We start from the raw sequence: 1,122,141 nt of genomic DNA, 5'->3' as shown, positions 1-1,122,141 counted from the left end.
ACCGCATAGCTTAGATTGACGCAAACGATGTCAGCACTTTGATGCAAAACTTCAACAAAAATTACTGTCACCCAGTACAGATGTTCACAAGGTTGGGGGGGGGGGTGAATCAGTGGGATTCTTTTTTTAAAAAATTAAAGTTGGAAAATAACATACTGTATTTTTCGGAGTATAAATTACATCTTTTTCCCTTGCTGAAAATCTGGGTGTGTCTTATACACTGAATACAGCAGTTTTTGCCTCCTTCACCAAAATGGTCGTGCATAGCCTTTAGGAGCTTTGCAGAGTGCTCCTGGGGGCTGGGGACAGCAGAAATGAGTGAAAATGGGCCATTTTTGGTTCAATTTTGACAACCAGCCCCCAGGAGCACTCTATAAGCCTCCATAAGGTATCCATGCCCCCTTTTTTTGATGACAAACGGGCCTGTTCTCGCAAAGAAGGGGCCGTTTTGGGGAGGTTTGCAGAATGCAAAAACTTTTTTTTAAAAAATTTGCCTCTTCAAAACCTTGGTGCATCTTATACTTCAAAAATACTGTACAAGCTCTGGTGTTCTCCAGAATGCATCATTAGAGAAAACCAACACACCTTTACTTCTTTAAATATTTCTGTTGGCATTTTCAAGTTAAATCCCTCTTTTGACAATGGGACGTTATCATCCCAGCAATGCTTGCTTTGCTAAACTTAAAGCAGCCTTCAGTCAACATCAAGTGTTGTTAAAAACAACTTATGTCGCAATGTTCAATTCTGTGAAAGGCTTTGCATCTGTTTGTAATCTGTTTGTAATGAAGTACTCTCAATAAGTAATATTTAATAGACAGGTGTTCATAATAGACCGCACCCAACTGCTAATGGACTAAACTTAAGCAAGAAAAATGGGGTGTGGATGACCTAGTTGTTAGGGCATAGCAGTTAAAACCTGGGCTTGTCAACCGGAAGGTTGGCAGTTCAAGAGCCAATAGCAATAACACTTAGACTTATATACCGCTTCACAGCCCTCCCTAAGCGGTCATGATAGGGTGAGCTCCAATTACTTGCCTCAGCTTCTGCCAACCTAGCAGTTCAAAAATGTGCAATTGTGAGTACAGGAAGTCCTCACTGGCACAATTGAACCCAAATATATATTCTGTTAAGTGACAAATTTGTTAAGTGAGTTTTGCTCCATTTACCACTTTTCTTGCCCCATTCGTAAATCAGATCACCGCAGTTCTTAAACGAGTAAGACGGTTTTTAAGTGAATCTAGTTTCCCCATTGACTTTGCCTGTCAGAAGGTCGCAAAAGAAGAACACATGACTCCGGGACACTGCAGTCGTCATAAATTGTGAGTCAGGCAAGAAAGTTTAAAATGGATAAAGACAGGACTTGTGTTTGCAACTATGAAGATGTTGGGTGTGATGCTGACTTGTAACTCTGAATTGCCACATGATGGATTCAGAGGCCAGACATCGCAGGGTTCATCCAAAAATGCCTTCCTGCCTTCGCAGGGTTTATTCTTTTTATATAGTTTTTACAAGCATAGCAATGAGCCTATAGCAGGGGTGTCCAAACTTGGCAACTTTAAGACTTGTGGACTTCAACTCCCAGAATTCCCCAGCCAGTCCACAAGTCTTAAAGTTGCCAAGTTTGGACACCCCTGGCCTATAGCAACAGCATTATAATTGGCATATTCTCCTTGTCAATCTTTAAGAACATCTCACCCAGGGTAGAGTCTCACATATCCAGATGGTTCCCCGATACTGCCTGGTCCTGTTAATTAGGTGAGCTCATAGGGTATTCGAGGTAAACAGCTACTGAGATCATGGCAGTTTGCTGCGCATGTCTTTACGTAACCTTTCCTCTATCCCTACAGCCACAGTGTTAAGGGCACAGGAAGACAAAACAGGAAAGAAAAGGGGAAGGCGGCCTTTTACTTTTTCCTGTTTTAATTGAGACCCTTCCACTTTTGGATTACAATATTTCAATGGTAACAGAGGTGGATTGCCAATTTTTTAATTACCAGTTCGGGCGCGCCCCCCTGCATGGGCGGAGCTTCTGCACATGCGCAGAAGCATCTGAGAAGGTGGGCGGAGCCTCCCGCTGCCGCTACTGCTGGTTCAGCTGAACTGGGCCGAACCAGGAGCAACCCACCACTGAATGGTAACCACCAGAAAACTGCTAGAAATGACAGAGGGGAGGGAAGGATTCCAAGAGCAACCTTGATATTAAATTGACTAAATGACTGGAGACATGGGAAGATAATCCCATGGTATTTTGCTGTAATTCAAACCACTGTCTGTAGTCTGTGCTTTGTTTTGCCATAACCAGGAGAAGCACATCCTGGTGCTAATATCTGTATTTCATTGAGGGCCGCATTGAGGGTTGTATTTGACCGGGGGGGGGGGGCAGGTGTGTGGGTGGCCAGGGTGGGCGTGCCCAGCTCAACATCATTCATGTCAGGGCACCTGTGTGGGGCCCAGGTGGGGTTCGGGGGATCCATTGTCTCCAGTAAAGGAATTTCTCGATGACTCCTTGCCTTGTGATCAAATGCCACTTTTGCTAATAGTTTGTTTTGCTAGCCCTCTGCCAGCGAAAATGGAGTGCACGCTCCCTCCCGAGCTCCGTTATTGCTGGCAGTGGCACCGTGGGCCATTTGCTGTTTCCAGGGTGGCCCCATGGGCCAGATCTAAGCACCCTGAGAGTCAGATCTAGCCTTCTAGCCCCCTTAACAGTATATTCAGTACTATCTACAATTCAGCCTTATTCTCAGCCTTAAGAGCACAAGTATTTTCCCTCATCACTAACACTTTTCTAATTAGCTTTTGAATTGAAGTGCTTACACAGGCCATAGCACCTCAGTGTATGTGCATCGCGCAGAGATATCTGGAATTGAAAAATTGTGAGCCTAAACCTTATTTTGAGTTCTAGAACAGCATAATGATCAATTATGCCTTTCAAACTTTAATTCAAAACAATTTTATAAAATCCATGTTAGCTGATTAACAACATACAAATCAACTCCAAAATCTGATGTGAAATACGGTTTCTGCCAAGATTTCTTGATACAATCTACAAGTACAATTTAATGGAAGAAAAATTTGCATTAGGAATTCATCACAGGTACAATCAGTTCTGTTTTTGTTTTGGGTAATTCCATTCCTAGCATGGCATACACTGCTGCATCTTCTTTCAACTTTTTGAGATGAAAAGGTCTTTACTTTTGAGGACAGTCACTAAGAGCCAACATAGTATTCACTGATTTATCCCACTCCATCTTTACTTCCTAGGGAGATCAGGAAGGTAAGCAATCCTATAGAGGGAAAACACAAAATTATTTGCAAAAAGAAAAGAAACAAAATTGTTATCTGACTACGTTTGGCTGTAGTAACTCAAGTTCCATGTTGGAAAGCTTGCACAGATTTTTTTACTAGACTTGCTTATACTTTTTAGGAAGTTGCCAAGATATTAGACTGAAGCACCAGCAGTACTTCTATGAGTTTTAGTATTTGTATTAATTATTTTAATTTTCTCTTTAGAATCTTAGAAGGTTTTTTTTTTTCAGGAATGGTATTACTTTTTTAAAAAATCTGACTCCTGTTATTTATAATTAAGTATTGTAGTAAATAGCAGTAGTCTTATATAAATACTGAGTAAAACACTGTAGAATATACTAATCCATGCCAACAATTGGTTTACATATTGATTATTCTATTTTCCAATACAAAATCCATCCTGATTAGGAAACCATTTGAAAAAAATATTGTACAAAACAACAACACAAGAGTGTACCAGATCTAATTATCTCTCTGCGGTGCAAGCTTCAAAGTACTATTACAATTGGATTTAGATTTAGATACGGGGAAATACTTGTGTTGCATTTTAGTTAAGCATGTACACTTCACAAAGGCACAAAATATGTAATTCATAGTCTGACCTGGTTTATAGGTTTTCAGAGGCTTTTGGGTCAGGCTGTTGATAATATTGGTCACCACAACATTTGCATGGAGCTGAGCATGATATGCCATCTTTGGTTCTTTCACATCTGAGCAGTCACCAATGGCATAGATGTTGTCATATCCCACAACCTGAAGGTAGTCATTCACTTTCAAAGCACCATCATTTGCCAGCTGGTCTCCTAAGCATGGACACAAGGAATCATCCATGAATGTCAAAGGCTAGCAAAAAGCTCCACGCTTGTGCGTATTTGCACCTAAAAATGTTCACAATGTTAGAAAAGGGGAAAAATATATTCTTGCAATGAAGATTGTTTTGCGTATGCGCAGAACTAAAAATCAAGATGGCGTTGCGAGCGATAGTACCGGTCCGGGGGCATGGGAGGCCGAGTTACTATCTACTCAGCCGAACCGGGCTGAACTGGTAGGAACCCACCTCTGGTTCAGCTGGTGAAAGTTATTAGCAAAGATACATTGCAAGATCATTGTAGATCACGGGGTTTTGGCAACTTTAAGACTTGTGGGCTTCAATTCCCAGAATTCACGTCTGGCTGATGAATTTCAGGAGTTGAAGTCCACAAATCTTAAAGTTGCCAAAGTTAGATGTCTATGGAGATTCTCAATCATCCAGACCATGGCTGTCCCAAAAGGTGATTTTTCAAAAAGCAGCCAGAGTTTGTTTTTCCTTGAAGATGTTTCACTTCTCATCCAAGAAGCTTCTTCAGTTCTGAACTGAACTGAATTGAAGAAGCTTCTTGGATGAGAAGCAAAACATCTTCAAGGAAAAAAAATAAATTTCAGTTAGGGACTCTGTTATGGATACTTTTTTAAAAAAAAAAATTGAAAGCCATGCAATTTTCCAGAAGTCATGCTGTGATTTCACTGTGAAAAGAATAGAGTGGTTTTCTGAAGGCTAAATGCAAATGTCCACCAAATTCATCAGTGTTTTGGTGAAATTCTACAGGCCAGAAATTCCAATAGTCAAAAAGACAAAGGATTGGACTTTTCTACCTTACATGAGAGCCATGCTCAGGTCCCTTTAGAACTCAATTACTCACGGGAATTACACCAATAATTGCAAAGGGGATAGCAGGAAAAATGGATATGAGCATTTATTCACATAAGTATCTCAAAAATAGATCCAAGCTATTCTCTCTCTCTTTTTTTGTCAATTCAAGAGTTTGTAGCTGTTCATTTAGTCTCTGTTGACTCTAGATAATAAGGCATTTTAACTTTCAAAACAATAACATAGTGACTGAGTGACCGAATGTTACTTCGTACCTCTTTGTCAGGATAGGTCGTCTTAACTTCCGCAGCCATTTCAACCCCAGCAGAACAGCCACCTACTATTACCACTTGCTCAGCTTTTTCCACCTTTTAGTACCCAAAAGAAAAAAAACAAGAAGACAGAGTTATATTGTTCAGGATTCCATTACTTCAGATATGACTTTGGAGAAGGGATCTTGGAATCCTAGTGGACAGCCATTTAAGTATGAGCCAGCAGTGTGCAGCAGCTTCCGAAAAAGCCAACACAGTTCTTGGCTGCATAAACAGAGGGATATAATCAAGATTGCGTGAAGTGTTAATACTGCTTTATAATGCCGTGGAAAGGCCACACTTGGAATACTGCATCCAGTTTTGGTCGCCATTATGTAGAAAAGATGTGGAGACTCTAGAAAGAGTGCAGAGAAGAGCAACAAAGATGATTAGGGGACTGGAGACTAAAACATGAAGAATGGTTGTAGGAACTGGGTATGTCTAATTTAATAAAAAGAAGGACTAGGGGAGACATGATAGCAGTGTTCCAATATCTCAGGGGCTGCCACAAAGAAGAGGGAGTCAAACTATTCTCCAAGGCACCTGAGGGTAGAACAAGAAGCAATGGGTGGAAACTAATCAAGGAGAGAAGCAACTTAGAACTGAGGAGAAATTTCCTGACAGTTAGAACAATTAATCAAGGGAACAACTTGCCTTCAGAAGTTGTAAATGCTCCAACATTGGACGTTTTAAAGATGTTGGATAATCATTTGTCTGATGTGATGTAGGGTTTCCTGCCTAAGCAGGGGATTGGACAAGAAGACCTTCAAGGTCCCTTCCAACTCTGTTATTCAATTCTATTCTAATTATTTCAATGGGACTCCTTTCTCTAATTAGAAAGAAAACTGATACTTAGAAATCCCCGGTAACCTTGGCCATTTTTTTTATATTCAGGATATATTGTCTAATCTGTGTCCTATCAGCCTCTGTTTCGCTATTCACTTTTGGCTGCCATTGAAACAGGGAGGGGGGGCATGGTATTTGGGAGGGGACTATTTGGTACAGAAGAGATTATTAAGAGGGAGTTTTTTTCATAATGGGTTTGGCCCCCTATGACCATGGGACCCGGGGGCTCCCCGGGTAATGGTCTCAGAGTGGATCCAATCACAGGTTTTAAGAGGCTACTATGAAACGCTGGGTGTATCTTCCCCAACAATCGAGGCAGTTTCAATTGCACTGTGACTGGGTTGATGATCTTTACTATGGGGAATGGTCCCATAAACTTCGGACCCAGTTTCTTGCTGGGCAGTTTTAATCTCAAATATTTTGTGGAGAGGTAAACCTTCTCTCCCACCCGGAATGGCCGTTGCGGAGCCCAGTGTTTATCTGCTTGTTTCTTATAGGTTTGTGCCGCTTTAGCCAGCGCCTTTTTGACATTTTCCCAGGTTGCTTTCAGCATCGACATCCAGTCAGCCAAGCTGACTGAGGAGGGGGGGATCCCTTGGATACTCAGGCATTGGGATGAAGTCCATACCACTCACTATTTTGAATGGCGTGAGTCCTGTGCTACTGTGGACAGCATTATTGTACCTCAGCGAAAGATAAAGGGTCTGCCCAATTGGACTGCTGATAGTTCACGTAACACCTCAGGTACTGCTCTATCATGGCATTCAGTTTCTCTGCTGCCCCATTTGTGCTCCGATGAAAAGCTGAACTAAGACCCTGAGATGATCCAATGGACCGCAAGAACTCCCTCCAGAACGTAGCCGTGAACTGGACCCCTCTGTCTGAGATAATTCTTCGAGGTACTCCATGCAGTCGGTAGATAAGCTTCACGAACAGTTTAGCCAGCTTGTGAGCTGAGGGAAGTCCTCTACAGGGTATGAAGTATGCCTGTTTGGAGAACAGGTCTATTACAGTCCAAATCACTGTGTTTCCCCCACTTTTTGGCAACTCTACTATAAAGTCCATTGTGATCTCCTCCCATGGCCTCGTTGGCTCTGCTACTGTTTGAAGCAGTCCAGGGGTTTTTCACGGTCATCTCTTAATTGTGGTGCAGATGGTGCAACTTTTCACGTAACTATCCACATCTTTCTTTATACCAGGCCACCAGAATTGCCTCCGGGCTAAGTGTAAAGTCTTTAGGAACCCAAAGTGGCCTGCCAGTTTGGCGTTGTGACTCCTCTGGAGAACTAGGGTACGTAGGGATTCTGGGACGTAGAGTTTCGTCCCCTTCCATGCAAGGTCATCTCTTTTCGTCAAGATGTGTTGGTTGTTTTGGAACCAGGGGTCTGCTAACAGTTCAGTTTTGAGTCTCATGGTTAGCTCGCTTGCGGGTTGGTCTTGCCGGTCACGTTGTTGCCGCCTGGTGATTACTTGGGCAGCTGTTTGAGTAGAGGGAATGATGGCATGCGGGAGAGGGTGTCAGCTAGAAAGTTCCTCCCACCTGGAATGTGCTTTAGGACAAAATCAAAATGGTTGAAGTATTGAGCCCATCAGACTTGTTTGGGTGATAGTTTCCGTGGGGTCCTATGCACCTCCAGATTTTTGTCGTCGGTCCAGACTTCAAAAAGTTTCTGGCTCCCTTCCAACATGTGTCTCCAGGTTAGCAGTGCTCATCTCACTGCGAAAGCCTCCTTTTCCCATGCGGCCCATCGTCTCTCTGTGTCTGTGAGCTTGCGGGAGGTATAGGCGCAGGGTTGTACATTTACTTGGTTGTTTTTTTGAAGTAGCACCGCTCCCACTGCCACATCGCTGGCGTCTGCCTGGATCGTGAAAGGTTGCTCGGGGTCAGGATGCTTCAGCACTGGCTTCTTTGCAAACATTCCTTTTAGTGTCTCGAACGCCTCTTGGCAGGTTAGGTCACATGGTAGGGGTTGTCCCGGACAAGGTTTAGTTCCTGGGCTCCCTGTCTTCAGGAGGTCTGTCAGGAGTTTGGCAATCTTCGCAAAGGAGGGGATGAATTGCCTGTAAAAGTTCACGAACCCTAGGAAGCTTTGTAGCTGTCTGCGGGTGCGAGGGGGATGCCAGCTTAGGATGGCTTGCACTTTTGCTGGGTCCATCTCTATTCCCTCATTTGACACTCGGTAATCCAGGTAGTCTAACCGTGCATGGTGGAATTCACATTTTGATACCTTGACGTACAGGTTGGCTGCCAGAGGTTTCTCCAGTACTTGGCGGACCAGGGGTACGTGGTCGTCTATGGTCTCCGTATAGATAAGGATGTCATCTAGATAGACGAGGACCCCCTTGTAGAGGTGCTCGTGCAGCACCTCGTTTATTAACTGCATGAATATGCTGGGGGCCCCTGCAGCCCGAAAAGCATCACTTTGAATTGAAAGCTCCCTAGGGGGCAGTTGAACGCTGTTTTCCATTCATCTCCCTCTCTGATACGTACTCGGTAGTATGCTTCTCTGAGGTCTAGTTTGGTGAAGACTTTTCCCTTGGCCAGATGAGACAGCATGTCCTTCATGAGGGGGAGGGGGTATAGGTTATGTACGCATGCCCCATTTATCCCTCAAAAGTCCACACACAATCTCATGGTTCCATCTTTTTTTTCTTTAAAGAGGACTGGTGCCGCCACCCGTGGCTTGGCTGGCTCAATGAACCCCTTTGCTAGGTTTTTGTCTATGTATTTGCGCATCTCTTGCATTTCCCAGGGTGTCATGGCATGCAGTTTGGGCTTGGGTAGTTTTGCCCTGGGGATGATTTCGATGGCACAGTCTGTCTCCCGGTGGGGAGGCAGAACATCACACTCAGCCTTGCTGAATACTTCTGCGAGGTCCTCATATTCTATCGGAATTAGTTCAGCCTCTGAGGTTTTGTCAGATGTGGTTGCCAGTTGTTCTTGTGGGCTCTCTTGGGGGGTTTCCAGCGTGGGTGGTGCTTCTGCTTGCTGGTGTGGGAGGGTTGGGGGCCCCTTGATATCCTAAGTCTGCGAGTACCCCCTTGCCACCAAATAGTTGGTCCCCACTTGTCTAGTCAGGAAAGTCCCAGTATGACTGCGTCTGTCATTTTGGGGGCTATTATGAATCGAATTACTTCCCAGTGATCCGCTAGCTCTAGCCTCACTGGTTCAGTCAGGTGGGTGGCATAGGCTCCTCCCATTAGGGACCCATCGACCTGCTCGAACCGGATTGGGTGGGCCAGTCTTTTTGCTCTGATTCCCAGTTTCAGGACTGTGGTTAGGTTGATCAAGTACCTTATGCAGCCTGAGTCTATTAGGGCTTGAAAACCCCCCTGATTTCCTGTTTTTGGGGCTGTGAGGCATATTGGAAAAAGGAGAGGGTGAATTGATTCACTCACCATTGGGTCATTTTCTCCCTCGTCCTCGCTGTCATATGATTCAGGTGACTGGTTGTCGTTGCCTGGGATTCAAACACTTTCGCCTGAGGTGGAAGGGGCCTTTGCAGCTGGAGGGCTTTCCTGGATGTGTTGGTGGTCCGTTTGGGCTCTCGTTCTGGTCGTGCCCTGGGCGGTTTTGGGGCTGGGGTTGGACATGCAGCTGCATTCGTTTTCGGCTGCCATTGAAACAGGGAGGGTGGGCATGGTATTTGGGAGGGGACTATTTGGTACAGAAGAGATTATTAAGAGGGAGTTTTTTTCTCACCATCTACTGCACATGCTGATGGCTGGTGTTTAGAGTTGGTCAAGGCCAACCGTCCTGCATACCAATCTGATGAGTTGCTCGGTGGAGCGTCACACAGGCACTATACGATGGTGCGCGTGCGCGGAAAACCCGATTGGCTCAAATACAGGTAAGGAGGGTGGGTGGGCCCTCCAGAGCACCATACCGGAACGGTACCTGGGCTCCCAGCAGGCACTGGTACACCCGTACCGGGGGGTACCGATCATATTCCACTACTGATGTGATCCCCCTTTTCTCAAGCTCAAGCCATGTGATCCTGTCCACCATTAAACCATCTTTCCAAGCATCCTCCATGTTTCCAGTGTTTTCCCCCTCTTGGGACTGAACCCAGAAGGACATTTCTTCCAACAATAGGAAGTAGGAATGGTTCATGCATTTGGAACCACAAAGGAGGATACTAGTTGTTGCTAAATGTATGCTAACTTCTTTTCCTTTCTCTGGAAGGAAGGTAAACAAATCCAGTTTGGTCTTGTGCTTAAGGCCCCAAGCTAGAATGTAAAAGAATGTGGGTTCAAGTCCTACCTTAGGCAGCTGGATGACTTTGGGTAAGTCATTCTCTCTGGGCTCTAGGAAAAGGCACGTTTTTTGGTTTCCCAGCTGCTGTTGCCTAATCAGCTCTCCTCCCTCCAAGACAAATTTGCATTTCAGCCTCTCTCAGCAATCCTGTCATCTGCCTTGCACCAAAACATTTCAATAAAGGGGGGGGGGGGAAACCCCTAAAGGTGTGTGACTTTTTACCTTTTACCTGTGTGTTTTACTTTTAAAAATTCTAAATGGGTCATGAGAGCCTGTTTACTGGGTTTCATCTTTGTCCCTTAAAATGGCATCTGATAAGGTGCCAACTCTTGGCTCTGGAGGCATACAAGAAGTAAATACATTCTCATGTACACACACACGCCCAGCTTTTTCAAGATCTCAATCACAATATGGATGGCAACAGAGCTGAGGCCCAAGCCAGGAGACTTACTAGATTCTGAGACTGAAAATAGTCCAAATCCATTAATAGCACTCATCGTTTTTAAAGTTTTTTTAATAGCTAATCTGTATCCTATTGAGTGGTGGGACGCGGTGGCTCAGTGGCTAAGATGCTGAGCTTGTCAATCAGAAAAGTCGGTAGTTCGGCAGTTTGAATCTCTAGCGCCACTTAACGGAGTGAGCTCCCGTTACTTGTCCCACCTTCTGTCAACCTAGCAGTTCAAAAGCATGTAAAAATGCAAGTAGAAAAATAGGAATCACCTTTGGTGGGAAGGTAACAGCATTCTGTGCCCCTTCGGCGTTTAGTCATGCCAGCCACATGACCATGGAGACGTCTTCAGACAGTGCTGGCTCTCCGGCTTTGAAATGGAGATGAGCACCCCCCCTAGAGTTGGGAATGACTAGCACATATGTGTGAGGGGAACCTTTATCTTTACCTTAGGCTTCCATGATTGGGTTTTTAATCAATTGGTTAAGTAAGAAAGTGCTTGAGAAACTGAAATGCTCAGACTTATCTTCACATTATCTTTAATCATTGTGGGAAAGACCTTGGGAGTCTGTACAAAGAGATGTTGCCACGGGAATGGTAAGATAAGAGACAGAAGAGCCTTCAACTGAAGAGTGGGTGGGGGAAGAAGCTCAGCAGAGAGTTTCTTGGGCTGTAAAGGAAATGGGGTGTGTGGAGAGGATTGTACTTTCAGATCTTTAAGAAGAATTAGCTTTACAATGGAATAGAATTGGCTCATCTGGCTGTGATTCCCATCTGGCTTACTCTCAGGGGTGGGCTGCTACGGGTTCGCCCAGGTTCAGGAGAACCCATAGCTAACATTATGGCTGGTTTGGAGAACCTCTAAATCCCTGGCTTCGCCTCCCCCATCCTGCCCCTCTCACCCCACCCCACCTCTCCACTCCCAGGAGTCTCCACGCGGCCCGTTTTGGATGCGAGGTAAGTACAGGGCCCGTGCGGAGGCTCAGTGAGGTGGAAAAACAGGCCTCCTGGAAGTTCCGGAAGGCCGGAAATGGACCCATTTCTATCCTCCAGAGAACTTCTGGAGCCTCGGGAAGCAGTTTTTGCCCCCCGGAGACTTGAGAAAAGGCTCCGGAGCCTGGGGAAGGCGAAAACACCCCCTCCCCCACCGTGGTGCAGGAGGCCGACTAGGCCACACCTACCATGGCCATGCCCACCTAGCAACCAGGCAGAGAGGCCGTTACTGAAATTTTTGTAGCCCACCCCTATTTACTCTGCAAGGTCAACATTAATCTTGCATGTCTGACGGTCCAATTCTTTCTATGCCAGCTCCTTCTCAATTCAGTAAAGTAGGGAAAGTCTCTTTTGAACCTTTGGCCCTGATTACTAACCAGTTGCCAACTATGTTGTCTTTTATGTGACTGTTTTCTTGGCAGCATCTCTTCCCATGTTTTTTTTCCTTTTTTAAAAAAAAGGTTTTATTGAACATTTTTAAATTTAAAAAACCACAAGTAAAGAAAAAGGAAAAAGCAAGAAAAAATTCAAAAACATACAAAACAGATAAAAACACAAACACAACAATATGATATAATTTTACAGCTTCCTGTATTAGCATATATATTCTGCTTTTGTAGTTTACTATTCGATTATTGCCTTCTTGTAGGTTTTAACAATTCTAATACTAAACTAGTAATTATATTGTAATAGAATAGTATAATACATATAATCAGATTTTACATGAATACATTTTTCTTCATATTTTAATCAATAATTTTTCAAACTTTTATTTCTTGTTTTGGCTTCTATTCTTCAGCCACTTATACAGTCTACTCCAAATTTTATAATAGTCAGACTCTTCTCTTTCTTTTAACTCCATAGTCATTCTATCCATTTTAACGCCTTTGAGTATCTTCCTAATTACCATTTCATCTGGGGAGGGGGTGTCGTCTTTTGTTCCCAATTTTGTGCAAAGGCGATCCTTTCCCATGATCTTTTCCATGTACCATTGCATGAGTCTATACTCTGATCTCTTCTTTTCTTGGCTGATGAAGAATTCACTTCTTCTATTATCATGCCTGTGCCCCCAAACTCTGTACATCTAGAGGCACAAGCACCCCTCTCTCATGGCTTCACTCTATGGCTACTTGAACCATGGGCACCGTTCTGCTTAAGAGGAGCAACTTGACTTTGGGGCCAACACATTTATTCAACGTTGAAACTCTCTGCTATGACCATGCAGAGAAACCGTCTAATGCCAGTTGCTGGACGCTCAGAAGGAATGTCCTGGCATCTGGCTTAACAGCAAAACGGATGCATTAAACTCCCCTTCCCTAAGAATTTTGTCTTCTTAAGAGTAATGACTTCAGGACAAGGAAATGCTCCCAGCTCACCTGCAGTTTAAAAAGATGATGATCCTCATGTCTCGCTCTCCATTTCTGCAACTACCTGTCCATGTCCTAATATTCCCTTGTATTCGTATTTATTTCATAATTTCATAATATTCATAATCATGTCTATATTTACCGTATTTTTCAGAGTATAAGACGCACCTTTCTCTCCTCAAAAAGAGGGTAAAAATTTGGCTGCGTTTTATACACTGAATGTAGCCCCACCCACCCCCATCAGAGGCCAAAGACGCAAAGCATGGAGGCAGCGATGGGTTGTGGCAATCCCTGCAGCCTGGAACAGCTGATTGGGAGTATTCCAGCAGTCCGATCACCTGGCAATCAGCTGTGCTGAATCAGGCTGCAATAAGTGCCGAAGCTGACCTAGCTGGTCAGAGTTTGCACTTTGCAGCAGCAATCACATTCAGAAAGCACAGTAACTGATAATAGTAATATACAATACAATACCAAAAGCAGGTTTTCCAAGGTAGCAGTAAATACAAGCAAAACACAAGCAGTTTCACTTTCAGTTCTCAGTTAAGGCAGGCTCCTTCCTGTCTCCTTGTTGCTCACATGGCAAATACTATTTCAGAGTCCAAATAGCCCTCATTGGCTGACTTAGTTACTATGCCTATTCATTGGCTGACCTTGTTACCACGTGTCAGCTGAATCCCATGGATGCTGGTAGGCAGAGGCAGAATTTTTTCTTATTATTATTTTCCTCCCCAAAAACTAAGGTGCATCTTATACTCCGGAGCATTTTATATTCCAAAAAAATACAGTATATCTGTAATCTAATTCATATTTGACGAAGTAAATGAAATAAATAAATAAAATTAACTGGAAGTTCCTCCATCATTCGTTTTGGATCACAGGACTCAGGTAGCCTGCTGTCATGGCAGAGGGAGAACTGTTGGATTCCAGGTGAAAATCTGCAGCAGATCAGATCTCCCCAAAGGAGTTGGGGACAAGATTGCAGCAGAGATTGGTGACCAATTCTTGTGGCACTGTCTTTCCAGTTAAAGGAGAGGTTGTGAGATTGCTCACTTGCATTTCAGGCAGTCCTTTTCATGAGTAGATGGCAGGAAGTAAGTTTTTTGTGGTCAGCTTGTTTTGTAAGCAGCTGGCACTTGGCCCACAGTTATGATGCAGCTTATATGGACACCAAAGGGATGCGGTGGCTCAGAGGCTAAGATGCTGAGCTTGTCGATCAGAAAGATCAGCAGTTTGGCAGTTTGAATCTCTAGCACTGCAAGTGCTTTTGTTATAAATTGGATTAAAATGGATAAATGAACTGGATCTCTGTGAGAATGTTTTTTTCTTTATATTGAAGACCACAGACATTTGGTGGATTTTATAAAACAAAAGATAAAGGTGACATGAATCAGATTGTGATGCTGGTTGTAACTGTGGAGATATTGATTGTGATGCTGACTAACTCTGAAGTTACAGAGCCAGCAGTGTGCAGCAGCTGCCAAAAAAGCCAACACAGTTCTAGGATGCATCAACAGAGGGATAGAATCAAGATCACGTGAAGTGTTAATACCACTTTATAATGCCTTGGTAAGGCCACACCTGGAATACTGCATTCAGTTTTGGTCACCACGATGTAGAAAAGATGTGGAGACTCTAGAAAGAGTGCAGAGAAGAGCAACAAAGATGATTAGGGGACTGGAGACTAAAACATATGAAGAACGGTTGCAGGAACTGCGTATGTCTTGTTTAATAGAAAGAAGGACTAGGGGAGACATGATAGCAGTGTTCCAATATCTCAGAGGTTGCCACAAAGAAGAGGGAGTCAAATTATTTTCCAACTAGGCACCTGAGGGTAGAACAAGAAGCAATGGGTGGAAACTAATCAAGGAGAGAAGCAACTTAGAACTGAGGAGAAATTTCCTGACAGTTAGAACAATTAACCAGTGGAACAGCTTGCCTCCATCAGTGGAACAGCTTGCCTCCAGAAGTTGTGAAGTCTTTAAGAAGATGTTGGATAGCCATTTGTCTGAAATGGTATAGGGTTTCCTGCCTAGGCAGGGGGTTGGACTAGAAGACCTCCACGGTCCCTTCCAACTCTGCTATTGTATTATTGTAGTCTGCACTTTGGAGACTAGATTGTTAAGGGCACAGGAAGACAAAACAGGAAAGAAAGGGGGAAGACTGCCTTTTACTCTTTCCTTTTTTAATTGAGACACTTCCACTTTTGGATTACAATGGTAACCACCAGAAAAAGGGTAGAAATAGCAGAGGAGAGGAGAAGATGGCAAGAGCAACCTGAATAGAGAGAGGAAATAAACAGATTTACTTTAGAAAATGTTTGGGGAATGTTTGATACAGTAAGTTAGCTGCATCACCTGTTTCTAAATTAATTAAATCGCTGGAGAAAAAAATGACAGCTTTTATAAAAAGCATGAATCTAGTAAAGATGAAATAAGAGATAAAAAGAAAAGTCAAGAAGATGGAAAGCTCTGTAAAGCAAATGTCTGGCAATGTAAAGCAAATTAAGAACAAATTGGAAATTCTGGAGAGTAAGACAGACATTATGGACAGAGAGCAGAAAAGGGAATTAGAGAATTTGGCACGATAGGAACTGAGGAGGAATTCTGTTTGAGACTTAGAAGAGTTACAGAAAATACTAGAGAAAAGGGTTATTAAAGCTTTAGCAGGTTTTTAAAATTGGGATTAGGAGGATACAGAAGCCGAAATCAATGAAGTATATAAAATAAACTGAAACTTTTCAGGAATAAGAAATGTTTGAAGGGATGTCTTGGTGCATTTTGTCAAGAAGAAGACAAGCGATTAAGTTTTGCAGTAGCATTTTAATACAAAACTGAAGATTGATAATAGAGGTATAATTGTAAACATTCCATTAGAAACTTCTGCAAGAAGAGAAAATATTCGTTTTTGACTGATGGATTAAAACAGAAAAATATTTCATTTCAATGAGATAAATTAGAAGTTGTGATTTATTTATTTATTTACTTTTAAACAGCAGAGATTTCAACTGAGTTCTGTCCAGAAAGTAAGAGAATGATGAGACTACACAAAAACTTCAGCAAATGCAATAAGAAGCTCAAAAGGATGGTACTTAACTAAGCAGCACAGGTATCAACTTTTCTAATTTTTCTATTTGAGTATGGGTATATCTAAATTTGTATGTCGGGGGAGCTCAATATAAGATGTTACAGGACACAAAGGAAAGAGAAGGATTGTGTTTACTTCTTTTGAAATTGTATTTCACAGTTTGTTGTTTGTTTGAAAGACTTGGTATTATGAAGAAATAGAAGGTTTTTGGAGTTAGAAGAACATGACCTGAGATTTGGGTGGCATGGGTATTTGTTGGATGAGAAAATTAATGTGGATTTTAAAAAAATCATTATATTAGAAGTGCCATATTGAGAATGTGGAATAGAGACAAGCTTAGGTTGTGCCTGAAACACCTCCATAGTTCTCAGCGCAAGAAGCACTTTATAGACAAGAAATAATAGGCAACAACAAGTGGCTAACTTATTGTGAGATGCTAGAATTCTGTCAAAAGGTGTGCAAAATAAAATCAAGACAACAACTGATGGCAGAGGGAGATGGTTGCCAATGGTTTTCTTACAGTTATTAAAAAGATTTCAAGTACACAAGAGTTTATGGTTTTGAATATTATTAAGACTTAATTTGAAATAGAATTGTATGCTAATGATGACTCTGTTTGCTAAAATGAATGTTGATGAATGAATATATTGTAATTTGAAACAAGAGGAAAACTGAATGGATGTAGGATAATATGGGCTAAAATGTTGCTTATAATATAGATATTGAACAATGGTAAAATATGTGGTTGAAAAGACTGAAATTCATCTTACTTTTTAAAATGAAAAAAAAACTAATTGGTGGTTTTTGTCTATTAGACAGGATAGATTATAAAATGACCATTGGCTTACCTGAAGGGTCCTTTTCTGTGCACCGCGGGAGAGTCCAAGCAATGGGTTAATTCACTCTGGTTGCCCTGGATACTGAGGAACTTTTTTTCTCCCTTTAACCACACCTCCTCGTGTGATCACAGCCAGAATAATTTCCGAAAGGTCAATCTGTCGAGAGGATGGAGCGAAGGCGTCCAAGGAGTTTCCAGTTGAAGAAAAGATGAAAGAATCCCCGGGCCGAAGACCAGGGTGGGTTGGACTCTCCCGCGGTGCACAGAAAAGGACCCTTCAGGTAAGCCAATGGTCATTTTCCTGTGCACCGCTTGGAGAGTCCAAGCAATGGGACATACCCAAGTTATTGTCCGATTGGGTGGGCAGAGTCAGAGTCCCGGGATTCGGTCGAAGACACGACCCCTTGAAGTACCCTCCTGCCAAAGGACGCCTCAGCCGAGGCGTAAACGTCCAGTTTGTAATGACGGATGAAGGGCGACGGGGAGGACCACGTAGCCGCCTTACAAATGTCTAGTATTGATGCCTGGGTGGCCCAGGCCGCCGTGGTAGCCGCGCTGCGAGTGGAATGCGCAGTGATGCCTCGGGGCACCGATCTGGACTGACTTTCGTAGGCCAGGGCGATGCAGGCGCGCAGCCACCTGCCAACAGTGGAAGAGGAGATTTTCTTGCCCAGGGAACCTGGATGAAATGACACGAATAAGGACTCCGACTTCCGGAATTCGGAGGTGCGGGCGATGTACGTTTTCAGCGCCCTTCTCACGTCCAACATGTGCCACTGTCGTTCCCTGGGATGTGACGGTCTCGGACAGAAATCAGGAATCACAATTTCTTGCGTTCTATGAAACCAAGTATTAACCTTTGGAATAAAGGTAGGGTCCAGTCTCAACACCACCCTATCTGGGTGGACGGTACATAGGTCCTGGCGAACTGACAGGGCTGCCAGTTCTGAAATACGACGAGCTGACGTCACGGCGATGAGGAATGCCGTTTTTAGTGTAAGAAAACGCAGCGACGTAGTGCTGAGAGGCTCGAAGGGTGGAGCGGTGAGCGCCTGCAGAACCACGGACAGCTGCCAGGTGGGGTAGCGGTGGACCGTGGGAGGTCGTAAGTTACAAGCTCCCTTGAGGAAGGAACGGACCCTGGGCACCTTGCTAAGGGGCAAGACCGGGTCACCGGCCCAAACGGTGGAGAGGGCCGCCACCTGTCGTCGAAGGGTATTTGGAGCGAGGCCCTTGGCAAGGCCCCCTTGTAGGAAGTCCAGGACGCGGGAGACCGGAGCCGTCACCGGGTCCAAACGTAAGGCGTCGCACCATTTGGCGAAGGAGGCCCACGAGGCATCGTAGATTCGAGTGGTCGATGGTCGCCTAGCTGCCTGAATGGTGTGTATTACCTCCCCTGAGAAGCCCTCGCGCCTCAGCTGGTCCCCCTCAAGTGCCAGACGGCCAATTGTAGCCATTGGGGCTCTGGATGAGTTACGGCCCCCTGGCTGAGGGAGACTTGGTCTGGAGGAATCTTCCACGGAGGTGACAGGGAGAGGCTGACCAGGTCGGCGAACCACGAACGACGGGGCCAGTGCGGGGCCACGAGGAGTACCTCCGCCTCCTCCGCGATGATCCTGTGGATGACTTGTGGAATCAGGGGCAGCGGAGGAAAAGCATAAAGTAGGCCCCGGGGCCAAGGAGAGCGAAGGGCATCCGTTCCTTCCGCCCCCGGGGACTGGAAGCGGGAGAAATAGCGGCGAAGTTGAGCATTTTTCCTGGATGCGAATAGGTCGACCACGGGAGTGCCGAACCTGCGGGACAGCTGGTGAAACAGAGCCGGATCCAGTTTCCACTCTGCCGGGTCTATGGTGGTCCTGCTCAGCCAGTCCGCCTGGGTGTTGTCGACCCCCGAAATGTGGTCGGAGCGAAGAGATGCCAAATGCCTCTCCGCCCAGCGCCCCAGGGATTCCGCTTCCTTCATCAACGTCTTGGATCTGGTGCCCCCCTGGCGGTTTATGTGGGCCTTGGTAGCCACATTGTCCGTCATCAATAGGACATGTTGATGGAGAATGTCTTGGCGAAAATGCCGGAGTGCCAGGCGGGCCGCACGCAGCTCCAGAAGATTGATGCTGCAGGAGCTCTCTGCGGGTGACCATTTGCCTTGCACCACTAGATGACCCATGTGTGCCCCCCAGCCGGCGAGGCTTGCGTCTGTGGTGACCACTAACCGGTTGGGCTCCTTGAACAGGTGGCCCTTGAGGAGTGCAGGGGACGTCCACCATCGGAGCGATCTCTTCACTGCTGGGGGAACGCTCACCAGTCGATTCGAGTTGCTCCTTGAGGCCCTCTGGTGAGGAAGGAGGAGCCATTGGAGAGCTCTGGAGTGAAGGCGAGCCCATGGGACGATCGAGATGGCAGAGATCATTTTTCCCAACAGCTGTGACAGGAGGACGATCGGTACCTGTCTCGCGAGCATCACCTTGCGGGTCACGGCCACTAAGCTGTCTAGCCTGTCCTGGGATAGGAAGACCCTGCATAGGGAAGTGTCTATGACCGCCCCCAGGTGGATAAGTCTGGTGGTGGGAACCAGATGGCTTTTCTTCAGATTTAGGGAAAAACCGTGGCTCCTCAGGGTTCTCATTGTGATGCGGAGGTCCCGCAAGGCCTGCTGCCTGGACGACGACTGGATCAGGATGTCGTCCAGGTAGCACTGGAGCCTTATAGGTCTGCGCCTCAGTTGGGCTGCTACAACTGCCAGGACCTTGGTGAAGGTCCTGGGGGCCGACGACAGGCCGAAGGGAAGGGCCCGGTATTGAAAATGCCTGCCGGCATAAAAAAAGCGCAGGAACCTCCTGTGCTGGGGACGGATGGGGATGTGTAGGTAAGCCTCCTTGAGGTCGATAGAGGTAAGGAGGTCTCCCTGACGGATCCCCGACAGGATGGACTGGAGGGACTGCATCTTGAACCTCCGGTAGGCAATGTGCCTGTTGAGGTTCTTTAGGTCCAAGATGGCCCTCCAGCCCCCCGAGTTCTTTGGTACCAGGAAGAGGATGGAGTAGAACCCCCTCCTTTCCTGGTCGGGGGGGACCTGCTCTATCGCGTCTATCTCCAGGAGATGGTGAATCTCCTGGTTCATAAGCTCCCTCTTCAGAGGGCAGGAAGGAGTGGGACACCGGATGAAGTTCCGGGGAGGGGGGGATAGGAATTCTAGGGATAGGCCCTCCCTCACGATCTGGAGGACCCAGGCGTCCTCCGTGGTCTGGACCCAATGGTGGGCGAATAGCTGGAGGCGCCCCCCTATGGGTGACGGGCCCGGGCAGTCACTTAGATTTGCGGAAGGGCCTGTTAGAGGCACCTCCGCGGTTGGATTTACGGAAACCGAATTGTTGTCTACCTCTGTCCCTAAAGGAGGACCTGTCCTGGAACCTGTCCCCTGACTGACCGGCCGGTCGGTAGGGCGGGGAGAAGGAAGTAGAGGTAGAGGGTTCAGGGGCACGAAAAGGCTGCCTCCTGGGGTATGGAGCGGACTTGCGGTCCTGCTTTTTCGTGGTGGAGGGCAAGATCTTCCTTTTATCTTTGGATTCAATGAGGAGAGGCTCAAGCGCCTCCCCAAATAATTTGGCGCCCTTAAAGGGGGCTGAGGCCAGCTTCCACTTGTGCTTCTGGTCCGCCTGCCAGTGGCGGAGCCAGATCAGGCGGCGTGAGGTGACGTTGGCCGCCAAGGCTCTAGAAGCAAATTTAGAGGCGTTAAGGGATGCATCGGCCGCATATTGGGAGGCCGCAATAATTTTTGAAATATCCTGGCGGAGGCGCAAGTCTCCTGCCGGGAGTTTGGTCAACAGTTCCCTTAGCCATATAACGGAGGCCCTGTTAAAAAAGGAGGCGGAAGAGGAGGCTTTGATGGCCCAGGCAGCCGCCAGGTGGGCCTTATGGCACACCCTCTCCGCCTTCTTATCCTCCGCCTTGAGTCCATCCAGCAGTTCTGCTGGGAGGGAAGAGTTGGAGGTTAGGGCAGTGATAGGTGGTTCCACAGCCGGGAGAACCAAAAGGTCTTCCAAGGTGGGGTCCATAGAGTAAAGTTTCTTGTCTGCCCCGCTGGGGGAAGACAAGGTGGCTGGTTGGGCCCACTGGCGTTGGATCACGTCCAGGAACAAGCCCGGAACCGGGACCAGTTCCTGTTGGGGGGCCGGGACGTCGAACATGGCCGCATTGGGATTCTCGGGAACAGCATCGGCCGAAGGTTGGGCCGGCTTAGGTTTAATCCCTACCCTGGTAGCTAGTTTGGCCTTACGGAGAATGGACTTAAAAAGAGTGGGTTTGAAAAGTCCGGAAAAGGCAGGGGCTTCCGGGGGGAGGCCCTCGTCGTCAGATAGCTCCAGGCCGTCCTGGTCAGCGTCCTCGATGGCGGAGGTTTCGCTGACCACGGATGACTCAAGGGACGGATGGCGGGCATGCTTGGCTGGAGGGAGGGCCGCCGGGCCCCGGGAAGAGGTCCCTGGCCCCGAAGGGGGAGGGGAGCGCTTTTGGAGGCCCTCAGCAATGCCTCTGGCGATAGCACGATCGACCAAAGCCTGCACGCGCGGTGACAGCTCGGGCTCCTGATCAGAATCTGATCCCGGGTCCCTGGGGTCTTGGAGATGGTAGGGAGAACCCCCAGCCGGGGGGGCCCTGGTGTGACCCTCTGGGACTGGGTCCTGCTCATATGACCAGGACGGGGCAGGAGAAGTTGGCTCCGCCAGTGATCTGTCCGGGGACAGATCCTGAGACTCTACCTCCTCATTCAGCAATGCCAAGATATCACTTCTGGATGGGGGAACGGGGGCCACCTCTGGGGGGGACCCTGTCCCAGCCTGGCGCCGGGCCTTCTCAAATTGTTTATCAAGGGCCCGCTGGCGTCTCTCAGCGTCCTTGGTTTCGGCTGCAGTCGGGGCCTTGACAGGGTGCCTATGGGTGTCCCCTGAGATGCCCTTGCCCACACTCCCACCCCTACTGGAAGGGGGATCCTTGCTAGGGGCCTGAGAGGGGCCGGATCTAGCCTCAACGGAACCTGATGGAGGGAGCTCCATGCCAATGACCGCACAAGGATGATGCAGAAAACACAGGCAAACGGGTGGGCTGCAGCGGAATTCGACTGGCTACACTGGAAGGCCTAAAGAAAAAAGACAATTATGATTAATAATACAGGTATAGGAAAAATTAATAAATCCATTTCAGCCTAACACCAGTAGCCAAATGGGAGGAGGACACCCAGGAGGCTGAGCTATGAGGTGGGCCTGCAGCCCAGGCTGCAGTAACCCTTGCAGGAGAGGCAGGGAAGTCAGTAGGCCAGGAGACTAGAGCTCAAAAAAAGGCGAAAGGCCTGGCCAGATCTTAAGGATATAGAAAATCCTTCCCTGTGCCGGTGCAAAGGACACGTGGTGGCCAAATTACCAGCGCCGCTGATGTCCAGTGGGTGGTGGCCGAGGGTCCGTTGGGCGGGCCCGGCGAGGCCCTGTAGCCACCAAGCGGCCTCCTGCAGGAGCGTGGCTGAGCGGCAGAGGCCTAAAATTAAAGGCGCGAACTTTTCGCGCCTAAAAATGGCCGCCGCAACAGCGAGGAGCTGGGCGGAGAGGAGAGCGGCAGCCAGGATCAATCCGGGCCGCTCGTAGCTCCGCGGGGGCTGAGGGGTGTAAAAAACGCAGGGAAGTCAAAAAAACGAAAAAACTAGGCCGGAAAATAACAACCGGGGAGGGAACCGACCAAAAAACAAAGAAAAAAACCCCTTCGCCGCTGTTGCCGCGCTCTGGGAGCAAGCGGCAAGTTTCCAAGCCTGCAAAAGTGCAAGGCTGTGGAGAAACAACCTCCCCCACACACGCTTACCTCCTGGCCTCCTAGATAGCTGTGTTGATTGAAGAAGAATAAAAGACAGGGAGAAAAGTTGGTTTTGAAGAGGAAAAGGTTTTCCAAATTTTTAGGAGAGTCCAAGCCAAGGATTAATAGCCTGAACTCAAAAATACATCCGATCTGGGCAGTGAGGAAAATTATTCTGGCTGTGATCACACGAGGAGGTGTGGTTAAAGGGAGAAAAAAAGTTCCTCAGTATCCAGGGCAACCAGAGTGAATTAACCCATTGCTTGGACTCTCCAAGCGGTGCACAGGAAAAAGAAGACATGTAACGTTAGAGATGAAACTTTATTTTATTTTTATTTATTTTACTTTATATTTGCATTCAATCAATCAATCACTCAATCAGAACAGAGCTGAAAGGGACCTTGGAGGTCTTCTTGTCCAACCCCCTGCTCAAGCAGAAAACCTTACACCAATGAAAGCAAACCCTTTTGGCACCGAGTGCCAAAAAAGGAGCACACATGCGCGTGCACTCAACTGGGACGCAACCTGGAAGAGGAGCTGCCCAGGGGACATGCGCATGCCAGAGAATGAACTTCTGGTTTCCAGTGCACACATCTGCAGTGACTAGCTAGTCTTCCAATTACTGGCATGCATGCGCATGTAACGATCAGTTGGCTGGGCACACATGTTCATGCCAGAAAACAGAAGTCCGGCTCATCCAGTTTCCAGCACTGCTGCATGCACAAAGGCCAGCTGATTGTCGTGTGCACATGCACACAAGAAACCCAGAAGAGGAACGGGTGACACCACACATGCCAGGCAACATGGCTCCGTCTGGCACTTCAGGCATGCATGCCATAGGTTCACCATCATGGCCCATTTCAGATAGGTAGTTGTTCAGTCTTTTCTTTAAAAAAAAACCTCCAGTCATGAATTCTTGCTAAAATGCAAGAACAAATTTCTATATCGCCCGTCTCACCTAAGTGACTCTGGGTGATTTGCAATAGCATTATAAAACCATATTAAGTGCATGAATAAAAGCATGGCTTAAAGACAGAGTTAAAAAAAGTTCAAACGTACAAGTAAAAATAAATCAGGTTAACATTTAAAGGCTAGGAGGTTAACAAGGCAGCGGGAACCAGCCATCCCTGGGGCTGCAACAGACTTTTAAATATTGTCTGTTACTGTAACAGCATGACTTTGCTTGTTCTATAAACAGGAAATGCCTGAATCAGGTTATTGTCTTTATGCCTGAGTATCAATTTCATACCTGGCGAAGTGCTATTTACCCAGCCGTTTGACCTGGCTTATGTATGAGCCGGGGGTGGGTTTCTGCCAGTTCTAACCTCTTCTATAGAATAGGTTCCACAAATCTACAGTGCCGTTTAGAACCAGTTCCAACTCCCTCCCCGCACCCGTCCACACATCATCAAGATGAAGAGCGAGAGGAGGAATTCTGGGAGTTGAAGTCCACAAGTCTTAAAGCTGTCAAGTTTGAACACCCCTGGGGTTTTTTTCCTAAAGGGTTAGGGGTGCAAGGGTCTTGTAACTTGACAGCTTTTAGACTTGCCTGCTTCAAATGCCAGTTTCTGAGCCAACGTTTTGGTTGCTAAGCAAGAGCGTTGTTAAGCGAGTTTCACCACATTTTACAAGTTGGCCACGCCCACCCGGTCACATGGCTGGCAAGCCACTCCCACTCGGTCACATGGCTGGCAAGCCACTCCCACTCGGTCACATGGCTGGTAAGCCACTCCCACCCAGTCACATGGCCAGCAAGCCACTCCCACAAAGCAGGCCACACCTACAGAAGAAGTTCCAAAAAAAATTTGAAACCCACCACTGGTATGAGCCAAGAAAAATGCTATGCTCCAGGTGGCCATATAGATTTGCCACCTATCCCAGCTTTCTGAGCAGTTCACAAAGTTATACCATATAACACTACTACTTTGCTAATCTTCTTTGTATCATTCCAATTGTAGTATATGTGCTGCCCAAACGAGCACATAATACTACTACTTTGGAGAGGGTTCTAACAGCAAGATGGGAAGCGTTTCTGGCTGATTAAAAACTTGCCTCTCTTGCATTGCATAGCCTTGTTGCTTTTTTAACCCTGAGTATATAGATTTTGGAGAAAGTAGCTCCACCCACAAGATCAGATCAATAAATAGAATTCTTTATAGAATAGAATTCTTTATTGGCCAAGTGTGATTGGACACACAAGGAATTTGTCTTTGGTGCGTATGCTCTCAGGGTACATAAAGAAAAATAAAATAGAATACATTCATAAAGAATCATAAGATACAACACTTAGTGATAGTCATGGGTTACTAATAAGCAATCAAATCATACTAGGAAACAAATAAAACAATATAAATTTTAAAGATACAAGCAACATGGTTATAGTCATAAGTGGGAAGAGATGGGTACTAGGAAGGACGAGAAGAAGAATAGTAATACAGTAAGTAGTTCAACAGTGTTGTGGGGATTAGTTGTTTAGCAGAGTAATCAGAGGTGGATTTCTCCCAGTTTGGCCTGGATCAGCCAAACCGGTAGTGGCGGTAGTGGGAGGCTCTGCCCACCCACCTGGACACTTCTGCGCATGCGCAGAAGCAACATGTGGGCACGAGAGCACAAGCAAAACGGTATGCCGGGATTTGAAACCCACCTCTGAGAGTGATGGCATTTGGGAAAAGCTGTCTTTATGTCTAGTTGTTCTGGTGTGCAGTGCCCTATACCATCGTTTTGAGGGTAGAAGTTGAAACAATTTATGTCCAAGATGTGGGGGGCCTGTAGTTATTTTCACAGCCCTCTTTTTGACTAGTTCAGTATACAGGCCCTCAATGGAAGGCAGGTTGGTAGCAATTGTTTTTTTTCTGCAGTTCTTTTTTTTTAAAGTAGATTTTTTTCTTGTTTTTTCCCTCTATAACAGAGGTGTCCAAACTTGGGAACTTTAAGACTTGTGGACTTCAACTCCCAGAATTCCCCAGCCAGCCGTGGCCTATATTAAATGGTACGGCCTATATTAAATGATAATGTAAATACTAAAATTATATTAAATATGGTAAGCATGTAAAATGAAAAGTATCTAAAAGTGTTACTATTGACAAAGTAAAATATCTAAAATGTAAGTCAGGGGTGTCCAAACTTGAGAACTTTAAGACTTGTGGACTTCAATTCCCAGAATTCCCCAGCCAGCATGGCTGGCTGGGGAATTCTGGGAGTTGAAGTCCACAAGTCTTAAAGTTCCCAAGTTTGGACACCCCTGCTCTATAACATCTTACAATCATCACATTAACGTTATGTCATCATACCTATATATATCAATCTTATATCGCTTCTATATTTATATACATTCACCTACAGTTCTATACATTCCTCTATTGTTTCTCGGCTGAATTAACTTTATTCCTCTTATGCAGTTCTAATTATCCGTTGAAGACTCAACAATTCCTCTGTAGAACAGATTAATTAAAGATTAAGAGCATGAAATATAAGAATGTATTGACCACCAAAAGAAAAAAATTGTAATCCTTGTAGAGCAGGGGTGTCCAAACTTGGGAACTTTAAGACTTGTAGACTTCAACTCCCAGAATTCCCCAGCCAGCCATGCTGGCTGGGGAATTCTGGGAGTTGAAGTCCACAAGTCTTAAAGTTCCCAAGTTTGGACACCCCTGTTGTAGAGAATTAGAAAGGAATGTTCCATCTCAAAGGAGTTACAATAGGCCACTGTTTACAGTTAGCCCTTGACTAATGACATAGGGGTGACATTGTAATATAATTTTAAGCATATTTAATTTGTAATTTAAATTATTGCACTCTATTCTGATTATATTTTAAATTGTATTTTATTCCATTTACATTTTAAATTGTGGTTTATTTCAATCTCATTTTAAACGGTAGCTTTTGTCTCTGGAACTTAGTACTTTGATATGGCCCAAGGGCTAATCAATAAAGATTGATTGATTGATTGATTGATTGACTAATGACTGGTCACTTAATGACTGTTTGAAATTATCAAAAAAAGTTACTTACGACATGTCCTCAAAGTTACAACAACTGCACCGCTTCTCCAATCACATGATGACATTTTGGGTGCTTGGCCACTGGCTCAGATTTATGACCTGTTGCAGCATCCTGCAGTTAAGCGATTGCATTTTGCAACTTTTTTTTTCCTGTTTTCCAGCAAAACATGGCAAAAATGTCCATTGGATAAGCCGGATCCAGATTTACGGCCATGTGGTTCATTTAACAATTGTAATGACTCACTTAACGACCATCATAAAATGGCTGCAAAATCAAACCTAGTTTGCCATGAGATGGCTGCAATGACTGCAATTTACTATCAAAATTCTGGGCTCTGCTGTGGTCGTAAATTGAGGACTACCTATCATCATCATTTTCTTTGAACGACTCCATAATCCCTTGCAGGGTGGAGTCTGGGCAATTGAATAGAACTAGCAGTTTTTAATGGCCAGATGCCCTTCCTGTTGCCAATGCGGAGTTTTGTTCAGCAGATATATTCTCAGTGGGCCCAGAGAGAGAAATATCTGCCTCTACCTACAATCGAACTCACAGCCTCCTGATTGTAAGATGAGAGCTTCACCTCTAGGCCACCGCATCACTCCTGAGAACTTGGAGATGGAAGTCTGTCTGGTTTCACAGCAAGTGAAAGGGCAAGTCTTCTTTAATTTCAGTAAAAAGACAGAATAATATTGATTTGGCTTTTATCCAGTTTGAAGCCTCTAAACCAGGGGTGAAATCCACTTATCTTTGCTACTGGTTCAGTAGCAATTCATTCGCACACGCCACCTCTGTGCATGCCCAGGACCTTCCATGCATGCACAGAGTGTCAAAATGACATCTGTACGGGTAGGCGGAACCTGCTACCGAGCGCCCCTGGCAAGCAAGTCAGCAAACAGCGAGGTAAGCCAACAGCGGGGGGGGGGGGAATCTGTTGTGCCACATTATTTAGATTAGCTAGAAAGCAGGAAATCCTGCTTTCTAGCTAACATAAATCATGTGGCACACACAGCTGATTGTCAGAAAAGCCGGTTCACCCTGAACGGTAGCATTTTTTTTTACTACCGGTTTGGGCGAACAGCTGGCACATTTGCTACAGGTTCAGGTGAACCGGTCCGAACCAGTAGCATTTCACCTCTGCTCGAAACCTGCATTCTTTAAAACGATGAGTGCTATTAATTGATTTGGACTATTTTCAGCCTCAGAATCCAGTAAGTGTCAGGCGTGCCTCCTTCAATAACCAAGAAAGAAAAGTCTCAACTCCATTGTTTGTGGGATTAAAGATACTTTTAACTGGTTATGAAAAGATAGCCGCGAAAGAAAAGCAAGATCTGAGCCAAAAAGGCGCTAACATGTACATATCAAATGTTTGCCCAGCACCCTTTCCCCAATCACCCCAACCCAATGACCAATCTGCAACTCCCAAAGGTGTCGTGTGGGGTGCATCTTCATAAACCTCATTCAGTTGGTATGCAGAGACGGTTGACCTTGACCATGTCCAAACACAGGCCATCAGCATGCGCAGAAGATGGTGAGAACCAAACTCCCTCCTGATATCTCCTCCAGTTTCTATGTCAGCCGATAGCAAGCAAGCGAAGTAGAGGCTGACAGTAAGTCTCCTGGCTTGGACCTCGGCTCTGTTGCTATCCATATTGTGATTGAGATCTTGAAAAAGCAGTGAGGGTACGCAAGAATGTATTTACTTCTTGTCTTGCTTCTAGAGCCAAGAGTTGGAAGCCTTTTTTTAAAAAACAGACTAGACGTGTCCATAGAGGTTCTGTGAAATATTGCCAAACTTTACTTCCCCTCCCCTTTTTCACCCTTATCAGATGCCATTTTACGGGACAAAGATGAAATCCATGCTCTCATGACCCATTTAGGATTGATCAGGGAAATAGAAAGAGGTCTAGTCCATTGTTGGTCTTGGCTGGGACACTAGGTCGACCCTAGGAATTAGTACTTCTGATTTTTTTTCTGGGTCTCAAATGAGCTTCAGCAAGCCTTAATGTCTATGGAGATTTTCAATCATTCAGTCATGGTTGTCTGAACATTTTCAAAGAAAAAAAAACCCCAAGAAAGTCCAGTTGCTTCTTGGAGAAGCATTGTTGGGCTCAACAAGGCTCATGCTTGATTTGAGCCTGATGAAAAAGTACATAAAGTCATTTAAATTAATCAAGCCTGGCAACCTGAAGTCCACCTATCTTCAAGTTTTCAAGGCTGAGAAATTTAAATAACACCACTCTAACTAAAAGTAGAACTACATTCATCCCCTTCCATAACTATGGATTCAGTTAGGGTAGAAAGGCAGTGTTATCCCCTGGAAAGAAATCTATGGTTGGCTTTGGAATCCAGATCAAAAGCTGAGAGTTTTGATAAGAAGGTGGAGATTGAATGTGGTTTCTTAAATAATAATAATAATAATAATAATAATAATAATAATAATAATAATAATAATAATAATAATAATAATAATAATAATAATAATAAATATTTATTTCTTAGCCGCACCCTCTCCCGAAGGACTCGGGGCGGCGTACAATGAAACATATGAAATAAATATGGACAAAACAAACATATAACAGAGACATATACCGAGACATACACAAGGAGGAGGTCGGCTGATAAATAAAACAATTAAAATACAGTCTTTAAAAACCCCTAGATAATTAAATATAATTAAAATACCCAGTAAAAGCCCGTCAGGAGCGATATGGTTAGATCAAAGTTGAGCCAGGCCAGCTGCTTGGAATAGGTGGGTCTTAAGCTTAATACGAAAGGAGCGGAGGTCAGCGGTATTCCTAATATCCGGAGGGAGGTCATTCCACAGGGCTGGGCCCGCCACAGAGAAGGCTCTACTCCTAGGCGCCGCCCCCCGACACTGTCTTGTGGACGGCACCTGGAGGAGGCCCTCTCTGTGCGAGCGGATTGGTCGCAGGGATGTATGGGGCAGAATACGATCCCGCAAGTAACTAGGTCCTGAGCCATGGAGCGCTTTAAAGATTATTATCAAAACCTTGAAATGCACCCGATAGACCACAGGAAGCCAGTGCAGCTCGCGCAGGAACGGTGTCACATGGGAGTACCTAGTACTCCCCATAATTACCCGTGCGGCTGCATTCTGGACCAACTGTAGCCTCCAGGTGCATTTCAAGGGAAGCCCCATGTAGAGAGTGTTACAGCAGTCCAAGCGAGACGTCACCAGCGCATGAGTGACTGTGCGTAAGGCATCCCGGTCCAGTAGGGGGCGCAATTGACGCACCAGGCGAACCTGGTGGAACGCCCCCCTTGCCACGGCTGTCACATGGTCATCCATGGACAGCCGGGCATCCAGGAGGACGCCCAAATTGCGCGCCCGCTCCACGGGGGCAAGTTGAATGCCCCCAATGGCCAATGATGGAATTAATTGGCTGAACCGGGGAGCTGGTACCCACAGCCACTCCGTCTTGGAGGGGTTGAGCTTGAGTCGGTTGTCATCCATCCAGATCCGTACGGCTTCCACACACCGGGACATCACTTCGATGGCCTCATTGGGGTGGTTCGGGGTGGAAAAGTACAGCTGAGTATCATCAGCGTACAGATGGTATCCCACCCCGAAACCACGGATGATCTCACCCAGCGGCTTCATATATGTGTTGAAGAGGAGTGGCGAGAGGACCGACCCCTGTGGCACCCCACAAGTAAGGGGGCGTAGGGTCGACCTCTCTTCTCCTGCCAACACACGCTGCGTCCGGTCAGAAAGGTAGGAGCCGAACCACCACAAAACGGTGCCCCGGACCCCCAGCCCCTCCAGCCAGCGCAGCAGGATACCATGGTCGATGGTATCAAAAGCCGCCGAGAGGTCTAATAGGACCAGGATAGAGGAACAACCTCTGTCTCTGGCCCTCCAGAGATCATCCACCAACGCGACCAAGGCCGTCTCTGTGCTGTGACCGGGGCGGAAGCCGGACTGGCGCGGGTCTAGATAATCATTTTCCTCCAGATGTCGTGGAAACTGGTAGGCCACCACACTCTCTACAACCTTCGCCAAAAAGGGAAGGTTGGAGACAGGACGATAATTGGCCAGCTCCAAAGGGTCCAGGGAAGGCTTCTTGAGCAAGGGTCTCACCACCGCCTCTTTCAAGGCGGCCAGGAGAGACCCCTCGCTCAGCGAAGCATTCACTAGGCCCAGGAGCCAGTCTCGTGTAACCTCCCAGGATGCCAGTACAAGCCAGGAGGGGCACGGGTCCAATAAACATGTGGTGGGTCGCAGTCGTCCACGCAATCTGTCCAAATCCTCGATGGCAACCAAGTCAAACTCCTCCCAGATCGATACCTCAAGACTCGCCATGGACATCTCCATTGGATCACTGACAGGAACCCAATCTCCGGATTTGAGCGATTTTATCCTGCAGATATTTACCAAATTCATCTGCCCTGCCCTGTAGGGGGGCCTCCCGCGGCCTCTGAAACAAGAGGGAGCGGGACACCCGAAACAGGGCGGCAGGGCGGTTCTCCGCGGATGCAATGAGAGTGGCACAATATTGGCGTTTGGCCACTCTCAATGCCACAAGGTACGTCCTTAAATGGGCTCGTGCCTGTGTTCGATCAAATTCGGAGCGAGAGGATCTCCAACGACTCTCTAGACGTCTCTTGCGGCACTTCATCACCCTCAGCTCCTCGGTAAACCAAGGGGCTAGGGTGGATCGTTGCCGCCGGAGAGGTCGCAAAGGCGCCACCCGGTTCAAGGCCCCGGTAGTTGCATTATTCCACGCAACTACCAGGTCCTCTACCCGGGGGCGGGTCAAGGTTACAGGAGGTGGCCCAAGCTCCGTCTGGAACCTATCAGGTTCCATCAGGCGCCTGGGGCGGAACCATCTGGAACTTTCCGGTTCCGCCTCCCCGCAGTGGGAGGTAGCACCAGGGAAGTCAAGACGGAGGAGTGAGTGATCTGACCATGACAGGGGAGTGATGGTTAAGTCCCCTCCTCCCAGATCACTCAGCCACTGGCCAGAGACAAAAACAAGGTCCAGAGTGTGTCCTCCCTCGTGTGTCGGGCCCTGAATCATTTGAGTCAGGTCCATGGCTGTCATGGAAGCCATGAACTCCCGAACCCCCTCTGATGCTTCTCCCATCGATGGCAGGTTAAAATCCCCCATCACTAAAAGTTTGGGGGTCTCAACCGCCACCGATGCGATCAGCTCGAGGAGTTCGGGCAGGGCCGCTGATGTATAGCGAGGAGCCAGGTATACTATCAGCAGGCCCAACTGTCTCCTAGGCCCCCATTTCACAACAAGGGATTCACATCCGGACGTCTGTGGCACAGTAGACTTCCTCGGCTCTAAGTCCTCCCGAATAATTGCTGCCACCCCACCGCCCCTTCCCTGGGCCCGGGGCTGGTGAAATGCTCGGTAGCCTGGTGGGCACATTTCGACGAGGGGAAGACCTCCCTCGTGGCCCAACCAGGTCTCCGTTATTCCCGCGAGGTCCGGCTCCCCCTCTAAAATTAGATCGTGAATGAGGGGGGCCTTGTTAACAACGGACCTCGCATTGCATAACAGCAGCCTCAGGCCTTGGGTCTGTAACTCTTGACCACCTAGAACGCGGGGGTTGGTACAAGCGACCGGGTGTAACCAGCAACCACGGTCTCCCAACCGACTGTAGGTTCTTAAGCTGTCCTCGTATCTGCCCCTCCCTGCGACCGTTGGAATTAAAGAGCCCTGTATAGGAATGGTGTCCTCCCCCTCCTCCTCCCTTCCGCCCCTTCTGCTCGCGACCACACCTGGAGGCCCGGCTCTCACATCGCTCCTGGTCTGACCCACCCACCCCCCCTCCCTGGAACCCCCTAAAAACAATGTAAAACATTTAACTAAAAATCCCCTCAGCTTCCGTTTCTTCCACCTCTCGGGGTTCACAAACCCGTCATCAAGGCAGGCCCTTGTAAGAGCCAAGGGCCATACCTGCGAGAGAGGGGCCTCCCGCAGGCGGAGCAGGTCTAACCTTGAATAAATTGATAGAATATTAAAGCCCAATTGGGTAAGGGTGCAGGTAGTAAAAGTCAATAGCCGGAGGGCTAAATTCTGTTGGGCATATAACTATACTGTTCCTGAAGCTTCACTTCTGGCTGGTACTGCAATCAAGCAATCGATCAGTGTCAGGGGAAATTTCACCCTGAGCTAATGAGGTGTGAATTGATGGCTTTCCAAACAGCATATCTTCAGAAAAGCGAAAATAAAAATCCGATAACATGTTCTAATTAAAAACAAACTTTAATATGAAAATAAGAATAAACAAATCTATCTAATTGTTACATTTTTGCAAGAGCAATTGTCGCCCACCTTCTTGGCAGAGGAACAGAAGAACAAAAGTAAAGAAGTCTCTGGAATGTGTGATGTATATAGAAACGTGTTAAGAAGCATGCACAGTAAATCATTGCTGATAAGGCCTATGACCTGCGCAGTAACTTTTCAGTTCAGCTAGCAAACAATTAATGCAGTGACAATCAGAATAGAGGTGGAAAGGACCTTGGAGGCCTTCTAGTCCAATCCCTTGCTCAAGCAGGGAAACCCTACCATATCAGCAAGTGACTGTCCAGTCTTTTCCAGTGATGAGGCACTTACAACTTCAGAAGGCAAGCTCTTCCATTGGTTAATTGTCCTCACTGTTAGGAAGTTTCTTCTTAATTCCAGGTTGCTTCTCTCCTTGATTATTTTCCATCCATTGTTTCTTGTCTTCCCTTCTGGTACTTTGGAAAATAAGTTGATCCCCTCTTCTTTCTGTCAGCCTCTCAAAATACTGGAATACTGCTATCATTTCACCCCTGGTCCTTTTTTTCTCTAGATTGGCCATACCCAATTCCTGCAACCGTTCTTCATACGTTTTTGTCTCCAGGCCCTTAATCATCTTAGCTGCTCCTCTTTGCACTTTTTCCAAATTGTCAACTCTTCTTTATAATGTGGTGACCAAAACTGGATGTACTATTCCAGGTGTTGTCTTACTAAGGATTTATAATCCTTCACGTGCAGATAGCTTGAGCTGTATTTTCAAAAGAGGGATGTTGTATGTCCTTGGCAAATGTTTTTATTCATGTGGAGTTGGCCTCTCCCAGTTTCTCTACAAAGGACAAATTAAATTGATTTACTTGCTTTGCTGCATTATAAATCAGCCAGCAGACTGAAGGACAGAAAATCTTTTTTTTCTCATCTTTATTTCCTCACAAATCCTCTACAGCTCATAATTTGCAGGGGCATCTGAAGAATCAACTAATCTTAAAAAGACAAATCTTAGATGCTATCAACTCATATATTTTTCCCTGGAAATTAAAGACTATTTTTTAGAAGTATCCTCCCCCCCCCCCCCCCAAGACATTTTTGTACCTGAATTTTGCTGGAGGGAAATACTATGTATCTAGTCATTTGGCATGCTTATTAGGATATAAAGATCAAGTGTTTGTATCGCTTCTTATTTGCATTTGTTACCCTTTTAAAAATTCTACTAGGTTGTACAGTGGATAGAAATTCAATAAATGGAATTGTATTGCATGCAAGAAAGGTATATATTAAAATGCATGCAGTATAAATTTGTAACTTTTTCTTCTTCTTAATGTTTTCCCACAAGTACAGGTGGGAAAACTATTGTGGTTGTGGTGAGCAATCAACCGAGTGTTGATCACCAAGTGTTGACAGCAACAGACCAACCATCTGGTTGCCCAAGCCTAACGTCATGGGTTGAGAGAGCGAGAGTGATTGGCCCAAAGTCACCCAACCAGGGGTGGGATTCAGACGGTTCGGACCGGTTCCAGTGAACCGGATGTTAATTTTAATCTGGTTTGCCGAACCGGTACTTACAAGGACCGGCTGACCCTGCCCACCCTGCCCCTCCCCTCCCAAGAACCTCCACACAGCCCATTCATCACGCCAGGTTCGTACAGGACCCTCACAGAGACTCTGGGAAGGTGAAAAACTGGTCTACCAGAAGTACCAGAAGTCTGAAAACAAGCCCGTTTCCAGCCTCTGGAGGGCCTCCGGAGCCCAGGGAGGCCATTTTCACCCTCCCGGAGGCTCAACAAATACTTCCAGAGCCTGGGGAGGATGCAAATGCCCCCTCCACTGTCGCCATGTTGCATGAAGCTGAATAGGCCCCGCCCCTATGGACAAGCCCACCCAGCAACCGGGCAGAGAACCAGTTGCTAAAAAATTTCAATCCCACCCCTGCACCCAACCAGTTTGTCATGCCTACAGTGGGATTAGAATTCATAGTCTCCTAGTTCCTAGACTGGTGCTTGAACCACTAAACCAAACTCTCTCTATATACAGATACTTATTTGTATGATGTACAGTATATACTGTATTTTTCGGAATATAAGATGCACCTTTTCCCCCAAAAAATCTGGGTACGTCTTATACACTGAATGCAGCATTTTTGGCCTCCCGAAAACTTGTCCCTTTTTGCAAAAATGGATGCGCAGATGGTTTGGGAGGCCTGCAAAGTGCTCGTGGGGGGAGGGTTGCCCCTCACCCCCAGGAGCACTCTACAAGCCTCCCAAAGCCTATGCATGCCCTGGGTTGTTTTTTTTGCAAAAAACAGGCCCGTTTTCACGAAAAACAAGCCGGTTTTTGCTTGTTTTTGCCCCCAGCCCCCCAGGAACACTTTGCAGGCCTCTCAAACTCTCTGCATGCCCTGTACAGAGAGTTTGAGAGGCCTGCAGAGTGCAAAAACGTTTTTTTTTTTTTTAAAAAAAAATTACCTCTTCAAAATCTTGGTGCATCTTACATTCTGGTGCATTTTATAGTCTGAAAAATATGGTAATCTGAGATACAGAGGAGTCACAGTGAAACGCCACGGGGATGTATCAACGATCTTTGACTTGAAGTGTTTTTGGATGAGAATGTTTGAGCCTTCTCCATCCATGTACCTTCTTTAATATTTCATCGTTCCCTGCTCAAATGAATCCAAGTTGAAACCAGCCAAATCTGAAACAAGCTAAACTGAGGGAAATTAAGTCTGAATCATTCAGCCGTACGACTTATTTATCACTGACCAGATGATCCCCAAGATGGACAGCTGTTCGTCAGATTTAGGCTCATCAGCTATTCCTTTATGCAATATTATAATGATTTTTTTTTTAAATTTCACATGGACTTTATTATTATTGAGCAAAGGCTATTCCGCAATTTAGATAAATCTGCTTCATTAAGGGATATAACCACCCTCATTTTGCTTCCTCCTTTTTCCATAGCTGGACAGCAGAGGGCACTGCTGTGCAACTATTCCAGGTCAGCGTGGTACTCAACCTTTCTTAATCTGAGTTGGTATCAGTGAACTAGAGCCAGTTAATGCGGCGATTAAGCCTCAAGGTAGAATAGAGACTGTGAGTTCTAGTCCTGCCTTAGGTGCAAAGCCAGCTGGGTGCCCTGGGACCAGTCCCTTTCTCTCAGCCCTAGGAATACGACTTCAGCAACAGAGTGGTCAATGCCTGGAATGCACTACATGACTCTGTGGTTTCTTCCCAAACCCCCAAAACTTTAACCTTAGGCTGTCTACTGTGGACCTCACCCCATTCCTAAGAGGTCCATAAATGGGGCATGCATAAGCGCACCAGGTGCCTACCGTCCCTGTCCTAATGTCCCCATTTATTCATATCCATTTCATGCATTCATAACCATGTTTATACTTAACATCTGTTGTCTTAGACATGCTTGACAAAATGAAATAAAAAATAAAAAAATGACACACTAACTTCTGAAATCTTTCCAAGAAAACTGCAGGGACTTGGCCAGGCAAATTGCCAGGAATCACCATTGACTCGAGGGCACAAATAATCAAAAATCATCACTGAACCATCATCTGTTTCCCTTGACATTTGGGGAGAGGGAAAGTGGGCTCTTCACCCCATTGATCCTAGAACCGTGATGGCGAACCTGTGGCACTTGGAGACATATTTGCCGGCACGGCAGCCCTCAGCTCCGACGCACATGCCAGCTGATTTTTGGGCTTCCGGAGGGCCGGGGGACGCCATTAAGGAAAGCCTCCGGAGCCTAGAGAGGGCGAAAAACAGGTCCAACTGGCCAACCGGAAGTTCATTCCTGGGAACAAACTTCCAGTTGGCCCGTTGGCCCATTTTTTGCCCTCCCCAGGCTTCCGGAAAGCTTCCGGAGCCTAAAGAGAGCAAAAACTCCCCCTCCCACACAGGGTGGTGGTGTCATGCATGCATGTACAGGGGTTCTGTTCTAGCATGCGTGTGGGTCGCATGCGTATATGCAGATGGGTGGGGCACGCATGCGTGCGAGATAGTGCATGCGCACACAATTTTGGCATGCCTTTAGAAAAAGATCACTGTCCTAGAAGCTTTCAAATAATCTCTGATAAGCATTTGAAGTTTTCAGTCTTTTATATCCATTTTCAGGGAACATGCATGCCAATATCACATACTGACAGAGATCATGTGAAGATGCCAATCATGTTGAACCCAAAAGACCTTTTTCATCAACTTATTCACTAGACTATGGGCTGCATTATCAATCCCCTCAAGATTCAGCATATAATGACTCTGTTGTGCATAAGAAGAGGTGGGTGGCTTCGGCTAGCTGCTTAATGAATTCCAAAGGGGGGGGGTGAAATTTGATTGTGGTTGGAAGCCCAGGAAAAGCGTTGATATGGGATTTCTGCCTATTTAACATTGGGCTAATTCCAGTTTTGTTTGCTAGCTGGAACAGACTGAATAGATAATCCCATCAAAGCCATTCAGGAAGCTAAACACTTTGCTAGAGATTCAAACTATCTCATGATATCATTTTACCCTTCCTGTTTCACAGATGGGAGATACTGGCAAAAATTCACTGCAGGGATGCAGCCTAGCCTGTAATGCATTGGATGGTGGGCATTATTCTACATCTTATGACTATTGACATTTGTTCCCATCCTTCAGAATGCCATCTGTTTATTGCTTTTGCCATGGCATTAGCGCTCTCTCTCTCTCTCTCCCCCCCCCCTCTCCATGTTTGCCAATATCCCCTAATGAATGTCCAGGGGTTGACAACCTTAAACACTCAAAGAGCCAGAAAGGTCCTAACTGGAAGCCTCACATTCAATTCTGGAGCCGACCAGAAGTCCACTTCCTCCACTACAGAGTCTCCTCCAAGCACAGTGTCCTTTTTTTCTCTCTGCCGATCAGAAGTCCGGTTCCCCCACCATAGAGTGTCTGGAGCCAACTGGTGACAGGGAGCCACAGCAGAGGGGTGAAAGAGCCACATGTGGCTCCAGAGCCGCAGGTTGCTGACCCCTGCCCATGTCCTATAAATCAGGGGTCTCCAACCTTGGCAACTTTAAGACTTGTGAATTTCAACTCCCAGAGATCCTCAGCCAGCAAAACTTGAAGTCCACAAGTCTTAAAGTTGCCAAGGTTGGAGACCGCTGCTATAGATTTACATCTAGACAATTGGTTGGTCATGAGTTATGGCAGTGACGTGCAGTCAGGGGAGGCAGGGGAGGCACAGCCTCACCACAGTCATCATGGAAAGAAAAAAAATGTAAAATGAAAAAGACGAGAGCTGAGGTCAGGCTGAGCTAGTTGCTGCCTCACCGTGGATGACTCTGCTTAACTGTTTAAAAAAGCCTCTAAAAAAGCGCCGTCTACTATGAGGCAGGAGAACTGCATGCCTCATCTAGTCTGACTTTAGGCGTTTTATGATCATTCGAGCGGAGTTAAGCAAGGGCTAAAAGCCTAAAAATTCCTGACGTAGGCGAGGCACGCAGTTCTCCTGCCTCATAGTAGAGGGCGCTCGTTTGGGCGGGGCTTCTTCAGAGGACCCGAGGCAAGAGCAGAGTTGAAATCCTCTCTGAAACAGCTGGAAAAGGTACGTGTGGGTCGGAGGGAGGGGGAGGAATTCAAACTTCATCCTCCTGGTGCGGGGCTTTGGGCAAAGGCTGGAGGGAAGGGTTAGGGTTTGATTGCAGGCAGAGCCACATTGTCTTTTCAAACCTGTAATCAGTGAAGCTGGGCTGGATCCTTCCGGGGCTGGGGGAAAGTGTGTGTAGTCCAATCCAACTTCTGTGTGTGTGTGTGTGTGTTTGAGAGAGGGGGGAGGGAGGGAGAGAGGGAGGAAGGAAGGGAAGGGAGAAGGAAAAGAAAAAGAAAGAAGGAAACTTCTTTAGCAAAGGAGAAAAACAAATGCTGTCGCTTCAAATCAGAACTGAGCATGCCAGGCTATGGAATTCTGGGAATTGAAGTCCACAAGTCTAAAAAAATTTGAAACCCACCACTGGGTCAGTGCCTCACCAGCCATAAACCTCACCGCAAGTCACTGAGTTATGGTGACATCAGATTAAGAGTTTTCCTTCTCACCAAAGCCCCTTAGATATATCCAATTGGTATGGAGTAGAGTTATCACTATGCTAGCATCTCCTAACCTTGCAGATATTTTGTTCCTAAGGACCATATTTTTCGGAGTATAAGACGCACTGAAGCATAAGACGCACCAAAGTTTTAAAGAGGCAAATTAAAAAAAAAGTTTTTGCACTCTGCAAACCTCCCAAAAATGGCCCGTTTTTCACAAATTGGGCCCATTTTTTTTCAAAAAGGCATGAATAGCCTTTAGGAGGCTTGTAGAGTGCTCCTGGAGGCTGTGGGGGCAAAACTGAGCAACAAATGGGCCATTTTATGCTCATTTCTGCCCTCCCCAGCCCCCAAGAGCTCTTTGAAAGCCTCCTACAAGATATACACGGCCATTTTGGTGAAGGGGGCAGGGTTTTGGGAGGCAAAAAATGCTGTATTCAGTGTATGAGGCGCACCCAGATTTTCAGCCTATTTTTTGAGTCTTATACTCAGAAAAATATAATAGTTAAAACAGAATTTTGGAAAAATCAGCTCTCTCCCCAATTCCAAAACATCCTATGAAAGGAAAGGAGCATAAATTGCTTGAGGGGCAGAAATCATCAGAATGCTGTGCTATTAATAGGAACTCTTTTCTTGGCACCTTTATCTGCAACCCTCTGCATGTTCTACCTATGAGTAGGTGGGATATGAAATCATAATTTCAGAATTTGCAACAAGTGTTTTGTCTCTGTTTTCTCTTCTGATGTAAAACTGAGACCACAAAAGCCATACTGGTGAAGCAGGCCATGGTGACGTGTAAGGATTTTGGACATTATATTTAGGATAATAGAAATATTTGGATTTATGTTGTTGTTAGTTGTGAAGTCGTGTCTGACCCATCGCGACCCCATGGACAACATTCCTCCAGGCCTTCCTGCCCTCTATCATCCCCCAGAGTCCACTTAAGCTCACGCCTAATGCTTCAGTGACTCCATCCAGCCACCTCATTCTCTGTCGTTCCCTTCTTCTTTTGCCCTCAGTCTTTCCCAGCATGAGGCTCTTCTCCAGTGAGTCCTTCCTTCTCATTAGGTGGCCAAAGTATTTGAGTCTCATCTTCAGGATCTGGCCTTCTAAAGAGCAGTCAGGGTTGATCTCCTCTAGGACTGACCGGTTTGATCACCTTGCCATCCAAGAGACTCGCAGGAGTCTTCTCCAGCACCACAGTTCAAAGGCCTCCATTCTTTGCCTCCCAGCCTTCCTTATCGTCCAACCGTCACAGCCATCCATTGCAACTGGGAAAACCATAAACTTGACTATACGCACTTTTGTTGGCAGGGTGATGTCTCTGCTTTTTAGTATGCTGTCTAGATTTGCCATAGTTTTCCTCCCCAGGAGCAAGCGTCTTTGAATTTCTTGGCTGCAGTCCCCATCGGCTGTGATCTTGGAGCCCAGGAAAATAAAATCTGTCACTACTTCCATTTCTTCCCCATCTATTCGCCAGGAATTGGGAGGGCCGGATGCCATGATCTTAGTTTTCTTCATGTTGTGTTTCAAGCCAACTTATAAACCCTGGCAAACCCTCCATGATCTTACAGGTACAATTTTCTAAAGCAAAATAGTATTCAACTGAAAAGTCAATAGTGTCTTGACATTTGTTGTATATATATTTTTCTACACAGGTTATTCTAGGTGAAGTTCTGAAGCTTTTTCGCAGAATTTGCTTTTGCTGAGACTCACATTCATCCTTTGGAAGAAAGCTTCCCACAAGGCCACAAAGTCAAGAGGGCAGAGATGTATGAAGGTAAGAGAAATGCAACAGCGTGTCAATATATTCAACAACCTTCTAACCAAAACCACAGTCTGTTTTATTTGATCATGGTTCAGTATGCTATTTGAACCTAGACACTGTAATTTCTTTTAATCGTGGTTCGTTTATTTTGCTGATGCTACCCCAACCATAAGTCACTGAGCTTTAATGTTATGCAAACCCAACAAATTGAGGTTAATCAGTAAACCAGGTTTCAACAACCTGACATAACAGCAGTGGATATAATCAGTATCTGGCAAGGATTACAGAGATCTGAAAGGAATAGCAGCTGCAGCATGAAAAATAAGGGGGGCGTTTGTTACTGCTTACGTTCCCTTTTGCAAGTCAGAGTGGCAGGAGAGATAACAGCCTTCAGGCAATTTTACCATTCTGCTTACTCTTCTCGCTTTGCCCTGACAAAACAATTGGTCCCTAATTTCAGCTGAAGAAACCAGCTAATATAAATTCCAATGCAAGGGAGGCATCATCTTCCCCCCCCCCCCAAGATACTCCAGTTTCCAAGTTTCATTTAAAAGTCTACAGCTGCTGGATCAATACATATCAGCCATCAACATCGTACATTCTTCAGAAGTATGAGAAGCCTAATCTGTTGTTGTCATTTTGGGATGGATTCGCATTCCAGTTCTGGTCACCATGATACAAAAAAGAGGCTGAGACTCTAGAACCGTGATGGTGAACCACAGGTGGTATGCAGAGCCTTATCAGCCGGCATGCCAGCTGTCAGCGCCGGCCAGCTGATTTTCAGCTTTCTGGAGGGCCGGGGGAGGCCATTTTTGCCCTCCACAGGCTTCGGAGGCTTTCCTGAAGCCCGGGGAGGGCAAAAACACCCTTCCCCAGGCTCCCTGAAGTCCCTCCAGAATCCAGAAACGGATCATTTCTGAACTTCTGATAGGCCCATTGGGCCTGTTTTTTGCCCTCCCCAGGCTCCAGAAGCTTTCCTCGAACCTGGGGAGGGTGAAAGCGGCTTCCCCTGGCCCTCTGGAGGAAATACCAAGCTCAGCTTGGAGGCGAGCAGTGTGGCATGCATGGGGGAGGAGCGTGGGGGGTTATGTGTGCATATGCATGGGGGGGGGCTCTTTGCATTATGGATGCTGGCTATCGCACATGCACGCTCACATTTTTGGCACCCAACAACAAAAAGGTTAGCCATCACTGCCCTAGAAAGAGTGCAGAGAAGATCTACCAAGACAATAAGGGATCTGGAGACTAAACCATATGATGAATGGTTAAAGGAAATAGGTATGTTTAGCTTAACAGAGGATGAACTGATCAGGGGGGCTATCCCAGAGAAGGGGGTGTTGATGGCTGTTAGGTAAGCTCCCCTTTGGAGAGTGAGTGTGCAGAGAAGCGTAATGAGAGTGGTATGGAATAACACACAAACCAGCATACAGAGACACTGCACTTGAAATAGGTTTTTACTTTCATGGAAAATAGAGGTATTCAGAGTTCAATTTGCACACGGTTCAGTTAGTCAGTTATCCATCGAACACAGTCCAGTATCATATAATCAGTTCAGCACACAAAGTCGCTAACAGTAGCAAAACTCACAGTAACTCACGATACTTCTAACAAGCAGTATTCACCAATCAGCATCTAACAAACAAAGAGAGCTAACAGTCATTCTGGCTCCCTCTTATGGCTGCTTGAAGTAACAGCAACCAATCCCACTACAGCAGTACTTAAAGCTACAGTACTGCCATCATGGTTTATATATTGCTGACCCAACTGTTAGCTTACATTCCTAATACGTATTATCACATGTATTATCCAAAGCAGGGATCACCAACCTTTTGGACCTCAGGAACCACAAAATCCATAATTTTAAATCCCGCGGATCACTAATGTGGATTTTTAAAAAAGATAAATAGTATTGTACAATATAAAAAATGCAAATAATTTTCCTGCCGACCACCAAAATCTGCAACAATTGGTGACCACTTATCCAAAGCATCTGAGGGCAGAACAAGAAGCAATGGGCGGTAACTCCTTAAAGAGAGATGCAATCTGAAACTAAGGAGGAATTTCTTGACAGAACAATTAATCAGTGGAACAATTTGCCTCCCAGAATCCTGGGTGCTCCATCACTGAAGGTCTTCAAGAAAGGATTGGATAGTCATTTATCTGATATGCAATAAGATCTTCCTGCCTGAGGCAGGTAGTTGGATTAGAAGATCTCCAAGGTCCCTTCCACCCCTATGATTCTATGAGTCTGTGATCTATGATTCTTGGATATGTTTTTCTGTTTTGGAATCCGGTGGAATTAAACTCATGGTCTCCTCCTGCTTTCTAATCCGATGCCTTAACCACTAGACCAAACTGGTTCTAGTCCCCCTTTCCTCTTCATAAAAGTATTTGTATTCAGTTTATGCTTTCCTACTCTATTTGAAGAAGAGCTGCGATTGTCCAGTTGAGTACAGTAGTGGACAAAATTGTGGAAAACGTTTGGGAAAAGTGTACTGTATTTTTGAGGTTTGATGGCTAATAGAACACGGCCTTTTTTTTGGCAGTAGTACCATAACATTATATATCAATGGAAAGATAATTTAATCACGAATGTAACGCTATAATGTTTATGAAGGATTTGCTATTAGAATAGCAGTTATAAAGAAGAAAAATGAAACACGTAGAAAAAATGAGATATACAAACATTATATCTGCCAAATGTCCTCCTCTCAGCTTCAATACATGACATCAATAACTGTGATCTGATTGGCTTATTGCTAAAACAAGATAACACCTGATTCGCTCTCTAAACACTCATTCTCATTGGCTACTACAATCAGATGACGGAAAGCTACCTGATATATATGTAGTTTTATTAGAGATCAAGCCTATTGCATAGCCAAAACTGAGAATTGCGCACCGAAATCACTAAGTTCTACTACCCACACTTGACTACCACCACCACCCCGCTGCCCATCTCACTGTAACTGATCAAGTCCATGCAAGATGTCAGCCTGAGTGCAGTTCGAATTGTGGCCTCCTCCTCCTTCCAGTTGGATGACATTGGCGCAGCGTCTTGAGGTGGCACAGTTTCTACTTTCGTCTCCCCTCCATTCCTGCTCTGCACAGTTCATGGTAGTCTGCCACCACATAACATTGAAGCTCAGCAAGCATAAGGTGGCAGCTGGCAGCCTCCGGTTGTTACATCCTCAAACCCCCATAACTTTAACCTTAAACTGTCTACTGTTGACATCACCCCATTCCTAAGAGGTCTGTAAGGGGCGTGCATAAGCGCACCAGTGTGCCTAACATCCCTGTCCTACTGTCTCCACTTATTTGTACCCATTTCCTGTGTTCTTATTCATGTTTATTTGTATCCCTGTTATCTTGTGCGTGAGTGACGAACTAACTAACTAAATAAAATAAAATAATAAAATGCCTCCCCAAACAATGGAAAGTTAAAAGGAAGGACTTCTTGCACTATTGACACCTGTAATGATGTTACCATCTTCTTTCCTATATCTCAGGGGCTTCTAACCTAGGCAACTTTAAGACTTGTGGACTTCAACTCCCAGAATTCCTCAGCCTGCGGGCTGAGGAATTCTGGGAGTTGAAGTCCACAAGTCTTAAAGTTGCCAAGGTTGGAGACCCCTGTTATATCTGATGCCTTCCAAGCTAGATTACATGCATTTCTTAGACAGTCTGCAGGCTGTATACACAGGGAATCTTGGGAACTGAAGCCCAGCATTTCAATGTATTCTCTCCTAACTGTCAGCTTATTATTCTTGGAAACTGTTATGTGCAGTCTCCAGAGTGAAACACTTTTTGGTCAGTGGCAGAGAAAGACTCCCATTCCACAGTCGCCTGAGAAAAGCAAGATATACTATCATCTCCTCCACCCTAATACCCACAAGAACAAGCTGATTTGAAATTCCGAGTTACAATCAGAATGCCAAAGTGGGAAGTGTCTACCATCCAAACACTTTTGTTCCTCTTTTCTCCCAGGCAACCATGAGTAAGAGGAACCACCTGTGTTTTTACTTTCCCACATTTGGCTATTTTTGTCTTATGGCACTTGACTTGTTTATTCCCTCAGCAAATTGTAGGGTAGTCATTTAGAATCCCCAAACAGAATAGCAAAGTAGGGGAAAGGAAGTTAAGAAGACCAGGGGCGAAGTTGGTGCCACCTCCTGCCGGTGTCTGGTTAATTTTGAACCACACGTCAGCAGCCTGTCTGGTGGAAAGGCATTACTAGAACTGCACAAACGAATGACTTGATTGCGGTTGGAGTGTTGGGAATTATCACAATTGGGAAGGACTGCATTGGCTTTGCGGATATGATGCTCCAGAGGTGTTGGCTGGATAGGGAGAGGGAGTTGTCGAAAGAAGTCAAGATGGCAGCCACAACTAAGTATTCAAAGCCACCCCTCTTTTTTTAAACAGAATAATAGAGTTGGAAGGGACCTTGGAGGTCTTCTAATCCAACCGCCTGCTCAAGCAGGAGACCCAGAGGTGGCATTTAGCAGGTACTGACCAGTTCTGGAGAACCGGTAGTGGAAATTTTGAGTAGTTCGGAGAACCAGTAAATACCACCTCTGACTTGCCCTGCCCCCATCTATTCTCTGCCTCTTGAGTCCCCGCTGATTGGGAGGGAATGGGGATTTTGCAGTAACCTTCCCCTGGAGTGGGGAGGGAATGGAGATTTTACAGGATCCTTCCCCTGCCATGCCCGCCAAGCCACACCCACAGAACCGGTAGTAAAAAAAAATGAATCCCACCACTGAGGAGACCCTATACCATTCCAACCAAGTGGCTGTCTTCTTAAAAGCCACCAGTGATGAAGCTCCCACAAGTTCTGGAGGCAAGTTGTTCCACTGATTAACTGTTCTAACCATCAGGAAATTTCTCCTTAGTTCTAGGTTGCTTCTCTCCTTGTTTAGTTTCCATCCATTGCTTCTTGTTCTGCCTTCTGGTGCTTTGGAGCATAGGTTGACTGACTTGACTCCCTCTTTTTTATGGCAAACTTTTGGAACACTGCTACCGTGTCACTCTGCTTTTTCTTTTCTTCTTTTTCATTGGACTAGCCATACCCAATTCCTGAAAATGTTCTTCATATATTTTAGCCTCCAGCCCTCTAATCATCTTTGTTGCTCTTTTCTGCACTCTTTAAAGAGTTTCTGTGTATGTATATAAGTATGTGTGTGTGTGTGTGTGTATTTGTGCTGATAGTCTCCCTTTATTTATTTATCAGCACAAATACAAAACACACACACACACACACACACACACACACACACACACACACACATATTAATAACATGGTAACCAAAACTGGATGCAATATTCCAAGTGTGGCCTTACTAGGGCTTTATAAAGCGATACTTATACTTATCTGGATATTTTTTATCTGGACCTCAAGCTAAAGTAGTTGCCAGGCCTGAAAGCCATCTTTTACATTGGGCCTTCAGGCCTGCCACATTTTTCTGCTGTGGGAAAACGGGGGGGGGGGGGGGGGATTGTATGGAGATATATAGTCTAAATAACATTCCTTTCTCAGAGAGTCAAGGACACTTTGCCCTGCGCCTAGAGTGGCATGACTGGGAGGCATCTCCAGTTGGGAGGAGGCCTGATTGGACCATGTGACTTGAACTTTCATTTAGGTGGGGAAAAACTGGAAACTTTCAGATTTGGGTTTTCCCAGATGGGCCAATATGACATTTCTCATAAAATGAAACTTTGAGGAATTTCAAGCCTCGGAGTCTTCTTTTGTTGGGGGTGTTGCTTGGAACGCTGACAGTAGTATAATTTTGGATGGTCTTTTCTTTTGAACATCATGACTGTTGAAAGATTGATAGAAAGAGTTAAATAATGTGGGCAGAAGAGTTTCACTGTGTTCTGTGGTCGATAATTGCCTTTTCTTTCTAGTGCATCCAAGGCTAGCCACATATCCCGATTGGTTTGATTTACATCCCATTTTTTGTACTGAAGCTCAAGGCTGCCTCCTATCTTTCTCATGGTAACAACCTTGTGAAGAAGGACGCACTAACAGGTTGGATAAGAACCTGGGTCTCCTTCCTCCCAGTTCACCTGTACCTCTATTTATAGTGTACTTTATTTAAACCTGAAACAGCAGACCAAATGAGCACATTGTCTACTTCATCAAGGCAGATCCAATCTATTTTAAAATCTTAATTATAGCAATGCGGTTTAACGTTCATGAATACACGCATATGTATCCATGCACATTAAAAGTATTATTACTACTTCGCCCATATTTTTATGCTTGCATTGCATGAATGGTTATCCCGAACCTCAGCTTGTTCTCTATCATCATTCCAAGACACTAAAAATGCACAATGGGATGTTAATGATGTAGGCATTGCACAAGAATAGATTAATAGAGCCATTAGTTCAATTGCGGATTATTGATTAGGAAATAACCAATCATTCTTCTGAAAAGTTACTTACCATTATCTTCCCTCTCTTGTCACTCTATTCCCTTGAGAATAATGGATGGACAGAGAGGCAGAGACGGACTGCTGATTTTGATGCGACGGGTTAACAGAATTGATTCCCCAGACTACTTTTCCCAAACACATGCCTAATTCTCCCCCTTCCTTGCATACCTAACGATTATGTAATCAGATGCCAGCAATGTTCCTTAGAGCATTTCTCAGGCCACTGCACATCTTGGGTATAAACCTTTGTGTAGTAGTTGACTGGGTGAAAATTGAGTATGTGCCATCAAGTCATTTGCAACTTCTAGTGCCCACATTGATAGATATTTTCCAAGATAATCTATCCATCACTGTCTTTCAGGTCTCCAGTTACATTAGATTAGATTAGATTAACAGAGTTGGAAGGGACCTTGTAGGTCATCTAGTCCAACCCCTTGCCCAAGCAGAAGACCCTACACCATTTCTGACAAATGGCAGTCCAATCTCTTCTTGAAAGCCTCCAGTGATGAATATAACTTCCGAAAGCAACTTCTGTTCCACAGGTTGATTGCTCTCACTGTCAGAAAGTTTCTCCTTATTTTTAGGTGGAAACTTTCCTTGGTCAGTTTCCATCCATTATTCCTTGTCTGGCCCTCAGGGGCTTTGGAAAATAGCTTGACCCCCTCCTCTCTGTGGCAGCCCCTCAAATATTGTGATGCACTCATTGCCACTGTAACCAGAGTCCATCCCTCTTGCTGTTGGCCATCCTCTTCTTCTCGTCCCTTCCCCCTTTCCCAGCATTAGACCCTTTTCCAGAGACCTGGGTCTTCACACAAAGTGTCTGATGTAGGATTGTTTGAGCCCAGTCCTGTGTGCCTCAAATGAACTCTGGGTTGAACTAGTCTGCCCCTTCAATGTTCTAACAATGGGAGCTTTGAGAGAGCAAACTGAGACATCAGAACATGAATTTTCTGGTTTGCTGAGCACAGCAGTGGAGCAAACCAGAGTCTTTCCAAAGATGATGCTTATTATTGCCTCCTATTAAAGTGTGATGCTATTGCTCAAAAAAATAGAAAGAGGAATTGAAAATAGGCTCTACCCAACAATGTCTCTGCAAGAGCCCCTTTCTCTCTTCAACCAATCTTTTTGCAGTGAACAACTTCGTGTATGTTTTGAAAACAGGACTGATACAATGCAACTACTTAGACTGATCTTAATTTAGAATTTCCTCTTACTCTTCTTGATTTTCCCATTTCCCAAATAATCTTTTCTCTTGGTAGATACTAGGCTGCAAATAGGGACGGGGTGGCTCAGTGGCTAAGATGCTGAGCTTGTTGATACAGAAAGGTTAGCAGCTCGGCTGTTCGAATCCCTAGTGCTGCGTAACGGAGTGAGCTCCCATTACTTGTCCCCGCTTCTGCCAACCTAGCAGTTCGAAAGCACGTAAAAATACGATTAGAGAAACAGGAACCACCTTTGAAGGGAAGGTAACAGCATTCCGTGAGCCTTCAGCTTTTAGTCATGCCAGCCACATGACCACGGAGACGTCTTCGGACAGCACTGGCTCTTCGGCTTTGAAACGGAGATGAGCACCACCCCCTAGAGTCAGGAATGATTAGCAAATATGTGCGAGGGGAACCTTTGCGTTTACCTTTTAGGCTGCAATGTTTCAAGACAATATACCGTAACGACTTTACCTATGTACAGGACTGCACGGTGGTACATGTTACCACACCCTGGGGTGTGTCAGGTAATTTAGCCTCAACTGAATTATAATACATAATTATTCCTTTTTCTGGGGTATCTTCCAAAGAAAGGATTTACTAGTAGAATGGAAATCATTCTTCCCCCATTTGCAAGGATTGCACCTAACAAAACCACCAATTTGATCTAGGGTAGTGACGGCTAACCTTTTTGTTGTTGCATGCCAAAAGTGTGTGTGTGTGTGTGTGTGTGTACCCATAATGCAATGCACATGACATCCCTTGTGTCCCTAACATGCACTCCACCCTTGCATGCATGGCTCCCGTGCATGCACACACATCTCCCACATGCGCCCTACCCCTGCACTTTGCGGCAAAGCCCCGAAGACCAGCTGGATAGTGGGAGGCGCATGCATGCACAGTCGAGTTGAGCTGGGGCGTATGGCTTGCATTCCCACAGAGAGAGCTCTGCATGCCACCTGTGGCACACATTCCATAGGTTCTCCATCACGGGTCTAGGGGGTTAAGGTCCCAAGCAAGAAACTAGGAGACTGCAAGTTCAAATTCTGCCTTAGCCACTTAAGCCAGCTGCTTGTTCTTGGGCTAGTCATTCTCTCTCAGCCCAATCACTCCCCATTCCCCCAGCTTGATGTCGCCTGCACATTTGATAAGCTCTTCTTCAATCTTTATTTACCTAGAGAGAAGGACATCTTTCAGTATACATTGCTTGTTAGTTTTATTTCTTGCTGCCAAAGACCAGCTGCGCACAATCTCCAGCCACAGACCCTAGCTGCTTCTGCTTTCTTCTTTTATTATTCTTTCTTCAATGCAAGTAACCCCTGCAGCTTTAAAATGTGTGACATGTCATATATCCTCTCTGCAGACATTCCGACTTTAAAGCAGTTGAAACGGCTGTTTCCGCCAGGGGATTGTCCCATTTAACGATCAGGCTTAAAGAGGAGAGCTTTTATCGCTTTGGGCTTTAGAAAGAAACTGGGACAAAGGAGTTAATGAAATGACAGATTAAAATAGGAGAAATCAATTTTTATTGCCTGGAAAAATCGACAACTAGACAGCCTCACTATATCTCCCGGAGCCCAGATCTTCTATTGCAGTTTGGAGGGACAAGATGTTAATAAAGGATGAAGAAGGAAACTGTTAAGCCAACAGTACTGAATTCAATTGCTTTCGGTTAGTTTGCTTACATGGGGCTATTATTCCTATATGGGACTATAGTCTTCTGGTGCCTCTTTGTGGTCAGTGTAACTGAAAAATACAACATAGGACAGGAGTCGCCAGCCTTGGCAAGTTTAAGACTTGTGGACGTCAACTCCCAAAGTTGAAGTCAACTCTGGGAGTTGATATCCACAAGTCTTAAGGTTGCCAAGGTTGGAGAGCCCTGTCTTGTGGCCTGCCAGCGGCGAGTAGATCTGGCAGCAGATTCGGACAATGGGGAGATTGGGGAGGAACATGGGCCAGTCCTGGAGTCTGGGGAAGGCTCTGATGAGGGCTCTGCATTAGGTAGAAATGAATGCTTTGCATCAGGCAGAGAGAGGCAGAGATGGAGCCAGAGCCATCTGACAGTTATCAGCTGCCTTCAGAGTCGGACATCAGTGTGGCAAAACAGCTGGAGCCTGTTCCAGTGTGCACCTGCGCATAGCTGCCAGGAGAAGGGAACTGCTAACAAACAATGGTCGACACAGGAGTAAAGCGACAGGTGGATGGTAAATGACCCCTCCCATAGGGAATGAGGGGTGAAAGGGGAGGGGAGTTTGCAGGAGGCAATTCGTTCAATTCATTAGGGTGAAGATCTGTTCCTGACTTCTTGCCAACTATTGCCTGCTACAGAGTGGCGTTTGGAAGGTATCGGCCTGGCAGCTCTCCAAGCCTGATCAAGGTCTGCAGTTGTGAAATCTCTCGAAAGACGGTTGGCCGGGACTTTGCTGGAGAGGAATTCACTTTAAAACTAAATAAAAGGGGTTTTATCGGGACGAGGAGTCGGCTTCGTGCTTTTGGGAAGCCTAGGTCAGAACACCCTGACATTGGATACAGGTGCCCCCATTCGTTTAGCAAGTGTTCAAAGTTAGAACAGCACTGAAAAAAGTGACTTAGGCCTGGCCCTTGGACTGTCTCGGCATCCCCATGCTCAAGTGATCAAAAGTCAAGTGCTTGGTAACTGGTATGGACTTAGGACAGTTGCCGGTTTCTGGGATCACGTGACTGCCGTTTGCAAGCTTCCCAGCTGGCTTCCGACAAGTCAACGACGGAAGTAGCCTTCGGTTAGTAACAGCCGACTCACTTAACACCCGCATCAAAAAAAGGTTGTAAAATTGGGCACCACTCACTTCATAACCATTTTGCTTAGCAATGGAAATTCTGGTCCCAATTATGGTGGTAAGTCAAGGACTATCTGTATAACAGGACACACACTAGGTAAAAAAGAAAAAAAGGAACAAAATGGTACCCCTATCTCTCAACTCTTAAAGGAAAGTGGGCTGTATACTACAGTAGTTCTCATACTTGCCCCATTCTAAAATGTGTGGACTTTATCTCTCGGAATTCAGTGGCTTGAGTCCATACTTCATCGGTATTCTGAAAGCTTATGGAGATTGTGTAGGACAGAGGTGTTAAACTCAAGGCCTGGGCTACCCTGGAAACAGTGAAGGACCGGCCCACGGTGCTCTGCCAGTGAGAACAGAGCATGGAAGGGCCACATGCAGCTCAGCCAGGTTCCGTTTTGGGCTGCAACATCCTCCCGCAGCCCTCTGCCAACGGAAATGGAGCCCGGAGGGGCTGTGCGCACCCGAGCTTCATATTTGCGGGCAGAGGGGTGCAGGAGGCTGTTGCTGCTGAAAATGGAGATCGGGAGCCCATTTTTGCTGGCTGAGCGCTTGGGCCACCACAGGCACCCCCGACACAAGTGACCTCAAGCTGACCACACCCACTGTGGCCACACCCATCCCGCCCTCAAAGTCAAATACAATCCTGATGTGGCCCTCTATGAAATCGAGTTTGACAACTCTGATGTAGGACATGAATAGCAGATAGAGAAACATTTCTTTGCTGCCATCTACTGCCCGGGATGCAGTGGCTCAGTGGCTAAGATGCTTGTCAATCAGAAAGGTCGGCAGTTGGCAGTTCGAATCCCTTGTGCCGCGCAATGGAGTGAGCCCCCGTTACTTGTCCCAGCTTCTACTAACCTAGCAGTTCAAAAGCATGTAAAAATGCAAGTAGAAAAATAGGAAGCACCTTTGGTGGAAGGTAACAGCATTCCGTGCCCCTTCGGCGTTGTCATGCCAGCCACATGACCACAGAGACATCTATGGACAGCGCTGGCTCTTTGGCTTTGAAACAGAGATCAGCACTGCCCCCTAGAGTTGGTAACGACTAGCACATATGTGTGAGGGGAACCTTTACTTTTACCTTACCAATTTGTATGAAGCAGCTCTGATAACACCTAATGTGTCTGTAGTGGATGGGGACTCATGCAGACTGGGGGATTCTGGGAGTTGAATTCCACACAACTTCAAGTTGCAGAGGTTGAGATGTTGAGGCGTTAGGGCACCAACTGTCCAAAAACGAAGTGGTTAGAAGATGTTGGAAAACTTGCTTTCGTGATAATTTAGCTGAAAGCTATTCCCTTTTATTTTAAAAGGTCAGGGTCTCCTTCCCTCTTTCTCAGACTGGAGATATGTTCACTAAAGTTCTTTAAGAGTCTTCTTTGAATAAATACGCACCCCTTTGAATGATATCCTTGTTCTAGGAAGGTCAAAGGCCTCTAGTCTCCCTTAATGGGTCTGCTGCTCCTACCCTGAGACCGGATTCCATGCTTGGCCTGTTTTCCATCCTTTTTGGAATTAGGAATGCTGCCAGGGATTATGGCATTGAAGCCCACATACATACTTCATACAGTATGACTGCATAGTATCCATATAAACTTAAATAAATCTCTCTATAAATGTACCCTCAGTCTGGCAGAACTAAAAACTTCCGTGTCTGCCAAAATGCAAAAGGGGGGAATTAGAATTAATTGGTTTCAGGATTGGCCAGAGATAGAAGATGCAGCCTAGATTCTGGCTGCCAGCTGATCTTGCCAATTGCATGTGAAACTTTATACAAAACATAGATCATTTCATTTCATATCAACCAATCCCTCATAGGGGGAAGGCTAAATAGACTCTCTGACCACAAACCTCACAAATGCAGGGATACGTAAGGCCAGTTGGCTTCCATACAGAAATGTGTGTTGAGTTTTGGTGCTGGTGGAATGAAACTTCACACAACAGTATTCCTTTCTTCCAAACTTCATTCAATTTAAGGGTGTTTTTTAAAAAAGAATAAAAGGATATTCTACACACGATGTTGGGCATACTTTCTTTAAAACGGTGTGATTGCAACTGCGCATTTCTCTTTTTTATGGGAAATAATAAATCATTTGTTTCTGTCCAGCAAAAAAAGTTTGTGTTGAAGAGAGGATCCAGAAAATAGAGTTAGGGCATCACATTGCTTCTTTAATCAGTTTTCAAGGCAGTTCTCTAAGATTTACTGCTCCAAGGTTATACAGGGAAAATGGAATGAAATTATCTGCTATCCTGTTCCTTCCATTAAATAAAACCCTTCTTCAAAATTAAGAGTCGCATTTTTTTAAAAAAGAAAAGAAAAACATAAGTGTAAATTATTTAACTACAATCACCTTATTATTTTTTTCAGTTCAGGGACTTTGGAAGAGATCTTGGAAGTTTTCTAGTCCAGGGGTCTCCAATCTTGGCAACTTTAAAACTTGTGGACTTCAACTCCTAGAATTCTTGCTGGCTGAGGAATTCTGGGAGTTGAAGTCTACAAGTCATAAAGTTGCCAAGGTTGGAGACCCTGTTCTGGTCAAATCCCCTGCTCAAGTAGGAGATCCGATACCTTTTCTGACAAATGGCTGTCCTTCTTAAAAATCTCCAGTGATAAAGCACCCACAACTTCCGGAGGCCAGCTATTCCACTGCTTAACTGTCCTCACTGTTAGGAAGTTTCTCCTTAATTCCAGACTTTATCTCCTTGATTAGTATCCATCCATTGCTTTTTGTTCTGCCCTCTGGTGCTTTGGAAAATAAGTTGACCCCTTCTTTTGAAAATCAAGTCGACCCCTGATTCTTGGGGGGGAAATTGTTTTTATTTATTTTTGTGCCGCTTTGATTCCTTCTACCAAAGCAACAGTTACCTTCTCCGTACAATAAATAAATAAATGAACCCCAGAGCTTGCAGCTTTCAAAAAGAAAAGAACAGAAAGTTCAAAATACGGCAGGAAGTTGTGGCTTTTTTTTTTAATCCAGCCCCAGCTCTTTCACATAAATAATTGGAACAAAATGAAGATAAATTTCCCAGCTCTACCACCAACACCACCAAGCAATGTAAGAGTAGTCCACCACAAAGGGAAAACACTATTGCACAGCAAATACAGTGCTGGTTGAAACATTTAATTCAGAATGTTTCTGTAGGATAGTTAGGAATATTTCAACACACTTGGATGTAGTTCTGAAACAGAGCTTATCCAAGGTTATAGAGGGATATCAAAAGGCTTGTCGGAGACATAAAGGTTTGTGCAAGAGCACACCTGTGCTGCAAGGGGCTGCTGCAGCCTTGTAGTGGGGTAACAGAGATGGGACAACTAACTAACTAACTCAAAGACTGCTATGACTTATATTTGAGGGTCAGTTGACACAGTGTATGTAGGCATGGCACCACTTTACTTATGTAAATATGAAAATCAAAACATAACCGTAGATGGAATCAACTGTGGGAATGTTAGCCGATGCTCCATCATTTTCTTTCTTGATCACTTTTTTCATAGACAATCCAGTTTTGTCTGCAATTCAGACATGCAGTGGAGCTACACAGCTTTAAGGTTCTGATTTTAGCCACATCCTTGGAGGAACTTAATGGTATCTCAGATCTGGAATGGAATGGAATAGAATAAAATAGAGTAACAGAGTTGGAAGGGACCTTGGAGGTCTTCTAGTCCAACCCTCTGCTTAGGCAGGAAACCCTATACTATTTCAGACAAATGGTTATCCAACGTCTTCTTTAAAACTTCCAGTGTTGGAGCATTCACAACTTCTGGAGGCAAGCTGTTCCACTGATTAATTGCTCTAACTGTCAGGAAATTTCTCCTCAGTTCTAAGTTGCTTCTCTCCTTGATTAGTTTCCACCCATTGCTTCTTCTCCTACCCTCAGGTGCTTTGGAGAATAGGTTAACTCCCTCTTCTTTGTGGCAACCCCTGAGATATTGGAACAATGCTATCATGTCCCCCCTAGTCCTTCTTTCTCTTAAGCTAAACATATCCAGTTCCTGCAACCGTTCTTCATATGTTTTAGTCTCCAGTCCCCTAATCATCTTTGTTGCTCTTCTCTGCACTCTTTCTAGAGTCTCCACATCTTTTTTACATCGTGGTGACCAGAACTGAATGCAGTATTCCAAGTGTGGCCTTACCAAGGCATTATAAAGTGATGTTAACACTTCACATGATCTTGATTCTATCCCTCTGTTGATGCAGCCTAGGACTGCGTTGGCTTTTTTGGCAGCTGCTGCACGCTGCTGGCTCATATTTAAATGGTTGTCCATTAGGATTCCAAGATCCCTCTCACAGCTACTACTATTGAGCAAAGTACCACATATACTGTACCTGTGCATTTTGTTTTTCTTGCCTAAATGTAGAACCTTACTTTTTTATTCATAAATAAATCTGAATTATCATATGCTGTTTGGAAGCCGGTATTCTTTCTTGCAGGCACATAAGAGGGGAAAGGCATCCTCGTGATTACACATTCTTGCCACATCTACGCAAAGCCCATCCCTGCTCACTCAGTCAATGCCATGAAACCAAATGATGGTCATATAGATCTTTGTTACCTGGAGTGTATCAAAGCAAACGCGGTCACCTATTCACTGCAGTGCTCCATGGAAAAGAAGAAAAGAAATAGTTGTTTAAATGGTCGTCTTTTTTTGTTTTTGTTAAGGAAAAGGAACGAAAACTGCTGGAGCATTAAATGTTCTTCTCACCACAGATAAGAAAAGGTAGAGCTTAGGTGTTAAATTAGCACTGCCAGACAATCACAGGTGACTCTGATTGTTAATGAAACTGCACAGAGAGGCGACAAACATACTTTATTGTGTGTGTGTGTGTGTGTGTGTGTGACTCTCTCTGTGTGTGTGTGTGTGTTCAGTCCCTGATATTAATCTATCCATTGATTAACTGAAAATGGGACCCGACAATCCATGTCAATCTTTCCCAAGATTCAATATGTTGAAAATCTTACCACTCAAATAATATTCCTGGGAATTTGGAGGAGGTGGGAGGAATTGGATTCCAACTAGGTTCAGAGAAAACCAGGTTGAATTGCCTGCAAGTGAGTACTTTTTTTGTTTGGCAATCAAGATCTTGATATGGCTTCCACTGGGGGAATGAAATACCAAATTCCCAATTGGGTTATATACCTTCTACCATGTTAATAAGTGCTTCTGATGAACAGCTAAGTGAAATTCATTAGATGTTTCCTGCTGGATCCATCCCTGATAATTAGTCAGGGGAATTGTAGAGTGGCAACCAGACTTTTTATATGTCTGTTATTTTTGCTGCCTTCCTCTTGATCAAGTCCACCAGCTCTCCCCCCCTTCTAAGCAGAGGTGGTATTCAGCCAGTTCTGACAGGTTCTGGAGAACTGGTGGCGGAAAATTTGAGTAGTTCGGAGAACCGGCAAATAGGCCGGCCCTGCCCCCGCTGCCCCCCAGCTTTCTTTTATTGCCCTGCACAGGAGAATGGAGCTGGGAAGGAAGTTAGTGGGGTGGGGAGGGAATGGGGATTTTGCAGTATCCTTCCCCTGCCACTGCCACAAAGCCACGCTCACCGAACCGGCAGTAAAAAATCTGCATCCCACCACTGCTTCCAAGATTTCCCTCTTTCTGCTTCAGCAAATGTGGCTTGGAAAAAACCATCTCCCCAGAAATTACAGAAGGGAAGTACTATCAATTTCCAACATCACTTTGAAGGACAAAAACAATTATAGGAGGAAAAATACAATTAAAAGCCACCGCTTCCTTTCATGGGATGAGAAAGCGGCATTCTTCACTTTAGTGTCCCAGACACCAGATGTAAGGGTGGTGCAACTGATTCAGAGATAAGTAAGAAAAGTAGACGAAAGACTTAAAAAAAGACAGGCTAATGGACAGCACAACCACTAATGGCGTAAGAAAAGTTCATGTCCACAGAGATACGGTGACTATTGTTCCAGTCTCTTTCTCTTAGAATATTACATTGCTTGTTTGCTTTAAATCTCTCAAAGCACTGAGTGAGTTAGGATAAAAACAGTACTAAGTGCATAAAACTGTGTGTGGCCCAAAGTCTTCTCACAGGTAAGAGCCACCTCTGTTCTATGCCATGTATCTCTCTTCTCCAGTCACACCATTTAAAACAAGGCCTCAATTTATATGAGGGTTTTAGAGAAAAACATGTACAAAACACACTCTGTCTACACATGGAGCAGCTTTCTCGCTGTCAGTGGTGCTAAATAGATTTTCTTTCCTTCCCTTCCCAAATATCTGGTTGACAGATTCTTTAAGGCTGCCTTAGACGAGATCAGTGCAACTTTCGGCTTCTCTCGCAGGTTTTCTGCAAGTCAAAAAGCCCATGGTTTTTCTTCCAAGTGATAAATTTATTTTTAAATATAAAACATTCACTCTCTTTGGACGCTTGGTGAAGGTGAGAGACAACATCTCCGACAGAAAGCATGTGGACATGAGGTAGGGAAACTGGGACACAGGGTGTAATCCTCCACTCTGTGTTAGCTTCAGAATACATCCTTGTGTCAAGTGTTGGTGGTCCCATTATAATCCACCTGGAAGTGTCAAATGTGCTAGCAAGTGATGCTTGCTTCCAGATAAAGCCAAAAGCTCTTTGCTTGAATGCTCAAGACCAGTGGAAGCAACCTCTCCCCCAACATTTCCTGCCCATGTGTTCCTTCCTCAATATATATATTCTTGCATTCACTCTCTTCTCAATTCAAAGAATGCTATGACTGGAGAGAAAAAAAACATCCACCAATGAAGGCAAACCTTTACGTGACCCAGAAGTTCCTCCTCTCTTCCAGCAAGTTGATGGATCTGTTGGTAAGAGTCTCGGCACTGTTGGCCAACTTGTAGCCAAAGAGTTTCATGGCTGGCGTGCAGACGTTCTGGACCACCTGTGCCAGTTTGAAGGGGATGCTGAATCGCCACTTCTCAAACTGTTCGGAGGAGTTTTTCTGGGTGGAGTAGATGCCGTTGCTATCTTGAGGGGCCTGTGTGTTTTTCCGGATCCAGTCCTCCACCTGCGTGGTGAGAGCGATGCCGGTGAATTTGTACATCTCCTGGGCTTTCTGGAGAGGAGACCTGGCAATGTCCTCATAGCGGACTAGCATGTAGCGACCCTGGAGCCATGGTGGCTGCTTCAAACCAAGTTCAGCCGAGAGTCGGATGTTTTCACAATTGCCTCGCAATCTCTGGACTTCATCCTCGTTAAGGGTGGCCACCCCTTCGTTAGCCCACTTCTTCCAGGTTTCATACTTACCCGAAAAAGCCACCATGCGGGAGGCCAGCACCGCCCGAGGATCCCGCACCAACTGAATTATCCTCAGGTCCAGGCGGGGGTCTTCGACTAATGGGCGCAAGAATTCTAGCTGTCGGATTCGGACCGCCTTGAGGGCCATGTGTTCCTTCTGCAGGCAGGCCTCCATGGCCAGAGTCACATTTAGGGGGCCGCAGCGACGGCTCTTGCAGTGGTACTTCTCAAAGACCTTCTTGACAAAGGGGGTGCAAACGGGCTCCTCGCACAGCGAGCGGCTTGAACCCCGCCGAAAGAGAAACTGAGTCAGGTGATCCTCGGGGAATGGGACGATGAAGTTTTCCAAAGTGTAAAGGTCGCAGAGGAAGAGCTGCTTCAGAACATCTCTGTAGACAAGGGCCGAGCCCACCGCATTCGCGCCGCCCGATTCGAAAGACACGGTCCTTTCTATATGCCACAGGGGTTCGAAGAGATAGAAAATGTTCCCCTGCTGGTTGAAGAATTCCCCTACGAAGGAAGAGCCGGTACGGGTGGTGGCCATGAGGAGAACATGTTTCCGTGTCCTTTGAGTGGGGGCCGGCAGAGTCCCACCGAGCTGCAAAGTGATGTTCTGCAACCGGTCCTTAAGCTGGGAGAAGGCAAGGTCCAGTGTGCTGAGTGACAAGAGGGAGCCATTCTCTGGCGGCATCAACCCGGAATCGGTGCTGTTGGCTTCCAGCAGGGACTGTGGTGACTGCTTCAGTTTGTCTGAAACCCTGTGAAGAGAAAGAATAAAATCATCAAGGCCAAGAACAGCAGTGATATTTAAAAGAGACAGCAGGCATGTTATTCTGAGATGAATAGAACGGATTTCTTAATCCAAGCCAGGTTCTTCTCTTCTATCTTCAGAATCATCATCTTCCCCTCTCAATCATCTGCTGAGGAATGACTGAGGAAGATACTCAATCTTCCACAGGATCTCTCTGGCCTGCAAGGAACTTAGCACATCCTAGAGTTAGATCGGTGTTTCTCAACCTTGGCTATTTTAAGATGTGTGCACTTCAATTCCGAGAAATCTCCAACCAGCATGCTGGCTGGGGAATTCTGGGAGTTGAAGTCTACACATCTTAAGGTTACCAAGGTTGAGAAACGGTGATTTAAGGATCACATTCATCCCTTCTATATGCAGGAATTCAGTTAGGGTGGATAGCAGGGCTGGTATTCATTTACCGTATTTTCCGGAGTATAAGACGCACTTTTTTTCCTCAAAAAAGAGGCTGAAAATTTGGGTGTGTCTTATACACCAAATATTTTGGCTCCCAAAGCCCCGCCCCTTCACAAAAATGGCCATGCATACCCTTATGGAGGCTTTCAGAGAGCTCCTGGGGGCTGGGGAGGGCAGAAATGGGCATAAAATGGGCCGTTTTTTGTCCCCCCGCAGTCCCCAGCAGCACTCTATAAGCCTCCATATGGCTATGCATGCAATTTGTTTTGACAAAAATGGCCCCCTTTTCATGACAAACGGGGTGTTTTTTGCTAATTCCCCCCCCCACTCCCCAGGAGCACTCTGCAAGCCCCTCCCAAGGCTGTTCATGCCTTTAAAAAAAACGGGCCCGTTTTTGCGAAAAACAGGCCCGTTTTTGCGAAAAACAAGCCCTTTTTTGCAAAAAATGGGCCAGTTTTGAGAGGTTTGCAGAGTGTAAAAATTTTTTTTTCCATTTGGAAAGCTCTAACTGTTTGATGAGAATTACATTGATCAAGTGCTGTGCCAGCAGAAAGAGGTGCTGCAGATTGTCAGCGATTTCCTTCTCCAGCACATGGATAAATGCACCTGGAAACATCTACCTACCTACCTACTCTCTCTCTCTCCTTCCCTCCCTAGCTACTGTATTTCTCTCTCTCTTTCTCTCTCTCTCCCCCTCTACCTACCAACCTACCTACACAAACACACTCTCTCTCCCTCCCTCCCTACACACACACACATACACACACTCCCTTTATCTCCCTCCCTACCTACCTAACTACTCTCCCTCTCCCTCCCTCCCTCCCTCCCTATTGTATTTCTCTCTCTTTCTCTCCCTCTCTATCCCTCTATCTACCTACCTACTTTTTAAAAAATTTACCTCTTCAAAACCTTGGTGTGTCTTATACTCCGGTGTGTCTTATACTCTGAAAAATATGGTACCTTCCCTACCAGTTTGCAAATGTGAGAGCGCCTTCCTTGCATGCACTTTGCCTAAAAAGAGGGCCTAAATGGGATACCGTAGAGCCGGGGTGGGTGGGCGAAGCTACCAGTTTTGGGCAAACCGGTCAGAACCAGCAGAATACCACCTCTGGTGGATAGGTAGCACTATCCCCTGGAAAATAATCTATGGTTGGCTTTGGAATCCAGATCAAAAGCTAAGACTTTGGCAAGAAAATGCAGACTGAGTGTGGTTTCTCTATTTTTTTGGCTTTGTAACTGTACTATTCCTTAGTACAGTTGATGATTAGTGAGCATGTGCTTGTGTACATATAAAATACATTGGAAACACACAGCTTGGGCCTCACCAATATTCTGTATTGTGTATGCCATGAATTTGAAGCTGGGAGTCCATCAAGGTCCACAGCGAGTGAAGGGGCAAACATTCTTTAATTTCAATAAAAGGCTATACAATATTGATATTGTCCTTATCCTGTTTGAATTCCCTGAACCTGGATTCTGTTTATTGCAAAATTGTGGTTCAAAGGTATCAGAGCTTGTTGCAAAAATCAAATCCAGAAAGCACACGCAGATTACTGATTCAACAGGATTCATTAACTTCTTTATATACATAGTAACACATGAGTAAATGTACAATACCAAGAGTAGTTCTTCAGTTTCAGGAACATAGTAGCAGGTCTAGACTAGTTTCATTTCCAGCACAGAGCTTAATACAGACAAACTAGTTTCAGTTTCAATTTTCAGCACAGCACTCAGAGCTGTAGGGCTAAACCACGCCCAGGCTCCAAGCTGTTTCAGTTCCCATTGACTGACCTTGCTACTATGCCCTATTCATTGGCTGACCTTGTTACCATGTCTCTGCTAGTTCATGAATTCTCTGACAAAAGGATTATCAAGGAAATAGATCTTGTCCACAGTAGGTCTTAGCTGGGACACAAAATTGGCCATAAGACTCAATGGTTGTGCTGATTTTTCTCAGGATCTCAAATGAACTTCAGCAAAGCTCATCATACTTGTCCTGAGCCTGGTGGAAAAGTTAAGTAAAAGTGTCATCTAACTCAAGTGTTTTTCATTCTTGGCAACCTTCCTGGTTGGGGAATTCTGGGAATTGAAGTCCATACATCTTAAAATTGCCAAGGTTGAGAAACACTGGCTTAAGAAGGTACTTTATTTACAGTATAATGGCTATAGATATGTGGGCTTTTATCACAATGAATGTGGCTCAGCCAGACCACACATTAAATTCAATATATTTAAAGCACTAGTAAACAAAAGAGATAGCAACAAATTGTTGCTTTTAATGGGATGTTATAGTACCTAATTCTTCAGTTGACATCTGGTAACTTCTCAAAGGTTCCTGGCAAAATTTTAAGGCATTCTGAAGCTATCCAATCCTGTTTGTATTCAATGATGATTGCCATTCTAGATCAGGGGTCTCCAACCTTGTCAACTTTAAGCATGGCGGACTTCAACTCCCAGAGTTCCCCAGCCAACCCCAGCCAAGGTTGAAGACCCCTGTTCTAGATGATTGCCCTGCACGGACCAGCTTGTAGCCTTATACATTTCAATGTTATTTAATGTATGTCAGTAGAAGCAAGAAAGTATGAAAATACTTCTCCTATACTTACGTGTAATTAGAATATATTAATTATTATTGCTTCTGATCGTATAAATAGCCTAAACATTCAGTCCTGGTACGGTAAATGATTTACCACAATGCCTCCGAGTTTTAGTAATTTGGATGCTCGATATTAAGTTTGAGGGGCCTGTCTACATGTAGCACTAGATCCGTGATGGCGAACCTATGACATGCAGAGCCCTCTCTGTTAGAACGTGCGCCATCGGCCCAGGTCGGATCTCCATGGTGTTTCTTTCGTGAGCTTCTGTTTCCCTGCAGACAAGGAAGTAGAAGCTCACAAAAGAAAAAGATCTGACCTCTTGTCGCGCTGCCGGTGTTGGGATGCCCTGCCTCCCACCAGTCTCTGCTGCGCATGTGTGCATGTCCGCACATGTCCGCACATGTCCATGCATGTGTGCAATTGCACCTTTCAATATGGGCATGCGCATGCAGTTTGGGCAGTCGGTGTCTAAAAGGTTCACCATCACTGGCATTAATATTGCAGATAGATTCCTGCCAAATAGGACAGTAAATGTATGTAGAACCTGAACAAAAAAGTCAAGATATATAGTATACAGAAAAATAATATAAATACTTACAAGTTTTATTCTTTTAAAAAAAGCAATTACTTCTTCAGGTAGAGACCTCCAATGTCTAACCTAGGTAGCTTAATGTTGATTAATTTCTAACTGTGGGAGGACTTGTCGTTTTAACCCACAGCTTTGTTAGAAAATCCTATCAAATGTGGCTTATTCAACCATTCATGCTTGTGATACGTGATCTCAGCCAGAAGGAGTCAGTTGTGTACAAGTGATTTATTTATTTATTCAGCTTCTACATTATATTCAATTTATATTTTATTCATTGGTTAGTGATTATGTGTGTATTCATATTCATTCCCTTTGGCTTGAGGAATAAAACCTTATTGGCAGGGGTGGGATTCAAAAATTTTAGAAACTGGTTCTCTGCCTGGTTGCTGGTTGGGTGTGGTCATGGTGGGCGTGGCCTGCTCAGCCGCCTGCACCACGGCGGGGTGGGGGGGATTTTCACCTCCCTTGGCTCTGGAGGCTTTCCTCAAGCCTCCGGGAGGGCAAAAACAGCCTCCCCTGGGCTCCAGAGGCAGGATATGGGCCCATTTCCGGACGTCCAGAACTTCCAGGAGGCCCATTTTTCTCCCTCCCCAGGCTGTGGAGGCTTTCCTCGAGCCTCCAGGATGGTAAAAACGGCCTCCCCTGACCCCCGGATGCTCTCTGGAGGCCAGAAACAGGCCCGTTTCCGGACCTCCAGAACTTCCGCGAGGTCCGTTTTTCACCAGAGCCTCTGCACAGGTCCTGCACTTACCTGGCATCCAAAACAGGCCACATGGAGACTCCTGAGAGGGGAGGGGTGGGCGGGGCCAATCAGTCCTTGCAAATGCCGGTTCCGCGAACCAGTTGTAAAATTAGAATCTGGTTCAATCGAACCGGTCCAAACCGGCTGAATCCCACTTCTGATTATTGACTGATAATAGATCTCAGTCCATGCTTAAGAGAGTCATCTGGCTGTATTTGTGAATAAGGATGCAGCTTAATTCAGACTGGGTAATATTAATATTTACCTGGTTCCAAAAGACTGGTGAACTGGTGGTAGTAAGTTGGGAGTGGCAAGTTCGGTAAGATACCTTGTGTGGCCTGAAGGCCAGAGAACAAGGCCAAGAAAGCCTCTTTTTCAGTACAGCCTCTTTTCCTCCCCCTCCCTACCTTGAGATGATGTTGTTCTCCTTCTCAATTATGACAAGAGCTACCACAAAGACCAGAAGAATGGCGTACTTGCTCTTCATCCTCAGGCGGTGAAGTAGCTCCCAGATATCTTGAGATAATGTGAGAATTTTATCCATGGGAAAAGAAAGTCTTTTTCAAGAGCCTGCCAGCGAATAATTCCCTCACGGAGGGAAAATGAAACTTTCTTTGTTCTATGGTTCTTGGGCAATATGGAAAGCCGTGTCTGGGATTATCTTATCTTCTTCTTCAGGTGAAGCTGTCCTGCAGAAAGGAAGAGAAGATAGAATGGATTGAACGTCTTCCCTTTAGGCCGAGGGGCAAATAAATAAATCCATAGATAGATTCAAGCCTTTTCTTGGATAATTGCTGGCCTCACACCTTAGAGTAAGCTGGGATTTGCATTCACACTGTTACAGAACACAGAATAACAGGATTGAGATGGACCTTATAGATCTTCTAGTGCAACCCCTTGCTCATGCATTTTGGACAAAATGGCTGCCCATTCTCTTCTTGAAAACCTCCAGTGATGGGGCACTCATAACTTCTAGAGGCAAGCTATTCAACTGAATAATTATTCTCACTTGTCAGTAAATTTCTTTTTAGATCTAGGTTGGATCTCTCTATTTATTTTTTTAATGTTTTTATTAAACAGTTTTTTTCCATTTGGATGGATGGATGGATGGATAGATAGATAGATGATAGATAGATAGATGATAGATAGATAGATAGATAGATAGATGATAGATAGATGATAGATAGATCATCTTTGTTGCTCTTCTCTGCACTCTTTTTAGGGTATCAATATCTTTTTTGTATCGTGGTGACCAGAACTGAATATAGAATTCCAAATGTGGTCTCACCAGTGCAGTATCTAGTGCAGAGGTGGTATTCTACTGGTTCGGATTGGTTCACCCGAACCAGTAGCGGAAATCGTGGGTGGCCCCACCCACTTGTCCTGGCTCTACAGCATCCCATGTAGGCCCCTTTTTCACCAAAAGCGCATCCGCGTGCTCACATTTGTGAACCGGTAGGGAAGGTAAGTCAATATCACCCCTGATCTAGTGGTACTATGACTATGAAACTATACCTGTGGTCATATGTTCACTGATTTACAGGGGCGGAGTTCACACCGTCAAGCCACAAACCATGCCTTGTGTATTAGAAGGGTGGGTGTGACACAGTGTGCTAAGCCACAAACCAACCACATTTTGACTTAATGTAATGCATATATCTTAACTTCTGGGTGCAGAAAACAGTGGCCTTGTCTAGCTCTTTTGATGGTTAGGATTTCATTTTGAAGTTTTCTGTGGGGCATGTCCTTGATTTAGGCACCCCAAAAATATAATTGTATTTCTTCGCAATTCAGAGTTAATCAGCATAAAACAACAAAACCAAAGTATAGGTAGTCCTTGAGTTCTGACCATAATGGAACCTGCCCATCCTGGTCATAATTCAGATCACCTCAAAAACCTGATTTTGCAACTTTTTTCACATTATCCTTAAGCAAATGCTGCAGTTAAGCAAACAACGTGGTCATTAAGTGAACCCAGGGTTTGTTACCTCATGTTTTTGCAAAAAAACAAAACAAAACAAAAAAACCCAGAAATAAATGTTGGTTTTTGCAAAAACATCATAAAATGTGGTCATTGTAAAAGGCAGGCTGCTGCAAACAGCTGTAAATGCAGGTCAGTTGCTGAGTCCCCTCAAGCTCAACAGGACAAGGCAGGATTGCCAGAAGTTTGAATCTGGGTTATAAATATGCCCAGAGAGATCAGTCACAGTTTCAAACATTTATTAAGTGAATGGTCATAAGTCAAGGACCACTTGTATGCCAATCTTGCTGGCTAAGCAGGTTGTCAAATTGTTCTCCTTACATTAAAAAAATCCCTCTTGCAAAGAGAAAAATAGCTTATCAAAAACATTTAGGCCACACTTTCCCCTCACTTGTTTATTATTTTATAGTTATAGACCTGTCTGAACATTACAGCAACGCAATAACACAATGCTGCAACCTGATCCCCTTTGCTCTCCTCCCTCTTCTGTCTTTTGGGTGACTGTTTTTCCCATTAATTTTCTGAGAATCAAAGCTCTGGTGCTGCCATCATGGCTGATCAAAATTCATTAGGCGTGATAAAACCACCGTTAATTAAGACAACGGTGCATACTTTAGCAATTACATATTTCAGATCTTCCACATGCTGCTCTCAACCATTCATGAAGGGTGCTCATTTTTTCCCCCTCAGGCTTTCAGGCAACCTGGAAAAAAAAAGATGTCCTAAGGTATAACCATAGAAATAATGGATACTATTATGACGTACAATATTATGCATGTTAAAAAAATCATATTAAGTCTGCTTTCTTTAAATGCAATTCCAAGAAAATATATGGTTATACCCTGTTTCCCTGAAAATAAGACCTCCCCAGATAGTAAGCCCAATCGGGCTTTTGAGCACATGCGCTAAAATAAGCCCTCCCCCCAAAGATAAGCCCTCCCAAAAAATATTGCAAGGCAGCAGCAGCCATGAGGTGACCATGCTCACCACCTCCTGCACCTCAAAAACAATAAGACCTCCCCGAAAATGAGGCCAAGTGCTTATTTCGAGGGTCTGTCTTATTTTCGGAGAAAGGCGGTATTTGAAAGAGACAATACTTGGAAAATACATTGTACTGTGCAGGGAGATGTAAATTTATATATAATAAGGAGAAAGATAAAAGGGAAGAGAAGGGAGAGATGAAGGGAGAGACGGAAGTGGAATAGATCGGAGTGGGGCGAAGGAGAGGAGGGGAGAAAATTCGAGGGAAGAGAAGGAAGGAGAAAGAAGAAGAGGGAAGTAGAGAGGGGAAAGGAGAGAAGGAAATGGATGAGGGGAGAGGGAAAGAGAGAGAAGAGGAGAGAGAAGAGGGGAGAGAAGAGGAAAAGGGAGGAGAAGGCAGTAGAAAAGGGAAAGGAGAGAGATAAATATATAGAATGTTATGGTACAATTATGAAAATAATGCTTATAACTACATTATGTATTTAAAAGATACTATAAATGTACGATTAAGAGAATATTGGTTATAATCAGAGTGTATAAAACTATGTATACTGAAAAAGAACTGAATAAAGCTAGTAAACCGTCGTTGCAATACTGGAAATGTGATGTATTATGAAGAAAAATGTACAATAAAAATATGTATTTTTTTAAAAAAAAGAGGATGCTGCTGCTAAAAGAATCGAATTGCCTTCATCTTTCATTAAAGCAACTCCCCGAATGGAGAAACAGGCAATATCATATGGCAGAACCAATGCTGGTCCAGCATATTTTGACACCTAAGACCAACTTTTAAAAAGAAGCAAAAGAAAACAAACTGATTCTTGTTAGCTATATTAATTAGCACATTTAAAGAAAAAAAAAGGAGCAGCCCTAAGAATATTAAACTTGCTATCTTGCCAAAGAGACACAATGAGCTAGTATTGAATTACCTTGGGGGGGGGGCATTTTGCTCCAACAAACTCAAGAGTGCAGTGAAAGCTTTTGTGTCTATATAGCCAAATCGCTCCTCCCAGGATTTAACCCTTGCTTGATGGAAGGCTTAAAGAGACAGCCTTCTAATGTGGACAATATATAAATTGAAAAGTTGGCATATTGAAATGAAGATACATGCCCTTGAAAAGGCCAAATGGGGTTTCCCCCCCCCCCCCGACAAGAATTCTGACTCCAAAATAACCAAGATTTTCTGCTGGAGCAGGGGGTTGGACTAGATAACCTCTGAGGTCCCTTCCAGCCTGGATTGCTGTGCTGTTTCAAACCATCCTCTGAAGCTCCGTCTAGTGCCAGGTTTGTGGTCCTTCTTTCCTCTCTCTCTCTCTCTCTCTCTCTCTCTCTCTCTCTCTCTCTCTCTCTCTCTCTCTCTCTCTCTCCCCCTCTCCCTCTCCCTCTCCATCCATCCACCTCATTCACTTTCCCTTCCATCTTTCTCCCTTCCCTCCCTCCCCCCTCCTCCTCTTCCTTCCTTCCTTTCTCCCTTCCTGTGAAGAACCCCAGAAGGTCTTTGGTAGGAGGAAGAAAAGCCAGACATTTTGAAACTGAGAACATGCCCATTGATCATCTGGCATTCTTAGAGCTCCATTATTAATTAGCTTTGTCTGAGACTGAGGATAGCAGCTAGCAGAGGGCTTCAAATTTAGGAACTTTAAGGCTTGAGGACTTTGTTTTAAAGTTGCCAAGTTTGAAGCCCTCAGTCTTAGTGTATGGGTGGGCAACTATGGCCCCTTTACGACCTGTGGACTTCAACTCCCAGAATTCCTGACCCAGCTAGCCTGCTTGTACATGGCTGGCTCAGGAATTCTGGGAGTTGAAGTCCACAGAATGTAAAGGGGCTATAGTTGCCTATAGTCTTAGTCCTTTGGTTTGTTAAACTGTGGCACTGGCTTAACCTAGTTTAGTGTCCCACAGTGCATTCCTTGAAATTATAATCTACTTACATCAGGGGTGTCCAAACTTGAGAACTTTAAGACTTGTGGACTTCAACTCCCAGAATTCCCCAGCCAGGAATGCTGGCTGGGGGATTCTGGGAATTGAAGTCCACAAGTCTTAAAGTTCTCAAGTTTGGACACCCCTGACTTACATTTTAGATATTTTACTTTGTCAATAGTAACACTTTTAGATACTTTTCATTTTACATGCTTACCATATTTAATATAATTTTAGTATTTACGTTATCATTTAATATAGGCCGTACCCTGGATCTCACTTATAAATGTTAGTTAGCTTGCTTTAAAAATGCATTTTAACTCTGACTTAAATCTGTTTATTATTCATGCTGGTCTCCGACCACACAATAAATTGAATTGAAATTGCACAATGCTAGTGCCTGCAATTAAATCAGACTTGTTTTCTTGAATTCACTGAAGGCTCAGATGATGGAATGTATGTACAGTTGAGGCCCTGGGATCAGAGGAAGGGTCATATGTAGAGATAGGACCCAGGTGTGGATGGAATGGACATGATAGTGAGGAATATGAATTCTGGGGGGGAAAAAACATTTTCTCTTGTCTTCATTTCTTTGCCTTAAAACAAACAAGCAGTGTTGGTCTTTTCTCTCTCTCTAGAAGAAGGAGGGTTGAGGGGGCGTGGGGGTCAGAGTTGGTATTCAGCAGGTTTTGGAGAACCCATAGCAGAAATTTTGAGTAGTTTGGAGAACCGGTAAATACCACCTCTGACTGGCCCCGCCCCCATCTATTCTCTGCCTCCCGAGTCCCAGCTGATCGGAAGGAAATGGGGACTTTGCAGTAACCTTGCCCTGGAGTGGGGAGGGAATGGAGATTTTACAGTATCCTTTCCCTTCCACGCCCACCAAGCCATGCCCACCATGCCAACCCACGCCCTCCAAGCCACGCCCAAAGAACCGGTAGTAAACATTTTTGAATCCCACAACTGGTGAGGGTCTGCCTTAGACAAAGAATTAAAAACTGCTTTTATTCTTCTCTAAAAGGTACAAAGGGGGCGAGGCCGCACAGTCGCAGCTAGCAACTTACCTGTTAGAAAACCACTAGCCAGGATATTAGAATCAAGAATAGCTTGCTTACAAGAAAAAAACAAACCCAAAGCCACATAGCTAGCACATGAACCTAGGACACTTTGCAAGATACCCGTGACCTGGGGTGAAAAACAGGTGACGTGACATTTAGCTATTTAGCATAACAAGTGTAAATGCTTTGGGGGCTGTAATCCAAATAACCAATCAATATTATCTGTTATGCATGCATTATTAGGGGAAGGGCAAAGGGTTCAATTGGACCACCCTTTGACTATAAGAATTGCTGTAAGTTTGTAATCAGGGCCTTGGTACCTTTCCAAGATCCTTATATCTTGGTACCAAAATAAAAGTATAATTATCACACCTTGTGTTTGGTGATTTATTGGCTTCGATACCAATCCAGAGCCCAGTTTTGAGGACATGAACATGGAGCTCGGTTTGTGTATCAATTATGTTCCATTGTTATTTCACCCGTATCTATATTTCCTCAACATGCTAATCCATAAATAATTAAAACTATGGAGGGTTACGTTCAGAAAATGTACTGAACTGGATACTTACATGCGCAGAGCTACAAACTGTTCATCACATTTTGGCCTAGTCTGTTGTGTGAAACAACTAGTACTCTAAAATGTTATTGCTGGAGTTTGTACGAAATCCCATCCTATTTTAATACTTTAGTTTTAACCAGCAGTTTTTAGCCCCAAACATAGATTTAATGGGAATTACAGAGTGATATATTGTAAGTCACTCAGAGTTACCCTGTGGTAAGATGGGCGGCCAATAAATGTAATCAATAAATACAATAAATAAATAAATATAGTATTAGTACTAACAATAAGAGTTATTTTTTTCTTAATTAAGAGATATAGTATTAGTATGGCACACGCTGGCTCAGTGGCTAAGACGCTGAGTTTGTCAATCAGAAATGTTGGCGGTTCGAATCCCTAGTGCCATGTAACCAAGTGAGCTCCCGTTTCTTGTTCCCAGCTTTTGCCAACCTAGCCGTTCGAAAGCACGTAAAAAATGCAAGTAGAAAAATAGGAACCACCTTTGGCGGGAAGGTAACAGCATTCTGTGCGCCTTCAGCGTTTAGTCATGCTGGCCACATGACCACGGAGACGCTTTTGGACAGCACTGCCTCTTCGGCTTTGAAACGGAGATGAGCACCGCCCCCTAGAGTCAGGAATGACTAGCACATATGTGCGAGGAGAATCTTTACCTTTATAGTATTAGTAGAAATGATTGTACTGTATTATTTTGTTATTTGGCTACATTCATATTCAAGCATAGTGTTTCTATGACTGTTCTACAGTGAGTATTTTGTTCTAATGAAATAATGGAATTTAGTGTGCTAGTCAGTGAGTAAAATAAAGATTTGATTTGATGAAACAGGGAGGCAGAGCGCCTTGGAGTGCAAACAGAAGAGATCCATTTTCTTTATTGTGTGTGTCATTTCTTGCCTCAAGATACTTTATTTTTTACAGACAGAATTGCTCAGATTCACCTCCAGTATTAAGCAAGTCACAGAAAGATTGCCTTGACAGGCACTTGCCCCTGCATGCTCAAAATGGCAACTATTTATTGAAAAAAAATACTCCATTAAACCGGAAGACTCAAGATGATTGAGAAAGAAGACACCTCACAATTCTAGGGGCATTTGGATGAAAGAGATTTCCTGGGTTCATTTCAGTCAGTTGTAGAACTAGGAAATATTTAAGGAAATCTTGCATAAATAAGCAAGTCTCTATTACTTCACTCTGAATTAGATAAGTTACTGTATTATTTTATTATTTCTTTTAAACATGAAACTTAGTCAACTGAACATTTAAAGATGTGTCACAAATACCATTGACTGGTGCTAAAAGTTGATATGGGTTGCTGCCAGCGTCTTGGGTATCAATCAAGTATCTTCTTAAAATATATGATGTTCCTAGTAGCTCAGTTTTTTGCAGTTCCGCTGATGTTTATTGCAGGAAGCTGCAATTTCTTTGTGTTTTGTAAAATTCATGGACATGGTACCAAGTGCCCCAATGAGAATGGGTATCACTGTTGCATGTTTCATCTATAGCCGTATAGTTTGGGTAGCCAGGTCGTGATATTTCGTGATTTTTTCTAGGTCTTTTTCTTCAACTCTGGCATCTCCTGATATAGCAATATCAATAAACTGTATACTTCGGCCCTCTACAACCGTGATAGCTGGCGTGTTGTGTTCCAAATGATGATCAGTCTGTATTCGAAAGTCCCACTAGATCTTCACCTTCTCATTTTCTGTAACTTTTTCCACTTTGTGCTCCCATGACTTTTTGGATACAGGTAAGTCATATTTTTTACATAATGACCAATGGATTAATTTAGCAACTCAGTCGTGTCTAGCTTTGTAATCAGTTTGTGCAGTTTTGTTGCATTCACATATTAAATGTGAAACAGTTTCGATTTTATTGTTGCAAAGTCAGCAGTTTGAATTGTCAGTGGATTTTTTTATTTTATTCTTATTTTTTATGTTGTTGTTGTTCTTTTCAGGCCAGGAAGCCATCTTTTACATGGGTGTTCAGCCCTGCCACATTTCCTACTGTGGGAAAACGGGAGGGGGGATTATATGGAGATATATAGTCAAAATAACATTCCTTTCTCAGAGTCAAGGACATCTTGCCCTGCACCTGGAGTGGTGTGACTGGGAGGCATGTCCAGTTGGGATGGTGCTTGATTGGACCATGTGATGGACATGTGGGTGCTGGGCAGGGACTTGAGCTTGCTTTTAGGTGGGGAAGCTTTCAGACTGCAACAGCAGCAATTAATAAAAATAAATGTAGACCTGGAAGCCAACTTTTACATCTGGGCCTTCAGGCCTGCCACATTTTCTACTGTGGGAAAATGGGAGGGGGGATTATATGGAGTATGGAAGATATATAGACAAAATAACATCCCTTTCTCAGAGAGTCAAGGTCACCTTGCCCTGCAGCTGTGATGAGGTGACTGGGAGGGATGGAGAATCGAACTTTCTTTTCAGTGGGTAAAACCTAGAAACTTTCAGATTCAGGTTTTCCCAGATGTGCTAATATGACTATATCTCTAATAAAATGGAACTTTGAGAAAACTCAAGGCTCGGAGTTTTCTTTCGTTGGGAGCGTTACTTGGAACCCTGACAATAAAACTGTTTAAACTACAACTCTTGCTTAAGTAATGAAAAGCAGTATATCTTTATCTGAAGTAGTGATAGCTGTTGTTACAGCTATCTACAACATGTCAGGTAGCATTAACTATGTAGGCCATTTGCATTGAGCCATGTAGAGGTGACAAACACAGCAAAACATTGGTGGGGAGGGGGCATTCAACTCCTGTCCCTTGTAATGGCCCCAGAACAATTCTGTCTCAATTGAGCTAATTTCAAAGTCTGTCAAAAGGGAAAATTGTGTCATTGCATTGGTGTTAGGAACCACACAGATGCCGTGTTGCCCGAAAATAAGACAGGATCTTATTTTCTTTTTACCCCCGAAATAAGCATTTGGCCTTTTTTTCGGGGAGGTTTATTATTTTTGAGGTGCAGGAGGCGGCGAGCGTGGTCACCTCATGGCTGCTGCTGTGTTGCAATGTTTTCAGGGAGGGCTTATTTTCGGGGAGGGCTTATTTTAGGGCATTCGCTCAAAAGCTCGATTGGGCTTATTATCCGGGAGGTCTTATTTTCAGGGAAACAGAGTAGATATTTCCATGACGATGGAAAGCTGGCTGGGGAATTCTGGGAATTGAAGCCCGCCAGGCTTAAAGTTGCCAAGGTTGGAGACCCCTGTTCTAAAGTGCATCCATTACCACGGTTATTGCCGTCTACCTTGCTGCTGGTTGTCTTCTCTTCTATCCTTCTACCTTTCCCAGCATCAGAGCCTTCTCTAAAAAGTTTCTTGCGTTATGATGTCTGGATAATTTGAGCCTGGTCACTTGTGTTTCTAGTGAGAAATCTGGGTTGATTTGTTCAATGATTGATACTGTTGTTTTCTTCGCTGTGCATGGTATTTTCAGGAATCTTCTCCAACCTCAATGTTCAAAAACGTCGATACTTTTTCTGTCCTTCTTCAAAGTCCAACTTTTGCTTCCATAGAGTGTTAGAGGGTATATCAGTTTGCATGGTGCTGATCTTTGCACAGCATAGACACACATGTTTTTTCCTTCACAGATATTCTATCAAGTGTTAATACGCAGCACAGATTTTTTTAAAACGTGGATAAAAGAAAGGATTGGTAACCCATACCATTTTACCTGTTCACCTACTTTTTAATTTTTTTATTTATCTCCAAAATTAAAATAAAAAAAAATAGAAAAACAAACAAACAAAAACAATAATAAGAACCAGTGTAGAACAGGGGTGTCTAATTTGATTTCTACAAGGTCTGGATCAGCACTGTAGTTCTCTGCAGGCTGGCTGGAGCGGGGTTGGTGGTGGAGGGAGAGATGGGACGGACGCCTCCTGCAGCAGCCTGCCAACTAAAATGGGACGCAAAGGGGCTGACACGCCCCCCTGCACCGTTTTTGGCCTGGATTACCTCCTGCAGCACCCTGCTGGCCAAAATAGGGTATGGGGGAAGCTGCGCACGGACACTGCCCCCCGTGGCCCGTTTTGGTTGCCAGAGGCATAATGGGATGGTCCTTTGTTATTTCCAAGCCGGCTGTCCAACCCAGATTTAAGCAGCCCGAGGGCTGAATGTGCCCTATGGGCCTTGTATTTGACACCACCAGTGTAGAAGAAATAACGAAATATATCATTAACATTCATGTTCAGCATAAAAGTTCACCCACTTTTTAGCAGCAAAAAAAGGTACGCATTTCCCATGTGTTCACTAGGTTTTACCACCCCCGCCCCCCAGATAAACTTCAGTTAACCTGCATCGGAAATGTCAGATTGCACTGCAGTGAAAAATTTAGAATCCCATGATTTTCTCTTTTCAGTCTGCTACTTAAATAAGAGTGGAAGTATCTGGAATGCGCAGCATATGGAGAACTGGTGTTTACATCAAGCCTTGAAGGCCATTCTCTTCTGCTGTTGGAACAAGGGTCCAACTCAGTGAGAACCATTAAAAAACAGGGGGGAGGGCTCCTTCTCTTGGCAACCTCCATCCTGTCTGGGAGAAACAGCTGCTGAGAGCATCCATCAACCTCTGCTCTTTACATTTCTCTGTTTCCAAAATAAATCTCTTCCAACGACTCCATGCTGCACTTCCCCTCTAATTTACAGAACTCTTCGCCCCCAGCTCTGAAACGCAACTCTCTTTCTACCAGCCCACCTTGCTCCTCCAACCAGCTATTTATTTGCAGAAGCCAAAGACTCGACTCTGATCTGCAAATGAAGAGAAGCGGCCTAGAGCTAAGGCACATCTTGAAAATGGAGCGGGGAGGGGGAGAAGGAAGGAGGGGAGACAGAACCACCAGTTCTTTGAAAGGAATTATTTAATTACGCTTCACGGAACAGCTGCCCGCTCTTTCCATTCAAAAAATAAATAAAATGAAATCCTCATCTGTCTATTCTTCATCCGCAGACACACTGCTAATACTGAGCCTGCTGTGGAAAGTGGGGAAAGGGAGATGTTCCATATTCCATGTCCACCTTTTGCAATTCCCCCCCCCCCCCGAAGTATTCAATTAAAATCATCTTTCATCCGCAGTTGTCACCATGCCTATTGCTTATAATTCCAATCAAAATTGTACTTATGGGTGGTTTTTTTTTTTGTCTACAGTTCAATTTTTGGGCTTCCCCTAATAATCAGTGAAATGGCTGGCCTCCAAAAGTTGTGGTTACTCAGATTTTAAAGAAGAGATTGGACGGCCATTTGTTCCAAATGGTACTGTGTTTCCCCGAAAATAAGACTGGGTCCTATATTAATTTTTGCTCCAAAAGATGCATTAGGGCTTATTTTCCAGTTAGGTCTTATTTTCAGGGAAATGCTGTACTAAATGTGTCCTTCTGGCTGACGATCTTATCTGGGGCTTATTTTTGGGGTAGGGATTATATTATAAGCATCCTAAAAAATCATGCTAGGCCTTATTTTCTGGCTGGGTCTTATTTTCGGGGAAACAGGGTATTAAGATCTCCTGCTTGAGTAGGAGGTTGGACTAGATGACCTTCAAGAACCCTTCCAACTCTGTTATTCTGTAATTTGTATGCCACCAATTCTCACATTTCTAAGCAGATTGCTGCAAAGGCAATAAATCCTCTATAAAATAATAATAAAGCCAAGCCCATTAAAAACAATAAACAATACTACTAATAAAAGCTTTTAGCAAGCACTGCTGCTTCTGAAAACCTTTAGGACAACATTTTTCTCCTAATGTTTTCCTGCAAGTGCAGGGTCAATTAAACATTGATTCATTGATTGTGACCAACCAACTTGTCCCCCAAGCCTGACATTATGGGTTGAGAGAGAGATGAACTGGCACCCTTTCATACCTAAGGTGAGACTAGAGCTCACAGTCTTCTGGTTTTCTAGCCTGGTGCTTTAACTATTACCCCAAACTGTCTCTCTATTCTAAAGAGGACTGCTTTCACCATTTTGCAAAATGCCATCAGGGCAGGAACACATCTGAACTTGGGAACAAGTTGTTCCAAAGTTAGCGGAGGTTGATGTCCCAAATCCTGTTTGGCCCGCCAGGAGTTGGCAGCAGATTCAGACAGTAAGGAGATTGGGGAAGAACATGGAGTCTGGGGAAGGCTCTGACGAGTGGTCTGTGTCGGAGGCAGAGAGGGGGCCAGGGCTGTCTGACAGTTATCAGCTGCCTGTGGAGTCAGACATCAGTGAGGCAGACGAACACTGGAGCTTGTTCCCAGTGTGTGCATATGTAGAGTTGCCAGACGAAGGGAACAGCTCAAGAACAAGGGTTGATTTGGGAGTAAGGCCACAGGTGAACGGTGAATGGCCCCTCCCATAGGGAAAGGGGCGGGGTGTTTGCAGGAGACAATTAGAGCTGGTGGCAGATTTGGACGATGAGGAAGTTGGGGAGGAACATAGACCAGTTATGGTGTCTGTAAGTTGCCTCCTTGCAGCAAACAGACCGTTTCATTTTCAGCACAACCTGATTAGCACAAGCAGCTGATTGTCGGGCCTCCTGACCATCAGTTGTTTTAGGCTAAAGGAATTGCCATAGCTATTGCCGCCTCCCCACCCCCATTTTCTGTCCATTCCAGGGGGCAAGGATCAGAATGGGCGGAAAATGGGGCACACAGAGGCCGAAAACGAGGGACGCAGAATTACAAAATGGGATGCGGAGGCCGAAAATGGGGTAAACAGAGGTTGCAATAGGCAATGGCAATTCCTGCAGCGTGAAACAGCTGATGGTCGGGAGGCCGATCCAACCCACGATCAGCTGCTTGTGATAATCAGGCTTTTCTGAAACTGAAATAGGCTGTTCGCTGTTTGCTTCAAGGAGGCAAGTTGCTGGGAGACAGAGGTCAAAGGCTGGGGGCCGGTGGGTGGGCAGGGCTACATTCAGCATATAAGACGCACCCAAATTTTCACCCTCTTTTAGGGGAGGGGAAGTGCGTCATACTCTGAAAAATACAGTAAATGTAGGGATAACAATATCTTGGAAACAAAACGTTTCTGTATGTTTTATAAAGCAGTACAGGAAGAGTACCATACTAATTTTCTAATAAAAGCTATTTATTTATAAAATGTATATCCTGCTTCTCTTGCTATAGTTACATTTAGTTGTAGAAAATGTGGCAAATATCACTATCTCGCTTAAAATAATTCTTAGAAAGCTGGGGCCTCACCCTAGTTCCATGAGGGCGAACCTATGGCACAGGTGCCACAGGTGGCACGTGGAGCCATATCTGCTGGCACGTGAGTCGTCAGTTCCAGTGTACATGCGCACACCAGCCAGCTGATTTTCGGCCTTCTGGAGGGCCGGGGGAGGCCGTTTTTGTCCTTCCTAGGCGTCAGGAAAGCCTCTGGAACCTGGGGAGGGTGAAAAACGGGCCCAACAGGCCAATGGAACTTCTGGTTGGCCCATTGGACCTGTTCTTCGCCCTCCCCAGCCTCTGGAGGCTTTCCTGAAACCTGGGAAGGGCAAAAACGGCCTCCCCCAGCCCCCCCGGAGGAAATACCTAGCTCAACTTGGAGGCGAGTAGTGTGGTGTGTGGGGGGTCAGGTTGCATTATGCTATTTTTGGTACCCAGCAACAAAAAGGTTAGCCATCACTGCCCTAGTTCAATCCATAAAACTTTTTTAGGATTATAGTTAACCATGCTCAGAATTAAAAGCCTTATTATTTGGGTTACCACCAATGCATCTTAAAATAAATTGGATACTGTATGCAAAGGTTTTTTAAAAATAAGGGGAAAATCTTGCTGGGATGGCTTACAATTAAAATGTGAAAAAATGGATACAGGAGAGGAGAACTAATAGCATTTCTTAAATATACACAATTTATTTTGAAGTAGAAGGCTGATCAGCCACTGAAAATAACGGTCAGCCTCTGCTTTGCTGCTTGCTTTCGGCTGCCATTGAAAGGGGGAGGGGGAGAGATAACATGGTATTTGGGAGGGGAAGCTTAAGCACAGGAGTGAATGAAGAAGGGAGTGGTTTTCTCACCATCTACTGCACATGCAGCAGATAGTGAAATTGCCGCCAAGGCCAACCATCAGGCATACCAACCTGATGATGGGTTTTGAAACTGCAGCCCACATGACACCTGTGGGGTGTGCGTATTGGACTGGGGGATGGGGGTTACTAGGGGGAGGGAGTTGGGTCACATATTGATATCCATGATTACGCGCGCTTTTGCCTCAGATCTTGCTTTGCTAGCTGCTTTCTACTCATAACCAGTAAAAGTACTCTTAATTCTGAAAAATGGAGTTAAGTGGTTTCTTTCTTGGTTACTGATGGAGGCTGCCCTGACAATAACCTTATGACAGTGAAACTCTTTGGGTGAAAACCAGTGGAAGAGGACAGGAATAGCTCTTCAGGCCCTGGAGACCTATTTAGGAATGTGCTGCTTGTATGAGTTTCTAAGGTTTCCAGTTCATATCAGGTCTTGCATCTTTATCTCCATGTTTTTGTTCCACAGCACTGCAAGAATCTCTCTCTCCATATATATACTATATTGTGTGCGCGCGCGCGTACACGCGTACATTTTCCAGCATAACTCTGGAACGCCTTGAGCAATTTCAACCAAACATGGTACACAGATTACTCTCTGGAAACAAATATTGTGGGGGTAAAACCCCTTGGGGGGGTGTTCTGTTAAGATACAGCCTGTTGTGCCTTAAGATGGTGTCTGCTGTACTGCCATAAAATGGCTTCTACTGTACAGCACAGTGGAGTTGCTATGGTAATGGCTTCACAGTACTCCACAAGGTTGCTGCCTCTGATAAGGGGGAAAATCCAACACCAGAAATTATGTTTGGTTCGGACATTTCCCCCCTATAAATAAATACTCAGACAACATCGGGTTATCAACTAGTTTTTAAATAATTTGCAAAGGAGCCAATTATAAATATGTAGTATTTTTAAAGCGTTTTCTGAACCATACTTATTGATGCATTTATAAATGAATCACATTCTAAAATATGTATTCTGAAACACTTGAGTCATCTTGGAATTTGGAGACATGTAAAAAACAAAGGGAAACAATGTGTTGGTTGTGGAATGCATTTTAAACCATTCACACTGGAATTCACAAGGGTCAGATTGCTCAAGAATTCTCAGTCTTGTGTAAATTCCATATATTCCCTCTGGACTGCTTCATGCTCTACATGAGCTGCTGTATTTAAACAGATCCCATAAAATGTGGCAGGCAGGTGCATGTTTTTAAATAGCTGTGGATATGAGCTGAGCATCCATATTGAGCCAGATTTCTACACAAACAAATTCAAGCGTCGCATTTAATGTATGAAATGTTTTTGGCCAAATATGCACAGCTATGTCCAGTAGAACTGCCAGGTAAATATAACTAGGCTAAAGATAAGAGGATTTAAAAATAATGTAACATATTCAAAATTAAAAACAAACAAACGCCCATATCCTCCAATGCTCCAGAGGGCAGGACAAAGAAGTAATGGATGGAAGCTTATCAAAGAGAGATTCAACTCAGAATTAAGGAGATTTTTTTTTTAGTAAAGTTTTTTATTAGATAAACATTAAAAACATTGGACATAGTGTGACATTTCTGGCATAAATATTTCCATATAGTGATTACACTTTATAACAATTAAATTTTATGTCCATTACATAGGTGTATGTAGTCAGTCAGATTACCTGTCTGTTGATCCTTTCTTTTATATAATTACTAATCGTGCAAATACATATCCAATTTCTACATATCACACATTCTTAATACCGTATTTTCCAGTTCTTAACTTGTCTGTGTTTTTCTGTCCTGACTTTTCCCCCTCATTTCTAACTATCGGTACCATTTGTCCCAGACTTCATGGTATTCTGTCTCACCCTTGTCTTTGAGCTCTAGAGTCAGTCTGTCCATCTGCGCACACCAGTATCTTATTTGTTATTTCTTTTTCCGAAGGAGTCTCCTTATTTTTCCATTTCTGTGCAAAAAACAGTCTTGCCGCTGTTAAACTATGCAGCATTAAATATAGTCCACCTTTGCCATGTTTTTCTTTTTTGGTCCTTAGTAGAAATAATTCTGGCCTCAACTCCATCAATTAAGGAGAAATTTCCTATCAGTACAATTAATCAGTGGAATGGCTTGCTTCCAGAAGTTGTGGGTACTCCATCATTGCTGGCTTTTAAGAAGAGACTGGAAAGCCATTTGTCTGCAATAGTATAGGGCTGTGATGGCGAACCTATGGCACACATGCCCGAAATGGCACCCAGAGCCATGTCTCCTGGCACGCTCAGCATCACCCGTTCCTCTTCCAGGTTTCTGGCACGCATGTGCACGTGACTATCAGCTGGACTTTGTGCGTGCAGCAGTGCCAGAAACCAGAACAGCTAGTCTTCCATTTTCCGGCGTGAACATGCACACTGGCCAGCTGATCGGCGCATGCGCGGTAGTAACCAGAAGACTGTGCCAGAAACTGGAAGTTCATTTTCTGTCACGGGCATGCCCGCTGGGCAGCTCCTCTTCCAGTTCACGGCCCAGACAAGTGCAAAGTGCTCCCTTTTCGGCACTCGGTGTCAAACAGGTTCACCATCACCGGTCTAGGGTCTCCTACTTGAGCAGGTGGTAGAACGAGAAGACCTCCAAGATCCCTTTCAATTTTATTTTATGCAAGATCCAATCTGGGTCGGTCACTGGGAATGAGTTTTTGACTCGTGCTGGAGCCCATCTTCAGGGAACCTCTGTCTACCTCTGTTCACAGTGACTGACCCACATTGGATCCTGCAACATTATTCTGGGACATATTTATTGGCCTTCATCCGTGTGTTTTATATATAGCTAAATAATTTCCCTATAACTAGATGCTCTCCCAAAAAATTGCAAGTCCTAGCTCACATTTTCCTTTTCCTAGGAAGTTATTCAGGCCACTCCTTTAGTTAGCATTATTGATATTGATTGTTTCCTGATTGCTTATTTGTACCCTATGACTATCATTAAGTGTTGTACCTTATGATTGTTGACAAATGTATCTTGTCTTTTTATGTACACTGAGAGCAAATGCACCAAAAACAAATTCATTGTGTGTTCAATCACATTTGGCCAATAAAGAATTCTATTCTATTCTATTCTATTCTATTCTATTCTATTCTATTCTACTCTACTCTACTCTACTCTACTCTACTCTACTCTATTGCTCACTCAGAATTCCTGTTTCATTAATAAACAACAGTGGCTCGATAAAAACAGCAAGAATAGAACAAAGGCTTAAAAACATAACCCAAAACAGACATGTACAAATACATAAAATGCCAGGAAAACTCAATGGGCATGCAATACATAAATACATTCCATCCAATGGGCCAGACGGCTCTCAGATCCAATGCCTGAGGAACAGAAGAGCTCTTGAATGCTTTCCCAAGGCAGACAAGAGTAAAATCTCAAGGCTGTGATGTTCCAAAGAATAGAACAGCAAGAGAGAAGGGATATATCTCTTGGATCCTACTAGATGCACTGCCTAATCCAGTGTTTCTCAGCCTTGGTAACTTTTAAGATGAGTAAACTTCAACTCCCAGAATTCCCCACCCAGACTGTTGAGGTCCCACATATTAAAGTTGCCAAGGTTAAAAAACACTCACCTTGGAATTATTGTAATATGATCTAAATAGGAGTATCCTTAGATATGAGTCTTAAAGGAGTGTTCTTGCAGTCTTGGAGAACTATCAGGTTTAATTCATTGACTTTAGCTCCTAAATCCCTAAAGGACGTAAGACCCAAAACAGCTTCTTCTACTGTCTCTCAACTGACAGCAGGGACTTCTTGGTGGAATTATTTATAGGGGACCTATGGATGGTTTCTGCATGTAAATACAGTTTAATATCTGCTTCTTCATCCTGACACTTTCAGGAAAACCATCAGGTGAATTTTAATTGTTGTATAGCAGAATTTGGCTTTGTTCTTTTTATCGTTTGGGCTATAATGTTTCATTATATGATTTTATTGAAGAGAGTCCCATGGTTTTTGCTCCTATAAATTTCCCTGGGCTTCCTTGGGATACTTTGGAAAGAAGTTACTTGTAAACATTACTAATAAGAATAAGCTGGACAAAAGACAAATGATCTGAACAAAAGACAATTTACTGCCCTTTTGAACATCTTGGAGAATTTTTTCCTACTAAATCCTGTCTCCGCAATGAATTAATTTTCTTTTAACCCCCAAAATAAGCTCTTGGCCTTATTTTGGGGGAGGTCTTATTATTTTTGAGGTGCAGGAAGCCCCTTAACGTCAGCCCACAGCCCGAAGATCAGCTAGCATTGCTGGGCCAGCTGCTCTTTTTGCGTCCGCCACTAAGAGAAGGGGCGCAGTAGCTAGGGTTTACGGGAGCGGCCTCCACAAGGCCGTTCTGCGTGGATGGCAGGTGCATGTGGGGCGCGTGGGGCATGTTCCCCCCTCCCCACCCCGGAAATGGCAGGGACCGGCTATGCATGCATTTAAATATTTTAGGGGAGGGCTTATTTTAGCACATGTGCTCCAAAGCCCAATTGGGCTTATCCAGGGAGGTCTTATTTTCAAGGAAACAGGGTATTCAGAATTTGGAGGGCAGGCAACAGCACAAAATTGATTTGAACTTATCGTGTTGCCTACAAGTGTATTGAATCAGCTCACCTAGCCAGATGCCATGAGGAATCGCAAGTGGAAAAATGAATGATTCATACTTCTTTTCCCCCTTGCTTATCCAAAATTCTGAAATGTCTCCATCGTTCCTTGGAATGTTAATAACTTCAAATTGTGACAGTCCTGTACAAATTCACACATTATTTTGTTCTAATTTCTCAGTCTATAACACAGCCTTGCACACATTAATACATTTTCAATGCAATTTACAGGATATTCCAAACTATTTCCTTGAAACTACTCTAGTGGTATTCCCTCTCCCTCTCTCCCCTCCCTCCCTTACTACTACTACTCTCTCTACTACTACACTACTACTACTACTACTACTACTACTACTACTACTACTACTAGAGTAGTAGTTCTCTTTTACATGTAAGGGTAAAGGTTCCCCTTGCACATATGTGCTAGTTGTTCCCGACTCTTGGGGCGGTGCTCATCTCTGTTTCAAAGCCGAAGAGCCAGCGCTGTCTGAAGACATCTTCGTGGTCATGTTGCCGGCATGACTAAACACCATGGAATGCTGTTACCTTCCCACCAAAGGTGGTTCCTATTTTACTACTTGCATTTTTATGTGCTTTTGAACTGCTAGGTTGGCAGAAGCTGGGACAAGTAACAGGAGCTCACTGTTACGCGGCACTAGGGATTCGAACCGCCAAACTGCTGTACTTTCTGATCTATATCTCTTATATAGTTTTTGTTTAAACACAACAGTGTCTTTAGTTCACACAATTTCCACGAATACATGGATCCATGGATTCATGAATCCATGAATGTTGCACCTTTTCTTCAACCCAAAGCTGCACTGCATTAATCATTCTATCTGAAAATGATGGATTACAGCAGACTCCATTAATCTCTTTCAACCATGGCAAGGCAAAGGTGTTTCTCTTTAATCTTTGCTAGGAAAATTCCACTTCTTCTCACATTGTAGGGAGGATGCAAAATCAGTCAGATTGCAGAAAGTCCTGCAATCACTTTTCATTAGGCAATACCTTGTTTTGGAATAGATTTATCAAAGACTCGTTTTTTGCCTGAATTCCCACATGTATTCTGTACCTCCCTAGGATTTCTAGCGTTTCTGATGGGGGCAGTTGGCTTTTCTGATGTAACAAGCAATTACCAGGAAAGAACAAGACTTTTTTCCCCAATATTACTTCTACTGAATTAACTGTCTACATTTTAGATGTGCTTTGGGATTCCCCCCCCCCCCTACCAACTTGCACATTTATTTATTACATCTAGCGTATCGTTTGATTATCTGCACGCTATGAAATGGCTGCTTTGTGGTGGAGCAATAGTTACATGGATTATGATCTCTCATGCTTGATTATAACCCATCATACCATGAAACCTTGAGTGGAAGCCAGAAAAAGCCTTGCCAGAAATTGCATCAGGCAAGAAAACTCTTCAGCTCACAACTGAAAGCACAAAACTGTCTCAACCTCTTTTCTTGAGCTGTTCATCTTTCCTACCAGAGTTTGTTGCAAAAATCAAATCCAGAAAGCACACACAGAGAACTGATTCAGCTGGATTCATTAACTTCTTTATATACATAATAACACATGAATAAGTATACAATACCAACAGGCAGAGGAGAGAACAGTTTCAGTTCAGAGTTCAGACCAGTTTCAGTTTCAATTCTCAGCAGACTAGATTAGTTCTCTTGCACAGACTCAGAGCTATAAAGGTAAGCCATGCCCAGGCTCCAAGCCATCTGGCATGGCTCTCAGTCACCAAATATTTCCCATTGGCTGACCCAGTTGCCATGTCCCATTCATTGGCTGACCTTGATACCTTGTCTCTGCCAGTTCATGAATATTCTGACATTTCCTGCTTTGACGGGCGGGGTGGGGTGGGGAGACCTTTGAAGCATATAAAGAATGAAAAGTAATTAACATTGTGAGAAAACAGGAGCAAGGTGAGGAATACATCTACTGGGGGACACCTCCAATAGTTATTGAAAGGAGAGGCCATGACTAGGTTCCCTGGCCAAAGCCCCTTCTTTAAGATCAGCTTCCTTCATCCTTCACATATTGGGGGGGGGTGTCAAAGGAGTTGAACAGGTTGAAAATATTATCATTGCGCGCGCACATACACACACAAATTCTGGAGGAAGCTGGAAATGTGAAACTTGAAATGCAGTTGGCTATCATATTTCAAGCCAAAGATACATTCTAAAGGGGCTGTGTCTTCTCCCATCCGTTTTCCTGTTCTCCTTCTGGCCAAAACTTCCTGGATCTGCGGTAATTAATTAGAACCAAAGGATGTTGCAAAGCAAGGACTGTAGAGAGAAGGGTGGAAAGGAAGAAGCCAGCAGCTCCAGTCCCTTTCCTCTCAATTCAGAAGATGTCAAGATTAAATCCCCCCCTCTCTCTCCCCCTCCTCCCCCTCTGTATTATGGCTCCCACCATTGTTCCATTAATCATACTTGGCAGGTTAATGCATAATTTCAAAAATCAGTTCTACCTGCTAACTAAGGCAAAAGAAAATGTGGGGCAAATATATAGCTAGATCACAGAAAACCCAGCCTTTTTCAAACTTCTCTCTTTCAGCTCTTGTAAAATCGGCTGCTTGTCTTCAGCCTCATTTATCTCAGTCAGCAACAGCTGCCATTTGCCTCTGGCCGTTGCCATTTTTCACAACTGTGATAGAGAAGATGCAGATTTTTTACATGAAGTGTGGATTTAGTATGTTTATGAGCTTTTCTCTGCTATCTTCCTTACTGAAGTGAAAGGGAGATTGTCTCTTGAATTAATTTAGCTGCTCAATCACTACCAAATGTCACACAGGAGGGAAAGCCATAATATCGAACAAAAGAAAAGTAAGAAGTTTTCTTATTCTGAAAAAGCCTTAGCAGGTGAATAGAAAAGGGAGGATGATGTAAGTAAATTCAGAATATCCAGATCATATTTTGCCCTTCCAAAGATCAAATAAACTACGTTTGACCCCCCCCCCCCAAAAAAAGAAATTTATTTATGGTCCAGACTAAACACAAGAAGACCAACAATATCTATCTGTATAAAAATGGCTGTATGTGTATGTTCCAGCATAACTCTGAAACGCCTTGAGCAATTTTCAACCAAACTTGGTACACAGATGACTTACTCTCTGGAGACAAATACTGCGAGGATAAGACACCCCTAACACCCCTCGGGGTGTGTGTGTGTTCTGTTAAGATACAGCCTGTTGTGCTGTACTGCTGTACTGGCTTCTACTATACAGCGCAGTGGAGTTGCCATGGTAACAGCTTCACAGTACTCCACAAGGGGGATCCCTCTGGTAAGGGGGAAAATCCAACATTAGAAATTATCTTTGGTCTGGACACCGGGTTATCAGCTAGTAAGTAAATATAATAAACGCTGCGAGAACTCCAAACACAAAACCAACAATTCAGTAAATATAATAAACACTATGAGAAAACTCTGAAACAATTAATACCTAACAATAACATGAGGGAGGACTCAGCTGGTTTCTAGGAGAAATTTTGTCACCTTTGTAGAGGTCTTTGAAGAATAGCCATCTAAAAGAGGGAAATGACCTTCTGGTTGCAAAGGCAATTAGAATTGTTAATTATTGGAAATACTAAATTTTACATACATGGGGTATAGTAAAAACATTTTCATAGCACATTGGGAACAGATTCAACCTCACAGCTGTCACAGGACAGGCTTGTATATTTACTTAAATAAGTTAAAATTTAATATTATTAAGGAACAATCTAAGCATTTAAGTACTTAAAATATAGCATTGTGGATGTTAATATGAACAAACATTGAGACCCTCCCCTGTCCTCCCTCCTTGCCTATATAACTCCTTCTGCCAACACCTCTAGATATTATTGGTTAACTTATATATATTATTATTATTATACTGTATTATAGTATATAATACAGTATAATAATAATAATATATATAAGTTAACCAATAACTTATATAGGCCTAGGAGTAGAGCCTTCTCTGTGGCGGGCCCAGCCCTGTGGAATGACTCCCCCCGGATATTAGGAATACCTCTGACCTCCGCTCCTTTCGTGTAAAGCTCAAGACCCACCTTTTTCAAGTTGCTGGCCTGGCTCAACTTTGATCCAACTATATCGCTCCTGACGGGTTTTTTATTTGGGGTATTTTAATTGCATTTAATTTATTTAGGGGTTTTTAAACATTGTGTTTTTACTTGTTTTTATCTATCAGTTCACCTCCTCCTTGTATATGTCGTATATATGTCTTGGTATATGTTTTGTTATATGTATGTCGATATATTTATTTCCTATGTTTTGTTGTACGCCGCCCCGAGTCCTTCGGGAGAGGGTGCGGCTAAGAAATAAATATTTATTATTATTTATTATTATTATATTAAGATTACTGTGGATATACTAATACAAGACCAAAAAAAAGGGGAGGGAAAGATTGAATGCCAATTTGGGACAATATATACAAGATACTTTCAGAACAAGATAAAACTATAAGAGAAATGGCAAATATAACATCAACAGCACTAAGAACTGGAAAAAAGACGAACACCAAGTCTGCAATAAATCCAACAACAAGGGGATCGCCACACCCCTCCCCCCAACGCCCAAAGGATCAATAGAAGGAAGGTTGTCCTAATAGGGGTCATCACAGTTCAGACCAGAGTCTTTTATGAGGGACATACGAAATTTGGAAGAAATACCAAGGGACAGTCCAGGGAGAGGAGAAAATTCCGCTATAAATGGAGTGGCTAAAATTGTCTCTATCATTTTGGGTATCTGAATCCCAAATCCTCTGCTTCAGTTCAGCCAAAGTTTTAACAAGCCCTGAAGCAGACAATGCTGGCAAGGAAAGACTACAGTATGCCAAATCAGAATTAGTCTTTTTAGAGTAAATAACAACTTGTGTAGCACGATGAGACGGATCAAGAAAGTATTCAGCCAAAATCTAAGAAAACAAAGTTTTAATCCCTTTACAAGGGAACTGCAACCTAGTTCCAGTCATAGCAGAGCTTTCGATATTGAATAAGGTACTTGAAATAAGACTTTTAAACATAGGGATTGAACTGCTACTACACTAGAAGAAGACTCCACATAGAGACACAACTGAGCACCCTAGACTTTTGGCTTTAATAGCTCTGAGACATGATTATTGATTATTCTCAGATTGACATGCAAATGGAAGAATTGTAAGGGATGCTTTTTGGGCTCTTAGTAACAGCACCCTTGCTTGAATAAACCAGCAGGTAGAAGATTGAAAATATATTCCTGGCTAGATTCAACCCATTTGATAACTTTGCCATTAATTGGGGCTTAAAAATGAGTCCTAGACAATACCAATACTTTTGCATTGGGATAGATATTAGGGCAATCTTTGCAGCAGTAAAGCAATACAGTATTAAGAGCCGAGGTGACACAGTGGTTACTTCAGGCTACTTCAGTTGACTGCTAGCTGCAGTTCGGCGGTTCAAATCTCACCGACTCAAAGTTGACTCAGCCTTCCATCCTTCCGAGGTAAAATGAGGACCCAGATTGTTGCGAGCAATAGGCTGACTCTGTAAACCACTTAGAGAGGGCTGTAAAAGCACTATGAAGCGGTATATAAATCTAAGTGCTAATGCTAGTGATAGTTTGGGGGCAACTTTATAGGGTCACAGACAGAATATTTGCATCATCAGCATGAAAAAAAGTAATCTTCAATTCATGGTTGCAATTGAATCCAGAATTATCGTCCTAAGTCATGCCAGTCGTTATCACATGAGCAACCTGATTTTATATTTTTTGTGACAGTTAAGCAAATCACCATGGTCATTAAGTAAATCTATGGTCACTAAGCAAACCCATTGTCTGCAATGAGTATTTTTTGCTAGAAACTGGAAGGAAATGTAAATAGCAGTCCCATGACTCTGAGACACCGCGAACAGCTGTTAAGTCTGAGTTAGTTGCTGAACACCCAAAATACAATCACATGATGGGGGGAGGGTATTGACTGTTGGAATTTAGAATTTGGGTTGTAAGTACCCTTTTTGGGGGTCCAAGAGGCCAGCCATTACCTGTAGATATGGGCTGGTGAGCAATGAAGAGAGGATTGAATTCTGGCTCAGCAAATGTTTCAACAATATTGTTAATATTAAAAAAAAAATTTGAAGAGGGGCAAAGATTTAGCCTTATTTAACACCTTTGCAAGCTGAGAGAGGCTCAGCTCTGTCAACAAAGATATTTCCTTTAACTTGAGTAATAGTGCTTAAGAAAAGTGTCTAGTGGGTAATTTTTTCCCAGAGGCATTCTTGGGGCAAGGAATCATAGGTTACCATCGAAACGATAAGGGCTACTGTATTAAGTTCTTTTTTAAACTTTTAGATTGGCCCAGACTCAAAAGAGCTACAAAAGCAATGGACCTTGGACAAGCCTATAAGAGTTGGGAAGATATTTTGAAAAACGTGAAATATAGAAGTGAAATGTGAAATTTACAAATTTCTAAGCAAGTGCTTTCTATTGCTTCTATATCAGGGGTGTCAAACTCGATTTTATTGAGGGCCACATCAGAGTTGTGTTTGACCTGGGGGGGGCTGGCCAGCTGAACATCACTTGTGTCAGGGGCGCCTGTGATGGCCCGAACACTCTGCCAGTGAAAACGGTCTCCCTAGCTCCGTTTTTGGCTGTGATGGCCTCCTGCAACCCTCTGCCAGTGAAAACGGAGCTCCGGAGGGCAGCATGCGGCCTTCTCGAGCTCCGTTTTCACTGGCAGGGGCACCGCGGGCTGGTCCTTCACTGTTTCCAGGGCGGCCGTGCAGGCCAGCTCTAAGCATCCCACGGGCCGGATCCTGCCCCTAGGCCTTGGGTTTTACACCCCTGCTCTATACTATATTCTACTTGATTGCTATTATTTCTCTGTTACTATGCTATTACAATACTTCCTCTATATTAGCTGCTGGCAATTTTCTCTTTAAGTCCCAATTACGTTTTAGATCACCTAAGCTTTATTAAAACTTTGCTTAAATTAAACTGTTTTTTTTAAATCCTATCATTGTTTAGAGCTTCCGGGCAACCAGCTATGTGAACATGTATGGTTGGTTTTTGATTAAAAAGAAGTGACTAGTTTAAGCATGTTTTAAAAGCAGCATGGTTACTATAATACATTTCTCTCATACTGTGCTAGAACTTTCGTAATGAAGAAATATCTTTATCAAAATCAAACGTAGATGCAATCAAGACATAATCAGGTATCGTTATCACACTATCCTTAAAAAATTCTGATCCACTTGGTTCATTACCTGGACTTCTTAGCTCTGACACTAGAAAATAAAATGATTTAAAATTCTTTATATATATATAGCCGGCAGGCAGCAGTAGTAGCCTGCAGTACTGCACTCTAACCTCTGCGCCACCAATAAGAAATAGCTGCTCAGATAAAGAAATAGCTAGCTCTATTCATAAACAAATACCCTCACCCAAGATCCAACAAAGGTAGGATTAGCCCTCAGCCACAATAGTGATTGCCCCAAGCCTCTTCATTGTATCATCTCAGTTGCACCACCCCTAGGAGTTCAAACTTCAACCAAACTTAGCTCAGACAAACTTCTAGGGTTTGTACATGGCTAAGGTGACCAGACGTCCAGCTTTTGGCGGGACAGTCCTGATTTTTATCAATTTGTCCCGCGGCGTTTTAAAAAAGTCCCAATTTTTGGAAAGAATGCGCCAAAAGCGGGACGTCTGGTCACCTTACTTTTGCAAAACCACCTTTGGGATGGCTGAGAATCTCCATAGACTCGCACCGTTAGAATCTCCCGGAACCAAAATTTCCGCAGCCCCGATTCCCGCCTGGAGTGCCATCCCGAGGCCCCGCCCAGGAACTGGAAGTTGCTCGGAGAGAGCTGGTCCAACTTGATTTACCTTCCCCCGCGAAGAGGGCCGGCAGCAAGAGATCGAAGAAGGAGCTGGATGAGCCTCGGGAGCCGTTTCCAATGGTGAGCTTCCATCTTGGGCTTCCACCCCACCCCACTTTGGTGGGGTGGTTGTCCTGGAAAGGCGTCCCTTCCTTTGGCAATGACCCCCATCTGCTCCCTTGGGGTCCTCCCTGCTCCAGAGCGCTTGGCAGTCAGACTAACAAGAGTTGGACGGGACCTTGGAGGTCTTCTAGTCGAACCCCCTGCTCAGGCAGGAAACCCCACACCACTTAAGACAAATGGTTGTCCAATCTCTTCTTAAAAACATCCAGTCTTGGAGCATTTACAACTTCTGGTGGCAAGTCGTTCCATTGATTAATTGTTTTAAAAAATATATTACAATACTATTTTTGCGTTCTATGAAAATTTTTGTTGCTCCATATAGACCAAATTTTTAATCAAGAACACCCCCCCCCCCTGGTCAATGGTGTCCCCGCTTTACCAATGTTAAAATCTGGTCACCTTATACATGGCCCCATGGGAGTCTGACAACAGCCGATAGAATACATGTTCTTGCACAGGAACAGGAAGTTATATATTTGGCTCATTTAAAAGACAGGCCAGCTACATTTGACGCTAGAGAAACAAAACAGTTTGAAACAAGAGATGACTACTTAGTACTAGCAAACCACATGCAACCAATCTGTGTATTTGTATATTTATATTATTTGTGTCGTTGCCCATCTCACATGAAAGTTACTCTGGGCTGCATACAGCACTTAATTAAAAGCAATGAATAAAAAAAATAATCGCAAATTGCTGGAGGGAGGGTTTTCCTTAAGTTAAAAGGGGCCAAGAGCTTTGTGATTTTCCTTAGAAGATAAGATAGCTGCTTCAACATCTTGATCACCAAGGTTTCTATTCTCTGCATATTTTTCAGCTTCTTGGAAGGAATATCCATCTGGTTCAGTTGCAAGCTGGGAGAAAGACACAGGAAATATGGAAGTTAATTGGAAACTAAACTCATTGGTTTAATGATGAAGCAGAGTCACTTGAGTTCTCAGCAGCTGACCACATGGAATTGAGAGTGGGCAACTTTTATACCCTCTCTGGGCTTTGCACTTGAACTTCCTGTTCCTGTGCAAGAACATGTATTTTATCGGCTGTTGTCAGACTCCCATGGGGCCATGTACAAATCCTAGAAGTTTGTTTGAGCTAAGTTTGGTTGAAGTTTGAACTCCTAGGGGTGGTGCAACTGAAATGATACAATGAAGAGGCTTGGGGCAATCCCTATTACCCCTGAGGGCTAATACTACCTTTGTTGGATCTTGGGTGAGGGTATTTGTTTATGAATAGAGCTAGCTATTTCTTTATCTGAGCAGCTATTTCTTAGTGGTGGCGCAGAGGTTAGAGTGCAGTACTGCAGGCTACTGCTGCTGCCTGCAATTTGACCATTCAAATCTCACCTTCCATCTTTCCGAGGTGGGTAAAATGAGGACCCAAAATTGTTGGGGTCAATATGCTGACTCTGTAAACCGCTTAGAGAGGACTGTAAAGCGATATATAAGTCTAAGTGTCAGGCCTGCTGCTGTCTTTTCTTTTGGATCTTTGGCCTGCCCCGCTTTATTATTCTACTATGCATTTTCTATTGTGGGAAAATGGGAGGGGGGATTGTAGGAGTGAGATGCGATGTAACCATAACAGCATTCTTTCTAGAAAGCCAAGGTCATCCTTTGTCTCTGCACCTCTGCACCTGACTGGAACAAGATGGGTGGAACTGCCAGCATGGCACTGGGAGATTGGGCCATGTGATGGACTTGTGGGTGTGGCGGCAAGAACTTGAACTCTCAATTGGGTGGGGAAAACAGAGAAGTTTTCAGATTCGGCTTTTCCCAGATGTGCCAACATGGCTCTCTTAATAAATTGGAACTTTGAGCAATACTTTGCCTTGGACTCTGATTTACTTTTGGATGCTATTTGGAACTCTGACATTAAGTGCTATTGCTATCTCTTAAGTGCTGACATCTGCTGTGGGCTCTTAAGGAAGGTAGGGGCTGCTTTCCAAGAGCATGTTTCTCCATTTCTCATCCAGGGAAATATAATATTCTGCCTTTTTAATATATCTCAAAATATTTCATTCAGAGGGGTGGGTGCTAACTTTCTACAAGCACTACCATGTTCTTTTATGGTGCAATAGTCCAAAACTGCTACAGTAATCTAAGAGTGATCATACCGTCAATTGTGACTCTACTGTATCTATGATCCCCAGCATGGAATATGTCTTTTGTGCAGAAGCCACGAGATCTGATGATATTCCAAAGCATTAGATGAAGAAGTAAATTTAAAAAGGCAAGTTACAGTATCTGCTGTCCATCTGGGAAAGGAAGATGACTCTTTCTACGCAGCCTTGTTGCCATGGAGCTGTGGCAGAGTGCCTACAAATATTGTTCTGGAGAACTAAAAGATGTTAGAAACTTTATGCAAATCGGGAATGCTTCCACTGAAGCCATGTTAATGAGTATGGAAATGGGCAACCAGGCAATCAGTTCAATTGGACTTTCTCTTCATGTTGCTAAATGATTTTTTTTTAAAAAAAACCTCTCCGAGTTCTAAAACAAGAACTGCCAATTCGCCGGAATTTTCCCACTGAAAATCCAGGCTAACTTTTTGGATGAGCTTTCCATCTGAAGGGAATCTAGGGGGGAGAAAAGTGACAGTCCATCCACTGTGCAAAGCAATCAGTGAATGGAGGGCTGGAATACGAAACCAGCAACTGCTTATGTGCTAAATGGCTTTGCAAACACATTATGGTAATCTCATCAGGAATACTGTGAATAATGCTAATCAAGCCGCTGCCTCTTACATCTGTATTAGCTTGTTCAGAGTTTACATTGAAACCCAGATGGATGACTATCTAGTGACCCTTAGCAATTTCATCTCTTTTCCTTTTATGACCCAAATGCAAAGGAAGTGAATTGTTTTCCTGTAAATGTAGGGAGTCTATCTGTCCTTGCAGTTTCTACAAACTTCAGTGAATAAAATCAAGCCGGAATCTTCACTATTTCCATTCTTAACACATTTAACCATCTGGAGGTTTTGGGGTTTTTTTGTATTAATGTAGAAATATTTTGGAGTCTTTCTCAAATAAAAACTTTGGACATTTGGAATGCAAGCTCTCCCGTAATGGAAAAAATGACAGGAAGGGAGAGAAAATCTGAGCAGATCATCAAGCGACAATGTTTTATGCAGTTGTGCATTATTTATCTATTCCTGTTTGATTAAAGTGTTGTGTGTCACTTGTCTTTTGAACACACACACATCTCCCAATACAATTAATGTTAAAAACTAAAATATTCAAATTGCACTTAACTCCTGGTGCCTTACTTTTCTTGGAAACAGCACAGACCTGCTTTTGGGATATTTTTCAGCTTCCCAATCTGGCCTATACTAGAATAGCTTTTTTAGAAATCTAGTTACAGCTTATCTGAGAAAACAAGATTTGGAAGGTTTACAATAGCGTCCTTTGTTTCAGCTAATAATGGACCATTTATGACCTTTAATTACCCCAAAGATTAGATCAAAGCCATTTAAAAAAATAGAAAGTGAGCCTTTCATTTTTCTACACCAGTTCTAATGGGAAATTAATACTTTTTAATAAATATAATAGTAGTAGTAGCATTTTAGTCAATGATCAGCAATTTAAAATATATTTCTTTTAATATATACACTGTTCTTATCTTGTTGCCAGTCCCACTGTATAAAATTAAGCTCAAATATGCTTTTAAAATTGGAAATATTTTTCTGTTGTATTTTACAATTTATATGCTAATAATTTGGAGAGGGGAAAAACTAACTCCATTTACGAGCAGTTACTTCTTTTAAGTCATTGCTTCTTCCAAAGACTATGTTTTTAGTGTCGTCGTCGTCCCCCCATAAGTAGTGTCAGAACGCCACATCTGATAAAATGCAAGGAGGCAGTTAGGCCCAGTGGTTAAGGTAGCTAGAAAATGGAGGACCATGAGTTCAAGTCCAGCTTTAAAGGCCAACTGGATGACCAGCTGGGGTGGTCATTCTCTCTCAGCCCAACCTACCTCACAGAGTTGTTGTTGGAAAAAACAGAGGGAAAGGTTATGTTGGATACAGGGATGGGTTCCAGCTACCGCTGGTTTGCTCTGGAATGCACCGTGCGCACGCAGTGCAACAAAAATTGCTCTGTGCCTGCACAGAAAGCAAAAACAACCGGTTTGGGGGCATGGCAGGCCTGGGTCACTGCCAGTTCCAGCGGCCCAGGCTGCCAAGTTACTACTGGTTCGGCTGAACTGGGACGAACTGGCAGGAACCCATCTCTGGTTGGATATGTTCTTAACCTTGACTTGTTTGTAAAAATAATAAAGGCAGTATACAAACAAACAAAAAAATAAAATGTAGCAGCACTAACACATGTTCACATTAACTTGCTTCAATATTCAATTAATCTCTTCGTAAATCCTCAATCTTCAAGCAGTAGGCTTCCAAGTTTGATCTATAGATCAAAATCTGCCTTAAATGTGTCACTTAATAAAAGCAACCAGATAGCAGCCGATTTTCCTTTATCTCTTGCTATCATCTAGGGCAGGGGTGTCAAACTCACAGCCTGCAGGCCAGATACGGCACATGCTGGCCACACCCATGCCTAGTTTAGTGAAGGTGGGGAATTTGTGATATGTCACATAGATGACTCCGTGGCGTTGCGAGTTTGACACCCCTGATCTAGGGGCTGTACAGATTTATGCAGCCCTATCCTATAATGCAGATTTGGGGGGTGGGTGTTAAATCTTTTCATACGCACACGGAAGTTTTGGGGGTTCCGAGCAATGATGGGATGCTGCCAGTTTAATCACCGGTTTGGTGAGCGTGTGTGTGCATTGCACGCGCAAGCACTGAAAATGGAGCATTCAGAAGCTCAGCTGCTTACTTTCCAAGTCAGCAACGATGAGTAAAATAGCTGGGGGGAGGAATTAGCTGTGCTGTGCGATTGATGAGCTAGAAAGCAGGAAATAAAGGACAGGATAGAGCAGGGGTGGGTGGATGGGGCCAACTGATCATTGGAGTGAAACAGTTCACTCCCAGCTGATTATTGGAGCTACCAGTTCACTCAAACCAGTCGAAAGCGGTAGAATCCCACCCCTGGTTCCGAGCACAGTGTGCAATAAATAACCCAACCCAATCTGATTTCATGATCAACAGATACAACAGGTAGAATTTAATTTGGCTATGAGGGAACGGGACTTAAAGCACATTTACTTCGATCACTTCTTCTCTGAGGAAGGCCAGAGGCCTCACTGGCTTTGAATAGTCTTCTTGAATATCTTTTGCTTTATCCTTTCTACCATGATTACTAATGTTCCATTCTTATTCTTGATTAAAAAAAAAGGTTCCAAGTGCGATGTTCAATTTATTTGATTTCTTCCCCTGGGATTCTTTTCTTCTTAACAAAACGGGCAGGTGAGGGCTAGAGCTAAATAAACCGATTCTTGCCCACATCATTCCAGGTCTGCCTTTGTGAAATCTGCCTCTGCTTCTCTGGCCTGGTTTCTTGAGTTTTCTCTCTGAATCAGAGGTGGTATTCAGCCGGTTGTGACAGGTTCTGGAGAACCGGTAGCAGAAATTTTGAGTAGTTCAGAGAACCGGCAAATAGGCTGGCCCCGCCCCTGCTGCCTCCCAGCCGATCTTCTTTTGTTGCCCTGAACAGGAGAACAGAGCTGGAAAGCAGGTTAGTGGGATGGAGAGGGAATGGGGAATTTGAAGTATCCTTCCCCTGCCACGCCCATAAAGCCACACCCACAAAGCCACACCATGTCCATAATGCCACGCCCACAGAACCAGTAGTAAAAAAAAATGAATCCCACCACTGCTCTGAATGGTATGTCAGGCGCTTCCTCCCCTTCTCTCTCCCTTTGCTAGGGAGGCTAGCCACACAGTTGCTCCAACCACAACACATCCAGTGTGAGAGAATGACAAAATGCATTGTTATAAAACCTGCAGAAGTTTATAGAAAGGAATAGCGAAGAAAAGAGTTGGGAAATTGTTAGGATTGAGTGCTGGGTTTTTGTTGTTCATATTACCATGGTTTACACAACTGCAACAGGACATGGACTGTTGGTGTGTGTGGGGTGTCAGTTTTGGGGTTCAGGGCTCTCCTTTTTTCCAGCTATTTATTGCTGTGTGCACAGGAAGCTCACAACACACAGATGTCTTTCGCCCCATTAGGCCTCCAGCTTCAAGCGTGATGTGTTCTTTGCCATTTGTTCTGTGTGCTGCAGCTCTTAGTGCTACATCACATTCTCGTGGATAATATCAATGGCCTTTGTGATTTCAGGGTTCACTGCCTGTGGTTTCGGCTAAAAACCAACCCAACTTTGATAGAAACTCAGCTTCTGTTTGTTATTTTAAGCATGAACATATTGGGGGAGCATCCTTTTTCACATGCATAAGGGTATTTTTCTAGTCTCATTTAATACGCCAGAACAGAAACCCTACATAGGGCACCCAACTAGGTTTTTTTTTTTTAATATCTATGAAAATATCTTTCAGATATTCCGAATCTACCCCCAGCATGATTTATCTAATGTTTACTTAAAGTTATCTAGTTCTCTCTGCTCGAATTTCTCCCAAGCAATGTTTATTGAATAATGAAAATGTTTTTGGAATATCTATAGTCCTGATTTTCACGATGTCAGCAGTTCCTGAGTGGAAGTTGATCATTATTTTATAATGGACAATAATTCATGATTTCCCCCCCCTTGCTACTTCTCAAAAAGTTGGGAATCTTCCAAGAGGTCTTTACGAGGTTTGTTCTCTTTGGAGCAGGGGTGTCAAACTCAAGGTCCAGGGGCCGAATCAGGCCCATGGGTGCTTTAGATCTGGCCCACGAGACCACCCTCGAAACAGCGAAGAACCGGTCAGCAGTGCCTCTGCCAGTGAAAACGTTTGCACTGGCAGAGGGTTGCAGGAAGCTGTCGCAGCCGAAAACGGACTTCGGGAGCCCGTTTTCGCTGGCAGAGCACTTAGGCCACCACAGGGGCCCCTGCCAGGTGTGACATTGAGCTGGCCATGCCCACCCTGGCCATACCCATCCTGGTCCCCCACGGTCACACACAACCCTGATACGGCCCTCAATGAAATGGAGTTTGACATCCCTGCTTTAAACGTACACTAATCGGCATACATTAAAATGAAATTTTGTTGCATTCAGCTCTCCTCCATTAAAAGTAAGGCATCATACAACAGTCTTCAATAACAATCTGATAATTTTTTGCAGAATACAATTTTCCACGCATCACAGAGAATGGGGGAACAACTGTATTTCTTACCGTATCAAGTTTTGTCCTTATAATGAAGGATGAGGACCAAGAACATTCAGTCCTTACAACTATTCGGACTTATAACAGCACTGAAAAAAGTTATTGATGACTGTTGCAACATCCTTGTGGTCATGTGATCAACATTTGGGTACTTGGCAACTGGCATGTATTTACAATGGTTGCAGCATCCTGTTCTGACCAAGGTTTCCCAAGAGCATGTAGCAAACTCCTGGTCCCAACAAAAAACCCTTTTATTAATTGACTGTGAATTCTGCTCATTCACATCCAGCAAAGTCTTTCAAGGGAGGGTTTACAGTCACAGACCTTCTCTGGCTTGATGAGCTGCCAGGTCGATATCTGCAAAACTTGCCAAGGAGTCTAGGAGAGTCACTAACCCATTAAGCCAGTGGTTCTCAACCTTCCTAAGGCTGCGACCCTTTAATACAGTTCCTCATGTTGCGGTGACCCCCAACCATAAAAAAAAAATTTGTTGCTACTTTATAACTGTACTTTTGCTACTGTTATGAATCGTAATGTAGATATTGATATTGGAAGACTGCTAATATCACCCTTAAGTCCTTCTTTTCATTCAACCAGACATACCCAGTTCCTGCAACTGTTCTTGATATGTTTGAGCTTCCAGTCCCCTAATTCTCTTGGTTGCTCTTCTTTGCATTTTTTCTAGACTAGAGTCTCCACATCTTGTCTGCTCCTAAATTTGGGGTCTGAAAAGAATCAGATCCTGGAGGCTGGACAACCTGGGCTGCTATACAATCATACACACACATACACAGTGGCTTTATTCCCACAGCCTCCTTAACTAAGTTGCCTGCAGCTGCATTCACAAACTTGCTGGATGGATCTTCAACCTGGTTTGAGGTTGTTTGCAGGAGTGCTCTTAACCTTGGTGGTGGTGGTGGTAAGCTAAACCTTAATTTATTGGGCAAACATCGTGCATTGTTTATTTTTATTTTTTATTTTTTAAAAAAAGTGTTTTATTTTCTCTTTCAAGTTCATTCACAAACATGCACTCTTATAATTACCATTAATTATATCATTATCATTAATCATTTATCGTTATTTTCTTACAAATATATAGAATAAAGTTTGGGTCACTTTCTTGCCACCCCATTTTATTTTGCAACAACCTTGCTCCTTCTATCTTCTCTACCTCCCTTCTTTGCTTTCTTCTTTCCTCCTCTCCTTCCTCCCTTCTTCTTCCCCTCTCTTTCCTCCCCTCCTCCTCTCTTCTCCGCCTTCTTACCCTCTCTCCTACTCTTGATTCCCCTCCTTTACTCCCTCTGCTTTACCCTTCCTTCCTTTCCCTCCTCATCTTTCCTCCTTTCCGTTGTTGCCCTTGCTTATTTACTTTCTCTGATGGGTTCTCGGGGTGGCATTTCAGGAAACCCAACTTTATATTTTCATACATATCATTTTATCTGTTACATTTTATTTCTAATAATAATTCCACTTGTATCATTTTTTAAATTGTTATCTTGCATTGTGGGGTTTTTTTTTTTTTTTTGCTCTTTTCCTTTGTGCATGGTTTATGCTATTTTTAGCAAGCAGGTTTTCATTGTGTGAATGGGGCCAATTCGGGCTCCTGAGCTTGGCTCTTGATGACAGGTCTGCTTGTGGATTTAGATATAGTTAAAAGTACCTGGCAGCGGCGTGGAAAACATAGCCGCACACACGCCCTGCACAATTACAGCCCAGAGCAGGACCTAAGCCCCTTCCTCCCTCGCAGGAACACTTTCCTTCCATTACGAAGTCTCCAAGGCTAATTGTACGAGGTGTGTGTGCGCACCTATGTTTTTTACGGCGTGGAGCCATGGAGACGCTCCGCGCGGTCATTCCGGAACCCATCCGCGGGGATTTCAAGGAACGTGAGGTGGAGTCTAAACTTTAGAGTTGCACTGGTCTCAACGACCCCTGTGAAACGGTCGTTCAACCCCAAAAGGGGTTGCGACCCACAGGTTGAGAACCACTGAATTAAGCGAACTAATTGTCTCCTGCAAACTCCACTCCCCTTTAGCTCCTCTTTTGTTTCCTCTGGAAGGGGGCCCTTCATCGTCCACCTGTGGCCTTACTCCCAAGTTGACCCTGTTTTTAGCTGTTCCCTTCGTCTGGCAACTCTGCTCATACGCACACTGGGAACAGGCTCCAGCTGTTCGTCTGCCCCACTAATGTCTGACTCTGAAGGCAACTGATAACTGGCATATGGCCCAGGCCCCCTCTCTGCCTCTGACACAGAGCCCCCATCAGAGCCTTCCCCAGACTCCAGGACTGGCCCATGTTCCTCCCCAACCTCCTCACTGTCTAAATCTGCTGCCAGCTCTGCTGGCGGTCCACAACACAACCCAGGGTCATCTGACCCCCCCCCTTTGCCCCAGTCCCAGCCAGCTTCCAACAACCAAAATTAATGGAGGAAGCCCAATTCACTTAATGATCACATGACCATCACAAAAAAACCCCATCATAAAATCAGGCGCAACTCACTTAACCATCTTGCTTAGCAATGGAAATTCTGGTCCCAACTGTAGTCATAATTCGACAACTACCTGCAATATGTGAATACAAAGTATAGGTAGTGTCTCGGCATACAACTTCATTTAGTGACCATTCAAAGTTACAATGGCATTGAAAAAAGTGACTTACAACCATTTTCCCACACTTATGACCATTGCGGCAAACCCATGATCAGGTAGTTAAAATTTAGATACTTGACAACTGACTCATAATTATGACGGTTGCCATGTCCCGGGGTCACGTGATCACGTTTCGCAACCTTCTGACAAGCAACGTCGATGGGAGAGACAGATTCACTTAACAACCGTGTTGCTAATTTAACAACTGCAGTGATTCACTGTAGCAAGAAAGGTCATAAAATGGGGCAAAACTCACTTAAAAGAATGTCTTACTTAGCAACAGAAACATTGGGCTCCAACTGTGGTCGTAAGTCGAGGACTACCTATAAATGGATTCTTGTTGGTTTGTAAGTGGACCCTCCTCCTGACGCTCAAAATTGTTTCTCTGGCAATGCAATTACAGGTCCCAACAACAGAGTCCTTCTCTCTTGCAGCTGTGTGCTCTCACAATCTTGCCTAATAATTATAAATTAGCATTTCTTGCCTTCCCAGGCAGAAAGTGTGGGCTAGTGAGGCGGCTGTTCTTTTGCCAGCCTGGGAAAGTGGAAAGGATCAAGTCAGTTCAAAAAATAACCAAGTGAGGAAAAAGAGAGGCTGTCTGCAGCCTTGTGTGTCTGTATATATATAGAGAGAGGGGGTCATGCAACAAGACAGGAAGTGTCTTTCATTGACAGGATGAGTAAGAAAACTGGGTGGGAGGGGGAAATATCCAGTGTTTGAAGCTCTCCTTTCCCAAGGCGATTCTTGAACCAAAAAAAGATCCGAGTTATGGATTATTTATTCACACACTTTTACCCACCATCTATTTTTTAAATGACTGAGAACAGTAACATGCTAAAAAGCAAGTTCGAGTTGATCTTTAGCTAGGATTCCTCCCTACTCTGATATTTCTCAACCTGGGCAACTTGAAGAAGTGCACATTTCATCCAGAGCTGGTCTGCTGCCGGTTTGGAGCCATTCGGGCAAACCAGTAGTTCTGAGCAGCGGCTGGCCCCACCCATCTGCCCCGGCATTATCACGTTCTATATTAATTGCTGTGTTTTGGAAGCCGCGCACATGAAAACGCTCACATTTTCGGTTCTGGGTGAACCAGTTGTTACTGTATCTAACATCTATGGTGGGATTCAAATTTTTTTTACTACTGGTTATGTGGGCGTGGCTTAGTGGGTGTGGTGTGACTTGATGGGTGTGGCAGGAGAAGGATACTGTAAAATCTCCATTCCCTCCCCACTCCAGGGGAAGGATACTGTAAAATCTCCATTCCCACCCCACTCCAGGGGAAGGATACTGTAAAATCTCCATTCCCACCCCACTCCAGGGGAAGGATACTGTAAAATCTCCATTCCCATACCACTCCAGGGAAAGGATACTGTAAAATCTCCATTCCCACTCCACTCTAGGGGAAGGACACTGTAAAATCTCCCACCCCACTCCAGGGGAAGGATACTGCAATATCCCCATTTCCTCCCGATCAACTGGGACTAGGGAAGCAGAGAATAGATGGGGGCGTGGCCAGTCAGAGGTGGTATTTATCGGTTCTCCAAGCTACTCAAAATTTCCACTATCGGTTCTACAGAACTGGTCAGAACCTGCTGAATACCACCTGTCTAATGCCCACCTCTGACTTCATCTCCCAGAATTCCCCAGCCTGCTCTAGTCTGTTGCATTTTTCTTGCCTGAATCTGGTGCTGTTGATAAGCTCTGAACAAATTCTGATCTGGTATCTAACAAGGAGGGAGAATTCCCTGCTGAAACTGACAGGTGTTTAAACAGTTGGGAATTGATTTAGCCTTTGAATACAGAATTGGGATCTCTTGGGAAACAAGAAAACATTTAAGAAAAGTTTGCGAATTCACATTTTTTTGGGTGCAGTAAACAACTGCTGCTTTTCTAAAAATGTTTCATATCTACATATGTTTATTTCTTCTTTCCAACTGTATTATTGACACTTCTTTAGTTACATTCGCTGGCTTTGTATTGTTTTTACCAAATCTTCTAATGGTTCATCAATCACTACTGTAACTTAGTTCATTCTACCTTACTAGTTCCCTTTTTTCCTTCCCCCTTTCCCAAATTTCTCAAGAGAGCTTTTACAGACTTCACGTAATCTGTCCAAAAATTTGACAATTTGAGCCTGGTTATTTGTGGCTTGAATGAGAACTGTAGATTGATTTGATTGATGGTCATTTTGTTTGTTTTCTTGGCTATTTTGTGGTATTCTCACATCTTCTTCAATGCCAAAATTCAAAAGCATTGATGTTTTGCTCTTTCAAAGTCCAACTTTCTGTTCCGTAGAGTATCATAGGGGAAACAATTGCCTACACATTTCTGAATTTTGTAGCTATAGACACAAGCAGATAATGTGACAATCCAAAGTTTATGCTTCCCATTATCATAGAGCCGTGATGGCAAACCTATGACATGCGTGTCACAGGAAGCTGTCGCCCCAGATCAGCTCTACCACAAATTGTGTGCGCATCTCCCACCGTCCGTCTGGTTTTCAGGTCTCTGCCACGCATGCGCAGGGGGATGGGGCGTATATGCAGAGGTCTTATGTGCATGCACAGAGGGTGGTTGTGCATGCATGTGCAGAGGTCGTGCACACATATGTAGGTATGGGACACACGGGGGGTCACACATGCATGCACGGGAGTGAGGCACATGGGGGTTGAACATGCATTGCATTATAGGTGCGTGCGCGCTTTCAACACACAGCAACAAAAATGTTACCCATCGCTGTCATAGAGTATCAGCAAATGGATAATCTTCTTTATGCTTGACAGAATTTGAATAAAAGTAAACCCTTTGTAGTAATTTGGCTTGTTTTCAAACATGTATGTGACAAAGACTGTTTGGCAGTTTTACTTTTCATGCTTTTATACCTGGGGAGGACAACTTACAGTTCCCATACTCTTTTGTGCTGTCTCAAAACAATCTCCTTTGATGGGGCCAACAGGTTTGAGATAGAAAAGCCATTCAAGTAGACTACTCCTAAGGCTAAGAATCGTCCCTCCCCAAATCCCTAAGGGGAAAAAAAAAGATATCTCAACCGCAAAGATTTGTCCTGCCTACTTCCTGCCTCCCTTCCAAAATATTCTATTTTTGCCCTGGCTGCCCCCGCCCCTCTTCCTCTCTGGCAATGTTGCCCATCCCGAGATGAATGGATGATGAATTCTTCAGAAGGATGACTGGTACTTTTTTTATATTTCTTGGCTGGACTGGGTGAAATCTGCAGACATGCTTGTCTGTCTGAGTAGACCGAGCCTGCCAACTTTCAGATAAATGGCTCCAAGCCATTGTGAGCATGAGTCGCCTGGAAAGTTCGTGAATTTTCAAAAAACTTAATTCATTTCCCTCCCCAAATGCTTTTTTTGTAATACTGTTAGAAAATTGTCATTCAAACCTGAAATTACCTAAGAAGTTAGTAAAATTACAGAGCAGATGCAACATTTGGCTGGAGGGAAAGCATTTACATTTGCATTTTAGAAGGGGATGATTTACCACATTTTTTGGAGTATAAGACACACCTTTCCCCCCCCCAAAAGAGGGTGAAAATCTGGGTGCGTCTTATACACTGAATAAAGGATTTTTGGCCTCCAGAAACCCCACCCCCTTCACCAAAATGGACGTGCAGAGGGTTTGGAAGGCCTGCAAAGTGCTCTTGGGCGCTGGGGAGGGCAAAAACAAGGGAAAAACGGGCTGTTTTTTGCTCGTTTTTGCCCCCCCCCAGACCTCAGGAGCACTTTGCAGGCCTCTCAAACTCTCCGCGTGCCCCGTTTTTCACAAAAAATGAGGCGTGCAGAGGGTTTGGGAGGCCTGCCAAGTGCAAAAACTTTAAAAAAATTACCTCTTCAAAATCTTGGTGCATCTTATACTCTGAAAAATACGGTATTTCAATTTTTTTGGCTACTTGAATGATACATGTGTACACATCAGACCTAAAAGCTTCACAAAAAAACACATATCTTGTTCTGAAAAATACGTCATTACATGACTGAGAGGAGTAGGGTTCAGCGCTATGCTTGTTAAATAAATAATATAACATCTGGGTTTTTTAAAAGTCAAAGCCCAAAACCCCCCGAGGCAGTGACTGAATTAGAATGAACCAATAATCTGATTTGATCTACTTCACGCTTTGTGAGTCCTATATTCAAATATGATCTCTAATGGTCTAATCTTCTATAGCGCTTTATATGCTTCATAATATAGATAGTCCTCGATTTATGACCACAATTGAGCCCAACATTTCCACTGCTAACCAAGGCAGTTTTTAAGTGAGTTTTGTCCCATTTTACAATCTTTTTTTGCCAGTTATTAAGTGAATCACTGCAGTTGTTAAATGGATCGTGTGGTCATTAAGCGAATCTGGCTTCCCCCATTGACTTTGTTTGTTGGAAGCCAACTGGGAAGGTTATAACTGGTGATCATACGATTCCAGGACAGTGCAACTGTCATAGGTACATGCCAGTTGCCAAGTGCCTGAATTTTGATCACATGACCGTGGGGATGCTGCAACAGTCGTAAGTGTGAAAACTGATCGTAAGTGAGTTTTTTTCTGTGCCACTGTAACTTTAAATGGTCACTAAATGAATAATTGTGAGGACTAACCATATATAGCAGTGATGCTAATGTTTTTGTCGAGGAGTGCCAAAAGCAGGGGGAACATGAGGGGGGTCACATGCGTGCGTGCCCACATCTATAATGCAATACCCTCCCTCCACACATACGCACACAAGCACCACCACCCCGCACATGTGCTCAGGCCTCCGGAGGGAAAAAACAGCCCAACGCGCAAACCGGAAGTCCATTCCCGAACTTCCGGTTTGCGCGTTGGACAGTTTTTCGCCCTCCCCAGGTTTCAAGAGGCTTCCCTGAAGCCTGATAGGGCGAAAACAGCCCAATGGGGCCCACTGGAAGTTTGAGAACGAACTGGAACTGACAGGGCAATGCCTTGTGTGCCCTCAGAAACGGCTCTGCGTGCCACCTGTTGCACGCATGCCATAGGTTCGTCATCACGGATATATAGCAATATTTTTTTCTAGGAGTCCTCAACCTCTCCATATAGATCAGGAGTCTCAAACTGGTGGCCCATGGGCTGGATGGATCATGCGCAGGCCACACCCAACCCAGCTCCGTGAATGGGGAAAACCGTTGCATAACATCACATGATGGTAATATGACATGGCGAGTTTGACACCCGTGATTTAGATGGAAAGGAATCAGAAATTCACTGGATTCTACTTGTGAAAGCTAGTAATTGAATTGAGTCTATTCTTGGTTTTCAGATTGTGAATCAATGATATAAACCAGTGGTAGTCAACCTGGTCCCTACCGCCCACTAGTGGGCGTTCCAGCTTTCATGATGAGCGGTAGGGGTTTGCTGTAACTCTGCTTTATAAATTTTATAAAGTAAAGTTACTTCCCTACTTTATAAATCACCATTACTGTGGAACCAGTGGGTGGTTAGAAAAGTTTAATAGTTCCAGAAATACAAAAGTCGGCAGTAGGTATAAAAAGGTTGACTAACCCTGATATAAACAGTAGTACCAAGGATTAATATACTTGCATGGCCCAGCGATTGGAATCACAATCTACTAAACCGTGGTTTATCAAATTAGCTGGGTTCTCATAATATGCTAAGCCAGGAGTGTCAAACTCAAAGCCCACTGGCCAGATCCGGCCCGTGGGATACTTAGATCTGGCCCACGGTGCCACCTTGAAAACAGTGAGGAACTGGTCCACGGTGCCTCTTTGTGGCCCTCCCTAGCTCCGTTTTTGCTGGAAGAGTGCTTGGGCCACCACAGGTGCCCCAGACTCAAGTGATGTCGTGCTGACCATGCCCACCCAGGCCATACCCACCCCGTCCCCCAAAGGTCAACCCTGATGCAGACCTCAAAGAAATCAAGTTTGACATCCATGTGCTAAGCCAAAAATGAACAGGCTGCATTACACATCCAACCAATGCATGCTGCTATACTGGGGATCTCCTTAGTCCAATTATCTCTTCCTAACTTCATACCCTTTTAATCTGGAAATACCCACTGATTTGAGTATCCATGGTGATCAAGTCCATTGGCCCTCTTCCTAAAAGCAATCTTTAAGGATCGAGATAAAGCTGTGCCTTCTCTGTTCCATGAGTATGCAATTGCATCATATAAAAACGGGGCCCAGTTTCAGACTGAGCACCCGAAGAATATTTTTATACTGCATGTTAAAAAGCAAGTTTTAAGCAGGAGATTTTGAAACGACAAGGTAAATGTTCAATTCTGCAGCAGGAAACCAGGGGAATGGAACATTCAGAGCCCAAAGACAGGACCTCTGAATTTCTTTCCCTTACAATATACTACAGAATAAATAAATCGTGCTAAATAAGGTAATATTGTATATACAAGATTACATGTTTAATTTGTGCAGTTCAAATTTCAGAGAAAGCTGAGTTGGTTATTCCTCAGAGGCCTGAATAGAGGGTTAAGCAATAGGAAATGCAAGATTTAAAAAACAATAGCAATAAAGACATTTTATGCTTTAGAAATCTGAATTAATTAACACTAGCTAATAACCCGGTGCTGCCCAGGTATTTATTTATCCTGTTAGGAATGTAAGCTAACAGTTGGGTCAGCAATATATAAACCAGGATGGTAGTACTGTAGCTTTAAGTACTACTGTAATGTGATTGGTTGCTGTTACCTCAAGCAGCCATAAGAGGGAGCCAGAATGATTGTTAGCTCTCTGTCTGTTAGATGCTGATGCTGATCTGCTCTGAGTGTTTTGGAAGCTGGCTGTTAGAAGTTACCTTTACCTTTACCTTTATTTCGATTTTTATACCGCCCCCTCTCCCCAAAGGGACTCGGGGCAGTGTACAGACAAATGAAATAGATAAAATAGACTACAAACATGCAAACATAAAAACATAGAAGAGGAGGCAATACAACACTGTACAGGTAAAGCAGATAAAAACAGTATATCAACAATCCTAAAAAATACCCAATTAAAATTACCCAATTAAAATATATCTGCCAAGAGGTATAATAAGGTTATGAATGGTCCAGGCCGGCTAAACGGAACAGGTGAGTCTTCAGTTTTCGTCGAAAGGAGAGAAAGTCGGTGGTGGTTCTGATATCGGGGGGGAGGTCATTCCAGAGGGTTGGGCCCATCACAGAGAAGGCTCTACTCCTAGGTGTCACCCGTTGGCACTGCCTAGTGGACGGCACCCGGAGGAGCCCCTCCCTGTGGGAGCGAATCGGTCGCAGGGAAGTGTGTGGTAGGATGCGATCCCACAAGTACCTAGGTCCTGAGCCATGGAGCGCTTTAAAGATGGTGATTAACACCTTGAAACGCACCCGAACGACCACAGGCAGCCAGTGCAGCTCGCGCAGGAGCGGTGTTACATGGGAGTACCTAGTACTCCCAAAAATAGCCCGCGCGGCTGCATTCTGGACTAGCTGCAGTCTTCGAGCGCGTCCCAAGGGAAGCCACATGTAGAGGGCATTGCAGTAGTCCAGCCGAGACGTCACCAGTGCATGAGTGACCGTGCGTAGGGCATCCCGGTCCAGTAGGGGGCGTAGTTGGCGCACCAGGCAAACCTGGTGGAACGCCCCCCTTGCCACGGCTGCCACATGGTCATCCATTGACAGCCGGGCATCTAGGAGGACGCCCAAATTGCGCGCCCATTCCACAGGGGGCAATTGCTCGCCCCCTATGGTCAGCGATGGAATCAACTGACTGAACCGGGGTGCCGGTAGCCACAGCCACTCAGTCTTGGAGGGGTTGAGCTTGAGTCTGTTGTCCCCCATCCAGACCCTGACGGCTTCCAAACACCGGGTCATCACCTCGACAGCCTCGTTGGGGTGGTCTGGGGTGGAAATGTACAGCTGCATATCGTCAGCGTACAGATGATACTCCACCCCAAAACCACGGATGATCTCCCCCAGCGGCTTCACATATGCGTTGAACAGAAGGGGCGAGAGGACCGACCCCTGAGGCACCCCACAAGTGAGTGGCCTCAGAGTCGACCTCTGCCCCCCTGCCAACACACATTGTGTCCGGTCGGAGAGGTAGGAGCCGAACCACAGTAAAACGGTGCCTCCAACTCCCAAGTTGCCTCCAACTCAAGTTCCATGATCTATTGTAAGTTTTGCAACTGCTAGCAAACTTTGTGTACTGGACTGTTTGTATAATTATGGACTATGTTATTTGGATTATCCCTTAACTGAAAGACATTGATGACTGACTGTCTTATCCGTGTATGACTTGGACTGTTTGATGGACTCTGATACCTCTATTTCCATGAAAGTAAAAGCCTTTAAACTGCAGTGTCTCTGTATGCTGGTTTGTGTGTTCTCCAACACAACTCTCACAATGCTTCTCTGAACGCACTCTTACTTACCATATCCCAACCCTCCTTCCATGAATGTCGCTGCAATTTCTAATGTTGGATTTTCCCTCTTACTAGAGGGAGCCCTCTCGTGGAGTACTGTGAAGCCATTATCATGGCAACTCCATAGCGCTGTACAGTATAAGCCATTTTAAGGCAGTGCGGTAGAAGCCGTTTTAAGGCACAACAGGCTCTTAACAGAACACACACCCTGTTAGGGGTGTCTTACCCCCCCCTCCCCAAAATCTGTTTCCAGAGAGTAAGTAATCTGTGCACCAACTTTGGTTGAAATTGCTCGAGGTGTTCCAGAGTTATGCTGGAACATACACAGACACACACAGCCAGATAGATTACATTCTTTGTTATAGAGAAGGGGTGATTGACTTACTCTCCAAAGCACCAGAGGGCAGGACAAGACGTAATGGGTAGAAGCTTGTTAAAGAGAGATCCAACCTAGAAGTAAGGAGTTTTTTGACAGTAAGTATAATCAAAGAAATAGTTTGTCTTCTTGGGGTTGTGGTGCTCCCTTCGCTGCAGGTTTGCAAAAATAAAATGGACAACCATTTGACTGGGATGGTATAAGACTCATGCCTTGAATAGGGGTTAGCCTACAAGACCTCCAAGGTCCCTTCCAGCCCTAGAATCCTGCTCTATGTTCTAAGATCAGCAGATGTCCTCTATAATAGTGAAAGCTGTGGGTAAACTCTTGACATTTTCTTTTTATTTGGATCACAGGAAGTCAAACTCTGGGCCATGTTTGTTTACTGTCTACCAGCTGGATTGCGCATTCATACAATGTGTTTATTCAGCTCAGCTGAACGCCTAGTAGGTCAGCTGTTTAAGGTGCTAAGCCTGGTTACTGTTAACCTTGGTGAGGTTACCTGAAGTTTGGCATGCTGGGCGAACTAACGGATTTGATTAGTTTATGATCTATTCTAGGGTGAAATTGGAAAGATGGGCTACTTCAATAATGAAGTTTAGTGCGCTGTGCAAACCCAGTTTTAAGTTTTCCTAAAACCCTTACGCCCTCTTTGATAAGTCTCTGGGTGGCCTAAATATATTGACAAAGTGCTAATGAAGCAGCTGCAAGCTTCAAAGTTATACAGATGATAACTCAGAGGTGTCAAACTCGCGATGACAGGTTGTCATCATGTGACGTATCGCAACTTCCCCCCCTCGCTAAGCCGGGGGTGGGAGTGGCCAATGCGTGATGCATCCGGGCGGCGGGCCACGGGTTTGACACCCCTGTAATAACTAAACCGAAGTATGAAATATGATCAGACTTTGGAAATTTCTAGATTTCTATTGACTGGAGAAAAAAATTGACTAATTCAGGTAAACATGACTGATATCCATTAGTTAAACAAAAGTTGTATTTGCTACAATCATAGGCTCTGTTTATTAAGTTAAAACTGATATTGCACTCTGCTTTCCTATGTAACACGAGTAGCTAGTGTAACAAAACATGTTTTATAGTATCCCAAAACAAAATGTGGCACACTTGTTTCTTGGATATAATAATTTTAGCAAAGGGGGGGGGGGGGAACTTGTGTAAATTTTGTTATCAATATTCAGCTTAGGAGTTGAGATGCTGTGGACACATGGACTCGATCTTAGCAAAGGCCCTACTTTTAATCTGTTTTATTAGCCAGCACTCTACTATCACTTTACCACAACATTTTTTAATGATGTTGTGAAGACTTGCGAAGATTGTTTGAGGGGTTTTCAAACCTTTTCAGGCCTTTTTATTAAAAAGAGGGAAACCTGGAACACCTGAGCAAGAGGGGTTTCTGAATGTCTCCCCCCCCCCAAAAAAAAATTCTTATGAACTTAAAAAACTTAGAACACAGAACAAGGAGTAATAGGGCGGGAAGGGACCTTGGAGGTATTCTAGTCCAAATCTCTGCTCAAGGCAGGAGACCCTATACCAGTGATGGCTAACCTTTTCCAGAAGGAGTGCCCAAAGAGAGAGAGAATGCGTGCACACACACACGAACCCCCAAAATGCAATGACTTGTCTTCAGGTTGCTCCATCATTGGAGGCTTCTAAGACAGACATTTGTCTGAAATGGTATAGACCAGGGGTGTCAAACGTGATTTCATTGAGGGCCATATCAGGGTTGTGTTTGACCTCAGGGGCTGGGGTGGGCATGGCCAGCTTGACGTCACTTGTGTCAGGGGCGTCTGTGGTGGCCCGAGCACTCTGCCAGCAAAAATGTACTCCTGAGCTTTATTTTAATCCGCAACTGCCTCCTGTCACCCTCTGCCAGTGAAAACAGAGCTCGGCCGTCGTGGATCATAACGGAGCCTGGGAAGGCTGCACACGGCCCTCCTGAGCTCCGTTTTTGCAGAGGCGCTGTGGGCCGGTCCTTTGCTGTTTCTAGGGCAGCCCCATGGGCCAATCTAAGCACCCTAGGGGCCAGATCCGGCCCCCTGGGCCTTGAGTTTGACACTGTTATTCTGGTTGTCCTATGATGAGATTGGTTTTATCTTTCCCAACTTTCAGTTTCATTACTAGGCCTACATTTTGATTTCCATCTCTCTAGGGAATCCAACCAATCAAATTATGAATGCAGTGAGAGAATTAAGCGATCCCTCTGATAAAAAGGCAGGGGTTTGGTGGTTCCTTTTTTTGCTCCTGATTCAACAGCATTTCTAAACATCCCTATGCCTCATGCTAGCCAAGCAGCATTCAACACAGTTGGGGGTTGCAGGTAAGGATAAAACAATTTTGAAAGAATTCCTGGGTTAACAAAAAAGGATAGGTAGATATAAATTCCCAGGGGACCCATCAACTCAGACTATATATATTTAAAATCAACTTTAGAAATTGGGTTACGGTCAGTCCCAGAGCTGGGGATATCAATGGGAAACATGATTTCTCTCTGCTTTCTTTCTGATCATCAGACATGATTGGGGAATATATTGCTCAGCTGTGAAGAAGCCTGATCACAGACTTTTATCATCAAAGACTCCATAGCTACACCTGACTTTTGTTCCTTTGCTTTCCTTTCCCTTACATAAAATAAAAGAAACTTTTAAAACATCTTCCCCACTGCGCCTTCTTCTCATGCTTTAACAAAAACAGTATTCCCAGGATATTCTGGTTTCAAATACTGATTTTTTTTAAAAAATCTATATATATATATATATAAAAGTAAAATACCACTCATGCATCGTCATGAAATCTCCAGAACTGTAAAGCCTACAAACTTGATATTTGGCATGTATGTTCCTCTTGGCTTCTAGGTGCTTGCTAAGAAAGGATTTTTTGAAATGACCATCAGATCATCAGTATTTCTTATATTATTATTCACACACTCTGATGCTAAGGAGTTAGACATTCTACTACCCCTCCCCACCTGAAAAGAATTCTGTTTCAACTGCCACTTGGGCGTGGGTATGGCCAGCGCATGAATCATGCGGCTTGCGGGCTGGGAGTTTAGACATTCTACTCCCCCTCTCCACCTGAAAAATACTCTGATGCGAAGGAGTTAGACTGAAGGAGACAAGGGGATAAGATGGGAGAGGCTTCTGTGAGGCAAGCCTGAGGGAGAGAAGGGGGAGAGGAGAGGATCAGTGGGACCAGCCTGAGGGAGAGAAGGGGAGAGGAGAGGCTGATTGTAACTACTCATTAATTTTCAAGCTGTAAATGTCGATTAATCAAGCCCAATCACATAGTTTCATAGTGGAGCACGAGTATCCAGGTAGTAATTTTAATAAAATAAATTCCTTCTCTTCTGTCCAGTAAAAAAAAAGTTTATTTGCAGATTGCTCTTTTGGATGAAGCAGTGAAGGGGGGAGAGTGAAGGTGCCAGTCTTTTCCCACCCCTCTGCTAAAAGCCCAGAGAAATCGCTGAATGGGGTGCCTGTTCATTCAAACTATTTGCAATCTGCATTTGCTACTCTTTTAACCCCTTAAAGGCATGTGCTCTTTCCCCCCCCCCCCCTGCCGTTCCACCAGCCCTCCAGAGGCAAAGATCAGAATTAAGAAAAACATATTTCATGTAAATCAATTCTTTTGTCATGATGAATATCCCAGAAAGCATCTGGCTGAACATCTATTTCCCGGAGTCCTTTTGCCCATTTGCAATCTACATATCTACTCAGGTTTGTAAATCTTACCAGGAAAAATTATCCTGTTTTCAAGATCCAAAATAAATCTTCCTAATTTGTAATTGGTAGCGGCAACTAGTCTTAATACTGTGTCAGAATAATGGCTTACAGAGTTTTTCCCTTGATGCTAAAAGTAGGATAAGGTAAAAGTAAGGTAAACGTTCCTCTGCACATGCCTGCTAGTTGTTCCCAACTCTAGGGGCAGTGCTCATCCCCGTTTCAAAGCCAAAGAGCCAGCGCTGTCTGTAGACGTTTCCGTGGTCATGTGGCTGCATGACTAAACGCCAAAGGCGCACGGAACGCTGTTACCTTCCCACCAAAGTGGTCCTTATTTTTCTACGGTACTTGCATTTTTTTACATGCTTTCGAACTGCTAGGTTGGCAGAAGCTGGGGTAAGTGACGGGAGCTCACTCCGTTATGCAAAGCTAGGGATTCAAACTGCTGAATTGCTGACCTTCTGATCGACAAGCTCAGCGTCTTAGCCATGAGCCATCGTGTCCCTTTGACAAAGTAGGATAAAATACCACAATTTAGACATGTACAACACCCCATTCTGCTGAGGGATGAATGAGGGATTTATGTTGGGTAATGCTTCAGAATACTAACAGGAATATTCGCAGAAGTCCTCACATGCTCTTACAGAAAGAGGTCCCGTGTGTCTTTTTTCTCCAGCCCAGTCAGGTTGCAGCAATCAACAATGTCAACAGAAGTCAAAGCTTCCAATCATAGTGGCAAAAGTCCAAACTGCAAAACTAGGGATGAAACGTATTCAAACTTCAGTCAGCCCCGTAGAGGAAGCCTGTCAAGGAGCTTAGCTGGAACATTCATCCTTTTTCGCCCATTGCAGGATTCCAATGAAGACAGAATTGCACAACACTCATTATGGGGAAAAGTTGGGGAATGAAGAATGATGCAATCCATGGATGATTTTGAGTGTGTCCTCTGTTCCATGGCCAGCCCCGCAGTCTGGATCATAACACTTTGTCTCCTATTCAAAAACAAAGCTGCAAGTTGCCAATAGGTTTTACTTGCTAACAGGGTGAATTTGATTTAAATCAAGTCGATTTAAATCATGATTTAAATCATGAATTAAATGACTAGAAAAAAGGCTTGATTTAAATAAACTCAGTTTAAATCATAATTTTTAAAGAAAACGACCATGTTTCCCTGAAAATAAGACAGGGTGTTGTAATATTTTCGGGGAGGCCTTATTTTAGCGCATGCGCTCAAAAGCCTAATTGGGCTTATTATCCGGGGAGGTCTTATTTTCAGGGAAACAGGGTATCTTTAGGTAGATGAAGCGCCAGAGGAGACGTCTAGAGAGCAGGTGGAGGTCCTCACGCTCCGAGTCTGACCGAACACAGGTAAGAGCCTGTTTACGGACTTACCTTGTGGCATTGAGAGCGGCCAAACGTAGACATTGTGCCGCTCTTATTGCGTCTGCGGATAACCGCCCTGCCGCCCTGTTTAGGGTCACCCGCTCCCTCTTGGTGCAAGAGACGCGGGGGGCACCCTTACAGGGTAGAGCAGAGGAGTTTGGAGAATATCTGCAGAAGAAAGTCGCTCAGATCCGGAGTGGATGGGCCCCCTCCAGTGGTCTGGATGGGCCGTCAACAGTGAGTCTTGTGAGTCCACTCTGGGAGGAGTTTGAGTCTGTTGCCTCCGAGGATTTAGACAGGTTGCGTGGAAGGCTGCGACCCACCACATGTTCATTGGACCCGTGTCCCTCCTGGCTGGTACTGGCATCCTGGGAGGTGACACGAGGCTGGCTTCTGGGCCTGGTGAACGCCTCGTTGGGTGAGGGATCCTTACCTACCGTCTTGAAAGAGGCGGTGGTGAGGCCCTTACTCAAGAGGCCTTCACTCGACCCAATGGAGCTAGCTAATTATCGTCCAGTCTCCAACCTCCCTTTTTTGGCGAAGGTTGTTGAGAATGTGGTGGCGCAGCAGTTTCCGCGTCACCCCGATGAATCCGATTATCTAGACCCACGCCAGTCCGGCTTCTGACCCGGGCACAGCACTGAGACAGCCTTGGTCGCGTTGGTTGATGATCTCTGGAGGGCCAGAGATAGAGGTTGTTCCTCTATCCTGGTCCTATTAGATCTCTCAGCGGCTTTTGATACCATCGACCATGGTATCCTTCTGCGCCGGCTGGAGGGGATGGGAGTCGGAGGCACCGTGTTACGGTGGTTTGACTCTTACCTCTCCGGCCGGATGCAATATGTGTTGACAGGGGGGCAGAGATCGACCCCGAGGCCACTCTCTTGTGGGGTGCCACAGGGGTCGGTTCTCTCGCCCCTTCTGTTCAATGCATACGTGAAGCCGCTGGGCGAGATCATCCGTGGTTTTGGGGTTGAATACCATCTGTACGCTGATGATACGCAGCTGTACATTTCAACCCCAAACCACCCCAACGAGGCTGTCGCAGTGATGTCCCGGTGTCTGGAAGCCGTCGGGGTCTGGATGGGGGACAACAGACTCAAACACAACCCCTCCAAGACTGAGTGGCTGTGGCTTCCGGCACCTCGGTTCAGCCAGCTGACTCCATCGCTGGCCATAGGGGACGAGCTACTGCCCCCTGTGGAATGGGCGCGCAATTTGGGCGTCCTCCTAGATGCCCGGCTGTCAATGGATGACCATGTGGCAGCCGTGGCAAGGGGGGCGTTCCACCAGGTTCGCCTGGTGCGCCAATTGCGCCCCCTACTGGACCGGGATGCCCTACGCACAGTCACTCATGCGCTGGTGACGTCTCGCCTAGATTACTGTAATGCTCTCTACATGGGGCTTCCCTTGGGACGCGCCCGGAGACTGCAGCTAGTCCAGAACGCGGCCGCGCGGGTTATCATGAGGAGGTCTAGATACTCCCACGTAACACCGCTCCTGTGCGAGCTGCACTGGCTACCTGTGGTTTTTCGGGTGCGTTTCAAGGTCCTGATTACTATCTTTAAAGCGCTCCATGGCTCAGGACCTAGTTACTTGCGGGATCGCATCCTCCCACATACATCCCTGCAGCCAATCCGCTCTCACAGGGAGGGCCTTCTCCAAGTGCCGTCCACTAGGCAATGCCAGCGGGCGGCGCCAAGGAGTAGAGCCTTCTCTGTGATGGGCCCAACCCTCTGGAATGACCTCCCCCCCGACATTAGAACCACCTCGGACTTCCGCTCCTTCCGACAAAAATTGAAGACTCACCTGTTCCGACTAGCTGGCCTGGCATGATTATAAATGTTACATCTATGAACTCCTGGTAGTATATTCTCATCTGGTTATTTTAAGGGTAATGTTTTAGTTTTAATTGTTTTTAGGGCTTTTAGCCTCATATTTATTCTTCTGTACAGTACTCTTAATTTTAACCTCCTCCACATACATACATATATTTATAGTTCTATTTATATTTGTATTTTATCTGTGATTTATTGTGGACTGTACACCGCCCCGAGTCCCTTTTTGGGAGAGGGGGCGGTTTAGAAATGTGAATAAATAATAAATAATAATAATAATAATAATAAGATCTTTACTCCAAAAGCATTTTATTAAAATAAATTTAATAAAAAAATTTAAAAATCTGATTTAAATTTTAAAAGTCCAATTTAAATTTTGAAAATCTGATTTTTTAAAAAAGAAATTTAAAAAAATTATCTATTTTTATCCATCCTGCTTGCTAACCAAACATTTTTTTAAAAAAACCTTACAGGCAGGTCCAGCTTACTGCTTCTCTTTTATCATTTATTTCTATGCCATCTTTTATATATAATCCAAGGTGATGAATATCCCTAACACTCTTTCCTCCTTTTGACCTATACTTCCAGACTCATTCAATGAGATGGGAAGGTATATTTCCACAGCTTGCCTCAGCGTTCCTCAATGTCTGCCAGATCTGGGCTGCAAAATTCCAGAGGACAAGAGTTGCAGAGAATTCTAACCCAGAAACATTTAATGTTCTCATCTAGTGGTCATCTGCAATTCTACAGACCACATCAAGCTGTTTACCACATATTGCATCACGGCGATTCTCCTTAATTTCTGCATGGGACGACAGACCATTATAAAAAGTCTTATGCATTTAAACTCATCGACATGGTCAAAGGAACACTGAAACCCAGCCTATCAAGTTGGAATGAATATGGTGGAGAATAGATGAACAGATCTGCAGTTGAATAGACAGGAACAATTTGAAAAGAAAAGTAGAAAAGATCTAAGCCTGAAATTAGAAGGTTATTTGTTAAGATCCTAAAAACCAGTTATAACTATCATAGCCATCCTGCCTCAATAAATTGGTCATAAATAATCAGTACATACTAAGATTTTCTTGGTAGGATCAACTCCTCTTTCTCCTAAAAGTAGGGGGATTACAACCTCATATATGCATGATTTCTCTTATGCAAACTTTGCTGTTCTCAATACATTACTTCTACAAAATAAAGTTTACCCAAAAAATTGTTATTAGTTTTGTTAGGTTTTACACAAAGGTTTTGTTGTATTGATAATACCAGGGGTGGATTCAGCCAGTTCGGGCTGGTTTGGATGAACCAGATGTTAATTTTACATCTGGTTCGCTGAACCAGTAGTTGCAAGGACTGGATGGCCCCAACCACCCCGCTCCGCCCTTCCCAGGAGTCTCCAGGCAGCCTGTTTTGGATACCAGGTAAGTGCAGGGCTTGTGTGGAGGCTCTGGGAGGGCAAAAAACGAGCCTCCGGAGGGCCTCTGGCCATTTTCACCCTCTGGAGGCTCAAGGAAGCCTCCAGAGCTAGGGTAGGGTGAAAACGCCCTCCCACCACCGTGGTGCAGAAGGCAAGTAGGCCATGCCCACCATGACCATGCCCACCCAGCACCCGGGAAGAGAACTAGTTGGTAACTTTTTTCAATCCCACCCCTGGATAAATACCTCATGCAAAAATTAAATATAACTGTATTATGTTGTTGAATTGAATTCCCAGGGTTGATACTTTTTGGCTCTAGTCTAAACTCTAAAATGATGTTAGAAATTCTAGAGACATAGGAATATATAAAATAACTTAACAGCTATATCAGTATCACAATTGCACATTAAAACAAATTTGTGCAGCAGAATTCTTGTTCTCCATTCCCAGAGGAATTTTGCTAGATACATGCTAGAAGGAATTCATAATTACTCTAGGAGTCTGGGTCTACAATTACTCATTTTGGGGACATACCATGAATGCACATGATAGAATGCACAGCATTCTAACTCATCTCCAATTGTGTGTGGGTCTTATTTACAGATAATAGGCAGGGATTCAAGGACCCATGTTATTTAATAAGTAATTTTCCTGAATTAACTAATGAAGGTGTTAGGAAAAATTCCAGTGACAGTTATCAGAAGTGGTATTCAGCAGGTTCTGACCAGTTTTGGAGAACCGGTAGCGGAAATTTTGAGTAGTTCGGGAAAACCGGTAAATACCACCTCTGACTGGCCACGCCCCCAACTATTCTCTGCCTTCCGAGTCCCAGCTGATCGGGAGGGAATGGAGATTTTACAGTATCCTTCCCCTACCACACCACACCCACCAAGCCACACTCAGAGAACCGGTAGTAAAAAAAATTGAATCCCACCACTGACCGTTATATATATATATATAAATCACATGCTACCATATACTTAAGGAAATCAAGGATCAGATTCTTACACCTTTGCAACAGGCTTTGAGATTTCTCTCTTTTGGGTTGGAAAATTTCTACATTATCAGATTCGCTCAGTTTCAAGTAATTGACCTTGTCAGAATCAGCTCTCACCCGTGTTATTGCTGACTACATCCATGTATGTGGAAACATGACTGTTTCAAAGTTAGCATAACCACTGGGCACAAATCTTTTCAACTATTCTGTCACCCCCATCTATTTCTTCCCCATCTTTAAAGAGATGTACATTTTTATTGCATTATGCAATTTTGGGGAAAACCTAGGGGTTTTTTTATGGTCATGAAACAATTCCACAGAAACAATTTAAGACTTTCCCCCTTTCTCTTTCGTTTGCATATCAATGTGTATATTGTGGAGAACTCAATTTTGAGGTTTACAGGAAGAAAAATGAGCATATAAAGCACCTAGCTCCAAAACAAGTAGGGGGAATCTGAAAGGAAATAATGCAAGAGATACTATTAGAGGCACATTCTCACCATCCTTTGTTTCCACCAGTCACCAAATTATGGTCTTATTTTTCGTTCTAGTGAATTCGTTTCAATTAAAAATCACTGTTAAAGGAAAATGCTTCCTAATGCCAAAGGTATATGCTGTTGTCTTTCCCTCCAATAAAGACTAATTTTTACACAATCCCAGGATATACATACACACACACACACACATTAGAGTTGCTTTAAATGAAATCTGCTAGCAATTTGAATTAGTATGCGGTTTTTAGCTTTAATGAAGAATTTCTTTTTCAGAAGAGCATCATAAAAGCTTGTTGTAGAAATGAAATTGCACATGATGTAGTCCAAAGTTGAAAAATAAAGAACTTCTGTCTCTTAATTTTTAGGCCTACATATCCTTGGTGATTTCCAATCTTTCCATCAAATGTTTGGCTTTCATAAAGTTCCATTATAGCATTTATTTTTATTTTGTTTCTTTATGTCTCACTAGTTGTCTCCCACTTCTCTCTGGAATGTGGGTGTTATTTGTTTATAGACAACTGCACAACAGTCATCTCTTTTTTATACTCCATATATACTTTGATAAGTTAATAGTGAAGGTACTAATTTAATGAAACTCTTTTTTGTATATCATTCTACATTCATCTGCAAAAGACCGATCTATACTTTGGATTTTTTTGCATATTTTTTAAAAAAATCTCAGTAAAAAGCAATTATGAATGAACGTAGATAAGAATTGGAAACTTTTGAAGGACTGTAGAACAAAACGAACATTTACACATTTCAATACAGAGCTTACTGTTTTGTAACTCTTATAGTTCCCTACTATTAGCAGAACTAGGAACTACCGTATGCACTTAGGAAAAGTAGCAAAATCATATAAAATAAAATAGAACATACCTTTTTTTAACATATGTGCATATTGTAAGTTTATTGTAATCTTCATTTCTGATAAAGAATTGTGCCATAAGATTGATGCTATCTTCTATGATACGCATTTTCTTTTCATTGTGCTTACGTATGATCCTATAGAAGCTTCTAATGAGCACGAGATCTCAAATCATCACTGAATCCACACAGCAGACCAGCCACGTTAAGGTAAGGAACAGACTCTGAAGACATAGTTCAGAGAAATCAGCAAAAACCTTCCACAAAATTAGGCATCAGGAGCTTGGAAAAGAGATGCCCTAATTCACTAACTTGATATGCAAATTAAATGAGTCTTTTTAACACTAGACAAAATCTTACCATGCAATTTTCTTTTAATTGTTCTCTGCATCTACAGTTTTCTGCACACCAAAAGCTAGCACGTCAGGTAGAATAGTATTAAGAAACACTTGATTAATTTTTAGTGTTTAATATATTTTGATGCCTGGCAATAAAATTCCACGATTACGGGTATGCGATACACATGAATCCCGGGTCAGTTTCTAATGCATATATAAAACAAGAATCACGTGATTTTTGTACAAAGCTTGCTGACAAAATTGATTTTTAAAAAAACTATGCTATTTCATGACCATTCCATTTCACAACAATTCCATTCCACAATTTTAGGTGATCTTTGAAGATGGTATATTGACTATAGCTTTTTCCATGAAGCAGTTGGATGAACTTTGAGTAGTCAAGTTTACAGCCCGTGCTGTCCAAGGATATGCGTTTGTGACACAGTTGGGAACTAACAAATGCACTTGTGAATGGATGGAAATTAACCAAGGAGAGAAGCAACCTAGAACTAAGACATGTCCTGACAATGAGAACAATTAATCAGTGTAATGGCTTGCCTTCAGAAGTTGTAGGTGCTCTATTACTTGAACCTTTAAAAAAAGAGAGACTGGACAGTCATTTATCTGAAATAGTATAGAGACTTCTGCTTGAGCAGGCGGCTGGACTAAAACACCTCCAAGGTTCCTTCAAATGCTGTTATTCTGTTCTGTTCTGATAAGCTTCATATAGATGCATTCCATTTCTAGGTGGAAATGTGTATTGTTTAGGGGGAAAAGAAGGTCATCCCATGGAAAGGCATTCTGCATATAGAAACCCACTAATTTCAATGAAGACTACATATGAGCAGCTCTGGGTAGTTTATATATCAATTGCGTTAAGTGCAAAGCAAAATAATTGGCTCAGAGGTTTTCTCCTTGTCACCCTGCTCTGTGTAGTCTTGAGAAACAAACTTCTGCTTTACCCAACCAGTTTTTTACAATCATCACCCCAATTTCCCAGACGCTTCCTAATTTAAAAGATTTCATCTAATTTCAGAGCATCCTGGATTGGGAATACTTTGCATGGCACGTAACCTCACCCCCTGCCCCAAACAAATCAACCTAAGTGTCCATCACTTCCATCATGTTTCAAGATTTGAACAATGGGCCCTATCCAACAAAATGAATTTCAATGTGGAGAAAAGCAAAGCTTTACATTTCGGCAGGAAAAATCAAAGGTATAAAGTACAGATTAGGCGAGACCTGGCTCAAAAACAGTGAGAGAGACCTTGGAGTCTTAGTGGATGATCATTTGAATATGAGCCAGCAGTACGCAGCAGCAGCCGCCAAAAAAGCTAATACAATCCTGGGTTGTATAAACAGAGGCACAGAATCAAGATCACATGAAGTATTAGTACCGCTTTACAAAATCCTAGTAAGAGCACACTTGGAACACTGCAACCGATGTTGGTCACCATACTACAAAAAAGATGCTGAGGCTTTGGAAAAAGTTCAGAGAAGAGCAACTAAGATGATCAAAAGCCTGGAGGTTAAACCATATGAAGAAGGTTTTGGGTCTGGCTAGTCTAAAGAAAAGAAGAATCAGGGATATGATAGCAGTATTCCAGTATTTGAGGAGCTGCCACAAAGAAGAGGGAGTCAAGCTATTCTCCAAAGCACCAGAAGGCAGGACAAGAAGCAATGGGTGGAAACTAACCAAAGAGAGAAGAAACCTGGAATTGAGAAACTTCCTAACAGTGAACGCTCCATCACTGGAGGTTTTTAAGAAAAAACTGGACAGTCCCTTGTCTGGAATGGTATAGGTTCTCCTGCTTGACCAGGGGGCTGGACTAGAAGACCTCCAAGGTCCCTTCCAGCTCTACTCTATTCTCAGATGAAGAGCTGGGTCAAAAATAACCCTGGTTTATTTCTCTCTTTAAGAAAACTAGAACAGAGATTGGTTGTCCATGATGATGTTGGACCTCATCCAGTATTATTATTAGTATTATTATAACGCATCTGCTTAAAAGGGAAAGATTTCGACTCGGGCGTTCATCTTCCTGCAAAACTTGGCGAGGGCTGCTTCTCTTATCCTTTTTCCCCTTTCCAAGGAAGGGAAGAGGGGGGGGGGTATCAATGCCAGGATGCACTGGTGCGCGCGCCCCTCCCTCTCTTCCTCCCGACTCCAGAGAGCAAGCTAGAAACCCACCCCTGAAGCACAAAGCGACCCCCACCCTCGCCATCAAGAAACAAAAGAGCGTGAAAGGGGCGGAAGGACCAGGGCGCACCCGGTTGCCAAAGCCCGCCCGGCGCTCCAAGAGGCGCTTCTCCAAGCCTTACCCCGCTTGCCACGCCGCCTCCTTCCCGGGAAGGTCCCGCGTCGCTCCCTGGACGCCTTTCCTCCCCTCACGGGGACGAGCGGGACCATCCGCTCCGGGCACTTTCTATCCACCGCCCTCCTCCTGCTTTCACCGACGGGCAGGCTCCCTTCCTTCCTCGCCCTTGCAGCCCGCTGGCAAGGCTGCCGCAAGTCCCCGGGGTACGGGAGGTCAGGCGTGAGGCTGTTCCCCCGGCGGGGAGAGAGAGCGAGAGAGCGCCGAGCCCTCCTCCTCCTCTTCTTGGCTGCCCCTAAAACGACGCCCCCGGTCCTTCCCCGAAGCCTTTCCCGCGGCGCCTCGACGGAGCCCCGCAGCGGGACAAAGCGCTTGCCAGGCCGGCTTAGCGCGCAGGGAAAAAAGAGGCTGCCTCGGGCTGGGAGAGTTGGCAAAGTGCTGGCAAAGTGAGTTGCCGCCGCCGCCGCCGCCTTCTCCTCCTCCTTTCCCGGCTCTCGCCGTTCCCTCTTTCCCTTTCTCTCTCTCTCTCTCTCTCTCTCTCTCTCTCTCCCTGGCTGATGTAGACGGAGGCGGGGGGAGAGCGCGAGCCGAGCCCCACCCCGCCACTTCGCTCGCTCTCGCTTCTTCTCCTCCTCCTCCATCTCCAGGGAGCAGCTAACAAGGGCCCTTCTGTTGCCTTTTGTCCGAGGCGCTCGCGGGCCCAAGCGCGCCCCTTGCCTCCCGAGCGCTTGCGCGCCGGGGGTTGCTTGGGGGGGGCTTCTCGGCTGCCTTGGAGGGCTTCTTTCGGCGGGGCGAGGGAGGAAAAGGCCGCCTCTTGCTTGCACGCCGCCCTTGGGAATTCCGCGGGAAGTGCGGCGGCCGAAGCCGTGTGGGGTGTGGAAGAGTTTTGGGATAGGGGCTCGGCTAAGACTCGGGGACTCCGCCTGGTGCTCTCGCTTGTACGGTGTTCCTCTTGGTGGCCCATCTTTTCAATCAATCAATCAATCAATGAGAATATAGTTGGAAGCTACCTTGGAGGTCTTCTAGTCCAACCCCCTGCTCAAGCAGAAGACCCTATGCCATTTCAGATAGGTAGTTGTCCTGTCTTTTCTTTAAAAAAAAACCCTCCAGTGATGAATTCATTTCAGCAAGAACAAATTTCTACATTATATAGGGGATAGGTATAGAGGACCTTATAGGGACGCGGTGGCTCAGTGGCTAAGATGCTGAGCTTTTTGATCAGAAAGTGTAACGGTTACTTGTCCCAGCTTCTGCCAACCTAGCAGTTCAAAAGCAGGTAAAAATGTTAGTAGAAAAATAGGAACCACCTTTGGTGGGAAGGTAACTGTGTATACCATCCTATACCATTTCAGACTTGGTATCTTGTGAATTTCCCAACTCTTGACACTCTCAGTAAATAGAAGCTTTGTCTGGCTTGCGCACCACACAATGTGCCTGTTCATCTGAACACCTACGCCCACCCAGCCGACGTCCTGGAGCATTAGGAGAAGGTGAACATGGGCTACTTGCAGATGCTTCTTTGTCCCTCGGTTTTTCAAATGTGTGATCCACTTTTCTCCCCAGATCCCAAGAGAGCCATGCTCTCCTCTAGGCAGACTATCCAAAGGTAACAGGGGCAGCCTAAATTTTAAAGACATCTAGGGCCAGTTCAGAAGTAGAGGTAGGCTAGACTGGAAAGCTACACAAATCTTAGAAGAAACCAATAGGAAGCTCCTTCCAACATTGTTGCCAAGAAAATGACATGAGTGTGTTGTACAAACCCACCAGGGGTCAAGACTTGAATTTTTTGTATGTTGACTGTTAGATTGGGTAAAGGAAAGGCACACTCAGGCTTAGGCAACAACAGCTCTTTATTGTAACAGAACAAGTATGTACAATCCAGCGAAGGTTCAGTCTGACAGCAGCCCTTTTATAGGAAGCTGTCAGACCCTTTGACCAATGAGATTAAACCTCTGTTCCCGCTGGAACAGAGGACCTTGGTGGAAACCATTATAACAGTTGTTAGTATCTACACCCCTCCCCTCTTAGATGGAATCATCCGACTGGTAACGTAGTCACGCAGGTAGGCGGGCTTTTTGGTAGCTCTGCCAGACCTGCGCAGTTCAATTGGAGGATGTTCTTCAGACAAGTCGGACAGACCTGTTGGCTCTGCAACTTCTTTTGGTGAAAGTTCCTGGAATCTTTCACAGGCCACGGCTGGAGCTTCTAGAGCTGGTTCGCTCGGAGCTCGCTGCGGGCCTGCAACACAAGTACCTAAGTATCCTGGTGTCTTTGGGTTTGAGTTGGCTGTGGAAGGAGTGACTTTGTGCTCCTTTTGGGTAGGGCTTTGGCTAACTCATGCAGGAGTTACCTCTGGTTGCCTAAGAGTGGAGTTGGAGAGGCCGCCATGGAGTTGGTCAATGTGCCTTCTCCAATTCCGACCGTCCTCGAGCTCTATGAGATAAGAGCGAGGCCCGGTGATGCCTATCACTGTGGCAGGAATCCACAGAGTTCCCCCGGCATAGTTGTAGGTGTAAACTGAATCCCCTACGCTAAAATTCTGAATTTTGCTTGTGGAGTCTGGGGGCAATGCGTCAGAATAGTTTGGGTGTAGCCAGCCTAAGTGGGACCTTAGTCGGCGACCCATGAGAAGCTTGGAGGGGCTTCTCCCCATAGTAGCGCTTGGCGTGATGTGTTGAATTAGAAGATAATGGTCAACCTGTGTTTGCCAATCTCCCGGGCCCATCGTGGATAGGGCTTCTTTTGCAGATCTCACCATTCTCTCCGCCTGACCATTAGAGGCCAGATGGAATGGCGCAACCAGGGCATGTCTGATTCCCTGTGCTGCTAAGTAGGTCTCGAATTGCATGGGGCCCGTTGTCAGAAACCAGGACATCGGGCAGGCTGTGTGTGGAGAAAAGTCTCCATAGTACCTTGATCACGGCTTCTGCCGTAGTGGAGATCATGAGGACTACCTCTAGCCATTTTGAGTAGGCGTCCACAACTACTAAGAATGTCTGGCCATGAACTGAGCCAGCAAAATCTATGTGCACAGTAGACCATGGTGCTTGAGGTCACTCCCACTCCTTAGTGGGCGCCTCTGGGGGAGCTGGTCTGGACTCCTGGCATGGTGTGCAGGTAGCCACCCATTCTTTAATCTCCCTGTCCCAGTTCTTAACTTGTTTGATGGTGGAGTCTTTTGCAGAGTGGCGGGCAACGTCACTAGACGAGACAGGACCAGTCTCTAAGCAGTCAATAAGAAGGACTGGTGTCTCGGGGGTAGGGTCTGCAAGAGGTTCTGGCAGCGGGCAGCGATTCAAAGCGTCGGCATGCCCCAAAGTGGAGCCTGGATGATGAACAAGACGATAGATGTAGGCCACTAGGACAATAGTCCATCTGGTCATACATGGTGATAATAACACAGGAGTAGTCAGTCCCCAGCCAGCAAGCCCAGTAGCGGTTTGTGGTCTGTAATAAGTTCAAAATCAGGGGCCGTAGAGGTACTCGTGGAATCGTTTTACACCTGCCACTGCAGCCAAAGCCTCATGGTCCAGCTGGCTGTAGTTCCCCTCAGCAGTGGACAAGGTCCTTGAGTAATAGGCTATGGGAGCCTCGGTTCCATTGGGCATACGGTGGCTGAGAACAGCTCCGATGCCAAACAGGGAAGCATCGCAAGTTAACACCAGTGGCAGGGTCTGGGTGTACTGAACCAGGAACGTGTCTGCCGACAGAAGTCTTTTTACCGCAGCAAATGCAGCTGCTTCGGCTCTGCCCCAGGACCACTTCACGTTTTTTGCCAGGAGACAATGTAAGGGCTCAGCAAAGGTTGCTTTCTGTTTTAAAAAGATGCTGTAGAAATTAAGGAGCCCGAGGAACACCTGCAGCTCAGTTTGATTGCGAGGTGTAGGGGCGTCCTGGATTGCTTTAATTTTTTTAGTGGTTGGGTGAATCCCAGAGCCGTCGATTAGGTACCCTAAGAATTCAACCCTTGGCATGTTAATTTGGCATTTTTCTTTTTTGAAACGGAAGCCTTTGTCTTGAATTCTGGTCCAAACAGTTTGTAAACATTTGAAAAGTTGCGCCTCATTTGAAGCCGATACCAAGATGTCGTCAAAATAGGAACAACTCCTGGAATCCCCTGAAAAGGCCGTTCCATGATGCTTTGTAACAGTCCAGGGGCGATACTAACTCCAAATTGCAGGCGGTTACATTTGAATGCACCCCTGTGCGTCACAATGGCTTGGGCCTCTGCCATAGCGCCATCTACAGGCAATTGTTGATATGCCTGCGCCATGTCCAATTTAGTGAATACTTTGCCAGGGCCTAAAGAATGTAATAAATGCTGTACAATGGGTACAGGGTAGGTGCTTTGTTGTAACACTTTATTGATTGTGCATTTGCAGTCCACGCAGATGCGGACAGACCTGTCAGATTTGACAGGTGTCACTATAGGGGTCTCCCAGTGTCCATAATCAACCGGCTCTAGGATTCCCTGGCCTATGAGCTTGTCAATTTCCAGATCAATTTTAGGGTGGAGAGCAAAGGGTACTCTCCTGAGTTTTAGCTGATGGGGGCTATTTTGGGGTCCAAATTAAAAGAGATCACATACTTACCTAGCCTGGTGCTGAAGACATCCTTGAACTCCTTAAAAAATTCTTCGGCGCTCTCGTCTTTCAAGGTGTTGATACCGGTCACTTCTAGGCCCAGGGCTTCGAACCAGTCAAGCCCCAGGAGGCTCTGCAGGTCACCGCTGACCAGCATCACTGGGAGCTGGCTGCTGAAGTTTTTGAATTGCACCCAGAAGGTGCCCTGACCCACAACAGGGACTCGGTTCCCCTGGTAATTGCGAAGGCAGATGTCAGGGGCGTGTAGATGCTGCTTCTTCAGGCTAGGGATAGCCTGCTTGAGTGTAGACCACGGCATGATGGTCAGTGATGATCTCGTGTCGATCTCCATTTTGCATGGAGAGCCCTCGATGAGGACTGTGACCTTCAGCTTTTTGGGCCACCTTGTGCAGACTTGGCCGATTGAGGTGTGTTAGGTGACTCTGGTCTCGTCCTCTGAGCGCGTGGTGGCAGCTGCCATGCCCCTTGGTTGGGCCTCTGCTGGCGGTTAGGTTGGCTTCTGGGCTTCCAGGTCATTGTGGGGTGCTCGCTTCTGCAAACTTTGGTGATGTGCCCCTTTCGCTCACAGCGCTGGCAGATAGCGTCATGGAAATGGCAAGACGATCTGGCATGGTGTCCTCCGCAGCTTGCACAAGGTGAAAAACACGGTTTGAATTTGCGCGCCGGATGGGTGTGGCTACTGTGCATGCTGCAGCTGTCATCTTCGTCTTTTGAGCTCTCGGCCTCTGCAGCCTTGCAATGTATGCTTGCGCTCTTTCGCACGTCTTGTGGAGTGCTTTGGCACTGCAGGGTTTCTGTAGACTTAACGGCAGATTCAGATGCCCTGGCTTCGTCCAAGGCAATTTGTAGAGTGAGATTAGATTTGTGTCCCCCACAACACACATGATGTGATCTAGTATAAGTTTGTCTAGGTCTTGGAACTTGCAGTACGCTGCGGCCTTCCTTAGTGCCGCAACGTACTCGTTGATTGATTCTCCCTCCTTCTGATTGCGAATATTAAATTTGTGCTGGCGGACGTGCTTAGATGACTTGGGAGCGTAGTGTGTCCTCAGCATCTGTTGGAGCACTGACCAAGCGACCTACTGTAGCGGCGTGGCTCTGATAGGTCTTTGGCTGTTTTGAACACTTCCCGTCCACAGTAACCCAGAAAAATGTTCCTCTCGCGGCCTTCAGAAAGGCCCATGAGATTGTTGGCTTTGAGGAAGCAGTCGAACCTCAGCATATACGATTTCCAGTGCTCGGTGACTGGGTCGTATGCAGTCAATGGGGCATGCATGGCTCTGTTGTGTTCTGAGGGCGTTTGCTGCTGAAAAATGGCTGCTCGAAGATGTGCTGAACTCCGGGCTGTATTTACTTGCTGGATTGCTATGCTTTTTTTTGGTTCACCTAGTTGCCTTCCAATCCCATCCTCGTCGCCAGTGTTAGATTGGGTAATGGAAAGGAACACTCAGGCTAAAGGCAACAACAGCTCTTTATTGTAACAGAACAAGTATGTACAATCCAGCGAAAGTTCAGTCTGACAGCAGCCCTTTTATAGGGAGCTGTCAGACCCTTCGACCAATGAGATTAAACCTCTGTTCCCGCCGGAACCGAAGACCTTGGTAGAAACCATTATAACAGTTACAGTTGCTAGTATCTAACATTGACTTTCACTATAATTATGTCCTTTACACCTACTTTTTAAAGTAATTATTACTGTAGGTATCTCATCTATTTCATTTTAATCTCACCAGTTCTTTTCTTCATACACCCACATTATATCTGTCTGTGTTAACCCACAATGATCTTTTCTGCATCTGATGGAAGTTGTTTCTGATAATCAAAATTTAGCTTCCAAAATAGTTTCACATTTAAGCTAAACTTCAGTCCCCAAATTGAGGAGAGCTTTACTCCAGCTCTTATTAATGCCCTCCTCATCTGCTTTGGAAGGGAAATATATACAATTCAACACAATATTGTTGCTGTTGCACGGATATTGGGTGCAATCAAAGCATCAAATCAAACCATATTCCTGTTTACTGTCAGGTTTGTAGTATCATTTGCCGCCAACTGTTGATTCCTCTTTTAACTAAAGTTCTATGATATTCTGATAAATTCTATTGATAATGTCTATAGTCCTCTATAAAAGATGTGGTGGCTCAGTGGCTAAGACGCTCAGCTTGTCAATCAGAAAGGTCGGCAGTTTGGTGGTTTGAATCCCTAGTGCCGCATAATGGAGTGAGCTCCCATTACCTGTCACAGCTTCTGCCAACCTAGCAGTTCGGAAGCATGTAAAAATGCAAGTAGAAAAATAGGAACCACCTTTGGTGGGAAGGTAACAGCGTTTCATGTGCCTTTGGTGTTTAGTCATGCCGGCCACATGACCACGGAGACATCTTCAGAAAGCGCTGGCTCTTTGGCTTTGAAACAGAGATGAGCACCGCCCCCTAGAGTTGGGAACGACTAGCACATATGTGCAAGGGGAACCTTTACCTTTATAGGTAGTCCTCAATTCATAACAATTCATTTAGTGGCCATTCAAACTTACAATGCACTGAAAAAAGTGATATGATTGCTTTTCACACTTATGACGATTGTGGCATCCCAATGGTGACATGATCAAAATTGCGATGCTTGGCAACTGACTCATATTTATGACGGTTGCAGTGTTGTGGAGTCATGCAGTTACCTTTTGCGAACTTCTGACAAGCAAAGTCAATGGGGAAGCCAAATTCACTAAACATCTGTGTCACTAACATAACTGCATTAACTGGCAAGAGAGGTGGTACAATTGGGCAACATTCAGTTAACAATTATCTCACTTAGAAACAGAAATTTTGGGCTAAATTGTGGCCCATCTAACACAGGTTGAGGACTTCCGGTATTAGATGAGCCGTGGTGGCGCAGTGGTTAGAATGCAGAATTGCAGGCAAACTCTGCCCACTGCCAGGAGTTTGATCCTCACTGGCTCAAGGTTGTTTCATCCTTCCATCCTTCCAAGCTCAGTAAAATGAGGACCCAGATTGTTGCGGGCAAGAGGCTGACTCTGTAAACTGCTTAGAGAGGGCTATAAAGCCCTTGTGAAGTGGTATATAAGTCTTAAGTGCTATTGCTAGACGGCTAAAATAACTATCTCCTTAAAAGTAGCGAAATGTATATGTAAACTCTGCCCATAAATGGCCAATGACAGTTATTGGCACAGTTATGTGCTAATTTTATTTTTTAAATGTATTTTAGATGAAATAACTGATAGTTACAATTTATGATCTTAGACATTAAACAGAATGATTAAGACAATGCATTTAAATCCCCTCTGTCATCCCTTTTATCCCCAATCTACATCCCTGCAACATAATATTACAGTCTGTTAGCCCTGTGAGGCAGTGGTGGGTTTCAATTTATTTTACTACCAGTTCGCTCAGGGCAAAAGTGTCTGAGCGGATGAGCAGAGCTTCCCCCCGCCGCCACTACTGGTTCGCCCAATCCGGGGCGAACCGGCAGGAACCCACCTCTGCTGTGAGGTAATCCAGACAAGAAGCACAGCCAGGGCCACTACCACCTCGCACTTCATTGTAAGGTTACCTCAACAGAATCTTGCAAGTCTGAAAGTATTTCTTCCCTCTTTCCTTTTCACACTCCTAAGGTGGGACCCCACTTCAATGTTTCTCAACCTCTCCCTGATTATGTGGGTTGAAATACCTTTTACATGCCAGTTGTCCAGTCTGCGGCTCTCCCTCTAATCGCTGTACCCGTGTGCTAGTCACACTATTATTTTTATTTCGTGTATGACCATGTTATATTAGACAGGAGTAAAGGTAAAGGTTCCCCTTGCACATATGTGCTTGTTGTTCCTGACTCTAGGGGGTGGTGTACATCTCCGTTTCAAACCCGAAGATCCAGTGCTGTCTGAAGACGTCTCCATGGTCATGTGGCCGGCATGACTAAATGGCAAAGGCGCATGGAACGCTGTCACCTTCCCACCAAAGGTGGTCCCTATTTTTCTACTTGCATTTTTTACATGCTTTCGAACTGCTAGGTTGGCAGAAGCTGGGAGAAGTAACGGGAACTCACTGTGTTACCTGGTGCAAGGGATTCAAACCGCCAAACTGCCGACCGTTCTGATCAACAAGCTAAGCGTCTTAGCCACTGAGCCACCGTGTCCCTCTATTAGCCTGGAGACTACAGTGTTAATACAAAGTAGTTGTTTGGTTGCCCATGATTATTATTCTATTCAGTTCATGCTTGCATGCTATCCAGATTGCACCACAGGGCGTGAATTAGCTCCACACGCAGTAGGCTTGACTCCTTTCTGTTGCATCATCCGGGGCATCACCAACATCACCGTGCATTCGGGCATCCCATTCAGGCAGGTCCAATACCATTTAAATGTGTGCTTTTGCTCAAAACACCATGTTTTCCCACCCGAGTGGTATCTTTTTATCTACTTGCATTTATATGCTTTCAAAAGGCTTAGATTGGCAGAAGCTGAAGTAAGTGATGGGAACTAACTCCATCACACGGTGGTGGAACTCTAACTGGTGGAGTACAGACTGGTGGAGCACAGACCTTCTCCAGCATCATTAAGCCACTCAGCCACTGCACCCCTCAGTCACTCCATTAATATGAATTTGAAATACCTGTAGATTTTGGTATAAAGTATTGTCTAGCCCAGGGGTTGGCAACCTGCTACTCTGGAGCCACATGTGGCTTTTTCATCCCTCTCCTGCAGGTCCTTGTTGCCGATCGACCCCACAATCGATAGGACTCTTTGTTAGGACAGGTAGAGGAAAAAGGACGTTACGCTAGGTGGAGGCTCTGGTGTGAGAACCAGACTTCGGGTTGGCTCCAGAATTGAACGGGGTGGGGGCGCTTCCGGTTAGGATCTCTGTGGCTCTTTGAGTGTTTAAGGTTACCGACCCCTGTTCTAGCCATTTGTAATTATTATGCATATATTCTTATACAACAGTACACCTGTTACATAGATTTATGCAAGTGGTGTTTATTATTATTCATTTCATGGTCCTCCTGGCATTGCACTGCAGTATGTTTCCAAATGCTCATGTTAATAGTCCCTACGCTTTAGTGCTCACCTAGAGATTTTTGAATTCACCTCCCAATTGTCCTAGTTGTGCTGTTCATAATAATAAACAATACAGGTAGACCTCAATTTACGAACATTTGCTTAGTTGGCCATTCAAAGTTAGGATGGTGCTGAAAAATGTCTTATGACCGGTCCTCACATTTCCCACTGTCATGGCATCCTCATGATCATGCAATCATGATTCAGGTGCTTGGAACGAGCATTGCATCCCCCCAGGGTCACATGATGTCACCGTTACCGACTTTCCCAGGGGCTTTCCAATAAGCACAGTCACTTGGAGAAGCCAGACTTGCTTAATGACTATGGCAAAAGCTGATCATGTGATGATACACTTAATGACTGTATCTCTCTGCAATGGATGTTCCAGTCCTGATCGCAGTCATAAGTTGGAGACTACCTATAGAGGTATCTTTGCAATGTTAATTTATCAAATTATTCTTGCTTTGTCATTTGTGCTCTTGAAGGGCTATGTCCGTGATGGCGAACCTATGGCACACGTGCCACAGGTGGTACGCAGAGCCCTCTCTGTGGGCATGCCAGCCGTTGCCCCAGCCCAGCTCCACTGCACATGCGCATGTGCCTCCCATAGCTGGACTTCAGGTCTCTGCTGCACATGTGCGGGGGGTGGGGTGCATGCAGGAGATGTGCGCATGTATGCATGGGGGTAGGACACATGCGTGGGGGTGCTTGCATTGCATTTTGGGCCTTGCACGCACCCACACACTTTGTTTTGGCTTCCAGGTTGGTGCAGGAGGGATTCCAGGCTCAAAATGGGCACGGTGGGGACGAATGTTCCCCCCCCCCGCAGGCCGTTTTGGGCCTGGAAAGCCTCCCACACCAACCTGGAAGCCAAAAATGGGGGGGCGGGTGCATGCGGGGGGGTTGCACATGCAGGCGGGGTGGGCAGGGGGCTCATGCATGCAGGCGGGGAGTGCTGAGGGTCACATGTGCCTGCATGGATGGTGGGGTGCAGGACGGGGGGAGAGTTACACGCGCATTGCATTATGGGTGTGGATGCATGCACGCACTTTTGGCACGCAACGACAAAAGGTTAGCCATCACTGGGCTATGTGAAATTCCAAAAGCAATTAGACTTAGTAGATGAGCTACCTTTTCAGGCCGCTAATCTTCATTTAATGCATATTGTCCCGTTCCTTTCTTCTTTGATAGCTTTTTGCCACTAATCCCGCAAGCTTGAAATAGCATGTTCTACATGCACTACAGATAAAAGTGTTTTATCTGCTTTAATAGTTGATCTCACTGCTTTAGCAACCAATTAGCAAATGGAACTTTTTTCACTAGAGCCGGTTTCCTTCGGTTTCTGACTTCAGATACAGGAGCCAATCCAATTCCAAACACAGCTATATTGCTCGGGGGGTGACTTTTAAATGATTGCCCCAGTTACTCTCTCTCTCTCTCTCTGATTTATTTTTCTTTTATATCTAGGCACTTGGTTAAAGACAACATGTAACAGCATGCCTCTGTGGATTGCATGCAACAGGCATGAACATGGGTGGAAGTGAGGCACTCTTGTCAGGACACACAAAGAAAAATTTGGGGAATTGAATGATTTGTGACTAGCTCTGGCTTTTTCTACTGCAGAGACTGCTAGTAAATGTTGCATCACCTTTTGTGCGGTTTAACTATTTTCTGAACCGGACAGAGGCAGACACAGAGTACTTGAAGTCTGAGGTCAAAGACAAAATGGCACCTCTTATTGTATATGCAGAAGTAGACCAGGCTAATTAAATACTAATTCCAGACAGTGGTGAAATTCAATTTTTTTTACTAATGGTTCTGTGGGTGTGGCTTGGTGGACATGGCAGGGGAAGGATACTGCAAAATCTCCATTCCCTCCCCACTCCTGGGGGAAGGGTATGCAAAATCCCCAATCCCGGGGGAAGGATACTGCAAAATCTCCATTCCCTCCCCACTCCTGGGGGAAGGGTATGCAAAATCCCCAATCCCGGGGGAAGGATATTGCAAAATCTCCATTCCCACCCCACTCCTGGGGGAAGGGTATGCAAAATCCCCAATCCCGGGGGAAGGATACTGCAAAATCTCCATTCCCTCCCCACTCCTGGGGGAAGGGTATGCAAAATCCCCAATCCCGGGGGAAGGATACTGCAAAATCTCCATTCCCTCCCCACTCCTGGGGGAAGGGTATGCAAAATCCCCAATCCCGGGGGAAGGATACTGCAAAATCTCCATTCCCTCCCCACTCCTGGGGGAAGGGTATGCAAAATCCCCAATCCCGGGGGAAGGATACTGCAAAATCTCCATTCCCTCCCCACTCCTGGGGGAAGGGTATGCAAAATCCCCAATCCCGGGGGAAGGATACTGCAAAATCTCCATTCCCTCCCCACTCCTGGGGGAAGGGTATGCAAAATCCCCAATCCCGGGGGAAGGATATTGCAAAATCTCCATTCCCACCCCACTCCTGGGGGAAGGGTATGCAAAATCCCCAATCCCGGGGGAAGGATACTGCAAAATCTCCATTCCCACCCCACTCCTGGGGGAAGGGTATGCAAAATCCCCAATCCCGGGGGAAGGATACTGCAAAATCTCCATTCCCACCCCACTCCTGGGGGAAGGGTATGCAAAATCCCCAATCCCGGGGGAAGGATACTGCAAAATCTCCATTCCCTCCCCACTCCTGGGGGAAGGGTATGCAAAATCCCCAATCCCGGGGGAAGGATACTGCAAAATCTCCATTCCCACCCCACTGGGGCCAGCCAGAGGTGGTATTTTCCAGTTCTCCAAACTACTCAAAATGTCCACTACCGATTCTCCACTGTCACTGCGTTAAATTGTTTGCTAGCCTGAACTGACGAATTGAAACTAAATAGTTAAACTGAAAGAGTTACTGCGCAGGTCATAAGGTCTTATCTGACAATGATGTACTGCGCATGCTTATCTTTTTTTATTACTTCACACATTCGAGAGACTTCTCTTCCCTTTTGATCTTTGTCCGTCTTCCAGGAAATCTGGGAGACAGAATTGCTTTTTCCAAAATGTAACAATTAGATAGTTTTGTTTTATTATCCATTTCTTATTTTTGTATTAAAGTTTGTTTTTAATTAGAATATGTTTTTTCCGGAATTTATTTCTTTTCTTCGCACCTTAAAGATAATGCTGTTTGGAAACGCCGCGGTCTAAGCCTCATCTAGTTCAGGGTGAAATATCTTCCCCTGACATCCACAACCTGTCAAAACCTGCTGAATTTCACCCCTTGGTTCCAGATCAGCAAAGAAACAGATCTCCTACCATATTGAAAAGAGAGTCCAGTTTAGAAATCCTGGGAAAATCAGATGGCACAAAATCAATTCTCTATTCTTAGTATCCGCCATTCGAAGCTAACACCCAAATATAAGAAAAATAGTGTTCCCAATGTGTTATAGGCTCATCAGTTGAACATATGCAAGCACAAGTGAGAAAATGAGTGGACATCAAGATTTTTGCATATTATATACTAGCTGGATACCTGTGCTTCATGACGAAACTATATGAACGGCTATGCAGGAGAAATTCAGTTCACAATCCGTTGGCTCAGTGGTGGTCGGTGATTGAAACACATAAGGGAAATATCGCTCCTGCCACCTTGAATCCGGAAGCAGTTCCATAGGTGGAATGCGTTGACATTTTGGTGAGGTACCGATGTTTAGTACTGTAAGAAGCCCAGACCGCTCCTGAATGAAGGAGTGGAATGTCTGCCAATTTGAACTGAGGTAACGGAATGTGAGGCAACTGGCGGTTGGACAAGAGTTCTTTTCAGGTGGGGAGGGAGAGTAGAATTCCTTCGCATCAGAGCATGTTAATTACTGTATAAGAAATACTAATGATCTGATGGTCATTTCTTAGTGAGCACCTAAAAGCCAAGAGAAACACACTTGCCAAATTTCAAGTTTACAGGCTTTACGGTTCTAGAGATTTCGTGATGAGTGAGTAGTACTTGCCTTTTATGTATATAAAATGATGTACATCCATGTATAAACCAATATAAATACACATTTATGGCTATACAATCACAAACCTGAAGATGGAGATTTAATTTTGAAAGGTTTTATGTCATCAAATGAGGTATGAAGGTATGAGGTATAAAGGAAAATGAGAATATTTCTCCTCTCAGGCCTGCTTCAGGGTTGACACTTACAGTATTTTTCGGAGTATGACCAGCGTATAAGACGCACCAAGATTTTGAAGAGGTAAATTTTAATAAAAGGTTTTGCACTCTGCACAACTCATTTTTTGTGAAAAACGGGACATTCAGAGTTTGAGAGGCCTGCAAAGTGCTCCTGGGGGGGTGGAAGCAAAAAATGGCCCATTTTCTGTCAAGAAAGGGAGGAGTGAATTTAACCATCACTCCTCTGTCATGGTCAGATCACTCACTCCTCCGTCTTGACTTCCCTGGTGCTACTCCTCGCTGCGGGGAGGCGGAACCGGAGAACACTAGATGGTTCCGCCCCAGGCGCTTGATGGAACCAGACAGGTTCCAGACGGAGCTTGGGCCACCTCCTGCAGCCCTGACCCGCCCTCGGGTAGAGGACCTGGTGGCCGCGTGGAATAATGCGACTACCGGGGCCTTGAACCGGGTGGCGCCTTTGCGGCCTCTCCGGCGGCAACGATCCACCCTGGCCCCTTGGTTTACCGAGGAGCTAAGGGTGATGAAGCGCCGCAAGAGATGCCTAGAGAGTCGTTGGAGATCCTCCCGAACCGAACTTGACCGAGCACAGGTACGAGCCCATTTAAGGACGTACCTAGTGGCATTGAGAACGGCCAAACGTCAATATTGTGCCGCTCTCATTGCATCCGCAGAGAACCGCCCTGCCGCCCTGTTTCGGGTGTCCCGCTCTCTTCTGTTTCAGAGGCCACGGGAGGCCCCTTTACAGGGCAGGGCAGAGGAGTTTGGGAAATACCTGCAGGATAAAGTCGCTCAAATCCGGAAGGATTGGGTCCCCTTCAGTGGCCCAGTCGAGACGCCAGTGGCGAGTCTTGAGAAACCTTTTGGGGAGGAGTTTGACTTGGTTGTCATCGAGGATTTGGACAGATTGCGTGGGCGACTGCGACCTACCACATGTTTGTTGGACCCGTGTCCCTCCTGGCTTGTACTGGCATCCTGGGAGGTTACACGCGACTGGCTCCTGGACCTAGTGAACGCTTCGTTGGGTGAGGGGTCTCTCCCGGCCGCCTTGAAAGAGGCGGTGGTGAGACCCTTGCTCAAGAAGCCTTCCCTGGACCCTATGGAGCTGGTCAATTATCGTCCTGTCTCCAACCTTCCCTTTTTGGCGAAGGTTGTGGAGAGTGTGGTGGCTTCTCAGTTTCCACGACATCTGGAGGAGAATGATTATCTAGACCCGCGCCAGTCCGGCTTTCGCCCTGGGCACAGCACTGAGACGGCCTTGGTCGCGTTGGTAGATGATCTCTGGAGGGCCAGAGATAGGGGCTGTTCCTCTATCCTAGTCCTATTAGACCTCTCGGCGGCTTTTGATACCATCGACCATGGTATCCTGTTGCACCGACTGGAGGGGTTGGGGATCCGGGGCACCGTCTTGCGGTGGTTCGGCTCCTACCTCTCCGGCAGGACGCAACGTGTGTTGGCAGGAGAGCAGAGGTCGACCCTAAGCCCCCTCATCTGTGGGGTGCCACAGGGGTCGGTCCTCTCGCCACTCCTGTTCAACACATACATGAAGCCGCTGGGTGAGATCATCCGTGGTTTTGGGGTGGGATACCACCTGTACGCTGATGATACTCAGCTGTACATTTCCACCCCGAACCACCCCAACGAGGCCGTCAAAGTGATGTCCCGGTGTGTGGAAGCCGTACGGGTCTGGATGGATGACAACCGACTCAGGCTCAACCCTTCCAAGACGGAGTGGCTGTGGGTTCCGGCTCCCCGGTTCAACCAGATAATTCCATCTCTGGCCATTGGGGGCATTCAACTCGCCCCCGTGGAGCGGGTGCGCAATTTGGGCGTCCTCCTGGATGCCAAGCTGTCCATGGATGAACATGTGACAGCCGTGGCCAGGGGGGCGTTCCATCAGGTTCGCCTGGTGCGCCAATTGCGCCCCCTATTGGACCGGGATGCTCTACGCACAGTCACCCATGCGCTGGTGACGTCTCGCCTGGACTACTGTAACGCTCTCTACATGGGGCTTCCCTTGAAATGCACTCGGAGACTACAGTTGGTCCAGAATGCGGCCGCGCGGGTGATTATGGGGAGCACCAGGTACTCCCATGTGACACCACACCTGCGCGAGCTGCACTGGCTTCCTGTGGTCTATCGAGTGCGTTTCAAGGTTTTGATTACGATCTTTAAAGCGCTCCATGGCTCAGGACCTAGTTACCTGCGGGACCGTATTCTGCCCCATACATCCCTACGACCTATTCGCTCGCACAGAGAGGGACTTCTCCAGGTGCCGTCCACTAGACAATGCCATGGGGCGGCGCCTAGGAGCAGAGCCTTCTCTGTGGCGGGCCCAGCCCTGTGGAATGACCTCCCCCCGGATATTAGGACCACTACAGACCTCCGCTCCTTCCGTGTTAAGCTCAAGACCCACCTTTTTCAAATATCTGGCCTGGCCCAACCATAACTTCGTTACGCTCCTGAGGGGTTTTTAATTTAGCAATTTTATTTAGGGGATTTTAAACTGTGTTTTAACTGTGTTTTTAGCTGTGTTTATTGTCTTTCACTTACAAGTCTACTCTCCTCCATGCACAAATGTAATTGTCCTTGTTTTTTCGTATGTATGTGTGTCCTATGTGTATTTTATCCTTTTGATTGTACGCCGCCCCGAGTCCTTCGGGAGAGGGTTGCGGCTAATCAAATAAAATTTGATTTGATTTGATGTATATCCTTTAGGAGGCTTGTAGAGTGCTCCTGGGGACTTGGGGGGGGGGATGAGCAAAAAACGGCCCATTGTTTGCTTGTCTTTGCCCTCCCCAGCCTCCAGGAGCACTTTGCAGGCCTCCCAAACCCTCTGCCCATCCATTTTTGTGAAGGGGGTGGGGTTTCAGGAGGCCAAAAATGCTGTATTCAGTGTATAAGACGCACCCAGATTTTCACCCTTTTTTGGGGGGGGGGAAGGTGCGTCTTATACTCCGAAAAATACGGTAGATTTAGCCCATGGGGTCAACCTGGAAACATTGAAGGACCGGCCCATTTTCAGTGGCAGAGCGCTCGGGCCATCACAGGTGCCCCAACACGAGCAATGTCGAGTTGTCCACGCCCACCCCAGTCACACCCATCTGGCCCACCTGCCCTCCCCCAATGTCAAACACAACCCTGATGTGGCCCTAGATAGTAGAGTGCTCAGTCTCGCAAGATTTCATCTATATGTGCAAAACAATAAAGTACAATAACGAAAGGGCTTGGAAGAATCACCCCATGTCATTCTTGGTTTTGGGCCTGATACTTGCTACATTGATATATTTTTTTAAATCATAGTTTCTGAAAAATGACCCCACCCATTTGACATTTTTGCTCTGGTTATATAACCCCCATTACTCACTCATTCTGTGTCACAGATGACACTAAAGATATGTGTCCTGCAGGTGATGGTGGTGGTGGAAGAAACACAGGGGGAGGTCTCAAAGATGTTTTTTCAAAAAGGCAACTGGACTGGGTTTTTTTCCCTTGAGGAAGAAGAAGATGTTTCACTTCTCATCCAAGATGCTTCATCAATTCACGACTGATGAAGCTTCCGGGATGAGAAGTGAAACGTCTTCTTCTTCCTGGAGGAAAAAACTGTCCCGCTGCCTCTTGAACAATACCTTGGAGACAACTATGACCTGGATGACTGGGAATCTCCACAAACACAGGAGATGTCATGACATCATCATGCATGCAAATGACAAGACCTTTGTACATGTGTCAGAAGTGATCATTGTGGTCGTCATTGTGAGGCTGCACATTTGCACAGTGACTTCATTTTGCACAGGTCATGTTGACATTAGTATGGCTTGTTATGGACCCACTAGACTCTCATTTTGCAAACGTTGGCTTGAAACTCAACATTAAGAAAAACTAAGATCATGGCATCTCCATTCCTGGCAAATAGATGGGGAAGAAATGGAGATAGTGACAGATTTTATTTTCCTGGGGTCCAAGATCACTGCAGATGGGGACTATAGCCAAGGAATTAAAAGACGCTTGCTCCTGGGGAGGAAAGCTATGGCATATCTAGACAGCATGCTAAAAAGCAGAGACATCACCCTGCCAACGAAAGTGCATATAGTCAAGGCTATGGTTTTCCCAGTTGCAATGGATGGCTGTGAAAGTTGGACTATAAGAAAGGCTGAGCACCAAAGAATGGAGAACTATGGAGAAGACTCCTGTGAGTCCCTTGGACTGCAAGGTGATCAAACCGATCAGTCTTAGAGGAGATCAACCCTGACTGCTCTTTAGAAGGCCAGATCCTGAAGAGGAAACTCAAATACTTTGGCCTAATACTGGGAACGATTGAGGGCAAAACTTTACTTTATTTTACTTTTATTTAGATTTTTATACCGCCCCCTCTCCCCAAAGGGACTCGGGGCGGTGTACAGTCAAATAAAAACACATCAATAAATAGAAAATACAAACACAAAGAGGAGGCAATAAGAAACTGTACATATCTGAAGTAAAGTAGTTAAAAGCAATATTTAAATATCCTAAAAATACCCAATTAAAATATCTGCCAGGAGGTAGAATAAAACTATAAATGGGCCAGGCCGGCTAAACGGAACAGGTGAGTCTTCAGTTTTTGTCGAAAGGAGCGGAAGTCGGTGGTGGTTCTGATATCGGGGGGAAGGTCATTCCAGAGGGTTGGGCCCATCACAGAGAAGGCTCTACTCCTAGGCGCCGCCCGTTGGCATTGCTTAGTGGACGGCACCCGGAGGAGTCCTTCCCTGTGAGAGCGAATCGGTCGCAGGGAAGTGTGTGGTAGGATGCGATCCCGCAAGAAGAAGGGGACGGCAGAGAATGAGGTGGCTGGATGGAGTCACTGAAGCAGTAGGTGTGAGCTTAAATGGACTCCAGAAGATGGTAGAGGACAGGAAGTCTTGGAGGAACATTGTCCAGAGGGTCACGATGGGTTGGACATGACTTCGCAACTAACAACAACAAAGACTCTCATTTAACTTCATGACAGTTCTACGTTCAGACTCTTAAAAAGTAAATTGTGAACCAGCTGCTGCATTTTTTGTGCACTTAAAAGATTTAAAACATATAGGAACTAAAAACATTTTAAACCCAAGAAAGATGAAATATTCATCTTCCAGATGTTGATAGATGTCTCACATCCAGCTCTGGGAAGACCTGGGCAATTTTTTTTCTTTTAAGGCAGTGGCACTTTATGTATATATAATTCTATTCCACATCATAGTCAGAGATTTTATGGCTCCCTCTGAGCTTTGTATTGTGCAATTCAAGGCCAAATTATATTTAGCAGAGTCATCTGGATCTCTAGTGGAAAAGGTTTTCTGGTTTTTAAATCATCCCAGTAAAAATGATTAAGTCCTTTCTAAAATACTTTTTAATGTACTTATAGATTTTCTGGCAAGCTCATAATGTCACGATGTGAAGTAATCATGTGGGAGATATAACCATAGCATTAGCAGTCCTTATTTACAACAGGGCTTCCCAATGTGATGCGTGAGGATTATAGCTTCTGGGCTCTTTGAAGTATTTTCTACTCATCCTTGGAAATTGAGCTGGCATGAAATTTACTATCAATATTGTTGATCTGTGTTGCCTTTGTTCCTAATCACCACCATCATCTGACTTCTTTTTATAGGGACAGAGCCTAACAGATTTTACAGACCTTGAAGTTATCCTTGGATGGTGCTGGAATAACAGGGAAAATACTATTTTTTTTTTAGAATAGAATAGCATTTTTTATTGGCTAAGTGGACACACACGGTAATTTGTCTTTGGTGCATATGCTCTCATGGTACATAAGGATAATGAAATACATTCATCAAGAATAAAAAGATACACTTGGTGATAGTCAAGGTTACTAATAAACTATCAAATCGTACTAGGAAACAAATAAGAACAATATAAATTGAAAGATACAAGCAACATGGCTATAGTCATAAGTGGGAAGAGATAGATACTAGAAAGGAAGAGAAGAATAACAGTAATACAGTCTTAGTAGATAATTTGACAGTGTTGTGGGGATTAGTTGTTAAGCAGAGTGATGGCATTTGGGAAAAACCTGTCCTTGTGTTTAGCTGTTCTGGTGTGCAATGCCCTATAGCAGGGGTGTCCAAACTTGAGAACTTTAAGACTTGTGGACTTCAACTCCCAGAATTCCCCAGCCAGCATGGCTGGCTGGGGAATTCTGGAAGTTGAAGTCCACAAGTCTTAAAGTTCCCAAGTTTGGACACCCCTGCCCTATAGCGTCGTTTTGAAGGTAGAAGTTGAAACAATTTATGTCCAGGATTATATCCAGGATGTGAGGGGTCTGTAGATATTTCCACAGCCCTCTTTTTTGACTCATGCAGTGTACAGGTCCTCAATGGAAGGCAGATTGGTAGCAATTGTTTTTTCTGCAGTTCTGATTATCCTCTGAAGTCTGTCTCTGTCTTGTTTGGTTGCATAGCCAAACCAGACAGTTATGGAGGTGCAGATGACAGACTCAATATTTCCTCTGTAGAACTGAATCAGCAGCTCTTTGGGCAGTTTGAGCTTCCTGAGTTGGTGCAGAAAGAACATTCTTTCTTGCGCTTTTTTTAATGACATTTTTGATGTTAGGTCTCCATTTTAAGTCTTGAGATATGAAACTTGAAGGTCTTTACTGTTGATACTGTGTTGTCTAGTATCATACAACTAAAAATTGCTTAACCCGGTCTTGGGCTGAGGATGATATGAAGGCATTGTTATGGGGACGCTACAGAGGCCAGATTCGGAGCAGTTAGGAGATCAACCCCGACTGCTCTTTAGAAGGCCAGATCCTGAAGATGAAACTCAAATGCTTTGGCCACCTAATGAGAAGGAAGGACTCATTGGAGAAGAGCCTAATGCTGGGAAAGATGGAGGGCAAAAGAAGAAGGGGACGACAGAGAATGAAGTGGCTGAATGGAGTCACCAAAGCAGTTGGCCTGAGCTTAAATAGACTCCAGAGGATGGTAGAGGACAGGAAGGCCTGGAGGAAGCTTGTCCATGGGGTCGTGGTAGATCAGACATGACTTCGCAACTAACAACAACAACAACCAATGCTGAACATCAAAAGGTTTCCCATCTTAATAATAATAATGTCCTTGCACATCCTGCCTGGGTATAGAGGGCAGCATCCATGGGACACCTAGCATGACCTCCGCACGGACACGTAGCTTGCAGCACTGAATATGTGTTGATCGGAAGCTTAGGTGTTGTGGCTAGATCACATTTCACAGAGACACAATTACAACTTATTTCCAGCATTGCAGGAAAATGTATTCCTTCCACGTTGCGGTTAAGCGAGGACCATAAAAAATGCAATTAAAATTCAGGGTGATGTTGGCACTCAAAGAGTAAGGCGTTTTGTAATTGGACCTATGTGTTATTTGAGAATTACTGTATTTTTCGGAGTATAAGATGCACCTTTCCCCCCTAAAATAGAGGCTGAAAATCTGGGTGCGTCTTATACACTGAATACAGCATTTTTGGCCTCCTGAAACCCTGTCCCCTTCTCAAAAATGGACATGCAGAGGGTTTGGGAGGCCTGCAAAGTGCTCCTGGGGGCTGGGGAGGGCAAAAACACATTCCCCCCTCTGCCCCCAGGAGCACTCTACAAGCCTCCCAAAGCCTATGTATGCCCTGTTATTTTTAAAAAATGGGCCCATTTTCACAAAAAATGGATCATTTTTTGCTGATTTTTGCCTCTCCCCCCCCCAGCCCCAAGGAGCACTTTGCAGGCCTCTCAAACTCTTGCATGCCCCATTTTTCACAAAAAACGAGGCCTGGAGAGGGTTTGGGAGACCTGCAGAGTGCAAAAGCTTTTTTAAAAAAATTACCTCTTCAAAATCTTGGTGCTTCTTATATTCCAGTGCGTCTTATAGTCCGAAAAATACAGTACTTACCATTGGGGAATATCCTGTTCCACATGGAAAGCAATAAAAAATATTAGGGCTGGACTTAGAGAAGGACTCAGTTATTCTTGCATTTTTTAAAACCTGCCTGCTGTTTGTGGCTTTCTCTTCGTGCAAAAAAAAGTAATTGGGAGGCTTGTTTTTTTAATTCATGCAAGAAGTATTAAACATGCATCGGCTTCTCACTTTTCTATTAGCTTCACATCACTTTTGAGTCACAGTGGGGCTTACACACACACACACACACACACACACACACACACACACACACCACCGTTTGCTTCTTTTGATTGGGCACAAACAACATTACTTGCATGAATGCCCTTTAAAGGCAATTAAATGAGTGCTACAATGAGCTCACACAGGAGACAGCCATGAGAGAAAATGGGTTGACTTGAACTAGGCAAAGTTCAGGATTCAGTCAAGCAGTAATATTCCTGGCCCTGTGTTTGGCTTGGAATTCTTCCCATGCTTACCACACATCATCCCTATCCAATGCAGCATGTTGGTAGCCAGCAAGTGTCAAGGTCTGTAAGAAGTGAGCTGGGCCCGTAGCTAAGAAATTGCATGCCTTAAATCAAGTTTTTTTACCAGCTGGCCCGGCTGGTAGCACCTCGTAAGGGCCCCTTTTCAGGGTTGCAGGAGAAGACGGACAACGGTTTTGAAGGGGAAAGAGGGCTCTACGGCAGATAAAGTGGCCGAGCCATCTTCTAGGAGAAGGGAAACTCTGATTACAAACCTCCCCTGCCTTGTGGCTATATCCACTACTGGAAAAGGCTTCAGGAGTCAACCTCAAGGCAAAATCTGGAGCCGGAGTCCCGGAAGTAGTTCGTGACTGTATACAACCCCATTCTGGTAATTCCTGTGATGCAGGTGGACCCAATCGTATTGGCTCTGCCGTTCCACTGGACTATTTCAGGGATGTGGAGAGGGGGGATCTGCTGCTTGGGTAACAGTCTATCATCCATATTAATCTACCCAGGCCTCGTGCTCTGGAGAGTGTCAGGCCTGCAGCCATATTCCTCTTGGATCTTTGGCCTGCCACATTTTCTATTATTCTACTATGCCTTTTTCTATTGTGGGAAAATGGGAGGGGGGATTGTATGGAGTTACTCAATGTGTAGCCAAAACAAAATTCTTTCTAGAAACCCAAGGTCATCCTTTGTCTTTGCACCTCTGCACCTGACCGGAACTGGATGGGTGGAACTGTCAGCATGGTGGTGGGAGAGTGGACCATGTGATGGATTTGTGGGTGTGGGGCAAGGTCCTAAACATTTAACTAAGTGGGGAAAACCGGGAAGCTTTCAGATTTGGGTTTTCCCAGATGTGCCAATATGGCTCTCTTAATAAATTGGAACTTGAGTAATACTTTGCCTTGGACTCTGATTTACTTTGGATGCTATTTGGAACCCTGACAGAGAGGACACTCCAGCTTTGCATACAGCACACCAAATGCTGTTTTAGGACCTCTTTCCAGAGCATGATACCAGTGTCTTTTGAGACAGAAGAATTTCAATGAAATCAAGTCTAGTCAAGATGCCTTCATAGCAAGCTATGTTTAAGCTGTAGAAAGAGGGCATTGGAATCATTTGGAAGAGTTATTCTGTAGACTAGTGTTTTTCCAACTTGGCCAAATGTCTGGAGAGATTCTCAATCACCCAGGTCATCATTGTCCCAAAGGTGCTGTTCCAAAAAGGCAACTGGACTTTCTTGGGTTTTTTTTTTCTTTGAAAACATTTTGCTTCTCATCCAAGAAGTGAACTGAAGAAGTTTCTTGGATTAGAAGCAAAACATTTTCCCAGAAAACAACAACAGCAAAAAAAAAACAACCACCAAGAAATTCCAGTTGCCTTTTGGAAAAGCACCTTTGGCCCAATTTGGCCACTTAAGTGGCTGGGGACTTCTGGGAACTGAAGTCCACATCTGTTAAAGTGGCCAAGTTGAAAAACACATGCATCTTGCAAAGGAAATAGGTGCACCTTTTCAGGTGGCTCTGATCTTAACCATCACCAGAGAGGCCTCAGCTGAACAAGCACTGACAGATTAGACAGATTAACAAGATTGGAAAAGACCTTGTAGGCACTGTTCCCTCTAAGATGCGCGGCTGCGCGGCTGCGCACGTGGCAAGAAAACACCGCGCAGCAGTTTCCAACTGCCGCGCAGTGATTTCTACTGTCACAGATGCTGGAGGCTGGGGAGGTCCTTTGCAGACAGCTAGAACTGGCCGCCCGCAAAGGACCTCCCCGGACTTGTTTTGGTGAGCGCGGGGCGACTGACGCTACTTCAGCAAAGCAAGCCCGGGGAGGTCCTTTGTGGGCGGCCAATCCTAGGTGCTTGTGGCTAAAATAAACCCCCAAAGCCCCTGCCGCTACTGGAATATCTGCTGCCGCCTCCTCCTCTAACAGCACCACCACATTTGCTGCCCGACGCTGCGGCAGAGGTGAAGCCGCCAAAGCTCCCGCCGGCGCCCCCACCCATGGCAGCGGCGCCTCCCCCTCTGTTCGAAGCACCTGAGCTGAGCCCCGCGTTACCCCTGCCCCCCTCCTCTGCTGTGCTTTTGAGGAGCCATGAGGCCGCGGGAGCCAGTAGGAAGGCGGCGGAGGGAGCGGGAGCAGGGGAAAAAGGCCTCATGGCTTCTCAAAAGCACGGCGGCAGAGGAGAAGGCAGCAGGGGTAACGCGGTGCCCAGCTCAGGTGCTCCGAGTGGAGGGGGACGCGCCGCCGCCGCTGCCACAGGCGGGGGCACCAGCGGGAGCTTTGGCAGCTTCACTCCAAATGTGGTGGTGCTGTTGGAGGAGGAGGAGGAGGAGGTGGCAGCTGTTATTCTGGTGGCGGCAAGGGCTCATCGGCATCTTCAGCGGCAGCCCTGCCCCCTGTGAAAAAAACCAAAGATGGAGCAGATCCACGCAGATGACGTCACCGCAACATGACTGGAGGAGAAATTCTGGGAGTTGAAGTCCACAAGTCTTCAAGCTGTCAGGTTTGAAGACCCTGGGGTTTTTTTTCTAAAGGGTTAGGGGTGCAAGGGTCTTGCAACTTGACAGCTTTAAGACTTGCATGCTTCAATGCCAGAGTTCCTGAGCCAACATGACTGGAGGAGAAATTCTGGGAGTTGAAGTCCACAAGTCTTCAAGCTGTCAGGTTTGAAGACCCTGGGTTTTTTTTTCTAAAGGGTTAGGGGTGCAAGGGTCTTGCAACTTGACAGCTTGCATGCTTCAATGCCAGAGTTCCTGAGCCAACATGACTGGAGGAGGAATTCTGGGAGTTGAAGTCCACAAGTCTTAAAGCTGTCAAGTTTGAAGACCCCTTGGGGTTTTTTTTCCTAAAGGGTTAGGGATGTAAGGATCTTGTAACTTGACAGCTTTAAGACTTGCGTGCTTCAAATGCCAGAGTTTCTGACCCAACATTTTGGTTGCTAAGCAGGAGCATTGTTAAGTGATACTATATAACACTTTTAATTAAGCGGGTACCTTGAATAAACATAACTTTGAGTTTCAAATAATACTGATTTTGTTGTTGTCTTAGGTGACACCTGTGAAAAAAATTCAGGTGCTGCTCAGGCATAAAAATGTGCCGCTCAAACACTATACTTTTCTGCTCACACTGAAAAAAAATTAGAGGGAACATTGCTTGTAGGTCATCTAGTCCAACCCCCAGCCCCCCCACCCCACCCAAACAGGAGACCCTACACCATTTTGTTGCAGAAAATGACAGGCTTAGACTTCTCAGGATACAGGAGTAGTTTATTTCGCAGCCAGGTTCAGAAAGCTAATACGTAGCTAGCATTGCAAGTTCTGAACAACCTTCATTATCGAAGCACGCATTCTTATACATTCTCAAAGGCAGCGTAACACGGAAACACTTAACTCATTTCTTATTAGTTACCTTGAGGAAAAAGCCTTATAGGGAGATGGGGTCTTACTTCTCCTTTTGTCTTGGGCCATAGGTACTGACTACGTGTCTTTATGCGAGCTTTAATTGAACCTTGTGGTTTGGACTTTTGACATAGGGACATTGGCTGGAACATCTTGTGGTTAGAGGCTGATGACATTTCCCTGTCCCTTTAAGCAAACTTCTAACTGTTCCTTTTGCCGCGTCTCTGTTTTTATATTTTTAATCCATATTTTATTCTACTTTAATTTCTGACAGATGGCCGTCCCATCTTTTCTTGAAAGCTTCCAGGGATGAATCTCCCACAACCTCTGAAGGCAACTTCTCTTCCGTTGGTTGATTGATCTCACTGTCAGGAAATTTCTCCCCATTTCCAGGTTGAATCTCTCCTTGATCGGTTTCCATCCTTTATTCCTTGTCTGGCCTTCGGGTGCCTTGGAAAATAGCTTGACCCCTTCCTCTCTGTGGAAGCCCCTCAAATATTGGAACATTACTATCATGTCTTCCCTGGTCCTTCTCTTCACTAGACTACACATGCCCAGTTCCTGCAACCGTTCTTCATATGTTTTAACCTCCAGTCCCCTAAATCATCTTGGTTGCTCTTCTCTGCACTCTTTCTAGAGTCTCAACATCTTTTTTATAGTGTGGTGACCAAAACTGGATGCAGCATTCTAGCTGTGGTCCTACTAAAGTTCTATAGAGTGATATTAGTATCTCACTTGATCTTGATTCTATCCCTCTGTTAATGCAATTTAGGATTGCATTGGCTTTTTGGGCTGCTGCCACACACAGTTGGCTCATATTTGATTGGTTGTCCACTAAGACTCCAAGATGCCTCTCAACAGTTACTGCTATTAAGCCTGGTTTCACCCAGCCTGAGGCTGCTTGTGCAGTTGGAAAGCAAAATGTTTTTGGGGAGGAAACATAGCAATGCATACAATTACTTCTTGTGCTTTGTTCTTACATATGAGCATGCATAACTCATCTTGCTCTTCCTTTGGGGCAAGCAACATTTTGAAAAGCGCAGTAAATAAATAAAGAGGTGAAGGCAGTTGGTAGGCCAAAAAAAAAGGAAAATAAAATTAGATATCATTTAAGTCAACATCATAGGGACGCAGTGGCTCAGTGGCTAAGATGCTCAGCTTGTTGATCAGAAAGGTCGGCAGTTCGAAGGTTTGAATCCCTAGCGCCACATAACAGAGTGAGCTCCTGTTACTTCTCCCAGTTTCTGCCAACCTAGCAGTTCGAAAGCATGTAAAAATTGTGTGTGTATGCACGGGGCGGGGGGGAGGACGCACACAGGAGGCGCACATGCATGCGTGGGAGTCGCAGGGGTCATGTGCGCATTGCATTATGAGTGTGCGCATGTGCTGTCAGCATGTGGCGACAAAAAGGTTGGCAATCACTGCTATAGACTTTTCCCACTTTTCCCATATTCTCATCCCACCAAGTGGAAGGAATATACAGTGTACTGGTACAAAGTTGGGGTGCTAAAATGACATTGAAGCAATAGGGCAAAATCCAGCCAAAATATCGCCTTCAACTCAGGGTTGAAGACTATGGCACCTATGACAAACTCACTGGATTATGCCATTATTTTCCTATTTGCGCATTTAAGCTTTTTTCCCCAGGCATCCTACATTTCCTTATTCTGGCAGCTCCTGCCACTACGGTCGTATGTTGCAAAGCAATGCTGTCCAAAAAAAATGACATCAGAAGAGAAGCAGAGGGAATAAGTTGCTAAAGCAACCAAAATGCCTTAGGCTTGAAATGGGGAAAAATACATCTGATTCCAATTATCTTGCAAGCAGCTCTGAATATCTACATTTGGGTCCAAGCTAAAGATAGACCAGCAATGTTGCAGATATGCACCTGGATGCACATTAAAAATATGTGATCATTGATTCAACGGGGACAATTAAACAGATGGTTATGTTATGTCAAGACAGAAGTTAACTTTTTCTAAGGCATTGCCGGGCTGAAAGATGTTTCTCGAAATACCTGGCATGGATTTATTGTCTGGGTAGGGGGAAGAGAATGTTTAGATGTTAGCTTAACTTGACAGCAATGTTTGTGAATATGTTTAATCCACATAAAAATGTCCAGAATGCCTTGTTTTGATTGCAAAGCCAAGAGAAGAAATCCCATCATAAAACCCAGGCACTGACTATTCTGATCTAGGCTTCCCAAGAGCATGAAGCAAACTCCTTCTCCCAACAAACCACCCTTTTATTAATTTATTGTGAATTCTGCTCATTCACATCCAGCAAAGTCTTTCAAGGGAGGATTTACAGTCACAGACCTTATCTGGCTTAGAGAGCTGCCAGGCCGATATCTGCAAAACTTGCCAAGGAGTCTCTGAGGGTCATGAACCAGGTAAGCGAACTAATTGCCTCCTGAAAACTCCACTCCCCTTTCGCTCCTCTTTTATTTCCTCTGGGAGGGGCCATTCACCGTCCACCTGTGGCCTTACTCCCAAGTCAACCCCAGCTCTTTAGTTGTTTCCTTTGTCTGGCAACTCTGCGCATGCACACACTGGGAACTGGCTCCAGCTGTTTGTCTGCCTCACTGATGTCTGATTCTGAAGGCAGCTGATAACTGGTATACGGCTCTGGCCCCCTCTCTGCTTCCGACACAGAGCCCTCATCAGAGCCTTCCCCAGACTCCAGGACTGGCCCATGTTCCTCCTCACTGTCTGAATCTGCTGCCAGCTGCAGTGGCCGCTGGCAGGCCACAACACTGATGCTCCTGTCCATGGCAGGAATAAAAAAAATTCAGGTTGGTGATGATGACCATGGTATAATGCAGCAGGATTATTTTCCTCTGTCTGCATTTTTCTCTCATGCTGGGCACTCAAAAAATGCAAGGAAAAGGGGAAAGGCTTCCATCAAATCCGCATATGCTAATTTATACAAAAATCGACACAAATTTAAAATATCAACTTTTAAAGTTCCCCAAAAGAGAGCCTCCTAAATGTGTTGCAGCAAATCCAAGGCAGCCTTATGACATCTTAAAGACTAACTAAATATGGAGGTGTGCTTTGCACAAATAGACCGTTTTCCAGAGAGAGAATTAGGATTCCAAGTAGCACCTTTTCTTACTAACAATTCATATTAACATGCATAACCTTTAACGAGCTGTAGCTCATGAAAGTGTGTGCTTTTTAATTAAAAAAAAAACAATTGTTTGTCAGAAGAACTATTAGCAGACTTCTGTTTTTTTAAGTTTTGCAATTATGGCTCTCGTCCTTCTCTGCCTGAAACAGACTCATAGATGAGGGGTGTGTGGAAAATGTAAAGAATGTGTGTTTGGAAAACTGTACAGGCGCTGATGACTGCACTGGGTGTTCTTGAACAGCTCTTGAACACGACATCCACATTGTTGCCTTGTTGAGTGATGAACGTGACATGTCAAAGATGACACCTGAAGAACTGAAAAGTAACATACATAAACATGCCTAAACCATAATGTCTGAGTGACTCTAGTCTCAGTTTTAATGACATCTACCTCCTTAATAAACTCAAGGAGAAGGAGTCTACCCTTGGAAAGAGTCGGTCTACTAAAAAGGCTAGAGCTGTGATGGCGAATTTATGGCATGCATACCACAAGTGGCATGCAGAGCCCTCTCTGCGGGCACACGAGCCGTCGCCCCAGCTCAGCTCCACCATACATGTGCACGTGCCTCCTGCCAGCCAGCTGGTTTTGCGGTCTCTGCCCAGGCAGGCACAGCGGCCATGGCGCATATGTGGGCGGTGGGGGTGCGCATGCGTTGTGCCCCACATGCGACCCATTTTTTGGTTCCAGGGGACTGCAGGGAGGCCTACTAGGCCCAAAATGGGGTGCAGGGGAGGGGGTCATGCACGCATGCTCAAGGGGGTAGGGGAGCACGGGGGGCATGTCATATGCACAAGGGGTTGGGGTGCACGAGGATGTCGCGCACGCATTGCATTATGGTTGTGGGCAGACATGTGCACTGTCACACGCACGTGGGTAAGCTTTTGGCACGCGACAACAAAACGTTTAGCCATCCCTGAGGAAGAGTATTACAATAATCCAAATATTATATGAATGTTGCACTTTCTCTTGCACTCTCCTCCCAAAGGAGACCACTCTCCATTCAGAAAAGGGAGGAGCATCAACAGCATAGTAATATTTCAATTTAACAGAGCACTCAGAAGGTTTGGGTTACAACGGAGAACATTATCCTGTCATCTTCGAGATGTGTGAGCTGCATTGAAAATAGTCAATAGAGGCACTTAAATTTATTGATAACTTTGCCTTATTCACCATGATGTATGCATATGCATTATGACGGTATTATGAAAATGACACCAGTTACAACATTCATGTCGCTTTACCTCATTGATGGGTTGCACATTTCATTACCACCGGTTCACTGGGCGTGCATGCACCTTCCGCGCATGCACCCGGCCTTTAGCACATGCGCTTGGCATGCAGGACTAACTTCCGCACATGCGCCCGTCCTCAAAAAAAAGTGCCTAAATAGGATGGCATAGAGCCAGGGCGGATGGGCCCACTTGCAATTTCAGGCGAACCAGTCCAAATCGACTGAATATCATCTCTGCCTCATTAGCTTAAGAAGGTAAATTGCTACAAATTGTGTAAATGGACATGAATGATATAGCTTTGTATGTCATGGGGCTTCGGGAGGAATGACTGCTCCATTCAATCCATTGAATGGTCCATTCCATTGAAATTTCACTTTTTATTGAAAGACCTTTTCCTATGTGGCATAATAAGTGGAATTGAAAGAGGACAATTTTTAAGGGGAGGTAGCCATAGAAACTGAAGAATGTGCAAACCCACTGGTTAAAATGATGCTGTGGAGAAATGGCTTTTGAGTGTTTATAAGTGCTGGACATGATGCAGCTTAAAAAAGAGGCTGGAGGCAAAAGTCAATGTTTCAAGCTTCTATTTATGCTTATTTGACATTTCTGAGTGAATAGAACTGCTGAAAACTTCAGAGGGAATGCCTGTTAGGCTTTTGAACTATCATTAATCACTGAGCTATTAATACTTTGCCGGAATCAACAGATCAGCATTGCTTACAAAAATGGCTTCAGAAAGAAATGGAATTTCATGAGCATCAAAGGCCAATATTCTCTGTATGTCTATCTGCCTATACTTGGGATGGCGAACCTATGGCACACGTGCCACAGGTGGCACACGGAGCCATTTGTCAGCGCACGCGTGGCGTTGCCCTGTCAGCTGGCCAGCATGCATGCGCGCGCTGGCAAGCTGAGTTCAGCCTTTTTTAAAGGCATTTTTCACCCTCCCTAGGCTCCAGAGGCTTTATAGGAGCCTGGGGAGGGCAAAACTGCCTCCCCAAGCCCCCCGGAGGCCCTCTGGAGCACAAAGAACGGCCCTATGGGCAAACCGGATGTTCGGGAACGGACTTCCGGTTTGCTCGTAGGGCCACTTTAAGCCCTCTGGAGCCTTCAGGACCCTTCCGGAGGCTTTCCTGAAGGCTCCGGAAGACTAAAAACGGTCTTACGAGCAAACTGGTAGGGCCATTTTTAGTCCTTCGGAGCCTTCAGGGAAGCCTCCAGAAGGTCCCTGAAGGCTTCGGAGGGCTAAAATCGGCCCCAAAAGCAACCCAGAAGTGACTTCCGGTTTGCTTGTAGGGTTGTTTTTTGCCCTCCGGAGGCTTCAGGGAAGCTCCAGAGTGCCTCCGGTGGGGTAGGGGAGGCTGTTTTTGCTCTCCCCAGGCTCCTATAAAGCCTCTGAAACTTGGGGAGGGCGAAAAAAGCATGCAAAAAATGGGGGGAGCACCTGTCATGCACGCATGTACGCTGGTGGGAGGTAGTGCATTGCATTATGGGTGCAGCATGCCTGCGCATGACCCCCTTGCGCTCCCCCTGCTTATGGCACACAAGCCAAAAAAATAAATAAATAAATAAAAGCGGATTTAATTTCTTTGTAGTCATTTTTCTCTTCAGTTTTTAGGACTCTAACCTCCACTTTTTCCACTTGATAAACATCTCCAACTTCTTCATCATATTTTACTGTTATGTGCTCTAGATTTTCCAACTTCTTCTCCGTCCTCTCAAATGTGTTTGATAATTTCTGAATTTCTAACAATATCTTTTGCAAACTTAAAGTTTCTTTCTGCTGTTGAGATTGTGCCATTATCTCAAGCTGACAAACACTGCTGCTGTGGCTTGGAAGGTTTTTACAAGATTAAGCATAAATTCACAATAAGGTCTTATTTTCACTTTTCTCTGGTTAAAGATATACTTCAAAGGAACATCTGTATGCTTTTCTTCTTATCACTCTCTATAAACAAACAGTGAGACCTTGAAGTGCCAAGTCAGAATAATCAGTGAGGAAAGTAAAAGTGTTTTGTTTCCAATACACAAACTTCCAGCCTTCGAGTAGCAGTGTTTTTCTTTCCCTCTGTTGTTACAACTTTCTTTGTTGCTTTTTGTATCTTTTTTTATTCCAAGTTAAAACAAAGTCAAATTCTTGAATGAAATAGAGAAGAAAAACACTAATGAAGAAGGAGAATTGTAGTCCATAGATTGCAAAAAATAATAATAAAAAAGAAGAAGAAAACTTAATTCCTTCGGTTTAAATGGCTTGCAGAAATTCCATCCATGAAAATAACATTTAAAAAGTAAGATAACCCACTGACCAAAACCATTCAAAGCTTAATTCCGCCGCTTATTTCTTCTGTTCTCAAATTTAAATTAATTTTAAGTTTTTTATAGGCAGTCTCTTTTAAAACGGTAAAAATTCCTCACCAGCTGGAAATACTTTCTCTTTCCGTATCCTTCCATTTTGGAACCGCCCCAACTTCATCAGCCATGGCTGGATTTTTTGTTGCCGGCTTGAAGAACTTCTCTTGGATCGATCAGGGACTTTGCGATGTCCCTGAGATCAGCAAGATGTATTCTTCCTGTTCACCATCTCTACGGGACAGTTTAGGTCCAATTGGACCACTCAGTGGCAAAAGTATCGGCTGCGGTCTAGGAGCATCGAGACCGCACATCCGTATCATCGCGATGTTGGCTCCTCCTCACTTTTAATCGGAGTTTCTTGTGCTATAGCACAGTCTTTGTAAAACTCCATTTCAGAACAAATAAGGTTTGCTCGGTAACAATAATCTTCTGTCAGTGTGGGACCCTGCTGGTTTAAGAACAGGTTTGGTTATTGTGCACAGTTTTAACAAAACTTACCTTCCACGTTACTTCTCGGAAATAACACAACTGAGGCACGGCAATCCGCTCTGCCGTGCGAATCAGCTGAGAGGGTATAGGTAAGTAAAGCTCAGGGGTGGGCGGGCATGCCCAACTGATCATTGAGGTGAACCAGTTCACTCCCCAGCTGATCATCAGATCTACCAGTTTGCCTGAACCGGTCCGAACTGGCTGAATCCCACCCCTGGACTTCTGTTCAAGAAACAAACACTGAGATTTCTCTTGGAAATATCAAAATGGATGTTCAGTTTGGGAGGATATTTTTCAGTAGATCACAGCAAAGAAGAGATGTTCAATATATAGTCAATCCTTGCCCCTTTATGTGGAGACAGATGAAAGCAGTTTTCAAAATAGCCATGTCAATCTGGCTACTTTAGCACTTAGCACTTAGACTTATATACCGCTTCACAGTGCTACACAGCCCTCTCTAAGCGGTTTACAGAGTCAGCCTTTTGCCCCCAACAATCTGGGTCCTCATTTTACCCACCTCAGAGGGATGGAAGGCTGAGTCAACCTTGACCAGGTGAGATTTGAACTGCCGAACTGCAGCTAGCAGTCAGCTGAAGTAGCCTGCAGTACTGCACTCTAATCACTGTGCCACCTCAGCTTCAAGAGGTGTTTTCAGATGTGTTTGTGAACATTGTGAAGCCCTTTTCTGAAGGCTTAACCTGTGATGGAAAAAGTTCTATATGCAGACATTTGAAAATACTATGGTATAAATAGAAATGCACTATATCTAATTGGGAATAGGATCATCAGTTGGCCCATGAATTTTTCAGATAATCACAATAACTAGACAGCTTCAGAATCCTACTTTGTTCTCTTGTCCTCACTTAGCAACTGTTCAAAGAGTTCCACAGAGCTACTTATGACCCGTTATCAAAGTTCTGATGGTTGTACACACGCATGCACACACACACACACACCAGAAGTGATATTCAGCAGGTTCTGACCAGTTCTGGAGAACCGGTAGCGGAAATTTTGAGTAGTTCAGAGAATTGGTAAATGCCACTTTTGGCTGGCCCTGCCCCCATCTATTCTCTGCCTCCCGAGTCCCAGCTGATTGGGAGGAAATGGGGATTTTGCAGTAATCATCCCCTGGAGTGGGCAGGGAATAGATATTTTACAGTATCCTTCCCCTTCCCCACACCCACCAAGCCACGCCCACCAGGCCATGCCCACAGAAGCGGTAGTAAAACAAATTGAATCCCACCACTGGCACACACATACACCCCAATCACATGATTGCATTTTGGACATTTGGCCACTGGCTCGCATTTACTTGCATTTGTTTGCAGTAATCACGTGGCCACAATTGGATGGGTGGGTGTTTCTTTGCTGGTTTCCAGCAAAAAAAAGACCAACTGGGAAAACCAGGTTTACTCAATGAATGCCATATTACTTAACAACTGATGCAAAAATTTTGTAAAATTGGGTGCCGTCACTGCTTAACGACTGCCATGAGAACCATAATTTTGGGTTCAGTTGTGGTTATAAGTTGAGAACTACCTGTAGAACCGGAAAAGCCAATAATTCTTATAACTGGCATCAATGAGAAGGAAAATAAACAAAGATTTACTTGGACTTCAGTAAGGCATTTGATAAGGTAGACCATAGCTTGCTACTAGATAAAGTAGAAAAATGTGGGTTGGACAACATCACCACCAGATGGATTCGTACCTGGCTGACCAACCCCACTCAACGTGTAGTCCTCAATGGAACTGCATCTACATGGAGGGAAGTATGCAGTGGAGTACCCAAAGGCTCTGTTTGAGGCCCAGTACTCTTCAACATCTTCATCAATGATTTGGATGAGGGAATAAATGGGGAACTCATCAAATATGCAGATGACACCAAGATGGCAGGAATACCCAACACTCCAGAAGACATTCTTAAGATACAGAAGGATCTTGACAAACTTGAACATTGGATGCTATCTAATAAAATGAAATTCAATGGTGAAAAGAGTAAGGTTCTACATTTGGGCAAGAAAAACGAAATGCACAGGTACAGTATAGGTCAGTGATGGCGAACCTATGGCATGTGTGCCACAGAAGGCACGCGGAGCCATTTGTCAGGGCACACGAGGTGCTGCCCTGTCAGCTGGCAACGCACATGTGTGCGGTGGCCAGCTGAGTTCACCCTTTTTAAAAGCCATTTTTCACCCTCCCCAGGCTCCAGAGGCTTTATAGGAGCCTGGGGAGGGAAAAATGAGCCTCTTCCACCACCACCCGGAGACCCTCCGGAGGCTTCATGAGCTTCCTTGAAGCCTCCAGAGCGCAAGAAACTGGCCCTACGGGCAAACCGGAAGTTTGGGAAGGGTCTCCCCTAGTATTTCTTTTCATTAAACTAGACATACCCTGTTCCAGCAATTGTTCTTCATATGTTTTAGTCTCCAGTCCCCTAATCATCTTTGTTGCTTTTCTCTGCACTCTTTCTCTCTCTGTGCATGCGCGGGGGAGGCTGTTTTCGCCCACCCCATGCTCCTATAAAGCCCCTGGAGCCTGGGGAGGGCGAAAAAAGCATGCAAAAATGGGGGGACGCGCCTGTAGTGCACGCATGCGCAATGTGAGGGTCGCACATTGTTTTATGGGTGCGGCACACCTGCACATGACCCCCCTGTGCTTCCCCCACTTATGGCACATGAGCTAAAAAAGGTTCTCCATCGTTGGTATAGGTGGTACCTTGCTCAATAGTAGTAACTGTGAGAGGGATTTTGGAGTCCTAGTGGACAACCATTTAAATATGAGCCAGCAGTGTGCAGCAGCTGCCAAAAAAGCCAACACAGTTCTAGGCTACATAAACAGAGGGATAGAATCAAGTTCATGTGAAGTGTTAATACCACTTTATAATGCCTTGGTAAGGCCACACTTGGAATATTGCATCCAATTTTGGTCAGCACAATGTAAAAAAGATGTGGAGACTCTAGAAAGAGTGCAGAGAAGAGCAACAAAGATAATTAGGAGACTGGAGACTAAAACATATGAAGAACGGTTGCAGGAACTGGGTATGTCTAGTTTAATGAAAAGAAGGACTAGGGGAGACATGATAGCAGTGTTCCAATATCTCAGGGGTTGCCACAAAGAAGAGGGAGTCAAACTATTCTCCAAGGCACCTGAGGGTAAAACAAGAAGCAATGGGTGGAAACTGACCAAGGAGAGAAGCCTCTTAGAACTGAGGAGAAATTTCCTGACAGTTAGAACAATTAATCAGTGGAACAGCTTGCCTCCAGAAGTTGTGAATGCCCCAACACTGGAAGTCTTTAAGAAGATGTTGGATAGCGATTTGTCTGAAACGGTATAGGGTTTCCTGCCTAGGCAGGGGGTTGGACTAGAAGACCTCCAAGGTCCCTCCCAACTCTGCTATTGTATTTGATATAAAAGGAGCCAGTCCCCACCTTCCCTGTTTGGAAAAAGAGGGGATCAAAAGTAGAATTTATCTCCTTCCTTTTAACTAATATAATCGTTTCTTTTTTCTCCCTTGTTTCTTCGGAAGATGCTGCAAGGCATAATGAGGTTTCCTAAGGATTGAAGTGGGAGGAATCATACTTTGCAACAGACAGAAAACTATTACTCTGTCTCCCTCTGCTGATCAAGAAATATCTTGGTTGGAAGCTGGCTAACCTGGTGAATAATTCACACAAACTCTTGGTGTGCCAGGAAGAGGGAGAACTGATTGGAATCGATTTGTGAAGTTCATCACAAAAGCGTCCACTCTAAATTCCAGCAGAAACAAAAAGGAAGATTGTGCTAATCCTCAAAGGAAGAATTGCAGTCTTGCCTTTCATGTCCACCAGGAATTCCACACAAGGAAACAGAATATCTTTAGAAACGTGAGTGCTCTCTTTGCTCTCAGAGATAACCTTTGTTTGTGAAACTGACGAAGTGAGAAGGTTAATTTTCCTTTCTCTCTTTATCCTGGGATAACGAGGTTGTTTTGCTTTTAGAAAACTCAGAATATATGGTGGTGGTGGTGGTGGTGGTGGTGTTAATTGCAAAGTCATGTCTGACCCATCACAACCCTATGGACAACGTTCCTCCAGGCCTTCCTGTCCTCTACCATCTTCTGGAGTCCATTTAAGCTCACGCCAACTATTTGATGGTTTGCAGTCCAAGGGACTCGCAGGAGTCTTCTCCAGCACCACAGTTCAAAGGCCTCAATTCTTTGGCGCTCAGCCTTCCTTATGGTCCCACTTTCAAAGCCATACATTGCAACTGGGAAAACCGTAGCCTTGACTATACAGATTTTTGTTGACAGGGTGATGTCTCTGCTTTTTGGCATGCTGTCTAGATTTGCCATAGCCTTCCTCCCCAGGAACAAGCGTCTTTTAATTTCTTGGCTGCAGTCCCCATCTGCGGTGATCTTGGAGCCCAGAAAAATAAAATCTGCCACTACCTCCACTTCTTCCCCATCTATTTGCCAGGAATTGAGAGGGCCGGATGCCATGATCTTAATTTTCTTAATGTTGAGTTTCCAGCCAACTTTTGCACTCTCCTTTTTCACCCTCATAAAGAGGTATCACACAGAATATGTGTAGGTATAATAAAATATGTGGTGCAACTTCACTGGAATGTGGATTTCCAGATTGACTTCTAGACATTATTTTTCAGTAGAGATGTCCAGTTCTAGCATAGCCCAGCCTTATTGTTGCAAAACAGAGATCCATCAATGTCAGAGATGTCCAACCTTGGCAACTTTACAACTTGTGGACTTCAACTCTCAGAATTCCCTAGCCAGCCATGCTGGTTAGGGAATTCTGGGAGTTAAAGTCCACAAGTTGTAAAGTTGCCAAGGTTGGACACTCCTGATCTATCCCAAGACTGTTCATGTTCACTCTTGGCCACCAAGATGCCATCACACGTATTCAGCTTCCCCCCCTCCCCCCCCCAAAAAGATAGAACCAGGAGGCAAAAGTTATAGTACAGAAAAATGTCATTCAATTTACTTTTATTTAAATTAAATCTAATTATAGTTTTACTCGCTAGTAAAAGAATTTAACAATTCTCCAAAATTTAATTTGATATCAGTTTGGAATTCCAGAGTGCCTCAGATCTAACAGTAACTCCAGTGCTTTGGAAAATAAGTTGACCCACACTTTTTTGGGGGGGCAGTCCCTCAAATACTGGAATACTGCTATCATGTCACCCCTGTGCTTCTGTCTAGACCAGCAGTTACCAACTGGGGGTCTGTGGACCACTGATGGTCCATGAGAAACTGTGATCCACAGAAAAATTATTTGCATTTTTTTATATTGCACTAAATCAGGGGTCCTGAAAATACGGCTCCTGAGCCACATACGTGCAATGAACGTTTGTGTCACTGCAGAGAGTCTCCCCCTTCGGGGTCTTTTTGTGTAGGTCTGAGGAGGGCCGAAATTCTGACTTGGGGTCTGCTTCAGACTCCTAGTGTGGAGCTTTGGGCGAAGGCTGGAGGAAGCGCTTCTGGTGGCAAAGAGCCGGCAGGCCTTGTTCCAGTGGGACTGCATCATAGCCTGGAACTGGCTGAACATCTCAGCCCACTGAGCCTCCAGGGGCCGGTACCTAGCCTTGCACTCCTGCAAGTCTTCCCTCTGCTTGGAAAGCCTATGGTCGTTGTCTTCAGTGAGGTGCTTCTGCTGAGCCTCCTTCTCAGTCGGATCCAATTTGAACTCAGATGACTATTTTGCCTACTCTTTCTCGTGGTGGCTGCTTAGCTCCAACAACTGCTTCCTGCTGGGGCCCTAAGGAGCCCAGATGGGGAAGCGAGGAGTGGCTGGCAGGGGAGGGGTGAGTAGAGGCTGGCGAGGCACCCCTCGACATGAGTGACATTGTGTTGGCCACGCCGACCCAGTCACATGACCACATAGCCACATCCACCCAATCAATCGGCAGTTCATTTTAGTGGTCTCTGGGATTTAAAATTATAAATTTAGTGGTACCTGGGGTCTGAAAGGTTGGTGACCCCTACTCTAGACTAGCCATAGCCAATTTCTGCAACTGTTTTTCATGTTTTTGTCTCCATGCCCTTAATCACCTTAGTTGCTCTTCTTTGTACTTTTTCCAAAGCCTCAACATCTTTAACGTAAGCAGTTTTGTAAGCAAAACTGGATGCGGTATTCGAGGTGCAGTCTTAGTGAGGATCTTTTAAGCAGAACTAATAATAATAATTTAGTATTCGTAATTTCAAAAGGCTGTGTAGCCAAGAATGCTGTGGAGAAGCTTGGAGAGAGTTTCAGAAGCGGAAATTGCCTTAAGCCCCTTCAAAGCATAAGACGTGGGTTTTGCCTTTGAACTTCCACCTTAAAAAAAGAAGCAGAAAATGTCCTAAGCCCACTTATCCTTTTGTGAAGGAGACCACAAAAGAAATGTTAACCAGCCACAGGAAGCTCACTTTTGCGCACTTCCCCAAATACAGCATGTAGCAATTCTGCACTGAAATGAATTGGGGAAAAAAATAATCGAAATGCATCCATTAAAGCTTCTGACAGCAAAATAAACTAAACTAAGATATACTAATCTAATGCAGCTAAGTACTACTCTTATTGTAATGGCTAAAACAATGGAATATTTGCAAGTCACCTTCCTTCTCTTAACTCTACGTGAGCTAGGGAAGGATTTATCTGGGACATTTTCTCCTTTCTTTCTTGAGGCAGACTCAGGACTCTCTTATCTGACCATTGCCTTGGTCATGGCCTTTCCTCTTGACCAGCGGTCACCAACTGGTGGTCGTTGGACCAGTAGTTGTCTGCGAGAAAATTTTGGTGGTCCGTAGAAAAATTATTTGCATTTTGTATATTACACTATATCAGGAGTCCTCAAACTATGGCCCCTGGGCTGGATATGTGCAATGAACATTTGTGTTGCTACAGAGAGTCTTCCCCTTCGGGGGTCCATATATGTTAGCATTCTGATAAAATGTGAGTAGGCCTTCCATAGCTGGGCTTCAAATATCCAGATCAATAATTTCAGTGAATAACAAAACAACCTAGGGTGAAGTGAGAAGGAAGTTCTCTTGCAGAAGCTGAAAGAAATAATGTGCTCCCGGATTTTCAGGGTGTTAAACAGCCCTATTCCTCTGCCCAATGTCCTTGCTGATTAAGGATCATGTAGTCATCACATTGGAAGCATTAGATAATGGAAGATTGCATTCATATGTTTGGGCTTTGCGTGGAGGTCATAGATGAGATCGGGCAGGAGTCCCTGATGAGTTTGATTCTGTTTCATAACGCTCCGAACTGGAGCTTTGTTTTTAGTTACCCCTGCGGGTTTTACTAGTTTCAACTTCTTTAAACATTTTAAGTTATTCAGCAAATTATTCTTGGTTCCTCTTTCACTTCAGCTTCTCCAAAGCTTTCTAAAACTCAGAAATTAAGAGGATTAGGAGCTGTGCTGGGTCAGGGTAGGTGATCATCCTTGAGGTCCAAGAGTAGACTGTCAGAAGAGTCTTCCTAAGAACATCTCTGTTGGATGTAGCCAAGGTCTCTCTTAGTCCAACATCTGATTTCTCACAAGTACTAAACAGATGCCTCTGAGAAACCCACAAGTAGGTGCTAGGGACAACCCCATCTTCCCCTGTGTTTCCCTTGCAACTGGCATTTGGGGTTATGCAACATGCAAATTAGAAGTAACGTTGACTTCTCAATACTAAGAGCCATCGATAGTCCTGCCTGCAATGGATTTAGAATACAACAGAGTTGGAAAGTACCTTGGAGGTCTTCTAGTCCAACCCCCCTGCTTAGGCAGGAAACCCTACACCACTTCAGACAAATGGTTACCCAGCATCTTCTTTAAAACAGCATTCACAACTTCTGGAGGCAAGTTGTTCCTCTGATTAATTGCTCTAACTGTCAGGAAATTTCTCCTCAGTTCTAAGTTGCTTCTCTTCTTAATTAGTTTCCACCCATTGCTTCTTGTCCTGCCCTCAGGTGCTTTGGAGAATAGTTTGACTCCTTCTTCTTTGTGGCAACCCCTGAGATACTGGAGCACTGCTATCATGTCACTCCTGGTCCTTCTTTTGATTAAACTAGACATACCCAGTTCCTACAACCGTTCTTCGTATCTTTTAGTCTCCAGTCCCCTAATCCTCTTTGTTGCTCTTCTCTGCACTCTCTCCAGAGTCTCCACATCTTTTCTACATCGTGGCGACCAAAACTGAGTATTCCAAGTGTGGCCTTACCAAGGCATTATAAAGTGGTGTTGACACTTCACCTGATCTTGATTCTATCCCTCTGTTAATGCAGCCCAGAATTTGGCAAACTCCTTTTAAATGCATTCAAGCCAGTAGCCATTATCATGTTTTGTGGCAATGAATTCCATAACTATTATAGATGCTTTGCTACTGTGTTTCCCCGAAAATACGACATGTCCTGATAATAAGGCCATGCCACATTTTTCTGGTGGGCAAACATATAAGCCCTCCCCCGCAACCCCCCACCTCCGGCCAGGCAGAACGCCACTCACCAACCTAGTGGTATCCTGATGGTGCCAAGCCGTGGGAACCAGGGGGGAAGGCAAAGGTGATCACGTTGCTTGGCGCCTTCGGGATACCAAAGGTTGGTGAGCAGCGCTGTGCCCAGCTGAAGAGGGGGGTTGCCGGGCACAGCCTCAGGGGCGAATGGCTGTGTTGCGCTGTCACAGCAGCGCAACCCAACACCATGAAGCAACCACGCTCATGAGCAGCCACCCGGCAAACCACCTTTCCAGCCAGGCACAGCGCCATTCGCTGACCTAGGAGTATCGCCAAGCCGTGTGAGAGCGTGAGAGCGTGAGAGCCTGTTCGCCGCTGCCTGGCTCCCACGGCTTGGCGGCTTCGAAATGCCAGTGAAAGGCGCTCTGCACGGCTGGAGAGAGGGGTCTATTATTCTGCTATGCATTTTCTATTGTGGAAAAATGGGAGGGGGGATTGTACGGTGTTAGATGCTATGTAGCCATAACAAAAAAAATTCCAGAAAGCCAAGGTCATCCTTTGTCTCTGCACCTCTGCACCTCTGCACCTGACCAGAATTGGATGACAGTGGGAGATTGGAGCATGTGATGGACTTGTGGGGGTGGGGGCAAGATCTTGAACTTTCAACTGGGTGGGGAAACCCGGGAAGCTTTCAGATTCAGGTTTCCCCAGATGTGCCAACATGGCTCTCTTAATAAATTGGAACTTTGAACAATACTTTGCCTTGGATTCTGATTTACTTTTGGATGCTATTTGGAACCCTGACAGCTTGTGTCCGATAGAAGCCCTTTATGATGTGAAAAGCTAGCATAAAAGTAAACTTATAAAAAAGGCATTAAATACATTAGAAATCCATATTATTAATGTTTCAGTATAAGCAGCAGTCATTTCTTTCATTGTAAATAGAAGCTCAGAGAGAACTGAAAATGAATCAGGGAAATCTCAACCGTAAACACCCCTTAACTCAGATTATTTCTGTATATATTTACATTATATTGCAGAAGTGAAAATAGAAACAGCGGGTCGTTTGTTAACAGCATTCCCATTTATCAGCATTAACTGCTGAGAATGTTTTGCTCTGAGCTCATTCAGTGGTTCAACTGCAGCTAATTTCCATTTTCCAAAAGAAGAAGGCAGGGGAGGAGGGACTTGGCTGGAGCCAACAAGTTGAACAATTGACTTGCAGATAGCAAGGCTGCCCATGTTCTGAGGGATATGCATACTTAAGGAAACATTCTTTTTTTCCCTGTTCCGCATTTGATTCTTAAGACAAAAAGTCCCTTGGCAGCTTAAAAAGATGAATAGCATTAAAGAAATTCCTGCCTTCGGGCTACCAATCAAAGAGACATGACAAACCAAGGAAAAAAGGCAGGGAGGAAAGCAAAAAATAATAATAATAATGAACAAGTTGAAGCCAAAGCTGTTAAGGTTACATCTGTCACAACTAACGGGGATGAAAGCACTTTTATGCATGGGAGTGGGACGCCTGCAGACTCTGGCACAACCCAAAGCATTCCTGAATAGAATAGAATAACAGAGTTGGAAGGGACCTTGGAGGTCTTCTAGTCCACCCCCTGCCTAGACAGGAAACCCTGCAACAAGTCAGACAAATGGTTATCCAACATCATCTTTAAAACTTCCAGTGTTGGAGCATTCACAACTTCTGGAGGCAAGTTGTTCCACTGATTAATTGTTCTGTCGGGAAATCTCTCCTTAGTTCTGAGTTGCTTCTCTCCTTGATTAGTTTCCACCCATTGCTTCTTGTCCCGCCCTCGGGTGCCTTGGATAATAGTTTGACTCTCTCTTCTTTCCTCTCTCATTACAGGCCCCCTTTGGAATCCTTTTCTTTGCCTTGTTGACAATTGAAAGTGGCAAGTAGGTGGCAATTGAGAGGCTAAAGGCAGCCAGTGCTTTTCATTGTTGTGTGGAGTTGTCCCTGATTGAGTTTACAATGACCAACTCATAGAGTAATCCTATGGTGTGCATTAGATTTACCGTGTATCTCTGTTGCCCACCTTTCTTCTTTGATGGGCGAGTTTTCCAAATGATCTTTCAGATAGAGAAGAGTTGAAGATACCCCAAATTGTTTTGGGATCCAGTATGCCAAAGGATTTCACGCATTGCTTCTTGTCCTGCCCTCGGGTGCTTTGGAGAATAGTTTGACTCCCTCTTCTTTGTGGAAACCCCTGAGATATTGGAACACTGCTACGAGGGATCAAATATGCTAGAAACATCTATTCAAGCATATCTCCATCACAAAACTAGAGCTCTTTTTCCTTCAGGACTGGATTATGAAAAGAGAAGAATTAACTGCTCATACTAGATCACATTTGCATAATCCAGATGATAATGGGGATGATCACTCAGTCTTTTGACATTTTAATAGGCAGATTCATTCAAGTTCTATAACGCCAGCTAGACATTTTAATAGGCAGATTCATTCAAGTTCTATAACGCCAGCTAGACATACCCACTTCCTGCAACCGTTCTTCATATGTTTTAGCCTCCAGTCCCCTAATGCTCTTTCTAGAGTCTCCACATCTTTTTCACATCATAGACATTTTAATAGGGCAGATTCATTCAAGTCCTATAACTGGGCTAAAATGCCAAGTTTATGGTTTAAAATGCCCCAAATGCTTTGGAAGAATTCCAGTTTACTATAAAATTGCTGTTTGATTTACTTTTATTCAGTTAAATCAACCACTCAGGCTTGTAGCCATGTGATTTGCTTAACAACTCTGGTCAGTCACTTAATGATTGTCCTCAAATAGTATTAAAATCCAGTCTGGTCATGTGATGATTTGATTTACGACTGCGATGACTTACAAGCAAAATTCCAAACTTCACTGTGGTCCTTAATTGAGGATTACATATAATGAATTGAAAAGAGTTAGTACAATGGAAAATTTAACAATATGAATTACAAACTCAGCATCTGGAATGGATATACAGTATCTAAATGCAGTCATCATATGGAAGACTAGTATGTCTATTGATAGCATCCCATTGAGTGATGAATCAATTCAAGACAACATAAATAATCAATGATGTTATAAAAAAATATCCAGTGGAGGGCAGCAATTTCTCTACAATGAAAGTAACTTCAGTCCAATCAGTTTGAAGCACTAAATTCTATATCCTCTAAGTTTGGTCAAGAACATGAGGTTGACAGGATCAGTTGAGATCTCTAAACAACAGGAAACTGACCTGGTCCTAATCTCCAGAATTTCCAATTGCAAACATTTGGGGAAACAGAGCCAGAAGAAAGCCAGGTGAGCTGCTTAGCTGGAAGAGGAAATCAGGGGTACAGCATGGTTGTGAAAAGGTTGCCAAAGCCCCTATGGAAGCTCCTATATACTGCTTTGCAGCTATGGTTCCCTGTAGTTGTTTTAAATAGCTTACTAATAAAAAAAAGAGTGACAATGGGGAACTCTTCCTGAATACACAGTCCAATTTCCCTCGTGAGCAAAAAGTAGCTTCAAAATGAGGATTTGTTCGAGACGCCACCCTTCCTGTTGCTGTTTCAATCATTATCAGTTGCCCAGACTAAACTGGCAGATGTTTTTATTTTAATGGAAATATTAAATGGGGAAAAAACCCTCTATTTGATGTTATTGTCTAGTCCAGTGATAAGGAACCTTTTCGGCACTGAGTGCCCAAACCAGAATGTGTGTGCAGGCATTGTGCGAGTGCGCACACCAGTGCACCAGAGTGCCGGGAACCCAAACACCAGCTGGTCGGTGCACATCTGTGTGTCGCCCAGCTGGTCTTTGGGTTTCCAGCACTCGCATGAAGACTAGCTGGCCAGGGTGCATGTGCACGCCGGAAACCAGAAAAGCAGCTGGCGACAGTGCGTGCGCCCACAGAGAGGGCTTTGCGTGCCACCTCTGGCACGTGTGCCATAAGTTCGCCATCATGGGACTAGTCTGATTCTTACACATAGTTGTGCTGAAGAGTTTAGGAAATCCTGCTGTCAGGTAGCTTTCCAAACTTTATGTGCAATAAATATTCTCATAAATAAAAATTATTAATTCTAAAAGATTTGACTTATGCACATTCTCCTAGAAAAGCTTTGCTCAGTCTGTTGCCTTGCAAAGACACTGAAATCCTTTGTGCATTAAAATCCCAACTGAGGAAAAAGCAGTTCAATTACACTCCGTATTTTGGACAATGAGACGGGTCCTCGGTGTTGCTGACATAATGGGATCATGTTCTCTAACGATAAACCTGGTTTGTGGTTTGTTTGTTCTTTTGCAATTTGCTGAAGGGGGCCTGCCAACTTTTAAATTAGCTTCTGTAGCGATTTCTTTTTAGCAATTTGATCTGTAGCAAAATGTCATGGGAAGCCGCACCTGTAACTTCTTCCCCCTGATCAAATCTTTGTTGCATCTAAGACATTTCTAAGAGGTACAGGAGTGAAAAGAAATAAGAGTTCTTTTCAGTTCTCTATTGTACTGATAGAATTACCAGATTGAAATCCAGTAAATATACATTTCCTCTTAACTGTAGGAATAAGACAAGACAAGAGGCACATATAATTCTTCATGAAAACATTGGCTTGTCTCCTATATTCCTCTCAAATTAAGCAGGAACCTACTTAGTGGAGGAATTAAATGCATTTCTGAACAGATGTTGGTTTCTCATAAGTCCTATTTTGTCAACGATTATCAGATTTATCAGAGATTAAGGCTCTACAAACTTTTCCTTTTAAAAAAATGTTCTCTGAAACACACCATAGCCCATAGAAAGGTCCCCAACCTTTCGGACCTCAGGGGCCACTAAATTCATAATTTTAAATCCCACGGACCACTAATATGATCTGCCTAATGACTGACTGGGTGGGTGTGGCTAGGTGGTCATGTGACTCGGTGGGTGTGACCAACTCGATGTCACTCACGTCAAGGGACACTTCACCAGCGTCTACTTGCCCCTCCCCTCCCAGTCACTTCTTGCCGGCCCGCCCGGACTCCTTAGGAAGCAGTTGTTGGAGCTAAGCAGCCACCTTGAGAAAGAGTTGGCAAAACAGCTGGCTCAGTTCAAATTGGATCTGACTGAAAAGGAGGCTCAGCAGAAGCACCTCACTGAAGACTACAAGCACAGACTTTCCAAGCAGAGGGAAGACCTGCGGGAGTGCAAGGCCAGGCACTGGGGCCTGGAGACTCAGGGGGCTGAGATGGTCAGCCAGTTCCAGGCCATGAAGCAGTCCTACTGGAACAAGGCCCTCCAGCTCTTTGCCACCAGCGGCACTTCCCTCCAGCCTTCGCCCAAAGCCCTGTACCAGGAGGCTGAAGCAGAGCCGAAGTTGGAATTTCTCCCTCCCCTCCAATCTGCACAAAAAGACCCCAAAAGGGGAGACTCTCTGCAGCAACACAAACATTCATTGCATGTATCTGGCTCAGGGGCCGTAGTTTGAGGGCCCCTGATTTAGTGCAATATAAAAAATGCAAATAATTTTCTGCGGATCATCAACATTTTGTCACGGACCACCATCAGTTGGTGACCGCTGCCATAGTCAAATAACACAACCTTTGCCCTTTCATTTCTGTGTTGTGACATTGGATCATGGACCATGTTTTTTTCATTTGCCTTCCCTTAGCCTCACTGCAGTAACCAATGTCCGGAATCATTAAAGCAGACATGTCCCCGTCCCCCCCCAAGTTGATGCAGCAACTTTGGAAGTTACTTCCTGAGAGGTGGCTCTGTGGCACACTTGAAGAGAGAGCTAGGAGCAACTTCTGAAGCTGCCATGAGAGCAGGGGTGGGATTCAGCTGCTTCAGACCGGTTTGGGTGAACTGGATGTTAATTTTAATCTGGTTTGTCAAACCGGTAGTTACAAGGACTGGCTGACCCCTCCCACCCCTCCCCTCCCAGGAGTCTCCACGTGGCCCGTTTTGGATGCCAGGTAAGTGCAGGGCCGGCGCAGAGGCTCTGGGAGGGCAAAAAACAGGCCTACCAGAAGTTCTGGAAGTCCAGAAACAGGCCCATTTCCGGCCTCCGTAAAACCTGCGTAGACCCGGGGGAGGCTGTTCTCACCCTGCTGGAGGCTCTAGAAAAGCCTCCGAAGCCTGGGGAGAGCAAAAAATGGGCCTACTGGAAGTTCCAGAACTCCAGAAACAGGTCTGTTTCCAGCCTCTGTAGGGCCTCCGGAGTGAATGAAGCAGTGGATGCATAAATAAATGCATACACATAGCTTTCCTGCCTTTGATGATAATTTATAATTTGACAATTCTGTGTAATAAAGACCAGCACCTGGACTTATTAGCCATTTCCACTGATTAATCATGTTTACCCACGGGATGTTAAATTTAGGAGTATTACCTCTTAGCCGAACCGTGTTGTTATAAAAATAACTATTTTTTTTTACATAAAGCGGGATGTAAAACCGCTTTAAAAATCCTATTTAATAATTTATGTTCATCCATGCTTACTCATTAAGTAACTTAAGCATGATTTATTCAGTCCCGTTCTCTAAGTTTGCACAACATACTAAACCAGATCAACAGAGCTGGTTTCACCCAATTTGGGCGGAATTCACCCAAATAAATCTCATAATCTAGTGAATAATCCACAAAGCAAGTCAGCCTTGCCCTCGTAATCCAAATGAAAGACATGCTTTCAGGGAAGAGCTGTGGAATTATCAAACTCGTGTCATTTTTGGGGGGAAAAGTGATTTCTTGGTTTATTGAAACTATATTTCTATATAAAATGAAAGGTCAACTATTATTTCCTTCTCCACTCCCTCTTCTTATCTTATAAAAATTTCAATATTATGTTCCTGGAGCTTGTTTCTTTTCATATACATTGTTTTTAGAGCAACTATGTAGCCAGAGTCATGAGTCCTGAGGAAAATGCTTAGTTGCCAAGCTATCAACATACAGTTATTTTAATTTCATAACTCAGAGGGGATTTTAAATATAACTGTGGATGATGGGCAAGCATTCTTGCTAATGAAGTTTGCTATATATATATTTTTACAATCAAGTTTCTATCAAAGCTTCACTTCAGAGCCAACTGTCAGGTTTATATATATTATTATTGTTAGTGTTGTTGTTATCATCTCTTTTGTCCTTAAACATGAAACTCAGTCAACTGAACATTTAAAGATGTATCATAAATACCATTGACTGGTGCTAATGGTTGATACGAGTTGCTGCCAGCGTCCTAGTATCAACCAAGTACTTTCTTAAAGTGTACGATGTTCTGAGCAGCGCAGTTTGTTGCAGTTTCGGTGGTGTTATTGCAGGAAGCTGCAATTTCTTGATGTGTTTTGTAAAATTCTTGGGCATGGTACCAAGTGCCCCAATGGCAATGGGTATCACTGTTACATGTTTCATCCATAGCAGTGTAGTTTCAATGGCCAGGTCGCAATATTTTGTGATTTTTCCTAGTTGTTTTTCTTTGACTCTGGCACCTCCTGAAACAGCAATATCAATAAACTGTACACTTCGGCCCTCTACAACGGTGATATCTGGCGTGTTATGCTCCAAATGACGATCCGTTTGTATTCAAAAGTCCCACAAGATCTTCACCTTCTCATTTTCGATAGCTTTTTCCACTTTATGTTCCCACGACTTTTCAGATACAGATAGGGCGGATTTTTTACATAATCACCAGTGGATTAATTTAGCAACTCGATCATGTCTATTGTTTGCTGTTGCTGTTGCAAAGCATCAGACAAATACATACAAATACATTAAAATGCCTGATCCAGTCTATTCTACATAACAATGATCTCCCCCTTCCAGCTCCAGGGCTTTGGGATTAAGGCATGATTGTTTAGCCCTTTACCCATATCACCATAGGGCACCTGGGAAGAAGCAATGCTCAACCAAACTTGGATTCAAAGCACAGCCTAAAGATTTGCCCCTGCATGGCCCCATGGGAGTCTGACAACCAATCAGAATACAAGATCAAAGGCCAGAAAGGGCATAAAGTCAGGAACTTTCAGCATCTCGCTCTCTTTTCTTCTTCACCCAACATCTGGAAGCATGTGGTCCAGAGGTGGGTTCCTACCGGTCCGGTCAGGTACGCCAGAAGAGGTAGTGAAAATCTGGCAGACTAGACCGGACCAGTAGCAATGGCGGCCTGGCCATGCTCCCGTACCATAAGCTGCCTTCCGCAAAGTCTGAGCCTCGAAGCAGGCACGGCAACTTGTGTGCCCCGCCCACCAGTTGCTAGAGCCTCTCCGCGTTGCCAATCTGTCAAAATCAATTTAAAAAATGGCCGCGCCTGCTCGCACGCTGTCAGAGGTAAGTCCGGTGAAATCGGACTGAAGAGCCTCACTCACTGGCCGCAATACCGGGAACAGCCGAGCCTGCTCGTGTGTGCCTTCCATGGTGGGCCTAACACCTTAGGACACCCACCAGCTCATCCGCTGAGTGGCAGAGAAATCGGGCTTTGGCAAAAGGAAAAAAGGCTGTTTGAAATTAGTGCTTTGCCGCTCTGCTAAAAAAACGGGAACCACGGCCAGGAGATAACAGGATGACCAACCATATTCAGTTAAACTCCAGAGCGGAAAGAGGCTGAATTGGGGGCTCTGTGAAGTAGAAAGAGAATACATCATTGTGAGAAGTACAGTGTGATGACATCATAGCCGTACAGACAGTTCCCAAGTGTAATAGTTGTGGTATAATTGCTATGGCATTAAAAAATAGATACATTTTCAATGGAAACTTTGCTAAAAGTTGTGCCAGTGGAAAAAACACAAAAATGCATTGGATAAGGACGAATGTGGCCCAGAATTTAAAACAGAAACTATCTACTTACATTATCTCTGTTTAAATAATCTATTACATTATCTCTGTTTGCATTGGATACAAAGTAAGTGATACTTGGTAAAGATACCATGATGGAGAACCTGATTCTCCAGAATTGCACCACTCCAGTGGGCACCAGAATTGCACACATAAAAATGTCTTAAAAGACGGCAACTACACTGCTTATACTCAGTTTCATGTTCTACCACTAGTCTTTAAGTTTGCTACCAATAAAAAGGTAACTATTCTTGAGCGTGCTGTCTTCACAATTATTTTCTAACTTGGGGGAAGAATTATCAAGTATTAATCAAAATAAGTGCATTGAATTGAACATTAAATCCAGCTTTTCGTCTAGGAAGTAGCCAGCTTGGTCTAGTGCAGGGTTGTCAAACTAGCAGCCAGTGAGCCAAATGTGCCATGCGCAAGCCACACCTACCCCAGCTCCGCAAAGGGGGAAAATGTCATGATAAGTCACGTGACAGCAACGTGACATGACACGTTTGACACCCGTGGTCTAGTGGTTAAGGCAACAGGCTAGAAAGGAACTCTCACTGTAGCCATGAAGGTCAGCTGGATAACTTTGGGCCACTTTCTCTCAGCCCAACTGAAGATTGTTCAGGAGGAGCACATGTTGGATATGTTCACTGCCTTGAATTATTTGTGAACGTAATAAAGAGGGGCTACAAATTAATAATTAAATGAAAGTGACTTACACCAGGTTTCTAGTCTGGAAATGTTGTGTACGGCTTCATACTCAAAATGGAACTGCATCCTGTGCCTTCAAGTTATTCCTAATACTAATCCTTTCCTTTTACCAGAAGCCTGGCTATAAAGCAGGGGTGGGTTTCAAAAATGTTTACTACTGGTTCGGTGGGAGTGGCTAGGTGGTGGTGGGGGCATGTGACTGAGTGGGCATTGCCAACTTGACGTCACTCATGCACACTCAGTCACATGACACACACACTTCAAGCCATGCCCTCTCCTCCCGCTGCCCTCTCCTCCCGTCACTCTCTCCAGCATGTGAAGCTTGCCGGAATGCAACGGTGGGAGCTTTGGAAAACGCTGGCTGGTGGGCAGGGGGTCTAGGCTAGCACAAATACTGCTTACCTGTGTGTAGGCACGAGGAGGCAGTTGTGTGGATGTATGTGGCGAAGACAAGGCAGGATGAGCGTGCAAGCGTCAGCCAGCCATCACTACTGGTTTGGCGACCCACGCCCAATTACCACTACCGGTTCTGTTAGATATTAACATATATCGTAGTAAGTCTCCTCTCTGGTCCGCTGCTACAGCGGGAAACAGGTATCGCTCTGATTGGTCGAGAGGCGTACCCGATTCCTATAAAAGGGGAACCCTCTGGCCACAGAGCAAGCTGGATCACTACTACTACTAATAAAGAGCTGTTAAGTCACTTCGTTGTCCGCAGTCTGTTCTCTCGTTGCCCAGATCTAACATTGGCGACGAAGGTGGGATTGAGAGACAGATAGGACGAAGAACGCTACTTCAGAATCTCCGGATTTGATTCAGCCCAGGAATTCGGCAGAAATTCCGGCAGCCATCTCAGGACACCGCAGCGCGGCAAATTCAAACAAGAGAAGATGGCGATGCACACTCCCCCCGCTCCATTCGACCCAGCGAACGACGAATGGGAGGCATTCATGATCCGTTTCGAATGTTTTCTCGAAGCGAACGAATACACGGGGATAAGCGACGCCCGAAAGAAAAACATCTTCCTCGGCTACTGTGGAAAAGAGGTCTTCAACACGGCCAGAGACCTCACCACACCTACTCCGATACAAGCGGTATCATGGACGGCGTTGCAACAGGCTCTACAGACTCATTACGCGCCAAAACCTTCCCGCCACGTTTGCCGCCAGGAATTCAACACGCGGAACCAGAAGGCGGGAGAATCAATCAACCAATATGTTGCAGCCCTTCGTAAAGCAGCAACTCACTGTGAGTTCAGGGATCTGGACGAGCATATCCTGGCACAATTTGTTTGTGGGTTAAGAGACATTTCACTACAAAAGAAGCTGTTGGCAAACCCAAATTTAACCCTACAGATAGCACTCAACGAAGCAAGGGCATCAGAGTCAGTGGAAAAATCATTGGTGACCATACAACGCGGGTTCAGCGTAAGCCAGCCAGCACCCAGGCACACCAGAGTTCACTACGAGGACACCAACCCCGACTACGAGGATCCCGAGTTCGAGGACAGTCACCTGATGCAGAGCAGTCACATGAGGCCTGGGGGGAGACCCGGACTCCGTTTGCCGCCCTGCGCAAGCTGCGGAGGGAATCACCCCCGGTCTACCTGTAGGTTCAGGAACGTTGTTTGTTCGCACTGCAACAAACTTGGGCACATCGCACGAGTGTGCCGGAGCGAAGTCCCTGCCTCACGGCAGCCACCAATGTACCGCCAACAGAAGCCCAACCCAGGGGCTTGGCGAAGTCAAAAAGGGCGCCCAGAGAGAAATCCACAAGTGTTTACCCAGAGAGAAAATCCCCAAAGAGCTGAGCGAGCGTATTCCCAGAGAGATTACACACAAAGAGCTGAGAGAGCGTTCTATCAAGACGCTCAACGAGAGTATTTTCAGGATACAGATGCTGAGATAGAGTTGACCCAGAGAGAGGAATTGCGAACGTATCTCACCATAATAAGTCAGGTCCGCACCAAGCGGCCTAAAAAGCTGAAAGTCACAGTCCTCTTGGAGGGCTCACCTTGCGAGCTGGAAGTTGACACAGGATCGTCCCTGACGATCATTTCATGGGCATCCATGAAACAGGCTATCCCTAGCCTCAAAAAGAGCCAACTACGCGTTCCAGACATCCTGCTTCGAGACTACCAGGGCAACCGAGTCCCCATCGTGGGCCAAGGCACATTCCAGATCCGTTTCAAGAACATCGTAGCCCAGCTGCCCGTGACCATCGCCAGCGCACCGTTACAGAACCTTCTAGGACTAGATTGGTTTGAAGCCTTGGGGCTAGAAGTCACCGGAATCAACACCGTGGAGAACAGCAGCGCTGAGCAGATCTTTAAGGAGTTCGAGGATGTGTTCAGCCCCGATCTTGGTAAGTATGTGGGTAAACCAATCTCATTCAATTTAGACCCCAAAGTGGCGCCAATCCGACTTAAACTGAGACGAGTGCCTTTTGCACTCCGCCCAAAAATAGACAAAGAGATAGATAAGTTAGTGGAGCAAGGAATCCTTGAGCCGGTGGATCACGCGCGCTGGGAAACTCCCATCGTGACCCCAGTCAAGCCAGACGGGTCAGTCCGCATCTGCGCGGACTATAAATGCACAATTAATGTCGCGCTACAACAAAGCGCATATCCTGTGCCAGTAGTACAGCACTTATTGCACTCGTTGGGGCCAGGAAAGATATTTGCTAAATTAGACATGGCACAAGCTTACCAGCAGTTGCCCGTGGATAGCGCCACAGCAGAGGCCCAAACTATAGTGACGCATAGAGGGGCATTCAAATGCAACCGGCTACAATTCGGTGTGAGCATTGCTCCAGGTTTGTTCCAGAGCGTCATGGAACGACTTTTGCAAGGGATACCGGGAGTCGTCCCCTATTTCGACGACATCTTGGTGTCCGCTGCAAACGAGGAGCAATTAAATAAAAGAGTCAGAACTGTTTTGGCCAGAATCAGAGAGAAGGGTCTCCGCCTTAAAAAGGAAAAATGCCAAATTAACGTGCCTAGCGTAGAATTCCTGGGATATAGAATCGATGGTCAGGGAATACACCCCACTTCAAAGAAAATTAAGGCGATCCAGGACGCCCCCACACCACGTAATCAGACCGAGCTGCAGGCCTTCCTCGGACTACTTAATTTCTACAGCGTTTTTCTGAGACAGAAGGCGACCGTTGCTGAGCCATTACATTGACTACTCCAGAGGAACGCAACATGGAGATGGGGACGATCCGAAGCAGCAGCCTTCGCCGCAGTAAAGCGCCTGCTCACCACTGACTCACTGCTAGTCCAATACAGCCAGACGCTCCCGCTGGTATTGACCTGCGACGCATCACCATTTGGAGTTGGCGCAGTCCTCAGCCACAGGATGCCAAACGGAAACGAAGCACCCATCGCATTCTACTCCAGGACTCTTTCATCGGCCGAGAGGAATTACAGCCAGATGGACAGGGAAGAGTTAGCTGCTGTAGCTGGAGTAAAACGTTTCCACGAATACCTCTACGGCCGCGATTTTGAACTGATTACAGATCACAAGCCGCTGTTGGGACTTTTGGCGGGAAACCGCCCCACTCCAGTCTCCCTTTCTCCACGCATGACCAGGTGGACTGTTTTCCTGGCCGCGTACTCATACAAGCTGATACATCGACCGGGCTCCACTCTAGGACACGCAGACGCACTCAGCCGTTGCCCACTACCGGACCTTTTGCCAGACCCCACTCCCGAAGTACCGGTGTTACTCATTGACTGTTTGGACTCAGGACCGGTTTCTTCCTGTGACGTTGCAAGGTTCTCCTCTAAAGACAATATAATAAAGCAAGTTCAAACTTGGGTTTGGAGGGGGTGGCCGAAAGGAAACGTGGGCCCGGAATTCAAAGTGTTTTGGTCGAAACGGGACGAACTCTCAGTGTTACAGGGTTGTTTATTGTGGGGGGATCGAGTTGTTATTCCTTATGCTTTACGTAGAAATGTGTTAGATGCGTTACATGTTGGGCATCCGGGGATCGTTAGGATGAAGGCTTTAGCGAGAAGTTACGTTTGGTGGCCAAACATGGACAAAGAGATAGAGGAGTGGGTGGCCACTTGCGATCCATGCCAAGAATCGAGACCAGCACCCCCGGAAGCGCCCGCCACAGAATGGGAAAAGCCGAAAGCACCCTGGTCGAGAATACACATCGACTTCGCAGGGCCAGTTCAAGGTCAGACTTTCCTTATAGTTGTGGATGCATACTCCAAATGGCTAGAAGTAGTCCTAATGACTTCGACCACGGCAGAGGCAGTCATTAAGGTTCTACGGCGACTTTTCGCCACTCATGGCCTGCCCGACCTCCTGATATCCGATAATGGGCCCCAATTCACGGCCATGCAATTCGAAACGTACTTAGCAGGTCAGGGAATTCGGCATGCCCTCGTCGCGCCATTCCATCCGGCATCAAATGGACAGGCGGAGAGAATGGTGCGATCCGCAAAAGAGGCCCTCGCTAGGATGGGTCCAGGTGATTGGCAAACACGCATTGACCATTACCTCCTCATTCAGCACATTACCCCCAGCGCAACGACGGGTAGGAGCCCCGCTGAAATGCTCATGGGCAGCCGTCTACGGTCTCACCTGGACCGTCTTCACCCCAATTACTCTGCCACAGCACCCCCAGACTCCACAAGCAAAATTCGGAGTTTTAGCATAGGGGATTCGGTATACGCCCACAACTATGCAGGGTGAACATTGTGGATGCCGGCAAAGGTCATTGGCATCACGGGTCCACGATCGTATCTGTTAGAACTGGAAGATGGGCGGAACTGGAAAAGGCACATCGATCAACTTCGGGGTCGCCTGGCGCACTCAGACCTACGAGCCGAGAACAAGAGCTACCTACCAATGCAAAGTCAGCCAGAGAACTACGACACCTGCGAGCCCAGGACAGAACAAGAGGTCGAGCGCGAAACGGAACAACCCCCAAGCAACGTAAGCGAGCAGACCCCCGAACGCCCAAGCAACGAAAGCCTGCAAACCCCAGAACTCGAAGCAAAGAAAGCAACTGATCCTGCAACTACTTCTGACCAACCCGAACTGCGACGCTCCTCCAGAGTAAGGCAAACGCCAACATACCTTAAGGACTGCATAACTAACCGCAATGTTCCGTCTAAGAGGGGAGGGGTGTTAGATATTAACATATATCGTAGTAAGTCTCCTCTCTGGTCCGCTGCTACAGCGGGAAACAGGTAGCGCTCTGATTGGTCAAGAGGCGTACCCGATTCCTATAAAAGGGGAACCCTCTGGCCACAGAGCAAGCTGGATCACTACTACTACTAATAAAGAGCTGCTAAGTCACTTCGTTGTCCGCAGTCTGTTCCCTCGTTGCCCAGATCTAACAGGTTCTCCCAAACCGGTCTGAACTGGGAGCAACCTACCTCTGCTATAAAGGTCTTCTCGCAGCCGGTGAAAGAGGGTGGTGGCTTGCAAAATATGGTAGGACCAAAACACCTGCTCATTCCTCTCACGTCAGGAAACGTTATTAACAGCTTCCCCGTTGCTTCAGGAGGCAGTCAGAAAGAAGATCAAGAATGCTTACCTGAACAAACTTACTGATAAAAGTGCTAAAATATACATGTCCAATTCCCTAGATAATGAGCTCTGGTGGATCAGTCGTTAAAGTGCAGTATTGCAGGCAAAAACTCTGCCCACGGCCTGGAGTTCGATCACGATGGGGTTCAACATTGACTCAGCCTTCCATCCTTTGGTAAAATGTGGACCCAGATTGTTGGGGGCAATATGCAAATAATGCTTCTATATTGTAAATTGGCCAGAGAGTGCTGTAAAACACTCAGGGGGAGTATATAGTTCTGAATGCTTTTGCTACCCTATTGTTATTATAAATCTATTCCTTTTATCCTTTCAATAAAGCTGGTCAAAAAGACTGTTAAGAACTCAGCCTCCTTTGTCAATATCTGACTTTATAACATTAACCAAGCTCCCGTCCCTCTATGAAACCTTCAAGGCAACCATAATCATATTGTATTATCAATATCATGTTTGTTAAACAAAAATGACTACAAAAACAGGAATGGTAATTGCACCAAAAAGACAGAGAAGAAGGGAAAAAATCATAGGATTTTGTTGCTGGGAAACTGGCTCAGAACTTAGCAAATGTAATACACTAGAGCAGGAGTGTCCAAACTTGGGAACTTTAAGACTTGTGGACTTCAACTCCCAGAATTTGGACACCCCTGCACTAGAGCAGTGATGGCTAACCTTTTTTGGCTCCCGTGCCAAAAATGGGAGGAGTGCAGGGGGTTTGTGCGCGGGCGTGCCACCCCCATAATGATATGCACACACACCCCGGTTTTTGGCATGGTTTTTTCGCCCTCCACAGGCTCCACAGGTTTTCAGGAAGCTTCCCTAAAGTCTCCAGAGGGTGAAAAACTGGGCCTATGAGCAAACCGGAAGTCCGTTTCCAACCAGCGGATGGTGTGCATGCATGCGCCGGAAACTGGAAGATCTTCTTCCCAGTTTGCCCGTAGGGCCGGTTTTTCGCACTGTGGAGGCTTCAAGGAAGGCGAAAAATGGCCTCAAAAGAAGGCCAAAGGCAGCTGGCCAGCGCGCACATGCGCGCTGGGCTTGACAGGCCAACACCTCACGTGCCCTAACAAATGGCTTCGCGTGCCACCTGGGGCGCACGTGCCATAGGTTCGCCATCACGGCACTAGAGCAATGTTGGTGAACCTTTTAGGCACTGAGTGCGGAAACGGGGCCGCGCGCCCACCCCCACGCATATACCAGAAACCAGAAGAGCAGCTGCCCGGTACTCATGTACGTACCAAGAAGATGATCTTCCAGTTTCTGGCGCATGCATGTGCAGTGGCCACTGGTCTGCCAGTTTCTGGCGTGCATGCACGAGTGAAAATCCGCTGGTTGGTGTGCATGCATGCGCCGGAAACTGGAAGATCTTCTTCCCGGCATGCACATGCACACCGGGCAGCTGCTCTTCCGGTCATAACCTGAGGAATACCTGTAGATATTGTGGATGTTTTGTTGTTACAAAGTTTGCTGTGGATGCTTTAGTGCCAGGACGGCGAACCTATGGCATGCATGCCGGAAGTGCACACAGAGCCATCTCTCTGGACATACGAGCCATCGCCTGTTGCTCTTCTGGGTTCCGGTGCACTGGCCAGCTGGTCTTCATGTGTGCAGGACTGACAGAAATTGGAAGAGCAGCTGCCCGGTGCGCATGCGTGTGCCAGGAAGATGATCTTCCGTTTTCCAGTGTGCGTATGTGCACCAGACACCTGGTCTTCCAGTTTCTGCTGTGCAAAGACCAGCTGTCCTGCCCACATGCCGGAAACTGGAAGAGCAGCCACCCAGTGCGCGCATGCGCACCGGACAACCTCCCTTCCAGTTTTTGGTGCTCCTGCGTGTGTATAGACTGGCTGCGCCTGAACCCAGAAGAGCAACGGGCGATGGCTCATGTACCCAGAGAGATGGCTCTGCGTGCCACTTTCGGCAGGCGTGCCATAGGTTCACCATCATGGCAATAGAGGTAAAACTCTGAATTTAGGCAATAACAACAAAAATGCAACACAATGCCTGGAGCAATGCATGGAAATTTCAGGTGGGTAATTTGAAAACTGAAAAAGGATGCAGCAGTATGATTGATTCAGTTGCAAAAAAACAAATAATGCGCCCTTTGAGCTGGAATGTAGTAGAATTATTATACAAACACAAACAGGAAACCATTGTTCTTCCCTGTTCCAGATTTCTTTATGTCCAAACCTAGGAGCTATAATTCAAGGATGCCATTCTAGAAAAACTGGAATAGATTAAAGAAAGGCAACAAAGATAATAGATAAAATGAAGAATGAGCCTTATACAGAAGGGCCAAAGGAACACTCATCAAGATCAGCACATTCCTGTGATTTGTATTCATTTTATGCAGAAGTTATGTAAAAGTCTTGGAAGAGACCAAGAATTCCCATCCACAAAGCCAGTCTTCAGAAGCAGCCAGAGAGCCCAGCAAGGAATCCAGCTATGCCAATTGCAGCTACTATGATCATAAGGAAGGCTGAGCGCCAAAGAATGGAGGCCTTTGAACTATGGTGCTGGAGAAGACTCCTGTGAGCCCCTTGGACTGCAAGACCATCAAACTGATCAGTCCTAGAGGAGATCAACCCTGACTGCTCTTTAGAAGACCAGATCCTGAAGATGAAACCCAAATATTTTGGCCACCTAATGAGAAGGAAGGACTCCCTGGAGAAGAGCCTCATGCTGGAAACGATTGAGGGCAAAAGAAGAAGGGGACGACAGAGAATGAGGTGGCTGGATGGAGTCACCGAAGCAGTTGGCATGAGCTTAAATGGACTCTGGGGGATGGTAGAGGACAGGAAGGCCTGGAAGAACTTTGTCCATGGGGTCGCGATGGGTCGGACACGACTTCGCAACTAACAACAATGGCACTTCTGACCTGGCTTGCTTCCTTCCATAATATAACTGGACTAGATGCCAGAATAGAGTCACCTGAATTTTTTTTTAGCTTCCAACAGCAAGAAAGTGTGGTTGCAGTCCCAGTTCTGCAGTTTGCTAACTGTAAGATCTTTCCCTTTGGGGTGTGTACGTTTCTGATATTGTCTAACTTTGTTAACTAGTTATTCTGGGCCATTACTCTGCAATTTGTTTGAGCCACAATATGGCTGGACAGGAGAGATGGCTTTACAAACGAAGGCATTAGAATTCCATTAGAGATGCAGAGGGCATAGGATCTATATATATATATAAATGGCTCTGTGTGTGTGCGTGCGTGTGTCCGTGTGTGTGTGTGTTCCAGCATAACTCTGGAACGCCTCAAGCAATTTCAACTAAACTTGATGCACAGATGACTTACTCTCTGGAAACAAATACTGTGGGGGTAAGACACCCCTAACACTCCTTGGGGGGGGGGTGTTTTGTTAAGATACAGCCTGTTGTGCCTTAAAATGGATTCTACTGATACTGCCATAAAATGGCTTTTACTGTACAGCATAGTAGAGTTGCCACGGTAACGGCTTCATGGTATTCCAAAAGGGGACTCCCTCAGGCAAGGGGAAAAATCCAACATTAGAAATTAATTTGGTCTGGACATTTTCCCCCGTAAATAAATACCGGGTTAACAACTACTTATTTAAAAAAAAAGAGTGCTCTGGAGCAGCTCTTAATCCATTAAACAGGATTTCATCCTGTTTGCTGGTCAAAACCTTTCCAGTAGCTACTTTTCAGTCCAAGGGAGAGCCAGTGGTGTGTAGTACAAGTAATCCTCGACTTATGACCACAATTGAGCCCAAAATTTATGTTGCTAAGTGAGACATTTGTTAAGTGAGTTTTGCTCCATTGTACGACTTTTCTTGCCATAGTTTTAAAGTGAATCGCTACGGGTGTTAAGTTAGTAACACAGTTGTTAAGTGAATCTGGCTTCCTCAATGACAGAAGGTGCAAAAGTGGACACAACTGTCACACATAAATATCAGTCAACATCCAAATGTCTGAATTTTGATCAAATTAACCATGGGGATACTGCAATGTTTGCAAGTGTGGGAAACGGTCATAAATCAGTTTTTTCAATGCCATTGTCACTTCAATCACTAAATGAACTGTTGTAACTACCTGTAGTGAAGGTCTTGGCATAGAAACCAAGAGATTCTGGGTTCTACTACTGATTTAGGACTTTGGGCCAGTCCTTCACTCTCAGTCCAAACCACCTCACAGGGTTGTTATTGTGGGGAAAATAGGAGGAAGAAGAAATATTATGTATGTTCACTGCCTTGAGTTACTTATAAAGTAATAAAGGCAGGTGTTGGAAGAAATGTCCTTCTGGGTTCAGTTCCAAGTGGGGAAAAAGATATTGGAAACATGGAGGCTGCTTGGGAAGATGGTTTAATGGTGGATAGGATCACATGGCTTGAGTTCCTGAACAGAAAAGGGAGATCACACACTTTCAGATGTTGGGTAAAGACAACAAGAGAGCAAGATGCTGAAAGTCCCTGGTTTTATGCCCTCTCTGGGCTTTGATCTTGAGCTTGTATTCTGATTGGTTATCAGACTCCCATGGGGCCATGCAGGGGCAATTCTGTAGGCTGTGCTTTGGGTCCAAGTTTGGTTGAGCATTGCTTCTTCTTAGGTGTCCTGTGGTGAGATGGGTAAAGAGCTAATACTACCATGCCTTAATCCCATCTCACCCTGGAGCTGAAGGGGGAAGAACTTTGTTATGTAGAATAGACTGGCTCGAGTCTTTTAATGGCCCATTGACAAAGGTGGGGGCTATTAAGCTTGAGTCTGTTTCCTACCTAAAAACATGTTTCTCCATTTCTTATCTAGGGAAATATAATATTCTGCCGTTTTCAATATTTCCTAGGATATTTCATTTTTCTAGGAGAGGAGTGGGTTTTAACTTCCTACACAGGATACAAAAACCCTAATAAATAAAAGAAGAATCAGAGGTCTCGCTTAAATGGAATAATGTAAATTCAGATATTTTTTCTAACCATGCTAGTGGGTGATGGGTGAGAAATGAGCAGGAGAAGGCTGACTAATTGTGGAGCTTATCTGTAATGTTTGCAAATGAGGAACAGAGACTGCATCTTCCAGTAGTCTGCTGTAGACATTCAATAGTTGTTACATTTGATCTGTTACATACCAAGATTTGGCTTATCTCTATCTAGAGCGATAATACACAAAAGGCACATTGATTAAATCTTTCATATTTAGAAAGAGAGCCAAGGACAGCAGCATAGCTGTTAAAAACCTGGAACATTTTTAAAAATCCCCTTCACTCACCAGATACTAAAAGTAAGAAATCACATTTAACACACACTTTAAACTGGTTTCTCATGTGATCAGTCATTCACCACATGACTAAAGAAATAGCAGCAGTATGGAGATAGTGAGACCAATGTACCCCGTCTTAGTTCAGCATTCTTGACTCTGAGGTCATTCCATAGTTGTTGCAGTTTTTATCACTTAGGGTCATAACTATTTTCCAAATCACTACAAAACCATACTTTAAAAGTTAGGAAAGCTGTTACTTATTCTAAGAAGGAAGATCAAGGTTCAAAGCAAATATAAAAGCACAATGTTCTTTTCATACATGCCACTAAATTCTACTAAGTTTGCTGAATTAAAAATACAAACACAATAGAAGAAACAGTTGTTTCCCCTGACATTGACATTTCCAGATCTAGATATTGGAATTATGGTGGAACATTGGGTAATATTTAAAATATTAAAACATTAGTGATTCAGCAGGGGCGAATAAACACATTGTATGAAGAAATGTTATGGATGTTTAAATATATTTATGGAAAGTGATAAAGAATCGTAAAGAGAGAATGGTAATGGAACAACAAATGGGGAAAATGAATACAAATTGGGAAAATAGTATATATACACTGATATATAAAAGAATCTATTATAATTACAATGTGTATATTAAGGTTAGAAGTTGGAAGACAAAGATTATGTATATTTAATTGTATTATTGTTAGCATTGTGTAAAAAGTATATTCCAGTCCAATTCACTGTCCACAAAATATGTATGGTTGTTAAAGGAAAATTCTCTTCCAACCTAACTCACGGTATTATTAAGATTAAAATTAGGGGACATCCTCAAGGATAAAGAAACTTCCACCAGTCACACAGTATACACAAGAGTCAAAAATATCTGAGGTATATAATATATAATACACAACTGGAGGCACTAAGTAATTATGAGGGAGGTTGCAAACAAAGGGAAGTTGTGGTTTGCAATTTGCTTCTAGAAGATAAATAACAGCATCCAGGTACTGAAGAAGCAATTATGCCTAACCTTTTCCTCTGGTGAGTACTAAGATGTCTTAAGGGAGTAATACATTATGCAGCAACATTTAGTCTCTAATCGTTCCCAAGTTTATTTTCACTGCATATTCCATTCTTAGGCATGCACATTGTGTTTAAACTGTTTACATTTATTTTAGAGTAATTTTTTTTAAATATAATCATTCCACTTCAGTTGAACAGTGTTACAAATATCTTTGTTAAACAATAATCAAAATTACAACATCCTTCGTTAAATTAATATTGATTCTTCAGCCCTTTAACATAATATTCCATATATTAATTCTACAAAAAATTCATTTATTTTAAAGGACGATGGGGGTTACAAATCCCCAGACTGAGGGATAGAGGACATGGATTCTGTAATTTGATTTGGCTGACTGACAAACGGGAGGTTTAGAAGCCTGCGGGCCAGGACAAGCAAGCAGCACCCATAAAATCGAGCAACTAACAAATAAGCGAGATTGTTTAAAAGGATGTATAATAATTGTCTTTCAGGCTGGCTGGCTTTGGATGAACCTGCCGGTTGGCAGTCTCGTGACTTCGTGTCAAATCTTCTCCCCCCCCCCCCACTTCCCGGCTCCGAAGGTTTAGATGAGTCAGCGTCAGCAGATGGGATCGGGATGGAGGGGGGTTTCGCAAACCGAAAGGAGACAGAAACGCGCAAGCGCACACCGCGAAGGTTTCCGAGGAAGGAAAGAAGGGACAGCTCTTCCCTCCCCCTTTCCTCGCCACTGGGCTTGCGCAAAAGCAATCACAAGGCTTAAGTTTGGAGGGCCGGCTTCTGCCGCGAGCGTCAGTCCACCGCGGCGCACGCGCAGAAGCTGCGTGTCGTCGTTCTCCCACGGAGCGCCGGGGTATAAAAGCGGCTCTCAGCTGATGCTCCCGCATTGCAGGCGGCGGAACCTCTGACAAGGGACACTTACAATGAAGCGCTTCGCTCTCCTCGTCTTCCTCTGCTCGCTGGCTGCGGGTAAGCCGCGCCCTTTTTCTTTTTTATTTCGGTTCCCGTTGGCAGCCCCAGACGGGGACCTCAGAAGGCGAGCGAGTGGAGGGCTGGGCCTCGCACCCCAGTCGGGGCTGGCCTGAGAGCGGGTGAAAGGCCCGTAGTGTCCGACACTCTTATTTCCACGCCCTGGGCCTTCGCAGGATTAGGCGCCTCAAACCTCGGCCGGTCGCCGCCCGGCTTTCAGGGTCTTGGGAGCCACCCGCTGACCCTCAACCGAAGTTGGGCTTGGGAGTTACGAGGATTGCCGGCTGTGGAGGGCACCGGGCTGCTGTCTCGCGTTCTTCCTGGGCCACTCGCAGAAAGTGGGCTGCTGGTCCTTTGGGCCTGCCTTGGTTACAGTCCCCGGCCTTGCGCAGGGCTGACTGGGCGGTGTTCTTGTTTACCCGAGAGCGAAAGAGAAGGAGGGCGTCGCCTGGCTGCCGACCCTTTCCTTAGTACGAGCAGCTGCCCTTCTTCCGCATCGCGACTGGAAAAATCCTAGTTTGCCTCCCCTTAACTTGCCCTCTTTTTGGCGCCATTGAATTACTTTCTTCCCTCCTTTTATTTATTTTTTATTTAAACCCCCTTTTCTAAATTAGAAGGGAGTCAAACATTCACCTCTGGAGTAATGGTTATCCCAATATCCATGGAGAGTGTATATGTGTGAGTGAGTGAAAGAGAAAATAAATACATTTATTTTAAAGGACGATGGGGGTTGTAAATCCCCAGACTGAGGGACGGTGGACCTGGGTTCTGTAATTTGACAGAGAAAGAGATAGAAAGAGAAAACAAAAGAAAAAGAGAGAGAAAAAAGAAAATGCTGCCTGTCAATGGCTTTTGTCAGTTTCTTTGTCCCACTTATGGTTTTTTAACACCCTTTCTTTGACATTTGTGCTGCCTTTGAATAAGGACACTGGTTCTCTGCTGTGATTATATCAGGAGTACCTGACTTTTTTTTTAAAGGCAAAAGTATGGCGTTTCTTGGTTGTTTACTCTTCCTCCAGGATATCTTCTCCCCTGGATAAAGGAGCCTAAATGAGATTAGGGATACTGAGTTTACCCAACAGGCTTTGTGTCGGCCAAATAACAGAGCTGAGGAATTGAATGACTCAAAAGAATCCTTTACAAAGTGTTCCTTGGCGTCAGTGCAATGTTTCCCATGAAAACTTAATGTAAAAATGTTCTGGATAAAATAGGTGGAAGAGCAGCAGAATATAGACTACTGTATAGCTTGGGAATTGTTAGCATTTGAATGTTGGCTACATGGGGTGGTTTTACTCAGTTTTGGCATATTGAGAACCAAAATGTGTGTTTGTAGGGGGGGGGAGGAATAAGTGTATTCACACAACTACTTTGATGTGTATGTGTACATCATTAATTCAATCCCTCAGGTGATTATTACTGTGATTCAGTCATCCTTGATTTAAAGGTGATGAAAGCTAATTGATTGCACTCCTATCCCTTAATTTTTATCACACACAACAATTTTATGAAATAGGTTGAGAGAGTAACAAATCTAAAGTCATTCAGTAACCTCCATGGTTGGATGAATCCGGTTAATCCTGGAGTACAACTCCAAGGAAAAGCTGAACTGCTTAATCATGCTTTAAAAAAAATAAACTAGGCTTATAGAATTTAGTGAAATGTAATGAAAGAAGCACTTGAGAGTCAATTTGCTGTAGTGGTTAAGGGATCAGACTAGAACCTGAGGAATAGTGAGTCTTGGGCACAAAGCCAGCTGGATGACCTTGAGCTGACCACTTTCAGCCCTAGGAAAAAGGCAGTGGCAAACCACTTCTGAAGGACCTTTGCAAGAAAACTGCAGAGGCTTGCCCAGGCAGTTTCTAAGAATTAGTCTTGATAGAATGGAAGGAAAAGAAAAAGAACAAAAACCGTTTTAATGCAGTCTTTATTTTCTTACTTAGAAAACACAACATACACTATTCCTCAGGTTATCCACCTACACATTTTAGTAATTTTAAATAGCTTAGCCTTGGGTAATGAATTGCAGCAATTATGCAATAAGTTTAAAAATTGCATTCTACATTTATGCAACTTGACACTGTTTAAAAAAACAAGGAATAGAGACAAAGATTCAAGTATAGTGTGTGTAAAATTATGATTCTTGAGCAAGATTAACATTCCTAATGAATACGAGTGAATAAATTTTCTCTGTCCATAGAAATACAAGATATCTTTATTGGCAGTATGTCTTTTTTTTCTTTAAACTTAGATTTGTTGATTGTAAATACTGGAGGTTGGGGCGGGGAACCTGGAATTCAACTTTGTGTATAGATTAGTTTTTCGTTATTGCTAAGAGATTCTTGCATATTATGCTAAATCATTCCCCACTGGCTGTTGATCAGTTATGGTTGGCAACAGTTGCAGCCAAGTGTGCTGGTACTCATCTTTTTCCCAAAGAATTACAATTTGCTAGGCAATAGGTTGACACCGACCCAAGTAAACAGCATCCATCATTCTTCTTTACAGGGCAGATACCAATCTTTTGATGTATGATTTAACATACTCTTGTAAATAATGAACATAGCAAGGGCATAATTATTGGTATTCTTAACATATTTTTGCAGCACAATCTTTTGAGGCAATCGAATACTTTATAGCTCTGAATATATATTTCTCAACTGGCAATTTTTCCCATTCATCTTGAGCAAACTACTCCAGTTGTCTTAAGCTTGTTCCTTCTCCCAACTGTGGGTTTCAGCCTTTTCTATAGTTGTTCTGTTGGATTCAGATTAGGATTTGTAGCAGATGAATTTAGATCAGTCCAATGTTTGCTTTCCATCTCTATGTTTTGAGTCATTATCCTGTTGGAAGGCCCATACCCATGACGGAGCATTATGTTTTGCTCCAAAATGCCTAGCTATTCTGATTTCATTGTGTTTTACGTAGATTTAAAGCACTCAGTGCTGGAAGCAGCAAGGCAACCAACCTCATTAACATTATGGTGTCGGCGCCTTGTTTATGTCACACAGTAGGAATGGTGTCATTTTCTTTAAAATAATTGTTTTTTCTTCTATGAACAGAGCTGATGTGACTTACCCAAAAGGTTTTATTTGTCCAGAGGACATTGTCCCAAAAGTACTGTGGTTTGTCAATATATATTTTAGTAAACTCCAGACTGGCTTTTTTATGTCTGTCTTTCAGAAGTAGGGTCTTCTACCATGGACGCCACTTTCAATCAAATGGCAACAGATAATATGAATTAATAATATCTCTATTATTTGTATGACTATGACTACTAATATGTCTACTATGAGTATTCTGTTCAACCTGGGATCAATTTTCCTCTTGCAGCCACATCTAGGGAGGTTACCTATGGTTCCATGGACCTTAAACTGCTTGATAATATTAGTAGCCATGGTTGTAGGAATATGACGTTCATTGATAATCATTTTGCCATTCTTGGCTATCACTTTCTCCTTCCCCCCACCCAGACATCTTTTTCTTTCTCTTGCCCATGTTCAAGGTGCTGCATACAATGACACAAAATGGCTGATTGAATACTTTTCTCCAAATAGGCTGAATGATTGACTGATTTGAAGTCAACTGTGACACTAATTATATAGTCTTGAAAGATCACTACAATAATGCCTTTTTAACTTCTAAGATGTGCCCAAAAGTGTCATTTTCATTTATCTTATTATTTACAAGAAAAAGTTACATCATACTTCAAAAGCAAAGTGTCTGTTCTGGACTATACAGTACCCTGTTTCCCCAAAAATAAGACCTCCCTGGATAATAAGCCCTCCCCAAAAATATTGCAACACAGCAGCCATGAGGTGACCACGCTCACTGCCTCCTGCACCTCAAAAAATAGTAAGACTTCCCCAAAAGTAAGGGCAAGTACTTGTTTTGGGGGTCAGAAGAAAATAAGATCCTGTCTTATTTTCAGGGAAACACGGTAGAGAATGGCAAATTGGGATTCTTTGGGGTACCAATACTTTTGGCTGCACCTATTTAAGCCTAGAAAAAAAATAGCATGAAACTGGAATGAAACGTAATGCAGGCATGTCCAACCTGCAGCCCTGGATAGCTTCTAATGCAACCCCACAAGATCATGATTAAAAATATAAATAACATGCCTCCTTTATTTTTTTGATATACATCAACTGCATTATATATTTTATATGCGGCCCAAGATTCCTTCAGTGTGGCACAGGCAGACCAAAATGTTGGAAAACATGATCTAATGCATTCTAATGCATTTATCCTTTATTTTCAGTTGCTTTGACAACTCCCCTGCTTTTGAAGAAAGACTGTACAAAAGGTCCAGAGGTGTGGTGCCAGAATTTGCGAACTGCATCTGATTGCAAAGCAGTTAAACATTGTCAGCAAAATGTGTGGAACAAGCCTACCGTGGTAAGTTATTTTATTGCTTTGCTGATTATTTTAGCTCTGTTTTTGCAGCCTGCCAAAGAAGTTTCCTTCTTCATGTAGACAGGAGCTGAACGTTGGCGGGATGGAGAAATGGAGCTCAAATCCACTAAGACTTGAGCTCTGTTTCTGCACCCCACCAAAAGCATTGCCCTCTGCACCCAGAGGAGAGATCTCCTAGAGATCAAAATGAGCTGAAATTAAAGTAGTGAGTTGGTAGCGGATAAGTTAAACAGTGTGGGGTGCCTCAAGCTGGTGGAATAAGCACAGGAGTATCTTCAGCGGCTGAAAATCCTGCTTGAATTTTTCTACCTCTCCTCCCCCCCCCCCCCCAGTACACCACACTCCTCCCTGGAACTATGCTTAACAATCGTCATCATATAACAACCGCAACCAGGAGTGCCAGGATTGCAGTTGAATCAGTCACATGGGCAATCACACGACATCTTGCTTAACTACTGCTTTACTCAGTGATTGAGACTTGGGCAGACAAGAATTATATTGTGATCAGTGAACATTTGTGGTCAATTCATGGAAATGGCCTAAATGGCTAAGGTACCAAATTTTGCAACATTTTATGTAGTAAAAAAAATATTGTTTTTTTACCAGCAGACCAATACAGAATTTCTCTGGTCATATTGATGCAGCAGGAGTTGTTTGATGCACTTGTGGTAGTTTTTGTAAAAGAAACAGTAGATAGTGTTTGGTAGTTTTGCAGCCCATAAGGGCAGATGCTTGTATTCCTTATAAAGGATGTTTTGGGATCTGCCTCAATCAGTTTAAAGGCATTTATCAAATATTTGAGTGAATGCTTTTCTGTGTTTAGGAAAATCAAGGAAAAAGAGCTGGCTCCTTCTGTATCAACCTCCCTCTTAAGTTCTCTGTTTGGGACCCTAGTTTTGGTTGGTTAGCTACATTCTCAATTCTTACTGTTACTTTTGCTTGCTCATGGCCCAAGGAAAATAAGAATAAATGAAAAGGAGCGAAACTATAGAGATGTGGCGTGCTTTCAGTTAGATTGAAAGTTACCAAAAATAAATTCTTTTTCAACTAATAGTTGCTAATTATTAGCCAAGCTAGTTTGATTCTTTGAAGAGTGACCTTCAATTATAAAATAGCACAAAATACATCTAGGCAGCTGTAAACTTGTTCTAAAGCAGCGGTCTCCAGTCTTTCTGGCTTGGTGGACCGGCGGGGAGGGGATGGTTTTGTGCATGCACACTGCTTTCACAAATGCAGCTGCATGCACACGTGCACTCGCCCACCACTTTCGTGGCCCAGTTCCGTCTGGCACTGGATCACATCCCTGCGGTTGGGGACTCCTGTTCTAAAGAACTTACAAATTTCGGCCAGGTTGTGAACCATAGAGAACTTGGCCAGGGCTGGTACACTTACATTAATATGTACCAGCTCTTGTATGTAGAAAATAAAAATCAACATAATTGATAAGTTCCTTTAAGTGCCAATACAAGAAATACTATTTTTTATTTTTTTTTGTTAAATTTCTACACCACTGATTTCACATAAGTGATTTTTACAACTTACAATATAATAAAACCATACAAATACATGCATAAAAGCATTTGTTAAGAACAGAATTAAAAAGAGGTTAAACTTCCAAATAAAGATAAAGATCATGGTATAAAATTCAAAAAATCAGGAAGTTAAGGCAACAGAAGATTAGAAAGTATACTCCAGTATACTTAGAATAATTAATTTATTCCATCTTTTGTACATTCTTGAGACAATTATTCAGCTTAGACTCCATTTAATTAGATTATTAATCAGAATGTGGGATATTTTGTCAGAAACTTTATTGAAATTAATACATATTATATCCCTCAATCTTCAGTCCCACAAAATTCAAAGTTAGCTACCTGGTGAAAAAATGAGACAAGATTTATCTTACAAGACAATGAAAAAAACATAACTTCTGGTGATTACTGTTGTGTTTTAGATTGCTTTATTAAAGGTGTGCAAAATATTTGATTTGGAAACATTCCAAATGCAACGTGACATTAATAAGTTCTTAAATTTGTTTAGTCCTCAGTTAGTTTGTTTCTCTATTTCTACTTATCCTTCAAGTATGAATTTTTATTTTCTAGTAATCATTTTCTGAACAGGCAATCTTTTGGTAGTGTCTCATAACATTTTTTGTGTCTTGGCACTACCCATAATGGAGGAACGGTTGCTAAAGATGACATAAATTGTTGAGATGGCTAAATTGACTTCTTTGATCAGAAAAAAGTCAAATATCGATGTTTATTGCTGTTTGTAAATCCCTTGTGGACTGTGTAAGTTAGGAAAAAGGAACTTATGATTTATGGTTTTGATTATTAGATAGGATAAATTAAGAAACCAGAGAGTAAGAGGTAAATTTATCATTGTACTGTAAAGAACATTGGGAACTACTTGTTTACCTCTCCCCCCCCCCCTTTGCTCTTTTAGCTTTCTCTTTGATTTCTTTTTCTTACTTTTTAGTTTGCACCTACAATAGCAGAGTTGGAAGGGACCTTGGAGGTCTTCTAGTCCAAACCCCTGTCTAGGCAGGACACCCTAAACCATTTCAGACAAATGGCTATCCAACATCTTAAAAACTTCCAGTGTTGCAGCATTCACAATTTCTGGAGGAAAGCTGTTCCACTGATTAATTGTTCTAACTGTCAGGAAATTTCTACTCAGTTCTAAGTTGCTCCTCTCCTTGATTCTTATATTCCATTTCAAAATCATTAATAAAATTATATTAAAGAAGATTTTCAATATCCTCTGGAGCATTGGCCTGGAAAGGTTAGGAACCCTTCATAGTGTATTTGTGCTAGCACGTGAAGTTGAATAACGCTGTAAAGCTAAGTAGCATCTGCAGCAGGGCTCTCTTAACTGGATTTTCATTAGATTATACTTGATAGGTCTAAAAATTAAGTGTCATTTTATTTAACAAAAGGTATTTTTCTCCTCAGGAGAGTATTCCCTGTGATTTGTGTAAAGAAATTGTACGAGTGGTTGGAAAACTCTTAAAGAGCAATGATACAACGGTAAGAATTCTTTTCTTTTAAAAAAATATCCTAGTACTTTTATTCAAGAAGCAAAATGCAGGACCTAAAAATGGGATCCCCCACTATGTTGACACATGCCTTTCAACCAAGGTTTACCATGAATGCATTTCCTAAAATTGAAGGGGTATTTTGTGATTAAAATGCCAGTGTTGGATTGCATTCATTCTTAGTGGAGCTCCTAGGCCTATCTTTTTTCATAATAGTACAAAATTGAGCTTGTGCCTTCTTTAGAAAGATAGTCAAATATACAGTATAAAAAATTCCTTTAAATCCTTCCATTGCATAATAAAAGAGTGATAATCAGCTATGCAAACATATCTCTACTTTTGCTGTTGATGACAAAAGCTTAATCATCTGAATATTTATCTTTGTAAAGATTTGCCTATGCTTACTTTCACAGTATATTTAATATTACTTTTTGTAGAAAGTACTAATGCCCCCAGCAAAGAATCCATAGCAGAGATAGGTAATGTATAGCTAAAACCATGTAACCAAAATTTAATGGCAAAATAACCAGTTTGGGTGTAACATTTTCTGTTTGAAAGATGAGAATAGGAATAGGAATGCAAAGCAACTTTTGGGTGAAATGTTCCCATTGCTGCCTTTGAATTTTTTTCAAAATTATATTAAAAAGGTTGAAAATTTTCAGACTTGCCTCTTCTTTTAATATACCACATTGCTAGAAGACCTATTGTGGCCTATTGACCAATAAGCAGACATTGTGATATCCAACCCAAAAATGTTGCCCATCTTTCTCTCTAATGTGATGTAAGAATTATCTAAGTATTTTTTCCTGAATGTTCTTTTATTTTATACCAACCTGTCTATTTTCTGTCATAGGAAGAAATAGATCAATATTTCAACAAAATTTGTGAATTTCTTCCTGAATCAGACATGGTAGAGCAGTGCAAGGACATAGTGGAGGCTTATTTGCCAAATATTCTGGATATGGTCAAATCAGAACTTGTAAGTATTCACTAATGCTACAGAAGCAACTGATTTTATATAGTGGATTTTACATTTTTCTTACGTAACTCAATATTCCAAAATTCACTGCAACAGGGATATTGAAAAAAATGTGCAATAATAATAAGTCTAATGATTTCTTGAAGATTTGATAATTTGGTTTTCAGGGGTACTTAGCTGCACAGTTTCTGCTGCATTTAACAACATAGGTGAAAACAAGTAAATTTGTGTTATTTTCTACTCTTTAGGAGAATCCTGAAGTTGTATGCAGTGCACTCACACTATGTCAGTCTCTTCAGAAGCACCTGGCAGAAGTAAAATTACAAAATCAGCTTCAGTCCAACAAAATTCCAGCACTGGATTTCTCTGAACTGGCATCTCCTTTCATGGCTAATGTGCCACTTCTTCTTTATCCTCAGGATAAACCTAAGAAAGAAACTAAGGTGGGAATTTAAAATTGCAAATGGGCTATTAGTGCTGCTAATAACATATATATATGTTTTATCTAAAGGTTGCTATTAACTTTTAATCTTGGTGACAATTGAATAAAGAAATTCATGTTTCCCTAAACCCATTACCTTAATCAAAAGCAATAAGGAACTCTCAATATGCAAACATGTGGGTTAATCATGTATGCTTCTCCCAGCCTTCAAGTGGTGTTAATGCAAAAACTATGATTGTTTAATCCTTAACTTGTATCATGCATTTTATCTAACTGAACCAATTAAAGGATAAGGGGGATAACATTTGGGAAACACAAGAAAGTAAAAATATTTGTGGTTAATTCAGAGTATTTTGTGAGGTAAATGGAAAACAAGTAAACATAATGCATCTATAAAATCCATTATTAAATATGATCCAGTGCAACAACTATGTTTTTCCTCTAAATTCTTGTTTTAGAAATCTTAATAGTGCTGATTTTGAATAAAACATATCAATATTCCAAGTATAACTTTACTAAATTTTGTTAGAAGTACCTAATGCAGTGATACAGAAAAGGAAATGTCACAGGTCAGAATGTTGCAAGGTAAAATTGTCTGAACTACTCAATATAACTAGATTCATCCAAAATCTCACCAGCAATGAATTTGTCAGCAGATTTCACAGAAGGTGTTTTCTAGTGCCTGAAGGCAGAGAATGTGTAACACAATATTAATTTTTTAAAAATTTATATAGCCATCTGATGTTGTGGCGTTATATTGAGTTACGATTTGCTTCATGCTTACCTGCAGGGCAATGGAAATGTGTGCAATGACTGTGTTCAGCTGGTAACAGATCTTCAAGATGCCGTGAGGAACAATTCAACTTTTGTTAGTTCTTTAATTGAACATGCCAAGGAACAGTGTGAACATTTGGGTCCTGCCTTGTCTGAAATGGTAATTTTTCTTAATCTTATTAATATCAGTGGGAAATACAGTATATGGCTTGGCATTTTCATTTCCACAGCTTTGTCAATTTAGAAATTAAGGTGCCATCTTTAAAAGAGCCATGGTCATGTGGCTGGCATGACTAAACACCAAGGGTGCACGGAAAGGTGTTACCTTCCCACCAAAGGTGGTCCCTATTTTTCTACTTGGATTTTTACATGCTTTAGAACTGCTAGCTTGGCAGAAGGTGGGACAAGTAACGAGAGCTCACTCCGTTAAGTGGCGCTAGAGATTCAAACTGCTGAACTTTCTGATCGACAAACTCAGCGTCTTAGCCACTGAGCCACCGTGTTCCTTTTAAAAGTAATATAAATGTAAAATATGATTCTGACTATATGAAATGAATTTTACAGCCTGTACAGAATGTGTAAGAACAAGTTTAAGGGGATACTGGAAATTCAAATCCTGGCTTGTATTACAGAATAACTTTGGATGAGCTGTCACCATTTAATATCCTAATTGTCACGAGAGAAATGTAAGATGCAATTATGTATGCCTTCCTCCATATTGTACAGATAAAAATGTGTGTGTGTGTGTGTGTGTGTGTGTGTATGTATGTATGTATGTATGTATGTATGTATGTATGTACATATATATCCCAAATTCTCCTGTTGAAGAAGTCAGTACATTTCTTTAATAAGAAATACAGTGATTATATGTGGCTGGCATATTTTGCAGTTTGTGTAATAACAACCATCTCCAATGTCTCTCTTCCTCTTTAATAGTGCAAAGGCTACATTACTGAGTATTCTTCCCTGGCTATTCAGATGATCATGCACATGGTAAGATTAATATTTCCTATATTTTATTATCTTGCTCCAAAAATATATTAAAAATCTGCCATTGGAGTTATAGCAAATGTCTTAACTAGGTCTGATAGCATCAAAAGTCATTTTGGATTAATTAATTACTTAAGGACTAACTAACATGTTGTGCCATCAGGCTACATTTTCTTTTAGTTCTTGAGATTATTTATATCGAAGATCTCTGTAGGAATGCGGCAGTAGGGACAAAATAATATTTACACCAGAAATCGTACTGGGTTGACTGCAACACAACATTTTTCATAGGGCATTCAGTTGTCTATGCCTGTTCAGAAAGTATATATATTGAAGAAAATTTATTTTGCAAAAATAATCATTCTATTGTTAATTGGCCCTTCCCTCTTCTTGCATGAAAAGTTGTGGTGTGAACCATTTAGAGGCTTGATTGTTTTTCCAGTTGTTTAACTCTCTTGTGTTTCTTTTTCACCATCCTGTCAACAGCAGGAGCAGGTATGTGAGAAACTTCCTCCCTCCACTTAGAGAGTGTGGCTTGATCTCTTGCTAATATAGTTGATAAGTGTGATATTTTTGACAGATTCAAGGGACAGAGCGGCTGTGGAAAGAATCCTTTTTGAGCTTAAAAATGAAATCTTGGCCATTGTGAAACAGACTATGAGCCTATTTGACTACCTGGCTTTGAAACTAAAAATTAATGCGTAGAAAATTCCACAAGGCCTGAAGCCATAATGATCCAGATAGTTTTAGGATATGATTTGGCCATAGATGCTGAGCTTCCTAAATAAACCTCTTTGGACCTTGCACCTGTCATGGTTTGGTTTGGCAAATGCATGTTGCATGTATTTATAACTCGGATTGTGGTGTTTTGTTTGCCAACTTATATATGTCTTAATGAGGAAAACGGTGAAATGAGGACATTTCTCGGCTTATATAGAGATGGCATCATACTTTAGTATATTTGCTTTTGTGTGTAAATGGTATGGAAACATCTCTTTGGTTATGGGAGAATAGAATGATTGAACTACTTCAAAGATGGTCTGGAAACATATATAATTATGATATGCTTTCATAAGAAAATGTTTGGGAAAAGTGGATGCCTTGATACTCATTCTCTAAACCACCGTTACCTTCTGTTTATAAGAGCTAAATGCTTTATCTTTTCCTTCTTGAAGGAAACATTTATTCCAAATCACTTTCAAATGGCAACCTACTTGTGTAGTTTTCAGATATAACACCAGTAATTAAAATAAACTGAACAGTTATGCAGTTTATTTAGTTAAAGAACCTACTCCCATGATGGCGAACCTATGGCATGCGTGCCAGAGGTGGCTGCTCTTCTGGTTTCTGGCGTGCGCATGCATGCTGTCCAGGTGGTCTTCACGGGCACCAGAAAACGGCTTGGAAATGGTCTGAAAACAACCTGAAATACAACTTAAAAAAGGCATGCTTGTGCCAGCCAGCTGGTCTTTGGGTTTCTGGTGCTGGTTTGGGCACTCAGTGCTGAAAAGGTTCGCCATCAATGACCTACTCCCTTCTAGTTAAATTTTGTTTTGACTTGCTATGGTAGGAGAAGGTAGGAGGAGTTAAAATTATTCCTTAAGCTGTTAAGCTAACTGCAGAGGAGGGAATTCTTGGGACAGCCAACTCCTTTATGAATGATTAGCAGGTATAAAGTTATGTAAACCAATGAGACTTTTCTGAAAGGTGAAGCTGCAGCAGCTACAGGTATTTAGCAATTACGTGAACTCTTGAAATTGTATACATTCTGTCTTACATTTTTTTAGGATGTGGGCCATATTTGCGTTCAGAAGTGATCAGGAAATTTTGAAATATATATGTTTGAATACAGTTAGTCCTCGATCTGCAGCAGCTTTCTTTAGTGACCATTTGAAGTTGCAATGGCACTGAAAAAAGTGACGTATGATGCGGCTGTTGCAGCATCTCTATGGTCACGTGGTAAAATTCAGGTGCTTGACAACAGACTCATATTTATGATGGTTGTAGTGTCCTGGGACTTTTGGAACCCTTCTGGCAAGCAAAGTCAATGGGCAAACCAGATTCACTGAATTGCTGTGTTACTAAACAACTGCAGTGATTCACTTAACAACTGTGGCAAGAGGTCGTAAAATGGGGCAAAATTCATTTAACAGCTGTCTCGCCAACAGAGATTTTGAGCGCTCAATTGTGGCTGTAAGTTGAGGACTACTTGCAACTGGTTTAGTTTGGCTATAGAGGGTAGCAGGGGACTTGTGATATTGATGAATTGTTATTTTCAGCAGCCCAGCCAGCTTTTAGTGAGGAATGTTGCAGAAATTGTAGTTCGGCACTTAAAGATCCATTGTTTTCTCATCGATAATCTAGACTATCCTCTTCCTGTACAGTTATAAATTAGAGACTGTTTTTAAACTATTTAATGTGAAATACTAACCGAAAGGAAATTGGAGTTTTTCTTTTGTATAGCACTGAATGACTGCTAGAAATTGTCTTCTTTTCTAACCAGAATAGTGCTTGAATTTAGTAAAATGACTGCATGTATCTTGTAGAAAACTCATGTTACATTGAAGTACCAATTTTTTTAAAAAATACTCCACCAAGGGACGGTTATGAAACATCAGGAAGAGCGCATAATCTACACTTCTATTTGTTCTAAAAGTATTTAGCTTTGTAAATCAATTGTGGACACAAGGAAGTTGCTGAAATAGATTGTTTGATTCAACTTTGTTCTGCTGTGGCGTAGAAATGCCAAAAATGAATGAAATTCAATCTGAAAGCACACATAATGTCCAAGGATATACAAAACAACCTATATGTGAACCACTTTTTTCAGGTTAACAGTTAGTTTCCAGATGGACCATATCCAGACAGAGGCATTTTTCTTTTGGACATATAGCGAGGCATCATGTTGAAAAGAAAAATGTTTCAGAGAGGTAGAAAGCAAGAACAATCGCAGTCGTGAGTGGCAGGAAAGACACTAAGTAGAGTGGGGTGGTCAGTTTTTTGACTGCACATAGAAAGCGGAGAGAAAAGCAAAATTACCATGTTTTCCCAAAAATAAGACAGGGTCTTATTTTCTTTTGACCCCCAAAATAAGCACTTGACCTTATTTTTGGGGAGGTCTTATTATTTTTGAGGTGCAGGAGGTGGCAAGCGTGATCACCTCATGGTTGCTGCTGTGTTGCAATATTTTCGGGGAAGGCTTATTTTCGGGGGAATGCTAATTTTAACACATGCGCTCAAAAGCCCGATTGGGCTTATTATCTGGGGAGGTCTTATTTTCAGGGAAACAGGGTAGTCAATTATGTACAGATCAGTATGGATTTGGGTTGATTGAAACCTGAAAAAATCAAAACCCTATATATTTTGGTTCTGCTGAACCACTGCCTGTCTGGAGCAGTTTGGCAGAACTTCAGAGACACACCATGTTTTGGGCTTGAAACAAAATGCATTTTTTTTCTTTCCTGTACAAATAACATCTATACTGTTCCATGGCATCTGGGGCTGCTTTTACATTTATGAAATTAGAGTGATATTAAAACGAATTTGCTACCTTGTAGACTATAGAAGTAACTTACATTGGTGTTTTATGTCTTCAGCAACCACAGGATATTTGTAACATGATAGGATTTTGTTCTTCCCTGAAATTTGTACCCCTCCAAACTCTGGTGCCTGCTAAAGTTATCTCTCCAGCAAAGATAGAGCCAGTTGAGGTAAGACTTGGTGCTTAGTTATCTGCATGTCACTTTACCAAAGCAAGGAGATGAACGTCTCAAAGAATGAATAGCTCTAACTTATGTGATTACTGTTATGGATCTGAGTGAGAGATCAGAAGCCTGGAGATGGTAAAGGAGAGAAAATCTAAGAAACAATCCCAGAGGGAACCTCCTGATGGACTTTAGTAAGTTAGAATAACATGAAATAGAAGAAAAAGATCCAGAAACATAAAATTTTCATCACAAATGCCTGGACAGCCTGTCCCAAGGTTCAACAATGCACTGAGCCTTGTGGTAGCCTGAAAATTGAACAAAGCAATTTCTGAATAGCTCTTAATGGGTTATTAAGAGTCTAATCTTGGCTAGTCTTTCACTGAGACCATCTTGGCCCCAAAACAATTAACATCAAAATCTCTCAGTTGATTTGACCCCACTGGTGGTCCCAAAACTGAAGCTGGTGGCACCAGTATTAAGGGTCCCTGACCTTTAAGACTTCCTAAGGGATGGAGAGGGGGCTGGAAATAAACTACTATATGAACAAGAAGACTATCGGTGGTGGCTTGGTGTTCCGGGACTCTCTTCTGACTTAACAGTGGTTTAGTTTCTTTCCCTGGGCCTTGACCATCGGTATTCTTAACAAAAAAAGATTTTTTTCTTGGTTAGCCATTTTGCTAGCCTTAACCTTGACTTGAAAAGTTAGGATCCAGGGGTGTCTTCCGATGGGATCTGTTTGTGGTCCGGCTGGATGAAGTGATTTTAAGGCCAGATTCCTGCTTTAAACTCGGGCCAGATCCATATTTCATCTAGCACAAAAGAGTGTGCTTCCAAACTTCTGCCCAAGCCAAAGCTTTGCCAATGAATACATCTGCCTCAAGCTGGGGCTGCATAAGACTCTGAGAATACACCCTTAAAGTACCTCAAAGGGATAATGGGTCGATTATTTGTCTCTTACAACATAAAATGATTTTTTCCCATTTCACATTTAGCAGAATGTTGAAGAATACATTACCTGGTATGTGTAGCCAGGAAAAGCAGCCTTTCCTTCATATTGACAGCAGACCCTATAAATGTAGAGCCTTTGTCAACAGCCATAATACCAACAATGGTTACCATTAATAGATACTTCTAATGAAAGTCCTTATAAAGTACTATCAAATAGATAAAAGTTGACTCTCTTTGGCCATGGACTTACCTTCACTGACAGGTACAGGGAGCGCCGTGATGTATTGGCCCATTGTGCGAAAATTGCTGCTATAATATTCTTTTCATGTTGAAATGAGAGAGAATGGAATCTTGACTTAATGTGAATTATGTTTCTGGACACTGGCTCTGCTGTAATTTAAAAAGAAATGAAGTAGCCCAAGGGTTGACACCTAAGCTATTTTACAACATTGTGCTAATTATTGTACAGATACTATAAGGTAAAGGTTCCCCTCACATATATGTGCTAGTCATTTCCGACTCTAGGGGGCATTGCTCATCTCCATTTCAAAGCGAAAGAGCCAGCGCTCTCTGAAGACATCTCTGTGGTCATGTGGCCGGCATGACTAAACGCTGAAGGCGCACAGAGTGCTGTTACCTTCCCACCAAAGGTGGTTCCTATTTTTCTACTTGCATTTTTACATGCTTTCAAACTGCTAGGTTGGCAGAAGCTGGGACAAATAACGGGAGCTCACTCCGTTATGCAGTACTAGGGATTCAAACTGCCAACCTTTCCGATTGACAAGCTCAACGCCTTAGCCAATAAGCCACTGTGTCCCTTTTACAGATACTATAGTAGTTGCTAATTTTATGGTTAACAATTGAATAGCCAATACTGAAGTCAGAATATGTAAGAGTGGTTCCTTCAGGTCACAAGGAAGAAGTTTTAAGTTTTGCCTTCTTAACTAGTGAGGTAACCCTTTCTTGTCAGGTTCAATTTCCAGGGACCCAATATATACTTCAGAGTACGCCCCAACTGCTGCTTCATGTTTCTGTGGCTGTTGATGTCTTGTTACTGGTAGCACCTGTAATAACTACTGCAAATAATGTTTTTTTTTTAAATTGTAGACCAGCCCGAGTCAAAAGGAAGCATTCTCTCTCTGTGAAGTATGTACTATCATGGTAGAAGAGGTGGCCAACCTTCTGGAAAGCAATAAGACGGAGGTATGCATGTACCATGAAATAAATTAGACTGCTAATATCACCTTTTATAATACAGTTTGCTCTCCAAGAGCTGTGCTCCATCTAGTATGATCAAATGAGGACAGGTGGCTTCTGACAAAATGACTTTATTTGTGGTGGCATTCTATATATGAGGAGTCACCAACCTTTCAGACCTCAGGGACCACTAAATTCATAATTTTAAATTCCGTGGACAACTAATATCTGCCTAATTACTGGCTGGGTGGATGTGGTTATATGGTCATGTCACTGGGAGGGCGTGGCCAACTTGATGTTACTCACGTCGAGGGGCGCCTCGCTAGCCTCTACTCGCCCCTCCCCTCCCGCTCCTTGCCCGCCTGGGCTCCTTGGGTCCCCAACAGGAAACAGTTGTTGGAGCTAAGCAGCCTCCAAAGAGAAAGAGGTGGCAAAACAGCTGGCTCAGTTCAAATTGGATCTGACCGAGAAGGAGGCTTAGCAGAAGCACCTCACTGGGGATTACGATCATAGGCTTTCCAAGCAGAGGGAAGACCTGCAGGAGTGTAAGGTCAGGTACTGGCCTGGAGGCTCAGTGGGCTGAGATGGTCAACTATTCTAGGCCATTATGCAGTCCCACTGGAACAAGGCCCTCTGGCTCTTTGCCACCAGTGGTGCTTCCCTCCAACCTTCACCCAAAGCCCCGCACCAGGAGGCTGAAGCAGACCGCAAGTTGGAATTTCTGGGCTCCCCCTGACCCACACAAAACGTCCCTGAAAGGGGAGACTCTCTGCAGCAACATAAGCATTCATTGCATGTTATCCATCCCAGGGGCCATAGTTTGAGGACTCTTGATTTAGTGCAATATAAAAAATGCAAATATTTTTTCTGCGGACCACCAAAATTTTCTCGCGGACCACCAGTCGTCCACGGACCATCAGTTGGTGACCACTGCTATATATGGATGAGGATTGCCAGAGGAGTTCATCTTGATTTTTTAATGCTGCATTTCAATGTACCGTTGAACCATACCATACCTATTTTGTGTATTGCTAGTTTTAGCAGATGCCGAGAGAACTTATGATGCCTGAACTTCTCTCAAAATAGTTACCTTTGTCTGTACTAGGAGGAGATGATACAAGCAATGGAGAAAGTCTGTTTAGTGCTACCTGAAAAAACCAGAGAGGAGTGTAAGGACTTTGTGGAAGTTTATGGGAAGTCTATTCTTGATATGTTGCTGGAAGCTACTAGTCCTAAAATGGTGTGTGTGATGCTGAGATGCTGCACAAACAACATTTTACCAGCTGGTGAGAACTCGAATAATCCTTTGCTACATAATCAATGCTTCTGTGTTTGGTTTGAATTTTACTTTTCTGGTATTGCAATTTTTTTGTTCATTAATGTAAATATAGACATTAACTTGACATAAAACACCTTTGCTTTGTGTACCCTCAGAAGAAATTGTTCCAGTGCAATCAGAATTGGGAAATATATGTGATGTGTGCAAGATGGTCGTTGCTTATGCAGACAAGGAACTAGCTAAGAATGCTACCACTGCTGAGATTGAAGTATTTCTGGAACGAGTCTGCCACTATTTACCGCAGTCTGTTAGTGACCAGGTAATTAACGTGCTATTGTGTGTTAAAAACTGCAGTGCTGTGAATGACTTCTTCTAAAAAGCTAATCTATGAAAGCAGAAAGAGTGATGATTTCTGCTTTGTAATGACCTCCACAACCTGTGTCAAACTGGACACTTAAAATTCCTGCGTGGTAGAGGTAGGCTCTTTCAAATCATTGCAGAGTGTTGTGAAAACAGTTAATCTGTTTAATTGGTTTGTTAGATTGCTGAGCTGGTGATACTTTCAAAATGTAATAATATAAGTAAACAGTTGCCTTGAGCTGTAACAAGGTGGTTGCTTCTTTGAGTAGCAGATCACTTCTATGCTTTAAAAGAAGTTGTAGTGTGGTGCTGTTTGTATTTCATAACATAAGTTCTCAAGTTGCAAGTTACAAGCATGATGCTTAGTTTGAAATATTCCTTTGCTTTTCACCTATCTATATGATGATCATGGATTTGTTTCAAAAATCAATGGATGCATTATCATTTATATACTTCTATACCCATTCTTTAAGCAGTCATTCCTTGCTTAGTGATTGTTTGCAAATATGACGGTAATAACAATAAAACTCAGAATCAATGCAGGATGTACCATCAAATGTCACACGGCCTATTATCAAAAGCCTTCAGTTTGATACCAACTGAGGTCTGGTCAGTTTCAAGCAGGAGCCAAAGTTCTAATCACCCACAGGCAGTCCAGCTTACAAACAATAATTGGACTTGGAATTTTATTGCTAAGCAACACAGTTCTAAAGGCCAACGTCACACCTCACGCAGTGGCAGTTCTGGCAGTTCTAATTGCCATTGATAGTAATCCTGCATGGTCACTTTGACCTCCTACTGGCTTTCCCATTGACTTTGCCTATCAGAAGCTGGCAGTGGAGGTTGCAAATGGCAATGATGTAACTGTAAAAATGCTGGCAACAGCTGCAATTACAAGGACTAGTCATAAGTCCCCCTGATTCAGTGCCATCATAAGTTCTAGCAGTCACTGAACAAGTCATTACACAAAGTCTACCTGTAATTGCAGTCACAGAGCTGAGCTTGTTAGTAAACTTACAGTTATTACTTTTTAGGGAAATGATATGCAATGGAAAAAAGCAGCCCAGAAAAAAATTAGCTTGTTTAAGCAATCTCTTTGTCTGGCAAAAAAGAGGGAGGGAATGGCACAGGACACTGTATGGAAGAACTTTTATCTAAATGAGGTGGCAACAACTAGCAATCTTCATTGTGTCTCTTTCTCTCACACACACACACATATGTTCCCTTACAACCATTTCACTTCCTATTGTAGGACCAGATTCTGGTTCATAAATAAGAGAATGCATTTAACTTTGTGACCAATAAGTTATTTGGTTAGATTAGGTCTGCAATTTAACTGTGATAATCTAACACATATCAAATAACTCATTGAAATCAACAGTAGCTTTGGCTAGATAGCACTCGATATAACAAAAGGCCCTTAAATTAAAATTTTCCATCTGAGTTACTTAATCAATTGGTAGAGGATCCTATTCCATTTCTCACCGATGCTTAATTTTTTATAAACAGTGTGTCCAGTTTGTGCAGCAGTATGAGGCAACAGTTGTGCAGCTTCTCGCAGAAATGATGGATCCTACTTTTGTGTGCAATGTAAGTACCGTGAGTTAGAATATTTACTTATGAACTACACTTCAGTGTATGTACCATTAAATAAATAATTGATTGGGCATTTAAATGCTTAGGTATCTACTATCACAACTCAAAGCTATTTATGGACTAGCAGGTGCCAAAGAAAACTGTAAAGTGATTTTTAAATTCTGGATTGATCTAATCCAAATCGCAAATGCAAAATAAAGGCAAAATAAGAACAAGAGGTGTTAGCGATACTGCTAAAATGCCCTTTGAAAAATGGGTTTGTTCCTATCTTATTTTCTGACCCTTACTTCAACCAAGGCATAACTTGTCTTTTGTAATGATAGGGTTTTCTTTCGTTCCTTTAGAATTCTTTGTAGAAATCCTAATAAATGAACGGACTGATCACACTTTTATTATAGTGAAACAGTAAACTGCAATTACTACCTTTCACTTCATAGAAACTTGGAGTTTGCGCAGAATCCACTAAACGTCTTTTGGGATCAGAATTGTGTGTCCGAGGACCAGGGTATTGGTGTAAGAACATGGACACTGCAACTGAGTGTCATGTAAGTATTTTATGTACTTCTGAGCAGGCATGTAGGTAGAGACAGAAACCCAACAAGCAGCATTATGCCAGCTAATATGGGAAGAGGCTTTCTACAAGACAGGCACACTACTGGAAGGCATGAGCAAGATCCTAATGCTAAGTGATAAAGCAGGGGTGCAGTTTATGCACCTAAAATTAATTGTTGGGATTGGTGAATGCCACAAAAACCCAATCGTTTCTGCCTTTTTGAAGGAGGCTATAATATCAAAACAAGTAAATAGAGAATCCTGAGTAATTAAAAATGTTTCTAAACAACAAATGTGTTTGAAATAAACATGTTTGTGCATTAAAAATGCCTTTAATAATAAAAACTCATTTAACTACATAAAAAATGTGGCACCTGATATATTGTACTGGAGAATTCATTCCAAAGCTACAGTATTGTCATTGAAAAGGCTTGTCCATCACATCCTCCAACATGAGAGACTACCAGAGCAGGATGCAATAGTGAAAGCATGAAATGTTTCTGCTTCTCTTCCATTGTCTGTACTGAATAAGATCAGTAATGAGCTCTTAGATATTGTTCCCTCAAATGTGAGTTTTCTTCTAACTGCATTCTAATCTGGCTTTGTTGTTGTCAGCTGAGGGATATACTAAGAAACTGAATGGGTTGTGCATAGCAAAAGAGAATGCCAAATGTCCAGAATCAGCCCTGTCCTATGGCCAGATCATCTCCATTGTCTTCATGGATCTTAATCTAGGCTTATTTATTTATTTATTTCTTGGATTTCTAGACTGCCCCCTCTCCCAAAAAGGGACTCGGGGCGGTGTACAGTCAATGCAGATAAAAATACAATCATAAAACAATTAAATACATTTGGATGGAGGAGATAGGCTGTACAAGAAATAAATATATTCTAAAACCCTAAAAACATCCCCAATTAAAAACCCAAACCCAATTAAAATAAATCCCCGGGAGGTAAAACTAAGAAAGTGCCAGGCCAGCTGATTGAAATAGGTGAGTCTTTAACTTTTGACGGAAGGAACGGAGGTCGGTGGTGGTTCGAATGTCGGGGGGGGGAGGTCATTCCAGAGGGTTGGGCCCATCACAGAGAAGGACCTACTCCTAGGTGTCGCCCGCTGACACTGCCTAGCGGACGGCACCAGGAGGAGTCCCTCCCTGTGTGAGCGAATAGGTCGCAGGGACGTGTGTGGTAGGATGCGATCCTGCAGATATCTAAGTCCTATGCCATGGAGCGCTTTAAAGATAGTGATCAATACCTTGAAACGCACCCGAAAGGCCACAGGTAGCCAGTGCAGCTCGCACAGGAGCGGTGTTACGTGGGAGTAACGTGTACTCCCCATGATAACCCGCGCGGCTGCGTTCTGAACTAGCTGCAGTCTCCGGATGCGTCCCAAGGGAAGCCCCATGTAGAGGGCATTGCAGTAGTCCAGGCGAGACGTCACCAGCGCATGAGTGACCGTGCGCAGGGCACTCCGGTCCAGTAGGGGGCGCAATTGGCGCACCAGGCGAACCTGGTGGAACGCCCCCCTTGCCACGGCTGCCACATGGTCCTCCAGTGACAGCTGGGCATCAAGGAGGATGCCCAAATTGCGCGCCCGCTCCACAGGGGACAGTTGTTCGCCCCCTATGGCCAGCGATGGTGTCAGCTGGCTGAACCGAGGTGCCGGTACCCATAGCCACTCGGTCTTGGAGGGGTTGAGTTTGAGTCTGTTGTCCCCCATCCAGACCCCGACGGCTTCCAAACACCGGGACATCACTTCGACAGCCTCGTTGGGGTGGTTTGGGGTTGAAATGTACAGCTGAGTGTCATCAGCGTACAGGTGGTACTCAACCCCAAAGCCACGGATGATCTCACCCAGTGGCTTCACATATGCGTTGAACAGGAGAGGCGAGAGGACCGACCCCTGCGGCACCCCACAAGTGAGTGGCTTCAGGGACAACCTCTGCCCCCCTGTCAACACACATTGCTTCCGGTCGGAGAGGTAGGAGCCGAACCACCGCAGAACGGTGCCTCAGACTCCCATCCCCTCCAACCGGCGCAATAGGATACCATGGTCGATGGTATCAAAAGCCGCCGAGAGGTCTAATAGGACCAGGATAGAGGAACAACCCCTATCTCTGGCCCTCCAGAGATCATCAACCAACGCGACCAAGGCTGTCTCAGTGCTGTGCCTGGGTCGGAAGCCGGACTGGCGTGGGTCTAGATAGTCGGATTCGTCCAGGTGTCGTGGAAACTGCTGCGCCACCACATTCTCAACAACCTTCGCCAAGAAGGGGAGGTTGGAGACTGGACGGTAATTAGCTAGCTCCATTGGGTCGAGCGAAGGTCTCTTGAGCAAGGGTCTCACCACCGCCTCTTTCAAGGCGGTTGGTAAGTAACCCTCACCCAATGAGGCGTTCACCAGGCCCAGAAGCCAGCCTCGTGTCACCTCCCAGGCTGCCAGTACCAGCCAGGAGGGGCACGGGTCCATTGAACATGTGGTGGGTCGTAGCCGTCCACGCAACCTGTCCAAATCCTCGGGGGCAACAGAGTCAAACTCCTCCCAGAATGGTCTCTCAAGACTCGCTGTTGACTGCTCGTCTGGTCCACTGACGGAGGTCCATCCGCTCCGGATCTGATCGATTTTGTCCTGAAGATATTCCCCAAACTCCTCTGCTCTTCCCTGTAAGGGTGTCTCTCGCGTCCCCTGCGATAAAAGGGAGCGGGTCACCCGAAACAGGGCGGCAGGGCGGTTATCCGCGGACGCAATAAGGGCAGCACAATGTCTGCGCTTGGCCGCTCTTATTGCCACAAGGTAAGTCCGCAAATAGGCTCTTACCTGTGTTCGGTCAGATTCGGATCGTGAGGACCTCCACCTGCTCTCTAGACGTCTTCTGTGGCGCTTCATCACCCTTAGCTCCTCAGTGAACCAAGGAGCCCGGGTGGGTCGATGCCGCAGGAGAGGTCGCAAAGGCGCAACCCGGTCCAAGGCCCCAGTCGTCGCCCTATTCCAGGCAGTCACTAGGTCCTCGGAGCGGGAGCGGGACAAGGCTACAGGTATTGGCCCAAGCTCCGTCTGGAATCTATCCGATTCCATCAGGTGCCTGGGGCGGTACCAGCTTGTAGAGTCTGGTTCCGCCTCCTCGCGGTGGGGGATAGCGCCAGGGAAGTCCAGCCGGAGGGATGAGTGGTCTGACCATGACAGGGGCGTGATGACTAAGTCCCCTATTCCCAGATCACTCGTCCACTGTTCAGATACAAAAATGAGGTCCAGTGTGTGGCCCCCTTCGTGAGTGGGGCCCTGCACTAATTGGGTCAGGTCCATGGCCGTCATGGAAGCCATGAACTCCCGAGCCACCTCAGAAGCCGCTCCCGTTGACGGCAAGTTGAAGTCCCCCATGACCAAAAGTCTGGGAGTCTCAACTGCCGTCGCTGAGATTAGCTCGAGGAGCTCGGGCAGGGCTGCTGATGCATAGCGAGGAGCCAAGTATACAATCAGCGAGCCCCACTGCCTCCCTGGGCCCCAGTTCACACCAAGGGACTCACACCCGGGTATCTGAGGGACAGTGAACTCCCTCGGCTCTAAACATTCCCGCATAACCACCGCCACCCCACCACCCTTACCCAGGGCCCGGGGCCGATGGAATGCCCGGAAGCCTGGTGGGCACATTTCCACGAGGGGTAAACCACCCTCGTGGCCCAACCAGGTCTCCGTTATCCCTGCAAGGTCTAGCTCCCCCTCTGAGATCAACTCATTAATGAGGGGGGCCTTGTTGGTAACAGACCTTGCGTTGCAAAGCATCAGCCGCAGGCCCTGGCTCTGTAGCACCTGTCCACCTAGACTGCAGGGGTTGGTACAAGCGACCGGGCGTAACCAGCAGCCACGGTCTCCCAACCGACCTTGGGATCTTATCCTGTCCTCGCATCCCCTCCTCCCCACGACCGTTGTGATAGGACAACCTTCTGCTCTAGTGACCTTTATATTCCCCCCCTCCACCGCATCCCCGTCCTTCCTGGACTCAAGAGAAGCACCTGCATCTAAGCTGGAAAGTTGTCCAGCATCTCTGGAATCAACTAGCTTCTGGGAGTAGACCATGAAGTCGTAAATTGGTGTGATCATGGCAATCCTGCCTTGAGTAGTCTGGAGAAGATTAAATCTGGTGTCATTTCTATCAATTGGGTGGTCGAGCAGGATGAGTAGTGTATACCGTCAGAACCCCAAATACCTGATAACTAGATAGAAACATTCTAGAGTGATACTGAAATGGAGAGAAAGCCTGGTGAGAGTAAAATAATTTCTATAGGTAATGCCAGCCCCCCTTTGCAATTCCTTGATTTGCTTTAGTATTGTACTAGCAAACTAATCTTACCCATAGTCAAGCTGTGGATGAATCAGGAAAATGTTATTACCTGTTTATTTGATCACCGTATGGCAGGCCAAAATGCTGACCATAATGTCATCTAAGGAGGGGCCTGGGGGCCAGAGGTGTCAGGTGCTGGCCATGCCCACTCCCGGTTTAGCAAAGGGGGAAAAAGTGATACGTCACGTGATCCCGCCAGTTTGAGACTCCTGATCTAGGGACTCGGTGCCACATGTATCTACCCTAGGAAGGCATTCCTTATGCCTGTTTTGTTATCTGTGTGATGGCAAGTGGACATTTTTGTTCCAGAAAAAGTTAATTTATTTCACTTTGAAATGTATTAACTACTGTGCCACATTTGGCTGGGATATGAAATAAAATTAAAAATGAAATAAAGTGGCCCTTGTTCCACCTCTGGAACAGCTCCCTCCCTCTTTGGTGTGAATCTCATGGTTTAAGCGAACACAAGTAGGGTTGTTCATAAGGGGTCAACCTCATTAATTTGTGATTATTAATAGCATAAACTGTAATTCATGGTTCAGTGTACAGCAGGAAAGGTAAGTTGCAAGCTAGATGGGACCCAAGTTGTGGTTAGGCTATCAGAGCTGAGCTGTGGGGAATTCACACCACTAGATGGCATCAAAGCATTATGGTTTCTGTCTCTCTTTCCTGCCATCTACTGATTATCTAGATTTTTTTTCCCAAGGTAGATTTGAGACTCAAGTTTTGAGCCAGCTAAAACTCTGACCTTGGTTGAAAAAGTTGTAAATATTTGATAAGCAACAACTTGATAGAATCCCAGAAATCCTTTGGAATGACTTCCAGGCACTCTGTGCATAATCTTGATATAAATTATGTCTCTCTGATTATGCCTTGCATCTCTCTTTTCTCCCCCTCTTTCCTTCCCTCTTTCTCTCCCAGGCTATTGACCACTGCAAGCGCCATGTTTGGAACTAGAAGATACATCATCTTTGGCCAGCTCTTTTTTCATTCTTGGAAGAAAATGGAAGCCAAGGGTTAGGCTAGTAAAAGCTAAATCTTAGTGTCTTGATCTTCTCCCTCTCCATTTCAAGTACCCCTTTTTATGAATCGCTTAGTAGCCGTGCTACTATTGTGGAAGGATCCATTGTTTTGACTTACTGATATTTCTAACTCCAGTTGTAGACCTTTGCGGTACATGAAAACGTACCGCCAGTCATTGGTCAATTGGCTTCACTGTTTCTGAGAAGGAGTAATAATAAGTGTGTGTATATGTAAGTAAACTAAGGACAGTGCTGGTGTGTCTGGATTTTAATTACTTGTTTTTTAAAAAAAAAACATTCTTGCTTAAAGTTAAACCTAAAACATGGGACTGTAGTGCTCTGTATTGAAATATAGCTGTTGATACCTTTTTGTGAACAGTTATTGTGTAGACAAATCTTCGAAATAAATTCTTAACTGCTGGCTTAAAACTGCCTAGACAGAGGCAGTCCCATTCCTTCCAAAGGGATGACTTCGGAATGCCCACAATTACGTCATAATTAAGCTCTTAAGTCCCAACGCCTGTGTAGCCAATACTGAATGTATGTTCATTCACAGCCTAAGGTGCAGGCAGTACTCGTTGATAGTGCAAGTTTAAAATGCTTACGAAAGATCAGTCCATTGCTTTTGAAACAAGTTTAGTAGCTTCTTGTTCAACAAACAACAGTAAATTATTGCCTAGAAAATCCAGGGGTGCACTTAATTTGGTCCAGCTAGTGCACAGAGCTCTTTGCCTCCCATTTCGGTAAGGTATATTTCCCGAAACTAAAATAAAAAAGAAGCTTGGTAGAAAAAAAATAAGTACCATTTTCCTGTTGGATTGTACAATTGTCTATTAAGATTGTCTCTTCTTAACAACTGGTCCCGCTACAGAAGAGGTTCCCCCACCCCAGGCTGTGGCCCACCACTAGGCCGCTCAAACAGTGGGCGCCCACACATGTGCACGAAGCTCCACGGGTCCACCACTTTCCAAGCCAGAAAGATTTGGGGCCGTTGCTCTAGAGAATTAACATCTACTTGCATGAGTAGGCATTTTTTTGGATTTATACTAGGGATAAATCAGAATGTCTAGAGCAAAATGTTCACTGGCAGTCATGACTTTTGCGTGAAGACAGCTGTGATTCACGGGTGGGGAGCAAGCACACCAACACAAAAACATTACCGCTTGTTGAACATCTATAAATAAACTATAAAGCCCTTAAACCCCAGGACTTCTGACTTTGTTTAAAATACAGATTTGTAGAATGAAGTTATTAAAATAATCAACCTCTGCATTATTGTTAAAGTTAGGAATATTTTTTTTTTAATTTTATATATCTTGGGTGTACTTTTGAGGGCATTGACTTGAATTCTTCAGATTGATATGTCATTTTTTTTTGTCTGCTGCTGGCTCCAAATTCTTGCTGCTTTGAAATAAGCATATAATGAAAAGCAACAGCAAATTAATATGGATGTTGTTGTGTAGCATTGTGTTTAACGTCTCCTTTATAAGAGATTGTTGTTGGAAAATATAATACACTCCCTTAAAAGAAAAATGGCATTCTGTGAGGTAAAACACATTTATGTATAGAATCTTGTTTCTTGCTGAAAGGAAACGATTTCATATTTTTTGGACAAATTCTTACAACTTAATGTAAATATGATTTGCACAATAATACCTTACATTCAGAAATGAACTGGGAAAATAAGCAGCTGCTTTAACAAACTGCTCTATTCTATTTTTTTTTCTTTTTGCACTGAAGCTTCTGTAATTCAATAAAGATGTAACTACATTTTGTCAGTGTTTTTAAAAATTATTTTAATTATTAACTTGGAAGCTAATGCATTGAGAGAGAGACAAGTTGAAATGTTGATAATTTGTTAGCAGTAGAGTCATATCCTAGAAATTTTAGAGTAGGTCTAAATGAAGTGATGTCTAGAGCTCCTGTCCAATATTATAACTTTTTTTTTTTTAAAAAAATGGTCCCTACTTCCTGTTATCCAAGCACATACGCAGGGTGGGTTTAATATACCATGCTCCCTCTTTGTAAAGCTGAAACATTAAATTTGAAGGGCATCAGTTCCTGTGGATGGTCAAATCATTTCATACAGCTATAAATGTCCTTTTCTAAATTCTCAGTTCTGCTATTGTTTTTCTACAATTAGAATTTTGAAAGACAATTACTGAATTGTACATAGCAATGTAGCTATGTACCACTGGACAAGAATATTGCCCTCAGCTCCTATGGCAAACATTTATGTGGGTCATGATTTACTATTTTTCACTGTTACTGGCATTTCTTGATTTCACTCCCTCCCCCCCCCCCCATTCCTATTTGAACTAATGAATTTATTTTGTAACAATGGTTTATTTTTAAGTGCTTAAGTTTCTTGGAGTTGCAAGCTTAATATGTGAATATGCTACAAATTGAGCAAACTGGTTCTACAACAAATATTGGAGTAAATGTAAATACTACTCTAGCAAGAACAAAAAGTATTAGGCACCGTCTTGTATTTCAGCCTTTTGTTTCCTTCTAGGATTCCTTCAGGCTTAACGCTGCTTAAATTTAATGACATATTTTGAATGCCATTTCATTCTTTTCTGAATGAAAATAAATGGATATGGTCTATTTAGCCTTTTATTTCAACCCAATACACTTACTTCACCTCCTTAGTACAGGGAGTTTGCAGATTGGGGGTTAGGGATGCCCAGAGGAGGGGGGGCGGTCCTGAGCAGCCTAGAGGTGGGTCATTTTTTAAAAAACCAATCAGTCTTCCTTGGGCAGCAGAGGGACAAATCAGTCAGAACCAACTCTTGGTTTTACAAGCTTATTAATAAAACTTGATTTACTATTGTAAGAAGCTGTTTGAGAATAACCACAATGGTTTTATTCTTATACAAAACAAGACCCTGCCTAAAGGTATGATATGTACCAGTGATGGCGAACCTTTTTCAACTTAGGTGCCAAAAGCATGCGTGCATGCGCTATTGCGCTTGTTCGTGTGTCCACCCCATAATTTAATGCCCCCCTGCGCATGCGTGTGTGGACCCCCGGCTGCCCCACGCATGCACACACAGCTTTCTTGGAGCCTGGGGAGGGCAAAAAGCTCTCCCCCCCCCGAGGCCCTCCAGAGGACAGGACTGGCCCGTTTTCCTCCTACCAGTGGGCCCGGTATGTCCATTTTCCGTCCTCCCCAGGCTCCAGAGGCTTTCTTTCGCGCAAACCGGAAGTTTGAGAACAGACTTCCGGGTTGCCTGTTGGGCCGTTTTTCTCCCTCCGGAGACTTCATGAGGCTTCCCTGAAGCCTCTGGAGGGTGAAAAATGGCCAAAAATCAAGGCCGAAAATCATCTGGCCAGCGTGCATGTAGCTGACATGGCAATGCCCTGCGTGCCCTCAGAAATGACGCCACAGATTCACCATCACAGATATATACCATTGTTAAAACACTAGAATCTTCACGTAAAAATGCATTTATATTTCATATTTCCCAACTTTTCCCTCAGAGGTGATATGCATAATAAGGACTTGAACTCTTTACAATCAGAATTGTCTTTAAAAAATTTGGAGCCTAGCACACGTCTCTCCATTTGCCTGGGCTGGAGAAATAAAAGCAGGGAAGAAGTCACCATATTTCCTATTTCTGAATAATTCATCACTGGAGAGAGAGATGCTTTGGGGAAAGTGGTGGAGCCTGTTTTAATAGGCTCTCCTGTAGCATGTGGGAGGATACATGAGGGATTATGGGAGAAAGGCTGAGTCAAGAGATCCAGAGGAACCGGCCTGTCACATCTTAGAGGTTACATATTCACTTCTTCATAATAGGCTTCAGGTCAGGTTGACAGACTCAACAAAATATGGGGCAGTAATTAGGTTACACATATCTGGTTTGATCAAGAAAGCCCTCTCTTTTTCATAAAGAAGAAACATGCAAACATTCCTGTCAGGGGAATAAGGTGCGGACATCCATTTGTCCATGGAATAAATTATCTTGGGTTGTTTTTTGTTTTGGTATCCGCATTCCACATAATTCTGAATGTGAATCAGGCTTGCATTGATTCTTGCTATGTAATTGCCCAGCACCTAGCTGACCTTGGCTTGAGCTACAAAAAAGTGGTTGGTTTGGATAGCTAATTTTGGTCTTATTATTAATTACATTAATGTATCTATAAAGTTACTGGCAATTAAACGAACGTCTCTGCATAGGTATATAGCAATTAGATTCACAAAAGGAAGAATTTTCTCCAGCTGTCAAGAACTGGTATTGACTTCAAAGAAATTGCACATGTGATTTGAAAGACCTACCAAGGACGCCTCATGTTTATCACCTGCTGGGATTCTGCCATACGCTGTGTGTGTCTCCCTTTGAAGGCTGCAAAAACCAATTAGTACGAAACTGGCTGGTATGTTAGTAAATCATAGTCGCCATAATCATACTGTAGGAAGTTAGCACCCAACCCTATCCTAGAAGAATGAAATATTCTAGGAAATATTAAAAAGGCAAAATATTATATTTCCCTGGATGAGAAATGGAGAAATGTGTTTTTTTTAGGCAGGAAGACTCACTCCTAGTAGCCCCCACCCTCCTCAATGGCCCATAGAGGATGTCAGCATTTAAGAGATAAAGGTCTATTCATAAGCAAATTTCCTCATCCAAGATCCAACAAAGGTAGGATTAGCCCACAGCCATAATAGTAATTGCCCAAAACCCTATTCATTACATCATCCAGCAAGATTCAACCAAGCTTGGGACAAATTTCATCATTCTTACAAGAAGGGGCTGGAGAGAGTTCAAAGGACTTATCAGTTACCCAAATGTTCCAGGCTATTATGAAGGGACAAGAAGAACTGAAAAAAGAGCTGACAGATTTTAAAGAACAACTCAGAGAGTACAGCAGCAAAGAATAGAAAATAAACAGGGTTGGTGTACTGGAGGAGGGCGTGGTTGGGTTGAGGGAGGAGGTGAAGGCAACTCAGAAGGGGAATAGAGAATTGGAAAACTTCATGGTAAAGATGGAACTTGAAAGAATATCCCTTTTTCTCAGATTCTAGAACCTACCCGAGACAGAAGATGAAGATCTTAAGGATACTATGTGTACAATCTTAGCAGAATACATTAAAAGAGATAAAGAACAGTTGTGGGATATGGACCTGGTTTATAGAATCAATTCAGAATATACCAGAACACATAATGTTCCAAGGGAAGTCCATGTTAAATTTCTTAGGAAGACCACGAGGGATGAGGTTTTGGGAGCCCAAAGGGGGGGACCACTAAAATATAAAGATAAAGAAATTGCCATTCTTAAACAAATTCCGAAAAAAATAAGAGATAAGAGGAGGAAGTATTCCTCCTTATCAAAGAAATTATATAATAAAGGAGTTTGGTTTAGATGATTATTGCCAGAAGGAATGTTGATCTGGGAGGGAAACAGAATTAGAATCAATTCAGTTGTGGAGGCAGAGGCCTTCATGAAAAAAAACAGTCCCCTCCTAGAGAAAGAAACCATAAGAGGTAGTGAAAAAGGTGATAATACACAAGATATGAGGGAGGGAGGGGCTGCGGCTCCGCCAGAGGACAGGGGTGAGGGAGCAATATTGAAAAGGCTCAGGTCACAAAAATAAATGCATTTGAAATATTATTGTAATTGTTGATATATTAGAAAGTGGTAAAAGAGATGATTGAACATATGATTGATACAATGTATAATAAGATGCTGTTTTTGCTTATCTTTTATTTTTTGTTTTCCTTTCTGTAAAAGTTGGGAGATTTGGAGAGATTTCTACTTTCAGCACGATGTAGCTGCCAAAAATTTTTGTATATCCACCAATCCTTCCCTATAAATGTTTAAAAACCAATAAAATTCTTTTAAAAAAAGAGAGAGATAAAGGTCTATTCATAAGCAAATTTCCTCATCCAAGATCCAACAAAGGTAGGATTAGCCCTCAGCCATAATAGTAATTGCCCCAAACCCTATTCATTACATCATCCAGCAAGATTCAACCAAGCTTGGGACTCAAGACACTACAAAGTTACCCCTGCATGGTCCCATGGGTGTCTGACAACCAATCAGAATACACTTTTAACACAGGAACGTGAAACTCCAAGGCTTCCTGCAGAGGGTAGAAATCTCCCTCTCACCCATGTGCTCTTTTTGCCCAGAATCTCAAACCATGTGCCCACCATTAAATCATCTCTCCAAGCAGTCTCCATGTTTCCTATGTCTTTCTTCCCATTTGGAACTGATCCCAGGTAGACATTTCTTCCAACAATGCATGCATGCATGCATGCATGCATGCATACATACATACATACATACATACATACATACATACATACATACAAAATAAAAAATAAGAAAAAAGCTGAAAGTACAAGAAAGGGAAAAAGGAAATTAGAAAAAAAAAGATTGCTTGCAATCTTTTACCGTAGTTAACAAGCAAAATTATACACTTACCCTTTATAGTTGTAACTTTTCTATTTTATCCCATTGGGAAAAAAAACATCTATAAAAGGTCTCTCTTTAAAGTCCTCTGAATCGGTGTATATACAATACAATAGTAGAGTTGGAAGGGACCTTGGAGGTCTTCTAGTCCAACCCCCTGCCTAGGCAGGAAACCCTATACCGTTTCAGACAGATGGCTATCCAACATCTTCTTAAAGACTTCCAGTGTTGGGGCATTCACAACTTCTGGAGGCAAGCTGTTCCACTGATTAATTGTTCTCAATGTCAGGAAATTTCTCCTCAGTTCTAAGTTGCTTCTCTCCTTGATTAGTTTCCACCCATTGCTTCTTGTTCTGCCCTCAGGTGCCTTGGAGAATAGTTTGACTCCCTCTTCTTTGTGGCAACCTCTGAGATATTGGAACACTGCTATCATGTCTCCCCTAGTCCTTCTTTCTCTTAAGCTAAACATACCCAGTTCCTGCAACCGTTCTTCATATGTTTTAGTCTCCAGTCCCCTAATCATCTTTGTTGCTCTTCTCTGCACTCTTTCTAGAGTCTCCACATCTTTTTTACATCGTGGCGACCAGAACTGAATGCAGTATTCCAAGTGTGGCCTTACCAAGGCATTATAAAGTGGTATTAACACTTCACGTGATCTTGATTCTATCCCTCTGTTGATGCAGCCTAGAACTGTGTTGGCTTTTTTGGCAGCTGCTGCACACTGCTGCCTCATATTTAAATGGTTGTCCACTAGGACTCCAAGATCCCTTTCACAGTTACTACTACTGAGCAAGGTATCACCTATACTGTATCTGTGCATTCCGTTTTTGTTGCCTAAATGTAGAACCTTACTCTTTTCACCATTGAATTTCATTTTATTAGATAGTGCCCAATGTTCAAGTTTGTCAAGATCCTTCTGTATCTTAAGCCTATCTTCTGGAGTGTTGGCTATTCCTGCCAGCTTGGTATCATCTGCAAATTTGATGAGTTCCCCATTTATTCCCTCATCCAAATCATTGATGAAGATGTTGAAGAGTACTGGGCCTAAAACAGAGCCTTGGGGTACTCCACTGCATACTTCCCTCCATGTAGATGCAGTTCCATTGAGAACTACACGTTGAGTGCGGTTGGTCAGCCAGTTACGAATCCATCTGGTGGTGATGCTGTCTAACCCACATTCTTCTACTTTATCTAGTAGTAGGTTATGGTCTACCTTATCAAAAGCCTTACTGAAGTCCAAGTAAACTATATCAACGGCATTCCTCTGGTCCACTAATTTTGTCACATTATCAAAGAATGCAATAAGATTAGTCTGGCATGATCTGTTTTTGACAGATATATTTGAGTCCAGGGTTTTCTAACATTTTTTTACTTGCTAGAAGAAAATGTGCACCCAACATATAAAATGTCCACTCAAATTTTCACAAATTTGAACATAAATACATAATTTGAAGTGCCTTTATATATTTTAGACACTTTCTCTGGTGACCTATGCCAACACGTTTTAAACATTTTCTTTAACATAATGCAAATCTAATGTTCCATCTTTATATTATAACCCAAAATTTTAGCCCACTATATGACTTTTCAAATTTCAGTAAATGTTTATACATTTTAGCAATTGCATATTCATAAATTGTCCACGATTCTACTTTAAACTAAAGTCTTAGAACGTTCAAAGCCATATTTTTGTTTACTTATTCTTATGGTTGAGTATGACAAGTATATCCCTCTGCCACCAGTTCTCTTGATTTTATTTCACTTTCTTAACATTCTAGTACCACGATGGCGAACCTGTGGCACACAGAGCCATATCTGAGGTTACACGAGGCGTTGCCCTGTGTGAGCTCCAGTGTGCATGTGTTCGCTGGTCAGCTGATTTTGGGGCTTCCATAGGACGGGGGAGACCCCGTTTTCACCCTCCCTGGGCTTCAGGAAAGCCTCCAGAGCCTGTGGATGGCAAAAAATGGGTCCAATGGGCCCACCGGAAGTTTGGAAACGAACTTCTGGTCAGCCTATTGGGCTGTTTTTCACCCTCCCCAGGCTTCAGGAAAGGCTCTGGATCCTGGGGGGGGCAAAAAATACACCTACTGGGCCCACCAGAAGTCAGGAAATGGGCCGTTTCCAACCTCCGGAAGGCCTCGTGGGAATCGGGGGGCTTTTTCGCTCTCCCCAAGCTCCAAGAAAGCCATGTGCGCATGCACGGGGGGCAGTGGGGTGTGTGTCACGGGTGCATACGTAGGTGGGCACAACGGGAGGGCATTTAATTATGGGTGTGGGCACCCGCGTGAGCGTGATAGCGTGAGCTTTTGGCACCCGAGGGGGAAAAGGTTTGTCATCACTGTTCTTCTATATCATAAAGCCATTTGTAGTTCCTTATTTCTCATCTTTAAAATGTTGCTTGTGCTCTTAAAGCCACAAAAGTTTTCAGGCACAACTAGGTTTTCTATTTAGTTCACATTCTCAATATGGCACATCTAACAAATTAATTTTTAAAATCCACATTAACCTTGACTTTCTCGTAGCACAAATATCCAAATCTCAGATCGTGCCCTTTTAACTCCAAAAGCCTATTTCTCATTATTGCCACTCTCATCCAAACCAAACAGCAAGCTGCAAAATAGTTGCAGATCAGGGTTAAACCCCTGTGGTACATACAGATGTTTTATGGCTATTGCATGGCCACACAAGGGGGTTACCATGTGCAATTCAGAGTACTGTTTAATTTCTAAGCCAGTGTTTTTTTAACTTAGCAATTTTGCATGGATTTCAACTCACATGTCAACATATCTTAAAAGTTCTCTGCATATCTTTTGACATTTTGTTATAGGACCACGAAGAAACACATTCACAATGTTTTTCCAACCTTACTTAACATTGACAAGCAACCTCATTGTAGACTTTCCAGAAGCTGCTCCAAAAGGCACCTCGAGGGTAAATGGTTGCCCAGCACTACTTGCTCCATTAAATGTATTTTTTAATTGACTTCTGTATGCTGAGTCCCTTTTTATCATGTCTAATGCTTTTTAATGATGTAAATCAGAGGTGGGTTTCACAAAAGTTCTACCATCGGTTCACCGCACACCAAAACTGTGAGCGTATGTGCACCTTCCACACATGGACTTTGCTTGCATGTGCGGCTTGTTTTCTTTGCGACTTAGAAAACATGGCTAAATAGGACGACATAGAGCCTCGGTGGGTGGGTGGGTTGCCACTACCGGTTCGCCCAAACCAGTCCAAACCTGCTGAATACCATCATTGATGTAAATTGAGAATTGTCTTAGGGGATCTGACAACACATAACAAATTGGAATCCCAACCTGTCTATAACCACATAGCTTCTCGAATCATTTTCCTTCCCTCAATCCTCAGTTGTAGCAGGGAGAAAGGGAAGAAGGCAAATCCTTGTGGGCTGCCAAGCAAACAGGCTATTATGCAGGAACTGGAGTTGCTTCTTTCAGCTGGGAATACTCATGCACTTACAAATGATGCAAATTAATTACATGGGTGTGGTAAATGGTACTTGTGAAACCTTTAGTGGGTGTTAAGTACTCCCCATCTTGTAGCTTTCTTTTGGGGTTGCTTATTCCAGAGAAGAGGCAGGCTCCATCACTGAAGAGTTGGTTGGCACCAGGACCATGGAAGGCTCGTGGAAGAGTTGGGTACTGCTGGCGGTGTTCTCCCTGGTTTTCTATCAAGGTAAAGAACAAGAGTTTTGTTTTATTCTTGAAAGGAAGTAGAGGTTTTTATGTTACTAGAAGAAGAAAAGTAAAAAACACTAGGGTAGTTTTGATCCCTCTTCAGGGAGAGGAGCACACTTGGCTTGGCTAGAAATGGGGAAGACTATGAAACTGGAACTCTGGTTAAGTCCACTTAAAGGCTAGCTAATCCTTTCTTTCTTGTATGCAGAATAGTTGTCCTGTCCTAATCCTAGAACTTTCATAGTCTCATGACAAAAGAGGTGATTTTTGTGGCCTAGGCAGAGTTGGTAATATGGACGGCTGAATATCAGGAATAAGTTGGGCTACCTTTCCTGTGTAGATTTTGTTGCTTGGGGCGGGTGATCAATAAGCGCGCTGGTGGCATTTTTAAAGATTGAACCTTGTGCAAACTGTGAGCAATCACGATACTACTATCTATTGAAATGGGAATAGCATTGAACTCTTGAAGCATGGAGCCACTCCAACATCCGTTATGCTCTTCCTCTGTAGTCCAATTGTTCTGCAAGATTAAACTTACTCCAAAAATATTCTCAAAGCTGCTGTTTGACCCACAGCTGATGCGTAGCCATTAGGAACAATGCTTAAGAATCAGAGTAAATTCTAAACAGCCTTGCATTTCACAATCTTATTTTCACTTAATAAATAGATGAGGGAACATCCCTTTTTATTCCTTGTGGAATAGATGCCATTTATCTTGCCTTTGAATCTACACCGGCAGATACTTTGAATATGAGAAATTTCTTGGCTAAGGACTATTCTCGCAGAACCTGTTTTCAGAGTTACAAGGCATTTTCATTTCAGAGCAAGATGCGTACATCAGCCAATTTCAGGTGTATCATCTAATAAAACATGTGTTGTATGATACCCATTCAGTGTCTTTATTACTATCAGTACAAGCAAATAGTAAATGAATGATCATTTGACTTTATTGTAAGGACATGCAAAGATGAGGGTTTCTTTTTTCAACAATTTCATTGAAGATTATGTGTATTAGATTAGGAGATAATACAAACTAATACAAACTATAAAAATAAAGATAAAAGGCAAAAGAAAAGGGCAAGAAAAAATAATAATTTGTCCCAGCAAGTATAAGCAACTTTAACAACTTATCATTATTTGTTAAAATAAAACAATCTCTTAATCCCTCCATCATTCTCTATAAACTTTTAAAATCTTATGCCCATTCTAATAAAAAAGTCCATTAAGGTTTACCAGAACTAATTTATAAACAGATCTAATAAACTTACATGAAATCATTCCTTTTACCTTTTTGTCTCATTTTCTATTAAGCTAATCTTTCAAAATGTATTATTCAAATCTAACAGACATAACTATTTTAAACTTAAATCAGTTAATTTAAAACACAGCAAATGAATTCTTGCCCTTAGAACTCCTTATAAACACAGAAGCATCAGTATCCACTCTTGGCCAAAGAAAATGCATTAAATATTTCCAGAAGTAACCCATTTGTTTTAATCTTGGTCAAATAAACCATTTTTATATTCTTTCCCCTTGCTCCTGGCAATTTTAATCTTCAGTCTCTCCAAATAGTGTCCAACACTTGGTTTCTTTTCATTTTCTCTTTGTCTCTTCTCACACAATCATTGGCAGTCATCAAAAATCACTTTGGTAAATACAAAATATGCAATTTATTTTTATGATCTATTAAATTGTACATCCTTTTAAGTTATTAGATCAACCAGTTTCATTTCTATATTTAATATTTTATTTTTCTATATAATTCTTATAGCTTGTCATTTTTAAGTCCACATTTGAGTCATTTTCAGTCTTGCCCAGTAAAACTTGTTCTTCCATAGCATGATCTATCAATAATGGCAGAAATCCTTAAAACTAATTTGTGAGTCCATTGTTCACAAATACTTCAATACGTCCATTGTTTCATTTCCTTTTGGTGACCTCTAGTGTCCAATATTCAAAGTCTAACGTGATAATTTGTCTCCAAATGAAAAACATCAATAGTTTCCCATGGGAAACATTCTTGTAATCAATTTCCAAACTTTATTAAATTCATCTAGATCCTTAGTCCATTTATAACTTTCTAAAATCAACAGACTAAACACACTTTTGCTGCTAATTAAAAAAGTATATAAATCCTTAAGCACATACTTAAAACTGCTTGATTGAAGGAAACTAACTCAATGAAGTCCATAAATACTTGCCATTTCAGATGTTCTCAATACAAAACAGCAATAAAAAGTTTCAAAGTGATTAAGAAAAGAGGAAAGGCCAAATGTTTGAGTCTTTAAAGGCTAATTACCATTATAGCTGGGGTGTCAAACTGGCGGCCCATTCACCAGATGCATCACGCGCAGGCTACACCTACCCCAGCTCCGTAAAGGGGGAAACATCATGTGACAGCATCGTGATGTGGCGAGTTTGACTCTCATGAGCTACTATGTACTCCCTTGACTCTCAGCCACTCTATTTGTGAGATGATTACAAACACATTTTTCCTGCAGTTTGCTCATGAGGAGCAACTGTCGAAAGTACAGGTGGAATATCCCATGGCCTCTCCTTTCTCTGGAGAGATTTTGCTGATCTGAATCTTGCCTCTGCAGATTTTATCTGTAATGTAGTCCCTGTGTTTTTTCAGGGAGATATTCAATTTGCCATGTACTCACTGGAAGTCCCCCAAAAGGTGAATATTTCTATTCTTTCCACGTGGAAGTGCTGATGGCAATAGTTTCTTTAATAGGTTACAGTGTTGAACTCAGAGGTGGCCAAAGTTTTATATTATTCCATGAATTTACATGATTGATTTATGCTTTGAATGCCTTTTTCCTGGCCCCTCTTCTGATGCGTGTCCCACAGACATACAGTAACTGTAAAGCTAACAGCTATGAAGATTAATATCCTGAGGATTTGCTTCAATATATACCGTATATATCATTGTGAAACTACTCTAAACTTATTGGATGGATGGAAAATAGAGATTCAGAACACAGCATCTGAAGATGATGAGTACTATTACATTCTCACCTCATAATGATGCAGAAACCTGTAACCAGTGCTGTAACTTCTATAGGGTTCCTGGATCAGGCAAAGAACTGGAACTTGAAAGGAGTCGATATTTTCCTGCATGGCCAGTGACCATAAGATCTGCTCAGTATAGGATTTAGGACAGCCTGTGCTTTTATTGATCATTAGTCACTTGCAAAAAAAATAAACTTTCCAAGATATTAGCTATGGTTCAAGTACTGATAAGTCAAGAGAAAGCAGGAATCATTAATTTTCATTCCTTAGTAATCCTAGGCTCAGTAAGATCATTAGAAAGAATAGAGAAGGATGGAAGGATGTATAATTATATAAAGATAATGATGAGAATAGCTGGGAATTGTAACCAGGTCTACATCTCGGCCAAAATTAGGCTGGGGGTGGGTGGGTTTAAAAGCACAACGACTATATATGTATACTTTTTTGTTCTATGTTTTTTAAAGGAGGAGAATACATGTTAAAATTAAATATGTATATTGAAAAGGAATTATAAATATCAGCAGCATAAAATGGAGCTTGCTCAGAAGCTGAAATACACCAAGTAAATGAGATGAAGAGTGGGAAGTGGAGGAGAGAGGTAAGGGAAGAAGAGAGGAATAGGAGAGAGGGCAAAGAGGGGGAAGAGGAGGAGAGAAATGAGGAGTGGAAAGGGGGGAGAGGAGAAGGAGAGAGGAAGGGGAAGTAGAGCAGGGAAGGATGACAGAGGGAAGAAAGGAGGTAGGGAGGTGGAGGAGAGAGGGAGAAGAAAGTGATGGGTAAGGTACTGTACAAATATGGTGTATGGAGAGCAGAAGAGCCAATAATTGTTTTTGGGAGTTGATGGTAAGATGAACTGATGTAAACATTTAATAATACAATATGATGTATACATGTGATTATATGTTATGAAAATGAAAAAAAAATGAAAAAACTTTATAAAAAGAAAGAGTAGAGAAGACTTGCAAGTAAGCATGGACATATACAGCTTCTTCGCCATCATCACTGCACACAGCCCTCAGGCTTGGAAATGTTTCCAATCATTTCAGCTGGACCTTACATTGCTTGTTCATTTCTGTTCTCCCTTGGCTTCTCAAAATTCACACATCACAACAGACCCTTCCCTTTTATGCTTGGTAGGGGAACAACAGGCCTTTCCTTGTGTCTTTCTGAAAGAAGCCCAAGGGATTGGTTAAACAGCCTGCCAAGGTGTTAGCCTGAATGAAGCCAAGCTGGATCTGAAGTCGTCTTTAATGATTTAGCTTTCTACCAACAGACTTAAAAGTAGAGCAACATGTGACCTGTGATTCTTAACGCCTTTCATGTTGGCCTCATATTTCAGCTGTAGTCTTGATTTCCCAAATCTACTTTCAAGATCTGATGAATCACACTAAGGCTTCGGTAATACTGCCACCCTCTTCTCTGGAGCATAGGCAGGGCATTGTACCAAGTCGTTTTTCATGCCTAACTTGCCTTGAGGAAGACCTGTTGTAGGAAGTGTATATAATAGTCACTCCTAGGATCCTGGGAGTTAGAGGCGGCACACCCCAACCCCCATATTATTGCACCACAGCCAGATACGATTGCTTAGAAACCCTACGAGACTTCTCCTTGCCCCTAGGAGCTGTACATATTCACATACAAAACATGACAAAATGAAACAATGGAAGCTAGAAGTTGTATAATTAAATTATGCTCTGAAAACAGCAGGAGCAACAAGAATATTTTTTGGGGGAAGGTGTCAGGATATTGAATGCTCATACCACCTTCTTACAAAATGTCAAAGCATTTATTGATAAGTTGGCTTTCTGATCATATGGGATAAATTTACGTTCATCATCTTAAGCTCATTCCTTTGCTACTACATTTTGAATCTAAATTCTTAGTACATATGATTTTGAGGGTCCACTCCATGTAATCTGAAAGCAGAAAAGGACTAACTTGAGAGAGTGGAAAGAGAGAGAGAAAATCTTGTGATGCAATTAAAGAATATAGGAGCAATGAATTTGTATAATTCATATCTGTAGGCTTGGAAGAGGGCAGGGTTTTTTCCTCCTGACCTAATACATATTTAACATTCCTAGCACTCATTTCAAGCGTATGCATATAAACACACGCATGCATATGTATGTTGAATTCTGCATAGTTCGGACTAAACCCATCTGCCCAAGGCCTAAGAAGGTAGCATCCAAATACTAATTCTGAAAGCAATTACATTGATGAAAAGGAATGAGCTGGTCTTCCTATTCAGCAAGTGGTTCTATGAACTTGCCTAGGAAATCTCCAGTATGTCTTTCACTGAGATTCATCCTCTCTGTGTCAAGTTTTAAAAAAAGCATATTGGATGAATATGAGGACCCAGATTGTTGGGGGCAATAGGCTGACTCTGCCAGCTGCTTAGAGAGGGCTGTAAAAGCACTATGGAGCTGTATATAAGTCTAAGTGCTATTGCTATATTGATATTTTACCCCATTCTAACTCTATGCTCCAAATATTGCTAAAAATAAAGGAATAACATATACCTGCCACAAGAGATGGGGATGGCTTTAAAGTGAGCAAAACCATGGAAGGCACCTGTGGATAATCTCTAGCACATGGATTCCCTCTGAACTCCAAATGATCACTAATGGAGCCCTACCCATTCTGGTCACAAGTTGTGAGGGTCATTAAACGGGGCTACCACATGGTCATTTCGCTTAATGGTCCCACCCCAATGCAGTTGTTAAGCAAAGCATGGAGTGCCTTGGATCCGGGAGGGCTAGCACAGGCCCAGGCCTGCCTACCCCAGGCCCCCCAAATCCTCCCCACAGTCCCTCAAGCACCCCTTGCTCTGCTTTCCACCCCTTGGGAACTCCACAGGACTCGGGCCTGCTTCCCCACCCGCTCACCGGGTCCCTACAGGCCCGAGGCCTGCTTTCATTCACCCCACTGAAGCCCCACATCCCCTTGTCACAGATCAGTCTCTCGCTTTTCAAAAATCTCTGAAGCTCCAGAGAATGCATTGGTTCCTCATGAATGTAGCCACCATGTTTGGAGCAGCTACAATTCCTTCTAGCTACTCTGAAAATGGCGGCCACCTCTGGGCCGCAGCCACATGGCTTAGGGAAACCAAGGGATAGAGAATGGGCTGCCTCCTCCCTTAACACGAGCTCCAGAGATCTTCGTGGTTGATCTGTGATGGGACGTAGGGAACTGGGTTTGGGGCCAGATGAGGTGAGATTGAGAACCAGGCCCAAGGCCTATGGGGGGCCGCTGGTGGGGGGAGGGAAAGCAGGCTGCAGGCCTGTAGGGCCTAGTGAGAGGCATCATGAGGGGAGATGGGTAGAGGGCTGTTGCAGTGTCCCTGTGGTTGGTCATAAGGACAAATGACAATGGGGGCACTGCAGCGGCTATAACTTGGAAACGGGGTTGTAAGCAGCTTTTGAAGGGTCAAACAGTCTCATGTGAAGGACTATCTGTACTGAAAAAGTTCTCCCCACCCCACCCCACCCCCAGGATAATTTTTCCATTTTATTTCACATTGTCTTTCTTCAATTTGTCATCTTTCATATGCACACCTAGCAATGTGGCTATGATACATTTCAATTCTGCCATTAGAATCAACTAGTTTAGATGTTTAATAAATGGGGCCCATAGTCCATATTGTCTAGAAAAATCAAGCCCCCGCTCTCCCAAACCAATGCAGTCCCAGATATCACATTTCATGGATGCCAGTCGTTTTGGTGCAAGTTAGTTTCACTTCCGGCGAAACAGAAATAGCTAGTATTTAAAAAAAGGTTCCGGAATAAAGGAAAATATGAAATACATGCAGTTTTTTTTTTAAAAAAATCTTGATTTAAGTTTATAGGCCACAGCAAGAAAATCACCCTCTGTGTAGCTGAACTACCAAAATACTCTTAAGTGTAACTGTGGAAAAACTATCTGAAGTGTAAAACATGCCTCTCAGAGAAGAAGCAACATTTTCTAAGTTTGAACCATACTGTTATTTGCCTGTTTTCCATAACAAAAGAAAATGTTTTAATAGAAGGACTGAAGATTCCATACAGCTTTCGAAATGGCAGGCTCCCAAGTACAGTCCAACCTATATTCCAGATTGTACTGAAAAAGTTCTACTGTCTGGCAATGTGTAACATGTTCTCACGCTGGTGCAATGGGACTGGGTGTTTGTTAATATGATTTATTGGGTTATGGATTTTTTTTTCTTTTTGTGAGTTGTGTTGTGTCGGGGGGGGGGGTTGCACTGAGGGAGCTCAACCAATCACATTGTACATATGTTGTGCACTGATCATAAACTGATTTGTTTATCTATAATTTTTATAGGATTAATTTCAGAAGAAGACACGTTTCCCCCGAGTTTTAAGGTGTACTTATTCAAGGGATCCCGAATACTCACGCCCCCACACTAAAGATCTGCAATTCAGATGATGTTTTCTGGTTAGGTTAGAGATGCAAATGGTTGAATAGATGCACATAAAGCTGGGAAACCACTTTGGAGGCGGTATATCATTTTACTCACAGTCTGAATATATCATTTGCTCCAGCCAATAGTTCCTTTTTGCCCTGGGGCTAATGTGGAAATATGAGCATGCCTGCATCTATCGAGCGTCTGCAGTGCTTCAGCTGCAATAAGAGGCAATCATTTGGAAAGAAGAAAGAGGATCCAGTCATTCAGGGTGGGGTCAGATTGCATATTTATTTCTGCTTCCTTCCCTGGGAGATGCTCCATATTGTCTGGGTTCCCATGATCGCAAGAGCTGCTTCCTCGGTGATGAATGTATTCATCCATTCCCTTGATACTTATACAGTCAATGACGGTTGCAATTATGCTCATATTATATATGGGGGAGGGCATCTTATGCGGAGGAAAATTGGTTGTTGCAGAGCTCATCACAACTGTGAAGTTGCCCGGGAAGGTTCAATGATGGAGGAATGGAATGAAGCCTTGGTCTCCTGTGCCTACACTTTCACAGCTACACCGTACTACTCTGTTTCCCTGAAAATAAGACCTCAGCAGATAATAAGCTCAATCGGGCTTTTGAGCGCATGCGCTAAAATAAACCCTCCCCTGAAAATAAGCCCTCCCCCAAAATATTGCAACACAGCAGCAGTCATGAGGTGGCCACACTCACCATCTCCTGCACTTCAAAAATAATAAGGCCTCCCCCAAAATAAGATCAAGCGCTTATTTTGGGGATCAAAAGAAAATAAGACCCTATCTTGTTTTTGGGAAAACACGGTAGCTCCAATATATATTTGAGGGTGGGGGATGAGGAAGGGAAACATTGACATAGTCAGTGATAGGGAGAGAATGAAATAACAATAAGAGTTGGAAAGGACCTTGGAGGTCTTCTAGTCCAACCCCCCAACACTATACCATGGGTGTGAAACTTGCGGCTTCACGTTGCTGTCACGTGATTTTTTTTGGTGATATTTTCCCCCTTCACGGAGCTGGGGTGGTCTGTGTGTGATGCATCTGGCCCATGGGCCACCTGTTTGAGACCCTGCATACCATTTCAGTCAAATGGCTGTATATTCTATGATTCAGAACATTAAAGATGAAAAGAAAATGGGGACAGGTAGAAGGGTGGGCATTTAGGTCTCGTTGATCATTAGCTGTCCTGTTAAACTCTCCTTTAGTTGCTGAATATCAACATCTAACCGTAGAAAACCATTAAATAAGTAGATACTGAAAAATTCCCATTGCTGAATTTTGTTTCATACCAAAATAATCAGTTCCTTAGCCATGTAAGCAATTATTCACTGCAACTTCATGATCTTCAATGTTAGCAGTAATATTTTCAGAAAACATAGCTATTTTAGAAAAATCTTGAGTATTTTCACTCTCTAAATATATCTCAGATTGCAAGATGCTATTCCCAGGATTCACTTATTTCATAATGGTGATCAGAGGCAACCACAGGATCTGATGCTTCTGTTACACAAGACACAAGAACGTCATATCACAAAATACTACAAAGGGATAAAGTTTGCATCACAATGGCACAATATGGCTTTCATCATTTGTCTACCCTCTGCATATTAGGGCAGTCTTTACTATTAGATCACATAACCATCTTAAACATAGATTTCAAGAAAGTTGAATAGTGCTAGCAAGTTAATCTCTGATCCTCCCATCTTCAAATTGTTGAAATAAGATTCAGACTTTGTACAGCAAATAGAGGAAATAGTATTTCACTTTTTGCTTGTGATAGCAAAATGCCTGTGACTCATCCAGCAGCTGCATAAAGAAGGTAGACAATTCTTTGTGCATTTTGGTGTGTCGAAAGATTAAGTATGGATCCATCCCAGAACATTTCGGAACAACCTTCATCTTGGTCTATAGTGCTTCTTCAATATAAGAAATATAGCATAAGATAACGGTCATCTTCCTTTCCTTCTTTCTCTAAATTAAGGGAATCATATTTTTCTGCTGGTATTGAAGACTCTGTTGAAATCCCAGTCTTGACAGAAAAATCATGATTCCACCTTCGCTACTTTTAGAAAAATCCCACTGAGTCATTTTGGGATTTCAGCCTACTGAAAACAGATAATCATCTCAACATACCAGTTTTTGTTTTTTTGAACAGGAGTCTGCAAGCACAGAAGATCCAAATTGCGTGATTTTCCTAGGACCTAGGTCTTATACTTACAGTATGATGATTTTTTTTTAAAAAGCAGTAAATGTTGTTGAGCCATATTGAACTCTACTAGATGATAATTTATGATTGGCAGACCCATTCTGAACACATTCAGCCCCTTTGTAAATAATATGAGGTAAGGCAAAGGTACTTATCTCCATTTCAAAGCCGAAGAGCCAGCGCTGTCTGAAGATGTCTCTGTGGTCATGTGGCCGGCATGACTAAACGCCGAAGGCACATGGTTCCTATTTTTCTACTTGCATTTTTACATGCTTTCGAACTGCTAGATTGGCAGAAGCTGGGACAAGTAATAGGAGCTCACTCCGTTATGTGGTACTAGGGATTCGAACCGCCAAACTGCCAACCTTTCTGATTGACAAGCTCAGTGTCTTAACCACTGAGCCACTGCCCCTTTTTGAGGTAGCTGGCCAAAATTTTAAGCAGAATAGCCGAACGGCAAGACAATTGAACCATCTTGCTAAAGTAGTCTTCTCCAGCTGTTGTCTCCAAATCAGAGATCTTTTCCCAAGACTCTCCAAAATTCTTCCTGAGTTTAATGTGAAATGTGACCAGTGGTGGGTTTCAAAATTTTTTAGAACCTCTTCTGTAGCTGTGGCCTGCTTTGTGGAAGTGGCTTGCTGGCCATGTGACTGGGTAGGAGTGGCTTGCCAGCCATGTGACTGAGTGGGAGTCGCTTGGCAGTTATGTGATTGGGTGGGAGTGGCCAACTTGTAAAAGGTGGTGAAACACACTTAACACTCTTGCTTAGCAACCAAAATGTTGGCTAAAAACTCTGGCATTTGAAGCACGCAAGTCTTAAAGCTGTCAAGTTACAAGACCGTGGCACCCCTAGCCCTTTAGGAAAAAAAGCCCCAGGGGTGTTCAAACTTGACAGCTTTAAGACTTGTGGACTTCAACTCCCAGAATTCCTCTAAACAGCACTGTAGATTTGTGGAACCTCTTCTATAGAAGAGGTTGGAACTGGCAGGAACCCACCCCTGAATGTAACTGGGTAAATAATGACACGCACAAATAATTAGATGAAGAATTCTGGCTCTGATTATTTTGAGGGATGTGATGTCTGCACTGTTGGCCCCAAACAGTTTTATCTCATTGCTCCTGACCTTCCTGATTTTTTACTGGATTTTGCTGAAAGCATTCAGGTGTTTAATTAAAGTTGTTATATAGTACATATCCCTTGTTCCAGGTCATCGTGTGAAACAGGACAAGGCCCTGTTTCTTTCACACATATGTAGTGCGAAGTAATTCATTCTATAAATATTTTCCTTTGGAGAAAAAAAACATAATTATCTTCATTAACTTCCCATAAATCCATTCAATAAATCTGTTCATTTCATATTTTATAGTATGGTAGTTCAGTTATCAAAGATCCTAATTAGTTTTGCAAAAAAATGAAAGTGTAATGTCTAATCCTCAATATGGAGGAATTTCATTAATTTTATATTGTGTATTGAGTTCATATTCTATATTTTTTCCCACATCTTTTTAATTGCAGCAGGACAGTAAATTGCCTTGATTTGATTTGTTTTAAAACAACCTTTTCCATTGCATATTGTTATTCTTTTACAGTATTTGTTTACCAACTTGATTAAAGGTATATGAATATAAATCTGAATTAATCTTAGGAAATGTATAGCTTTTTATGATATAGAGGAGCTATTAGAAAATGAATACAATATCCGCAGTTGAACAAACACTTTTTAGGACAAATTGTATGCCTCTCAAAGGTGTGTTACTTTATTATAAAATATTCAGTATTGCCCAACTGTGAATTTACATTTCAGGTCTGTAATTTAAAATATGAAGCAAAAAAGATTTGCTGAGAGATAGTCCTACTGCTGAATTCAGTACAACAATACTAATCAAAGTGGGAGTAATATTTTGTTTATCATCCCTGATTTTTCACAAATCCTGCTTCTTTCATATTGGCATAATAATTAAAAAATACCTCTCTATTGGAGCAAACAGGTGATTCAGTCACTAAGGAAAATAATTATTCCTAAACCAGCACACAGAAACTTTACTATCTATTATATTTATTTATTCTTCAGTTTATTGACTATTCTGATCTGGAGATACCTGAATTAGTTGACTTGCTCTGCTAAAACTTTTCCTGGTTGTTTGATTGAGCAAATTAGTCATCAATTTAACATGGTCATGAAGACTTGAAGTATTTTAATATTGGAAGATTACTCGGAGCTACTGTGCGTGTGTTTAATGAGTTAAGATTTTAACCACAGTTTCATGAACAGAACGTAAGCAGAGTAATCATATTTAATGAATGTAGCTCGTGTGGCTAGATCAGTGTGTCATGGCAGCCCTGGGTTAAAATAAACGCAGGCTGTGTTGAAAAAGTTGAATACACACAAGACAGTTGTTTAAAAGCAAAAAACCAATAGAAAACCACCTTTCTCTGCTTGTTGTAGTTAAAATGCTAGTTAAAAGTGGAAGGCAATTTTACCCAATATTGTGACCTTTGGATATACAGAATTCCAGCTCCTACATTCTAGGCATAAATGTCCACCTGGTATGGTTAAAAAAAATAGGTTGAGATATTGGTCATGACAATACAATCAAAGTTCTACTGGTTTTTTTAAATTGTGTCCCATCATTGTGGCCTCTATAGTGTTCGTTTTGGACCACATTTTGTGGATGCCCATTTCCAAGTTAAGTGACCGAGAATTAGGGTAACAGAAGTCCAACAACTCTTCCCTGTATAGGGAAAGACTTTTAAGGAGTTGGCCTACTTAAACAAAACAAAACAACCCCAAAAGATGCTGACCCTAGTGGAAGTCATTCAGGTAGTTTCTCAGGCAGAAATTGTGTAGTAACAATTGGGAGGGGTTATCATATCTCTGCATATGCTTCAGAAAGCCTACTTATAAGAGTTATGCAGATGAGGAACGCTTTTGCTGCGCACGGGAAATTCTTGTTACTAAAATATTTTCAAGGCAGTTTATCCTGAGAAGTTACAGGTGATACGTTTATTAACATGTGTTAGAGTTTGGAAGGGACACGGTGGCTCAGTGGCTAAGATGATGAACTTGTCAATCAGATTGGTTGGCGGTTAAAATCCCTAGCGCCACGTAACAGCATGAGTGCCCATTACTTGTCCCAGCTTCTGCCAACCTAGCAGTTCAAAAGCATGTAAAAATGCAAGTTGAAAAATAGGGACCACCTTTGGTGGGAAGGTAACAACATTCCGTGCACCTTTGGCGTTTAGTCATGCCGGCCACATGACCACGGAGACGTCTTTGGACAGCACTGGCTCTTCGGCTTTGAAACGGAGATGAGCACCGCCCCCTAGAGTCAGGAATGACAAGTATATATGTGCAAGGGAACCTTTACCTTTACTAGTGTTTGGAAAGATACCTTGAATAACTGAGGAATGCAAGGGATTTTTAGGTACCATATTTGGCATCAGCTTTGTATCTTTGATTAAAAGAAACAGAACAGCTCATGTAGATTGAGGCCATTTCCTAGATGCCTCAAAGCTTACAGATGTGGATGAACATGTGGGTAGATGGTCAAGTTCCCATAACAGCAGTGAAGATTGCATGTTTCAGATTAAGACACTACTGACTCCACATCTTCATCTTTGAAAAAACAGCTTTGTGGAAATGGTTGGGTGTTGTTTGTCACCCAGATAGGATATAAATAAAAAGGTACATAATAGTACCTTATATTCATATAATAAGACCCTGTGAAATTGCGCCCATAGATTTATTATTTTTTAATTAGTTACAGGTTTATATCATAGCTATCTAGGAAGCAAGGGTGACTGAGGCCTGGTCATCAGTAGAAATATACCGAAGGAATGAAAATGCTGGTTTACTGAAGTGAAAATCATACTGAGATTGCATATCATGCATTTCCCAAGGTTGTGCCATCTCAGTTTAGGAGACTTTAATCCCATCATGCTAGCCAGCAGAATGAATACCATAGGTGTTCTGTAGGGAGAACGAAGCAGACAGGAACTGAGGCAAGGCAGGTTGAAGCTAACACAACCTTTATTAACAGTTTAACGTGGCAAAATGTAAGACAAACCTCGAACCGGCAAACAGCAACATTTGACAGCTAACAGCCCTTTTATACTAGAGCTGTCAGACGCTGAACCAATAGAATGGCTGCATTCTCCCGCCAGATGGCTGCTCGCATCTCAACCAATCAGGGGCTGGCAATGATAGTCAATGGCGTTGTAGCCTCGAGGACTTAACACCCCTCTCCTCCCAGTTAGCACATGCGTAGTCAGCCAAGTATGCCGGCCGGTGTCGGCTCCGCCCCGTTCTTCTTAGTTCAGGGGTGGTGCCAAAGGAGGAGAAGCTGGTGGAGAGTCCTGTGGCACATCAGGAGACTGCGCAGCTGAGTTGGTGGGAAACTTGACCGCCGCGGGACTGACAGAATTCTCAGGTAAGCCTGGTGACAACAATGCATCGATGGGGGGTGTTGCGTGCAGCTCTGTTTGCACTGGAGCAGCCTCTGTCGATATTAGTTCCCCGGGGCAGGATTGGGCCTACACTGGGTGCTGGTCTGCTGTGCTGGTGGCTCGTCGTCTGAGCTTGTTGATGTGTCGGCGCCACATTCGCCCATCACTGAGCTGGACCTTATAAGAGTAGGGTCCAGTTAGTTACGTGATTTGTCTGGGAAGCCACCTTGGTTTGGCCCCATAGTTTTGGGCGTAGACTGGGTCTCCCACATTGAAGGCCCGTGTGGAGTCGTCTCCGAGGGGGCTTTTCTCTGCTGCATAACCAGGGTGTAGTCGGTCCAGGGTTGTCCGGAGCCGACGACCCATAAGCCCTTCTGCGGGACTTTGATTGGTGATTGGGCATGGCGTTGTATGCTGTGCCAGGAGGTATTGGGACAGTTTGTCGTGCCAATTCCCTCGCCACAGGCAGCCCAATGCCTCCTTAGCTGATCGGACAGTTCGTTCTGCCATGCCATTTCCAGCTGGGTGGAATGGGGCCGTCGGGGCATGTCGTATGCCATGCTGGCCTAAAAACATCTGGAAGGGTGCCGATGTGAACTGGGGCCCATTGTCAGTCACCACCATGTCAGGCAACCCATGGGTCATGAATAGCCTCCCCAGCACCCTAATTACGGCCTCCAAAGTGGTGGAGGGCAGGAGTGCCAGCTCCACCCATTTCGAGTAGGCATCTACGAGGACCAAGACGTTCTGCCCTAAGAACGGGCAGAACTGCCAGCGAACTCCAAATGGACTCATGCCCATGGAGCCCGGGGCATGTCCCATTCCCTGATGGGCACAGAAAGGGGAGTCAGTCTAGATTGCTGGCACTGGCTACCCAGCTTTCTATTTCCTGGTCAATCTTGGGCCACCACACGTAGCTTTGGCCCAAGCCTTCAATTGGCGACCTAAGCTTTGGGGGAGCTACCACCCTATTGCCCCATAACAGGCACCTGTTAAGGATGGACAGCTCATGCTGCCGTATATAATAGGGGTGAAACTCAGGACCTACTGGCCCCTGTGGCCACCCCCTGTGCACCCAGTCCAAAACTTGGGACAAAATAGGGTCTGTGGCAGAGAGCCTGGCAATATCCCGGGCAGATACTGGCATGGCCAACTCTTCAATTAAGAGGACCGAAACTGCAGGAGCAGGGTCCAAAACAGGCGCTGGCAGAGGGCAGTGACTGAGGGCATCAGCGTGCCCCAAGTTTTTTACTGGCCTATATTGTAGCTGATAATTATATGCTGCTAGAAAGACCGTCCATCTGGACATTCTTGGAGACAAAATCTGAGGAGTCTGGTGATCCCTCACCAGAAGACCCAAGAGGGGTTTATGGTCGATCACTAAGTGAAAAAAATGACCATAAACGTAATTGTGAAACCGCTTTACCCCTGCTACAGCAGTTAGGGCCTCCTTATCCAGCTGACTGTAATTTCTTTCAGCTGCTGAGAGCGTGCACAAATAATAGGCAATTGGGGCTTCTGAGCCATTAGGTAGAATGTGACTCAGAACGGCCAAAATGCCATAAGGCGATGCATCGCACGCCAAAGTTAATGGGAGGCGATCGCTGTATTGCACTAATAAAGATTTGGATGTAAGGACATCCTTAACTGCCCTAAAGGCTTGGGCTTCTTTAGATCCCCAATGCCAGGGCATCTTGGAGTCCAGGAGCCTATGAAGAGGCTCTGCCAAAGACGCCTCATGGGGTAAAAAAATGGAGTAAAAATTAAGCAGCCCCAGAAAGGCTTGCAGGTCAGGCTTAGAGGAGGGCATGGGGGCTTTCTTAATTGCCTCTACCTTGGACGGAGTAAGGTGGATGCCTTTGGAATTAACTAGATACCCCAAAAATTCTACACTGGGAACCCCTATCCTACACTTTTCTTGTTTGAGTTTCAGCCCCACTTGGCGGAAATGGGTCAGGACTGCTCTTAATTTATCAACGCCCTCAGCTTGATCCAAAGCAGATATAAGCACATCGTCGAAATTAGGGTACCACCCCTGGCAGTCCCTGGAGCATCTGCCCCATTAGGCTCTGGAAAATACCCGGGGCTACACTAACCCCACATTACAAGCATTTACATTTGAAAGCTTCCCGGTGCATTACAATGGTTTGAGCCATGGCAATGGCTTCATCTACCGGGAGCTTCTGGTACGCTTGTGCCAAGTCTAACTTAGCAAGAATGTTTCCCTGGCCCAAGGAATGGAGCAGATGTTGAACCACTGGCACTAGGTAAGGGTTGGCTTACAACTCTTTATTAATGGTGCATTTAAAATCCCCGCAAATGCTAATACTACCATCCTGCTTAATAGGTATTATTATGGAGGTCTCCCAGGGGGAGTGGTCTACTGCTTCGAGCACTCCTTGTGCTATTAATTTATCTAGCTCTAAATCTACTTTGGGCCGAAGAGCAGAAGGCACTCTCCTGGGTTTTAGACGTATTGGCGCCACCTGGGGGTCCAGGTTAAAAGAAATGAGGGTCCCATTATATTTACCAAGCTTGTTGTCAAATAAGTCTGCAAACTCGCTGGCCAGCACAGTAAAGGAATCTGGAACAATGGAGTGGATGCCGAAGACGTTGAGCCCCAATGCAGAGAACCAGTCAAGCCCCAGGAGGCTGAGCAGATGGCCATCTACAATGATGAGGGGAAGAGGCCCCAGGAAGTTATTGCTGGCTATGGTGAATGTGCCGCAACCCACAATGGGTATTGGCTGCCCTTGATAGTCTCTGAGGCGAAGTGGGCACTGTTTGAGTTGAGCTTTGGTCAGGCTGGGCACTATCCATTTGATAGTAGCCCAAGAGACCAGAGATTTGGAAGAGCCAGTGTCCACTTCCATCTTGCAGGGCTCTCCCTCTATGCACACAGTCAGGTATATCTTACGGGTAGGCTTGGTCAGGGATGCATGGTGATAGCCTAATCAGGGTGCTGCTGGTCACCTGCGATGGCAAAGCAGTCTTCGCGATGTTTGGGAAGTCTTTTTGCGAATTGTCTAGACAAAGCGCGCTCTGGAGGTGGGTCACCGATTGGCATGGCTGCTCTGCAAACCTTGGCTAAATGTCCTTTCCTGTCACACCAATGGCATATTGCGGCTTTGAACCTGCAGACTGACCTTGCATGGTTCCTACCACAACTCAGGCAACCCGCCTGAGGTAAAAAATCAGCCTGAGTCCGTTTTTTTCTGGTGGCCAGTTTGAGGTGGCTAATCTCTTCTTCCTCGTCAGAGAAGTCTTTGTCGTCGTCTTCTTCGTGGTGGACAGCATGGCTCCTGCTGGCATGGGTGACCGGTGGCAGAAATCTCTGCATTTGTGGTGGATTTGTCCGACATTTCATATGCCGTGGCTTCATCCATGGCTGTCTGAAGGCTCAGCTCTTTTCATGCCAGCAAGCATCGCTGAAGTCTGAGATCTTTGATACCACAGACCAGCCGTTCTAACAGGGCATTGTCCAGTACAGGAAAGTCACAGTGCAAAGCCGCTGTTCTGAGGGAAGCCATGTAGTCGCTCACAGATTCCCCTTCTCTCTGGGTCCTCTGCCTAAAAGCATAACGTCTGGCAATGCGCAAGGGAGTTGGAGAGTAATTATTTTTAAGTTTCTCCAAAAGAGTCTCCCAAGGCATCAAATGGATGGATTGAGGGGCTGCTAAAGCCCTAGCTGTTCCAAACATCTCATGGCCACATGCACTGAGAAAATATCCTCTTTTACGGCCATTGGACAAACTGGTGAAGTTGTTTACCTCCAGAAAGCACTCAAACCGCTCGAGGTAGGCGTCATGTTTCAGTGGCCGGGCTGAATGCCGTGAATGCCGATAGATTAGCCATCCTTAGAAGGACGGAACTGAGGAATTAGCCTTGGAGCGACGTCTCGTCGCCTGTGACTTGAGGCAGCTCTTATTAGTGACTTCGCTTTTCCTTTACCTCAGTCCTAATCCCACCCTCGTTGCCAGTGTTCTGTAGGGAGAACGAAGCAGGCAGGAACTGAGGCAAGGCAGGTTGAAGGTAACACAACCTTTATTAACAGTTTAACACAGCAAAATGTAAGGCAAACCTCGAACCGGCAAACAGCAACATTTGACAGCTGACAGCCCTTTTTATACTAGAGCTGTCAGACGTTGAACCAATAGAATGGCTGCATTCTCCCGCCAGCTGGCTGCTCGCGTCTCAACCAATCAGGGGCTGGCAATGATAGTCAATGGTATCATAGCCTCGAGGACTTAACAATAGGGCTAGGCGCAATGATATTGGGCAACTAACATAGTAAAGAACATCAGGAGGTTTGTTGAGGCCGATTGATTGGCTTAGCACAATTGTTGAGATTGTAAATTCGTTTTGCTCCAACCCATCTGTGTGCATTTCACACTTCATAGAGCCTTGATTCTCATTTATGGAATGTTCTTCCCTCTTTACTTCAGCCTCAAATTTCTTTGAATGCATTTGAGAAAGTTTAAAAAACTTGTCTGATTTAATAATTGATTGATGGAAGCAGATATTGGTAATGGTAGTGAATCAAGTTTGGTAGCAGATATAAACCTTGCTGTAATAAAATCAGATAGCATAGCAGTCAGTTCATGGGCCTAACATCTTATAGTTCTACAAGTATTATTTATTGTAAGTATTGTGATGCTAAAAATACTGTAAATTGCTTTTATTGTTTTTTTGTGTCATTTTGACTGTTTTTACTAGGGCTTTATTTATTTATTTTAGTCATTGACCAGTAGAATATATAAAGATCATAAAATATAACACATCAGATCCAACATAGGTAGCCAATAACATATAAAGTTAGCCCAAAATCTATAAAAACCAAAGCTAATCTAAAAGGTTAAGAGAGTTATAATGAGCTGTGCCACTGAAGAATAAGAAACACATAGACAGGTTTTAACTATGTAGACCTAGTGCTATCTAGAGTCCATAAAGTTCTTCTACTTTTGCATAATAGCCCCTGGGCAAAATCTCACCACCTCAGCTGTAACGTGAAGTGAGCTCACCTTCAATAAAGAATGGAGCCATTCTCTGGCTTGTTCATAAAAATAGCAGTCTAGAAGAATGTGTATCATAGATCCTGTTTCCCCTTCGCCAGAAGAAAATACTTTGTGGTAGTCTCAAAGGTGCTTTCCCAAAAGGCAACTGGACTTTCTTTCTTTCTTTCTTTCTTTCTTTCTTTCTTTCTTTCTTTCTTTCTTTCTTTCTTTCTTTCTTTCTTTCTTTCTCTTTCTTTCCTTCCTTCCTTCCTTCCTTCCTTCTTTCTTTCTTTCTTTCTTTCTCTTTCTTTCCTTCCTTCCTTCCTTCCTTCCTTCTTTCTTTCTTTCTTCCCTTCCTTCCCACCCTTCCCTCCCTTCCTCCCTTCTTCCTCCCCTCCCTCTTTCCTTCCTTCCTTCCCTCTTTCTTTCTTTCCTTCTTTCCTTCCTTCTCTCCCTCCATTCCTTCCTTCCCTTCCTCCCTTCTTCCTCCCTTCCTTCTCTCCTCCTGTCCCTTCCTTCCTTCCCTCCCTTTCTTTCTTTCTGTCTGTCTTTCCTCCCTCCCTTTCTTTCCTTCTTTCCTTCCTCTCTCCTTCCCTCTTCCTTCCTTCCTTCCTTCCTTCCTTCCTTCCTTCCCTCCCTCCCTCCCTCCCTCCCTCCCTTCTTCCTCCCTTCCTTTCTTTCTTTCACCTGGATGACTGAGAATCTCCATAGACATATTTTGTGGTACTTGCCCTCTGCTACTGCAGAAGGAAAGGAATTCTTCTATGCCCTAGAGTAGCAATCCCCAACTTTTGCAGCCTAGTGGCCCGGCTGAGGAGGGAGAGAGAGGAATCGGCTCACTGCTCATCTGAGTGGAACTGCATGTGTGCATATTTACCAGCCGCTCGCACAGCCCAGTTCCAAATAGGCTACTGCCCAGTATTGGGCCACAGCCTGGGGTTTGGGGACCCCTGCCATAGAGCAAGCCCACTTCTTCTGTGGTCACGCCTCTCATCTGTGTCCCCAGTTTTGACTCAGTCTTTCGCTCAGATAGACGTTTACAAGCTTAGCTCCAACCTTCAAAATTTCTAAAGAGCAGATAAATCCTGCAATCCCATGTCAGCTACCCTTGATTTGACTCTGTTCACAGCATCCTCGTAACTCCATGTCATTTAGAAATCCAATTGAGCTTCTACAGATATTAATCTTTTTCTTGCAGGTTAATTGCCAAGTATCTTTATATTTTTCTAGTAATTACAGCGATCGTAAACCACTGGGGTTTAGTGTTCTGCGCTAAGCTTGAGTCTCAATGTTTTTAGCCTTAGGGTTGTATTGGCCATGCATCTTGGGACACCTATAATATCCCTAAGGAAATTTAATTGGACATCTCTTGACCTTTTTGACTAAGATCATATGTTTGTGTTTTTACTAGCTAATTTGTTATGTGCCTGAACCACTTTCTGGTGGGGAGTATGTCCTAGATAAACTCTTATTAAATAGCATAGTTATACCAATAAAAGAAAATCCAGTCATTCAAATTAGCCACTGGAAAAAATTCAGATGAGTATTTTTAAAGAATAAAGCAGATTTATTGACTAGCCACTCTACATCAACTCAAAACAACATGGAACTTCTCCAGTAAAAAATGATTTTGAATTATTTGAGATCTTTGTCCTGTTATTATTCATATTTATTACCCACTGTAGGGAGTTAGCACCCACCCTCTCCTAGGAAAATTAGATATTTATGAAATATTAAAAACAGCAGAATATTTTTCCCTAAAAGAGAGGCAGAAATTCAACCCCCCACCTTTGTCAATGGGCCATTAAGGCCTGAACCAGTCTATTCTACATAACAAAGATCTACCTCCTTCAGGCAGAGCCATAATAGGAATTGCCCCAAACCCTTTCATTACATCATCACCCAGCAAGGCTCAACCAAGCCTGGGACTCAGGACAGCCTACATAGTTGCCCCTGCATGGCTTAATGGGAGTCTGACAACCAATCAGAATACAAGCTCAAATTCAAAAGCCCAGAGAGGGCATAAAACCAGGGCACTCTCCACATCTCTGCCCTTTTTCCCCAGGACCTCAAACCATGTGGTCCTGTCCATCATCAATAAACCTTCTTTCCAAGCAACTTCCATGAATCCAGTGTCTTTTCCCCCACTTGGAACTGAACCCAGAAGGATATTTCTTCCGACACTACTTACATATTATAATCTATGCTTCAAATATGCAGCTTGGCAAGGGCAAAAGAAGAAAATCCTTTCCCTCCTATATACCCAGTACAATGTTGTACATGCTGTATTCTGTTGACACATCTCCGTTCTGATGATTTATATGGAATTGAAATTAATTAGGCCTAAATATGCTTCAAATATGCAACTTGCTTGCTTTTTGTAAACGGGGAGATGAAAGGAGGGTGTGGACCAAGTAAATTATGTTCTAACCTAGAAAATTATGGATAATCCAAACGTTCATTTCTCTGTGAAGCAAGAAGACATACGACACTCCGATGAGCTGTTTGTTCACCTTATTCATTAAAGATGAGGTGAGAAAATAGGTCACCAATGGTGAACCACTGTGCTAACTTTGCTAAACCTATTATGCTTAGGTTTTCAGCAGACATAGATGACGAAAAAACGGCTTGTTCTTAAAAAATCAGCATACTCTCATTAGTCTTTTGAGCCCTGCATTCTGATTTTAGGAGTCCTTTTCTTCTTTCTTCCAAGATGGGTGTGTCATGCAATGACACAAAATGGAGGAAAAGGTAATCTCAGGAACACAGTGGCCCAAGTGGTAGGATGTGAGCTTCTCTCAATCTGTGGGAAAATTCAATTTTTTTTGCTATTAGTTCTGTGGGTGTGGCTTGGTGGGTGTGGCAAGGGAAGGATACGAAAAATCCCCATTCTCTCCCCACTTCTGGGGGAAGGACATTGCGAAATCTCCATTCCCGCCCCACTCTGGGGCCAGAGATGGCATTTGTCGGTTCTCCGAACTACTCAAAATTTCCGCTACTGGTTCTCCAGAACCTGTCAGAACCTGATGAATTTCATCCCTGCTCTCAACTAATAATGAACTGCTGGAGCAAGATGAATGGAATCCACATAATTCCTGGGGGAAATGGTATTCTCCAGTTCCAGCTGCTTCCTCTTCCACATTTCCAACTGGATTCTTTTGAGAGTTTTTATTTGATCCTTCATCAGGATGAAACAAATCACTTGTTTTGGGGGAGTCTTTTTAACCCTTCCCCCCAAATTTTTTTGATCAGGTTTCTGGTTTTGACGGATTGATCCTATTTGTATATATTTTATCCCTGGTGCAAAGATCCTAAAATTAATGCATCCTAGGAATTTGTTTCTCAAAACGCTAAAAATATACCCTGCGATTCTACCACATCAAAATGGATTTGGGCTTTTGAGCACATGCACTAAAATAAGCCCTCCCCACAAAATAAGCCCTCCCCGAAAATATTGCAACGCAGCAGCAGCCATGAGGTGACCACGCTCGCCGACTCCTGCACCTCAAAAATAATAAGACCTCCCTGAAAATAAGGCCAAGTGCTTATTTCGGGGTCAAAAGAAAATAAGACCCTGTCTTATTTTTAGGGAAACATGGTACGGAGATGTTGGAAAAATATGTTAGCACTTAGAGAAGATCTAGTCTTCTGCCAAACATCAAATATATATTTCAAAATAGGCTTCAGATAAACAGAGTTAAGCAATTTATTTTAAAATTAATGCATCCTAGGAATTTGTTTCTCAAAATGCTAAAAATATAGCCTGTGGTTCTACCACATCAAAATGGATTCCTCCTTAGGAGAATGATTAAGTCATCGCAATACAGAATGCATCACATTCCTGCCTATAACAAATGCATTAAAATTATTCCTTTTTCATTGTGTGAATTTTCCGGGTATGCTTAAGTGGACAGAAGGCAAACCCTCATAATTATTTTAACATTTGCACAATTCTTAAATTGGTAAACTGTTTAATGTTCACTTCCTTCTAGATTGAAAGGAATCCATTTTACCTCCTGTGTTTAATTGAAACGCCAGGAGGGTGGCTGACTCAGAGGGAATTGCTTTATACTGTATATGTCAAAGTTCGCTCCTTTTCTTTCTAACTGCAATATTTCTGGAAATCACTCTTCACACCCCCCAAGTAAGCTTTGGAAGCAAAACTTCTATATCTCAGGGAAGTAGACTTAGGGATCAGAAAGATTTCTGTTCCTATTTTGCCTTTATTTCAGCAATGAGAGGCAATAATCTTAGTACCGCACTATGTGTATGTGTTTGTGGGATATATCATACATCATATCATAGTGTGTGTATGTGTGCGTACAAAACAATCCATATATGTTTTCTGAGCATTTTTATTGAACAGATCAAACACAAACAGATGCTGCCTGCTTCCCAAGAAAGAAAGAAAAAAAAAGCAAAAAGCAAGGAAAAAAAGAAAAAGAAAAACGACTTGGTTTCTACATTCCTTATCTATGCAGTATGTGTGTGTATACATGTGAGTGTATGTATGTATGTATGTATGTATGTATGTATGTATGTATGTATGTATGTATGTATGTATGTTATAGAGGTGGTATTCAGTCTGTTCTGACCAGTTCTGGAGAAGATAGCTGGAAAACAGGTTAGTGGGGTGGGAAGGGAATGAGGATTTGGCAGTATCCTTCCCCGAGGAGTAGGGAGGGAATGGGGATTTTACAGTATCCTACCCCCTGGAGTGGGGAGGGAATGGGGATTTTACAGTATCCTTCCCTCAGGAGTGGGGAGGGAATGGGGATTTTGCAATATCCTACCCCCTGGAGTGGGGAGGGAATGGGGATTTTACAGTATCCTTCCCTCAGGAGTGGGGAGGGAATGGGGATTTTACAGTATCCTTCCCTCAGGAGTGGGGAGGGAATGGGGATTTTGCAATATCCTACCCCCTGGAGTGGGGAGGGAATGGGGATTTTACAGTATCCTTCCCTCAGGAGTGGGGAGGGAATGGGGATTTTACAGTATCCTTCCCTCAGGAGTGGGGAGGGAATGGGGATTTTGCAATATCCTACCCCCTGGAGTGGGGAGGGAATGGGGATTTTACAGTATCCTTCCCTCAGGAGTGGGGAGGGAATGGGGATTTTACAGTATCCTTCCCTCAGGAGTGGGGAGGGAATGGGGATTTTACAGTATCCTTCCCTCAGGAGTGGGGAGGGAATGGGGATTTTGCAGTATCCTTCCCTCAGGAGTGGGGAGGGAATGGGGATTTTACAGTATCCTTCCCGCAGGAGTGGGGAGGGATTGCAGATTTTGCAGTATCCTTCCCTCAGGAGTGGGGAGGGAATGGGGATTTTGCAATATCCTTCCCCCTGGAGTGGGGAGGGAATGGGGATTTTGCAGTATCCTTCCCTCAGGAGTGGGGAGGGAATAGGGATTTTACAGTATCCTTCCCTCAGGAGTGGGGAGGGAATGGGGATTTTGCAGTATCCTTCCCTCAGGAGTGGGGAGGGAATGGGGATTTTACAGTATCCTTCCCGCAGGAGTGGGGAGGGATTGCAGATTTTGCAGTATCCTTCCCTCAGGAGTGGGGAGGGAATGGGGATTTTGCAATATCCTTCCCCCTGGAGTGGGGAGGGAATGGGGATTTTGCAATATCCTTCCCCCTGGAGTGGGGAGGGAATGGGGATTTTGCAGTATCCTTCCCTCAGGAGTGGGGAGGGAATGGGGATTTTACAGTATCCTTCCCGCAGGAGTGGGGAGGGAATGGGGATTTTACAGTATCCTTCCCTCAGGAGTGGGGAGGGAATGCAGATTTTGCAGTATCCTTCCCTCAGGAGTGGGGAGGGAATGGGGATTTTGCAGTATCCTTCCCTCAGGAGTGGGGAGGGAATGGGGATTTTACAGTATCCTTCCCTCAGGAGTGGGGAGGGAATGCAGATTTTGCAGTATCCTTCCCTCAGGAGTGGGGAGGGAATGGGGATTTTGCAATATCCTTCCCCTCCATGCCCACCAAGTCGCATCTAACCACTCCATGCTCACAGAACCAGTAGTAAATTTTTTTTGAATCCCACCACTGTCAATGTGTATGTATGTATGTATGTATGTATGTATGTATGTATGTATGTATGTATGTATGTATACACACACACATACACAGAATTACTGTATATAGCAAATTTCAGTTGTGTGAATGTAGTTATTTTAAATAGCTTGTGGCTGACTATATTAATTTTATAAGCAGGGCACTATAATCTGATCATAACCACACCACACTGGAAAGAGATAAGAGAAGCAGTTTGATTGTGGTGTAAAGCAACTTATGTCTCAATCATTCAGACTGTTGAGACTTTATAGAGAGAAAAGAGATTTGGGGTGTTATGACAGAGAACACAACACCTACACATAAGTACAGATAAGTAGGGTAGTGAATTATGTAGGGAAATATTCAAGGGAAAAGCATTTCATCAACGAAAAAAAGATTTTGAGATGAAGAAACAAATGGATAATGAGGTAGAAAATAATTTATATTTCTTATTCTAACTACCCCAGATTTAAGATAATAGAGAGAGACTGTAGAAGGATATTAGGTTAATACAAGGAGGCTATGTTAGGATAATAGGAGAGGCAATAACATGAGTTAATTAATTCCTTGTTCAATGTTCATGTAGAGTGATTATACAGAGCGATCTCTGAAAAGTATCAGAAAATATTATTGGATATTTCAGGCACTGAGACATGATTTTACAGATGCAAATCTCAAGAAAATGTGTATTAATACCATGTTTCCCCAAAAATAAGAGCTCCCCAGATAATAAGCCCAATCGGGCTTTTGAGCACATGCATAAAATAAGCCCTCCCCAAAAATATTGCAACGCAGCAGCAGCCATGAGGTGATGACGTTCGTCGTCTCCTGCACCTCAAAAATAACAAGAGCTCCCTGAAAATAAGTCCAAGAGCTTATTTCAGGGTCAAAAGAAAATAAGACCCTGTCTTATTTTGGGGAAAACATTGTATGAAGATGTTGGACAAATATGTTAGCGCTTAGAGAAGATCTACTCTTCTGTCAAACATCAAATATATATTTCAAAATAGGCTTCAGATAAACATAGTTAAGCAATTTATTTTATAAGCTTTGAAAACATATTAATTAATTGGTTGTATGAAAGCTGTGCTATGCCAAACCAATCCTTTGTCATCCTTGGACATACGTATTTTCAACCTGCTTTAGCCTGTAATAAGTGTGTGTGTGTGTGTCCTCATAGAATGATTTAAAGTTTATTATTTTATGTGTAAGTTCCCAAAGAGTTTATATGTGCTCAGAGAAGTTCAACATTTTTTTCAAGTACTTTTAACCATGCCCTTTCAATGTTAAACTAGTGCTTAATGTACAAGAGGGTTCTTTATTCACGAAACAGAAGGTATTGCTGGAATTTATTTAATTAAGTTAATATTTGTCCTGGGGGTACTTAAGGATCTGAAGTAACTAATGTTTTGTTGTTAAACCTGTTTTAGCCTGGCATAAAAGGTGCAAGTTACACAAGTGCCTCTTGAAAAGGCCTGTTCTGACCTAGGTTTCCCGATACAGTAAAAAGCACATGCTTAGTCCCCAATACCTTCTTTTTATTTCAAAGGCTGTGAATTATGTTCATTCACAGTCCATAATGAGTCCCAAATAGTTGTAAAGAGTCCTACAGTAGGCTGCCAAAGTCTTTCGGTATAAGGCTGATAAGCACCCACCTTTATCTTCCTTGAAAGGCTGCCAAAGACTTAATTGGCAATTAGCTTGGCAAGACCACATGGAGCAAAGAGTCAAAATGGAGCTTCAGGAGGTATACTGACCAGCATGAACCAAGTTGCTTTATGCAAAGGCTTATGTGCCTTTGTTCCTCCTTTATGTCCTATGGGAGGGGCCAATCACCTCCAAGCCTTACTTCCGAGTTGTCCCTTCTGTCTTCACTGTTCTTGCCTTCTGGCAGCTCTGTGCATGTGTGCCCTGGGGAAAAGGGGAGCCTGTTTCTCTGCCTCACTGATGTCCGACTCTGGAGGCTCTGGAAGCAGCATGTAACTCCCAAATGGCCCCATCTCTGCCTCCAACACAGAGCCCTCGTCCAAGCCTTCCCCAGACTCCAGGACTGGCCCATGTTCCTCCTTAACCTCCTCTCTGTCCAAAACTGCTGCCAGCTCCACAGGCCGTCGACGGACCACAACAAGGCCATTAACTGCTCCCAAAACAATCCTGTTCCATAATATACTTCTCTGAAATGATTTTAATCTCACCATGTTTGATATGAATGAACATTGTCCCAACCGGGACATTTCTGTTCTTTCAAAATCACAAAAAGAATTCTGCATTTGCCCTACCTTGATAATAAAATGAGACATGTAGGCCCAAATCAAATCATCTAGTAAGGATATGGATTCATCCTATCTGTTACTCCCTTCCCCATCAAAACCAGTATTCTGTACTTGCTAAATATAATGAAACATCATTTAATTATGTTTTAATGTATTTTCTTAAAACTTCTTCCACCACCCTCTTGTTATATGGATGATAATGCCAAAATTCTAATTTGGAGAACTGCCAGCAGAGGAAAGGAGTCATACTGTGCAAAGGTTTTGCCATAATGTACAGTATGCATCAATTCATAAGAGACTGAAATATAATTAGAGCCTGAAAATCTTGTTTGTGCTTTTCTGGTGTCAGCATTTTCCAAAAGTTGATGTACAGTTGTAGCATATCTTTATAAGCTGCAGAGCAGGTTACTTATCATCAAATTTAGTTATTTGTTCAATGGAACATCCTCTTTTAATATTTATTAGGCCACCCATGACCCATTGAGTCATGGCTTCAGAGATACAGTATTTCCTTATCTAAATAAACAGAATCACCATGAACGGAAGTGACTTCTAACTTCCAGTTGGCTTCCCCATTGAGATTTTTTGTGGGAAGCTGGCAGTCAGCATTAGACATTGTCCTTCTCCCTTCCCCCTCTTCCCCTCTCCCCCTCCTCTCCAAGGTGGGTTGCTGGGGGTTTGCAGGGGTTTGGTTGATCCTTTAGCTAGGATTCTGCCCAGTTTGGTGAACCCTCAAATGCCACCACTGGCTGGCCACACCCATCCCACCCATCCCCTCCAACTCCTCCCCAGCCTTCCCAGAAGTCTCCATGTGGCCCGTACATCATGCCGCGTAGAGGCTCAGGGAGGGGGGAAACGGGCCTACCGGAGGTTTCGGAAGTCTGGAAATAAGCCTTTTTCTGGCCTTCAGAGAGCCTCCGGAGCCTGGGGGAAATAGTTTTCGCCCTCCCAGAGGCTCGAGAAAAGCCTCCGGAACCTGGGGAGGGCGAAAAACTCCCCCACCCCACCATGGTGTAGGAGTCCGACTAGGCCTTGCCAACTATGGCCACTCCCACTCATCAGCAGGGCAGCTAACCCATGGCTGCAATTTTTGAAGCCTATTCCTGCCTCTCTCCCTCATTCTTTCCCCTTTCCTTTCCTTCCCTGCCTCAATTCCCTCCCCTTTCCTCCTTTCCCTTTCCTTCTCTCCCCTCGTCTCCCCTTCCCTTCCATAGATGGGTACAGGAACAAACTTCAGTGAGGATGCTGTTTGGGAAACAGTACACCAGAGCAGAAAATTCACTTACCTTCCCAGGAAAGGTTGAGTTGTCAAGATACTAGTAACAGCTGTCGCAGCTGTTCTTATTCTGTCTTATATTAGTAACAAAAAAACCCTCGCATCTTAGTTTTTACAGGTTCTAAATACAGTATTTGCATCAGCATCTCACAGTGTTTGAGCTGAAAAGATAGCGATCACATTGTACATTATTATAGAAATGTCTAACTCGAGTAGCATCAGGGGTGGGTTCCTGCCAGTTCTGACCTCTTCTATAGAAGAGGTTCCACAAATCTACAGTGCCGTTTAGAACCGGTTCCAGCTCACTCCCCCCGCCCGTCCGCACATCATCAAGATGAAGAGCGAGAGGAGGAATTCTGGGAGTTGAAGTCCACAAGTCTTAAAGCTTTCAAGTTTGAACACCCCTGGGTTTTTTTTCCTAAAGGGTTAGGAGTGGAAAGGTCTTGTAACTTGACAGCTTTAAGACCTGCGTGCTTCAAATGCCAAAGTTTCTGAGCCAACATTTTGGTTGCTAAGCAAGAGCGTTGCTAAGTGAGTTTCACCACGTTTTACAAGTTGGCCACGCCCACCCAGTCACATGGCTGGCAAGCCACTCCCACCTGGTCACATAGCCGGCAAGCCACTCCCGCAAAGCAGGCCACACCCACAGAAGAGGTTCTAAAAATTTTTGAAACCCACCACTGAGTAGGATATAAAACCTGCAGAATTTTGGAAATAAAAATGATGATTCAGCTGATTCCCACACTGTAGGAAACCACACATTGGTATATATAATTCCAATATAAATGCACACCTGCCGACTATCTCTTTTGGTCTTTCCACTTCTTGTGGTTATACTCTTATCATTATTAGTAGAAATTGTGAAACTGAATCTAGAGAGAAGCTCCTTCATAGGAAATATTTTGCAATATGTTGCAAGAACCTACTTCAACACCACAGAGTTGTATCCAACTATGACAATGAATGATGATGACAGCAATCAGAGGTGGTATTCAGCCAGTTCGGTCTGGTTTGCCGGAACCAGTAGTGGAAATCGCAGGTGGGCCTGCCCTGGCTCTATGCCATCCTATGCTGTTTTCAAGCCAAACCACATACGCGGAAGGCTGAGTGCATGCATACAAATGAACCGCCCACGCATGTGCTCACATTTGCAAACTGGTAAGGAAAGTAAGTGAATACCACCCCTTACAGCGATGAATCAATGAATCAATCGCTCACAATAACTTTTACAATCTTTTTTGCTTCCATATCTATTCTGAAGGTATGGGCCATTTATTGAAGATTTGTGAGAAGGGCTGCAATGAGGATATTAGGGGAAACCAAGAGAATCTTCATTATGGTCTTTTGAGCTAGAAGTATGTAGATGAGCACTAGATGACAGAAAAGTGATACAGAAAACTAACCATTTGCTGCCACCTAGTGGTGATCTGGAATTTTACAATTCAAATCCGGTAGCTGTAATTCATCTCATGATTGAAAGCCATTTTGTGTTAAGAATTTATATCATACATCTGTTTCTTAGTTGTGTCAGACAGTTAATTTCACTCATTGATTGGCTCCATCGATTGCAGTTTAATCTGTAGAAGCAGCTGCAAAAGGATTGTCTTGCAGATCTGTTCAAATATCTGTATTTCCATTTCTGCAGTAATAATGCAAAGAAGATGTATACATGGATAAAGCCATTTCTGCTCACGGTGCCACTTGTAGTGATGCAACTTTTTTTTTTCCACCGGAATTAAAAGAGCAAAAGAGCCAGTTTGATGTAGTGGTTTAGGTGCTGGCCAGAAAACCAGGAGATTGTGAGTTCTAGTCCCTCTTTAGCCATGAAAGCTGGCTGGGTGATTTTGGGCCAGTCATTCTCTCTCAGCCCAACTCATCTCAAAGGTTGTTGTTGTTGTTGTTGTTGTTGTTGGGGGAGTATTAGGTATGTTTTCTACCTAAAGTTGACCAAAATTGAAGAGTTTACATCCTGTGATGATACATTTAATATTATTAAGCAGCATCTACCTATCTCAGGTTTTTGGGAAGGCTCAGTAGGTGGACAAAAATGCCACATCCAGTCCAAAAATCTGGCTGACTATGCATCGACAATAATACAGAAAATATGGTTTGACTGACAAATGATATTGACTGACATTTAAGGGAGTTGCAAGTATGTTTTATGGATGTCATAAGATGCCCCTTATTTCTTCCCTTTGTAGCTGCCCACAGTAACTTTACTGCGGTCATTAATCAGCACAAGAGAATTAGTATTCAAATATCAATAATATCAAAACCCAAATTGACAATGTTGGGTTCATTTTAAAAAAACTACATACAAAGAGTTTTGGCCAAAAGACAATTTCAGTTAAAATATGCTAAACGTCTTGCTCAGGCTATTCATATACAAAAAGGAAAAAATAGTAACCTGGATAATCTGATTTTGAAATAGCAATATATAAAACACACACAGATACACAGACGCACACATACATTTAAAAAAAATAAAATAATACCTGAAAGGGGATTTAAGAATTTAAAATCTTTTACAGTTTATAGACCCCAAAAAATATAATATAGTACAATACCTAACTTGACATGTACACCCTAAAGCCAGTTAATGTTGACCAGGGATGGGCTTCAAAAATTACATCAATGGGTTCGCTACCCTGTTGCTGGGGGAGTGTGGCCATAGTGGGCGTGGCCTGGTTGACCTGCATCACGGCAGGGTGGGGTGGGGGATGGGGTTTCATCCTCCCCAGGCTTCGGAGGCTTTCTTCGAGCCTCTGGGAGGGCGAAAACTGTTTCCCACAGGCTCTGGAGGTCGGAAACAGGCTGGTAGGCCCTTATGCCCCCTCCATGAGCCTCTGTGCGGGCCCTGCACTTACCTGGCATGATGAACGGGCCACGGGGAGACTTCTGGGAGGGGAGGGGCAGGAGGGGTGGGTGGAGTTGGCGTGGCCAGTCAGGAGTGGCATTTGGGGGTTTGCCCAGAATCGGTTTGCCCAAACTGGGCAGAATCCTAGCTAGAGGATTGCCCAAACCCATGCAAACCCATCCCTGATGTTGACCCTTAGTGGATATTTGTCCATTAGTGGCTAGGATTCTGACAGTATTTACAGTACATTTATTTATTTGTTAAATTTATTTGCCATCTATTTATTTGTCCCCTACTGGGGGCTAATCTAGGCAGCTTACAATAATAAAAACTATTGTATATTGGTTTCATTGGTATTCATGATTTTAAAAAGGTTTATGGCATACCTCCCTCTTTCCCACCATGATCTTTAAATGACTGGCTGGCCTTTATAGTGTGTGTTTATCTATAGATCATCATTTATTGTATATTACATAGAACCTCTGGGCTTTTCTTTCTTTATTGTGTTCTCTTCACACTGCATTATGGGGTAAGTTATGATTCCCATTTTACCAAGCGGGCATTAGTTGTGTATTTCTTTCTCCAGGTGGTTCCTACATGGCTGAATTAGGTTTGAGGCCATGTCTATGGTTCTAAAACTTTTGTCCTGGATCAAATCTATATCCAAGTAGGGCTCAAATCCATGATTGAAAATAGTACTTGGTTTCACTGTGAGATAAAGCCATGGGCGGGATTCAGCCGGTTCAGACTGGTTCAGGCAAACTGGATGTTAATTTTAAGCTGGTTCGCCAAACTGGTAGCTACAAGGGCTGCCCCTCCCACCCCACCCCTCCCCTCCCAGGAGTCTCCACGTGGCCTGTTTTGGATGCCAGATAATTGCAGGGCCCATGCAAAGGCTCTGGGAGAGTGAAAAACAGGCCTACCAGAAGTCCAAAAAATGGGCCCATTTCTGGCCTCCAGAACCCGGGGGAGGATGTTTTGTCCCCCCGGGGGAGGATGTTTTGTCCCCCCGGAGGCTCGAGGAAAGTCTCCAGAGCCTGGGAAGGGCAAAAAACCAGCCTACTGGAAGTACCAGAAGTCTGGAAAAAGGCCTGTTTCTGGCCTCCGGAGCCCAGGGGAAACTGTTTTCACCCTCCTGGAGGCTCAAGGAAACGCCCCTCCAACACCGTGGTGGAGGAAGCCAACTAGGCCATGCCCACCCAGCAATCGGGCAGAGAACAGGTTGCTAAAAAGTTTTAATCCCATCCCTGGATAAAGCTATTTTCTGTTGAACACCTAACATCTATTGTCTCTCTTCTCTTTGTGGACAGCTGCTGGAACTCCTGTGATGTCACAGAAAGAATGTATGGACGATCCATCAATATTGTGCCAGGATTTTGCTACAGCTCTGAAGTGTGGAAGCTTGGAGCGCTGTCACCAGCTGCTGCAAGTTAATAACCCTGTGAGTATACATGGCACTGTAATAAAAATTTCCACTTCATTCTTCATAAAATTTCATCTCACTATATCTAAGGTCTAGATCAGTGTTTTTCAAACTTGGTGAATTTAAGATGTGTGGACTTCAACTCCCAGAATTCTCCAGATAGTTAGGTCTGTGTTTGTGTATGTGTTGAAGACTGCATTGTTTACTTAATAAATAAATGTTGTCCTCTGTAATCAAATGCCTGCTAGCAGCTTACAATATTTTTCAATCCATGTCTTGAAATCTTCCATAATATAATTTATATAGACATATGTGCGAGTGTGTGCGTGTGTGTATGTTCCAGCATAACAGTGTATTCTGTTAAAATACAGCCTGTTGTGCCTTTAAATGGCTTCTACCGTAAAATGGCTTCTACTGTACAGCACAGTGGAGTTGCCATGGTAACTTACCATGGCAACTTACCACAAGGGGGCTCCCTCTGGTAAGAGGGAAAATTCAACAATAGAAATTGTATTTGGTCCGGACATTCTCCCCCTATAAATAAACCCGGGCTACACTGGGTTATCGGCTACTAGTAAAATAAAATTAAACTTCAAGTATGCATACATTTAAATGCCTAACAGGTGTAGTAAAATTAAAAACAAAACCAATAAGTGAAATACATAAATAGATGGGAACAATCACATTGCAAAAACTCTTCCAAATAATTCTGTTTTTAAGAAGTCTACAAAATGCCATTAAAGAGGGAGCTGACTGTGATGGGGGAAGGATATTACATTAAGTGCCCAGCTGCTGGACCTCTGAGACTTTTACCTCACAAAAGTGAAGACAACTAGAAATTTCTCTTGGGACACCTGCAGTGAAACTCGTTTGAGAACATGATCCTAGACAGAATCATCTCTTTTTACCCAGGGTACATGCAAGAAATAGTTGAAAATTAAGGTCCTCACTCACAGTTGCCAGTTAGAAGCAAAGGGAACTTCTTGTTTCAGTCTTTCTCCTTTGACCTCCTCAAGATGTACCCTGTTTCCCTGAAAATAAGACCTCCCCGGATAATAAGCCCAATTGGGCTATTGTGCGCATGTGCTAAAATAAGCCCTCCCAAAATTACTTCTACACAGCAGTAGCCATGAGGTGACCTCACTCGCCGTCTCCTACACCTCAAAAATAATAAGACCCCCCCGAAAATAAGGCCAAGCACTAATTTCGGGGGTCAAAAGAAAATAAGGCCCTGTCTTATTTTCGGGGAATCACAGTAATTAGATAGAAGTGAGCCTTTTCTAGCTTCAGCAACTTAAAAATAATACTATTTTTATTTCAAGTACATTAACTTAACTGTTCATTGATAGCTGTGCTAAGCCTTTGCTCTGCATCCAAGATGGAACTAATCCACCCCTAAAACCCACCATTTACATATTGCTTCCAGTTCTGGTCACCATCATACAAAAAATATGTTGAGACCCTGGAAAGTGTGCAGAGAACAACAATGTTGCTAAAGGGTCTGCAGACTAAACTGTACCATGAATGGTTGAGGGAGCTAAGTATGTCTATCCTATCGAAGAGAAGGATTATGGGGGATGCGAAAAATGTTTTTCAGTGCTTTAGGTGCTGTCCCAAAAAAGAGGTGATTGACTAATTCTCAAGGGTTAAATATATTTAACCTTGATCAAATAAGCCAGCTTTATAAACCTTCTTTTTTATTTAAAAATCTTGAAGTATTTTTTTCCTTTTAAATAGTGTCCAAAAGCTCATTTCTTTTTATATTTTCTTTATCTTTCTCGGGAATTCTTTCATAAGTATTAGACACCTCTTTCGTAACATTTTCACAGTGCTATTTCAATCTGAGTGACATGAGATTTGTGAGAATTTTCAGGTGATCCAAGAGAGCTAGCCTATTGCCCTGCAGAAATTGAGATTATAAATTCAAAACCATGTATAATAATTAGTTCTTCCTCTCTGTTGAGAGAACATTCCCACTGGATAATTGGTAGCATTGTGAAGATGTTGGATATTACATCATATTGGATTAATCCAGTAAAATGGATGGGATTACATTGTCCATTTATTTCTGAAGAACTGTGTTTATCTGAAAGTTAATCCAATGTTACATATGTAGGGTCTTCTGCTTGAGCACGGGATTGGATTAGAAGACCATGAGGGTCCCTTCCAATTCTGTTATTCTATTATTCCAATATTCTTTTCCCATCCTCCCTTAAGGTTGTTCCCCTACTGCAACAGATGGCTTTCTGATCCCCCATGTCAACTCATAAAGTTGCCATGGTGACGAAAGGGAGGGGAGCACATTCCACCCATACCTTCGGCTACAGTCGGATCTCAGATTAATACAGCAGGCTTGTGAGGCATGCACCTCGTTGGAGAATGTGATTTATGACACAGACTGAGGGGAGGAAAGAAACGGGGGCAAAGTTCAGCCATAATTCAAATGAGGTCAGATCTGACTACAATGGGGTATTGCTGAAATGGTGCTCCTAATAAATGACTGGATTTGAGGCTTGAAGCTCATGAATTAATTAGGCCATCTTTTGGAAACCTGACACCCCACATGTGTCCAGATTCTCCAGAACCCATTTGGGGGGTTAAAGGAGTATCTGTTCTGCTGGTGGAAGGCCACGGCTAGACTCAACCAATATCAATATAATACTCCAGGATGAACTGTATATATTTCCCTTTCTGCTAGATTCCGTTCAGTTAATTCTGAAATCATCTTAAATTATCTAACCCTGACTTTTGAGTCAGTAAGAAATGGAGTCGGAACTTCTGTTTACTAGTCCAATCTTCTTTTCAGTCAACCAGCCTTATCTTCTGCCCTGGAGACTGATGCCTTGAATGACATATTACATTCAAGATGCAACCATTGCCTAAACAGCCTAAATAGCAGTCATATAGTTCATCTCAATCAGTTGACCACTCTCCATCTCTTTTAACATCTTTACCAACTTAACCAATTTCTTTACTCCTTGGTTGCAGTAAGTGATGTTAGAGGGAAAAGGATATCACGGGCAACAACTCCCATCATCCCTACAGTATTTTCTGGGCTTGCTGCAAATGTTGGGAATATTTGTCCAACTCATTGGAAATTCAAGATGGGAAAGGTGTTTAAGACAAGCAGATGGCCTGGTTTTTCTGGTGACCGCTATATTCATGCTCCAGTTTTTTTGAAGCTGCACTAAAATGTGGCCTATTTTAGGATACAGTATATGGGAGGAAGCTTTATTTTATTAATAGAATAACAGTGTTGGAAGGAACCTTGGAAGTCTGCTAGTCCAACTCCCTGCTCAAGCAGGAAAACCTATATCAGTGATGGCTTACCTTTTTTTTTTTTCCCGAAAATTTTATTGGTTTTTTAAAAACATTTATAGGGCAAAGGGTAAGTGGAATGGTATACAAATTTTGGCAGTTGCAAGTATGGCAGACGCCCCCTCCCTCCAAACTCATAAGATAAATCTATGTATAAAATATTAATACAAGATCATGTAAAGTCAGCATATTAGATCTAAGAAAATTTTCAATCAATTTATACAATTATAATATATAGACTAGATATAATTTCATTATTACTTTCGGTCTGTTTATAACAATGTGGTTTTCTTATTCATTTTTGTGATCTGAGCTTTCTTGATGTTGCCCCATCACCCCCTGCTGGCAGAGCTCCGGCCCCTCCCGTGTCCTGTATGACCGTTGTAGAGTCTTTTGTTTTTTCTAGATGGACTTTATTTTTTTCCATAAAGGCCTGTGCCTCTATGGGTGTATTGATTCTGATTCTTGTCTCCTCCCAGAATATCAGCATCCCTTCAGGCATCAACCATCTAAACCACACCCCCTTCTGGTATAGTTTATTCGCCAGTTGCGAATAATTTTTCCTTTTCTCCCTAATTTTTTTGGGGATCTGCTTCAAGATGGTTATCTCCCTGTCATGGTATGTCAATGTCTGCCCCCTTTGTACACCCAGAATTTCCTCTCTTGTGCTTTTCCTAAGAAATTTAATATGAACCTCCCTGGGTACATTATGTGTTCTGGCATATGCTGAATTCACTCTATAAGCCAGATCTATCTCCCATTCCATCTGCTGCTTATCTTTATGTATGTATTCAGCTAGAATGTTGGTCATAATGTCCCTTATATTTTCCCCATCTGCTTCTATGACATTTTGAAATCTAAGATAAAAGGACATTCTCTCAAACTCTGTTTTCATTTGTTGGATATCAAGTTCTTTGTTTCCCTTCTGTAAAGCCTCTACCCCCCCTCTCGCCTCCGACACCCCACCCTCCACAAGGTCCAGTCTCTGTGAGTTCTTATAAATTTGGGCTTGATTCTCTTTAATTTCTTCCTTCATTTCTTTTAATTGTTTCTTAATTTCTTCCTGGCCCTGTATGAGTTGCTGGAGCATTTGTTGCAAATCCATCTCTGTACTCTTAGGTTGCATCAGTTCTGTAATCTTTGACTGTGTGGCAGGACTGGATGTTGCAGATGTCGGTGCAGAAGTAGCAAAGCCAGGTTTTCCAGGGGGTGGTCTTTTTGGAGACATGGTTTATAAAACAAAGAGATCAATCAGTGTAGAGACTGGGCAGCTGGAGAAGTAGAGCAGGCAGATGAGTCCAGGAGGCAGAGGATCCAAACAGGTGGGAGTTTCTTTAGTCACTCTAGCAATAGATGAAAGTTTTTCCTCCAAAGAGTTCAGGAAATAACAATCCACAAGAGATTCCTCTGGGTGACACAGAGACAAAGACCGGAAGCCTGAATTTTAAAGGTGGAGTCAGGTTTCACAGTTCATGAAGACAACGGAAGTGTGCCATCTTGCCCTGCCAGCTTTGGGCTCAGAGGCATAAAAAAAGTTTTAAAAGTTCACAAAGTTCTCAGATCATCAATAAGTTCTGGAACTAAGTCCAATGAAAAGCACTTTTACTGGGGTGAGGCATCATTAGTGGGCTCTCCCCCCACCTCCTTCCCCTGGAGGCGAGAGCAAAATTTTTTCAAGCCGCTTGTCCAAGGGGGGGGGAATCCCCCTCCCTCCAGCCACTCCTCCAAAAATAATCCGAAAGCTTAGCTTTTGAAATTACTGACAAAGTCCATCAATTCAAAAAGCAAGGGAGTGAAGAAAGGAAGCCTCTCACCATACCGCCGCTGCTTCCTTCAGAAGTATGCTGTCCGATCGGCATTGGGCGAGACGCCTACGCGCCCTCCGATACTGCTCCCCGGTGCCTAGAGCGAAGCGGAGGAGCCCCCACCAGCCGCCGCCGATGCTAGGACCTTCCGCGAGCCGCTCCCTCGGCAGGACGCCCCTCCGGGGCGTCCTGTGCCCCCCCAGAACGGGGGAAGCCCACCGGGAGAGCGGGAGCGGGCAAAGGCTTGCCCGTCGCCGTAGCCGCCGGAACCGGAAGTGATGGCTTACCTTTTTGTCGTTGCATGCCAAAAGTGCATGCGCCACCCTCGACAGCACGCACACGTGCCCACATCCATAATGCAATGCACATATGACCCCCTGTGTGCCCTGCCCCCATGCGTGCTCCCCCCACGCATGCATGCTCCCCCCCTGCCCATTTTTTGCTTCCAGATTTGTGCAGGAGGCCTTCCAGGTCCAAAATGGGGCACATGGGCACTGCGTGAGCCCCCAAAATGCAATGCCAGCACCCCCCGTGCATGTTCCCCATCCCTGCACGTGCATATGCTCATCCCCCACTTGTACCCTGTCTCTGGTGGCAGTGACCGGAAGACAAGCTGGCAGGCGGGAGGCAAGTGTGCATGTGCGGTGGAGCTGGGCTGGGGCAATGGCTTGCATGCCCGCAGAGAGGGCTCTGATTGCCACCTGTGGCACATGTGCCATAGGTTCGCCATGACGGCCCTGTATCATTTCAGACAAATGGTTGTCCAATGTCTTCTTAAAAACTTCCAGTGTTGGAGCACCCACAAGGTCTGGAGGCAAGCTGTTCCACTGATTGATTGTTCTAACTGTCAGGAAATTTCTCCTTACTTCTAGATTGCTTCTCTCCTTGATTAGTTTCCATCCATTGTTTCTTGTCCTGGCTTCAGGTGCTTTGTAAAATAGGTTGACCCCCCTCTTCTTCGTGGCATCCCCTTAATATTGGAACATAACGGAACACATTCTTTAAAAAAAATGTTTTATTGATACATTTTAAAAAAATAAACATAAAAAGTTCCATATCTATCTGAACAGCGTGTTGGGTGGGCACAGTTAGTTTTAAGTAAAAGTATAACAATAATCACAATCATAATAAACACACCAATATTAATCACAAAGTAATAGTACAATTAATTTATCCATCTTGTAAATTTTTTAACACACTTTTTTAAATTATCTTTTTAATCTTTTTAATTTCTAACCTCTGTTCCTATTAGTTAACCGTTGGTAAAACAAGTCCCATGTTAAAGAGAATTCTGTTTCTTCCTTTTCTTTTAAATGTTAATCTATCCATCTCAGCACATTCTAATATTTTTATAACACTTTCCTCTGTAGGGATCTCTTCATTTTCCCACTGTTGAGCAAATACAATTCTTGCTTCCATTAATACATGTAAAATTAAGTATGTATTCCCTTTATTATCCTGTTCTGATAATATACCCCACATAAATATTTCTAGTTTCTAACCTATGTGTTGCTTTATCACTTTTTCTAACCAAGTATGCATTTTTATCCAGTATTTTCTTGCCTTTGGGCATGTCCGCAACATATGATAGTATGGACCTGGTATCTGATTACACTTCCAGCATTTAGCTGATACATTTTCAAACATCTTTGCTAGTCTCGCTGGTGGTAAATGCCACCTATAAAACGTTTTGTATAGTTTTTCCTGAAATGCCGTTGACATTGTTAGTTTACAGTTTCTATCCCACAATTTCTGTCGTTTATCTAGTTCTGTTGAATAACACATTATGCAATGGACATATTTATGTAGAGTAATACTAAGCTTTTGATTATGTGGCTGTCATGCAGTGGTGGGTTTCTGCCGGATCGCACCGGATCGCGCGATCCGGTTGGCCAATGAACCCGGAAGTAAGTTTCCTGCCCCGCCCCTTTCACGGGACGGCACTTGCCTGTGCTCACCAGCTCGGGCGCGACCGGAGAAGTTTCTCTTCTCAGAAATGTCTTCAGTGGAGCGATGGCAGCCTGCGTCCCTTTCAGGAGCTCCACTAAGGAAGCTTCTCCAGTCGCACCCAAGCTGGTTCACACTGCAGAGACGAAATGCCAGCCTTCGGGTTGCAAACCCCACCTGCCTCCCCTTCGCGCCTCTTGCAGCTGCCAGTTGCTCAGGAAAGGCGGGAGGCTTCAGCTGGCCAACTTGTGTAAGACAAGACAGGCAAGCTGGTGGGCGCATGCCCAGGACAACGTAGAAGGTGCAGAATCAGCTCTGTCTGAAGGCGAGAAGGCTCGGAGCTACCACCACCCCTGCTTGGATCCTCTTCTTTAGGGGTCAGCGGAGGATCGGCTGCGACAGCCTTGCAGAGCAGCGCGCGGAGTCCGTCTCTCTCCTCCTCCTACCAGCCGAAGGAAAAGCCCCGAGGAGACAGGCTCCACGCGCTGCTCTGCAAGGCTGTCGCAGCCGATCCTCCGCTGACCCCTAAAGAAGAGGATCCACCACCGCTTCTTCTTTAGGCGTCAGCGGAGGATCGGCTGCGACAGCCTTGCAAAGCAGCGCGCGGAGTCCGTCTCTCTCCTCCTCCTACCAGCCGAAGGAAAAGCCCCGGGAAGACGGGCTCCACGCGCTGCTCTGCAAGGCTGTCGCAGCCGATCCTCCGCTGACCCCTAAAGAAGAGGATCCACCACCGCTTCTTCTTTAGGGGTCAGCGGAGGATCGGCTGCGACAGCCTTGCAGAGCAGCACACGGAGTCCGTCTCTCTCCTCCTCCTACCAGCCGAAGGAAAAGCCCTGGGAAGACGGGCTCCACGCGCTGCTCTGCAAGGCTGTCGCAGCCGATCCTCCGCTGATGCCTAAAGAAGAAGCGGTGGTGGATCCTCTTCCTTAGGGGTCAGCGGAGGATCGGCTGCGACAGCCTTGCAGAGCAGCGCGCGGAGTCCGTCTCTCTCCTCCTCCTACCAGCCGAAGGAAAAGCCCCGGGAAGACGGGCTCCACGCGCTGCTCTGCAAGGCTGTCGCAGCCGATCGTCCGCTGACCCCTAAAGAAGAGGATCCACCACCGCTTCTTCTTTAGGCGTCAGCGGAGGATCGGCTGCGACAGCCTTGCAGAGCAGCGCGCGGAGTCCGTCTCTCTCCTCCTCCTACCAGCCGAAGGAAAAGCCCCGGGGAGACGGGCTCCACACGCTGCTCTGCCGGGCTGCAGCGCGCGGAACCCGTCTCCCTGGGGCTTTTCCTTCGGCTGCAGGAGGAGGAGAGAGAAGCCACTTCGGCCTTCGGCTGCAGCACAGCAGAGGATCGGCTGCGACAGCCTTGCAGAGCAGCACACGGAGTCCGTCTCTCTCCTCCTCCTACCAGCCGAAGGAAAAGCCCCGGGGAGACGAGCTCTGCACGCTGCTCTGCCGGGCTGCAGCGCGTGGAGCCCATCTCCCCGGGGCTTTTCCTTCGGCTGCAGGAGGAGGAGAGAGAAGCCACTTCGGCCACTCTCTTCCAGACGCCCAGCTGGGACCGAAAAGGTGCCCTTTTGACCAAGACCAACTGGAAGGTATGTGTATGTGAGAGGGGGGGGGAAAGTGAGAAAGAAAGAGTAAGAGAGAAAGGAAGGAAGGGAGAGAGAGAGAAAGAGAGAGAGAGACAAAGATAGAAAGAGAAAGAGAAAGAAAGAGAAAGAAGGAAAGAGAAAGAAAGAACGTTGGAGAGAGAGACACAAGAAGGATGGAGGGAAGGGAGGGAGGAGGGAGGAAATAAGTGGGGGAGAGAGACAAGAAAGAAAGAAAGAAGGAAGGAAGACAGAGGAAGAGAAAGGAAAGAAAGAAAGAGGGAAAGAGAGGCACAAGAAGGAATGAAGAAAGAAAGTAAGTGGGGGAGAGAGACACAAGAAAGAAAGAAGAAGGAAGAAAGAAAGGAAGAGGGAGAGAGACACACAAGAAAGGAAGGAAGGAAAGAAAGGAAGGAAAGAAAGAGGGAGAGAGAGACACAAGAAAGAAAGGAAGAAGGAAGGAAGAAAGAAAAAGGAAGAGAACTTATGATCACAATTGAGCCCAAAATTTTGGTTCCTAAGCAAGAGCATTGTTAAATGAGTTTCACCACATTTACAAGTTGGTCACTCCCACCCGGTCACATGACTGCTAAGCCACGCCCACAAAATAGGCCACACCTACGGAATAGGTTCCAAAAAAATTTGAAACCCACCACTGCTGTCATGCCATAACAAATTGGATTGCAGGTATAAAAGCACCTGATGAAAATGGATAAGATGAAACAAGACAGTACAAGCATCTGTTTTCTCAAGGAGATCTGCACAAACATCAGTGCAAGCACAAAGCTTTCTCAAGAACTTGCTGAAAATCTGTGTTTGCCTGCAAAAAATGTTATCTTTTGTAGATGACGAAAGAAAGATAGTTTTGAAATGATCTGACTGGTGGATTTTATTCTGCAATCGAAGTGATGGGAATTTTTCTCAAAGGCCTTGCAGAAATTGATCCACAAAGAAAGCTAAAGGGTAGATCATGGCAACATTTTCTCAGCTTCAAAATATGTATCTTGTAGGGGCTATTCCAAAAATGGCCTTTTAGGAATTGCTTATGGCATCAACTGCACTAGCATTTGAATTAATGCTTTTCTCACTGAAAAATTCTGAAGCAATTTTTTTAATGGACGGAAGCTATGAATCAATTAATAAATAGAAGTATTAATTCAATTTTTTCCATGATGAAGTTTTTAATGGAAGAAAACCCAGGAGCTACTTTATTACTTGCTAGGGCACCAAATACCTAGTTGGATTGCACAATCATCAATATGATTCTTAATTTCCTTTACAACTGAAGGAGGATGCTGAAGGAGGGAGAGCCATGCAATTGTACTGTGATTGCTGATGGGCAGAACTAGCCCATGTGATATCTGCCATATCAGCCTGTATTTGTTTTTTAAAAACATTTTTCAGTTATTATAGATGAGACAATTACCATTAATTGAGCCAGTCATTGACATTTTCCCTCTGTGTTACTGTTCTTATGGAACTTATTCCCATTTTTACTTGAAAAGATATTTGGAGTATGTCTAAGTATCTAGAAGATAGTGTTCTGGATTTTATTCTGATATGATTTCTGGGCTAGGAATTATATGTTAGACCAACGTTCATGATGATAGAGGTAGCTTTTTCCTTTATTCTTTAACTCTAACATCAATCTATCCATTTTGGCACAAACCAATATTTTCTTTATTATCTCTCTTTCTGAAGGTATATTTTCACTTTTCCATTGTTGGGCGTATACCATTCTCACTGCTGTTATAATGTGTAATATTAAATATGTTGGCCCTTTACTATAACCCTCTGTTATAATTCCTAATAAAAATAATTCTGGTTTAAATTCTAATCTTTGTTCAACCATTTTTTCTAACCACATCTGAATCCATCGCCAAAATTCCTTTTCTTTTTTTGCATGTCCACCACATGTGGAAATATGTGCCTGGTACTTGATTGCATTTCCAGCATTTCAGAGATGCATTATTAAACATTTTGGCCAATCTTGCTGGAGGAGGATGCCATCTGTAAAACATTTTATATGAATTCTCCTTGTATGATGTGGCCAGCATTAATCTCCTATTTCTTTCCCACAATTTTTGCCACTTTTCCAATTCAATATTATATCCAAAATTTTTGGCCCATACCACCATTGTCTCTTTGACTTGTTCTTCCTCCATTTTATACTCTAGTAGATATTTATAAATTATCTTTATCAATTTCTCATCTGTTCACAATAAAAATTTATTTAGTGTCATTAATTCTCTATTAATACCCCACATCCTCACATCCTTTCATAACATGATTGAATTTATAAATATGACAATAAAGGAGAGACAGAATATCATGATATATGGAATAGATTTTACCAATGGTTGGAACAGAGTGATAGAAGTTGGAACAGGAAATAAACAGGATTTGTAGACCCAAAATGTGATGTAATATGTGTAAATACAAATGAGTATAAATAATTGTATATAATTAGTAAGGTATAATGAGTATATATGATGTTTGTTCTATATTTTAGTGTGCGGAGATAACGCCAGGATAGTCGCACTACGTCCAATATTTTAATATGAAATGAATAAAAATATATTTTTTTAAAATAGCTTTTTTAATGGTTTATTATAGTTCAAAGGCTCATTGATTTTTAGGTTTTTATCTGTCGCAAAGAAACTTTTTTTCCCTATGGCTTTTTCCTCTTTTTGTTTCTACTTCCCAATTTTGTTTAAATCCTTTTTGCTTTGGGTTGTTTTGCTTTTTTGCACTTTTTTTTTTTGAAATTTAATAAGGTTTTTTTTTGGGGGGGGGAAGAGAATTGTTGGCTAGACCCGTTACTCAGCTTTGTTGTGCAATGATGGTGGAAACTTTGGTTTAAGAAAACAAAACGCTGCCCCCTTTTGACACGAAAGCCTGTGGAGGCCAATGATAGACACTGAATCTCATTGACTGACTGTGAGAAGTGCAAGCCCCATTAAATAAAATCAGAATACCAAAGTATCAATAGGAGTAAACACAGTCTGTTACCGTATTTTAGAGTCTTGGTGCCATTTAGGTCAGATATTGCCCCAACCAACTGTCCTTGATATTTTGTAATTAATACTTGTTCTTTCTTCTGGCATTAAGAGATTAAACCATCTCATCAGCTCTAGCAACAATGGCATTATTTTATTACTGTTTACAGGAAAAGCAAAAATATAACCCTACTTCACTCTACTACAGTAGAGACTGTCCTTCCAATATTGTACCAAATTGTAGTTATTTGGATAGGACGCAACAACTTCATGATGACCTAGGTCAGCGATGGCTAACCTTTTCCGGATCGAGTGCCCAAAGCGTGTGCATACGCACGCCCGAACTTCCAAAATGCGATGCGTGCACGGCCCCCATGCATGTGCCCTGCCTCCCACGCATGCACTCACATACACACCACATGCGCCCTGTGCCCCACGCATGCACAGCAGAGACCCGACGACCAGCTGGCAGATGGGAGGCACGTGTATGCATGGTGGAGCTAGGGTGACAGTTTATGTGCCCACAGAGAGGGCACTGTGTACCACCTGTGGCACATGTGCCATAGGTTCGCCATCACGGACCTAGGCTTTATTTTTGTTTCAGAGGAACTTATGCAACTAATTTAGTCCAAACAATACAATTGTTCTCCTAGTAACACTCTTCTCTTCTTTTTTTTCCTCAGAAAAACATGAAATGTACTCTTTGTAAACTCATTGTAGTCGTGATGGCAAAGGTTGTTCAAGACAATTCTACAGATGTAAGTACTGTACTGTACGCTTGGGAACTGTAGTACCTAAAAGTGTTAGATGAGGGAAGGAGGGGACACACAGACACGGTTATTGATTTATTTATTAATGAAGGAATTGTTTTTAAGAAAATCGAAAGAAACGTTCTGTGCAGTATTCTAATTTAGACATCAGACTAAGCCATAAAGTGGCTTGTTACGTGTCACTTAAAACAATGTAGCTTATAAATAATCATTTAGTTAGTGTGATATGTGAGATAGGCCATTATGACCTAACCAGCAAATAATAATCAAACTAACTATGGCTTAAATGTTGCTATGAACCAGGGACGTGCGGTCAGGGGAGGCAGGGGAGGCAGAGCCTCACCGCTCTCATCATGAAAAGAAAAGAAAAGAGAAAAGAGAAAAGGGAAAAGGCACATGTGGTCCCATTCCCCACCTTCCTAAGTCAACATGAAGGGGACCGCGGAGCGCTCGCGCTCCGCGGTCCCCTTCATGTTGACTCAGGAAGTCGGGGAATTGGACCACGTGTGGAGGAGGCTGAGGCTGCCTCAGCCTCCTTCACATGTGGTCCCATTTCCTGCCTTCCTAATGACGTCACCAGCCTCACCAGCCATAAACCTCACCGCACGTCACTGCTATGAACGTCTGAGAATCCCTTTATGACCCTAAACTAGCTTTATTCAAAGTGAGTTTTTCATTCTTACACCACCGCCACCTTCCCCCCCCCCCCCCGTCAATTCTCTTTTCAAAGATTCCTGCAGCCATTGGGGAAATTATAAAGAATCTGAAATGGAACAGAGCAAAACAAAGAAAAACGAAACAACTTATATCTTTCTCTATATCATTCCCTTTTCTAGGAAAGACTTGCTAAGTTTTTTGAGAGAGGATGCCAGTATCTTCCCTTCCAGGACTGGTCACTCAAATGCAAGAAGATGGTGGACACAGGACTGGTCATTGTCATAGAGCTTGGTAAACAAGTTCAGGTAAATGATCTGTTGACTATTATGGGAGTAGGTTGGTGCGGATGCTTCTCACAGTGACTGTTGATGGAGACCAGATTCAAGACAACCATTATCTATCTGATGGTTGATTTCATTTTTTTACTCTGCAATCGGCATGATTGCTGGTTACTCTGAAACTGGCATGGTTGGGCAAAGATCTCTCTGATACACTGAAAGACAAAAAGGACAAGTACAAGAAAATGGAAAGAGGGACACATAACTAAGGCAGGCAATCAACAGATACCCAAATCTGCAACGATGAAATCAGGAAAGCAAGGGCTCAGAATGATCAAAGACTTGCAACAAAAGCCAAAGGCAATAAAAAAAAAGTTCAACATATAACATTCAACATATAAATAACAAGACAAAAATCAAGGAAACAGTGAATCCACTAAGGAGAGAGGATGGCAAGGAAGTAACAGGCAGAGGTGGTATTCAGCCGGTTCGGTAGTGGAACCGGTAGGGCGGACAATCAGTTGGCCCCATGCCTACATGTACTCCTTGTGAAGAAAACTTCAGGAATCCAGGTTTTTGTTGTTGGCTGGTGAGCCAACTTGGAGTAACTTGGAGTCTATAGATTTCAACTAAGCTCACCGTTTCTCGCCATCATTTGCAAGGAAACAAAAGTTTGAGGGACTAAAAAAATTGTGCAAAACAGCATTCCGCCTTCATGGCGGTACATTTGCTGTTGCTGCCCCCCATGGTCTGCCCCCTTCTCTCACAGAGCCTTACGCAGCACAGTCAAATTTAGCGCGGGGCCACATTGCGACCCTGCATTGGCTCGGCAAAAAAATGCAACTGACATCCAGTCAGTTCCTTTTCCTGCAGAGGCTGCCTATGTTGGGATGCCCTGCCTCCCTACTGGCCAGCTGGTCTTCGGCAGTCTGCTCCTGGGCTTGTCGACCTCCAGACGTCAGATTCCCACCACGCAGCACCAGTTCAGGGGGTCCTGAGTCCCCCACCTGGGGAGGGGAGGGAGGGAAAGACAAAGAGAGAGGGAGGGGGAATGTTGTATGTTTTAAGAGTGAAATGTGTCCCTGAATGTCCTAAAAGTAGTTTTGTCATTTTGCTCATCAACTCATTGGGAGGGGGTAAGGAAGTAAGACTCTTCAACTTTGAGCTGGAAGACGGCGTTTTCCAGTTTCTCTATTTTAAAGAGAAAGGGGAGGTCCTTTTTGAGACACTATCTCTCTTTTTGGCTTTTTCTAGGATAGGCCCGAAATTGTGTGTGGCGCTTTCCTCCTCTGCAATCAGCCAAATAGCCCTGCTGGAGCCCTGAATTTTCAGAACCAGCCAAAATCAGAAGAATGGCCTGAAATAACAGACTTTCGTGAAATGCTGACTCCCTTCATGGCTAATGTGCCTCTTCTCTTCAGTGCTCAAGATAAACCCCGAACGGGGCCTCGGGTGAGGAAATAGCTGGGATCCTTGGTCTCCTCAAAGGCTTGGGATACCTGAACCAAGCTTCATTTCACTTCTAAGGGCTTGCTCCTTCAGACAAAGTTCTCTGAGACTCTCATATAAGGGTGAAAATTCAACATCCTCTCGACAAGGGTGGGCTTCAAAAATCTTAGCAAGGAATTATCTGCCCAGTTGATTGGTGGGCCATGGTGGGCATGGCCTAGTCGGCCTCCTGCATCATGGTGGGGGGTGGCGTTTTTTCCCTCCCGGGCTCTGGAGGCTTTCCTCGAACCCCACAGAGGGTGAAAACAGCCTCCCCAGTCACAGGAAGCTCTCTGGAGGCCAGAAATAGGCATATTTCTGGCTTTCCTGAACTTCCGGTAGGCCCATTTTTCACCCTCTCCTCGCCTCTGCGCATGCCCTGCACTTATCTGCATCCAAAATGGGGACTCCTGGGAAGGGAGGGGTAGGGTGGGTGGGGCCAGCCAGGAGTGGGATTTGGGGGTTCTCCGAACTGCCCGGAATCTTAGCTAGAGATTCTCCCGAACCCCTGCCAACCCCCAGCAGCCCACCCCTGTTCTCGTATCATCTGTCTAATCTCCAAAATGTGTAAAGATGTACGCAGGGACTATTTGCAGGAATTCATTTCCTTCAGCCTGGCGCCAGCCAGATAAAATGGGCAACTCCTATGGTAGGTGAGAATTTGGGAAAGTATCAGATTAGGAATTATTCATGCATACTTTATTTGTTTCTTGTGGGAGTTTCAGCAGCCCACATGCAAGTGGATGGGAGTGGATCGTTTTGGGAATCACAAAATGCCTGTGCGGGATGTAGCTAATGCTCAAGGTGGACATTATTTCTACTGTGGTAAAATTATTCATCTCATCTCAACTGTGTTTCTGGAGGTGTTAATGTATTAACTCCTTTCCACAGCAACTTCCTTTATGAGATAAGCTTTGGCCACAAAAAATTAGCCGGTATGTTAATCCTGTGCTCTCCTCTGTTATCTTTAGTTCTGGGAGACTAATGTAGATCCGTGTCATGAATGCAAGGCGGTGGCTGATGAAATACGGGAAATCTTGAAGAACAGCCCCTTCCTTAGCCAAACTCTGCAGGATTATGCCAGGCAGAGTTGTGAAGCTTTGGGGACCCACATGGCATATGAGGTAATTCACTTAGCATCTCCCTTAATAATAGGGGAAACATATCTTGGTAACAATGGATGAGGATCATCTCAATGAGGAAGCCAAATGGAATTAACTGAGCTGCTCACAGATAATTTATTGATTATTATGGCGTGGGTTCATCTTTGAGGATATTCACGTTGTTGTTTTTTTGGTGTCCATTTCTTTAGTGCAAGAAATATGTCCCTGAATACGCCCATGCTTTTGTGCAATTCCTCATGGATCTCTTGGTAAGTTGATTGCAAGCCAGCCTGGCCTCTTAATTTTATCTAATTTTTAAAATGTTTTTGTTATATTAATTGGGTTTGTTTTTTGGATACCTACCTAATTTCCTTTTAACTTTTGTGATAACGTTTGTGTTTTTTAATGTTGTACGCCGCCCTGAGTCCTTTGGGAGAAGGGCGGCATATAAATCCAGTAAATCCAATCCAATGTCTTTTGTGAGCAAGAGTGCATGGTTAGGGTCCAACTTGTTGTTGATAATAATTTTATCCTAAAGTACGATTAAAAATATAAAAATGAACACAAACTGGAAAAGGAATAAAAACAAAAAAACACACAAGTGCTGAAAGTTTAAAAAAATGAAAAAGAAAGAATATAGTACAGAAAAAAAGAAACATCTAAAGAAATTACTTCTCCCTTCATCACAAATAATATGAAGAATTTTAGCAAACTTATCCCCTTCTCTTAAAATACAACAAATGAGCTAATCTTCCATATCCCATCTCTTATCTATAAATTCTTACGATCCAGTTTATGATAGTACATTTTTGTAATTTTTGAAATGCTACATTCTAGACCAGGGGTGTCAAACTTGATTTCATTGAGGGCCACATCAGGATTGTGTTTGACCTTGGGGGGCCAGGGTGGGCATGGCCAGCTTGACATCGGGGGCGCCTGTGGTGGCCCAAGCGTTGTGCCAGTGAAAACAGCTCTCGAGCTCCATTTCTGGCAACTGCAACCTTCTGCCAGTGAAAAAGGAGCTTCATTTTCACTGGCAGAGGGTTGCAGGAGGCTGTGGCAGCTGAAAATGGAGCTTGGGAGCCCGTTTTCACTGGCAGGAGCACCGTGGGCCAGTCCTTCGCTGTTTCCAGGGTGACCCCATGGTCCAGATCTAAGTACCCCGTGGGCCGGATCTGGCCCTCGGGCCTTGAGTTTGACACCCCTGTTCTAGACATATGACTGCTCTTTTAAAACTCAGCTGGACTAAAACTCTTAGGTACCTAAACAGTTGCAACACACTTGCAATAGGCTGGGGAAAAGAAATCTTTTAAATGGCATAGAAGTAAAAAAAAAACCAAAAGCATTAATTGAATTATCTAAGCAAATATGCGTTCTCACTCTTTGCTGCATACGTAACCAAGAAGAGTAACAGGGTAGAATGTGTTGTCCTGTAAAGAAATAACCTATCAGTGCAGAAGATTCCAAGACTATAGACCTACTTAAGTAAAAATAAAAAAGTGGCTCAGTGGCTAAGACGCTGAGCTTGTCGAATCCCTAGCGCTGCATAATGGAGTGAGCTCCTGTTACTTGTCCCAGCTTCTGCCAACCTAGCAGTTCGAAAGCACATAAAAATGCAAGTAGAAAAATAGGAGCAACCTTCAATGGGAAAGTAACAGCGTTCTGTGCGCCTTCGGCATTTAGCTATGCTGGCCACATGACCACAGAGATGTCTTCGGACAGCACTGGCTCTTCGGCTTTGAAACGGAGATGAGCACCACCCCCTAGAGTCTGGAGCGGCTAGCACATAAGTGTGAGGGGAACCTTTACCTTCAAGTAAAAATAAATAGAAATCAATTTTACTAAAATCCTTACACATTATTTAGCAAGCATAGCCCAGGCTTCTTACCAAGGGGGGACTGCACGGACATGTCACTTATGTATGGATGAATCTCAGTTCCTCATGCATTTGATTGCAATTGCTAAAATGTATTAAGAGTATATAATCCAACATCCTGCTTTGCTGTTAAAATCACTCTGATCGAGACATGATTACCCATGTTAACCGTTCTAATTTTTGTGATCACTTCTCATTGGCAATCTTGGAATAGCCTGCTTCCAATTACCTTGGACATTGCCATTTCCTCTTCCCATGGACACGATTTAAGTAAACCACGGGGACAACAACAAGACTACACCCAAATTAAAAACAATAGGAAACATAAACATTCAACATGGCTCAGGGGTGGGTTGCTGCTGGCATTACTGCTGGTTCGGCGCTCGTGCAATTGTGTGTGCGCGCAGTTGCTTTACTCACACGCCATCAGACATGCGCTCTGCGTGTGTACGCATTTGCCCATAACTGCAACTGTAATTGTTCTGCACATGCGCAGAACTGAAAAACAAGATGGCGCTGCCGCCAGCGCTGCCTGGGGAACCGGTTCAGGGGCGTGGCAGGCCTGGGTCGCTGCTGGTTCCAGTGACCCAGACTGCGAAATCACTACTGGTTCGGCTGAACTGGTCCGAACCGGTAGTAACCCACCACTGCTGCTGCTTCTCTGTGTTGTGCGCTTTTGGGATGGGATTTAGAGGAAACCGGCGTCTTACAGCTGCTAAATTGCACAAGAGACACTCTCTCCCCCAGCAAGAGCAGCAGCGAAGAGAAGCAGCCACTGCCCCGGAGAGCAGAGATGGAACAGAGCAGGCCCCGAAAGGCTTCTCGAATGACCCTCGCCCCATAGCGGAAGCCGCGCACATGCACTGAAGCCGTGCGAGCACGCATGGACGTGCGCTCACATTTTCGGCAAATCAGTTGTTTAAGTGGGTTGAATCCCACCACTGAGGACAACTATTACTATGCCTCATACTGCCTCCTGATTGGCTGGGCTGGGCTTCATTGTGATCAAATACCATTAAGATGCCCATGTGATCCTTCATAGTGGATGAAGGCAATTTGTATCTGAGGGAGGGTTGCAGCCTCTGATCACCTCAGCTTTGTTTTCTAGACATATTCTTTCAATTTTCTGTTCTAGTGGCAGAATATTAAAAGAATCTGACAGAATAATCGGATGGAATAAGGAAGATACCTAGTTAATATATGGCATTTTTGCTCAGTCGGTAGAATTTATGTTTTGAATATTTGTCTTATTGTCTTTTCTTTTCTTTTCTCCTCACCTCGGTTTGTTTGACCACAGGATGAGGTATGTATGCTTTTCCATTTCAAGCTTTTTCATCTTGTGTAAAACATTTTGTGTAAAACAATGGAAAACCGTTTTATCTGACTGAAAAGAGTTTGGGTTTTGGGGAAAAAAGGAAGTACAGTAGGCGATATTTCCTCTTTGCAGTTTGCAATAGGAAGGTAAAAAGGAAGCCTTCACAAGCTTCATATGCTAACAGTTTGAACATTGGGACAGTTTACTGAAAAAACTGAAGACCCAGAATTATTAAAAAAGAAACAGGTTTATAATCTTAGGACCCCAGAGTTAACCCACTGAATGGGGAGCTTGCCTTTGCTAGAATTAGGGTTGTTGTTTTTTACTGATAATGCTGGATTCTCTTGCTTAGCAGCATCCAAAAGCTTTGCAGTTTCATTTTTACCATTTTAAGAAAAACCATCCACAGGCCAACCTCTTCCTATCAGTACTATTTCAGCAGGCAGGAAGACTCTACCAACAGGTGGCATATATGAGTAAAACCAGGATTTTCAGGTCTTTCCTCCCTTTTTTAAATTTTTCCTTCCTTCAGCAAGTTCTGGAGTTTTAAAAACTATATTTTGTACAATGTACTGAAGCCAATCACCTAAACCCTGTAAAATTTAGCGCCGAGGTGGTACAGTGGTTAGACTGCAGTACTGCAGGCTATTTCTGCTGACTGCCGACTGCCTGCAATTTGGCAACTCGAATCTCACCAGGCTCAAGGTTGACTCAGCCTTCCATCCTTCCGAGGTGGGTAAAATGAGGACCCAGATTGTTGGGGGCAATTTGCTGACTCTGTGAACCACTTAGAGAGGGATGTAAAAGCACTGTGAGGTGGTATATAAGTCTATTGCTATTTAGCTAGCGTCTTGATTAGGATTGCTCACCTTCATTATGACTGCAACCTGTTTAGTTAATTCGGAATTCAGTGCCTTGTTCAAACCCACATGATGGTCCCCCACATAATGTGAACCCAGCCTATGTTTGGCTTTTTCTAGTATCACAGAATCCTAGATTATAATATTGCAAGATGTCCTGGAAATCATCTTAGCTCACTGTTTGCCCAGTTTGAGAATCCAGTAATACCGCTAACCTAACAGATGGTCATCCAGTATTTATTTAAATCCCCCCAACAGAGGTTTATGCAACAGTTTTTGTAGTTTTCAATGAAATGACAGGAATTTTTTTTATTAGAAGAGGACAGGGGTGAAATCCAGCAGGTTCTGACAGGTTCTGGAGAACTGGTAGCGGAAATTTTGAGTAGTTTAGAGAACCGGCAAATACCACCTCTGGCTGGCCCCACAGTGGGGAGGGGATGGAGATTTTGCAATATCCTCCCCCCCCCCGAGTGAGAAGCAAATGGGGATTTTGCAGTAGCCTTTCCCCTGGAGTGGGGTGGGAATGGAGATTTTGCACTATCCTTCCCCTGCCACGCCCACAGAACCGTTAGTAAAAAAAAATTGTATTTCATCCCCTGGAAGAGAACCTCAATAATCTTGGGTCTGTAGGTTGAGATAATTGAGGGTTCAGGGTTGCAAAACCTTGTTTCAGTTGGAGTTCATGCCACTCTAAGGAGACTATTCCCTACATCAAAGGCAGTGATTGGCTTCAAATTTGTTTACTACTGGTTCTGTGGGCGTGGCTTGGTGGGTGGGGCGTGGTTTGGTGGGCGTGGCTGGGGAAAGATACTGTAAAATCTCCATTCCCTCTCCACTCCAGGGGAAGGTTACTGAAAAATCCTCATTTCCTCAAAACTACTCAAAATTTCCACTACCGGTTCTCCAGAACTGGTCAGAACCTGCTGAATACCACCTTTAATTAAAGGCGTAAAATGTGGGACCTTTGCGGCTTTCCATCTCTTTAAGGCAGGGGTGTCCAAACTTGGGAACTTTAAGACTTGTGGACTTCAACTCCCAGAATTCCCCAGCCAGCCATGCTGGCTGGGGAATTCTGGGAGTTGAAGTCCACAAGTCTTAAAGTTCCCAAGTTTGGACACCCCTGCTTTAAGGGATGCATGTAAAAATCCACATATGCTAACTTCATACTGTCATGTCTTAATGTCTGATCACAGCCAAGTGCCAAAAGTAGCAAATGAAAAATCTTGATATGGTTGCTATGCAATACTATGGCATTCATAAAAATGAAACATTAGCTTCTAATGGAACCTTTTATTCTTCTAGCCACCGATGGGAATTTGCGGTAAAATTGGATTCTGTGACGCTACAAAACTGGAGTCTTTTCATCCATTGAAGGCAATGCAGTACTTTTCAGACTTGTATGGAGCAGTAGTTAAGGTAGGTATGTATGTATGTATGTATGTATGTATGTATGTATGTATGTATGTATGTATGTATCTATCTATCTATCTATCTATCTATCTATCTATCTATCTATCTATCTATCTATCTATCATCTATCTATCTATCTATCTATCATCTATCTATCTATCTATCTATCTATCTATCTATCTATCTATCATCTATCTATCTATCTATCATCTATCTATCATCTATCTGTCTGTCTGTCTGTCTATCTATCTATCATCTATCTATCATCTATCTGTCTGTCTGTCTGTCTATCTATCTATCTATCTATCTATCTATCTATCTATCTATCTATCTATCTATCTGTCTATCAATCAAGACAGAGTCTGCAGAAGGACAGAGACAGAAGTGGTATTTTACTGGTTTGGACCAGTTCACCCGAACTGGTAGCAGAAATTGTGGGTGGCCACGCCCACCCGCGCCCAGCTCTATGGCATCCCATTTAGGCCCTTTTTTTCACCAAAAGCACATGCACGGAAGGCTCACATTTGCAGAAGGCATGCACAACTCACATTTGCGAACCAGTAGGGAAGGTAAGTGTATACCACTTCTGGACAGAGGCTAATAACATTGTCCAAGTAAACCATTGGAGAATTGATATTGCTGAGGTTTGCTCAAAACCAAAACAAGTAGAATGTGAAATGTGTCCTTGAACAAAATTGAGAAGGCATTTCATGGGAAACAAAATAAACCTTGCGCTTAAAAGCATAGAAGAAGAAACAACTAAGAGGTTCAATAGGAGATCAGGAAAAGAATAATCCCTGAGACCTAAGGTGAAGAGCTGAAAAATACAGATGACCACTAAATGGCAGGGAAAAGATACGAAATGGACTCTTTGTCTCCATCTAGGGGTTATCCAGATTTGTGCAGCCCACATATGGGTAGGTAACATCGTCTTAACAATGGCTTCCACAGAAGACATCCTTAGGTGTTAATCACTTCCACTGATGCTGCTCTATGCAGGTGCCGAATGGAAAGAGCCTCGAAAATTTAAGAAGCATAATCAAATCATTTAAGGATCTTTAGCAAAGGAGATTACAATTATACAACCTAATTGTAATTCATTCAAACAATTAAATTTTCTCACTTTATTGTAGCTGAGAAGAAAGCTGGCTAAAACCTGATCGCTTCTTCTTTCTTCTATCTATATCCATATACTTATATATTGACATTGAGTCTTTATTGATATGGCCCTATATATAGCTGTGTGTGTGTATATATATATATGTGTGTTCCAGCATAACTCTGGAACGTCTTGAGCAATTTCAACCAAACGTGGTACACAGATGACTTACTCTCTGGAAACAAATACTATGGGGGGTAAGACACCACTAACACCCCTCCGTGTGTCCAAGTGTCTGTCTGTGTGTGTTCCAGCATAACTCTGGAACGCCTGGAACACTGTAATGAGAAGGATTGAATTATATCTATAGTGTCAAGTCACAGTACTTTTAACAGTGATAGTGTGCATTTTGGATCCAAGTTCTGTTAAGATACAGCCTGTTGTGCCTTAAAATAGCTTCTACTGTAAAGCACAGTGGAGTTGTCATGGTAACGGCTTCACAGTACTCCACAAGGGGGTGCCCTTTAATGCAGGATTGAGATAAATACATTCCCAGGCTATGTCAGGTTATCAGCTAGTTCTGTATAAATTGCAGATATCATCTTAATCAAGGGATAGAATCAAGATCACGTGAAGTGTTAATACCACTTTATAATGCCTTGGTAAGGCCACACTTGGAATACTGCATTCAGTTCTGGTCGCCACGATGTAAAAAAGATGTGGAGACTCTAGAAAGAGTGCAGAGAAGAGCAACAAAGATGATTAGGGGACTGGAGCCTAAAACATATGAAGAACGGTTGCAGGAACTGGGTATGTTTAGCTTAAGAGAAAGAAGGACCAGGGGAGACATGATAGCAGTGTTCCAATATCTCAGGGGTTGCCACAAAGAAGAGGGAGTCAAACTAGTTTCCAAGGCACCTGAGGGTAGAACAAGAAGCAATGGGTGGAAACTAATCAAGGAGAGAAGCAACTTAGAACTGAGGAGAAATTTCCTGACAGTTAGAACAATTAATCAGTGGAACAGCTTGCCTCCAGAAGTTGTGAAAGCCCCAACACTGGAAGTCTTTAAGAAGATGTTGGATAGCCATCTGTCTGAAACGGTATAGGGTTTCCTGCCTAGGCAGGGGGTTGGACTAGAAGACCTCCAAGGTCCCTTCCAACTCTACTATTGTATTGTATTGTATTGTATTAAGGAACAATGAACTAATTCCACTGCAATCAGATGTAATGTTATTCTTGTGGCCAATGAAAATGTAGAGCACTGAGAGCAATGTTTCCTGGTCATGTTTTACTTTTGCTCAGCTCTGGAAAATATGATTTTACCACATTTGTTTTGTTTAATTCTCTCTCTCTCTCTCAAAACTCCATTATTCAGGAAATCTCAGATAAACCTCATTTGGTGTGTGATTTTTGCAAGAAAGTAGTTCAAGTGGCAGAGAACATGGTGGAGAACAATAACACAGAAGTAAGAAAGATTGGAATTAGCCTCTCATTATGTTGTGGGAAATGGTGATAGAGGGAAATAACTCGAAAAGGATCTTCTGCAGACTGAATTAATTTTCAAAGCCTTCACCTCTGAGATTATGAGAGGGAATAAAGACAAGAGCATGGAGGGTGTTTTTTTTTGGGGACTTCCTCATTTTGAGCAACCAAATCAAAATGTGATTTTTGTTTCTAGGAGGCTTTCCTTGTGTCCAGGGGTGTCAAACTCAATTTCATTGACGGCCGCATCAGGGTTATGTTTGACCTCGGGGGGCTAGGGTGGGCGTGGCCAGGATGGGCATGACCAGCTCAACGTCACTCATGTTGGGGGTGCCTGTGGTGGCCTGAGCGCCAGTGGTGGGATTCAATTTTTTTTACTACCGGTTCTGTGGGCGTGGCTTGGTGGGCATGACATAGCTTGGTGGGTGTGGTTGGTGGGCGTGGCAGGGGAAGGTTACTGCAAAATCCCCATTTCCTCCCGATCAGCTGGGACTCGGGAGGCAGAGAAGAGATGAGGGTGTGGCCAGTCAGAGGTGGTATTTGCTGGTTCTCCGAACTACTCAAAATTTCCGCTACCTGTTCTCCAGAACTGGTCAGAACCTGCTGAATACCACCTCTGCTGAGCACCCTGGAAACACTGAAGGATTGGCCCGCAGTGCTTCTGCCAGTGAAAACAGCCCCCCCCCCCCCGAGTCCTGTTTTCAGCTGCAACAGCCTCCTGCAACCCTCTGCCAGCAAAAAAGGAGCGCGGCAGGCAGAGGCACCATGGGCCTGTCCTTTTCTATTTCCAGGATGGCCCTGCAGGCCAGATCTAAGCATCCCGTGGGCCGGATCCAGCCCTTGGGCCTTGAATTTGACACCCCTGCTTTAGTTCAATCATAAAATGGACTCAGGCTGGCTAAATGCAACTTATTTCTGATTTAGGGAAGATGAAGAACATTTGAGGAGATAACTGGAGAAGAGAGGATTTTTTAAAAAATACTCTCATATTTCTCATTCCTGCATCTGTCACCTTTCCATCTGCTATTCAAGAATGGCTAAAATGGTCTTTCCCTGTGAACAATATTTCAGCTAATTAACTTCACTTCTTTCATTTCTGCTGTTACTGGAGGAAAGAAGTACAAGTAACCCTTGACTCATGTCCATAATTGAGCTCGGGAATATAGGCGTAAGTCATGCTGGTCATTAAGCAGGTCCTCAATTTTACAATATTTTTGTAGCGGCCATTAAGTGAATTGCCATGATTTTTATTTTACTTTATTTAAGAAAATTTATAGGGCTGTTCACTCACTCTGACTCATTAAACTTAATCCACAGTCATTAAGAGAGCTCATTGTCCACCATGGTGGGTTGTTGGTTTTTTTTGCCAGAAACTGGAAGTAAATACCAGTTTCCAGAAAAAAACATTATGACCACAACTGGCCATAAAGGCGAGCCAGTTGCCAAGTGACCAAAACGTGATCACATGACCACAGGGGGCGTGGCCATTGGAACTTCCAGGTTGTAAGTAAAGTAGAACCTCTGGTCACGATCATCATTCGTTCCATAACTTTGGTCGCAAACTGATTTGGTTGTCACCTGAACCTAATTTTGGAAATTTGGCGGTTACAAAAAAAATGATGCGGAAGGGGAAATTGGCTGTGGGGAAAAAATTGTGAATTTTTTGGTCGTCCATTTAGTCATGGTCAGAAGCGTCCATGACCTTTTCTGGGGGGGGGGGGGTGTTTGTCGGTTGTAAGTTGAGGACTACCTTTCACGACTCTCTTCTCCCTCATTTGCACTCTCTACAGATTGGATGTTTGATTTCTTTTTAATCTGTTTTTTTTTATCTTTCTATGTTTCAGAAGGAAATAGTCCATCAGATGATGACCATTTGTTACATGTTGCCTCATGAAGTTGTCCCCCAGTGTAGGGACTTTGTGAATTCCTACGGAATGGCGGTCCTCACTATGCTGCTGGAGGCCACTAAGCCTGAATCTGTGTGCATTATGCTCAATTTTTGCCCTGAAGATGTATCTTTAAGCACCGGTAGGTTTTTATGTTTGTTCTATATCTTCTGTCTTCAGGATGGGAATGAAATTCATTGTATTGGTCTTAACCTATATATATATATATAGCACACATCTGTCTTTTACAAAATTCATCTTCATACATGGATGGGAGGTTATGAGGAAATACTCTATCTAACTGTAGATTCCCCCACCCCACCCATTCAGTCACATCATATATCACAATTCTCATTTGACTACAATTATTTGAAAGTGCTTTTACCTGAACTTATTCATACTTAAAAACACAACCACATAATGGCACTTGTTAGCTATTTCAAAAATCCTCCAATAACATTACACTTTTATGACATTCTAAGTAAAAATCAGTTAATAAAGTTTCTAAGCTTTTCCCCCCCGCTGTTTAGAATATTATATCCAAGTTGCTTTTACCAAAGCATGTATATATTATTAAACAATGGCCATTAACATTTCCTTGTTGTTATTATAATTAGCTAAAAGTCATTTACTAATCCAGTAAATCCAATCCAATCCAATCTTTATATCCCAACTCCTCTCGTCACCCCCCCCCCCAAATAATAAAACATTACACCTTTATGACAAAATCTAAATAGAAGTTTGCTGGTAAAAATTATAGGTCTTTTTCCCAGGTCACAATTTGCAATCTATATCCAAATTTCTTTTACTAGTTTAACAATACATAGTATATATCATTAATTTGTATCCATTATTATTCAATTATTGTTAATTATAGTTATTTAATTGTTAACGAATAAACATTTAATAACAATCTAAAACAATCTAAAAATTACTAAATTCCTACTTATTGCTCAATCAAGATTAATTAATTTTTTATTAAGAACTTTCATTGTCAACCTGTCTATCTTTCCAATAACAAAACAGTCTTTTCTCTCTTGCCAATTGTGGTGTCAGTCTTCTTTTTATCTCCTTTATAAGGTTTTTATAGATTTCTCTCCGCACTTTGTTGCTTAAAGGATCTCTCAGGTAATCTCGTTGCCCTCCAATTATTTTTAAGATTAGCTTGTTTTTGGTTATCAATCGTGTTTCTGAAAGAGTTTCTCTTCTTAAATCCATCATCATTACCCTTTTTTCCTCTTCTGTATCTTGAAATCTGGGGTAGAGCTCCAATTCATCGAAATCCCTCTTCCGTGTTCCCTTCATTCCACTTTCACCCACATTTGCTCCATTAATAAATCCATCAATTGTCTTGTCTTTATCTTCTATATCTTCATTCTCCACTTTAATTTTTGGGGCTCCATCCCCTTCATCTTTTGATGTGAGAAATACTAATTTTTCCAACTTCTTCTCAATTCTCCCGTATCCTTCCAATAAATTTTGAATTCCAGCCAAAATATTTTGAAATTTTAAGGTTTCCTCCTCAGAATATTGATCCATGTTTCCAAAAAAGAAGAAAGAAAAGAAAAAAAAGAACTAATAGCCACTGCCACTCTAGTCTTCCAAGCCTCTTTTGTTTTTTAATTTTAGGTTGATTTAAGCACAAGTTTTTTTTGTGGTTTTCAAAAGAGAAGGGTTCTATTTTTTTTTTGTTTTCCCCCTTTCTCTCCCCTGCCAAAATAGTTCTCACAGGCACCTGCAAAAACAATTCGTGCCCTTGGCTCTTTATCAGTTTATATAAACAATTTACAAACCCTTCTGCTACAAAGTCAGTGCAAACAAAGAGAAAAAAATGAGAAATACATTGTTTCAAAAACTCCAGCTTCTGACTTCCGAGTGGCTATGTTGTTACTTTCCACTTTCACTATCTCAGGCTTAGATGAAATAAAGTTCTTTAATAAAATTTAATAACAAGTAATAGGAAGTATTGTTAAAGACAAAAAGGAAGGTTTTAGTCCAGAAATCAAAAAATAAAGTAACAAAGAGCAGAAGAAAAAAAAGGTTGATCTGTTCACTTTAAGAGAAGAAACAATCAACGTTACGAGCATTTCAATCCACAAAATATGGTTACAAAGAAAAAAGTCTTTCCAATGCAATCCAGTATTAATTAATTTCGCATCTTAATTCTTGCTTGAGGGTCTAATTTGGCTTTAAAAAAAAAAAAGGTTTCTTCGGGCAGTTTTTCAAAAAATAGAAAAAAAGTCTCACCAGATGGACTCACTTTCTCTTTTCACTTCCTCCTTCCGGAGGGTCCTGACTTCATCAGCCTGGGGGCTGCCTTTTTACTGCCGGCTTGAAGAACTTCCCTTGGGTCAATGAGGGACTTTGCTATGTCCCTGAGACCAGCAAGGCTTTGTCTTCCTGATCACCGTCTCTACAGGACGGTTTAGGTCCAGCTGGACCATCCAGCAGCAAAAGTGTCAACGGCGGTCTTGCATTGTCGAGCCCGCACATTGTGTCATCGCGATGTGGCTCCTCATTCTCCTCTGAAACATGGATTTTGTCCATTTTTAAAAGCAAAATATAGGAAATAGAATGAAAATAATATTCAAAAGGCGTCTGAACAGCAAAACCACACCCAAATTATAGGTTTCTGACTTTCAGAGGGGAATATTTAATGGGTTAGGTAGGGATAGAAGTATTTGCCTTCCAGAAATCCTTTGCTTCAGTTTCCTAATTAAAACCATAAAAATGGCCCAAAGAAAGTAGAAGCTCTCCAGAGGTGGGTGTCACATAATGTAACAAGCAGTTTGCCCAGAACCGAAAATGTGAGCATGCGCATGGCGTCAAACACATGGCGATTATATAGGACTGGATAGTGCTGGGGCAGGTGGGCGGGGCCAGCTGCTGGTGGAAACTACCGGTGATCATTAGGTGATCATGATATTAAATGAAACCCTTGTGCCTTCAAACCTTGCTTAATCCAGGAGTTGGCTTCAAAAATATTACCAAGGGGTTCTCTGCCCAGTTGCTGGGTGTGGCTTAGTCAGACTTCTGCACCACGGGGGTGGGGGTGGGGTTTTTGCCCTCCCCGGGTTCCAGAGGCTTTACTCGAGCCTCCGGGAAAGTGAAAACGGCCTCCCCAGGCTCCGGAAAGCCCTCTGGAGGCCAGAAACAAGGCCAGAAACAAGCCCGAACTTCTAGTAGGTCCATTTTTCACTCTAACCAAGCCTCCGTGCATGCCCTGCACTTACCTGCATCGAAAACGGGCTGCACTCCTGGGAGGGGCAGGGTGGGGTGGGTGGGGCCAGCCAGGAGTGGTATTTGGGTTTTCCAAACTGCACAGAATCTTATCTAGAAGTTCTCCTGAACCCCTGCGAACCCCTAGCAACCCACCCCTGGCTTAATCCTGTGCTAAACATCAGGTACAAACTAGATGATGCATTTTGGCTTGTGTTAGATTGTTTTCTGAATTCATAACCTTTAAAATTGCTTTGTTGAAACGGCTTCTAATTTTGGTTTGTTTATTGGCATTTGGGTTTCTTTTTACAGCTTTTTCTGTTCTGCATTAGGAATGTCTAATCTGAGAAATGACTTCAAATATTTTAATTGTTATACATATATATGTACAAGAACTACTATATTTTTTGGAGTAAAAGACGCACCTTTTTCCCTCAAAAAAGAGGGTAAAAATCTGAGTGGGTCTTATACACTGAATGCAGCATTTTTTGCCTCCCCAAACCCCGCCCTTTTGCAAAAATGGATGTGCAGAGCTTTTAGGAGGCTTCTAGAGTGCTCCTAGGAGCTGGAGAAAGCAGAAATGAGCAAAAAAACAGGCCGTCCCATCCCCAGCCCCCAAGAGCACTCTAGAAGCCTCCTAAATACTATGCATGACCTTTTTTTTTAAACCAAAAATGGGCCGTTTTTGGGAGGTCTGCAGAGTGCAAAAACTTTTTTTTTAATTTGCCTCTTGAAAATCTTGGTGCGTATTATACCCCGAAAAATATGATAAGTTGAAGCCCAGCTGTACACACTAATGCTTGTTTATTTGTTTGTTGTCTAGAGAAAATAGCTCTTGAGGAAATGGCTCCTAAGAAAGTAGCCCTTGAGAAAGTATCAGAAGACAAGGATGGCGAAATGTGTCACATGTGTGTAGTTCTTGTTAATTATATTGATGTTGAACTGAAGAAGAATGAGACACAAGCCCAGATTGGAGATTTCCTTCAAAAGGGATGCCAAATACTCCCAGAAGCTTTGGTATATCCAGTAAGTCAGGGGTCCTCAAACCTTTTAAACAGGGGGCCAATTCACAGTCCTTTAGACTGTTGGAGGGCCAAATCAGCTGGGTGGGTGTGGCTAGGTGGTCATGTGACTGGGTGGGTGTGGCTAGGTGGTCATGTGACTGGATGAGCATGGCCAATTTATCAGCCCATTTTGTCTTTGTTCTTCCTGTACTTGCCTCTCCCCTGCTCACCCATCAGCCCTGGATCATATGGCTGTGAAAAACATCCTGAAAGGCTGTTTTTAAAGCGTTTTTAAAGACTTTTAAAGCACTACTTTACAAGCTGGCAGCGAAGCTGCTTTTCAACCCAGCAGCAGCCCCTCCCCTACTCACCCAATGGTCCTGGATCACGTGGCTGCACTGGCGAGATCCCCCCTCAGTCAGCTGGTCCTTCCCAGCACCCTTCAGCCTTACCTTGATCAGAAGTGCAGTTCAACCGGTGAAATAACTAACCAGAAGTGCAGCTGGGGTGGATGCTCGCTGGAAGATAAGGCCGATGGTGAGGGGCAGGGAAAGGAGCAGGGCTGAATCCCACCACTCCACATGTCGGATACTTTGCATTGATGGGCCGTATCTGGCCCGCGGGCCATAGTTTGAGGATCGGTGCAGTAAGTAGTACTGTGGACAAATTTCCAAGGAGTTGGGATGCTATGGAAGAGTAAAGAAAGAAACTAGATAAACAACCCAGTTGTTTATCTCTCTCCCCATCTTGTTAGGCTTGGTAGAAAAAAGAGGAGTATCCCCTAAATGAACTGCATTATGAGTTATATAACCTTCCTGAAGAGTTACAAACAGTTACCCAAGGTGGTTGGAACATTCGCATTAGTTGGGCAGTACTTGCTGAACAACTTTTGAGAAGATGAAAGAAAGGCTTTGAGGTCCCAGATCGTGAAGAGAGCAACAAGAGTTTGGTCAACCCCAGTAAAATTCTTTGGGAGTTGGCGCGAGGAGCTATTTCCAGACCAACTCTCTCCTTGTAGTCCTTCAGTTGGACTGGACATCAACATATCAAGGAACAATCTGGAGTATACCAGAATAAAGAAGGTCGCTCCAGTTATCATGATTTACCTTCATTCATTTGATTGGAATGAGAAAAAGGTTTAGTTGGTTTTGAAGCTAGAGGGCACCTCCAGGCACCTGCATTAGTTTTACTTCTTTTTGCTTCATCACAGTGTGATCAACTGGTGGACCAATATGAACCAGCTGCTATCCATCTTCTGATAAAGATCATGCAACCAACCTTTGTGTGTGTGGTAAGTCATGTTGGAAAACTCGGCGGGTGAGCAGTTTCAATCCTACTTTTACAAAACCTTTCTTAGGAATGAGTGCCACTGGTTGGACTCTCCGTTTCACAGTACTTAATTGTACGTAAGTTGCCAGTCCTTGAAGGCAATCAATTCTGGAGGCTACCTGACTCAAAAATGAATGTGGGCAGCTAAATCAAAAGTAGAAAACAATAATAAAGAAAACCCCAGGCTTCCAAATATTATTATCCCTCACGGGTGGGCTTCAAAAATTTCAGCAATGGGTTCTTTGCCCAGTTGCTGGGTGGGTGTGGCCATGGTGGGCGTGGCCTAGTAAGCTTCCTGCACCACGGCAGGGCTGTTTTTGCCTTCCCCAGGCTTCGGAGGCTCTCCTCAAGCCTCTGGGAGGGCGAAAACTGCTTCCCCCAGGCTCCAGAGGCCATCCGGAGACCAGAAACAGGTCCATTTCTGGCCTCCCGGAACTTCTGGGAGGCCCGTTTCCCCCCCTCCTTGAGCCTCCGTGTGGGCCCTACACTTACCTCACATCCAAAACGGGCCGTGTGGAGACTCCTAAGAGGGTGGGGTGGGGTGGGTGGGGCCAGCCAGGAGTGGGATTTGGAGGTTCGGCGAAATGGCCATAACATTAGCTATGGGTTCTCCCGAACCTGGGCGAACCAGTAGCAGCCCACTCCTGCTCCTCCTCTGCAATATACAGGCTGAATGTGAAGCATGCACAAACCTCTGGATGTCTAGCAAGAACAATCTGCCCTTTTAAGTGTAAAGGAAGAGGTGGTCAGATGGCCCTGTGAAATTCCACCCCACAGAGCCTTCGTCAACAGGAAAATATTATTTCTGTTTTATTGGGGGCGGGGGGGGGGAGATAGGGAAGGGTAAATGTTAAATAGTTTTATAAACCTCTTTCTGACAAAGTAATATTTCACCACATTCACAGGGATGCAGTGGCTCAGTGGCTAAGATGCAGAGCTTGTCGATCAGAAAGGTTGGCAGTTCGGCGGTTCGAATCCCTAGCGCTGTGTAGTGGAGTGAACTCCCATTACCTGTCCCAGCTTCTGCCAACCTAGCAGTTCGAAAGCATTTAAAATGCAAGTAGAAAAATAATGACCACCATTGGTGGGAAGGTAACAGCGTTCCATGCGCTTTTGGTGTTTAGTCATGCCAGCCACATGACCACGGAGACGTCTTCGGACAGCGCTGGTTTTTCAGCTTTGAAATGGAGATGATCACCGCCCCCTAGAGTCAGGAATGACTAGCATATATGTGCGGTGGGGGAACCTTTACCTTAATATTTCACTCTTTTGCCCCACAGAAAGTAGGAATTTGTCCTGAACCCCCTCATGTGGGAATGGAGGCCTGTTCCCAGGGCCCGACTTTCTGGTGCAAGAATCCTGAGACTGCAGAACAATGCCAGGTAATCGAGCGATAGAATGGGGTGGGGGTGGGAGGAGGAGGAGAGGGAGGGGAAGGAAGGAAAGAAGGAAACTGATTTCATTTTTTAAAAATCTATTTTCAGAAGAAGTAGAAAGAAGGCAATCGTATTTAGTGATAGAAATAGGGATTTTTGCTCTTTTTCTTCTTTATAAACTAATGCTTTCCTTTCTTTAGCCAAACATTGCTGCAAAGGGAGCAACAAATAGCCCAAGATCCTATACCAGTGATGGCTAACCTTTTTGCAATTGCGTGCCAAAAGCGGGGGGAGCGCAGGGGACTCGTGCGTGGGCCTGCCCACACCCATAATACTATGTGCACAACCCCTACACACATGCACGTGCGACCTCTGTCCCCCCCCCACACACACACTTTTGGCACAGGATGACACGGTGGACCTGTTTTTCGCCTTGCCCAGGCTCCAGAGGCTTTCTAGGAGCCTGGGGAAAGCGAAAACGGCCTCCCATTTTGGAGGCCCCCCGGAGAGAGGAAAACGGCCCAACGCACAAACCAGAAGTCCGTTCCTGAACTTCCAGTTTGTGTGTTGGGTTGTTTTTTGCCCTCTGGAGGCTCCAAGTGGGCAAAAAACAGCTGAAAATGAAGGCTGAAGTCAGCTAGCCAAAGCGCTGGAGCTGACAGGGCAACTCCTCACATGCCCTAACAAATGGCTCCGCGTGCCACCTGTAGCACAGGTGGCATAGATTCACCATCATTGTCCTATACAAACCAATACCTGTGGAAGGATGAAAGAAAGAAAAACTGAGAGAATAAGATCATATGCATAGATTTTTTTTTAAAAAAAAAGTTTGCAGCAGAATTCATTTGTAGAGTTTCTGGACTAGTAATATTCTCTTAAACTCACTGTCACTTTCTTGACACACAATCCTATGGATCCACCAATAAGGTGCCAAGCAAGGGATCATTGATGAAACACAGAATCTTTCTTTTTGTCCAAAATAGCTTTCCTAGTTATGAGCCCTGGTGGCGCAGTTGTTAGAGTGCAGTACTGCAGGCTACTTCTGCTGACTGCAATTTGGCAGTTCGAATCTCACCAGGCTCAAGGTTGGCTCAGCCTTCCATCCTTCCGAGGTGGGTAAAATGAGGACCCCAGATTGTTGGGGGCAAATAGGCTGACTCTGTAAACCGCTTAGAGAGGGCTGTAAAAGCACTATGAAGCGGTATATAAGTCTAAGAACTATTGCTAGTTCTTTCACTACAAGAGGTCAAATTGCAAATACATTTCTATGTCTACGAACCAATTCCCTTGTTTGAAAAGTAACTTTATTTTACATTCATAGACATATTTAAAAAGATGGGTCTGTCAGAGTTGCCAGAAGCAACTTCTTGGGTAGAAATGCTTAGATGTGGGTGACGTTTCATTGAAGTCTGAATAAGTCTCATTCATTCTTCCAAGAAAATATCACTAGAATACAGGTCGTTTTCAACTTACAACCACAATTGAGTCCAAAATTTCCATTGCTAAGAGAGACCTTTGTTAAGTGAGCTTTGCCCCCAGTTTACAACCTTTCTTGCCACAGCTCTTAAATGAATCACTGCAGTTGTTAAGTTAGTAACATGGTTGTTAAGTGAGTCCGATTTCCCCATTGTTTTTGCTTGTCAGAAGGTCGCAATAGGGGAAATCACATGACCCTGGGACATTCCAACGGTCATAAATATGAGTCAGTTGCCAAGCACCTGAATTTTGATCGTGTGACAGTGGAGATGCTGCAAAGGTCGTAACTTTGAAAAACGGCCATAAGTCATATTTTTTAGTGGCGTTGTAACTTTGAACGGTCCGAAAACAAAGTGTTGTAAGTTGAGGACTAACCGTACTTAATCGGAGGAATTCCATTCTAGTGCTACTTTGTGTGTGTGTGTGTGTGCATGTTTATATGTTGATAAAAGAAAATAAATGGTCCTAATTCTGAAAAACAGTCACTTTTTTCAGGGCTGTTGTAACTTCGGATGCTTACTATACAAATTGCTGTAAGTCGAGGACTACCTATAGGCTACTCCAATGGGGATCTTCAACTTTGATTGAAAATGGATTTAAAACCGAGACAAGTTGACAAATGCCTCTTAAAGTTCAGGAGTTTGCTGTGCCTCCAGGTTCTCAACCTTTCCTTATGGCCAGTTGTGACATGAATTGAAAACAGCTGTCCTCTCCTTTCTCTGTAGGCCACCGAATACTGCAAACGCCACATGTGGAACTAGAGGAGGAGGTCCTAGCAGTGGAAGAACGTTGGCTGTGATGTTCATTGAGTACATCTTGAAACATGATTTGGGTGAAAAATCTGAATCTTGGCAGAAGCCCATCTTCCTTTCCCACCTTAAGTTCTCAGTCACCAAAGGAGACCACCGTTTCCTTTGCTGATCAAGTTCTGAATCATATTTTTTGTTTTGTTTTGAGCTCTGGTGAGAAAGCAATGTAGTTGAGAAGAGGAGGGTGGAAGGATTAAGAATTCCTTGGGATTGTGTTTATAATAGCAATAACCAATTTTAGGAAGGTAAAACAACCATATAGTCAAAATAACCAGAATAGGTATTTTATGCTGGGATTTTCAAGTGAATAGCTATGTTGCATTTTGGAGATTTCCCTGCACTAAGTGGGGAAATGCTTTAGGATGCTGGTGATCAAAACAGATTGGAAGCAACAACCCCTGCAAAGATAGTGGATATGAAAAGGTGTTGCACCAATGGTGCGCAAAGGACCTTTAAAAATCTTTTTAAAAGATTTGTTCTTTAAAAAAAATGTCAAGGAACATCTTTGCTACTTTTTCTCAAGAAGCTCTGAGTTAAAATAATGTAAATGCTAAACCTTATAGTTATGCTTGAAATGTAGAATAAAGCCATGAGGCTTTCCCTTCGATGCTTATGCACATTTTATCAGCTGGAAAAAAATGATAAATATATGTTGATCTATTTGATATTGACTATCTATAATTGGCAACAGTACCTTTACAAACCCTGTATATTTTCAGATTGGATGCTAAATAAAATCTTGATCCTTGAACCAATGCATATGTTGGATTAACTTCTTGTGAGATTGGTGGTTGTATAAATTTGATAAAAAATTTATCTTGAAAAACCATTTCTTCGGTTTCATTGAGGGGGCTGGGGTGGATGTGGCCGGTATAGGCGTGCCCAGATCAACATCACTCATGTCAGGGGCTCCTATGGTGGCCAAGTGCTAAGGCGGGACTTCCATCAGACCCTCCCTCCCTCTCATCATAATCCCCTCGCTGCCTCCCTCCCTTCTTTCTCTTCTTTTTCCTTCCTTCTTCCTTCTCCTTTCTTCCCATCTTTCATTATTTTTCCTTCCTTGCTCTCTTCCCATCTTCCCTTCTTTTTCTTTGTCTTTCTTCTTTCCCTTTCTCCTTCCCTGTCCCTTCTTGCATGCTCAAATGCAAAAGGGGAAACGTTACTCCTTTTGTTTTGTTTTTAGTTTGTTTTGCTAGCCCTCTGCCAGCGAAAACAGAGCTTGGCAGTGACGTGCGGTGAGGTTTATGACTGGTGAGGCACTGACACAGTGCTGGGTTTCAAATATTTTTAGACTTGTGGACTTCAACTCCCAGAATTCCACAGCCAGGCATGCTCAGTTCCGATTTAAAGCGACAGCATTTGTTTTTCTCCTTTGCTCCTTCTTTCTTTTTCTTTTTCTTCTCCTTCCCCTCCTTCCTCCCTCTCTCCCTTCCTCCCCCTCTCTCAAACACACACACACACACACAGAGAAGTTGGATTGGACTATCTCTCCTACCCCTTCCCTCTCTCACTCACTCTCAAACAACCCCCCCCCCACAAAAGTTGGATTGGATATCTTTTCCAGTGGCTTGAAAGCAGCTCCTCTGCCATCCCCCGCCCCCATTCCCCTGCTGCCTTTCCCAAACACCTCCACCATTGCAAATGCAGCCTGCTGTCTGGGTGGGAAATGCCTGGAACACAATAAAGCCCACCCACCACCTCCTGCTGGCAGGCTGGGGTGAGAGGAGAGGCAGAGAAGCCGGAGGGGAGCCGAGCCGAGCCTTCCAAAAGAAAGAGGTTGGGGGAAAGTGTGTGTACTACAGCATGGCTCTTTGCCTGGCTTCCTGCCTCCTCCTGTGGTCTCCTCAGTGCTTGCTTGTGCTCTCCCTCCCCAAGTGTAGTTTGATTGCAGGTGGAGCCATGTTGCCTTTTCAAACTTGTAATGAGTGAAGCTGGGCTAGATTTTTATATAGTTTTATCCAGCTGCGTGTGTGTGAGAGAGAAATGAATGGGGGCCTGGGGAGGAAGTCACTACACTTGGGGAGGGAGAGCACCAGTGAGGTTAAGCAGAGTCATCCACGGTGAGGCAGCAACTAGCTCAGCTTTTTCCTTTTAATTTTTTTTTTCATGATGAGAGTGGTGAGGCTGTGCCTCACTTGCCTCACCTGACTGCACATCACTGGAGCTTGGGGGGTGGGGGCAGTGCTCCTGAACTCTGTTCTTGTTGGCAGAGGGCTGCCGGAGGCTGCCGCCACTGCCAACGGTGCTCCATTTTCACTGGCAGAGACTGGTGTTATGCTGTTTTCAGGGCAGCTCCATGGACCAGATCAAATCACCCTTGTTCAATAGATTTGCAGTCCTTTGATACAAATAAAATAATTTACTCAAAACTTGTAGAGGAAAAAAACAGAAAAATGCCACTTCTTCACATCCCAGAGAAGCCAATAGGAACAGATATTTAGACTGGCAGTATATGGATTTCCTGCCTGATATTGCTATCAATATTGTTCACACCCTAATCCTTTTGTAATAGCATAAACCTGAAGGTGATTCACACTAGTTCAGAAGGTACAGTTGAGCATTACGATGACCATCAAAATTTGTTATGATGAAGACTTATCTAGGCATATGAAAAGCAATAAAAACCCTTTACTTGTGTGTGTAGAAGTAACCATCTGTATGCAAATCTTTCCCAGGTCTGAATAATTCTGTGTTCTGCGTTCTGTTAATTAAAGCTGCAGTTCTTATCCACTTTCCTGGAATAAGTGCAAGATCTGATTCTTTTATAATATCATGGGATGCTAATGAGTGAATGAAGGAAGCAAAGCTTTCACTTAGAATTCTGCAGGTTTTAGGGCGAAAAGCTGTTCGGGGGGGATTACCCAAGCCTTTGCCTAATTAATGGATAGATGCTTTGTCTCGATCTTATGCAACACACAATGAAAGAGAGGTTTTGAAGCAATTGGCTTTGATGACAACTTGTAACTATAGAAACATTGGCATGTAAGTGGTAAGTTGGGGTACAAGGCATTTGAAAGAGGGACTTTGTACTACCATGAGCCCATGAATAAAGCTTCTCTCCTTGAGTCATTAAAACAATTGTGCCTTTTGAAAAGATGGTTCAGTTGTTTCAAAAATCCGATATCTACCAGGTTCCTTTAGAACAGGATTTCCCTAGCTTGGCAACTTTAAGGCACATGGACTTCAATCCCCAGAACTCCCATTCCCATTGTGAGTAAAAGCCATCACTCCCCGAATCCTAGCTTCTGAACCAGTGACCCACATGACAGTCGGTGCTGTGCTTGACAATTGGGGAGCGTTGAGACAGGGGTGGGTTTCAAAAATGTTTACTACCGGTTTGGTGGGCGTGGCTACATGGGGCATGTGACTGAGTGGGCATGGCCAACTTGACATCACATGCACACTCAGTCACATGACCCCCTCACCAAGCCATGGCCACCAAAACGATGGCGAAGTTTTGACTGGGGTGGCGGGGCGCTCCAGTCTCGCCAGAGCTAAGGGAGCACCTGCCAACTACTCAGTAAGAAAATATAGTTTCTGTCCTCCCTGGCCCCCAAGAACACTCTGCAGGCTTCAGCAGGGCTGGGGGAAGGCAAAAACGCCCCCGTTTTTGCAAAAAAAGGAGGCATTTTTGCCTTTTTCCAGCCCTGCCGAAGCCTGCAGAGTACTTCTGGAGGCTGGGGGAAAGCAAAAATGTTTCCGTTTTGGGCCAAAAATGTCCCTTTTTTTGCAAAAATGCAGGCATTTTTTGCCTTCTCCCAGCCCTGCTGAAGTCTGCAGAATGCTTCTGGAGGATGGGGGAAGGCAAAAATGACCTCTCTGGGACTCTTTCCGACTGCTCTTCGGAGAACTGGGGACGTACTGCCTCTCTCAAGTCTTTTGGGGTTTTTCCCCCTCTAGGCCGGTCACAGATTGTTCTTGCTAGAGATCCAGAGGGCTGTGCATACCTGCCATCTCCCTCCAAACTCCTTTTCCTGTTTCTTCTTCTGCTTCACATTCAGCCTGTATATTGCAGAGGAAGACCAGGAGTGGGCTGGTCCAAAAGCCCTCGCCCGCCAGCATTTGCCAAGAGCAAGTCCTCCTTGTTTACAAAGGGGCTCTCAAAGAGAATGAAGTGGGTGTGGCGCACCCAGAGCTACCGCTTCTTCGCAACAGACGAGGACCTCTTCCGCTTGGAGCTCCAAACTGCGGGGAATGGGGGGGGGGCTGCAAAGCTGGCAGCTTCGGGGGGAGGGGCTCCTTCCCTCAGTGGTTCATTTTGTTACCTCTAGGTGGCTATGCTGGCTTTGTCCTTAAAGGCTGCTGCTCCGTGCCTTTTGATCTTTCTTGGGTGTGGAGAAAAGCGACCCTGTGAAGGGCCTGAGCCTGCTGCTGAACTTGAAAACCGAGAGGCTTTCTAAAAAGATCTCTGGTCACTGCCACCATCTTCGTGCATGTGCAGCTTTCTTCTCACTGGCTGGAGGACTTTTTGGCGCCCTGTGGCAGCGGCTGGATGGAAAAGAAGCCTGTGATTCTCTGGCACTCAAAGAGGCGGCTAAGAGGCTTCTTTGCCAGCCAGCCACTTCCCAGCTCCAGTCAGCTTGCCATCTAGTGGACACGAGCAGCGACCAGGGTACCGATTCGGGGCATGGCCAGCCTGCCGGTATTACCAGTTTGGAGAGCCAGTCTCGATTTTTACTACTGGTTCTACCGAACCAGTCTGAACCGGTAGGAATCCACCTCTGGCCTGACAAATGGGGAGCATTGGAGATCCTCTCCATCTCTATGTGGTCAAATGCAATTGCATTGTTCCACAACTCTTTCAAATGTTTTCACTGGTCAAACAAATATCTCGAAGTTGTAGAAATGCCATATTTTTGGTAAACACTGAAACATTTGTTATCTCTCTCATCTGTCTGTCTGTCCATCTGTCCATATCTATCTTTATTCTTTTTATCTATCTCACTTAGCTATCTATATCTATCTATCTATCTATCTATCTATCTATCTATCTATCTATCTATCTATCTATCTATCTATCTATCTATCTATCATCTATCTATCATCTATCTATCATCTATCTATCTATCTATCTATCTATCTATCTATCTATCTATCTATCTATCTATCTATCTATCTATCATCTATATCATCTATACGCAGGTAGTCCTCAACCTCTGATCACAATTAAGCCCAAAATTTGTAATGCCAAGTGAACATTTGTTGAGTTTGCCCCATTTTACGACTTTTCTTGCCACAGTTGTTAAGTAAATCCTTTGTTAAGTTACTAACATCGTTGCTAAATGAATCTGACTTCCCCATTGATTTTGCTTGTCAGAAGGTCGCCAAAGCTGATCACATGACTCCAGGACACTGCAATGGTCATAAATGTGAGTCAGTTGACAAGCATCTGAAATTTGATCATGTGACCATGGGGATGCTACACTGGTCGTAATTGTGAAAAATGGTCATAAGTCACTTTTTTCAGTGCTGTTGTAACTTTGAACGGTCACAAAAAAATTTTTTTTTTTAGGACTAGCTATATCTCATCTATCTTATTTGAATAGAAAGTAGGTTTGCCTTTTCAGGTTACACCAAAGTGAAAATAATCATTCCCACCAAAACTCCCTTTCTGCAGAACTCTCTGAATCCAAACAATATCGGGCACAAATAACAGCAAAACAGAATGTAAAATGTAAACCTTTCCTTTAGTTTCATCTCTTCCATTATATTTCACAGACAAATTAAAACAAAAAAGAAGTCAACATTAAATTGTGCTATGTGATCCAAGAGCTGAACAAGTGGGAAAAGTCATGGTGTTGGTAGACGTAGGAAACGTAGGATTTAGGTATTATTAGATATATTTATGGAGATTCTCAGTCATCTGGGTTACGGTTGTCCCAAAGATGCTTTTTCAGGAAGCAACTGGACTTTCTGTTTTTTCTTTGAAGAAGCTTCGCTTCTCAGCCAAGAAGCTTCTTCAGCTCTGACTGGATGAGAAGCAAAACATCTTCAAAGAAAAACAGAAAGTCCAATTCCCTCTTGAAAAAGCATCTTTTTGGACTATTAGTTACTGTATATGGTTACATTGGTATGACTCAAGCACAATCTTTTGAATGGATGATTAGAATTTAGGGATGACAATGAAGTGAGGCAAGTATTTGCTGCCATTGAACTCCTATCTTAGGGCAAATGTTTTAGAAGCAAATTATTTGTAGGTATTACTAAAGGTAAAGGTTCCCCTCACACATATGTGCTAGTTGTTCCTGACTCTAGGAGGTGATGCTCATCTCCGTTTCAAAGCCAAAGAGCCAGTGCTGTCCAAAGACGTCTCCGTGGTCATGTGGCTGATATGATTAAATGCCAAAGGCGCACAGAGTACTGTTACCTTCCCACCAAAGGTCGTCCCTATTTTTCTATTTGCATTTTTATGTGCTTTCGAATTGCTATGTTGCCAGAAGCTAAGGCAAGTAATGGGAGCTCACTCCATTACGTGGCTAGGGATTCAAACCGCCAAACTGCTGACCTTTCTGATCGACAAGCTTAGCATCTTAGCCACTGAACCACCACGTCCCTATAGGTATACATATGTGTGTGTGTGTGTGTGTGTGTGTAGTAACAATACCTCCCCTTTCCCCTCCAGATCAACATCTGGAGAAAGCACATCTGTAATGAACAGGTGAGTTCTGTCACAAATAGTTCTTGGTTTATGCAAATTTATAGTGCTGGAGCCACCTGAACTTATATAATAAGAAACCCACAATTCAGCAGCTTGAGAATACTGCTTTTGATTTTTGAATGCTTATTTCAAGTCATCTTAACATTTCAGGAAAAACTGATAGCATCTACCGTGTTTCCCCGAAAATAAGACTGGGTCATATTAATTTTTGCTCAAAAAAACGCATCAGGACTTATTTTCCGGTTAGGTCTTATTTTCAGGGAAATACGGTACTAAATGCATCTGTCTGGCTGAGGATCTTAACTGGGTTTTATTTTGGGGGTAGGGCTTATATTATGAGCCTCCTGAAAAACCATGCTAGGGTTTATTTTTTGGCTGGGTCTTATTTTCAGGGAAACAGGATAATAAAGAGTTAGAAGCTAAAGAAGATACTTTGCTACTTCAGCAGGAAATGTATGCTTGACAGCTGTGGCTGAAAATCCTGATAAGCAAGTGCATATGCAATGCACCATTGCATGTTGCTATTTAATGGCAATTAGAAGCTTCCTGTGACGAGGTACAACTTCCAACCTCCTATGTTCTACCAGTTGTTGAGATTGCAAATTTACATGTAATAATCCAAGACAGCAGCCATTTCAGCCAATAAGACATAGTAAAACTGACATTTCAATAAACAGCTATGGTGCAAAGGCTGGTGATAGTAGCCAAATGTTATATGAATGCAATTCCTATATATGAATGATAAATAACATTTTTTGCCTGCAAATTCCAGCAAACAGAACAGTCTACTCTTGAACACCTATGGCTATTTTTTATGCATTAGATCATCTTCCAGTTTGTCATGCTTCTCTTCAAACTTTGCTTTTAGGCCTATGGAGTTGTTGTTCTTCTATTATCTTAACTTTTGCTAAATTGATTCATATAAATATCAGGTAAAAGACCATATTTTTTGGAGTATAAAACGCACCAAGATTTTGAAGAGGCAAATTTTAAAAAAGTTTTTGCATTCTGCAAACCTCCCAAAAACGGCCTGTTTTTTTGTGAAAACGCCCCTGCTTTCTGTCAAAAAAATGGCTGTGCATAGCTTTTAGGAGGCTTATAGAGTGCTCCTGGGGACTGTGGGGGCAAAAACGAGCAAAAAATGGCCTGCTTTTCACTCATTTTTGCCTTCCCCAGCCCTCAGGATTACTCTATAAGCCTCCTAAAGGCTATGCATGACCATTTTTGCAAAGGGGGTGGTGTTTCGGGAGGCCATAAATGCTGTATTCAGTGTATAAGAGGCACCCAGATTTTCATCCTTTTTTGGGGGGAGAAAGGTGTGTCTTATACTCCAAAAAATACACTTTAAATACCCTTCCTTGGTAGTCTTAGGAATCTGTTACTTCATTGATGAATGCAAATATAATTCTGATTTTTCTGCTGGAGTGTGTGCATTCAGTCTAAAGTAATTATGAAACCTATAACAAAATGGTTAACATGACATTTGGGATGGAAAAAAGGACACACAGATTAACCAAATTCATGTGTAATGTATTTCTGGTTCCTTTAACAGACCATTCCAAAAACTCTCAACACATCATTGTTTGAAATAAAAGAAGAAGAAAAAAATTACACACCAACACTCTGACATTCAGAACCTTAATTAGTCACTCTGTTTGGTTGCTGAAATATTTTTGTAAGCCAGCAAAATGAAAACATGGCTTCAGGTTTCTTTTTCGGGAGATATGACAACACGGAGTAATGCTGAACAGATTTATGGAGCTTCCTGAAGTTTATCACACAGCTATTGTGTGTGAGATCAAATGGAACATCGTAGAATCATCTTAGCTGCATTCAGTTGGTAGTCATCACTCCCTGCTATCAGGGTGGGGAGAAGACATTGATCCAGTCGAGAACCTGTTATATAGAGCCTTGTTGACCCTACTGATGGAACATGGCACCATGATTATTGCAATTCTAGCTTTAAGCTTATATCCCAGGGCCTCCCACAGCTTTTTTTTTTGAAACACTTTATATCTGAAAAACAAAATTAAGAGAGCGAGTCAAATCTTTGAGCATCTGGTCCTGAGAGCCTCCATCCCTGGAGCTAAGCTCTTCAGGACTGTCAGAACAAAGGAATGTCTTATCTTGATCAGACTGACTCTGGAACAGGCGGTGGCCTGGCATTGGTGACCCTGCCCTCTTCTCTTCTCTTGTCCTTTAGTCTGTACTCCTCCTTCAGGAGTCTGTGTAGGCCCAGGATCCCTTGGAGGGCTACACCAGTGACGCCACTTCTAGTCATAACTCCGTGATCTCCAGTGGGCTCTCCATGATCACTTCTCTCATCTTGTGCATAGGGGTGGATTTGGCAGACTCCGTACGAGCGTTTCTGTCACAGTAGGACCCACCTTCAGCAGTCAGTGTCTCTAAGGAGCGAGCTAGTATTTTCTGGTCATCCTCAGGAAGGCTGTTGAGGTCCGAGGTGAGGAGTGTGCCTGTGCTACCATGGACCACATGGATGCCATCAGGTCCCTTGAGCTCAATAGGCTGCTGATGCCGAAAGCGAAGACTCCCTTGACTAGGGCTCCTTGGTTCCTCCTCCTCTTCATCCAGATCATTCTGTATCAACTAGAAAAAGAAAAAAAAAAGACCAGGATGGAAATCAACATATTGTCAACTCCCAACATTGTCATAGTGAGAGAAGGGGGGGAATTAAGAAATTCTTAATTTCTTGGCAGGCAAAAAACTCTGGAGAGTGTGGTAACCAATGGTATCAAAAGACACACAAAACCCCAAGGAAAAGAATATTTCACCTGTTCAAATGAAGAGTGTTAAGAACTCCGGTCTTCAATAGAATAGAAATAACCAAAGTTAATATTTGGCAAACCTTTGCTCTTGGAAACTTAGAACTCCAGAGAAAACTAGCACCATATCATAGGTCCAGAAGGATTTAGCTCTGAAAGACAGACACTCCAACCCAGTGGGCACTGCAAACATTTTCTTGAACCCCATGCACACACAGATTCTACCTCAGAGACTGAGGACTGGTCCCCGTGGCTGGTGGTGGCTTTATGCACCATCCGCTCAGCAAGCAGTCTTTTCAGCCGCATGTAGTCGTCCAAGACTACCTTTAAAAGAGACGCCTGGAGGGAGGGAAGGAATGGGCAATGGGAGACATTATACTGGACTCTTTTGGACTGGACCTGAAATTAACCGTCCTAGGGAACCCTCATGAGACGTTCCTCTAAACCAGGGGTGAAATCAACTCACCTTTGTTAGCAGTTCACAAATGTGAGGGCGCCCGCTACCTCCACGCATGCGCAGGACCTTCTGTGCATGCGCGGAGCGTCAAAAATGGGATGTGATGACATCCGGGTGGGTGGGCGGAGCCTCCCATCCGCCACCGCTACCAGTTCGCCCGAACCGAATAGAACTGGCTGAACTGCACCACTTTTCTAAAGCCCGATGGATATTTTCCCTCAGATTTTTTTTTTAAAATAGTGGAAACAATTATCTGAAGACCACCTCAGATTTGGAAGAAATGCTTTCCAATCGCATGTCCCTGCATTAAATAGGATTCTGGATGGACATTCAAAAGTTCTGTACTAAACATACGCCAAAGAGTCAATTTATTTTTTAAAAAAATATTCTCCTGTGACTTTTTAAGCAAAAATTGCTAGCAGCCTATGTGGCAGCAGATGATATTTGCTAGAAAGCTGAAGATTACGATGTCAAGGACATTGATGGCATAGATACCCACCTTGATAGGCCCTTCTCTCATGATCTGGCCTAGCTTTGCAATATTATCGTACTCCTGAATAGCTGCCCTCAGATAGCGATCTTCTTCTGGCTTGGAAGCTGAAGGGCCTCGCCCAAAGGTTCCCTAAAAAGAAGAAACTTAGAAGAACTTCTGTGGCCTCAACAAGGCCTGAAGGAAATGGATTTTTCTCAGAAATTCTATTCAATTCCATAACTGTTAGAAACTTTTCCATGTAAATCATTTTTGCTTTCTAGTGGCCAACTCTCTTGGTCAAATTAATTATTAAGGATACCTGCAGCAAGTTGAGTAAAATTACATAAAAATAAAGGAGGTGCTGGGCTCCCCAGCAAATACAGCAATATATTACCTCACAGTCAACTTTTATTATTTCCAACCTTAGCAATTTGAAGCAGAACTAAAGCTACCACCCTAGTTTTAAGCTAAAAAAAAAAAAACCTTCTGCTTTGGTTACCAGGATTTAGGCTCACAGACATTGTAACAAATATCCTGACATAACAGGATAGTGAAGTTTGACCTGGAAAGGCAATTTAAATTGCACGAAATCATAGCATAATTGTAAAAAAAAAAAAAAAAGCATTTGTTTACTATCCATTTTGACTTTCTGCAGAAAGTAGAGTTTTTGTTTAAAGCAGTGTTTCTCAACCGTGGCAACTTGAAGATGTCTGGACTTCAAGTCCCAGAATTCCTCAGCCAGCGATCTTGGAGTCCTAGTGGACAACCATTTAAATATGAGCCAGCAGTGTGCAGCAGCTGCCAAAAAAGCCAACACAGTTCTAGGCTGCATCAACAGAGGGATAGAATCAAGATCACATGAAGTGTTAATACCACTTTATAATGCCTTGGTAAGGCCACACTTGGAATACTGCATTCAGTTCTGGTCGCCACGATGTAAAAAAGATGTGGAGACTCTAGAAAGAGTGCAGAGAAGAGCAACAAAGATGATTAGGGGACTGGAGACTAAAACATATGAAGAACGGTTGCAGGAACTGGGTATGTTTAGCTTAAGAGAAAGAAGGACAAGGGGAGACATGATAGCATTGTTCCAATATCTCAGGGGTTGCCACAAAGAAGAGGGAGTCAAACTATTCTCCAAGGCACCTGAGGGCAGAACAAGAAGCAATGGGTGGAAACTAATCAAGGAGAGAAGCAACTTAGAACTGAGGAGAAATTTCCTGACAGAACAATTAATCAGTGGAACAGCTTGCCTCCAGAAGTTATGAATGCCCCAACACTGGAAGTCTTTAAGAAGATGTTGGATAGCCATCTGTCTGAAACGGTATAGGGCAGCGATGGCGAACCTTTTTTGGCTCGCGTGCCACAAGTGGGGGGAGCGCAAGGGGGTCGTGTGTGGGCGTGCCACACCCATAATGCAACGTGCAACCCCCCCAGTGCGCATGCACGCACAACGTGCAACCCCCCCCCATTTTACATGCTTTTTTCACCCTCCCCAGGCTCCAGAGGCTTTATAGGAGCCTGGGGAGGGCGAAAAGAGCCTCCCCCGCACCCCCGGAGGCCCTCCGGAGGCTTCAGGGACCGTCCGGAGGCTTCCCTGAAGCCTTCGGAATGCTTAAAACCACCATCCGAGCAAACCGGAAGTGGCTTCCGGTTTGCTCGGAGGGTGGTTTTAAGCGTTCCAAAGGCTTCAGGGAAGCCTCCGGACGGTTCCTGAAGCCTCCGGGGGGGCGGGGGAGGATCTTTTCGCCCTCCCCAGGCTCCTATAAAGCGTCTGGAGCCTGGGGAAGGCGAAAAATAGCTTTTAAAAAGGTGAAATCAGCTGGCCAGCGTGCGCATGCGCGCTGGCCAGCTGACAGGGCAGCGCCTCGCGTGCCCTGACAAATGGCTCCGCGTGCCACTTGTGGCACACGTGCCATAGGTTCGCCATCACTGGTATAGGGTTTCCTGCCTAGGCAGGGGGTTGGACTAGAAGGCCTCCAAGGTCCCTTCCAACTCTAGTATTGTATTGTATTGTATTGTATTGTATTGTATTGTATTGTATTGTATTGTATTGGTTTAAAGGGTGAAATGTGCAAAATAACACCTTAATGAAAGTATTCCCACTTCTGTAGTTGTCTTCAACGAGTTACACAAGTACAAAACAATTGGGAGGTGCATAGTCATGTCACACATTGCTCCTCCTTGTTCCCCGCAGGTATTCATGATCACATTAATCCAATTTTCCCCTACTATCAGGGGTGGGCTGCTGGGGGGTTCGAACGGGTTCGGGCAATCCTCTAGCTAGGATTCTGCCCATTTTGATGAACTCCTTAATGCCATCCCTGGCTGGCCCCGCCCATCTTGCCCCTCCCAGGAGTCTCCACGCAGCCCGTTCATCATGCCAGGTAAGTGCAGGGCTTGAGGAGGGGGATAAATGGGCCTAACCGAGGTTCCAGAAGTCCAGAAATGGGCTTGTTTCCAGCCTACAGAAGGCTTCCGGAACGTGGGGAAGCAGTTTTTGCCCTCCCGGAGGCTCGCAAAAAGCTTCCGGAGCCCGGGCAGGGTGAACCCGCTCTCCCCTCCGCCATGGTGCAGGAGGCTGACTAGGCCATACCCACCGTGGCCACGCCCACCCAGCAGCAGGGAAGTGAACCCGTTGCTGCAATTTTTGAAGCCCACCCCTGCCTACTGTTGCTACTTTTGACAGAGTTAGGCCATTAGGCTGGCGGTTTTTAAAACCCTGATACTAAGCAGCTATCATCTCACATGGGTCCTGGTTGGACTATTCCATAAGTCTGTGATTTCACTCAGGTTCTCAGGTAGGTCATCTTCGTGTTCAGCTTGTGCTGCCAATTCCAGATTTCTGCAGAATGGGTCCAGCCACACAGGGTTTGCTCTGTCAGGGATAGATGAAGCCTAGAATGAAACTGTAGCCAACTTTGAAGACTGTTTAGAAGAACACAGCAGTAAAACAGGGTTTTGAAAGAGAATAAACAAATATATGTAGCGATATATGAAGAGAATTGGTGTGTCTAGTGAAAAAAAAGAACTAAGGGGTGGCATGATAGCAGTGTTCCAATATGTGAGGAGCAGCCACAAAGAAGAGGGAGTCAAGCTATTTTCCAAAGCACCAGAAGGTAAGATAAGAAACAATGGATGAAACTAATCAAGGAAATTGGAATTCAGGAGAAATTTCCTAACAGTGAGAACAATTAACCAGAGGAAAAGTTTGCCTTCAGAAGTTGTGGGTGCTTCATCACTGGAGTTTTTAAAGAAGAGAATGGACATGTCTATGGAGATTCTAAATCATCGAAGTCATGGTTGTCCCAAAGATGCTTTTTCAAGAGGCAACTGGACTTTCTGGTTTTTCTTTGAAGATATTTCTTGGATGAGAAGTCAAACATCTTCAAAGAATAACCAGAAGATCCAGTTGCCTCTTGAAAAAGCACCTTTGGGACAAGAGAATGGACAGTTACTTGTCTGAAATGGTATAGGGTCTCCTGCTTCAGCAGGGGGTTGGACTAGAAGACTTCCAAGGTCCCTTCCAACTCTGTTATTTTGTTATACAGTTTAGTATTAAAAGTACATGATGTGGGTTGGTGGGTGTGGCAGGGGAAGGATACTGCAATATCCCCATTTCCTCCCGATCAGCTGGGACTCAGGAGGCAGAGAATAGATGGGGATGGGGCCAGTCAGAGGTGGTATTTACCGGTTCTCCAAACTACTCAAAATTTCCGCTATCGGTTCTCCAGAACTGGTGAGAACCTGCTGAATACCACCTCTGGGGTGGGGAGAGGGACGGAGACAGTGGTGGGTTTATACCGGTTTTACTACTGGTCCGTGCGTGCGCGACACTTCTGCGTGGAGCCTCCCACTACCGCCACAACCAGTTTGACTGAACAGGGCTGAACTGGGAGCAATCCACCTCTGGACAGATTGATTTTTGAGAACAATCTTAAATATGACAAGTCACTTGACATATGTTTCATTTCTTTGGCTGGAAGATTTACTGTGGGTAGTGTTACCAAATACCTGCCATGGCTGCTTATGTTACAGATGAAATTGGACAAATAGTAGCTTAATGATCTACAATCAGAGGCAAAGGTAGGGTTTTCTCAACAAACTCAACATTATTATTTGCAAAGTGTTCTGCTTCAATCCCTTCTCAAACAGGGCAAGCTACACAATTAATGGACCCCTAAATTTAATGGAGATGCAGGACTCTGGCAGCTGATTGAGAACAAGAGTCATATCTTCCAACTGGGTCTTTCTTTCCCAGAGTATTCATGAAGGAGGCATTACTTTAACTGGGAATGGATTCCGTTCCATGACACCTGAATCTCCAATCATATCATACATAAAATAGTCCTGTGTGAAACCTTTAAATCTTGTCCAGACATGAAAAATTAACCTGATAAGTTTTTAGTTGAATTTATTTCTATGTGATATGTCTAAGGTTAGAACTAAATTGGGCCCCTTGTTTCTGAAATCTGAACTTACCCATCAAAGGAATATTTGTTTGTGTTTGGCATATCCATGATGTCCATGAAATCTCGGTTACCTGCAAAACAGAATGTGTTGAATTTACCAAGCATAATTTATGTCAATTAGTTTAGAGTTTTGTCTCTTTTAATACGGCCTTTCTGGAGTATGATTTTAAAAGTAGATTCATATCACTGAAAATTTACCAGTGAATTTTTTTCCAGCCAGTTCTTAGAATGTCAAAGAAAATTTTACAGATTGACGTTACTTCCAAACTAACAGTTCAATCTGAAATGTGCAACTTTAGTCCACCTAGGTCAGTGGTGGGCAACCTTTTTTTTCAACTGAGCCAAATCTCGCAAAAACCACGATTGAAATTTATTTTGAGAGCCACATTTTTAAAACCGAAAATACATAGGATGGTACACTGTTTTTAGTTTCAATAAACTCTGGCATTTGAAGCATGCAAGTCTTAAAGCTGTCAAGTTGCAAGACCCTTGCACCCCTAACCCTTTAGAAAAAAACCCCCAGGGGTCTTCAAACCTGACAGCCTTAAGACTTGTGGACTTCAACTCCCAGAATTCCTCCTCCAGTCATGTTGGCTCAGGAACTCTGGCATTGAAGCATGCAAGTCTTAAAGCTGTCAAGTTGCAAGACCCTCGCACCCCCAACCCTTTAGAAAAAAAAAAAACCAGGGTCTTCAAACCTGACAGCTTGAAGACTTGTGGACTTCAACTCCCAGAATTGAAGTCCACCAAGGGCATCAATCATATTAGCCCAGGGATCTGCAAAATTGGCTCTTAAGACTGGTGGACTTCAACTCCCAGAATTCTGAGAATTGAAGTCCACCAGTCTTAAAACAGCCAACTTTGCAGACCTCTGTGTTAGCCCAAAGCCTGGCGCTGGGCGGGCCTTGCTCCCCCATTGGTGGAGCCCCAGGAAGCGAGGAGGGAGAAAAAGAGACGGAGGCCAAGGAGCTTCCCCCCCCCCCCCCGCGGCGTGATCGGCTAATTTGCTACTGCCCGCCCGGCTCCCTGGTTAGATTTTTGCTGGGAGTGGGCGGGGGGGAAGCTCCTTAGCCTCCGTTTCTTTTTCTGCCTCCTCGCTTCTTGTCCCCGCCCGACTTCAGGATCCTCCCTAATCATTGTGGATCGAAAAGAAAAAAGGGAAAGGGGCGCTTGTTTTGAAGTGCCCGAGAGGAGGGAGGGGAGCAGGCGCTTCAAAACAAGCGCCCCTTTCCCTTTTTTCTTTTCGATCCACAATGATTAGGGAGGATAATAATCTGGCACACAGAAGAGCCGCATTAAAATGTGTAAAGAGCCGCTTGTGGCTCGCGAGCCGCGGCTTGCCGACCACTGACCTAGGTGATATTAGTGCCAATTGTTACATTCTTGTGTTTTCTCTATTGTCTATCCAATAAATATGAAAATAACATCAACAAAGAATAAGTTATTGAATCTTTACAGTGGATTTCTGATGAGTAGAATCTAATTCTGTGTTAGCCTTTTGAAGGATTACTGGATATTTCAACACTTTATAGATTGCTGTGAACATTCTTTACTTAATTTACCTTCTAATTACATAATGTTGAAAAAACAATGCTTAATAAATCTTAAGAGAGATACAGTGTGGGAGCCTTTTATAAGTCGGCGTTATGAATGATGACATCCAATGATTAGCATTTTCCCCCACAATGAAAAAACAAAATTTGAATATTATTTACCTGCGGAACCAGCCACAATTGCTTTCAATTTTCTTTTGTGTCTGCAAAAAAAAATTAAAAGTAGTAATCAACTGGCATGGGCAAGAATATAAATATCATGATATTTCTTCGTAAGCTTTACATGAATTAGATCAAGCTTCTCACCCACTGCTCTTTTCCCAAATAGAAAAGGACAAAACTTTTGTTACTAGTAGGCAGATTTTTTAGCTAAGACTGTCCTTATTTACTTATTGGTTTATTTAGAAGATGTGTATCTTATTATACACAACTCATGGTGGTCTACATCATGTTTCTTCCCCCTATTTTGCCCACAACAGCCGTTCTCTGAGATGGGCTGAGTTGAGGGGGAACAACTGACCCAAAGTCACTCAAACAGTTTCTGTGCTTAAGAGGATGAGAATTCATGGTGTCCCAGTTTAGTCCCAGTCTAGCACCTCAGCTCCTCAAAAAGCCACCATTTTAAAATCATGGGCAGATCAACACAACATCTGCAGATTTTCTCCAGCTGCACAAACTTTATCCAGCTACGGTAATGACCCTGTTTCAGAGAGCCGTAGCTAAAGCTATCAACTTTTGTAGGCTTCAATCTTATTTAGCCTCTTATTTGGTAAAAGACTGGGATAGTATTTGTGACTAGAATACTAAAAACTACTATTTCAAGGTTAGAGCGTTCAAAAAGCAACTCTAAATAGTTTTACTCAAGAATGTCCTGAAAACATGATTAAAAACATGGCCACAATGCAATAATTGTAGTTCCTCCTATTGGTTATGTGAAATGTGGCTGCCATATTGATTTTCTTACAATACCCAAGAGACAGTCCTGGCTTTACTCTGAGAACACTTTAAGTTGCTCTTCTGTTATTATCGTTACTACTACTACTACTACTACTACTACTACTACTACTACTACTACTACTATTATTATTATTATACGATTGTATCACAGCGGCCAGTTGTTTTGCCGGATTTGGCATTGATTACTAGTCGGGCCCCACCCAGGGGCCTAGGACGCCGTAACGTATTTTCGTAATATACGTGCAGATCCAAGCAGTGCAGCTTTTTGCATTTGACTGATGGTGTCAAGTTTTGTCAAGTTTTAACTGTTTTAAATGTAATTCCAGTGCTTTTGGAATAGCACCCAGTGTGCCGATTACCACTGGAATTACCACTGCTGGTTTGTGCCATAATTGTTGAATTTCAATTTTTAAGTCCTGGTATTTCGCGACTTTTTCATGTTCCTTCTCCTCGACCCTGCTATCACCTGGTATTGTGATGTCTATGATTGTAACCTTATTTTTCTCAACCAGTGTGATGTCTGGTGTGTTATGCGCTAGCATTTTGTCTGTTTGTATACGAAAATCCCACAGGATCTTGACCATCTGATTTTCGGTGACTTTTTCAGGCTTATGTTCCCACCAGTTTGTTGTTCTTTTAATATTATAATTTTTGCACAAATTCCAGTGGATCATTTGTGCTACTGAATTGTGCCGCAATTTATAATCAGTCTGAGTATGTGGTCAACAGTTTCATCAACTTCTTTGCAGAGTCTGCATTTGGCATTATTATTATTATTATTATTATTATTATTATTATTATTATTATTATTATTATTATTATCATCATCATCATCATCATCATCATCATCATCATCATCATCATCATTATCATTATTATTATTATTATTATTATTATTATTTGGTGTCATTTGACTAGGGTATTTGAAATATTCTGCCATCCAGGGACAGATGGCTACTCACGCAGTTCTGTAGTACCAATTCATGAGGATGAACAACATGGCTGCCAGGAAGAGGAGAATAGCCAGAATGATTATTGCCATCTAGAAATGACAAGAAACAGGGGAAAAAAAACAAAAAACAAAAAACAAAGCAAACCATTGTAGCGGGGAGTGGAATTTCTAGAAAAATTCTTGGCCATCAAACTTCACCTGCCTTATGGCCCTGACTGGAGGGTATCATACTTCCAAGATGTGCTCATGTTCAAGGCACTGAGGGAAAGAGAAACATAATGTATGGCCAATTAATCATTTGGTGCCAGATTCCATTAATCTATGTGAACTGCTTCATCTAACCGTCTTCTCTCTTTGATTCTGTCTACTGGAATACAAATGCGGTTAGACCTGCAGGTATAAACGTTTCATGTATAAAGATGATACCTCATATCTATATCTACCTACCTATATCTATATCTACCTATCTCTATCTCTATCTCTCTATCTCTCTATCTCTCTATCTCTCCATCTATCATCTATCTATCTATCTATCTATCTATCTATCTATCTATCTATCTATCTATCTATCATCTATCTATCTATCTTATTCAGGGCCGTCTTAACAGTATTATGGGCCTCGGGCAAAGCAGTGTACTGGGGCCCCTATGACAACTACATACAGGAATAAAAATGTAAATGGTTGCTAAAATTAAACATATATTTATTTTATTGGCACTTCCAACAAAATCGGTGTCCATGTGGTCCACAGGCAAGTGCCCATCAGGCCCATGCATTAAGATAGCCCTGCTTTTATTAGCTTTCATTAGCATTCAAAGCTGTATATTTTCTAGCTTCTTCACCCTAAAGATATGTGACTTTTAGGACACTAGTAATACAATAATGCAATTATCTCAATATTGTTTCTGAAATTTTGATGGAGGATACAGTTTGGGTTCATTAGAGTAATTGACCAACATGTTTATCTTTATACTATTATAACTATATCATTGTTATAATCTTTACCGGGATGAAAGGGTGAAACATAGGGCAATAACCAAGATACCTCAAATGGACTAACTTATACAATCTTTCCAAAATCCGGGATTCATGACTTCTGAGAGAATGAAATCTGGAGAGATTGTGGCTGCTTCAGTGCTACTGATGGGGACTGTAACAATATCCCAGTCAGCCTTACAATTCCTTGCTGCCTCCCCTGTCTAGTAGCAGCTACTTACCTGCTTGCTGAAAAGGGAAGGGAATGGAGGGAGAAAGGGAACGGCAGAACGATAGGGAAGGAGATGGGGAAGGAAGGAGGTGGGAGGGAAGAAAGGATGGAAGGGTGGGAGGGAGGGAAGAAGATTTTCAATGATTTCTGCCAACTTCCAATAAGGAAACTCATTGGGGAAGCTGGCAGGAAATCAGAAGTTGCTCCTGCTCCTACTGTTTTTTGCCCACCCATAATCATTCTGTTTCTATAGTTAGGTCAGAGCTGGGTTCCTACCGGTTTGGACCGGTTCGGCCGAACCAGTAGGGGTTTGCCAGCCTGGATCGCTGGAACCGGCAGTGACCCAGGCCTGCCATACCTCCGAACCGGTTTCCTGATTTGTGGGGTATGCTTTTCCCCCCCTTTTTTAACGTCCTGCCCATGCGCAGAACTATTTATGGGCAAATAAATAGTGAGCACGAGCGCACAAAATTGCACATGCACCGAACTGCAGTAATGCCTGCAGCAACCCACCCCTGGCTTAGGTCAGGAAATATCTCTGAAATGATGACCCAATAGGGCATAGATCAGGGGTGTCCAAACTTGGGAACTTTAAGACTTGTGGACTTCAACTCCCAGAATTCCCCAGCCAGCATGGCTGGCTGGGGAATTCTGGGAGTTGAAGTCCACAAGTCTTAAAGTTCCCAAGTTTGGACACCCCTGGCATAGATTGTTTAGTAAAAATCTAAAATGATAAAGTACCAAGGAAATTAAAAACCCAAGGGAAAGTTAAAATAGAGGAATCAGTGAGTTCACCATGTTTGAAACCCTTAATTATCTTTTTAACCCCTGGTTTTAATTGCTGCCAGGTAAAGTCTAGCACTAGTTGTGATAAACAGTTTCTTATGTGAGAGTAGAAAACAAAGAATAAAAAAGTTCATTATGATGTATAGAACATGTCATTAAAGGAAGAATGGAAGTTTCTCAACTATAATGGGCTTACAATATAGTCAAAAAGTATCTGGAACATCTGGAAGTGAATTATGCTTAAGATGTAAAAGAAGGTAGCCTCAAACTTACCTGCAGTGTTGACAAGTCCTCTGAAGCTCGAGTTGTGATGGCTGGTTGAACATCTAAAACATTGTAATTTCGGAAGAGATTTTTTAGCTGTTCTTTATTCTCATCAATCATCTGTATGACTCTGAAAAGATGATTAAGCATTTCTTAATTTTTACCATTAATTAAGGCTAATAAAATAAAGAGTTTATTACACAAATGATTAATCATCTCCTCCCTGTATATTCTATATAACCTATATCAGGGGTGAAATTCAGGAGGTTCTGGAGAACCGGCGGTAGAAATTTTGAGTAATTCAGAGAAACGGCAAATACCATCTCTGGCTGGCTCCAGAGTGGGGTGGGAATGGAGATTTTGCAGTATCCTTTCCCTGGAGTGGGGTGGGAATGGAGATTTTGCAGTATTCCTTCCCTTGCCTCGCCCACCAAGCCACGCCCACAGAACCGGTAGTAAAAAAAATGAATTTCACTACCCTATATGTATACTTTATCACAGGAATGGGCAACTATGGCTCCTTTATGACCTGTGGACTTCAACTCCCACAGTTCCATGGTTGGCTCAGGAATTCTGGGATTTGAAGTCCACAGGTCATAAAGGGGCCATAGTTGCCCATCCCTGTTCTTTAAGGTTCAAGACAATAGGCTTCAAAAGCATTTTATTAAGTTGTAAAAGAGAAAAATAGAGTGAATAATCAATGTGTTATTTGATTTGATTTGCCATCTATAATCAGCAGGGAATTTAGAGTCAGCTAAATTCAAGAGGTTTTGTGCATAGTATTAACAACCATAATAGCAGTAATGGGTTTTGAAAATAGCTGTCTCATCTGAAAAGTGATTCGATTAAATGTTTCTTACAATCAGAAGAGACTGCCCATGTTGGCGCAAGATCAACTAATTCGGGATCTGTTTATCAAGGTATATCAAGTTAGAATGCTTACCTTTCTACATCAAGTATCCTGTTGGTCTCCCGGTTTACCACATGGATCAGCAATTCTGTCTGGGCAAAATTCACACGGCCTTTTTTATCAACATGGAACTATAGGATGAAGAGGGGAAAAAAATCCAGACAATTGGCAAAGGTTTTGTTTTCCTTTAGCTCAAGGATCAAAAGCACAAATTGTTACGTTTCCCTGAAAATAAGACAGGGTCTTATTTTCTTTTGACCTCCGAAATAAGTGCATGGCCTTATTTTCAGGAAGGTCTTATTATTTTTGAGGTGCAGGAGGCGGCGAGCGTGGTCACCTCATGGCAGCTGCTGTGTTGCAATGTTTTCAGGGAGGGCTTATTTTAGTGCATGCTCTCAAAAAGCCCAATTGGGCTTATTATTCGGAGAGGTCTTATTTTTGGGGAAACAGGGTAGAAAATTCATATGTTCCATTAACATGAAACATACCTGCACATCATCTGTATTGACAATGGCCCCTGTTATGTTGGACAAGAGGCTGATGAATTCCTCCTCAAACTGCCGTACTTGATCGGGGATCTCATTGATTATTATCTTTACCCGTTGGTCGTCTCTCAGGATGTAAATTCCCACAACTGTAGTGTCATTGTGGCCAGCCAGATCAGAAGCCATGACATCCACCACAAAGTAGCCAGGGTTGTAAGCAGTGAACAGATCAAAAGTTCGAAGAATTCCATCTAGGTTACCTTTAAGAAGAGTCAACAATAGACTCCAAGTTTAGAATTTGCCAACATATTTGGACTCAACATTTCTAAGAGCAAGAAATCTTTTCAAAGAAGGGTGAAAGATAAAGCATACAATCTTGCAATTGCATTTTAAAATAATGACATCTAAAGAGAGCTCATAGTTATACATGAAACAATAAGATATTAGCTGCTGCATTCTAAAATTAACTGAACATAAGTTCTTACCTTTGTCCAACCAAGATATATTTAAACAAATGTGAAACAGAAAGACAAGTTTTGGAGGCTCTGTTTGGACGGCCTTTTTAGCCAGGTCAAGTAAATTCATCACAGGTGGACTTGTGCAACATTGAAAACTTGTTCTGACCTAGGCTTCCTGAGACAGTAAAAATCACACGCTTAGTCCCCAAAATCCTTTTTTTATTTAAACAGCTGTGAATTATGTCCATTCACAGCCCATAATGATTCACAACCAGTCTGTGAAGAAGAGTCCGACAGAAGTCTGCCACAATATTTCAGGATAAGGCTGATAAGCCCCCACCTTTATCTCCCTTGAAATGCTGCCAAAGACCTAATTGCCAATTAGTTTTGCAAGGCCAAATGGAGCACAGAGTCAGAGCTTCAGACAGAGCTTCAGAGTTTAAACCGACCAGAACGAACAAAAGTTGCTTCCTGCAAAGCTCACATCCGTTTGCTCCTCTTTTATGTCTTATGGGAGGGGCCAATCATCTCCAAGCCTTACTCCCAAGTTGCCCCTTTTATCTTAACTGTTCTTGCCTTCTGGCAGCTCTGCACATGCACACCCTGTGAATAGGGTCCCCCTGTTCCTCTGCCTTGCTGATGTCAGACTCCGGAGGCTGCACATAACTGGCCCCCTCTCTGCCTCAGATACAGAGCCCTTGTCCGAGCCTTCCCCAGACTCCAGGACCGGCCTATGTTGCTCCCCAACCTCCTCACTGACTCTGCTGCCAGCTCTGCAGGCCGCCGGTGGACCACAACAAAACTTGGTTAGTGTCAGCCTTGGTCTGATTGATGTTTTATCATCTTGTATAAATTTGGCCTATTTGGTTACTATTTAAGCATTGTGTCAGTATAGTAAATAGGTATATCCATTAACCAGATTAACTCTTGGGAAATATGAATGCTGAAAATATTGCTTTCATCCCCTTTACTTAAAAGTTTGGATTATTTTATGTTTTGAAGAAAACCTTTAACAATTCAGTGTGACTTCAACAAAAGATGCACCAAACCCACATTTATTTGTTAGGTTGATACCCAGTTTTTCCTTCAGGAGTTCTAGACTTCAATTTTATCATAATATCACAGCTAAATGAGATCAAGTAAGCTGAGAAACAGTGATTGGTTCAAAGTTAGCAGTTGAATTTCCTTATCTCAATACAGCATCATATTGAAACTTCCCTGGTTTCCATCCAACACCCAAAATAGATCATAATGTCTCTCATGCAAGATGTGCTCTATATAACAACTGTGTTAACTCTTCAAATATTAGTATGAAACAGCCGCTGAGGTCTCAGGAAGCTTCAAAATAGATACGGGTAGTCTTTGCCTTACAACAGTTTGTTTAGTGATTGTCCAAAGTTACAACAGCACTGAAAAAGGTGACTTATAACTGTTTTTCACAACCATGAGCAGCCTCATGGTTACATGCTAAAAATTCAGATGCTTGGCAACTGGTTCATATTTATGACAGTTGCAGTATCCCGGGGTCATGCGATTGCCTTTTGCAACCTTCTGTCAAGCAAAGTCAATGGGGAAACCAGATTCACATAACAACAGTGTTACTAACAACTGCAAGGATTCGCTTTAACAGCTGTGGATAGAAAGGTTGTAAAATGGGGCAAAACTCACCTAACAACTGTCTCACGTAGCAACAGAAATTTTGGGGTCACTTGTGGTCGCAAGTGGAGGACTATCTGTAGTTGACTGAATGGTCATGCTTCTATTAGCATCCTATATCTGGGCAAGTGAAGTTTATGCATGCAACATTCAGGAATGTAACCTAAACTATTCAGATGATATCTGAGCAACTCACTGTCAACCTTACCAATGCTGAAAATGTTGGCCACCTCGTCAGAATCATTTGACTGTTGCTTGATGTACCGAATTCCCAGAATGCTGTACAAGACTAGGCTGTTGTTCCCAATATCAGCATCCAGCGCTACAAGTTTGATCAGCTCCGAACCCACTTTTGCATCAGTCGCAACCCCTAGCAGAAGGAGGAAATTAAACGACAAAGACCAAGAGATCACTTTTGGAAGGACACTGCAAAATCCCCATTTCCTCCTGATCAGCTGGGACTCGGGAGGCAGGGAATAGATGGGGGCAGGGCCAGTCAGAGGTGGTATTTACCAGTTCTCCAAACTACTCAACATTTCTGCTACCGGTTCTCCAGAACTGGTCAGAACCTGCTGAGTTTCACCCTTGCTACACAAGGTAACTCAGAAAACGAGTCAGTTTTGAGATCATTTTCTGGCCACATTGAAGTGAACTTCTCTATACCTGCTGTGTATTCCGATTTCGTGAAGCGGGGAGACTGATCATTAATGTCAGACAGAAAGATCCGGACATCCTGCAAGGTGTCATCAGTGCTGAGATCCATAGCCTGAAGTCTGGCTGCTCGGCGACCTTGAGGAGGGTTCCAGTTTCGATTGCTGGAAGCTTTGACGATGATGGAGTAGAAACCTTGTTTCTCTCGGTCCAAGTCCCGAAGAACCTGCAATTTCCCTTCCCGACTCAGTTGGAAATTGTTCTCTCTGTTACCAGCTGAAGGAAGAGAAGCACTGGTCAGGTTGCCTTTAGGCTGGTTGCTTTCTAAAATAGGGTTTCACTTTGGGGTGGTAATTATACTGCAATAAAAATCTAAGCAAGAACTGTTTAACCAAGCTCTTCTCCCAAGACCTGGATCAAGGAGTGTGAAGTGGCAGGTGAAGTGTTAGGGTTATGTTTCTATTGCTCTCCCTGGTCTATCATTTTTTTCATGTAAAATTTTCCATTGTTTTTAATATTTTAATATTTGAGTTGTTATGGGGGTGGGGTGTTTAATAATAATAAGAAGAATTGGAAGGGACCTTGGAGGTTTTCTAGTCCAACCCCCTGCTTAGGCAGGAAACCCTACACCACTTCAGACAACTGATTATCCAACATCTTCTTAAAAACTTCCAATGTTGGAGCATTCACACCTTCTGGAAGCAAATCGTTACACTGATTAATTGTTCTGACTGTCAGGAAATTTCTCCTTAGTTCTAAGTTCCTTCTCTCCTTGATTAGTTTGCATTCATTGCTTCTTGTCCTACCTTCAGATGCTTTGGAGAATTGCTTGACTCCCTCTTCTTTGTGGCAACCCCTGAGATATTGGAACACTGCTATCATGTCTCCCCTAGTCCTTCTTTTCATTAAACTAGACATACCCAGTTCCTGCAACCGTTCTTCATATATTTTAGCCTCCAGTTCCCTAATTATCTTGGTTGCTCTTCTCTGCACTTTTTCTAGAGTCTCCACATCTTTTTTACATCGTGGCGACAAAAAATGAATGCACTATTCCAAGTGTGGCCTTAACAAGGCCTTATAAAGTGGTATTAACACTTCACGTGATCTTGATTCTATCCCTCTGTTTATGCAGCCTAGAACTATGTTGGCTTTTTTGGCAGCTGCTGCACACTGCTGGCTCATATTTAAATGGTTGTCCACTAGGACTCCAAGATCCCTCTCACAGTTACTACTATTGAGCAAGGTACCACATATACTGTACCTGTGCATTTTCTTGCCTAAATGTATAACCTTACTTTTTTCACCATTGAATTTCATTTTATTAGATAGTGCCCAATGTTCACGTTTGTCAAGATCTTTCTGTATCTTAAGCCTGTCTTCAGGAGTGTTGGCTATTCCTGCCAGTTTGGTGTCATCTGCAAATTTGATGAGTTCCCCATTAAATTTGCAGTGATTTAATTTGAAAAGAGAAACAGGAAGGAAGGAAGGAAGGAAGGAAGGAAGGAAGGAAGGAAGGAAGGAAGGAAGGAAGGAAGGAAGGAAGGAAGGAAGGAAGGAAGGAAGGAATTCAAGTGTTGTTGTTTTTTTACTTATACCTGCTACCCATTGTTATGGGTTGGCCCGACTAAATGAAATTACATTGTTGAGGAGAAATGATTGGATTCACTTTTGGAAATGAAACACCGAGACATTTGTGAATTCTGCCCCTAAGAAGCCATCTGGATGTGCACTGATCAATTAATGACTAATGGATCTCAACACTACCCCTTCTTTAACCTAAGCAATTATTTTTACAAAGTGCAATAAAGGCAAAATGGATATTATAGGTGATGAGGATGTTATGGAGTGTAGTGTTAAAACTATCCAAAGGAGGATGATGAGAAGAACTGAAATCTACCTGCAATGTAGTAATACACAATAGCATTGGTGCCCTCATCAGCATCCACTGCGCCAGTGACATTCCCCACCACGGTGCCCGGCCGTGAGTGTTCAGGCACAGAAAGAACCTGGTAAAGGGGGCTCCCTTTCTGCAGGAGCAAAACAAACAAACAAAAAACAGAGAGTGGGGTGGGGGGAATACGAAGCAACAGCTTTTTAAAAAATCATGTGAGATAGAAAAACAAATGCATTACTACACATTATATGAATTATGGTCATGAGAATAAAAAAGGCCTTCCTAGTCATAAGCAATATAAATTTCAATGAAGTTACTTCACGAGATAGTATAGATACATTGCTTTAAAAAAAGGAGATTCCTTCGCTAGTTGTTGCTGACTATAAGGGGCAATGCTCATTTCCATTTCAAGGCCATTGAGCCAGCACAGTCTGAAGACATTTACGTGGTCATGTAGCCAGTGTAACATCAAGAAGCAATGGTACCTTCCCACCAAAATGGTACCTATTTACCTACTCGCATTTGCATCCTTTTGAATTGCTAGGTTGGCAGGAGCTGGGACAAGAACAGGAACTCACCCTGTCACATGGTCCTTGGGTCTCGAACCTGGGCTGCTCATCCATAGGTATATAGTAAATGATATAATATATATAATTTGATATGATATGATATGATATGAAATGATATGATATAATATAATAAAATATAACATAATATAATCAGTGGTGAAATTTTAAATTTTTCCCTCTAGTTCTCTGGCCGTGGCTTGGTGGGCTTGGGTCATGTGACTGGGTGCGCAGGGCCAACTTAAAAAAAACTTTTTAAAGCATTTTTTAATTAAAGCTAAAAAAAGTTTTTAAAAGTTTTTTAAAAAGTTCCAATGATAAGCTGTTTTCACTTTTTACTTTTTTACAGCATTTTTTACTACTGGTTCGGGTGAACTGGCCCAAACCGATAGCATTTCACCCCTGAATATAATATAATAAAATAATATAAAATAATATAAAACAATATGAAATAATATAATAGCATAACATAACATAATATAAAACATAACATAACATAACATAACATAACATAACATAACATAACATAACATACTGTTGCTATAATATAATACTATAATATAAGATTGCTGGGAGGGGAAGCTTAAGTTTTATCTTCATTCTCTTAGGGTCCTGCTATTATTATTAAAAACTGGGCCTCGTCTCTTACTTTTTTAGTTATCTTTGTCTGAGACCAGACAAAAACTTCCTTTCGGCCACTGACCAATAAAAATGCCTTCAATAGAACAAACAAAACAAAGTTAACTTCTAACATCAATGGCTACTGGCAATCTTTGTAAGTAAAGTTTACAAAAGTTAGAAAAGCAAGTTTGCAAACGTTTAATTTCTTTTGGCTTTTACAAAACATCATTTGTACATAGTTATTCAATTTGGTTTTAAGTTCTACCTGCATTCCAGGCAAAAATATTTATTTATTTGTTTGCTTAGCAAATATATTTGCTGCCCATCTTGTGGTTCAAGTCAACTCTTGATGTGCAGTACATAATAAAATTTAGTGATATACTGTAATAGCTGAAACAGTAATAAGGCTTCATTTTATACTATTATCTTTATACAGACTATTTTCCTATTATTGTGCTCAAAAATAGATTTAAAAAAAACCTTCTGTTTAGTTTAAGAACTTGGAAATAGTCAAAACATGACAACAAAACTTCCTCTACAATTAATTCAGTGAATAAAAATATTTTCCTCAAATGATTCTGTTTCTAAATGTAAGTGACTTTCAGTAAATGTTAATGCAATGTGCATGTTGGACAAAACAAGGACAGCTACTCTTTTTAAAAACTTTCTTAAAGGAACTTGATCTAGTTTGGATCCTAATCTAGATACAAGAACATTTTTTTCCTGAACGCCATCACTCTGCTAAACAACACTGTCAAACTATTCACTAAGGCTGCATTACTATTAATCTTCTCATCATTCCTATCACCCGTCTTCTCCTACTTATGATTATATGAGTGTAACTGTATTGCTTGCATCCTTACGATTTATATTGTTTCCTAGTATGATTTGATTACTTATTTGTACTTATGACTATCATTAAGTGTTGTATCTTGTGATTAGTGATGGATGTATCTTTTCTTTTTATGTACACTGAGAGCTTATGCACCAAAGACAATCACACTTGCGAATAAAGAATTATATTCTGTTCTATTCTATTCTATTCTATTCTACTCTACTCTACTCTACTCTACTCTACTCTACTCTACCGTACCCTACCCTACCCCACCCTACCCTACCCTACCCTACCCTATCCTATCCCAGCTCCAGTGAAGTTCAGAAGCAAAGAGGTAGACCTGCTTACAGGTGGCTTCAGGAAGACAGGTTCATTGTCGTCAATATCATCCAGCGCTACCTGGAGGAGTTGCATCGTCTCATAGGGTGGTTGACCTTGATCACATGCCACAATGATTAACTACGGGAAAAACACATGAAAGAATAGTTACGTATCGGGCTTGTCGGTGGCAAAGGCAGATGCAACAAACAGAGGCAATTGAATTCCTTTATTGGCTATATCCGTGATGGAGAACCTATGACACACGTGCTTGAAGTGGCACACAGAGACATGCTGCCTGGCATGTGCAGTGTCACCGATTCTTCTTCTGGGTTTCTGGTGCGCATGAGCATGCGACGATCAGCTGGCCTTCACATGTGCACAGTGCCGGAAACCGAAGAGCTGGTCTTCTGTTTTTTGGCAGGTGCATGCGCACCAGCCAGCTGATCATTGTGCATGCATGTGCACTGGAAACCAGAAGTGCACTTGCTGGAAACTGGAAGTTCATTTCCTAATGCGCATGCCTCCTGGGGAGCTCCTCTTCCAGGCTGCGTCTCCGATGAGCATGCGCATGCATGCACGCGTGCTCTCCCTTTTCAGCACTCGGTGAAAGTCACTGGGCTATACCATAAACACAAAATTAGAGCATTTTTAGCTAAAAAAGAGAAAAATAAACAGATTTTTATTTATTTAACTAATCTATTAATAATTAACTTCCCCTTTTATTTAACGTGTGTAATCTTCTGTATGGTGCAAAATCATCTTAAAGAATATCTCGATTGCCTAAGAAAAATGATTCCTTAGCTTTGTAAGAAAGGAATTTGACTGGTGAAAAGTAGTAACAGAGCAGAGCATATAAAACTGTTCTTTCCTAGGTGTCAGGGTTCCAAGTAATACATCCATTGCAAGCAAGAACTCCGAGGCAGGTGAATTCCTCAAAAAATAGCTTTATATAAGAAAAATCAAATTGGCACATATCTGGTGAAACCAACTCTGAGAAGCCCCTTGGTTTTCACCTAATTAAAAGTAAAAGTTTTCTCCTCAAACAGTCAGTCACGTGGACCAATCATGGCAGCCTCTGCAGGTCTGGTGACATCACTCCTCCTTCCTCTCGCCAGGTGTGAGAACGTCCTTGGTTCCCAGGGGAAAGTATTTTATCTTGACTACACAACCCCAGTTATCTCCAATCCCCCCCTCCCTATGCCTCGCTCCAGTGTGGCAATACTGAAGCTCCAAGATGGCTTTGGCTAGGTCAGCTTCAAGGTTGACACTAGGCAGTGACGTGCGGTGAGGTTTATGGCTGGTGAGGCTGGTGACGTCATCAGGAAGGCAGGGAATGGGACCACGTGTGCTGGAGGCTCAGGCTGCCTCAGCCTCCAGCACACGTGATCCCATTCCCCGCCTTCCTGAACGTGCTCCGCCGGCTCGTGCTCCGCAGTCGTGAGGAGCGCGCGAAATCCAGCAGAGGCAGGAAGGTTCTTGTCGTTCCCCAGTCGCTTTCGTGCCTTCGTCATCCGGGAACGCCGACAACATTTCTGCCTCCGCAGCTCCCGGGCGCGGACGGACGGATGTATATAATATTATAATATTATATATATATATATATATATATATATATATATATATATATATATATATATATATATATATATATATAATATAATATTATATACTATTATTTCATGAAGAGAGGTGAGGCTCTGCCTCCCCTGCCTCCGCTGACCGCACGTCCCTGACACTAGGTCAGAAAAGAACTGAGCAGGAAGGTGCTGATTTCATTCTTTCAACCCCCATGTTCAACTCTTCTGCAGTGCTTGAAAAGAAGGGGAATCCTCCTTAATTTCTTGGTCCTCTGAAATGTCCCAACTGTGGTTGCATCTGACTTGCTAGTTCATGAATGTGGTAGGCTCCTCTAACCATACACTATTCCAGAACTACACTAGGTAAGAAAAAGGTTTCCCCGCACATGTGTGCTAGTTGTGCCAGACTCTAGGGGGTGCTGCTCATCTCCGTTTCAAAGCCGAAGAGCCAGCACTGTCCAAAGAAGTTTCTGTGGTCATGTGGTCGGCATGACTAAACATTGAAGGTGCATGGAGCGCTGTTACCTTCCCACCAAAGTGGTCCCTATTTTTCTACTTGCATTTTTTACGTGCTTTCAAACTGCTAGGTTGGCAGAACCTGGGACAAGTAATGGGAGCTCACTCCATTACTTGGTGCTAGGGATTCAAACCGCTGAACTGCCGACCTTCTGATCGACAAGCTCAGCATCTTAGCCACTGAGCCGCCGCATCCCTCTAGAACTACACTACCGCTTCTCAAATTTAGTTCTGGCATTTCAAGCCTGCTCTTCTAATCTGTCAGTTCTGAGAAACGTCTGAGCAACGCAGGACAAAGCATTCTAACCCTGGCTGGCAAAGACAAGTCATCATGTAGCATATTTTATGAAAGTCGCGATATTCCTGCTTTGTGACTTACACTGTACGCCGCTTGCTTCTCCCGGTCCAGTCTCATTGCTGTCTGAATGAGCCCACTGTTTGCGTCAATGGTAAAGTATTCCCAATCCTTATTTCCAGCACCAGTTTTGAGAAGGGTGTACTGCACAGCTCCATTGAGGTCCTCATCCTTGTCGGTAGCGTATACCTCATACACATTGGATCGTAAGGGGATTTCCTGTTTATAGATACAAGGATCAGGTATACAGAAAAAGTTGTTTAAAATATAGACCACTTCAGGGGAACATGGGAAAATCACATCTCCTATGACTCCTATCACAAACTTCCACATGCCATCACAACATGGATCATGGCTTTAATCAATCAAGGTTTTCCCATTAACCTTCTGAATAAGACACAGAAATAGAAGAATACGTTACTAGCCTTAATTGTACCCATGGATTCTCTGCTCATGGTAAAAAAAAAACATGATACCAGTCAGTTTTGGCCAGTAGACTAACCAATGCAACCAAAGACCAGTTCTGAGTTATACATTTCAGAATCACTAGTTTTAGAGACTACCTTGAAAGCCAACACATTGCCGCCTGCATCCCACCAAGTAAGACAGTATTTATAGTGTATTTACAAGCTGGGTTTCAGGTTAATTGGAATGCAGACTCACATATTTGGCCTTCTGATGATTCTGAGAACTTGCCACAATGGAGACTCCATCAGTTCAAAACTCACTAATCATAGTGCTGCATAAATACATATGTTCCTACAAGTGAAGAGATTAATAACTGAAAGTAATGTGTTCACCAGTTCTAGCACACGTTGAGGTGCAATATTAGCTAAAATTGAACACTACATATTGTATTTCTCTTGATAGAGCAGTATCTTGCTTTTGACCTCAGAGCCACCTAAGTATCTTGAAAGGAACGCACCATGTATCTTCTAGGTGATGAGAACATGCATGGGCTAAAATTAGGCAACTGCCATATTTTTCGGAGTATAAGACGCACTCCGAAGTATAAGACAGACCAAGATTTTGAAGAGGCAAATTAAAAAAAAAGTTTTTGCACTCTGGAGACCTCCCAAAAATGGCCCATTTTATGCAAAAACAGGCCTGGTTTTTGTCAAAAAAGGGGCATGCATAGCATTTAGGAGGCTAGTAGAGTACTCCTGGGGGCTGAGGGAGGCAAAAACGAGCAAAAAATGGCCCGTTTTTCACTCATGTTTGCCCTTCCCAGCCCCCAGGAGCACTTTGGAAGCCTCCTAAAGGTTATGCATGGCCATTTTTGCAAAGGGGGAGGGGTTTCGGGAGGCCTAAAAAGCTGTATTCAGCATATAAGACACACCCAGATTTTCAGCCTCTTTTTTTGGGGGGGAAAAAGGTGCGTCTTATACTCCAAAAAATACGGTACGTTTTGGTTGTACTTGTGGTGCACCAGCCCAAATGTGCCAGAACTGACTGGTATTTATTGTAAAACTAAGAGAATGGATGGGAAGGATGAGCTGATCTGAATACGGAGATTTAATCTTGTGGAGTTGAGGAACATACGCAGGAAAGTGAAGATATGGATTTAATTGTGAATGTAAGGCAGGGACGTGCGGTCAGGGGAGGCAGGGGAGGCAGAGCCTCACCACTCTCATCATGAAAATTAAAAAAAAAAGGGAAAAGGGAAAAGGCGCTGAGGAGCCTTCTGCACACGTGGTCAGGAATGGGAGCGCTCCGTGGTCCCCTTCATGTTGACTCAGGAGTCAGGAAGGAGGGGAATGGGACGTGTGCAGGAGGCTCCTCTAGCCTCAGCCTCCCTCCTGCGCACGTCCCATTCCCTGCCTTCCTAAGTCAACATGAAGGGGATCGCGGAGTGTGAGCGCGCTCCGCGGTCCCCTTCATGTTGACTTAGGAAGGTGGGGAATGGGACATGCGCAGGAGGGAGGCTGACGTGGTCCCATTCCCCTCCTTCCTGAGTCAACATGAAGGGGACTGCGGCTCACGCTGATGACATCACCAGCCTCACCAGTCATAAACCTCACCGCACGTCACTGATGTAAGGTCTAAAATATAGAATTGTGGTCCTCTTGGTTGGACTGGGTGCCTACAAAAGTAGGAATCCACAGGTTTAGAGATTGTGGCATGACACACTCTACTAAATGGTGATGATGGAAGTACAAAGCAACAGTTTTGGGAAAATTTGGGGAGCATATTGAATGAATGTGAGGGGGTGGGAAATTGTACCAATAGGTCACATCTACGTATGGGTGGGAACTCGAAGAGAATGTGCTGAAAAACCACTCAAAGTATTTAGCAATACCATTCTTGGGAAGAAATGGGAATTGTAACTGGTGGGTAGAAAAAGACCTGCTTGTTATTAAGCATAAGGCAATTCATGTATACACATAGAAAAAAGAATTAACTAAGAAGCATGATTAATTGGATTATGTTGAAAGACTGAGAGAATTAGTGAAGGATGCAAGGCTGATGAGAGATTCTGAATGCAATCCAGACTACAGGCTGGTGATGTCAAGGATGGAATTTAGGGTATAATAAGAAAGAAGTCAGAATGAAAGAAGAGAGGCTGGAAAAAGAGGAACACGAGTGCGCTATGTTAGAAAACAGACTGTTTTGGAAATGGAAATAGAAAATGGAAACAGGGAAAGATAACATGGAATCTGGTTGGGACAGACAGAGTGAAAATAATTACATTACAAAGTGTCATAGAAACAGGTAAAGCTGCCCTAATAATAAGTATGGAAAAAGAATTAGGCTGTGGATGAGGGAAAAACTGCAAATATGAATAGTCTGCAAACATGAGGATGAGAGAAAGGTATTGTAAATTGTCAATGTAGAAAAAAGGTTAGTTGCCAGAAGGACACCAATGTTTTGGAATGGTTTCCCAAAATATATCAGACTAGTTCCCTTCTTGAAGATTTTTTACCTGGAAGGTAAAAGCCAAATTACTTCAGAGAGCATTCCGATCTTCTGCTTTTCCACGTTTTGTTATTTCTGTCTCTGTGTAGTTGTGGCGGTTGACTTATTGGACTACGATTTTATGATGCTGATTTAATTTTTTAAGCTGAACTGTATTACATATGTTTCAATTAATTGCTCCTAACTTGGAAGCTGTTGAGAATCAATTGTGATATAACATGATAACTAGCTAGCTAGATGAATAATAAAAATTAAGAAAAATGATGAAAATGCAGATGGACATGATGTAACTGGAGAATTATTAAAACGTGGATATCGTTTATGTGGGGCGTGACTGTATAACTTGCTGGAGGTGTGCATGGAGTTTGATATGGCTGATAGTCTGAACTAGCTGTTCCCTTATGTAGCGGGAAAGAGAATAGAATAGAAAAACTAAAAGAAGATGGCAATGAAGATTTCAGTCATCCAGGTAAAGTTGTCTGAAGGTTGATTCATGACAACTGGACTTTCTTTTTGTTAGTTTGAGAGGTTTAACTAACTGGCTCTAACCGATGAAGCTGCTTGGATGAGTAGCGAAACATCTCACGCTAACAAGAAAAACAAGTCCACTTGCCATGAATCAACCTTCATGCAAGAAGATGAGCTGGTGGGGTGTGTCTGGAAAGGGGTTTAGCAGAATTCTAACGGAAAGAATTTAAGAGCTGACGGTGATCAGCAGCTGAGATGTACAGAATGACTTTATACCACGCAACGGTATGCAGAATAGACTTCAGTCCTACTGTAGAGCACTGAGAATTATTTTGAATTTGAGAAAGAAAAGTTATTATACGCTTATTGGTTTAAAGAAATTATATCATAAGGTGAATGGGGTCAAATACGCAGTGTTTTACATGAATATGAAATTGAAGGTTGATTGCTTAGTGCAAAGAAGAGTAATATCTGGTGGAAATAAAGCATTTATAATGAAACGTTTAGTGAATGATTCAACACTCAGCAGGGAGTAAAGGGAAGGATATGTGATATTCCCGTGAATATATTTTGGAATAAATGTAAAAAAATGTTTCTGGTGATGTTAGAGGTAGGGATATAAAAGAGTTTTTCATATGCATTTTCATATGAAGACATGCCGTAGTTGATTTCCAACAAACAGATTGGAAAAGAAATAGACTAAAAATCAAGGTAGTTGCATTTGACTGCCAAACTAGTGAATTAGCTGCAAGCTAACTGGTACTTGGTACAAAAGAAGAAAAATGAATTTGGAAGGCATTGGAAGATGTGCATGTATTGGCAGAAAGATAATGCTTAATTTGTGGTCTATTTTGGGGAGTGTCAAAAGAAGCAAATACCACCCTTCTGCCCGCTTTAATATACAGAACAAAGACTTGGCCGTGTCAAAAGAAATGGAAAGTTAAATGCAGAAGGAAGAGGGTATTTAAGAAATATGGTTGATAAAAGGAGGGTCAGGAATGAATGGGAGCTGAAGGAATGTGTATTTTGTACAAACCATGAGTGACCAGCACACTAGAAGTCTTTTGTGATGATTTAATCAAAAGAGAGAATGAAGATCAATGCAAAACAAACACACAATGAAAGACCAACTCCATTGAGTGAAAGGAAAGACAAGAAAGTGTCCTTGGACATCAAGCTTATTCCTAGAAGACATACATTTAGAGAACCATCAGAGTATGGTGGAAAGAGGGTGTTTGCAAGGATGAAGAGGTATATTGAATAGTGTCCATGAAGACTAAAAGTAATTACATTCTCTCTCCTTTCTTTTTGTTACTATTTACTCTTTTACGCTGTGCACAACACTGCTTATTCCATCATGGAACAGCATCATAAATATAGATGCATTTATGTAAGCATGTAGGGTGCCATCTGATGGATTCATTTATTATCTCAGGTTCTACCAGAAAGAATTCAGTAGGTTTTGACAGCATGGTCAGGGGTTTTAACATTGTCGCGTTCTGAAGAACATTTCCTCTTTAGGTTCCGAAACCTCTTTGAGTCTCATGTTTTGTCTCTGGTTCTCCACACAGTTAAGAGCCTAGTTAGGCTGTTTGATTAGTTAAGGTGAGAAAGGCAAAGAAAATTGATTTTGTTCTTATCTGGAAACAACTACAGTAGCTTAGCTCTGGATTGCTGCATCATATTACAAGTATGAGAAAATCTACACAAGGATTTACCTCTTTAATGTGCAGAATGGTACCATTGGGAGGGCGGACAAACACTGGCCGATTGTCATTGATGTCAATAACATCCAGTTGTAGCATTGTAGTCCCCCAGAGTGGTGGCCTTCCTTTGTCAGTAGCTACCACCGTTAGGTTGAACCTCTCATAGGACTGTAGGCGCCTGCGAGTTGTGACAAGCCCTGAATCCTTATGAATTTTGAAGGCCTCTGAGGAGAGAAGAGATACGGCTCACTTTAGATATGGCATGAACTACAAAAGCTGATTTATAGTACCAGCAGTGCACATTTTTCAAGGAGGCGGTTTGAAGTGAGCTGCTGGATCTGCTCCTCAGCTTTGTGAAACAACTGGGACACTCTGAAGTTTTGGTTGGATGCTTAGAAAGTCCAACCTTCTGAGTTTAAGTGCATACCCACACTTCCACATATTTATGTTCTTTCTGCGCCAACTCAGGAAGCTCAAACTGCCCAAGGAGCTGCTGATTCAGTTCTACAGAGGAATCATTGAGTCTGTCATCTGCACCTCCATAACTGTCTGGTTTGGTTCTGCAACCAAACAAGACAGACACAGCCTTCAGAGGATAATCAGAACTGCGGAAAAAATAATTACTTCCATTGAGGAACTTTACACTGCACAAGTCAAAAAGAGGGATGTGAAAATATTTACAGGCCCCTCGCATCCTGGACATAAACTGTTTCAACTCCTACCCTCAAAACGACACTATAGAGCACTGCACACCAAGACAACTAGACACAATAGCAGTTTTTTTCCTGAACGCCATCACTTTGCTAAACAAATAATTATCTCACCACTGTCAAACTATTCACTAAGGCTGCATTACTATTACTATTAGTCTTCTCATTGTTCCTATCACCCATCTCCTTCCACTTATGACTGCAGGACTGTAACTTTGTTGCTTGTATCCTTATGATTTATATTGATATTGAATGTTTCCTGATTGCTTATCTGTACCCTATGACTAAGTGCTGTATCTTATGATTCTTAACGAATGTATCTTGTCTTTTATGTACACTGAGAGCATCTGCACCAAAGACAAATTCCTTGTGTGTCCAATCACACTTGGCCAATAAAGATTTTTATTCTATTTTATTCTATTTTATTCTATTCTATTCTATTCTATTCTATCCTATCCTATCCTATTCTACATGTGTTGAAGATACCTCCAGGTGATGTGACCGATACATGTTCAGTCATAATCTTTGAAGTGGTTGACTGGTTGTGGCTGCTTCAGATTCAGTGGCTCAGTTTGCTTGCAAGTGAAGCACCACACTGAATTATTTGCAGCACCTTTTTCGTTATTAATGGTACAACATAAACAAGAAACATTGCTGGAAGCCTGAAGCTAAAACAATGAGTTAATAGGAAAACAAAGCATCTATAATGCTGTATAACAAGGCACTCACGTTAAATGTTGCTGCACAAATAACCATTCTAACAACACACTGAATCCCCACAATAAAATTAATTGACCAATATATGTTTTGTAGAAACAGAGTTTTTGTGTTGCTCTATCGGCCACCTTCCAAAAAAGTGATACTATTCATACAGAAAAACTGGAAACCAATACTACATCTTTAACATTTAAAGAGCAACACTTGACAAACTTTATTGATTAAGTTGTCCTCCCTGCTATATTTCAGCTTTTTCCTTCAACAAATCTTTGGGTTTTAGGTGATAACTCGGTGTTGCCCGGGTATTTATTTATAAGGGGAAAATGTCCAGACCAAACATAATTTCTAATGTTGGATTTTTCCCCCCTTCCTGAGTGAGCCTTCTTGTGGAGTACTGTGAAGCCATTACTATGGCAATGCCACAGGGCTGTACAGTAGAAGCCATTTTGAGGCAGTACAGTAGAAACATTTTAAGGCACAACAGACTGTATCTTAACAGAACACACACCCCAAGGGGTGTTAGGGGGTGTCTTACCCCCACAGTATTTGCTTCCAGAAAGTAAGTAATCTGTGTACCAAGTTTGGTTGAAATTGCTCGAGGTGTTCCAGAGTTATGCTGGAACATACAAACACACACAGAGGGAGCCATTTATATACAGTATACATAGATTGGAAATGAGGAAATGCATTTCTGAATGCATTTCAATTGTCAACATTCAGGCATGGTCCAGAAAAATAACTCATTGTCAAGTAATTCGGCTTTAAATTGAAAAGAAGGCAACCCATGTTAACAATTAACGGGAGTAGAGATACGGGTTTTCAAGTGCAGAGGACTATTTGCAAGAAGACGTACATACAGATCAGATCAGGTTTTCAAACCAGGCATCGAGGTTCACCTTTCAAGATCCCAGACAGTGCACGAAATTTGCTCCTCTCTACCAAGTCACCTTCAACTGGCTAGCAAGTAGGGAAATATTACATTTCATGCCAATGAGTGGGCATGAAACTAGTAACAAGATTTTATCTCTGCTGTGTCAGCTAGGGATTAGTAAATGTAAGACAGAAGGACAAAGCAACTGGCATCTCTTGGAAAGCTTGACTACCAACATTCAGTAACTTATTTGCAAAGTAGAAATTGTGGCAAAGGAAAGCAACATAAGGTAAAAGTAAAGGTTCCCTTGCATATGAGTGCTAGTTGTTTCCAGCTCTAGGGGGCGGTGCTCATCTCTGTTTCTAAGCCAAAGAGTTTAGCTAGAGTGGTCCCTATTTTTCTACTTGCATTTTTTACATGCTTTCGAACTGCTAGGTTAGCAGAAGCTGGGACAAGTAACAGGAGCTTACTCCGTTACGCGGCGCTAGGGATTCGAACCGCTGAACTGCTGACCTTCTGATTGACAAGCTCAGCGTCTTAGCCACTGAGCCACCGCGTCCCTTTGAAAGCAACACACGCATCATAAAACTTAAAATTTACGTTAGTAATACTAATAAGCATACAATGCAAATATGTCTTATGGTGCACCAATTTGTATCTGTGCAGTTTAAAATTAACGACTTTTGATAAACTGAAAAATATGCAGCTAGTGTTTGTACCATTGAGATTTCTATGATTTGTCAATCATCTTTTTTGACAGGTATTTTGTTTGTTACTAGAGATACACACCGACTCCAGGTCCTTCAATGTTGAATGTTACCACTCCGTTGTCTCCCTCATCAAGGTCAACAGCAGTCATCGTGATGACAGAGGTCCCGACTGGCTCATTTTCGTATACGCTGGTGCTATATTGTTTTTTGGCAAACTGGGGCCGGCAGTCATTGATGTCCAAAACTGTTATTAACACCTGAAATCACCACCAAAACAATAAAGAAATTACAGGTAAAGAAGAGCATGAGACAACTGAAGTACAACACTGAAATGGAATTGCCATCCTTTCAGTATAATGTAACAGCATTGCATACACGAACCAGTGCTTTTAAGACTTGGTAATTTCCAAATGTGTAAATGCCACCCATTCACATTTGTGAACTCTCCAGCCAGTAAGCTTTGCTAAGAATTCTGGGAATTGAAGTCCGCAATACTGAAAGCGGCAAAATTTGGAAAATACCAAGCTGAGACAGGATGCTGGCTGTAGCGGATTCATCTTTGTTTATGGAGTGAATTAGTTGGTTTTTTATACCGTGTTTCCCCTAAAATAACACTTGGCATTATTTTGGGGGGAGGGCTTTTAGCGCGTCCACTCAAAAGCTTGATTGGGCTTATTATCCGGGGGGGGGGGGGGGGGGGAAGGTTATTTTCAGGGAAACAGGGTAAATTGTAGAAAAATAATATCCCTTTGTCTCAACTTCGTTTCATGTGCCTTTAAAAGTCCTTTGCAAGTATTGGAAATAATATATATGAATCTGGTGAAATAAATTAACAGATTGACTTAGCAGAAATAGAAGGAAGGAATGCTAGAAAGACAGAATTTCCTCCCCATTCTGGTTCTGTCCTGGCTTACTTGCCAGGTGGCACAGTGGTTAGAGTGCAGTACTGCAGGCTACTTCTGCTGCCTGCCGGCTACTTGCAATTTGGCAGTTCAAATCTCACCAGGCTCAAGGTTGACTCAGCCTTCCATCTTTCCAAGGTGGTTAAAATGAGGAGCCAAAATTGTTGGGTATTAATTTATGCTGAGCTGGATGCTGATTCCTGGTGGAGAGGTGCTTGGGTCTCTTCGTTCTTTTTGGGGGTGGGTAGGTGGTAGTCTTTTTTGCACAGGTAAAGGTAAAGGTTCTCTTCACACATATGTGTTAGTCATTCCTGACCCTAGGGGGCGATGCTCCAGAGGTGGGTTGCTTCCGGTTCGGCCCGGTTCAGCCGAACTGGTAGTAGAATTCAGGTCTGGGTCGCAGAACCGGCAGCGACCCAGGCCTGCCATGCCCCTGAACCGGTTCCCTCACTGCTGCTGGGCCACTGCCATTTTGGTTTTTAGTGACTGTGTATGCGCGGTTCACTGTAAATTGTTCTGTGCATGTGCAAAGAACAATTTACAGTGAACAGCACGCATGTGCACATTGCATGTGGGTTGCGAACCAGTAGTAAAACCGGCAGCAACCCACCCCTGCGATCCTCATTTCCGTTTTTCAGCCAAAGAGCCAGCCCTATACAAAGACGTCTCCATGGTCATGTGGCCAGCATGACTAGACGCCGAAGGCGTACATAATGCTGTTACCTTCCCACCAAAGGTGGCTCCTATTTTTCTACCTGCATTTTTACATGCTTTTGACCTGCTAAGTTGGCAGAAACTGGGACAAGTAATGGGAGCTCACTCTGTTATGTGGCACTAGGGATTCAAACTGCTGAACTGCCAACCTTTCTGATCGACAAGCTCAGCGTCTTAGCCGCTGAGCCACCGCTTTTTTGCATGGTAGACATAAATAGGTCTAAGGAAATCTCTATTTGACAAAGACAGAGGCTACCTTGTTTGCATTTTGAAAACAAAGAGCAAATTCTCCCTATTATAAGTTGGTTACCTGGACAGAGTTCTCTCGGCGATTGCTAGAAACATCCCCTGGATTGTCTCTAGCTACTGCAGATAACGTATAATGATCCCTCTTTTCTCGATCTAAGGTCGATAGAATGTAGATATCTCCCTGAAACACACAAAAAACTTTGGAAAGTTATCAGAAAGTGATATCATGCAATTATGTCAAATGGGAAGACTCCAAATTTCACAGCTAGGATAATACATAGTATAATATAGTGTTAGTGTTAGTGTTAGTGTTAGTGTTAGTGTTAGTGTTAGTATAGTATAGTATAGTATAGTATAGTATAGTATAGTATAGTATAGTATAGTATAGTATAGTATAACCTTTATTGTCATTGTACATCATGTATACAACAAAATTGGTTTTAGCCTCACTGGTGCAATCCATGACAGCAAATACAAACAACATAAATAGTATAATTAATAATCCCTATGCAAGTAATTAGGAAAAAGAAAAAAAGAAAAACTAGTCCTACGTTTCTGCATGTGCGTGGAGTGATTATGGTTATGTTTAAGAATCTGACATCCCAAGGATAGAAACTTACATACTTGTGATATAATACCAGGGGTGGGTTCCATCTTCTTCTACTGCCAGTTCACTCAGGGATGCGCTTCGGGCACGTGTGCTTGATGTGCGCTACACACTCATGTGCAGTAGTAAATAAATGCTTCTGCGCATATGCAGAAGCAAAGAACAAGACGGGGGCACCATAGGCATTGCCAATAAAACCGGTTTGGGGGCGTAACCAGCCAACATATTACCCACTAAGCTGAACTGGTCCAAACCGATAGGAACCCACCTCTGTATAATACTTGTGATATTCTAGAAGCTTATATCCATTGAAAGATATCTGGGACACTAGATTTGGGAATGCTAACATACACGTAAAGCAAGTTTTGGCAACACTAAGTCAGTAATTTATTTCTAATTACCATTATGGCAGGCAAAATGGAGAATGTTGATTTTCTTATCTCATTTTTTTTATAATTATCAAAGCTATATCTAGACTACCATGTTCTCTTTAGCATAAAACCTTGATTATTATTACTATTACTTAATAAAATAAATAAATAGAACTTAGTATTGGTTTCAGTGGCAAAGTGTGGCTAGCCCTTAAAATTGCACTTAGAAAATAGATTCTGCATAATATTTTAAAATGCTGTGATCATTATACCAGCTCTATAAAACAAATATTTAGAAATATTTCCACCATTTTTTATTTACAAAATTCTGTCCAAGGGGAAAAATTATATCAGAACTGGATCTGAACAACTGCTAAGTTACAGTTTTCAGTTTGCTGCATGCACAACTTATTGTTCGTTATATGTACAGGGTGTAATTTATTCTTACAATAATATTTAAGGCAAGTCAGTATTCATATTAATGGTAAATGGGAATGTCACAGGAAATAATTGATAATACAAAGCCATCATACAAGTTAAAGTGAAAATTCACTAATCAGTATGTCAAAGCCTAGTTCTCCCAGCAGCTGGCAAATATTTTAATTTCTCTTCCAAGTGCAAGGTTAAGACAGAAAAGGCTGTTCAGTTCTAGCTTAGTCTTATTCAGTAAGATTAGTCTTACTCTGCTCTATTAATCATTACCATACTCTACATTATTGAGTGATATCATCCAGAACAGTACTTTTTCAAACTTGGCAACTTTAAAATATGTAGACTTCAACTTCCAGAATTTTGCTGGCTGGGGAACTCTGGGAGTTGGAGTCCATACATCTTAAAGTCACCAGGTCTGAAAAATACTAGTCTAGACATAGATAGTCTAGACATCTTTAATTGCTTCGTATTGCCTAATAATAATCCTAGCACAAATTGGAAACCTGAATATTATCTTTTGAGCCCAGGGCTCTTATATGGCCTTAATACCGTGTTGGGGTTAATTCCAAATTTCCCCTCTCCATCTCCCAGGCTATACTGTATTTGAGCAAAGCGTCCAGAATCGGCATCTGTGGCTCGAACCCTCAAAATGATGGTCCCTAGAGGGACATCCTCAAAGACAGGCTTCTGTAAAAAAGAGGAAAACATGAGTCAGATGTGGTTATACTTCAAATTATTACAAAAGGGCATCATAATAGTTCATACCCTCAAGGGTGGGAATCAGCCAGTTTGGACCGGTTTGGGCAAACCGGATGCTAATTTTAGATCTGGTTCGCTGAACTAGTAGTTGCAAGGACTGGTTGGCCCCTCCCACCTCCCTCCACCCCTCCCAGGAGTCTCTACACAGCCTGTTTTGGATGCCAGGTAAGTGCAGGGCCTGTGGGAGGGCAAAAAATGGGCCTCCTGGAAGTTCTGGAAGTCTGGAAATGGGCCCGTTTCTGGCCTCCAGAGGGCCTCTGGAGACCGGGAGAGGCCATTTTCACCCTCCTGGAGGTTCAAAGAAAGCCTCCGGAGCATGGGGAGGGTGAAAACTCCCTCCATCACTGTGGTGCAGGAGGCCGAGTAGGCCACACTCACTATGGCCACGCCCATCCAGCAACCAGGCAGAGAACTGTTGCTAAAAATTTTGAATCCCACCCCTGCATACACTCTGTTATTATGTGAGTTAAGCAGCTTTCTTGAGTGATCAGGCTATACAATCATAGGGTTGGAAAGCTCACTGGAAGTCTTCTAGACCAGCTGAGTGAGCAAATCAAACTTGGATCACCATCCTGAGAAGCCATCTTGTTCAGAGTTTGCCTTGCTTCTAATATACAATTAGAGGTGCAATTCAAGGCGCTACCTGTCACCTTTAAAACCCTCCATGGTTATCTGAAGGACTGTCTCTTCACAGTTGCACCCAGCCAATCCACCAGAGCAGGGAGGCAGGGAATGTTGCAGTCCCCTCTCCTTAGGGGTACATCTGGCGGGACCAGAAGAAGGGCTTCCTCCCAGGTGGCTCCCTCCCATTGGAACATCATCCCTGCAGAGATTAGGCAAGGCCCTGGAGACCTGGTTTTGCCAACAAGCCTGGGGAACCTAGAGTAGGGTGGAGCCCATCAAGTGGCTAGTTTGGTTGTTTGTTGTCGCCAAGGAGGTGATTGTTTTTACTCTTTGTATATTGGTGGGTTTTTTTTGTAAGCCATCTAGAGTTACTGAAAGTGAGTGGACAGCCATATAAATTCTATAAATAAATAAATAATAAATAAATAAATAAATAAATAAATAAATAAATAATAAATAAATAAATAAATAAATAAATAAATAAATAAATAAATAAATAAATGTTCATCAACCTTTACCAAAGATTTATTTTGGGTTCCTCTTTTCCTAAATACCTAGAATAAGAAGTCCAAAAATTCTATTGTAAGATTCATATAACATTACAAGAATGTTTTATTTGCCTTCTGCCTTCTTCTCTTTTTCTCCTTCTTTGTGTCATGTGACTTTGGACCAATGTTTTTCAAACTTGGTAAGTTTAAGATGTATGGCCTTCAGCTCCCAGAATTCCACAGCCAGCATGTTTTATTTGTTTAAAATAAACGCCTACATTTTTAATTAACAATTTGGATACCATTCTATGAATCTTCCTAGTTGAAAAACAGTGGCTAAGTAAATGAATAATATAACATGAGATATTGTCTTAACTAATATTATTACAATGACATAATAAATTTGATCCATAATTCACACAACTGACAAGCTAATCTGCTAATTGCAGTATTAAGTACTACAGTACCAACTTTTAAAAATTGCTTTTAAAAAGATGAAACAAATTTTTGAAGGTAATCGTAAGTCTGTCAAAGCCTAATAGATATGGATAATTAAAACAATTCTCCTTCAGAGGGAGTATGAGTCTGGCCACCAGATGGAGGGGACAGGCAATAAGGTCTCAACTTTTTGTCCTGCTTCTGCATTTTTCAAGAGCTTTTATAGAACATTATCAGAGGAGGTTCCAAACATCTGAAAATGCAAGTCAATTCTTGTACCTTTAAGTTCTTATAACAGTTTCACCCCTGCTACAAAAATAATAAGTGCATTATATAGCACTGCATTATATATTGTTAATATACACCACATTCTGATTATATAGATTACAGTAGCTGGATACTGGTGCTTCGCGCCGAAACTATGTGATCGGGCTATGCAGGAGAAATTCGGTTCACAATCCGTTTGCTCAGTGATGGTTGGTGATTGAAACACATAAGGGAATATTGCTCTCACCACCTTGAGTCCAGAAGCAGTTCCATAGGTGGAAGGTATAGACATTTTGGTGAGGTACTGACATTTAGTACTGTAAGGAGCCCCAGGCCGCTCATGTGGAATTTCTGCCAGTTTGAACTGAGGTAATGGAATGTGAGGCAACTGGCAGTTGGAACAGAGTTCTTTTCAGGTGGGGAGGGGGAGTAGAATGTCTAACTCCTTAGCATCAAAACGTGTTAATATAAGCAACTGGCAATTGGAACAGTGTTCTTTTCAGGTGGGGAGGAGGCGTAGAACTCCTTAGCATCAGAACGTGTTAATTACTGTATAACAAATACTAATGATCTGATGGTCATTTCTTAGCAAGCACCTAGAAGTCAAGAGGAACATATATGCCAAATTCCAAGTTAGTAGGCTTTACAGTTCTGGCGATTTCGTATTGAGTGAGTGATACTTGGCTTTTCTATATAGATAGAAAGATATACATTCCCTTCCCCCTGCCTAGTGTGATCCTGATCATTCAACCCTACATTTCAACCACAGGGCTGCCAAAAGAAAAGTATTTCAAATAGGAAAAATAACTGAGAAGAACACAATGACCCTTTACCCAGTCTGTCTCTCCCTCCTAATTTCTCATAAATATTTCTTGCTTTCACCTGGTAAGATGGCTGGCTAAACGTGGGATTGTTGTCATTGATATCCACAATTTCTAGATAAACTGGTATTTCAGCAGCTCTCTGTGGAATCCCATTGTCAGAGGCCCGAACAGTAAAATTTAGCCAATGGACCTCTTCATAGTCAACTGTTCGGTTTGAAATTACCTTTCCTAAGAGTGATCAGAAAAACATGAAGATTGTTACTGTACATAATCCTTTTATGAAACATGTCCTGTCCTCTCATTCTATGTCTACAACATGCTTAAAAGGATACAAAGACTTTTTACATACAGTTTCTGCTGCTAGAATATAAAATCATGATATTGTATGATGTTAAGGCCCTTGGGATTAATTTTAAAATAAATATTCTGGACTATTTGGGATAAGCAAACCAAAAGATTATTCTCATATTTAATGTCTAGAAATGTAATCTGTGTCTGGAAACAGATGGCGATCCTGAACCATTATGCTTCACTTCATTGTAGGTTAATGTCTTTTATACATATTCCTACATCATAAAGCCCATGCAAAGACTATATATTCACACAATCCCCCCCTCTCAAACAAACATAGGAACCAAACATTTATTATTATCCAGGGTACCACAAGTTGAATTTTTGATTGTAACTAAAAAAGAAGGCAACAAATGATGCAGCACTCTGATACAGTTTGGGCAGATATTTGTTTAAAGGTAAAGGTTTCCATCACACATATGTGCTAGTCATTCCCAACTCTAGGGGGCAGTGCTCAACTTTATTTCAAAGCTGAAGAGCCAGCGCTGTCCGAAGACATCTCCTTGGTCACGTCGTTCATTCGTTCATTAAGATTAGTTTCAGGAGTGTGAAGATCTGTCCGTGAATCTCAGAGACTCTGGGCCTGGTCTTTCCTTGCACAGCACCTCATTTGGAAAATATTTACATGGCAGCTTTCCAAGATAGATAAGGTCTGTAGTCATAAATATTCCTTTGAAAGACTGTTTGCCAGGTCTTTGCTGAATGTGAATGAGAGGAATTCACATTCATTGAATAAAAGGGTTTTTGTCAGGAGCAGGACTCTGCCTCATGCTTTTTGGGGAAGCTTAGGTCAGAACAGATCTTACCTGCTGAGCTGTCTTCAAGCTGGACATATCCCTCATGGGAGAGATTGAACAATTGATATGTGATCTGCCCATTAACACCTTTGTCTGGATCTACAGCCGACAAGGATATTAACGTGGTCCCTGGGGTGGCTCCTTCTAGTATCCGTTCTGTGAAAAATGTTGCCCCATAAGGGCGGAACCAAGGTGCGTTATCATTGACATCCAAAACATTTACGGTCAGCTTGGCTGCAAGAGAGAGAGAAGTAAAAGACAAGTAATATTGAAAACCTGAATATTAACCATTTTGGGGTCTCTCTTTCTTTAAAGTAAAAATATTAACACCATTATTAATCTAATCTGGAGTAGAAACTCTCTCACCATTTGGCACGCTCACGGAGCGCTCCAGCACCTCACTGGCATTATCATAGACAGAGATTGTGACATCGTAAGTGGCCACCAGTTCCCTGTTTAGAGTAGACTTCACTTTCACTGCTCCTAAAAAGTACAAAAGGGAGAGAAAAAGACACATAAAATTATGGAGAATTGCTGAAAAGTCTTTCGTTCTTCTTCCTGATCTCTTTTTCCACCTCAAAGATCTTTCCCTAAGTTAATTATTGGCAAGCCATTTATGAAATACACTTTCGTAAATGGAGCTGAGGTGGCGCAGTGGTTAGAGTGCAGTACTGCAGGTTACTTCTGCTGACTGCCAGCTGCCTGCAATTTGGATGTTCGAATCTCACCAGGCTCAAGATTGACTCAGCCTTCCATCCTTCTGTGGTCAATAAAATGAGGATCTAGATTGTTGGGGGCAAATAGGCTGACTCCGTAAATCGCTTAGAGAGGGCTGTAAAGCACTGTGAAGCGGTATATAAATCTAAGTCCTAGTGCTAGTGCTATTCTACACATATCCAGTCTAATTGTGCCCTACTTACTTTAAAAAACCCATGTCTTTGTATTTTATAACTTTTTATAAGTCGTATTTATAAACAAAAACATACCTGTGAAAGGGCATCTGTAGGAAAGATGACTGACTCTAAACTAAATTGATCCCAGTGCCTGAATGAAATGTGCTTTTCTCTCTGTACAGAAATAATATTAAAGTAGGCTTCCTCAAAACAGGGGTTGTAGATGATCTCCTATCGTCAGCTAAGAATTCTTTAGAATTCTTTATTCTTTATTGGCCAAGTGTGAATGAACACACAAGGAATTTGTCTTTGGTGCCTATGCTCTCAGGAGAATAAAATACATTCATCAAGAATAAAAATCAAGATGGTGCTATATTCTGTAAGTTCATGTTAACATATCTTTTAAGACTCTCGTGATTAATACTCTGTTTTATATGAACTTTATAAAGTTGCTTATATATTGCTAGAACTTACATGCTGCTACATTTATGGAGAGTTTGATCAGCATATATATGCTATTTTCTTAAATCACTGCAACCGTTAAAAGAACAACAGCATTATATTTACCCTCCACGAACAGTTTCATGAAATTTCTGCTCAACCATGAAATTTAGCAAGTGACCTTGAGAAATAACTATTTCTCAGGCTAAGCCACCTAGCAAAGTTGTTGATAATAATATTCCTCATTGCTTAGGGAAATCATGATTCAAAGTCATACATGAATTCTGAGCAAATAACCAGGAGCAAATTTTGAGCATCACCAAATCATGTCATTGGATCAAGAAAGCTTTGCTACACTCCCCTGCGAACCAAATCATGAGACAAAGGATCACTTACCCTAAAAATGCTTGCCCCTCCCATTCCCTTAGCTGCTTAGGTGCTTCTGAGGACGGTCATCATTCAGTCTGTGAAGGCTGTGGCACAAGGTATAGTTTGCTAGCCAGACACAAACCAGCACTAAACCAGGAATGATGATGGTGATGAGAATGAATAGAGTGTTGACAGAGATGCAAAGATAACACATAGTATAGACACAGAAACACAGAATTCAAACCTGCTGGTCTGAGAGCCATAAGGAAAGCAAAGAGATAGTTAGTTAAAGCAAGTATCCAACAAACGTGCGTAGAAAAACACAGAGGGCTCTTCCAGACAATAATGATACTTAATCAAGCTGAACTTCTTATTGATCAGCTGGGATGTGATGGCAGGACTATCAAAAATTTCAATATAGAACTGTTATCGTTCTTCCTTTCCTTTCCTTTCCTTTCCCTCTCCTCTCCTTTCCCCTTCCTCTTTATAAAGGTAGGGAGAAACTGATGTTCTGCCCGCAAACTGAGGAGGTAGAAGCCCTGCTGGTTGATGAGATAGAAGAAAACTGTCTTCATATGACACTGAGGGGTGGTCTGAAGTGCTGATGGCCAATCAATTTTTGCCCTTGGTCTTTGCTCTGTTTGGTCATTGGCTGGTTCTCTGTGACGATATTTAAATTCACAAAGAAGGTCATATACTAAGTCCACTGAAGTCCTATGAGTGTTAAATAGTCAGAAGAATTAGTTCAATCCCTGCTACATTTAAATTAACCAAGCAGAGGATTTGTACACTGCAAAGATTGAAGTCTGGAAGTGCCCAAGAAAGCAAGGGAGAATAAGAAAGAAAAAAAGTGCAGAATATGAAAAGGAAAGAAAAAAAGGTAGAAGATATTGGGAGGGCATCTTCCACGCCATTTGTTATTCTGGTAATATTCCCATTTTCCAAGGGAAACTGATCCTTAAAGGGCAAATGGCTGGTTTTTTTTCCAGCCCCGATATATTAAAAGCTGGGAATGCACATTTGATATATGGCTTAGCATAATTGCTAATTTGGACCAATAATATTATTTTCAGCTTTAATGTACAAAGCATTAGGGTTTTTTCCCCACCTTCTGCTGTTTTTAACCATATTTGTTAGATCCCCTACACCAGGGGTGTCCAAACTTGAGAACTTTAAGACTTGTGGACTTCAATTCCCAGAATTCCCCAGCCAGCATGGCTGGCTGGGGAATTCTGGGAGTTGAAGTCCACAAGTCTTAAAGTTCTCAAGTTTGGACACCCCTGCCCTACACAGTGGTGATCTATGTCATATTGACTTCCAACTCTTGTACCTGTTTGAAAATCCACTGAAAAAACTCCTTGCTGGTCGGGCACAAAAGCATCTGTATCATCTTTGGCCAGGATTTCAATGAGGTAGTACTCCAGCCGGGGATTGAGATCTTTGTCAACTGCTGTCATTTCAGCTATAACTGTGCCTACGGAAGCTGATTCGGGGACACTGACAGTCTGGATGGGATTAAGAAACTCTGGCTGAGAGTCATTGATATCATCAATCTGGATGCTGACGGTGGCGGTACCAGAGAGAGACGGCGTGCCTTGATCTGTAGCAACCACTGTCAAGCGGTAGTGGTCCTTTTCTTCTCGGTCTATAGTTATATTGGCCACGCTGATGACCCCACTCTTAGCGTGGATCAAGAACTTATCTTGAGCTCCACTCTCTATCCGGTAGCTCAACTGCCGATTGAGGCCACTATCCATATCAGTTGCCATTACCTGAAGCACGGAAAAACCTAGGGGGAATCCCAGACTGTATTATTAGAGAGGATATTTCAGTTATTCAGAAGAAACAGGTGAACATTTCGAATTAGTCCATCTGACCTCCAGTATTCTCCAGTTAACCCAAACTGATCTCCAACAATTCCGTAAGTTTCTGTGAGTAATGCAGAGCAATGTAAAGGAAGTTGTAAAACTTATCCCTTAGAACAGGGATGTCAAACTCGATTTCATCAAGGGCCGAATCAGGGCTGCGTTTAACCGCGGAGGTGGGCGTGGCCATGGTGGGCATGGCCAGCTTGACATCACTCATGACGGGGGCGCCTGTGATGGTCTGAGCGCTCTGCCAACAAAAACAGGCTCCAGAACTCCATTTTCAGTTACGATGGCCTCCTAAAGCTCCATTTTCACTGGCAGAGGGAGGCAGGAGGCCGTTGCAGCTGAGAGCTCCATTTTTGCTGGCAGAGGCACCGTGGGCCAGTGCTTTGCTGTTTCTAGGGCGGCCCCCACAGGCCACATCTAAGCACCTCGCAGGCCAAATCTGGCCCCCAGGCTTGAGTTTGACACCCCTGCCTTAGAGGAAGATGTGCACCACTGTGATGCTGCAATAACTTGTTTTACTTTTCCACAATTTATTTGTAAAAGATACGTGGGAAACATAAGCACAAATAACTGCAAGTCCCAACAGATAATAGTACATTGCACAGAGGGTCGTATGATGTTTTAATGAGAAATGAAAAAGGCTCTGTCTGTGATCTATGTCAGTGTATCTCAACCTCAACAATTTTAAGAGATGTGGACTTCAGCTCCCAGAATTCTCCAGCCAGCATATTTGCTGGGGCATTCTGGGAATTGAAATCCACCTCTCACAATGTTGCTGGAGTTGGAGAAATACTGGTCCGTACCATATCAAATTGCAATCAAAAGAGACAGTCTTTGATACTTTAAAAAAAGATATAGGCAAAACAATTTATATAGACGTAATTAAATCAATATCTTTTTTTTATAATTGACCAACTAGTTGCAAAGTACAGAGTTGTTTTTTAAAATAGAATTTACCAACCAAAAACGTTCCAAGTCACTGGTCCACCATATTTCTATTGGTGCAATGATTCTGTTTAGTTTAAACCAGGGTCTCCAACTTTGGCAATTTTAAGACTTACTTTCCCAATCATGTAAAAAGAGGGAAAGTTGAGATTTAAAGCAGGGGTCTCTAATCCCAGAGGTGGGTTGCTGCCGGTTTGGCTGCCGGTTCGGCATGCAAAAAATTTTTTGTGCGTGCTCGCTTCGCTCATACACACACCAAACACTTGTGCGTATTTGCATCTAAAAATGTCTGCGCATACCCAAAATGTTTAAAAAGAAAAAAATACATTTCTGCAATGAAAATTGTTCTGCGCATGTGCAGAACAAAAAATCAAGATGGCGCCGCTGTAGAAGAACCAGTTCAGGGGTGTGGCAGACCTGGGTCGCTACAGGTTCCAGCAACCCAGGCCACCAATTTACTACCTATTCGGCCGAACTGGCCCAAACCAATAGGAACCCATCTCTGCCTAATCCCTACGGCACCAACCGGTACCAGTCCATGGTCTGTTAGAAACCGGGCTGTCCAAGGGGCAGGTGGGAGAGCAAAGCTTCATCTGTCCATGCCCAGAATTTAGATTGTGTCTCAAACCATCCTACCCCCACTACTGCCCCGGATCCATGGAAAAACTGTCTTCCACAAAATCGGTCCCTGGTGCCAGAAAGGTTGGAGGCTAGTTTAATTTTGTAGATTGATATTCTGGACAAATCAATAGACAATTTGTAAATTAATATTCTGGACAAGTTTGGAGCTACATAAAATCTCTAATTGAAACTGGCAAGGATTGAATGAATACAGTTTCTGTGTTCATTCTCAGGAACTAAAGTATGATTTAACAGGGGAACGGTGAATCCCCATAGTTTAGTATATTAGGAAAATATACTTTTAAATTAAAATATGATTTTTAATTAAAAATATAATTTTTAAGATCAAAGTTGGAAAATGAGTCACTTGATGTTAGTTTTTCAAATAAGTTTTCCTCTGCTAAGTGGAACTGATTTTTTTTTTCTTTATCTGCTTCTATTCTAAGACCCACCTATTCCAAGCAGCTGGCCTGGCTTAACTTTGATTTAACCATATCGCTCCTGACGGGTTTTTATTGGGTATTTTAATTATATTTAATTATCTAGGGGTTTTTAAATACTGTATTTTAATTGTTTTATTTGTCAGCCGACCTCCTCCTTGTGTATGTCTCAGTATATGTCTCTGTTATATGTTTGTTTTGTCCACATATTTATTTCATATGTTTCGTTGTACGCCGCCCCGAGTCCTTCGGGAGAGGGTGCGGCTAAGAAATAAATATTTATTATTATTATTATTATTATTAATACTGCAGTTGTATTTACCAATGGGTAAATGGCCAAATAAATCTGATCTTTTTTAATACGTTAGCAGAATTCACAGTATAGGTTATTGTAAAAATAATAATAATCATCCCTGATTTTCGAAGGCAACACCCCACCCTCTTCACATTTCCAGTGATTTTGTTTTTATTTTAAATTCCTAATACTTAACTTCAAATCAGTTCCAAATTTTCCATTTTGCCTTCATTCTAACCTGCAGGGCTGTTTTCTAGTATCCGAACGGATAAGACAGCGGGATGGAATATCGGTCTGTTGTCATTATCATCCAGAATGGTCACGGTGAGATTAGCAGTACTGTTCAGTTGGCCAATGTCCGTTGCAACAACCAGAAACTCCAAGATGGGATTCAAGAAAGTCTCTCTGTCAATCACCTTCCCCGGCTTCACCGAAATGACACCTAAAGGTTAATAATACGAGAAAGAGGTGAGCTCGACAGGGGGAAAAATGCAGTCCAAGGAGTCTCCAGATTTATCAAGCACGTGCCACAGCCTTTTGTATTATCAAAACAGAAATAGTACACACTGAGTTTGGCAAGAGGGAAAGGAATGGAGATTTCCTTGCTAAGTGATTCATGCAGTGAGATTTTGTAATAATGAAACTTCTATTCCTATTTTTTCTTTGCCGTTTTCACAAAGACAGTGTTGTTGTGACAATTTTAAAAAGTCAGTGTTGCAAAGATATAGTAAGATTTTTGTTTCAGCTCCATTGAATGCAAAATAGTTTACAGATGTCTAAAACTGGAAATCAATACACCGAATTATTTATTTATTTATCATATTTATATAGCTGTCCATCTTATACTCTGGATAGTGTACTTTTTTTTTGAAAAGCCATAAAGGGAATAATATTAGGAATATCCCATAATCCAAAAAAACACCAATATTATTAAAGACCAGAAGAGAGCATATTCAATATTATAGACAATATAGTCATCTCACCAATTTTGTTGAGATCCCCAAGCCTATTGATACAGGCAATGAATCTAATTTCTTGTCATAAGCACCAAACTTCCCAATGAACTAAGGATCTGTGAAACCCTACAATATTTAACAGAGACCATGTGCCCTTCTAGACAGGAATAAAGTTGCAACACAAAACTGAACTCAACCCTCTGATGATTAGTTCACACCATCACTGGATGCTTCCCATTTTGGTGGATATGGGGGATACTGTTGCCGCAATCACATAGTTTAGAGCAAATAGAGAAGACCTATTGCCAGTCAGCAAAACTTAGTGTAGAAGCAGGAATGGGTTCCAACACCAACTTCAATGCTATATATATGGCACTAGCCGATAACCCGGCGTTGCCCGGGTATTTATTATAGGTGGGAAATGTCCGAACCAAACGTAATTTCTAAAGTTGGATTTTCCCCCTTACCAGAATACTTGTGGTAGTACTGTGACGCTGTTACCATGGCAACTCCACTGCACTGTACAGTAAAAGCCATTTTATGGCAGTACAGTAGAAGCCATTTAAAGGCACAATAGGCTGCATCTTAAGAGAACACCCCCCCTTGAGGGGTGTTAGGGGTGTCTTACCCCCACAGTGTTTGTCTCCAGAGAGTAAGTCATCTGTGTACCACATTTGGTTGAAATTGCTGGAGGTGTTCCAGAGTATGTATGTATGTATGTATGTATGTATGTATGTATGTATGTATGTATGTATGTATTGAAGCCATGATGGCACAGTGGTTAGAGTGCAGTACTGCAGGCTACTTCTGCTGACTGCTGGCTGCCTGCAATTTGGCAGTTCAAATCTCACCAGGCTCAAGGTTGACTCAGCCTTCCAACCTTCCAAGGTGGGTAAAATGAGGCGCCAAATTGTTGGGGGAAATATGGTGACTCTGTAAACCGCTTAGGGAGGGCTGTAAAAGCACTGGAAAGCGGTATATAAATGCTATTGCTATGGAGGAAAACATCTGGCTATTCTCACCTCGAAGAACCCACTCAGGCTACATTAAGGGGACCAAAAGCATGATGGTGGAATAATGAGAGTATTGCAGCTTTGTTTCTTTGAGAAGAAAGGAAGAAATAAAATGGCACAGAACTGAAAAGGCAGAGGAGACTGGACAAAGATTTCTTTCCTTATCTTTTTGGCCAGAAAGGGCAAGTTTTGCTTGGCTAACAGTTTTGAGCAACTCCTGTAGTCTTACAAAAAATAATAACAACCATGCTCACCAAATCCTGTTAATCTTAAATAATCAGAATAGTTTGACAGGTCTTGATTTATTTAAGTAAGGCAGTGAGAAAATGTGGCCAGTGGTAAAACTGGTGATCTGGAAATGCCTCATGCTAACCTTATGTAATGTACAGAGATTTATCAAGCAGATTTGTTACAAGTCTGAAGGCATTTTTTCAACTGTTTCCACATTGTTCTCTCATGGGGCAGAAAAGAAATGTCAGAGTTTGTTGCAGAAATCACATCCAGAAAGCACACACAGATAACTGATTCAGCAGGATTCATTAACTTCTTTATATGCATAATAACACGAGTAAATCTACAATGCCAATAGTGGATTCTCCAACGTGGTAGTAGTTGCAGGCAAAACACAGGGAGAGGAGATTGTTTTAGTTTCAGTTCAGAGAGCAGACTAGATTAGTTCTCTTGCACAGACTCAGAGCTACATAGGAAAGCCACGCCCAGGCTCCTAGCCATCTGGCATGGCTCTCAGTCACCAAATAGTTCCCATTGGCTGACCCAGTTGCCATGCCTATACATTGGCTGACCTTGTTGCCATGTCTCTGCCAGTTCATAAATATTCTGACAAAAAATATATCCTATTGCATCTGCTGGATGGACAAATCCTTTGAACTCCCTTCAGGGGCTTCAGGTTGTAAAAAGATCCCAGATGTGATTGTTGAGCAATGGGGCTGGACGTGGAGGATGTTGGGGCCGAGGAGGCCTTTCCAGCCGGCAACCTCCTAGGATGCATCATGAAGTTCAGAGATAGTTATTGTTCTATACAGAGAGATGGTGTCCGTGGGAAAGCACAGCCGGTACAGACCACCAGACAGGCAGATCCAAAGGAGAATAAGTCGTTTAATACAAAACTGGAACAAATATGTGGATCAAGGTATTACAAATCCAGGGGAAAAACATATTTGAGGAGGCTCCTGGAGGTCTCTGGGGTGGCAACTGATCCAGTTGCCATGCCTATACATTGGCTGACCTTGTTACCATGTCTCTGCCAGTTCATAAATATTCTGACAAAAAATATATCCTATTGCCTCATCAGCCTGAATAGGCAGACAGCTATACATGGAAGAGTGCATGTCTTTCTTACCTGTTCTCTTGTCAATGCTAAACAGGTTCTTTTCTTTTCCAAGCAGTTGATATGTCAACACTGCATTGATGCCCTTGTCATCATCCAAAGCTAGGATTGGTCCATTAAGGACAGTGAGAAGAGTTCCTGAATCAAACAGAAAGAACTCAGAAAAGAGGCATAATGTTGATAGACTGACTCTACCTCCCTCTTCCCTTTCCCTGATGATCAACAATGAAGCATGAATGAATGAAACAGGGTGAGATCCTACAAAACAATAAAATAGTGCCTGGTGTAACCTTGGCAGACTGAATCAAGACGCCCTTGGGAGAAGCCTTAAGTCCTGCTAAAACAAAACATATGTTCATCAGCCACATTAAAGTGGAGGGAAAGTATCAAGACATTTAGTGGGATGTTATCTTCTGAGCAAATTCTTAAACTCCCGAGACAGCATGTCAGTTAAGGATATCATGTGGTTCACTGAGATGTAAAGTACATGAGAAACTATTTCAAGTATTTAAAGTCATAATTTCACAATAGTTGAAAAACTATATTTATGTGTAATTACCATATTTTTCGGAGAATAAGACGCACCTTTTTCCCTCAAAAAAGAGGCTGAAAATCTGGGTGCGTCTTATACATTGAATATAGCACTTTTTTTGCTGGTTTTTGCTCATTTTTGCTCCCCCCAGGAGCACCCTACAAGACCCCTAAAGGCTATGCATGCCTTTTTTTTTTGAAAAAAAAAATGGGCCCATTTTCACGAAAAACAGGCTGTTTTGGGGAGGTCTACAGAGTGCAAAAACTTTTTTTTTAATTTGCCTTTTCAAAACCTTGGTGCATTTTATACTCCAGTGTGTCTTATACTCTGAAAAATATGGTACTTTAGGGATGATTTCATATTTCAGATACTGTACTTCAAACAACAATTTGACATAGGAATAAGCCATCTGCTTATATATTTCCTTCTCATAAGTATTTGGCTTAACAAAATAGTACCTGGTTTAATTACATCACAGCTATGATAACCAGAGGTGGTATTCAACCAGATCGGACCAGTTTACCCGAACCGGTAGTGGGAATTGTAGGTGGCCCATCGGGCCCACCCACCCGCTCACCTGCCCTGGCTCTATTCTGTCCTATTTAGGTATGTTTTCAAGCCAAAGTGCATGCGCGGAAAGCCAAGCGAATGTGTGGGCAAACAGCTAGGGAAAGCAAGTGAATACTACCCCTGGTGATAACCAAATCTGTGGGGGTGATCCTTTCAAATCAGATCACATATTAAGGTCAACATTATGATTTGCAATCCTCATTTGGAAGGTTTCTGCAAAAGCATGTTGCTATTTCAGATATACTGAAATAGCAAATTGGTCCAAACAGGAGCTGTTTCATTAAACTCAGATGAGGAGTCCTTGCCGCTCTCTGAGCTTGCTTGTTTTCTTGCAGATGTTTCATTACCCAAACTAGGTAACATCACCAGTGCTAGGTAACATCTGTGCTAGGACTAGCACTGATGGTGTTACCTATTTTGGGTAATGAACCGTTTGCAAGAAAACAAGCAAGCTCAGAGAGCAGCAAGGACCCCTTCATTTCAATCCCGAGCTACAATACAATAGTAGAGTTGGAAGGGACCTTGGAGGTCTTCTAGTCCAACCCCCTGCCTAGGCAGGAAACCCTATACCGTTTCAGGCAAATGGCTATCCAACATCTTCTTAAAGACTTCCAGTGTTGGGGCATTCACAACTTCTGGAGGCAAGCTGTTCCACTGGTTAATTGTTCTAACTGTCAGGAAGTTTCTCTTCAGTTCCAAGTTGCTTCTCTCCTTGATTAGTTTCCACCCATTACTTCTTGTTCTACCCTCAGGTGCCTTGGAGAATAGCTTGACTCCCTCTTCTTTGTGGCAACCCCTGAGATATTGGAACACTGCTATCATGTCTCCCCTAGTCCTTCTTTCTCTTAAGCTAGACATACCCAGTTCCTGCAACCGTTCTTCATATGTTTTAGTCTCCAGTCCCCTAATCATCTTTGTTGCTCTTCTCTGCACTCTTTCTAGAGTCTCCACATCTTTTTTACATCGTGGCGACCAGAACTGAATGCAGTATTCCAAGTGTGGCCTTACCAAGGCATTATAAAGTGGTATTAGCACTTCACGTGATCTTGATTCTATCCCTCTATTTATGCAGCCTAGGACTGTGTTGGCTTTTTTGGCAGCTGCTGCACACTGCTGGCTCATATTTAAATGGTTGTCCACTAGGACTCCAAGATCCCTTTCACAGTTACTACTACTGAGCAAGGTATCATCTATACTATACCTGTGCATTCCGTATTCTCCTTTATTCTCCTTTATTGATTAAACTGAGAATACGAGGAAGCATGCTTATTCCCACCATGCAATTCAAATATCAGAAGCACGAATGCAACTGATATCTGAATGGATCAAAGAAGCAAATGTGAGTATCTAGAATCAGCCCATGAGACCTTGTCATTTTCACTGATGCTGTTATAATTCAAGTGAGCTACAAAAGGTCATAACTTAGCTTTAAATAATTCCCCATTGCATAGTTTGAAAAAAAGCTAAATTTTCTGAACGGGAAAGAGAAGTAGGAATATTTTAGAAATCACCAAGGGCCAAGAACAGAAGCAGTAAAATAAATCTGGGGGTGTATTTGACTAATTCAATTTCCCTTTCTGTTTCTTTTACTTCAAAAGCATTTTTCCTTTATATATAGTACAGTAATTTCTCAGAAAATTTTCTCCCACTTCACTTATATATCAGGAAGTCCTCAAACTGCCCAGAAGTACAAGTCATTGTAGTCATAATAGAGGCATCCCAGGACTGGACACAAATTTTTGACATTTGTTTGCACTGGTTGTAAAGTGAAATGGTTGTTAAGCAAACACTGTGGTTTTAAACCAATGCCACAGTTATTAAACCAAAGGTCTTCAAACTTGGCAACTTTTAAGACTTGTGGACTTCAACTCACAAGTCTTAAAGTTGCCAAGTTTGGGGACCCCTGTATAAACAGATCAATTTGGTAAACATTTTTTGGGGGGGCGGGGGAGTAAAAGACCAGAAACCAGAAAAAAAAGTCATGAATATTGATTATGTGACTGCAGGAAACTGCAAATGGCTATAAAGGTGAACCGGTTGCCAAGTGCCTAAAATAACTTCAAAAACTGGTCGTAAGTAGTTTTAGAGATCCGTCGTAATTTCAAATGGCTATTAAGCAACTGGTTGTAAGTTGAGGACTACCTGTATGCCTTTGAAAACACACAAATCTTGCAATAGAGAGAGAAAAAGGAGAATCATTTTCAAAAACTGGAAAAGTGTCCTGTGCCTGAAAAGTATGAAGGAACAGGTTTTTTCCTCCCTCATCACCATTTTATTTATTGTATGTGTCTTAAAATATTGTTAACAGAAAAATAGAATCTTTTATTTGTAGCGGGGAAGCCTGGCTGCCTGGAAGGGACTCTCTGCATGTCATGAGATTTGGGCAGAATGAAGGACACACTTACCTGGAGGGGAATTTTCTATCACCTCAGCCTGGTAGGAACTCTGAGTGAAAAGTGGGTGATTATCATTTTCATCCGCTACTGTGATCACCAGCAAGTCAAAATCCTGAAGTTGTACCAAGAAAAAAAGAAACAGTGATTTAAAACAAGATTCAAAGCAAGAAAGTCCATTTGCCTTTTGAAAGAAAGCACCCATGGGACCATCATGACCTGGACAACTGAGAAACTCCGTAGGCATTTAGCTATGCACTTTGAGATGAAGACCCTTTGAATGGTGTGATGCGTGAACGGATTTCCAGGGGAAAAAAAGGTAGATTTACAGGACTCAGCTGATTCTGAGGGCACAAATAAACCTCCAAGTGGCCTCAACCAACGGCTCTCAGAGAAGGTTGCTAAGAAGTAGATTAGCGGTCACCAACTGTTGGTCCGTGGACCACTGCTGGTCCGCGAGAAAATTTTGGTGGTCCACAGAAAAATTATTTGCATTTTTTATATTGCACTAAATCAGGGGTCCTCAAACTATGGCCCCTGGGATGGATACATGCAATGAATGCTTATGTTGCTGCAGAGAGTCTCCCCCTTCAGGGCCGTTTTGTGTGGGTCAGGGGGAGCCCAGAAATTCCAACTTGGGGTCTGCTTCAGCCTCCTGGTGTGGGGCATTGGGTGAAGACTGGAGGGAAGTGCCACTGGGGGCAAAGAGCCGGAGGGCCTTGTTCCAGTGGGACTGTATCATGGCCTGGAACTGGCTGACCATATCAGCCCGCTGAGCCTCCAGGTGCCAGTCCCTGGCCTTGCACTCCCGCAGGTCTTCCCTCTGCTTGGAAAGCCTAAGCTCGCAGTCCTCAGTGAGGTGCTTCTACTGAGCTTCCTTCTCGGTCAGATCCAATTTGGACTGAGCCAGCTGTTTTGCCAACTCTTTCTTATGGTGGCTGCTTAGCTCCAACAACTGCTTCCTGTTGGGGCCCTAAGGAGCCTGAGCGGGGAGGCGAGGCGAGGCTGGGAGGGGAGGGGCAAGTAGAGGCTGGTGAGGCGTCCCTCGATGTGAGTGACATCGAGTTGGCCACACCCACCCAGTCACATGACCACCGAGCCATGCTCACTCATCCGGTCATTAGGCAGACATTAGTGGTCCGTGGTCCGCGGGATTTAAAATTATGAATTTAGTGGTCCCTGAGGTCCGAAAGGTTAGTGACCCCTGAATTAGATGACTGCATGGAATATAAACCCTTCCTCTCTCCACAATTCAGTCAGAACTGAAGAAGCTTCTTGGATGAGAAGTGAAACCCTAATCCTCTTCAAGCAGAACAAGAAAGGCTAGTGGTGACAGAAAGCCCCTTTGGGACAGCCATGACTTGGATGACTGAGAATCTCCACAGACAACGATTTAAAATTGACTTTGCCTTTAGAAGGAGCTTCTTCTCACAATTATCGTGAGAATTTTCAGGATTCATATCAGTATTTCTGATTTGATTTTCTCTTTGCATATTTACATCCTGCGCCAGCCCCCAAAACTTAGGGTAAAAATATTACAAATTTCCACATAGTACAGGGGTGTCCAAACTTGGCAACTTTAAGACTTGTGGACTTCAACTCCCAGAATTCCCCAGCCAGCTCTGCTGGCTGGGGAATTCTGGGAGTTGAAGTCCACAAGTCTTAAAGTTGCCAAGTTTGGACACCCCTGACATAGTACTATCCGAACCTTGCACTCCAGAAGTCCATTTAACTAAGTAAGTCATTAAAAAAACAACAACACCTTCTTAAAAATATTTGCTTTTGAGCTGGTGGTCTTTCTCCATGAGAAGCTTATTTTTGATCCATTTCCAAAACCCAAGGTAAGATACACAAGGGCAGGGAATGTTTGCAGGTTTGGGTTTTGGTGGAAGTTAAAATGTTTAAAGTAGTGAAACCCATCCCACAGGTTATTCACAGAGGGTGGTTCAGGAGTGGGATTCAGCCAGTTCGAGTGAACCGGTTGTTCGGGTGAACACCCCCCCCCCCCCACCACCCCTGTGCTTTCCTGTCCTATATTTCCCTGATTTTAGCTCAGCTGATTCACGCGGTACAGTGGATTGCTGAACAGCAACTGTTTTACTCACAGGCGCTGACATAGAAGGTAAGTTTTGAAGCTTAAGAAGGACGTTTTTTGAATGCTGCACGGGCACGCAAAGCACACACTCACCAAACCGGTTGTTAAACCGGTTACATCCCACCACTGGGATGGTTAGACAGTGGCCACAAAGATGCAACTGGAGCTCTGCCTGGTTCTTATGTGCAAAGCAACCTACATAAAAACTGAGCAAAGTGTTGATTGTGTTGTGATGATAGCTGCCATACCAGTGGTGGGATTCAAAACAAATTTCTACCAGTTCTGTGGGCATGGCTTGGTGGGTGTGGCAGGGGAAAGATACTGTAAAATCTCCATTCCCTTCCCACTCTAGGGGAAGGTTACTGCAAAATCCCCATTCCCTCCCGATCAGCTGGGACTCGGGAGGCAGAGAACAGATGGGGGTGGAGCCAGTCAGTGGTGGTATTTACCAGTTCTCCAAACTACTCAAAATTTCTGCTACCGGTTCTCCAGAACTGGTCAGAATCTGCTGAATACCACCTCTCGATCATACCCTATGGATATCCCTGCACATAGGCCTTCATTATTTTGAATTTTGTAGTACCACTAAAAAAACAGAGAATCAGACAAGACACTAGCTAGTGATGTCTGTTTCTGATGGGTAAGGTCTTGTCTACTCTCTCTACTTTCTGTATTCTCATTAAGTATTTGGGAAATTTGATTTCAGAATTACTGTCTCAGAAAATACCTATTTTTTACATGCCTATTGTAACACAATAGAATATATTTGTCTGTTATCTGATGCATCCGTCAATGAAATCTAACTATTGTAAGGTTGTGGGTTTTTTTTTTCAAGAAACTTGTGGGGAACCGAATGATTAATGGATAACCTATAATGAAAAAGAAAGTTTGAGAACACGGTTAGTAATAGCTTAACCGCGCATCCGCTAATAAAGGAAATTAAAATTTGGACTGCAGTCCTGTGTTTTATATATAGTTCAATGATTTCTGTTTTTTTTTGGGGGGGGGGGATATTATATCCAATGCTCTTGGATAAATGCAAACTTGTTCAAACTTAGGAAAAGATACAGTCAGTAATTACCCTTCTTGCATTGCGTGCGTTTTCTGGATTGTCCTTCACCGTTATCGACAGTCTATATTCTGACACTCGCTCCCTGTCCAATGGGCGATTGACATATACAATACCAGTCTGGGGAAGAGAAAAAGAAAGCAAAACGCAGTGAGAAAAACATGAAATGAAACTGTTCAACTTGCTTTGAACTGCCAAATGTATTTAACGCGTAAGGCCATTAAAGATTTAGAAGATTCCTTGAATCAGAAAATGTGTTTTGAAGCAGCTATTTAGGCTGTACAAATTTATAGTAATGACTCAAGTTACAGGGAATTTGCTGAACCCCTTGAGGACAATGTAACAATCAATACTCCTGCAATTAATTAAAAATGATTAAATTGATACAGGAGTGAGTTGTGTTTCCATTTAGACTGGATGAAGCATCTAGCATGCACTAGCTCTGAGCTTTAATTTAGCACAGCATGGCACACTGACAAGGTCAGTTATAGCTTCTCAATGATTTGCAGCAAAATAAACCAATTTTAGCTACAGTTTGTCAGGGGTGTAAAACTCAAGGCTTGGGGTGTGTGTGTGTTTACTATTTGGCCTGTGGGCCCACCCTGGAAACATTGAAGGAACATCCCACAGGGCTTCTGCCAGCAAAAACGGGCTCCCAAATTCCACTTTCGGCTGCCACAGCTTCCTGCAACATTCTGCCAGTGAAAACAGAGCTCGGGAGGGCTGCACATGGGAGTGACGTTCAGCTGGCCATGCCCACCCTGGCCCCCATTGATGTGGCCCTCAATGAAATTGAGTTTGACACCCCTGCTGTATGTTGACGACAGAAGAGAAGAGGACGTTTTGATACTGAAGAGCAGCTACAGGTAAACTTTATGCATAACTATCTGAAATACAGACAGTGCTCAAGTTATGTTCACTCAGCCAGAGACTATTCAAAATCACAATGGCACTGAATGGAGCTAGGATGGAGGATATTTAAAATTGGTCCTCAGAATTCTGACCAGCACACATTCTCCAGGGTTGCATAGCTGTGATTTCCTATGGTCTATGCTGTCTTCCACAAGCAAAATCAATGGGAAAGCTGGCAGGAAGTTATAAAAGTAAAAAAAAAAGAAACAACTCCTTCCCCAAAGAAAATAACTAAGCATCTAGAATAGTTTGCCTCTGAGGAATGATTATTCTTGAAGGGAAGGGAAGTAGGGGGGGAGATGAGACAGAAGGGTATAAAATCAGGTGTGTTAAAAATTACTTTTCTTCTCTTTTGCAAAGTTAGAACTTGAAATCACTTGTTAAAAGAACACACAGGGGTATTGAAGATTGATAAAAAGAAATACTTTTTTTTACACAGGCAACACATTTATAGTAAATATCAGCCACTGGAGTGCCGATGTGGAAGACAGCTACACTATCATTCATCAATCAATGGGTGCCTTGAGAGAGGGATATAATTGTAATATTGAACTGAACTCTGCATTGATCTCTCAACACTGTTACTGCCGCAATCATGAGGTAGTTTGGTCAATGCAGAACTCCCATCTTGAAGCAGTGAGTCTTACTGCAGAACGTTGCAATATTGCTTTGCACAAAGTGATCTGCTGGAGGTAAGAGCTGGCTTGCTCAACTTCCCAATTCCTGAAATCCAGCCATGGATGGGAGATGACATCACTGTGCTAAGGGTCTCAAATATGGATCTATCTTACTAAAAGTGCTACCATGATGAACCTCTACATGAAAGTTATGGTTAGGCATAGGGCATGGGTGGGTTCCGACAGAGGCTACTGCCGGTTCGCTCAGGGACGTGCCCCACGTGCTCACGCATGTGCAGTACAACTAAAATTGCTCTGCGCATGCACAGAAGCAAAAAACAAGATGGCGGTGCCTATGGCGCCGCCGGGAGAATCAGTTCAGGGGTGTGGCAGGCCTAGGTCGCTGCCAGTTCCAGCAACCCAGGCAACCATGCTACTACCAGTTCGGCCGAACCAGTCCCAACTGGTAGGAATCCAGCACTGGCATAGGGGCTGCATTGTTTTCACTCTGAATGCCATAGGTTTATTAAAGAGCATTTACAGTATTTTTCGGAGTATAAGACGCATCAGAGTATAAGACACACTAAGGTTTTGAAGAGGTAAATAAAAAAAGTAGGTAGGTAGATAGAGGGATAGAGAGGGAGAGAAAGAGAGAGAAATATAGTAGGTAGGTAGGGAGAGAGAGTGAGTAGTTAGGTAGGTAGGTAGATAAAGGGATATAGATAGATAGATAGATAGATAGATAGATAGATAGATAGATAGATAGATAGATAGATAGATATGGAGAGATAGAGAAATACAGTAGGTAGGTAGGGAGAGAGAGACAGAGTGTAGGTAGGTAGAGGGATAGAGAGAGAGAAATAGAGAGAGAGAGAAATACAGTAGATAGGTAGGGAGAGAGAAAGTAGGTAGATAGATAGAGGGAGGGAGGGAGAGAGACAGAGAGGGAGGGAGAGAGAGAGAGAAATACAGTAGGTAGGTAGGTAGGGAGAGAGAGAGAGAGAGTAGGTAGGTAGGTAGATATTTCCAGGTGTATTTATCCATGTGCTGGAGAAGGAACTCACTTGCAATCTGTAGCATCTAAGACTTTGTTTCTGCTGGCACAGCACTTGATTAATGTAATTCTCATCAATCAGTTAAAGAGCTTTCCAAAAGGGAAAAAAAAGTTTTTGCACTCTGCAAACCTCCCAAAAACGGCCTGTTTTTTTGCAAAAATGGGCCCATTTTTTTCCCAAAAAAAGGCATGAATAGCCTTGGGCGGGGGCTTGCAGAGTGCTCCTGGGGAAGTGGGGGGGGGGAGAGCAAACAATGGCCTGTTTTTCACAAAAACGGGCCCATTCTTCATCAAAAAAATGCATGCATAGCCTTATGAAGGCTTATAGAGTGCTGCTGGGGGTTGGGGGGAGAAAACAGGCCATTTTTTGCTCATTTCTGCCCTCCCCAGCCCCCAGGAGCTCTCTGAAAGCCTCCATAAGGGTGTGCACGGCCATTTTGGTGAAGGGGGCGGGGCTTCGGAAGGCAAAAATGCTGTATTCAGTGTATAAGATGCACCCAGATTTTCACCCTCTTTTTTGAGGAAAAAAGGTGCATCTTATACTCCGAAAAATGCGGTTTGTAGTCTGAATCCATGCAGATTAGTGGATTAGGGAGACTCAAGTCCTGATCCTCCTTTAGCCATGGAAGACAACTGAGTGATTTTCTCTTAGCTATAGACTGGGAGTTTGAAAAAAAATCTGTTTCCAAAACTACCCTGTACCAGTATCAGATACTATGGTCCATAAGCTTTACTGAAGAACCATTATTTTGCAATGAATTAATATTAAAATACTAGCCGATAACCTGGTGTTGCTCGGGTATTTATTTATAGGGGGAAAATGTCCAGACCAAATGTAATTTCTAATGATGGATTTTCCCCCTTACCAAAGGGAGCCACCTTGTGGAGTACTGTGAAGCCCTTAGCATGGCAACTCCACTGCACTGTACAATAGAAGCCATTTTAAGGCACAACAAGCTGTATCTTAACAGAACACACACCCCTAGGGGTTCTAGGGGTGTCTTACCCCTACAGTATTTGTTTCCAGATAGTAAGTCATCTGTGAACCAAGTTTAGTTGAAATTGCTCAAGGCGTTCTAAAGTTATGCTGGATATAAATATATATATCCCAGTAAGGGTATGGCTAGCTGATGAGAGCTAAGTAGCTTGAAATAGATCTATACTAGTCTCCCTTTATTTATATATCAGCACAAATACAACATATATATATATATATATACTTGTTTATTTTAGATCAAGTTAAAACCTACAACTGTAACTCCAATTTATTCCAGAACGTTTGATGCAGTAGGCCACCAGACAGATCTAAAAGACCTCTAAGGCTTACCGTACTGTTGATGTAAAAAGCATTGTCTCTATTCCCTGCAGTGATGCTAAATGTTAAAAGAGCATTCCTGCCACTGTCTGCATCCCTGGCAAGGATGTGGGTCACGAAGCTGGAGATGGGAGCAATTTCACTGATGGTGAGATTCATTGGTAGATTCAAGAGGACGGGGTCATTATCATTAACGTCCAAAACATTCAATCCCACCATGACCTAAAACACAGGGACAAGGCACATGAGAAGAGCAGTTAAAAGGCCATTATTACAAAGAACATTCCATTCAAAAGATCTTTCATTCCCCACTATCCTGTCAAAGCTGAAGAAGCTTCTTGGATGAGAAGAGAAACGTCTTCAAAAGAAAAAAAACAAGGAAGTCCTGAAAAAGCACCTTCGGGACATTACAAAGAACACTCACTCTGTGACTGGGGCAAACTCCTCCTCCATTTCTCCACATGGCATCATAAAGACAAGAATACAGGTAAAGGTAAAGATTCCCCTTGCACATATATGCTGGTCGTTCCCGACTCTAGGGAGCGGCGCTCATCTCCGTTTCAAAGCCGAAGAGCCAGAGCTGTCTGAAGACATCTCCATGGTCATGTGGCCAGCATGACTAAATGTCGAGGGCGCACGGGACACTGTTACCTTCCCACCAAGGGCAGTTCCTATTTTTCTACTTGCATTTTTACATGCTTTCGAACTGCTAGGTTGGCAGAATCTGGGACAAGTAACGGGAGCTCACTCTGTTAGACGGCGCTGGGGATTCGAACCGCCAAACTGCTGACCTTTCTGATTGACAAGCTCAGTGTCTTAGCCACTGAGTCACTGCGTCCCTTTTAGAATACAGGTAGTTTTTGACTTATGTCTGGTTGTCAGCAACCATTCAAAGTTATGACGCCCCCCCCCTCCAGATGTACTTTTGACCCAGATTCAAAGTTCTGATGGCTGCTGCCCCCCACAGTCACATGACTGCATTTCTGGCCTTCACTAACAGCTATTTGCACATCCTATGATCGCATGATTTACAATGATTTTTGTTGGAAACTAGCGTTTGCTTCTGGTTTCCAGCCAAAACAACCTGTTCTGAACAACAACAGTGGCATTTGCTTAAAGACTGCCACGAGAAAGGTAATAAAATCAAGCGTGGTCAGGTGATTGACCTACTAACTAGTTATAATCACAATTCCAGGTTCCATTATGGTTGTAAACCAAGGACTACTTTAGTCCCTTTTGTTTTTTTACCATCCACAATTTGTTACCTTTTTTCAGATGGACATTTTATCATTTGAGCCCCCACGACTTACCGTAGAACTGAGAGAAGGCAGCCCTCTGTCCTTGGCCTCGATGGTGAGATTATAAAAAGCAATGTTCTCTCGGTCCAGTTCAGCATCCTTTCTCACACGTAGCTCCCCTTCCACAGGTGAGATCACAAATTCCCCTGCAAGACAGACACAACTATGTCCTGGGAAGAAAAGCTCAAATAATAACAACAACAGTAAGAATGCTACATTGATTTTATGGGCTGGGGGTCTGGAGCCCCATTTGCTGGGGACATTTTTATTTGTGGTTGGACAGGAAACAGAGGTGGCATTCTGCCAGTTCGGACCGGTTCGCTCAAACCGGTAGTGGAAATCGTGGACGGTGGGCCTGCCGCCTGCCCCAGCTCTATGCCATCCCATTTAGACATTTTTTAAAGCCAAAGAGCTTGCACGGAAGGAGTGAATGCGTGGATGGGGTGTGTGCGAGCGCGTGCGAGCGAATGCGTGGACAGGGCACGTGTAAGCAAAGCTAGCGCACGAGCCCACATTTGCAAACTGGTAGGGAAGGTAAGTGAATCCCACCCCTGACAGGAGAGCCTCTTATGATTCTACAGACAGAGTGTCAGGCCTGGAAGCCATCTTTTATATTGGGACTTCAGGCCTGCCGCATTTTCTACTGTTGGAAAACGGCACTCCAAGCACCCTAGAAAGCTTCATATTTCTTAGGGAAATGGGGACAGATATTGGGAACATAATTAACCAAAATGCTCCACTGTAGAGATTTTATTTTTATTATTCAATTTATAATAGAATATTATATTTCTACAGATAGTGTAGAAGCCATTCAACTTCTACATTATCTGTAGAGATCGTAATCTATCAGAATGTAAATGTACCCACTATTAGCCAGATATCAGGTTCCGTTCACACAAAGAAAATGAACCAGATGACTAAGCAGGTAGTTTGTGGTAAATGTAATCTTTATAAGCCTGTTCCGGTACTTCCAACAAACACATAGTGCAAAACACGAGTGAATTAAAGTCAAGCCTGTAATTCCGTACTTCCCTCCACCATTTAAATCCTCCTGTGCCTCGCCCTCTCCTACGCACGTGCAATACACCCAATATACTCCGATGACATGACAGACCATGCTGGTTTACATTGCCATGCCTGCGCTGGTGCCGTGGCAATGTAAACCAGCATGGTCTGTCATGTCATTGGAGTATATTGGATCTGAAGGTCCTTCAAGCTCTTGGCATGGCAGGGAAACAAATGTGGCACAGCAGCGATCTAAGTCACGAAATGCCCCCGTCACGAATCTCCCCACCAACAGAATGGCAGCCCCAAGCCACTGAGAGTGCCAGGGCCAACACCAGCAAGCTCCAGATTCCAACTGGTGTGATAGATTAACCCTATGGATGCAGTTAGTGGGAATTGTTTTCAGTTAAGACTGTACATGTTGAATATAGGCAAGGAAAACGAAATGCACAGGTACAGTATAGGTCAGTGATGGCGAACCTATGGCATGCGTGCCACAGATGGCACGTGGAGCCATTTGTCAGGGCACGCGAGGTGCTGCCCTGTCAGCTGGCCAGTGCGCGCATGAGTTCACCGTTTTAAAAAGGCATTTTTTCGCCCTCCCCAGGCTCCAGACGCTTTATAGGAGCCTGGGGAGGGCGAAAAGAGCCTCCCCTGCTCCCCCCGGAGGCCCTCCTGAGGCTTCAGGGACCGTCCGGAGGCTTCCCTAAAGCCTTCGGAACGCTTAAAACGACCTTCCGAGCAAACTGGAAGTGACTTCTGGTTTGCTCGGAAGGTCATTTAAATGCTCCGAAGGCGTCAGGGAAGCCTCCGGACCATCCCTGAAGCCTTCGGAACGCTTAAAACGACCCTCCGAGCAAACCGGAAGTCATTTTAAGCATTCAAAGTGTTAAATCTCGAATGAGGAGACTGAGACGGGTTTAAGGCAACTGTGTTTATTGCAACAAGCACTGACAGGAACAACAAAACTAGTCGTCTGACAGCTATTTATACCAGGAGCTGTCAGACGACGAACCAATAGGAATAAAGTATTTCTCCCGCCGGCTGGCCGGTGCGCCTGGGCCAATCAGAGGAGCCCTATTCTCGGCTGCCCTCTGCTGGCCAGGCTCACCGGTACACAACACCAAGGCTTCAGGGAAGCCTCCGGACGGTCGCTGAAGCCTCTGGAGGGGGGCGGGGGAGGCTCTTTTCACCCTCCCCAGGCTCCTATAAAGTCTCTGGAGCCTGGGGAGGGTAAAAAAAGCATGTAAAAATGGGGGGGTCACGCCTGTTGTGCGTGCATGCGCACTGGGGGGGGTCACGCATTGCATTGTGGGTGTGGCATGCCCACACACGACCCCCCCTGCGCTCCCCCCACTTGTGGCACGCGAGCCAAAAAAAGTTCGCCATCGCTGGTATAGGTGGTACCTTGCCCAATAGTAGTAACTGTGAAAGGGATCTTGGAATCCTAGTGGACAACCATTTAAATATGAGCCAGCAGTGTGCAGCAACTGCCCAAAAAGCCAACACAGTTCTAGGCTACATAAACAGAGGGATAGAATTAAGATCGCATGAAGTGTTAATACTACTTTATAATGCCTTGGTAAGGCCACACTTGGAATGCTACATCCAGTTTTGGTCACCACGATGTAGAAAAGTTGTGGAGACTCTAGAAAGAGTGCAGAGAAGAGCAACAAAGATGATTAGGGGACTGGAGGCTAAAACATAAGAAGAACAGTTGCAGGAACTGGGTATGTCTAGTTTAATGAAAAGAAGGACCAAGGGAGACATGATAGCAGTGTTCCAATATCTCAGGGGCTGCTACAAAGAAGAGGGAGTCAAACTATTTTCCAAGGCACCTGATTATAGAAGAAGAAGCAATGGGTGGAAACTAACCACGGAGAGAAGCAACTTAGAACTGAGGAGAAATTTCCTGAGAGTTAGAACAATTAATCAGTGGAACAGCTTGCCTCCAGAAGTTGTGAATGCCCCAACACTGTAAGTCTTTAAGAAGATGTTGGATAGCCATCTGTCTGAAATGGTATAGGGTTTCCTGCCTAGGCAAGGGGTTGGACTAGAAGACCTCCAAGGTCCCTTCCAACTCTGCTATTGTATTGTATAATATCCAAATGAAGGAGCGAAGCCGAGGAATCAAGGCTTCACTCAGGACCACCAACAAGACAGGAAAAATAGTTTGCTGTGATTGGCTAAGCCATCTGAGAGCTCCCTATAAAATGGCAAACAGTTGCTAGGTTATTGCTTGTTGCAATAAAGAGTTTGATGCCGAAGATCTGCTTCTGTCTCTTCAATCACCCACAATTCAACAGTATACACTTGCAACCTTTATGTATTAATGTAGAGCTTTCCAGGAAGGTTAAAATTCAATGATCTGGCTAGGAAGAGCAGGAATTGAAACTGCACCTATTTAGGAGACAATTAAATTGAACCACACAATTCGATCTCATTAAATAACAACAACAACCAAAAAGCAATCTCATCCTTATTCAGGCTCATATCTCATCATATATTTCTGGCAGATCATACTCTAAGCAGAAAGGCCTCTGTTTGTCCCATTAGAGATACACCACTTTTTTTATTTTTATTTTATTGTTTTAATTAAACACACACAAAAACATTCTTCATTACATCTTCCAGAAAGCATGTCGATTGGTTACAATTAAATTTCGTGCATTACTACAATCATTCTTTATATGTCATTCATATTGAATTGTACATTTTAAATAAAAAATCTTTATACCATCAATATACCAACATTCTCATTTAACTATATTTGTTTGAACGTACTTTTGTCTAGAATCATTTATATTTATATTATAATAAATGTCATGATGGGTTATCTGTTAACGAATAAACATTTTAAAAGCGAAAACATTCTATAAGCAGCTACAACGTTCTACTTATTTATCACCTAGAATTAACTAATTTTTTATTTTTATTGTTATTATTTTTTTCCCATTCGATTATGTTTTATTTGGGTTTCACCATTCTTAACTTTCTTATTTTACCCATAACTATTATTTTTAAGTTTTGTTACATTCCTTCACTGATTCTTATTTCTTTCCTCCATCCACCTATACCATTTATCCCATATCTGGTAGAATTCTGATTCTTCTTTTCCCTGAATTTCTTTAGTTAGTTTGTCCATTTCAGCACAGTCCATAACCTTTCTTATTATTTCATCTTCACTTGGAGTTAGTTTGTTTTTCCATTTCTGGGCATAGGCAATCCTTGCCGCCGTTATTATATGTAGTATTAAATACTGGATTTCTTTTTTGTATTTCGCAGACATTATTCCTAATAAGAAGATTTCCGGTTTCCATTCTATTTTAACTCCCGTTATTGCCTCCAGCCAATTTTTGATCTTTTTCCAAAACTTTTTAGCCTCCTCACAGGTCCACCATAAATGGTAATACGTTCCGTGTATCGATTCGCATTTCCAACATTTTGGGGAGGTATTTGATGATATTTTAGCTAACCTTGTTGGTGCCAGGTGCCATCTATAAAACATTTTATACTGGTTTTCCTTGTATGCAACTGAGAGTGTCATTTTTAAGTTTGTTCCCCAAAAATTTTCCCATTTGTCTAATTCAATACTATATCCAAAGTTCTGTGCCCATTTTATCATTTGTTCTTTCACAATTTCCTCTTCCATTTTATACTTCAGGAGAAATTGATATATTCTCCCTATCATTTTTCTATCTGGGCTTTGAATGATTTTATCCAATTCGTGTGGTTCTGTTTCAATGTCATATAATTTGGTATCTTTATTGTATTTAGTTTTGATTTGAAGGTAAGTTAACCAGTCAACTTTCATGTTCTGTTCTGCCAATTCTTCAATTGTTTTTAAGTTTCCCTGTCTATCAATTAAGTCTCTATATCTTAGCATTTTGTTCCAATCTATAAAATTTGGATGAGTCGTCCTTTCTGTCGGTGATAGCTATTTTGGAATTTTGACAAAGTGGTTTTTTTTTAAATTTTGAGCCATTTTTGCAATAACGCTCTTCTAATTAAATGTTTTTGAAAGTATTTGTGCGTTTTATTTTTATCATCCCATAGGAATGAGAGATACACCACTTTTAAACGTGGAAATTTAAATTAGGATTACCTACAGCAGGGGTGTCAAACTCAAGGCCCAGGGCGATGGATCTGGCCCACGGGTTGCTTAGATCTAGTCTGCGGGGCTGCCCTGGAAACAGCAAAGGACTGGCCCGCAGTGCCTCTGCCAGCGAAAACAGAGCTCGGCAGGGCAGCACACAGAGCTCCGTTTTTGCTGGAAGGGAGTTGCAGGAGACCATCACAGCAGAAAACGGAGCTTGGGAGCCCATTTTCTCTGGCGACACAAGTGACGTCAAGCTGGTCACACCCACCCTGGCCATGCCCACACCAGGCCCCTGGTGTCAAACACAACCCTGATGTGGCCCTTAATGAAATTGCATTTGACACCCCGATCTACAGCTGTTGTGGCCCGCCAGCAGGCATTGGAGCTGGCAGCAGAATAAGACAGTGAGGAGGTTGGGGAGGAGCAGGGGCCAGTCCTGGAGGCTGGGGAAGGCTTGGACAAGGGCTCTGCGTTGGAGGCAGAGATGGGGCCGAGGCCATCTGGCAGTGATCAGGTGCCTATGGAGGCAGTGAGGCAGAGGAACAGCGACAGCCTGTTCCCAGTGTGCCCATGTGCAGAGCTGCCAGAAGAAAAAAACAATGCAGAAATCAGGGTAGACTTGGGAGTAAAGTCACAGGTAGAAGGTGATTGGCCCCTCCCATAGGAAATAAAAGAGTAGTGAAAGGGGAGTGGGCTTTTGCAGGAAACAATTCGTTCGGTTGGTGATTAAGATTAGTTTCAGGAGTGTGAAGATTTGTCCGTGAATCTCAGAGACTCTGTGCCCAGTCTTTCCTTGCACAGCACCTCATTTGGAAAATATTTACATGGCAGCTTTCTACAATAGATAAGGTCTGTAGTCATAAATATTCCTTTGAAAGACTGTTTGCCAGGCCTTGCCGAATGTCAACGAGAGGAATTCACATTCGTTTAATAAAAGGGGTTTTGTCGGGACCAGAACTCTGCCTCATGCTTTTTGGGGATGCCTAGGTCAGAACAACAGCAAGGTTTCCCAACTTGGCAATTTTAAGACTTGTGGACCAACTCACAAAATTCAGGCTGGGGAATTCTGGGAATTGAAGTTCACGTGTCTTAAACTTGCCAAAGTTGGGAAATTCTGGTTCACACTGTGTAGCCAAAATAGGAATGTATGAATTTATCTTATTCCTAAAAGTCACATATTCACAACACACTGTACAAGTTAAAATGTGCCCTTGCTTTCTCCCCAGTTCAAGCAATTAGTAAGAAACAGGAAGTCAATTTTTCCCTTAATCTCCCTTTCCACGTAATTCAGAAAGTGATGACTGTCTGTCACCTTTTCATCATTGTATGTTCTGGTTTTCTTGACATGTTGATACTTTCCCGCTGACCACTGGTTTTTGTTCTTTATTTTTTTGACGTTCTTTTTTTTAAAAAAAGTAATGTTGATATATTATTTTTTATTTGAATTGTACACTCCACTTTGGAGTTGGGCACTGCCTAAACCGAACAAGGGAAGGAGACAATGACAAAATACTTCTGGAAACCTTGACAAGAAAACTACAGGGACACAATTGACCGGAAGAAAAAAAAATTGAATCAATTTTAAAGATTAAGAAAAAATTTAAAAAATAAGAAAAGGAGATGCTGAATGACATCTGGTAATTGCTCATGGCCAGATTTTCCCCCATCCATTGAAAAACTTATTATTCCTGAAATTTTGCAGGTGTGTTTTATGCTCTGTTTTACAGTATGTTGAAAATTTACCTCTTTTGTTACAAATTTTTTTTGGGGGGGAAATCCCATCCTGCACCTTTTTAAAGAATGAATTTTCTTGAACATCATTGTATATTGTTTTTTAATATATTTTAAGGTTTGCTTTATTATGCAACCATACTATTATTATTATTATCATCATTAAACATGAAACTCAGTCAACTGAACATTTAAAGATGAATCACACATATTATTGACTGGCACTGTTGGTTTATACGGGTTGCTAATAATAATAATAACAACAGCAACAATAATAATAATCATGCAAGGACCTACAAATTACCAAGTCCTACAAACAGAAATAGAATGACTATGGCAAAGGCAAGCAAGGGTAGTACCAATAGTAATTGGCGCCTTGGGTCCAGTCCCAAAACAACTGGAGACCATTTGAACACCATAGGCATTGACAAATTTGCCATCAGTCAATTGCAGACGGCGGCTTTACTCGGAACTGCTTCCATCCTGGACGATATCTGTAATACCGTCAAACATCCAGATTTGCCTATCCCAGGTCCTTGGTAAGGACACGATAGGTAGACAAAAATGCCAAACCCAAACTGAACTTCTGGCTGACTGTGCGATGATTAATAATGATAATGATTAATGTATATGCTCCCAGACACCCAGAAATTCTAGCTGGTTTGCAATTGCGAGAAAAGAAAACAATGCAAAATAAAACAGAGAGAAGAAATCCAGATAGGAAGGATTATAGGAAAAAAAGAATATGCCTGAGACAGGCCTGGATAAATAGCGAGGTCTTCACAGCCTTTCGAAACACCAGTAGAGTGTTTAATGTCTAAATTTGAATTAAATGATATATAATTTTGTGGAATATTACAGAGGCCGTAGGAATATAAAAATAAAATTTCTAAATGGTAGGGTTGCTAGGGCCCTCTGACTTTAATTGTTTTCTTGAAGACATGTCATTACTAATTTCTAAATGGAAGATACATTTTGACACTTTGAAATAAAATAATATAAATGCTGATACTAAATTATTGGACAAGGTCTAAATTATTTAAAATCTGAACTAGTTATTTACCTAACTGCTAGACTAAAAATATGCAAGATAGTTAAATAGTGAGCTACTAAAAAGATAAAGGTTTCCTTGTCTAATCGTTTCTGACTCTAGGGGGGGGGTACTCATCTCCGTTTTTTGACCAAGGGAGCCAGTGTTCTCTGAAGACTTTTTCTGTGGTTAGGTGGCCAGCATGGCTATATGCCAAAAGGCACATGGAATGCTCTTATCTTCCCACTGAAGTGGTACCTATTTATCTACTCACATTTGCATGCTTTTGAACTGCTAGGAGAGTGAGATCTGAGGCAGGTACAGGAGCTCATCCCATTATACAGAACTCGAATCTCGACTGTCAGTAAGGGGGCGCTGAGCTACTAACCCATTGAAATTCTACAATAGCAAGGTTTTTAAATCATCATTTGGTCAAACTTATCCAGGGGAAAGCAATAGTGTCTATAATTCGGAAATGAAAGATTTCAACTTCAGATTTTTCTAAATTTGGAATCATTAATTTTCATTCCCACTGCACTATTCAATCTAATAAGCATTACAAATCCTTCCTGTTTTCGGCTAATAAAAATGATACTTGCTGCATACCTGCACGTTTATGCCAATACCTTCCTAAAGTCACCTGAAGTATTAATTATTAACTTCTCCATAGATATATTCAACAACTAAGAAGATGTTGCTAAAGATCATACCATTTATTAAGCACTGAACTGATTCCTGCGATGTGGGATTCAGCAACGAACCTTCAGTTTCATCGTCATGCAAAACATCCCATAATTCAAAAAACTCGCTTTATCTTATGCTTTCTCTAAATTTACAATCATGTTGTCAACCCTGAAGCTGACCTGACCTAAGTCATTTTTGACAGCCTCAGTGTTACTATACTGGAGCTGAGGGATAGGGAGGTAGGGAGGTGGGGAGTTGAGATAGTTGGGATTATGTAGGCAAAACAAAATATTTTCCCTTAGGAATCAAGGACATTCTCACACATGGTCGGAGGAAGGCGGAATGATGTCACCCAGCCACCAGACCGCTCTGTGATTGGACCATGTGACTGCTTTGAGAAAGTGGGAAAACTTTTACACTTAATCAGGTGAAAACCGTGGAAGTCTTCAGAGTCGGTTTTCACCAGATCTGTGCCAATATATTTTCAATAAAACTATTCTTTGAGGAATCTACCTGCTTTGGAGTTTTGCTTGATATGGAATTAACTTAGAACCCTGCCACATGTGGTAACTATTTTTTTCCTGATGTGGTTATGTTTCTCAATAGCCTGGCGAAGAACAAGCATCTCGTCTGACATCTCCTGCCTGATGTAGAACCATACTGTCCTAGAAACTTTGTGTACTAGTGTTTCACATATTCCTTTTAATCAGAAACTTGCCAAAGAGTGTACACTTCCTCTTGTTGCCTTTCCCTTTGTGTAGGAAACAATAATGACAGGCTTCCCATCATCAGGCACTAAGGCACTCTTCACACACAAGTTTGCACAACTTTCACAGCCACACCTACATTTTAACATTTCTCCAGTTGCATCATCTACCTATGCAACCTTGCAATTTTCCAGCACCCTCACAACATTTAGGACTTCTTTTCATCATTTTTCTGGGGCGCTGACAATTTTGCTTAAAATTCTCTGAGACATATATCACAATTATTTTTTATGAATCTCAAAAATCACAGCTTTCCTCTATCTAGTTTCATCTCCAATTATTGTATTTTGATTTTAGTTAAAAAGGCTTATAGGACAGCATATACAGGCATGCAAATCTAGATGGTGATATATATATTCATCTCCCTCTTTTGAAAAGTCCATTAACAGTACTACTGTATTTTTTATTGTTATATTATTTAATTTAATACAAAGGTTTATTTTCAGGAAAAATATAGTTTTATCTATGATTGAAGAGACAATTACTAAGGTTGTGCAAGTATTGCTGCATATGACACCCTATATTATTTCATCATTTTTTAAAATTCCATTTACTTTGCTGAAGGCAATGTGCTTAGTTCCAAAACATTTTTAATTGCCAACAAAATCTTCTGTATACATATTCCTTCTTTCTCTGATTACACTCTTTACCACTATTTTGTTTTATTTCTACTGTATACAACTTTTGTTTTGTTTGTTGTTTTGGGTTTTGTTTATTTTGCAGCAAACATTCTTTGTGCATTTTTTTTTCTCATCCACAGTTTCTTTCATTTCATCTTTTCTATGGGTTATATATAATTCTGTTCCAAGTAAGTCTTTCCTTATGATCACATGCTATTTCTGAGGGAAGATTAACGTATATTCCAATTTGGTCTTTCTGCTTAATTTTGGGGTATGTATCTAAGGCCTATGTCCACAAAGAAATACACCAATATTGATTGAAAGTTGGACAAGTTATTCTCAGATGTCCAAAGAAGACTAAAAAGAAAAAAGAAAAAAACCATCCTTATTGTATCTCAGAAAACTGCATCTCGTGTTTTCTCTTCCCCCTACAGTAATTACTAGGGTCATAAATTTAATCTGCTCCAGTTAGCTCTAACTACAAAACTTCCTCTTTCTTCTAGGAGTTTGCTCAATAATCTACACATGTCGCAAGAGCTTTGTTTTGATGTTTTTCTGGCACCAAGCATAAGCTGCACTTTAAAAGGAGTTCCTATTTATTTAAATTTCCTTCATGTTCAGGATAGGATAGAGAGCCCAGGAATATTTTTTAAAATAGCCAGATTGATAGACAGAGATGCATATGACAAGAGATATTGTGACACAATTTAAGCACTGAAAAAATTTGCACCGATCAGCTTCTTAAAAGAGACTGAAAAACCTGGTCCTTCCTCAAATCTTTTTTTAAAAAGTACTGTTGTTTTAACTTCAGAAGTGGGTACTTCTCTTTGATCAGAAAGACACTCTAATCCTTTCAAAGACAAGCTTGACATTCCTTCCAATTGGTGAGCTTGCAAAAGCACCTTCTAATATGGCAAGCACAAAACATTTGCAATGCTTCCTCTCATCACGGATGTTTCTTACGACAGGATTTCCTGATGTACACACTCCTATTTCTCAGAAGGGGCCCCTGATAAAACGGTTTAAAGTTGCTCTCTTCACTATCCTGACATGTATTTCTCTCTTTCCTTCTTCTAAAAAAAAGATAGTTCATTTCTAAGTAATCCGTCTCTTGCATTTCTACTTAATGTCTAGCACTGATTTCAGAGTGTTTAAACCAGAATGAGGAAAGTCAGCCTACGGATGTAACTGAAAATCTATTAGAAAAGTTGATTATACATTCTCTCTCTCCTCTCTCCCTCCCTCCCTCCCCTTCCCCTTCTCTCTCTCTCTCTCTCTCTCCCCCTCCCTCCCCCCCTCTCTCACACACACAGCATACATGCACACTTTACATAGAGTGGTGCTTAAAAGTTTGTAAACCCTTTTGAACTTTCAAATTTCTGCATAAATATGTCCTAAACTATTTTACTTACTTACTTACTTACTTACTTACTTACTTACTTACTTACTTACTTACTTACTTACTTACTTACTTACTTACTTAGGACAGGGACAGTAGGCACATTGGTGTGCTTATGCAGGCCCCTTACAGACCGCTTAGGAATGGGGTGAGGTCGACAGTAGACACTCTAAGGTTAAAGTTTTGGGGGTTTGGGGAAGAAACCACAGAGTCAGGTAGAGCATTCCAGGCGTTGACCACTCTGTTGCTGAAGTCGTATTTTTTGCAAACAAGTTTGGGATGGTTTACCTTAAGTTTGTATCTATTGTGTGCTTGTGTATTGTTGTGGTTGAAGTTGATGTAGTAGGCATCTTTTGGAAATCTGACACATATACTTTTACCACACCTAAATGTGTAGCTTTGGGTCATTTTTCCTCAAGAAATAAATGAATAATAAATCAATAATGTTTTTGACTCATTTGTATAATTGGATCCCCTTGATCTAGGTTTAGGGTTTGTCTGAAGAACAGAACATGCTTTAAATCATATTTATATAGAAATACTGAAAAGTCAAAAAGGTCCACAAACTTTTAGGCAATATATTCAAAACTATAAAAATGCTTTGGAACACAGAAAGATATTTCTTGCCCACTTTTGATGCAAAATCTGCCTAAAGTAAAAGCAAACAGGATAACCATGTAACAGCCGTGGCAAGGGGGGCGTTCCATCAGGTCCGCCTGATGCGCCAATTGCGCCCCTTATTGGACCGGGATGCCCTACGCACAGTCACCCATGCGCTAGTGACGTCTCGCCTGGATTACTGCAATGCTCTCTACATGGGGCTTCCCTTGAGATGCACTCGGAGACTACAGTTGGTCCAGAACGCGGCCGCGCGGGTGATTATGGGGAGGACTAGATTCTCCCCTGTAACACCTCTCCTGCGCGAGCTGCACTGGCTTCCTGTGGTCTACCGAGTGCGTTTCAAGGTTTTGATTATGATCTTTAAAGCGCTTCATGGCACAGGGCCTAGTTATATGCAGGATCGCATCCTGCCCCACACATCCCTACGACCAATTCGCTCACACAGAGAGGGACTTCTCCGGGTGCCGTCCGCCAAACAGTGCCGGGGGGCGACACCCAGGAGCAGAGCCTTCTCTGTGATGGGCCCAGCCCTGTGGAATGACCTCCCCCGTGACATCAGGATTACTTCCGATCTCCGCTCCTTCCGTGTACAGCTGAAGACCCACCTCTTTCAATTATCTGGCCTGGCTCAATCGCAATCGTAATTTTCTCATTCCTCCTAACTGTTTTTTAAATTGTTCTTAAATATTAATTCTTAACTGCATATTGGGTTTTTACAATTGGGGTATTTTAAAGCTGATTTTTAACTGTCTAATGATGTAATTTGTTTCCTCCTCCGTGTATGTATGTATGTGTGTTGTGTATGTATGTACGTTTTTGTGCTGTTATTTATCTTTTATGTTTTATGCTCCATTGTACGCCGCCCCGAGTCCTACTCGGAAAGGGAGCGGCTAATAAATCCAAATTTATTATTATTATTATTATTATTATTAAAATAAGTGAATTATTGTTATTGGTGTTACAACGAGCAACCAATCATCAAAGAGAAACTCAGGCAACATAAGATATTCATAACAAAGTTTTTCATTAATGTTGAAAGTGGTTTTCCATTTATATTAGACTCTGAACTTCAGGAATAAAAGAGAAAGAGGATTTGCAAAAACGTTTGGCTCTGGGGTGAGATGCTCCGAAGTCTGCTACTGGTTCGCTTCGCGTGCATGCGCACCGCAGGTCAGAGGTGGGTTCCTACTGGTTAGACCGAACTAGTAGTGGTATGGCGGCCTGGGTCACTGGAACCGGCAGCGGCCCAGGCTTGCCACACCTCCAAACTGGCTCCCTGTTCGCCGCTGTTGCTGCCTTGTTCTTGGGTTCTGTGCATGAGCAGAACAATTTTAATTAAACTGTGCAGCACGCGCAGCAGGCATCCAGCGAGTGTGCGCACACACACAAGCAAACTGGCAGTAAAGCCGGCTAGAACCCACCCTGCTGCAGGTGCTATGAAGGTTTTTCTGAGTCTGCAAAGGTAAGTAGAACAGCGAGGGTGGGGGAACACCTGATCCGCGCAATTTAGATTCGCTAGGAAGCAGGATTTCCTGGGAACCGACCCAAACTGGTAGCATTTCACCCCTGGTTTGGGTTCAACTTTAGCAATAACAGTAACTAAATATTATATTCTTGAATAAGAAATTATGTTTTCACCAAAATCTTCCCACAATTGAGGGAGGAATTAGGAGATCTGCTTTGCAGGTCCCTTGTACTGTCCAAATCATTAGTTAAAATAGAATGTGAAGACATATTTAGGAATCAAAGATTCCTAAAATTGAAGAATTTAAAAAAAACACCCTAATTCAGCCCAATAGTATCAGTTTTTATTTCAAATTTTGAATGGCAGAATTATCCTTTTCTACATATAAAGAAGCTTGTTTTTAATAAGCACTGCTATTTGCTTAGGGAAGTAAAGAAACAAGGCAGGCATAAAATGTCAGTTTCTTGGCTTGCATTATTAACTATAAGATTACCATTCTTTTCAACAATGCATTTCTGGATGAAGTAAAAATGGTAACCAACAAAGTTTTGGTACTGCTTCTTTTTCATTTCCATCACTTACCAAGAGGATCTCCAGCAATGATGCTGTACTCAACTTGTCCGCTGGGTCCTGAGTCCCCGTCATGAGCTAGAAAAGTCCACACCCTGGGACCAGGTTGTCCTTCTGTGATATCAAAGGGCCCTTCATAAGAACGAGGGAACGTTGGTTGATTGTCATTGATATCATTCAAATTTATCAACACCTGAGATTAACACAGAAAGGCAGAGGTGTTCTAAAATGTTTCAACAAGTGTAAATGTTGATTTGGGACATTTACTTTATGGAAACAATAAAGGCTATTACTACTACGGTAAAAGTAACAATCTTTCACACAGCTGCTAGAAAACTGCAAACTATTCATTTTATATTAATAATGCTTTGGATGTTGCTTTTGTTTGCATCAATGATTTAAAAGTGTCCCAATATTTTTTCTATCTATCTATCTATCTATCTATCTATCTATCTATCTATCTATCTATTTATTTATCTATCTATCATCTATCTATCTATCTATCTATCTATCTATCTATCTATCTATCTATCATCTATCATCTATCTATATCGAGCAATTTCAACCAAACTTGGTACATAAATGACTTATTCTCTGGAAAAAAAATACTGTGGTGGGAAGATACCCCAAACATCCTTTGGGGGGGGGTGTTCCAGCATAACTCTAGAGCACCTGGACCGCTGAAATGAAAAGGAATGAATTATATCTATGGTCTCAAATCACAGCACTTTTGACAGTGATAGTGTGCCTTTTGGATTCAAGTTGTTAAGATACAGCCTGTTGTACCTTAAAATAGCTTCTACTGTACAGCACAGTGCAGTTGCCATGGTAATGGCTTCACAGTACTCCACAAGGGGGCTCCCTCTGGTAATGGGGATTAGGATAAATAAATACCTGGGTTATCAGCTGGTAGATAATAAAGGAAGCCGAAGCAACTACCATATTTCTTTTTGATTTGGCAAGTTTGGGGGTAGATCAAGAAAGATAACTGAGATCTAAATAGCAGCATTCTACAATAACCAGGAAATTCTGCTTCTTGATCAATTAAAATGATGTGAGAGTTTGCCAGAACAAGCTCTGATCAAATCCAGTTTAGATGCTGTCTTTTCAAAGGTTGTGTTAGCTACTGTATTATGGATGTTACCTAGCATTTGCTATACCATTACACTGTAATCAAATTAAATCAGGAAGCAATCATGGTTACTAGAACTTAATGTGTTTGTTGAATCGTTTTTGGATTCTATGTTCAAAGGCAAGGATCAGGAAATGGTTACATTGCACGATGCCAAAAATATCTATCTGCCACTCTCTTATAACCAAATTCTAATATATTGATTATTAGAAATATTACAGTTCCATGTCACATGCTGCAACTGACTAGAAGTAGTTGAAACTAAATTAACAACTTGCAGACACCATTGTTGAAAAGGGTCAACAGTTGATAAAAGCTTCTGGGGAAAAGTTGTGAAGAGAGATTGTTGCTCTGCTGAATTCTTTGTAATATTGTTGCCTTGTCTTTCCAATGCTCCTCCCCCCTCTTTCTCTTCCTTCATTTTCCATTTCTCCTTTCTTCCCTTCCTTGTCCAGGTTCTTGTTCTGCTAATCCCATCTCTTTCTTATTTTTGCATTTGTGAGTGTGTTGATTCTGTTCTTTTTGCTGGAAATTAGAAAGGAAATCTTTGGGAGTGTTTTTGTGTATACCTGGCCTTGTGTTTTTCTTCATGTTAAAAAGATGGAGAAACTGCGCATTGCACAGGATTTTTGTTAAATTTGAAAGTAAATATTTCCTTCCTTTGGCTAAATATGGTATATTTCTGCAGAAATAATTTTAAAATCTTAGTTATTGATTTGGAAATTAACCACTAGAGTGTGGAAGAATTCCCATGGCGACAAATTTTAATGTTAGCATTGCACTCTACTAAGAGTCGAGGAAATGCAAAACTCCATGTCTTCAGAAGTTTTTTTTTTGCAACTACGTTTTAATTAGGCAAATTTTGTCCCAACTCTGAATACCTCCTCTTAACTAATTTTGCAAGGTATTATTCCATATAGATTATTACTAACATGCTTCCACAACAATAGATGAGGGAATTAATCTCACGGGGTTGTAGATGTCCACGATATGAAGCCAACCAATAATAGAACTATAGAGAGGAAGAAAGCTAAAATCCTGATTCCATCTTCATGAGTGCTACCTTTAAATCTGTCATGTATACTAGAAGGCCTTTTCAATTACTCCTTATGACAATTGACTGTAATGGTTCCCATCTGTTTATTTTATATCATTTCTTACTTTTCACCAGCTGTGGTTACTATATTTTGGTGAAACATAAATATTAAGGGTAAGCTAAGTCAAGATATGGAAAAATGGAGAGCGAACATGAAATATACTTATAATGGGAAATTATTGAGATTACAAAGACAAAAGTACAAATTTGGGGTGTATAAGGATACATAACTATATAATTATAATGCTGGTCTTGTTGTATTCGGGTCTTTTCCCATGTAAGATTGAGATTGTCTTGGCAATGTTTCGGCGAGGTCTCACTCATCATCTTCAGGCTGGTGTTTTCGGCTTCGTGTTTGTGTGAGTAAAGCGTGGTCAGAACTGCCGTCTTTCTATAAATCTTGGTGAGGGGGTGTGGAGTACTGGCTTTGTTTCAGTAAGTGGATTGATTGGCTATGTGTTTGTATCATGATTGGTAGATTGATGATGATTGGTGCTGGCTGTGTATCCGTTGTTGTTTTGTGTTGTAATGGCCTGGGAGGTGGGTGGGGCTCATTTGTTGATTAGGCCTGGTTTCCAGATGTCTGGTATGCGGGAGGTATCGTCACGTTTATTCATGTTGTGGGGGTGTTCCTCTATTTCGATCGCTTCCATAATTATTCTCTTGTTGAAGTGTTCAGTTTTGGAGATTAATTTGGTTCCTTCCAAATTAATTTCATGTCCTGTAGCTTTAAGGTGCTAGAAAAGGGGGAAAGTTTTTTTTCTTTTTTTCTTACTGCGTACTTGTGTTCTGCGATGCGTACATTTATTCTCCTGTTAGTTTGTCCTATGTATGTTGCAGGGCAGATTTTGCATGGTATTATGTTGTAGGGCAGATTTTGCAGAGGATAAACTAACAGGTTATCCTATGCAAAATCTGGTATGCCTGGTATGCCTGTGGCTTAGTGGCTAAGACTCCTGCCTAATATGTAATACAGCCCAGGTTCAAATCCCAGTAAGGGTATGGCTAGCTGATGAGAGCTAAATAGCTTGAAATAGATCTATACTAGTCTCCCTTTATTTATTTATCAGCACAAATAGAACACAAATATAAAAAGGCAACATTAAAAATAAAAATATGGTTTTCTGCCGGGACGGTTTTCTGTAATGAGCTGAAGGACAGAAAGGGGGAGTAGTGACCTCCCTCCCATATTTGGGCATACCAGGGGTTGTAACACAAATACATACCTATTTCCCTGGCTCAGCTGATAAGGAGGAGAGCCTGTGGCTTAGTGGCTAAGACTCCTGTCTAATATGTAATACAGCCCAGGTTCAAATCCCAGTAAGGGTATGGCTAGCTGATGAGAGCTAAATAGCTTGAAATAGATCTATACTAGTCTCCCTTTATTTATTTATCAGCACAAATACAACACACACACGTGTGTGTGTGTATGTATGTGTGTGTGTGTGTATATATATACACCGTGTTTCCCCGAAAATACGCCAGGGGCTTATATTTTTTTGACCCACGAAATATGGCCTTGGGCTTATTAAAGGGGAGGGTTTATTATTTTTGGGTTGCCGGGCGGCTGCTCCCTTGTGACTGGGTTCCCGAAGAGCCGGGCACAGCCTCAGGGTCGAATGGCTGTGTTGCGCTGTCGCAGCAGCAACGCAGCAGCCATGAGGTGACCAAGCTTATGAGCAGCCGCCCGGCAACCCCCCTTTCCAGCCGGGTACAGCGCCGCTGACCGACCTAGCAGTACCCGGAAGGCACCAAGCAACGCGAGCGCCTGTTCACCGCCCTCCGCGTCCCGTGGCTCGGTGCCTTCGGAATGCCCCTAGGTGAGTGAATGGGGCTCTGCATGGCTGGAGGGGAGTTTCGCAGCGGCTTTTCCTCTCCCCGCTCGCGCGAAGGGCATCTGCGCTGCTGGCGCCGTCCGCCGCTTGGGTTTTTTTTTCAAAGCACGGAGGATGGATGCCGCTCTGGAAGTACGCTCTATGGTTGTGGATTGTACAACCATGGAGCGTACTTCCAGAGCGGCATCCATCCTCCGTGCTTTGAAAAAAAAACCCAAGCGGCGGACGGCGCCAGCAGCGCAGATGCCCTTCACGCGAGCGGGGAGAGGAAAAGCCGCTGCGAAACTCCCCTCCAGCCATGCAGAGCCCCATTCACTCACCTAGGGGCATTCCGAAGGCACCGAGCCACGGGACGCGGAGGGCGGTGAACAGGCGCTCGCGTTGCTTGGTGCCTTCCGGGTACTGCTAGGTCGGTCAGCGGCGCTGTACCCGGCTGGAAAGGGGGGTTGCCGGGCGGCTGCTCATAAGCTTGGTCACCTCATGGCTGCTGCGTTGCTGCTGCGACAGCGCAACACAGCCATTCGACCCTGAGGCTGTGCCCGGCTCTTCAGGAGCCCGCTCGCAAGAGAGCAGCTGCCCAGCAACCCCCCCTTCTTCAGCTGGGCACAGCGCCGCTGACTGACCTAGCGGTACCCCGAAAGCACCAAGCAACGCAAGCGCCTTTGCCCCCACCTCATTCCCGTGGCTTGGTGCCTTCGGGATACCGCTAGGTCGGCGAGCGGTGCTCTGCCTGGTCGGAGGGGGGGGATTGTCCAGAGGGTTTATTTTCGAGGGTGGGCTTATATTTTTGCGCACGCGAAAAATGTCGCAAGGGTTTAGTTTCAGGACATGGTGTATTTTCGGGGAAACACGGTATATGTATTTGTGTTACAAATCCCTTTATTTATTTATCAGTACAAATACAACACACCCACACACACACACACACATATATATATACACACACATACACACACACACACACACATATATATACACACACACATACACACACATATATATACACACACACATACATACATACATACACAGACACAAACAGAGTATACTATATACTATAATTACTATATGTATACCTTTTTCTTTTAAAAAAGGAGGAAGATATGTTAAAATTAAATATGGATATTGAAATGGAATTATAAATACCATCAACATAAAATGGAGCTCACTCAGAGGCTGAAATACACCAAATAAATGAGATGAAGAGTGGGAAGTAGAGGAGAGAGGTAAAGGAAGAAGAGAGGGATAGGAGAGAGGGCAGGAGGGAAGAGGAGGAGAGAAAGAAGTAGTAGAAAGGGGAGAGAAGAGAAGGAGAGAGGAATGAGAAGTAGAGAAGGATGGCAGAGGGAAGAAAGGAGGTAGGGAGGAGGAGAGAGGGAGAAGAAAGTGGTGGATAGGGTACAAATACAGTGTATAGAGAGCAGGACAGCCAATAATTGTTTTTGGGAGTTGATGGTAAGACGAATTGATGTAAACATTTAACAATATAATATGATGTTGCTTATGTAATAGTATACATGTGGTTATTTGTTATGAAAATGAAAAAATAAAAAAACTTTATTAAAAAATACCGTACATTTTTATGGATACAAATGGGTACAAATTCAGAATTGTACCAGTGCAGCAATTGTAACACGTTAACTGGGATAATACGGGAAAAATGTAGCCAGATCAATACTTTCATCAATCCTAGGAGTAGGATTAATAAAGAAATCCCCAAAAAGAAAAGGAAAGAAAGACCAAGAGAACTGCACACAGTTCAATGATTTTTCCACCTTTCAAATTAAATCTGCCCTGGGGACAAATAAGAAGCAAGCTTTTCCTCTGGAAACTGTTGATGGAATTTCCTCCCATTCTGTAAACCACTGAAATAGTAGTTGTTCTGAGTCACTTTTTTGTAGCATATAAAGATTTCTGGGAGATTAAGACCTTCTTATTCACAATAAAGGCAAGCATTAATTCTTTCTTATTCTGTGATCCTAGCTTTTAAAAAATGGAAGTACGTTCCTGCAACAATTTGTTGTTGGTAGTGACAACAACAGTTAGTAGTAGTTATTAGCTGGGTTTTTTTTTAAGGGAATGTGTTTGTTTGCCATGCCTACAAATTTCATTTCTTTCTCAGAAGAAAAACATACCATTGTAGTAGATGTGAGACGCTGTGATGGAATCGGACACTGGTCTGTGGCTGTGATTAATAGTGTATAACGCCCATGGCTGATTTCGTAATCCAATTCTTTCATGGTACGTATTTGTCCCTGGAATGACAGCCCAAAAATTTTAAAAACTTTTAATTTTCAATAGTGAAGATTGATGGACTGTGAAATTTGGTTGTGATGCACCTGTGTGGTGGTGCTAAGTGGGAAAAAAATGTGGTGATGCACTCACTGTAGTGCTGTTGATGTGAAAGGTGTTCATGATGTTTCCCTCTGTGATGGCGTATGTAATGGTCCCATTCAAGCCTTCATCCTGATCCATAGCACTGATGGTGATAAGAACGGCATTCCATGTGCCTGGACCTTCATCCAAAGTGACTTCGTACTGCTGCTGCTGAAATACTGGAGGATTATCATTCTCATCCAGGATGGTTACATAGACTGTAGTTGTAGCCTATAGATGAGAAATGGCAAGACATTTAGAATCATGCAGAGGAGGGGAAAAAAAGGAAGGCAATCAGATGGGAACCAAATAAATATTCAAATACCTTTCAATTGGTAATCTTTTTGAATGTCTCTTGTTAATGTTCCGCCAAAAGATTTATAAAGTTGATTTTTAAAAACCCCCAGATCTAATGCATATTTACCCATAAGCAAACACCATTGAATTTCATCAAATTTATTTTGGGCATTTTTAGTATTTTTAGAATTAGACCTAGTGGGAGAATGCAAGCTTGCTTGGAATGTACTTCTTTGTTTCAGTATCAGAAGGCACTCAACTAATGTTTTTAATTGTGTTTTTATTTATACATCTTCTTCTATCTTACCCTTCTATCCCCAACGATCCCCACTGTCTGGAAGTGCCCGAAAATGTGACGCGCAGAGGCCAAAAATGGGGTGTGCGGATGCCAAAAATGCAATGCGCAGAGGCCAAAAATGCAATGCACAGAGGCCACAAATGCAATGTGCAGAGGCAATGTGGTCTGATGATCCCTGCAGCCTTGAACGGGTCTGAAACAGAGTGCTCGGAGGCTGAAAATGCGAGCCACAGAGGCCAAAAATGCGAGGCACGCAGGCGGCGATGGTCTATGGCAGTGGTCGGCAAGCCATGGCTCGCGAGCCACACGCGGCTCTTTACACATTTTAATGCGGCTCTTCTGTGTGCCGGGCGCCCGCTCCCCTCCCTCCTCTTGGGCACTTCAAAACAAGCGCCCCGTTCCCTTTTTTCTTTTCGACCCACAATGATTAGGGAGGATCCTGAAGTCGGGTGGGGACAAGAAGCGAGGAGGCAGAAAAAGAAACGGAGGCTAAGAAGCTTCCCCCCGCCCCCTCCCAGCAAAAATCTAACCGGGGAGCCGGGCGGGCAGTAGCAAATTAGCCGATCACGCCGCGTGCATGATCGGCTAATTTGCTACTGCCCGCCCGGCTCCCCGGTTAGATTTTTGCTGGGAGGGGGCGGGGGGGAAGCTCCTTGGCCTCCGTCTCTTTTTCTCCCTCCTCGCTTCTTGGGGCTCCACCAATGGGGGAGTTTTAAGAGGTAACAATTGGCTGTTTTAAGACTGGTGGACTTCAATTCTCAGAATTCTGGGAGTTAAAGTCCACAAGTCTTCAAGCTGTCAGGTTTGAAGACCCTGGGGTTTTTTTTCTAAAGGGTTGGGGGTGCGAGGGTCTTGCAACTTGACAGCTTTAAGACTTGCATGCTTCAATGCCAGAGTTCCTGAGCCAACATGACTGGAGGAGGAATTCTGGGAGTTGAAGTCCACAAGTGTTAAAGCTGTCAGGTTTGAAGACCCCTTGGGGTTTTTTTCCTAAAGGGTTAGGGATGCAAGGATCTTGTAACTTGACAGCTTTAAAACTTGCGTGCTTCAAATGCCAGAGTTTATTGAAACTAAAAACAGTGTACCATCCTATGTATTTTCGGTTTTAAAAATGTGGCTCTCAAAATAAATTTCAATCGTGGTTTTGGCGAGATTTGGCTCAGTTGAAAAAAAAGGTTGCCCACCACTGGTCTATGGCAACCCCTGCAGCCTGGAACAGCTGACTGGGGGTATTCCGGGAGGCCAATCCACTTGCCAATAAGCTGCTCATTCTGAATCAGGCTGCAATAATGTGCTGAAGCTGACCTGGCTGTTTGCTGCAAGGACGCTAGCCAGATGAATACCGATGGATGCTGGTAGGCAGAGGCAGAATTTTTTTTCCTTGTTTTCTCCCCCAAAACTAAAGTGCATCTTATACTCCAGAGCGTTTTATACTCCAAAAAATATGGTACCTAAAAGCGAGCACCATTGAATTTCATCAAATTTATTTTGGGCATTTTCAGTATTTTAGAATTAGAGCTAGTAGGAGAATGCAAGCTTATTTGGAATGTGCTTCTTTATTTCAGTATCAGAAGGCACTCAACTAATGTTTTTATTGTGTTTTTATTTATACATCTTCTTCTATCTCATCCTTCTATTACTAAAAAAAACCTCTCCAAATGAACCTTAATTAAGCAATTAAGCATAAATCAAAACATTTATTTCAAATTATCACTAATAATCTAATATAATTTAGAAAAAAATCTAAAACATGGGAAAAATATCAGGTCGTATCAAAAAGACCCAATTTAACCAAGCAGCAAAATGAACAGGTGTACCATTACCTGTTGTTGAAGACTGATAAGGGAATCTCTGCTGAGACATTTGTATAATAATGTATTTCCTTGCTTAGCAAATTCTTAACATCTGATGAGAGATACCTCTGCTGATGCGCAGGTACATATGAGGAGAAGGTGCTCTGTTCAATATCCAGGGTTTAAGCTACACAGGGTGTAAGCCCCAGAGCTCACTGTAACAGTATTGCCAAAAAAAAGGCATTAAGAGTTGTTAACCTAATTTTGTGAAGCTTCTTCTCCAGTAACATTGTACTGCAAACTAGGGCATACAAAACCTTTGCCAGACCAATTCTTGAATACAGCTCGTCTGCTTGGAACCCACACTGTATATCGGACATTAACACGATTGAGCGGGTCCAGAGGTATTTCACGAGAAGAGTCCTCCACATCCCTGCTCACAACAGAATTCCCTATGCCATCAGGCTTGAAATTTTGCCCTTGGTCAATCTGGAACTGCGCTGCCTGCGGTTTGATCTAAGCATAATACACAAAATTGTCTGCTATAACATCTTGCCTGTCAACAACTTCTTCAGCTTCAACCACAATAATACATGGGCAAGCAATCGATACAATTTCGGGGTAAACCACTTCAAACTCGATTGCAGAAAATACGACTTCAGCAACAGAGGGGTCAACGCCTGGAATGCTCTACCGGACTCCATTGTTACAGCCTCAAACCCTCACAGCTTCAATCTCAAATTGTCTATCAAGGACCTCACCCCATTCTTAAGAAGTCCGTAAGGGGGTGTGCATAAGTACACCATCGTGCCTACTGTCCCTGTCTTACTGTCCCTATTTATCTGTATTTACTTCCTTTGTTCATGTTTATGTTTGTATTTATACTTGTTATCTTGTATATGTTTGACAAGCAGACAAACAAACAAAGAAATAAACACGTTCATGTCTGGCTGTCCAATTTTGCATATTTCACCAGACAAAAATTCTAGCCCAGTTTCGTAGGTAGCATAGTAAAGCATCCTACAATAGTCGAGATGGGCTGTGCTGGGCAGGTTCTCCTAATACAGGAATAGCTAAAGCTGCAAAAACAATTTGATGCACATTCACAATACGAAAAGCACACAAGAATATTGTACTTCCTCAGGGGAGCTAACAAGAGCAGGTGAGAAAATTGGATGGGAGGAAATGTTACATAATGTGGAGCAAATTAAAGCAGTCACTTTGATTTAACATTACAGGACATCGTGGGAGCCTGATGAGGCAACGCTTCTTAGGGCTAGTGGGGACCCTGCCTACCTGTAGCAGAGATTCAACTTATCAGAGTTTGCTTGCAATTTGTCCACTAGTGTTTGTTTGTGTGTATGTATACAGAGAGTGCTGTGAACATAAGTGCACAGAACAATAACAGTACATCTAAACATTTGTAATATGGTATCAAATGATTTCCTCAATTTAACTGTTTCTTGCAGCATCTCCGAGACCAAGACCCTGAAATCTTAGGAGGTCATAATCCAATACAAAGCAATTTTACAGCAACCTGTAGGTTAAAAGTGCTACACAGAATACAAGTTGTATTATTGCCAAGTGTAACTTGCAAACTTCTCTGCTTTATTCTACATGTTAGCATACAATCTTATTTCCCTCCTTACCCTTCTGTTAGTCTTTGCTTTCCTGATTCAAAGTTGCACCAACTTAAGCCATTTTATTGGTCCACTTTAATATTGCTTTAAGGTCTCAAAGGTAGCCATTTCACTATTTTTAATGGACCAAAAACCTTATTATTAGTTCATCTATTGTGACCCAGATGACTATCACCAACCTTCATGCATGCTTGATAAGTGTTTTAAAGAAAAAATAAATAAGACGTTGGAAAGATTAAATTCAATAAATTCTACTTTTTAATAGTCTTTTCTAACCAATTTTCCCCAGAGATCAAGGTTAACCACAGAATGGTCTAGGACAGTGATGGCTAACCTTTTCCAGACTGAGTGCCCAAAATGCACGTGTGCGCCCAACCCCCCAAAATGCAATACGCACATGCCCCCGTGCATGCGCCCCTCCCTCCACATGCACGCATGGGCCCCCTGCTTGCACCCTGCCCCCCACACATGCCCCCCCACAGATGTGTGTGCCCCCCCCGCACACACACTGTCCCCCACACATGTGTGGCAGAGACCCAAAGATCAGATGGCCAGTGGGAGGCGCACGCGCATGCATGGCAGAGCTGAACTGGGGTGATGGTGCTGCTTGCCACCTCTGGCCCGCATGCCATAAGTTCACCATCACGGGTCTAGGGCAATTCGGCATGGCCAACTCAGCATGTTCAACTTGCCATAGTACAACTCATGGCAGGATAAGAGTTACACTAATACTGAAGAAACGGTGGAACAGAATCATTAAAGAAAGGATGCCAAAGGAGGGACAAATTAAAATGTGAATGACAAAATTTTAAATATTTTTTAAAATTGCTTCAAATATTTAAATTGAATTGTTGAATCGTACTGCAGCGAGTTGACCACAGCAAGCTGGCTACAGAGAGTTTTCCCGCTGAGGGTTGGCTGTGGCGAGTTGGCTGCACCAAGTTGTCCCATTCTGACCACAAAAGGGTATTCATGATGGCAACCGTGACTGTATGTTTGAAGCTCTACTGCTTTTTATATTAAAATGAGGCAGAACTATGAATTGTGGCTGCCATTTTGACTTGTTTTGACTCTCCACCCCAGCACTTGTATCAGAACTGCCATCTTGGATATTCCCAGTAGGGTTTATATTTACAGTGTGTTAATATAACACACCTTGTACAGGTAATCCTTGGCCTACAACTATTTATGAAAAAAAGTGACTTATGAAAAGTTTGCACACTTGTCACAGCATCTCTATAGTCACATGATCAAAATTTGGGCACTTGGCAATTGGCATGTATTTATGACAGTTGCAATGTCCTAGGGTCATGTGGTCATCTTTTGAGACCTTCAGACAAGAAAAATCAATGGGAAAACCAGATTCACTTAACAACAGTGTTACTCACTTAACAACTGCAGCGATTCCCTTAACTGTGGCAAGAAAGGTTGTAAAATGGGGTAAAGTTAATAATTGTCTTGCTTAGCAATAAAAAATTTGGGCTCATCTTTGGTCATACGTCAAGGACAACCTGTATGTTAAGTGCTAAGGAGGCAAATCGGAGCTATTTCTAGTCAATTTTTCTATCCTTGTAAGTCACCAAAATAAGTAAAAGCAACACATTAGTTTGTTCCAATTATATTTCACTTTTAACTATTTCTAAGGATACATCTTGCACAGGTGTATATGAAAGAAAAGTGGTCTCCCAAATATTAATTTCTGTTAAACAAAATGCCCTTTTAATTTCTAGTGCTTTAGTTTTAGTTTCAAAGTAAAACAATTACTCACTCTACCCATACTAGCAGATATAAGAAATGTCAAGTCTAGATAAGGAAATAATGCCTGACATGCTATGTTGGTTTAGGAGCAAAAGACGGGGTGGGGGAACCCTGTATAAGAAACTATTTTACCTTAAATCAGGGTTTTTTTTTCTTATCATGACTATAATGTTGTCTGCCACAGTTTTAGATCAAATTTTTGATGTCAAAGAATTGAACTTCAGACTAAATCCAGACTGGTAAATTTGCCAGTTGAAAGAAATGTCCTTCTGGATTCAGTTCCAAGTGGGGAAAAAGACACTGGATTCATGGAAGTTGCTTGGAAAGAAGGTTTTTAATGATGGACAGGACCACATGGTTTGAGGTCCTGGGAGAAAAGGGAAGAGATGCGGAGAATGTCCTTGTTTTATGCCCTCTCTGGGCTTTTGAATTTGAGCTTGTATTCTGATTGGTTGTCAGACTCCCATGGGGCCATGCAGGGGCAATTCTGTAGGCTATCCTGAGTCCCAAGCTTGGTTGAGCCTTGCTGGATGATGATGTAATGACAAGGGCTTTGGGCAATTCCTATTATGGCTCTGCCTGAAGGAGGGAGATCTTTGTTATGTAGAATAGACTGGCTCAGGCCTTAATGGCCCATTGACAAAGGTGGGGGGTTGAGTTTCTGCCTCCCTTTTAGGGGAAATATTCTGCTCTTTTTAATATTTCCTAAAATATTTCATTTTTCTAAGAGAGGGGTGGGTGCTAACTTCCTGCACACTTTTAATTTAATGTCCAAAATTGGTTACATAAATTACAGAATTTCCCACAAATTCTGGACTAAGGGAGGACTATTATTGAAATGGAGAATCAATTCTTTTTAGATATTAATAAACCAAGTAGTAAATCACATATCAATCCTGGTTACAACAAAAAAAGCAAACTTGATCATGTTCTCCATTTGAGTTAGTAATTAAACATCTTAGCTTTATTTTAATCGGAAAACAGAAATCAGAGTGCATAAACATTGTAATTATTCCATAAAGGAAACTTAATTCTGAGCTTTAACATGATAGCTAATAACAAGCAGTTATTAATATATTAATAATGATTCCTAAGAAATGGATCTTAGAAATGGTGTGGCAGAAAATAATTCTTCAATTTTTAAGAAATACATCAAATATACTGGATTAATAGGTACTAGTGTATTTTTTAGATAGAGGGCTATTTTTTAGATACAGGCAACAGTATTCTAGCTGAATATATTATATACATATCCACTCGTAAGGTGGAAGGTTAAACTTTGTTCATTTGTACCATTTTTAACATGTTTCAATGCAACCATATGAAACCAATTAATATGCTAAGTTTGGGAAGCGTCTGAGTATGTGTAACCTGTTATGCCTATGATATTCTGGCAATATCATGTTCTATTAACTGAATTTGAAACATTTATGGAATACGCAACTTTATACATATACTTCTGCAGTACAGGTAATCCTTGATTTCAATTAGCAGCTGTTTAAAGTTACAACACTAAAAAAACCAGTCCTTGCACTTAGGTCCACATAGCATCAAAATTTGGACACTTGGCAACTGATGTATTTTTACAACGGTTAAAATGTCCTGGGATCATGTGATTGCCATTTGCAACCTACGCAGGTGGCTTCTAACAAGCAGTCAAATGGGGGAAGCTGGATTCGTTTAATGACTGTGATTCATTTAACTGCAGTGACTCGCTTAACATCCACACACCCCCAAAAAAATCCTGTAAAATCAGGCATGCCTTGCTGACTGCGATTTGGCAGTTTGAATCCTATCAGGCTCAAGGTTGACTCAGCCTTCCATCCTTCTGAGGTGGGTAAAATGAGGACTCAGATTGTTGGGGACAATGTAAACTGCTTAGAGAGGGCTGTAAGGTAAAGCTAAAGGTTCTCCTCGCATACATTTGCTAGTTGTTCCCAACTCTAGAGGGCGGTGCGCATGTCCGTTTCAAAGCCGAAGAGCCAGCGCTGTCTGAAGATGTCTCCGTGGTCATGTGGCTGGTATGACTAAATGCCAATTTTGCACGGCATGCTGTTACCTTCCCATCAAAGGTGGTTCCTATTTTTCTACTTGCATTTTTAATGTGCTTTGGAACTGCTAGGTTGGCAGAAGCTGGGACAAGTAAATTTGCTGATTTTCTGGCCACCATCAGACAAACTGAAGAGGAACTTTACCTGATTTTCTTCCCCAAGGTACCTGAGGAGTCCACAGAGATACATAAAAAAAAAGCTGTTGCAGCAGTAATAGTTGTCTTTAAAAAGAAAAGTAGAGCTCAAGAGCCCCACCCAGATGCAAACGATGTGTTAATGAAAGTCTCCGTACATCTTGGTCTTTAAAACTATGCCAGCAATTGCTGGGAGATCTAAGAGTTTGGATCTTTAAAAATTCACCCAGCACCTGCTGGGAGATCCAAATTAGAAATGGAACACCTCAGGGCAGAGACAGGTATTAACAATCTAGTGCTTAAGGAGATAGAACAATGGGCGTAACTTCCAGCAAAAGTAAGAAATTTAGCAGGTAATAAGGTAAAGCCTGTCTGAATGGGAAGACCTAGGTAATTAGACTTGATTAATTTGTTGTAATGTCTGTTAAAATTCTTAGGTGTGTAAGTATACTAATAACATGTAGAATTGAATGGCATTGAATTGATTGTTCTATGTTTGACCAGCTGGGAAAAATAAGTAAACTTCTCAGTTTGGGCTTGAAACTGTGGGGAAGGGGAGTGTAGTTAGGATTTAAACTGCTGAGTTTTTCCATCTTGGAGAATGAGCCACATGTTTACCAAGGAAAGAAAATTGAAGATTTAAAGGGACAGGACCTCCCCCAGGCCTGAAAGTGTTGTTTCATGGTATTTGTGCATGTATAATCATTTCCAGACCTGGAGGAAAGTTGAGATACTTTAATAATAGAAAATGGAGCTCATTGGCTTATGTAGACCTCCCTGAAATAATTGTAATAACTGATTTGCATGAAGAAAGAATGAAATGGGATTTTTGTATGTGAAATTAATTTACACGAGCAGTCTGATTGCAGTGCAAATGTGAGTATGTTGATGGTAAAAGTTGGTATGAATGTACTTTGATTCCCTTTCATATAAAGAAACAATAAGTTGCAAGGTTGTTTAATGGTATGTGTGTGTATGCATGTGTGTTATCATTTCCAAACCTGAAGGGAGGGTGAGATCCTCTAATAAAAGAAAATGAAGCTTGATGGCTTGTGAAAAAAGCTTCCTGTAATATTTATTATGATTGTTTGGCATGAGCAAGCAAGAAGGTCTGATTGCAGTATGAATATGAGTATGGGTCCCTGATGACCCAGGGAGTGATAAGTGAAGGGATCCAGAGACCTGTGATTGTCTGCGTGAATTCCCCCCCTTCCTTCTGGGTCATTCTTTGGAGAGAAGCAGGAAAGGCGGGGAGTGTGAGTGTCTGCTCATTTTTACCACGAGTGTGTGTATGAAATGCCCCCAGTGATACCTGTGAATGCCTCTGTGCATCCCCCTCCTTCCTTTTGGGTCATTAAAGGGGAGTGAAGTTTTTCTGCTCACTTTAACCACTTCTTTCCTCTCTTCTGAGAAATTTGGAGTAAATGGGTGACCTGTTCCTGCACCTTTACCTTTCACTGTTGTGATCTTTTCATCGGCATATAAAAGTTATGCAGTTATGTTTCCTTTTCTGCTCTGAATACAATTTTGATTTTTTTCTTCTTGAAATTTTTGAGGTTTAAAATGCTTAATTAAACCTATAAAAATGATTTTGAGATATTTTGCTTACATTTGTAAATGTTTTAACATACTTAATGAGAATTTGCTTCCATCTGAATGGAATCTGATATTTTTGAGTGTTGACTCAAAGTACCTCTTTTTTTCAATTGCAATTTTTTTAAAGCTGTTCTTCTTCCCTCTGTCTTTTATGCCTGAGTGCATTTTTAAATGCTTATAGGTCAAGGTGCTCTACCCTATATTTTGCTTGTTTGTTTGTTTGCAACACAAGTTGTTGTCCCTTTTGGAAATTTACACATTTTACTGCAAAAGTGTTTCAATCATAGAGGCAGTGGGAATGTCATGTTCCATGAAATTTACATTGTCTGCCTTCTGAAATAATGTTTGGATTTCCACACTTGGACAGAATGGGTAAAATTCTACAATGAGACTAAAGATATGTCTGTAAAGAACTGTATACTTTGCCTCTCCTTTTTTTTAACCTCAGAAACAAAGGACTGCTAGCTCAAACCATACCTCTCAAATTGGCTGCTGGTGATTGCATCCTGATAAAACCTGACATGAGGAAAAAAATTAGCCAAGCCTGGGACAGACTCTACCAAGCCTGACTGACCACTCTTACCAGCAAGCCAAGCCTAATGCCATCCAGCAAACATGAAAGACCAAACCCTAAAATGGACAAGAAAGACCAAAAGATTCTCTTGTATCCCAGAAGACAGCTGTAAAGACTATGGGGGAGGGTGAAAATTAATTGTAAAGTTTTCTTTCTTTGCCTCCTTCACAGAAATTCATTGTAAGGTTTTCTTTCTTGTCTCATTTATATTGTAATCAGTTTAATGTATCCATGTAAGAATTGCATTTGAGAATGGCTAGCACAGCAAGTTCTGAACACCTTAGATTTCTGTCTAGTGGGAGGGAAATTTTGTCCAAACTGTCTGTATTTTCTGTATTGTAGAAGCAGCTTCACACACACACACAAAGAGGGAGGGAGGGAGGGAGAGAGGGAAAGGGAGAGGGAGGGAGGGAGGGAGGGGGAGGGAGGGAGGGAGGGAGGGAGGGAGGGAGGGAGAGAGAGAGAGAGAGAGAGAGAGAGAGAGAGAGAGAGAGAGAGAGAGAGAGAGAGAGAGAGAGAGAGAGAGAGAGAGAGAGAGAGAGAGAGAGAGAGAGAGAGAGAGAGAGAGAGAGAGAGACCCATTCAGAATTAGATTGAAACTATCTCTTCCACACACAATTGATTTTTGCTCTGGCACAAAGAAAGCCTAAGCAGTGATATCTCCCTTTTAATCCCATGGGAGAGGGTCAATTCCCCTCAAGCAATTCCCCCACTTGAAGAGTAGCAGAAAGGATCTTCAAAACTTGAGCCCTGACTGACTCAAAAATGATGCTGCCCCATTGCCCAGTAAAGCAGGATATGTTGCACTGGTGGTCTCATGAGTAGGAGTCCCCAGGCTCACTGTGTGCAATTTTAAAAATATTAAATCACCTGGATTGCACACTAGCTAAACTCAATTTGGCCTCACTAAAATAAGAGCTAGGGCAGGTTCAAGAACCATACCTTGGAAATAGGCAGCCTGTAGTTATTTAAAAGGTAAAAGCATGGCTGTGAAGAATTTTGGGACTTCTGCTTGCTTGAAACCTGCCTGGAAGCTCACAGAAAGTGATATCTGATATTAATTGGCATGGAAAATTGGATACTGTAAAACTTTCCAGAAATTGTGCCCTGGTTGCTAGACCTTCATGGTTGAAAGCTCTCTGGGAGCCACTGAAGGGATCCTTCTGCTGTCTCTCTCAATGCCTTTCCATCAGAAGAATTAAGTCTCCCTGATCTGACCAATTTTAATCTTTTGTCAAGAACTCACATGTTTTGGGGGAAAAAAGGAGGGTTTGTAGGAAGTTATCACCCAGCCCTCTCCCAGAAAAATGAAATTTCCTAGGAAATATTGAAAAGGCAGAATATTTATCTGGATGTGAAAAGGGAGAAACATTTTAAAGACAGAATAGCTCCATGCAGCTTCCTGCCCCCACCCACTTTGTCAATGGGCCATTAAGAAGGCCAAGCCAGTCCCTTTACATAATAAAGCGTTCTCCCCTTCAGCTCCAGGGGGATGGGATTAAGGCATGATAATATTGGCCCTTTACCCAACTCCCCACATGGCATCTGAGAACTCAACCAAACTTGGATTCAAATCGCAGCCTAGAGAGTTGCCCCTGCATGGCCCCATGGGAATCTGACAACCAATCAGAATACAAGCTCAAGATCAAAGGCCAGAGAGGGCATAAAAACCAGGGACTCAGTATCTCAGCGGCCCTTCTCTTCTTCTCCACCAACATTGAAGTATGTGATCACCTTTTCTGTTCAGGACTCAAGCCATGTGGTCCCATCCACCATTAAACCATCTTTCCAAGCAGCGTCCATGTCTCCAGTGTCTTTTTCCCCACTTGGAGCTGAACCCAGAAGAACATTCTTCCAACACTCTGAAGGGGCAAATAATGATACTGTTTCTGTATTAAGAAGAAATTAAGCTTAACATGGAAAATATGGAAAGAAAATAATATGGCTGAAATTGGAAATGGAAATATTATGTAAAATGAATCATGCATATGAGAGGATGTTAAAGGGGAGAGCCCAGGCAACATTTTGTTTATAAAAAGAAGTTAAAATGTGTAACAAAACAAAACTATTTTAAAAAAAAGAACAAATCCTCGCTTACTAACATTTCTCAATGTTCATAACAGAATTTAGAGAGATGGGGTGTAGTTTGGCGTAGCAGTCAAGACGTGAGGCCCTCGGAAGCAAAGCAAAGGCAAACCACTCCCGTAACACCTTCACAGGAAACCGCAGGCCCTTGTGGTAAGCAGCCGCCAGGAGCCAACACTGACACACACACACACAATAATGATGATGAAGGTGGACGCCTTGAATCATCAGTTACGGACCTTGAAGTCGAGCGAGGGACCCCTTTGCACCGGCTCCCAACATAAAAACCAACAGAGTCGGAAGGGACTTTGCAGTCCAACCCCCCCTGCCCAGGCAGGAGACCCTTACATCTGCCTCTCCCTGGATGGGAGCGAAGTTGCTTTCTCGGCGACTCGGTCATTTGTGTGGCCCTTCGGTTCGGTTTCTTCTTGGGACTGGGTCCCTGGAGAGGCTGTTTTCGGATGAACGCCCTCCGCGCCCTTCCCGACCTCCGGGGGCGTTTTCTAAGCAAGCCAAAAAGGCTGCTTGAAGAACTAAACCGGGGTTTGACTCCGTTTCACCGGAGGGTCTCGCTCTCTTTTAAGCGAAAGCGGCGTAATTCGAGGCTGGTTCGCCGGCATTTGCCGGCCCCTACCTTCCCAGCCCCGTCAGCCCGGTGCTTCTTCTAAAGTGGCCCGAGCGCAGTTGGGCTATTTCTCCACCTTCACTCCCAAATTCCCGCCAAGACTCTCCGGACGCCCCACCGACCCTCTCCTGAGGCAAAGGCGGAACTCCTTCGGCCTGCAAGCTTATAGCCCCGCCTCTTCTCAGGTAGACAGGGCTTGCCCGGAGAGGCTCGTCTAAAGCTGCAGGCCGAGATTAGGAGGCGCGCCCGGGGGTAGGAGGGGAGGGAAGTTCCCGCTTCGTGGCCCCGGCCGGCCTCCGGGGGGTGCTCTTCGGTCGCTCTTCCGCCTTGACCCCGAGTCTCGCTGCGGGGCGGCCAAAGAAGCACGTTTTCCGGCACTTGGGAAAAGCCGCTCCACCTCCCACGTCCCTCGCCCGTCTCCTTCGGTCGGACAAGCCCGCGTGTCATCGCGCAGGACCAGAGCGCGCGCCCTCTACGTGGAATCCCCCACCCGGGTTTCTCTCCCCCCCTTTTTTTTGTCAGGGACGGAATGGAGGCGTCCTCCAAGTGGTGGCTGCTGGTTCAGCTGGGGCTGCTTCTGACTCGCCTTCCAGGTAAGGGCTGGCGGGGGGGGGGGGGTCGCCATCTCCCGTAGGAGCTCTCCTTCCCCCCCCCCACCCCGCTCTTGCCTTTCCTTCTGCTTGCTCCATCCCAGCGGAGGCTGAGCCCGCCTCTTACTTGGACCTCCTGCACCCCCCCCCCAACGGAGCACCCCTTTTCATGCAACGAGGGGCGCCAAGCAGGGCAGGGTTGCAAACACACACACCCCTTTCCCCCAAAGCTGTAGGCGAAAGCTGCTTTCCAGCGTCCCGTCCCTGCCCTGCCTTCCCGGAGCCATCTCTGCGGAGGTCCTTTTTGGCTTTAACGCGAAGCCTTGAGGGGGGAACAGGGCGCGCCCAGGCACCTGTCTCGGCCTCTGCCCCTGAATCAGGAACGCTGGAGAAGGTGGCGCGGATTGCTGGCTTTTAAAAGCAACTTTTTGGGAGGAGGACGGATGGGGGGAGTACTGAAGGCATCCCGCTGAAATAACTTTTTAAAAAAAGCCATTTTTTAAAATCCCACTTTTAAGAGGGTGAGCAGATCTAATGCTTCTTCCGACTCCCCACAACAACAACCCTGTGAAGTGGGCTGGGAAGAGAGAGGGGGGGGAGGAAGGAAGGAAGGAAAAGAAAGAAAGGAAAGAAAGAGGGAAGGAAGGAAGGAAAAGAAGGAAGGAAAGGAGGAAGGATGGAAGGAAAGGAGGAAGGAAGGAAAGAAGGGGGAAAAAGAGTGACTGGCCTCATGTCATCCAAGCAGGTTTTCATGCCTAAAATGAGACTAGAAACTCCTGATTTCTTGTCTGGTGCCTGAACCACTACTAGGCAAACTGGCTCTCTTATCCATATTTGGTCTACTGTGACCAAATATCTTTCAAATTGTGCCAGGGAAGCAGCTCAGCACAGCTGCATTGAGCAACAGGAATTATTTTTAAGGCTGTGTAGTTTCTCCTTTTGCAAAACTAGCAGATTAAACAGCAAACTCGCCACAAACTTCTCTTCAAATAGCAGTTATCTGAAACTCCCCGTGAGCAGAGTTGAGTGTTGATATTATTATTGTATCTCTGTGTAAAGCCATGAACTTGTTATAAAAGGTCATAGACAAATAGCTGTCCTTTGGGGTCATTACAGGTGTCTGGAATAGAAGAACGTGGGTGTTTTCTGATATGGAAGCATTTTGTATAAAATAGAGTGAAACATTGGCTAATAAACAATAGCTCCAAACATAGTTTTAAATTCATATATTTAAATTCATTGCTATTTTCACATACTATGTGAACGAGACAGTTTTTATATTCCAACACTTCAGGATACAGTGTTAAGCTTACTGCATTGGGAGATTTTTACAACATTTGCTTAAAATATTTAAGAAAAAAATAGTTGGATACTTTGTTGTTTAGAATGCAAGGCAAGCACACTTTAATTTTAAGGGACTGGGATTATTTCTATATACTGAACAGCTAGATCTCGATTTACAACCACAATTGACTCTAAAATTTCCATTTGGGAGCAAGACAGTTCCTCATTTCATGACCTTTCTTTCCACAGTTGTTAAGTGAGTCACTGCAATTGTTAAGTGAACCATGCAGTCATTAAGCAAGTTTGGCTTTTCCCAGTCACTTTGCTTGTTGTTATGTTATGTGGTGATCACATAATCCTGGTTACTGCAATTATCATGAACACATGCCAGGTGCCAAGCAAATTTTGACCATGTGGTCATGAGGATGGTGCAGTGGTCATAAAGGAGAAAAACAGTCACAAGTCAGAAGAGCAACAAAGATGATTAGGGGACTGGAGGCCAAAACATATGAGGAACTGTTGCTGGAACTAGGTATGTCTAGTTTAATGAAAAGAAGGCCTAGGAGAGACATGATAGCAGTCTTCCAGTATCTCAGGGGCTGCCACAAAGAAGAGGGAGTCAAGCTATTCTCCAAAGCACCTGAGGGTAGGAGAAGAAGCAATGGGTGGAAACTAATCAAGGAGAGAAGTTGTGAATGTTCCAACATTCTGGAAGTTTTTAAAAAGATGTTGGATAACCATTTGTCTGAAATGGTGTAGGGTTTCCTTCCTAAGCAGGGGGTTGGACTAGAAGACCTCCAAGGTCCCTTCCAACTCTGGTATTCTATTCTAACATATACTGTTTTAAAGAAGCACAGAGGGAACAATCCTCCAGGCTTCAATTATGTTGCACTGTAAAGGCCTTCTGGTCCATTTAAGTGATCACTCTTCCTTTTCAGTTTGTCAGCTTTTAATACTTTGGTTTTATTAAATGAATGTTAGCATTCAGAAGGTGCCTTCACTATGTCCATCTGCCCTCTCCCCATCAAAGTTGTACTCTCCAGGAAATAATTTTATGGGCCTGGGAGGCTGCTAGCATTTTCCATTAGAAAACAGTAAGCCTTGTCTCAAAATTTGATCTATACAATGTAGATTGTTTTCGGCTTTGTGTGATTTGATTGAGACTCTTTATCAATTGCAGTTTGTAAGCAATGGTTTCTTTCATCACCCCAAAGCCAAAGCAATAAACCACATTAAGATGAACCATAATACATACAACTTTTGCTTACCACCAGAGCCCCTGAGAAGGATTAATTACTGATCTCTATTAATTCTAAAATGTTTATTGAAAAGTCCTGCACTCAGAAGGCATACATCTTTAGTAGAGGTCTATTTGTCTCTTTCCATAATGCCTAAGAGGGGAAACCAGGGGTGGGATGCAACCACTCAATGAAATAATTCTTGTAAAAAGCAAAAAATTGCAAACATTCTGTATGATATTTTTTTTACAGTTTTAAGTCTGTAGATTTTTGAAAGGAGGTTTCGATAAATTTCCATATTTGCATCTGAAGAACTCTAAAATTAATAGCTTAAAGATTCTCAAAATATAGGAAAACTTAGTAGATGGAAAGTACCTAAATTTGGAAAATAAAGGTGAGAAACTTGTGTGAGATGGAAAAAAACATATTCAGCCTCTTCTCTTGTTTTTATAGAATTTTGTAGTCACATGAACTAGAAGACTTTTTAGAGAAAGGCAGTTGTTTCATGAATCATGAATATATAATAATTACCTAGAGGGAAATTAAACTTAAGTTCTTTAATATGAGACTTTGTTATAGAACAATAGGTGAACAATATAGACCAGTGACTCAGGGGGGAAATCAACTTACCTTTGCTACTGGATCGCAAATGTGAGCCCACATGCCACCTCTACACATGCGCAGGACCTTCCGCACATGCGCAGAGTGACAAAAATGGGATGTGATGACGTCCGGGCAGGTGGGTGGAGCCTCCTGCCGCTACCACTACCAGCTTGCCCAAACCGGATTGAACCGGCTGAATTGCACCACTGCAGTGGCCCTCAATCTTTTGGGTACCAGGGACTGGTTACATGGAGAAAGGTATTTCTGTGGACCAGAGGGGATGTGGTTTTGTGTGCTGGCCAGGTGATGTGGATGGGGCTTCGGTTGTTTGCGCGGACCGGTTGCTGGCATGCTGTGGACCAATGCTGGTCCACAGATCGGAGGTTGGGGACCCCTGACGTAGACCACTATTGGATGAATGTGGGAGTTGTGGAAAAAAAGTGAATGAAGATCTGAACAACTGCAATGTCCTTTTAAGAATTAAACTTTCACTTAGGAGGCCAGCAGTGTATCCAGTGATGGAACAACATACTGTAGTAATATTTTAAAATCAATGAGTAGGGCAGTTATAAATAACCACAAAATTAAACATCTGAAGATGGGTTGCAAGTAGATTGAGCAATTTATATTGCCTTATCCTAAATTCCTCAGCAATCTCCTCTAAACAGAAGTTTGAAACATAAGGAATTGCTAACACTATCTGCTTGAAGGGTCCCATAAGTTCATGGAAGACTGACCAAGAAGACTACAATAGATCATTTGTTAAATTTTCCTCATTGCCCCATTTTGTGTTGTGAACAAGATGTACATAACTATATGGGATTAGCTCCACCTTGTTTAAAAAGACACTCATATTAATAACAGCAACACTTACCTCAGACTGAAAATAAAGGAGAACAGGATGTGCTTCTTTTAATGAAAACATATAGGGTTGTTAACATCAAAAGACTTCTCACATTTTATAAAAAGGTGTTTAAGAAGTTGTTGACAAAGGCCATATGCTTTTAAAAAAATGATTTTAAAAGAATGAATGAAGTGGGTTTTTTGGGGGGCTAAATATAAGGGTGGACATTGTTCCTATTTTGCCCTGATTCAACAGCCGCTGCTAGTGTATAGAACAGGGGTGTCAAACTTGATTTCACTGAGGGGCGCATCAGGGTTGTGTTTGACCTTGGGGGGTGCGGGGGGTGCGTGGCCAGCTTGATATCACTCATGCTGGGCAACTGTGGTAGCCCGAGCACTCTGCCAGCAAAAATAGACTCCTGAGCCCCATTTTCGGCTGGGACAGCCTCTTGCAACCCTCTGCCAGTGAAAACGGAGCTCGGCAGGGCTGTGTGTGGCCCTCCCAGCTCTGATTTTGCTGGCAAAGGCATCGCAGGCCAGTCCTTCACTGTTTCCAGGGCAGCGTTTTGCGAAAATGGGCCCATTCACCCCTCAAAAGGCATGAATAGCCTTGGGGGGGCTTGCAGAGTGCTCCTGGGGGGAGGGGCAAAATTGAGCAAAAGACAGCCCATTTTTTTGTGAAAATGGGCCAGTTTTCTGTCAAAAAAATAGCATGCATAGCCTTATGGAGGCTAATAGAGTGTTGCTGGGGGTTGGGGGGGGCAAAAACGACCCATTTTTTCTCATTTCTGCCCTCCTCAGGCCCCAGGAGCTCTCTGAAAGCCTCCATAAGGGTATACACAGCCATTTTGGTGAAGGGGCAGGGCTTTGAGAGGCAAAAAATGCTGTATTCGGTGTATAAGACGCACCCAGATTTTCAGCCTCTTGTTTGAAGAAAAAAGGTGCGTCTTATACTCCAAAAATACAGTAGTTATACAAAGTTTAGAAGAGATAAATATATTAATGTAGAGAGGCTGCTAAAGGTAGTCCTCAACCTACATCCATTTGTTTAGTGATCATGCAAAGTTACAAAGGCGTTGAAAGAAATGAAAACTATTGCCACATGCCCGGCCACATGATCAAAATTTGGTTGCTTGGCAACTGGCCTCTATCATAGTTGCAGTGGTCCTAGGACCATGTGATTGCCATTAGCAACCTTCTCAGATAGCTTCTGGCAAGCAAAGTCAACGGGGGAAACTAGATTCCCCTAAAAACTGCGTCATTCACTTAACAACCGCAGCAAAAGTTTAAAATCTTTGTATTGATTTAATTAGATTACATTAAAATATTTCATTAGAAAGAGCAATGTATTAACTTCACCTCAGTATTTTGCCTGCAAGTTTCATGGGTGTCATCCAGATTGAAACTGAGCAGGGTATGAAGGAAAGTCTACCATAGTTCTGAGTGAAGGTTGGTGATTATCCAGAAGAGGAAAGTGTAATTATTGTAGTGGGTTTGATAGAGTCGGAGGAATTGGCAGTTTGACCTGGAGGAGGCAATTTCTTGATAACTTTTCAACGCTTCACATGTAGGTGCAACAAGCTGCAGATATTAAATGTTAGTTTTAAAAAGTGTGGAGTCTTGCTCTATGGGCTTACAAGGATATTTGTTCATGGAAAGCTATTCAAGCTAAATTCTTAAGATTTCTAGAGGTTCCCCATTTTGTTGCTAATGTACTGCTAATGTTAAACTTCAGCTGTATTTCATTTGAGTTCAGTTGCCATTCTGCTGGTCAAAATATTGGCTTCAATAAATTTGTGGATGGGGGAAAAATGTCCAACTAATATTCCTTCCTTCTATGTGTATACTAGGCTTGGATGAAGCCTGGAGTGAAATCAGGCTAAGAATTTTAGATTTACAAAGAAATAGAACTAACAGACCACGTTTATGCAATACCCTCCCTTTATTATACAGTATATCCAGTGACGTGCGGTGAGGGTTATGGCTGGTGAGGCTGGTGACGTCATCAGGAAGGCGGAGCCTCAGCCTCCTGCTCACGTGGTCCCATTCCCCGCCTTCCTGAGTGAACATTAAGGGGACCGCGGAGTGCACTGTAGCATTGCTTCCTCCACCGGCCCCAGTCCCTCCCCCCCCTCCTTCAAGGTCTCCTACCAACCCGAAGCCCGATCCCCAGCTCTCTCGGGCAAGTCTTGAGCGGGGTGAATGGGAAAGCAACGAAAGGGGCTGCGCTTTCACCCCGCTCAAGCCTTGCCACCTGCAGCCACCGCCCGCCCTCGCTGCCCCTCTTTCGTTGCTTTCCCGCGCCCGCTCTCGCTGCCTCTTTCGTTGCTTTCCCACCCGCCCTCGCTGCCTTTCGTTGCTTTCCCGTGCCCGCTCTCGCTGCCTCTTTCGTTGCTTTCCCACCCGCTCTCGCTGCCTTTCATTGCTTTCCCATGCCCGCTCTCACTGCCTCTTTCGTTGCTTTCCCACCCACCCTTGCTGCCTTTCGTTGCTTTACCGTGCCCGCTCTCGCTGCCTCTTTTGTTGCTTTTCCACCCGCTCTCGCTGCCTCTTTCGTTGCTTTCCCACCCGCCCTCCCTTTCGTTGCTTTCACACCCGCCTCTAAAGCGCGCCAAAGCCTCCTTCGTCCCCCCCAGCGCGCACCCTTTTTATTTCCCGCGACACCCCCCCCATTTCGGGAAAGCTTTCCCCATTGCCTGGGGGGCGAGGGGGGCGGCTCCTCTCCCCCCACTCCCTCCGTCCCTGCCTCTCTCCTCAGCCCCAAAGCTCTGTCCGCGTGACTCACTTCCAAGGCGGTGGCTGCTCCATCCCGCTCCGGCTCTGGAAGCGACCGAAGATCAGGCTGCGTTGCTCGCTCGCTCACTCGCCGGACTGCTTCGGCGCCATTCTAGCTCCCTTGTCCATCCGCGCCCGGGAGCTGCGGAGGTAGAAATGTTATCGGCCTCCCGATGACGAAAGCAAGCGACTGGTTCGTCATCCGGAGGCGCCGACAACATTTCTGCCTCCACAGCTCCCGGGCGCGGATGGACGGAGGTAGCCAGAATGGCGCTGAAGCAGTCCGGCGGGCGAACGAGCGTACGAGCGAGCGAGGCAGCGAGATCTTCGGTCACTCGTCCACCGGACTGCCTCGGCGCCATTCTGGCTATCTCCGTCCAGCCACACCCGGGAGCTCGGCCTCCCGATGATGAAAGCAAGCGACTGGGTTCGTCATCCGGAAGCGCCGACAACATTTCTGCCTCCGCAGCTCCCGGGCACGGCCGGACGGATGTATATAATATTATATATATATATATGTATGTATGTATGTATGTATGTATGTACGTACGTACGTACGTACGTACATACGTACGTACGTATGTATGTGTTGTATTTGTGCTTTGTACTTTATTTTATTTTATTATATAAAATAAAATATTGTATTTTATTATATAATATTATATAATATTATATACTATTATTCCATGAAGAGAGGTGAGGCTCTGCCTCCCCTGCCTCCAATGACCGCACGTCACTGAGTATATCACAGAAGTAAGTACACCCCCTCATATTTTGTAAATATTTAAGTATATCTTTTCATGTGACAATACTGAAGAAATGACACTTGGCTACAATGTAAAGTAGTGAATATACAGCTTGTAAAACGGTGTAAATATGCTGTTCCCTCAAAATAACGCAACACCTCCAAAACGACCACTGCCTTGCTAAAGAAGCTGAGGGTAAAGGTGATGGGCTGGCCCAGACCTAAACCCTATTGAGCAACTGTGGGGCATCCTGAAATGGAAGGTGGAGGTCCGTAAGGTCTCTAACAACCACCAGCTCGTGACATCGTCATGGAGGAGTGGAAGATTACTCCAGTGGCAACCTGTGAAGCTCTGGTGAACTCTATGCCCAAGAGGGTTAAGGCAGTGCTGGAAAATAATGATGGCCACACACAATATTGACACTTTGAGCCCCATTTGGACATTATCACCTAGGGGTGTACTCACTTTTGTTGGAAGCAGTTTAGACATTAATGGCTATGTGTTGCATTATTTTGAGGGGACAGCACATTTACACTGTTATACAAGCTGTATACTTACTATTTTACATTGCAGTCAAGTGTCATTTCTTCAGTGTTGTCACATGAAAAGATATACTAAGTTTCTATCTAGTTTCTGGCTTTTAGACAGAATTTAGTCTTTGTGCTAGAGACAGAATTTTTTTTTTTTTACTTTGGTTTTGCTGATTAATTTGTCATCATAGACATGACTACTATTTACTAAGTATGTGAAAGTAAAAAGTTGTAATTCTATTTTGTATTTTACTGAGCTGAAAAAAATGGAAGTGCTTTTTGTCCCCCCCCTTTATCGTACACCCCTCTTCCCCTTTTCTTTTCCTTCTCCATTTCCCCATTATCTTTATTTTCATTTGTGTTTTATACTATGATAATCTGAATAAAAATTACATACACACATACACTAAGTACAGCATTAGCAAAGGCTTTTTAGCAATACAACCTCATGTGATGAGACAAGCATATGTTATTTAACCAGGCACTGGGTAGGTAGTTTATATCAAAAGACAAAAAAGGAAGAAAACCTGCACAAATAAACAAGGCGATTTTGAAATGTACAGTACATATTCAGCATTTCTACAAGTGGAAGTGTAAATCCTGCCCGGAATATTTTTTTTGAATAACAGTATGCGCCTCTTGATCCACCTCTTCCTTTTTATTCATATTTGATTGCATGCGCTGAATTGTAACTATAGTTTATGAAATCAAAAATGCTAAGTAAATGATTCCCTCCATTGGTATTGAAAAAAAGGATTAGAGGCAAAATTAGAAGTGTTAATCAGATAAAAATATCTCTCTAGTTTTGATTCTGTCTAGAAACCAGAATTTAGTCTTTGTGCTAGAGACAGAAAAATGTTTTGACTTGAGTTTTGCTGATTAATTTGTCATCATAGAAATGACTACTATTTACTAAGTATTTGAAAGTAAAAAGTTGTAGTTCTAGTTTGTATTTTACTGAGCTGAAAAAAATGGAAGTACCGGTAAATGCTTTTTGTTTTTCCCCTTTATCCTACACCCCTCTTCCCCTTTTCTTTTCCTTCTTCATTTCCCCATTATTTTTATTTTCATTTGTGTTTTATACTATGATAATCTGAATAAAAATCTCTCCCTCCCCCCCTCTCTCTCCCTCTCCCTCTCTCTCACAGACACAGACACACACAGACACAGAGAGAGAGAGAGAGAGAGAGAGAGAGAGAGAGAGAATAAATACAGCATTAGCAAATGCTTTTAGCAATATGGCCTCATGTGATGAGATAAACATATAGTATTTAGCACTGGGTTAGGTAGTTTATATCAAGAGACAAAAAAGGAAGAAAACTGTACACTGATATACAAGAAGTTGATTTTAAAATGTACAGTACATATTCAGCATTTCTACAAGTGGAAGTGGTAAATCCTGCCCAGGATATTTTGTTTGAATAACAGTATGCTCCTCTTGACCCACCTCTTCCTTTTTATTCATATTTGATTGCATGCACTGAATTGTGTCCATCAAAAATGCTAAGTAAATGATTTCCCCCATTGGTATTGAAAAAATGACTACCCCCCCCCCCCCCAAAAGCTATGATTAAGCTAAAATAAAATATTAGGAGCACAGAAACTAGGTTTTCAATGAAGTTATAATTATTTCACTCAAAACAGGAGCTAGGATGAAGTTAAATGTATTTGAATAGTATTGCATTATTTGGTGTAACGTTGACATTCTGTTTCCTTCTCTACACAGTGCCTTCTGTAGCTTTCGAAACCATTACCCCTTATTCGCTCTATGTGTGCCCTGAAGGTCAAAATCTCACTTTGACTTGTAAAATCAGTGGGGTTTTCCCCCATCACCATAATTTCCTCGCCATTTGGTACTTCAGCAACAAAGACGACCGTAGCTGTTCCCAAGGAAAGCACATCCACAACATCACTGCTAAGCAACTTCATCATGAAGCTGAGATGCACCATAGGCAGCTTCATGGGAATGTCACTGCTGAAAAATATCCCCATGGGCATCAAGTCAACTATCACGGATTGGAATTCTTTTCAAATCATCGTGACACTTTCCATGTTTCTATAGCAAATCTTACTCTACAGGACAGAGGATACTACTGTTGTTATATAATAGAGACTATGAAAGAAAAGAACAAGCCACATATCTTGCATCGTTCTTATGGTTTCATGGAACTTCGTATACAGAAAGGTACATAATTATGCACAAATCAGTTCTAGTTAAAATTAAGTATTTGTATTTCTAACATTCTCCTAGGAATGTCTATAAGTTGAATTGGATGAAATTCCAAAACAGAAAAGAATGTTTAAGATGGAGTTATAAGGGACAGTTTCTTTCCTTCCTGTATTAAAAAACAGGTTTACTAATAACGAAAATAGATTCTCTTTCTTTCAATTTTTAAAAAGTTGCTGCACAGAGGTGAGAAACATTTTCCCTTTGATCTAGAACTTGATGCTACACCTTAACAGCAATAGCAACAACACTTAGATTTATATACCACTTTACAGTGCTTTGCAGCCCTCTCTAAGTGGTTTACAGAGTCAGCCTATAGCCCCTAACAATCTGGGTCCTCATTTTACCCACTTTGGAAGGGTGGAAGGCTGAGTCAATGTTGAGCCTGGCGAGATTCGATCAAATTGCAGGCAGTCAGAGTCAGTAGAAGTAGCCTGCAGTACTCCACTCTGTGCCACAGTGGCTCATTAATTGGGCGAAATAAATAGGATTATAGGCATCTGTTTCAGAGGTGGTATTCAGCAGGTTGTGACCAGTTCTGGAGAACCGGTAGCGGAAATTTTGAGTAGCTCAGAGAACTACTAAATACCACCTCTGACTGGCCCCATCCCCATCTATTTTTTGCCTCCTGAATCCCAGCTGATCGGGAGAAATGGGGATTCTGCAGTAACCTTCCTCTGGAGTGGAGAGGGAAGGGAGATTTTGCAGTAACCTTTCCCTGGAGTGGGGTGGGAATGGAGATTTTACAGTATTTTTCCCCTGCCACGCCCACCAAGCAACGCTCACCAAGCCATGCCACGCCCACCAAGCCATGCCCACAGCACCGGTAGAATTTTTTAAAAATCCCACCACTGATCTGTTTGCTTGAAATTATGATTCGTATCCCATTTTCTGATGAGAACTGACCTGAAAAATATCAGATCAAATAGTCCCTTTATGTTTTGATGTATGTATTTATTAAATTTATATCCATGACATTATCAAGTCACTTTAGTCACCTTTATTCAACATGCAACTTTCAAAATTGAAATGTCCATTTCTTTTTGAGTAGTGAAGAATTAGAATGTACCAGTAGCCAAGTAAGAATGATTTTTTCTAGAAATTATGATTATCAAGTTTCCCACACAAGTTAAGGGAAGTTAATTATATTATTATCATCAGTAACCAAAACTGAGTACAATTTGAAGAAAAACTGAATTTAAAAAATAGAATTGGATGCTTTAAAAATATACAGAATTCCTTGACTATATCAAGTGTTATTAAATAAATTTGATTTAAGCCAGATTTTTCTATTCCATTGACAGTGGGAAAAATCTAGTCCTGGTTGTATCTCTACCCCCAGTCCTTTTTCTTTTTAAGGTGGTTAATAATGTCTATTTGCAATCTTTGCATTTGTAAAGTTAAAGTAATAATGTAATGCATGCAGTTCAAAGGAACAGATCAATTTACAAGGTTTGTAGCACAGCCCTCTGATGTACATATCTTTGAACTATGTTTTCAACTAATTTAACAACCGGGTCTCTGCCCTAATGACCAGCTGGGTAGGTATGGCTCGGTGGTCATGTGACTGGATGGGTGTGGCCAACTCAACATCACTCATGTTGATGGGTGCTTCGCTGTTACAATGTAGTAAAGGTTAATCAGAGAGGCGGTTTCTGTAAGCAGGGCAATAAAGATTAAGCTAGAAACAACACCAGAATGTTTCCTTCCTGCCTTCCTTAGAGGATTAGCCCCATAAAGTGGGAAAAAAAACAAAAGGAGATTTCTTCCAACAACTGGTTCTTCGAACTGCTTAGAAAGTTAACAGCCAGTTCTCCCGAATAGGTGCGAACTGGTTGAATCCCACCACTGACTAACTGGGGTATGCCCTAACAGCTTTGTTTGGGATAGGAATATTATAATTAAATAGGTTTTTAAAGATTTATTAATGAATGAGAGTTTCATTTATTTATTTAATCCAAGAAACTAACATTTTACTATTGTTTTTTTTAATTCACAGCAAAAGGGTCATTTCCAAACTGTACATTTCATCTTGATGACAATGCGGAAAGTAAGACTGCTTTACCATACACTCATAATTGCATTTTTTTTCCCAAGAAGCTGATTATTTTTTCAAGTATAAATCCGTGAAATTTGACATTCTAGCTAAAGGTTTTGGAGTTTAATCTTTTGTTCTTGCATTCTGTCTCCTTATATTAACTCCCAATTTCACCCTGTCTAATCTCCTCCTAATTATTTTCCCCAATTTTGAAACTCTTCATCTTAAAAATGTAAATTATCTTCCTATTTACAATGATTTCCAAGCTTTTCTTCTAAATCTCCACTGATTCTTTCCTTTCTCATTCTTCATTATATCTTTGATAATCTTTAGCTTCTACACCTGAATAATCCACATCTAATGTAAAATGACGATATTTAATGTCAACAGGGCTCAAAGATCAATAGTCTGAACTAGTTATGTTGCTTTAAGTATTGTTAATGTTCTTTCTTAATTAAAATAAGTATTTTCTTTTAATTCAAAGACAAAGTGGGAGACAGTAATTCATTGGAGCAATTGAGAGTGTTACAATTTCTCAAAGGGAATTAGTGTTTTTATTTCCTTGCTGATTTGAAATCTGGCATGTTTATCATCTAAGAAACCATCTAATCATCTTGTTCAGCAAGATACTCAATTGTGTATGGCAGACCAGAGTCAGTCCGTCTTGAGTGAGATCTGTTTTTGGTAGGAAGGAAACCTTTGTTTGAGTGACAGAAGAACAGAAGTGGCTGATGTTTTTACAGCTAGTCCTTCACTTATGACCATAATTGAGCCCAACATTTCTGTTCCTAAGAGAGACAGTTGTTAAGTTTAACTTTGCCCTTTCTTGCTACAGTTGTTAAGTGAATCACTGTGGTTGTTAAATTAGTAACATGGTTGTTAAGTGACTGTGGCTTCCCCATTGACTTTGCTTGTCAAAAGTCACAAAAGATGGTCACATGACCTTGGGACACTACAACCGCCATAAATATGAACCAGTTGCCAAGCATCCACATTTTGATCCTGTGACCTTGGGGAATGCTGCAATAGTCATAAATGTGAAAAATAGTCATAACTTACTTTTTTCAGTGTTGTTGTAACTTTGAACAGTCACTAAACAAATGGTTGTAAGTCGCAAACCAACTGTATTGGCCTTATATATGTTATATGTTAGGTTAAAATTACCCATTTTAGATTTTAATCAACTTTAACTGGTTCCTCTTTGAAGGTTAAAGTGCAGTATTGAGAGAAATCACCCATATAGGAACGTGATAGACAGGTAGGTAGGTAGGTAGGTAGGTAGGTAGGTAGGTGATAGATGATAGATAGATGATAGATAGATAGATAGATAGATAGATAGATAGATAGATAGATGATAGATAGATAGATAGATAGATAGATGATAGATAGATAGATAGATAGATAGATAGATAGATGATAGATAGATAGATAGATAGATAGATAGATAGATAGATAGATAGATAGATAGATAGATGATAGAGTGAGTTCTTATTGGTCAAGTGTGATTGGATACACAAGGAATTTGTCTTTGGTGTATATACTTTCAATGTACCCAAAGAAAAATAAAATAGAATACATTCATCAAGAATCATACACTTAGTGATAGTCATAGGTTACTAATAAGCAATCAAATCATACTAGGAAACAAATAAAACAATATAAATGGTAAAGATACAAGCAACATGATTATAATCATAAATGGGAAGATAGGTACTAGGAACGATGAGAAGAATAATAGTATGTTTTCTAAGATGGCTGTAAACAATAAATAAAATATGTCACCTCGTTTCTTTAGGAGTCTTCTGGCTTATACTCACTTATACAGTGGGCAGAAATTAAACACTGGATTTTTTAGCATTATAAGAACTCATTCAGGCCACACTTGGTAGGTTTCCCTTCCTTCTCCTTCCAGAGGGAGCTGTCAAGTCTATTTCTGTTTTAAATTTACCGCAATGTAAAATGCTAATCTGCAGATAATCTTAAATATGGTTAGTGAAGCAAGCATAGGCTGTATTTGAATAGCTTGTTTGCACTAATTGCACTTCAGTTTAAAACCTAAAAATAATTTTAAAATAATGTTCACCTCCAAACATGAGAAGCTACGTTAAAAGCTTCTGATTTCTACCCCAAGCTTAATACTATAGAAAGAGATAAATAATTGATCAACTGTGTTTCCCCGAAAATAAGACAGGGTCTTATTTTCTTTTGACTTTTGAAATAAGCACTTGGCCTTATTTTCAAGGAGGTCATCTTATATTTGAGGTGCAGTAGGTGGCAAGCGTGGTCACCTCGTGGCTGCTGTTGTGTTGCAATATTTTTAGGGAGAGCTTATTTTTTGGGGATGGCTTATTTTAGTGCATGCACTCAAAAGCCCAATTGGGCTTATTATGCGGAGAGGTCTTATTTTTGGGGAAACAGGTTAATTAATAACTGTAGATTAATAATAGGTGGAACTTACTTCAACATCTCCACTTCAAGAATCTATTTGTTAATTAAATTTCTATCATAAAAACAGTGGTCATTATTACCTGAGGATATTTAAAATGATTTCCATTTAAATAATGCAGTCTGAAATGTGATAATATTTATTTTTATTTGAAAAACAAATAAATGAAGGGAAATGAAAATGCTCACTTAGCAAGTGAGAGGTAATACGCTGCATTTTCCAAAATATTTGAAGAACAAATGTTCTGTAGGCTAGAGAGACTATGAGTTCTGGTCCTGCCTTAAGCGTGAAGCCAGCTGGGTGGCTTTGGGCCTAGTAACACTACCTCAATCCTAAGGAAAAAATCAAGACAAGCCACTTCCACAAATGTTGCGAAGAAAACTGCAGCATTGTTCATGTGGGTATCAGGAGTCAAAACTGACTCAAAGACACAAATAAATCAGGTTTTGCAAATTAGTTGGACACAGTGGGGGGGTACCCTGTTTCCCTGAAAAGAAGACCTTTTGGGCTTTTGAGCACATGCACTAAAATAACATGCACTACCCTGTTCCCCCCAAAATAAGCCCTCCCCAAAAATATTGCACACAATAGCAGCCATGAGGTGACCACGCTCGCCACCTCCTGCACCTCAAAAATAATGAGACCTCCCTGAAAATAAGGCCAAGCACTTATTTTGGAAGTCAAAAGAAAATAAGACTCTGTCTTATTTTCAGGGAAACACGGTAGTTGTATTCAAGTTCACCCCATTAGCTTTCAATATTGGCTATGCTGATTGTATTCTAAAATATCTGCAGTCTCTGATTACTTTTTCCTATTAAAATGGCTCCTCATTCATTGGATGTATGAATCCAATTTTACAATGAGGAAATCTTTCTTATTTTACGGGATTCCCCTGAAATTGCAGACATTGTCACCTCAGTTATTAATTAGCAGAGAAAGAGGAAGAGTCAGTCAATAACTGTAACTCAGAAAATGAGGCCACAACTTCCAATGAGTAGAAAAATGTGCTTCCTTTCTGATTTCTATCTTGTGGTTTTTTTTTTGTTATTTTTTTCAGCTACCACAGCAGTCACAATTGCAACCGTGGCTTGCATTATAGGCATTCTGTGTTTTCCTCTCATCCTACTACTTATTTACAAGCAGAGGCAACTAATTACTAACAGGCGTAAGTATCTGGATTAATCCTGGTTTTTGCACCTACTTTGATTCTTTATTTCAGTATTCCACGTAGAGTGGTAAAACTGCCTTCCCTCCCATTTATTGCCTGCATTTTTACATGAATGACATTTTATTTTTCATATTTGTATTGCTACCCATCTCACATGAAAATCAAAGAGGAAAGTATTAGGATCTCTAGTGGGAGGTTATGGGCTCCATCAATGAGAAATGATTTTTTGGGTGGATTATTCATTGATTTCTTCCCCCACCAACGTTTTACTATAGTGTAGGCCGGGGTGGATTCCGGCTTCTTCTACTGCCGGTTTGGTCAGGGATGCTCTTCAGGCACACGCATGCGCAGAAGCAAAAAACAAGATAGCAGCGCCTATGGTGCCGCCAATAGAACCGGTTTGAGGGCATGGCTGGCCGAGTTACTACCTACTTGGCCAAACCAGGCGAAACCACCTCTGCTGTAGGCAGAAGGAGAAGGCTAGAGGCTGGCTCAGGAATTCTGGGAGTCGAAGTCCACAGGTTGCCATTTTGCCCACCCTTTTGTATAGTTATTCATTCACGCAAATAGGAAATTTCCATTACTGGGAAGATCTTTTTATGTTGAAGCTCATTATTCTAAATCTGGATTTAGCTTGCTTTCATTTTTATATGCACCATTGAATGTGTACATACAGTATCTTGTGTTAAAGTAGCACAGGTAAGATGCTGAGGAAATATATTAAGGTTAAATATTTGTGAACAATTTCTAGTCTTAAAATACACTGCAAAAGAGCTAAATTCTTTTGTGTTTACAGAAACAAATAAAATGTGTAACCACAGCATCCTGCCTAGAAAGATCTCTGTTTAGAAATCCATTAGTGAGGTGATAGTTACATTATTAAAACCAGTGGCACAGGGAGTAAAATAAATAAGATTTTGAAAGGTGAAAGAAATCTCTTGTACTGCTAAAAATAACCACTTATCATCTTCTGATCAAATTTTGCTTCATATTGCTGTAAAACTATGATATATCATTTTAGTAATGTGTCAAAATGTCACGAAACAACCAGTATACCATCAACTAGATTCATCTTTCCTAACTTGAAGTCCTCCAAATGTGTTGCGTAACTCAAACTTGAGAACTTCAACTCAGAGGTTCACACCTTCAGTGAACAATTCATTTAATCCAGCGTGCCTTAAGCAGGTTAGGAAAGGTTCCTGTAAATGTTATATTTTCGATTGGCTGAGAATAAACATAGAGTAATAGAGCCAAAGTGGACACCTACTTATCGGATTCATGTTAATAGGTGGCTGCTGGACTTCCATTTTATTATTCCATGTCGATCTTTTCAACAGGGAATATGTGCAGACGTGTATACCTGTGAAAGCTTCGCCATTTGAAACTAGAGGGATAGTTTTGGATATGACTTAAATAGAACCATCTGTTCTTTGCAAATGAGAGGTTAGGTAATGCTGATCACTGTGTTGTAATGATTTGGCTATGTTTTAGCTTTAGTTTTATTCCAAAAATGCCTTTTACAGGAATATAAATGGGTGAAATAAAGGATTCGGCTCCTGAACGCAATATAAATGGGTGAAATAAAGGGTTTAGCTCCTGAATCATTTGGGTCAAGTTTCTGTATGCCATATGAATGAGTACTTTTTACTTGTTTAGTTCAAATCACCAAGCCAACAAAGTGTTGGACCAAAGACAACGGAATTAGTTGCTTAGGAAAAGCAAATGCAAACAGTCTCTGCTGAGGAAATAGAAAAGGGTTTCATTCTCTTGAATGCATGATGGTACCCCTTAGCTATTGAACAAACCTCATGGTCAGAAGGACTGTGTTTAATTCAAGGGACTGAATGATACTTAGATTTTTCTGTGCTTGAAATATTGGGATCTGATGGTAGTGAAGCAGGATTACCTGTAACAAAATTGCATTTGCTTTTGCAGGTGCTCATGAACTCGTAAGGATGGATAGGTAAGCAAATACCTTTAATCGTACCATATATTTGTTATTGCAAAACCACATTGTGGGTGATGCAATAAATGAGGTCTTATGAAAAAAAAGTAATCAAACCAATTTCAAAAGTCTCCTTCTTATAAAAGTCTTTGGTTGCATGTCTGGCAAGTCTGCTTTAAAGAGGAATTCAACAAGAAGATGCCATCGATAAAAGTGCTGAAAGGGAGCACATGGGGATGGCGCCAAGTGTCAAAAAGGGAGCACTTCGTGCACGCTCATCTTGGCCGCGACCAGGGAGAGAAGCTGCACAGGGAGTATGCGCGCACCAAAAAAATGAACTTCTGGTTTCCAGTGTGTGCATGTGCGCTGTCCAGGAAGTTTTCCAGTTACTACCGCGCATTCAAATGCACCGATCAGCTGGCTGGCGCACTTGCTCATGTGGGAAAACGGAAGACCAGCTCTTCTGGTTTCCGGCACTGCCGCACGTACAAAGATCACCTGATCATCTTGTGCGCATGCACGCCAGAAATGCAGAAGAGGAACGGGCAATGCCGCATGTGCCAGGCGACATGGTTCCATGTACCACTTCGGGTACCCGTGCCATAGATTTGTCATCACAGATCTAGGCTAAGTTACTCCCTGAGATAGAGTGAAATTTCCTTTGAGTTGCACTGCTTCCTAGTGATTTCATAGACATGTCCATATCATACGTATTTTATAGCAACAGTTCAAACACGGTTTGTTACTAACTTAATACAGAAAGTTTTTTTTTCATCTGATTCTAGCATACAACCCTTACGTTTCCCAGAGAGTTCTCATCCAAGTATTAATGAGATCTAGTTTTCAAGCCCAGATAAGGTCACCCAGATATTGACATCTCTTGAGACACTTCTTGAGAAACTCTGGGACTATGCCATTTTGGATGTGAAAAGTCAAAAGAGGATCTTGAACTGAACTTGAAATTAGCTTGAAATCAATTTTCTTAAAATTGGGATTATTTGCTCTATGAGTGCTTAGCAGTTGATGGAGGGAATGCTGTGGGGCAGAAATCTCATCTCATAGCTTCAGGAAGAATGGTGAATTGGCAAGCAAGCTCTATACTGTGCATTGGTAGGAGAACTTTCTCTCTCTCTCTCCTTCTCATGCTCTTCAAGGACAGCTGTCAAACCCGTTAATTTTTTTTCATCCGTTACATGGAGGAAAACCAAGATGATTGTAATGGCTTAAAAGAGAGGGAATAGAAAAAGGTTAAGAGTCAGCATTAGGATATCATGGCTGTCTAATTTTCTGCTGACATAATAATTTAACCCCAACAATTGGAGAAAACCCTAATTTGAATAAGGCAATATTCTCAGTGCAGACATCATGCAAAGTAGGCCTGTTACTACAGAAGAAAACAAAAAAGCTCTGATTTACTTTTTGGCTTAGGCCGTCACTTATTTAGTCAGAAGCCTGTCCAGTGTTCATCATTGGCTTTTTCAAGGCAAGATATGATATTATTAAAGCCTTTACTTGACCATTCTCTTTTTCAGGCCACAAAATAATAATAATAATAAAAGACTATTGAGGGTGTCAGTGTATAAAAGGTAAAGGTTTCTCCTATCCAGTCACATCTGACGGGGGGGGGGGGGTTCATCTTCATTTCTTAGCTGAGGGAGCCAATCCAAAGACACTTCTGTGGTCATTTGGCCAGCATGACTATATGCTGAGGCGCATGGCCACTATTACCTTCCTGCCAAACTGCTACCTATTTATCTACTCGCGTTTGCATGCTTTCAAACTGCTAGGTAGGCAGGAGCTGGGGTGCTCACTCCATTTGTGCGGTGCTTGGGTCTCAAACCCGGGCTCTCAACAGCTGAGCCACCATGCCCCATGGCAATGTACAAGCAGATGGTTATTTTTTAGGGTATAAATTTAACTTAAAATATTAAAAAAAGATTTCTAATTGGTTTCTATCTCATCCATTTTCTGATCCCTCAACACATCTCATATTGCACCACCCTATCAATAGCACCATCAGAAATAAATGTTTATATTTATATTAATAGCTTTCTGACATACTGTCCAAAGTGATTGGAATGCTAGGAATGTGAAAGGATGGGACTTGATTCTGATGAGATGATCTGACTTTGTTTTGCAGCAACGGTCACGGCATTGAGAATCCTGTCTTTGATGCTGTCCCTGACGTAGAGTCAGAATCCAGGATTAGGCCACAATTATCATTTATGGCAAGCCGTCAGGCTTCAGAGTCAGACCGACACCTTCTCTCACAGCCAAATACCCCTCTCTCACCTCCAGCCCCGGGAGAATGTTTCTTCCCATCACTTGGTAAGTACTTCATTGCAGGGCGGCTACCAGCAAACATCTCTCTATCTATCCAGGTCTCTACCATTGCTGAAAAACTTTGTTTGTTTCATTCATTCATTCATTTGTTCATCCATTCGTTCATTCGCCACTCATCTCACATAAGGTGACTCTGAGTGGCTTACAATGTTAAAACATATAAATTATAAAAAAATAATAAGAATCTTCTTTTCTTCCTAGCGTTATTCCCACGCTATGGCAGGGTCTGCTTTATATATATGAATATAATGAATACTGAATAAAATACTGTAAAAATACAAATTGTCTGTCTGTCTGTCTGTCTGTCTGTCTGTCTGTCTGTCTGTGTTAGTGCATATGTGTGTATATGTTCCAGCATAACTCTGGAACGCCTCGAGCAATTTCAACAAAACGTGGTACACAGATTACTTACTCTCTGGAAAAAAAATACCATGGGGGTAAGACACCCCTAACACCCCTTGGGGGGGGGGTGTTCTTGTGTTCTGTTAAGATGAAGCCTGTTGTGTCTTAAAATGGCTTCTACTGTACTGCCGAAAAATGGCTTCTACTGTACAGCAGTGGAGTTGCCATGGTAACGCCTTCACAATACTCCACAAGGGGGCTCCCTCTGGTAAGGGGGAAAATCTAACATGAGAAATTATGTTTGGTCTGGACATTTTCCCCCTATAAATAAATACCCAGGCAATGCCAGGTTATCAGCTATAACTAAAAGATGGGGAGGGAGGGAATAGGGAGGGGTGGGTGGAAAACTGGATCTATCAGCCACTTCCAATGTGATGCTTCCCCCATTGCAGCCCCAGACCAACTGGCAGACAAAGATCAGGAGGGTGGGAGCCAACCTCACTCTGCAGGGGCAACAATTTGTTCCAAAGGGGAGGATCCATGGCAGAGAAGGCTCTGACCATTTACTATGCATTGGATTAAAATTAAAAGACTAATATATTATTAATATTGTTTTTTAGAATACTGATTATCAGTATTTTAGTTTATTTTAAAGATTAGCATTATTTGTTTAAATTTAGAGAGGTTGCTGCGTTGTTATAGCTTCTAACATTGCTTCTAAAACAATTTGTTTGAAGTATTTTTGTTTTTTGTGACTTTTTTTTGTTACTCCCTTTCTCTTTCCCTTTTATGTTCATTTGTAGCTTAATGTTCAACTGTGAAAGTTCCAGGGTAAGTGAGGTACTAATACCACTCTATGAAGCCTTAGTAAGACCACACCTAGAATACTGCATCCAGTTTTGGTCACCACACTATAAAAAAGATGTTGAGACTCTAGAAAAAGTGCAGAGAAGAGCAACCAGGATGATTATGGGACTGGAGGCTAAAACATATGAAGAACGGTTACAGGAACCGGGCATGGCTAGTCTAGTGAAGAGAAGGACCAAGGGAGACATGATAGCAGTATTCCAATATTTGAGGGGCTGCCACAGAGAGGAGGGGGGGGTGTCCAAAGCACCTGAAGGCCAGACAAGGAATAATGGATGGAAACTGAACAAGGAGAGGTTCAACCTAGAACTAAGGGGAAATTTTCTGACAGTGAGAGCAATCAATCCGTGGAACAGAAGTTTCCTTCGGAAGTTGTGGGAGCTCCATCACTGGAGGCTTTCAAGAAGAGATTGGACTGCCTTTTGTGAGAAATGGTGTAGGGTCTCTTGCTTAGATGAGGGGGGGGGTTGGACTAGATGACCTACAAGGTCCCTTCCAACTCTGTTTCAAATAAAACAATAATGACTCTTGTGGCACTTCATGTATCAACAATATTTGTGGACTAGTATTAGCTCTGGCACAACTGGTACAGAACTGGCAGATAACTGTCCTCCATTTTGCTATATATCAATAATCATAGAATCATAAGGTTGGAAGGGACATTGTCCAATCCCCTGCCCAAATCCTTATATAATCTCAGACAATGGTTGTTCAATCTTTTCTTGAATTTAGAATGCATTTGATGTCATTTCATAAAAGCTTATAATATGATAAATAGGTTGGTTTGTAAGCCATTAGAAGATGGTATTACTTTTGCTTCTGCAGGGGACACCAGGCAAAATAATTTTGTAGATTGACTGTGGTTTCTGAGTCATTTAATGGGAAATGACTACTGCTCCCCTTTATTGGTGCCATTTCCCTCTTTACATTTAATTGTCAGGTGGGAAGAAACGGGCTAAGCAGCCTTCACATTTAAATAACTAATACCACAACATAATCTAGGTTGAATGTATTAATTCATATTGTTAATATTTTCCAGATCCTGTTCCTGATTCACCAGATTTAACAAAGGAACAGTCAAAGGAAGATGATGTATTCTGATTTTTTAACAGCAATATGAACAAGGCTTATTATTTGCTGCTTTAAAGGAGAAAAAGAGGCAGAGACAGAGGGAAACAAATGTGTGAAGTTTTTAGGAGACTGTTTCTAAAGTCTTGAAGGTTTTTTGACTGTCCTAATATTTCAATATATTTCTGTTCTCTGGTTTCTGAAACAATTCAACGAAGACAAGGAAATATTATTTTACTCTCCTGGAATTATGCAAACGTTTTGTTTTTTACTTCACAGAAGTTATTGAGACGTGTTTCTAATGTGTTGTGTGGATTAATTAGATCAAGATCATCTTACATTTTGTTTAAAGTGTAAGGTATTGTGAATAGCACCACCAAAAGCCTTGCTCTGCATTCAAAATGCCTTGGTTCCCTAGAAACAGAAAATAATTTCCACATAAAGTATTTTTTTTACTTTGCATATGTATTCTTTAAATGATTGTATGTTTGCACATGCTTTAACATAGTGATAAGATGCTTTGCTTGTATCCTGTCCTCAAAACAACCAAACCCCCAAATGAACTATCTCCATATTTCACTCTAATTCAGTCTTTTTTGTGCTCTCTTTTTTATTTGCTAATGATTTAAGGAAATCTAGATGAAGGTTCTCAATTGCATAACTTACAAGTAAATATTATTTGTAAAGAATATGTTGAAAATAATGAAGGATAATCATGTTAGAACATAAAAATGGATTTCCATTTAGCTCTCTTGAACGACAGTTTGCTTTTACAAGCTGTTTCAAAAGCATTTTAAAAAGGATTTTGAAGATTATAGATTTGGTACATTTTGTTTAAATGATAACTCTTGTCATTTTGGTATCATTTATCTTGTGCTTTGTAAATGTTTGTGGCTAAGTAGCCAGAGGAAATGCTTTAACTGAAGGATCTTTCCAGTTGTGCATTATAGAAATAATTCATGTTGATATCTTTAAAGTTAAGCTGTCTGGAGAAAAATAATGTCTTTGATAGGGTAGAAAGTAAAAGTAATTTTTTTTCATAGATACAAATTGGCCAACAGCAATCGGTATTAAGAGTTGTTTAATTCTAGTTTTCAAACAAGAAAGGAGTCATTCTGTCTAGCTTCAGTCTAAATCAACCTTTTGCAACAACAACAACTTTAAAGTTGATTTGAATTCCCAGAATTCCCAGAATTCCCCAGCCACCATGCCACCAACTTGCTTATATTGAGATACACAATTCTAAATACAAGAAATTCCTATAAAGAATGAGTAATATTGTCAGCAGATATTTTAAATGTGTCAGGGATTTCATAAACAAATAATAGCCAAGATCAGTCAAGTTAATTTTATACCGAAGCCTAAGAAGTGCCTTATCTTTGTCTGGCAATAACATTACAACAAAGATAAATTACATAGTTAACTATTTGTAGCAGTTTTAAAAATAGCTGCTTGACATTGCCTAAACGGGTGAGGTATGATTCATTTTTCTCTTGAACAATTCTGTTTTTGAGAGAATTGTTGCAATGTCTTCTGTTGCTTTATGTACTCTGACAAGCTACACTTTATTAAAACTCATCCTTACTGAATGTAGGAAACATTCCTGAATTGTTTGTACCAAGTAAAGAATGAAATGTTGGGGCTGCTCACCATTAAAGATACGTTTTAGTAGTAATTTTTGCTTAAGAACAAAAATTAAAGGAAAAAAAAGGGAGGTAAGCTAATTAATTATATGAAGAAATTGTATTCTTTAAGTTGTTCTGTTACTTCCTCCTGCTTGGTGACTACTTATCCTGTGTACAAGCAAACTCTTCTGACGTGACCTCTGAACAGGTTCATTGTTTATTTTTTTTGTTGATCCTAAGTTGATACAATAAAAGTTTAATGTTAAAAGTTTAAAAATTTTTGCGCACCGAACCGGCAGTAATGCCTGCAGCAACGCACCCCTGCGTGAGTGACGTTGAGTTGGCCATGCCTACCCAGTCACATGACTGAGCCCTGCCTACCCAGCTGGTCATTAGAGCAGAGAACCGGTTCTTCAATTATTTGAATCCTACCACTGTTCTGATCCCGCTTTTTATATATAATAAGAGAACTTGACAAAGGGGGGGGGGGAGAAACGAGCAAGATTTATTTTCATTGACTTTGCTGGACCTACATATCTGCATCTACCCGAAGAAATCAAATATGACGCAAAATAAGTATAATCTTTATTGTCATTGTACTTAAATAAAGCAAAATAAGAGAAACTATGAAGGCAATCTGGTATTTTGCATCTGATCTCTAAGAGGTGCTTTGGGTGTATAGGAGCCCAGAGTAGCATTTATTTGCAATCCCTTCAAATGTGACTTTCCCCAGGTTTTACATGCTTTTTGGAGATGGAATGCGAACTACTTGCACTTGTTAAAATTTACTTCCAGCAAGCTCTCACTGAGTTGAACTGAGCTGGCACAACACTGGAGGTGGAATTGATGACGGGAGTATTTAAAATTGGATTGAAAATATTAAATCTGCATTCTCAATGCTCAGAAGTTCTTGGGAGTCCAGAAATAGTGAAGGAAACAAGGGAAGGGAAAAAAGAAAAAGTTGAGAGATGCTTGATTCCTTCCACATGATTTAAACACATATTTGACCTTGAATGTTGGTAATGCATATAAGGATGCTTTACCAGTGGTGAAATTCAAAATTTTTCCCTACTGGTTCTGTGGGCGTGGCTTGGTGGTCATGTGACCGGGTGGGCGTGGCTGCACAACTGACTTACACACAATGTAAAAGCTGCTGGACTTCACACTTCCCTGCAACAAGCAGGAACCTCACAGACAATCAGGCACAGCTGATTGTCACATGATCATCGGAACTTTTGTTTCCCTTTTTTAAAGCACTTTTTACTACAAGTTGGGGCGAACGATAGCATTTTTTACTACCGGTTTGGCGAACCGCGCCAAACCAGTAGCATTTCACCCATGTGCTGTACCATCTTATGAAAATGAAATAGTGTGGTGTCAGAAAATATCAGGAAAAGCCAGCATAAATAACTTTACATGCATATTTTAATCTTAAATTTGCACCAAGCATACCTTTACCTCCCTAACATCTGAATAAAACTTGCTGAAGAACCCTTTTCCTGTTTTTGAGTAATGCAAAAGTATGTTTTACAAAACGCCAACGCAGATGACATTACTGAATTTAAGCCAGAGGTCATAGAATTAAGGAGATGTAGAAGCGATCCATGAGGAAATTATTATTTCGTTCTGTTTTGGGACTCCACCTAAAACTATCCACTGGAAATCTGGCAAGCGAAATTCAGTCACTGATAAAAAAGTAAACTAAGCCAACTATATAAGCCAGTGAAGGACTGCATATTAATCATATAATAATTTGGTCCAAAAGCGAGAAGGACAGTTGAGCTTGTATTTTCAGTAGTAGATGAAAATGAGAAAATAAGAGGACGAAACTTGAGAGGAACTGAAATAAAACCAAGAACTAACCCTGAGATGAAACTGAACTGCAGTTTCAGGTCATGCAACACATATTCTGTGCATAAACTTGACTCAACAATAACCCTCAAATTACAATTAATTAAAAAGATACCTTTGTAAATCCAATCAATCACCCTAACTTTATGAATTCAGCAGTCCTCATTATATATGTCCCCAATTATGCTGTCTTCATTATATATACTGTGTTTCCCCAAAAATATGACCTACCTCGAAAGTAAGCCCTAGCTTTTCACACATGTGCCTAATATAAGCTCTACCCCCCAAAATAAGACCTAGTTAAGTCTATGCCCAGTCCTGGGTGCACAGGGTGGAGCAAGGTGCATAGATAAAAATTAAGCTAGGGTGGGCATGCGGTGGTGGTGGAGCAGCCCTACTTACCAGGCCTCACACACCCCGACACCTGCCTTGCCTGCCCACCTCTTCTGTGGCTGCTTGCCACCGCTTGTGCATGTTGCCCATGGCCTCCATTTCGCTGTCAGAGGCCTTCTGAAAAGGTCTTTGCAGCTGAGAAACAAGGTCCAGATTGATGCGCGTGTCGCCCCCAGTCTCTGTTTTGCCATCAGAGGCCCTTTGGGAAAGGCCTCTGCAGCCGATAACAGAGCTCCGGATCAATCAAGAAACTCCTTTTGGCAAACAATATACAACTTTTGCCCCAAAATTTATCTTTAAGATTCAGCAGGCATCACAAGTTTTATGCAAGCAATGCATATTTTATAAAGAAGATGCAAATTCCTAAGCTTATAAGAAGTAACATAGAGGCTCTTAAGCTTAAGTACGGATTAAAGATATTAACCTAGAATTTTCTAAATAAGTTTCCAGTTTCAGTAGTAGATTGGACTAAGTAAAGCATCCTTATTTTTCATAGCTACTTTTTCATGACTCAGTAACTACCGCATTCAATAGTTCCCAACTAGACCACCAATTCCTGAGTGTAAATTTCATATAACCACTGCTTACCGAGAGCGCTGGGTTGCCTTCATCCTCCACAGTGACCACCAGCTGATAGAACTGTTGTCGTTCACGGTCTGGAGGGGAAGGGCGCGTGGCGATTTCTCCAGTCACTCTGTCCATGCGGAAGGTCAGCTCTTCATTGCCATGGACGATGTAGTAGGAGAGGGCACTATTGAGGCCACTGTCCCTGTCGGTTGCTCGTACCTGAGCCACAGCAGTCCCTCCACCCACGTTCTGTGCAAATATAAGACAAAGGGATTGGAAGAAAGAAAATTAGGCCACAGAAGAAATAACAGTAAAGGTAAAGGTAAAGGTTCCCCTCGCACATATGTGCTAATCATTACTGACTCTGGGGGCAGTGCTCATCTCCATTTCAAAGCCAAAGAGCCAGCACTGTCCGAAGACATCTCCTTGGTCATGTGGCTAGCATGATTAAACACCGAAGGCACATAGAACACTGTTACCTTCCCACCAAAGGTGGTTCCTATTTTTCTACTTGCATTTTTACATGCTTTCGAACTGCTAGGTTGGTAGAAGCTGGGACAAGTAACGGGAGCTCATCACGTTACGTGGCGCAAGGGATTCGAACCGCCAAACTGCTGACCTTTCTGATCGACAAGCTCAGCGTCTTAATCACTAGCCACCGCATCCCTTTTCACCACATAACATTACAGTTACACTAAATCTAAACCTAGGGTTTGTGGAAGAAGAAATGGGAGAATCTGTGGATGGGGTGAAAAGGTGTCAATCTAGAGCAGGGGTGTCAAACTCATGTCATGGCCGCATCGGGTGTTGTATTGAAACTTTCCCCCCCTTCGGTAAACTGGGCGTGGCCAGCATATGTCACATCTAGCCCATGGGCCAGGAGTTTGACAGCCCTGATCTAGAAGAAGGGTCTCCAAACTTGGCCACTTTAAGACTTGTGGACTTCAACTCCCAGAATTCCTCAGCCTGAGGAATTCTGGGAGTTGAAGTCCACAAGTCTTCAAGGCTGAGGAATTCTGGGAATTGAAGTCCACTAGTCTTTTTTTAAATATTTTTATTTTAATTTTCAAAACAAACACAACACATAAAATCTTCCTTCTTTACATACTGTAGAAAGTGTATCAGTTGGTTACAAAAGACTTTCGTGCATCTCTTCCACAGTCATCAAGCATAATTCATATTAACTCAAGTATTTTAACTCAGATATTTATACATGTTACCGTCATCATACCTCCATTTTCATTTGACTATAATTGTTTAAACGTCCTTCATCATAAAATATACCAAGATTTAATACATAACCACATACTGGGATTTCATTTACTATTTCTAAAATCCTCCAATAACACTGAATCCTTATGTCCTATTCTAGCTAAACATCCATAATATTTAGTAACAAAATTTTCTAATCCTCCTTTCCAAATCACAAATCAAATTGTTTACAATTTACATCCAGTTTCCTTATATTGTACATACATACATACATACATACATACATACATACATACATACACACACACATACACGTTGTTATCATTATTCCTCCCTTATTTGACTATATCCTGTATCATAACATTTCCCCCCCTATTAATCAAGACTTAACTGAATCTAACTTAATTCTTTTTCATTAACCTTTATATATAATCCAAAAGGATTTCTAATCTTCCTTTCATGGGTTCATTCTTTTTGTATCTTTTTTGTATTTCAAGTTAAAAAAAGGTCCAATTCTTCAGTGAGTTAGAAAAACACCCACAGTAATGAAAGAGGAGACTTTTAGTCCATAGGTTACAAAGAATAATAAAAGAAAAAAATAGAAGAAAACTTAATCCATTCATTTTAAAAGGCTTGCATAAATTCCATCCATGAAGATAGCATTTAAAAAGTAAGATAACCCACTGTCCAAAACCATTCCAAACTTAATTCCGCCGCTTATTTCTTCTGTTCTCCAATTTAAATTAATTTTAAGTTTTTTATAGACAGTCTCTTTTAAAACGGTAAAAATTCCTCACCAGCTGGAAACACTTTCTCTTTCCGTATCCTTCCATTTTGGAGCCGCCCCGACTTCAGCAGCCTTGGCTGGATTTTTTGTCGCTGGCTTGAAGAACTACTCTTGCATCAATCAGGGACTTTGTGATGTCCCTGACATCAGCAAGACGTATTCTTTTTGTTCACCATCTCTGCGGGACGGTTTAGGTCCGACTGGACCACCCAGCAGCAAAAGTATCGACTGCGGTCTCGGAGCATTGAGACCGCATGTCTGTATCGTCGTGACGTTGGCTCCTCCTCCAAAGTCCACAAGTCTTAAAGTGGCCAAGTTTGGAGACACCTGACCTAGAGTCCCTACCTAGCCACAAGCAAACTAAGTCCAACCCTCCTTGAATGCCATTGACCTTATCTAACTCTCAGAAGGTGCTGGCCATTAGCAAAGAAGATTCTTGCACATAGGCTATGTAGTAACAAATCAGTTTAATTAAACCTTCACATGTGGATCTGGTCTTTTGAGCCTGACAGGTTTGACACTGGCTAACACAGGTAGTCCTGAATTTACAACCATTCATTTAGCGGCTAATCAAAGTTACCAAAGCACCATATAAGTGACTTGCTTTGTTGCAGTATTCCCCACGGTCATGCAATCAAAATACAAGGCCTTAGCAACTGGCATGTATTTTTGATAGTTGCAGCATCCTAGGGCGATCCCCCTTTCAACTTTCCAGCCAGCTTTTGGCAAGCAATGATAATAGAGGAAGCCAGATTTGCTTAATGACCACATGATTCACTTAAGAACAGCAGAGATATGCTTAAGAACCGGGGCAAAGAGCTTGTTAAAATTGAGCATCGCTCAGTTAACCACTATCCTGCTTAGCAATGGAAAGTCTGCTTCCAACTGGGAAATTCAGCCAGCTGGGGAATTCTGGGAGTTGAAGTCCACCAGGCTTAAAGTTGTCAAGGTTGGAGACCCCTGCCCTAAACCATTCAAGATTAATTGAATACTTCACAAAAGCTAGAGGTCTGTTCACTAGGCATAGTAAGAAGAAGTGAACACGGGCAATGGGGAAAGGACTCCAAGAGAAACAGCTTTTCATTGCCAAGCAAGCCAATGCCAGCAGCTTCTTTCACAGGTAAAGAGCAAAGCCAGTTAAAACATAATGCAAGCACACATGCTGGACCATTCAGATAATCTCAACATATCTCTCAACATATATTTATTAGCTGATAACCTGGCGTTGCCCAGGTATTTGTTTATAGCGGGAAAATGTCCGGACCAAATGTAATTTCTAAAGTTGGATTTTCCCCCTTACCAGAGGGAGCCCCCTTGTGGAGTACTGTGAAGCAGTTATCATGGCAACTCCACTGCGCTGTACAGTAGAAGACATTTTAAGGCACAATAGGCTGTATCTTAACAGAACACTCCCCCAGGGGCGTTAGTGGTGTCTTACCCCCACAGTATTTTTCTCCAGAGAGTAAATCATCTGTGTACCAAGTTTGATTGAAATTGCTCAAGGCGTTCCAGAGTTATGCTGGCACACGCACACACACACACACACAGAAACCTATTTTAATACATATAGATAACAGAGGTAGTGCTGACTAACATCTGGGTTGCTTCAAGATCAGGATTGAATCAGTTCATGGAAGTCAATGGGTATTAGCTTTATTGGCAGCTTGCCTACTTCTGAAGGCCTCCTGTGGTTGCTTAGCCGGTGTGAGAACAGATTGTTGGACCAGATGCACTAAAGGTCTGATCTAGCAGGGCACTGCTTATGTTCTTATTAGCTCACACCAGATGTTCTACAAACTAGTATGTATACCTTCAAGCACCCTGAGTAAACCCCAATTCCAGCTGATGTGGCTCAAATATCATCAGTTCCTGAAAACATTGGCAGATTTAGTGTTAACTATCTGTAGGAAAAGCCTATAGGTGTATGAGTAGTCATGTGGCTTAGCATCCTGTATTATCCATCTGAATAGAGTTGATGAGATTATGGGACTTCCTCGGAGTGCTTATGTAATTAATGCTCCCATCTGATGCTTTCAGATAATATGGTTTGGATGCATTTCTCTTTTGGATAAGTATATAAAGACAGCCTAAGACAGCAGTAATTGGGATCTGTCTTTTTCATCATTTTTTATTGCTTTATTACACGCATCCTGTTGATATGTCTTTGTTACAGAATGCATTTGCTACCAAGGTGTATCCTTACAAGCTATAATTAGAATAAATTACATTTGTCTGGTTTATCCAAACAGTGGCATTTCCCAAATTACGCACATTTTCCAGGGAGTGGAAAAGGGATTGTAGCAAGTACAGGACTGTTGTTAGACAAATCTTATTTCTTTAAGTGGGTCTAGAATGGGAACATTTCTTAGTAGATTATCTCAAATATGCAAAGGGATAGTAAGTATCTAAGAAAAAATAAACTTTGCTAGGTCATCATGCTAACATGAGCTACAGCAACAGTACAAACAGCCTTGGTTAGAACAGCATTGTACTAGACGAAGTCAATGTAAAAGTAACCAGAAAGAAATCTTTAAACATTTGAAAAGCAAAAATTGCTACTCAAAAAGGAAGCAGAGAGCTCAGTCCTCAGGGCTGTAGAGAAATTGAAAAAAAAAAGAAGTAATCTGCATCAGTTTGGGCTTTGAATAAAGGTTTGTCCAGTCTTCTTTTAAGACAGGTGTCTTAAGACTTGTGAACTTCAACTCCCAGAATTCCCTTGCAAGCCAACTCCCTGGGTAATTCTGGGAGTTGAAGTCCACAAGTCTTAAAGTCGCCATGTTTGCAGACACCTGTTCTAAGGGAATAAAGCATTTGGTAATGATTATAACTCTTTTTGTTTTTCTCTGAATTCCTCAGAGATCTTTCCTCGGTATGACATCATTTTTTATTTGGGCACAAAGAAAGCCTGTAATAGTGAGCTTTACTTCAAGTTTATGATATCAAGGTGCAGAGGTGGTATTCAGCCGGTTCTCTCCAGTCCAGGCGAACCGGTAGCGGCGGCTGCAGGAGGCTCTGCCTATCTGCCCTGACGTAATGTGCGAGCACTGCGTCTATGCTCTCATTTGCGAACTGGTAGGGAAGGTAAGTGAATCCCACCGCTGACCAAGGGATAGTTGGCACTGAAACTACTCTGTTCAGTGACTCAGTCTTTAGTGCTCCGATTTCTATCCACCCAGCTCTCCTTGTATGCTATCTTCATATCAGAGATAAATTATGAGAATTGGTGCACCCAATGTTGATATCCCTTGTTTTGCTTTTATTTGGTTGGCATTATATTCAATTGTCTTTTCCAGGATGCTGTTGCCGACAACGTCTTTAATATTTCTCATCAATATTCTCAAATGCTTACACATACAAATAAGCAAAAATGAGTTGCACTGAAGTTAGGCCTAGTTCCTTCTTTTGCATGAACAAGTTTCTGAAAGAAAGTTTTTTTAAAAAAATTTATTACAAATTTTTAATTTTTTTGTGAACAAAGTATTGCCCGGGCTTTTCCCTTTGACATCCTTCCATATGCATAATTCATTTTACATCATATTTCCATTTCCGATTTCAGCCATATTATTTTCTTCCCATATTTCCCATCTTAAGCTTAATTTCTACTTAATACATAAACAATATCATTATTTTCCCCTTCAAAATTAACCACATTTATCATTTCATTTCCATCTGTTATTCTATTTTACTATGGGTAGCACATATCCTCAAATTCAATTTTTATATCATAAGCATTTCACTTAATTAGTTATCCACAATTAATAATGCTAATGTAGTTCCCTCACATCTTAATTAGCTACATACCATTAATAATGTTAACATATTTCATTTTATTCTACTAGCAAATCCTTTCTTTCCTTTCCTCCTTTGCTAAACATTTTCTCTTGGTCTCTCAAAGATTTGACTTCTTTTAGGTTCCCTTCTTTCTACCCATTCATCTAGCTTCTTCTTTTTCTTTTTTTTAATAATTACTATATATTTTTTCTTCGGTCTTTTTCTCCCTTTTAATTTTATTGTTCTGATAAGTTTCCCCCGATTTTCTCCCAATTTCCTCCCACTATTTCCTTCTTTACTGTTTAATTTTTTCTTTTTGGGGGAACATTCCCCCTTGTCTACTTTTTGTCCGCCACTGTGAGTCCCAGTGAAATCACCCAAACATTTATCTTTTTCAGTCCCTCTTTCTTCCATAGTATCTTCTTGTACATGGAGAAGTTTCATTAGGGACATGGCCATGAACCTATATGTAGAAAGCCAGCAACCAGAATACCTTCTTACCTCGTTAATGCTAACATTGTATCCATGTTGGTTGATAATGACTGGAGAATTATCATTAACATCCAGGATGTTGACCCTTAAAGTGTGTTCTTTCCTGCGAGCAGGGACACCTCGGTCTGCTGCTTGAATCTGAAAGTAAGACAAGACTTAGTAGAACATGGGTGAAGCATTACGGATTTGGTCATGCTATTAAGTTGGGCAAAGCTAGCAGCCCAGGGCAAGAGGGCATATTTTAGACACAAGAGCAGAAATATTTCCTTTACTGAAACAAGCTAGTACTTCACTGATAGATGATAAATGATAATTAACTAGTTAGCTAGCTAGAAGATTATAGAATTGATCAATTAGTAGATCCATAGTAGATAAAAGATAGATGGAAAATAGCTAGCTAGATGATAGAAACAAAATAGCTAGTAGGAAGATAGAAGATAACTAGAAGATAGATATCTAGAAGATATCTAGAAGTTGATAGATAGATGATAGATAGGTAGATAGATGATATACATGTAGATTTAGATATAGATAGTTAGATAGTTAGATGATAGATAGATGATATAGATAGGTAGATAGATGACATAGATAGATTTAGAGATAGATAGATAGATAGATGGTAGACAGACAGACAGACATCATAGATGATATATATAGGTAGATTAGATTAGATGATAGATAGATAGATGATAGATAGATGACAGATAGATGGATAGATGATAGATAGATACATAGAAAACTTTGCTGAATAAGAAAACAATTGAAAATAGCATTGCATAAATCAAATTGCTTCATGATCATTCTTAGAATATTGCTATGCAGTTTTGGACAATATTTCAAGTAGGACAGAACAGAAGTGGAAGAAAAGGAAGGAAGGGACAAAAAAATGCCTCCAAGGAAATGGACCAATTCCTCCATATCACATAGTTAAAACATCAGAGGGATTCTAGCGCAAAGTTCCTGCTTAAAAATTGTCTTCATGTTCTGCTTGTGGACTTTCCAGAAACATCTGTCAGCTGCTGTAGGACTAAAATTCTGAACTAGATTGGTCATTGGTCTGTGTCTCTTTGAATTCCAGAATCCAAAATCCAGAGTCTCATGTCTTGAAGTTCTAGTAAATTGAAGTCTGATGGCTTATTCTGATTGCAGACACCGTAAATGCATTTCTGGAGCTTCCAACGGGGGTGCCACACTTTTCCCTCTGTCATTCTATCTTCCTGCCAAACTGAGAGCCCACAATGGCTTCAGATCACTTGATTTCCCCATCTGCTGTTGTACTGAAACACAGCTATAACTTCCCCTTCTTGGTTCACCTTGGACTAAGGACAGGAAACCCCTCCTCCTCCTCCTCCTCAATTGCCTTTCGCCTTTCTTCACTGCATATATTCCAGCTCATTACTCCCTCTTCTCACATTCACTATGTAGCAGCACTTGAATTAGTGCCAGGATGTAACACCTGAGTCCCTTCAGAAAAAAAAGAAGTGCATTTTTGTCTTTTGTTAGCTTTTTAATAAATTCTGTTTTATTCGGGGTCTGGAGTTTGTTTATTTACATAGCCACCAAGGGTTAACCAACGGTGAGCGAAAGATAAAAATGGTGAACAAAAGATCATCCAAATCTCTGAAGAGAGGCTGTTCCATAAAACAGTTGTTTCTAAACTTTCCAGCTTTGCCGACTGGCAGGGGAGGGGGGAAGAGGGGATGGTTCCATGCAAGGAGTGGGCGAGGTTGCGTGTGCATGAAGCTCCATTTGTGCAATTGGTGTGCATGCATGCCACTGCGCTTGCATGCTTACATGCCGCTTCCTTGGCCCAGTTCCAAATGGGCCACAGCCCAGGGGTTGGGGACTCCTGCCATTCTCTGATGACAGAGAAGACATGTCTAAGTTCTTCCAGATGACATTGGGATAGATCAGTGATGGCGAACCTTTTTTGGCTCATGTGCCAAAAGCGAGGGAAGCGCAGGGGGGGCATGCGTGGACATGCCACACCCATAATGCAATGCACATGACCCGCGCATGCATGACCAGCGCTCCTCCCATTTTTGGCATGCTTTTTTCACCGTCCCCAGGCTCCAGAGGCTTTATAGGAGCCTGGGGAGGGCGAAAACAGCCCCCCCACACACACCCCGAGGCCCTCCGGAGGCTTCAGGAGCTTCCCTGAAGCCTCCGAAGTGCAAAAAAACCAGCCCTACAGGCAACCCAAAAGTTCAGGAACAGACTTTTGGTTTGCTTGTATGGCCAGTTTTAGCCCTCCGGAGCCTTCAGGGACCTTCAGGAGGCTTCCCCGAGGGCTCCGGAGGATGAGAAATGGCCCTACAGACAAAATGGAAGTGACTTCCGGTTTGCTCATAGGGTCGTTGCTCATAGTGTCATAGGACGTCCGTTCCCAAACTTCCAGTTTGCCCGTGGGGCCGGTTTTTTGCGCTCCGGAGGGCCTCCAGGGGGGGCAGGGGAGGCTGTTTTCACCCTCCCCAGGCTCCTATAAAGCCCCTGGAGCCTGGGGAAGGTGAAAAATGGCCTCAAAAGTAGGCTGAAATCAGTTGGCCAGCGTGCACATGCGCTCTGGCCCGCTGACAGTGCAACACCTCGCGTGCCCTGACAAATGGCTCCGTGTGCCACCTGTGGCACGCGTGCCATAAGTTCGCCATCCCAGCCATAGTGGGATCAATACTATACATGCTCTTACATTCTAGACCAACTGAAGCTTCTGAATACTCTTCAAGGGCAGCCCCCTATTTAGATCAGTGCAACAGTCCAATTAGGAAGTGTTGTGGCCCACCAGCCACCAGCAGAGCTTGCAGCAGAGTCAGACAGTGAGGAGGTTGGGGCGGAACATAGGCCAGTCCTGGGGCCTGAGGAAAGCTCAGATGAAGGCTCTGCTTCAGAGGCAGAGAGGGAGTTAGACAGCAGTGAGGCAGAGGAACAGCTGGAACCTGTTCCCAGTATTTGCATGCGCAGAGCTGCCAGGAGACAAAAACAACTAAGACAGCAGGAATGACTTGGGAGTAAAGCCACACCTTGGAGGTGATTGGCCCCTCCCATAGGAAACAAAAGAGGAGCAAATGGGGAGTGGGCTTTTGCAGGAAACAATTCGTTCTGTTATTGACTGTAAGAGACTTTATGTCAAATGTTGCCTTGCCCTGCGTTTGGAAGCTAGTTATCTGGCAACTCTCCAAGTGAGATAAGGTTCGTGTTGATAAACATTCCTCTGAAAGCCTGTTTGCCAAGCTTTGCTGACTGAATGAAAGGACTTCACAGTTGTGTAAATAAAAGAGGTTTTGTCAGGACCAAGACTCTGCTTCATACTTTTTAAGGAAGCCTAGGTCAGAACAGGAAGTAGCTAAGGCATGAGCAACCATAACTATCACTTTCCAAACTACAAATAGGCACAACTGGCCCATAAGATACAGTATATCCATGCAAAGCTGTTCCTGGCCACATCAAACAGGAGCCATGGGTTTACTAGGCTACAGATCAGATTTCTTTCCTTCTACAAATTCTAATTCTACTTTGGAATAAGAAGCTTGATACAAGATGTAACACGGGTGGCTTCTAGAATTTTTGTTGGATGTCAAGTTACAAAAAACAAAAATACATAGCTCCATCATGAAAGGTGTATTCCATTCCATATTCTAGTTCACGTTGCACGATGTCCACCCTTATATAAGAATATGAAATCAGCAACTAAAATAATGGAGTTGTACATAGATGGCATGCTTGGGATTATAGAGGGTCTCTAAAGAACAATGAGAGGGCTGGCTTATTGCATTGAAGGCCAATTACTTACATAAACACTGCAAAAGGCATTATAGGTAGTCCTTGACTTACAACTGGTCACAGCAACTGTTTGAAGTTCTGACAGACCTCCCCAGGGGTACTTACAACCCGGTTCTGATGACCATCCCCCGCCTCGTGGTCACATGACTCCATTTCAGGCACTTGGCCACAAAGCTGCACTGACGGCCATTTGCAGTATCTTGTGGTCATGTGACTACTTTTTATGATAGCTTTTTTGTCAATACCTTGCATTCACTTCTGGTTCTCAGCAAAACTGGTCTATAGAGAACAATAGGTTACCTTAACGATGTTTGCTTTACAACTGCCACATTTGCTTAATGACTGCCCAAAACAAATTGATAGAATCCAGTTAGTCACATGGGTGACACACTTTATAATTGTCAACACTTGATGACCGTGTTGGGCAGGCTCCATTATGCCTATAGGTTGGAGGACTAACCATAATAAAGGTAAAGGTTCCCCTCGCACATAAGTGCTAGTCGTTCCCGAATCTAGGGGGCGGTACTCACCTCTGTTTCAAAGCCAAAGAGCCAGAGCTGTCTGAAGACGTCTCTGTGGTCATGTGGCCGGCATGACTAAAGGCCGCAGGGGCACTGAACGCTGTTACCTTCCCACCAAAGGTGGTTCCTATATTTCTACTTGCATTTTTATATGCTTTGGAACTGCTAGGTTGGCAGAAGTTGGGACAAGTAACGGGAGCTCACTCCGTTACGTTGCACTAGGGATTTGAACCGCTGACCTTTCTGATCGACAAGCTCAGCGTCTTAGCCACTGAGCCACCACATCCGTAGGACTACCTACACCACACAGTATAAAACTTGGACAACCATCACTCCCTCTTACCTGTAAGGTGTAGCGTTCTATTAGTTCCCGGTCCAAAGGCCTTGCCACAAATACTTCTCCATAGGTGCTGTTGGTTGTACGGATTTCAAAAGCCCTGCCTATATTTCCCAATACCAGAGAAAAAACAACCTGCATAAGAAAAAATTAAAAATATATATGGTGAAAGTGTGGAAGAAGAGAGGAAGTGAAGAGAATTAGTCCATTTGATAGAAAGTAACAAAGTGTATATTTTATTTACTTATCATTGTTTTTTCTTTCTTTTATATGGTGGCAAGTCAAATTCTGTCCTCAATTATACTACTAACCCTTAGACAAAAAGTTTTCTACTGGAATTATTGCATGTGCATATGTAAAGGTAAAGGTTCCCCTCGCATATATGTGCTAGTTGTTCCCGACCGTAGGGGGTGGTGCTCATCTCTGTTTCAAAGCCGAAGAGCCAGCGCTGTCCGAAGATGTCTTCATGGTCCTGTGGCTGGCATGACTAAACGCCGAAGACACACGGAACGCTGTTACCTTCCCACCAAAGTGGTCCCCATTTTTCTTTTTTTTTTTTTTTCTTTTTTATAATAAAATTTTATTGGTTTTTCAAGATTTATAGGGAAAAGGGTAAATGGACAGGTATACAAATTTTGGCAGTTGCAAAGTGTGTGAGGCCCCCCTCCCTCCATACCCATAGTATACATTTAATATAATGCATTAGTATATAATTGATTACAGTCAGCATATTAGTTCTGTTATTAAATTCAATCAAATTAAACATTACAGTATAAAATCCAAATATAATTCCATTTTCACTTTCGGTCAGTTTATAATAATATGATTTTCTTGTTTATTTTTGTGATCTGAGTCTTCTTGCTATTGCCCCATCTCCCTCCACTGGCAGAGCTCTGGCCCCTCCCGTGTCCTGCGTGTCCGTTGTGGTATCTGGTGGTTTCTCTAGGAGTATTTTATTTTTTTCCATAAAGGCCTGCGCCTCTATGGGTGAATTAATTCTAATTCTTGTCTCCTCCCAGAATATCAGCATACCTTCAGGCATCAACCATCTAAACCACACCCCTTTCTGGTATAATTTATTCGCTAATTGCGAATAATTTTTTCTTTTTTCTCTAATCTTCTTAGGGATCTGCTTCAGAATGGTTATCTCCATATCATGATATATCAATGCTTGCCCCCTTTGTACACCCAGAATTTCATCTCTTGTGCTTTTTCTAAGAAATTTAATGTGAACCTCCCTGGGTACATTGTGTGTTCTAGCGTAAGCTGAATTCACTCTATAAACCAGATCTATATCCCACCCCATCTGTTGTTTTTCTTTGTGTGTGTAGTCAGCCAGAATGTTTGTCATGATGTCCCTTATATTTTCCCCATCTTCTTCTATAACATTTTGAAATCTAAGATAATAGGACATTCTCTCAAATTCTAATTTCATCTGTTGGATGTCAAGATCTTTGTTCCCTTTCTGCACAGCTTCCACCCCCCCCCCTCACCTCCTCCACCCCCCCTTCCACAAGATCCAGTCTCTGTGAGTTCTTATAAATTTGGGCTTGATTTTCTTTAATTTCATCTTTCATTTCCCTTAGCTGTTTCTTGATTTCCTCCTGGCCCTGTAAAATTTGTTGAAGCATTTGTTGAAAGTCCATCTCTATAGGCTTAGGTTGCATCAGTTCTGTTATCTTGGACTGTGTGGCTGGACTGGATGTTACAGATGTTGGAGCAGATGTGGCAAAGCCAGATTTCCCAGGAGGTGGTCTTTTGGATGCCATCCTTTATAACATTAGAAGTTCAGTCCATATATAAGATAAACAGTTAGAAAAGAAGGGTAGCCAGGTGAGGTCCGGGAGCAGAAGAACCAGGCAGAAGAGAATCTCTCTAATAAGTCTGGCAATAGATGAAAGGTTTCCCCTAGAAAGTTCAAAAAGACCAATCCACAAGAGATTCCTCTGGGAGACACGGAGACAAAGACCGGAAGCCTGAATTTTAAAGGTGGAGTCAGGTTTCACAGTTCATAAAGACAACGGAAGTGTGCCATCTTGCCCTGCCAGTTTTGGGCACAGAGGCATATCAAAGTTTTAAAAAGTTCCAAAAGTCCTCAAATCACAGTAAATAGTGAAATTAGATTGCAAAGAAAATCATCCAACCTGGGTGAGGCTTCATTCGTTGGCTCTCCCCCCTCCTCCTTCCCCGGGGGCTGAGAGCAAAATTATTCCTCGCCGCTTATCCAAGGGGGGGGGAACCCCCCTCCCTCCAGCCGCGCCTCCAGAATACTCCGAAAGTTATTTAAAGAAAGCTAACTAGTTCTTTGTGCAAAATAGGGCATGAAGAGAGAAGCAGCCTCACCACACCGCAGCTGCTTCCTTCAATTGCTTCATTCTCCCGACGGCTTTAGCGAGGCGCGAAGCGCAGAAACGCGAGGCGCCCTCCGATCTAGCTCCCCGGTGCCTTGGGCGCGCGAGAGACCTCCCGCCGGCCGCCGCCGATGCAGGAGCTCCCCGCGATGCCGCCCCTCCGGCAGGACCCCTCTGAGGGGTGTCCTGTGCCCCCCAAGGAGTGGGGAAGCCCACCGGAGAGCCGGAGCGGGCAAAGAGCTGCCCGTCGCCGCTGCCGCCGGAACCGGAACTTTGATGTCCCCATTTTTCTACTTGCATATTTTTTTACATGCTTTCAAACTGCTAGCTTGGCAGAAGCTGGGACAAGTAACGGGTGCTCACTCCGTTACGCGGCACTAAGGATTTGAACAGCCAAACTTTCTGATCGACAAGCTCAGTGTCTTAGCCAGTGAGCCACCGCGTCCCTTGCATATGGACACAATTAAAAAGGAAGACTGGGTATGTAAAACAACATTGCATTGTTTAAAAAAAACAACAATATTGGATACTTAACTGCAGAGGAAGTTAAATTAAATCAGGCAGTTGGACACAGTGAATATAAAAAACTAGCGAAGCAAAACTGATATGTAAATGATCTAAAGAGATAACAAGGGAACTTGTGAAAGCTATCTTTGTCTTGGGAATGAATATCAACAGTAGATATTCTCTAAATTCAAACTGAAGCGTATGAAAGCAGATGTTATCCATTAAGAATGAAACTCCCGGGTGTTCACAGCTACCTCAGGTACCAAATTAAAAGAAAGAAATGGGCCACACCTTAAATGCAAAGCGCTTCCTGTTTAATATTGAAAGGAGTGTGATGAAATAGTGAAAGAAAAATGCATCTGAGGCTTTTTTTACAGCCTTTTCATGCCCATTGTCTTAAATCAGCTGCTGAGCAGCTTCAGGGCACCAGAGGAAATGGTTTGCAATGCTGTTTTTTCCTATGTTATTTCACAAGCCACCTGGCTTACCCATTGCCTTAAGCGACATGCAGCCTGAGTTATCTTACTTTCTAAGACTAAGTAGTTACACTGAGCCAAAGGGAAGAAGAACACATGGTATTCTAATTTATGGGATGGGGGCGTGACTCATTCAGGGCTGACTGACGGTGAGCACCGTGTGAGCTGTAAAAATATTTAGTGCTGTTTTTGCCAGCATCAACTTCTACACTGGCTCCTCAAAAGAAGAAAAGATGAACCGAAGAAAGTGTTGACGAAGACTTCTATTAAGCCAGCAAAAAGAAAGTTGCCATTTCAGCCATTATATATATATAATACAAGTCCTCTTCATGTCCAGAAACAGATTAGGAAAAGCTGATCTACTCTTCAGTCTGCCACAATCAACACCTTTACTTTTCATGGAGCTGCCTTCAGTTTGCCATTTCTTCCCCAGAAGTCCAGTGCATCTATATTGCTCAATGAAATCAGAATTCATATAAATTCTATTGCGTTTTGTTCTGGAGTGTATGGAAAATCCAGTAGAGTAGAAGACTGAAGGTCTCAACTTTCTTGCAAAGTCAATTTAACATGTATAGAAAAATAAGCACCTTAGACTAGGACAGAACAGATAAACAAAGTATAAAAATCCACACCCTACTTCTGGATTGTTCTTTTTTCCCCTTTTCTACAGAATCAGCACTACTGAAAGCATCTTTCCCTCTGCTTCCTGGTCTTTGAACTTCTAGGTAATTTTAAGGGCTGGAAAATAAATTTGTTCTTTAATCAGAGGCTGCCAAAATATGATAACCCCACAACGTCTCTGGATATCCTCCTTAGTTTTCCCTTAGATCCCTTGGTTTATGCATTCATGTTTATAGGAATTGTTTGAGCCTGTACTTTGCATATTATATATTTTGCATATATGTAGATTTTCACAGGTACAGATATGCAGGTTTTGGTGTAGTCGAGTCTTTTCCCGTGTAAGATTGAGAGTATCTTGGCGACGTTTCATGCGAGGCCGAAGACACCAGCCTGAGGATGATGAGTGGGATCTCGTCGAAACGTCGCCAAGATACTCTCAACCTTACACGGGAAAAGACCCAAATACACCAAAACCTGTATGTATGTATGTATGTATGTATGTATGTATGTATGTATGTATGTATGTATGTATGTATGTATGTATGTATGTATGTATCTATCTATCTATCTATCTATCTATCTATCTATCTATCTATCTATCTATCATCTATCTATCTATCTATCATCTATCTATCTATCTATCTATCTATCATCTATCTATATCTATATCTATATCTATAGGTTTTGGTGTATTCGGGTCTTTATAAATAAATATTTGGGCATAATGGATCTTGAAAAAAAATCAAACAAAATATGACAAGCTACCTCTCGCTACCACCTAGGACAGTGTTGGCGAACCTTTTCCGCACCAAGTGCCGAAACAGAAGTATGCGTGAGTGCCAGAAACCAGAAGAGCAGCTGCCCGGTGCGCATGCATGTGCTGGGCAGATGATCTTCTGGTTTCCGGCACGCACATGCACACCGGCCACCTTGTCTTTCGGTTTCTGGCATGTATGCTCATGTGAAGACCAGCTGGCCAGCGCACCAGAACCTGGAAGAGCAACAGGTGATGGCTCACGTGCCCAGAGAGATGGCTCTCCATGCCACTTCCGGACCTAGGAATTGTATACTATTGATTTGACACAGCCTAATAGACTCATCTAGAGCTATATATTTTGTGAGCCAGGAGTGACACTTATATGGCAAAAGGGAGGTAAGACTAGAAAATCTAGGATATCTTGCTGTAGCCAAGGATGAAGAAAGTATCTCTGTAGTACAATTGTAAAATACTTTGCATAAATTTATGACATTTCCTTCACAGTTATTTCTTTGTTCAGGAATATTGTGTGTACCTACCTAGAAAAGACCAAGTTCAGAAGTTTTTCTTAAGTAACTTTCAGTTTGTTAATGCAGAAATTAAGCACCATTTACTTCTAATCCTGTGTACATTAAGGAAGTGGACAAACATCTCATTTGAATACCCGCTGCTACAATTTAGAAACTGAATACTGTGAAGTGATGTAGTCACAGCTACCTGTCCATTGTTCCCTGCATCGGGATCTCTGGCCAAAACCAGAGCAATTCGACGTCCAACAGGGCTGTCCTCGGAGATGCTCACAGAAGAGTCCGAAGTAATGTCGAACTGTGGGCTGTTGTCATTCTCATCCAATATGGTGATAGTAACCTGCCAAGTGGAGGAGAGTCTGATTAATACTTTTGGTAGACAGGAGGCAAGCCAGCATTACATAGAAATAAATGATGGCAAGCTAACAATGGACTTTTCAAAGCCAGCTCTTATATATGCCGCAGTAGAACTCAAAGGTCCTGAAATCTACAAACTGGTCTCCTGAATCTGTGATTTGCACCATTCCTAACAATCAAACCATAACGTGCACTTTTACACAGCTCCTAGCAAAATCATTATGCTTTTAGGATTGTTTGAAGGCATCTTTTACATCAAAGGAGGGACCACTTATTTGAAAGACCATTTCTTCAGACTGAAAAAAATAGAAACCAAATCTAATATCTGTTTAACTTGGGAAACTCACCCTAGGCTCAGCAAGGTTTTGTTTCAGGGGTGGGCAGGATAGCAAGTTATTTGCAGGCAATGCTAATTTAAGGACCCCACTAATTAGCAAACAAATGGACAAACTTCCTGTTTGATAGGGAGGGCCCTACTTCACTGGCGCCATCATATAAACTAAATGAGTCCAGTAATGTTTGGAAAATCAAAGCAATAATGACTTCATCAACTCTCACAGCAACACTAAATATTTTTACTGTACAGTGTGAACCGTCTCTTCATAACTGCACTAATGTGTTAGGCTGCTGGGGATATATTGCAGTCGCAGACATGCGTTAAGAATCAATCTGAGCTAATTTTCAGCCAGTAGTTAAGGAAATGCTGTCATGGCTAAAAATAACAGAGCTCGTAAACACACTTGACTCGAAGGAGGAGAACATGGGTTTATAAGTGAAACTTTGTCTGGCTAGAGGTTTCAAACACAGAATTATCCAAGATAGCTGGTTTCTGAAGAAAAGCTCGGGATCCATTTCTCTTTCTTTCACTGGATGTGACAAACCTTTTTCTCTCCTTGCTAATGCTCGTATCTCAATGCAAGTCATGCTCTGATATCTGTTCATATCAATGTTGGCAGTGATCAGCCCTTGCTTATCAATGGAGACCGAGTGGAGCAAGTGGCCAGTTTTAAGTTTCTGGGTGCTATCATAAAAGAGGACCTGACCTGGGGCGCTCACATTGAAGCCCTGGTCAAAAGGGCCCAGCAGAGAATATACTACCTGAGACTTCTCAGGAAACAACAACTGAATGAAAAACTGCTGTTGACCTTCTACCGCTGCACCATAGAGAGCATTTTAACTTACTGCGCCTGTGTATGGTTTGCCAATTGCACTGTGGCAGATAGGGCAGGGCTCCAGAGGATTAACATCATTGCCCAGAGGATCATTGGTTGCCCTCTCCCCTCTTTGGAAGAGCTTATATTTGTATTTATTAGACTTGTTAGCCGCTCCCTCTCCACAAAGGGACTCGGGGCGGCGAGCTCAGGATATAGCTCAGGATAATAAAAACAAGGACAATTAGGCTGAAAAACAGCTTCTATCCCAGGGCAGTAACTATATTGAATTCTAGGGTATGGTGCAATATTAATGCAATATCGGATTTTCAATTTCAATTATATAGAATGTGAAGGATGTCTCCTTGTGTTTTTATTTTTATAGTTATAATGTACACTGAAGATGGCATTTAATTTCATTGTACGATATGCAATGACAATAAAGTAAAACCAAACTAAACTAAATCTACACTCAAAAGTTTGAGTTTGAATTGCCTTCCAGAGGCAATTCAAACCCATTCATGATTAGGTCCTCAATATGAGTGGAACACCTTCCCTTTAATTACAGGTGGTCCTGACTTATGACCACAATTGAGCCAATTTTTTTCCATTGCTAAGCAAGACAGTTGGTAAGTGAGTTTTGCCCCATTTTGCAATCTTTCCTGCCCTCGTTGTGAATCACTACAGCTGTTAAGTTGGTAACACAGTGGTTAAGTGAATCTGACTTCTCCATTGCATTTGGTTGTCAGAAAGTCTCAAAACATTATCAAATGGCCCAGGGACACTGCAACCATCATAAATACATGTCCAAATTTTGATCACATGACCACGGGGTCCTTTCCACCTCTACAGCCGTACTTCGCTTAGGCGGAAAGCCACCGGCGCCGCTGCTGCCGCTACCATTCCCGAGCGATCAGGTCCCCCGGATCCTTTAGGAGCTGCAGAGCTCCCGCGGCACCTGCTCTCCCCAGCAGCGCAGCCTTAGCAGCAGCCATCATATTCGCCTGCATCCAGCTCGCCGCCGGCTGCCCCGCATTGATGCGTACTGGACCAAGGATCCTATACAGACCAATTTCTGCATCAATGTTGTCTAGGCCGGAAGTCAAGACTGGAGAGGGCAATACTACTTTCCTTACAGGTTCTCAGAATGCTGGCAATCAACTAGCACCAAGGGAGTTCCAAACTAGTGCTCTCAACAGGGACATTGACACCGCTGCCAAATTTATTGGTGCAGGTGCGGCCACAGTAGAAGTGGCTGATTCTGGTGCTGGTATTGGAACTGTCTTTGGGAGTCTAATCATTGGTTATGCCAGGAATCCTTCTCTGAAACAGCAGCTATTCTCCTATGCTATTCTGGGATTTGCCCTGTCCGAAGCCATGGGTCTCTTCCGTCTCATGGTTGCATTCTTAATTCTGTTTGCCATGTGAAGAGATTTGTTTCCAGTGTTGGCACTAATGAAACCACAATGTGATTCTGTGAACGTGAGCTTGGAAAATGTTTATCATGAAAATGTATGCTACTTCCAAAGCAGCTTAATTAAAGATAGTAACACATGACCATGGGGATTTTGCAGCGGCTGTTAAGTGTGGAAAACGATCGCGTCACTTTTTTTCAGGGCCGCTGCAACTTTGAATGGTATGGTTGTAAGATGAGGTCTACCTGTACTTCTGTCCATATTATAAGAACACTGAAAAAATATTCCAGGTCCCATCAATAAAACAAGGACATCTTTTAGGTTCTAAAAGAAGGCATGCTTTTTCTGTCACTGCCCTTGCCTTTTGAAGCAGAAGCTCCCACATCCCAAGGTCCATGTGGTCCTGATGTGGCTTAAGACCTTAATAAGGTTTTAAAGAACTGACTCTTCTCATAAACATTGTGCCAAGTGGGATAATATAGGTACCCATTAGAAAGTTATGTTCAGAGCGCCTGTCTTACCAAGACATGGTTGTCTTATTATCCTGATTCTTTAAAGGTAAAGGTTCCCCTTGCACATATGTGCTAGTCGTTCCTGACTCTAGGGGGCGGTGTTCATCTCCATTTCTAAGCCGAAGAGCCAGCGCTGTCCAAAGTTGTCTCCGTGGTCATGTGGCCGGCATGACTCAACACCAAAGGCGCATGGAGTACTGTTACCTTCCCATAGGAAGTGGTTCCTATGTTTCTACTTGCATTTTTACATGCTTTCGAACTGCTAGGTCGGCAGAAGCTGGGACAAGTAATGGGAGCTCCCCCCGTTACAGGGCACTAGGGATTCGACCTGCCGAACTGCCGACCTTTCTGATCAACAAGCTCAGCATCTTAGCCACTGAGCCACTGCGTCCTCCCTGATTCTTTAGTTTTTTATATATTGATGTTTTTAATTATTTTAACTGGCAAGGGTGGCTTGGTGATTAGGTGACCTTCCAAACTGAATGGATGTGAAATTGGTATAAGCAGGAGTCTCTTCGAAGACACACAACATCTTAGGCAATCCATTGACCACTTTCAATTTTCACTTTCTTTCTAGGAATAGCCCTAGATGAGTTTTAACCTTGGCAGCTTCAAAATGTGTAGCTTTTAATTTGCATTCCCTGGCCAGCATGCTATAATAAACATTATAATAAACATTCCTACCTTCTATTGGATGGAAGCACAAATGCGGACACAGAGAAGAAAAGAAACAAACAGGGATTAGATTTCTGTCCTTTAAATAGGAAACACAAATACAGGGTTTTGGAAAAAAAATATTATGGGCCAGAGACATAGATTCAAAGAACAATGTAAAAAAATAGTAAGTCTTTGTTGTTGCTTTATCAATCTCTCCTTAACCATCTACCCTGTTTCCCCAAAAATAAGACAGGGACTTATTTTCTTTTGACCCTTGAAATAAGCACGGCTTTATTTTTGGGGAGGTCTTATTATTTTTGAGGTTCAGGAGGCCCCTTAACCTCAGCCCATGGCCCGCTGCTCAGCTGATCCAGAAATGGCCAGAGGTTCTGTCTCTATTTCTGGCACACTCTTGCCAACCCTAGTGTCTTTGGGCCTGCCGCTCATTTGCGGCCGCCACTAAGAGAAGGGGCGTGGTAGCTAGGGTTTGTAGGAACAGCCTTGATGTGAGGCAGGTTCCCCCCCTCCCCCCAGGAAATGGCGAGGATCAGCGGTGCATGCGTTAAAATATTTTAGGGGAGGGCTTATTTTGGGGGGAGAGCTTATTTTAGCGTATGCGCTCAAAAGCCTAATTGGGCTTATTATCTGGGGAGGCCTTATTTTGGGGGAAACAGGGTAATAGGTGTGGTCTCCTTGGTCATTTATTCATACATTTCTCACCCAAATTCCACTTAGCATTCTCCATGCATGCTGATGCATTTCAGATAATAACCTTTATTTCTCCAGTATTATTTGTCCAAAATAGGAAACTACACTTGGGCCTTAAACTACAACTTCTCATTGTACCACTCTTGTATGTATTCCTCTCCCCCACCTCCACAAAATGCTCGCATTTTGAGTCAAAAGTAGTAAAAAAAGGGAGAAAAAGAAACACAAGGGTGAGGTTAAAACAGAAATTGCCCATCCTGTGTTTTTTTTTAAATGTAGAAGAGAGGATTCTAAGATAATTTTAGTCCATGTGTTTTGAGCGTGTGGTTTCTTAAACCACCTTGAGTTCTAAAAATTCTATTGAGTAAGACATCTGTAAGAAAGGATAATAAAATATGTGAGCAAAAATATCGTGGACTAAACACAAATTACTTTTAAAATGTTTAAAATGTAGAATAATTTCATAAGAATCACATCATTTGATATTCAGAAAAAACAATCTAAAGTAAATGAATCTAAGTAAATCCAGTGTAAAAATGTGGATGATTAAGAAAATAAATGAATCAGTACTTTATAGAAAACAATTCAACCGAACTATCCTTCGGTCTTAAGGAAGTAGTAAAATGGTTAACAGTTTGAATGTTTCAATAGGTTTTCAGTTTTAACATCGAGTGGCTTATTGACTACACAATCCACACATCCGTCATAACACATGTTGTGATTCTAAAGATATTTGGTACAGTGGTTGGTTTGTACTGTACCGGTTTTATTACCAGTTCGCTTGTGCATTCTCTCTCTCTCTCTTGTGCGCAATGCTACTGCGCATGCGCAGAAGTGTCCAGGAGGGTGGGCGGAGCCTCCCACTGCCTCTACTACTGGTTCAGCCAAACCGTGCTAAACCGGGAGCAACCCACCACTGATTTGGTGTCTTGAAGAACACAGCCACAAAGAACCTTCCTACAATGGAAGTTTTAAAGAAGATGTTGGATAGCCATTTGTCTGAAGTGGTGTAGAGTTTCCTGCCTAGAAGACCTCCAAGGTCCCTTCCAACTCTGTTATTCTATTCTATTCTATTCTGTTCTGTTCTTTTCTGTTCTGTTCTTTTCTGTTCTGTTCTGTCCTGTCCTGTGTGATGAAAGCTTTAAAATGAAAAGAAAAAGGAAAACAAAATTTCCAGTCTTCTCGCATATTCTAAGGAGCATCCCCCCAAAACAATCTTCAAAGTTGTTTTACTCTGTTCCCATCTCCAGAGCAAACCAGAAACCTTCCATTTCTTGGGGATGAACAACCTCAACAGTAGGTTGAAATTTTAGCTAAGCATAAGGAAAACAAAAAACACAATCTTGGGCAGGACAATCAGTTCCACGTTTTCTCATGCTACAAAGACAAAGGAACACAAACAAAACCAGCTCACCACAGTTGAGTCCAGTTTAGGGCTTCCATCATCCGCCAAAACAGTTAAGATGTAAACGTCGCCTTTCTCTCGATCCACTTGTCCTCTGACTGTAATCACCCCCTGCCAGAAAGAAATAAAAACATACAGGCCACTGATATCTGGTGATGTCCACAGATAACAGAAATCCTGCAGTAAATTACTTACGGTGATTCCATTTATTTTGAATAAAGACAAAGCTTGAGGATTAGTATTTGGGTCAAACTTGTATGTGATCTGGTTAAGGTTGTCGATGGACCGGGCCTGGACTCGTAGCACTTCAGAACCCAAGGGGATATTCTCGATGATGGTTGCTTCATAGGTGATGTTTGAGAACTGCACGGCCTCATCTAATTCGTTAAGGAGACTGACATAAATGCTGCAGAAGCCTTGGTTTTGGGGCGGGGCTTGGTCTGTGGCGGAAACATTCATCAAGTAGCTCGTTTTCGTCTCATAGTCCAGGTAGTCAATGGTGGTAATGAGGCCGGTGCTCTCGTCAATTTCAAACTTGCCCTCGGAGCCTGAGATGATTTTGTAATTCACCAGACCTCCATTTCCTAGAGAGGGAGAGGAAAAAGAATGATCAGAGAAGGCATGTGGTTGGTTGTAATATAAGCCATGGTATAGAATCCCAAAGGAGTGTATCCCAATGAAGATATTTCTTCTTTTCAAAATTCCTCCAACGTTCCAAAAACGTTTAATTTTGTATAATAATGGTGTCAGGGTTCCAACAGATGACCTAATTAAATCATGAGCCTTGAGCCAAGTTTCAAAAGAAATCCAGTTATTTATTAGGAGCAACATACCAAGTGAAGTCAAATCTGACCCCATGTAAGTTACAGCCCAATTATGGCCCTGTTTTCCCCTTTCCTCCAAGGTGTGTTATAAATCACATCCTCCAACGGAGCGCTTTCACGGGCAGTAGAGAGCACACCTCTCTGGCTGTTGCAGGTAACCTGGTAGACAACCTTGAGAAAGATATGTGTGGATTGTGCTTCTGGTCGTGGCTGCCATGCTGCTCCGTCAGTTCCCCCCTCCCTCACATATGGCAACTTGAGAGCAGGCCAGGGATGCTTTGCGAGTTGACAAATGGAGTGTTGCAACTTGATTTGTTCCATTATTTCAGTGGTCTGCCAATCCTTGCCAATCTTTTGTACCTGCCTACCAAACTGAAAATTTTCATGAAACCAATGGATTGAGATGATCAGGATTGCTCCACTCAATGGGATTGCTCACAGTTCATGGCACAACTCTAGTATATTTAACTGGCTTCCACTACCTATTGCTGCGGCTGTTGGAGGTAGACTGAGATTTTTGAAGGCTCACATAATGGAGAGCTCAAATCTCTTCACCCAAATTCTCTCACAGGCCTTTGGACTTAGGTTGGTGATACACTCAAAGTATTTGTAATTTGAAGTTCTGTTGGAACTCCTTGCCTTTTACTTGAATTAATTACCCTGATCAGATGTTTCAATTTAGGATAAGGCAAGAAGCAATGGATGAAAATTAATCAAGGAGAGAAGCAAGCTAGAACCAAGGAGGACATTCCTAACGGTGAGAGCAATCAACCAATGGAATAGCTTGCCTTCAGAAGCCGTGGGTGCTCCTTTAAGAAGAGACTAAACAACCATTTGTTTGAAATGGTAAAGGGTCTCCTGCTTCTGCAGGGGGTTAGACTAGAAGACCTCCAAGGTCCCTTCCAACTTTGTTATTTTATAAAATCTATGATAGTCCCCCCTCCCCAAAAAGAAGCAAGCATTGATATATCCTGTTGTGGTTTTAATTCTCATCAAATATGCTCCATTGGGGTTCCAGATGCACTTTCTGCATTTGCTTCTTTTTGCGTTACTTCCTTCTGTTTGTTTTCCACATTATGGGGCAACTCTTCTTCTTCCTACTATTCCAAATCCTATAGTACAGCGATGGCAAACGTTTTTTGGCTTGCGTGCCAAAAGTGGGGGGAGTGTAGGGGGGGTTGTGTATGGGCATGCCACACCCATAATGCTATGTGCACGACCCCAGTGCGCATGCGCACATGGCCAATGCTCTCCCCCATTTTTGGCGTGCTTTTTTTCACCCTCCCCAGGCTCCAGAGGCTTTATAGGACCTGGGGAGGGTGAAAACAGCCCCCCCCGGAGGCCCTTGGTTTGCTCGTAGGGCCATTTTTTGCCCTCCACAGCCTTCAGGGAAGCCTCCTGAAGCCTCCGGAGCCCTCAGGGAAGCCTCCTGAAGCCTCCGGAGCCCTCAGGGAAGTCTCCTGAAGCCTCCGGAGGACTAAAACCGGCCCTACGAGCAAACCGGAAGTCCATTCCTGAACTTCTGGTTTGCCTGTAGGCCAGTTTTTCGCGCTTCAGATGCTTCCTGAAGCTTCTGGAGGGCGAAAAATGGCCTCAAAATAAGGTCGAAGTCAGTTGGCCAGCGCGTGCATGTGCGCTGACCACCTGACAGGGCAACGCCTCGCGTGCCCTGACAAATGGCTCCGCGTGCGACCTGTGGCACCCGTGCCATAGGTTCACCATCATGGCTATAGTACAATTGCTTGGAGTTGTACGAATTAATCTTAGATAATCCACCCCCGAGGTGGGTTGCTCCTGGGCGAATTGGTAGTAGTGGCGGCGGGAGGCTTCGCCCACCTGCCTAAATGCTTCTGCGCATGCGCGCGTACACGAGAAAACCAGTAGTAAAAAAAATGGAAACCCACCCCTTTTCCACCCCCACATGTCCCAAATTCAATTTCTCCCACCCATCCTGTTTTTTTAAAAATAATTCTATTAGTTAAAATGATGAAATCCAAAGGGAAGAAATACATAGGGTTAGTGCAGTGAAGGGAAAGTCACCTCTTTTTATTTTATATCATTTATTTATATTTTTAACCGACTTTATTATTTTTATAGAGTTGTTAAAATGTACTAAATATAAGCAACAACATGCAGTCCTGATTAAGAGGAAGAAAGATTGAATTTAAATTAACAGTTCAATTAACAGTTCAATTAACATTTATTCCTTTAAGGCACCCATTGGGGAATCTGTTATTGCTTTTGCCCCTGCAAAAAAGAGTCTTAGAAACTCTAATTTTATGCAATTGGAACAGATGGTTAAAGACCCATTTTAGCTGTACACTAAAGTCCCCACAGATTAATTTATTCCAGGAGCCGTGGTGGCACAGTGGTTAGAATGCAGTACTGCAGGCTACTTCTGCTAACTGCCCTCTGCCAGCAGTTTGGCAGTTCGATTCTGACTGGTTCAGCCTTCCATCCTACCGAGGTCAGTAAAATGAGGACCCAGATTGTTGGGGGTAATATGCTGACTTTGTAAACGGCTTAAAGAGGGCTGTAAAGCACTGTGAAGCTATATTTTGCAATATATAGCAGTGGTGGGATTCAATTGTTTTTACTACCGGTTCTGTGGGCATGGCTTGGTGGGCATGGCATGGCTTGTGGGTGAAAGCTGAACAAAGCTGAAATTGGAGCTTTCACATTCAAAATAATTTAACCACTTCCTGAAATGTATTAACCAATGTATATTAGAAATCACGAGAGAAAACTGAGACATTATTGGTTGCTGTTTGAAACAGCAGAAACCAAAAAACAACATTTAACTGTAGAATTCCGATTAATGATGGACAATTTTTTTACAGAACCTTTTAATCTAGTTTTGTGCTATTCAGTTATACCCATGAGAGTTTTAGGTTTTTGTTTCCCATGGGAAGACAGGCTTAACTGCAGTTATAAAATATGGTCTCGTGAAGGTCTTGGTAATGCTTAAGAAAGCCGTTTTAGAGACCAAGCATGAGTCTCTGACCTTGTACAATGAAGTTGTTGGAGTAAAGTCCACGCCATTTTAATGGTGGCCATTGCAATAGGGTGTTTACACTTTACAATGTTACTAAGATCAGTATAAGTATAATCTTTATTGTCATTGTACTTAAATACAACGAAATCCTTTCCCCCTTGCATATCAGGGCATTCTCAGTGGCAGGCTCTTACTTACCATGACTTTGTAAGGAAAGGGTAACCCAATTCCATTCCCTTGGCTGGGTTAGATAATTGAGATGATGTTATGGCATATTATGCTGTCCTGCCCTCTGTATCAAGTAGAGCATTCTGAATTCATAACAACATGTACTCATCAGTCTTGGCCAGAACAGACAAACATTTTCTTCTTGCTAAAAATCAGCCTCTACAACGTCTAGGAGGGTTGCCAAATTTGGGCTGTAAATTTTAATTGCTGTAAGAAGACTCTGGGCTTAACAGTAGCAAGGCTTATTTATTGATTTACTCTGGACTAAACATGATTCTTTATTTGTTTTATTAATTGTTTGGCTCTCATTGAATTAACTTATTGGGGTGTTATGTGATTTTTCTTATTATTACGTTGGTCTTTGACCATAAATAAATTAATTGTACTGCTAGTTAGTACCTTCGGCAGATGTTCGCTAGTCCAATTATTGAAAAGAAGAGGAGCCAGTTTGCTAGTGCGCCCCTTTAATTAATTCCTTTTAAGATAAGTACTGAAGCAGAGAGACTCTTTAAGTTGGCACATCTACTCTGCATGTAGGCATTCAGATACAACATTGCAATTAACAATTATGATGGTGATCTATAGTTCTTTCCCCAATTTATCCCATGGCTATTCTCAGTAACAATATTTTAAGTTAATAGGGGAGGTCAAACCGGGGACCCGTGGGCCAGATGTCTCACATGTAGGCCAAGTCCACCCCAGCTCCACAAAGGGGAAAAAATGTCACGCTACGTCATGTGACAGCAATGTGACGCGGCGAGTTTGACATCCGTGTTTTAAGATCTTGATTTAATAGACCATTTAAGGAAGAGCATTCCTTCTCTACATTTACATAATTTCCCTTGTTATATCATCCTATGTCAGCTGTGCACTGATGTCACATGCTGCAAATTATGTCAATTGATCTAATGAAGTAAAATGCATGCACATTTAAATCAGTATGCAAATTAAGCATGTTGACTCAAATTGCATCTGGGTACCCAAAATGATGGGGAAAATGTAAATTTAATTATGAACATCATTGTACACGGGATTTTCTAAAGCAGCATTAGCAAGATGTTAATTTTTCAGGAATTGGGTATGCCTAGTATAGTGAAAAGAATGACTAGGAGAGGTATAATTGCAGTGTTCCAGTATTTGGGGGGGGGGGGGCTGCTAGAAAGAAGCATGGGTCAACCTGTTTTCCAAAAAACTTGAAGGCAAGACAAGAAGCAATGGATGGAAACTAATCAAGGAGAGAAGCAGCCTAGAACTAAGAAGAAATTTCCTAACAGTGAGAACAATTAACCAGTGAGTTGTGTCTTTATATGTTGTGGGTTCCCCATCACTGGAAGCTTTTAAGAAGCGATTGGACAGCCGTTAGTCCAAAATGTATAGGGTTTCTTGTTTGAACAGAAGGTTGGACTAGAAGACCTCAAAGGTCCCATTCAACTATTATTCTATTGTGCCTAAAATTCAAATATACCTTCCAAACTGAGCTTCATTTGGACATGCAGCAGTCTAAAATAAGAGAAAATAGTGAGTATATAAGAAGTAAAAATATTAACATACCGGTCCATTGACTTCCTTATAATTATGGATGGGGACTAACCCTAATCAGTGTTGGATAATATTTATAGAATGGGTCGCATAAAATAATATACACAAATTCCTGATTTTACACCTATGAGGAATTGGATATTGGCAGGAGGCTTAGATTCAAAGAAGCTATCTGAAAGTTTTTAAGTAGCTTTCACTTTCTGTTCATCAATATCTGTGTTTCCCTGAAAATAAGACAGGGTCTTATTTTATTTTGACCCCCCAAAATAAGTGCTTGGTCTTATTTTCGGGGAGGTCTTATTTTTGAGGTGCAGGAGGCGCGAGCGTGGTCACCTCATGGCTGCTGCTGTGTTGCAATATTTTCAAGGAGGTCTTATTTGGGGGGGGTGTTATTTTAGCTCATGCGCTCAAAAGCCCAATTGGCCTTATTATCTGGGGAGGTCTTATTTTTGGGGAAACAGGTTATGTAGTTGATTTTATTCAACATTACAGGAACTGGAATTTATAACGAAAAAGATATACATCTTAGGACTCCTAACATGGCTCATACATACAGAAAGCTCTAATACTTTTCCTCCAAAGATAAATCAGGACAGGATCACCAACAAAGAAGGCTATTCAAACAGCATTGCAATGGCCAGCCTATGTAATTCTTCTATGCAATAACTATACCTGTATCACGATCTGTGGCCCGGACTACAGCAACAGATGTCCCAATTCCAGCGGTCTCTCGCAAACCCAGCCGATTATATTGTCTTTGGGTAAATACAGGTAGTTCATCATTAACATCTTCCACATAGACTATTACCTGGGAAATGTTAAAAATACAGATCATTTATTTGCCTGGAACCTTGATGGGGGGAAGAAATAGAAACAACATCCGTATTCATTACACCAAGATAAAGGACCATATATACTTAAAACCATGGGTTGGAGTGTCAGAACTGCTACCTCATGCCTGCTCTTCGTAATTGCTTCAGTAACAGCTTGCCAGGAACACTGGAGGGAGGGTGAGAAGAAGGGGCAACACTTGGGGAGAAAGAGAAAGTTAAGAAAGTGAAGGTTGCCTGCCCAAGATGGCATTTCAAGGTCGCTACGCGATGAAAATAATGCAGTTACAAACCAGCCTATAATCAGAGTAGCCGTTTCCAAAACATCTTCTTCAAAATTAATAGAATAACAGTGTTGGAAAGGATCTTGGAGGTCTTCTAGTCCAACCCTCTGCTTAGGCAGGAAACCCTACACTACTTCAGACAAATGGTTATCCATCTTCTTAAAAACTTCCAGTGTTGGAGTATTTACAACTTCTGGAGGCAAGCTGTTCCACTGATTAATTGTTCTAACTGTCAGGAAATTTCACCTCAGTTCTAGATTGCTTCTCTCCTTGATTAGTCTCCACCCATTGCTTCTTGTTCTACCCTCAGGTGCCTTGGAGAATAGTTTGAATCCCTCTTCTTTGTGGCAACCCCTGAAATATTGGAACACTGCTATCATGTCTCCCCTGGTCCTCCTTTTCATTAAACTAGACATACCCAGTCTGAATCTGCTGCCAGCTCTGCTGGCTGGTGGGGGCCATTGCAATAACGTCAAGGGCCTTCAAATATCCTCAGTGGGAGTATATGGTTAATCCTGGCTATAGTACAAATATTGTTCAAGCCAGCCAACACATAACAGAATCCATGAACAGCGATACAAATGATGCCTTCAAAGCCAAAACCGTCCACACCTAAAACAAATAAAGCTTCAAGGATCGTGGTTTTGTTTTTCCCCTTTAAAAATAATTCAATTAGATAGAAATTCAGCCATCTGCACATTCAGAAGTAAGTAGCCTGTTGATCAAAGTCTATTTCTAGCGGCAGCAATCAGTGTCACTCCAGAGGAAAGAAAAGCACCCTTAATATCCTCTAAAAGGAAAACAACGTTTCTCAGAACAATACGAAGGAGGGAAGATGAATAATGGAATACGCCATGCATTTTCTGAAGACTTTATTAGATCCCGCCTAACCACTCTGTTATCAGCAGTGAATGTCACTGACAAGGCACTGAATTGTTAATTAGGAAACATATGAAATAATGAAAAATGGGCTGGAAGATTATTGACTATATTGAGCATAAATAAAGAGACTCCCAAATGCATCATTGGTATGAATGTGCAATCTGTTTGAGCAACATATTCTATTAGAGGAGGCTGGCTCTCTGTTAATACTTGTTAAGCCTTATTTATCTGCAGCCATATCTATTTGGAATGAAGTATTGTTTTAATTCAAACAATGTTAACAGATACAATACATAGGACATCTGTTGTATTAAATAGGTGAGCAGGAGGAGCAAAAGAGTCCTACTGTTACATCCTCCTCAAAACATATTGACTTTGAATCCGTCGTAGGTACTCAGCATCTACTCAGTAGCTACTGTGTTTTCCCGAAAATAAGACAGGGTTTTATTTTCTTTTGACACCCCCCCCCAAATAAGCACTTGGCCTTATTTTCGGGGAGGTCTTATGATTTTTGAGGTGCAGGAGGCGGTAAGCGTGGTTACCTCATGGCTGCAATATTTTCAGGGAGGGCTTATTTTCGGGGAAGGGCTTATTTTAGCTCATGCGCTCAAAAGCCTAATTGGGCTTATTATCCGGGGAGGTCTTATTTTCGGGGAAACAGGGTACTTATTATGTCATTTTGTTTTTATAATGAATGTGAGATAAAAAACTTGACCTACCCTGCAGGTAGTTCTCCACTTACGACCCCAACTGAGCCCAAAATTTCCATTGCCAAGCAAGACAGTTGTTAAGTGAATTTTACCCCATTTTACCACCTTTCTTGCCACAGTTGTTAAATGAATCACTGCAGTTGTTAGGTTATAGCATGGTTGTTAAGTGAATCTGGCTTCCCCATTGAATTTGCTTGCCAAGCAGTCACAAAAGGTGATCACATGACCTTGAGACACTGCAACTGTCATAAATCCATGCCAATTGCAAAGTGTCTGAATTTTGATCATACGACCATGGGGATGTTGCAACGGTCATAAGTGTGAAAAAGAGTCATAAGCAGACATGGACTGCTGCCTGGTTGGACAGGTTTGGGCAAACCGGTAGTTCTGATCACCGGCTGGGTCTGCCCACCTGCCCCGGCCTATTTATCTCACTCTTTGACTTTGTTCCCCACCCACGCAGGCCAGTTGATTGCTGCACCTTGCCTGCTCAACTCACCGCAGCTACCTGAGAAGATTAGCCGTGTGTGTGAAGTTTAATAATTTCCTTCAATAATATCCACTATGGAAGATTTCATGTATTGCATGCATTGTTACTAAACTACGAGTAAATCTGATATAGCAGTCTGCAGAATTCTCTATTATAAGCAAAAACCATGGTGTTGAGAATGGCGTTTTCATTCATTTTCATTCTCAACACCAGTTGGAATGCAACTCCTCTAGACCAGGGGTGTCATGTGGTGGACATGCCCGAAAGCCAAAAAATACTGGAAGAAAATACACACATGCCTGGAAAATAAGATGAGACAACAAATAGATCTGAAACCTGAGACATTTTTGTTGGGCCTGCTTCCAGGAAATTATAATAAGGGCAATACATATTTGGTTCTACACATCCTAACAGCACATAGGATCACATATGCATAATGATGGAAAAACCCAGAAATCCCTGCAAGATGGTATTATAATCAAACAAATTCTGGAATGTGCAGAGATGGATAGGTTAACCCTAAAAATTAAAGGAAAAGAAGATTTGGACTATTTCATAACATGGGAACTATTCTATAAATGGTTAAATGATAGATATTGAGGTTAGAGGAATGGAACTAAATGAAATATGGTTTATAGGAGAAAGAAACGGTTATATAATCAACATTATCATGGAAGATAATATAGAATATGATTGATATTATCACATATTTGTTTATGTATTACCGCATATTTGTTTGTATGTATGTATGTATGTGTATGTGTGTGTGTGTGTGTGTGTGTATTACATTAACATCTACAATTATGATTTTCTCAGCATATCTATCTATCTATATCTATATCTATGTATCTATGCATCTATCTATGCATCTATGTATGTATGTATGTATGTATGTATGTATGTATGTATCTATCTATCTATCTATCTATCTATCTATATCTATATCTATATCTATATCTATGTCTGTCTGTCTGTCTGTCTGTCTGTCTGTCTGTCTGTCTGTATGTATGTATGTATGTATGTATGTATGTATGTATGTTGTATTTGTGCTGATAAATAAATAAAGGGAGACTAGTATAGATCTATTTCAAGCTATTTAGCTCTCATCAGCTAGCCATACCCTTACTGGGATTCGAACCAGCTAGCTGATAAGAGCTAAATAGCTGGAAATAGATCTATACTAGTCTCCCTTTATTTATTTATCAGCACAAATACAACACAAATATAAAAAGGCAACATTAAAAATAAAAATATGGTTTTCTGCCTGGATGGTCTTCTGTAACGAGCCGAACGACAGAAAGAGGGAGTAGTGAGCTCCCTCCCATATTTGGGCATACCAGGGGTTGTAACACACATACATACATACATACATACATACATACATACATACATACATACATACATACATATTCATAATGACGATGATGATGTTTGTATGCTTGTATGTTAACACCATGGATACCTAGAAAGCACACTGTGCAACATAGAAAGGAAATGTAGAATATAAAACAATAATAAAATATTCATAGACCAGGGGTGTCAAACTCACGGCCCGCAGCTGGACGCATCACACGCTGGTCACTTCCACCCGCATTTTAGCGAAGGGGGGGAAAAGTCATGATACGTCCTGTGACGACAAAATGACGCCGTGAGTTTGACATCTCTGCTCTAGACAACATTCAATTCATGATACCATTAGGTGAACATTATTGATGGCATTAGTTCAAAGGGGCCACAGCCGGAAAAGGATAACTGATTTCTAGCATTTTGGGAAAAGACTTTACCCTGACAGAACTTCTCATTGGTCCTTGCTCACTGTTGTAAGCCTCCACCTCAAGAACATGGGATGAATTTTGTTCTCTATCCAGGGGTCGTGTACCCCGCATGACCAGCCCATTGCTGGGATTGATCCTGAAATTGTTGAAATTGTTTCCTGTTGATAAGAAAGAAAAACTACCAAATAATGCATATCAGGGTGACATCACAGTGGAAAATTTACTACTCCATCCAGTTCAACCTCAAGGCATATAAGAGATAGAGGCAGTAGAGCAGGGGTGTCAAACTTGCATTTCACGCCAGCGTCAGGTGATGTATTGGGACTTTTCCCCCCCTTCGCTAAACCGGGCGGGAGTGGGCCCGGCATGTGATGCATGCGGCCCATGGCCCGCGAGTCTGACACCCCTGCAGTAGAGAAATGTTTCCCCAGTTTGCTCATTGTAAGGTTGGATGGATTCCTGAAAAAGCAATGCCCCACCTTTTTTTCTAAAACTCCCACATCTTAAAATGGGTCAGGTGAAGAAAGAGAGAGAGACAAAGAGACAGACAGAGAAAGACACAAAGAGAGACAGAGAGAGATCTTATAATATCACAAAATGTCTTTGGTAGGGCACTTAGAAGTTGCACAAGGACAGCACATCTACACCATACATTAAAGCAACGTTTCTCAATCTTAGCAACTTTAAGACCTGAGGACTTCAACTCCCAGAATTCCCCCAGCCAGCCATGTTGGAAGTTGAAGTCCACAGATCTTAAAGTTGCCAAGATTGTGAAACACTGCATTAAAGTAACTCAACTTTCTTCTGGCTTCCTTTTCCATGATCCTGGAAAAAAGGTGTTTCTGTTTTAAAGAGCTGCCACAACATCATTTTCTTCTCCTCCAGTTCACACTTTAATTAATTGCACTGTGATCCTGAACTCGCAAGACGTCTACCGCACTTTCCCCAATTGTTCCTGGTTATTGCAACCTTTTGCTTATTCTTAATGACTCGCAGCAGCTGAATGCACTTGGAAAGGAACATTCTGAGATCATGATCTCAGAGTATTATGCTAAGAAAAATAGATATAACGATAGCAGCTTTTTTGCAGTGCACATAATTCCAGAGCTACGTTCACAATTGGGACCAGTATCTCAGTTGCTGAGCAAAGTGGTCATTAAGTGAGACATTATGTGACTGCTTTGTTCCTTCCTTCGGCACCATTGTAATTTAAAACAGTTACTGAACAAATGGTTATAATTTGCGGGACTACCCATATATCTCTATCTTAAAGATCATAAAACATGAACTGTCAGGTTTTAAAAAGGGAAGTTTATTGCAATTTCATTACACAGTAAGTTTGATATATCAGAAGTGGAATCCATTCAGATTGTTTATCTCGATAATTTAAGTCTGAATGGAAATAGTACAGCTATATGAACAAGGAAACTGGAGTTAGGCTGCATGGACGTCAATATGGTTTCAAAGGATATATAAGAGTCCTTACAAAATATATAGTGCAAAAGTTGGCTTGGAACTCAACATTAAGAAAACTAAGATCATGGCATCTGGTCCTCTTAATTCCTGGCAAATAGATGTGGAAGAAATGGAGGTAGTGACGGATTTTATTTTCCTGGGCTCACCACAAATGGGGACTGCAGCCAAGAAATTCAAAGACGCTTGCTCCTGGGGAGGAAATCTATGGCAAATCTAGACAGCATTCTAAAAAGCAGGAGACATCACCCTGCCAAGGCTATCGTTTCCCAGTTGCAATGTATGGCTGTGAAAGTGGGACCATAAGGAAGGCTGAGCGCCAAAGAATTGAGGTCTTTGAACTATGGTACTGGAGAAGACTCCTGCGAGTCCCTTGGACTGCAAGGCGATTAAACTGGTCAGTCCTAGAGGAGATCAACCCTGACTGCTCTTTAGAAGACCAGATCCTGAAGAGGAAACTCAAATACTTTGGCCACCTAATGAGAAGGAAGGACTCACTGGAGAAGAGCCTAATGCTGGGGAAAACAGAGGACAAAAGAAGGGGTCGACAGAGAATCAGGTGGCTGGAGGGAGTCACCGAAGCAGTAGGTGTGAGCTTAAATGGACTCCAGAGATTGATGGAGGACAGGAAGGCTTGGAGGAACATTGTCCATGGGGTCATGACTTTGCAATTAACATCAACAACAACCCAAAATATAGATATCCTAAATATCGATTTACCTCTGACAATTCTGTACCACACACGGCCATTCACACCTTCATCTGCATCCATGGCTTTCACCTGTTAGAAACAAACAAGAAAAACAACAATAATGGAGCTGTTTTCATGTTGAATCAAATGCCAGCTACTTCAATGTGTTCATTTATTTATAATGCTGGTCTCCTCCCCTTGTCATTCTAGCTCCAGGGCAGCTTACATTTGATAAAACATAAACTTGTTTTAAGAACTAATTAAAACTGTAAAGACAAGGGGGGGGAAATCAAAAGGTGAGTGCCCCACGACTGTTAGGAAAATGGACAAAATATTATCAGTCACAGGAAAAATATTTTATTATTCCGCATTCATTATTCTGTAAAATAATTGCAATGGAAAGAGGTAGAGACGAATCGGTCCCAAAATGGAAAATATTATTCTTTAGGGCATTATTAAATGTGAATACATTAGGTCTGCAGTAGACACTTGCTATGTTTATGTTTAGCATGCATAAATTAAATTTCTTATTTATTTTATTTTATTTTATTCATACCCTGCCTTTATTATTTTGATAAATAACTCAAGGTGGTGAACGTACCGAATACTCTTTCCCCCACTGATTTTCTCACAACGACAACCCTGTGAAGTGGGTTGGGCTGAGAGAAAGTGATTGGTCCTAAGTCACCAGCCGGGTTTCAGGGCTAAGGTGGAACTAGAGCTCACAATCTCCTGGTTGCTAGGCCAGCACTTTAACCACTAGACCAGGGGACTCCAACCTTGTCAACTTTAAGGCTGGCGGACTTCAACTCCCAGAATTCCCCAGCCCGTGGGCCAGATGTGTCATGCACTGGCCACACCCATGCCCTCTTTAGCAAAGGGGGGGAAAGCCCAGATACATCACATGAAGTTGCCATGACGATGTGAGTTTGACACTGCTGCACTAGACCAAATATATTAAAAAGTTCACGAGATGTTATTGAGGTGATAGTTGTATAGTTGGTTTGTATCAAGTGAAGGTCGAGGAATCACCAGGTGCAATTTTGACTTGGGTCCCCCAGATTTCCCCACCTGGTTTCTCAGTCTTTCTTAGCTTAGAAAAAGTAAGGTGTGATTGGAGGGGTGCAGTGGCCTAGAGCTCTCGTCTCACAAGCAGGAGGCTGTGAGTTCGATCCTAAGAAGCAGCAGATATTTGTGCTGTGTTACACACTTAACAATAGTAATAGTATCTGTGAGGTGATGGTGCAGAAGACGGAGAAAAGGACAGTAATCTTCCTTTTCTATTATTTTGTGTGCTTGCTTCATCCTAATGCAGTGCATGCAACGGAAGAGTTCATTTCTGTGTCTCTTCTTTGTCCAGGCCATTCATTGGAGTTAATGATACTGAAGACTGGCAAGGACAGTCATCTTCCTTCTGTAAGTAGCTCTTGTATTGTTTTGTGTACTTATTTTAATTTTATTGTAGTTTATCCATTGGGGCAAAGAATTCAGTGACATCGCCTTGACCACTCCATCCGGTCACATGGGTGGCAAGCCACTCCCACCCGGTCACATGGGCAGCAAGCCACTCCCACCCAGTCACATGGGCGGCAAGCCACTCCCACCCAATCACATGGGGGGCAAGCCACTCCCACCTGGTGACATGGGCGACAAGCTACTCCCACCCAGTCACATGGGCGGCAAGCCACTCCCACAAAGCAGGCCATGCCTACAGAAGAGGTTCCAAAATTTTTTGAAACCCACCACTGGTGTGTGTATATGTACACATACACACACACATTTTTAATCACCTTATAATCCCTTGGATCAGGGCGACTGAATGGAACTTAATGTTTACTGGCCGAATACCCTTTCTAATGCCTATGTGGATTTCACAGCAGATATTTTATCTTTGTGCCTCTTGATTGTGAGGCAATCTAGGCCACCAAGCTGCTCATAGAGGTAGAGCGGCCCATGGACTGGAAGCGTCACATGCAGGCCACACCCACCCAAACTCTGCGAAAGGGGGAAAATGTCACAATACATCACGTGACAGCAACATGATGTCACGTGACGGCAAGTTTGACACTCATGAGGGAGAGAGAGAGAGATGTATTTCTGTGCTCCCCCCTCCATTTCAGATAGGTAGTATAATCTAGTTTACATATCAACACAATCTCTATTATATATCACCGAGTACTAAACATGAAGAATAAAAAATACGCAACATGACCGTATTTAAGAGTTAGGAAAATTGCATTAGAGGGTGGGAAAACTAGAATTCCACCACTTTTACAGATGTTCCTCATGAATGCTTCAGAGCAGTACTTCCCAAGTAGGATTTGCAAAAACCACTGAATTCACATTAGAGTGCAGATAAAGGGAAGCATATCTCGAAAGAAGAACTCTATCACTGAAAGCTTTGGAGGTTACAGAGGAAGCACGAGATGAATGCACAAGCACTTCTGTATTTCGCTGCCAAGTTTCATGTAATATTCAAAGGGGAACTTATTCAGGATCTGAATCTCCTCTGTGTAGGAGAATCTCCTCTGTCAAAACTTCACACCCGACATTACAAAGTGCACTACACCGAATAGAAAAACAACTGTACTACTTCTGGCTGGTGGAGATTTCATCACAGCATTTGAATTACTGTAGGACGTGAAGAAATCTAGCAGCTTCTCCTTTTACACCACCCATGGTTCACTGAGCACAGGAATCAATAGTTGAATTTCAGTTCAAAAATATCTTGAGGAGGCTGTGAGTAGCGATTGAGGCTAACACAAAGAATGAACAAACCAGAATGACAGACATCAAGATTCCAAGTTCAGGAATTACTGGGTTCTTAAGTAAATTAAGTGACTTAATTTGCTATTAACAGGTGTCACCCATACCAGTGGTTGTTTGCTTCACAATCTGAGGTAGGACAATGCATTGTTGTTCCCTCAGTTCAGTGACACCCTGTGCACAATAGAATATTTTACAGATCTTTGTGGAAATACAACAACAATTCCGCCACCTGGTGTTCCTATGGCTTATTGCAATCATCTTCCTAAATTCCCTTGGTGAGAACAGAAGCATTTGTTAAAAGCGTTTTGCAAATGTTGTTCAAAATTAGAGAAAATATAAATAAAACATGTGAACAAGCAGTGCCCTTTGGGGGAAAAAAACAAAAAGGTGGAATAACAGAATATTTTAACTACTTGAGAAAATCTTGAAAAGGGTTCAGTGTGTGTGTGTGTGTGTGTGTGTGTGGTATGTCTGTCTGTCTATCATCTATCTATCTATCTATCATCTATCTATCATCTACCTACTTACCTACCTACCTACCTACCTACCTACCTACCTACCTACTGTGTCTGTCTGTCTGTCTGTCTGTCTGTCTGTAAAACACCGGCAAAGATCCCATCTTGAAAAATATCTCCTAAGGAATACTCATGCAATAATATTCCTTCCCCACCCCTCCCCCATGTAAGCTAGGGTGGGCAATCTGGTGTTTTCCAGATTTCCAGATTTTATTACTCATCAGTTCAAGTCAACTGGTGGCTGTGGGCTGTGGTCCAGAACATCTAGTGGGCAATAGATTGCCTATTCCAGATATAAACAAGCCTAATCTTTAACATCACTAATATGTCCAGCAGTCATTAGTGTGGCTAAAGCGTAAAAGGGCAGTGATGGTGAATCTATGGCACACGTGCCCAAAGTGGCACACAGAGACATGTCGCTTGGCATGTGCAGCGCCGTCCATTCCTCTTCTGGGTTTCTGGCATGCATGGGCATGCGACAATCAGCTGGTCTTTGTGCATGTGGCAGTGCCGGAAACCGGAAGAGCTGATCTTCCATTTTCTGGCATGAGCATGCACGCCGGCCAGCTGACCGGTGCGTGTGCATGTGCAGCAGTAATTAGAAGACTTCCTGGTCAGAGCACATGCGCATGTTGAAAACCAGAAGTTTATTTTCAATGCGCGCATGCCTCCTGGGCAGCTCATCTTCCTGGTCACGGCCCAGATGAGAGCGTGTGAAGCACGAAGCAACAAAATATGCCATGGTGAACCCTGAAAGCAATTGAAATTAATGTGGCCTGGTCTGCTTCCTCCACTGACCAGCTGCCCTTCTCAGGCAATATTTCTCATGCTGGGTAGGGAATTATGGGAGTTGAAGTCCACACCGCTAAAAGTCACCAAATGGATAAACATTCCTCTAGGGCATGCTGTGAAGACTACCTATATTGGATATTTTGGTATTAATTGAATGACTGCGGGGCATTCGATTAATACCAAAATATCCAATATAGGAGGTCCTCGAGTTATGACCAAAATTGAGCCCCACATTTCTGTTGTTAAGTGAGACCTAAAGTAAGTTAGTTTCGCCCCATTTTACGACCTTTCTTGCCACAGCTGTTATGTGAATCACTGCATTTATTAAGCTTGTAACGTGGTTGTTAAGTGAATCCACCTTCCCTATTGACTTTGCTTGTCAAGAGGGTTGCAAAAGGTGAGAGCACATGGCCCTGGGAGACTGCAACCGTCACAAATATGAGTCACTTTCCCAGTGTCCAAATTTTGATCACGTGACCATGGGGACACTTCCACGGCTTCAAGTGTGAAAAACGGTGATATAAGTCATTTTTTTCAGTGCCGTTGTAACTTTGAATAGTCGCTAAATGATCTGTTGTAAGTTGAGGACTACCTGTATAATACAGGGGTGGGATTCAGCCGGTTTGCACCGGTTCGAGCAAACAAAATGTTAATTTTGCTGAACTGATTGTTGCAAGGACTGGCTGGCCCCACCCACCCCTCCCCTCCTGGTCCACGCAGACCGTTCATCATGCCAGCTAAGTGCAGGGCCCGTATGGAGGCTCCTAGTGGCAAAAACCGGGCATCCCGGAAGTCTGGAAACAAGTCCATTTCCGGCATCCGGAGGGAATCTGGGGCCCCGGGGGAGGCTGTTTTCACCCTCCCGGAGGCTCGAAAAAAGCCTCCGGAGCCTGAGGAGGGTGAAAACGTCCTCTCCCCCGCTGTGGTGCAGGAGGTCGAGTAGGCCACACCCACCATGGCCACACCCACCCAGCAACTGGGCAGAGAACTGGTTGCTAACAGTTTTCAATCCCACCCCTGCCTCTGTATTATATGACTAGTCACAGCTATTTGTCCATCCTTTCACCCCAAGTCCTGTCCAAGCAGTTCAGGCTTCCACCAATCAAGAAAAAAAGCAGCCTTGAAATGTGCAGTGAATTATTCTGCATTTGTCTCCCTTGGATGGAGAAAAAGGAGCAAAAGCAAAGAAATGATCTATAGGAAACCTGGATGGAAGATGGCAGCCCTGAGGAGAGGAATATTCAGTGAGGACCCAGGGAAATTTCTCTTCTGTCACAGGAGGAAACCTTCCCTTCGTTCCCCCTCTTCCCTCAACTGCTGGTCCAACATGAAGAGTGAACAGACTCCAGACTGTACCATTTAAACTTTTAACAGGGGATCGGATGCACTGGAGATAAAGAATAGTAATTCCCTTATAAGCTCAGATCAGAAAAGCATTGTGGCTCATGACAAGATCTTCCAGATCGAATACCTTGTTAAGCGCCTCAGGTTTTGTACTGCTGGGAATCTGCAGCAGCTCTTCATTATTTACAAGCAGACTTTTCTCTCTCTCTCTCTCTCTCTCTCTTTTCTCTCTCTTCCCCTCCCTCCCCACTTCTCTGGGCACACCCCTCCCCCAAATTGCCAGGGGGCTGGAAAACAACAAGAGGCCAAAAGAAGGGGATGGAGAGCAGGAGAACTAATCAACAAACCAACTTTAAAAGTGGAAGGGACCCGGCAAGAAAAACAATGCAGCGAAATAAAGGGGTTTGAGAGATAAAAAAATCATAGCCAGGGAATCTACGAAGTTTGCTGCTGCTAAGGTGGGTCCAGTTCTCCTAGGAACATATCCAATTCAAAAGGTCAGTGCATTGATAAAGTGCTCTTTATTTGCTCCGGTTTTGTTGCTTTGATTTCAGACAAGAACACAGTGGCTAATGTTTGAGTAGGCTTAATCATCAGCAACTTAAATGCATCTGGAAGGAACTCATAAATCAAGGCCTGTTTTACAAGGCAGAGATGCACATCTGTGTCTCAAAATGGATTGTATAGAAGTAAGAAATAAAAAGCAAACAAATTGCTCTTTAATAAACAGAACCTCTGACCTGTTTGTTAAAGCGTGTTGCACAACAGGGTCACCGCTGAACTATCCTACAACTACAAATGTAGGATAATGTAGGATATCCATTGACAATGGATAACATTCAAGAAGCTTACTCAATTCATGTGTCTCCACTTATTTTAACGTGACTCCGTTTAGTTTCAACTTACTACAGCAGAAATGTACATATGACATAAAAATGTACATTAGATAATTCTGTAGGAACATAAATAACTCAAATTAATCTTTGAGCTGGGTTGGTTCCCTCTTTTTGGCTTGGAGAAAAGGGACATCCTTGTCTAAATGTTATTCAATAGAAAAAGTACTGGGAATAGTTGACTAAAATATTTGCATTGATTCATCCCATTGGGAAGTGCCTTTACCGTATCCGTAAGGCTTATTTTTTGTTTGGTCTATCTTATTTGCCAGTATTCTGACTTTTGGGGAGTCCATAATTTATGCAGCAACCATATTTCCTGTATGTTATTATTATCTGATGAGTCTCTAGAGAGTAATACAGATGATTGGTTTAACATCATCTTTGCAAATTGATAAGATTACTTATTCAATATATGCACATAAATTGCTGTTTTCGGTATTTGGATACATCTGATCAACACTTTTGCAGACAACTACAGTTCTGTACACACATACACATACACACACACATTTACCAGATAGAGACTCAAAATATCTTGCAAGAATCACTGCAAGCCTCAAAGTGCATTATGTAATAATAGTTTTGTCTCGAAGGACATTTTAGCTATATTGCTTACAAACATTTAGACTCAATGACAACACGAAACTTTACCCAGAAAAAATCAAACATACACAATAGATTTTATAGTATGTTTTTTTAGAAGATGAACACGTCTGTTTTTCTCTGTAGCAAGAACTGTACTCGATGTTGGGGATCTGTAGAAAATTATTATTTCTTACATTTTATGGTAACTAGCTGAACTTGACAAATGAAAGGGATTAGTCTGGGTTCAGGAGAATCAGCCATATGCAAAGCATCCCATTTCTATTAATTTGCAAAAGGATTTAAAGAACGTGAGGAGACACTGGATTTTTTGTTCTATTTACATCCATGGATGCATTGAAAGAACATTTTCCGTCTACATTTGAAACTATATTTATTTACTTAAGCATTTTTCACATTTCTGAACCACTCATCTCCTTCAAAGATTTTAACTTCGAAAACCACCACTTTGACTGCATTGAGTGATTACCACAAACATACATACGTACGTACGTACATACGTACATACATACATACATACATACATACATACATATGAAAATTTTGCTATGTTAGAAGGCATCAGAGTTACTTTTAAATAAAACAAAGATGCTTCCATTAAGATATACTAAGATAATGGCTATTTACAATTGGTAACTAAGTAAAAGGAGAAAAGATGGAGGGAAGGTGGAGAGAGGATTGAAATACTTAGAATAATCTCGTGGAATCTTACAGAATTACAGAACAGTGTTGGAATGGACCTTGGAGGGCTTCAAGTCCAACCCCCTGCTGAAGTGGGAGCCTTTATACTTGTTGGCTATCTAAATTTTAGGGTATTCTGGAAAATAGGATCGAAGACCATCTTTAAATATTTCTTTCAATGTTAAATGTTTGGTAAAAGTTATAAGAAAAGTAAAAAATATAATATTTATGTAATAAAAAACCCAACTGGAATTTATTGATTCAGCCTGGAGATATAAGATGGCCTCACATAATCATGGATTTCTGTTCTGGAAATAATGAAGTATCTATTGTCCTGAAGTTTGTTTTGATTTGCATAGTTATTCCACTTTAATTCTGGTTTGTTCTGGTGCATTGCTCTTTTGCTTATTAAATCTGTTTTCTTCTAACCTTTCTATTTATACTGTATGTTGCTATTTTTGTCATAATATCTTTCTGTTTTATTTAGAATTTCTCTGGAACTGATTATTTACTTCGATTCATGTTAATTATTCCAGTCTTTTTAAGGTTAAATTTAGAGCCTGGATGAACTACAGTATAAATGATTTTTATATTTCACTCTTATAATAGCATTTTACTTTTTGATTTGTAAAGCCCTTAAACCCTGTAAACTTGCTAAAGGAAAAAATATTGTCGTGAAAGTAGGTGAGTGAAAAAAAAACTGACATGACTGCAGGAATTTACCATTTATATTACCGAGAGAGAGAAAAAAACCAGAACAGTTCATGAAAGCACACTTAACACTGAAGTTGGAACTAAACAGCTGAAAATTGTCAGTTTCATGTTGTGGAGAGTTATGTACTTGATAACAAGCTTAGGGATTACATTCATGTGGAAAAAAATTATCTGCCAAACAAGCACCAATTTATCCATCATCCAATCTCTGCTTTTTACAACTTTAATACATCACTGTGGTACTATATTTGAAAGCTGATCTACCTTCCACTTAGGGTTGTTTTCATCTAAACCCATCATCATCATCATCATCATGATGTTTTTCTTCCATTTTCGTTCATGAACTAGGAAATGGATTGCTATAGGTTTGATCGACAACCAACATTGATGCCAAGGATATAGTGTCATATCTTCTCTCTATATATATATAAAATGTGTGTGTGTATGTGCGGGTGTTCTAGCATAACTCTGGAATGCCTCGAGCAATTTCAACCAAACTTGGTACACAGATGACTTGCTCTCTGGAGACAAATACTGCAAGGGTAAAACACTCCTAACACCCCTCAGGATGTGTGTTAAGATATAGCCTGTTGTGCCTTAAAATGGTTTCTATTGTACTGCCATAAAATGGCTTCTACCGTACAGCGCAGTGGAGTTGCCCTCGTAACGGCTTTACAGTACTCCACAAGGGGAGTCCCTCTGGTAAGGGGGAAAATCCAATAATAGAAATTATGTTTGGTCCAGACATTTTCCCCCCTATAAATAAATACCCGGGCAATGCCCGGTTATCAGCTAGTAAGTAAATAAAATGCTAAAATGCCAAAAGTATTCAACTGTGCAGAGTATCTCCAAGCCAAGTAATTCAGTGTTTGGAATGTGGTGAATAGAGATTTTCCACAATATAGAGGCAATCCAGATGGTGATTAGGTTTTGTTAGCTTCAGATGTTTGTGGAGCTGTGACCTCTTTCCTAGCAGGCAGTATATGGTGTCACATGGCGCAAGTAATAGCACTTAATCTATCAAAACCATGCTAAGGTTGGAATTGAATGATCATTCTTCCTATTGTTTAATTTGGATGTAGCGGTTGAAGAACTTTGGACAGCTCTGCCAGAGACTCTGGCCATTAAAAGTAGGTAAAGGTAAAGGTTCCCCTCCCACATATGTGCTAGTTGTTCCCGACTCTAGGAGGCGGTGCTCATCTCCGTTTCAAAGCCAAAGAGCCAGCACTGTCTGAAGACGTCTCCGTGGTCATGTAGCTGTCATGACTAAATGTTGAAGGCGCACAGAACACTGTTACCTTCTCACCAAAGATGGTCCCTATTTTTCTACTTGCATTTTTACATGCGTTCGAACTGCTAGGTTGGCAGAAGCTGGGACAAGTCACTCCATTAGGCAGCGCTAGGGATTTAGACTGCCGACCTTTCTGATTGACAAGCTCAGCGTCTTAGCCCCTGAGCCACTTTAAAAGTACAGTATCATTAAAAAAATTGTGCAATATTGTGACTTAAAAAAACAAACACAAAAACAGAAACACGCAGCTTCTCTAATCACTAATTTGCATGCCCTCTGTGTGTTTCAACATTTTGTCTTTATGGGGAGAGAATCTGGCTTAGGCAGCTGGCACCGTTTTTTGTATCTGGGTACACAAAACAAGCTAATCTGTGAATGTAGAGGGAAGAATGAATATTAATGTCAGCGTAAAAACTAAAAACTAAAATAAGACTATAAGCATATATGATTTCATCTCATGCCTTTACTACATAACTCTCAAAATCTAACCATAGAAGTTTTTTGAGGTTTCAGAGGTTTATTAGCAAAGCATCAAAACACCCAATTTCTCCCAGTCGGTCTTAAACATTTCTTTATCTCAAGAAACCAAATGTTAGTCAAATTAGATCTGATCTTGGAGGAATTCTCTTCTATAATCTGAATCCATAACCTCACAGCAACCTCCCTCCCCCTTAACAATTAAAAATCTGCTCAATTTCTGAAATTAACTAAATGATATAATAAGATCTGACTACAAAATCCACCATTCTCGAAGATGGAATGCAATGAGCCAAGCCAACTTTTCGTTCTTGTTTTTCCCTATTACATCTCCATTGTGCGAACTTAGAGTAATTATATTGTAATTGCAATTGGCTTGACAGAATATGTAAATGGATAGATAAATAAGATACACCAGTGCTTCTCCAAGGATGACATTGGATTCTCCTTGCCATGAGTATATGCTACATCAAGTGTTTGTTAGCTAACTACATAGAAGTTGTGATATAGTAATAACGTAAACACAAGGCTTAGCTTGTAGACTTTAAATGGATGGTCTCTAATTCTGTAGCCCCCACAGAGATGATGCTTTGCATCATATAAGCTATGAGGTCTGTAGATGCTCTGATGCTATTCTGTGGCTTGAGAAGTGGTTTATTACAGGTATATATTAGCTGGATACCCGTGCTTTGTTACAAAACCATGTGATCAGGTCAGCACACAGGGCGGATGAGACACACGCTGGCCATGCCCATATAAGGCAAATGGCAGTTGGAACAGAGTTCCTTTCAGGTGGGGAGGGGGAGTAGAATGTCTAACTCCTTAGCATCGATGCATGTTAATATAATACTGTATAAGAAATACTGATGATCTGATAGTCCTTTTGAAAAATACTTTCTTAGCAAGCACCTAGAAGCCAAGAGGAACATACATGCCGAATTTCAAGTTTGTAGGTTTTACAGTTCTGGAGATTTCATGATGAGTGAGTGGTAGTTGGTTTTTATATACAGTATTTTTCGGAGTATAAGACACACCTTTTCCCCTCAAAAAAGAGGTTGAAAATCTGGGTGCGTCTTATACATTGAATACAGTATTTTTTGCCTCCTGAAACCCCACCTCCCTCACAAAAATGGCCATGCATAGCCTCCAGTGCTCCTGGGGGCTGGGGGGGGGTAGAAATGAGCAAAAAATGCACTGTTTTTTGCTCAATTTTGCCCCCCAGCTCCCAGGAACACTCCATAAGTCTCCTAAAGGCTATGCATGCCCTTTTTTGACAAAAAATGGGCCAGTTTTCATGAAAAACGGGCTGTTTTGGGGAGGTCTGCAGAGTGCAAAAACTTTTTTAAAAAATTTGCCTCTTCAAAATCTTGGTGCATCTTATACTCCGAAAAATATGGTATATAAGAAGATTTAGCATATGGCACATCATACATGGACTAGCAATATATATTAGCATTTCATCTAGATTACTAGAACCTAATAAAATATGAATGTTAAAAAGCTCTATGTTCAAATATCAATGTTTAGACCATCTAATCATTGAAGCAGAGCATCGTTTTTATTTTCTAAAAAAATCAGATACTGGACCGATATATGCCCTCAGCTTACAGTCAGGCATTTTGTTTGATATGGGACTCTGGTCACACTGGGGGGAGGATACTATGCCCTATTTATAGAGTCCCAGCAGATGCTGTGTGAAGTGCATATCCAATTAGGGATTGTCCATTATTGATGTGGTGACACCTTTTTTGTGGGGTCATTTATGTGTCTTCCTATGTCTGGGCGTGAGCCATTTGGCTTTCCATTGGGATTCAATGTTAAAGTTGTTGGGCAGGTGCTGAGTGACTTGTTCATAATTTTTCTATATTTTTCTAAGAAGTGGTTTTCAAGAGCATTTGATATTGTAGTGGACTACATAGAGTTGTATGTAAACGATCTGTAGTCAAGTGGTGAGTCTAGTAAATTCCTAAGTCAACAGAAGTTGATGCAATTTTTACATGGAGCAAAATGAAACATGAGCATGAAGTTCAGACTAAAGAAAGGTGACATTTTGGAATTAAGGACAGTTCTAAAGTTAAATATCACCAGAAACCTGTATGGGGATCTTTAGCAAGCAGCGCTGATCTGAGAATATTTCTGAGTTCTGCAAGGAGGAGTGGGAAAAAAATTCCAAAAGCAAAAATAAAAAAAATCTAATATATAATAAAGAAATATATCTCCCAAAATAGGTGTTACAAAGTACGGACAGAAAGGATTTCCAAATATATGCAGCTGTCCTATTTTCTTATTTTGAATATTTTAAACAACCATAGATAAGCCTGCATTCAGTTTTGCATAAAAATTCTACGTTTAACTTTGCATCCTGCAGTGGAAATGGTTAGGAGCCGCTGCTTTAAATTCAACGCAAGTATTCAAAATTCAAATTAAATGCTTTGCGTTGCAGTTCAGGATTCTCGTCTAAGGACCGGAATCTAGGCTTGTAATCCAATGTGGATGTACAGAAATGAAACCTACTGAATCCTGTGAAACCTACTTCTGACCAGATAGGTATGGACCAGGGGTGGGTTCCTGAACCGGTCAAAACGCCGGCTGTGCGTTGCTTGCGCCTGCACGTTTGACTAAAAATTAATCTGCGCATGTGCAGAACCATGCTGGCAAAGGCAGAAGACACCGGAGAGCCAGTTTGGGGGTGTGGCAGGCCTGGGTCATTGCCGGTTCTGCGACTCAGGCCTGAATTCTACTACCGGTTCGGCTGAACTGGGCCAAACCAGCAGCAACCCACTAAAAATGCTAAAAATGAGTTACTGCTATGGGTGGTAGAAACTTTGCTGGCAGGACCAGAGCCTCTAGAACAGGGGTGTCAAACTGGATTTCTTCAAGGGCCGGATAAGCATTGTTGTTATCTAGGGGCCAGGTCTGAGGGGGGGGGGGGTTGGGACGGCTGGCCTCCTGCAGCACCCTGCCGGCCAAAATGAGATGTACGGGGACCCATTTTGGTTGGCAGAGAGTTGCAGGAGGTTGTCGAGGCTGAAAATGGGGCATGGGGGGGTTGCGTGTGTGTCCCCATGCCCTGTTTTGGCCAGCAGGGTGCTGCGGGAGGCCATTCAGGCTGAAAACAGGGCACCGGGGCCCGTCCTTTGCTATTTCCATGCCAATCCTGTGGGGCAGATCTAAGCACCCCATGGGCCGGATCCAGCCCCCGGGCCTTGAGTTTGACAACCTGCTCTAGAAGGAGAGATGGATCACAAATGATGTTCTGCCAGTATGAGATTTGGAACTGCAGATAGGGATCGACTTACAACCAAATTGTTTAACAATTGTTCAAAGTTACAGCAGTCCTCAAAAAAGTAACTTACGACTGGTCCTCACATTTATGACCATCACATACATCTCCATGATTAGATGATCAAAATTCAGGCACTTGGTAACCAGCATGTATTTACAATGGTTGCAGCACCCTGGGAATGATGATCTTCCCCGCCAGTTCCCAATGAGGAAAGTCTATGGGTGAAGCTAGATTTGCTTAACAACTGTTTGATTTGCTTAATGGCCACAGGAAGAAAAAATGACTTCGTAGCTTAGGGATAGAAGTTCTGGTCCCAATTGTGTCATAGGTTTAGGGCTGCCTGTAATTTCAACTAACCTGTTTCCCCCCAAATAAGACCTATCCCAAAAATAAGACCTACTGTGTTTTTTAAGTCTGTGCCTAATATAAGCCCTACCCCTAAGAGCCTGTGCAGCCGGACGCCCACCTATTCTGTCTGGTTGCTTGTGGTGCTGCGGCCACGAAGTGAGGCAGGGATGTGGTGGAGCCCCATGACCCTCGCACCGACTTACCTCAGGACCCCTGCAGCCAATCCATCCATGCCCCAACACCTGCCTCACTGCGGCAGCACCATCAGCCATGTCCAGTAGGAGACCACATAGTCGCCGGACCACTTCTTCTGCTTAGCGGCATGCTGGTTGTGCGGCTGCAAGGCAAGACAGGAGCCGGGACATGGATGGCTTGGCTGCGGGAACCCTGAGGTAAGCCAGTGCGGGGGTGCCTGGGGCAGCTCCATCCCCCCACATCTCATGGCAGCGGTAGTGGCACATCACACGGCCTACTGCCCCTCCACAAGCAAGCAGAAGAAGTGGGACTCTTGTACATGGAAAAAAAGTAAGACACCTCCTAAAATAAGCCCTAGTGCTTATTTGGGGGCCCAAAGAAAATAAGACCTGGTTGTCAGACCTGGAAGCCATCTTTTTCATTGGAACTTCAGGGCTGCCACATTTAGTGCCTGGGGAAACGGGAGGGGGGATTGCAAGGAGTGGTGGAGGATTAGCCATAACAATATTCCTTTCTCTGGGAGTCAAGGGCATTCGGCCTGCACCTGGATGGGAGTGACTAGGGGTTGTCTCCAGTTGGGATGGTGCATTGATTGGACCATGTGATGGACATGTAGGTGCTGGGTAGGGACCTGGACTTTCTTTTGGGTGGGGAAAACCTGGAAGCTTTCAGATTCGGGTTTTCCCAGATGTGCCAATTGGACATCTCTAATAAAATGGAACTTTGAGGAAATTCAAGCCTTGGAGTCTTCTTTCGTTGGGGGTGTTACTTGGAACCCTGACACTGGTCTTATTTTCGGGAACACAGGTATTTAGAACTAAGAGGGAAGAAAATGGCTTGCACTTGGTCTTTTGTCATCCCCATTCGTTTTGCATAAATGTCCATGCATACACTTGTCAGTGCTGCCTGATCTTTAACCCTGTTGTCTTGCAGGAGAGAAGGATGAGCGCAAAGGAGTCAGTCAATGAGACCCTGCCAAGTACAGGTGTCCCTGAATTACTCAATGCAACCACTGAGCTGGCTCTCTTGAGCTCAGAGCCAACCGAGCAGAACCTGGATTCCTTGCCTATCATCATTGCCCTCATCTGTATTTTTCTTCTCCTGACCATCGGTCTCCTTTTTGTCACTTTATGCAAACCGGCAGCACTCGATCCGTCTTTCCACAGACCACACGAATGCATGCCTTACCATTTTGAAGATGCCACTGAACCACAACTTAAGCTCTGGAAACGTCTGGGTTCCTTAAGACAATCTATTTGCAGTGTAAAGCGGGGACGGCCCGTTCCCCACGGACGTGAAACTTGGTCAAGAAAAGGGCCTATTAACCAGGACCGGAGTATCATGGAGTCTACTGCCATGTGAATGAACCTCCTGTGGAAAAAAACATTCCTTCCTGACAGGCCTTCACAAACTGCTTGTAATGTCATCTAACCTACAACGTTTTGGAAAATCATTATTTGGCAAGGATAGAAGTAAGCAGAAATCAGCATGCCTTCACATACCTCCACTGGTATTTGGGGAGTTGAAGTACACAGGTCTTAAAATTGCCAAGGTTGGACACCCCGGTGTAGACTTTCATGCATCTGAGCATATGCAGTGAGATCACCATGGAAGGACCATCCCACAGCCGAATCACAATTGTTGTTGTTAGTTGCGGAGTCATATCCGACCCATTGTGACTCCATGGACAATGTTCCTCCATGCCTTCCTGTCCTCTACCATCCTCTGGAGTCCATTTAAGCTCACACCGACTGCTTCGGTGATTCCCTCCAGCCACCTGATTCTCTGTCGACCCCTTCTTCTTTTGCCCTCAGTCTTTCCCAGCATTAGGCTCTTCTCCAGTGCATCCTTCCTTCTCATTAGGTGGCCAATGTATTTGAGTTTCATCTTCAGGATCTGGCCTTCTAAAGAGCAGTCAGGGTTGATCTCCTCTAGGACTGATTGGTTTGATCGCCTTGCAGTCCAAGGGACTCACAGGAGTCCTCTCTAGCACCATAAGTTCAAAGGCCTCAATTCTTTGGCTCTCAGCCTTCCTTATGGTCCAACTTTCACAGCCATACATTGCAACTGGGAAAATCATAGCCTTGACTATACACACTTTTGTTGGCAGGGTGATGTTCCTGCTTTTTAGTATGCTGTCTAGATTTGCCACATGACAATACAGACATAAGTAAAAGATAGGTTGCATAATGATGTCACTGTAGAGGGGGGTGCATGTCACCATAACTTAGTCCTACTTGCTGCATTTGCCTGTGTTTGCTAATTATTTACTGAGGCTTTCATGTGTGTTGGGATAAGCAACCTGTGACCATTTGCAAGAAGCTTGTGACTACATTCCTCACTGTAGCTGAGGATGTTCTGATGTGCCAAGACTCATGACTGCCTTCCCCATCAGATATGGTTGTTCCCTTACTCAGATTCCTTGATTTCTTTGTCATTCTCTCCCCATTCCCTTTTTAAAGGTTTTGCTCTCCAAAAATGGTAAGGGCAGGGCCCTTAAAGGGAAACAGCTGAGGGAGGAATAGGGACAATTCCATTTTGCTGTCAACTTTCCTTGCAAAACCCATTACCAGGGAGCAAAGGGTTTCAATTTTCTGAATCCCTCTGTTGTCATATAATAGCATAGTTATCCAGATTGTTGAAGCTCAGTTCTGGTAACCCAGCATTAAACATTCAATCAAGATGAGCATGATTACAGCCAAGTAAGTGCGTTGAGACATCCATGGAGTTTTCTTGGCAATAGCTGAACTGGCAACTGTGCAACAGGAGTTTTTTATTGCCTCTTCCAATAGCTTCTTTCCCTTCTCCTCCCTCCCTCCTTTCCTACCTATATTCTGCCCAGAGGCAGAGAATAGATGGGGGCAGGGCCAGTCAGAGGCGGTGTTTACGGGCTCTCTGAACTACTCAAAATTTCCACTATGGTTCTGTAGAACTGGTCAGAACCTGCTGAATACCCACCTCTGAAACAAATGCCTTTGTTGCCATGAAAGGGATGAATTTCAGGTGGGGCCGGGATAATAATTTGACCCTAACTACAACTGTGAATTCCATTAGCTGAGCTCTGAGTTGAGAATGAGATTCAATTAATAATAAAGTACCACATGACTACAGATAACTCTGTTCTCACCAATAACATGTGCTGACGTGGCTTAGATCCTTAGGAAGATCCAATCAACACAATGCCTTGAAAGGGGGATTTTACTTGGTTGGGAGATCTACAGGAAATCCAACAGCAATAGAAATAGAAAAAATAGGAATAGGAATAGAATAGAATAGAAATTTTACAGTATCCTTCCCCTGCCATGCCCACCAAGTCACAACCACCAAGCCATGCCCACAAAACTGGTAGTATTTTTTTTTGGAATCCCACCACTGATTTGTTTTGCAAGGAGGCCTGCTACTAAGGATGTGTGCTAAAGTGAAAGCCTTACTCTGGGTTACCTGAAATGTCTTTATGTGTATTATTATTAGACATAGATGTTTATTACATTAACATCTACAATTATGATTTTCTCAGCATATCTATCTATCTATCATCTATCTATCTATCTATCTATCTATCTATCTATCTATCTATCTATCTATCTGTATCTGTATCTATCTATCTATCTATCTATCTATCTATCTATCTATCTATCTATCTATCTATCTATCTATCTATCATCTATCTATATGTTGTATTTGTGCTGATAAATAAATAAAGGGAGACTAGTATAGATCTATTTCAAGCTATTTAGCTCTCATCAGCTAGCCATACCCTTACTGGATAGGTAGTAGTGAGCTCCCTCCCATATTTGGGCATACCAAGGGTTGTAACACAAATACATACCTATTTCCCTGGCTCAGCTGATAAGGAGAGCCTGTGGCTTAGTGGCTAATACATCTGCCTAATATGTAATACAGCCCAGGTTCAAATCCCAGTAAGGGTATGGCTAGCTGATGAGAGCTAAATAGCTTGAAATAGATATATACTAGTCTCCTTTTATTTATTTATCAGCACAAATACAACACAAACATAGCAAAGGCAACATTAAAAATAAAAATATGCTTTTCTGCCTGGATGGTCTTCTGTAATGAGCCGAAGGACAGAAAGGGGGAGTAGTGAGCTCCCTCCCATATTTGGGCATACTAGGGGTTGTAACACAAATATGTATGTATGTATGTATGTATGTATGTATGTATGTATGTATGTATGTATGCTGGTCTTGTTGTATTTGGGTCTTTTCCCGTGTAAGATTGAGATTGTCTTGGCAACGTTTAGGCGAGGTCTCACTCGCCATCTTCAGGCTGGTGTTTTTGTTATACAACAAGACCAGCATACCTACACCCGTGAAAATCTACGAAAACGCACACACGCACGTACGTGTGTGTGTATGTGTATGTATGGTTTTAATAGATTATATGACTGTTTGCCACCCAGAGTCCCTTGTTTGAGATGGGTGGCTGTAGAAATTGATTGACTGACTTAGTCTGTGACTACAAGCTTACATTCAAAAACGTTCATAGGTGCATACATACGTTTTGGGGTTCAGGATAAAAGAGGAGAGTACGATTGTATTAATATCAGGCTATTGCGAAATTCAATATAATCTTACTGAAACTAAAGTGATAAGGTTACAATTTCTCTTTAGAACCTGCTTTCTAAGACTTGCAATTTTGTATGTGTGTATGTATTACAGTTTCATTGTGATGAGGCAGAACATCTCATAATAGCTAAATCTGTAATGGATCCATCCACAGAGTCATATTTTGAATTCTTATTGAGCTGAGCACCAATCATTATGGTTAGGAGGTCCTAGTCACGTTTTTCTTTGGTCCCACCTATGACTAACATGCATCCAGAAGACCTGCTGTGTAGATATTTGGAATGCAAGGAGTTCGCCATCTAGTCATAAGTCATAAATATCTTTTTTTTTCAAATCAAAAGAAATTGTGGAATCAGCAATGGAAGGGAAAGCTCCAAATGTTAAGATTTCTCTTATTTTAGCTATATAGTGCATTATTACTTCTCTCTCTCTCTCTCTCTCTCTCTCTCTCTCTCTCTCTCTCTCTCTCTCTCTCTCTCTCTCTCCTCACTCACTCACAGAAACACACACACACACACAAATGTATGCATGCATCATGCTGTAGTGCTGACTCGAAATGAATGGGAGAATCAGTACAAGATGAGTTGTCTCCACCTCTGCTCCCAACACAACTATGGAGGAAAAAGCTACTGGACAAGATCCATCACAAATTGCCCCCTACAATGTACCATTTGGAACTAAACAGCATTAACTCTGCAAAAATGGCTATTCATATCTAGCATATACTGTATTATTTTTTTCTCAAGCTTGGCAACTTTGTGATGTGTGAACTTCAACTCCCAGAATTCCCTAGCCACACATGTTAAATTTGCCATTGTTGATAATAATATACACTTAATATAATAATATGCAAAGAGGCCCAAAGATCACTTTGAGCTCAGGTTTAAAGGCAGTTCTTACATTGTGGTGGCCCAGTGGTTAAAATGCAGTATTGCAGGCTAACTCTGCACACTGCCGGGAGTTTGATCCTGACAGGGCTCATGGTTGACTCAGCTTTCCAGATCGGTAAAATGAGGTCCCAGATTGTTGACAGCAATATGCTGATATTGTTCTGACCTAGGCTTCCCAAGAACATGAAGTCCTGACAAAAAACCCTTTTATTAATTGACTGTGAATTCTGTTCATTCACAACTGGCAAAGTCTTTCAAGGGAGGATTTACAGTCATACACCTTATCTGGCTTGGAGAGCTGACAGGCCGATATCTGCAAAACTTGGCAAGGAATCTCAGAGAGTCATGAATCAATTAAGCGAACTAATTGTCTCCTGCAAACTCCACTCCCCTTTTATTTCCTCTGGGAGGGGCCATTCATCGTCCACCTGTGGCCTTACTCGCAAGTCGACCCCTGTTCTTTAGCTGTTCCCTTCATCTGGCAACTCTGTGCATGCACACACTGGGAACAGGTTCCAGCTGTTCGTCTGCCTCACTGGTGTCTGACTCTAAAGGCAGCTGATAACTGGCATACGGCTCTGGCCCCCTCTCTGCCTCTGACCAGAGCCCTTATCAGAGTCTTCCCCAGATTCCAGGACTGGCCCAAGTTCCTCCCCAACCTCCTCACTATCTGAATCTGCTGCCAGCTCTCCTGGCCGCTGGCGGGCCACAACAGATATTGTAAACCACTCAGAGAGTGCTGTAAAGGACTGTGGAGTGGTATGGCTAAGTGCTATTGCTCTCATAAAAGCAGAGATGTAAGAATTGCCTTTAAATCTGACCTAAAAGTGATCTTTTGGCCTCTTTAATGTATTAATAATATGTGCTATAAGTCTACATAATGTGTTTAGATATTAATGTATCAGATATTAATAAAGGGCAATTCCTCACCCGAACCAAAGAAGAAAGCCAAATCCAGAATATTAATAGTTTATATTGCCAGCCACTAAAAAGAATTCATGACATAGACGACAAAACACAAGCTTAATCCAAAGGCCTCCCTTGGCTCAGCTGTAAAATTGATTTTGAACTAAAAAGGTTATTGAATTGTCTGTTTCTTGAATTTGACTGTGGGAAAGTTTTTGTGTTCACATTAATGCTTTTGATTTTCCTTTCATTTTTTTCCAGAAAAGCAATATTTCCAATTTATTACAGAGAGTTTCATGGGAGATACTCTATAGGCACCCTTTCTCTCTTTCTTCTGGTGTATCCACTCAGAATGCCTGAACCATGAGATGGATCAATCCAATCAATCAATCAATCAATCAATCAATCAATCAACCAACCAATCTTCCTATAATGTTTCAGAAGTTTTGGCTACTTGGTTCAATTTAGTTTCCAACTGTATGATTTCCCATCAGAAACTGTCATAGATTGAAATGGTACCATGCGCACAAAACCATTTTGAAGCCCTGATGTCATTCTTAAACCAGATAATATTTTGAAATGTTTACCACTTTAATTTTGACAACAAAAGAGATTGATCAATATTCTGGAACAACCATCTTGCAAGTTTTATTTGGGGATGGAAAAAAGTGCCTTGTAGATCATAGAAGTTCCTGAAAATCAGCCATGTGGTATCTCAAATATTCTTTTATATATACATATATACATCAGTGGTGAAATTCAATTTTTTTTACTACTGGTTCTGTGAGCATGGCTTGGTGGGCGTGGCAGGGGAAGAATACTGCAAAACCTCCATTCCCTCCCAACTCTGGGGCCAGCATTTGCCAGTTCTCCGAACTACTCAAAGTTTCCTCTACCGGTTCTCCAGAACCTGTTAGAACCTGCTGAATTTCACCCCTGATGTGTGTGTGTGTATGCAATTTGTTCCAGACAACTAAAGTCTTCGGTATGTTATCCCAAATATTCCAGGCTTCAACCCCTGCTGTCCAAAAAAATATTCTATGTGGCAGGAACATAGTGATGCAATTTTATTATTTCTTCCTCTGGTTAGAAAAGGGAATTCAAGAAAAACAGGCTAACTCAAAGCACTGTTCTGACCCAGGCTTCCTTAGAAAATAAGAAGCAAAGTCTTGGTCCCGACAAAACCTCTTTTATTTACATGACTGTGGATTCCTTTCATTCATAGTCAGCAAGGCTTTAGCAAACTGTCTTTCAGAGGAATGTTTACCCATATGCACCTTATCTCGTTTAGAGCGCTGCCAGATAACTAGTTTTCAAACACGGGGCAAAGCAAAACTTGACACAGAGTCTCTTATAATCACAAAATGAACTTTCCAGACTGAAGGAACAAATTATTTCCTGCAAAAACCCACTCCCCATTCATTCCTCTTTTGTTTCCTCTGGGAGGGGCCAACCACCTCCAAGGTGTGGCTTTACTCTTAAGTTGATCCCGCTTTCTTAGTTGTTCTTGTCTTCTGGAAGCTCTGCACATGTGCACACTAGGAACAGGCTCCAGCTGCTCTTCTGCCTCACTGCTATCTAACTCCTTCTCTCCCTCCGACGCAGAGCCCTTGTCTGAGCTTTCCTCAGCCCCCAGGACTAGTCCATGTTCCTCCCCAACCTCCTCACTGTACAACTCTGCTGCCAGCTCTGCTGGTTGTGGGTGGGCCACAACAAGCACTACCTCTTTCAGGAGAAATGTTTGGTTTGAAGAGAAACTGAAAACACCACAAAAACTCTGTGAATGTACACAGTCATTCGTTTCAAAGAGAGAAACCAAAAGGGAGGAAAATGAGATGTGAAATCTTCTCCCCCAGTTTCCCCTCTCTTAAGGCAGCTTTGTATGCCTAGTCAGAGATAAATCCAGACAGCCAATATCTTCCTGAAAACAGATCTGTTTAGGAGAACTCGACTTACAATCAAAACGCTGCTTGATTCAAGGTAGCCCACAAACTAGTTCAGGGATGTATTTAATTTCCGAATCAATAGAAAATAATTAATGTGTTCTAAGTTCCTGCAATTTAGGGCTTCTGATACTGTAACGCCATTAGCTTCAACGCCTGGGTCCCAGCTATTGGACTGGACCTTTCTTTCTGGCGTTATTAAAGTTAATTCTAGATCTCCTGGCTGCTAATGCCTTTAAATCATTACCTACGCTTAAGAGTTTCCAATGATAGAGGAAATGAGTGATTGCTAATTGCAATGGAGTTCATGCAACAGCACATATCTGGCACTGAGGCCTTGGCTCACATTAACACCATCTAGCTGATTTGAACTCTTTTGATACGATTATAGCTAACAGCTCGACTGCGGTGAGACGAAGCTGTTGCTTCTCATTTGTCCCTCCCTCCCCTCCCTCTTTATGCACCGAACCTTATTGAAAAGTTCAGCCGCATACCTGTACAATGCTGCTGTAATCGGGAACGTCTTCTGGCACAGTAGCTTCATAACTGCTCTGGAGGAAGATGGGTCGGTTGTCATTAACATCCAGCACTGTGATATGAACAGTTGCAGTACCAGTCCTTCTTTTTCCCGTCGGGCCATTATCTGTGAGAACAAAACACAGGGTCTGGGTCATCGCCTAACGCTCAGAAGAAAAGCTCTCTCCATTCCACTGACTGCGAAAGACCAATGATGGGAAATTCTAAAGAAAATAAGAGTGAAACGCTTCATGCCTTTCTGTCTAGCATCTTCGTTTAAAATAATTTCTGAGCCATTACTTTCTCAGAGTTGTCAGGCTCCTAGCAATTAACTTTTCTAGGTAGGCATGTAGGTACTTGGGATTGGACGTAAATGTTTATGTCTACAACAGTGTTTCTCCATCTTGGCAACTTTATGATGTGAGGACATCAATATCACCAGGGGTGGGCTTCAAAAATTGCAGCAACGGATTCGTTGCCCCATTGCTGGGTGGGCGTGGCCTAGTTGGCCTCCTGCACCACAACGGGGGGGGGGGGAGGGAGTTTTTCACCCTCCCCAGGTTCTGGAGGCTTTCCTTGAGTGTCTGTGAGGGCGAAAACTGCTTCCCCCGGGCTCCGGAGGCCCTCCAGAGGCCGGAAACAAACACGTTTCTGGACTTCCGGAACTTCCAGTAGGCCCGTTTTCCCTCCCCCACCCCGAGCCTCCGCGTGGACCCTGGCATGAGGAACAGGCCACATGGACACTCCTGTGAGGGGCAGGGCAGGGTAGGCTGGGTGGGATGGGCATGGCCAGCCAGGGGTGGCATTACCTGGCATGAGAAACAGGCCACATGGACACTCCTGTGAGGGGCAGGGCAGGGTAGGCTGGGTGGGGTGGGCATGGCCAGCCAGGGTTGGCATTACCTGGCATGAGGAACAGGCCACATGGACACTCCTGTGAGGGGCAGGGCAGGGTAGGCTGGGTGGGGTGGGCATGGCCAGCCAGGGGTGGCATTTGTGGGTTCGCCAAACTGGGCAGAATCCTAGCTAGAGAATCGCCCAAACTTGTGTGAAATCCCAGCAGCCCACCTCTGAACATCACCTCTTAACAGTTGCCAAGGTTGAGGAAAAAAACCTGGTCCATGAAATCCAGGAAAGCGTTAAGTCTGGTTGGAATGTCAACGAGCAACAATACCAGGGAAAGAGAACAAAGATAACACAGGAGAAAGGTTGTATCTAATAAACATTGCAGCTTTTGTTTAACTTGTATTAGATTATATTTGAAGTACTGTTGTTCAATTACTTCTAATTCCTCTTAATCTAAGAGGCATCATTAGACCAGAATTGATACTGTACAATACAGTAACCACTTCTTTGAGTTCTTATAAACTAAAGTTTGTGTCACCAAGACATGATGTCTAGCAATTTGTTCGCCTCTTTTTCCCCAACTGCTTCTGATTTTTGGAATGCAAGATCTCTATTTTACCGTGATTTTGGTTACATTGTAGCATCTTGCTTGATGGAAGAAATTTACATTTTGTGCAGGACACTTTCTAAGCCACTGAATGTCCTTGCCCACATGTTTGTTGTATAACAATCTGGTGCTCAGAATGGTAAACATGGTTGAAGGAATTTTCCCTTGCAAATTGACTGCATTCTGAACAGTGTATAATATTTCATAAATATGTGTTATCATATATAATCGATGTATCGTATCACAGATATTAAAATAAATGCTTAATTCATATGATTGCCATTTTTCTCCTAACTAATCTTCATTCAAATTTAGTGCGTGGCAGTAGTTCACTTATATTTCAGCTGAAGAATACAAGAATACATGAGTGACGGTGGCGCACTGGTTAGAGTGCAGTACTGCAGGCTACTTCTGCTGCCTGCTGCCTGCCTGCAGTTCATCAGTTCAAAACACACCAGGCTCAAGGTTGACTCAGCCTTCCATCCTTCCGAGGTGGGTAAAACAAGAACCCAGATTGTTGGGTGCAATAGGCGGACTCCATAAACTGTTTAGAGAGGGCTATAAAGCTCTGTGAAGCGGTATATAAGTCTAAGTGCTATTGCTAAGTTCATAAAACAGAAACTACACCTCGTAGAAGTCCACAAAGAGGTTCCTTTCCAGAATAATAGATAAAAATCCATGACTCATCCACGATAGCCTGAAGATCAGTAAAAGCCAATTTTCTCTTTCTGAAAACTTGAGGTGGGAAAACTATACTACCAGTTTGCAAATTAAGGTCCTTTAGACAAATTCTTTACCCCAAAAGCTGAAATATGAGTTCTTAAGAGAAGGATGAAGAATAGATTGTCAGGCCTGCAGCCTTCTTTTCTTGTGGGTCTTTGGCCTGCTACACTTCTATTATTCTGATATGCATTTTCTATTGTGGGAAAATGGGAGGGGGGGTTGTAAGAAGTGAGATGCGATGTAGCCATAACAAAATTCTTTCTAGAAAACCAAGGTCATCCTTTGTCTTTCCATCTCTGCACCTGACCAGAATTGGATGGGTGGAACTGCCAGCATGGCAGTGGGAGATTGGACCATGCGATGGACTTGTGCGCGTGGGGGGCAAGATATTGAACTTTCAACTAAGTGGGGAAAATGGGAAAAACTGGGAAAACTGGGAAGCTTTCAGATTTGGGTTTTCCCAGATGTGCCAACATGGCTCTTTTAATAAATTGGAACTTTGAGCAATGTTTTGCCTTGGATTCTGATTTACTTTTGGATGCTATTTGGAACCCTGACCATGCTTACCAATGGCTTCTAGGATAAGGCTGTAGAATGGCATGGTTTCTCTGTCCAGGTTGACAACCGTTCTAACTATACCATCTCTAAAGCCAACACTGAATTTTCCATCCTGGTTTCCACCTGCAAGGAAAAATAGAAGAAAAGAATGACATGATTTGTATCTATATACAGTATTGGCCAAAATTGTGGGAAAATTTTTCACTTTTGGGAAAAGTGTACAGTATTTTTGAGGTTTGACGGCTAATATAACACCACTTTTTTTGGAGTACTACCATAAAATTATATATCTATGGAAAGATAATTTAATCAAGAATGTAATGCAATAACATTTATGAAGGATTTGCTATTAGTATAGCAGTTATAAAGAAGAAAAGTGAAATACGTAGAAAAAACAAGTTATACAAAAAATATATTTGACAAATGTCCTCCTCTCAGCTTCAACACATGACATCAATAACTGAATCCTACTGTGATCTGATTGCCTCGTTGCCAAAACAAGATGACACCTTATTGGCTCTCTAAACATTCATGCTCATTGGCTACAATCAGACGAAGGGAAACTAAGATCAACCTAAGCAAGTTGTGCTTCCTTTTTATGGTTATTTGGCTATAGTTTTTCATAGAATACAGATAATTGAACAAACATTGTTGCATTACATTCTTGATTAAATTATCTTTCCATTGATATATAATTTTAAGGTACTACTCCAAAGAAAAAGTGGTGTTATTAGCCATCAAAGTTCAAAAATACACTTCTCCCAAAAGTTTCCACAATTTTGGGCACTATTCTAAACATACAGTACATCCATATGCATTTTCTCTGGAATTATGAACTATAGAACTAAGAAATTGAGATATTGACGTTCAACAGGGTTTCTCCATGCATATGCTTACAATGGTAGGATTGACACTCTCACCGCATATAAATGGGGCTGAAAATTATCCAGGATTCAGGCCCTCAACCAACTTCATGTGAATTGGCTTCTATTTTCAAATTTTCAGCCTTCTGCCTTCTGCTTTTTTGCCCTACAGCCTGTCCTTTGCAACATCTATCCTTGTGAATAAAATTATGAAATATTTGCCTAAGAAATACAAAGTCATTTAATGGTGAATTATATGGGGGGGGGGAATGAACCCCCAAACCATTTTCAAGCTAATACTAATAGGCACATGATCCGGAAAGAAAATTCCGCCTGTAAGCTAACTTCTATGGCCTAAATTAGGAGGAATCTCATTTTAAATAATGCATCTCAAAAGGAATTGTTTTAGTTAGACACAAGTGAACACTGCAGATTTATTGTATTAAACAAATTTAAATTGTCACGGGTCAGGAATTGTCATGGAAATTACATTCTATTGAAATCAAATCATAGGCCCATTTAATCCACCAGTACGGATATTAATTCTAATTCACAGGAGGAATTTCTGAAGCCTTCTTGGAAAAGCTATAGACCGAATCTGGGAATTGCAGATGCTCTTTTCCCCTTTTCATCCCAGTTAACCCTTTTGATTCCTGAATTTATAAAATAGTGAAGAGAGTGACAAAAATTCAAGGTGTCATTTGGAGGTCTGGGCAGTAGAGGGCAAAACCAGACAACATTTCAAGACTTTGAAAGTACTGCATTTATCATTTCAGACTTCTATTGTAAATCCCACCAACCAGGGAAGCAGAGATAGTCTACCTTACAGTGAGAACCAAATAAAGAACATTTATCCAATTAAAAGTATGTATTTTTATGTCTCGTTGATTTAAACAAAAGAGAGATGGCAGAAGCCAATTTTTGATCACCAAGTAGGCCTGTCCAAATGCTCCTTTAGTGTCAAGTACCAGCCAGTTCTTCAAAGGTTTAGTAAGTTTTGCTATTTTCTGCTGTTCAGAAGTGGTGGAAGCAAACTGGGATTATCAATTAACATTGCAGTGGAAATAGATAATAGAATGCAATAGTTTGGTGGATCAAATTTGGGCAGAATAGAACTACATTCTTAAATCTCTTCCACTAAAAACACAGGGGCTTAAAATTTCTTTTAGAGTAAGTCATATTAAATGTACAGCGCAGGTGGCTAGATTCTGCGTGGCAGCACTGGGGATTCGTCGCAAACACATATCTTCTTCATAGTGGTGAAATCTAAAAAAAATTCCTACCAGTTCAGTGGGAATGGCTTGGTGGAAATCATGTGACTGGATGGGCGTGGCTATGTAGTCATGTGACTGGGGGGGTGTCAAAATACAGAAACTCACTTTAACAATTGCTGGAGCAAGGGGTTAGAGTAGATGACCTCCAGGTCCCTTCCAGCCCTGGATTGCTGCACTCTTTCAAGGTATCCTCTGAAGCTGCATCTAGTGCCAGGTTTGTGGTCCTTCCTCCCTTTCTTTTTTCCCTCCCTCCCTCCCTCCCTTCCTTCCTTCCTTTCCACACATCCCTCCCCCGGTTTTGCCTCCTGGGAGTGAAAACGGACCTCAAATGCTAAAAAAATTTTTTTAAAAAAATTCCTACCATCACACAGCACAGCTGATAGTCGGAACTTTTTTTTACTTTGTTAAGCATTTTTTTTTACTACCGGTAGGATTTCACCCTTGCATCGCCACCATAGTGATGCTATATAGCCGTGATGGCGAATGTATGGCATGTGTGCCACAGGTGGCTCACGGAGCTATTTGTCAGGGCATGCGAGGCTTGCCCTGTCAGTTGGCCAGCGCACATACGCGCACTGGCCAGCTGACTTCGGCCTCTTTTTGAGGCCATTTTTCTCCCTCGAAAAACGAGCACGAAAAACCGGCCCTACGGGCAAACGAGAAATTTGGGAACGGACTTCCGGTTTGCTTGTAGAGCCGGTTTTAGCCCTCTGGAGCATTCCGGAGCCCTCAGGAGGCTTCCCTGAAGGCTCCGGAGGGCAAAAAATGACACTACGAGCAAACCGGAAGTCACTTCCGGGTTGCTCGTAGGGCCGGTTTTAGCCCTCCAGAGTGTTCAGGGAAGCCTCCTGAGGGGGGGGGGAGAGCGCTGGTCCTGCGCGCATACACACTGTGGTCGTGCGCATAGCATTATGGTGTGGCACACCCGTGCACGACTCCCCTGCGCTCCCCCCGCTTTCGGCACACGAGCCAAGAAAGGCTCGCCATCACTGTTATATAGCAATTGTGGCAAACCCTTTGCACTGCTTAGTCATTTCCCTTTTAGTGTTGACCCTACAACAGGCCACACAGTTTAGGGATTGCAACTATTATATAGTCAGACCATGTATAATTGACACTGGATTTTACTGTAGATTTTAGTTGTTATTTATTATTTTATACAAGAATTTTAAGTGTATATATACTGATTGCTTTTAATTGTTCTGGTATCTGGTCTAAGACTGTAATAATAATATTAAATGTGAAACAAATAATCTTTTTAATGTACATCATGCAATATATGGAATGGATAAGATCTTTGAAGAAAGTGCTTTCACTTAGTAGCTCAGATCCTATAACATCTGATTTATTAACCTATATGGCTAAATGACATTATAAAATTACAAATTAAAATATAGGCAGAAGATGAAATTGGGCACAGTTGAGAGAAAAAGTCCCCTTTATTATTCACTAACCAAAAGGTTTAGGTTAAGAGGCTGTGCATCTTTCAGAGAGATGCAGTGGGTTGCATTCTTCTTTTAAAGAAAAATATTTTCACATTTTTAAAATGTAGGAAGTATCATGGCCAATCAAAACTATTTCATACGTTCTGCAATGGGAATCATGTAAATCTGAAAGAAAGAAAAAACTCAGGCCTAAAATCAAACATGATCTTCTGTAAGAATGCATGTTTATAATGGAACTTGAGGTCTTTTCAGCATGTACATCTGAATTTAACATACCTGGCTACACTTCAACAAACACCGCAAATGGATTCAGCCCCAATGCCTTTTTCAAACTGTCACATTCACATTCAGCAGACATAAGGCAGCTGATGACTCTTTCAGTCTGATGAGGCATAGATAATTCTCAGGAGCAAACAACCCAAAACAGTTCTGCTATCATTTGCAAAACATTATAGGAAAAATGTATGCAAATCTCCATGCAAATTAGCCTTGAAAATGGCAGGATGAAAGCCTCCCCTTGCTGAGAGAGATTTACTTCCCCTACTGCTTTGCACTGATGCTCTCACAGTTCTGGTGGGTAAGAAAACAGACTATTGTCCGCGGAAGATGTTGTCTCCCCTGTCAAGTTACAAGCGAGGAGATGGATTGGCAGAAGCTCCACTTTGCAAGAAAAGTATCAGTGGATGGTTCTCTTGGAAAGAAATTAAGGCACATATCCACTCCTCTGCTCACAACAGAACCCCTTATGTCACCAGGCTCGAAATTTTGGGCTTGGGAAACCTGGAACTATGCCGCCTATGGTCCGATCTAAGCATAGTACACAAAATTGTCTGCTACAACGTCCTACCTGTCAACAACGTCTTCAGCTTCAACCTCAATAATAAACGAGCAAAGAATAGACACAAACTCAAGGCAAACCGCTCCAAACTCTCGATCGCAGAAAATGCGACTTCAGCAACAGTTAATGCCTGGAATGCGTTACCCGACTCTGTTGTTACATCCTCAAACCCCCACAGCTTCAACCTCAAACTGACTACCGTGGACCTCACCCCACTCCAAAGAGGTCTGTAAAGGGGGCGTGCATAAGCGCACCAGCGTGCCTACCGTCCCTGTCCTACTGTCCCCATTTATTTGTACTCATTTCCTTTGTTCATGTCCATGTTTATACTTATACCTGTTATCTTGTACATGTTTGACAAACCAAACAAAATAATAAATAAATAAATAAAATATCTGGAGGGAAAAAAAGTGTCCCTACAATCAAGTCCCTTTGCATGACCTGTTAAGAGGGGACAGTATAATTTCGTACATGTCTCTCTTTAACTGTATGAGTGTTTTCCAGTTCACCTTCTTTTTTCCGTCTTGGATCTTTGTATTGTAAATGTAATAAATATTTTTTTAAACAGACTGAATAACTTGTCAACACCACACCCCAACCTTTGGGATATGGCCAGATATAAATCTGAAAGGAAAATAGCAATAAGGACAGAACTAAGTGGCTTCTGTTCTTGTGCCACCTATGAACCAGGTGGCTCCTAACCCTGAAATTGTGGAAGCTCCTACCTGTGATGAAATAACTAAGTTCAGCATTAAGGCCCATATCGGTGTCAGTACAATTCAGACGGACCACTTTGAAATCACGTGGCACATTTTCCAGAAGTGACACATTGTAGACAGCTGGGAAGAAGGTAGGGTTTTCATCATTCACATCTAAAACTATAAGAGAGAATTTGATCAAACTTCATTCTGGGGCACAATAGAAGCATTCTCTGGACTTCCTTCAAGAACCTACAACCAACCATACAGTAATTATTGCCAGTTACTTTATTAGGTAGGTATGTCTTTATTATTTATTCACAGTAAAAGATGAGGAAATTGGCTACAACAATAAATAAAAACAAGCTAAATTAAAAGAAGAACAGATATGTAGGCTTATAATTCCCAAATTCCCCAGGTAGCACACATCTTAAAGTTGCTAGGTTTTGAAAAACGCTCAGCTAGAGAGTTGAAAGGGGAAAGAGAGGGAATGAACTGACATAGATTGCAACCTTTTAGGCCATTAAACTGTTCGGCTGCACTTGAATTTTTGGAGTGTCAAAATTTGAGCTGGAGAGAAAGGAGAAGTAAGCTGGAAAATACAGTGATAACACAGGAAAACATAATAAACATATTTATGTTTATATTCGTAATATTAACTTGGGTGGAAAATAATATAATGTATATGATTATGATATGATGCATATATATTATTCCAGATATTGGAGACAGTTTGGTGTAATGGTTTTGTTGCTGGACTAGAAAATGGGAGACTAAGTCCATCCTTAGGCATAGAAGTTGGCTGGGTAAGTTTAGGGCAGTTACTCTCTCTCAGCCCAACCCATAATTCAAGGTGATTATCCTGGGGAAAATAGGAGGAGGAAACATTATGAATACCCCCTTGAGTTGCAAAAAATAAAGGCAAGGTAGAAATTTAATGCGTAAATACAAAGAATATCTTCCTTTCTGGAATGGTTCCTGCCAAAATTTATATTGGCGTTTCTCAACCTAGGCAATTTAAAGATATGTGGACTTCAGCTCCCAGGATTTCCCAACCACCGTGAAGTCTACATATCTTAAAGTTCCCACGTTTGTGAAACACTGAATTGTATGGTTTTGTTATTCATATCCAGGTAACTCAGAATACATAGAACATTTCGTTTCTCCAACTCTGGCCTTATTTGAGCCAACTTAGTAGACACCAACCCACAGATGATGGTCTACTGACCCAACTAATGCACAGAACATGATTTAGAACAAGAAATCCCTGTGCAAGCTTTGGAGAGCCACCCTCCCCACTCACACATGCATATTTCAAATATGATATAGTTGTGATACTGAGCCAGCCTTCAAAGGGTTTCAGTCCATCGATCACCTCTGACTGTGAGGGTGCTGGTAGAACTTTTGGATGGTTCCCCTGCATCGCTTGCTACTACTCTCAAGTAGTATTCAGCAATTCTTTCCCTGTCTAGAATAGTGGTGGAGTTGATAAGACCGGTCTTGCTGTTGATGACAAAGTCCATCCTGGGCATGCCCACCTGCATGTGATATGTCACTTGGCCATTCAAGTCCTTGTCCAGGTCTATGGCCACCACCTAGGACACAAAGCACAAGACTTTGAGGAACTCATCCCGATGAGAGGGAAAAGCAGTGAGCGATTTATTTTCCTGAGACACAGGTAGCAGTTCTCAATGTTTTCCTTTAGGGAGTCACTACACCCGTTGAATATTCTTTTGTGGAGCGTTCTTGGAAGCCAACTCTTTCAAATACAGTGGTACCTTGGAACTCATCATTAATTGGTTCCAGGAGATGTGACTGGTACTACAAATGACAAGTACCAATCAAACCATGTGACTTACCATGTGACCCTTTGGTTAGGCTGGGGAGAACTTTCTGCTTGTCCCTTTTACTATGTTAGCGACCTTTCCAGCATGGCCAACTTCCCGTTCGCCCTCTGAGACCATCCCCCACTTCCTTTTGCGGCAATCTTTCCAGCATGACTGACTTCCTATCCACTTCCAGTGGCCATTCCCCTCTTCCTATCACAGCACATCAAGACCCAAACAAACGACAGGTACTGGGTCAACATTTTCACATCAAAATGAGTCTAGTACCAATTTGATGAGTTTTGAAGCAGTTGAGTACCAAGGTATCACTGTATGCTTAATGTAATCTTGGCAAGGAATTTGTCTAAAGGACCTTATTTATCACTAGATATAAAATTCACTGCTAATTTTAATAATTTGTCAGGCTAATTTCACAGTATATTTGCTTCCATTAAGTGTAATAGTGATACTATTAAATTATTTTTATCTTTTCCCCATTCGCTGCTATCATAGTCAAATTTTGCATTACAAATCTTAATACAATAGTGTTTAAATAGCAGGTTGGGAGGCCTCCTAAGTGGCCTTTAGAGATTACTACTGACATTTAAATCTCTTGCTTATTTTTAAATATAGGAAATAAATGTAAGTAGAAAGTTAGACGATAATAAAAGGCACAATTAAGATTTGTAATTCAACTATGATAGGAAAGGGGATATTATCCAAAGCGAGGAAATGACAAAACAAACATGAAATGCTGCCAGTGCTGGCTTCTGACATTTAATCAGATTTTCTTGAATAAAATTGAGACAGATTTTCTTAATCTATACTCCCTCTGGAGTCGGGACTAACTCCCTTTTTGGTACAATGTGGATAAAAAAGGGCTCAGCCCGCTCTCCGAAGATTTCTCAACCGTGGCAACTTTAAAGTGTGCGAATGTAAACTCCCAGCACGCTGACAGGGAATTCTGGGAGTTGCAGTCCACACATCTTACAATTGTTGAGGTTGAGAAACACTGGGCTGTCCAACTTCTGTTTCATCATTATGTCTCACTATCAGTGATGTGCGGTGAGGTTTATGCCCGGTCAGGCTGGTGACATCATCAGGAAGGTGGGGAATGGGACCACGTGTGGTGGAGGCTGAGGCTGCCTCAGTCTCCAGCACACGTGATCCCATTCCCCGCCTTCCTGAGCGCGCTCTGGTGGCTTGCGCTCCGCAATCCCCAACAGCAGCTGCTTTTCAGTGTTTTCTGTGTGTCTGGCGTTTAGGACATCCGGCTATCTACCTAAACGCCAGACGCACAGAAAAGCACTGAAAAGCACTTCGCCTCCAAGCCACTTCGTCTTGATGACGTTGCCGACGTCGCTGCTGGGTGCGGCCAGACGGAGGAAACCAGAATGGCGCCGAGGGGTCTGGGCGGACGAAAGAGTGAGCGAGCGATGGAGGATCAGGCAGCCTGATCCTCGGTCGCTCGTCCACCAGACTGCCTTGGCGCCACTCTGGCTACCTCCGTCCAACCGAGCATGGCAGCTGCGGCGACGTCATCAAGCCCCTGCCACTTCTGGACGTCGATTGCAGTCACAAGGAGCGCGCCAAGTACAGCGGAGGCAGGAAGGTTATTGGCGCTTCCGAGAACCCTCCTGCCTCCGCCGGTTGCCCAGCTGGCACCGCCCCGCGCGCGCTCCTCCTCCTCCCTCCTCTTCCTCTTATATATATGAAACTTCCTCATGGATATTATTATTTTATATATTATTATTTCATGATGAGAGGTGAGGCTCTGCCTCCCCTGCCCGCACATCCCTGCTCACCATGCAAAATTGGAAGATAATATTAAAAGAAACAGCATTTGATCACTTAATTTTGAAAGGGAAGGGACGTCTTTTGTAGAAAACTGTACTGTATGGGTAATCCTCGACTTACAACTATTTGTTTAATGACCATTTGAAGTTACACTGAAAAAAGTGACTTGTGATTGTAGCAGTCATGTGATAAAAATTCAAGCTCTCAACAACCAGCATGGATATATGACGGTTGTAGAATAGAATAGAATAGTTGGAAGGGACCTTGGAGGTCTTCTAGTCCAACCGCCTGCTTAGGCAGGAAACCCTACACCACTTCAGACAAATGGTTATCCAACATCTTCTTAAAAACTTCCAGTGTTGGAGCATTTACAACTTCTGCAGACAAGTTGTTCCACCTGATTAATTGTTCTAACTGTCAGGAAATTTCTCCTTAATTCTAGGTTGCTTCTCTCCTTGATTAGTTTCCACCCATTGCTTCTTGTTCTACCCTCAGGTGCCTTGGAGAATAGTTTGACTCCTTCTTCTTTGTGGCAGCCCCTGAGATATTGGAACACTGCTATCATGTCTCCCCTAGTCCTTCTTTTCATTAAGCTAGACATACCCAGTTCCTGCAACCATTCTTCATATGTTTTAGTCTCCAGTCCCCTAATAATCTTGGTTGCTCTTCTCTGCACTCTCTCCAGAGTCTCCACATCCTTTTTACATTGTAGTTCCTAAGATCACATGATTGCCATTTGCGACTTTCCCAGCAAGCAAAATCAGTGGGGGGGAAGCTGGATTCACTTAAGGACCATGGCAATTTGCTTAATGATCATGGCAAAAAGGTTGTAAAATCGGACACGACTCATTTAACAACCACCTTGCTTAACAGTGGAAATTCTCATCCTGATTGTGGCTGAAAGTTGAGGACTACTGTAATCAAACTGCCGAGAAGAAAATGCCATGAATCATTCCCACCACTAATCCAATTTTAACGTAATTCAAACTATGTTCTTGGAAATAGATGTTCTTTAGTCTTTTAATTAGCATATACTTAAGGTGAAAAATAAGGCTCACCTGGAAGACAGATGACCCTGCTGGAAGACCCTCAGGAATCTCAGTGATAAAAGGCAAGTTCTGGAAGGTGGGATCGTTGTCATTAAGATCCAGTAAGTTTACAAACACTGTGGCGCTACTTGTGGCCCGTAATGGTGGCCTCCCACCTGCAGGGGTCAGAAAAGTCACAAGATCAATTCCTCCAGCATCTTTTCCATTGAAATCTGTCAAAGAGACTTTCTAGGACATCATCATGGTAAAATGAGGTGGAAATCTTCAAGGATTAGGTTGTCTTGGGAAATGTCAAAAAAACAACAACAACAACCACCACCAATTACACTAGCAGAATTTAGAAAGTAGCACTTTTAAAGAAATAGCCATTTCAAAACCCTGTAATATCTGAGAGAAAAGCCAAAGTTTTATCAACAATATACCATATAAACCATTCAAACTAGCAACTTTAAGATTTGTGGACTTTAACTCTGCTATCCAGCCATGCTGGCTGGAGAATTCTGGGAGTTGAAGTCCACAAGTTTTAAAGTTGCAAAGTTTGGGGACCCTTCATATAAACCAATATGGAAGTAAATCCTAGCCAAAAAATATAAGGAAGCAGCTAATATAACTTAAACAAACATACGGTCAGTGACGGAGACTACAATCTTCCTCATGAGCTCAGCTTCTTGGGGGTTTGGATTTTCTCTGTCCAACACAACCCCTGTTGTCCGAATCTTTCCCGTGGTGCTGTTAAGACTGTAAAACTTATTCGGTGGTCTGATGCTGTAGACAAGGGAACCATTTTCCGCGAGGTCTGGATCAAAAGCTACCACCTACAGAAATCAGAAAGGTGTGTTTTATAGGTCTATGAAGACATTTTAAACAATCTTTTTCGTTTCTTTGAGCATTTATGCAGGCTCTAAGAAGAAGCATGACATTGAAATGCTTAGGTTACAAGCATCACTTGCAATCTAGTTGAAAAAAATAAGTCCATGGATCTTTTGTATTGCAACAGCAATCATAATACCGTAGCATCAGTAATATAATATAGATACTCTGTAATCTTCTATATATATAAAAAATGACTGTGTGTGTGTATGTTCCAGCATAACTCTGGAATGCCTAAAGAAATTTAAACCAAACTTGATACACAGATGACTTACTCTCTGGAAACAAATATTGTGGGGGCAAGACACTCCTAAAATCCCTCAGGGTGTGTGTTCTGTTAAGATACAGCCTGTTGTGCCTTAAAATGGCTTCTACTGTACTGCCGTAAAATGACTTCTACTGTGCAGTGCAGTGGAGTTGCTATGATAACGGCTTCACAGTAGTCCACAAGGGGGCTCCCTCTGGTAAAGGGGAAAATCCAATTCCCCTGGATACGGACATTTCCCCCCCTATAAATAAATACCAAGGAAACACCGGTTTATCGGCTAGTATAATATATAAACTGCTGTAAAACTCAAGTCTATCATTGGATGGCCACAGAGATGGATAGAGAAAACTCTAGCTGTTTGACCCCATCTAGTTGCCATCCAAATTCCACAGTCCAAATCAGGAAACACTAATTATAGAAGAAAAACTAAGTTTTGTCCCACCTTATTCACATTCTTTCTGAAATTTGGCAAAGCACAAATGTAAATAGTTCAAGCCCCTTGGGTGTTCTAGATGGAGGGCTAAACCATTGCCAGTCCGAACGCATTTGACAGCTATTCCTCCTTAATGGGTTTTTAGTAGTGAGAAAAGGAAGCAAGAAGTGTTGAAGAAATGTGGAAGAATTATAAATGAAAGATGAGGGCATCTAAACCTTTCCTAATATTCAGTGATTGGAGTGAGGCAAATGCACAATGAATGTCTTATCTACAAGCCACCCTCACGTTATCAGGAAATATTAGAACATTTCTTTTATGATTTTAAAGGCAACAATGCTAAAAAAATCAGGAGAAGGGAAAATTCTACCAAGAATAAAAACCATAGCATTTTAGTACCAGCTGATCTGACAATCAGGATACTAAAAGGCATCCTTCAGTTATACATTGCAGTGGATTTAAATATTTATCAATTTGCACTAGCAGTGAGAACTAAACAAGCTAAGTCATCAAGCAAAGATTTCCTGAACTGCATTTAGCAACTGTTTTCTAGTGTAATGCATTCACAGCAGGTCCACTGTTGAAATTTATACATGCATGATAGATCTGATATTATATTTGCACAGATCTTCAGGCATAGTTTAAATTAGGGAGTGTAGCAGCTTCCCTTAAAGCTCTGAAATTCAGCTGCCACTTGCAAGGGATGGTAAACTTCTCAAGAATGAAAATTAAGCCTCTCTTCGAAATAAACGAGTGCATTTTTGGGGGGGGGGGGTATTGATGTTTATTTTTAACTATGGTGTCATCCTGGACAATCGGTTCTGTAAATTAAAAATCATAATGGGAGATGTAAGTCCCAAATCACGGATCTCAGCCGACAAGGCTGACATCTGCAACACCCTAGGATGCCGGCAGAGCAACTGAGACAGATTACACAGTGAAGAGATGCTACACATGGAGTTCAACAGAGCATTTCCAGAGACGCTGCCCTGAGAGGAGAAACAGAGGAGCAGCGAGACAAGAGAGTTGGGTTACTCAACACACGGGGAGCAGTTCTCCAGCGTCATATTCCTGGGCAGCAACAGGGCCTGAAAACACCAGGAACACTTGGTTGTTGGACAGTGGGGCGAGTCAGCTCAAGGTTGACTCCGTCTTCCCTCTTTCTGAGGTCGGTAAAATGAGATTGCTGGAGGCAATGTGCTGACTCTGTAAACCGCTTAGAGAGGGCTGTAAAGCACCATGAAGCGGTATATAAATCTAAGGGCTATACTTAATAAAGCCAGCGAACACAAAGAAATGCAAAGAAACAGCAAACACGATGAATAGATGGAAAAGAAATCACTCCAGTCTGAAAAAAAGATCGCTGGAACTTTAAATGTGATCTGGGCTTCTAACGGATTGTTTTAAGGACACGAAATCATGACATACACTAATGCCACGATGGCAAACCTATGGCACGTGTGCCAGAGGTGGCACGCAGCGCCCTCTCTGATGGCACATGAATCGTTGCCCCAGTTCAGCTCCGCTCTGCTGCACATGCATGGGGGATGGGGCACATGCAGGAGGCCACACATGCGTGCATGGGAATGGGGTGCGTGCACATGCGGGGGGTGTCATGTGGGGGGGCCGTGTGCACATGCACAGGCGGGCGAGACGTGGGGGGAACGCACACATGCACAGAGGCAGGCACATGCACGGGGAGCACATGTGCATTGCATTTTGGGCACGCGCGCATTTGCACGCGCACGAGCATGCTTTGGGCACTCGGCCCAGAAAAGGTTAGCCATCACTGCACTAATGTACGTGCTGAGTGTATGCTTAAAGTTGCAACTGAAATGAAACAGAAGTTTAAGAATCTACAAGTAGAATGAGAGGAAGAGGAGGGAAGGAAGAAAGAGGTAAGGAAAGGAGGGTGGAAGGGAGAGAAAAAGAAGGAGAGAGGGTAGGAAGGGGAAGAGGAAGAGTAGGGGTAGGGGAGAGGTAAGGGAAGAACGAAGGGGAAGGAGAGGAGGAAGGAAGGAAGTAGAGAAGGGAGGGAGGGAGAAAAGAAAGGGAAAAGAAGGTGGTGTTACAACAGGCTGAAGGGATGGTAAATAAAGCAACCCAAACTGTATATTATAACCTATTAAATGGAATAACAAATGTATAAGAATGACAAATGTACAGAAGAATAACAATTATATGAATGTATATTCACAATGGTGTGTAAGAGAATAATAATAAAAAAACTTTTGGCAAGAAGAACCTACAAGTAGAATGAAGGCCGATGGTGTATTCCAAAAGCAACAATTGTTCCTAGATGTGGAAGGAAGAAAACCTCAAAGGCCACCTGAGGTAAGTGGGAGTTAATTTACAAAGAGTGAACTTGGACTGGAGACCTTTGATATTTCCACACCTCCTCAGAAGATTAATGTGTCATTATGGGCTCTTTTTTTATTTAAAAAAAGCAGGGTCTTCTTGTTTGATGATTTTGTGGATTCTCTTCACTTTCCCCTCATTTATTTTCTGTTTCACGCCCGTCATTTTTCTCCTAGCGTGATGGAGAATAATTCTCCCTTCTCCCTCTCTTTTATTTTGCCAGTGGGATTTGAAGGGCTTTAAATCAATGCCTTTCATAGAGGTCCTTGAAGGAGGTCGCAAACTAGGTTGAAAAAGTTGAAATCAATCGTTTTTTAAAACTTTAAAGGAAAAAAAAAACCCCACCACGACAGAACCCCAACGCATGGACTTGCACACACAAAGAGAAAGGCCAGGCATGCTTGCAAAGTCGGTAGCTGTGGATGCAGTTCAAGGACTATGCGTGTCTGTGCGTGATTTTTTAATAAATCGCCATAGAATTTGTAGTGCGGGAACTGGAGGAGGAAGAAATTCTAGCCTTACAATAATAGTATTTAGCACTTAGACTTATATACCACTTTATAGTGCTTTACAGCCCTCTCTAAGCCGTTTACAGAGTCAGCCTTTTGCCCCCAATAATCTGGGTCCGCATTTTACCCACCTCAGAAGGATGGAAGGCTGAGCCAACCTTGAGCCGGTCAGGATCGAATTCCTGCCAGTGGGCAGAGTTAGCCTGCAATATTGCATTCTAACCACTGTGCCACCACAGCTCCCGATAAAACAACATTGCAAGGAGTGCGGCTTTTTATATGCCTTATCCGCTGTTGGCTGCAAGGTTCAGTGTCATTGGAGACACTGGGACAACTGGATGAACTTTAGTGCTCCTCATGGCAGGTTTCCAAGTGATGAAACCCATTCAAAAAAAGAACTATGCAAAGTCCATCTTCCAAAACAAGTTTGTTTTGTTTAGGTAGGCAATTACAAGCCTGTCGTAATTCCAGATATGGCACAAACCAGAATTACACCATACTATATTGTAAATTAGAAATGAAGAGGAATAAGTAATAAGGATACAACTTGTTGGTTTTAGTAGAAACACTTGTTTTCTGTAACACACATATATTATGCCTTGTATTTGTAACGTATATGCTTGCATGCTGTAAGTGCCTTTTGTTTCCTGCAACTGACTTCCTGTGGTGCTCTTATTGGGGCCTGTAAACTACCTGGCATTTGTCAAAACCCATGCCTCACCTTTGATCTGTTCCCTTCGCAACAGGGGGCCAAATGGCCAATCGGTGAGAACAGGGGAAAGAGATAAGGCTGATAGGGCTAATAAGGAGTATTGTAAAGCCAGGATGTTATTTTATGATGTTTCTGACTATATAGAAAGGAGTTACACCTTCTCTGAAGGGTAGTTCTTCCCTGCATATCCTTGGGGTATGTTGGGAACAACTGACCATCATGTCTTTAAACTTTGATCAAAGATTAAACACTGATTGTTATTCAAGCCTCCATTTAAGTCTCATTTTTGGCTCATTGTGACTTGGATGTATTCTCAAACTTCTATGGGTCTCAACGTATTCTTATACCTTACAGAAACATCCCACAAAAGTCACATTCCCCAATAAAAGCACAATCAGCATTGCCCGATGTCATCAAACGCCACCTTCCATTCTCAGCATGGACATGGATATTTATTACTGCACAGCAGTGGTGGGTTCCAGATCCTGTTCCAACTGGTAAGGTGGGAACGGGCCCAGCGTCGCCCACATGGATGCGTGCAGCGCGCGTATGCATCATACCTGCCTGCAACGCCTCCACAAGCCTCCGCAATGCTCCAGCTGCTCGGTGGAGCATTGCGCAGGTGCCGTATGCGCCATGCGTATGTGCAGAAGTGTCAAAGGCGTAAAGGACAGGTAAGGAGCTCGGGCAGGCAGGCAGGCCCTCCGGAGCACTGTACTGGAACGGTACCCGGTGCTCCATGCAGGCTCCGGTATGCCCGTAACAGGCCGTACCGCCTCCAACCCACCACTGCTGCACAGTGAAAAAAGTAACATGAGAGGGATCCTTCATGTAAACCTTTTTTATGGTGGGCTTTAAAACTGACCTCTCTCATTTTCTTTTTATTGCAATTTGTTTTGAAGTTTCTAGCTTGAGTCTTCCTGGACAGTTACAGGCAATTCAAAGAACTTTGCAAGGCAATAAATGAGTCTTCAAATCAGTGTTTCTTAACCTTAGCCACTTTTTTGGGGAAAATATAGTTTTGTTTTAATTATATTTGGGTAAAAAATGAAAATAAAACCATACTACTGAAATGGAGCAACTTCTGAACCTGAATAGGCCACCACCTCACAACCCGCAGACTTTGAGGCAGCCGTGGAGTTTGAGGACAGGCTAAGCATAAACCTTCCCATGGCCCCAGGAAGAAGCCAGCCAACTTTTAGGGGCGCACAGGGCTTGTTTAGCCCCCAAAGCACAAATTCAGCACAGAAGCAAGCGAGCACGGAGAAAGAGGGTTGGGTGGAAGGAACCCCCTCGGGGAATAACCCAGTGGAATTCAATTTTTTTTACTACCAATTCTGTGGGCTGGCTTGGTGGGCGTGGTGCGGCTTCATGGGTGTGGTGCAGCTTGGTGGGTGTGGTGTGGCTTGGTGGGCATGGCAGGGGAAGGATACTGCAAAATCCCCATTCCCTCCCCACTCCACTAACCTGTTTTCCAGCTCTGTTCTCCTGTGCAGGGCAACAAAAGACCCAGCCGATCAGCTGGGACTCAGGACTCAGCAAATAGATGGGGGCAGGGCCAGCCAGAGGTGGTATTTGTTGGTACTCTGAACTACTCAACATTTCCGCTACCGGTTCACCAGAACCAGTCAGAATCGGCTGAATATCACCTCTGGAATAACCCCAAACAACAGCTAGACGGGGTGCTGCAAATCACTTACTTGTGGCTTGTAGAACAAGCCAGCATCAGAGTGGTTCATGCCTCACACCGAGTTTTTAACCATAATCTGGCTCACACTTTAGCAACTTTTAAGATGCATGGCACAAAGGCATTCCTAACCTACAATTGCAGCTCTAGAGTGAGATTTTACTTTCACTGCAATTGGATTTATTTCCCAGAAAATTTACTTAAGACTGCTGATACCCAGCAGGACTCCTCCTACACGGATGCTCAGACATGCTGCCATTAAAATGCACAAACCAGCAGAAGGAAACACTGAACAAACCAGTTGCCGCTACTACATCATATTCAGAAACAATAAACCAGGCTTGGCAATTTATAGCCTGCAGGTGGCTTGGGGGAGGGGCAGTCCCTAGAGCACACAAAGAATAGACAAAGGCCAACCTTTTTGGCCTGTTGGAAGGTAGCAATTTAAAGAAAGATGTTAAGCAAAATCAGAGAATGTCCAGTTCTCTCTCCCTGCCTCCTCTTGTAATGGGAAGTTCTAAATCAGGGGTGTCAAACTCACAGCCCATGGGCCGGATGTGTCACACGCTGGCCACGCCCATACGTTTTAGCGAAGGGGGGGAAAGCCATGATACATCATGTGATGACAATGTGACGATGTGAGTTGGGCACCCCTGTTCTAATTGTATGTGTTGTGGCCCAACAGCGACAAGTGGAGCTGGCAGCAGATTTGGACGGTGAGGAGGTTGGGGAGGGACATGGGCCAGTCCTAGAGTCTAGGGAAGGCTCGGATGAGGGCTCTGTGTCAGAGGCAGAGAGGGGGCCAGAGCTGTATGCCACTTATCAGCTGCCTTCAGAATCAGACACCACTGAGGCAGACGAATAGCTGGAGCCTGTTCCCAGTGTGTGCATGCGCAGAGTTGCCAGACGAAGGGAACAGCTAAGGAACAGGGGTTGACGTGGGAATAAGGCCACAGGTGGATGGTGAATGGCCCCTCCCAGAGGAAATAAAAGAGGAGTGAAGAGGGAGTGGAGTCTGCAGGAGACAATTAGTTCGCTTAATTGGCTCGTGACTCTCCGAGATTCCTTGCCAAGTTCTGCAGATATCGGCCTGTCAGCTCTCCAAGCCAGATAAGGTCTGTGACTGTAAATCCTCCCTTGAAAGACTTTACTGGATGTGAATGAGCAGAATTCACAGTCAATTAATAAAAGGGTTTTTTGTCGGGACAAGGAGTTTGCTTCATGCTCTTGGAAAGCCTCGGTCAGAACAGTATGCAGGTATGGACCTCATTAAAAAAAGGCAACTCCCTCCATTCTCTTGTCCCCACTCCCAAGTATAGAGAGCTACAATGCTTTTTCCCTTCCCTTCCCTACCCCATACTTTATGGGTCCTGAAAGCTTTGTTGCAACTTGTAAGTCACTCCATTGCCCCTTTCCCTGTCCAAATAGCAAACAAGCTGTTCTGGCCTAGGCTTCCTGAGAAAGCAAAATCACAATCTTAGTCCCAAAAACCCTCTTTTATTTATATGGGTGTAAATTATGGTCATTAACAGTCCACAAGGCTTCACAAACAGTCTGTGAAGGTTCCGACAGATGTATGCTCGAGTTGCCAGTCTTTCAGGATAATGCTGATAAGCACCCATCTTTATCTCCCTTGAAACGCTGCCAGAGACCTAATTGCCAAATGCAGAGCAAGGCCAACTTAGCATAGAGTCAGACATAACTTTTCAAAGCTTGAACTGACCAGATGACCTAATTACTTCCTGCAAAAGCTCATGTCTCATTCGCTCCTCTTTTATGTCTTATGGGAGGGGCCAATCATCTCCAAGCCTTACTCCCAAGTCGACCCTGTTTTCTTAAGTGTTCTTGCCTTCTGGTAGCTCTGTGCGTGCACACACTGGGAACAGGCACCTGCTGTTCTTCTGCCTCACTGATGTCAGACTCCAGAGGCTCCAGAGGCAGCAAATAACTACCAGATGGCCTTGGTCCCCTCTCTGCCTCTGATGCAGAGCCCTCATCTGAGCCTTCCCCAAACTCCAGGACTGGCCCATTTTCTTCCCCAAACTCCTCAATGTCTGAATCTGCAGCCAGCTCTGCTAGCCGCTGGTCGGCCACAACACAAGATGCAGAAGGCACCTGGGATTCCTTGAATGGATGTGTAGCTCTTAACATGGTGCCCCACAAAAGCAGCAGCAGAAAAAACAACAATCATTTGTCATGCATGCAATGGAATTAGTTTGATAACATTCATGGTGGAAGTGGTACCAGAGGTGGATTGCTGCTGGTTCGGCCGAACTGGTAGTGGAATTCAGGCCTGGGTCACAGAACCGGCAGCAACCCAGGCCTGCCACGCCTCCGAACCGGTTCCCTTGCTGCCGCTTGACTGTCACCCTTTTGGATTTTAATGACTGCGTCTGCACAGTTCACTGTAAATTGTTCTGTGCATGCGCGCAGAACAGTTTACATTGAACAGCGCACACGCGCACAAAGCATGCACGCACATTACGTGCAGGTTGCAAACTGGCAGTAACACTGGCAACAACCCACCCCTGAGTGGTACCCTTAACAATATGAAGGGACAAATATTGGAATCAGGAATGAATTCATGAATATATCAAAGAGATTCTAAGTCAGTATTGAAGCCAGAATAAAGACCACTATAGACTCTGTATCGGCTCTATATATGACATCAGTTCAAACATGTCTTCAGTGATAAAGCTGGTATGCAATTCTGGGACATGTGCTAATTAACTTTTCCCCATTAGCTCATTTTCTTTTGTAAACCCCCTTCCTCCAAATAGCTTTCTTCTTGCAAAGAAGATTTATAAATGTATACATTTTTTGGGATCATGTAGTTTAAAGTATTTGCGGAATCTTGTTTCAATTATGTAGTCCATTCCACTCCCTTTTAATATTTTATACATATGTTTTAAATTTTAACCAACAGGCAGGGCAAAGCTAAAGAGATGCAATAGGGTTCAAAGTGTGGTTTTTGCATATTAGAAATAAAAAACCACAGCGCAGGAGAGTGTGTATTGTATACTTGGACACCTACTGTTGTGACATCGGAGTTGGGAGGGGTCATTTCCACTAGGTTGATGAAATACGGCTCATCTTTCCATACAGGGTAATTGTCATTGATGTCCAGCAAAGTGATGTTTACCTGAAAAGAACCATAGATGTAAATTCGCATTCCAGTCAGATTCTCCCAGCATTACTATAGCACCTTTACAAACGTACTTTTCATTGTCAATAGAGGAAGAGGATTAACTCTCCTCCTCTAACCTCTAACCTTTAACTCCAAGGTTTTCAAAATTCACTACTTGGCTTTTCTGACAATGTCAGTATCTCTGTCAATGAATGCATGAGTCACAAAAGAAACACACTTTACTAATTTTTCTCTGATCCCACAATGGTTCCAGGATTTCCTCTTCATTACATACAATATGCTACAGTTACAGATTCAGATTAATAGTTGGAAGGAAGTTGTAGGTCATCTAGTCCAATCCCCCGCCCAAGCAGACCCTACACCATTTTTCACAGATGGCAGTCCAGTCTCTTCTTGAAAGCTTCCAGTGATAAAGCTCCAGTGGTGGGATTCAGCCAGTTCGCACCATTTCGGGAGAACCGGTTGTTAAGTTTCTGAGCAGTTTGGTGAACTGGTTGCTGGAAGAAATCATGAGGGCAGAGAACCGGTTGCTAAATTATTTGAATCCCACCACTGTGAAGCTCCCACAACTTCTGAAGGCAAGCTGTTTCACTGGTTGATTGTTCTCACTGTCAGAAAATTTCTCCTTATTTCCACATTGAATCTCTCCTTGTTCAGTTTCCATCCACAGATATTCATTCCGTATTTGGAAATCTTAGTTTTAAAACGTATATTTTCTTTCCATGCTTTGATTAAATCAGGAAGCTTAGATGAAGTTCATGTGCAAAATAAGGCATTTAATCCAGATTCCTGGAAACTTCATAGATAGGACCAATCTTTTTGGCAAAATTTTAAAGATGGCTTTTGTTGTCTCCTTTCTAAGTCTAAGAAAGGATGATTGACTCAAAGTCACCCAACTGGCTTCCATCTTGAAGGAAGGACTAAAATTTGGGGTTTTCTGCTTGTAATTTAGCATCTCAACCAGCGGAAACCCATTTTAAAATTTTGCTTTGCTCTTTGTTTCTAAAATTATTTGGGAATTTTAACAATCAGATAAACCAGTTAATGTCCAGTTTTAATGAAGAGTTCATACACTTTTTTTAGCCTATGTAAATCAACAGTCAGCCAAAATAACTTTTATGCAAATAATAATATGCAAACTAAATATTTCTTAGACTAAAAACCTAAATCCTTTTATTTGAGAGTCAGTTCATTTGAATATAATAACTGATACAGTTTCCTCTGCTCATACTGTACGACAGTGGATTTCAACAAAGAAGAGAATCAAAGTTATTACCGGTAATAGCGTTAAAAGGTTCCAAGGAAGAGTATACAGGCAGTCCTTGACTTATAACAGTTAATTTAGGGACCATTTGAAGTTACAACAGCATTGAAAAAAGTGACTTATGACTGTTTTTCACACCTATGAGCATTGTGGCATCCCCATGGTCACATGATCAAAATTCAGATTTGGCAACTGAGTCATATTTATGATGGCTGCAGTGTCCTGGGATCACATGATCCCCTTTTGCGACCTTCTGAGAAGCAAAGTCAATGGGGAAGCCAGCTTCACTTAACAACCGTGTTATTAACTTGACAACTGCAGTGATTCATTTAACAACTTTGTAAAGGTTGTTAGTTGTGAAGTCATGATCAACCCATTGCGACCCCATGGACAACGTTCTTCCAGGCCTTCCTGTCCTCTGGAGTCTATTTAAGCTCACGCTGACTCCATCCAGCCACCTCATTCTCTGTCGTTCCCTTCTTCTTTTGCCCTCAGTCTTTCCCAGCATTAGGCTCTTCTCCAGTGAGTCCTTCCTTCTTATTAGGTGGCCAAAGTATTTGAGTTTCATCTTCAGAATCTGGCCTTCTAAAGAGCAGTCAGGGTTGATCTCCTCTAGGACTGACTGGTTTGATTGCCTTGCAGTCCAAGAGACTCGCAGGAGTCTTCTCCAGCACCAGAGTTCAAAGGCCTCAATTCTCTGGCGCTCAGCCTTCCTTATGGTCCCACTTTCACTGCCATAGATTGCAACTGGGAAAACCATAGCATTTGACTATGGTTGTAAAATGGGGCAAAATTCATTTAACAAATGTCTTACTTAGTCAGATAAATTTGGGCTTAATTGTGGTCATAAGTTGAGGACTACCTGTAGCCAGTCAACTTGATAAAGAGGACGTAACTGTTTGGATTGTATTGTGTAGCCTGGATACAGGTAATTCATCATGATGAGTAAAAATGGAAAATGAATAACACTTACGAAGGAAAGCATTCTGTGCCTACTGTTCCCATGCCACTTGTCCCATCTGAATTATTAGATGAGAAAATTGTAGAAAGTACTGTGGTGCAGGGTAAGAGGAACCTTTATCCTCGGAGTCATAATGCTGAAGCACAATAGATATGAATGCTATTTTAATTTGGGAGAACACAATGCACTCTGGAGGAATTCAACCAGCGCAGATGTCTCAAGGTTAAACTGCTCACCAAAATGTGCATGCTGACACGGACAAATTCTTTAATCCCTCAATCGCTATCATGATATTGTAGCAAATGATAAATAGCCTTATTTAAATCAAGGGCTTGGGGCCTTTTGCACTCTTAGAATATGCACAAATGAAACTCCCTTTTTAAATAGCCTTCCTTGCTATGGATAGTAATGAGCAAGAAAAAAAGTGAATGTGTTGCTAGTTAGGGCCTTTCCTTGCTATTCTTACTTTGGAAAGATAGTAGTGGGACAGTCAGACATGAACTGAGAAGACAGATTCTTGTTCCTATTTGACCAGAAAGGCCCAAATAATTCACTTTGGATGACTCTGTTTCTTCCTCTCAGCCAGTGGTGGGATTCAGCCGGTTCGCACAGGTTCGGTAGAACTGTTAGCTAAATTTTGTGCAGTTTGGCGAACCGGATGAATAGCATGCCTCCCCACACCTAGCCATTTCCCTGACAGCCACTCCTTGCCTCACTGCCCAGCCGCTCACCTGGCCGCTTGAGAGGCATGGTGATGCGAGGTTGGGCAAAGCGAGGTCCTCCTCAACATGAGCAATGTCGAGTTGGCCCATGCCCATCCAGTCACATGACCCACCCAGCCAGTCACTAGGGCAAAGATCCAATTGTTAAATTATTTGAATCCCACCACTGCTCTCAGCCCAATCTGTCTTACTGTGCCTTCAGGATTTAGTAATATCTGCATGATCCTGTGCTTTCTATCATAATGACGGAACCACCACCACATTATTAGGATATAAGGTCCAATCTATTTGGTATATAAATAAATAAATAAATAAATTTGAATTTATTAGCCGCTCCCTTTCCAGGCAGGACTCGGGGCGGCGTACAATGGGCATATAGAACATAAAAACATGTATACAAACACATAAACATACAAAAATACAGAGACACACATGCACGGAGGAGGTAACCAATTACAACATTTAGACAGTTAAAATCCCCATTAAAATACCCAATTGTAAAAAACCCAATGTACAATTAAAATTTAAAATTTAAAAAGACAGTCAGGAGGAGTGAGAAAAAATTACGGTTGAGCCAGGCCAGATAATTGAAAGAGGTGGGTCTTCAGCTGTACACGGAAGGAGCGGAGATCGGAAGTGATCCTGATGTCACGGGGGAGGTCATTCCACAGGGCTGGGCCCATCACAGAGAAGGCTCTGCTCCTGGGTGTCGCCCCCCGACACTGTTTGGTGGACGGCACCCGGAGAAGTCCCTCTCTGTGTGAACGAATTGGTCGTAGGGATGTGTGGGGCAGGATGCGATCCTGCATGTAACTAGGCCCTGTGCCATGAAGCGCTTTAAAGATCATAATCAAAACCTTGAAACGCACTCGGTAGACCACAGGAAGCCAGTGCAGCTCGCGCAGGAGAGGTGTTACCGGGGAGTATCTAGTCCTCCCCATAATCACCCGCGCGGCCGCGTTCTGGACCAACTGCAGTCTCCGAGTGCATCTCAAGGGAAGCCCCATGTAGAGAGCATTGCAGTAGTCCAGGCGAGACGTCACTAGCGCATGGGTGACTGTGCGTAGGGCATCCCGGTCCAATAAGGGGCGCAATTGGCGCATCAGGCGGACCTGATGGAACGCCCCCCTTGCCACGGCTGTTACATGGTCATCCATGGACAGCCGGGCATCTAGGAGGACGCCCAAATTGCGCACCTGTTCCATGGGGGCTAGTTGCACGCCCCCAATGGCCAGGGATGGAAGCACCTGGTTGAACCGGGAGGCCGGAAGCCACAGCCACTCCGTCTTGGAAGGGTTGAGTTTTAGTCGGTTGCCATCCATCCAGACCCGTACGGCCTCCAAACACCGGGACATCATTTCGACGGCCTCATTGGGGTGGTTCGGGGTGGAAATGTATAGCTGAGTATCATCAGCATACAGATGATATCCCACCCCAAAACCACGGATGATCTCGCCCAGCGGTTTCATGTATGTGTTGAACAGGAGAGGCGAGAGCACCGATCCCTGTGGCACTCCACATGTGAGTGGCCTCCGGGTCGATCTCTGTTCCCCTGCCAACACACGTTGCGTCCGGTCCGAGAGGTAGGAGCCAAACCACCGTAAAACGGTGCCCCTGACTCCCAACCCCTCTAGCCGGTGCAACAGGATACCATGGTCGATGGTATCGAACGCCGCCGAGAGATCTAATAGGACCAGGATAGAGGAACAACCCCTATCTCTGGCCCTCCAGAGATCATCAACCAATGCGACCAAGGCCGTCTCGGTGCTGTGCCCGGGACGGAAGCCGGACTGGCGCGGGTCTAGATAATCATTTTCCTCCAGGTGACGTGGGAACTGCTGTACCACCACACTCTCTACAACCTTCGCTAAGAAAGGAAGGTTGGAGACTGGACGATAATTAACTAGGTCCGTTGGGTCCAGGGAAGGCTTCTTGAGCAGGGGCCTCACCACCACCTCTTTCAAGGCGGCCGGTAGAGACCCCTCACCCAACGAGGCGTTCACTAGGCCCAGGAGCCAGTCGCGCGTAACCTCCCAGGATGCCAGTACAAGCCAGGAGGGACATGGGTCCAATAAACATGTGGTGGGTCGCAGACGTCCACGCAACCTGTCCAAATCCTCGATATGTACAGTAGTCCTTGACTTACAGCCGTTTAATTATGGTTCCAAGTTACGATAGCCATTTAGAATATGTCCTCAAAGTTGTGAGCAAAGCGCCACCCCAAAGTGACCTGATCACAACTTGGGCACTTGGCAACTGGCTTGCATTTACGACAGTTGCAGTATCTGGCAATCATGAGATTGTGATTTGCAATCTTTGCAGCCAGTTTCTGACAAGCAAAGTCAGATGGGGAAGCTGCATTTGCTGAATGACTGAAGTAAAAATGGTCGTAAAATAGGATCTGGTCATGTGATAACTTGCTTTATGACCTCACCAACTTACAACAGAAATTCTACTCCCAATGGTGGTCATAAATTGAGGGCTACTCTACTGGTAAGGTCACAATATACAAGCTGTCACAACATACAATATGTAGGAATGACCTTGGAAAAGAGGAGAAAGAACCACATGCTGGACAACTGTCATGGGAAGACATCTCAATCCGCAGAAGGAATGTGTTTGTGTGTGTGTGAGAGAGAGAGAGTCAGTTTGTAAAACATTTCTAAAGGGATCCTTCCTAGTTTTCTGGAGAGTAAAAGGTAGGTATATAGGTAGGTAGGTAGGTAGGTAGGTAGGTAGGTAGGTAGGTAGGTAGGTAGGTAGATAGATAGATAGATAGATAGATAGATAGATAGATAGATAGATAGATACATACATACATACATACATACATACATACATACACATGTGGTGGCTCAGTGGCTAAGATGCTGAGCTTGTCGATCAGAAGTCGACACTTTGGCGGTTCGAATTCCTAGTGTCGCATAATGGAGTGAGGTCCCGTTACTTGTCCCAGCTTCTGCCAACTAGCAGTTCAAAAGCACATAAAAATGCAAGTAGAAAAACAGGAACCACCTTTGGTGGGAAAGCAACAGCGTTCCATGCGCATTTGGCGTTTAGTCATGCCGGCCACATGACCATGGAGACGTATTCGTACAGCACTGGCTCTTTGACTTAGAAACGGAGATGAGCACCGCCCACTAGACCTGGAAACCACTAGCACCCATGTGCAGGGAAACCTTTACCTTTTCATACACACACACGCACACACACACACACTTATATAACTACCTAACACATGCATAGTTAATAGTCACAATCTAGGATTAAATCCATCTTCTCTTATCAATATCAATTGAATCTTGTCCCTAAGGAAGGAGGAAAACAAGAGAAGAGAGGTGACTTGCCAGCCATTTGCCCAGAATGGTAAAGGGTCTTCTACTTGAGCAGCAGTTTGGACTAGAAGACTTCCAAGTTCCCTTCCAATTCTTATTATTCTATGTTCTGTTGTTGTGTATCTTCTTTGGACTACCTTGAGGAGTTAATACAAGGGGCGGTGCTTGCATTGTATTCACACATTGATGCTTTTCCTGTTTTCTCTCTCCTCTCCTCCAAGGATGCTTCTGGTGGTCTAAAATTAGGGAAAGCCTTTGTGTAAAGGCCTTGAGTTCCCAAAGAAATGGTGGGATAGTGAGGAAAATAATAACAGTAAAAATAACAATAGTCACCACCACAACACCGAATTCCCTGATGTCGGTGTCTCTCAACTTCAGCAACTTTATGATGTGTGGACTTCAATTCCTAGAATTCTCCAGCCAGCATGTTAGAGCATTCATCACAGAACATAGGATAATAGGATTGTAATGGAGGTCTTCTATTCAAGCCCTCTACTTGTGGCAGGAGAGCCTATATCATTCTGGACAAACCGCTGTCTTCTTAAAAACCTCCAGTGATGGAGCACTCACAACCTCTTGAGGGAAGCTGTTCCACTGATTAATTGTTTCACTGACATGGAATTTCTCCTTAATTCTAGGTTGGTTCTCTCCTTGATAGGTTTCTATCCGTCATTCTGATCTTGCCCTCAGGTGCTATGGAGAAGAGGTTGAGCTCCATCACTGGAAGCTTTCAAGAAGAGACTGGACTGCCATCTGTGAAAAAAATGGCGTAGGGTCTCCTGCTTGGGCGAGTGTGTGTGGACTAGACGACCTACAAGCAGGGGTGAAATGCTACTGGTTTTGGCCGGTTCGCTTGAACCGGTAGTAAAAAATACTTTTAAAAGGTGTTTTTAAAAAGTTTTGATGCTCGCATGTCGCACAGCTGATCTTTGGAACTTTTTTTTTCTTTTTAAGCATTTTTTTTACTACCGTTTCTCTGGAAACACGGGAGTGGTGGTGGTTCGTTTTTGCTCCCAGCAGGCTTCCCTAAGGCTTGCTAGGCCAAAAATAGGGGGGTAGGGGGGTCCTGAGAAGAAAGAAAGAAAGAAAGAAAGAAAGAAAGAAAGAAAGAAAGAAAGAAAGAAAGGAGAGAGAAAGACAAAGAAAGAAAGGGAGGGAGGGAGGGAAAAAGGAGAGGGAGGAAGGACTACAAACCTGGCACTAAAAGCAGCTTCAGAGGATAATCCAGGGCTGGAAGGGATCTGGAAGTCATCTAGTCCAACCCTGTTTCTGTCTTTTGATCCCCAGTTACATGACTACATAGCCATTCCCACCCAGTCACATGACCCCCACCAAGCCATGCCCACAGAACCGGTAGTAAAAAAAAATTAGATTTCACCACTACCTACAAGGTTCCTTCCAGCTCTGTTAATCTGTATCTGTACCCTCTTCTCTGTGACAGACCCTCAAGTACTGGAAGTCTGCTATAAAGTTGCTGTAGTTAAGAAACACTACCATATATGAACAAAGCATAAGGACCAGAGTAGATTTATCATCAGAAATTATGCATTTCTTCTTTCTCCCTGTAATACTAAAGGCTGCAGTTTTTATTGATGCAGGTTGCCCTGAAATGAAATAAAAATGACACTAGGGATGATTTTTTCCCCTACGGAATTCACAAAAGAAAGTTGAGGCAAAAGAATTTGGATTGAAAGATATATATTCTGCATATGTTTGAGATCATGCAACTGAATAGCCAATAAAACGATAATCGCATCGAAAACGATAGACATCACAACAAATCATGGAAGCAGTTTGCAGTGGAAAAAGAAGGAAAAAGCTTAAGCATGCTTCCTTGATCTCTCACTGTCCCTTTAAATTATTTAAAGCATTTTAAATTCCTATTAGAAGCATGCCCTAGGGCAGTGACCTGATAGAAGAGCAGTTGCTGATTGCTTACAGGACATCTGGGAAGGAGAAGAGGAGGAGGAAAGAGAGAGAGAGAGAAAGAAAACATGTATGTATGTATGTATGTATGTATGTATGTATGTATGTATGTATGTATGTATGTATGTGTGTGTGTGTGTTACAACCCCTGGTATGCCCAAATATGGGAGGAAGCTCACTACTCCCTCTTTCTGTCCTTCGGCTCATTACAGAAAACCATCCAGGCAGAAACCCATATTTTTATTTTTAATGTTGCCTTTTTATATTTGTGTTGTATTTGTGCTGATATTTTATTTTATTTATTTATCAGCACAAATACAACACACACACACACACACACACACACACACACACACACACACACACATATAGAATAGAAAAGGCAAGGAATTTCTAATATGGTATGGTAAAGAAAGTGGTTATGGCAAAAGACCAAATGAGAATGTTTCCTTAATTTTGCAGTTATTTTTCGTCACCTTGCTTTTTCTCCAAGTACAATATTAGTCCACATTAAATAATATGGCCTAAAACATGGGTGTCAAACTCCTGTCATCATGTTATCATATGATGTATCATGACTCCCACCCCTTTGCTTAACCGGAGGTGGGCGTAGCCAGCATGTGACGCATCCGGCCTACAGGCCATGAATTTGACACCCCTGGCCTAAAATATGTATTTTCCTCACACATTCCAAGCCAGGGGGGAGATGGAAGAACAAATAACAATTATAAAACAATTATTACTACATCCTGATTACCTTATACTGTAAGAGGCAGAAATTAAATTTAACAGAGTTTGAAGGGACCTTGTAGGTCTTCTAGTCCAACCCCCTGTTTAGGCAGGAAAGTCTACACCACTTCAGACAAATGGTTATCCAATATCTTCTTAAAAACTTCCAGTGTTGGAGCATTCACAACTTCTCGAGGCAAGTTGTTCCACTGATTAATTGTTTTAACTGTCAGGAAATTTCTCCTTAGTTCTAAGTTGCTTCTCTCCTTGGTTAGTTTCCACCCATTGCTTCTTGTTCTGTCCTTAGGTGCCTTGTAGAATGGGATGTTGGTTTTTACCTGATACGCCTCTTCTCGAGGCAGGTGGAGACAGCGGTCATGCATGGGTTAACTCAGTCAGTCACCAATAGAACTGAGCCTACCAAAGTGATGTCATCGCCTCAGAGGCGTGTCCTCCCGTTTTTGTGACGAAGCAGATAAGTAGACTGCTGTGTGTTAGTCGACTGCTTTCAATCCTCTGAAACTCTTGCCTAGCTCCAGAACTCCCTCCGCGAACTAGGCCAGGAACCAAAGGGTGGGGATAACCGCTGTCTCCACCTGCCTCAAGAAGGGGCGTATCAGGTAAGAACCAATGCCCCATTCCCCAACATTGGTGGAGACGGCGGTCATGCATGGGACCTACCAAAGCTGGGTGAGTCCCCGGGTGGGAATGAGACTGGGCTAGGAGCTTGAAGAGGGAAGAACTTGTTGAAGCACCTGCTGTCCGAATGCCGCATCCGCCGACGCATATCTGTCCATCTTATAATGGCGGATAAAGGAATTGGGGGTCGCCCATGTGGCTGCCTTGCAAATCTCTTCCACTGAGGTCTGCCTTGTCCATGCTGCTGATGTAGCCGCGCTGCGTGTAGAATGTGCCGTGATGTTGGATGGAGGCGTGAGGTGACTCACCAGGTAAGCTCTAGTTATGGTTGACCGGATCCAGCGCCCAATCATAGATGGAGTAGCCTTTAGACCCTTGTTTGTGGGGTGGAAAGACACAAAGAGTGCTTCAGTGTGCCTAAAGATGTCCGTCTTGGCAATATAGATCTTAAGAGCCCTTCTTACGTCTAACCTGTGCCATTTGTGCTCAAGACTGTGAGAGGGATTAGGGCAAAAGTTCGGTAGAGTGCAATCCAGAGACCGATGAAAGGCCAAACTGACCTTTGGGACAAAGGTGGGATCAAGGCAAAGGACCACGCGGTCTGAGTGAAAGATGCACAAATCGGAACTGATGGAAAGGGCCGTGAATTCTTAGACCCGTCGTGCAGACATAATAGCCACCAGAAAGGTTGTTTTCAATGTGAGGTGATGCAGGGAGGCTGACCTGAGAGGCTGGAAAGGTGGTCCAGTGAGAAAGTCAAGGACTTTGGTTAGATCTCACGAGGGGAAGTGATGAATGACAGGAGGGCAGAGATTAGACATGCCCTTAATGAAGCTGCGTACATGAGGGTGCAAGGAGAGAGGCTCATCCCAGTGAAGAGAGAGAACCAAAGAGAGATCCGACAGCTGCCTCCATAAGATGTTAGGCACAAGTCCTTTATCTAGTCCCTGTTGCAGGAACTCCAAAACATGGGGAACCGAGGCCTCCAGGGGCGAAATCTCTCTAGAAAGGCACCATGTGCTGAAAGTCTATCACATTGATTCATAGATCCTATTAGTGGCTGGGCATCAAGAAGTCTGAATAGTTTGAATTAGTCTCAGAAAGGTTTGCTGCCCTCAAGCCTCCATGCGATTAGGCGGTGCCAAGATAGGTCGGGATGTTGGATGGATCCCTGGTGAAGAAGGGACAGTATCAGGGGAAGACGCCACTCTGGGCCCACTGAGAGGTTGACTAGGTCCGCGAACCATAGATGGCGTGGCCAATGGGAGATGAGTAGGATGAGCTCAGCTCTTCCTCTTATCATTTTCTGAATGACCCTCTGTATCAGGGAGAATGGAGGGAAGGCATACAGAAGACCGTGGGGTTTGCTGCACCTTAAGGTGTCTGTCCCTTCCACGCTTGGTGTTGTGTAGCGAGACAGCTACCTGGGCAGTTGATTGTTGGATGCCGTTATGAAGAGATCTAGCACCATGGTCCCATACCTGGTCTACAGCTGTTTGAAGATGCAACGGTTGAGGGTCCACTCCGCAGGATCGATTGCTGTGTGGCTCAACCAGTCTGCTCTGGTGTTGTTGGAGCCCGAGATGTGTTTGGTGTGGAGGGAGAGAAGGTTGGCTTCCACCCAGATCCCTAGCCTCCATGAGGGAAACTGCTCTCGTCCTCCCCGGCGGTTGACATGCGCCTTGGCTGTTGTGTTGCCTGTCCAAATTAGCACATGTGTGTTGCGAACTGAAGACTGCAACTGAAGGAGCTCTAGATGGATGGCCCTCAATTCTAGCCAATTCATACTGTGGGAAAGGTCGGAGTCAGACCAGAGACCCTGAGCTATCTGATCCTCCAGGTGAGCGCCCCAACCTGTCAAACTCGCATCCATCGTAACTACGAGATGAAGAGGTTCCCTGAAGAGGGACCCCTGAGAGATGGCCGGGGAGATCCACCAGTCCAGAGAGTGAAGGACCTCTGCAGTCAACCTGACTTTCACTAGGGAACAGCTGCTGTTGGTCTTCTGGAATGGCAGAAGAAACCACTGGAGGCATAGTCTCCAAGGGACGATGGAGAAGCAAGAGACCATCTTCCCCAGCAGTTGAGACAGCTGGAGAAGAGGTGCCTGCTGTCTCCTCCGTACCTCGAAGACTAAGTCCCTGAGGCTGATCTGTCGTTCCCGAGACAGGAAGACCTTCCCCTGAGCGGTCGATGAGGGCTCCCAAGTGCACTAGACGGGAGGTGGGAACAAGGTGGCTTTTCTCCTGATTGATGGAGAATCCCACCTCCTGAAGCACCTGCAAGGTGTCCTGAAGATCCCGCAGAACCTGGTCGTGTGACCTGGACAACAGGAAGATGTCGTCCAGGTAGCAAAAGATCTGAATGGGTCTGGCATGTAAGTGGGCTGCTACAACTGACAGGAGCTTGGTGAAGAACCTTGGGGCTGATGATAGCCTGAAGGGGAGGGCCCGATACTGAAAATGACAGCCCGCATAGACAAATCGGAGGAACCGTCTGTGTTGTTTGTGAATGGGTACATGGAGGTAAGCCTCCATGAGGTCCAGTGATGTGAGAAGATTGTGTTTGCACACACTCTCTAGGATTGACAGGAGAGCATCTTGAATCTCCTGTACCTGATGAATCAATTTAAGAATTTGAAATCGAGGATCGCTCTCCAGCCCCCTGAAGACTTCGGCATGATAAAGAGACGAGAGTAGAACCCCTGTCCCACCTGGTCTGGAGGCACAGGTTGAATGGCCCGAATGAGGAGCAGATGATGGATGGCCTGCTCTACTAGGAGTCTCTTTTGAGGGTCCCTGGATATGGGGCACGGGACAAAGTGGTTCGGAGGGCTGGAGCACAAGTCCAAGAGAAGGCCAAATCTGATCGTGGACCTGACCCACGCGTCGTTGGTAATGTCATCCCAATAATCCGCGAAGGTCGACAGATGCCCCCCTATGGGAAGATCCTCCAGGCAGTCACTTCTGCCTCTTGTAGGATCAGTTGTTTTTGTCCCTGAATGAATTTCTGGGCTGGAATCTCTGGCTGTTTCTACCTGACCTGTTGGAAAAGGAAGGGCCCTGTCTGGGGGGAGCCTGGTGTTGCGGACGGGAGCTGGAGGAACCCCCGTCCTGACCCCGAAAGGGCTGCCTGCAATAAAAGGATTGACTGCGGCCCTCTTGTTCCTTAGTGGCCGGCTGCAAGACCTGCTTTTCCTTGGATTCTACCAATAGAGGATCCAATGGGGCCCCAAAGAGAAGGGATGAAGAATAGGGAGAGGAGGCTAGCCTCCACTTGGCACGGGCTTCTGCCTGCCACTGCTTTAGCCAAAGCAAGCGATGGGTGGAGATGAACGATGCTGTGGCCTTGGATGCAAAACGGGCCATGTCCAAGGAAGCATCTGCAGTGTATTCTAGGGCCGCCTTTATTTTGTTAATATCCCTGCGAGTCCTAGAATCCCTGGCCGGAAGCCTCGCCTGGAGTTTCCTTAGCCATAAGAGAGCAGAGCGACTAAAGAACAAAGCAGAGGTACCCGCCCTAATGGTCCAAGCCGAGGCCTGGTGACTCTTGACCAGAGTTTGTTCCATTCTCTTGTCTTTGGGGCGAAGAGCCTCCTTAGGAGCTACTGAGGCTGTGTTAAGAGAAGAAAGGCCTACTCAGCTTCCTGCACCACAATGGGGAGGATTTTTGCCCTCCCTGGACTCTGGAGGCTTTACCCGAGCCTCCGGGAGGGCAAAAACAGCCTCCCCAGGCTCCAGAGGCCCTCTGCAGGCCGGAATGTCCGGTAGGCCCGTTCTTCACCCTCTCTGAGCCGCCATGCACAACCTGCACTTACCTGCATCCAAAATGGGCCGCATGGGGACACCTGGGAGGGGAGGGGTGGGTGGAGTAATCCAGGAGTGGGGTTTGGGGGTTCTCCGAACTGCACAGAGTCTTAGCTAGAGGTTCTCCTGAACCCCTGCGAACCCCCAGCAGCCCTCCCCTGGTTCCATCCAACAATATCATAGCCTCCCTAACTCTATAATCTTTCCAACTATTCCTGGTCGCAGCTTCTCATTAGGCACAATAATGATACAAGTGGGAATATAGAAGACAAAGATTGCTTCATGACAGAAGAAAAAGGGAAAGAAAATGACCACTTCAGCCAAATCTTGCAGAATCCCATCTTCCTCCTTTTTAAAAAGCTAAATATCATATTAATCTAAAATCCCTTATAGTTAGCCTTTCCCTTCTTATTTTTTTAAAAATCAGTGGCTGGTTAGGGTTGCTTTAAATGTAACTGGATAGTAAAATCAATTTTTGCTATATTAAGTGGAATATTTGCTATATTTAAGTGCTATATTTTGTGGAAAACTATTAAGGTTCAGTCACCTGCTTAAAGTATCTATGGCAGAAAAGCCCATCGGCAGAAAAGTAAATTCTTCAATTACTAAATAAGGTAATGGTAAAGGTTCCCCTAGCACTTATGTGCTAGTAGTTCCTGACTCTAGGGGGCGGTGCTCATCTCCATTTCAAAACTGAACAGCCAGCATTGTCTGAAGAGGTCTCCATGGTCATGTGGCCGGCATGACCAAACGCCAAAGGCACACAGAATGCTGTTACCTTCCCACCACAGGTGGTCCCTATTTTTCTACTTGCATTTTTACATGCTTCCGAACTGCTAGGTTGGCAGAAGGTGGGACAAGTAACAGGAGCTCACTCAGTTATGCAGTGCTAGGTATTTGAACCGTCAAACTGCTGAACTTTCTGATCGACAAGCTCAGCATCTTAGCCACTGAGCCACTGAGCCACTGCGGCCCTATTTTTACTAAATACATCTATACAAAAGTAGAAGATGCATTTGATGTATTATAATGACATATGGTAATTTCAAATGGGAGACCAAGTTTCAACAAGCCTTCTGCAAAACAACTCCACCTCTTTGTTCTTTTCTTAAACTGCTGACCAGATGGGCATCTGAAAGTTTCTAAGTCATGGAAGAACAGTTCTGTTCAAGATAGAAAGATCAATTATTGTTAAAAGAATCTAGATACATAACTATATTACAGACATCAAATGAAACCACTGCAGTGAAACTCACAGTTGCAATGCCAGTTTTCTGATTGTGACCAACACCTCCATCCACGGCTCGCACAATGAGTATATATTCCGATTTAGCTTCCCGGTCCAGTAGAGATGTAGTGGTGATTTCCCCTGAAACAGGTAAGAGAGGGAAGTGAAAAAGGAAAGGCATCTAAGTTATAAATTATTTTCCTAAGCTTATAGAACAATATGGTGCATCGCTTGGAAGATTTTGCAAATGTACCTTTCATGATGTCACAGAAGGTACACCTTGCAATTGCTAAGAGAGAAAGCATTAGCAAAAAAAATATATGCTGAAACTTTGCAGCCTCTGAACAGGAAGTAAAAAGTCAGTCTATTTGAAGGAAAGAAAATATTCAAAACCCTAGAAAAGCCATTAGGAGAAACTAGAGGATGTACTCTGGAAGTTATGAAAATAGGAGAGCTGAGGAGAAAAATATCCCAGGTCAATTGTATGTTTGAATGATTACTAATCTGATGCACCTCCAATGGTAATATGCCATGTTTTAATTATATTCAATTACTAGCTGGATACCTGTTCTTCGCAACGAAACTATGTGATCAGCTATGCAGGAGAAGTTTGGTTCACAATCCATTGGCTCAGTGGTGGTCGGTGATTGAAAAACATAAGGGAATATTGCTCCCGCCGCCTTGAGTCTGGAAGCAGTTCCAAAGGAGGAAGGTGTAGACATTTTGGTGAGGTACCAATGTTTAGTACTGTAAGGAGCCCCAGACCACTCCTGAGTGAAAGAATGGAACGTCTGCCAGTTTGAACTGAGGTAACGGAATGTGGGGCAACTGGTAGTTGGAACAAAGTTCTTTTCAGGTGGGAGGGGGAGTAGATCTCCTTAGCATCAGAACGTGTTAATATAAGGCAACTGGCAGTTGGAACAGAGTTCTTTTCAGGTGTGGAGGGGGAGTAGATCGCCTTAGCATCAGAGCGTGTGAATTACTGTATAAGAAATACTAATGATCTCATGGTCATTTCAAAAAATCCTCTCTTAGTGAGCACCTAGAAGCCAAGAGGAACATACGTGCCAAATTTCAAGTTTGTAGGCTTTACGGTTCTGGAGATTTCGTGATGAGTGAGTGGTATTTGGCTTTTATTTATATAGATAAATTCAGTTTAAACTATGATGCTATGAAGCTCACGATAAAGTCTATAGGCTTGGCGTGCCTGAGAAAACTATCTAGGTGTGATCCACTACCTAATACTTCTTTAATAGGTTTCTGAAGCTGCCTGATCTTCTCTCTTATTGCTCCAATAATGAACTGAAAGGTGCCCAATTGTCTTGTTTGTACAGTAGGCTAACCAAGATGGAACTGTCCATTGATTCCTATGTCCTTTGACCGCATATTCAGCCTATACACCGAAGTTCAATTCCCTGGTCAAACACAAATCACTTTAATTTTAAGGGGCTGTCCACAGCAGATTATCTGGGGGAAACGATTAAAAATTGATCTTGAACTGCAAGAGGTCAAAAGATTCATTGAAATACATTTGCCTCCCAAGTTCCTGTGGTACCCATTAATCTGTAGTCTGGAGGGTGGGGAAAGTCAGTGGGGGATTTAAAGAAAAAGGACACGTCTTAGTGATGAATTGCTCCACTTTGCCCACAAAGTTACATCCAATTAGGCACACCTTCACAGCGCATGTTTAGCTAATTTTAGCGATGCTATTCCTACAGAGTTCTCAGAGTCTACTCCCACACCACACCACTTCCTAGCATGCAGGTTCATCTCCTTTCCTACCGAATAGGGGAACAGGGCAAGAGACTGAAAGTGATGCCACATCAAAAACACTGCCATGCCTTTTTTAGATTGTTTGACAATTCTGTAACCTGAAATATAACACATTGGGGGAAAATATAGGCAAGGAAACAAGAGTCAATCAATTTCTTTTTAATCCTTGCACTATATCATTGATATGGAATGGGTTATATGCTCCTGCTGTCTGATGCTTGCAGGTGTATAGGGGACTTCTAATAACAAAGCCCCATCCAATATGCTTATGATGGCTGGGAGTTATGGATGTTGATGCTTCTCTTGAGAAGAAAAGAGTGGGAAAAGCAAAATTAATATTAATACTACTAATACTATTGTTTGTTTGTTTGTTTACCTATTTACTTACTTATTTGCCAGCCCTGTAGTCTAAAGGCAACTCTGAGTGGCTTACAAACAATAACAATACTACTTCTGCTTCCACTGCTTTTCCTGCTACTATTTCTATTGCTAGATGTCTCCTCCTCCTCCTCCTCCTCCAAATAACACCAACCATTAATATAACAAGTTTAGATTTACGGTTTACAAAAAAATTAGCTGTTTTGATCAACCTGAAAACAGAAAGGCAGGTTAAAAATGGAAATGATAAAAAATATAAAACTGAAAGCAGACAAAGAATATATTAAATTAACACTGAAACTCGAATTCTCTAGAACTTGAGATGAGAGGCACATTAAAATTATTACAATATTCAAGGCAAAATGTATGAAGGTAAATTTAAAAAGCTCTGACAAACAAATCTACTTTTACTTGATATCTGGATTGGTACCAAAGATAAGAACATGTAAAGATAGTATAAAGACATCATTCTAGTACTAGTACAGTGACCTGTTGGTGCATGATCTTAAAGCACAGGTATCTTTGTAAAGAAATACATAAGAAAGTGTGGGAAACATTGTCCCATATAGCACAAAGTCTCTATTATGTACTAAATATCTTCTTACCCTGTTTGCCTGAAAATAAGACCTCCCCGGATAATAAGCCCAATCGGGCTTCTGAGCGCATGCGCTAAAATAAGCCCTCCCCAAAATAAGCCCTCCCTGAAAATTTTGCCACACAGCAGCAGCCTTGAGGCGACCACGCTCGCCCCCTCCTGCACCTCAAAAATATAAGACCTCTCTGAAAATAAGGCCAAGTGCTTATTTCGGGGGTCAAAAAAAAGACCCTGTCTTATTTTCAGGGAAACATGGTAGTATTTGCTAAACTGTTAAGTTCTTAGGACGTGGTGGCTCAGTGGCTAAGTTGCTGAGCTTGTCGATCAGAGAGTTTGGCAGTTCGGTGGTTCGAATCCCTAGTGTCATGTAACAGAGGGAGCTCCCATTACTTGTCCCACTTCTGCCAACCTAGCAGTTCGAAAGCACATAAAAATGCAAGTAAAAAAATAGGAACCACCTTTGGTGGGAAGGTAACAGTGCTCCGTGCGCCTTCGGCATTGAGTCATGCTGGCAACATGACCCCAGAGATGTCTTTGGGCAGCGCTGGCTCTTCGGCTTTGAAACGGAGATGAGCACTGACCCCTAGAGTCGGGAACGACTAGCACATCTGTGCGAGGGGAACCTTTACCTTTTCCTTAAGTTCTTAAGTTCAACCGAAGGAAACCACAAAAAGAGAGGAGCATGACTAACTAAGCGTAAGTCCTTTCCCTAATAGCTGTCAATTGCAAAAGTTTGTCTTGTGAGCTGTTGATTGACAGTGGTGGGTGACTGATTGCTTTGTCCCGACATGGTAGGAGTGATATAAGGCAGTTGAGCTGAAGACGTTAACTCACTCAGTGAGTCAACCAGGAGTCTAAGTAGGAGTTGGTCAATGGAGTTTGCTGGGAGATTCTAAGAAAAAAGTCCCCAACAACTTTTCTGTGTAGGTGGTTAACTTGAGAGTCTAAGAATTTAACAAGAAAATAGTAGATCTTTGTGCTGCCTTGATGAAAAAAAAAATGAAGATGGACAATTAGGACTTGCTCGTTGCAACCTGCTTATGGCATTTTTATATTTCTGTCTATAAACAATTTGCTATTTATTTAGAGTGCAAACTTGTAGTGATGTTTGAAAAGGCCAGAGGACTATACTAAGCTCATGAGATGGGATGAAGACTTATTAGAGCAAATAAAGGGAAAACTACAAGAGATCATGGAAGAAGCTACTCTCCATAAGGAAGGCAATCAAACAAGAAAGGTAAGCCCAGAAGACCAACTTATGGAGTTCATCAATAGCTTTTGGGTCTGTTCTGACCGAGGCTTCCCAAGAGCATGAAGCAAACTCCTTGTCCCAACAAAAACTCATTTTATTAATTTCCTGTTTCTGCTCATTCACAGACAGCAAAGTCTTTTGAGGAGGATTTACAGTCACAGATCTTATCTGGCTTGGAGAGCTGACAGGCTGATATCCGCAAAACTTGGCAAGGAATCTCAGAAAGTCATGAACCAATTAAGCAAACTAATTGTCTCCTGTAAACTGTACTCCCCTTTCACTCCTCTTTTATTTCCTCTGGGAGGGCCCATTCCCCATCCACCTGCATCCTTACTTCCAAGTCGACCTCTGTCCTTTAGCAGTGCCCTTTGCATGCGTACACTGGGAACAGGCTCCAGCTGTTCGTCTGCCACTCTGAGGGCAACTAATAACTGACATACAGCTCTGGCCCCCTCTCTGCCTCCAACACAGAGCCCTCATCAGAGCCTTCCCCAGACTCCAGGACTGGCCCATGTTCCTCCCCAACCTCCTCACACTCTGAATCTGCTGCCAGCTCTGCTGGCGGGCCACAACTGGCTTCTTGAAGAAGAAACTGGCTTTGAAGCTTCAGGGAGAAAAATAAATGTTGTGGAACAAAAGGTAGGACAGCTGAAAAACAGAGAAGATGCAGATGCACCTTGCAAGAAAAGATAATTGTGATAATTAGTGAGTCACAACTGGGAAGAACTCTCACCAATGTGTGGGAAGCAGATCTGCTAGTCATATTTGCCAGAAGCAAGGTTCAGGTGGGAGACGACATAAAAGTAAGACTCCCAAGACTTACTGACTCCCCTGTACACTATTCCTTCCTACTAATTCATTTGGGACAAATGATACTACAAGTTATAGCTACTACAGCATCACACGAATGTTGACTATCTAGAAAGGGAGTTCAAGAACCTTGTGGGGCTCAGATGATGTTCTTGTGCTTCCTTCCAAGTTATGGAAGTGAACTGGAATGGGAGCAGAATACCGCAAGGAAATACCTGATTATGCAAATGGTTTTGATGGAAGAGATTTGGTGTCTGGAACCAATAGCCAAATTCTCTGGAAGGAGGATGTCAACATCTGAGACAGCGCACCATTCAAATTCATTTTTTTTTGCTACCGGTTCTGTGGGCGTGGCTTGGTGGGCATAGCAGCGGAAGGATATTGCAAAATCTCCATTCCCACCCATCTCTGGGGTCAGCCAGAGGTGGCAGTTGCCGGTTCTCCAAACTACTCAAAATTTCCACTACTGGTTCTCCAGCACCTGTCAGAATCTGCTGGATTTCACCCCTGTATTGTTCACCACGTGCCAAGCTGAGACTCCAATAAAGAGGCCCGTTCTACTCACAGTGTGGCTTCTTGTTTTGTTGGCTTGGTTTGGAACCGTGACAGAGGAATCAAACGGAATGTGCTTTACAATGAATGGTAAAAAAATGTATCTAGGTGTAATGGAATAGTAGTTTGCAAAATATTACTGGGCAACACTTTCCATATCTACAAATCAAGTAGCAATCCCTCACTGCCTTAAGATGTGGTCAGCCAGAGAGCCAAAGGATCCTCATCTTAATAAACCTACAGATATATGAATTGCAAAATACATACATTTCATTTCAACGTCCCTGGTTAATAAGTTCTTGTGAAAATCTTGTGAAAATTTAATCTTTCTAATTGTGAATAATATCTATTAGGCATTTGGAAGTGAAGCTGGATTTTGCAAGGGTTGGAGATGAAAAAAATCAGATAAAGATTTGTGGTCTATAGAAGAAAGAGAAAATGCTGCTGCATTGAGGCCTATTAAATCATTCAGTGACAACACAGAAAGAAGATTGGCTCCCAAAGTTCACGGCCTTCATTGTCTGCAGCTTAACGATCAGTGCATGGGAAGTAAGCAATATTAGTTTGAACTCAGTGCAGGAAGGAAATATGATTTAATAGCTATAACAGGGATCTGGTGGGATGAGTCCTAGTCTGGAGTACCACAGGTAGAGGGTATTGCTTGTTCAAAAAGAACAGGTGCAGCGGAGAAGGAGGAAGACTAACTTGTGTTAAAAGTAAACCCATCTGCTCACAAATCTTAATGAATAAACTTGGCAGTGCTAGAAAGAGATTTGGAATAAAATAAACTGAGGAATAAACAAATCTTGTACTGCCAACTATTGTTATTTCTTGGTTTATTAACTAAAAGAGATTTATTTGTTTGCTACAAGTATTTGTGTATATAAACTCTAACTATTGGTGGTTTACAATAATAACATTTAACAACCCCAACTAATAAAAACAATACATATAGTATCCAATATACATATATGTATACACATACAAATACACATTTCTAAGTTAGGTTTGAGTTCAGTCAACTCTCTGGAAAACTCCCTGAAATTGTCTTGGTAATATTTTTGGGAAGAAGTATCTCCATTTTAGGGACTGAGAGAGAGGGACTGGCCCAAGATCACCTACCTGGCTTTGTATCTAAGGGAGGACTAAGACTAAGTCTCTTGGTTTCTATATTTATGCTTCAATATATTTTCCACAAGCTACTTTCTTTCGAAGACAGATGCAATAGTAATATAGTAATGGCAGGGTATTGAATGAACCAGATATCTAGTGGGACATAAACTTGGCAAAACATGGTCGTTCCAAAACATTTCTGACCCAACTTGCTGAAATCTTTCTCTCTCAAAAAAGTTTAAGAAGACCAGCCTCCTTTGGTCTGATACTTAAATGAGAAGATATGGCATCTAATAAGAACACTGCGGAGAAAATGACTAAGTAACATGAGAGTTCTTAAGAAATTTAAAATCAAATTTGGAGATGAAGGATAAGAGATACTTGACTTGACAGTACTTACAGAGAGATATGCAAGGCGAACAAACAAGTCAGTCCTAGAGGAGATCAACCCTGACTACTCCTTAGATGGCCAGATCCTGAAGATGAAACTCAAATACATTGGCCACCTAATGAGAAGGAAGGACTCACTGGAGAAGAACCTCATGCTGGGAATGACTGAGGGCAAAAGAAGGCAAAGAATGAGGTGGCTGGATGGAGGAACCTTGTCCATGGGGTCACACTGCGTTGGACACAACTTCACAACCACCACCACGAACAACAACAACAACAACCGAAAGATAATGGAACACTAGTTGATCATAAACTGAATATAATTGGACAATGTGGCAGGTATAATATTGGGATATGTGAACAGAATTATAGCTTGTGGGAAATGATTGTCCCATTTTTCTGTGCATTGGCCACAGTCTACTTCAAATAGCATGTTTTAAGACAAGTTCAGATAGCTGTTATTAACCTAACTCCAACACCTTTCTTTTCTGATTCTCATAGTCAAGCGAGAATGTAGAAGTTGGAAGTGCTTAGTCATTAGAAAAGAAGAATTTGATGGGGATATGTTAGAGGTTTATACTCTTCCCAGTAGAAGATGTATTGTCAGTTATTATGGAGTTTAGAACATAGAATACAAGATTTAGGTTAAGGAAAGATGATTCTGCTTGAACATTAGACAGATATTCCTAATAACAGTGTGACAGTGAAACCAATTTCTTAAATAATCTGTGGCCTGTATTTCATTGATGTGATCAGGTGGAGGATAGTCAGATAGATATTTATTTTGGATTCCCACAGTGGGCGGATATAGTATTCAATGTTAAATGCCACTTCCATCACTGGGAGATGTTCATATTTCCTTGAAAATGAAATACCAAGAAATGCATTTTAATAGTTTCAACTTGTTTTGCTTCCTCCAAATCCTTGAATGTCATCCTCCATTCCAAAGGTTTGTATTATAATTGAATTGTAATTTTTAATATGACAGTGAGAAATGATTACATGCAGGAAGTGATATTATTAACTACCGTATATTTAACTAATTAGAATTAAATTATAATTTTGTCTTGGCTTTATTTTCTGGAGCAGGCCATTTCTGGCATACCATTCAAAAACAGATTATACATCTGATCTTTAAGTCAATTTATTCTGATTTATGGAAAGCACATAGCTTTGAATGCTGGGCAATTTGAACATTCATATAATACAAATGTTTCACAAGAATTATACTGAATTTGCTCTGGTGTTAGGCAGTGTGATCTTTGCATTCATACCTGTATCTTTATTTTTATTTTAGAGGATAATTTGTTAGATAAGTGAAAGCAAAGCCACTAATTTTTTAATTTTTTTTTAAATCAAGAAAACTGAAAAGTAAGTAGAAAGTCGTAGTTGTACTTACCAGAACGAGCATTTATGCGAAAATGTGACGAACCTTCCAAAGAGTATATAATAGATTCTTGGCCATATTCTCTTGATCGGTCAAAGTCAGTAGCATTTAGAAATAGCACTGTTGCTCCTTGAAGAAAGCAAGAAAAATAAGATGAAGAGTTTACAAGCCAAATTTATTTATTTAGGAAAATTTAGATTACACTTGTATAGTTTACTGCAATTTTGATTTGCATAATTCGTAATCTAATTGTCTTTTTTTCTAGATACATTTTGTTTCCTTTTAATTTTTATCTGTAAGCTGCCCAGAGCTACTACAGAGTTAGGCACTTTGAAACTGAAATAATAAACAAATGTTTTTTCCAAAGTACAGGATAAATTGGTGATCTGTAATCAAAATTCGCTGTGGGAGATATGAATGGAGAAAATTCAGAAAAAATATATATAATAAAGAAATGGAATGATCAAAGCACTGAACTAAAGATCAGACCACACTCTGGACCTTGTTTTTGTCTCTGGCCAGTGGCTGAGTGATCTGGGAGGAGGGGACTTAACCATCACTCCCCTGTCATGGTCAGATCACTCACTCCTCCGTCTTGACTTCCCTGGTGCTACCTCCCGCTGCGGGGAGGCGGAACCGGAAAGTTCCAGATGGTTCCGCCCCAGGCGCCTGATGGAACCTGATAGGTTCCAGACGGAGCTTGGGCCACCTCCTGTAACTTTGACCCGCCCCCGGGTAGAGGACCTGGTAGTTGCGTGGAATAATGCAACTACCGGGGCCTTGAACCGGGTGGCGCCTTTGCGGCCTCTCCGGCGGCAACGATCCACCCTAGCCCCTTGGTTTACCGAGGAGCTAAGGGTGATGAAGTGCCGCAAGAGACGTCTAGAGAGTCGTTGGAGATCCTCTCGCTCCGAATTTGATCGAACACAGGCACGAGCCCATTTAAGGACGTACCTTGTGGCATTGAGAGTGGCCAAACGCCAATATTGTGCCACTCTCATTGCATCCGCGGAGAACCGCCCTGCCGCCCTGTTTCGGGTGTCCCGCTCCCTCTTGTTTCAGAGGCCGCGGGAGGCCCCCCTACAGGGCAGGGCAGAGGAATTTGGTAAATATCTGCAGGATAAAATCGCTCAAATCCGGAGAGATTGGGTTCCTGTCAGTGATCCAATGGAGACGTCCATGGCGAGTCTTGAGGTATCAATCTGGGAGGAGTTTGACTTGGTTGCCATCGAGGATTTGGACAGATTGCGTGGACGACTGCGACCCACCACATGTTTATTGGACCCGTGCCCCTCCTGGCTTGTACTGGCATCCTGGGAGGTTACACGAGACTGGCTGCTGGGCCTAGTGAATGCTTCGCTGAGCGAGGGGTCTCTCCCGGCCACCTTGAAAGAGGCGGTGGTGAGACCCTTGCTCAAGAAGCCTTCCCTGGACCCTTTGGAGCTGGCCAATTATCGTCCTGTCTCCAACCTTCCCTTTTTGGCGAAGGTTGTAGAGAGTGTGGTGGCCTACCAGTTTCCACGACATCTGGAGGAAAATGATTATCTAGACCCACGCCAGTCCGGCTTCCGCCCTGGTCACAGCACGGAGACGGCCTTGGTCGCGTTGGTGGATGATCTCTGGAGGGCCAGAGACAGAGGTTGTTCCTCTATCCTGGTCCTATTAGACCTCTCGGCGGCTTTTGATACCATCGACCATGGTATCCTGCTGCGCCGGCTGGAGGGGCTGGGGGTCCGGGGCACCGTTTTGCGGTGGTTCGGCTCCTACCTTTCTGACCGGACGCAGCGTGTGTTGGCAGGAGAAGAGAGGTCGACCCTACGCCCCCTTACTTGTGGGGTGCCACAGGGGTCGGTCCTCTCGCCACTCCACTTCAACACATATATGAAGCCGCTGGGTGAGATCATCCATGGTTTCGGGGTGGGATACCATCTGTACGCTGATGATACTCAGCTGTACTTTTCCACCCCGAACCACCCCAACGAGGCCATCGAAGTGATGTCCTGGTGTGTGGAAGCCGTACGGATCTGGATGGATGACAACCGACTCAAGCTCAACCCCTCCAAGACGGAGTGGCTGTGGGTACCAGCTCCCCGGTTCAGCCAATTAATTCCATCATTGGCCATTGGGGGCATTCAACTTGCCCCCGTGGAGCGGGCGCGCAATTTGGGCGTCCTCCTGGATGCCCGGCTGTCCATGGATGACCATGTGACAGCCGTGGCAAGGGGGGCGTTCCACCAGGTTCGCCTGGTGCGTCAATTGCGCCCCCTACTGGACCGGGACGCCTTACGCACAGTCACTCATGCGCTGGTGACGTCTCGCTTGGACTACTGTAACGCTCTCTACATGGGGCTTCCCTTGAAATGCACCCGGAGGCTACAGTTGGTCCAGAACGCAGCCGCGCGGGTAATTATGGGGAGTACTAGGTACTCCCATGTGACACCGTTCCTGCGCGACCTGCACTGGCTTCCTGTGGTCTATCGGGTGCGTTTCAAGGTTTTGATAATAATCTTTAAAGCGCTCCATGGCTCAGGACCTAGTTACTTGCGGGATCGTATTCTGCCCCATACATCCCTGCGACCAATTCGCTCGCACAGAGAGGGCCTCCTCCAGGTGCCGTCCACAAGACAGTGTCGGGGGGCGGCGCCTAGGAGTAGAGCCTTCTCTGTGGCGGGCCCAGCCCTGTGGAATGACCTCCCTCCGGATATTAGGAATACCGCTGACCTCCGCTCCTTTTGTATTAAGCTTAAGACCCACCTATTCCAAGCAGCTGGCCTGGCTCAACTTTGATCTAACCATATCGCTCCTGACGGGCTTTTACTGGGTATTTTAATTATATTTAATTATCTAGGGGTTTTTAAAGACTGTATTTTAATTGTTTTATTTATCAGCCGACCTCCTCCTTGTGTATGTCTCGGTATATGTCTCTGTTATATGTTTGTTTTGTCCATATTTATTTCATATGTTTCATTGTACGCCGCCCCGAGTCCTTCGGGAGAGGGTGCGGCTAAGAAATAAATATTTTTTATTATTATTATTATTATTATTATTATTATTATTATTATTATTATTATTATTATTATTATTATTATTATTATTATTATTAGGGCTCTATGTAGCAAAACAAGAAAAAATTCCATGCATTTCCCAAAAAAGGGCTAATATAGAGGCAACCTAAGACCCTCCTTTTCCATTCTAGGTGTCTTCTTAAGATTTATACACCTTTCATTGTAAGATTTACGTATGTCATTGAGAAAATGACACATTGAAACTGAATTCCAAGGGGAGGCACCCAGCCGGGAAAGGTTGAATTAAGAATACAAAGTGAATCGGAGCTTCATCCAATAAGGGCCTGTGTTCAAGATAACTCCTTCCATTTAGGTGATAGCATGGTGGCTCAGCACTTAAGACATTGGCTTTGTCCGCTGGAAAGCCGGCAGCCCAGGTTCAAGATCCGAGCTCCATGTGACAGGGTGAGCTCCTGTCCTCACCTCAGCTCCTATCAACCTAGCAGTTCAAAAACATGCACATGCAAATAGATAAAGAGGTACCACTTCTGTGGAAAGATAACAGCGCTCCTTGATGTCATTCTGGCCACATGACCATAGAAATGTCTTCAGACAGTGCTCATTGGCCTTGAAATGAAGATGAGCACACCCCCTATAGTTAGTAACAACTAGTGAAGTAAAATCAACAGAGAATTCTTTACCTTTATTTACCTCCCATTTAGTTAGTGTCAATAAATGTCTTGTGATTGACCGAGATTCTGATTTACAATATCATTGAGAAAATGGTTAAAAATAAGAGTTTTAAAGTCTATATTAGATACTGTCTTTATTCAAGATCACCAAAACAATACACAAGAATGTGTAGCAACAATTAAGACCCTACGTTAGCAAAGGATGGAAATAGCAGCAAAAAAGTTATAAAATAAGTCAAGTATGTCAGTTGTAGAGCTTACAGCTAGTTATTTCAAGAGGCAGATTAATGCATTCTACTTGCAATTGGTGTGAAGTATGCAGTTCAAGTTAACATTTGTAATTTGGAGATAAAGGATAATGATTGATATCTGTGGTGATTGAAGAGCCATGGTGATACAGTGGTGAGAATGCAGTGTTGCAGGCTAATTCATTACACACTGCCAGAAGTTCGATTCTGACCTGCTCAAGATTGACTCAGCCTTCCATCTTTCTGAGGTTGGTAAAATGAGGATCCAGATTGTTGGGGGCAATAGGTTGACATTGTAAGTTTCTTAGAGAGGGCTATAAAGCACTATGAAGTGGTATATAAGTGCTATTGCTATTCATTCCATTTCTAAAATACAAAATCTGTAGATATCTTAGTCTATCTCCTGCTATGGGTAAAGTAGACAAACTCCTACCGTGTATCCCTGAAAATAGGACCTTTCTTGAAAATAAGCCTTAGCTGGATTTTACAGCATATGCCTAATAATAGGCACTACCCCAACTGTGGGAGGCTCCTCTTCGCATCTTTCAGCTTGCATGAGGCCTGTGCAGTTCGTCAGGTTTGCTTCTCTTCTACCTCGCGCCTCTGCCTCCATCTGCTGCTTGGACAGGGAATCAATTCACCTGCACTGCACGGGCTGCCTCTTGTGTATGTGCTGGGGTGGGGGGTGGGGCACCCAGCTGGGCTGATCACCCTGAAATTGAATTTCCTCAAAAATAAGCCCTAATGCTTATTTTGGAGCCCCCCCAAAATATAAGACCGGGTCTTATTTTTGGGTAACACAGGTAGCTTGAAAGGTATTAAAAGTAAGAATTTCTCTGTAATTAAAAATACATTTAGGGAAGATAGATGAAGTAATATGTCTCCAAAGATCACGGCAAAGCCCAAAGGACTGATGAGTAAACTGCTGCTTTGGGCTCTCTCTAGATGAAAAGAGGATGAGATTACCCATATGTGTTCTGGATGGCTGTCCCCCACAAGAAGACTGCCAGGAGAAAATCAAGAAAAGGAAGCCATTGCATAAAAGCTAGCTGGGTGACTTTGGGCAGTCTCTCTGTCTCTCTGTCTCTGTCTATCTCTCTCTCTCTCTCTGTCTGTCTGTCTGTCTGTCTGTCTGTCTGTCTCTGTCTCTCTCTCTGTCTCTGTCTCTATGACTCTCTCTCCCTCCCTCTCTCTCTCAGTCCAAATAATCTCCCAAGTTTGCTGTTAAGAGGGAATGATAAGGATTAGGATAGAAACTGATTTCCTACCTGCCATGATATCCTCCATGACTGTGACAACATAGGAAGGCTTGCTAAATGTCGGTGGATTGTCATTTTCATCCTACAAAGGTAACAAGAAAATAAAAATTGTAACCCTGATTTTGGCAGCAAAGCATAAATGCCCAACAAATAATAATAATAATAATAATAATAATAATAATAATAATAATAATAATAATATATATATATATATATATATATATATATATATATATATATATATATATATATATATATATATATATATATATATATATATATATATATATATATATATATATATATATATATATATATATATATATATATATATATATATATATATATAGCCACCCATTCAAGGCCCACGTTAATTTAATGAAGGAGTTTATTAATACCCTGGTCACACCCATCCTGGCCCCCTGAGGTCAAACACAACCCTAATGTGGCCCTCAATACAATCAAGTGTGACACCTCTGAACTGAGGGCTTCAAAAGAAAAAAAAGCAAAGCATTTTCACACAGCATCCCAATTTTTTTCTTTCTAAGTGTCCTCTTTGCCACTTTGCTTTGGTTAAAAGGCTGGCAAAAAAACAAATCCCAGAACCCTGTCTCTGCATACTTGGTTTTCAGAAAAGAGGTCTAAGCAGCAACAAAATACATTACACTGCAGAATCTGATGAACAGAGTCTTTTGCTTATTTATTTAAATTTTAGGGAATTTCAGTATTGTTATATATATTTGTTTTCGTAGATTTTCACGGGTGTAGGTATGCTGGTTTTGTTGTATTCGGGTCTTTTCCCGTGTAAGGTTGTTACATACATACATACATACATACATACATACATACATATATATATATATGTTGTATTTGTACTGATAAATAAATAAAGGGAGACTAGTATAGATCTATTTCAAGGTAATTAGCTCTCATCAGCTAGCCATACTGTTACTGGGATTTGAACCTGAGCTGTATTACATCTTAGGCAGGAGTCTTAGCCACTAAGCCACAGGCTCTCTTCCTTATCAGTTGAGCCAGGGAAATAGGTATGTGTTTGTGTTACAACCCCTGGTATGCCTAAATATGGGAGGAAGGTCTGAGGGAGTAGTGACCTTCCTCCCATATTTAGGCATACCAGGGGTTGTAACACAAATACATACATACACACACACACACACACACACACACACACACACACACACACAGTAAGTTCTAAAATACAGATAGGACAGCAAATTCAATATTACTAATTTATTAATAGAGATGCTGTTATATCAATATTTAAAGTAGTTAAAATACTTTTAATTACAGTGAATAATAGTAATAATCTATTGTCACTCACAAGTGCTTTGCAAGGAGTATATAATTAAGTAATTAATTCCTTCACTTTTCACATATTAATTTAAAAAAAAAATTAAAACAGGGATTATTCTGTTCCTTGACAGATTGAAACATGAACAGTGCTATCATAGGCAGAAACACAATTACATGAAATGGTGCAATTTTCAGCTTCTCTCAATTATGCATCTTTCTTTCCTTCTGGTTAATTCTTGAGCATTTCTGAAATGACTTTGTGAATTTCACAACAACGAAGTCTGCATGAGAATTTTAATGGACGTTTTCATGCATGTTTCTTCAAATCATGCGTTTTCAAACATATTTTTCCAAGGGTTTTTTTGCCCAATATAATACATACTTCCTTCTGTAATTAATCTGAACTCTCATAAAATTCTTTAAAAATTCCAAGTTTAGGTTTAAGGTTTAAGAGTGCAAATTGGGAAAATTCTGATAAAAAAGTAACCTATTTTTATCCATTTCTGAAGTAGGTGAATGTAGGACAGTTACCTTTACATTTTCACCAATATTTACACAAGGTTTATTAATTTAAAAAAAGCAAATGAAACGAGTGTCATAATATTATTATTATTATTATTATTTATTTCTTAGCTGCACCCTCTCCCGAAGGACTCGGGGCGGCGTACAATAAAACATAGGAAATAAATATATAAACAAACATACATATAACAAAAACGTATACCAAGACATACATATACAAGGAGGAGGTGAGCTGATGAATAAAAAACAATTAAAAACACAATGTTTAAAAACCCCTAAATAATTTAATGCAATTAAAATACCCCAAATAAAAAACCCGTCAAGGCAACTTGAGAGGGGGAAGAGGGAATGGAGCTGGCAGAGAGAGAGAGAGAGAGAGAGGGAGAGAGAGAGAGAGAGAGAGGGAGGGAGGGAGGGAGGGAGGGAGGGAGAGAGAGAGAGAGAGAGAGAGAGAGAGAGAGAGAGGGGGGGGGGGGGAGAGAGGTGGAGCCTGGGTCCTCTGCTAGCCCGCAGATGGAAAGTCAAGAGCTCCCCAGGTCTGGAGGTGGCTGATGATGAAGAGGAGGAACAGCAGGGTCCAGTGCCCATTGCGCAGATGCGCAGAAGGCAGAGGAGAGGAGAGCAGTGGAAATCCGTGGGCCGATCCTCGGGAAGGAAGAGCCACCGCTGCTAGCGAAGCCCCACCCTAGCTCTTGGGATAAAAGGCAGGAGGGGGAGATGAGTAGACAGGGCAGACAACTATTCATCTTCTGCCAGCCAGACTTGTTAGCCTGTGTTGTGAGAGAAACATTTTGCCTGGGTTGCTGGCGCTCCAATAAAGGAATTTTTGAGTTAAGAGGGTTTGTCATGTTTGGGGAGCTGGGTCAGAACAGTTAAAAACGGCAGTAAGAATATGGCTACTACTACATTCTCATTTTTTGGGATAATCTGCCATCAGGTTGTTGTCGACTCAAATGCAGTGATCCAGTCTTTGCTAAAAATTATGTTACTTGATTGATCGTTCTCACTATTAGGAAATTTCTCTTTAATTCAAGATTGTTTCTTTCCTTGATTAGTTTCCTATCCATTATTTCTAGTATTGCCTTCTGGTGTTTGGAAAAATAGGTTGACTCCCTTATCTTTGTGGCAACCTCTCAAATACTGGAACACTGCTATCGTCTCTTTCCTAGTCCTTCTTTTCACTAGACTAGCCATGCCCAATTCCTGCAACTGTTCTTCATATGTTTTAGCTCCCTAATCATCTTCATTGCACTCCAAAGATGGGTTGCTCCCGGTTTGGCCCGGATCGCGCAAACTGGTAGTGGCAGAGGCGGCGGGGTGCTCCACTCACATACCTGGACATTTCTGCACATGTGCAGAAGTGTTGCATACGTGCACAAGTGCACACAGGAGCACACTCAAACCAGTAGTAAAAAAATTGGCAACCCACCACTGATGAGAAGGACCAATCAGTTAACATATTTTTATATGTTAATTTAAAATAATTAAAAAAAATGGAAACCCACCATTGCTCCACTCTTTCCTGAGTCTCAATCTTTTTTTTTAATGTTATTTTTTTATTATTATTTGGGAAATAGGGGTGGGCTGGAATGATTCCCAGCTAAGAAAAAGTTGTTTAAGTGCTGTGGATTTCCATTGTGAAAGAAGGGTTAGAACCCTTAACCCAGGGGTGTCCAAACTTGGGAACTTTAAGACTTGTGGACTTCAACTCCCAGAATTCTCCAGCCAGCATGGCTGGCTGGGGAATTCTGGAAGTTGAAGTCCACAAGTCTTAAAGTTCCCAAGTTTGGACACCCCTGCCTTAACCAACACAAAATTGCGATCTGATTGGTGCTACAGCCTGGACATAACGTTTTTATGTCACTTTCAAGAGGAGCACACTTACAGGAATCTCTCAACCTTTGAAATCACTCTGAGAACTATATCGGTGAGGAGTGGCTGTTGTTATCCATAGAAAAAAACTAGCTAACTGGACAGAAAGGGGGGGGGGGGATCAGAAGTGTATACCTACAATCCAGCAACAAATTTATGATAATTAAAGAAGAAAGAAAATGTCATGGGTAAAGATCAGTGCATCTGAAAGCAGGCATAAACCTTTAAACACAATTTTTAAATAGTCTGCAAAGGAGCCATTTTAGATGGCCAATTAAATATTTATTGTCAATAAATCATGTTCCACATGCCCCAGCAAACAGTTTCACAATAGGAAACATCTTTTTTTAAAAAAAATCCAGCGAAGAAATTATTCACCATGAAGCACCCTAACAATGATTCTATGTGCATTCTGCAAAGTATTCTGAAACATTATTTTCAAAATTATAAAAAAAAAAGATTTAAAATAGGGACTGAATTATTGTTTTGCCCATTTGAAATACTTATTTTACTTATTTGCTCCTCCTCTCCTATTTTTTTATACTCTGAATAGTTTTTCTATATGAAAATAAAAACAGAGAAATACTTTTATGAAGTGTTCACTTTTCAACATGCATTTTTATCTGGATGGTTTAGGAATCTGAGCTCTCATATATTTTTCTGCATAGAATCAAATGACTGGCAATCAATATACTTAGACGAAGGGGGGGGAACTGAAATACACTAGGAACGATCAAAGAAATTCAATAATTTTCAAGTCCCTATCTAATTAGTCAGTATTGTGAACAGTACTTGAAGTTTTAGCACAAACACTTGTTGGAAAGCAAATCTTAAAACACTTGATCTTATTTTCTTCTCTGTTCCAGGAAAAAAAAAACCATTTTTAAAATGTCATTGCTTTCCTTTTCAAGTCATCTGAACACAATATGCAAAAATTGTATTATGTGAAAGTATGCCACAGACAAAAGTTTACATTTAACCACCAGTTTCTTGATTGCTGTTTAAGATAAATGCCTGATTGGAATGAGAAAGGCAGAAGGATAGCTGCAGCTGAGCAAACAACCCCAAACTTTTTGCTATAATTTGTATTTTTTTAAAAAAAACTCTCTAAACTAGTTTTAAATCCCGACTGACTCGTTTGCTATCAAAATTGGTATTTTAGGTAAATTCACATGCCGTTGATGTCTATTATAATAAATAATTAATCACTGTTCTGTGTTTTTAGATTTCTTTGTCACAACAGAGGACCTTTAATTAAGCATTAGCATCACTCATGACTTTAGGTCAACTGGAGATGGCTGGAGATGGCTCACAGAAGACCCGGGAGATAAGAGTAGAATTGGCTCCTTTGAACTCCTTTCCATATTAAGGAGATGACCAGGGGTGGGCTGCTGGGGGTTCACAGGGGTTCGGGCGATCCTCTAGCTAAGATTCTGTGCAGTTCGGAGAACCCCCAAATCCCACTCCTGGCTGGCCACGCCCAACCTGCCCCTCCCAGGAGTCCCCATATAACCCATTTTGGATGCAGGTAAGTGCAGGGTGATTGAGGCGGCTCGGGGAGGGCCCACCGGAAGTTTGGGAAGGCTGGAAACGGGTCCATTTCTGGCATCCAGAGGGCACCTGGAGCCTGGGGAGATCATTTTTGCTCTCCCGGAGGCTCGTGGAAAGCTTTCCGGAGCCCGAGGAAGTAAAAAATTCCCCCCTTCGTCATGGTGCAGGAGGCCGACTAGGCTAATGGCCATGCCCATCAAGGCCATACCCACCCAGCAAATGGGCAGAGAAATCCTTGCTAAAAATTTTGAAGCCCACCCCTCTATCTATATCTATCTATCTATCTATCTATCTATCTATCTATCTATCTATCTATCTATCATCTATCTATCATCTATCTCTCTCTCTCTCTCTCTCTCTCTCTCTCTCTCTCTCTCTCTCTCTCTATCTATCTATCTATCTATCATCTATCTATCATCTATCTATCTATCTATCTATCTATCTATCTATCTATCTATCTATCTATCTATCTATCTATCATCTATCTATCTATCATCTATCTCTCTATCTATCATCTATCTATCTATCTATCTATCTATCATCTATCTATCTATCATCTATCTCTTTATCTATCATCTATCTATCTATCTATCTATCTATCTATCTATCTATCTATCTATCTATCTATCTATCTATCTATCATCTATCTATCATCTATCTATCTATCTATCATCTATCTATCTATCATCTATCTATCTATCTATCATCTATCTATCTATCTATCTATCATCTATCTATCTATCTATCTATCTATCTATCTATCTATCTATCTATCTATCTATCTATCTATCTATCTATCATCTATCTATCTATCATCTATCACCTATCTATCTATCTATCTATCTATCTATCTATCTATCTATCTATCTATCTATCTATCTATCTATCTATCATCTATCTATCATCTATCTATCTATCATCTATCTATCTATCTATCTATCTGTCTGTCTGTCTGTCTGTCTGTCTGTCTGTCTGTCTGTCTGTCTGTCTGTCTGTCTATCTATCATCTATCTATCTATCTATCTATCTATCTATCTATCTATCTATCTATCTATCTATCTACCTAATGTTTTTGGTTTTTCATTCTTTTACTGCTGTATTTTATAGAGTTGTAACAAATTGGATGTTCTACAAATTCAATAAATAAATAAATACATCGAGACATACATATTTGTTCATGAAGTTCAGGACCCAAGACTGACTTGAAAGCTTGCATGTGTATATACATGAACAAACACACACATATGAGCAGACAGGTAACCAGTAGTAAAGTGCACTGTAAATCATGCCACTTCCTTGGTCCAAGTAGTGTTTTTTTTCTCAGACTCTTTTTACAGAATAGAAGGGCAGGTGATTTAATAGCCACACCATTTATATCAGGCTATTTCAGGCTCAACAATCTTGACTATACTTATGTTTATTGGAACTAGTTTTTGTTTTTCTGATTGACACTATGAATTGCCACAAAAGCCTGCAAAAGTAGTTTATCTAGCTAGCAGAAACATCACCAATTAAGAGCTCTTTTCATAAGACCCCCGTGCACATGATTGCTTTTCAGTACTGGAAATTAGAACACTTTTCTCTAAATCTGTACACAATTGAAATGTTCTTAAGTACAACACTGAACACAGGATTTGTAAACAGCAATATAATGTTAGTTTTTCAGTCTCTCTTATTTAAAAGAGAAATAGTTTTTAAATGAGTAGGGTTGAATCTTTAATATTTGACTATATTTTTTCATCAGAAATCAACATCATCATCTTTAAGATCAAGACATTTGTAAATCTGCATATATATATATATATATATGTGTTGTATTTGTGCTGATAAAATAACACAATGTGTAACACAAACACACACACACACACACACACATATATATATATATATATATATGTGTGTGTGTGTGTGTGTGTGTGTGTGTGTGTGTGTGTGTGTGTGTGTGACATCCCCTGGTATGCCTACCCCTTTATTTGTTTATCAGTACAATTGGAATATATTTGTGTCCCTCTTTCTGTCCTTCGGCTTATCACAGAAGACCATGCAGGCAGAAAACCATATTTTTATTTTTAATGTTGCCTTTTTATCTATACTAGTCTCCCTTTATTTATTTATCAGTACAAATACAACACACACACACACACACACACACACACACACACACACACACACACACACACATATATATATATATATATATATATATATATATATATATATATATATATATATATATATATATATATTTGTGTTACAACCCCTGGTATGCCTATATATATATATGTTGTAATTGTACTGATAAATAAATAAAGGGAGACTAGGATAGATCTATTTCGAGTTAATTAGCTCTCATCAGCAACTCTGGAATGCCTACTATGGGGGTAAGACACCCCTAACACCCCTCGGTGTGTGTGTTCTGTTAAGATAAAGCCTGTTGTCCCTTAAAATGGCTTCTACTGTACAGCACAGTGGAGTTGCCATGGTAATGGCTTCACAGTACTCCGCAAGGGGGTTCCCTCTGGTAAGGGGGAAAATCCAACATTAGAAATTACGTTTGGTCCAGAAATTTCCCACCTATAAATAAATACCCGGGCAACGCTTGGTTGTTGGCTACTTAACAATAACATGACGATAAAGTTTTATCGTATTCTATTCTATAACAGCGCCTGAAGCAAATGAATATCTTTTCTTTATAATACATTTAAGCATAAAGTTTGCTGACTCAATGCTCAGAATAGCAACTAGCATGTCAGTGAATGAGAAGTGGGGAGAAACATTACTGCTAATATTTCCTAGGACGCTAGCATCAATCTCAATATTAGTTCCTATCCAATAATTCTGCCTTCAGAAGCTTATTGTCTCCTAATGGGAAAGATACAAAGGGAATTTCAGTTCTTTATTAAAAATCAATAAGCATAGGATGAAAAAGCATCAAACTCTTTCCCCTTAACACAGACCACAGAAGCACGCACCTATTCACACTTGTTCTTTTCTTTCACTTTTCTTAAGTGAGCTAATTCATCATTATCTTCATCCTCATCATATTTCCCCCCCCCCTTCCACTTGAAAGAGAAAAATCCCTTTTGGTAGACAGTGCCGAATGTGACAGCTACTTAGAAATCACCCATGTACAAAATCAACTAGAGGGAAATGATCTTTTCAAATGCAGTCTTTAGACAGATGGGATTACACTGTTGAAAGAACAGTTAGGGAAAGAAGATATTTCTCCTCAGTTAAGCCCCTTTGCTGTTTCTTTAGGTCTCCCCGCAATGCTATGAAAGGGAGAGGGTGAAAATCAGGGATTTCCCCCCCCCCACACACAACATCATCATCATCAAAGAGGGCCAACTCTTTGGTCAGCGAATGGCTGCCACTTTAAGTCAGATCCTGATTAGGAAGGATCTAAGATTGAAGGGTTATCAAGAAACTACCGCTCTGCCTTTCTCCGAGATTTCTCAGTCCAGGTGCTTGTACTCTGACAATCTGATTTAACCCTTAAAAAGGAACAGTAACGCTAACCCTGTTATTCAGTGGTGAAATTAAAAAAAATCCCCTACCCATTCTATGGCCATGGCTTGATGGGGGGTGGGGGGTGGGTTCATGTGATTGGGTGGGTGTGGCTGTGATCATGTGACTGGGTGGGCAACAAGCACGAACCTCAGTCACAGAGAGCTCAAAAACAAACTATCCCATTTAACACAAAAATAGCACCAAAGCTACACAACTGACTCACACACAATGCAAAAGCAGCTGGACTTCACACAAAAAAAGTTCCAATGATCACGGCTCAGCTGATAGTCACAGGTGATCATCGGAACTTTTTAAAAAAAACTTTTTAAAGCATTTGTTTACTACCGGTTCGGGAAATCAATAGCATTTTTACTACCGGTTCAGGTGAACTGGCCCAAACCGTTAGCATTTCACCCCTGCTGTTATTGCCATATAGGTGCAAGTTATCTTTCTGGATTTAACCCCCCCCCCCAAAAGATGTTTGCATCTCAATTTGGAACAATAAGAACAAATCATTCCAGGTTGGGATGACCACGATTTGAAGAGCGACAGCTATTTTGACTACTTCAAGGCTGAATAATTTCAGCCCTTCCAGGGCCGCTGTGCCTTTTGGTCTCCATGCCACAGTCAAAGTTGTTTGGTTCCAGATAACTTTAGGTTTTCAGGCAGAGTGCAAAAGAAAAAGAAAACAATGGAATCATCTCTGCACAATCTTTCTGAACTGAAGGAAATGAAGCAAATTCTCCTTTCAAGCATCTGTAGGATTTTGCCACCCGTTGTTAGCATATGGCAGGGGTGTCAAACTCAAGGTGTATTAAAATCTAGCCCGCAGGGATGGCCTGGAGATAGCAAAGAAGCAGCCCATGGTGCCTCCGGCAGCCAAATGGGCCGAGTGGGTGTGCACACACATCCCTCGCATCCTGTTTTGGCCAGCCGAGTGCTGCAGGAGGCCATTCAGGCCAAAAATGGGGCACATGGGGGTCGTGTGCACCTCACTGTGTCCCATTTTGGCCAGAAAAGTGCTGCAGGAGGCCATCCATCCCATCTCCCCCCACCCCCCTATGGCCGGCCCGCAGAGGAGAACTACAATGCTGATCCGGTCATCGAAGAAATCCACCCCTGCAATTGGCCTCAGGTAAGAAAGCACTCAGGAATGGTCTCTTCTAAAGCTGACTGTCCATCAATGAACAATGTAACAGAAATCAGCCTAAGTGATTTGGCAGCATCAGCTGTAACTTAATACCGCACGACTTAATCCATGTTATAAAGCATGTCACGGTCCTATTGCATGAATCTATAAAGAAGCAAAATATTCACTCCAAGGATGACATGAGTTGGCAAACCACCAGAAAGCATTTGCACTCGCACAGTGCCATGCACTTCCATCGGCCGTCCTGTACGGCAAGTATAAAAAGATACCATTGATTGAAAATCTATGATCCTGTGGCTCAGGAGAGTTGGATACGTACTCCTTTGATGCTCTTTTTATACAGATATTTGGGGAAAAAAACCATATCCTCCCAATAATCAATAGGTGTCCTGGCTATTCTGACACTGATTATCTCCAGTGGCTGCTTAAGGACGAACAGATTGTGGCTACAATGCAGGTGGTTAGATTCTGCACAGCAGCATTGGGGAATCGACAGAAATATGTGATTAACCCACTATTTTGCACAATTATTGTGGCAAACCCTTTTGCATTACTATTTCTTTGCATGTTAGTATTTAATGACTATAGGCCTCACAGTTTATAGATTGTTACTATGATATAGTTGGGCTATGTGTAATTGACAGACTGTGGACGTTGTAAAATGGACAATTGCTATTCTAATCCTTTTCAATAAGCTGTACTCTACGCGAATTTGGAAGAGAACTGGCAAAGGGATACCACCTCATGTGCTGAATGCACAAATGACCAATGAGAGCACACTTATAGATAAATAGTCTCGTATGACTAATTCTGGTGAAAAAGAAACATAAAGCCAAGACCTGGTGGCTCAGTGGCTAAGATGCTGAGCTTGTCGATGAGAAAGGTCAGCAGTTCAGTGGTTCAAATCCCTAGTGCCGCGTAATGGAGTGAGCTCCCATTACTTGTCCCAGCTTCTGCCAACCTAGCAGTTCGAAAGACTGTAAAAAATGCAAGTAGAAAAATAGGAACCACCTTTGGTGGGAAGGTAACAGCGCTCCGTGTACCTTCAGCGTTTAGTCATGCCAGCCACATGACCACAGAGAGGTCATGTCTGCCTCTTTGGCTTTGAAACGGAGATGAGCTATGCCCCCTAGAGTCGGGAACGATTAGCACATATGTGCGAGGGGAACTTTTACCTTTTAAGACACAGTGATCTTCAGTTATGAACAAAGAAAGGATCATTATCTCACATCAACAGTATATATAAATTGAATCAAAACAAACTATGTGTGGCTCTTCCATTCCGTTTTCTTTCAACTCTCAAGCAATTCATAACATTATATTGCTAAAAGATCACTTTTTTGTCAGAAAACGAAAGCTTTAAGCCTTCAACAGACTTGACATGTGCATGTGTGCACCTTGACACATCCCGATGAAGAAAGAGAACAAAAACAGAAGCAGAAAATCCAGCGTGTGAGATTATGATGTCAGACCCACTGAGTCAAGCCTCAATCCACATGAAACTGTTCGGAAAAGGGGCTCCTGCCACCAAAAATTAGTTCACCCTGTACATTGTTCTTTTTAAATCAATCAGTCAATCAATCATTCAATCAATCCTTCTTAACAAACTGTTCTCAGTTGAATAAATAGTCACATTGTCCTAACTGAGCAGAATAAGGAAAAAAAAAAAAAAGACCAGTGATTCATTTGTTCTGTTCAGTTTTATCTTCTGAGCTGGTGCAATGGAAGGCAAGAGTGGTACTTACAAACACTTCAATGGTGATGGGGACGGTGCTGTTGAGGGCTGGGATGCCTGCATCCTTGGCCATTACAATCAAGTAAATGACACCATTGGCAACTTGCTCGTAATCCAGAGGGCGGATGACACTTATCACTGAAAAAGCAAGAAAGCAGCGTTGGCAATTACGACACGAGGCACGAGATGAGGAAGGAATCTGAACATAATGCTGCACTCACCTCCATAACCTTCAGACAAGGTAATGTCAAAGTAACTTTTGAATGCAGAAGCAAACACAATGCTATAAGCAATCTGGTTGTTTGGAGAGGAATCTTCATCCGAAGCCTAGATTAAGTCAGAAGAAACGCTTAAATTGAAACATTTTTCTACACAATGAAAGCCATTTGGGAGACTTTGGGTCAACTGCTCTCCCTCTCACCACAACCCAACTACCATGGGAAGAATTAGGAGCATTGGCATCTTAAACTGACCACCGGTTAAAAAGCAGGATAGAAATTAAATAAAACTTTCAAAAACAGAGTTCAAATGAGACATAAAAAGTAGGACAATTTGATGACTTCCAAAGTGCTTTGGAGCACCTGGAGACATAAAGCTACTTTTTTGGGGTGGGGGGGGTGGACTCCAAAGCCATGCACACCTCTAAGAGCAGGCTGATCTGAGGTGGGTTTCACATAATTTTACACCAGTTCGCCGCACACTGAAAATGTGAGCATGCGCACCTTCTGCACATGCTTATGGCCCTCTGTGCATGCGCTGTGCTTGCACGCGTGGCTTGCATGCATGCACACAGCTTATAAAACATGGCTAAATAGCATGGCATAGTGCCGGGGTGAGTGGGCACCAGCAGGTCGCCACCGGTTTGCCCAGACCGGTCCGAACCGGCTGAATACCACCACTGAGGCTGATGTGATATTTCCTTTTCCTACAATATAAAAACACACCTGCAAAAGTTATTGTAGCTCCAAAAAACTAAGACATATATTCCTAAATCAGGTCCATGATGTGTGTGTGTGTGTGTAAAATATGAGACGGTGACTATGAATGCATGTTCAAAGCCTGAGCCTTTAAAAAAAAAACATCTCTTGCCTAAGAATGTAAAGAAGTGAAAAGAGTCTTGCAAATTATCAGGAATTAGGAAAATAAATAAAATGCAAACCAGGATCTTCTCCCAGGTTCTGGAGTAGAATGAGTTCCTGTATCGTGCTTGGAATTTGTGTCCAGACATGGATAATCTCTTTGTGTATTAAGGATTTTTATTTATTGAATGTAAGCTTCCCAGTCATTCTGAACTCAGGTTGCTTTACATCAGGGGTGTCCAAACTTGGGAACTTTAAGACTTGTGGACTTCAACTCCCAGAATTCCCCAGCCAGGCTGGCTGGGGAATTCTGGGAGTTGAAGTCCACAAGTCTTAAAGTTCCCAAGTTTGGACACCCATGCTTTACATTTAATAAATAATCATAACAACAACGACATGTTTAATCCCGTTTCATTCTCACTTTCCTTTTTAAGCAAGGGGAGATACTTTTTTAAAAAAAATAATGCCATTCTAACACTTCATTTAATTCTCTTTTACAAAGATGTTTCTTTCAAATGGAAAATTCTGCTGGAGAATGAATTTTGTGGGCCCAAGGGATGGTTCCGCAAGCACATACAGCAGGAGTGTCAAACTGGATTTTTTCAAGGACCAGATCAGTATTGTAGTTCTCTTCCATGAGACGGACGCCTCTTGCAATACCGTGCTGTCCAAAATGGGGCGCAGGGGGCGTGCATGTCTCCCCCCCATGCCGTTTTGGCTGGCAGAGTACTGCAGGAGGCTGTCCAGGCTGAAAATGGAATCCCGGGGGGGAGGGGAGGCGTGGCCTCCTTGGTGCCCCATTTTGGCTGCCAGAGGCACTGCAGGCAGGTCCGTTTTCTATTTTCAGGTCAGCCCTGTGGGCCAGATTTAAACACTCCGAGGATCGCATCCAACCCACAGTCCTTGACACCTCTGACATTACAGGGTCACAAGCATCAGACTGGCAATGTCAGTTCAAGTGGAATGCCTACTGTTTTTTTAAAAAAAATAATGGCTTCCACACATTATGCACTTTTTTCAATGCGGTCCTTTATGTCACAAATGGCTTTTTACGTTACACGGATACTCATTTCCTCTTCATCATCTCAGCATGAGAAAAATATATATCTGGAGTTTCTTACCCTCACGCGGACCACTTGAGTGACTGATGGCTCATTTTCCCTCAGAGCTCCTAAATAGGAATCTTTCTGGAAGGTGGGTATGTTGTCATTGACATCCAGGACGTTAATCCGGACTCTCCCGGTGGTCTCTTCTCCACCCCCATCTCTGGCGATGACAGTGAGTGTATAACGCTGGGTTGTCTCAAAGTCCAGGCGGGCAACCAGTGCGATGATGCCTGAATCCTTGTTTAAGGAGAACCTGGAGCCCAAAACAGCAAGCAACGTATTGAAGAAATAGATTTCAATAAATCATTAATTTAACAGACTAACAGAGTTGGAAGGGACCTCGGGGGTCTTCTAATCTACCCCCATGTTCAAGCAGGAGTCCCCAATATACATTTCATACAAATGGCTCTCTAAATCCTTCTTTAAAACCTCCAGTGATGGAGCCCCCACAACTTCTGGAGGCAAGTCGTTCCACTGATTAATTGTTCTAACTGTCAGGAAATTACTTAGTTCTAGATTGCTTCTCTCCTTGATTAGTTTCCATCCATTGTTTCTTATCCTGCCTTCAGGTGCTTTGGAGCATAGGCTGACCCCCTTTTCTTTGTGACAGCCTCTTAGATATTAGAAAGCTGCTATCGTATCACCCCTAGTTCCTTTTTCATTAAACTAGGCATACCCAATTCTTGTAACTGCCCTTCATATGTTTTAGCCTCTAGTCCCCTAATCATCTTTCTTTCTCTTCTCTGTACTCTTTCTGGAGTCTTAATATCTGGATGGGAGAAATAAATTTTGAGTTGGAAAAAAATCCAATACAGAGAGAGTTAAATGCTACACTCTCACAGCTATGCTAATTTCTCTCTCTTCCATTTACAATGGATATCTCCTGAGGCTGTTTGCAATACAATATATATATGTAGTACATAGTTTGCTCTTTAGCAGATGAGAAAATCAATCCTCATCTTGCTTTCATGAGGAAACCCAGGAGGTTTGCAGAGGTATTTGTACAGTCAGAGAGAATGAACAGAGGAGTTCTAGTACAGTTCATTTCAAACTGAACTCTCTGAAGAATAAAGTCTCAGCACATTATTACCTTCTCATCTCAAGATGTATATCCAAATTATTTTGATACACAGGTAGAAATATTAATCTGCTAGTTTATTTTAAAGGATCTGGGATGACAGGACTTTCTATTTCTATTTTAGGAATCCCAAGGCTCTACCTAGCAACGCGGCTGCTCAGACACTGAGCTTGTCAATCAGAAAGACGCTGAGCTTATCGATCAGAAAGTTCGGCAGTTTGGCAGTTCAAATCCCTAGCGCCGTGGAACAGAGTGAGCTCCCATTACATGTTCCAGCTTCTGCCAACCTAGCAGTTCGAAAGCACTTAAAAATGCAAGTAGACAAATAGGAACCACCTTTGGTGGGAAGGTAACAGCGCTCCGTGCACCTTCGACGTTTAGTCATGCCGATCACATGACCACAGAGACGTCTTTGGACAGCGCTGGCTCTTTGGCTTAGAAACCGAGATGAGTACCGCTCCCTAGAATTGGGAACGACTAGCACATATGTGATAGGGGAACCTCTACTTAGCAACTAGTTAGGGTTTCTGTTTGCTGTTTGCTGGATTGCTATACAAAATCTTAAGATCAGCCACGTATGTTTTGATCCAAGGCCAGTTAGAATGCAAGATAGACCAACCAGAGTAGGCAGTGTAATTCATAATTGATTTTCTGAATTAAAAACACTGCTCCATGATTAATTAATACAACAAGTAAAAGTGTGGCTGAATTATAGATAAATCCTGGAAACGGACATGAATTCATACTACAGCCTATAAGTAGAGGGTGTGTCTTCCCTATGCCCATTTAATTTGCCATCAACCACGCTCTTTGATCAACTGTGAGCAGTGATGGAGATAATGTTGACAGTTCAAGCTAGCAGGCTTGCCAGAGATAATGTGGGAGCAGCACGACACACATGTATTCCTCATTATGGGTACATTCAGCATATTAAAACCTTAAAGTTCTGGATTTCATACTGAATTGGTCTCCATCAAAGACAATGGTGATGTTGTACAATATTTGTTCCTATTCCCAAGGGTGGGATCCTACCGGTTTAACAACTGGTTCGCTGAGCATGCACTTCGCACACATGCACAGTTTACAAACAAATCACTTTTCACATTACTGTCAGCTGGGCTTCAGAAAAGGTAATATGGGTAAGTATAGGGCAGGGGCAGGTGGGATGGGCCCAGCTGAAACTGATTCGCTCCCTGCTGATAGGCAGAGCTACCGGTTCGCCGAACCAGTCCAAACCGGTAGAATCCCACCCCTGCCTATTCCCTAGCATGATTTTTCTTATACATTCTTTCAGAAGTGGTGTTATTCTACCGTTTTGCACTGGTTTGGGTGAACCGGTAGGGCACAAGGCTCTGCCCACCCACCAAGGTGTCGTCACGGACCTTCTGCACATACGCAGAAGGTTCTGAGCATGCCTGGATGCACTCCACTACCAAACTGGTAGTGAAGAAAAGAGGATACCATTACTGCCTTTCAGCATTTACCCATTTTGCTTTGCTGTTTGCTAATTTATTGTTAGGGTATGGAATTCATTCCTACATTATTAATCTTTTTTCTTCCTTGATAGTAAAACAGGAAACAAGGAATTCCATGTCTCTAAAATTGATTAATTGATATGTTACCTAACTTGTTCTTTCACGTCTCCCAAGGGTGCGCCCATAAGCTACCATAACTGAGTCTATCCATGTTGGTGATGGTCATCCTCTTCTTTTTCCTTCCACTTTTTTCAGCAATAAGACCTTTTCCAGAGACCTGGTGTCAGGCCTGTAGCGATCCTTTCCTTTGGATCTTTGGCCTGCCACACTTTCTATTATTCTACTATGCATTTTCTATTGTGGGAAAATGGGAGGGGGGATTGTAGGAATGAGATGCTATGTAGCCATAACAAAATTCTATCTAGAAAGCCAAGGTCATCCTTTGTCTTTGCACCTCTGCACCTGGTTGGAACTGGATGGATGGAACTGCCAGCATGGCAGTGGAAGATTGGACAAGCGATGGACGTGTGGGTATGGGGGCAAGATCTTGAACTTTCAACTAGGTGGGGAAAACCGGGAAGCTTTCAGATTTGGGTTTTCCCAGATGTGCCGACATGGCTCTCTTAATAAATTGGAACTTGGACTCTGATTTACTTTTGGATGCTATTTGGAACCCTGACACCTGGGTCTTCACATATTGTGTCTGAAGTAGGACAATTTGAGCCTGGTTTATGTCTTGAATGAGAACCCTGGGTTGATGTGTTTGATGATCCATTGTTTTGTTTTCTTTGTTATCTATGGTATTCTTAGGAGTCTTCTCCAACAGCAAGGTTCAAAGGCATCAATATTCTTCCTATCCTACTTCTTTAAAGTCCAACGTTCACTTTCATGAGTGCTCCTACCATGTGCTAATCTTTGGCATATTTTGTGGCTACTTGTTGCTTTACTGTTGGTGGTTGATTATAAAAGGCATGAGTTATCCACCACTTTACTATCTTCATGGTCAATTCTAATTAGCACCTCATTTACTGACATGATTTTCCAGACATTGAAACCACAAACCTATCTCAACGAAACAATGACCAGAACAGTGTGAGGATTTTATTGCAATTTAACTGATATAAATGAAGCATTATATTAATAATACATAAGAAAGATCAAAGAATACCTGTAATAAAATACCTACCTGTCTGGATCATCACTGAAGTAATAGCTCACTTTTCCATAAGAGCCCACATCATTGTCTGTAGCCTAAAAATACAATAAACATGAACAAAGAAAGCAATGTAGATATTTATAATTCGGATCTCAAAAATAAATCCCAATTTTTGTTGCATATTAAAAGTCTTCCTAGAACATATGCAAGATTGTTAATTCAAAATTGAGGGACATTGGGCAGAATCCTGAATCCTAACCAGTGAGAAAGTGGCTTTCATTTCCTTAGCCCAGCCCTGTTCAATGATGGAAACAGGCATCCCAGCTTAAAACTAGAAAATGAGGAATTCCATCAATCTAAAATTGATTGATTGATTGATGAGGTGCCATCAAAAGATACTAATTAGATATTCTATTTCTAATTATGTTGATTCTAAATCAGTTGTATGTCTGTAAAAATTCCAAGATTTATTTTGATTTTTCTCCAGTCCTGGTATTCTATATTTTTTTCCATTTTCAGAGTGGTTTAGTGTGATCTCCACAACTGCATCCTCAACAATATTCACCAACCTGGGTTGCTACTGTACATTGCTTCCTGAGATCTTGTGGTATGGCCTTATCTGAGGTGCTGTGGCTTGTTCAAAGTGCCAAGATTTGAATTCCAAGCCCACCCTTTTGTATGTTGGACTCACTCACAGTAGAATTAAGCCATTAAAATGTTTTTTTTAACCTTGGGCCTCCGACCCTCCGAGCAACCCGGAAGTCACTTCCGGTTTGCTCGGAGGTTGGTTTTAAGCGTTCCGAAGGCGTCAGGGAAGCTTCTGGATGGTCCCTGAAACCTCTGGAGGGCCTTGGGGAGGGCGAAAAAAGCATGTAAAAATGGGGGGGGGCACGCTGTGCGTACATGCGCACTGGGGGATCGCGTGTTGCATTATGGGTGCAGCACGCCCGCACACGACACCCCCGTGCTCCCCACACTTGTGGCACGCGAGCCAAAAAAGGTTCGCCATCGCTGCTTTAAAATATGTGGATTTCAATTCCCAGAATTCTCCAGGCAGCCTAAATGACTCAGGAATTCTGTAAGTTGAAGTCCACAGATCTTAAAGTTGCCAAGGTTAAAAAACTTTGTTATAAGGCAGGGGTGTCAAACTCAAGGCCCGAGGGCTGGATCTGGCCCAAGGGGTGCTTAGAACTGGCCCATGGGGCCACCCTGGGAACAGCAAAGGACCAGCCCACAGTGCCTCTGCCAATGAAAATGGAGCTTGGGAGGGCCACATGAGGCCGTCACAACCGAAAACGGAACTCAGGAGCCTGTTTTTGCTGGCAGAGTGCTCAGGCCACCACAAGGCTCTCTGACACGAGTGACATTGAGCTGGCCATGCCCACCCCAGCCATGTCTACCCTGCCCCCTCAAGGTCAAACAGAACCCTGATGCGGCCCTCAATGAAATAGAGTTTGACACCCCTGTTATAAGGGAAGCATAATCAAGTTGTATTTCCTGTTACATCTATTATTTTCCCCTTTAAAATAGCAGCTTTTAATTATTCCCCTCACAAAAAAGACATCCTTTGTCTCCTCCCAGCAAAAAACATTCTTCCTTACAAATCATGAACACTGTTTTATGTTCATGAATAATTAGTACAATGAAACATCTCTAAGGGAAAAATCTACAGAAATGGGGGGAGGGAGTGAAGGCAAACAGTCATGGTCATACAGATGTCCGAATTCAATTTTATGCTCTTAAACAGAAGGAATATAAATCTCCGCAATGAGATATAAAGGAACTTTTTTTAAGTCAATAAAAGCGTAAGAGGGATCACGAGGAAAGAGCTAGGACTAAGATTGCAATCAAGGCATGTTCTGCTAAAGAAGCTGCTTCATTAAAAATATCTTAATGTTATTAAGAATCCCCTATCATCTAATTTATGACACAGTCTCTCCACTATTCCAAGCCAAATTACCATTTAAAAAACCCCAGTGAGAATCTCTTTTCGGATCCAGAATTCTAGGAAATGTAGCTCAGTGTGCTTGGAGGTCAGGAAAGATTGCTTTAGATTATCAAACCAAAGACGTTTGATGAACATGTCCTTATGATAAATCATTTATACATCAAGAAAACCCCTCAGTTATTTGGCTGATAAATCAAATGCTTTATAAATATCCATATCATATCTACCAAACAGAAGAACCTATGACTTTTTGGAAAAACATTAGTGACAAATGCGTTGGAAGGAAAACTGTTGTACTTGAATTGTATTAGACAGATTTATTTTTAGAAATAATAATAAAAACAATCGAAACCTTGTGAGATATGTCTTCTTTTTTTGCAAGAAATTTTTATTTTTATTAAACAAAGAACACACAAAAAAACATCATCTTACATTACATCTTGTAGAAAGTGTGTCAGTTGGTTACAATTAGCTTTCGTGTATCTCTTCCACAGTCATTACTTATATTCACATCAGATGTCAAAGATTCTTAATGAGTCTTACTATCAACATAGCATAGTTCTCATTTGGCTGAATTTGTTTTAGTATCCTTTTGCCTAAAATAATCCATAGCTAAAAACACAACCACCTGATGGCATTTCATTAGTTATTACAAATATCATCCAATAACCTTAAGCCTTTATAACATATTCTAAATAAAGATTAGTTGACAAAGTTTCTAAGCCTTTTTTCCCCCCAAGTCACTGTTTACAATTTGTGTCCAGGTTCCTTTTGTTATGGTAGTACATATATATATCATTAACTGTATCCCTTATCATTATCATTCCATTATTAGTTGTTATAATTAATATTGGTTAACAGAAGATCCTTTACTGTTTATATCCATTTTCTTCTCATCAAACCAACACCTATGTGTACTTTATTGTCATTATCGATTATTTAACATAACAATCTAAGAGTTATTAAATTATTACTACTAATTATAAGATTTAGTTAATTTTTTATCAACTTTCATATATCCAATAATAGTACACCTTTATAACATATTCAAAATAAGGATTAATTAACAAAATTTCTAAGCCTTTTTTTCCAAGTCACTGTTTGCAATTTATATCCAAATTCCTTATATTAAACCAGTAATATATATGTCATTAACGATATATCTTATCATTTCATTATTATTGTTATCATTAATATTTGTTAATAAAATCATTTACTACTTATATCCAACTTCATCACCTCCAGCCAACATAAATATGTACCTTGTTACCATTATCAACTATTTATTTAACAAAGCAATCTAAAAATTACTAAATTCCTACTTACTAATCACCAAACTTAGCTACTTTTTATTATCAACTTTCATATATCAACCTGTATCCTTCCAGAAGGCATATAGTCTTATTTCTTTTGCCATTTGTGGAGTTAATCTTCTGTTTATTTCCTTGGTAAAGTTTTTATGGACATCTCTCCGCACTTTGTTACTTGTTGCATCTCTCAGGTAATCTCGGCGCCCTCCATTTGCTACTTTAATTAATTTATCTTTGATTGTCGATTGTGCTTCTGGTAAGGTTTCTCTCCTTAAAACCATCATTTTTTCCCTTTTTTCTTCTTGTGTGCCTTGAAATTTGAGGTACAGCTCCAGTCCACCAAATTCCCTTTTCCATACTCCCATTTTTTTTTGCTTTCAACCACTTTCACTCCACAAATCAAATCATTAGTTTTCTTATCTTTGTATTCATTTTTCTCTTCAATTTTTGGGGCTCCATCTCCATCATTTTTTTCTAGTATAAACTCTATCTTCTTCTCAATTCTCCCAGTTACCTCCAATAAATTTTGAATTCCATCCCAAATCTTTTGCAAAGTTAAAGTTTCCTCTTCTGAAAATTGATCCATATTTCCAAATTGTAAATTACTGCCACTCTAGCTTTCCAGACTTATATATATATATATATATATATATATATATATATATATATATATATATATATATATATATATATATATATATATATATATATATATATATATATATATATATATATATATATATATATATATGTTTTCGTAGATTTTCACGGGTGTAGGTATGCTGGTTTTGTTGTATTCGGGTCTTTTCCCGTGTAAGGTTGAGATTGTCTTTGCAACGTTTCGGCAGGATCACACCTGCCATCTTCAAGCTGTGGGCTTAAAATGGGAACGGAGCTGCCGTCTTTCTGTAAGTCTTGGTGGGAGGGGATGGGGTGGTGGCTTTGTTTCAGTAAGTGGAATGATTGGTTGTGTGGTTGTATCATGATTGGTAGATTGGTGCTGATTGGTGCAGGTTGTGTGTGCATTGTTGTTTTGTATTTTAACGGCTTGGGTGGTGGGTGGTGTTCGTTTGTTGGCTAGGGCTGGTTTCCAGATGTTTGGTAGGCGGGAGGTATCATCACGTTTGTTCATGCTGTGGGGGTGTTTCTCTATTTCGATGGCTTCCATGATTATTCTCTTGTGGAGGTGTTCTGTTTTGGAGATTAACCTGGCTCCTTCAAAGTTGATTTCATGTCCTGTAGCTTTAAGGTGCTGGAAAAGGGAAGAAGTTTTTTCTTTTTTTCTTACTGCATTTTTGTGTTCTGTGATGCGTGCATTTATTCTCCTGTTTGTTTGCCCTATGTATATTGCTGGGCAGATTTTGCATGGTATTTCGTAGACTCCTTGGTTTTCTAGCTGGATTTGGTCTTTGGGGTTTCTTAAGATGTTGGCTATTTTTTGGTCAGTGGTGAAGGCTGTCCTGATATTGTACTTGTGGAGAATTTTGCTGATTTTATCTGTGGTGCCTTTGATGTAAGGGAGGAGGGCGATGCCATTTTCCTGTTCTGTATCTTGGTTTTTTGGGGGAGTCTCCTTTTGGATTAGGTTGGTGATTGTTTTTCTTTGGAATCCATTGGAGATTAATACATTTGTGAGTTTGTGTAATTCAGTTTTCAGGTGGTCTTTGTCGGCTAGGCGTTTGGTTCTGGAGATGAGGGTCTTGGCTACAGAGTTGATCTGTGCAGGGTGGTGATGGGATTGTGCATTTAAGTAGCGGTTGGTGTGTGTTTTTTTCTGGTAGATGGTGTGTCCTAGGGAGCCATTGGGTTTTTTGTAGATTAGGACATCCAGAAAGGGAAGTTGGTTGTTTGCTTCTATTTCCATGGTGAATTGTATTTTGGGGTGTAGGTTGTTGAGATGTGTGAGGAAGTTGTCCAGTTTTTCTTTTCCATGTGGCCAAATCACGAAAGTGTCATCAACATATCTAAGCCAGAGTTTGGGTTTGTGTTCAGATTTGTCTAAGGCATTGGTTTCAAAATGTTCCATGTATAAGTTTGCAATGACAGGAGAGAGGGGTGATCCCATGGGTGCTCCTTCTATCTGTTTGTATCTTTGTCCATTATGGATGAAATATGTGTTGGTTAGGCAGTGGTTGGTCAGGTCTAGGATGTGTTTAGGGGGGTTGTGTTTCTTCTGGATGGCTGTCAAGGCTTCTTTTATGGGCACCTGGGTGAAGAGGGATATGACGTCGAAACTCACAAGTAGGTCACTGGGTTGTAAGTTTTGTTTCTTTATTGTTTCTATGAAGTGGAGTGAGTTTTGTACGTTTGAGGTGATGGATTCTGCGTAGGGTTGGAGTTGTTTGGCGAGGAATTTGGCAAGGTTCTGGAGAGGTGAGCCTATGGAGCTGACTATGGGTCTGAGTGGTGTTCCTTCTTTGTGTATCTTGGGGAGTCCATAGAGTTTGGGGCATCTGGAAGATTTCTCTCTGGGGATGATTCTTTGCTGGATCTCTTCACTGATGGCAGAGGCTTTTATTTTGGATTTGGTGGTTTTTTCCAGGTAGGTGGTGGGGTCTGTGTTTATAGGTTTGTAAGCAGGGTCTTGGAGTAGGTTGGATAGTTTGGCTTGGTAGTCAGATGTGTTCATCACCACTGTGGCGTTTCCTTTGTCTGCTGGGAGAATGATTATGTTGTTGTCTTTCTTCAGGTTGGAGAGTGCTTTTTCTTCTTGTTGCTGTAAGTTGCTTCTGGGTGGAATGCTGGAGCAAAGGACGTTGCTGACTGCAAGTCTGATTTTATTGGCTTCATCTGCGTTGATTTTGATGAGTGTAGCTTCAACTCCGCATATGATGTCTTCAGTGGGGATGCGTTTGGGGGCAACTGCAAAGTTGAATCCTCTGGAAAGGACATTGGTTTCAGCTGTGGTGAGGGTTCTGTCTGATATGTTGTGTACTGTTTGTTTCATGAGTTGCTGAGGAGGGGGGTTAGGCTTCTGTCGTTTTTCTAGTCTGTAGAGTTTGTTGGAGTGTTTTTCTGTCTTATAGAAGGTTTCTTTTTCTGCTCTCCAAAGGGCTAGTTGTTTGAATTTGTCCCAGAGTGCTGGGTGGATTTTGTTGCTGAGTTTGAGGTGAAGAGTGAGTAGGTCCCGGTTGGTTTGGTCTAGTAGGAATCTTTTCCTGTGGAGTTCGTTTCTGATTAGAGCTAATTCAGTTCTTTTCAGGATCCTTTCGGTGGCTGAGGTTTGTGAATGGAATTTTAGTTGGAAGCATGTGGGGATCAGGCTTTTGTCTCGGCAGTTGCGTAGGAATGTTAGGTCACATAAGATGGTGGCTCTCCGGACTTCAAGCCTCTCGTAGGATCTGGTGAGCAAGAAGGTTTCCTCCCCGTAGAGGTAAGATATTTGTTTTCGTAGATTTTCACGGGTGTAGGTATGCTGGTTTTGTTGTATTCGGGTCTTTTCCCGTGTAAGGTTGAGATTGTCTTTGCAACGTTTCGGCCCTTACATCAAAGGCACCACAGATAAAATCAGCAAAATTCTCCACAAGTACAATATCAGGACAGCCTTCACCACTGACCAAAAAATAGCCAACATCTTAAGAAACCCCAAAGACCAAATCCAGCTAGAAAACCAAGGAGTCTACGAAATACCATGCAAAATCTGCCCAGCAATATACATAGGGCAAACAAACAGGAGAATAAATGCACGCATCACAGAACACAAAAATGCAGTAAGAAAAAAAGAAAAAACTTCTTCCCTTTTCCAGCACCTTAAAGCTACAGGACATGAAATCAACTTTGAAGGAGCCAGGTTAATCTCCAAAACAGAACACCTCCACAAGAGAATAATCATGGAAGCCATCGAAATAGAGAAACACCCCCACAGCATGAACAAACGTGATGATACCTCCCGCCTACCAAACATCTGGAAACCAGCCCTAGCCAACAAACGAACACCACCCACCACCCAAGCCGTTAAAATACAAAACAACAATGCACACACAACCTGCACCAATCAGCACCAATCTACCAATCATGATACAACCACACAACCAATCATTCCACTTACTGAAACAAAGCCACCACCCCATCCCCTCCCACCAAGACTTACAGAAAGACGGCAGCTCCGTTCCCATTTTAAGCCCACAGCTTGAAGATGGCAGGTGTGATCCTGCCGAAACGTTGCAAAGACAATCTCAACCTTACACGGGAAAAGACCCGAATACAACAAAACCAGCATATATATATATATATATATATATATATATATATATATATATATATATATATATATATATATATATATAGGTAAAACATGCTTTTTTGAAAACCAGCGCCATCTGCTGGACGTAAAAACAAAGACGTCTACAAACTTAACAATATTATTCAGTCTAACGTTCAAAGTGAGGCAGTCACATACAAGTCCGTCGACACTGTTGTGGAAGCAGATGAAGCAGTTAATTATCCAACAGAATTTTTGAATTCACTCGATCTTACAGGGATGGCACCGCACATACTGCAATTGAAAACTGGTGTGCCAATTATCATGCTGCAAAATATCAACCAGCCAAATCTTTGCAGCGGCACGCGGCTTGCAGTAAAAAAATTAATGCCCAACGTCATAGAAGCAACAATCTTGACAGGACCTTTCAAGGGTGAAGATGTCCTCATTCCTCGCATTCCTAAGATTCCAACGGATATGCCATTTCAATTTAAGAGATTGCAATTCCCAATTTGATTGGCGTTTGCACTCACTATCAATAAAGCTCAGGGCCAATCTTTAGAATTGTGCGGTTTACATCTAGACACGGATTGTTTCTCACATGGACAATTATGTGTTGCGTGTTCTAGAGTCGGCAAACCAGACAATCTCTATATCTGCACACACAATGGAACAACAAAAAATATTGTATACCCACAAGCATTGTGAAATTAAACATATTAGAAACTTGCGCTACACACACACACACACACACACACACACACATATCTTAAACACAAAATCATTTGTAATCTTCACAAGAAAGAGGTTCTGTTTTTTCTCCCTCTCCCAGTGCTGATAAGGCTCTCAAAGGACAGCTGTGTAAACACTCCGTGCCCTTGGCTCTTATCACTTTTAATTACGGAACTTTGAAATACAAACACAGTGAAATCAAAGGAGAAACAGGAACGAATGCGTAGTTTCAGAAACTCTAGCCTCTAGCCTCCGAGCGGCAGTATTGCTTCCTTTCACTCTCTGATGTTGTCTCAGGCTTAAGGGAAAGTTCTTAAATGGAGTTTAATAGCAAATAATAGAAACTTTTGTTAGAGTAGAGAAGGAGATTTTAATCCTTAAGTTAAAAGGTAAAGCAAGAAAAAGTCGAAGAAGAAAAACTGGTCCGTTCACTTTAAGAAGAGGAAGAAAAAAAAGTTGTCAGCACTTCAATCCACAAAGTGTAATTACAAAAGGGAAAAAAGCATATTAAACAAAACAATCCAATGCAGATCAATTTCACCACTTACTTCTTCTGCTTAAGGATTTAATTTAGTATAAAAAAAGAAGTTTTTGGGGGCAGTCTTTTTCAAATTAGAAAGGATTCCTCACCAGATGGACACACTTTCTCTTTCCGTTTCCTTCCACTCCAGAGCCATCCCAACTTCATCAGCCTAGGCTGCCTTTTGTCACCAGCTTGAAAACCTTCTCTTGGATCAATCAGGGACTTTGTGGGGTCCCTGAGATCAGTAAGACATAGTCTTCCTATTCAGTCTCTTTGGGACGATTTAGGTCCGATTGGATCACCCAGCAGCAAAAATATCGGCGGCGGTCTCTGAGCATCTAGACCGCACGTCTGTACCATCATGACGTTGGGTCCTCCTTCTTTTTTGTTGTTATTTTGTTCACCTAGGCCAGGGGTGTCAAACTCAATTTCATTGAGGGCCACATCAGGGTTGTGTTTGACCTTGGGTGGGTGTGGCCAGGGTGGGCATGGCCAGCTTGACATCACTCATGTCGGGGGCAACTGTGATGGCCTGAGCGCTCTGCCAGCAAAAATGGGCTCCCAAGCTCCGTTTTTGGCTGCAATGGCCTCCTGCAACCCTCTGCCAGTGAAAACAGAGCTAGGGAAGGCTGCACGTGGCCCTCCCAAGCTCCATTTTCACTGGCAGAGGCACCATGGTCCAGTCTTTTACTGTTTCAGGGCCCTGCGGGTCAGATCTAAGCACCCCACGGGCCACATCCAGGCTGCAAGCCTTGAGTTTGACACCCCTGACCTAGGGTATCTATTGTACTTTGCCCGGAATGATCTTATGTGGGATGGGTGGCTAAATAAATTAGATAGATATGTAGAATGATGATAGATATAGATAGATAGATAGATAGATAGATAGATAGATAGATAGATAGATAGATAGATAGGTAATAGATAGATAGATAGATAGATAGATAGATAGATAGATAGATAGATAGATAGATAGATGGATGGATGATAGGTAGATGAATAATCTGTGATTTCTTATTTGCATCCCCGGCCTTCATATTTGGGGTAAACTGAACACCAAATGACAGCATAACTGGTCATATCAATATCCATTCTAAACATATTCTATTATTTCCTATCCTTGTGAAGAAATATAAAACAAAATATGCTCTTAGAGATACATAATGTTTATTTGATCACACCCTTTTTCTAAATATTTCAAGATCAATATGAGAGACCTTAAAAATTTATCCAAAAGTTGTTGTTGTTAGTTGCGAAGTCGTGTCTGACCCATCGCAACCCCATGGACAATGTTCCTCCAGGCCTTCCTGTCCTCTACCATCCACTGGAGTCCATTTAAGCTCACACTGAGTGCTTCAGTGACTCCATCCAGCCACCTCATTCTGTGTCATCCCCTTCTTCTTTTGCCCTCAATCCCAGCATTAGACTCTTCGATAGTGAGTTCTTCCTTCTCATTAGGTGGCCAAAGTATTTGAGTTTCATCTTCAGGATCTGGCTTTCTAAAGAGCAGTCAGGGTTGATCTCTAGGACTGACCAGTTTGATCGCCTTGCCGTCCAAGCAACTCACTGTCCAAAAGATATGGGTAGTCAATTTGTCTCTGCTGATTCTATATGTATGAGGAAGATTTTATTTATTCATTTTTAATAAAATTTGTTACACAAATTTGATCAGCAACATCTTAACTCCTAGGCAGGGCAATGTCTATGTAACAAGAAGCCAACAGGAGAGATGAGATCATGAGATCTCATTCACCACTGTGAAATCCTTACAAACTTTCTGAACCTCTGACTGACTCTATGGTGTGGCTCTAATAGCTATATAAAATATGCATGACTAGCAGCCAAGACAAAGGGAACAGAATTGTATTTTGAAATGAGAAACTACCCTGCTTTTTAAATCTAACTTTTTATTTTCTAAATTGATTTCTGCCAGAGTATCTTGAAGTCTGACAGGTGTGAACAACAGCAGAACATGCTAGAATTCAGAAAGGATTTCTGAATGGTCCAGAATAAATTCTTACTTCATGACTTCTTTGATTTATCTACGGCCTTGTTATTTTTGAAAAGGCCATTAAAATTTGAATCCTTACAGGTGTAATAACGAGGCTGGAATGACAAAAAGAGCAGAATGGGATAAGGTTGACTTGGATCCTTTCACAGCACAGACTTCTCCTGATTGCACAATTTTTCCCTGCTGGAAAACACTGCTTTTAAATGATCCTGTCGATGAATGAGTTGGTCCTTAGTGGTGCAAGTGTTAAAACAGCCTTTCTCCCTTTATTCTGTGTTGTGGACCGCCAGCAGCCTGTGGAGCTGGCAGCAGATTTGGACAGTGAGGAGGTTGGGGAGGAACATGGGCCAGTCCTGGAGTCTGAGGAAGGCTCTGATGAGGGCTCTGTGTCGGAGGCAGAGAGGGGACCAGGGATGTATGCCAGTTATCAGCTGCCTTCAGAGTCAGACATCAGTGAGGCAGACGAACAGCTGGAGCCTGTTCCCAGTGTGTCCACATGCGCAGAATTTCCAGACGAAGGGAACAGCTAAAGAACAGGGGTCGACTTGGGAGTAAGGCCACAAGTGGACAATGAATGGCCTCTCCCAGAGGAAATAAAAGAGGAGCGAAAGGGAAGTGGAATTTGCAGGAGACAATTAGTTAGCTTAATTGGTTCGTGACTCTCAGAGACTCCTTGCCAAGTTTTGCAGATATTGGCTTGTCAGCTCTCCAAGCCAGATAAGGTAAATCCTCCCTTGAAAGACTTTGCTGGATGTGAATGAGCGGAATTCACAGGAAATTAATTAAAGGGGTTTTTGTCGGGACAAGGAATTTGCTTCATGCTCTTGGGAAGCCTCAGGTAGAACATTCTAATGCTATCCAAGGAGAGGCTCAAGGAGCATAAAATTTGTTCACTTTCATCACTGATGACCTTGGTAACTGTCCGTGGCTGAGAGCAGAGGCCATAGAGACAGGAGAGGAACAACAAATGTCATGTCAGGTAGTTTAACACTGAGGCATGTGCAGGACAATTTGCAACCCTCTGAAAACCCAACAAAATGTTTCAGCCACAGTCAGGAATCTTTCTGTATCTCTTCTGACTGAATAGCACTAGTTCCAGAAGCATGCTGTTCAATCTAATTGTATCTTCTATGCAATTTTTCATTACTCTGCTCAAAAAACAAATCTTAATTGAAACAATTTGTCATGAAGTTTTCACAACTTCCCTTGATTTTGTCCTCAAGATCATTTCGGGCAATTCATATGTTTCATTTGCACGCACACAGAGACACAACCACATTGATAGTTCACCCCCAAAGGCATTTTTTAAAGTCACTTTTCCAAATGGAATTTGATTATATTCTATAAATATTTCAAGAAAAAAAAAAGACAGCAAGGATTACGAAACGTATTCAGGTTTTGGGCAGGAAAATAAAAACACGAATATTTAAATAAAAATGGCAAAAACCTTCCATTGCTGAAAAAAAGTACATTTCAGTAAGTGGAGTATACTGATATCTACATGGGGCTCAATTAAGATTTTACTATGTTTGTTAGATTTATATCTCTTCTTTTCTCTAAAATGCATGCAGGGGTGGGTTCCTGCCGGTTCTAACCGGTTCGGTAGAATAGGTATGTCAAATTTACTGTACGTCAAATTTACTGGACTCCAGCCAATCAGTGAGCGGGCTGGAGTCAACCTGCCTGCCTCTAACACCCATTTAAATGTGCGGTGCCAAGAGCCAACGTTCCTCTTTTGAAAAGAGTCTTTCTCATTCCCGAGCAGCTGTCACATTGCGCTTGCTGATCGGGTCCTCCCTTTGCTTCGCTTCGCCTTCCACCAGCTTGCTGCTTCCCTCAGGTAAGCAACTAAACATGAGGGGGGGCAGCAGAAGGAGGCTAGCGTATGTCAGCTTGTGGCTTTCGCGAGGGAAGGCTTCAGGCCTTCCCTCACGAAAGCTGCGGGCTGGCATATGCTGCGTGGCCGAAAGGGGTGTGGCGGCGGGAAGCTAGCGTATGCCAGCCCACAGCTTTCACATAGGAAGGCCTTCAGGCATATGCCGCGTGGCCAAAAGGGGGTGAGCGGCAGCAGCGGTGCGAGCTGGCGTATGCCGCGTGGCCCAAATGGGGTTTCCTGCTACCCCCCGCCCTCCCCTCCCCAGTTCCCAGCCTCGCCTGCCAGGCGATGGGCCTAGCTGACCAGGTTGTCCCTTGTCCCTTCAGTCCAGCTTACCTGCTGCCTCATCACCTGCTTGCTCCCTGCTGCATCCATTGCATGGGAGAGCTGCTGATTCTGCCTGCTGGTAAGTGACCCGGTTTTTTTCCTTTTATGCTTTTAATGTTTTTTTAAAAGAGTATTTTATTTATTGTGTATAGAATTTTTTAAAATCATTTTATTTAAAAGTATTGAGTATAGAATTTTTAAAAAAGGTTTATTTTAATTTATTGTTGATAGAATCTTTTTTAAAAATTGTGTTAGATTATTTAAAAAAAGATTCTATCAACAATAAATTAAAATAAACCATTTTAAAAAATTCTATACTCAATACTTTAAAAAGTATTATAGAATTTTTAAAAAATGTTTATTTTAATTTATTGTATGTAGAATATTTTAACTGGTTTTATTTTAAATTATTGTGTGTGGAATACTTTAAAATGGTTTTATTTTAAATTATTGTTGGTAGAATCTTTTTAAAAATTGTCAGACTATTTAAAAAAAATATTCTATCAACAATAAATTAAAACAAACCATTTAAAAATATTCTATCCTCAATACTTTTAAATAAAATGACTTAAAAATATTATGTCCACAATACATTTAAAAATATTGTGGATAGAATATTTTTAAATAGTTTATTTTAATTTATTGTGTATAGAATATTTTTAAATAGTTTATTTTAATTTATTGTGTATAGAATATTTTTAAATGGTTTTATTTTAATTTATTGTGTGTAGAATGTTTTTAAATCGTTTTTAAGGATTTTTAAATTATTTATGATCTAATCTTGGAGGGGGAGCCGGACCTCACGGGAATTACGGGGTGCCACAGGGGTCGGTCCTCTCGCCACTCCTGTTCAACACATACATGAAGCCGCTGGGTGAGATCATTCGTGGGTTCGGGGTGGGATACCATCTGTACGCTGATGATACTCAGCTGTACATTTCCACCCCGAACCACCCCAACGAGGCCGTCGAAGTGGTGTCCCGGTGTGTGGAAGCCGTACGGGTCTGGATGGATGATAACCGACTCAAGCTCAACCCCTCCAAGACGGAGTGGCTGTGGGTTCCAGCCCCCCGGTTCAACCAGCTAATCCCATCCCTGGCCATCGGGGGCGTACAACTTGCCCCCGTGGAGCGGGCGCGCAATTTGGGCGTCCTCCTGGATGCCCAGCTGTCCATGGATGACCATTTGACAGCCGTGGCAAGGGGGGCGTTCCACCAGGTTCGCCTGGTGCGCCAATTGCGCCCCCTACTGGACCGGGACGCCTTGCGCACAGTCACTCATGCACTGGTGACGTCTTGCCTGGACTACTGTAACGCTCTCTACATGGGGCTTCCCTTGAAATGCACTCGGAGACTGCAGTTGGTCCAGAATGCGGCCGCGTGGGTAATTATGGGGAGTACAAGGTACTCCCATGTGACACCTTTCCTGCACGAGCTGCACTGGCTTCCTGTGGTCTATCGGGTGCGTTTCAAGGTCTTGATAACGATCTTTAAAGCGCTCCATGACTCAGGACCTAGATACCTGCGGGATCGTATTCTGCCCCATACATCTCTGCGACCAATTCGCTCACACAGAGATGGACTTCTCCAGGTGCCGTCCACCAGACAGTGCCGGGGGGCGGCGCCTAGGAGCAGAGCCTTCTCTGTGGCGGGCCCAGCCCTGTGGAATGACCTCCCCCCAGATATTAGGATTACCTCTGACCTCCGCGCCTTCCGTGTAAAGCTCAAGACCCACCTATTCCAAGTAGCTGGCCTGGCTCAACCATAGTTTGATGATATCGCTCCTGACGGGTTTTTTAATTTTGTGATTTTATTTAGGGGATTTTAAACTGTGATTTTAATTGTTTCCATCCATCTGTCTACCTCCTCCACGTATATGTCTATTTTGTGTATGTATTGTCCATATTTGTATTTTATATGTTTTTTATTGTACGCTGCCCCGAGTCCTTCGGGAGAGGGTGCGGCTAACAAATAAAATTTTATTATTATTTATTATTATTATTTATAGAATATCTTTTTAAAAATTTATTTTTAGGGAATTTTTTGTTGTTGTTTATAGAATATGTTTATTACAAGAAATGTTATTCCTTTTTGCAAATGTTTTATTTGTGATGCAATATGTTGCTTTTAAGTGTGCAGGTTGGTGCATGGTTTATGTGTCTCAAAATGGCTGCTTTTCTATGGGCAGTCCAGGTTGGTGCAAGGCAGCTTTGCCAGATTTTGTGTGTTTCTGAGTGATACCTGGTTGTTTAGGTAATTGTGGTTCCTGGTTCTGTGAGCTTCCTGGCACTGTCCTTTATAATTTCCCACAATGCCTTGATGGTTTTTATTCCAGTGGCTTTGTCTTTCCTGTCCTTAGGGTTAGGGAAAAAAACTGGTTTCATCTGCAGTCTTTTGAGGGGAAATTGTTACTTTTTGGTGTTTTCCTGGCACTGTCATAGTTTTACACATTAATAAAGTTCAAGTACTAATAATATTTCCTTATACATTTTAGTGACCTTTCCTTACATAATTGGTGTTTTCTTTCATACTTTTAGATTTCTAATTTCTGTTTTTGTTAGTTAGCAATTGATAAAGCAAATCTCATGTGAAAAAGTATTTGAAGCCTTCTTGATTTTAATTGTCAATTTATTCATTCCTGCATATTCTAATATTTATTCATTTTCATATCTTTGTTTTTCCACTGTTGTGCAAACATAATTCCAGCAGCTGTTAATATGTGTAAAATTAAATATGTATTGTATTCCCTTTGAAATGCCCAACCAAATATTACTGGTTTTAAATCCATATCTTGCTTTACCATTGCTTCTAACCATGACACCACTAACTCTTGAATAGCTACTTGGTCTGTCCTAAGTACTGAACCTAATTCATATATTTCTGTTTTTTGAACTGAGGAATAAATTTCAGAAAAAGAAATCTGTATTGCTCTGTGAATCTACCTATGATATTCATTCTTGATCTAACTTCTTGGATGAAAGACTATATCTTTCCTGTTTGTTGGGGGACATCCTTCCTGAAAAGACTGTACATTGTTGGGTGAAAACAGAGGTCCCTTCTGTTACCTGTAGTGTAGTCCTCAGTTTACAACCACAATTGAGTTCAATATTGTTTTATTTCTTCTGCAGTTAGTATTATTTAACAGGATGAAGAGGCAACAGAGTATGACCGCTAAGACAGTCATCTTTCCTATGTAAGTAGCTGCTTTATTGCTTTGTGTGCTTGTTTCATCTTTAATATAGTAGTGCAAGCAATTAAAGTCTTCCTTTCTGTATCTCTTTGTGCAGGCCATTCATTGGAGCAAGGTGGTCAGTGGGTGACTTCAACACACAAAAGGACAGTAATCTTCCTTTTCTATTATTTTGTGTGCTGGTTTCATCCTAATGCAGTGCATGCGATTAAAGTCTTCCTTTCTGTGTCTCTTCTTTGTGCAGGCCATTCATTGGAGTCAGTGATATTGAAGACTGGCAAGAACAGTCATCTTCCTTCTGTAAGTAGCTCTTTTATTGTTTTGTGTACTTATTTTAATCTTATTTAAGTAGTAAGTACACAAAATAATAAATTTCCTTTTTTATATCTTTTTTGTAAATCATCCACTGGGGCAAAGAATTCAGTGACATCGTCTGGGTCACTCCCACCCGGTCACATGACTGCCAAGCCACTCTCATCCAGTCACATGACTGCCAAGCCACTCCCACCCAATCACATGGCCGGCAAGCCACTCCCGCAAAGCAGGCCACACTTACAGAACAGGTTCCAAAAAAGTTTGAAACCCACCACTGAATTCATGCCTATATACTTGTGTGCATATTTCTGCAACTTATTAAAGAAGAAATGACAAAACTTTAGAATAATCTGGTTCCATTTAAAATAATCAATTTTTATTTTAAGAATTCTAGTCGATCATGTTTGATCAATCATATTTTTGTTTGTAGGAGTGACTACATAAATTGGAAGACTTCATACTGTACACAGTTTCTTAGCCTCTTTATATATGCAAAAAGCAATAGCAATACTACTTAGACTTGCTTGCTCATTGAAAGTCACTTTTTAGAGCATTTTCATGTGACCTGATCCAATAAGTATATTTTATAGTTCAACTTTGAAAGGCTAATACCACCAATAAGGCTTTAAGAATCAAGTGACCCTACCCGAAATGGTATTCAGCCAGGATGTGCATGAGCGAAGAAGATGGTGGCAACAGCAGCTGCTTTTTCACCAAATAGAGCACTTTTCAGCAGCCTGCAACCAGCCATCAGCCTCTTTGAGAGTCGGTATGCAAAGAGACGGCAGCTGGGAGGCTTCTTTGCCAGCCAGATGCTTCCCAGCAGTGGTGACTGGCTGGTCCTCCCTGAAAACTCTGGATCAGCCACTGCAGAAGGTAAGCAACGCAAGAGGTGGTGGTGGCGGGGGAAGTGGGGAAAAGGGGGTGACTAGCAAAGGGAGGGTGGAGGTAGATAGAAAAAAATCCTAAACATTTTCCTACCTTTTCCTGTGGGTGTGGCTAGGGGGGCATGTGACTGAGTGGACGTTGGCATGAGTGGTCAGGTTGGCCACGCCCACTTAGTTACATGGCTCCTCCACCTAGCCACACCCACCAAACCGGTAGTGAAAATTTTTGAATCCCACCACTGGATCCTACCAATATTTCGCATTTTGTACGATCAATTTTTGAGAGATGAACTTTGTTGGAAGAAGGTCAGAAGAAGCCTCCCTTCCCTTACCAAGCAATCCTATTTTTCCTCTCTCGTTTTCCTTAATCCTGGATTTAACACTTGTTGCTTGGTCTGACCTCAGTCACTCACTAAGATGCAATGGAATATACGATTGCAACATTGAACCCCTTTCCTGGCATTTATCCTACTCGGCCAGCCGGAGGCATTGAGAACTACAATTTCATCTGGGAGGGACTATTAGTACAATATGGCCTCGTAAACATCAGACTTCACCTTTCCCTAGCTCAGAGCTAGAGGTGGGATTCAGCCGGTTTGAACCAGTTCGGGCAAACCAGATGCCAACTACTGGTTTGCTGAAGATGTAGTTGCAAGGACTGGCTAGCCCCGTCTGCCCCTCCCCTCCCAGGAGTCTCCACGTGGCCTGTTTTAGATGCCAGGTAAGTGCAGGGCCCGCATGGAGGCTCTGGGAGGGATGAAAAACGGGCTTCCCAGAAGTTCCGGAAGTCCGGAAAAGGGCTCGTTTTCAGCCTCTGGAACCTGGGGGAGGCCATTTTCGCCCTCTGGGGGCTCGAGAGTGAAATCTCCCCCCCCCCCCCCGCCATGGTGCAGGAGGTTGATTGGACCACAACCACCATGACCACACCCACCCAGCATTCCACCACTGCTCAGAGCATAACTCTGGGAAAGGAGCCCTTGAAATCCTGGACAAAATGTGTCCTGCCTCGTTAGGGAGAAAGTTAATGAGATAGTCATGCAAGGTACTGTTTCCTTGTGTAGCATCCTAGCCCTCACTTTTGCAGATAGCTCTCTCAAGCTGCTGCAGGCTAATATGCTTATTTCAGTGGACCATGGGTATCGAGATGGCTTGTCAGTCAGAATCTTCCAAGGCCGTGCCAGTTGGCCAGAATGGCCAGATGTATAGATACCGTTCCATGAATCATTTTAATTTTCATTAAAAACAGTTTCCAAATATAGCTCAGCCATTAGAGAAAAAAAGTTTAAAAAGATTATTAGGGTGATTATTTTTAAAGGACTAAATTATTCAGGCATTACCACCTGTTTCAATTTTCTTTTGTTTTTGTTCGTTCCAGGTATATTCATCATTGAATGAGTCTGCCAGCTGCAGTGTCAAGAGAACAAAAAGTGACCCTTGTGTTGTGAACCTTCAGTCCCAAGCAATAGTTTTAGTAGACCTGGGATATAATTTCCTGTGTTTTGTACAGTACTTTTTAAAATCCCACTAATATAATTGGTTAAGCAAAATATTCCAAATACTACAAAAATAATCCAGAGGAACGTGGATATACTGTCAACATATGCACTTCAACTTATTAAGATGTCTTTAGTTTCATGTAGTTTTATTTACACACTCCAAGAAATTGCAGTACAAGAAATCATATTTACTAATTAAGGAGAATTTCTTTCAAGAAGTAAACATTTTCTTTGGGAACTTGAAAGATGAAACATAGAAGCAAGAAGTGTAAAAAGAGACAGATAAAAATATTTTTCTCTGTCAAGCTGAAATGATGTTAAGAGTGGCCAGTATCAACACCCCAACTGTAAAGGTAAAGGTTCCCCTTGCTCATATGTGCTAGTCGTTCCCGACTCTAGGGGTCAGTGCACATCTTCGTTTCAAAGCCGAAGAGCCAGCGCTGTCTGAAGATGTCACCGTGGTCATGTGGCTGGCATGACTAAATGCCGAAGGCGCACCGAATACTGTTACCTTCCCACCAAAGGTGGTTCCTATTTTTCTACTTGCATTTGCTTTCAAACTGCTATGTTGGCAGAAGCTGGGACAAGTAATGGGAGCTCACTCTGTTACATGGCACTAGGGATTCAAACCACCTAACTGCCGACCTTTCGATTGACAAGCTCAGCGTCCTAGCCAATGAGCCATTTCGTCCCTTTAACTCACCAAGGGGAAAATACAAATATGTTGTGGTATACAGGGATGTTGTGTTCCTCTTTGAGAAGCTGGCTTAGGGTTTGAATTTCTTTTTGGATCACAGTTCATATTTGAAATGCATCCCAGAGGAACATCAAATGTGTCCATTCTTGTATCTCCCAGAGGGGTTGGAGTATGTATGTTGTAGATCAAAATGCAATAACCTCTTTGCCTACTCTCTTCCTTGGGGAAAGTCTTCTCCCCAGATGTTACTGCTTTGAGTGCTATCTGTAATGGAAGCACAGCTGTTGCAAGGAAAAAGTCTTATTCAGTGATGGAATGGAAATTATGGTACTCCTTCCAAAGAAGACACACTCACTGTAACTTATACCTTCCTGTCTGGAATCCAAACGTTACTATTGGTGAGCTAGGGTTATAAATTGTATTTTGAAATGTAATACACCACCTGTTTTTCACCCCAGGTCACGGGTATCTTGCAAAGTGTGCCAGCTAAGTGGGTTTGGGGTTTTTTCTTATATGAGCTATTCTTGTTCCTAATAACTTGGCTAGTGTTTTTAAGGTGCTAACTTCTGTCTCGCTGTTAATGTGCAGCTCTCCTTCCTTCCTACCATGTTTCCCCGAAAATACGACAGGGTCTTATATTTTTTTGACCCACGAAATATGGCATTCAGCTTATTAAAGGGGAGGGCTTATTGTTTTTGGGTTGCCGGGTGGCTGCTCCCTTGTGACCAGGCTCCCGAAGAGCTGGGCACAGCCTCAGGGTCGAATGGCTGTGTTGTGCTGTCGCAGCAGCAACACAGCAGCCATGAGGTGACCATGCTCGCGAGCAGTGACCCAGCAACCCCCCTTTCCAGCCAGGCACAGCACCGCTGACTGACCTAGTGGTACCCAGAAGGCACCAAGCAACGTGAGCGCCTGTTCACCGCCCTCTGCCTCCCGCAGCTTGGCGCCTTTGGAATGCCCCTAGGTGAGTGAATGGGGCTCTGCATGGCTGGAGAGGGGGTTGCGCGAGCGGATTTTCCGCTCGCCGCTCGCACGACTCGCAGGCTCACAATGCCCTTGGCTAACTCTACAGTAACTGCAGAGCCAGGGCATCTCCACTGCTGGCGCCTCCTGCCGCTTGAGGTTTTTTTTGCGGCTTTCAAAGCACGGAGGATGGATGATGCTCTGGGAATATGCTCTATGGTTGTGGGCTGCAGAGCGTATAACCATAAAGCGTACTCCCAGAGAGGCATCCGTCCTCTGTTGCAGCTTCCAAAGCACGGAGGTAGGATACTGCTCTGGGAGTACGCTCTATGGTTGTATGCTACCATAAAGCATACTTCCAGAGCGGCATCCGTCCTCCATGCTTTGAAAGCCATGAAAAAAAACCCAAGCAGCGGGAGGTGCCAGCAGCGGAGATGCCCTGGCTCCGCAGGTACTGTAGAGTTAGCCAAGGGCATTGTGAGCCTGCGAGTCATGCGAGCGGGGAGCGGAAAAGTCGCTTGCACAACCCCCCTTTCCAGCCATGCAGAGCCCCGTTCACTCACCTAGGGGCATTCCGAAGGTGCCGAGCCACGGGAGGCGCTCGCGTTGCTTGGTGCCTTCTGGCGCTGTGCCCGGCTGGAAAGGGGGGTTGCCGGGCGGCTGCTCGCGAGCTTGGTCACATCATGGCTGCTGTGTTGCTGCCTCAACAGTGCAACACAGCCATTTGACCCTGAGGCTGTGCCCGTTTCTTTGGGAGCCTGGTCACAAGGGAGCAGCTCCCCGGCAGCCCCCCCTATTCAGCTGGGCACAGCCATTGACTGACCTAGCGGTACCCCAAAAGCACCAAGCAACGCGAGCACCTTTGCCCCCCACCTCGTTCCTGCGGCTTGGCGCCTTCAAGATACCGCTAGGTTGGCGAGCGGTGCTCTGCCTGGCCGGAGCGGGGGATTGTCCAGGGGGCTTATTTTCGGGGGGGGGGGGCTGATATTTTTGTCCATCTGAAATGTGGCAAGGCTTTAGTTTCAGGACAGGTCGTATTTTCGGGGAAACACGGTATTGCAGAGCAGAATAAAAGAACAAACAGTTTTATCTGAGGCAACTTTCCTGCGACCCCCCCCTCCTTCTGCAGAGAAAAGTAAAAGCAGTTTAAAACCTTTGTCTGAGGCAGCAACTACCCCACCACTCCCCCTCCTTCTTCAGTGAGAGAGACAGGAAAGGAGCAAAGCTCTTAATTGTCAAGGCAAAGAAATGAAGACAAGAGAAGATGTTTTATCAGAATTCATATTCCTCACTCTCATGTCCATTCCATCCACACCTGGGTCCTATCGCCACATATGACCCTTCCTCTGATCCCCAGGGCCACATCTGTACATGCATTCCATCAACCTTCAACCACAGGGATGTGGCACTGGGCAAAGTGTGGAAAACAGTCATAAGTCACTTTTTTCAGAGCCGCTGTAACTCAAAACAGTCACTAAACATGGTTAAAAGTCAGGAACTACTTGTAGGTTAAGTAGGACCACTGAAAATATTGCTGGCCATGTTCATAGCTGATTTTTTTGCTTTAAAAAAAGGAAAGTCAGCCATGAACAAATTCTAGGGAGAAAAGCACAAGCGCAGCTGGCTTGTTCCTTCACCCATCGTGCTGTCTTTCAAGCTGCCAGTGATGGATCTGCCTCCATACCGAGGGGGCCAACATTGTGCACAATCACCTGATTTCAAAAACAGTGTTGCTCTGTCAAGGCGAAATGCATTTGACACATCCGCGCTGTTATTGTCATGGCAAAATGGATGGCAAAAGCCGTCCCCATTTTCTATTCCAGATCACTTCAGCTCCCCTTTCCTCAGAATCAATTCCGAAGGATTATATTTTATTTGCACCAGTGTGAACTGGGACGGGATCGAGACGAGCGGGTCTTTTATAGACGGAGTACTGAATCATATGCAAGCTTACGCTTCTTAAGAGATGCACCCAGAGAAATAAAGCTGTTTATTGATGTCTGACAGAAGGCAACCCAGAACACAGCCTCGGTGGCTTTAATTGGCAGATTTTGCCATTTTCATTTCATTGATTTTTCTGATTCTCTACTACAGCTAAAATTTCTTAATGGGCAACACCACTGCAGAAAACGCAAACTGCCAAGTAGGAATCTAAATCCATTTGTCAATGAGACCACATCCCGTGGTGTAGTAAACTCAGGAGTTTGATGTGGCTCATTGTTGCTCTCTAAATCATCTGGAAAGTTGACCCCATGCAGAGACTCCTGAATAAACCAGCTCATGTTTTCTTTCATAGTACACATCCCAAGCACGAGCTCCTTTCCGAAATTATTCCTTTGTGTTAGCATTCAAAACAGAGTTGAACAACCGTTGAGTCTTTTTGACTTGCTGGATACATCAGCAGGATTAGCAAAAAGAGTGCATTGCTTGATTAGGAAACCAAACCCAATGATTTCCATTTCTCTTTGCATTAAATAAAACTAAAAATTAGAAGATAACCCTAGGTATTAACATCTAAATAAAGAACCAGACTATTCGCTCTCAAACCGTGCTTTCTAAAGTGACCTTTGTGCCTGTCAAGAGTTCCAAGATCCTGTTCAAACAGACCATTTGTAACTATCTTACTTAGACTGACTTTACTGATATTAATTAAAGGAGAATATTTGTAGCTCAAGGTTGGCATGAAGGATCCTAGATACTCTCTGAGCTAACTTGTTTTCTTGCAGATGTTTTGTTATCCAAACTATGTATAATCCTCAGTGCTAGTAAGGAGTGCTGTTTGCTGTTAAGTTTATATTCTAGGGCCGTGATGGCAAACCTATGGCATGCGTGCTCGAAATGGCACATGGAGCCATGTCGGCTTCTATGCGTGATGTTGCCATTCCTCTTCCAGGTTTGTGGCATGCATGCACGCATGATCAGCTGGCCTTCATGCATGTGGCAGTGCCAGAAACTGCAAGAGCTGGTCTTCCATTTTCCGGCATGTGGATTGGCCAGCTGATCGTTATGCATGCATGCGCACCAGTAACCAGAAGACTAGCTGCAGAAACCAGAAGTTCATGGCGCACACATGCCCCCTGGGCAGCTCCTCTTCCAGGTTGTGGGACAGACGAGTGTGCGTATGTGTGCATACCCTTTTTGGCATTTGATACTAAAAAGGTTCACCATCACTGTTCTAGGGGGTTGCCTGTCACTGTTGTTGGGGGTGACCTTAGAGATTCTTTGATTGGGCTCTTTGCTGTTCACTTGTTTTGCAATTTCTTGACTGAGGTATGGTTCACTTGATTGTTGATCTGATGTTAACCTTGGAAATAATCTATGCTGATCTGAATTTATCAACAATATACTGTAGTTCTAGAGCTAACCTATGTTTTTTTCAACATGTTTGTAAAGGTTCAATAAAATTTGTATGCCCCTAGGAGAGATCATAAGGCATCCCATTATAATTTATTTTCCTGGGGAATCCTTGGAACATCAAGGAGGAAACTAATTTCCTTTTCAGATCTGTAGTATGTGAATCTATTAGGAGGAAAACATACTTTTATCATTAAAAGTATGGTGAGTGTTAGGGATGTAGCCCTAGGCTTGGCTTGGCAATGTATATAAGCTATGATTACTGTTACTTTAAATGTTTAATAGATGTAACTGAATGACAGAATGACAGAAACATTTCAACATTTTTTTAACTGGCTGAGAGTTGCGGAAAGAAAGATAAAAGCCAAGGTTATTACTGTAGTTACTGATAATGGGACGGAGTTTACAAATTATAAGTTCCAAACTATGTTAAAAACAGCTGGTATTGAGCATAAACGTTCTGCTCCTTATAGACCTCAATATAATTCATTTGTGGAAAGGAGAGTGCAAACGTTACAAGCTATGACTAGAACCATGTTATCCGATTCAGGATTGCCTGAAACATTATGGGGTGAAGCCATGATGTGTGCTAATCATTTACTGAACAACGTTGTCAATGCTTCTACTGGAGAGGTACCATTTACTCGTTGACATGGTAGGAAGCCTGATTTGAGCTACTTGCACACGTTTGGAGTTCCTGCATGGGTTCATATTCCAGCACGGATTAGGTTAAAGGGACAAACTCATGCAAGGCAGTTAATATTTGTAGGTTATGACTCAAACCATAGATCTTAAAGGTTCTGGGAACGTGGGACAGTTAAGATCTATCACAGTGCAAATGCAAAGTTTTTAGAGCATGTTGATTGGGATAAACTGGAAATAAACAACGATGTAGTAATTGAAACTCGAGTAGATCAAAATAAGGTATCAGGAATACCAGAAACGTGTGATAAAGGGAAGGAATCTACTCAGGAGGAGGAACTGAAAAGTCAGGATGAAGTGATAAAGCAGGAGGATGTTCAGGATAGTCCACCTATAAGCCCTGTATTACCCAGAAGGTGAACCTGTGTAATGCGGCCACCTGATAGGTATCAGGCATCTGTTGCATGTAAGGTGGATAAGGTACCTGCTACATATTACAAACTGACTAAGTATCCAACTGAGGATAATAAAGTAGGGCAAGCTGACATGAACAGTGAGTTTAAGTCATTGCAGGCTTTGGGAGTGCTTGACTAGACTGATTTACCTTCAAGTAAATATGCAAGGGGACGCAAACGAGTATATAAGTGTAAAACTGGAGTGAATGGGAATTATGTAGACCATTATGTTATGTAAACCCCGATGAGTTAGATGATGTTGATATAAGAGGTTCTATGTTTGATAAGGGATGCATTATGAATTATATCTTGAACCTACATTATGTACTGTATTGTGTGTTAAAGAAAAAACATAAATCATTACTGTAATGTTTATGGATTAAGAATGTGAAGTTGTGTGTAAATACATTGACAACCCAAGAGGGGAGAGTGTTAGGGATGTAGCCCTAGGCTTGGCTTGGCAATGTATATAAGCTATGATTACTTTACTGTTACTTTAAATGCTTAATAGATGTAATTGGTTTGTTACCTCAAGCAGCTATAAGAGGGAGCCAGAATGGCCGTTAGATCTCTGTTTTGTTAGAAGCTGGTTGGTGTATTGTGAGGTGTTGTGGTTTGCAGCTGTTAGCTATATTTTGTGTGCTAGACTGACTATTTTGATAACTGAATTACTGAACCGTGTATGACTTGGACTGTTAACCGGACTCTGAATACTTCTATATTTCTACAAAGTAAACTACTATATATTTATACTATTCAGTGTCTCTGTATGCTGGTTTGTGCGTGTTATTCCATATCACTCTCATTACGCTTCTCTGCATACTCACTCTCCTAACGGGGAGCTTAATTACTTAAGAGTGAGAATTCTTTTTCATATATATATGAAAGCTGCTAGATTCCAAGTTAATATAGGAATAGTTGTAACATTATTTACACCTGTAGGAGAGCATAAAGAGAAACTAATTGGATGAGGGTTGTAATATGTGTCGTTCAACTACTCATCTGCAGATATGATTAGAGCCTTGAATTTTCCTTTGAAGACTATACATACATTTTACCAAAACAATGTGATTCTTCACCATGTTGGCTTCTTTTTATTTTCTCGTGTCCATGTGAATTTTCACCTGCCACACCAATGGACTGGTGTTAGGGCCATCCATCTTATGTTCAATGTACCTGGGGGTGGGGGTGGGGGGTTTCTAAAGACCTCCAACTTTGATTGACTTTGCTGGGATTGAGGTATTGCTAAGCTGTTCGTGGCAACAGGTTCATTCAGAGTATTGGAGAATTTTCTTCTGAGGGGTCCTGATAGCCTGAAATCCATTTGGAGGAACTGTGGCCTGAAAGAGGAATGAAATGTTGGTGTGCCATGGATCAGAGGAGATACAGCTTATGATTGGAGGCAGCAGGTTCAATCCCTCTTTATCTATTACATTGGATGATTGTCTGCCGTCTGGTGGCTCTTCTGTGGATAATCCTCAGTTAGGTCAAAATGTATCAGAAGTGAGTGTAGATTGTTATTGTTGTTGTTGCAACTTTTCAAAATCATTGCCATTAATTCAATAGGACATTCTGCTGTTGTAAGTGCAGGGGTGGGATTCAGCCAGTTCGGACCGGTTCGGGCGAGCAGGCAGCTCCAACAATCAGCTGAAGAGCGAACTGGTTCACTCTGACGATCAGGTGGTCCACCTACCCACCCCTGCATTTTACTTACCTATATCCTCTCAGCTGATTTGCATGACGGAGCGGATTGCTACGCCTCAGCTGTGTTACTCCCAAGAAGTAACGTGGAAGGTAAATTTTGTTAAAACTCCGCACATGCTCGGAGCGCACGCACACACAGCATGCAATCACTGAACCGGTTGTTAAACCGGCAGGATCCCACCACTGTTAAGTGTGCTTAACAGTCTATTGTAAATCCCTTAATTTTCTCAATAGTTCTTCTTATTCACTTTGGCAATGCTCCAAAAGACCTAATTAGGTAGGCTTCTAGAGTTCCATCAGAAACCTCTCAGTCCCCTCCTGACTTTAGATGATTATCTGAGTTGATTTTTGTCAAGGTCAAACTCTCAGGTCTCTGTCTCTGTCTTTCTCTTTCTCTCCCTCCCTCCCTCCCTCCCCCCTCTCTCTAGAGGCCGCCATTTAAAAACAAATGAAAAAACGTTTGAAAACAAAAGAACAAAACAACAATTAAATCCCACCGACATCAAAATATATACACTCTCATAAGCCAGACTTTACCCATAGGCAGGAAAGAGATAGAGAGTAAAAGAGGGAGAAAAAGAAAAAAGGAAGGATGGAAAGAAAGAGGGTAAAGAAAAAAAGAAAAGAACAGCAGAGAAAATAAGGAATTTTTCTTTTTTTAGAAATCTAGGGATCCAGTGTTGTGAAGCTCAGAAGTATGGCTGTTATGAAGGGTGCCTTACTTCTATTCTCTCCAGAAAAAGTTAATATTTATAAATGCTTAGGTAAAGGTAAAGCACATACGTGCTAGTCGTTTCCAGCTCTAGAGCAGTGGTTCTCAACCTTGGCAGCCTGAAGATGTGTGGACTTTAACTCCCAGAATTCTCCAGCTGGCATGCTGGTTGAGGAATCCTGGGAGTTGAAGTCCACACATCTTCAAGCAGTCAAGCTTAAGAAATGCTGCTCTAGAGAGAGTGCTCATCTCAGTTTCTAAGCTGAAGAGCCAGCACTGCCTGCAGACGTCTCCGTGGTCATGTGGCCGGCATGTCAAAGGCGCACGGAGCGCTGTTACCTTCCCTCCAAAGGTGGTTCTTATTTTTTTACTTGCATTTTTACATGCTTTCCAACTGCTACGTTGGCAGAAGCTGGGACAAGTAATGGGAGCTCACTCCATTACACGGCACTAGAGATTTGAACTGCTGAACTTCTGATCAACAAGCTCAGCATCTTAGCCCCTGAGCCACCACTTCCCTCCTTATACATGCTTAGCTATATTAAAAATGGAACCTACGCCCCATAAGCACTGAATCTGGTAGGCACTATCTTGTGCTCTTCTTCGGGGTGCCCACCTCACTGTGCATTTATCACAGGTTCTGCTTGTTCCCGGCTGACTCCCCTTTCTTCTTATACATCCGTCATCCTCTTTCTGTCAAACCTGACACAACTGCAGCTGTTGCTACAAAACCAGCTCTGAGACAAAAGCAAAGCTGAGGGCAAGTCTGCTCTTTGGCACAGATTTGCAGAAAAAAGGGCATGCTGTACAATTTGTTCAGGAAACAACAGCGATGTTTGACCCGCCATAAGGATTGATGAAGCAGAAATTTACATGGGAGAATGCATTTTTAAACAGCTTCATGGACGGAGCCCGATGCTTTTGCTGGTAATAATTTCCGCATTCATCACTCCCTGAGTCTAAGTGAATAACTCCTTCAGCTACATTAGATAAACTTCGGTAGGGTTGAGAGAGAAAGAAAGGTTTTAAGAAACCAGGAACACCTGAGTAGCACAACTTTGAGATTTTGAATACCCTGTCCCCACAATTATACTTGTCACTGCTTACAGGTACTAAGACTAGCCTGGTATTTTACAATGTTAGGCTTTTAGAATATAAAATATTCTTTATTGGCCAAACGTGAAAAGATACACAAGCAGAAGTAGTATTCAGCCGTTTTGGACCGGTTTGCCTGAACCGGTAGTGGAAATTGCGGGTGGGCAGCTCACCTGCCCTGGCTCTATGCTGTGCTATTTAGGCACATTTTTGAGGCCTGGCGCATGTGCGAAAGGCGTGCATGTGAGCAAAGTGCATTCATGGTAGGGGCGCGTGCGCCTGTGAAGTGGGCACGTGTGGGACACACCAGTGGAAACAAAATGTGAAACACACCGCTGCACACAAGGAACTTATCTCAAGTGCATAAACTTGTCCCAGAGTGCTTATAACTTAGCCATATGGGAAGGAAAAATTGGACAACTTCCTCACACAGCTCAACAGCCTACACCCCAAAATACAATTTACTATGGAAATAGAAGCTAACAACCAACTTCCCTTTCTGGACATCCTAATCTACAAAAAACCCAATGGCTCCCTAGGACACACCATCTACCGGAAAAAAAAAACACCAACCGCTACTTAAACGTACAATCCCATCACCACCCTGCACAGATCAACTCCGTAGTCAAGACCCTCATCTCCAGAACCAAACACCTAGCTGACAAAGACCACCTGAAAACTGAATTACACTCTCTCACAAACATATTAATTTCCAACGGAATCCAAAGAAACACAATTACTAAACTAATCCAAAAGGAGACACTCCCCAAGAACCGAGACACAGAAGAGGACAATGACCTCCTCCCTTACATCAAAGACACCACAGATAAAATCAGCAAAATTCTCCACAAACACAATATTAAGACAGCCTTTGGCACTGACAAAAAAATAGCCAACATCTTAAGAAACCACAAAGACAAAGATCCAGCTAGAAAACCAAGGAGTCTATGAAATACCATGCAAAATCTGCCCAGCCACATACATTGGATAAACTAATAGGAGAATAAATGCATGCATCGCAGAACACAAGAACGCAGTCAGAAAAGAAGAAAAAACTTCCTCCCTCTTCCAGCACCTTAAAGCAACAGGACATGAAATTGATCTTGAATGAACCAAATTAATCTCCAAAACTGAACACTTCAACAAGAGATTATGGAAGCCATCGAAATAGAGAAACACCCCCACAACATGAATAAACATGACGATACCTCCCGTCTACCAGGCATCTGGAAACTAGCCCTAGTCAACTAACAAGTCCCAGCCACGAAAACCGACACTGGACCCAGAATAACACAGGATGCCACCAACAATCACCCTCACCAGACTCAAACCCAAACCCATCCCATAGACCAAATGCAACCACCATCCAGAAGCCAAACCATGGCGGCATCACCAACTGCTGCAAACCCTCCGACCCCCACACAAAGCAAACTGACACACGCCATGAGCACATGGCTAGACCGCAAACTCGGAGCCAAACCAAAGCCCAGGATATTACACTACAGCCATCTGCTCAGGACATTACATCACAGAACTCAGGAGGTTACAAAGCAAAGGCTCAGGATGTTACAACGTAGCCAACCCCCCCAGGATGTTGCAGCATAGGACTCAGGATATCACTACATTAGAGCTCAGGATGTCATCATACAGCCCATTACCCAGGTCATTACAACACAAAAGAACAATAGGCGCACAGCCAGTACCTCAGTCACACAGAATGTTATGAAAAAGCCGACTAATCTACAAACATCAACTCCGTCAACTAATCAAGATGTTACAACACAGCCAACCAATCCGCTTACAGCAACAAAGCCAGCACTCCACACACCCCCACCAATATTTATAGAAAGACGGTAGCTCCGATCACGCTTTGCTCGCACAAGCATGAAGCCGAAGGCACCAGCCTGAAGATGGCGAGTGGGAGTCCATTCAAGCTCATGCTGACTGCTTCAGTGACTCAATCCAGCCACCTCATTCTGTCGTCCTCTTCTTCTTTTGCCCTTCTTTTGCATTTGGCTCTTCTCCAGCTCTTCTCCAGTGAGTCCTTCCTTCTCATTAGGTGGCCAAAGTACTTGAGTTTCACCTTCAGGATCTGGCGTTTTAAAGAGCAACCAAGGTTGATCTCCTCTAGGACTGACCGGTTTGATGGCCTTGCAGTCCAAGGGACTTGCAGGAGTCTTCTCCAGCACTAGAGTTCAAAGACCTCCATTCTTTGGTGCTCAGCCTTTCTTATGGTCCAACTTTCACAGCCATACATTGCAACTGGTAAAACCATAGCCTTGACTATACACACTTTCGTTGGCAGGGTGATGTCTCTGCTTTTTAGTTAATTCTATGCAATCAACTTAATAAATGCTTAAGCAAGTAAAACAAATTTTAACAAGGTAGTATTTACATTAGTCCATATTAGAAACTGCTCAAATCTCTGGACACAAAGCTTTTGAAATGCATATTACTTTGAAATATTTACTGGCTAGAATTTATCTTGGATATATTCACAGTGAAGCCCTTAAAAAACGAGGAGAAAAATACCTTTCGTCTGCATAATCATCCAATTGTGTGTGATAGGATAATTAGAAAGTATTAAGGGAAAAATAATTCACATTAAAAAAAACTACTTCATACATATATATATTTAACCAGGAATGGTTAAATTAGAGTAATGACCCAGCTGCTAGAAAGGGTGGCCGGTGTGTAAGTTACAAATTAATATGAATAAACTTGTTTTGGAAACAGGAAGAATTAAAAAAAAAACCAGCAACAAAAACTGCTCGTCAAAATACAAAGAATACAAAAAACTAATTAACATTTAATATTTTAAATGTAAGAAAGTCCAATACCTGAACTTTAAGTGACCTGGGCTAGATTGCACTAGCAGCACATAAGCAATTTGTGGAATTAATAGCAGAAAAGAACAATAGGAAGCTATTGTAACCTGCAGGGACATTTTCAATAGTTATATCTAATCTTTGCTGTGTCAGTACCAAACAAGAAGGGATAATTATTAGGAAAACCTCCTTTTTTCAGGCATGAAGCTATCTGTGAGTTGCATTTTGTGTGGTGGCAATGAAAACAAGGCAACAGCTGATGCAAGGTTGAACACACATTTTCTTTCTTTTTAATTATGTTTAGGTCAATCTAGTGATCATAATAGTTAATTGTTCTCACTGTCAGGAAATTTTTAGTTTTAGGTTGCTTCTCTCTTTGTTCACTTTCCATCCATTGCTTCTTGTTTTGCCTTCTGCTTATTTGGAAAATATATCCCCCCCCCTTCTTTCTGGCAGCCCCTTAAAAGCTGAATCCCACCTCTGCTTACTTGGTCTTCTAGTGGTCCTCTGTGAGAACCAATTTTGGCACAGTGTATAAAGAAACCAGGCTACAAATTGGAGAAAATAGTGTGTCTCAGTCTCATTTTTGGATTATCCTGGATCAGTCCCCGCTCTCAGCCTAGAAAGGAGGCAATGGCAAGCCACTTCTGAAAAACCATGCTAAGAAAAGTATGGAGAGAAGTCCAGGCAGTTGCCAGAAGTCAAAAATTAATTTGAAGGCACACACACACAAAAGTCATCTACTTGTATACATATGGTTCTATGCTGCCCAAGAGCCCTTGTTGAGAATCTTCCATAACTGAGTTGATTTGAGACAAGAAACCTTGTCACGGCACTTGCTTGCTCTTCCTTCCCCAGTCAGCAGTGATAGAAATCAAAAATACTACTGTAGCTGATTCCTACAGAGGATAAATAGGGTGTACTGCATGAATGAACAGACACTCATTTGCATCACAAATGAATTATCACCAAGCTTACCCCGAGGTGGTGGGACATATGCCCTGATAAAAGGGAAGACAGAACAACTGATCCATGAATCACATGTGGTGGAGCCTTACAAACCATTGATCAAGAAAGTGAGGATACTCTGCAAAGGTTCAATATTAAACTCCTTGAAGAAGAGTGCCAGATGTTAGGATTGGTCTCATAGACTATGCGTAGGTGGGCTTGAGGAAGGCTTGTCAGGTTGTAAAAGTACCACAGTATCCCTCAACTATTTAACAATTCATGGTGTGAAAATCGAGATTCCTTTCTTAGGGTTAATATAATACAATGATGGCGAAACTTTTAGGCACCGAGTGCCCAAAGTGTGTGCCCCTCGTGTGCATGCACACCCCACACATGTGCAGCAGAGACTCGAAGAAAAGCTGGCCGGTAGGAGGCGCATGCACATGCATGGCAGAGACCTGAAAAAGAGCTGGGGCAACAGCCCACGTGCCCACAGAGAGGGCTCTGTGTGCCTCCTCTGGCACGTGTGCCATAGACTTGCCACCACTGATATGTAAGATTGCAGAGCCCAGTAATATACACTTAAACAAAATGCTAAAGCACTATGATTTTCCAAAGTAAACAGCTGAGGAACCATGGGAGAAAATGCAAAGAGAATAGCATTGATTAATATGGAAGTACCAAATTACTTTAGGTGGAAAAGAGAAATCGGGCATCAATGCAACTTAAATTATATTCTGTGTAAGTTGGATCAGTCAGAAGACATTATGTTCCTAAACCTGTCACACAGATAGGACTATGACTTTCACCTTAATAAGTAGGAGATAATTGTTGAATGGTATCCAAAAGTTCAAATGCTTTGTTTATCAGGGCAGTAAGCAAAACTACTACAGTCAACATTTGTGGCAAAAGATAACCCTAGTCTAGAGAAAAGAAGGACCAGGGGAGACATGAAAGCAGAGTTCCAATATCTCAGGGGCTGCCACAAAGAAAAGGGAATGAAGCTATTCTCCAAAGCACCTGAAGCCAGGACAAGAAACAATGGATGGAAACTAATCAAGGAGGGAAGCAACCTAGAACTAAGGGGAAATTTCCTGACAGAACAAATAATCAGTGGAACAATTTGCCTCCAGTAGTTGTAAATGCTCCATCACTGGAGGTTTTTAAGAAGGGACAACATTTGTCTGAAATAGTTTTGGGTTGGTCTACCTGCAAGGTCCCTTCTACTCTACTCTACTCTACTCTACTCTACTCTACTCTACTCTACTCTACTCTACTCTACTCTACTCTACCTCCATTGACTGTCTTTGAACTAAGGGAAGATTAGAGAACAGCTGTGCTCCATATAGTTGCAGCTCATGGAGATTGCAAAGCAGCAGTCTCTGGAAGGTGGAAAAATCAAGATCCAAGGGAATTTGCGATACATGCTCCAGCCGGAAATGGAGCCTATGCAAAGAATGCTAAGTTTTCATTGCCTTCACTAACTATTTTCAGAAATTGTCTATTTACTGTCCCAAAGGTGTTCTTCTCAAAGGTCACTGGATGTTCTTGGTTTTTTTTCCCTTTGAAAACGTTTCACTTTTCATCCAAGAAGCTTCTTTATATTCAAATCTTGGAATCTTGGATGTTGAATATTAAGATGTGTAAAATATTTTAAAGAATAAATACTTTTTCCTGGGAAAGAATTGTTGTTTTTGCTATTGGAAACACAGCAAGCAAGGCAAGCAACTTATAATGGCATTCAGAGAGATTTTAGAATCAATAAGGTGAGCTCTGCTGTGTCTTCTTGGGAATTTGTTATTCCCAGAACAAGATGTCACAGAAAAAGATATGCAGCAAATGATACCTTAGAACAGTGATAGCTAACCTTTTTGTCATCGTGTGGCGAAAGCACGTATGTGCACCCATAATGCAATGAGCGTGTGACCCCCCCTGCTCCCCGGCACATGCAACCCCCACCCCCACGCATGCACGACCCCCACATGTGTGCCCCACCCCTCCACGCATGCATGTGCATCTCCCACATGCACCCCACTCCCCATGCATGTACAACAGAGACCTGAAAACCAGCTGACCGGCAGAAGGCATGCACACATGCGTCGGGGAGCTGAGCTATGTTAACTGCAAACAAATCTAATAATTATATTTTTTCCAGTCCAGATGTCAGCAAACCCAAATAGAGCCAATCAAAAATAGCAACATAACCCATTTTAACCTTGATCAAATAAACCAACTTTGTGTTTCTTCTTTCACCTATGTACAGGATGACTGCAAATTTCAGCTTACCAAAGAAGTGATCTGATCAGAACAAACAGCCCGTGTTATATCTAACTGAGCTCCAATGTAGGAACACAATTTTTTCCAGCCTGACACATAATCATCAAAGGCAGTGAATGAAATGTGTATCCATGTCAACAGACCCACACAAAACCTTTCCCAGCAAAGAGAAGATATTTCATGTGGATTTCTGCCTCTTGAGTGAATTCTGCTCGATGCAGAATTATGTGATGGATAGTGCAGGAAATTCACCTGAGATATTAAAGTTAGAAGCAGCTATGGCCTGACTCTAGGAGTCCTTGATATGCACTGCCAAGAGTATGCCTATCTCTCATCATTCAGATGTTAAGTTAAAAAGTTGACAGTTTCCCCCTTAGGAAATGTTGACATTAACCCAAAGAGGTTTGTTGGTTAGCTATTTGAAAGGGCAAACTGCAGTAGAATGTATCTCCTTTTCTCTCATGTCCAGTTTATTCACTCACTCACCCACCCACTCTATCCATCCATCCATCCATCCATCCATCCATCCATCCATCCATCCATCCATCCAACCATCTTGGAGTAGACAAGTAAATTGGATTTTTGGCACTGAAATAGAAACTGGCATCGTGTGCCTCTGATTTTGTAGAGTTTTCAGCTTCTTGTTTGTTTGTAGTATGGAGGCTGACCTGTGTGGTGCCTCTTTAGCAGATTTTAGGAACAGTGCAGAGGAGGTATTAATATTTTAGTCAGTACTACTGTTGACTGGGTGTTACTGGTGACTGAATTATCTAGGTCAGTGATCCCCAACCCCTAGGTTGTGGCCCACTATTGGGCTGTGAGTCATTCAGAACCAGGCTGCAGAAGTGGCAGGCAAGTGCATAAGAGCATGCCCATACCCACTTGCACGGGCAGCAGGAAAGCATGGGTGATGAACCATCCCCTCTCACCCCCTCTGGTCTGCAAAGCCAGAAAGACTGTGGATCTAGGTAATTAATCATTTGCACTGTGTGGTTGAAAGCCTATATCCAGTGGCCGAAGCACCCTGATTCTCTGCACAAGAATCACTGCCCTCCAATGGATATGTACATGGGGGATACATTGGGAGCTAGAATTGTTGTGGCCCGCCAGTGTCCAGCAGAGCTGGTGGCAGGCAGTGAGGAGGTTGGGGAGGAACCAACCTCCAGTCCTGGAGTCCGGAGAAGGCTCTGATGAGGGCTCTGCATCAGAGGCAGAGATGGGGCCAGTGCTGTCTGACAGTTATCAGCTACCTTCGGAGTTGGAGATCAGTGGGGCAGAAGAACAGCTGGAGCCTGTTCCTGATGTGCGCATGCGCAGAGCTGTCAGGAGAAGGGAACAACTAAGGAACAGAGGTTGACTCGGGAGTAAAAGCACAAGTGGGCTCTGAACGGCCCCTCCCATAGGAAATAAATAGGAGCAAAAGGGGAGTGGTGTTTGCAGGAGACAATTAATTTGTTAGTGTGAAGATTTGCCTACTGAGAGACTCCTTGCCAAGTATTTTCTTGTACAGCGTTGCACATGAAAGCTATCGGCCTGGCAACTATCCAAGGACTGATAAGGTCTGTGGTTGTAAATTCACCCTTGAAAGACTGATTGCTGGGACTTTGCTGGATGTGAATGAGAGTAATTCACATTAGCTTAATAAAAAGGGGTTTTGTTGGGACAAGGAGTCTGCTTCATGATTTTGGGAAGCCTGGGTCAGAACAAGAATTTCTTAAGACTTGGAGTGCTGACAACAACCAACTGCCACCTTACAGAGTATGTAAGGCAGAGTTTCCATTAAATCATGGAAAGGGTAGAAAGGAGGACACCAAATTTAAACTTTAGACGGCATAAAATATTAGCATTGGCCTCAACTGTCAGAAAGCAATCCACTGTTTGAAAGTCGCTGCTGTCCTAGTGAACAATAAAGATGCAGGGCAAGTCACGCTCTGCTGAGGGTCTGGAGGCTTCAAATCAGCTTGGCTGGAAGGGGCAATCTGACAGCATTCCTGATGGAGGACCTACTGCAGACACTGGTGAGGCCAGAGGTGCCTGTCCTAAGTCAAGGATTATGATTCGGATTGGTGATCTTCTGGATTTTGAACTACTGTATTTTTCGGAGTATAAGACACACCTTTTTCCTTCAAAAAAGAGGCTGGGAATCTGGATGTGTCTTATACACTGAATACAACATTTTTGCCTCCCGAAACCCCGCCCCTTCACACCAAAATGGCCGTGCAGAGCCTGTAGAAGGCTTTCAGAGAGCTCCTGGGGGCTGGGGAAGGCAGAAATGAGTTAAAAACGGGCCATGTTTTGTTCAATTGTGCCCCCCCCCAGCCTGCAGGAGTACTCTATAAGCCTCCTAAAGGCTATGCATGCCATTTCTTTGACAAAAATGGGCCCGTTTTCACAAAAAAACAGGCTGTTTTTTGCTCATTTTGGGGGGGCCCAACCCCCCAAGAGCCCTCTGCAAGCCCCCTAAAGGCTATTCATGCCTTTCTGGGGGGGAAAAACAAGCCAATTTTCATGAAAAATGGGCCATTTTGGGGAGGTTTTCAGAGTGCAAAAACTTTTTTTTTTTAAATTTGCGTCTTCAAAACCTTGGTGCGTCTTATACTCCAGTGCACCTTACACTCCGAAAAATACGGTATATTGACCAGTGGTGGCATTTCTAGAAGGGATTTTGCAAGGGATTTTTGCCAGAAGTGGTACTCATTTTCATGAAATTTATTCATTCATTTATTAAATTTATTTATTTATTTTTCATGTTCCTGAACCGCCACTCAAGGAGGGACAGTGGGCGATGTACAATAAAACATCGAAATAAGAACAGTATATAAAAATTAAAATGTTAAAAAGTTAAAATTTTAGAATTAAAATTTGAAAATTACAAAAGGAGGCAAAAATAATTAAACCCTGCTAAAATTAGTTACCAAAAAAGGAGGGAGGGCTCTCAGGCCACCAACCAGCCCCATGGTTGTGTCCTCCTTTGAGCTCACTATGCGGGGCTGCAGAGCCATCTTTCAACTACTCTTCGGAAGGCCAGGAGGGTGGGAGCCTGCTTCAGCCTGGGGAGGGAGAATATTCCAACAGGGTCGGAGCAGTAGCAGAGAAGACTCTCTTCCTGGATCCTGACAGTCGGAATTCTTTAACTGAGGAGTTAACCTACCACCACTTCCTGAATCTACCTGAAATGCCAGCAGTTTACTAATTCTTAAATAGTTGTATGTATATCTGTGCTGGAGGCCTTAGACCCATGATGGAGAACCTATGGCAGGTGGCACGCAGAGCCCTCTCAGCGGGCACGCCAGCCGTCGCTCCAGCCCAGCTCCACTGCGCATGTCTGCGTGCCTCCCGCCAGCCAGCTGCTGTGCATGCGCAGGTAACAGGCATGGTGGAAGCTTGCATTGCATTTTGGGGTCTCGTGCAGTGCCCCTGCATCCCGTTTGGGCTTCCAGGTTGTTACAGGGCACATGTGCAGGGGGTAGGGCATGTGCGGGATGGGGGTGTCGTGCATTGCATTATTTCGGCACGCAATGACAAAAAGGTTAGCCATCACTGCCCTAGACTAATAGATGGGTCAATTGCAGTCCAGAAGAGAACCCTACTGTAGTATTTCTTTCACCCCAAGCACTGTGGCAAGATTATGGTGGGAATAAGAGAAATGCAAGTGGTTGTCTGCATACCTTATGTCCAGATATGGACATAGTCATAAGAATGCATTTTAGGGGAAGAAGAAAAAAGAATTCTGTATATCCATTTAAGATGTAGGCTATCACATACAATTATCTCAACAACCCCAATCCTACAGATTTTGACAAACTGGAGATAGCTGGGTCAATGTGTAAAGACTAACAAAGTTAGGGGGATGGAAGCAGCAGCAATATTTTGGCATCCCCTAAGATTAATTGATCTGAGTAATTAGAATAGAATAAGAGAGTTGGAAGGGACCAACCCACTGCTGAGGCAGGAAACCTTGTACCACTTCAGACAAAAGGTTATCCAACATCTTCTTAAAAACTTCCAGTGTTGGAGCATTCACAACTTCTGGAGGCAAGAAGAAGTTGTTATTCTTCTTATAAATCTGTCTAAAGCATTTAGACTATAGATTGCAATTTTATACGTTTGTTCTGATTTAATCCTTATCCCTTGTAGTCTTAGGCTAATAGTTCTTATTTTCTTTTATTTATTTTATCAATATATTTTATTTTTATATCTATTTTAGAGTTATTCTTGGGTTATGCTGGCCTATGACCAAAATAAACACTACTGAGCAATGGCTGATTCTCCACTTCAATTTATGGCTGCTCTAACCAGCATTGGTGAGAAAGGACAGGAGAGACAAAAAACCAGCAGCTTCATTATAAATATTCTTATCTATTCTATTCTATTTTATTCTATTTATTCCATTCATGTTGAGCCTTCTATTAAATTAAAGGGGGATTCTTGGTTTAAAAATGTAATGTATTGAAATTAAGACTTTCATCAGAACAAACTGGGTTCAGATATTTGCTCAGTTGTGGACAAATAACCATTACATTACAGTCACCATACATTACTATTCCTCCTCTTAAAAAGTATAAATATAATATATGTATGCTATACTATTATCTTACAGTAAAGTGATAATATACTGCATTTTTTGACATCTTGGAAAAATGTTTCCTGGCAAGTAATAAAATAAACAATAATAAAAATCAAAACAGTCTTTCAATAACAACAATTGAGAACACATGTGGCATATAGATTGGCAAAGTCTGGGAGAAAATAATTCAGAGGGACTGTAACAAAGGAGAAATTCTTCTTCTAATGTGCTATTATCTACAGGGTAAGGATTGCAAAACGGTTGACATCAGGTTAGCTAAATCAAGGGGTTTCTGATTTATTTTCTTCTTGCTGAAGTTTTATTTAAAAACCAAGGAATAAAAAGTACTGGGAAGCAAATTGCTTTGGCCAGAAACACTCTGCTCAAAAGAGCTGTAGCAGGAAAGCAATTACTGACTGTCAAAAACCTGTCAAGGCATCAGGCTGACTGGCCACGATTCTCATTGCTATGTATTGGTTGCCAGCCACAATGTGATCTTCTGTGCGATAAGTAATGGAACAGAGATATAGAAGCAAACACAGGGTATATGCAAATGTTAGCATTTAGGGTCAAGCGTGGCTAAATAAAGGATTATTTTACCCCTCTCTGGAATTCAGGCCTCCTGTCCTGTCCTGTAAACTAGATTGACAATAAATTTTATTTGAAGTGATCTTTGCAATTTCATGTAGAATGATATAGAAGCTGTCCTACATGCCACTTAGAGGCAATTATATGCTTCAGAGTAAATGTTGGTATTGGTCCAGGTCTCCCCGTGTTGTTAGTTGCGAAGTCATGTCCGACCGATCATGACCCCATGGACAACGTTCCTCCAGGCCTTCCTGTCCTCTACCATCCCCTGGAGTCCATTTAAGCTCACACCGGCTGCCTCAGTGACTCCATCCAGCCACCTCATTCTCTGTCGTCCCCTTCTTTTGCCCTTAATTGTTCCCAGCATTAGGCTCTTCTCCAGTGAGTCCTTCCTTCTCATTAGGTAGCCAAAGTATTTGAGTCTCATTTTCAGGATCTGGCCTTCTAAAAAAGAGTTAGGATTGATCTCCTCTAGGACTGACTGGTTTGATCGCTTTGCAGTCCAAGGGACTCGCAGGAGTCTTCTCCAGCACCATAGTTCTCCATTCTTGCTCAGCCTTTCTTATGGTCCAATTTTCACAGCCATACATTCCAATTGGGAAAACCATAGCCTTGGCTATACACACTTTTGTTGGCAGGGTGATGTCTCTGCTTTTTGGCATGCTGTCTAGATTTGCCATAGCTTTCCTCCCCAGGAACAAGCGTCTTTTAATTTCTTGGCTGCAGTCCCCATCTGCTGTGATCTTGGAACCCAGGAAAATAAAATCTGTCACTACCTCCATTTCTTCCCCATCTATTTGCCAGGAATTGAGAGGGCCAGATGCCATGATCTTAGTTTCCTTAATGTTGAGTTTCAAGCCAAAGTTTCCCCTAGAAGCTGTGAAAAAGAACTCCGTCGTTTGATGCCACTTGATAAATTAAGAACTGCAAAATTAAGCATTCCTTAAGTTATGCTAACATTTTCTGCGTAAAGAAAAAAAAAGCCAGTACAGGTAGTCCTCAACTTACGTACATTCATTTAGCAACCATTCAAAGTTACAACGGTACTTTAAAAGTGTTTTACAACTGGTCATTGCACTTACCACTATTGCAGCATCCCATGATCAAAATTTGGGTGCTTGCCAACCAGCATATATTTATAACAGTTGCCATGTGCCGGGGTCATCTGATTGCCATTTGCGTCCTTCCCAGACAGCTTCCAAAAAAGCAAAGTCAACAAGGGAAGCCCGATTTGTTTAATAACCACTTAATAACTGTAATAAAGTGTTTTTCTGGTGAGACCGGTCTATCAGGGCAACCTGGTCTACCCAAATATGGGACGGAGCATACTGCCTCCGCTTTCGCCTTTCAGCCCCAATCCAGGAACCTTTGCAGGCAGTTGCTTCCATGACAAACTATTTTTTGTATTGAATTCATACTTTACCAATAAAGAAATTAAAGGAGACTAGTATAGAGCTATTTCAAACTATTTAGCTCTCGTCAGCTAGCCATACCCTTTCTGGGGTTCGAAATAGCCCAGGTTCGAATCCCAGAAAGGAACTGTTGTAAGTCGAGGACTACCTGTATATATTAGCTCAATGAGAAGGGAAAATTCTACACGTGGTTTATACATCTAGAGTCCTCAAAATGAGCAGATCAGTAAATGTTGGGAGTTTTTCTTCTTCAAGGCCTGGAATCAAACACTTCGGTATGTTTAACCGTTTGGAATAGCTTTGACTTGTCTTCTAAACATGCTTAGTTATGCCAGTACCCAAAAACATGCCTCCATCATCTTACCAGATGAAAAGTAGCGCTTCAGTACGGTACTAGTCAGTGGTTTAACAACTGGTTCAGTAAGTGAGCACTTTGCGCGCAGCGCTGAAAATGGAGCATTTAAAAGCTTAGCTGCTTATCTTCCAAGTCAACAACGGTAAGTAAAACAGCGAGGGTGGGGGGGAAATCAGCTGTGCCGCGCGATTGAGCTGAGCTAGAAAGCAGGAAATAAAAGGACAGGATAGAGCAGGGGTGGGGGGGCCAGCTGATTGTCAGAGCTACTGGTTCACCCAAACCGTTCTAACTGGCTAAGTACCACCTCTGGTACTAGTCAGAATTGAAGGCAGAAAGTTTCTTTCTAAAGTAAACCAGAAGCAACATGGTCACCTCTCTGAATTTACCAAAAGCTTGACTTGATTTTGAATTTGACTTGAAGGAGCCTTTGCATTTCCTTCAGTCCAAACTATCCCTCCTCAAAGCGCCTTCTCACAAAGAAACAAAAACATCCAGCTAATGGAGTTAACGGGCTACATTTGTGTGTTACACTTTTGTTTATTTATAACATTCATATCTTCGAAATGAGTTGCAGATACGTTGATCTCTAGGCTGTTTTCTAACACCTTAACAGACCACAAAAGCAAGCACAAGCTTTGAACCTGTTCAGATCTGGAATAAAGAACTCCCTTAAATTATTGCAAACGGAGAGAAGACGAATGCAACACGCTTTGTTCCCAGTTTTCAGCCTTATTCTTTCTTATTTCTTTATGATTTCGCAAGTTTCAATCAGAAACAGTTGGACCATCCTCACTAAGATACTTAGAGTGGTGGTGTATAAAGGGGATTGATTAGAGGAAAGAACAGAAAGGTAAGGGAAGAAGCAGGGACAGAGAAATGGGAGGAATAATAAAACGGGACGACACTTAAAATGTCAAAATGGCCCTTGAGAAGCCAAAGAATCCAGAGCCTCAATGGATATAGACAAGAAAGCGAACTAGCAACTAGCTAAACTCTATAGAAAATGGCAGGGCGAAAATGGCCAATCAACCCCCAAGGGAATTACAGACTTTTCCTACCATTTCTTCCCAGGTGTTCGAAATGGGGAGTCCCATCTTCTTGTGATTATGTTTTATAACAGTTGGCCTTCTTGTCATCATTGCCAGCATAGTTCACAGAGTTGACAAGATGGCAGACTCTTGATTTTACACGGAGCAATTCAAGACATTTGCTGCTCAATTTTCAAAAGCTACATTACGCTGATTGTTGCTAAAGAAATGACGGTTGAGGAAGTGGCCCCCTATTAATCAAATTGCTTTCCCCGTGTTGTTTTACCTTCCCAGGCCCCAATGTGACACCAGGGCGATTTAAATGCTCGCCTCACCAGGTTTCATTGGAGCTTTGTAGATAGGCCATCAGCAAGTCCTCTACTAATGAACCATATTGATTTCATATTACCATTCTCTTGTCGGTTTAAATAGCAAGTGCCTTTATTTGATGGATCAAATAACTGCACATTAGTTTTTGTGACCTCTCGGGCACTCTCCTGTTAGGTCTGTAATGAATTTTGCAAACTAGTATGATGGTAGAAATTAAGATCACAGTCTAAAGGAGAAAACATAATTCACCTCCATGAACTCTGAAATGCTTATGTGAAATGTTTTTCCATATAATCCTGGACTATTTTTTATCTTCTCTGCTACATCAAAAGTCCTGAACTATCCGTGTAACAGTGATTAGAAGACCATGATGGTGAACCTATGGCACGCATGCCGGAAGTGGCATGCAGAGCCATCTCTCCAGGCATGCGAGCCATCACCTGTTGCTCTTCCGGGTTTCGGCACGTTTATGTGCACCGGCCAGCTGGACTTCACGTGTGCATACACACCAAAAACCGGAAGACTAGGTGGCCGGTGCACATGCGCATTCCAGAAACTGGAAGATCATCTTCCTGGTGTGCACATACTGCTCTTCCGGTTTCTGGGGTGCGTGTGTGCTCCCATTTCAGCACTTGGTTCGCCAACACTGCTATAAGACAACTAATGCAGTCAAGGGAGCCAATACAGATATTTCTCAACCTGCAACCATTTCTTTAGCATGCGGTTAGAATGGCCTTGAAAAAAGCTACTTATGACCTTTCCTTGTACTGTACTTACGACCACTGCAGCATCCCTGCTGTGTCCAGTCTTCCCTCTGGTCCGTGCCTGACAAAGAAGCTGCTGAGCCCTGATTGGCTGAGGAGAAACTGGCACCACTATATAAGGAGCTGTCAAAAGGCTGGCCGCTGCTGCTTCATGTTAGCCAAGCAGCCACACTAGCTGTTAGATCTGGGCAACGAGAGAACAGACTGCGGACACGAAGTGACTTAACAGCTCTTTATTTGTAGAAGAAGTGATCCAGCTTGCTCTGTGGCCGGAGGGTTCCCCTTTTATAGGACTCGGGTACGCCTCTCGACCAATCAGAGCGATACCTGTTTCCCGCTGTAGCAGTGGACCAGAGAGGAGACTTCCTACGATATATGCTAATATCTAACACCCCTCCCCTCTTAGACGGAACATTGCGGTTGGTTATGTAGTCCTTAAGGTATGTTGGAGTTTGCTTTACTCGAGTGGAGCGTCGCAGTTCGGGTTGGTCAGAAGTGGTTGCAGGATCGGCTGCTTTCTCAGTTTCAAGTGCGGGGGTTTGCATGCTTTCGTTGCTCGGGTGTTCGGGGGTCTGCTTGCTCATGTTGCTTGGGGGTTGTTCCGTGTCGCGCTCGGCCTCTTGTTCTGACCTGGGCTCGCAGGTGTCGTAGTTCTCTGTGTTGGGGCTCTCAAGTGGCTGACTTTGCGTTGGTAGGTAGCTTTCGTCCTCGGTTCGTAGGTCTGAGTGTGCCAGGCGACCCCGAAGTTGATCAATGTGCCTTTTCCAGTTCCGCCCATCTTCCAGTTCTAACAGATACGATCGTGGACCCGTGATGCCAATGACCCTTGCCGGTATCCACAATGTTCCCCCTGCATAGTTGTGGGCGTATACTGAATCCCCTATGCTAAAGCTCCGAATTTTGCTTGTGGAGTCTGGGGGTGTTGTGGCAGAGTAATTTGGGTGGAGACGGTCCAGGTGAGACCGTAGACGGCGGCCCATGAGTAGCTCAGCGGGGCTCCTACCCGTTGTTGCGCTGGGGGTAATGTGTTGGATTAATAGGTAATGGTCAATGTGTGTTTGCCAATCACCTGGACCCATCCTAGCGAGGGCCTCTTTTGCGGATCGCACCATTCTCTCCGCCTGTCCGTTTGATGCCGGATGGAATGGCGCGACGAGGGCATGCCGGATTCCCTGACCTGCTAAGTATGTTTCGAATTGCATGGCCGTGAACTGGGGCCCGTTATCGGAGACCAGGAGGTCGGGCAGGCCATGAGTGGCGAAAAGTCGCCGTAGAACCCTAATGACTGCCTCTGCCGTGGTTAAAGTCATTAGGACTACTTCTAGCCATTTGGAATATGCATCCACAACTATAAGGAACGTCTGACCTTGAACTGGCCCTGCGAAGTCGATGTGTATTCTCGACCAGGGTGCTTTAGGCTTTTCCCATTCTGTGGCGGGCGCTTCCGGGAGTGCTGGTCTCGATTCTTGGCATGGATCGCAAGTGGCCACCCACTCCTCTATCTCTTTATCCATGTTTGGCCACCAAACGTAACTTCTCGCTAACGCCTTCATCCTAACGATCCCCGGGTGCCCAACATGTAATGCATCTAACACATTTCTACGTAACGCATAAGGAATAACAACTCGATCCCCCCATAATAAACAACCTTGTAACACTGAGAGTTTGTCCCGTTTCGACCAAAACACTTTGAATTCCGGGCCCACGTTTCCCTTCGGCCACCCCCTCCAAACCCAAGTTTGAACTTGCTTTATTAAACTGTCTTTAGAGGAGAACCTTGCAACGTCGCAGGAAGAAACCAGTCCAGAGTCCAAACAGTCAATGAGCAACACCGGTACTTCGGGAGTGGGGTCTGGCAAAAGGTCCGGTAGTGGGCAACGGCTGAGTGCGTCTGCGTGTCCTAGACTGGAGCCCGGTCGATGAATTAACTTGTAGGAGTACGCAGCCAGGAAAACAGTCCACCTGGTCATGCATGGAGAAAGGGAGACCGGAGTGGGGCGGTTTCCCGCCAAAAGTCCCAACAGCGGTTTGTGATCTGTAATTAGTTCAAAATCGCGGCCGTAGAGGTATTCATGGAAACGTTTTACTCCAGCTACAGCAGCTAATGCTTCCCTGTCCATCTGGCTGTAGTTCCTCTCGGCCGATGAAAGAGTTCTAGAGTAGAAGGCGATGGGTGCTTCTTTTCCGTCTGGCATCCTGTGGCTAAGGACTGCGCCAACTCCAAAGGGTGATGCGTCGCAGGTCAATACCAGCAGTAGTGTCTGGCTGTATTGGACTAACAGCGAGTCAGTGGTGAGCAGGCGCTTTACCCCGGCAAAAGCTGCTGCTTCGGATCGTCCCCATCTCCATGGTGCGTTCCTCTGGAGTAGTCGATGTAGCGGCTCAGCAACGGTCGCCTTCTGTCTCAGAAAAACGCTGTAGAAGTTAAGTAGTCCGAGGAAGGCCTGCAACTCGGTCTGATTTCGTGGTGTGGGGGCGTCCTGGATCGCCTTAATTTTCTTTGAAGTGGGGTGTATTCCCTGACCATTGATTCTATAACCCAGGAATTCTACGCTAGGCACGTTAATTTGGCATTTTTCTTTTTTAAGGCGGAGACCCTTCTCTCTGATTCTGGCCAAAACAGTTCTGACTCTTTTATTTAATTGCTCCTCGTTTGCAGCGGACACTAAGATGTCGTCGAAATAGGGGACGACTCTCGGTATCCCTTGCAAAAGTCGTTCCATGACGCTCTGGAACAAACCTGGAGCAATACTCACACCGAATTGTAGCCGGTTGCATTTGAATGCTCCTCTATGCGTCACTATGGTTTGGGCCTCCGCTGTGGCGCTATCTACGGGCAACTGCTGGTAAGCTTGTGCCATGTCTAATTTAGCAAATATCTTTCCTGGCCCCAACGAGTGCAATAAGTGCTGTACTACTGGCACAGGATATGCGCTTTGTTGTAGTGCGACATTAATTGTGCATTTATAGTCCGCGCAGATGCGGACTGACCCGTCTGACTTAACGGGGGTCACAATGGGAGTTTCCCAACGCGCGTGATCCACCGGCTCAAGGATTCCTTGCTCCACTAACTTATCTATCTCCTTATCTATTTTTGGGCGGAGTGCAAAGGGCACTCGTCTCGGCTTAAGTCGGATTGGCGCCACTTTGGGGTCTAAATTAAATGAGATTGGTTTACCCACATACTTACCAAGACCGGGGCTGAACACATCCTCGAACTCCTTAAATATCTGCTCAGCGCTGCTGTTTTCCACGGCGTTGATTCCGGTGACTTCTAACCCCAATGCTTCAGACCAATCTAGTCCAAGAAGGTTCTGTAACGGTGCGCTGGCGACAGCCACAGGCAGCTGGGCTACGATGTCCTTGAAACGGATCTGGAATGTGCCTTGGCCCACGATGGGGACTTGGTTCCCCTGGTAGTCTCGAAGCAGGATGTCTGGAACACGTAGTTGGCTCTTTTTGAGGCTAGGGATAGCCTGTTTCATGGATGCCCATGAAATGATCGTCAGGGACGATCCTGTGTCAACTTCTAGCTCGCAAGGTGAGTCCTCCAAGAGAACTGTGACTTTCAGCTTTTTAGGCCGCTTGGTGCGGACCTGACTTATTGTGGTGAGATACGTTCGCAATTCCTCTCTCTGGGTCAACTCTATCTCAGCATCTGTATCCTGAAGATACTCTCGTTGAGCGTCTTGATAGAACGCTCTCTCAGCTCTTTGCGAGTAATCTCTCTGGGAATACGCTCGCTCAGCTCTTTGGGGATTTTCTCTCTGGGTAAACACTTGTGGATTTCTCTCTGGGCGCCCTTTTTGATTTCGCCAAGCCCCTGGGTTGGGCTTCTGTTGGCGGTACATGGGTGGCTGCCGTGAGGCAGGGACTTCGCTCCGGCACACTCGTGCGATGTGCCCAAGTTTGTTGCAGTGCGAACAAACAACGTTCCTGAACCTACAGGTAGACCGGGGGTGATTCCCTCTGCAGCTTGCGCAGGGCGGCAAACGGAATCCGGGTCTCCCCCAAGGTCTCACGTGACTGCTCCGCATCAGGTGACTTTCCTCGAGCTCGGGATCCTCGAAGTCTGGAATTGTGTCCTTGTAGTGGACTCTGGTGTGTCTTGGCGCTGGCTGGCTTGTGTTGAACCCGCGTTGAATTGTTTCCGCTGATCTTTCTGCTGATTCTGAAGCTCTTGCCTCGTCGAGTGCAATCTGCAGGCTTAAATTGGTTTTGGCCAACAGCCGTTTTTGTAGGGAAATGTCTCTCAGCCCGCATATGAGTCGATCCAGAATTTGCTCGTCCAGGTCTCTGAATCCGCAATGTGTGGCTGCTTTTCGTAGAGCTGCAACGTACTGGTTGATAGGTTCTCCCGCCTTCTGGTTCCTCGTGTTGAATGCTTGGCGACAAACGTGGCGGGAAGGTTTTGACGCGTAATGGGTTTGCAGCGTTTGTTGCAGCGCCGTCCATGATACCGCCTGAATGGGGGTTGGTTCAGAGAGGTCCCTGGCCGTCTCGAAAACTTCTCGGCCGCAGTAGCTCAGGAATATATTTTTCTTTCGAGAGTCCGGTATTCCTGTGTATTCGTTTGCTTCGAGAAAACACTCGAATCTGAGCATGTATGATTCCCAATGATCAGCGATTGGGTCGAAAGGAGCTGGAGGAGTGTGCATCGCCATTTTCCCTCGTTTGAAATTGCCGCGCTGCGGTGTCCTTAGATGGCTGCCGGTATTTCTGCCGAATTCCTGGCTGGATCGAATCCGGGGATTCTAAGGTAGCGTTCTTCGTCCTATCTGTCTCTCGATCCCACCTTCGTCGCCAATGTTAGATCTGGGCAACGAGAGAACAGACTGCGGACACGAAGTGACTTAACAGCTCTTTATTTGTAGAAGAAGTGATCCAGCTTGCTCTGTGGCCAGAGGGTTCCCCTTTTATAGGACTCGGGTACGCCTCTCGACCAATCAGAGCGATACCTGTTTCCCGCTGTAGCAGCGGACCAGAGAGGAGACTTCCTACGATATATGCTAATATCTAACACTAGCTATCACACTAGTGCTTAATCTTAGCCTCCAATGTTAAGAATAAAGACTGTTAGCTTTTACCAAGTGTCTCACCTCAGTATGTAAGTCCCAGTGGTGGGTTTCAAAAATTTTTAGAACCTCTTTGTGGGAGTGGCTTGCCAACCATGTGACTGGGTGGGCATGGCCAACTTGTAAAATGTGGTGAAACTGACTTAATGCTCTTGCTTAGCAACCAAAATGTTGGCTCAGGAACTCTGGCATTTGAAGCACGCAAGTCTTAAAGCTGTCAAGTTACAAGACTCTCACACCCCTAACCCTTTAGGAAAAAAAAAACCCAGGGGTGTTCAAACTTGACAGCTTTAAGACTTGTGGACTTCAACTCCCAGAATTCCTCCTCTCGCTCTTCATCTTGATGATGTGCGGATGGGCGGGGGGGGGAGCTGGAACCAGTTCTAAACGGCACTGTAGATTTGTGGAACCTCTTCTATAGAAGAGGTTAGAACTGGCAGGAACCCACCTCTGGTAAGTCCCCTCGCACTGGGACATAACAGCTGGCGACGAGGATGGGATCCCGATCCCCATGGTCACATGATCAAAATTAAGGTGCTCAGCAACCTGTATTTATTTATGAGGACTGCAGTGCCTTATGGTCATGTGACCACTTTGCAACATTCCCAGCTGACCTCCGACAAGTGGATGGAAGAAGCTGAATTCACTTAATGAACATGTGATTCACTTAATAACTGCAGGGATTCATTTAACAATGAAAACCAATTTTGTTGTATTTATTTTGTACAATGACAATCAAGACTACACTATACTATACGAAAAGATAATAAACTTGGGTGAGGGTCACTTAACTATTGTGGTTGTAAGTTGAGGACTGTCTGTAAGCTATTGAGCCTGAAAATACAAACCACGTGGAATCAATATCATTTGCCTACTTGGCTTAGCTTTCCTCTTGGACTTTCTCTGTACCTCTATGATGAGCCACAGAATTTCAGTGTCTTCCCTCCAACACACAAGTGGCATCCAGTCTCTTCTTAAAAGCCTCCAGTGATGGGGCATCCACAACTTCTGAAGGCGAGCCATTCCACTGATTAATTGTTCTCTCACTGTTAGAAAAATTCTCCTTAGTTCTAGGGTGCTTCAGTCCTTGAATAGTTTCCATCCATTATTTCTTGTCTTGACTTCTGGTGCTTTGGAAAATAGGTTGACACCCCCCCCCCCTCTTATTTATGGAAGCCACTGAAATATTGGAACACTGCTATCATGTCACCTCACTCCTTCTTTTCTCCAGACTAGACAAACCCAACTCGTGCAACTGTTCTTCATCGTTTTTGCATTGTGTTTCAGCTGTAAATGCTAGGGAGCAGTGGTGGGTTCCAGATCCCGGTGCAATCGGTACGGTGCAATGGGGCCGGGCGTCCACTATATGAACGCATGCAGCAAGCGCATGTGTACTTACTGCCCGCGATGCCTCCGCGACGCTCCAGCTGCTCGGCGGAGCATTGCGCAGACGCTGTACACTCCATGCGCATGTGTGGAAGCCCCCAAAACCCCAAATACTGGTAAGGAGTGCAGGCGGGAGGGTGGGCCCTCCAGAGCACGGTTCCGGAATGGTACCTGGTTGTCCTGGCAGGCACCGGTACACCCATATCGGGGTGTACTGGTTGTAATCCACCACTGCTAGGGAGAAAGGGGCTCTAGAGCAGGGATGTCAAACTCAAGGCCCATGTACTGGATTCGGCCCACAGGGTACTTAGATCTGGCCCGCAGGGCCACCCTGGAAACAGTGAAGGACTGGCCCACGCTGCCTCTGCTTTCGCTGGCAGAGGGTTACAGGAGGCTGTTGCAGCTGAAAACGAAGCTCAGGAGACTGTTTTCACTGGCAGAGCTCTCAGGCCACCAGACGCGCCCCTGACATGAGTGATGTTGAGCTGGCCACACCCACCCTGGCCACGCCCACCCTGGCTCCCAAGGTCAAACACAACCCTGATGTGGCCCTCAATGAAATCGAGTATGACACCCCTGATCTAGACATTTGGACCATTCTAGAATCAAGACAAAGCAATGCAAACCTTCAGAATCAGTTTCTATAGTACTCTATTTTGGGAAACATACATTTCAAATGTAATTTATAAAATTACAATAGAACCTCTGGTCATGAACGCTTCTGATCACGACTAAATCGGGGTCCGACCTAAAAATTCACATTTTTTTTCCGCAGGCGATTTCCCCTTCCACACCATTTTTTTTTTTGTAAGCACCAAATTTCCAAAATTAGGTTCGGGTGACAATCAAATAGGTTGGCGATCAAAGGTACGGAACAAATTATGGTTGTGACCAGAGGTTCTACTGTATTGTGATCCATTGGAGATGGATTGGCCAAAGGTCAACAACCATATTTGCTAAGTAGGACATCTTTATACAGAATAAAGGTTCCTCCAAAATTAGCTGATTCTAAATTTATCACAAATGCTGGGATGAAAGTTCTTTGTCCATAACTGTTATCAACATGCATTTATAAAAGCATAGTAAAATATATTTAGAAACAGATATTGGAAGCAATGGTTCAGACTCCTTTGTTTATACAATCTTTAAAAATGTTTGTTTTACTTTCCAACAATGTTTTGCATCGATTATATTATTAGTAAACCAGCAAGTTTACTGATAAATTGACTAAATTTGTGGACCAGCAAAATGCTGTGGATATAGTGCAGTTGGACTTCAGTGAGGTATTTGACAAAGTAGATCACAACCTAAGGTAAAAAAATGTGGATTAAAGAATATCACCACCAGATGGATCTGGAACTAATTAACCAACTATACTCAGGGGGTAGTACTCAATGGAACTACATCTACTTAAAGGGAAACATGCAGTGGTGTACAACAAAATTTGTTCTTAGGCCTAATCCTCTTCAACAGTTTCATAAATGATTTAGGTGAGTGGATAGAAAGGGAACTCATCATATTTGCAGATGACACCAAGCTAGGGGGAATAGCCAATATTTTAGAAGAGTGATGGTGAATGTTTTTCTGCTTGGGTGCCAAAAGGGCACGCACGCAGACGATATTGTGCATGTGCATGCCCGCACCCATAATGCAATGCTCTCCCCCTGCATATGCGCACACAAGCCCCCGCGCTCCCCCCACATGTACACAGGCCTCACTGAAGCCTCCAGACTTCCGCTAAGCCCGTTGGACTGTTTTTTGCCCTCCCCAGGCTTCAGGAAAGCCTCCTGAATCCTGGGGAGGGTGAAGACAGTCTCCCTGGCCCTCCAGAAGGCCAAAAATCAGCTGGCCAGCGTGCTGGAGCTGACATAGGGCAACACCTCCTGTGCCCTCAGATATGGCTCCACGTGCGACCTGTTGCAGGCGTGCCATAGGTTCGCCATCACAGGTTTAGAAAATTGCTTCAGATCTGGAAAGATCGTGACAGACATTTGCTTAGGAATTTTATAGAAAGGGTATTAGATATATTTACAGGTTGAACAAAATTAAAGTTAAGCAATTTAACCTACCAAAACACTGAGAGGAGTAAAACTTTCACATCCTCATTATCATCCAGATTGGCCTATATATCCAAATACCCAACTCTCCAGAAGATAGGCTCAAGATCCATCTGGATCGTTACAGATTTGAACACTAGGCCCTATCCAACAAAATGCAATTCAGAAAAACATGGTTTTCTATGTAGGCAAGACAAACAAAATGCACAGGTAAATAATTAGTAGAATCTGGCTCAACAGAAGCAACAGGATGACAACCAAAACAATTAACGACAGGACAAGGAGTAACAGATGGAAACCTATCAAGGAGACATCCAACTTAAAACTAAGAAGAAATTTCCTGACAGTGAGAACAATTAACCAGTGGAAGGGCTTCCCTCCAGAGGTTCTTGGTGTTCCATCACTAGAGGTTTTTAAGAAGAGATTGGACAGCTATTTATCCAGAATGGATAGGATCTCCTGCTTGAGCCGGGGTTGAACTAGAAGACCTTCAAGGTCTCTTCTAACTCTGTTGTTCTGTATTCTGTAATTACAATATACGAGTAGAGTTCCCTCCCCTTTCCTTTTTATTCTTTTTAAAAAAAGTTTAAATATTGTTTTGCTAACTCTACACATTAGAGGGACACGTGGCTCAGTGGCTAAGACGCTGAGCTTGTCAATCAAAAGGTCGGCAGTTTGGTGGTTTGAATCCCTAGCACCACGTAACGGAGTGGGCTCCCGTTACTTGTCCCAACTTCTGCCAACCTAGAAGTTCGAAAGCATGTAAAAAATGGAAGTAGAAAAATAGGAACCACCTTTGGTGGGAAGGTAACAGTGTTCTGTGCGCCTTCGGCATTTAGTCATGCCAGCCACATGACCATGGAGACGTCTTTGGACAGCGTTGGCTCTTTGGCTTTGAAACGGAGATGAGCACCGCCCCCTAGAGTCGGGAACAACTAGTACATATGTGCGAGGGGAACCTTTACCTTTAACTGTATATATTAAGAATGTCTTAAAACAATTTTAAAGTTTACAAATCAATACAAGGCAGAGTGGAACTGATTTGTGAAAGGAAACAATGCAGGGCAGTATTTCCCTCTGGTCATGTAATGCCTCACCTAATGACTGCAGATTTTTATGATGAATTTCCCAGTACCAATTGTGGTCATAAGTCAAAGACTATCCGTAGGTATTACTGGCTGATCTCAAAAGGTCACCCAGAGTTTGACATCTTATTAGCACTTGGATGGGAAATCACACCCCCAAAAAATCACTGCTTAACATTTTTCCCCACTTCCTCAGGAGTAAGTTTGAGAAAGAACACACAGGATTTTTAGCTAATATCTTTATTTGGCTCTCACCAATCAGCATAATGGATGGACACCTCACTTTAAACTAAAACTCCCCCAGACAATATACAGTTTGTCTTCAAAATGCTAGCAAAGCAGAAAAATAAATTGGGGTTGGAAAGAGACAGAGGGGAAAAAATCACAATTCCAAAAGATTAATCATTTATTTGTTCTCTAAAGGATATAATTTGAAGTGTTGCAAATGTATATTCTACCGGTTCCTCTTGTTCACTTTTTTTTTTGCTTATGTTATTCCATTCTCTGAAAGAGTATATTTATACTGACAGCTCCATCAGGACCAATAAGCTGTTGTGAAAGCTGCAGGGTTTCTCTCTCTCTCTCTCTCTCTCTCTCTCTCTCTCTCTCTCCCCCCCCCCCCCCCGCTTTCTTACTCTATTTAGTCCTGGCGCTGTCACATTTCCTATTCTGCTCTGTTTTGGTTTTTACAGATTGATGTTTAGATTAAGGAGATAAACAGAAGCAAAGAGTATTGCATTTTGACAGACAGACAAGAACTACAGATCTGTCACGATGCTACCTAGTAATTCTTCTGTTCTTTCTCTTCACTTCCTTTTCAAAGATGAATTGATAGGAATATTTAAAAGGGAAAAAATAGCTCAGGCAGGGGAAGGAAAAAAAACCACCCCTCTTTGTATTTAGCTTTCTGGACAATTTGGAATCTCTTTCTCCTTCTCTGATTATTTAACCATTTACCATTCCACACCTTCGCAGGTTTTCCTCTCTTAACTGCAGATAAAGAATTCAATTTTCTTTTAAATGGTAGGGGAAATTGAAAGAGATTTTGTTCTGTTTAAACACAGCTGGAGTCTCTGGACTCTGGAGGGTTTTGAACAATGAGATCAATTAAGATGCCAATGGAAGAGGAGGTAAGAGGGGAGGTGAAAGAAGCGGGGTATGAAAAGCAGGGAAGGGGACAACCTGAAAGGTATGAACTCATTTTTTTTTGTCTGTGATATTGCTCTTCATTTCAGACTTGCAAAAGTAGATTTGGGCTGTCAGCTTAAAGGTTTCCAATATGATTAGCGGGAGAGAGAAGCATTGATAACTGCGTAATGGAAATAGTGAGTTCCAAGTGTCTATGGAAGTGATGGCTAACCTTTTTGTCGTGGTGTGCCAAAAGCAGGTGTGTGCCCACACCCATAATGTAATGCGTGCATGCCCCCCTTGCGCATGTGCATGTGAATTCCCACGCTCCTCCCCCCGCCCACCCGCAACCCATATTGGACCTACCAAGCCTTCCTGAAGCCTCCTGGGACCAAAAACAAGTCTGTTTTGGGCCAGCAGGCCTCCCTGAAGCCTCCTGGGACCAGAAAATGGGCATGGGGGGGGAGAGGCGCTGCACACACCCCGTGCTCCTCCACCCCCGCACATGCATGCACATCTCCCCCATGCACCCTGCCCACCGAGCATGCAGGGCAGAGACCCAAAAATCAGCTGGTTGGCAGGAGGCGTGTGCATATGTGCCGTGGAGCTGAGCTGGGGCGATGGCTCATGTGCCTACAGAGAGGGCTCCGCCTGCCATCCTGTGGCACACATGCCATAGGTTCGCCATCACTGGTCTATACGGCTTATCTGTTCTTTTACATGTACCATGTCTCTCCAACTGGGGCAATTCTTATTCATATCTATCTATCTGGATAAGGAAAATATGATTAAAGTGAATCTTGGCAATAACATGTTATGGACCTTCTCAGATTGATAAGAGTTCAAGTGTCTTATTACTCTTTCTTTTATGAAAAAAAAAGTCCCAGGTCTTGTATATGTTTAGCGGGGTTATCATTTTTTCTCTCTGCTTACCTTTATAATCACACACTACAGGACTCTTAGGTAGAAATGCTCTCAAATTGAGTTTATCTCTTGGGGATTATGTAGATGTAACAATGTCCTTTGCTTGGCAACAGTACAAAACAAGTTTGCCAATGCCTTATTATACTTCCCGTTAAACCAGGATTACATCAAGAGGGATAAGAAGTGTAGGAAGTTTAACACCCACCCCTTTCCTAGGAAAATGAGGTATTTTAACAAATATTAAAAGGGCAGACTATTTCCTCTAAAAGGGAGGCAGAACCTGGACTTCCGGTTCCGGCGGCTACGGCGACGGGCAAGCTTTTGCCCGCTCCCGCTCTCCCGGTGGGCTTCCCCCGCTCTGGGGGGGCACAGGACGCCCCGGAGAGGCGTCCTGCCGAAGGAGCGGCTCGCGGAGGGTCCTGGCATCGGCGGCGGCTGGTGGAGGCTCCTCCGCTTTGCTCTAGGCACCGGGGAGCAGTATCGGAGGGCGCGTGGGCGTCTCGCCTCATGCCATCGGACAACATACTTCTGAAGGAAGCAGCGGCGGTATGGTGAGAGGCTTCCTTTCTTCATTCCCTTGCTTTTTGAATTGATGGACTTTCTCAGTAACTTTAAAAGTCAAGCTTTCGGATTATTTTTGGAGGAGTGGCTGGAGGGAGGGGGATTTCCCCCCCCCTTGGACAAGCGGCTTGAAAAATTTTTTCCAACTTTTTAGGCCAACTAATGATGCCTCACCCCAGTAAAAGTGCTTTTCATTGGACTTAGTTCCAGAATTTATTGACGACCTGAGAACTTTGTGAACTTTTAAAACTTTTTTATGCCTCTGAGCCCAAAGCTGGCAGGGCAAGATGGCACACTTCCGTTGTCTTTATGAACTTTGAAACCTGACTCCACCTTCAAAATTCAGGCTTCCGGTCTTTGTCTCCGTGTCACCCAGAGGAATCTCTTGTGGATTGTCATTTTTTGAACTCCTTGGAGAGAAAACCTTTCTCTATTGCTAGACTGACTAAAGAAGTTCCCACCTGTTTGGACCTCTGCCTCCTGGCCTCATCTGTCTGCCCTACTTCTCCAGCTGTCCAGTCTCTACACTGACTGATCTCTTTGTTTCATAAACCATGCCTCGAAAAAGACCACCCCCTGGAAAACCTGGCTTTGCTACTTCTGCACCAACATCTGCAACATCCAGCCCTGTTACACAGTCAAAGATTACAGAACAGATGCAACCCAAGAGTAAAGAGGTGGATTTGCAACAAATGTTTCAACAACTCATACAGGGCCAGGAAGAAATTAAGAAACAATTAAAAGAAATGAAGGAAGAAATTAAAGAGAATCAAGCCCAAATTTATAAGAACTCACAGAGACTGGACCTTGTGGAGGGTGGGGTGGTGGAGGTGAGGGGGGGGATGTAGAGGCTTTACAGAAGGGAAACAAAGAACTTGATACCCAACAAATGAAAACAGAGTTTGAGAGAATGTCCTTTTATCTTAGATTTCAAAATGTTATAGAAGCAGATGGGGAAAATATAAGGGACATCATGACCAATATTCTAGCTGAATACACACACAAAGATAAGCAGCAGATGGAATGGGAGATAGATCTGGCTTATAGAGTGAATTCAGCATATGCCAGAACACACAATGTACCCAGGGAGGTTCATATTAAATTTCTTAGGAAAAGCACAAGAGATGAAATTCTGGGTGTACAAAGGGGGCAAGCATTGACATACCATGACAGGGAGATAACCATTCTGAAGCAGATCCCCCAAAAAATTAGGGAGAAAAGGAAAAATTATTCGCAACTGGCGAATAAACTATACCAGAAGGGGGTGTGGTTTAGATGGTTGATGCCTGAAGGGATGCTGATATTCTGGGAGGAGACAAGAATCAGAATCAATACACCCATAGAGGCACAGGCCTTTATGGAAAAAAATAAAGCGCACCTAGAAAAAACAGAAGACTCTACAACGGTCATACAGGACACGGGAGGGGCCGGAGCTCTGCCAGCGGGGGATGATGGGGCAACATCAAGAAAGCTCAGATCACAAAAATGAATAAGAAAACCACATTGTTATAAACAGACCGAAAGTAATAATGAAATTATATCTAGACTATATATTATAATTGTATAAATTGATTGAAAATTTTTTTAGAACCAATATGCTGATTTTACACGACTTGATATTAATGTTTTATACATAGATGTATCTTATGAGTTTGGAGGGAGGGGGCGTCTGCCATACTTGCAACTGCCAAAATTTGTACACCATTCCACCTACCCTTTTCCTTATAAATGTTTTAAAAAACCAATAAAATTTTCTGAAAAAAAAATAAAAATAAAAGGGAGGCAGAACCTGTTGAATACTGTGGAGCCTGGCCCGCAGAGGGCGTTCAAGGAAGCCCTCTGATTGGTCCAGGCGCGCGCTCCAGCCGGCGGGAGAATTAACAAGTTCTTATTGGTTCGCCGTCTGACAGCTGAAAGTATAAATAGCTGTCAGACGGCTCGCGTTCTGTTCGTTCCTGTCAGCCTGTTCTAACTAATAAATCCGTTGAACTGACAGCTGCCTCAGTCTCCTCACTACAGATCTAACAGAACTCCCCCCCTTTGTCAATAGGCCAGTCTATTCTATAAAACAAAGATCTACCTCCTTTAGGCAGAACCAGAATAGGAATTCCAAAGCCGTTTCATTACATCATCACCCAGCAAGAGTCAACCAAGCTTGGGACTCAGGACAGCCTACAGAATTGCCCCTGCACGGCCCCATGGGAGTCTGACAACCAATCAGAATGCAAGCTCCAATTCAAAGCCCAACAGAGGGTATAAATCTCCCTCCCTCCCCCCCTCTTTTTCTCCCATGTGCCTTTTTGCCCATGACCTCAAACCGTGTGATCCTGTCCACCATGAAAACCATCTTTCCAAACAGCCACCATTGTTTCCAGTGTCTTTCTCCCCACTTGGGAGCTGAACCCAAATGGACATTTCTTCCAAAACAAGATAGAACAAAACCACATTGACCAACGGAGTCAATGTAGACTCCAGTTCAGATGCCAGAGAGTCAGCACAGTCCCAATTCTGGTTTTGCTTCTCATCACATCTGCCATAGGCCAAATTCCCATGCACCTTCTCTCTGCCCAAACCAGGTCAAAGTAACCCATGCTACCCATGTACTGTACTGTATTCTCTAGGAGTGGGATTCAACTGCAGGGCCTCTGGAGTTGAACTCTACAATGAATGAGTTGTTATAATAAGGAGCAAAAACAAGAAGAAATAATGGTGGTCCCGATAACAAATCCATAGGGCTTAGAAAGAAGAAAGTTTCAACGCTGACAAACCAAACATATATATTTTGGAATCGAGACATAAACACTGATTTTGAACAGAAAATTCATAAATTATGATCATGGCTGCAGAACACTGCAAATGGCTGCAATTGCAGGCCAATTGCTGAGTGCCCCAAAATACAACCATGTGACCGTGGGGGTGTCGGATTATTCCAAATTATCTAAATTATTATTCCTAATTATGCCTTTACATTTATGTCTCCCAAGATCCAAAATATACTTTTTTTTCTTTACATACTTTGAGTTTGCATTATGCATCTGGCTTAATTCAGCTAATATAAAGCCACTGTTTTGCAAACATTTATTTGATTTGATCAGGTAAAATAATTTGAATGTAACCACCGTGGTTTCCTTTGTAAAATACTTGGAGCAGAAAAGAGTAGAGACATTATTGTTAGGGCGGTGCAGCACACCGGATTTGACATGAAGTGCTTTGAAGCATGCAGGAGCGCACACAGAGCACCTGCCTTCCACTTCCCAGTGCAGCTGCTTCTTAAAAGACCCAGCTGTTTTAAAGAGAAGTATACCTGTGCTACTTTTTTTTTTGCTCCAAAGCATCTTTCTGCAATATAATCTGAAGCTCTGCATAGCGATAATTATTGAGTTTTGCATTTGCATTATATGTTGTATATGCTTTTAAAAAAGGATTTAAAAAAATCCTTTGATATGCATAGCTCCTTACCCTTATAATATTCTTTGGGGGAATCAGAAGGAGGGAGAAGCAAATGAACATTTTTAGATGGCCAAATCTGCCAGCTCATAGAGACTCTGTTTTTAATGGAAAATGTACCACCATCTTAGACTTTGTGCAAAAGTCCAATTTGCTGCCTCCGCTGATTTTTCCCCCTGTCTTGCTCTTACCCCATAACCAGTGGTAAAATTCCAATTTTTAAACTACCAGTTCTGTGGGCGTGGCTTGGTGGCGCGTTCCTGTGACTGAGTGGGCATGGCCAACTCGATGTCACGCATGGCCACACCCATGAGCCCCTGAAATATTAGAACGTTGTTATTATGTCACCTCTAGTATTTCTTTTCATTAGACTAGACATACCCTATTCCTGGAACTGTTCTTTGTATGTTTTAGTCTCCATCTCACTAATCATTTTTTGTCAATTTTGTCTGCACTCCTTTCAGAGTCTTAACATCTTTTTTGTATTGTGGTGACCAGAACTGGATGCAGTATTTCCAAGTGTGGTCTTACTAAAGCTTTGTAAAGTGATACTTGAACTTCACATGAATGTAAATGTCCATTTGGAGGGAAGTGATTTTACAAAATAGTTTAGACCAACAGGAAGTCAATGCTAGGAAACTGTGGTAGTTGTTATTATTTTAGTTAGGCTGATCTTTTTTCAGATGGCACATGATAGCAGCATTGATACTTTTGTTGTTGATTTACAACTAGTAAGAAAAGAGGGAGGGAGACATGTGTGCCTGAATATGCATGCATACAGGAGTGGGCTGCTATGGGTCTGCCCAGGTTTGGGAGAACCCGTAGCTAACATTATGGCCGGTTCGGAGAACCTCCAAATCCAACTCCTGGCTAGGCTCCCCGCCTCTCCCAGGAATCTCCACGAAGCCCATTTTGGATGCAAGGTAAGTGCAGGGTGTGCGCGGAGGCTCAGGGAGGGGAAAAATGGGCCTCCTGGAAGTTCCAGAAGGCCGGAAATGGGCCAGAGGGCCTCCAGAGCCCGGGGGAGGCAATTTCCGCCCTCCCAGAGGCTTGAGGAAAGCCTCTAGAGCCTGGGGAAGGTGAAAATGCTTCCCCCCTGCCGTGGTGCAGGAAGCTGACTAGGCCACGCCCACCATGGGCACATTCACCCATCAACTGGACAGAGAACCCATTGCTGAAATGTTTGAAGTCCATCCCTACATACACGCATCTTCTGTATGACACCCAGTTTGAAATTGAAAAAGCACTGACTCTGGGTGAAAGTGGTTAACACGAGAGTGACTATAATTTAATTAAAAGAGATAAAATGAGGAAGGCAGTGAGCAATTAATGAACATAATGATTTTGCTACAGATGCCTGAAGGTCCTCTTCAATCATATATTAGTACAGTATTTCTCAAATTTGGGTAGTCTTCAACTCCTAGAATTCCCCAGCCAGCGTGGGAGTTGACGTCCACACCTCTTAAAGTTGTTGAGGATGAAAATGACACGTTGTGCTGGGGGATTCTAGGAGTTGAAGTCCAGATTCTTCAGTGGCTGAGAAAGAAAAACACTGTTAGTATGGGAAGACTTGACATGTATCAAATAGAACACAAAACATGATCTCCAATAAGGTCAAACTTTTGTTTCTTTGCCTCGCTGAATCATGACTAACCTTTCCACAGTTCTACAGTTGCCTTTTATTTATTTGAGTTCTTGCGGGGATGCAGGGTGGTGATAACAATGACCCAAGGATTTCATGAAGATCAAACATGTTTCGCCTGTGGAAAGCCTCAGAAGAGGATTTATGGCGAAAAGAAATCGTTAATGGCAATGGAACAAATGGAAAAATAGATATTGCCTCTTCTTGCCTTGCTGAAAACAAGTGTTTCCATGTCATCCAGATCCTTCATCTCAGTATTCTTTTATCAAAAGAAAGAAGGAAACAAGACCTCACAGGTATCTAAAACAGGCTCTCTGAAAGCTCAGCTGAAGAAGCTAAGCAACCGTTTGGCATCAGGAAATCTAAGCAGTCTAAAATAAATGATTTGAGTCCAATCTTATCAAATTGGACAGAGTGATGGAATGAGTTATGAGCAGCTGCTCTACTTGGAAAGCAATGTTTTCTTAAGTGATTGTCTGGGAGCTTCAAAATCAAATGGAACCCATGTCACCACAAGAACAAATAATTTTACAGTAGAAGGAAACAACTCTGAATTAATTATTATGCCCATTTGAGCTACAATCCACATGCCTATTTGAAGGTATTTATTTGCCCTATCTCATTTTTGCTGTGTTTATCTACAATTCTTGAGACTTCTTTGGACTTGTGTACAAATGCAGTGGTGAGTTCCTATTGGTTCAGACCGGTTCGGCCGAACCGGTAGTGGTTTGGCAGCCTGGGTAGCTGGAACCAGCAGCGACCCAGGCCTGCCACGCCCTGAACCGGTTCTCCTGGTGGCACCATAGGTACCGCCATCTTGGTTTTTGCTTCTGTGCATGCACAGAGCAATTTTTATTGCACTGCACATGCACGCATGCATCAAGTGGCACACAAAACACCCACGAGTGAACCAGCAGTAGTGACTACTGGAACCGATCCCTGTACACATGCCTATATCTTACTCAAACATGGTCATCTGAGGTGGTATTATCTTACTGATCTTGGTTGATCCCAAAAAAGTTAAGCAAAATCTAATCAATTTTTTAAATTAGAATTTGGATGAGAAGGAGTGCCCAGAAATTCTTAAGGCTAGAGTTGGAAAGATTTTTTAAAATATCAGAAAGAGGGTCTATGAAACAATGTCCTTTCTGTTGCCAAGAAAACAATATAGAAGAATCTCTGCAGGAACCATCTGAGCTTCACCCAAAGTATCCTTTGTGCTTCTAATCTTTAAGTATCTTTTAATCACCTTATGAAAAACCAGTGGGCACGAGACTCAAAGAGTAAGCTAGGCCGCTCTTATGGACTGGATTGGGGTGACTTATCTGTAGTTGGATATCGTCCCTTCCAAGGTTTTCAGTTGAAATTAACTTCAGTAAGCTACCACTGAGTTAAGCTGAGCCTCCCTAATATATTCTACATGTTCAGTTGGGGGTTCTCATAAACATTTTCTTCAGCCCAGCTTTAGGGGGAACACACCCACCCACCATGCCCACCACCCACAGAAACAAATAAGATGCAGTATTAATAGTTCCTGTGGAAATCCTTAAGATACCAGAGGTAGCAATCTAAAGAAGGAAGGAAGGAAGGAAGGAAGGAAGGAAGGAAGGAAGGAAGGAAGGAAGGAAGGAAGGAAAGAAAGAAAGAAAGAAAGAAAGAAAGAAAGAAAGAAAGAAAGAAAGAAAGAAAGAAGATGCAAGTAGAAAGCAGGAGGATTAAGGAATGGCAGCCATCAGACAAAAACATTTCAAATAAAATCAATTCATCCATTCTAACAGGTAATATTATCTGATTAAATAGGATCCTGGATTCCAGAACATGAGTAGATTTCCTCATGGAGAAAACACTTTAGCCTCCTTCTTAGGTGTTGCTAAACAGGGCCTTCTTCTTTTATTAGGCCTAGTCCCATACGTTTACAAAAAATAGAGATAAGCAAGAGCCATTATATTAGAAGAGAACAACTTATTTTGCCCAGTCAAGTGATAAACTCCATGTGTGATTTTGGACTAAAACATCCAAAGTATCCTCTCCAACAACCTTTCAGTTTTAGGATAAAATCTCTGACCAGTTTTCATGGTACAGTAATCTGTTGTTGAAAAAAATATATGTTGAAAAAGAAAAGATGAAAAGAAAATTCTGAATGAGACCAATGCACTAGACTAGACACTCTTGGAAATGCCATTACGCCAGTGGTGAAATTCTTTTTTTTTTACTAACGTTTCTGTGGGCGTGGCTTGGTGGGAGTGGCAGGGGAAGGATATTGCAAAATCTCCATTCCCACCCCACTCTGGGGCCAGCCAGAGGTGGTATTTGCTGGTTCTCTGAACTATTCAAAATTTCCCACTGCTGAATTTTACCCCTGCATTAAGCCAATTCTTCCAACTGCAAAGTGAGGAGATCTGCAAAAAAAAATAATCACTTGGGAATTAAGAGGAATTCTGCCTACTTTTATTCATATTTTCATTGTATTTTACTTAGATAAATTAGATGAGCACAGTACACATTTTGGCATGTGACAGGATGCTATCTCTCAAAGTAGAGGGCAATAAGTCCAATTTTAAAGAGAAGATAATGGAAGACAAGCTGAAAGAGAGTAAATCTATGTACAATTTAAAAAGTGATTGAAATCCTTTGTCAGCAAGGTGAAATTTTGTTCATGAGATTTTGAACATCAAAATTTTGTGAATGTTTCTCTCTCTCTCTCTCTCTCTCTCTCCCTCTCTCTCTCTCTCTCTCTCTCTCTCTCCTTCCCTCCCTCCCTCCCTCTCCCTCTCCCTCTCCCTCTCTGTGCATAGTAGTTTCCAAATGCAGATATTCTATCTTCCATCTGTGTCTTAAAAGCAGAAATAATTTGTAGAGGAAGATATGTTAGTCTCATGAGCAGAGCTCAAGACTTGCTGAGGCTGGAGTTCCGGTTCCGGCGGCGGCGGTGACGGGCAGCTCTTTGCCCGCTCCGGCTCCCCGGTGGGCTTCCCCACTCCTTGGGGGGCACAGGACACCCCGCAGAGGGGTCCTGCCGGAGGGGCGGCATTGCGGGGGTCTCCTGCAGCGGCGGCGGCCGGCGGGAGGTCTCTCACGCGCCCAAGGCACCGGGGAGCAAGATCGGAGGGCGCTTCGCATTTCTGCGCCTCGCGCCTCGCTAAAGCCGACCGGAGAATGCAACAATAGAAGGACGCAGCTGCGGTGCGGTGAGGTTGCTTCTCTCTTCACTCCCTATTCTGCACGAAGGATTATTCAGCTTTCTTTAAAACAACTTTCGGAGCAAGTTGGAGGCGCGGCTGGAGGGAGGGGGGTTTCCCCCCCCTTGGACAAGCGGCGAGGAACAATTTTGCTCTCAGCCCCCGGGGGAGGAGGAGGGGGGAGAGCCAACGAATGAAGCCTCACCCAGGTTGAGATGATTTTCTTTTCAATTTAATTTTATATATTACTGTGATTTGAGGACTTCTGGAAATTTTTTAAAAACTTTGTTATGCCTCTGTGCCCAAAACTGGCAGGGCAAGATGGCACACTTCCGTTGTCTTTATGAACTGTGAAACCTGACTCCACCTTTAAAATTCAGGCTTCCGGTCTTTGTCTCCGTGTCTCCCAGAGGAAACTCTTGTGGATTGGTATTTTTTGAACTTTCTAGGGGAAACTTTTCATCTATTGCCAGACTTATTAGAGAGATTCTCTTCTGCCTGGTTCTCCTGCTCCCGGAATTCACCTGGCTACCCTTCTTTTCTAACTGTTTATCTTATATATGGACTGAACTTTTAACGTTATAAAGGATGGCATCCAAAAGACCACCTCCTGGAAAACCTGGCTTTGCCACGTCTGCTCCAACATCTGCAACATCCAGTCCAGCCACACAGTCAAAGATAACAGAACTGATGCAACCCAAGACTACAGAGATGGACTTTCAACAAATGCTTCAACAAATTTTACAGGGCCAGGAGGAAATCAAGAAACAGCTAAGGGAAATGAAAGATGAAATTAAAGAAAATCAAGCCCAAATTTATAAGAACTCACAAAGACTGAACCTTGTGGAAGGGGGGGTGGAGGAAGTGAAGGGGGTGGTAGAAGCTGTGCAGAAAGGGAACAAAGATCTTGACATCCAACAGATGAAATTAGAATTTGGGAGAATGTCCTATTATCTTAGATTTCAAAATGTTATAGAAGAAGATGGGGAAAACATAAGGGACATCATGACAAACATCCTGGCTGACTACACACACAAAGAAAAACAACAGATGGGGTGGGATATAGACCTGGTTTATAGAGTGAACTCAGCTTATGCTAGAACACACAATGTACCCAGGGAGGTTCACATTAAATTTCTTAGAAAAAGCACAAGAGATGAAATTCTGGGTGTACAAAGGGGGCAAGCATTGACATATCATGATATGGAGATAACCATTCTGAAGCAGATCCCTAAGAAGATTAGAGAAAAAAGGAAGAATTATTCGCAATTAGCGAATAAATTATACCAGAAAGGGGTGTGGTTTAGATGGTTGATGCCTGAAGGTATGCTGATATTCTGGGAGGAGACAAGAATCAGAATCAATTCACCCATAGAGGCGCAGGCCTTTATGGAAAAAAATAAAACACTCCTAGAGAAAACACCAGACATTACAACGGACACGCAGGACACGGGAGGGGCCAGAGCTCTGCCAGTGGAGTGAGATGGGGCAATAGCAAGAAGACTCAGATCACAAAAATAAACAAGAAAATCATATTATTATAAATTGACCGAAAGTGATAATGGAATTATACTTGGATTTTATACTGTAATGTTTAATCTGATTGAATTTAGTAATAGAACTAATATGCTGATTGTAATCAATTATATACCAATGCATTATATATAAATGTATACTATGGGTATGGAGGGAGGGGCGCCTTTCACATTTTGCAACTGCCAAAATTTGTAGACCTGTCCATTTACCCTTTTCCCTATAAATGTTGAAAACCCAATAAAATTTTATTATAAAAAAAAAAAGACTTGCTGAGGCTGTTAGAAGATGCTTAGTAAGGCTTCTCTATTCTTAGAACAGGAAAACACAAGAAAGAAGAACAAAACAAATACATACAACTACTAAATGAACAGAAATCAAAGATTTTGGCAGATGAGATTTCTTTCAATTTGTTTAGTTCGAGAAAAAAAAAAGCACTATAAGACACATGCAAAACTCTTTGCAGTGTGAATAAATATTGAGAAACTTTATAATACCAAGAATTAAAACATTGGTTTAAAAAGCAGTTTCAGCAGGTGTGGTTTTTAACACCTTAAGCAAGCTGTACATTGAAATGTTTACTGCTTGAATACTAAACTGTTTTCATGGCTGCTTGTCTGTAACTTATTCTGAAACAAACTTTTCCTTTCATGTGTCACACCTTCTTGTTTGCTAGCCTTGAGCTGTAAAGAAAAACAAAGACATATGCGATTTAAATAATGCAGGGAAAAGAGGAAGGAAGACTTCGGCTTTTTCTTACCACCTGATTATCAGGTGAGAGGGAAAACAAGAGCAAATGTTTATGCAACAGAAGAATTGCAGCGCAGGATATGCAATTCCTTTCACATGCTCCGACTGACTGAAAGGTGTGATATCCGCATATATGGATACACACATTTCAGCCTCCCTAAGACTTCTGAAGATTAGCACAATTTCTCTTTATCCTATAATTTGACTCTGCTGATTTAAGCTTAGTAAGAAGAGAGATTTGGAGTGTGTGGATGTAAGCTCCAAGGGTCACGGTGTCCCTGCTATTCTGAAATCACTCACTTTTACAGTTTGCAGCAGCACTGAATAAATGACAGGAGTCTTTCTGAGACCCAGACAGCTGCATGCATTAATACGACTGTTCATTATAGCCAGAAGATAAAGACTCTGCAGTCTTGACTAGCCTGCTGGCTTCCAAAACAATATAACTGACTCAGAAAAGAGTGAAGGCAAGCAACAAGCACTGTTTTTATTCTTGATTTTGTATGGGATCGTTTATCCATGCAGATACTTATTGATCCAGTAGTAAGTCTGCAGAAATTGGGGCTGGGTCAAGTTTGTGCAGCCACAAAAATGCAAGATTCCTGAGTACTTCAAATCCGAGTGTAATAAATAATTATTCATTTCCAAAGCAAAGGGGAAACTTGATCTGTTCAATGCTTATGCATACAATGCTGTACCACTGGTTTTCATGCAGGTCATCACTTAATAAGATTTTATAAAACCTTTGAGGCTGCAAACAGAATGTTAAAAGAAGAAAGGGATTAATAATACAACGAGGACAGAAATACTGTGAGAATAGAGTAGTGTAGTTTAAGAGTAAGAGTAAGAGTAGAGTAGAGTATATTCGTACCTGACCAGGCAGGTGTTGTTATTTAGACATACATTATACAGGCAAATACAGTAATTTTAAAGTTATGTTCATATACAGTGGGGCAAAAAAGTATTTAGTCAGCGACCAATTGTGCAAGTTCTCCCACTTAAAAAGATGAGAGAGGCCTGTAATTGGCATCATAGGTAGACCTCAACCATGAGAGACAAAATGTAAAAAAAAACCCAAACTATCACATTGGCTGATTTGGAAATAATTTATTTGTAAATTATGGTGGAAAATAAGTATTTGGTCAATATCAAAAGTTCATCTCAATATTTCGTTATATATCCTTTGTTGGCAATGACAGAGGTCAAACGTTTTCTGTAAGTCTTCACAAGGTTGGCACATACTGTTGCTGGTATGTTGGCCCATTCCTCCATGCAGATCTCCTCTAGAGCAGTGATGTTTTGGGGCTGTCGCTGGGCAACACGGACTTTCAACTCCCTCCAAAGGTTTTCTATGGGGTTGAGATCTGGAGACTGGCTAGGCCACTCCAGGACCTTGAAATGCTTCTTACGAAGCCACTCCTTCGTTGCCCGGGCAGTATGTTTGGAATCATTGTCATGTTGAAAGACCCAGCCACGTTTCATCTTCAATGCCCTTGCTGATGGAAGGAGGTTTGCACTCAAAATCTCACGATACATGGCCCCATTCATTCTGTCCTGTACACGGATCAGTCGTCCTGGTCCCTTTGCAGAGAAACAGCCCCAAAGCATGATGTTGCCACTCCCATGCTTCACAGTAGGTATGGTGTTCTTTGGATGCAACTCAGCATTCTCTCTCCTCCAAACACGACGAGTTGTGTTTCTACCAAACAGTTCTATTTTAGTTTCATCTGATCATATGACATTCTCCCAATCCTCTTCTGGATCATCCAAATGCTCTCTAGCAAACTTCAGATGGGCCTGGACATGGACTGGCTTAAGCAGGGGGACACGTCTGGCACTGCAGGATCTGAGTCCCTGGCGGCGTAGTGTGTTACTGATGGTAGCCTTTGTTACATTGGTCCCAGCTCTCTGCAGGTCATTCACTAGGTCCCCCCGTGTGATCCTGGGATTTTTGCTCACCGTTCTTGGGATCATTTTGACCCCACGGGGTGAGATCTTGCGTGGAGCCCCAGATCGAGGGAGATTATCAGTGGTCTTGTATGTCTTCCATTTTCTAATTATTGCTCCCACAGTTGATTTGTTCACACCAAGCTGCTTGCCTATTGCAGATTCAGTCTTCCCAGCCTGGTGCAGGTCTACAATTTTGTTTCTGGTGTCCTTTGACAGCTCTTTGGTCTTCACCATAGTGGAGTTTGGAGTGTGACTGTTTGAGGTTGTGGACAGAGTGTCTTTTATATTGATAACAAGTTCAAACAGGTGCCATTGATACAGGTAATGAGTGCAGGACAGAGGAGCCTCCTAAAGAAGAAGGTACAGGTCTGTGACAGCCAGAAATCTTGCTTGTTTGTAGGTGACCAAATACTTATTTTCCACCATAATTTACAAATAAATTCTTTCCAAATCAGCCAATGTGATTGTTTGGTCTTTTTTTATACATTTTGTCTCTCATAGTTGAGGTCTACCTATTATTACAGGCCTCTCTCATCTTTTTAAGTGGGAGAACTTGCACAATTAGTAGTTGACTAAATACTTTTTTGCCCCACTGTAGTAGTAGAAAGCCAGTTTAATGTAGATGTTAAGGCACTGGGCTACAATAACAATAGCATTTAGACTTGTATACCACTTTACAGTCCTCTCTAAGCAGTTTACAGACTCAGCATATTGCCTCCAACAATCTGGGTCCTCATTTTACTGACTTTGGAAGGCTGTAAGGTTGAGTCAATCTGGAGCTGGTCAGAATCGAACTCCTGGCAGTGAGCAGAGGTGATTGTGTCAGAGTATGAATATTCATAGACTGGAATAGGGATTAGTAACAAAGTCAGCCAATGGGAGCTGAAACAGTTTGGAGCCTGGTTGTGGTTTAGCTCTGCAGCTCTGAGTCTCTGCTGAGCTCAAAACTAGTCTGCTGCTCTAAACTGAAACTGAAACTGTTCTCTCCTCTGCCTGTGTTTGCTTGTATATACTACCACGTTGGAAAACCTGCCTTTGGTATTGTACATTTACCTCATGTGATATATAATATATAAAGAGAAGTTAGTGAATCCTGCTGAATCAGTTACCTGTGTGTACTTTCTGGATGTGATTGCTGCAACAAACTCTGACAGATTGACCTTGGGCCACTCATCGCCTCTCAGCCCGCAGAAGAAGGCAATGGCAAGACAGTTCTGAAATCTAGCCAAAAAAAAAACCTGAATGGACCAAGAGGCACAAATAATGGGACCGGCAATTGAATATCCAAAAGCACCAGCACCCATGGGGGCCCTAAATGAGATGGTAAAATCCGTGTCTGTTATTAACAATGGCTCAGGCAGACATTGGCAAGCAGATATTGAAATAATAAGACACAAAACTCCCGTGAAACAAGTAGCCATGAAACCTTTTAATAATACAACAGAAAGGTCAACAAGAATGAATTTCACACTTCCTGAGCATGTTGGTTGTTGTATATCTTTATAACCTCCAGGAAGAAAGAGATGCTGAAAAAGCAAAGAGCACCCTAAATCAAGGGGCGAGGGGAGGCTTTGACACCCCTTCCTGAATCTTGTGGAGTTCTTGCCAGGAGCTAGGAAGATATTTCATTGATAAAGTGGAGGATTTTTGTGCCTGTTCAATGAACTGATGGAAAGGGGGTGTGGTGGTACATTTCAGAGGTAAAGTTTGAACAAAGTTTGAGCAGCTTTATTTCTGCACATTCAGCATTAACCTCAAGGCTCTTTACTAAGAAATAACTTCTTAATCAGAAGAAGACAAACAACGACTTTTAGGTAAGTATTTCATTGAAAAGCATTGATTATGAACGGTACTGATACTTGAAAATTAATTCACGTTTCTCCTTTAATATAAGATTATTTATGTTTCTTCTCTAGAGTCAATATAAATAGAGCCCACTACTACTGTGGTGGCCCACCAGCTGCCAGCAGAGCTGGCAGTAGAGTTGGACAATGAGGAGGTTGGGGAGGAACATGGGCCAGTGCTGGAGGCTGGGGAAGGCTTGGACGAGGGCTCTGCGTTGGAGACAGAGGTCAGGCCATCTGGCAGTTCTTAGCTGCCTAGACAGCAGTGAGGCAGAGGAACAGCTGGAGCCTGTTCCCTGTGTGCACATGGACAGAGCTGCCAAAAGAAAAGAACTAAGAAATCAGGGTCGACTTGGGAGTAAAGCCACAGGTGGAAGGTGATAGGCCTCTCCCGTAGGAAATAAAAGAGGAGTGAAAGGGGAGTGGGCTTTTGCAGGAAACAATTAATTCAGTCGGTCCTTAGTTCATTTCTGGAGTGTGAAGATCTGTCCGTGAATTTCAGTGACTCTGTGCCAAGTCTTTCCTTGTACAGCACTGCGTTTGGGAAATATTTACACGGCAGCTTTCCAAGATAAGATAAGGTCTGTGGTCATAGCTTCATCTTTGAAAGACTGTTTACCAGACTTTTGCTGAATGTGAATGAGAGAAATTCACACTCGTTTAATAAAAGGATTTTTGTCGGGACCAAGAATCTGCTTCGTAGTTTTTGGGGAAGCCTAAATCAGAACAACTACTCTTTTTGCACCTCTCACACCTCCTGAAATAACAAACTGCTGGCTTATAAGGTTTAATTTGATAAATAAATAAATGGATTGCAAAGGGGAGGAGGAATCAGGATAGAAAAAAATTTTAAAAGCCTGAGAAACTTTTCCAGAAAAAAAAAGCTGAAAATAACAGATCTGATTCTAGTATCACCATCTATCTCTCCCTAACCATTTAGAAGCCATGTTAATGACTGAAAAACAATTGCAGTTGTCAGCCTTATGAGATAGACCAGACTAACAGATCAACACCACAGGAAGTAGACAATTACTATTATTGAGTCTAGCCATAATAACAGGACCTTGCAAGGCTTGAATCTACTGTAGATGCCCCTGGAAAGAACTTCCTGAGCTGCTTCTGAATGTTATCTCATTGTGCACTTCCAAATTCTTTTGCCCAAGCAAAGGATCCTCCATATCTCCCATCACGACCATCTTTCTTACTTCCTACAGCTCTTGATGCCAAAACGGAGGACCCCTGCTCTCACAGGATTGATACTTATCTGCTGAGGGAAAGTAAAATATGTTACAATTCCACTATGGTAGTTAGGTAAAGGTAAAGGTTCCCCTCGGATATATGTGCTAGCCATTCCCAACTCTAGGGGGCAGTGCTGCTCTCCGTTTCAAAGTCGAAGAGCCAGCGCTGTCCGAAGACATCTCTGTGGTCATGTGGCCGGCATGACCAAATGCCAAAGGCAAATGGAACACTGTTATCTTCCCACCAAAAATGGTCCTCCAAAGGTTGTTATGGAATTCCCATCATTTTTGACCCACATGGACAAAATTTAAGGCTGCTTTCAATACTATTTGGGTTAGTAATACATTACTGGACCAACTCTTGCTTTACATTGGGCTTGGTACTTATTTATCACCATTCTCTGATCATTTGACATTAAGCCATTTTATGGAGTCAGTGTTATTTGGTTGATAAACTAGGATTAATTTTTACTTGGATCCAACCTGGTTTCCCTCAAGGTATTTTTCCCTATAACAATCCATTTCTTATGACAAAAATGTCAACCTATGGCAGTTTGAACCTATTTGAACCTATTTACACTTATACAAAATCCTCCCAGCCCCTAGGCAAAGGCGCACCCAAAGATTCCTACAAATGCCCTCACAAACAATTTGATATGAATACAAACACTAAACTAAGAACAATAGGATCAGAGGAAAGGAAAATGGAGGACTCCCTTTCAGATAGCAGCAAATTGGAAACTTGGAATATTTGCCTATCTTCTTCTCCTTTCTTTTATACATTCATATTGATAAAACCCAATACTTGCTCACTACAGATAGTCCTTGACTTATAACCACAATTAACCCAAAATTTATTTTTATTTTATTTTATTTAGTTTGTCAAACATGTACAAGATAACAGGTAGAAGTATAAACATGGACATGAACAAGGGAAATGAATACAAATCAATGGGGACAGCAGGACAGCAGGGAAGTAAGTTTTGCCTCATCTTATGACCTTTCCTGTCACAGTTGTTAAGTGAATCTGGCTTCCTCATTGACTTGGCTTGTCAGAAGTTAGCAAAAGGTGATCTTGTAGGTTTGGGATCACTTGTCACAAATATAGCATTCCAATTTTGATCATGTGATGGTAGGAATGCTGCGAAGGTCATAAGTATGAATAATGGTCATAAGCCACTTTTTTCAGTGCTATTGTAATTTTGAATGGTCACTAAACAAATGGTTGCAAGCCGAGGACTACCTGTATTTCAAGTTTCTCTTTTGCAGGGAGCTCATGGCGAATGCTCAGGCAGCCCTCTGATCATGGTTTTAGTTTAGTTTACTTTATTGTCACTGCACATGGTACAACCAAATTAAATGTTGTCTTCAGTGTATATTACAATTATAAAAATAAAAACACATACATCCTTTACATTCTATATAATTGAAAGTGAAAACCCGATATTGCACTATACCATAGAATTCAATATGGTTATTGCCCTGGGATAGAAGCTGTTTTCAGCCTGTTTGTTCTTGTTTTTATTGTCCTGTACTGTCTGCCAGATGGTAATAGTTTAAAAAAAGGGTGCCCAGATGAGATGGATCTTTGAGAATGTTTTGGACTTTCTTAAGGCAGCGGGAGTTATGAAGTTCTTCCAAAGAGTGGAGAGGGCAACCAATGATCCTTTTCTCCAAGACTCTGAGTGTTCTGGGTAAAACTGTGCTGTCCCCACTCACTCACACGTCAGGGTTGATGTAGAAAGCTTTACTCAGTCTGTTCCCTCAACAGTTGTCTTTCAGGTTTTCAGTTAACCCCAGCTGCAAGCTTAGCACAAGTAGATAACCAAAAGCAAAAAAACTTGCAGCCAAACCAAAAACGGTCTTGGAAATAAAGGTTTTGCCTGGGTAGGTTCCAAAAATAAGCAGCCAAAATTCCCTCCGAGGTCCCGGACCTCCACTGAGATTTGTCAACAAGTCCGGCAGTCCTGTTTTAGGGCTTACAAGTAATTGTCCAAGCCAGGAGTTCAGGGGGTCATTTTCAGCTAAGCCAGCCACGAACAAGCTCCAGACTAACCTTCCAGGCAATGGCCAATTAGGCTATCCAACAGATAGAGTAGAATAGCAGAGTTGGAAGGGACCTTGGAGGTCTTCTAGCCCAATCCCCTGTTAGCAGGAAACCTACACCACTTCAGACAAATGGTTATCCAACATCTTCTTAAAACCTCCAGTGTTGGAACGTCGCAAGCTCTGGAGGCAAGTTATTCCATTGATTAATTGTTCTAACTGTCAGGAAATTTCTCCTCAGTTCTAGGTTGCTTCTCTCCTTGATTAGTTTCCACCCATTGCTTCTTGTCCTGCCATCAGGTGCCTTGAAGAATAGCTTGACTCTCCTCTTCTTTGTGACAGCCCCTGATATATCGGAACACAGCTATCATGTCTCCCCTTGTCCTCCTTTTCATTAAACTAGACATACCCAGTTCCTGCAACCGTTCTTCATATGTTTTAGCCTCCAGTCCCCTAATCCTCTTTGTTGCTCTTCTCTGCACTCTTTCTAAAGTCTCCACATCTTTTTTACATCGTGGTGATCAAAACTGGATGCGGTATTCCAAGTGTGGCCTTACCAAGGCATTATAAAGTGGTATTAGTATCACTTCACGTGATCTTGATTCTATCCCTCTGTTTATGCAGCCTAGTGTTGGCTTTTTTGGCAGCTGCTGCACACTGCTGGCTCATATTTAAATGATAACCGCCTGCCCCAAACACGAACATCAATGCTCCCTGCACCTGAATTAAATTCACGAGCTGCAGAGTCCTGGAAACACAAATAACCATCTGACCACAACTCACACATGGTGCTTCCAGCAATGCCTCCCTCTGCCTGCTGTGCTAAATAGCCCTTTCTGGTGCAGCCCATTAAGAAGGGCGAGGCCTTTACCCCATCAAGCTGGCAGATCTCCACCTCTTTGCCCTGCGTACGCTAGCATCTACCAAGGCCGGTAGCTCCTCCCCTCTTCCTCATTAGCCTACGAGCTCTCCCCAGCCGAAGCATGCTCTGCTGGCAGTTCAGGGTCAGCAATACTGGATGTGCCAGGAATGGTCTCATTCTCCCTCGAGCCTCTGAGGTAGACATGCAGGAGCCATCATCCGCAGGAGCCATCGCAAGAACGGAGAAGCCAGCATGAGGCATGTGATACCAATGAGGAGATTCCCTCCATCATCAGCCAAGAATGTTTCTCTAGAAGCCAGCGGTGACCAGGTTGCCTCAGTAAGATCCTGAGGGAGGAGGCGAAGCAACGGCAGATATAAGCCCACCCACCATTTTGTTCATGCATAAAGTAACAAAAAAGGCCAATAAAATTATGGATTCATGAAAAAGTTTACATATATACCTAACTCTGAGTATGAAGCAGATTCCTGGTCCCGACAAAACCCCTTTTATTAAACGAATGTGAATTTCTCTCATTCACATTCAGCAAAGGCCTGACAAACAGTCTTTCAAAGGTGAAGTTAGGACCACAGACCTTATCTAGCTTGGAAAGCTGCCATGTAAATTTTTTCCAAACGCAGTGCTATGCAAGGAAAGGCTTGGCACAGAGTCTCTGAGATTCACAGATTGTCACATTCCTGAAATGAACGAACAAATGAATTGTTTCCTACAAAAGCCCACTCCCCTTTCGCTCCTCTTTTATTTCTTAATTGAGGGGGCCATTCACCATCCACCTGTGGCTTTACTACCAAGTTGACCCTGATTTCTTAGCTGTTCTTTTCTTCTGGCAGCTCTGCACATGCGCACACTGGGAACAGGCTCCAGCTGTTCCTCTGCCTCACTGCTGTCTAGCTTCAAAGGCAGCTGAGAACTGGCATACGGCCTTGGCCCTCTCTCTGCCTCTGACACAGAGCCCTCATCAGAGCCTTCCCCAGCCTCCAGGACTGGCCCATGTTCCTCCCCAACCTCCTCACTGTCCAACTCTGCTGCCAGCTCCATTGGCTGCCGGTGGGCCACAATAGGCACCCTGGATACCATGACTACGGATAAGGGGGACCACTTGTATGGAGTTTTTCAAGAGCTCAGGGACCTTACAGATAAATAATATCCACCCCCACAAAAATGGAGGGAGAGGTCTTCTTCAGGTGAAACTAACTGTCAAAGATGAAAAGCTGGCATTTGTTGATTATGTAAAAGACAGCCAAGAAGAAGCACTGATACAAGTTAAAAATTAGATCTTACTAAATGTAGAAGAAACACAGTGAATTATCAAAATAATGTCATAAAAATAAAAAAGAAATGCTGGAAAAGGAAAAAAATTACACGGTCAATTTCCACCAAAGATAAAGTGGATTTTTAAAAAATTGGCAATGGCTTACAAATGGAACATTAAAAAAATATGGAACACTTGATTTTGGCTGGGCAGGAGCAAACTGTTTGATCTAGCTCAATCAAGGCCAGACTTGAAAAATCATGAAATGGTTCATAGTGTAGATTGTGCAGAGAACCAGAATACACATAAGGTTCCATACTCAGATTGTGAAAGAAGATCACGCAAATTGATTATAAACAAAACACAGCATGCCAAAATTATTCACTCAATAATTTGTAAAAATTATTGTAAAATTATTTGTAATTGGTAAAAAATATTATGTCCCAACTCTGAAAAACTGGTGGGGAAATTCAGCTGAAAAAGTAGTCAAAACTGAGGTTAAGCTATTAATAAAGTCATAACACATCAGATTTAACTGTGGTTGAAAAAAAAGAAAGTACGGATAATTGATGCAACAATACCAGAGGATAGTAGAACAGAAAGCAAAGCATTGGAGAAGATCACAGTCTGAAAATGAAAGATCAAAGATTATGGCATAAATGAGCCATCGGAGACCCTATTAGTTACTGGCACACTGGGTGCCATATCAAAATATTTTGGAGAGCACTTAGGAAATCTGCACATTAACAACATTTCCATCTCTCAATCAGAAAAATCTTCTTGGATCCACATATATACTACACAAAAACCTTATGACATCCTAGGTTTCTGACAAGACCTTGATGTGTGTGAAGGCCAACACCAGCTAAAGAACTAACAGCTGTGATTTCACATTGTTGTGTAAATAACAACAACAAATACAACAACAACATCATACATCTTAAGAAGGTACTTGGTGGTACCTAGGACGCTGGCTGCAAACCGTATCAACCATTAGCACCAGTCAATAGTACTTGTGATGCGTTTTTGAATGTTCAGTTGACTGAGTTTCATGTTTGGTGAATAAAAGTTAATAATATATCACAGTTGTTGAAAACCGAAGCGTGTAATTTATTGATATCACGGTACCAGTGACGCCAAAGAAGAAGAAAAAGAACTGGAAAAAATCATGAAGTACTGCAACCTGGCCATCGATTATGGATGAAACATGTAATAGTGATAACCATTGTCATCAGGGCACTTGGTCCAAGAATTTTACAAAATACATCAAGAAATTGCAGCTTCCTGCAATTTTTGCAGTGGAATTGCAAAAAACTGTGCTACTCAGAACATTGTACATTTTAAAACGATACTTGGTTGATACCTAGGATGTTTGCAGAAACCCAGTCAATAGTATTTGTGAGACATTTTTAAATGTTCAGTTGACAGAGCTTCATGTTTAATGAATAAAAGAGATAATAATAATAATCAGATTAAATCTGCCTGTCCCATCAGATCCAACAGACTTGGCAGGACACTTGGTGAGACCGAGGAGGCATCATTCTCTGCCATGACACCCGTCTTATGCGATATTCACCCACCCACCCCCCAAAAAAGTGAACTCACTTCCTGAAAGCCCTCAAAATCCGGCTTTGTCATCAGACCTGTAGTCTTAGGAGGCCAGTGAGATCTTGAGGGGGTCTCCCTCCTTATTCTAATCTCACGTGCTGAATACTTTAAAAAAAATTAAATTCCGATTATTTTTTGGCATCCTTTATTGTTTAAACCATTGTGGTATACCCCTACAATAGCCCCTTGCAAAATGGGCTATAATAAACAAACTTCATGAAGATACTGTATACATTATGGATATCATAAATGCTGAGATACAATCCAAAGTGAAGTCACATATGTTATGATTTAGTTGGGTTGCCAAGTCAACCATACACACACACACACACACACACACACACACACACGTGTGTGTGTGTGTGTGTGTGTGTGTGTGTATCAGAAGTCTGTTCCTATTGGTTCAGACCAGTTTGGCCGAAAAGGTAATAACTTGGCAGCCTGGGTCACTGGAACAGGCAGCGATCCAGGCCTGCCATGCCCCTGAACCAGTTCTCTCAGTGGTGCTGTAGGTGCCGCCATCTTGTTTTTGGCTTCTGCGCATGCGCAGAAGAATTTTTTAGTACTGTGCATGTGCACGTAGTACGCATCAAGCATGCACCAGGGGCACATCCCTGAGCGAAGTGGCAGTAGCAGCAGCTGGAACCCACCCCTGGTGTGTGTGTGTGTGTGTGTGTGTTTGGAAGAGCACTTGTTCATATAAGTTTACCAATTAGACTATTGGAAACCTTGACAAGCTGTGAGTTGGATGGACCAATGGACTTGATACAAGGCAGTTAATATATTCTTAGAAATGTAAATTCACTTGTATGTATTTAAAAACCTCAGTGACGTACCCCTCCAAAGCAAAAGAGTTTATAATTTTGCACATTACAATCTGCACATTACGGAACTCTTCCCATCAACACTCAATTGTGCCTAGGCAGTGCAACGTCTTTCTGGAACAATCACATAAATGAACAGCACTTTTGACATGTACAGAGTGTTTCCTCTCGAGTATCAAAAGAATACCAACAAGCACTTTCTTAAAAGTTGGGGGATCAGCTGGGAGGCCAATCTGTACTGCAAGGCTAATTGCCTGTATTCTGATTTATCATCGAGGATTCAACTCCTGGCATTTTGCATTTGCTTCAAAATGCTGGCATAGCTGGAAGTGCAGGGGGAGAAAAGATGCTATAACAATCTCATTGTTTAGTGTTTGACAGCCCGACTAGCTAAACATCTGTTTGAAATATTAATAACTGTCAGATGGGAACAGCTCAGGGGCTCTATATGGTTTCATACCATCTGTTTGTAGAATAAACACACTTACATATAAACCCTTCAAAACATTTTGTCTGAGTTCCGTCTTCCTGTTTGCATATGTTGGTTGATGGGACGTTGGGGAATATATCAGCGCTGAACAGGGTGGGAAGACAGAGTTGAACATCTTATTGGGGAAGGCATCAAAGGCCCATTCAGGTTACGCTGCAGATATATTTGCCTTAGTTGGTTGTTTTTCTCAATGAAACGGATCACATCCATATAAATAAGCCAATGCATATGAACTGGACAACACAAGTACATCTCTGGGGCATATAATCAATGCCTCTGCCATTCATTTACAACTCTCTCATGAAGAATCTGAAAACGTGTCAAAGTCTAAGTGTAAAGGGCCTGTGAGGAAAAACATATTCAAAGGAAAGAAAATCTTCTTTATGCAACTGCAGTGGTATAAAGAATACCAGCAATCTATATGTATAAAAGCCAAGTACCATTCACTCATCATGAAATCTCCAGAACCGTAAAGCCTACAAACTTGAAATTTGGCATGTATGTTCCTCTTAGCTTCTAGGTGCTCGCTAAGAAAGGATTTTTCGAAATGACCATCAGATCATTAGTATTTCTAATACAGTAATTAACACGATCAGATGCTAAGGAGTTCTACTCCCCCTCCCCACCTGAAAAGAACTCTGTTCCAACTGCTAGTTTCCTTATATTAACACACTTTGATGCTAAGGAGTTAGACATTCTACTCCCCCTCCCACCTGAAAAGAACTCTGTTCCATCTGCCAGTTGCCTCACATTGTGTTACCTCAGTTAAAACTGGCAGATGTTCCACTCCTTCACTCAGGAGAGGTCTGGGGCTCCTTACAGTACTAAAAGTCAGTACCTCACCAAAATGTCTACTCCTTCCATCTATGGAACTGCTTCCAGACTCAAAGCGGCGGGTGCGATATTCTCTTATGTGTTTCAATCACCGACCACCACTGAGCCAACAGGTTGTGAATCACATTTCTCCTGCATAGCCCGATCACATAGTTTCGTCGCGAAGCACGGGTATCCAGCTAGTTACTAATATTTTATTGTAAAAATCAGCTTAGTATTAGATTTCCTATAACCCTCTGGTTGTTATTACAATCAAGCTTAACAAAAGAATATTTAATTTTTCTTTGGAGGCAATATGTCTATTAATTGACCAAAGTGTTATCCCTCTTAAGGGAGCTTCATGATGCCTGTTTCCATCTTACTGATGTAGAACATTTGCTCAACTGTCCTTTCTTTGTTTTGATGCTGTTTTGTTCCAGGTTTGCTAAGCCAGATACCATCAGTGCAAAGCCTGACCTGGCATGTATGCAGCTGTTTAGTGTTCTGGGAGAACCCTAGAAGATCTGCAAGGTGGTTACCAATTTGTAGTTTTTGAAGTTACGGAAGAGTAATCATGCCAGCTATATTTAACTGTGGCTAAATGCAAAGGAAAGGAAGACACTGAAATTTAGAATTTCCCTGCTCCCATATTCCTAGTTGTAGTATAGCTCATAGCTGGCCAAGTTCTACATTTTCAGCATCCACGTTCAAATCAATTCTAGCATGGAAAGACAGAGAAAACATTCTACCCATCCCGAAGGCTATCAGATTTGGGCAGATGACTACTAGATGAGAATTTTTAAAGACCTTGTTTCTTTTCTCCTTTCCCTGATAATTCTTTTCTATACTTAAATAAAGGAACTTCTACCACCTCAAAGAAATTAAAATTGGCAGCAATAATATACAGAAAAAATATTTTTGTTGTTATCAGCTAGTAGTTTTCTGGGGGTTTTGCAACCCAGACCTGGGTGCTAGCCACTAGCATCTCTAAGAAGTGAAGGCTTGTACAATATAAATTCACATCAGTCATTGCCATACCTCAATGAATCTTATTAAGGAAAGGTACCTTACAGTCATCTTCTTGTCTTTCTCTCTCTCTCTGTGTCCTTTGTCTGCCCTTAATCCTATTTCTTTCTTTCACTTTCTAAGTTTTGAATTTGCCATTCGCAACTATCAGCTAACAAAGGTTAACTTATGGGTATGACTAAGTGTCTCACATTGTCATTCTCTGATCTTTTGCTTTTTCAGAATTTGGCTACCAGAATATATCTGATTAAATCAACTGGAAAAGAAGCATAAACATAATTGTCTTATGTTTCTGTTCCCCATTCTTTAAAATCTGGCCTATAATAAGAGAAAGTTATTGTCATTTATTTGTCTACCTATTGATTTGATTAAACCTATTAAAGACATGTGAATATAGATTTAAAGAACCTAATCAAGTATGCACGTCCATGTAATTTTCTTTGGAATGTATATACTTAAAATCCATTTATGACCTTTAATTACAAAACCAATCCATTTCTAATCCATTTTCAGCTTACTGAAAATTTAGAAGTTTCAGCCCCAGATAAATTGTAATGCATTGGTCTAAGCAACTGGGGAAATGCATGTTTCCTTGCTTACCAAAACTCTCAGAATTGTAGTTCCCACGGTGGCATTTTCAAACAGGCTGACATTGTAGAGGATCTGGCTGAATACTGGTCTGTTGTCATTCTCATTGATGAGGTTAATCTTCACCCGGGCAAAACCAACATGGTCAGGTATGCTCTCATTTGCAAATAGCTAAAGGAAAAAGGAAATGTAAAATAGTTAGGATAAAACGTTATCTCTTTCCCAACAAGAAGTCCTCATTTCCCTATAAATGTCCAAATCTCCTAATACACATGACAGAGGGCAATCACTGAAATAGCAGCACTTTCCCCATGTCACTCTGCCCTTTTTCTACCTTTCCATCCATGGTCTAACATAGTCTTGCCATGTTCTTGCCAACAAAGGGGTTATACTTCAATCTTGCAAGCAGAAGCTAATCTGAACCAGGACAAATCATAGGGGGGGAATGATTATCAGTCTGTTCATCTGGAAAATATTTCTACCATACTTTCCCTTTTGTGATCTTTAGAAGGATCACCAAGGATATTTTTCATAGTCCATAGAATCTGTTGGTGTGTCACCAGATACATCAAATCACGATGCATACAACCGATCCAGACCCCCCCATCTTTGTTTCTGCTTGAAAGTAAGTTTCAAATCCCTAGATATTGGACATTAACACGATTGAGCGGGTCCAGAGAAGAGTACTCTACTCCTCTGCTCACAATAGAATCCCTTATGCCATCAGGCTTGAAATTTTGGCCTTGGACAATCTGGAGCTGCGCTGCCTGCGGTATGATCTAAACACAGTACACAAAACTGTCTGCTACAATATCTTACTTGTCAATGACTTCTTCAGCTTCAAACTCAATAATGCACAGGCAAACAATCAATACAAACGCAAGGTAAACAGTTCCAAACCCGATTGCAGAAAATATGACTTCAGCAACAGAGTGATCAACCCCTGGAATGCTCTACCTGACTCCATTGTTACATCCTCAAACCCACACAGCTTCAACCTTAAATTGTCTACCGTGGACCTCATTCCTAAGAGGTCCGTAAAGGGAGTGTGCATAAGCGCACCAGAGTGCCTACCATCCCTGTCCTACTGTCCCCATCTATTTGTATTCATTTCTTTCGTTCATATCCATGTTTATATCTCTACCTGCTATTTTGTACATGTTTGACAAACTAATAAATACAATAAATACAAATACAAATAAGAAAGATGGCCACATCTGAAACCTGAAGAGAAATATGCTAGGAAGAAAACCAAATTTAGAATTGGGATAAGTTTTGACAATCAATATTCTGAATTTTGGGCTGGCTCACAAGAAGATTACTTGCAGTTGTCGGATAGATCTATCTATCAATATTTATTGTACTTGTTCCAAGCAAATACTGTATATTACCAGCAGAGAAAGTTACACAGAGAGAGGGCATGTTCTGCAGGAGCCTGTTGAATTGTAAATGATGCTTCGGAGAGCATAAACCTCTGCTAGAATATATTGGATTAGCAGCCTTCCAAGGGATCTTGACTATATATTCATTAAATGTAAATTAGCAGCCTTCAAGCATTTGATGCATATATTCAAAGCTGCCCTTAATCCTAAACAAGCTCCCTTCATGAGTTTTAACCTACCCATCAGGGGTGTAAATACAGGGCTAGCAGCATCGTGATTAATAATAATAATAAAATCAATCGGAACCCCCCCCCCCCTGATTGCCACACTGGCCAAAAGATTATCACACACATATATTTATGATAAGCTTTTCTTCTAAACTTTAACCCCAGTCATTTCTATTTCTGTTTTATGCCTTACAGTTTTTTTCAGAAAATCTGAATTTTATTCGTGTTTCTTCTCTGCTGCTGCATAAAGACGAATAGCAACAGAGGCTGCTGGCACGGTGTTTATAAAGCAGCTCTGACTTTCTACAAATTTACAGCTCACTGAAACTCTGGGATGCAGCTCAAGCAGGCAGCTGGGAAAAGCTCCACTGCCTGAGAGATACATTTAAACTGAAGTTTTATAGGATATAAAACTTTCATAGCGGCAAACCATAAAAAAAGGGGGGAGTTCTATTTAAGCTGCTGCAGCTGGGGCCTTACATTTTGGAAAGCATCAGGCTCATAGCTGATCTCTCTTCATTTTCTTCTTCTTTTTTTGGCCAAAGACAGATCCTGTGAGACAGACAGCTATGAGTGAAGTTGCGATTAATGCTAATCGATATATGCCAATTTTTTTTTTATCCCTCATTTCTGCTGCGTTCAAGTCGATTAACGTTGTGCCTTCCTAACCCATTGATGACATTCTACTTCACTGCCGTCCAATAATAAGGCAATTACATGAAATGTAGAAAATCCTGGAACTCCTATGGATTTTATCTTTTTTCATGTTCCCAAAGGCGCAGAGTTAATGCATGCTTAGTTTTGCATTCTCTCTGTATTTCCGCAGCTGCTTTTTCTCATCCTCATGGAAGAGATCCTAAAGGCTGTTTAGGATCCTAAAGATCCTAAAGCTAATTTCTTACTCAACTATTCTCACAGACGGCCACAAATTCTCAAGCCCCATGCCAGCAGAGGGGCCTGGTACTGCTTAGATGTGTAATATGACATCAGCATTTAATGGTCCTTGACTCCAAGCAAATATTAAATGCTCTCTCTGTTTTATTTATACAATTTATTTGGCTGCCTGTCTCTCACAGGGTGGTGTATGAGGATCAAAGCATAAAATGTTCTGACCCAGGCTTCCTTAGAAAGCAAGAAGCAAAGTCTCTTGCTTTCTAAGAGACAAATACTCTTATTTACACGGCTGTGAATTCCTTTCATTCACAGTCAGCAAGATTTGGCAAACAGTTTTTCAGAGGAATGTTTATCCACACACGCCTTATCTCCTTTGGAGCGCTGCCAGGTAACTAGTTTCCAAACACAGGGCAAAGCAAACTTGGCACAGAGTCTCTTATAGTCACAAACAGAATTTTCCACTCCTGACACGAACGAATAAACAAGTTTTCCCTGCAAAAGCCCACTCCCGTTTGCTCCTTTTTTGTTTCCTATGGGAGGGGCCAATCACTGTGGCTTTACTCTTAAGTTGACCCTGCTTTCTTAATTGTTCTTGTCTTCTAACAGCTCTGCACATGTGCACACTGGGAACAGGCTCCAGCTGTTCTTCTGCCTCACTGCTGTCTAACTCCCTCTGTGCCTCCAATGCAGAGACCTTGTCTGAGCTTTCCTCAGCCCCCAGGACTGGCCTATGTTCCTCCCCAACCTCCTCACTGTCCGACTCTGCTGGCTGCCGGCGGGCCACAACATTAAACCAAAAGGTTCCCAACCACTTGATATAAGTGACTACTGTGCCAGATTTATCAAGCCAGACCAAAGGGGATACGTTGAGATGGGGCCATTCCATGAGGCCAGCATCACCTGATACTAATTCTCCTTGAACTGAATTCAGTTTGTAATTCTACAACAGCTACCTAAGCTCAGTGTTTTTAGTTCTTTCTTCTCCATCCTATTTTTCCCCTCCTGTCACTGCAAGATTTTGCTTTTTAAACTTGTGAGAGCTTCCTAGCTTCTCTATGAAACATTTGACTGGAGGGCAGGATAAAAATGGCTTCAGATAAATAAATAATAATAAGTAATTATTATGAAAATAAGCATTTGAAGGATATTACCGCATTTTTCAGAGTATAAGACAGACCTTTTTCCCCTCAAAAAAGAGACTGAAAATCTGGGTGCGTCTTATATACTGAATACAGCATTTTTGGCCTCCCGAAACTCCGTCCCCTTCACCAAAATGGCCATGTATAGCTTATAGGAGGCTTTCAGAGAGCTCCTGGGGGCTGGGGAGGGCAGAAATGAGCAAAAAACGGGCCATTTTTGCTCATTTTTGCCCCTCCTCCAGGAGCACTCTACAAGCTTCCTAAGGGCTATTCATACCCTTTAAAAAAAAACACAGGCCCGTTTTCACAAAAAACGGGCCGTTTTTGGGAGGTTTGCAGAGTATAAAAACTGTTTTTTTATTTGCCTCTTCAAAACCTTGGTGCGTCTTATAATTCGGTGCATCTTAGACTCGCTTCATGAGCATGTGTGCCCTCCGCACATCCACTTTGCTCGTGCAAGTGGCTTGCATGGATGGCTTCAAAAACATGGCTAAATAGGACGGCATAGAACCCACCTGCAGGTTGCCACTACTGGTTCACCTGAGCCAGTCCAAACCAGCTGAATACCACTTCTGTCTCCTCCCCCCATAATTTATAAATTTTTGCATTCAGGATTTGGTTTTAAGATTCGAGTCTAAAAGTTGCTCATTACTCTGTATTGTGTCAAAGCAATTCCATTCTCTTTTATTGTTAAGCTAATTAGCTCACAGGCCCCTCATCAAAACAAAATCTTTAAAAATTTGTAGGTACTGTAAACCCCCAGAACTCAAATTATGAATTAAGGTCCGTTGTCAACAAGGCCCCCCTCATTAATGAGTTGATCTCGGAGGGGGAGCTGGACCTTGCAGGGATAACGGAGACCTGGTTGGGCCACGAGGGTGGCTTACCCCTCGTGGAAATGTGCCCACCGGGCTACCGTGCATTTCATCAGCCGCGGGCCCTGGGGAAGGGTGGTGGGGTGGTGGTAATTATACGGGAGAGTCTGGAACCGAGGGAGTTCACTGTGCCACAGATATCCGGGTGTGAGTCCCTTGGCGTGAAATGGGGCCCAGGGAGGCAGTTGGGCTTGCTGATTGTATACTTGGCTCCTCGCTATGCATCAGCGGCCCTGCCTGAGCTCCTCGAGCTGATCGCAGAGACGGCGGTTGAGACCCCCAAACTTTTGGTTATGGGGGACTTTAACCTGCCGTCGACGGGTGAAGCATCCGAGGTGGCTCGGGAGTTCATGGCTTCCATGACAGCCATGGACCTGACCCAACTAATTCAGGGCCCCACACACGAGGGTGGCCACACGCTGGACCTTGTTTTTGTCTCTGGACAGTGGACGAGTGATCTGGGAATAGGGGATTTGGTTGTCACACCCCTGTCATGGTCAGATCACTCATCTCTCCGGCTCGACTTCCCTGGCGCTACCCCCCGCCGCGGGGAGGCGGAACCAGATTGTCCCAGATGGTTCCGCCCCAGGCGCCTGATGGAACCGGATAGGTTCCAGACGGAGCTTGGGCCACTTCCTGTAGCCCTGACCCGCTCCCGGACGGAGGACCTAGTGGCCGCTTGGAATAGGGCGGCTGCTGGGGCCTTGGACCGGGTTGCGCCTTTGCGGCCTCTCCTGCGGCAATGAACCACCCTGGCTCCTTGGTTTACCGAGGAGCTAAGGGTGATGAAACGCCACAAGAGATGCCTAGAGAGCAGGTGGAGGTCCTCTCGCTCCGAATCTGACCGAACACAGGTAAGAGCCTATTTACGGACCTACCTCGTGGCACTAAGAGCGGCCAAACGTAGACATTGTGCCGCTCTTATTGCGTCCGCAGATAACCGCCCTGCCGCCCTGTTTCGGGTGACCCGCTCCCTCCTATCACAGAGGCCGCGGGAAGCCCCTTTGCAGGGTAGAGCAGAGGAGTTTGGGGAATATCTGCAGGACAAAATCGCTCAGATCCGGAGTGGATGGGCCCCCTTCAGTGGACCAGGGGAGACGTCAGAGGCGAGTCTTGAGGGACCACACTGGGAGGAGTTTGACTCTGTTGCCCCCGAGGATTTGGACAGGTTACGTGGGCGGCTGTGAGCCACTACATGTTTATTGGACCCGTGTCCCTCCTGGCTTGTACTGGCATCCTGGGAGGTTACACGAGGCTGGCTCCTGGGTCTAGTGAACGCTTCATTGGGTGAGGGGTCCTTACCGACCGCCTTGAAAGAGGCGGTGGTGAGGCCCTTACTCAAGAAGCCTTCCCTGGACCCAACGGAGCTAGCTAATTATCGTCCCGTCTCCAACCTTCCCTTCTTAGCGAAGGTTGTAGAGAGTGTGGTGGTACAACAGTTCCCACGGCAACTGGAGGAAACCGATTATCTAGACCCACACCAGTCCGGTTTCCGACCCGGTCACAGCACGGAGACGGCCTTGGTCACGTTGGTTGATGATCTCTGGAGGGCCAGAGATAGGGGTTGTTCCTCTATCCTGGTCCTATTAGACCTATCAGCAGCTTTTGATACCATCGACCATGGTATCCTATTGCGCCGGCTGGAGGAGATGGGAGTAGGGGGCACCGTTTTACGGTGGTTCCGCTCCTACCTCTCCGACTGGATGCAATGTGTGTTGGCAGGGGAGCAGAGGTCGACCCTGAGGTCGCTCACTTGTGGGGTGCCGCAGGGGTTGGTCCTCTCGCCCCTCCTGTTCAACACATATGTGAAGCCGCTGGGTGAGATCATCCGTGGTTTTGGGGTCGGATACCACCTGTACGCTGATGATACACAGCTGTACATTTCCACCCCAAACCACCCGAACGAGGCCGTCGAAATGATGTCCCGGTGCTTGGAAGCCGTTCGGGTCTGGATGGGGGACAACAGACTCAGGCTCAACCCCTCCAAGACGGAGTGGCTGTGGCTACCGGCGCCCCAGTTCAACCAGTGGACTCCATTGCTGGCCATAGGGGGTGAGCAACTGCCCCCCGTGGAGCGGGCGTGCAATCTGGGCGTCCTCCTAGATGCCCGGCTGTCGATGGATGACCATGTGGCAGCCGTGGCGAGGGGGGTGTTCCACCAGGTTCGCCTGGTGCGCCAGTTGCGCCCCCTATTGGACCGGGACGCCCTACGCACAGTCACTCATGCGCTGGTGACGTCTCGTCTGGACTACTGCAACGCTCTCTACATGGGGCTCCCCTTGAGATGCACCCGAAGACTACAGCTAGTTCAGAATGCGGCCGCACGGGCTATCATGGGGAGTACTAGGTACTCCCACATAACACCTCTCCTGCGCGAGCTGCACTGGCTGCCTGTGGTTTTTTGGGTGCGTTTCAAGGTGTTGATTACCATCTTTAAAGCACTCCATGGCACAGGACCTAGTTACCTGCGGGATCGCATCCTACCTCATACATCCCTGCGACCAATTCGCTCTCACAGGGAGGGACTCCTCCGGGTGCCGTCCACTAAGCAATGCCAACGGGCGGCGCCCAGGAGTAGAGCCTTCTCTGTGATGGGCCCAACCCTCTGGAATGACCTCCCCCCCGATATCAGAACCACTACTGACCTCCGCTCCTTCCGACAAAAACTCAAGACCCACCTGTTCCAATTAGCTGGCCTGGCCCATTTATAGTCCCATTTTTAAACCTCCTGGCAAACATTTTATTCTGGGGTAGTTTTTAGGGGTAGTTTTTAATGCATTTCTAATTTTAATTTTAACTACTATTGTACAGTTTATATGCTACCTCCTCCATCTATATTTATATTTATGTATATTTAACTATATCTGTATGTATTTATATTGTGTTTTTAATATGACTGTACACCGCCCCGAGTCCCTTCTGGGAGAGGGCGCGGTTTATAAATTAAATAAAAGTTAAAGTTAAGTTAATCTGTTAAAATCACACAACTAACTTTCATGTATACATCGCTACCTACATTTCATGTTACATGAAAACAAGAATTTAGAAAAATTATCTCCAGTTCCATATAGTTAAGATTCATATTTTTAAAAGAAGGGCTCATACAAGCCATTCTGGCAATGAACATAAAACCTGGAAGGTATTCCAGAAAAGTTTAATAAGTATTTTGGGATTTATTCAGCAAAAGGAGTTATATACACACAAACCTTGTGCAGCTGTGCTCCATTAAGCATCTGCCTATTCTGGTATGTGACCTAATTCCACTGCTGCTTGGCCTATGGCATGGGGACTATAAAAATGTATGAAAACACACCAAATGCATTTTAACAATTTCATACAAATATCTACACCTGGATGCTGGATGCATCATCCCCATCCACCAATTTGTCCCTTTAATAGTGCAGAATAGGGAAGGGATCACCTGCTGTCTTACTTTCCTCTCAATTCTGCTTACTTCTGTGTTAAAGCTGGGAATAACCAAAGGCCACTCCCTTTGGGACTCTGCATGCAAAGTATCTGCAGGATTGTTTTCAGAGGCTCTTGAAAGTGCTGCACTTTTTAATAGCTAACCGGAGATAAAGATAATATACCATATTTTTCAGAGTATAAGATGCACCGGAGTATAAGATGCACCAAGATTTTGAAGAGGCAAATTAAAAAAAAAAGTTTTTGCACTCTGCAGACCTCCCAAAAACGGCCCATTTTTTGCTAAAACAGTCATGTGTTTTGTTTTTTTTTAAAAAAGGGCATGCATAGCCTTTAGGAGGCTTATAGAGTGCTCCTGGGGACAAAAAAACGGGTCGATTTGGATTTGGATTTGGATTTGGATTAGGATTAGGATTAGGAGTAGGAATAGGAATAGGAATAGGAATAGAATAGATACAGAAGTGGGATTCAGCCAGTTCGCACCACTTCGGAAGAACTGGTTGTTAACTTTCTGAGCAGTTTGGTGAACTGGTTGTTTTAAATTATTTGAATCCCACCATTGAATAGATAGATACAGATAATGAAGAATCAAATTTTGTTGCAAATTATACGCCAAACAAATTAACCATCGCATGTGTACACACCCACATATGTCAACTTCCCGTATCACCCATGGCCCCTCCCCATACTGTCCATGCAATGTTTGAAGAACGCTTACAGAAAACACATAGCGAGGGATTGTCTCAAAATCCAGGGGGACTGCCACTCTAATCCGAATGTCTGCTTTTCCTTGGATTGAAGTCGGAGAGATGATAAAATGGTTGGAGTTGTTTCCCACCAGGTAAACTTCAAAAACACTGTTGAGTCCCTGAAAAAATAAAAGAGGTAAATATGTTAAAGCCACTGAATTTAGATGTATTGTTGGCATGAGTGAGTCACTCTAAACACCTTGAAGGATCTGTTTAATTCAATAGAAAACAAAAATAGAAAACAAAATAAAGGGGAAATAACAGTTTGGGAAGTTATTAAATATTCAAGAAGAGTGTATGCATGGGTAGGTTGTACGTTTGGGTGAACTGCAAACTTGGAACAGAGTCAGATAAGTTTTTCATGGCCAATTCTCTAATGCTCGTAATCAACTCTAGCAACCAGTGTTTCACTACGAATCATCTTCCTAAACTGCACAATGAAGAATCAATGTAGAAGTGCAAATAATGCTACTGAAGAATACTGCTAAATATTTATGGTTGAAATTATACAGTATGGAAATGGCCTGATAAAGAAGCACATCTAAGTAACGCCTTTCAATGGTGATTTTATAGTCAGTTTAGAATGCATTTATTCTGCTGTTGGCCTAAAACATCATTTCTCAATCTTGGCAACATTAAGACATGTGGACTTCAACTCCCAGGTAGACTCATTTAGACCCTGATCTAAAGTTATATCAATTTTCCTACCCAAATATTGCTCTGTTGCTAGAAAAGTAATTACGGTAGTCCATTGTAACATTAATAATAAGTATTTACCAATATTTATTGACTCTTATTTCCCAAACAAGTTTCTGTTATTGATTTAGCAGTTGCTCTCCTTGTTCTGACCGAGGCTTCCCAAGAGCATGAAACAAACACCTTGTCCCGGCAAAAAACCCTTTTATTAATTTACAGTGAATTCTGCTCATTCCCAGCTGGCAAAGTCTTTCAAAGGAGGATTTACAGTCACAGACCTTATCAGGCTTGGAGAGCTGACAGGTGAATATCTGCAGAACATGGCAAGGAGTCTCGGAGAATACAAACCAATTAAGTGAACAAATTGTCTCCTGCAAACTCCACTCCCCTTTCGCTCCTCTTTTATTACCTCTGGGAGGGGCCATTCATTGTCTGGTCTTACTCCCAAGTCGACCCCTGCTCTTTAGTTGTTCCCTTTGTCAACTCTGTGCATGCGCACACTGGGAACAAGCTCCAGCTGCCTCACTGATATCTGACTCTGAAGACAGCTGATAACTGTCAGATGGCCCTGCCCCTATCTCTGCCTCCAAAGCAGAGCCCTCAACAGAGCCTTCCCCAGACTCCAGGACTGGCCCATGTTCCTCCCCAACCTCCTCACTGTCCGAATCTGCTGTCAGCTCTGCTGGCCCGCTGACGGTTCACAACAAGCACCTTGGATTTCAGCAAAAATGCTTCAGCATGGCTGAATGAAATCTTCTCACTTGAATCAGCTGGTCATAGTGGAATGGCCATTGCCTATTTTTGGCAATCTTATTATACTTAACACATCAGATAAGTTTTACATGGAGTTTTGGGTCAGTTCAGCTATTTATTATTTCCTGGAATGGTGAAATGTTAGCTTGGAATTTTATCTCAATCAATGTTGAATGCAACCAATAGCTAGAATAGTGGTGAAGAAAGTAACCTGGAAGAGATTGGGTAGGATAAATGTCTGAGAATACCAAATACCCCCAGAACTTTCTCACCTGACTCCACAGATATATTTTTTAATCTTCTTTTTTTCATGCGTTTCACAAGGCACAAGGGTTGACTAGTGAAAATTCTCAAGTTTCTGATTTTCTTCTGGACTTTGGGAGACGGAGTTGGGAGCACAGATTTTCAGTGGCTCTCCTCTTTTCTCCATGGCCCTTTCTGATTTGTGTTGGAGGGGGGAAAGTGACAGAGGTGGGCTTCACACAATTCAACTATCATTTCGCCTAGTGCAAAACCAAAAAATATGAGTGCGCCTTCCGCACAGCTTCCAACACACGGCAATTTCATGCACGCGGTTTCCAGCACATTTCTCAGGCAGCTGTGGTGAGTAGAGAGGGCAAAGTGTTCGAAATCAGCTGGGCTGCGTGGGTGGGGTGAGCAAGCCAGAGAGTGAGATATATAGGACGGGATAGCACTGGGGCGGGTGGGTGGACCCAGCCGGTGTGTGGAAAAACCGGCAGCAGCCCACCTCTGGGAAGAGATCCAGTCATAAGTCCCTGGAGTGTGGAATGCCTCAGGCCTTGACCCTTTTACGGATCCTCTTAAATATCTCTGTGAAAATGCTGGGAGAAGTCATGTGCCAGCACAGGGTATGGTTTCATCAGTAGGCAGAGGATACCCTGCTGTACATCCCTAACATTGGCTGAGCAGATGGGGCCGTTCAAGTGCTAGCCCAATGCCTGGAGACAGAGGATCCAGATGGAGAGGAAACATCATTGAATCTGCCCTAGCCAGATGGAATAGCTTTGGAATCTTTGATTCCCTACGTGGCAGCATTTCTCAGAAAGAACAGATGAATAATGTGGGGTTCTCCTGGTCTCATGGCTGTTGCTCAAGGACCAAGGAGCAACTGTAGCTGTGAAGGGGAGGAGGCCTTGCACATGTCCACACATGCCCTAATGCAGGGGTGTCAAAATCAATTTCATTGAGGGCTGCATCACGGTTGTGTTTGATTTTGGGTGGGGTGCAGGGTGTGGCCAGGGGGCATGGGCAGAGTGGGCACGGCCAGCTCAACATCACTCGCTGAGGCTCCATTTTCAACTGTGAAAACTTGAAAAGAGAATGCACAGCCTCCCCAGGCCTCAGTTTTCGTTGGCAGAGCTGCAGGAGGCCGTCATGGCCAAAAATGGAGCCAGAGGAGGCCTTGCGCGGCCTTCCCTGAGCTCTGTTTTCGCTGGCAGAGGCACCATGGGCCGGTCCTTCGTTGTTTCCACGGTGGCCCCATGGACCAGATCTAAGCACCCCATGGGCCGGATCTGGCCCCTGGGCCTTGAGTTTGACACCCCTGCCCTAGTGATTTCCTGGCTGGATTACTGCAGTGCTAACTACATGGGGTCACCCTTGACAACCATATAACTTCCCACAATTAATAAGTATAACATTTTTCTTGCCTTTCAATGGGGTACACACTACTATGCACTACTATATTGGGCCCTAGTAGTTAGCAGGTACGAATTGTTAAAAATGAAAACTTGAGAAGGTCAGGGACGCAGTTATGGGAAGTAGTGTGAAAGGATGTTCTGAGTAAATTTAATAAGAGTGAAAGCCATGTGTGACATTGGCATAAATAAAGTGTTAATTTCTGACTCTTTTAGTTCATTGTTTTCACATATGCAATATATTGTCTTTTTTATTTGTTTTCTCTGTGGGAAAAAAAATAAATAGAAATGCCACTCTCTATGTTAAGAAAACAAACTTTGCTATACCTATTTTGGTCTGATTTTTTTTGACTTTTGGGTCAAACAAACCCAATTGGCAAATCCAAATAAGGAGTCTGGAATGCTGTTAGTCCTAATTTTTCTTAATAAAAGTGCTGTTTTCAAGTACTATTTGGAAATTGCTGTCGATACAAAATCAACAAAAGTAGTTGTTGATAGCAAGTGTTATCTCTAAGCCTAATTTTGGGGGCACAGGACAACCTTGTTGTATCAACTAACTCTGAACCTCTAAGAACAACCTATCTTTCAGAACCAGCTCCTTGCCCGACCTGTGATCATTAGCCATGGTCATATCTATCTTCAAAAAGGGAGACCCCAGCCTAGTTGAAAATGACAAAGCAATCTCAATGTGTTGCGTCACCTGTAAAATCATGTAATCAATTATAAACCAATCCATCACTCTCCACTTAGGGACAAACAACCTGCTTTCTAATAAGCAGTTTGGTTTCAGGAAAAATGTGCCCTATAAACTGCAACTCCTACACTGCAGAAACATTTGGACCACACAACTCGACCAGGGCAAAGCAATAGAAACAATTTACATAGACTTCTGCAAAGCCTTTGATTCAGTGGTACACGACAAACTATTGTTAAAACCAAGCTCTTACAGCTTTTGTACTCATTCCCTTTGTTTATGTCCATGTTTATACTTATACCTGTTATCTTTGTACATGTTTCACTAACTAACTAACTAACTAACTAACCAACCAACCAACCAACCAACTAACTAACTAACTAACTAACTAACTAAATAAATAAATAAATAAATAAATGTTTCATGGGCAAAAAAAACAAACAAACTAGGCGTCTATTTTAGGGACACAAAATGCTGTAACTTTCAAGGCCCAGCTTGGGGACTGCAATGACTGAAACCATCCACCTCCCTATTTATTTATATCAAATATTAATCTATCTATCTACTAAGGTAATGTAGCAAAATCTTTTATCATTCACTGCTAGTGAGATGCCGAGAAAGATTCCCGAAGGTTGTGAAGCATTTTCCCCATGAGAGACATGTGTAGATTGTGTACCATTAAAAAAAATAATTTCCTAATGCCAAGCGTTATCAATAATAGATAATCAACATCTGAAACCCCAAGTTAACATTTACCACCCTTTATATGAAACCATCCAGCAGCATAAATTGAGGCAAGAAAAAGGCAATAATTCATTTTTTTCTTGACACGTTGGCATCTCAGTGTTTATTATATTTAATCAGAAGGCCCACTGATTCCAAGATGATATACTTTTTTTCTTCGAATATTATTTTGGCAATGATTGAATAGTGGAATCTGCAATGGTTCCAGAGAATTAATTATTTGTTAGTCGCTAGTGGACTAAGAGTTGGATTCCCACAATCATCTGTGGTGGCTGAATTTATACAACAATTATAATTAGATTCCAGGAGCAGGCCTTTGAAGGGACTTGCAACTATACAATTGTTCAACTAAAGGTAAAGGTTCCCCTCGCACATATGTGCTAGTTGTTCCTGACTCTAGGGGACGGTGCTCATCTCTGCTTCAAATCCAAAGAGCCAATGCTGTCCAAAGATGTCTCCGTGTCATGTGGCCAGCATGACTAAATGCTGAAGGTGCATGGAACGCTATTACCTTCCTGTTAAGTCCTCGAGGTTACGACACTATTGACTATCATTGCCGGCCCCTGATTGGTTGAGACGCGAGCAGCCAGCTGGCGGGAGAATGCAGCCATTCTATTGGTTCAGCGTCTGACAGCTCTAGTATAAAAGGGCTGTCAGCTGTCAAATGTTGCTGTTTGCCGGGTCGAGGTTTGCCTTGCATTTTGCCTTGTTATGCTGTTAATAAAGGTTGTGTGTTAGCTTCAACCTGCCTTGCCTCAGTTCCTGCCTGCCTCGTTCTCCCTACAGAACACTTCCCATGAAGTGTTAATACCACTATATAATGCCTTGGTAAGGCCACACTTGGAATACTGCATTCAGTTTTGGTCGCTACAATGTAAAAAAGATGTGGAGACTCTAGAAAGAGTGTAGAGAAGAGCAACAAAGATGATTAGGGGACTGGAGACTAAAACATATGAAGAACGGTTGCAGGAACTGGGTATGTCTAGTTTAAGAGAAAGAAGGACTAGGGGAGACATGACAGCAGTATTCCAATATCTCAGAGGTTGCCACAAAGAAGAGGGAGTCAAACTATTTTCCAAGGCACCTGAGGGTAGAACAAGAAGCAATGGGTAGAAACAAATCAAGGAGAGAAGCAACTTAGAACTAAGGAGACATTTCCTGACAGTTAGAACAATTAGGGGAAAAACCTGCCTCTAGAAGTTGTGAATGTTCTAACATTGGATGTTTTAAAGAAGAATTTGGATAACCATTTGTCTGAAGTGGTTTAGGGTTTCCTGCCAAAGCAGGGGGTTGGACTAGAAAACCTCCAAGGTCCCTTCCAACTCTGTTATTCTATTCTATTTGCTGGTATCCTCTAACTCTAGATAATAAGCACAATGCTATTGACAAAGAAACTTCCAAAACACACTTGAGTTTTCACACAATATAAAGTGTTGCTGGCCTTTGTGATATTTGTGATATCCCCTTCCCTTATTCCTTTGGACACATCCTGAAGCAAAGCTATAAGGAATGATTACCACAAGGTAGCTGCCAAAGTGAAATTATCAGGAAGGTCTTGAAGCAATCAAACTAAAACTTTGTACATTTTGCAGCTGTTTTCCACTTTCGAGGATTGCAGTCATTTATCAAACTATTTCCACTGAGTTCAAGCTCTACACAAGTATTTATTTTCAGGGCTGTCTAACTTCAGGAAAGACATTCAGTGTAGACAGCTTTGCCTGACAGAAACTTTGGATGAGAATTTCTGTCTTTAGCAGCCAACATGATGCCATGCGCAGATGAGGTCATGGGAAATCATAGTCCAAATTAGATTAAATTGGGGGATTTCTAAAGGATCAGTTTCTTTATTGTGCCTGAACAGAACCCATTCCCACTTTTAGAAATTTACACACCCACCACATATGTAAAATCATCTTTTTTCTTCACAGAATTATAAACCAAATATTCCTAGAGATAATCTAGGCGTATTTATAGAGATATCAAATTTATGGCAGAATCTCCAGTGTTAGACCTGTCAGGGTTCCAAGTAACATCCCTCATGAAAGAAGACTCCGAGGCTTGAGTTTCCTCAAAGTTCCATTTTATTTGAGATGTCATATTGGCACATCTGGGAAAACCCGAATCTGAAAGTTCCGGGTTTCCCTACCCAAAATAAAGTTCAAGTCCCTACCCAGCACCCGCATGTCCATCACATGATCCAATCAGGCCCTGTCCCAACTGGAGATGCCTCCCATTCACACCACTTCAAGGCAGGGCAAGATGTCTTTGACTCTCTGAGAAAGGAATGTTATTTTGATTATAAACCCCTCATATTCCATACAATCCCCCCTCCCATTTCCCCACATTAGAAAATGTGGCAGATCTGAAGGCCCAATGTAAAAGATGGCTTCCAGGCCTGACAGGACTTTCTTGCAATATTCCTGTCAGGAGAGATGGCTACCCAGCTCTTGCTTAAATCTCTCAAAAGTTCTTTTTCAAAAAAGCAACTGGACTGTTTTGCTTCCTTGAGGAGGAGGAAGAAAACATGTTATTGCTTATCCAAGAAGCTTCATTAGAGAACTGATGAAGCTTCTCGGATGAGAAGTGAAACGTTTCCTTCGCCTTCCTCAAGGAAAAAAACAGCTCAGTTGCCTTTTGAAAAAGCACCTTTCAGACAACTATGTCCTAGATGACTGAGAATCTCAACAGACATCTTGCTTAAGTATTTCCTCCAGGGCAGGGCTGTCAAACTCCAAGCCCATGGGCCAGATGTGTCACTCACTGGCCACACTCATGCCCACACCCAGTTTAGGGAAGAGAAGAAAAGTCCCAATACGTCACGTGATGCCACCATGACAACGTGAGTTTGACACCCCAGAGGAAAATACACCCACTCATGGAGCAATATTTTTTTTCTCTTAAACATTCTCGTTTGGATCCCTCCCCATGATTTGTAGCAAAATCATTGCATTTTTCATCTATTGACTAGAACCGTGATGGCGAACCTATGGCACGCATGCCACAGATGGCATGCAGAGCCCTCTCTGGGGGCATACCAGCTGTCGCCCCAGCCTAGCTCCATCGTGCATGTGCGCATGCCTCCCGCTGACCACCTGGGCTTTGGGTGTCTGCCACGCATGCGTGGGGACAGGGCGCATGCGTGTGGGGTGCTTGCATTGCATTTTGGGGGTTCGCACAGCACCCCCACGCCCAGTTTTGATTTCCAGGTTGGTTCAGGAGGTCTTCTAGTCCAAAAGTGGGTGTGAGGGCTTTGGGCCTAGAAGGTCACCCGCACCAACCTAGAAGCCAAAAATTGGGGTGGCGCAGTGCGCATGTGCAATGGGGGCGGCGCAAACGGGGGATTGGGTGCATTGCATTTTGGGTGTGCATGCTTTTGGCACAAGACAACAAAAAGGTTAGCCATCACTGGACTAGAGTGTTGCTTTCTAGAGCACAAGAGAATTTTCTGTTGCCTGTTTTGCTGGAAACCTTTTAGATATTTGAAAGCAACTGGGTCATCTGTTCCTCTGAGAGTTATCACTGTTGCAGATGTTTTAAGTTGTCCATCTCTAAATGCAGTTTGATGAAAGCATCCTAATTTCAAGCAAGAAATGCAGGATGCCATACAATGAAATTTGAGGGTTAGACAGATTAGTGGGAGGTTCTTTAATCTTCCTGATATATTAATTCCAAAAAAGAACTTTTTGGGGTGATAAGTATTTAGCAACTGGAACAAAGCTTGTACTAAATGGTAATAACCAGGCCTTTTATGCAAAGGGAAAGCAGCACCGAGCATTTTAGAGAATTAATTGAGCAAAAATACAATTTTGTTCTCCCCAAATATTGACACTTTGCAACCTCCACACCAAACATTGCATTCCTTGCCACAGCCCAACCCAGTTGAGCACATTACAATAAAGTTGAAAAAACTGCTGGAGCTGAATTTCCAATTTTCCCCCAAATGGAGTCAGTCTTGTTGGAAGGCGGGACCAATTAAATGCACGAAAGGGCACTAATAGCAAAAGCTGGCTGAGCGTGACAGCTGAGAAACGGGTGACATGGCTAGAGAATCCCTCTTTCCATTTCTATCTCCCTCCTCCGCCCTACCAAATCCAACAATAAAGAAAGAAGGCAGCAGAAGAGAGCTAAAATAATATTGATATTCATATAGTACCAGAAGCAAAGATAATATCTCAGAAACAGATAAAGATGACTAAGTTCTTGATCCAAGGATCTGGCAACTTATGGAAGGCAAAAGCGAGAAATATTGCACTGGGTATTTTGAAAAGTAGACTGTTACTACAGGAAATTATGAAAAAAACCATTGTTCTTCAAAAAGGATATGTGCTAATGAAAAATAAAACTACAGAAGGAGAAAGGCATCTCACCAGACTCAACTAAATCCAAACCTGAAAGGCCATCTGTCAAAAATCAAGGACACCAGGACGCACATTGGCTACCCTTTTCTTTAAAAAAAGAATCGAGAAGAATGCTTTGCCTCAGAAACCCCCCAAATATGTATTTTAGCCTCAATTATAATTCTGCTTTCCTCAGCAGTTCTGAAACAATGGAGAGTAATTGTTCTTGAATGCAGAAAAGTTAATCATTCGTATGGCAGGATTGCATTAGACTGTATTCCCCCTTTTACAATAAAGAGCCTTTTGGAGGATGGGTAATTCAAGCCACAACATCTGTTCTGTATCTGGAAAGATGGCTAGGATGCTGCTCTCAGCACTGTATCTATCAAAGGGCAAAACTTCGGAATCCACAGAAAAAGCACAGCCTCTTGAGGATTACCATGTCATGCCTTCTCGTGAGGAGTGACTATAGCATGGATAAGATGTTTGAAAGCAAGACTGTGTAAGCCCTGGAACATTTCTAATCTTCCCTTTCTTCACAAGGTTGTGGAAAAGGTGGTTGGATGACAGGTATGGGGGATCTCGGAGGAAGCAGATTATCTGGACTTGTTTCAGTTTGGCTTCAGGCCAGGTTATCTTACCAAGAGGAAGTTGGTTGCACTTCCTGATAACCTTTGGTGGAATTGGTACGGAGGTGATATTGTTATAATAATAGTGTATTGAATAACAGAGTTGGAAGGGACCTTATTGTTGTGGCCTGCCAGCAGCAAGCAGAGCTGGCAGCAGATTCAGACAGTGAGAAAGTTGGGGAGGAACATGGGCCAGTCCCGGAGTCTGGGGAAGGCTCTGATGAGGGCTCTGTGTCGGAGGCAGAAATGGGACAGTTATCAGCTGTCTTCGGAGTCGGAGATCACTGGGGCAGAAGAACAGGTAGAGCCTTGTCCCAGTGTGTACATGCGCAGAATTGCCAGACGAAGGGAACAACTAAAGAGAAGGGGTTGACTTGGGAGTAAGGCCAGACAATGAATGGCCCCTCCCAGAGGAAATAAAAGAATAGCGAAAGGGGAGTGGAGTTTGCAGAAGACAATTAGTTCGCTAATTGGTTCGGTCAGAACACTTGTAGATCTTCTAGTCAAACCCTTTGCACAAGCAGGAGACCTTACACCATTTTGGACAAACGGCTGTTCAATCTTTTCTTAAAAACATCTAGTGGTAGAGCACCCACAACTTCTGAAGGCAACCCATTCCACTGGTTAATTGTTCTCACTGTCAGGAGATTCCTCCTTAGTTTCTTCCCCATTCTAGTGAGCCTTGATCTCTCAGTGGAGTTTGATACTGCCAATCAGTATCTTTCAGATGGATTGCAGGGAAGTTAGGAGTGGGAGGCAGTGTGTGCAGTGGTTCACCTCCTTCCTCAGTGATCGGTTTCAGTCAGTGTTGACAAGGGGGAGAGATGCTCATGGCCCTGCAAGTTTGGGGAGCCTCAAGGCTTGATGCTCTTCTCTGTCTTATTCTGCATCTAGATGAAACCATTAGGTGAGGCCATCAAGTCTACATCTCAATCCCGAGAGTCATATGTGAAGCTGTGAATATCTTGATCCACTGTCTGAAGGCTGTTTGGATCTGGATGGTACAGAACAGATTTCAGCTCAGTCCTAACAAGACTGAGTGGCTATAGCTATTTGGACCCCCTAGGTAAGAGATGTTGTCAAAACTGGTACACAATTTGGGGATATTTTGGGCTTACAGCTACTGCTTGAAGAGCCCATGGCAGCTGTGGGCAGGAGGGATATATACTATTGGGCGACAGTTGAGCCCTTTCCCCAGTTGGGAGGCCTTTCAGACAGACACTTGCGCCCTGGTCACCTCATGCTTGGATTACCACAATCTGCTCTATGTGGGTCTGCCCTTGAAGATTACCTGGAAACTACAGCTGGTTTAAAATGCAGTGGTGTGAGCTGTATCAGGTGCCTCTCAATGATCACTACTACACAAACTGCATTGGTTGCCATTTGGCTTTCAAGTGCAATTCAAGATGCTGTTTATCTATTTATATATAAAAATAGCTCTGTGTGTGTGTGTGTGTGTGTGTGTGTGTGTTCCAGCATAACTCTGGAAAGCCTCGAACTATTTCAACCAAACTTTGTACACAGATGACTTACTCTCTGGAAAAAAACACTGTGGGGGTAAGACACCCATAACACTCTTCGGGGTGTATGTTCTGTTAAGATACAGCATGTTGTACCTTCAAATGGCTTCTACTGTACAGCACAGTGGAGTTGCCATAGTAACGGCTTGACAGTACTCCACAAGGGGGGGGGTCCCTCTGGTAAGAGGGAAAATCCAACATTACAAATTATGTTTGGGCCAGACATTTTCCCCCTATAAATAAATACCCCAGCAATGCTGGGTTATGAACTAGTTAGCTATAACCTGTATGGCATGGGGCCTGGACGCCAAAAGACTGCTTATCTCCAATTGTTTCTGCCCACCCAGTATATTCCAGTACGGTGGATGCACTCTATTAAAGATTACCATTTTCTGGGATCGAGGAAATGCAACTTCCCTGTTGAGCCCTCCTCCCTCTGGAACAACATTTTCCCAGAGATAAAGATTCCTCTTTCCTGGAATCCAGAACATCTTGAAAATGTGGCTTGGATCCCAGGCCTGGGGCTGATGTTTGCCATTGATTAATAGCCCCTGTTTTGTTTCGTGGGTTGTTAGCAAAATAATTTAGGCTAGATTGCCTGTTGAACTAATGCTCCTTGCTGTTTTTGTACATCACCCAGAGTCCACAGGAATTGGGCTTCTGATACACTTAAATAAAGAAACAAATGATGTACAGAACCAGCTCCATGAAGTCAAAATTTTAGAGCACCACATCTGAGCGAGATTCAATTCCTGGCTTCTTCAAATAAGACGAGGTAAACTCCTTTCTGAAATGCTGGAAAATTATTCCCAGTCAGCTTGACGATGCTGACCTGGATGGCTTGATATGGTCTGATTTAATATATAGTAGCTTCTCTCATTCTAATGCTATTGCTACATCCACTTCTAGGACTCTAACACTTCACAACATAAACACTGGAGACCCTCCTATAATTATCCATTCTTTCTCCTTTGAATCAGAATAATTTCTATGAGGATGCAATGTTGTTAGCCATGACGTCATGTCTGATCCATCACAACCCCATGGACAACATTCCTCCAGGCCTTCCTGTACCATCCATTTAAGAGGAGTCCATTTAAGCTCATGCTGACTGCTTCAGTGACTCCATCCAGCCACCTCATTCTCTGTCGTCCCCTTCTTCTTTTACCCTCCATCTTTCCCAGCATGAGGCTCTTCTCCAGTGAGTCCTCCCTTCTCATTACATGGCCAAAGTATTTGAGTTTCCTCTTCAGGATACGGCCTTCTAAAGAGCAGCCAGGGTTGATCTCCTCTAGGACTGACTGGTTTGATTGTCTGCCAGTCCAAGGGACTCACAGGAGTCTTCTCCAGCACCATAGTTCAAAGGCCTCCATTCTTTGGCGCTCAGCCTTCCTTATGGTCCAACTTTCACAGCCATACATTACAACTGGGAAAACCATAGACTTGAGTCTACCTACTTTCATTGGTAGGGTGATGTCTCTGCTTTTTAGTATGCTGTCTAGATTCTAGATGATGTCTGGAGGATGCAATAGTGAAGAATACATGTAGCTCAGGATGGAAATGCTGAACTTCATTGTTTTTAAGGGGATGTTATCCAATACCCAAATAAACAGGAACTAGCCCCAAAGAAGCAGAATAGGAAGAGTATTGATTCTTTTAATCTCTGGGTAAGCTAAGATTCCTGAGAGTCTTGAATAGTCCAAAATGCAAGCAAATAGATCATCAAACAAATCAATCCAGAGTTGTCACTTGAGGCACAAATGACAAGATTCGAATTATCCAATTTTGGACAGATTATATCAGGGGTCCCCAAACTTTTGGACCTCAGGGACCACTAAATTCATAATTTTAAATCCTCGGACCACTAAAATGATATGCCTAATGACTGGCTAGGTGGTCATGTGACTGGGTGGGCATGGCCAACTTGATGTCACTCATGTTGAGGGGCGCTTTGCTGGCTGTACTCACCCCTCCCCTCCCAGTCACTCCTCACCTGCCCGGGCTCCTTAAGGCCCCAATAGGAAGCAGTTGTTGGAGCTAAGCAGCCATCATGAGAGAGAGTTGGCAAAATAGTTGGCTCAATTCAAATTGGATCTGACAGAGAAGGAGGCTCAGCAGAAGCACTTCACCGAGGACTACAAACATAGGTTGTCCAAGCAGAGGGAAGACCTGCAGGAGTGCAAGGCCAGGTACTGGTGCCTGGAGGCTCAGCAGGCTGAGATGGTCAGTCAGTTCCAAGCCATGATACAGTCCCATAAGGCCCTCCGGCTCTTCGCTTCCCTCCAGCCTTTGCCCAAAGCCCCGTACCAGGAGGCTGAAGCAGATCCCCAGTTGGAATTTCTGACCCCTCCGACCCGCACAAAAAGACCCAGAAGGGGAAGACTCTCTGCAGCAACACAAATGTTCACTGCACATATCAGTCCCAGAGGCCGTAGTTTGAGGACCCCTGCATTAGTGCAATATAAAAAATGCAAATAATTTTTCTGCGGACCACCACAATTTTCTCACAGACCACCAGTGGTCCACAGACCACCGGTTGGTGACCGCTGGATTATATAACTCTTCATACAATGCTCGGAAAGTAGGGAGATGAAGCATCTGAATGCTTTAACTGAATTCATTCACCAGCAGGTTGGTGAATGAATTCAGTTACAGGGGTGATGAATACAACACTGGAAGATCTGAAAGACCAGATAAGGAACAGATCATCACACAGAGAAAAAAAATCTATATGTTTGCTAGAAAATGTTGCCAACTTGATGGTACATAATCAGTAATCAAAAGGCACAGATAAATAAGAATAATTAAGAAACAACACCCTAATCAAGCTATCCCGTATAAATACAGAAGCCAGCAAACTCCAATCCCTTTTGTATCGCTGATGTTATCTGGTAATGAACTCATACTGGAAGAGAAGCAAGCTCAAAGAACGCTAAGAACCCAGCAATTATGAATTCAGATATGAGATGTGCCTGAAAAAATTGGATTTCCAGCTTGTCCGTGAATTTGCTTGTGTCCAGGTGTAGAATGAAAGAGAATGTTCCCTGATACAATTCTTCAAAGTCCAGGTCAAAAACATGAGCCAGGTGAGGCTGCCAATGTCCGACAGGTGATGCTTTCTAAAGGATTTCTGAATGCCATTCTCCATAGTAAATCTACTTCAAAAGGCCATTTTGTACTCTATAATGAATCTACTTCAAAAATTACAATATTAACTTTAAGCATATATATATATATATATATATATATATATATATATATATATATATATATATATATATATATATATATATATATATATATATATATATATATATATATATATAGTGGTTCATATATGCAACTTTATTGTTGCATAAATCAAATGACCCCAATAAACAGGAAACTGGAAACAACAATACAATAAACAGTTTTTACTTTAAGATTCAGAGGTTTATTTCATGAGCAATTTAGAACATGGACAGCCACCATAGCATTACTTACTGTACATCAATAACCCATTGCAATGAGGTCGAGACAATAGCTAAGCCCAGCAAGAAATAGCTAGGTCAGTGGTCCTGAACTCATTTCAAGACACCCTTTTTATACTTCTCTGCACGCATTTCATAATTTCCTTCCTTGTACTCTTATACTGATTGTCAGTGAACATAGCAGTTAGCACATTCTTGAGTGTACATGCGAAATCTCCTTCCATCTGCTACTTTTATTTCCCTATTTCTCAATGTCTTAATGTCCTTAATGCAAAATAGCTTCTGAAACTGCTTTATTTGAAAATATATGGTATAAATTGTCTTAGCACAGCAAATTGTAAATATAACTTTATTCTTAAGTGTTGTAAGCAATCATTCTGGCTAAGCTAGTAATATAGGTCAATTGATGTAGGCCTAATATTTGAGGCCTATAGAACCAAACTCTAGTTGCTTACTTCTAGTTGGGAGCAATTAGCATCAACGCAGTGAAATCTGGCCACAACCCCAATCAGTAGATATACATTATTTGTCTGTAAACTCAAATGGAAATAAAAAGAAATATTTAAGTGGGATCCCAACTACTTAACATTTGTCAAGGCACAATGATGCCTAGAGAACAACCAGAACCATAAAACCACCTATACCCAAGACATTGATCAGGAACAAATGTACTGAAATAAATTTGGAGAATATATCTAAATATTGCTCTCCCCTTGCTAAAAAATATATTATCTGAATAAAAGAATAATCACTTTTTAGACGTCAACGTTGTGAGTGATTATAGTAGTGTTGTGCTTGAAGTCATTTACTAGGGACTCCTAGTAATTATGTAGTAAAATGTTATTAGTGTACCCTTTGGATGTCTTCATAGGATTTCTGGTACAAAGCTGATATAAAATGTGACTTATGTTTTGTGGAAGTATATTCCAGAGTTTGTACTTAATGATATTCAAGAGGGAGTATCTTATGAGGTTTGTACCAATTTGCTTTTTCTGTTCCTGTGATACAAGCTTCCTTAGAGCTGGACCTGTGTATAGCCTTTAAAAATAATCAAAATAGAACTGGACGGGATCTTGGAGGTCTTCTAGTCCAATCCCCTGCTCATTTATATCATTTCAGACAAGTGGCTGCCCAGTCTTTTTTACAAACTTCCAGTGATGAAGCACCCACACGGCAATTGTTCATCAGTAGTCCACTGATTAATTGTTCTCACTGTTACCGTAGGAAGTTTCTCCTTAACTCCAGATTGCTTCTCTCCTTGATTAGTTTCCATCCCTTGTTTTTTGCCCTCTGGTGCTTTGGAAAATAAATTGACCCCCTCTTCTTTGTGGCAGCTCCTCAAATACTGAAATACTACTACCATGTCACCCATGGCCCTTCTTTTCACTCAACTAGCCATGCCCAATTCCTGCAACTGTTCTTCATAGGTTTTACTCTTCAGGCCTTTAATCATCTTAGTTCTTGGCTCTTTTTGGCACTTTTTCCAAACTCTCAACATCTTTTTTGTAATATGGTGATTAAAAATGGTTACAGTGTTCCAGGCATGGTCTTACTAAGGATTTAAATAGTGGTAATAATACTTCTCTAATGGCACTCTAATGGCAGAAAGTGAAGAGGAACTAAAGAGCCTCTTGATGCGGGTGAAAAAGGTTGGCTTGAAACTCATCATTAAGAAAACTAAGATCACGGCATCTGGCCCTCTAAATTCCTGGCAAATGGATGGGGAAGAAATTGAGGTAGTTACAGATTTTATTTTCCTGGGCTCCAAGACAAGAAAGCTATCGCAAAGCTAGACAGCATACTAAGAAGCAGAGACATCACCCTGCCAACAATAGTGCATATAATCAAGGCTATGGTTTCCCCATTTGCAATGTATGACTATGTTGGACCATACGAAAGGCTGAGTGTCAAAGAATGGAGGCCTTTGAACTCTGGTGCTGGAGAAGACTCCTGCGAGTCCCTTGGACTGCAAGGCGATCAAACCAGTCAGTCCTAGAGGAGATCAACCCTGACTGCTCTTTAGAAGGCCAGATCCTGAAGATGAAACTCAAGTACTTTGGCCACCTAATGAGAAGGAAGGACTGACTGGAGAAGAGCCTCATGCTGGGAAAGATGGAGGGCAAAAGAAGAAGGGGATGACAGAGAATGAGGTGGCTGAATGGAGTCACTGAAGCAGTCAGTGTCAGCTTGAATGGACTCGAGGATGGCAGAGGAGAGGAAGGCCTGGAGGAACATTGTCCATGGGGTTGCAATGGGTCAGACACGACTTCGCAACTAACAACAACACTACCTCATGTGTGCTTGATTTTATACCCTTGTTCATACAACCAAGGATTGTGTTAGCTTTTTGGCTTTAGAATGGGCCTATCTTCAGAAAGCCACCAAAATATTTGACTGGAATGTATCTGTGGAACCCTGTTCCACAGTGGTGGTAACAAAACCCTTTCAACGTGATAAGCTGCTATGGATTTTTCTGGTCTTCAGAAAGAGTGGCTTTGTTGGAAAGACAGGATAATGTTGAGCATCAAAAGAAGCCCCCAGCATATGTAGAAGAGAGTGGGCTTATTTAATTCCTTTCCAGCTGGGAAAACAGATCAGCCTGTTGATATTTGCCATTCCTAATTACGAGCTCCTTCAGTGGCTCAGCTGCCCCATGCAAAATCTTAGGAACTGGAATTCATCTGCCCGTTGGGACAGAGTGTATTTCCCTCTCCTTCTTTCTTTATTTATTTCGTGTTTTTTGTTGTTTCTGCCTGCATGCAGCTTTCTTTGCTCCTAGTTTACGGAAGCCTTTGAACCCCTGGAGATGGCTGAGAGCAAATATAAATATTAAAACTGTTATCAGCTGCCCAGCAGAAGGGGCTTGGCTTAGCCAAGATCGCAACCATCTCCATTTGGTACATGCCAGCTCTGCAGGAAAAGAGAAGTAAATTCTGGAAGATTTTCTAAATTATTTACATATATGTATATTTCCACTACAGTTCCCTTCCGGGCAATCTGTATAAGCAATCTTATGCAAAGTACAGAAAAAAAGAGAAAGAAATACTAAGCCAAAGAAACTGATGATGTAAGATAAGAATAGGAGATATACCTTAAAACTAGTTTACACCATTTCATGCCTTTCTGTAGCTGCAAACCAGCCCACTTCCATTGTAGCTATACAGTGCTTCATATTTTGCTTTTTTAATTTCAGTCTTATCTTTCCTTTTTGAAGTTCCACCTCTAACGGTTCCTTAGTCCATTCACTTGTAGTTCAAATATTTTGATTGCAATTTAGTTCTCATTCATTCATACTAGTTTCCTGGCCTGGTCAATACTTTCTTTGTAAAATATTCTTTATTGGCCAAGTGTAAAGATTCCCCTCGCATATATGTGCTAGTCGTTCCTAACTCAAGGGGCGGTGCTCATCTTTGATTCAAAACCGAAGAGCCAATGCTGTCCGAAGACATCTCCGTGGTCATGTGGCCGGCATGACTAAATGCTAAAGGCGCACAGAACACTGTTACCTTCCCACCAAAAGTGGTTCCTATTTTTCTACTTGCATTTTTACATGCTTTCGAACTGCTAGGCTGGCAGAAGCTGAGACAAGTAACGGGAGCTCACTCCGTTAAGCGGCCCTAGGGATTCGAACTGCTGAACTGCCGACCTTTCTTATCGACAAACTGTCTTAGCCATTGAGCCACCGTGTCCCTTTTTGGCCAAGTGTGTTTGGACCCAAAAGGAATGTGTCTCCAATGGATAAGCTCTCAGTGTACATGCAACCAACAAAGTAATATAATCAGAAGATACCAACAGTAGAAGGCGAAGAGAGAGAAGGATAATAGTAATAAAGCACTACTACATGGGTAAATATCTTTAGACATAAGACAATGCTGTGGGAATTTGGTTTTCAGAATTAGGGGATTAATGGGTTTAGCAGAGTGGTCATTTATTTCTATATTCTATTCATCTTTAATCATCATCTAGTCGTTCTTGACTCTGTCTCTTCTTGTTTTAACAAACACTAGCCAAGTATGTCATTATTACTGCATTCAACTTACCTTTATGTTTTTCCTGACCTACCCAATTCCCTAAAACAAAGTGCGCAAAAACTCACCCTTATTCAATGGAAAACTATTACAATTTCTTTTAACAAACACTCATCCCTTGACGGATTTCTGCAAGGTTGGTCAAAAAGTCAAGACATTGGCCATAATAAACAGGCAAAGCTTTGATCTCACTAATGCAGCCATGGTCTTAAGATTTCTGACCACACCATGGGATCCCCCTTGCATTCCTTTGAATATATCACTGACATCATTCTGATATTGAAATTTTCATAATTATTTTTTCCCCATTTTTAAAAATAGATTAAGCATCATTCTAGGAAAAAATATACAAATTCATCAACTTGCATTCATTTTTGCTAATTATGTATTGCTTACAAATACATGGTGGCGCAGTGATTAGAGTGCAGTACTGCAGGCTACTTCAGCTGACTGCTAGCTGCATTTCAGCAGTTCAAATCTGAGTCAGCTGAAGGTTGACTCAGCCTTCCATCCTTCCGAGGTGGGTAAAATGAAGATCCAGATTGTTGGGGGAAATACACTGACTCTGTAAAACCGCTTAGAAGGGCTGTAAAGCACTGTGAAGTGGTATATGAGTAAGTTGCTAAGTATTCTATCTGTCAAATACAATTCTTTTGGTCTTCGGTACATTCATTTTCAAATTCACATCCCTCATTGCAACATAAATATGTGCTGTGTTTACAGAGAATCCTCAATTTATGACAATGGGGACTGGAGAATTCACTCTTAAGTGGCAGAGTCATTAAGCGAGGCATCATGTGACCACACTCAATTTTATCACCTCTTCACCATAGTAGTTAAGTGTGTCACCAAGACATCATGGGACAGTGACTTGCAACCTACCCTTGTGGCTTCCCCTTTGACTAGGCTTGGTCAAAGTCAGCTGGGAAGGTCGCAAATGGTGATCATGCGACCATGGGATGCTGCAACCCTCATAAATGCATGACAGCCGCCAAACACCCAAATCACGATCACATGTCTGCGTAGACACTGCAACAGATCTAACTGTGAGGACCAATCATAACATACTTTTTTCAACATCATCATAACTTGGAACGGTCGCTAAATAGTCATTAAGTCAGGACTGCTACGACTATGCAAATCAAATGAGCTCATAGAAGATCTTTTGCCTGTGAAAATGCACATTTACCGTTATAACCAACATTCCTTTAATGCCACCGTGAGGATCTTTTGTACATCTGCCCATACATTTATTTAACAACTAAGAGACATTATATATCGTTCTTCAGTGCTGAACCATTCACTATACCTTCCATGTTAAACCATACCTTCAATTTACTCTCAGTTTATTTCCATAATGCTGTTTCTGCATTTAATAATGAACTATTATTTTCCATAATTCCTATTTACTTTATCACACCCTTCCTCTAAATCAATATGTAAAAAATATTCTCTCTCATATGCCTACATTCATCTGGCCTGTGCACTCCCCGAATAGCAGAATGCTTCACTGCCCTTCCTAAATTTTGTTCGCTGTCACTTCTTGTACATTTCAATCAGAAAGGAATGCTTAACTAATTCATGCTCTTTTAATTTTTACAACCACTCTTGATTCCTTCCCTTTGGAAGAGGGGAAAGTCACAGCATTCTTCCAACTGTCGGGTAAGGAATCAACTCTCACAACATATCCATGTTTTAAGATTTTTCAGTTATACCATCTACACCTGCATCCTTATAATTTTTCAGCATTCTCATAGCATTTATGACTTCCTTTAAATCATTTTATTTCTTGGACACAAACATTTATAGCATTTGTTTCAGTCCTTCCATTCTCTCACTGAAACTATTTCATCATTTTTATTGTTAATTTCATTCCCTCTGCGGGAGGTTCCTTTCTTATGCCTTTCTATACATTTCCAGAATACTTTATTTTCATCGAATTCTGTCAAATCCTTTCATTCTAGTTTCTTCTGCTTCTTTCCCTTTGTTACAAATCCATTTGGAAGTGATGCTGCCTATCACACATTTTTCTATCTTATCAAGAAGTAGGTTGTGGGTCTACTTTGTCAGATGCCTTACTGAAGTATAAGTATATTATGTCCACAACATTTCCCTGGTGCCCTAATTTAGTCACTTTGCCTACGAATTCAATAAGATTTGTATGACTTGATCTGCTTTTGACAAACCCATGTTGGTGTCTAGTAATAACTTTGCTTCTTTGTAGGTGTTCACAGATACATTACTTGATTATCTTTTCCAGGATTTTCCCAGTTATTGATGTCAGGCTAATTGGCCTGTAGTTTCCTGGATCCATTTGTACCCTTTTTTGAAGATGGGAACCGTATCAGCTCTTTTCCAATCCTCTAGAAGTTCCCCAGTGCCCCAGGATCTTTGAAAGATATGGTTCAATAGTTCCAAGATCCTCATCAAATTTGCAGATGACACCAAGCTGGCAGGAATAGCCAACACTCCAGAAGATAGGCTTAAGATACAGAAGGATCTTGACAAACTTGAACATTGGGCACTATCTAATAAAATGAAATTCAATGGTGAAAAGAGTAAGGTTCTACATTTAGGCAACAAAAACGGAATGCACAGGTACAGTATAGGTACAGGTGGTATCGTGCTCAATAGTAGTAACTGTGAAAGGGATCTTGGAGTTCTAGTGGACAACCATTTAAATATGAGCCAGCAATGTGCAGCAGCTGCCAAAAAGCCAACACAGTTCTAGGCTGCATCAACAGAGGGATAGAATCAAGATCACATGAAGTGTTAATACCACTTTATAATGCCTTAGTAAGGCCACATTTGGAATACTGCATTCAGTTCTGGTCGCCACGATGTAAAAAAGATGTGGAGACTCTAGAAAGAGTGCAGAGAAGAGCAACAAAGATGATTAGGGGACTGGAGATTAAAACATATGAAGAACGGATGCAGGAACTGGGTATGTCTAGCTTAAGAGAAAGAAGGACAAGGGGAGACATGATAGCAGTGTTCCAATATCTCAGGGGTTGCCACAAAGAAGAAGGAGTCAAACTATTCTCAAAGGTACCTGAGGGTAGAACAAGAAGCAATGGGTGGAAACTAATCAAGGAGAGAAGCAACTTAGAACTGAGGAGAAATTTCCTGACAGTTAGAACAATTAATCAGTGGAACAGCTTGCCTCCAGAAGTTGTGAATGCCCCAACACTGGAAGTCTTTAAGAAGATGTTGGATAGCCATCTGTCTGAAACGGTATAGGGTTTCCTGCCTAGGCAGGGGGTTGGACTAGAAGACCTCCAAGATCCCTTCCAACTCTACTATTGTATTATTGTATTATTGTATGTCTGCCAGCTCCTTCAGAACACTGGGATTCATCTAGTCCTGGGAATTTGAATTCATATTCAGTGTATAAGTTATTCATGGACTCTATAAGGCTAATAGAGTTGGGACCATCCAGGTGTCAGGAGGGAGGATATTCCGAAGGGCAGGCACCATGACAAAAAGGACACTGTCCTTGGATCCCAACAAGTGTCACTGTTAATATTGATTGGAAGTCAATATCTCCTTCTCTTTTTTCTCCCTCTTTCTCCCCCACTCTCTTTTTTCTCTCTCCCTTCCTCCCTCCTTCTCTCCCTTCTCTTTTATTCATGTTCATTACCATTTCTTCTTCCTACCAAATCACAATCAATGCACCATGGTTAGTTACTGACCTCTATTGCCCATAATCAACTGGGTCATCTAAGCTTTTAATATTATGCTTGTCAGCTAGATAGAAAAGATTAATATGTTTACATTGATTTGGTTTTTCAGTCATTCATTTACCTAGATTTGTGTTTGTGTGAAACCAAGATTCACTGCAGAATGCTACAGAACCAAAGCTAAACCAGATGCAGTATTGTTTGGTGTTGTTCATTTTTTTCAAACAAAAATTGAACAAGAAAGCATAGGTGATATAAGTAGCATGCTACTTAGAAAGGAACTGAGTTTCATTCTTAAAGTATTACCAATATTGGGTTCTATATATTGCTGATTAATTAGTCATCTTTTGTGGAAAAGGGGATGGAGTTCCTCACACTTTTCTTTAATGGACACATGCCAGCAGATTGTGTTGTTTTTTTTTCTTATAGTCCCCATCAACTGATTGTACTTGTGGATAGGATAGGAAGGATAATAAAGAGAAGCCACTTTACAGAATTCCCTAATCAGAACTCTGCTTGTAGGAAGCTTTATCTTTGGAAAGACTTATTGGATTTCATGCTTAGACAACCAAGAAAGAAGAATGGTCAAAATGAGTGCACTTTCCGTCTGCTCACATTATTTACCCTGACTCCAATATATAATCACAGTAGTACAAATGCATCCTCATAGATGGTACATGTTGTTGTTAGTTGTGAAGTTGTGTCTGACCCATCGCAACCCCATGGACAATGTTCTTCTAGGCCTTCCTGTCCTCTACCATCCTCTGGAGTCCATTTAAGCTCACACCAACTGCTCCAGTGACTCTATCCAGCCACCTCATTCTCTGTCGTCCCCTTCTTCTTTTGCCCTCAATCTTTCCCAGCATTAGGCTCTTCTCCAGTGAGTCCTTCCTTCTCATTAGGTGGCCAAAGTATTTGTGTTTCATCTTCAGGTCTGGCCTCCTAAAGAGCAGTCAGGGTTGATCTCCTCTAGGACTGACTGGTTTGATCGCCTTGCAGTCCAAGGGACTCGCAGGATCGACTAGTAAGAAATATTAGATGTAAGAATCTTTGTTAATACAGTCCTCATATAACTATCAGGCCTGCAGCCATGTTGTCTTTTGGGTCTTTGGCCTGCCACACTCGCTATTATTCTACTATGCATTTTCTATTGTGGGAAAATGGGAGGGGGGGTTGTAAGAGTGAAATATGATGTAGCCATAACAAAATTCTTTCTAGAAAGCCAAGGTCATCCTTTATCTTTGCACCTCTGCACCTGACTGGAACTGGATGGGTGGAACTGCCAGAATGACAGTGGAAGATTGGACCATGTGATGGACCTGTGGGTGTGGGGAAAAAATCTTGATCTTTCAACTGGGTGGGGAAAACTGGAAGCTTTTAGATTCTGGTTTTCCCAGATGTGCCAACATGGCTGTCTTAATGAATTGCAACTTTGAGCCATATTTTGCCTCGGACTCTGATTTATTTTTGGCTACTATTTGAAACCCTGACAATAACTTTGATTCATTTTTTTTAAATCAGACAATCCACATGTTCTTTCACTTTAAGATTCCATTCTTTTCTTTGTTAAGTGAAGCCAAATCAAGAATGAAGACGGACCACATGCATAGGGGGAAACACCACCACCACCTAACCCCTCTCTCCCCTTTCTTTAGTCATCCTTGTTCTTTAAAAAAAATAGACCACAAACTAACAAAGAACAGATTAGCAGATGATTTTAGTGCACTTCATTATAATAGCAGCATTTTAGACTCAGATGATTGACTAGTGATTTTCCTACCATTTGTTCAATAACAAAGAAGCCATGATTAACTTAAAAGAAGATCTCTCTGGTTCATAATGAAGAAAGGAGAAGTTGCTCAAAGAGCAAAGTACTCAGTATCTGTCACAAATACATACAAGTGACTTGCGGTAAAATGAATGTCTTCTTAATATAAGGGTTCCTACCATGAATTATGGATAGATTTCAGATAGCTCTTCCTCTGGCTATGCAACATCCTTCCCCTATGTGTAAAATATCTCAGGATGACCATGAGAATCCTTTTGGTTAAGGCTGCAGATGGTGTCAGTCTTATTCTGATTCCATCGAATATAAAATTAAAAGTTTAGCTGCAGCTTTTCTCTTTACAGAACTGTTTTCTGGGCATTTCAAGGACATATAGTAGCCTTTGTGAAAATTATTATTTTAGATACTATCCTTTACATCAAAACTTTGCTGGCTTGAATTATCTCTATTTATCAAACTGTTATATAATATTTTGGAAAGTGATTCAAGTGGGAAGGCAGGCAGGCAGGAAATAAATAAATAAATAACTACATTGCAATTGGGGTAAAATAGTACAAACAGCGCTGTTAATCTATAGGTCCGGCTCAGCTCTTGGTACTTGGGTAAGACTCTGGATCAGCACTGATATAAATTTGGAGAGCATGAACATTTTGCCACTCTATGAAAGATGCTTCAGAATGAATTCTGTACGTCATTTCAAAACAGCTTTTGTGAAGAATTGGATTGCATATCATAGGAAGCCATGACATAGTTTTACCATTGGAAAATAGGGATTTATAGAAATCATGGCTTAAACCCAAGTGCAAACCCAACTGTACAAATGTGGGTTTATAAGTGTCAAAAAGTACTGTGAACATCCACCTCTTACTGAAATAAATGAGTTGATCTCCATCAGTCTATGAAAGTCAGCCATTGAGCTCTTGAGGACTCTGATAGAAATCAACTTCAGTCCAAAATCTATGTCTGAATGCTACATTGATTTATTTCTGGCTCAGTGCAATGCCATCATTCCATATGTTGGCATTCCATACATTGCAGGAATGTCTGAAAAGCTCAGGATTTACAGTGAACACAACATACATGTACTCTTTAAACTTGAAGAATAGACTAAGGCAGAAGCCTGTCCACCCCAAGGATAAAACACTTAGACACATACTGAGCTGATATATGCAATACAATACAATGAGACATGTGCAGTTCTGGACATTGATGAAACAAAACAGCCATCTACTGCTACCAGTAGCCTCCCACCATCCAGTGCGATCCCACAGAGTTGGCCTCCTCAGGGTGCCATCGGCCAGACAGTGTCGGCTAGCGACCCCCAGGAGGAGAGCCTTCTCTGTGGGAGCGCCTTCCTTCTGGAATAAGCTGCCCCCGGAGCTTTGCATAATCCCCGACCTCTGGTCTTTCCTACGTGCCCTAAAAAGTTGGCTTTTCCAGCAAGCCGGCCTTGCCTGAACAGAATAAAATAAATGATTAATTTAACTGTCAATTTTAGTCTAATTTTAAAATTTTTATTGTTAATATTAATTGGGTTCGTTTTTGGATATTTTATTTAATTTCCTTTTTAACTTTTGTAATATGTTTTTTTTTTAAAAATGTTGTACGCCGCCCTGAGTCCTTTGGGAAAAGGGCGGCATATAAATCCAACAAACAAACAAACAAACAAACAAACACTTCACAAATGCATGACACAACATAGGAGAGCAAATCCCTCAGGGCAAGATTCAGCAGTCCATCTGCATCAGAAAGACAAAAGTCAATCTTTTGAAGACAGCAAAGTCTACATTCTGGATAGAGAGAACCATTGATTTGAAAGAAGGGTAAAAAGAGCATGTCTGTGTTAGAATTGAACAGGCCTCCCTCAACAGAGGGAAAGGGATAAGGCATCACCTATTTCCTTTCTATAACATAGTCCTTTCAGAAGTTCCAAGAAGGTTTCATATTCACAGATAAACCCGAATTGGCCTGAACAGCTCTCAGGGAGAGAGAGCTAATGACCAGATGACTGCAAAGACGTTTGATCCTTCCATCACCTCCACCATCGTGCCAGAACTTGGTTCTTTTCTTTGGAATGCAGCAAGGTAGTGGATCTTGGAAATGATCTATTTTCCCCTTTGTGGAACTCTTCCCTCACCCCAGTCTTCTGAGGTACCCAAGCAAGAAATCAAGAAAAAAGATGGCTTGATGGTTCTGCAGCTCCTCCTCACAAGAACCAGTCAGATTTATAAAGGAACCATTGCCATCTTTACTTTTGGGTCTTTGGCCTGCCACACTTTCTATTATCCTACTATGCACTTTCTATTGTGGGAAAATGGGAGGGGGGATTGTACAGAGTTAGATGATACGTAGCCATAACAAAATTCTTTCTAGAAAGCCAAGGTCATCCTTTGTCTTTGCATCTCTGCACCTGACTGGAACTGGATGGGTGGAAGCTGCCAAGATGGCAGTGGAAGATTGGACCATATAATGGATTTGTGGGTGTGGAGGGAAGATCTTGAACTTTAACTGGGTAGGGAAAACCAGGAAGCCTTCAGATTTGGGTTTTCACAGATATGCCAACATGGATCTCTTAATAAATCAGAACTTTGAGGAATCCTTTGCCTCAGATTTACTTTCTATTTGGAATCCTGACAACTATCAGACCAAAGTATACAATGCAAAGTAATGATCTCTAGGTGTTATTTTCCTTTGAGCATATGCAAGAAACTCATTTTATTTCCCTTTTTTGAGTGATGGGTAAAGGAACTATTTATATCTCCAGGACCTACCGCAACTCAGCACATAAGCACGGTTCCTTGCTCCTCATTTTCAGTTCTGTGAGAGGAAAGTCTCGGATTGCCTTCAAATTGCTTGTGAGAGATGGGAGTTGAGAAAAATACCAGTGTGGCAATCCTCTTAAATGACTACCTGGGGAAGAAGGTGATTGGCAGTGTAGCATTAGTCAAGTTTCCGAATGTCGGTAGAAGATTCAGCATTGGCTGAGTGAAAGTCACAGCTGCCACAGTTTCAAAGCTAAGCTGAATAAGCATACCTTCCTTTCAAAAATGCACACGTGCAATTTAAGGGTGACTAGAGACCAAGCAATTCCCTTTCATTTGGTTCACATTTTTGCTTTTTTCCCCAAAGTGAACATTTTGTCATGAGCTCAAGTATTCCCCGTTTCTCTTCTGCTGGCCCCAGGCTCTCTGCTGAATTCCGTCCACGCGTGCACAGACAGGATCAATCCAAGGCTGACTCGCCTTCAGCTTATCTCTGCTCCAAATGATTGATTCTCCCTCTTTAAGGATAATTTGCTGTTTAATTCCATGTACTGCAAATCCCTCTGTGAAATCTAATTCATTCCGATCAACAGCTCCCACTTTGGGGGAAGAATACCAGAGAGCTGCCTTTTATTCTTTATTATCGCGACCCGTGTCATGCTTTTACATTACTCGTATCTATGGATTAAAGAAAAACATCTCGTAATGCACTTTTGAATAGTTGCGTGCTGTGTGTTTACATACTGTGCATTTACATGCATATAAACACACTCAGAGGGACATGGTGGCTCAGGGGCTAAGACGCTGAGCTCGTCAATCAGAAAGGTCAGCAGTTCAGCAGTTCGAATCCCTAGCGTCGAGTGAGCTCCCGTTACTTGTCATGCTTTTGCCAACCTAGCAGTCCGAAAACACATAAAAAACACAAGTAGAAAAATAGGGACCACCTTTGCTAGGAAGGTAACAGCGTTCTGTGCGCCTTCAGCATTTAGTCATGCCGGCCACATGACCACGGAGACGACTTTGGACAGCGCTGGCTCTTCAACTTTGAAACGGAGATGAGCACCGCCCCCTAGAGTCTAGCATATATGTGGGAAGGGAACATTTACCTTTTAAGCACACACATATTACACAATAAATAATTTATTTCACTGGTTACTGATTAAGCTGATTGATAATGTTATTTTCTGTAGGCAGAGCTGTACACTGGGTTTCAAGGTTGTATTTATGACTGCTCTCTTGATGCTGCCTAGATTAGTGGTTGCAATGCCAGGGCTGACTTCATTCAAGTTGTGAGTTTGGGAGGGAAAAGCTTTCAAGCTCTTTTAAGCAATCAGACGGTCAAATTTCCTTTCTTAAAGGAGGTACCTGGGTCACTTCATCCCTGTGGAAGTATTGTATGAATATGAAACGGAATCAAACCACCGTGGGGTACAGCATTCAACTCAAATCCATGCTGAGCCATGATGAAGCTTATTGGGTGTCCTGGAGCAAGACACCATTTTTCAGCCTAATCTACCTCATGGTGATTTCATCAGGTTGCAGTAAAATTGCTCCATTTATATTCCCCATAGCCCAAGGACTGGCAACTTGTGACCATCAGATGCTTTGTGTTCCATACCCTATGAGACACAGCCAGCATAGCTAGTGATCAAAGGTGACTTCTTCTTGTGCCATATTCATCATCGGACATTAGCGATCATGTTGGCAATCCTATTTTTGTCAACAGCTGCACGAAAAAGTGCTGCTGAGTTTTGTCCAAACCAGTCCCTTAGATTTTGAACCCATGATGTTCTTCTTTTGCCTGGACCTCGTTTGCCTGCAATCGTTCCTTAGAGGATTAAGTGAAGGACGCCATATTTTTCTGGGTGTCGCATCACATGTCCAAAATATTCTAACTATCAAATGTGACAGAAACAGTAATTCAAGATTTTATGGAAGATGCTACTGTTCCTTTTGGGAAAAAAGAATAGTGTAAATGTAGTTGTGCTCGTAAAGGCACACTCGACTGCCCCACAGCATTGTAAATGACCATACATTGTTCCTGCCCTGCCCTACAACTGCAGGTGGTCATTGATTTATGACCACAATCGAACCCAACATTTCTGTTGCTGAGACATTAAATTAGTTTTGCCTCATTTTATGACCATTCTTTCTACAGTTGTTAAGTGAAACACTGCAGTTGTTAAGTTAGTAACATGGTTCTTAAGTGAATCTGGTTTTCCCATTGATTTCACTGGTCAGAAGGTCGCAAAAGGAGATCACATGAGGTTTAATTATAGGTTTCTGTACATTAATACCCTTAAAATATTTTAAACTGTCTAATAGGTTTTAAAGAAAAGGCTATGGGAGCGAGTAAAAAACAACAACTTCTTAGCATTTAATTATTCAAATATTGTTCTCTTACTATGATGGGGATTTAATTTTTTTTGTTACGTTTTGTTCATTTATGTATTGATGGTTAGATTTATGTCTCACCTTTCTACCAAGAGCCCATGACAGGTTCATGGAGATCTCCCTTCATATTATGCAACAGCAGCAACAACAACAATCCTATAAGATTGACTGGGCTGAGAGAAAATGATTGACCCAAAATTACCCAGGGAGCTTTCATGGCTGAAAAGGGACTAGTCCAGTGGTGGGATTCAGCCAGTTCATACCTATTCGGGAGAACCAGTTGTTAACTTTCTGAGCAGTTCAGAGCACCGGTTGTTGGAAGAAATCTCATTTTGCTTTTTTACACTTTACAGGGCTAATCCTGTAAGGAAGGCAGGAAGGAAACATTCTGGTGTTGCTTCTAGCCTAACCTTTATTGCCCTGATTACAGAAACTGCCTCTCCGGTTAACCCTTATTACAGCTAAGGCGAAGCGCCCATCAGCCCGAGTGACGTTGAGTTGGCCATGCCCGCATGGTCACATGACCACCAAGCCACACCTACCCAGCTGGTCATTAGGGCAGAGAACCGGTAGTTAAATTATTTGAATCCCAACACTGGACTAGCCCCTGGCAGCTCAACTGCTGACTTTCCTTGTGAAAATAATGGGTTGAAGTTCAACAGACTGAGTGAATTCAAGCATAGTTCAAATCATCTTAGAGAGGAAAGATATATGTTTGCTCTCTTTTGATGAACTGGTGTTAGATCAACATAATGTGAAAGACTGATCAATATTATTTAGCATGGTCAAGTTGTAATGTTATGTTTAAAACTGATGCTTATTGTATGTATACAGTATGTTATGCTCCAGTTTGATACAGTGGTTAAGGCATCAGGCTAGAGACCAGGAAAATGTGAGTCTAGTGTAGCTTAGGGTCAAACTGGGTGGACTTTGAGCCAGTCACTCTCTCTCTCACGATGTAGCAGCAATTACTTGGCAAGAAGTCAGGAACAGATCTTGTCTCCTGCAAACTCCCCCCCCCCCTTTACTCCTCTTTATTCCATTCATCATCCATCTGTGGCCTTACTTCCAAGTTGACTCTTGTTCCTTAGCTCTTCCCTTCATCTGGCAACTCTGTGCATGCACACATCAGGAACAGGCTCCAGCTGTTCTTCTGCCCCACTGATATCTGACTCCAAAGGCAGCTGATAACTGTCGGACAGCCCTGGCCCCATCTCTGCCTCTGATGTAGAGCACTCATCACAGCTTTCCCAGACTCCAGGACGGGTCCATGTTCCTCCCCAATCTTCTCACTGTCTAAGTCTGCCACCAGCTCTGCTGGTGGGCCACAATAGCTCCTCTCTTCATATTATCAATTGTAACGTATTGCTCATTTTAACAATTGGTTTTCTTCCATAAATATTAATACTTTTAAGATTGGGAAATGGTAGAAAAAAGTTTCAGAGGATGAAAGCAAGTTGTTTTGCTTACAAAACATGATAGAAAAGGAATATGCCAGTACTATTCATCTATTATCTTTGAGTCTGAGCCCAAGATAATTTTTAGTCTATGCAAATAGGTTTTTATAGATTTTCCAGCCCAATAAATCCTACACAAGACCCATTTCAATGAAACCGGAATACTCAGTGGCTGGTTTTCAACAAACAGAAATGTTCAATCAAGTTTTAATGCAGGCTGTTTAGCACCAATTAAGACAATTGATTGATTTTAGCTGACAGTGAAGAACTCTTAAGATATAACCAACCCATTCAACCCTGTGTTTTTTGCTAGGCATTTGAAATGTAGCTTTTTCTTCCTTATCCTGTAGTATCTCTGCTTATAAAACTCCTTCCTCAAAGCATTATTCCTGACTGGAGACATCTGTTCTTATCTTAATACCCTGGCATATTTTAGTAGCAATAATAATGTTAACAACAACAAAAACAGTGGGTTCACTGGTGTTCTGGATCAGCTGAAATACCATTCATCTTGCATCAAGCCCATTCAGGGAAAAGACAAGGTGTCTGCTAGCATTGTGTGGGGGTGGTATTTATACAATTCAAAATGTAAACACATTTCTACAGATATACACAACAAACTGACAGGATCACCTTTGCATACATGGAAAGGAACTCCTCCAAAGAGCTACAAGAATAGAGTTCAGATCTGACCTCTAAAAGGGGTTCCTGCCAGTATGGGGGTGGAGGAATCTCATCTTTGCAGGAGGTGGTAGCAGCTTAGAACCTTTCCTGCTGGCTTCCCCATTAACTTTCTGGGGAAGCCAGCAGAGAGTACTGCAAATGGCAATGACATGATCACAAGGTGCATGGCAACCAGTTGGCTACCAAGCATCCAGATCGTGATTCATGTGACCACAGGAGTAATGGTATAATACTTTGTAATGACTGGAAATGCTTTATGTATCCATTCTGTGGCTGCCGTAATTGCAGATTGTTGTTAAATGAATGGCCCTAAATTAAGGACTACCTGTAATTTACTTCAGAAATACTATAAACATTATTCTTTTTTCACAAGGATAACTTCTCAGAGGACTGCCATTTGTCAGAAATGGTATAGGGCAGGGGTGTCAAACTCAAGGCCCGGGGACAGGATTCGGCCTGCGGGATGCTTAGATCTGGTCTGTGGGGTCGCCCTAGAAACAGCAAAGGACCAGCCCTCAGTGCCTTTTGCCAGCGAAAATGGAGCTTGGGAGGGCCACACATCGCCCTCCGAGGCTCCATTTTTGGTTGTGACAACGTCCTGCTGCACCCTGCCAGTGAAAACGGAGCTCTGTTTTCACTGGCAGAGGGTGGCAGGAAGCCATCACAGCTGAAAATGGAGCTCGGGAGCCCATTTTTGCTGGCAGAGTGCTCGGGCCACCACAGACGCCCCGACATGAATGATGTCAAGCTGGCCATGCCCACCCTGGCCCCTGAGGTCAAACACAACCCTGATGCGACCCTCAATGAAATCAAGTTTGACATCCCTCATGTAGGGTCTCCTGCTTTGGCCTACAAGGTTTCTTCCAACTCTGTTAATCTAATCTAATCTAATGTTGTGAGTAATCCTGGCTTTCTTGTCTGTATCTTGTCTTTTTATGTACACTGAGAGCATATTCACCACAGACAAATTCCTTGTGTGTCCAATCACACTTGGCCAATAAAGAATTCTATTCTGTCCTGTCCTGTCCCATCCTATCCTATACATATGTTCATTTCAGGAACCTGTGTCATTCCCATTTTCAGTGTTACTGTTTCAGAAATTCTAATACCTATTTATGACCTTGCTAGGAAACAGTTTGGTACACTGACAGCATGCTTCCATTTCCAAGGCAATTGTCTCAGTTTTACATGTCATTTGATTTTTATTTATGTTTAGGAGCTGGATTAAGCTGTATTTCCAAGGAGAGGAGCACCATCCAATCATTATGATTACACTGACAAATTGCAATCACAAATAAAACACTCCACTACACTTCATCTTCCACAAACATTTGTAAAAAAAACATTTAAGTTAACTATAAATGAAATGCTCTTTCAAAGGACCACTTGAGAGGGCATTATCTCTTGTAATTTGATCTACAAGCTTAAAGGCTCCAGCTCAGAAGAAATTCAGAGGACATTCGGTGTTATAGCTTACTATACATTAACTATTAATCACTTACAGTAAATGAAACGTCCCTTTGCATTCCTCCATATAGTTTTTGAAGAACTATTTCCTTTCTAACGAAGTTTTCCTTTGAGTCAGCTTGATCCCTGGTTACTTTATGGAAAAGTATATTCTGGTTTTCTTGCTCATAGTTAGGCCATTTCCTTTTTCCATATTTTTTTTTTACTCCTTAGTTTAGCCTGAGTGTCAGCAACCTGTGGCTCCAGAGCTCTTTTGTCCCACTGCTGTGGCTCTCTGTCGGCTGGCCCCGCCCCTCACCCTCCCCTTCCAATCACTCATTGCCTGGCCTGAGAAGGAAGAGAGAGAGAGGGTGATATGGGGAGGGAGGGAGGGAGGGAGGGAGAGAGAGAGAGAGAGAGAGAGAGAGAGAGAGAGACCCGTTCCACATAGAAAACTCCAGGAGCCACAAAATCTGGGTAGGGGTGGCTGGTGTGTGTGTCAAGTGACGGTGTGGGAGTGAATGAGTGATGTTGAGTTGGCCACACCCACCCAAGTTTTGTGGCTCCCGGTGTTTCCTTTTCTGTGGGAAACAGGTCCAAATGGCTCTTTGAGTGTTGGAGGTTGCAGACCCTTGGTTTAGCCTATAGTGCAGATAGCTTCCTGTCTAGCCCGGTCCATTTCTTTTTAACCTTAAAGCCAGAGAAGACCAGCCAGTGCTAAGGCAGGTAAAAATGCCCCATGTTAATCCAGAACATCATTTCATTGTTTAAGATAATGTAAAGACATGGCTATAATATTCTCATTATTAACTATTAAAGTGCAGGCAAAATTTTACTACACAAATTTCTTATTGTGTAGTCTCCCTAGTGATCTGTAGTTAACTTCTGTTTTTCAAGATTTCACAGTATATTACAAACAATCAAAACCTCAGGATAAGTTTGTGAATGCACTTGTGTATATAGCACAAACAAAACCACTAATCTGTCCTATACTGAGACCATAGAAATGCAGCTTGTTTGGAATGTCATGGATCACTCACATGGGAGAACCGACAATAGCTGGGTCAATCTGGAGGTAAATTTAATTTTACAATTGCAGACTTTCAAATTTGAAGAGCTCCACCTGTTATGGTGGTTAGAAGTCAGAAAAAAAGGGGAGGAAACCTGGGGGTTTATTTTTCATTTGGGGGGGGGGAATGGATGCCTAAGAAACCCCCTTTTCTAAAATTTTCAATTTTTCCTATCTTGGTTTTTAGATTTCATAGATCGCTGGGCTCAGAACACTGTGGATTAAAAGGGAATTGATACCATGGATACAGCCTCAGCATGGATACTGGATGTTGTTATTAGACACAAAATAATCTTTTGGAAGATTAGAGTTGTACCTCTAGAGGATTGTCTAGAATCACTGTAAATCTGAATCAAACTTTAATGTGTCTATTTTTGCGTCATTGTTTCTTTCCTATGCCTACCATTTATTTGCTTGCTGTTTGATCAATGATAGTAATAAATACATTACTTATTTAATTCTTGCCCACTTTAAATTGGGCTGCATTATTCTTATTGACTTTTTATGTTTTATGTAAGCTTCCGTAGAAATCCTTGTAGGCTGAAGAGCAGGCGAATGAATGCTAAAATAAAACTGAACAATGTAGGTGGTAGCTGAATGTGAAATGAAGTAAATGGGCTTTTGGTTTGATTTAGGAAATTATTCCAGTTAAAAGCCATTTTTGCAGACTACGGGTTCTTTGAATTGCTACATGTACAATCTCCTTGATAAAGTGTAATGGGTTACCTACATGTAGGTTACTCTCATGAGTAGATGATTTCCTGTTGGTGACGCTTACAAACAGGAAATGCTTCATCTACTTGGTAAACTAATAATGCTCACAAAAAGCTGGTTCTTCACGTGATATCCATAACTATGTGGAGCTTTACACAGCACTCCACGAAAGATCCACTAAAAAGAAAAATGCCCATATAACAAAGTAAATGTCTCTTCTAACTCACAAAAGAAGATCCCTGGGAAAATAAAAGTAGAGGTCCTTTGAAGAATCAAAATTCTTGTTATGAGAAATAACTTAAGTTTTTAGAGATTACTATTGAATCCAAAGATTTACAACCATGAGGTCTTATCTATATTTTAAAAGGCAAATATCACTCACACATTACGAAATCTCCAGAACTGTAAAGCCTAAAAACTTCAAATTTGCCATGTATGTTCCACTTGGCTTCTAGGTGCTCACTAAAAAAGGATTTTTTGAAATTACCATGAGATGATTAGTATTTCTTATACAGCAATTATCACACTCAGATGCTAAGGAATTCTACTCCCCCTCCCCACTGGAAAAGAACTCTGCTCCATCTGCCAGTTGCCTCACATTCCGTTACCTCAGTTCAAACTGGCAGATGTTCCACTCCTTCACTCAGGAGCAGTCTGGGGCTTCTTACAGTTCTAAACGTCGTACCTCACCAAAATATCTATATCCTTCCACCTATGGAACTGCTTCTGGACTAAAGGCAGCAGGAGCGATATTTTCTTATGTGTTTCAATCACCGACCACCACTGAGCCAACGGATTGAACTGGAGTGAACCGGATTTCTCCTGCATTGCCTGATCACATAGTTTCATCGCTAAGCATAGGTATCCAGCTAGTACTATAATAACTAAAATGTTGTCTAGGGTTGACCAGACCTACGTTCAAATCTGCCCATAGCTCTTTAAACGTGGGTGGCTTTGGGCCAGCCATTCTCTCTTAGCCCAAAGTACTTCATAGGGTTCATGTGGGAGAAAAATGAAGGAGAATCGTCCACCCATTGCTTTGATCTCTTGGAATAAATCTAACAAAGGAATAAATTGCATTATAACTATCTTTAAAGGTCGTCTCCAAATAAGTATGATCACTGGAATGCAATAACTCAAAGGTGGCTAGAGGTTTAGATGGTGGTCCTGGGCGTCATCTGTAGATGGAATAAAGTAATGGTTTTGCAACTGATATGGTCACAGTGACTTTAAATATCAGAAACATCAAACATTGATTGCTTTCCCAATATAAAACACCAAAGGAGAAGCTATTCTTGTGGTTGACAGCTGGAGCATCTGTGTTAAATTGCTCCTTTTTTCATGAAGTATTCAACATTTTCCTTGTGGCTAAATGTACGTTTTAAAACAAAAAAAATCATAATCTATTATCCAGTTTCCCTCCTAATAAAGATATTCAGTTAAATTAAATTAAGTCTCCAGGAGCAAAATAAATTCACAAGAGAAGGAGACAACTTTTTTTTTCTAAATACTGATGAATACTGATGAAAACAACATATTATTCCACAGCATAAGAGGATTTACATATCTTTAATTATCTCCATGTGGTTTCAGTAATTCTTTAAATTAAGAATGTGCATAGTGCTTGTGGAAACTAGGTTTTTTTAAATAGAAATGTTAAATCAGACTATATATAAATTCCTTATTTCAACAGATTATCTCCTTGTGACTGACAGTAAATAAACATATAAGATTTGTTTTCTTTTTTAAAATCATTTTTATGAAGATATTGGGAATTAATATATTCATGGATTATTTTGCATCCTAGAAATTCAGCTGAATTTTTTTCTCCCTACTTTCTCATGTATGTGATTTTATCATACAAAGTTTTTCCCCCCAGCAATGTCTTTGATTTTTTTTGAATTAATTTAGACAAATGCATTTTTCTTGCATTGTATTTAAATTGATGCATTATTTACTGAAAAATCTGTTTACTGGATCAATAAAGGTAAAGGTTCCCTTCGCACATATGTGCTAGTCGTTCCTGACTCTAAGGGGCGGTGGTTATCTCCATTTCAAAGCCGAAGAGCCAGCGCTGTCCGAAGATGTCTCCGTGGTCATGTGGCCGGCATGACTAAACATCAAAGGCAGACGGAACACTGTTACCTTCCCAACAAAGATGGTTTCTGTTTTTCTATTTGTGTTTTTACATGCTTTCGAACTGCTAGGTTGGCAGAAGCTGGGACAAGTAACGAGAGCTCACGCCGTTCACAGCGCTAGGGATTCCAGCCACCAAACTGCTGACCTTTCTGATCGAAAAGCTCAGCGTCTTAGCCATTGAACCACTGCGTCAATGCATTGAATTTAATTAAAGTCAAGTGAAGTCATGAGGGGTATCAATAGAGTCAGGAATATCCCATGAACCACAAACGTACAAATGAAAAAATTGGATCTGACTTTGCATCCATTCTAAAGTTGACAATGCAAGAAGGTAAAAACAAGGCTAAGCTCCTCATGCCAAGTAGAAGTGGTTCACATGAAGAAAAGATAAAAGTAGGGATGAACGCAAGAAAAAAAACCATGGATTTGCTCACTCTCCTTCTTAAGTAACTTCTAAAACAAAATTCTAAAGGAACCCTTTACTTGATTATGAATGACATTCAAGACTGATGACCAAGCCAAATTTCTTTACTCACGTTCTGACACAATACAATCATGGTACTGATTGTGGGGGCTAATTATTCTGCATATCTGGAAGCAGGACATTTTGCATTCCCTAAGACTTGTAGCAAGTGAGGACTTCACATGATGTCAGCGTACCATCCCCATTATTTAGGCTAGCAGATAGAGGACAGAGATAGAGATAAAACATAGAGAAAGGAAGGGAAACAGGAAGAGAAATAAATTGAAGCAATGGCAGCTCACCTAACACCAAGTCACATGAACACCAACAATGCTCCAAGCCATTGCCATCTTGCAAAAGCACTTGACCTCCTTTCGGCTGCACTGATCCCTGCCCACTATCACCTTTTTAATATTGGCTCCTCAGTTCTTTGGCAAAGCTATTGGCAGAAAACTACTGCTATTTGTAAACCTTTTAAACATAAGTGCATCTTTCGTCATAAGCAGGACAGAAAACAGGACAGTCATACTTGAATGCTAAAACTGTCCTGCTCCAATGTATGGAAACTTTAAAGGCATGAAGGTCTATGGTGGTCACTCTATTCCAAGATAGATTTGGCTCTGTGCATTGTCCTCCTTGCTAAACAAAGCTTCTCTTTCAAGAGACCAACCTCACAATTATGATTGATGCAGATATGAAGCACATTCTGGAAATGTGTTCCATAGCTATCAAGAATTTGGTGATATCATTCAGAACAGAGCTGGAAGGGACCTTGGAAGTCTCAATGAGGAGACCCTATACGATTTTGTCTAATCAATTCTTAAAAACATGGTTGTCCAATCTCTTCTTAAAAGCCTCCACTGATGAAACACCCATAACTTCTGAAGGTTCCAGTGGATAATTATTCTCGCTATTAGGAAGTTTTTCCTTATTTCTAGGTTGTTTTTTTCCTTGTTTAGTTTCCATCCAATGTTTCTTGTCCTGTTCTCTGGTGCTTTGGAAAATAAGTTGACCCCTTCCTCTTAGTGACAACCCCTGAAATACTGGAACACTTCTATCATGTCTCCCCTAGTCCTTCTTTTCTCTAGACTAGCCATACCCAAATCCTGCAACAGTTCTTCAGATGTTTTAGTCTCCAGCTCTTTAATCACCTTAGTTGCTCTTCTCTGCACTCTTTCCAGAGTCTCTACATCTTTTTTATAATATGGTGACCAAAATTGGGTGCAGAATGACAGTAATGGAAGAAGTTGATTCATCCATTTTTTTCATCCTCATTCTTTTACTTGGTAGACTAAAATGAGTTATCTCAGTTTGAGAGTTGAGATGGCATGGCTAAGACCTAAGACATTTAGGTCCATTTATCACTACATCCAAATTTCTGGTGGTTGGTTGGCTTGGTCAATTGCTGCTGTTTTCCCAATTTCAAAATAGGCTACTTCTCAATTAAATGTTTTGCATGAACTGGGATATGGTAGTCAAATAGTGATCATTTTTATTTGTAGGTTTAAAATTTTGGGAACTACTTCCTCGTGTAAATCACTCAGATTTGCCCAGAAAAAATGAGCTATTACCTGCCAATCTCAACCTTAAAGGTAATATTGCACATTACGATCTCCCAGACTGGTAACTTCCAAATATAATGGATAGCTATCCAACACATCCTTAGCCTATGTACTGCTTTGGAATTATGGAAATTATAGTATAACCCATCTGCAAGCTTTTAAGCCCAACTTAAAGGCTGTTGCACATTATGGCATAGTTCTATGGTTGAATGGTGCACAGGCAATAAAGCATGAATATATGAGTCAATTTGGATGAGTAATTCAACAGCACAATATTAGACTGGAAGAAAAACAACTTTAGTGGTGTTCCAAGACAAAGGGCCTTTGCTGAATCATATTATCAACTCCAGACCAAAACCAAAAGATGCTACAGATCAGTAGTTAGTTGCATCTCAAAAGAAGGCATGAACCCCAGTCGTGCAAGAAAGGAAGATTTTGGGAAGTCAATAGAGTTTAAAAAACAAATGGAGTTATCTTACACTTGAGAATCTTATAGCAAAGATAAGTAAGTGTTTGTGTTTAATGTGTGTATATGTGTGAGAGAGTGTATTTATGGAAAAACAAAAGGAAAATCAGCCAAATAACTTGGAGAACCTGTCATTTAATACACACTTCAACTGAAAGATTTTCTGATACCCACAGAGGTGAATTCTCACTGGACCAAGATATTCTGATATGAAGGAGAAATAAAAAGCTGTCACTCTGGCAAAGGAACAGACAAGAGAAATTTCCAGTTTTGTGCTAATGGCCTTTTATAACACATCTCCTTCAACCTTGACAAATCTCAAGTTTTTTGTTCAAGGGACCATCTTGATAAAAAAAAATCACACAGGAAATAAACTTTATTTTTTGTCAGTTTTCCAAGTGAGCCCAATGTAAAGTTTAACAGACGGACAGGAGAAAAGCACATTCGGCACCATCAATTTCCTAGTGATTTCTCAATTAAAGCTAACTTGTTATGCAATGGAGACTAGGTAGATGGTTAAGGAGTATAGATGTAAAGGAATGAGAAGCCCCCAGTGGTAGGTGAAATCCAACACTTTTATAATTGTCACTGATTTCCACATAGTCAGAATATTTAATTCCAGGTGGCATATCTGAATTTAAAAAGGCTTATACACATGAATGCATAGAAGACTCTGAATGAAAAACCTATGTTATTGCCACCAGAACAAAACACCCTACATTTATCAAAACAACGTGAGAAAGGAAGGCATTTAAATGCACACACACACAAAAAAAACAACAAAAAACCCTGCCGCTGTACCTGTTAGGTAACATAAATGGTATCATCATCATCATTTTAAAGACGGAACCATGGGATGTTGAAAAGGTACTCCAGCCATTTTCCACATATCATGGTTACTTTAGCTTAACCACAAATTAGTGATACATCATGAAAGTTATTTCCATGCAATTATGGATTACATAATTGATTATAATTATGACATCAAACTATCAAGGATGCAGGAATCTGCGTACAGTAGAATGAAAATAAAATTGCCACAGCTGAGTTTTATACATGGTAACTATAAATAATGAGTTGGGGTTTTTTTATTTTAAAAAAATCTACCGCATTTTTCAGAGTATAAGACGCTCCAAAGTATAAGACGCACTTAGCTTTTGAGGAGGAAAACAAGGGAAAAATATCTGCCTCTGCTTCCTAGCAATCTGCCTCCTTGCAACAACCAGCACAGACAATATGCACTGTTTGTAGTGTTACATTTCAGACTATACTTGTACAGACGCTGTTAAAATTGATGTGCTTTCTGGAAGCATAGTTATTCTCTGCCATTTAAAAGAAGATACAATAGCACTGGGCCTCTTCAGATCAAGCATTTACTTTAAAAAGCTTCTTCATTTTGTTAAGTTGTCTAGAACAATAATAAAGCAGTCTTTAAAAAATAAGTCTAATAATTTGAACATTCTATAGGCATTTATAGTTATTGACTTACCTCCTTGCAGCAAACAGCCTGATTAGCACAAGGAAAAAAAATCTGCCTCTGCCTCCCAGCAATTTGCCTCATGGAGCAAACACCAAGTTTCACTTTCACTTTCTCCCGCTCATCAGCTGTTTCAGGCTGCAGGGATTGCTATAGCCTATTGCAGCCTCTGCAAGCCCCCATTTGCTGCAAGGAGATAAATTGCTGGGAGGCAGAGGCCAAAGAGTTGGGGCCGGTGAGTGGGTGGGGCTACATTCAGTGTATAAGATGTACCCAAGTTTTCACCCTTTTTTTGGGGATAAAGGTGCATCTTATACTCTGAAAAAAAAAGGTAAATTTTTTGGAGAATGTTGTTGCATAATTTGGAAGACTTCTAAAGATATAAATATGTAATGAAGCAATATATAGTAAATTCTGAATTAAATATGGCATGTGTAATGTGATACTCTTAATAAATATATTTAAATTAGAAAAAATAATTATTCCAATTAATTATCTTAATTATCCAGATATTCTATTATGTAAAATATGAAGGAAAAACATTAGGAACAGAATTCAAGCAATCAAAAAAAAAGAATGATTTAATCCCAATTGTTCATATTTTACCTCATCTTTATCCTGCACTTGGATGAAAAGAGGAAGCGCGAAACCCACTTGGGCCAATTCAGGAATAGCCACACTGTACTCCGAACTGTTGAATTCAGGAGCATTGTCATTTATGTCAATAACGAGGACGTTGAAGGTAGTCATCACGGTGGCATTGGAAGGCGTCCGATCATCATTTAATTCAGTTCCCTGAAAAAAATAAAGTAAAAATAAAATTTCACACAGAAACTGTGGACATCATCAAGAATTCATATTTCTTTTAGATTCAGCTACTTTTCATATAATTAGCGCTATGTGACTAAGATCAACAGAAGCTATGGAAGAAGTTAAACATATGATTAAGCTTGAAATGTAATCACACAACGGGTTTATATTATTATATGTGGTGGACATGCCCAAAGGCAAAAAATACTGGACAAAAATACATACATGGTTAAAAAAATGGTAAAGAAACACATAGATATAAAACCAGAAATATTTTTGTTGGGTACTTCACCAGAAAAATATAATAAAGGGAATTCATATTCAATTGTACACGTGTTAACAGCAGTAGAATAGTGTTTGCACAAGAGTGGAAAAACAAATATTATATTACCTTGTGTCTTTATTCCTAAACATATCTTTTTCTAAAAGTATCTAATCTTTGTTTCTAAAAATAATAATAATAATACCAGGTGTTGATTGCAAGAGAATACTCTGTAATTCTGTAATATAGGAAAGAAGTCTGGTTCATAGGTTGCAGGTACAGAGGACAGGTGTGGAATGAATCAGATCTCATGTCTCTTCTGTCAGCTAGGCGAACCTATGACACACAGGCAACCCATAGGTGACATGCAGAGCCCTCTCTGCAGGCACACCAGCCGTCGCCCCATCCCAGCTTCACTGCGCATGCATGCACGCCTCCTGCCAGCCACCTGATCTTCGGATCTCTGCCATGTATGAGCAGGTGGGGCACATACACAGGGTGGCACTCACATTGCATTTTGGGATCTTGCGCAGCTCCCCTGCAACCCATTTGGCTTCCAGGTTGGTGCAGGAAGCCTTCCAGGCCCAAAATGGGGCACAGGGAGGAGGGGGAGCTTGCATGGCACCAACCTGGAAGCACCTCCTGCACCAACCTGGAAGCCAAAAATGGGGGTTGGGGCGCATATGCAAGGGGGAAGGGGAGCATGGGAAGGGGGTGTCGCATGCGCATGCATGGGGGCAGGGCATGCTGGGGGGGGGTCACACACACATTGCATTATGAGTGCGAGTGAGCGTGCTGTCACACATGCATGCATGTGCTTTCAGCACGCAACAACAAAAAGGTTAGCCATCACTGAACTAGGTTATTTCAGACACACATTGGAACTACATCCATGTTGAGAAATAGTAATCACTTCCTTCCTATAATCTGCCACTTGGGCAATTGAAAGGCAATTCAACTTCAATTTCAATTTATTTGATTTGTTAGCCGCTCCCTCTCCACAAGGGACTCGGGGCGGCGTACAATAAATAAAAAGGCAGCTAAACCTTCTATCAACTCTCAAAATGACTCTAGCTGAACCCATGGACTTTTGGCAAAAAAAGATCCTTAATGGGATGCCATAGAGCCGGGGCAGGTGGGCAGGGCCACCCGCAATTTCCACTACCAGTTCTGCTTCAAACTTAGCAAACAGGGGGAGGGACTGAGTGAGGGAGCATTTTCTTCCCTATTGAAATAAAGGCTTTGCCTCAGTCAGATTTTTCTTTAACTAAAAAGAAAAATGAATTGTGGAAAGGAGCAAGATTTCAAGGGTAGCAATAATAGCGTATTGGCCATGTAGAATTCCGCTGAATGAAACTTAAGAGGGGTCAAATGGCCTAATTGGATGCCAACTTCTCCCCCTGACAAAGTCCTACCTTAGTCAGCAGAAGGTGGTGGTGGTGGTGGTGGTGGTGGTGGTGGTGGTGGTGGTGGTGTGTGTGTGTGTGTGTGTGTGTGTGTGTGTGAGAGAGAGAGAGAGAGAGAGAGAGAGAGAGAGAGAGAGAGAGAGAGAGAGAGAGAGAGAGAGAGAGAGAGAGAGAGAGAGAGAGAGAGAGAGAGAGAGAGAGAGAGAGAGAGAGAGAGAGAGAGAGAGAGAGAGAGAGAGAGAGAGAGGGAGGGAGAGAGATCATTCCAGTTTTTGGAAAATGCTATACTTTCCTAATCAATGACCCTTCTAGCAGATGCCCTCTCTCCCACCTCTATCCCTTCCATCTCAGTAGAATCTAATTCACTAAATATGTTTCCAGCTTTATATTGATTTTAATTAAAGATCTGTGATGGGGGGTGGGGAGGCGGGGAGAGGTTTGCAGAATTGAAAAGGGCTATTTGAGTATTTGTAGCTAAGCTGATTCCAACACTGTCATCAAACACTGCATCGTTTTTGGAAATGTGAGGACTGTTCTACATTTCTTTCCTATCTAAAATCAGTAAATAGGGGGTGGGGGGGAATTGGAAGAGAAGAAGAAAGATCAAACTCCTGTGGAATGGTGATTGATAATGCATGCATTTTTTTTCTTAAGGGGTTACTTTTCTTACAACTCATTTCCATTAAGGTACAGGAAGGCCTCAGCTTATGACCATAATTCAGCCCAAAGTTTCTGTTGCTAAGTGAGACATGTGTTAAAGTGAATTTTGCCTGATTTTATGAACTTTCTAGCCACAGTTGTTAAGTGAATGATTGTAGTTGTTAAATTAGTAACACGGTTGTTAAGTGAATCTGGCTTCTCCATTGACTTTGCTTGTTAGAAGGTTGCAAAAGGGAATCACATGACCCAAGGACACTGCAACCGTCATAAATATGAGTCAATTGTCAAGCGTCTGAATTTTGATCATGTGACCATGGGGATGTTGCAGTGGCTGCAAGTGTGAAAAATGCTTGCTGACATTGTGAGTGGTGGTCAAAACCCAAGCAGGTATTTCTAGGAAATGTTTAACACAAGTAAATATATATCTCTCATAATGGAGTTTTGAAACAACTTTAATAGTCCATCATGGGGTAGATTCTGATATACAGAAATCCATTTCAAATGGGTGAAGACCATTGGGTGCACAGCTAAAAAAATATTTCCAGTTCTCACATTTTCACATCTAAGTCACATTTCAAAATCCAATTTTCCAAAACATCTGCCATTTTCATTTCATGTGATATTCCTCTTTAGCTTTTTTCTTAAATCTTAATAACGCCATGGGGAGTGATTATTTATCTTTATCCTACCTTTATTATTTTTTTTATAAATAACTCAAGGTGGCACACATGCCTAAAACTCCCTCCTCCTCCTCCTCCTCCTCCTCCTCTTCCTCCTCCTCCTCCTTTTTCCCACCACAGCCCTGGATTGGACTGGGAGAGATTGGGTCAAAGTTACTCAACTGGTTTGTATGCCTAAGGCAGAACTAGAACTCACAGTCTCCTGGTTTCTAGCCAGATGCCTTAATCACTAAACCAAATTGGTTCTCATGTTATTATCTAATCTATAACACACACACACACACGCACGCACGTGTGTGTGTGTGTGTGTTCCAGCATAAATCTGGAACGCCTCAAGCAATTTCAACCAAGCTTGGTACACACATTATTTACTCTCTAGAAACAAATACTGTGGGGGTAAGACACCCCTAACACCTCTTGGGATGTGTGTTCTGTTAAGATACAGCCTGTTGTGCCTTAAAATGGCATCTCCTGTACAGCGCAGAGTTGCCGTGGCAACAGCTTCACAGTGCTCCACAAGGGGGCTCCCTCTGGTAAGGAGGGAAATCCAACATTAGAAATTACACTTCTGGGGATACAGGGAAAACCTTTTTAACTAATGTAATTGTCGCCGAAATCAGGGCTCAGGGAGAAGTTGTTCTTGCCACCGCCTCTTCAGGAATTGTGGCAACGTTCATGGACGGAGGGAGGAAAGTCCATTCTGCACTTACGTTGCCACTTGACATTGCCATTTCTGTCTAATACAGGATTGGGATAAATAAATATCTGGGCAACGCCGGGTTATCAGCTAGTTAATAATACAGTTTCCTTTCCTTTTGGGGTATATGTTCTGTTAAGTTCTGTTCTGTTAAGATACAGCCTGTTGTGCCTTAAAATAGATTCTACTGTACAGCGCAGTGGAGTTGCCATGGCAATGCCAGGTTATCAGCTAGTTAATAATACAGTTTCCTCTGAGTTGAGATTGTCTGCTTGTGATGTCACAAAAAAATACAGAAGAGAAGTTATTAACCCTCTCAATCTGGCCTACAATCCTGAAATGTTGTAGTTACTTCCCATTTAAATACTAAAGCCCATTATTGAGTTTAACACCTTGATGAGATGGTACCACATAACTGGTCAGGAATATCACTAACTATGCCACAATCAAGGGAGAAAAAACATATTATGTTATTTTTTTCTCTCTTTGAGATGTTCTGAATAGTGGCTCAGGTTTTTTCTCTTACCTTCACTGTAAGAATAAATCCAGCACTGTAAAACGGATTTTCTCGGTCCAGTGGCCCATTCAGAGTTAAAGCACCACTGATGTAGTCCAGTGCAAAGATACTGTTGGTGTTGCCTGACAATAAAATAAACAGGATAAGCACAAATAAACTCCCATGAAAAGCATAAAAAGCCTGAGAATTAATATATAGGTTCTATCTTAATACATTTTCTATTCTTCTTTTTATCTTCTTTTATTTCCAATTTTCTTTTTTATTCTCTATTGATAAAATAATTCCCATATCATTCATTCACGCAGACACACACTCACACACAATATAGAAAATGTATTAAGATAGAGATAAGAATAAAATGATAATTGTCAGCATGAACATGATAAAAATAGCTATAATCAATGTTATTACTGTATATATATTAGAAGATATACTAGAAGATATTTTAAGAAGAAAATGAGACACAAGATTTAATTGTATAATGCATTATAAGTTATGGAAGAATGTTGCACAGATATCTCTGCCCAGACGAAGCACTGTTTAAGGAAAGATGGAATATATGTATTTTAAAATTGAAAAATAAAAAACTGTTACAAAAAATAATAATATTTAAAGTTTAAAGGCAGACATTCAGAGAAAGCTGTGTTAGGTACATAACAGAACGTAAACTGCAAAGAGAAGCTTGAGAAGTAAAAAGGTTGTGTTGTCTAGAACCCAAAGCCAATGGCATATTATGATGTGAATTTAAAGCATTTCATTAAAAAAAATATCTAAACCCAATTTCCCATTGCCTCAGTCTAACAAGATATAGGATAGAACTGAATAACTTCTGATAATATCACAAAAACTTCAGGCAATGTTGGAAGTCTCAAACTGCTCCTTTTAAAATGGAAATGTATTCATAGTTTTTGTTCATACATAGCAATTCTTTTATATATAGAGATAGATCTGCACTTAGGTAAAGATTCCCTTCGCACAGATGCGCAAGTTGTTCCCGACTCTAGGGGGCGGTGCTCATCTCCATTTCAAAGCCAAAGAGCCAGCGCTGTCCGAAGATGTCTCCGTTGCCATGTGGCTGGCATGACTAAACGCCAAAGTTGCACGGAATGCTGTTACCTTCCCACCAAAGGTGGTCCCTATTTTTCTACTTGCATTTTTACGTGCTTTCAAACTGCTAGGTTGGCAGAAGCTGGGACAAGTAACGGGAGCTCACTCCATTACGTGGCACTAGGGATTCGAACTGCTGAACTGCCAACCTTTCTGATTGACAAGCTCAGCATCGACACGATGAGGTGGAACAAGGGGGCTTTGTTTAAAGTCCCACCTTGGCAACTTTTTGTTGGCTGGGGAATTCTGGGAGTTGGACATCCACAAATCTTAAAGTGGTCAAGGTTGGACACCCCTAATTTAGAGCATTATGGACACTCTAGAGGAGAGTGGAATGATTTGCAGAACATAGACCAGAAATGGGAATTTTTGTGTCTTTGCTATAATGCACAGCAGTAACTCTCATATAACATGGAACTCATTACATCTGTATCAGTGGTGAATTTTTTTTTTACTACTGGTTCTGTGGGCGTGGCTTGGTGGGCATGGTAGGGGAAGAATATTGCAAAATCCCCATTTCCACCCAACTCTGGGGCCAGCCAGAGGTAGCATTTGCTGGTTCTCCGAACTACTCAAAAATTTCCGCTACCAGTTTTCTAGAACCTGTCAGAACCTGCTGGACTTCACCCCTGATCTGTATCCATAACTATGAGAAGTCAGAGTGAAAAGAACAGACTGGAAGAAAAAGGTAAAGGGAAAACAGCAATTTCCCTTCTGGGATGTTTTGTTTCTGTAATACAAACTTAGCAATGTTTAACAAAAGTAGCTAGCTAAATAAAGGTAAAGGTTCCCCTTGCACATATGTGCTAGTCGTTTCCAACTCTAGGGGGCGATGCTGATCTCCGTTTCAAAGCCAAAGAGCCAGTGCTGTCCAAAGACGTCTCCGTTGTCATGTGGCCGGCATGACTAAACGTGAAAGGCGCACGGAACGCTGTTACCTTCCCACCAAAGGTGGTCCCTATTTTTCTACTTCCATTTTTAATGTGCTTTCAAACTGCTAGGTTGGCAGAAGCTGGGCCAAGTAACAGGAGCTTGTTCTGTTACGCAGCACTAGGGATTCAAACCGCTAAACTGCCAGCCTTTCTGACCAACAAGCTCAGCGTCTTAGCCACTGAGCCACCGCATCCCCTAGCGAATTAGGTAGCTCGCTAACTAGTTAACTAATTAGCTCAGTTTTACAAATTGTACATTCCGATTACAGGAGTCTTGAACTTGGTACCTTAGGGACCAGCCAGTGAGCCACTCTTGATTCCCCACCAGTAGTAAAAGAAAAAAAATAACATTCAGGAAACATGGAAAGAGATTTCTTAAAAATATAGGGGGACACACGAAAGACAGGTGCCTTATTGTATCTGAATCTTGCCCAATCATTTCATTTTCCCAGAGTCATCACTGTGAAGGAATAGATCAGGGGTGTCAAACTCAATTTCATTGAGGACTGCATCAGGATTGTGTTTGATCTTGAAGGGCTGGGATGGGTGTGATCAGCATGACATCACTCGTGTTAGGGGGGGCACCTGTGGTGGCCCAAAGGCTCTGCCAGCGAAAATGGGCTCCTGAGCTCCGTTTTCAGTTGCAACGGCTCCTTCTGACAGCGAAAACGGAGCTTGGGAGGACCGCGCGTGTTTTTGCTGGCAGTGGTGTTTGCTGTTTCCAGGACAGATCTAAGCACCCCACAGGCTGGATCCAGCCCCCGGGCCTTTAATTTGACACCCCTGGAATGGATAATTTGATCAGGAAGTTTTCCGACTAGCTTCAACTATTTGAAGTCATCTTTATTTTTATTTTATTGTGTTATTTTACTTTAATCCCATATTTCTTAACCACCCATCCAAATTGGGGAAGATGGGATAAGCACAGCATCTCTCCTCATTCTTCTACTCTAAAGCACACGTTTGTGTGGTTACATACTTTCCCTTGGTGATCAGTGACTCCCTACCCTTCCTCTACCTCTATAAAGAATTGTTGCTTTTATTTTATTGTCAACTTTCTATCCATTTCTTGACCCACTAAAACCCCCCAGCTTGGGCTAAGTTCAGTTTGGCATGCAGCTGACTGTGCAGTTCTACAAAACAGTGTGATGGCTTTCAATTGGTCTATCTGCTCTAATGATCTAATAGCAATTTCTCTCTTTCTCTCTCTCTCTCTCTCTCCCTCTCTCTCTCCCTCTCTCTACACACACACACACACACACACACACACACACACACACACACACCAAGCCCACTTGACATCTCTATTGTTCCTCTTGGATCTATGGCTGAAAAGCCCTAGGCAATATGTAACATGTGAAAGATGGAAGGACCACCTATATGCTTTCTGCAGCATTCACTAGTCATCTCCAAATGTTCACAAGCTGATAAGCTTGCCTTTATCTTTCTAGACAAAGAAAGTAGAAAGTGTTCTGTCCTAGGCTTCCCCCCAAAAGCACGAAGCAGATTCCTGGTCCCGACAAAACCCCTTTTATTAAACGAATGTGAATTTCTCTCATTCACATTCAGCAAAGGCCTGGCAAACAGTGCTTCAAATGTGAAGTTAGGACCACAGACCTTATCTAGCTTGGAAAGCTGCCATGTAAATATTTTCCAAACGCAGTGCTGTGCAAAGAAAGACTTGGCACGGAGTTGCTGAGATTCACAGATTGTCACACTCCTGAAATGAACGAACGAAAGAATTGTTTCCTACAAAAGCCCACTCCCCTTTCGCTCTTCTTTTATTCCCTATGGGAGGGGCCATTCACCATCCACCTATTACTTTACTCCCAAGAAATCCTGATTTAGCTGTTCTTTTCTTCTGGCAGCTCTGTGCATGCACCCACTGGGAACAGGCTCCAGCTGTTCCTCTGCATCACTGCTTTCTAGCTCCAAAGGCAGCTGATCACTGCCAGATGGCCTTGGCCCCTTCTCTGCCTCCAATGCAGAGCCCTCAACCGAGCCTTCCCCAGCCTCCAGGACCGGCCCAAGTCCCTTTCCAACCTCCTCACTATCCAACTCTGCTGCCAGCTCCGCTGGATGCTGACTGGCCACAACAGAAACTTTCAGTGTTCATCAAAACCATTGCTGCTTCCCACATACTATTGCTGCTGCTAATATATTTCAGTGAATACATAAGGGAGATGCACATTATAAGATACATCAGCACTTCTAATTTAAAAAAGTTAGGAGCACCAGCAAGGGAAATACCTAGACCATGGATGTCCCAGAACTTATGTTTTCTCCCTAAACTTATTTACAGTAAGCGAGACAGCATGAAGGGAGCAAGGAAGAAGCTCTCATCATGATGCATATCTCATTTTATATAGTGACACTGGATTTAATTTGAAGGTTCTGGTAGAGTTTCTACTACTTCTAATTTATGTTTTAAAATCTCAATATTGGATTCATGGGAATTAAAGCAGATATATTATTTACTTGCAGCCGAACCAGAGATGGGCTGCTGCAAATGAAGGCTGGAAAATTCTTGTTACAAAGATTCTGTATTTATGCCACACTAGTAATACCTTACTGAAATCAGCGTAGTTGATTTAAAAAAATAATCTTGTCCAGCTGCATGAAATGTTCACAATGTCCAGTTATTAAATATCCTTGTGGATATTGATTGGGCTACAGAAGCCTGGATCTTGCAACATTTAGACCAATTAATGGAAATCACTGCAAAGGTTAGTGGCTATCTGACCCCCTTTTGATTCCCTTCTCTCTCTCTTCCTTTTCCCCCTCATTCCACTCCCTCTCTTTCTCACCCTCCCTCTCTTTATCTCCCCCTCCCTTCCTCGGTTTCCCCCACGCTTTCTCTCTCCCTCTTCCTCTCTCTCCCTCTCCCCACCCTCTCTCCTTCTTCCTCCCCCTCTCCCTCTCTCCCTTTCTGCCGCTAATCAATATGCTAGTCATTCCCGACTCTAGGTGGTGGTGCTCTTCTCCATTTCAAAACTGAAGAGCCAGCACCGTCTGAAGACATCTCCGTGGTCATATGAACGGCATGACTAAACACTAAAGACGCATGGAACGCTGTTACCTTCCCACCAAGGGTGGTCTCTATTTTCCTACTTGCATTTTTACATGCTTTCGAACTGCTAGGTTGGCAGAAGCTGGGAGCTCACTCTGTTACGCGGCGCTAGTGATTTGAACCACCAAACTGCCAACCTTTCTGATCGACAAGCTCGGCATCTTATCCACTGAGCCCCTGCGCCCCATGTTGTGAAGCAATAGATAGTTGGAAACTGTTGTAGAGAAAACAGAAAAAGATGAAGACCAGAATTATCTAAGCCCATAGCAAGCATGCATCTCATGGCTCAGAAATCTTTCTAAGGAGGAGGAGGAGGAGGAGGAGGAGGAGGAGGAGGAGGAGGGGGGGGGAGGAGGAGAAAGTGAATGGCTGGTGAAAAGAGTGTCCTGTTTGTGCAAGTATCAGGTGGGGAAGCTGTAAGTGGAAAGACATTCTTAAGTACAGGGAAAATGTCAAGGTTAAACTTGAATTCTAGCTAAGAGGAATTAGTAGAAAGGAACAAACCCTTGGAGATTTAAAAGGTTGATTAAAAGTGACAGAAGTAAGAAATCTCTGTCTTTAGCATATATATGAACATTCTGTATGTAAAATAAAGCGTTTTGAAACCAGTAGTAACAGATTTTACTTTCTTTCTGAGAAGTTGCCATTATTTTCCCTCAACCCAACAAAGATTAATACTTTCCCAAAATATCAGTGCACGTTACATTAAAGCCTGCTTCAGTAACCAATATCTTAAATACTAAAAAAATGTTAGACAAAGATGTTTTTACATACAGTAGAGCCAGAAAAGAAAGAGAAGAGAAAAGAAAAAAAATAAGGAAAAATGGAGTAACCGTATTTTTCACACTATAAGCTTTTGTCTCCCAAAAGGGGGTGAAAATGTCTCTGCATCTTATAGACTGAATATTGACGAAGGCCCACCCACCTGCCAGCCTTTTTTTTGGCCTCTGCACACCTTGTTTTCAGGCCTTTTTCAGGCCTTTTTTTGGCCAATTTTAGGGTCTTTTTCAAAAATGAGCCAAGAAAAGCCTCAAAAACAAGCCAAAAAAAAGCCTCAAAAACAAGCCAAAAAAGCCTCAAAAAGGTTCAAGAAAATCCTCAAGAATGAGCCAAAAAAAGCCTCAAAATGGGCCAAAAAAGCCTCATGAATGGGCCAAAAAACACCTCAACATGGGCCAAAAAAGCCTCAAGAATGGGCCAAAAAAAGGCTCAAGAATGGGCCAAAAAAGCCTCAAAATGGGCCAAAAAAGCCTCAAGAATTGGCCAAAAAAGCCTCAAAAATGGGGGAGGGGGGAAAGCCTCAACAATAGGGCCAGAAAAGGCCAAATAAATGGGGGAGGGGCTCAAAAATGGGCCAAGAAAAGCCTCATGAATGGGCCAAAAAACACCTCAACATGGGCCAAAAAAGCCTCAAGAATGGGCCAAAAAAAGGCTCAAGAATGGGCCAAAAAAGCCTCAAAATGGGCCAAAAAAGCCTCAAGAATTGGCCAAAAAAGCCTCAAAAATGGGGGAGGGGGGAAAGCCTCAACAATAGGGCCAGAAAAGGCCAAATAAATGGGGGAGGGGCTCAAAAATGGGCCAAGAAAAGCCTCGAAAACAGGCTGAAAAAAGCCTCAAAAATGGGCCAAGAAAAGCCTCAAAAAAGGGCCAAGAAAAGCCTCAAAATGAGCCAAAAAAGCCCCCGAAATTGCCTCAAAAGTGTTGAAAAAGGGTAGAAAGAAGGCCTCTGGAGAAGCCGAAAATCAGGTGGCCTGCACGCTGGAGCTGACATAGGGCAATGGCTGCGCGTGCCACCTGTGGCACGAGTGCCATAGATTCGCCGTCACAGCCCTATGTCATTCTGGATAAATAGCTGCCCAATCTCTTCTTAAAAACCTTCGGTGATGGAGCACCTACAACTTCCAAAGGCAAGCCGTTCCACTGATTAATTGTTCTCACTGTCAGGAAATTTCTAGGTTGGATCTCGCCTTGATAAGTTAGCAATCTTTAAAAGAAAAAGTAAATCAGCAGGCAAAAACGTCATGTGATATTCAATGATTCTGATAGTCAGACCAGGAAAGGTAAGAGGGCATCCTGAAGGTCAGAATATATGCTCTGCTTCTGCACTTTGATCTTCCTGACTCCCAAACTAATGAACTGGAGTAACGATTGAGGGCCTAAAAGGTAAGATTATGTCACATATGTCATACATTTCAATTCTCGTTGACCTTTAATACCTCTCGTGAAAGTGCTTTTAGGCAAATATCCCAGCAGTCCTCTTTTTCTAAATGAAGGGACATTTGCTGTCGAGACACCCGCTGCCTGGGATTTGCTAAGCGTCGAGGGAATGACTTTCATGGGACGTGGAAGGAGAACTAAGCCTATGCTATATGAAGTAGATAATTTATTAATCAAAATGTGCTCTGTCAGGGCTCCTCTTGCTGAAATAGATGCTGTTGGATGTGGTTCACAGAATCGGCAACAGGCACAGTCATCACTATATAAATAGTCTATCAGCAGCTTGGACTACCTGACTGAATTTCACCTTGAATTCTGAGGTGTTCAGGACCACTCCCTTGTAACTTCTACCTTCCTCCTTTGAGGCACTGAATATCACCAGACAGTGGTGGGATTCAAATAATGTAACAACCGGTTCTCTGTCCTAATGACCAGCTGGGTAGGCGGGGCTCAGTGGTCATGTGACTGGATGGGCATGGCCAACTCAACGTCACTCAGGTTGATTGGCGCTTCACCTTCGCTGTTACAGTGTAATAAGGGTTAACCAGAGAGGCGGTTTTTGTAAGCAGGGCAATAAAGATTAGGCTAGAAGCAACACCAGAATGTTTCCTTCCTGCCTTCCTTACAGGATTAGCCCTGTAAACTGGGAAAAAACAAAAGATTTCTTCCAACAACCGGTTCTCCGAACTGCTTAGAAAGTTAACAACCGGTTCTCCCGAATAGGTGCCAACGAGGCCGTGGGAGGAGATCACAATGGACTTTATAGTAGAGTTGCCAAAAAGTGGGGGAAACACAGTGATTTGGACTGTAATAGACCTGTTCTCCAAACAGGCATACTTCATACCCTGTAGAGGATTACCCTCAGCTCACAAGCTGGCTAAACTGTTCGTGAAGCATATCTACCGACTGCATGGAGTACCTCAAAGAATTATCTCAGACAGAGGGGTCCAGTTCACGGCTAAGTTCTGGAGGGAGTTCCTGCGGTCCATTGGATCATCTCAGGGTCTTAGTTCAGCTTTTCATCCGAGCACCAATGGGGCAGCAGAGAAACTGAATGCCATGGTAGAACAGTACCTGAGGTGTTACGTGAACTATCAGCAGTCCAATTGGGCAGACCTTTTATCTTTTGCTGAGGTCGTGTACAATAATGCTGTCCACAGTAGCACAGGACTCACGCCATTCAAAATAGTGAGTGGTATGGACTTCGTCCCAATGCCTGAGTATCCAAGGGATCCCCCCTCCTCAGTCAGCTTGGCTGACTGGATGTCGATGCTGAAAGTGACCTGGGAAAATGTCAAAAAGGCACTGGCTAAAGCGGCACAAACCTATAAGAAACAGGCAGACCAACACCGGGCTCCGCAACGGCCATTCCGGGTGGGAGAGAAGGTTTATCTCTCCACAAAATATTTGAGATTAAAACTGCCTAGCAAGAAACTGGGGCCAAAATTTATGGGACCATTCCCTATAGTAAAGATCATCAACCCAGTCACAGTGCAATTGAAACTGCCTCGATTGTTGGGGAAGATACACCCAGCATTCCATAGCAGCCTCTTAAAACCTGTGATTGGATCCACTCTGAGACCATTACCCGGGGAGCCCCCGGGTCCTATGGTCATAGGGGGCCAAACCCATTATGAAGTTCAGCATATCCTTGATTGAAGGTGGCACAGGAGACAACTCCAATACTTAATCAAGTGGAAGGGCTACCCCTTATCAGAGGCATCTTGGGTGAAAAGTAGAAATATCCAGGCTGATCGCCTTATAGCAAAATTCCTTGCAGAAAATCCAAGCAAGCCTGGGGGAGGGACACATCCCTAAGTTATACACCTGTACTCAAATTGCTTTGTTTTATACAGGTCACTTTCAGGAAGTGAGGGGAGCCGGATGTCAATGCCTAAGGTGTTTCCATGACTACTATCACCTTGAGAAGGGGAGGGAAATTCCATGCATGCTTTTGGCCAGAGTAAACATCTCATATTTCTGAAAGAGACCTTGCAGTTTTCTTGGAAAGATTTTCAGAAGTGGTTTGCCATTGCCTCCTTCTTTCAGGGGCCAAGAGGGAGTGGCTGGCAGAAGGTCACCCAAAGCAGGACAGAACTCATGATCACCAGTTTCTAGTCTGCTACCCTAATCACGACACCAAACTACCTATAAACCATTCAACCCTATTTTTCCTTCTTGGGATTTGCTATCCTATTTAACTATTTGTGTAGTTCAAAACTCAGTAACTTCTATAAAGAAGTCATTCATGGGGATTATTTTTATATTTTTCTTCTTTCTCAAAGAACATGCTGCTGCGGCAAACAATCTCAGGATCATTCATAAAGTTTGTCCTAAGTAATACATTGTATAAAGACCATTGAACCAGAAAAGCCAACATACTATTGTATCAACCAGCGATAACCAATTATTTCAAGGCTGAGCACTCAATGGATAATAACCAGCAGATCATCAGTCAGGATCTGCAGGAGAGGTCAAACAGATCAATCTGATGAAGCATGCCGTCATCATGCCACAAGCAATGCCTCTTTTGTATGTGTGTTGTAATATCACATGCATGTTCTAAAGAGACGTAACTTGTAGTATGATAGCATTACACTCCTTCCGGCATGTTAAAGAAGGGAGACGGACCCTGCCGAGGGCATAATGGAGGAACTGCTATTCAATGAATGAGGGTGATCTGACCTAATTAATTGTCTCCTGCAAACTCCACTCCCCTTTCACTCCTCTTTTATTTCCTCTGGGAGGGTCCATTCATCGTCCACCTGTGGCCTTACTCCCAAGTCGACCCCAGTTATTTAGCTGTTCCCTTTATCTGGCAACTCTGTGCATGCGCACACTGGGAACAGGCTCCAGCTGTTTGTCTGCCTCACTGATGTCTGACTCTGAAGGCAGCTGATAACTGGCATGTCAGGGGAAAAACACCCTGTTGGAGATCAATGGACCGTGGCTGATTCCCTTCCGCATATCTTTTGAGATATTGAGAAAAATAAGTCTTTAAAATATTCTAATTAATAAACAAACTTTAATAATAAAATAATAAAAGTAAATGAAACAGAAAATAACTAATTGGTTACATTTTGATAATGAAAGCTACGTTTGCCAAAGTTGGCTGCCGAACAAAGAAGAGAAGAATTTTTGGAATGTGTAACGCGTGCGCAATAAATCACTTTCAGATAAGAACTTTTTGTTTTATGACCTGCGCAATAAAGCTTTCTTAGTTTAACTCTTGAATGTCAGTTTAGGCAGTTCAGGCCTAGCAAACTTTTTAACATCGTGACATGGCATATGGCTCTGGCCCCCTCTCTGCCTCTGACACAGAGCCCTTATCAGAGCCTTCCCCAGACTCCAGGAATGGCCCATGTTCCTTCACAACCTCCTCATTGTCCGAATCTGCTGCCAGCTCTGCTGGCTGCTGGCGAGTCACAACAGAGGGAGGGAGAAAGGAACGAGAGGGAAAGAGAAAAGAAGGGAAGGAAGGAAAAAAGGAAGGAAAGAAGAAATGATGAGAAAGAACTGAAGAAGGCCTATGTGCCCCTCCAAACTTTATAATGAATTTTGGTCTGTTCTTTCAATCTTTCTTTAAAAATTATAGAGATTTCATTTCAGGCCTAGCTTTCTGTGTCTTACACTTGCTTTCAAGATTCCGAAAATGTTAGTAGAGACATTCCAGTCCGTTTCTTTCTCTCTCTCTCTCTCTCTCTGTCTCTGTTCCCCAGAGTCTCACCATGGTCTGTCTCTCAACAAGTGTGAAATTTGTCAGTCATACGAGGACTAGCATTTGTACACTGCTGGTAATATTACATTGGCACAGCATAAATATTTCCACATGCTTTAACAGTTTGATGGGTAATGGGTATGGCTGAGTCATAAAATTTAAATTTTTAAATTTTTATGCATCATGGAGGGCCTTAAAATGACTAGCAGCATGGGAGCTGTTCTTCTGGGGGAGCATCCCACATGGCTCAGGGTGGTAAATCTGGAACAAGTTCACTGTGGCGCAGGGGTCAATTTTATGAATTATTCAGATACATCATGGCAAAAGGCTGAGACTTGTTAATAAAAGGAACTCAGATTGTACGCATTTTTAAAATATAAACAAAACACCTCCTCAAGAATGGGTTCATTCAAATCAAGACCATACTATCCTAGAGACAGATAGATAACTCTTTCTTTTCTAGATGTTTCATTTTGGTTCATGAAAATGGTCTCCTTAGTATCTATTTATGGATCAGTACTTTTTTTTTCTATTAGCTCCAGCAGAACATCAAGGGAATTATCACTTACTGGGTATTGTGTTAGTTCAGGGATGTCAAGCGCAAGGCCCGGGGACCGGATCCGGCCCACGGGGTGCTTAGATCTGGCCTGTGGGGCCACCCTGGAAACAGCAAAGGACCAGCCCATTGTGCCTCTGCCAGTGAAAATGTAGGGCAGGGTTGGGTTCCGGCTTCTTCTACTACCGGTTTGCTCAGGAACACACTTTGGGTGCGCACACGCATGATGCGCATTGCGTGCATGCACAGTAGGTAAAAATGCTTCTGCGCATGCGTAGAAGCAAAAAACCAAGACGGTAGTGCCTATGGCGCCGTTGATAGAACCAGCTTGGGGGCGTGGGCAGCCAAGTTACTACCTATTTGGCCAAACCGGTCCGAACTGGTAGGAACCAATCTCTGGCTCAGGGAGGCTGCGCAAGGCCCCCTCGGGCTCTGTTTTTGGCCGTGACGGCCTCCTGCAGCCCTCTGCCAGCAAAAATGGAGGCCCAGGGAGGCTGTACGCTCTGTTTTTGCCACCTGGCCACTCCCCCTCCTCCGAGATCAAACACAACCCTGATGTGGCCCTCAGTGAAATCAAGTTTGATACCCCTGATGTAGGAGAAGAGCAGACAGAGCCTGAGGGTGAAGTCAAGAGAGGAATAAGCTTAGAGTCCTTATGTTGTTATAAATGGGCTAAGTCCAACCTCTTTTGAATTCTGTTGACTTTTGTCTAGCTCCAAATTAGTGATGACTACTTATTTACTAGATTCTTGTGTATAGGCATAAGCAATAAATCATCTTAACTGGAACTTAGTGTGTGGTTCCAATTCTTTGTGCCTGACATTTCACCATTTAGTCTAACCTGGTACTTAGCTCTTGAATTTCAAAGTCAAGATAAGAAAAAGCAAAGCAGAAAAAAAAAAAGAATCAACAGGTTGTAATCACATATTTTTGTCAGAGTGCGCATAGCTTTACTACGTGAGGCAATCCAGGAGTAATAACAGCAAATAGAAGTTTGTCATAAAATAGTGTTTTTATATATGTTTATCAAGTTGTTCCATTTAATCAATGGAACAACTTGCCTCTAGAAGTTGTGAATGCTCCAAAACTGGACGTTTTTAAGAAGATGTTGGATATCCATTTGTTTGGTGGTGTAGGGTTTCCTGCCTAAGCAGGGAGTTGGATTAGAAGACCTTTTGCAAAAGAATATATACTATACATACACATACTATAGGCAGAGATCAAACAATAAGAAATTACAGCAATGAAACACACACAGTGAGAGAGAGAGAGAGAGAGACTAACAGGGCTCTTATTATTATACAGGCTCTTAAAGGGATAACAGCCAAAAAACCCTTGCTGACTTATTCCAATCATTACATCATTGAAAGTTGGTGAGCTCTTAAATCACTACCGTGACACTTTTTCTCTTCTAAGATGATATGAGAAGGACAGCCCAGTTACTGTTCTCTTTTCAGTACTTGTTTTATTTGACTTGTAGCTCTTTTTTCAATTTTTTTTAAAATGTTCCTATGATCTCATTTTATTCCCATATTCTGATTATAGTACATGCCCATAACTCTGCCCTGCAGCTTAAAAATTCTCATTGCTATGAGCAAGATAAAGAGATGTATGATCCACTATGGAGCCCGAAGGCAGCCAAAGCAGCAAAACAATCTAAGATTAGCTCTTTGTTACAAAGACTTCTGCTGAGAACCTAATCTTTTGGAATCCGGTGAATTCAGCAAACAAATTCAAGGTGCTTTTCCAGCAATCTAATGAAGCTTCTGTCTCCCCACTCTTCAAATGTCCTACCCACCATAGAGACAGCAATTGTTCTTATGCCCCCCCCCCCCCCCAATATGAAGTTTTGACTGATGAACTACATACAGATGAAACTGTAAAATCTTCCTCATATTTTCTGGATAAATACTGTCTTTTAACCATTCAGACTGCTATAGGTGTTTAACAGAGCTATCTCTGTTAAAATGGGCAATCTAAGGAGAAAATTTGATGTTTTTATTTTAAATGACCTCTTTAATTTTCTCTCTGTCTCTCTCTCTCTCTTTCGTGCTCTCTGTGTAACTCATGTCAAGTAAAGTCTCACAGTGGTCCTTGATTCCTGGTGATATTCTCTTCAGGACTACAAAATGGAAGTAGTTATCATTGTCTTGCACCAGGAAGCTTTTATTTCAACTTCCCATGGGCTAGGACCTCTTAATTGTTTCCCAGCAACACATTAGCTAGCTCCCACACTGCTTCACTTTTTTTCAAGTTGCCTTGATGTATAAGGAACAGGGTGGCTGAGTGGCTAAGACGCTCAGCTTGTCGATCAGAAAGGTCGGGAGTTCGAATCCCTAGCATTGTAAAGGAATAAGCTCCTGTTTAATGGGATTAAGTGTAATGGAATAAGCTCCTGTTACTTGTCCCAATTTCTGCTAACTTAGCAGTTTGAAAGCATGTAAAAATGCAAGTAGAAAAATAGGGACCACTTTGGTGGGAAGGTAACAGCGTTCCGTGCGCCTTCGGCATTTAGTCATGTCAGCCACATGACCACGGAGACATCATTGGACAGCGCTGGCTCTTCAGCTTTGAAACGGAGATGAGCACCACCCATTAGAGTTGGGTGGTGCTCACTAGCGCATATGTGCGAGGGGAACCTTTACCTTTACCTATTTGTGTATAGCAAGTTACATAGAGCTGAAAATAAGTTATTGGGGGGGAGGGGAAATGTGCACAAAACTCATAATAAAATTGAATAGGAAAGCAAAAAAAATATTTGGCAGATAATGTAAAACAAAAATAATAACAACAGAATTCAAGTCTTATTATACATTTCCTTCAGGGGTGGGTTCTGGCAGTCACTACTGCCAGTTCACTCGTCGCTGCGCACGCTTAATGCACATTGTAATAAAAATTGCTCTGCGCATGCGCAGAAGCAAAAAATAAGATGGTGCCGCTGTAGGCGCTGCCCGGAGAACCGGTTTGGGACCTGGGAGGCCTGGGTCGCTGCCGGTTCCAGTGACCCAGGCCGCCAAATCACTACCAGTTAAGCCGAACCAGTCTGAACCAGTAGGAACCCACCACCGATTTCCTTATATAACCAAGTCCTACCACGTACAGTACTGTAAATCTATGTACAGGGTACATAGTTTCAGTGATTTTCAAACTGTACTATTACGTGTTGTTGTTTTTTTAAACTATCATAGACAGCTTAGAGCAGTGATGGCTAACCTTTTTTTCCTCAGGTGCCGAAAGCACACACACACACACACACACACACACTGTAGTGCACGCACATGTGCCCACACCCATAATGCAATGCTCCTCCCACGTGCCCCACTCCCATCACCCCACATGCATGCATATGTCACCCTTTGCACTCGCTCCGCAACCCCGACTTTTGGCCTCACATCCCAAAACAGTGCTGGGGAGTGGGGGGGGGGGGGGGAAGCCTCCCATCTCAAAACAGCACAGGGAGCCAGAACCACCAGAGATCTGATGTTTAAATCAGATACTGGTAAATAATATTAATCAGAAATTAAAGGACGAATAAGAATTGATGAAGTAGGTACGCTGACTAGATGGGCAGCATATAGTGTAAAAGTTGGTGTTAAATATTAGGCCTACTATTAGGACGGTAATGTTAAGTTTTGTTATTTAAACGCTATGATTTCTTGCACTGTGACGGCAATATGTTTAAAATTATGTTTGTATGATTTTATTTTTACAAGAATAAATAAATAAAAATTTATAAACAGAATCACCGGAGATCTGAAAACGCACGGGCTGCAGAAAGTGAGGAGAAAGATAAGCACATGTGTCTTCTGCCTGCAGGGCAAACTCGAAAATCAGCTGGCTGGCGGCAGGCATGTGTGCTGGCCAACGGGTCGCATGCCCGCAGAGAGGGCTCCATGTGCCACCTGTGGCATGCGTGCCATAAGTTCACCATCATGGGCTTAGAGCAATAGAAGAGAAAGGCTACACCCAGTATCTTATGAGAGTACTCCCAGATCTTCTATGAATGCTGAACCCTTTAGAGACAAGTCCAGAAGGTTTCAGTTAAAACTTAGGAAAAAACAGGGGGGGGGGGGGAAATGTAGAGCTTTTGAAAGCTTAGGGCACAACAAAAAGAAAGCAGAGCTCCTTAGCTCTTATTTTGTGCCCATCTTCTTCCAAAGGAAAATACTTACATATAGATTGAAACTTGTCAGGTGTCAGGATTGCAGTTCAAGACTGATAAGGGGCCAAGAACCAGATAATTTAAATTTATTCAGGTGTTAAATTATTTGCATTCCTGGGATTGAAGCAGAGATAGGCAATTAATAGCCTGTGGAAGGCACGAGTTTCCAGATCTCTCTCTTTTTTTTATAGTCCTAGCAATAGCTTTACACTCCAGGACTGAAATCCAGCAGCAGAATTGTCAGTTTTATCTGAGATAAAACAAGGTGCAAAATTGGCTGCTATTAAGAATTCATAAGACTGCATGTACTCATTTCATCATTCAAATTCTTCCCAAAGTGCAAAAGAGGACAGGAAGATTCAGCCAGCCCCGGGGTCGACAACCTTAAATACTCAAAGAGCCACAAAGGTCCTAACCAGAAGCCCCCCATTCAATTCTGGAGCCAAGCAGAAGTCTGGTTCCCCACCATAGAGTCTCCTCCTAGCATGGCGTCCTTTTTCCTCTACCTGCCCTAACCAAAAGCCTTCAGTTGTGAAGCTGACCTGGAAACCTGCCCCTTGCCATAGAGCCTCCTCCTGGCACGCTGTGCTTTCCCCCACTCCCAACCGGAAGCTTCTCTCAAAATTGTGGCACTGACCGGTGATAGGGAGCCACAGCAGAGGGATGAAAGAGCCACATGCAGCTCCAGAGCCGTGGGCTGCTGACTCCTGAGCCAGGCTATATATGGTCTTTAGAGGTGAGGGCAGGTAGAGACCCTTAATGATCTACGCTACTGTTACGAATGACACAATTTTCAAAAACCTTGGAGAATAATGCTGTTTGTCTAAAAATAAATATAAGTTACGACAAAAATGGATTTATCTAAAAAAAACATTAATTCCACAAATCAATTGTGCACAATAGGAGGAAGTATTTTCATTTTTTTCCCTGTTCTAAATTTTCTTGCGCTTAATTTCATGGGGAAAAAAGTTTATTTCATGTTTTACTTTCTAATAATTTGAAAGAAAGAGAAAAACATACGTTCTCATATTTTATCAATCTTTGCTAATTTGTTATTTTCAAATCAGAACAATACTTTCACATATTTGAATGCAAACCTCCATTGTTTACCCAGGACAGGATATTTAAGATTTTTATTCTGTGCTAATATAGAAGCATACAATGGTTAGAAGACCCTCTAACTAACATAAACAAAATAACACACATTTATGTTGAATCTTCGTTTAGTTAAATAAAGGTAATAAAAATGTTAAAGAAAGGTAATAAAAATGGCTTGCATAAAACTTTTGAAAGTAATATATTGTGAAAAGGTGCAATTTATCCCTACCAAACAGATCTATTTGCTATTTTGAAATAGTGATTATTAACTAATGTAAGCTTTTCATGGATGAATATACTACCTGTGGCCAATATTTTCCGATACAGCTATGGAGAACAAGTTTTGAAATTGCTCCCTTAACAAAAACTGAATACTGCCAGAATTTATTTGCAAGCTGATCCATTGGAAGGGCAGCTAAATTCTTAATATTAATATCCCAGACAATAGCCAAAGCTAGGATAAATCTAGTGGTGGGATTCAGCCAGTTCACACCTATTTGGGAGAACTGGTTGTTAACTTTCTGAGCAATTCGGAGAACCGGTTGTTGGAAGAAATCTCATTTTGTTTTTTCCCACTTTTCAGGGCTAATCCTGTAAGGAAGGCAGGAAGGAAACATTCTGGTGTTATTTCTAGCCTAATCTTTATTGCCCTGCTTACAGAAACAGCCACTCTGGTTAACCCTTATTACATTGTAACAGCGAAGGTGAAGCGCCAATCAACCTGAATGATGTTGAGTTGGCCATGCCCACACAGTCACATGACCACTGAGCCATGACTACCCAGCTGGTCATTAGGGCAGAGAACTGGTTGTTAAATTATTTGAATCCCACCACTGGATAAATCTGAAAATATAGAAAGTTTAAATGTTTTTAGGGTATTTTGGCTTTAAAGAACTTGCCCCTATCCATTCGCTCTATGCAGATGAGGAAACTAAACCCAGAACTCTTCCCTCTAAGTTGCAAATTTATAACTTCTCCCACAAAGTTGGCATACTTTTTTTTATATGCCTCTTCATGCTCGCTTTTGCCTTTGCTGCAAAGTCCCCCATCAGTGAATTCTAATATAAGTTAGTAGACAGACAGGGGTAAAACACAACTCATGTTTTATGATTTTTACACATCACTGGCATGGCAATGACTATCAAAATTTAAACTCCTCTTTTCATGGTAATTAATAATGCCCTGTCTGGCCCTACTTCTGATGTCTTTCCATCACATGTTGCACCTTGGAAACTGCCAAGACATCAATCTCTCTTAGCCCAAAGAGCTTCCTTAAATGAAAAATCTTATCTAGAACAGGTCATGTTATATAACAACTGACTGGCTTTGCCTGGGAAATGAAATATGATGAGGTAGAATCCCGGGGACAGAGGCTATCTCCATAAATCTGCCAAAATTGGAGTTGTGGATTACTTTACTAGATTAATTGCCTGTCCTTCAAACAAAGCCCTGACCTCAGTGGCTGAACATCACAATTTTCTAACCTCATTTATGAGTACAAAACAAGGAATTGTTTCTACAGAGCGATAGAAGAGAAGGACATCTGTTGACTGTCCTACAGTTTATCAAAAGGGATTCAGCAAAACTACCGTGTTTCCCCGAAAATAAGACCTCCCCAGAGAATAAGCACAATCGGGCTTTTGAGCGCATGTGCTAAAATAAGCCTTTCCCCAAAAATAAGCCCTCCTTGAAAATATTGCAACACAGTAACACCCATGAGATGACCACGCTCGCCGCCTCCTGCACCTCAAAAATAATAAGACCTCCCCGAAAATAAGGCCATGTGCTTATTTCAGGGGTGAAAAGAAAATAAGAGCCTGTCTTATTTTCAGGGAAACATGGTAACTGATTTCTAATTATCAACATTCAGGATGGCTTCTTATTAAAAGATGTTTCCTAGTTTTTTTAAAAAAAATCTTTGATGAAATTTTATATACAGGTATTTCTCACTTATTGGGACTTGCAATGATGTTGTTAAGCAACACGATCAAAAAGTGACATGGAACATGCCCATGTCCAACTTAGATGAACATCCAGCTGTGGTTTTTAAGCAAAACACTGTGAGTCATTGAGTGCAATGTCACATGATCATGGCTTGTGATTTCCTGCCAACTTCCCCAATTACTTTGTTCGTTGAAAGACGGCTACGAAGGTCACAAATGGTGATCACAGGACTTTGGGATGCTGCAACCATCATAAATGCCCGCCATTGCCATGCAAGCCAAATTGTGATTACATGATTGAAGGGATGCTGCAATGACTGCAACATCAAAAGACTGGATTTGGTGGTTGGTAAGTGAGGACTAACTGTATTTTCATGTTCAGTCTTAGTCTTTGTGTGTTGAGAATTGATTTAGCCTAGACTACTTAATTAACTGTAAGCAAAGAAATCCAGGTAAAGCTCTGCCTTGTTAATCAGATTAAAGTTAGAACCAGAATTCGTGATCTGAATCAAATACAAACACTGGAAAAAAAGAACCAACAACTTTAGATTCATGGACCTATTTCTCCGCAATGCACAGAGAAATGTCAGCTTTACAGTCCTTGGGATGTACTAAAATTATTCAGGTCAAGATCAAGGTTCCCCTCACACACATGTGCTAGTCATTCCCGACTCTAGGGGGCAATGCTCATCTCAGTTTCTAAGCCGAAGAGCCAGCACAGTCCAAAAATGTCTCCATGGTCATGTGGCTGGCGTGACTAAACGCCAAAGGCACCTAGAACTCTGTTACCTTCCCACTAAAGGTGGTCCCTATTTTTCTACTTGCATTTTACATGCTTTAGAATTGCTAGGTTGGCAGAAGCTGGGACACGTAATGGGAGCTCACTCCATTATATAGCACTAGGGATTCGAACCACTGAACTGCCGACCTTTCTGATCGACAAGCTCAGCGTCTTAGCCACTGAGCCACCGCATCCCTAAAATTATTCAGGGATGAACATAAAAAAAGGTTTCCTCTGAATTATTTTCAATTATTGGGCAAAACCTAGTAACATCATGGAAAAGCACAGAAAACCAGGTGAGAAATTTCATTGGATTAACTTCTTAAACTTCACTGTAAATCCCCCAGATATCACAGTTGAGAAGGAGACTTAGAATTCATACTGACTTTCCTTTAAATGAAATTTCAGTGGCATTCCATCTTTCGGGCACATTGAAAGTCTTTTCTTTTTTGTAGAAAAAGAGACCTTCAGCCATATCAATTGAAGAAAGGAAAATAAATGTGATCGCCCAGGTGATATCTGTATAACTGAATCATTTCATGTTGACCTTAGTCTTTTCTTGAAAAGGTTATGCTTCATCTTCTGGTTTTATTGTTCTTTCATCAAGAAAAACCTTGTATTTGTAGATGACTTGGATATATAGCAGTTTCTGCAGTTTGGTCTGAAAACCAACTTTGCAAATTTACATCCTACCAAAAGGCAGTATTTTCTAGTTAGTTTTTTTCACAATAAATACATTAACTGAACGATGCCAGTAACTTTTGATTTTCCTATGAATATTTCCCTGAGCTGCAATAAAGGGGGAGGGGAGCTGCAAAAATCACATGCAGCAATTAATTACTAATCAAATTCATATGCTAGCTGCCATATTTATACAACTTTCATACACACTGCACAAATTTTCCAAACTAAGCAGAAAACACATTCATGATCTTTGCCATGATGATAAAATATGCATACATTACTGATCTGACAATAGCAAAAGTGAAAGTACTTTGATACTTGAATTACATACTTCATTGACTATTATAAATCATTATCTTTTAAAACAAGCACATGTTGCAATTCATTTGTAGATGTTCAACAATGAAGTCCTTATATTCTCGCCTGCCCCCAATTCATTAATGTCATAGACCAGAGACCAGAACAAATAAAAACACTCAATAAATATCCAATTAAAATCTAGAATAAAATAATAAATAACAGATAAAATCTATGATAAATTCAGTCTACCAATTACACATGGTCTACTATACCAAAAGTAGTATAGAAGAGCAACAAAGATGATTAGGGGACTGGGGGCTAAAACATATGAAGAACGGTTGCAGGAACTGGGTATGTCTAGTATAATGGAAAGAAGGACCAGGGGAGACATGATAGCAGTCTTCCAATATCTCAGGGGTTGCCACAAAGAAGAGGGAGTCAAGCTATTCTCCAAAGCACCTGAGGATAGGACAAGAAGCAATGTGTGGAAACTAATCAAGGAGAGAAGCAACTTAGAACTGAGGATAAATTTCCTGACAGTTAGAACAATTAATCAATGGAACAACTTGTTTCAGAAGTTGTGAATGCTCCAACACCGGAAGTTTTTAAGAAGGGACAACATTTGAACATTGTTGAATAACCATTTGTCTGAAGCCTAGTTTGGCAAAGTTGGACTGTCCTTTATTCTGATATGATCAACATTGCTCTTCTAATGTTTCTCTTACTGTAATTTCAAATCTTAAGGGGATTCCGGCTAAACATACTTTCAAGTGTGAAGTTTCCAAAAGTTGACCTAATTAACAGCTTTACAAGTTGATGTTCAACAATGAAGTCCTTATATTCTCGCCTGCCCCCAATTCATTAATGTCATAGACCAGAGACCAGAACAAATAAAAACACATCAAGTCTATCTCAAGTCTCTTCCCTTTTCCCTACTCTGGTCTCCAAGTTTCTTTTCACATTACATAATTGGTTGTAATGTTTCAAAAGAAAATTTCCCTCTAATATCTTTCCCACAATTTGCACATCATCTAAGATTTTGTTACGTTCTAAATCTTCTGGGTTGGAGGAAAACAGAATCCCAACATAAAGAGGAAACAGCATAGCTAACCAATGGTACCAACCAACAGCAAATTCAATAGAAGAGAATATCTGTAAAATGTTGGGTTCCTGCAAAGGTTTATTATTAGGATAAGTAGCAAGATCAGTGTGAGAGGAAGATTAAGGTTTGCTGGCTTATCTATAGTAGCTTGCTCTGCCAGTCTTGGTGGGACATGGCTTCCTCCTTGGTCAGAGTACGATAGTCTTGTTTCTTCCACGATTGTTTATCTGGTGATGTTTCCTATTGTATAGGTTGTTAACTGCAGGATAGATGTATTCTAGGCTGTTTGTTTCCTTTCTAGGTTTTTGGTTGTATCTTTGATATTAATCTAAGAGAATTTTTTTCTTAGAGAATTCTTACAAAAAGAATTCCATCAGTATGCAAAATCATCCCTCCTCGACAGAATAGTACTCCACAGTACTATTCTGTACCTTATTTAGATATTTTTGGGAAACCAAGAGTAACTACTGAGCACTAATTTCCACCGGATTGTTGTTTTGATTCAAATTACATTTTAATTACATGGCTGGTACAATGTTAGATTTTAGCAACATTTTCCAGTTAAATACATCAACTTATTTTCAGAGATTAACTCTCATTATACCTTTATAGAATCTTTTATTGAAAATTGATGCATAAAGAGCTGCCATGACATTGGGATGCACATATATTAGGATCCATCCAAGTTCTTTTCTGCTATTCTCATGTAAATTAATTTCATATTTGTCACTGAATTCAGCAATGTTGCAAGGAAAACATTTATTTTATCATGATACTTCTGAACTCATAGCCAAGGATTCTTCTTTGACTATGAAATCCCATTTTAGAAGAGGAATTTACATTAGAAGTTCAAACGTGAATCTATCTATCTATCTATCTATCTATCTATCTATCTATCTATCTATCTATCTATCTATCTATCTATCTATCTATCATCATCTATCTATCTATCTATCTATCTATCTATCTATCTATCTATCTATCTATCTATCTATCTATCTGGCTGTGTGTGTGTGTGTGTGTGTGTGTGTGTTCTGGCATAACTCTGGAACGCCTCAAGCAATTGCAACCAAACTTGGTACACAAATGAACCTCTGGAATACTGTGGCGGTAAGATATCCCTGGCACCCCTTGGGGGTGTGTGTGTGTGTATTCTGTTAAGAAGCAGCCTGTTGTGCCTTAAAATGGCTTCTACTGTACCAGGGGGGCTCCTCTAGACATTAGAAATTACATTTAGTCCAGACATTTTCCCCCTATAAATAAATACCCAGGCAATGCCAGGTTATCAGCTAGTTGATAATAGTATTGCCCTCAATACAATTCACTTTCTAACTCTGGCCAGCTAAATGAAGACATTTTGCAAAATCTATCATACAGCACTTCAAAGTTTGCATCTGTCAGGAGATGTCTAAACTATTGTTTTTAAAAGGTATGACAGCACTTTTCTCTTTCTTGATTCAGAGAACCAAAGTAGAAAATGAAAGAGATTGGCCGCAGATTCAAAATGCTTCATACCATGCAATGAATAGCTAATTCCACCTCATGTCAAAATCTGATGTTCAAACTAGACATGGAAAAAATATGCCACTGAGGAAATCTACTACTACTTACAAGGATGCTGCACCATTAAAAACTGTTGCTGTAGTATCATTACACAGGGACATACACGCACAAAGAAAATAAAAGGAAAATGCTAATCAGCCTTAATCACTTGTTGCTTTGATGTAATTTGCATTTTGTATTTTTTCTGGTGAAAGATAGAATGTGATAGATCCTGAGGCAGTGATTAAGAGATTGATGTACGCGAGCAAATATGTGTTTGTTTATAAAAAGTGTGTGATCTTCTCTTACTCTGCATGTATGCAAGTCTCAAGGATTATATTCAGGCAATTTTCTACAATAGGTTATTTTACATAGTTACATAACAGGTGGTATAATAAAATCTGGACTATTAGAAAGATCAAAGAGAATCTTGATAAACAAAGTTATTACAGTATTTCAGAGATAGCACCTGCTTCTACAGAAAAAGTTTATAGGTTTTTTTGTATTTCAATAAACCATGGTTTAATTGGTTTTTTTTTAAGGCTTTTAATACTGAAGTTCACCAAATCTTAACATCAAATGTAAGACTTAATTCTGGAAAATCTGTGTTTGTTTCATAGAGATTTTAACTTCAATTTAAAATGTATTTTTAATGAGGCAGAACTCACACTGGTGCTTTACATATAACAAGAATTGAGTTTTGGGAATGCCAGGAAATCGAGCTGATTTTGAAGCAAATAGCTGAATTAATGATTGATTAACACCAAGTACCAAATTATCCATGCTTTGGTTCACACTTTTCATGCAACGTCAACTGTTTTCAGAACACATCAACATCTCTTCGTCATAAATAATTGACTCAGATAAATATATTATTATACATACAGCAAACAAAACTCATGAGATATGAATAAAAAAAACAATGGACGTTCACTGCAATGAATGACACTGCAAAATTCAACTAATTTCAACGCTAGATTGAAAAACATCTGGTTTAGCTCTGTATCTTGGGGGACAAAAATCACTTGATTTTCCATCTCTTTTGCTAATTAGTTGACCTTCATTTATCAAATGGACACAAATAAGTTCACCCTACTTTTTTAGCATTAGTAAAACAGGTTTTTTTAAGACACAATTTTGACACTGTATAAAGAAAGCATTCAAGTTTGTTTTGTAAAGAAAACCCTACAGCATTGTCCAAAGCACACATTTTTGATGTTTTTCAGGTAATACTCAGAGCTCAATTCAATCACTAAAGTTTCTTCTATCATAATTTGGATTTAAGATAACAGGGGTATTACGAAGTAAAAGTTTATCTCCAAGCTGTCTAATAATGACTGAGACAATTCTAGAGCACATAGCTGCAATGGCTGTAGCTGCTCATAAATCCTGTGGTGTATCAAGACTTCCTTGTTGACAGGGATGATGGGAGAATCCACCATACAGGGAAGCTTTGAGGAACAAGATGAACAGAAAGGCAGCAGATGTTTGCTAAGGGCTGGCAGCAATGGAAAAGGCAAAAGAGAAGAATTATAGGTATAATAGCAAAACAAGATAATATCCCTCCCAAGACAAAGACAACAGGGAGAGAACAGGGCTATTTCCCCCTGAAGAACAGTCTCTGGAGTAAGAAGGGCCACAACTGGGAGTTTCTTCTAAACAGCTCCTGCCTGGAAGTGCAGGTGGAAACTGGAGCCAGCAAGACCAGTTGTGGTCTTTTCTGGAACATGACACACTGATTTATGCCTATTTTATTCTTTTAAACACTAGGGCAAATGATGAGAGACAGGAAGGCTCTTCATATATTGTCCTTATATTTCTTTTTCATTTGGCCCCTCCCTTCCTCCTCCTTCATTCCCTCTCTTCAAAATGTAGTTCAGACCAAACTTAGTACACAGATGTATTCTCTGGAAAAATATTGGTGGGGGGAAGACACCCCTAATACCTCTTGGGTATGTGTTCTGTTAAGAAACAGCCTGTTGTGCTTAAAATGGCTTCTACTGTACAGCGCAGTGGAATTGCCATGGTAATAGCTTCATAGTACTCCACAGGGGGCTCCCTCTGGTAAGGGGCAAAATCCAACATTAGAAATTACATTTGGTCCAGACATTTTTAACCACGCTTTGATTATTTTTGAGGACAAATGTATGGCTTCTGGGGGCATAGGGAAAACATTCGTAACTAATTTGTCACCAAAATCAGGGTTTTTCCTGTCTAATACAGGATTAGGATAAATAAATACTCAGGCAACGCCAGGTTATCAGCTAGTTTCTTAATAAATGTACTTTTACTTAAAAATTAATGAGTTAGCATTGATTGGGATCCATGTAATATATAGTCTATTATGTACAGAATATACTTTGCAACAAGACCACTGTAGAATAGAATAGAATAGAATAGAATAGAATTCTTTATTGGCCAAGGCTGATTGGATACACAAGGAATTTGTCTTTGGTGCATATGCTCTCAGTGTATATAAAAAGACAAGGTAGATTCGTCAAGAATCGCATTGGGTTACTTCTGCCCTAGGGGGCCATCTGTAAGCTACAGGTTATCCCAAAGACAGCAACATAAGGAATAATGGCCATCTCTTAATGTGCCCATGTGTCACCATTACCATGCAAACTACACAGGCTACCAGATGTTTTTTGAGGTGTAATTCAAGGTGCTTGCTGGTGGTTACCTTTAAAGTCCACCATGGGGTTTTCTCATTGTTTTTGCTCACGTTAGGGAGAATGGGTGTGTTCCAGTTCCAACGGGTGTGCCTTTTTTATGAGGCCTAAAAAGTGTGCTTTTGCTGTCATTGCTGCTGTCATTTGAAACAGCTTCTCCCAGAGATATGGAGGACACCTACTCTCCTGAGCTTCCAAAAACTCTGTAAAACCTGGCTTTCGGTCCCAAGCTAGGGTTACTGTGGCTTTTTGCAGGGAGAATGTTGTATTATGCTGCAATGACTACTTTTAGTGTAGACTGTTTCTTGTACTGTCCTCAACCTTTCAAAAACCTACTGTTAGTATTTATGGGACTGGTTTTTTTTTGCACAGACTACCTTGGAGGGTTGACATCAATCTTGCGAAGTGAAGTGAAAGCACTTCTTCTACCACCACCACCACCCATCCTTTACTTTTCAGCAAACTAGGAAGGTCCCTTTGGAGAGGCTTTCCATGCCCACATCCCTACTGTGCACTGTGGCCTCTCTTGCCTGAACATTGTCTAGGCTGTGGCTTTTTTCTCTTTGTTCCTCTCAAGGATATTCCCACAGTCCATTACAGCTTTTGAAGTTGATTTTCTTGATTCACTGATGCCAGAATGGTTGGTTTTGTTTATTGCTTTGTTTATGTTTTATTTTGTGCTCTATTTGAGGTCATTAGAAATTATGTATTTGGAGTGTAATGCAACTTACAGTACAACCTCATCGAAGGGGGAAAATTCTCCATTTAGTAGACAAAATATGCTACACTATGCTATGCTCTTCTATGCTATGCGCTATGCTATTCTATGCTCTGCTATTCTATGCTCTGCTATTCTATTCTATGCTATGCTCTTCTATGCTATGCTAGCAACATTTCAATTCAATGGACTTTTACTTAAGGCAAGGGTCTTCAACTCCCAGATCATTGCCTGGTACTGGGTCAGGGTCCATTGGGAACTGGGCTGCACAAGCAGTGGATGAGCGTGCAAAGCTCCATTTATGCAAGTGGAAGGTGTGTACACGAAACTAACCCCTCTCCCCCCCCCACCGCCACCACCGCTGGTCTGCAAAGCCAGAAAGGGGACCACTGACTTGAGGGACTTCAGATGCAACATACAAAATTTGATCCTCCCTGCAGGGTTTGTTAGATTAAAGTTTTACTGTTGTTGTTTTTTTGAAAGAACAGAACACCTCCTCCCAAAATAATCCATTTAATCCAGATTTTAGTATATATTTCTTTCTGATGCCCATTTTGAGTAGATAAAGGTAAAATAATGGCTCTCTTTATTTACAAATATCTTGTTCCAAAGATCGATCAATGCAGTTTGGACAATGCAGTATCTAAACAATAAAGGGTATGTGACAAAAGGCAAGTTACAAGGACAGACTTAAGGAAAAAGTAGATGTTGCTGGTATCAGCTAGTTTTTCATTAAGGTTCAGGACCATGGACAGCAATTCTGCAACTGAAGTTCAAAAGAAAAATCCCAGCAATGATCTGAACTAATTTAAAGTTGTTTATACTAAGACAGGAAAATATTTTTGGATGCTTTGTACCCTCCAAAACTGGGGTGTTTTAGGCCTAGTTTATTTTTGCTCGTTTTTGGCCTTTTCTGGATAGATTTAGAGTTGAAAAGTAATGTGGGTTGAAGGACACAAGTAACATATAGTCTGGAAGAGATAGAAGCAGAAACCAATATACTATAAACTATTAGGAGTTGCTTTGTTGTTAGCAATATCAGTGTCCCGGTTTCAAAAATTTACAAGGGATGGGGTGGCTCAGTGGCTAAGATGCTGAGCTTATTGATCAGAAAGGTTGGCTGTTCGGCGGTTTGAAACCCCAGCGCCGCATAATGGAGTGAACTCCCATTACTTGTCCCAGCTTCTGCCAATCTAGCAGTTCGAAAGCATGTAAAACTGCAAGTAGAAAAATAGGAACCACCTTTGGTGGGAAGGTAACAGCATTCCATGTGCCTTTGGCATTTAGTTATGCCACCAGTTTAGTTATGCCGGCCACATGACCACGCAGACATCTTCGGACAGTGCTGGCATTGAAATGGAGATGAGCACAGCCCCCTAGAGTCAGGAATGACTAGCACATATGTGCGAGAGGAACCTTTACCTTTTCAATAATTTTAAAATTAATTTAGACCATTTACAATATAATCAGTAGAATTCATTCACATTGTCAAGCGCATATGGGAAAACCAGTCAAAACCTATTGTTTTATTAGTAAATTATATGTAAGAAATCATTTATTTTCAGATCATAATCTTTGTTACAAGAAGCAATTTGGGTTTTTAAAAATTTCACTGTGTAAATATCTGCTTAGAAATTCTTGTTTCTGTTTGTTTATTCATATGTTCCATATCCAGATGGCAATGGAGGAAGAATTAGCAGCTATTGGGAGAACATTGCAGAAGGATTGCAAAAGCTTAAATGAAACAAGAATTGATTATTTATCAATTTGTATAAATATGGTGGCTTTATTTACAGGAAAGCTGTCCAAACTAGGCAACTTTCGGACTTGTAGATTTCAACTCTCAGAATTCACGAGCCAGCATGTCCCTAAGTCTTAAATGTGTCAGGTGTTGGGTACCCCTGCTTTATAGCCTAAAATCTTGTTACCAGGTTAATACCTTTAGTCCAGACTGATTTGTATGACTCACCTGACACAATTGTATAACCGATACCTCTTGGCCGCCCTTTGTCTTGATCAATTGCAGTTATAATGCGCACAGTTGTACCCTGGGGACACAAAATAAAAGAATAGGCACTGCTGAATTTCCAATTCATATATTGTTTACCATTGTTGCTAAATAGTTCCATACCTAATCCCCTTATATTTCATTTCTGAATTTTAAAATCTTATTCCCATGCTATTTATTATTTACTATTCAATATCATGAACGAATGCTGGAGAGAAAAAACATTTACTTCTACAACATTTGTAAAGAATACAGGGAACAAAAAAAACCCCACCATCCTACTTGTATTTCCAAAGGGAAACATTGCTAGCTATTGCCAATAGCTATCGTGTACAATTTGAGTCTCACTCTCTTATCTATATCATGCAGTCAACCTGGTCTAGTGGTTAGGGCACCAGGCTAGAAACCAGGACGCTGTGAGTTCTAGTACCACTTTAAGTATAAAAGCTGGTTTGGTGATCTTGAATCAGACATTTTTCCTCAGGCAAAGTTGTTGTGGAGGAAATAGGAGGAGGATGGAGTATTATATATGCTCACTGCTTTGAAGTATTAAAGTGGGATAAAAAAATCTAATATCTCTCTATGGTTACAAATGTAAATATAGATCTTAAGGTAACATTATCCTGACTTCACCTACATACTAGACCTACTCCTGCAAACCAACACAAGGAATTGAATGGTTTTATCTTTTAACAGACATGGTGGCTCAGAGGCTGAGGCACTGAGCTTGTCAATCAGAAAGGTCAGCAGTTTGAATCCCTATCTCCACATAACAGAGTGAGCTCCCGTTACTTGTCCTAGCTTCTGCCAAGCTAGCAGTTCGAAAGCATGTAAAAATGCAAGTAGAAAAATTGGAACCACCTTTGGTGGGAAGGTAACAGTGTTCAGTGCACCTTCGGCATTGAGTCATGCCGGCCACATCCCCATGGAGACTCCTTCGGATAGCACTGGCTCTTCGGCTTTGAAACGGAGATGAGCACCGCTCTCTAGAGTTGGGAACGACTAGCACATATGTGCGAGGGGAACCTTTACCTTTACTATCGTTTAAAACCCTTGTGAATGTGCTCCCTGAAGAATCTCAATTTCTTTACCACTTATCAAGTGGCCAGTGAACTGTAGCTGGAACCAGGTCACCAAGGTGAGCATGTCTATTGCTGTTTAAGCTTTGCTTCGACCTTATTTATTTATCTATTAATCATCATGTAGCTGCCCATTCCATGAAAAGTGACTTGGTTCAATTTCATCTTGGGGGCTGGGGTGGGGGTGGGGAACCCCAAACAAACATGACTGGAAGTAAGTACATTTTTCCAATATATAAGCAAATTATCGGTATTATAGTGTTTAGGGCTTCCAGTAAATGGTAACATAATAATGTTCATGTACTGTGCATGTTCTGTGAGATAACTATTTATCATTTTTATGCAGCACAGGAATACAGAGATACCACAGTCCATCGTAAGTTATTAATTTACTTACATATACAAATTATATGCTGCCTGATGTCGAATGACTCTGGCAGCTTACAAGTAAGAAAAAAAATAAACAGTAACATTTTTTTTAAAAAAAACATAAAGGGCCCAAAGGCAAACATAAACCCCAAAACTTCATTAGCATGGGAGCTATCCAAATTTGGGGGGAGGTTATTATTCCAAAGGACAGATGCTGTAAGAGGGAAGGAATATGTCCTGGGGGGGTCCTTTAGATGACACTGTTTAATTTATCGGGCATGAAGCGTGTCCATCCTGTCTGATCTCATCAAAGAGACAGAAACAGCCAGAAACAGCCAGTCCTTCAATGTAAATCTTGTCAACCAAACAGCAAACACTAGTTGTAACTAATCAGGCCAGAAACACTATAGGGCATTGCACATCACAACAACTAGACACAAAGACAGTTTCCCCCCCGAATGCCATCACTCTGCTAAACAAATAATTCTCTCAACACTGTCAAATTATCTACTAAGACTGTATTACTATTATTCTTCTCTTCCCTCCTAGTACCTATCTCTTTCCTAGTACCTATCTCTTCCCACTTATGACTATAACCATGTTGCTTGTATCTTTTAAATTTATATTGTTTTATTTGTTTCCTAGTATAATTTGATTGCTTATTAGTAACCTATGACTATTACTAAGTGTTGTATCTTATGATTCTTGATGAATGTATTCTATTTTATTTTTCTTTATGTACACTAAGAGTATATGCACCAAAAACAAATTCCTTGTGTGTCCAATCCCACTTGGCCAATAAAGAATTCTATTCTATTCTATTCTATTCTATTCCATTCCATTCCACACTGCATCTATTCTATTCCATTCCATTCCATTATACACTGCATCTATCCTATCCTATCCTAATTCTTATTCCATTCCATTCCAGTCTTCTCTTTGGAACAATTGTTCTTATATCTTTGCAGAAGAGTTAGGATATACATTAGGTTGAGAGGGACAGTAGTAACACCGAGAGGGAGAACTATGATTCCAAGCGCACACTGTTTTTGTATTTAAAATTCACCTATGTCATGGTTTTTACTGCATATTGAGAATTATGGTCCATCCATCTGACCAGGATCAGAATGAAATACCCTAAAGCCATTAACAATAAAACACCATTCTAAGTATTATATTTACCGGCAGAGTCATATAACCATTCCTCAACCAAGATTTACAGGTTGCATCTAATTCAGGACCTTGTAAAATTTAACTCACATCTCTTTAAAAGTGGGACTTGTCTTACCTGGAATTAAAAGGTCTGGGCATAGAACAGAGAAGTCCATAACAATGAACTGAATGACAAAGGCTCTATTTCATCTTCATTGTTTAGATGAATAAAAAGTACATTCAATTTTTGCCCCATGACAATTCTATAAAATAAATTAGACCGAGAAACACTTACTGGTTCAAAATTACTCAGCAAGTTGTCTAGTTAAGAGTGGACTTAAAATGGGGTTTTCTGTGCTTTTGTCTAATGTTTTAGCCCACAGATGTCAAACTCGCCACGTCAAGTTGCCGTCACATGACATTTAATGACACTTTCTCCATTCGTGGAGCTGGGGTGGCCAAGGCCTGCATATGACCCATCTGGCCCGTGGGCCGCCAGTTTGACACCCCTGTTTTAGCCACCATTTATTTGAAAATATTTGACTGAAGAGTCCCCAACATTCACATCATCATTACTTAAAAGGTAAAGGTAAAAGTTCCCCTTGTACATATGTGCTAGTCATTTCTGGCTCTAGGGGGCGGTGCTCATCTCTGTTTCAAAGCCAAAGAGCCAGCACTCTCCAAAGATGACTCCATCATCATGTGGCCAGCATGACTCAATGCCGAAAGCACAGGGAACACTATTACCTTCCCATCAAAGTGATCCCTATTTTTCTACTTGCATTTTTTATGTGTTTTCAAACTGCTATGTTAACAGAAGCTGGGACAAGTAACAGGAGCTCACTCCGTTACATGGTGCTAGGGATTCAAACCGCTGAACTGCTGAACTTTCTGATCGACAAGCTCAGCGTCTTAGCCATTGAGCCACTGCGTCCCTCATCATTACTAAGCTATAACCTTGCCTCCCCCACCCCAATCCTGTAGCTTCAACATCTTTCTTCACCTTGCAGCAAGATGGGTGGCAAACAAATTTAATAAATAAAATACATCTTCCCGCATAAACTATACATTTTCTCCTGAGGTCGTGTTTATCCAACAAATATCTTCATTTATGCACACAATAGTGATTAATTTAGTGTGAACACATTTGTGATCTCAAGTGGTTGGCTGGCCCTGCCTATCCCACCCCTCTCCTCCCAGAAGCCCCCACACTGCCCGTTTTGGGTGCAGGTAAGTACAGGGCGGGTGCAGAGGTTTGGGGAGGGTGAAAAAAGGGCCTACCGGAAGTTCATATAGGCCGGAAACAGGCCCATTTCTGGCCCCCAGAGGGCCTCGGGAGCCTAGGGAGGCTGTTTTCACCCTCCCAGAGGCTTGAGAAAAGCCTCTGGAGCCCGGGGAGAGCAAAAACACTCCCCTGCCATGGTGTAGGAGACCACCATGGCCACGTCCACCCAGCAACCAGGCAGAGAACTCCTTCCTAAAATTTTTGAAGCCAACCCATTTCCAGGCACGCAGCAAAGCCCTTATATTTGAACTGAAGTTTGTCAGGAAATTTCTGGCATAAAAAAAAACAGAAGATGACAAGTCACACTTTTTACACTGCTGCTGAAAAATTAACATGGACATTGCCCATATAGTCAGCAGAGGTTGACCTTAGTCCGAGAGAATTTTTACCTTTCGTACAGAACAAATATTCTTGTTTAACATCTACATGAAACAACTGGGTGACATTATCCCTCATTGGTATCATCCAAGATTTTAGCATCTAACAAAGTTTTGAGCAGGTGAAGCTGTTGAGGTACTGACTTGATGTCTGGAGGTTATTTCAATCAATTAGTCAGAATAGAGCCGGAAGGACCTTGGAGGTCTTCTAGTCCAACCCCCTGCTCAAGTGGGAGACCTCATATCATTTCAGATAGGTGGCTGTCCAGTCTTTTCTTAAAAACCTCCAGGGGTGAACGTCTAAAGAAAGTCATCCAGGTCAGGTTTGTCCCAAAGATGCTTCTTCAAGAGGCAACTGGATTTTCTTGTTTTTCTTTGAAAACGTTTTGCTTTTCATGCAAGAAGCTTCTTCAGCTCTGGCTTGGATGGTGGAGAATGGGAGGATTTATATGGCTTGCCAACAGCTGGTCATTTGCATTCTTTTAGAGAGTCATTTGAGGCCACTTGGAGGTCTGTCTGTGTCCTAGGAACACCTGAGTAGTGCAAATGTGTGTGGAGCCTTTTTGAAAGGACTGTGAAACACCTTCAAAGAAAAACAAGAAAATCCAGTTGCCTCTTGAAAAAGCACCTTTGGGACAACCATGACCTGGGTGACTGAGAATCTCCATAGACATTTAACTGTGCACATTGGGATGAACACTCTTTGAATGGTGCGGGAGTATGAATGGTTTTCCAGAAAAATTGCAGACTATAGGAACCATTTGCGCTTCAATTTGAGATGCAGATAACAGAGACTCACTCCCAACAGCCTGCTCCTATATTCAACAGTGAAAGAATACAGGGCCTCCTGCAGAAAGCACAGCTCTACCACACAACCCTTTTAGTAGTTCCAAGAAGGCTACACACCCAAACACATCTGAATAGAAGAGTGAAGAAATTATATTACGAACCACACAATATGGCCATCTCATAATAAATGTGTTGCTGTATAATATTATCATTTCTGGGAGAAAGGTTTGGAGATATACGACCTGGAGTGGAGTTAAAAGTGGAACAGCCTAGAATCCCTACGTAGATATAAGCGGACTAAGCCCAATCCTTGAATTCTGTTGATGCTTCTCTATTGGGCTTGGATGCTATCTAACAAAATGAAATTCAATGGTGAAAAACAGTAAGATTCTACATTTAGGCAAGAAAAACAAAACACACAGGTACAATATATATGGTACCTTGCACAATAGTAGAAATTGTGATAGGGATCTTGGAGTCCTAGTGGACAACCATTTAAATATGAGCCAGCTGTGTGCAGCAGCTGTCAAAAAAAGCCAACACAGTTCCAGGCTGCATAAACAGAGGGATAGAATCAAGATCACGTGAAGTGCTAATACCACTTTATAATGACTTGGTAAGGCCACACTTGAAATACTGCATTCAGTTTTGGTCACCATGATGTAAAAAGATGTGGAGATTCTAGAAAGAGTGCAGAGAAGAGCAACAAAGAGGATTAGGGGACTGAAGGCTAAAACATATGAAGAATGGTTGCAGGAACTGGGTATGTCTAGTTTAATGAAAAGAAGGACTAGGGGAGAAATGATAGCAGTCTTCCAGGGATGGGTTTCAACCGGTATGGACTGATACGGCCATACGGGATGGTGAAATTTAGCATGCCTTCCCATACCCATTGGTCAGGAGGCCCCATACCAGAATGCTCCCTCCCCTCCTTCACTCTTTCACTTGCCCCGCCCATCCTCACCATGCTGCTGAAAAGTTCTCAGAAGAAGAACAAGAAGAAGAAAGAACTGGTGAGTGGCTGGGGTGGGGAGGAGGATGTTGGGGAACAGGGAAGAGGCAGAGGGGCTGCTAGAAGAGTGTGCTTGTGCACAGGCTGTGAGTTTTAAAAACATCTGAGTGAATCCAGGAAGAGGAAAGAGGCAGAGGGGCTGGAAGAGTGTGTGCTGTGCACAGGCTCTGAGTTTTTAAAACTTCGAGTGAATTCAGGAAGAGGGAAGAGGCAGAGGGGCTGGAAGTGTGTAAGGTGGTCAGTAATGTTGAAGACCGGCAAGGACAGCCATATTTCCTCTGTAAGTAGCTGTTTTCTTGTTTTGTGTATTTATTTTATTCTTATTTAAATAGTAAGTGCACAAAATAATAATTTCCTTTTTTTATATCTTCTTTTTTGTAGGTCATTCTTTGGGGCAAAGAATTCAGCAACATCAACTTGGCCATTCCCACTGAGTCACATGACTGCCAAGCTACTCTCACCTGGTCACATAACTGCCAAACCACTCCCATTCAGTCATATGACGGCCAAGCTACTCGCACCTGGCCACATGATCACTAAGCCACTCCCACCCAATCACTTGACCACCAAGCCACTCACACAAAACAGGCCACACCTACAGAATAGGTTCTAAAAAAATGTAAACCCATCACTGCAGTGTTCCAATATCTCAGGGGCTGCCACAAAGAAGAGGGCATCAAACTATTCTCCAAAGCACCTGAGGGCAGCACAAGAAGCAAAGGGTGGAAACTAATCAAGGAGAGAAGCAACTTAGAACTGAGGAGAAATTTCCTGACAGTAGGAACAATTAATCAGTGGAACTTGCTTCCAGAAGTTGTGAGTGCTCCAACACTGGAAGTTTTTTAAGAAGATGTTGGATAACCATTTGTCTGAAGTGGTGTAGGGTTTTGTGCCTAAGCAAGGGCTTGACTAGAAGATCTCCAAGGTCCCTTCTAACTCTGCTATTCTATTCTATTCTAATTCCAAGCAGGTGCTGTTAGTTGTACATAAGGTGTTTTAGCAATAAATTAATTGGACTTTCACATGTGGACCACATTCTTTTGTGTAAGACAGGAGATCTGGCATTGCATTTCTAAATTAATATTCTGTTTTAAGAATATTAATCGTGGCGACCAGAACTGCATTAAGTTCTGGTCGCCACGATATAAAAAAGACGTCGAGACTCTAGAAAAAGTGCAGAGAAGAGCAACAAAGATGATTAGGGGACTGGAGACTAAAACATATGAAGAACGGTTGCAGGAACTGGGTATGTTTAGTTTAATGAAAAGAAGGACTAGGGGAGACATGATAGCAGTGTTCCAATATCTCAGGGGTTGCCACAAAGAAGAGGGAGTCAAGCTATTCTCCAAGGCACCTGAGGGTAGAACAAGAAGCAAAGGGTGGAAACTAATCAAGGAGAGAAGCAACTTAGAACTGAGGAGAAATTTCCTGACAGTTAGAACAATTAATCAGTGGACAAAGTTGCCTCCAGAAGTTGTGAATGCCCCAACACTGGAAGTCTTTAAGAAGATGTTGGATAGCCATTTGTCTGAAATGGTATAGGGTTTCCTGCCTAGGCAGGGGGTTGGACTAGAAGACCTCCAAGGTCCCTTCCAACTCTGCTATTGTATTGTATTGTATTGTATTGTATTGTATTGTATTGTATTGTATTGTATTGTATTGTATTGTATTGTATTGTAAGACATTAAACACTAATACAGTTTGACAGCACCATGGCCATTTGCCAAAGCAATCCAGAAAGGCAAACCTCAAAAACATATTGAAAAAAGGAAGGATGGGATAAATTTTGAATTAGAAGTAATAAAGTTTTAAGAGATACTTTCATCCTAACAAGACTTTTTGTGAGCTTCTTGTTCCTTAAGAAACAATTTAATATTGTTGGTACAAATGGTACATCTTTTTATGAATGCAATAGTAAGAAAGAAAAGGATGTTTTACTTTGAATGATCATCTGAATCCAAATTTATCCAAATGGGATATTTTCCATTTATTATATAACATTCCCTAAAGATTAAATTCAATCTCTGTTTGCTTAAGGGCCACCATGTTCACTTAATGACAACCCCACTCCAAAAAGGGTCACAAAATCAGGCACAATCACATCGTGATCTGCTTTATGATCATCACAACGTACTAGTGACATTGATGGCTCAATTACGGTCATAAGTCAAGGACTACCGGTACTCAAAACCTTGTGCTCACAAAACGTCTGAAGTGGCTGGAACAACTTAAAGCACAAAAAATTTAAGTGGTTTGCACACTACTGCAGTCACTCGAACAAGAATACTGAATTCTTCCCTCACAGGGCAGGGTTGGGAAAATTTTAAAAAATCTGCCCAATTCTTCTGCTACAATAATACTCCTGCTGAGAGGCAGGAGGGGGTGAAAGGGAGAAGAAAATTTGTTTCAATGTTTTTACAGAAAGAAAAGGGACGTGCTAAGATCTTTTTTAATAAAGTCTTGAGCTTCTAATAAAGCAGTCGCAGGAAGTATAAAATACGGAGGAATTAACTTAGAGACCGCAAGCCTTTGGGGCAAGGACAGCATAAGTCAACTAATTCTTCTGACTGAGTGTGTGTGTGTGTATACATTGTACGTGTGTGTGTAATGCACTTGTGGAGATATACACACACACACACACACACACACACACACACATATATATATATATATACACACACACACACATCCACAAGTGCACTTTACATACACATACAATGTATGCCTACACACACACACAAACAAATGCACACACAAACACACACACACCTATCTATCTGTCAGTCTGTCTATGTCTATATTTATTTCTATATCTTTATCGCTCTCTCTCTCTCCACTGTGTATGTATGTACATATGTAAGTACTGTGTGCGTATGTATGTGTATGTATGTATGTGTGTGTATGTATGTATGTATATACATACACACATACACATATATACATACATACAACCACAAACTTTACATACACTTTACATGCACTTTACATACACATACAATGTACACACATATGTATATATACATATTCACAAATGCACTTTACATAAATTTGTGTGTGTATCCACAAGTGCACTATTTGTGATGATACTAATAGCTGAAGGTAAAGGTAAAAGCCCACAGGTGTCAAACTCACCATGTCACATTGCTGTCACATGACATTTCATGACATTTTTCCCATTCGTGGAGCTGGGGTGGGCATGGACTGCATGTGACACATCCAGGCCATGGGCCTCCGGTTTGATACCCCTGTTTTAGCCACTCTACCATTTATTTGGAAATATTTGACTGAAGAGTCCCCAACATTCACATCATCATTAGTTAAAAGGTAAAGGTTCCCCTTGCACATATGTGCTAGTCTTTCCCGACTCTAGGGGGCGGTCCTCATCTCCGTTTCAAAGCCGAAGAGCCAGTGCTCTCTGAAGACGTCTCTGTGGCCGGCATGACTAAATGCCAAAGGGGCACGGAATGCTGTTAACTTCTGACCAAAGGTGGTCCCTATTTTTCTACTTGCATTTTTACATGCTTTCGAACTGCTAGGTTGGCAGAAGCTGGGACAAGTAACGGGAGTTCACTCCTTTGCGTGGCGCTAGGGAATTCAAATCACTGAACTGCCGACCTTTATGATTGACAAGCTCAGCCACTGAGCCACAGCGTATACAATTAGTATAAACAATATTTCTGTTGTTCACAATGGACATTATCCCTTTTTTTATCCTGCTGAAGTTTGTAAACAAAGTAAATTTGAGCTTTTAACTGGAAGCTCAAACCTGATTTAGGAGAGAAGCAGCATAGCAAAAAATAAAATATGTATACACTAGGCCTGGCAGTAGGTCCATTATATTTTCTTTTATTAATTTCTTGAAAATGCTTGCCTCCCTGTATATTCATATATTTTTTTTGGTAAGCACTAAATTGGATGGAAGTTATGTGGCCATACATGAGCGCTATTTTCTGCAAATACACTAGTTGCATAGATTTTACATTATATATGCAGTGTTTTAAGAAAGAAAGAGAAAATAATAGCTTGACATTCATCCCATTTCTCTGTAACTCAATATCAAAACCTTTATTATGGCCTACGGGTCAGAAAGCACTACAATAAAATGGATAGAACTGTAATTTTAATAAAACTTAAAAATGAAGTAAAATTACATAAAATATACTGCTTTAACAACTGTAGTAGAAATAGAAGTGGTAATCACAAAGCTGTGCTAAACTTCAACTGTAGGTAGGATGGACACAACAAATGATAGCATTAAATCTGAAACCTGGAAAGATATGTGAGGATCCCGATTAGATAGAAGCAGTGACAAATAGACATAGTTCTCTTTATCAGGATAGTTCTTTAAAATGAGATAAATATATATCTTCCTTCACTCCCTCCAGAGAGAGCAATTAAGGAACATATGGCTTAGGGATTCCACAGAGCCAATCTCCACATGGATAGGAGTCCGGCTGAACGGGATTGTTTTAAATGACAATCATCTGTCTGAAATGGTGGGCTATGATGGCAAACCTATGGATGCGTGCCACAGGTGGCATGCAGAGCTCTCTCTGTGGGCACGCAAGCCATCGCCCCAGCTCAGCTCCACCGTGCATGCGCCCCCTCCACTGGCCAGCTGATTTTGGGGTTGCGTGCGCATGTGTGGGAGTGGGGGTCGCACACACCTGCAGGGGGAGGGGGTCGTACACACAAGCTTAGGGAATGGGGGAGCACACTGGGGTGGGGGCGCTGCCCCCCTCCTGCCTGCTTTTGGTCCCAGGAGGCTGCAGGGAGGCCTACTAATCCCAAGATGGAGCACAGGAGGGGTTGCACACTCATGCGTGGGGTGCAGGAGGGAGTACTTAGGGTGTGGGGCACACATGCACAAGGGGGAGGGGAACATGGGTGGGTGTTGAGCTCGCATTGCATTATGGGTGCTTTCGGCACACAACGACAAAAAGGTTAGCCATCACTGGTGTAGGGTTTGATCTAGAAGACCCCCAAAGTCCCTTCCAATGCTGTTATTCTGTTACTTTGTCCGCACAGAAATGCAGAGGTAGAACATCCAATCTAGCAACATAAAATACCCAACAAATGTTTACAATTAAAATTTGAAGTTACATAAGATGATGGCACATGTCCATCTGACAATAATCCATAAACTGTAGAGGATTTAAGATGGTTTGAAAATCAATATCCCAGATACTTCGACACCTAATGGACAGATATTTTTCAGGGGACGGGAGTTTGCTATTAGCTTTTGTTAGCCACATTGATTTAAAACGACCTCCGAGAATCGGTGGAGCCCGATCCAGAGGAGAAAAAATCAATTTCAACCAGAAATTAAGGAGATAAAAACCAAGTTCTGACACTCACAGAAGCCAGACCCACCTCTAACTGTAAAACAGCATTTTTAGTGCATCTTGGAACTACAAGTATTGCTCTTACAACTTTATAAAAATGCAGGCTGGAATACCACTAAGATGTTGAGAGGTGACTTTAACAAGAAAAACGGTTCAAGTTGCGGAAATAAAATGTGCCCCCTTCAAATAGAAGAATCTTAAGACAGCTATGGGATGCAGTAGCTCAATGGGTAAGATGCTGAGCTTGTCGATCAGAAAGGTCGGTAGTTCAGTGGTTCGAATCCCTAGTGCTGTGTAACAGAGTGAGCTCCTGTTACATTACAGCTTTTGCCAAACTAGCAGTTCGAAAGCATGTAAAAAAGCAAGTAGAAAAAATACTTTTTCAATGCTGTTGTAAATTTGAACGGTTGCTAAACTAATGGCTTTATGTCTAGAATTACCTGTAGACTCTTCGCAACCAAAATAATTGAGATTAAATAAGGATTTGTTAGGACACATGCAATAGGCCACTGTGTACAATATCTGGATTTTTCATCTGTCTTTTCCTTCCTCCCTCCCTCCCATGTTAAGGACTTGAAATTACAGCCTATTATCACAGTGAGAAGAGCAGGGAGAGAAGGGGAATAGAAGGGTGTCTTGGAAAGCTGCTTTGATAGCTATTAGAGGCAAGAAATCCTATTTTGCGCTCTTTAATTCCAATCAAAAGGCTGATATGAATCTCTTTGTAGTAATTTTCTGCAATTTATCCATTTCTTTCCTTTCTGCCAACTGATCAGTGATGGGCTGGATGTCATGCACTTGGCGGGGAAAATTAAGATTTGATGCAATAATAAAGCAAATAATGTACATGGATTTATACTCATTTTCTCCTGCTTTAATACAAAGTTACCACAACTCAGATATACTGTGGAGATAAACATAAGCAGATAAATAGATGTAATTAATTGGCCAAAAATGGGACATGGTGGCTTAGTGACTATGACGCTAAGACAAATCGGCAATTTGGCAGTTCGAATCCCTAGCGCCATGTAATGGAGTGAGCTCCCGTTATTTGTTCCAGCTTCTGCCAACCTAGCAGTTCAAAAGCATGTAAAAAATGCAAGTAGAAAAATAGAAACCACCTTTGGTGGGAAGGTAACAGCGTTCCGTGTGCCTTCGGCGTTTAGTCATGCCAGCCACTTGACCACAGAGACATTTTTGGACAGCGCTGGTTGTTCGGTTTTGAAACGGAGATGAGGACCGCCCCCTAGAGTTGGGAGCGACTAGCATGTATGTGCGAGCGGAACCTTTACTTAAATTGGCCAAGCAGAATTTCCAGACACCTTTCTTAATATTTAAATACCTTAAGTCAACCTAGGAAGTAGCATTTACATGAGAATGACAGATAATCACATTAGAAATAGTACCCAATCCTCCAGAGTTCAGTATCTCATTTATGCCAACATGCTGTAAGACATGTCTCATCCAGGGCTCTGCCTTTAAAAAACAATAATAATACAGACAGTTCATCTACTGCAAACACAGAAGATCAGAACTGCAAGCTTAAAATGTTCATTGACAAATCATGTTATTGGATGCTGTAAGATGAAAAACAGGCAAGATAAAAACTTCCAGATTATTATTTCATAGATACTTTAAAAATGATGGATGAGGGAAAGGGTTAGTTCACTTTGAGATGCAATAAAACAACTGCAGCTTATCATTTAAGAGAAATAATTCATTATAATATTTCTGGGCTTCTTCATTCTCAGAAATATTGAATCAATTAGATAGCAAATTATCTTAAAATTATGAAAGCACTTACAACATACTGAAAGACAAGTAAGTAACTGTCAGGTGTGAAAGACCAGGTTCACATGTCAAGGCCCAATTAAACTGATTTATACATAAACAACCTATGCACAGGAATTTACTCAATTAATGACTGGCACCTGCTTAGAGATAGATAAGGGTCCATAGGATTCAAGGGGGGTTGGATTTACGTCTGCTTGTGGCTATAGAGGGATTTTAAGATGATTCCTCTTTTAATTCCACCCCCAGGTTCTGCCACTCCTCCTACATCACCTTAGTGATTCATATAAATATCACATAATAATTCAGGAGGCAAAAGAATCAATAGTTCTAATAGGATAAGCATTTTTCATTCCTGCATGGCCTCTACTGACTTCTTAAATAACTCCCTAAAGGAAAAATATATGCCATTATTCATTCTCATTCCACATTGATTGTTTGAGTGAGTGAATGAGTGAATAAAGTAAAGGTAAAGGTTCCCCTTGCACATTGGTGCTAGTTGTTCCCAACTCTAGGGGACGGTGCTCATCTCCGTTTCAAAGCCGAAGAGCCAGCGCTGTCTGAAGACGTCTCCGTGGTCATGTGGCCGGCATGACTAAACACCAAAGATGCACAAAACACTGTTACCTTCCCATCAAAAGTGGTCCCTATTTTTCTACTTGGATTTTTGCATGCTTTCGAACTGCTAGGTTGGCAGAAGCTGGGACAAGTAACGGGAGCTCACTCTGTTATGCGGCGCTAGGGATTCAAACCGCCAAATTGCCAACCTTTCTGATCGACAAGCTTAGCGTCTTAGCCATTGATGAGTTTATAGGCACTATCTAACTTGCAGATAACCAGGTAGCTCACAATATAGCAAAAAATAAAAAGATAACACTGTATAAAATGAATAAATAAATTAATAATCTGGTCACTGAATAGATAAATATTTACAAAGCACACTACATGAGGGGATTCATTCAACCTAACCCAAGACGTAGGAGAATAGTCTGGTCTTTAGACTATATAAGGCCTTCTAGAACATCAGGTGGGAACCCAACAGATTTTGGGGAGAACCTTATTTCAGAGGTCAGGAACTTGACAGAGAAAGTATGTTTCCTGAGTCCTGAAAAGTGGCACTATTTAATTGAGTGGACTCAGAACAAATCAGCTCTGCTGAATATATACAACCTTTTTTGTTAAACAGATAATGTTAACCGGTTTAATCACAGAACATGATGTGGAAATCAGTCTGTGTAGAAGCTGCATACATTAAAGAGAAATAAGGCATATTCTGGGTAAGAATTTTACTTCACATAGATGTTCTCTTAATGGCCCTTCAATTCAAGTTGGAAGGAGGAAATAAAGTTAAGGTATTTGGTAACAACCTGGTAGGTAATGGGTAAAATATTCATAAGAAATGTCACATTTCAAACTGGATGCACATTTTCCAAGACTTTTGTTTCCCTGAGTGCTAGGACTGACAGCATTTACCATCATTTATTATCTATATTTTGAAAAAGTATCTATAGAAAAGCAGCATTCAAGAACAGTTAAGACAAAAGGGGCGACTCGGGATTAAGGCTTGGAGATGACTGGCCCCTCCCATAAGACATAAAGGAGGAGCAAAAGGAGGTGAGCCTTTGCAGGGAGCAATTAGTTTATATAGTCAGTTCAAGCTCTGAGAAGTCCTGTTTGATTGTCTGCTCCATTTGTCCTTGCAAAACTAATTGGCAATTAGGTCTCTGGCAGCGTTTCAAGGGAGATAAAGGTGGGTTCTTATCAGCCTTACCCTGCAAGACTGTGGCAGACTTCTGTCGGACTCTTCACAGACTGGTTGTGAATCATTATGGGCTGTGAATGAACATAATTCACAGCCGTTTAAATAAAAAAAGGGTTTTGGGGACTAAGCGTGTGATTTTTACTGTCTCAAGAAGCCTAGGTCAGAACATATATTTATTTTGAAAGATATTCCCTTTAATGACCACGAAAGTATGTGAGAAAGGTAATATATGTACAGTCTGTAATTGTAGAAGATGTAAGAATGTGTGCATCCATTTCTGTAATAATTTTTCATTTTTTCCCATAGCTATTATCAGACTGTGGTTTTCCCCTCCTTCATTGCTTATATTGTCTTGCGTGAAGAAAACATTTAATATAGACTCTGAAATGATATTCATTGTGGTTCCTGCAGCAATGCCTTTCTCCTTCAGTTACTTATAAGCCTTTTAAGCTGCATTATCAAGTACATTATTGGTTAGTTATATAACGCATCTTTTATTAAGCTGGTTGGAAAATTCTGTTAGAGAAGTCCTAAAGCTCTTACATTGACAATAACAACAATTCTGTGTTTTATTCATATTCATTCTGCATGTGATTGGTAGATACCTGATTACAAAACATACTTTTTGGGGGTACTATTGAGAAATGAATACAGTATTATTGAGGCTAAAGCTAAAACCACTCTGTCATTCTTCTCTCCATCTTTTGCTCCCCTCAATATACCATGTTTCCCTGAAAATAAGACAGGGTCCTATTTTTTTTTGACCCCTGAAATAAGCACTTGGACTTATTTTTGGGGAGGTCTTATTCTTTTTGAGGCACAGGAGGCAGCAAGCATGGTCACCTCGTGGCTGCTGCTGTGTTGCGCACTGCTGGGCCTGCGGCTCTTTTTGCAGCAGCCATTCTCGTGACAGAAGGAGCGCGGCAGATAGGGTTGCGGGAGCAGCCATGAGGTAAGGGTGTGTGGGGTCCATGGGACATGTTACCGTCCCCTTTCCCCCCTCTGGCCTCGCCTCCTCACTTCGTGTTGTTTGCATAGCAAGCAACCAGAGGGAAATGGTGGGGGCTGACTTAGCATGCATTTAAATATTTTCAGGGAGGGCTTATTATCCAGGGAGGTCTTATTTTCAGGGAAATAGGGTAGTTCAAGCTACTTTGTGCAACAGGTAGATCCAGGGAAATCTTGAGAACCCATATGGTATTGTAGTTGAGATGTTCAACCAGGAGTGGGCATACCTAGATTTCTACTCCTCCTTAAGGACACAAGCTTGTTGAGTGACCTTGGTCCAGTCACTCCCTCTCAACCCTAAACAGCAATGGGCTCTGCGATAAGTCAGTTGATGGAAAATGTCACATCACATTATAGTTTTTCAGTTTTCTTTATTGATTAGCCCTTGGGCCATATCGAAATACAGAGTTCCAAATGCAAATTACTGCTAAAATCTGATTAAAAATGTATCACATGAATCACATTATAGATTCATATTTTGCTCTAAGAGCACAGTGGAAAAGGAAGTAAGTCCTGCTAGCATGAGGGACAAGGGCTATGATAAATAGCCCTAATTCAGAGAAATGAAGTCTTATCTTTATAAACTATGAGACTGATTATGAACCCATTGTATCTTTATGTAGGGATGATGAGGCTATCTGTCATCCAATATTTAACCCCAATATTGTATTTTTGTTATTGTATACCACTATAGATATATGGAAACCCACCACCAGAAAGAAAAGTAATTCATGATTGTTCAAATAAAAAAGACGGGAGAGGGTTTAGGTCAGGGGTGTATGCACTTACTTTCCCTACCAGTTCAAAAATTTGAGTGAGTGGCGCACGCTGGCTTTGCTTGTACGTGGCGCCTCAACGCATGCACTCGGACTTCCACACATGGACTTTGATTGCGCGTGCAGCTTGCACGCATCCGTGCGGTTTGAAAATGTGCCTAAATAGAATCACATAGAGCTAGGGCGGGTGGGCAGGCCCACCTGCTATTTCCACTACTGGTTTGGGCGAACCAGTCCGAAACGGCTGAATACAACCTCTGGTTTAGGTGTAGTTACATGCATGTCCTTCTCAAAAATACCTTTACCATTCTGAAACTGACTTATCAAACCGAATGGAAAGTTTTTATATCCATTTGACCTTTTCATTCATAACTTTTTCTGGACTTATTTGGGATGGGTGAAGTTGGGGTGAAGCTCATCAGTACTCATAATACTCTTCTTAATATAGCACACCTGTTTCAAAAGAGATTATGTCATAGAGGTTTCCAATAGCATCAATACTTTTATCAGAGCTCTTACCGGAGGGGAGTTCTCGTAGATGTTTGTACTGTAGGGGAGATTGATAAAAATTGGATCCATATCCTGTACATCTGTAATGGTAATTGCAAGATTGGCCAGAGCAGAGAGAGGCTTGGTTTTATCCTGATCCTTAAAAATGTAGAAAGAGAAAATATTGACATAATGTTAAGTAAAATTCAATAGACAATAAAAAGCTAATTACATCTACAGATGAGGTAGGTCTTCTGTGACCCAAAGCTTCCTTTTTCAGAATTATAGTCTGACGTTGAATATTAAAAACGGATAGCACATTTCTCCTCTATTTTGCACTGGAAGGTTGTGGAAATTAAAGTGTAAAACCTAAAATGCATATAAATGCAATATAAAATTATATAAATTTATAAAATTATATAAATATAAATATAAAATGCAATATAAAATGCAATATAAAATATAAAAAGAAGCCTGTGTCAACTCGTAAAGCATTCCTGGCCTGCTCTTGAGTTGCCATAGGAAGGGGGGAGAACTGACGGAGCAGTTCAGCAGCCATGACCAGAAGCACATTTCATGCATACCTTTTTCAAGACTTTATCTCAGGTTACAAAGCCAGCTGGAGAGGCTGGTTTTCTATAGCCCATGAAAGTGCTTCATTGGAGAATGTGATTTATGACACACCCTGGGAGGATGGGGGGGGGGACAGGGTCATAGTTGAGCCATAAATTAGGTGGTGCAGAGCTGACTTCACTAGGATGTTGCTCCTAATAAATAACTGGATTTCTTTTGAAACTTGGCTCGGGGCTCATGAGTTAATTAGGGCAGCCATCAGAATCCTGACAGCAAGTCAGCTCTGCCCCACATAATTTATGGTTCAACTATTTCCCCCCTCCTCCCAGGGTGTGTCATAAATCACCTTCTCCAATGGAGCCCTTTCTAGGATGGTAGAAAACTTGCCTCATCGGCTAGCTCTGATAACCTGAGAAACAGCCTTGAGAAAGGAATGCATGGAATGTGCTTTTTGTCATGGCTGCTGAGCTGCTCCATCAGTTACCCTCCCCCTCCTGTCTATGGCAACTCGAGAGCAGGCCAGGAATGCTTTACAAGTTGACAGCCTGTCAACTTTCAGCAAACGCCTCTCAAAAAAAAAATGATGCAAAACTCAGCCATTTTGGAACAACAGATCTCGTCTACCAACTGATAAGTGTTTGTCAACCAAGAATTGCTCACTCTTGGTTGACAGGATCAACTATTCTATTATTGCCACAATGTTCTAGAATTGAACACAAGAAACTATATTTTACTGAGGAGAGTTGGTTGATTTTCTTTCACCTACAAAAGCTTGCCAAATTTCAGATAGAAACTATTTTCAGTTTTGCTATTATCAAGATTTGGATCTCAATAATAATTGGACAATGTTTAACGACTGCAAACAACAGTCAGTTATCTCTTTTTATTTCTTTTAGAATTATAGCACACCATTTTCAAAATCTGTCAAATGCTGTCAAGGACAGGATGAGAAAGCTCCCCCCTTCAAATTATAAGATACAAAAAAGAGAAATTCATTTATTTTGTGCTAACTGAATGATACTTTGTAAGAGATCTAGAAAGTCCTCCTTGCTTTAATAGAAGAGCTATGGAACCTGATGAATGTTTGAAGTATTCAGTGTTTCAGTACTGAATTAAATTAAATTCATTAAATAAACCTCTTGTAATATTTTATACGATGAATGCAGATTACAAAAAATCTTAATGTCAGTAATGGTATCCTCTTTTCTTCACTACCGGTTCAGTACCGGGAACGGGTGCGTCAAAAATCCATGATGACGTCTTGATGGGTGGCTGGAGCCTCGCACGGCCGCCACTATTGGTTCGCCCCAAACCGGTTCAAACTGGTAGAATACCATCTCTGATTAATATGAATTAAAATGGCTGGCGGCCATATAATCTGATTTTAAATTTCCTCTTGAGATATATGTGGTACTGATACATATATCTGTGATTATTTAGAGGAAACAAACATGTGGGGTACGCATATTCCTAAGAGTTTTAGGTGGTCCAAGGTTGTCCCTAAACTTTAAATAATCTTCAAGGTCCTAACTCAGTTAAAGCCCTGATTTTTTAAAAAAAAAACATGCTTAGATCAGCATTTCTCAATCTTGGCAACCTTTAAGATATATGGACCAATTCCTAGAATTTCCCAGTCAGCCTGCTGGGGAATCGGCAAATCATACATAAAGCTAAATTAAAGAATATTAATTACAGGTAATCCTTAATTTATGACTGATTCCTTAGTGAATGTTCGAAGTTATGACAGGTCCCTCCAGAATTAAGACCCAGTTTCAACATTCTGATGACTGCCCCCACCTTTGTGGACACACAATCGTATTTTGGGCTTTTGGCAACTGCCCACATTTATAACCGTTTGTTGTAGTATTCTGCAGTCATGTGACCACAATTTCTAAAATCTTTTGCTGGAAACTGGTATTTACATTAAGTTAGTTTTGGCAAAAAAAGGGCACTGGGTACAATTGGTGGTTCATTTAATGTCTGTGGTGTTCCCTTCGCATTGATGCAAAAAAGATTGTAAAATTGGGCATGGACCCACTTAACAACCAGCATATCTTATGGCTGCAATTCCAGGCACTGAACTGCCGTTATGAGTCGCTGAGTCGTCATCATAATCATCTTTTAATGACCCCATAATCCCTTGCAGGGTGGAGTTTGGGCAACTGAATGGAGCTAGCAGAGTGTTTTTAATGGCCAGATACCCTTCCTGTCACCAATGCAGAGTTTTGTTCAGCAGACATATTCTCATTGTGCCCAGAGAGAGAAATATCTGCCTCTACCTAGGATCGAACTCACTGCCTCCTAATTGTGAGGTGAGAGCTCCACCTCTAGCCCACGGCACCAAGTCAAGGCCTACCTGTATAATATTCATCTAAAACGTTTGAATGAAATGTATTCATTTGCAGCCCCTTCAATTGTTCAAGAGACAAAGTAAAGGGAGGTGAGCCATACTCACTGTGGCATTCACTTGCAGCTGATACGCCTGTGTGACTTCGTAGTTTAGTGGACGAATAACTGATACAATGCCACGGCCACTGTCAATGGTAAAGAAGTTGGATGGTGGCTGGAAAGAGTAAAGCACGCTTCCACCTGCTCCTTGGTCTGGATCTGTGGCATTCACAATGAAAATTGGAGTTCCCACTGGTGTGTTCTAAAAATAACCAAAAATACAAGAGTAAGTAAACTCTTTCCCTAAACACCCCCGGTTTTTACTTTTTAAAAAATAAAACCAGTGATGGCCATACTATGATCAAAGGTGTAAAAATGAATTACTGGACTTTAGGTGAGCCCTAGCAGATTTAAAGAGGACACGATGGCTAAAATGCTGAGCTTCTTGATCAGAAAGGTCGGCAGTTCTGCAGTTTGAATCCCTAGCATCGCATAACGGAGTGAGCTCCCGTTACTTGTCCAAGCTTCTGCCAACCTAGCAGTTTGAAAGCATGTAAAAAGGCAAGTAGAAAAATAGGAACCACCTTTGGTGGGAAGGTAACAGTGTTTTGTGTGCCTTCGGTGTTTAGTCATGCTGGCCACATGACCATGGAGACATCTTCAGACAGTGCTGGCTCTTTGGCTTTGAAACAGAGATGAGCATCGCCCCCCTAGATTCAGGAATAACTAGTACATATGTGCGAGGGGAACCTTCACCTTTAGCAGATTTAATCTTTAGCAACAATTATGACAAAGGCCCAGATTTAAAGATATAATTATGATCTGGTCTTGTGAAAACAGAAAAACAAAAATTACATCATTGGAACCTGTCATATGTTGTTTGTTAGCAACAACCCCCCCCCCCCCAAAAAAATTAAAATGACAATTCTATTTAAAGTTTTAGTTTGTTTCAAATAATTCCAGTGATACCATCTTGACTTGCAAGATATGGAAAATTGTTTCTTTGTTTTTAAATAATTTTTGAAGTGCAAACAGTATAAAGTATGAAGAAAGTGTAGGTTCATTGTTATTTTAGAATTAGAATAACAGAGTTGGAAGGGACCTTGGAGGTCTTCTAGTCCAACCCCATACTTAGACAGGATACCCTGAACCACTTCAGACAAATGGTTATCTAACATCTTTTTAAAAACTTCTAGTGTTGGAACATTCACAACTTCTGGAGGCAAGTTGTTCCCCTAATTAATTGTTCTGTCAGGAGATTTCTCCTCAGTTCTCTCCTTTATTTGTTTCCACCCATTGCTTCTTGTCCTACCCTCAGGTGCCTTGGAGAATAGTTTGACTCCCTCTTCTTTGTGGCAACCCCTGAGATATTGGAACACTGCTATCATGTCTCCCCTAGTCCTTCATACCCAGTTCCTGCAACCGTTCTTCATATGTTTTAGTCTCCAGTTCCCTAATCATCTGTGTTGCTCTTCTCTGCACTCTTTCTAGAGTCTCCACATCTTTTTTACATTGTGGCGACCAAAACTTCACTACTTTTCAAATAGAACAATTCCTATCATTCAGAACTCAAAATAGATCCAGTGGATAAAGGCTGTGTTTAAGACTGCCTGAGTCCCAATATTGATTAAGGTATGGGAAGTTGGAGCCTTTAAGTGGAAGCTGGGCCTCTGAAATACATGGGTAATTATGATCAGTTCCAGGAATGAGAAGATAATAAACTTTATAGATTACAGACCTAATTGATAATAGGAAAAACTATATCTACTGAATGTTTGTGAAAGAAATGATTAAAAGTTCCAATTTGGTTTCAGATGAAATACATTTTTTTTCTTAAAGCTGATGAAGTCTTACCAATTAAAAATGATAGTAACATTTGAAGAATACTATATACCCACATTTAAAATCAAATAATTTCTTCTGTACTTAATATAAATCATCTTTTAAAGTATTCCTTTAGTTACTCTCTTACACATGAAAATCTATTTGTACCACTTAATGTCTACAGCAAAAATAAACAATACAATTTTCCTATTATTGTGACATACATAGAAGTTGAAATATAAGGCTCTGAAAAGAACTTCTACAGCAGGCCCAATGCAAATTTCATTCAGGAGTTAGACATCAGATGTTTTTAAATGTCAGCAATTGAGAGACACTATTTTATAGGCAAGATTATTCTGATTTCTGGACTTAACCAAGTGCTATTTGGCCACAACTTTCCTTTTTATTAATATTATTATTAAATTTTGAGGTCACTTAATTCCAAAAAGATTCTGGCTCACTTACAATCATAAAAAAAAAATATTATCACAATAGCACTTAGACATATACCGCTTTACAGTGCTTTTACAGCCCTCTCTAAGCAGTTTTACAGAGTCAGTCTATTGCTCCCAATAATCTGGGTCCTCATTTTACTGACCTCGGAAGGATGGAAGGCTGAGTCAACTTTGAGCCTGGTGGGATTTGAACTGCCAAATTACAGGCCGCCCATAGTCAGCAGAAGTGGCCTGCAGTACAGCACTCTAACCACTGCACCACCAAAGCTCATTATGAATACAAAGACAAAAAAAGTAACAGGAAGGCAAAAATCATACAATACCAAAATCACCAAGGAGCTCCACATGCACCCTAATCTTAGGTCTGAGTGCGGCAGATCTTCAAAGATTTAAGGAATATTTTAAATGTAGGAGGCTGTTCCAGGGAGTAAGTGCTGTGATAGAGAAGGTACTCTTCCCATAAGATAGCAACATTTAATTGAAGGGACGTAGAGTGCACCCACCTTGCCTAATTGTATCAGGAGATCAGGTAACACAGGAGATAGGCACTCCTTGAAATAACCCAACCCTCATAGACTATGACCCATAACTTGAATTGTAGCTTGAAAGCCAACTGGTAACCAACGTAGGTCACAAAACAATGATGACATATGAGTGTAATGAGAGATGCCAATTGCTGCCTATACTGCTGCATTTTGAACCAGCTGTAGCTTCCAGATGGCATTCAAGGACAGCCCTATGCAGACTACAACGTAAATAGTTCAGTTGTGAGATGATCAGGGTCTAAATGGCACTCTGAAGAACCTCCTAGTTGAGGAAAGGGCAAAAATGATGCCCAGGGTGATCCTGCATCCTTTGTGCTCAACCCTTGAACAAGGTTTACAATATTTTATTTTTATATATGTCAAACCTGAAAAGCTTCTTTCCTTTCAGAAGAACACAATATTGAATAGTGACCGAAAGTCAAGTTTTTCTATGCATTTTTTTTGCTGAGTCTCAGTCGCAAATCACAATGGTCAACATCTACCAGTGAGGGGAAAAAAGGGTGGGAAAAGATTCGGGAATTTTTTTTAAAAAAAAAACCCAATAAGTATTCACTTATGGAAACAAGTAAATGAAAAAATCAACTTTAGTATATTTTCTTCTTCTTCTTCTTCTTCTTCTTCTTCTTCTTCTTCTTCTTCTTCTTCTTCTTCTTCTTCTTCTTCTTCTTCTTCTTCTTCTTCTTCTTCTTCTTCTTCTTCTTCCTCCTCCTCCTCCTCCTCCTCCTCCTCCTCCTCCTCCTCCTCCTCCTCCTCTCCTTCTTCCTTTTCTTCTTCTCCTCCTCCTGCTGCCATATCCGTCATCGGACATTGGCGATCATGTTGGCAATCCTATTAATTTGGATCATCATCACTCTATCGATACAGGAATAAAGGACTTGATGCATTTATTTACAAGATTGTTTACTATAGTAACTACTCCATTTCGATAATGTTTACTATTTTCACCAGAGTAGTAGACAGTATAACCTTCTATTCTACACATTCCATTTTCAGGCCAGCGCATTTCACTCACTCCCAGTATAGAGATATTGCCTATAAGCATACTTCCCAGAGAACATTAACTCCAGCTGGAGAAGAGAAATTAGAAACTGGAATGAGGAAGCAGGATGAAATGATCTTGTGGAATAAGAGTTGATTTTGGTACTGTGGCAACAGTTAAGCTTGCCAAGTAGGAGTCATGCTCTGCAAGGCTGAGCAGGGGAAGCAAAGGACTCTATCACCTGTTCCCAATTGCATAACCAAGATAAAACCACCAGCAGTAAAACAGTTCCAACTGAACGAAAAAAGCAACATGACCAAACAAGCTAAAAAGACAATCCTTTTTCTACCACAGCATGTCCAGCTCTGCTACAGTATGCATTGTCATCAGTGAGGCCTTCTATAGAGAGGTGTGTGCCTTTCCAAATCATGTCCAATCAATTTAATTTACCACAGGTCGACTGCAATCAGGGTGTAGAAACATGTCAGCAACGATCCAGAGAAATGGAAGGCACCTGAGCTAAATTTCAAGTGTAGCTGCAAAAGGTCATATATACTTATGCCAAGGTGATATTACAGCTTTTTTTCTTTTTAATAAATTTACAGACATTTCTAAAATTCTCTTTTCACTTTGTCATTATGGGGTACTTTAAGTATAGATTAATGAGAAAAAACAGAACAACAGAGTTGGAAGGGACCTTGGAGGTCTTCTAGTCCAACCCCCTGCTTAGGCAGGAAGCCCTACACAACTTCAGATAAATGGTTATCCAACATCTTCTTAAAAACATCCAGTGTTGGAGCATTCACAACTTCTGGAGGCAAGTTGTTCCCCTGATTAATTGTTCTAAATCAGGAAATTTCTCCTTAGTTCTAAGTTGTTTCTCTCCTTGATTAATTTCTACCCATTGCTTCTTGTCCTACCCTCAGGTGCTTTGAAGAATAGCTTGACTCCCTCTTTGAGGCAACCCCTGAGATATTGGAACACTGCTATCATGTCTCCCCTAGTCCTTCTTTTCATTAAACTAGACATACCCAGTTCCTGCAACCGTTCTTCATATGTTTTAGCCTCCAGTCCCCTAATCATCTGTGTTGCTCTTCTCTGCACTCTTTCTAGAGTCTAGAAAGACCAATACTGAATGCAGGATTCCAAATGTGGCCTTACCAAGGCATGAGAGGCACCTGAGCTAAATTTCAAGTGTTGCTGCAAAAGGTCATATATACTTATACCAATGTGATATTACAGGTGTTTTTTTTTTAAATAAATTTACAGACGTTTCTAAAATTCTGTTTTCGCTTTGTCTTTATGGGGTACTAAGTGTAGATTAATGAGAAAAAATTAATTTCAACAACTGTAGAATCAGGCTGCAGCATAACAAAATTGACAAAAGTGACAGGGGTCTGAATACTTTCTGAATGCACTGTATATTGATCAATAATAATCATATTACTATATGAACTGATGTGCTTTTTCAGGAGGCCACTAGACTTTCTGGTTTTTCTTTGAAGACATTTGAAGCTTCCTGGATGAGAAGTGAAACATCTTCAAAGAAAATCAAGGAAGTCCAGTTACCTTCTGGAAAAGCACCTTTGGCACAACCATTACCTGGATGACTGAGAATCTCCATAGGCCAGGTGAATAGAGAAGAAGTCAGCAAAGTATTTTGATATCTTATTCATGCACACAAAACATCTCAATCAAGCAATGTTAAACTTTTTTCTCAATAGGCACCCGAGTAAGCATAAATTGTTTTTCTTAGCACAATACTCTATGGGTAGGATCAGTGACGTGCGGTGAGGTTTATGGCTGGTGAGGCTGGTGATATCATCAAACCATGTGGTTGCTCCAATCGCATGGGCACAGCCCAACCAGAGAAGTTTCTCTTCTCACAAATGTCAGAAAGGGACAGGCAGGCTGCCACAGCTCCACTGAGAAGACATTTCTGAGAAGAGAAACTTCTCCTTTCTCCTCCTTCCCCCCCCCCCCACTCCCTTCTAGCACTGATGATGTTGCCTAGGCATTTTTTGCATCGGGCAAGCCCGGGATCCTTGCAAGGGGAATGGGACCACCTGTGCAGGAGGCTCCTCAGCGCCAGCCTCAGATCAGCACGAGCCGCGGTCCCCTTTCCCTGCACATGTGGTCCCACTCCTCCTTCCTGAGCCAACATGAAGGGGACCGCGGCTGTGCTGATCTGAGGCTGGCACTGAGGAGCTTCCTGCACACGTGGTCCCATTCCCCTTGCAAGGATCCTGGGCTCACCCCGATGCAAAAAATGGCAAGATCGGCGCACTTGAGGCTGCTGCTGCGATGTCCAGGGAGGCTAAACTAAGCCACGCGCCTCTCCCAGCCACTTTCGCGGCTTCCCGGAGTATTTTTTTTTCATGATGAGAGTGGTGAGGCTCTGCCTCCCCTGCCTCCCCTGACTGCACGTCACTGGGTAGGATCAAGGAGACATTCATTTTTATAAAAAAATGGAACCTTTGCAAAATATCTCCTTATTGGGTTAACCTGGATACATATAATGCTCTTGTTATCTATAGTTAATAAAAGCTAGAAATGAATCCTGGGTCTCATATCTCTTCAAATGAATACTAGCTGGGATGAAAAGAAAAATATGTAAATATCTATAAAAATATACTTTTTAAATCTATTACATCCCTGTAGCAATAAAACTATATGAAATAGTATTTGCCAAGCTCATGGAATACAGTCACAATTTTTAGATGCCTTTTGATAGAATCTGGACATGAAATACAAAACCTCTAAGCAATGGAATTCAAATCTATTTCAATGGGGAATAACATGCTATAGCAACAGCACTTAGACTTATATACCGCTTTACAGTGCTTTACAGCCCTCTTTAAACAGCTTACAGAATCAGCATATTACCCCAACAAGCTGAATCAACCTTGAGCCTGGTGAGATTTGAACTGCCAAACTGCAGTCAGCCAGCAGAAGTAGGCTGCAGTATTGCATTCTAACCACTAGGCCACCTAGGCACAGTTGTAATGAAAATAGGCATCCATAATTTTCCAACTTCATGCAGGAAATCCTATGAAGGAGCAGCAGCACCACAAATGGTTCCTTTTAAACATATTCACACGTCCACATATGCCAATAATATTTTCCTTCTGTGTTAACTTGAGATCGGAACTTCCTTTGTTTCAGGAGGCTGAGTATGCCATGCCCACCATCACCACGCCCACCCAGCAACCGAGCAGAGAACTCGTTGCTAACATTTTTCAATCCCACCCCTGTAAAACGTATTCCAAGTTGCATATAACACAAAGGCCTTTTATGATGTGATGTACAGTTTTATACAATATTTAGATTGGGCTTGCACTTAGCAGTGAAAAATTCAATGTAATCTGCTCAGACACGTTGACTTTAAAGAACTTGCAAATGTATGTAAGTGCTCATTCAAAATTAAGTGCTCAAAATGGTTTTTTAAATATTGTAGATAATCAAGAGAGATCATTTATCTCCCTATAATCTTCAGAGTAGTTCTTTCTCACGGTTAGTTTTTCAATGTTTAGATTTTTTTTATTTGTTAAAAAAAACTGTGAACATTTACATCCTACAAGTAAACTCAAATAGCCACATGATTTTATTTTTTTAAGCAGGGGATCGTGGTCCAAAATGAAGAACTTTCTTTGGAAAGGCAAAATGGGGACCCAGGTATCACACATCAGTCGCACAAGAAGATCAAGGTATGTAAAAAGAGAAGTCACCTTCTGGTTGGTGATTCAATCGTAAGGGATGTAAATTTAGGAAAGGATATGGAGGTTTTAAAAGAGGTCAGGTGTCTGCCAGGTGCCTCTGCCAGAAGAGACAAGAGGCATATTCTTAAGATAGCCAAGAATGCAAGTAAGGATTGTGACATTGATGCTATTATACATCTTGGCACAAATGATCTGTCCAAAAAGATGTATTTTCTGTGAAGAATTATTTCCAGAGCTTGGGGTATGAACTTAGAAGTTTAGGTTGTAGGCTTATCTTTTCAGAGGTTTTAGCTGTATATAAGGAACAAAAAGGGAAGGTCCAGCATGTAGCAGAGTTTAATGTGTGGCTAAAGGAGTGGTGTAAAAGGGAAGGCTTTGGTTTTATTAGTCATGATGCCTGCAGCTGGTCCAATTAAAAACTGTACAAAAGACATGGTTTGCACCCATCCAAGAAAGGGACTGAATTACTTGGCATTAAATTCACAGATTTTCTGGATAAACATTTAAACTGAACAGCGGGGACAGAGAATTAATTGATACAGAACATTTCTGTCCCCAGCAATCTAAAACTCATAGTATTATCATTGCATGTAACATAGATGTTTGTGCGGGTAAGATTATCACTCCTGTTGTCAAGCAAAACCAAGCATTTAATAGTGAGTGCCATACCATGTGCATGAATAATACAAGTGGCAAGAAAATAGGGGCAGTCATGCATAACACAGGTTATGTAGACAGTAAACACAGGGTCAATCAAAATGGACTCAAATGTCTATACACCAATGCCCAGAGTATAAGGAATAAACAGGGTGAATTAGAATTCAAGTAAATGAGGGCAGATACGATATTGTTGCCATTACAGAAACTTGGTGGGATGAAACTCACAAATGGAACATACAGCTAGAAAGATTTAAATTATTTAAAAGAAATAGACCAAATAAAAGAGGAGGTGGAGTTGCACTATATATAAGAAATAACTACATCTCTACAGAAATAGAGCACAACAATGATAAGAACTATCTTGAATGCATTTGGGTCAATATTAAAGGTTGGTGGGGAAGTGACATTGCCATAGTCTATACTACAGGCCACCCAACCTAGCAGAGGAAGTAGATGAACTTTTTGCTAGTCAGCTAACTAAGGTATGTAGGAAGCACACCACAATAGTAATGGGGGATTTTAACTACCCTGATATCAACTGGGAAACAAACTCTGCACCAAGTGGAAGATCCAACAGGTTCCTAACAAACCTAGCAGACAACTTTGTTTCCCAAAAAGTAGAGAAGGGAGCAAGGGGATCAGCCATATTAGACTTAATTCTCACTAACAGAGAGGAAATGATAGAAGGTGTTGAAGCCATAGGAACTCTAGGGGCAAGTGCAATATTGGAATTCAACATTATGCAAACACAAGTAGTAGAACAAAGTCAAACTAGAGTCTTGGATTTTAAGAGAGCTGATTTCAATAAATTTAGAGAGACCTTGGGAAGAATTCCATGGATGAGAATCCTCAAGGGGAAAACAACTCAAGAAGCTTGGGAAATTTTGAAAAATGAGATTACAAAAGCTCAGTCTAGCATAATACCAATGAAGAAGAAAAATAACAGCTCCCAAATGAAACCAGCATGGCTGCATAAAGAACTCTCTGACAAATTGAAAGACAAAAAAGTTAAGTATAAAAAGTGGAAAGAGGGGGACATAATTAAGGCAGAATATCAGCAAATAGCCCGAGCCTGTAAAGATGAAGTAAGGAAAGTTGAGGCTCACAAAGAAGAAAGGCTTGCCACAAAAGTAAAAAATAACAACAACAAAAAAGCTTCTTCCAATATGTTAAAAACAAGAAAAAGGAAACAATTGATCCATTGCTGGGAGAAAGTGGCACTCATCAAATTTGCAGATGATACCAAGCTGGCAGGAATAGCCAACACTCCAGAAGATAGGCTTAAGATACAGAAGGATCTTGACAAACTTGAACATTGGGCACTATCTAATAAAATGAAATTCAGTGGTGAAAAGAGTAAGGTTCTACATTTAGGCAAGAAAAACAAAATGCACAGGTACAGTATAGGTGGTACCTTGCTCAATAGTAGTAACTGTGAAAAGGATCTTGGAAGTCCTAGTGGACAACCATTTAAATATGAGCCAGCAGTGTGCAGCAGCTGCCAAAAAAGCCAATACAGTCCTAGGCTACATAAACAGACGGATAGAATCAAGATCATGTGAAGTGTTAATACCACTTTATAATGCCTTGGTAAGGCCACACTTGGAATACTGCATTCAGTTTTTGTCTCCACGATGTAGAAAGAGTGCAGAGAAGAGCAACAAAGATGATTAGGGACTGGAGACTAAAACATATGAAGAACGGTTGCAGGAACTGGGTATGTTTAGGTTAAGAGAAAGAAGGACTAGGGGAGACATGATAGCAGTGTTCCAATATCTCAGGGGTTGCCACAAAGAAGAGGGAGTCAAACTATTCTCCAAGGCACCTGAGGGTAGAACAAGAAGCAATGGGTGGAAACTAATCAAGGAGAGAAGCAACTTAGAACTGAGGAGAAACTTCCTGGCAGTTAAAACAATTAATCAGTGGAACAGCTTGCTTCCAGAAGTTTTGAATGCCCCAACACCGGAAGTCTTTAAGAAGATGTTGGATAGCCATTTGTCTGGAACGGTATAGGGTTTGCCTAGGTAGGGGGTTGGACTAGAAGACCTCCAAGGTCCCTTCCAACTCTGCTATTGTATTGTATAAGTCACCTCAACAAAAGGTACATTATACTGTACCTCAGTGCTCTGAGAAAGCAGTAGAAAACTAAGCATACTCCGTATTTTTCTGTAAAAACATTTCATGTCTTCTAAATAGAGGCTGTGTCATTCATTTGTCCTTGGAGAGAAAAGGCAGGCTGGATGAATTTGAGAAGAAAGCAGACCAAAAGATAAAGAGACTCTTCCACTGCCATTTTTGTGCTTAAGTTGGCATATTTCCAGAGCTTTCCTTGGCAGACAGAAAACAGGGTGACCCATATTGCCATGTTTAATTTACCCCAAATTAAGTGCATAATGGAAGGAAGAGGCTAGAGTTTTTTTCTATGAGGGTAGTTTTTAGTATATAAGGACAGAGATCTATCTATCTATCTATCTATCTATCTATCTATCTATCTATCTATCTATCTATCTATCTATCTATCTATCATCTATCAATCAATCAATCATCTATCTATCTATACATATGTATATATCTATACAAACACACACATACATACACAAACGACAGACAGATAGAATGCAGGTAGGGAGATATGCATATTTACACTGGTGGTCCTCTTTTAGCAACCACAATTGGGACCGGTCATTAAGTGAAGCAATCACTAAGTGCTTATGATTTTACATCAGCTTTGTAGATGCAAAGATTAGTTGCAAAGTTACTTTTTCATCACTATGAAGGGATGCTAACCAAGACAGTCAGTCGCTATGTGTAGATGTGCACTCATGTACATGCATGTACCTACAGGAGCTTTTAAGCCCATAAGTAGTCAGAGCTCTGGTCTAAAATACTCTGGAGTGTCACCTCTATCTTTCCTGAGTCTTCACACCGCCTATTGCTGGGTCGGCACTCAGGGCTCAGGACCCTAGATAGCACCCCAAGACTTCGGGGAGCTGGGTTGAGTTTTTACAGGAGATTCGAGTTAATATCAGGGTTCCAAATAGCATCCTCCATCAGATAAGAGTCCGAGGCTAGAGATTCCTCAAAGTTCCAATTTATTAGAAGAGCCATGTTGGCACATCTGGGAAAACCCGAATCTGAAAGCATCCAGGTTTTCCCCACCCAGTTGAAAATTCAAGACCCTGCCCCAGCACCCACATGTCCATCACATGGTCCAATCAGTCACTGTCCCAAAAGAGGATCCCTCCCAGTGACGCCCCTCCAGGTGCTGAGGCAAGATGACCTTGATTCTCTGAGAAAGAATGTTGTTTTGACTAGAAAGCTACCATGCTCCATACAATCCCCGCCTTCCAGTTTCCCACAGTAGAATATGTGGCAGGCTTGAGGCCCACTGTAAAGGATGGCTTCCACACCTGACACTGGACATCATTTGATGGAAAGTAGGTACTTGCCCTTGTCAAAGTTTATCAGTTATATCAGAATTGAAAATGATGTCTCATCTTACTAAGTTAAAGTCTTAATCATAATCGAATGGACAGGCATACATATATTGTGGAATGAGACCACAAACTATAACTGTTCAGACAGAAGGCGACGCGCCAGGAAAACCAGAGCCCTCCCAGTGTAGCACAAGCAGATGAAGGGCACCAAGAAGGATCTATGATAGCCACAGATTTTTACCCATCAACCAAGCTCTTAACTGAGGTGAAATACATCGGGGAATTTACCAGCGAGGGTTAAATCCAGCACGCAACCATCACAAATAAATTAGGCATCACCAGCACATCAAAACAGCTAACTGAACTGAAGTTCAGTCAGTGTATAAAAGCGTTTGGCAGACAGGTGCAATAAAGATCCTGCTTAAAGAATAAACCTGCAAGCCGAGTAGATCTGTGCTGTACTTTTAAGAGTGTTCCACCGTATCAAAATCATTTCACGGGCCACAAGCTGCAGAATACCTAGAACGCTCTTCGCTCCAGCAGTCCCATCCAGCTGGCCTAATGCCAAATGCCCATCTGTGTCAAGGAGAGAGAGCTTAAATCATGTAAGTTGGCTCTTTGGAAACAGGATAAGCACTGGATGGTAATAAAGATGAGGGCGCAGGGAGATATTTTTTTTTAATAAATTTTCCAGCTGCCCGTTTTATTAAAAGCATCACGACACAATTTGTTTTTGCTTTTAATTTTTAGCTAAACTGTTCAAGCCTTCGGAATCAAAGTATACAGTTTCGAAACTATTTAATCATCCGAACAGACTTAAGATAAGTGTTTTTGTTCAAAAAATTCAATTTAGGATGATCCCCCCCCCCATAATTCAATACAAGGTTGGAAAGAATTTACAGAAAGGAGTTCCAGCTTCCATGACTCTGTCTGTCTGTCTATCCATTGGCAGGCTACGTCTGCAAAACCAGGACAGAACAGGACTGAACTGGGTCTGGAAATAGAAGCTTGGGAAAGAAAAATAATGGAAATGTTTAGGATCTGGTCATGGGCTTCAGATATTTTTTTAAAAAATGAGTTCATGGTTAATAACTGGCACATGTAATCTTCTCAGTCATCCTGGTAGAGTTGACTGAAAGTTGAGTCATGGCAATCTTCCTTTCTTCCTTCCTTCCTTCCTTCCTTCCTTCCATCCATCCATCCATCCATCCATCCATCCATCCATCCTTCTGTCAGCCAGCCAGCCAGCCAGCCAGCCAGCCAACCAGCCAGACAGCCAACCAGCCAGTCTGTTGCTTGCTGCCTATTGTGGCCTGCCAGCGGCCAGAAGAGCTGGCAGCAGATTCGGACAGTGAGGAGGTTGGGGAGGAACATGGGCCAGTCCTGGAGTCTGGGGAAGGCTCTGATGAGGGCTCTGTGTCAGAGGCAGAGAGGGGGCCAGAGCAGTATGCCAGTTATTAGCTGCCTTCAGAGCCAGACATCAGTGAGGCAGACAAACAGCTGGAGCCTGTTCCCAGTGGGCACATGCACAGAGTTGCCAGACAAAGGGAACAGCTAAAGAACAGAGGTCGACTTGGGAGTAAGGCCACAGGTGGACGATGAATGGCCCCTCCCAGAGGAAATAAAAGAGGAACAAACGGAGTGGAGTTTGCAGGAGACAATTCAGTTTAATTAAGTTCGCTTAATTAAATCTATGGAGCCGAGGATTTTCTTTTACTAGGAAATGAAAAGAGGCAGCCCTGACACCTCCCTCCCTCCCTTTCTCCCTCCCTCCCAACATTTCAAACCAAAAAAGAAAAGAAGTCCAGCTGCCATGACTCCACTTCCAGAAGACTCTTTTCACTACTGAAGAAGCCTGATATGAGGAATTCCTTTACCACATATAACTTTGGGTGAAGTATAGGTGGCTCATTGGCTAAGATGCTGAGCTTCTCGATCAGAAAGGTCGGCAGTTTGGGGTTTTAAATCCCTAGCACCGCAAAACGGAGTGAGCTCCCGTTACTTGTACTTGTCCCAGCTTTTGCCAACCTAGTAGTTTGAAAGCATGTAAAAATGCAAGTAGAAAAATAGGAACCAATTTGGTGGGAAGGTAACAGCGTTCTGTGTGCCTTCGGTGTTTAGTCATGCTGGCCACATGACCACAGAGACATCTTTGGACAGTGCTGGCTCTTTGGCTTTAAAATAGAGATGAGCACCACCTCCTAGGATTGGGAATGTATGTTTGAGGGGAAGTTTTACCTTATAGGAACCCAGGGTGAGTGGAGATGAGTGGAGAGAGGCTTCTTTAATGAAAAGCAGAAGATCTGAAAGAGCCCTTGTCTATGTATAACAGCCTCTTGCTCCTCCTGTGAGAATTTCTCTGAAATTTACATCCCCTTGGGGGGGAGGAAATCAAAAACAAATTCTCATTCACGTAATCACAACCAGTAGCAGAAAAAAAATTGAAGGCATTTTCTCTGCCCAGCAACTCTCTATAACACCATAAACCTTGGGTGATTTGGCCGTTGCAACTTAACACCCAAAATTTTGTTGATGACATTCCTGTCTGTGTCCCTAATAAACTTCAACGCTTGTTTCACTGCATTCTCCTGCTAACAGAGTAGATCTGTAACCATACAGTCATGCAGGACCTCCATATGGCCCTCCTAAAGCAAAGTCATTCCAGAATGGACGCTGGGAAGCCGGTGCAAATGATTAGAATGCAAAAAGCACACGCATTGTACCAAATGCAAATAATGAGTAAACGACAGGCAATCTGGCTCAACAGCTGTCTGAAGGTCGATGAAATGAGAGACAGTAATGGAAATAGACTGACAAGCTTATATTGACAGGCTAAAACAAGTACAACATTCGGGTCAAGTCAACATCCTTCCAGTAATTCTTTCTATAATCAAGTCCAACCTATTCGGATCGTTAGACTTCAACATTTAACTACAATCTGCATTCCCCCCCTCCCTGTCGAAGTCATGCAAAGTACCCTAAACATATTCAAAACTCTTTGCGTCATCCTTTAGTTGCCATAAATATTTAAATCCTACCAGAATCTTTCTTAATTGTTCTGAAAATATGAGAAAGAAGATTTTAGCAAATAATTTAAAATTATATTATTATTATTTAAGGTTTAATCTTCAATTAGATTCACAGTATGAGACTGGTAAACATGTAATAGTTCCAAGTCCTAACCAAGAACCTAAGAGCTGTCTGATGATTAAGGAGAAATTTTCTAACAGTGAGAACAAGTAACCAGTTGAACAGAAGTTGCCTTTAGAAGTTGTGGGTGCTCCATCACTGGAGGCTTTGAAGAAGAAAGTGGACAGTCACTTGTCTGGAATGATATAAGGTCTCCTGCTTTAGCAAGGGGATGGACTAGAAGACCTCCAAAATTCCTTCCAGCCCTTGCAAAACTATTAAAGGTGGAATATAATCAATCAGTCAATTTATATCATCCAATTGTGTACTTATGTCTTTCAAATTTTGTGCTTCTGTGCTTCATTTTGGATGGATTTATGATTCTCCCACCCTCTGCAAAATATGAGAAAAATTGATTTATTTCTTCTTCTTTTTTTTTGCAAAGTGCAATAATAGCATTTTGAAAATCTGTTGACTGAAGCAATAAGCAGTATTTCAAAATAAATTGTATCTTTTAAATCAGAAAACTCCTGAACTGAAGTAATAACTGTGTATTCAAGCAGACTCTAGACAATCTTCTATCAGGGATGCTTTAATTTGGATTTGTGGACTATAATTACATTATTCTACTTGATGCACATAAGTCAGCAAAAAGAACATAACCATTGGATCGAAAAAAGGGTCAGTAATTAATCAGTAATTTCCAAATCATCACCACTTTCCTCTCTTCACAATCATCCTCTCATTAATTTAGTTGAAAGACAGTTACTGCCTCAAGTCCATTCCGAAGGCTTTGAATATAGATTTGATTTCAGGTTCATTTTGAACTTTGATATCTGAAAGTTTCTGAGAATACTGTGGTTAGCCCAAAAAAACAAACTAAAGGATACTCAAACAAGTGAATTCCCACTCAAGGCATAAATGGCCAGGCTGAAATTCTCCTACTATGAACACATGATACGTAGACCTAAACTTTGGGAAAAGTCAACAATGGATATAAAAAGTCTACACACCTCTCTAGAAGTGTAAAAATAATCAGACCAATATATATCGCTTCAGAATTTTTTCCACCTTTATTGTAACATATAAGCTGTACAATTCAATTGAAACAAACTAAAATATTTTAGTTGGAAAAATAACAATATAAAACCTTAGAATAACATGGTTGCATAAAGATGCACACTCTTAAACTAATATTTAAGAGCCATGGTGGCCCAGTAGTTAAAGTGCAATACTACAAGCTACTTCTGCTGACTGCCGGCTGCCTGCAATTTGGCAGTTCGAATCCCATCAGGTCCAAGGTTGACTCGCCTTCCATCCTTCCGAGGTGGATGAAATGAGGACCCAGATTGTTGGGGGTAATAGGCTGATTCTGTAAACCACTTAGAGAGGGCTGTAAAGCACTGTAAAGCTGTATATAAGTCTAAGCGCTATTGCCATTGCTATTTTGTTGAAGTACCTTTGGATTTTATGACAGCATCCAATCAGCATGGCATACCTTGCCTTGCAAAACTGCCTACTCTTCCTTGCACAATCCACTGTTTAATGGCAGGGAAGGTGAAAGGAAAGAGGACAACCAAAAACAAGGTGGATGGATTCAATTATAGCAGCAAAGGGTGTCCTGTTGGAAGACCTGATAGATGGGGTTTGGGGATATATCATCCCGGAGAAAATCTGTCTATGAGTCACTTGGAGCTGACACTGACTTGATGGCACATCATCATCGTCCTCTCTTTTCTTATTTCCACTTATCTATCAGACTTCTCTAACCTCACAATAAATCACAGATCTCTTGAGAATTCATAACTTAGCTTGGCATTTCAAGCACTTGGCAAAAATTGCATAGACACAGCTAGACAGGGTAAGAATTGCAGGTAAGAATGAAGCCAGTCATTCAGTAGGTCACTGCCAGTAGAATAATATAAGTGACTTTCACACCTCTACTGGTCCAAACTCATTTTGCTCTGTTTTTAAATGTTAAATCTTTCTTTTGTCAGTTTCTCCCATTAATTCTACTCCATCTCTGTGAAGATTTTGAAGCATTACCCCGAAGATAGACCCAGTGCATAATCCATTTCCATAATTTCTTTCCAACATTTTGTTGGGTCTGCAATAATAAAAAGGATCATACTAGAAAGCTGGGGGAAATGTAATCTATGACTATAATCTTAGGGGTAGTTTTATTTGAGGTAGCAAAGAAAACTACATTAATCTCTGAAGCAACAAATAGGGTTATTCAAAGGCCCAGATTAGAAGCACATGCATATAGATCCTGTCAAGGACTCCTTAAACAACATCACATTCTTCTCAAGAACCTGGGAATATACGAGTTGCAATCCCAAGGTCTGTACTTAAATCAAATCTGTATGTAAGCCAAAACTACTTACTGTATTTTTCGGAGTATAAGACACACCTTTTTCCCTCAAAAAAGAGGCTGAAAATCTGGGTGCGCCTTATACACTGAATACAGCATTTTTTGCCTCCCAAACCCCTGCCCCCTTCACCAAAATGGCCATGCATAGCCTTTAGGAGGCTTTCAGAGTGCTCCTGGGGGTTGGGAAGGGCAGAAATGAGCAAAAACCACTCCGTTTTTCGCTCAATGCTGCCGCCCCAGTCCCCAGGAACACTGTATAAGCCTCCTAAAGGCTATGCATGCCCTTCTTTGACAAAAAATGGGACCATTTTTTGCTCATTTGGGGGGGGGCACTCCCCTGGAGCACTCTACAAGCAAAGGCTATTCATGCCCCTTTTTGGAAAAAAAACCGGGCCTGTTTTCACAAAAAAACGGGCCGTTTTTGAGAGGTCTGTAGAGTACAAAACTTTTTTTTTAAATTTGCCTCTTCAAAATCTTGGTGCGTCTTATACTCCAGTTCATCTTATACTCCAAAAATATAGTATACAATAATACTTTAAGTAGTATTGCATAATGAACTTGAAACTATTGTGTATTTCACTTGAATAGTGGGGTATTTAACTCAAATTTTGCTATAATGGGCTCTGTTCTTAAGTATGGGTTATCCGTAAACCAGGGCATTCTTAATTCAGGACTTGCTGCATAACCGATTTGCTTCTGTTGAAATTATGAAGTGCCTAGATGCCTATTTATACAGTGGATATCATACAAAAATGTTTTTTTGGTACAAAAAAATGTTTCCATTCTAGCCTTTAAAAAAATACTACTTGTATTATAGGAAACATGCCCATATATTTCTTCAAAATGTCTTCAAATTAGTATAAGAAAAACTACTTCTAAAACTAAAATCTTATGTCATCTCCAGTTTCCTGCATAAGTGGATAGATGAGCTCCTATCAAATAAGCAACAAGTAGCCAAAATAGGAAACGCCCTATCAAACCCTGTACCTGTTAAAGCGGTGTCCCCCAAAGTAGTATTTTAGGACCCACTCTCTTTATACTTTACATAAATGAGCTTTACGGTCATATTATAAGCAACTGCGTTCTCTTCGCTGATGATATAAAACTATTCAACACTACCGATAATGCTGCTACCCTTCAAAAAGACCTCGACTATGTGTCAGAATGGTCAAAAAATTGGCAACTCCAAATCTCAAACAATAAATGCTCTGTCTTACACACTGGCAGAAAAAATCTAACACAAAATACAAGCTGAATGTATATGTCCTTGTAGACGACCTCCACACTGTCAAGGACCTTGGAGTACTCACCTCAAATGATCTAAGTGCCAGAGTCCACTGTAACAGCATTGCCAAAAAGGCATTAAGTTGTCAACCTAATCTTGTGTAGCTTCTTCTCCGGTAATATTGAACTGCAAACTAGGGCATATAAAACTTTTTCTAGACCAATTCTTGAATACAGCTCATCTGTCTGGAACCTGCACTGCATATCGGACATAAATACAATCGAACAAGTCCAGAGATATTTCACGAGAAGAGTCCTCCACTCCTCTGCTTGCAACAGAATACCTTATGCCACCAGACTTGAAATTTGGGGCTTAGACAATTTAGAACTTTGCCGTCTTTGATCCGACCTAAACGTAGTACCTAAAATTATCTGCTACAATGTCCTACCTGTCAATGAATATTTCAGCTTCAACCACAACAACACAAGAGCTCACAATAGATACAAACTTAAGGTATACCGCGCAAACTTGATTGCAGAAAATACAGCTTCAGTAAGAGAGTGGTCAATGCCTGGAATATACTACCTGATACTGTGGTTTTTGTTCCCCACACCCCCAAAACTTTAACCTTAGACTATCTACTGTCGACCTCACCCCATTCCTAAGAGGTCTTTAAGGGGTATGCATAAGCACACCAGCGTGCCTACCGTCCCTGTCCTAATATTCCCTTGTATTCGTATTCATTTCATGTATTCATAATCATGTCTATACTTATATCTGTTATCTAATTCATATTTGACAAAAATAAATAATAAAATAAAATCAATTCCCTAATAGACCCAGCCAATATGTTATCAACTGATTTGTTCCTGCTTCTAATGATGATAATGGGAGCATCACAGAGGCTCTCGGAGCCACTAAGACGCATGCGCGTGCTGCCGCATCCATGTGGACACAGCCGCGCCCATTCCAACCGTACCAGTTAGAACGGGATCCAGAACCCATCACTGCTCCTAGTACTTCTAAAACAGCATTAACATGTTTTGGAAACCACAAGAGTGGAATATCACTGTTTGAGGCATGAAAAATATAGCTACCATACTGTTTATCATAAAAACTCCCTTCCCCAGAAAACAACAACTACATCCAAATCACATGCATGACACCACCCTTTCCACTTTGCCTTCTTCCCTCATCCACAACAGCTGTCATCCAGCTGGAAAACTTTTCTGGGCTGACAATTTAAAAGAACAGATTTAAATTGCCAATTTTGCCAATTTAAAAAGAACAGAGCACAAAAGGGCTTTGAGACCCTTACAGGCTGGGAACAGTTTAGCTCTACGCTTGCTCTGAATAGAAAAGTACATGAATGATCTGGTTTTTATTTTCACTAAAAATGAAATAACAGAATAATAGAGTTGGAAGGGACCTTGGAGGTCCTCTAGTCCAACCCCCTGCTCAGCCAGAAAACCCTATACCATTTCAGACAAATGGTTGTCCAATCTCTTAAAAACTTCCAGTGTGCAGCATTCACAACTTCTGGAGGCAAGTTGTTCCACTGATTGTCAGGAAATTTATTCTTAGTTCTAGGTTGCTTCTCTCCTTTTTTTTTTTTTTGTAAATTTTTTTATTAGTTTTAAAACATTTATGGGAAAAGGGTAATAGGGTACATAGAAAATTTTGGTAGCTCCCATGTTAGTAGTAGAAATACCCCCAGTTCTCACGCTTCTACAATTTTAAAAATAACATGTAAAGGATAAGCATATACAGAGTTCTTACATTATATCAGCCATATGTTCAATCCTCTCTTTCTTTGTCACTTTCTAGAATATCAACAATTACAATAATATTTCAAATATATTTATTTTTGTGACCTGAGTCTTTGCGATATTGCTCCCTCCTCCCTGTCCCCAGGTGGAGCCACATCCCCCCAATTCCCCATGTCTTCTAGATTACTGCCTTTTCCTCCACCTCCACTATCTTCATCCTCTGGGAGAGAAAAATGTTTTTTAATAAAGGCCTCTGCCTCGTCCACTGTCTTAATTCTGATACGGCTTCCCTCCCAGAAAATCAGCATTCCTTCTGGCAATAGCCATCTAAACCAAATTCCACTATTATATAGTTTCTTTGATAAGGAAGAATATTTCCTCCTTTTTTCTCTTATTTTTTTTGGAATTTGCTTTAGAATGGTGATTTCTTTATCTTGGTATTTTAAAGGTCCCTCCCTTTGGGCCCCTAGCACCTCATCTCTCGTGGTCCTCCTGAGAAATTTAACATGTACCTCTCTTGGAATATTATGGATTCTAGCATAAGCTGAGTTAATTCTATAAACCAGGTCCATATCCCACCACATCTGCTCTTTGTTTCTTTTAAGGTATTCTGCTAAAGTTGTGTTCATAATATCTTTAAGGTCTTCATTTTCTATCTCTGGTAGATTCTGGAACCTGAGAAAAAAAGACATTCTTTCAAATTCTATTTTGGTCATAAAATTTTCCAATTCTAAATTCCCCTTTTGGACCTCCTTAACCCTTTCCTCCATCCTGGCTGCCCCCTCCTCTAGCACCGCAATTTTCTGTTTATTTTCTGTTGTATTATATTGTACCCCTCTGAGTTCATCTTTGAGGTCTGCCACTTCCTTCTTCAGTTCGTTTTGACCTCTCGAAACATTTCATTAACAGACAATTCTTTTGAACTCTCTCCAGCTGCTTCTTTTTGTAGCAATGAAGTGATTTTCAGCTGTTGGATATTTGGGCTGGAAGTCGCTGAAGCGGGGGCCGAAAGTGACTTGCCCGTTGGAGGTTTCTTAGGTCCCATTGTCTAAATTCAGCGATGATAAATCTTTCACAAAGAAAATGGCGCCGCTGGAGCACGCAGCCAGGATAGTCCAAGGTGACAGGCAAATCCGAAAGTAAAAAAGTTAGTTCTCCTTCACTATTCCAAGGCACAGAGGTACACCAAGAAGGGACAAATCCAAAAAGTCCGCGCAGCAGAAGAGATCCAGAGCACCCTCAAGGGAGGTATTAAAAGATGCCAGAGGTCATTTCCCCCCCCCCCCGGGGTGGCTTCAAAAGGCAGCTTTATTTATGAGTACAAAAACGGGAATGGAGGGGAGCCATTTTAACTCCTCCCTTTCGCAGAGAGAAGAGCAGAAGTTTTAGTTTTCTTTAAAAATAGCTCAGCACGCACTCTTGCAACTGTGTGTTCAGTCTTTCACACATAATTAGCTCAAGTGGCAAGTCAGCCTTTGTTCTCTCTCCATTCCAGAATGGAGAGTAAAAGTTTAAATGCCGCTTCGTCCGAGGGGGGGGGGTTAAAAAAGGAAAACTCCCCCCTCTAATCTTCAGTTTTAAATAGATTGAACAGTGACTTACGATAGCCTGCTGCTTATCCGTTACCGGTAATTGAAGAGATTAGGAAGGATCCTCCATGACCAACATTTCAGCCATGCTTCCTTTGGTTGACTTATTTCCTCTGGCGCCCGTTCGGCGAAGGGGCAGTTAAGGCCCCCCCTTCTGCTCCCTGGCTCCTGGGGCAAAGCTGGAAAAAAGCCCACCAGCTGCCGCCGAATCTGGGGGGCTCCAGCAAGCCGCCCTATGGCAGGGGGTCCCCTCCAAGGCCCCCCCTGTGCTCCAAGCGGAGCCCACCGAGAAGACAAACGTCCGTCGCCTGCAGGGACCGGAAGTGATCTCCCGTTGCTTCTCTCCTTGATTAGTTTCCACCCACCATTCCACCCATTAGTTTCTTATACAGTTTTCAGGTGCTTGACTCCCTCTTCTTTGTCGCAGCCCCCTAGATATTGGAACACTGATATAATGTCACCCTAGTCCTTATTTTCATTAAACTAGACATACCCAATTCCAGCAACCATTTTTTTTTATGTTTTAGCCTTCAATCCACTAATCATGATTGATATGATTACAAATGATACCATCTCGACCACCAACAGCATGTACAATACAAAATCTTGATGCCTAAAGGAGCATTATACCAGTGGCCCTCTGATGGTTTCACAAACAAAAGAATTGTATCATTTTGCTTCTTAAAACATTTTAAAACCACTTTGTATTAGTATATCTCTGAGCAGGATGCAATTTATAAATAATAAGGAAGCAATGAAACACAATTTTGAAATCCTACGTAGAGCCAGAATATGGCAACGATGCTATCTTTTAGATTCAATGGTTTAGATATTCAACCAGGTCTTACTTTTGGTGCCAAAATAAAAGCAGGGTTGACATTAGGTTGGCCTTCTACATAAAATTCAGAATAAAATTAATTGCAAGCATTATTATTTATTTATTTATAAAACTTATTTATTATGCATTATTATAAAGCAAATCCAATATACATGTTACTACTTTCTTTTTGTTTTGAACTTTTCTTTTGCTAACCAGCCAAAATTCTTCTATGGAAAAAAATAACCTTTTTTTTAAAAGGGGGGGAACTTTGTGAGGGAACGTAGCCAAAAGAAAATAAAACACAGTACTCTTATTGTTTCTCTAAATCAGGGGTGTCAAACTTGATTTCTTTGAGGGCAGCATCAGGGTTGTGTTTGACCTCGGGGGGACTGAGCGGGTGTGGCCAGGGTGGGCGTGGCCAGCTCGATGTCCTGCAGCCTGCGCATGGCCCTTTTGGGCTTTGTTTTTAACTACAAAGACCCCCTGCACTCCTCTGCCAGCAAAAATGGACCCCGCACTCCATTTTCATGGAGGACTGCACTCAGTTTTCACTGATAGAGCGCTGCAGGAGGCTGTTGTAGCTGAAAATGGAGCTCAAGAGGCCCGCAGCAGCTCTTTCAAGCTCCATTTTCAATGGCAGAGGCACTGTGGGCTGCTCCTTTGCTGTTTCCAAGTCGGCCTCGCGGGCCAGATCTAAGCACCCTGTGGGTCAGATTCAGCCTGTTGGCCTTGATTTTGCACCCCTACTCTAAATTAAACAGCTACATTATATGGTAAAATTGATCCTCCTTAGGAGATATTTTTTTTAGGAAAAGTCAGAACCTTTGATTGATTTTAATCTAGCAAACAATAATTATGCCACATATGATTTCCTTTATATAAACCAAACAATTAAAAAATAAACAAACTTCAAAATTATTTACTCATTGTGATCCTGAGGGGGCTAACCTTTGGCTCCACTTCGGCCCTACTTTTTCAGCTAATTTTTTTGTTTTCTTTCCTCAGTGATTTTTTTTGGCAAACTGTACTTTCTGTAAGCCGAACTAAAGCACAGGAAAGCCAACACTGATTTTCATTTTCATTTTTTTTAAAAATATATCTAAATATCATTTTTTTATATCGATTCATTGAAATAATAGTAGGCAACACACATAAATGCACATTATTTTAAATGGTTTCTATACATATAGTAAACGTTTGAAGACACCTGAATTACTGCTGTCCATGTATTGTTGAATTAATACAAGAATAATATTTCACTGAACACAAGCAATCCTACGAAAAACCAAATAACTGCAGTAGCATAATTCCTGATTATTTGTATCCAAATTCAAGAATTGCCTCCAGAGTCACAAATCACAATGATACAGACAGCTGCAACAATATTTACCTCTCACTGTTTACCACCGAATTTATCTCATTAGATAAGAAAGTAAGCTTATAGGAATAAATGTTAATGAGCACATGTGTAATATTATTGATTTCCACATGTTTAACCTCTCTTACAAAATGAAATATACAGTGTGATACTTCAGCCTTTGAATTATGTTGTATTTGAAAATCAATGGAAAACACTTCTTGCTGCAAAGTAGATCAGAAAACTAATTGACACAGATAGAAACAAATATTTTTAATTCTCCACTCCACTTCTTAATTCTTTTAAAAGTCTATTTCCAACATTAGTAACATACAGAACAGGCATCACCACGAAAAATCTGCCTGTTTATGCCCTTCCTTGGGTGATACAATCTTACTGTTTTCCACTATTGCAAGATCACTACCATTATCAGCAGGAGAAAATAAATTTTGCAATGAAGATTTGAATTATTACTGTATACCAAATAGTTATCGTCTGGAATTAAATAATTTTCATAATCTCTTCTGTCAATAGTCCTAGCATGCAGACCTTAATCAAAACCACACATACAATTTATGAATTATGTAAAAGTTCATACAGTTGCTACTTTTTCAGTAGCCATATTTATTTATTTAACTCCGTCATATTTTCCAATGATTCATGATAATGAATAATTCAAATCAGAATTCATAACAATAACCCAAAATCAACATAATAAGTCAATCCTTAAGGTCAAATATCAACAATCCAATTAAAAGTAATATAAATAGGATCCAAACACCACATATTAAGACCCCGATGCCTTCTCAATACTTCTCTTTTCAGGGCCTTTCTAAAACTCAGGAACAAAGCCTCCTGATATTTAACCAAAATGAAACATAATCCATCTATCCTGATATAAGAGAAACAATGCAGAAGAAGAATACTGTAAAAATAAATTATACGATAAATATATTCTAAGTAATGCCCAGTGTAAATATGATTTTTTCTCTTTTCAATTTATTTCTCTAGTGCTCTCTGTCTCTGTCTCTATTTGTGTGTCTGTCTGTCTATGTGTCTGTCTATCTCTCTATCTATCATCTATCTAATCTCTCTATCTCTCTATCTCTCTATCTATCATCTATCAAATGTATTGGCTCCCCATCTTAGCATCACAGTAATTCTGTGTGGCTCGATGCAGCCATACTCAAAACAATTCATTTTCTATCCTGTAAAATAGAAAGGTAGGTAGTGACTGATTTTATTTTCCTGGGCTCCAAGATCACCGCAGATGAGGACTACAGTCAAAAAATTAAAAGACGCTTTAATTTAAGGGAGCAAAGCTAGACAGCATACTAAAAAGCAGAGACATCACCCTGCCAACAAAAGTGTGTATAGTCAAGGCTATGGTTTTCCCAGTTGCAATGTATGGCTGTGACAGTTAGACCATAAAAAAGGCTGAGCGCCAAAGAATGGAGGCCTTTGAACTCTGGTGCTGGAGAAGACTCCCGCGAGTCTCTTGGTCTGCAAGGCGATCAAACTGGTCAGTCCTACAGGAGATCAACCCTGACTGCTGTTTACAAGGACAGATCCTGAAGAAGAAACTCAAATACTTTGGCCATCTAATGAGAAGGAAGGACTCACTGGAGGAGAGCCTAATGCTGGGAAAGATTGGGGGCAAAAGAAGAAAGGGACGGCAGAGAATGAGATGGCTGGATGGAGTCACTGAAGCAGTCGGCGTGAGCTTAAATGGACTCCGTGGAATGTTAGAGGACAGGAAGGCCTGGAGGAACATTGTCCATGGGGTCGCGATGGGTCAGACATGACTTTGCAACTAACAACAACAATCTTGTAAGAAATAAAGGCTTAATAAAAATGTTATAGGGTTTAGCCTTTAGCTTTGCTAATACCATTACTCAAAACCTACCCCTATGATGGTGCCTAAAGCCTTACAAATCCTTATCCAGAAGTCGTATCTTTGTTACGTTACACATTTGTTGGGCTCAAAAGATGGGTTTTTGCTTAAATCACCTGATTACTCAACAGCAGTCAGAGTGATCAGTCTGTACTGCAGGATTGTTAAAATGCTGAATAACCCAAGCACGAAGGCAAAACCAACATTTAGTGCAGCTGAACGTTTATCAACAGATTAGAAATGTTCTCTACTGATATTTACATATCACATGGATCTCTTTTAGAGGTCAGAAATCTGAGGGCATTTGCATGATCTGAAAAGTCCTTTCTGGCACTGGTCAGCTTAACTCTCCTACAACCTGCTTTGCCTGCAAGTCTTCAATAAGATTCCAGGAACTCATTTTGCTTACAAATAACAGATTCCTCTTTAGAAGCCTTAGCCTTCCCACTACATTTTTCTCGGGCATCTAAACTCTTGTTAGCTCTCTTCTTCATTTTTATACTTAACCCTATTTTCCCATAGTTCCTTTGCTCGCAACTTTGAAACTTCTCACTCCTGCCCATTTTTCAGTGTCCTCTTAATTATCCCACTCAATCTCCATTAATACTTGAAAATGCTTGCGTCTTATATTGCATTGTCAAAGCATGTGTGATTAATGAATATAGGCATATGGTAAAAATGATCAATTCATATCTGTGACTTCCAAAATAACAATAAACTAATACAGATTCCTGCAGACTAATAGGGACAGGGCAGGCAATTCATCACATGATGCAAAATCAACCCCTGGTGTAAACCGATAACGCTTCAGTAGCGTTCCTTGTCCAAGGCCTGATCCATGTCTTGCTAACCTCAGTATGACAACCTTCAGGCCACCTACACTCCAGGAGGGCAAGAATGGATGATGTCATTCGAGCATAACCCTAGGATGCTGGGAAGGCAACCTCTTCCTGAGTTTTTCCCCTCTGCTGCCCTAAGCAAGCAAACCAATCTGCCTGTTATGCATAATTCCATACCCCATATGTCTCTATTTCCCTTGGTTGATGGGTGAGTCAATCCCTGCACCCAGTTCCTTTTCTACACCGTCAATTGCTATTTCAAGCCATTCAGATTATTGGAGTGTGCTCTACATGGGGCTACCATTCAAGACCAATCAGAAACTGCAGCTGATCCATAATATGGCAAGATGGGCAATTATAGGTATACCTCGTTACCCTCATGGAACTTGTCTCTTCCACAGGCTATATTAGCTGCCAATCAGCTCCTAACTGTAATTAAAGGCACTTGTTGTCTTCTTCTATATATATAAAAAAGGCTGTGTATGTTCCAGCATAACTTTGGAATGCCTCGAGCAATTTCAACCAAACTCGGCACATAGATTACCTCTCTCTGGAAACAAATACTATGGGGGTAAGACACCCCTAAAACCTCTTGGGGTATGTGTTCTGTTAAGATACAGCCTATTGTGCCTTAAAATGGCTTCTACTGTATTGTGGTAAAATGGCTTCTACTGTACAGTGCAATGGAGCTGTCGTGGTAACGGCTTCACAGTACTCCACAAGGGGGCTCCCTCTGGTACGGGGGAAAATCCAACATTAGAAATTACATTAGGTACGGACATTTTAACCCTATAATAAATAAATATCTGGGCAATGCTGGGTTATCAGCTAGTTATCTATAAAACTCTTTATGGCATAGGGCCTGGCTGAGATTACCTTCCTCCTGTGGTTGATAGCAATAGCACTTAGACTTATATACTGCTTCACAGTGCTTTACAGCCCTCTCTAAATGGTTTACAGGGTCAGCATATCGTCCCCAACAATATGGGTCCTCATTTAACCCACCTAGGAAGGTTGAAAGGCTGAGTCAATCTTAAGCCAGTAAGAATCGAACTGCAGTGAGCCAGCAGCCAGCAGAAGTAGCCTGCAATACTGGATTCTAACCACTGTGCCATCACGGCTCATATGCCATCTAGTAAGGTCTCACAGTGCAGATTTACTCCAGGTTCCATCTTTAAACAATATCATTTGATGGGATCCTGGAATCCTGTTTTTTCTGTTGCAGATCTGCCCTCTGGAGCAGCATTTTTCTAGTACTGACATGTAGTAAGACTTATGGGAGAAAAGAACCAAAGATTCCCTGGCTGGAGAGGCAAAGGGATGGCAAGAACTTCATCTTGACCAAGCAGATTATTACAAATATCATTTACTAAGGAAGCTGTAGTCTAGAAGAAGGGGTATGTCCATGGAGATTCTCTTTTCTGGGTTAAAAAAGAGTTGGAAAAAAATTATATAATCTTAGGAAGTATAAGAATCTGAAAATCAAAAGGCATGAAAGCTAGACATTTTCAGGATTGTGTTCTTTGATCAGAACCAATCCAACCTTTGGGGTATCCTAGGAGCAGCTTTTGGACATCCACCATTTCTATGAAGTGAAGAAGGCTTGAGGCTGAAGATGTTGCTTTCAGGGACAAAGATGTTGGTAACAGTCTCCAATTTGGTACTTGCCCATTCTGTAATTGCTTTTAGGGAGATCCTAACAACGGAAGGCATTTGTTGACTTAGTGGATATCATCCATGGTTGTACAAGGCAAGACTACAATTGACCATCTTCTGGTTTCCACCTTGGTAGCTTAAGCCACTACACAAATTAGATCTCAAAATATGCTTTGATGAACCAATGTTGAAAAATCCAGCATAAAATATGAACCCATTATTTCCAATTCAAAAGAGGAATCTCTCTCTCCCACCCCCAGAGTCCAACAGTTTGCATTTATTGTGAATATTTATATGTAGGCTGATGAGTTAGAAGTTCTGACTCACAAATGACTTTCATTAAATATGTGTTAATGCAATGAATTCTAATGATAGCATACTGGCCACATCACCTCCATTCAATATTAATTGTGTGACACTTTATTTTAATGGAACATTAATTAGTATAGAATTTCAATGGAGATCTATATAGCACATGCATTAATACAAATGCATTCATTATCACTGGTGTAGTACAAGTAATGACAAATAAGTCTGTAACAGTAGGACCCTTCAAATAATAATCACGAATCATTAGGTACTGCATTAATTTATATTGTGTATTACTAATACATACGCAGATTCTATGTATGCAGTTTTCTGTAATTTTGTATGCTTAGTAGTTTATTATTCTAAATTCCCATTTGTTGTAATGGAGGAGATACTGCCAGACACTTAAATGTGTTGTCTGTCTGCCTGCCTGCCTGCCTGTCTGTATGTCTATCTATCTATTGCTTATCATATTTTACTGAAAGGCATAAGGCATCTGTGTGTGTGTGTGTGTGTGTGTGTGTGTGTGTATGTATGTAAATATAAAAAAGGCAAATATCACTCACTCATCACGAAATCTCCAGAACTGTAAAGCCTACAAACTTGAAATTTGGCACATATGTTCCCCTTGGCTTCTAGGTGCTTGCTAAGAAAGAATTTTTCTAAATGACCATCATATCATTAGTATTTCCTATACAGTAACTAACACACTCTGATGCTAAGGAGTTCTACTCCCCCTCCCCATCTGAAAAGAACTCTGTTCCAACTGCCAGTTGCCTCACATTCCATTACCTCAGTTCAAACTGGCAGAGTTTCCTCCATCCAAATGTATTTAATTGTTTTATGATTGTATTTTTATCTGCATTGACTGTACACTGCCCCGAGTCCCTTTTTGCCACTGAGCCAATTTTTCCTGCCTAGCCTGATCACATGGTTTTGTTGTGAAGCACGAGTATCCAGCTAATAGAATATAATGTATTCAGAGTTCCAAAGCAACAATTGCGATTAATGACATTTTAAAATAGTGCATATTAACATATTAATAGGAAGCCCAGTGTAGGTTCCTATCTCTCCATGACATTTTCAAGCAGATTTGGCATCTGGATACTATAATTTCAGCTACTTTAATGTAGTTTATTATGAAGCAAATACCTAGGAACAGACACAAAACAAATAGAGTTGGGGGGGGGAAGAGTTATGGGAGGAACTTCAGCAGTTACAAGAGAAGTTTTGACATCTGTAGAAGCTCTATGTCTTCTCCCTATAATTCTCATTGTTGGAAAAATGGAATGCCATAATAATGGAGCATCTAATTGACAAAAGCTGTCAATCCTTGGTCATCGAATGTGGGCACAATGTCTCCCTTTCAAAGGAAGAGTTCCTGAAATAAAACATTTTACTATTTTTACTGGAAACTACAGTAATCCTACATTTTAGTAAGCAAAGTCTTTGTTTGTATTTTTAATATAGAATAATACACCAGCTTAAAAAAAGAAAAAGGCACACAAGACAGGAAAATAATCAAATTGATAAAAATTATTTAGACTTAAGTGATGCAAAGCAATATAGTCATCACCTGACAAAGTGTGAATCTAAATATCTGTATAACATTAAACCTCTTATTTTTTTCTTAGTTGAAGGTTTGATATATTGATTAGGACAGAAGAAAAAAATAACAATAACTCCCCTTATCGATAAGATACTCGTTCTTCAACACTGGAAAGATAAATTGATGGCTCCAATTATTTAATGGACTGGAAACCTGATGATACTGGCAACAAATAAATAATTTGCCTTAGCTGCAGACACCTTATGGGTTACTGTGAGTTCCTTTGTTGAAATTTTCTTTAAAATATAAACTCTCACTGGATACAAACACACACACACACACACACACACACACACGGTATGCCTGTACTTCTTTTTAATTTATTCAGTTTAATTTAATAAAGGATCATGAGAGATATTGAATAACAAAATTAAAAACATGAAAAACATGAAGAACATGCATTTGGAATCAGGATAGAGGAGATACCTATATTTTCTTCTGTGTAGCAAAGTTATGTGTTGCCTGTGTGTGTGTGTGTGTGTGTGTGTGTGTGTGTGTGTCTGTGTGTGCGTGCTTATTTGTTCTGTCTCTTCAGAAACTATTCAAGTGAGGTTCATACATAATAAATTATTCTGCATTACGTGTATATCTGTACAAGTATATCTAAAGTAGATGGGTGCAGATGTGACATCTCTATGTGTAATTTTGATCTTTCTGTGGTTGTATCTAGGCACATTGAGAAGTCCATGGTGAACTTCTTTCATTATGGGTCATGTGAATCCAGAGGTTCAAGATCTTTTTTCCCCTATGGCCTCTGTGCAAATCTGGCCTGTTTTCAAACTCAGTCTTTCTCTCTCTCTCTCCCCTCACTTCAATTTTTTTTTAATTTTAATTAATTTAGTTGTCAACATGGACATGAACACAGGAAATGGGTATGAATAAATGGGGACAGTAGGACAGAGATGGTAGGCATGCTGGTCTGCTTATGCACACCCGCTTTACGGGCCTCTTAGGAATGGGGTGAGGTCCACATTAGACAGTTTAAGATTAAAGTTATGGGGGTTTGAGGATGTAACAACAGAGTCAGGTAGTACATTCCAGGCGTTGACCACTCTGTTGCTGAAGTCGTGTTTTCTGCAATCGAGTTTGGAGCGGTTTACCTTGTTTGTATCTATGCCCGTATATGATTGCAGTTGAAGCTGAAGTAGTCATTGACAGGTAGGACGTTGTAGCAATTTTGTGTACTACGCTTAGGTCAGACCGTAGGTGGCATAGTTCTAGGTTATCCAAGCCCAACATTTCAAGCCTGGTGGCATAAGAGATTCTATTGTGAGCAGAGGAGTAGAGGACTCTTCTCGTGAAATACCTCTGGACTCCCTCAATTGTATTAATGTCCGTTATATAGTGTGGATTCCAGGCAGACGAGCTGTATTCGAGAATTGGGCTGGCAAAGGTTTTGTATGACCTAGTTTGCAGTACAATATTATTTCATCCCATTTTGTTCCATTTTCAGAGGACTATTCTGCTGAAGGCCAGAATCTCTTTTGTGTACATCACTTCTTTCTAACATGCCACTGAACTGGAACGAATGGACAATTATTATATATTTTCCCCCTATAATTGTTTATTTAACTTGAAGGTTTCTCATTCAGAATTATTCAGGTTTGTTCCCTTGAATTGCAACTATTGTTTAGGAAGAGTCTGTGTGGAAGCCTGAGAGGGCACTGAAAGGTTCAATACCCAGTTTTAAATCAATCTGAATTTTTACATTTACTTAATACTTGTTTCCTCCTGTGTCATGATTTATCCTCAAGGTGTTTCCCAGAGGAGCCAAGTCATAAATAAATCATTGATTTAGGTTTACAGAATATATGCACAAATGCAGAAGCTTTGATAGGGATTCAGGGTGGATATTATAATTAATTTTAGACAAAACTTAGTATGTGGCTTGAAACAAATATATGTTCATACAGCTTCTTCCAGGAATCCTTTAGGAAAATATTAACCCTTTTCATTATTTTGGAGCTTCGGTTTAAAATGAAAACAAGCATATTTTTCAACATCTTGAAAGTTAGTAAAATAAGATCAAATATGAGATCAAATCATGTCATGTTTTAAACCTGAAATTTGGGTGGCTACATATTTTTGTAAAATATGCACCTTGGTAAATAAGGATATTATTTTGGATGGCAAAATAATAATAATACATTTTTCCTCTTTTCAGAAATTGATGAAGGCAGAGTAGAAGGTGAGGCTCACTGCAGTGTATACCCATGGTTAGTGTAAATGCATACCTGTAACCTATCAATATCTCACAGTAAGATCCATGAAGGAAGGTGTTCTGACCGAGGCTTCCCAAGACCATGAAGCAAACTCCTTGTCACGACAAAAATCCCCTTTATTTATTGACTGTGAATTCTGCTAATTCACATCAAGCAAAGTCTTTCAAGGAAGGATTTACAGTCACAGACCTTATCTGGCTTGGAGAGCTGACAGGCCGATATCTGCAAAACTTGGCAAGGAGTCTCAGAGAGTAACACACCAATTAAGAAAACTAAATGTCTCCTGCAAACTCCACTCCCCTTTCGCTCCTCTTTTATTTCTTCTGGGAGGGGCCATTCATCACCCACCTGTGGACTTACTCCGAAGTTGATCCCTGTTCTTTAGCTGTTCCCTTCGTCTGGCAACTCTGAGCATGCGCACACTGGGAACAGGCTCCAGCTGTTCGTCTGCCTCTCTGATATCTGACTCCAAAGGCAGCTGATAACTGTCAGACGGCCCTGGCCCCCACTCTGTCTTCGACACAGAGTCCTCATCAGAGCCTTCCCCAGACTCCAGGACTGGCCCATGTTCCTCCCCAACCTCCTCACTGTCTGAATCTGCTGCCAGCTCTGTTGCCGCTAGCAGGCTACAACAGAAGGGATTATATAGCTCCTGTCATATGGAGTATTTAAAATCTTCCCAAATACTGATGAAGTAAGTCCTGGTCCAATCAAACAAGGCACATCTGAGTAAAGGTGGAGAGAAGGCCATGTACATGTTACATATAATAAATGACAATTTCAGTACAATGGCTGAATGTTTCCTGAAACAAGAGTAACTCAAGAGTTATGCACGCAGATACACAAGAGACAGGCACCTTATCCTGTGTTTTGGGGATGGGAGCATAAGTGCCACTCAAAAGGAATTAAGCCAACTTCTGGTGATTTTTAGAAAACACTTTACACTGAATACAAGTGGCAGCTCTGACAAGGATGACAAGTTCTGATTGCCCTTCAAAATTCTTATTTAGGATTTGCTTTATGCCCACACTAAACCATGCAGATGCTGAAAGTATTGCAAAGACGATGGAAAATGCGGTGTCTGTGATTCTTCACACAGCCTCATGGAGCGAGTTAACCCTCATTATTTGGAGACATGTGGGCTATGGGAAGACTACAGGACCAGCCACTGCTTCAATCCTAAAAAATAATCTGTTGCTTTACTCTATCCTTTGTAAGTCAATATATGCCAAAGTGAGGAGTCCTACTAAAAATGCCTATCATGCTGAATAAATCATGTTCCATTTCTCATTCTGATACATTGACACCTTTGCTTCAATACAGAACATAAAATAGAAAATAAAAGGTGTTTGAATGGACCTTGGAGATCTTTTAGTTCAACCCATTTCTCAGGCAGGAGACTCTATACCATTCTGGATAAAAAAAGTTGTCCAGTCTCTTCTTAAAAAAAACGTTCAGTGTTGGAGCACCCACAATTTCTGGAGGCAACTCACCTCAACGATTAAGTGCTGTCACTGTCAGGAAATTTCTCCTTAGTTCTAGATTTCTTCTCTCCTTGATTAGTTTCCATCCATTGCTTCTGCTCTTGCCTTCTGGTGTTTGGAAAATAGATTGAGTCCTCTTCTCTATGACAGTCCCTCATATATTGGAAGAATAATATCACCCCAATTCATCTCTTCATTAGACTAGACACGCTCAATTCTTGCAAACATTTATTATATCTTTTATTCATCTTTTGACATAAATTGACTATCAGCAATCAACATTTGGTTGCTCTGCATTGTAGCTTATCATCAGGTCTTCTTCCTTAGAAACTAAGCACTCACCGTATTTCCTTCCAGGGGACCAAAAGGAGACTGCAAACGACATAATTTAATGGTGTTTTGCTTGCTGAATTAGTACCAGCCATGGATTAAATAAACCCACACAAGAAAAGAAACTGATAATTCCCCTCCCAACCTTTTCAGGCTTGTGGAATTTTTCATGTGGCGTGAAAACAAGGCTGAGATTGATGAGATGGAAAACTATGTAAGAGAGGGCTAACTGTAAAAACTGCAAGCAAAAGTACTGGTTATGCTTCAGGGTGCTTTCCTGACATTTCTCTGTTGCATTAAAAAGGGAGGGAAAGAGTTTTGAAGGTGAAATGATGGCAGTCCAGCAATGTTCTACCTGGGCACAGTAGGAATAGGAATATGACCAAGGGTTGCATGTTGACATAGTGGCTGAACAGGGAAAGGGTGGGAGCTAAGTTCTAAACAGAAGCTCCTGGAAGAAGACACCAAACCTTCATACAATAGAAGGAAAGACAGTATGAACGGTGGTCACCTTGAACTCAGAAGTAGGAAAGTGGCTGGAATTTCTACCAATGAGAAAGTGGACTACCCCAAAGGACTACAAAACTGCAACAATTGAAGAGAAAATAACAATAGTGTCAACAGGTTCTAAAAGATGCACCCTACAACAGTGTGAGCTCTAAAGTGGTCCAAATGGTGGTTTAAGTGTTCTACAGGCATTTATTTATTATTAATCTATGTATTTATTTATTATTAATCAATAAAAGGAGCTCTGACCTCCCCCAAGTGCACTTCTGCTTCTATGCTTCCTGGTGAAAACGCTGATCATCTATCAATCTGTGGAGCCAGTGGTGGGATTCAAACATTTTTACTACTGGTTCTGTGGGCGTGGCCTGGCTTGGTGGGTGTGGCAGGGGAAGGATACTATAAAATCTCCATTCCCACCCCACCCAAGGGGAAGATTACTGCAAAAACCCCATTTCCACCTGATCAACTGGGACTTGACAGAGAATAAGTGGGGCCGGGGCGAGTCAGAGGTGGTATCTACCGGTTCTCTGAACTACTCAAAATTTCCGCTCCCGGTTCTCTAGAACTGGTCAGAACCTGCTGAATACCACCTCGGTATGGAGCCCTCGATACTTTCTGAGCTTGGTTGTTTTCTTGCAGACATTTCATTACCCAACTAGGTAATTTTACCACGGTACTGAAACATCTGCAAGAAAACAATGACGTTCAGAGAGCACTAAGGACCTCACAGAGCAACCCTGAGCTACAAATATTCTCTTTTATAGGTCATCTATTTCAGGATTGGGTGAAAACTTTCCTACTTTGTCTACTGTCTTTCCAAAACTAGAGGTTCTTATTTTAATCTTATTTTATTTTACTTTCCTACAACCTAATTGACTTTGAATGCAGCATTCAAATACTATTTGTGGTCTTTTCCACTTCCCTGTCCCCCCCCCCCCTTCGCCTTCTTAACCCATATATTTGGGGGTTTCTGCAAAAGCTTTTATTCAAAAATTTGTGATTAGGATTAAACGAGCCAAATGTTGTGGCCTCATTGTATCTTTTTTGCCTCTATTTTTGTTCTCTCTTCCACCTGCAGTAATGTAGGAAGAAGCATTAATAGCAAAGAGGACAATAAATGGCAAATGTGATGTATTTCAGAATAAACTGGAAAGGAAATAGCAAACCAAAGTCTCTATTAGAATGCTCTGCAAACAAAATCTACCACAATTTTTAATGCCTTGGTTTCCCATTGCTTTCCTCCCCATCCTCCTTGCCTCTGAGCCCCGCTTCATTCAGCTTGTCAAACAAAAAGCACTTAGCACCAACTGTTATATTGGTGAGACATCCTCGCTGGTACATGTAATAATGACAAACAGAAAGAAGAGGCTGACATGCCGGCTGCCAGTTTTATTTCATGTTATTATTATTCTGGGTAACGCGCAAGAACAATGGATCTTGACCTGACAGCTGGGATTCAGCAGCTTGTCTTTTCCCCTCTCCTCACTGTAACTATAACCAATAGGGTCTCCGATAGGTACAGATTCCCCAGAAGAGGATGCCAACCACTACAAAATGATGAATTTATTTCAAACCAGGTTCCCTACTTTGCTAAAAGTCACCACCAACTGGATGTTCTCTAGTTAATCAGTCAGTTTCACATATTGCGGTGAAACTATTCATGATGACCCAGTGCTTCAATGTCTTCTTCGACAGAAGTACCTACATTGGTTCTGTTTAACTGTTTAAAACAGACCAATGATTTCATGATTATCCCTATAAATCCAAGTTAAAATTATTCATGACTGGGAGAGACATGGGAACAAGGTCAGCCAATGAATAACCATATCAATTGAGTCAGCCAATGGGAGCTTAAACAGATCTGTGCAGAGAATTGAAACAGAAACTTAAGCAGTCTGCTGCTCTGAGAAGTAAACAAGCAGTCTGTCTAGACACTTCACAACAAAGCACTGGGCCATAACCACCTATCATTTTTATTTTCAATTGGTGTCTATGAGGTTCATGATACCCTTTGACAATAATTTTGTTGTAATAAGCTGGTGTGGTGTACATGCTGTCTTGCTATTTTAAAAAAAACAACACAATTATTTCTGGTTTGCTTAGACATCCTAGCGTGGCGTTAAGATTTCCAGATGCTGAGATGGGGGCACTATTGTGCCATATTAATTTAATATACAGCAGAGGTGGTATTCAGCAGGTTCTGACCAGTTCTGGAGAACTGGTAGCGGACATTTTGAGTAATTTGGAGAACCGGTAAATACCATCTCTGACTGGTCCTGCCCCCATCTATTCTCTGCCTCCTGATTCCCAGCTGATCGGGAGGAAATGGGGATTTTGTAGTAACCTTCCCCTGGAGTGGGGAGGGAATGGAGATTTTTCAGTATACTTGCCCTGGAGTAGGGAAGGAATAGAGATTTTACTGTATCCCTCCTCTGCCACGCCCACCAAGCCATGCCCACCAAGCCACACCACGCCCACCAAGCCACACCCACAGAACTGGAAGTATTTTTTTTAATCCCGCCACTGTTATACAGGATTTCTCACAACTGTTTTTTATTGGGTTTTAATGTTTTTAATATTTCTGTTGCAACTGTGCCTGATGAATAAATTGTGGTTTTATTATTTTGGAAAACAAGTACTTGTTTTCACAACCAATAAATAATACAAATCATATTTATCGTCTTGCCCATTACAAGGTGTCCTGGAGAGTAACACTAAATTAATCTTGAAGCTTGTCGTTAAATACCAAAAAATACCTCTGTTTTTGAAAATTGGCCTAATCTCCAACTTAAATTGGCCTAATCTTGGAGTTAAAAGCCAAGCTGATTCTTAGAGTAGCTAATAAATATTGATATCAATATAATTATGAAAAGGAATTAAAAACTGCAAGAAAATTCTGAAATAATTAACAAAAAAAGTAAAGGTTTCCCTATCCCCATGATGGCGAACCTATGGCACGTGTGCCGCAGGTGGCACACAGAGCCCTCTCTGTGGGCACAAGAGCCATCGCCCCAGCTTAACTCACTGCATATGCATGCACGCCTCCCACTGGCCAGCTGGTTTTTGGGTCTTTGCCGCGCAGGTGGGCGGGTGGTAATGTACTCATACGTGGGAGGAGTACAAGAGTGGGGTGCATGCGGGGGTTGCACACGCATGCGTGGTGGGTGTACACACATTGCATTATGGGTGCATGCATGCTTTCGGCACACGACGACAAAAAGTTTAGCCATCACTGCCCTATCCAGTTGTGTCTGACTCAAGGGCATGACGCTCAACTCAGTTTCTTGCCCAATGGAGCCAGCGTTGACCACAGACATTTTCCGTGGTCATATGGCCAGCATGCCTACACACTAAAGGTGCATGGATCACTGCTACCTTTGATTGCCATTGGATGTAAAGGGGACATTTTTATAGCACACATGAAATAGATTTGACCTCTATATTGGAACAGGAAGAAGTTCATTTTTGATAGGGTGACTTGCATATCTACCATTTGTTGCCCTAATAGGTAGCATCTCAGATTAAGTTTCCTATGAATAACATATAACATACTAAAGTAAAATATTTTTCCTGTTACCAAAATATGAAATTAAAAATCTGAGTAAATATACATTTATTTTTATATACTAGAACATATAAACATAATTTATATCTTAAATATTGGAAAAATATTTCTTTTCCCAACTCTTGGCCCTTTTTCAGTTGATTTACAGGATACAAATGTTAAACAGTCAAAAATTTAAAACTGATTTAAAAAGCATATTTTCTTCAACATGATGTTTATTACAGCCTGATTTAAGCAGATATTATAAAGAGGGCGGAGGAATAACTTAAAAACCTAACTTGCAAACTTCTTCAAAAACTAAGTAAAGGCTACTTGAAATGCACCAATGAGGCTGAATGTTGTCTTTGTCTGTCTGGGAAACTGTAATAGTCCTTCTACCAAGTACTCCTTCCTTTAGTCCAGTTCGCGGTGGGGGGGGACACAGAAAGAAAGGTGCTTTGGAGCTAAACACTAAAGTGCAGAACAAACTCTGTTTCAGTCCTGAAACACAATGGTTAGCTGTACAGTTGTGCAGACTTGCACAGAGGAAAAGTTTTAATTAGAAATCTTCTGAAGTCAATGAAGTAAAATCCCTAAATATATAAAAAAAATGAGTATGGGGAAAAGTGAAAAATAGAGAAAACAAAAGAAGTAACTACAACACAGACAGAATTCTTCACCCCATCCAATGAATATGGATGCTCAGAATCTCCTCCTCCTCCTCGTCTCTCAGTTGGCAGTCCTTATATCAGAGGCCTTAAGACAGGGGTGTCAAACTCAAGGCCTGGGGGCCAGATCCGGCCCGCAGAGTGGTTAGATTCAGCCTGCGGAGCCACTCTGGAAACAGCAAAGGACTGGCCCACAGTGCCTCTGCCAGCGAAAATAAAGCTTGCGAGGACTGCGGGCAGCCTTCCCGAGCTCCATTTCCACTGGCAGAGGATTGCAGGAGGCTGTCGCAGATAAAAACGGAGCTCAGGAGCCCATTTTCACTGGCAGAGCGCTCGGGCCACCGCAGGAAGCCCTGACACAAGTGAAGTCTAGCTGGCCACACCCACTTCAGCCCCCCCAAGATCAAACACAACCCTGATGCAGCCCTCAATGAAATCGAGTTTGACACCCCTGCCTTAGGAAGACTGTTCCTAAAAAGCTACAGAAGCTTCAGTGTCAGAAAGAAACCATGCTTATCCTCAGGACATGGGGAAAGGTTCTTCCTAGTGGGTTTTGTCTTAAACTTTCTGATAGCAGAGCTCAAATTCTATTACTATTTCAATGTACCAATCCATCTACAAAGTTTTCCCGAAAATAAGACCTCCCCGGATAATAAGCCCAATTGGGCTTTTGAGTGCATGCCCTAAAATTAGCCCTCCCCTGAAAATAAGCCCTCCCTGAAAATATTGCAACACAGCAGCAGCCATGAGGTGACCACGCTCACTGCCTCCTGCACCTCAAAAATAATAAGACCTCTCCAAAAATAAGACCAAGCACTTATTTCGGGGGTCAAAAGAAAATAAGACCCTGTCTTATTTTCAGGGAAACACAGTACATACCCAGAACAGAATAAACTTTCTCTGATCTTCTCAATCGCATCAACAGCGAAGTCCAATTACATAACTTTCAGATTTTTTTGGGGGGGGGGGAATCTAGCCACAGAAAAAGCATCTTGCCTAGCAGGCGTGATCCTTTCAATTCCATTTTGTTTCATTCCAAGTTCCCTTTTCCAACACCACAGTGATTGCTACCCCTCTTGGTTCTACTGATTAGAAGTGATTATGCAGCTTTGTTCCTTCCACTTTACCCTATTCCCTCTATTATTAAATGTGCCTTTAGTTTGTTTTTAGGAACCTTTTTTTAAATCAGATGGTGCAATTATTTCCATCCTAACTCCTTTTTTCTGCTCCCTGGATCTGCAGATATACCTCACCACCTACCAAAATCTAGCTAAACTAGGTTTGCAGTATGGCATTAATTTCTAACCTCTTCCTGCTGTTTAGAATAGCTGTAATAAAGCAGAGTGAATAATATAAGCTCCATCTAATATAAAATTGATTAAAATGTGCCGCCTGCTTTATCATGTTTCTGCGGTAACTCCAGAGAAGCAATGGTTGATTGTTTTTTGACAACTGGGAAAGGCTGTAACAATGAGAGCTTGGAAATAAAAATCAGGCAATATAAATACTTCCATTTTGAGATTTCTATTTCTTTTTGGGAATATAGTTTGGAATAGTTATTAAAAAAATAATTCTCCCCTCCCATCTTTCTGATATGAAGTGAAGAAGAAAGAAATAAAGTGAAAAATGCAAATAAATCAAATATGACATGACCTTAAAAGGAAGAAATGTTTGCAGATCACAGAAAGAGACATTGGCAATTCCCATAGTTTAGAGCAATAGACAGATGGATTGATCATCCGTTCTTTAAATGCACACTTTACAAAAATACTGAGGGGGTCCAAGACCCCAAAATGTTTGATTTACCTTTAAGCTGAACTAAAATTAACTATAATTATTATGATTACCTTCCAATTATGTATTTAACAATTTCCCCCTCAATTCACATTAAGAATTCTAATTTGTTAACCACTTTTGGAGTTTTCAGAAGACTTGATCCAAAGCTGCACATGGCCATGAAACTTCAGGTGGTACATCTCCAGTCTAATGGTTTAAATTAACTGGTGCCTACAATCTATTTAAATTTTCTTCAAATGGGGCTTGAAGTAAACTGTTTTAGAAGATAAATATCAAAAGGATATAAAACAACGTTTGGTGAGCTGTCATTCAGCTGACTACTAAAACAACTTGGATACATATATGTATGTATGTGGGTGTATGTTTAATATGTGTGTACGGTAAAGGTAAAGATTCCCCTCACACATATGTGCTAGTCTTTCCCAACTCTAGGGGGCGGTGCTCATCTCCATTTCAAAGCTGAAGAGCCAGTGCTATCCAAAGACATCTCCATGGTCATGTGGCCGGCATGATTAAATGCCGAAGGAGCACAGAACACTGTTACTTTCCCTTCTAAAGGTGGTTCCTATTTTTCTACTTACATTTTTTACGTCCTTTCGAACTGCTAGGTTGGCAGAAGTAGGACAAGTAATGGGAGCTCACTCTGTTAGGCAGCTCTATGGATTTGAACTGCCGAACTGCCAACCTTTCTGATCAGCAAGCTCAATACCTTCAGTGTGATACTCCCCTACTGGGAACCGAAGCCAACTGAAAGAGCCAAGTCTTCAGGCCCTCATGGAAGGTTGGGAGGATGGGAACAGATTGCACCCTAGGGTCAAGGTGTTTCAAAGGGCAGGATCCCTAACCCTAAACATTTTTACTTTGTTTTTCAATTGAATCATACAGTGTGTGTCATATTAAAGGTGGAAAAATTCTGAAGTGATTTATCTTGGTCTGTTTTTTTTTTACATTTCAAAAACCAGGCATTTTAATAGAGATGGGCAGACTTTTTATATCCACTGTAACTCTTAGCAAAACACAATTCTACATTTACATGACATGCTAACGCTAAGCCACTTCTCCAAGCAGTAAACCAACTATAGACCATATTCTGCACAGTCTGGGAAAAGTGATCTCATAAATTACAGCTGAGCACAAGTGAAGGGAAAATCTGAGAAAAAACAAAGTGTTAAAAGTATTGAAGTTTTTTTTTTTAAAGAATTTTATTGGTTTTTAAAATTTGGGGGGGGAGGGTAGGTGGATATACAAAAAATTTTTTGGGGGGGCAGCTCCATCGTGCTAGAGGTAGGAATCTCTCCAATTCTCACAACTTTTTACAGAAAAAAAAAACAAAAGATAAAAGATAAGCAGAAACAGCATCTTATTATACATTGTATCAACCATGTGTTCAATCATCTTTTTGCCACTTTCTAATATATCAACAATTAAAATGATATTCCAGATATATTTATTTTTGTGATCTGAGTCTTTCCGTGATTGTTCCCTCCCCCCTGTCCCCAGGTGGAGCCGCAGCCCCTCCCTCCTTCATGTCTTGTGTTTCGTCGCCTTTTCCACTACTTCTTATATTTCCGTCCTCTAGGAAGGCACTATGTTTTTTAATGAAGGCCTCTGCCTCCATGACTGTGTTAATTCTAATTCTGTTTCCCTCCCAGAAGATCAGCATTCCTTCTGGCAATAACCATCTAAACCAAATTCTCTTATTATATAATTTCTTTGATAAGGAGGAATACTTCCTGCTCTTATCTCTTATTTTTTTCGGAATTTGCTTAAGAATGGCAATTTCTTTATCTTTATATTTTAGTGGTCCCCCCCCCTCTGAGCCCCTATAATCTCATCCCTCGTGGTCTTCCTAAGAAATTTAACATGTACTTCCCTTGGAACATTATGTGTTCTGGCATATGCTGAATTAATCCTATAAACCAGATCCATATCCCACCACAACTGTTCTTTATCTCTTTTAATATATTCTGCTAAAGTTGTACTCATAATATCCTTAAGATCTTCATCTTCTGTCTCCGGTAGGTTCTGGAATCTGAGAAAGAAGGACATTCTTTCAAGTTCTATCTTTGCCATAAAATTTTCCAATTCTATATTCCCCTTCTGGACTGCCTTAACCTCCTCTTCCAGCCAAGCCGCACCCTCCTCTAACAAACCAATTCTCTGTTTATTTTCTGTTATTTGTTGCTGCACACTTTTAAGCTCATCTCTAAAATCTGCTACCTCCTTTTTCAACTCATTTTGTCCCTGCATAATAGCTTGAAACATTTGAGTAACAGATAAGTCTTTTGAACTCTCTCCAGTCTTTTCTTGTAAAAATGATGAAATTTTTGTCTGTTGACTTGTTGGACTGGATGCAGTAGAAGTTGGTACCGAGGCTGCTTTGCCTGTAGGTGGTTTTCTGGGGCCCATTGTCTAAGTTCAGAAAGAGTAAAAATCTTTTGCAAAAGAAATGGTGTCTGTGAAGCGCGCAGCCGAGCGAGTCTGAGAAGACAGGCAAATCTAAAAGTGAAAATTAACCCTCTGTCACAGTTCCAAGCCAAGAAGTCACTCAAAAAAAAAAAAAGGAAATCAAATAGTCCAAATCCAGAAAGACCACGTAATAGGAGAGGCTCCAAGATTCCTTCAGGGGGGATAATATAAAGCCAGACTTTCTTCAAAGGTAGTTTCAAAAGGCAGACTTCATTTATAAGTGCGAAGAAGAAGGAAGAAGGCCATCTTGGTTCCTCCTCGGGATCAGGAGCAGAACATTAAAAACTTCCATAAAACTTTCAAGACAACTCAGCAATCAGCTCTTGCAGTTATGATATAAATCTTTTCACATAGTTAGTTCAAGTGGCTAATTCAACTTTTTGCTCTCTATCTCCATTCCGAGATTGAGAGACAGTCCAAATGCCGCTTTGCCTGAGAGGGGTAGAAGAAGAAAAAACAACCCCCCTCCAATCTTCCTACTTCAAACAAATTGAATCCACAACTTGTAAAAAAGCCGCTACTTGTCAGTTAAAAGCAATTAAGGAGATTGGAGCGAATTTCTCACCTCCAGCACTTCAGCCGCTGCATGTAGTTAACTCTTTCCTTCCGGAATCCATTCAGCGAAGGTGCTGTTATTAACCCCCTATGCTCCCTGGCTCCTAAGGCGAAACTGGAGACACCCCCCCATTGCTGCTGCCTATCCCGGAGGTTCCAGCAAGCCGCCCTACGGCAGGTGGTCCCTCCAAGACCCCCTGTGCTCCTAAAAGGAGCCCACCAGAGAAGCAAACAGCGGACCAACGTCTGTCACCTTTGGAAACCGGAAGTGATCCCGAAAGTATTGAAGTATTAACGAAGTATTAAAGGAAAGGAAAAGCAAAGTATTGAAAGAATTTCTGCCACAATCAATTATCCTAAATTAGTCTGGGAACAGTTTTAAAGGTTCTATATTTGCCCCAGGCAAGGATTAAAGATACCTTATTGAAATCTGTGCAACTTCCTGGAACTTCCCAACTATATGAGATTGGACATCATCTAAAATTAACAATTCAATATCATGTTAAGCCACTAATAAGCCAACTATGCTACAATATAGCTTAGTTTCTTATGAAACTTTCTCTCTCCTGTCACATAGTCCCTTCCGCAAGTTAATTTGTAAATAATTCAATATTCTCAGATCATTAGTATATATGCATACTCTCTTCTCATAAAAAAGTTTTAATCTAGAAATTCTTTGTATCTTTATAATGCTTGAAGAACCAGGGCAAACAAAGTTTTATGTGAGGGATGCTTCCTGCAAAATATGTTATAACTGTGTACAAACAGCTGAGCATAAAAAGTATCAGGCCACCTTTATAGACAGTTGGCAATTTGTGTCCTGTTGGGTCATCGTTTGAAATGTATTTCTTATCTAAACAATAAACAGAATGACCACTGGTACATGGGTTCAAAAATTGTTTCCCAATGATGCACCATTTTGTCCAGTTACAGGTTATGATGAGGATTTTGGTGGTATATAAATATTCTTTACCCAAAAAATGCTCCCTTTTAAAATGCACAAAAACACACGAAGTTCAATAGTCTTGCATTTCAAAAGCTTCAGTTTGCACATGTTGATTTCCGCTAAATTTAAGGGGTGTTTAAAAAGTCTGTCTTTTATGAATTTTCAAATATTTTCAATATTTGTACAATTTATATTAACACTTAGAAATGTCCAAGATTACAGTTGCTTCTTTTCACACACACCCTCCCTTTTACACAAATTGTTTATGCAAAGCAAACACAGCCCTTCAGATCCAACAAAGAGAGGGAAATGCTAACTTAGAAACCAACAATAAAAGTAAGAGAATTCCTCTGAATGAGCTTACTTTTAAAAAGAGTAATAATTTCCTTTTCCACAGTGAACTCAGAGAAAACCATCCCCTTCTAGATGTGTATAGGCAGGAGGGTGTGAAAGAAGATGGAAGGGGGAAAAGTTTTTAATTTCACAGCTTGCATCAGGCATTACAATTCTGGACACTTTGTTATCTAAACTCAGGCCCTATTTCTGTTCTCTGCACTGTATGAAGCTGCTTTGGACAGATGACTTAAAATTTTATTCCCTGATGGAATGAGGATTCCGTTCAAGTGAGAGAGATCTCTGGCCAGGCGTATACATTTAATAACAAAATGCCTTCAAGTTTGAAAGCAGAACCTGGCTGCTCTTTCTGCTGAAGGTTGAAGAGGTATAATTTACACGGTGTGGCATACAAGATAAAATTTTCTAGAGAAGGAGCTGCATACCATACTAATTCTTACCAACTTCCTATCACAGTTACTTAGGAAGCTTTTCCTGAGATTCTTTCTAAATGATAATATTCACATTTATGTAATGCTTTTAAAATGTTCAAAGCATTTCATACACATTTTCAGTAATCCAATATAACAGACCATGCAGATCAGTGGTGGGATTCAATTTTTTTTACTACCGGTTCTGTGGGCGTGGCTGGGTGGGCATGGTGTGGCGGGCGTGGTAGGGGAGGATACTGTAAAATCTTCATTCCCTTCCCTCTCCAGGGGAAGGTTACTGCAAAATCCCCATTTCCTCCCAATCAGCTGGGACTCAGGAGGCAGAGAATAGATGGGGGCGGGGCCAGTCAGAGGTGATATTTACTGGTTCTCCAAACTACTCAAAATTTCCATTACCGGTTCTCCAAAACTGGTCAGAACCTGCTGAATACCACCTCTGATACAAATAACTTTGATAATCAGTTTTTAGTGCCATGCATTATGATATTGCCTCAGGAAAAATCACTTATCTAAACATTAGAGGAGGAACAACTTTATCTTGAATCTATCTATCTAGACCCCTAAATTAAAAGCATCTATTAGATTGTAAAATGCCACATTTTCTAATCCTGAAACAGTATTTTGTCCCTAGAAAAGTAAGAATTTTTGATGCGTAAGTTCCAACAGCCTCTTCATGTTTGAGGTGCAAAAGAAATAAGATTCCTCTCCTAAAAAAACTCTTATCTTGCCCATTGGCAATTATCAGAGATAAGAACATGGTTTCTTTCCATGTTGAATATGTGAAAAATTAAGTTCATGAGGACAGGAAATCTACAATGTTTGAGCTTCAAACTGCCTCCAAGGCACTCGTCTCAGCACAAACTACACATAGAGTCATATGTACTGTCAAACTATTTATTAAGTCTGCAATACTATTAGTATTAATCAAATCAAATAATTCTCATCACTCCTATCACACATCTCCTCCCACTTATGACTGTAAGTTTGTTGCTTGTATCCTTACGATTTATACTGATTGTTTCCTAATATGATTTGATTGCTTATTTGTACTTAATGACTATCATTAAGTGATGTACCTTATGATTCATGACAAATATATCTTTTGTTTTATGTACACTGAGAGCATAGCACCAAAGACAAATTCCTTGTGTGTCCAACCACACTTGGCCAATAAAGAATTAATTAATTAATTAATTAATTCTTTCTTTCTTTCTTTCTTCTTTCTTTCTTTCTTTCTTTCTATCTATCTATCTATCTATCTATCTTTCTATCATCTATCTATCTATCTATCTAATCTCAAGAAGACAAACATAACCATCATGTCTTACTGCAAAGAATCCTGGGAGTTGTGACTTGATAGGCACAAATGCAAATTCTGTTAAGAAATATCTTCATAAAATTATAATTCTCCAAAGGAGAGAAAGGAATACATTCTCTATAAAGTTTGTGAGGTTATCTCGCTATTTATTTACCAGGAGTAATTTTCGGTGACAACAGGTAAAAAGTATCACCTGAAGTGACAATTCTGGAATACCTGAGCAACAAAAAGTTTTTCTCCTGGAACAACAAAAAAAATCTCCTCAGTTTTGTTCTTCAAACTTCTGCTAAGCACACGCGGTTTCCCTCCCATTTCTATTTCTATTGTGTTTTGTCAATATAAAGTTTAGTTTTCTGGCAACGGACTCAGGATGAAAGAAATCAGCGAAGGTAATTGCTGCGTGAAAATGACAGAACAGCGATTTACAGAGACAAAAATGGGCTGCAGAATACCAAGAGGCAGCCAACGGTGAAGAATCAATATCTCCCTAGAAGTAGGATTATTAGGGAGAGAAAGGGGTTTGAGTGATCCATAAGTGCCTGATGACTCACTATTTTCCAAAAGGGCATCAGCTGAATGAGAAATCCCTCCATAGATTTCTTTGGGAAACTGAGCAAGATTTGAGAATGTGCACCTTAAAAACAGAGGAAGGAAGCTGTGGCCAACTCAACCTCACCCCTATTATTAGAATATACCCATTATTCACACTGGCAAACAATACTATAGCCCCAGGATGGCGAACCTATGGCACGCATGCCACAGGCGGCAGGCGGAGCCATTTGTCAGGGCATGCGAGGCGCATGCTGGCCAGCTGAATTCAGCTTTTTTAAAAGCTATTTTTCGGTCTCCCCAGACTCCAGAGGCTTTATAGGAGCCTGGGGAGGGCGAAAAGAGCCTCCCCCCCCGAAGGCCCTCCGGAGGCTTCAGGATCTTCCCTGAAGCTTCTAGAATGCAAACAAAACGGCCCTATGGGCAAACCGGAAGTTCAGGAACGGATTTCCGGTTTGCTCCTAGGGTCGGTTTAAGCCCTCCAGAGCTTCAGGGACCTTCAGAAGGCTTCCCTGAAGCCTCCAGAGGACTAAAAAGGACCCTATGAGCAAACGGAAGGTCCCTGAAGCCTCTGGAGGGCCTCCAGGGGGGGCAGGGGAGGCTGTTTTTGCCCTCCCCAGGCTCCTGTAAAGCCTCTGGAGCCTGGGGAGGGCGAACAAAGCATACAAAAAATGGGGGGAGCACCTCTCATGTGCGCATGCGCATTGGGGGGTCACACATTGCATTATGGGTGCGGCACTCCCACACATGACGCCCCTGTGCTCCACCAAGCCATGCCATCCCCACAGAACCTGTAGTAAAAAAAATTGAATCCCTCCACTGTTCTCAACCTGTGGTCTGTAGACCCCTGGAGGCCCAGAATGTCATCACAGGGGATCTGCGACGGCTTAAATAAATGTTATGATTTGAATCTAGAAGTGTTGGCAATCTGTGGCCATAGTCCAAGGCCACAAAATGTATTTAAATGGGGTGAAGAAAAGGTTGAGAACCCACTGGGTTAATGTACAAGAAATATTTGCATCCATATTTTCTTTACTTAACTTTAAGGCAGAGAAAGATGACTGAGAAGACTAACATTATGGCTATCAATGCAGTTGTAGAAAACCTATCCTTGGTCATCCATCCTAGTACATTCTGAAGAATATTCTCTCAGGTTAATTTGTTGGGACTGTATCAAAAGTTCAGAAACTTTTATAACCTTAATATATCCAATTGGTATATAAAAATGGTTTGTGATGATGATGATGAATTAAATTTACATACTACAGTTCCTAGTGACTCTGGGTGTTTTACAAATGATTTGAAACTTGAAAAAAAAAATAAAGTTACATCTAAAAGTAAAGCCCAAGCACTTTATTCCTGCTTTGCAATATCAATTTTCTTATTTTACTGTATTGATAATGTATTACTATGAATAAAGTTGTTTATGTGCAGACTATGACACAGCTGTCCTTTCAAAGCAGAATACAAAATGACTTCTCACTTTTAAAGACCACAGGAAAAATAATAGTATTTGGTTGTTTTTAGAACATTGGAATATGAAGAGGTTGGTAGTTTGCTTCAGCCTTCCATTAAAAATCATGTTCCTGTTTGTTTTTGTAATCTAGAGCTATAAGAAAATATATGATATAAGAAGGAAAATCTATGAATGTGCAGAAATGGATAGACTGTCTATGAAAATGAAGGAGCGGGAAGAAACCGAGTACTATCAAATTTGGAATAGATAGCTTGAGAGTAAGCGTAAAACTTAAGGTACAAATGCTAAAAGTATAATATATAGAGTGTATTTAAATAAGCATATAACTTAGGATAATGATATAGAGATAGAATTTTTTGCAAATAAGACTGTTACAAAAGATATGGATACCGATATGGAAAAGCTGTTATAAGTGTACATTTTTGTTTTGTCTTTGTCTTTTAAAATTCAATAAATACTTTTTTTTTTAAAGAAAAAGAAAAAAATATGAAAAGGAAAGACTTTTCAGCAAAGAGGTGGTCTGGCTTCCAAAAAAAAAAAAATGATAGGATCATGGAGATCACCTTGACTGCCTATGACAGCTGTCTACTGGGATACTTTGGGGCTCCTTTGTGCAGTTGATGGACCACCACGAAAACAGACTGCTGGACTGAATGAGTCAGGGGCCCAATCCAGCAATCTCCTCCTTATTGATTATGATCCATCAAGTTACTGGTCAACTCTTAACAACCACATAAAGTTTCTCCATGAATGTTCTTTCTAGCTGTGTTTCCAGCCCAACCTTTGCGGCTTGGTGCCCTGGCTGTGGGGGAGTGAGAGGGGAACGGGGCCATGCAAGCAGCAGGCCAGGGCACACATGCGTGCACACAGCTTGACTCATGTGAGTGGTGGGGTGGCGTGCAGGCATATGTACAGATACAGCTGGAGTTGTGTGCACTGGCCCACTGCTCAGGTAAGTCAAGCTGCACATACCCATCTCTAGCACGGCCCAGTTGTGAATAGGCTATGGCCCAATAGTGGGCTGCAGCCCAGGGGTTGGGCCCCCCTGTACTAATATACAGATTACACCATCATATTGTAATTAACTATATAGTTGTATGATACTTGTGCACCGGTTTGCATGGTGGTTTGTGGTTCAATATGTCATACAAATCCAGATAAATCAGATTAAATAACCTTTTGTCTGTTCTAACTGTTCTGCTAACACAACCAGAAAAAAAGGTAACTTCCTTCCATTGCCTTTGCCACAAATGTGCAAAAATAGAAGCCAGTTTCCAGAAAAAGATGTATGAAAATTTAATGCACAAATGTCACAAATACATTTGAATATTTAAGTGTCACGAGAGTACATTTTCAGAACCCCAGATTGCCTTTAGCTGCCTGCATTTATGCAAAATGTGGTTTTGTAGTGTTTTAAAGTGCCAAGCCATAAATGAATAACACCAATAATACCTTTGAAGTTATCATTTTAACTTACTTCCTCCTACTGATCACCATCATCCCACACACCCCAACCAATTTTTTCAGCAGCTGATTGTAGGTTCAGCTGGTTGGAAATATAACGCACTGTACCGTCTACTTGGTTGACTGAAATCTCGAGATTCTTTTTATAGGGAATCTCAGCTTTGAGCTCCTCCTGAAGAAAATGATGGGTTAAAAAGCCCCAGACGATTGTTATTGTGATTATACCAGAAGTTCAACTGTTTTTCCCTGAAGGGGAATAGGGGTAAGGTGAGAAGTGCGCGTGCACACAAAAATGACCATGATGCTGTCTGAATGTCAAAAGAGGAAAAGTTGCACCGAATTCCATCAAAGTCAAAACTAGGGATGGTTTTTCTCCCCTGAGTCAGACAGAGAATTCTATCTGGGATATTTTTGCATTATTTAGTTAATTAGATTAAACTAGCTTCCACCAAAGGCAACTATGAGCAAAGAGGAATCTTATTACAGTTTTAGAAGTCTAGCGTGTAAAGAAAGGAAGGTTATGGATTCTCTTTGTCAGCATCAGTTCTACTCTGGTTGCTAAAAATGCATATTCATCTAATAAATTCTTTACCATCTTTTTAATTCTGAGGCCTCTGTCATGGCTACGGATTCATCTTTCTCTTCCACTTTTGCATACATTTACCATTCTTCGTTCCCATCCATTTACAATCTATATTTGGGGAAAATGAACAATTTTATAAGAATGTTTTATTCCACTCATGTATCCCATTTGCCTATAAGGAATTTAGGAGACAGGGAAATTATGAGCTTGGTCTTTTTAATAAGATTGAAACTATATTGCACTAATACTGAATTACCTGAACTACAAATTCTTTGCTGAACAATGGCAAGATAGTGCTGGTATGTGCCACTGAGAGTAACTATGCTCCTGACACAACTGCTGTTGTGGAGAAATATGTGGACGGAGCACTACACCTGTTACCTTAAATTGTACACAAAAAAGCGGGATGTAAATTTAATAAATAAATAATTTATAATGGGCTTTCTTGCTAACAGTGGCTATTGTAGACACTTGTGTATCAAGCTTTATCACAGCTAAAATATACCGTATTTTTCAGAGTATACAACACACCTTTTTCCCTCAAAAAAAGAGGCTGAAAATCTGGGTGCGTCTTATACACTGAATACAGCATTTTTTGCCTCCCAAAACCCCGCCCCCTTCACCAACGTGGCCATGCATAATGTTTAGGAGCCCTGCAGAGTGCTCCTGGGGGCTGGGGAGGTCAGAAATGAGCGAAAAACGGATCACTTTTTGCTCATTTTTGCCACCCCAGCCCCCGGGAGCACTGTACAAGCTTCCTAAAAGCTATTCATGCCCTTTTTTAAAAAAAAACCAGGTCCATTTTTGTGAAAAACAGGCCATTTTTGGGAAGTCTGCAGAGTGCAAAACCTTTTTTTTTAATTTGCCTCTTCAAAACCTTGGTGCATCTTATACCCCGAAAAATACAGCAACTCTCTGTCACAATTTGCAATTCTTATCTTTTTAACATGCCCCTAATATTTTTTTGGGGGGGGTTACTTCATCTGTCTACAATTTAGAACTTGCTTGGCACAGTTCATAATGAGCCAAAAAAGTAAAATGAAAAGTAAATCAAGTGATAATTAACTCTGGATATCGAACCAAAGCAGACTTAAAATCAAGAAAGGCAGTGTGTAGGATGGATCCTGCTTTTCTGCTAATTGCTGTAAAAGTATGGTCAAGAGGAAAATATTCAGCTTAAAACCACCCTAGTGTCTGTTGGAATTTGCTCACATTCTAGTCAATGTTGCATTTGAATATGTAGCATAAAGTTTACTATTCATACTCAGTAAACTGAAAGGGACACGGTGGCTCAATGGCTAAGATACTGAGCTTCTTAATCAGAAAGATCGGCAGTTCGGTGGTTCAAATCCCTAGCGCCGAGGAACAGAGTGAGCTCCCGTTACTTGTCCCAGCTTCTGCCAACCTAGCAGTTCGAAAGCATGTAAAAATGCAAGTAGAAAAATAGGGACCACCTTTGGTGGGAAGGTAACAGTGTTCCGTGCACCTTTGGCATTTAGTCATATCAGCCACATGACCACGGAGCCATTTTCAGACAGTGCTGGCTCTTCGGCTTTCAAATGGAGATAAGCACTGCCTCCTAGAGTTGGGAATGACTAGCACATATGTGCGAGGGGAACCTTTACCTTTTAAACTGAAAGGATAATAATTGTTTGATTTTTCCTTTTTAAAATAAATCTGTTCCTTTTATTTTTTTATAAATGGGAATTATTGTTGCTCTTTCCCAGTGTTTTGGGAGTACATTAATACAACCAAGGTGAGAGAAAAAGGAAGTTAAGATTGGAATCCACCATTTTAAATTGTTATGGATGATTTCAGCTGTCATAAAGGAAATAAGCTCTTATATAGGAGTACGATTAAATTAAATAAATAGATGAGAAGCTGGCTCTTCTCATCCATTCTCTTACTGTGTGAGTCCTTATAAAACACATAGTTTGCTTGGTTTTGCTTCATATTAGCCACTTAAAATCTTCTCACTACAATGTCTCTGGATGTGTTTTGTGGAACCAGACAGCTGGAGTTCACTTCAGAACAGCCTGGACCCTTGAAATAGGGAGAACAGTTGAAAATCATATTAACTTTTGTGCAAACGTCTAGCTCAAAACTGGCAAGAATTGGGCATGCCTACATCAGAGGAGTTGGCTGCTTTGCCAGGGTCATTCAACCAGCTAGAGTCAGTCATCCATTCAAATAATCAGAAATAGCTAGGCCTTGTGCCTGAAAATGTGCAGGAATCTAATATACTGCAAGGCAGTAACTTTGATATGTTTTTCTTGCCTTGATATTCCACAAATCCCTCTAAAAATGAAGTTGAATGCCACCATAACAAAAAGAAAAATGCCATTTTCCCCAAGAATTATGTTTAGTTTAGGGTTTTTTTTAAAAAAAAATTACAATTGATGGTTCATTACTAAAGTTTCAGTGACTCGTTCTATGCTCCAAGAAGATCATAGATGCATTCTACGTGTTCCATTTTTGCTGAATGATGGGTAGCCTAAAAAAACCATTGCTAAATTTTTTATTGACTGAAGCTAGTGCAGAGTTCCATTGAGCTGATGTAATATTTATTTAATGTGAGCTCCAAACACATTCTAAATAATGAGCAAAATAGAGAATTGATTCTCACCAGTAGAGGAACAAGAAGAATTTGATCACACTGATCATATTTATATAACAATGCTCACTACATTTAGATTTTTGTATGATACTCTTTTATCTCAATATAAAAGAAATAACAAAAATATTAAGAACAAAGAGATCCCCACTTTGGTCAGTGAGAATCAGCCCAAGATCCTTTAAAGTCTTGTAATATGCAAGAGCGGGGGGAAACTACAGACAACACTGACTCCATTCTAGTGCATGAAAGAATGATTTTCAACTGAGACCAGACAGAATGAAAAGTCAAATTAGATAGAGAGGAAAAGCAAGTAGATAAATTAAAATTGGGTGTTAATGCTAAAAATTACAATTGTGGCTGTAACAACAGCGAAGTGAATTTATGACCTAATTTGAGTATAATTTCATTTGGATGAAAAGGGTTAAGATACTCAAATTTCCTCTTGGTTCAGGGTAGATATGTAAATGACACTATTCATAAATGCTTTGTTATGATTAACTCTTGGCAAAAGAAAGATTCCCCTATTTATCACTAAGCACAGTAATAAAGAAATTCAATAAAACATAATTTTACCTTTAAAATTAACCTTACAGAGTGACTGGTGGACTCTTGTTTTTTTCTTATATTTAAATCTTGCTTTCGTCATTACATGGGGAAATGTAACATCACACTTCTATGTGACCAGACCATTCTGTAAAATTGCATTTTCTCCTGACATACAATTACTGTAAATAAATAAAATGGACCCAAAACAAATCCGTCTCGCCCACCTTTTAAACCAATTTCCCCCCATTTGAGGATAAAAAAGGGCAAATAATATAAATAGCACATTCCGAGATTTGAAACAATTCACATTTCTAATTCTTCTTTATCATTCCAAAACAGCCGTACAGGGAACAGAGAAACTGTCAGCCTGAAAGCCATCATTTATCATTTACGTAGTGATAACTATTTGTTATGAACATGGGGGCTAAGTGGCAAAGACACTGAGCTTGTCGATCAGAAGATTGGCAGTTCAGCGGTTCGAATCCCTAGCACTGCATAACGGAGTGAGCTCTCATTACTTGTCCCAGTTTCTGCCAACCTAGCAGTTCGAAAGCATGTAAAAATGCAAGTAGAAAAATAGTAACCACCTTTGATGTGATGGTAACAGATTCCTTCGGCGTTTAGTCATGCTGGCCACATGACCGCAGAGACGTCTTCAGACAGTGCTGGCTCTTCGACTTTGAAACGGAGATGAGCACAGCCCCCTAGAGTTGAGAACGACTAACATATATGTGCGAGGGGAACCTTGACCTTTTTTAGAATGTATTTTAGAGCTGCACTTGTCCCCCACCCCTGTGTGTGCCAAAGATCAGACGGGCATCTGCTTTGTGCTCAAGTGATGCCATTAACAGGACATCAAATGGGGGGGGGGGAAGGGATGGTAATGCAGGGCTCACGCCTGGGATGCTGATGGGAAGGACCTGTTTTTTCAAAATTTTATTTGGGGCTTAAAGAAAATACTTCATTGAGTTTGTGGGAGCTCCATCACTAGACCTCCAATGTACCTTCTAACTCTATTAGAGAGCATATTCTGAACCAAAAGTGGCTCATTGGCTAAGATGCTGAGCTTGTAGATGAGAAACATCGGCAGTTCAGTGGTTCGAATCCCTAGCGCCGCGTAACAGAGTGAGCTCCCGCTCCTTGTCCCAACTTCTGCCAACCTAGCAGTTCAAAAGCAGGTAAAAATGCAAGTAGAAAAATAGGAACCACCTTTGGTGGGAAGGTAACAGCGTTCCGTGCGCCTTCGGCATTTAATGATTCTGGCCACATGACCGCAGAGATGTCTTTGAACAGCGCTCGCTCTTTGGCTTTGTAACGGAGATGAGCACCGCCCCCTAGAGTCGGGAACGAGTAGCACATATGTGCGAGGGGAACCTTTACCTTTACCCTATTCTGAACCACCTGAGGAAGATGTATTTTCCCATGATTGCTATGTAAACAGTAGCCTGGGACCAGGAACATAATAATGTGTATTAGATTCTACATTTCATCATAGAGGGTTAAAAATGAAGAGAAGAATGCATGCTTTGTTTTTTTTGGGGGGGGGGGGGAATCAGGAGTCTTTAATTCTGGAGTTATACTTTGTGAAGTGATGTTGCTCTTCTGGAAGAGAAAAAGATTTTGTCACTGAAAAGTTTTATACCTAAGAACTTTTGTGTATGATGATGTAAGTCCGCTACTTACAGTTCGCAATGTGTTGAACTGCAGGAAGCAGAGAATGATTTCAACTGAACATATTGTATACTCTGCTTGTGGAAAATAACTGGGGATCCATGCAAATATGCAATCGCTCTCTTAGCAAGGCAAGGCTACTAGTTATTCTAGAACTTTGAACAGCATGATTATATTTGAATCCTGAACTGAATGCACTCTTTGAACACTGATCCATGCATCCCCATATTAAACATTTATTGACATTACTCCTGTTTGCAAAAGAAATGTTACAGGAAAGCAAGATTGGGATTAGAATGTAAGAAGATGAAAGAGGAACAAATTGCCAGTTAAGTCCCTAGCTGTTTTAGATTAACTTCAGAAGGAATATGAACTCTAAACTTATAATAGATGTCCAATGTGATGACACCTTCTCCTCCCCACCCCGCTCTTTCTGAATCTAAAATCTGTTTCCCTTTTGAACTCAAAGATATATAAAATGAAATGCAGCAAATGCAATATGAGCCATTAGAACTTTGTAGAAGGTCTCTTTAATCGCACTGTGGTATTTATGTAGTGGTTTTTTAAAAAAAAATATTATGAGTATGACACCACAATAGCCATTCAACCCCATGTTACCCTAGGGCAGTGACGGCTAACCTTTTTGTCCTCACGTGCAGAAAGTGCACATGCACAACAGCACGCATGCACGTGCCCACACACATAATGCAATGTGTATGTAGCACACACACCCTGTGCAGTCCGCCCCCCCCTTGCACATGTGCATGCGGTCCCCTGCGCCCCGTTTTGGGCCTAGCAGCTCCCTGAAGCCTCCTGGGACAAAAAAAAAACTTCTGAAGAAGCTTCTGGGATGAGAAGTGAAATGTCTTCAAAGAAAAACCAGAAAGTCTAGTTGTCCCTTCAAAAAGCACCTTTGGGACAGCTTATGAGCAAGTTTGAAATATTACATATCCTTATTGGTTTTATTTCTCTGCAAAGCTAAAGGGGCAATGAAAGCAAATAAGAGAAACAAAGCTTTAGAACAAGTAGAGTAGAAGTAACAAGAAAGAATTACCAGAAGACAAAAGTAATTATAAATTACCTATGAAGTAGCATAGCCAATGTTGTTTAATCTACTTAGCTACATGCCTTAACAGGTGAAAAAAAATCAGCATGTAGCCACATTGAAGATTAGCAAATGTTATGCTTTAATACCAGCTTGATTACCTCCTGGTAACTACTTTTCATAAAGATACTTTAAAGAAGTTATTCCAAACTAGGGCATTTCTTTAAAAGATCTAATAATATGCTTTACTTACCCTCATAGGCCTAGGGATAAGATGGAACGTAACAGAGTTAGTTTGCGTTTTGTTTGTTTTTTTCATTAAGAAAACTTGATTACAGAGGCAGGCATTATGGAGCCCTAGATCCCAGTACTGAGGGCAGAATATATAGCACTTACAATGTGAAATGAATTGGATTAGAAACAAGAGACAATTTCCGTCATTATAGGCAAAGCATGTAAAACATGAATAGTTCTGAAAATGATGATGGGATGAAACTTTGCTGTTAAGTGAATATAATGGAGCCAGAGGGTGGGATAAAAACTAATAGACATGTATGAAAGATGCCTGGGAAATATAATAGCCACTACCAAAGCAGTTTATCCAATCTGAATATGTAAGGAAAAATGGAGAAGCACATTTCCATTTCTTGCTGTGGGACCTGTTTGGGAATGAGATTCTATTTTCAGTTAACCCGTTTCCTGTACAAAAACACACCAGTTGCCAACACAACTCTAGCAATAGTAATAATAATTTTAATACTGTAAACTCCCTTTTCAGGGTAGAGTCAGGGCAATTGGATGGAACTAAGCATCCAGATACCCTTCCTGACTCCATGCAGAATTCACAGCAGATGTTTATTTTTCTTTGCGCCCTAGGACAGAAACATCTGCTACTACCTAGGATTGAACTCTCTGTCAGGCCTGCAGCCATCTTTTCTTTTGGATCTTTGGCCCGCCACACTACTATGCATTTTCTATTGTGGGAAAATGGGAGGGGGGATTGTACGGAGTTAGATGCTATGTAGCTATAACAAAATTCTTTCTAGAAAGCCAAGGTCATCGTCTTTGCACCTCTGCAGACCGGAACTGGATGGGTGGAACTGCCAGCATGGCAGTGGAAGATTGGATCATGTGATGGACTTGTGGGTGTGGGGTCAAGATCTTGAACTTTCAACTAGGAAGGGAAAACTGGGAAGCTTTCAGATTTCCCAGATGTGCCAACATGGCTCTCTTAATAAATTGGAACTTTGAGCAATACTTTGCCTTGGACTCTGATTTACTTTTGGATGCTATTTGGAACCCTGACATTAAGCCTGACACTCCCAACCTTCCAAGTGGGCGGTGAATATCTTCACCATTAGGCCACCACACCACTCCTTAATTTTAATCCAAAAAATTAGGAGGAAAATAAAGATATGGATGTATTGTTAAGAAAACAAAACAAAGCAAAAGATTATGGCATTCGGCAAAGCCTCATTGACTATCTCCAACACCATTTTATGGTTAAAAAGAAAAATAAAAGAATGAAAGGAACATTTCACATTTGCTAAAAACAAACACATCCTCTAAAATATATTAACCACCTAAATAGAAATGTTATTTTTCTTCACCACCACCCCCCTGTCAGACTCCGTGAACGATTAAGTTGTGCTGCTTTTGTTTTGTTTATTACTTCTAATGACTTTCTCATTATCATTTTGCTGTGAAACATAAATGATGGTTATGGGAGAAAATCGTATTATTTAGATGACTTTATTAAATTAGAGCACAAATCTTGTCTATTTCTGGCTCAGGATAAATGTTGCAAACTCTTGGAAGCCCAAAATCATTTCAAACAGAGCAGCTTCAGGCAGTTTGGGAATCAACAGCTAAACTATGCTTGAGGCACAAATGGAAAAAGAATTTGAATCTCTATTTATATGCATAAAAACATAATAGTCTAGCAAACAAATCAGCCAAGTCTAGCCTTTTACATCTGACCTTCTAAGCCCATAGTTTTATAGGTGGCATTAAATCTGTATTGTGTGTTATAGATGTAAGGCTGATCCAAAGCTTACAATTTCATCGGAGTCAACCTTTAGTTCAAACCTACTGGTTGTCCTCGACTTACAGCCATTCATTCAGTGACCATTTGAAGTTGAAAAAAAATGGCTTATGACTGTTTTTCACAGTTATGACCGTGCAGCATTCCTATGATCACACAATCAAAATTCAGATGCTTGGCACCTGGCATGTATTTATGACGGTTGCAGTGTCCCGAGTTCAAGTGATCACCTTTTGCGAACTTCTGACAAGCAAAGTCAATGGGGAAGCCAGATTCACTTAGCAATCATGTTACTAATTTAACAACTGCATGATTTGTTTAACGACTGAGGCCAAAAAGGCTGTAAAATATGGCAAAACTCACTTAAGAACTGTCTTGCTTAGCCACAGAAATTTTGGGCTCATTTGTGGCTGTAAGTCAAGGGCTACGTGTATTCTTCTCTCTCAACCATAATAGTAACTAGCAAAAGTAATCCAGTGATTAGAATATTTCAGTGGAACACTAGCTAAACCACTGATTAGCAAAAACGTCAACATTTATATTAGCAAATAATATGATTTCTGTTTCTATTTTACTATTTTTTTCTATTTTTATTTTCTTTCCAGTGTTTTTTAATGCTATAACCTAGCTTATTAAAGAAAAAAAAACTCCGAAAAAACAGTTAGCCCTCACCTCAGCCCACCAATGCTATGCAATTTCCAATGAATTTATTAGCAAAGCTGACTGAACTGCCAAGTGTTTTGCCTGAGCTGATACACAGCATCACAAATAGATTATTTAGATCTAATTCTTAAGTTATCAGATTGTTTGTTACTCTTCTCATGGCATTCCCTACCACAAATAGAGCGAAATGAAGAACTGATTTATTCTTTCAGTTCCAAACAAGCAGCAATCCCTCCATTCTCGTTTCATTGTCCGAGTTTCATTGCAGCCTTCTAGAATAATGCCATGAAATGATTCACATTATTAAAGGAAATTAATGAATAAATCAGAAGGAAATTACAGACCATACCAAGAAACATATTTAGGGATAAAGAACTCTAGTGGCAAATAGTATAGATCTGTATGTGCCTTAACACTGTTCTAGAAAGAATAAAACAATGAGGTTTCTGCCCTTCAATTACGGCTATCTATTTTTAAATTTATCTGTTTTATAAAAACAGATAAACCTCATTCAGTTTCAAATAAAAACACATAAGTAAAATTAGTGGAACCCCACTGATAAAAATCCCTCAATTAACATTAAATATACCGTGTTTCCCCAAAAATAAGACAAATAAGTGCTTGGCCTTATTTTCAGGAGAGGGCTTATTTTAGCACATGCATTCAGAAGCCTGATTGAGCTTATTATCCGGGGAGGTCTTACTTTCGGGGAAACAGGGTATTTATTTTATTTGTTAGAGTTACATTCCACTTTTCTTCTAGGAACAAAAATCAGTGTACATAGAATTTCCTCCTCCTGTTTTTCCCCCATAAAGTCTATTCTAGGAGGTGGGTTTGGCTGACAGAAAGAGACTTGCCCAAATTGAGTTTCCATATCTGAAGGTGGACTGTGATGATAGCTCATTCATATATAAACTACAAACCTTATTTATTACCCTTACGGTAGAGAGAAATATTAATAATATTTTTTTAAAAATCAGTGGTAGGAAATATTCAAACCAAGAAATGGTAGAAGTACAAAGTGAAAATAGTGTAGAAACTATTGTAGTGTTTAAACCATTATAAACTATTTTATTATTTCCTAAAATGTATCCTGATCCTATTAGCACTATTTCTAAATTACTATATCATAGCCAGTGCATTCTCCAGATTTAAATAGAATAGAAATCTAAGGAGCTGCCCCAACATGCTAAATAACAGTCTTCAGCTTTTACAGTCTACCCTTCTACTAGCAATACACATATCCATTAATCTCTGCTTGTCCATTGAATAATGGAATTCACTTTAGAATTGCCATGAAAAGAAAAAGATGGAAAAAAAGGAATGACTTTCTTACATTGCAAATCAAACTGTCCAAAGAAATGCATTTTAAAGACAAGCCCTTTAAAATGAACACCTGACAAAACATACGTCCATTAAAAGAATACCCCACCAGCAAGTGCCAAAAAGAAAATGCAATGAGAATTGTCTTGATGAAAAGAAATTATTTTTGTGTTCCAGAATAAACTCTTGGCATGTGAAACAGTCCTAAGATTCAAAGGTAAAATCCATTGCCTGCTTGGTGTAGATAGAGAAGACAACATTTTGGTACAACATAGATTATTTGTTTCACAATGTTTTTGTACTAATCAGGATAAGCCTCATCTCTTAAAATTAAAAAGAATAACATACAGTCTTTTAAAGAGGCAAATCATTTGACCCTTTGTCTCATTATGTTTGATTCTTTTTTCCACCTCCTAAAGCAGTGATGGCGAACCTTTTTGGTAGCAAGTGAGGAAAAGGGAACAATTCGCATGCGCTCGTCTGGGCTGCGATCAGGAAGAGGAGTTGCTCAGGGAGCATGCACTCCCCAAAAAATTAACTTCCAGTTTCCAGTGTGCATGCAAATCTTTCAGTGACTGCTGCATATGCGCACACACTTATCAGCTGGCCAGCGCACATGCTCACGCCAGAAAACGGAAGACCAGCTCTTCCGGTTTCCGGCACTGACACACGCACAAAAGTCAGATGATCGGTGCATGCACATGCGCACCAGAAACCCAGAAGAGGAACAGAAGATGCCGCATGTGCCAGGTGAAATGGCTCCGTGTGCCACTTCAGGCATGTATTTCATAGATGTGGCATCATGGTCCTAAAGGTACTTCCCATCAGCTTCTTGAAGCTCATCAGTTCTTGAAAATCATTGAAAAGATATTTTGGGAAGACTGTGAAGAGAGACAGCTGCTCATGAACCACACATCTCTGGAAGCAATACATCTAAAATCATCAAGATTTTATCTTCAACAGCCCTCCAATTTATGAACTATGTTGCCTGTAAAGTAATAAAGGACAAAGGGAAAAAATGGCTTCTTTCAACTAAAATAGTTGAGCCAAAAAGACTTCTTCCACATTGCAGCTCTTCTCATTCTTCTAAACTGGCAAAATACTTCTCTTTAAATTGCTTTTTGTACAACTTTACAGGTACAACAACTCTATCCTTATTATGTTTAACATATAGCAAAAATACTGGCAATAGTTTATATTACTCTTGATAAAATTGTTAACACATTTGCTTTAACTTTGTAATTAACACCATTCAAAATTCTTTAAAAAAAAAATAAAATTTCTTTTTTTCCATACATTTTTCCTAGCAGTTTTTCTAAACTTAATTAGATTTTAAAGTAACTCCATAACTTTCACTGAACATTTAAAATTAATCTTCCAAATGTCTTGCTGGTTTTCAAAACTTTAGTGGAAAACTTGGTAAGACTATACTTAATTTTCAAATATAGTAAAAAGAAGTCAAATTGGAAACAAGTCTCCAATTTGAAGGGTGAGCTTAAGCCAAAATTTCTTCAGTCAATAATCCTTTATTTTGGGAAAAGTAATATTGAGTTGCATTTACAGTTACAAGTTGTGCAGCACAGCAGCAGAACTAATTATAAATTCTGAGCTCAAGCAGATATCATCAGAAGGGGTGGATCATGAGCATTGTTGCAAGTGTTGGGAAACACCCAGCCAGACAGGGAGCGGTGGGATTCAAAAAATTTAACAACAGGTTCTCTGCCCTAATGATTTCTTCCAACAACCAGTTCACCAAACTGCTGAGAAAGTTAACGACTGGATCTCCCAAAGAGGTGTGAACTGGCTGAATCCCACCACTGGGAGGAGGGATCCAGTGGTGAATCAGCCTCAAGTCATTGTGCAGCCCTAAGAGATCTAGAACTGACCCCATCCCCCATGTTCCATGAGACCTTATCCATTTGTTTCCCAAGAGAAGGCAAGTAGTCTGGGAAGATTCCTGTATTATAGGCAGAACACAATAAAGTAGCCAGCTTGGGCCCTAAATGTGTGGATCTGATTGCCTGTGCCAGACAACTTCTGACTTGATGACAACAAATGGAATAAAGCATTTCAAAAGATTAAAGTTAAGAAATATATATATATATATATCTCCACCATTCCCTTTACAGCCCAGAAAACTCTCTCTTTTTAAAAAAACTTTTATTGTTAAAAAAGAAAACGTTGGACATGGTGAAACCGTCTTGGTTGTCTCTCTGCCATACAGCAAATAACCCAAATCTCTTCAATACATTCAAGCAATGAGAATTCAATGCACATTGCTACTTACTGGTTATATATACGTACTTAACCTCTTCTACATGATTGCAATTACAATTATAATTACATAATATGCTACCTATATTGTCTTATGTTTCAATCTATGCATCTTTGGGCATATTCATTCCGACTTCCCTTCCTTAAATTCAACCACTGATAAAATCTATCCCAAATCTCGTAGTACTCTGTCCCTCCTTTATTTTTCAATTCTAGTGTCAGTCTACTCTGCACAATCAAGTATTTTCTTTATTATTTCCCTTTCTTTAGGTATGTTTCCACTCTTCCATTGTTGGGCATAAACCATTCTCGCAGCTGTTATAGTAGTATTAAATATGTTAACCCTTTGCGTAAATCCTCTTTAATAATTCCTAATAGGAATATTTCTGGTTTGAGTTCCATTCTCCGTCCAGTCATTTCTTCCAACCACCTTCAAATCCTTCGAAACTCTCTCTTTTGAGCCCCTTGCTGTGAACTAAGTTGTCTTTTACTTAACCATTCCCTTGGTGCAACATTGGTCTTATAAACCTGACAGTATAAACGTTATGAATTTTTAGTATATAGAGAAGAGTACTTAGATGGTTATATGGCAGTTTGAAACACTTTTTAGCTATGAAGAGTTATGAAGTTCACAACACTTCCTTAGTGGCTTGTCCATAAGCCATGTCAGTAATGATCACCCCAGGAAGGAGTGAACTTGTTCTATAAGTTCCCCATTCATATACCAGTTATATTTAGTATGTTTCTTTCCAAAGACCACTATTTTGGACTTGGCCTTATTAATTCTTAAAGAGTTAATGGTGCAGTAGACATCCAATTTCTGCAGCACTCTCCTTAAGCCAACTTGAGATTACATCCTCAGGACCATATGATCTACACACAAAAGATGTAGGAGATGACCAGACTGAGCCCATGGGAGGGGGTCAAGCACATCATCAGTCTCAAGACCCTTCACACCCACAAGAGATCTAAGTTCAGCCCAAGTTGAATTCCACTGACTCCCATCTACCATCAATTTACTTTGATTGTTAGTAGTTCAGATTCTAGTAGAAAGCTTAAGTTTGCAATAAACATTCATATTGATTTGAACTCCCTGGACTCCTGATTTCCTATGCTTGACAAAAGGATTTTAATAGATTTGTTTAGAATCTTTGGCATATGGATATCCTGGGAGCAGAGAAATCCTGAGATCACATTAACATACAGTACATTATAAAGGATCAGGGTCAAAAACAGCCTGATCTAATTAATGCCTTTGGCAATAAGTATATTGTGTGTTAATTCATTTTCATCAAAATTACCTTGATAATTTAGCATTCTCCCCTGAAATCTCATGAGACCTTCTTAGAGAGCACCCAAATCTCATGTTGTTTTCATCCCTTTTTAAAAAAATCGGATTTAATTTTGGAATTCTGCAGATCCAATCTAGGAATAGGGCTAATAGTATGGTTCTAAAAAGTGCCAGATTACCAACAAATGACATATAGCTAGATTCTCTTTTAACATTCTAGCTGCTAGAATGATCAAATGCAAAGGACTATTTTTTGCTTTATTAACATTTTCATAATAAAAATGGAATTAATCATTTGAATCCACATTGGCTTTCAAAAAATAACAAAGCTCCATGCTAAAATTCCTTCTTTATGCAACTTCAATCCTAACTAGCCCAAGAAAATGAGAACAGCTATATACCCTCCTGCAAATTACAATGTACATAATTTGGTGGGACATAAACACCACCCACAGAAAAATGGTTAGTCATTTCAACTCGATCAACTACGCTCAGTTTAATGGCAAGTAAACCCAGAAGAAAATATATTTTTTTCAGGCTGAAGATGCCGCCATGCCAACAAAACAACCATATCTATTTGGAAAATCCATTCTATTTCTCAAAGTAAATGAAAATCGTAAGATCGGGCAGAGAAATATTGATTAAATAATCAGCTACACCAATCCATATCTCATGCTACATGATTTTTCCCCTCCAAAATGTATTTAGAACAAAGTTAATTTCATGTGCAAATTGTCTCTTTTGATAGATTTACAAATCTAATTGAGCAAAGAAACCAATATTCTATCTGCACAAATGGAGGACAGATTTTCTAATCCCCCCCCCTTCTTTTTTTAATTTAGCTTTAACTGCTTTCTGCTGAAGTCCCATGATTTTTATGTCAGTGCTTAGTTCATCCTTCCTCTGGTAATTAAGGAAAGTGGCCCAGTTGCTATGAAGACTAGGCTTGTCATGAGCAAGTGGAATTCTCTAGGAGGAAAGGAAGCCTGCGGAAGAGAGATAAGACACATCTTCCCCACACACCAAAACTTGCAGCAGGAATCAACACATATATTAATGAGACACATTTAACACTGTCTACATAGCTATCAGTAATACTAGGATAACGTACACCACCGTACAATACACTTGCAAGCACTTGATGGGCTTCAGCACTAGAACTAATTGAACTCCTGCCCACCCTCTCTTTGGAAAAAAAATAGCATGAGTCTTAATAGTGCATTTGCTATAAAATATTCTTTGATTCCAATGAGAGGAAGAGATGGGGATGTGTGAGGGAGTGAAGTTGGGGTGGCTGCCTGCTTGTTTCAAAGCTAACCCCCCCCCCACCGGTTCTCTCAAGGATTCACCGATTCCCCCAGAATTGAACTCACAGATGTGTTCCAGATGCCTGGCTAATTGAGCCATACCCTGATGTTTTCAAGGACTTGCTGACCTTCAGAGACAACCTCACCTCAGTCAATCTTTGGGGCGTATCAAAGCAAATGCTAAGACAGAGTGGGAAGAAGGGAATCATATAGAAGGAAAGGTGATAAGCAAATAGTAAAAGACACTTGCTCCTGGGGAGGAAAGCTATGGCAAAGCTAGACAGCAGACTAAATAGCAGAGACATCAAAACAAAAATGTGTATAATCAAGGCTATGATTGCAATGTATAGCTGTGAAGGCCGGACCATAAGAAAGGCTGAGCGCCAAAGAATGGAGGCCTTTGAACTATGGTGGCGGAGAAGACTCCTGCAAGTCCCTGCAAGGCGATAAAACGGGTCAGTCCTAAAAGGAGATCAACCCTGACTGCTCTTTAGAAGGCCAGATCCTTCTAAAGATGAAACTCAAATACTTTGGCCACCGAATGAGAAGGAAGGACTCACTGGAGAAGAGCCTAATGCTGGGAACAACTGAGGGCAAAAGAAGAAAGGGACGACAGAGAATGAGGTGGCTGGATGGAGTCACTGAAGCAGTAGGTGTGAGCTTAAATGGACTCCAGAGGATGGTAGAGGACAGGAAGGCCTGGAGAAAGGTTGTCCATGGGGTCATGATGGGTTGGACACGACTTCACAACTAACAACAACAAGAAGTGGGGAAAAGGCCTTTTCCTCAATTTCCAGGGCCACATGCTATGGTGAGCAACATATCTTGAAAGAAGTCCAGCTTGGGAACTTTGTCTGGAGCTTGGTGTCAACTAAAAAAGAGGCAACCACACTGAAACAGCACCCCATTCCAACTAGTGTGATGACTTTGGGAAAATGCAAAGATTACATGCTACTTTACGGATTTTGAGACTTGTTTTAAGTGACCTGAATATAAAGGACTAAGTATTTACTGTAATGTGGAAATATTACCTTGCAAAGACCTAGAAGGATGGAAGTGACCCTGAACCTGTTGTCAGGGAAGGGGCATGCTGCAATGAAGTGCTAAATACAATTCTGCTGCACTGTGTTTTTTCTAATTGTTAAGGAGCTCACTCTCATATTTATGCTATGATAATGTTCTAGCTTAAGTCAATTCTTTTTAATCAGATTCCTCACTTTCCTGGCCAACAGGAGTCAGGTTAACGATATGCAACTCATGACTATGTCAAAAATGTTGATCTATGTCTCTAATACTCTTAAAAGAGCCTCAGTGGCACAGTGGTTAAAGTGCAGTACTGCAGGCCACTTCTGCTGACTACCGTCTGCCTGCAATTTGGCAGTTCGAATCTCACCAGGCTCAAGGTTGACTCAGTCTTCCATCCTTCTGAGGTGGGTAAATTGATGACTCTGATTGTTGGGTCAATAGGCTGACTCTTTAAACTGCTTAGAGAGGGCTGGGAAATACTATAAAGCGGTATATAAGTGCAATAATGTAACTATTTGAGGAAAAGCCTTTCTCATCAGTCACCTTTTCCTGATGAATTTACTTCCATTTTCTCAAGCACTCACCTCTAGCAAAAATACAGGGGAATACCGCTCAAAGAAATATGATGATGGTTGCGGTGATGGTGGTATCAAAACACATTCTTATTTAGGTTAAATTTCTCAGTGAGCAAGAAAAAGGTAAGCAACAGTTAAGCCTTCTGTAGGTATGCAGAGGGGATGGCAAGTCACTTTTCATCCACATTTCCTTCCCTCTCCCTTTTGTCCAGCTGCCATATGGAGTTTCATCAGGATTCCCAGGCTGCATTTGAGGTAGCTTCAATCATTCCTATCACACTGACTGCAGGAAGAGAATGGCTTTCAGCTCAATTACCCTTCACATTCCAATTCCATAACGCTCCAATGAGGCTTTTTAACCCAAAACAACAACAACAACAACAAAAAAGCATGTCTGCTGCAGCTACGCTTGAGAAGCAAATGTGCAGAATGGACGTGACCAACAGAACTTAAACCGATTTCTCTATTTTGGAAAGGTATTTACACAACTTGACTCAGTTTCTCCATTTCTTCCTTCTGGTATCCCCTATTTGCTTTTGGCAAGAGGAAACCAAGTCTAATCTATAATTATTATAATTTTCCAGCTCTTATAATTGTTTCTCCACCAGTGATAATAATAGTATTCTCGAAGAAACATCAATCCTAAGCATTATCTTTCAGCAGTAAATTTCCACACACTGACCGCATTTTTTTTCTTCAACCAATTTTTATTTTCATTGCATTGTTAGAATGGATACAAACAACCTAATAAACCATGTAATAAACCAAGAACACATAATTTTTAAGAATGGGTATGCCTGTACAGTACATGTTGAAAAATTTACAGCTGAGTTTAGCCATTATACTTGTTACCAAGTCAATAGCTAAATAAACATTATCCTAATTCCTGACTATAGCTAGTTAAGAAGTCTTAACAATTGTTGTTTTGTGACTAGTCGTTCCCTAGTAGCTTTTTATTTAGAACAGAAGTTTCCTCAAGATCATGTAATACATGATATTCCAAAGCTTTACCCAATATTTTCAGTTATACATTGCTGACAAGAGATAGCTTGCTCGTCTGTTTGTCATATAAATATTCTTTTCATTGATCTTACAAAAATGACAGCAAATGTCGCTTTTTAAGAGCTGACATTGATGTACAAGTAAAATGTGCAAGTGCCCCTATGACATACATTTACTGTAAATGTAAGAACTAATGCCATCTACCACATTGGGATAAAGGGCAGTTGAGCAGAATGAGAATGGACTGAGTGGCATTAGAGAAGGGTGGTTGTCATACCAGGTTTTTCTGTTTTGGTTTTTACTGGTTCTTGTGTTTTTTGTGTTTTTATTGTTCTATGTGTTGTTTTATCTTTCTACCCAGAGTATAGCTTTAAGATGGGCAGCTATACAAATGTTATAAAGAAACAAACAACTTAAGATGCACTCAATCTTTCAGAGTTCCCATGTCTTTTATGTTTGTCCCATTTGGTGGCTTGGAGTCTACAATAAATACTACTAAAGAACTACTTAGCTAAGACACGTCGTAATTACATTGGGAGTAAATCAGCATTTTCAGAGCCAGGAATCAAGAAGCTGAACTGGGTAAAACAAGTTCAATTCATTATCAAATAATTCCCATGACTAATAATTAGGTGACCTGAGGCCAAAATAAGAAAGTTAAAGCACTTGACAACTGGAATTGCTAGAAATACAGTAAGGGAGATGAAATAAGTACAGCCTTTATTGTCATTGTACATCATGTACACAACGAAATTGGTTGTAGCCCCACTGGTGCAATCCATGACAAAAATACATCAACATAAATAGTATAAAGAAGAAATCCTATACAAGTAATTAGGGAAAAGAAAGGAAGGAAGGAAGGAAGGAAGGAAGGAAGGAAGGAAGGAAGGAAGGAAGGAAGGAAGGAAGGAAGGAAGAAGTTAAAGTACTTGACAACTGGAATTGCTAGAAATACAGTAAGGGAGATAAAATAAGTATAGCCTTTATTGTCATTGTACATCATGTATACAATGAAATTGGTTTTAGCCTCACTGCTGCAATCCATGACAAAAAATGCAAACAACTTAAATAGTATAAAGAGTAATCCATATACAAGTAATAAGAAAGAAAGAAAGAAAGAAAGAAAGAAAGAAAGAAAGAAAGAAAGAAAGAGAAAAACTAGTCATACATTTCCACATATGCGTGGAGTGATTGTGATTGTGTTTAAATGTCTACTACTTCATCATTTAAGTGAAAGGAAACACCAAGGAAATTACTTAACAACTGTGGCAAGAAAGGTCATAAAATGGGGCAACACTCACTTAAAACTGTCTCATTTAGCAACAGAAATTTGAGGCTCAATTGTGATTGTAAGTTGAGGACTACCTATATAAAGTACCATGGTAGTCAACAAGCAACTTCAGTGCTATATCCTGAACCTAAATTAAGAGATAGAAGTAGAATAATTACACCATCAGTGTGTAATTTAGCTGTAGAATCAGTCCGAGGTACCTTGGTCAATGATATCAAAAGTTAACTTACTGAAAGATCAAAATTCCTATATACTGAATCTGCCAAATTCACACAGCACTATTTTTCTTACTATTGGATGCACTCATACAACTCTGTTATCACTTAAACGTAATAAAAACACAGACATCTGACATATTATACTAGACACTATGTTCACATTCTCATATTGCATCAACTAAAGCTCATCTGAAAGGCATATCATAGGTTCAGATCTGAAGGGGAAAAGGTGTTGTGGGAACATGGCATGGTGGCTCAGTGGCTAAGAATCTAGGCTAGTCAGCTTTCCAGCTGACAGCCCAGATTTCAATACCCAAGTGCTGTGTGATGGGGCAAGCTCCTGTTCTCGCCCTAGCTCCTGCCAACTAGCAATTCGAAAGCATGCAAATGTGACTAGATAAATAGGTACCCATCGTGGGAAGGTAACAGCGCCCTGTGACATCATGCTGCCACAATATCCAGGGAAATGTCTTTGGCTAAATGGCCTCGAAATGGAGATGAACACCATTCCCCATAGTCAGTAATGACTAGTGGAGTAAAATCTGCAGGGACTTTCCATATGCAAGAATATAGTCAACTAGATTAGTAGTCCCCATACTAAATTTGTGCCAATTAAGGGTCAGTGGAATTCAAGAATAGTTGGGCTTGAACCGTTTGTGGGAATGTAACAACTCTAAACTGATGAATGTCTATGGAGATTCCGTCATCCAGGTCATAGTTGTCTCAAAAGTGCTTTTTCAAGAGGTCCTCTTGAAAAACTGATGATGCCTTCCCCCTCCAGATTTGCCTACATTTTCCTACATCTCTTATGGCACTCAATGTTTCTTGAGCAAATAAAATTATGGTGATATCTGTGCATAAAGGACTGGAGCTGTATCCTTAAAGATGAAACATCATTAATTAGATAAACAATTCAAGAAAGGAACTGATTTTTTAATCTCTATCATAATTAAAACAGAATGCAGCATTAGGGTATGCACCTATTACCACCGCACATGGTAGTTATCAATTGATGATGATATTGTCTGTGAATCATTTACTCAAAAGCATTGCAGAATGGATTTATGCTAACCTTCTGTAATTTGCTTTAAATTTATTTTATAAAGTCTGATATGCATTAGCACCTTGTTACTGTACTTATCATAGAATAATGGTGTGGAAGGAAAATCTGAACATTTGTTATTTAATAGAATTCTCGAATACTTTTTCAGCGTAAAGATTGTCAAATACTTGATTACAAGTGCAAACCCTTTAAAATTCTAAAAGCAAGAAAATATAAAAATGCACACGTACACACAGACATATACACATGTGAAGTATAAGTACTGCTTTATAAAGCCATAGTAAGGCCACAACTGGAATATTGCATCCAGTTTTGGTCACTACATTAGAAAATAGATGTTGAGACTTGGGAAAAGTGCAAAGAAGAGCAACTAAGATGATTAAGAGACCAAAACATATGAAGAATTGCTACAGGATTTGGGTTAGGCTGGTCTAGAGAAAAGAATAACTAGGGAGGACATGATAGCAGTCTTCCAATATTTGGGAGCTGTCACAAAGAAGAGGATGTCAATTTATTTTCCAAAGCACCTGAGGGCAGGACAAGAAACAATGGATGGAAACTAATCCAAGAGAGAAGCAACCTGGAATTAAGAAGAAACTCCCTAACAGTGAGGACAATTAACCAGTAGAACAGCTTAACTTCAGAAGTTGTAGGGGCTTCATCACTGGAGGTTTTTAAGAAAAGACTGGACAGTCACTTGTCTGAAATGGTATAGGCCTCCTGCGTGAGCAGGGGGCTGGGCTAGAAGACCTCCAAGGTCCCTTCCAGCTCTATTCTGATTGCTTGACTTACCACATTCTCTCTCTCTCTCCTTCTGTCCCCCCCATCTCTCTCTCTCTCTCTCTCTCTCTCTCTCTCTCTCGCACGCACGCACGCACACACACACACACAGCACACACTTTTATCTTTTGAAGAAACTCCCAATACTTTGAAAAGCCAGTACAACCTAATCCTACAATCTTAAAAGTGATGTAAGAGGTAAAAATTCTGCAGAAAAGTTAAAAAATAAGTTTTTTTCTCCCCAACTTCACTGTCAGATCTCCTCCTCCTCTTTATATAAATACGGTTTTGATTTGCCAGGAGAATTTGGCTACTAATAGTTCTTTTAATGTGATCCTTCCCTTTTTTTTTCTATTTGCTACCATGCGATAACAGAGGCTTGTGCCTCCTACCTTCTCTGGAACATTCTGCCTCTTTTCCCTCCTTCCTAAACCCAAGAGCCATGCATAATCATTTTTGATTTATACTTTGTTCCCTTGCGCCCTGTTTTGTTTTGTTTGCTGCAGTCTTCCTCGCCACCTTCATGGAAATGACTGTAATCTCCAGGACACTTTAGACATTACTTCCACACCATTTGGAGCTTTCCGCCCCAGTGCTCTTCGTTGTGCCTCTCATTTCACAACTTGGGTTCATGTTTTTTAAAAAAGCGTTGTTTTAGGTTTTGCAGCTGAGGTCAGACAACTGTAGAATTCCCTGGCATTCTGGGCTGCATCTGATTTTGTGGCAAAAAAAGAAAAAAAAGAAAGAGAAATATGCTTCCCCCCCCCTCTCGCTTGTAAACTACCTAGACAAGATCTCTACCCTGAAGAATGACCTAAACAGATATTTAATAAATCAATAAAGGTTAGCATGAGATAGCAAGGGGTAGGAAAACCTATCTCCTTCTCCTACAAATTGCTTTATCACTTTCTCTTTTCTGCACACAGTTTTCTCTCTCTCTCTACCCCCAGGGCAAATAGTTCTACAGTATAGCTATTTCGTGTGAATTTGATCATTGTTAATTTAATATGTATATATGGGTTCAGGGACATGGTGGCTCGGTGGTTAAGACACTGAGCTTGTCGATCAGAAAGGCAGCAGTTTGGTGGTTCGAATAACTAGCGCCGCGTAACTGAGTGAGCTCCCGTTACTTGTCCCAGCTTCTGCCAACCTAGCAGTTCGAAAGCATGTAAAAATGCAAGTAGAAAAATAGCAGTGACGTGCAGTCAGGTGAGGCAAGTGAGGCACAGCCTCACCGCTCTCATCATGAAAAGAAAAAAAATGTAAAAGGAAAAAGCTGAGCTAGTTGCTGCCTCACCGTGGATGACTCTGCTTAACTGTTAAAAAAAGCCTCTAAAAAAGCGCCCTCTACTATGAGGCAGGAGAACTGCATGCCTCCTCTAGTCTGACTTTAGGTGTTAACACTCGAGCAGAGTTAAGCAAGGGTTAAAAGCCTAAAAATTCCTGACGTAGGTGAGGCACGCAGTTCTCCTGCCTCATAGTAGAGGGCGCTTTTTAGAGGCTTTTTTAAAACAGTTAAGCAGAGTCATCCACAGAAGCCAGGCAAAGAGCCATGCTGTAGCACACACACTTTCCCCCAGCCTCTTTCATTTGGAAGACTCGGATCGACTCCCCTCTGGCTTCTCTGCCTCTCCTCTCACCCCAGCCTGCCAGCAGGAGGTGAGTGGGTGGGCTTTATTGCATTCCAGGCATTTCCCACCCAGACAGCAGGCTGCATTTGCAATGTGGGAGGTGTTTGGGGAAGGCAGCAGGGGAATGGGGGGGATGGCAGAGGAGCTGCTTTCAAGCCACTGGAAAAGATATCCAATCCAACTTTTGTGTGTGTGTATGTTTGTTTGAGAGTGAGAGAGAGAGGGAAGGGGGTAGGAGAGATAGTCCAATCCAACTTCTCTCTCTCTCTCTCTCTCTCTCTCTCTCTCTCTCTCTCTCTCTGTGTGTGTGTGTGTGTGTGTGTGTATGTGTTTCAGAGAGGGGAAGGTAGGGAGAGAGGGAGGAAGGAGGGGAAGGGAGAAGAAAAAGAAAATGAAAAACGGAACCTTTTTTCGCAAAGGAGAAAAACAAATGCTGTTGCTTTAAATCGGAACTGAGCATGCCTGGCTGTGGAATTCTGGGAGCTGAAGTCCACAAGTCTAAAAATATTTGAAACCCACCACTGTGTCAGTGCCTCACCAGCCATAAACCTCACCGCACGTCACTGAAAAATAGGGACCCCCTTTGATGGGAAGGTAACAGCATTCCATGTGCCTTTTGTGTTTAGTCATGCTGGCCACATGACCACAGAGACGTCTTCGGACAGTGCTGGCTCTTCGGCTTTCAAACGGAGATAAGCACTGCGCCCTAGAGTTGGGAATGACTAGCACATATGTGCAAGGGGGAACCTTTACCTTTTAAACTGAAAGGATAATAATTGTTTGATTTTTCCTTTTTAAAATAAATCTGTTCCTTTTATTTTTTATAAATGGGAATTATTGTTGCTCTTTCCCACTAGCACGCTTGTGCGAGGGGAACCTTTACCTTACCATTATATATGCTTTTGCTCCAGAGAGTTTACTATCTATTGGCATATTTTCTTTGTTACTTTTGCACTTTTTGAAAAATACATTCCTTCATTAAAGATCAGGCAAACTAATAATCCAGATCTGTAAATGAGAGATTTTTTAAAAGATTGTGATAATGGGCACCAATTTTTCTGAAATGGAAGAAATCAGTCAAAAAAAAATCATTCTAGGAGTCCTGAACTCATCAGCAGCTATGTTTTGGATCTGTACATATTGAATTCTAGTGTGTATTATCAACACATCATTATTTTTTTCTTAGCACCTGACCAGGTTTTGAAATAAAACCAATCTCTTTCTAGTATCTTATCAAGTCAGAATAGAAATGGATTTATTATAGTACAAGGTGCCTCTCTTATGAGAAGTGATTACTGATCAAGCCTAGTTCCAGACAAGTATCATGCAATCATCCTGGCTTAATTATTGAATTTTATTGTACGTTCAGATGACACTTTCTTCCACTTGAAACCACCTTTTGATATCTGCATATGTGCATATGTGCATACATGCATACGGTATGTACATACATTAAGAAGAAAAAGATGCAATAGTCCCATGTAATCTGCTGCCAGACACTGTTAAGACTTGACCATTGGAATTTATGCACACATTTATGTGTGTGTGTGTCTGTGTATGCACAGAGTTGGACCTAATAGTTTCGTTCAAAGCAATTAAAAGGAAATAACAATTTCTTCTCACTGCTTGCACCTTGCTGCACTATTTTACTGTGAAGTCATTAAAGGTTGCAAAATAATCAAATAAATTTTATAATGTCATCAGGCTTGGAAAGACCTGGCCTTCCCTAAGACACATAAAAGTTACCCATTTGTGACTGATTCTTTAGTACTAAAATGAAAGCATTTACATCTTGTTTTGTTCTATAAAAGAGTTCACACTAAATGAAATTTTTAAAAAAGAAAAATCTTTTAAAGAGTTATGCAAGGATGGAAAAAGGAAGTGCCCCCCCTCACTATTTTAACTACTAGTAGAATATTTTTTAGAATGAACACTAGTAAAGGTAAAGGTAAAAGTTCCCCTTGCACATATGCACTAGTCGTTCCTGACTATAGGGAGCGGTGCTCATCTCCGTTTCAAAGCTGAAGAGCCAGCGCTATCCGAAGATGTCTCCGTGGTCATGTGGCTGGCATGATTAAACACCGAAAGCGCACAGAACGCTGTTACCTTCCCACCAAAGGTGGTTCCTATTTTTCTACTTGCATTTTTTATGTGCTTTCGAACTGCTAGGTTGGCAGAAGCTGGGACAGCTAACAGGAGCTCACTCAGTTATGCAGCACTAGGGATTCGAACTGCCGAACTTTCTGATCGACAACACTAGATACACACCTTATTCCATGTACTAAAAATGCAGTTCTCCAACCTTTAGAGCCTATAGACTCTAAAATACTATCACTGGCAAAGGGCAAAGGGTTAAATAAACAGACCTCTTTGAATAAAGCCACATTAAATCAGCTATAGTTGCATTTCTTTACATGAGCTTTAAGCGTTGACAATTTATGCAATTGAATGAGTTGGAAAAGAGAGTCCTGAGCTTGTAAACTAGACAGCATCACTTTGGAGTGCTGGTGAGCTGCTCTGTCTTAGAGCTACTCACAGTTTCCACTTAACAGAAGCCTTGAAAATTGCAGGCATTAAGTTCATAATCTGAAACTGATAGAAGCACCAAGAAACAGCCTAGTTGACCCCAAACTGCCCAAGCCTGTCAGGTTTTAACAAGTATAACCCAGGTAGAGTGGGTTGACTTTCTTATCCTTTTGACTTTGAATTCATTCTGTTCTGTTTCTACACCAGTCTGAAAATTTACTCCAAAATCCATACTCCTTTCCCTATGAAAGTCTCTTAATACTTCCAAGTACATTTTTTTTGAGATATCTAACACTTCCCTTTCAGCATTTATATCTGCTTTATTTATTTATTCGCATCCTATCTTTATTATCTTTGCAAATAATAACTCAAGCCGACGAACATATCCGATACACTTTCTTCCTCCTGTTTTCCCCACTACAACAACCCAGTGAGGGGGGTTGGGCTGAGAGAGAATGATTGGCCCACAATCACCCAGCTGGCTTTCATGGCTAAGGCGGGAGTTGAACTCACGGTCTCCACTTTTCTAGCCTGATACCTTAACCACTAGACCAGAGAAGTTCTCAGGTCTCATCTATAAAGCAACCTTCCCCAGTTCTGACGTCTTCTGTACAAAATGAGTTCCCTCAGTCATTAAGCTCAACCATGATGACTTGGAATTAGGGGAGGTAGTTTGAATAACATGAAGTTGTGGGTAAAGAATGAGGAGGTCTAAGCTGGAATTGTTCCTGGGCTTGATTCTCTAGGACAGGGGTGTCAAATTCAGGGTACTTAGGCCTGCAGGGTACTTAGATCTGCAAACAGCGAAGGACTGGCCCGCAGTGCTTCTGCCAGCGAAAACAGGCTCCCGAGCTCCATTTTCAGCTGCCACAGCCTCCTGCAACCCTTGCCAGTGAAAACGGAGCTCATGAAAACAGAGCTGCATGCGGCCCTCCCGAGCTCTGTTTTCACTGGCAGAGGGTTGCAGGAAACCGTGACTAAAGTGACTAAAAATCATTCCAGTAAAAGCATGGGCAACCGGGGAACCGGTTCGGGGGCTGGGCCAGCTTGCCATCCCTATCGATTCAGTGACCAGTGCCCAATTTCCACTATCAGTTTTCCCAAACTGGTAGCAACCCACCTCTGCACCACAGGCACCCCTGACACGAGTGACGTCGAGCTGGCCATGCCCCCTGGCCACGCCCCCCCAGCCCCCCCCCTCGAGGTCAAACACAACCCTGATGCTACCCTCAATGAAATCAAGTTTGACACCCCTGCTCTAAGAGGTAAGAAGCTGAGGCTTAAACAAAACCAAACAAAACTTGCTGTGACCAACAAGATTTGTTGAGCTAACCGACATAAAGGTTACAAGGTTGTATTGTTAGGATTTTCCACAGTGCACAAATAAAAACACTCTCAGAGATTTATTGGCTGTAAGAGAATGAAGTGTGATATCTATTTAAGGAGGCTAGGCTTGAAAGACTAAAATTTATATAATAATAATAATAATAATAATAATAATAATAATAATAATAATAATAATAATAATAATAATAATAATAATAATAATAATAATAATAATAATGGAGAGTTGGCAGAACAAAGCATTGCATGGCCAATTTCTGGAAAAAATAAAAGATAAAGTGGACAGTGAAAAAACTTGGTTATGGTTAACAGCAGGTACATTAAAGAAAGAAACAGAGTCACTAATCCTGGCTGCGCAAGAACAAGCTATCCGCACAAATGCCATTAAGGCCAAAATCGAAAAATCCTCTGATGATGCCAAATGCAGACTCTGCAAAGAAGTTGATGAAACTGTTGACCACATACTCAGCTGCTGTAAAAAAATCACGCAGACTGACTATAAAATGCGGCACAATTCAGTGGCACAAATGATCCACTGGAATTTGTGCAAAAATTATAATATTAAAACAGCAGCAAACTGGTGGGAACATAAGCCTGAAAAAGTCGTCGAGAGTCAGATGGTCAAGATCTTGTGGGATTTTCGCATACAAACAGATAAAATACTGGCACATAATACACCAGACATCACACTGGTTGAGAAAAATAAGGTTACAATCATAGACATCGCAATACCAGGTGATAGCAGGGTCGCCGAGAAGGAATATGAAAAAATCGCGAAATACCAGGACTTAAAAATCGAAATCCAACGATTATGGCACAAACCAGCAGTGGTAATTCCAGTGGTAATCGGCACACTGGGTGCTATTCCAAAAGCACTGGAATTACATTTAAAACAGTTAAAAATTGACAAAATCACCATCAGTCAAATGCAAAAGGCTGCACTGCTTGGATCTGCACACATATTACGAAAATACGTTACGACGTCCTAGGCCCCTGGGTGGGGCCCGACTAGTAATTAATGCCAAATCCGGCGAAACAACTGGCCGCTGTGATACACTTCTGTTGATGCAATAATAATAATAATAGATTTTTAACTAGTAATATTGGGACAATGGATCAACTTTTTATTGCTAAAGTACTGAATCTGAGAATAAAAAAAATTACCATCAAACTCAAGTTCCTGGGTAACATGTATATAAAATTAATGACAGCTATCTCGCTGAATTTACTGCTGGCACCAAATCTTTACAATGACTATATGATGAAGTTTTATTCACATAAATATTGTCAGTAAAACATATTTTCAGGCAGGAAAGATTAATTCAGGGATGTCACTGGGTTTAACCTTTCTTTTTCAATAAAAAATGTAGCATCAGATAGCCTAATAGTCTTTGCAAAAGAAGGAAAAAATGTGAATATTCAAAGAATTTGGCATTAATTTGGAGTACATTTTTAACAACAGATGCAGATGTTGATAGTTGTTTTGGGGCTACTTTCACTTATTTTATTTTAATTCCTTCTATTTGTTTTTAAGTTTAACTATAAATAAAAGACGTTTACAAATACACGAGTTATATAAACATGATTGCATGTTATCTGAGAATTGCAAATGGCAGCAGCCCTCTATGGAAAATACACTTGCTGCATATTACAGTTGGCCAAGGCCTATTAGATGAGATGGCTTATTAAGAAAAAAGTTGTAAGAATAAATTAATCACCATAAATAGTTGGTGAAGCTCCAGATATTTAAATGCTGCATTTAAGTGCCCCTGGAAGGATACAAAAGGAAAGGAGAGAAGACAGTGTTCAGAATGATGCAAAGAACCATGTTAAAACAAAGAACTTTCCCACCACTGTCATTCTCAGTGCTTTTGTTTTAAATGATCTTTAGAAGTGTGGCAAGCAGAAGGGAAAAGGAAGATGTGGCCAGCAATCTGCAAGTGAACCACGGATTTAGCTGGACTGAGATGTAACATGCATTCCGATGGCGTCTTATTTATGACACGGCCATTCCAATTGAATTATATTGGCTTCCGAAGACTCCCAAGGCTAAACCAGCAGGGAAATGGATGTAATTATGAACATTATTGTCATTAAAATAAAATAATAATTTTAATTACAGTGTAGGTCTCTGTACTCTTTCCCTGTCAATCTATTCCCTGGTAAAAAGAAATGTCATCTGCTAATTTTTCCAAGGAAGTTAAAACGTGTTGACGATACGGGAGGATGAAATAAATTAGGGTAGTGGAAATAAATGGAAAAATGACACACGTTTAGAGTGAGTCAATGATAGAAAAAGATGATTATCGTACATTTGTAATGTTTTATCATTTTGTATTAAAACATAAACAGCTATAAAGAATAAGCTATAGTATTGCAAGTTCAGTATCGTGTCCCGCTTGTGTCAGAGGAACCTTCTGGGTTGAAAGGATTAGCCGGTGACATCACCATTGTCCAGGGGCTTCTTTCATGTGCCCATCAAGGAGCTGGAGCAAATGATGGAAGCTCACCAGAGGTGGGTTGCTGCCGGTTCGGCCCAGTTCAGCCAAATCGGTAGTGGCACAGAGCAGCTGAGAGAGATCCAGTACGGTGGCTCTTTTGGCCTGCCCAGCCACCCGCGCGCTATACCTGTTTTTGTGGCAGAAGGCAAATTGTGCATGTGCACACAGCGTGCTGTGCCTGTATGAGCCTCGACAATCAGCTGGTTGTCGCAGGGGGGGGTGGATCGTGCACACGCGCACAGCACGAGTCGGGCGCATGCACACACGAATAGAATGCACGCGTGCACGATCAGCGAACCGGTAGTGAAGGTAAGTGCAACCCACCACTGGAGCTCACCCCACCATGCCGCAGCACTTGGGCCTCAAACGTGGGCTTGCTAACCTCCAACCCATTGTCCTAACCATGTGAGGTCCTGCACTCTTAAATTCAGGATAATGAATCTTTACATGTAATACAATAAGGATTAAAACAAAAAGATTTGTCAGCTAACCAGACAAACTTTTACCTCTTTTCCCCCCTGCCCATTTTAGGTGTCAGGAACGGCATCCAGTCCGTAAATGCTCAGTTCCATTCAGCCTGTCCCAATTCTACACTTAGCACACCACTACAACAGTCTTGTGTGCACGGTGATTCTTAGTGCCACATTCCATTGTAAAAGAACAGTCCAGCGGGCCTAAGAATGTACTGAACACTTCGTAGCTGATAAATCTGGCAACTTCAACATGATTTTTTTCAAGGCAAGCATCCCGTATCCATATAAGTAAAATGAGAAAACTGCCTTACACTGGGCTACATCCTGATCTTCTTCTGTGTCTAGATCAAACTTTAAACTGCCACAATGAAGCCACCTACTTGGCTTTGTCGTTGGCCAAAAATAACTCATTATCAATACATGGGTTGGGCTCAGTGTCTCTCCACATTCACATAGCATGTTGTTAACCCACTAATAGCCTCCATCTGAGCATATTGGTTTTACATTTAGGCATTCCAACTCTCAACCTATCCAGGGTTCTCCAAATAGTATAAGGGAGGTCAAATCCTTCAGCCATATCCTCCTTTAATGTTATTCCTTACTCAATGGTCCCTTTCCTCCATCTTTTAATTTTGTTCTTAACTTTCAAATTTGTTCTTGTGTATCCTAAAAGAAGGTTTTTCTTACCCTAAAGCTGTTCCTACCATGTTTCTCCAAAAAGACGACCTACCTTGAAAAGAAGCCCTATCACGTTTTTTGAGTGTATGCCATCAAGCTCCACCCACAAAATTAGCCCTAATTAAGACCCCACCCACCCCAGGGTGCAGGGAGTCGAGTGAGGAACAGAGGTAAAAAATAAGCTACGATGGGGATGGGGGTGGGTGGAGCTGTCCTACGTACCAGGCCTTGCACACCCCAGCACCTACCTCACTTTCTTCTGCGGCTGCTTCTTCTGCAGCCGCTTGCTATCACTCGTATGCATCACCCTGGCCTTTGTTTCAACTTCAGATGCCTGCCAGAAGGCATCTGCAGCCAATGATAGGTGTTATAGGCTGTAGATACCTTCTGGCAGGCATCTAAAGATGAAATGGAGGCCGGGGTGATGCATGCGAGTGGCAGCAAGCAGCCACAAAAGAAATGGGCCAGCAGCGGGCTCCTGCTGGGCAGGGCTGTTGGTGACACCATTGCGAGGTGAGTCAATAATTAGAATCCTCCAAAAAGAAGGCCTAGCTGGTTTTTCAGGCGTCAAAAGAAAATAAGGCCCGGCCTTCTTTTTGAAGAAACACGGTAGATCTGAGTCGGCAGGCTTGGAGTTCATGTCCGTTCAGAGGATGTTGAGGATCACTCCCCTGCTTAGTTCTCTCCGCATCTGCTGCTCCTTCTCTCCCGATCTTAGTTGGGGCAATGCCAGCGAAAAGAAGTATTTTTTTCAGTTGGTGTAGGTTTGAGACACCCTTCTCATCACTTCATTGGTGGTGATATCAACTTGATGTGCCCTACACTGGAGCAGCATACTCTGCTGCAGAGACACTCAAGGCCAAGGTGGTTGAGTTCCCCATGTGCAGCTTATTAATTTCCGGATGATATTGTTCCTCGAGCTGACTTTAGCCTTAGTGTTCAGAAAATGCTGCTTAAGAGAAAGCATCTTGTCGAGTGTCACGCCGAGATTCTTCACTGTTGCACTGTTCTGTGGTTGTTTCCTGTGCCACATAATATCCAACTTTTCCTTTGCATGTCAATTTCAGAGATGGAAAGCAGACACCTGGGTCTGCTTTCCTGATGCATCTACTTCAGCTTGTATATGCTGACTGGGGTAGGGTTTAAATGTATTTATTTGTTTATTTTGTCAACACATACAAGGTAACAGGTATTAGTATAGACATAATCGCATGGGATTGGTACAAATTGATGGATATAAATAAGTATAACATGGCCATGAACACATAAAATGGGTACATATCAATGGGGACTGTAAGACAAGGACGGTAGACACGCTGGTGCGCTTATGCACCATACTGGTTATTATACTGGTTAGGACTGAAAACGGTGGTCTTTTCCAGCACTATTTTCAGTCAAACTGAACATATGCACATGCGAGCCTGATTTAGAAGTGGAGTACTAGTGAGCAGCAATGTAATTAAACCTAAAGTAGAAAGATATGCTGTGCAGATCCACACATCTGCCCTCCCAAAAAAAATTACAAGAGAATAAGGTTTTGTCTGATAGTAGAGCACTTTAGAGGTCAGTCCAGAGTTCATAATGTAGATTCAGAGAACAAAAAAAGTAGCCTTTGAAAATCCACAAGTCAGAAACCAAAGAGGTAGTCAGTCTTCTTGCTGTCAAGGTACCAGCTCCAGAGACCATCTAATGAAGTTTCTTGGAAGGAAATTTAGAAGAACCACTGACTTGGCTGTCTTTAAGGGACAATTGGTACATTTATGGAGAACAAGCCTAAGAACTATACTTTCTCAGGACTAATTTTACTTACAGGGGAGAAAATGTGAGGAAAAATTATGTCTTTCTCTCCAGCCTATAAACATCCAAAGGCTAGCCACTGTGAGAAGCAAAATTCTGGACTTGGTGTGATTTAAGAAAGGCCATTCTTAAATTCCAACTGTATATTTCCTTCAAGGCTGCTTGCACACTTAATCTTGACATCACAGAAATGTTAAAGACATTTGTCTAGATTTTCTCCAGACCCTATTGTTCATTAATGCCACCACCCAGCCCCATAAGAGCCTTTTCTCTAAAAAGCCGTTTTCCAGAGTTAAAAAAAAACTATAAAGGAAGGGTATTTTGCAAAGCCAGAAAACAACATCAGGAGTATCCTTATTGTTCACAAAATCCTCTTGAAGATTCTCTGATAGACACGTCCTGTGTTTTAAACTCACAGGATTGCAGGAAAACCTAGAGACACAGTCTGAGGCACTTGTTGTTAGATCGGGCAATGGATAGGCAGACACAGGCTAACAGTGCAACAGCTCTTTATTAACGATAAACAAGTGTGAGCAATCCAGCAAGGTCTGGGTCTGACAGCAGCCCTTTTATAGGGAGCTGTCGGACCTCTCAACCAATAGAATCAAACCTTTTTCCCGCCGGAATCTTGGTGGAAACCATAGCGGCTATTGTAGATATCTAACACTTGTAATAAACAATAATCAGTGTGTTATCTAATGAAGTTGTGGAGAATCTGGAAGAGAGTTGCATGGAGCAGATTCATGTCAGAGAAAATATATAATTTAAGAGCAATAGGTCTGCCTGGTAACACTGCCTAAGGATTAAAGTACAGATTTTATATATTAACCCTTAATAACTGGGTGGCCATTTTTGGAATATAACAAAAGGAACTGCTTCAGCATAAATATATCTATTTTGAGGCGACTGGCTCAAGAAGCACCAAGCTTTCAGCACATCCTGAAAAATCAAGATTCATTAGAAATTATTTTGCTAAATCCACAAGCAAGAAGACTCTGATGATTTATTAGTCTCTATATCAAAGATCAATAAGGGGTGGTTATAGATGCAGCAGAATGCTACAGAAAACAGAATCCTGGTCTAAATAAATATATCCTGTCAAGCTACAGGTATTTTGGGGCTGGTGGGAGGCAGGGAAGAATCTGCTATATTGCAATGATGGCAAAATGCAGTGGTATTCTTCAAACAAAGACATAATCATGTGTATACTATAAGCCACCCTATTTAATATTTATTAACATAAATGTCAAATATCTAAGATATTTTTAACAAAAGAGCAAAGAATGAGAAATATATGGCTGTAAACCCCATGTAATAATACGCTTATAGATGTAAACAGCTAATTGAGATTTCTGTTCTTAGTATCTTACTTACAGTATTTCTGAAAATTTGGTCCCTTTTGAAGTGGCTATTATTGTTGTTGTTGTTGTTGTTGTTGTTGTTGTTGTTGTTGTTGTCTTATTATACTTTGGAATCAGGACCAAAGAATATAGGCATTTAAACACTTTTTCTTTCTTCACGCTTTCCCACATTTGACAGTGGAATTTAATCAGAACAGGGGGCTGCAAAACTATAGGCAAAGTAAAAGGTCACAGCAGGGGAAAACAATAGGAGCAAACTAATAGTAAAACAAAGACAGGAGTCAAAAGATACATCTTGACTTCAACAGGTGAGTGACATAATCAACTATGGAGCAGAAAGCAGATGACTGAGGATGTATATTTCTTTTCGTACAGCATCATAGAGCAAGTGCATTAAAAACATGCTTTGGTTTAAACGAGGGGACCCTGAACCCCTGTCCATGGACCAGGCCACTGCATGCCAGCAACCGGGCCGCACAAACAAGTGAAGCCACATCTGCGGGATGCAGGCAGCATGCAAAACCACGCCCTGGTCCCTGGTGCCCAAAGGGGCTGCTGGTTTAAACAGGGAATTATAGAGAAGGTAAACAGAAAGATTTACCATACTTTAGTGTAAGGCCTGTGACCTCTCCCCACCCCACCATACTCAGGTGGCCTGGGCCCTTTTCACAGCGCTTTGCTAAACTACCTGTCCAGTCACTTAATGATCACAACTGGGAAAGCCCGGATTGTGATTGTTCAGCAAAGTAGTCACGTGGCATCTCACTGAAAGACTGAGATTCCAGGCCCAAAGGTGGTCGAAATTGGAGGACTATTTGCATGCCTCCTGAGAATTGTTGCCTTCCATCAGTGTCTTAAACTCCATCTCCTATGTGTGACAAAATTAAAAAGCCAAACAGCACAAGGACACAACACTGGCTGTCCCTAAGGAGGGCAGTTCTCATCACAGAGAATCTGACAGATTATTTTAAAACCCATGAGAACTAAGATGAAAATCAACCAAAAAAAGAAAGAGAGAGAAACAGATAACAAGTAGAATGTCCCAGTTGGCTCAATCTTGCTACAGAGATAAATATAAATGAAGATTAGAAATGAAAGTGCTTCCCATTAAGTGATGTAGCTTCTCTTCCTTTTTTTTTAAAAAAAAAAGAATTTCTAAAATTGAATGAATTAAGAGCAACACATCTGACCACAGATAAGCACAAGGCAACGTACATGAAAATGGAAGGTGATGGAATGAAACATTATACTAACCATTAAGTATCTTTGTCTGTGCACACGCACACAAATACCGTAAATTAATTGCACACACACTGTAAATTAATTGTAAATTAAGTGCGCGCGCACACACACACATTGTAAATTAACTGCAACTCACACTCTGCAAATCAACTGCACTTAACACACACTCACTTATATCCAGAAATTCATGATGGATTTTCAGTGTAGTTTAAAGTACTGAAAATGCAAATCTGTCAGGATTAGGTTGTAAAGTTTAAAGACCTTAGTGGATAGCAGGAAGATAAAACACAGGACAGAGAAGGACTGAAAAGTATTTCCTTTGCTCATCATTTCCTTGCTTTTTTTGCCAGATGCTAAATAAATTAAATAATTCTTGCTTTTTAACATTATATTTGCACAATCGTATATTTTACGTGATTCCCTCCATTTTAAGTCTTAGGTAAAGGTAAAGGTTCCCCTCGCACATATGTGCTAGTTGTTCCTGACTCTAGAGGCCCATCATCTCCATTTCAAAGCCAGGGCTGTCCAAAGACGTCTTCGTGTTCATGTGGCTGGTATGACTAAACGCCGAAGGCGCAGAGAACACTCTTACCTTCCCACCAAAGGTGGTTCCTATTTTTCTACTTGCATTTTTACATGCTTTCGAACTGCTAAGTTGGCAGAAGCTGGGACAAGTAATGGGAGCTCACTCCATTATGCGGCACTAGGGATTTGAACCGCCAAACTGCGGACCTTTCTGATCAACAAGCTCAGCGTCTTAGCCACTGAGCCAACACGTCTCTTAAGCCTTATTGCATGACAATGTGGAATTGATATTATGAGAACCAATCATCTTTCCCTTTTAAAGTTTGAGGGCTACTGCCTATTAATCTGAAGAAAGGAAAATCCTATTTGGTTCTTTTGGTTTGAGCAGTCCTTCATTGAAATGCATATTTCTGGCTGTTCACCATAGGTTCTCTACTCTCTTGAGAGGAGAGACAAGATCTAGTCCAAAACTAACATGACATACTGTTGAGATTCCTCAATACCACCCTGTTATGTATTCTATATAGTGTATAGTTGTCAGTTGAAATTCTCATTCTGGTCCTCTGTGGGAGCGGAAAATACTCTCTTCTGATTGGTTGTTTGGCTGAGCCATTCCCTATAAAAGGAGCTGTGTCAGCCAGGGAATTCAGTTGCCTCACAGCCAGTATTGAATAAAGAGCTGTTAGAAGTCACTCTGGCCTCACCTCCATTCTTCGCCCAGAACTTAACACACCCTATCTGTAATAGATATCTGCCCTTGCAGTTAAACAACAGACAGAAATAGAAGCAGTGCAATTAGTGTGAGGACATATTGAAGCAGGTAAAAAGAGTTTATTTTAGTCCCAGGCCAAGAGTTCAAAATAAAACATGTTAAAAATAAGAATAAAACACAAAACAGGATAAGAAGGTGACACCTGGCAGCAGATCCGTCATTGATGCAGCCAGAGTGTTTGTTATTTTACTCAGAGTAACCAAACTTAGCTAAAATTCAAGGAAAGTAAAACATACTGATCTGATAACAATAATTGTACACACACACAAAAAGATCAGAATTCCCTGGGTGGTTTACCAGATAATGTGTTATAAAGTGGGTCCTAAGATTTATCTAAAGCAGAGTTTCACAACCTTGGCAACTTTAAGATATGTGGACGTCAATTTATGGCTGACTGGAGAATTGTGTGAGTTGACCTCCATAGGTTTTAAAGTTACCAAGGCTGGACATCCCTGCTCCTGAGGGTACATTATAGCAGAAGGTGAAATGTAATTTCAATAGCCCCATGTCCACAGGGGCACAGTCTTAGTTCATAGGGAAGGTTTTTTTTTATAACACCCTCCAAAACTGTTGTGGGGAGAGTGTTGAAGAATGCTCACATGAATGATTCTTTGGAATTAGGACTTCTATATAATGTAACTTACCTTGCTGATTTTTAAAAAAGCAAACCTTGACTACACAAACGAAGCAGATAAAGATTCAATCAACTAATTATGTTTAAATATTCAACTCAGACTTTTCATAAGCAAAACCTTTCCCCTTAAACACAAACGTCCATGTGAGCTTTGCATTTGTTTTAATCCTTAATTGCAAAAGTAGTGTTTGGTAGAGTAGTAAGGTTAAGGTAAAAGTTCCTCTCACATATATGTGCTAGTCATTCCTGACTCTAGGGGACAGTGCTCATCTCCATTTCAAAGCCAAAGAGCCAATGCTGTCCAAAGACGTCTCTGTGGTCATGTGGCCGGCATGACTAAATGCCGATGGCGCACGGAACGCTGTTACCTTCCCACCAAAGGTGGTCCCTATTTTTTTACTTGCATTTTTACATGCTTTCAAACTGCTAGGTTGGCAGAAGCTGGGACAGCAAACAGGCGCTCACTCCATTATGCAGCGCTAGGGATTCGAACTGCCGAACTGTCAATCTTTCTTAGCCACTGAGCCACTGCGTCTCTTAGTGGAGTAATAGCATGGTCTAAACATGCTTCCATGCTTACCAAAGAAAAGGTGCACAGCTAGAACATTACACAGCAGGAGTAATTGTTTTGGCTTCGTAACGTTATTAAATTAACATTGTTTAAATAAAGATCTAGCGATATAACCCCAATCCTCTAAACCAGTGTTTCTCAAACTTGGCGACTTTAAGTCCTGTGGACTTCAACTCCCAGAATCCCCCAGCCAGCATAGCTGGCTGGGGAATTCTGGGAGTTGAACTCCACAGGACTTAAAGTCGCCAAGTTTGAGAAACACTGCTCTAAACAATGGTGTCTTTTATTTAAAAAAATAGGAATATATTCCTAAATTCCTCTTTCAAATGTTCACTTCATTGGGTCCCTTCCTATATAAGCTTGACAGGATAGAAAGTAGGAAAATGGAAAGCTTTTGAGGAAGTGGATTATGCAGAGAATCCAGGGTGTAAAAAAAAAATCAAGTAGAAAAGGGTAAACCCTGAAGGTCAGGATGGCAAGCGCACAGGTGCCTGACTAACACACTGGAGCAGTCCTGAGCTGCACAGACACAGGCAAACACGTTGTAGCAAATTGGAAAGCCATAAAAGTCTATTACACAAAATCAAACAGCAGCCAGCATGACAGCCATTAGCCTGAAATGAATACATGGGAACTTAATGAGGTCTGTCGAGGCCAGCTTGGGGTATTAAGTTGCCAATTCCAGTAGGATTTCCCCTTTCTTTACAGAGTTGAAAGCATCAGTACTGCCTTGTTAAGAGTTTGACGAGTTGCGCAGGAAAAAAAAGGCATAATTATTTGTAGAACAGGATTATGCAAAGCACAGGAGATGCCCTTTTCCTGCAAGGACAAGATACATGCACTTCTTCCTTGCTAGCTCAGATTGCAATTAAGCTGAAGGCTATCATGTTCTACTGAAGTTTGATGTGAAGCGCAGAATAAAAGAAATGATTTATACCCAGTGACCGAACAAGTATCAGTCCTCCAAGGCTGACCAAACTTGGAAACCAGGCACACAAGCTACTGCAATACTTGTTATAAGGCTTAATAACAAACACTTGCAAATCTGAATGTGCTTCTGCATTTTCTTCCCTTTGTATTCATAAGTACTAAGGAATGTCATGTCTGAGATTACCATATTTTTCAGACCACAAGATGCACCGGAGTATAAGACGCACCGAGATAATTTTTTTAAAAAAGTTTTTGCCCTCTGCAGGCCTCCCAAACCCTCTGCAAGCCTCATTTTTTTCTGAAAAATGGGGCATGCAGAGAGTTTGAGAGGCCTGCAAAGTGCTCCTGGAGACTGGAGGGCAAAAATGAACAAAAAACGGCCAGCTTTTTGCTCATTTGTGCCCTCCCCAGCTCCCAGGAGCACTTTGCAGGCCTCCCAAACCTCTGCACGTCCATTTTTTTGCAAAAAATGGGATGCATGGAGGTGGGGTTTCTGGAGGCCAAAAATGCTGTATTCAGTGTATAAGACGCACCCAGATTTTCACCCTCTTTTGGGGGGTAAAAGGTGTGTCTTATACTCCAAAAATATACTGTACATTTCTTTTATCTGAATGTTGCCTTGGTTGTAGATATACCTCCTGTTTCTTAAGGTTATTCTTTCTGTCTATTACATCAAGAGTCATGATACCAAGCAAGGATTCATATCACAACATGATCTGAATGATTTTATGCAGGTAAGTTTCGCTACATAAATAGTTCCTCCACTAAGCCTGAAGTATCTCCTTTACAGATGTCAACCAAAACTTGACAATTTTTGTTTAACTAATGAATCAATCAATTTAGCTTGACAATATTTAATGATAAAGAAAACTTCAATATTGTTGTTTTTAAATATATCGAACTCAATTTTATTCCTGGCATTGTCTTCTTATATTAGTTTACGGAAGCAAAGATCCTTCTGCTAAATAAAGGTGATTTAAAAGTATGAATCCTGATGATTAAAAAGTTGCCTAATCTGTTTGAAGTCCAAATTTAGACAAATGTACTATATAACATAGTTTTATATTATTAATTTTTGTTGACTAATTTACTGTATACTGTCCTATTTAGATCTACTAAGTGATACCTGCAGTAATACTTAAGAATTTGATCTTATTACGGGGAGGGGTTTGTTTTTAGCAGTACCCCCTGTATGGTTGGTGGGCAGCTTTTTCCATGTGGCTGGCTCTAATAAAAAATATACCATGGGCAAGCCATGGTACACATAGCTGGCAAGGAAGCAAGGAAGTCATAAATTTCATTGACTTATCTTTAATGCTAATTTGGGGTAAGCACAGAATCTGGGATAGTGTAGCCTTAATCAGGTAAAGGTTCCCCTGCACATGCGTGCAAATCATTCCCAACTCTAGGGGGCAGTGCTCATCTCTGTTTCTAAACCAAAGAGCCAGCGCTGTCCGAAGGCTTCTCCATGGTCATGTGGCCGACATGACTAAATGCCGAAGGCACACAGAGCGCTGTAACCTTCCCACTAGAGGTGGTTCCTGTTGGGAGTATACTCCTGTAGGCAATATATATCTATCTACCATGACAAATGGTCGTTGTTGCTTTAAATGGGTGGAGTGTACTTATCAGCTGTAATTAACTTTACAATAAGAGGGAGTCAGGAGAGCTCTCTCTCTCTCTCTCTGCTTGTCCTATGATTGATGACTTGATGACTGGAACGTGAACTGTGACTGTAAGCAATTGTTTGTTCTTTGAATTGTGTTTGGACTAATATCTACTATCACTGCTTGTGAAGCAACTTTAGTAATAAAGCTACTTAATTTTACTACCAGTGTCTGTGACTCTATTCATGTGTTTCTACTAGCAATGTTTTCCTCTCCAGCTGCACATTCCGCTGCACTACTCTCTGTCTCCCAACGGAGATACCCCCTAACACTGGTTATGGGCCCAGTGTACCCTGTGTATCCAGAGTGCCAGCTGCAATGTTAAGAGAGTGGAGTTGCTACACACGTTATAGTTTTGCAAATATCTAGTTAGTCGGATATACCTGGGAAGATGGCACAAGGCCAAACTCCGAATTTATCATTGATCACCTGGCACAAACTATGTATCCTGGTCTGCAAAATGTAGTTTGCTATTGCGTAGTGAAGGGCTATAGGACGTAGTACAGACCCCACCGGATATCACTGCCTGGGATGCAAACGATGATGATGATGCAAGGAAGATTGCAGAGTTCCAGAGAAGGAATGAACGGGTGTTATGCATTATTGGTCTCACACTGGCTGACCAAAAACTGAGTCATATCCGAGGTGAACAGTCTGCTGCTAAATGTTGGGACAATTTAAAGAAACTATATGTTCGTGACTCTGTGGGTGCTCATATTAATATTACAAGGAAACTCTTTAGAACACGACTTGCCAAGGGTGGTAACATGTTAGCACATTTGAACTACATGAAGCAAATGTTTCAAGAGCTACATGAGAAAGAGTTAATTTTTTCGGAGCAGCACCAAGTTTATATTATTCTCTCATCACTTGATGAAAGTTCCAATGATTTTGTAACGTCTTTTGAAGTTCTATCTCAACAGGACATTACATTGGCCTCAACTACTTCAAGACTGCTGGAAGAGTCTAGAAGAAGAGAAGATAGAAAAGAATTAAGAAAGAAGATGCCAGAGAGTAGTGATTTACCTAATTATGTATATACTGTATGTTGTTATAATTGAGGTAAGAAGGGTCACATTGCCAGGTTTTGCAAAAAAAGCCAAAACCACAGAAACCTCTACAATCTAGAAAACATGATATTAGTGTGACTATAGATAACAATGCATCATTTAACCACAATTTGTGGATTATCAACACTGGGGCATCGATGTGCATTACTAAAGACAGAATTTTTTTTGTAAAGTTGGTCACAAGTAAACAACATGTTTCTTTAGCAAATGGTTGGGGGCTAAAGGTATCAGGTGAAGGTATGTATTAAATGTCCATGTATTTCTGAAACATTGCATATGTTATATGTACCAAAAGTTACGTTTAATTTACTTTCGGTTAAAGTTTTGGTTAATCGTGGCTACATTGTAACATTTAAAGGAGATAATTGTTTTATTGAAAAAGGGAATATTAAGGTTACTGCTAAGCTACAAGATGGGTTATATGTAATGTATGATTCCAATGTTGTTAATGTTGTATGTTCGAATGTTAAACCCCACAATGAGTGTATTCATTTAATGCATAGGCGAATGGGACATATCAATTTCAAAATGTTGCAAGGAACAATGAAGTTAGTTGATGGAGTGAAGATAAAGCCATGTAGCCAGTATATAAATTGTAATGTTTGTAATGAACAGAAGAGTAGAACTACACTGGCTAATAGGTTAAATGGGTTTAAGACCAAGAAACCACTAGAAGTGGTATTTGCAGACTTAATAGGGCCAATGAAACCTAGTTTGGGGGGAGCCTGGTATGTACTAAGCATTTTAGACCATTATTCAAGATATGGTTTTTGTTTTCTGTTAAAGAACAAAACAGAAACATTTCAAAACGGTTCACTAACTGGGTTAAATTTGTAGAGAGAAAAACAAATCATAAGATTATTACAGTAGTGACTGATAATGGTACAGAATTCACAAACTCAAATTTTACAACTATGTTACAAAAGGCTGGTATACAACATAAATGTTCTGCACCTTATCGTCCACAGCATAATGCATTTGTGGAAAGAAAGGACAGACATTGCAATCTATGGTTAGAACTATGCTAGCTGATGCTGGATTGCCTGAATCATTATGGGGTGAGGCGATGATGTGTGGAAATCATATTTTAAACAATGTAATTACAGCACCCTGAGTCTTAGCCACTGAGTCACAGTGTCCCTAGCCTTAGTTGCAGTGAGTTAGTTAAAGCAGAACCTTCTTGAGTAGAATTTTCCCAAATCTCTTACCATCTGAACTGAATTGCCATTTCTGAGATAATCTTTTGTGTTCTCGGCCTTCTCACAATCTCTGCATGTCATTTTTCTGGTATCAGTTGTGTTCACGTGGACAGGTCATACAAATAACTACAAGTGGTGGCTGTAATGAATCCACAAATTTCTAGGGGAAAGTGAAAAAAATTGAGATAATGCTCAAATTCTTGACTCCAGTTTCAGATGTCATATGCCCCTGAACATCAAGGACACATCAAGCTACTTTAGGCTTCCTGTGGGTCAACCACTGAGAGAAATATGATGGTGAACTAACTGTGCCTTTGGACTGATCTAGCAAAATTCATCTTATGACTCAGAAGCAAATAAGCATATCAGAAAAAGGAAATATCAATTTAATATTTATTCTGTTTTAATTTTCAAACTTTTTAAAGATTCTTCTACCTCCAAGTTGGAAGAATACAATTTTGCACCGTTTTGGCCAACGTACTTGAGAGCTCATTGTTAAGCTGTCTCTAGCACATTGTTCTTTCTCCCCTGTTCTCCACTCACTTTCATTAGGCAGCGAATCCTTCATCTTTATTCTAGAAATCTTAATATGGATCATAAAGTACCACTGTGTTTGGGTTCCCTTAGATTGCTTAGATCAGTGATGGCTAAGCTTTTTATCCTCGCGTGCTGAAATCGCGTGTGTGCATGTGCCCACACCCACAATGAAATGCCCCGCCTCCCTGTGCATGTGCATGCGCACCGCACATCTCCCCCACCTCCACGCATACACATGCTGCCTCCACACTTCCCCTATGCATGTGTCCCCTCACGCCCCATTTTGAGCCTAGCAGGCCTCCCTGAAACCTCCTGGGACCAAAAATGGGTCGAGGTGGGCATTCCTGCACTCCCCCCGCATGTGCACGTGACCCCCTGCCCCCCACACATGCACACGTGTCTCCTGCATGCACGGCAGAGATTCAAAAATTAGATGGCTGGGGGGAGGCGCACACGTATGTGTGATGGAGCTGAACTGGGCGACAGCTTGTGTGCCGGCAGAGAGAGTACCGTGGGACACCTGTGGCACATGTGCCATAGGTTCACCATTACAGGCTTAGATGCTGATCTGGCCAATTTCACTTTCTACACCTAAAGTTAGGTGTAGAAAGGAACAATATTATCAAGACTATCACATTATAATACTACATTGCCAACATAAAATGGAGTATCTAGTTTATCTGTAAGCCTCAGCGTTTGAACTTCAGCATAATCTACTGTCATGTAGCTTCCATCAGCATTGGTTGATTTTTTTTCTTGCAGACCAGCTTGGATTGTCTTCCAGCTTTTTACCGTTTCATCTTCTCTGGCTCTATTTGTCTTATACTCCATTTCTTAAAATGCAAATACTATATACTGTAGTCTTTCTCCTGTCACTTCAAAGCAAAATCTACAGCAAGCAGCTGGCTAAGTACTGGTCACAAAATCATGCCTCACAGTTTTTCAAAGAGCATCCTCTCCATTCTAAATAATTTACATTCTTTAAACAAGCCCACTTGGTAAAGCAATGTTATGCATATTTTAAAACAGCATTATAGGAGGCACGTTTATTTCGCATTCCACTTATTTACACTCATCTTTTTCCAATGTTCCAGCTGCCAAACTGCAGTAAATTTGAATAGCCTTCCCCTACTGCTCTACCCTTTCGCTGGAAGTGCTACAACCGAGAGGATTATTCATGTCAAAGCAAAAGAACAACAACAGCAACAAAGCTGCTTTCAATGCCTCAAATATTGCTAATTAGTAATCTGTGCCAAGGCGGGCTTGCTATACAGCTGCCTGTTTTGTACATTTCCCACCTCCGCCTATTAACTACTGCACATCCAGAAGGAAGATGGGAGCTCAGCATTTTGGGGGAAGAATCAGTTTCTTCACTCCGTTCTTCACTCCACAGATCATGCCAGACTAATCTTATTGCATTCTTTGACAAGTGACAAAATTAGTAGACCAGAGGAATGCCGTCGATATAGTTTACTTGGACTTCAGTAAGGCTTTTGATAAAGTAGACCATAACCTACTACTAGATAAAGTAGAAGAATGTGGGTTGGACAGCATCACCACCAGATGGATTCGTAACTGGGTGACCAACCGCACTCAACATGTAGTCCTCAATGGAACTGCATCTACATGGAGGGAAGTATGCAGTGGAGTACCCCAAGGCTCTGTTTTAGGCCCAGTACTCTTCAACATCTTCATCAATGATTTGGATGAGGGAATAAATGGGGAACTCATCAAATTTGCAGATGACACCAAGCTGGCAGGAATAGCCAACACTCCAGAAGATAGGCTTAAGATACAGAAGGATCTTGACAAACTTGAACATTGGGCAATATCTAATAAAATGAAATTCAATGGTGAAAAGAGTAAGGTTCTACATTTAGGCAACAAAAACGGAATGCACAGGTACAGTATAGGTGGTACCGTGCTCAATAGTAGTAACTGTGAGAAGGATCTTGAAGTCCTAGTGGACAACCATTTAAATATGAGCCAGCAGTGTGCAGCAGCTGCCTTAAAAGCCAACACAGTTCTAGGCTGCATAAACAGAGGGATAGAATCAAGATCACATGAAGTGTTAATACCACTTTATAATGCCTTCGTAAGGCCGCATTTGGAATACTGTATCCAGTTTTGGTCACCATGATGTAAAAAAGATGTGGAGACTCTAGAAAGAGTGCTTAATACCACTTTATAATGCCTTGGTAAGGCCACACTTGGAATACTTCATCCAGTTTTGGTCACCACAATGTAAAAAAGATGTGGAGACTCTAGAAAGAGTGCAGAGAACAGCAACAAAGACGATTAGGGGACTGGAGACTAAAACATATGAAGAATGGTTGCAGGAACTGGGTAGGTCTAGATTAATGAAAAGAAGGACCAGGAGTGATATGATAGCAGTGTTCCAATATCTCAGGGGTTGCCACAAAGAAGAGGGAGTCAAGCTATTCTCCAAAACACCTGAGGTTAGGACAAGACACAATGGGTGGAAACTAATCAAGGAGAGAAGCAACTTAGAACTAAGGAGAAATTTCCTGACAGAACAATTAATCAGTGGATCAATCAGAAGTTGTGAATGCTCCAACACTGGAAGTTTTTAAGAAGATATTGGATAACTATTTGTCTAAAACAGTATAGGGTTTCCTGTCTAAACGGGGTTGGACTAGAAGACCTCCAAGGTCCCTTCCAATTCTGTTATTCTATTCTATTCTAAATCCAGACTAAAACACGGGGTTGGTTTTCATTGATTGGAATATATACATTTGCACTTGGAACTCTCTGTGTACTTCCCCTTTGTGTATCTGATGTATCTGGTCCAATCCTTCTCAGCCAATGAAGAAATGCCTTCCACTAATTTTGCCTCTGCTTTTGGGTAATTGAACAAATTGAACCCCAAGAGAGATGACTAACAATGTGGACACTGCAGCAAAGAAATGTCTTATTCAGGAAGGGACTCCATTATTGTATTTGCATAATATTGGAAAAATGAGAACACCCCACCAGATGAAAATATAAGCCAGAAAATATTGGACAGTGCAGAGCTGAATAGATTAACATTGAGAATAAAAAATAAAGAAGACAGAGAATACTATTTAACGTGGAATAGGTTTTATCAATGGTTAGAGATAAGAGGTAGAAATTAGATGAAGAAAGAGTATTGTTATGTTTAACTATAATATGAATGTTGTTTATAATTATATATATGACTATTTAATAGGAACATAAATAAGTGAATATAATTACAAATATGGTTAGAATTATTTTGTTATATTATTATATACTTTATTCATTAAACATGAAACTCAGCCAATTGAACATTCAAAAATGCAAATACCAGTGACTTGTGTTAATGGTTGATACGGTTTGCTGTCAGGGTCCTAGGTATCAACCAATATCTTTTTAAAATATAAGATGTTCCGAGGAGCACAGTTTTTTGTAGTTCCGCTGGTGTTATTGCAGGAAGCTGCAATTTGTTGATGTATCTTGTAAAATTCTTGGGCATGGTGCCAAGTGCCCCAATGACAATGGGTATCACTGTTACATGCTTCATCCATAGCCATGTAGTTTTGATGGCCAGGTCGTGATATTTCATTATTTTTTCTAGTTCTTTTTCTTTGACTCTGGCATCTCCAGGAACAGTGATATCAATAAACTGTACACTTCGGCCCTCTACCACCGTGATATCTGGTGTGTTGTGCTCTAAATGACAACCGTCTGTATTGGAAAGTCCCAAAAGATCTTCACCTTCTCATTTTCGATAACTTTTTCCACTTTATGTTCCCATGACTTTATGGATACGGGTAAATCATATTTTTTACATAATGACCAGTGGATTAATTTAGCAACTCGGTCATTTATAGATTTGTAATCAGTTTGTGCAATTTTGCTGCATTCACATATTAAATGTGAAACAGTTTCGTCTTTGTTATTGCAAAGTCGGCAGTTTGGGTTGTCAGTGGATTTTTGTATCTTCGCTTTCATGGCATTAGTTTGTAGTGCTTGTTCTTGAGCAGCCAGTATTAAACCTTCTGTTTCTTTCTTGATAGTTCCCATCTTAAGCCATGTCCATGTCAAGTTGTCATCACATTTTCTTTCAATGTTTTTCAAGTGATGTCCATGCAAAGCTTTGGTTTTCCATCTATTTAATTTGTCATCCAGCTGTTTTTCCTTATATTCTGCCTTTGTTTCTGTTGTTTTTATGCTGTTCTCCGTTTTCACAGCCTGCAGCAATTTTTCTGTACTTTGGTTCACATAATCATTCAAAATTCATTTTTCTTCTTCTACAGTTTGATGGATTTGCAATCGCCCCCTACCCCCTATTTTTCTTGGCAGGTACAATGTCAATGTTACTTCATGGATGTAAAGCGTGGTACATATTCAAAAGATTGTGTGTTTTCCGGTCCAGGTTTTCCAATTCAGCCAGAGTCCAGTTGATGATTCCAGCTGAGTAGAGTATCACTGGAACTGCCCATGTAGTTGGGCAGTTAATTATGTTTCCAGCATTCAGCTTTGATTTTAATATTTTGCGGACCCTCCTGATGTAGTCCTTTTGCTCTTTGACTTTTCCATTCAAGATGTTATCTGCTTCCAATATGCCTAGGTACTTGTAACCATCATCCTTTGCTAATGCTTTCACTATATTTCCATTTCCCAGTTCTATTCCTTCTGTTTTTTCCCATTTTTCCTCACCGCATGGATAATATAGCACAATTTTCAAGCCCAAAGTTCATTTTGATGTCACTGCTGAACAGTTGAACTGTGTTGAGTATTGATTTAAGTTCAGTGGGGCTTTTTGCATACATTTTTAAGTCATCCATGTATAGTAGATGGTTTATCTTGCTATGTTGGTTTGAGATTTGGTATCCCAGTTTTGTGTTTCGTAGGATTATTGTCAGTGGAATTAATGCAATGTTGAACAGTAGGGGTGAAAGTGAATCCCCTTGGAAGATTCCTTGTCTGATGTTGACTTCACCAATGTTCTCCCCATTTGTTGTTAGAACTGTTTTCCATTATTGCATATTTGCTTTCAAAAATGTACAGATATTTTTGCTGATTCCAAAGTTTTCCAGACAGATGTTAATCCAGCTGTGGGGTAATGAGTCAAATGCTTTGTTGTTGTTGTTGTTATTGCTATCAGTGTTATCTCCCCCCCCTTTCTTTCTTTTTTGTAATATGCGCGGACAATACACTGTATTCAAAATACTTATATATAAATAAAAAAAACCTTGACTTACAAAAAAGGAAGGGACCCCACTAAGTACATAATGCCAAAAACAATGTCCATCTATATCTACCCCAATTTATTTATACAGTTCATCGTAGAATCATATGGTTGCAAATCTGCACTTTGTTAAAGTGAAAAACCCTACTCAGATATTACTAAAATAATCATACAGACTAGTATAGACAAGAGGGGTAGTTTTTGTGGGTTTGATCAAAAGAAATGTCTGTACATACAGGGAGAGTGAACTATACAAAGTGCAGAAAAGTAGGTAGTATGAGCAAAATAAAATAAAATAAATAAAGGCAGGAAATAGTACACGAAGAAAATTACTCTTTTGTTCTCAAATATTTTCAGTACCCATTCAACGTTAACTTTCTTACTTCTTATTTTACTACACTCAACTCTGGTAACCAGTTTCTATTTAATTCTAATTACTTTTACATTTCTTCTTCTTACATATCCAAGTTCTGCTTTGATGTAACAAAATAGGCATGTGCATTTTCACATTCATTGATCGCAACAGACTACAAGTACCCACTATTTTTCTACCAGCATAGCCATATCTTAAAATTTCTCCATTTGCCCACTTTTAATAAGCCAGGATATAATAAATTTTGCCATTTATGCATAACTTTGCTGTCTGTGAACACAAATGTCTGCATTAATGGTTCGTCAACATTTGCTACAAACCACTTGTTCTTAGCCAACTCAGCATCCACTTGTCCATTCAAACTCATATGCAAACAATGCATTTCTAATCTCTCTATAGGCATTCCTGAGATATAAATACATTCCAAATCAAAGGGACATCACACATTCTTGTCTTTTTTCCTGCTCAGAATTTCATTTATTCTTTTATTTGGCTCACCCGCATTATGCACCGCTCTTATTGCATTTATTAACCAATATTAAATTCCATATTCTTGCAAAATATTCCATAATTCAAGCCATGTCCATACTTTGTTATGTTTAAATTAGGAACGTGCAATAAACATACAATCTTTCTCACATTTGTACATTTTTAGAGATTTGCTGAGGAACTGCATGTCCCCTACCTATCAAAAACCTGCACTGAAATGTTGGCCATCATCATCTGTGACACCCATTTAATTGGAATTCTTAAAACACCTCTCAAGCATGCTTAACAAATTACCTCCCCTGTGGTATTGCATTCACTCCTATTACCTTTTCATTCTATAATGTAACAATAATGGCATCTTTTCAATCAGGGACAGAGGTGGTCTTTCTCCAGTTATACCACCTACACCTACCACCTACATTTACACATTTTTTTCAACATTCATGAGCTCCTGTTCATCCATGATTTTCTTCCACAATAACATTTATAGCATTAATTTCCATCCACCTTTTTGACATACCACTATCATTACTCCCAGGCAGTGGTCGGCTGCAGGTGGTATGCCCTGGTACAGGCATACAGAGCCTGCCTGGACCACTGGGTACCGCTCCGGTAAGGTGATCTGGAGGGCCTTCCCACCCGCCCGAGCTCCTTACCTGTCCTTTAAAGCCTTCGGCACTTCCGCACACGCGCATGGAACGTACAGCACCTGCATGACGCTTCGCTGAGCAATTGGAGCATCGTGGAGGCTTGCAGAGGCGTCGCTGGCAGCTATAACGGATGTGCACGCAGCGCATGTGTGCGTGCATGCTGTGCGCATCCATGTGGGTGACGCCAGGCCCGTTCCAACTGTACTGTAACCACTGCTCCAGGGCTTTAAAATACTCTTCCCAATAGTGTAATTCGCCATACTCTTAATTCTTTCCACGCTGCTAAACTATGTTTAGCTCTTATTTCCAACAATATCAAAATTTAAGAAAATTAAAAAGTATGATTTCTATCATAGACAAAGTAAATAAATATGGGTAAGATTGTTCCCCCTTGCCAACTGGAAAATTATTTAATTTAAATATTGACATGCAGCAGATGTCTGGCAGTCTATTGTTGAAAATCGGAGGTAGATTCATCTTTCAATACTTTAGGTTATCTTCATTGTGCAAAGGCTTCATAATTCTGAATACTTTCATACGTTATTTATTTATTTATTTATTTTATTCGATTTATCAGTCGCGCCCTCTCCACGAAGGGACTCGGGGCGACATACAATCAAATATATAGGTGTTCCAGATACTGCCAATATGAACAAGATAAACATTAATATTCTTGGGAAATGCATCTTCTTCTGTTGGAAACACTCTTTCCCTGTGTGTTTAGCCTATTATCTCCAAGCAGGGTTTTGGTAAAGGTGAGGAGCTATAAACAAAACCTTATTTTATTTGTGAGTTGGAAATGTATTTATTTTATCAGAAAGCAATTTTAACATTTAATCGATGCTTTGTTAATTCTTTAATAAAGTGGTCTCCAGGGGGGTCCCATTATGGTGAATAATTTCCAGTTGCCAACTTGAAATTAATGCATTTTAGGACAAGGTGTTTGTTGAATTTATGCATATGATTGAACAGAAGGCTGGACTAGAAAACCTCCAACTTCCAACTCTGTTATTCTGTTCGGTTATTCTGATGGGCACATGGTTTCATTTGTACCCCATCAATTCCTGGATGAGATGAATAACTAAGATCCAGTTCAGTTCAGGCCTGGATTTCTGCCGTCCTCTATAAAAGAAACAAGATCAATGAAAGATCCCTTTCTTCAACCATATTGCCCTTCTGGAGAACCATGCTAGAATGAACATGTAAAATACTATACATATTTTTCTTCCTTGTTGCTGATTTCTGAAATGTTAAATGATTCTTTTTCAGCACTTCGGCTGTTATATATGCTGTTCCTCATGGTTCCTCACCTGTTTGACCTAAATAGTATCACTGGGAGAAAACATTCAAAGATTTTGTGTAGTTTTCCTTTTACTATTAGGGAGACTATTGGTATTTTAGACAGGTGCCCTAAAGCAATTAATGGTCACAAGAAGGTCAATGAATTTAATTTAATTCGGCAAAATAGAAGTACTTAAATTTTCTTCACTGTTTGGGAGATGCTTATGTGGGGACATATTCAAAGTAAATATTAATATTGAAAATATATTCAAAGTAAGCAGATAATGATGAGACTAGCTAGCCTCCCTCTCCCGAGTCAGCCTTGGCGGTGATTCTTACTAAGAATAATCACATAAACAAAACAAAAAAAAGGAGAGATTTTTCTGTTCTGCAATGGGCAGATATTTAACAGTTGTGTTGAGTCTGTGAAGGTTCTCCTGGAGGATTCAGGAGAGCCACATTTTTTAAAAAGTTTTTATTAAACATTTTAACCTTTAAAAACGGGGGGGGGGGACCAACAAATACAGAAAAAACAAGGCAAACATAACCATATAAACTAATTCTGTATCAGCATACATGTTTAGCTTTTGTAGTTCTCTATTCTACCTTGCCTTCTTATTGGTTTTAACATCTGTAATAGTGTAATAACAGTTGTACTAACAATTGTAACAATATTAATTGTTCATATCATCATTATATTTATATAATACATATCAACATTATGGTCAATACTTTAACTTTGATAGTAATTAGTAACTTTGGTTAATTTTTATTCAATACTAGTCTAGAAAAGACAAAAAGAGACTTCTATTTTGGCTTCTGTTTTCTAGCCACTTATAAATTCTAGTCCATATTTTATAAAAATCCGATTCTTCTTTCTTTTAACTCCATAGTCATTTTGTCCATCTCTGCACATTCAAGTACCTTTCTAATTATTGTTTCCTCTGTGGATGTACTAATTTGTTTCCAAATTGTGGAGAGCCACAATTTATTATCATGCCTGATGTTAACTATAACAAGATGGAAAGAAGACATGAAGTTGCTACTGCCGTTTCTCTCTTTTCAACGTGTTCTTTGTAATGAGATATTCTGGGACATCATCACCCTGCCCCTGCCAGACAACACTTAAATATGCAAGCCGAGACAATGTGAGCTCTCATTACATTGTGAAGAATGAAAATGTATGTAGTGCTTGCAGTTCTGTGCTTCATCTTCTTACACCACTAAATTCCATCACAAGTTCTAAAAAAAATGTCTATACAGTATAATTAGTTCTGTGCTTCATCTTCTTACACCACTAAATTCCATCACAAGTTCTAAAAAAAATGTCTATACAGTATAATTAGCATTTGTACTGCAAGCCATCAGGTAATTAGGATAGCCCTCAGTAGAGGGATACCATGAAGTGCTCGCACCACTTTATACTGCTTTGATAAGATCACATTTGGACTGTTGCATCCATATTTGGCCATCATGATACAAAAAAGATGTTGAGAATCTAGAAAGAGTGCAGAGGAGAGCAACAAACATGATTAGGGGGTTGGAGGCTAAAATATATAATGAAAGGTTACATGAACTGAGTATGTCTAGGCCAACAAACAGAGGCACTAGCGTCATGATGGCAAACCTATGGCATTTATGCCAGAGGTGGCACGCAGAGCTCTCTCTGTGGGCACAAGCACTGGCCAGCTGATCTTTGCTTGTGCCAGAGCCCTGGAAACCCAAAGACCAGCTGGCCAGTTCTGGTCTTCGAGTTTCTGGGGCTCCAGTGTGCATGAGAACAAGCTGGCCAGAGTGCATGTGCATGCCAGAAATCAGAAGATCAGGTGGTCTTTGGGTCTCTAGGGCTCCGGCATGTACGCATGTTCCGGTTTGGGCCCTCAGTGCCAAAAAGGTTTGCCATCACTGGAGTAGGGGGATGACTATCAAGTTTTTTAATTTTTATAAATTTGTACAGGGGTCTATTTAATCTGATCTTAATTATATTTATTATCGATTGTATGGTTTTAATTTGGTACCTGTACACCGCCCGGAGTCCCTTCGGGGAGAGGGGGCGGTCTAGAAGTCTAAAACAAAACAAAACATGATAGTAGTCTTTCAATATTTGAAGGGCTATCAGAGAAGAGGGAATCAATCTATTCTCCAAAGCCCCTGAAGGTTGGACAAAATATAATGGATGGAAACTGAACAAAGAGAAAAGAAACCTAGAATTAAGGAAAAACGTCCTAGTAGTGAGAACAATTAACCAGTGGAAGAGCTTGCCTTCAGAAGTTGTGGGTGCTCCATCACTGGAGACTTTTAAGAAGAGACAGGACAGCCATTTTTCTGGAATTGTATAGGGTCTCCTGCTTGAATGGGGGATTGAATTAGAAGACTACAAGGTCCCTTCCAACTCTGTTATATTGTATTTTGAGTGTGGAAACATATGGTTTTAAAAACAAATACAACAATTAGAAGAGAGGATTTACTGTTTCTGATATAAAGTCAAGCAATAGGGATCACATTTTACCCGAAGAAGGCTGATGAAGGATTCTTATAGAAAAAAAAAAAGTAGAGCAAAGATTCAAGTTTAATCAAAATGGGGTGTCAAGTAGTAAATTTATTAATGGAGCATTAATAATGTAATAATTGCTACTTTTAAAAATACTACATGTAGCTCAATTTCACAGTCTCACTCTCACATACAAGTTCACCTACTTGCTCACTCATTAGCTTGATTGAATGGCCAAATAATCTATCTACATTAGGCAGGGAGATACAACAATGGAATGCTAAACTATAGAGAACCAAGAAGTCTGAATTCTAAGAAGCAAGAGAGCCTGGAAAGTATCCTTTTCTCTGATTAATGGACCTAGCATTCAGGAAAACAAAGCCATTAAAATGATTTGCTCAAGTTGTCTTAAAGCCATACCAAACATTCTGGGACAACCACAATCAGATCTCCTGCTTATCAGGAATGCTAGCAAGAAGGTGGAGCAATTAAGGTTGGGGCCTCATCATTTTTCTTTCATGGATCACATATGGATCAGGTCTGCAGAAAAAGACAATTCCAATGGTAAAAACGGGAAAAGGGGGAAAGTTTAAATGCACCTTAATCTTACTACAGTAATGGTGCTGCAGATTTTTCTACATGATTTATAAACCCAAAATACCAGGAGCAACATATAAAACCACTGTCATAGAGATATCTCCAAAGTGACATTTGATTTGGCTATGAGTCATCAATTTTACCTTCCAGTGTTGGTAAACTTTACATATAGTCATATATGATTTAGATTTAAGATGCACTAACATACATTAATAATTTAAAAATAGTTTTAACTTAAATTCACAGGATTTTATAATCCTAGAAAATGATTCATTGATTTGACTTATTTCTCACTTCTCTATACAATCAAATAATTGAGGTTGTTTTAGATTTTTTGATTGATTTAAATAGGTTCTTCTCCTGTCCTCCTGGACCCTTTTCTATGTAATAAGAAACTCATATTTCAAAACTTTATATAAATGCAACTTGCATATCAAAAGCATAAAAAAATAACAGACTTCAGTTTAAAAAATGGAAATGTAGCGAAGGAGAAATCTATAAAATTTAATTTTGTCCTAATTTCCTTTTAAATAATCCCATTTTTTAAAAAAAAACCTCACATGATAACTCACATTTATTTTTGTACATACTTTTCTTATATGTATCTTCTGTGACAGCGATTTTCTACATTTTTTTCCAGATTTGTGAAAAAGTAGTCATGAGGAAGTAAAGGATCCATGGATAACTATCACCAATATCTCTTGAAGTAAAACCTTTCCACAAAATGCCATCAGATTGAAAATGAATCAGAAACAAATAAAACCCAAAATTTCACTCAGCAGCTTTCAGTGAACCAACATGAATTGAAATGCATTTGCCCAATTGAATATTCCCTTCTACAAAATGTGCAATATAATTCTTGGGTCAAAATCAACAAAGTATTATAAAAATGGCCTATTTTAACATGAAATTAAAACCTGTTTCAAGCTAAAATGATTATCAAGGCATATTTTCCTGTAATGTGCTGTGTTAAAACAAATGCATAGAAAAATGGCGAACTCGGATTTTTAAATGAAAGGTTAGCTAGGCTTAAAAATGCGTGTTTGAGAAAAATGGCACTGAATGAGCTGTCTATCCCTATGATGAAATAACACAACATAAATATCACCTTGCCTCTCATTCCTTCCAAGCCAGGAATTCAAATTGAGACTCTAAATCTGAGAAACGGTTGGATAATTATTTTCAGAGCACTTTGAAGTGCGCCTGCCTGCCCACCCCTCCGCTATACTAATCTATATTTCCTTTTCCGAAACCCAGCTGATCGGCATGGCAGAGTGGATTTCTGTGCCTCAGCTGTTTTCCTTGCCAGCAGTAACGCTGAAGGGAGTTTTCGGTGAACTGTGCACGCACTCAAAGCGCGCGCTCAGCGAACTGGTTGTTAAACTTGTAGGATCCGACCCCTGATGCCAATGATTATATAAGTCAAAACCGCACTGTTGCATTCAATAGAAAATTGTCAGTACCCTTAAAAATAACTTGAAAGATTTCTGAAAAATCTTTCTGAAAGATTTTTCAGAAAATAAAAACATTTTTACAGCAAGAACCCTAATGAACAATAGGATCCACAAAATATATCAAACAAATGCTTGTAATTACAGAATTTTGACTGAGTGGGAAAAAATAGATCACAGACAGTTTGGCAAAATGAAAATAAGGAACAGGAAGGTTCCATGTGATAATATTTTGTGGCAAGACTACTTAGTATAAAAATGATCAAGATTTTTATAGGAATACGACTCTACTACTTGCTCTACTTAAGACCGTGGATATGGACAGAACAAAAAGTTCTCTGATCTGATCAAAAGAGGAGGTGGAGTTGCACTATATATAAGAAATAACTACACCTCTACAGAAATAGAGCACAATGATAACTATCTTGAATGCATCTGGGTCAATATTAAAGTTTGGGGGGAAGTGACATTGCCATAGGTCTATACTACAGGCTACCCAAACAAGCAGAGGAAGTAGATGAACTTTTTGCTAGTCAGATAACTAAGGTATGTAGGAAGCACACCACAATAGGGATGGGGGATTTTAACCACCCTGATATCAACTAGGAAACAAACTCTGCACCAAGTGGAAGATCCAACAGGTTCCTAACAAACCTAGCAGACAATTTTGTTTCCCAAAAAGTAGAGAAAGGAACCAGGGGATCAGCCATATTGGACTTAATTCTCACTAACAGAGAGGAAATGATAGAAGGTGTTGAAACCATGGGAACCCTGGGGGCAAGTGACCATGCAATATTGGAATTCAACATTATGCAAACACAAGTAGTAGAACAAAGTCAAACTAGAGTCTTGGACTTTAAGAGAGCTAATTTCAATAAACTTAGAGAGAGCTTGGGAAGAATTCCATGGATGAGAATCCTCAAGGGGAAAACAACTGAAGAAGCTTGGGAAATTTTGAAAAAATGAGATTACAAAAGCTCAGTCTCACACAATACCAAATGAAGAAGAAAAATAACAGCTCCCAAAAGAAACCAGCATGTCTGCATAAAGAACTCTCTGACAAAATGAAAGACAAAAAAGTTAAGTATAAAAAGTGGAAAGAGGGGGACATAGCTGAGGCAGAATATTAGCAAATAGCCAGAGCCTGTAAAGATGAAGTAAGGAAAGCTGAGGCTCACAATGAAAAAAAGCTTGCCACAAAAGTAAAAAATAACAAAAAAAAAGCTTCTTCCAACATGTTAAAAATAAGAAAAAAGTTAATGAAACAATTGGTCCATTGCTGGGAGAAAGTGGCAAGGTGACAAGCAACAGGGAGAAAGCAGAACTATTTAACTCATTTTTTGCATCTGTCTTTACACAAAGGGATAAAACAGTCCAACCTATCAAAAACAGCACCATAAAAATCAGATTAGGAACACAAGTTGAAATAGGGGAGAAAATCGTAAGTGAGCACCTGTCTACCCTAGACGAGTTCAAATCACCAGGACTGGATGGATTACACCCCAGGGTTCTGAAGGAACTGGCAGACGAGATCTCAGAACCACTGAACTATATCTTTCAGAGATCCTGGAGTACCGGGGAACTGACAGAGGACTGGAAAAGAGCTGATGTGGTTCCCATCGTTAAAAAAAGAAAAAAAATAAATCCAGGAAACTATAGACCTATCAGCCGGACCTCAATACCAGGAAAGATTCTGGAAAAGATAATCAAGCAACGAATTAGTGAACACCTAGAAGTAAACAAAGTAATAGCTGAAAGCCAACATGTGTTGGTCAAAAACAGATCATGCCAGCCTAATCTTATTGCATTCTTTGACAAAATGACAAAATTAGTGGACCAGAGGAATGCCGTCAATATAGTTTACTTGAACTTCAGTAAGGCATTTGATAAGGTAGGCCATAACCTACTACTAGATAAAGTAGAAGAATGTGGGTTAGACAGCATCACCACCAGATGGATTCGTAACTGGCTAACCAACCGCACTCAATGTTTAGTCCTCAATGGAACTGCATGTAGTGAAATACCCCAAGACTCTCTTTTAGGCCCTGTACTCTTCAACATCTTCATCAAGATTTGGATGAGGGAATAAATGGAGAACTCAACAAATTTGCAGATGACACCAAGGTGGCAGGAACAGCCAATACTCCAGAAGATAGGCTTAAGATACAAAAGTATCTTTACAAACTTGAACATTGGGCACTGTCTAATAAAATGAAATTCAATGGTGAAAATAGTAAGGTTCTACATTTAGGCAAGAAAAACGAAATGCACAAGTACAGTATAGGTGGTACCTTGCTTAATAGTAGTAACTGTGAGAGGAATCTTGGAGTCCTAGTGGACAACCATTTAAATATGAGCCAGCAGTGTGCAGCAGCTGCCAAAAAGGCAAATACAGTCCTAGGCTACATAAACAGAGGGATAGAATCAAGACCATGTGATGTGTTAACACCACTTTATAATGCCTTGGTAAGGCCACACTTGGAATACTGCATTCAGTTTTGGTTGCCACGATGTAGAAAAGATGTGAAGACTCTAGAAAGAGTGCAAAGAAGAACAACAAAGAGGATTAGAGGACCGGAGACTAAAACATATGGAGAAAGGTTGCAGGAACTGGGTATGTTTAGTTTAATGAAAAGAAGGACTAGGGGAGACATGATAGCAGTGTTTCAATATCTCAGGGGTTGCCACAAAGAAGAGGGAGTCAAAGCATTCTCCAAGGCACCTGAGGGTAGAACAAGAAGCAATGGGTGGAAACTAATCAAGGAGAGAAGCAGCCTAGAACTAAGGGGAAATTTCCTGACAATTAAACAATTAATCAGTGGAACAGCTTGCCTCTAGAAGTTGTGAATGCCCCAACACTGGAAGTCTTTAAGAAGATGTTGGATAGCCATTTGTCTGAAATGGTATAGGGTTTCCTGCCTAGGCAGGGGGTTGGACTAGAAGATCTCCAAGGTCCCTTCCAACTCTGCTATTGTACTGTACTGTACTGTACTGTACTGTATTGTATTGTATGTATGAGAAACATTATCGCTCAGTTAGTTAGATTCCAATTATAATCAATCATTCCTTGAGGAAAAGAAAAGATGGGGATTCCACCAAGCAAAATGGTAAATGAGTCCATACCTCAGGGATGCGGACACTGTATGGTTGATTGTGAAATCTTGGTGTGTTGTCATTGACATCTCCAACTTGAATATTCACAGACCCCTTTATCACCTATAATCAAAAGGATTTGGAGAAAACTTACTGTAATTGCAATAATTTCTTCAATTGCAGGGGTAACAATATTGGAAAATTTTGAAAAAGTTAATAAGCATTATTACTGTAGGAAAATTATCTCTGTGTGAAAAGGAAAACTGGTTTCTAGGAAGTGTAACCTTATTTTGAGCTCCTTTCAGTTATGAAGGAGAGCCTTAATTAACTGTTCAAAGAATTTTTGAGTTGTGAATGCTGGATCCACAATTTCAGGTTTCGGACTGCAATGGTGATTGTTGTTCCATATTAACCCACTTAATGTACTTTTCTGGCTAAAACTAAAATGTGTCATTCCTATGTATCATTCATTATTTCTTCAATATGATGAGTTGGGTTAACCCACTTTAAACACATTAGAAGTTCAATTTTTAAAATGTAACAATTGAAATAAATCACAGAATCCATATATCTAGTGTAGTATTTATTATTAAAGGGTTGGGCCAGATATCTTCCGCCAAGTTGATATCATGTGATATTAAAGATCTTCTCTTTATAGCAGAGAGATTGTACACAACCATAAGTATTTTATTCACAACTGAAACATGTATGCTGCAAGAGAACTTCATCTTTGTGTTTTCAACATTTATGCATAGCTTGATTTTTGGTACAGTGGGACCTCGGGTCCCGATTGGCTCAGAACACGAACAACTTGGGTGCCGACTGAAAAATCTGCTAAATGTTTCACTCACGTCTCAAACACATCCTCGAGTGCCAAATAAACATAGTTGCAGTGATTTTCCCTGCTGTACCATTTTTTTTGTGTGTGCGTGCATGCACAGTCAGTCTTGCTTCTGGTCACGACCAAATTGGGTGCTGACTGAAGTCCTGGAATAAATTACAGTTGGCACCCAAGGTCCCACTATACATGGTAAATATGATATTCTGACATTTACTTTATATATTATTATATTAGAATAACTGCCACACTGTAAACTGCAGCATACTGTATTTTCAGGGTGGCTAGAAAAAGCAAAAAACATGTTTTACTTTTAGAACGGATTGTTTTGAAGTTATTCTTACGTATTTGTAGGGAACTGTGGACCTATATGGACTTATTTATATAGAAGGCCAGGCAAAAAACAACAGAATCCAAAAATACTGCTATAAAGTCAGAACTTTCTCCATAATTGAACATTTTTCTAATTTAAAAAAAATCACATTTCCCTGTTGCCCAGGCAGAAAAATGGCTATTTAAAATGTGGATATCCCCAAGCTGGATCTATATTCCAAAAATATAAGGGATGTTTTTCAAAGCATTTCCAGGCTTATTCTCAAATGACTTTGAAGCTGTCCATATCTGTAAATCACACCAGGTTTACACTTAACTGACCTAAGCATCAATATTTCTTGAGTACAGCATGAGCGCAGGGCTGTCTTACTGCATGGGCCTGATGGGCACTTGCCCATGGCCAGTGGTGAGATTCAAATTTTTTTACTACTGGTTCTGTGGGCGTGGCTTGGTGTGTGTGGCATGGCTTGGTGGGGATAGCTTGGCGGGCATGGCAGGGTAAGCATACTGTAAAATCTTCATCCCCCCCCCCACTCCAGGGGAAGGATACTGCAAAATCCCCATTTCCTCCCGATCAGCTGGGACTCGGGAGGCAGAGAATAGATAGGGGCAGGGCCAGTCAGAGGTGGTATTTACCGGTTCTCCGAACTACTCAAAATTTCCACTACTGGTTCTCCAGAATTTAGAACCTGCTGAATACCACCATGGGCATAGGGGCCCCATACTAATCTGTGTATGTTAACCCTTCAATGCACACCATGTATCATATAAATACAGCAACTGTATGGCTTACTGGGTATTATTGTGTTTTTTAAGTCTCGTGTATTGTTGAAATGTTTATCATGTTGATTAATTGTTGCTGCGCAGCATGTTTTTAATGTTTCAACGCCGATTTTGTTGGAAGTATCGATAAAATAAATATATGTTTAATTTTATCGACCATTTACATTTTTATTCCTGGGAGTTGTTGTCATAGGGGCCCCAGTACACTGCTTTACCCGGGGGAGCATAATGCTGTGAAGACGGCCCCATGTGAGAATCTATATAACACAACAGGTTGTCCTATGGTCTGCCATGCTTCTACTTTACAAATAGGAGAAAAAGACAGAGACCAGAACTGCCTTGTTCCCTGAAGTTTACAGTTCTTAATGTGAATGGAGAGAGAAACAGGTGGTGGGACTTCCACCCCATTTCATAAACTGCTGTACAGAAAGAGCAAATGCCTGAGATATGCACCTGCTTCTCTTACGACAATCACACTGCCGTATCCCTAGGAGGATTCCTTCAGAAAGAGTGTGGGACCGTGACAGCTTTCCTCTCCTCCCCATAGAGTGTGACCTCTCCATATCAGCTCTACTCTGGTCTCCATTTAAATCATGGAACAAATGTTACACTTACCCCTTGGCTGTCACTGACAGAAAATTCAACTGTGAATTCTGACTTCGTCTGAAATGAAAAGAAAAATGATATAATTAGAGATGCCACAGTGGTAATCTGTTGATAGAAGGCTTTGGATTTGAGCCGAATATAATTACATACTTTTGCGGCTGGGAAGAAGAGGCAGTGTCTCGGCAATAACTGAAAATCTCACTGCAAGATTGCAATAGTAGGATAATTTTACCTGGATATCAAAGGGGTTGGAATAAATTAATTAATGTAGGGAAGTGCTAAAGGTCCCTACTTTTTCACTAAAGATTAGACGTGTAGGGTGTGAAAAGCAAAATAAGTATGAACAAGAAGTTATTCAGCTTTTTAAAAATAACGCTGTTCTTTTTCACCGGGTTGTAGTTAGATCTAAGGAGCTCTTTTACACAATGCAAAACAATTTGAATATTATTGGGTAACATAATTGTAAAAAATCACAGTGCCCATTTAAACCATGCTACACTGAAATGATAAAAGGAATCTAATCTTCTAACATCTCTGCAGTTTGACCTTTTTCAAATGGTTGAATTCAAACACAACGATAAAATTGTAATAAGAAGAATGAGTCAGTCATTCCCATATGTACATCTTCTGTCTTTTCCTTCTCCCATTTCTGGGTCCATTGCTTGGAGCTTATTATCATGGCTCAATTCAGACACAATGCCTTCCCCCCTTGACCTAAACCATGGTTTGCTATAGCTAGCTTCTTCTTTTTTTGAATTGGTCAGTGTAATCTGGTTCACATATCACTCTAAACCAAATCAAATAAAACGTATTATAACTTTGTGTCCTGTATGAAACCAGACAGTAGGTTACTGGTTACTAGCCAACTAATAGCTGAAATGAAAATAATGTATTACTTTGAAGTCTGGAATTATTGGAGTTAGGTCAGAGGTTGGCAGTTTGTGGCACTGGAGCTGCAAGTGGCTCTTTCATCCCTCTGCTGGGTCTCCCTGTTGCTCAAAATATGTGTCACAACCGCCAATGTGCAACACCCACTGGCATGCGATTTATTGAGCTTTTTCGACCCCCAGTAGGTTTTGTGGCTCCCAGTCTTTTCTTTTCTGTGGGAAACGGATCCAAATGGCTCTTTGAGTGTTTAAAGTTGCCGACCCCTGGGTTAGGTGATAAACTGCTAGATACTGAAGTCACAATTTTCAGTCCCGTGGTCATCTATGACAGCAAGGTAGGGAAGTAATAAAATGTGCATTATGGTATGATGAAACTGACTCTCCACCACTTATATGGAAGGACACTATGATGTCACTACTCATGTTTTCTCACGTGTTATCACTGGAGTTAGGTATGGACATCTATGTTCCCTTTTTCCTTTTAACTATTTATTCTGGAGGAATAGTGTTCCAAGAACACTTTATTGCAATACCAGCTTTCCTCCCATGAACACTAATGAAAACTAAGATCTCATATGGGATATAGCTCCTGACTCAACACACAAAATCAGTTTGTGAAAGTCAAGTGCCAAGCTCAAAGGAGATACTGTCCATTTGTTCAAAATGGACATATAGTTTCTCCCACTCCCTCCCCTTCTCTAGTTGAAAAGGTCTTGTTTCACCTGCTATAACTGCCAACAAACAAAAGAAAATCTAAGGAGATAATATTGTGGAACATGAAGATGATAGACTAGAGTAGAAATGGAGTCAACCTAGATTCCAAATAATATTTATTATATATGGTCATTCTGTTCTAAACTAGGCTTCCCCAAAAAGCACGAGGCAGAGTCCTGGTCCTGACAAAACCCCTTTTATTAAATGAATGTGAATTCTTCTCATTCACATTCAGCAAAGGCCTGGCAAACAGTCTTTCAAAGGAATATTTATGACCACAGACCTTATCTATTGTGGAAAGCTGCCATGTAAATATTTTCCAAATGAAGTGCTGTGCAAGGAAAGATCGGGCACAGAGTCTTTGAGATTCACAGACAGATCTTCACACTCCTGAAACTAATCTAATGACCGAACAAATGAATTGTTTCCTGCAAAAGCCCTCTCCCCTTTTGCTCCTCTTTTATTTCCTGTGGGAGGGGCCAATCTCCTTCCACCTTACTCCCAAGTCTACTTTGATTTCTTCTTTCCCCTTCTTCTCCTTTCTTTCTTTATTTGTAGGTTACAAATATATTTGATGTTGTTATTAACATATAAGGCCTATGAGCAAATTTAAAATTGTAATGATTTTAAAATTCAATAGAAATGCAGAGGGAGGGGGGGGGATTTTCTTGTAGAAAACTTGAAGTTGTTTGAGTTTTGCTTTCTAATAAGACATTTTTCTACTTCTCAGCCCAGCCTGTAATCCTGGGGTATCCTTGATGGTCTCCCATCCAAATACTAATTCAATTTAACTTTTCAAAGTCATCTAAGGTCAGCTGGATGCTGAATGCAGTGCAAAGAAGGGCTCAAGTCCTGATACATATTACAATGTAATGCAAATCATTCTGTGTTACCTCTCTGTCTAATGGTTGTCTGAGCCAAATGACACCGGTCATGCTTTCCACTGCAAAGAATCTGCTGGCTTCCTCCCCTACTACTCCAAATACAAGGGGATCATTGTCTAGGTCACGGGCAAGCAGCTGTGTTACTGATGAACCTATAAAAGGCATCAAAGAAAGAAAAATCATGAATTAGTCAGCAGTGTCGTGAAAAGAACTGTGTTCAAACACCAGCATCTTTGCGCTTGATAAAACGAGTCACACGCATTGTAGTAGTTAGCAAATTCATTCTGAAGTAGACTGTGAGAATTTTAAAAAGTTAGTTGCCCGAAACAAACATCTGTTCTTATCAGGCATTCATCTCTGACAGCTGCAAAAAAGACATATAGAATAAAATGACATATACACTGTGGAGTTTATATACATTATCCAACTTCTAGGTATCTTCAAAATTGTATATTATGGGGTTTGAGAAGGCAAGGAAGTTTCCTGCAATACAAGTAAAGGAAGTGCAGTATATCTGCACATTCAAATTTAAGGAGACTAAACTTGGAACTAACATGAACATCTGCTCTGTGTGAAGTCCCCCCCACCTTTCTTCTGAAAATCTACTGACAGCAGGCATCCATCGTAAGAATAATGTTAATATTACATAAACAACCAAAAGGCTCACAGGGCCTCAGATCCCATGACATTATTTCATTTTATTTCAAGGGGATTGCATGAAGTAATGGTATATACAGGAAGTACTTAGTGAGATAGATTGAAAATCCCCTTCTTCACGGAGAAAGGTTTATTTAAAATTAAGAAACAGCATTCAGTTTCCAAGTCAATATTTTATAGGAACATTGGGAGGGAAAAATACAAGGGGTTTATTTCCCTTTAAAAGACTGTATATGTGTCTGCAGGACAAGTTGAAGTCCGCTGCCCCAAAGTACCGAAATGTCCCCCTTGTAGGATATGGTTTTCATTACTGTTCCTCAAGAATAGACTTCAAATCAGTTAAGTCTTGATTATTAGGGGGGAAATGTTATGATAAAGGACAAAGTCAAATAAAGGAGGGATAATGATAACAACGTATATATATGTATGGGTACAACATAAGGAAGCTGGATGTAAATTGTAAACAGTGATTTGGAAAGGAGGATTAGAAATTTTTGTTACTAAATATTATGGATGTTTAGCTAGAATAGGCCAAAAGGATTCAGTGTTATTGGAGGGTTTTAAAAATTGTAAATGAAATGCCAGTATGTGGTTATGTTTTAAATCTTGGTATATTTTATGATGAAGGACATTTAAACAATTATAGTCAAATGAAAATGGAGATATGATGATGGTAATATGTATAAATATCTGAGTTAAAATACTTGAGTTAATATGAATTATGGTTGATGACTGTGGAAGAGATGCACGAAGATTTTTTGTAATCAACTGATACACTTTCTACAGTATGTAAAGAAGGAGGATTCTCTGTGTTGTGTTTGTTCTCAAAATTAAGAAATATGTGTGTGTGTGTGTGTGTGTGTGTGTGTGTGTGTGTGTGTGTGTATAAAATGCTCTGCATGCTACCATGCCATAGGTTTGCCATTGCAGGGCTATACTGTTCCTTTTAAGCTACATTGTCCCAGCATTCTATAGAATAAGCAGTTATTTATTCCTCACTAAAGAAAGGTATAAGGAGCTCTCCTCCTCCTTTTGCCTACATACTGTACTTGAGACCCAGCATGTCTTTCAAGGTGAGAAATATCAAAATTAGGCTATTTCCCAGTCCAAAAGACAACTATCTAAAATCAATATCTCAAAGGTGCTTTTTTTTTTCAAAACACAACCAGATTATGTTTTTTCCCCTTGAGGAAGAAGAAGAAGTTTCACTTCTCATCTAAGAAGCTTCATCCGTTCTTGAATAAGAAGTGAAACATCTTCCTCAAGGAAAACACATAGTCCAGTTGCCTTTTGAAAAAAGCACCCTTGAGACATCAATCGATAAAATCAATAGTTGCAAATAGAAATTGATAAACGATTGAAAATAAGTAGGTATCTTTCCCTGCTGACTTTAACTGACTTTTCTAATTGATATCCATTTTGCTCATTATTCTATTGTAAGCTCTACTATTAATCAGTCTTCCTTGCATTCTTATTCTGCAGGTTCCTTTCAGTTCAAGAGCATCCAACCAGGTGAATGGGTGGAGATTTTAAATAAAAGTCAAAATGGTGACTATGTCCCTCTTTAGGTAGACCATTCGTATGATGCTTCATTCAAAAGTGGCCAACATTTTGCCCCCGCCCCCATGCTCGTTTCATTTTGTCCACATTGGACAATCGATATAGGAGAATCAGTTTAGCCTTGTGGTTAAAACACTAAGCTAGAAATCAGGAGGCGGTAAGTCAGCTGGGTGATACTGAGCCGGTCATACTCTCTCAGCCTAACCCACCTCACAGGGTTGTTGTTGAGAAGAAAATAGAAGGCTGCCTGGAGTTATTTAAAATTTATATTAAAGGTGGGATATAAATGAATAAATATGTTATTTAATATAATATAGCTACATATCAAAAATTCTGCTAGCAAACATAAGCAGCAAACATTAGTACTCAAATTATTTTTCATCTCAACTACAGATTTCTGTTTTATCTTTAATCATTACTTTCGCTGTACTGGGTGCCAAGTCCTTCCTCATGCTCCTTTTCCATTTCGCATTACTGAACACAGTAAGCTTTAGAAGATAATTTGATCACACCTATACATTTTGCAAAAATGATTTTTTTCTCTTCTTTTGTACAGTTACTGCAAGCAACGGTATCCATCCTTCTCTTCACTGCAGTACTGATATAGATATTCTTAGCCAAGCTCATTCCCCTGCAATGTGGCTATGATAGTGAGAACTTTGATGGTTTTTTCAGGATATTCTGAATATTTCAGGATATTCTGAATATGCCAAAAAAGCCAACACAGTTCTAGGCTGCATCAACAGAGGGATAGAATCAAGATCACGTGAAGTGTTAATACCACTTTATAATGCCTTGATAAGGCCACACTTGGAATACTGCATCCAGCTTTGGTCGTCACAATGTAAAAAAGATGCGGAGACTCTAGAAAGAGTGCAGAGAAGAGCAACAAAGATGATTAGGGGACTGGATGTTAAAACATATGAAGAACGGTTGCAGGAACTGGGTATGTCTAGTTTAATGAAAAGAAGGACTAGAGGAGACATGATAGCAGTGTTTCAATATCTCAGGGGTTGCCGCAAAGAAGAGGGAGTCAATGCATTCTCCAAGGCACCTGAGGGTAGAACAAGAAGCAATGGGTGGAAACTAATCAAGGAGAGAAGCAACTTAGAACTGAGGAGAAACTTCCTGACAGTTAGAACAATTAATCAGTGGAACAGCTTGCCTCCAGAAGTTGTGAATGTCCCAACACTGGAAGTCTTTAAGAAGATGTTGGATAGCCATTTGTCTGGAACGGTATAGGGTTTCCTGCCTAGGCAGGGGGTTGGACTTGAAGACCTCCAAGGTCCCTTCCAACTCTACTATTGTATTGTATTGTATTGTATTTCTGAATATATTCATATATCTGAATATATGAAGGGACACGGTGGCTCAGCGGCTATGATGCTGTGCTTGTCAATCAGAGAGGTCAGCAGTTCGGTGGTTCAAATACCTAGTATCGTGTAACGGAGTGAGCTCCCATTACTTGTCACAGCTTCTGCCAACCAAGCAGTCCGAAAGCATGTAAAAATGCAAGTAGAAAAATAGGAACCACCTTTGGTGGGAAGGTAGCAGCGTTCCGTGCGCCTTCAGTGTTTAGTCATGCTAGCCACATGACCATGGAGACATCTTCAGACAGCGCTGGCTCTTTGGCTTTGAAACGGAGATGAGCACCGCTCCTTAGAGTCAGGAACGATTAGCACATATGTGCGAGGGAAACTTTTACCTTTATCTGAATATTTCAAATTTTAAAACCCACATTTTCCATTCAAAATAAGGCCTACTTTAAAAAGCATATACATACATGTATTTGTTTCTCTATGGCTGGCAAAATTATACAAGAGACTGCTGATTTGGGATGGTATCTTTTTTTTTTTTTGAGAAAACATAGGGTAAACTCTTTTGCTAGATGCATTTATAGTTTGCATGTTTAGAAGCTTGTAAAAGAACAAAAATTTTCACCTGTCTTTTCTTCTGAAGAAGACATTGTATTGCCATGGCCTCTGGAGGTCTACTTTGCAATAAAATAATCTGACAGATTTTGATATCAGAATTCATAGCCATGTCTCAAACACCCCAGAAACATGATTCTGGGTTTTCTCGACAGAATTACCGCCAACCTGCCTTCCACTGAGGACCTGTACACTGCACGAGTCAAAAAGAGGGCCGTGAAAATATTTACAGACCCCTCACATCCTGGACATAAAATGTTTCTACTCTCACCCTCAAAATGACGTTATAGAGCACAGCACACACTAAAAACAAGAACAGTTTTTTTCCCAAACGCTATCACTCTGCTAAACAAATAATTCCCTCACCACTTGAACTTCCCTGAAGCTGGTGATTGGAGCTGTTTTCTACAAGGGGCGAGTCAGAGAGACAAAGAGGACTAGGTAGTAGTCCCCGCACCTAATGGCGCACAAATCATATATCTATAAACCAAAATAGCAATAATACATTCTGGATTAATGTGCTTGAGATTTTGATTTTATTTTATTTCAAAATGACCGGCTTAGTTCAATGTAATAGCTGTTTTGCACCTGTCTTTCGCGGTACTCTTTTCAAATTTGGATACTGTCCCCTTTGTAAACAAATTACTAGTCTACATAGACAGATTACCTATCTAGAATCTCTAATCTGTGCTCTCCAAGCAGAAATTATGTTTGTTTGTTTGTTTTATTGGATTTATATGCCGCCCTTCTCCCAAAGGACTCGGGGCGGTGTACAGCATTAAAAAACACATATTACAAAAGTTAAAAGAAAATTAGAAACAATCTAAAAAAACAAACCCGATTAATATAACACTAACATTTTAAAAATTAGATAAAATTAACAGGCCAGGCCAGCTTGCCACCACCAAATGGATTCGTAACTGGCTGACCAACCGCATTCAATGTGTAATCCTCAATGGAACTGCATCTACATGGAGGAAAGTATGCAGTGGAGTCTGTTTTAGGCCCTGTACTCTTCAACATCTTCATCAATGATTTGGATGAGGGAATAAATGGGGAACTCATCACATTTGCAGATGACACCAAGCTGGCAGGAATAGCCAACACTCCAGAAGATAGGCTTAAGATACAGAAGGATCTTGACAAACTTGAACATTGGGTACTATCTAATAAAATGAAATTCAATGGTGAAAAGAGTAAGGTTCTACATTTAGGCAAGAAAAACGAAATGCACAGATACAGTATAGGTGGTATCTTGCTCAATAGTAGTAACTGTGAGAGGGATCTTGGAGTCCTAGTGGACAACCATTTAAATATGATCCAGCAGTGTGCAGCAGCTGCCTTAAAAGCCAACACAGTTCTAGGCTACATAAACAGAGGGATAGAATCATGATCATGTGAAGTGTTAATACCACTTTACAATGCCTTGGTAAGGCCACACTTGGAATACTGCATTCAGTTTTGGTCGCCACGATGTAAAAAAGATGTGGAGACTCTAGAAAGATGCAGAGAAGAGCAACAAAGATGATTGGGGGACTGGAGACTAAAACATATGAAGAACGGTTAGAGGAACTGGGAATGTCTAGTTTAGTGAAAAGAAGGACTAGGGGAGACATGATAGCAGTGTTCCAATATCTCAGGGGTTGCCACAAAGAAGAAAAACTATTCTCAAAGGTACCTGAGGGTAGAACAAGAAGCAATGGGTGGAAACTAATCAAGGAGAGAAGCAACTTAGAACCGAGGAGAAATTAGAACAATTAACCAGTGGAACAGCTTGCCTCCAGAAGTTGTGAATGCTCCAACACTGGAAGTCTATAAGAAGTTGTTGGATAGCCATCTGTCTGAAAAGGTATAGGGTTTCCTGCCTAGGCAGGGGGTTGGACTAGAAGACCTCCAAGGTCCCTTCCAACTCTGCTATTGTATTATTGTATTACTGTCAAACTATTTACTAAGTCTGCATTTCTATTACTATTGGCCTTCTCATCGTTCCTATCACCCATTTCTTCCCACTTATGACTGGAGGACTGTAACTTGTTGCTTGCATCCTTACAATTTATATTGATATTAATTGCTCATTTGTACCCTGTGACTATCATTGTGTTGAGCCTTATGATTCTTGATGAATGTATCTTGTCTTTTTATGTACACTGAGAGAATATTGCACCAAAGAGAAATTCCTTGTGTGTCCAATCACACTTGGCCAATAAAGAATTCTATTCTATTCTATTATTCTATTCTGTTCACAGCCATGTCCCAAGCACCCCAGAAACACGATTCTAGGCTTTCTGGCCCTTAGCAACTATAACAAATCCAACCATCCCTTTTGTTGCCCCTAATGCTGCAGTTTCCTACCAGTCTTTTTTTACTACCGGTTCTGTGGGTGTGGCTTGGTGGGCGTGGCAGGGAAAGGATACTGCAAAATGCCTATTCCCCACCCCCACCCCAGGAGAAGGCTATTGCAAAATCCCCATCCCTCCAACCTAGGGGAAGGATACTGCAAAATCCCCATTCCCCACCCCCCACTCAAGGGGAAGGATACTGCAAAATCCCCATCTCCCCCCCCCCATTCTAGGGAAAGGATGCTGCAAAATCCCCATCCCTCCAACCTAGGGGAAGAATTCTGCAAAATCCCCATTCCCCACCCCCCACTCTAGGGAAAGGATACTGCAAAATCTCCATTCCCACCCCACTCTGGGGCCAGTCAGAGGTGGTATTTGCCAATTCTCCAAACTACTCCAAATTTCCACTACTGGTTCTCCAGATGTCAGAACCTGCTGAATTTTACCCCTAAAGGCTACTCATGAGTGAGTTGCTAAAGGAAACGAAATCTGACTAGGTACATCTTTCGGGCGCTTTGGGTATTTGGGGAGCAATGCAAACAGGTTGGTGAAAGAATGTCTATCTGTGAATAACCCTGTTGCTCCCAATATGACAGATTCATAGCTGCAAGAATATCCCTGGGTATTTGACTTTGGCTTATAGTCTGACTTCTCAATTTGTTTATTCCTTGGATGTGCTTTTCTTAGGAGAGCTTAGATTTATGTTCTGAACTTGGGCCAGATTTATGATCACAAGATTAATCAGATGGATTTATTACACAGTCACATAGAATTACATGACATTCATGGGGCCAGGACAGCAGCAAAGAAGAGTAGCTTTGACTGAAACAGAAGGGGCTGGACACAGAGGAGAAATGGCTATAGGAAGTAGCCCTGAGATAAGAAAGAGCTCCTAGCTGTTGGCTTTAAAGTCAGTTAAGTTAAGAAAGAGATATCCCAAGTGGAATTGGGCAGCTTTCTATAGGTCCTTGCTTCAAAACTGCCCTCTTATTAGACTGGTAGTCTTTACATAATTATTTCTTACTTAGCTTTATGGTGGTCATTAACCAGTACAAGATAATTCATATTCAAATATTGACTATATCCAAAATTAAATCGACAATGTTTGTTCAGGCTACACATATACAACAAAAAGAAATTAAAGTTAGCAATCAGGATGATATAAACTTGGAATAACAGTAAAAATATATGTAAGTACTATAGAAATTCATATAAGGTAAGGTTCCCCTCGCACATATGTGTAGTCATTCCCGACTCTAGGGGGCGGCGCTCATCTCCGTTTCAAAGCCGAAGAGCCAGCGCTATCCAAAGACGTCTCCGTGGTCATGTGGCCGGCATGACTAAATGCTGAAGGCGCATGGAACGCTGTTACCTTCCCACCAAAGGTGGCTCCTATTTTTCTATTTGCATTTTTACATGCTTTCGAACTGCTAGGTTGGCAGAAGCTGGGACAAGTAACAGGAGCTCATTCCATTACGCGGCACTAGGGATTCGAACTGCTGAACTGCCGACCTTTCTGATCATCAAGCTCAGCATCTTAGCCACTGAGCACCACGTCCCCATAGAAATTCATATACACATATGCATATGAACACACATTTACAAAGTTACATATATAATCGTAAATAAAACAGAAATATCCAAAAGTGATTTAAAAATTATAAACTTATCTTAAAGACATCTGTCAAACCTGAGAAAAATATAAGATAATATAACAGCTGAGATGCAACGTACACCCCCAAAGGCAAAGATTGATGCTGAGTCTGAATCATTTTTTGGTTATCCATATTCAGGCAGGTTCAATTGCTCTCAATTATTGTTTGCCTGATTTGCATGCCACCACACACAAAACCTGGCAACTTTGTATGTTATTTCATAAGTATTTCAACATATGTTTGCAAATATGCATTTGCATTCAAGGGCTCATCAGAGAATTAGATTTGGCAGCAGCTCCTTTGTGAATGGCAACATCCAAACCTACAGTCCAGATATGCTATGTTTTTTTTTAAAACTTACACTTCCTAATTAAACACTAATTAGGAAGTGAAGGTACAGTACCTGCAAGACCAGGGAAGATTCAATGTTCAACTTAGGTATGATCATCAGTTTTAATAGTTCATTATCTCCCAACATCAATTCTCTCTTTAATTTTGCCCAAAGACAATTCTGGGTAGATTCTGTTATTTTAAATTAGCCTTGAGCTTCTGCACTTGGTCATGGCATAGAAAACTATCAGAAAAAAACTAATGTATTTCAAGAGGTATTATTGACAAAACGAATGTCAAAATAACATTGATCCTACTTGGCATGTACATTTACTTTAAATGCAGCTAACCTGCTGTATTTTTTTACTTTTCTCAACCCCAATTCCCTCAAAATATCCTGCATCAGGCAAACATATTGCTTTTTGGTATAGTATATTTCTGTTAATATAAATAATATGGTACACGAGAAACACAATTAGTTAGTGTATATCTTAGGGCTGGAAGGAAATTTGTTTGCTTCTCAGTTTAATAAGAAGTACTTTAATTTATGACATGAATACATAGCACTGTAGTTCTAAACTGCATTAGAGAAAGAGGTGAACAAAAAGTAATTATGGAATTAATCTTCCAAATATATATATATTTGTGGTTGTAACACAAATACATACATACATACATACATACATACATACATACATACATACATACATACATACATATATATATATATATATATATATATATATATGCTGGTTTTGTTGTATTCGGGTCTTTTATATATATTATATATATATAAAATCTTTGGAAGATTTTAATTCCATAATTAACCCCTGGTATCCCCAAATATGGGAGCTCACTCACTCACTACCAGGGGTTGTAACACAAACACATACCTATGTGGCTCAGTTGATAAGGAGGAGAGCCTGTGGCTTAGTGGCTAAGATATCTGCCTAATATGTATACAGCCCAGGTTCAAATCCCAGTAAGGGTATGGCTAGCTGATGAGAGCTAAATAGCTTGAAATAGATCTAGACTCATCTCCCTTTATTTATTTATCAGCACAAATACAACACACACACACACATACACATACACACACACACACACATACACTCATACAGAAAAGAACAGTGTCCCTTTTAAGAATGTGCACAATATAATATGCAAAGAAGATTGTCCATCTCTGCTCTTAAGTCACACAAATGTCCATCACACCAAGGAATCTATGAACAATGCAGAGATAAAACCAGACATTTCTGTAAAATGCTTATAATGAAAAGAGATCAATTTAAATACTTAGAAACTGAACACCTGTGAATAATTAGACTGCTAACTATATGTCACCATCAGCTGTCACCAAGCCTGTAATTTTATCACTTTTTATCCATTTATCAATGATTATCCACTTGCCAGAAATAATTTTTAGCACTGAAAAGAAGCGAGTACAGCACTTAAACATAATTGTAACCACCAGTTTCTAAAAACATTCATTTAAAATATATTTTACAACTTTGCATTTGCAAGATAAATATTTCTTATTTATGTCAAAAGACAGACTTCAGGATATAAAGATTAGGCTTGCCTTTCTTTTCTTTTCTTTTTTTTAAGACGCCTTGTAGCAATTAGCAAAGGAGACTCCTAAGAAAATCCATATTTTTAGTTGCAGCAACCTCTATGGTTCTTTCTCTTGCTAGGGACCTCTGCAGGGATAGGATCAAGCCAGTGACCATAGTCATGTGACCCAAGCCCCTCTTCCATGTGGTTCATGGATGTTAACATGGGGGAAGGTTTGATTTCATGGCCAGTAGCTTGACATTTTTGAGGCTGCCTTCTTGATTTCCCCTCCTGTGCAGGGAAGTCTGCTCTTGCCCCATCAATCATGCACCTACCATTCTTGGGACACATAGGCTTTTCCATCAAATAGATGGAGTAGGTATTATAGGCAGGAGTGTGATCCTACCGGTCTAAAAACCGATTCGCTTCGCATACGCGCCTGCCACACCTGATGTGTGCTGCGCGTGTGTGCGCAGTTTACAAAGAATTCACCTTCTGCAGGAGGAAAAAAAGCAGCAATCCACTCTGCTGCACCTACAAGCTGGGCTTCAGAAAAGGAAATATAGGGAGACGACTTCTGGTCCCCGAAAGTGACGGATCTGTGTGTCCGCTGCTCATCTCTTCGGTGGGCTCCTATTAGGAGCACAGGGGGCCTTGGAGGGGCTCCCTGCCATAGGGCGGCTCATTGGGACCCCCTGGATCGGCGGCGGCTGCAGGGGGGTCTCCAACTTCACCTGGGGAGCGTGTGGGGTGCATGGCGGCGTTTGCTGTCACTGTGTGCCTTCACCAAACGGAGCCTGGAAGGAAACAATTAACCAGATACTACAGCTGAAGTGCGGTGAGGTGGGAAGTTTCCCTCAATCTCTTTTAAATCTATCTAATTGATGACCAGCAGCCTTCCTAAATTATGGATTCAATCCTTTGAAGTGTTAAAATTGGAGGGGGGGGATTTTCCACCCCACCTCGGAAAAGCGGCACTTGGAATATATCTCTCTCTCTTGGAGGAGAGAGGGAGAGTTAAAAGTTAACTTTCACTTCCACTAAGCAATGGGAGAATGACTTTTGCAACAATTGCAAGAGATGACTGCTGAGTTGATTTTTTTAAACTACTTTTTGGAAACTTTGGATATGTTGCTTTCTGATCCCCTGTGAAGGCAGAGCCAAGATGGCCAACTTCCTCCTTCTTCTTTGCTTTTACGAATGAAGTTTCTCCCTTGAAAGGATTTCTGGCTTTATATTACCCTACACCCTAGAGATCTCATGGAGCCTCTCTTTTTATGTGGTCCCCTTGGATTTGGAACATTTGATTCTGATTTTTTGGCTTGGAGCTGTATAGGAAGACTAAGTTTCACTTCTGGGCTTGTTTGCCTCACGATCTCTCCCAGCTGTGCATTCCACAGACGCCATTTCTTCTGTGTAAAACTTACAGCTATCTCTGAACTTAACATGGGTCCTAAAAAGCCACCGCCTGGCAAGGCATCCTCGGCCCCGACATCTTCCACATCTAGCCCGATTACTCAACAGACACAAATGGCTTCATTTCTACAACCTAAAACAACTGAAGAGAGTTCAAAGGATTTATCTGTTGCCCAAATGTTTCAAACTATTATGAAGGGAGAAGACGAACTGAAAAAACAACTGGCAGACTTAAATGATCAACTCAGAGAAACGCAACAACAAGCAACACAAAATAAACAGAGAATAGGTGTACTGGAGGAAGACACGACTGGGCTGAGGGAGGAGGTTAAGATTGTCCAGAAGGGGAATAGAGAATTTGAAAATCATATGATAAAAATGGAATTTGAAAGAATGTCTTTTTTTCTTAGATTTCAAAACCTACCAGAGACAGGAAATGAAGACCTTAAGGAGGTCATGACCACAATTATAGCAGAATATATTAAAAGAGATAAACAACAGTTATGGTAGGATATTGATTTGATTTATAGGATCAACTCAGCATATGCTAGAACACACAATGTTCCAAGGGAAATACATCTTAAATTTCTTAGAAAGACTACAAGAGATGAGGTCTTAGGAGCTCAAAGGGTGGGACCATTAAAATATAAAGACAAAGAAATAACCATTCTTAAACAAATTCTGAAGAAAGTAAGAAATAAGAGGAAGAAATATTTCTCTTTATCAAAGAAATTATGTAATAAAGGAATTTGGTTCAGATGGTTATTGCCAGAAGGAATGGTGATTTTCTGGGAGGGCACTAGAATTAGAATTAATACAGTTGTGGAGGCAGAGGCTTTCATTGAAAAATACAGTGCCTTTCTAGATGGAACAGGGGACAGTACACAAGATATGGGGGGAGGGGCCATGGCTCTGCCAAAAGACAGGGGGGGGGAAGCAATAGTGAAAAGACTCAGGTCACAAAAATGAGTTTGAAACATGATTGCAACTGTTGTTATAATGTAATTGTTGGAAGTGACATAAAAGATGATTGAACATATTGTTGATATAATGCAGCGGTTCTCAAATAGAGGCTCCGTAAAGGGGGGCGCGAAGGCTCCCTTTCCATCTGGGTGCAACGGCGGCGGCGTGGGCGAGGCATAATATATCCCGCCTGGAAGTGGCAGCACTTCGGACTGTGGATTTTCATTGGAGCCACGGGCTGGAGCTGTGCAAGAAGCCTGCTCGGGCGGGGGTGGGAGGGAGGGAAGCATGGCTGTCCCAGGCTTCCCTCCCTTCCCCCCCCCAGCCCAAGCAGACTTTTTGCACAGCTCCAGCCCGCGGCTCTGATGAGTCTCTGAGCAGTCCCCAGCGCTGCCACTTCAAGCCGGGATATATTCTGCCATGCCCTCGGCGGCGTCTTTATGCAGGTAGCTCGCCTCCCCGCCAGCAGCTCCACCGCCAGCATTCCGTCTGGAAGCAGAAGCGCAACAGCCGCTGTTGGGGAAGGGACAAAGGGGCGGCGGTCGCCCGATCTTGCCACCGCCACCCCTTCGCCCCTGGTAACGGCGACTGTTGTGCTGCTGCTTCCAGCTGGGATGCTGGAGGAGCTGCTGGCAGGGAGGGAGGGAAGAAAGGGAGGAGGGAGTAAGGATAGACAAGCAAGAGGGAAAGAGGAAAGAAGGCAAGCAGGCAGGAAGGAGGCAGAAGGAAGGAGGGAAGAATGGAACTGGAAGGGAGGCAGGGAAGGAGGGAGGGAGAAAGGAAGGATAGGAGGATAGGGAAAGAGGAAAGAAGGCAGGCAGGCAGGGGGAAAGAGGAAGGAGGGAACTGGAAGGGAGGCAGGAAGGAAGGGAAGGAGGAAGGGAGGGTGGAAGGAAGGATAGACAAGCAAGAGGGAAAGAGGAAAGAAGGCAAGCAGGCAGGAAGGAGGCAGAAGGAAGGAGGGAAGAATGGAACTGGAAGGGAGGCAGGGAAGGAGGGAGGGAGAAAGGAAGGATAGGAGGATAGGGAAAGAGGAAAGAAGGCAGGCAGGCAGGGGGAAAGAGGAAGGAGGGAACTGGAAGGGAGGCAGGAAGGAAGGGAAGGAGGAAGGGAGGGTGGAAGGAAGGATAGACAAGCAAGAGGGAAAGAGGAAAGAAGGCAAGCAGGCAGGAAGGAGGCAGAAGGAAGGAGGGAAGAATGGAACTGGAAGGGAGGCAGGGAAGGAGGGAGGGAGAAAGGAAGGATAGGAGGATAGGGAAAGAGGAAAGAAGGCAGGCAGGCAGGGGGAAAGAGGAAGGAGGGAACTGGAAGGGAGGCAGGAAGGAAGGGAAGGAGGAAGGGAGGGTGGAAGGAAGGATAGACAAGTAAGAGGGAAAGAGGAAAGAAAGCATGTGACTACGGTGGGAGACGAGGAAAGACCGGTGTGCTATGTTATGCAGAGGTGTACTTATAACAATTTTATAGACAAATTATACTATTTACAGTCACGTGGGGGGGGGGGGCGCGAAATGTTTTCTTCTTCCTAGGGGGGGCATGACAGAAAATAATTGAGAAGCACTGATATAATGTAAAACAAAAAGCTGCCAATGTTTATTTTTTAATTTTTGATTCCTTTTTTTCTGTAAAAGTTGTGAGATCTGAGGGGATTTCTACCTTTCGCACGATGTAGCTGTCAAAATTTTCTTGTACCTATTTACCCTTTCCTATAAACATGTGTAAAAACCAATAATATTCTTTAAAAAAAAAAAAGGAAAGTCGGAGCGAACCGGTTTGCTCCCAGCTGATAGTTGGAGCTACTGGTTTGCCCAAACCAGCCCGAACCAGTAGAATCGTACCTCTGATTGTAGGAGAGAATCCTTAAGTAACCTGTGCCTAGAACTTTTAAAGTCCAGTTCTTTCTCTCAACCACACATATAATTTTTCAACTGTGAAGTCCAACTAGTGCATTATAGCAATAGCACTTACTGTTTTACACTGTTTTACAGGCCTCTCTAAGCCGTTTACAGAATCAGTCTATTGCCCCCAACAATTTGGCTCCTCATTTTACCCACCTGGGACGGATGAAAGGCTGAGTCAACCCTGAGCCTGGTGAGATTTGAATTGCCAGATTGCAGGCAGCCGGCAGTCTGCAGAAGTAGCCTGCAATACTGCACCCTAACCACTGCGCCACTCTGGCTCATACAGATGTCTTTTCCTAAGGGAAGGGATTACAGAGGAAGGAAGGAAAGAAGGATGGAAGGGCCAACTGGAATGAAACTGTCTGCAACTGCTTGAAGCAGCTGTGCCTTTTTCTTTGGATTATATCGTTGTCAACTCCAAGTTCAGAACAATATCAGGAAAAAAAATGAGCTTCATTTAAGGAGTTACCTGCAGGTGTTATATTCATATCCATGTACACTTTTTCCTTTTAAATCTAATGTCCTACAGATCTCTAAGACTTTCCTCAGCAGCTTCCATGGGTCCTAAAGCTATATCAAATAAACACAGTGCATGCACTTTTTCTTTCGTTGTTGCTTATAATTTTTCTGCTTGGGGAGGGGGGTGGGAAGGACCGGATACAAAACTGAAGGAGCAAAACATAGGGAACAAGTAACGGGCAACTTCAGCACAAGAAATAGAGAATTGTGTAAACGTTAGATGCAATTTTACTGTTTCCGAGTCATTACTAGCTGTCTTGAATGTCTCTCAGCATCAAAGGCAACACCCTATTTTCCTGAAAATAAGACCTCCTTGGATAATAAGTCCAATTGGGCTTTTGAGCGCGTGCACTGAAATAAGCCCTCCACAAAAATAAGCTCTCCCCAAAAATATTGCAACATAGCAGCAGCCATGAGATCAGTTTTCAAATTTTTCAATTTTTTTTAGAACCTCTTCTAAAGGTTTCACATTTTTTTAGAACCTCTTCTGTAGATGTGGCCTGTTTTGTGGGAGTGGCTTGGCGGTCATGCGACTGGGTGGGCATGGCCAGTTTGCAAAATGTGGTGAAACTCACTTAACAATGCTTTTGCTTAGCAACCAAAATGTTGGCTCAGAAACTCTGGCATTTGAAGCACACAAGTCTTAAAGTTGTCAAGTTACAAGACCCTTGCACCCCTAACCCTTTAGAAAAAAAACTCAGGGGTGTTCAAACTGGACAGCTTTAAGATTTGTGGACTTCAACTCCCAGAATTCCTCAACTAGCATGGCTGGTTGGGGAATTCTGGGAGTTGAAGTCTGTATATCTTAAAGTTGCCAAGGTTGAGAAACACTGCTCTAGAGGTAGCCACTTTAACTGCAAATGTTTGGAGATGGGAGGGATTAGGAGGGATAGCTCCTCTGCTATCCCCTCAATCTACTCTTACCAAGGCCTGCCTCCACTGGACTTCACACTCTTCACGCGCTCCTCGCGATTGCAATACACATCCAGAAGCGGCTTTTGGGGCTAATGGGCTTGGCTTCCAGCATGACAGCCCCCGCCGCTTCTGGATGTCTATTGCAGTCGCAAGGAGCATGCAGAGAAGAGTGCGAAGTCCAGCGGAGGCAGGAAGGTTCTCGGAGCTCCCCAGACTTCCCAGAGCACCAAGAACCTTCCTGCCTCCGCTGGACTTTGCACTCTTCTCCGCACACTCCTCGCAACTGCAATAGACAGCCAGAAGTGGCTTTTGGGGCTAATGGGGCTTGGCTTCCAGCCTGACAGTCCCCGGCTCCTGCTGCCGCCCACCCCCTTTCAGCCACGTGGCGTATGCCAGCCCGCGGCTTTCATGAGAGAAGGCCTTCAGGCCTTCCCACGTGAAAGCTGCGGGCTGGCCTATGCTAGTTTCTCGCCGCTGCCACCTCTGCACCCCTTTTGGCCAAGTGGCGTATGCCAGCCTGCGGCCTGAAGATTTTCCCTCTTGAAAGCCGCTGGCTGGCGTACCCTAGCTTCCCCCCGCCACCGGTCCCCTCGCACTTAGTTGCTTACCTGAGGGAAGCAGCAAGTTGCTGGAAGGCAAAGCGAAGGGAGGACCCGATCAACAAGCGCGATGCGACAGCTGCTCAGGAATGAGGAGAAATGTTGAACATTGGCACTGTGTTTTTAAGCTGGTGTTAGAGGCGGGCAGGTTCACTCCAGCCCCGCTCACTGATTGGCTGGACTCCAGCCAATCAGTGAGTGGCAGGCTGGGCTAGTTTAGTGCAGACGGGTGGGGGAGTGAGCGAGCAGCGATGGAACGGGCGGGGCAAGCGAGCGGCTGACTTCCTGGTCTACCGGTGGAACTTCTTCTGACCGGTATGGTAGATTTGTGGAAGTTCTTCTACCGAACCAGTTAGAATCGGCAGAAACCCACCCCTGCATGAGGTGATCATGCTCAGTGCTTCCTGCACCTCAAAAATAATAAGACCTCCCCGAAAATAAGACCAAGCGCTTATTTCAAAGGTCAAAAGAAAATAAGACCCTATCTTATTTTCGCGGAAACACGGTACTATGATTATGTTGACACTGACCCTAAATCAGTGAAGAAATTATTTTCTTCTCAATTAATATAGCAACAAATCTAAATAGTGCTACCTAATTTTTCTTTTCTACAAATCACATTGATGCATTTTTGAATAACTGATATTTAAAGAAACAACTTTAAATAGTACCTCTCAATGGGAGGTAACACCTATGCTTTTATTAGTTACTCTTGAGAAATCAACAGGAAGAATCACTGCCCTGTTGCTACTTAATGTGTCGAGTTTGCTAATTCTCCTGTATGCGGAAATCTTCCTTTCGTTTTTTTTAAAATAGTATTACAAGGTTTTCATTTCAAGTTTTGTCATTCTTAATTTTGCAGTGAAGCTGCATTACAAAACTCACATTGATGCATTTCCTTAAATAATAATAATAATAATAATAATAATAATAATAATAATAATAATAATAATAATAATAATAATAATATAATTATATAATAACTGTCTGTTCACTGAATACTGTCTAGCCAATCATGGTGGCTATTAGTTTGTGAAATACATCCACACCAGTGGTGGGTTGCAAACGGTATGCCCTGGTACAAGCGTACTGGAGCCTGCCCAGAGCACCGGGTACCGTTCTAGTACGGTGCTCCGGAGGCCCGTCCGCCCGCCCGAGCTCCTTACTGTGTTTTAAAACTTTCGGCGCTTCCGCGCACATGCATGGTGCATACAGTGCCTGCGCGACACTCCACCGAGCAGCTGGAGTGTTGCGGAGGCTTGCGGAAGCATTGTTGGCAGCTACAACACATGCGTGCGCCCTGCACATGTGCACATGCACCCCATGCACCCATATGGGTGACGCCGAGGCCGTTCCAACCGTCCCGGTTGGAACAGAATCCGGAACCGACCCCTGGTCCACACTGTCATGGTAGCCATCTTGATGTTTTTTTGTGGCCCATGGTGGACATTCCTGAGACATAACATTTTCTAGGGCAAGTCCTCACTGCAAAATAATGTACTAATTACTTTAGTACATTATTGAGAACTTATAGAGTACAGACAAAAATGTAGACGTTCTCAGCTAGGCTATTATACCACTCTATTACACAGTATTTGGGTTGCCTCAAAGATGCTTTTTCAAAATGCAACAGGACCAAACAGAAGATTTTTCCTTTCTCAGCCAAAAAGCTTCATCAGTTCTGAACTTCTGCATTTTGAAAAAGCACCTTTGAGACAACCATGACTTGAATGACCGAGAATCTCCATAGACACAGTATTCAGGTGTTATTTCCTATATGTAAACTATTATTTGTTGTTGTTGTTGCGAAGTTGTGTCCGAGCCATCGCAACCCCATGGACAATGTTCCTCCAGGCCTTCCTGTCCTCTACCATCCTCTGGAGTCCATTTAAGCTCATGCCTACTGCTTCAGTGATTCCATCCAGCCACCTCATTCTCTGTCGGCCCCTTCTTCTTTTGCCCTCAATCATGCCCAGCATTAGGCTCTTTTCCAGTGAGTCCTTTTTTGTCATTAGGTGGCCAAAGGATTTGAGTTTCATCTTCAGGATCTGGCCTTCTAAAGAGCAGTCAGGGTTGGTCTCCTCTAGAACTGACCAGTTTGATCTCCTTGCAGTCCATGGGACTCGCAGGAGTCTTCTTCAGCACCATAGTTCTCCATTCTTTGGTGCTCAGCCTTTCTTATGATCCAACTTTCACAGCCAACCATTGCAACTGGAAAAACCATAGCCTTGGCTATACACACTTTTGTTGGAAGGGTGATATCTCTGCTTTTTGGCATGCTGTCTAGATTTGCCATAGCCTTCCTCCCCAGAAGCAAGTGTCTTTGAATTTCTTGGCTACAGTTCCCATCTGCAGTGATCTTGGAGCCCAGGAAAATAAAATCTATCACTACCTCCATTTCTTCCCTGTCTATTTTCCAGGAATTGAGGGGGTGGATATTTGATGAAGCATTAAGATTTTTATTTGGAACCATGACTTCCATAATTTCTTCAGAAAAGATGATTTGCTCAGTTCTACTTGTTACCAATCAACAATACTGTACTTCACACAGCAGATGATAAGCAAAGTTGACCCTGCAAACATTTTTGAAAGCATAGCAGCTTCTTTCCACAGTATGATGACATAAATAGAAAAAACTGACATGAAAATTGAGAAAATCCACTGGGAAAAAATGGTTAAAGAAAACAAAGATGGCTTGCAGTTGAAATCAAGTAACAATTAAAGTTACCCAAAAAGATAGGGAAATCTCCAAGTTGGTGTTAGGGAAAATATGTTCTCTATGATTCAGAAACAGTGACTGATTAACTCAGAATGTGCCAGCCTCTTTCAGTTGTTTTGCTGTGAAAAGACGACTGAGAATGGTCGGACTGTTCTCTGTTCTAATAATGTGCCGTTGCCTTTTACAGCTGCAGGAACCAATATATGTTAAATTGCTGTGCTCTTTAAACCACTGGCCTTTAAAATATTTACAATATTTTCTGGTTCATGAAACATTTTCCCTGCGTTCCGTTAAATATTTTTCTTTCTTATTTCCTTTCATAGTTCTGTTCAGCTCCCACGTATCTTTTTCCCATCAGATGATCATCTGTTTTTTTTATTTTCACTCCAGGAAAATGTCCAGGATAATCTTCTCTGGAAATCTTGGCAACTGGACTTATCCCACAGTGGTATATGAAGAAACCGAATCACCCAAGTGGTACTGCAAAACTAAGAACTCTTCCTAGTCATTAAATCTTTTACACTAAAATTCATTATATGAAATTTCTGTGGAACAAACTACTTTCATTAATAAAGAACTTACAGGCTGATTCCTTTATTTGCTACTTTATAAGTTTAGGCGCAAAACTGATATCTTTACTATTCAGATGCCTCATTGCCACACATAAATACACCATTTTATTATTTTTATATATATGTATATATGTTTTTATGATGCTATATGATGCTCTGTATATGATGCTATATTTATCAACAGAAGCAGCATCTCTTTTTTCGTGACGTTCTATCTTGCAAACTAAATTCATTTTCCTTTTCTGCAGGAATCATGGAAATCATCACTGCAAACTTCAGACAAAATTCAAAGTGCTTCTTCAAATTATTGTTCCTTGGATGTTAAGCCCTGAAATTTAAGGCGACGATCCTTACAACCAACTATAAAATCAAGAATAGTTTTCAACACTGTTAAATCTTTAGGATAATGTGCTACTCCTAGCTATGCTAAAAAGCCTTTGCAAGACCATGTGATTTGCCCACAGTTGCATCTCTATTTTCTTATCCGTAATAAAATGCTATCAATATTGTCCACCCTGCAAAAGGCATTGTAAAGTTAATGCATTAATATTTGTCAAGCACACGAGACCACTGAATGTAAGTTGCTGTATCAGTTATTATTTGGCTATTCATTAAAAAAAGAGATGAATGACCTCTTAGATAAGCCACACAGAGAGTGGGTGCAGTACCAATCTCCATTAAACATTTTGCTTTACTAAATCAGTCTTCAGTTCTGGTCTATTTTTCTTGGTAAGGCTTGTGAAAATAAATACAAGTAAAGGAATTTATTTTGTCCCAAGCTTTGATTAGAATTGAGAAGGGCTATCGTGCTATATCTTTATTTTCAAGCAGTAATATAGACAAAGCTACACGTAATGTTAAACAATACCACAATTTGTTTTTCATAGAAAGACCTACTTATTAAATGTATGTACCAACCCATCTACACATTCTTGACAGTACTCAATATTAATCCAATTCATCATAAAAAAAGAACTCCAATAAAATTACATATGAATTAAATTGTACTGATTAAAATCACATAACCAGGGTGGCATCACAGTTAACATTCTAAAATGCTCCAGAACAATCAGGTTTTAATTTATATGCAGAAGGATGTTAGCAATGGAGTCAATCTTGCCTCTAGATCAGTGGCTCTCAATGTGGGGCCCACGCCACACAGGGGGGCAATTTGATTTTTAATGGGGGCAAGTTGAACCTTTTTTAACCAAGTTAATGACCTTTTAGGCTTCCTCCGCGTGAGTTGATTCACTTTTTGAATAAAGTAAGAATTATATATCACTGGGGAGGGGGGAATCAGGATTTTGGAGATGCTTAGATGGGGCATGGCCAAAAAAATTGCTCTAGATGGAGGCCATTCTAAAGGGACCGTTGTGGTCCACTAGCTTCCAGAAAATTCAGACAGTGAGGAGGTTGGGGAAGAACATGGGCTAGTCCTAGAGTCTGGGGAAATGCTCTGCGTTGGAGGCAGAGAGGGGGCAGGACCGTCTGACAGTTATCAGCTGCCTTCGGAGTTGGATATCAGTGGGGCAGAAGGACAGCTGGAGTCTGTTCCTGATGTGTGCATGTGCAGGGTTGCCAGACGAAGGGAACAACTAAGGAATAAGAGTCGACTTGGGAGTAAGGCCATGGGTGGACGATGAATGGTCCCTCCCCTAGGGAATAAAAGAGGAGCAAAAGGGGAGGAGTGTTTGCAGGAGACAATTAGTTCATTCCTGCATTCTTGCCAAGTATTGCAGTTGTCTGAAAGATATCAGCCTGGCCACTCTCCAAGCCTGATAAAGGTCAGTAATTGTGAACTAACTTGAAAGACTGGGAGACAAATTCACTGTAAATTAAATAAAAAGGGTTTATTGGGATGAGGACTCGGCTTCATGCTACTGGGGAAGCCTAGGTCAGAATAGGGACAGGGCCATTATGGAGAAGCTACACCTTCAGGCTTCTCACACTCACCCAAAATGGGCATTATCAATACAATACAATAGTAGAGTTGGAAGGGACCTTGGAGGTCTTCTAGTCCAACCCCCTGCCTAGGCAGGAAACCCTATACCGTTTCAGACAAATAGCTATCCATCATCTTCTTAAAGACTTCCAGTGTTGGGGCATTCACAACTTCTGGAGGCAAGCTGTTCCACTGATTAATTGTTCTCACTGTCAGGAAATTTCTCCTCAGTTCTAAGTTGCTTCTCTCCTTGATTAGTTTCCACCCATTGCTTCTTGTTCTACCCTCAGGTGCTTTGGAGAATAGTTTGACTCCCTCTTCTTTGTGGCAACCTCTGAGATATTGGAATAATGCTATCATGTCTCCCCTAGTCCTTCTTTCTCTTAAGCTAAACATACCCAGTTCCTGCAACCGTTCTTCATATGTTTTAGTCTCCAGTCCCCTAATCATCTTTGTTGCTCTTCTCTGCACTCTTTCTAGAGTCTCCACATCTTTTTTACATCGTGGCGACCAGAACTGAATGCAGTATTCCAAGTGTGGCCTTACCAAGGCATTATAAAGTGGTAGCAATTGCTCTCGGAAGGGAGATGTGATGGCTCAGTGGTTAAAGATGCTGAGCTTGTTAGCTGGAAAGCTGACAGCCAGGTATTGAGACTCAAGCGCTGTGCAACAAAGTGGATCCTGTTCCTGCCTCAGTTCCTGCCCACCTAGCAATTTGAAAGCATGCAAATACGAGAAGATTAGTAGGTACCTCCATTGGTGGGAAGGTGGGAAGGTAACAGTTTTTCATGTGCCTTTGGCATGTAGCCATACTGGCCACATGACCACGGAAACTGTCTTCGGACAATGTTGGCTCCCTCAACCAAGAGGGAGCTCCTCTCAGATAGATAAGCACTGCATGCTAGAATTGGAGACGATTGGACAGGGAAATCTTTACCTTTACTTTTGCTCTCAGAAGAGAATTTTCCAGTGGGGAAAATCTGATTAGAGACAGTGATCCTTAAGAGTAGGAGGGTGACTAGCCATATAAGATTTCACAGGTTAAAATCAGCACTTTAAATGTGTTTTCCTATTTCCCAAATAATTTTATACAAGTCAGAGTTGATATGTTTATACAATACAGTAGGCCAAAAATGCATTAAAAACCATATTAGTATTATTGTATAAAATAGCCTAATTATATCATCAAGAGACTAGGCTTTCTTTTGTTGTTGGAAGCAAAAACATTGGACCTTCAAGTGGAATAAACAGAACTTAAATAGATGTAGAAAGCCATGTTTCTCATAATTAAGCCAGGCCTGGTTTCATGAATCTTGCCAATCTCTAACTAGTTTTCACCCTGTACGTCCCATTTCTGCATGAAAATACTATGAAGGACTTACTAAGCTGGCTAGAAGATGACTTCCTGGCAAGTAAAAGGGGTGGAGCACTACTGTTTGCAAAACTATCCTGAATTACCACTCTAAATTTTAGATCCAATCTGGAATTCCGATCTGTTACTCCAAAGGAGAAAGCAGAAAACGGTGGTTTCTTATTGGGTTTTTTTTGGGGGGGGGGGGCAACAAAATCCTGAAAAGTGAAATGTGAGCTTCATGCAGAAAGCTGTGTTTATCTGAAGGCACGACCTGAGATTTGGATGGCATGCTTTTAAATGATACTATAAGGTTAATGCAGCTTTTCAAAACCATTATGTTAGAAGTGCTATATTGAGAATATGGAATAAATATAAGCCTGGGCTGTGCCGGAAAATGCCTTTGCAGATCTCAGCAGAAGCAGCATTTTACAGAAAAGAAACAGCAGGCAAAGACAAATAGTTGACATATATCAAGAATAATAACATGGAGAATGTAAGAGCAACTGACTTCAGAAGGATTTAGTTTCCAATGACTTTCATATGTACAGTTAAGAAAAATTCTGAAAGTAGACAACATTTGGAACAACACAAATAATTTTAAAGATCAATATTCAATTAAGACTAGAACTTTTTTGCTGGGACTAAGGGATACATAACTAGAAAGACTTGTGGTGAATTGCTTTTGAACACGGTAACTGCATGTTACCATACACAAAGCTGGAAAGTGCTTGGAAATCTGTGTAATGGTATGAATTATATTTTCTAATGTTAATACCCTGGATCCTAGATCCACACAGTAAGTGTGACACAGAAGACCCTCCGTACTGAAAATAAAAGGAGGAAGGGGGAAGTGTATTCAGATTTGCAAAGTTCTATTACTCTTTGTTGTTGTTAGTGGCGAAGTCGTGACCCATCGTGATCCCATGGACAATGTTCCTCCAGGCCTTCCTGCCCTCCATCATCCTCTGGAGTCCATTTAAGCTCACACCAACTGCTCCAGTGACTCAATCGTCCCCTTCTTCTTTTGCCCTCAATCTTTCCCAGCACGAGGCTCTTCTCCAGTGAGTCCTTCCTTCTCATTAAGTGGCCATAGTATTTGAGTTTCATCTTCAGGATCTGGCCTTCTAAAGAGCAGGCAGGGTTGATCTCCTCTAGGACTGACCGGTTTGATCGCCTTGCTGTCCAAGGGACTCGTAGGAGTCTTCTCCAGCACTATAGTTCAAAGGCCTCAATTCTTTGACTCTCAGCCTTCCTTATGGTCCAACTTTCACAGCCATACATTGCAAGTGGGAAAACCATAGCCTTGACTAGATGCACTTTTGTTGGCTATTAATGTTACTGTAAACTTATAATAAAAATAGTATTAACAGTCATAATTGAGCCTGGGACTTCCTTGAAGGGCTGACATTAATCCTGCAAGTCTCCATTCTTTTTTTTTAAAGCCAGAAGCAGAAAAGTAAAATACAGTGTCAATATAGAAGATATTAACAAGCACCATAAAACTAACTTTTTTAAAAGCAAAAAGCAAATTACCTTAAAAAGCTTATGTTTTCATGAATTACAGCCAGTTCTACCATCTCACAATTGGCTCCCAATTGTTAAATTTCTGGAATGTTGCAAGTTGCTTGAGAGCAGAGGTGTGCTATGATGAATGCCTTTCACACAGATCAGCTATTTGGTGGATAGCAGCAATAATGGATCCAACAAGGCTGGTTGTTATACATATACACACACACCACTGGCTACAGCTCTCTTCACCAGGACTCAAAACGACAAAATAATATCAGAGCATGTTGACCTTCCAGGACATTGCCTGAAGCTCTCAATGTAGTCAAAACCAAACCTCACAACCATAATTGAAAGATTAGTGAATCCACGTACATTAAAAGTTTCAAGCTACCTCTGAAAGTCTCAAAAACTACAATGGATCTTTAGCAGACTGTTGGAAGAAATGTCCATCTGGGTTCAGTTCCAAGTGGGGAAAAAGACACTGGAAACATGGAGGCTGCTTGGAAAGATGGTTTAATGGTGGACAGGACCCCATGCCTTGAACATCTTGGGCGAAGAAGAAAAAGGAAGGAGATGCTGGGAGTGCCTGGGTTTTATGCCTTCTCTGGGCTTTTGAATTGGAGCTTGTTATTCTGATTGGTTGTCAGACTCCCATGGGGCCATGCAGGGCTAACTTTGTAGGCTGTTTTTTGAGTCCCAAGCTTGCTGGGTGAGGATATAATAAAAGGGCTTTGGGCAATTCCTACTATGGCTCTGCCTGAAGGAGGTAGATCTTTGTTATGTAGAATAGACTGACCCAGGCCTTACTGGCCCATTGACAAAGGTAAGGGAGCTGAGTTTCTGCCTTCATTTTAGGGGAAATATTCTGTCCTTTTAATATTTCCTAAAATATTTCATTTTTCTAGGAGAGGGGTGGGTGTTAACTTCCCACAATACGCCAACTGTTAATTCATAAGTTTTTGTCATCTATTTGACATGTAGCATCACCACCCAGCCTTCTGACTTCCCTTCTTTTCCACCCCTGCCTCATCCCAGGTTAAATCCTACATCAGTCTAGATCAGTGTTTTCAACCTTGGTGTCAGGGTTCCAAACATCATCCAAAATTAATGCAGAGTCCAAGGCAAAGCATTCCTCAAAGTTCCAATTTATTAAGAGAGGCATGTTGGCACATCTGGGAAAATCCAAATCTGAAAGCTTCCTGGTTTTCCCCACCCAGTTGAAGGTTCAAGATCTTGACCCCACACCCACAAATCCATCACATGGTCCAATCTTCCACTGCCATGCTGGAAGTTCCACCCATCCAGTTCCGGTCAGGTGCAAAGACAAAGGATGACCTTGGCTTTCTAGAAAGAATTTTGTTATGGCTACGTATCATCTAACTCCGTACAATCCCCCCTCCTATTTCCCCACAATAGAAAATGCATAGTAGGATAACAGAAAGTGTGGCAGGCCAAAGATCCAAAAGAAAAGATGGCTGCAGGCCTGACACTTGGCCACTTGAAGATGTGTGGGTTGGCTACGGGAATTCTGCGTCTTGAGGTCCACATCTCTTCAAGTCACCAAGGTTAATTAACACTGGTCTAGACGCTCTGTGCATCTGATAAAGTGAGATGCAACTCACAAAAATGCATGTCTTTCAATAAAACGTATTCCTTTGAAAAGGTGTTTCCAGAGTTCCCTTGATTTATGGTGGACGTGAAACCCTGGACTTTTTTTTTTTTTTTTTGCATGAACAACCTCAGCGCAGGCTCTGAAAACCCTCAAGGTAGGACAAAGCCAGTTCCGAAAAAGAAAGACTGATAGACAGGGGATGGACTCTATGCTAATGGTATCCCTTGTGCTGCGTTGCCACCCAGCAGCACGCATTCTAAATACCATCTCTTCCAGACTATTGCACTCCCGCTGAGATCATCAGTAATGTACAATTGAGGAGATAAACAGCAGGGAAGCACTGCTGATTACAACTCCAGTAGAAATATTGTGACAGTTAACTAGGGTTTGAACAGAATATCAACTTTTACATTGGAGGGGGGGGGAGCAAAACAAGAAAAGCAGAGATGCACAGGAGCACCAATTTTAAAGCTGAAATAATAATAAATAGGATCAATATTAGAAAACCATAACACATCATAGTAGAAGTGACGGAATACAAAGTTGTGCACATCGCTTTAGTTTTCTCTCTCCAGCTCACCTATCCCATTCCAAGAGCAATGACTTTCTTTACTCAAACCCCTTTCTAAAATAATTTCCTTTCTCCGATACCTAGAAGCCTCCTAATTACCTACAATGATCACAAAACCATTCATTTTGTCCTAAAATTAATGCATCACTTTTGGAACGGTATCATATTAATTTATCACAAGATTTATGAAACTTGCCCATTTTGTAATGAGTTTTATGCAAATGTCGTTCCATCCATTGTTTGCGCAGTGAGAATGTGCTATAACAAAAACATCTTGTTGACTTTTTAAAAAATGTCTTTTGCTTAAACCTTTTGCTCCATGCAAAGACACCATGTCACAGGATGCCCTTAACTTGACCAATTCTGGTTATTGAGACGTAGCTGATGGGGCATAAAAAATTATGCTTCATTGAATCTAAAAGAAAGAATTGTTTGATAACATGGAAACATCTCATTTAACATGGAAGTAAAAGTCTCTAGTGGAAGTCACAGTAAACATACCAAATGAAATAAAAGCTTGACTTATAATAAACACTCTTGTATTACTAACTGACAATGCTTGTCATCACAAGATTCAGAGCAGGGTATTGATTTTTTTTTTTAACATGGACTAAAAGGAGACAGAAAACAACAAACATCCATTATTTTAGTTCTATACACTAACACAATTCTGTAAACCTTTTACAATTAAATACTCCAATTTAAAGAAGCCAAGGGTTAGAGCATGTTCAATGAGCACCCAAGTTGATTATTGTAAGCAAAGGTAGAGTATCAGAGGAGTTAAGACATGAAAAGGAAAGTAAGTTTCTTGCAATAATTGAGAAACCAGAAGTCATGAAACCAGAAGGCAATTGCTATTAAAAAAAACTGTAGGAATAAGTCCGAGCAATCACCAAGAGTCAAGAATTAGTCAACAGTGCACACACACATAGATACAAATATTAGAAAAGGATATGGCTGGCTGGTTGACATACTAATCAAGAACCCTCCATTTTAACTGTGTGTGTGTGTGTGTGTGTGTGAGAGAGAGAGAGAGAGAGAGAGAGAGAGAGAGAGAGAGAGAGAGAGAGAATAATAATGTGTATGTGCATTAATAACTAGTCCAATTCTTTTTTTGTTACTGCATGGATACATATATCATGCCAATCTCTTTCCAGTAATATCCCATAACTTTTTCAAGGAATATCCAGCCATTTCTTTGATTCCCAACCACCGTTCCGTTGTTTTTCCTTTCCTTTATGTCTTCCAATCTTACCCTGTTTCCCTGAAAATAAGACCTCCCCGAATAATAAGTCCAGTCGGGCTTTTGAGTGCATGCGCTAAAATAAGCCCTCTCCCGAAGATGAGCCCTCCCCGAAAATATTGCAATGCAGCAGCAGCCATGAGGTCACCACGCTCACCGCCTCCTGCACCTCAAAAATAATAAGAGCTCTCGGAAAATAAGGCCAAGTGCTTATTTTGGGGGTCAAAAGAAAATAAGACCCTGTCTTCTTTTCGGGGAAACACAGTACCGAGCATGATATCTCTAGTGTATATATACTTGTACATGTCTGTATGTCTATGTGTTCATGATATAAAAAAAGAACACCAACATAAAATAAAAATTATTGTGTTCGACAAAAGATGCTACAAACAGCAAAAAACGCTTTCTTAGGTATATTTGAAATAAAGAAATAAAAAGAATCAACATACCAGTAAAATAATTCTACTAATTATTTTTCTTCTAAGCAGAAGGCAGAACAACTCAACTTTTATTTAGGTTCAGACTTCTTCCAAAAAATGTATTCCACCAAGTAATGAATGACAAAGTGGTTGGAGTGTGGGATTCTTTAGTCCCCTGAAATCTTTTTTGCTTTGAGTTTAAATCTTCAGAGCTCAATCGGTTTCATCCAAGATAATGAAGATTCTAATCGATATCGAGCCCAGAATTTGAGAAATCTTTGAGAACTGGTCCTATGTCTGAAGGAACGAGTGACCACATCTCTACAAAAAGGAAAGAGCCAAGAAACCACAAACTTTGGTCTCAATACCCGAAAAAGAAATCTAGACCAGATCACAATGGAATCAATCTTAAGCACATTGGGGAGAAAAAAGTAGCACCTAATTATCAAGGGCCTTCTCATTTTGTCATCAGGTAACTTTATTAACAAATCCTAGGAAAGCTATAGGCATAATATACAGAAAGTATTCAGCCCCGCTTCATTTTTGTCAATTTTGTTATGCTGCAGCCTGATTCTACAGTTGTTGAGATTCATTTTTTCCTCATTAATCTACACTCAGTATCCCATAATGACAGAGTGAAAACAATTTTTTTTAATGTTTGTAAATTTATTAAAAAGAAAAAAGCGAAATATCACACTGGCATTCAGACCTTTCTCTTTGGAACACCTTTTGCAGCCTCGGGTGTTCTTAGGTATGATGTGACAAGCAGTGGTGGGTTGCAATTTATTTTATTACTGGTTTGCTCCTGCGTGTGTGGGCGCTCACCACACAGGCGGGTGGGCGGAGCCTCCTGCCACTACCACTATCGGTACGCCCAGTCCCGAATAAACCGGCAGCAACTCACCTCTGGTGACAAGCTTTGCACACCTGGATTGGGGGGTTCTCTGTCATTCTTCCTTGCAAATCCTCTCAAGGTCAATCAGGTTGGATGACGACTGTCAGACAGCTATTTTCAACTCCCTCCACAGATGTACAATAGATTTGAGCCAGGGTTTTGCTTGGGCCACTCTAGGGCCGTGATGGACAACCCATGGCATCTGTGACACAGGTAGCATGCAGAGCTCTCTCTGCGGGCATGCAAGCTGTCATCCCAGCTCTATTGTGCATGTGCACATGCCTCCCGCCAGCCAGCTGATTTTCAGGTCTCTGCCGTGCATACGCAGGAGGCAGGGTACCTGCGGGAGATGAGTGCGCATGTGCAGGGGATGCACACGCATGCATGGGGGTACAAAACGGGGTCCCTGCGGCCCATTTTTGCTCCTAGGAAGCTGTAGGGAGGCCTACCAGGCCCAAAACGGGGCACTGGGAGGGGAGGGGATGGGCGGCTTCCCGTGGCCCATTTTTGCTCCCAGGAGGCCTACTAACCCCGAAACGGGGCACGGAGGGTCATGCGTGCAGAGGCAGGGTGAGTGCAGGGGTTGTGTGCCTTTGGCACGTGACAACAAAAAGGTTAGCCATCACTGCTCTAGGACATTCACTGAGTTGTTCCTAAGCCACCCCTGTGTTGTCTTGGCTGTGTGCTTAGGGTCATTGTCAGGTTGGAAAATGAACTTTCAGCCCAGTCTGAAATCCTGAGCACTGTGGAACTGAGGATAGCCATGTACTTTGCTCCATTCAGCCTATCCCCAACCCTGACCAGTCTCCCACTCTCTGCTTCTCAAAAACACCCCCACAATATGATGCTGCCACCACCATGCTTCATTGTTGGGATGATATTGGGCAGATGATGAGCGGTGCCTGGTTTCCTCCAGACATCATTTAGAATTGAGGCCAAACAGTTCAATTTTGGTTTCATCAGACTAGACAGTCTTGTTCCTCACAACCTAAGAGTCCTTCAGGTTCTTTTTTGCAAATTCCAAGCAGGCCTTGATGTGTTTTGCACTGAGGAGAGACTTCCTTCTAGCCACTCTGTCCAGATTGGTGGAGGACTGCAGTGATGACTGTATCATCTCCCAGCTCAGTCAGAGTGACCATGGAGTTTTTGGCCACCTCTCTTACTAAGGGCCTTCTCCCATGATTGCTCAGTTTGACTGGGCAACCAGCTCTTTGGAAGAGTTCTGATTGTTCCAAATTTCTTCCATTTGAGAATTATGGAGGCCACTGTGCTCTTAGGAAACTTCAATGCAGCAGAAATTTTATTGTAGCCTTCCCCAGATCTGTGCCTTGCAGTAATTCTGTCTCTGAGCTCTGCAGGCAGTTCTTTTGACCTTATGACTTTTGCTCTGCAACAGTATGCATTGTCGGCTGTGAGGCCTTCTATAGAGAGGTGTGTGCCTTTACAAATCATGTCCAATCAATTTAATCTACCACAGGCGGATTCCAATCAAGGTGTAGAAACATATCAGCAAAGATCAAGAGACAAGGGAGGCACTAAAGCTACATTTCAAGTGTTGTTGCAAAGGGTCTGAATACTTGTGCCATTGTGATATTTCAGTTTTTTCTTTGTAATTCTTTCTAAATTCTTAGAAATTTACAGACATTTCTAAAAATCTGTTTTCACTTTGTCATAATAGGGTACTGAGTGTAGATTAATGAGAAAAAAATGAATTTCAACCTATAAAAATCAGGCTGCAGCATAGCAAAATCGACAAAAGTGAAGGGGGTCTGAATACTTTCTGAATGCACTGTATATTCATCTCAGCAAATCATTTCATTCTATGACATTCTGATTAGCAGGTCAATTAAACATGCATTGAATAGCATGAAAATTAAGTGGATACATAACTGGTTCAAAATTCATATTCTTCAAACTAGAGAAAGATATAAATGAGATGTCACGATCCATAGCTGATCTTTCTCCTCTACAAAATTTTGATTTATTGATTAGATGAACAACTGCTAAATTTGCAGGCGACATAAAATTGGGTGGTATTATAACAATAACGATAATGAAAAGATAGTACCAATAGTAATAGGGGCTTGGGTGCAATCCCAAAACAACCGAAATAGCACTTGAACACCATCGGCAATGGCAAAATCACCATCGGTCAATTGCAGAAGGCAGCTTTACTCGGAACAGCTTACATCCTGCGATGATACCTTTAACACCATCAAACATCCACACCTGCCTATCCCTGATCCTTAGGAAACACTTGATAGGTAGGCAAAAATGCCAAATCTAGTCTGAACATCAGACTGACTGTACGATGAACCATAATAGTAATAAGACCTGGCAATGGCTAAGTGCAGGAAAGTTGAAAAAAGAGAAATTATGGCTGAAAAACACCAAGTCTTAAGAACAAATGCATACAACATTTAAGAACAAGACAACAAACGCCACCTCTGCAAAGAAGCTGAAGGAACAGTGGACCGCCTAGTTAGATGCAACAAGTAGGTTGCATCAGTCTCCCAACATCTCCAGCCCTGTAGAGATGGCGAAGAGAATTTGGCAGGTGGCACAGTGATACCTCATCCACAACGGCTTATCTGTGTCTATGCCACCACTCTGTAGTAAATTGCCTCTTGATAAATGAGGCTATTTAGGCACAAGTGATGCCAGCATTACAGTTATTAATGACACCAACATGTGAAGACATTTAAGAGCAGCTTGGTCTTCTATTGTTCTCTCATATATGAGTAATGGGGCATTTCAGTTACAGGAGGTAAAAGTAGCTCAGGTTGTTTAACAAAGATATAAAATAGGGAAAACAGGCAGATTTTGCTAGACCAGTAAATTAATAAAGCCTTTTCTAGGTCTCAGTTATGTTTCTTGATATCTCCCTGAACTAAAACCTGTATATTATAACTGTATATTATATTACAGTCTATTCTCTGCTTTCCAGTACAAACTTTGTTCAAATCTGAATAAAAATGCAAGCTTTGGGGAAGAATTTATCTTTTCTTTAATACTTAAACTGCCACAGAGATAAAGTTCTCATCAGACTGTAATATCTGTTGAGACTATACCCGGTTTTCCTGAAAATAAGACCACCCCGGATAATAAGCCCAATTGGGCTTTTGAGCGCATGCGCTAAAATAAGCCCTCCCTGAAAATAAGCCCTCCCCAAAAATATTGCAACACAGCAGCAGCCATGAGGTGACCACGCTCGCCACCTCCTACACCTCAAAAATAATAAGACCTCCACAAAAATAAGGCCAAGCACTTATTTCGGGGGTCAAATGAAAATAAAGCCCTGTCTTATTTTCAGGGAAACATGGTATGTATATGTATGCATGTAAGTTTGATGCATATTGAAGCATTATAAGAACAGTGACAGAGATTCTCTACTGTTTCCATTTTCAAGATATTTATTAAAGTTTACAGGTAGTCCTCGACTTACAATCACAATGGAGTCTCACATTTTTGTTGCTAAGTGAGACATTTGTTGTTAATTTTGCCTCATTTTATGACCTTTCTTGCCACATTTGTTAGGTGAATCACTGCAGTTGTAAAGTTACTTACACAGTTGTTAAGTGAAGCTGATTACACTATTGACTTTGCTGGTCAGATGGTCACAAAGCATGATTACATGACCCCGGGACACTGTAACCATCATAAATGTAAGTCAGTTGTCAAGTGTCTGAATTTTGATCATGTGACCACGGGGATGTTGCAAGTGTGAAAGATGGTCATAAGTCACTTTTTTCAGTGCCGTTGTAACTTTAGAATAGGAGAGGAGAGGAGAGGAGAGAAGAGAAGAAAAGAGAAGAGAATTCTTTAATGGCCAAGTGAGATTTGGACACACAAGGAATTTGTCTTTGGTGCATACATGCGCTCAGTGTACATAAAGAAAAATAAAATAGAATACATTCATCAAGAATCATAATACAACACGTTAAATTTCTTAGGAAGACCACGAGGGATGAGGTGCTAGGGGCCCAAAGGGGGGGACCACTAAAATATAAAGACAAAGAAATTACCATTCTTAAGCAAATTCCGAAAAAAATAAGAGATAAGAGGAGGAAGTATTCCTCCTTATCAAAGAAATTATATAATAAAGGAGTTTGGTTTAGATGGTTATTGCCAGAAGGAATGTTGATCTTCTGGGAGGGAAACAGAATTAGAATTAACACAGTTGTGGAGGCAGAGGCCTTCATTAAAAAACATAGTGCCCTCCTAGAAGACGAAAATATAAGAGGTAGTGAAAAAGGTGGCAATACACAAGATATGAAGGAGGGAGGTGCTGCGGCTCTGCCTGAAGACAGTGGGGAGGGAGTAATATCGAAAAGACTCAGGTCACAAAAATAAATGTATTTGAAATATCATTGTAATTGTTGATATATTAGAAAGTGGCAAAAGAGATGATTGAACACATGGTTGATACAATGTATAACAGGACGCTGTTTCTGCTTATCTTTTATCTTTTGTTTTTTCTTTTCTGTAAAAGTTGTGAGATTTGGAGAGACTTCTACCCCTAGCACGATGGAGCTGCCAAAAATTTTGTATATCCACTTGCCCTTTCCCATAAATGTTTAAAAATCAATAAAATTCTTTTTTTTTTAAAAAAGAATCATGATATAACACTGATAGTCATAGGTTACTATAAGCAATCAAATCATACTACAATATTTGTTTTGTTTATAAAAAAAACTTCAAACGGACACAAAATGAACTGTTATAAGTTGAGGACTACCAGTATATTCATGTCAAGTTTTTATTCACATCAAGCTATGGAAATGGATATGCTCCAACAAGAGGGAATCGCAGAACAGCCCTTTGTTCACAAACATTTCTTTGTTTAATTTCTATGGCCACCCATCTCAGTCAACCATTCTGGATGGCTTACAATTAAAAAAATATGATTAAAAAAAACATTTTGAAACAATAAAACCAGTAAAAAGAATTTAAAAATTTATATCCAGGTCAGGAGGCTCTAGTAATAAAAGTTAAGGGCAAAGTGAAAAAATGGAACTAGAATGAAAGAAAACCAAACTAATAACAAACGATAAAACAATCAGAACCGGCAATGAAGATATTCAGTCTTTAAAATCAAACATCAACAGTAAAGAAATAAACAGTCAAGAAATCACAAGCTAGAATTCGATACAGCAGTCATGAAGACCTTGGGAAAAAATATTCAAATGCTCTAATGTGTTCATACCAGTGGTGGGATTCAAAACTTTTTACTAACAGTTCTGTGGGCATGGCTTGGTGGGTGTGGTGTGGCTTAGTGGGCGTCGCAGGGGAAGGTTACTGCAAAATCCCCATTCCCTCCCTATCAGCTGGGAGGCAGAGAATAGATGGGGAAGGGGTAAATAAACCAGAGGTGGTATTTGTTGGTTCTCCAAACTACTCAAAATTTCCGCTACCAGTTTTCCAGAACTGGTCAGAACCTGCTGAATACCACCTCTGGTTTATACCTATTAAGCACTGGTGAAATTCAGCAAGTTTTGATAGGTTCTGGAGAACCGGTAGAGGAAATTTTGAGTAGTTCGGAGAACCGGCAAATGCCACCTTTGGCTGGCCCCAGAGTGGGGTGGGAATGGAGATTTTGCAATATCCTTCCCCCTGGAATTGGGAGGGAATGGGAATTTTGCAGTATCCTTCTCCTGGAGTGGGGTGGGAATGAAGATTTTGCAGTATCCTTCCCCTGTCATGCCCACCAAGTCATGCCCACAGAACCGATAGCAAAAACATCTGAATTTCACCACTGCTATAAAGATAAGAATCGTGTAAGCCATAGGATTCCCTGTGACACTATATGGAAGTCAAAGTTGGAATTGAAGAAACTGGATAAGAAGCATATTGGCACTTTTAAACTTTGGTTTTTGGAGAGAATATCTTGCGAATACCATAGACAGCCAAGGAAATAAATCAATAAATCGTTTTTAAAAATGCAATTGTCTCAGTTGAGACAAAAATGACCAGACATAAATTATTCTACTTCAGGTATATTACTTGAGGATCTAGATCTCTGCAGAAGACACTAACACTGGGAAAGGTAAGATAAGAAGGGGTTGACCACCAGCAAGCTAGATTCCACAATTCAGATCACAACAAAGGCCAATTTCTGTACCATCCCAGTTCTGGAGTCCTGTTAATCCATTTATCATTTTTTCCTCTTCTCCAACTTCTTCCCAAAAAAGGGGAAATTAGAAAGAAATGGAAGTTACCTAATGGTGGGATTAACAGATACTTTCTTCAGGAGATAATGGATCACTATTTTCTTTTATATGACTGCCACTACCCCTTTCTCAAATTGGTACTACCTCCTTTCATATCCATCCTGCCACTGAACAGCCAGATGGAACATATATTTAGCCCCTGGAGTCCTAGATCATGTTGCAGAAAACACCATCTCAGACCCTACAAGCGCAAGCAAATTCCAGATTAACTTTGTAAGATGCAGTTATAAAGTAGAATAAAATATGGATTAAAATATAAGAATGAAGACGTGGCATAAAAGGGACAGTTAGAAGCTTGCTTAAAGGGACAGGGAAATGTCATCAGCCTTCAACCACAACATGTTCCAGAAAACGTCCCTATATCACAAGGTTCAATTAAAGTCCGTTAATGACACGTAGTCCATACCTGTAACAAAAGGAGAAGTAAGACCCCCCCATCTCCTTATAAGGCTTTTTCCTCAAGGTAACCAATAAGAAATGAATTAAGTGTTTCCGTGTTACGCTGTCTTTGAGAATGTATAAGAATGTGTGCTTCGATAATGAAGGTCGTTCAGAACTTGCAATGTTAGCCATGGGCTAACTTTCTGAACCTGGCTGCCAAATAAACTCCTCCTGTATCCTGAGAAGTCTAAAGCCTGTCATTTTCTGCAACAGTCACACAAACAACTTTTCATCTGTCCATTGAAAGCCAATAGATCCCATTCCCATAGCTGCTTATGCTGGTTGTCTAAACAGAGACCACATGCATACCAAGAAGATTCGCACAACAGCCTCCATATCACATTTCTCATTCTATTCTTTGACGTAAAGACCAGATGTAACATTGGAGTGAATCAGGCTATATGTCACTTTACACATACCCATGATTGCCAATGAAGAGTTTTTTCAACTTGCCAGTCTAGCCTATATTCCTAGAATTTATTGGTAGTTTCCCATTTAAATATAAATTAAATCCTTGCTATTTAGTGGGGACTCCAAGATGTAAAAACTAATTACTGTTACATAAGCATACATTCTAAAGGTCAGTGGATTGTACCCATGATATTACTAGGAGGGAGGGAGGGACGGAGGGAGGGGGAAGAGAAACAAAGAGAAGGACTGAACCACAAAATGCTTGATTAATATTTGGTAATAAATTGGCTTCAAGAAAACAACCAAGATCAGAGGGCACCAAGAAACTCGCAGCTTAACTTTGAGCTACAAATATTCTCTTCTATTGGTACTTATATTTCCTCCATGTGTGTAGAATTATTTTCCCCTATCAGTTTTGCACTATTTACCATATCAATCAGTAGCTGCTTTAGAATCATTTTTAAATGGGTCTTATATTGCACAAAAAATAATCAGATTTTGCTATATAATCACAGACTGCAAATGAAGACAATTCAATGAAATGGATTATCCCACAGACTGAAATAGTTTTCTTTCCGAGGTATTTGTGGTCTAATGAGGAGAATTTGAATATTGTAACATGCTAGGAAAGTGATAGGTAACTGGGAGTCATTCAAAAGTTCATTGCTACAAAGGCAACCATTTCACCAATATTTCACAATCTTTCATTTATATATTTCCAAAGCGATGCTAGGGGGAAAATGCTTTCTGCATAAAAATCCCTCTGCATTTAAGTTCCGATCTAATCTAATTTATTAATCTAGCCTTTGTTTTGGATTTCTTAGAAAAAGGTAATGCATAAAATAAATAAATAAATTTTATCAGTTTGTTATGAACGCATTTCATTTAATATAGTTAGTCACTTAAAACACACCCAAAAATGAATTTATAGCTCCCAGTGAAATAAGTTTGTCAAACCAACAATTTCCAAGCTTTTTCCTCACTAAATCTTCTTTAAAAGCATTGGCCAGATATCATTGATATGTAAATTAGCTTATGCAATGAAAACAACAACATGGAGTTTAAATACATTATTGAAACCACCACGAAACATTATCTGCTTCTTTTTAGAATCTGTCTTTCGGTTTTGTCAGCTGATTTTTATGCTGACCAACTATTCTCAATAAACAAAGCAAAAATGCATATAATGATGGCTCAAGGGCAACGTGTATGTTTGGCCATTGTAACACAGGACCCTTTCCGTGTACATCAGGGGTATCAAACTCAAGGCTTACGGGACAGACCGGCCTGCGGGGTGCTTAGATCTGGTTTGCGGGTGGCACATTGGAAACAGTGAAGGACCAAATTACTATGGATGCCATTTGAAAAGTCTATAGAGAAGGTGAATGCTAGGTGCCTAAGAGTGACATGCTCTGGTAGAACTATTTTATCTATTTATTTATCTTATTTATGCCTGCCACAAACTGCTCGGATACCCTGTGTTTATAAAAAGTGCTAAAAGCAAGATATGGCCATAGCAGAAAGTTCTGGTCAGATGTGATTTGCATTGATTATTGTTTTCTGCTGCATACGGATCAAATGACTGCAGAGAAAGGCTCCACTTATAAGTACAGGAAGTTCTCCTTACCTTCTACAACTGGGACCAGTGACTCTGTCACTAAGTTAAGCCATCACACTAAGTGAGAAGTCACAGGACCCAGACTGTTTTCCAGTTCAAAATTGACAAGATTAATCAGTGAAGGACCGGCCTGTGGTGCCTTTGCCAGCAAACACGGATCTTGGGAAGGCTGCATGTGACATTCCCCCACCCCCGGGCTCTATTTTCGCTGGCAGAGGGCTGCATGAGGCCATCGCAGCTGAAAATCAAGCCTAGACGGACCACACACAGCCTCCCCGAGCTTTGTTTTCACTGGCAGAGGGCTGCAGGAGGCCATTGCGGCCAAAAACGGAGCCTCGATGAATGATGTGGAGCTGGCCATACCCACCCTGGCCACACTCATCTGATCTCCCGAGGTCAAACACAATCCTGATGCAAACTTTGACACCCCTGGTATACACCTTCTAATTTCCCAAAGATACATTGTGCTTCCTTTTTTTAAAGAAGGGAAAGAAAATTCAAACCAAACAATGTGTATTAGCTACATTCAATAACATGGGAAGTTACAGCCATCTCACTTGGGGCTATTTTTTTGCCTTGGCAAAGCACTGCAGGCTCAGTCATACGTATGTTCCATGCAATTCAGAATAGCCTAAACAGCTCTCTAGATTCAGTTTTATTCACATAATCATCTTGTAAAAGTATTTAAAGCAGAAAGACTGGGACCGATTCAAAGTTTTCCAGTGAATTTAGTGGTTAAATGACAGTGGTGGGTTCCGGATCCCGGTGCGACCCGTACAGTGCAACGGGGCCTGGCGTCCACCACATGAACGCGGCAGTGTGTGTGCGCACAGCATCCACATTCATACTTACTGTCTGCGATGCTCCACAACACCTCCACAATGCTCCAGCTGCTCGGTGGAGCATCTCGCAGGCACCGTACGCTCCGTGTGCGTAAGCCCCGAAGAGCTCAAATACCTGTAAGGAGTGCGGGCGGGTGGGTGGGCCTTCCGGAGCACTGTACCGGAACGGCACCCATTTTTCAGACTTACGACCGATGTAGGATTCTTATGGTCATGTGATTTACATTCGGATGCTTGATCACTGAATCACATTTACGACGGATACAGTGTCCCAGGCCTCATTTTGCAACCTTCTGACAAGCAATGTCAATAGGGAAACCAGATTCACTTAACAACCGGGTTACTAATTTAACATCTACAATGATTCACTTAATAAATGTGGCAAGAAAAGTCATAAAATGGGGCAAAACCCACTTAACAAATTTGTCATTTAGCAACATAAATGTTTGGGCTCAATTGAGGTTGTGAGGGCTACCTGCAGTTACCAAGGCATGTGTCCCTTTAAATAAAACATCAGTGGTTATTTACTTTAAATTAATAGACCTTATATTCATTAAAATAAGAGAAATGCTTAGAATTCTATCTGTGACCGCAGTCTTAGAGCATTACAATTATTTGCTATCAGGCTGTCATGCTGATATTGCAAATAATAACAAAGGAATAAACTAGATCTAAAAGCAAAAAATAAGATGTCTCTGTCCTCAAAAGAATCAAGAAAGAAAATATATGCCTGTTCCTTTCCAAGATAGATGAACACTGCGACCATATAACCTCTTGAGTTTTCTCAGTTTCAACACAGATTATCACTGCCATTATTAAAAAGTTATAATAAACTCCTTCAGCCGGCAGTGAATGAGAATGGAATAAAGAAAGGATTTCCTTTGCAGCAAAACCCACAACACATTCGTAATTCCATTTAATGCCCATGCAAATAAAATGGACCCCAGCGCTAAGCCTATTTTGCACTCAGTCTTCTCTTTATATTCAGCAGAAAGCAGCTTCCATTTTGATGTTGCTTTTTTTTTTTTGTTCAATGTGCAGACATAACACTGCAGTTTTTCTAGTTCAAATACAGTTTTAGATGTTTACATAAATTTGGAAAACGGACTCTCCTCCTGCCGAGCACACCATGTAAGACTTTTCTGAGCTTCAGAAAACTAAAAATGAACCTCCACCCCTCCCTCCCCCACCCCCCACCCTGCCCCTAACAACCACAAAAGAAAGGTCATGGAGGTTGGATATCACACATGTTTGACAAGATAAGAAATTAACGCTCGATGCAATTTAAGAACAAAAAGAAACTGCTTAATGACTACATATTTAAATGTGTGTTAGGATTATTATGGATGCCATTTGAAAAGGCTATAGAGAGGGTGAATGCTAAGTGCCTAAGATGGATGAGCTCTGGTAGAAAACAACTATTTGGGACTGGAGACTAAAACATATGAAGAACGGTGGCAGGAACTGGGTATGTCTAGCTTAAGAGAAAGAAGGACTAGGGGAGGCATGATAGCATTATTCCAATATCTCAGGGGTTGCCTCAAAGAAGAGGGAGTCAAACTATTCTCCAAGGCACGTGAGTATAGAACAAGAAGCAATGGGTGGAAACTAATCAAGGAGAGAAGCAACTTAGAACTGAGGAGAGACTTTCTGATAGTTAGAACAATTAATCAGTGGAACAGCTTGCCTCCAGAAGTTGTGAATGCCCCAACACTGGAAGTCTTTAAGAAGATGTTGGATAGCCATCTGTCTGAAATGGTATAGGGTTTCCTGCCTAGGCAGGGGGTTGGACTAGAAGACCTCCAAGGTCCCTTCCAACTCTACTATTGTATTGTATTGTATTGTATTGTATTGTATTGTATTGTATTGTATTGTATTGTATTGTATTGTATTTATCTTATGTATGCCTGCCACAAATTGCTCAGATACCCTGTTTTTGTTTTTATTTTTTGTGCTAAAAGCAAGATGTGGCCATAGCAAAAAGTTCTGGTCCAGATGTGATTTGCATTGATTATTTTTTCTGCTGTCTACGGAGCATATGTCTGCAGAGAAGTTCTCTTTACCTTCTACAATTGGGACCAGTGACTGTGTCACTAAGTTAAGCAGTCACACTAACTGCTTTCCAGCTCAAAATGGACAAGACTAATCAGTTTTATACCTTCAACTTATGCTTGCCTCCTAACCATTCCATTGTAATGCACTCACCCTTGCTGGGTGCTGGGGTTATTAGCAAGACGTGAATTAATATTTGCATTTATTGGAGAGGAAGGGATTAAAGGAGAGTAAACAGGCACACGATGGAGAATACATAGTGAAAGCAAAGCACCTGATGGTAGAACAAGAAACAATGGGTGGACTAATCAAGGAGAGAAGCAACCTAGAACTAAGGAGAAATGTAACATCAAGGACCTTTTCGTGTTAATTAGGGCAAGCATATCAGGAGCAGAATCAGTTGATACAATTGTACTGCTGTTTAATTACTTTGAATCATTTAAGAACTCTATAATGGAGCTCTATCATTCCAAAAGCAACAACCGGAGTGAGAAAAGTTTTGATTTCTTTCTGTCATTCACACAATTGGTTCTCAACCATGTGATACACATAGGATTTTGGGAATGAAGAAGTCATCTAGCAGGCAGTCTTGGAAGTAAATCTTATCACTTATTATAAACATAAGCAAAATGATAAGAATTTTAAAATGAAAATAAAATATCTGTGTGTAATGTTGAACACAACATTAACAGGAAAACCTTAGTAAGTTTTAAAATTATTAAAATAGCTATTAGGAAAGAGAAGCTCTTTTTTATTATGTGCAACTCCAATGGCACTGGCTCTTCACACTGTATGATCTAATGCCCACAACAGGGCAGTGGGGTGTAGATAAGGAATTAAGGATTTATTATGTGTCCAATTCTGTGTGTCACTCTGCTTTCCCTTTATCTAAAAAACTGCTAATGTCAAGTCACTTCTAGCTATCGTTTTCTGATATAACACATGTTCCCCAACTTTCCTCTTGGATAGATAGATATATATTTGGGCATACCAGGAGTTGTAACACAAATACATATCTGTTCTGACCCCCCTTCCTCCTTTGCCCACACAGAACACACTCCGGAACAAGGGAACAAGGTTTATTGCACAAACAAACAGGAGGTTCCGTGGCAGTAAACCACCAAGACAAAACTCACAAAAACAAAACACGAAAGCAGCTATCCAGCTTGCTAGAATTCCAGACTAGAACTTCTGGTTTAAGTAAAGTAAAGTAAGTAAGTAAACTTTTATTTGTGAACCGCGCCCTTTCCTAAACAGGACTCGGGGCGGTGTACAGACATATTAAAAACCATATAGATACAAAATATAAATGTGCATAAATATATAAACATATAAACATATAAACGGAGGAGGTAGAATGTGCTGTACCAAATTTAAATTAAAATACAAATATAATTAAAATTTCCCTTAAAAATTACACAGTAAGATGTTTGCCAGGAGGTTAAAGATGGGACTATACATCAGTCAAGCCAGCTAATTGGAACAGGTGGGTCTTAAGCTTCTGTCGGAAGGAGCGGAGGTCGTTAGTAGTTCTAATATCGGGGAGGGGGGAGGTCATTCCAAGTCCTCTGTTGACTGCTGCAAAGGGCGTATGCACAGTCAACCCTTTTTATAACCTGGAGAGGAGCCTCCTGATCAGCAGCTGAGAACTCTTACCGCCGATAATTACGCCCACGCTCCTTGCGTCTATGGGCGCGGCGGTAACGAGCGTCCAGGAACTCCCTGTTCAATTCTGACTCACTGTCTCGTGACTCCTCCCCACTGCTCCAAGGCATGGCATTGGGAGCCCCCCTCCTCTGGCTCTCACCGCTGCTCCATGCCTCAGGCACCTCCTGGTGACCGACCAGACCCTCCGATCCCTGCTCAGCGTCGGAACCCTGTCCAGCTCCTCTTGAGCCGACTCATAGGAACCCTCACTCTCAGAGTCTGGTGGCAGCGGCAATGGCTCCTTCTGGGCCACAACACACACACACACACACACACACGTGTGTGTGTGTGTGTGTGTGTTACAACCCCTGGTATGCCCAAATATGGGAGGGAGCTCACTACTTAGTGGCTAATACATCTGCCTAATATGTAATACAGCCCAGGTTCTAATCCCAGTAAGGGTATGGCTAGCTGATGAGAGCTAAATAGCTTGAAATAGATCTATACTAGTCTCTCTTTATTTATTTATCAGCACAAATACAACACACACACACACACACACACACAAACAGACACGGGAAAAGACCCGAATACAACAAGACCAGCATACCTACACCCGTGAAAATCTACGAATATATATATACATATATACATACATACACACACAGACACACACACAACAACAATACTCTGGGCAGATGCTGTGATGTATAAAAATATTTGCATGCATATTAACAACTGGCCCCTTGAATAGTGCTTGTCAAAAGACACTAGAATCTAGGGGTATCAAACTGGCGGCCTGCATGCCGGATGGATCACATGCAGGCCACACCCACCCTAGCTCTGGAAAGGCAAAACATTGCAATGCATCGTGATACATCATGATCAAGTTTGACACCCATGCATAATTAGACCTAAACCAGGAAGTTTGCATGGACTTACTGAAAGACACACTCACAAATCAGCTTAGCTTTCATCATTCTTCAGTGACCCAATACACCAGGGGTATCAAAGCACTGGCCCACAGGCCGGATGCATTACACACAGGCCACGCCCACTCCAGTTCCATAAAGGGGGAAAACGTCACGAAACATCACGTGACGGCAATGTGATGCTGTGAGTTTGACACCAGTGCAATATACTCTTCCAAACCAGCTCCAATTGCTTTGGCATTGCAACTTTTCTGGGCTGGGAATTCCATCTCAAAATATTTATAAGAGAATAGGTTGGGAAAGACTGGCCAAATTACAACAGGATTAAACAGGTCCCAGAAATGGGAGATGATTTAATATGCTGTTTTCAAACAATCTGTATGCTTAACCAGCATGCAAGATGACAGACCTTGGAAGTCTGGGCATTAATACTGGAGATTTATAGTTAAATCTGTCATGGATGGGGAGCTTTTCCTAAGAACGACTTATCTGAAGGTTATTTTCCTTGTGAGTAAGTACAGAAAAACTTTCTCATTCATCCCTCTCTGCTATTGTAAATAAAAATGGGACAGTAGATGAGAGAATAATGGAGAATAGAGAAGGAGAAATATATTTCTCACTTTTTCTCTTAGATTTGGGGAGGGGGGGGTTAAGTCTTTCTCAGTACTTGATGTTACCATTTTTATCATTTACCATTAGGTTAAACTTCGTGGAAGCACCAGATCATGTACAGATCCATGAGTCATAGTTTCATACAGAGGGATATAATCAAGATCAAGAACTCTGTTGATTGTAATTCAACAGAGGGATACAATCAATATCAAGTAAGGTACTAATACCACGCTATAAAGCCCTAATAAGACCACACCTAGAATACTGCATCCAGTTTTGGTCACCACACTATAAAAAATGATGTGGAGACTCTAGAAAAAGTGCAGAGAAGAGCAACAAAGATGATTAGGGGACTGGGGGCTAAAACATATGAAGAAGGGTTACAGGAACTGAGCATGGCTAGTCTAGTGAAGAGAAGGCGAGAAATGATAGTGTTCCAATATTTGAGGGGCTGCCACAGAGAGGAGGAAGGGGTCAAGTTATTTTCCAAGGCACCTGAAGGTCAGACAAGGAATAATGGATGGAAACTGAACAAGGAGAGATTCAACCTAGAAATAAGGAGGAACTTTCTGACAGTGAGAACAATCAACCAACGGAATGGCTTGTCTTCGGACATTATGGGAACTCCATCACTTGAGACTTTCAAGAAGAGATTGGACAGCCATTTGTCAGAAATGGTATAGGATCTCCTGCTTGAGCGAGGGGTTGAACTAGATCAGTGGTGAAATTCAATTTTTTTTTTTTTACTACCGGTTCTGTGGGGTGGCTTGGTGGCTGTGGTGTGGCTTGATGGGCACAGCTTGGTGACTGTGGCAGGGGAGGATATTGCAAAATCTCCATTCCCATCCCACTCTGGGGCCAACCAGAGGTGGCAATTGCCGGTTCTCTGAAATACTCAAAATTTCCACTCCCGGTTCTCTAGAACCTGTCAGAACCTGCTGGATTGCAACCCTGGACTAGATGACCTATAAGGTCCCTTCCAACTCTATTAATCTGTAAAATGTTATAAGGGATATCTCTATCAAGCAATTTAGGAAGCCATACCATTTGAATGTCTGCTTGGACACATTTTTTCCTAGGACACAATGGACCTCAAACAATATGAAATTCAGCTATTCCCATGTATATGACCATGAAACACATACTGTAAGAGTTTGAATGAAGACTTTACAGCTTTGGGTGTATGTCAAATTAAGTCTTTGCTATCTTTTTGAAGCATGTAGAAATTGGATTAATGTTATTGCCCTACCTGAAACTATTTTTTTAAAAGAATAATATTTTCCATCCAATTTAAGTATAGGGTAGAAAACTGACCAGTCTAACATATTCCAGTTTATTCTTTCAACCCTTCCACAGTATTTTTGGTGGAATTGTGGACATTGTAATGATTGGGTAGATGAAATGTCAATCAAAGGATGGCAACTAGGAGACCTTCCCCAAATTCATAGTTCAGGAGAAGGATGGGAAGTGGACATTAGATTTGGGAGATAAGGATGCAAGGACAGAGGTTAAGTCCTCTTTTAAGGAGATAGGATTAGGAATATATTTAGTAATCAACATAGGCAAAAATTGGCTAGCAAGTTGAATCAAGTAGAGTTGTAATTAAACCATTTTAAATTGTTTAAGGGTTAACCAAATGATCCTGCCACCTGTATATTTTCCATGTTCTATTAATCATGTTGTCTTAGAGAGATTTAATGAAATAAGGGGCAAAAAACAAAATGCCTTCTGAAGCCCTATGATCTTTTGTTTATTGTTGTTCTTACCTTTTGTTAATGCAAGGGCATCTGGCACCATTTGGAGGTAGAAAGCTTCTAGATTCTATTAAACACATAAATAAAAAATAAACTAATTTCTAAAGTAGGAAAGGAATTGGTGACACATACTGTTGTGTACCGAGCCGGTCCACCAGTAGGTGGCGCTGCGTAGACCTCCCCTTCATTGGCCCATACATCCGGCGGGAGAATCCTGATTACCCTATTGGTTCCCCGACAGACGGCGTTTGTATAAATTGCTGTCAGCCGGGGATTGTGTATCTTGGTTTTAGTCAGTCACTGTTGTTTTTTAAATAAAGATTAACGTCTACAAGCCTACTTCTACTTCTTTGCTTGGAACGCAAAACATACCTTTAGCATCTCCTGGAATTAATGGGGATTTTGAAGACTGTAAAGACAAGACAAGGATCCCCTCACAATAAGGAGTATACATGAAGCCCAACTGTTGCTTTGCCTGTATGTATTCAGTATCTTATTAGGTAAAGGTTCCCCTCAAACATATGTGGTAGTTGTTCCCGACTCTAGGGGCTGGTGCTAATCTCCGTTTCTAAGCCGAAGAGCCAGCACTGTCCGAAGACGTCTCCGTGGTCATGTGGCCGGCATGACTAAACGGCGAAGGCACATGGAGTGCTGTTGTCTTCCCACCAAAGTGGTCCCTATTTTTCTACTTGCATTTTGTATGGGCTTTTGAACTGCTAGGTTGGCAGAAGCTGGGACAAGTAACGGGAGCTCACTCCATTACGCAGTGCTAGGGATTTGAACTGCTGACTGCTGACCTCCTGATTGACAAGTTCAGCATCTTAGCCACTGAGCCACTGCAGCCTTTTTTTCTATTACAAGCTGTCAAACAATCCAGTGTTGAATGGAGATTCTCAGTCATCCAGGTCATGGTTGTCCCAAAGATGGTTTTTCAAGAGGCAACTGGATTCTCTTTATTTTTTTCTTGAAGACTTTTCAGTTCAGAACGGATGATGCTTCTTGGATGAGAAGCAAAAGGTATTCAAGGAAAAACAAAGAAAGTCCAGTTTCCTCTTGCATCTTTGGGACAATCCAATGTTGAAAAAGTAGGATATTATTAATGTAAACTGCACAAAGAATCTTAGAGGCCAGTCCTTCAACATAAGAAAAATAAATTTATCCCCCCAAATTAATCAGTGGATTGAAGAAATGATATTACTTGTGAATTATGAATGAGTTGCTTACAGACCTAGATTATGGATGGAGAGTTATAATGAAATAGGGTTGCACTTTATTGAAATTGCTGTTTAATACACACACAACAACCACCACAATCTCTCTTTCCCTCTATGTAAATATTTGCAGTGTTTATTAATTGCAATGTTATACAAAGATCTACAAGTAGAATCCTGAAGATCATCCATTCAGGAATTTCTTTCTTACCTTTGCTATCTTTAAAATTCATGTAAGGAACTGACAATAAAGTGGCTTAAAAAGACACAAATATTTGCAGCATTGTAAGAGGGAGAAACCATTAACATTCATTGAAGCTAGACTATCAACTCCATGTGCAGAATTTGCAAGTAATCATTCTCACAGTACCTTACTCTGCATGCATCTTAAAGATTTGAGTAGGTAATTACATTGTGGTTTTTAAAATCTGATTGAGACGGAATCCATGCATCCTAAAGATCTGAGCAATTATATTTTTAAAATGTAATTTAAGAGAGAGAATTCTTAAAGTCTTGGTTTACCGCCCCCCCCCCCTTCCTCCTCCTCTTTGTTTTACTTTGACAGCTTTTTTTACTCATATGCCTTTTTTCCCCTAAATTTTACTTGTTGTGTCTCAATGATGATAGTTGAGTATCCTTTAATACTGGACCCTTCTTCTCCTATATCCCCATTAACATATATTACTTTTTATAGTCTTTCTCATCACCAATGTGTTGGCGGCTGATTCATATGACACACTCAGTTTAAATGTGGTGCTCCTGGTGAAATGTTTTAAATGATTAGATTTTGAGCAAAGAGAAGAATGTCGGATCCAAAGTCCTTGACTTACAATCACGACTGAGTCTAAAATTTCTGTTGCTGAATTTGTTAAGTGAGTTTTGCCCCATTTTGTGACCTTTCTTGCCACGGTTGTTAAGCGAATTACTGCAGTTGTTAAGTTAATAATACAGATGTTAAATGAACCTGGCTTCCCCATTGATTTTGCTTGTCAGAGGTTTACAAAAGGTGATCTCGTGACCCAGGGACGCTGCAACCATCTTAAATAGGAGTTGCCAAGCGTCTGAATTTTGATCACATGACCATGGGGGTGTTGCAATGATCATAAGTGTGAAAAATGTTCATAAGTTACTTTTTTCCATGTCATGGCAACTTTGAATGGTCACTAAATGAAATGTTGTAATTTGAGGACCATATGTAGTGAGTTGGAAAGAAAGACTTATCCTATAGCAACAGTATTTGTCCTCCCATCGTGCAATTACCATTTTCTCTATACCCCAGTCTCAAATTAAGTTTGACTATAAGCTCTCATTGCAAATAAATCTTGCATTGATATCTGGTAATATTCAGTTTATTTGTAAGGGCCATTTTCCCTGTCCTAAGATCAGGGGTGCTCTTTTAGAAAGCTCTGATTGATGCAGGCTTTTGAGATACACAGAATACTTCCTATGCAATGCATGAATTTCTAACAAAAGCAAAAAAGAGGAAACATTTGTCAATCAGAGTTAATAAAAATGCTGGGCAATATGCACATTAATAACAATAAATATGTCAAGCTTTTAGATAAGAAGTTAATTTCACTACCATGGGCACTATTAAGGATGCTATTATCCTGCCACCTGAGGTCATTTCTGCTTTTACAGCCCAGCAGGTTTCAAAAGACAAAAGTGGACCAGAATGGAAGAAAGGACCAATCTTAGGGAACAATCACTTGCTGTCCACCCAATTTAGTGAAATATCTATTTCTATCTTTATAGCCAAAAAGAGGCTCACACTGCAATTCACATTTTACAACTCAGAAGACATTTAGCTCATAAAATAGCCTAAGAGAATAGGAACCAAAAAAGTGTTTCCAGTGGTAGAAACAAGGGTCTTGTAATGCCTTCTTTTCTAAAGAGGATAGAAAGTTTCCAAAGAATAAACTAGATTTCCTCTCTGATTATTTTTTTTAAAATGTCTGTTATGTTGAAAGGCAAAACCGAGGAGTTGGTCCCAAATTTTGCACATTGCAATCCTTTATTGATCAATTGATTGCTGTGCAGAATGTACCGGTAAATTATTGAATTAATGAATTTGAATTTTTAACACACCCTATTTTGTGCAGCTGGGGATTTGTGACTCTGTCAGAGTTTGTTGCAACAATCACATCCAGAAAGCACACACACGTAACTGATTCAGCAGGATTCATTAACTTCTTTTTATATATAACACATGAAGTAAATATACAATATCAAAAAGCAGGTTTTCCAACATGGTAGCAAATACAAGCAAAACACAAGCAGAGGAGAGAACAGTTTCAGTTTCAGAGCAGAGCAGCAGACTAGTTTTTAGCTCACCACAGACTCAGAACTACAGAGCTAAGCCACACCCAGGCTCCTTGCTGCCAGAATCAGCAAACAACCCCCCATTGGCTGACCTTGTTGCTATGTCTCTTCCAGACTGAACTCTAATGCACTCTTCCACTTAAGGATGCCTCTTTTTAGCCTTGTTAGAAAATTTATTTTATTTATTTAGTGTATAGCATCTACAGAGGTCGGGCAATCACTGATATACAAATATAATATAGGAGATAAATATTAAATTAAGATGAAACCATAATAAAATCACCATAATATGAAACCATAGAATCGCAATTGTAGAAATTAAAGGAGGTGCACTTTGGATTTTTCTGTCCATTACCCAGAATTTAAGACACCTTTGTGAAACCACAAATAGGGTAGTTGTTCAATTGTGCAATCCACTTGCAATGCCCATGAGGAATAAGTTTAATGAGAAATTGGTTTGAAAAAATACAATGAAATCAAGTGATTATAAAAAGGCATGTAAGTAGGAAGAGGGGGAAACAGAAAGAGAAAGCAATCCCACACAATTCTGGAGAAATATCCAGTGACTGTAATGAGAGACAGGTGTTTTCATTCATTCTGCTCTGCATTTTACATCACCTCTTCCAAATAAAATCTAGAGCACTGCACAGACCTATTAATTATATAGCAGCTGTCCAAAAAACAGATCTTGGGTTTCAGAATATACAGAGAGACACTGCAGAGGATTTGAAAGAAAGAAAGAAATCTTAACCTCTCATTTAACTTTTGTAAAAAGACAGTTCATTGTCTTTCTCTTCTGTCCTAAGAGCAAGTTTCATATTTTTTTTAATTTAAAAAATTAAGTGAAAGTCAAGACACATGCCTGTTTTGAGATACAACCTATATCTGATGACACTGTATTTGCCAGCATATCAAACAATTACCTAATGATTTAACACATTTTAATGGCTGGCTAGTTGGACAATAAAGGCATCAACTGAATAATAAAGTAATGCATGAATGCATCTTACATTGGAGGCATTCTTTAGGGAAAAAATAGAAATCGGCACTTCTTTATTCAGTATGTGGCCAATATAAGATATGCTCAAGAGCACACTGTTAAAACCATGTTTATATATTTTGGGTGTGGGGGGTGTTACAGATAGTATATTGAATAAATCAGAAATGATTGGATTTGCACAACATGCTAACCCATAAACAGTAGTTTAAAAAGGACCAGCATTGGGTACACACAACAACCTAAGTCAAAACTGAACAAAAAATGCTAGCACATTATAGCTTAGTGAGATATTTGGATCTTGCTAGCACTATCCAAAGTGCTAATTTTCAACTTCTTTAGATCTGGCAATTATTCTTAAAACTGATTTCATCATATGGTTCTGTATACATACACACATATACTATGTAAAAGTAAAGGTAAAGGTTCCCTTCGCACATATGTGCTAGTCCAGAGATGGTGAACCTATGGCACGCGTGCCACAGATGGCACACGGAGCCATTTGTCAGGGCACGCGAGACGCTGCCCTGTCAGCTGGCCAGCGCGCATGTGTGCGCTGGCCAGCTGAGTTCACCGTTTTTAAAAGCCATTTTTTCGCGCTCCCCAGGCTCCAGAGGCTTTATAGGAGCCTGGGGAGGGCGAAAAGAGCCCCCCGCCCCCCCCCCCCCGGACGCCCTCCGGAGGTTGCAGGGACCGTGAAGTGACTTCCAGTTTGCTCGGAGGGTCATTTTGAGCGCTCCGAAGGCTTCAGGGACGGTCCAGAGGCTTCCCCGATGCCTTCGGAACACTTAAAATGACACTCCGAGCAAACCAGAAATGACTTACGGTTTGCTCGGAGAGTCGTTTTAAGCATTCCGAAGGCTTCAGGGACCGTTCGGACGGTCCCTGAAGCCTTCGGAGCGCTTAAAATGACCCTCCGAGCAAATCGGAAGTGACTTCCGGTTTGCTCGGAGGGTCGTTTTAAACGCTCCGAAGGCATCGGGAAAGGCTCTGGACCATCCCTGAAGCCTTCGGAGCACTCAAAATGACTCTCCGAGCAAACCAGAAGTCACTTCCGGTTTGCTCGGAGGGTCATTTTAAGCGTTCCGAAGGCTTCAGGGAAGCCTCCGGACGGTCCCTGAAGCCTCTGGAGGGCCTCCAGGGGGCGGGAGAGGCTCTTTTCCCCCTCCCCAGGCTCCTATAAAGCCTCTGGAGCCTGGGGAGGGTGAAAAAAGCATGTAAAAATGGGGGGGTTGCACCTGTTGTGTGCACATGCGCACTGGGAGTCATGCATTGCATTATGGGTGCGGCACACCCGCACACGACCCCCCTGCGCTCCCCCCACTTGTGGCACGCGAGCCAAAAAAGGTTCGCCATCGCTGTGCTAGTCGTTCCTGACTGTAGGGAGTGCTGATCATCTCTATTTCAAAGCCGAAGAGCCAGCACTGTCCGAAGATGTCTCTGTGGTCATGTGGCCGGCATGACTAAACACTGAAGGCGCACAGAAAGCTGTTACCTTCCCACCAAAGGTGGTTCCTATTTTTCTACTTGCATTTTTAACATGCTTTCAAACTGCTAGGTTAGCAGAAGCTGGGACAGGTAATGGGAGCTCACTCTATTATGTTGCACTAGGGATTCAAACAGCTGAATTGCCAACCTTTCTGATCAACAAGTTCAGCATCTTAGCCACTGAGCTACCATGTCGATATATGTGTATGTATGCACACACAGACACAGACACACACAAACATACATAATGTGAATTTTTACAAAAGCTAAAATCCAAGATCTCAACAACAAATCTTTTAGATCCTAGATGCCACTGGAACAGCACATTTGGTGTGCTATTCATGAACATGTTTTTCATTTGGTTTGTCTTGTTTCACTGTTGCCAATATAGGACTGTGATTGTTAATTGATTTCTTAAAAGTTTAAAACAACCCAACTATTGATGCAGAGCTTTTAAACAAAAACAGTGGCATAGTGGACTTCCGGTTCCGGCGGCCACCAGCGACGAGCAAGTGTTTGCTCGCTCCGGCTCCTCGGTGGGCTTCCCCACTCCTTGGGGGGCACAGGACGCCCCGCAGAGGCATCCTGCCGGAGGGGCGGCATCGCAGGGATCCCTGGATCGGCGGCGGCTGGCGGGAGGTCCCCCGCTTCGCCCAAGGCACCGGGGAGCAGATCGGAGGACGTGTGGGCGTCTTCGCTGAATGCAGTGCGGAGAATGAACAAGCAGAAGGAAGCAGCGGCGGTGCGGTGAGGCACATACCCCCCTCCACTCCCTTTATTGAATTGAAGAACTTTTCAGCAGTTTAAAACTTTTTCTTTCGGCTAACTTGGGAGGCGCGGCTGGAGGGAGGGGGATTCCCCCCCTCCCTTGGACAGGCGGCTTGGAACAATTTTGCTCTCAGCCCCAGGGGAAGGAGGAGGAGGGAGAGCCAACCAATGATGCCACACCCTTGCTTAAAGTGACTTTCTTTGAACTTAACCCCATAATATACTAATGATCTGAAAACTTTGGGAACTTTGAAAACTTTGTTATGCCTCTAAACCCGAAGCTGGCAGGGCAAGATGGCACACTTCCGTTGTCTTCATGAACTGTGAAACCTGACTCCACCTTTAAAAATTCAGGCTTCCGGTCTTTGTCTCCGTGCTACTCAGATAAATCTCTTGTGGATTGCTACTCTTTGAACTCCCTGGAGTGAAAAACTTTATTGCCAGGCTGATTAGAGAAATTCTCTCCTGCCTGGACCCTCTGCCTCCTGGACTCATCTGGCTGCTCTGCCGCTCTAACTGTCCTTTCTCTACACTGACTGAGCTCTTTATTCTATAAACAATGTCTCCTAAAAGACCACCTCCTGGAAAGCCTGGCTTTGCTACCTCTGCCCCGACATCAGCAACTTCCAGCCCTGCTACACAATCAAAGATAACAGACCTGATGCAACCTAAAAGTACAGAGATGGATTTGCAACAAATGCTCCAGCAACTTTTACAGGGACAAGAGGAAATTAAGAAACAATTAAAGGAAATGAAAGAAGAAATCAAAGAGAACCAAGCCCAAATTTATAAGAACTCACAGAGACTGGACCTTTTGGAGGGTGGAGCGGCTGAGATGAGGGAGGGGGTGGAGGCAGTGCAGAAGGGAAACAAAGAACTTGATACCCAACAAATGAAAACAGAATTTGAGAGAATGTCCTTTTATCTTAGATTTCAAAACGTGATGGAAGTAGATGATGAAAACATAAGGGACATCATGATAAATATTTTGGCCGAATATATCCATAAAGAAAAACAACAGATGGAATGGGAGATAGACCTGGTTTATAGAGTGAACTCAGCCTATGCCAGAACACACAATGTACCCAGGGAGGTACATATTAAATTTCTTAGGAAAAGCACAAGAGACGAAATTCTGGGTGCACAAAGGGGGCAAGCCTTGACATACCATGATAGGGAAATAACCATTCTGAAGCAGATCCCCAAGAAAGTGAGGGAAAAAAGAAAAAATTATTCGCAATTAGCGAATAAATTATACCAGAAGGGGGTGTGGTTCAGATGGCTGATGCCTGAAGGTATGTTAATATTCTGGGAGGAGACAAGAATTAGAATTAACACACCGATAGAGGCACAGGCCTTTATGGAAAAAAACAAAACACACCTAGAAAAAATAGAAGATCCTACAACAGATATGCAGGACACGGGAGTGGCCGGAGCTCTGCCAGCGGGGGGAGATGGGGCAATACCAAGAAAGCTCAGATCACAAAAATGAATAAGAAAATCTTTTTGACATAAACTGATCGAAAGTACCAATGGAATTAACATGTGGACTATATACTACTATGTATTAAATTGATTGAAAGTACCAACAGAATTAATATGCTGACTATATATGATTATGTATTAATGACTTTTACTCAGATGTATACTATGAGTTTGGAGGGAGGGGGCGCCTACCACACTTTGCAACTGCCAAAATTTGTATACTCTTTCCACTACCTTATCCCTTGTAAATTTTAAAAAAAAAACAATAAAAGTTTGTTTAAAAAAAAAAACAGTGGCATAGTTAGATTTCTTCAGGAAAGCTAATAGAAGTCAAGAATTTGGAGGCCATACCATAAAAGAACATTTTCCTATCTTCCCTTCTCACTTTCTCACATAGAGGAAATAACACTTTTCTGAATTTGCCTGTGACAGATGTTTGCAATGAATAATGGGCTTTCCTTCAAAAACATTTTTTCTACACAAAATAGTAATTTAATTTAGCAAATTAATTGACCAATTAAAATGTATATAATTATCTAAATATTTCTATACCCAAATGACAACCCTCAAGCAGGAAAGCTATCAAGAGTAATGACCACCACACTGGTGGCTCACTTAAAAATTGTTAAGTTTAGGGCTGTAATTTTTTAACTGTAATCCATTTCAGGATTGCTTTTGAAGTGTAGCAATATAATTCTAAAATTCTTGTTATTTTATTGTGCAGTTCACTACTTTTATCAAGCTATTTACCAAATTGCAAAAAAAGGAACATATCAAAAGCCTCCAAATCGAGCTGGGGGGAGGACAAATATGATAGCTCTTCAAAAGAAAGATATCAAAAATGACATAACATTTAAAAGGGAGTACAATTGATACAGACAGGCAACCTCTCCCATCTCTTTTGTGTTTTAGTGATCTGAGTGATAGATTCAACAAAATCCTGTAATGGAATTTTTATGGGCTCCTTTCTTTACTTTTTTTTCTCCTAACTTGCTCTTTTGTTAATACAATATTTAACTTTTGATATTATTATGTATCACATAATAATAGCTTTTTGCTAGCAACCTCTAAGACTAAGTGGTTCAGAAATTTTATAAGATCAAAATAAAACAGTGTATTGAAAATAAAAAGTTTAACATAAGAAGAGAAACATACAAAAGTATTATTTCAGAAATACATTACAAAAGAATAAAAAAGAAACACCACAGTTTGAGAGTGCATATAAATATATTAAGAAACGTAGGAAGATGTGGAGATATCCAACATCCAGAGGGTTTGGGTGTTCCATCACTGGAGGTTTTAAAGAAGAGATTGGACAACCATTTGTGTGGAATGGTTTAGGTCTCCTGCTTCAGCAGGGGGGTTGACTAGAAGACCTCCAAGACCCCTTCCAACTCTGCGAGTTATTCTATTATTCTGACCAGAGAAGTACTTGTGTGGCTGAAGAAATCTATTAGGAAGCACAGTGCAGATATAACAAATGAAGATTAAATTTGAATGTAGTTATCTTCAGTTGAAGAAACTGAACTGTATCTGAAATATTCTGAGACTTGGGAAGTTGCATATCAGTGGACTGAATACTTGCCTGTGACACAAATGAATGTGTCAGGGTTCCAAATAGCACCCAAAATTAAATCAGAGTCCAAGGCAAAGTATTGCTCAAAGTTCCAATTTATTAAGAGAGCCATGTTGATACATCTGGGAAAATCCAAATCTGAAAACTTCTCTGTTTTCCCCACCCAATTGAGAGTTCAAGATCTTGCCCCCACACCGACAAGTCCATCACATGGTCCAATCTTCCACTGCCTTGCTGGCAGTTCCACCCATCCAGTTCCGGCAGAGGTGCAGGGACAAAGGATGACCTTGGCTTTCTAGAAAGGAATTTTATTTCGGCTACACAGCATCTAACTCCTTACAATCCCCCCTCCCATTTTCCCACAATAGAAAAAGGCATAGTAGAATAATAAATACTATGGCAGGCCAAAGATCCAAAAGAAAAGACAGCTGCAGGCCTGACAGAATGAAGACTTTGAGTTTTTTTTCCATATTCCTATCTTTCATTTAAGGGCTCAGTGTTGGCTCAGTGGTTAAGATGCTCAGCATGTCAATCAGAAAGGTCGGCAGTTCTGTGGTTTGAATCCCTAGTGCCGCGTAACAGAGTGAGCTCCCGTTACTTGTCCCAGCTTCTGCCAACTTAGCAGTTTGAAAGCATGTAAAAAATGCAAGTAGAAAAATAGGAACCACCTTTGGTGGGAAGGTAACAGCTTTCTGTGCGCCTTCAGTGTTTGCCGGCCACATGATCACAAAGACGTCTTTGGACAGCGCTGGCTTTTCAGCTTTGAAACGGAGATGAGCACTGCCCCCTAGAGTCAGGAACGACTAACACATATGTGCGAGGGGAACCTTTACCTTCACCTTTCACTTATAACATCAGAGACACGAGACCTACATTTTTTCCAGATGTTCTCAGCCAATCAATGAAGTAAAATCACGACTGTCATACTAGCTATCCAGAGAAGGTTAGTTTCTGCTCTAAAATTTAGACCCTTTTCTTAATGTTATCCACCCCCTTTTTTTTAATTATCAGAAAACCTGACAAGCAACAGACTTGATGAACTCATTTCTGATTCTTACTCCTCTGTGTGTCTCTGCTTCAAATCAATGCAGTCACTCATGTTAGTTCCAAGAAAGATTAATATTTTTTATATTATGTGGCTGCTTTTCACAATTTCAGAATAAGGGAGAAGGTATTATTTGAATGCAAATACAACTAAGAGTAACTTAAAGGACAAAAGGAAGGCAGCTACTCGGGATAAAAGAGGTAAAATCCTTTGCCATGGCATGGAAGTCCAAATGGGGAAATTAGCCTCCATGTGACTATGGTTGACAAACCAAGTAAAAGAAAAGTTTTGTATAAATTCACTCCAGTGACTACATGGACATAATTGTGTAGTTTTCTTAGCAACAGTATGGAACAGGTTAGGCTTCTCTTTCTTTTGTGTACTTTTGTATTTCCATTCTAGCCAGCAGCTCTGGCAATTCTTGCTGATCTTCTATCCAAGTTCTAAATTGTACTAACCCTGTTTACTATCTAGAGTCTAGATTCTAGACCCTGATATGCCAGGTCTGAAGCTGTATAAATGTAAACTATTAAACAACCCATGCAATGGTGGGATTCGATTTTTTACTACCAGTTCTGTGGTAGTAAAAGCTTGGTTGGTTGGCGTGGCATGACTTGGTGGGCATGGCATAGGAAGGATACTGCAAAATCTCCATTCCCTCCCCACTCCTGGGGGAAGGATACTGCAAAATCCCCATTCCCACCCCACCCACTAATCTGCTTTCCAGCTCTGAACTGTGCAGGGCAACAAAAGAAGATCCAGCCGATCAGCTGGGACTTGGGAGGCAGCAAATAGATGAGGGCGGGGCCAGCCAGAGATCGTATTTGCCAGTTCTCCGAACTACTCAAATTTTCCACTACCAGTTCACCAGACTTGGAGGCAGCAAATAGATGAGGGCGGGGCCAGCCAGAGATCGTATTTGCCAGTTCTCCGAACTACTCAAATTTTCCACTACCAGTTCACCAGAACTGGTCAGAACTGGCTGAATACCACCCCATGACTCCTTGGGTCATTCTTTCAGAGGTATTTCCTTACCAGACTCCTCAGTGCCTTCAACAGTGGCAGAGCTTCTAATTTATTTTAAAAAGGTCTTAAAAATTCAGGGAGATATTCAGAGATGTATCTGCTTCGACTGCAGCCCCATCTTGAACTCAGACAAACATCAGCAGTTGACCACAGGAAATGTGTTATGATGTTTTTGTATTATGTCATGAAATACTTTATGATGCTTATATCATGAAATATTTTATAAAATTTGCCAAATTTCAATACTGGGTGAGTTATGGTCCCAGATATTGGACACTATCTGTAAATTAGCCCTTTTAAGGTAACTTGTTCAAAAATTGTTGCCCTAAGGTTATGGAAAGGAGAGTTTTAGCAATATATTGATTACATACACTACATATAAAGCTGTCCAGAAATAGAAAAGTAAGAATAGAGTTCGAGATGTTCAGAACTTAATGTTTTCCTTCATTCTGTAAAAGGTTTCACTCTCAATACGTGCAACTGAGGTCCATTAGTAATATATCTATATTAGAGAAGACATATCTGAGACTGAAGTAGTATAATAGCCCTAGAAAGCAACCCAGCACAGTGATATTCAAGTGTTTGTACATGTGTTGTAGCAGAGAATATAGAGCAATGTTTCTCTACCTTGGCAACTTTAAGACATATGGACTTCAACTCCCAGAATACCTTAGCTAGTATATTGGCTAGAGAATTCTGGGAATTGAAGTCCATGTATCTTCCTGGTGGGAGGGAAAAGTTCATGTGGTCCACTGTTGTTATCTGAGTACCAGCGAGAATTAAAACATGAAGGGGTAAAAGTTTTATCTTAAGGAGATGAGAAGGTAATTACAAGCAATTGTTTAACTGGTGATGTGTTGTACAAAGAATAGCAGAGAATATATAGAGCAATGTTTCTCTACCTTGGCAACTTTAAGGCATATGGACTTCAATTCCCAGAATTCTTCCCATACTATTCCTCCCAGAATAGTATATTGGCTAGAGAATTCTGGGAGTTGAAGTCCCTGTATCTTAAAGTTGCCAAGGTTGAGAAATGCTAATATAGACACTGGATACAAGGAAGGATACTTAATCTTCACATAAAACAGAAATTGGGGAGGGGGGGAACGGAGCCTGGTTTCCCACCATTTCAATCTTGTCCACTCTGCATGGACAGATGCATTCAGTTAATGGGACATTGACTAATGCCAATTACTCAGGACTATCTGTCATGTCTGCCTTGGGTCCTTCCCTGGAGGAGGAAGTGTCAGGAGATTATAATGAGGCTCTCGAGGTGCCTGCTGTGACTCAGAGCATAGGCCAGGGAGTGGACGCTGAAGCAGAACCAGTTCCTGTGACATTTTTCAGGCTACGCAGCTACCATCTATTATTCATAGCTACTGAGCGTCAATGATGCCAAGAGGAGAAACAGAAGAATGAGCTGCAAGGGGGTGTCAGATTGCAGGGTCAGATTCCTGGGAAAGCCAGCTTCCTTACCAGTCAGAATAATAACAAGGATCAGCTGGGCCATAGGACTTCATGGGTAGAATCAGAGACAGATAGCTACTGGAAGCCATGTTCTTTCAGCTCATCCGACAACCTTATTTTGAAGCCTGAGATTATGGACTGTTTACCTGCATAGTTCAAGCTCCACCTGAACCACAAGCATTCCTGTAATGTGACCCTTTTTCAGTCGAGTACTTAATTGGTTTTGGAGTCTATGGATTGATTTGAATGGTCTAGTTCAGGGGTGTGAAACCTGTGGGCTGTGAGCCAGATGTGTCACATGCTGGCCACACCTACGCCCGGTTTAACAAAGGGAAAAAAAGTCACGATGTCAGACCTGGAAGCCATCTTTTAGATTGGGACTTCAGGCTTGCCACATTTTCTACTGTGGAAAAATGGGAGGGGGAATTGTATGGAGTATGGCTGATATGTAGTCAAAATAACATTCCTTTCTCAGAGAGTCAAGGCCACCTTGCCCTGCAATGGTGTGACTGGGAGGCATCTCCAGTTTTGGATGGTCCCTGACTGGGCCATGTGATGGACATGTGGTTGCTGGGCAGGGACTTGAACTTTCATTTGGGTGGGGAAAAACTTTCAGATTCGGGTTTTCCCAGATGTGCCAATATGACATCTCTAATAAAATGGACCTTTGAGGAAACTTAAGACTCAGAGTCTTCTTTCATTGGGAGTGCTACTTGGAACCCTGACATGTGTTATGTCACGTGACAACATTGTGATGACACGAGTTTGACACATTTGGTCTAGCTATAGTGTCTTGATAAGAGTGGTTCAGTGGCTTTTATCCTTAACTAGTTGATTCTCCTTGCCCTCTTAGTCCCTTACCCCTGACAGACACAATACTTTCAAATAGATCGTGTGGAAGTGCATTTGTTTTTCCAAGAAGCCTTAAAGATTAAAAGTAAGAGCATGCAAATTACTTTGCAATTTGGTATTCCATTTGTATTAGCTGCAATATATATGACATGAGTTTTAATCTGTTTTTTTTCCTGAGCCTGGATGAGTTCTCACTCTTTGATTTAGTACAAATTTAGGAGTCGAGATCGTGTAGCAAATGTAGGGCTACCTTACATGGGCTAAAATATATAGACATAAATACAGAAAATTCTAAATATTTCATGTCTCCTGTTGTTGTCCATTTTTAAGTATAGATACCTAATTTTACAGATATGGTGGTCTTACTCATGACTCCTCAGGAGTTACATTTTCGCAAATGTTCTAGTCATAAGTGAGAATTTACTATTTATTATAGTAACAAAGGACCTTTGGGATGCGGTGGCTCAGTGGCTAAGACGCTGAGCTTATCGATCAGAAAGGTCGGCAGTTCGGTGGTTCGAATCCCTAGCGCCGGATAATGGAGTGAGCTCCCATTACTTGTCCCAGCTTCTGCCAACCTAGAAGTTCGAAAGCATGTAAGAAAAAAAATATGCAAGTAGAAAAATAGGAACAACCTTTGGTGGGATGGTAAGAGCATTCAGTACGCCTTCAGCATTTAATCATGCCAGCCATATGACCACTGAGATGTCTTCGGACAGTGCTGGCTGTTCAGCTTTGAAATGGAGATGAGCACCGCCCCCTAGAGTTGGGAACAACTAGCACGTATGTGCGAGGGGAACCTTTACCTTTTCCTTTAACAAATGACCTAGTAATGAAGATACCTTTGTGTTAGATACTTGTTCTAACTACAGTGGTTTCCACCAAGATCCTCTGTTCCGGCGGGAACAGAGGTTTAATCCTATTGGTCGAAGGGTCTGACAGCTCCCTAAAAAAGGGCTGCTGCCAGACTCAACCTTCACTGGATTGTTCTCACTTGTTGTACTTAATAAAGAGCTGTTGTTACCGTTAGCCTGTGTGTGCCTATCCATTGCCCAATTTAACACTGGCGATGAAGGTGGGATTGGAAGGCAATGAGGCGAACCTAAGAACATAGCAATCCAGCAAATACATCCAGCCCAGAGCTCAACGCGGCTTCGAGCAGCAACACCCTCTGAACACACAAAAGGGCCATGCACGCCCCACCGACTCTGTATGACCCAGTCACCGAGCACTGGGACTCGTACATGCTACGATTTGACTGCTTCCTCGAGGCAAACAACCTCATGGGCATTTCTGAAGGCCGCAAGAAGAACATGTTCCTCAGATACTGGGAAGTTTTCGAGACGGCGAAAGACCTCTCTGAGCCAACACTGCTACAATCAGTCGTCTGGTCCGTGCTTCAGCAGACGCTGAGGACCCACTATGTGCCCAAGCTGTCCAAGCACGTTCGCCGGCATGAGTTTAACATCAGGAACCGGAAAGAGGGCGAGTCAATTAATGAGTACGTTGCGGCACTTCGCAAGGCCACAGCGTACTGCAAATTCCGATACCTGGACGAGCTGATTCTGGACTGCATAATTTGCAGTGTGCTGGACATTAACTTAAAGAGGAGGTTACTCGTTAAATCTAACCTCACTCTGCAAATTGCCTTGGACGAATCTGCAGAAACCCTGCAGTGCCAGGGCGCTTCACAGGATGCGCAGAAGAGTGCACGCTCACATCGCAAGGCTGCAGAGGCCGAGAGCTCAGAAGGCAAAGAAGATGACAGCTGCTGCAACTGGCGCGCAAATTTATACCGCATCTCCCGCCTTGCGCTAACTGCAGAGGAGACCATGCCAGGTCATTTTGCCGTCTCTGTGATGCTATCTGCCAGTGCTGCGAGCGAAAGGGGGACATCGCCAAGATTTGCTCAAGCAAGCTCCACTCAACGACTTGGCAGCCACGAAGTCGACCTAATCGCCAGCAGAGGCCCGACCAAGGGGCATGGCGGCCACCACCACAACGCTCAAAGGGTGACAACAGAGTCACCCATCACACCTCAATCGGCCAAGCACGCACAAGGCGGTCAAAGAAGTTGAAGGTCACAGTCCTCATCGAGGGCTCTCCATGTGAGATGGAGATAGACACCGGGACATCACTGACCATCATGCCGTGGTCTACCCTGAAGCAGGCTATCCGTAGCCTGAAGGAACAACATCTATGCATGCCTGACATCCGCCTTCGCGATTACCAGGGGAACCGAGTCCCCATCGTGGGCCAAGGCAACTTCCGGGTGAACTTCAACAACTTGGTCAGCTCCCGGTGACGGTGGTCAGCGGAAACCATGCAGAGCCTCCTGGGGCTTGACTGGTTCGAAGCCCTGGGGTTGGAAGTGACTGGTGTCAATGAGAACACCGCCAAACTACTTGCAGACCCTACCCCCGAGACGCCAGTTTTTCGCATTGACTGTTTAGAGACTGGTTCCATCTTGCTTAGTGACGTTGCCCGCCACTCTGCCAGAGACTCCACAATCAAACAGGTTTTGAACTGGGTGTGGAGGGGGTGGCCCAAGGGGTCTGTTGGATCTGATTTCAAAATGTATTATCATAAGAGAAATAACCTGTCTGTTGTTAAAGGCTGTTTACTGTGGGGGAGACCGGGTTGTTGTTCCACCCAAACTGCACATTGCAGTATTAGAGGCTTTACACGTAGGGCATCCTGGAATTGTCAGGATGAAGTCTTTGGCTAGGAATTATGTGTGGTGGCCTAACATGGACAGGTAGATCGAAGAATGGGTGGCTACCTGCACACCGTGCCAGGAGTCCAGACCAGCTCCCCCAGAGGCGCCCGCTAAGGAGTGGAAGTGACCTCAAGCACCATGGTCTAGGGTGCACATTGACTTTGCTGACCCAGTTCATGGCCAGACATTTCTCGTAGTTCTGGACGCCTAGTCAAAGTGGTTAGAGGTAGTCCTGATGACCTCCACTATGGCAGAAGTGGTCATCAAGCTGCTACGGGGACTTTTCTCCATGCATGGCTTGCCTGACATCTTGGTCTCTGACAACAGACCCCAATTCATGGCCATGCAATTTGAGACCCTCCTAGCAGCTCAGGGAATCAGGCATGCCCTCATCATGCCATTCCATCCGGCCTCCAATGGTCAGGTGGAGAGAATGGTGAGTTCTACAAAAGAGGCCCTCTCTAGGATGGGCCCGGGAGATTGGCAAACACGGGTTGACCACTATTTGCTAATTCAACACATCACACCAAGTGCCACTACAGGGAGAAGCCCCTCCGAGCTTCTCATGGGTCGCTGGCTAAGGTCCCACTTAGACTGGCTACACCCCAATTATTCTGCCTCATAACCCCCAGACTCCACAAGCAAGATTCAGACATTTAGCGTAGGAGACTCAGTATATGCCCACAACTACGCCGGGGGAACTCTGTGGATTCCTGCCACAGTGATAGGCATCACCGGCCCTCGTTCTTACCTCCTAGAGCTCAAGGACGGTAGGAATTGGAGAAGGCACATTGACCAACTCTGTGGCCGCCTCTCCAACTCCACTCTTAAGACAACCAGAGGTAACTTCTGCACAAGTTAGCCAAAGCTCTACCCAAACGGAGCAAACACTCATTCCTTCCACCGCCAGCTCAAGCCCGAGGGTACTAGGAAACTTATCTGGTTTGTTGCAGGCCCACAGCGAGCTCCAAGTGAACCGGCTCTAGAAGCTCCAACCGCGGCCTGTGAAAGGTTCCAGGAGCTTCCACCAAGCGGAGCTGCGGAGCAAACAGGTCCGTCCAACCTGTCCAAGGAAACCCCTCCTACTGAACTGAGCAGGTCAGCCAAAGCTACCTAAAAGCCCGCCTACCTGCGTGACTACGTAACAAGTCGGATTGTTCCATCTAAGAGGGGAGGGGTGTTAGATACTTGTTCTAAGTACAGTGGTTTCCACCAAGGTCCTCTGTTCCGGCGGGAACAGAGATTTAATCCTATTGATCGAAGAGTCTGACAGCTCCCTATAAAAGGGCTGCTGTCAGACTCAACCTTTGCTGGATTGTTCTCACTTGTTGTACTTAATAAAGAGCTGTTGTTACCGTTAGCCTGTGTGTGCCTATCCATTACCCAATTTAACGCTTTGTCTAATGCACCATCCATAAAATTATAAAAGAGCTGCTCACTGTATAGGTAAGCTTCTTTCCACATAAATATTTTTTTAAAAAAAAATATGAAAACAGCTAAACAGAGGTTAGGTGGGGATGTAAAGATATTTAAATATTATGTATATTCATTTAAAAGATCAAGAAATGTAGACATGTTCTCAAGGGTGTCCACGAGGAGGCCAACAAGTGATTGTATGATCAAAGCCCTCACTGCTTTACGTGCATTTGATGACATGCACGTTAAGAGGGACATCAATCAGTTATGCTCTCATCTTGACTTTTTTATCCCTCTCCATGGAGCTCCCTGTCTGATACATTACTACCTGTCTTTTTGGAAACAAGCTTCTACAAATCCCTGAATTTATTTTCTGATGTTGGATCAGGAGAACTTGGCCAGTGGCTGTAATGTGTTGGGGCTCTTTTTTTCCCCTCCATTGTGAAACTAGCAGCGTATGACACATGGGGGAAAAATGCTTGGCTTATTCATACCAGAGTATATTTTTTTAAAGTGATGGAATAGCTCTTGTTGTACAAAAGGGCAGAAGAACTGAACCTCTATAAATTGTTGTTCCCCAGGATTCAAAGCCTTGGGCTCCCATCCTTTGTTTTAAACGCTAAATTCTGCTTTAAAAAAAAAAACAATTACGATCTGATGCATTTTGGAATAATGGCATGGAACTTTCTTAGAAGTCAGCACTGAACATTAATTTATGACTATTTTTCAAACTCCACTGAAGTAAGAATGTAATAGCTTTTGCTTGATTTACTTTCTATAACCTGCCACTCACATCTAGGGGCCCGACACGACTGCAGACACACAATATTCCAGTCACAAGGCTGGATTCCTTAGGACAGTGAAAAAGACTATTCGGGGAGAAAAGAATTCCCCCCCCCTGCCGCCTTTTATAACAAAAAAGCATCAATAAAACATCTGTTTCTTTAAAGAAAACCCACACAGGCAAAGGAAATCTGTCTTAATCAAAGAAGGAGAAAAACCAATTCGTATACTTAAGTGGAATGAGATTGTATCAGTGATGCTATTCCGTCGGTTCTATCTGGCTCGGGTGAACTGGTAGTGGGGGGTAGCGGGAGGCTCCGCCCATCCACCCAGACATTATCACGTCCTGTTTTTGACGCTCTGCGCATGTGTGGAAGGACCGGTGCATGCATGGAGCTGGTGCATGCGAGCGAGCTCACATTTGCGAACTGGTAGTGAAGGTAAGCGAATACCACCCGTGGATTGTATGCTAATCCAGTGGTTCTTAAAGCGTGATCCTAGAACCCTGGAAGCTCCCCAAGAATCTCTCAATGTTCCTCAAAATCAGATTCATTCACCAGCCTATGTAGAAAAATTATATACACTATTAAATTCCCATCAAACTAATGCGAGAAGTAGCAGCTAATATGTCAATTCTAATTTTTACTGTGGTAAATATCAATAATCCGTACAAACAAAGGACTCCTTAGTGCAGTGATGGCTAACCTTTTCCAGACTGAGTACCCAAAGCGTGTGCTCAGAACCCCCAAATGCAATGTGTGCCCCCTCACATGTCCTCACCATGCATGCACACATGCCCTCCCCACCTTCACGCATGCAAGCTTCCTCCACGAGCCCCCACGCATGCACGACAGAGACCTGAAGACCAACTGGCAGGCAGGAGGGATGTGTGTGTATGTGATAGAGCTAAACTGGGACAATGGTTTGCATGCCCACAGAGAGGGCACTGCATGCCACTTCTGACATGCGTGCCAGAGGTTCGCCATCACAGCCTTAGTGGGTCCTCCATAATTTTTAATATGGGTAGTCCTCAACATGACCAGAATAGAGCCCAACATTTATCTTTCTAAGCGAGATAGTTGTTAAGTGAGTTGTGTCCTATTTTGTGACCTTTGTTGTCACAATTGTTAAGCGAAACACTGCAGTTGTTAAGGTAGCAACACGGTTGTTAAGCAAATCTGGCTTACCCATTTGCTTTGTTTGTCAGAAGGTAGTAAAAGGTGATCAGTTGATCCCTGGACACTGCAACCCTCATAAAGATGAGTTGGTTGCCAAGCATCTGGATTTTGATCACATGACCATGGGGAGGCTACAACAGTCATGTGAAAAACAGTCGCTTTTTTCAGTGCTGTTGTAATTTCAAATGATCACTAAACTGTTGTAAGTTGAGGACTACCTGCAGTGGGAAAGATTCCTTAGGGATTTAACAAACACTGTTGTAAGCAACCAACTGCTGAAGCAGCTCTGCAATTTAGCAAAATAACATAGAGGTCTAGAGGTCTTGTTAAAAAAGATAAAGGCTCCCCTCACGCATATGTGCTAGTCGTTCCCAACTCTAGGGGGTGGTGCTCATCTCCGTTTCAAAGCCAAAGAGCCAGCGCTGTCCGAAGTCTCCATTGTCATGTGGCCGGCATGACTAGACAGCAAAGGCGCACGGAACGCTGTTACCTTCCTGCCAAAGGTGGTCCCTATTTTTCTACTTGCATTTTTACATGCTTTCGAACTACTAGGTTGGAACAAGTAATGAGAGCTCACTATGTTATGCAACGCAAGGGATTCAAACCGCCGAACTGCCGACCTTTCTGATTGACAAACTCAGCGTCTTAGGCACTGAGCCACTATGTCCCTAGAGGTCTTCTTACAATGCTTAAATGACCTTCTCCGTTTGCGTAGCCTTCTCTGTGGCTGCCCCAGCCCTTTGGAACAACCTGCCCCCTAAGATCAGGCGATCCCTACCTTCTTACAAATATGGAAGGCTGTGAAGACCTGGCTCCTCCCCTGGACTAAGATGAGAGTAAAAGCCAGTACATGTAGAGTTGATATGGTGATGCCATTCGGGGGGGGGGGGGTGCAAGGTTTTCTTTTACACAATGTGGGCATGCTGTTCTTATCTTTTATGTTTTTAATTAGCAGTTGTTCAGAGCCACCCAGGATTATGGTGCATTGATTAACGGTCCCAGAGATCTCATAAATAAATATATAAATACATTTTATATTCAATGAATTAAATGAATGGGTGTGAGTCAAATACTAATTGTAGTAGGATGTTATTATGTTTCTTCTTGTGTTAGACACATTTTGCTTCCTGATATGTAATAAGATTGATATTTTCAAGTTTTCTCCATACACCTTGCTAATCCTTACAGAGAATAAAAACACAATTTATCTTTGTTGTTAAAATGTGTTTAAACTTGACCCACTTCATGAAGAGAAGAACTACTTCATGGGAAATGTTCTGTTGGGAGAACGAGGCAGGCAGGAACTGAGGCAAGGCAGGTTGAAGCTTACACAACCTTTATTAACAGTATAACACGGCAAAATGTAAGGCAAACCTCGAACCGGCAAACAGCAACATTTGACAGCTGACAGCCCTTTTTATACTAGAGCTGTCAGACGTTGAACCAATAGAATGGCTGCATTCTCCCGCCAGCTGGCTGCTCGCATCTCAACCAATCAGGGGCCGGCAATGTAACCTCGAGGACTTAACAGGAAGAAACTACTTTGTGCTCTCTCTACTCTTCATGAAGCACTATTTTGTGCAGGTTAAGGAGTACATTATAATCGGGTGCCATACTGTATTTCCATAGCTTTTATGTACATGAGATCACAAATCAAATACATTTTTTTGCAACCTTACACTAATTGTTCTTATTTCATGGTGCACACCATGGAAATGATGGAATCAGCTATAGATCAATTTTTTCTATTATTTTATACCTTTTTTCAATTCTAATGCCCCCCCCCCATTCCTAATGCCTTTTTCACATAAATGATTATTGAGTCAACTTCTTATCTCTCAAGTGACATAGCATTCTGATATGTTCCAAAAATTACTTTGTTTCTTTAGTCAAAATTCAGTTGTATGGAAACAGAAAAAAGAATGGAAAGGAAAGGGAAGACCAGGGAAGAAAGAAATAAAACAAAAATCTCCTAATAGTGCAAGTTATAAACTGTTTGTCTGGATTTTTCCTTTTCCTTTTTCTTTGCAACTTTAATCTCTGAACAGAACTGATTCCCTGGAGTGAATTAGAATTTCATGCTATGAAAATCTGCATATGCTTAATTAATTATTTCTGCTGAATTCTGTGAAATCTTTTAAAATATTACAATAGTTTCCAGAAGCAGTTTAACTTAGGTGATAGAACTTCTCTTCATCTTAGTCTAAAGGGCCTGATAGTATTAAAGTCCTAAAACAACATGACCCGCTGTATGTATATATGTGTATACATATATATGTACGCATGTGATAGGCAATGATCTAATAATCCTTAACCCATGTAGGAAGTTAAAACCCACTCCTCTCCTAGAAAATGAAATATTTTAGGAAATATTAAAAAGGCAGGATATTTCCCTTAAAAAGAGAAGTAGAAACTCAGAGAGGCAGAGACTTCTCCCCCCACCCAACCTTTGTCAATGGGCCATTAAGGCCTGAGTCAGCTTATTCTACATAACAAAGTTAGGATTAACCCTCTAGCCATTTCACCACATGGCACCTGGGAAGATTACATTAGCCAGCAAGGCAAACAAGCTTGGATCTCAGGACAGCCTACAAAGTTAGCTAAAACCACCCCCACCCAGCCCCTGGGAGTTTGACAACCAATCAGAATACATTTCTTACACAGGAACAGGAAATGGAGAGGTGGGGCCCCAAGGAGGGCATAAAACCCAGGGACTCTCAGCATCTCTGCCCCTTTTCTGTTCAGGAACTCAAGCCATGTGATTCTGCCCAGGAGCTTAAGCCATATGATCCTGTTCAGGAACTCAAGTCATAGGGTCCTGTCCACCATTAAACCATCTTTCCAAGCAGCCTCCATGTTTCCAGTGTCTTTTTCCCCACTTGGAACTGAACCCAGAAGGACATTTCTTCGAAACTCAGAGCTACCTTGCAAGAGGCACATTTTTAGCAGAGATGTTTAACTACTCTTATCTCTAACATAGGTGAAAATTACTCAACAATTGATGTCAAAGTTAATAGGGCATTTTCCCCCTGTTCCTTCAGAAATCCTTCAGTAGCAGAAGTATTTCCATTGAATTTATGGCACTCAACAAAACGTGTATGACAAGACAGAGTTTAAAAGAAGGTCACACTTATTCAGTGTTCCTTGCCTCTATTGATACTTGTCAGTACAAACAAATATATTTAAGGAATTTAGTTATCAAGATGTCTAAACAAAAGTTAGCTCTGTTTTTTATGGCATTAATATTAATGTAATGGTTAAAATACATTGTTGTTCAGGTCAAATTATTTTGATAGTGCAACTTGCTGGAATAAAATTTTATGAATTAATAAGCAACATGGTTCTAACCCCTCAAATAAAATTTAAATTAATGTGTGTGTGTGTGTGTGTGTGTTGTGTTTGTGCTGATAAATAAATAAATATCAGCACAAACACAAGACAAATGTAACAATGGCAACATTAAAAATATGGTTTTCTGCCTGGATGGTCTCCTGGAGTGAGCCGAAAAGGGAAGCAGAGTGTTCCCTCCCATATTTGGGCATACCAGGGGTTGTGACACAATACACACACACACACACACACACACACACAATATATGTATGTATGTATGGATGGATGGATGGATGGATGGATGGATGGATGGATTTCAGCTCCTGAAACAGCCAATGTTTCATCAAGTTGTTTCAATTTCTTTTCTTTAATGTATTATATAAAGAGCCAACAGGTATTAATTTGCAAATTTTAAACAAATGTTTGCTCATTTTTATGGTTAATTAATTTAGCAGATGAATTCTTCTGAAACTATAAAATCAAGACACTATTTATACATAAGAGTTTCTTTTTTACTCTCATACATATAAATCTACTTAATTAAATTCCATAGATGCAGAACATTCTTTCACCAAATTTCTACAGGCACTATTTTTTTTAAAGGAGTCTGGTACTATCTTCTGTAGCTAACAAATTTTATTAAAAGACATAAGCACTCATGAGCTTTTTCAATAAAATTAATAAAACCAGACCAGAGGTGGTATTCAGCAGGTTCTGATCAGTTCTGGAGAACCAGTAGCGGAAAATTAGTTCGGAGAACTGGTAAATGCCACCTCTGACTGCCCCCCAGTTCTTTGCCTCCCGAGTCCCAGCTGATCTGAAGGGAATGGGGATTTTGCAGTATTCTTCCCCTGCCATGCCTAACAAGCCACGCCACGCCCAACAAGCCATGCCCACAGAACCGGTAATAAAAAAATTTGAATCCCACCACTGATGGTGGGATTTTCAGTACTGTAGTCTAACATGGCTCTTCCCCAATAATGTCCACAGGTGTTTAAAACGTATTTTTTTTTAAAAAAAATGCAATGTTATCAAAAGTTTATATTTAGCCTATATTTAAAACTTAACGATGAACTTGCTGCTTATTATGCTATTTAAAACTTCCCTCTATATACCTATTGGTGTGTCTTTTGTCTGTATGTATCTTTTGTTAATATTTGTGTTCTATATTTTATAGTGAATTCCTTTCTCAGACTCCTAAGTGTGATAAATCCTAAATCCTACATATATACCGGGGAGGGGGAGGGGGGGACTTTTCTGATTGGGACAGTTGTAAAATATTTAACGTTCATTTGCAACATGAATTCAAAATATGCCATCGGTTCCTTTACACCTACTCTACACTTATACTCTGTTGATTCTATCAACTTTTAAGCAAACAAAGTATTATCATAATTGGTGACAAATGAAATGTGCTATATGGTTGTTTTAAGCAGCAATGCTGCACTTTGCCCCAAAGGCAGTATATAAATATTGCAATAAATAAATAAATTCTAAGAGCGATACAGACACATTAAAATGTTCACAGCCTCAGCAAACTTGCAATCTAAGTAACATTACTTATGCAATAAAGATGAAAGGAAACTTGCTATACATCGTAAATATAGGATAGCTACAAACTGAAAGCACAAACTTGCATTCACTTGTGTATACTTAAAGGTAAAAGATACCCTCCATATATATTTATCTGCAAGCACAGTTTCTAGCCACAAAATAAAGTTAATAAATCACGTGCTTAAATACGCTGTGAAACTAGTGTTTTAAGACAATGTAATTGCCAACAGTAATTTAATTCTTCAAACTCTTGAGCTCATTTTGAACAAAAAAAAAAACTTTAAAAACTTGCAGGCTCTTAGGGAAGAATTCAAACTGTGAAAATTAAGCTTTGATTTACATCTTAGATTAATAATCTGAACAGAACTCTAGGCCAATTCTGCCTCTCTAGCAACATGTATAGTTTCACATCCACAATGATTATTCCACACACGTTGTCAACGTGGGAGCTCCATGAATTATTATAGGGATTTAGTTTCTACACAGAGGAGGGCATCAGGCTGCTGTTAATCTGGTTATTTCCACTTTGCAACATGTCAAACTGTACTTCATTCAGATAGGATTTTATGCAGCCACATGGGGCGGACAATATTTATACAATAATACAATAATACAATAGTAGAGTTGGAAGGGACCTTGGAGGTCTTCTAGTCCAACCCCCTGCCTAGGCAGGAAACCCTATACCGTTCCATTTGTTTATGGCTAAGTTATAGCTATAGAACCCTGTGCCCTAGTCTCAGAGGACTTGGTGGAATCAAATATGGACCAGTTTTGAAGCCAGTGTTCACAAGACTCCTTACTTCCAACATTTTTTTCTCTCCTGGTTTTCTAATTGGGGGCAATATAATTTCTGGAAAAATCGCAATGCAATTGGGAGGGCACCATGCAACAAGATAGTTATATGTGAGTGCAGGGGTCTCAAAGCCCGCGGGCCGGATCTGGCCTGTGTGGTACTTAGATCTGGCCCATGGGGCCGCCCTCGAAACAACAAAGGACCAGCCTGCAGTGCCTCTGTCAGCAAAAAAGGAGCTCAGGAGGGCTGTCTGTGGCTCTCCCGAGCTCCATTTTTGCTGGCAGAGGGTTGCAGGAGGCTGTCACAGCCTAAAATGGAGTTCAGGAGCCCATTTTCACTGGTAGAGCACTTGGGCCAATACAGGCACTGACACGAGTGATGTTGAGCTGGCTACGCCCACCCTGACCACGCCCAGCACAGGCCCCCAAAGTCAAACACAACCCCGATGTGGCCCTCAATGAAATCAAGTTTGACATCCCCTGTGTTAGTAGATAGTTTTCACTTTTGACTTATAGCCTTACAGACCCCCAAACCAGGGCAGGCCTGTTTTTGCTGTCTCCAATTGGGTAGCACCAAGTATGTACTAAATCTAACCTACATTTTTACTCCTCAAAAAACTCTATTAAGCCACTATAGGAGATTAAAATAGTGTCTGAATTTCAGAACCTCCTGCCTCTTCAGATAAATCACATTTAAAAAATTACATTGGCAGATGCATGAAATATGAAGGTTGTACTAAACTATTATTTAAAAGTAAATAACAAACTATTACAGTGAAACAGATGCAAACTAAAATTCACATTACCCCAGACCTGAACACGGAGTTTTTAAAATGGAGAACCTTAAATTGCATTTTTATTTTATTTAAAAAGACAAGAAAATAAGTCTTCGGGCAAAATTCTATAAGAAGATAGTTCCCTAGCAGAAGATAATGGAGAAATTTCTTGGAATGCTATCGTAGAACTGGAATAAATGATAAGCAGAGCTTCAGGATATAAACAGTATTAAAGACAGTATTAAATAGATTATCTCATATATTACATACGAGGAGGATTCATTAATTTTTACTGCTTTCATGAAGAGAAAAGCTGGCGCTATATTAAAAGCATTCAAATATATAGATTTGATATTAGATGAATTTTCACATTACAACTTCTGCTTGTAACATGCCCACCTTAAAGTAGTATACTTTATACTGTATACTGCACGAATCAAAAAGAGGGCCATGAAAATATTTACAGACCCTTCGCATCCTGGACATAAAATGTTCCTACCCTCAAAACGATGCTATGGAGCACTGCACACCAAGACAACTAGACACAAGAACAGTTTTTCCCCCGAATGCCATCACTCTACTAAAAAAATAATGTCCTCAACACTGTCAAACTATTTACTAAGGCTGCATTACTATTACTATTAGTCTTCTCATCATTCCTATCATCGTTCTCTTCTCATCGTTCCTATCATCTTCTTCTACTTATGACTGCATGACTGTAACTTGTTGCTCGTATCCTTAAGATTTATATTGATTGTTTCAGATTGCTTATTTGTACCCTATGACTATCATTAAGTATTGTGCCTTATGATTCTTGATGAGTGTATCTTGTCTTTTTATGTACACTGGGAGCTTATGCACCAAAGACAAATTCCTTGTGTGTCCAATCACATTTGGCCAACAAAGAATTCTATTCTATTTCTATTCTATTTCTATTCTTATTCTTTTTCTATTCTATCTGTGGAGGTTCTCAGTCATTCAAAGATCTTTGGTTGTTCCAAAGGCAACTGGACATTTGATTTTCCTTGAAGCCCTCCCTCAACAGATACCACTTATCTCCTATTTACCATAGAGCCCTTTCAGTAGTCCCAAGACAATTCCACACCAGTTTGCCCTCTGTTCAGGTGACTCTGAGGACAGAGATTAACCCCCAAGTGGTTTCAATGACCCTCAGAGTATTAACGACTGGCTGACTGCAAACGAGTATAAATCATTTCTATTTCCCACCCTTTAGAGTTAGAACTGGATAAAAAATGAACTGCCTTCAAGGAAAATCAAGAAGGTCGTTATCATTTTAAAGCACCTTTGAGACTACTTTTTACAACCCAGAATCAAAATGAAATCATTATGAATCTTAGGGGAAAAGCATCAGGGGACAGAAATTTTCAGCAGAAAAGGGCATGGAGCAAGGGTGTCAAACTCAGTGTCACATGATGTGTCAGGACTTTTTTTCCCCTTTGCTAAATTGGGTGTTGGCGTGGCCAGTACGTGACGCATCTGGCCCATGGGCCACAAGTTTGACAGCCCTGGCATGGAGGAAAAGATTAAGAAGCCTGGAGTTTGACTGCTTTGAGAAAGTCATAATTAAGATTAATTCAGTTTACCAGGTTCAGACAACTGCCAGGCTGCAGTGATAAAAGATGGTAATGAAACCTTCTGAATCTGTAAACTCTCTAGATTTCACTGAGACCAAGACCAGATTGCAAACAGGAGCAGATAGGCCTGGGGAAAGCTAGGTTCATTCCAGTAGTGAAATTCCAAAAAATTTTCCTACTGGTTCTGTGGGCGTGGCTTGACATGGCATGGCTTGGTGACCATGTGACTGGGTGGGCATGGGTGGTCATGTGACCAGGTGGGCATGGCTGCACAACTGACTCACACACAATGTAAACGCAGCTGGACTTCACACAAAATGGCCCCTGGAACAAGCAGAAACCTCAGAGACAATCAGGCACAGCTGATTGTCACACAAGTGATCAGTAGTAAAAAAAAAAAAAAGTAAAAAAAAGTTCCAACGATTGCAAGGCAGAGTTGATTGTTGCATAACTGATCTTCAGAACTTTTAAAAACTTTTTCTAGCATTTTTTTTACTACCAGTTCCAGTGAATGGTAGCACTTTTTAGATAGATAGATAGATAGATAGATAGATAGATGGATGGATGGATGGATGGATGGATGGATGGATGGATGGATGGATGGATGGATGGATGGATGGATATAAATATAAATATAAATATAAATATAAATATAAATATAAATATAAATATAAATATAAATATAAATATAAATATAAATATAAATATAAACATAAACATAAACATAAACATAAACATAAACATAAACATAAATAATATAAATATAGATATAGATATAGATATAGATATAGATATAAACATAAACAATATAAATATAAATATAAATATAAATATAAATATAAATATAAATATAAATATAAATATAAATATAAATATAAATATAAATATAAATATAAATATAAATATAAATATAAATATAAATATAAATATAAATATAAATATAAATATAAATATAAACATAAACATAAACATAAACATAAACATAAATATAAATATAAACATAAACATAAACATAAATATAAATAATATAAATATAAATAATATAAATATAAATATAAATATATTATTTTAAACAAACATAAAACAAACAAACATAAACACACACAATACATAAAAATCATCCTCCAGTTACATATAGTATGTCGATTGGTTACAAAGCTTTGTGCTTTCTCACAATAATCCCACTTGCAATTTACACAAATTCTCATATCATCAATCCAATATATATATAAATAATTATTATGATTATTAAATGTTCATTTGACTATAACTGTTATTACATCCTTTTATATAAAATATTCTAAATTTAAAGTAAATCCATATTATGTTTTTAAATTTTAGCAGCCAGCTTGAGTACTTGACAAAACAGAGAGATGAAGGACATATCAAATAGATCAGATAGATACAGTATATGCCATGCAAATTGGATATCAGAAGGGAGAAACCTTACTTCTTTCTCAGCAATCCTCCCACAATCCTCTATGATCTCCCCCAGAGTTGCGCATGTGAGATAGGCAGCTTTATAAATTGAATAAATAAGTAAACAATGATTGCTGCTGCTTCCGGTCTGATCACTGATGTCAAGGAAAGGGTGAGGAAGACTTTGAATAATAGTAGTCCATCATGCATTTAGTCCAAGCCAAACATGAATGCTGTCTATTTGATGAAAACTTGATTGTACATTATTTTATTTTTCTAATGTAATGTATTGTAAATTGCACAACAGGAGAATGTTAGAAATATTGATAAAAACATTATTTAAAAAAAAAAAGATTCTTCCGCAAAATCCAAATAAGAAGCTGGTGATTTGTATGCTTCTTGGTATATGGGAAATTATACTTGTCCCAAGACTCATGTATTACAGTATGCAAAGTCAATTAAGTATTAAATGTAATTAGAAGACTTCTGTTTTCCCAAAAGCTGTATTTACACTACAACTGTATGTTGTCTGTGTTTGCCATGGATTCATATTTTTATCCATACATCTATTTTATACACATCATAAAACAATAATTTTACAATCCTAATGACAGCAGCACTAAGGAGGTCCTGGCTGACACTATCCGAAGCTGAGGAGGACTGAAGAAGACCATTAGGGACAGTGAAAGGGCCCAGGAAAAGTCAACAGAAGGATATGAAGAATAAAACAGAAATGGACAAAATGCACAGGAATGTGGATGTGGATATGGATTGGAAAAGTAAACAAGTAGATTATAGAACTAACTAACTAACTAACTAACAGAATTTTATTACAGTCCTAGACCAGAACAAATAAAAACACTCAATAAATATACAATTAAAAATTCTAGAATAAAATAATAAGTAACAGATAAAATCTATGATAAAATCCAGTCTGTCAATTATTCATGGTCTAACTATACTAAAATCACAATCCATAAACTGTGTGGTTAGTTAGAAGAAATCCATCTGTAACTCTCACTTGAGACATGAACACCTAAGCTAAATTATCCTCCCTCCCCTTGGACCCATTACAAGAGGACAAAGCTCCTTTGAGAAGTCCTTATTTTTAGGAAAGTTGAAAGGAAAGGTCAACCAAGTGAATCAGAAAGGTGAATGGACTCAGCAATGGATGCACTGTTGTAAAACATAAAGGCTCAAGCTGAAGATAAAACATCTCATCATTACTAGGTATTGATACCAACCTCCCAGAATATAATCAATTAAATGACAAAAATTTGGAACCCTGATAAGATACCCAAGTCTTTTGAGTATTGTCCCAGCAGTAGTACCTAATGGTAGAGTATAAAGCAATTTCACCTAGCCTCATAGTAAAGGTAAAGGTTCCCCTCGCACATATGTGCTAGTTGTTCCTGACTCTAGGGGACGGTGCTCATCTCAGTTATAAAGCCGAAGAGCCAGCACTGTCCGAAGATGTCTCCATGATCATGTGACTAAACACTGAAGGCGCACGGAATACTGTTACCTTCCCACCAAAGGTGATTCCCATTTTTCTACTTGCATTTTTACGTGCTTTCGAACTGCTAGGTTGGCAGAAGCTGGGACAAATAATGGGAGCTCACTCTGCTACACGGCGCTAGGGATTTCAACCCCCGATCTTTCTGATCAACAAGCTCAGTGGCTAAGACTACATCCCTAGCCTCATAGTAATCGTTCCCAAACTTTACAGAGAAGATAAAGTTTAAGTTTAAGTTTTATTAGATTTATAGACCGCCCCCTCTCCCGAAGGGACTCGGGGCGGTGTACAGACATCTCCATAAAAAACCATATACAATAATAAATACCCTTAAGATCCCGTAAAATCGAATTAAACAATAGGCTGTACAAAGTGATAAAAATTAAAAACAACCTAAAAACTCACCCCTAAAAATTTAAAATACAGGCTTGAGGGACTAAACTGGGATTAGGCCAGGCCAGCTAAATAAATAAATAAAAAGTTGCAGGAGAAACTAAATGTCAAGCCGGCCTGGCCCACTCATAGTTTTATCTTACCTCCTGGCAGATATTTAATTGGGGAATTTCATGGGTAATTATTTTAAATTCAATTTTTTTGGGTATTTTTAGGGGTTGTTTTTAAATACTGGTTTTAATACTTTACTTGAAGGTACAGTTTTATATAGCCTCCTCCATTTATGCATTTATGTATTTATTTATATGCATCCTATTTGTGTTTTAGCCTGACTGTACACCGCCCCGAGTCCCTTTTGGGAGAGGGGGCGGTCTAGAAATTCGAAATAAAGTAAAGTAAGTAAAGTCAAGGGAAGTACATTTCCCATCATCATGCTTTCCATATTAAACCCCAGGAAAAAGGCAGGAAAAACTGAAAACAGGAAAAGAGCATAGCAATTCTGCATACCGAAAGACTGAATGGAGAAAAGTAACCTTCCTGGTGTTAAAACCATGGTAAGTACAGGTGCAGGTCTTATAAATGGGAATCTGCATGCATGTATTACTTTAATATGTATACACACACGCACTCAAACAGTTTACTCTTCACACTGCAGTAGGTTGTGCATGTCAGTCATTACTTCTGGGTGAAATAACTGACGAGGGGGTCAGTCCACCTGAAAATTGCTCTCTAAAGACTAACTGAAACAGATGGGCATTGATGGTGTTTTCAAGGAAATTAATCAGCTTGGACTAGCAGCAATGCCAGAAGCTCCATAGGTCCAATCTAGCCTAATGAATTCCAAGCTCTCTGTCTTAATAGCTCCTGACAAGACTAATTTACTCATGTAAGTGATTAGAGAGGGAATTATCTCTTTAATTGTTGCTTAACACTCCTCCAGGTATCACATGGAAAAGGGGAGGAAGACAGTTGCACTCAATCGAGGTAAAAAGGAGGATAGGAGATTTATGAGAGAGAGAAAGAGAGAGAACAGAGAATGGGAAGGAAGTAAATAGATTTATTAATGTATCTGAGTTATAGGAGTTAAATAAAAAAGCAAGCATAGCTGGGTTGATCAGGAGGGGAGAAATGCAAAGTGTGTAAATGCCTCTATTAAATATGTGAAGGTTTGCAAATTTTAAAAGCTCAATAAAGCCAAATAAAACCAACGGAGTTTGTTCTGTGGAATCATTAAAACAAAACTTCTCACATCACTTACCCTGATCTTTTGTGCTATTTTCAGTTTGAAAAATAATTAGTTGTACCAAGAAGTATGACTTTTTCGCACATCTTTTTATAACAAACACATGGTTGGGAGCAAATACAACAAATTCAGGGTAGGTAGGTAGGTGGGTGGGTGGGTGGGTGGGTGGATGGATGGATGGATGGATGGATGGATGGATGGATGATAGATAGATAGATAGATAGATAGATAGATAGATAGATAGATAGATAGATATAGATCGATGTAGGTAGGTAGGTAGGTAGGTAGGTAGGTAGGTAGGAAGGTAGAGAATCAAGAAATATAGCCTATTGATCTATTAGATTTAATAAGGCCTATGGATGATAGAAGGCCCCAGAAGAAAGAGATATGAATCAAAGTTTTCAGCTAGGATGATTTCAAAATTTACCAGAAATATTTATAATCCTGCTGAACCATTGCTGAAATATGTTTTTTTTTTTTTTTGCAAAATATGCACTTGTATGGATTCGTTTAAAACAGGAAGAATGAAACTGCTGGAAATGAGGAATTGAAAATAATGTACATAGGTGTTCACAGAAAGTGAGAGTTAGTGAGGTTGTGAAGCATGTATGTGTTTAGAAGAAAAGTATAAAAGATAGGGTTCAAGATCGGCTCGGAGCTATTTGATTTATAGCAGTCCTTGTAGGACTTGCTATTTCTCATTGGCCCTCTGCATTAATATATTACTGCAGTGTATTAATGCTATTATATCTTTTATATCTATTCATTTCTAATGTTCCAAATTATTAGAAACAATAAACCACTGATCTTAAAGTAAGAATTATTGCTTGTGTGGTTGCCTCTGTTGTCCTATTGGAATTTTCTTATGGCGGTAGACAGACAGACAGACAGATAGATAATTGATAAAAACAGAGATGGAAAGGATCTTGGAAGTCTTCTAGTCCAACCCCCTGCTCAAGCAGGAGATCCTATACCATTCCAGATAAGTGACTGTCCAGCCTTTTCTTAAAAGTTTCCTGTGATGAAGCACTCACAACTTCTGAAGGCAAGACATTCCACTGGTTAATTGTTCTCTCTGTTAGGAAATTTCTTTTTAGTTCTAGGTTGCTTCTCTCTTTGATTAGTTTCCATCCACTGTTTCTGGTCTTCTCTTCTAGTGCTTTGGGGAGTAGGTTGACCTCTTCTTATTTTTGGCAACCCCTCAAACATTGGAATACTGTGCTGCTGTCACGTCACGTCTAGTTCTTCTTTTTACTAGAGTAGCCATACTCAATTCCTGCAACCGTTCTTCGTATGTTTTAGCCTCTAAGGCCCCTAAATCATCTTTGTTGCTTTTCTCTGCACTTTTTCCAAAGTTTCAACAACTTTTTAACTTATATGGTGTTCAAAACTGGATGCAGTATTCCAGATGTGGTTGGAATGAAGGATTGCCTCATTCTGAATTAGCTTCATTTTTCCAACAGCATCATTCTCCAATATCCGAATACATTTTAACCTATTAAGTTAAAATCTCCATGCTAAATAAGAAGTGTTGCATTGTAAATTAACCAGGAAAGCTGTTGAGTCTACATTACAAGAAATGCATATTCATTTTAATGCACGTTGGGATAGGAAATTTTCCACCCAGTCCTTTCCTTCTTGAGAAAATAGCAAAAGATAATCTGAAACATCACTACAGAAGTATAGTCCCTGCTGCCACATTATATTTTTGCAAGGAAAGAAAACATAAATATCTATCCTGTTATTTTTATTTATTTATTTATTTGCTGCCTTTAAGTCAATATTAATTCCTGTTAAGTCCCTGAAGTTTTCTGGGCAAGATTTTAGAAGTAGTTTGATATTGCCTCCTTCCTAGGGCTGAAAGAAAATGACTGGCTGATTTGTGTCTAAGTTGGGACCAACACTCATAGTCTCCAAACGCTTAACCATGTGTCTTAGTTACTACACCCAACTGACATTCTATCTTATTCCATCAATATTCATTGTGGTTGAGAATGCATGGGAAAAAATTTTTTTGTTAACGTACTGTTAAGGAGCTGTATTTATCATACCATCCAGTTTACCCTTAACTAGCTGCTATTCAAAATGCAAAGGATTATTTATCAAATGCCTTGATGAAAATCCAGATACATTATAACAGGGGTGTCAAACTGGATTTCATCGAGGGCCGCATCAGGGTTGTGTTTGACTTCGGTGGGCTGGAGTGGGTGTGGCCAGGAGAGGCATGGCCAACTTGACGTCACTGATGTTGGGGGCACCTGTGGTGGCCCAAGCACTCTGCCAGCAAAAACGGGCTCCCAAGCTCCATTTTCAGCTGCAATGGCCTCCTACAACTCTCTGCCAGCAAAAACGGAGTTTGGAGGGCCACATGCAGCCCTCCCAAGTTCTGTTTTTGCTGTCAGAGGCACCGTGGGTCAGTCCTTCCCTGTTTCCAGGGTGGCTCCTGGACCTTGAGTTTGACACCCCTGCATTGTAACTATAGCATTTCCCGGATGGAGATTATTTAATTTGTATAATTAGATTGGCAAAATGTATCTGGGACTTATATAAGGTCCATCATATAATCTGTTCTTCCTAAATGTCATCATCAGATTAATTTGAATCTTTAGGATTTTCACTCAAATTTTCACTTTTCACATGTTACATATGACATTAACATTCCATTCATTCTCTAGGATGTTCCAAAAATAACAAAGAGGGATTCAGCTGACCCATCAACAAGCATCTCGGTTGATACCTGGTTATTTAATAAACTGGTTTATTTTTTTAATTTTTGCCAGTCCCAAGTCTCAATTCTTCATATTTTGAAATGCCTGATACAAAATATACTATCTTGTTGGACAAAGCTGGACTTGAACACTTTTCCCTTTTCTTTGTTGTCCATTAATATACTGTCTCCTTAACTGAGCAGCTGGTATGCAATTATTTTCCTTCTATGACTTTGAAAATATCTAAAGTCCTTTTTAATATCTAAAGTCCTTTAAATATCTAAAATCTTTTTTTTTCATCTTTCATCAACTTTAGCCTAGCATTCTCTCTTCAATTGTATCTATTCTTTGGCAATGGGTTCCTCTATCTTTTTTATTTATTTTTTATTTTTGAACTATTAAGATTTTTATTCAACTATGTTGTGTTAGTTTTTTCTTCTTTCTTCCATTTTCCCCTTGTTGAAATTGTTTGCAACCCATCCTTTAGTATCTCCTTTTTAAAACAAAGTTCCTTCCATCTGTAGCTCCTTTGCTTATTAGCTTCTCCTGTGTACTAAGTGAAGAAAGAGCCAGGGGGAGAGTGTGAAAAGGAAGATTACCTAGAATTAATACCACAAACAACCTAAGTCCAACCCCCCTTGACTGCCATTGTCCCTTATCTAACCCTAATCAACTGCTGACCTATTAGTTTAGAAGACTCCTGTGCATAGGCTTTTAGCAATAAATCAGTTATACTGAACCTTCACATGTAGACGCGGTCTTTTGTGCCCGACACAATGTCTCATTGCTTAAAATTCATTTTTAGGTAAATGTCTATGGAGATTCTCAGTCATCCAGGTCATGATTGTCCCAAAAGTGCTTTTTCAAGAGGCAACTGGACTTTCTGGTTTTTCTTTGAAGATGTTTCACTTCTCGTCCAAGGTCTCTTCAGAAGTGAAACGCCTTCAAAGAAAAACAAGAAAGTCCAGTTGCCTCTTGAAAAGCACCTTTGGGACATTTTAAGGTAATATTCAATGATAATTAGCTTTACTTTGCCTTAAAATTAGGAAATCCAGAATTAGATGGTCACTTTCCCCCAACTAAGAAGCAAAGCTTCTTCTCCGGTAATATTCTACTGCAAACTAGGGTATACAAAACTTTTGCTAGACCAATTCTCGAATACAGCTCGTCTGCCTGGAATCCACACTGTATATTGGACATTAGTACAATTCAGCGAGTCCAGAGATATTTCACAAGAAGAATACTCCACTCCTCTGCTCACAATAGAATTCCCTATGCCACTAGGCTTGAAATTTTGGGCTTGTACAACCTAGAACTACATTGACTAAGGTCTGATCTAAGTGTAGTACACAAAATTGTCTGCTACAACACCCTACCTGTCTACGACTACTTCAGCTTCAACCACAACAATACATGGGCAAACAATAGATACAAACTCAAGGTAAACCACTCTAAACTCGATTGCAGAAAATACGACATTAGCAACAGAGTGGTCAATGCCTGGAATGCTCTACCCGACTCTGTTGTTCCATCCTCAAACCCATATAACTTTAACCTTAAACTGTCTACCGTGGACCTCACCCCTTTCCTAAGAGTTCTATAATGGGGCATGCCATAAACGCACCAGCATGCCTACCATCTCTGTCCTATTGTCCCCACTTATTTGTACCCATTTCCTGTGTTCATGTCCATATTTATACTTATACCTGTTATCTCGTACAAACTAAATAAGTAAATAAAATAAATAAACTACCTACTAGTTTCACTTCTTCAACTAAGTCTTTCCTGACCAATCATATCAAACGTAGCCCATCCTCTTATGCATTATTCCACCATCAGTTTTTGCAGGCCCTAAGAGTTCTGCCAACTGTAATCCAGAACAGTTAATGGTTAGACCCATTTGCACATTGCAAACAATAATGCTTTGAATATGGGCCAAATTTATTATAATTCTAATAAGATGCAAGGCTTTCTTTAAGGATCTGAGAACTGCTGGAATTTTATAAACCTGTTACTGCTTATCAGATTAACTTTAATCTTTTCATAAAAAGATCTGCCAAGTTTTATTTCAGTTTTAATGAAAATGTAGGAAGAAGCAGTGATGTGAACTCTCCCTGGTATGAACTCGAGAGAGAAAAGGAGAGAAAAGAGACAGTGAACAAGAACAATATAGCAGTGTTCCAATATTTAGGGGCTGCCACAGAGAGGAGGCAGTCAAGCTATTTTCCAAGGCACCAAAAGGCCAGACGAGGAATAATGGATGGAAACTGAACAAGGAGAGATTCAACCTGGAAATAAGGAGAAATATTCTGACAGTGAGGACAATCAACCAATGGAACAGAAGTTGCCTTCGGAAGTTGTGGGAGCTTCACCACTGGAAGCTTTCAAGAAGAGACTGGACTGCCATCTGTCAGAAATGGTGTAGAGTCTGCTGGGCGTGGGTGGGGGCGTGGGGTGGGCTGGATGACCTACAATGCCCCTTCCAACGCTCTTTAATCTGTCTGTCTGGGCCAGGTTTTACTGCATCACTGTTCTCACATAGCATTATACTACCTGTTATACTGGGGCTTTTATAAGTACGAGTTACTCGCTTAAACAAAGAGCACAGCCTGTTGTGTTTAAACTGTTCTGGTGCATATACACAGGTCATACAATCAATTCAAAAAGTATTACAATCCATCCAAACAACCTGACTGAAGATCAGGCTTAATGGACTGAGAGTCTGGAAAAAGGCTGAGAAAAGAGCCGATCAATGTCTACATTTACTAAAACTGATTACTGACAAAATAAAGAAATAGAAGCTACATCTGTTGATTAAGCTCTGACAGAGTTTGGCCAAAGGCACAATTAAAAGCACACCCATCATTCTCCCCTCTCAGTCACATCATTGATAAGGCTTTTATTTCATAATTTTAAACATACTGCAGATTTCTCAGCCCCAACCCTCTCTTTTGGTATGATTGTTAAAAACAACCGAGGCTCAGAACATAACAAAGCAAAACAAATGACACAGATTTTAATCCAAAGGTTTGACTGAATTTCCCCCCCAAAATTCCTGCCTTTAGACTCCAAAAATCTTTAGACTCCAAAGAGAGGCAGTGCATAGGTGAGGCGTATACAGAGGATTTCATCTTTATTTGCAGTCCAAGAATACTTTCAATTGCTAATTCTGAGATTCTCCTTTAAAAAGCTGAGAGTGTCAGCCAATAGCACATGCAATTCTTTGGACTCAAAAATAGATTAAAGACTAATAAAAACCATACACAGAAGTGGCATTCATAAACAGACATAGCAGAAGAAGAATCATGTTCATCTACAGTAGAATTTTGTCAAACTAATTACTTTTATTAAAAGGCTTAAACTTTAATTTTGTAGATAGGAGGAGATATAGAACCACTGCAAAAAGTCATGAATATTGCAATGTTTCCCTTTTTTAAAACTCTGGATAGTCTTGTAGTCAAACTATCAACAACAAAAATGAAAATAAAGCATGAAACCGTAACAAAAGAAAATGAGGAAAATCTAAATTACTAATTGAAAGCTTGTTAGCACTTCCTCCCAATCTTGTAAAAAAAATTGAATCGCTGAGCATTGATGCACAAGCATCTTGATATACAAGCATATTTTGCGTGCAATATTTTTCTATCTGCATTTGATTTAATTTGTACCTGTTTTAGGAGTTTCAAGTTAATCTGCTTGTGAAAATAGCCCCAAATAGAGAAACTATGATATTTTAGCACGTGACTCTTTTTTAAATTTAGATTTATATGGGCATGGCTGTTGTCAAAGTGATTCTGAAGGGCAAACAAAGTTTTAAAATAAAATAATAATAAAAATCATTAAGACACACAGCATAAAGTCAAGAAAGAAAAATTGCAATTTAATAGGCATTCCTTCAAAGTTTACATGCTAAGTTGACTTTCTATTCCTTTCCTTTTCTACAATACAAAATGCAAGTGTACAATTTTACCCATTAAACACAAATCTTAATATACTTACCCACTGGAGTGTCTTCATTGATCAACAAATAAGTGTCAAAGAAATAATTTATGAAGTATGGCAATCGATTGCTCAGACCTGAAAAAGTTGAAGAATATAAAAATTATATTCATAACATTGCTCAGACCTGAAAAAATTGAGAAATATAAAATTATACACATACAATCCATCTACTCTCTACCCTTGCTTTTGTTTACTCAGACAATACGAATGAGTTATGTGCCAATAGGAAAGGTGGACAGCCTGGGATCTCTGTGGATTTAAGTCCAAAAAGATAACAACCCAACTTCAATAATGATGATGCTCTGTAAGGCATTTGTATCCATACATTTTCTCCATAGAGCTGAACTAGAATAAGGGGAGAAAAATTAATAATCACTTTTCTCATCTGTGTTATAAAATAGACACATACAGTATCTTTCGTCATGATTATACAGATTCACTGCATTTTCCAAGGATTCAAAATGTATATTTGGGAACATATTTTATAGTAACACATTCATAGTTTCATGATAGTAGCATTAAATGAAGCCAATTCACAAACTATTTCACTTATATCCCATCTTTCTCAGGCAACAATTATCAACAAAGACATCATATAGCTCATTGCTGCTGCTATAAGAGCTGTGGTGGTGCAGTGGCGAGAGTGCAGTACTGCAGGTTACGTCTGCTGACTGCCAGCTGCCTACAATTTGGCAGTTTGAATCACACCAGGCTCAAGGTTGACTCAGCCTTCCATCCTTCCGAGGTGGGTACAATCTGGTGGACCCAGATTGTTGTGGGTCATATGCTGACTGCTTAGAGAGGGCTGTAAAACATTGTGAGCAGTATATAAGTCTAAATGATATGTTATGCTATATACAGCTCTTTCCCTGAAGTATTTTTTTTAAAAAAACTTATTTTCCTCTTGTTGCATGGGATAGGGATAGAAAATGTGTCATTTTTCTTTAGCTCATGATAAAACTTAAAAGTTGTCTGTGAGCCTTTTGCCTAGACCAGTGAGGCAAACCTATGGCACACATGCCACAGGTGGCACACATGCCACAGGTGGCACACACGCCACAGGTGGCACACATGCCACAGGTGGCACATGGAGCCATTTGTTAGGGGGTGTGAGGCATTGCCCTGTCAGCTCCAGCATGCATGCGCGCACTGGCCCGCTGACTTTGGCCTTAATTTTTGGCCATTTTTCGCTCTCCGGAGGTTTCCCTGAAGCTTCTGGAGGACGAAAAACAACCCAACACGCAGACCAGAAGTTCGGGAACGGACTTCCAGTTTGCACGTTAGGCTGTTTTTCTACCTCCAGAGGCTTCAGGAAAATGGGTCCATCGCGTGCCAAAAGCGGATAAGTCCTGAGTGCATGCATGCGGGGGGGGGGGAGTCGCATACATAATTATGGATGTGGGCATGCCCACGCACAACCCCCATGCGCTCCCTCTGCTTTTGGCATGCAATGGGGAAAAGGTTAGCCATCACTAGCCTAGACAGTCTTGATTCCATCTCAGTCTCTCTTCCTCTTCCTTCTAGCAACACATTTCATTACTTCGGTAATATGAATAATTAAATATACGTATGATTGGTTCTGGAACTACCAGCCCCTTTGCATGGCAGCTTATTTATTCGGAAAAGGTTGACAGCAAAAAGTTAGAGAAATACAGCCTTGATTCTCTAATATCATTATCTATTACCATAGCACCTTCACTGTCAAGGAGTTTCTTTACACAACGATATTACAGTCATAGAAAGCACTTCTCCTTTATTACTGTTTTAAACATAAGACACTGTGATCGTTTTTAAGAAGCTACACAAATCAACGTATGGTTGATCAGAAAGAAAAAAGTAAAAGCCAGGACATACCAAAGTATAAAGAATGAATGGCCCCTAGGATGCAAACTAAAAAAAAAGTTGCTTTTAATAGTGGTGGTAGCTAAAGTAATTTCCTGTACAGGTTTGAATGTACATATGACAGATGGGTTTACTTCGGTTTCCAGCCAGTGTTACAGAAGCCAGCACTGTGTCTTATTAAGAGATCCACTTTAGCTGCCAGACTTTATTGAACAAGAAAAATAGGGTATTTAATTGGCCTGTCAGAAATATTTTGCATCTTAATTCTACAGAATCCAGCCACTCGCTTACCCATAAAGCAGATGCCAGTTCTTAACGCAAACTACCAATAGAATAACTGAAGGATTACTGGCCAGCAGCATAACAAAATGGGTTTTTGACAGGGTATTGTGAAATATATATTATAAACTTCTACAATCGACTAGCAGTTCAGAAAGATATTCCAGGCAATGTTGGAGTGGTTGTCTTGGCAATCCATTAGTGCCGCTCCATGAATGAATCTGTCGTACCTGAAGTGCTTGGAATAGCACCCTTCACTACTCATGAAATCTTTAGCCTTTCTATTTGAAGGTAAGGAGATTTATTCCTATCAATATCTATTTTGAAGCAAGCTCCCTTGAACAATTGGAATTCTGAATAAATATTCACTAGACCAGGAACACAAATAAATGAGTTATGAGTGCAAACACTTTGAAGGTCCATAGACAGGTGGCACACACGCCACAGGTGGCACACATGCCACAGGTGGCACATGGAGCCATTTGTTAGGGGGTGTGAGGCATTGCCCTGTCAGCTCCAGCATGCATGCGCGCACTGGCCCGCTGACTTTGGCCTTAATTTTTGGCCATTTTTCGCTCTCCGGAGGTTTCCCTGAAGCTTCTGGAGGACGAAAAACAACCCAACACGCAGACCAGAAGTTCGGGAACGGACTTCCAGTTTGCACGTTAGGCTGTTTTTCTACCTCCAGAGGCTTCAGGAAAATGGGTCCATCGCGTGCCAAAAGCGGATAAGTCCTGAGTGCATGCATGCGGGGGGGGGGGAGTCGCATACATAATTATGGATGTGGGCATGCCCACGCACAACCCCCATGCGCTCCCTCTGCTTTTGGCATGCAATGGGGAAAAGGTTAGCCATCACTAGCCTAGACAGTCTTGATTCCATCTCAGTCTCTCTTCCTCTTCCTTCTAGCAACACATTTCATTACTTCGGTAATATGAATAATTAAATATACGTATGATTGGTTCTGGAACTACCAGCCCCTTTGCATGGCAGCTTATTTATTCGGAAAAGGTTGACAGCAAAAAGTTAGAGAAATACAGCCTTGATTCTCTAATATCATTATCTATTACCATAGCACCTTCACTGTCAAGGAGTTTCTTTACACAACGATATTACAGTCATAGAAAGCACTTCTCCTTTATTACTGTTTTAAACATAAGACACTGTGATCGTTTTTAAGAAGCTACACAAATCAACGTATGGTTGATCAGAAAGAAAAAAGTAAAAGCCAGGACATACCAAAGTATAAAGAATGAATGGCCCCTAGGATGCAAACTAAAAAAAAAGTTGCTTTTAATAGTGGTGGTAGCTAAAGTAATTTCCTGTACAGGTTTGAATGTACATATGACAGATGGGTTTACTTCGGTTTCCAGCCAGTGTTACAGAAGCCAGCACTGTGTCTTATTAAGAGATCCACTTTAGCTGCCAGACTTTATTGAACAAGAAAAATAGGGTATTTAATTGGCCTGTCAGAAATATTTTGCATCTTAATTCTACAGAATCCAGCCACTCGCTTACCCATAAAGCAGATGCCAGTTCTTAACGCAAACTACCAATAGAATAACTGAAGGATTACTGGCCAGCAGCATAACAAAATGGGTTTTTGACAGGGTATTGTGAAATATATATTATAAACTTCTACAATCGACTAGCAGTTCAGAAAGATATTCCAGGCAATGTTGGAGTGGTTGTCTTGGCAATCCATTAGTGCCGCTCCATGAATGAATCTGTCGTACCTGAAGTGCTTGGAATAGCACCCTTCACTACTCATGAAATCTTTAGCCTTTCTATTTGAAGGTAAGGAGATTTATTCCTATCAATATCTATTTTGAAGCAAGCTCCCTTGAACAATTGGAATTCTGAATAAATATTCACTAGACCAGGAACACAAATAAATGAGTTATGAGTGCAAACACTTTGAAGGTCCATAGACAAGGAAAGAAGGCAAATGAGGTCCAGGCAGAAGAAGAACATCATGGCTTCAAAATCTAAGGGATTGATTTGGGCAAAACTCAACAGCACTTTTTCGTGTGGCTGTTGATAAAAATAGGATTGCCAAGATGACTGTCAACTTCCGATGACGGATATGACACATGTTCTGACCTAGGCTTTCCAAGAGCATGAAGCAAACTCCTTGTCCTGACCAAAAAAAACCTTTTATTAATTTACCGTGAATTCTGCTCATTCATATCCAGCAAAGTGTTTCAAGGAAGGATTTACAGTCACAGACCGTATCTGGCTGACAGGACGATATCTGCAAAACTTGGCAAGGAGCCTCTGAGAGTCACGAACCAAATAAGCCAGTGGTTCTCAACCTGTGGGTCAGGACCCCTTTGGGGGTCGAACGACCCTTTCACAGGGGTTGCCTAAGTCCATTGGAAAACACAATTTTCAAAAAAATATGGAAAACATAAAATAATTTTATGATTGGGGTTCACCACAACATCAGGAACCGTATTAAAGGGTTGTGGCATTAGGAAGGTTGAGACCCACTGAATTAAGCAAACTAATTGTCTCCTGCAAACTCCACTCCCCTTTTGCTCCTCTTTTATTTCCTCTGAGTTCAGCGTCCACCTGTAGCCTTAGTCCCAAGTTGACCCCTGTTCTTTAGTTATTCCCTTCGTCTGGCAACTCTGCATACGCGCACACTGGGAACAGGCTCCAGCTGTTTGTCTGCCTCACTGATGTCTGACTCCAAAGGCAGCTGATAACTGGCATATGGCTCTGGCCCCATCTCTGCCTCCAACACAGAGCCCTCATCAGAGCCTTCCCCAGATTCCGGGACTGGCCCATGTTCCTCCCCAACCTCCTCACTGTCCAAATCTGCTGCCAGCTCTGCTTGCTGCACAAGAAGCAGACATTGTTATATATAGAGGGCAACCATCATTCAGTGACTGTTGGAACTTATGGTGCTGAATCGGTGGTACTTTATTAAATTTATATGCGGCCCACCTTGCTATCAACGGTGGCTCTGGTTCCAGGTATCATGGTTTCTGCCATCACATCACCCCTGCAGTTACATGATCACAAACTGGGTACTTGACAACCTGATCTGATCCTTGCAGTGTCCTGCAGTTATGTGATCATAATTTGTGAATCGTCCCTGCCAGCTTCCCATAAGAAAAATTTATGGGGAAGTCAGAAATCAGAGTCATTTAAGGTTCTCACTTAATAACTAATAGTGAGTCATTTAACAACGGTTAACTAGGGACTGGCAGAACTGCCATTGCTAAGTTTCATAGTCATGTGCTGTCCACTTTATGACCTCATTTAGTAACAGAAATCCCAGTCCCAATTACCCTCATTAAGCAAGGACTATCTATACTACATAAGCATTGGAATAGGAATAGAGATATCCAGGTTTAGTTGTCCCCATTGGCCAGGAAAAGTATTGGGGTGATTTTGAGACAGTTGCCATCCACAATTTACCTTACAGGAATGTTTTGAAGACCATATTTTCCCTTTAAAAGAAAGATAAGGGATGGAAAGAGTGTTCAGCTCACATTTAACTCCAATTCTAGATCAACTCACATATCAGTGCTTGGTATAGATCACTGATGGAGAACCTTTTCCGGACGGAGTGCCCAAAAACGCGCATGAGCGCACGTGAATGCCATGTGCATGTCCAAACCCCCAAAATGCAATCCGCGCACGGCCCCTTAACATGCACCCCACCCTCCTGCGCATGCACCCCATGCCCACGGCCCCACATCCCCCCGCGCATGCCCCATCCCCAAACAAGCGTGGCAGAGACCCAAAGACTAGCTGGCTGGCGGGAGGTGCATGCGCAACGAAGCTGAATTGGGGTGACAGCTCGCAAGCCCACAGAGAGGGTGCTGTGTTACACCTGTGGAATGCGTGCCATAGGTTCACCATTACGGGTATAGATGACATAGAAAGCAACTTCTGTAATACTTCTATTTTTTCTAATTAGGTACCGAACAGCAAATACAGAATATGAAAATACTTCCTCTTTAATGCCTCTCTATAGCATCTACTTTATGACCTCTGAAAAATTTTTAAAAATTGCATTCGCTTCCCAAGGACCTAACATTCTATATAAATAAAGGACTGTCAAAAGGATGGTTTTATGATTGAATAATTAAGAAGTAAACATTTTTTTTTCTTCCTAGCATTTTTAGAAGGTATATTACTAATATGTAAATATCTTCCCTGTGATATCTTGCCTTTAGAAAAGGAAAAAAAAGTGGCAGACTTTAAAAAAAAACATAGACATGTCGTTCAATAAAAAAGCTCATTGAAAGATGGTGTTTTTGAAAAGTACATGTCGTGTAAAAAGTTATGCCAGTGTACAACAGAAGAAGGGAAACAGATGGAAGCTTCTCTCAAGGGTAGTATAGATTTAACAGCACTGGGTCATTTCCCCAATATGTATGTTCCCTTGTTTCTCATAAGTTAAAATGTTTCAAGATTTAAAACCATATTTGTTATCATTGAAAAGCACAATTAGGTTTTAATGCATTTTTCAGAAGTGCTGGAAATTCCCAAAAAAAAGGATTAAGATTATTTAAATCTAAGAGCCAAGAGCTTTGAGTCAGAAACTGCTGTTCCACGTAACCTTCTTGGCAGTACTTTCAGTGTCTGATGGTTAGTCTATGCAGCTATTTCTTCCTTCTTCTTCCTTCCTTCATGCACTGAAGCAATGTTTATGTTTAACTGCCTTCTGATGTAGCAGAAATATCCACTGAGTGAAGGCTTCGTAGCCCTAAATAAATTTTTCTAATGTTTATACTCACTAGAAACAGAGGTGGTATGCTGCCAGTTCACACCAGTTCGGGCAAACGGGTAGTGGCGGTGGCGCAAAGGTCCGCCCACTCACCGTGATGTCATCAAGAACCTTCTATGCTCCTGCTACCGGTAGTGAAGAAAATTGAATACTATCTCTGACTAGAAATATATCAGGCTTAGAGTTCCACAGATAAAGAAAGAATATTTCTCCCAGATTTCATTGAAATATACAGAAGTTGGAAACAAAACTGTCTACTAACCAACAGCCAATCACCCACAGACATGATTTGATAAGAAAGGAAGTACATTAATAGTTGGACATGCCTTGGGAATTAGAAGGAATAGAAAATAACTGTTTCTGCATGGAAGTTCTATTTTCTTGGTCACAAAAAATATCTTCTTTTAAACTTAAGTCTCTGAAGTTCCACTGAATATCAATACGATCTTTTAAACCCCTTTTTTCCCATTATTCCTGGTTGTAGAATAACTATAGAAAATTCCTTTAAAAATTTATTAGAAAGAAAGAAGGAAGGAAGAAGGAAGGAAGAAGGAAGGAAGAAGTAAGAGAGAAAGAAAGAGTAAGGAAGGGAGAGAGAGAAAAAGAGAGATAGAGACAAAGATAGAAAGAAAAAGAGAGAGAAAGAGAAAGAAAGAAAGAAAGAAAGAAAGAAAGAAAGAAAGAAAGAAAGAGGGAGGGAGGGAGGGAGGGAAGGAAGGAAGGAAGGAAGGAAGGAAGGAAGGAAGGAAGGAAGGAAAGAAAGAAAGAAAGAAAGAAAGAAAGAAAGAAAGAAAGAAAGAAAGAAAGAAAGAAAGGTTCCTAGCTCATGAAATGTCACAGAAATTCCCACAATATTTATGTTTAGGGGAAGGGAGTTTGTGACAAAGGGTCCTTTCAGATTTTTTGAATAGTAGTATTTTGAGAATAAAACTGCACACTTGATCCTTGAATGCAAGGTAAATATGCACTTTTAAGAACAAATCATCTTCATTCCTGCATCCAGCTCTCAGTACTCAGATTTCTAAAGTGGCTCCATTTCCTAGAAAGCGTTTGGCCACGCGTGACAAATTGATCTATTCTAGTACTGGTCAGCAACAGCTGAGGCATCAATTATTGATGTGTCTACTAGGAAAATGTGTCCAAACACAAATGTTCATTATAGCTTTACTGTAGTGTGGTATTCATCAAACAGAACTATAAGGGTCTTTAGCCTTTAAGATGCAGCCTTATGTGTTTGCTTGTTGACAAGGCACAGCAAAAACAATAGAATTTATCTTCCAAGTAAAAATCTGGCTACATACCTGATTTAATTCAAAAGAGGAGGAGGAGGAAGAGGAGGGGGAGGAAATATAGTGCTATTGCTATTCCTATTCCTAAGAATTACAATCAGCACAACTTATCTTGGATGAAGTGTTCCAGTCACCAATGTACATCCTTTTTTATTTTGATTTAGAAACACTTGTACCATTTTTAGTCAGAGAAAACACAAACTAAATGCCTTAAGTCTGTGATGGCAAACCTATGGCACGCATGCCAGAGGTGGCACGCAGAGTCCTTTCTGTGGGCATGCGTGCCATCGCCCCAGTTTAGCCAACTGGTCATCAGGTTTCTGACACGCGCATGCACACAGGCCAGCTGGTCGTCTGGTTTCCAGCGCTCTGCTGTGCACGCACGCACATGTACACCTTCCGGTTTGGGCAGTCTGTGCCTAAAAGGTTCGCCATCACTGCCTTACCTGGAGCTATACACAATTGCTTCAAGATATGGTGAAATAATAATAGGAGAAACCAAGGGATGAGGCAGGAAAAATACAAGTGGTGGATTTCAGACTTTTAAATGTGTAAGATACACCATCACATGGCAGGTGATTAGATATGAAAATTGGGATTTATCAGGTGTGGGATAAATGTTTGGCTGCAGCAAGAGTAAAAGCTCTCAGGATATCTGTGAATTCTTCAGTTTGGAAAGATGGGTTTCTACTTCTAATAAAATCACAACTGCTTCCATTTTTTTCTGAAATAGTGAGTAGCTTAATTGACCTAAATTTGAACTGAATTATGCAGTTGCTTGAATCAGACACTAGAGGGAAACAATACAATATTATTCAGTGGAACATCAGCTCCAGGTAATTTTAGAAGAACACTTATTTAGGAAGACTTGCAGTTGAGCTTCACTTCCTCCTTGTAGTCTCATCACTTCCTCTGTGTTTTGTACAACACTTTCCAGAAAATCTCCTCACAAATGGAGTTCCAAACATACCTACGAAAATTGTCACAAAGGCTCAAATATGGCACCACTAATGGTGCGATTGTATAATTTTTGGATGTAATTGTGATCTTGATTCACTCACGTGACTTACACAACTAATGCAGCAAGGGTAACTATCCAAATAAGGTGATTTTTAAAAGCAGTAGTGTTCAGATATTTCTTAAGATTACCAAATTATAAAACCAATTATCATAGTTGCATTAAAACAAGATGAGACACCAAATCAGAACTGCAGAAAAAACTATTACTGCCAACCTGGCTTCCATTGAGAACCTGTACACTGCATGAGTCAAAAAGAGAGCTGTGAAAATATCTACAGACCCCTCACATCCTGGACATAAATTGTTTCAACTCCCACCCTCAAAATGACCTATAGAGCTCTGCACACCAAGACAACTAGACACAAGAACAGTTTTTTACTGAATACCATCAATCTGCTAAACAAATAATTCCCTATTCTATTCAAATACATTATTAAAATTGTGTTTGGAATTAGAAAATCAAGAAAATCTTGTCCAAATTCTTTCTCTCTCTCTCTCTCTCTCTCTCTCTCTCCCTCCCTCCCTCCCTCCCTCCCTCCCTCCCTCTCCCTCTCTCTCTCTCATTCTCTCCGTCCCTCCTTCCTCATACACACAGAATTATATTTTTTAAGTGGGAAAAGTACTTCCGCACCTTATCACTGAAAAAAATGGTTAATTTTCATTTCATAACAGGTGGACCAATTAAGGATGAGGAATCAAGAATTAATTTGTAAGAAGCACCAGCCAAGGTGTCTTAGCTTTTTACATTATGTTGGCATTTAAGGCCATTATATTTCTATGACTTACTTTATTCTTCCCAATAAAGTTGGCAGCTGACTATATCCAAAAGAACTTGTGGTTCTAACTCATTGATGTAAAAATGCTGATTCTGAGATTCAGCCAGTGTCTACTGCAGTGTTTCTCAAACTTGGCGACTTTAAGTCCTGTGGACTTCAACTCCCAGAATTCCCCAGCCAGCTGGGAATTCTGGGAGTTGAAGTCCACAGAACTTAAAGTCGCCAAGTTTGAGAAACACTGGTCTACTGTTTTCATTCTGCATGCCATATTCATGAGTTCTTTACAGTAAAGTTATCTGAGACTCGAGTAAACCAAATTCCATATGGAATAATGTCTGTTTTGGCTCAGGTTTTTCTCCAGTGAGAGATGAAGTGAGCCAATTTTCCAAGCTGTGTGAATATAGAACCTTGGATAGTTTTTGCGTGAAGTGCGAATGTTTTCCAGCATGTGGTTTCTCTATTCAATAAAAATATAATCGATAATAAAGAGAACGGTGGCCCAGTAGAATAGTGGTACAACAGTAGCTGTAGGAGAAGAATGGTTTGCCTGAACCTCTTCCAGATAAATGGTCAGATGCTCCAAGAATATTAAAGCTGAGTGATTGACTGATTAATTGGAAAGCTGCCCATGAAGATGATCACCATAAATATTTCTCTACTCAAATATTTGATCAAGCTATACTGAAACCCCTGGAGAAAAAGTAACAAAACATTCCCAAACATTTTCCCATGGCTGCTTTGAATCACACCAGTTATTTTCCACAGAAGTTCAAATTTATCACACAAACTTGGTTTTTCCTCCCCCAAGTTCAAAAACAAACAACATTAAAATGCAGATTAAAGTCAGGGAAAGTTATTACACTATGCGGGATTATTTATAAGCTAAAGTACAGAACATTTCTGTGACATGTTCAGTTTTAAAATCTTAGCTTAAGGCATCTGCCAATTATAATTACCGGTTGCCTGGACATCTTAGCTGCCTGCTGGGCACTGGATTTCTGTACTCAATCAACCCTCAAAAAAACCAGACCTTTGAATAACAAGAATTTTTACTTTAAATAACAAGGATGTGGTGGGCAGCCAGTTTTAAATCAAATTTGGTTCTGTACAAGAAAGTTGGTGAACCAATATAACATCTGTATTCAAATAGTAATAATCTGCATACATTGCAAAAATTACGACATGTGTAACTCAACGCCAACTATCAAGGCAAAGTGTACGGGCTTAGAGATCACTGATCTCCAATCCTCTCAGGTACAAAAGAAAGTTTGAAAAGGATAAGGAATCTGTAGCTGACTTGCACTGCAGATGTCCTGCCACCAAAATATGAATCCACAGAATCTGCTATGTGAAATCCCGGAAAGCTGCTGAGAGTAATAAAAGCAGTGCAGAGCTCCACAGTCCAATCAAACCTATCTAAGCCATGTTTCGTTCTTCACCCTCTTCAGCACCTTGAATTGAAAAGTTTGAACACCTTTGAAAGAAGTTTGGAAAATCTTTTTAAGGTGAGGTGTTAAGGCTTAGAAGAGGGTTCTTAATAGACACCTGGGAGTTGACTAGTAGTAAACGTTAACACCACCATGTGAAAGTCTTGCCAGGTTGCTTTTTAGACAGCTGCTGCTGATCTTTTCAACACATTGTTACTAACTTTAATTAATTGTTTTCTCTCTCTGCTCAGCAAATGAGTATATCAGAAGGATCAGCACAAGAATAAGAGGGTGGGGGAGTCATTTTTTTTCTGGCTGCCAGAATGGCATGAATTTTTTTAAGCATCCCAGTTGAAGAAAGACACTTTATAGCTGAGATAGGGGTGCTATATATTACAGGGCATATATTAAAACCTACTGGGCTGATAACATGAAATATGTTTAAAGCACATGGTAAAAAAACATCTTACCTATGTTTAGCTTATATGAGGCATTAAAAGAAAAAAATTGACAAGAGGTTTTCAATTTATTAAGAATATATTATTCAATTTACTAAGTAAATTTACTAGGTAAATATTCAGTTTACTAAGAATGTATTACTACTATTCTTCTCTTCTTTCCTAGTACCTAGGTCTCCACACTTATGACTATAACCATGTTGCATGTATCTTTCAATTTATATTGTTTTTATTTGTTTCCTAGTATGATTTGATAGTTTATTAGTAACCGATGACTATCAGTAAGTGTTATATCTTTTTATTCTTGATGGATGTATTTTCTTCTCCTTATGTAGACTGACAGCATATGCACCAAAGACCAATTCCTTGTGTGTCCAATCACATTTGGCCAATAAAGAATTCTATTCTATTCTATTTGTGTTTTCTTCCTGCTGACTGCATAGACACTTACTTCCATGTTTATCATTATTGTCAACAATTCAGAAGAATGTTTTTTTCTCTCAGTCTTGAAGGAACTAACCTAGTCCAGCCTTTTCAAGATCACCTCAGGTTGGCCATTGCTGTCATTTCCAAAGCTGAGAGACTGAGAGTCGTGGCACTGTTCTACTGGGCCACTGTTCTCCTTATTGTTAATTACATTTTCATTGAATAGAGAATCCTGCTAGGTTCAAATTCCAAGTATAAGCTAAAACAATATAATTATATTTTGGACATATTCGGTCCCCATTTTTAAACCAAGCATATATCGAGGGGTACTGAAATAGAAAATGGCAAGCTTGGTTTTAATACTAGAGGAAGAAACAACAATAATCTGAAGTATGCTGATGACAATTCTCTGAAAACACAAATAATCTGAAGCTATGAAAGTCAAAGAGTACAGTGAAAAAATGGGGCTAATGTTAAATATAAGACTGAGCTGATGGCACAGGGAGGTGGTGGTTCAGTGGCTAAGACACTGAGCTTGTCGATCGGAAGGTCAGCAGTTCGGCAGTTCGAATCCCTAGCACCGCGTAACTGAGTGAGCTCCCATGACTTGTCCAGCTTCTGCCAACCTAGCAGTTTGAAAGCTTGTAAAAATGCAAATAGAAAAAAAGGGACCACCTTTGGTGGGAAGGTAACAGCGTTCCGTGCACCTTCAGCATTTAGTCATGCCAGCCACATGACCACGGAGACATCTTTGGAAAGTGCTGGCTCTTCGGCTTTGAAACAGAGATGAGCACCACCCCCTAGAGTTGGGAACAACTAGTACATATGTGCAAGGGGAACCTTTACCTTAATGGCACAGGTACAGCAACCAGCCTTATAACTGATGATGATAATCTCAAAAGGGTGGGTACTAGGTTCAGCTTTTTAGGATGAACCATAAACAGTAAGGGAATCAGCAGGCAAGGAAGAGGCCATCAACTAGCACTTTGTAGAACAATAATAAAGGATTTGGAAAAGGTATTCAGATATTGAGATTATACCTACAAAGATCAGGATCATGCAGACAGTAGATTTTCTTGAGATACTCTATAGAAATAAAAGCCAGACTTGGAAAAAAAATAAGGAATGAAAAAAATACTAATGCTTTTGAATTTTGATGTTGAAGAACGCCCAAGAAAATGAAGAACTGGATCATATAGGAGTTCTTGAATCAGAATTCTTGCTCAAGGTACAAATGACCAGACTCAAATTATCATATTTTGAACACATTATGCAAAGATCCAAGGTGCCTTGAAAAGCCCATAGTGGAGGAAAGATGGAAAGAAAGAGAAACCGGTTGACCAGTAGCAAGGGTTGACTCAATTACAACAGTGATAAAGAGCTGCAGAGCTCTATTGGGGACACGTACGTGATTGAAAGCTCAGAATTAAACATGTTGTATCAATATGCAGATTCACATATTTCTATTCTTAACTTTGAATCACTTAATGTGTTAGTATATACTACACTATTATTGTCCATGCCTATGGATGTACCTAATTTCTAAATTTCCTATGTATAGTTCTGCTCTTTATTGACTCATCTTATAACAAAGCCATCAGCCCCTATTGATCCTCCTTGCTGCTATCTGCTACTGTTCTGAATTGCTACCTAAGCATTGGCTTTGCAATTTCTCAACCTGGATTGAGGTGAAAAAATGAAAGTGCCTGCCAGTTGTTGGCTGACTAGCTGTACTGTCAGCATCTACTAGGATGGTAGGTCTGCTAAACTCTGCTTCTGGCTATTCCAATCCCTCCATTGCAAATTCTTCCTTTCCTACACCATACAATTCTTCCTTTAACACCCATCCACACTCTGATGCTTTCAGCATTTTCCTTGTATCATTGGACACTGGGTGTTGTCTGGTGCTCTTCACATTTCCTTAAAGTCCCAGAAGAGAAAACAAAGGGAAGGAAGAACTTACGCTGGTCACAAAAAGCTTCCCTTTCCTCTACTCCCGTGATGGAGAACTTATGGCACATGTGCCACAGGTGGCACGCAGAGCCCTCTCTGTGGGCACATGAACCATTGCCCCAGTTCAGCTTCACTGTGCATGCCCGCACACCTCCCATTGGCCAGCTGGCTTTCGGGTCTCTGCCACGCATTTGCAGGGCACACATGAGGGGGTTGCAGGTGCATACGCAGGGAGCAGAGGGAGCACGGAGAGTCATAAGCACATACAAGGGGCAGGAAGCGCAGGGGGCCATGTGTGCATGCGTGAGAGTTGCGCATACATGAATGGGGGCAGGGGGGTGTAGGAGGGCAGGGAGCACATGTGGGCACATGCACAGAGCATGGCAGGGCACATGTCGGGCACATGCATGGGGTTGGGGCACACATGTGCGGGGGTAAGGCGCACGGGATCATGCGTGCCTTGCATTGTGGGTGGGTGTGGACGCGCTTTTGACATGCAGCAACAAAAAGGTTAGCCATCTCTGTTCTACCCTATATTCTATCTATCTTACACAGGAAATAATATGGAAAAAGCAGGAGCATCACTGATTTCCAAGGAGTATTTTTCATTTTTCTTTCCTTTTTTTACTTTATGGGCTGACCTGCATGCCGTCTCAATTATTGAGTGACTCTAGGCAGCTTACACAATAGACATAACTGTCAGCTCTTTGACTTAGGCAAGTTCAACAAACTGACTTGGTAGGGGATTCTGGGAATGTTCTTTATTCTTATTAAAACGGAATCTTGGAAGTTTCTTGAAGTTTCTTTCTGCCTCATCTTAAAGATTCACACATTCCTTCCCCATTCCCAAGACCACATTTTTTCACAAGAGATAACACCTTCAATTATACCCAGAGACCATTGATAGCTTATGGCAGCTTGTAGAACAGAATTATAATGGGCAAAGTGAGAAGCACCAATGGCATTTTGGAGCCATTTTTAAAGGGGTTTAAAGGCATGATCCTTGTATTTTTAAAAAATCTTGCAAAACATATCCTATCATAAGACTTTTTATTGTACAATGACAAAAGAGACATTTTCTAAGATGTGGTAGTCAGTAATCTTTCCATATGTGGACAATTACACCAAGAGTTTATCTCCATGACAAATAATTTCCATCTATGACAATTATATGAAAAGACACCAGGCTTCAATGTTAATCATTGCAAGAGTATATTGATAAACAAAGGCTGCTCAAAATGTAGTCACATTTCCAAGCTAGACCACTGCACTCTCACACTTAATCAAAACATTTTTTCAACTTTTCTAAATTAGCCTTATGAAAAAGATAATTGTACCTTTTGCCCATTATTCAACCTGATGCTTATATACATATTTCTTGTGTTCAGTTGAGTACAGTATGTGCTCTCCACTCTGTAATCTTATGACCATATCAGCAGCTTTAAGACACTCATAGAAATGTACCCAGCTGTGGTGAAATGCATCCTCTAAGATACAACCAGGAGGTTTAAGAGGTTTTCTTTTCTGTAGCTTCACTAAATCATTACAACTTTCTGCCAAAGTTTCATTGTTTTTAAATATATGTAGATTTTAAATATATGTAGATTTACATATATTTTAGTCATCTCTTTTTGTTCAATTGTAACTTGTTATATATTTTTAAATTATTACTAACCACTTTTGATGACTATGTACGAATCTACAATATATGATAATCATCATCACCACAAAAAAACCCTACATCTAAACATCTGTTCTGTCCTGCCCTTCTTTCTTTAACTAACTATGAATTTTTGTGAAAAGTTATGTTGAATATTTAAAGTCTTAAAAATTACGGCATCAGGTTTTTTTTTCCAATTCAATGTCTTCCTGTCCACTTGGAACTTAAATGCCCAGAATGCCTTTTACAAAGTTGGCGTAAAAGAAATGAGCTTACTTTGATTATAGCCCACATTAAAATATTATATTGCTATTATCTGTAGAAGTGTACTAAAGTTTACTAAAATCTATCACTTAATAAGAGCTTAGGTGGCCCAGTGGTTAGAGTGCAGTACTGCAGGCTACTTCCGGTGACTGCCGGCTGACTGCAATTTGGCAGCTGAAATCTCACCAGGCTCAAGGTTTACTCCATCCTTCCATCCTTTCGAAGTGGGTAAAATGAGAAACCAAACTGTTGGGAGCAATATGCTGACTCTGTAAACCCCTTAGAGAGGGCTGCATAGCACTGTGAAGTGGTATATAAGTCTAAATGCTATTGCTACTAAAATCCATGACTTAATAATTTATTGGTTTTCAAGTTTCCTTATAGATTAATAAGCTTATCTTTGAAAATGTATTAATGACCTAAGTCCATCAAAAATTGGGCAGCACAAAAAACAAAAGTTAAAAGGAAACAAAGAATATAAATTGGTCAAAATTGAATGAACTCTTATGCAAGAATACAGATTACTCAGGTTCCTGACCACTTGCAAGGCTTTGCTTTAAAAACACATTTAAAATAAATAAAAAAAATGGAGCTAAAGTGAGAATTGATTTAGGAATAAAACAGATGAAATGACATATCACTATCAAATTCCTGATATAAGCTATAGCCCTCTGATGGGTATAGAGAAGCTTTGGGTTTGATTTTTTTTCCAAAAAAAATCACAAATCCTTTGTGAATTATTTGATTTGGGGCAAATTCATACAGTGTTTTTCTCACATATCATCTGTAATAATTACGGAGCTTCCTGCACTTGGCAAATTACTTACTCTAACAGCTGCTTTGCCATTCTCTCTTACACAATCGCATCACATTTTTTGTTCCTTAAGTGGATTGTGTGAATTCACCTCTTGTAAGGAAAAGGTTGGAGTATAAGAAAAGGAGCTGACACAGTACAAATTATTATAAACCTTTATTTGGGCAAAAGACAGAGTTAGCTAGAGATCATTCTTTTCTCTAGGGTTCCATCAGCACTCAGATTAAGGAAGAGAGGAAAGATGGAGTAATATTTTAGAGCTTTGAACCCCAAATGGTTTGTACTTACCCAAACACACGGACTGCAAGAACAAAAGAGCAAGGAAAATACTCTTGGTCGAACAAGGAGACTTCATGTTTCCTGAAAGAGAACAGAAATATTTATCATTTCAGCCCTATTGCATGTAAAAGGACTTCTTAAAAGCCACTCATGCCATCAAATGAAATAAGATCACATCTCCAAATATAAAATAGCCAAAAAGTGTCCCCAAAACATATATAAATGCAAAAAACAAAGCCTTGAAGAAAACAGTGTGTAGCTCTTTCTTCAAAGGACCACGCAAGCAGAAGAAAAATTATTCTGTTCTCCCTATTACCTGACTTATAGAATAAATGTATGTACATGATTTCAACTTTGCAACAGTAGAATATTTTTTCCCTGATGTATAATATTGCTGGCTTATTTGCCTCTTGCTGCACACCAGACACATGGCGTGTATTACTTTTCCCTCTCTCCCCTACTTGTGACTTACACACCTATACCACATTCTGTACTGGACTATTGTTAAAGAAAACAACCCTTTCTCATTCTTTTCCCAATTTTTGATTGGGTGATTTACCACCTTGCTCTGCCAACTGGCCCTAATCTACCAGGTCATTGTTACAAGATTCCACTAGAGTGTGGGATAAATTAATTGTTTGTTGAAAAGTATAATAATTCCAGAGTTCCATAATGAGGTACAGACAGCCACAAAACAGGCAAGGCATAGAATGAACACCACCAGCAGCAAATATTAAGAGATCTGAACTAATACAGTTGTGAATAATGAATACTATAATTAAAATTGCAGCTGCGGAACAGATCATATTAGCCTGCCTTTCTGCCTAGGTACTGCATTGAAGCTGTGCTTCTTGTATGTACTTATTGATCACAGATTGGTAGCAGAAATTCCACCATATAAATCTTGCTGGATAGCCCAAGGCCTGGAGTATATGACTTATGTTGGCTGTGCATCCTAACAAGGACTTACTCATCTGTTCTGTTTTTGGCAGCGCTGTCTCCCCTCAAATAGGAGCACACCGTGTTCTTCTGCCCTAGATGCTAAGTAAAATTATACTGAGGTGCTTCATTAGATCCAATCAGTATTCCAATATAAACAGGTTTGCCATTTTTCCATCTATCTCCAGCCATGCAAAAATTTGTGCTTGGCAAGCTCTAAATATATATATAACCTTTCAAAGCGGAATTAGGACAGAGTGCCATAGTGACTTCGTCTTTGTAGAGGAGAACCACGTTCATGGTGGCAAAAGCATTTCATGAAGTAAGATGCATCTCGCAAAAGTTTATGTCTGACTGATTCCATGATTTAGGAAAGATCATTGTCCTGACTGTCAGCTGTCCTCAAGTTACTGATCCTGAAGGACTCGGGGACACAGATGCACTTAGCGGACAAGTTCATGAAACAACAGAAACTATTTTCCACCATTTGTTCGTAATATTGTCTCTTTTTTTATCAAATATAACTATGGTTCACACACTGCTATCTCTGTTGCCTTAAAACTAGATTATTGAAAAGTTCCCTCTACTGGGTTCTCTAAAAACTAAACGGAACATCCAATTTAAGCAAAAGTGACACTATGCCTATCCTGTTTCCCCAAAAATAAGACCTCTCCGGATAATAAGCCCAGTCGGGCTTTTGAGTGCATGCGCTAAAATAAGCCCTCCCCCAAAGATAAGCCCTCCCCGAAAATATTGCAACACAGCAGCAGCCATGAGGTGACCCCACTTGCCACATCCTGCACCTCAAAACTAATAAGACCTCCCCAAAAATAAGGCCAAGTGCAGTCAAAAGAAAATAAGACCCTGTTCTTATTTTCGGGGAAACATGGTAATTATTGTGCTATTGTTTAGCATTCGTTCCCTACTATATTGTTCTAGCTGTGAATCACTGACAAAACAGTTTATTTTTAATACACCTGTTTTTGCCTCTTCTTCCATGCATTATCAGGCTCCCTGTGGCAAATCAAGGATGCTGCCTCATCATAATCATTTGTCCCATGAGGTTCTTGAACAAAATGTATAGACTTATTTTCAGCATATACAGAACACTATTTCTGTGGATTCTTGATACTCACTGAGGTTCAAGGTCGAAAAGCTTTGAAAGTGCCATAGACATTATTTTAGTGGGTTCATTCTCGGAAGCTTAAGGTAAGGTGGAAGAGTTTTCATCAAAAAAAAAATTATGCTAACTTGGTTATCATTTATATTTTATTTTTAGATGTTTCTTGAATAGTAATATATGGCTGCATTTCTGGGTAGGATGAATTATGATTCTAAATAAAAGAAACATTGATTTTCATATTCAAGATATCACAAGAATGTCAAAGTATAAAGAAGGGACAATAGCACTTTAAAGGGAATTTAAACTGCCTAAAGGAAAACATTATTTCTTTTCAGTGGAGCTTCTACCAAAAAAGAGGGGGAGGAAATCTCAGTGGACTATTTCTAGTAGAAGAACTTTATTCTAACATGTTCTTACACCCTGAGCACAGCTGTGATATGCTAGGAACTATATTAACATGCAAGCCAACACAAGCATTTTACTATGCCTCCGGGAAAATTGCAGACATGGATTATTTGAGCATACATTTATAGATACTAGAGGAGGGAAGGGAGAACAGAATGAAATATGGCTGCAGAGTGATTTCACTTGTGCCTAGGTTGCTTCCTTAGAATGAAGAGCAAGAAAACTTGAGGTTTGTTCATATGGTCAATTCACCATACTTCATACTATCAATTGACAGTAAAGTTACAGGACTATGCTGGGCAGGTACTGTAGCTATTTCAGATCATGTTCCAACAACATTACCACTGCTACATGAAGATTATCCTTGCACTGTGTGATCTACTGCCAGTGAAAATTTCATGTTCTCCAAAGACACTGCAAATATAAGGTTCCATCTACCATATGAAAATCTGAATGGTGAAAAAGCAGAGAGCTCATGACTTATTTATTCAGAATCCCAAAATATTGCACATTGTGCCTTTTGGCAATTCTTCTAGTCTTCTACTCTAGCTACATTGAGTTTTACAAGAACAAAAGACTGGGGGTAAAAATATCTCACTAGAATCTGGCATGTTCAGGAAATAACCAAGGAACCTGGAATGAAAAGAGTTTCAACTGAAAGTCAGGTTAAAGACAACCATAGATAATTGTACAATCGATTCAATTCATAGGAATTTATTTACTGGCAAAATATTCATTCCCATTGCAAAAATGCCTGTACCCAAAATCTACGATTTTGCACAGCACTTCAGATGAGCCGCATATGTCAAACAATGAAACTATCCTTAAAATCACAGAGTTTGATGTTGTATTCTAGAAGCATCTGGAATGTTTCACCGACCAAGTTATTTACTTTGGAAAACAAGTCAGAATGAGATCATACAGTTACTGGCAGAAAAAGTCAAAGAGAAGATTGCTGCATTTCTGAACTCAACAAGACATTATGCTATTATTCGGGACCGTGTATCTGTCGCAAGCCAAATGGAAAAAATGACTTTAATGGTTCATTTTCTAACAGCAAATGAAGTGGAAATATCAGAGCAATAGAGATCTCCAGAGAGCATTTTTCTCAAATGCCTTTATACGGACGATATTCCAGAACATGGTATGATGAATGTGCTTCTTGAAATGCTAGAAGTTAAAGAAATTACAATCGATAACATTCAAGATGACCACAGCATTGTCCACTTGAAAGGACAGAAAAGTGCAAACACAAATTTGAGAGTTAGGTTTTCATATATACTCTGTGTGTGTGTGTGTGTGTGTGGTGTGTGTGTGTGTGTGTGTGTTCCTTAACTTGGTGGAGGCTGTCTGCTGAGCTTTTAAAATGTAATTCAATGTGTCCATCTACATTGATGCATTAATAGAAAACATTGAAGCAACTTCTGAGGCCTGATAGGAAAATCGAGTGGGCACAATTAAGCTACCAGGCACCAATTCAGAAGCCAGATGATGCCCAATTGCCACGTTAGATAATGCTTTCACTGTTGATGGGAGAAAAAATGATTTTAAAAATGGACTCACCAGAAATACACTTAGCTTCACATTTCTAAGTAGTTTAGCTCAAGAGCGTACAGAGTCAGACAGCTCAAGAAAAACAGCAGCTCGGGTGCTGTATAATATTTTAAAATTCTTCCTTCAATCCGAGGAAGATCTCCAACAACAACGCAGAGCACAGGGATCAGTTTTGACACTATAAATGCATGCCAGAGATTCAAATGATAAACTGAAAGATATAATTCAGTCATATGAACTCCAAAGACTATTCTAAATAGAAATAGGATGAACACCTTCTGTTGAACTGTGTTTGTTGCTCTGTGAGTTCCTTTGATATTCCTGTAATAGCTGCCAGTAGAGAAGACTGAAATGAATAAAAATAGATAAACACACACGAAAACCTATTTGGCTTTCCTGCCATTTCAGTGATCTGTGGACCTTCAGATCTTTACAAAAAGAAGACATAGAAAGCAGCTACCTAGATTATTCACATACATTAAAATGCTAGTTTTGGGGAGTGGTGCGGTGACCTAGAGGTGGTGCTCTCACCTCACAATCAAGAGGCCACAGGTTCGATCCTGGGTAGAGGCAGATATTTTTCTCTCTGGGCACAATGAGAATATATCTGCTGAACAAATCTCCACATTGGCATCAGGAAGGACATCCGGCCAGTAAACAATTTGCTAGCTCCATTCATTTGCCCAGATTCTACCCCACAAGGGATTATGGCAGTGAGGGCGAACCTATGGCACGCGTGCCACAGAGGGCACGCGGAGCCATTTGTCAGGGCACGCGAGGCGCTGCCCTGTCAGCTGGCCAGTGCGCATGCGCGTGCTGGCCATCTGAGTTCACCCTTTTTAAAAGCCATTTTTCGTCCTCCCCAGGCTCCAGAGGCTTTATAGGAGCCTGGGGAGGGCGAAAAGAGCCTCCCCTGCCCCCCCCCCCGGAGGCTTCAGGGACCGTCCGGAGGCTTCCCTGATGCCTTCGGAACGCTTAAAACAACCCTCCGAGCCGGTTTGCTCGGAGGGTCGTTTTAAGCGCTCCGAAGGCATCAGGGAAGCCTCCGGACGGTCCCTGAAGCCTCCGGAGCACTCAAAACGATCCTCCGAGCAAACCGGAAGTCACTTCCGGTTTGCTCGGAGAGTCATTTTAAGCGTTCCGAAGGCTTCAGGGAAGCCTCCGGAAGGTCCCTGAAGTCTCCGGAGGCCCTCTGGGGGGGGGAGGCTCTTTTCGCCCTCCCCAGGCTCCTATAAAGCCTCTAGAGCCCGGGGAGGGCGAAAATGTAAAAATAGGGGGTTGCGCCTGTAGCGCGCACATGCGCACTGGGGGGGGTCATGCATTGCATTATGGGTGTGGCACGTCCGAACACAACCCCCCTGCACTCCCCCCACTTGTGGCACGTGAGCCAAAAAGGGTTTGCCATCGCTGGATTACGGGGTCGTTAAACGATGATGATGATTAAAATGTTGGCCTTTACTGTGAATCTAGGAAAAGTGACATTTGCTGTTTGTTTAAAATAAAGCAGTGAAAATAAAATGATGTGGGCATAGAACAAACAATAAGATCTTTCTTTTCAGCTGCCCTTGCAAAGCTAGTACATGACAGCTGGGCTATGACTACTTTTAGGATTTCAACTGGGACACGATAACTGAGCATACATCAATTTCCTTTTTAAAATGTTGTCAACCTCTTTAATTATGAACATTTACCTACTTATCTAAGAAGTCCTGTGCTACAGCGGTGCAGACTTCAGTCCATCATGCTATTTTTATTTTCATTCCACCTCTGCGTTCATACTTTTCAGTGTGCTAAAATTCTACTTCAAGGCTTCTTTTTAATATTCTAGTTTCCTATGCAAAGACCCAGGTCTGTGGAAAAGGTTCTGACGCTGGGATAAATGGGAGAAAAAGAGAAGAAGGTGGACAGACTCAGTTATAGTGATGATGAATGCACCGTTACACTGTTGGAAGTTAAAACCCATCCCTTTCTTAGAGAAGTGAAATATTTTGGGATACACTAGAAAGGCAGAATATTTCCCCTAAAAAGAGAAGCTCAGAGAAGCTAAAACTCAGCTGCCCCTATCTTTGTCAATGGGCCATTAAGGCCTGAGCCAGTCTATTCTATATAACAAAGATTACCCGCTTCAGGCAGAGCCATTTCATTGCCACCATGTTTCAACCAAACTTAGCACACAGACAATCTACAAAGCTAGCTATGACCTCTGACAGTAACCAATCAGGATACGCTTCCTGTGCCCCAGGAAGTTCAAAACGCAGGAGAGGGTATAAAACTAAGGGACTCTCAGCATCTCGGCCTTTTTTTCTTCACCCAACATCTTGAAGCATGAGATCCCTTTTCTGCTCAGGAACTCAAGCCATATGATTCTGTTCAGAAATTCAAACCATGTGATCCTGTCCACCATTAAACCATCTTTCCAAGCAGCCTCCGTGTTTCCAGTGTCTTTTTCCCCACTTGGAACTGAACCCAGATTTCTTCCAACAACATGAACAGATCATCAGGAGGGGAGGGGGGGGGAATGAATGCAGTCGCTAACAGTTGACATTGACTTGATGAGCATAATAAAAAAGTAAAAGAAAATTCAAAAGCCCAAGTAACTGTAGTTTAAAATAGAACAACTCAGGGAGGGCTTAGCCTCAGGAACCCATTTATTCAATTTATCTCCTCGTTACTTCTGGGAATACTCGTTCTGCCTAAACACTTGTGTCTGCTTTTGGTTGTTGTTGCTTGTTTAAATCCTTTTTTAAAAATGCCAACCCAGCAGCGCATTTTTCTAACACTCTAAATACTAACAAGACAAGTGTCTCTTCAACGTAACAGGAGCTTCTTAAAGGAGAGGTCATCTCGCTAAAGACTTGACTAGACAAGTTGAGCAAAAGCAAAAAAAAATTTCTATAAAAGCGTTTTTAAAATACTACTGTTAGAAAAAAAACACAAATGTGTGGGCTCATTCAAAGAGACTGCTGACTTTATCTTTGAAACAAAAATATCTGAGACACACAAACCTGAAGCCATGGTTACCAACTGCAAGGAAATACTCTGTTATCGTGTGTGTGTGTGTGTGTGTGTGTGTGTGTGTTACTTCTCAACTGAATACTAAAACACCCTTAGGATCAGATATAATAGAGATCTGTTTACTAGGGTGTTCAATTACATCTGTCTGAAGCCCTTACTGTATTCTCTTTCTACATTCAACAGTCTGCTTCCAAATGTCAGTCTCTCTATCACATATAATAAATACCTTGCCTTAAAATTATAGATGCTTATAAAATAAATTTGTTTTTATATAGGTTGGGTTTAATAGTAGCTGGCAATTTGGGAAACCAATTGATTATATTCCCAAATTATTTGGCTGAACTCTACCAAGTTGTAAAATAAGGTTAAGGTAAAGGTTCCCTTTGCATATATGTGCTAGTCCTTCCTGACTCTAGGGGTTGATGCTCATCTCTGTTTCATAGCCAAAGAGCCAGCGCTGTCCGAAGATGTCTCCATGGTCATGTGGCCGGCATGACTAAATGCTGAAGGCATATGAAGTGCTTTTACCGTTCCACCAGAGTGGTCCCTATTTTTCTACTTGCATTTTTAAATGTCCTTTCAAACTGCTAGGTTGGTAAAAGCTAGGACAAGTAATGGGAGCTTACTCCGTTACGCGGCTCTAGGGATTTGAACCGCTGAACTGGCGATCTTCTGATTGACAAGCTCAGCATCTTAGCCACTGAGCTACCATGTCCCTAAGTTGTAAAACAATAAAACTGTAAAACTGACAAACAATAGCCAAGGAATGGTTGATTAAATTTGGAGGAGGAGGGGGCTGGAGAAATGCCTAAATAATAACACAATTGCTCACATTAGATTTAATTAGACTTAATAAAGGTCTTATTGTAACATTAATAACTTATACAGCTTTAAGATATTAGAGATTGAAAATAAGAATGAGATGAACATGAGGAAAATTTGAAAATGGGTACATTTTGGAGAACTTTAAAACTTGAAACAGAATATTCAAAGAACTCACCAGTGCTGCCTTTTAAAAAATTGTATCACCGTGTTGATTAAAATAAAGCTATTTTTAGTTGTGTTGTTGACATTGTGTATCTTTTGATAACTATAGAACCTGTTGCTCAGTTATTTTTCAGCAGTCTGAAAACTGGATAATAAGAAATTTCAGTAAGAAATGAAAAAATAAGGTTTAGGGTAAATACTTTCATTTCGGCATGAATGATACTCAAATCATAATTCTTAAAAATAACAGATAAATATATAGGATAATCAGAGGCAAAATTGATATTGACAAATGTGTTTTTCTTCCTCGCAGTAGGTGGGTTATTTTAATTTAATGAGTTTTGTGTTTTCTGAGCTTTCAGATGCCATGATGAAGAGCTGCCTGCACTGGAATTACAAAGTACTTTGGAATATTGTAATTTTATGGCTCATTTTGTAAAGACTGTTGAAAATGAGATTTGTTCTATGAAGAATCTCCCCATCCTACCCCCACTGCTCAGAGTGATTAAAAGTGGTTCTTTAATAAATAGGGTTTATTGGCATTTTATTTAGAGAATAAACATGATATTAAAGCATATGGCTATTGTGGGATGGTAATAATAGGACAGATAGGGAACAGTCAGTCAAAATCTTTAAAGTTGTTATCAGAATAAAACTAGAGCAACAAAGATAAGAAGGCGTCTGGAATCTAACTATATGATGAATGATTGGGGTAACTAGGTATAGTCTAGATCCATGATGGCGAACCTATGGCATGCATGCCAGAGGTGGCATGCAGAGCCTTCTCTGCTGGCATGTCCCAGGTCACATCTACGTGGTGCTTCTTTCGTGAGCTTCTGTTTCCCTGCAAACGACAAAATAGCAGCTCACAAAAGAAAAAGATCTGACCTCTTGCTGCGCTGCCAGTGTTGGGATGCCCCGCCTCCTGCCAGCCAACTGGTCTTTGGGTCTCTGCTGCATATACACACATGTCCATGCATGCATGCGCATGTGCAGTTTGGGTTTGCGCACAGTTTGGGCACTCGGTGTCTAAAAGGTTTGCCATCACTGGTCTAGATGCTTGCTGCTGCTGCTGCTCACACACCATCCAGGACTCAGACAAAAACAAATAAAACTGGGGGTGACATGATAGCAGTTTCCAATACATGGGGGACTGCCACAAAGAAGAGGGGGGTCAGCCTATAATTCAAAGCACCTGAAGGAAGGACAAAAAGCAATAGATGGAAACTAATCAAAGAGAAAACCCACCGAGAACTAAGAAGAAATTTCCTGTTAGTTAGAACAATTAATCAATGGATCAGCTTGCCTTCGGATGTTGCAGGAGATCCATCATTGAAGGTTTTAAAGAAGAAATTGGACAGCCATTTGTCTAGAATAATATAGGGTCTCCTGCTGAAGCAGAGGGTTGGACTAGAAGACCTCCAAGGCAGTAGTGAAATTCAATTTTTTTTTACTACTGGTTCTGTGGGCGTGGCCTGGTGGGCGTGGCAGGGGAAGGACATTGCAAAATCTCCATTCCCTCCCCACTCTGGGGCCAGCCAGAGATGGTATTTGTCAGTTCTCCGAACTATGCAAAATTTCCCCTATCGGTTCTCTAGAACCTGCTGAATTTCACCCCTGTTCCAAGGACTTCTCCAACCCTATTATTCTATGTTCTACTTGGGAAGGCAACACAGGCCATTATTACTACATCTTGTTACACAAAGGAGATCCTTACAACTGATATCCAACATCAGAGTATGGATATATGCTTCTAGTTGAAGTAATTAATAGTAGGAGAACAGAAGGAACAAACCAAATAGACAATGCTCTCAATTTCAGGCTACCTCATATATTCAGTTAAATGGGCTTAATGGCTCAGGTGGTATTTCTTTTGACACATGTACAAACCCCCATGCAGATAGTTCTTAAATCAATGCATGAAATGCATATTGTGCAAACAATCAAGTTTGGAGATTCAGTCAAAGTTAATTCAATGCAATTTTGTACTCAATTCAAAAATTAATGCCTTCAAATAACTTTCTTTAATTCTGGACATTTCAACCCTAAGGTTTTTTTTTTCCTTGAATCTTCTCTCAAAACATTATATTTATCACTCTCGATTACCCCGAAGTTGGTCATAAATTTAAAACAGCCGCTTCATTGTTAGATGGGCAGGATATAAATTTAATAAATGTTTTTAAATAAATAAATATTGTCTAACAAATACATTTGGGAGATGATTGGTAACAATTCATATGGTCATTCAGGAACTGGAGGAAGCACTATCAGCAAATGTTAAGTCTCACTGGGTATAAGCCAGAAATTTCTTGTCTGATTCCAAATACAGGAAGAAATAGCATTTAGCTATTTGTCAGGCTCTCAAAGAAATCTGTACGTCCCAGTTAAGGAATTAGGATTGTACATGAGCACCAGCAGCAAGTAATGCAAATATAAGAGGTTGGAAGAATATTAACTTTTAAGTAAAGCTAATAAGGTTAAGGGATGCAGTGGCTCAGTGGCTAAGATACTGAGCTTGTCGATCAGAAAGGTCGACAGTTCGGCAGTTTGAATCCCTAGCACTGCGTAATGGAGTGAGCTCCCATTACTTGTCCCAGTTTCTGCCAATCTAGCAGTTCAATAGCATGTAAAAAATGCAAGTAGAAAAAATAGGGACCACTTTGGTGGGAAGGTAAAAGCATTCTGTGCGCCCGGCGTTTAGTCATGCCAGTCACATGACCACGGAGACATCTTTGGACAACACTGGCTCTTTGGCTTTGAAACGGAGATGAGCACCGCCCCCTAGAGTCGGGAACAACTAGCACATATGTGCGAGGGGAACCTTTACCTTTATTAGGGTTGTGAAAATCCTTCAAAAGAGATTCTTCTAAACGTGTGGCAGTACTTACAAAGCACCTGTTTCCTATTTGTTAAAATCAAAATATCTTTTTTTCAGGCTTCTGAGGTTGCTATGAGAGTTGCTACTGACCGCCTCAAAACTCACGAGTATATTCATCATTTTGCATCTGATATAAACATTCACCTCCTCACACAAAGTTTTAGCAATTATTACTATCTCTACAGATAATTACACTATTGCACACCATGTTAATATCTTTAGCTTGGAGATCAGCTGAACACTTCCTAAATACTAGTGCCAAATTATTTGAGTGCTAAAGGTAACAAGAGAGGTTGGCTTATGAGGCCAAGATAAGTTAATTGTACATATTTGCAATGCATTGATTACACCAGGCTGCATTTTACCTTCTAATGACTTTTGTATATGAGAGGCACAAAATTACTGGATTTTTGCAGTTTATTTCTTGTACGTTATCACTATGCAGTCAGAGTTAAAAACCTGTGAATCCTTTCCTCAGGAGAGTTCATCATTATATTTTAATTGAGACCATGAAGCCACTCCGGTCAAACAAGCTTATAATTATGGCAGTGTTGTACTGTATTTAATATGTGTATGATTAAAATGCTCTTCATGAATTCAAAGTCAAGAAAGTTATTAACAAACAGACGGAACTTAACAATGATTCCTATGTTGTATTAAGGTAGAAAACAGACATAGACAGGCATAGAAATTTAATGAATGAATAAAATAGACAACTAAAATTGCATGACAAATGTACTGGGAATCAGGAGAGCAGGGAAACGCTTACTGACTAAATTCTATTTTCCCAGTCACACCTAAAAAAGAAATCACACTAATTAAAATTTACTAATTGCACTGAAGTTCAACTTTTTTTTGCTTTCCCAATATCACTTGATTGTAGAAACTCACACTCAACACATTAAGACATTAGAAAAAGAACAACGGTGTCCTTCTGATAGAACATATACTCTTCCTGATATATTTGCTATTATTACATTTAAGAGTGATTAATCTTTAAAGACAGCCTACAAATGTATTTAAAAGAACAATATTATTATTATTGACTATGCATGACATCATTTTCTTTTTACCATCTAAACTATTTTCAATCACACAGATCTTTGTATAATTTTGGAATTAACAATAAAAGAAGGAGCAGCCATGGTGGCCTAGTGGTTAGAATGCAGTACTGCAAGCTAACTCTGCTCACTTCCAGGAGTTCAATCCTGAGCAGCTGAAGGTTGATTCAGCCTTCCAGATCTTCAGTAAAATAAAGATCCAGATTGTTGAGGCAATATGCTGATGTTGTAAACTGCTCAGAGAGGGCTGTAAAGACTATGGAGTAGTATATAAGTCTAAGTGCTATTACTGTTGCTAAAACTGCCAGGTACTTTGAGCAATAAATGTTTAAAAAGATTTGGATATGCAACACCTCATATTGGTCAGTTCGAGCTATAAAAACATTTGACATTTCCTAAATATTACATTTAATGAGTTGCGAGAAAGACAGTCCCACAAATTTTAGCGGGGCAAATCAATAATCCAACTCAAGCTTCAAAATAAAAGTAAAGCCAAAATGAAGACTCAAGAACAGACTTTTCTATTAAGGGGATTAATTGTTAGGCTTAGAAGCCATATTTTGCATTGGCCTTCAGACCTGCCACATTTAAAGCTGTGGGAAACTGGAATGGGGGATTGTATGGAATATGGGAGGTATACTGTATAGTAAAAATAACATTCCTTTCTCAGAGAATCAAGGACATCTTGCCCTGTACCTGGAGTGGTGTGGCTGCGAGGCATCTCCAGTTGGGAGGGTGCCTGATTGGGCCATGGGATGGACATGTGGATGCTGGGCAGGGACTTGAACTTTCTTTTGAGTGGGGAAAACCTGGAAGCTTTCAGATTGAAGTTTTCCCAGATGTGCTAATATGACATCTCTAATAAAATGGAACTTTGAGGAAACTCAAGCCCCCGAGTGTTCTTTCATTGGGGATGTTACTTGGAACTCAAACATTAACCCGAAATCCTCTTTAAAAATTCAAACAGCTCTCCCAAACTCCAGGGTGCTGTCCAGGGTCCTGAGTCCCAATGTTGACCTGAAACCAGGTGACACAAAGACTCAGGGAAGATAGACAGGGATTGTGCAACAGTGTGGGAAATGCCTAATTCAGAGAAAGAAATTATCCCTTAAAATGAGCAGTGGAGTTCAAACAACATTACCTTTCCTAATGATCCATTCAACCCGATTAAGGAATAGCTGAGGTGGCCTGAGCCTATGCCTCAAAAGAACAACAACAAAAAGATCCAACTGGATGTACACATCAATGTAGAGCTCTGGACCTGAGATTGTACAACTGCAATCATTTTCCCTTCTCTATAAGCTTCAGGAATTTTCCCTTTTTTATCCTAGAAGTCTTCTTGTGATAATTCTACATAATTTCAAATGTTTGGATTCCACATTAAATTCCATAACTACAATGTCTCCTTTGTTTACTTTTAATTTTGAAAGTAGAGTCATGGGATTTGAGCAGCATATAAATTTAATAAACTGTGATTGGTTGCACAGTCAGCCAGACTCTGCAATTTTCATTACCCCTTATAGATAAAAGTATCATTCCTGACACCTTGCTAAATTCCAAATATGGACATCTAGCCAAGGACAACATATGCACCTTTGACAAATAACAATCATTCTAAATTAATATGGACAACTCTATGAACTTCTGTCTAAAATCTGGCAACAGTAGACAAGAGCCAAATCATGTGAGACAGAATTCCAGCTCATAAAATTCATTTCCCAGAGCAAGTCAGCTATAACTCAACTTTATTGAAAATCCCCAATTGTCCGTTATATACAAAACCAAATTTTATGTTGTATTAATCCCATTTTATATCAAAAGAGGTTAGTTTACTGTTTAAAACAACATGAAGTTGATCTTTAAAAGCAAATCATTATTTGGTTATTGTCATCTATCAACTTTGAGATAAGGTATTAGTTTAGGAATAACAGGTTTCAGGCTGTATTTCCAATAACTTCAATAATTCATCCTTTCACAGACAAAAACGGAATTGGAAGAGTGTGTAAATTGAATAAATTGCCAAAAAGCGTTTGACAAAAATCAAATTCAATTTTAAATTGTACAGAAGTTTTAAGAAGTGCTTCAGCAAAATTAAACTGGATTGTGATTATGTTAACCCCCCCCCCCAAGAAGAACTGATGTAAAATCATATTAAAGACACTTTCCTTTCAAGAAAATTGCGAGAGGGAGAGAGGGAAGGAGGGAGGGAGGGAGGGAGGGAGGGAGGAGAGAGAGAGAGAGAGAGAGAGAGAGAGAGAGAGAGAGAGAGAGAGAGAGAGAGAGAGAGAGAGAGAGAGAGAGAACGGACAGAACATTGTTTATCATTCCAGAGTGTAATAATGTAATAAATTATAGCTTTTATATGGAACAGCACTTCCTTAAAGATTTAACTACATCTAAGCAGCACATGAAAAGATGTCATGGGAACTAACATAAATGTTCATCATAGTCTAACTGCTTTTGAGAAAAATGAATATAGCGCAGCATGACTTCCAATTTAAAGAAGCAAAAATTAGGATGACAATGTCCTTTTCTTCAAAGATTAATCTCTTTGCTACTGAAGTGAATACTTCTTTTGCTGAATACCTGAGTTTTACAGACTGGTGTGACAATTTAATTTCAGTACTTAATTGTGAAAGGTAAGATTTTCAGATCTTTTTTAAAGATAGAATTGCTTATTGATTTAAAGACAGCAAACCAGGAAGTGCTAATTATTAATCAATCAGGATTAAAAAAATATATGCAATTATTTATTTTGGCTAATTTATATAACCATTCAAATTAAACATATTACTTTGGGTGATAACATAGTATACAATACTGTACATAAGAGCCATTTTATAAAGCCAAAACAGAAAGTAAAACACAGTTAAAATAGTCGATGTAAAAAAGACTCTGGAAAAAGTGCAGAGAAGAGCAACATAGATGATTAGGGGACTAGCAGCTAAAACATACAAAGAATGGTTGCAGGAACTGGGTATATCTGGTTTAATGAAAAGAAGGACTAGGGGAGACATGATAGCAGTGTTCCAATATCTCAGGGGATGCCCCAAAGAAGAGGGAGTCAAACTATTCTCCAAAGCACCTGAGGGCAGGACAAGAAGCAATGGGTGGAAACTAATCAAGGAGAGAAGCAACTCAGAACTGAGGAGAAATTTCCTAACTGTTAGAATCAAGGGAACAACTTGCCTTCAGAAGTTGTGAATGCCCCAACACTGGAAGTTTTTAAGAAGATGTTGGACAACCATTTGTCTGAAGTGGTTTAGGGTTTCCTGTCTGAGCAGGGGGTTGGACTAGAAGACCTCCAAGGTCCCTTCCAACTCTGTTATTCCTTTCTATTCTATTCTAGTCATAACACTATAATCAATGAACCTCATAATCAACTCATAACACCTAACCACATACATCCTGGTTTCAAAAATATCCTACTGCCTGAGAGAAAATCTGTTCATACACTTTGGGAAGGCTGATAAGAGTCAGGGGCATCCAAAAACTGTCAGGGCCATTGGTGGAAACTTTATATGCTGTCCTTCCTAAGTGGTCTACTAATTAATAGTAACAGCTTGACCCTGGCTCTTCATAAGACTTTGGAGACACACCCTGGCTAAATGCTGCCAATATTTCCACTCTTGAGACCCACTTTGTCTGCATTGTTTTTAACCTGCTCTAGTTTCCTCTCTGAGTGTTTGGGGAAATTTCAGCAGCAATTTTTTTTTCTTCCACCAACATACCTGTTAATCTAACACAGGCAGTAAATCACAATAATTCTTAGTCTTTTATCATTTTAGTAAGCCCTAGCATTCAGTTTGTCTGCTCTCTCTTACTTCTAACCTGTCACTCTCTTTAACTACAATCAAGTTTTCTACTATGAACAAACAGCCGGAGCAGTTGAGGTCTAAATCACATCTTTATTCTAGTGATAACATATGCTTTTAAAGGGAAAGTGACTATTTCTCACTCTGCCTTAGGGGAAATTTCCACGACATGAGGTTGTTTTTTTACCTGATCATAGATCATTGGCCAGAGGCACATAAAAATAAGGTTCTCACATTTTTGATAGGAATCTCAAAAGACATTGTTCTACTGAAATTCCCTCTTTTACACAGCTCTTAAATAGCTCTGCTCCCTTTCTCCCTTTGGCTAATAAGAGACTATGGTCTCCCTAACCCTCAATCAACAATAATATTTTTCTGGGCAGGGTTGGGCCAATTTACTACTGAAATGAAGAACCCCAAGACACTAACCCAGGGGTCGGCAACCTTAAACACTCAAAAAGCCACAAAGGTCCTAAACAGAAGCCCCCCATTCAATTCTGGAGCCGACCGGAAATCCAGTTCCCCCACCATAGAGTCTCCTCCTAGCAAGGTGTCCTTTTTCCTTTACTTGTCCTAACTGAAAGCCCTATCAATTGTGGAGCTGACTGGAAAACCCGCCCCTTGCCATAGAGTCTCCTCCTAGAGCGCCCTGCTTCCCCCCTAACCGAAAGCTCCTATCAAAATTGTGGTGCCGACTGGTGACAGGGAGCCACAGCAGAGGGATGAAAGAGCCACATGCGGCTCCAGAGCTGCGAGTTGCTGACCCCTGCTCTAAGCTAATCTGAGGGAAGAAATTCCAGAAAAGAGTAACAACCTATTGACGCCTTCGGTATACCCTAGGTTGGTGAGCAGCGCTGTGCCCAGCTGAAGAGGGGGGTTGCCGGGCAACTGCTCTCTTGCGAGTGGGCTCCCAAAGAGCCGGGCACAGCCTCAGGGGTGAACGGCTGTGTTGCACTGTCGCAGCAGCGCAGCACAGCAGCCATGAAGTGACCACGCTCATGAGCAGCCACCCAGCAAACCCTCTTTCCAGCCAGGCACGGTGCCATTCACTGACCTAGGGGTATCGCCAAGCCGCATTAGTGCCTGTTCGCTGCCCCCCGGCTCTCACAGCTTGGCACCTTCGAAATGCCAGTGAATAGTGCTCTGCATGGCTGGAGAGGGGGGGGTTACGTGAGCGGCTGTTCCGCTCCCTTTCGCATGCCTCCCAGCCTCACGATGCCCTGGCCCAGCTCTCCCCACAGAGCCAGAGCACCTCCGCTGCCGCCGCCACCATCCCAGCATGCCTTTTTCGGCAGCTTCCAAACCAAGTTTTCCCACAGTGGCCACTCTGGGCGTACACTCTAAGGTTGTACACTCTGGGAGTATGCTCTGCCAGCAGCCGACTCACAACCATAGAATGTATGCCCAGAGTGTCTCCTGCCGGAAGACTCGGTTTGGAAGCCACTGAAAAAGCCATGCTGGGATGGTGGCGGCGGCAGCGGAGGTGCTCTGGCTCTGTGGGGAGAGCTGGGCCAGGGCATCATGAGGCTGGGGGGCATGCAAGCGGGAGTGGAACAGCCGCTAGTGCAACTCCCCTCTCCAGCCATGCAGAGCGCCTTTCACTGGCATTTCCAAGGCGCCAAACTGCAAGAGCCGGGCAGCGGCGAGCAGGCGATCACATGGCTTGGCGATACCCCTAGGTCAGTGAATGGCACTGTGCCCGGCTGGAAAGGGGGTTTACCAGGTGGCTGCTCATGAGCGTGGTCGCTTCATGGCTGTTGTGTTGCCCTGCTGTGACAGGGCAACACAGCCGTTCACCCATGAGGCTGTGCCCGACTCTTTGGGAGCCCACTCGCAAGAGAGCAGCCACCCAGCAACCCCAAAACAATAAGCCCTCCCCTGATAATAAGGCCCAAGCCATATTTTGTGTGTAAAAAGAAAATAAGACCCTGTCTTATTGTAAAAGTATATGTTTTGATATTTTCAACCTATTTTATTGGATGACCCCAGCATTAAGAGATAAATTAATCCTTAACCTCTTTTTTCACACCATTCACTGATTCACTGTCTCCCTATACAGTGTGTGTGTGTGTGTGTGTGTGTGTGTGTGTGTGTGTGTGTTGTTTTAGGGGGGAGCTGTGATGTTTGGTTTTAATGGTTGTTGTAAGCCCAGAGTGTCTTGTTTGTTTCCATGATTTTAATTGTTCTAATTGCTATTATATTTTGTAAACTGTCCAGAGTTTACTAAAGTGAGTAACCATATCAAATCTAAATAACAATAATAAAACAGACAAGTACCTGCCATATTATATCCCAGACTTATTAATTATCAATAACAAAGACAAAAAAAGTCTGGATAATGGACATTGTGCTACCTGGAGACAGCAGAACAGAAGAGAAGGAACTGCAGATAATGACTTTATACAAAGACTTGCAAGTAGAAGTAGAATGACTGTGGCAAAAGAAAGTGAAGGTTGCACTAATATTGAATAGGCACTTCTGGTACAATCCCAAAAACCTGGAGCACCTTTTGAACACCATCAGTATTGAAAAAAATTCATCACCAATCACCATCAATTGCAAAAGGTAGCTTTGCTTGGAACAGCTTACATCCTGTGGAAGTACCTTTAACATTATCAAACAACAATACCTGCCTATCCTATGTCCTTGATAGGTGGATAAAAGTGCCAAATCCAGTCTAAACATCTATGCTATGGATAGTATGAAAACAATCAGCAATGCTGTCGTAGTTAGCCATTAGTTGTCTAGGCCAATCTGCATGTCACCTAACAGTACTCCGTTGTTACAGGCAACCTGGCCAACTAATATATAGGCTTTTGCCTAAGGGGCAGTGGGTCATATTGGATGTAGACACATTTTTTCATTATTATTTTAACAAAAGACTTATGAGGCTTACAAGTATGAAGGTTAAGCAGTCAAATAAACCACTTCTTGTTTGTTGCAATCAAAAGATGACCCTCTTAACTATATCCAATTATATGTAATTAGATATTATTATACGCGAAAAAATCTGGATAGTTCTAGCAGAGAAATTAGTGTGCAGTCATGTTCTGAATACTACGCTCATCACTATGTGTGCTACAGATAGTCATGCTGTTTCTAGCATCACTGCCTTCCATCAAAAGCAGTGTGAAGCAGGTATATTACAATGCATCTGTTTTACAAAGAAGATAAGATCATTGTTGAATCCTCTTGAGATAGTGTTTGTTTCATTGTTCTATCAAATTACTTATTGTGCTTTTGATACTCAAGTATTTCTCTTGAGTAAAGAAATATTAGTCATAGTGAAATCCCATTTTATATTTTCTACTATACAGTGGGAACGTTTCAGCCATTCAAGTATCCTGCAAAAAATATCTCAATAAATTATGGTAAACCTATACAGATAATTATACTTTCATCATTTGATTTTCCTTGGAGGTTGTATGACTGAACTCATAGAAGGTTGCCTCCACTGTTGCTTGTATGTCATCTTATATTTCGTTAGTGTGATGAATTACATTGTGATTCTTTCTACAAATCATTTCAAAATTCTGGCTTAGCAAAATATTTGAAACAACCAAATATGATTTTGGTATGCACATCTGATGCTAATAAAAAATGCATTGTAGCACAATTTTTTATGTTATCAAAATGTAAGTTGCATTGAATTTAACAGGACTTACTTTCATAGTACATTATACTATTCACTTAATTAGGCAATACAAGCTGACTAAGTATATTGTCAAAATGTGCACACTTAGAGGAAAATTATACTTCAGGTAAGTAACAAGGAGAGAACGTGTATCTCTTTATAAGGGGCAACTTGCTTAATTGGATTGGAGAACATTACGGTGTTGTGCAAACATGAAAACTCAAGTCAACTAGTTCTTAAACTAACACACAAGGAATTGATTAATAGCTTGAAATAGCCCTGAGGCTGTTTCATATTAAATTCTCTATTAATCATATTATCAAAACAAAGTATTTGATATAATTCACTCCCCAAACACAGAATATATTGAGATTTTAATAGAGCCAGGCAGTTTCACTCTTCCATTTTGGAAATTCAAAATGATTCTAGTTTTTTATTCATTTTAGAAACACAGATATACTGTGTTATATTTCCTTTGACTCCCAAAATAAGTGCTTGGCCATTTGGGGGGGGGGGAGGTCTTATTATTTTTGAGGTGCAGGAGGAGGCTAGCATGGTCACCTTAATATTCCATCAAAAGGGAGAAAAACTCTTTTTATGTATTGTGAAAAAAGTAAAACAGCACTAAACAGCCAGCTTCTCTCAAACGCAGCCTCCCCACAGCACTGTCTTATGTTTAAAGATATTTACACATGTAGTAGGGCTGTATTACTATTATCCTTCTCATCTTTCCTTTTGATAAGGAAAGTTAAGATAAGACAAGATAAGATACTGTTGGTATCTTATGATTATATTATTTTGTTGCTTGTATGTACACAGAGAGCTTATGCACAGAGAGACAAATTCCTTGTGTGTCCAATCATACTTAACCAATAAAAATATTCTGTTCTGTTCTGTTCTGTTCTGTTCTGTTCTGTTCTAGTCTAGTCTAGTCTAGTCTAGTCTAGTCTAGTCCAGTCCAGTCTACTCTACTCTACTCTATGCTTCTTCAACAGTGATATCAGTGATCATCTTCAACTCCCACCCATTTGTTTCTTTCAACTGACTTTCTCTTCTCAGCAAATGCAAGTCAACTTTCCCCTAGACCCCAATTCATTAGTCACATTTGACATGGGAAAGCAACTTGTCTTCCTATCAGTTAAATACAATAATATCTAGATCTATTAGAAATTACAATTATATATATATATATATAATCGTAATTTCTATAATTATATATAATACCAACAGGTTAATTGGATCTTCTTCTTCATCAACATCATCTCTCTATATGCGTAGGGTGTCAGACACACAGCCTTCAAGAAATTGTATTATTTACATGCCAGCTATAAGAGTGGGAATCTAAAGGAAAATAGACCAACAAGCAAGGAAACCCTTTTTGATTCCATATGATATCTCTAAACAAAATGCATGCAAAACAGTTGTAGCATTTGTTTCCAGTCTGCAATTCAGCGAAATTACATGAAGTAGAAATTATAATGCAAGCCTATATTCCTAGTACAAGCAACGGTTTTTCTGATGAGGGTTGCATTTCTGTAGGTATAATGTACTGGAGGCATCATGGCAATAGTAGCTGGGCTTAAGAAAGAGGGTGGTACCATTCTTTATCTTTAGGTCAGCACTTTTTTTTCCTTTATTTTCCCCCCTCTCTTTGTGCTGAAAACTGCTAGGGAAGAGACGGGTTGCTTTTCATGGATAACAATATGAAATTAAGCTGAGGGCAATATAGTAGTCCCAAGGTCATTTGTCTCAATTGCCAGCACCATGGATACCTCTATTGAGTTCTATCGGCTTACTTCAAAGTCTGTAAAAATGTGCAGTCTCAGGCTTACTGTTGAATAGATATGTATAGGACTGCAGTTTCTTCCTCTTCCAAGTTATACATTTGTTCATCCAGCCAAACAGTAAATGTGTGGTGTTTTTTTATTCCTATCCATCTATCCATCTATCTATCCATCTATAAGAGCTGTGGTGGCACAGTGACTAGAATGCAGTACTGCAGGGTACTTCTGCCGACTGCCGGCTGCCTGCAATTTGGTAGTTCAAATCTCACCAGGCTCAAGGTTGACTCAGCCTTCCATCCTTCCAAGGTCGGTAAAATGAGATTGCTGGGGACAAGATGCTGACTTTGTAAACTGCTTAGAGAGGGCTGCAAAGCACTGTGAAGTGGTATATAAGTCTAAGTGCAATTGCTATCCATCTATCTATCTATCTATCTATCTATCTATCTATCTATCTATCTATCTATCTATCCTCTATCATATCATCTATCATCTATCTTCTATCTAATCCAGGGGTGTCCAAACTTGGGAACTTTAAGACTTGTGGACTTCAACTCCCAGAATTCCCCAGCCCAAGTTTGGACACCCCTGATCTAATCTATCTGTGCATGTCTATATATAAATGTCCAATTTAATACATCAATCCCCAGGTTTTGAGATGAATAAAAATGAAATAATTAGATAGAATGAACATTAAAGACTCAACTAAAATATAAGACTTTTTAAACATTCAGATGCGGGAAAGCCATTCCAGGACAATTTGAATTTATACAACAAGAAAGAAACATTTGTTTCCTTTCCATATGCTCTAAGGCAGTGTTTTTCAACCTTTTTTGGGCAAAGGGACACTTGTTTCATGAAAAAAATCACGAGGCACACCACCATTAGAAAATGTTAAAAAATTTAACTCTGTGCCTATATTGACTATATATAAAGTGCCGACTCCCGCCGAGTCCTGGTCTCCGTCCGTCTCCTCCTGCTCCGGTCCTCCTGGTGACTCAAGTCGCGACATCTTCTTCTCTCCGCTGCTGCGCACACTGTGCTCGGGCGGGAAGGAAGTCGGAAGATGATGTCCTACTGTGATAGGTCCAGGCTGGAGTCTGGACCAATCACAGCCCGGACATCAGAAAAGTGGAGGGTGTCCCCCTGAGGAGCGCCAATCGGCGCCCCTGCTGGCCGAGGGTGGGGTCAAAAACCCCACCCCCCATACCCAGGACACAGTCCGGCGCCCGCCTAGTGGGCGAAAATTTGACATTTTTTAAAAAAAATCTTTCGAATTTTTCAATTTTTCCCACGGCACACCAGGCAACATCTAAGGACCAGATAGTTATTACTAGCCTCACCTCAAAATACCCCACACCTCTTGTATATTATAAAATATATTATCAAAAACGATGGGATGGGTTTGGGTCTTCCGTGCTCCAAAACATCAAGGATTCTTGAAGGATTCTTTGCCAAACTCTACTTCACTTCTCCTTTTTAGCTCTATTCCATCTAGCATACCAAACAACAATAACAACCTTCAAGCCCTTGGGAAGAATTCTTTTATCATCATCCATAAAATACAGCATAACTTTTAGCAAGCATAATGAGATAACATTCTTCTACTTTAGGCAATCCGAACACTTTAATCTGACTCAGCAAATCAGTTCCTATAATCTTAATATGCAAACAACTTTCCAAAGGTTATTTCATTTCCATCTTCACTCAAACATTCACTTCTAGTTCTGAAATCACCAGTTTGCCTGCCTTGGTGGTATCTTTTTAGCAGTGCAAAATAAGGTTACTGTTATTCACACATGATCCAAAGGAGATTACACTGAACATTTAGGCCTCTGGAATGCCTTGAGCAATTTCAACCAAACTTGGTACACAGATGACTTACTCTCTGGAGAAAAATACTGTGGGTGGGTGTGTTCTGTTAAGATGTAGCCTGCTGTGCCTTTAAATGACTTTTACTGTACTGCCATAAAATGGCTTCTACTGTACAGTACAGTGGGGTTGCCATGGTAATGGCTTCACAGTACTCCACAAGGGGGGTCCCTCTGTTAAGGGGGAAAATCCAGCATTAGAAATTATGTTTGGTCCAGACATTTCCCCCCTATAAATAAATACCCAGGCAACACTGGGCTATCAGCTAGTAGTTCGTAATTTCCCCTAAACAACTTGCAAGAAGATAATTCCAGAAACAGAGGGCATTAACCGGTCAAAATATGGCTTCCTACACTGACCATTCCTGGAATTATTATATTTAGCCACCAAGTATAACTGCATGTTGTCAAAATGCTGACTTTGTCTCAACCTTTCTCACAGAAAATTGAAATATATATTCCTCTTCATGGAAAAGATGCCATTGCAATCTCTATTTGATTTTCTTATACAAAAAACAACAACAGCTGACCAGGGCATCAACTGACAAAGCTGCAAATGCCAAATTTGCATTTATTTTGCCACATCTGGCAGAAAGCAGATTCTCTTCTCCTAACAACTATTTGAGGGAATTACGTTACAGTTTTTTATGTTTTAAAAAGTGCGCACAACTCTTCCACACTTGGTAAACTCAAGTATAAGTATACTCAAAGTATAAAATGTTTTATTGCAAAGAGGGACCAGCCACTCTCTAATGTTGCTATGTGAAAGGATGTACCCTTAACACTCTTTGCTACTTAACTTGGAAAAGATGCTAGATCTAGGGGTTGCTACAGTAAACTCATTACAAATGAAATTTAAAAGCAATACATCATCCATTATTTGATATTCTCCGTTTTGGGGAAGGAGTCCACGTTGCATATAAGCAGTATTTTAAAACGCACAAAGGCTCCAGATAGCAAGGTAATTGGAGCTCTGGATGTGTCCCTATGTAAAGCTTTTCACAACCAATAACATAATATTTTTAATAATTAAGAATAAGCCTGATGAAGTATACTGAGCCTCTCTTACCACCCTTCCCCCTCAAAAAAAATAATAAAAATAAGATAGATGATGTCGCTGGAAAAATGATAGTGCCATCTACTACAGTAGTTTTTTAATTTAAATTTCATTCCTCTTATTATTTTCTTAACATTCACCAAAACTATTTTTTTGCCCCTTTTTCATTAGCATTATCAGGAGACTAATGAATTACTGATCAATTGTCGAAAGATTTTGATATTACAAATCAGATGAACCAGGTTAATACTTTACCAGAATCATTACAGAATTTCATAGATCACTAGGAAATCCCAATAATATAGGCTAAACCAGGAATTGATTCTTTTTTAAAAAATGGAAGAAGGCTTGCTAAACCACTTCTGTATTCTTGCCAATAAGATTACTAAAGTGTATGTTTGGAGTGTTGAAACTTTGCATTGGAGAAGACCCCTCAGAATATCATTGATAGCCAAGAAAACAAACAAGTAGATCATTTGCACATATTATATATCTTACCTCTTGAGAAGGCTATAGCGCTGTGAAAGGTAGAATGAAAGAAAAAAGGATGACCAGCAACAAGGTGGATGAAGTCAAATAAAACAGAAAGAGGACTAATTTGAAAATAGATCATGCTTGAGATGGTATATCTAGGCAGTCGCTAAGAGCTGAGACCAACTTGATGTCATAATCAATCAAGAACAATAAACATCTGTGTTGTAATTAAGAAGTCAATTTCAACTTGAAGGAGATTTATTTTAAAAATATTTATTTTAAAAGTAAATATATAATCCTGAAGGCTGCATAAATAAATCTCTGGTATACAAGAAGCATTACTTCTTACGTTTGTAACCTGCTGTTTCTCCAGCAGCAAAAGTATAAATAGTTCCCACAACATTTTATCCTCACAACAATATTACGAAGCAGGTCACCCTTAGGAGCAATTTCTGCATTCAATAAAATATAATCTGTGGCTCAGCGCATAATGCAAACGCAAGCAGCATGGCCATTTTATGATTCAGTGTGTTGTGTGAATCCTGGCAGTTAGGTTAACTCGGTGAACTATGGTACAGATTGATCTCAATTTGAGCCCAAGACAGGCCAATCAGTGATATCATGATCCATCAAAATATTCCAGATGGGGGAGCAAAAGAAGGTAAACAATTCTATGATCATTTGCAACATCTTGTCAACCCAACACACACACACACACACACACACGTTATGCTAATTATAAGAAATTGGGATGCCAATGCTACATCTACAATAAAGGGAAAAAACAATACAATTCTGCCAAGCAAATTCAATATTTGCAGCAAAATATTTGTATCTAGTAATCTAAGAAGTGGCTAAATTCATAAGCAACTGGGCATCCCTGGAGAGAAAGCACCAAATTCAAATTGACTATATGCATTTTCAAGCAAAGATGGAAAAGTTCTGATTAAATTATAGGAACAAATAAAATAACCAAACCAATAAGATATGGCCTCAGATTTTATATGATCACCTGGTGAAAGTAAAGAACAAAATTTAATGGATTACATTTGCTATGTGAAAGACTTGGGGTTTAAATGTGTATTATTATGACAGATGAAACAAGTAAAAATATTCCAAAGTGCTAAAAGAAGGAAAATAGCTGTCTGTTGAAAAAAGCTAAAAAAAAAACCTAGGAAGAGCAGAAGGCAATAAATGAAAAATTTACCAAGATCAAGAAGTGACAAGAAGTTATAGCTAAAGAAGCAATGGAAAGAGACTGAAGATAACATAAAATGAAAAAGACAAGAGAGTTATTTAATAAAGTTGCAGAAATCAGGGGATTTATTCAAAAGTGGGTATCATAAAAGTCAAAAAACAGAACGATCCACAGGAGAAGGAAGATGGAAACAGGAGGCAGCACAAATATATAGATCACAAAACCAATGATATATGCATGTTTGGACAGTGAACAAACACCAGACATTTTAAAGAGTGAAATTTAATGAGACCTAATGTTCGCAACAAAACTGCAGGAGCTGATGAGACTGCTAAACTATTTAAAATTTTGCCAAATGTGGCAGCTCATGTACTGCTTACTGTCCATTACAGAAAAAAATAATGGTGGTCAAAGGACTGGAAAATATCAAGTTATATTTCTAGCAACAAAAAGGGAACTACTGAAGAATGTTCAAATTATCAAAAAAATATGCTAAATTTTAAATTTTGGGTTTCAACAATACATAGGAGAACTGCCAGATATTCAAGTTAGATTCACAAGAGGCACACGCGTCCACATTGGTACACCTGATGAATAATGGAAAAGGCAAAGGAATTTCAAAAGAGAGATCTGTATTTGTTTTATGGATATTTTGATTGCGTATTGACACCAACGAATTATGGATAGTTCTTAAAAACATCGGTGATATGAGCCACTTCATCTGCCTATTGAAGGATCTATATGACAATTCAGAACAGCAAAGACAATTATAGAACAACTAACCAATTTGCAACAGGGAATGCTCTAAATTTGTATACTATCACCTTATTTATGAAACTGAAAGCAGAACAATACAGAGGCATAACCCTAATGATAAACATATTCTCAAAACAATGGTTTTCCTAACTATTACATATGACGATGAAAGCTGAATCATCAGAAAGCAGAATGAAAATAACTGAAATTGCAAGAGGGAAAAATATATTGTGGGTGAAGGAAAACCAGACTGGCTGCTAGAAGTCATAATAAACTTTAAATATTTCTGACATATAAGAGTTGTTGGAGAAAGTTGCCTTTAAGAATCAAAGACAAGTAAAGAATGGGCTAGTAGAGAACAAGGTGGTTGATACTCTCCCTGACAAGAAGTCAAAAGAGCAGCAACTAAAAGATCCAATAAAATGATATCCATTAAAATATGGAGAATCATATGTGACTGAAGGACCACTTCAATTACCATTCCTAGCTGCAAAAATTCAACACGGAATTAAATTCTCCTGCATCTCTCTGTTGCCATCCAGTGGTTATCTTGATTTCTGCAGCCAGTTACTTATTTCAAATAATGAAATAATCAATCACAGCCAGCTACTTTCCCAAAGTCACCCAAGGAACTTAATAGCTAACTGGAAATTTAAACCTTGTTTTCTAGAGTCGTAGTGTAACACATAAGTTATTACTCCCATGATGGGTTTAGGTTTATAACTGTGACTAGTGTTTAAGAAAAGCCTTTGTGTGTGACTCTCCTCCGATATGTTTTCTGAAACCATCAACACAAGTCAAAATGCCATTCTTCCCAAACTGGGCTATAACTCACGGGTACAAACAAATGAAGTGTGCTTGTTCTCTGTTGCTTTTGGCCTCAACCTGCTTTTCCATCCCATGACAAGGAGTAGCTTAATCAATCCATCATCTGGCCTTATCAATATTTACTGGACTTATTTAGTCTTTCAGAAACAGAGGACTCTTGTTTTTTTTAATGTCTGATGCTATTACACCATCCTCTATTCACCCCAATGCTAAGAATAGTTATACAGGATGATTCTGGATGATGGGATCTAGCAACCAAGGATGGGCAATAACAACTAAGGTAGCTGTGAACTTCATAACCTGGGGGGGGGGGAGCAGGCATCTCCCTTCAGCGCAAAAGAAGCAGGTGCAGTGAGAAATGTCAGTTCTCAGGGATATTCACCCAGCCTGAGAAAAACACACCTGATGTAAGAAGCATTACTGTTCAGAGTTTGGTCCAGTGAAAACAGCTGTAGGGCTCAAGAGGGTGTAGCAAGTCAAAGAAACCTTAGCAACTTCGTTGTAGCTTTGGAATACATCTAGGTGGTGGCAGAAAAGCCGCCCTTCCCCTGGGCTTCAGATCCATCAAGACCTGTTGTGGCGTTTCCTATTTCAAGACCTCTTTCCCATCAATAACTTTTCCTTGAGGTGTAACTTCAAATAGATGTGCTTAAGAGCACTGTGGTCCCAAAGATACCAAGATGCCACCTGGGAATAAACATAAAATCTACAAGCAAGGGACCTTGAGCCGTGAGGAAGGCAGCCCCAAAATAAGAAATGAAAATTTGGTGTAACTTTGAAGAGGCACTGAAGATACTGTTTATGAGTTAAGAAAAATAAGTATAAGGATGAAAATAATAGAATAGAATAATTTGGCTGAAAGTGAAAACAAAACTATGATGTAAAAAGGACTATGTAAATGAGAGGGTATAAAAGAAAAGACCAGGACGATGCTTTGTTCCTATGTATAGTTTGTATTAAAAAATAAATAAATAAACTTGATTTTTTTTTTAAAAAAAAAAGGAAGGCAGCCCCAGTGAAAGGGCAAAGTCACTTGGCCAGAATGTCAATTAGTTTTAGTTGTGATAAACTAATTTTAGACAGAGAAATTATGCTCCCGGCTGCCACCTCCAGTTTAAGGAGTGCCACCAAGTAAAATTAGAACTGTGCTATAACCTCTCCAGGACTGAAGGTCTATCCAGAGAACTGAGTTTCACCTGTTTTGAAGAGGATCCTCCTAACCATATCACACTGTTAAGGGCATTGAAGCTGCAGCATTAAAAGGGGTTCTTCTGACCCTCTTTAAAAACTCAGGAACCCTCTGACTCTTTTGCAACAGACCATATCATCTGCCAAACTTCAACTTCTTTGCTAAACAATTGAACAATTGTGCCATTTCATGCCTTTAGCCTACAGCCCCCTGGGTCTTTTACAGCTGGACCATTTCCTAATATAGAACTGTTGTTGCCAGCGTTGGGGGGGGGGGGGAGGTACACTTTATTCAGAAAATGTTTAAAACCCCAACCTGAATAAAAGGGGAAGAACAGGATTTGCCAACCCGATGCATTTCTTAAATATTTCCAACGCAACTGATTTAACTGCATCCAAATCCCAACTTTTGCAGTTCTCTTCATTGCCTCCAAACAATTTCCAAACAGCTACCAAGTCAAAGAAGCAAAGAAACTAACCCCAAGCATGTTTAATCCAAACTTACATTCTCCAGTAACACCCTTACCGCGAAGAAGAGAAGCCTGAATTAAATCTATTCCCTAGGCACAGAAGGAAGAAGAAACAAAAGCATTTTTTATAAGTTCATTTTGTTTGGTTTTTGCTGGGCAAAAAACCATCCTTTTTGTGATGTCGGTGCTTCGCGCGGCGCATCCCCTTCCTCTCCAATTTAACGCTGCCACAGGCACAGCCTCTATTAAAAAAATTTTAATCTGCTTTCGGTATTAGCGATTTCATGTAATTTGATTCATTATTTTGGTTTTTCGGGTTGAGTTCGCTTATGCTGCCCGGGAGCCATTCATAAAGCACTCCCAGCCATAATCTTGACATCGCATGTTTACTTGGAAACAAGTCCCTTGTGGAACCCAGGCTTTTACTCCCTGGTGGGTTTAGAACTCCGCACGAGGAAGGATAACAGGCAGGCACCTTCTTCGGAAAGGTAGAGTAAAACCCGCCCACCTTGCGCAGTGTGCAGACTTACTCGCAAGTAGTAAACCTTACCTGCGCCTCAACCCCCACCGAGCCCCTTTTCGGAAACAGCTCCAGGGACGCGGATCGGGTTGCCTTACCCAGTTATAGAGTTCACCACCGCCTTCCGAAGCAGCCCGTTACAAACGGCAACTTCCAACCGTGACTGTAGTTATTTCATGGCTGGGGTGTGTGCGTGTGTGCCCGTTATTAACCCCCGAAGCCGCTGAACCGCGGGGGCCACGAACGAAACGCCCCCCAAAAGGAGCAGGTTAAGTCTTAAAGCCGGGCGCGCCCCCGAAAGGACGCCCGCTAACTCTTCCCGCCGAAGCGCGAGAGAGGAAAGAGAAGCCCGGGAACTTCGCCTTACCTGACGGGCAAACGGGACTGACCGAACGCTTTCCCGGGTCGGGCGAGAGAAAGTGGCGGAGCTCCAGGGAATCCTAGCACGGCGAAGAGGTCGAAGGAGCGGAGCCAAGGAGGTGGTTGCCGGCACGGGCGCCGCCAGCGCGGGGAGCGCCTTCGCCTCCTCCTCCCGTGTCACCTGCCTCGGCTCGCCCCGCCGTCCGCTCTCCTGGCTTGCCTCCGCCTGAGAGGAGCCTGCTGCAGAGCGCCGTCCCCCCCCCCTGCCCTGCCCTCCTCCTGCTTTCCCCCTCAGCCTCACCTCGCCCGCGTCCTGCCGCGAGGCTCCCCTCGGGCGTCCGCCGGCTCCTCTTCGCTCGAGGAGCGGACCAACTTTCGCGCGTGACGAGAGGGCGAGGCGGAGGCGTCGTTTCCCGTGGGGCTGGGCTTGACGAAGGGCGAAGCAGCCGGGCGTCACGGCCCCGAGTGGAAGCCCGCTGCTCGGCTTTCTGAGGCGGCTGACGGGGCGCACGCGGGAGGTGGCGACCGCCTCATTTGTTCTTCGGGAGGGTGGAGGAATGACTTATTTCAGCGCGCGAGAGCCGAATCCCGGCTTCCCTCTGACTTGAGGCGGCCGCGGGACTTGCTGGCTGCTCGGGCGACCCCTGCCATCACCCTCAAGTCAAGAGGAAGCGGAGGAGAGCCCAGTGCGCCCGCGCGCTCCTGTTGGCGGCGAGAAAAACGGCTCGAGGACGGAGCCGCCCGTCAGCACCTCCTGGAATTGTTGCTGGACGAAGAAATGGGGAAAGCTCCGCTGTGGGGATTTTGCAGGGAACTGAGGAGCAAATATCATGGGTTTTGTTATTTGATAACTAACATAGTTAGTTTGCATTTTAATCTGATTTATATTCTTTCTTTTCGAGTGATGTTCAAGATTGATTAGCTTTTAACATTCCTAAACTGATAAACAAGCTGGAGACTAGTTCCTGATAAGAAAAGTTTGTTAGTACAAATTGGGGTCTGGCTTATCTCTTGTGAACCCTAAACAACCTTTCTCCTTACAATGTATTCCCCTTCACACCTCATTGTAATAAACGTGTATGCTTTTATCCTGTCCAATCAACTTTCCTCTTTCAGGTTTCTTTATGTTCACTGTAAAAGGGGATGTAAGCTAAAGATTGGGGTTCCCTCTTTGAATGAGAGGAATCTCTTTTGTCTGAATATTCTGATAAATTGTAATAAAATGAGCTTCCTGTGTCAATTTGTCTCATTGGAAAATATGCACACCGAAGCAGGAGCCTGAAAAAGACATATTTGGCCATCAGAACTCTTTAAGGCAAGGGGCTTGTTCTTGCTCCCCCTTCCCCACAAAGCTTAACCCTCCTTTAACGGTTTTGGAAATGGGGGTGGAGGGATAGGCACCACTCCAAAGTAATTCAGCAGACCTCCTCTCTGAGGAAAGCAACAGCTGCTGAATCCGCTAAAACTAATAAGTGGGTCCCACCCTCACCCTCCGCTTCCTTGCACAGCAGCCAGTGGTGGATGAAGGCCCAATGGTGCCCTAAGCACTGACAAACCTTGGTGCCCCAATCCTTTGTACATACTGTACAAATCTTCATTGGGGGTTTTCTTTCTTAACTTTGTGGTGCCTCCTTGGGCCTGGTGCCCTAAGCACCTGCTTAGTCTGCTTAATGGTTAATACACCACAGTGGTGGGATTCAGCTGGTTCGCACCACTTCGGGAGGACCGGTTGTTAATTTTCTGAGCAGTTTGGCAAACTGGTTGTTAGAAGAAATCACTAGGGCAGAGAACTAGTGATGGGTTGCCAATTTTTTTACTACTGGTTCAGGCGTGCATGTGCAGAAGCGTCTGGGCAGGTGGGCGGAGCCCGATCCAACCCAAACCAGGAGCAACCCACCTATGCAGAGAACCAGTTGTTAAATTACTTGAATCCCACCACTGCACTGGCAGCAGGGTTGTAGAGCAGGGGTTTCCAATCTTGGCAGACTTTAAGCCTAGTGGACTTCAACTGCCAGAATTCCCCCGCCAGCCATGTTTTTTCCCCAAAACACTGACATGTTCAGAGTACTTTGCAGTCTGCTAATCTGAGATGAGCCTAGGGCAGTGGTGGGCAACCCGCGGCTCGGGAGCCACATGCGGCTCTTTACACTCTTTAATGTGGCTCTTCTGTGTGCCGGGTGCCCGCTCCCCTCCCTCCTCTCGGGCTTCGGAGGGAAGCTTCTGCAAAAGCCCAGGCGAGTGACAACCAATTTTGGTCCTATGACTGCAGAATGCTGCAAAATACCATAAATGCAGGCCAGTTGTTGAGTGTTTCAAATGTGATTGGAACACTCAACAAGGTGACCACAGTGTGTGTGTGTGTGTGAGTGAGAAAGACAGAGAGAGGAACAGAGAGAGGAACAGAGAGAGGGAGGGAGGGAGGGAATCAGAGAGAGACTGACAGACAGACATACACACACACACAGACAGAGACAGACAGAGAGGGGGAGGGAGGGAGAGAAAGATAGACAGACAGAGAGACACACACAGAGTGAGTGATTAAGTGAATGAGTGAGAGACAGACACACCCACATACACAGAGTGACAGAGAGAGAGGAAGGGAGGGGAGAGAGACAGAGGGAGAGACAGAGACAGACACACACACACACACACAGAGTGACAGAGATGGGGGAAGGAGGGAGAGAGAGACAAAGAGCCAGAGAGAGAGAGAGAAAGAAAAAGAAAAAAAGAAAGAAAGTGGGAGAGAGAGATGAAATTAAAAACAACAACATACAAACCTGACTTACTCAAACTATCCAAGGAAATGCAAGGCCAATGTTCACATTAGTGGTTGTGACTTTGTCAGTCAATGTCAGGATGTAATTTTCTCTACATTGTAAGGCAAATTTTACGGAATTTAACGTTATCGATAAATAATATCGTTCTAAAGTTTTTGTTTTATTAGTTGTGTTATTTGTATCCTCCCGACCTATGTGGATACTTGCATGCAGAATATTCTCAATAAAAACTTATTGAAACTAAAAACAGTGTACCATCCTATGTATTTTCGGTTTTAAAAATGTGGCTCTCAAAGTAAATTTCAATCGTGGTTTTGGCGAGATTTGGCTCAGTTGAAAAAAAAGGTTGCCCACCACTGGCCTAGGGGAAGAGGAATTCTGTTTTCTCCACATAATTCTGAAGTTACAAAAATCAGGATCTTACAAGACCAGTTATAGCATATAGCAGATTCTCTAAGTAAGAGCTCTGTTGACTGAACAATTGTTGAGTTGTGAACCTGTACATCTTAAAGGTAAAAGTTCCCCTCGCACATATGTGCCAGTCATTCCCAACTCTAGGGGGCGATGTTCATCTCCGTTTCAAAGCTGAAGAGCCAGCGCTGTCCGAAGTCATCTCCATGGTCATGTGGCCGGCATGATTAAGCACCGAAGGTGGATGGAACGCTGTTACCTCCCCACCAAAGGTGGTTCCTATTTTTCTACTTGCATTTTTACATGCTTTCGAACTGCTAGGTTGGCAGAAGTTGGGACAAGTAATGGGAGCTCACTCTGTTACGCAGCGTTAGGGATTCGAACTGTCAAACTGCCGACCATTCTGATAGACAAGCTCAGCATCTTTGCCACTGAGCCACCACGTGCCTTGGACATCTTAAGAGCAGCCTTTTCACAACCTTGAGCATTTTCAATCTGTGTAGACCTGCTGGCTGGGGAATTCTGGGAGTGGAAGTCCACCAGGCTTAAAGTGGCCAAGGTTGGAGACCCCTGCTTTAGAGGGTCTCTTCTATTGTCGCCCCCTCCCCCTTTGAAGTAGAATTGTCCCACTTGGCTACCTTTCCGCTCTGCCGTGCAGAAACCAACCAGGTGAAGCTCTCTGGCCAGGGAGACCTGACCCAGTACTGTAGATGTATGTGTCCATAGGTATGCATGTGTGAGAGAAAGTTCAGTGGAAGGAAAAACTTTTACTTTGCGCCTTAGGAGAGGAGCAGGCAAGACACTTAGAAATGAGCAGCTGGCTCTGGAGAAACGGGACCAGAGGTGGTATTCAGCTGGTTCGCACTGGTTCAGGCGAACCAGTAGCAAAAGTTTGACCTGATTTGCCAAACAGGTAACGTACATCTGGCTGGTCCTGCATCCAGTCGCTGGGACCCCATTGAATTTCTGGCTGACACATACTTCATTTGAGCTGCTCCAGCCTTTGCAGAACACAACATTAAGCTGCATGGACTTCAACTCCCAGAATTCCCCAGCCAGCCATGTTTTTTTTTTTTCAAAACTGACATGTTCAGAGTACTTTGCAGTCTGCAAATCTGTGATAAGCCTAGTGAAGAGGAACTCTGTGTTCAACACAGATTTAAAATGGTCAAGGTTGAGAAAAGGCTGCTCTTAAGATGTACAGGATCACAACTTAACCATTGTTCAGTCAACGGAGCTCTTGGTTGCAAAGTACTCTGAACATGTCAGTTTTGGGGGAAGGGAACCATGGCTGGATTTTTTTCCCTTTGGGATAATGACTACATTGACTATTTCATTTCTCTGGTATCCTAATGTAAAAGTTCAAATGACTTTTTCAAAATATATTTGTTCCTATTCACCTGCAAAATAAATAAATATTGAGTGGCCCCCTCCTTTTCTAAAACAAACCACATTTGAATTAAAATACAAATAGTATTAAAACTAATATGAACAATTAATTAAGAATCTGCAGGTTGACTTAAAGCTTCCTAAGGGTGGGGGGGGGGGCTTTCCCCCAATTAGTGATCTGAAGACAATCGTACTGGAATGAAATATGCTGTCTGAATTACTGACCTCAATTCTGCCTTTGTTTTCAGTTACATGATTTCCCTTCAAGAAAGTCCTGAGGTGTCTCCACACCCTTGGATGCTGTCAAAAATTCAGATTAAATACTATTTTAACACCTGTATAACTGAGGACAACATCAGCATGTCTTGTATGTGGACTGGGAGAGACACAAGGGTAGAGGGGAAACAAACTCGTGAAGGTGCATGTAGGTGCCATGCCAAGATGCAAATGGGGAAAAGGCCACTGTCATGCCAAAGAGTAATGTCATGATGTCATAGTTGCCAGCTCCTTATAGGCCATTTGCCTGGTTTTCTCCTCTGTTTTACTGATGTCCTCAGCCATCATGGAAAACAGGATCAGTTAGCCAAACTCCTCCTTAAGCACATCTACCTCTTGCATGGAGTACCGCAAAGAATCATCTTGGACAGAGGGGTCCAGTTCATGGCTAAGTTCTGCGGGGAGTTTTTGCAACCCGTTGGGTTGTCCCAGGGCCTTAGCTCGGCTTTCCATCCAAGCACCAATGGTGGGGCAGAGAGACTGAACGCTGTAGTAGAACAGTACCTGAGGTCAGTGGTGGGATTCAAAAAACAATTTACTACCAGTTCTGAGGGCATGGCTTGGTGGGCGTGGCATGGCTTGGGCATGGCTTGGTGGGCGTGGCAGGGGAAGGATACTGTAAAATCTCCATTCCCTCCCCACTCCAGGGCAAGGTTACTGCAAAGTCCCCATTTCCTCCTGATCAGCTGTGACTCGGAAGGCAGAGAATAGATGGGGGAGGGGCCAGTCAAAGGTGGTATTTATCGGTTCTCCAAACTACTCAAAATTTTCACTACCGGTTCTCCAGAACTGGTCAGAACCTGCTGAATGCCACCTCTGCCTGAGGTGCTAGGTGAGCTACCAACAATCTAACTGGGCAGACCTGCCATTCGCAGAGGGGCCCTACAATAATGCTGTTCACAGTAGCACAGGATTAACCCTTTTCAAAATAGTAAGCGGTATGGACTTCATCCCAATGCCAGAATACCCAAGAGAACCCCCCTCCTCAGTCAGTTTGACTGATTGGCTGTCAATGTTGAGAAAACATAAAGAAAGCACTAGCTAAAGCGGTGCAGACCTATAAGCAACAGGCAGATAAACACCGAACCCCACAACAGCCGTTCCAGGTGGGGGAGAAGGTCTACTTCTCTACCAAATACTTAAGGCTAAAGCTCCCCAGCAAAAAGCTGATACCTATGTTCATGGGGCCATGAATAGGAGACTTTCATTTCAGGACTCTACCTATTTTTCCTATGTTCCTCCTCTCATTAATTCATATTGGCAAGGAATTAAAGAAACATGGAAAGACTTTTGACCAGAAATTGGCAGGACAACGTATCTAGCTTAGTCTTTTAGAAAAGTAAAGCTGATGAATGATTACCACCCTCCTCTGTCCAAGCAGAGAAAGTGATTGACATTGACAAATGTAGCAGAAAGTGGCAAATACAGACACCCAATGAGATGGTGAATATCTGTTCTTGTCCTTCCACCTTGTCTGAAACCCAAAGAGAAGTTGATGCTGGAGAACCAGTAAATACCACCTCTGACTGGCCCTGCCCCCATCGATTTTCTGCCTTCCGAGCCCCAGCTGACCAGGAGAAAACAGGGATTTTGCAGTATCCTTCCCCTGCCACCACCACCCCAAGCCACAGGTAATAAAAATATTTGAATCCACCACTGATCATCAGCTACTGCAAATCTCCAAGCCATCACTCCTAGGGCATACAAAGGTATTACAAACAGGGACATGATGAAATATCGAGGGGAGACAGCATTTTCAAAGATGTAATGAACAGGTAGGTATAATATTCCCTCGACTGATGTCATTTAACTCTACCAAAAAGAACAAACAAGTAAATTTCTCCAAAGTGACCAAATTTACAGGCCAAAACACAACCTTTTCACAGGCATTTCCAGGAAGTTATTGGTCAAATGTTAGGGGATGAGAGCTACTATTGCTCTGTCTATGCAGACATGCACACGATGTATTTGTGTCTCCAATGCAGGGGTGGGTTGCTACTGGCATTACTGCCAGTTCACAACCCGTGCTAATGCGCTATTCAATGTAAATTGTTCTTTGTGCATGCGCAGAACAATTTACAGTGAACTGAGTACACGCAGTCACTAAAATCCAAAATGGCGGAGGCCAAGCGGCAGCAAGGGAGCCTGTTGGGGGGCGTGACAAGCCTGGGTCGCTGCCAGTTCTGCAACCCAGGCCTGAATTCCATTACCGGTTCGGTCAAACTGGGCCAAACCATCAGCAACCCATGTCTGTTCCAATAGCAAATGACACACATAAGCAGCCTTGGCTTAACAAATGACAAATATATAGTTCTATAAGCTCGATTTCAAATCGATCCTTTCACAGTGCCTTTTGCTCTGTTTCTCCTCTTTTTCCATAGTCTTTTTTTTTTTTTTTTGCTTTCATTTCTGGGTTTACTTCTCTCCTAAGGAAGAGAATGGGAAAAGGAAGAAATAACATTTCCCTGGGCTTCTCGGATCCCAGCATCTTTACCAAGCTATCTTCACTGGCTTCTGGGCTTGTTGACCAAAAATGCAGCTCTTTCCACCATCCAGTTCATTCATCTGATCTTTTTTTTAGAACTTGCTCGCTCCCGCTGGATCTCCAACCACTGATTCCTCCTCCTTGAAATAACCAATTTCCCCAGTAGCCACCATATCAAAGAATGCCCATCAATCTCTTCTTCAGCTACTTAATGTCTCTTTTATATATTTACAGCTATGCAGCCAGGAGAGGGTGTAATTAAACAGAGAGCTAGCTCAGGAACAACATAACATTATACGGAACAGCTCCTCAACTATTGGAACATAGCAGTGTTCCAATATTTGAGGGGCTGCCACAAAGAAGAGGAGATCAACCTATTCTCCCAAGCACCAGGAGGCAAGAGAAAGAAATGATGGATGGAAACTAATCAAGGAGATAAGCAACCTAGAACTAAGGAGAAACCTCCTAAGAGTGAGAACATTTAACCAGTGGAACAGCTTCCCTTCAGAAATTGTGGGTACTCCAGCACTGGAGGCTTTTAAGAAGAGACTGGAAAGCCACATCTGGAATGTTATAGGGCAAGGGTGTCAAACTCAATTTCATTGAGGGCCATATCAGGGTTGTGTTTCACCTAGGAGGGCCAGGGGTGCATGCCCATGGTGGGCGTGACATGGGACTCATGTTAGGGGCACCTGTGATGGCCAAATGCTAAGGCAGGACTTCCATGAGACCCTCCCTCATTCTCATTATAATCTCCTTCCTTCCTTCCTTCCTTCCTTCCTTCCTTCCTTCCTTCCTTCCTTCTCTTCTTTTTCCTTCCCTCTTCCTTCCCCTTTCTTCTTCCTTCCCCTCTTTCCTTTTTCTCTCTTTGCTCTCTTCCCATCTTTTCTTTTTTTTCTTCGTCTTTCCTCTTTCCCTTTCTCCTTTCCTCTCCCTTCTTGCATATTCAAATGCAAAAGGGGAAATGTTTTTTTCCTTTGTTTTGTTTTTAGCTTGTTTTGCTAGCCCTCTGCCAGTGAAAACGGAGCTTGGGGGGGCCCATACACACCCCCTGCACCCGATTTTCGGTGGTGACGGCCTCCTGCAGCTCTCTACCAGAGGAAACTTAGTGCGGGGGGGCGGGGGGGGGGGCGGCAGCAGTCATTTGCTGTTTCCAGGCCAAATCTCAGCATCCCATGGGCCACGGGCCTTGAATTTGACACCCCTGGTATAGGGTTTCCTGCTTGAGCAGGATTTTGGATTAGAGCAGGGGTCCCCCACCTTTTGGACCTCAGGGACCACTAAATTCATACTTTTAAATTCTGTGGACCACTAATATGATCTGCCTAATGACCAGCTGTGTGGGCATGGCTAGGTGGTCATGTGACTGGGTGGGCATGGCCAACTTGATGTGCCAGCCTCTACTCACTCCTTCCTCTGGCTTCCTTCCAGCCTTCGCCCAAAGCACCGCACCAGGAGGTTGAAGCAGACCCCAAATTGGAATTTCTGTCCCCCCTCCAACCTGCACAAAAAGACCCCAAGGGGGAAGACTCTGCAGCAACACAAGTGTTCATCGGATGTATCCGGCCCAGGGGGCTGTAGCTTGAGGACCCCTGATTTAATGCAATATAAAAAGTGCACATAAATTTTCTTGCGGACCATCAGTGACCGACAGTTGGTGATTGCTGGATTAATAGACATTCAAGATCCCTTCCAGCTTTGTTATTCTGTTATAACACCTGATTTTGACCTAAAAAGAAAATCAACTAACCAACCAGCCAATAACCTTGAGGTCACTCAGGTACTCAAGTCCACAGGCTACCAATACTGTAGGTTTCTGAGTCCAATTCAAAGTCCTGGTTTTAACCAAAAAGAAATCCCCCACATGCTTTGACTCTGGGCTATTTTAAGTTCTGTCTCCTTCAAGCCTGCATGAATATGTGAGCAGAGAGTCCTTAGGGTCTCCTCCCTATAAAATTCAAACGTTTATAGATTCCAAGACTATTTTTTTCCCCTGCAAGATGATTCTTTGCAACTTGAGGACTGTTTTCTTTGAATTGGCATTTGGAGCTTGATTTTTGGTGCCATTTGTGAGGTTTTTATGATCAGCCACCTGTTTTTGTTTATTTTATTTTCAGTTTGCTAAGGTCTGGTTGTTCGTTTGCTTGCTTGATCATTTAGGGTTGTTTTTAATCTTATTACTCCACACTGTCTGGAGTCTTAGGTGCTGGGCAGCATATAAATGTATAGATAATGCCTAGAGGAATGTCTACATGCATGTAAAGAAATAAGCAAATAATCTCTTTCGTCCAACACTTGCTGCAATTTTCAAGCCACCACTCTGTCATTATGAATCAAACTGGGTCAGGTCCTCTGCATCTTATGAAAACTCAGCATGATATGAAACTTTGCTGTTACTCCTCCTTATGTAATTTTTTTTCACACTCCCAACTACAAGTAGCTCAGAATAGTGTCAAATTCACCTGTTATTAAACCGGAAATAGACTGGATAATTAGGCTGCCTCAAATTATCATAAGGGGACACGATGGCTCAGTGGCTAAGATGCTGAGCTTGTCAATCAGAATGGTCGGCAGTTTGGCGGTTCGAATCCCTAGCGCCGTGTAACGGAGTGAGCTCCCGTTACTCGTCCCAGCTTTCGCCAACCTAGCAGTTCGAAAGCACTTAAAAATGCAAGTAGAAAAATAGGAATCACCTTTGGTGGGAAAGTAACAGCGTTCCATGTGCTTTCGGCGTTTGGTCATGCCGGCCACATGACCATGGAGACATCTTCGGACAGTGCTAGCTCTTCGGTTTTGAAACGGAGATGAGCACCACCACCCCTAGAATTGGGAGCAACTAGCACATATGTGCGAGGGGAACCTTTACTTTTTAGAAGTTATCATCTTTCCCTATAGAGGAAATTCTTCAGTCCTGTAATTATGTTGGCCATCTCTACACATCTTTTTCCTCTTGTAAAACATTTGTTAACATTCATCAATATATACCATAAATTTCATTTTAAGTTGCAAAGAGATGGGCAGCTCTCTTTTTACTTCCATTCTTCCCATATATGGAATTTGAGTTCTTGGTTTGTTTCCTCCACAATTATAACCTGAATCAACCACTCATCAATTTATCTCTCATCCAAGGCCAGGAATTCTTTTCTGGTCAATCTTAAGGTCATGATTGACCCAAAGGTGCTTTTGCAAGAGGCATCTGACTTTCTCTATTTATAAATGGAAGGATTTACATTTCTTGCAATCATTTAGTCATTAGGAATATAAAGGAATATTTTTTAAAAATCCAAGAAATATAAATCCTTCCACTCTCCACCATTCGGTCAGAACTGAAGAAGCTTCTTGGATGACAAGCTAAACATCTTCAAGGAAAAACAAGAAAAGTCCAATGGCCTCTTGAAAAAGTACCTTTGGGACAACCATGACCTGGATGATTGATCACCACCGACATCATCAATTTGCTCATCAATGGTCATCAATTTGCCTTCTTCAACTGGGTCCCCCTAGTTGTGTTGGGAGTGAAGAGAGGGAGCAGGTTCAAGAGTTTTGAAAGAACTGGTAGGAATCTTGATAGAACTCTTTTAAAGCCTCTCAACTACATTTCCCCTACTCTACTCAACATTTGTGGCAGTTCAACTCTTCATCAATGCTTCTCAGCCTTCCATCCTTCCGAGGTCTGTAAATGAGGACCCAGATTATTGGGGGCATTATGCCAAAGCTGTAAAGCACCATGAAGCGGTATATAAGTCTAAGTGCTATTGCTATTAACTATTGCTGTTGGTTATTTTTGTTTAATAATTATAAATACTTCGTAAACATGCTACAGAAGAGTTCCAGTTACATGCAATATGTTTTTTTAAAATTTAAAGCAAGGCTTAAAGAACCTTTCTCTGAAATGCACACATTCTAAACCTTTTATTTTGATTTTTTTTTAAGTATGTCAAAATGTCTTGAAGAACCATCTCATATTTCCCTGCCATTTTCCCTTTAGGTTGTGTCTGTCTCTATAAAATTAGCATGTTTGTTTATTGACTGGGTTTCTCTCTCGTGGAACCTGGCATCCAAAATCCTCTTTTAAAACTAATCAGGGTTGTTCATTCATTCTTTGGCTGATCGCTCGATACATAAAGAGCTCTAGAAAAGAAGCACATCTTATTTTGGCAGCATCATCAGCCGCTGTGGAAAACAATTGCTTGTTGGAACAAAATTACCCCTACAGTAGTAATGTACCAATTGTGCTGGGACATAAAGTTCCCTTTGGTTTTTATAGCACCGTCCTTTTATAGAACCAGTGATATTAAAGACAAATGAAAATATTGGCAAAGCAACATAGGAAACGTGAATCATACATGAATGGGGAGTTTGCAACCGACCCATTAAGTTTGCAATAAGGGAGGAAGAAGAGGTAAAGTTCACTTTCCAACCTCTTTGTTCCCATTCTCACATCTAATCCGTGGCTTCCACAGACAGTGATTTTCTCCTCTCCTGCTACCTGTTTGTTTTGAAAAGTCTTCCTTATTGCTAGCCGTTAAGAATTTGGCACCTGGCTTCCAGTAAGGGATGCAACTATTAAATGCAGTCTGCACCTGTTTTGCTCCGTGAAGGCCACACAATAAAAGTTATTTTCTGTAAGGGGCATAAAATAATCTCTTCAATAGGTTTCGAGACTCACATTTTTGTTTTCCTTGCTTAATGGACAATTGTACCTTACAACCAAAGAATGGCATTCTTAAAAACAGAAGTTTTATTATACGTTACAGAATAACAGAAGGAACCTTAGAGGTCTTCTAGTCCAGGGGTCACCAACCTTTCAGATGTCAGGGACCACTAAATTAATAATTTTAAATCCCCGGACCACTAATATGAAGTTTTTTAAAAGATAAATAGCATTAAGTGCAAAATAAAAAATTCAAATAATTTTTCTGCATACCGCCAAAATTTTCTTGCAGGTTGGTGACCATTGTTCTAGTCCAATCTCCTCCCTTTATCTTTCCAGACCAGTAGCTGTCCAGTCTCTTTGTGAAGTTTCCAAAAGATGACCTAATTAATTTACGAGCCTCGAGACAAAGTTCAAAAGAAATCCAGTCATTTATTAGGATCAACATTTTGGCATGTTCTTCTGTGGAGCCGAAACTGATTTCCAGCTAATGGCCCTGCACTTTACCTCTGTCCCCTCCCCTCAGTCTGTGTCATAAATCATATCCACCAATGAGGTGCTGCAGCAGGCTGTGAACTTTTCACCCCACACACCGGCTGTAGAAATATGAGATCCAACTCTAGCCGAAGGTATGCATGGAATTCTCTCCAATGTCAACTTGATAATAGTCATGGTAACGCTTTACAAGTTGACACTCTTCTTAAAAGCCTCCAGTGATGGAACACCCATAATTTCTGAAGGCAAGTTGTTCCACTGATTAATTGTTCTCACTATTAGGAAAAGTGTCCTTAGTTCTAGATTGCTTCTCTCCTTGATTAGTTTCCATCTATTGTTTCTTTTCTTGCCTTGTGGTGCTTTGGAAAATAGGTTGACCCCCTTCTTCTTTCTGGAAGCCCCTCCAATATTTAAACACTGCTATCATGTCACCCCTAGTCCTTCTTTTCAGTAGACTAGACATACCTAATTTCTGCAACAATTCTTCATTTGGTTTAGCCTCCAAGCTCCTAATCATCTTTGTTGCTCTTCTCTGCACTCTTTCTAGAATCTCAACATCTTTTTTTTTTTACATCGTGGCAACCAAAACTGGATGCAGTATTTAAGTGTGGTCTAACTAAGGCTTTATAAAATGGTATTAATATTTCATGTGATCTTGATTCTGTCCCTCTTGGCTTTTGTTCTTTCACCTGGTTGATGTTTTTGGACCCAAACACGAAGGGGGTCCCAAGGTAAGGAGGACCACGTCCTCATTGTTCTGACCTAGGCTTCCCAGCAGCACAAAGCCAAGTCCTCATCCCGATAAACCCATTTTATTTAATTTAGAGTTAATTCCTCTTCAGCAAAATCTTTCCTCTCCCATAGTCTTTCAAGATAGTTCACAATTACTGACATTTATCAGGCTTGGAGAGTGGCCAGGCCGATATCTTTCAGATGCTGCAATACTTGGCAAGAATGCAGGAATGAACTAATTGTGTCCTGCAAACACTCTTCTCCTTTAGCTCCTCTTTTATTCCCTATGGGAGGGGCCATTCACCATCCACCTGTGATCTTACTCCCAAGTCGACCCTTGTTCCTTAGCTGTTCCCTTCACCTGGCAACTCTGCACATGTGCGCACTGAGAACAGGCTCCATCTGTTCGTCTGCTTCACTGATGTCTGACTCCGAAGGCAGCTGATAAGTGGCATACAGCTCTGGCCCCCTCTCTGCCTCCAACACAGAGCCCTCATCAGAGCCTTCCCCAGACTCTAGGACTGGCCCATATTCCTTCCCAACTTCCTCACTCTCCGAATCTGCTGCCAGCTCTGCTGGCCACTGGCGGGCCACAACACTCACAATCAGCTGAAAGCCACCCATTTTTAATAACCAGAACACCCAGGTTTTGTTCATATTCCCAGGTCCTCTGAAAAATACACAGAAGAGATGAAATAATTTGGGGAGAGTGTGGGATCCAGACAGGGGTGGGCTTCAAAAATTTTAGCCAGAGGTTCTCTGCCTGGTTGCTGGTTAGGGGTGCCCATGATGGGCATGGCCTACTCGGCCTCCTGCATCAAGGCAGGGAGGGTGCGTGTTTGCCCTCCCTGGGCTCCAGAGGCTTTCCTCAAACCTCCTGGAGAGCAAAAAGTGGCTCCCCAAGCTCTGGAGGCCCAAAACAGGCCCCGTTTCTGGCCTTCCCAAATTTCCAGTAGGCCAATTTTTCACCCTCCCTGAGCCTCCATGCACGCCCTGCACTTACCTGTATCCAAAACGGGCCATGTGGGGACTCCTGGCCAGGGCAGAGTGGGCGGGGCTAGCCAGAAGTGGGATTTGGGGGTTCTCCGAACTGCACAGAAACTTAGCTAGAGGTTCTCTCGAGCCCCCAGCAGCCCACCCTTGGATCAGGGTCTACGTGAGATGCTTCTGCTTAGCCTACATAATTCAGAAGAGAGGAAAGACTTCCTTGTTTCAACTGGGCAATCAGAAGAAGGTTTGATTTGATTTTATAAAATTTATAAACCGCTCCCTCTCCCCAAAGGGACTCGGGGCGGTGTACAATCAAAAGTTAAAACACCATATACATAGACATAGACATAGACATAGACATAGACATAGAGGAGGCACATAAAAACCAATTACATAAAAACTGTACAATAATGATGAAATTAAAACGACATTAAAAGCTACCCCAGAAATTTAAAATAACTGCCAGGAGGATTAAAGAATAAACTATAATTGGGCCAGGCCAGCTAATTGGAACAGGTGGGTCTTGAGTTTCTTGCGGAAGGAGCGGAGATCAGTGGTAGTTCTAATATCGGCAGGGAGGTCATTCCAGAGGGTTGGGCCCATCACAGAGAAGGCCCTACTCCTGGGCGCCGCCCGCTGGCATTGCTTAGTGGACGGCACCCGGAGGAGTCCCTCTCTGTGAGAGCGAATTGGTCGCAGGGATGTATGAGGTAGGATGCGATCCCGCAGGTAACGAGGTCCTGTGCCATGGAGCGCTTTAAAGATGGTAATCAACACCTTGAAAGGTGATTTTCAAAAAGGGGATGGTTCCCCCCACCCCTTGCCATTGTCAATCTGGCAGCTTTTATGGGCCCTCACTTATCCTTTCATATGATGTTTTCAAAAAAAAAAAAAAAGCCACTATCCTCAGTAAACATTTTTTTTTGTCTCAGCAATTAAATGCAGTTTGCTGGAAAATAGCAGGTTCTACCTTACTGAGTGCATTATAGCCTTGGAGTTTCTGGAGGGACAGATGGTGGTAACAATATTGTGGTTGCCATATTTGCACTCATATGAAATATAGAGTCAGTTTTCAATACAGAGCCGGTTTGATATAATACTTCAGGCATTAGGCGAGAAATCGGGAGATCCTGGGACAACTTAGACACAAAGCCAGCTGAGTGACCTTGGGCCAGAGGTGGGTTCCTACCGGTTCAGACTGGTTCGGCCGAGTAAGTAGTAACTCGGCCAGCCACACCCCTGAAACGGTTCCCCCGAAAATTGTTTTTTGTTTCTGCACGTGAGCAGAAGCAATTTTTTTACTACTGCGCATGTGTGCGTAGCAAAGCGCATCCCTGAGCAAACTGACAGTAACAGAAGCTGGAATCCCACCCCTGCCTTGGGCCAGTCCTTCTCTTTCAGCCCTAGAAAAAAGGCAATAGCAAACCCTTTCTGAAAAACCTTGCCAAGAAAACTGCAGGGACTAGTCTGGGCAGATGCCAAGAGTCAAAACTGACTTGAAGGAACTTTTTTTTGTTCTTCTATTTTTTTAAAAAAACCATTGCATTCAACACTGGGTATAGTGCAGGAGTCTTCAAACTTTTTAAACGGGGGGCTAATTCACGGTCCCTCTGATAGTTGGAGGGCCGGACCAGCTGGGTAGGCATGGCTAGGTGGTCATGTAACTGGGTTGGCATGGCTAGATGGTCATGTGACTGGGTGGACGTAGCCAATTTAGCAGTCCAAACAATACACACAAATTAAATTTTAATTTGTTATGCTCCTGGGGATGGAAAATAAGTTAGTGAAGGGATATGGCTGCCTTGGGTTATGTATGAGGGACTTATGTTTGTGAATCCCTCTCCCTCTCCCCACTCTCTCTCTCCCTCCCTCTCTCCCACTCCCTCTTCCTCCCTGGAGACTGGGGAGGCCAAAAATGGGACGTGCAGAAGCTGGGTGGGGGGCAGTGGGTAGGCAGTATGATGTGGGTGAGCCAGCCTTGTAGTCCCATGCGGGCTGAATTAATGGATTTGGCAGGCCGTATCCAGCAGTTTGAGGACCCTTGGTATAATGGATTAAATTTTGAATCCATCAGTGTGTGTGTGCATTTGACATTTCTGCAATCCGATCCTACAAAAAATATGAATGTTTTCTATTCATTCTCATTCTCTCTCTCTCTCTCTCTGTCTCTGTCTCTCTCTCTCTCTCTCTCTCTCTTCTTTTCCCCTCCCTCCCTCCCTCCCCCCACCCACCCACCCACCCATCCTTCCTTCCTTCCTTCCAGGAGGTCGAAGCAATATATATAGTTTTTCTTCTATCTTTTCTCCAGAATGACACCTTTGAGGAGCAGGTTGGGCTGATAGATGTGGCCAAGACATCCAGTGAGCTTTCATGGGTGAGTATGGACTTAAACAGGAGTATCCCAAATTTTAAGCATCATCTTAACCGTGATACTATGTTGGTTTTCACTAATGTCAGGCTAGAAACATGCAAAACCCACTACAGTTATCTTCTACAACACACTGGAAGAACATTGAATATAAATGGAGAATTCTGGGATTCAGGGACTTATGGGTCCTTTGAAAAGGAGTGTTTAAATAAAAGAAGGCCATTTATTGCTATTTGTAAAGAAATATACCAGTCACCCCAGGGTGAGGACAAGGAATGAAAGAAGGTGCTTGAAATGCCATGTGACTTTGCATAGATCCCAAACCTTAGCTCTGAATGAGTACAGATGGTGGTATTTCCAAGTGAATCAGAAGCATCTCTCCTCCCTTTAATGACACAGGTTGACCATCTCACAGTCCTTCTCCCTTGCCCCCCAATCTTATTACTAGAATAAGTGTGCCAGAATCTCCAGTGTGAGAGCACATTTCCTGCACTTTAAAAAAACAGCGAGAACAACTACTCCTAATTATTCCCTGCAGTAAACTTAACTTAACCACCACTTTCATTTTATGAAAATGTAGGTATTGCTTTTGGTGATTTGTAAGAACAGCCAGCCCTTGTCTAGATTAGCTTATGCCAAACCACTTACATTACTGTACGGTGGGATTTTTTTTTAAAGTATGAAATAATCAGGGTGTCAGGGTTCCAAATAGCATCCTAAATTAAATCAGAGTCCAAGGCAAAACATTCCTCAAAATTCCAATTTATTAAGAAAGCCATGTTGGCACATCTGGGAAAATCTGAATCTGAAAGCTTTCCGGTTTACCCCACCCAGTTCAAGATCTTGCCCCCAGACACACAAGTCCATCATATGGTCCAATCTTCCACTGCCATGCTGGCAGTTCCACAAATCCAGTTCCGGTCAGGTGCAGAGGTGCAAAGACAAAGGGTGACCTTGGCTTTCTAGATAGGAATTTTGTTATGGCTACATAGCATCTAACTCCGTACAATCCCCCCTCCCATTTTCCCATGATAGAAAATGCGTAGTAGAATAATAGAAAGTTTGCCAGGCCAAAGATCCAAAAGAAAAGATGGCTGCAGGCCTGACACAGGGAAGAAATGGATGAACGGAGAGACATGGAATGCTACAAGCCTTCATTGAGAAGATCAAGGAAAGATCTCTGAGCAAGATCTTTACATAGTCTTTATATGACCAAGCTGCATATGATTCAATTACAATTACAATAGCAGAGTTGGAAGGGACCTTGGAGGTCTTCTAGTCCAACCCCCTGCCTAGGCAGGAAACTCTTCACCACTTGGTTATCTAATCTCTTCTTAAAAACCTCCAGTGTTGGAGCATATATAACTTCTGGTTGCAAGCTGTTCCACTGATTAATTGTTCTGTCAGGAAATTTCTCCTTAATTCTAGGTTGCTTCTCTCCTTGATTAGTTTCCACCTATTGCTTGATTAGTTAGTTTCCACCTATCTACCCTCAGATGCCTTGGAGAATAGTTTGACTCCCTCTTCTTTGTGGCAACCCCTGAGATATTGGAACACTGCTATCATGACTCCTCAAGTCCTTCTTTCCATTAAACTAGACATACCCAGCTCCTGCAACCGTTCTTCATATGTTTTAGCCTCCAGTCCCCTAATCATCTTTGTTGCTCTTCTCTGCACTCTTTCTAGAGTCTCCACATCTTTTTTACATCATGGCGACCAGAACTGAATGCGGTATTCCAAGTGTGGCCTTACCAAGGCATTATAAAATGGTATTAACACTTCACGTGATCTTGATTCTATCCCTCTGTTGATGCAGCCTAGGACTGTGTTGGCTTTTTTGGCAGCTGTTGCACACTGCTGGCTCATATTTAAATGGTTGTCCACTAGGATTCCAAGATCCCTCTCACAGTTACTACTATTGAGCAAGGTACCACATATACTGTATCTGTGCATTTCGGGTTTTTTGCCTAAATGTAGTACCTTACTTTTTTCACCATTGAATTTCATTTTGTTAGATAGTGCCCAGTGTTCAAGTTTGTCAAGATCCTTCTGTATCTTAAGCCTATCTTCTGGAGTGTTGGCTATTCCTGCCAGCTTGGTGTCATCTGCGAATTTGATGAGTTCCCCATTTATCCCCTCATCCAAATCATTAATGAAGATGTTGAAGAGTACTGGCCCTAAAGCAGAGCCTTGGGGTACTCCATTGCGTACTTCCCTCCATGTAGATGCAGTTCCATTGAGGACTACATGTTGAGTGCGGTTGGTCAGCCAGTTACGAATCCATCTGGTGGTGATGCTGTCTAACCCACATTCTTCTACTTTATCTAGTAGTAGGTTATGATCTACCTTATCAAATGCCTTACTGGAGTCCAAGGAAATTATATCAACAGCATTCCTCTGGTCCACTAATTTTGTCACTGTCGAAGAATGCAATAAGATTAGTTTGGCATGATCTGTTTTTGACAAAGCCATGTTGGCTTTTGGCTACTATTTTGTTTACTTCTAGGTGTTTGCTAATTCGTTGCTTGATTATCTTTTCCAGGATCTTCCCTGGTATTGAGGTCAGGTTGATAGGTCTATAGTTTCCTGGATCTATTTTTTTTCCTTTTTTGAAGATGGGAACCACATCAGCTCTTTTCCAGTCCTCTGTCAGTTCCCCGGTGCTCCAGGATCTCTGAAAGATATAGTTCAGTGGTTCTGAAATCTCGTCTGCCAGTTCCTTCAGAGCCCTGGGGTGTAATCCATCCGGTCCTGGTGATTTGAGCTCATCTAGGGTAGACAGGTGCTCACTTACGATTTTCTCCCCTATTTCAACTTGTGTTCCTAATCTGATTTTTGTGGTGCTGTTTTTGATAGGTTGGACTGTTTTTTCCCTTTCTGTAAAGACAGATGCAAAAAATGAGTTAAATAGTTCTGCTTTCTCCCTGTTGCTTGTCACGTTCTTGCCACTTTCTCCCAGTTGGTGATGCCAATCACCAACTACAATATCAATAACTCGGTGTCTGTTATTAAACTGGCAATCTGTCCATTAAACTCCACATTGTGATCCCTGGCTTCCCCTACCCTATTCAAATCCCACTCTGTCAAGCTGACTGAAGAGCAGGGATCCCTTCTAGTATTGGAACTAAGTCCATGCCATTCACTATTTAGAACAGAGTTAGTCCCGTGCTACTGTGAACAGCATTATTGCATGCGACCTCAGCGAAAGGCAGGATGTCCACCCAATTGGACTGCTGATAGTTCACGTAACATCTTAGCACTGGTGGTACTCTGCCGGTCTTACCGGTTCAGGCGAACTGGTAGCGGCGGCTAGAAGCTCCGCCCACCCACCCCGACATAATGCACATGCTAGCGAACTCACATTTGCGAACCGGTAGCAAAGGTAAGTGAATCTCACCACTGCATCTTAGGTACGGCATAGGCATGGAGAGACTCCATACGTTCAGTCTCTCTGCCTCCCCATTGGTTCTCGGATGAAAGGCCGAGCTAAGACCCTGGGATGACCCAATGGACCAGAAACTCCCTCCAGAACTTAGTCATGAACTAGACCCCTCTGTTTAAGATAATTCCTCATGGCACTCCATGCAGGTGGTTGATGTGCTTCAGGAACAGTTTGGCTAATGGTGGGCTGAGGGTAATCCGCTGCAGGGTATAAAGTGTGTCTACTTGGAGAATAAGTCCATCACAGTCCAGATCACCGTGTTCCCCACACTTTTGGGCGACTCCACTATAAAGTCCATTGTGATTTCCTCCCATGGCCTCATTGGCTCTGCCAATGGTCGCAGCAGTCCGGTGGGGTTTTCCTGGTCGCTTTTTCATCATGGCATAAATGGTGCAACTTTTCACATAACTGTCCATGTCTTTCTTTATGCCAGGCCACCACAATTGCCTCTGTGCCACCATGTTTCCCCCCAAAATAAGACAGGGTCATATTTTATTTTGACCCCTGAAATAAGAGCTTGGCCTTATTTTTGGGAAAGTCTTATTATTTTTAAGGTGCAAGAGGCTCCTTAACCTCAGCCTGTGTATCAGCTGATCCAGAGATGGCCAGAAATTTCTGGCACACTCTTGCCAGCCCTAGAATTGCTGGGCCTGCCACTCTTCCTGCGGCTGCCCCTAAGAGAAAGGGTGTGGTAGCTGGGGTTTGTGGGCACGGTCTCTGCAAGGCAGTTCCGCGTGGATGGCAGGTGCATGTGGAGCGCATGGGGCATATTCCCCCCCTTTCCCCCAGGAAATGGGTGGGACCAGCTGTGCATGTATTTAAATATTTTAGGGAAGGGCTTATTTTCAAGGAAGGGCTTATTTTAGCGCATGCGCTCAAAGCCCAATTGGGCTTATTATCCGGTCTTATTTTCGGGGAAATAGGCTAATACTTATTAAACGAATGCTAAGATGCACCATCACGTGCCAGGCAGTATAAAGATTCTGCATGCCCAAGGAGTATCTTCACAAGAGCAGTTTGCCTTCTGCTTGCTGCTGCAGAACAGCTGGTAAAGGCTCTGACACCTCACAGACACCATCAGGATTAAGAAGAGGAACTAAATCCACCTTCCCTTCCAGGCTCTCAGCAAAGGAAGAATCTCATCAATGGATCCTATTAATGCTTCTGGGGGCACATTTCTCTCCCATGATAAAGTTGCCAGTTATTTTCACACATTTATGTTTAAAAGAGGCACTGCTGGCTGACAGATCCTTAATTCCCTCCCATTAACATTGAGTGAATTTCAATATTTATGCAATGAAAGACTAATATGCCCAGCCTAAGGCAAGTATAGTGAGAATAGGAAGTGGCCAAATTCCCTGGCGTGATACTAGCAGTGTACCTTCATTTTAATCCAGTGTAACCTCCTGTTTAAGCAATGTGTCCTTTCCCATAGCTCTGCTCATTTCCCGATATACTGTATGGTTTAAATTGTGTCCAAATATCTCTTGCCGTGTTGATGAGGATATATGATTGTTATCCACAACTTAACAGAGATGGGCAGGAACCAAAGACATGGCTTCCATTCACAAATGCCCAGATCAGAGGTGGTGTCCTACCGGTTTGGACCAGTTCACACGAACCGGTAGCGGAAATCGCGGGTAGCCCCGCCCACCTGCCCCGGCTAAACGGCATCCCATTTAGGCCCTTTTTTCCACCAAAAGCGCATGCGCGGATGGCTGTGCACCAGCATGGAGGTGGTGTGCTTACATTTGTGAACCGGTAGGGAAGGTAAGTGAATGTGGTGGAACCTCGAGTACCAACCGTAATCCATTCCAGGACTTCAGTCGACACCCGATTTGGTTGTGATCAGAAGCAAGGCAAACTGCACATGTGCACACACACACAAAAAAAATGGTGCGGACAGGGAAATTGCAGCGGCAGGGAAAATCGCCGTGGCTGTGTTTATTTGGCACCCGAGGATGTGTTCGTGACATGAGTGAAGCATTTAGATCTTTTATGATACTATATCAAGTTAACAGGCATATCCTTCATTATAACTTTATTGTGATGATTTCAATTTCTAGTTTGAGCTAAATAGAAATGGCAGCTCCTCTGGGTTTAAATGACAGATTTTGCCCTAAGGACCATAAATAAAGGGTGACACTACATGGTCAGAAGTTCTTTCTGCCACCCTTAGATAGAGAGGCTTAATGGATCATGCAAACTTTCTCAGAGAGAGAAGGATTGGCTCAGTGGTGAAATCTAATTCCCCCCCCCCAATGGTTCTGTAGGCGTGGCTTGGTAGGGGTGTCATGTGATTGGGTGGGCGTTGCCATTTTTTTCACTTTCAGCTACCATATTTTTCAGAGTATAAGACGCACCATTTTCCCCCCAAAAGAGGGTGAAAATCTGGGTGCGTCTTATTATTTATTTATTTTGCAAAAAACGAGGCGTGCAGAAGGTTTGGGAGGCCTGCAGAGTGCAAAAACTTTTTAAAAATTTTTTTACCTCTTTAAAATCTTGGTACGTCTTTTACTCCGGTGCATCTTATAGTCTGAAAAATACGGCATTTCTTTTTTTAGGTTTTTAAAGCATTTTCTCCCTGCCAGTTCACCCGAACCGGCAGGGAAGAAATGCTTTAAAAAGCTTTTAAAAATAGCTTCCGACGAACGTGCGGCTCAGCTGTGAACCATGAGATCTTCAGAAGCTTTTTAAAAAGTTTTTTAAAGCTTTAAAAAGTGGGGGGAAAGTTTCCAACGATCACACAGCTCACAGCTGAGCCACACGATCCCTGGAAGCTTTTTTTTTTATTACTACCGATTCGCAGAACCAAGGACAATTGTCCCTACCAGTTTGGCCGAACCGGGCCGAACTGGGAGGATTTCACCCCTGGATTGGCTCAAGAACACCAAAAAGTTTGTATGACCTATTTTACTGGGTCTAACAAATTATTTATAATTTTCTATTTATTTATATAAATTTTATAGTTATTTATAAAAAATAAAGGTGGAGTATAGGTAAGTAAGGAATAAATAGGAAGGAACAGCTGAATAAAGAGGATTTCATAGCTATCCAGGTTTTATTATCACCAGGAACCATAGTGGGGCAGTAGATGGAATGCAGTATTGCTAACTCTGCCCACTGCCAGGAGTTTGATCCTAACAAGCTCAAGGTTGACTTATCCTTCCATCCTTCCAAAGATGGTGAAATGAGGACCCAGATTATTGGGGGCTGACATTGTAAACCACCCAGAGAGTGCTCTAAAGCACTATAGGGCATTATATTTGATATATTAGCTATTGCTATTGTTATTGCTATTACAGGTGACAACCATTGATTCCATATAGTTCATAAAAACGGGCTCCCAAGCTCCATTTGGCTGTGACAGCTTCCTGCAACCCTTTGCCAGCGAAACAGAGCTTGGGAGGACTGCTCACGGCCCTCCCAACCTACATTTCGCTAGCAGAGGGTTGCAGGAAGCTGTCACAGCCAAATGGAGCTTGGGAGCCCATTTTCGCTGGCAGAGTGCTCAGGCCACCATAGGTGCCCCCAACATGAGTGACGTTGAGCTGGCCACACCCACCTTGGCGCCCCCAAGGTCAAACACAACCCTGATGTGGCCCTCAATGAAATTGAGTTTGACACCCCTGATCTAGTCAGTATTGGGGCCAGAGAGGGTTATTTAACCCTATAATTTAGCCTCAGGTTAAAACTATTTTTATTTTTCATCCTGTAGACAGTCACCTGTATTTTTTAATCATTATGACACTTCAAAAAGCCTCTAGTAAATAAAGTCAACAAAACAAAACAGAATTAATCAATCTTTTGATGAGGTATGATTAATCAGTTATTTGTAAAGGTCTATGACTGCTAGCAGAATCCATTGATCTGAAGTCTCTGCATAATAACTCACTGATCAGAAATATCACTCTTGGAGGGCCCTTCTCTCTACCATTTATCTATATCTATCTATCTATATCTATCTATCTATCTATCTATCTATCTATCTATCTATCTATCATCTATCTATCTATCTATCTATCTATCTATCTATCTATCTATCTATCCATCCATCCATCCATCCATCCATCCAACTATCTATCATCTATCTATCTGTGCGTCTGTGTGTCTGTCATCTATCTGTCTGTCTGTCATCTGTCTGTCTGTCTGTGTCTGTCTATCTATCTATCTATCTATCTATCTATCTATCTGTCATCTATCTATCTATATGTCTGTCTGTGTCATCTGTCTGTCTGTCTGTCTGTCATGTATCTATCTATCCATCATCTATCTGAAGTGCAGCTTGCAATTCTGTGAAGCTTACAACAATTCAAATAAAGTCAGAAACCAACAACAAAAATACAGTATTATAAAAACTCACATTGGTGAAACTACAAAGCCTATTACAAAGCCAAACATAATCTAAAGAGTAGGGTTTTTCCCAATCTCTTGACATCATCCAAGGACAGTCTCAAAGTGTATAAAACCTGTCAACTTTGTCATTCATTACCTTGGAGGAAAATGACTGGCAGTGACCAGGAATAGACCAGGGATCAGCCACGAGGATAGCAATTTTCAAGGCAATAAAACTTTATACTGGCTCAACGATGGGTGGACAGCACTTCCGCTTGGGAGTGGGGGAAAGGTCCACTAAAACAATTCTAAATCAGACTTCCTGGTGCTTTCCCCCTATATTGGACTATAGGTCCTCTAATTCCTGGGAAACATCAGCTATGAAAGACCATTCGGGGTGGAGAAAATTTTTGCATGCACTGAACCGGCAGTAATGCTGGTAGCAACCCACCACTGGGCGAACCTCTGGCACTCATGCTAGAGGTGGCACATGGAGCCATATCTGTGGCCACGCAAGTTGTTGCCCTATGGTCAGCTCCAGCACGCATGCATGCACTGACCAGCTGATTTTCAGCCTTCTGGACTGCCGGGAAAGCCATTTTTGCCCTCCCCAGGCTTCAGGAAAGCCTCCGGAGGCTGAGGAGGGTGGAAAATGTGCCCAACGGACCTACCGAAAGCTCAGAAACGATCTATTTCTGACTTCCAGAGGGCCTCGGGGGGGGGGGGGGCGTTTTCATCCTCCCCAGGCCTCAGGAAAGCCTCCAGAGTCTGCCAGTGGGGTCATGCGTGCATGCATGGGGGGTACAAGGGTGCCATTAAATTATAGGTGTTGGCATGGGCATGCACGCTTTTGGCACCCAAGCCATAAAAGGTTAGCCCTCACTGGCATAGGGTTTGCCTGGATCCCTGGATGGCACACAATCATTTTCCATATACATATAGTGTCATTATCAGGACTATCTCAGCATCTCAGACCCTCTCCTGGTATTAAGATCCCACTCATTATTCAACTGGAAAATTGCCTGTTGCAATTTTGCATGATAGCTCAATAGCGTATTCCATGCCAAAGGTCCAGTCCTTGGCATCATAAAATCAAGATGGAAATACTCTTGTGTGGGATTCGTACAATTACTTTCCAGTTAGTGGCCGATTACTTGTTAGTTGTTAGATGGACAATTACTTGCCAGTTAGTGGCTTGTTTAAACTTTGAATATATTTTTTTTGAGCTACAACTTCTTCAGTTAGACACAAAATAAGTAGACCTTTTAAAAAGCTTGTCAAGTCAATGATGCCATCTTTTTCTGCGACTGATTTAGTAACCTATGGTTTAACATACATGAACCTTGGACTGGATTATTACAACATTAATCAAGGTGATGTTTTTTATAGACTTATTATAGTATGCTAACTAATAAAACATGGTTTACTGATTACAGGAGCTAACCAAAACCAGCTAAACCACCAGCCAATGAAGAGTGAACAGTTTGAAGCTAGATAACCCAAAGCTCTGACTCTCTATAATGCAATTTCTTATGTTCTTTCTTCAAAGATAGAGAACCTTATTCATAGAGAACTTAGGCTCTGAGGCCAAACTACAGGATTTGGTAAATTAGGGAAAGATATTGCCAGTCACCAAAATTTGGCCATGCTGATCTTTCCAAGCAGGGGGTTGCTTAATTCATTAAACAAGAATGTCGAAATAACGTTTTAATGAATTAAAAATTGAAACGGTTTCCCCCTTTATCCCCCCACGTTGCTTTCCTAAGGTCAAACTGGAAAGGCATTTAATTGCATGAATGCAATTAATGAGCACATTTTTTTTGTTATGTTAGTAGCTGTAAGAAAGTCACTGAATCATGGTGGACAGGTTTCTTGCTGGAGAAGGCTGATTCTCTTTCCTGAATTAAAATGTTTGCTCTCTCATCCTGAATCACTCAAGTCCATCTGTGGTCCATCTGTCTGTCTCTCTCTCTCTCTCTCTCTCTCTCTCTCTCTCTCTCACTCTCACTCTCACTCTCACTCTATCCATCCATCCATCCATCCATCCATCCATCCATCCATCCATCTATCTATCTATCTATTTATCTATAATCTCTCTCTCTCTCTCTGTATCCCAGTATAACTCTGGAATGCCTTGAGCAATTTCAACCAAACTTGGTACACAGATTACTTACTCTCTGGAAACAAATACTGTGGGGTAAGACTGTGTGTATTCTGTTAAGATACAGCCTGTTGTGCCTTAAAATGGCTTCTACTGTACAGTGCAGTGTAGTTGCCATGGTAATGGCTTCACAGTACTCCACAAGAGGGCTCCCTCTGGTAAGGGGGAAAATCCAACATTCAAAATTATTTTTGGTCTGGACATTTTCCCCCTATAAATAAATAACCAGACAATGCTGAGTTATCAGCTAATACAGTGGTGGCGAACCTTTTTTGGTTCATGTGCCAAAAGTGGGGGGAGCGCAGGGGGGTCATGCACGGGCGTGCCACACCCATAATGCTATGCGCGACCACAGTGTGCATGCGCACACAACCATTACTCCCCCCGCCATTTTGGTGTGCTTTTTTCGCCCTTTTTTCGCCCTTCATAGGAGCCCAGGGAGGGCGAAAACAGCCTCCCCCCCCCAAGGCCCTCCGGAGTACAAAAAAGCAGCCCTACAGGCAAACCGGAAGTTCAGGAATTGACTTCCAGTTTGCTCGTAGGACCGGTTTTAGCCCTCCGGAAACTTCAGGGGCCTCCAGGAGGCTTCCCTGAAGGCTCCGGAGGTCAAAAAATGACCCTATGAGCAAACCGGAAGTCCCTTGACTTCTGGTTTGCTCGCAGTGTCGTGTTTTGCCCTCCAGAGCCTTTAGGGAAGCCTCCTGGGTGCTCCTGAATGCTCTGGAGGGCTAGAACTGGCCCTAAGAGCAAACTGGAAGTCCATTCCTGAACTTACATTTGCCCTTTGGGCTGGAGGGCAAAAAATGGCCTCAAAAGAAGGGTTAGGGTCAACTGGCCAGCGCACGCATGCGTGCCCTGACAAATGGTTCCTTGTGCCACCTGTGGCATATGTGCCATAGATTTGCCTCACAGAGCTAGTGCATTATAAGACTCAGCATCTATGAAGTATCAAAACTTTGTCCCAGAGAGGTACCACTATTAAACTGAGACAATCCCCATTCCTGATCCCCCAGGGATTTTTTTTAAAAAGATTATTTTATATTAAAATATTAATATCAGCACATCTTCATTAGTACTGCTTCAAAATGGGCTTGAAATTAATTTGCGATATTAACTATAAGGCTGTGTAAATTAGATTGCTGAGATTTATGCATGGTGATGGTAAAAGCAATACCCATCACGTGCATAGTAAAAATTCCAAGGTGGAATACGACTAGATCTTTAAGTCTGTTAGTGTTCTGACCGAGGCTTTCCAAGAGCATGAAGCAAACTTCTTGTCCTGACAAAAACCCCTTTTATTAATTGACTGTGAATTCTGCTTATTTACATCCAGCAAAGTCTTTCAAAGGAAGATTTATAGTCACAGACCTTATCTGGCTTGGAGAGCTGCCAGGCCGATATCTGCAAAACTTGGCAAGGTGTCTCGGAGAGTCACGAACCAATTAAGCAAACTATTTGTCTCCTGCAAACTCCACTCCCCTTTTGCTCCTCTTTTATTTCCTCTGGGAGGGGCCATTCATGTCCACCTGTCGCCTTACTCCCAAGTCGACCCCTGTTCTTTAGCTGTTCCCTTCATCTACCAACTCTGCGCATGCTCCACTCAAACCTCCTCACTCTCCGAATCTGCTGCCAGCTCCACTGGCAGGACACAATAGCTAGGTTTTTATTTTTACATTCTTTTTTCAAACTCAGTGGGGATAAATTGTTATGTCAGCTTCATAACCTGAAAGATGATGGAAAATATGCCCCATTTGAGGAACTCCTGCCAGTAGACACAACATCCATACTAGATTTATTTATTTTTTTTGCAAGAAATTTTCATTTTTATTAAACAACACCAAAAAAAAATCATCATCTTACATTACATCTTGTAGAAAGTGTGTCAATTGGTTACAATTAGCTTTCGTGCATCTCTTCCAGTCATTACTTATATTCATATCAGATGTCAAAGATTCTTAATGAGTCTTACTATCAACATAGCATAGTTCTCATTTGACTGAAGTTGTTTTAGTGTCCTTTCCATAGTAGATTTATGACCATAGAACTGCCTGGTGATGCAACTGGGACTTTGGGGATCAGAACTGACCATTTGATCTGTCGAAGTGCTTCACCCAGTTTCTGGATAGAGAAATTAGCTGGATGATTGGTCTAAATTTGTCTATGAAAAAAATATTTGCTCCAATGATCCTAAGTGCAGAACTTCTTCTTAATAAGGTTTAATGCCACAGAGGATTCTGCATGAGCTGAATTATTCAGGAGCTTTCTAGTCAGGTTCCAGATTTGGATCTAGGATGGCAATCCCATTAGTTACTCTTGGAATTGACCTGGAACTTAGAAGAGGCTCGTTGTGTCCCTTCTGGTCTTGCTAGATCTGTTAGCAGCATTCAGTGATACTGATCGTAGTATGTTCTTCTTGGGCTGCCAGCAAAGATTGGAGGTTGGAACCCTGTTTTGCAATGCTTCCACACCTTCCTGAGCAGGTGGTCCCACACAGTATTGCTGAAATTGAGATTTGAGGGCTGAGACCGCTTCCACTTTATTTAACATCTCAATGAAAACACGGGTAGAGGTCATCTATCAATTTGGAAAGAGGGTGTACATCATTAACAGAATAATACTTATCTCAGACCAAACAGAAGGAATGGTAGAACCAGAGGTGGGCTTCAAAAATTTCAGCAACGGGCTCTCTGCCCAGTAGCTGGGTGGGCGTGCCCATGGTGGGTGTGGCCTCATCAGCCTCCTGCACCATGCCTTCCCCAGGCTCTGGAGGCTTTCCTCGAGCCTCTGGGAGGGTGAAAACTGCCTCCCCCAGGCTCTAGAGAACTTCTGGGAGGCCCATTTCCCCGCTTCCCTGAGCCTCTGTGCAGGCTCTGCACTTATCTTGCATCTAAAACGGGCTGAGTGGAGACTCCTGGCAGGGGCGTGGTGGGGTGGCAGGGGTGGGGTATGGGGGCATGGCCAGCCAGGGGTGGGATTTGGAGGTTCTCTCCGAAATGGCCATAATGTTAATTAAGGGTTCTCCTGAACCCGTAGTAGCCCATCCCTGAGTAGAACTGACCCAGGACCTGGAGGCTCTGAAGGTCTGAATGGAGCAACAGAGACTATGTTGGCATCCTAACAAGATGGGGTTAACGTTAGTTTATTTACCATTTAGTACCATAGATGTTCCAGCCATAGCTGTTGAAGGGACAGCACTTCTCACTGAAGAATCGGTACATAATCTGGGGATTCACTGCTCCAGTAGGAACATAAAGTAGAAGATGTTGCCAGGTTCTGACCTAGGCTCCCCAAAAGCATGAAGCCAACTCCTCGTCCCAATAAAACCCCTTTCATTTAGTTTAAAGGGAATTCCTCTCCAGCAAAGTCCTGGCCAACAGTCTTTCAAGAGATTTCACAACTGCAGCCCTTGATCAGGCTTGGAGAGCTGCCAGGCCGATATCTTCCAAACGCCACTCTGTAGCAGTCAACACTTGGCATGAAGTCCTGAACAGATCTTCACCCTAATGAATTGAACTAATTGTCTCCTGAAAACTCCCTGGAGGGGCCATTCACCATCCACCTGTGGCCTTATTCCTGAGGTGGTCCTTGTTTCTTAGCTGTTCCCTTCATCGGGCAACTCTGCGCATGTGCACACTGGGAAAAAGCTCCAACTTTTCTTCTGCCCCACTGATGTCGGACTCCAAAGGCAGCTGATAACTGCCAGACAGCCTTAGCCCCATCTCTGCCTCCAACGCAGAGCACTCGTCACAGACTTCCCCAGACTCCAGGACTGGCCCATGTTCCTTCTCAACCTCACTGAGTCTGCCACCTGCTCCGCTGGCGGCTGGTAGGCCACAACACCAGGATAGTATCTTGAAAGATCACTTTGAAGTCTCAATGGTTGATTGCCAGTAGACCTCTAGTGCTAGTGATTATCTACAAACCCCTTTATCACAATAGAAATAGACTTATATACCGCTCCATAATGCTTTACAGCACTGTCTGAGTGGTTTGCAAACAATCTGGGCCCTCATTTTACCGACTTTGGAAGGATGGAAGGCTGAGTCAATCTTGAGCCTGTCTGCATTCTAACCACTGCACTAGCAAGGTTCCTTTTAGTTTACATTCTTATTATCTTTGGCACCATCTCCTTCTCCCTGCCTTATATCCTCTTGTAAGGAGAGTATATTCCTGTTATCCACCATGAAAGAGACTGACATTCTTTGCAGTGGCTGTCATCCATGTCACCTGGGACAGATTGTCCACCCAAAGTAGTGGTGGGATTCAATTTTTTTACAACCGGTTTTGTGGGCATGGCATGGTGGGAATGGCGAGGCTTGGTGGGCATGAAAGGGGAAGGATACTGCAAAATCCCCATTCCCTGCCCACTCCTGGGGAAGGATACTGCAAAATCTCAATTCCCTCCCCACTCCTGGGGAAAGGATACTGCAAAATCCCCATTCCCTCCCCACTCCTGGGGAAGGATACTGCAAAATCTCAATTCCCTCTCCACTCCTGGGGAAGGATCCTGCAAAATCTCAATTCCCTCCCCACTCCTGGGGAAGGATCCTGCAAAATCTCAATTCCCTCTCCACTCCTGGGGAAGGATCCTGCAAAATCCCCATTCCCTCCCCACTCCTGGGGAAGGATCCTGCAAAATCTCAATTCCCTCCCCACTCCTGGGGAAGGATACTGCAAAATCTCAATTCCCTCTCCACTCCTGGGGAAGGATCCTGCAAAATCCCCATTCCCTCCCCACTCCTGGGGAAGGATACTGCAAAATCTCAATTCCCTCTCCACTCCTGGGGAAGGATCCTGCAAAATCTCAATTCCCTCCCCACTCCTGGGGAAAGGATACTGCAAAATCCCCATTCCCTCCCCACTCCTGGGGAAGGATACTGCAAAATCTCAATTCCCTCCGCACTCAACTAACCTGCTTTCCAGCTCCGTTCTCCTGTGCAGGCAACAAAAGAAGACCCAAAGATCAGCTGGAAGGAAGCAATATTTTGACCATCAGCTGGGACTCGGAGGCTGGGAGGCAGCAAATAGATCGGCAGATGGGGCCAGTCAGAGGTGGTATTTGCCGGTTCTCTGAACTACTCAAAATTTCCACCGGCTGAATACCACCTCTGACCCAAAGTCATATGTGAACTTATCTTTTTTGTAGAATGGCAAAACAACCCTATTCAGGGGAGGCTTCACAGAGGAAGATTTGCTGAAGGGTAGCAACCATCTTATTGATGTGATTTATTGGTTTCAGACAGCTTTGCTTTAATGAGTATTTTATGGAAGCTTCATAGTATTTATTGTAAGCTGCCTATTGTGATGACAACAGGCTGCATACAACTGATTTAATAAGTACAAATAAATACAAATAAAATTTTAAAAATCCAGCAATTAAAATTGCTTTTATTACTAATCAGTTCCTTCCTGCTATCTTTCTGTAGGATTTAACTGAAGCACGAAATATTCCAGGAGATGTTAAGGCTTATAAGTTAACCAGTGTCAGAGCCCAGTTAGTACTTGGATGGGTATATAAGTCATCCTCATTTACTGACCACAATTGAATTAGCATCTCGGTTAAGTAAAGTGGCCACTAAGTGAAACCATGGCCTATGCTTATAATTGTTCCTTTGCTTTACAGACCTGTGAAGGTTGCAATTGTGAGCATTGATTGCAATACTTTTTTATCACTGTTGTAACTGTGAACAATCGCTACCCAAGGCAGCTGCTAAATGAGAACGGCCCGTATTATAATATGGAAAGGCAAATTTTTTCTTTAAATGGGGATGTGCATCTATAAATGAACTTCAAAAGTTCTGGATGGTCCATTTGCACAACAATGGAAAAGTGGAGATGAAGATGTGATTAAAAAATATTACAATGTACGGAAATGGGTAGGCTAACACAATTAAGGAAAAGAAAGAAACTGAATACTTTTTGACCTGGGATTTGTTTTACCAATGGTTAGCTGATAAAAACAGGAGTTAGAAACAGGGAAATATAAGGAAAGGATCAATGATATAAGGGAGATATGTTAAAATGGTTAAGTAAGCATCATCATCATTATCATTATTACAGAATCAATACTAATGTAAAGAACACTGTTGTAAATATTTTGATTACTTTCTCCTAAAACTATTTGTACCCAGACAGCACACTGTTTAATCGAAAATAGAATTTTTACATGTTATAAAATAAAAAAACTTCATGGAAACAGTTCCAGATGGGCCACATTATATTAATAACCTGTTTCCCTGGAAATAAGACCTCCCCGGATAATAAGCCCAATTGAGCTTTTGAGCGCATGCGCTAAAATAAGCCCTCCCCCAAAATATTGCAACGCAGCAGCAGCCGTGAGGTGACCACGCTCACCGCCTCCTGCACTTCAAAAATAATAAGATCTCCCCAAAAATAAGGCCAAGTGCTTATTTCGGGGGTCCAAAGAAAAGAAAACCCTGTCTTAATTTCGGGGAAACATGGTAGAGCTTCAGTGCCAAGATATCAGGCTAATGTGGCTGTTTAAATTCGTCAAGATGAGATTCTAGCACTTCTCAAAGTCTTAGCTATACATTCTTAGTTGGCATTAAATTGATTTCAGATATCGAATCCTTAATGCTATAGGTTAAGCTATGAAGATTACTGACTCCACCAATTACCCTGTCTACTATTTTTCTTTCAAGCAGAAACAGGACAGAGGTCATCTCCCTCCCCCTCCCTCTCTCTCCCTCCCTCCCTCCCTCTCTCTCTCTCTCTCTCTCTCTCTCTCTCTCTCTCTCATTCTCCCTCTCTCCCTTCTCCATTAAATAAAAAACCTATGTGATGGTTTTGCATCGTTTGCTGAAATGAGAGGCCTGGAATGAAAGACCAGCAATAACAGATTTCTCATCAACAGCACTTCCAATGACAACTGAATTATCAAAGAAATATCCCGATTTTCACTAGCTGAATATCTCCAGACTCTCACGCAGTGGTCAGTTTGGAATTCCACTGACCTCTACATTTAAAAATCTACAGCTCTGATTTATTATTTTTCACAGACCATCCTTTAATAATTATAGATAATTTTGCCTACCACTTCTTAATCTACAGCCCAGACAGACACTATAAAACTATCCATGTGGAACATCTGCATAGGTGCAGCATGCTAAAATTAGTACCGTTTATCCAAGCATGATCCAACTCACAGATACCACCTTTTCCTGTAATAGTTATTCTTTATTTTTATTTATTATATAAATTGCTCCTTACATCTACCTCTCATGTCAAATACTATAAAAAGCGAACCAAGGAGAAATTTCACAAGAGGAATGTTGTCTCAATCTGCAGAGGTTCGGTCTGATACTCATTTTTTTTTAAAAAAAGGCAAGCTTGTATGCATGGCAGCATTCTTATCTATCTTTTAATTTTGATAAATACAGAAACAATTTTTTTAAATGCCCAACCTTAGCTGACCCTGGGCACTTTACATAATAAAAAAGTCAGAATAAAAATTATGTCCCTTCAAAAAAAACAACACACCATACAAATAACTGAGGCTTAAATGGACTTACTCCAGTAGTGGGTTCGTACCAGTTCACAATGGTTCGGGCGAACTGGTAATGGTTTGACGGCCTGAGTTGCTAGAACCGCAGCGACCCAGGCCTGCCACGCCCCCGAACTGGATATTTGGGGCAGCACCTATGGCACCACCATCTTGTTTTTTACTTCTGCGCATGCACAGAATAATTTTTATTGCACTGCACATGCGTGTAAAGCGAGCGCACACAGCACGCCCATAAGCAAACCAGCAGTAGTAAAGTAGAATAAAATATGAATTAAAATATAAGAATGAAGACGTGGCATAAAAGGGGCAGTTAGAAGCTTGCTTAAAGGGACAGGAAAATGTCATCAGCCTCTAACCATAAGATGTTCTAGCCAACGTCCCTATGTCAAAAGTCCAAAGCACAAGGTTCAAATAAAGTTCATTAATGCACGCAGTCCATACCTGTAACAAAAGGAGAAGTAAGACCCACATCTACTTATAAGGCTTTTTCCCCAAAATAACCAATAAGAAATGAGTTAAGTATTTCCGTGTTGTGCTGCTTTTGAGAATGTATAAGAATGTGTGCTTCGATAATGAAGGTCGTTCAGAACTTGCAATGTTAGCCATGGGCTAACTTTCTGAACCTGGCTGCCAAATAAACTCTTCCTGTATCCTGAGAAGTCTAAAGCCTGTCATTTTCTGCAACAGTAGTGCCTGCCGGAACCCACCTCTGACTTACTCCCTACTCCACCACAAGGCCTGGTATACAGCCAGCATTTCAAAATCTTCAGAGGGGAAGCCAATCTTGATGTGATCATCCAGTGACCTCTGGGAAGTTCTTCTTTCAGTCATTTTCTGACAAATGCAGGAGTTTCAACTTATTTATGTCACATTTTTGAGAGTTGAGAGTACTCCCTAGAGTGGGGAGGAGGAGTAGAACTCCTTAGCATTAGAGCGTGTTAATAATAATATAGGAAATACTAATGCTTTGATGGTTATTTCGAGAAATCCTTTCTTAGTGAGCACCTAGAAGCCAAGAGGAACGTAAGCAGCAAATTTGAAGTTTGTAGGCTTTACGGTTCTGGAGATTTTGTGATGATGCGTGAGTAGCATTTCACTTTTATATAGAGAGATTAGCGGGCTTTCAAAAATCCAGTTAATAGCTCATTTTCGAATTGCCCCCATTAAAAATCAAATTGCCCCCTTGTGGCCCATGGGTCCATGTTGGGAACCACTAACTTAGACCGAATCTTCTGAAGGTATCATTCCTCCTCCTTCCTTCCTTCCTTCCTTCCTTCCTTCCTTCCTTCCATCCTTCCTTCCTTCCTTCCCTTCCTTCCTCTTCCTTCTGCTGCCTATCTCATTTTGAAAAGCAACTCTAAGCTTTATCCTCATATTACCCATGTATTTCTGTGGACAGGGCTTACTAGATGGCTAGATGACACTCAACTGAATTGCTCCGTGTATGTTTGCCACCATTCTATTTTTTATATAGTTTTAATATTTTTAATTTACATTGCTTGTTTTCAAAATGTACTCTGCCCATAGCCACTATGGGAGATAAGTGGTTATACAAATGTGATAAAGGAAGGAAAGAAGAAAGGTTAAAGAGTTGACTTGAACTTTGTCATCTGTTCCTTGTGTATATGCCAGTGGATGCCCTTGAGTTAATCTTAACTAATGATCACTGCCTGAACAAGTCCCTGCAATTTGCTGTGTGGGTCTAGGGCCATGATGGTGCACCTAGAGCATGTGTGCCACAGGTGGTATGCAGAGCCCTCTCTGACTTACAACAATCCATGATTAATTGCCGGGTGGTTTTCATTCTGGGTTACGAGGGAATGGGTGTGCGCACACGCGGGGTGCAGGTTATCCTAATTACTAAGTAACTATAAAAGGTGGGGGAGCACCGGGTGGCAGCTCTGACAATTTATTCATTGCCTTAGTGCTTTGTTGGTCAGTTCGTACCGGAGGAAGAATACAAACTGCATTTACAAACTGTTTCTGGGTTTGGCTGTTTTCATTAACCCTTCGGAACTTGACAGATAGTTGGTGTACCTAAGGGAAGACTAGCATTTACAGCCCCCCCAGTTTGTCACAAGTGCCTTAAATCCCTACCCCAAAATAGTTCTGAGTGTGGTCCTAACTAACATTAAAAGCACAAATGTTCTAGCCGACTCTCTCAGAAATTAACAGCTTTAAAAAGAAATCCCTGGAGGAAAGAACAATGGGCTGGAATTTGAACACAGCTTTTGTAAACAGGACTCCACTGGAACAAGACCTAGAAATAGCCCTAATCACATCTCTTGATTAATGGATTGCAGTAACTCCTGCAGCCCTTAGGTTATTCCACTGCTAAAGGCTAAGTTGGTTTTTTTTCTAAAAGCGACTATTAGGAAAAATCAGCTTCCTTCTCCACTGATTGCTTGTCTGCTCTATCCTTCGAGCACCTCATTGAAGGGTTCACGAGAGAGACACGCCACAGAGTGACCCAAATACCAGTTCAGTGCTAAGACAGGAAGAAGCGTGCCGAAGGGAATTCTTTGGAGGTAAATATCTGGTGCAATTGTTATTATGGAAGAGGACGGGGTAGCCCCTAATGCTGAGCTGAGATCTCAGCCATGTTTGCTAGCTCCCAGGTGCATTTATGTTTTCTACAGGATCAAGAGAGGGTTCAAAGTGTGTCATATATTTAGGTCCACCTAGAATTTTCCTTCCTCACCCCCTCCTAGGATAGAGTTCAGATTTTCCCTTGTTTTTTTTACAGCTGGGCTGAGATTCAAAATGGCTGGAAACTATGCCTCCAGGTTTTAACACCTGCCCTGTTCGCTCTATCCCTGGAGGTTGTTGGACGAAATATCCATCTGCTTCACAGGTGATATTCAGCAAGTTCTGACCAGTTCTGGAGAACCGGTAGCTGAAATTTTGAGTAGTTCAGAGAACTGGCAAATACCACCTCTGACTGGCCCCACCCACATCTATTCTCTGCCTCCCGAGTCCCAGTTGATCGGGAGGAAATGGGGATTTTGCAGTAACCCTCCCCTGGAGTGGGGTGGGAATGGAGATTTTACAGTATCCTTCCCCTGCCATGCCCACAAAGCCACGCCCAGAGAACTGGTAGTAAAAAGTTTGAATCCCACTGCTGTTCTGATTCAGTTCCAAGTGGGGAGAAAGACACTGGAAACATGGAGACTGATTGGAAAGATGGTTATTGATGAATGGGGCCACATGGAGTGAAGAGGCAAGGTTATTTATACCTTCTCTTGGGCCTTGCCCTTGAACTTCCTGTTCCTGTGGCAAGAGCATGCATGCTATTGGTTGCTGTCAGACTCCCCTGAGGCTATGCAGGGGTCACAGCTGAGGTTGTCTGACTTAAGTTTGGTTGAAACTTGGAGGGTGATGATGTAATGAAGATGCTTGTGTTTGGTGGGCAATTCCTATAGTGTCTTTTTTAAAAAAACGTCTTTATCTTTTATTGCTTACAGAAAATCGTCTCCATCTTACTGGACACAGCCAACGAAGCTTGGCCTCTGACTTTATTTCCAAAGGCATTGCGACTCTTAACAGGCTTGTGATGTGCTTTTCCAGCCAACAGTAGGGACACACAATAGTGTCTTAATGGCTTTGTCCTGGTTTGGATCTTGAGCGAGGGGCTAATCCTACCATTCTACCTTTGTTCAAAATATCCTGTTTTCAATGGATTACCAAATGGGCATTTCTAAAAGCTGGCCTTAGCTTAGTATCTGCTTGGGGGTACGGAACTGTGGCTGTGAGTTTCTGTCTCTAGAAACATGCTTCTCCTTTAGGGAAATATATTCTGCCCTTTTAAATATATCTCAAAATACTTCATTTTTCTAGGAGAAGTTTAGGTGCTAGCTTTCTACAAAGTGGTTGGGCAACCATTTGTCCAGATTAATATAGGATCTCCTGCTTGAGATTGGACAGGGGATTGGACTAGAAGACCTCCAAGGTCTGTTCAAATGCTATTATTCTACATTCTAAGAAAAAAGAATCCAGAAACAGCAGAAAAAGAGGATTCAAAAGAACACGTAAACCCTGCAGGAGGAAGCTTTCTGCTATTTTTCCTACTGTCCAAGTCTGAGAGATAACAGGACGCTCACTGACGGATTACAAGAATTTTATTTTTTCCATAGATTTCACTTCTCAGTCTGGATCCAAAAAATCCCAACACACAAGCAAGCCAAAAGATTCCATTTTATTAGATTAAAATGTTGCCCGAGCAGATTTGTTTCCCCTGTTTACTATGCTTTCTATTTGCTTGGAGCTTTGGCACTCGTTGTAATCTCCCTCCCTATAAGTCTGTCTAAGCTTCTCGGTTATAAGGCTTATTAGACCTTGAATTATGGAAGTGATGCTATAAATCATTCCCTCAAGAGCAGCTGTCAGCAACAAGAGAGCTCTTCATGAGGGGAGACGCCAACGTCACGATGATACAGACGTGTGGTCTCGATGCTCCGAGACCGCAGCCGATACTTTTGCCACTGGGTGGTCCAATCGGACCTAAACCATCCCTCAGGGACAGTGAACAGGAAGAATACGTCTTGCTGATCTCAGGGACATTGCAAAGTCCCTGGTCGATCCAAGAGAAGTTCTTCAAGCCAGCGACCAAAATCCAGCCATTAGGCTGATGAAGTCAGTGCGGCTCCAAAATGGAAGAATACGGAAAGAGAAAGTGTTTCCAGCTGGTGAGAAATTTTTACCGTTTTAAAAGAGACTGCCTACAAAAAACTTACAATTAATTTAAATTGGAGAACAGAAGAAATAAGCAGTGGAATTAAGTTTGGAATGGTTTTGGACAGTGGGTTATCTTACTTTTTAAATGCTATCTTCATGGATGGAATTTATGCAAGACTTTTAAAAAGAATGGATTAAGTTTTCTTCTTCTATTTTTTTTCTTTTATTATTCTTTGTAACCTATGGACTAAAATTCTCCTCTTTCATTACTGTGGGTGTTCTTCTAACTCCGTGATGGCGAACCTATGGCACGCGTGCCACTTGTGGCACGCGGAGCCATTTGTCAGGGCACGCGAGGCGCTGCCCTGTCAGCTGGCCAGCGCGCATGCGCGTGCTGGCCAGCTGAGTTCACCATTTTTAAAAGCTATTTTTCGCCTTCCCCAGGCTCCAGAGGCTTTATAGGAGCCTGGGGAGGGCGAAAAGAGCCCCTCCCGCCCCCCCGGAGGCTTCAGGGACCGTCCCTGAAGCCTTCGGAACGCTTAAAACCACGCTCCGAGCAACCCGGAAGTCACTTCCGGGTTGCTCGGCGGGTCGTTTTAAGCGTTCCGAAGGCTTCAGGGACCGTCCGAGGCTTCCCTGACGCCTTCGGAGCGCTTAAAACCATGCTCCGAGCAACCTGGAAGTCACTTCCGGGTTGCTCAGCGGGTCGTTTTAAGCGTTCCGAAGGCTTCAGGGACCGTCCGAGGCTTCCCTGACGCCTTCGGAGCGCTTAAAACCACGCTCCGAGCAACCCGGAAGTCACTTCCGGGTTGCTCGGCGGGTCGTTTTAAGCATTCTGAAGGCTTCAGGGACCGTCCGAGGCTTCCCTGACGCCTTCGGAGCGCTTAAAACCACGCTCCAAGCAACCCGGAAGTCACTTCCGGGTTGGTCGGCGGGTCGTTTTAAGCATTCCGAAGGCTTCAGGGACCGCCTTCGGAGCGCTTAAAACCACGCTCCAAGCAACCCGCAAGTCACTTCCGGGTTGGTCGGCGGGTCGTTTTAAGCATTCCGAAGGCTTCAGGGACCGTCCGAGGCTTCCCTGATGCCTTCGGAGCGCTTAAAACCACGCTCCGAGCAATCCGGAAGTCCGGGTTGCTCGGAGCGTGGTTTTAAGCGCTCAGAGGGAGAGAGAGAGAGAGAGAGAGAAGAAAACAAGAAAGAAAAAGTGCCGCAAAGAAAGACAAAAAGACGAGGGGTGGAAATGCCCAGGCCGCTACGAATCCCAGAGTGCCCTGTTTCTTCAAAGGATCCCACTGGCGGAGGGGGCAAGGGGGAGGCTCGGCTCGGCTCAGCCAGTTGCCGTGGCGGTGAGAGATGAAGCTGAGGCGCAATGGGGAGGGACAGGATGGCAGCTGCCGCCGCTACCGAGCTTGTCCTGGGGGCTTCGATCGGACTCTGGTGCCGGTGCCGCAGTCGGCTGCCGAGAGGCAGCTGGGTTGTCTGTGACTCGGTTCCCCCGCTTTTTCGCGCACACGTAGGCGCACACACACACACACACGCGCCTGCTCACGGACCTACATACATACACACACACAGACCCACACACCCAGGATTGAAAGCACAAGGCGCCCCCTCTACCAGATCCCGCTGGATCACGGGATCCGCTTGGCTGGGAACTGATGAGGGGCGCGAGGAGAATTCACAATCATCCCCTGTTTAGCAGCACCCAGCCCGGCTCACTGCAGCTGGCCGTGATGTCAGAGGCACCACACTTAAAGGGACCAACAGCCCGGCTGGCGGCCGCAGGTTTGCCCGCTCAGCCTGTGTCTGACTCGGTGTGTGCGTGTGCGCTGGTTCACATTAGCGCCCACGCGTGGAATTGGGGCGCGCGTTGAAACGCGAGTGGCGTTGGGAAGGGATGTAAAACGAGAGGGAAACGCAGACGACAGAGCGGCGTGGGGAGGGGAAAGAGATGAGAGCGGAGATCCCAAACTGAGAGAATCTCACCAGGTTTTGCCCAGCGACTTTCACGCTCGTTTTATGTATGCGTGTCTGCTCAGCTGGGTGGTTCAAGAACTACTGTCGTGGAAATGTAAACGTCCGGGGATTCTGAATTATGCATATTATAGACTTCGTGCCTGTGTGAATTTGTGTCCTAGCTTGTCAGCCTCCGGAGGGCCTCCGGGGGGGGGGGTCGGGGAGGCTCTTTTCGCCCTCCCCAGGCTCCTATAAAGCCCCTGGAGCCTGGGAAGGGCAAAAAAAACATGTAAAAATGGGGGGGTCGCGCGTTGTGCGCGCATGTGCACTGGGGGGGGTCACGTGTTGCATTATGGGTGCGGCACGCCCGCACTCAACCCCCCTGCGCTCCCCCCACTTATGGCACGGGAGCAAAAAAAGGTTCGCCATCACTGTTCTAACTCATTCAAGAATCGGACTTTTAAAAACTTGAAATACAAAAAAGATGCAAAAAGAAACAAAGAAAATTGCAACAATAACACTGCTACTCGGAGGCTGGAGGTTTGTGTATTGGAAATGAAACACTTTTACTTTCCTCATTGATTATCCTGGCTTGGCACTCCAAAGTCTCACTGCTTGTTTATAGAGAGTGATAAGAAGAAAAGCATACGCATGTCCCTTTGAAGTATATCATTAACCAGAGAAAAGTGAAAATAAAACTTTATTGTGAATCTATGCTTAATCTTGTTAAAACCTTCCAAGCTAGAGCAGCAGTGTTTGTTAGCTGGAGATAATCACTCAATTTTAACAGCAGAAAGAAACTTTAAGTCTGCAAAAGATACTCTCAGAAATACAGAAATTATCAAACATATATGAGAGGATAAAGAACAAGTTGGAAGATTTAGAGCATCTAACAGTAAAATATGATGAAGAAGTTGAAGATGTTTATCAAGTGGAAAAGGTGGTGATTAAAATCCTAAAAATCGAAGAGGAAAATGAATATAAAGAAATTAAAATTGCCGATATTTATGGTGATTGGTTTGTCTCTGAAAATGGAAAGAGTGAAATACTGAAAGAGGAATTAAATGGAGGGGAAATCTACCCCAAATGGCAAGATACAGAAGAAGAAAAAACAAAAGAATTTATGGATTTAAAGAGAGAAATTTTATTAGCAATTTCATTGATAACACTACCGACAATCAAAGATAAACTAATTAAGGAAACAGAAGAAGGGCATCAAAATTTCATGAGAGATTTTATAAGCAAGGAGTTGCTAAGAGGAGTCCATACAAAGTTGATTAAGAAGATGATTAGAGGACTGACACCACAAATATGAGACTGTTTTGCTACTGGAAAGATACATGTTGATAGATGGAAGAGTATAATTTAAAACTAGTTAAACTTAATGAAATTTAGTGACAATAGATATAGTTAAATAAATAATTGATAATGATAATAAGGTATACAATGTGTAGTATTATAAGTAATAATTAGATATGAACATTGAATGGTATCCATGAAGGGAAGATTAGAAATCCTTTTGGATTATATATAAAGGTTAATAAAAAAAGAACTAAGTTAGATACAGTTAAGTCTTGATTATTAGGAGGAAAATGTTATGATACAAGATATAGTTAAATAAAGGAGGGATAATGATAACAACGTATATACAGGTATGGGTACATCATAAGGAAACTGAATGTAAATTGTAAACAGTGATTTGGAAAGGCGGATTAGAAAATTTTGTTATTAAATATTATGGATGTTTAGCTAGAATAGGACTTAAGGATTCAGTGTTATTGGAGGATTTTAAAAATAGTAAATGAAATGCCAGTATGTGGTTATGTATTAAATCTTGGTGTATTTTATGATGAAGGACGTTTAAACAATTATAGTCAAATGAAAATGGAGGTATGATGATGGCAACATGTATAAATATCTGAGTTAAAATACTTGAGTTAATATGAATTAAGTTTTTTTGTCTGTGGAAGAGATGCACGAAAGCCTTTTTGTAACCAACTGATACACTTTCTACAGTATGTAAAGAAGGATGTATTGTGTTTGTTTTGAAAATTAAAAAAAATATTAAAAGAGAGAGAGAGAGTGCTTCATTATACATCCAAGGGGAAAGAAACCCCCGATAAGGTCTGAAATTACTAGCTGGCTCATTCAGCTTGATCCTCCCCTTGCTTTCTTTTTTTTTTAACCCACAAATCCCTACATATCTCTCTAGTACAGAGGTCTCCAACCTTGGCAACTTTACGACTTGTGGACTTCAACTCCCAGAATGCAATGGCTAAAGAATTCTGGGAGTTGAAGTCCACAGGTCATAAAGTTGCAAAGGTTGGAGACCCCTGTACTAGTATATGCATTTCAGCAGTTGCTTTGAAGCAGATAAACCAGAGGTGGTATTCAGCAGATTCTGACCAGTTCTGGAGAACAGGTAACAGAAGTTTTGAGTAGTTCGGAGAACTGGTAAATACCACCTCTGACTGGCCCTGCCCCCATCTCTTCTATGTCTCCAGAGTCCCAGCTGATCAGGAAGAAATGGGCATTTTGCAATAACCTTCCCCTGCCACGCCCACCAAGCCATGCCACGCCCACAGAACCAGTAGTAAAAAAAATTCAGTACCACCACTGAAATAAACCAACTATTGGGAAGGAAGTAGCATCCTAATACTGACAGCAAAAAAGACTTGGCACAGCTACATCCTTGTGCTTCATTCTGAAATCGCCTTGTAGACGTTTTAATCATTAACAACAGACTTCAATTCTTTTGAAAGAAGAACTACTTGTACAAAACACTACACAGGTAGTCCTCAACTTACAAGAGTTCATATAATGACCATTCAAAGTTACAACGGTGCTGAAAAAAGGGACGTATGACCATTTTTCACACTTACGACCATTGCAGCATCCCAATAGTCACGTGATCGAAATTCAGGTGCTTGGCAACTGATTCGTATTTACGACGGTTGCATTGCCCCGGGGTCATGTCATCTTCTTTTGAAACCTCCTGACCAGCAAAATCAATGGGGAAGCCAGATTCACTTAACAACCAGGTTACTAAATTATCCCCCCCCAAGTTGGACACTGACCAAAGCATTGCACCAATAATAGCTTCCCCCCTTGAGAAACAGACTCAACGTTTATAAACTTCTACATCTAGTTGCAACCCAGTTTTACAGTACCTGTCGTATGTGTATATAAAAAAAATAGTTAACAGGTTAATCAACAGCAAAATTACAGTAAACAGCAAAGCCCCTCTGTTAACAATCTAACTACGAAGCCTTCTTCTATAATTAACTCACAGAATGTCTACACTTCCTCATCTACCACAGATCACCCCAATAGTTAGGTAAATGTAAAGGTTCCCCTCGCACAAAATGGAGTGTTTAAAAGCTCAACTACTTACCTTCCAAGTCAACAATAGTAAGTAGACCAGTGAGGGGGGTCAGCTGTGCCGCGCGATTGAGATGAGCTAAAGGTGAAGGTTCCCCTCGCACATATGTGTGTTCCCAACTCTAGGGGGCAGTGCTCACCTCCGTTTGTAAGCCGAAGAGCCAATGCTATCTGAAGACGCCTCCATGGTCATGTGGCCGGCATGACTAAATGGCAAAAACGCACAGAATGCTGTTACCTTCCCACCAAAGGTGGTTCCTATTTTTCTACTTGCATTTTTACATGATTTCGAACTGCTAGGTTGGCAGAAGCTGGGACAAGTAACAGGGGAGCTCACTCCTCTTACCCCAATCGTTATCTCTATAAAATCATTATCTCTGTAAAATTGTATTTTATTTTTCTGAACAAAATAAAAAATATATATGAGTAAACTCCTATTCAGGTAGTCCTCGACTTACAACATTAAGCTTGACTGCTATGGTTGTAAGGCATGACCATCATAAAGTGGGTCATCTCATGACTGGCCCAATTTTGTTACCTGTTTTTGCACGGGTTGTTAAGTAAATCACCCAGTCATTAAGTGAATCTGTGGTTGTTAACTGAACCTATTATTTGCTATGGGACATTTTTACGAAAAGGTGGAAGTAGTAAATGCTAGGTTTTGGCAAAAAACATTGTAAATAGAAAGAGCACTTAGACTTATATACCGCTTTACAGCCCTCTCTAAGTGGTTTACACAGTCAGCCTCTTGCACCCAACAACCTGGGTCCTCATTTTACCCACCTCGGAAAGATGGAAGACTGAGTCAACCTTGACCCTGGTGAGATTTGATCTGCCAAATTGCAGGCAGCCAGCAGCAGCAGACGTAGCCTGCAGTACTGCACTCTAACCACTGCACCACCATGGCTCATATTGTAGTCATGTGACCATAGGATGCTCCAAATGGGCATAAAAGTGGCTGAGGACCCCAAATGTGGAACACAAACACAAGGGTGTGGGGGGGTGTCAGCCATCAGAACCTTGAAATTGACTCAAAATACCTTTGAGTGGATTACAATGGAACAGTGGTGAAATGTAAAATTTTTTGCCACTGGTTCTCTGGGCGTGGCTTGGTGGCCGTGGCTTGGTGGGCGGGGGTCATCTGATTGTGTCGGCGTGGCCAATTTTTAAAATTTTTACAGCATTTTTTATTACCGGGTTGGGCAAATAGGTAGTAAAAATGCTTTAATTTTTTTTAAAAAATTGGCCATGCCCACCCAATTAGATGACCCCTGCCAACAAGCCACGCCCTCCAAGCCACGCCCAGAGAACCAGTGGCAAAAAAATTACATTTCACCACTGTTCCATTGTACGTGTTTTCTCACTGACTGATTGTAAATCAAGGAGCCCCTGTATAACGTCAAAGTATCTTCACAAATATAACAGAGACTTCAATCAGAAACGTTCACTGTCACAGTTGCAGGGCAGCATTTGTTCAGTTTTTTGGAGAACAAAACGGCACATGTGTGACACTAGGCAGACATGTTTGCAAGGCTTTTTTCCACTTTTAATAACACTTGATTTTTATACTCTTCGTCGTCTTTCCAAGGTCCTATTGATTCTAATAGAAGACAAAATATTTAATCAGATTTTGTCATGTTTAATTAAGATTCTGCTCTATTGCCATTGAGAGTACATACTAAAAGTACACTTTATGGCACTCTAAACAAATTATGTTCCAGATGTTAAGAACTGCAGCCAAGTATGACTGAAATGCATTCTCTCTACATTAATCCAGATCATTTTATATTTACTCGCTTTAACTGGCGTAAAAATTTGGACAATAGGGAGTGCCAAACATTCCTATTCTCTGGTTGGAATATTTGAGTTTAGCCAAGACCGTCTCTCCATCACCCTAATTCCAGTTTCTCAAACATGGGATAACCATAGCTTTTTCTATCACCAAGTCCACTTCAGTAAATTAATTACCATCGGACTCGTTCGATTGGCTCATGCATGCAAAAATATTGGAATGTTACGGTTGAAAGTGATTATTTTGCCCAATGTGAAATTAATTTCTAGGTCTATTACATGCAACATTTGAAGACAGAACTGGGATTGTGCTCCGTAAGTGTGAAACTAAATTGAATGAGATAAAAATTTTGGGGAAAGATTTAGACATTCCCCTTCAGTAACAGAGAAGCCTGCGGGGTTTCTAAAACATGCATGTTTAGACTGAAAACAATACATTTATTTGTTAGATCTGATTATAGTTATAGGGAGAGAATTAAAAATAGTTATGGTAGAAACCAGATCAGGAAGCTGAATGCTTTTCCTTTCTTATATATACTCAAGGTTGGCTTATTTTACAAAATATACACTCCACATGTATTAAACCTAATACCTACCGTGTTTCCCCGAAAATAAAACCGAGTCTTCCTGTGTTTTTAAGAGTATAAGATGCACCTTTTTCCTTCAAAAAGTGGCTGAAAATCTGAGTGCTTCTTATACACTGAATACAGCATTTTTTTGCCTCCAGAAACCCCGCCCCCTTCACCAAAATGGCTGTGCATAGCTTTTAGGCGGCTCTCAGTGTTCCTGGAGGCTGGGGAGGGCAGAAATGAGCAAAAAACAGGCCATAGGCATGCCATTTGGGGGGGGGGAGGGGGGCCAATTTTTGTGAAAAATGGGGCATTGTTTTGCTTGTTTTTGCCACACACACCCCCAGAGCACTCTATAAGCCTCCTAAAGACTATTCATGCCCTTCTTTTGGAAAAAAAACAGGCCCATTTTAGCAAAAACTTTTTTTAAAAAAATTGCCTCCTCAAAATCTTGGTGCGTCTTATACTCCGGTACGTCTTATACTTTGAAAATTACAGTATATTATTTTTGTGGCAAAAGATGCATTAGGTCTTATTTTCTGGTTAGGTCTTATTTTGGGAGAAATACAGTACTAATTGCATCAGTCTGGCTGATGATCTTAACTGGGGCTTATTTTTGGGATAGGGCTTATATTATGAGAATCCTGCAAAATCATGCTAGGTTTTATTTTCCGGTTGGGTCTTATATTCAGGGAAACAGCCAGGGTATAAGTAATCTACTTATTGGTGCCTAATGATATTTCAATATGTGGCTGTTGTTGTAGCTAAAAGTGAAAAGTGACAACACACAACACATTTTTTAATTCTGTGTTTTTTGTTTTAACTGCCAACCTTTTCCTGTAATAAGGCAATATCCTTTTCCTACCATTTAAGGACTGGGAATTTTGTTACTCAGAGTGTAATATTCTTTTACTTTACACTTAGCCCTGTATGATTGTCTACCATTCAGCCTTTATACAGGTGGTCATCAATTAAAAGCCAGAGATAATAGTTATTTTAAAGATTGTAGAGACTATGTTTTGATTATAGTTGAACCTTTGGCATAGTGGTGGAATTCAAATTTTTTTACTATCAGTTCTGTGAGTGTGGCTTGGTGGGCGTGGCATGGCTTGGTGGGCGTGGCAGGGGAAAGGTACTATAAAATCTCCATTCCCTCCCCACTCCAGGAGGTTACTGCAAAATCCCCATTTCCTCCTGATCAGGGACTTGTGAGGAGGAAAATAGATGGGGGCAGGGCCAGTCAAAGGCCGTGTTTGTCGGTTCTCCGAACTACTCAAAATTTTTGCTACTGGTTCTCCAGAACTGGTCAGAACCTGCTGAATACCACCTCTGGTGGAAACTAATAAAGGAGAGAAGCAACCTGAAACTAAGGAGAAATTTCCTGACACTTAGAACAATTAATCAGTGGAACAATTCGCCTCCAGAAGTTGTAAATGCTCCAAGACTGGAAGTTTTTAAGAAGAAGTTGGATATCGATTTGTCTGAAGTGGTGTGAAGTTCCCTGCCTAAGCAGGGGTTGGACTAGAAGACCTTCAAGGCATCGGCGGGATTCAAGCATTTTTATTACTGGTTCTGTGAGCATGGCTTGGTGGGCGTGGCAGGGGAAGGTCACTGCAAATCCCCATTCCCTCCCGATCAGCTGGGACTCAGGAAGCAGAGAATAGATGGGGGCAGGTGCAGTCAGAGATGGTAATTATCGGTTCTCCAGACTACTCAAAATTTCCGCTACTGGTTCTCCAGAACTGGTCAGAACCTGTTGAATACCATCTCTACTTCAACGTCCCTTCCAACTCTGTCATTCTTTTCTATTCTTTTCTATTCTATTCTATTCTATTCTATTCTATTCTATTCTAAAACATTCTTTAGAAAACCCCATGAAACAACAATTTAAAAGTAGTTGAGACATCTCACAAAAACCTGCCAAGGTGAAATAAGACTTCCCTATTCTCACCCAACTTCCTTGACAGTTGTGACTGGGTTAGGGATAGTGACAGGTTTACTCCTAGGATTAGATGGTTTGAAAAGACCCATGAGACTTGCCAGCATTTCTTCCTTCAAACCAGTGCTTCCAACTAACCGAGACCTCCAGTTCTACAGAAGCTTTAGTTAAATAGGAATATAATATAAATAACGTATACAACATATGTATTTTTAAATATTTTTAATACATATGTATGCACCATATTTATTTTTTCTGTTCAATCACTCAGATTCTCAGAGACTTCCTGAATAAGTCTAACCCTAACCTTGAAGTTTTCTTGGCAAGATTTTTTCAGAAGTGTTTTGCTAATGCCTTTTCTTAGGGCTGAGAATTACTAGTCCAATGTTACCCAACCAGCTTTGTGCCAAAGGTAGAATAGAAATGGTCTCCCAATTTTGCCTTAACAATTGCACTAAACTGGCTCTCCTAATATATGAATATATGTGTCTATTTGCATACAGGCTGGGGTAGAATTTGCAACAGCTTCCATACCTTACAAATCCAGCAACTTTCTCACCCACTAAAATTTAAAGATACTATTAAAATGGAACGCAAAAGAAAGAAGCAAATATTTATATTCTTATAGGATCTTGCTAGCAGTCTCTTTCTCAACTACAGCCAGCCATGATGCTGAATTATACTCCCAGTAGCATCTTTGCAAGCCAAAATAGTCCACACCAAGGGCATCATTGTCAAATGACTCCCACAACACATTCATATGGCTACTCAACCAAAAATAACGCTTACCATTTTCAGTAGGGTTTTCTCACTACAAATGGCCATGGGATTGTATTAACCCAGAGTTTTTATACCAATTAATATACCAGGGATTCATTGGAAACACATGATTACTTCATTATAGCTATTTTACCCAAGTAATGTAATAAACCCCTTTGCATTACTACTCTACTGCATTTTAGTATGTAATGACTGTTAGGGATGCAGTGGCTCAGTGGCTAAGATGCTGAGCTTGTCGATCAGAAAGGTTAGCACTTTGGTGGTTCGAATACCTAGCGCCACATAACAGAGTGAGCTCCTGTTACTTGTTCCATCTTCTGCCAACCTAGAATTTCGAAAGCATGTAAAAATGCAAGTAGAAAAATAGGGACCACCTTTGATGGGAAGGTAATAATGTTCCATGCACCTTTGGCATTCAGTCATGCCGGCCACATGGCCACGGAGACGTCTTCAGACAACACTGGCTCTTCGGCTTTGAAACAGAGAAGAGCACTGCCCCCTAGAGTCAGGAACGACTAGCACATATGCGCAAGGGGAACCTTTACCTTTACGTAATGACTGCAGGCCTCAGTTTAAGGATTGATATATAGTACAGTTAGGCATGTGTAATGACAGATTGGATACCAAAGTGTGATTTTAATATAGATTTTATCTGTTATTATTTTAGAATTTTTAATTGGATATTCCTCAAGTGTTTTTATTTGTACTGGTCTCTGCTGTTTGACTGTAATAAACGTGATCTGATTTGAAACTGAGTTTTTTTGAGCTTCATATGCCAAACCTTAAATATGAACGTGATTCTGAATTCCCTTCTTTTCTACCGTTGTTCAAAACATCAAACCATAAAGCCTTAAAATACCTTAGAACAATCCAAACAAGCACGCTAACCTAATTCAACACTAACCGTGGTTAGCCTGAGCCTGCAGCTATTAGGTTCTCAACAGTCTGGCACTTCTATGCTGCATCAGGATCGCCTTATAAAATTGAATCCACCCATTTTCTAAAAGGGAACGTGGTTGAAAATTAACGGCTGCTGTACTTTTTTGGCATTATTTAATTCATTCAGCCCTGGGTAATAGCCATTAGTTTAAGTATAGCAGACGCTCAATAGGATTTGTCCTCCGTGTTGAATCATTAGTTCTCTGCAACACAAAAGTGTCTTTCGGCATGATTTTAAAGGCACGCAAGGCTCCATCACAAGCGCCCTCTAAAGGCTGACTTCAAGAACCGCAGCTCACAAAGCAGGTATAAAAGGACTCTCAGATGATGGGGTTTTTTTTTTGCAGAACATTTAGGCTTTTGTTTCATTTTTGAGTTCAGCACATTTTCAAGCTCATCATTGATATTTCTTGCTGTCGTTGCTATCTGCTGTTTTCCAAAAGTACAGCTCTGTATCCCTGAATCCAAATTAGAAAAAGAAAAAAAGCACGACAAAAGTAAAATGTATTATAGGCTAATAAAACAGCAAGAAATATAGTGGATTACTGGCTAATTTTGCACTCATTGTTTCCTATTTCGCAGCAATGTTTATAATGAGGTAAACTCACTGATGGCAGGATGCTATAAAGGTTGGGGTTTGGATTAGGACCAAATTCAAATCCACTCTCAGTCATGGAAATATACTGAGTTTATTTTTATTTTATTTATTTATTTGGTTTGTCAAGTATGAATATAACATATAAACATATAAGTATAAGCAGGTATACGTTTATACCAGGGGTGTCCAAACTTGGCAACTTTAAGACTTGTGGACTTCAACTCCCAGAATTCCCCAGCCAGCTGGCTGGGGAATTCTGGGAGTTGAAGTCCACAAGTCTTAAAGTTGCCAAGTTTGGACACCCCTGGTATATACATAAGAAATGAGTACAAATAGATAGGAACAGTAGGACAGGGACGGTAGGCACGCTGGTGCGCTTATGCACGCCCCCTTTACAGACCTCTTAGGAGTGGGGTGAGGTCCACGGTAGGTTTAAGGTTACAGTTTTGGGGGTTTGAGGATGTAACAACAGAGTCGAGTAGAGCATTCCAGGCATTGACCACTCTGTTGCTGAAGTCACATTTTCTGCAATCGAGTTTGGAGCGGTTTACTGTACCTTGAGTTTGTATCTAGTTTGCCCATGTATTATTGTGGTTGAAGCTGAAGTAGTCACTGACAGGTAGGACATGGTAGCAGACAATTTTGTGTACTATGTTAGGTCAGATCGTAGGCAGCGTAGTTCTAAGTTGTCCCGGTCCAAAATTTCAAGTCTAGTGGCATAAGGGATTCTATTGCGAGCAGAGGAGTGGAGGGCTCTTCTTGTAAAATATCTCTGGACTCGCTCAGTTGTATTAATGTTTGTTATACAGTGTGGATTCCAGGCAGAGGAGCTGTATTTGAGAATTGGTCTGGCAAAGGTTTTGTATGCCCTGGTTGGCAGTGCAATGTTATTCCGAATCAGCCACATCCTCTCAGTTCAACATAACTCATGGAATTAGTGATGTAGGGAAAAATAGGAGCACCATGTAGGCAATTGTACAAATAGATTTTTCACATATGAAAAAAAGCTCGTTCTCTGTTGTTATACATACACAAAGTTGGCCCAATGTAAGTTGCTCTTAACTCGAAGACATGATTCGCATCTCCTGTTTCCATTCCACATCTAGCAATTGAAAGCTGACCCCTATCTCAATCCAGAAGACAGGATAGCATCCTCTAGTTCAGGGGTCACCAACTTTTCAGACCTCAGGGACCCCTAAATTCATAATTTTAAATTTCTTTTAAACTTGTAATTTTATATTGGGGTATTTTATTTTAATCTTATTATTATTATTTCTATGTATTGTAATGATTGTTGTGTGATTTTTATACCTCCTCCGTGTAATGTGTAATGTTTAATTGTATAATATGTGCTTTTTATTTATTGTACGCCGCCCCGAGTCCCTTCGTGGAGATGGGAGCGGCTAACAAATCTAATAAATAAATAAATAAATAAATAAATAAATCCCGTGGACCACTAATATGATCTGCCTAATGACTGGCTGGGTGAGCGTGGCTATGTGGTCATGTGACTGAGTAAGCGTGGCCAACTTGATGTCACTCATATTCTGGGGCATCTCACCAGCCTCTACTCGCCCTTCTCCTCCCAGCCACTCCTTGTCTCCCTACCCAGGCTCCTTAGGGCCCAACAGGAAGCAGTTGTTGGAGCTAAGCAGCCACCATGAGAAAGAGTTGGCAAAACAGCTGGCTCAGTTCAAATTGGATCTGACCGAAAAGGAGGCTCAGCAGAAGCACCTGACTGAGGACTACAAGCACAGACTTTCCAGGCAGAGGGAAGTCCTGCAGGAGTGCAAGGCCAGGTACCGGCTCCTGGAGGCTCAGAGGGCTGAGTTGGCCAGCCATTTACAGGCCATGATGCAGTCCCACTGGAACAAGGCCCTCTGGCTCTTTGCCACCAGCAGCTCTTCCCTCCAGCCTTCGCCCAAAGCCCCGCACCAGGAGGCTGAAGCAGATCCCAAGTCAGAATATCTTCCCCCCTCTGACCAACACAAAAAGACCCTGAAGGGGGAGACTCTCTGTAGCAACACAAACATTCATTGCATGCAGATTGAGGACCCCTGATGTAAATTAAAAAATGCAAATAATTTTTTTGCGGACTACCAACACTTTCTCACGGACCACCAGTGGTCCACAGACCACCAGCTGGTGACCATTGCTCTAGTATAGTGTTTCTTATCCTCAGCAACTTTAAGATGTGTGGACTTAAAACTCTCAGAATTCCCAATTACCCATAACAAAACATTGGAAGTTCAAGAGAACCAGGCCTATCAGTAATTATAGTAGACATTCAGCCAGTTAATCTTGAGTAATGTGAAAAGGCACCGAGTACTGATGGTTTAATTAATTAATTGACTCATTCTTGTCACCATGTTGCCATCTCTGTATAGGACAGGAATCATCAAACTTTTTAAACGGGGCAGTTCACGGTCCCTCAGACTGTTGGGGGGGAGGGAACCAGCTGAGTGGGCATGGCTATGTGACCATGTGACTGGGTAGGAATGACTAAATATGACTGGCTGGGCATGGCTAGATGGTCATGTGACTGGGTGGGCGTGACTAGGTGGTCATGTGACTGGGTGGGCATGACCAATTTAGCAGTCCAAACAATACACACAATTTAAACTTTAATTTGTTCTGCTCCTGAGAGTGGAAAGCAGGTTAGTGATGTGGCTACCTTGGGATGTGTATGAGGGACTTCTGTTTGTGAGTCTCCCTCTCTCCCTATCCCTCCCTCCCTCCCTCTCCCCCACTCCCACTCCCTCTGGAGGCCGGGAAGGTCAAAAACAGGACACGCAGAAGGGGGGCAGCGGGTAGGCGGTGTGATGTGGGTGGGGCACCTTGCCGTCCCATGTGGATCGGATTAATGGCTTTGCTGAGCCATATCTGCCCGCAGGCCATAGTTTATGGACCCCTTGTGTAGATAATAACAGGGCTGCTTGGGAGCTATACATAAGAGTGAGGCTGGGATATCGTTTTAATTTCAGGCAGCCCAAAAATCTTGGCCTGGCTGACCTAAAGTGTTTCATGAGAAAAAAGATGAAAGCAAAACAGGTAATTTGTGAGAAACAGAGCAGGTAAATATTGCCATATAGATATGGGAATTGTGTTGCCTTTTATCCCCTTGGCCATATTCTTATCACATGTATAATATGTAATAGCCAAGCATTTAGACTTATATACTGCTTCACAGTGTTTTACAGCCATCTCTAAGTGGTTTACAAAGTCAGCATATTCAGCGGTGGTCTTCTGCCAGTTCGGGCTGGTTCCACCTAACTGATAGCGAAAATGGCCTGCCCCCCCCTCGCCCTCCTGCCCTAGCTCTATGCCATCTCATTTACGCACTTTTAAAAGCCAAAGCGCATGCGCGGAAGGCTGAGCGCATGCGCGGAAAGCTGAGCGCATGCGTGGAAGGCTGAGCACATGCACGGATGGGGTGCGATCACATTTGCGAATCGGTAGGGAAGGTAAGTGAATATCACCCCTGAGCATATTGCTCTCAACAATCTAGGTCCTGTAATGATGACATCTGGACTCTGCAGTGTTCAAAGGGATATGCAGAATAGATTTTTTTTTTTAGTTGTCTGCTGGTTAATTAGGTTTCCTGTGATGCCAACCTAGCCCAATCCCTGCCAAATACACTTTGTTTCTTAAACCGAGGTGCCAAATTCAGCACCTCCAACAAAGCTCAGTTTGTTTTCCTGGTGTTGTCGACCACAAGAACAGCTTTCTAAACTTGGGGGCAACCCGGCTTCACCATCTGCTGGAAATCTAATTTTGAATGCAGAAGAGAAACATGCTTCAACAATGGAGCCCGTAAAAAGTTGTAAATGATTTAAATGCATTCATATGTTCCCCGCAGAATTGAGCGTGCATCTGCGCCTCCTCCACCCTCATGTTACAGACACAAATCAAGTGGAAAGTACCCAGCTTTGACTAGCAGACTGTCCCTTGGATGACAATTTTCCCATACCACTTTAATTTTTTTGGTAGCTCTGCCTGTTTTGGGCAAAGCGCTCTGCCTCGCAGCGATCATTTGACAGCATTTTCTTTCCGTTTGCTTTTCAAAACTCTTCATCAGCTTCATGTAAATATTGCTCAATCAGCCCGTGAAGCAGACAAAAATGAATCAGGTCCAGGAATACAGAAACATCTCTGCAGCTGGGCCCCTTGGAGTTTCCAAGCCTTATTGTTCCATAGCCCATGATCCAAGGTAATAGCAATGGCACTTAGACTTATATACTGCCTCCCAGTGCTTTCCAGCCCTCCCTAAGCAGTTTACAGAATCAGCCTATTTGCCCCCAACAATCTGGGTCCTCATTTTACCCACCTCGGAAGGATGGAAGGCTGAGTCAACCTTGAGCCTAGTGAGATCTGAACTGCCAAATTGCAGTTAGCCGGCAGTCAGCAGATGTAACCTGCAGTACTGCACTCTAACCACTGTGCCACTGTGGCTCATAGGCAATACTTAGACATTTTTTTTGTACAGGACAATTTGACTTACATTTTCTGGACCTTTACTAGAAGGTGATATGTAACAAGTTCTGCAGTTACATCAGGGCTGGGTTGCTGCCAGTGTTACTGCCGGTTCGCAACCCACGTGCAACGTGTGTGTGTGTGTGCCAGACACACACTGTGCACACACGCTGTTCAATGTAAATTGTTCTGTGTGAATGTGGGTGGGTGGGTGGGTGGGGTCAGTCGATCATCAGAGCTACTGATTTGCTCGAACCGGTCCGAACCGGCTGAATACCACCTCTGCAAATGCATTTATACAAGTATTAGCGGAGTATATTCTGATTCCTGCTCTGTTGTGGGCATTGCTAATCAAAGACTAATATTCATTGGGCAGAAAGAGCTTCCTAGAGACCCCTGAAAGTAGTTAACAAAATTAAAGGACTTTCTCCTCTGAACTACTGGGCTATTTACATATTCTGGAGTTAATTAAAAACTATTTTGTCACGACATTCTCTGTCACCATTCCCAATTTCTAGCTAGATTTCAGGGGGAACTTCATTTGGATTAAAATCTCATTTGTTCTCCACACAGGCACTTAAGGTAGACATTACATAGCTCACAGAATGAAAAAGTATATGCTGTTGGGGTGAATCCTATCCATACATCATTTCAAGATATGGTGCAGATGATTCAAGGTCCAGAGAGGGATAAATCTCTCAAAGTCCCTGGATTATGACTGAAATCAACCGCCAAGTCCACAGAAAGCCAACCTCGTACATTCTTGTCAGAATATTCATGAACTGGAATAGGGCATGGCAACAGGTCAGCCATTGGGAACTGGCTGCAATAGGACATGGTAACAAGGTCAACCAATGAATAGGCATGGCAACTGGGTCAGCCAATGGGAACTATTTGGAGACTGGGAGCCATGCCAGATGACTAGGAGCCTGGGCGTGGCTTAGGTTTAGCTTAACTGCCCTGTATAGAGGAGGTTCTTTTTGTCGGTATTAAGCTCTGTGCAAGAAAACGAAACTAGCCTGGACTTGTCTGCTGATGTGAACTGAAGTGAAACTGTTGCTTGCAACTGCTATCATGTTGGAAGAATCTGCTGTTGGTATTATACATTTATTCATGTGTTATTATGTATATAAAGAAGTTAATTAATACTGCTGAATCAGTTATCTGAGTGTCAGTGGTGGGTTTCAAACTTTTTTAGAACCTCTTCTGTAGGTGTGGCCTGCTTTGTGGGAGTGGCTTGCTGGCCATGTGACTGGGTGGGAGTGGCTTGCCAGTCATGTGACTGGGTGAGTGTGGCCAACTTGTAAAATGTGGTGAAACTCACTTAACAACGCTCTTGCTTAGCAACCAAAATGTTGGCTCAGAAACTCTGGCATTGAAGCACGTAAGTCTTAAAACTGTCAAGTTACAAGACCCTTGCACCCCTAACCCTTTAGAAAAAGAAACCTAGGGGTGTTCAAACTTGACAGCTTTAAGACTTGTGGACTTCAACTCCCAGAATTCCTCTTCTCGCTCTTCATCTTGATGATGTGTGGATGGGCGGGGGGAGGGAGCTGGAACCGGTTTTAAACGGCACTGTAGATTTGTGGAACCTCTTTTATAGAAGAGGTTAGAACTGGCAGGAACCCACCCCTGCCGAGTGTGCTTTCTGGGTGTGATTTCTACTGCAAACTCTGATAATTTAAAAAAAAAAAAGGTTCCAGAATGTGGTTACAAAATACTGTAGACTGCAGAATCTGGTTGACCCCCCCAGTTTTATAAGCAATCATTAACACTGTATAAATGCAAAGCTACGTGATTTTGTCTCAGATTTGGGGGCTCCCATTAGGTTAATCTGATGTCTACCTTCCTCCCCCCTTTTAATTCACTCCTCCAAAAAGTTGTCTAACAACGGAGCATGCAAACCATCCAGAATAATGCTAGCAATCACACTCAAGTTAATAGATGTAACCACCTATGCTAGATTAGATGTGAAACCTATTTAACAATAGCCTCTATCGCTAAAGCAATTAAAGTAAACTGCAGTTTTGGATTATTTGAAACAATTTTTACTCCCTACCCCATTTAATGCTAAAATAACCATTTTTAGATCAGTTTATCGGTCAAACTTCAAAAATGATTAAACAGGATATTAATTGACTTAATCTTAATTTCTTATTTCTTAATTTCTTAATTAACAGTTGTATGATGCTTACCAAGGCAGCCTACTAAGGGATCAACCTTCAATTTTTTTCTTGGCAGTCTAAGATTATTGAAGCAAAAGAGATTATCAGCTACTGATCTAACCACAATTAATGCTATCGACATGTTTGACTGATCCTATCCTTTTTAATCTGGCCAGTGACTCAAATATTGTCTGTCTATCCATCCATCCAGTAGGGATGTGGTTGCTCAGTGGCTAAGACGCTGAACTTGTTGATCAGAAAGGTTGGCAGTTTGAATCCCTAGCACCACGTAATGGAGTGAGCTCCCATTACTTGTCCCAGCTTCTGCCAACCTAGCAGTTTGAAAGCACATAAAAAGGCAAGTAGAAAAATAGGAACCACCTTTGGTGGGAAGGTAACAGCGTTCTGTGCACCTTTGGCATTTAGTCATGCTGGCCACATGACCACGGAGACGTCCTCAGACAGTGCTGGCTCTTTGGCTTTGAAACGGAGATGAGCACCGCCCCGTAGAGTCAGGAACGACTGGCACATATCTGCGAGGGGAACCTTTACCCATCCACCTATTTCTTTCTGGTTAATCCATTGGCATAGACATATCATTCATCAAACCACATTTTGTCACTATTGTGGCAGCAGATGAAATTTCCCACCTGAAAAATATGTAACCTGATCAGGCTCTGAAAGAACGTCAGAAAAACATGGGCCATGGTAGAAAAAGTCTGGTTACTGCAGGGAATAATTCAACACAAGAAAATTAACGTCAGCCTTGGGAATAGCCTTTGGGAGCTTGTTCCGGAAAGTCCTTGCATGACAAACAAGACAGAATCACAGCAGGCAGGCAAGACCAGGGGCTAACGTTTCCAAGCCAAGATCAGAAATATTTACTAGAAGAGTAGAGATTCATGACTAGGAATGCGGTGGCTCAGTGGCTAAGATGCTGATCTTGTCGATCAGAAAGGTCGGCAGTTTGGCGGTTCAAATCCCTAGCGCTGTGTCATGGAGTGAACTCAGGTTACTTATTCCAGCCTCTGCCAACCTAGCAGTTGGAAAGCACGCAAAAAATGCAAATAGAAAAATAGGCACCATTTTGGTGGGAAGGTAACAGCATTCCGTGCAGCTTCGGTGTTTAGTCCAGACATGGGCTCCTACCGGTTCGGCTGAACCGGTACTGGTTTGCCAGCCTGGATCGCTGGAACCGGCAGTGACCCAAGCCTGCCACACCTCCAAACCGGTTCCCCGATTGGCGTGGCATGTTCCCCCCCCCCCCAATTTTTTAATGTTCTGTGCATGTGCAGACCTATTTATGGGTAACTGTGCACTCATGTGCTTGCTTCGCTTGCTCGTGCATGCAAAATTGTGCACACCCCGAACCGGCAGTGATGCCAGCAGCAACCCACCCCTGGTTTAGTCATGCTGGCCACATGACCATGGAGACATCTTCAGACAGCGCTGGCTCTTCGGTTTTGAAACAGAGATGAGCATCGCCCACCAGTGTTGTGAATGACTAGCACATATGTGCGAGGGGAACCTTCACCTTTATTTTAGAGCAGTGGTAGTCAACCTGGTCCCTGCCGCCCACTAGTGGGCGTTCCAGCTTTCATGGTGGGCGGTAGGGGTTTGCTGTAACTCTGCTTTATAAATGTTATAAAGTAACTTCCCTACTTTATAAATCGCCATTACTGTGGAACCGGTGGGCGGTTAGAAAATTTTACTATTAACAGAGATACAAAAGTGGGTGGTAGTTATAAAAAGGTTGACTACCCCTGCTTTAGAGATTCAGATCCTTCTCCTACACTCCCCCCCCCCTCTTAAGGTAAGCCATGTTCATTAAGCTTACTAAACATTGTCCCAATCCTAAATGTCAAATCCTTCAAAACCAGAAGGCAGATGATGAGAATTTAAAGGAGGGGGGGGGGTGGAACGCAAGGTAGGCACTTTGCAATTCCATTTGTTTTGGGAACAGAATCAATACTTGCCTAAATTAAATTAAATTAGTCTATTGGAAAGAGGATAAGGCTTCAGCTTAAGCCTCCCTTGCTGAAAATCGGTGGCCCATGAAAGTGTTTCTTGGATCATACCCACTGTATTTTCAAACACTGTGATTTTGGGAAGAGCAGCAGAAGGATTGTGTTTGCTTTGAAAATGACCCGTAAGAAGTGCTTTGAACCTCAAATGAACCTCTCTGTTTTCCCCTGGAGCGTGATGCCTTTCCTTAAGCTTCCATAGGAGTCTGAAAACAGACACTCCTGCTTAAAGAAATGGTATCATTTATTAAACAAGCATGTCTTTAAAACAAATGGATTCTTTTTGAAGTATGTATGGAGCAAGGTAACACCAATGGGCAATCTGGCAAAATAGATTTCTATTTGCCATCAATTTGCTCTCAGTTTATCTGTTATTCATAAAGGCTAGTTTATATTCGGCATCAAAAAGTAAATCTATTTTGGTTGAAATAAAATTATTCCTAGTGAGGAATAGTCTCTATTAGAGATGTTATTGTTCCCAAGTTAAAGGGAACAAGAAGCAGAGATAGATGATAGATAGATAGATGATAGATAGATAGATGATAGATAGATAGATAGATAGATAGATAGATAGATAGATAGATAGATAGATAGATGATAGATAGATAGATTTTAGATAGATAGATAGATAGATAGATAGATAGATAGATAGATAGAGATAGAGATAGAGATAGAGATAGAGATAGATAGATAGATAGATAGAGAGAGAGAGAGAGAGAGAGAGAGAGAGAGCTTCTGGGTCCATCAATGATGTCAAACAGAGCAAGGAGAAAATAAAAATAAAGAACAATATTTAATTTTCCTTCTCATCTTTGAGAAATGTATGCCAGAGAGTTGAAAGTGAAATGTTTTTTTTTTTAAACCACCATCACCAGGTTTAAATAGATTTCAAGCCATCTTGAACTTTTTACCTTGCCATTTTGAAGCCTAGCAGTATGGTATAAATTTCAAGCAAATCAAATATTTGCACTCATTTTCACTCTCAAAATATATTTCTTCTAATAAATTCTCACCTTTTAGAGGAGATGTTAACCTTTTTCCCCCTCGGAAACATTTATCATTAAGAGCCTTCCCACAGCAAATGGCCCTTTCTCTAGAGAACTTCTCAACCTAGGCAACGTTAAGCTGCATGGACTTCAACTCCCAGAATTCCCCAGGCAGTATGCTCTAGATCAGGAGCCTCCAACCTTGGCGCCTGGAAGACTTGTGGATTTCAACTCCCAGAATTCCCCAGGCAGCATGCTCTAGATCAGGGGCCTCCAACCTTAGCGGCTGGAAGACTTGTGGACTTCAACTCCCAGAATTCCTCCTCAGCCTGAGGATTCTGGCTGAGGAACTCTGGGAGTTGAAGTCCACAAGTCTTTCATTTGCCAAGGTTGGAGACCCCTGATCTAGATTAGAAGAAGTTGAAGAAAGGATCTGCAAAAAGGATTATTTTCAACAAGGCAAGCAACAATTACAGTGGTACAAACTTCCACAAAGATACAGAAGCCTCATCCTTTTTAAATTTCATTAAAAAAAAAAACCAACCTGTTTCAACTTTCTTAATTTTAAATTCCATTTTTCTACAATCCCTAACAGAAATACTCCAAAATTGTACTGCAGTCCCAAGCAGGATATTTAGAGCACACAGAAGCACAAAATCCTCCTGCAACACCTAATTAACTCGGGATTTATTGAGATGGAAGTGGGGAAACGGTACAATTCCAGCAACCGAACAATTTCCCACTTAGAATCAATAGATTTCTATGTCCCTTAGGAGAGAGATGCTTTGATTTTCTTTCTAACGTCGTTCCTGGGATTCAGTGGGGAATTAGGTCTTTTCAGTGGTAATGGAAAAGCTTGCAACTCTTGTTTACAAAATGGCCTCCTGATTGGAGCCACTCACTATACACAAGTCCTATGTTTCTTTGCTACGTAATTTTCCCCCCTCCTCTGCACACCAAAGAAAGCGTCCACAGCTGTATTTCTGCAGGTGTAAAACTGCCCATTGTGCTTGTAGGCTGCACCATCTTGAATTTTGGGCAAGAGATCACAGCTACTGTGAATATTTCAACTCATTTTTTGAACATGAAGTTCTTGCACTTTTGGTCTGTTGGAAGAAATGTCCTTCTGGGTTCAGCTCAGTGGTGGGTTTCAATTTTTTTTGGAACCTACTCTGTGGGTGTGGCCTCCTTTGTGGGAGTGGCTTGCCGGCCATGTGACCTGGTGGGAATGGCTTGCTGACCATGTGACCGGGTGGGAGTGGCTTGGCAGTCATGTGACCAGGTGGGCATGGCTAACTTGGAAAATGTGGTGAAACTCACTTAACGACGCTCTTGCTTAGCAACCAAAATTTTGGGCTCAATTGTGGTCAAAAGTTCTCTTTCTTTTTCTTTCTTTCTTGCATCTCTCTCTCCCACTTTCTTTCTTTTTCTTTCTTTCTCTCTCTCTCTCTCTCTCTGGCTCTTTGTCTCTCTCTCCCTCCCTCCCTCCCTGTCTCCCTGTCATTTTCTCTGTGTGTCTATCTGTCTGTCTCTCTCTCTGTCTCTCTGTCTCTCTCCTCCCTCCCCCATCTCTGTCACTCTGTGTGTGTGTGTGTGTGTGTCTGTCTCTCACTCACTCTGTGTGTGTGTGTCTGTCTGTCTCTCCCTCTCTTTCTCCCCTCCCTTCCTCTCTGTCACTCTGTGTGTGTATGTGGGTGTGTCTGTCTCTCACTCATTCACTTAATCACTCACTCTCTGTGTGTCTCTCTCTCTGTCTATCTTTCTCTCCCTCCCTCCCACCCTCTGTCTCTCTGTCTATGTGTGTGTGTGTGTGTGTGTGTGTGTGTGTGTCAGTCTCTCTCTGATTCCCAACCTCTCTGTCTCTCTCTGTTCCTCTCTCTCTCTCTCTGTCTGTCTCACTCACACACACACACACACACACACACACACTGTGGTCACCTTGTTGAGTGTTCCAATCACATTTGAAACACTCAACAAATGGCCTGCATTTATGGTATTTTGCAGCATTCTGCAGTCATAGGACCAAAATATATGGTTAAAAGTACCTGGCAGCGGCGTTTTTCCTTGGGGGTCTCCTCAGAACATCCCAAGACTTCGGAGGGAAGCTTACAGCCCGGAGCAGGAGCAAAGCCCCTTTTCCAACTGGCCTTTCCTCGCTTGGAGGGCGAAGGGAAGCTTCTGCAGAAGCCCAGGCGAGTGACAAGTTCCCGCCGTTACGAAGTCTCGGAGGTTGTAATTTTCTGAGCTGTGCACGCGCGCCTGTTTTCCACGGCGTGGAGCAGCGGCGAGGTTCTGCGTGGCCGGCAATGACTCCGGAGGCCATCCGGGAAGACGAGGAACGCGAGGGGGGACTGTTGATGGCCTCCAGAATCATCGCTGGCTGCGCAGAGCCTCGCTGCTGCTCCACGCCTTGGAAAACAGGCGCCCGCGCACAGCTCAGAATATTACAGCCTCGGAGACTTTGTAACGGCAGGAACATGTTGTCACTCGCCCGGGCTTCTGCAGAAGCTTCCCTCCGAAGCCTTCCGAGGGAGGAAGGGCCAGTTGGGAAAGGGGCTTTGCTCCTGCTCCGGGCTGTAATTGCGCCTATGTTTTCCACGGAGTGGGGCCGCGGCCAGAAGACAAGGAACATGAGGTAGCACAGCGGTAGCGGCGGGGAGTCAGCCCCGATGCAAAAAACACCAAGGGGGCAGGGCAGGAAATTACTTCCGGGTTCATTGACCAACCGGATCGCGCAATCCGGTGCGATCCAGCAGAAACCCACCACTGGTTCAGCTCCTAGTGGGGAAAAAGACACTGGAAACATGCAGGCTGCTTGGAAAGATGGTTTAATGGTAGATAGGATCACGTGGCTTGAGCTCCTGAACAGAAAAGGGGGGTCACATGCTTCCAGTTATTGAATGAAGAAGAGAGAAAAGAAGGGGCTTGCTGGGTTTTTTAATACTCTGTTGAGCCCCACCTCTCTGTTTCCTGTTCCTGTGCAAGAAATGCATTCTGATTGGCTGTCAGACTCCCATGGGACCATGCAGGGACAACTCTCTAGGCTGTGTCCTGGGTCCAAGCCTGGTTGAGTTCCCAGATGCCATGAGGTGAGTTTCTGTAGAAGGCTAATCTTACCTTTATTATGTAAAGTAGACTAGCTCAGGCTTTAAGGGTTCATTGACAAAGGTGGGGAAGGCAGGAAATTGCAGGGAGCTACTTTGTCTTTTAAAACATTTCTCCCTTTTCAAAGCCAGGGAAACACAATATTTTGCCTTCTTAATATTCCCCAGGATATTTCAGTTTTCTAGCAGATGGGTAGGTTTTAACTTCCTACAGGTCAAAGTTAGGCTTAGAAACACAAGGCCCTATGGAGCAACATTCCAGATCCTGACAAAGTAGCAAAGTTTCAGAATCAGTATCCATTCTTGTTCTTTTCTGTTACCAGCTGAGAGAAAATGGACTCCCTTTTGCATAGCATGCACAAACATTTGGGCTATTTTTCTAGAGGTGAAAAGTGTTGGATGCAAATCTGATTCAACAGAAAATTGCTGATAATCAGAAATATTAAAACTGACAAGCTTCCCATCTTCTTTGATACCTAACAGGCTACTTCCCACTTAATTAAAGAGACTTTGACTTTCAAAGTCCCATGGAACAATTGAAGTAGATGCTACATCTAAAGACTGTCACAGAATCTGAATTTTTTCCACATTGTACTTGCAAACGGATGAGAAATAGGGAAGAATTATCCATCCTTTCCACAAACTCAAGATAACCAACTCTTTACTCTTGCAACGTCCTTTTCCTTACAATTTACTCTCAGGAGTCATCCAGGTTTGGCCTCAAGTTCATTCTATTCCACCATTTCCCCTTTATGTTACAAATTCCTTTCTATCATAATACATACTGAGCATTATGGGAGAAATCATGAACTTATTTCAGAAAATTATTCATAACCATATTTACCAATATGAAGTTTTTCTCCAAACCTGTTGCCTGGGAAAAGAGAGGTGATCAACTTACATTCAGCTGGTAAGAGCTAAAAAGCTAGGTTCTTTTTATGTGTTATTTGGGTTTTTGGTGTTTTTGTTTTTGTTTGTGCAAATGGCTAAATTTCTCTCTGCCAGAGAAAGCCAATACTTTTTAAGATCACCTGATGCTTGGGAGAGGTTTGCTTGGTGAATTTAACCCTTTGTAGTATCCTAAACAAGTTTCTTTTTCTTCTATTCTGTTCTGATCCCTTTTCCTTTTGGGTCTGTTTCATCCAGTTTTGTTCTTTCTCACTGCAGCTCTTATACAACTTCTACATTTTTTAAAGGTAAAGGTTTCCCTTTTAAAGGTATGTGTGTTCCCGACTCTAGGGTGCTCATCTCCGTTTCAAAGCCAAAGAGCCAGCGCTGTCCGAAGACGTCTCCGTGATCATGTGGCCAGCATGACTAAACGCCGAAGGCGCGTGGAACGCTGATACCTTCCCACCAAAGGTGGTCCTTATTTTTTCTACGTGCATTTTTTCTACATGCTTTTGAACTGCTAGGTTGGCAGAAGCTGGGACAAGTAACGGGAGCTCACTTTGTTATGCTGCACTAGGGATTCGAACAGCCGAACTTTCTGATTGACAAGCTCAGCGTCTTAGCAACTGAGCCACTGCATCCCTACATTTTTTAGACTCCCCCTATTTTGCTATTTATATTGAAAGGGGAAAGGAAATATATGTATTTTGATATGTTTTTGTTTGGGAAGGAAAGAAAAGCACAGAACTTTCCTAAAGCTACACCGGAAAAAGTATAGGGGCATGAATAAAAAGCACAGCAAAAAACCCCATCCTGAAATAATGTTCTTGTCAACCCTGAAACTGACCTGGGCAAAGCCGTCTTGTGGATTCAGTGCTGCCACGCTGGAGCGAGGGATAGGGAGGAGGGGATTAGAGATAGCTGGGCTTGTGTAGTCAAAATAAAATACTTTCTCTTGGGAACCAAGGATGTTCTCACTCCTGGCCAGAGGAAGGAGGAGTGATGTCTCCACATGAGCAGATGATGCAGTGATTGAGAACGTGACTGATTGCTTGGGATTGAGGGAAAAAAATTACTTTGAATTAGGTGAAAACTGCGGGAACCTTCAGAGTTGGTTTTCACCAGATACGTGCCAATATATTTCCAATAAAGCTATTCTTTGAGGAATTCACCTGCCTCGGAGTTCTTGCTTGCAATGGATGTATTACTTGGAATCCTGACAGTTCTTCTTCTATGTAAATGCACAAACTCACAAGCTTCAAAGTGTATATACATCAGATGCTCCCCAGAGTGACTTGCCTTGGGGAGTAAGCAATGAGCTGGCCAAATCTGTAGATGATACCAAATTATTCAGGGAAGTGAAAGCCATAGCAGATTGCGAACAGCTCTAAAAGATCTCTTTGCACTGCAACCTCTCTAATGGTATGTGGGAATGGCCTTGGGAGTCCGAAGGAAGAGCAATAGATTGGGCAACCAGAATGTAAAAGGTATCCCCTCATAGGAGGAGGAGATGAATGGCAAGCATTTCATAAAGGATCCTCCTTAATTTTCCAGAAGGTAAAAGAAAAGGAGGGGAGGAATACTTTCAGTTTTGCAAAATTCTGTTGTTGGATTGAGCTCCGAGCTGGGCGATTTGGTTGCAAACATTTCGTCCCCATTCGAGGAGACATCTTCAGTGCGTTTTGGAATTGTGCTTGCCAAAACACACTGTTGTGCCACGCCAGCGGCCAGCAGAGCTGGCAGCAGGGTCAGACAGTGAGGAGGTTGGGGAGGAGCATGGGCCAGTCCTGGAGATTGGGGAAGGCTCGGACGAGGGCTCTGCATCCGAGGCAGAGACGGGGCCAAGGCCGTCTGGCAGTGATCTCGTGCCTACAGAGCTAGACAGCAGTGAGGCAGAGAAACGGCTGGAGCCTTTTCCCAGTGTGCGCATGCACAGAGCTACCAGAAGAAAAGAACAGCTCAGAAATCAGGGTAGACTTGGGAGTAAAGTCACAGGTGGAAGGTGATTGGCCTCTCCCATAGGAAATAAAAGAGGAGCAAAAGATGAGTGGTTTTTTGTAGGAAACAATGCGTTCGTTGGTTGTTTACTTTCAGGAGTGTGAAGATCTGTCCGTGAATCTCAGAGACTCTCTGCCCGGTCTTTGCTTGCAGAGCACCTCATTTGGAAAATATTTACATTGAAGCTTTCCAAGCTAGATAAGGTCTGTGGTCATAAATATTCCTTTGAAAGACTGTTTGCCAGGTCTTGCTGAATGTGAATGAGAGGAATTCATATTCGTTCAATAAAAAGGGTTTTGTCAGGACCAGGACTCTGCCTCGTGCTTTTTGGGGAAGCCTAGGTCAGGACACACACTCGAATGGGGATGAAACGTTTGCAACCAAATTGCCAAGCTCGGAGCTCAAACCAATCACATAACTACCAACCCGAGCTACAAATATTCAGACATTGCAAAATTCCATTAAGGTAACATAAATATGATTACAATTTACAGCAATGCAACTTTGGAGAACCTCCCTAACTTCACAAATACACTTGTGACGTCTGACTGTAACAAACCAATCTTGGAGTTACAGTGGAGAGCTCAGTGATAGCAGATTGAGAATTGTTCTGACCGAGGCTTCCCAAGAGCATGCAGCAAACTCCTTGTCCCAACAAAAACCCCTTTTATTAATTGACTGTGAATTCTGCCCTGAGTGTGACACCCTTGGCCTAGATGTTTAAAGATTGGGCTCTAAAATACTTAGCTCTGGATGTCACAAGACTGCCTTTTCATGAAAGCCCTTCTTATCAAAGCTAGGGAAAGTGTTAGGCAGTGCCTCTGCTGCTTCTGTTTCTCTTTTTTCTCCCCAGGCTGATCAATGCGATCTTGGAATGAAAATACATGATTGTTCTCACCGAGGCTTCCCAAGAGCATGAAGCAAACTCCTTGCCCCGACAAGACCCCCTTTTATTAATTGACTGTGAATTCTGCTCATTCACAGCCGGCAAAGTGTTTCAAGGGAGGATTTACAGTCACAGACCTTCTCTGGCTTGGAGAGCTGCCAGATCAATATCTGCAAAACTTGGCAAGGAGTCTCAGAGAGTCACAAACCAATTAAGCAAACTAATTATCTCCTGCAAACTCCACTCCCCTTTCGCTCCTTTTTTTACTTCCTCTGGGAGGGGCCATTTATTGTCCATCTGTGGCCTTACTCCCAAGTCGACCCCTGTTCTTTAGTGGCTCCCTTCGTCTGTCAACTCTGTGCGTGCACATACTGAGAACAGGCTCCAGCTGTTCGTCTGCCACTCTGAGGGCAACTAATAACTGACATACAGCTCTGGCCCCCTCTCTGCCTCCAACACAGAGCCCTCATCAGAGCCTTCCCCAGACTCCAGGACTGGCCCATGTTCCTCCCCAACCTCCTCACTGTCCGAATCTGCTGCCAGTTCTGCTGGCTGCTGGCGGGCCACAACAAGAATAAATGAAATAATTTCTTCCTACTACACAATTAACTTGTGGTCCTCATTGTCACAAGTTATTATGGGTTTGAAAGGAATTGGATAAATTCATGGAGGACAAATTTATTAAGGGGTATTAATCTTGTCTTACCTCTGGTTGTGGGGGCGTGATCCCCAGTATTAGCTGCAAGGAAGCAAAAGGAAGAGAGGGATCACCCTCCATCTCCTACTAGGATGCCCCCAGGAGGCATTTAGTTTGCCCCTCTGAAAAATAAAATGCTTGACAAAGAGAATCTTTGGTATTATCCATCAAGGCTATTCTTACATTCTTGGTCTTTGCAGTTTTCCAAATGGAAAAGCTAATGAAAGTTGAGACTATTTAAAACTACTCTGCCGATGTCATAAATCCAGGCAGCGGAGAGCAAAAGATTTTCTAATTGTATTCACTTTGCAATTTCCAGAGTTTATGCAAAAGCCTATCACAAACCATACAGCTGTTTCTTCTCCCCATATATGCCTAGTAAAAATTCTATTCACATCTGGGCATATTTCTTTTTAAATTACTTATTCAGCTAGACTCGGTATGCATTACTAGTGAACCTAGGCTTAATAACGGATGCTCACTTAGGGAATGCCATCCAGATTCTGTTCTCAATCATGCTGGCTTATTATTAGTCCTCAATGGAACTGCATCTACATGGAGGGAAGTACGCAATGGTGTACCCCAAGGCTCTGTTTTAGGCCCAGTACTCTTCAACATCTTCATCAATGATTTGGATGAGGGAATAAATGGGGAACTCATCAAATTCGCCGATGACACCAAGCTGGCAGGAATAGCCAATACTCCAGAAGATAGGCTAAAGATACAGAAGGATCTTGACAAACCTGAACATTGGGCGCTATCTAACAAAATGAAATTCAATGGTGAAAAGATTTTGCTTACATTTAGGCAAGAAAATGCACAGGTATAGAATAGGTGGTACCTTGCTCAATAGTAGTAACTGTGAGAGGGATCTTGGAGTCCTAGTGGACAACCATTTAAATATGAGCCAGCAGTGTGCAGCAGCTGCCAAAAAAGCCAACACGGTCCTACGCTGCATCAACAGAGGGATAGAATCAAGATCACGTGAAGTGTTAACACCACTTTACAATGCCTTGGTAAGGCCACACTTGGAATACTGCATTCAGTTTTGGTCGCCACAATGTAAAAAAGATGTGGAGACTCTAGAAAGAGTGCAGAGAAGAGCAACAAAGATGATTATGGGACTGGAGACTAAAACATATGAAGAACGGTTGCAGGAACTGGGAATGTCCAGTTTAATGAAAAGAAGGACTAGGGGAGACATGATAGCAGTGTTCCAATATCTCAGGGGTTGCCACAAAGAAGAGGGAGTCAAACTATTCTCCAAGGCACCTGAGGGCAGAACAAGAAGCAATGGGTGGAAACTAATCAAGGAGAGAAGCAAATTAGAACTGAGTTCTAAGAACTGAGGAGAAACTTCCTGACAGTTAGAACAATTAAACAGTGGAACAGCTTGCCTCCAGAAGTTGTGAATGCCCCAACACTGGAAGTCTTTAAGAAGATGTTGGATAGCTATTTGTCTGAAACGGTATAATGTTTCCTGCCTAAGCAGGGGGTTGGACTAGAAGACCTCCAAGCTTCCTTCCAACTCTGCTATTGTTTTGTATTGTATTTCCTATTTGTACATTCTTTCATATATCTAATAAAATAAATAAATAAATAATAGGGGAAAAAACCAACAAGGCTACCAGTTTAAAATGTTTTCAATACTTGTTACCGTATATTACAACAAACACACCAATCCCCAGACTTACATTATATTGTACCGTGTTGTGGAATTAACCATTTTCCCCTAAAGATTAAATTTTGACCAGTGGGGTAGAAATACATTTCTAATGCAAGCTCCAAAATAGAAAAGAGATGAGTGCCTTTACAAACAAGCCAGACAATAGAATCTTACACAAAGCATCATTTACATCAGCTTTCCACACCGCATTGTCCTCCAGATGTACCAGGTCTACTGACCTTATAGGGAATTATGCAAGCTGCAAGTAATGGATTTGCAAACTTCACATATCTGGAAATATCTGGTTGTGCAAAGTCTAGACGAGGTGCTGGCAGGATGCCACTGAAACTATATTGTTCTTTTAGAGGTTGGATATGTAAAATCTGCATGGTTGAAATTCTCTGCAGACGAGTTTCAGGAAGAAAATGGGAGAGAAATTATAGATCACAACTACTGACCTGTATTAAAAATGATGCTTCACATTTTCCTCAATCTTCCACTGACTTCACACAAGCTGACTTCACACAAGGATATTGCCTGCATATATCATCAACTCTGATCAGCATAATCATTTCTATTTCCAGGCTAATACATGTTTCTAGATTTATTACACTGGCCATTATAGTACCAAATGGTGTTTTTTAAAACGCAGCCGGACTTCCTTTGTTTTTGCTTGAAGTCATTTGGCTTCTCAGCCTTCTTCAGTTCAGACAGAACTGAAGAAGCTTCTTGGATGAGAAGTGGAACATCTTCAAGGAAAAACAAAGAAAGTCCAGTTGCCTTTAAAAAAATCACCTTTGGGACAACCATGACTTGGGCCGGTTCGCCCGAACCGGTAGTAAAAAAATGCTACCGGTTCACCTGGACTGGTAGTAAAAAAATGCTACCGGTTCACCTGGACTGGTTGTAAAAAAATGCTACCGGTTCACCTGGACTGGTTGTAAAAAAATGATACCGGTTCACCTGGACTGGTTGCAAAAAAATGCTACCGGTTCACCTGGACTGGTTGCAAAAAAATGCTACCGGTTCACCTGGACTGGTTGCAAAAAAATGCTACCGGTTCACCTGGACTGGTTGCAAAAAAATGCTACCGGTTCACCTGGACTGGTTGCAAAAAAATGCTACCGGTTCACCTGGACTGGTTGCAAAAAAATGATACCGGTTCACCTGGACTGGTTGCAAAAAAATGCTACCGGTTCACCTGGACTGGTTGCAAAAAAATGATACCGGTTCACCTGGACTGGTTGCAAAAAAATGCTACCGGTTCACCTGGACTGGTTGCAAAAAAATGCTACCGGTTCACCTGGACTGGTTGCAAAAAAATGCTACCGGTTCACCTGGACTGGTTGCAAAAAAATGATACCGGTTCACCTGGACTGGTTGCAAAAAAATGCTACCGGTTCACCTGGACTGGTTGCAAAAAAATGCTACCGGTTCACCTGGACTGGTTGCAAAAAAATGATACCGGTTCACCTGGACTGGTTGCAAAAAAATGATACCGGTTCACCTGGACTGGTTGCAAAAAAATGCTACCGGTTCACCTGGACTGGTTGCAAAAAAATGCTACCGGTTCACCTGGACTGGTTGCAAAAAAATGCTACCGGTTTGGATGAACTGCTGTATGACAATCAGCTGTGCTGCGCGAATGATATTCGCTAGAAATGGCGTGGCACAGCTAATGGTCACACAGCTGGTTGTCGGAACTTTTTAAAAACTTTTTAAAGCATGAAAATGCTTTAAAAGTTTTTAAAAAGTTCCAACGAGCTGTTTGACCATCCGCTGTGCCGCACGATTTATATTCGCTGCTTTCTAGCGAATCTAAATTGTGCGGCACAGCTGTTCCTCCCCTCTCGCTGTTCTGCTTTCCTTTGCAGACTTAGAAAAGGCTTCTTAGCACCTGCGATGCACACTTCAGAGCATTTCACCCCTGTATTGGCCATTATACAAAGTGACTTTTTCTCTACACACAAATGTAATATTCGTCAGACATTACAATGCATGAAAAAGTGTATGTAGTGAAACCCAAAGAAAGTGCTTTTATTGCTTAATGCTTCCTCAAGAATGTAAAAATGAAATAAAGGAACTTAAGTTAGCTTTACTCCCAACTGGTCTGCAAATCCCTGAATGACCATGAGATGGCAGCAAAGAGACATAGAAAACACTAACACTCTGCTGTTTTCCAGGGGTCATTCAGATGTTCCCAATCCAGAACTGGTTGCCCTACTCAATGTAAAAATAACAGTTATTTTTAGCCCTAAATAAGTAAACACTAATAGATAAGTAGCAAATCTACTACCCAGTGCTCTAATTTGATTAAGTCACATTGTTTATAAAACATCTGGTCCTCTTTTCTGAATAGCAGAGATTCCCAACAGCCTGATTGCAAAATAGAAATGAATCTAACTACTACTGACATTAAAGAAGGAGTTCCTAATACTTTGACAACATGCTAGTGTTGTGGTCCAATGGCTGCAGGCTGTTGGGTTGCAAGGACCCATGTTTTCTCCAAAAAAGTTCAAGTGTCTTTGACGAACCAGAATAAGTTGATTTGTGGCATATTTACATATATGTATGTATATATGTGTGTGTATTGCATATACTTGCAACTCCTACCAATTTCATCCAGGATACATAGCTATAAGGGGAGAATGAATGCAAAATCCTGGTTGGTCCCATTTTAATCTATGTTTAACTTCATTTGGCACTCAAGCTTGTAATTTACCCTTGAAAAAATATGCACCAGAGATTTATTGGTTTAAGGGTACCTGTTCCTCAACCAAAACTGTTTCTCAACTACTCTTCATATGAAAAGCTTTTGGGAATCCTTCTTATTTGATCAGCATTTGTTATATATTTAAAATGTTTAACAGACACTGGATTACAGGCACATTTCTCTTAAGAAAGGTCATGTAAAACGTACACTGAAAGGTACAGTGAGTTATTGATCCCTTTGAAGAATTCTCCAAATGGACTTTTAATATTCTGAATAATTTAAAAGACGGATTTTAGTAGGAACACTGGAATCTAGAACGTAATTCCTTCATATCCATAGAAAAACACAAGAGCTTCCATGTTATAAACCTGCGAAGATACATGAGTCGTGTTGCTAAATGAAACAAAACCATTTGCTCCCCCCCCCCCCCCAAAAGTGAGACCTTCGATAATATTTTTGAATTTCACTTCTGCATTTTGTGGTGCGTTTCCAAGCTTTTTCTGCACAACCAAAGGCCACAACGCCTACCCTACTTCCTAAGAAATGGAATACTGCAGTGATAGGCCCGGATTCGCTCTGCCTTTTTCCACAATGTCCTTGTGGAAGTGAAGTTCCAGGAGTGGCTTGAAATCTCCCATCTATATGAGATGGACAACAAGAACCGAAAAGCCCGATCCTAGTGCTAATCCCACCTGCAGGAAGAGCATCATCAACACTCCTGCTGCCTCGGACAGTTCCTTCGGCGTGACTTTGGGACCATAAATCATCGATAAAGTACTCAGGTAGCCATTGCTGAGTCCTAGGAACACGACAAACACCATGGGATACACATCATGGGCAAAGACAACATTTGCAATGTGCACTCGAGGCTGAAAGTTGCACAACATGAAGACGGGGACGAACAAAGTTCTCAGCAGAATCATCGTCGGTAGCCACTTGCTTCGTGGTCCGGGAACCTGGACCCAGGCGGTGATCTGCCGCCCACACCAGTCCGCAAAATTGTACAGAAGGAAACTAGTGAGAGGTGTGAAGTATTTATCTGTCCATGGGCTCCCGGAGAATTTGTTCACCGACTCGATGCTGGACGAGACTGCAGGGAAAATGGTGATCGAGATGAAGTAGACGTAGAAGACACAGAAACCTAACATGCCAGTTTTCTTCAAGATGAGCCACAGAGGAGGGATTTTATCCCTGTAGTTTCTGTTTGGCAAGAGCTGGCTGGGATTCTCTGCTGCCATATCCTCCTCTTCCTCCAAGTAACTGCTGGGCAAAGCGTTTGGTGACAGCGTTGCAGTATAATACCTGAAAAAAAAAAAAAGGGGGGGGGGAGTCAGAGAAAAGCAAACCAACAGAAAATTGAAATCAAGATAGGAAAATTAGGAGATGGAAAGGAGCTGTCAGCCTCTTTGATGTTTGCTTGCTATCGGCTACGGGATAGGGGGAAATTGGCATTTGGGTGGGGAAGTGTGCTGGAGGAGATGGCCTGTATGAACGAAAAGGGAGGATTTTCACGCAAAAAATGGACTGTCATGTTTGAGGTTTGCTTTAATTTGGCTCCTCGGACCAAGCAGGAAACTTGATTCTACAGAAGCCTTGATGACGCTTCCTAAGTCTTTTCAAAATTAAAAAACTGTATTTTTTTTCATAGAGGAGGAGGGGAAAACCCTTCAACCCAGGGGTGAAATCTACTTACCGTTGCTACCGGTTTGCAAATGTGAGCGCACGCACTCACATGCATCAACTCTGTGCATGCATAGGACCTTCCCCGCATGCGCAGAGCATAAAAAAATGGACGTGATGACGTCCGGGTGGGTGGGCGAAGCCTGCTACCGAGCGGGCCTCCAAAGGTAAGTAGAACAGCGACGGGGGGGCGGGGGGAGGAATCCACTGTACTACGCGATTTAGATTAGTTAGAAAGCAGGAAATCCTGCTTTCCAGTTAATATAAATCACACGGCACAGCTGATCGTCAGAAATACCAGTTCACCCGAACCGGTAGCATTTCACCCCTGCTTCAACCTGTTACTTATTTAGGAAGAGACTACCCCAACATTAGGGAACTACTTTCACAGGATGTCCAAATTTAAAATTATATCTAAAGAATGCAACCTTGACAGATGCGTTGCATGGAAAATGTAATAATAATAATAATAATAATAATAATAATAATAATAATAATAATAATAATAATAATAATAATAATAATAACAACAACAACAACAACAACAATAATAATAATAATAATAATTTATTAGATTTCTAGACCGTCCCCTCTCCCCGGAGAAAATATTGAGAAAATATTGACCCTTTACCAAATTACAGGGGAGGTTTGACCAGTTCAGACAGAAATTCTGTCTAACCTAGGTGTGTGGGACATCAAATTAATGTCTTCTTGGGCAAACTGATTATGAATTTGGGGATAATCAAATTCAGCTCAGTTGCTCAATTGCGTAAAAGATGCTGGAAAACATGCCAGGACAGGCCTGAGAAAGAGGCCTTAAGAAAGAGCTGCCAACCATGTTACATTGCAAACAAATCGATAGCAACAAGGAGGATAATTTAAAAAGGAAAAAAAAGAGAAAAGTCATCCTTGAATCTCGCTCCAATCCTGGCACTTTATCTGCATCCTTTCTTTGGCAGCCTTGAAAAGTAGTTTTCCATTCTTTTCAACAGATTTTTTTCTCCCTGCCAACTTTCCAGTTCAACCCCACAGTTGTGGAAATATTTTATGGCCCTTTACCAAAATACTAACCGGAGCTAAATGTGTTTAGCTTCCAAGATCAGTTAAGGATGGTTAGGTTCTTCTCCTTGCTCAGAGAAGAAAGATAACAGCCAATCTATAAAAGCCAAATCCCAGTTCTAGAAGACCCGGACAGGCTGGGCTCCCGAGTTATAAGTCTGATGGCCACCCCAAACACAATTGACACTGAAACTGGGGTTCGTTTTATATTGACACTGTATCCATACCAGATTGTATGTTTGGGGGGTTTTTGGGCCAGGGAAGAAAAAGGAAGGAATACAACTTGTAATATATCATTGTTGTGCCCGGCTGGTAGCCAGCAGAGCGGGCAGCAAATTCGGAGAGTGAGTAGGTTGGGGAGGAACATGGGCCAGCCCTGGAATCTGGGGAAGGCTCTGACGAGGGCTCTGTGTCGGAAGCAGAGAGGGGGCCAGAGCCGTACGCCAGTTATCAGCTGCCTTCAGAGTCAGACATCAGAGAAGCAGATGAACAGCTGGAACCTGTTCCCAGTGTGCGCATGTGCAGAGTTGACAGACGAAAGGAACAGCTAAAGAACAGGGGTCGACTTGGGAGTAAGACCACAAGTGGACGATGAATGGCCCCTCCCAGAGGGAACAAAAGAGGAGCAAAAGGGGAGTGGAGTTTGCAGGAGATAATTAGTTTGCTTAATTGGTTTGTGACTCTCTGAGACTCCTTGCCAAGTTTTGCAGATATCGACCTGGCAGCTCTCCAAGCCAGATAAGGTCTGTGACTGTAAATCCTCCCTTGAGAGACTTTGCCGGCTGTGAATGTGCAGAATTCACAGTCAATTAATAAAAGGGGGTTTTGTCAGGACAAGGAGTTTGCTTCATGCTCTTGGGAAGCCTCGGTCAGAACAATGATGTATTTTCATTCCAAGATTGCATTGATCAGCCTGAAAAAAGAGAAACAGAAGCAGCAGAGGTACTGCCTAACACTTTCCCTAGCTATGATAAGAAGGGCTTTCATGAAAAGGGAGTCTTGTGACATCCAGAGCTAAGTATTTTAGAGCCCAATCTTTAAACATCTAGGCCAAGGGTGTTACACTCAAGGCCCGGGGGCCGGATCCAGCCCATGGGGTGCTTAGATCTGGGCTGTGGGGCTGCCCTGGAAATAGCAAAGCACCGGCCCGCAGTACCTCTGTATCGAAAATGGAGGTTGGGAGGGGCACCTGGCAGGAGGCCATCACAGCTGAAAACGGAGCTCAGGAGTCCATTTTCGCTGGAAGAGAGCTTGGGCCCCTACAGGCACCCCCAACATGAGTGACATCAAGCTGGCTATGCCTACCTTGGCCACACCCACCCCAGTTTCCTGAGATCAAACACAACCCTGATGCGGCCTTCAATGAAATTGAGCTCGACACCCCTGATCTAGGCTGATTATTGATTTAACTGGACAGTGGTTGTTACCTGGCGTATTCCAGCTTGGGAAGAATCAGATACATCCCAATGCACAAAACAATGAAGATGTCCCCTATCAGGAAGTAGGCCAGAGCACTGTTTGTGACTTCCGATGATGCTGCCAGATCCACCACTGATGCCAAGGCACTCACCGTTCCTCCCATGGCCTGACCTATGTAAGGAGGATACAAGCGGGATAGGGGGGTTGTGAGGAAGAAGAAGCACAAATATTAATGAAATAAGGTCCAGCCAATGCTGGGTTACTCAAAACCAGGGGTCAGCAACCCGTTGCTCTGGAGCCGCATGTGGCTCTTTCATCCCTCTGCTGCGGCTCCCTATCGCTCAAAATATGGGTCACAACCGCCAATGTGCGAAATCCGCCAGCACACGATTTATTGAGCTTTTCGACCCCCCATTAGGCCAACCATGAATAAATCCAAGAAAAGAAAAGTTTCAGAACAGAACCTTTAATTCAAATACATATGCTAGTTTTGTGGGCGCTCAGGAAATAGTCAGGCACAGGAAAGGTTTTGTGGCTCCCGGTGTTTTTTTTTCTGTGGGAAACGGGTCCAAATGGCTCTTTGAGTGTTTAAGGTTGCCGACCCCTGGTCAAAACGAACCATGTTGAATGAGAATCTGCTTGGCCGCCAAATCAAAGAAGATGAAATCGAGGAGCAAGAGACTGAAATGGAGCTAGAAACAATAATCCCGGTTTTGACCCTGGTTAGACATTTTGCCTTGAATTCTGAAGTTTTAATTTATTAGGCCCGTAATGAATTTGTGCCCTTTCTTTGGCTCTAATTATTATGCATGTATTCCCTTGTCACTCCATAAATGTGGATGTAAGGTCACTTTTGAGTTCAGACAGACTTCTTAATTCCTCATCAGCAAAGTGGCACATACACACATGTGCACAAATAAGACAGTTGTACAATTTGACTAATGAAAAACACACACACATCAGCTAATGTTGCTTTTAACCCAAGCAAACGTGTGTAGAAGGAACATCCAGACATGCTGATCAATGGAGACCGAGTGGAACAAGTGGAGTGGAGCAAGTGGCCAGTTTTACATTTCTGGGTCTTATCTTAAAAGAGGACCTGACCTGGGGCGTTCACATTGCAGCACTGGTCAAAAGGGCCCAGCAGAGAATATACTACTAGAGACTTCTCAGGAAACAACAACTCAATAAAAAACTGTTGACCTTCTACCGCAGCACTATAGAGAGTATTCTAACTTACTGCAACTGTGTATGGTTTGCCAATTGCACAGTGGCACATAGGACAGCGCTCCAGAGGGTCGTCATTGCCCAGAGGATCATTGGTTGCCCTCTCCCCTCTTTGGAAGAGCTTTATAGCTCCCACTGCCTTAAGAAAGTTCCAAAACATTCTTAAAGATCCATCTCATCCTGGGCATCCTTTTTTTTTTTTTGAACTATTACCATCTGGCAGACGGTACAGGATAATAAAAACAAGGACAAACAGGCTAAAAAACAGCTTCTATCCCAGGGCAATAACCATATTAAATTCTACGCTATAGTGCAGTATCGGGTTTTCAATTTCAATTATATAGAATGTAAAGGATGTATGTTTGTGTTTTTATTTTTATAATTGTAATGTACACTGAAGACGGCATTTAATTTCGTTGTACCATGTGCAATGACAATAAAGTAAACGAAACTAGAGGGATTAAATATATCAAAAGGTAAGAGGAGTTCATTTATCTATTACCAGAGTAAGGGAACTCCCTAGCGATAAAAAACAAGCTACTTTTGAATCCTGTGGGAATCACTTCTGAGAAGACTCAAAAAAACCACTTTCTGGAGAAATAAAAAGGCAACATTACTTTCAAAATCTTGAGATTACCAGCCATATTTGGATGACAAATTGTAAAGGAAAGTGATATAACCAAAAGTTCAAAATGTAAAAAAAATATGTTAACTTTAGCTCTTTGGATCAAATATATATGAACAGAGTTATCATTGCTTATGAGGCTGATCTTATGTCCTTTGACCTTCCATTTTTGTCAGAAAGATTGTTTAAGTACACAATGCAAAGGTTTATTACCACACCGTTTGATATCCATTTTATAGTCATAATAAAATAAATTTATGATAATGTATGGTTAAATGTTGGAAGGCTTCCAAAAAAGGCCTGTGGTGAAAATCTCCACCAGGGGTCAACCCTTAACTACATTTCTGCCACCCAGGTACAAAAGTAAAAATAAAATAAATCTCAGTATTGATTTTGGTCTCTCCCCTTTCTTCCCCCCCACGTTTTTTTTAAATTCTCAGATTGCATTCCCAGTGCCATCCATCCTTGATAAACCTCAAGGGGACTCATCATTCATACCTGCAAACTTGGAACTCATCAGTTATGGAGATGAGCGTTAATGTGAATATCAAGTAAGACAATGAAAAATGTCGGCTTTTTCCACCCCCACCTCAAAATATAAACAAACATGGAGCTGAATGCAAATGTTTTCTTTCAGTACAGGCAGTCCTTGATTAGGACAGGGGTGGGCTGCTGGGGGTTCACAGGGGTTCGGGAGAACCTCTAGCTAAGATTCTGTGCAGTTCGGAGAACCCCCAAATCCCCACTCCTGGCTGGCCCCGCCCACCCCTCCCCTCCCCTCTGAGGAGTCCCCAGCGGCCCTTTTTGGATGCAGGTAAGTGCAGGGCGCTCACAGAGGCTTGGGGAGGATGAAAAACAGGCCTAACAGAAGTTTTGGAAGGCCGGAAATTTTGTAAATCAAGAGATGGACGAGACGTGAGGCGGCTGAGGTAAGTTAACAGCGTTTATTCAGAACGGAAGCAACAATAACAACGGTAGTTAGCAAGAAAAAAAGCTTGTCCTGCTTGACAGCTATTTATACTCAGCTGTCAAGCAGGCACCCAATAGGAAGGCTTCTGGCAGCCCACACTCAGACAGCCGCGCCTTAGCCAATCAGGCGCGGCTTGGCTGTTGCCAGCTGTCAGTCGTAAGTCAAGGACCTGCGGCCAGCCGTAAGTCGAGGACTTCAGGGCCGGTCACAGGTCAAGGACTTAACAGGAAACGGGCCCGTTTCCAGCCTCCGGAGCCTTGGGAGGCCGTTTTCGCCCTCCTGGAGCCTCAAGGAAAGCCTCCAGAGCTCAGGGAGGGCAAAAACACCCCCCCGCCTCCTGTGGTGCAGGAGGCTGACTAGGCCACACCCATGGCCACGCCCACCCAGCAACCAGGCAGAGAACCCCTTGCTAAAAAATTTAAGCCCACCCCTGATTAGGACTGGCCTTTAGCGACTGTTCAAAGTTACACCCATCTCCCCCCAAAATACTTACTTAAAATTTTGGTGAATTCGTCCTTATGACCCACTGCAGGGACCCACCCTGCCGGGTCCCACACTTTCTTCCCCATCTCCAATCACTTATCTTTTACTGTAGGTCTCCTTCTGGAAGCTTTGGAGATCCTGCTGGGGAAGGAGACCAGGTCGCCATTCCTACTCCATGTGGATCAATCCAAGAAGTGGGCGTCATTTTTGGAGCAACCTGTTGTGGCCGTTCCGAAATTGCACCTGCTTCTGGGATGGTACCACACAGTCTACAGGGTACCTGTGGGTATCCGGTTAGCAGGCCCAAGGCCTATTTGCGACTCCAAGAAGGGAAGGGAGGAAAACAAGGTGCCTCAGGGGTGAAGGAGGTTTGGGGAAGTCCAGGGCAAGTGGGCCAGGGAGCACACAAGATCTCCCACGACCCCTCCAAAACCCTCAGGCACCTCATGCTTCACTTAACAACCACATTAAATTGGGGAGAGTGCATTAAGTGTGGAGATTACATGGGTGCCTCACTTAACAACCGCCATAATGGCAGGCTCCATTACAGCCATAAGTCAAGGACCACCCATACCCGTAAAAAAAAGTTAAACTACCCCAAAAGAAATGCCACAGAATGAGAGAATAAGAATAAAGAAAAGGGTGGCCTCTTAACATAAATTTTGGGGAGATCTGGGGCAAGTGGGCCAGGGAGTACACAAGACCTCCGAGAGCCCCCCCTCAAACCCTGAGGCACCGCATGCTCCACAACCACCACATTAAATTGGGGAGAGCAGGGATGGAGTGCATTAAGTGAGGCGATTACATGGGTGCCCCACTTAACAGCCGTCATAATGGCAGGCTCCATTACAGCCATAACTCAAGGACTATAGATATCCATAAAAAAAAAAGTTAAACCACCCCAAAATAAATGCCACAGAATGAGAGAATATGAATAAAGAAAAGGATGGCCTCTTAACATACATTTTATTTTCAACCTCCCCTTCAGGCTATTGCAAAAATCATCTAGGTTAAAAATGTGGTCGAGATCGAAATAATTGTCACACACAGACAAAACCTTCAGTACAAAGTCATGAGTCCGTGTTAACCCAACTATCACCACAGGACACAGTAGTAGAGGTATCTCACCAGCCTCCTAGAATAACAATAATCTGCTTAAGCATTTTTTTAAAAAAGAAAAAACAAACCTGAAATGAGCGCCTGAGAATTCCTCATGGGAAAGGATCCCGACAAGCCAAAGATGCTACTGATGAAGATGGTGGCAGCACTGCTGATGACGGCCACGCAGACAACGGTGATGATAAAAAACCACAGCGTCCACCCAGAAGTGTCCACTTTGACCAGCACTGTAATCACCAGAAAGACAACCAGCATGACAGCCAAAGAGGAGAGAATACGGACGTTGACAGAAACCCTGCAAAAGAAACAAATGAGTTGGTGAATGGTCTCTTAACAAGCATCCCCTAAGATCAGTGGTGAAATTCTAAAATTTTCCATACTGGTTCTGTGGGCGTGGCTTGGTGGGTGTGGCTTGGTGGTCATGTGACTGGGTGGGTGTGTCTTGGTGGTCATGTGACCGGGCGGGCAACAAGTAGGAACCTCACAGAGTCACAGAGAGCTCAAAAACAAACTATCACACTTTACACAAAAATAACACAAAAGCTACACTACTGACTCACACGCAGTGCAAAAGCAGCTGCATTTCACACAAAATGGACCCCGCAATAAGCAGGAACCTCACAGAGTCACGGAGAGCTCAAAAACAAGCTATCACACTTTACACAAAAATAACGCAAAAGCTAGTCGACTCACATACAATGCAAAAGCTTGACTTCACACAGACACAAAGGTTCCTACATTGCACAGCACAGCTGATTGTCACAGTTGATCATTGGAACCTTTTTTAAAACTTTTTTTAGCATTTTTTTACTAGGCAGTTTTAAAAGTTTTTTAAAAAGTTCTGACGATCCAGCTGTGCAACAATCAGCTGTGCCGCACAATCATCGGAACTTTTTAAAAAAAGTTTTAAAGCATTTTTTTACTACTGGTTCGGACAAACCGGTAGTATTTTTACTACATGTTCGGGCGAACTGGCCTGAACTGGTAGCATTTCACCCCTGCCTAAGACTCTCCCCAGTCCTGAGATTACATGTACACCTCAGCAAAAGGTCCTTTGCTTTGAAATGGCCAGGAGATAAATTAATGGATATGCACAGGTGTGAAAGAATTGGAGCATTGTAACCGAATAAGTGGCAAGCAGCTCTGACAAAGAAGCCCAACCAAAAATTGCTTGGTCAGAACGTGTCTTTTTTTCACTGAAGGCTTCTGTGCTATTCAGAAGCTTACAGGAGTATTACATTTTTAATTTTGTTACCCTGGGAAAGGCACAGGGTAGAAAGGACAGGGCTCTTGAATAAGGGTGAATATGGTAGGACAAAGAGGCTAAGAAATTAGATGCCGAGATAAACAGCACACAGATTTTCTCTTTCATGTGCTTAATTAAGAAATGCCAAATGACTGAATGCAGCCTTTGTACTGCAAATTAAATGTCCTTCTCTACAAATTAAAAATTATCAGCTTCTACATACGGGCGGCTCTTCCCGATGAAAATTTATCGGAACGCTTAAAAGGAAGTTACATAGCTAGGAAGAGGAAATCCCAGTTAGGAAGTCCTCAATGTAGACAGACCATCTTGAGCAGTAGTGTCCATAGTGAATCGGGCGTGGGGGGGGAGGGGAAACGGACAGGAGAAAAAGGAAAGAAATGAAAATGAAAGGAGAAGGATGATAGGAAGGAACAAAAAGACGAGCCCTGTCTGGAAAAATGTTTAGAATGGAGCTTTGGCGTATGTGGTTGATATCTATCAATGTGTTGTGGCCTACCAGCAGCCGGTGAAGCTGGCAGCAGATTCGGACAGTGAGGAGGTTGGGGAGGAACATAGACCAGTCCTGGAGTCTGGGGAAGGCTCTGATGAGGGCTCTGCATTGGAGGCAGAGATGGGGCCAGGGCCATCTGACAGTTATCAGCTGCCTTGAAAGTCAGAGATCAGTGGGGCAGAAGAACAGCTGGAGCCAGTTCCCAGTGTGCGCATGCACAGAGTTGACAGACAAAGGGAACAGTTAAAGAACAGGGGTCGACTTGAGAGTAAGGCCACAGGTGGACAATGAATGGCCCCTCCCAAAAGAAGTAAAAAAGGAGCGAAAGGGGAGTGGAGTTTGCAGGAGACAATTATTTCCCTTAATTGGTTCGTGACTCTCTGAGACTCCTTGCCAAGTTTTGCAGATATCGGCCTGTCAGCTCTCCAAGCCAGATAAGGTCTGTGACTGTAAATCCACCCTTGAAACACTTTGCTGGCTGTGAATGAGCAGAATTCACAGCCAATTAATAAAAGGGTTTTTTGTCAGGACAAAGAGTTTGCTTCATGCTCTTGGGAAGCCTTGGTGGACCGTGAATGGCCCCTCTCATAGGGAATAAAAGAGGAGTGACAGGGTAGGGGTGTTTGCAGGAGACAATTAGTTCGTTCCTGCATTCTTGCCAAGTATCTGAAAGATATCGGCCTGGCCATTCTCCAAGCCTGATAAAGGTCGGTAATTGTGAAATATCTTGAAAGACTGTGGGAGAGGAAAGACTTTGCTGGAGAGGAATTCACTGTATTTTAAATAAAAGGGGTTTATTGGGACGAGGACTCGGCTTTGTGCTGCTGGGGGAGCCTAGGTCAGAACACAATGTTTGGAGATGATCCTCGACTTGTTTGTTTAGTAACCACTAAAAGTTACAAAAAGCGACTTACGACTTAGTTTGAAGACTTACATGGTTGCAGCATCCATCCCCATGATCACATAGTCAAAATTTGGGCACCTGGCAACTGGAAGGTATTTATGGCAACTGCACTGTCCTGTGGTCATCATTTGTAACCTTCCCAGCTGGCTTCCAACAAGCAAAGTCAATGGGGGAAGCTAGATTCGTTTAACAACCATATAATTTACTTAACGCCTGCCGTGATTTGCTTAACAGCTGTGGCAAAGAAGGTCATAAAATGGGGCAAAACTCACTTAACAATGATGCCTTGCTTAGCAATGTGGCTCAATTGGAATCGTAAATTGAGGTCTATCTGTACTGGGCCAGAAATTAAAACTGATAAATTTTAAAATATTAATTTAGTTGACTTAATAGACCCCAGACCATACTTTGAGAACCGCTGGTTTGGAAGGTAAGGTTAAATTTTCAACAGTGCAAACAGAAAAGTACAGTAGATGTAAGGAAAAAGGATGTGCAAGACATTTGGATCAAAGCAAACACGTTATATAAAGTAACCCAGAAATGAGTGGAATGAAGCTAATGAGAAATATTTTAAAGAGTTGGGGGGGGATGATGGTGGCTGAATAAAATTCATATAATAATATATATCTTCCATTTGTTGAGGTACGGTGCAGCTAAATGCATCTAAAGAGAAAGAGATAGATGCACAGAACGTAATTTGACGTTATTTTTAAAAAAATTAAAATTCAATGTCATTTTTCAAAAAAAAAAAAACAGTTGAAAGAAAGAAAATGCAAAGCTATGTTGAAGAAAATATCAATTTCTTTGGGAGATGCATGAAGAGGCCTCCAGGAGAATGAATGTGATAAAAAGGAAAACTGATGAAAGTACTTGGGATGGGACTATTGGAAGGTATTTTCAGGGTTCCAAATAGCATCCAAAAGTAAATCAGTGTCCGAGGCAAAGGATTCCTCAAAGTTCCAATTTATTAAGAGAGCCATGTTGGCACATCTGGGAAAACCCGAATCTGAAAGCTTCTAGGTTTTCCCACCCAGTTGAAAGTTCAAGATCCTGCCCCTACACCCATCACAATCTTCCACTGCCACGCTGGCAGCTTCTATCCATCCAGGTCCGGCCAGGTGTAGAGACAAAGGATGACCTTGGCTTTCTAGAAAGAATTTTATTATGGTTACATATCACCCAACCCCGTATAATCCCCCCTCCCATTTTCCCACAATAGAAAATGCATAATAGAATAATAGAAAGTGTGGCAGGCCTAAAGTCCAAAAAGGAAAAAAAAGGTGGCTTGCAGGCCTGACAAGTGTATTGTGTGACAACTATAGTGATAAATAGAAGAATGAAACTGAAATAGATATCATTAATGTTGGTTGTTAAGTAATTAAGCTCCCCGTTAGAAGAGCGAGTATGCAGAGAAGCGTAATGAGGGTGATATGGAATAACACGCACAAACCAGCATACAGAGACACTGAATAGTATAAAATATAGTAGTTTACTATGTAGAAATATAGAGGTATTCAAAGTCCAGTTAACAGTCCAAGTCATACACGGTTCAGTAATTCAATTATCAAAATAGTTAGTCTAACACACAAAGTATAGCTAAACAGTAACAAATCACAATACCTCAGTATACACCGATCAGCTTCTAACAAAACAAAGAGCTAACAGGCATTCTGGCTCCCTCTTATGGCTGTTTGAGGTAACAAACCAATTACATCTCTTAAGCATTTAAAGTAACAGTAAAGTAATCATAGCTTATATACATTGCCAAGCCAAGCACAGGGTTACATCCCTAACATTGGCGTTCAGGAAAAACATAGTGAAAAGGAAGCCATCGATGTTTGAGAATGTTGAAAAATAGTAAGGGTGCAAAGTGTAGATGATGCGACTAGAGAGATGCTTAAAAGATGGAATTGTTTGATTACAGACTAGCTATGTGATGCTTTTAACACGTGTGAAGGTTGCATCTGTGTCTGATTGATGTAATAATGCTGTGACTGTTCCCCTGTACAAAGGTAAAGATAACAAGAGAGAATGCCAGAACTACAGGGAGGTTAGTTTGTTATAGGTACCTCAAAAGGGTTGGCAAAATTCTAACTGAAAGGCATATTAAATGTGAAGAATGATTGCCCATTAACCTATTCTCCACAGTAGCTGGAGGCAGGACAACAAGAAACAATGGATGGAAATTAAACAAGGAGAGAAGCAACCTAGAACTACAGAGAAATTTTGTAACAGTGGAGCAGTTTGCCTTCAGAAGTTGTGGCTGCTCCATTACTGGACATTTTTAAGAAGAGATTGAGGTGGTATAAACTAAGACTCCTGCCTTGGGCAGTGGGGTTGGACTAGAAGCTCTTCAAGGTCCCTTCCAGCCCTATGATTCTATGAAAGGGGAATAGATGTAATATATGTTATAAGCAATTACAAAAGAACCCATAACAAAAAAGCAGAAAAGCCCAGAGAAAAACTTATAACCCAAGTATTTCATGGCCACCAGATAATTAGCTATTTAAACAGGAAAGTTACTTTTTAATTTTTTTCTTATTTATTTAAATGGGAAAGTTGTAGTAACTTTTTAAAAATATTTCAGATTTATGTATTTAAACAGGAAAGTTTAACTTTGGAAAACTTTTCTTATTTATTTACACAGTAAGAAGTACTAGGTCCTTCAAGGGAGAGGGGCTGGGAAAGAGGAAAGGTAGAAAGTGACCAAGATCTTGCAGAGAAAAATTAACTTAGCCTTCAGAGATAAGGCTTTTACTTCAACATCTCCTTGTCAGGGTTCCAAGTAATACCCCTAATGAAAGAAGACTCCGAAACTTGAGTTTCCTCAAAGTTCCATTTTATCATAGATGTCATATTGGCAGATCTGGGAAAACCCAAATCCGAAAGCTTCCAGGTTTCCCCCACCCAAAAGAAAGTCCAAATCCCTGCCCAGCACCCACATGTCCGTCACATGGTCCAATCAAGCACCGTCTAAAACTGGAGATGCCTTCTAGTCAAATCATAGCAGCTGCAGGGCAAAGAGTCCTTGACTCTCTGAGAAAGGGATGTTATTTAGACTATATATCTCCCATACTCCATATAATCCCCCCTCCCGTTTTCCCACAGCATTGAATGTGGCAGGCCTGAAGGCCCAATTGAAAAGATGGCTTCCAGGCCTGATACTTGTTATGTTCAATACCTTTTCTCAAAGTTACTTTAAATGAGATATGCTTCATGCCACGAGGCTGCAAGGATTAGAAATGCTGCCTGCTTCATTTTCTGCAACCCAACAAGGCAGACACAGACGTCAGAAGATAATTACAACTGCAGAAAAAAACAATTACTGCCAACCTGCCTTCCATTGAGGTCCTGTATGCTGCACGAGTCAAAAAGAGGGCTGTGAAAATATTTACAGAATATTTATCCCTCACATCCTGGACATAGATTGTTTCAACTCCTACTCTCAAAACGATTCTATAGAGCACTGCAAACCAGAACAACTAGACACAAGAACAGTTTTTTCCTCAAATGCCATCATTCTGCTAAACAAATAATTCCCTCAACACTGTCAAACTATTTACTAAGTGTGCACTACTATTAATCTTTCATCATTCCTATCACCCATCTCCTTCCACTTATGACTATATGACTGTAACTTTGTTGCTTGTATCCTTACGATTTATATTGATATTGAATGTTTCCGGATTGCTTATTTGTGCCCTATGACTATCATTAAGTGCTGTACCTTATGATTCTTGACGAATGCATCTTGTCTTTTTATGTACACTGAGAGAATATTGCACCAAAGACAAATTCCTTGTGTGTCTAATCACACTTGGCCAATAAAGAATTCTATTCTATTCTATTCCTATTTTTATTTCTATTCTAAACTTTAGGACTTTTGACACACTCTAACTGTTTGAACAGATAGTTTTAAAGCAATTCAACAAAATGAATTATCCCTGGGCAAAAAGATATGCTGGTGGACACTTTCTTCCTCACCTTAATCCTGCAAAAACATTAGGCATCAGATCCAGTTCAGACCCATCGCCACATTTTAACCATCACAGAACTTCTTAAGAAGGACGGAGCATGGAGTAGTCATAAGTTAATCTCTGGAGGCAATCAAGCTGCAGGGAACCAATTTTCCCGGGAGTTTCCATAAATGCAAGCCAGACTCATGTGTATTTATGACGCTGGAAACTTAGCATAATAAAACACTTATTGATTATGGATGCGCCACTCAGCAGAATCAACAATGTGCCGAAGAGAAATGAATGCTATGTTTAAAATGTAGCGCATTAAGCATTATGGGTTTTGTGAAATGGATTCCCAAGCTAGGGAATATATATATAAGATGTTCAGGTCTCTGGATCAGCTTTACTCATGGAATTGTGGGGAGGCAGGTAATTTAATTCTCCTTTAAGGAATTCTACAGATAAGGATCATAACAGTATGGGGGCATTTTTGGCAGAGAATGCCATTTAAACCAATGAGAGCTTTCTCCAGTATTAATTCCTAGCAATTCAGCAAGTATACCATGACATTATTGTGTGTCTGTGTGTGTGCATAAAAATGTGTGTGTGTGTGTGTGCATAAAAATGTGTGTGTGTGTTCCAGCATAATTCTGGAACCTGGAAAGCAATTTCTGGAAAGCAATTTCAACCAAACATTCTACACAGATGACATACTCTCTGGAAAAAAATGCTGTGGGGGTAAGACCCCCTAACACTCCTCCGGGTGTGTTTTCTGTTAAGATACCGCCTGTTGTGCCTTAAAATAGCTTCTACTATACTGCCGTAAAATCAGAGGTGGGTTGCTGCCAGTTCGGCCCGGATCGGGCGAACTGGTATTTGTGGCGGCGGAAGGCTCCACCCACCCGCCCGGACACTTCTGTGCATGCATGAGCAAACCGGTAGTAAAAAAATGGAAACCCACCACTGCGTAAAATGGCTTCTACTGTACAGCGCAGCGGAATTGCCATGGTAACGGCTTCACAGTACTCCACAAGGGGGCTTTCTCTGGTAAGGGGGAAAATCCAACATTAGAAGTTACGTTTGTTCCAGACATTTCCCCCCTATAAATAAATACCTGGACAATGCCAGGTTATCAGCTAGCTTTTCTATAAAGATGTGGAAAAATAAAGACAGCATTAAGTATCCTTCCAGGAACATCAGAGGGACAGAAATTGACATGCCTTTCAATTCTTCAATGTTTCTTCACCATGGCAGCTTAAAGAAGTGTATGTAGACTTCAACTCCCAGAATTCCTTGACCGGCTGGGGAATTCTGGGAGTTGAAGTCCACACCTCTGAAAGCCAGCAGGGTTGAGAATCATGGCAGTAGCATATCAAGGAGTTGCCTCCCCAGGGTTCTCTCGCAAAGATCTTCACCCAGAAGGGGCTGTGCAAGCAGACTAGCGCGCATAGCTCCATTTGTGCGAGTGGCAGGTATGCGCACCCACTGCTTGTGTAAAAGGAGTTACGTACACACGAATGTGCAGGCCCTCTGCTTGCACAGAGCCATCCCATCTCCCTCCCCTGCTGGTCCGCAAAGCCGGAAAGGTTGGTGAGGCCTGCTTTAATGTCCTGCCAAACCTAGCCTAATTTACTGAACATACTCAAAGTCTGCATGCAAGCGAAGTAATAATTCCAAGAAAGGAATTGCAAAAGTGAATCTTTTAAGGGCAACTTTCCTGAACCCAGTGCCCTGTGGATATTCTGAATTATAATTACCCACAATTCCAGAGATTTAGGTCTGGGAATAGATAAGGCTGCAAGAAAATGACTGGATTTTAACCTGAAATAGATTGGAGACTTTAAGTAGATAACTAATAGGTAAAGGTAAAGGTTCCCTTCGTACATATGTGCTAGTTGTTCCCGACTCTAGGAGGCAGTGCTCATCTCCGTGGTCATGTGGCTGGCATGACTAAATGGCAAAGACGCACGGAATGCTGTTACCTTCCCACCAAAGGTGGTCCCTATTTTTCTACTTGCCTTTTTACATGCTTTCGAACTGCTAAGTTGGCAGAAGCTGGAACAAGTAACGGGAACTCACTCCATTATGTGGTGCTAGGGATTCGAACCACAGAACTGCTGACCTTTCTGATCGACAAGCACAGCGTCCTAGCCACTGAGCCACTGTGTCCCTAACTAATGGGATCATCTACCAAATTCCAAGATTTTCTCAGATAAATAACTGGTGTTCCTTTAGACCAGGGGTGTCAAACTCAGATGTGGCCTGTGGGGTGCTTAGAACTGGCCAATGGGGCCGCCTTAGAAGCAGCAAAGGACTGGCCCATGGTGCCTCTGCCAGCGAAAACCGAGCTCAGGAGGGCCGCATGCGGATCCTCCCGAGCTCCATTTTTTGGTGGCAGAGGGTTGCGGGAGGCAGTTGCAGCCAAAAATGGAGCTCAGGAGCCCGTTTTCACTGGCAGTGCCCAGGCCACCACAGGCGCCTGACAGAAGTGACATTGAGCTGGCCACGCCCACCCTGGCCACGTTCACTTCATCTCCCCCCCCCAACGAGGTCAAACACAACCCTCATGAGGCCCTCAATGAAATCGAGTTTAACACCCCTGCTTTAGAACATACACTTCAAAAGGTGGGGTTTGGATTATGCTTTTGAGCAGGTAAGGAGTCTCATGCCAAAATGTAAGTTACTGGTGTGAGAGCTCCCTGTAATAAGAGCAAGAAAAAAAGAAATGCAAATATTCTATATTCATATAGAATTCTCAACCATGAGACTTGGAAGCCTGTGATTTTTGTATTTTGTTTCTCCCCCCCCCCCCCCCATCTCTTTTCCTGCCCTATAATACTTTCCCTCCTTCAAGTTGTAAAACCCAAGGGTCACGCAGGAACAGCAAAGGTAGAGAAGTGCTGATCACTCCGTCCCACCTTCTCCTCCGAAAACAGTGACCTACTTTCATTTTGCAACATGGGAGAGACAAACTGCACAGCTAGCAACTCTGCTGCCTTCAAATAGTCTGCTGCCATTGAAAGAGCAATCAAGACATCCTTGAGTTCCATGTCATTGCAGACAGCTAAGTCCGCCAGGAGATCTTGACCTTGGTACCTTCTTTGGTCTCCTTCCTCTTTGCCTAACATAGAGCTGCTGAATCGGAGGCTACTGCCTTCTCTGTTAAGTTCTTGCTGATTCTCATATTTTCCATACATTTAACAACCCTTCCCTACTGATATTGCCCAGCGTGATGAATTATTGTTCTCCTGGAGAACATCTGTTTGGAGCAGCCTCCATTAACCTAGTAAAAGTGATCATCAAGACGATTTTGGATACTGTCTGTCTTAATTTAGGACAAAAGCAAATAACCCGCTATGACTTTGAGAAGTTTTGCTGTGCGGCGGAGGATTTTCTGGGTAACCCCATTTTCTCATCAAGAGTTTTTAGCTTGACTTTTTAAGTCACCGCTGTGTTAATGCTGCAGCCTGGGGAGACACATGGCATAGCCAAGGCCGGGGGAGGCAGGGGAGAGGGGAGGAGGAAAAGTGGGGCCACTAATGCAATCACACTTACTTGTTGACTAGCAGGAAGTTCCCAATCAAGCTCAGGACCGAAGGCACAGTGGAAGCCACGGAAATGTAGCTTTCAAAGAAATTCTAGGAGGGAGGAAAAAAAGAGCATCAAAACAGAGTTTTAGAAACTGTACTGCAAAAGGGACAAAGATGTGAGTGACCCAGTGGCTTAATGGATAAGGAATCAGCCTCCAGAGCTGGGGATTGTGGGTTTAAGTCCCTCTGGGTCATTCGTTGGTCTTGTGTCATTTGTCCAGAACAGGGGTTGGCAACCTTAAACAAGAGCCACTTGGACCCGTTTCCCACAGAAAAGAAAACACCGGGGGTCACAAAACCCTTCTTGTGTCTGATTATTTCCTGAGCGGCCACAGAATTGGCATATGTACTTGAATTGAATGTTTTGTTTTCTTCTGAAACTTTTCTTTTCTTGGATTTATCTATGATTGACCTGCCGGGGATTAAAAAGCTCAATAAATCGCCTGCCGGCAGGTATCACACATTGGCAATCATAACACATATTTTGAGCGACAGGGAGCCGCATCACGGGGATGAAAGAGCCACATGCAGCTCAAGAGCCACGGGTTGCTGACTCCTGGTCCAGGATGATACAGGGTCTTCTGCTTGAGCAGGAGGTTGGATTAGAAGACCTCCAAGATCCCTTCCAAATCTGTTATTCTGTTATGACCTCTCCCCAGGTCTCTCCGTCACAAACCAAAGCTTTCACTGAAATCCTGGGACCCAAGATCACATTGTCATGGCATTTTGAAACTCACAAGTCTGTAGAGGTTGCACAACAATCGAACCACAAGCTTCAATGTAGCTGGAAAGTGGGCGGGCTACTTCCATGTAACTATTAATAGGCAGTTGGGTAGAATATCAATCATATGACTGTCTACAACACAAATGAAAAAGGAGAACTTCTCCCTCCCGTGACCAGTAATGCACACTAGGCAAATTGTAGCATTAAAACTACAATAGTGATCTACAGATGGGAGGGGAGGGGGGGATCCTGCTAATGACCAGAGAAGCCCTCATATATCAAGATTGGCTTGGAATAAATTTACATTTCCTCCAGGAAGTTCTGAAGCTGCATTCAGATCTCTATTCTCCTACCGAATCAAACATCGAATCACAGACAGTACTTAATGTGAATAATTCAATGCTTTAAGACTCTCAGAGGCAAACCTCCTTTTATTTACTGAGGAAACACGCAGCAATGTCTTTTGTTTTTGGGAATTTCATTACAGATGTGTCCACTTGATTATCATGAAGATTATATTGAGTTTGAGGAGGGAGTATAACCCTTCTCACTAAAGCCATGATATCCTTGAAAAAACTCCCCTTCTGTGGCCATTACCAGAAGGTAAAGCTACCTGGAGTGATTGAGATTGGGTGACCTAGAAATTGTATGTATGTATGTATATATGTATGAATGAATGAATGAATATCCCTTTCAAATTGAGCTCCACTCTTGATGATAATGGCGAGTCAACTTCCTATCTCCAATGGCTGCAAATTTCAATAACATTTGGTTTTCTTGCAACAGAAAAGGGTGGAAGAAAAAGCAATAGAGAGACTTCTCCAAACTTTGAATACTGTTTCAGAGATCAAGGACAATTGCTGTCCAACAATCAATTCTAATCTTCTAATACAACCTGTTCTGACACACACACCCCACGCCTGTGAATAAACCAGAACACAGGCTTGGCTGTTTGCCACTGTTTAATTACTGAGATAACAAATCCTTTGGCTGAGGACCCAGAGAACTCACGTTCAACAGAGTAGCTCTGCAGCAACCCAGATAATTCAAATGAAGCAACGCAGATAGTCCAAATGAACAGACCCGGCTAGAATACACAGATAGATTTTCTTAACTACTAATACAAACAGTTGTTTCCTGCAAATGTCCCCTCCCAACGCCTCACCTATAATCTCTCTTGGGAGGGGCCAATCCACAACCACCTGTGCTTAATCATCTTCTGTGAGTCTGCCTACGGAGTTGCTGCTTCCCTTTCTCAGCCCTTCTCAATCTAGCATCAAGGACAAACTGCCTTTGATCCTCCCCACTGCTCCATGCCTTAGGCGCCTCCTAGTGGCCATCCAGCCTGTCTGGTCCCTGCTCTGAGTCTGAACCCTGCACAGGGTCCTCCACATCATCCAGGGCAGACGCATATGGTTCCTCGCTATCCGAGTCCATCAGCAGCACAACTGGATCCTGCTGGGCCACAACAACCTATTTAAAAAGTAAGGCCTAGCCTGATTTTCAGGGGTGGTGGTGTTTAAGCCTAATACAAGCCCTACCCCAAAAATAAACCCTAGTGGAAGGGGTGGGCATGGCCAGCCCAGGAGGCAGCCCTTCCCTGGTCACCTTATGGCTGCTTGGCCCATTAACTGCGGCCTGCGGATCAGCTGATCCACTCTTGCCACCCCTAGCCCTGTCGACCTGGGGCTGGGGGGAGGGGGATCGGCACTGGAGCTCTGAGCAGTGGCCGGTGCAGGCTCTGTCTTTACAGCCATGAAGCTAGGGATGGCAAGAGTGTGCCAGAAACATCTCCAGGCACCCGGTGACACAGAACTTCCAGCCCTTGCTGGATCAGCTGATCCGTGGGCTGTGGGTCACAGTTAAGGGGTCCACGCCTCCTGCATCCCAAAAAAATAAGACCTCCCCCAAAAAAGCTTAACTGTTTTTTCGGGGGTCCAAAGAAAATAAGACCCGGTCTTATTTTCAGGGAAACACGGTACATACATGAGAGTGGGTGGGGAGAGAGACAGAGAGATGATAGATAAAGAGATAGATAGTGTACACTATGTGAATACAAGGGGATTAAATGCATTTAGTGAATGTTATATTAAATTATACTTTAGGTTTTATCTGGTCTTCCTCACTTGGGGTTCCAGGTTTTCTCAACCAAGCCTAGTATTGCTTTTATCCAGAAAAAGATTATAACTCCCAACTTCCAGTGAGACAAGGCAAATGAATGCCCACACTTTTCTCTACACTGTGGATTGTGGGGGCAGTACAGCCAAAAAATGACAGCAGGATATGAGAATCAGACTGTCAAAATTCTCTCTGGAACAAAAAGAGATCTGGAGATTGACCATATATATTCCAGTCTGCTGTTTTTGTGTGTGAATAAATTGCAGAACTGAAGTTTTTGTAGCTCCTAGTGAGTCAGCTGGGAGTCATGGGTTCTATTGTGCTCTGAGCCATAAATGCAGCCTTTCATGGATTCACGGCTGGGGAATGCTGGGAGTCGAAGTCCATACTTCTCAAAGTCACTAAGGTTGAGAAACATTGTCGTAGATCACTACACATTGGCACGTTATGATTCAGGAAATATTTTTACGTCTCCTGGCTTATTTATGGGTTGGGAGGCCTAAACATCAAGCGAGCTGTCCCAAGCCCTGTTGCTTAATTCCCCCAGACTTCTCTTCATTCATTCAGAACAGGGGTGTCAAACTCAAGGCCCACAGGTGGGATCCGGCCCAAAGGGTGCTTAAATCCGGCCCACAGGGCTGGCCTGGAAATGGGGCCTCTGGTGGCTGAATTTTCACCCTCCATGGCCTTTTGCAGTACTCTGCCGCCCAACAACAGGCCTGAAAATAAGGCCAAAAACAGGCTGAAAACAGGCCAAAAATGGCCCCAAAACGGGCTGCGCACAGCAAAGCAACCAGCAAAGTGCTGCAGGAGGCCATGGAGGGTGAAAATGAGGTGCAGGGGGGGCTGCACGCTGACCCCGCATGCCCTGTTTTGGCCGGCAGGGTGCTGCAGAAGGCAGCCGTCCCATAACCCCTCCCCCCCCATACCAGCCCATGGAGGAAAACTACAATACTGATCTGGCCCTCAAAGAAATCCAGTTTGACACCCCTGATTTAGAAGAACAGGAACATGCAAAATCCTGATGTGTGAAAAGTTTGCTTGGGAAAAGAAGAAGCCGGCTCAATCAACTTTCCCTGAGGGAAAAAAAGGGCTGGCATCCAACGCCACGCTTATCAATCTAATCAAAACCCAAGCAATTTTAAGGATATGGCGATGGGATGGAACCCAATTGCTTCTCCATCCAAACCAAACAATATTTCTGTACAGGTCATCGTACTGGACATTTAAGCGCTCCTATGTTTATGCTCCCCCAAACAGCAAATATTGGTGGCGTCTAGGAAAAGCCAGTCTTGTTCTGCCCAGATGCTTTGGCAAAGTAAACATTTTAGTCAGCTTAAATTCAGCAGCAGAGGCATCTCTGGGCTCCTGCTGAGCTAAAAAAAAGGGGGGGGGAGCTGAAGCCCTGGGTGACGAAGCAAGCACCCGAGCGTTACCTGGATCACAGGGCATGAAATTAGCAGTGGCAAGCAGGTTGCAGCCAGGAATACCTCACCGTTGTGAGCTTATCTGCAGATAGCCAAGTTCAGAATCCTCCTCCTAATGACTCTGTGCAAGGCCCATGAACTCTTCCCCTCTCTGGGGCTGCCCAGCCAGCTCCAAACCAAGCTGAAAAGATGGAGATTTCCACCGCTAGGAAAACCATCCGCTGCTGAAATTCACCATTAGGTCATTAGGTTGACCTGACTTTGAACTGATCACCCAGTGTTTACTTGGCTTCAAAAGAGATGATAAGGATCGCAGCAGGCAAGACTGCATTCCTTTTTTTAAACAAAGGAATTAGTTAGGGCCTAATTGGATCGATTATCCACATTTCCTATTAATGAAAACCATTCAGAACAATCTTTCGATCTAAGAGATATTAAGCTTTGCGGAAGCACAACTGACTAGATCTTGCTAGCAATGCAAAATCAACAATAGTTGCGAGAGCGTCTCAACGATACAACAATTCAAAAGATAGTTTTGCATCTCTAAAGCCTCAAATCAGTTTTGCACAGTTTGGGAACTCCATAAAGTCATTCCGATGCTGTAGAAATGTAATCCCCCAAAATTGAGAAATACTGTAAATCAGGCTTCAGGAGAATTGAAGGAATGCCTGATTTCTTTAAAATTGTTTGTTTGTTTGGATTTATATGCCGCCCTTCTCCAAAAGGACTCAGGGCGGCGTACAACATTAAAAAATGACCAAGTTCTTCATTGGAAATGCTTGTCTGTGTAACTCCATCTTCAGAAATACGTTTAAGACATTCCCATTGTTCAGTCCTCGCAGGCAGCCAGCACTTCAGAACCAAAAGAAAATACCCTTTCACTTTGTCTCAGGCCCACCTACCTCACAGGGTTATTGTTTGAGGAAAATAGGAGGAAGAAGGACTATCATATATGTTTGCTGCCTTGAGTTACTTCTAAAAGTAATAGAGGTGGGATAAAAAATAATAAAATCGCTATGTTATGTTATACCGTATTTTCCTGAAAATAAGCCCCATTCTGAAAATAAGCCCTCTGATGGCAAAATGGAAGCCAGCGGGTGCAATGCCCATTGTTCAGTCCTCACAGACAGCCAACAGCCTTCCGACGCGCCCTAAAAAGTTGGCTTTTCCAGCAAGCCGGCCTGGCCTGTTAATTTTATCTAATTTTTAAAATGTTATTGTTATATTAATTGTGTTGGTTTTTGGATACTTATCTAATTTCCTTTTAACTTTTGTGATACGTGTTTTTTAATGTTGTACGCCGCCCTGAGTCCTTTGGGAGAAGGGCGGCATATAAATACAATAAATCCAATCCAATGCGCATCAATCCAGAGACCTTTTCTTGGCTGCAGAGGCCTTTCCTGAAGGCCTCTGATGGCAAAACGGAGGCTGGGGCTACACATGCAAGTGGGCGCAGAAGTGGGCCGGCAGTTGGCTCCTGCAGAGTGGTGCTGTTGATGACACCACCACGAGGTGAGTCAGAGGAAGACATCACCTGAAAATTGTCAGGGGAAAAATTTCACCCTGAGCTAATGAGGTCTTAGACCGACGGCTTTTCCAAACAGCATATCTTCAAGAAGCAAAAGTAAGGTCCAATAACAAGTTCTAATTAAAACAAAAAACTTTTAATATGAAAATAAGGAATAAGAAAATAAACAAATCTATCTACCGTATATACTTGAGTATAAGCCGACTCGAGTATAAGCCGAGACCCCTAATTTTACCCCAAAAAACTGGAAAAAGTTATTGACTCGACTATAAGCCGAGGCTGGGAAATGCAGCAGCTCACGGTAAATTTCAAAAATAAAAATACAGGTAGATAACAATAAAATTGCTTTAATTGAGGCATGTGGAAAAGAGGGTCAACAAAAACAATATATTATCAGTATATTCAACAAAAACAATATATAACATTAAAGTATTAACAATAACTTTAAAATTGATAGAATGAAGCCCAGATCTCATGTGAATTTTTATTTTTCAGCTAGCATACATTTGGGTAGGTAAAGAAATAATGAGTTTGTAACTAATCAAATTAATCAAACTTACTGATTTTGAAAAGCCAAATTTTTGAATCATTTTTTGACTCAGAGAGGAGGTATTGAAGGGCGCTGTTGGGAAGCCATGGCATCGCTACGGCTCTTAAGGCTGCACCTGTCTGCGGGGAGCTGCCTCCTCTTCCTCCTTTGTTTCCAGTTCGGGGGAAGCCAGAAGAAGAAGGAGGTAGATCCCTCTTCACCTGCCCCATCTTTCCTTCTTCCCCGGGAGCACCGATAAGACCGGGCAATTGTGTCCCCCACCCTTCCCTCCACGCTGCTGGCGCCCTTGCTTTATTTGAGTGCATCGCTGCTGCTTTCCTTTCTCGTCCCCACTTATGCCATTCTGAGTCCTCGCTTTCCTTGCCCTGTGCGCGTTTTGTATTTTACGCCCGCCGCTGCAACGCCACCGCATCCTCCCGCTCCGCCTGGAGCGCCCCGGGAAGCCGGCGCCTTCCCGAAGCCCCCGGTGCGCCTCCCACTCCCGCGGCACCTGCTTCCCTTCAGTCGAGCCTTTTCCCGCTGCCCTTCGAGCTCCTCCTCGGGAGGAAGGCAGGAGGCCAGCATGGAGAGGGAAAAGGTCCAAGCGGAGCGGGAGGACGCGGTGGCGTTGCAGCGGCAGGCAGATGGAGCGCAGCGCCGCCGGCTTCCCAGGGCGCTCCAGGCGGAGCGGGAGGACGCGGTGGCGTTGCAGCGGCGGGCAGGCGGAGCGCAGCGCCGCCGGCTTCCCGGGGCGCTCCAGGCGGACGCGGTGGCGTTGCAGCGGCGGGCAGACGGAGCGCAGCGCCGCCGGCTTCCCGGGGCGCTCCAGGCGGAGCGGGAGGATGCGGTGGTGTTGCAGCAGCGGGCAGACGGAGCGCAACACCGCCGGCTTCCCGGGGCGCTCCAGGCAGAGCGGGAGGATGCGGTGGCGTTGCAGCGGCGGGCGTAAAATACAAAACGTGCACAGGGCAAGGAAAGCGAGGACTCAGAATGGCATAAGTGGGGACGAGAAAGGAAAGCAGCAGCGATGCACTCAAATAAAGCAAGGGCGCCAGCAGCGTGGAGGGAAGGGTGTGTTACCCCTGCCCCCTCCTTCGTCGCCGTGCTTTTGAGGAGCCATGAGGCCGTGGGAGCCAGTAGGAAGGTGGCGGAGGGGGTGGGAGCGATCCCGGAAGCACCGAAGCCTCGGTGTTCTTTTTTTTTTTTGTTCACTGGAGTATAAGCCGAAGTGGATTTTTCAGCCCAAAAAGTGGGCTGAAAAATTCGGCTTATACTCAAGTATATACCGTAATTGTTACATTTTGTCAAGAGCAGTTTGTTGTCCACCTTCTTGGCAGACGAACAGAAGATCAAAAGTAAAGAAGTCTATGGAATGTGTGTGAGCAGGCGCAGAACATCACTTGCTGATAAAGGCTTATGACCTGCGCAGTAATTCATCAGTTCGGCTAGCAAACAATTAACGCAGTGACAAAAATAAGACCTAGTGCCTTTTTTGGTAGCAAAAAATATACAAGACTGGATCTTATTTTCAGGGAATCGTGGTATTATATTATATTATTATTTAAATTTATATTATATTATTATAATGGAGGGACAGGCTTACTTCAAGTTAAGCAAACTGTCAAAAAAGAAAAGCATGCATTGGATAATTATATAAGACAGCCAGGAACAAGCACTGATGCAAATTAAATTGGACTTTACTGAATGTGTAGGAACCAAAACACAAATATAGAAATAATGTAGTAAAAATAAGAACTGCATGCTAGAAAGAAAAAAAGCATTACACCGTTGATGTCTACAAGAGATCAAAGGGAAAGTGGATAAATATAAAATTGGCAACCATTTACAACTGGAACATTAAAAAAAAAAAACTGAAGGGCTTGGTTGAGGCAGCTCAAGAGCAAGCTATTCAAACGAATGCAATCAAGGCCAGAATTGAAAAATTGTCAAATGATTCAAAGTGCAGAATGCACAGAGGCAGAAGGAACAATGGATTATATACTCAATTGGTGCAAGGAGATAATATAACGACACAACAGTCACCAAATGATCATCTGACCATGGAAGATCTGTAAAAATGTGCAAGGAATGAACAATTGGCAGGGAACTAGAGTTGAAAAAGTAGTCGAATATGAACAGATTAAAATATTGTGGGATCTCCAAATACTAACTGATAAAAGCCTTGACTCATAACTCACCAGATTTAACTGTGGTCGAAAAGGAGAACATGTGGATTATATTGATGTAGCAATACTAGGGGATAGAAGAACACAAGACAAAGAACTGCAGAAGATTGCAAAGTATCAACATTTGAAAATCGAAGGTGAAAGATTATGGGATAAACCAGGTACGATGGTCCCAGTGGTTACAGGCACATTGAACGGCATACCCATTTTTGGGAGGATAGAACTGTCCAAAATCTTTGCTTTGACACGGTTTCCATCTGTCAATTTCAAAAGGCCACATTGCTTGGATCCACACATATACTATGCCAATATTTTATGACATTCTAGATACTTGGAAAGAACTTGATGTGTATGAAGGCCAATACCAGCTAAAGAACTGACTTCACAGTTGCTAATATCATTTGCCTGCAGGCAAGAACTGGTGGGACTAAAAAATAGAGAAATATAGAAAATGAAAAAGTTAAATTACTCTGAGATTTTAGAATTCAGACAGACAGGCACCCGCCACATAACACCCTGGACTTAATGGTTGTCAATAAGAAAGACAAAAAAGTCTGGATAGTGGAGGTGGCAGTGCCTGGAGACAGCAGAATAGAAGAGAAATAGCTGGAGAAGATAACAAAATACAAAGATCTACAAATAGGAATAGAACGACTGTGGCAAAGGCAAGCAAGGGTAGTACCAAAAGTTAATAGGCACCTTGGGTTCAATCCCAAAACAAATGGAGCACCACTTGAACACCATGGGCATTGACAAATCTACCATCAGTCAATTGCAGAAGGCGGCTTTACTTGGAACTGCTTCCATCCTGCAACAATATCTGTAACACCGTCAAACATCCAGATTTGCCTATCCCCGGTCCTTGGTAAGGACTCGATAGGTAGACAAAAATAGCAAACTCAGACTGAACTTCTGGCTGACTGTGCGATGATTAACAACAACAACAACAACAACAACAACAACAACAACAACAACGTTACTTTAACTTAGGTCCTTGGTTAGGGCTTGAACTTAATTTTTTACACCAGTTCCAGACTGCAAATCAAATAGAAGATTAAATCAATGATAGTAATAATAATAACAATATTAATAATTTAAAAAAGAAATAGAAGTTGGTTTGATAAGGAGAATGTCCTGGATGATTCCAAATAGCCAAAGCATTAGAGTGGGTTTTTTCCTCAATTAGTGATTACTCTGTTTTTGTTTGGGGGGGATGCTCTCAACCAGAGGTGTCAAACTCGATTTCATTGAGGGCTACATCAGGGTTGTGTTTGACCTCAGAGGGCTGGAGGGATAGGGGGTGGGCATGGGCATGGTGGGCATGACACCGGACACGTGCCAGGGGCTCTTGTGGTGGCCAAGTCCTAAGGCAGGACTTCCCTGAGACCTTTCCTCACTCTCATTATAATCGCCTTCCTTCCTTCCTTCTGTTCTTTTTCCTTTCCTTTTCTTTCTCCCTTCTTCTTCCTTCCTCTCTTTCCTTATCTTTCCCCCTTGTTCTTTTCCCATCTTTCCTTTCCCTTCTTTTCTTTGTCTTTCCTCTTTCCCTTTCTCCTTTCCGGTGTCTTCTTGCATGCTCAAATGCAAAAGTAGAAACGTTTCTCCTTTTGTTTTATTTTTAGTTTGTTTTGATAGCCTTGTGCTAGCAAAAACGGAGCCTGGGGGGAGACGTGTGCGCCACCCTGCACCCCGTTTTTGGCTGCGACAGTCTCCTGTAACCCTCTGCCAGTGAAAACGGAGCTTCTTGAAAATGTGGTTTAGGTCTTTTCAGCAAGCAGCCAGGCTCCTGGCTGTGCAATCAGCTTCTTATGTTGACATATACGCACATTAGACTCCTCTGCTGGCATTTGACTGGGGACCATCTAGCCATTTTATGACAACTCGGATAGAATGAAGCATAAAGATAAGTTCTAGTGTACAGGGGTTTTTAGAAGGGTAGTGATCCTGATCAGAAAATTGTATTTCAAAGTGAAAGGTTCTTAAGTGGTTCTCTTAAGTAAGCAGGAACCAATCCAAAGACAAACAAAGCATGAAGCTAAAAAAGGACTATTTTTGATTCATCACGAGATAACCTAAATTTGGCATAAAGTCACTTTGTTCTCAGAGTTATGTCAATTAAGCAATTTTGACTAATTCTGGTTTACTTTGGTACTTCTGAAACACTGAAAACCATGGCAGGCTAAAAAGGTTCTTATTCCTATCCCCTTATTAGAATTTGAGGCAAGATCTTCTGAAATTATTTTAGATAATCTCAACGTACTTCAACTCTGTATTTACAGCCCCAAGGTTTATGAACCTCAACTTTGTCACACTTCAACATATTTAACATTTGCTTATTCATATTATAAAATATAATATAGGAGGGGTTTGGGAGAATCTAATCATTTGCATTCCCCCCTCCCAAAAAAAAATTCATCATGGTTACCAGTTTTTTCCTGAATGCCATCACTCTGCTAAACATGCCATCACTAATTAGCTAAACAACTAATTCCCACAACACTGTCAAATTATTTACTAAGATTGTATTACTGTTATTCTTCTCATCCTTCCTAGTACCTATCTCCTCCCACATATGACTATAACCATGTTGCTTGTATATTTCAATTTATATTGTTTTATTTGTTTCCAATCACATTTGGCCAATAAAGATTTCTATTCTATTCTACTCTACTCTTTATTGTGGTGTAAATAATGTACTTCTCTAAGCAACCCTACAAAGAGGGATTATGCAGCCTTTTCAACAATTCTCTCTTGTAATCATTTGGCAACTAGCATATATTATTTGTCTGCGACTCTTACATATTCTTACTGGCATATCCTTGTGACTCTCCTGTGTTGGGGGTATGCAGTGGGAGCTACTATATTTGTGAAGACTCCTCGCTCAAGTCTCTACATCCAGATGGAAAATATATAGGTTTCCAGATGTGACTGAATTACAACTCTCAGTGTGATAAAATCTGCGGCAAATTGTAGTTTAGCAACAGCTGGACGGCAGAACTTCCTCACCCATTCGAGATTGTGTGAGCAGCTTACACAATTATGGCAAGCTCCCTGCTACACACGCTTGTCAATCTGGAAATTAATAAAACAAACTGTAGTGGCGGAGCCAAGTAGTACTTTCTCATTCTTCCCACTTACAGAATTGAACTTCAGGGTGAATGAGCAGCAACGTAGACAAGTCATGCCCCCATATTTTTTTTCAATCAGCAGACTAAGAGATAGAACCACAACATTATAAACAAAGCATTTCATTTTCCAGGCGTAACGCCGGCAATTTCCATAAGCAAATAAATTCACAAATGACTTAGGGCCGTGATGGCAAACCTATGGCATGCATGCCACAGGTGACACGCGGAGTCATATTTGCTGGCACGCCAGCCCTCAGCTGATTTTCGGCATTCTGGAGGGCTCGGGGAGGCCGCAAACTCCCCCGCACGCATGGGGGCGCACCTGTGCGAGGGCATACACATGGTTAGGTGGGTTGCACTCCATTGTGTATATGGGCATGCACTTGTGCGCAATAGCACGCACACACCAGTGGTGGGTTTCAGATCCCATTGCAACTGGTACAGTGCAACGGGGCCCGACGTCCACCACATGAACGTGTACAGCACGCGCGCACTCACACGCAGCACGCGCATACGTGCTTACCTCCTGCAACGCTTCATCTGCTCAGCAAAGCGTTACATAGGCACCGTACGCTCCATGCGCATGCGTGGAAGCGCCGAAGAGCTCAAATACCGGTAAGAAGCACGAGCAGGTGGGTCCTCCGGAGCACCGTACCGGAACGGTACCCGATTCTCCCAGCAGGCACCAGTACACCCGTACCAGTCGTAACCCACCACTGGCACACACACACAATTTTGGCAAGCCTTTACAAAAAGGTTAGCCATCACTGAGTTAGGGTCCCTCTTCTCCCGTCCGTTCCAGCCCCTTCAATTTCCTTATCAAAAGGCAACTGGACTTTGTTTTTTTCTTGAAGACATTTCACTTCTTATCCAAGCAGCTTCTTCAGTTCTGACTGAATGCTGGAGTATGGAAGGATTTATATTCCCTGCAGTCACCTGGTCGTTAGCACTCTCTCTGAGAATTACTGAGGAAACCTGAAGGTTTAGCTGTGATAATCCAAGTGGCCTCAACAACTCCCAGAGAGAGGGTTAACTCGCTGTGGGACAATTTAATAATTCTATTTAATTATTTAAAATAAATAAAAATTACTTTAATTTTTGACATTCACATTTCATTCTATCCTTCCTTTTGCATCCTTTCTTTGATGATGCTATCCCATCATTTTTTTTAATATTAGTGTAATTCTCGTCCCCTGTGATGAGATGGCCATGGCAAGTTGGCTGTGGTGAGTTGGCTGTGGTGAGTTGGCTGTGGTGAGTTGGCTGTGGTGAGTTGGCCACAGTGAGTTGGCCACAGTGAGTTGGCCATGGTGAATTGTCATAGACCCCAGAGAGAATGCTAATGACCAGATGACTACCAGGAATATAAATTATTCCATTTTCCATCATTCAGTCAGAATTTAAGAAGCTTTTAGGATGAAAAGTGAAAGATCTTCAAGGAAAAACAAAGGAAGTCCTGTTGCCCTTTGAAAAAGCACCTTTGGGACAACTGTTACCTGGATGACAGAAAATCTCCAGAGACATCCTTATCAAAACCATTTGCAATCTTGTTGTCACGGTTCCAAGTAATACACTGACAGCAAACAGAACTTTGAGATAAGTAGGTTCCTCAAAAAATAGTTTTATTGGACATACTATATTGGCACAGGCTGGTGAAAACCAACTCTGAATATTCCCGTGGTTTTCACCTAATTAAAAGTAAAAGTTTTTCCCCTTCTCCAAACAATCAATCACATGGTCCAATCAAGGTACCATCCGGTTGCCTGGTAATTTCATTCCTTCTCTCTCCAACCACCTGTGGAAATGTCCTTGGTTCCCAGGAGAACGTATTTTGCTTTGGCTACCAAAATCCTAGCTATCTCTATTCCCCCCCTCCCTATCCCTCAGCTCCAATGTGGCAACATTGAAGACTCAAAATGGCTTCGGCCAGGTCAGCTTCAGAGTTGACACTTGTTAGATTATGTAAACCTGAAGAAGGGGTAATTGAAAGATGAGCAGTATCCAGCAGTAATCCTTTAGCAACATGACCTGGGTTATTTATCTTTTTTGTAGACAGACATAACAACTCTGATACACATGAGGAAAGGTACACATAGAAATCATTTGGAATGCGCAGAACAATTCCGTTTATGTCACTTTACCTGCTTTCTTTGATAAGAGTAGAAAATTTTAAAAGTAGAAATAGTGGATGATTTATAAGGGTAACAACAGGCTTTCAAAATACATTTTCATTCCGCCCCCACCCACCCCTACGCCATAGGCAATTGCAGTGCTAGAGTGCTGCTTTCCCAGCACAAACTTGCATTAATGGCTCAAAAAGAAAGAGACAGAATTAGTTTTAGTCAAATTTAATCTGGAGCTACATCTTCCTGCTACAGGAAATCAGGCGATAGTGCATGGAACACACATACAGAGACTACACAATTCTAGTAAAGTCTGTTCTGCACTAATAAGTGCCTTGATTAAATCAAAATGGACAAGCACTGATTTCAATGTGACTTAAATAGTGCTTACAATTTCAGCCTGAAGTTTCTTTTCCTTTTGTATTTTTTAAAACTTGGCGTAACATCTCAGTCTCTAGAGAAACTCATTTACTGTATTTATTCAAGAGGAAGATGAGCTAAATTTTCTCTCTCTGTACTCAAGGCAGGTAGCACGAGCATCTCACCATGTTTTTCCCCCTATAACCAACCTCTGAGTAGATTTGCCTGGGCAAAATGAATGGCTCAAAGTCATTGCAGATTCCAAGGCTAAGGATGGACTTGAACATGGCTCTCCATAGCTTTAGTCCAACTATACGGTAATGGCCAAAATTGTGGAAACGTTTTGGGAAAAGTATATTTTTGAGGTTTGATGGCTAATAACACTATTTTTGTTTGGAGTAGTACCATAAAATCATATCATATATCAATGGAAAGATAATTTAATCAAGAATGTAATGCCACAAAGTTTGTTCAATTATCTGTATTCTATGAAACGTTATAGCCAAATAATCAGAAAAAGGAAGGACAACTTGCTTAGTTGATATCAGGTAGCTTTCCTTCATCTGATTGTAGTAGCCAATGAGCATGAGTGTTTAGAGGGCCAATCAGGTGTCATCTTGTTTAGGCAATGAGCCAATTAGATCACAATAGGATTCTTTTTTGCTGGCGGAGAGCTGCAGGAGGCCATTGCGGCTAAAAACAACTCGCGAGGGCCGCACCTACTCCCATGAGCTCTATTTTCGCTGGCAGAAGGCAGCAGGCTGTTGCAGCCGAAAATGGAGATCAGGAGCCCATTTTTGCTGGCAGAGCACTCGGACCATAGGTGCTGCCCCAACACAAGTGATGTCAAGCTGGCCATGCCCCCCCCCCACGCCTTCCCCCAAGGTCAAACATAATCCTGATGCAGCCCTCAATGAAATCGAGTTTGATATCCCTACTGTCGATCAAAAAGAACATATGGGGTTGCAGGTGTGTGAGAGAGTACTATGTCAATTGGAGATGGTGAACTGGAGAGTGACATGGGTCAGGAATGATGTAGAGGAAGCCCATGAGGCACTGCATGGGTTCACTAAGGTTTGTGGGAGGACCGCAGATTGGGAAGGATGCATGGGGAAGGTGTATGGGGGTGTACAGGAAGTGCTTAATGGGTAGGGGAAGTCACATGGGAGGTGGCATGGGTTTCCTCTTTGTTCTTCCCGTCTCTTTCCCTCCCTTCCTTCACCCTTCATGTTTCCTTCCATGTTAAAACAGGTTAAGTGTCTGCTGCTGGGTAAGGAGTAAGTGAGGGATTGCAAGATTGGCTAGGAAATTGTCACAGAATGTGACCATAACAGCAGTCAATAACAACCACAACCTCCCCAATTTTCATTCCCTTTGGAGTCACATATCCCGGATTTTGGACTGGGACGCATTCTGTAAGAAAGCCCATTTGAGGTGCCCTGGTTCCAAAAATGGTTGCCCTATGAGGCACTGTTTCACTCGGTTGAAGGTCATGACAATGTCAGTTTCAGTAGCGCAATGTTTAGGAAAAGTAAGTTAAAGTGGAGTTGTAGAAGGAGAAGCCAGTTCATCATTTGTCTCATTTGCGGCATCTCCTTTTTAGCTGCTATGCTGTTGTGGATTGAACGGAATATGATGAATTAAATTTTCTCCACCAGATTGCCCTGAAAATGAAGGTGCGAACCAAGAACAACAATGCCTCTTTCGCTAAGGAAAACTGAAACATTTTGCTTCCCTTCTTCTAAATGCTGATTCCATCCTGCTCCTCAGTAAATGGTCCTCAAACAAAAGATCCAGGAGCAAGACACGTCTTTGAGGGATTGAAAATGGATTGCTAGCTGGAGATCCATTCTCACCCAATTGTTTTTTTAAAAAATTGCATTTTATTTTAATATATACAATCCATCTTGCATTAAACAGTGTGTCATCTGGGTAACAAATATTTTGTGCAATAGTAGTCAAAATTTACAATCATATTCATTATTTGATCTGTTCCTAGCTTAATACCAATACCTTAAATGTCTTAAATGTCTTAATATGTGTTTTATTTATTGTACGCCGCCCCGAGTCCCTTTGTGGAGAGGGAACGGCTAACAAATTTAATAAAATAGATAAATAAATAATAAATAATACTGTAACAATCCTCTTCCTGATTTATTGAACTCTATTAACTATGTTAACTCTATGGATACATTTTCTATATTTTACACATTTACTTTAACTTCTAGTTCTTATATTTATTCTCTAACCATTGATAAAATGATTCCCATATAGTATAATAATAGCGATAGCACTTAGCAGTGGTAAAATTCAAATTTTTTTGTTACTGATTCTGTGGGTGTTGCTTGGTGGACATGGCAGGGGAAAGATACTGCAAAATCTCCATTTCCTCCCCACTCCTGGGGGAAGGATATTGCAAAATCCCCATTCCCACCCCACTCTGGGGCCAGCCAGAGGTGGTATTTGCCGGTTCTCCGAACTACTCAAAATTTCCGCTACCGGTTCTCCAGAACCTGTCAGAACCTGCTGAATTTCACCCCTGGCACTTAGACATATACCGCTTCATAGAGCTTTACAGCCCTCTCTAAGCAGTTTACAGAGTCAGTATCTTGCCCCCAACAATCTGGGTCCTCATTTTACCCACCTTGGAAGGATGGAAGGCTGAGTCAACCTTGAGCCAGTGAGATTTGAACTGCCGAATTGCAGCTAGCAGTCAGCTGAAGTTGCCTGCAGTACTGCACTCTAACCACTGCACCACCTCAGCTCTTAATCAGTTTGTTCTTTCTCTTTAATTTGTGAGTGTTAATCTCTGGCATTCTCACCCAATTCTTACTACTGGGATGACCACAGGCTAATGGGACAACAGCTCTTGCATCTTGTCTACAACATACCTCAGAATGGATTTATGAGATCATCATTAGATCAAATGCATCATTTCTACAGGTCTCAAAAAAAAAACCAACCCTGGTAATAGGCATCACATGGGATGATAGGTAAGAAGGGGAAAGGGAATTTCTATTTTGCAGAACTGAGAAGGAACAACTGTAGGGGCGCAAAGCCTTCATAAATAACAATTAAAGGCCAGGACACATTTATGGGAGGATGTCAGAATATGACCTCAAATGTTAGCTTTTGGGGAGAGGGAAGGTGAAGATACAGACCTCCCCTCCAGAACCAATTTCCTTTCCCAAATAAGCAAGAGATAATAAAAGCTTTACAGCCATGGAAGACATAACCAAAGGCACTCAACCGATTTTCTGTTAATCAACAGCCAAGAACAGTTGGAATTTACAGAGGAGGAAGATGTGAAACCCTGCCAGGAGAAGAGAAGGTAGGAAGGAAAAACAATAAAGCCATCATAGCTTGATGTCATGTTTTGTCACTTCCTTGTCAAGGAACAAAAAAAAACGCTTTCGAATGAAGAGGGCACACATGTAGCAGTTGCTAGCTGTACTTTAAAGCAGGGGGTGGATGGTGGGTGGGACCCAAACTTTAAGATGAGTGAACTTCAACTCCCACAATTCCTCAACCAGTGTAGTGGAGAGCTGAAGTCCACAAGTCTTAAAGTTGCCAAGTTTGGAGGCTCCTGCTTTAAAGCAGCTTCCTCTTTAAAGCAGCTTCCTCTTTAAAGCAGCTGTCTCTTTGAAGCAACTACATCTTTGAAGCAGCTGCCTCTTCCTGGCTCACACAGCTGTTCTCACTGCAAATGCAATCCTATAAAAGACATTGCAGATACATGTCACTTGAACATTCCCATATATTCCAGATCTTTTCCCCCCAGTTTTGAATTTAAAGCACTGCCAAGGTGTAACCCTGACTATATTTATGAACACAATACATCTGTGCAGTTTACTACAATGTTATTGGGTAAGAATCATTGACTGCTCTAGGAATGCACTTACCCATCCAAAAACAATGCATATTTACATCAAATGTTCAGATAATGCTCTTTATCCTGAAAATATTGCCATAAAACATTCTAAGAATTGTAAAATGTGAATGCAAAAAAGCAAATTTAAAGTCAAGTGTCTGAGAAGTGGTAAAACCATTACTGAACAGTGTTTACTACACATATACTAGAACAAAACTTGAATAGAGAAAACAGAAAAAATAATAATCTCTATTATTATTAGAAAGATGACGAAAGAAGACAATCATAATAATAACATAAAAACATACTACAATTGCGAGGCAAATCGTATTAGAAACTATGAGACCAAATTCCAGTATAGGGTAGGTATTTCATTCATAAACAAGGATTAAGAGAGTTATTTCACAGTTCTAAGTTGTAAACATTGCCAAACTTACTTTTGCAAAAGTTATGCTGATTCTTTGTCACCAAGGCATGTTTTATTTTCATCCAAATGAGCAGAATTATCTAGACCAAAGACACCTCATATATCGTTTTAAAAAAACAAATATTACACTAGCAACTTTATAACCCTCGGGTACATTCAAAAAGTGTTTTCAATCGCCAAAACATTGTGGTAGTCTCTTCGCAACCACACAGGATGACCTTCTCCAGGATGATCTGTACCCAGCCTGGATTCATTGCTACCCTACCAAGTGCCAGTCTGTGGTGTATGTTTGGTCTACTGGTTCTTTTACTTTTCATATAAGATAAAGGTAAAGGTTCCCCTCGCACATATGTGCTAGTCGTTCCCGATTCTCGAGGGCAGTGCTAATTTCCATTTCAAAGCCAAAGAGCCAGCGCTGTCCAAAGACGTCTCGGTGGTCATGTGGCCAGCATGACTACAGTATTTTTCAGAGTATAAGACGCACCTTTTTCCACCCAAAAAGAGGGTGAAAATCTGGGTGCGTCTTATACACCAAATACAGCATTTTTGCCTCCCGAAAACCTGCCCCCTTTGCAAAAATTGACGTGCAGAAGCTTTGGGAGACCTGCAAAGTGCTCCTGGTGGCTGGGGAGGGCAGAAGCGAGTGAAAAATGGGCTATTTTTTGCCCATTTTTGCTTCCCACAGCCTCCAGGAGCACTCTACAGGCCTCCCATAGCCTATGCATGCCGTTTTTTGCAAAAGAATGGGCCCTTTTTTTGCTTCTTTTTGGCCCCTCCAGCCCCCAGGAGCACTTTGCAGGCCTCTCAAATTCTCTGCATTCCTTGTTTTTGACAAAAATGAGGCGTGCAGAGGGTTTGGGAGGCTTGCAGAGTGTAAAAAAATTACCTCTTTAAAATCTTGATGCGTCTTATACTCCAGTACGCCTTATAGTCCGAAAAATACGGTAAATGCTGAAGGCACACAGAACACTGTTACCTTCCCAGTTAAGGTGATTCCTATTTTTCTATTTGCATTTTTACATGCTTTCAAACAGCTAGGTTGGCAGAAGTTGGGACAAGTAACAGGAGCTCACTCTGTTATGCGGCACTAGGGATTCGAACCACCGGACTGCCAAGCTTTCTGATCGACAAGATCAGCGTCTTAGCCACTGAGCCAACGTGTCCCTTATTACTCTTCTTATGTAACCCTAAAAGATATAGGCTTTCTATTATCTTCATTGACAATTCTAAAGCTAGATGCTGCACCTGCATTAGTTTGGTCTTTTTTTATATATAGATTTATATAGTTGGGTGGCCAATACATTTTAAAAAATGCATAATGAAGGTAGTCCTTGACAATTATGATTACGTAATTGCCCAAAATTTACGTTGCTAAGTGAGTTTTTCCCCATTTTACAAAGCTTCTTTGGCCACAGTTGTTAAGGGAATCACTGCAGTTGTTAACTTAGTAACAGGGTTGTTAAGTGAATCCGGCCTGCCCATCGACTTTGCTTGTCAGGAGGTCACAAAAGTTGATCACATGACGCTGGGACACTGAAACTGTCATAAATATGGGTCATTTGCCAAGCATGTGAATTTTGATCAGGTGACCATGGAGATACTACAATGGACGTGTTGGAAGAAATATCCATCTGGTTCAGTTCCAAGCCGGGAGAAAGATACTGGAAACATGGAGGCTGCTTGGAAAATGGTTTAATGATGAACAGAGCCACCAGCATTCATGGTTCTGGGCAGCTGAACACATGGAGTGAGTGGCATCTGCACCCATAATGCAATGCATGCATGACAATCCTCCCCCCCCCCTTGTGCATCCACGTGTGACCCATGCTCTTCCCCGCCCTCCCCCCCACATGCACTTGCGCCCTTGTGCTTTCCCCACCCCTCGCGCATGCGTCCACAGCCCCCACTCCCACGCATGCGGGCCCCTCCCTTGCACCTCATTTTGGGCCTAGTAGGCCTCCTTGCAACCTCCTGGGACCAAAAAATGGGCCGCAGGGGGGTGCTGCTCCCCCCACATTCCTCCCGCCCCCATACATACACAAATGATCCCCCCCCTCATGTGTGGAACCCAACCCATCCACCCCCCACATGCGCATGTGTCCTGCCTCCCGCGCATGTATGGCAGAGACCCAAAAATCAGTGGGAGGTGTGCACACATGCATGGTGGAGCTGAGCTGGGAGGACAGCTTGCATTCCAGCAGAGAGGGCTCTGCATGCCACCTGTGACACGTGTGCCAAAGATTCACCATCACGGCAATAGGGTGTTCGTACGAAAATCAATCAGTGCTGGGTGATACTTCCTATCACACCACCACCAGCAGCAGCAGCAGCCTGATTGCACTACTTGGCTTCCTCCTTACACCGGAGATCTTTAGCAGGAATAAAACCTCCCTAGGCCTTCCAATCACTACAGAAATATTGCATTCTTAATAGGTACTATAAAAAAAACCTGCAAGGTTCCAGAAGTGCTGAAGGAGAACAGGTATGGAGGGGGGAAAAAACTACTTTGTACTTGCTGTTTCCCCTTGCAATTCAGCATCAGGAGGAAATAAATTTCAGGCAGAGAAGAGGTGCCTGGAATTTTAAAGGGCGTTGGCTGCAAAAGGTGCATTGTTGGCTTTAGTATTTCATAAAGGGAGGACAATTCCTTTTTTTTTTCCAAGGGCCGATTCAATTTTACTGTGCCTATCCCTCCTTTGTCATGCTTTTCCCTGAAGCTATCAAATGCCAGCCTGTTAGTGGTCCAATATTTCTTCCAAGCTTCCCAAAAAACAGTGAAGAATATTGCCTTAAGCGCTGGGATAGGATGAGGTGACGGCATGTCGGAAGGTTGACTTGGTGCCAGATTTTTGTTTTTAGTGTTTATAGTTTTAAGACTTTTATATGATTTTAATTTTTGATTGGGAGCTTCCTGGAGTTTGATGTAAGATGGGGGGAGGGAAAAATAAATAAATAACCCTATTTTTCGGACTATAAGACGCACAGGAGTATAAGACACACTAAGATATTGAAGAGGTAAATTTTAAAAAAAGGTTTTGCACTCTGCAGGCCTCCCAAACCCTCTGCATGCCCTGTTTTTTGCAAAAAAACAGGGTGTGCATAGACTTTGGGGGGCTGGTAGAGTGCTCCTGGGATCTGGGGGGGGAGGCAAAAACTAGCAAAAAATGGCCCGTTTTTTGCTCATTTTTGCCCTCCCCAGCCCCCTTTGCAGGTCTCCCAAACCCTCTGCATGTCAATTTTTGCGAAAAACAGGATGCGCGGGGGCAGGGTTTCGGGAGCCAAAAATGCTGTATTTAGTATACAAGACTCACCAGATTTTCATCCTCTTTTTGGGGGGGAAAAGGTGCATCTTATACTCCAAAAAGAAGGCAAATAAATACTACCTAATGGAGTGCAAGTTAATAAGATACTGAAGGAGTTGCTACATATATGATAAATAAGTACCTTCACTCCTTTTTTATTTTTTTTATCCCACCTTTACTATTGTTATAAATAACGTAAGGTGGCGAACGTGCATAATATTCCCTCCAGCGTTTACTTTCCACACAACAACAACCAACCGCGCGCAATGAGTTGGACTGGCCCAAAGTCACCCAGCAGGTTGCTTTCATGCCTAAGGCAGGACTACAACTCATAATCTCCTGGTTTTAGCCTGCTGCCTCAACCACTATATCAGGGGTCAGCAACCTTAAACACTCAAAGAGCCACAAAGGTCCTAAACGGAAGCCCCCCATTCAATTCTGGAGCCGATGGAAGTCCAGTTCCCCCACCATAGAGTCTCCTCCTAGTGCAGCATCCTTTTTCCTCTGCTGACTGGAAGTCCGGTTCCCTCACCATAGAGTCTCCTCCTAGTGCAGCATCCTTTTTCCTCTGCTGACTGGAAGTCCGGTTCCCTCATCACAGAGTCTCCTCCTAGTGCAGCATCCTTTTTCCTCTGCTGACTGGAAGTCCGGTTCCCCCACCATAGAGTCTCCTCCTAGTGCAGCATCCTTTTTCCTCTGCTGACTGGAAGTCCAGTTCCGCCACCATAGAGTCTCCTCCTAGTGCAGCATCCTTTTTCCTCTGCTGACTGGAAGTCCGGTTCTCCCACCATAGAGTCTCCTCCTAGTGCAGCATCCTTTTTCCTCTGCTGACTGGAAGTCCGGTTCCCTCACCATAGAGTCTCCTCCTAGTGCAGCATCCTTTTTCCTCTGCTGACTGGAAGTCCGGTTCCCCCACCATAGAGTCTCCTCCTAGTGCAGCATCCTTTTTCCTCTGCTGACTGGAAGTCCGGTTCCGCCACCATAGAGTCTCCTCCTAGTGCAGCATCCTTTTTCCTCTGCTGACTGGAAGTCCGGTTCTCCCACCATAGAGTCTCCTCCTACCGCAGCATCCTTTTTTCCCAGCTGTCCTAACTGAAAGCCCTATCAATTGTGGAGCCAACCGGCAACAGAGAGCTGCAACAGAGGGATGAAAGAGCCACATGCGGCTCCAAAACCGCTGGTTGCTGTCTCCTGCACTAGATGAAACGGGCACTTATGTATATTTCCACCAGGGGTGGATTCCGGCTGCTGCTATTGCTGGTCCATTGAGGGACGTGCCACATGTGCGCACTTCACATGTGCGCTTGATACACGCTCTGCACGCATGCACAGTACTAAAAAAATGCTTCTGCATATGCGCAGAAGCCAAAAACAAGAAGGCGGCGGCCTAGAGAACCAGTTGGGGGCGTGGCAGGCCTGGGTCGCTGCCAGTTCCAGCAAGTCTGGCCGCCAAGCTACTATCTATTCGGCTGAACCGGGCCGAACCAGTAGGAACCCACCTCTGATTTCCACATATCTGTCTTTATCATATCTGTCTGCGCAACACGCCCAAATTGACGGAGTGACCTCAAAGCAGCGTTTCTTGGTTCTGTGAAATGACCTTCAATCAGCCATATCAACAAGGCAACAAATATTATCAACTAGGAAGATGTTATTAAATTTCCATAAGGCTAGCAGCCTCATTTCCACGTCGGCTGCAGAAAAACGGTATCAATTAACATGGAAAACAAAGGCTTCTAACCTTTAACACCCGAAATGGAGACTTGCTAGAGCGGTGTGATATGTTTTTTTTGAATTTCTAGTCTTGTTTGAAAGAACAGAATGGCTTTCTTCCCGCTAACACAACCACTAAGACGCTCAACAGAAGATGGACCAAAGAGCTCCATCTCACTTTCCTATAAGAGACTGTTATTTATCAGTGGCCACTAGACAATTTACTAAAGGCAAGGCTGCACTACTACCAATATAATAATCGCAATGCTTGTGAGTTGGTGCACTGCTGTTCTTCTACTGCACCTCTGGGCTGATTCATTTCCAATTGTGGTTATAAGTCAGTGTCTGAGCTGTTATCCTAAATAAACAGCACCGCACCAAGTTGGCACATATCATTTCTTACTGACGTTTTGTTGCAAGCTGAACATCACTCCTATGTTAAATGAGAAGCCAGAGCAGCATGCCTTTCCACAAGTCTATTACACTTGTGCTCAGAAGCAAAACGGCCCCCATGATACCCACCAATGCAAAAGAAGCACGCGTCAGGAAAACCACCAAAATAACAGTGATGGCAATTCTAGAGAAGAGCTATAATCGTTTCCTGCTCGTGCTAGCAGGAATGTCTCTCATCAAGTTGACAAAACGAAGTCGCCGCTGGAAGTAGCCACTTTGTCGTTTATGCATATGTTCTACAGCGGCGGGAAACGACTTATCTCCATGCATCTCATCAACACTGGGAATAGGGAGCTAGGGAGCCCATCCACAGATCTCTGCTTACGGGTGGATGCCTCTACTTAAACCATAATCACCCATCTCTCTAGTTTATTAACTCCAAACTCACAAGCATAACACCCATGCTATCTACTCAGAGCTTTTGCCAAGCGCTTTCAGTATTTTATATATATCAACCATGGACTAAAATGGTTCGACTGAGATCGGCATATGTGGGCCTGATGGGGGTAGATTGTAGGGGTGATGCAGAAATATAATTTTATATTATTTTATTCTATTTTACGTATTTGATATATTAAATTATTGTATTTTACCCTATTCTTATTTTAAATTGTTTTTACAGGATTTTGTTGGTAATACATGTTTGAACCTTGTATTTTGATAGGGCCTACAGACTAATCAATAAAGCTAATCTAATCTATATCAACCACACCTCCTACCTAAGGTAGAGGCTCCCCCGAGTCCAGCTTGATGCTAATTTTTTTTTGGCAATTATACTGCTGCTGTTGTCTTCTATAACAACAGCAATAATAACACTTAGACTTATATACGCTTCATAGTGCTTTACATCCCTCTCTAAGCAGTTTATAGAGTCAGCAAATTGCCCTCAACAACTTGGTCCTCATTTTACCCACCTTGGAAGGATGGAAGGCGGAGTCAACCTTGAACCTGATGAGATTTGAACTGCCAAATTGCAGGCAGTCAGCAGAAGTAGCCTGCAATACGGCACTCTAACCACTGCGCCACCGTGGCTCAAATTTCCCAGGAAAACCTAGACTCCTAAGATTCTAACTCAGCTTAGCTCTGCTTATGAATAAAGGTGAATATAAGTGCCCCAGGATAACGTTGCAGGATCCAATCTGGGTCTGTCACTGGGAACAGAGGCTTTGATTTCCAAGTTTTTGGACTCATGCTGGAGGCCATCTTAAGGGAAGTTCTCTATAGCCACTCTAGCTCTGCTTGCTCATTGGTGTAGCCATCAACTCTATGGTCATACTTCATTGAACAGCCATTTTAGTAGTTCCTAGTTTTTAGGATTTATAGCCTCGTAAATTGGGAAAAAATATCCCAGAAGGAGGTAACTACAAATCATTTCCATTGCGGCACAGAAACCACACATTACCCAAAAATGTATATTACTCATTTTCCCACAATTTACTTGAAATGTATGGGTATTTTTTTCCCCTTCAACACAGCATTATTCGTCTAAGTAGGAAAGCATGGCTTTTCAGTACAGCTACAAATCAAGTTAGTTAATTTAACCATGTCAGAGTTTGAAAAATGAATACAGTAGTAGCATTCAACCATACAGTCAAGCTGGGATAGACAAGCCAGAGAATGAAAGAAAAAAATAGATCACAACATGTTATAGTCGTCTGCTAGGATAGATGTCTTAATGTTTACCATGAGAAGTTATTTACTTCCTCACTAGGAGTTTAAAAAAAACCAAAGGGGGGAAAAAAGAAGGAGGAAAAATTAGGGGTGGGGGGAAGTTACACCCCACACTTGCCTTACCAAGCGTTCTCAGGTGGCTTTTCATAGCAGGATGTCTCGACCATGAATTGAGAAGTGACATCTTCCTAATTCGGCATGCCAAGAGCAGGGGCTCATGGCTGCAATAGGCTGCCTCTTCACACCTGCCAGGGCATTGGAAAAAGCCATAAAATACTATAGGCAGCTTGCGTCGTTCCAAATAAGGCTGCTCTTTGGAAAAGAGAGGCCATAATTGGCACCTGTAGAGTTCTAGACCACATCTGGACTCTTGTTTTTATGTACCTACTTTGGCAAAGAAATAGGATGCCTGCAACAGAACCCCAAAGCAAGGCGCACAATATTGGCTTATTAAGAAGATGATGGTCTGGTTTCCTTAAGTCCCTCCCTTCTCTTCTCTGGGAATAATCAATCTATGAAAATCCTGTGAAATACACAGGTATTTAGTACTCAGGTTCCAAGCAGCAACACACACAAATTCAGATTACACCAAAGCCTGACAGAAAAATGTTTTTGCACGAAACTGTATGTTCTGGCTAGGAGGGGTATGGAAAGAAACGGGACTTTTCCTCTCCATGGCCCAGGTAAGTTGAAGGGAAAAAGCAAGCAGGACAGATTAGATTAACAGAGTCAGAAGGGACCTCGTAGGTCATCTAGTCCAACGTCAGGCACTGTCTTTACTGTTCACTGTATATTTTGAGACCCATCCATCCATCCACCTCCAGGGGCTAGTATTGATGAGCTTTGCTTTATTTTCACATTCATTTTAATGCTTTAATGTCTAAGCCTGCACACATGCGCAACTAGCTAATATTTCCAAGAGACATTTCAATCAGAAAGCAAACAGATATAGGCTTCCTACTTTTTGGGAATTTAAGGTCCTAAATATCCTCTGAGGGCCTCTTCTCAAGATCCAGATTAATTTATTTGTTTATGCTTTCCTCAGTGTCGCACTCCAACAGCCAATCCTCACTGCTTAGGGCTATGCTGTCTGAACTTCGTTATAATCCTCCCTAGACTTTCTCACAATCTGTCAGATAGGCCAGTAAGCCTCTGATGGAATTTGATAGCCCTTGCAAAAATTGGTTTTCTTAAGACAGCTGCAGCAGCAACTTTACTAACTCAGCAGCAAATGCAGGAAGCATGAGTTTCTGAAAAGAAAGAAGGAGCCACTACTTCATGTTAGACTTACGCAAAGCATTCAGAAGTGAAAGCATGTTGTCAGGAGTGAAGTACCCTTCCTGAAAGCAATAAAGCAGCTGTATCCTATGGAAGACTCACACTTGACTCCAAATCTTTCCCTAGCTGTGACTGAGCTGTGTCCACACACTATTATTTCGCCAGCAGACTCAATACTGGCGTTGTTTGCGTGTGTGCAAACACACACAGCCAATTGGAGAGTCATCGTAGGAGCCATGCCATGAAACAAACATGGTAGCTTTAACATTTCAAGGAAAGCTTACTTGTGCTAGCATGCATTGTGAATAACCTCCTCTCGAATGCTTTGTGTGGTCTAGCTACACACAAAGATAGGGCAACTGAATATAGTAAGTGTCTTTTGAAAATGTCTACCATTAAGGCCCCTGGGAAGGACACTAGCACCCTGATGGTGAACCTATGGCACACGTCCCACAGGTGGCATGCAGAGCCCTCTCTGTGGGGACGCAAGCCGTCGCCCAGCTCAGCGCCACCGCTGGGTGCCTCCTGCCGGCCAACTGGTTATCGGGTTTCTGCCACACGTGCGGGAGTCATGCGCGCATCCATGGGGGGTCAGGATGCGTGGGGTCATGCATGCATGCATAGGGTTGGGCATGCATGCGCAGGGGAGGGGCACAGACGCGGGGTTCACGCAATCATGCGAGGGGAGCAAAGGGGGTTATGTGCGCATGCGTGGGGCGTGAGGAGCATGGGGGTTATTCACGCATTCGTGGGGCAGGGGAGCGCTGGGGTTGCATGTGCATGCGTGGGGTGCACACAGGGTTGTGCATGCATGCACAGAGGGCATGGGGGGCATGCATTACATTATGGGTGCACGCATGCGCGCTTTCGGCACACGATGACAAAAAGGTTATCCATGCAGGACTGTACTTGGAGGTGCAGCTGAATGGGAGCTTCAGTCCTTCCTGTAGAAACCACCTCAGAAGGCAGTGCTGAGCTATGTATGTTCACATTTAGTTTAACCAGCTCTCTCAGTATTTCTCTTTGCTTTTGCCGTTATTTTTTTAACCTATGCTACGTACAGTGTCTAAAGATGCCGAACCTAATCAGGTAAACTGGACCATTGTGAAGTTTTGGTGTGCCAAAGGATTTTATCTTTGCCTTACTAGTAATTAAGTCTTGTGATCTGAATTCTTACCTCCATACTGAACAAATTTCTTCGTGTCTTCTTCTTCATAAACATTTAATAATGAAATAAGAGGGGAGAAAACTGGAAGGCATAGATTTTTAACAATATGGATTGACATTGCATTGACAATTATTATTTAATATCTAATTATTCATAAAGAAAGGATATTTTGGAAAGGTATGAGTTCCATGACATTTTAAATCCCTGGTTTATTTACTTGTATTGTATTATATTGCTCTTTTTTCATATTTCTCGCTTGCACTTGTTTATACATGTTCTTAGGGAAAGTAATAGTAAGTGAAGAAGCTAAAGTGGAATTTTAGAATTAAAACAAACAGGCACTTGCCAAATAACATCCTAGATTTAACAACTGTCTATAAGAAAGACAAAAAAATCTGGATAATGGATGTAGCAATACCTGGAGACAGCAGAATAGAAGAGAAGGAGCTGGAGAAGATAACCAAATGCAAAGACCTGCAAATCGAAATGGAACGACTGTGGCAAAGGCAAACAAGGGTAGTACCAGTAGAATTAGGTGGCTTGGGTGCAATCCCAAAACAGCTGGAACCCCACCTGAACACCATTGGAATTGACAAATTCATCATCAGCCAATTGAAAAAGGCAGCTTTACTCGGAACAGCTTAACATTCTGCCACGTTACCTTTAACACATGAAACAACCACATCTGCCTATCCCAGGTTCTTGGGGAGGACTCGATAGGCGGACAAGCTTGCCAAATCCAGTCTGAACATCTGTAGGACTGTGAGACGAACCATAATAATGACAAAGAATCAGCCAGCACTGAGGCTCTTTTATTGACCTTCTGGCTAATGGCCTATCGTATTTCATAGGGTTCTGTACTATTCCCCCACGTCATTAAACATTTACATAAATCCCCTGGAGATTTGTCAATAATAAGCAGACGAAACCGTGCTGTCTCTCTTCTTCACTGGTCTTTAAACATTTAACAGAGATCTGTTAGCTACATCTCATAGCATTAGTCAATTGACTTCTGCAAAAAAAATGTGCTAGGGCAATAGAAGTGACCTGGGAATTGGAGTTCAAGCTGTGTTGAATAGTAGCACTCCTCTTGGGAAAACAAGAAAAAATTTTTAAGCTTGAAGGCCCAGATATTACTAAACCCCAAGAATATCTTTATTCTCCTTAGGCTGCTATGCCAAGCCTAAACAACTCAGGTTTGTCCAAGGAAGACCTATGCTTTAGGTTCATATTGTCTGGACTACTTACATTACACGGTAAAGAAATCTCAGCAAATAGCAGCACCAGAATAATCTTATCTTTGTTTAGAACATAAAAGACCACCAGGCAGGGTGGATTTGATTTACCGTATTTTCCAGAGTATAAGACGCTCCTTTTTCCCTCAAAAAAGAGGATGAAAATCTGGGTGCGTCTTATACACTGAACACAGCATTTTTGGCCTCCCGAAACCCCACCCCCTTAACAAAACTGGACGTGCAGAGGCTTTGGGAGACTTGCAAAGTGCTCCTGGGGGATGGGGAGGGCAAAAATGAGTGAAAAACAGACCATTTTTTGCTCGTTTTTGCCCCCCCCCCCAGCCCCCAGGAGCACTCTATAAGCCTCCTAAAGGCTATGCATGTCCTTTTGGGGGGGGAATGGGCCCGTTTTTGCGATAAACAGGCCGTTTTTGGGAGGTCTGCAGAGTGTAAAAACTTTTTTTAAAAAATTTGCCTCTTCAAAATCTTGGTGCGTTTTATACTCCGGTGCGTCTTATACTCCGAAAAATACATCAAGTCAATTTAAATCATGATTTAAATCGGTATTGTTTTATAATGCTATCTTCCTTGTCCTCCCTGCTCACCCCCACCAGAATAAAAGGTAAAAGGTAAAAGTTCCCCTCACACATATGTGCTAGTCGTTCCAGACTCTAGGTGGCGGTGCTCATCTCCATTTCAAAACAAAAGAGCCAGCGCTGTCCGAAGACTTCTCCGTGGTCATGTGGCCAGCATGACTAAACACTGAAGGTGCATGGAATGCTGTTACCTTCCCACCAAAAGTGGTTCCTATTTTTCTACTTGCATTTTTACGTGCTTTAAAAATGCTAGCTTGGCAGAAGCTGGGACAAGTAACGGGAGCTCACTCCGTTACGCGGCCCTAGGGATTCGAACCGCCGAACTGCCAACCTTTCTGATCAACACGCTCAGTGTCTTAGCCACTGAGCCACCTCAGGGACCACTAAATTCATAATTTTAAATCCCATGGACCACTAATATAATCTGCCTAGTGAGCGGCTGGGTGGTCATGAGACTGGGTGGGCATGCATTCTTGCTATATAGCAGTGATGGCTAACCTTTTTGTCCTTGTGTGCCGAAAGTGTGCACATGCATGCCCACATTCATAATGCAATACACACACCCCGTGACCACCGTCTCCCTGCCCATGCATGTGCGACACATCCTGCACTCCCCGTGCCCCCTGCACATTAATGCGTGAGTCACACACACACACACACAGCCCTGTTTTGGGCCTAGCAGGCCTACCTGGTCTCCTGGGACCAAAAATGGGTTCTCCCCACCACCCCCGCATGTCCGTCTCCCGCATATGCGGCAGAGACCCGAAAATCAGCTGGCTAGCAGGAGGCACATGCACATGTGCGGTGGAGAGAGGGCTCCGTGTGCCATCTATGGCAAGCGTGCCATAAGTTCACCATCACGGCTATATAGCCTTTTTAGTATTGCTATGAGCAGCCTATACAGCCGTGATGGCGAACCTATGGCATGCGTGCCACAAGTGGCACGCGGAGCCATTTGTCAGCTGACTTCACCATTTTTAAAAGCTATTTTTCGCCTTCCCCAGGCTCCAGAGGCTTTATAGGAGCCTGGGGAGGGCGAAAAGACCCTCCCCCACCCCCTCGGAGGCTTCAGGGACCGTCCCTGAAGCCTTCGGAATGCTTAAAACCACCCTCCGAGCAAACCGGAAGTGACTTCCGGGTTGCTCGGAGGGTCGTTTTAAGCGTTCCGAAGGCTTCAGGAAAGCCTCCGGACAGTCCCTGAAGCCTCCGGAGGGCCTCCGGGGGGGCGGGGGAGGCTCTTTTCACCCTCCCCAGGCTCCTATAAAGCCCCTGGAGCCTGGGGAGGGCAAAACAAATGTATAAATGGGGGGGGTCAGGCGTTGTGCGCGCATGCACACTGGGGGGGTCGCGCGTTGCATTATGGGTGTGGCATGCCCGCACTCGACCCCCCTGTGCTCCCCCCACTTATGGCATGGGAGCAAAAAAAGGTTCGCCATCACTGCTATACAGGATAGAAAGAAATGTTCTTAAAAATAAGCAATGCAGTGTCATCTCTGGCAAAAGAGTAGACAACGGTGCTCGTTTGCCAATATGGGTGGTCCTTGACTTAGAACCATTCATTTAGTGACCAAAGTTACAACAGCACTGAAAAAAAAGTGACTTATGACCGTTTCCCCAACCATTGCAGCCTCCCCAGGGTCTCTTGATCAACATTTGGATGCTTGGCAACTGGTTCCTATTTATGACGGCTGCAGTGTCCTCGGGTCATGAGATCACTTTTGGCCACTTTCTGACCGGCAAAATCAATGGGGAAGTCAGATTCACTTTACAACGGGGTGACTAACTTAACATCTGCATCGATTCCCTTTAACGACGGTGGTAAGAAAGGTCGTAAAATGGGGCAAAACTCACTTAACAAATGATTTTGCTTAGCAACAGAAAGTATGGGCTGAATTGTGGTCGTAAGTTGAGGACTACCTGTATGCAGGAGGCTGATGTTTCTCAGTCTGAAAATTAAGTCACTGTTAAGAAAACTGAGGAAGAGAGGCAGCTGATTAAACTGACAGCTTCATCAGTAAAAGCAGAAAGCTGGCAAAATGTTTAACTTTTAGGAAGGCAGAAATCTCACCCACTTGCTTGTCTTTCCAGGAGCAAAAAGTTCCATGGGAAGAAACTTCGAGACCAGGGGTGTTAAACGTAAGGCAGCGTCCAGTGAGATATCGCGGCTTTTTTCCCCTTTGCTAAATCGGCTTGGGTGTGGCTAGCGTGTGACGCATCCAGCCTACAGGCCGCGAGTTTGACACCCCTCTTCTAGACCAATGGTCCCCCACCTTTTTGGTTCAATGGAACAGCAGTGGTGGCAGTGTTGGTGGTGAGGGAGGGATGGTTTTGTGCACACAATCTAATCCTGCACATGTGTGAATAAAGCTTTGCGCAACTCACCTATTACTTGTGCAGCCTGGTTCCCAACGGGCTGTGGACCGGTACCAGTCCACGGCTCAGGGGTAAGGGACCCCTGCTCTAAATCTAGTACTACTGCATCTTCCAGCATCTTAATTCTACATTTTTAAAGGGCATCTTTCAGTCAACCTCTGGAAATTTTGATTTTTTATTGGAACAGAATAACTAGAAGTAGACATGTGTAGTTCTCCACTTCCGCTCTATTTTCTGAATCAAAACGACACTATAGTGCACTGCACACCAAGACAACTAGACACAAGAACAGTTTTTTCCCCGAATGCCATAATTCTGCTAAACAATTAATTCCCTCACCACTGTCAAACTATTCACTAAGTCTGCACTGCTATTAATCTTCCCATCGTTCCTATCTCCCATCTCCTCCCACTTAGGACTGTATGACTGTAACTTTGTTGCTTGTATCCTTACGATTTATATTGTTTCCTAATATGATTTGATTACTTATTTGTACCCTATGACTATCATTAAGCGTTGTACCTGATTCTTGACGAATGTATTTATTCTCCTTATGTACAATGAGAGCTTATGCATCAAAGACAAATTCTTTGTGTGTCCAATCACACTTGGCCAATAAAGAATTCTATTCTATTCTAATTCTAATCATGTTCACCTTCTTACTGAAGTCTTGTTGAGAATCTCACAGCTGTTGGAAGTAGGAATCTAGTCTAGAACAATGCCAAAGGGCTAACGTATTCTCCTTCAATATTGGTGCTCTGATTAAGACTGGAGTTGAATATAGTATATATTCCAAATAAATGGTGCTTGGAAGATCTGACTATATGGGAATTATGACATGACTTTCTGCTTGGCCAGAGGAATTGATATCTCAGTGTAAAAGGCACATCTACCTTTTCCAAAGGTGGCACCTACAAAGTGTAAGCTATATTGTCTCTAATTCTGCCATTCCTCCTAGCTACAAGGCAAATAAATACTGGGCCCAGGTCAGCCTTGTGTGCCTGATAGTGATTTGAGCTTCCAAAAATCTGCTTCTTCAACTTGCCATGGCCATGAGGTCTACACGTGATGACTAAGAAATGCACTGCATGGTTCTGACCTAGGCTTCCTGAGAGTGTAAAAAGCACACGCTTAGTCCCCAAAACCATCTTTTTACTTCAACGGCTGTGAATTAAGTTCATTCACAGTCCGTAATGAGTCAGAAATAGTTTGTAAAGAGTCCGACATAAGTCTGCTACAGTCTTTCGGGATGAGGCTGATAAGCACCCATCTTTATCTCCCTTGAAACGCTGCCAAAGACCTAATTGCCAATTACCTTTGCAAGGCCAAACAGAGCACAGAGTCAAAACGGAGCTTCAGAGTTTAAACCAACCAGGATGAACAAAGTTGCTTCCTGCAAAGGCTCATGTGTCTTTGCTCCTCATTTATGTCCTATGGGAGGGGGCCAATCACCTCCAAGCCTTACTCATGAGTCACCCCTTTTGCCTTAACTGTTCTTGCCTTCTAGCAGGTCTGCGCATGCGCACACTGGGAACAGGCTCCCCCTGTTCCTCTTTCTCGCTGATGTCTGACTCCGGAGGCTCCACATAACTCCCAGATGGCCCTGGCCCTTTTCTGCCTCCAACGCAGAGCTTTCGTCCGAACCTTCCCAGACTCCAGGACTGGCCCATGTTCCTCCCCAGCCTCCCCACTGTCCAACTCTGCTGCCAGCTCTGCAGACTGCCGGCGGACGTATGATGGGTTTTGGCTGCATTCCCAAAAACTATCATGAGAATTCTGTCTCCATCTTTGCATGTCAGATCCAAACCTGTGATCTGAATTGCTCTTTTATTCGATTGGAGCCCCCGATTTAAATAGCAGTTACAATTATGTAGCTAGAAAACTGCCACGGTCCATATATTATAACCAAGTCTCTTTAAGTCTGTGAGCTTAACAGACGACGGTCAGGGCAACTGGAAAAGCTATAAACATTTATCAGGCTCAGAAAGTCTTTGATCTCAAGGCTGGCAATTCATACCCTCTCGTGTATTGATTTCTCCTCTATGAATTAGGACTCCTATGCAAGGCAGCGAAGGAATTTCAAATGCCTATGCAGATATTTTGAACAGCAAAAGGATGTATTTATTTCTAAAGCAATAGCATCCAACCCTCTCTCTGTCTTCACACGTGTGTGTGTGCACGTACACACACACACACACACACACACACACACCTCTTCTAAACATCAGCAAAATCTTTCAGGAGTTGGGATGAACAGTGACGTTCTTCCACTGTTAAAGGTAGACCTCAAGTTTGCTTCATGCTCTTTTCATTAAAAGTAATCCTTAAGTGTTGGCAATACAGATAACCCTTAATTTACAACTACGATGGAGCCAGGTTTAGCAGGTTCTGACCGGTTCTGGAGAACCGGTAGCAGAAATTTTGAGTAGTTCAGAGAACCGGCAAATACCACCTTTGACTGGCCCTGCCCCCATCTATTCTGTGCCTCCCAAGTCCCAGCTCATCGGGAGGAAATGGGGATTTTGCAATAACCTTCCCCTGGAGTGGGGAGGGAATGGAGATTTTACAGTATCCTTCCCGTGCCATGCCCACCAAGCCACGCCCACCAAGCCACACCCACTGAACCGTTAGTAAAAAAAATTGAATTTCACCACTGGATTGAGCCCAACATTTCTGTTGCTAAGTGAGACATTTGTTAAGCACGTTTTGCCCCATTTTACAACCTTTCTTGCCACAGTTTTTAAATGAATCATTGCAGTTGTTAATTAGTAACACAGTTATTAAGTCAATCTAGCTTCCCCATTGACTTTGCTTGTCAGAAAGTCGCAAAAGGCGGCCACGTGATCCCAGGACACGGCAACCGTCATAAATATGAGTCAGCTGCCAAGCATCTGAATTTTGATCACATAACCATAGGGATGCTGGGCCGTTGTAACTTTGAACGATCACTAAACAAACTGTTGTAAGTCAAGAACTACCTGTATATTAAATCAATTTTACAGGTTTTTCTGCAAGAGAGGCAGAGAAATTGGTGATGGATAGACATTATAGAATATGATATTGGTATATTGTATAGAGCCGTGATGGCAAACCTATCCAGGTGGCATGGGGAGCCATATTTGCCGGCATGACAGGCTCAGCTCCGGGCCAGCTGATTTTGGGCCTTCTAGGGGGCTGGAGGAGGCCGTTTTCACCCTCCGCAGGCTTCATAAAAGCCTCTGGAGTTGAGGGGTGAGGGGGAAACAGGCGCAAAGGGCCAACCGGAAGTTTGGAAACGATTCTTTTCCACTTTCTGGAGGGCCTCCGGAGGAGGCTGTTTTTGCCCTGCCCAGGTTTCAGGTAAGCCTCTGGAGCCTGGGGAAAACAGAAACTCCCCCCCCCCCCGTGTGTGTGGGGCACGTGCACATGTGCAAGGGGGGGCACACACATGTGCGCGATAGTGCGAGCGTGCACACAATTTTGGCACGACTTTAGAAAAAGGTTAGCCATCACTGGTATAGAGAGACAACATAGATTTTGTCAGAAGGTCGCAAAAGGGGATCACATAATCCCAGGACATTGCAACTGTCATCAATATGAGTCAGTTGCCAAGCATCCAAATTTTTATCATGTGACAGTGGGGATGCTACAATGGTTACGTGTGAAAAACAGTCATAGGTCATTTTGTTTTAGCGCTGTTGTAACTTCAAATGATCACTACACAAATGGTTGTAAGCCAAGGACTATCTATAAAACTAATGCAGCTGATCAGACTAGACAAACACAAATTTAAACTAAAGTTCTAGCTTCAGATGGCCAGGAGGATCTTCTAGATTAATGTAGTAAAAATGGAGCTTTATATCCCACCTTTGCATCACATTAGAAACATTATGCTCTCTGTCCCTCTTCTGCTGGACAGGCTTTTAAACACATCTTAAACATTTTTTAAAAACCACTGAAATATTAAACAAAATAATAGTGAAAGGTTAGAATTTAATAAAAACATGTGTATTATTATCTTTAGAATTATATAACTTGTCAAATATAAATATGATGAATATTATTTTATTTGTATTAACATGTAATTAGAAAGGGGATATCTTTTTTTTAAATATAGTGGCACAATTAAAAATTATAAAGGGGATAAACAATGGAAGATTATAATTTAATATAAATCAGCGTACCACTATTAGAACTATATAGGTCTGTTAAACACAACAAATATGATTATTAATATTTTATTTGTAGTAAAAGGAATGATATTTAGAATATGGAGATTACCATAAAAATAATATAGGTACTGAAATAGCGAACAATCTAAGAATGAAAGTTTATAATTTAACAAAACATGTGTATTATTGCTAAAATTCTGTAAGATAATTAACAACCAAATATGAAGGATATTGGTATATTTGTACTAAAATGTAAGACACTGCGGTCCACACTGATTACACAATGATATGTTTGTAGAAAAATAAAAAATAAAAAAAACTTTAATTAAAAAAAATGTCTTGCAGATGCCAATTTTGGGGAATTAATTTAGATGTTTAAATCAAGTAGTTGAAAAAGTCCCAGTCCTGAGAAGGCATTACTGACACTGAATAATAACTTTTATAATACTGGGATAGAAATGTGCCTTTTGCCTTCAACTATCTTTTGCAAGAAGCTACACACACACAGAATGAGTGGGTGAGTGTGCGTGTTGTGTGTGTGAGAGAGAGAGAGAGAGAGAGACAGACAGACAGACGGACAGACAGATAGACAGACAGAGACAATAGCGGTGTCCAACCTTGACAACTTTAAGACTTGTGGACTTCAACTCCTAGAATTAAAGTCCAGAGTTTCCAAGGTTGGATGCCCAATCTAGAATCTGATCTAGATCTAGAATCTTCTGCAAGTCAATTTCACAGCGTAAAACAAAGATCCACCTAATTCCAAATTCTATCTTCTTCCATGGTGGAAGAAAAATACAGAGAAAAGGAAGAAAAACCTGTCCTCTATCAAATTTCTCCACCCAATGTATATTTTTATAAATTCTAATATTATGGATGGCATAGATGTAGGAAATCTGCTATTTACCAACCGCATTGGACATCACCTCCAATCAGTCCTGCAAGTGTGGTTGTTGGGAAAGAGTTGTGGAAGTTGTCTTTCCAAAAAAATCAAGACCATCACCTGATCTACCCTGCTTTATCATCCTGCTTTTACATTTCTCCCAATGAAAATGCCCAATTATTTAGTGACAGAAATCACATATAACTTTGCCAACCCAACTGAAGTCAGTCAATGATTTCCTTCTATACACGATAGGAGAAATTGATTAGTCGATGGCAGGGGTGTGTGCCTTGAGTTTAACACCCCTGGTCTATGGCAACCACAAATCAGGAGGAGTCCGGTAGCACCTTTTCAGATTAACAAATTGAATAACACTTTATGCCTTTTAATCAGACTGGTTAGTCTTAGAAGGTGCTGTCTGTGTCCTGATTTTTATATAAGCAAAATTAACGAATTTAATAAAACTTTATGCCATTTAATCAAACTTGTGAGTCTTAGAAGGTGCTGTCTGTGTCCTGATTCTATGTAAGCAAAATTAACTTAAATCACAAAAATGTCACACTTACACGGATATCTGAGGATCCCTGATCTTCAGGAGAAATGTCTTCTGAACAGTTCTGAAGCTTGTACATCCAGTAGTGCTTTGCCGTGATGATAAAGTTTAAGGGCAAGAGAGAGTTGGTCCCAAGGAGGAAGAAAATAATATAGGTGGCATTCCAGTGGTCTTTGGGCTTTCTGAAGACATACTGGTTTGCCCCCGATTCCTCCAGGAGTGCTTGCTCTTCTTGGATCGTGGGGTTCTTTGACTTGTACCAAGAGCTTGTACTGGGCTGGAAGTCATCTTCACCGTCTTCCAAATCAAGAGACACTTTGATGAAGAAAATAAATATTATGATAATATATTAATCACAAAATCTTTGTTACCCAGTGCAAGTTCTCACCATCAGAATTATTGTGTGGTTTGATTCAGGGGTGGGTTCCTGCCGGCATTACTACTGGTTCAGCACGTGCCAGATGCATGCTCTGTGCACACTTCAATCTTAAAAGGTCTGCGCATGCGCACATTAGAAAAGTAAAAAAAAATACATTTTTCCAATGAAGATTGTTCTGCGCATGTACATAACAGAAAATCAAGATGGCGCCGCTGAGCTTAGAACCAGTTTGGGCGTGCGTCTGGATGAGTTATTACCCACTCGGCCAAACCGGTCCAAACCGGTAGGAACCTACCTCTGGTTTGATTCTTTGTACCAACAAAGAGTTATAAATTAAGTTAGAGCTTTCTTTCAGCTAGATATGCAGAATTGGGATTTCTTCTAGTTCCTGTGATCTTAATTCAGTTCTCATCTTATGAAAGATGGCAGTGGAAATACTGGTCTACTTTAGATCATAAATATTATTTGGTCTGATCTAATTTTTTTGTACCGTCAGACATTGGCTTCTTCAGCTCAGTGTTCTCAGTGATTACTTTTGCTCCCTTCAGGATGTAAAGAGTTTACCCAATCCTATTGTCAGGGTTCCAGGGCTGACACATATCTGAAGACACCAGAGACTGGTGTTGAGAACTTCCCCATGAAAGGATGTAGGCTCCTTGATTTGTTACCAGAAGCAGTCTGCAGGACTCCAGAGAACTGCTAGATGGCAGCAAAGATACAGAACATTTACTCTTTCTTGCCACCTATTGGTGATTCATAGTTCTGCAGTGTAGAACTGGTAACTATCCTTGGGTCTATGGAGAAACAAAATCCCATCTAGCTATCATTAAGTGTTGCAGCGACAGATTAAACATTCTTGATGTATTTCCAGGAGGTCCTGGAACTGGACTGAATTTAGCACTAATTTGTAATCCAGCACCAGTTTCTTTGCGCTCTGTGTGTGTGTGTGTTTATATCTCTATCTATCTATATAGCAGTGACGTGCGGTGAGGTTTAGGACTGGTGAGGCTGGTGACATCATCAAATTATCATCATGAAGGGAGGACTGCAACAACTTTGATCTTTGCAAGCGTGCAAGCAAAATACCCAGGATCACGGTGGCGGGGACAGCAACTCCTTCCGCTGCGCTGCGGAGAAGAGCCAGAGGAAGGAGGGGAATGGGACCAAGTGTGCAGGAGGCAGCCCTTCAGGTTGGCTCAGGAAGGAGGGGAATGGGACCACGTGTGCAGGAGGCTCCTCAGCGCCAGGCTCAGATCAGCGCAGCCATGGTCCCCTTCATGTTGGCTCAGGAAGGAGGGGAATGGGACCACGTGTGCAGGGGAAGGGGACCGTGGCTCGCGCTGATCTGAGCCTGGCGCTGAGGAGCCTCCTGCACACATGGTCCCATTCCCCTCCTTCCTGAGCCAACATGAAGGGCTTCCTCCTGCACTGGTGGTCCCATTCCCCTCCTTCCTGTGGCTCTTCTCCGCAGCGCAGCAGAAGGAGTTGCTGTCCCCACCACCGTGATCCTGGGGCATTTTGCTTGCACACGCAAGAAAGAGATGAAAGAGAAAAGGGGAGAATTTTCTTTTCTTTTCATGATGAGAGCGGTGAGGCTCTGCCTCCCCTGACTGCACGTCACTGCTATATAGGTACATCGAGAGGGGGGGAGGGAGGAGGGGGGAGGGGGGGGAGGAAGAGAGAATTTGCCACAATCATTTTCCTGACTGAAAACTTAAGACAATATGGTTGAAATTGGACTGCCTGTTCACAAAACGGCTGCCATAGTTGCTATATTAGGCAGAAGGCAAGCTGGTGATCAGGTCTAGATGATCAGACACACTTTTTATGTGCCACCTGCACAGCACATGTAAAAAAAAATGATGTGGATCATTCTGTATTGATCTTGATTTTTTTGGGAGAATCAACTGGAGATCTTTCGCCAGTATGGATGTTCCTTAGACCCTCTCTCCTTTTACCCTTTTCTGGGCAAATGGGCCAAAGAAATCCCTTTCTTATTTTTTTGTTTAGAGATGCTTATAATTGATTCAGTGCCCACAATTACAATCAGAAACAGAGAGTACTGTGGGCTGGCACTCAGCCTTTTTCTAAACATTTTAGCAAATCTAAACATATCTAAAAATTCTGGTGGAACAGAGAGTTTAATGAGTGCTCAGGCAGTATCTCCATGCACACTGGGACTTACTGGTACCAGTAAGAAATCTTGTCTTCCGACTCTACTTTGTCATATGGCTTTATTGAGGGTATGCGTTGAGTTTGTTATTCATTTACTTGAGAAAAAAACCCTCTAAATTGTCACTTGCTCAGTTTTAAAAGAAAGCAGGACAACAAAGGAGTCTGATGAATAATCAATACCCCTCTGGAGGCATTATAGGTAGTACTCGACTTATGACCACAGTTTGGGCCACATTTTATGCTACTAGGCAAGGTGAATGTTAAGTCAGTTGTGGCTGATTTTATGACCTTTTTTTGTCACAGTTGTTAAGCGAATCACTGCAGTTGTTAAAAACTTGTATGGTCATTAAGTAAATCTGTCTTCCCCATGAATTTTGCTCGTTAGATGTCAGGCCTGCAGCCATCTTTTCTTTTGGATCTTTGGACTGCCACATTTCTATTATGCTACTATGAATTTTCTACTGTGGGAAAATGGAAGGGGGGGATTGTATGGATTTAGATGCTATGTAGCCATAACAAAATTCTTTCTAGAAAGCCAAGGTCATTTGCACCCCTGCACCTGACCGGAACTGGATGGGTGGAACTGCCAGCATGGCAGTGGGAGATTGGGCCATGTGATGGACTTGTGGGTGTGGGGGCAAGATCATGAACTTTCAACTGGGTGGGGAAAACTGGGAAGCTTTCAGATTCAGGTTTTCCTAGATGTGCCAACATGGCTCTCTTAATATATTGGAACTTTGAGGAATGCTTTGCCTCTGCCTCTGATTTAATTTTGGATGCTATTTGGAACCCTGACATTAAAAGCTGCCTGGGAAGGTTACAAATGATAATCACATCAGCCCAGGATGCTACAACCATCATAATAGCAATAGCACTTGGATTTACATATTGTTTCACAGTGCTTTACAGCCCTCTCTAAGCGGTTCACAGAGTCAACATACTGCCAATAATCTGGATCCACATTTTACTGACTTCTGAAGGATGAAAGGCTGAGTCAACCTTGAGCTGGTCAGGATCGATCTGCTGGCAGTCGGCAGAATTAGCCTGCAACCCTGCATTCTAACCACTGCGCCATCACGGTTCTACGTAGTATACAATGCATTTTGGAGGTCTGGAGGTCCACAGCGCCACCACATCCATACTGTACATGCCAGTGGCCAAGCACCCATACTTCGATTTTGCAACAGTCTTAAGTTCAAGGAGCAGTTGTCACTTTTCCCAGTGGCCCTGTAACTTCAACTAGCCACTAAATGAATGGTTGTAAGCCGAGGACTACCTTTGGAAGGCAGGTATTTGCTGCATAAAAAGGAAAAAGGAATCCAGCCCAATAGATGTTTTGGGGTACAAATTCATTTTTTTTCCCCCAACCTTGGCAACTTTACTTAAAAGTTCACACATTTTAAAATTGGCCAGGTTGTGAAAAACTGCTCTAAATCACAACAGCCCAGTTCTCTGAATAAAATATCTCTTACAGCCACATTATCCAGGCTCCCTTTTCTCCAGATGCCCTCCCATTTGGAGGTGGGGATGGGGATAATAGGATACAGGTAGTCCTTAACTTACAACCACAATGAGCCCAACACGTATATTGCTAAGTAAGTTAGACTTTTCTTGCCCCATTTGTCAAGTGAATCATTGCAGTTGTTAAGTTAGAAACACGGTTGTTAAATTAATCTGGCTTCCCCATTGACTTTGCTTGTCAGAATGTCGCAAATGGGACTCACATGATCTCAGGGACACCACAACCATCATAAATATAGGAATCAGCTGTCAAGCATCCGAATGTAAATCACACGGACCATAGGGATGCTGAAATAGTCACGTTTTCAGTGTCGGCTGTAACTTCAAACGTCATTAAACCGATTGTTGTAAGTCAAGGACTACCTGTATAGCCAACATCCTTAAGAGCACCCTATGGGGGAAGAGCTGGGTCAACCCCAAAGCCAAACCCACTGCAGGGTTGACCGTGGAAATGATCCCTTAGAGATGCCAGCCGCTCCAAAGCTAACGGAATTCTGAGTTATGACTTTGCAGAATCCTGCCTCCAAAGTTTTCTGAATTATGAATTCTGACTTTGTAGTACCCTGCCTCCAAAGCTGACAGAACTCCGAATTCTAACTTTGCAGAATTCTCTCTACAAAGCTTCCTGAATTCTGACTTTGCAGAATCCCCTCTCCTAAGCTTTCTGAATTCTAACTTTGCAGAATCCTGTCTCCAAAAGCTGATTGAATTCCGAATTCTGACTTAGCTAGCCTGTTTTGGTCTAGCTTGCGAGACCCCGCCGGGCACACTTCCTTGCACGTTTAAAACAAAGTGAACAGAATCTAAAAACCTTGGAACACCCAGCCCGGAAATTGCCCTTTATTTTTTCCCCCATAGGATCGCGGGGAAAAGATTCGTTAGAAAAAAAAAGGTTTTTCTACCCGCTGTAAAAGAAGGCGGAGCGGAGGAGAGAAGCCTTCCCAGCCGATGAGCTTTTTAGAAAACAACCCGGGGATTCGTAAGCGTTCGTCCGGACAGAGCCGGCCAAGGCAAGCGATTGAGGGCGAGGTGCAGACGCGCAAGAAACACGCGCGTTAAAAAGCCCCGGATCCTTCAAGGGAAGGTAGAAAAGCGAGGAAGGGAGGGAGGAAAGCCGAGCGCGAAGGCGAACAAAAGCCTCGGCGGGGCCGCGCAAGAGCGAGCCGAAGAACCGCGGAAGAAGCCACTTACTGTCGCCGCTTCGGGGCGCCTCCTCCCCATCTAACTCATCCGTTCTGCTCGCGTTCGAGGCTTTTGCCGAGCAACGCCGCCGCCGACCCTCGCAAAACCCCTCCCACGCCGCCTCGGCCCGGGCTCGCTTCCTTCTTTGCAGCCGGGCGGAGCCAGGCGGAGCCGGCCGGCAACACCGGCCGCCCTTCGGAGGCCTAGTCGGAGCTCGCCAAGGCTCGCCGTTGTGGGACGGTTTTGAATCGGGTTGAGGCCCAGAGGTGCGCCTTCTCTGACCCCGGGAAATGCCGCAGAGACGCCCCGAAAACCTTCCTCCCTCCCCCCCGCTGAGGTTCTTCTCTTAAAGGCGGAGGTGTCTCCAAACATCTTTTAAGACTTGTGTGGACTTCAACTCCCAGAATTCCCCAGCCAGCCAAGGGTGTTGAAGGCCGCAAGTCTTAAAAGTTGTCGAAGTTGGACGCCCCTGTTCTAGATGAAAAGGTTCCCCTCACACATAGGTGCTAGTCGTTCCTGACTCTAGGGGGCAGAGCCCTGCTCGAAGACGTCTCTGTGGTCATGTGGCTGGCATGACTAAATGCCAAAGACACCCAGAACGTTGTTACCTTCCCACCAAAGATGGTTCCTATTTTCCTACTTGCATTTTTACCTGCTTTCGAATTGCTAGGTTGGCAGAAGCTGGGACAAGTAATGGTTGCGCAGCGCTAGGGATTCACACACAAATACAGAACACAAACACTCTGAAGGATTGGGTTTGTATGAGGGAATCAGGTTTGTATGTGGAAGTAGTTTTGTATGACAAAGCCAATAATTTCAAAATTATGTGTGTAGGTGTAGTTTCTTGAAAAAGATGAGGTAGAAGGCACACCTTATTCCAGTATTGTAAAAGGGAGGGAATTTTCAGTATCCTTTCTATAATTGTGTGTGTGTGTGTGTGTGTGTGTAAAAAACTGATCTGTCAGAGTGCGTGTGTGTGTGTGTTTGTGTAGTTTCTTGCAAAAAAATGAGGCACATTTCTATTCCAGTATTTTAGAAGGGAGAAAATTTTCAGTATCCTTCCTTGGGGCACCGCTGAGGTTGCTCTCTTAAAGCAGAGGTATCCAAACTTGGTACCTTTAAGACTTGTGGACTCCAACTCCCGGAATTCCCCAGCCAGCGAAGGATGTTGAAGCCCACAAATCTTAAAAGTTGTCAAAGTTGGAGATCCCTGTTCTAAATACTATATACTATGAAATGACTGGCTTTGTCATACAAAACAGTTGACACATACAAAACTGATCCTTCATACAAAACCGATCCTTCAGAGTGCTTGTGTTCCTGCATTTGTGTGTGTGTTTGTGTGTAAGTGTAGTTTCTTGCAAAAGAGGAGGTAGAAGGCACACTTCTATTCCAGTATTGTAAAAGGCAGGGTACCGCTTAGGTTCTTCTTTTAAGGCAGAGGTGATCAAACTTGGCACCTTGAACACCTGCGGACATCAACTCCCAGAATTCCCCAGCCAGCATGCCACGCTCGCACACCTCTGTCTTAAGTGGATACATCATCAGCTTTGCTAGAACTGGGCAATAGCCCCCTCCCCCCCAAAAAAAACCAACCATCCCAACTTGGCTGTATCTTTTTTCCCTTTGGAAATTTTCAGTTTTGACATGGTGGAACCGATTAAAATTATTTCCCAGTTGTGAAGTTTTAAACTGTTGACTACTTGGGTTTTCCTGCTCTCCCCCAAAGCATTTCTGTTAATAATAATAAACTGAGCCAATTAATAAACCCAGCTTCCTTAACTTCTTACAGTTGAATAAAGTAACGCCGTTAATCATTTATCGACAGGACCTGCTGCACAGCATTGTTTAAACCTACACCTGACTTCTGGAACATAGATGTGATTGCAGATTATACAATAAAAGCACTCTGCCACGTAGAATGTTAGCCTATAATCCCTTCTTCAAAAAAATCAGGCTCTTCCAGCCTTTTGCTCATCAAAGACACCTGTCTATAACTGTCATTGTCCACTGAATGCTGGACAATGAATCCATTATACTGTGAACCAATATACTATAACTGGAAGGGACTAAGTTGGGGGAAGGCTGTTCCTTCGATGTGACCAGAGAAGGCTGCACTGTATGAGGATATGACTGAACAGCGCCCCCTAGAGCCTCTAGTAATTTATGGAGCTTGAATAAAGGGTACAATCTCTTTCTGTCCCCATATGGATCTTAAGACACAGTATTTTTTCACCCAGTATTTTAACGACTGTAATTAAAACTAGTTGGGTCGTTTGTCATTTAATTATAGTATCATTTTCTAGAGTCACAAGGTAATTTTCTGGTTGGTTGGCTAAGACTTGTGTCATCAGAGATGGTGCATATGGGTTGATAAAGATACAAGACCAGCTATGCTCGTCTGAAAGCCTAAGTTGGATTTCATTTTGCATTTATTTAAAATAGAAGACTTTATATGGAAAGAGCGAGAGATTGGGAAATTGGCTCAGAAAGCTGATTTCATTCATTTTCAAATGAGTCGATCTGATTTTGACTTTTGGATCTTTTTGGAAAATCAAGATGATCCCACTTAGACATTCCAGATTGGTCCAGAAAAAATGTGTTTGCTCCTGTGCGAAAACCTTGAACTGCTTGAATTTCTGAATAGTCTGAATTTCTTCAAATGGTTTTCGAGTCAGAGGCATTCAAACTGAATTGAGACTTTGCATTCCTTTTTTTGCAACTCTATTCAGATATCCAAATTATCAAACTGCTTTCTGATTAAATCTCCAAATCGGTCCTATAACCCTTTCTTTAACAATGATTTTGAACTATTAAAAAGAGAAAGGTTCCTCTCGCACATATGTGCTAGTCGTTCCTGACTCTAGGGGGTGCTGCTCATCTCCGTTTCAAAGCCGAAGAGCCAGCGCTGTCCAAAGACATCTCTGGTCATGTGGCTGGCATGATTAAACGCCAAAGGCGCATGGAACGCTGTTACCTTCCCACCAAGGGTGGTCCCTATTTTTCTACTTGCATTTTTTACCATGCTTTCGAACTGCTAGGTTGGCAGAAGTTGGGACAAGTAATGGGAGCTCACTCCGTTATGCGGCGCTAGGGATTTGAACTGCCAAACTGTCAACATTTCTGATTGACAAGCTCAGCCTCTTAGCCACTGAGCCATCGTGTCCCCTTTTTGAACTATTAGGGCCAGACTAATATTTTCCCCCAAATTGTAAACAGTGCTTGTAAATTCTGGAATGCCATAGACTTTTTGCTTGGCTAAAATAATGGAAGAGCATTTTCTAAATACTTTCCTGCAGATGAGTGGAACCACAAGACAATGTTAATTGAAAATTATAGATCCTGGTTTGATTTTTGGAGAGTGGCCAGCTGGGGAATACTGGGAGTTGAACTCGACAGATCTTCAAGCTGCCATAGTTGAGAAACAACACTTGATATAAAGTGTTGAGAGAAGAGGGATATATGGAGAAAATATCTCTTTATTATATATACATGGTGGTAGCAGTGACGTGCTGTGAGGTTAATGGCTGGTGAGGCCGGTGACGTCATCAGGAAGGCGGGGAATGGGACCACATGTGCTGGAGGCACACATTTCTGCCTCCGCCCTCCGCAGCTCCCGGGCGCGCATGGACGGAGATAGGCAGAATGGCGCCGATCTGATCCGGCGGGCGAGCGACCGAGGATCGGGCTGCCTCGTTCGCTCTTTCGTCCGCCCGGATCGCCTCGGTGTCGCTGTGGCTACCTCCGTCCATGCTGATGTTGTCGGCGCTCCCGGATGACGTCATCCAGAAACACCGACATTTCTGCCTCCGCCCTCCGCAGCTCCCGGGCACGCATAGACGGAGGTTGGCAGAATGGTGCCGATCCGATCCGGCGGGCGAGCAACCGAGTATCGCCATTCTGCCTATCTCTGTCCGTGCGCGCCCGGCTCCGCGATCCGGGCGGACGAAAGAGCGAGCGAGGCAGCCCGATCCTCGGTCGCTCGCCCGCCGGATCGGATCGGCGCCATTCTGCCTACCTCCGTCCATGCGCGCCCGGCAGAATGTCGGCGTTTCCGGATGACGAAGGCACAAAAGCGACAGTCGACAGTCGCTTTTGTGCCTTCGTCATCCGGAAACCGCCCTCCGCAGCTCCCGGGCACGGCCGGACGGATGTATAATATTATAATATTATATATATATATATATATAGTATATAATATTATATACTATTATTTCATGAAGAGAGGTGAGGCTCTGCCTCCCTTGCCTCCCCTGACCGCACGTCACTGGGTGGTAGATACCAGCAAATACATGGAAACATCTTCATATAAGTTCATACACCACCTGTATAAAGAATAAGCTTCTGTATAAAGAATTATAACTTCCTTTATGGAATACAACCTATTATTGTACTTGTAGTAATGTTGCTATGTTCAAATCATCATTTATGTATTGGAGAGAAAGTGCCTACTTCAAATTAATTCATTTTCATTCTTCACTTCCTTGGAGGCATCACATAGCTGAATTTCATTTGCAAGTTACTGATCTGCCTTAACATTTAAATTTAAACCAGTCACCTTTAAGGCAGTGTGAGATTAACAGAAATGAAAGAGGATTTTTCAGATTCTATCTCTCCCCTTGTTCTTTATGGAGAAGATAAATTTGTGCCTAAGCTCTGCCACTTCAGGCTGTGTAAATAAACGCACCTCCATATTGCACAAACTAAAATCCCTGCCCACAGAGGACTAGCATTTCAGGGGCAAGATGAAACCTTTTTTCCTGAAATCCCTTATTCAGGCTGCTAAGAGGGAGAGAAGGGTTGAGAACAAAGTTCCTCCCTGCCTTCATCCTTCCCTCCTTCTTCCTTCCTTGCTGTACCGTGCTGCTGTATGCTATGCTATGCTATGCTATGCTATGCTATGCTATGCCATGCCATGCCAGAGTGGGAAGGCGGCCACGGGAGGCTTTTCTTTGCATCTCTTGGCTTGCCTGCAGCCTGTGCAGCATATCTGGATTGCCTGCCTCCCCCCCCCTCGCAACTCTGCCTTCTTCTGCTCCCAGTGCCATTGCACGAAGGCAAGCCTCCCATGGATGGCTGCCCACTCTGGCCCATTGACTTGGCTTTCCTGTGTCTTGTGCGGCCTATCCGGATTGTCCCTAACCCTCCCCCTCCTCTCTTCTGCCTCCATCTGCTGCTTGGAAATCAACTCACCTGCAAGGTGTGGGCTGCGAAGTCCCAGAGTGTGCATGGGTAATGGCGGGCTGCAGCTGCTGCAGAATACTGTTGATCCCCGCGGGCTTGCGACCTCTTCAGTGCGCTGATGACCCTGAAATTGTGTTTCCCTGAAAATAAGTCCTAGTGCTTATTTTGAAGCCCCCCAAAATACAGTGTTTTCCCCAGAAATAAGACAGGGTATTAATATCTTTTGACCCCCGAAATAAATGCTTGGTCTTATTTTCGGGGAGATCTTATTATTTTTGAGGTGCAGGAGGGACAAGCATGGTCACCTCATGGCTGCTGCTTTGTTGTTCGTTGCTGGGCCTGCTGCTATTTTTGCAGCGGCCATTAGCATGACAGAAGGAGCGCGGTGGCGAGGCTTGCGGGAGCGGCCATTAGGTAAGGGCATGTGGGGTGCATGGGGCATGTTCCACCCTCCCTTCCCCCCCCAGCCTTGCCTCACCTTGTGTTGTTTGCCCAGCAACCAATCAGAGGAAATGGCAGGGACCGGCTGTACATGCGGTTAAATATTTTCAGTGAGGGCTTATTTTCAGGGGAGGGCTTATTTTCAGGGGAGGGCTTGTTTTAGCACCTCAGCTCAAAAGCCTGATTGGGCTTATTATCAGGGGTGGGCTTATTTTTGGGAAAACAGGGCATAAGACCAGGTTTTAGTTTTAGGGAAACACGGTATAAAGATACAGATAGGGAGGATAGAGATAGAGATACATGGTTTATTTAACACTAAATAACAGTAAGCAATATAACTCTGACCTGAGCCTGAACCTAGAAGGACCTGCCTGATACCTTGGAACTGTTTAGGGTGAACAAGTCAGAGCACAGTCTGAGTCTCAGATCAGATGAGAACAAGAGTCTGTGTGACAACAATGCAGTTGGAAGCAGTAACGGAAAGAAATTGCATTTAGCTGTAGCTGTTCCGGTCCAATCAGTAAAGACAGCTTCGGAAGCAAAAGCATAGATGTATTAAATTACTAGTACAAATTAGTAATGCAAACATGTGTGGTGGCCTGTAACTGCTAATGTAAGCTTGTCGTAGGCATGTAATAGTAATTTATCGGCTGATATTTGCTTTTTTTTTCTCCTTGCCCTTTTTCTTAAGCATCAATGACAGCTATTCAAAGCCTATTGGAAGATCTAATTTCCTCCCAAAGGATTTCATTCAGTTCTAGACTTTTTTCAGGGTGATGGTGGTAGAGAAATTTCTTGATTTTGTTCTCTTTTTCCCTTAGTATTTGGTCTATTTCTGAACGGAGGGGTCCTAATGGCACCCAATGAAATAGCCATTTTTGGTTTCTCCTCTTGTAATCAATACAACCATTGGAAATAATAGCAAAATGTCTCAGTGAATGACAGCATCTGGTGGATTTTGTCTGGGTTCAAAAGTTAACCAAGGATGGGTCTAGGTAGTATTTGGAGGAAAATTCTAAGTTAGGTTGGGAAATCAAAGAAATATCCCAGAAAAGTAGACCATCTGTAGGCACAATGTGACTGGTTTGTCCTTAGTCCTTCCATTAGACATGGAAACCCAGATGGTAATGTGTAGGATTCAAACCAGTGGTGAAATTCAAAAAATCTTTACTACTGGCTATGTGGCCATGACTAGGTGGGTGTGGCAGGGGAAGGATACTGAAAATCTCCATCCCCACCCCACTCCAGGGGAAGGATACTGCAAAATCTCCATTCCCACCCCACTCCAGGGGAAGGATACCGTAAAATCTCCATTCCCACCCTACTTCAGGGGAAGGATACCCCACTCCAGGGGAAGGATACCGCAAAATCTCCATCCCCACCCCACTCCAGGGGAAGGATACTGCAAAATCCCCATTCCCTCCCCACTCCAAGGGAAGGATACTGAAAATCTCCATTCCCACCCCACTCCAGGGGAAGGATACCGCAAAATCTCCATTCCCACCCCACTCCAGGGGAAGGATACTCCATACCGCAAAATCTCCATCCCCACCCCACTCCAGGGGAAGGATACTGCAAAATCCCCATTCCCTCCCCACTCCAGGGGAAGGATACTGCAAAATCTCCATTCCCACCCCACTCCAGGGGAAGGATACTGCAAAATCTCCATCCCCACCCTACTCCAGGGGAAGGATACTGCAAAATCTCCATTCCCACCCTACTCCAGGGGAAGGATACTGCAAAATCTCCATCCCCACCCCACTCCAGGGGAAGGATACTGCAAAATCTCCATTCCCACCCCACTCCAGGGGAAGGATACCGTAAAATCTCCATTCCCACCCTACTCCAGGGGAAGGATACCGCAAAATCTCCATTCCCACCCCACTCCAGAGGAAGGATACCGCAAAATCTCCATCCCCACCCCACTCCAGGGGAAGGATACTGCAAAATCCCCATTCCCTCCCCACTCCAAGGGAAGGATACTGAAAATCTCCATCCCCACCCCACTCCAGGGGAAGGATACTGCAAAATCTCCATTCCCACCCCACTCCAGGGGAAGGATACTGCAAAATCTCCATTCCCTCCCCACTCCAGGGGAAGGATACTGCAAAATCTCCATCCCCACCCCACTCCAGGGGAAGGATACTGCAAAATCTCCATTCCCACCCCACTCCAGGGGAAGGATACTGCAAAATCTCCATCCCCACCCTACTCCAGGGGAAGGATACTGCAAAATCTCCATTCCCACCCTACTCCAGGGGAAGGATACTGCAAAATCTCCATCCCCACCCCACTCCAGGGGAAGGATACTGCAAAATCTCCATTCCCACCCCACTCCAGGGGAAGGATACTGTAAAATCTCCATTCCCACCCTACTCCAGGGGAAGGATACCGCAAAATCTCCATTCCCACCCCACTCCAGGGGAAGGATACCGCAAAATCTCCATCCCCACCCCACTCCAGTTGAAGGATACTGCAAAATCCCCATTCCCTCCCCACTCCAAGGGAAGGATACTGAAAATCTCCATCCCCACCCCACTCCAGGGGAAGGATACTGCAAAATCTCCATTCCCACCCCACTCCAGGGGAAGGATACTGCAAAATCTCCATTCCCTCCCCACTCCAGGGAAAGGATACTGTAAAATCTCCATTCCCACCCTACTCCAGGGGAAGGATACCGCAAAATCTCCATTCCCACCCCACTCCAGGGGAAGGATACTGCAAAATCTCCATTCCCTCCCCACTCCAGGGAAAGGATACTGCAAAATCTCCATTCCCACCCCACTCCAGGAGAAGGATACTGCAAAATCTCCATCCCCACCCCACTCCAGGGGAAGGATACCGCAAAATCTCCATTCCCACCCCACTCCAGGGGAAGGATACCGCAAAATCTCCATTCCCACCCCAGTCCAGGGGAAGGATACTGCAAAATCTCCATTCCCACCCCACTCCAGGGGAAGGATACTGCAAAATCTCCATTCCCACCCACTCTGGGGCCAGCCAGAGGTGGTATTTGCTGGTTCTCTGAACTACTCAAATTTCCGCTACCGGTTTCCAAATTTCCAAAATCCGTCAGAGCCTGCTGAATTTCACCCCGATTCAAACCAATAGTCCAGCAATCTAACGATTGCAGTGCTGTGATTTTTCCTATCATGTCTTGACCTTACAGTCACCTTCTCCTTTGCTTTGATTTACTGCCAAATCAAAATCTACAACCTTCACCAGGCATAGAGCAGGATGTGCAATGACGGTTACACAAATATGTTTTGGGTGTATGGCGTAGACCTGTGACCCCAAACCTATGGCACACATGGTAGAAGTGGCACAGAGAGCCATCTCTCTGGACACGCCAGCCGTCACCCATTGATCTTCTGGGTTCCGGTGCGCACATGCATGTTGGCCAGCTGGTCTTCGTGCATGCGTGAGCACCGGAAACCGGAAGAGTAGTTCCCTGGTGCGTGCCAGGAAGCTGAGTTTCTGGTGTCCGGCACACATATGCACCCCAGCCAGCTGGTATTCACGCATGCCAGAAACCGGAAGACCAGGTGACGCCAGGGAGCTACTCTTCCGGTTTCTGGCACTCCCCCACACTCTCCCCCCCCGCACTCCCATTTTGGCACTCAGTGCCAAAAAGGTTCGCCAACGCTGCCTTAGACAAAAAAATCTATTCCCCCTCCTGGACTGTATATTGATGCCATTGTGTTTTTAGAAACACACATACTGGACCAGAGAATTGGTGATATTCTTTGAATGAGAAAGCAAACACGTTTTATGTAACATTTCTCTTAATATCTGATGAATAATAAAGAGACACAAACCTATACAGTCACCCATCTTAATCAACCAAATGTTGTGGCTGTCAGCATTCCAGGTAGCATCCAAAATTAAATTAGAGTCCAAGGCAACGTTCTTCCTAAATTTATTAACATCTATGGGGAAAACCCGAATCTGAAGCTTCTTCCGTTTTCCCTCCAAGTTAAAGTTCATGATCTTGCCCTCACACCCACAAGTCCCTCACATGATCCAATCTTTCACTGCCATGCTGGCAGTTCCACCCATCCAGTTCCGGTCAGGTGCAGAGGTGCCAAGACAAATGATGACCTTGGCAATCTAAAAGGAATTTTATTTGCTTACATAACATTCTACTCCTTACTATCCCCCTCCCACCCACTATAGAAACAGCATAGTAGATAGAAGTGTAACAGGCCAACAATCCAAAAGGAACATGGCTGCAGGCCTAACAGTGGCATCTTAAAGTCATACTGATTGCCTTAGCCACGAACAACTGTAATATAATAGGGAAATATCCTGTTTTCCTGAAAATAAGACCCCCCTGGATAATAAGCCCAATTGGGCTTTTGAGCCATGCACTAAAATAAGCCCTCCTCCAAAAATAAGCCTTTCCCGAAAATATTGCAACACAGCAGCAGCCATGAGGTGACCATGCTCGCCGCCTCCTGCACCTCAAAAATAATAAGACGTCTGCGGAAATAAGGCTAAGTGTTTATTTCAGGAGTCAAATGAAAATAAGACCCTGTCTTATTTTCAGGAAAACACAGTATTGTTTTAGGAGGACCCAAAAGACGTTCTTCCCAGCCTCCAGAGAAATGCACTAACTTGTCAGGCCACATCCAATGTTAGCTAATGAAGCAATCAGTCACAATATAGTGACTAATACAATGCATACTCAATGGATGTATGGCTGTGAGTTTTGATTAAACACAAATAACGGGATTGGTCCGCTTTGTTCCAACTGAGCACAATAAACTTAAAATACCAAATATCCAGTTGTAGCAAATGTTAGAAGAACAATGCTGCCATCTCATGGCATATTCTCATATCTGAATTCTTTCCTCTTTATATGATGAGTGGATATTAGTGAGCAAACTGAACAAAACTTTTATTTTTAAAATAGTACTGCCCATGGTATGCCTGCGTAAATAGAGAATGTGAAAACAAAGAAGGAAACCTAAATGGGGAAACAAAAGGAGCAGATGGTATTTACTGAATGCCACTATAACATTGTTAGCCTTTATATCTGTTGGGGTTCTATTCTATTTGGGTAATTTTTCCAAGTTTTCTTATGGAAATATTTTCTCAACTGAATGGTGTTCGCTAAATACCTTTGGCATGCTGGATGGATGTGTGATTCTTCTGTTTATAATAGTCCCTGTGTCAGGCCTGCAGCCATCTTTTCTTTTGTATTTTTGGACTGCCCCACTTTCTATTATTCTACTATGCATTTTCTATTGTGGGAAAATGGTGGTGGTGGGGGGATTGTATGGAGTTAGATGATATGTAGCCATAACAAAAATTCTTCCTAGAAATCCAAGGTCATCCTTTGCCTTTGCACCTCTGCACCTGACCGGAACTGGATGGGTGGAAGCTGCCAGCATGGCGGTGGAGGATTGGACCATATGATGGACTTGTGGGTGTGGGGGCAGGATCTTGAACTTTCAACTGGGTGGGGAAAACCGGGTAGCTTTTAGATTCAGGTTTTCCCAGATGTAATACAATACAATACAATACAATACAATACAATACAATACAATACAATACAATACAATACAATACAATAGTAGAGTTGGAAGGGACCTTGGAGGTCTTCTAGTCCAACCGCCTGCCTAGGCAGGAAACCCTATACCGTTTCAGACAAATAGCTATCCAACATCTTCTTAAAGGCTTCCAGTGTTGGGGCATTCACAACTTCTGGAGGCAAGCTGTTCCACTGATTAATTGTTCTAACTGTCAGGAAGTTTCTCCTTAGTTCTAAGTTGCTTCTCTCCTTGATTAGTTTCCACCCATTGCTTCTTGTTCTACCCTCAGGTGCCTTGGAGAATAGTTTGACTCCCTCTTCTTTGTGGCAACCCCTGAGATACTGGAACACTGCTATCATGTCTCCCCTAGTCCTTCTTTCTCTTAAGCTAAACATACCCAGTTCCTGCAACCGTTCTTCATATGTTTTAGTCTCCAGTCCCCTAATCATCTTTGTTGCTCTTCTCTGCACTCTTTCTAGAGTCTCCACATCTTTTTTACATCATGGCGACCAGAACTGAATGCGGTATTCCAAGTGTGGCCTTACCAAGGCATTATAAAGTGGTATTAACACTTCACGTGATCTTGATTCTAACCCTCTGTTGATGCAGCCTAGGACTGTGTTGGCTTTTTTGGCAGCTGCTGCACACTGCTGGTTCATATTTAAATGGTTGTCCACTAGGACTCCAAGATCCCTTTCACGGTTACTACTACTGAGCAAGGTATCACCTATACTGTACCTGTGTATTCCATTTTTGTTGCCTAAATGTAGAACCTTACTCTTTTCACCATTGAATTTCATTTTATTAGATAATGCCCAATGTTCAAGTTTGTCAAGTTCCTTCTGTATCTTAAGCCTATCTTCTGGAGTGTTGGCTATTCCTGCCAGCTTGGTGTCATCTGCAAATTTGATGAGTTCCCCATTTATTCCCTCATCCAAATCATTGATGAAGATGTTGAAGAGTACTGGGCCTAAAACAGATCCTTGGGGTACTCCACTGCATACTTCCCTCCGTGTAGATGCAGTTCCATTGAGAACTACACGTTGAGTGCGGTTGGTCAGCCAGTTACGAATCCATCTGGTGGTGATGCTGTCTAACCCACATTCTTCTACTTTATCTAGTAGTAGGTTATGGTCTACCTTATCAAAAGCCTTACTGAAGTCCAAGTAAA

At 42.1% G+C, this 1,122,141-nt stretch overlaps 7 protein-coding genes across 12 annotated transcripts; 4 read left to right on the top strand and 3 right to left on the bottom strand.

The window, feature by feature from the left end:
• Window positions 1–57,136: 57,136 nt before the first annotated feature.
• Window positions 57,137–123,503, bottom strand: CHST3 (carbohydrate sulfotransferase 3). Of its 4 annotated transcripts, none has more exons than XM_081956491.1 (3): window positions 122,974–123,503; window positions 64,232–64,513; window positions 57,137–59,447 (listed from the first exon to the last, which is right to left on the bottom strand). In XM_081956491.1, the coding sequence occupies exons 2-3, from the start codon at window positions 64,366–64,368 to the stop codon at window positions 58,208–58,210; spliced, it is 1,377 nt and encodes a 458-aa protein (XP_081812617.1). In that variant the 5' UTR covers window positions 64,369–64,513; window positions 122,974–123,503; the 3' UTR covers window positions 57,137–58,207. The 4 variants fall into 4 exon arrangements, with proteins under 4 accessions (XP_081812617.1, XP_081812618.1, XP_081812616.1 ...); XM_081956492.1 differs by lacking the exon at window positions 122,974–123,503 and adding an exon at window positions 67,716–67,830 and having other exon boundaries at window positions 64,301–64,513; XM_081956490.1 differs by lacking the exon at window positions 122,974–123,503 and adding an exon at window positions 67,716–67,829.
• Window positions 123,504–186,340: 62,837 nt separating this feature from the next.
• LOC309393245 (prosaposin-like) lies at window positions 186,341–213,898 on the top strand. The gene is made up of 14 exons (XM_081955222.1): window positions 186,341–186,492; window positions 190,751–190,887; window positions 193,860–193,934; window positions 194,796–194,921; window positions 195,170–195,364; window positions 196,154–196,297; window positions 197,074–197,130; window positions 200,724–200,837; window positions 202,890–202,985; window positions 204,085–204,265; window positions 204,414–204,577; window positions 206,128–206,208; window positions 206,652–206,759; window positions 212,028–213,898. Exons 1-14 carry the CDS (start codon window positions 186,447–186,449, stop codon window positions 212,061–212,063), a joined length of 1,560 nt encoding a protein of 519 aa, XP_081811348.1. The 5' UTR covers window positions 186,341–186,446; the 3' UTR covers window positions 212,064–213,898.
• An 8,195-nt stretch (window positions 213,899–222,093) lies between these two features.
• On the top strand, window positions 222,094–291,066 carry LOC309392673 (prosaposin-like). Its single transcript, XM_081954101.1, has 14 exons — window positions 222,094–222,247; window positions 255,112–255,242; window positions 267,554–267,628; window positions 268,477–268,602; window positions 269,830–270,027; window positions 271,035–271,187; window positions 271,376–271,435; window positions 276,520–276,633; window positions 279,102–279,191; window positions 281,053–281,236; window positions 285,137–285,339; window positions 286,528–286,608; window positions 287,927–288,028; window positions 290,224–291,066. The coding sequence occupies exons 1-14, from the start codon at window positions 222,187–222,189 to the stop codon at window positions 290,257–290,259; spliced, it is 1,614 nt and encodes a 537-aa protein (XP_081810227.1). The 5' UTR covers window positions 222,094–222,186; the 3' UTR covers window positions 290,260–291,066.
• Window positions 291,067–298,485: 7,419 nt separating this feature from the next.
• CDH23 (cadherin related 23) lies at window positions 298,486–975,769 on the bottom strand. The gene is made up of 68 exons (XM_081954507.1): window positions 975,703–975,769; window positions 945,791–945,862; window positions 928,545–928,622; window positions 843,185–843,327; window positions 840,700–840,747; window positions 838,161–838,253; window positions 729,477–729,671; window positions 726,479–726,607; window positions 709,176–709,254; window positions 680,614–680,726; window positions 676,179–676,367; window positions 634,914–635,063; window positions 626,265–626,423; window positions 545,420–545,484; window positions 541,696–541,933; window positions 539,717–539,822; window positions 539,506–539,633; window positions 527,851–527,923; window positions 522,650–522,766; window positions 514,416–514,528; window positions 499,664–499,771; window positions 490,418–490,607; window positions 489,802–489,947; window positions 486,496–486,715; window positions 485,148–485,300; window positions 480,012–480,125; window positions 477,247–477,395; window positions 454,546–454,606; window positions 452,362–452,510; window positions 448,054–448,189; window positions 441,991–442,379; window positions 441,805–441,906; window positions 435,781–435,930; window positions 430,358–430,486; window positions 425,726–425,854; window positions 419,476–419,703; window positions 379,124–379,345; window positions 378,874–378,993; window positions 372,688–372,868; window positions 358,697–358,830; window positions 357,399–357,608; window positions 353,501–353,608; window positions 350,337–350,439; window positions 346,842–346,967; window positions 343,751–343,954; window positions 340,668–341,126; window positions 338,001–338,117; window positions 337,644–337,868; window positions 336,545–336,714; window positions 333,636–333,773; window positions 331,738–331,857; window positions 329,891–330,068; window positions 326,816–327,027; window positions 321,738–321,932; window positions 319,293–319,403; window positions 316,926–317,055; window positions 315,041–315,304; window positions 314,586–314,747; window positions 312,267–312,523; window positions 311,812–311,909; window positions 310,878–310,998; window positions 308,622–308,701; window positions 306,865–306,905; window positions 305,160–305,220; window positions 303,426–303,555; window positions 300,705–300,827; window positions 299,974–300,087; window positions 298,486–299,572 (listed from the first exon to the last, which is right to left on the bottom strand). Exons 2-68 carry the CDS (start codon window positions 945,855–945,857, stop codon window positions 299,243–299,245), a joined length of 10,080 nt encoding a protein of 3,359 aa, XP_081810633.1. The 5' UTR covers window positions 945,858–945,862; window positions 975,703–975,769; the 3' UTR covers window positions 298,486–299,242.
• Window positions 391,580–416,693, top strand: VSIR (V-set immunoregulatory receptor). Of its 2 annotated transcripts, XM_081954505.1 has the most exons (8): window positions 391,580–392,558; window positions 402,301–402,759; window positions 404,801–404,851; window positions 408,343–408,450; window positions 410,389–410,416; window positions 412,539–412,726; window positions 413,887–413,914; window positions 414,990–416,693. In XM_081954505.1, the coding sequence occupies exons 1-7, from the start codon at window positions 392,495–392,497 to the stop codon at window positions 413,889–413,891; spliced, it is 903 nt and encodes a 300-aa protein (XP_081810631.1). In that variant the 5' UTR covers window positions 391,580–392,494; the 3' UTR covers window positions 413,892–413,914; window positions 414,990–416,693. The 2 variants fall into 2 exon arrangements, with proteins under 2 accessions (XP_081810631.1, XP_081810630.1); XM_081954504.1 differs by lacking the exon at window positions 413,887–413,914 and having other exon boundaries at window positions 391,588–392,558.
• On the top strand, window positions 436,451–438,636 carry LOC309393729 (ATP synthase F(0) complex subunit C3, mitochondrial-like; the record flags this gene model as incomplete). The annotated part of the gene is made up of 2 exons (XM_081956224.1): window positions 436,451–436,459; window positions 437,966–438,636. 2 exons carry the CDS (start codon window positions 436,451–436,453, stop codon window positions 438,524–438,526), a joined length of 570 nt encoding a protein of 189 aa, XP_081812350.1. The 3' UTR covers window positions 438,527–438,636.
• A 71,041-nt stretch (window positions 975,770–1,046,810) lies between the features above and the next one.
• On the bottom strand, window positions 1,046,811–1,110,135 carry SLC29A3 (solute carrier family 29 member 3). Of its 2 annotated transcripts, none has more exons than XM_081953548.1 (6): window positions 1,109,818–1,110,135; window positions 1,104,565–1,104,866; window positions 1,066,720–1,066,802; window positions 1,056,613–1,056,839; window positions 1,052,129–1,052,291; window positions 1,046,811–1,049,264 (listed from the first exon to the last, which is right to left on the bottom strand). In XM_081953548.1, coding segments are annotated over exons 1-6 (1,440 nt in total). In that variant the 5' UTR covers window positions 1,109,819–1,110,135; the 3' UTR covers window positions 1,046,811–1,048,600. The 2 variants fall into 2 exon arrangements, with proteins under 2 accessions (XP_081809674.1, XP_081809673.1); XM_081953547.1 differs by lacking the exon at window positions 1,109,818–1,110,135 and adding an exon at window positions 1,109,529–1,109,675.
• Window positions 1,110,136–1,122,141: the final 12,006 nt, after the last annotated feature.

This window comes from Natrix helvetica, assembly GCF_964273705.1.
Source record: "Natrix helvetica genome assembly, chromosome: 5".
NCBI classification, from domain to species: domain Eukaryota; kingdom Metazoa; phylum Chordata; class Lepidosauria; order Squamata; family Natricidae; genus Natrix; species Natrix helvetica.
This window is presented reverse-complemented; position numbering and strand designations above follow the sequence as displayed.

What these genes read in the sequence shown, in the direction of transcription:
- CHST3 (XM_081956491.1), bottom strand. Translation starts at nt 64,368, where the DNA reads ATGGATAAAATTCTCACATTATCTCAAGATATCTGGGAGCTACTTCAC. An exon ending in GAGAACAACATCATCTCAAG is followed by an intron (nt 59,448 to 64,231) that starts GTAGGGAGGGGG and finishes TTCTCTTCACAG; the next exon opens with GGTTTCAGACAAACTGAAGC.
- LOC309393245 (XM_081955222.1), top strand. Translation starts at nt 186,447, where the DNA reads ATGAAGCGCTTCGCTCTCCTCGTCTTCCTCTGCTCGCTGGCTGCGG. An exon ending in TAAAGAGCAATGATACAACG is followed by an intron (nt 193,935 to 194,795) that starts GTAAGAATTCTT and finishes TTTCTGTCATAG; the next exon opens with GAAGAAATAGATCAATATTT. An exon ending in TTCAGATGATCATGCACATG is followed by an intron (nt 197,131 to 200,723) that starts GTAAGATTAATA and finishes TTATGTCTTCAG; the next exon opens with CAACCACAGGATATTTGTAA.
- LOC309392673 (XM_081954101.1), top strand. Translation starts at nt 222,187, where the DNA reads ATGGAAGGCTCGTGGAAGAGTTGGGTACTGCTGGCGGTGTTCTCCCTG. An exon ending in TTCAAGACAATTCTACAGAT is followed by an intron (nt 267,629 to 268,476) that starts GTAAGTACTGTA and finishes TCCCTTTTCTAG; the next exon opens with GAAAGACTTGCTAAGTTTTT. An exon ending in GGACCCACATGGCATATGAG is followed by an intron (nt 271,188 to 271,375) that starts GTAATTCACTTA and finishes CCATTTCTTTAG; the next exon opens with TGCAAGAAATATGTCCCTGA.
- VSIR (XM_081954504.1), top strand. Translation starts at nt 392,495, where the DNA reads ATGGAGGCGTCCTCCAAGTGGTGGCTGCTGGTTCAGCTGGGGCTGCTT. An exon ending in GCAACTAATTACTAACAGGC is followed by an intron (nt 408,451 to 410,388) that starts GTAAGTATCTGG and finishes TTGCTTTTGCAG; the next exon opens with GTGCTCATGAACTCGTAAGG. An exon ending in ATGTTTCTTCCCATCACTTG is followed by an intron (nt 412,727 to 414,989) that starts GTAAGTACTTCA and finishes AATATTTTCCAG; the next exon opens with ATCCTGTTCCTGATTCACCA.
- CDH23 (XM_081954507.1), bottom strand. Translation starts at nt 945,857, where the DNA reads ATGAAGTCTCCTTGTTCGACCAAGAGTATTTTCCTTGCTCTTTTGTTC. An exon ending in TCAAAATAAATGGAATCACC is followed by an intron (nt 441,907 to 441,990) that starts GTAAGTAATTTA and finishes TCTTTCTGGCAG; the next exon opens with GGGGTGATTACAGTCAGAGG. An exon ending in CATTGCTGGAGATCCTCTTG is followed by an intron (nt 358,831 to 372,687) that starts GTAAGTGATGGA and finishes TCTGTCTTGCAG; the next exon opens with GGGAATTTGTGATCTCACCT.
- SLC29A3 (XM_081953548.1), bottom strand. An exon ending in AGGGATCCTCAGATATCCGT is followed by an intron (nt 1,066,803 to 1,104,564) that starts GTAAGTGTGACA and finishes CCTCCCTCCTAG; the next exon opens with AATTTCTTTGAAAGCTACAT. An exon ending in AACTTCCTGCTAGTCAACAA is followed by an intron (nt 1,056,840 to 1,066,719) that starts GTAAGTGTGATT and finishes TTTCTTTTGCAG; the next exon opens with GGTTTCTGTCAACGTCCGTA.